The sequence below is a fragment of the Rhinolophus ferrumequinum genome, chromosome 5, assembly GCF_004115265.2.
Source record: "Rhinolophus ferrumequinum isolate MPI-CBG mRhiFer1 chromosome 5, mRhiFer1_v1.p, whole genome shotgun sequence".
In the NCBI taxonomy this organism is placed as follows: Eukaryota; Metazoa; Chordata; class Mammalia; order Chiroptera; family Rhinolophidae; genus Rhinolophus; species Rhinolophus ferrumequinum.
In genome coordinates, this window is record NC_046288.1 from 33,375,224 (window position 1) to 34,456,709 (window position 1,081,486).

The 1,081,486-nt window shown below is 38.1% G+C and overlaps 4 protein-coding genes, 1 long non-coding RNA gene and 3 pseudogenes across 7 annotated transcripts; 5 read left to right on the top strand and 3 right to left on the bottom strand.

Annotated features, from left to right (window-relative positions):
- Positions 1-89,629: 89,629 nt before the first annotated feature.
- Positions 89,630-94,503, top strand: LOC117022301 (uncharacterized). Its single transcript, XR_004423020.1, has 3 exons — positions 89,630-89,756; positions 91,404-91,538; positions 94,426-94,503. It is a non-coding gene; the product is annotated as an uncharacterized LOC117022301 (long non-coding RNA).
- Positions 94,504-119,297: 24,794 nt separating this feature from the next.
- On the top strand, positions 119,298-119,622 carry LOC117022300 (40S ribosomal protein S26-like; annotated as a pseudogene).
- Positions 119,623-187,869: 68,247 nt separating this feature from the next.
- CNOT6L (CCR4-NOT transcription complex subunit 6 like) lies at positions 187,870-285,214 on the bottom strand. Of its 2 annotated transcripts, none has more exons than XM_033105956.1 (12): positions 284,818-285,214; positions 255,139-255,260; positions 252,554-252,740; positions 251,157-251,242; positions 235,929-236,018; positions 222,457-222,525; positions 219,620-219,777; positions 217,737-217,891; positions 205,421-205,572; positions 199,424-199,651; positions 197,073-197,275; positions 187,870-192,906 (listed from the first exon to the last, which is right to left on the bottom strand). In XM_033105956.1, the coding sequence occupies exons 2-12, from the start codon at positions 255,248-255,250 to the stop codon at positions 192,694-192,696; spliced, it is 1,653 nt and encodes a 550-aa protein (XP_032961847.1). In that variant the 5' UTR covers positions 255,251-255,260; positions 284,818-285,214; the 3' UTR covers positions 187,870-192,693. The 2 variants fall into 2 exon arrangements, with proteins under 2 accessions (XP_032961847.1, XP_032961846.1); XM_033105955.1 differs by lacking the exon at positions 284,818-285,214 and adding an exon at positions 284,562-284,648.
- Positions 285,215-328,865: 43,651 nt separating this feature from the next.
- On the top strand, positions 328,866-380,949 carry MRPL1 (mitochondrial ribosomal protein L1). 2 transcript variants are annotated; one of them, XM_033106325.1, is made up of 9 exons: positions 328,866-329,549; positions 330,683-330,794; positions 341,082-341,340; positions 343,798-343,881; positions 345,911-345,982; positions 347,490-347,601; positions 361,558-361,664; positions 377,135-377,216; positions 380,650-380,949. In XM_033106325.1, exons 1-9 carry the CDS (start codon positions 329,432-329,434, stop codon positions 380,766-380,768), a joined length of 1,065 nt encoding a protein of 354 aa, XP_032962216.1. In that variant the 5' UTR covers positions 328,866-329,431; the 3' UTR covers positions 380,769-380,949. The 2 variants fall into 2 exon arrangements, with proteins under 2 accessions (XP_032962216.1, XP_032962217.1); XM_033106326.1 differs by having other exon boundaries at positions 328,986-329,471.
- On the bottom strand, positions 378,034-380,129 carry LOC117022331 (succinate--CoA ligase [ADP-forming] subunit beta, mitochondrial-like; annotated as a pseudogene).
- Positions 380,950-464,730: 83,781 nt separating the features above from the next.
- Positions 464,731-886,470, top strand: FRAS1 (Fraser extracellular matrix complex subunit 1). The gene is made up of 74 exons (XM_033106538.1): positions 464,731-465,248; positions 473,727-473,758; positions 625,315-625,422; positions 633,581-633,673; positions 642,235-642,394; positions 644,075-644,208; positions 650,708-650,791; positions 652,443-652,544; positions 652,845-653,036; positions 657,439-657,528; positions 659,725-659,760; positions 661,308-661,455; positions 662,913-663,056; positions 664,405-664,539; positions 678,517-678,660; positions 686,052-686,192; positions 687,848-687,988; positions 689,286-689,462; positions 701,979-702,119; positions 704,417-704,560; positions 727,019-727,171; positions 727,426-727,572; positions 732,947-733,093; positions 735,613-735,753; positions 737,307-737,447; positions 738,987-739,127; positions 741,846-742,116; positions 745,653-745,737; positions 748,259-748,585; positions 757,152-757,305; positions 766,691-766,869; positions 771,219-771,335; positions 779,220-779,334; positions 780,903-781,040; positions 783,150-783,182; positions 789,086-789,217; positions 790,459-790,584; positions 792,566-792,813; positions 798,853-799,001; positions 799,207-799,369; positions 801,001-801,136; positions 804,781-804,971; positions 805,995-806,148; positions 807,358-807,621; positions 815,866-816,054; positions 817,470-817,589; positions 817,854-818,033; positions 826,332-826,456; positions 826,734-826,874; positions 828,472-828,699; positions 832,438-832,551; positions 834,400-834,550; positions 835,641-835,800; positions 837,950-838,118; positions 840,404-840,650; positions 841,899-842,243; positions 843,756-843,916; positions 844,507-844,654; positions 848,248-848,453; positions 851,508-851,664; positions 853,782-853,982; positions 855,573-855,760; positions 856,868-857,143; positions 859,449-859,681; positions 861,858-862,018; positions 864,435-864,649; positions 867,609-867,759; positions 869,384-869,491; positions 870,519-870,678; positions 874,360-874,476; positions 877,374-877,540; positions 880,458-880,663; positions 881,898-882,044; positions 883,331-886,470. Exons 1-74 carry the CDS (start codon positions 465,176-465,178, stop codon positions 883,922-883,924), a joined length of 12,036 nt encoding a protein of 4,011 aa, XP_032962429.1. The 5' UTR covers positions 464,731-465,175; the 3' UTR covers positions 883,925-886,470.
- Positions 886,471-898,774: 12,304 nt separating this feature from the next.
- On the top strand, positions 898,775-956,715 carry ANXA3 (annexin A3). The gene is made up of 13 exons (XM_033105305.1): positions 898,775-898,929; positions 901,708-901,760; positions 918,969-919,056; positions 925,896-925,990; positions 928,176-928,289; positions 931,343-931,433; positions 937,092-937,171; positions 940,108-940,164; positions 940,518-940,611; positions 942,018-942,113; positions 945,934-945,992; positions 949,070-949,192; positions 956,329-956,715. Exons 2-13 carry the CDS (start codon positions 901,746-901,748, stop codon positions 956,386-956,388), a joined length of 972 nt encoding a protein of 323 aa, XP_032961196.1. The 5' UTR covers positions 898,775-898,929; positions 901,708-901,745; the 3' UTR covers positions 956,389-956,715.
- On the bottom strand, positions 909,278-910,009 carry LOC117021914 (RNA transcription, translation and transport factor protein-like; annotated as a pseudogene).
- Positions 956,716-1,081,486: the final 124,771 nt, after the last annotated feature.

The following is a 1,081,486-nucleotide window of genomic DNA, read 5'->3' on the forward strand; positions in this document are numbered from 1 at the left end:
CAAAAAAGCAACAAATTTTATAAATGTAGAGGCTTTTAATAAAAAGTCATTAATCAAATTATATAGACATGGGACATCTTTGGGAGGATATCCTCTGGTGGTGGCGGTGGGGTCATGGCAGTCAAGACCATGAAGATGGATACTGTTCACTCTTGCATTAGAATTGTTCACTCTGTCAATGTACTAATTTAAAAATTATGATAAAAGTCAAAGCTCTAAGTCATAGTTGGTACAATCATCACTTTAAAATCACATACTGTTTTGATAGTATAATGTACTTAGTGTAGGAAGTATTAACTCAGATTTACATATGAACATATTTACATACTACACGTTCTGTTTTGTTAAAATCTTGACATCCCTAGGATAACAGCTTGACCATAGCCAATGTGGCATGACCCAGGTTTCAGGAAATATGCCAATGCACCACTAACACCACAAGACCACACCATAGTAATCCTATACAACCACACCACAAGTCCTGGGGCTAGGCGAAAGACACTTCCATATTCACTCTGGTGTAAGAAATGAGATGTGTTGTTGGACTTGGGAGAGCGAGGAGCCTTGGAGTAGTTTTGCTGTTGGGGGTGAGCTCTACGTGGAGACAGACAGGACTGAGAGGGAACACTCAATCTCCTCTTGGTGGCCACAGTGGCATGGTAGAATCACCCTTTCCTGAGCAGCTAGGATCCAGCTAGGATGGGTCTCCGAACTCAAGGGGGCGAGTTGAATTCTGGCCCTGCTACTGAGGGGCAAGACTGACATTTTGGGCATGGAGTTATCTGTCTTGCCTTCCTGAATCTGAGAGGGGGACATCAATGAGGGTCACCACTAAAGAGAGAGCTCTGTTCATCAGAGTGACAAGGGATGAGCCCATCAGGATCAGTAACAGAAGGGAGCAGCCTGCAATAGCCAGGTGAGGAGGTTGGAGTAGAAAATTCTGAGATAGTCATTCCAGGGTACATGTCAGATGGTACCTTTGCAAATAGCTAGAAGTCAGTGTTCCCTCCCTACCCTATTTGGCAAAATGTGCCTGTGGCGACTAGGCCCATAACTTGGCCTTTAAAGGAAGTATAACAATAGCTACAAGCTAGCGACCTCAATGGATTATACTACATCAGCCCCAAGTTCAGTAATTTCACAGGGCTCAGGGAAATCTTCATTAAAAAAAAAAAAAAAATCTTCGTTGGCCACTTAGTTCAGAAGCCCCTGGTCTGAGATCTCATTCTGGGCAGCCCAGAGCAGGATGTTTTAGCCTTCTGTGCCCGGGGACTCCTCCCCCATCTAGGAAACTACTCCATCAGTGCTAGAGGAGCCATGCCTTCCCATTGGAGCCTGACTCTCCGACCTTTAAATAAGGCTCTAAGTTTCTGATACCGATAGGCAAAGTACCAGAAGAGACAGTTACTGTACTCTTATCAACTGAGGAAACATTACTCCTGTTACTCCAGGGATCCACAGCATTTCCTAGCTGGCAACTTTGTCAGAAAATTTTCATGAGGGGCTTTCTAGAGCAATAGCTAAGGGATGTAGCGGGCAATATCTTCCATGTTCCTGGAACAAAGACAATTATGGATCTCATTAGCCAGTGTTTTTTTCTAGCATCTCTTGATGTAAGTGGAAGGGTGGAAGGCATAGTACCAAAACGTAACACAACAAACGTGATTCTGTGTGCGGCCAAGAAACTATTGTCCCAGTACATGAGGGTCCTGTTCAACTTGAGGACGGAATGTGGAATAACAAGAATTAGATGTGCTACATGACCTCCAATCAATTCTTCATAAACATCACTTCTTTCAATTAGTGTTTTGGAAAGAGGCAGCAAATACTTTGAAATTAACCTTGGGTAAGGGTTTAGAGAAGAATCGTTTGCTTGTTCAAAGGCTGTCCAATACTTAAAATAATCAAATGAATATGGGGCAAAGTTTATGTTTAATACTATGATAATTAAGCAGATTAACCAAGGCCTCTGATCCAGATGAATCTCTAGCCTTGAGGTCCACTGGGCAAAAGGTTTTAATGTCCCAAGTGTACTGAATACTCAATTATAGGCTGGCACAGTTCCTATATATTTAGACTTTTAGGATATAGTCTCTTTTTATCCACTTCTAGAATCGTACTTCTGGCAGTTTCTTTAAATTCCTGAAGGCATCCCTGGTTTCAGGAACTAGACTTGCCCTCTGGTACCCAGATACGTCTGGCCAGAGGAGCAGAGCTCTTCCCCTCCTGTGATCCTGAGGGAATTCCGAAAGCTGAGATGGTGGTTCCATAAATCCTGGTAAGTGTTGCAGGCAAGAGACAGCTCCACCCAGGAGGGTCCTGTGAGCCACTAGGGTCTGGGAATGACGAATGAGAGAGGATAATACCTACAGGGTCAACTGGCTTAGAACTTAGACTAGAATGAATAGTTAGCACGTTTGCTCTCAGCTCCTTAGCTTTGATTCAAATGTTGAATATGTCATTTGGCCAGTTTCTCTCCAGGGAAAGTAGCGTCTTTAGGCCTGCTGGAGTTCATCTACCAAAAAGATTAGCAACGTAACAAGAGATTGTTTTATATTTATGTTGAATCATCCTTCAGAAATCTAACTCCAAAATCTACTGTGTAGAAACCCAACCTAACCTTGGTTACCACGGGAGACTGCTTAGAAGTCCATGTGAAGACAAGCATTGTTTTGTTCACCTGAAACTAATAAAAAAAAAAATCAAGACAGTACTTTTTAAGATCCCGTTCAGATGACTCATTTGACCAGCTAAGGTTGAAGACAAAATAATGAGGTCCAGGATGCAGAGTTGAATTGATATCCCTCTACGGAGATGTATTTGGACTCTTAGGGAGGTGTGGACTTTAGATGGGTCCACAGGGAAGCACTAGCAGTTAATGCTCTAAGTTCTAAGCCTTATAAGATGGGAGAAGGGTGTCAGGAGCATCTCTCTAATCCCGGCTGGTGGTGTAGATGGGGAGTGCACGCAGTTGTGCCCAAGGTGAACGGCAAGGGCAGCTGAGCTGTGATGAAATTCAGCGCTCTGACCAGGAGAGGGCAGTGTCTCATTACACAGCAGATCTCACTGAGGCCTGAGGCACCTTGGCGGGAAGCAACCACCACTGAGGAGCTGCTGAGAGGGCTTTCTGGGAAGAAATGACCAGAAGAGACTGTCACAAGCAGTCTTAGAAGGACGTCTGAGTTCTGCAACTGTGGGTAAAAGTAGTTCTTGGGAGGAGAATGGCCAGGTTGAGCTAAGTGACCCCATCACAGGCTGGTTAACAGGACCCCAAGAAAAGGAGGAGGTTCTGAAAGGCTAATAAAGCAGAGCAAAGAGAAACCAGAGAAGAAGCAAGAGTTGGACTGACAGGTATAGGTTTCAGAAGAGAACCAATCCCAGAGCGGCCAGAGGAAAGACTGGTTATGTTAGTGGGGAAATTGTGGGGATTGCATTTCAAAACACTAGTGCTTATGGCTTTGTTGACCTCGCCTCCCTCACTAAACAAATAGATTATGCTCCGAACATATACTGAGCTAGCATAGCTGGCACCAGTTGAGCAAGACATAGATGGCCCCTACTGTCTTGGATCTCTGTTTTCTGGTTAAGGCACTTGGTCTCTTTTAGTTGCCTTGGGAGGGATATTCTTGACAGTGGTTCAGCAACCCCAACTGTGCGGGTCCTTGCTCTTTGGAGGCTGCTATCTTGCCCAAAGCATGATGGTCCCTGGCTTATAGGTGCTGCTTTGGGTTCTATTACAATGGAAATGGAGGAGGGTTATGAAATGAGAGATACAATGTACCACAGAAAGAAAATAACCGAAGGCAGTATTATCATAGCAACTTTGGTTCTAAGATATAAACCCAGTGACCTTTGATAATTTTCTGGCAGCTAAAATATCTAAGGAACTAACTTACTAGAATAGTGGTTTATACTTATAAAACAGTGGTTTTAAATGCTTATTAAATATACTTTTCCTTATTAAAAACACTAATACTTTATGGCCTTAGCTTCCAATTATTTTGTCTCATGGTCATCTAATACTATAAAACTAGTACTTATTAAAATAGTGGTTTATACTTATCTGTTTTTATATAATTCTATTTGGTAACCAGTGGCTTACTGGAGCACATTATTTCACTGGCAGCCTCATCTGGAACATATGAGTAAATTACTTGCCCAACGTTCCTCATCTCTGAGAGTTGGACCAGCTCTGGATCCCAGGACTCCTGATTTAGTCCAGTGAACTTTGTTCATACGCCATCACACAAAATAGTTTATGTTAGCAGAAACAGTATCTACCTACTCTTTCAGGTCCCATGGGTCTACACATTAAATTGTAGGAGTTTTGAACATTAGTAAATCCTCTGGAGCACTCCTTTGTAAGAAGCTACCTGATGGTGATCGGGGAGCCAAGGTCAATAGACCCACTCTGTTGTATATGTACAGAACCTTGCTCAGGGGAACGGGGCTGAAGAAATTGGTGCGCTATCTCCTCCTACGAGCCTGGTGATTCTCCCTCCAGACACCCAACTGTAGAACACGAATCATTCTTGAAGTCTATCCAAAATACTGCAATGCCCATTGTGGGCTCTGTTTTCTCCTAGTTTCATGGTGCAAGACCAAAGTTGGCCTCCTTAGGCATTTGTGTTTGAGAGCCAGATGGAAGACAGACAAACAGAAAAATCCCTGGGGAAGGAGCCATCATAGGGAGCCAGACCAAGGGACAAAATAATTGGCCCCCAAGGCCATAAAGAACTTTTCAGTAGCCATGGAATTAGTGATTAGAGGAGTCTTTAGGGCAGGGGTGTCCAAACTGCGGCCCGCAGGCCAACTGCGGCTCGCAATCCATTGTGAATTGGCCTGCAGCAAATTCCAAAAATATATTTAGTTTACTTAAATAAACCAGGTGAGGCAATACATACTTCACCTCGAGTGAGTGGCCCGGCTGTGTGTGTATTTTACCGCATATGGCCCTTGGTGAAAACCGTTGAAAAAAGTTTGGACACTCCTGCTTTAGGGGTATGCTGGTAGAAACCTTGGAAAGCCCTATGGTAGGACGAGATCTGTGTAAAACATGTCGTCCAGGGTCTCTAATTTAGAGTTTTACCTTCATAAAACTCTGTTCTCAGGTATTCCCTAACTTGCCAACTTGTTGAACTCCCTCTAATTCCTTAAGTCACTGGAGCAGCTCACATCCAGATCAATATTGTATCTCTTATGTGCACCATGATTTATTTAAAGAGAATGACTTTAATCCAAATGAATGACTTAGTTTGAATACTTAGTGTTTGGGTCATAGCCGTGTTCAGATGCTCATGGTACATCCCCTCAGGTACCTACGGCTTCATTTACACCTGTAGAGGGTTTTTAGGTCTCATTCATGCTGGCAGCGTGCTCCCCAGACGCACACTGGGCCTCTGCTGGTGGGCTTGGCTTTTGCCAATCCAGGCCCTTTTCTCTGCGCAGCCTGGAAGAGTTGCTCCTGAAGGCAAGTGTGGGAAGCATACAGATCCTCTACAAAGGTGAGCTGCTGGAGTGTGGACTTCAGCACTGCACTCACAGGGGCTTTTCCTCATTCTCTGTTTCATGCTTCCCCCTTTTTCTTGGCGAAGAGAGTTTATTTAGGAGGTAATCTCAAATCCTTGTCTCTGGCTCTGCTTTTAGGGAAAGCCAAACTAAGACACGGACCCTACAGTTAGCAGATTTGGGTCACTTAGGAAAAAAACCCTATAATTCAAAAAGTGAGTGAGGGAAATGTACAATATAAATTATGAAACCACAGTAAGGCACCATTCAGTATTGAAAGAAGAGACCAGATGTGAACATAATTCTTGACCTCAGGAAACTTCCATTCACTGTTTTAAGTTTCCTCCATTAGTGAAGAAATAGGAAAATTGGCTTCAAATGTGCTTTGTACACTTCTTGTTGTTTGAGCCTTTTCATGATTTTTCATCTGGTGGTTTTTTTTTCTAATTCTTTGTTTTCAGTCTTGTAGGGGTCAATGAATCCTGGTGCTTGTCCTGTCTTTGCTACCCTCTACAACTGCTCTTTTCTCATTATTTAAAATAATGGTGGCTTTTGCCTCAGTTGTAAGGGAGAACTAAGCTTATTTGTTGATTCTGATTGAGAGGCTGAGGGAGACTGCCTTAAGAAACTGGCACCCTGTGCAGAGGGTTCCAATCCAAGATGGCAACATACGAGGCTCCTGAATTCATGTGAATTCAGACACACTGACACACTGAATCTACAGTTACACATGGAGCAGTTCCCTCGGAAACAAATCCAGGAACAAGCTGAGTGACTCTTACACATCGAGTGAATGAGAAAAATCCCACATCAAAATGGATAGGATAGGCTGCAATACACTTTTGCCCTAAAACCCACCCCTGGCACAGTGCCATACAATTGAAAGGGAACTCCCAACTTCCAGCTCTTCCCTGAGGAGTGAAGGGCTTGGACCCAAAGTCTAGCACCCCAACTTTTAAAACTTCCACCTGAGGGATGGGCTTCCAAAACACCCAACTCTAACCACCAATTGGGACCTACCAGACTATAGCAAACAAAGAATCAGTTCTCAACAGGCTCCTGACAACTCCCCATGACTATCCCCCAGGGCTCTGCACCAGGGAGGAGTCAGAAATGCCCATCTCAAGTCTTTCACTGAAAGTGGCCTGTTTACATCTCTTAAAAGCGGAAGCCTAAGGGTCAGGCTTCTAATTTAGCACAAATCTAGGGGCAACTGCTATCCTCCACATATCCAGGGAGGCAATTGGGAGCCATCTTTGCACTCTCCCTCTGTCCTGTTACAGGTCACTGGTATCTCCCTGAAAGGAGCCTGTGCACACATCTGGAGCCCCAGGTGCTGGTCAGGAGATGCACCCCTTGATCACTTGGCTCTAGAGGTCAAGTGAGGTTTGTGTTCTCAATTCCCACAGGACTGTAGCTAATAAAAAAATCAGGCGTTATCCTGCTATCCCCTACACTCAGGGATCAGTGCAGAGGGAGCAGACTGAAACACCCAGTTCCCAGTCTTTCTCTGAAAGAGATCTACTTGCATACTTTAAGAGCTGCTGCCTGAGGGTCTGGCAAGTAGATCTGACTGAGATCCTCCCCTTTAGGACATTGATAGGTCTTGGAACATCCTCAACTAGTGGGAGCCAATAAGACAAAAAAGGCAGCTTGAACAATCACAAAGGTTTGAGAGACGACTAAGATCTAGGGCTAATCAATTCATCTCCAAATGAGGCCACTTTTTCAAGACTGGGAGAAGTTGCTGTTTTATCTAATGTGCATAAGCAAACACAGATACTTAAAGAAAATTAAGAAACAAAGAAATATGTTTCAAACAAAAGAACAAGATAAAATTCCAGAAACAGACCTTACTGAAACAAAAATAAATTATTTACCTGATAAAGAATTCAAAATAATGGCCATAAAGATGTTTAGCAAGGTCAGGAAAATGATATGGGAACAAAGAAAATATTAAAAAGGACCAAACAGAAATAACAGCTCTAAAGACTACAATAACTGAACCGAGAAATCCAACAGAGGGGTTTAAGAGCAGACTAAACGAAGCAGAAGAAAGGATCAGCAACCTCAAGGGCAGGACAGAGAAATTTGTTTAATCAGAGCCACAGAAAGAAAAAAGAATGAAAGAGTGAAGACAGGGAATTATGAGACAACATCCAGCAGACCAACATTCACATTATAGGGGGGGTCCCACAAGGAGAAGAGAGAAAGGGGCAGAAAGCTTATTTGAAGAAATAATGGCTGTAAAATTCTATAATATGGGGAAGGAAACAAACATCCAAATCCAGGAATCCCAGAGAGTTCCAAATAAAATAAACTTTAAAAGAACCACACCAAGAAACATTATAATTAAAATGACACAGTTAAGACAAGAAGAGAATCTGAAAATCAGCAAGAGAAAAACCACTTGTTACATACAAGGGAACTTCCTGCTCCCCTGTAAGACCATCAGCCGATTTTTCAGTAGAAACTTTGCAGGTTGGAAGGGAGTGGCATGATATATTCAAAGTACTGAAAGAAAAAAATTGCCAACCAACCAACCAACCAACCAAACAAACAAAAAACCAAAACAAGCCAAAAAAAACTTTCTAGACAAGCAAAAACTGAAAGAATTCATCACCACTAAACCAGCCTTACAAGATATATTAAAGGGACTTATTTGAGCTAAACTGAAAGGGCATTAATTAGTAACAGGAAAACATATGAAAGTATAAACCTCACTGGTAAGGGTAAGTATATAGTTAAATTAAAAATACTGTAATGTTGTAATAGGCATAAATTACTTATAAATCAGTATAAAGGTTAGAAAACAAACTTAGTAAAAATAACTGTAACTACAATAATTTTTAATGGATATACAAAGAAAAAAGATGTAAACTGTGTCATGAAAAACCTAAAACGTGGAAGGGAGAGGAGAGTAAAAATACAGAGATTTAGTATGCACTTAAAATTAAATGTATCAGGTTAAAATAGCTTGTTATAAATGTAAGATGTTTTATATAAACCTAATGGTAACCACAAGTAAAAATGTATAGTAGATACACAAAGAAAAAGAAAAAGGAATCTAAGCATACCACTACAGAAAGTCATTAAATTACAAAAGAAGAGACAAAGAGAATAAGAAAGGAACAAAGGCCTTACAAGGAGCCAGAAAACACCAAAATGGCAATAGTAAGTCCATACCTATCAATAATTGCTTTAAATGTAAATGGAGTAAATTCTCCAATCAAAAGACGCAAAGAGGCTGAATGGATTAAAAACAAGACCCAACTACAATGCCTACAAGAGACTCACTTCAGATGTAAGGGTACACACAGACTAAAAGTGAAGGGATGAAAAACGATATTCCATGTGAATGGAAATCAAAAATAAGTAATCAGGTGTAGCTATTCTTATATTAAACGAAATAGACTTCATGACAAGACTGTAATAAAAATTATTTTAATTAAAGGCCTAAATTCCTCACTTTCTGAGGACCTCTAGAGACATCTTGATCAGGTCTTGAAAAAGGTAATTACCATGTTGAGCCATTTTTATAGGTCTAGTTAACTGGGACTTTCTTTTCCTTAAGATTCTGCGCCATATAGAAGCCCTACAGCTTCTTTTCTACAGAAGCTCTTTTATCTATTTTTAACTGGAGTAGTACTAACTGCTCATTGAAAAAAAAAGGCTTTTTTGAAAGCAGTGCCAAACTTTCAGCATACTATTCTTGGTTCAAGTTGTCCACACTTCCATTAGAAGGGAAGGAGGACATTGTGTGATTGAAACTACAAGGAACCTCCAGGAAAAAAGGGGGACTTAAACTCTAGTTGTCTCATCTACAACTAGGTGATGATGAGGAGACCACTGTTCAGAGGCTTAATTTCTTCATCTGGAAAAGGAAAAGATCTCCCAGGGCTTTTTGTGAAAATTGAAAAGAATGTGAACATACTGTACGAACTGCAGAACGTACAATAATGATTAGCAGGACAGCTCTGGTCTACAGATTGCTGGGTTTGTGTCACACTAGACTTTTTTAATCGAAATGTTTTACAGAATATCTGGCTTTTTGCCTTCTTTTGAAAAATCCCACATGGCAGCATTCCAATGGCAGGGATAACAGCTGCCTCCTTATACAAGGTATGTTTTCTTCTGTCCCCCAAACCAGACAAGGGCACTACCAAAAAGGAAAAATTACAGGGCAATATCCCTGATGAATATAGATGCAAATATTTTTAAGAAATGTTAGCAAACCAAATTCAATAGCACATTAAAAAGATCATACACCATGATCCAAGAGGATGCAAGGATGGCTCGAAATCTGCATATTAATCAATGTGATGCACCCTATTAACAAAATGAAAAAATGATAAAAATCATATAATCATCTAAGTAGATGCAGAAAAACCATTTTCCAAAATTCAACATTCATTCATAAAAAAGCTCTCAACAAACTGGGTGTAGAGGAAACATATTTCAACATAATAAAGTTTATATATGACAATTCCACAGTTAATATCATACTAAATGTGCAACAATTAAATGGAAAAGTCCTGCAGTTAAGACGGGTGCTTAGATACTGGTATCTCTTTATAAATGGGCCACCCCAAACATGATTGTAATACAGAGGAGTAGGCACCACCCCGACGATCCTCCATGTCTCTGCTTTGGGCAGTTACTGCCTGTGTCAGTTCGGGTCCTCCAAGAGTCAGAACCAGGATGGGTTAGACATGCAGGATATGGGGAGATGCCTATAAAGCATAAAGGAGGAAGGAGTGGGAGTGGGCAGGGAGAGACTTCAGACCATCATGCAGGCCTGACACCTGTGAAAGGAGAGAGGGAAGGAAGGGTAGGTTGGGAAGAACCTCAACCTGCAGTGCAGTTCTGAGAAAGCTGTGACCAGGCTGATGGGAGTCCTGAAGCCAAAATTGCCTGTGGAATGAAACCTGGCTGGCTTAGAACTCCTGATGTGCTCAGTCGTTGGCTGGGAGAGCCCCAGTCCCATTGGCCTCTGAGTGAACGTCACAGTGGATCCAAAGGGCAATAGCTGAGGTTGACAGTCAACTGATAGAAAACCTGAGTGGGGTACCTCCGCAGCCACTGCACTCGCCTTGCCTGGATACAACCCAGATGACTTATGACAGAGCCAGTGTTTGCTCTCTAGGTGAGTCAAGGGGTTTGGTAGAACCTAACATAGTATCATTTTCTTTCCTGCCTGAATTATTAAACAGTATCGACAAAGGACAAAAGTCTGCAGATGGTAGCCTTTCCCTACTGGTAAACCAGATACTGAAGAATGTGGCTTACATCTGCAGGCCAGTGAGCGTCTCAAAACTAAGCCCAGAATTACATACTTGGAAAGCCAGTCCAACAACACTGACCACTACAGAACTCTAAGTCACGAGCTGTCTGTGGAAAACTGAGAGCAGGCATGAATTGAGGAGAACACATATTTCCTGTGAGCCGCCTCACTCCCCACCAAAAGAGGAACAGGCTGGGTTACACATGTTCAGTTTGTCCTTTCAGGGAGGAGGGAAGGAGTGGTGAGAGAAAAGCCAAGAGTGAGTTAGCAACTGAACTACCTCTACATGGAAGGAAAAATTAGGAACGAGGAAGGACCATTCTCTTTCCTTCTGGTTCTAATTTGAGTGCCCTCCAAACATTCAAAGGTTTGAGTGCGAGAGGTTTATTTGTGATCCCAGGAGCTGAAGTGGAGTTGGGAGAGAGATGGGAAAGAAGGTGTGATAGATTATTTTTCTAGATGCAGGTTCTAGAAAACCTGCATCTAAAGCCTTATGGGTTGAGGGATACCCATAGGGTCATTCAATCCCTGTCACTTCAAGGCAAATGCCTTTAGAACCAGAGGAAACCTTAGGAAGAAAAGCTCAGACAGACGCTTGAGGTGGGAGGCTGTCCATTGCAGCTGCAGACCAGCTTGAAAATGACCAGGGGGCACACAGAACGGGATCAACAGCATCTGCCATGCTCCTGAATATGCCTAGAAATATCATCTATTCTAAGGTAAAGTTAAGTAGCAATTCTGAGTTTCTGCTACATTTTTGGGTTGTCACCAATGGCTGTATCAGTCTGTGATTGGTCCAGTTCTAGCAAATGTGAACTCCAATGTTTATTCTAGTAGCAGAGAAAAAAATAAAGTGTGAATGATGACTAATAGGACTGTGAGCGATGTGAGACTTTAATCCCATTGGGGGCAGGAGTCTGTGAGATTCAGGGTACATTTAGAACAATCTTTGACTTTCAATAGGGATATAGAGTGTATCTCTGTAAGAACAAACATTTGGCTTTGGGAAGTGTTTGAGCCTCTTCCTACTCATCCAGTAGTTCAATCTCAACCATCCTGCACCATATACAGTGGAGAAATCTATTAAGGGACTGGACTTGAAGTGCTCTAGCTCACTGGGGGTTTTCCTGCTGGAGCCCACCCCATCCCCCAAAGTCCCCATGTCTAGTGTGACCTGCAAAAATGGAAGTTAGACATGTGAATGCCTAATTATAGATTTCTAGAAACTGAGCTTCTGGTATGGCCCACCACTCCTAAGTGCAAGCCTCTAGAATTTCTACCCTCCTGGACTATGTCTTTAGTGATCCCTGGCCTACAGCTGATCAGAGGTCTGTTGTTTTCCCTGGTGTTTAAACAGGAACTATTCCTCTCTTGATGAAATCAGGATTGGTCCGGTGGAAAGGGAGTCTTAAAGAGCTGACTGGGGGAGGCAGACGGCTTGAAGTACTTCTGCGTTTTGTTTAGAAAGCCATAGCTTCTGGATCATTCTCCAATGCTCCTTTGCTCTACGGCATTAATAACACACAAGCCATCTGTTCTCTCCCTCAGATAGTCATTGCTGTCTAGGAAGCTGACTGTTCTTCCTGCATGAAGAGAACAGGGAATTACTTTCCCCTTTTTAAAATATGTACTTCCAGCAGTCTGTGTGGTGTAACTTGGCAAAGAGTCAAGATATTAACAATTTGAAACGGACTATTTTTGTCCTTAAGCAACTGTATTTATATGATAAAATGAACCTGTGGAAGGCAACAGTGTCTTATCATTATATCTAGAGAACGAGTGTGACAGAAACAAAAGTATTAATACATGTATCCCCCACTTATTTACCTTCCCTGCTTGTGAAGGGAATTCTGTCAGTGTCCCCTGACCACCCACACCCCCCCACCTCAACCTGTCCAGAAGTCCCTCGATTCTGGACCTCACTGGGCAGAAAGGTTCAAGAATAAAGGAGAAGGAATATTCAATCTGAAGTTTGAAGCATGCCCCATTCCATCCTCTCCATTTCAGTAAATGGCACCGTCCTCTTCCTGTGCTCCTCATAATCAATCCATAAGCAAGTGCTATAGAGCTTAGCTCTAAAAGATCTGGAACCAACCCATTCCTCCCTCGCCACGGCCACTTTTCTCACCTAAGCACCCTCATCGCTCCATAACTGGCCTGCCTGCACCCATTATTGTTCCTTTCAGATAATTTTCTTCAACGCAGCCAGCATTATTTTTTTGTAGAGACTTAAATTTATTATGCTACTATTTATGCTATCCCTCTATTTAAAACATGTTTTGGCTTCCTATTGCCCTTAGAATTAAATCTAAGCTTTTTAGGTACTACAAACCCACAACATGATCCAGCTCCTACCTGCTTCTCCTCTTTCCCTCATTCCATTTCTCTTCCCTCATTAAATTCCAGACAAGTGAACTTTAGCTTAGATTGGGGTCTCCTGAAAGCGGACCCTGAAATTAGGATTTATGTGCTCTAGTTCATTTTGAAGGAGATCCCAGGAAGCAAAACAAAGAAAGGGAAGATGATACAGGGAAGGGAGTAAAACAAAACAAAACAAAAAATGTGCTTTAACAAGTGGGTTATTACTGTGGGCAACTGGAGATCATTACATTGTAGACCCCCAAAGAACTGTGTGGAGTACACTTTGCATTGTCAGTCAGGGGGCGAGGAAACTGGACTACTTATCCATCTACTCCCATTCCTCACTACTACCCTGTTTCCCCGAAAATAAGACCTAGCCAGACGATCAGCTCTAATGCATGTTTTGGAGCAAAAATTAATATAAGACCCGGTCTTTTTTTACTATAAGACCTGGTCTTATATAATGTAATATAATGTAATGTAATGTAATATAATATAATATAATATAGTATAATATAATATAATATAAAGTCTTATATTAATTTTTGTTCCCAAAGATGCATTAGAGCTGATTGTCTGGCTAGGTCTTATTTTCGGGGAAACACGGTAGGAAAGTTGACTCCCTGGTACTTTTAGCCTTCTCCATATTACAACTAACCTTGCTCCCATGGCCATAGAATGGAGGGCCATAGCCTAAATTTGCTGCAGAGCATTCTCTTACACTGTTGCCTTTTATGGAACATAGCTTTCATTCACCTAACAAATGGGTCAGAGTAGTATTCCCAAGTGTGCCTTCTTGGAAATCCAAAGAGGTCTATCAAGTGCTAAGTATATTTTGTGGTGGTAGGAGGAGATGTCTCAGTATGCTTCAGGCCCCTGGACCCCTAAAAACTTCACCAATGTGGTAGGCACCTGATCCCCTGTAGAGTTTCGCTTTCACCACCCAGTGTGTTTGTGTGTCAGGCTATCCTGAATACTCCCCAGTTCCTGCTCTTCAAGTCTAATTAACATGATGTCATCAGTTTAGTGGGTCAGCATGACGTTCTATGGAATGACCAGACAATCATGTTCCTTCAAACTGTATTGTGACAGGGATCGTGGGGCAAGACCATGAATGCATAATTCTGTCCTTTCCAAGTGAATTCAAACTGCTCTGGTCTTTTTTTCATGCTAGGAATGAAAAAGCATGCAACATGAAGCTGAACAATAATGAATGCCAACTATAATATTATATATATATATGTATATATAGGTATGTATACATTTACAAGAGGCAGAGTACAGCATTGGGAGTGGAGATAGTGGAAATGGGATGGCTCGGTGTGATGTCAGAGGGATAGTGGATGGGGGGGCGGGGGGTCCACAGTGTGAGGGATATAAATGATAAACGTCTAAGAAAAAAACAACTCATAGATACAGAAAATAGTTTAGTGGTTACCAGAGGGTAAGGGGGGTAGGGGGTGGGAGATGAGGGTAAGGGGGATCAAACGTATGGTGATGGAAGGAGAACTGACTCTGGGTGGTGAACACACAATGGGATTTATAGATGATGTGATACAGAATTGTACACCTGAAATCTATGTAATTTTACTAACAATTGTCATCCCAATAAATTAAAAAAATAAATTAAAAAAAGCATGCAACAGCCCACGACCAATAGCCACATGCCAAGTGCCACACAGCAACTAGAATAGATGACCTATTCTCGCAAAGATACCACATCTGGCACAATAGCTTGGTTAGGTTCACATTAGTCCACCATCGTTCCTTATAATAAGTCCGTACTCGCATGTCTATCTCTCTAAGACTTTTGGCCCCTCATCAATACTCTGCCAAGGTAGTCTGGCATTCCCACCTCTATTTGGCCATCACTATTTTCAAGCTTTCACAAACCATCCAAGCAGTGAGTCAGAATTTAAGGTTCAGGCCAGGATTTGTGGAACTGGTCCTGAGTCACTGGAGAGTGTCCTCCACATTTTCCCATCAACAAACTTTCCCTTATCCAGTATTATATTTCATTCCTTTTCCCCCTTCCCTGGAGGGCCCCATTCCAGCAACCTTCAGATTCGTTTCCAGGCATTTTCTCTCCATTCCTGCCAGTACATATTAACCAGGTTGTGAAACTGTTTTGGTGAATCCCTTTTTTTCTTCTTAAAGCATGGATGGTACTTCCTTAAGTGGGCCATGCTGGCTCTTGATCCTCATTATTGGTCTAGAAAACACAAGGCGGGATGGGGTGAAAAATTTAGAAGGCCAAACATCATCTTGCATGGCATTTGCCTCAAGTGATATCTTTCGTATTTTCAGGTAGTGGGAGGTTGTTACACTCTAGCATTTCTGCCATCCCCAGGGTGTACAGGGGAATGTCGGCAGTTAAAATTCCTAAGTGCATCCCTCTAGATGTTTCTAGAGGTCATTATTCACTTCTTTCTTATAGGACCAGACTTTAGCACAGGAGAGTTGCTGGGACTGAGTTCAGTTTTATTTTTAATGCTGCTATTGTATAATCCGGTATCGGGCCTGATTTTCAACACAGTCTGCCCTCAAGCTGCAGCAAGCTATCTCTTTAAATACTGCTGGGGACACCCTCTACCTTTCATATTGTGACTGAGTTGGTAGTTAGCTGACTTGAACCTGTCATTTTCTTCCCTGAGGGCATCATTGGCACTTAACCAACCAGCGTCATTGTCCCTAAACTTATCATTGTCCTGATGTCTCTATACATGGCACAAGGCAATACGAGTACATCCTCTTCTACCTGTATCTCGGCCCAACTTGCCACAGATGAGAATCTTAGTAATTGTGACGCTACAGCACATCTAACCCTCTTACCACGAGCAATGAGGTTAGAAACCACAGGCAAAGCTATCTGAATCTGTTATACTTGCTGTTTAATTTCACAGATTTAGAAACTGAGGCACAAAGTAGCGAAAGTGGTCCTCCAGCTAGTTAATGGCAGAGCTTAATCTAAAATAAGTCCCCTGACTCACCAGCTAGTGTTGCTTCTGTTAGTCTAGGTGTAATAGAAAACTTCTATTTTGGCCAATAGACCATTTCTTTAAGGTGTATAGTATTCTTGATGCTCTTGATGCTCTACTCAGATGCCCTTTACCAGGTGGTGCAACCATCCCCCAGATGCTCTGAGTGTTGGCCAGTAAGAGCTCACACCTGCTCCTTTTCCAGAGAAAAGGCTCTGGGCAAACAGAAACCTGTGGGAGGCTGCACTACACCCCCTCCCTCCACCCACATCTTCAGCTGGGCCAGACTTTGGCCAGTGACTAGCTCAGGGTCTAAGAGGCTAGCCCCCGTGCCCTGAAATGCAGCTAATTTTATGGTGCAATTTATGCTTCAGAATTCCAGTGGGATCAGACTAAATTGAGACTCCACTAAGATCACATTCTTGCTTAGCTTTCTCATCTGTTCTATCTTGCTTTCCTTGTCTTTTTTCTAAGAACACTCACCCAATTAATCACTGAAGAATCTCCATATTAGATCTGCTTCTAGGGAACCCGGATTAAGAGAGTTGGTAGAGGAAGCAGACTCGAAGGATGGGATTCTAAAGTTGTATCACTCACTCTCTGTGTGACAATGAGAATGTGAAATCCTGGGAACTCCGTGATTGCTAAAACTAACAGAAATGAGGTACAGGTAGAGGAGAAAACTCTAGCTGGTGCAGTGCCTTGGACATTTGAAAAGTATGGTGGGGAGAGCAACCAACATCCCTTACACAATCCTTATAGTTTCTAAGTGCCATTGACTTATTAAAGACAGAAAGTGACACACTCAGATATATTAATCAATGATTTAAAGCAAGGTTCAAGCGTCAGATGGCCTCCTTGGCATTTTAAAAGACTCATATCTTCTGTAGCTCAAGGGCAGACACAGATGAACAGGGTCAGGACTAGGGTAAATGAGGTGTCTAGGGCTCAAAATTTTAGAAGGTACTTACGCTCAAGGTTGTACTAGTGCAAGGTCAGCACTTGCGTGACCTTGAGGATGACTGCCTTCTTAAGTGTTGTATCTTAGGTGCTTCACTTGCCTCACCCTATACTCAAATCTACAGCTGAAGAGCAGGCACAGAAACTAAATTTAACAGAGCGGAAGCCTGGGTTCTCAGCCCGGTAAAGAATCCCACACCAAAGTTCTGGCTCCAAAAAGGAAGGAATAAGATCTTGACATTTGGAATGGGGTTATCTGGGGAGATGGACTTGAGAAACCTGAATCTCCTGAACCCTCTGAGCCTGCGGAAGTAGTCCGTACCTTTTGTTAGAAGGCAGACCTCACTCCTTTCCTAGAAGAGTATGCAGAAGCCTCACATGAGACACATGCCTGATAAAACCCCGGCTTTCCTCAGCATCTACCCCCGACCTCATCTCCTGTCCACAAGATCCATAATAAGGGTCAAAACTCAGCAGAACCTTCTTGGGGAAGTGCTGGGCCTATTCAGGTAGGTGAGATGTCAAAGGAACTGCAGGACCTGGCTAACGTGCAGGCAGAAACCCGGAGACCATACATGGGAAAGGATCCTAGGGATGTTGCGTCTACCAGAGGAGGAACGTAAATCTGGATAAGGGGGATGTGTCAAAACGAGGCATTCCCCCTTGACACAGGACTTCTGCCGTGGAAAGAACCCTGAGTGACAGTGCTTGGATGGCTTTTGGAATCTTAGATAAAGTGATGGCCCACATTGAATGAAATAGAGATGCCAGCACTGCCTAGGTAGACCATTGAGGAAGGGATCATGCTAAAATATATACTGCATAAGACTTGACCATGATCTACTCTATAAGAGCAAATAGTGTTCCTCAGCAGGGTCTATAGGATACTGTGTTTAATGAGATGATAATGAATTCACTGGTAAGAGGACACCAGGTTTGATCAAAAGCAATCCTCTATGAGCTGAAACTGAGAGTAAGAGATGCTGTTATGGAACTGGGTTCTCCGGAAGCCAGTTGATAGGATCCCAGGAGATGGAGATGATAGGATCCCAGAAGAGCAGAGACTAAGTGGCCACACTTAATCCTCTGCACAAGGTGAGCAGAACGATCATAATGGACAAAAGTGTTGGATGACGACCAAGGAGGCCTGACCCACAGTCATCTATGGAGATGGCTCATACAAAATGGCATTCTTAGAACAGCCCATAGGAATACGCCTTAATGTACACAAGAAAAAGCAATCAAGAATACACGAGCAAGTTTGATGTCAGTTGCCCCAGGGGGAAATCATAATCTCTTGCTACCCTTTTCATAATTTAATATCCTGGCGTCTTTTATACTCTGCTTAACTTAGAAGTTGGTTTGTTACCTCAACTGATACTATTTTTTTTTCTTCCAGGGAGAATGCTGGTTCTTGCTCTTATATCAGAGATACACATTTGCTGCCAGATGAGGTTCTTCATGCTTGGAGGGGCTCACATGTCTATCACAATGTTTATTTGGGTTCACTGAGGTCCTTTCCAGGTTGCCTTGGTGCTACCAAGGAATTTCTCTTCACAGATTTTCCTACTTTGTGAAATGGATTCTAATTTCTCAGCAGACTGGAAGCATATTTGCTACTTCGCTGTTCTACATACATCTTTGGGCATATAGACAATATCCAGGGTGATGACACAGGGTAAGAACTAAGGTTAAGTTTACGTTAACGTACTTTTGAATGTTTAGATAGTGATTCAAGCAAAGTTTTTTTAAAGAAACATTTGATCTGACTCTTTGCATCTCCTTTGTGGTATTCAACACTCAAAAAAAAAAAAAAAAAAAGGATGTATACCCTTGATTGGGAAAGAGGTGGCAATGATTGAGGCAGAAGTTCAACTGTACAACTAGCAATTGGCAGATCATCCTCTGAGCATGCTTGTACAATCAAAAATTTAGGGTCATTCCTTATATTTTTCTTACCAGAAAATGAATTAGGCTTCCTGATAATGGGTGCCTCCAAGAGTCCCATTCCTGCTGGCAGACAGAAGACATCCAGGGCCTGACGCAGCACATTTGTAGTCAGGATGTTGAACAAAATTAAGAGCCTCCTTTGGAAATGGGAGCCAGAGGGGACTTCCAAATGCCGTGAGGTTGTTCAGTGTCCTCAGCTAATTATACCATCCTCCCAAATATGTAAAAGAGGAACTAGGTTTATGCAAAAAGAGTGGGATTCCCCTTTTGGCTCATGGTGGATTTTTAAGACTTCATTCTAAACATAATGTTCTTTCTTCCCCAGTTCTCCTCCTGCTTTAATCCTTCCTGCCTCTTTCTTCTTTTAAAATAAACAAGGCAAAATTACACTTACGGGCCCATCGCTGTCCTGTGATTAGATCATCCACCAACCATCTTGGTGTGTACAATATGTACCACTCAGGTTCCCACTGTTTGGGTGTTAGAAGGGTGCTAAGACGAGGGGCAAGGGGGAAGAGCATCCTGAAGAGTCTTTCTAGAAAAGCTCCATGGCCCCATAGTACTTGCTTGACATAAGTACTCTCAAAGAGGACCATATTTCTGGCAAGTAGACTAGCTCAGAGAATCACAGAATGCTCTCTTGTACAGGACAGTTCAAGGTCTATCTGCTCCAACTTTTAAGTGAGGATACTGAGATTCTTGACCATAAATATAAAATGAAAACTTAAGAAATGCGGGTGGCTTGATCCTGAGAGGGCTCAAGAGGCTTGCCTGAAGAAACCCAATGAGCTCCTCGCAGATCTGAAGCTAGAAAGCAGATTTCCTTACTCAGGGTTCTTTCTTGCAGACTGCAACTCTGTTAGTGTTTGGATGTTACGGTTGTGGCCCTGCTGACCTCTAGATCAAACAGATGTGTGCCCAAACAAAAAAATCCCCAAGCACTTATTTCTAGGACATCTCCCCCACTCACAGGCTTCCCAGCACAATGGGTCCAGGGACACTGAGTAAGGACTTTTGTACCCCTCCTCTCCAGTCTCTCCAACCCCACAAGTCCAGTCTTTGGGACAGAATTCTCTATACCAAACCAGCAGGCTGTTCTGTGAGGTCCTCAGGCTTTTCACCAAGTGAGTCCCATCTATACCATTCAAGTTTGAAAGTTGTTTTTTTTTACCTGGTTTTGTGTCTTCAAAAATACTCCACAGAGGCCTGCTCGATGATAAAGGAATATATTTCTTATAAAGGAAAGTTTTAGAGCTGATACTTGCCCTGAATAAGACTGGCTCTGCACTTTCAGTACTCACCATTCATTCCCCCAGCCCTCAGGGTATTCAGTTGCTATAGGAGTGACTATTAACTAAAGTGACAGTCTTCCCCTTTCATCATTATATGGGTCTCCTCCAATTTATTGGAGCCATTACTAACATTTGCATTGAGTTCAGCTATTTTCCACCTGCTATTAAGCCAATTCAATTGATCCTCACAACCATGGGAAGTCTTAAGTCATAAAGATCTTAATCTCTCTGTCATTATCTTCCTTATTTACCAAAAAAGGAATAAATGCTTACTCAAGGTAACTCAAGGTATGCAGATAGAATTCCAAGTCTGGCTTATTCATATTAAATCCAGGGTTCTTTCCACTGTTTCATGCTATCTTACCAGTTCTAGATGACGTCTTCCAACTTATCTAATTATTTTTAAATTTAAAGTTAAAAGATGTTTTCTCCTATGGTATTTACTGAAAGATACCTTCAAAATTACGGAATCAGCTCTCAGCTACTTCCAAAACACCATTTTCTGTCTTTAGCATATTTTGTGACCCTTAAGGTAAGATCCTCACATTCTTTTTCTGCAGTAGCAGTACTGCCCAGTTAGAGCTCCTTGTGGATGAAGGAATCAGTATCACCAGTGCCTCTGCTCTTGATGTCTGTATGGTTCTTCCTTCTTTTTCAACCTTTCCCCTATCTCCCTTATCCAAACACTTATACATAACAGAGATGATAAACACTTGGGTGTTGGACTTACCTTTCCATGTACTACTTCTCCTTACAGGTCACTCTCTAGTAAAACTGAACAAAATGTGAAATCCAATGTGAAGATTGGATAGTTTCAAATCCCACTGCTGACCTCTGTGATCCCCAGAGACTCTTGGAGACCAGAGCTGTATGTACCAAGTCATACCACGCCAAGCATCTCTGGTTTCAGTGCTATAGTGGATACCTGGGATAGCTACACAGCACAGAATAATCCCTTCTTCTTCTTCCAAATTAAGGGGTAAGTTCCTGGAAGCCATAGTTATATTACATAATTTTGTCTCTCCGACATTAGTTGAGGCTGGGTAGATCCTGTCTGACCCAAAGAGGATCAATGAGATCCTCTCCAAGGACGTGGAATTAAGTCAACATGTTAATGGGTGGCTAGAAATATAAGATGTAAATTTAAGAAGTGTGGGGTGGCTATATTCCATCAATAGCTTAGGAGAGCAGAGAAGAATTATCTGAATATATAGAAACAGAGATGGGAAAGTTCTGGAGGTTTACCAGGCTTAAATTCTTGTCACTTTCAGAGGCCCAGCTGACTTCTTAAGCTTAGAATCAATTCAACAACCCCTTCTTAAAAGAAATTAGTTAAAGTTGGTTTACTTGACACTAGAAAGTCATAACTTATAGAGCTGCTTAAATTTAACCATAAGCTTCCCCTTTATCTTGATTTCTTATTCTCTTGAATTCCTGCCAGGACCTGGAGTAAAAACCTTGCAAAAAATTGATTTTTGCTCATGTGCTTATCCTAGTTTCCTTCCTGCCTGCTTCTCTCCCCACTGTCTAAGCCACATCTTCTTTTGATATTGCTCTTCCACTGCCAACTGTAACTTCTGCTGCCAACTGTAACTTCCATTTTCCTATACACTTCACAGCAAATAGACTACCTTTATACTTTCTTCCTCTAACTGAGACCCTGACATGCCAATTTCTTAGACTCACTTGGGAAGAATCTGCTCATTCTCCCACAAGAACTTAAAATTTGCATGGAATCCTGTCCACAGACAGGTCATGGGTCTTCAGCCATTCTGATAACCTTCCTCAAGAACTTGTAATACCGGTCATTATTGCTATCATCTTATGAAACCTCCCCCAATTTCCCAAGTGCACACAGATTTATTGAGGATTTGGAAACCTGGAAATGGTCACACTCTCTGACTCGACTCCTATCATCCTCAGCATATTCATTATCTGTGTCACTGTCCCATCCTCTATTCTAGTCTCTTTTTCGACCATCTATTCTCATGGCCTTCACTTAACAAATATGAATACACTTTCATGGCAAATACTCTTGGTCGCCTGCCTACTATGCACTCCCCTCCTCTATTGTTACTTTTCTCAATTGAAGCTGAATATATCAGGTACTCAGTTACTTAGCCGCCCCGGCCACTAGATACATTGGTGGCTAAGTGACCCAGTTATGACCAAGGAAACAGGAAATTTTTGGAAAATGTTTCCTTAACTGATAAAAGGAGAGAAGCCAGTGAAGAGACCCTGAATTTCCCTTTCTGCTTGTGGACTTTGTCATGTGAAGATATGATGTTTGGAGCTACTGCAGTCATCTTGTAGCTTTAATCGCTGAGGATGGTAGAAAAGATAGATAGAAAACACTACATTTCTCATGACATTATTGAGCTTCCAAACAAACCAGCTACTTCTGGATTTCTTGTTACTTGAGAAAAGTATAGTCCAAATGTTCGCCACTTTTAGATCAGTACCTCTGATACCTGTAGTTGAAAGCAACTTGAAATACACACACACACACACACACACACACACACACACACACACACACACTATTAGCACACCAAGAAACTTATTGGGAAATAAAGGAAAAGTATGAGTGCTAGATTATATTTGTTAGACTAGTGGTAAACTAGACTATTAAGTGCTGACATTACAGGGTTGGTGTCTGTTTGTTGTATACCTAAAGCTTACTTTGACACCAAGAATATAATACATGCTCAATAACACTGAAGAAAGAATGGCAGGAAATGAAAACTCAACTCCTATGTGCCTGCGTGTGTGTGTGTGTGTGTGGGTGAGCATGCAACAACTTTAGAAGGATATTGACTTTATGACTTACTTTGGGTGCGGGGAGTGGTATGATTGTGTTGAAGTAGGAGGAATCAGTATTCTACCCTGTTTCCCCGAAAATAAGACCTAACCAGACAATCAGCTCTAATTCATCTTTTGGAGCAAAAATTGATATAAGACCTGGTATCATATCATATATATCATATCATATCATATCATATCATATCATATCATATCATATCATATCATATCATATCATATCATATAAGACCCGGTCTTATATTATAGTAAAATAAGACTGGGTCTTATATTAATTTTTGCTCCAAAAGACGCATTAGGGCTGATTGTCTGGTTAGATCTTATTTTCAGGGAAACACGGTATATCAGACCTTTGGTGTTTTGGTTTCTTTAAGGAAGGCATGTGGATGGGTGGGAGAGAGGAAGAGGGGAGAGAGGGAGGGAGAGAGAGATTGAGCATGAGAAAGAGACACCAGTGATCAATTTCCATTGAATTGAACTCTGGTTTTCTAGATGTCATGCAGTTTTCCCAAGTGATAATCAGGCAACGTCATAAACTAACCTTACAAGCTTATGTATTTCAAACATTAGTGTTACTAGCATAAGGCTTTGAATTAAATGAGAGTATCACATCTTAGTGAAATTTTTAAAAAACATCAAACTAAATCAAATTCATACTGTGTTTCTTGGAGTCCCACATCTTAGCCAGATTTATATGCCAATAATTTCAGCATTTGGTATACTTTCTGTTGTATACCTTTAGTCTATTCAACTTCACTTATACATAATAATGTGTTAGATAAAACTTTTAAAAAAACAGAAAGTAAGAATTAGATATTATTCATATCAAACATTGAAGTACCATTCTTTTTACCTAATCTTAGGAAGAAAAAATTTTTTATGGGGAAGATCTCTAAGTCTAAAAATTATATCATATTCATAAATGAAACTAGTCTCAAATTCTACTCTGAGTAACAGTTTTCTTCATTGCTCCCTGAACACCAAATTTTTCACTATAGATATAAGACATATGCTCTTTCAGCTCACTGTGCTATGGAGCTCAAGTGTGACACATTTATGTTGGCAGCCCTTTAGGGAGAACAAAATAGCATCAAGAACACTGAAGTCCTACAGTGGAGGAGGTTAGAAATACAAATGTTGAAGCACTAAGCTCTCGAAATAATAATTTTCCTAATCTTATTAGCAAGGAAATATATGGGCATAGCAATGTATACTAACTCAGCGTGTCTACCTCTTTACTATTTAAATATTGCAAAGCACTGTAATACAGTGTTAACTTGAGTAGACTAAGGGACTATCAAATGGGCACGAGAAGTCTCTGCTACACCACTTTTCTTTGCTCCAGATACTATTCTAGGCCTTAGAGATATCTACTTACTTGTTGGTCTCAGGATTCCTTTACAATTTTAAAATTTATCGAGGACTCCAGAGAACTCTTTTTTTCATGTATGTTGTTTCTATTGATATTTCCTATATTGAAATTGAAACTGTACCTCTTGATAAAGCACATACATTTAAGGAAAAAGGACAGACAAGGTTATATAAGGTCTGATAATTAAGTTCATGAAATTATTGCAACGGTGTTGCCAAGCTTTTTTGGTATCAGATGGATTATTCATTATGAATTTGTCCAACTGGACAACCAGTTAACAAGTTTACTGTTTGGAAGTGCTGAAAATACTGTGTGGAAAAGTTAGATGACTTGAACTTTTCACCAACAATTCATGGCTCTTGCATCACGACAATGTACCAGCTCACACAGCACTGTCTGTGAGGAAGTTTTGAGCCAGTAAACAAATAACTGTATTGGAACACCCTCCCTACTCATATGATCTGGCCCCCAGTGACTTCTTTCTTTACCCGAAGATAAAGGAAATATTGAAAGGAAGACATTTTGATGACATTCAGGACATCAAGGGTAATACGGCAGCTCTGATGGCCATTTCAGAAAAAGAGTTCCAAAATTGCTTTGAAGTGTGGATTAGGCACTGGTGTCAGGGCATAGCTTCCCAAAAGGAGTACTTCAAAGGTGACCATAGTGATATTCAACAATGAGGTAGAGCACTTTTTCTAGGATTAGTTTGCGAACTCAATTGTCAGATCTCGTACTTTCTTCCATCCAAACTCATCAGTTTCTTATAGGGCATCCTTAATTGGGGGCTTCTGCTCTTGGGATGTAGAAGTAGAAAACCAATACTGACTGATTCTCAAAGGGAAGAGCCCTATTGCATGCTGGAAGGGAATACCAAGCTTGTTTTCTCTCACACTACCACATCAGTTTCAGGATTTGAAAATCAGTGCCTTTGGTGGTGCAATAGCTTTAACAAAGTTCTAAATACCCAATGGAATTAATTATCCCTTCCCTAATACTATGGACTAGGTGCCCTCTTGATTCCCATTTTAAAGAAATCCAGTGATAAAAAGTTGATAACCAACATAAATACATGAATAAATTGCATTTAGTTCAAACTTAAGGTGAACACAGAAATATAAATATCTTTGCCCTAGAAAACAGTTTGAGGCAAAGTTTACATGCAAACATGTTATTAGAAGTTGCACTCTCAGGGCAGCAAGAGTGACAGAAAGGGAAGTGAAGCAGGGAAATTGGGAAAGAAATACAAGGTGCTGCATTACTAAGGAAGCTATAACTTCATAAAGACACATAGCTGGTTGCTTGGACACAGGACACATCTCTGAAAAGGCCATGTGAAAGGTGCCACCGAATCTTAGAAACCTCTGGTGAGAGATCAAGAGGAAGGATACAAAATTTGTTAGCTCCCTTCTGTCTCTCATTGGTCAAAATTTTCTTATGGAACAATAACTCACCCACACTTCTGGTTTACATTACGTGGCCACTTCAGATACCTGCTGGGTAAGCAAGAGCCTCCATGGGTCTAGTTAAGTCAAACCTTGGCAGTGGAGCTGCTATAGGCATTGCTATGACAACACCATGGAATCTATGCCCAGGGAAAGGATGAGACAACTGGTGGTATTTGAAATTAAAGCTATAGCAGTAGTGGCCATTGAATAAGGTTGGAAGTGCAGCTGAGAAAATCTGGGAAGATACATAAACTGAGTCTGGTATAAATGTTACTTGACTAAAAAGAGATTTCATACATACATCTGGAATTTGAAGAATGCAGTTACCACAATTTGTACAACATTTTATATCTAGGCATTTTCTAATTATTAGAAATACACAGGGACAAGAAGCCTAGGATGAACCAGTAGCCTAACAAATATAGTCATCTTTGCTTCCCCCTTTAAAAGCTACCCTGCTTTCTTAATGGATTAAAAAACAACTTTGGTTTTACACTGTTTGAAGCTTACTTGATGCCAAACAAGAGAAAAACTAGTTCTCATTTTCCTTTAGTTTCTTTTCTTATTTTTGAGTTCTATGATAACTAGTACTATTTGGAACATTGTTGGGTTGAAAAATGTTTAAAAATGAAACAAATACTAGCAACCACAATTAATGGTCAAGAGACAGTTCACTGCTTAGTTGGTGGTCCCTTGGGCATCTTTACTTTGATGGATGGTTCTTAATAGTATTATATTGAGTAACTTAGAAACAGAGTTCAAAAATCCCCAAATGTCATAATACATCAGATGTTCAAGGCTTTTCCATCTAGAGTCCAGAATATGACACCTACATAAAGCAGTGAGCTTTTTATTGATCTGGGATTCCAAGTAGCTATGTGCTGTCCTCACCTTAAACAGATAAAACTTAAAAAAAAAAAAAATGTTGATTTTTTTAAAATACAGTGACATGAAAAGTTAGATCTCCTTCCAGAATGCAAATCACCCACCATTCCATTTTGCTTTAGTGCATACCATCTCTGAAGATCTGGATTCTAAATATAGTTTAGCCCTACCATCTGCTACCCCACATTCTTGAACAGCAAAGAAGAGAAGTAGATAGTCGCATGCCCATTCCCACGAGGATATTTTTATCAGAGCTTTTAGTGTGTGTCATTTATCTCATTCTATACAGACACTGCCTCCACATTTCCTGTCCACCCACTGCTTGATCCAGTCCTGGCTCCTTCTCGATGCTTCAGGAGGACACTTTATCTGATTGATTATTTACCATGCGTAAAAGCACATCATCTGGCACGTGTGAATGCCTAAATAGCACTTCAGTACTTCACTGGCTCAAAGCCTACTACTCATGCACAGAGGATAGCCAGCAGGCGCAGAAGCTACAGAAAGAAGAGGAACTGTCTGAGTACATGAACACGCAACAATTCCAAGGCTGGAGGCTCATGCTAGTGACGATTACTCTGGTTATTTGTGAGGACCCAAGGAAAGAGCAACCCTCTCCCCGCCCAAGGTACATCAACCCCACGCTTACAACATAATATTCCCTGACTAGGCAGCCTTGGTGACTGATATCCTAACATCAGAGATGCTCTCTTTGAGTTACCACATAGTTGATGCACAGTAGATCTTTTTCAAAGTGGAGGTCTTCTGCGGGGCAGAGGCTACTACTATTACACACTGGATTTATTGGGATAGAAATTTTTCATTCTCTTGTCAAAGTGCAAGTAGTGGAAAAACCTAAGTGTTCCTGGGTGAGACAGGGAAGGAGAAAATTGAGAGCAGGGAAAGTCCATCATGGTGGGCTGGGAAGCAAGGTGAGAGTTATGAGAGTCACCCCTGTTTGGTGTTGGGAGGAGACCATGACCAGTTTTACCTTTACCACCTTGCTCAGGACCATCCTGGGAAACACAATTTATAAGACTGAGGATGGTGGGTAATACAGAACTACCAAATCTTACCACTTCATTTCCCCATGAAATCCCTTTAATGCCTTTCCGCTGACAGCAGCAGTATCTTGTCAAACATACACTCATAACCTATGTTATGAGCAATGTAGTAATAAATAATTTATTAGGAAGATAAGTAATTAAAATCTTCAGCCATTTACTCTTTCTTGGTTAATGACTTTAACAAAAACTCTGAAAGGGATCATGCCCTCCTGTTTCAGACACATTCTTGGATAGAAGAGAGATGATGAAAAATAGCGAGCCTGCCTTGAGATGCACAGAAACCACAGCCTATCTCACCCACGTCTACAGGATCATGCCCAAACTCTATAGCATCCCTACAAGGCCTTTTGGGGTCGGAGCTCAGGCATCTCTTCAGTAGCACTTCTTGTTATACTTCTTTTATACTATTTGCCCCTACCATACCAAAGGGTTTACTTTCTTCCCAAATATGCATTTCCTCTGCCTCACACTACCTCCTTTCCAGTTCCTTAATTTTGGAATATTTTACTTAATTATACTGTTATAATTTTTTAGAGTGTAAGACTTCCCTGACAAGCTCTTTTTTATAATGCCACCCTTACCTGTAGAGAGGCCTCTTCTTCTGGGTTCTGCTTACCTGTTTACCTCCATTATTAGTTCCTCGATGTCAGAAACTGTCTTATTTTCTCTGTATCCCCAGTGGCTACAACACATTAAATGTTCTTATTTGCTGGTTAAGGAGATATAAACAACTTATACTGAATAAATATTTGTTTCTATAAGTTGTTCAGCTTGTTTGGATGTCCATGTTGCTTCAAATTAGAGATTCCATTTTGCTTTCTCTGTACTCTGTAATTTAACACCAATCTCATTGCTAACAAGCAATGGACTGAGAGTTGATATGATTACAGAGAGCTATGTGTACTTTGTGTGTATATGCAAGACTGCTCAACTTGCTTGGACTCTCTCTATTGTATGTCTAACAAGTTTTACAGTATTTTCCCTTAGTGCCGAGTGAAGAATTATTTCTGTATGAATGGAAAGGGAAAATACTTTAGTAAAAATAACTTTACCCAGGAGAAAGGGTCTAGGAAAATGGCAGAATACGAATCACCAGGAATCTGTCTCTCTACATAGATGACAATTCCTCTGGCAGAATCTGTGTGATGTAATTCCTTTGGAACTCTGAAGTTTGTTGAAGGCTTACAACTTCTCGGAGAAGACTTGGAAGGTAAACTGTGATTAGTTTTGGTCAATGTCAGCTCTTAGGACAATAGCAGATGCTCATCCCCAACCCCCAGCCACATAGCAGGCAACTGTGCATGTGTTTCTGGAGCAGCTTGCATACCCTTGCAGGAGTCCAGGTGAGCAAAAAGAACCTTGCCCTCTAAATATTGGGGATCTGTGCTCTGATTGATGATTGCTGCTTCTGATCACAAAGGTACAATGTCCTTCCTTACAAGTAATTAAAATTAAATATATTTAACACTCCAATCAAAAGACAGAGATTGGCAGAATGGATAAAAGCATGACTCAACTATATGCCGTCTACAGGAGACTCAACTGTGATCCAAAGACACAAACAGGATAAAAGTGAAAGGATGGAAAAAGATATTCCATACAATTAATAACCAAAAGAGAGCAAGAATGGCTATACTAATATCTGACAAAATAGATTTTTAAATTGAAAAGTTTACAAGAGACAAAGAAGGACATTATGTGTTAATAAAAATTTCAATACAGCAAGAAGTACAATAATTATAAACATTTACACACTTAATGACAGACCATCGAAATAAATTAAGCAAAAACTGGCAAAATTGAAGGGAGAAATAGAGATCTACGATAATAGTTGTAGACTTCAATACCCCTCTCACAATAAGGGTAGAGTAACCAGACGGACTGTAAGTATGAAAATAGAAGACTAAACACAATAAAGCAACTATATCTAACAGACATATATAGAATACTCCACCAAACAACAACAGTACACTCATTCTTCTTAAGTACACATGGAAAAATTTCCAGGATAGACCATATTTTAGGCCACAAATTAGTTTCAATAGATTTAAAAAGATAGATATACAAAATATCTTTTCTGACCACCATGGGATGAAGTTAGATATCAATAACATAAATAAAACTAAAAACTTCACAAAATTGTGCAAATTAAGTAACACTTTTAAACAACCAATGAATCAAAGAAGAAATTATAAGATAAACTGGAAAATACTGAGAGACAAATCAAAAAGGATAATACAACGTAATAAAAGTTACGGGACACAGCAAAAGCAGTGCTAAGGGGGACGTTTATAGCTTTAAATGCCTACGTTGAAAAATAAGAATAGTTTCAAATCAACAACCTAATTTTACAATTTAAAGAACTAGAAAAAGAAGAACAAACTAAACCCAAAGCTAGTGGAAGGAAGCAAATAAAAATATTCGAGTTGAACAAAATAGAGAATAGAAAAGCAATAGAGGCAATCAATGAAACTAAAAGTTTGTTCTTTGGAAATATCAACAAAATTTACAAATCTTTAGTTACATGAACTAAGAAAAAAAGAGAGAGGACTCAAATACTAAAATCAGAAATGAAAGTGAGAACATTACTACCAATTCTAGAGAAATAAAAATAATTTTAATAGCACTATGAACAATTGTATGTCAAAATATTGGATAACCTAGATGAAATGGACAAATTCCTAGAAACACAAAACATACCAACAGTAGAAAATATAAGTAGACCTACAACTAGTAAGACTATTGAATCAGTAATCAAAAATCTCCTGACAAAGAAAATCCCTGGCCCTGATGGCTTCACTGGTACATTTTGCCAAACATTTAAAGAATGAATACTAATCATTTTCAAACTTTTCCAAAAAATTGAAAAGGAAGGAGCATATGCTAAATCATTCTATGAAGACAGCATAAACCTGATACTAAGCCAGATAAAGACACTGTAGGAAAAGAAAATTACAGATCAATATCTCTTATGAACATTGATGCAAAAATACTCAACAGAAAACTAGCAAAAGTAATTCAGCAGTATATTAAAAGGATCATACATTACGACCAAGTGGGATTTATTCCTGAAATGCAAGGATGCTTCAACATGTGAAAATTGCTCAGCATAATATGCCACATCAACAAAATGAAGGGGGAAAACCACCTGATCATCTCAATTGATGTGGAAAAGCACTCGACAAAATTCAACACTCATGATAAATATACTCAACAAAATAGGAATAGAAGGAAACTACTTCAACGTAATAAAAGTCACATGTAAAAGACCCACAGCAAACATAATACTCAATGGGGAAAGGTTGAAAGCTTTTCCTTGTTTCTGAAAGATCAGAAACAAGGCAAGAAAGCCCACTTTCACCACCTCTATTCGACACAGTACTGCAAGTTCTAGCGAGAGAAATTAGGCAAGAAAAAGAAATAAAAGACATCCAAATTGGAAAGGAAGAAGTAAAAGTATCTCTGTTTGTAGATGATATAATTTTATATGTAAAAATCCTAAAGTCTCTACAAAATGTTCTTACATCTAATAAATGAATTCAGCAGAGTAGCAGGATACAAAATCAACACAAAAATCTACTGCATTTCTATACATGAACAATGAACAACACGAAAAGGAAATTACAAAACAATTCCATTTATAATAGCATCAAAAATAATAAAATAGTTAGGAATTAATTCAATGAAGGTGGTGAAAGATTTGTACAATGAAAACTATAAAACATTGCTAAAAGAAATTAAACACATAAATAAATGTAAACACATCCTATGATCATGGATTAGAAGTCTTAATATTGTAAAAATTTCAATGTTACCCAAAGCAATCTATAGATTCAATCAAAAGCCCAATGACATTTTTTTTTTGCTGAAATAGAATACCTGTTCCTAAAATTCATATGAAATATCAAGGGACCCTGGATAGCCTAAATAATCTTGAAAAAGAAGAACGAAACTGGAAAACTCATACTTCCTGATTTCACAGTTTATCACAAAACTATAGTAATCAAAAGTGGTACTGGCATAAGATAGACATATAGACCAATGGGACAGAATAGAGAACATGGAAATAATTATCACATATATGGCCAAATGATTTTTGACAAGAGTGCCAAGCCCTTTCAATGGGGAAAGGACAGTATCTTCAAAAACAGTGTGCTGGGAACACTGGATATCTACTTGCAAAAGAATGAAGTCGAACCTTTACCTAACAACATATAGAAAAATTAACTCAAAATGGATCAAAAACCTCAAACTATAAAACTTGTAGAAGAAAACATAGGACATCGGATTTGGTAATAATTTCTAGGATATGATATCAAAGGCACAGGTAACAAAAGAAAAAATAGACAAATTAGACTTCATCAAAATGAAAAACTTTTGTGTAGTGGAGGACACTATCAACAGAATAAAAAGGCAATACACAAAATGGAAGAAAATATTTGCAAATCATATATGTGATAAGTGATTCATATCCAGAATACATAGAGAATCTTAAAACTCATGAACCAAAAATCTCCAAACAACCCAATCTCAAAGGACTCGAATAGACATTTCTCCAAAGGAGATATACAAATGGCCAATAAACTCATGAGATGTTGAACATCATTAATAACTATGGAAATGCAAATCAAAACTACTGTGAGAGACCACTTTTTAAAATAAAACATTACAAGTTTAATTTCTTTATGACAATCGATTTTTGAGAAACAAAAACAACTATTTTCATGCTACAAATATTTCTTCATTGATGCACTAGATTACTTTGACAACTCTATGACAAAACTGATCTCAGGAATTTTAATTGCGTTGTTTTTATAATTACATTTTTCTAATCTACTCATATACTTTTTAAATGTGGTACTAAGTTTTTATTGTCTTTTTGTTCTGTATGTTTTCTTTAAACAAATCCCTACATTTGAGAATTATATTTATCCATTAGGATGAGTACTATAAAAAAAAAGAAAATAATGTTGGTGAAGATATGGAGAAATTGGAACTCTTGTGCATTTTTGGTAGGAGTGTAAAATGGTATTGCCACTATGGGAAATAATGTGGCAGTTCCTCAAAAAATTAAAAATAGGATTATCATATGATTTAGCAATTCCACTTTTGGGCATATACCTAAAAGATTGATAGCAGTGTCTCAAGAGATATTTGTATACCCATGTTCATAGCAGTATTATTCACTATAGCTAAAATGTAGAAACAACCCAAGTGTCCATTGATGGATGAATAGATAAGCAGGATGTGATACATACATTCAATGGAATATTTTTCAGCTTTAAAAAGGAAGAAAACAACAACATGCTACAACATGGATGAAACTTGAGTACGTTAATATGCTAAATGAAATAAGCTAGTCACAAAAAGACAAATACTATGTATTTCCACTTATATGAGGTACTTAGAGTAGTCAAAATCATAAAGACAGAAAGTATGATGGTGGTTGCCAGGTGCTAGGGGCCTGAGTGGAGAATGGGGAGTTAATGTTTAGTAGATACAGTTTAAGTTTTACAAGCTCAAAAGAGTTATGAGATGGATGGTGCTGATGGCTGCCCAACAATGTGAATGTATTTAATACTACTAAACCATATATTTAAAAATTAAGATGGTAAATTTTATGTTATAGTAGTCCCCCTTATCTGTGGGGTATATGTTTCAAGACCCCTAGTGGATACCTGAAACCGCAGATAGTACCAAATCCTATATATATATATAATGTTTTGTTTTACACCTACATACCTTTTCACTAAAGATGCACTTTTCTTCCTTTACAGTTATGGGACAGGAAGTGATTATAATGTATTATCTATATAGGTAGAATGAGCAGTAGGGTGACATTTGTTTAAAAGCTTTTACATCCTAGGACTCAAATCATAGGTTTGAAAAAGAAAGACTATGGTCAAAAACAAACAACAAAGATACATCCACCTAATGAAAGTTGTAGATTCATCCTTACAGGTGCATGTGTGGTTTTGAGTTGCATTGACAGTATATCAATGCAATAGGAAATTACTTGGACATCTATCATCTTAAGATTGAAAAGAAAAATGGGGCAAACGTGTTCCCTTTGCACACTGTTTCCATGACTGATAACATAAAACACCTTTAAGTTTAAGCTTTCATTTCCCAAAAACCCATTGGTAGGAATATGTTAATAAAGTGTTCCTCTCACAGTTATAAAAACGTTTCATTAATTGGTAGCCTGTTAAGGTTGAATCTAAGGTACCATCAATGAAGTGTTTGCTTTGAGCATCTGGGTTTGCTAGTTTACATGAAAGTGCATCATTTTTAGTTTTAATTCTGTGATAGATATCATTTACCTATTTACTAGTAAACGAGTATTGTTTCCTTGAGTTTCTCAGATCTGGCTCTTGTAGACAGCCAGGAAGATACACTGACTAAAGGAGAGCCTTCTTGTGCTGAGGTATGAGGGGGTGGAGGCCAGAAGGGGAAGGGGGTCAAGCGCTGTTCTGCATTCCCACCTCCATCACTGAAGCTGTTACCTCACCATTTCAACCAATCAAATGGTTCCTTTAGTTGTTTCGTGTTCTTTTGTCAACCTGTATACCTGGTTACTATTATAACCTCAGCAGAAATAGTGTATACTTAAATTTGGTGAGGAACACCACTAGTTACTGAAATAGCAATCCTGTGGTATGTGGCAATTTTTAACTAGAAAGTGTTGTCTTCTCTTGACATTGAGACAAGCTGTTTCTTCTACATTTTGGCATAGCATAATTGTTTCCAGTATATTTGCAATTTGTTAGGCTGCCTGGTATTAGAGTCATATTCTAAGCCCAGAAGAGAACAGGAAGTATACTGTAGAGAAGAATTTATGGCAAAAGGTATGTGCAGAGTAACTTGATAGAGTGCCAGGCTTTGGTTCTGTGTTGTCTCCTTGGTTCAGTGAATCCCTTCTAAAATGATCTGAGTTCATGTGACCACCATTCTTTGGTAGATAGGAGAGAAGACAGTATGGTCATTCCTTGGTTCTAAGCAAGTCTTGTTGGTACGATCATCCAAACATAGCAATTACCTTTAACACCTGGTGCTTTTAACACCTGTCCAGTTTTGGCAGTACTGGATGGACTCCATCATGGGGTTACTGGAATCATAGGGAATTGGAAAAGGTGTTGTTATGGACACACATCTGTTCAGTGAATGATTTGTTGCCTCTGCTGCTAATGTGCTGTTGGCAGATAGTAGCGTGACCAACCATTCTTACTTACTGGTATTTTTCAGTGCTAAAATCAGGACAGTCCTGGGATGACTGGTCACCCTACAAGATAGTCTTTAGACATCAGGATCTTCAGTGATTGTCTCAGCTACAAAGAGCTATCTAGTATAAGGTAAGATCTGTTCTCAGCCTGGTTTACATTCAATGACTGATCTGTGAAAGAGTACAACAGGCCCGGCTACCTGTGCCCATCTAGATCCAGAGCTTCCTTGTGGGGCCAGCTGAGACTGTCACTCACCCTTTATCACAGCTAGACCCCCCACTCTCTTTCATACTTTTGGATCTCAAGGGTGCTTCTTAATCAACATTCTGGATGCTGAACTAAATCTCAGCGTCTGCTTCCTGGGGAACCTAAAAAAGCACAGTGGCCCATGATATAGGCTTCTAACAGAAGAGTATGTGAGTTTTATATGAGTTTATCAGCATTTGTACTTTTCAATAAGTAACCTCAAATGCTCTTACTTTGCTTTGGTCTGGAATTATGGTAATGCTTTGGTGACAGTGAATCTCTTGAGTTGACCAGAAGCCACGATTAGTGATTGTGTATTTTCTCATTAATTTTCTATTTACATGTTTAAAGGTGGTTTTATACACATATTTAAAAATCTATACTCTAGGGGTAGGATGAATATATAAGATAAAGAGTCCTTGAATTATGGGGCACTTTTGGCTGGCAGCTGTTCAGACAAGGTGATGGAATGTGATTGACTTAAGCTAATTTCACTTTGTGATTTTTGTAGGGAATTGGAGGGGTTGAGTAGTTTTCCAAATCCACCTGCAAAAGCCTTTTGCTTTTAATAAAGGTGTTTTGCTTTGACTCTCTGACTGCTATAATTATCTCACGTGATAGATTTGTAATAATGGTAACAGTAAACCCCACCGTACAGTCTTTCAGCTGCTGCCACCTCTATTTATCCCCTTCTCTTGGTAGTAATTCCTAGTTCAAATTCCTGAGAGAGAACTTGACCTATAACATAGCCTGGCCTAAAAAGATGAACTGTATCAATATCCAGGCCTTGGATTGGTGGCCCTTTCATTGTCTAGTCAGCTGGTCATATGATGCCAAGCACGACCACTGAGAGCTGCCCACTGTGGGCCATAAGTGGAGCCGGTACTGACTGACATGGCCAGTAGCAGTGGGTGAACCTGGCACATGATCGGAATTTTTACTCTAATCTTAATTAAGTTCCAACTTGGAATATGGCCTAGATTTTAAAAACATATTCCATTTGGCTATACCATGGCCAAATTGAAGATTTGGAAGATATCTTCAAATGAGAAGTGTAGCATGTGTTGAAATACACCTAGCATGATTCCAATGAAAGCTCATACTGGTACCATGACACCACTTCCCAGGGTACTGCCAAAATAACTTAGAAAAGGGAAGGGAAGGAGACAAGAACTTTAGTGTTTGGATTCACAGAAAATTAGAAAATTTTATGATACCCACAATGCAAAGGGAAGTAGGCAAACAGGCTTTTGCTTCCTCAATCACAAAATAACCAACACTGCATTAATGAAGGAAGCCAGAATATTTTCTAATGCCCTATGAACAGAGCCAAAAGTGATGATGAAACGTAAGCAAAAATTCACATATCAGCTCCTGAATTCTATTTTTCAAAATCATGATATTTCTGGCAGAAAGAAGTAAGAAAGAGCAGAAAATATCCTAAAGCAACTGGTTGGAAATAATTATGCAAATGTGTAACAATACAAGGTTCTTTTACCTTGAGGTAATAATGTCAGTTCCTAGGCGGAGAAGAAGAGAAAAGAAGACATAAAATTTCTGTCTTGAATTCTTTCCAATTCTGCATACATATTAGGTGTCTTTAGGAATACTTTATGAGAGGTCTCTGTAGCATCGGGCCTCTGCAACATTAAATCATTAATGCTGTCTAGCAAAAAATATTTCTCATTACACTTTGTAGTCTCTCCAATTTTAGATATTTCTTACTTCACATAAAAATGTAGCCTAGCAAAGCTGACTGTATAAAAAATTCTACTTTCTTTGCTATAACAAATGATCCTGTGATGGGCTACCTTCTTTTCATGAGGGAGGAAAAAAACCTCCAAAATTTGAGCAAAACTTTTTGACGATGAATTAAAAGAGAGGTTAGATACTTATACATGGCATAAGGCATATTATGGTCCTAATATGGTATTGCATTTCTTCTTGCACTTTCCCTACAATCGGGATCTTCCTTTAGCTACCTCCTCTGTTTTTCTCTCCAGAGGCAATTTTTTTTTTTCTATGTATGTGGATTCATTGGTCCACAAGTGCAGTTCTGGTAACATTGTGGGTATGTTCCAACAATAGGACCTTGATTTTCTTCTTCTCTGGTCTCACTATTTACTGTCTTTTAGTTGAAACTCTCATTTCTCACCTTGGATACTACAAAGCCTCTTGATGAGTCTTACTGCTGCAGTCAGAATTATCTAGCATGGGAGAAAGGTGTAGATACCCTACACACTTCACAATTCTCACCTCTCACCCCTCACACTTGCCCCAGCTGCGTTAAATGTCTTTTGGTTCAAATGTGTCATTCGGGTTCCCTAGAGACTGTGGCATAGCCTGGTATCCCTCAGTGTTGTCTATACACCGCTGTATATCAGCCAAGGTCCCAGAAAACATATGGGAATTTGAGGAAAATTGAATAAAAGCATGATTTATTAGGGTGCGGGCAGGTACAGAGAAGCCACATGGATAAAGTCATATTCTGGTGGGGCATTGGTCCTGGCCTAGGACGGAAGGGGTGAGGGGAGGGAACCATTATGAGAACCTAGAGACAGAAAGAGCTATAAAGAGAGCCAGCTGAATGGCTGTGACGCTGAGGACAGAAGTGCAACTCCAGGACAGTAATTCCGCAGGGAGAGTTGGGAACCACGTCTCCTCTCCTGGGTCTCCTCCCTTCAATCCCCACTTCTTTTCCATCTCTGTGACTACTTGCCTTTGGCTGAACCCCACTGGAAGCCACAGAGCTAGGCAGCTTGTGGTCCATGGTGGTCAGCCCCTTGGAGCACAGTGTGGGGAAGGGTGGAGTGTGGCTTGGGAGAGTAAATAAAGATACCACCTGTGCCCTGTATCAGAGCCATCTGCAGGACTTGTTGAAGAAGCAGATTGTGGAGGCCCACGCTGCCTGCTACGTAAATAAGAGTCCCTGTTGGAGCCCAGGAATCTGCATGCAACAGGGACAATGAGCCAGCCACTGAAGAGCTTAGGACCCCTTTCATAGTACAGAGTCTGGAAGTGGCTGGGTATTTGGGGAATACTTTGTATCTAGATGAAGCCGTAGGACAAGTTTTATTAATGGAATGTCAGTGGCAGTGAGTGTGTGAGTTTTAATATTCTCTTTCCCCTGGCTATCTGAACACAGAGAACTCAGAGGCCCTACAGCCTCAGAGGCCCTACAGCCACAGGATGAAAGGAGTGGGGATATCTGGAGCATGATGAGGCGGAAAGCATCCCACCAACTAGGGGACCACAAGAAATGAACTTCGGAAAAAACATTATTATAAAACATTTCAAAATTAACAAAATTAGAGAGAATAATGAATCATAGTTACCCATCACCCAGATTCAACAATTATCAAGATTTTCCATATTAGCTTAACCATCTCTCTCATCTTTTTTTTGGTAAAATATTTCAAAGTAAATATCAGACATTGTGTCATCACCCTTGCATACTTCACTATGCAGTTCTTAAAAAGAAAGAATGTGCTCTTACTCAACCGCAATGCCAGACTATACCTAGTAAAGCGAACAAGCTTTGTCATCACCTACAAAGTCTACAGATCACACTTGATTTTAGTGTCTCTTGCATGTAGAATTGTCCTCTTTCCCGACTTTTCCCTCTGTTATTGCCTTGTTGTAGAAAGTGAGTCAGTTCCACAGAACGTTCCCCTTCTGGATTCATCAGTTTGCTTCCTTGTGTTGGTGTCACTTAACTTGTTCCTCTGTCCCTGTCCTTCCTGTAAATAAAAGCACTAGAGATTCTAGATTCAGGTTCACCTTTTTCTGGCAAGAATACTTTACAGTATGAAACGTTGGTGTTTTGTTTGGTAAAAATGCAGAGTGTTAGAGTAATACTAGCTATTGTAGCAAACAGCCCAAAAGATACAAATGGACCTGCAGATGAAATCAAACTAACCTCTTTCCTCTTTGCTGGAGTCTTATCTCTTGGAACTCAGCTCAGGAAAGCTCCTGAACTTGATGAGAAGCTTACTAACACCTCCCTTCCTTAGTATGGACTAGTCTTATTTGTTGCAAAAGCTTTTGTATGTCTCTATCCTAGTATTAACTTATCACATTAATGATATCTGTGCTAGTATTACAAGTTGTGATTCTGTCTTGGTTTTTGCTGAGCGCCAAAAAGCAACCAATCCTGCAATTCAAAGAAAGATGCTGTATACCAGTGCAGAACTTGAAAGGAGTTGGTTAGAAACCCACTATTGTCAATTAATCTATGACAAGGAGGCAAGAATATACAATGGGATAAAAACAGTCTCTTCAATAAATGGTGCTGGGAAAACTGGACAGCTACATGCAAAAACTGGACCACTTTCTTACACCAAATACAAGAATAAATGGATTAAAGACTGAAATGTAAGACCCGAAACCATGAAACTCCTACCGTATTTCTCCAAAAATAAGACCTAGCCGGACCATCAGCTGTAATGCATCTTTTGGAGCAAAAATTAATATAAGACCCGGTATTAAATTATATTATATTGTATTGTATCGTATCGTATCGTATCGTATCATATCATATCATATCATATCATATCATATCATATCATATCATATCATATTATATGAGACCTGGTCTTGTTTTATATTAAAATAAGACTGGGTCTTATATTAATTTTTGCTCCAAAAGATGCATTACAGCTGATGGTCTGGCTAGGTCTTATTTTTGGGGAAACATGGTAGAAGAAAACATAAGCAGTAAACTCTTTGACATCACTCTTAGTAATATTTTTTGGGAGGTATGTCCCCTAAGGCAATGGAAACAAAAGAAAAATACAAAGAAATGGAACTGCATCAAACTAAAGAGTTTTTGCACAGTGAAGGAAACCATCAACAAACGAAAAGACAACATACTGAATGGAAAAAGATATTCACCAATGATACATCGATAAGGGGTTAACATCTAAAATATATAAGAAACTCATATAAAGTAACACCAGAAAACAAATCTGATTAAAAAATGGGCAGAGAATCTGACTAGACATTTCTCCAAAGAGGACATACAGATGGCCAATAAACATTTGAAAAGATGCTCACCATCACTAATCATCAGAAAGATGCAAATCAAAACCACAATGAGATACCACCTCACCCCAGTCAAAATGGCTATCATCAATAAATCAACAAACAACAAGTGTTGGCGAGGATGTGTAGAAAAGGGAACCCTTGTGCACTGTTGGTGGGATTGCAGATTGGTGCAGCCCCTATGGAAAACAGTATGGAGGTTCCTCAAAAAATTAAAAATAGAACTACCACATGACCCAATAATCCCACTTCTGGGTATTTATCCAAAGAAATCCAAAGCACGAAGTTGAAAAAAATTTGTGTACCCCTATGTTCATTGCAGCACTATTTACAACAGCCAAAATAAGGAAGCAACTTAAGTGTTCATCGATAGACAAATGGATAAAGCAGTTGTACATGCACACAATGGAATTTTAGTCCGCCAGAAAAAGAATGAAATCTTGCCATGTGTACAACCTAGATGGACCTAGAGGGTATTAGCTAAGTGAAATAAGTCAGAAAGAAAAAGACAAATACCATAGGATTTCACTTAGACATAGAATCGAAAGAACAAAATAAATGAACAAACAAAACAGAAACAAACTCATAGATACAGAGAACATATTGATGATTGCCAGACAGGAGAGGAGGTTGGGCGTATAGGCGAAAAAGGTGAAGGGATTAAGAAGCACAAATTGCCAGTTATAAAAGTCAAAGGGATGTAAAGTACAGCATAGGGAATATAGTCAATAATATCCTAATAACCATGCATGGTGTCAGATGGGGACTAGACTTATTGGGGTGATCACTTTGTAAGTTATAGAAATGTCTAATCATTATGTCGTACACCTGAAATGAATATAATATCGTATATCAACTGTAACTAAAAAATTAAAAAATTAAAAAGAAACAAGTTTTATCCCCCAGCCATTATCCAGGCCATACAAGTAGAGTTAAGAATTCAGTCAAAGAATCGGAACTTAGGAACAAGGGATTTCTTTAGAGAGGGTTGTTAGTGTGCTGTAGGTCTTCTCTACATCATGGAAGAGGAGGAGAGGGTTCTTCCCCTTTCCTCAAGGTTAGTGATCAGGGCTTCCATGAACTAGGAGAATTTGATCTATGATCCCTATAGTTTGGGGGACACTCCTGAAGGATCTAAAGGCAAGAAGCTGTGGTAATTAGCCAGATGCAGCAGAACAAAGAGAGCTTGACCAGGCTGCATTGGGAGCCAGCTGACTTTCCCTTCACAGCTCAGCATTCCTTCTGAGTCCATGAAGGAGAAAGCCAGCTTAGAGCTATTTTAAATTCTGCCCCCAAAGGACTCCCCTCAGTGTATGTGTGTTACTCCAACTGAGAGATGGACGATTCAGTTGCCAGGGGTTGAGGGATGAGATATAAGCACCCCGAAGAAGATGCATCACCCATGTCAGAGGAGGTTCCTTTTCAGTTCCCAGTGGAGGCCTTCAAACGACCCCCAGGAGGCACTGTCACCAGACATGTGCCCTGGCCTGAGGAAACAATGTAAGATTCCCTGAGTGCCAGTCAAGCCCATTCTTGCCTCTGAGAACAGCCCAGGTCTCCACATTCACCTCAGGCTCCAGCCTTACAGGAGCCAGAGGCAGCCTGGTGAGTGAGAAAGGAGGGACAAGACCACCAAGAGGGAGATGGAGAAGCTCTTTAGGCCTCTGGAGCAGGCTCATGCTGGAGAAAGGAGAATCTTTAAGTTTAAACAAAATTTGGAGTTTTGACAGGGTATAAACTGCTGAAATGAGTAGTTTCTTTTTTTTTTCTTCTAGAATTGACCATAGGACTTTATAATTTGGGATGTACCAGAAAAGTCATGAGACCTCTCCTAGATTTTTTCCAAGGGGCAAGGGAGAACTTGTTCTACAGAGCGAGTCAGAACAGCTGGCTGGGGAGAGCAGAATTACATTTTCTGATCACAGCCCTGCGACTCCTTGTTCAGCTCAATGTCTCATGTGTCTGATTCTTCTACCAGACCGAACTCTCCTTAAGGGCGAGGACTGACCTATCCAGTTTTATTTCTTAAAAAGTTCTTAGTGCATAGGCATTTGATTAAAGTATGAGAGAGTATATGCGGTAGAAATATATTATAATGTAGTTTTTTAATTTAATCCTTTAGGTCTGATCTCAAATGAATCAGTCTCCTGTTTTATCAATTCTAAAGTGCTGAAAACAAGTACCTGTATCTGTGCATCCTGAAGAGAGGAAATAATTTATTAAGAGAGTAATTATTGAACAATATTCACGGGTGACACAGAGTTCCTTTTTATGTATGGTACAGTTTTCTCCAACTGTTAATCAATCTCTTTATATTTTCCAGATGTAGTACTGATAGGATTTTAACTTCTAGCCCAACTTTGTAAGATATGCAATTAATTTTGGAACATCCCTTAAATGCATTTCCCTCTGAGATATTAGACAAGGCCTATCAAGGGAATCCAAAGTGCTGTTCATAGCATGAGAAATTTTCGGCTTGGTACATCTCTGAGGATTCTTTATCTCTAACTTCAGTTGGAGGTGAACTGCTATAAATATTCTACATGTACATTTGTGCATACACACTCCTCTGAGCATTTTGGGGTCCTAGCTGTCTCCCTTGTGAAATGAGGATTGGAGCAGTTGATGAAAGTCCATAGGCTCAACAGATTTTATCTAATCATCTCTTGGCCTGTTACATTTATTCCAAGGAGTGAAGGAAGAAGACGTATGAATACACTGACCCTGTTGATGAGGTGAGAGGTTGAATGTGTCAGCCCCACAAACTCTACTGCCTGGTTAGCTTCCAGAGCCAGCGTCCCTCATTCCTCTTGGCATAGGGCAGCCCTGCTCTGGAATTTGTTTCCAAGTAACTGCTTAGGAATGTATGTGGCTCATTTGTTCTGTGAGTCTCAAATCAAGGGTTTGGAGGCCCCATGCATAGTCCCTGGAGCATGATGCCACAGAGCTTTTGAAGACGTATTTCCACGTAAGAGATACAGGCTATTTTGTCTGTGATCACAGTCTTTTCAGAGGAACAACTGTTCAGCATACTTTCCCGTGACCAAGACTTTCAAAAACTCAATCAGCTTCAACTATGAATTTGATTTTTATTTTCAGATTCTTCAATGGCAAGAAGGGGATGAATTAGCCACCTTGTTCCTTCTTCATTTATTATTTTCTCATTAGTTTCACCTCAGTCCAGCTCCATTTATCAACTCAGGTCTGGGTAGCATTAAAAAAATTTTAGTGACAAAATGTATAATTTTATAAAAGTTAGAAAATGCAGAGAATCAAGCAGTTAATTTCCACAATTTTAACATCACATATGGCTGCTGTTACTGCTTGTATCACTTTGCTAGAGCTGCCATAACAAAGTGCCACAAGCTGGGTGGCTTAAACAACAGAAATTTATTTTCTCGTAGTCCTGGAGGCTAGAAGTGCCTGAACAAGGTGTTGTCAGGGTTGCTTTCTTCTGAGGCCTCTCTCCTTAGTTTGTAAATGGTCATATCCTTGAATCTTCACATGGGCTTTCTACTGTGTGTATCGTATCCAAATTGTCTCTTCCTATAAAAACACTAGTCATATTGGATTAAGGCCCACCCTAATCACCTCATTTAGCTTTAAATACATTTTAAAGACCCTCTCTCCAAGTAAAGTCACATTTTGAGGTACTGGCAGGTTAGGACTTCAACATATACATTTTGAGGGTACACAATTCAGCCCATAACACTATTTTGGTGTATATTCCTATATATCTCAACCATAATAAACATTTTTACTTTATGAAATTGGGTTGTGCATCAGATAACATAAATACACACAGAACATTTTTTTCTATGTTAAATATTCGTCTAATATGCTTAGTGGCTGAATGCCAACTCCATCTAAAATAAACCTTCATACTATTGAGTGCTTCACATGGTAAAATATGATGTATATCTTAGCTTAACCCTAAGGACGGTGAGGATGATATTAGATAAATAAAAAAGGAAAATGGTAGAAAAAATATTCAAAGGGGGAAAGTCTGGTAATTTGAAACCTGGATAAAGTGACACTGAAATGTACCCATTCACTCACCAAATCTGAGGTTTATTACATGCTTGGAAGTTAGCGCAGGTGCTAGGGCTTAAAGTGAGAAAAGACGCAGGTCCCTGGCCTAATGGAGTTCACACAACATGATGTCAGTGAAGAGGATGACAAGAAAACAGGTAAATGAAATTGCAGGGTAAACTTAAGAGGAGGGAAATCAGGGCTACAAGAGAGGCCAACAAAGAGCACTGATTTGAGGAAGTTGGGGAGGGGAGAGGTTTCTGAAGAGGTGGCTGTTAATTTGAGACTCAAAGTTGAGAAGGGCCAGCCACATGGAGAACCAAGCAGATTGGTCAAGAGCCATTGTGTTTGCTGGTCAAACAAGAAGAGTTTGACATGTTCAAGACGATGACAGAAGACCAGTGGAGCTGGAGCATGGTGGGGAAGTTAGTTTTCTTTTGTGAACATTAGGGACTAGAACTTTGGCAAACAAGACCCCTCAAGCTGTGAGGGAGAATAGGTAGATATTGTTCATATTAAATGCTTAAAAATACACCTGTGACACATTTTACCAAAGAAGATATACAGATAGCAAATAAGCATAGGAAAGGATGGCCAATGTCACTAGTCATTAGGGAAATGTAAATTAAAACCACAAAGAGATAGCACTACACCCCTATTAGAGCCGCTAAAATAAAAAGTAATGATAACATCAAATGCCAGTGGGGATATGGAGATACTGGACGACTCATACATTGCTGGTGGGAATGTGAAATGATGCAGCACTCTGGAAAACAGTTTGGCAGTTTTTTTTTTAAAAAAAAAAACACGAAATATGCAACTACTATATGACCCAGCAATTGAATTCATGGGCATTTATCCCAGACAAATGGAGACTGTGTTTACACACGAAAAAAACCTGAATATGCTTATAACAGTTTTATTTGTAATAGCACAGAACTAGAAACAACCCAGATGTTTTTCAACAGGTGAATGGTAAAACACTGATACATCCATACCATGGAATACTACCCAGCAATAAAAAGAATAAACTATTGACGCACTAAACAACCTGGGTGAATCTCCAGAGAATTATGCTGAGTGAAAAAAGCCAGTCCTAAAAGCTTACATACTGTATGATTCCACTTATGTAACATTCTTGAAATGACAAAATTATAGAAAAGGAAAACAAATTAGTGTTTACCAGGGGTTAAGGACAGGGTGGGCAGTAGGAAGTATGTGTAGCTATAAAAGAGCAACTGTAAAGGATTTTTGTGGTGATACAATGTTCTGTATCTTGAATATATCAATGTCACTGTCCTGGGTATGATATTGCACCATTTTGCAAGATGTTACACTGGGGGAACTGGAAAACATGAGATCTCGCTCTATTATTCTTACAGTTTCCTGTGAATCTACTATTATCGCAAAATAAGAATTTAATTTAAAATGTACACCTCTGGGAACTGTGGGGGCTTTAAATTGGGACCTATTTCAAATTTGTTATAAATGGTAGAAATCTAAGTAGAATAAGCCTTAGGTGTGCCACTTAATTTCTTGTCTAGTTTCCATTCCTGCAAAATAATGGGTTTGGGCCCATTATTATAAACAGGTTCTAAGATCTCTTTTTGCTTCAATTCCATGATTAGAGTGAGCTATACATATTTGTGAAACCTTGTTTTCAGCCTTATCATATTTATCAAAGACCCTCTGAAAATCTTTATGGAAACAGTACTAACTGCCCTTCTAGCATTACTCCAGAAGAAAGACCTGGACTTCCTTCCCTCCTGAAAACTGCTTTGCATAATACAGCAAGATTACTGGAGTTATAAAAGGGGAAATGCTAAGCACTTTCTTTCCTGGTTAAAAAAATCTCCCTACCCATATTGTCTTCATGATGTTGTTTTCCAGAGAGAGAGCAGAACAGGGATGAAAGAAGTTCTTTCAGAGGACACACACTGTGTGGTCAAGAATATACATTTTCACAGGAAATACCGGGCTACCGCTTTGTTATGCATCTAATTATTTATTTTTTTAAATCTCTGTGGGTACCCTGAATAACAGTTGTATAACATACTCCTTTTTTGACATTTTCATATTGTCTGCAATATATTTCTTTCCTCCTCAGCATGCCTTTTCTCTTGAGTCATACTCATGTATACAAACTTAGTCCTCCAACCTCCATCTTGTGACCCACTCTATTTTTCCAAAGATGACCACAAAAAATCTCTTCCATTCCACATGCTCTTCTTACAATGTGACCTTGACATTTTTCCCATCAAGTGTTGGGGTCTGTGTTTCCTCCCCTAGAATCTATGCTGAGCCTTGTGATTGTCTTGACCAATAGAGTACGATGGAACTGGCACTATGCAGCTCCCAAGGCTAGACTATGAAAATGCCATGCACTTCCACCTGCTTTCTTGGGGACACCCACTATTGGAATCCAGCTGCCATACTGAGTCGAAACCCAAGCTCACCCAGGTTAAGAGAACAATGGAGAGGCTGCATGTAGATATTTTGGCCAATCATTTAGCTGAGGTCCCAGCTAATAACTAATATCAGCTGCTAGACATGAGTGAACATTTCTTTAGATTAATTCCAGCTCCCAGCTGTGAATCCACCTTTAGCCTTTGAGTCCCAGTAAGACCCTAAACACAGTGGGGTAGAGATGAGCCATCCCTACTATGCCTTGTCTGAATTCCAGACCCATAAAATTTGAGAGCCTAATAAAATGGTTATTTTATACCACTAAATTGAGGTCATTTGAGCAGCAGTAAATAACAATACAGCTTTTTAGGATAAATACCCTAGCTTTACTCTCCTCTCTCACTCTTCTGCTAGTGTGCCCCATTGGCCAAGCCCAACTGGAATCCAAAGAACAAGGGAGCCCAATGATGCAACCCATAAAAGTCAGCTTCCTGGGGCAAGGGTGGAGTGGGGATGTGGAGAGACTTAAAGATATTCAGTACAGTTTGGAGTTCATTTATACTCAGTCTTATTTCTTTTATTCTTTTCTTTTTTTAATTAAAGTTTATTGGGGTGACAATTGTTAGTAAAGTTACATAGAGTTCAGGCGTACAGTTCTATAATACATCATCTATTTATCATGTTCTGTGGTCACCACCCAGAGTCAGTTCTCTTTCCATCACCATACATTTGATCCCCTTTAATAATATAAAAAGTAGATCGGATGAACGTTGGAATGCCTAAATTTGGTCCAGGATAGGATAAATAGTAAACAGCAATCATTTAACTATCCTTTGGTTGAATATGTAAAATGAGAGGTTTGAAGTAGTTAGTTTCTAGATTCCCTTTCAGCTCTGGCATTTATCACAAAGAAATAATAGAGCACAATCATTAAGAGCATCGACTCCGGTTCCATACTACCCAGAGCCATCAACAGATTCAGTGCGATCCCTATCAAAATACCAATAGCCTTTTCACAGAAACAGGAAAAGTAATCCTAAAATGCATGTGGAACCACAAAAGATCCCAAATAGTCAAAGCAATCCTGAGAAAGAAATAAAAGCTGGAGGCATCAAATTTCCTGATTTCAAACTGTACTACAAAGTTATAGTAATCAAAACACAATGGTACTGGCATAAAAATAAACACACAGACCAATGGAACAGAATTGAGAAACCAGAAATAAACCTTCACATATATGATCAACTAATATTTGACAAGAATGCCAAGAATATTTAATGAGGAAAAAATAGTCTCCTCAATAAATGGTGTTGGGAAAACTGGATAACCAATATAGAAAATGAAATTGGACTCCTATCTTACACCACTCACAAAAATGAATTTGAAATGGATTAAGGACTTGAATGTAAGACCTGAAACCATAAAACTTCTAGAAGACAACATAGGGAAAAAGCTTCTCGACATTGGTCTTGGCAGCAATTTATTTTTTTTAATATGACACGAAATGCACAAGCAACACAAGCAAAAGTTAATAAATAAGCGGAGTACATCAAACTGAAAAGCTTCTGCACAGCAAAAGAAACAATCAACAAATTGAAAAGGTAACCTATGGAATGGGAGAATAATATTGGCAAATCATATCTGATATGGGGCTAATACCCAAAATACATAAAGAACTTATGCAGTTCAATGGCAAAAAAAACAAATGATTAAGAAATGGGCAAAGGACCTGAATCTCCCCTCAACTGTACACGATGAGTCCCCTTTCTCCACATCCTCATCAGTATTTGTTATCTCATGACTTTTTAATGGCAGATGCTGTAACAGGTGTGATATATCATTGTGGTTTTAATTTGCATTTGCCTACCTGACGATTAGTGATGCTGAGTACCTTTTCATGTATCTGTTAGCCAATTGCATGTCTTCTTTGGGAAAATGTTATGTCAACTGGTGCAGCCACTATGGCAAACAATATGAAGTTTTCTCAAAAAAAAAAAAGTAGAACTATTACATGATGCAAAATCCCACTTCTGGGCATATATCCAAGGAAATTGAAAACACTGTATCGAAGACATATCTGCACTCCCACGTTCCTTGCAGCATTATCCACAATAGGCAAGATATGGAAACAACCCAAGTGTCCATCAACAGATGAACAGATGAATGGATAAAGAAAATGTGATATATGTGTACACACACACACACACACACACACAAATATTATTCAGCCATAAGAAAGAAGGAAGAGTTATCATTTGCAACAACTTGGATAAAACTTGAGGGCATTATGCTAATTGAAATAAGTCAGAGAAAGATGAATACTGTATGTTATCACTTACATGTGGATCTAGAAAAGCCAAACTCATAGAAATAGAGTAGAGTGGTGGTTGCCAGGGCTGGGGGTGGGAGAAATGGGGAGATGGTTAAAAGGGTACAAAATTCCAGTTATAAGGTGAAGAGTTCTGGGGACCTAATGCACAGCATGGTGGTAATAGTTAGCAATACTGTATTTTATACATTTGAAATTTGCCAAAAGAGTAAATCTTCAATATTCTCACCACAAAAACGAAATGGTAATTATGTGAGATGATGGAGGTGTTAGCTATCACTATGGTGGTAGTCATTATGCAACATATAAATAAATCATCACATTGTACACCTTAAATTTACCCAGTGTCATATGCCAATTATTTCTCAACAAAGCTGGGGATGGAGAAAGGAGCATAGACTCAGGAGCCACTCTGCCTGGGTTCAAATCCTGGCTCTGCTGTTAACTAGCTGTGCAAATTTGTGTTACTTTCTTAGCCTCTCTGTGCTTCAGTTTCTTCATCTGTAAGTGGGAATAAAAATATTGCCTACTTTATACGTTTGTTGTAAAGATTAAATGAGCTAATCAATGTGAAGTACTTAGTATGGTTCTGGGTGAGAGTAAACACTCTATAAGTGTTAGCCATAACAGGAAGAAAAGGTTATAGGGTGCAAGCTACGAGGAGAAAATAGGAGATGGAAAAGCAGCAACATTTCTTTCCTTTTCTCTTCATTTTCTTCTGTGAAACGGTGATAGTTGCTGCCATTGTCTTTGATCCTTAGGTTTCTTTATAAAGATGATTTTATCAGAATAAAAAGGTTAAAGAGAGCCTAGAGTGGGTAAAAAGGAATAAAAACAACTCCATATCATTTTTTTTATGAGCTAGAGGTGTGGTCTGTTGAGTTCTCAATTTTAGGGTACACTAGCATTGAGGTAGGTCTGTGGCATTGGTAACCTTTTACTAGCTTCCATTCCAAAAAATAAAATAAAATCTGAAGCAATAGTTCTACAAATAAGTAATCCCTATATAAATACCACTAGCATCAATCAGACTTCAGCAAGAAATAAATAGCATACTCAAATTGCATTATGAAAAGGTTTATTAAAGGGAATATTTATAAAGACAAAGGCAAAGCCCAAGGAAAGAAATGACAAGGCATGAGAACTTTCCTGGGAATAGCAGCCATATGGGTACCCCTAGACCTGAGGGTACAAGAGTAGAAAGTTCACAGCTGTACCTGGAGAAAAAGCTGTATGGAGAGAACTACAGAGAGGAGCTGTGTGGCTTTTCATCAAGGGATATAGCTGATCCACAAAACTCTGCACCAGAAAGCCAGAGGGAATAAATCCCCAACCTTGCTATCCTTTAAGCCCCCAATCTATTAACAGTACTGCCTGTTGGTTGAACCCAAACAGAAGCCAGACGGAAAGAGAGTTGTAATCCACAGAAGTCAGCCTCCCAGGACAGAGAGCAAAGTTGGAGAATGGAACTGGAGGGGCAAAAGAAGTAATAGTGAAGAGCATGCTTTGGGTAGTGTGTTAAATAATAGTTGTTCATCCCCTTGTGCCAGCACACATTGCCTGTATTTCGCTAAACTCTAAAACATTTCCTATTAACTAGTGTGTAATGGCTAGCTGTCTGGTTGTTTTTGTTTTTCTTATGTCCCATGTCCCAATGTCCATTCTAGAAATTTTTTTTTGTTGTAGCCCCCCAATTTTCTTTGGATAATTGCACTTCTTTCATTCTTCATCCAGGTAGTTCATCTGAGCCTGACGCCATTTCATGGCTTCAGGGTGAAGATGTGATTCAACCAGAGCATTTTCTCCCCTGTGTGTAGGGGAGAAACCAGTCAATGAACTTCAGTCCTGAAGTTTTTGCAGTAACTATTAGGAAAGGGACTTTACCTTTCTGTTGAGGTTGCTAAGCTCATGAAATAGATGCTCAAAGCTTAGGTGATTAGGCCACACAGCACGGAACTGAGAATAAAGACAACAGGGAAGAAAGCAGAGAGTAGTTATGGAAAAATTGAGTCACAATAAAACTGACTGAACCCCTAGAGCCCATGGTGAATAAAGCCAGGATACCTCTGAATATCTTAATTACATGAGTTGATCCATTCCATTTTATTTCTAGCTCACCAATCACAAGTCTTTTAGTTTCAATAAGGTAGGAGGAAGGAAGCTATCCACGGTAATAAGGGTCAGAGGTTAAAAGAAGTCCTAGAATGGCATCTAGCTATACTGACTACCTGGAATGTTAGGAAAAACTAGCCCTCTAACTAGAGGCAAAAAAGGTCTTAATCTATAATTTAATATTTTATTTCCTCATTTTGCATTAGATAACACAGTCCTCGCTATGCAAAGTATTTCTTCACTTCCAGGAAGTGGTTTTTTAGTATCATTCAAAGTGTTTGTTTAAAGAGAATGATGGGCCATCTGTATGTCTTTTTGGGAAAAATGTCTATTCAGGTCTTTGGCCATTTTTTAATTGGACTGTTTGTTTATTTGTTGTTGAGTTGTGTAGTTCTTTATATATTTTGGATATTAGACCTTATCAAAGGTATCATTTGCAAATATCTTTTCCCATTCAGTTGGTTGCATTTTTCCTTTGTTGATGGTTTCCTTTGCTATGCAAAAGCTTTTTAGTTTGATGTAGTACTATTCATTTATTTTTTTTTTTTTGCTTTTACTTCCATTGTCTTTGGGGTCAAATTCACAAAAACCCCTCTGAGATCAAGGTCCATAAGTTTAGTAACTATGTTTTCATGTATTTTATTGTTTCAGGTCTTATATTTAAGTTTTTAATTCATTTTGTGTTAATTTTTGTCTATGGTGTCAGATAGCCAAAAGATATATTAAAAGATGCTCAACCTCACTAGCTGTTAGGGAAATGCAAATCAAAACCACAATGCGATACCATCTGACACCTGTTAGAATGGCTATTATCAATAAGACAAAAACATAACAAGTGTTGGAGAGGATGTGGAGAAAAGAGAACTCTCACATACTGCTGGTGGGACTATAAATTGGTACAGCCATTATGGAAAACAGTACGCAGTTTCCTCAAAAAATTTACAATAGAGCTACCATATGATCCAGCAATCCCTCTTTTGGGTAGTTACTAAAAAATTTTGAGAAGACTTTTCAAAAAGATATATGTACCCCTATATTCATTGCAGCATTATTCACAAGAACCAAGACATGGAAATGACCTCAGTGTCCTTTGATGGATGAATAGATAAAGAAAATGTGGTGCATAGATACAATGGAATACTACTCATCCATTAAAAAAAAAAAGAAGAACTATTGCAGTTTGGAACAACATGGATGGATCTTAAGAGTATTGTGTTAAATGAAGACATAGCGTTACTGAATAGGTAAGAAAACAAGGCCCATGCATATGCTGTCTATAAGAGACACACCTCAGATCGAAAGACACACACAGACTGAAAATAAAGGGACAGAAAAAGATATTTCATGCAAAATGGAAATGAGAAACAATCTGGGCTAGCAATACTTATATTGGGCAAAATAGACCTTAAAATGAAGACTATAAGAGACAAAGAAGAACGTTACATAATGATAAAGGGATCAATCTAAGAACAGGCCACAACCCTAGTAAACATATATGCACCCAACATAGGAGCACCTAAATACATAAAACAAATATTGACTGACATAAAGTCAGAGATCAACAGTAACACAATCATAGTAGGGGACTTTAACACCCCACTGACACTAATGGACAGATCTTCCAGACAGAAAATCAAGAAAGAAACAGAGGCCTTTAATAACACACTAGATCAGATGGATGTAATTGATATTTTTAGAGTATTTCATCCCAAAGCAGCAGAATACACATTCTTTTCAAGTTTACATGGAACATTTTCCAAGATAGACCACATGGTAGGCCACAAAACAAGTCTTCATAAATTTAAGAAGATTGACATCATATCAAGTGTCTTTTCTGACCACAATGGTATGAAGCTAGAAATCAAATACAAGAAAAAAAAACTGAAAAGCACATAGAAGCTAAATAACATGCTACTACATAATGAATGGGTCAACAATGAGTTCAAGGTAAAAATCAAAAGATACCTTGAGATGAACAAAAATAAAAACACAACAACCCAAAATTTATGGGACACAGTGAAAGCACTGTCCTAAGAGGGAGATTCATAGCAACAAAGGCCTACTTCAAGAAACAAAAACAATCTCTAAATTTACACCTAAAGGAACTGGAGAAAAAAACAGCAAACAAAGCCCAAAGTCAGTACAAGACAGGAAATAATAAAGATCAGAGTAAAAATAAATGAAATAGAGTCTAAAAAAAAAAAAATCAAACAAAAGATCAATGAAACGAAGAGCTGGTTTTCTGAAAAGATAAACAAAATTGAGAAACCTTTAACCAGACTCATCAACAAAAAAGAGAGCAGACCCAAATAAATAAAATTAGAAGTCAAAGAGGATAAGTGACAACGAACACTACAGAATTACAAAAAAAATTTAAGAAAATATTACAAGCAACTACATGCCAACAAATTGGACAATCTGGAAGAAATGAATAAATTCCTAGAAGCATATAATCTTCCAAGGCTGAACCAAGAAGAAATAGAAAATCTGAACCAATTACGACTAATGAAATCGAATCAGTAACCAACAAGCTCCCAATAAACAAAAGTCGTGGATCAGATGGCATCACAGGTAAATTTTACCAAACATTAAAAAACAAATTAACACCTATTTTTCTCAAACTTTTCCAAAAATTCACAAGTAAGGAAGGCTCCCAAGCTCATTTTATGAGGCCACCATTACCCTGATTCCAAAACCAGACAAAGACATTGCAAAAAAGGAAAACTATAGGCCGATATTTCTAATGAACATAGATGCAAAAATCCTCAAGAAAATATTAGCAAACTGAATTCAGCAATACATTAAAAAGATCATACACCACAATCAAGTGGGATTCTTTCATGGTATGCAAGGTTGGTTCAATATCTGTAAATCAATTAACATGATGCACCACATAAACAAAATGAGAAATAAAAATCATATGGTAATATTAATAGATGCAGAAAAAGCATTTGACAAAATTTGGCATCCATGTATGATAAAAATTCTCAGCAAAGTGGGAATAGAGGGAACATATATGAACATAATAGAGGTAATACATGACAAACCACAGCCAACATCATACTCAAGCTATGTGCTTCCAGGTATCTGGAGCTCCAGTCTTTGTGACCCCTCCACCTCCTAAAACTTCCTGGTCATAAGCACTGGTGTTGCCACAGTGAAGTTTCGTTCTTTTCTTTTCTTTCAGTTTTGCTGGCCTTTCTCTTTTCTATTTAATACTTATTATTTATCAAACACTTATATGAATGAGGCCCTGTGCTAAAGAATATGCATGAATAGGCCGTCATGAATTATCTCATTTAATCATCACTTCAATCTTATTTAGAAAGCATGAAATCATCATTTTATGGATAAGGAAATGGAGATTCAGAGTAAATACTGTTTCCAAGTCATGCAGCTAGTTCTTGTTGCAATTTGTTTGTGAACCCAGATCTGACTCTACATTCCATATTCTTTTTTTTTTTAAACAGAAATTTTTAAAAATTAGATTTGTTTTAAAACTTTTAATTTATTTAAGTGTGTTTTTCCAAGACCCATCAGCTCCAAGTCAAGTAGTCGTTTCAATCTAGTTGTGGAGGGCACAGCTCACAGTGGCCCATGTGGGGATCCAACCAGCAACCCTGTTGTTAAGAGCATGCTCTAACCAACTGAGCTAACCAGCGGCCCCCATATTCCATATTCTAAGCAATGACACTCCTGTTGGTCACCTGCCTCTTGACCTCCACCTCCATCAGCCAAGGTGCATTGTGGGCCACTGTTCATAACCAAACCCTGTTACTGACAACATATACTTCAAAACAAGATGTGCCCTTTTTGAGGCATATCTCATAGAATACTTTTATTAAAGTTATGACCATTTCCTGATACATTCCTACTGTTATATTTAAACCCAAGACTCACCTCTCCTCTGAAGACTCAGCTGAAATCCCCCTTCTAATTTCCTAGGTATTCCAGACCAAAATAACTGGTGCCTAACAAAGCTCTCCCACTAAGGAAAACTACTTATTCACATTTTTACTGTTTAGTGTCTTCATGTATGTGTCTGCTCCCTTCAACAGACTGTAAACATCACATATGTTCTTTTATATCACTACCCTACATAATGAATTGCACATAGGAGACATCTCAGAGTACATTACATTAATTTTGTATTAGTGTCATGAATTGTTTAGAAATATGCCTTTGGGTTCTCTTCTTTTTCCTCATACTTTAATAATGATGCAAATTTTATCTTTTCTTAGGTTTCCCATGATGCTGAAATCCTTATCTATCCTATATATTTTTTATTCAGCATGTGCTCCCTTGTGCAACTCTGCTCTGGGCATCCCAGCTTATTAGTGGTGATTAACTCAAATGATTTTTATATCCCATATAACAGCTCTTACAAATATGATCAAACTTTTTTTGCTACGATTAAATTCAACAGACCCTTATTTTATGATTTATGGCATGTAGTGGTTAGTGAGAAATTTAAAAATGGTTTAAATCTCACTGCATAAAATATGGCCATGAACCAACAGCATCACCTGGGAGCTTGTTAGAAATGAAGAACCCCGTAGAATCCCGTGCCCACCCCCCCCCCAGGATGTTGAATCAGAATCTGCATCCTAACAAGATCTTTAAGTGATTGCTATGAATATATAGGTTTGAAAAATACTGGTTTATAAAATAATTTAACGGCAGCTCTATATTCAAACAGCTATGTTCAATGTTTCATCCTGACAATCCTGAAGGTAGGTAAGTGGTGGTATTTCTATTTTATATGTGAGAAACTGAGGTGCTGATGTCACTTACCCCAAATCATTCTGCTTCAAATCAGTAGCACTGATCTTGGAATCTAGAGTTTTCTGTTTTGAAGACCCTCTTTCTGATTTTCTACTGCAGATGTAGCAGATGCTGTGGGCATCTGCCTTCCCAGAGATCTCCCAGAGTGCACTGGAGTTAGCCCTGCCCACCTCAGCAGTTCTCAATCATTGACTGATGGAATTGGTATCTAAATACCCTAGACCTCTAAGCCCTCAGGTGAGATAATTCTGTGGTGTGTGTTTTACACCCCATCTCCAGGTTTCTCTGCAGGATTAATTTCCAATCAATGTGGTAGCTGGCTTAATAATTTATCTTTTTGTTTGTTTGTTTGTTTTTTGGCTGTCTTCCCTTCCCCACTTTCTTGCATCTCCCCATAAACTATTGGTAATTAAATCCTTATCTCTGGCTCTGCTTCTGGGGGAATCAGCATTAAAACAGCAGAAAAGTAAGCTCGGTTCCTATGAGAGATTCCTCACACTACAGCAAAAGAAGTATTGAGAAGTAAACAGTTATCTTCCCTTGTAAATAGTGAGTGTGACATCTTGAAGAGTAGAGATCTTTTTTTGAGGCTGGTGACAACAGTCACCAAGAGGTAAGATTCTGGGATGTTTATTAAAATGAAGTGTCATAGGAGAATTTAATAAAAAATGAGTTAACTCCTTACCTAGCAGAGAGAGAGAAGGTGTGATGTTCTTACTTCTACAGGAATCTATCATATGGGTCTTTAGACAGAATCTCTTGTGTTTCGTTTACAACTATTTTCTGTGGGGGGAATATACAAGTGTCTTTGGGGCATAGATACTTTCTGTCCTTCAAACCTTCATGCATAAAAGTAAGGGAAATCTCATTGTGTAAATTGAACATCCCATCCAAACTACGGCAGAAATCAACAAAGTAAAGGCTTTATAGAGGCTGATGTTTGTTCTCAGGGCCAGCTTTAGGAACATGTGACAGAAGGGACTCGCACTGGGTTTAACGCTCTGTTGTCACTGCCTTGAAATTTTAATAATTATGAACAAGGCATCCCATGCTTTCATTTTGCACTGTGTCCTAAAGATTATGTAGCCAGTCCTATCTGTACTAATTAAAATTGTTTGAAATATAGATTTTCATAATACAACAAAAAGAAGAAGTAAAGCTAAAAGGACTATAAGGGTCAAAAAACAAAGTTTTTTTTTTGGAAAATTGGAACTAATAAACAGTAGAATTTCTAGAAGCTTCTGGGAATTGTCATTAAAGGTTTGCTGCATAAAGAGCAGGAGGAAATCCATGCACCTGGATGTACTTCTTAAACTTATATATGCATAGGAACATGCATAGGATATACATGAGATTGCATGTTTGACTTGGAGCCAGCAAGGAAAGTTCAGGTGACCCAGAAAATTGGAGCAAAAGAAGTGAGCCACTTGAGCTTGTTGTTCTGCATCAGGCAGGCAAGCAGACTGTGTTCCTAATGAAATCTAGTATTTACCAAATATTTACTCTGTGCCTGGCACTATGTTAAGGGACTCATAGTCATTATCTTAGTTAATCCTTACAACGCTATGAGACAGGTGCTATTACTGTCCCTATACCACCAGTGAAGAAATCTGGGACAAAATGACGGCAAGTGATCACCAAAGCTCCTGTGCCCGGCAAATTCTGACACCTGGATTTGAACCATGGCAGTCAGATTCTAGAGCCCAAATTCTTAATTACAACATATAGCTCCCCTCCCCAGTGAAATAGCTTTGTACTCCAAGAAGTGTGATGAAGCAAATTCTGTACTGAAAGGATCCCAGTAGAGAAGTGAAAAAGGAAAGGCTGTGTCCCCAATGGTGCAATCCTTAGTGCAGTAAAGTTCCCCATTCCCCGAGAGGTCGGGGAAGGGTGGGGGCAGCAGAAAATAAACAGTCACAGACCTTGGGGAGCCTGTGAGGGGTTTTCCTGGGCCCATTTTGCTTCACAAGCACATTTTCCATGGATTTTCTTTCATCAGCCTGCATCAGGTTGTCAGTAGTCTTCAACTATTCCACTAAGTTTGTGGTTTGGCTGACATAATTGAAATGTCTTCTGGGGAGAGAAGGGACTTTAGCTCCTGCTGCTTCCACCTGAGCTGCTGCACTTTTACCTGTTTTAATCTAAATATAGGAACTTGGAGTAAGAATTTATTTGCAAAAAGAAGACAAGTTTCTGTAGGTAAAAATAAATGTTTAAAATCCATTGTTCTGGCTATCACTTCAAAACAACTGGGAGAAAATGAATTAGCTGTACGTGGACCCATGTCCGTCTCTCCACTGCCCCAAACACAACTTATATTTGACTTGAGTCAAATGAGAAAAAATGGTATTGTTATCTGGCACTTGTGAAACCTTGGGCAGAAATTAATTGCTCCTTCCTCTGCTATCCGACAGCATCCAACAATTATTAGGTTATCTACTAAGTGTAAAATACTATAGACAGTCAAGATGGTGGAGTAGGTAAACATTGTGTTTCCTCCTCTCACAACGACATCAAAATTATAACTCAACTACAGAACAACTTTCATTGAGAATCACCTAAAATCTAGCTGAACAGAAGTCCTATAATGAAGGACGTACAGAAGATGGCAAGTTGAGACTGGTAGAAGGGACAGAGACATGGAACTGGCAGTCCCACGTGTGGTGGTTAAAAATCAGGAGCGAGATCTTGGAGCTGAGGTCCCCTCTAAGGAATGAGGGGTCCCAGCCCCACACCAGGCTCCCCAGCCCAGGGTTCCAGTGCCAAGAAGAAGAGTCCCCACAACTTCTTGCTGTGAAAACTAGTAGAGATTGTGGCTAAGTGAGACAGGGGGCTGCTGGAATCCCAGGTGTTCCTCTTAAAGGGCCTGTGCAGGGACTTACTGACATATTGCCCTGAGCTCCAACACTAGGGCAGCAGTTTGAAAGGTGCCAGGAACATATGAAGAGAAACTGAATTGTCTGGGTTCAGGTAGAGGGCAGGAAGTGCAGTTGTCTCCTAGACAAAAGTGTTGGCAGAAGCCATAGTTTCTTTGTTGAGCCATTCCCTGACCCAGCATGCAGACTTATGCAGTCACCATATCTGAGTTTCCATCAGCCTAGCTAACACCATTTGCCCTGTCCTGGTCATTACCTGAGACCCTGCCCCACCAAACTTGTGGGCCCACCTAAACCACTTCCAGTAGCTTTTCCATATAAATGGCCCATCTTGGCTCAGACTTTCCTACAAACCTCTCAAAGGTGCACAAACCCCAAACAAGCAGCATCTGGCTGCAGCATGCCCTGTAACTCTTGCTAAGCAGCCCCAAGCCATGCTCTAGTGGCAGCCAGACTTGGTTCACAGCTTAGCCTCTCCAAGGCATCTCCAAGCCCAGCACAAGTGGCAACTATCTGCAGATCACTTTGGAGTTCATACCAAGTGGCCCCAGGCAGAGCAGAGGCAGCAGCTGACCTTGGCTTGCAACAGAGCCCCTCCTAAGAGGCCCCAGAATCAACACATCAGGTGACCAGCTTCAGACCACACTAGAGCATCACACAACCAACTCCATAAACCACACACCCAAAGGGCAGACTGGGCAGGCACTAGAGCCCTGCTAAAGCAAACCCTGCTCTGTAGGATCAGTCTGTGAACAATAATTCACTGTAGTCACTGCCAGCCTACACAAACAATCAGCTTGAAGGTCAGTCCATCCCACTGATGTGCAAATTGCACCAAGTTTCAACTATAACAGGAAGGCCCACACAACCCACACAAGAGACACTCCTGGAGCACTGGGCTTAGGTGACCAGGGAGACTAAACCACGGGGCCACAGGACAAATATTTCATAAGGCCACTCTACTAAGACCTGAAGACATAACAGCTGTACCTAATACATAGAAACAAACATAGGGAGCCAGCAAAAATGAGAAGAGAAAGAAACATGTCCCAAATGAAAGAACAGAACAAAGCTCCAGAAAAAGAACTAAACAAAATGAAGATAAGCAATCCACCAAATACAGAATTCAAAACACTGGTTATAGGGATGCTTAATGATCTTAGTGAGAACTTCAACAAAGAGACAGGAAACATAAATATGGAGATAGAAAGCATAAAGAAGAACCAGTCAGAAATGAAGAATACAATAACTGAAATGAAGAATACATTCCAGGGAATCAGCAGTAGATTAAATGAAGCAGAGGATCGAAGCAGCAATTTAGAAGACAGGCAGCAGAAAATGCCCAATCAGAACAGCAAAAAGAAAAAAGAATCAAAAAAAGAAAAATGAGGATAGTTTAAGGGGCATCTGGGACAACATCAAACGTACCAACATTCTCATCATAGGCGTATCAGAAGGAGGAGAGAGAAAACAAGGAAGTGAAAATCTATTTAAAGAAATAATGATGGAAAACTTCTCTAACATGGGTAAAGGAAATAGATATACAAGCCCAGGAAGCACAGAGAGTCCCCAAAAAGATGAACCTAAAGAGGCCCACACCAAGACACAAAACAATTAAAATGCCAATGTTTAAATACAAAGAATCCTAAAATCAGCAAAAGAAAAGTAGTTAGTTAGCTACAAGGGACCTCCCATAAGACGGTCAGCTGATTTCTCAACAAAAACTTTGCAGGCCAGGAGGGATTGTCAGGAAATATTCAAAGTGATGAAAAGCAAGGACCTACAACCAAGATTTCTCTACCCAGAAAAACTATCATTTATAATTGAAGGACAGATATGGAGCTTTCCAGACAAGAAAAAGCTAAAGAAGTTCATCACCACCAAACCAGTGTTACAAGAAATGTTAAAGGGACTTCTTTAAGAAGGAGAAGGAGAAGGAGAAGGAGGAGGAGTACAAAGAGGAGAAAGAGGAGGAGGAGAAGGAGGAAGAGGAGGAGGAGGAGGAGGAGGAAGAGGAGGAGAAGAAGAAGAAGAAGGAGAAGAGGAAGAGGAAGAAGAAGAAATAAAAAATATGAATAATAAAATAGTAATAACTACATATCTATCAACAATTACTTTAAATGTAAATGGATTAAATATTCCAATAAAAAAATAGGTTGGCTGAATGGATAAGAAAACAAGACTCTTACAAATGCTGCCTACAAGAGACTCACTTCAGATCAAAGGACACACACAGACTGAAAATAAAGGGAAGGAAAAGGATATTTCATGAAAATGGAAACAAACAGACAAACAAAAATCTGGGGTAACAATACTTATACCAGACAAAATAGACTTTAAAACAAAGGGAACAAAAGATAAAGAAAAACCCAGTAATCCCACTTCTGGGTACTTACCTGAAGAACCCCAAAACACTACTTTAAAGGGTCATGTGCATGCATATGTTTATTGCAACATTATTTACAATAGCCAAGATATGGAGGCAACTTCGGTATCTATCAATAGATAAATGGATAAAGAAGAGGTAGAATATTATGCAGCCATAAAAAAGAATGAAATCTTGCCATCTGCAACATTGATGGACCTAGAGGGTACTGTGCTGAGTGGAGTTAGACAGAGAAAGAAAAATGTCATATGATTTCACTTATATGTGGAATCTAGAGAATAAGATAAATGAACAAATTCATAGATACAGAGAATATTTTGATGATTGCTGCAGTCAGGGTGGGGTTGAAGGGATAGGTGAAAAGTGGAGGGAATTAACAGGTACAAAATGGTAGTTACAAAATAGTCGTAATCATGGGGATGTAGGGTATAGAATAAGGAATATAGTCAGTAGTATTGTGATAACTACGTATAGTGTCAGATGGGTACTGGATATCAGGATGATCCCTTCATAAGTTATATAAATGTCTAATCACTGTGTTGTACACCTGAAACTAATATAATATTGTATGTCAAGTGTAATTTAAAAATACTTTTAAAAAGCTAAAGCTCCCCACCCCCCACCCCAAATACAATAGACCCTTCCTTGAAAGGACTCAATCTAATATGTAAGAAGACCTAAGTAATTATCTGTATCTGTCATGGCAATTATCACTTTCTACCTCGTGCCTCATGCAGCGGCAGGAGAGAATGCAGATGGCCATAAGAGAATGTGGGAAAACTGATGAAAAGATGACAGCCAGATTTGTACTTAAAGAAATTTCAGTCCACTAAGTGGATATGTAATCAGTTTTTCAAGAGCAGATGAAATAACTGCTACATAGAGGTTCAAGTAACATGAACAAACCCCACAAACCTCGAAAAGCCTTCTTTGAGGGAACTTGGCTTTTCAATATTTTCCTGGAGGACCCTCTTTTCCTATATACTCTTCAACATCTGGTCCTACATGTCAAAATTTGCAGACCATTGTTTATGGTTCAGATGGGCTTCTGTATAGCTTAGCTCAAGTTGGACGATGAAACACACCTTCCTCATTAACATGATTCTATTAAAAATATGTGTCAGCAAGCCGCACTTGTGCAGAATCAAATGTCTGTGGTCATCTTGCATAATCTGATCATTTACTAGAAAAGGTATATTTACATTTTTCTAAAACATCCAGGGTTAGAAATATGTGTCCCTACCTCTTGTTTATCAGTTCATTTAGGGGTTTACAAAAGGACACCTGTTACAAAAGCAAACCATTGCCCCGAACTTTGACTCATTAACTGGCAAGCCTCCTTCAGATAATACGGATTAGAGAAGAGACCAAGAATAATTTAAGACATGTCAGCTCTAAAACGATTGCTATATTTTTGCTTCCCAAACCATAGCTTTCCCGCGTCTTTTAAAATAATTATTGTGGTAAAATATAAATAACATTTACTAAAATTTACCTTGTATTAAATTATCAAAATAAGTACATGGGATGTGAAATGTGAAAATCAAGACCTTTGAAAATTATGTTTCAATTTGTAACTTTTGTTTTTCCCACTAGCAAATAAAATGCCAAAGTACTTCAGAGCCTCCTGTCCCTCCATCTCCCGGTTTTGGAATATTTATCATTTTTTATCCTAAATTAGCCACTTGGCTAGAAATGGGTAAAATTTAACAACCACAAGAATAGTTTTAGATATTCAACTAGCTGTACCTCTTACATAAGTTTACAAATTGCGCTATTAAAGGAAATTTGGGGATTCCAAGATGTGTGCTGTTGAACAATAAAAATTTGAGGCTGTAAAACAAATCAAAAGTTTATTTGGGGTCTTAAAGAATTCAAATCCAGGAGACACAGATTTAGGTAGCAACCCAAACTGAGCTCTGGAAAGAACAAAGAAAGTCAGGGTTTATAAGGGCAAAACCCACAGTTTGTAACAAAAGAGCCTTCCTATTTGCTGTCTAACATGGTGTGATGACTAGTTCAAAAAGAGTTGGTCAGGAAAAGGGGGTGAGACTCTGAGGTAAGCAAGTTCCAGGGTGTGCTTCTATGGTCGGCATGAAAGTCCAAGAGTTCAAACTTCCTTTAGGTCTTCTATGCAAATGATGGATACACTGGTGAACTGGATTGGCTTCTTTCAAGATGAAGAATACAGATGGTCTGGTTGCCACAGTGAGTAGTAAGTAAAGTTCAGGGTGTGGTCTAACAGCTGGTTCAAAAGTTTATAGGTGCGACAACCTGTCTGTGACCCCCCAGATCCATTTTATTTCCCTTAACATACACGTAAGTGACTCTATCATGGCAATTTCCACCACAGTTTCAAATCTTGACATTAAGAATAGGAACCACGCTCCCCACAAATACTTCTTGGAATATTTTATGATTCATTTGGAGTCTTCTCACAAAGTAGAAGGAAGCTATTTTCTCCTATGTATTAGGACATATGTAACAATTAACACAGTATAAACTTAGAGTGGGTTGTCTCAAAGGCACGCCCCCATCACAAAAGAGATTCAAGCAGAGGCAAGATAACCTGCTGGTATGTTATCCAGACGCAGTAGAGTGTCAGGATTTATAGACTTTGGGGACTTAACTCAGATGACTAGAACTGGCAAGGGACATAAGAGTAATAAACAGGAATTTCTTTCTTTTCGTTTTTGTCTCCTGGCCCGCTAGAGGGTGAGCAACCTCTTAAGTGCTCAGACTCCTCCTCTGTAGGAGCTGGGTATCCATGAAGCCAGAAAAGATGCTGATTAGGAATCAACCCTGGGTTCTAGTTACTGGTGGGCCCCACGACCTATGAAAAGTCACTTAGCCTTCTTGGGCCTTGCTATTCTCTGATCCAAACCCAGGACACAAGGCTCCTGCTCCTTTATGTCTGTTGTGTGATCATTCCTTGCCTTCTTCTCCTTCTCCCTGGGCAACAAAACTTGTTTAATACTCTGTTTCTTCAAGTTCCTGGTCACTGATAAATGCAAATAATATGAAAATAAAGGCAAATAATTCAGTACACCTTCTTTACATTTTTAATCTGGATGTGGAGGGGCAACCAGCAGTCTGTGCCGCAGTAACTGAGAATCAGCACTCCCATTCTCTAGTTTTCCCAGGATAACCACATTCCCAAGTTTTACCCAGTATATAATCATACAGAATAAAGGTGCAGATCCTAACCTCTCTTGCATCTGCTGGCCAGATAACTATGCCTGATCGATAAAATACATGCAGAAGTGTTAGATGGCAATCTCTGGATTTTCCTTATGAGACAGTGGGAAGGTGCTTTTTGAACTTCCTTCATCATCTTTTCTTCCATCTGCTGCCTGAAACGAGAATTTGAGGCTGAAATTCCAGCCACTGCAAGGACCCACTCTGGGGACAGCGGAGCAGTGAGGTGAAAGGGCATGGGCCGCCCCGACTGTGAGGAAGAGCCACCACACAGCCATGACTACCTTCCTTCAAACTGACACCTAGCAGGAAAATGCATTTCTGCCTCATTGAAAGCACTCTTATTTTGGCTCTCAGATACTCATCTCATTCTAAATGATAGAGTTATACCTAAACAAAATACTTTTTCTTTTCCAGAAGGCTCCTAAGGAGTCACTCTCCAGGTGAAATTTTGGAAAGCTAAAGCGGGGACCACTTTTTTGAGGAAGTGCGTCTTCCTGTTGTCGTTTACCCCATCAAGTATGAGTAGGCTTTCCGAATTCTTCATATTTCTACTTCTTCAATTAAATAATAGTGTGAAAAACAAGTCAAGGACGCAACCTCTGCCTCTCAAAGGTTGCCCTTTGGTTCAATTGCAGCCACAACCCTGTGGTGAAGTGACCGTCACTCAGACCGAATGATACTCTAACTATACAATAGTTGTTTTGTCATCAGTCTAGCAATCCTCATTAGCTATGTCTCCAACTCATACCCCATATTTTATCTTATTATTTTCCACAACAAATGAGGTTTGTTTTATTATTTATTTATTTATTTTAAAATAATTGCTTATATTTCAATTACAGTTGACATACAATATTACATAAGTTTCAGGTGTACAATATTATGATTGGACATTTATATAATTTATGAAGTGATCACCCCAATAAATCTAGTACCCATCTGACACCATATAGTTATTACAATATTAACTATATTCTATATTAACTATATTATGTTATACTTTATATCCCCGTGACTATTTTGGGACTACAAATTTGTGCTTCTTAATCCCTTTCTCTTTTCACCCATCTGCAACCCCCCTCCCATCTGGCAACCCTCAAAATGTTTTCTGTATCTATGAGTTTGTTTCTGTTTTGTTTCTTTATTTATTTTGTTCTTTAGATTCCACGTGTAAGCGAAATTACATTGCATCTGTCTTTCTCTGGCTGACATACTCCACTTAGCACAGTACCTTCCAGATCCATCCATGCCACCGCAGATGGCAAGAACTCATTCCCTTCCATGGCTGAGCCATATTCCATTGTATATATGGACCACCTTTTATTTATCCATTCATCCATTGATGGACATCCAGGCTACCTCCACATTTTGGCCATTGTAAACAAGCTACAATGAATGTATGGATGCATACATTCCCTCAAAGTGGCATTTTGGGTTTCTTCAAATAAATACCAAGAAGTGGGATTGCAGGGTCTTTCTTTGTCTCTAGTTACAGCCTTCGTTTTAAAGTCTATTTTGTCTGATATAAGTGTTGTTTCCCCAGCTTTTTTTTTTTCATTTCAATTTTCATGAAATATTTTTTTCCCATTCCTTTCTTTCAGTTTGTGTGTGTCTTTCATTGTGAAGTTAGTCTCTTATAGGCAGCATATATAAAGGTCATGCTTTCCTATCCATTCAGCCACCCCATGTCTCTCATACGCTGTATTTTAAAAAAGCTCCTTTGCTCTCGTGGTTTTACTGAAAATTCCAGAGTTGTGTCCTCTGGTATGTTGTTATGGAAGACTTTTTTGTTTCTTCTTTAAATTCTGATGAGCATCAAGCCCTTGAAATTAGACCTCCATCCCCTTGAGGAATGATGTGCTCAGTTGCCTGAAAACGCTCTGCTTCTTTGCAGAGGATATTTTTGGATGATTGTCTTTAGGCAAATACACCTGAATGTGTTGGGGTTAGGCACCCCGGATCCTTAGATTATTCTCCTTTTTTGCCTGTCCTGAGCAAAGCTGGTAACTAGAATCAAGGACTTACTTAAGGATAATATCCTGAAAAGTGGTTATGTCACCCCAGGATAATATTTATAATTTTCAGCAATAGACAGGACACAGGTAAAAATAATCACACGAGACCTTGGCTGTGTAAACTGTCGATACAGCCTTGTACACACCAGTGCTGATGAAGAATGATGATCAAAATGGAAGTTTCCACACAGATCGATTCTTGAGGTGTCCAATACATGGTTGCACAACAGGACTTATTTCTATCTTTGCCTTTCTCAGTTTTGAAGGATCGTTTTCAAATCTTGACATACTCTTCTCTACCCTACTCATCTTGGTGTTGAGACAACATGGCTTTTCCTTTGACTGAGATTAAAAGCCTTCCGAATTCTTCATATTTCTACTTCTTCACTGAAAAAATACCATCCTTTAAGTGAAAGAAGCCAGTCACAAAAGACCACAAAATACATGATTCCACTTAAATGAAATGTCCAGAATATGCAAATCTATAGAGACAGAAAATAGATTAGTAGATGCTAGAGTTGAAAAGTAGGTGAGGGGAGGAAGATAGAAAAGTGACAGCTAAAGGATGCAGGCGCGTTTTTGAGGTGAGGAAAATGTTTTACAATTGTCTGTAGTGATTGTTGCATATATTTGTAAATTTACTATGAAACAATTGAATTGAATTAAAATCAATTGAAATGGGTGAATTGTATCTTAATAAAACTATTAAATACCATACCATCAACTCTAATCTGGAGAAAAATGTGCTAAAATACAAGTTCCCAAGTATTTGCCAATTGACTGAATATTAGCTATTTTTCTTTAACTTTGGTTTAAATCAGTTGTCAAATTTTAAAATTAAAGGAATCTCACCTAAAAATCCAATTTCTTGACATCAGAATCTCCAGTGTCAATGGCTCCATTTCCTAGCATGAGGGCAAATGCCTGGCTCATAATTGCTTAGGACCCCTTGAGATGAGATCTCCCTGGCACCTCTTCATGCCGACTTGACTTGTTTTTTACATTATTATTTATTGAGTACATGTTAGGTTCCATGTACCTTCTCTCTCTCCTCTCTTAGGACAAAATCCCCATAAACCTCTATAATTTCTTCTTCTTCGGCTTATAGACTTTCTCTGGTCTCTATTATAAAACATTTCACACAACTAAAGAGTCTTCTGTTGATTCTTCTACTTTCTCAAGTCAGGTGTTATATCTTTCCTCTTCATTTTCACCTACAAACTTGTCACGAATAATCCATATTCACTGTCATTTCTTTACCGCCTACTCCTTTACCTGCTCACAGCTTTGACTTTTATTATACTCTACTAAAAGTCTCCCATTAAAGGTCACTAGAAAGCAGTAGTACACCATCAGACCTAATGCCCTTTTCTCAATTCTCATTTTCCCTAAGTCTTTGTCACATTTGTGCCTGGAAAATACAGAAAAATTAAAAAGGGGAAAAAATTGTCTACTCCCCTAACATGACAATTTTAAAACTCCATGGAAAATGAATTTTCTTTTGTTTGCCCCAGAAAGAACACTTCTGACATTTCATAGATCTCCCTCAAGGACTACTCTCCTCCCTATATATATTGGGGCTGAGCGACTCATTCAACAAATAATTAACCAAGCTAGGCCCTATGGACAAACATGGCCCTTCCTCGTGGAGTTTATAGTCTGGTGGAGTATTGTATAAATGCATAATTTCTAACTGGGCAGAACTCCAAAAGAAAAAGCATGGTTCCTAGACACTACACCATGACAAAGGAAAGTGACCTAGATGAGATGGATGATGGGATCAAGGAAGACATTCTTGGGGAAGTTATGTTTGCCTAGTTAATTTCTACTCATCCTTTGCCTCTCCTCTAATAGGAAGTGAGGGCATGAGAAGGAGAGAGAGAGAAAGAGAGAGAAAGAGAGAGAGAGAGAGAGAGAGAGAGAGAGAGAGAGAGAGAGAGAGCAGGCATTCTAGATAGAAAGAAAGAAAAAAGCATGTTGGATGGACTAAGAGAATACAAGATGAGGCTAGATAGATTAAACAGGGTCTTCTAGGTCATGGTAAGAATTTTGTTATTTATCCTAAAAGCATAGTAAGGCATTGAAAGTTATAAGCAAAAGAGATGACATCATCAGACCAACGCATTATTCAAAAAATGTTTTTGTTGCATTTTGTGGGAAATTGGCAAAGAGGTTCCAGTTAGTAGGCTATTAATATAGGGTACATGAGAGATAAATGTTGCCAGATTCCACAGAAGTTTAGACAGTAAAATCAAAAGTAGGCATGTGGATATTTGGGAAACCATCTAAACATTGGAAAACCTCAAGGTTTTCTCCCCATTCCCTCCAAACTCAAGAAGGAAATTTTCACATCTCGGTCATGGCTGAGGATACTGTTAGTTATCGTGTTGTCACGGTGGAGGCTTTTGATGTAAAGAACAAAGACTTAAAACACTTCTTTCCAGATAAACTTAGTAATCGGACTGGGACAGGTTCCCTCCTCACCTCTCCCTCAGGTCAGAAGACCAAGGAAGAACCAGAGTTAGACCGAGGAAGCCATTTGAAGAGCTTATTGCTTAGGCCTTGAGCTAGAAGAACAAAAGTTCCTCTTGTGGTTTACCTTGGCTCCATGTAGACCACCTGGCTGGGTTTAGGCCCAAACTTCAGCCCTTTGGGGACTGAACATGGACTGATGAAGCTTGGTAGGGATATAAAATCCCTCAGAGATACCATTTCATCCTTTATCTGCCAACATACTTTTCTCCTTGCTCCCTTGTTCCTGCTACCCTCATGGTTTGACAAGTCTTATTTAAGCATGACCACTGTCCAAGCCATTGCCTCAGATAGTGAGGAAAAGATAGGAGAGTAAGGGATGGAGAAATAATTTTTCTGGATGGACCCTTCAGCCTTATCTGAATGAACTACTCTTTCCTGTTTACTTCCTTTTGCACTTCAGTTAGGGCCCGTTTGTACAGCACTTCCTCTGCACCTGGCAGTACTGAGTTGTCCTTTCCCTGGATCCCAGATGTAGCTGCAATAAGGATACCAAAGGTACAGGGCTTTGTTGTTACTTCACCAGATTAAACAGCCTAGAAATATGATGTAGTAACAACTGGGCTTTCCAGCTGACAGAGAAAATGCTAGGTGGTCATCCCTGTGAAGGCCTGTTTTAGGCCATTACGGGAAAGCACCTGATAGAAGTAATGAAGGCGCTGAGGATAATCGCCTATCTGAAATGGTCTCTTCAAAGGCTAGGCAGGTTTATTTGGTGTTTGTTGTTATTGTTTATTTGCTTTGTCTTGTTTATTAGTTTTGTTGTTGTTGCTGCTATTGTTTTGGATTTCAATGAGCCCACCAAAGGAACTATAGGACACACCCTCTCCCTCGAATTCCCACGTTCTCCCTTTCAGATTCAGTAAGTGGCAGTCGAGGTTGGACCCAGGAGAAATAGGCCAAAGCTGCCTCTGAGAGGGTCCTAATTTAGGTCCTAAAATGGAGGGGCAAAGGGAGACTTCATGGCGGAGGTCCATCCCATGTCACTGAATTAGGACATTACATTTAAGTTTAGGGACAACACACAGACCAACAGCATTGTTCCATGTCTAGAGTAACCTTTAAATATTAGTCCTCAAAAACTGTGGCGTGGTCACCCTGGATGGCTATTCAGGATTTTTATGACAACCACCGATTAACACTTTCCCAACTCTTCTCACCTCACAATTCTGTTCATATCACCTCGGTCTATTTGCCATTTCACCAACGTGCTCTATCTAAACCTACTAACATGCCCTGTCTTCATTAGACGTTGCTAAAACTGATGTGGGTTCAGAACAGGGAAGAGACCATTGCAGGCTTTCTATCATTTTATGCTGATATTGCTCCAATAAGCAGAGTATAGGGAAATACTCTTTCCTTAGTTGCTACCTGAAACCAAAATCATATCAGAATTTGACGGAAAAAATAGTTATTCCAGATGGTTCCAAAGACTTCTAAAAATCTGAATTTTATTTAGAAGATACATTTTTAACAGTATGGAGAAATTTACTGAACAAAAGCAATGGCTGGATTTGTCTTCCTGAGACACTGGAATGCCAACAAATCCACCGAGAGAAAAAGGAGCATTATTATTGGCCTCGAATATCCAGTGCACTGACTGGGAAAGTCGTGGGCAAGAAGGAATTACCTGAAAGGAGATGGAAAATCTCGTCAAGGACTTCTACTCCTTAGGCAAGTGGTAGGAAACAACAAGGATACTGTGATTTACTTCCACTCCTCTAGGTTTTGCTTAATGGCAAAAATAAGGAGATACACCAGGCATCGTAATCCAAGCATTTCAAATTCAATTACCCTCAATCCTATAGCTGCTGCAATGACAGCTGGAACTTACACCTGTCCAGATCTCTTATATGCACTAAAGATTCTTCCTTCTTCAGAGACTTCAACGTGAAAACACATGCAGCTGGATGAACACACTGTTGGAAGAAGCCCATGACTTGTTGAAAGCTTTTCTGAAGGAGTGCCCTGAATTACATGTATTGGGCCACCATCCTACAGCATCACTGTGCGCCAGATTCCCCTTTGGGGCCACTGAAAGTTGAGGTTTTACCAAAGCTGCTGGCTTCTTTATTTGATAAAAGTCTTGATATTAGTATCTGGTTATTTAAAATCTCTCTCCAAGTGTGGATGCTCAGGAGAAAGAGGACTCAGTTGATGTGGGTCAGGAATGTTTAATTTAAGGAGAAACTGTTTCAACAAATGTTTACTTAAATCACGACAGATCTCCAGGTCTGTAGAGCAGCTGGGTGCTGGTGTCACTGGATGCCACGTCCCATCCAGGAAGCTGCAGTACTGACTCCTAAACTTCCTCAGCACTCAATATGAGCTTTTCCCATAATACACACAAAAATGATAACCAGGCAGTCTAGTTAGCACCGCCTTTGACGCTCTATCTCTTTTCCATTCAAATGCACAGGGTCAGGGGAAGAGAAGCTGCACCTCCAGTGAACACCAAATCTGTGGCATTTTAAACCTAACCCATGACTAATGATCACTAATTATTAGGCAACCATACTCACTTGAAGAATATTTTCTTAGAACTGGAAGTTCATGGTAAAATAACTGGCCATGTATACTTTGGAAGCTTCAAAACATTTGAGAAGTCACCCCAATAAACTTTAATTTAAAAACAAAAAAAGAGAGAGAAGTTCTAGTAAGTCCCCAAAAAGTTCACTGATGACCTTTCCACCTGTACAGGACATGCAGCAAGCATTGTCCTGAGTGACAAAATCTACACATGGTGATTCTCCTGAGGGTGATTCTCACCCGGCACTTCCCAGACTTTGGGCCTCAGTATTTTTACGGAGGAACTGTCAAAAGAAGGTTACAAAAATAGAGTGCATTTTAAGGGTTTACATTTAATAAACTAACACTGTAAAACACATAAACTTAATACTATATAATCGTGCCCAAAGTAAGTTATAACAATTAATTCCGGCTGTGTAGTATTATAATGAGACAATTGTATAGATGCACGAAAAAATTGTCTTCTTTCACTCCCATTCTGGATCTCTGTGACAATATGTATAACTTCATTTACATTTAAGACAAAAGTCTAAACTTGACGCATTTTGTGACATGAGGCCTAGGCCAACACCAACGGACTCCTGAATGAGTCATCCGGGGCTAGATAGACTTTGCTCTTTCTGCTCTCAAACAAATACAATGGAATCGTATTTTTAATTTTTTTAAAGAAACAAGGTGATTAAATTTGATGACAGAGGCCCACATGTTGGCAGGATTCTTTTTTTTTTCATCTTTGCTAAGGTTGCAATATCTCTGGTCATGCAATATCTTGTCATGTCATGATATTCAGGACTGGCTCTCTGACAGTGGGGAAAGAATAGCTTTTGCACAGGAGGCTTAGCAGCCATATTTCCCTGGCTTCAGGGGAATAACTCATTTTTTAATCTGCAAATAGAGGACTGAGATGAGACATCAACTTCATGCAAACTTGCTGTACGTCAGGGTCACTTTGGGGATCATTTTGTAGCTTAAGGGAAATTTTACAGCAGAGGTGAAAGTCCAGGGAAGAAAGGGATCTAGATAGCAATTGAAAATTGGGTGACGATGAAGGCTAGTTTGACACCACAGCTCCCGTATGCAAACTACAGACCCAGCTGCAGTAGGTGGTGCTGAAATGTGAGAGGTGGAGGACTCCATCCTCTTCAGCAGGTGACAGATAACGTGAAACCACACTGTGTCTTGGCAGTGTGGGGCTTCTTCGTCTTACTCACTCCTGAAGCAGCAGCCTAGTATCGAAAGTTGGAGGAGGCTTCCCTGCCTGGTTCTTTAAAAGTAAAGACAGCCTAGACTTCCTTTGTTCACCAGTTAGTCAACAGCACTCAGAATAAAATCCAGTAAGTCTGGTGTCTTGCTAAACTAGTCAAAACAAGAAAAGGATGCTATGTTGGAACATTCTCCTCAATTAATAAAGAGCTGAAGTTTCATTTCTCCTCAGCACCATCCCCCTGTCATTCATTCACACATGCACTCAATCAGCAGAGGAACCACAGGGATCTGACACGCTTTCATTGAAAATGTACTCGTTATAGTGCTCGTTACAGTGTGAGGAATACAAAACCATCAGGTTTGACTTTTTCCTGCAGAAACTCACAGTCTAACTAAAAATAATGTATAAGAATAAGTAGTTGTGTTCCTTAGGGTTGGATGCAATCATGGAGGTGGGTACTTGATAGAACATGGGCTCAAAAGAGGGAGACAAGGAATCTGGTTAACTGCAATCTTCACAATGGCTGATCTCTGTGTGCCGGGCACTGTGTTAAATACTTCTCCTCCTTTAGCTTATTTAATTCAATGACTATCACTTGAAAGATTAGAAAACCAAAGCTCCAAAAAAGCAAGTAACACAACCAAGGCCATGAAACTAAGAAGAGGCAGAACCAAGATGCCAGTCTAGATGGGTCTATTTCAGTTCTCTGATTCTCCTCATCAAGTGACTGATTGCGAGGGCAAGCATGTCACTGCCCAGTACATTTGGCCTGGGGGTAGGGTCACATAAAGGGATTAGCAGTGTGTGGAAAGGCTTGAGCCAAGCACAACTCCCGCTCCTGGTTGCAGAGGGAACTGGATGGAGGAGGCAGCCTTTCCTTAGGACTGGCATGAACTCTGACTAGCATCCTTCACCTCTTTTGCTACTTTCAAGGGGTCCAGGTGTCCTCATCCCCAGCCTCATCTCCACCCTGGAAAGGCCTTTGGAACACTATGGGGCACCAGTGTTGGTGGCCAAGGGGATTTTTGTCTTTCTTCCTTTACATGATATCTATTTCCTCTTTTTACCCTTGGCAGATTCAGTAGAGAGAAAAATGTCTCTTCAATTAAGTGTTGTGACTCCTACTTAATTTTCCAAGAGCCCCCTACTTCCATCATTGTAGTCTTCATAGAAAAAGGTCTAGCGAACAATCAAATATCACTGTGAATTTGGGTACATACTTTATTCTACTGTCTCTTCCCACTACTCCACCCTTGAGATATAAGACAAACTACAATTTGAAAGAGTAGGTCACTACAAGTGGGTGGGTGGGGAAGTAGATTGCTCCTGACCCTCAGGGATTCTACTGCCACACCTGCTGTCCACCTTTGGGAATCACTCTTCTGGTAGGAAAGTATCATTAGCACCTTCATATTCCAGTCAGCTAAGTTTAGCCTTACAGATGTCCTGCCTTCTATATTATTGACAATGCCGGTGCCAGCTGAGATAGCATAGCAGAAGACTTATTTTAAAACCTGTAATCTTTTCTTATTTGTCTTTGGCATGTGTGTCATCAGTGGAGTTTCTCCTCAGAACTACCTACCTGGCTGTTAAGCTCCTGTCCTTTAAGCTCCGAGTTCTCTCTATCCCGGATTTGAATCTGGCTCCGTGTTCATACTTTTAATCTGTTCTCATGTATATCCTCTTTCTGCACTTCTTTCCTGAGTTAACCTAACGTGCTCTGCTCACTCCTCCCCCAACCCTCCCATCTCAAACATACATAAATAATGACAACACTGAGCACTTCCACAGCAATCACTGCTCGCCACCCTTAAAACCACTAAATGAAGTCATGCAGGTAAATTGAACCAAAGGAGACGAGATTAGACAGTTCCCTTTTACAACTACCAGAAATGAAAATTACCCCTCATGGTTGAAGCAACATCCGCCGAGCCTCTTCTATTTTCAGTCTGTCTAAGTTTCTATTTCAGGATCATGTGTCTGGGGTGGCTAAAGATTATTATGGACCATATACATTTGGTAATTTACAGAAGTTCTTGCAAAGATCTTGCTTTGATTGTACGCAGGGTGGAGGAAATTGTCGAGAGTTATATCCAAGTTCTGCTTCCTGATTCCAGGGCCCAGCACCGAGTACTTTTCATGTAGATGGTATTTCGCAAATGTTTGAGAGGGATTGTTTGCTTTTCTAGAGTCACAGAGAGACTTTGAAAGATATTTATGTTTTCAACTGGCTCAAGCTGTCTAACTAATGTTCCTTTTTCACCAGTTAGACATAGGAAGTTAGGAAGAGGTTCATTCAGTTCAGTAGACAGCACGTAGACACACCGCCTGAGCCTCCATCAGAAGAGTAACGCAGCTCGTCTCCACTTTGCCATTGCCCTAAACACCTACACCTATATTCCCCACACTCACATCTTCCATATACCAAAAGTTCATGACCCATGTAAATGCTCTATGAAATTTGTTGATGATGGAAGTACACAGAGGACAGTTTTTACTAAAGGGTAATCACAGCTCCTCAGGGTTTGCAGGGAAGTTCCAAGTCAGAGACCTTCGCATTGAGTGGCTCCAGGAGACGGTAAAATATATATTTAATTCAGAAGCGAATAACCTCCCAAATTTATATATAAATTGCTAACCACTTACCACAAATCAGAAATGTCCTTTTAGAGAATGTCTCTTTTTTATCTTTAGAAACCAGTTTCCACAGGAGGAAGAAACAGTCAAAGGTAAAGCAGAGTCTTTCTCTTTCAGCAGAACAATGTGTGGGCCAAGGTCAAAAGTGCTTATTCAAGTTACCATCCCACTTCAAAGAAGCTGATGGTTGTGGGGGATTCACAGAGGCAATTTACGGGAAGTTTGAACTCTTCACTAATTGCAGCCAATACAAGTTTTATGCATTTTTTTTAAAAAAAATAAATTATTTTAAATAGAATTGCACATGGCATAATGATTTAATAAAGCAAAACACAGTATCTAAAGGTTGATCATAAACTTACCTCTAAAAGGCCTAAAGAATGCATTCTCTATGAACACAAGACACATTGTAATTCCTTCTTTTTCTGCTCCTGGTTTTAAAACCAAACAGCCGAGATAAGTTCTGTTGGCATGACAGTAGCCCATGAATTATCCCCTCTCCCACAGAGATGCTACACACTAATTCTATGAGGTAGGATTCATATAATAGCATAAATTCAGGGGGCTTAGCACGTGTGCAGTTCTATTCTCCAAGCCCCAGTGTAGGGCCAATATTTTTGTTTTGTGACTAGAAAGGGCATGTTAAAAGCTTTTTATGCCATATAAAGTTTGTCCATAACAAATGCTACCTGTCTCATATTCTGTGCTATATATATATATATATATATATATATATATATATATATATATATATATATATATATGGTATGATCAACAAATACCATAAATGTTTAAATAAAAAGATTATTACAATAAAAGACATATGGCCATTAATCCTCCTCAAAACACTCCCCCTTGCTTCAAACACACTTATCCCATCATTCTTGCACTTTCTGAAGCAGTGCTGGAAGTCCTCTTTCGTGAGAGTCTTAAGTTGCGCTGTCGTGGCTGCCTTGATGTACTGAATCAATTCAAAACGTTTACCTTTCATGGTCATTTTGACTTTGAGGAAAAGCCAGAAGTTGCACGGTGCCAGATCCGGTGAATAAGGTGGAAGAGGACACCCTGTAATGTTTTTATTCGACAGAAATTGCCATACCAGAAGCGATGTGTGACACAGAGCCTTTCCATTGTGATCACAAAATACGGTGACTGCTGCTGCCGAGTGCCATCCAACGGAAAGTCAGGGATCTTCAATATGGGAAGTGGCGAGTTGACCCTTAGTAACAGTGTGTGATAAATTTCAACTTTTTTGGTTCAGTCAGGCAGGTGTCAGCTGTGGTTGAGAGAAGGTATGTTTTAAAGTGTGCCGTAAATCATCCTCCATCTTGACAATGCTCCATGTCACACATCACTTCTGGTATATGGCAATTTCTGTCAAATAAAAATATTACAGTGTGTCCTCATTCACCTTATTCACCAGATCTAGCTCCGTACAACTTCTGGCTCTTCCCCAAAGTCAAAATGATTCAGGACATCGAGGCAGCCATGACAGCACAACTAAAGACACTTATGAAAGAAGACTTCCAGAACTGCTTCAGAAAGTGGCAAGAACGATGGGATAAGTGTGTTCAAAGTGAGGGGGAGTATTTTGAGGGGGATTAATGGCCATGTATCATTTACTGTAATAATTTTTTTTTTTTACTTAAACATTCACCATACTGTTTGATCACATCTCATATACTTATATTATCTGTGGCTGGTGTCACCATATTAGGAATGGTTCTCGAACTTGAGAAAGAATCAGTATCACTTGGGAAGTTTTTAAAAATTGAGCCATAATTGACATACAACAATGTAAAAATTTAAAGTGTACAATGTGTTGATTAGATACACTTATATATTGCCAAATGTTTTGCCAAACTGAAGCATTAGCTATCATTTCCATCACATCACACAATTATCGTTTCTTTTTGTGGTGAGAACATTGAAGATCTAGTCTCTTAGCAACTTTCTTTACTGTTAAGTATAACTGCTATGCTATGCAGTAGATCTCCCCCACCTGGGGAGGTTAACCAGGCAGCTTCTCTAGTCTGAGCCCCAGAAATTCAGATGCAGGAAGTTGGACTCTGGAATCCACATGTGTATAAGTGCCCCAAATGGTCCTGACATATACAGGACCCAGGCCACAGTTTGCAGAGCCCTGCACTGGCTTCCCACCCATGTCATTCACCATAGTGTCTCTCAATGCACGTAAGTGCGTGGTGCATAGTCAGTATGCAACAAATATCTGCTGAATGATGGACTTTAGGATTAGGGTACTTAGTTGAGAGTTTGTTCATCTCTAACTGATCACTTAACCTCTGAGCTCCATATTTTCTTATCCCCGTGTATCTGTCTCCACCGGGTTCTGGGTTGTCAGTGACAAACAAGCAACAGCAATAAAAACAATTCTGGCTACCTGAAAAAATCATTGTGAGGACATTGGATAGACCATGGAACCCAAAGGAAGGCTGCAGAATCAGGGGGCAGTCCAGTAGAATACAAACTTTGAATCATTCAAGATGTAAAGTTTTGGTGACAACACTGAGGTTGCCATCCGGTCTTGTGCCCTGACTGCCAGAAGCCTTTTCTGATTGAATAGTGAAAATGAGACTTTACTGCCCTGCAAGACTCACACAATAGGAGATCTCTCCAAAACAAGAACTTTTGAATGCTGTGCAGATAAACGCACATTACAGTATGATTAGCTCCACTTTAAAGACGGAGGTTAATAACTGACAAACAAGTGGGTAAAATTGTGATTTTTAACTCAAATCTTTCTTTCCTCTTTCTAGACCACTCTTTTTTAGGCTCTGTCCTTTCATCATTGCCTTCGACTTTGGTAGTCTCAGGCAATTCTTTTCCTGCATCCATTCTTCCTAACCAACAAGATAAGAAATTCCTGGCCAGAGGAGATTACTAGGAATTGAAAGTTTGCCTTATTTCTTTGATTGTGTGCTGTTATGAATCACTTGCTGATAAAACAAAGCTGTTTCTAAGTGAAAATTAAACATTTTAAGAGCCAACTAGGCTTGAAAGAGTAAAGAGAATTACCTCCAATTTACAGTAAAAAGGAGCAATAACCATTGCCTCATCACCTCGTATGTGTCCTCTGTTGGGAGTCATACCAAAGTCAGAGATTTGTCACTGAGTCTGTCACAATAAATGAATGGACATTCCCTTGAGACCTAGCCATTAAAAATAAAGCTAAAAAATTCATGTGGCATTGAGGAAGTTGACCTCAGGAATTACGTTAATGGGAGTGCATAAATGGAGCAATGAAGAGATAGTAAAATACCTTAAGTCTCAAAATTATTTTATAGTTTATGAAGCACTTTCACATACATTAATGTCTTACGTCATCCCTATGTAGACGGGTTTTATTTCCCTTTTCAAAGGAAGCAAATTTGGAGCTCAGAGTTTAAGGAGCCAATTTAAGAGCAGTGAGCTTTCAAATCTACATCTCCTGATTTCAGTGAAAACCTTGGAAGGTTTGAAGCAAAGGGTATCTTATACAAAGGAATGCGTGCCCCAGAGGTATTACCAGCTGGGCAAAAAATCTCTCTTCAACCAGTAGAGAGGAGGGGAGGACCAGTGCTACCCCAGACGTGGGAACAGACAGAGAGCTGCTTGGAAGTGAGAGGACAGGGGTCTCTCTAACAGTTATCAGGGACTGAACCCAGAGACTGGGCTGGGTGAGAGGACAAAGAAGGGCAGTGCTATTCTCTGAGCAGCAGCAAAAGGTCTGCATTGCTTTTACATGACGTGAAATTCATACTGAAAGCCATGTCAAAAGGCAAGGCTTAGAGCTTCCAGAACTATGTTGAATAAAAGTGGTGAAAATGGGCAGCCTTGGCTTGTCCCTGATCTTAAGAGGAATGGTTTTAGCTTTTCCCCATTGAGTTGATGTAAGCTGTGGGTTTATCATATATCCCTTTATTATGTTGAGATGTGATCCCTCTATTCCCACTTTGCTAAGAGTTTTCATCATCAATGGCTGTTGGATTTTGTCAAATGCTTTTTCTGCATCTATTGATACGACCATATGATTTTTATTTTTCATGTTGTTAATGTGGTGTATCACGTTAATTGATTTGCAGCCACAAGATTGCCACGGGGATATGAAAGACAGTTTGGGAATATAATCAATAATGTTGTAAAGATTTTGTAGGGTGTCAGATGGACACTTGTTTTATTAGGGAGACCACTCCATGGGCAGTGTAGATGCCTGATCACTGTGCTGTACACCTGAAGCTGAATAATATTGAATGTCACCTATGATTTTATATATATATACACACATATTACATATATATGTATATATAAATGTATATATACATATATATCCTGTGACTACATATATGTATATAAATACATATATATATACATATATAGTCACGGGATGTGGAGTACAGCTTAGGGAATAGAGTCAATGGAATTGTAACAGCTATATACGATGTCAGAGGGGTAGTACATTGGGGGAGAGGGGTTATCACTTTGTGAGGGGTGTAAATGTCTAACTATTACATTGCTTTGAACACCTGAAACTACAAAAAAAAAAAAAAGCAAGGCTGCTTTTCCTTAAGAAGTGACAAGTGACATCTGCCTCTTGGTAATACTTCCTGCAATGCAGGTGCTTGGGAGCTCAGCTTAATGGTAAGAACTCTGGGTTTTAAGTTGGAAGAGCTAGATATGAGTGTCTCGAGAGCCTATCAGAGTGAGTTATAAAGAGGAGGACAGGGGTGAGCTTTTAGACAACTAGATTCAGGTCCATAGAGACCCAGCTTCCCCCTCAGCCCTGGAAACCTGGGTCTGCAGACCCCCTCACGGGCCTCGAGCCCAAGGCAAAGGCTCTCATAGCATCCCTTCTCTGGAGAACAAGGTCACTGGAGCCAATGTGTCTCTTCTTCCCCAAACAGGGACAATAATAGAATTGTTGAGACAGTGGGCTGCTCAGGGATCCCACTGGTACTTTAATCAAAAATCATCCATTTTGTTAGCTTTGTTATTAGAGCTATGGGCAGCAACATAGCTCAGAACCTTCCCTCGGGCCATCCTCTTGGAGAAAGCAGCACTGTCCGCCCAGGCCTCTGCTAAGATGAATGACAGGGCACAGAATCAACCCTTCCTGTGAAAGAGGACTATTAGCAATTTTTGCTCTGGCCTCCTTTTCAAGATGCATCACTGCTCTTCTGCAATGGCCTTCGTTGAGGAGGCTGCGCTGTCATCCTGAGCCTTCACAGTCTTGGAGTTTTACTATTATCTGCAGAACAGTTCAAGGAAACGGCCTTCTTCCCAGTTCTCTGTCCCACTTCCTAAGACAATGTCCCTTGGGCTCCAAAAAAGCCTGCTTCTGTCCAGAGAGGTTATCGCATGGAGCCTCCTCGACTTGGCATCCAACGCGCTCTTAATGGCCCTAAATGGTCTTTCAGCTTGAATCGGGATGGAGAATTGACCACCCCCGTGCTACTCCTCTACTGACCTAGTCGTACTCAAAATATTGTGGCCTACATTTTGCGAACAAAGCAAAATTCCTTTGCATATCCCCGAGGCAGACAGAGAGCAGTGTAACAGGAAATATAGTGGTATTTTTCCTGGTATGTGTTAAGAGCCAAAGCTGACAAGCAAACGGACTAAGAATGTGTGTCCATTACGAAACTGACAGTTGATAGCAAGCATGGTTAGGTATTAGATCATAGAGCCTACAGACACAGGCATAGGCTTCAACTAAATGTTTCAAATGCTTTGGTTGTCATGTAGCTTATAGTCAAAGACTAAGAAAGATGTCAGAGGGGTAGTAGCTTTGAGGACATGGAGTGAGGCAAGAGATAAAATTGGAGAGGAGGCCAGGGTCCACATAAGGACTTATCCCCATAAGAGTAATGAGAAGCTTCTGAAGCACAGCAATGACATGATCCGCTTTGTGTTTTGACAAGATGACTGGCTGTAGTGTGGAAAACGGATCGGAGGAAGGCGGGGAAGAGAGCAGTTAGTGCACTATTGCAGTAGTTCCTACAAAAGACAACGGTGGAAGGCTCGGGTCCAAGACGGTGACACAGGAGGCCCCTGAACTCACCTTCTCCCACAGACACAACAAGTCTACAGCTGTATATGGCACAATTCCCTCTGAAAAGTAGATAAACTGCTCTCCACAACAAAGGATAAAAGGACCACATCAAGATAAGTAGGAGACACAGTCTCACAAAAAACAACAACAACAAAAAAAAAACAAAATAAAAAAAACCCACCCCTGGTGGGACAATACACAATAAGGAGGGATCTCACCAGACACACTTCTTCCAGAAAAATGAGGGGTTGGTGCCCCACATCAGGCAGTCCGTCCCCTCGGATCTGCACTAGACAGATGACTCCCAAAGTGTCTGGCTTAGAAAACCAATGGGGCTGCCATCCAAGGGTGCCAAAGTACTATAGGAAAATAAGATTCCACTCTTAAGAGCTCATGTTTGGTCTAATTCATCCCAAGACCCAGTGAAAACACAGCAGTTTGAAAAGTGCCTGGACTATATGTGAAAGAGATTCATTTGCAAATCTAAAAGCGTCAGATTATCAGATGCTCCTGGAGGGGCAGGGGATAGTTGAAATGCTCCCCAGAGACAGAGACACTGGTGGACACCATTATTGCACTCTCCACCTAACCTGCTAGCACAGGCAGGTGAACTCTGATGTGGCACCCTCCCACTTATTTGTTAGGACAGGCAGGGGTGAGCAGTTGTGACACTATCCCACTGCCTTGCTGAAGCTAGAGAGTGAGGGCAGTTGCAGCACTTCCCTGGTCCTTGGCTGGGGCATGCAAGCCCAAGGATTGTGGCATTCTCCTGCTCCCTGGCTAAAATCTGCAAGTGTGGCTTGCCTGCCCTCTGGCTTGGCTTGGCGAGTGTGATAGGCCACAGCGTTCTCCCACTCCCAATCTAAAGCTATATGCACACACGGACAACGCACCCTCCTGCTGTATGGCTGAAGCCTGCAGTCAGGGCATTTCCCATTGCCTTTCTGAAGCAGGAGAGACTGCCCTACCCACTACACTCTCCAGCTGCCTTGCTAATGCCAGTGGGTAGGCACGATCCACACATGGGATACCCCTTGATCACCTGGCCCTGGTGGCCAAGGGGGCTGGTGCTCCTGGGGCAATCACAATAAAAAAGACAGTTCTTGGAAGGCCATCATGCTGAGGTCACTGCAGAGACAGCAGACTAAAATACAACCCCAGTCTTCTTGTGAAAAGGCCTGCTTACTTAGACTGGAGCTTCAGCCTGAGGGGCAAGCTTCAATTTTCCCACGTATCTACAGGCTAAGGAGGCACACCCAGGGAACGTAAGCAGGGAGACCTTGCATACCTCCTTGGCTTCACTATAGCTCAAAGAGACTTCCCGGAAAGGAGCTTATACATTCATCTGGAGCCCCAATTTTTGCAAATGTCACCCAGGGGACACCTCTAGATCTCCTGATCTGGCGGCCAGTACGTATTACAATAAAAGCCTTATAGGACTGTATATATTTGCATACTCTGAAAGCTGCTGCCTGAGGTTCTGGCTTCCAATCTGCTTAAAACTAAGTGTTAAGTGAGATTCTTCCCCTTGGAACCCTGACAGGTCTTGGCACATCCTCAACAATGAGGGCATATCAAGAATAAACTAGGCTACTTAGACAATCACACAGGTTCAAGAAACAACCAAGAGCTATGACAGGTTGAACGAGAAGGATCATTACCTACACAAGGCAATTTTACCATTTACTAAGACTTAGTCTTCAAGACTAAGAGAGGTGATCGTTTCTTACAAAAAAAAAAGAAAAGAAAAGAAAAGAAAAGAAACAAACAAATACAGAGTTCAGCAAAATGAGGAAATAGAGAAACATATTCCAAACAAAAGAACAAGACAAAACCCAGATAAAAACCATAATGATACAGAGATAAGTAATCTACTTGATAAAGAATTCAAAGTAACAGTCATAAGGACGCTCAGAGATAAATGATCTACTTCTAGTTATAAAATAAATAAGTCATGGGGATGTAATGCACCGCCTGGGAAATATACTCAATAGCGTTGTATGAACTTTATAAGGTGACAGATGGTAACTAGACTTATCGTGGTAATCATTTCATAATGAATAGAAATGTCAAATCTCTACGTTGTACACCTGAAACTATTATAATATTATATGTCCATTATACCTCAAAAAAAAAAAGACATTGGTGGCTTGGAATAAGAGGTGGCAATGAAAGTGGAGAAAAGTAGACAAAACTAAGACACTTTAACAGATACAAATAGCAGTTCTTGGAGACTCAATAAATATGGGGACTAAGAGAGATGAAGGAATTAAAGATGATTTACTGGTTTCCAAGCAACTTGGTGAATGATGATACCATTTACTAAGACTGGGAATACTTGAAAAAAGAGCAGATTTTGGAGAAACTAAATTCAGTTTTAAACATGATTGGTTGGAGGGACCTGAGCACCCTCTATGAAGACATGACCATATCTTCATAGAGGTCATATCCATATTCCAGAAAAATATCCAGCAGGCTATTGGATAAATGTGCGTCTAAATGGACTTACATCTAACTCTGAAGCAGGAAAGAAACATGCTTGCCTAGGGAGAGAATGCATAATGAGAAGAGGAGCTAGATGTCTGGTTAGACGAAGAGGAGGCACTGGCAAAGGGATGTGAGACCAAGAGGATTACTCGGAGGGCCCCTGAAGTCTAAGGATCAGCAGATATTAAAAGAACAGAGTGATAGGCCCAAAACTTTCAAAATGAAACAGGACTCCTCTTGCTGGAAAATGAAACCACTGACTTTTATTATAAAATCCAGGATTCCATGCATGGTTACAACATAAAGATATGCTAAATGAAAAAAGCAGATGATGAAATAATCTGTACGTGATGGAGTCCGAGCAGGAGCTGAAACAGGGTGACTACTTTGTTCATTCTCACTGTCTTGTTTTAAAAGGCTGGAAAACTTGACCGTCACTTTGACATTGGTATGTGGTAGCCTTATTGTTCTCAGAAACCTTTCTAATCACAGAAGGTTCACACCCAGCTGCTGCTGAGGCCTAACATGCTTGCATGCCAGAGAACTGATACACAATCTGATTTTGCAACCTCCGAGCCAAGAAGTTGGATTTGGACCAGAATTTATTGGATTACTTCAGATTTTTAGGGGTTTTTCCTCCCCTCCTTGGTTAACATTTGAATCTAATAATAAAAAAAAAATCTCAAACTCCCCAATATAAAAAAAAAAAAGCAATAAACCAAATCAAATAAGTGAGTTGAATGTTGAAATAAAGTTCAACTCAGCTCTCTTGTCAGCAAAGCAGGATCATTACCTGAGGATAGGCCTTTCCCTTTCTGCAAGCCGTTTTTGTAAGTAATACTGCCACCTAGCAGTCTTTTGGCAAATCACCCTCCTAATATATAGAAAAGGAGTCCTAGAGAGCCACATTTTAGGTTTGTCTGGGATTGACTGTATTTGAGTTGAACTTGAATAAAACTTGAAATACGAATTTAACTACCTTTGAGAAATACCTTTTCCACAGGTATAGGTCTGGCAAACATCAGGCTGTTACAAGCAATTCAGCCGAGATGAAAATAATGTTAAAAGGTAAAACATCTGCTTTATAAAACTTCAGTACATTTGTAACAGATACAAACCCTGGCGGGTATCTTCTCAAGGAAAGATCAACATTTTTGTTGCAGGTGGGTAAAAATAGAGTGTGGGTGATCACTTTCAAAGTGGGACAGTTTTTTGACCAGAGGACATTTAAACTTAAGGAATCATACACGTCCAGTGGAAACCTAAGTGACATTTTCATTCATGTCAGGAGCTTCAATTACAAATCAAGCCAAAGTAGCTTCTGAAGAAAGATGAAATCCTGCATGATAAATATTTAAGGGGGTAGACCTCATGTTAAGTGTTCTTACTACAATAAAATAAATGAAATAAGAAAACAACAAAATTACACATTTTGTGTTTTCACAATAAAATATATCTAACATTTATTGAGTACTTTCTGTTTGCCCGAAGTACACTGTTATGTTCCCTACACAACCCTCTAAGAAGCTATTACTGTTGCCAGTAACTGCTATTGACACAGAAGGAACTGAGCCTTGGGGACGTAACAAGGCATGTAAGTGTTGGAGCTGGGAATAAAAACCCAAATAGTCTGATTTCAGAACCTGAGCTCTTACCTGCCAGGTTAGAATACTTCTCTATTGTGCTGAAAGGTATGTGGAAGCAAGTATATGTCAGATTTTCAGCAGGTTGGAAGATTTGTTAACAGAATAGAGTAAGTTTCTGTTTTCTAGTTGAGTTGTTTTGTAAATGACATGAAAAAAATGTTCTCAACTTGGTCATAGTGGCATTTGTCTTGCCTCTTGTTTTATTACAAACTACTTAAAATTACAAGAATTTTATTCCTTGAATCATTTTAAACTTTACCATGGGCCCTCTGTTCAATGTCAATTGGTTAGCTAGATTGGTAGATACCTTGACCAGGTATGCCACTTCTCAGTGACATTTCACTTTTTGATATCTTGAGAGAGCATTTCCGTGTTGTTGTTACTGCTCTGCGTTTAGCGGTCCTGTCTGCTTTCAGTAAGGAATATGCACATCATACTCTGAGGAGATGACCTATGTAAACATTTCTCTGAAGATAACTTGAATACACGAGTACACATGGCTCATGCTATAGGAGACCAGTACTTCTCAAACTTTAAGGTGCATTCAGATCACCTAGGAATTGTGTTAAAATGCAGGACCTGAGATTCTGCATGTTTAATAAGCTCTCACGTAAAGCTGAAGGTGCTAGTCCATGGCCCACAATTGAAGTGCCAAAGGTACTCAAAACTACCCAGTTTTTCTTGGGTCTAGAAAGAAAATCTGGTTTGATTCCAAAGTCAGGGAAAAAATTCTTCCCCCAAATTTTCTCATTTTCACTGTTTTTATATATCTGATCATAAAAGTCAGGTTTGCCATAAATCAATTTATATGTTTTTATGTTTGCAAATAAAGGTACTATAAAAACTAACAAATAAAATGTTTCCATGTAGGACTTACATCTATTTGTTCAAAATATTTTTCTTCTTGACTTCCAAGTTTTTGAAATTCATATCCCTCCTATAAATGAAATCATGGGAGTCGTACTTGAAACTTCTAGAATCATCTGGCTATCAGAGATCTGTGCAATCTCTAATCCCATCTTGGGGCATGCAGGTGTAAATTTCTTTGGTCGGATTAAACTAAATCCAGAACTCTGGGCATTAAAAGGAGCAAAATCAAATTTTAGAATGGCTTTGGAATTAGTTCCTTGACCTGGAAGTCCTATTTTAATAAGAGCCAATTGTGGAATTTCCTAGATTTATTGAGGTCCTATTTCAGGTGACTTTGCCCCTCCACTCTTTCTGTTATTGTCAGCATTTCTCATTTTTGTTCCAACAGGGAGATGCATAGTACACATAATAGAGGCAAATCACAGCTGGGTGCCAAGATCAAATTGTAAAAGAGTGAAATGAAAGTGACATAGTCTGCTATTGACCATTTTCAAAAAAAAAAAAAGAAATTTTGTTGCCTGTCAATTCAATACAAGTGACCAGAATGCTGTTATGCAGTCTGGGTATGAATTAATGGAACAATAGTGCCTAGGACAAAAAAAGTAATGGCTTCCTCTACTTTATGTTGGCAAAGCCATACTTGGGATAGTATGGTATTTGGATGTATGTGCATGCCAATGTGTGTGTGTGTGTGTGTGTGTGTGTGTGTGTCTGAGAGAAGTTATGGGAAAGCAGAAGAAAGGCCAGTCATGATTTAGGACAATGAAAAAGATCAACAGGTTTCAAAAAGGTAAACCAAATGGTGGTTTATATTTTTGAAAATAAGTTATGAAAAAAGACAGTGAGAGAACTTCAAATTGTATTATAAGTTAAAAAAGTATAGGATATTTAACTCTGAAGTGCGTTAGTAATACCTATGAAAGCTGAAAAATAATTAATGTGAACTATAATTTAATGTAGATATAGGTACAGGGAGAGTATAGATCAGGAATAGAGTCAGTGGAATTGTAACAGCTATATACGATGTCAGGGGGTAGTAGATTGGGGGCAAGGGGTTATCACTTTGTGAGGGGTATAAATGTCTAACTATTAAATTGTTTTGTACACCTGAAACTAATAATAATTATAGAAAAGCCCTATTGAGAATGGATGGATGGATGGATGGACGGATGGATAGGCTATCTATTGAATTCATTCTATGTGCTATGCACTCTGCTGAGAACTCTACATATACTAGATGATTTTATTCTCCAAACAATCCTTTAAAATTATCATCCTCATGTGAAAAACCGGTACATATGAGGCATAGATAAGTTAAGTGATCTGTCCAAAGTCATTGGCTAGGTGACGCCATAGTTTGTGCTCATAACCTCTAGTTATAACCCTGTGTGACAGACAGTCAGAGAGGTTCACTGCTCAGATGTCCCTTAAAGAAATAACTTGCTGGCCAGCTGTGAGAAGTGTGGTTAGCCGACAGACAGCCTACGGATGTTAACAAACCTCAGGACCTGTCTCTGATTCTACCAGAGACCATGATATTTCTGAGAGGCACCGGTAGCAGGGCCTGGACACCTCTGCCCATTGTGGGGCTCCTTTAATAGTCTTTTTTTCAGGAGTTTCCCACTGAGTTGTCAGCATTGCAATCCAAGGCGCTCCCTGCCCACTCCTGCCTCCTCCCCCCTTTTATCTATCACAGGAGTTATTCTGAAAAACAACACAAAAACACAAAAACTTCTTTTACTCCATCATCCATCTCAGCCTCCGCTTCCTGAGGGATCCAACTGTCTTCAAACATTTGGAGTGCTACCATATGAAAGAGCACTTAAAATTGTTTTCACATGATAATCAGGGGTTGATTAGGATAAAGTGACTGAACTATTAGGAAGGTAGCTTTCACATATACATAAGGAAGAATTTTGTTAATGACTAGAATTGCCCAAACAATAGAACAGGCTGCCTAAAGACTGATGAGTTCTATGTCCCTGCAGTCATTCAGGCCAACCAGAGAACTGATTGTTGTAAGAAGGTTGTGTGACATTAACGCATCCCCATGGCCATTCACACTGGAACACCTAAGATGCTAAGCATCCCCAATACTAATTGAGTAGCACAAATCAAATTGTTGAGAAAGTCACACCAAGAAGGCCAAACCTCTGATTTTTCAGTGATTTAATGCGTCTGGTTTCATACATGCACACTTGTATACTCCCAGGACAGCCCAGTAGTATGTTAAGCCAGACCAGCCATTGTCCACATAGCTTTTTTTAAATCAAAGAGCTCCTAACAAGTGAGTTGAGCCTGTGCTTGGTTGTCCCCATGAGTCATTGGCTGGATCCAAACCAAACTGCACATATGCTTTGTTAAACAAACTGTAATATGGGTACAGCATCTGATGATATTCTAAGGACATATCTTACAGACACCCGGATCTCAAGCTCAATCACTTGCATGCCAGAGCCAGCAAGATTCCCTTCCTCAAAGCCATTGCCTTCCTCTTTCCCCTTCCAAGACACAATGAAGGGGACACATATTTGCCCCTTCCAGGATTTCCATGATGATCAGACTACACAAGGAGTCATATATTTCAGATAGTAAATAAGAGATGGGACAGTCTGGTAGAAAAACAACAAGCTAGGCAGCATAGGGATCTGTATATAAAGAGACATGTATTAGATATGCAAATATTTACTGAGCACCTACCAAAGGCAGTTCCCTGACAGACTCCCTAATTTCACTGAGTGTATATTCAGCTGCCATTGAGAAAGCCTGCTGGCCCCTCACCGAGAGAAGCAATCAAAGTCACAATCACTGGTTAGTGATCCCAGAGAGAGTGCCGTGGAGCCTCCAAATGGATGTCTTTTCCCTTTCTCCATCCCCAAATTCCTGCAGCATCCCTGCCACTTATAGTCTACATTTTCAAGAAACATTTTATTACACTAATAGTGCTCTAAAGCAAATTCATAAAATTTGCAAGAGGACTTAAAAAAAAAAAAGAGCAAGCTCAGCAATATTTGGGGTTTTTTTTAACGGATGATGCAGCTGACCTACTGAAGACAAAGCAGGGGGAGGGCCCTTACTGGGTAATAAATAGGAGTCTGTGCTGAGAAGCCACAGTTTAGACTCAGAGCTGAAGTCTGAACTCCACCTTCAGGCAGAATGAGGTTCATCCTGGCATCTCTGCTTCTCATACTGCTGGTTAGCAGCCTCTGTCCGGTCCATGGTGAGAACTTTCCCTGCATGTCGTCATTGTCCTTTGAACAGAAATGGTCTTCAGACATTTCCATTTTCTTTTTCAATTAGAAGATGGAATGAAATATGACTTAAGGAGAAAAAGTGCTCTCTGTTCCTAGATTTCTAAAAGTAAGGTGCTTAAGGATTTAACTCTTGCAACTGGAAGCATTTATTAGGTTGGTGCAAAAGTCATTGCAGTTTAAAAGGTTGAAAATAATTGCAAAAACCGCAATAACTTTTGCACCAACCTAATATATTGTTAGGATTGTTAGCCATAGAAGAAGAGATACTGGAAGTTCAGCGTCCACGTGACTTATGCTTGGTGTGTCTATTCCTGGCCCTTTCCAGATTCAGCTCTGCTATAATGAATTCTTTCCACGTATCTCTTCTTTGTTCTGCCGGCCTGTGCTACCCTGTCTGACCAAATCCTGCACAGGGTGTCAAGATTACTAACCTCAATGGCGGGTCTCCTGCAGGGAACATCTGGTACAATTCTGTATGCTTAGCTCTGGCATGAGCCTTTGTAAGTACAACAGGGTACTTAAGTACACGCTTTCTGCAAAGAAGCAGACTTACAAGTCTAAATGGGAAAACTATCTTTGTGGAAATAGATAAATATCTGGTTGACGTGGTAAGTTATTATATAGCTACAGGAATCAGATGCATGTGCAGAATGATACACTCGGCTCAGGTTTAGAGGTTTAGAGGACAAATTTTTGTTCTTAAAATGCAGGGCATAGTTTTTTCAATTGTTATTTTGCTTCACATGTCATCTTCATCCTTCAGCGCTCTCATTTCTGTCCTCCTTCATGAAGCTCTTCCATTGCTCCTGGCAAAACCTTTTGCCCCATCATGCAATTTGGACCTTGGGTAAACTACAACATTCTGTGGTATTTCAGTTTTTGCTCATTTGTTTCCTCCACTTAAACTGTAAACCCCTTGAGAACTGAGTCCCGTATAACTGGAAGGCCTGAGGTTAAAGAGGGTAGAATTCATTGAAATGCATGAGATGGGTTACTTATGGGACTTGGTTAGTACAATAACTTTGGTTGTTGGATAAAAATTGTCTTGGATTTTTATTATTGGCCTTTGTTTGGTAATGATTTTCACCTAAGTGAAAGATTAATGTATTAAACAAGAACAAAAAATATTTCCATGGTATTTCTTCTCACAGAGATTGATGGTGTGGGGGGAGGGGAGTGTGATAAGAGAGAGAATTGTTACAGCTTGTTATTCCTCCAGGGACTCTGCGGTGAGTCTTGTCCTCGGCTTTTATGTGTTGGGAGTGAAGATCAGTTGATTTTATATTGCATTAACTGTAACCGAGTTGTAAGTCCCCATAGTGGTGGTTCTCAGATTTTATTATATGGACAATTAATTCTGCGTGCCAATATATTCTATCACAAATTTCAGTAGGAGTTGTGTTTTAAAAAGTTAATTTTATTGTTAAGGTTTTGGTAGAAATATTTGAGAATAAGCCAAGACAAGCAGAAATGCACATACTGAAGGCATATGGGTGGAAAAACAACTTGAAAATTTTAAATTTTCAAATGCACTGTATGAAAAATTAGCAGTTAAATTCTACTTATGAATTATATGCCAAAGGGATTTAAAATAACCGATTCTGTGTTTACAGGTATTCTAGAGATCAATAACCACAAACTTAAAGTGCCAATGCAAGCAAACGAGTTCATCCTACATCAGACCCCGCTTGATTTCAACGATTCATATCAGACCCCGAGGGAATGGTTGTCCTAAACAAAGAAATCATGTAAGTTACAAGAAAAAAATATATGTGATTCCTTCTCCCAGTGAAAATCAGCTCCTATGTTGCCACATAGTATCTTACTCAAACATCTCAAAGTGATTTATTTTGAGCATTGCTAACAATTTTCAAACTAATAATGAGAATCAGCAATGTTTGTTAAGTGATTATTATGCAGTGTCCTTGAGCTAAGTGTTTTATATGCATTCACTCATTTTATGTCTTCCACAGCCCTGTTAAGGTATGTCTATTGTTATGATTCCTTTACAGATGCTGAAATTGAGGCTTGGGGAGGTTAACTAACTGTCCTAGGTGTACCACTTCAAAGGGACAGAGCCAGGACTGCACCCACGTTTCCCCCATTCTCAGGCCCGTTCCCGTAGCCACCAAATTCCAATTGCCAACAGAAGCAGACACTTTGTTTCCCACAAAATTAAAGAGCAAGAAAATAAGTATCTACAACAGTCCTTTGTTTGAAGGTCTATTTTATGGAAATGTCCTTTAGGTTTAGGGTCTGTCAACTTTGATTCCCATAACTCTGCATAAAGAGTTAAGCTAAAGGGTCAGTAGTAGCTGCAATAATTTTTTTTTAATTTTTAAAAAATTTATTCATTCAACGTTTAAGAGAACCAAAATGTACTAACATTCAAAAACAGAAGATTTAGCAATTTAGTACTAACGTGTAATGATATATTTCAGCACTTATACCCTCTATTAAAATTAATAGATAGTTTCTTTTATTGAAATGATATGACCCTTTGCTTCTGTACTTCCTTTTCTGTACTCCCAGAGAAATCTGTGGATATTTCTACCACAGCATTTTCCATGGCACATCAAATGAGACTTTACACACGCATGTGAAGCCTCTGCTACAGTGCCTGGCACAATAGTAAATGTTAGCTACAATTATTATAGCACCATAGTGTGGAAACAATCAGGTGTTTTATTTTTTTTTCCCTCCTCTTTCACTCCTGCCAGAAATAAGCTCTTTATAGACATGGATCAAATATTATTTATTCCTCTTTTTGCAATGCTTTATCCCTTACCTGGTATATAGTAGAGGCTCAATAAATATTGGATCATTGCATGAATATTTTAAATAGAGCCTATAGATCTTTTGCATATAACTACTTAGAACTTTGATTTCTCCTTCTTGGATGTATCTTTAATGAACCAAGCACCCACAACACCTTGAAGTATACCGCATAGCAACTTCCTAGGGCTTTGCTGACTTTGCTTTCATTTGACTTGTGAAATGTTTGTAAACAGCTCACTTTTTGTTAGTCCCATTTTGATGTCAATGCTTTGGGCCTCAGTCTAATTGTATTCCACTTGTAAGAAAGAAATGTGTGATATAAAAACGTGTATGGAATTTTTCATTAAAAAGGCATTATACTTTAACTAATGTCTTTGCCAATGAAAGTTCTAACTAAACCACAATAATTGTCCTTAACTCAGAGGTGTGAGGTCTACCCATGACCTATTTGGGAGAAGTTACTCCGACTGTGCAGAAAACTGAGACTCCTTTCTTTTCATTACATTTCCTCTGTCATGAGTCAAGGCTCTCACCTTTCAACCAGGGAAAGTAATGCACCTTAATTTTCTCTGCTTTAACTTCAATCATTTTGAAGTGACAAAAATTTAATTTCGTATCTGCTCACCAAATTCTGCATTACTGAATTACCAGATACAGAAACGAAAGATGCAGATGATTATGAGAAAGTCATACCACTCAGGGGTCAAAGCATTATGAGTCCAGATGATCAGAACGGTCCAGATGATCTGTTTTCATCATGAATACAGAACCCAAATTGGAAGTCTCTGCCCAGGAACTCAAATGTTCTATGACCTCTGACCTCTTAAGAGTCACGCAACAAGCGTGGAGTTTCAAGCTAGCTAGATGGATCCTTGCTATTTGTCATTTTATAGCTAAGACAAATGACACATTTAGAAATTGTGCTTTGTTTGAGGTCATGCCAATAAAGAGCAGAGTCTCCCAGTTTGCTATCACCTGGGAGACCTCACTTCTTCCACTGCAGGTAAAACTTTGACTATCATGTCTGGCAGTTGATAAGCATTCAGATCATGCCCATAGAAAACTGTGGCTAAAAGTGTGTAGGTTTTGGAGTCAGATAACTTTCATTTGAATCCTGCTCTATCATGCATTTATTGTGCAATCTTAGAAAAGTTATTTAAACTCACTAAGTCTCAAGACTTCAGGTGAGGAAATAATAGTTTCTGTAGCACAAGATTTTTGTGAGATTAATGGAGATATTTCACGCTACATGCTGAGTACAATGCCTGGCACATTGTAAGTGCTTGATCAACATCAGCTATTAATTATTGTTGCTGCTTTTTTTATTGCTTAATTCTTAGCACAGTGAAAGCGTCACTAACTGGTGGTTCAACCAAATGCAGATGTCATTCAGATCAATCAGCTCTGGAACTCTCTCCCACATTAAATTCATTGAATTTTTTTCAAATAAAAGGTCCCCAAGAGAGTATGTTTTATAGTCTATTTTGTTCTCCCAAGCTCAATGGTCAAACACTTTTAAAAGATATTGTGACATAGCTTTAGAAGTGAGCCAACCTTGGAGTCAGTTATTTGGTCTGTCTCCAACTCATATAAAAGTTGTCAACAAAACAATTACCTGACTTGTGAGATTCTGTCAGCTTTGTATTCAGCTCTCCCAGTTCACCCATGTGAGTCTGCAAATGATGTTTTTCTTATTCCTCAGACCTCATGCTACAAATCACCTACTCCAGATCTAAAACTGCTTACCTCCAATTTTGCTTGATCTGGGAATAATTATTTTTATACTCAATTATTTCCTTAAGTGCAAGATTGACTAAAATTTAACAGCGCTTTATTTTTACTTGTGTTTTGCTCCAGACTCACATTGAAGAACAAATCAACTATATGCGTGGATCCTTCATCTGATTGGGCAAAACGAGTTATAAAATTAGGGAGGTAAGTCAGGCATACAAAGGGTTTTCAGATTCTAATTTGTACTGAAGGGGTTCCCTTTCCTGGGCAATCAAATGGGGGCCATTTTTTAATTTATGAGATATTCCTAAGACAAATGCCAATTCTTCACTATTATTACCTATCATACAGAGATGAGGTGACTCAGTCTAACAGCTCAGTTAACTAAACTGGAAGCCAGTATTCTCAATATTCCTTGCTTGATATGTCCAGGAGAAAGCCACAGTTTATGGTCTTCTTTAAACATGACTCTTGTTTTTGCTTTTGTTTCAGAAAAGAAAATCGAGTTTTTGATTTCACCAGCTGCAGCTAAGGGCACAGAAGGCCTGATGCCAACATACCTGCTAGTGACACCTGCATTGCCCCTTGTTCCTGCTATGCATTTAGTTTTGTGTTCTGTTGATCTTTCCAAGAAAAAGAGCTTCCTCATACATGCAAGCATGAGAATACATGGAAAAATCACCCTGTGGAGACTGATAGGGCAAATTTGAACTTTTTTCGAATACAGTACCCTACATACTTGGAATTTGCATTTTATTCATCAGGGAGGAAAATTTCTTTGAGTATAATTACTTAGTTATTCATCATATAAGGTATTTTGATAATATGCCTATTGTTTAATGCTAACTTCTCCTAAAAAAATAAGGAAAGGAGAATTTAAATCTCAAATCTGAACATCTGGCTTGAATTAAGAAAGAAATGATGGAATGTATTTTAATCATTTTACACCCTGAGAAAAGCAGGCTTCCACAAGAGATTCAAAAGCTGCCTGGGAAACCCATGGAACTTCATCAGCCTGTCAAGAGATAGAAAGGTCCACATAATAGACATCCTCCTTTTGAAAGCTCATTATTGAGAGGAATGGGGGTCCTTTTTCTACTCTTAAGGAGTTTCTTTGTAAGACGTATTGTCACAGATAAAAACTAATAACATTTAAAGATCCCCAGACTTAAATTCATAGAATATTCAGGAAAAGACTTTAAAGGGTGATATTCAGCTATGTTCTTTTATAAGTTTGCTCTGACAAACTTTTTTACTCACATCTTTTGCATAGATTTTGTTGTTGTTGTTGGTCTCTGGTATCCAATCTGTAATGCTTCTTATTAATCTCACGCTATTCAATAAACATGAGCAATATTTGGCTTAATTATGAGCAATTCATTCTTAATGGATCATTTTCCAAATTTAGGACATGACAATCTCTACTTTTCATCATAATGAAACGTAGGATTTCATCATGTTATTTTTTTTTGCATGCCTCTTACCTTTTAGAGATGATCAAGATTATATGGCAAAGGGTGAGTGACGTTATTCCTGATATTAACACAGTGGGAAAACACTCTTGACTACGAGAGGCTCTTTCTATTGATACAGTCATTGTGGTTTCCTCCAGAAATTTCTAATCTCTTACTAAAACCCATTTCACTGTCTCGTTAGATTGATTCTTAAAGTCTCCAATGTTTTATTTGACAAAGTTATGCATTAGGTTTGAAACACGGAAGTTGTAGATAATTAAACTCCCATCCCCTTCCTTCCATGGTTCTAGCCCAGCTCTCCCACCACTGCTCTGAACTTCACTGGGATTGCACCCCATACATTACTCTCCCCACTGCTTTAGGGAGGCTCTGCTTCCAGCATTCCCAGGTTGCAAATTATATCTAGCTCCCCTCATCCATTTTTCTCTTTTTATTTAAATAGATTTCCTGGGAGGGAGTAAAAAGCTCCTTTAAATACTACATTTTTTGTTGTCTACAATTCAATGTTTCTTTATTAGAAAACACATACACACACATAAAAGGGATTATAACATGTCATCAAAATCCTGCATTCCAGCATTTTTTCAATTTCAATATTTAGAGGTCAGGAATCATTTCATGCTTTAGATTGATTTTGGTATTCTTTGAGAAATGTAGCCAGACAAATATTCAGCAGCCTCAAATAAGAAATGTCACATTTCATGTGAGGTACTATTATCATCCTGGTTTTACAGACGTAGAAGCTGAGACACAGCGGGGTTAAGTAACTTGCTCAAAGTCTTACATCTACACAATAGCAAGCCAAGGTGTGAACCCAGGCAGTCGGGCACCAGAATCCACGTTTACAACCAATACACTATGCTGATCTTATATGGGGTAGATATCATCAGCTCCACTTTACAGAAGCAGAAGTGGAGGCAAATAGACACTTACTTGCCCCAAACCACATAACTAGTAAGAGACAAAACAATAACTCAAACCCAGGACCTTTTGACTCCTCAGCAAATGAATGCTGTAATCATAATACTATGCTGCCCACAGTTTTTTTTATCCCTAAATGTATTTCTTACCTCAGTCCCCTGACCCACCCTCCTTTTCAGGGTCAATCAAAGCCAACGGGAGGGTAGGAGTTCCAGAACATTCAGGTGCCCCCTAGGTTGGGACGCCCATTGAGTGTAGTCCAATCCCCAGGAGACTGGACAAGTGAAAGGGCAGCATGAAGGTAGGGGGCAAATGTGGAATGAGAACCAAACAACAGGGCAGTGAGGGCTTCTGAATTTGCTTTTCTTACCACACAAGCACCCCTTCCTCAAACAGTCATAGTAGATTTACGGGCTTTCAGCTTGATTTGGAACAGGGATCTCAACCCATGGTTAAAATTGAGCCAGTTTATGGAAGCCTGAGGAAAAGTGATTTTAGGTGGTCTGAGTGGGTTGGGAATGGTGAAACAACAAGTTAGATTTCAGGAAATTTATGGCTACATACACAGATACATACACAAGTTAATTAAAATCCAAACTAAAATAGAATTGAAGGGAAAACACAAGGTAATGCTGACTAAACAGGACGTTTTACTCCAGGAAACAGAATAAAAGAGCTACAAGGCCAAGTTACGCAGGGATCTCCTAGGAGCAGATCGCAGGGAATCTCTAACAAAGTGTGTTCAGCCTCAGTTGCTTTGTTTACACCCAGCTGACCAGCAGCGGCCCAAGGAGAAAATGATTCTGTTTTCCAAGGAAAACATAACTCTCCCTTTCACCCACGGTAGGGGTTCAGCCCCACCTCACCAGGATATAACGTGCCCAACTGTCCTAGTGCTTTCCATTTTCTATCTCTTTCCTTTCTACAATTCTTACCTTTTATTGAGATGCACCATTTTACTGCTCTAAACCTTGTGTAAGGATTGCTACATATCCCCAGGGCTTTTTTTTTTTTTTGCTGTGAAGTAAAGTTTGCTAGTACTTTTGAACAGAATGAAAGTGCCGGTCTCCAGAAAACTTTGTGTAATTGAGAAAGAGAGTAAGTCCATGAATCAGAAGGGTAATATTTGAAAGAGAAATTATACTGTTTTGTGACCCTCAAGGACAGTAGAATGTTCTCTATGTGTGGGCTTTCTGAAGTACGCCATCAGCAGCATCTGGAAACTTGTCACTATATACATATACTCAAACTCCTCCCCAGACTTACTGAATCAGAAACTCAAGGGTTGGGCCCAGGGATCTATGCTTAACAAGGTGTGGTATAATAAAAAGATATATTTGGTCTTTGTCCTGGTCCTTGGCACAGAGCCCTGAAAACTCTTGGAATTTCCTAATAGGAGTGCTTTTCATTATTCACAATGAGTCCCTTTCAACCATACTTGAGTTTATGCTAGTGAGGTGACTATTACCGTACCCCTAGACAGCTGCAGGGTGGGGGCTGGTTACCAGAGGAACAACCATGTGATTAGAGGGTTGGCACTTTAGGCTCATCCCTGGATCTCCACAGAGGGGAGAGGGGCTGGAGGTTGAATTCCATCACCAATGCCCAATGATTTAATCAATCATGCCTACATAACGGAACCTCCGTAAAAACCCTGACACAACATGATTTGGAGAGCTTCTGGGCTGGTGAACATATTGAGGTGCTGGGAGAGTAGTGTACCTGGAGAAGGAATGGAAGCAATGTGTTCCCCTCCCCCATACCCTGTCCTATGCATCTCTTGCATTTGGCTATTCCTGAGTTGTATCCTTTATAGTAAACCAATAATAAAGAACGTTCCTGAGCTCTATGAGTTGTTCTAGAGAATTATCAATCCTGGAGGGTGGTGGTCAGGACTGAGCCGCGGGTTCTGCACTAACTATAGATAGTTCGTGTCAGAATTGAATTAAATTCCTAGACACCCAGTTGGCATCAGAGAATTAATGAATTGGTTGGTGTTAGTAAACACTTGCGAAAAAAACTTTCACAAAGCCTCCAGGATGCTGCTAACGTTTGATAACCATTGTTCTATGATAAGCACTCTAACCCTCACAGTACATTAGAGTCATCTAGGAAACTTTCTTTTATAAATATCAGGTTAATCAAGTTATAATTTACATACAATAAAACTCACCCTCCTGAAGGGTTCAGTGCAATGAGTTAGTTGGCACAGCCCTTCTCAGTCAGTTTGGGCTGCTATATCAAAGTACCACAGCCCAGGGGACTTATGAACAACAGAAATTTATTTCTTACACTCTGGAGGCTAGAAGTCCAAGATCAGGATGTCAGCATGATTGGGTTCTGTTGAGAGTCCTTTTCCAGGTTGCAGACTGCTAACTTCTCACTGTGTGCTCACATGGAGGAGAGCAGAAAGAGGAAGTAAGCTCTCTGGTCACTCTTATAAATGTACTAATCCTATTCATGAGGGATCCACTTTTATAACCTCATCTAATGCTAATTACTTCCCAAAAGTCCCACTCCCTAGTACCATCACATTGGAGGGTAGAGTTTTAACATATGAATTTGGGGAAGTGGAGATAAATATTCAGTCCATTACCGCCCTAGCCTCTGTTTTGTTCTTATAATTTTGCCTTTTCCAGAATGTCATATAAATGGAAGTATGCAATGTGCAGCCTTTTGTCTGACTAGCTTGCATAATGTTTTTGAAATTCATCATGTTGTTGAATGTATCAGTGATTTATTCTTTGTTGTTGTTGACTACAATTCCATTTTATGGACATGCCATAATTTATTTATTCATTCACCAGTTGATGGACATTTGAGTTTTTCCAGTTTTTGGCTACTATGAATCAAACTGCTGTCAATATTTACATGCAAGTCCTTGGGGGAAACATATGATTTTGTTTCTCTCAAGTAAATAGCTAGACTTGAGACTGCTGGGTCATATTTAACTTCCTAAGTTTTCCAAAGTAGCTATAGTAGTTCGCATTCCACCAGCAATATGTGAGAATTCCAGTTGCTTCGTGTTTTCACCAGCACTTGGTATTGTCAATCTTTTAAACTTTAGATATTTCAGTAGATGGTTAATCTTTTAATTTATATTAACTATGGCTAATGATGTTGAGCAGTTTTTAATGTGCTTATTTGAGATCCATACCCCTACATTAGAAATCTGCCTTACATGAAAGCCTTTCTCCATTGAGTTATGTTGGCAAACTCATCAAAAAGAAATTAACCATATATGGCTGTACTTCTGTACTCCCGTTTCATTCATCTATACTTCTATCCTCATGTCAATACCACATGGCCTCGATTAGTGTAGCTTAATAGTAAGTTGTACGTTTAGGAGCCAGAGTCTTCTAACTTTGTTATTTTCAAAATTATTTTGGAACTAACTTCTTTGCTTTTCCATTTGAATTTTTGAATTACCCTTGTCAATTTCTTACTGCCAATTTCTTACACCCCCAATAATTTTGATTGGGATTATGTTGAATCTGTAGATCAATTTGGGGAAAATTGGCATCTAAATAATATTGAGCCTTCTAGTCATGAACACAATATATCTTTCCATTTATATATGACTTCTCTAATTTCTCTCAGCAATATTTTGTAATTGCACACATTCAGATCTTGCAGTACCCCAAATCAAAACCATGAGCTGTAGCCTTTGAACAACCTTCATCTATAGGAACAAGACAAGCATATGTGTTCTTTATTTATCATACATGTCATTTGAGAAATGGTCAGATGTGGCTTCTGGCCTAACTTTAATTGGATACTATTGCTTCCTCCTTCATAGAAAAGTAGTTAGTCACTTAAAGCAATTATATAGGACACTCTCAAATTTTCCTCACCCGATCTGCAAGTCTACCTAAATCTCCTTCCATCCTTATCAATTCCCTTTTGCTACATTAACTTGGTACCCCTTCTCCTCATTCCTCCAAGGCCAATCCCTCTACCTGTGTTTAAATCTCATCTCTTCTTCCTATCTCAGGAGACTCACAGTATCAGCTCTCCTTTTGTTCTTTTCTATAATCAATCACTTCCTCCCAATTAGTTCCACCTCCCTACCATTTAAATATAGTTTAGTCTCTCCAATCTCAAAAACAAAACAAACAAAAAAGCCTCTTCCTGGTCCCCTTCTGGCTATTGTATCCCTTTTCTTCTCCTCCAATATAGCCAAACCTCTTGAGTTGTCTGTACTTCATGTCATTTCTCCAAGGTTCTCTCTGCAGCACCTTCCAGATAAAACTTCCATCCATCTGTACCCTCAAACAACTGTCAATCATGTCACCAATGACCACTATAGCAGTATCAGTCAGCCAGTTCCACAACAGTGCTATGTAGCTCAGTGGTTTACAACAAAACTGTTTATTTCTTGTCCAAGTATCTTCAGTTCAGCTGAGGTTCAGACAAGGGTGAGTTTGGGGTTAATTCAGGCCATTTGTTTGGTTCAGATCTCTTCCATGTGTCTGTCATTTGGGGGGGATCAGATGGTATTGCAGGGCATATTCTTCCCATGGTGATAGTAGGTCCGGAGGACGGGGGCGCAGAAACATGCTACTCCTGCTCTGGTCTAGGCTTGGAATTATCAACCCATTGCATCCATTCATATTTTATTGGCCAAAGAAAGTCATATGGACATGCCCAATATCAGTGGGGCAGGAATTTATTTTACCTCTAGTAGAACTACAAACCTACATGGCGAAGGGCATGGGTACAGAGAGGAGTAAAGAAATGGGAACAATACTAAACCTGTCACAGTTGTCAAGTCAAGTACAATGATAAGTATTTCATGCTCATCCTATGGAACTCAATAGCATTTTACAGGAAGGGAGGAGTAGTGCACAGTTATAGTGTCTTCCCTTGGCACTCAGAATGGCTCACTTCCCCTAGATTTCCTTCTACCTTTCTGGCCACTCCTTCTCAGTCTTTACTTTCAGGCTCATCTTCTCTCTGGCAAAGAGAGAGAAGATGACTTGGCTTTTTTTTTTATCATTATATGCTTTCTTCCCAAAAAATATCATCTAAGGCCACAGCTTTCATTATTATGTAAACACTGATGATTCCAAACTTTTCATCCCTAGTTCTCTGAACTCTATTCCATTCCACCCAAATGACTCTGCTATATTTCCACTTTTGATTTTGCAAAGGTACCTCAAACTCAATGTCAAGGACCAAAATTCATGATCCAATTCCAATCTGGTCCAATTTCAGTATTACCTATCTCAGTGAAAGCTCCACAACTTGGCTAATTGTACAAGATAGAAAACTAGGACTCATTGCAATTTTTTTTCTATCACTGCCAGCTCTGTATCCAATTCATAGCAAAACTTCCCTAAATATCCCCCTATCTGTCCACACTCTCCATCTTTACTGCCACCACTTTTGCCAAAATGCCATCGATTCTTACCTGGCTTAATTAAATAGCTTCAAGCTGTCTATCTCCCTCATCTTCTCTGATATCCTTCCATAATGCAGATAATTAAGATGATCCTTACAAAATGTAAATTAGATGACGTCACTCTTGCTTCATTTCCAAGCAAGGTCACTTTCTCAGGAAAGCCTTCCATGTCCATCCAACCTAAGTCAGATCTTTTTGTGATGCGCTCTTATGTAACTGTTTCTTTTCCTTGAGAATACTTACCTTAGTCACTAGTAATACACTTATTAGTGTGACCACGGTACAAATATCTATCTCCCCATTAGGCTTTAAATTCCATGAGATCAATAACTATGGTTTTACCCATCAACAAAATGAAAAGACAATCTAGTGAATGAGAGAACATATTCACCAATGAAACATACAATAAGGGGTTAATATCCAAATTATATAAAGAACTCAGACAACTTAACACCAAAAACCCCCCAAACAATCCAATTGAAAAATGGGCAGAAGACCTGAATAGACATTTCTCCAAAGAGGACATACAGAGGGCCAACAGACATATGAAAAGATACTTAATGTCACTAATCATCAGAGAAATGCCAGTAAAAACCACAAAGAGATATCACCTCACACCTGTCAGAATGGCCATTATCTATAAATCAACAAACAACAGGTGTTGGCGAGGATGTGGAAACAAGAGAACCCTTGTGCACTCTTGGTGAAAACAGGATGGAGATGCCTCAAAAAAATTAAAGATAGAACTACCTTATGTCCAAGCAATTGCACTCCTGGGTATTTATCTGAAGAAATCCAAAACACTAATTCAAAAAGGTATATGCACCCCTATGTTCACTGCAGCACTATTTACAATAGCCACGATATGGAAGCAACCCAAGTGCCCATCAATAGATGACTGGAGAAGAAGAGGTGATACATATATACAATGGAGTATTACTCAGCCATAAAAAAGAATGAAATCTTACAATTTGCAACGACATGGATGGACCTAGAGGGTATTATGCTAAGTGAAATAAATCAGACAGAGAAAGACAAATACCATATTATTTTATTTATATGTGGAATCTAAAACACAAAATAAATAAATAAATAAACAAAACAGAAACAGACTCATAGATACAGAGAACAAACTGATAGTTGCCAGATGGCAAGGGTTTGGGGGGCTGAGTGAAAAAGGTGAAGAGATTAAGAAGTACAAAGTGGCAGTTACAAAATAGTCATGAGGGTGTAAAGTGCAGCATTTAGCCAATAATATGTTATAACTATGTTTGGTGCCAGGTGGGATACTAGACTTATCAGGGGGATTACTTCTTAAGTTATATTAATGTCTAACCACTATGCTGTTCGCCTGAAACTGATGTAATATTGAATGTCAACTGTAATTGAAAAAAAAATTTAAATTTAAATTAAAAAGAAAAAGAACTATGGTTTTGTTCATCCTTGTGTCCCTAGCATCAATTATGGCCGGGCACATAGGAGGAATTCAATAAATATTTGTTGAATTAATATGTGAATGAATGAATGCATGAATGAAGGACTTGTGAGTGTCTCATATATTATCATTTAAGATAATACAACAAAGAACTTTTCACATGTCTGTCTTAGTTCTCTAACTGGATTGCAAAAATCTTCAACACAGTGTCAGACTTTCATTTCTTTGTCTCCCCACATGGTATCCTAGATATGCAGTAAGCAACTCTTGTGCAAAATGAAGAATACCTTGCACAGTGTATAATTTGTTTGAATATTTAGGAAAAACTTTTTTGTTTTAACCACATTACCTAGAAAACATGACCAGGAGAAAGTAGGACCTAACCACATGTTTGTAACTACCATTGTGTACCTGAATATGCTGGTAGATTTGAATCAATTGATAATTGTCATTGAAATTTAATGTAATTGTGTAATATTAAGATCTTCAAGTTAAATTCCACTAAAATTATGTCATTATATTAAGGTACTAGTATATATTACTGGAAAAAGCAAAATCAATAGTGAATCCATTGTCACCATAAATTTAAGATGACAAATATTTATTAAATTCTTATATGCTGTATAGAGTCCCATTAAAAAACCAGCACGCTTAGCTGGAATTTTGAAAAGAATGCAGTGAAGGAACTACTTCAGAGATGTGGACGGGTTAAGGGAACCAACAAGAAAGGCTGAGGCACCCAAGGACTGGTGGCCACTCCTATGTCTGAAGGAGAAAGGAGGAGGGAAATGGTGTTATAGAAGGTTGTTTGGAGAGCTGCAGCTTGGAAACCAGAGAGCCTGACAGAAATCATAGTCACTGAGGGATCAGCCACAACTAGGACTGAATGTGAACAAGGAGTGGAGTAAATAAATTCTTCTACCTCCATTTCTTTTCACCCTCTAATCTCCTAGCCATACTCCACTCCCTTATTGATTGAACTCATCCAGAAAGGGTCAGATGAGAAAACAGAGAGGTTAAGGAGTTAGCCCAGAGTCACAGAGCTAATGAATGTCAGTTCTGGTTTTGCATCCCAGGAGGCAGACCTCAAATAACCATAATCTTATTCATTATTGTACACATCCAATAGAGGACTGCCCCAATTACAACTCATTATAATAAAAGCTAACGAAGCCTACATATGTGTATTGTCATATGTTCCACTATTGGAAACACTTGCTTTCTCTTGTGGTAGACAATAAATTTGATCAATTCTGAAGCATTATTTTCATCCGGATGACAGCCTCTCCATTTGAAATCTGAAGAGCAAATAAGTAAATATTATATTCCTAAATTTAGTGGGGCTTGAAGCCCCAGGCAAATTCCCCGATATAGTAGACCATGGGACTAACATCCTTCTCCCTCAAAGATGGGCAATGAAGAGGCCCAGCTCTCCACCAATGCCTTCTTGGTCTGATTCTTTCTGCTGATTTCTGGGTTGGGTTCCCAGCAGAGGCTCCAGCTCTATCTCTGACATCCTCCAGTCTGGAGGCCCTTATGGTTTCTCATCCACTGGTGAACAACTGCCCTCCCCACCAATCCAAAGGGCAACCTAGGACCCTCTGGGAGCACTCTCATAACCTCACAGGGCTCTGCCTCTTTTCAAGAGGTTCTTTAACACCTGCTGATGGCTGGCCCCAAAAACCCCATGCTTAAGTTAAAGAGTGGGGCAGTGCTTCTTTCTCCATTCAGAATGAGACCCCTAAGGGACTCCTAGGGACTGCGGACAGGTAGATCCTATGACTCCCTTCTGTCAATGCTCAAACTCAGGACCCCAGGACTTGCCTCTCAAAGTATGTTCCTTCAACCAGCAACGTCAGTGTCATTTGAGAGCATGTTAGAAATGCAGAATCTGAATCCGAACCTGCATTTTGATAAGAGTTCCAGATGATTTATATGCAACTAACACTGAAAAGCTCTTTGTTTTACATTTCTCCCTGCCTTCCCACTGAAAAAAAAGACAATGGGCATGAAATCCGAGGGGTGCACCATAATTCTCCCAAGCTGGGTCTGCACAAGGCTAAGAAGAATAAAAAGATGTAGAAGTCAGAAGACCTTGAATCAAAATCTGGTCCTACCTATATGATTAACTAACATTTAATTAAGTTCTCTGAGTCTCATTATTCTAAATTTTTAGATGAAAGTGATATCTACCCCTTAGGGAACTAAGAATAAAAACATTTTCAGATCAGCTCCATGAAACTTGGGGGCCTTCCTGGGATTTATAAATTCCAGGAAGTTGGGATTATATTCCCATTTCTAATATTTCATTGGCCTAGAAACGGTCACAGTCAACCCTGTGAGTTTAAGCCACAGTCCTCTACTGGCATCCAGTGGTGAATGGTATAATGTGACAACAATGAACTCACCAAACATAATAATTCAGTAAACCCTAGAACTGACCCAGGAAGATGAAGCAGAAAACTAGCATGTAACTCATTGTTTGGACTCCAAAAGAGAGACCAAAGAGAGAAATGGAAGAAACATGGCTAGCTACAAGCCCAGTGTCAGCTTAGACCTGACACAGATTCAAACATTGTTCTGAGCAAGAAAATACATACCAGTCCATTTTTAGCTGCCAGGTGCCTAACTAAAGAGATGTGTGCTCAATTTTCCTTCATGCATCAGCTCAAACTAGATGTGAAATAATTGTGTAGAGTTCAATCAAGCTGAGACCCATTATTCAGTAACAAAATTAACATTTCTAAAGTACTTTATCACAAACGACAGGTTGGTCACTCAGCTTCCTTGCCTGAATCATTAGCCCCAGATTTGTGTCTTTCTATTTGCCTTATTTGCATGTTCTTCCCTTTCTGGTTCCCACTCCTGAAAGTAAAAATGAGGACAGGCAAAGAAAGTCACACTGATTCTCGCTTTCAATAAAGGAGATACTCCATTTACTAAGTATCTAATATGTATGGGGGGAATTCCATACATATTCTACTTCTGTCATAGTTGATGTTCCCAACAGACAATCATGGTGTCCACAGAGTACAGTTTTTAATTTTGCCTGACATATAGTTTTGGAAATTTTAGTGTGTTTTATCATTAATTGCAACTTGTAGACTCTCTGCCTAGGAGCAATTTCAAAGAATTCCATTTTGGAAATATCCAACAGATCATTTTTTTTAACTTAAAGTACCTTCCCATATTCTCCCACCTAAGATAAAACATCATATGCAGATACAGTTTTCACCAAAGTCAATGAAAATCTGAAAATTTCAATTGTAATAAGGGCAGAAACTGGGATTAACAGGATTCACCGTGCCACCATTTTCCTAACCTGGATTCGAGTCTTTGGAGTTTTTTCTTTTCTTATTTGTTAAAGTAAAATTTAAAAAAAAAAAAAAACTTTTTTATTAAACTCATGTCCCCTTTCTATTATCCAACTACCCTTATAGGATTAATGAAAAGAGAGATTCTTTTTCTAAGTACTTAGAGAGACTCTTGAATGTGTGACCTCTTGATTCCTTCAAGGAGCACACCTGGTGGCGTGGTGAGGCAAGGAGTCGTGTTCAGTGTGGTGTTGCCATGTGACAGGCCAGCAGAGTGGTTCTACTTCTATGAATGCCTGTGATTCCTGGACCCTCTGGTAAGTTCTAAATTCTACTGACTAGAAGAGACTTAGAAGTTCCCTTTACATTTCTTTTGTCACAATAAGAACTAGGGTTTGTTTGGTTTTTTTTGTGCTTTTTTTTTTTTCCTAGCAAAAGCTAAAATTCCAAAGATTAAAAATGAGAAGTCTCCTAACTTTTTTTTGGCCCCCTCCATTTTCCATGTCCTCCAGCTTTGCACTCTTGTTCCCCAGAATAGACCTGGAACCCTGGTGTTGGCTATGACTAATAAGACCATCTAGCCAATTTAAAGTGAAAAGTTTGTGTAACTTTGGGAAAACCTTGGCCAAAATCTGAGGTTGGCTTTTGCCAATGTTCACGTCAACATATATTAGCAATAAAAATGCTGCTTTGTGTCCTGCGAGCTTGGGACAAGCCATAATATTTTGACACCTAGCATTCATCCTCATAACCAACCAGTGAAATTGGTGGTGGCGTGTGGCATCTTACCAAAGACAAAGTAACAACTTGGCTGTTGTGCACGCTCTGTATCTGCTTGACTTATAAATATAGTTTTGTCTTTTTTAAAGCCCTTATCTTTTTCATCTCAGGTGTACGTGGAATTTTGGAAGCAGTTTTTCTACTATTGCTTTGTCTGTATTCCAGTACTGACAAGACAAGAATGATTTCTAGCAGGGTCCCACTTCATCTTGTCCATTTGTGAGACAGGAATACTAAAAAGGAAGTGAATCTAGGAGAAATGTGTGTTTCACTCTCTAGCTATGTACATTGAAAAGAGTGGTTTTTGGTTTGTTTGTTTTTTAAAAGGTTTCTTACTGAAAAAGAAATCACTTGATTTCTAAGTCTCAGCTTCCTTACCTGTAAATAAGAAGAATGATCTAGACAAATGCTAAGGCATCTTCTAGCCCTACAGTGTATACCTCTATCCTTCCCACATACTTGCCTCCTCTGATACTTCGATCCAGTACATTCTGGCATTATTACCCATTAAAATTAAACTAGAGTGCCATCTCTGACCCTCTGTGTCCCTAACTTTCCTCTTAAAATCATTTACCAAGAGTGATTGTCCTCACCTCCTTGACATATCTAGAATACATCCACTTTATTTCCACCACTGTGTCTGGCCATGTGAATGAGCTCTCTTATTTGGGGAACGAACTTTACAACCCAGGAGAGTTTAGAATTACATTTAGCAATGATGGAATAAATCAAACTCATGGATTTCTTAAGTAAAAAAGAATCTGGCCTCTCAGGGAAACGTGACTTCAATTTGAATTGTATAACTAATTCAAATCTGTGATTCTAAGCTGAAAAGTTTATTTAATATCAATTTTAAGCAAATTAGAGTATTTAAGAAAACTTGATATGCAAAAATTCATAATTTCATATAACTTAAGATTTTCTTAAGTAGCCAGGAAGATGTGTTAAGGTTGTGATTTTTGTCTTGCTAAGCATTTGAAATACCTAGAAAACTCTGGAATATATTACATTAAGGTATTTATTGTAAAATAAAAAAATATATTTTAAAATGCATTCTTTTGGAAAATACAAATTTTTAAAATTATAATTGACATTCAATCTTATTTTATATTAGTTTCAGGTGTACAGCATAATGGTTAGACAGTTATATAATTTATGAAGTGATCTCCCCAATAATTCTAGTACCCATATGGCACTACACATAGTTATTAGAGTATTATTGACTATTATTCCCTATACTGTACTTTACATCCCTGTGACTATTTTGTAACTACCAATTTATTCAACTAAATTGAATAAATGAGCCTAATTGTTTAAGGTGAGTTTTGGTTGTTGGACTGGAGTTAAACATTACCTAAGCATCAAATAAAAGTGGTTATTAATATTTTTATAAATATTAAAATAAAATTTATAGGCTAAACTTGATAAAAATGTGTGTTTGAAAACTTACTTTAACAATTAACATTAATTTTAAACCCAAGCAACTATTAATAGTCCTTTCTGTACTCAAAATTCTCCTCCAGACATCAACTTTACTGACAATAGTAAAAAGAGTTCCCTTTTATCATGAAACTCTGAATGCTTTAAAATTTAGACTGAAACATCTTAATATATGTCTCTTGTCCTTAAATACTACATGAGTACAAGGAAAGAAAATCTTTATAACTAGGTGAAGTGTTGGATGATGGAATGAATGGATGGATGTTAAGTGATGGATGTTCAGTAAACTTGTGGTAATCATTCCACAATGTATAAATATATCAAATCACTATGTTGTACATCTTAAATTGATACAATGCTAAATACCTATTATGCCTCAATAAAATTAGGGGGGAGTGAAGGAAAAAAAATACTACACAAGTGCAAAGTCAAACCAAGTTCTCGTGCATACACCAATTTAAATACTTTGATTCCTCTATAACTTTTGTGATTAATGAAAAGCCACTTGGTATCTCTTAGAGTCGTACTGAAATGCTGCATTCCAAATTTACTTGAAAATAGAGAAAATGGGGCGGCAGTGGCAGGGAAATCCCAGCCTGCAGCGGGGTCTTGGCCGGTGGCAGCGGCGGCGGCGGAGAAACCGCGGTGGCACCCGCAGTTTCGGGCACGCACGGGATCCCAGGGCAGAACGGAGAGCACAGAGACCAGGAGGGCCCAACTTAAGAGGCACAAGATTCAACATATCCAGAGGCCAACTCCAGACCAAACCAGAGTACTACTGGGTTTGACCTACAAGTCACACACCCAGAGGGAATTCTCTGCAGGCACTCGAGCCCAAGAGACAAAACCACATTTAAGTGGTCAACCCTCACGCAGCAGAACGCCCTGCGGTGGGCAGAGCCAAGTCTCACAACGAGTCAGCTAGGAGTTAAGCCCACCTACTACAAGTGAAAAGCAATTAAAGATCTTCTTGAAAAGGACAATATACACAACACAAGAGTCACCTTTGGAGCACACGCAGAGGAGAAGAACGAAGTAGTGCAAGTCAATATAAAGGACACATACTACATAAGATAACCTAGCAAGAACTAAGAACTCTAGGGATCTACCTAATACATCAAAGCAAACACAGAGAGTCAGCCAGAATGGGGAAACAAAGATACACATCCCAAATAAAAGAACAGAAGAAAACCTCCACAACTGGAACCAATGAAGCAGAGGTAACCAACCTTTCAGAGACAGAGTTCAGAACACTGGTGATAAGAATGTTTAAGGAGCTTAGAGAAGACATAAAGAAGGATGTAGAAATCATAACGAACAACCAGTTAGAACTAAAGAACACAATTACCGAAATTAAGAACTCACTTGAAGGAATTACCAGCAGGTTAGATGAAGCAGAGGATCGAATCAGCGACTTAGAAGACAAGGTAGCAGAGATCACCCAAACGGAACAACAGAAAGAAAAAGAATAAAAAACAATGAGGATGGCTTAAGAGACCTCTGGGATAACATCAAGCGCAACAACATGTGCATCATAGGAATACCAGAAGGTGAAGAGAGGAAGCAAGGGATTGAGAACATATTTGAAGTAATAATGTCCGAAAACTTCCCCAACCTGATGAAGGAAACCAACATACAAGCCCAGGAAGTGCATAGAGTTCCAACCAGGATAAACCCAAACAGGTCCACACCAAGACACATTATAGTTAAAATGGCAAAGCTTAAAGACAAAGAGAGAATCCTAAAAGCAGCAAGGAGAAAGACAGAGGGTTACATACAAGGGAACTCCCATAATACTATCACATGACTTTTCTACAGAAATATTGAAGGCCAGGAGGGAGTGGCAGGAGATACTCAAAGTGATGGAAAACAAGGCCTACACCTAGATTGCTTTATCCAGCAAGGCTATCATTTAAGTTGATGGAGAGATAAAGAGCTTTCCAGAAAAAAAATAAGCTAAAGGAATTTATTACCACCAAGCCTGCATTGCAAGAAATACTAAAAGGACTTCTGTAAATAGAAGAAAGATCAAAACAACCTAACTACAAATTTAAAAATGGCAATAACTATGTACCTATCAATAATCACTTAAATGTAAATGGATTAAATGCTCCAATCAAGAGACATAGGGTGGCCTGATTGGATAAGAAAGCAAGACCCTTGTATATGCTGTATACAAGAGACTCACCTCAGAACAAAGACACACACAGGCTGAAAGTGAAGGGTTGGAGGTAAGATATTTCATGCAAATAGAATGAGAAAAAAGCTGGAGTTGCAATCCTTATATCTGACAAAATAGACTTTAAAATGAAGAACATACTAAAAGATAAAGATGGGCACTATATAATAATAAGGATCGATCCGACAAGAGGACATAACCCTAGTAAACATCTATGCACCCAACATAGGAGCACCTAAATATATAAAACAGGTACTGACTGACATAAAGACAGAGATCAACAGTAACACTATCATAGTAGGGGACTTCAACAACACCTCTGACAACAAAGGACAGTCTTCCAGACAGAAATCAATATGGAAACAACAGCCTTAAATGATACATTGGACCACTTGGATTTAATCGATATTTTCAGAACATTTCACATCCCAATGCTGCAAAATACATGTTTTTCTCAAGCGCACATGGAAACATTTTCCAAGATAGACCATATGTTAGGCCACAAAACAAGTCTTGATAAATTTAAGAAAATTGAAATCATACCAATTGTCTTCTCTGATCACAATGCTATGAAATTAGAAATGAACTACAGAAAAAAACTGGAAGACACACAAATTCATGGAGGCTGAATAACTTATTACTAAATAATGAATGGGTCAAGCGGAGATCAAGGAAGAAATCAAAAGATATCTCGAGAACAAACGAAAATGAAAACACGACGACCCAAAATCTATGGGATGCCGCGAAAGCAGTCCTAAGAGGGAAATTCATAGCTTTGCAGGCCTACCTAAAGAAACAAGAAACATCACTAATCAACAGTTTATCTTCACACTTAAGGGATCTGGAAAAAGAACAGCAAAATAAGCCCAAAGGGAGCACAAGGAAGGAGATAATAAAGATCAGAGAAGAAATAAATGAAATAGAAACCAGAAAAACAATACAAAAGATCAATGAATCCAAGAGTTGGTTCTTAGAGAAGATAAACAAAATTGACAAACCTTTAGCCAGACTCATTAAAAACAAGAGAGAGAGGACCCAAATTAATAAATCAGAATGAAAGAGGAGAAGTGACAATGGACACCACAGAAATACAAAAAGTTTTAAGAAATTACTATGAGCAACTATATGCCAACAAATTTGACAATCTGGAAGAAATGGACAATTTTCTAGAGGCGTACAACCTTCCAAGGCTAACTCAAGAAGAAACAGAAAACCTGAATAGTCTGATTACCACCAGGGAAATTGAATCAGTAATCAACAATCTCCCAACAAACAAAAGCCCTGGACCAGATGGCTTTACATGTGAATTTTACAAAACGTTCAAAAAAGAATTATCACCTATTCTCCTCAAGCTCTTCCAAAAAATCCAGAAGGAGGGAAGGCTCCCAAACACTTTTTATGAGGCCACTATCACCCTGATCCAAAATCAGACAAAGACACCACAAAAAAGAAACTACAGCCGATATCGGCTAATGAAAATAGATGCAAAAATCCTCAACAAAATATTAGTGAACAGAATTCAGCAATACATTAAAAAGATCATATACCATGATCAAGTGGGATTCATCCCTGGTATGCAAGGGTGGTTCACATCCGCAAATCAATTAATGTGATACACCACATTAACAAAATGAAAATAAAAATCACACGATCATATCAATAGATGCAGAAAAGCATTTGATAAAATCCAACAGCCATTTATGATAAAAACCCTTAAGAAAGTGGGAATAGAGGGATCATATCTCACATAATAAAGGCCATATATGACAAACCCACAGCTAACATCATACTCAACGGGGAAAAAGCTAAAACCATTCCCCTAAGATCAGGAACAAGGCAAGTTTGCCCACTATCTCCGCTTCTATTCAACATAGTGCTGGAAGTTCTAGCCACAGCAATCAGACAAGAAAAAGAATAAAAGGCATCCAAATTGGTAAGGAGGAAGTAAAATTATCATTAAAGGCAGATGATATGATACTATATATAGAGAACCCTAATGACTCCACCAAGAAGCTATTAGAGCTGATAGATGAATTTAGTAAAGTAGCAGGATACAAAATTAATATTCAGAAATCAGTTGCATTTGTAATATACCAATAATAAAACATCAGAAGGAGAAATTAAAAAAACAATCCCATTTACAATTGCTCCAAGACTATAAAATACCTGGGAATAAATTTAACCAAAGAAGTAAAAGATCTGTACTCAGAAAATTATAAGACACTGAAGAAAGGAATGAAAGAAGATATAAATAGATGGAAACACATATCATGTTCATGGATAGGAAGAATTAATATAGTTAAAATGTCCATACTGCCTAAGGGAATATACATATTCAACGCAATTTCTATCAAACTACCAATGACGTTTTTCACAGAAATAGAACATATAATCCTAAAATTTATATGGGACCATAAAAGACCCCGTATAGCCTCAGCAATCTTGAGAAATAAGAACAAAGTGGGAGGTATAACACTACCTGACTTCAAATTATACTACAAGGCTACAGTAATCAAAACAGCATGGTACTGGTATAAAAACAGACACATAGATCAATGGAACAAATAGAGAGTCCAGAAATAAATCCATGCCTATATGGCCATTTAATCTACGACAATGGAAGCAAGAATGTACGATGGGGTAAAGACAGTCTATTCAATAAATGGTGCTGGGAGACCTGGACAGACACATGCAAAAAAATGAAGCTGGACACCACCTCCTTACACCATATACAAAAATAAATTCAAAATGGCTTAAAGACTTAAATGTAAGATCTGAAACCATAAAATACCTAGAAGAAAATATAGGAAAAAACTTCACAGACATTACCCGGAGTAAGATTTTTACTGATATATCCCCTCGCGCGAGGGAAGTAAGAGAAAAAATAAACATGTGGGATTATCAAACTAAAAAGCTTTTTCACAGCAAAGGAAACCATCAATAAAACAAAAGGGATCCTACTGAATGGGAAAAGATATTTGCCAATGATATATCTGATAAGGGATTAATATCACAAATCTATAAAAAACTCACTCAACTCAACTCCAAAAAATAAACAACCCAATTAAAAAATGAGCAGAGGACTTGAAGAGACATTTTTCTAAAAAGGACATACAGATGGCAAAGAGACATATGAAGAAATGCTCAACCTCACTAACCATCAGAGAAATGCAAATAAAAACCACAAAGAGATACCACCTCACCCCAGTCAAATGGCTATCATCAATAAATCAACAAACAAGTGCTGGCGGATGTGGAGAAAAGGGAACGCTTGTGCACTGTTGGTGGGATTGCAGATTGGTGCAGCCACTATGGAAAACAGTATGGAGGTCTCTCAAAAATCTGAAAATGGAACTACCCTATGATCCAGTAATTCCACTCCTAGGTATCTATCCGGAGAAATCCAAAACTCCAATTCAAAAATCTTTATGCACTCTTATGTTTATTGCAGCACTATACACAATAGCTAAGACATGGAAACAACCGAAATGCCCATCGGTAGATGACTGGATTAAGAAACTGTGGTACATTTATACAATGGAGTATTATGCAGCCATAAAGAAGAAAGAAATCTTACCATTTGCAACAACATGGATGGACCTAGAGAACATTATGTTAAGTGAAATAAGTCAGACAGAGAAAGATAAGTACCATATGATCTCACTTATATGCGGAATCTAAAGAAAAGAAAAAGGGAATGAACTAATCAGAAACGGTTTTGGAGACAAAGAGGAAAAACTGAGGGTTGCTAGATGGGCGGGGGGGGGGGGGTAAGAGGGAAGGTGAGGGGATTAGAAACCAATCAGTAACCACAAGATGGCCACGGGGTTTTGAAAATTAATCTGGGGAACGTAATTTAGTGGTTACCAGAGGGTAAGCGGGGTGGGGGGGGTGGGAGATGAGGGTAAGGGGGATCAAATATATGGTGATGGAAGGAGAACTGACTCTGGGTGGTGAACAGACAATGTAATTTATGATGATGTGATACAGAATTGTACACCTGAAATCTATGTAATTTTACTAACAATTGTCACCCCAATAAATTAAAAAAAAAATAGAGAAAATGTCTTAGCAACTTGATTTTCTCCAAACTACGATCCAGGCTTTACTAAAAATTTGTTACTTGATCTACATAACTGGAGCAGCATCTCAGCCCCTTCTTTTATCTGGCCGGGATTTTTTTTATTAGTCAGGTGATATTCCCTAAAACATAGCTGTTAGAGATTGATAACATCTGTAAATATAAACTATAAGAAGCATGTTTGCCACGTCTCTGGGCAACATAAAGAAGCTCCTCTCTATTCCCTTTGCTGACATCTCCCCCATTGTATCAATATTTACTATCCTACCCAATTAATGTGCTTTTTAAACTCAAAATGAGTAAGAAGTGAGAACTGAATGAAAGGCTTCCACTTTACAGATGATCTCTTCCTTTGCCTTAAGAAATTTTAGAAGAAATACAGCTAGCTACACTCTGACTCATAGCTGTGCACCACCTTATGGAGTGGGGAAAGTTTGTAAGGAGAATTCCAGAGCCACATCCTCAGCGTCCTCTGTGTGCTGAACTGAATGTGAACAAACCAAGCGTGAGTCTATGTATACAGAAATCCCTAATGTGGACCATCTCCAGTTCCTTCCCCTCCTCATACAACCTCCCTTAATAGCTTGTTTCATGTACCTACGCTGCTTTTCCTTTACAGGAGGTAGAAAGTGAAAAGACTCAAGGATTATCCCCTTGTGGTTTCTCAATGAGAGCTCTGTTGGCATTTTTATTCCTGGGGGTGCACCTCCTGCAAACTGGGAGATGTTTCTCATCTCTAGCCACTAGCCAGTAAATACTGTTAGTCATTGGAAATTTGTGGGAGCGTTTTTGCTTGTCACCAACATAAGGGCAATTCTCCCCTCTCCCCAAGAACCCCTAGACCTCAGTGGAAGAGTAGACTTTCCACCACTGGTTTTAACCCCTTGAACTCTGTGTAGGGGCCCAGCTCTTTGCCATATCTCTGCTTTAACAGAACAAGTGGCCTTGTAAACAAATGTAGCAGCAAAGCTAATCTGTACAGACATTCCCTCCTTCATTTTTCTTTGGCCGTGAGGCACAGCACCCTGGGAGCAATGAAAGGCAGGAGTTTATGTTGTGACAGAAGCTTGAGCAGAAAAGGAGATGCTAGAACATTAAAGTTAGAAGGTATCTTAGCAGTCGTCTTGTCAAACACCTCATTTTAGAGATAAAGAAAATGAGATTTTGAATCGTTACCCGTAAAATATACTCCCAATGTTAGTTATTGCTGTGATAATTAGTAATTATTATAATTACTACTATATTATTATTTTTATAATTATTTATTATATATTATTTTTATTATTATTGTATTTACTACATCTGTCTTAAAATTGCTTAACCTCATGGGAGGGTGTTTAGTTCAGGAGTTCGCCAGAAGCCAAGCCTGATACATGGACTTGGATGAAAGTGCTTTATTCTAGAGGTGATCCAGGAAGCACAGTGAGAATTGGGAAAGTGATGCAGTGTAGAGGCCATGCTGGGTGATCAGATCCACCTTCAAGACTGAAGCATTTATTCCCCCAGCTGCTGGGTGCGCTGCTGGCAGCAGCTGCCAGTCTCTGGGAATTGCTTTCACCCAATGTCATGCTCCCTTCCCAGGAGCAGCCTGTATCTAAGGACTGGTTGACACAAGGGTATGTATGTCCAACCCTCACCTCCCTAACTCTCAGCAAATCTGAATGGTCATCCCAGTTTCAGAGCTTCCTGTGGGGTCACTGACACCTTTATTGAGACTGTCTCATCTTCAGCTTCTCCCTCTGCCTAATCCTGCTTGCTTTTCTTCCCCTGCAGGTGTTAACCCTTAAAAGACTCCCAAACAAACGTTCTGCTTGCTAATCTCCTTCTGTACGCTTACCAAGGAGCCTAATCTGCAAAGGTGGGCAGGAGGAGTTGTTCAAGAAAGCAGAGGCTGAAAAAGGGATTTTGGAGATGCATCCCATGCCAGCCAGCTGGCTATGAGGACTGCATTTCTGGTTGTAGAGGGAGCCGGGACCAGCCTGCACAAGATAGCAGGGCAATTGTGAAAACTTCTGCCTGTTGTGAACTGAAAGATGGCAAACTGGTAAAAGGAAATGCACGACGAAGTGTAATGTATTGGGTATTTGAGAAATATGGGGAAATTAGTAATTCTGAGAAAAATGGATTGGATGGCTATTGCTGGAGGCTTTAGATGATTTGGAAAAACATAATAGAAGGCACAAAATGATTAATCAGAAATTAAAGGTGAGATATGAAAGACAGACGGCATCTTTGGAACACATGAAGAGATTCTCCTCTCCTGTTGACAAAGAGCAGAGAAATCTGAGGACCCATCCAGGACGTAATCATAACACTACCAGAGCTCCCGAGAAGGCTGAACTCTCAACCTAGCCAGGTCTGCACTAGATCTGCCATAAGATCTGCTGGATCATATGGGCATGAAGCATAGCCACTTGCATCTTAGCCTGTTGTTGAGCATATTCACGCTCAGCTGACATCCATTCATTCACCCAATATGTTGGTTGGAATAGTATTCCCAGATATGGAATATTGTTCCTCCAGAAACCTTAAAAGCATTGTGTTTCCTTTTCATGGTAGAAGGTGCATGATGCAATAATTTATCCTTTACTTCGGAGGAAAGTCCGAACATGCTCCAGACCACAGGATCCCTATACATTTTATTGATAGGGAACACTTCTGAATCTTCATAGGTTTTGTTTTACCGTCTCTGGAGCACATGCGTCTTACTCAGGACTTTAACGTATTTGCCACTTGTTGCTCATCTAGTCTGATTAGCATGATATTATCAATATTGTGGGCCAGGGTGAAATTCTAGGGAAATGTCAGATTATATTAGGACAGAGGACAAGAATGCAAACCTATTTGTTTGTCTTGTTCCTGTGTTGTTTTCAGTTTTATATCCCACATAATATTACTAACCACTGTCACCCCAATAAAATTTAATTAAAAAAAAGAATGCAAACCTAGTCCTGGGGCAAGCCTATAAATATAGTATTTAGAGTCTATTATAGTCTGTTCCAAGTGAATGCAACTGTTTCTGGTCTTCCTTTCTGATGGGAATGGAAAGGAAAATATTTAGCAGCTTAATGACTGTCGAGCACTTGGCTGAGGGTCTGTTAATCTGCTCTATCGGAGACACCACACCTGGCCTGATGTACAATGAGTGTAAATATTTGGTTAAGTTTGTAGTAGGCTATTTTCAGGATCCAGCTGACTTTTATGTAGGCCAGACTGGTGAACTAAATGGCAATATGATGGGGCAGCACTCCATCATCCTTCAGGTCTTTAAGAGTGGCACTGACATTTGCCATTTTTCCCATGATCAATACACTTTTTGATTTGCTATATTGCCTGACTATCAGCGGAGGGATTGGGGCGGGTTCCACTTGATCTTCATGCTATAATCGCTTTTATTTCACAAGCCAAGAAACCTATGTGGGGATTTTGCCAGCTTCCAAGTATGTTCATTTCAATTATGCATTTGTGATTGGGAAAACTACTACTTGGTCCAGGATCGAGACCATGCCATCTGCAGTGGAAAATGATGTCGTGTTTGAAAAAAACAGTTTCTAGGTGGCTACTGGGCACTGTAAGCAATGGGGCAACACGTTATCATGTGGCCAGGACTGCCATCGTTAGCTAGGTTCCGTCAGACCCATAATTGTAAGGTCAAGCAGGCCCAGAGCAATCCATCCCCCTCAGGCATGAGCAGAGTTGAGGGGGATAAGAAAGCAGCACAATCAGGTGTCCCAGGCCCTCTGGTCATCCACTGCTACTGAACTGTCCCTCAGCTCACACCTGTGGCCACATTTAGGGGTTGGGGGAGAAGGGTGATCCTTCATAAATAGGTATGGAGAAGAATAAAAGCTGAAGTTGCTTCATACATGTGTCAACTCAATATGCCAAAATTGACAGCTGCTGCACTGAAGCTCCATTCATGGGTGACCTTTAAAGACAGGGTAGCTCTCTTGGGTCCTCGCTCTCAAGATGACCAAGAAAAGAAGGAACAGCGGTTGTGCCAAAAAGGGCCAGGGCCATTTGCAGCCTATTCACCGCACCAGCTGTGCCCGATTGAGAAGTTCGTCATTCAAAACATAGTAGAGGCCACAGCTGTTAGGGACATTTCTGAAGCGAGTGTCTTTGCTGCCTATGTAGTTCCAAGCTGTATGTGAAACTACATTACTCTGTGAGTTGTGCCATTCACAGCAAGGTAGTCAGGAATCGTTCCCATGAAGCCTGGAAGGACGGAACACCCTCACCCCAATTTAGACCTGTGGGTACTGTCCCATGACCTCCACCAAAGCCCATGTAAGGAGCTAAGTCCTTAACAACCGACCCAAGAAATATTCTCGGGGTGGGGGGGGGGGGAAATAAATGGAAATTATACTTAAAAAAAAAAAAAGAAAAGAAAAGAAGACAGGGATAAGGGGAAATCCTTTCATTGTCCCAGTGAACAGAGCTTTGAATGGTGTACTTGATCATTTACTTTGTGAGGAAAGAAAAGTGGCTCAAAGTTAAAATATATGTGGACTGAAGTGTCCCCCCAAAATTATGTCAAAGCCCTAATCCCCAATGTGATGGTATAATTGACCCTTGAACTACACAGAATTTAGGGGCATCAAGCACTTGGTAGTGGAAAATCTATATAACTAGAGTCAGCCATAGCTGGTTCCCAAACTCTATCGAATTGAAAATACAATTGACCCTTGAAAAATGTGGGTTTGAGCTGCGCAGATATTTATTTATACACATATATAAATCTTTTAAATTTAAATCTAAATTTTAAATTTAAATCCGTGTGTAAGTGGATCTATGCAGTTCAAACCTGCATTGTTCGAGTCAACTGTATGTGGGAGATGGGCCTTTGGGAGATAGTCAGAACTAGATTTGGCCATTATAATGGAAGCCTTGACAGTTGTATCTTTTTGTTTTTTGTAATGTAAAGTGCCTGACTTAAGCTTTGATTGCTGAGGCATCTACTTCAAGGATGACTGTCTGGAATAACACTTGTAAGCCAAGACCAGGTACACATGCACACACACTCCTCCCCCCACCCCTGCCCCCTTACTGAGGCTCCTTTGTTATAGAGATCCTTGGTTGACCATTTGAGCAGTTGGGTTCTTTTCTCTTCCCTGAGCTTTAAATTCACAATAAACTGTGAGACCCCAAAACCTAGGCCCTATCCTTGACTCCAATAATAGTAAAACACTAGGATTATTTCCTCTCTCTCCCTCTCTCTTTCTCTCTCTCCTGTGACCTTACTGTGTAGCCCCAGGTGTGCTGTGTAATTTCTAGGTCCTGTACGTAATACACCTTTGTTTTTTTCAGTTTCCTGATGATTATTGCTGAATGTCATCTTGTAATCATAATAAGAACCACAAGTGTCAGTGCAACCACAACACTGGTTATCAACAGGCTGAGACCTGTACACACAGCCATGAAGGCAGGGCCCTCTTGATGGATTATGACCTTACAAAAAGAGGAGAGTTATGAGATCGATCTCTACCCTTCCACTCCCTCCCATGCACCTGTCAAGAAAGGCTATGTAAAGAGGAGACAGATATCTGCAAACCAGGCAGAGGGCCTTCACCGGACATGGAATTTGTTAGCACATTGATTGATCTTGGACTTTCAAGCCTCCAGAACTGTGAGAAATAAATGTTTTTTTGGTTAGGCTACCCAATCTATGGTATTTTATTATAGCAGGCCCTAACTAAGACATAGACTCATGGTAACTGGCTTCACTGGTTGGTCAGAGGCTTAGAAGGAGAAAAAGTAGAAGAGAGGAAACATATAGGTTTAGGTTAGAAGCACGCGGATCTATAGGAATGTACATAGAGGTGAAGAGCTCTATACCACATGTCAACACCCATCAAAGAATATCTACTACAGAAGAGGCATTAAACAACAAAGTAAACAGAGTGATTTAGTCAGATGACATCATCCAGTCATTGACAATCTGAGTGCTGGCACAATGAGTATATGAATGAACTGGCCATGGTAATAGGGATGGAGATTATTCATGGGACCAACAGCCTTCCATTCACAATGCTGATCTAGATATTGCTGATGCCAAATCAGCGTCCTGACAGCAACAGAAACCAATGCTAAACTCCTAATTCAGCACCATCCCTTGAGAAGCCACATGATGCCAAAATAACTACAGAGGGTGCCAAAATACATATACACGTTTTAAGAAAGGAAAACAGTATTGAATTGTAATAACATATACCGATAACAAAAGATGAATACAAGTCATGTTTGACTTCTGCAATTATAAGAGGTGCTCAAAGTGGTTACCATCAGCGTCCAGACACTTCTGATTATGGCGAACTACTGCTTGAGCAACGTTGACCACAGTGTCCACTTGTATACATTTTTTTGGCACTCCTGGTACATTTGACCCCTTTCATCCTAGGAGAAGCAGAAATTCATTCTGACTAGAATCAACACATTTCTAATGAGGAGTCTCATTTCCTGCCCATAGGATCTGGTGAAGACTAACTGGAACTTGAAGCAAACATAGTCAGTCAGAACGGCACATGGGAGGAGCTAGGGCTTATGGAAGTTCTCATACTCTACATAATTACAAGAACCCTGAAGGAATAACTGTTTATAATAGAGCCCTGTGATTCTAACTTCCCCTTCCCTTAACTTCCTTCTTCCTTCTATAAATAACCCTCCATCTTGGCGCAGGGGCCAGAGTGTGCACGTGGCTTGCCATGTCTGCATGCACTGGGTTGCAACCCTTTCTTTTTCCCAAATAAATCCTTTTTGGTGACGAAACACCCAGTCGATATTATTTTTCAGTTGATAGACCTTAGCCAGCATCACTAACAAGAGCTTACAAAATATTGGATCCACACAACATCACATCAGAACAAGGGCCCCCCTTTACAAAAAAGGAGGTGTGGCACTGAACACATAACCTCTGGATCTACTGGTACTGTCCTGTAGCATGCCGTCCAGATGCTGTTAGTCTAATACAGTGATGGAAGTCCTTTTGAAGGCACCACTAAGGTGCCAGCTCAGAAACAACAGACTGTGAGAATGAGGCACACTCAAGGATTCAGTACATCCTCTAAATCAGTGGTCACCACACCGTGCTGTGTAGGATATGTGATTCCGGAAACCAAGGACTTAGTATGCTATGTATCATGTCCAGTGACCCTCTTTGGATTTTTTGCTCCCCATCCTTGCATCTTTAGTCTCTGTGTGTTTCGATGTGCTAGTTCCCCCAAAGAAAAATACTTCTACTTGGGGATAAAGCAGGAATCCCATTAAGCTTTAAGCTATGGCAACCTCTGGGCATTTTGGACTACTTATTCCAAAGGACAAGAAATCAAGAAGTCACATCTTGGCAGATCATCAGGGGAAGTCAGGCTTCCTTTACACATGCAAAGAGGCATATAGGAATATGTTTGGCACCCAAGCAATTCACTTAGGCATCTCTTGATAACACCCGGCCCCATTTTTCCTGTAAATGAACAAGTGTAGAAGCCACAACTTGAGAAGGGAACAGGGACCAGGCTAAGAGTCCTCAAAAATGAGATAAGCTACCAAGAGCAGCAGAGATACTAGCTGAGGGTGAGGGATAGTAGAGGAGGGAGATAATGCATATCAGTCATGGCCTTGATATTATCACTAGCTATAGGAGCTGTTGTTCATACCTCTAACTTTCCTCTTATAAGTTTAGGAAAACTAGGAAAAGAGGCCTAGCAGAATCCTAGCATTGCTGCTCCAGAACTTAGATGAAGTGAAACTGAGTGGAGTAAGTGGTGGACTGCCGCGGAGGCTGTGATACATTGCCCAGATACTCTCCCCACTCCTCCAGGCTTTATTCCCCAAACTGCTAGAACTGCTGCTGGATAAACCCCCTCACCCTCCACACACACACTCTTAACTGTCAATCCTCCCCCAATATTGCCTTCATCTGAAGAGACCTACCTCACTAAGTTACTCCCCTTTCCTGGAGACAGACTGAATTTGATAATAACTTGTCAATGCAGGAGTATTGTACGGATGCTGGCCTCTTTGTTCCAACTCAGACAACTTTGAAGAACCATCCAAGCTTCAGATCTCCCTATGGCATCAGTTGATACATTTTTAATAATTTTTAATAACATTACTGTTCGACTTCTCCCTCAGCCCAACTTTCCCTCCTTCCTTCCTTTCCCTTTACACAGATTAATCCTGAAAGCACTTTCCAGTAAATTTCCTGAACATCAATTTCCTTCTTAGAGTCAGCTTCCTGTGGAATCCCAATCTGCAACAAACAGGGAAGGAACTTACATTGGCAAGCCTGTTATAAGTGTGGACAATTAGGGCTCAGTCTCCCTAGGGTCCATCTCAGAAACTATGTTGAACATGTCTCAGAATTTTGTCATCGAGAAATGAGGGTGTCAGAGTATTTATATACCAATTCCTACCCATCATGGGCTCAGCAGTCACTCTGGAGTTTTTCACATACTGGGACTTTCTTCCTGCTCTGTGAACTGAGGAGGTTCCTGCAGCTAGAGGACACCATCAGGTAGAACATCTCAGGAATCCATTACCATATAATGTGGACCGTCCCCAGGGCAGGTGTAGGAGTTACAAGAGGAACATTGACATCTTCTTCAACAGAGGTCATGTGGAACCATGTGATGTATTTCCACTGAGGGGCATAAAAGCTAAATTATCTTTGTGAATGATAATAGAAATGAATCCAAGATGATTGTTCGAATAAAGCAGCATAGATTGAGGCCAGGAGGAGAGAAAGCAACTAGTGATTCTTTGTTATAATACATTTTCAGTGTGGAGTGCATGAGACAGCACTGGGTAGGGGTGTGGGTGATAGGGTGGCTGTGGAGGAAAGGCACATCATGACCATATTTTTCATTAAATTTATTGGGGTGACATTGATTAATAAAATTATACAGGTTTCAAGTGTACAATTCTATAATATATCATCTATATATTGCATTGTGTGTTCACAACCCAGAGTTAGTTCTCCTTCCTTCACCATATATTTGACCCCCTTTACCCTCTTCTATCTCCTCTTCTCCCCCTTTACCCCCTAGTAAACACTAAACGCCTGGCTGTGTTTGAGTTTTTGCTTGTTTCTTTGTCTTTTCCGTTTGTTGCTTTCAGTTTTATATTCCACATATGAGAGAAATCACATGGCTCTCGACTTTTTCTGTCTGACTTATTTCACTTAGCATGATAATCTCAAGATCCATCCATGCTGTCACAAATGGCAGTATTTCATCTTTTCTCATGGCTGAGTAATATTCCATTGTATATAAGTAACACATCTTCTTTATCCAATCATCTATCGAATGACACTTTGGTTGTTTCCATGTCTTAGCCACCATAAATAATGCTGCAATGAATATAGGGGTACATATACCTTTACAGATAAATGTATTCAGGTTTTTTGGATAGATACGCAGAAGAGGGGTTGCTGGGTCACATAGCAATCCTATTCTTAATTTTGTGAGGAACCTCCATACTGTTTTCCATTAGCAGCTGTACCAATTTACATTCCCACCAGCAGTGTATGAGGGTTTCTTTTTCCCCACAACCTCTTTTACACTTGTTAATACATGTCTTATTGATAATAGCCAATCTAATAGGTGTGAAGTGATATCTTATTGTTGTTTTGATTTGCATTTGCCTAATAGCTAGTGAAGTTGAACACTTTTTCATACATCTGTTGGCCATTTGTATATCTTCTTGGAAGAAGTGTTTGTTCAGGTCCTCTGCCCATTTCTGATCTGGATAGTTTGTTGTTTTGTTGTTGAGTTGTAGGAATTTTTAATGTATTTTGGATATTAACCCTTTATCAGAGGTGTTGTTTGCAAATATCTTCTCCCATTCAGTTAGTTGCCTGTTTGTTTTTTTGATGGTTTCTTTTGCTGTGCAGAAGCTTTTAAATTTGATATAGTCCCATTCATGTATTTTGCTTTTACCTCCCTTGACTTTGAGGTCAAATTCATAAATCATCTTTAAACCCACGTTCTATACATTTAGTACCTATACTTTCTTCTATGAAACATTGTTTCAGGTCTTATGTTTAGGTCTTTGATCCATTTTGAGTTAATTTTGGTATATGGTGACAGATTCTAGTTTCATTCTTTTCCAATTTTCATGCTTTCCAATTTTCCCAGCACCATTTATTAAAGAGGCTTTCTTTTCTCCATTGTATGTTTCTGGCTCCTTTGTCAAAAATTATTTGCCCAGATATATGGGTGGGTTTATTTCTGGGTTCTCAATTCTGTTCCATTGTTCTGTGTGTCTGTTTTTCTGCCAATAACATGCTGTTTTGATTATTGTCACTGTGTCGTATAATTCAGGGAGTGTAATACCTTCAGCCTTGTTCTTTTTTCTTAGGATTGCTTTGGCTATTCAGAATATTTTGAGATTCCATACAAATCTGATGACTTTTTGTTCTATTTCTTTAAAAAATGCCATTGGGATTTTGATGGAGTTTGCACTAAATCTGTATATTGCTTTGGGTAATATGTCCATTTTAACTATGTTCATTCTTCCATTCCATGAACACAGAATATTTTTCATTTTTTCTGGTGTCTTCTTTAATTTATGTTAATAACTTCTTGTAGTTTTCAGTGTATAGGTCCTTCACATCCTGTATTAAGTTTACTTGTAGGTATTTTATTTTTTTGTTGTTGCAATTGCAAAAGGAATTGTTTTTTATTTCTTTTTTTGAAATTTTATTATAATATATATGAATGCAATGAATTTTTGTACATTGACTTTGTATCCTGCAACTTTACTGTATTTGTTCATTGTTTCTAATAGTTTTTTGGTGGAATCTTTAGGGTTTTCTATATAAAGAATCATATCGTCTGCAAAGAGTGACAATTTGACTTCTTCATTCCCAATTTGGATGCCTTTTATTTCTTTCTCTTGTCTGATTGCTCTGGGTAGGACTTCCAATGCTGTGTTGAATAACAGTGGCAAGAGAGGGCATCCTTGTGTTGTTCCCGATCTTGGAAGAAAAGCTTTCAGTTTTTCACCATTAAGTATTATATTACCTGAGGTTTTGTCATATATGGCCTTTATTATGTTGAAGTACTCTCCTTCTATACCCATTTTATTAATGATAAATGGGTGTTGTATCTTTTTAAAGGTTTTTTCTACATCTATTAATATGATCATATGATTTTTACCCTTTATTTTGTTTATGTGGTGTATAACATTGCTCAATTTGTACATGTTGAAATATCATCCTTGTATCCCGAAATGAACCCCACTTACTCGTGATGTATTAATCTTTTTAATATATTGTTGTATTTGATTTGCTAGTCTTTTGTTTAGGATTTTTGCATCTGAATTAATCAGAGATATCGGTCTGAAGTTTTTCTTTCTTTCTTTCTTCCTTCCCTTCCTTCCCTTCCTTCCCTTCCTTCCCTTCCTTCCCTTCCCTCTTTCTTTCTTTCCTTCTTTCTTTCTTTCTTTCTTTCTTTCTTTCTTTCTTTCTTTCTTTCTTTCTTCTTTCTTTCTTTCTTTCTCTCTTTCTCTCTTTCTCTCTTTCTCTCTCTCTCTCTCTCTCTCTCTCTCTCTCTCTTTCTTTCGTGTGTTATCCTTACCAAGTTTTGGTATCATGGTAATGTTGGCCTCATAAAATGAGTTAGGAAGTATTGCGTCTTCAATTTTTGGAAGAGTTTGAGAAGAACAAGTATTAAATCATCTTTGAATGTTCAGTAGAATTTACTAGTAAAGCCATCTGGTCCTGGACTTTTGCTTTTTGAGAGGTTTTTTGATGATTATTTCAATTTCCTTGCTGCTAAGCAGTCTATTTAGATTTTACAGTTCTTCATGACTGAGTTTAAGAAGGTTATATATTTCTATGAACTGGTCTATTTCTTCTAGTTTGTTTAATTGGTGGCATATAATCTTTCATGGTATTTTTGTATGATCCTTTGTATTTCTGTGGTATCTGTCCTGACTTCTCTTCCATTTCTGATTTTGTTTATTTATGTCTTTTCTCTTTTTTCCTGAGTGAGCATAGCCAGGGGTTTGTCAATTTTATTAATCTTTTCAAAGAACCAGCTTTTTGTTGCATTAATTTTTTTCTATCGTCTTTTTGTTTTCTATTTGGTTTAATTCTGCTTTAATTTTTATTATTTCCTTTCTTTTGCTGATTTTAGTCTTCATTTGTCCTTCTTTTCTAGTTCTTGAAGATATAATGTTAGGTTGTTTAGTTGGGATTTTTCTTGTTTCTTGAGACAGGTCTATAATAGCACAAATTTCCCTCTTATTACCGCTTTTGCAGCATCCCAAAAGTTTTGATGTTGTATTTTCATTCTCATTTGTTTCTATGTATCTTTTAATCTCTCCTTTTATTTCTTCTTTGATCTAGTCATTCTTTAGTAGCATGTTGTTAGCAGCCAAATTAGTTTTACGAATTCTGACTTCAGTGAAATAGTCAGAGAAGACTTCTAAAAGTCTCCAATATGGACAGCATTTCAATTTAGTTTTAAACTACATATTTGTGGTTTTTCCTGATTTCTTTTTTTGCAGTTGATCTCCAACTTCGAAGCATTGTGGTTGGAGAATGCTTGATATGATTTCAATTTTCTTAGATTTGTTGAGGCTAGTTTGTGTCCCAATATATGGTCTATCCTTGAGAATGTTCCATGTGCACTAGAGAAGAATGTATAATCTGGTGTTCTGGGATGAAAAGTTCTGTAAATGTTGATTATGTTCATTTAGTCTAATGTGTCTTTTAAGGCCAATATTTCCTTATTGATTTTCTGTTTGGATCATCTATACATAGCTGTCAATGTGGTAGTTGGGTCCCCTAATATAACTGTGTATTTGTCAGTTTTTGCTTTAGTTCTGTTAGTAGTTGCTTTACATATTTTGGTGCTTCCTGATTGGGAGCATATATAGTGTTATGTCTTCCTGTTGTATTGTACCCGTTATCATTATGAAATGTCCATCTCTGTTATCTTTTTTATCTTGAAGCCTATTTTTTCAGATATAAGTATGAATATATCTTGCTTTTCTCTGAATGTCATTTGCTTGGAGTGTCATTTTCCACCCTTTCACTTTGAGTCTGTATTTATCCTAGCAGCTGAGATGTGTCTCTTGGAGGCAGCATCTGATTGGGTTTTGTTTTTTTGATCCAATCTGCTATTCTGTGCCTTTTTATTGGTGAGTTCAGACTATTTGCACTTAGGGTGATTATTGATATATGAGGATTTCCTATAGCCATTTTATCTTTTGCTTTCTGGTAGCTCAGTGTCTCCATTTTTTCTTTGCCTTGGTGTTCTGTCTGCTATTTTAGTTTGGTGTTTTCTATGATTTTTTTCCTCTCTGTTTCCTTTTTCTTTTCCATGTTATGCGTCTCAGTTGTGGATTTTGTGTGTGTGTGTGGTTATCATTTAGTTTATGTAAAAGCAAGTTTCATATATACAGTAGTCCATTTTCTTTTGAATGCATCTTATCTCCATTCCCCTTTGCAAATTCAGACCTCCAATTTTATATTTTTTGTTGTCACAAATTATCCCTATTTATGTTGTGAGTTCACTTCTGAGTTACAGTAGCTAGTCTTTTTTTATTCTTTTTATGTTTTTATCTCCTTTTACTTTTATGTTATATTTGAGTATATAGTTAGTCATCTTACTCATAGTTTTGCATCCTTTTGCCTTTTTGTTTCAGGTAGAATAAACTCCTTCAGTATTTCCTGTAATGCAGGCCTTGTGGTGGAAAATTCCCTCAGCTTCTGCAGGTCTGGAAAGGTTTTTATTACTCCTTCACATTTAAAGAATAGGTTTGCTGGGCATATTATTCTTGGCTGGCAATTTCTCTCTTTCAATAGCGTGAATATTTGATTCCACTCCCTCCTAGCTTGTAGAGTTTCTGCTGAAAAATCTTATGATACTCTAAAATGCTTTCCCTTATAGGTTATTGTTTATAGGTTATTGTCTTCTTTTCCCTGGCTGCCTTGAGAATTCTTTTTCTTGTCATTTAATTTTGACAGCTTTAATATAATGTGCCATGGAGAAAGTCTTTCTGGATTGAGAAAGTTGGGAGTTCTGTCTGTTTCTAGGCTTCAAGAATCCAGTTCTTTCCATAGGTTTGGGAAGTTCTTGTCAGCTTTTGTTAGATAGGCTCTCTGTTCCCTTCTTCCTCTCTTCTTCTGGTATACCCATTATTCTTATATTGCCTCTTTCTGGTAAAGTCAGATAGTCATTTTAGAGTTCTTTCATTTCTTTCTACTCTCAAGTTTCTCTCTTCTTCCACCTGTGTCATTTCCAGATTTCTATCTTTGATGTCACTAATTCTTTCCTTCATCTGGTCAGCTCTATTTCCTAAGCTCACTATTTCATGCTTCATATCTTTTATTGAGTTCTTCAGCTCCAGAATTTCAATTTGGTTCCTTTTTTTTCAAGTTTCAGTTTCTTTGGTAAAGTATTCCTTTTTTTCGTTGATTTTATTTCTGAGTTCATTAAACTGCCTATGTGAGTTTTCTTGCATCTTGTTGCATTTTTTCAGAACTGCAATCATGAGTTCTCTGTTATTTAAGTCACATATTTCCATGTCTTTAAGTTTATTTTCTGGAGATTTTTCATTTCTTTCTGAGCTGCCTTGTTACCTTGGTTGTTCATGGTATTTGATGGATTATTTTTCTCTGCCTAGGCATTTATGGAAGTGAATTCTGCAGAAGCTTGATAAGAATCTCTTTTGTTTGCCAGTAGGTGGCACTGGAGCATTTTATATTTTCTTGTAGTGCTCTTGCTTCTTGGATCTCTGTTGGGTAGTAAAAAATGCCTTGTATTGCCTGGGGAGGTGGGCCTCTCCTCTGTGACCAGGTCACCTCAGTCTCAGAGCACCACCCCTGTGGGAGAATGTCATGGGTGATGGAGTTCTGAGCCCCTGAAATCACAGACACAGTGCTGTACTGCCTGATGTGTCTCAGGGACACCTGCAGAGATAAGTTGCAAAGGGTGGAGGTGGGGTGGGCTATGAGAGGCTGTTTGTGTGTTTGTGGCTTTGTTGTCTTCCTAGTAATGGCAACTGCCAGACCTGAGCTGCCTCACCTCTGTATCTCTACCCTTGTCACTGGGATTAGCCACAGTATATGTCTGCTGCTCAGGAACTGTCTCTCTAGTTCTCAGAGCTGTAGATACTCTACTTTGTAAACCAGCACTCACTGCTGCAGTTTTTTTTCTGGGGCTTATTGCTAGCTCTGGGAGGAAGTGGGGGGAGGCAAGCTCTGGGAGGGTGAGGGGAGGTGGTCAGGCTCCATGGCTCCGCTTTCTGCCTGGTACTGGCAGCTGCTAGAACACAGCTGTTGCACTTCTGTATTCAGTCTCTGTCCCTAGGTCTCTGCCCTGATTGTTGGGTTCAGCCATATTACATGCTGATCACTCAGGCAGGAATGCTCAGGGCTACAGAGAATACATTTGTAGCCTAAATCCTCCCCTCTTTTGGAACAAGCAGTGAGCTCCAGTCTCCATCTGCGACACCTGTCCCTGCTCTTCTCCCTTCCTTTCTCCCCTGTTTGCCCAATTCTCCCATCTTCAGATGTTTTAACGCATGGATCTCTCAGATGTGTTTATATGTTGTGCAGGGAATCCTTTGTTGAATTATAGCTGTTCAACTTGCTGTAACTTAAAGGGGAAAAATGAAAGGGACCCTCATGCTGCCACGCTTCTGTCATCTACCACATCACGTCCATATTTTACACACTTATAAGCATTTCACTGGCTCCTGTTTTAAAAGGAAGATGAAGCTCTTGAGACAAGGAACGGTCTTGCTCATTTTTGATGTGATGGAATGTCGTAGGTTTGTGGGCCACTCTACCTTCCCATGCCAGGCACCATGATTGATGTGACAGAGAGAAAAACTGGGCCTCTGATATCTGCTCTGCCACTCCACAGCTCCATGATCTTAGCTATGTTCCTGAAACTCTCTAAATTGCCATTCTGTCACTTATAAAATGGAGATAATAATACCTATTTCATGGGGTTGTTAAGAGGATTCAAGAAATGCAAAACACCTGACAAAACTCTTGGCAGATAGGGATGCTCAATAAATGTTCATTACCGTTTCCTCAAAAAATATTTTTAGGTTGAATGAATGAATGGATCTAAATTTACTTGGAAAAAAAATCAGTAACATCACATAAATCCAAAAGTTGTCATGAAGGAGTTAATAAAGGATTATATTGTCATGAAGTATTGTTATTGTCCTGAAGGATATGACAACCCTTCAGTTTTCATGAAGGATCATATTGTTAGGAGCCAAATTAGTTTTATGAGTTGTGACTTCAGTGAAATAGTCAGAGAAGGCTTCTAAAAGACTCCAATATGGACAGCATTTTAATTTAGTTTCAAACTACAGTATATGTAAAGGGAAACAAAGTGTCAGCCACAGTGGTGATTGATTAGGTCTCTTGGAATCTGTTTATTATTATAGTCTTTAAAATGCCTTTTTGATCCAAGGCCACTCTACTTGATCTTTTTATGACAGTTTGAGATTTAAGAGCATGTTCCATTTCTCCAAAGCTGTTATTTAACTTTTAAAAAATTTATTATATCCTGAGTGGGAGAATAAAATCACTTATTACTTAATCCCACTAATTTCTCCTCTGTTGAGTACAATCCATCTTCCCATTCATTCTCCATTCATTTTACCCACTCACTGAATTGTAGTGTTGCAAAGATAGAATAACTTACTCAAGGCTACTGGGTCTAAGAAAGTTTCAGGAACAGTTTTCAAGATTTTCATTCATCTCCCTGAAACTTCAAATTCTCACCGTTGTGGGCCATGCCTCAAATCCCCGAATTTGTCATATATATATATATATATATATATATATATATATATATATATATATATATATATATAAAATTTTTTTTCTTTTTTTAAGAGAAATTGCAGAATGTCTTTATGCTTCAAGGATAGAAAGAAATAGTCTCAACTGAGGGGAGTCTTGAGAAATTCACATACACACCAAAAGAAAGAGTCAATCTATGGAAGGCTGCCAAGGAAGCAGAGGAAGGCAAGGCAAGTAAAGTTTATTTGTGGTGAGAAATATAGTGAGTGGGATTTTGGTTTTGTAATCTGCTAATTGCTATTTGAAATTAATTCTAGTCAGAAGTGGCCCAAAGCCATCTCAATTTATTTCCAATTGGCAAGGAATAACAATGATAAAAACAATAATAATACCTAATATTTCCTGACAATACTCAGTAAGATATTTTGTATTAATACTTTGTAATATTAATACATTTGTATTAGTACTCAGTATGTACTTTGTAGTAAGTGTATACTTATTGAGTATTAAAAACATTGTTAAATGCCCACTGTGTGTGTATTAAGTACTTTACAAGCATTATCTAAATTGATCCTCATTCTTGCCCAATGAAGTAGATTTTTTTTATTATATCCATAGTGCAACAAATGAGGAAAATGAGGCTGACAGATATCATATCAATCAGGGTTCTGGCAGGAAAAAAAATGACCTTAAAGGGTTTAAATAAAGTGTTAATGAAAAATCCCTTTAGCCTCTATATAATTGTGGGCAGAGCTGAAAGGAACCAACAAGGAAACCAGCAAAAGCTGGAGCCATAGAAAAGCGTCCACTGCTAAAATCATGGCCCTGCAGTGAAGTACTGGGCACCAACTCTCCATCCTCACATCTCCTGCCAGTTCCTCCCATTCGCTACACCATCCAGATACCGGAAGGACAGGTAGCCCAGTCATTGCATTTGGTGGAGGTAAGCCTCCCAGGGCACAGAGCAGGGTGGAGAAAGATGGAGATTGGATCTGGAAAGGCAAATGGGAAATAATCTCTGTTGCATGACTACATGGCTTGCTCATGGTCACTCAGTAATAATGACTTGCAAACTCATGCTATGTGGCATATCACAGGTCTAAGGGAACTGTGTCATTACTGTTCCCAAAAGAGGCTCTGGAAATGAAATAGAATATCTTATCCACCCATAGGCTACCCAGACAAGTTCTACCTTCATCCTACTGAGTCTGAAGAGAAAATCGTGGATACCAGAGCTTTCTTAGTGTTAATGAGTAGGGCTGGCCTTCTTTGTAAGTTATTGTCTTAGGGGCTGAAGAAACTTTCTACACAAAACAAAAGTAATTACATACGTACTTTAGTTCAAGGCAGTGATACTGCAATTTCAATATATAAGACAAAGTCACCATATTAGTTTTACCACCATCCTGGTTTAAATTTTAATCCCTCCTTGCAACCTCAACAGAGATATATAAGGTAAGGGGGAAATGTGATTGAGAAAGGCGTAAATATACTTGAAAAGTGTATTTTGATGATATAAATAATTACATTACATTCAACTAAGCAAAGACTCATGTAGCCATGTTAGCTTGTTAATTTATATTTAAATGCATCAACTCAAGGAACTTTTAAAGCCAACTTGTGAAGTGGGCAAGGCAGATATTGTGAGCCCCATTTATAGGCATCTCCTAAATGGCAGAAATGGGATGAGGCCTATAAAATCTCTTCTGAAATAAATCTCTCTCTGTATATATAACCTCTTTATATATATATATATATATATATTCACAAAAGATGAATACAAGTCATGTGTATACATTTTTTGGCACCCCCAATATATATATACACACACACATACGTACATACATATACATACAGATATATATATGTATTCATCTTTTGTTATCAGTATATATTATTACAACTTTAAAAGTTTAGTATAGTTTTTACCTTTCTTAAAATGTGTATACATTTTTTGGCTCTCTCTCTCTCTCTCTCTCTCTCTCTCTCTCTCTCTCTCTCTGTGTGTGTGTGTGTGTATAATCTTCAGGGACTCATAAATATGCGCATGTATATATACAGTGCTACCCTAGTCGGGTGAGACTATTTGTGCGCCAACACTGGTGCAGGCAGAGAAAGCATTGTGAATAAAGGACAAGTTTTAGAAGAGAAAAACTGCAAAAACCACCCATACCACCTTCCTCACTACAGATTTTCCAGTTTACCGACCGGCCTGAGCTAGGGAGAAACTTTATTTTGGATCAAAAATAAAAAATTCCAGACTTATCTAATACAACATTTTAATCTCTTAAAATTTAAATTCATTAATCCTGATAACAACCAGAAAAACCATGGTATCTACCCAAGATTTTTGCCTAAGTCCTGAGAAGCACAAATGATAACAAAGAAGAAAGTTGCTTTCTGCACACCCCTAAAAAGTTCTGTTCATTCCATAAACACTGGGGTCAATGGTGACATGGTGTGTGTGTGTGTGTGTGTGTGTGTGTGTGTGTGTGTGTGTGGTGGGGGTCGTTCGGTGTCAGGGCCAGATGAACTGGGTGGAGGAATGAGAGGGATTGAGGAAATGGAGATGGTGAGAGTAGAGATTTAACTTAAAAAAAAAAAAAAGAAATTTTCTCTTGAGAAGTTGTTTGTAAAAGTAAGAGAAGAGATGGAGGTCAGCTGGAGATGGATGTGAGATCAATGGAGATGTTTCTTTTTTAAAGAGAGAATAATTGAAACATGTTTATGTACTCTGGGGATGATCCAATGGAGAGGCAATGTTGAAATCAGAGAAGATAAAGAAGACAAGATGTGGCACACAGTTCTAAAAAGGAGGGAGGAGGGGAGACGCTAGGCATAAGGGAAGAGTTTTGGACTTGGATGAGGAAGGATGGCCACCATTCAACAGAGAGGAAGAGGAAAAGTATGGGTAAAAATCGGAGGGATTGTGTGAATTTGGAAATGCGATATTTTTCTAGAATAGTTGCAATTTTCCTTATGAAATTAGAAATACAATAGCAGAAAATAAAAAAAAAAATTGACCCATCTTCTTTTTTTTGATCCATATTCTCATTGATCCTGTTTTGCATAATAGTTGCCCCATATATTTGAGAATCCAATAAATAAACACTTTTTTTGGTTTTTATAATGGTTGATAATGTTTTTTAGTAACATTGTTGAAAAGAGGTTTTAAAAATTCCAATGATCACTTCAGCTAGCTTTTTGTACCACCTATAAATAAATCATTTCACAGCTGGTAAAGTGGAATTGGAAGTCCCCTATTCAAGTGTAAACAGGACACTCTCTACTATTCACTATTTTCCATTTTTTTGAAACCTCTGATGGCAGGGCCCAAAAACTTCCTTCACTTTGAGTATGAAATTAGAGGGAAGCAATGGCTGTGGAGAGTCCCTGTGGATGGATGCTAGTTTCCTTTTATATCCTCTGATTGTATTGAACATATAACATGGCCCACAATCTTTGCTTTTTGAGGCAAACATGTTGACACAAAAGGTACAGAGATTAAATAATAAATTCCCACGTACCTACCACCAGAATGAACAAATCCGAACATTTAGTCATATTTATTTAAATCTTATTTTTCCCTTTTACTAAAAGGCATAAACATAACTGATAAAGTTGAAGATTCCTTAAGTGTGAAAAAGCCAATAGAGAGACAGATAGAAGATACAGCAGAGCAAAAGGATAATCATTTGACCCAAGTTTCTAGAACGAGATTGGTGGTTTATGGCAGTTTTTGAGGAGAAATGATAACATAGCACAGGTAAGATATTAGCCTAGACAGTAGGGGGGACTCCTCCTGGCTTTAGCAGGAGGGAAGGACAAAGGATGACTCTCAATTTAGAATTGGTGTCAGGAAACTGAGTGAGTATTTGTCTCATGGCTTCTAATTTTTCCTATGAGCTAGCAGCCCACTTATTTGTTGAGCGTGAAGGGAAGTTCATGTGCTCAGGAGCTTGGGAAAATGGAGATCTGAAATAACCCTTGGTGCAAAATGGGACTTGATATAGTTCTAGCTCAACAAATTGCTTTCTCTGGGACTTAAGTCAAATCTCCTGAACTGCTGTGAAATGATAGAAAAATAAATGGTTTCTAAGGTCTTTTCAGGTTGTGAATCATAAGGCCTACCCTCAAGTTTCACCCAAACCATTGGAAATGCTTCCAAAGACTTCTAGAATTCTTAGATTAGAAGTGCTCCATGGCTGAGTCAGCCTTTATGATGTGATTCTATTTTATGGGCTGGTAGGCTTGGCTTGTTGGAAAATTTCAGTGTGTTATCTCCTCCTATTGAGGATAACAACTCTGAAAAATGTCACTTTGCCAGCATTAACTTCATTGTTATGGAAACATTTTTTTTTTTTTTTTTGATTAGGAAGTGGTGACAATTTATCAGTCCAAAGCTTTGAGTATTTTATGCCATCTCAAGCTACAAAATTATCAAATATCACCACTGAAATGGATTTTTCAATCATTTCATTCAAAGATTTACCCAGATTAGGGGGTCATATAGAAACACTGCATGAATTGCATTGGCTGATTTTTTTATCCTTTGTGATTTTTGTGCACAGTATTATTTTCTTGATCGATGCCAAACTAGACTTTACTAAGAAAAGTATAACTACCAGGAATATTGTGGCAGCATGGACACTCTCACTGTTTTTGTCAGTGTGACAGCAGTCCTTCTTATTTAAATGTTTAAATGCATCTCAGAATAGTACAAACGTCCTTACAACTTCATTCAGCAGTAGAAACAGTAAAACAAAAACATGTTTTGCCAGTCTTTTTTCTAGCTACCCTTTGATTGGCTGAAACTTCCCGTCCAGTAGAATTCTTAAGAAAGGCCCTGGGGACATTAATTCATGAGTCCTTACATGTCCAAACTTTGCCTTTATCTTGCATGGCAGTTTGGCTGGCATTATCCCCACCACAAAGGACCGCAGGAAAGGGAGTTTCCTATCCCTTCCTCATTGCATCCTTTCTCACTTTGAAGAAAGGTGGCATAACAAATTTTCCCTGAGTGTGGTTTACATTATTATTTGAAGGGCTAAGAGATTTTTAAAATTAACATTCAGTGCAACTATACAGGCCTTGGTGTTTATACCTTTGTGGAAAAGTGGAAGAGTCCTTAAGAACCAGTTATTAAAAACAAGAACAAAATAGTCTTGGATGAGAGTTGGCTGGAAAATATATTTCTAATCTGTTTATGTTTGAGAACACAAAATAAGCTACTCTGTGAATCTTACCATTTGACCACCACACATTGCTCAATGTTCAGTAGTATTATTAACATTCCACTCCTGTTGCCGGTGAGGATTGATTCTAATGTCCCTAGGAGAACAAATAAATCCCAGAAAGTCTCTCTTTCCATGAAGGAATTTTCATGACAATACAGTATTGTTCTGTGTAATTGAGACAATGGTAAAATAGCTCTCTAATTGGGACTTTTTCCTTTAAGTTTTAACCATGAACTAAATAAGCAGGTAGCATTGTTTTTTTCAAGATAAGGATCTTTTCACTAGAACCTTTGTAGAGGGGAGAAAATGAAAGTCAACATATGGCAGTGTGTTCAAGGATGTGTGACTTCATACAAGGTAGTGTTTCTAGTCTTGGGCTCATCCTATCCTAAGAAATATTTCCTTCCTGTTATTAAGCTTTCTCATTGTAAATTGAAACATATCTAATTTTAAGTGGGTTGAAGGAAAACATGATCAATCGCAGACTCTCAGAGTCAGAGCAGACAGCAGAATTCATTTAACTAAAATTATCTCACTTTCAGAGGAGAAAAGAGTAAATCCAACATGATTAATAGCCTTACCAAGGTCATATAACTAGTAAATGTAAGAGTAAATCAAAGGCCAAAAATGGCTAATGCTGTCTCATATAATGTTCTTTCTGTCACATGATCCTAATGAAAAAAAGAAAACAAAGCAGAAGACACACAACTCTATTATTTATTTAATTAATTATTTTAGTTAGTCCAGTTTGTTTGAGAATCTAGTCTTGAAGTGTCATCATCATTCTTTTGCCCACTGGTTGCCTACTAGCTACACAACAGTCAGCAAGAGAGAGGTTCTAAGAAATCTTAATTCAAAAACCGATATTGGGGAGGGAGTTCAAGATGGCAGCATAGATCATGGTCTCACCTCCTCCCACAGACAGAGCAATCTACAACTACATATGTAATAATTCCCTCTGAAGGGGATCTGGAAACTGAATGAACAAAGCACTCGCAACAAGGGACAGCACCATGCAGAGAGGAAAGACGAGATATAGACCTGTTATGGAAAAAAAAACAAAAAAAACAAACAAGCAAAAAGTGATAGTGTTGTCACAGTTCATATAATGAACACAGTGAGAACTCTAAAGAGATAGAAAATATAAGAAAGTACTTATCAGAGCTGAATAATACAGTAACTGAAATTAAAAAATACACCAGAAGGAATCAACAGTAGAATAGATAATACAGAAGAATAGATCTGCAGTCTGGGAGACAGATTAGTGGAAATCATCCAAGCTGAATGGCAAAAAAGAAAACAAGTTTTAAAAGTGAAAGAGATTAAAAGACTTTTGAACAATATCAGGCATAATAACATTCATATTATAGGATCCCAAAAGGAGATCCTCATAAATTTAAGAAGATTGAATGTAGTGCTTAGTATTAAGCAACTATCCAATTGAAATAGACTCCTATATACATAGGTCGTGATATCTGAACCTCATGTTAACCAAAACCCAAAAATTGTTTCATATACACACACAAAAGAGAAAGAATTCAAACATAACACTAATAACACTTTAAATGTAAATGGACTAAATTCTCCAATCAAAAAACATATGGGCTGAAAGGACAAAAAAACAAGGCACATATGTATGCTGCCTACAAGAGACTCATTTCAGATGTAAAGATACACAAAGACTGAAATTACGGATGGAAAAAGATATTTCATACAAATGGAAATGAAAGAAAACTGAGGTAGAAAAATTTATATCAGAGAAAATGTAATTTAAAATAAAGACTGTAACCAGAGATGAGGAATAATGATAAAGGGATCAATCTAACAAGAGGATATAACACTTGTAAATATCTATACACCCAACACAGGAGCACATAAATACATAAAACAAATATTAATAGACAAAAATTGATAGTATACAATAATAGTACAGGACTTTATCACCCCACTTATATCAATGGATAGATCATCTAGACCAGGGGTGTCCAAACTTTTTTCAATGTTTTTTACCAAGGGCCATATGCGGTAAAATACAAAAACAGCTGGGCCACTCACTCGAGGTGAAGTATGCATTGCCTCACCTGGTTTATTAGGGTAAACTAAATATATTTTTGGAATTTGCTGCGGGCCAATTAAAAATGGATTGTGGGCCACAGTTGGTCTGCGGGCCGCAGTTTGGACACCCCTGATCTAGACAGAAACACAATAAACATTGGCCTTAAATGACACAATAGGCCACATTGACTTAATAGATATATACAGAACATTTCTTCTAAAAACAGTAGAATACACATTCTTTTCAAGTGCACGTGAAACATTCTTCAGGATAGATCACATATTAGGCCACAAAACAAGCCTCAATACATTTAAAAAGATTGAAATCATAACAAGCATCATTTCTGACCACAATGGCATGAAACTAGAAATCAATTGCAAGAAGAAAACTGGAAAAAACACTAATACATGGAAGTTAAATGACACGCTATTAAACAACCAAATGGTCAATGGAAAAACAAAGAGGATATAAAAAAATACCTCAAGATAAATAAAAATGGAAACATAACATAACAAAATCTATGGGACACAGGAAAAGCAATTCTAAGAGGAAAGTTTATAGCAATACTGGCCTACCTCAAGAAACATCTCAAACAACATAAACTTACACTTAAAGGAAGGACAAACAAAGCCCAAAGTTAGCAGAAGGAAGGAAATAGTAAAAATCAGAATGGAAATAAATGAAATAGAGTCTTAGAAAGTAACAGAAAAGTTTGATGAAACTAAGAGCTGATTCTCTGAAAGGATAAACGATATTGATAAACTGTTAGTCAGACTCAGAGTCCAAATAAATAAACTAGAAATGAAAGAAGTTATAACTGATATTACAGAAATACAAAGGATCATAAGAGATTACTACAGTTATAAATCAACAAATTGAACAACATAAAAAAAAAATGGATAAAGTCACAATCTTCCAAGACTGAATCAGGAAGAAATAGAAAATCTGAACAGATAAATTACTAGCAATGAAATTGAATCAGTAAAAATAATTATTAAAAAACCAAAACCTCCCAATAAACAACATCCCTGGGCCAAATGGCTTCACAGGTGAATTCTACCAATATTTTAAAAAGAGTTAATACTTATCCTTATCACTTTTCCAAAAAAATATTGAAAAATAATGAATGCTTCCAAACTCATTACAGGGCTAGCATTACCTTGATACTCAAACAAGACAAAGACATACACACATACACACGAAAGGAAGAAAGGAAAGAAAGAACGAAGGAAGGAAAGAAGGAAGGAAAGAAAGAAGAAGGAGAAGGGAAGGGAAGGGGACGGAAGGGAAGGGAAGGAAGAAAGAAAGACTGTTATCCCTGATGAATGTAGGTGTAAAATCCTCAACAAAATACTGGCAAACCAAATTCAACAATATGTCAAAAGATAATAAACTATGATCACGTGGGATTAATTCCAAGGATCCAAGAATGGTTCAATATCCACAAATCAATCAATGTGATACACTACACGTTAACAAAACATAGGATAATAATTATATAATTTCAATTGATGCAGAAAAATCATGACAAAGTTCAAATCCATCTATGAAAAAAACTCAATAAAGTGGGTATAGAAGGAATGTACCACAACATAATAAAAGACATACATGACAAATGCATAACTAAAATCTTACTCAATGGTGAACATCTGAATGCTTTTATTCTAAGATCAGGAAGCAGAGAAAGCTGTCCACTCTCACCACTTTTGTTCAACATTGTACTGGACATCCTAGCCACAGTACTCAGACAAAAAAACCAAAAAAGAAGAAGAAAAGAAAAGAATAGGCATCCACTTTGGAAAGACAGAAGTAAAACTATCACAATTTGCAGATGACATGATACTATATATCTATCTATATCTATATCTATATCTGCATCATCTATACTATATCATCCATATTTATATCTATATCATATCTATATCTATATATCACCCTAAAGACTTCACAAAAAAACTGTTAGAAGTGATAAATGAATTCAGTAAACTTGCAAAATACAAAATTAATACACATTTCTACATATTAAGAACAAACTAGCAGAAAGAGAAATGAAGAAAACAATCCCATTTACAACTGCATCAAAAATAATAAAATACTTAGAATTAAATTAAACCAAGGAGGTGAAAGAACTGTACCCTGAAAACTATAAGACATTGATGATAAAAATTGAAGATGATATAAATAAATGAAAAGATATGCCATACTCATGAATTGGAAAAATTAATATTGTTAAAATGTCCATACTATCCAAAGCAATTTACAGATTCAATGCATTTGAATGAAAATGGCATTTTTCATAGAACTAGAAAAAAAATCATCCTAAAATTTGTATGAAACCACAGTAGATCACAAATAGCAAAAGCAATCTTGAGAAAGAATTAAAAAGGTGAAGGGATCATGCTTCCTGATTTCAAACTATACTGCAAAGCCATAATAATCAAAAATGTTTGGCACTGGCACAGAAGCAGGCATTTTGATGAATGGAACAGTACAGAGAACCCAGAAATAAACCCATGCTTACATGGTTAATTAGTCTATGAAAAGGGAGGCAGGAGTATACAATAGGGAAAAAACCAGTCTCTTCAATAAACAGTGTTGCAAAAACTGGACAGCTACATGCAAAAGAATAAAACTGGATCCCTTTCTTACACCATATACAAAAATAAACTCAAAATGGATTAAAGACTTAAATGCAACAGCTGAAACCGTAAAACGCCTAGAAGACAACTTAGGCTGTAAACTCTTTTACATTGGTCTTGGCAATATATTTTTGGATCTGTCTCCTCAGACAGGGGTAACAAAATCTAAAATAAACAAACAAGACTACATTAAATGAACATACTTGTGCACAGTAAACAAAAAGGCAAGTAAACAAAAAGGCAATATACTGAATGGCATAAGGTATTTCCAAATCATACATCCGATTAGGGGTCAACACCCAAAATATATTTTAAAAAACTATACATCTCAATAGCAAAAGAAGGAACTAACAGTCCATTTTTAAAATTAGCAGAGAACCTGAATAGACATTTTTCCAAAGAAGATATACAGATGGCCAACAGGTATATGAAAAAATGCTCAACATCACTAATTAAGGGAAATGCAAATCACAACCATAATGAGATATCACCTCACACCTGTCAGAAGGGCTATTATCAACAAGACAACTAACAAATGTTGGCGAGGATGTGGAGAAAAGAGAGCATTCATGCACTATTGGTGGGAATGTAAACTGGTGCAGCCACTATGGCAAACAGTATGTAGGTCTCTCAAAAAAATAAAAAATAGAATTACCATATAATCCAGCAATTCTACTTAGGGGTATTTATCTAAAGAAAAAAACTCACTAATTCAAAAAGATATATGCAACCCTATATTCATTATAGCATTATTTACAATAAATAACATATGAAAATAACCTGTGTCCACTGATAGATGAATTAATAAAGAAGATGCAATATGTGTTGCATGTACAAACACACACACACACACCACACACACACACACACACACTGAAATATTACTCAGCCATTAAAAAAATAAAATGAAATCTTGCCATTTGCAACAACATGGATTGACCTAGAGGGTTTTATGCTAAATGAAATAAATTGAACAGAGAAGGAAAAATAACATGATTTCACTTACATATCGAATCTAAAAACAAAACAAAACAGAAACAGACTCATAGATACAGAGAACATATTGATGATTGTGAGAGAGGTGGGGCATGGAGAGATGGGAAAATTGAAGAAGGGAATTAAGAGGTACAAACTTCCAGTTATAAATAAATAAGTCACAGAGATATAATGTATGGCATAGGGAATATAGTCAATAATACTGTAATAACTTTGTATGGTGAGAAATGGTTACTAGATTTATCATGGTGATCATTTAATAAGATACATAAATGTCGAATCACTATGTTGTACACCTGAAATTAAAATAATATTGTATGTCAACTATGCTTCAATAATTTAAAAAATTGGAGACAATAATGAATTACGTATTTCAGGTATCACAGTGAATGAACCCATAACTACAAGGCCAAGAAATCATAAAATTTTGTCTGCAAACCATTTCACAGATTAGAACTAAACCTAAAAAAGCCAAGCTGCACAGAATATACTTGGCACAGCCAAATGGAAGAACCCAGCTCTCTGACTGCTTACCAGCTATACCATCTTAGGCAAGTCCCTTAACTTCTCTATACCTCACTTTCCTAATCTATATAATGGGTATAATAATAGCATTATGCTCATAAGTTTGTTATGAGGACCAAAAGCATGGAGATATATATAATATATATATATATATATAATATATAGATATATACACATATATATATATATATACACATATATATATATAATTATTATATATAATATGCTATGTTACATATATTCACAGTGTGTGGCACACAGTGAAACTATATAGGTGTTTGCTATTTTACTGTATCTGGAAGGGTCTTATTCAATGTAACTCACTTGGGGAATGAAAGCATGAAAGGAAAGTCTGTATTAGTACTTAGATGGAATCAGGAAAAATTTCCCCTATGGTACAGAATTGCACAATTGAGTAAGTCTGAGAGTAGAAGGAGATTAAGGGGGAAAGACTTGAATGTGGTGACAGAGAGGCTTGAGGGCTCAAACTTTGTCTCCTAAGGTTAATCATCTAAGGCACTAATGTTTCCAAATGACACCACCACTCTTTGCCACAATGCTGGCCAAACTTTAACTGAAACTCTTGGGGTCCCAGCTTCCTAAGGGTAAGCAAGCATAGTGAACAAAACTCAGTCTGAGGTCTCTTTCTGGTCTGAACTCTGTGACTTTAAGGAAATTACCTGAGGTTGCATAGCTAATTAGTGGCAGAACAAGGGCTGAAACTCACATTTCCTGACTCTCACTTCATTCTCACTTCTTCATTCTTGCTCCTGTTACACAATTATTTGTTTCTACTGAGTCACTCCTTGCTCTTTCTAAATTTGAATTTTATGAAATAGGATAATTGCTTTATCATAATAAAAAACCCCATACATTCAATTTCAGTCATTTATCTCATCAATATTTGAAACACAACAGACTATAAGAGAATAATAATCAGCTGAGACAGATCTAGTTCAAATTCCAGCTCTGTTTCTTAAGAGCCATGTGAACTTGGCCCAAACTTCTTACCTTTGCAGCTTTTAGTTTCTTCATCTAGAAAACGGAGGGAATAAAATCCACTTCTCGGATTTGAGTGATGATTAAGATAACATGTGTTAGCCAGTACTCACAATTATAAGCGATAAAACCCTTTAGCTTAGTTGTGAAAGGGAATTTTATTTGTGCCACGTAACTCAAGAGTGGAAGGCAAGAAAGAGGTGAAGGGTGGCAGCCGGAAGCGAGGCACTGTCAGAGTGGTCCCATGTGAAGCCGTCGGAGCCCGCGCAGAACCGCAACGAGAGACAGCTGAGAGCAAGAGGATCTAAAGTGGTGATTAAAAGAGAGAAAGATGCTGTGCAAACAGCACGTGTCTGCTATTCCTCCACTGTAGACGGGCCTAGTGAGCACTGAGATCTATTTGCATCACAGGCAGCTTGTTCTTAATGCCTGTCTTAGGCCCGATGTGCACTATCCAAATCAATGCCAGCTCACTAAATATACATTTCCAATATTCTGCCACACCACATCGTTGTTATTATCCTAGACTTTGACTCGACTAGTCTTAGGCTGTTCACTCTTTGTCTCCAACTATTTTCCCTTTTTCAACATTTCCTGTGTGTGTTCATTGATATGGAGTTCCATTTTGGTGATACATCTATTTGATCTTGCCTCCAAAACTTCAGGGGCCTAGAAAAACATAGTTTCTCAGAGTTTTCATGCATGGTTCAGCTATATTCACATGTAAATCTTTGAGTAAGTAGATAAATGCTCAAAACCCATCCATCATTTGATTATAGCACATGAAAATAGTTATAAAAATTGAATTGTTTCTGATCATTTATTTACTTAAAGTTCAGAGCAGGGAACACATGTTCAATTTGCCTGTGCCAAAACTCTAAGTGTAAATTTCTAAAGATTCAATAAACAATTCGACCTGCACAGAAGCCAAACTTCAAGCAATATGTGTGAGCCTAGCTCCATCTCTGACTCACCTTACTCGTCCCTTTAAATCTTAGCACAATTAGAAAAAATTCTCCTCTTGTCCTGTACTGGGAAGCTGTCTATGCTTGAGCCTTCTTTAAATCTTTGTTTAAAGAAATGTCTTCTGAACCAAATAAAGTGCTCTTGGTGAAAATCCCATGTAATTTGTTCCACCTCATTTCAAAGCACGTTCAAATTAACAGCAATATCAAGTGTAAGGCTTTATCTCCCAGATATTGAATATTATAATCAATATTTTTATTATCATCAGATAAAAATCTAAAATTTTACGCATTGATCATAGATGTAGACAGAACCACCTCAGGGAAGATGTGGATGCCTGATCACTGCACTGTACACCTGAAGCTGAAGCTGAACAATAATGACAGGAGATGCTACCTGTGTGATCTTCAAACATTCATCTTCCAAACTACAGCTAACGATGCCAGTAAGGTTGGCCTGGATCTCTGAGCAGAAGTTACTTAAAACAACAACAACAACAACAACAAAAACATAAACCCATTTCAGGTGAGAACACCAGAACCTTTCTGCCAAAGGGAGAATATAAACTTCCCACAGGAGAAAAACTCAGTTTCAGTGTAGGTGCTTTTCATAGCACTAGCTCACCCAGCCAACCTCTGAAAAACCACCTTCTGAGGACACAGTTATCACCATCCTAAGGAAGCACCTCTCTCAAGCCCTGTACATCGTCTATCAAGAGCAAGGGGGCAATAGAGTCATTTTTCTTTCATTGACTCTTGATGACTAATCTTTCTAAAATAACCCTGTCCAGGTCACTCCCACATTTAAAATCTTTTGGCAGCTCCTTCATATTTTTCAAGATAAAGTCTAAAGTTCTGAGCTCAGCAGATGGCCCTAAGTGGGACTCCTGATTTTGTCATCTCTTCTGTTTGTCATCTAACCTCCACTACAGGCATAATACAGTTCCTTGGAGGAGTTAGAATATTTTATGCAGGCCTGTTCCTTCTGATTGGGATTACCTTGCTTTTATTTTCAAAATTTAAAATGTACATAGTTTAGAAAAGTGAAATAGTTCTTATAAGACTTATAATAAGTTTCCAGCTTCATCCTTCTTGCCCTTATATTCCACTCCCCAGAAACAACAAAAATTTACTATTTTTATCATGTCTTCTCTTATTTGGCTCCACATTTCTAAATAACATGCTTATATCGTTAGTTCTTGATTTTTAAAATTTTGATTATTGCTTATTATTTATTGATTTCTAACTACATATGATAAAGATTTAGCTTTCTTACACACGTATGTTCATATACACACAAACACACACACACATTTCCTGTGTCCTGACCTCCTAATTAGTTATAAATATGTTTAGCTCAATATTTAATGGTTATATTATGCTGACTTTAAATTTTAGTCACAGAAGGTCCATGTAGGATACTTTGATTACAATATCTATCCTGTTTTGTTTTCCCAGAGTTAATAATTATCTTTTTAAAATTCATTTTCTTGGTTTTCTATGTACCTATCACTTATTAATCCCCAAATTTTCTAAAAAATGTTGTTCTCCATTCAATAATTTCAAACACATCTGATAATAAATTTCACCTTTTTCTTCAATACATCTCTCCTGAGCCCTCCATCAGCCTGTTCCAATCTACTAGACTGGTTGCTGCACACTTTTCATTCTAGGATCTTTTTTCACCTTTTCCCATGCTGGATCCACTGATTACACCCCCTTTTGTTGGGGTACATGTTCCAGTAGCTTTCTAAGAAGGAAGGAAAATTTTTTGAGACTGAGAACTGAAAATGGCTTAATTATAGCTTTTTGTTTGATTGATTATATGAGTATCAAATTATAGGTAGGAATTATATTCCTCATAAGTTTAATTCATTGCTCTCTTTTCTTCCAGCCCTGGGTGGGTATGAAAAAATTTGATATGATTCTAATTACTGATCATTTGCACGTAACCATTTTTTTTTCTCTCTCTGAGAGGTTTAAAGATCTTCTATGTGACTCAGGGTTCAGATGATGATATGCCTCGATGTGTGTCTTTTTTGCACATTTATTGTGTGGGGTTTTATGCAATGAATTATCCCTCTTCAAGATTTCCTTCATTTTCAAACAAGATTCCACTTTCTCGGGTCTACTAAGTCAGTTACCACTTGGCCATTTGTTATATACCTTTCTTTTCTTCTCAATATCTTTGTTCTTGGGTTTATGCCTTTTACATAATTTCTTTAATGTCATTTTAGTGGAATTTGAAGATTTCTAATCTCTCCTGGATGGGTCCCATCACTACTGCAGGAGGGGCAGTGTTTGTCACCTGGAGCCCAGAACAGGCCTGGGTAGCTCCTCTCCCTTCCCTGAGCCAGGATCTATTGCTCTGTGACTTCCAGTGTGGCCTGAGGCCAGCGTCATGCAGAATCAGTACTTTTTATTTCCAGGCTGGGAGACAGCCAACGATGCTTGAGCCAAATCAAATGTTGACAGTTCTTCAGGCATTTCTACCACAACCCTGGAATTGAACACATTGGCTAAATAAAGTTGAAATTACAAAAAAAAAGGGAGACGGGAGGTGAGGAAAAGAGGGACCTCTTCACCCTTGAAATCTATGAGCTCAGTCCCCAAGGAACTGGGAAGCCCGCCTCCCCAGAGGAGCAAGGCAGCTACAGATTTTTCTCTCCTTGTCAGTGGTTCCAAACTTTTATATTATCTAGGCCCCCTTTTGTTTTATAGATATAGATATAGATGATATAGATATGTAGCTATAGATATGTAGACATAGATATACAGATATAGATAGATATAGATACATGATAGATAGATAAATACATAGATAATAGATATAGATGATAGAGAGATGTATAGATATAGGTATATACCGTGTTTCCCTGAAAATAAAATTGGGTCTTATATTAATTTTTGCTCCAAAAGACACATTAGGACGTATTTTCAGGGGATGTCTTATTTTTTCATGTACAACAATCTACATTTATTCAAATACAGTCATGTCATCTTTTTCTGGAACACCGTCATAATGTACTAAATGCATCTGTCTGGCTGATGATCTTAGTTGGAGCTTATTTTTGGTGTAGGTCTTCTTTTTGGGGAAACACGGTGTCCTCTTGCTTCCTGCATTTTTTGCTCACCTTTTTTTAAATGAAACCATCCATTTTCTTTTATTGTTTAACTACTCCCAAGCAAAAACCAAAACAAACAACAACAAAAACAAAAACCCAGTGTGCTCATTACATTTTTCTTAAGTCAAACCAAGCTGTTAACTCACCAAGGGTAAAGAGTCAATATACAAAATATTTAATGAAAATTAATTACACAAAGCAACTCCAAAAATATCATTAGTCCAAATCCATGTGTGATTCGTGTTCTTGAGCACTGGTGAAACTCAGTGATCGTCACTTTACCTACGTTCAGCTTCCCTGGAGCCATACTACGGATGGAATTATCAGGAGCTGGCTAATGATCATGGCACATGATTACATGGTGGAATTTTTGGAATGGCATATTCATCAGCTTCCCCAGCATGGAAGCTTTTCTTTGGAACTCTTCTCCCTCCCAAGACAAATGTGCCTCCTGTGTATAGAAAGTACCCAGCTGTCTCCCGTCAACATCAAAATAACAATAAAGATGGACAAAAAGCGAGTCACCCTGACTCATGCCCACATAGGGCTCTCGGCCATTTCACCCAACGGCTTCTCCAAAATCTGGGGAGGAAATGTCTTGAGCCACCAAGCCAGTGACATCAAAAGCAGGAATGACTAACTTGTCCTAGAAGAAAAAGTCCTATTGTTGATAAACTTATTTGTGCTCAATTTATCATGTTAAACTGAAGTCCTCTGTTTAGAATACTTCCCACCTACCTTTCAGGTTGGACCATGTTAAATTACCAATGATCATTTCCAAACTACAAGAATGGTAACGTCGTACAGTTCAACCCAGATAACTTCTACTTGTCCTTCAGGACTTGGCTCAGTTATACCCTCATCAGGACTCCTTCTCTGGCTTCCTTGATTTAGATGCTATAATTTTGCTCCCCTTGCATTATGGGTATATTACTATGTAGTACATATTCCCCATGGTGGTATCTTGGGTTTACCTCTCTTGTCTTTCCCACCAGACTTGAGGTAAGGAACCCTGCTTTATTTAACTTTGAATATCCTGCATGTAACTCAGTGACTGGTAAACAGTAGGCACTCAATAAATGCTCAAATGAGACTATATGAGTAAAAGAGAAAGGCTAGATGGTAGTGAGTATGGGTGTAAAAATCTATAATCTTCTCATCTAAATAAGGCCCAGGTATGAATGCGGCTCCTTCCGTATATCTCCTTAAATACAGCTCCTTTTAGCACAGTTCCTCTCATTCTGTAAATCAGTGAAACAAAGAGATAGTTATCTGCTTCACAGACACTCAAAATACAATGGTCCTGCAAGTGCATAGGGAAATTGCTATAGTTACTTCTGCTCAAAAAAAGGGGAAAATGGGATACACAAAGGAGTCATTGCTCATAGTAATTTTGAAATTCAACAGCGGGAGCTTGGAATTTCCTCCATTAGTTTTCAAAGCCCGGGATTAATTCTCCATGGCTCTCAGCTCCACTCTCTGGGCTATTATTTCACCCTCTGAGTTATTCTTCCTTTTTCATGAAAGGTTGCACTTGTTTTTGGCTGAATAATTTTCTCAGCCTGCTTCTTGCCGGTAGAATTTTGGAGGTCCAACTCCTCCTTTTATTTTGTCCTGTCTCTGTCCTTTTCAGTACAAGCCAGCAGTATTTCTGTTGGTGTAGTTTTCTCAAAACCTTTGTGGGGCTTCTGTGAACCTCACTGGTGTTCACACCATTAGACAAATGCTGTACCCATAAATCTCTTCTAAATCAGCTCTTCACACTGGGCTCCTGCTGAGAAGGCTGAGAGACAATATTCTAAGCTTCCCACAGACCCTATTGTTTGAGACGATCTGTCAGATTTGTTCTTAATCTTTTTAAAGGGCGCTTTGTAGACTGAATGATAATCTGGTCCTTTGGTCTTTCTGAGGTCTGAACAAAATGTTATACAGTAACTTTTTGGGCTTTATCTTAATTTTAGATTTTTTTTTGGTTTGTAGAAAGGAGAATCGTCAAAACCCTCAAGTTCTGGCTCCTTTCTGTTTAATAGATCTTTCCCCAAGTTCTCACTTTCCTCCTTGCCTTTTATTATAAGCAGCAAGAAAATACTCGGCAGTACCTTCAACACTGCTTGGAAATCTCCTTAGCTAGATCATCAAGTTCTTTTGGCACTTTGTTTTCCATATAAGCACAGATGACAGTATTGCTAAAATTTTTGCCAATACAGAACAAGGATTCCCCTTCCTCCAGTTTCCAGTAAAAATGTTTCTCACTTCCTTTTAAGCCCTCACAGGCAGCATCCTCAAGGTCCAGATTTCTACTCCCAGTTTGTTCAAGGCAACTCAGGCTTCCTGTATCATGCTCCTCAATCTCTTTCCAGCCTCCTCCCACTGCCTGGTCCCAAAGCAGCTCAAAATTTTTAAGTATTTGTGATGAAGGCACCACAATTCTACCACCAAATATGTGTTAGCTATTTAGTACTGCATGACAAATTATCCCAAACTTTGTGGATTAACATAGCAAACACCGTGTCACAGTTTCTGTGGGTCCGGAATCCAAGGCAGCTTCGTGGGTCCCCTGGCTCAGTGTCTCTCACCTGGTTCCAGTTAAGGTGTCAGAGGGGCTGCAATTGCCTCAAGACTTGAATAAGAAAGAGCTCTCTTCCCAGCTTGCTTACATGGTTGTTGGCAGGATTCAGTTCCTGGCGGCTGTTGGACTGAGGGCTTCAGTTCCTCACTGGCTGATGGACAGAGGACACCCAGTTTCTCGCCATGTGGGCCTCTCCTTAGGGTAGCTCATAGTATGACAATTTGATTTAATGAGAATAACCAAGTGAAAAGAGAGACAGACAGAGACAGAGAAAAGTCACCTACTCTTAGAAGTGACATCACATCACTTTCTTCATATTATATTAATTATAAGCAAGCCTCTAGGTCCAGCCCACACTAAAGGGAATGGGTTATATGTGCACTTACACGGTGGAAAGTTCGTGAACTTAATTGTCCAAACTTCATACATGAGCATGAATAAAAAGAGGCAGGGACTGGGACTCATTTTAGAAGCTGATGAACTAGAACTTCATAAAGATGCATGATTGAACAATTATTATTTTAAAAGTTAAAATTTAATCAAAGCTTATGATGTATCACTTACTATTCAAAGTGTTTGCATACACTTACTTGATTCTCTTAACGACCCTATGAGGAAAGTTTTAGCACCACTATTTTACATATGAGTAATCTCAGAATTTAAGCTTAAGTAATTTAAATTTCAGAGCTTAAATAATTTGCCAATGATTTCCAGCAAGGAAACAGTTAAGCCAGGATTTAAACCCAGGCAGTATGGCTTTAGAGCCTCTTCATCACCACAATCTGCACCTTCTTATAAAAACAGTTAGGACACTAAGGAGGAATAAATAGATTTGTAGTTAGATTCCGACACTGTAGAGTGCTCATTAAGTAGGAAAAAAAAATGAGAGCAATTTTCTTTCTTCTGAACTTTTCATGGTGGTGTTGTAAGAGACAGTATGATAAATAGCTCTATATTAACTTTATATGTTCATAAACATTCTTTTCATGGGAAAAATTATGATTGGAGAGATTTGAGTGACTTGCTCTAAGACACCAGATTGTATGCTACTCTTTTTGTATTAGATAATACATGTTTTCCCATTATCACAAATCTAGTATGGTACTTTAAAAACTATGTTTTCTTTTTTTGAGATCAGAAGACCACAGAGCCATTCTGAGAGTGCTTGAAACGTCTACATTAAATCCTTGAAAATTACAGTGTGTTATGTGCAATTAGAAATCAATTAATCTTTCCTACCATGTAATACCAGTTATAACAAAAGGTCATTTCCCTTACTTTGGCATCACTTCTATCCTTCCTTGTCCTATTAGAAGAAGCCTGACAGAGTGTGAGAACTAAACACCACTATGTGGAGAGAGGCTATTTACTTAATACACACAGGAAATGACCCCAGTAAAAACTGAATATAAGGAAATAAGGCATCTGAGATCATTCCTAACCTCAATTTTTCCTAAAATCGGTTTTATAAAACATCACAGGGATCATTACCCTAGAGTTAAGTACTCTATAGAACTTTATTACACATATGCATATATACTCCTTATTCCACTTTGCTTTTTTTGTTGGCTTCTTTTCTCCTTGTACCATAAATAACTATTTGAGAATCTCAACTGATGCTTAAAATTGTTGTCAAAAGTGGTCATATACATCAAAAGCACACACAACGAAAGCAAAATATAAACAAGTGGAACTACCTCAAACTAAACAATCTTCTGAACAACAAAAGAAACAATCAACAAAAAGAAACAACCATCAAAATGAAAAGGCAACTTACAGAATGGGAGAAAATATTTTCAAATCATGTATCTGATAAGATGTCAGTATCCAAAAATATTTAAAGAACTCATACAATAGCAAAAAATAATTCGATTATAAAATGGGTAAAGGAATTGAATTAGACATTTTTTCCAAAGAAGATATACGAATGGCCAACAGGTATATGAAAAGGTGTTCAACATCATTAATCATCAGGGAAACGCAAATCAAAACCACATTGAGATATCACCCTACACTTGTTAAAATGGCTATCATCAAAAAGACAAGAGATAACGAGTATCAGTGAGGGTATGAAGAAAAGGGAATCCTTGTGCTCTATTGGTGGGAATGTAAATTGGTACTGCCACTATGGAGAACAGTATGGAGGTTTCTCAAAAATTTAAAAATAGAACTCCCATATTATCCAGGAATCCCACTTCTGAGTATATAGCTGAAGGAAATGAAAACAGAATCTTGAAGTTATCTGTCTCCTCCTGTTTACTGCAGCATTATTCACAATTGCCAAGATATGGAAACTACCCAAGTGTCAATCAACAGATGATGGGTTAAAGAAGATGTTTTATATGGATATAATATAATTGAATGTTATTTGGCTGTGAAAAAGAAGAAAGAAGGAAATCCTGTCATTTGTGACAATATGAATGAAAATTGAAAGTATTATGCTAAGTGAAATAAATCAAACAAAGATAAATAAACTTATACAATGCTATATGTGCATTATACCTCAATAAAGTTGGAAAAATAAATGCAAATATGAAAGTCTAAAAAAATGGGGGTTTTATAAAAAACCCATGGCAAAGACGGTAATGCTTACCAAACAGTTCATTAGCACCCTCCCTGCTCAGCCCCCTGGTCTGTTGGCTCCCTATGTGCTCAGTCCACTTGGAGTCAGAGAGGGCCAAGTGACTAATTCTGACCAGTGGGCTGTGAAGGAAGTGAAAGTGTGTTACTTCTAGATCACGGCAGTGAAAGTCCATGTGGACCCTCCACCCTCTTCCCTGACCTCTGTGATTGCAGAGGAAACTTCTTATTCAGAGAGGAAAAACACAGGATCAAAGCAGCTTAGATATCTGAGCCATTGCATGGAGGGCAGGTGCCCTGAAGAGCCATCTAGAGCCACAGATGACTTTGCATTAGCAAGAAATAAACCTTTGTCTTTCAAACCACTTATATTTTGCAGGTGTTTGTTGTAATAGCATAACCTAGTTTATCCTGAGTAACATACAACAAACAGAGGAAAACAAAGGGCCAATAATAGGGGAATGATAGGTTGGTATGCTACAATTATTTGATGATATAACAATTATATAACAACTGAAAAGAATTGTTGTAAAGAATTGTTATAAAAACTATATAACAACATAAGAATTATAATATTCATGGATAACAGCAGAAAACAAAAATATGATTGGAAGGTAGATGGGAATAAAACGCAGGGCTTTCCCAGTAAAATGGACACATTGGATAAAACTGTGATTCAGAAGTGTCCTTAAAATGTTTTCCAGAAAACTATCAACATATCAGAATTTGTGTATGTGTTGGGTGGGATAGAGATGGAGAATCAGATGACAGCAGCTGAGCCTACACCTGTATTCAGGCTTATTCAGATACATGTTGACTATCTGCTAAAGAAGGCGCTTCTAGGAAAGAACCCATTTTAAGGAAAAAGACAATAAAGACCTAAATTTGTTCAATAACAATATATCAGTCTTTGGCATGAAGGGGAATGTGTATCTGAGCACTGAATTTGTTCTCTGACCCAGACCCCTTGGACTCACGTCAACACTTGAGAGCTGATTGGCACAAAAGTCTCTACAATTTTAGAAGCATAAGGCCATGCCGCTTTGGGAAAAAGATAGGAGTGTAACACAGACACAGGGGTCAGAGATTGGCCTGGATTCAGCGAAGGGCAGCACCAGTTCAGTACAACTTAGAGCAGGGCAGCACCAAAAGATGGCCACTGTCAAAGGCACAGCAACGACACCAGTAAGTCCACTTTCAGGGGGTGGGGGGCACGCAGCAGGGCTCTGCATGATCCTAACTGAGGCTTAGAGGTGCCGGCAAATTCAGTAGCAGTGGGAGGCCGCTTTGGGGCAAGGGGCAGCATTCTTACTGTAGACATTCTGAACCTACAAAGTTAAGGTTCATGACTCCCAAGTAGTTGCCCTGTGAGAGATCTGATCACATCTGCTGAGTAAATTGCTACTATCGTTGGAACACTCTGCGATTGCAACAAAAATTGTAAAAAAAAAAATAGACAAAATAGTCAAACTATCACTTCACCTAGTTATAAAATTTGTATAATAAAAAATTAAATCAATACATATATGTATACACATATATGAGAATAAAGGAAAATGAGGAAAAGGATGTGTTTGGATATTCTCTGTTCCTCCAGATTTCACGTTCAGTCTTCCCCACCCTGACGAATGCCCATGGTGGATGATGTCCACTGACTACGTCAACTCAATTTGTTGTCTATAAACTTGGTCTGTGGTGTCCTTCACAGAAGAGTTAATATGGTTAGTTCCACCAACATTTTACCCTACAGCTTGTGCCTTTAGGCCCTTGTTTTAAAAGATCTTTTTCATCTCCCAACTTACAAAAAAGTTATCCTATGCTTTCAACTATTAGCTCTATGGTTTTATTTCATAGTTATGACTTCAATCCATCTGGAGTTCATCTTTATATGGTGTAAAACCAGTATCCAGCTTTTTCTCTGTATAGCGAGCTACTATCCCCAAATTTATTTGGAAACATTCCGTAATTTCCCCACTGATTGTGAAGTTAACTTTTGTCACATAACAAATATTCATATGCAGTATTTGTGGACTTTATTATTTCTATTATAGTCTTTTCCCTATATTTTTTTGCATCGGATCTTTTCTTTCATCATCATTTTTCATCATTTTTCATTTCATCCTTTCACCGTTTTCATGAATATCGCTTTTAGGTATTCCTATTATCTGTCATATTTTCCAAAGTTGATTTAGCAACTTTTATAGATCTTTATTTTCCCAAATTTTAGGATAACTTTATTAAGTTTCTCAAATAAACTTGCTAGAACTGCACTGGATTTATCGATTACCTTAAGATAATTCAAATCTTTATAATAATACCTTCTCCTATCCAGGAATATGGAACACCTCTCCGTATATGTCAGTATTCTCATGTGTCATTTAACATGATTTTAAATTGTTCTCTTAAAAGGTCTTATATATTTTTTTCAGACTAATTCCTTGATACTTCATGTTTTAAGAGCTGGCGTGAAGAAGGAAGCAGATAAGGTTAAGCAGAAAGATGGTGGAAGAAACATGTATGTGACTAGAGCAGGACTGATATTTCAATGGCTGGATGAATGTAGACATTTAGAGAATGAAAAGAATATATAGAGAAAACCATTGGGAAGACTTCTATGTGGTATACTGTTTAAGACTTCCACAGTAAAAATATGTGTTATTCCTGACGGCACCTGGATTCTTATTTTATTTCCTATGACTCTGTGCTGCATCTCGGCCACTGTGGCCTTCGCTTTTATTCAGAATGTTGGTAAATAAACCCTTCGTTCAGGTGGAAATTAATTTCACGTTGTTTGCTTTTCCAGTTTATCAAATCCTGCGTATCTCATGTCTATCCTTTAACATGGCATTTACCAAAGTGGGTTCAGTGATTATAAGTTCCATAATAAAATAAGTTTGGGATTTGTAGGATTATACAGTTTTAACATGAGTTCTTTGCTGCAGGATGTCTCAGAGCCTTTAATATACAAGTGTGACTATAATTCCCAAAGAAGGAGACATAGTCTGTCACATTTCTCAAATGTGACCACAAAATTCTTTTTCTCAAGGCATCTCAGGACGCTACTCTTCCAGGGAGCAAACTCGGAACTATTCTGATGGAGTGCCTGCTTTTGAGAGAGAATGTGGACTTAGCAGACATGGTCAGGGGCAAACTTGTGGCAGTTGTTACAAAACAGCATCTCACAAGACGCATTCTTCATCATATTATAATCTAACAATTGCTTTAACCATGACAATGTTATCTGTCATTTCTGTCAATATGCATGTCATATTCAATTGGGTAATTTATTTCAAAGCCTCTTGCATTGTTCTCTCTTTGTGGCACCTTATGTGTTTAGTCTCATTTTCCTAAGGGTGTAAACTCCATAAAAGTAAGACTCATGCTTATACCTTCACTGAATCATGGGTAGCGCTTGGTGCAGTATGAGACAAAAGATCAACATTCAATAAGCACGCCTTGACTGGAAAAGAATAAAACTTAAAAATGCAGCAGAAGCAAACTTGTATAAACTTCCTATGTACTTCATAACATGTCATCTGAGTATTTTTGTGCTTTAATTATCAGTCCCCACTGCCTTTTTCCCTGTGTACCTTTTCAGCACTAAATTCAACCTGGAAGGAAAATGAGGGAAATAAATATAAAAAAGCAGCCCTGAAAAGTTTGGGTTTTTTTTTTCCTATTTGTTCCAATATTAAGGATAAATCTTGGACTAACAACTTAAAACTATTTCAACTAGTCTTTTCCTTGATTCCCACTCAGTTTATTCATTAATTGGCCAACTTGTTTGCTCCTACTTTTTCATGGCTGTTTTTTTCTTAAGTATAAAATACTGTCTTTTTCAGAACATTTTCTTTGCTTTACAAGTAAGGAAAAATTTCCCTACCACTTCATTCTGAAAGTACTTGGCAGGTAAACCTCTGTTATCATATCCTTGTGTATGAAGTTCCTTAGCTTAGTCTAATGGTGTTTTGCCAAGTAAACAATTTACAGTCTATTATTTCCACTGGAAAGTCCCTTGTTTCAAATTGAAGAATTTCACAATAAAAAAAAGGCACTGGTCAGAGAAACCCCAAGTTCTTGTTAGCATTGGTATTTGGGGTTTGCAACTTGATGGGGTCATAATTCATATGACCAGGTTGGTGACACCAATGCGTCAAATTTAAAATGGAAAATTTAGGAGAAGATAGTTCTGTGAACAGCTCCATTGTTTCCCACCTCCCTTGTCTGCTTGGTCCCTTCTCCACCTCCTTCATCCGTAAAATCACTGGCCCCTCTGCAGGGACCTCTTCAGACCCTGCCCTTTCTGTCCCCTTAGCCTTATCTCTGCCCCTGAACTTGTCCCGTATCCTTGCTTCTTCCCATTAATGACACTTGCTGGCTTCTTTCATCATTTCTTTCCAAACTCCAATAACTGTCCATATACTTCCTCTTTCTTCTCAAATCTCTCTATTAGTGGCCTTCCTTTCTCCCACCCCAAACCAAAATGAAGCCAAGAGATGTGCTTGGCATACTCCTCACTGAAGCTTCTAGACGATAGCTCCAAAACATTGAATCAATAACCCCACTGACTCTGTTTACACAGGGGTCACCCCCCATCCCAGTGGTCTTCATCTGTAAGCTTCCAGGGACATCCGTCAGCTTCCTTGATGTCACGCTCACAGTTTTCATTCCTACCACATTCCCTCCCATCCTGTAGAGGCAGTACAGTATCAAAGTTGACCGTCCAGCCAACATTGTAGCTTCCCAGCTTCTCAGACTCTTCCTCTTCTCTGACTGTCTAAACCATCCTGCCTGGGTACCTCCCTGCCACACACATGCAGTCATGCCTTTAGATTGGGTGCTAATCTTATAAATGGCCTATCAAACAAGCTGGACTCAGTAATGTCAGCTGGGTGACATTATAAAAGAGCTTAATATTTGTTTCCCCACAACTGCCTTTGACTCCAGTGAGTTCAATCAGTCTTTCCCATCTCTGAATGAAATTTTAGGCACATCCCATTATTTTTTTGGTTATTCTCAGATGTTAATAAACAGGTTCACTTTGATTTAATAAAAATGTTCAATTAAATCTAAATAAAAACTTCTCTCTTTCAGTCCATTAAGCATTTCCCCTCCCCTACACCTTGAGCTACTTGCCTCTGTCTCCTCCCTCTGTAATTGGTTAATTAGCCACTCATTCTGGCACCTAGGGAAGGTGAGGGGGTTGGAAGGCAATGTTCAGGGAAAAAAAGAAATCTCCTGACATTGACACCACTGAAATATCTGGGTTGTAAGCCTAAATTCTGTCTTTCGTTCTCTTTAATGCTTTCATTCGTTTTTAGGAGACCCACCAACAACCCTTTACCAAAGGTGATGTCTCCTGACAAGCGCACACAATGAGTTCTGAGTCCCTGAATTTTGGTGCTCTCTGGTGGTTTGACCTCACTCCTCCCAGAAGGCCTGTATGATTAAGGCCCTTCAGGTCTTAACAATAAAAGACAAATGATTCAATTTGAACATATGGACAAAAGGATCTGAATACATTTCTTCAAAGAAAATATATAAATGACCAATAAACACATGAAAAGATGCTCAACATCAATATCATTAGTGAAATGAAAATCAAAACCACAATCATATATCACTTTATACCCACTAGGATGGCTATAATAGAAATGATGGACAATAACACGTGATGGATACCACGTGGAGAGTGTGCAACTCTCATTCACTGCACTCCCCTTGTTGGTCGGAGTGGACAACGCTGTAGCAGCTTCGGAAAGTCTGGCAGTCACTCAAAAGGATGAACATAGAGTTACGTAAGACTCAGCAATTCTACTCCCAGGTATATACCCAAGAGAATTGAAAACAGAAATTCAAACACACATTTTTAACACATTATTTATAATATCAAAAAAGAAGAAACAACGCAAATGTCTCTCAAATGATGACTGAATAAACAAAATAGAGTATACCCATACAATGAAATATCATTTAGCCGTAAAAAGTACTGAAGCACAGATTCATGCTATCACATGGATGAAACTTGAAAACATTATGCTAAGTGAATGAAGCCAGACCAAAAAAAAAAAAAAAAAGCAATGTATCATGTAATTCCAGTGATATCAAATGCCCCTAATAGGCAAATCTATACAGACAGAAAGTAGATTAGTGGTTGACCGGGGCTGGGGGTGGTAGGAATGAGGAGTGACTACTAATGGGTACAGGGTCTCTTTTAGGGGAGATGAAAATATTCCACAGTTAGATAACGGAGATGATTTCACCACTCTATGAATATAGTAAAATCCACAGAGTTATATACTTTCAAAGAGTGAATTTTATGGTAAAATAAAGTTGTGAAGAAGGATGAGGAAGAAGAAGGGGAGGAGAAGGGAGTAGGTCAGTTACTATATCAGGTCCTTTTTATCACCACTGTGGTCATTTCTCCTTACTTAAACCATTCGCCCTCTGACAAGTCTTTCTCTTTTAGACATTTTTGTTTTCAGGAACGACTCAGCCATCAGTCTCTGTGTCATCCAAATTTCAGGAAGCATATGTTAATCTCTCAAAGTGATTCTTTTGAAGTCTCCCGCTCTTGGCTTCAGTTTGGGAGTGGGCATGGGGAGAGCATCTCCTTTCTTCCCATCACGGAGATGTAGCACACTAATTTTCCAAAGAAATGTGTGCAGTGTCTGAGAATTCATGAGTTCTTAGCCTCCTCTTAAAAAGCTGGTAATGGGCTAATGGTGTAAGAATCAAATGGGAACCACCCTCTTTGCAAGTCCTTCATTGACAGTGTAGTGTGTGGTAAGTCAGGGGTCCACAAATTTTTTGTGTAAGAGGCAGGCAGTGAAGAGTTTAGGCTTTGCAGTCTTTATAATCTCTGTTGTAACTCTTCAAACTCTGCCACTGTGGTGTGAAGGCAGTCATAGATAAAACATAAATGAATGAGCACATCTGCGTTCCAATAAAACTTTAATTACAAAAACAAATGGTGGCCAGATTTGGTCCATGGGCCTTAGTTTCTGATCCTTGTTCTAGAGTCACTTGGAGGACTTTAGATAGTGAAGGAGGGTACATGGCCCACTTTGTTTCAACTGGAAGAGCCCATTTGAACAGTCTTGTTGTAATAACAGACGATGAAAATCCTCTCTCCACGGCTGCTCTCCTGTCCAATCCTCTCAATGTTCTGCCAACACTAAACTAGCACTTTACCCTCATGACCCCACCTGTCCCTTCACACCTCCCTGTTTACCTGGTTGGTGACTGCCTCCTTTCAATCACGTCCTCATATCTTGGTCCAGGATCTCATGTACTTTGCTATGCCTTCATCCTAGACTCACTTACCCCCTTGACTTTCTATCAAACCTTCCTTAAGAACTCCCAAGTCTCAGTTGGGAGGTTTTCTCCTGCTCCAGGACTGCCTAGAGGTGTAAGGGCAATCTAACAGCCCAGTGGTAAAGCCACAGTGGTAAGTAGCTCCACCACACAGCCTTCTCGCTGCATCAGGGCCCTGCCCCGCGCCAGCAGGCTTCTCTCTAACTCAGCCAGGACTCTTGACCTCTGTCTTGCAGATGATAATTCTCCAACCTAAAGGTGCTCTGTGTCTTAATCTATACCTGCGTTGTCCAATATGGTGGCCACTAGCTACACGCGGCTATTGAGTACTTGAAAAAAATATCTAGAGTAACTGGGGAACGAAACTTCTAAGTTTTATTTAATTTTAACTCAATTACATGTAAAACTGAAGCAGTGTAAAATATTTCCTGTTCAACACACGTTTTTGTTTTTGTTGGACTCTTTCACTTTAAGCATTAAAAAATTTAGCATCTGAAGTAGGATGTGCCCTAAGTATAAAATACACACTGAATTTCAAAGATTTAGTAAGACAAAAGAGTGTAAAAAATTTCATTGATAGTTTTATATTGATTACCTGTTAAAACGATAATATTTTGGATGTTATTACTATTAGACAGTGCTATGCTATACTTTTGTCAGTTCTTCCTGTATCAGAAGAATAAGAGACCTTATTTTATTTTATTTTACTTTACTTTGGGGCCATCTCCTACAAAATTTATGAATCCTGAATCCATTTGTCCCACAGAATGCTACACAGCATTTCTTTTTTCAATTATCATCAACCATTCCCTTTCTACTAGTTCATTTTATCAATAGAACATCAAGAAAGAAGGGGGATGTTTAATGCCACATTCTACAGAGACTACCAGGAGCCATAAAGAAAATGACTTGGAGTCAGCTCAGATATCCAAAGCTGAGGGTCGAAAGTCCAAAGGGAATTTCTCTTCTTACTCATGTGATTAGAGACCAAGAAGAGAAGATTCCATTTCAAAGGAAAAAAATGAAGAGACCCCCCCCCAGTAGATTTGCATTAGTACTGCTGCTAGTTATGTCTTGCTAAGTAATAAGGAACTTGATCCAGAATTTAATGCAGACTGGGCTCCTAAAAGCAACTGAGACAGTCTGCTAATTGAAATTTTGGAAATGGGGCTATGAAAGGACATACTGACCTCCATTTCAGTGATGACCAACAACTATTAGTGTTTTGGGGAGATTTTTTGTTGTTGTTGCTATTTCTAGTTTTAATACTATTTTTTGATTCTGCATAATTGCTAACAGTAAAAGGAAAGAAGATATGATGAATGTGTGTCCTCCTTTGAGGAGGTAGGTTAAGAGGAAATTATGTTTCTCTCTCATGAAACTCATTAAGAGCTGAACCCAACATCCAAAGGGAAACAAAGGCCCGCAGGTGAAATGCCTAGTGTTCCCAGAAAAAAACAGCTGCTAAGCATTGCCAAGGCCCAACCTGGGCTCTTGAAGTTCCCTTATTCCTTAACAAAGAAGAGTGTTGCATCCATTTTTACTATCATTTTATCCCCAGTCTATCAAAACAAGGGCTAAAAGCTTGTTTCATCTCTGAGTTTCATCTTTCAATGTACCTGAATCCCACCCCCCCAAAATCCCTTTAAATCTGTGGTTTCAATATATAGTCCCTGATAAGTTTTTGCTATGGAGAGATCTTGTCATTGGTAGCCTGGGTTTTGAATTTGAGACCTCTCTCTATAGGCCTTTTCAGATCTCTTTGTGTAGAGATGAGTGAGAGAAAAAAAGGGAGGTTGTGTGTGAACAATTCTGATGCATGCTTACCTATGTATGATGTGCAGAAAGTAATACCAGAATAAAATTAAAATAAAACTGGAATTTCAGAGAAATTTGAGCTGCTCTCAAAAGTGGTTGAATCTAACTTCCTTTTAAAGAATATAGTATGGAAATGGGGAGAAAGAGCAACTTTATAGTAAAGAAATCTGATGAAACTAACATCAAGCATGTGGTCCAATCAACATCAATAGTGTAAGTCATGTTGATCATATGTACCCTTGATATGATGTGATCAGAATGGCCCTTGATCTCTGGGGCCTTTCTCCTCAAGACACCTACCTCCAGTTTAGTCATGATAAAAAAATTTAAAAAAATCCGAAAAACCCCAAATTCTACAAAATACCTGATGAATAGTCCTCAAAATTGTGAAGGTCATCAAAAACAAGGAAAGTTTGAGAAATTTTCACAGCCAAGAAGAGCTTAAGCTGATGTGACAACTAAATATAATGTGGTATCCTGAATGGGATCCTGGAACAGAAAAAGAACATTAGGTTCAAATCTAAGGAAATTTGAATAAATTACAGATTCAAGCTAATAAGAATGCATCAATATTGGTTCATTAATTATAGCAAATGTAACATACTAATTAATAAAGATGTTAATAAATAGGAAAATGGGATGTGGGGTATATGGAATATCTCTGTACTCATATTATTCTAAAGCAAAAAGATTATTAAAAATAAAAAAGAGAAATGTTGTTTTTTCTAGTATAGGCCCCTAACAGGTTATTAAAGAAAATGAATATAAATGGCTTCTTAAAAACTTTGCTATGACAACATCCTTGAGTCCATGCTACAGAATTACTTTACAAATAAGATCATTATAAGATAAGCTTGTGTTAGTGCCTCAGTAATTAAATGTCCAAAATCATATCCCTCCCCCACTGCCCAAATGGGTGGTTCCCTGGCTCACATTGAACTTGAACAGATAATAACTTCATCATGGCCCATTGTATTGCCCATTCTGGTGCTGGCTGAAATCCACTGTTATTTATGCTATTAATTATTGGATTTTCTTGGAAAAAATTTTCTCAATGTAATAAAAATACCATGAAGTTCAAACTCTAAATAGCAATAGGCAACTCTTAATAATCCAGTATGTACCCCATTGCAAAGTGAACCAATTTGAAAAGAAGCTTGTACACATAAAATGAAGTATTTGTTTAATTTGCTAACCACATTTTTCTGCTTATTTTTTTCTCAATTTAGGTAATAAGTTAAAGTTATAGAGTGACTAATACTAGTTTCCAATTAAAAGGTAGAATCCCTGTGACTTTAATTATTTCTTTGATACTGGAATGTACAATTAGATTTTTCAAAAGATGCTGCAACTTGAATACAGTATTATACATTCACAGATTATTGCTTTCAGAGAGAATTTAATTATCATTAGGAATGTGTGCAACTTCCTAGTTAGAAAACAGAAACGTGGTAATGAGAAAAACAGATCATTCGTGCTACCCATTCAGCCAATACTGAACCAGCATCTGATATGTGCCAGGCCCTATACTGAGCATAGAAATATAGCGGGGACCAAAACAGATGCCAGCCCTTTCCTCCTGGTGCAGAATGACATTAGCCAAGCAATTTATGTAAGATTATGTAACAAATTTGACTGAGCAGTCTCAACAACTTGGGTAGAAACATAAAATTAGTTTACTTTCCAGTAAGTGTTTTCAATTCTGCTCTGTTAATCCTCCTTTTACTGGGTAGTAACACCATCAATATCCTCTCAGTCCAGTTCCAAAATTTTCTGTCTCTTTCAGTTATTAAAACAGAATGTTTTTGTTTAAAACTCAGTTCTGTTTATTTTTTTATTATGGTATAATCGACATAACATTATATTAGCTTCAGATACAAATATTAATGATTTGATATTTGTATATACTGCGATTTAATCACCACAAGAAATCTAATTACATCCACCACCAATACAAGTTACAAAATTTTTTCTTGTGATGAAAACTTTTAAGATTTACTCTCTTAGCAACTTTCAAATATACAACACAATATTACTGACTATAGTCACCATGCTGTACATTACTTGTCAATGACTTATTTCTTTTATAACTGGAAGTTTGTATCTCTTGACCCTCTTCACCCATTTTGCTCACCCCCCAACCCCACCACTCTGGAAACCACTAATCTATTCTTTGTATCAATGAGTTGTGTTTTGTTTTATTTTGTTGTTCATTTGTATTGTTTTTGTAGACTCCACATATACATGAAATCATATAGTATTTGTTTTTCTCTGTCTGATTTATTTCACTTAGTATAATGCCCTCCATCCAGGTCAATCCATGTTCTCACCTACTTTTTTTATGACTGAATAGCATTTCATTTTATATATACATACTTATATATACCATATCGTTATCCATTCATCCATCGTTGGATACTTAGGTTGTTTTCATATCTTGGCTATTGCAAATAATGCTACTATAAATATAGGGGTGCACATATCTTTTTGAATTAGTGTTTTTGTTTGCTTTGAATAAATCCCCAGAACTGGAATTGCTGGATCATATGATATTTCTATTTTTAATTTTTTGAGGAACCTCCATACTGGCTTCCATAATGGTTGCAGCACTTTACATTCCCACCAAAAGTACATGAGGGTTCTCTTTCCCCACATCCTCTCCAACACTTGTTATCTCCTTCTTTTCGATGCTAGCCATTCTAACAGGTGTGGGATGTTATCTCGTAGTGGTTTTGATTGGCAGTTCTCTGACGATGAATTATAATGAGCATCTTTTCGTGTGCCTTCTTTGGAAACTGTCTGTTCAGATGCTCTGCCCATTTTTTAATCAATTTTTAAAATTTCCATGTACATTTTATTTTTAATTTTCATTAAATTTATTGGGGTGACATTAGTTAGTAAAATTATAGGTTTCAAGTGTACATTTCTATAATACATCATCTATATATTTCATTGTGTGTTCGCCATCCAGAGCCAGTTATCTTTCCATCACCATATATTTGACCCCCTTTATCCTCTTCTACCATCCCCGTTCCCTTACCCTCTGGTAACCGTTAAATGTTTGTTTGTTTTTGTTTTTGTTTTGTTTTGCTTTTTGGGGGTGCTATTGAGTTGTCTAAGTTTGTTTGTTTTTGTTTTTGTTTGCTTTGTTTTTGGGGGGTGCTATTGAGTTGTCTAAGTTTGTTTTTTTTTGTTTTTGTTTGCTTTGTTTTTGGGGGTGCTATTTAGTTGTCTAAGTTGTTTGTATATTTTGGATATGAACCCCTTATCAGATATGTGATTTTCAAATATCTTTTCCCATTAAGGAGATTGCCTTTAATGTTGTTGATGGTAACCTTTGCTATGCAGAAGTTTTTATTTTGATGAAGTCACAGTTGTTTATCTTTGCTTTTGTTGCCCTCATTTTTGATGTCAGATTAAAAAAAAAAACAAATCATCGCCAAGACCGATGTTAAGGAGCTTACCCCTATGTTTTCTTCTGGGAGTTTTGTGGTTTCAGGACTTGTATCAAGTCTTTAATCAATTTTGAATTAATTTTTGTGTTAGGTGTAAGACAGTGGTCTAGTTTCATTTTTTTTGCATGTGGCTGTACAGTTTTCCTAAACCATTTATTTAAGAGTCTGTCTTTTCCCATTGTATTTTTGGCTCCTCTGTTGTAAATAATTTGATAATATATGTGAGAGTTTATTTCTGGGCTCTCTATGCTGTTCCATTGATCTACGTATCTGTTTTTATGTAATTACCATACAATTTTGATTATTATAGCTTTGTAATGTAATGTGTAATCAGGGAGCATTATACCTCCAGTTTTGTTCTTCTTCTCAAGATTATTTTGGCTGTTCTTGGTCTTTTGTGAGTCCATACAAATTTTGGGATTGTTTGTTCTATTGCTGTAAAAATACCAAAATTCCAAAATTGGAATTTTGATAGGGATTGCATTGAATTTGTAGATTGCTTTGGGTAGTATGGACATTTTTTATGGACATTTTAACAATATTAATTTTTCCAATCCATGAGCACAGAATATCTTTCCATTTATTTGTGTCTTCCTCAATTTCTTTCATCAATGTTTTATGGTTTTAAGTGCACAGCTCTTTCACCTCCTTGTTAAATCTATTCCTAGGGATTTTATTCTTTGATGTAGTTGTAAATAAAATTATCTTCTTAATTGTTTCTGATAGTTTTTTGTTAGTGTAGAAATACAACCAATTTTTGCATATTGAGTTTATATCTTGCAACTTTATTAAGCTCATTTATTAGTTCTGACAGTTTTTTTTTTTTTTGGTGGCGTCTTTAGTGTGTTCTGTATATAAAACTATGTCATCTGCAAATAGTGACAGTTTTACTTATTCCTTTACAATTTGGATGCCTTTTATTTCTTTTTACTGCCTAATTGCTCTAGTTAACACTTCCAATACTATGTTGAATGAAAGTAGTAAGAGTAGGTGTCCTTGTCATATTCCTGAAAAGTTTTTAGCTTTTTATCATTGAGTATGATGTTAGCTGTGGGTTTGTCAAATATTGCCTTTATTGTGTTAAAATACGTACCCTCTATACCCACTTTGCTGAGAGTTGTTTTTTTTAAATCACAAATGGTGTTGAATTTTGTCAAATGCCTTTTGTACATCTATTGAGATGATATGATTTTTATCGTTCATAATGTTAATGTAGTCTATCAAATTGATTGACTTGTGGATGTTGAACCATCCTTGCATCCCAAGGATAAATCCCAATCGATTATGGTGTATGATCCTGTTAGTGTATTTGGTTTGCTAATATTTTGTTGAAGATTTTTGCATCTCTGTTCAACAGGGATATTGGCTTGTAGTTTTCTTTTCTTGTGGTGTCCTTATCTGATTTTGGTATCAGGTAATGCTGTCCTTGTAAAATCAGTTTGGAAGCATTCCCTCCTCTTCAATTTTTGTGAAGACTTTGAGAAGAATACTTTGAACATTTAGTAAAATTCACCTTAGAAGCCATCTGATCCTGGACTTTTGTTTGTTGGGAGGTTTTTGATTATTGATTCAATTTCCTTACGAGGAATTGATCTGATCAGATTTTTTTATTTCTTCCTGATTCAGTCTTGGAAGACTTTATGTTTCTAGGAATTTATCCATTTATTTTAGTTTGTCCAATTTATTGGTGTATAAGTGTTCATAATAGTCTCTTATGATCCGTTGTATCTCTGTGGTATCAGTTGTAACTTCTCCTCTTTCATTTCTCATTTTACTTATTTGAGCCCTTCTCTGTTTTTCAGTTTCTATTAAAGCTGAAAATGTACCTACCCTATGATATAAGAATTATATTTCTAGGTATATACTTTAAAAAATGGGCATACACATACCCCAAAAGACACAATAGCTTTATAATAGCATTTTCATAATAGCCCAAAACTGAAAAGAAATAGTAGAAATTTAGTAGAATGAGTAAATGCATATAAATTGTGGCATTCACAAAAAGGAATATTTTGCAAATAAAATAAAACAGACAAACTCCTGCTATATGCAACATGAATGAATTTCACAAACGTCATATTTAGGGAAAGGAGCCCCAAACAAAAAAAACACATAATGTATAATGTCCTTTACATGAATTTCAAATGTAGGGAACACTAAATGGTGCTAGGTATCAGGATAACGATAACTCTCGGAGAGGAAGAGTGTTTAATGGTGGGAAAATGGAGTACTGCTAATGTTCTATTTCTTGATCCAAATTCACTGAGGTCTACACTTATTATCTATGCAGTTTTCTGTGAAATACATGCACTACATTTCAACATTATAATTATCTTTTTAAAAAGACAGTGTAATTTCATCTAAAAAAAAGTTAGTAGTTGTCATATAAAAACTGTGTCCAAAGAAGCTGATTTAACACATGAGCCTCAGAAGATAGATGATATCCCCATGGAAAGCATGACTTTTCATTTGGAGCAAAGTTGTAAATTATTTTGCTCAATTTCAATTTTAAGTGTTTTTTGCATTTACAAAAGTGAAGTGAGAACTGTCAATGTGTTGACTCCAATAGCAGAGGAAAAACTTCTCAAAGTGTTAAATTAGTCAATTTAATATTAAACTTCAGATGCTTCAGAAAGAGTGTCAGTTAGATCAAGTTCAACAATAGCTCATTATTTTCTTCCATTGCAGGAAATCAAGGTTAGAAGTTCTTTATGATAAAAGGGAAATAGCTATTGTCATTGTGAATGCTATTGTAAATTCAGCTTAAAATTTCAACATTGATTTTCAGTTGGTGGGAATGCAGATTGGTGCAGCTGCTATGGAAGGCAGGGTGGAAGTTCCTCAAAAAATTAAGACTAGAATTACCATATGATCCAGCAATTCCTCTCCTGAGTATATAGCCAAAAAAATCTGAAAACATTTATCCATAAAGGTATACGTGCTCCGATGTTCATTGCAGCATTATTTACGGTGGCCAAGACATGGAAACAACCAATGTGTCCTTTAATAGATGAATGGATAAAGAAGATGTGGTATATATACACAATGGAATACTATTCTGCCATAAGAAAAGAAGAAATAATGCCATTTGTGACAACATGGATGGATCTTGAGATTATTATGCTAAGCGAAATAAGTCAGACAGAAAATGTCAGTAACCATATGATTTGACTGATACGTGGGATATAAAACTGAAAAAAACAAAAGAACAAGACAAACAAATGAAGAAACAAAAAGTCATAGACACAGACAATAGTTAGTGGTTACCAGAGGGTAAGGGGATAGAGGAGTGGTAGGTGAGGGTAAAAGGGATCAAATATATGGTGATGGAAGGAGAACTGACTCTGGGTGGTGAACATACAATGTGATATATAGATGATATATTACAGAGTCATACACCTGAAACCTATGTAACTTTACTAACAATAGTCACTCCAATAAACTTTAATTAAAAAAATTTCTATAATTCGGTAACAACAAAAAATCTGATTTGAAAATGTGCGAATAACTTGAATAAACATTTCTCCAAAGAAGATATACAGATAGCCAACAACCATATGAAAAGATGCTCGAAACCAATAATCATCAGAAAAATGCAAATCAAGGCCACAATGAGCTATCACCTCATCCCATTAGAACGACCAGTATCAAAACCAGAAAATAACATGTTGGTAAGGATGTGGAGAAATTGGAACCATTGTGGACTGTTGGTGGGAATATAAATTGGTACTACCACTACTAGAAACAGTGTGAAGGCTCCTCAAAAAGTCAAAATAGAATTGCCTTATGATCCAACAATCCCACTTCTGAGTATATACCTAAAAGAACTGAAAACAGAATTTCAAAGAGATATTTGCATACACACGGTCATTGAAGCATGATTCAAAACATCAAGAGGTGGAAGTAACTTAAATGCCCATTAAAGTATGAGTAATTAAAGAAAGTATGGCATATACATACAATAGATATTATTCAGCCTTAAAAAAGAAGAAAATCCTGCTATTGGCAACAACATGGATGACCCTTGAGAACATTATGATAAGTAAAATAAACCAGTCACCAAAAGACAAATGTTACATCGTAAATCCCTATGAGGTATCTAAAGCAGTCAAACATCTAGAAATAAAAAATAGAATGGTGGTTTCCAGGGGCTAACAGGAGAGAAAAAGGGGGTTTCTGTTCAATGGGTATAGACTTTCAGTTTTGCAAGATGAAAAGTTCTAGATCTGTTGCAGAACAATGTGAAGAGTTAACACTGTTGTACTGTACACTTAAAAACAGTTGAGGGCAAATTTTGTTTTCTTTTTTTTGTTTTGTTTTTTTTTTTACCAAAAGTGTCCCAGTGAATTCATGCTATACATAGGTTAAGTTACATTATGTGTCTGTACCTGTGACCCTACCTGTGACCTGTAGCTGAATCATTCAACTAAGCCTTCCTTTCTGAAGCAAGTCATCTCCAACCCTCCTCAATCTACTCCAGACAGTGAATCATTCCAAGCTGTGTGTTATGATAAATCAGCCTGAGGTGAGGGTGCTGGAAAAAACATTCGAACTTCCATAGCTTTGATTATGCTCTTCCCTAGTTTGAAAAGTACCTGATTTACTCGGGGAACTCATCCATCTGGTGTGGCAGCAGAAGTAGGAGTGAAGGGGTAGGAAAGAGGTGACGTCAGGAAGGTCCAATGTTACTCAAAGCCATTCAAAATCTGATCCCTTCCAAAAAGTTGGAAGTTTATCTTCTAGTCCATGGAAAATCTCTAAAAAGTTTCCACAGAAGTGAGTGACATGATCCCATTTGCGTTTTTAGAAAAATAATTCTGAAAACTGCAACGAATGGATTGGCGAGAGCAAAGCCTAAAAGTAAGGAGAACGGTTGTGTAGCTCACTGGTGTCAGCTGTACTTTTGTAAAAACTTCTTAAAGAAATTGTAGAAGGAATGGATTTAAGAGTTGTTTCTGAGGTAACGTTAAGAGGATTTGGTGACTGACAGGGATTAAATATACTTCACCTAGCAAAGCACATAGTATCCATCAAATAATATTCATTTCCCCACCTCTTAAATGGGTGTGTTTTACAACTAGCATGATTTTTCTGTTACTTGGTCCCTGAAATAATTATGATTTTAAAATATAAATAATATATTTTCATCTGGGAAAAGTTTTATATTCAATGGAAAGTGAAATACCACTTTGGAAAACTTTTGGTAAAATTTTGCCAAATTTGGCAATATAGAGTAAAGTTGAAGATACTCATACCCTAAGATACTGAAAGCCCACTTTTGGCTATAACCCCTAGAGAAACTCCCACACATATGAAAACTGGAACCAACCAAAATGTCTACTGTGAGAAAAATGGAGAAATGAGTTGTGGAATATTCCTATAATGGCATGCTATATAGTATTTATTAGCATGGATAAATTTCAAAAACATAGTAAGCAAAACAAAACAAAATAGTTGCTGAGGGATATGCATGACACCATTTAAATACAGGTTTAAAGCCTGTTACATAACATTATATAACAAGGAAAAAGGTTTGTATAAAGAAGGGGTACACACGAGGTCTTAATTTATGATATTTAATTTCTTTGAAAAAAGAACTTGAGCAAGTATAGCATAATGTAAGGATTTGATAGAGGTCCCGACACTGGTATTCATTATCAGACTCTTATTCATATGTTTAAAATACTTTGCAATAAAATGTAAAAAAAAATGCAGTATTGTAGTCAAATGTCTATTGTCCTCTAAGTGCCAGAATAATGTTGTGTCCAGTATTTGCAAAAGGCTTCAGGACAGAAACGGGTTCACATCTTTACCTTGAATGATCTCCATGGAAACAACAACCACCTCAGTGCACCAGACAGAGAGTTCTGAGAAATCGGTGCTTGTTTTGGCTCTGCCATATCGGGCAACTCAGTAACTGTCCATGACCTTGAGCAGTTCGTTTTACTTTGGCTCCTCAATTTCTTTACTTTTTCAACCAATTCAGCTAAGGGGACAGCCTGAATCTTATAGTCAATCTTAAAAATAATAACAGGGATGGCTATGTGGCTGAGATTCTGGTAATCGCTTTAACTAGGAGGATTAACAGGTACATTCATGATTCATGTCCTATTATTATCTCTAATCTACCTATACATCAGGAAAATGAGATTTAGAAAGGTTAAATAACTTGTCAATGACACACAGATAAAGCAGGGATTTCAACCCAGATATGTCTGTCAGTCTGACTCCAAAGCCCATGCGTGGTCTTAACCAGACCCGAGGACTCTTGGTAGGTCAGATCCACTCTATTAGTGAGTGTCCCTCTTAATATTCTGAACATGACGGACATGTAACTTATCCTCCAAACTGGGACACTCTGAGAGTAAAGGGGGCACTATTAATAATTATGCCAGGTGTAAACCAGGACTGTCCCAGGCAAACTGGAACACATGGTCACTGTAGTTCTGATTCTCTAGCAAACAAATTCCAGCAGCCTTTTCAGAGATATCATATAAGCACAGTGGTTTTCTAGTAGTAATCAAGCAGATCATTCAGATGCCCAGTCTAAGGTTTTGTTGCTATATTAGTACCAGAAGTCCTCCCAACTCAACTGGCAGAAACAGATGACTGGAATGGTGCCTTCCGAGGTGCCTTCATACACAGCTGTCGCCTACAGAAGGACACAGCAGCTGTTCCGAAGTCCTTCCACGGTATTATCTTATTGCCCTACTCATGTTCTGGAGCACCGAGTTTCTGCTTCCTTCCTTGCTGAGGTTTATAGGAAAATCCTGTCTGCAAAGAAGGTTCTCCTGCAATCCTTTGATAGAAGAATGGGATGATGTCGCCCTCTGGTGTTACCAAGGAGGCAGCAAGTGGCTATATAAGACGGTCAGGACAAGGGTACTTGAAGAAGTGAAGGCAAGGAAAGCAGAGCGCTAACCCTTACCGAGCAAGTGTATGAACACACTTCTCCTGTTTAATTCTTACAACAACTTTGTGAAGTCCATTCTTATAGTCTCCATTTTTATAGATAAGAATAGTCCTCAGAGAGACTAATTTATTCAAAGTCACACAGCGAATTTGAACCCAAGTCTGTCTAGCGTTAAAGCCCATGGTTTTTCCTTTTGTCATTCTGTAGGCCATATAAAAAGTGGATTCTCAAATACTCAAAATATATTTATTGAACTCTATTTTATGCCAGAAATTGAAGTTGAGAATAGGATGACTTATTGCACTTGCAATGCACTCCTACATCTTTGTTAATATTTTCCCACATCCTTCAGAAAAATTCACTGTCTTCCTCACTGATCTTGGTCTCTCTCTTACTTATGAACCTCTTACCATTTTCTCTGTAACCAGTTTTCTCAGTCACTTTACAGTTACTGGTGCATCTAATTTCTCCATCCACTATCCTTGTGTTACATAATAAACTGTCTGAGAGCTTAGACTATCTTTTTTATTTTTTTCATTTCAAAGCCCTATAGCATTTTCCACAGTGCTCCACAAAAAAATAAATCCTAAAGGAATTTGTAGAATTTGGACTGCAATAGATGTCAGCCATTGTCCTTGATGGGATTTTAATTCCAAGACACTCATATCTTCTTCCAACTTAATAACATCCCACTGTATCCTCTTACAGAGTAAATTAGCCACGTTAAATGTCTCATAGTCTGGAAAGACTGAAGCTTCCCTAACTCACATCCACATACCGGTGAGAGCACAGGCCAATGAAGCTTAGAGTTGGGAAAGGGCTGGAGGCATGCGCTCTAGCGACATTTCCACAGTGGAGGCTGTGGGGGCAGCGTTCTGCCATTCTTGTCTCCATCTTTCTTCATTTCCCCATCCCCCTCCTGCATACGTGGGAGTGAGTCTGTGTTACCCTAGTACCCTCTACCCTCTCATTCAATTGCTCCCTTAAATAGAAGCTTTCTTCTTTTTTCCTTTCCCTAAATGGCTTTCACTGATCCTAACTCTGGCGTGTCTTCTGTTTTCAGGGAAATGTGGCTAACCTTCTGACCTCTATTTTTGCTACAGACCAGCTGTCTTCCCAAGAGCCGTCTATTAACCCTGTTTAAGCAAGTCTTTCAATTCCTGGGATGCTCAGTCAGCAGTGCCATCTGCTAGGAGTTTAACCCCTGGCTCCCTGGGTTTTAACAGTGGAGGTGGATCAGAAACCCAAGCTCCCACCTGTGGTCAGGTCTGAGCCACATAATATTGTACCACTCCTCTGCAACTCCACTCATTCTAAGCATCAGCAAAGTAAGTTTTGATATTGAAAAGGAAAAATTTTAGCACATTTATGGTAGTTTCAGTGGTATATAATAGCAAAATATTAGAAGCATTTTATATTAGGTTGGTGCAAAAGTAATTGCGGTTTTTGCAATGATTTTTAACCTTTTAAACCGCAATTACTTTTGCACCAACCTAATATATTCATTAAATATAAACTTCAGCCTTATGATAGCAAAACTAAAACATTTTGAATAGTTTTATAATGATCTGTGGTTCTGAGTATATTTATTAACCTGGGGAAATGCTGAAGTTATACTGTTAAGTGATACAAAAATGAATTAAAACGTAGTCATGATTTTGATATATTTTCACCCAATCATTTTGTCCTGCACATATATTCTTAAAAACATAAAAAGAGAACTTCTATTAGTTTAAAAAAACACTTTTACATATTCACAGTAATAACAAATAATGCAAATGCAATAGCTGGGCTGTAGGTACACTGTGTTAACCAGCATAAACCCACAGACGACAGCTGTAATAAACCATCCTTATTGCTTCCACCAGTTCCTGGAACTCTTTCTTCTACTACCAATTATTTAATACCACCACCATAAAAAAAAAATCTACCCTTTCATTTCTTTCCTTTCCTCTTCCTCTTTCGTCCCAAAGTTATCCCAGGCCTTATTCTTGGCACCTCTGAGTCACAGACAAGGGGAGCAGAAAAGCAGAACAAACATTTCTCCCATTTCATCTTTTCACCACGACCCTCCTCCTTGCATCTGTGAAAAGACACAGGGCACTGTCACTAGAGAAAAACTGGGTGCCATGAGTACACAATTCCATTAGAAGATGAGTCCCACCGCTACATTTTCAGACAGACAAGAGCAGAATTTTGTACAGTAATTGCCTAATTCTGGCAAATGGGCAAATACATATTAACTTGCTTTGAAAAACTGTAACCTAAGGCACTCTCAGGCCTTTGGCACATATCCTGAAAGGATTTCCTATTTCTCTTTCTGGTGTTTGTTTTCAGGATAGGACAAGAGACACTGGGAGCCCACATGACATAACACTTGTCCCTCCAGACAGCTGAGTATTTCCACAGACAGAAAATGGCATCTACTTGGAGGAGCTACTTTAATAGGTATTTAGACAGCAGGTGGTTAAAACACAGTTCAGCCCTGACAAGGAGCCATTTCCAGTCATTCCATTTATATTCAGAATGTAATCAGGTCAGAGGAATACCCCTATATATCATTAGAGAAAAAGAGAGGTTCAGTGAGAGCCAGTAACAAGGCCCACGCATTGTGGACTGGAATTTGAAGAGGAAGGATACAGAGGAGAGGTACAAGGTTCAATTAATTCCTTGATAAGTTTTCTACTGTTAGTGTGAATTCTCATACTTGATTAATTTATTCTTCTGTGTGCCCTCAAGGGAAGGAAAGCTAAGAACAAAGGGCAGCTGTTAAATAAAGAGAGGCTCAATAATTAATTGCCCTCTCCCATGTAACATTTTTTAAATATTTGAAGGGCTGTCATATTTTTAAGTCTTCTTTAATGAATTTGTTTAATAAACACTTATTGAGGGCACTCTGCCAAGATGAAAAAAAAAAAAATGCTCCACCACCCAAAAATGGAAAGCTGCAAAAAGAATCAACTTTTTGGTATCCTCTCGCCTCCCTAACGTATGCTATGCATTTCCTAATGACTCTATTTTTCTTTTCTCAAAAGAATGTCTACAAGCTGGCCTGCATCAGGATAGAAGAAATATTCACATTTTGCCTTTTTCACATTGAATCTAACATTCAATGTCACATGGTTTGTAAGTGGTGAGTTTGTAAAGTCAGATATTTATGGTGACTACCAAAGATATCCCCTTAGTTCTAATGAAAGGCATTACCATGTACAAAGAAGAACCTGGTCATGTGGATAACATCCAAGACACTTCAGAAACAACTGCTCAGGCCAGTTGTGTTGAGGAGAAACCCAATCTGGAGGGTTAAAAGAAGTACTAGCACATTCTCATGCTCTCAGCCTCTCTAGCAAATCTTTCCCCCTTCTACTGAGGAAAAAAAAAAAAGGAAGATGTCATAAGGTAGTTCCATTTCTAGTTTTTTGCGATAACCTCCATACTGAATTCCATAGTGGCTGCACTAATCTGCAATCCCACCAAAAGTGCACATGGGTTCTCTTTTCTCCACATCCTCACCAGCACTTGTTTGTTGATTTACTGATGGCTATTCTGATGGGAGTGAGGTGGTATCTCATTGTGGTTTTTATTTGCATTTTTGCAAATAAATTAGTGAAGTTCAGCATTTTTTCATATGTCTGTGGGCCATCTGTACGTCCTCTTTAGAGAAATGTCTCTTCATGTCCTCTGCCCATTTTTTAATTGGGTTGTTTGTTTTTTTGGTGTTGAGTTGAATGAGATTTTTATAAATTTTGGATATTAACCCCTTATTAAATGAATCATTGACAAATATCTTCTCCCATTCAGTAAGACGCCTTTTTGTTTTATTGATGGTTTCCTTTGTTGTGGAAAAAACTTTTTAGTTTGATGTAATCCCATATGTTTATTTTTTCTCTTACATCCTTTGCCCAAGAAGATATATCAGTAAAAATATTACTAAGGGTAATGTCTGCAAATTTACTTCCTATATTTTCTTCTAGGAGTTTTATGGTTTCAGATCTTACATTTAAGTCTTTAATCTATTTTGAATTTATTCTTGTACATGGCATAAAGAGGTGGTCCAGCTTCATTTTTCTTGCATGTGTCTGTCCAGATTTCCCAGCACCATTTATTGAATAGACTGTGTTTACCCCAATGTAATTTCTTGCTTCCATTGTCATAGATTAAATGACCATGTGAGTATGGATTTATTTCTGGGCTCTCTATTCTGTTCCATTGATCTGTGTCTGTTTTTATGTGGTATCTCAAAAAACTGGAAATGTAACTACTTTATGACCTAGCAATTCCACTTTAGGTATGTATCCAGAGAAATCCAAGATGCTAATTCGAAAAAATATATGCACTCCTATGTCTATTGCAGCACTATTCACAATAGCCAAGACATGGAAACAACCGAAATGCCCATCGGTAGACGACTGGATTAAGAAACTGTGGTACATTTATACAATGGAGTATTACTCGGCCATAAAGTAGAATGAAATCTTTCCTTTGCAATGGTATGGATGGACCTAGAGAACATTATGCTAAGTGAAATAGACGGAGAAAGACAAATACCATATGATCTCATTTATATGTGGAATCTAAAAAACAGAATAAATGAGCAAACTAATCAGAAACAGTCTCAGAGACATAAAGGAAAAGCTGAGTGTTGCTAGATGGGAGGGGGGTGGGGACGGGGGACTAGTTGAGGGGATTTGAAAGCACAAATTGGTAACCATGGGGATACAAAAGACAGTTTGGGGAATATAATCAATCATGTTGTAAAGATTTGGTAGGATATCCAACGGACACTTGTCTTACTAGGGAGACCATTTCATGGACAGTGTAGATGCCTAACCACTGCAGTGTATACCTGAAACTGAAGCTGAATAATAATGAATGATAAATGAACTATAATTTATCTATCTGTCTATCATCTATCTATCTATAGTCACAGGATGTGGAGTACAGCTAGAGAATAGAGTCAGTGGAATTGTAACAGCTACATATGATGTCAGAGGGGCAGTAGATTGGGGGAAGGGGCTTATCACTTTGTGAGGGGTGTAAAAAATGTCTAACTAATATATTGTTTTGTACACCTGAAACTAATATTAAAAAAAAGGAATCCAATTCCATGGATTATTGGATCAATGCCTGAAACTAATTTCCTGATCACAAGGTAGGGAAAATTCACGTATCTGAAACAAAGTCCTTTCTTTTTACTTTTTTCTAAAGCATGGTATAGAATGCCAACTTTCCAAATTTATCTAATTTTTGGTAGGTACAGTTCACAAACTATATAAGGGCATAAGCAAAAAGTTGGGCAAGGATATTTGAGGCTTAGAATAAGACTCAAACAAAAAAAGAGTGTTCCCTTTTTTCCCTCAGAATATTTTAATGATGTGGAAATACTAAAAATAAAGATTAAAGTTTCCATGGAAATAAATCTCTCAAAGCAGGATTCTCCATACTATTTCCTCTCCATATGTTTAGTACTTCATTTTCACACATCATTTGTGGTCTACTTAATTTAGACAAATCATCTTGGCTATGTAGCTGCAAATCACTAAAGAAAGCCAAGCTTATAGGAGGGAAGGTGTAGTTCTTCAGGTTTTCTCATTTTCTCAATTAATAGCTAAATTTTGCATAAAGTCACCAAAATAGGGAAAGTACTTAGGTAGAATCTTATTTAAAAGCTTGCTACTTTAAGTAATTTGATACCTCTCATAAGATGATCTGTGATGATTTCTTCTTTATATAAAAATTATGTAGGTAGCCCTACCAGGTAATAATGCGAGGATACCAGATGATTCATCTGACATTCAAGTTGTTACTACTAACGACATATAAATATAGTCATATATTTGCAAGCTCTTCTGAAGCAAGTTCTGTACTGTATCATCTCTATGAATCCACCCACAGCACAAAGTGTGCACATAATTACAAGAAATGGATATAACTTCTTGTGCTGTTCATTTCCCTGCCTGCTCTCAGGTTCATTGCCATCCTTCCCTAGTTCTGCCTGTATCTCAGGGTCTACATTTCCCAGTTCCCTTGATAAGTGGCTTCTGAGTACTTTTTGGCAAATGGGAAGCATCGCTGGATTACTTGGGAGTGGGAGAAGAGAAGCAGCCAGGGTATTCACCCCGCCTTTCCCTGCTTTGGTGGCATCTCTGGTAGTGGATGTTTCTTCCATAACACAAGTTCCGAGGAGATAATCATTCCTGTGTATTTCAGATCTCACAAGATAGCCACTGAAATATTCCAGCTCTACTAGATGACTCAGCTTCTGAGTGCTAGTAACCCACTGTCCGCGCTACATTCCAGCCACCCAAATGGTGGTAGCGGTTTCCTGCTTTTCCTAATTTCAGGGTTGCCTCAGTATCTTACTTGGCTTCCCAGTTCTTCATTACCTGTGTAACCAATCCCCTGCACTAAATTATCTTGTGATACCCAGAGTGATTTCTATTTTCCTAAATGGCTCCGTATTGACACAGCTCTTGCACCAGGAATGGTCACAACAAACTGATACTCAACATGAGACTCTGGGATTGGGTTGCTACCTATCGAACCATGAATGCAGTGAAGACCTCCTTCTAAGCAAGAAATGAATACTAGTAAGTTGAGTCATGCAGTGGCATCATAATTACTTGAACTGTAAGAAGTAGTTTCTTGAGACACAGTATAGGGTGAAGACAAGGCTTTGGTCAAGTAACTGATACACTTGACCGTTATGATAATAATTATGATTAACAAGAATTATTACATGATATATGGGTGCTAACTGCCCTGAAGAGTGTACACAAAGAAAAAGATAACCCTAAGTCCTGAACTTATAACACAAAACCTTAAGCTATACAGTAGTCACATCCCATAGCCCTGTAGCCATAGTGCAGGCATGGCTGAGAATCAGGCCCAAAGCTTAACAACATAGCCTGACAAGTTGCAACATGAGTTAAATGTATAGTCCTGTCAGGTATTTTATGCTAATATAAGAACCCTGGAGGGAAAGGAGCATTTCACTGAGGCTTTGGATGGTGACATTTGGGCAAAGATGAAGTTGTGAATTCTGAACTTGCCAACTCCCCCCACCTTCCTGGCTAGCAGAAGCAGTTCTCCTCTTGTCCATTTGTCACTTTAACACCTGAGCTGAGGCAAACAACTTTTCCTTGACTTTTACATGACTTCACTGGTGACAGTTGCTGTAGAAGAGGATGATTATTCCCTACAAAATACATTCCAACCACCCGTCATTGTCTCTAATCTCATAACAGGAATTCTATCCCAACATAGCGCAGATGGAAGAATGCAGGACAAGCTTCAACAAGAGACAGCAAATCAAAAACACTAAAGGAGTTGCAGAACTCTGCCCAATGTATTTTTCAAATTTATTTTTAAAAATTTTGTTTCTTTTCATTTGTTTCATTGTGTCCAATATACATATTTAAAAACTATCATTTCAAGTGCTCAGTGAGGCTAGTAGTGAACATACGGGGTAGCACAATATAAGCAAAGAAATCTGGAGAATCCTAGAGATGGGAATTTGGAGTGGATTCATAATGTGCAAACTGCTTAGCCAGTCCTAACCATATCTTCGCCTTGAAGCGCTCAGAAGACACTCCATTCACCACGGTATTAAGGAATGCATTGGTGAAAGAAGCATATTCGTATAAAGGAGAGTTTCATCCTGTTACGTAGCAGCATTAGGTTGTGGTTGTACTGAAGTTTAAAATGGATACCAGTAGAGGAGGATTCTGGAAAGATGGCCGAGTAGAAAGCACCAGGAATGTCTCCCCACCTAGACAACAGTTGTACTGGCAGAATCAGTGTGATATAACTATTTTAGAACTCTAGATTCTACTAAAGAATTGTAACTTCCAGGGGATGGGTTGGAAGGTAAACTGTGATTCATTTTGGTCAATCTTAAGCTTTTAGCATAGTAGCAGCTACCCCACCCCCAGCCACATGGCAGGCAGCTGCGCACCTGTTGCTGGAGCAGCCTGCACACAGCCAGGGTGAGCAAAAATGATCCAGTCCTCCAACTAATCGGGGATCATTGCTCTGATTTCTGGCTGCTTCTGATCACAAAGATGTGGACAAAGATACAGGCAGCCAATGCTGCTGCACATCACCTCACTGTTTCAAGCTCCTCTTCCTCTGCTGAAGTGACTTTCAGGGAATTTAAAGGGCCAGTGCCCTTCCCCCACCCCCTTCATTTTTCTCTTTCCCCTTCTGGGAGCCAGACATTAAACACTAGAACATTTCAAAGCAACCACATTTACAGGTAAAATTAGAACATGACCATGCATGCCCAAGGAAAGGTACAGGCTCAGAAAAGACCTAAGAAGACCTTAAGTTTACACTTCAGGCTGATCCTTGGCAGACTGACAACCTAAAACATTCAAAAAACAAAACAAAAATACAGCAAACACTGTGGAAGGGGGAGAGTCTGATTACCAAAGTTACCACATATTACATTTAAATAGCTCCCTTAAACAAAAAATTCACAAGTCATACAAAGAAACAGGAGAGAATGGCCCATTCAAAGGAAAAAAAAAAATTAGCAGAAAAAGACTTGACGGCAGATCTACTGTATTTCCCCGAAAATAAGACCTAGCTGGACCATCAGCTCTAATGTGTCCTTTGGAGCAAATATTAATACAAGACCCGGTATTATATTATATTACATTACATATTTTAATTCTATAGACCGGGTCTTATATTAATTTTTGCTCCAAAAGATGCATTAGAAATGATGATCCGGCTAGGTCTTATTTTCGGGGAAACACGGTAGACAAGGACTTTAAAACAACCGTCATCAATATGCTTAAAGAACTAAAGGAAGATATGGAAAAAGTAAAAACAAAAAAAGGAAAAGACACGATCAAAACGGAAATTTCAGTAAATAGAAAACAAAACAAAAAAATTTTTGCAACTGAAAAGAGCAATAACTGAAATGAAAAATTAACTAGATGGATTCAAAGACAGATTGAGCAGGCAGAAGAAAGAATCAGTAAACTTGAAAAGGGCATTTGGTAGGATAAAGTGTCAGGTGCCCACCACAGTCGCCCACGGAGCTCAGGAACTCACCACTGAATTGGCCTGCCCCCCTCTTTCCCCGTTTGACTCTCCCCAGTCCCCACCCTTGTTTCTTGAGATCACAACCCCCTATCAACTACCTGCAAGGAAGATCTCTCAGGCTCCGCTCTTTGGCGAAATGTAGGCTAAGACAGTCATTACCAGAAGCAGCCCAAGACAGCGAATGTTCGAGATTCTGGACCTGAGTCACTCTCTAGTCATTCTACTGCTGGCTGATGACTCCAGGATGCTTTCACTGGAGATGGATTTGAAGTGTAGCTGGAAGGGGCAGTCAGCTTATGTGGGAAGCAGTGTGGCGCAATGGTAACATTAGAAGTATGGGGTTGCCTCATATTCAAAACTGACTTTGGACCCCTTGGGAAAAAATGACAGCCTCAGATTAGCCAACTACAATTCAAAACATGAAGAGAAGCATTTAATGACTATTGCAAAAGCCATGGAGCAAACAGTGCTAAAGATCAGGCCCAGGACTTGCGTAATAGTAGCAGAGCCACAACGAGTATGGGCCTAGTTTTCAAGGTTGTTCATTCAAAGTGAGACTAAAATCTGGGAGGAGGACATGTGGTAAAAAAGCCAGAGAGGCTTGAATCTGTAGATATCCTTCACCCTTCAGAGCCCTCTCCCTTGCTAAAGGAAAGAAACCTCCCATTACCTGGATAACTTGCAAAGTTTGCACGTGTAGTAGGTGCCTCAAAAGATGACACTTGTCCTCATTAAGATCCAGCCATAGCCCCCATCTTTGAATTCAAGATCAGTAACTATAGTGACATCACAGCACAGCCTGAGCAAAGGAATAGAGCACCTACACCAAGAGAAAAGAGCTTTCACATCCAAAGAATCCTAAGACCTGGGCTAATATTATAACCAAGAACTGAAGAAACTTGTGGAAGTGGATCTTAAAAGTATTGGACCAGAGAGACCCAAATAAGACTGCATAAAGAAAAATTTATTGACATGGTAGCATCTGTCTAATGATTCAAGATTTAAAGTCTTAGCAAGGAGTCCTGGAGGCAGTCCTGATATCCTGCTGTCATGACACCTTGAAACTTGAGGCAAGTTGCGTTCCTTGGGACGTATATTCTGAGATGGAAATTAGTATGCAGGAAAGGTGTTAGTGATTGCTCTCAGAATCAAACCCTGTGAAAGGAATGAGAACTGACCAAGGTAGTAGATGGGTTACGATGCAGGCTCAATAAAGGCACCCTGGGGACTCTGACGATGGGATGGCCCTTCAGGGGTGTTGAGGTGAATTAAGAACAAGGCTTTATACGCACACACCTCACAGGCACTGGATGTAGGCTGCCCCCTAGAAGGGGTCACCTGGGGCTCACAGTGCTGGTGTACAAGCAAAGGGTCAGCACATCGATGAGAAGGTGGGCTGGCAGCTACACAATGGGGGGCAGGCAGGAAGAAGCATGTCTGGAACCCAAGGGACTCACTGGGCAGCTATTTGTTCTTTCATGCCCAGATGAGTGGGCAAATTCAGCACCACAGTTCCAAAATTGTTGGGGTGAAGGTCCGGTTTGCCTATCCTTAAGAAAGCAACCTAGACCCCAGGATGTGTTGGTGCAAAACTGAGTAAAACCTGGCATGCATAACGGGAGAGGGAAAATGACAAACATGAATCATAGCCTCAGAACCAGCTGTAACAGTGGACTGTACTTGTGCCACCAGGTGCAATCTCATTGATTGAGATTCCAGCCTGTGATGACCCAGAAGGCTGTGATGAAGTGGGTGTAACTGAGGTCCAAAGAGATCTCAGTGGTACCAGGGGTACGCTGTGTCAGACCCCTCTGTGCTCTGCCTCGCATTCGCTCAGCTCACTTCCTCTCACCACTGCAACCAATTTGCACGCAAGGGTAACGTAAGAGCACCGCCTCAGCCACACCAAATGTTTTGTTTTCTGCACCCACAACCCTCTCTTACTCACGGGATACCTGCAGGAACCCGCTTAGTGAATATAATAGATGAACAAACATGGAAAGGAAAAGGAATTAATACCCATGAAGTATTAATACCCATGGAGTAACCCTCGCCTCACGGGAGATGGGGGCCTGTAAATAAATTCCCTCCTCTCCCATCTCTCATGAAAACATTCTATTCTGCTCCTCAGACGGTCTGGTCGGCTGCAGCTTCTGCCCCCGCTGCCCACAGAAGTAATGACAGGCTCAGTAATGCATCCCTGACTTGGCTTTCTCTCCTTCCTGAGTTCATTCTTCCTTGTTCTCTACTCGGCTTTCGTGGGGTCACTTCTCCCACTTGCGTGCAAGCCTTTGTCTTGGTGTCTGTTTCTTGACACAACCACTTCATGAGATTTAGTTTCTTATGCCCACTTTACCAATGAGGATGCGTTTTATCCAAGGTCACGTGGGGAAATGCAGGCCACTCAGTGAATGTCGTAATCACCCTATCTTCTATCTGAAAATCATTTTCAACCGAAATACCCCTAAACATAATGTTCAGAATTCCTAATTATTTAATTGTGCCCTTTCCTTCCCCCACTCCAAGATTCTAAGATTTAAGATACCCTTCCTCTGAAGAAAACACTTCAGTATTTTCTCATAGGTCATAAATAGAAGAGAGTTTGGAATGTTGACTGCAGTCTTTACAATCCCCCAAAGCACCTTGTTCATAGATATTTGCTGAAGGAACTTAGTCTCTGGGTCTTGGTGAATCCACCTGTTGATTTTAGTCAACTCTGGCACCTCCGCAGATGTGTCTGCTGGTGTCTAGCACTCAGATGGGCTAGACCGTGCCATCATAATAACAACCCTTTATTGTATTAAGACACTGAGGTTTACCAGTTGTTTCTCTCACATCATGTCCTATGTAGGTCAGTAGGGGAGCTCTGTTCATCAAAGTCACTCAAGGGTCTAGGATAAGAGGTTTGATCTCAACATACGCTTCTATGATCATCAAGGTAAGGAGAAGGAACATGGCACATTGCGCAGTGGCTTTTAAAAGTCCCACTCAGACGTGACACATGTCCATCTACTCAGATTTCTTCAGCCAGAGCAAGTCTCATAACTATGACTAACTTCTGAATCTATTCTAAACAAAGTATAGTTTAATGAGTAATGTAGTTTTCACCAGAAAAAAAAAAGTAGCATGAATCTGCAATTTTTTGCCTGAATGAATCACCTTGGCTCTGCCTACTTTACTTCGTTAAGACATGTACTGACCTAAAAGCAGACACTATACTGCACACGTAAAGAGCAAAAAACCAAGACAAAGGTATGCAGTTGCAAAATGGCCATTTATTGCCTACAGGGGAAGGAAAGGGAGGGAGAGAAGGGGAAGTACACAGGTGCAAGGAAACAAGCATATATTTAGCCCTATACATCATATGTGAGCAGTACCCAATCTCCAAAATGGAAAAAGTATTTTGTCATCTGACAGTAGTTAAGGTTCTTAAGCACCTCCCTTCTGAGCTGCCACAGGATTTAAAAGGCAGGACTGCTTTGTTTAGTCAGTGTTCACATTAATGAAAAAATACTACCACCCAACTGTGTCCTTTTGCACAAATATTTTGTACAGTGTCTATTGTGAAAAACATCTCAGCTGAGCAGTTTGGTCAAGATTCAGACCTCATCAACTGTTTAACTGTAATAAATAGAAAAATAAAGCAGCTGGTGATTTTGTCAGAGAGAATGTGTTCAGTAAGAGTAGAACCACTTTCTCCAGGGATGACAGAGTGTTAAATGATTAGAACACCACAGAACCACTGTATTAAACATTAAACACTAGTAAGCTACAATTACATGGCACTTCATTAAATCTTCTAATAAAAAAAAGAAAGAAAATCTTAGATTTTAAACTGATTATTAGAACACAATAACAAACTGATTTAGTGCTAGACTTTTTCTTAGAACAAAAGCAAAGTAAATATACAACCTAAAACAGAATTTGCTTTAGAATAATATCAAGAGAAACTACCAAGTATTCAGGGAAAAAATTATCAAAACATCTTGCTCAGTTTTAAACTCATGTGCTTTGCTTTCCAACCATTAGTTACAGAAACACTTTATAGGCCACAGAATGACTTGAATGTATGCAAAACAATGAATTTAATGCCAAGTACTGAAAATAAATGAACGCTTCCCTATTCCAATGGCAAATTGAGTGGAAGAGTAGATCATCTCATGGACAATGAGTTGGCACTTGTTTTATAGTTGAAAGAAATCACAACAGAAGATACAAATTAATCCATGCCGCCTTTGACCAACACCCTGGCCCTTTCAGTGAGAAAAGGGACATACACACTCTTTCTCTTAAGACAAAACTCTGTCCACACACCCCCACTCCAGAGACAACAAAAACCAAAACTGAAATGTTCATCTTCCTAAAAATATCCCAAGTATTCCAATGACCTCTATTCCTCAGCTTCTACCAGGTGAAAGAACTGCTTGCATTTGGACAACTGTACGAATGCCCATAGTGCACTGCTCAGTGCTGCTGGTGTTTAAGAAATCGGCCACTCGCAACACTGAACCATTCCAGATCCAGTGTGCAGTAACACAGCTATCCAAACCCCACCCCACAGAAAAGCTGGCAGAGCACCGCTCAGGAATTTCACAGGTAAGGAAATATATTTTTAGCAAGTTAAGCACAGAGAAAGGACAGTCCAGTTTCTGAATAAATACACACCCAGAGTACTATACCACTTACTGCATCAAGATGGAAACAAGCAGCAGGAAACTAAACCTGTTGAGTAAAAAGCAAAGCCATTGTTTTAACACATCAATGCTGAGCCAATTGTGTGTGTTAAGATAACTAATTAAACAAATGTGGTACATATAACCATTGATAGCTGGAAAGAAAATAGTCATGTATCAGTAATTAGAAATTAACACAAAACTGCAATGAGCAAGAAAGGACCACTTCTGAGAGGGCTACCAATGATTTTTATGCTTCAGTTAAAAGTGACAGACACACAAACGGGGAAATTATCTAAATTAGGGGTGATTGTTAGAATAACAATAACTAATAGGTGCCAAACTATGCTTTCTGAAAGTTTCTGAAAGCTGAATGTACCATGCCAAGAGAATCATATCACTTAGCATTTGCAAAGCCTTTTCATCACGTGATTTATTTCTGATAACGCAATTTCTAATTTCAGTAGAATGCTGAGTTTATACTATGTGCCATAAAACAATTAACATTTAATAGGCAGAAATGTCCTTATTTCATATGCTTTAAAAGTAAAAACTACTTTACTTAAAAACTTCCTTCAGTGAGATAACGTTTACTGATTAAAACCTCAGCATGCTTGTTTTCCTTTGGTTCCAAGAATAACCCAAGTCTAACCAAACAAACTTATGCCAAAAGAAATTACTGAACAGGTTGATAAAGCTTGCTTTTCCTGGTGTCTCCCTATTTTTTGCTTGGGACTTGTGATTTAATAGAGAAACTTACATAAAGAAGGTATTTGGTTAAAACAAGAAGCATGCATGCTCTCCCTTACCACCTCCTGAAAAGAAATGTTTGGGGTTTTTTTCCCTTTTTCTTTCTTGTGGATCTTGTTCAGAATACCCTACAGTATAGGTATAAAGGTTTTCTTTTTTTCTTTTGACCCTTGAATTTTAAAGGTGACATTTATACAATAAAGATTTGCACATCATTCTGTAAAATTAAAGATGCTCTTGGCATCCTGTTCTTAAACATATTACAATTTTGATAAATAGGCCAGGTTAAAGATGTGTTAATTTACTTATGTTTGAATTCAATCTGGTGATCATGATACTGTTATAAATTTAAAGCACCCAAAGCAACCCTAAGTATAAAAATTCTCATCTGTGTACAATTTCAAAACTTTAGTTGAAGTTTCTGGCTTAGAAAAATTTTCTAATTTCCCTACTTAATTTGTCTACCTATAATGCAGAGTTCTACAAACATGATACAATTCAGAAGGAAAAGGTTAAACAAATCTTCCACACATTCAGAAAGGTGATTTTTTTTAAAAAAAAAAAGGGGGGGGGGAGGCAGGTGAGAGAGAAAGAGACTACATTACCAGTGTGAGAATTCACATTTCTGTCAAAATATAAATATAGATAGATGAGTGCTATTTTGAAAATGTGCCATAAAGTCTTTGCTTGCTAAAAACCATTATTGTTACGGCCTGCCAAAGGTATCAGAAAGACATGATGTTTTCTGTGACTGAAGCTACTGGTCAGTACGTTTTACAAAGTTATTAAAATCCCTCAGAAACTGAGAATATGAGAACTTAGAAACAAATAAATATTAGGACACAATTCTTATTGCTAGAAAATCTAGCCTTGGATTAGGAATGATGAACCATATGCCTCTGATTCCATCAAAGAACACATTTAACCTACTTTTTCTTGTGCTTTCTCTACTCCTTGCTATTTGATTTGAAATTATAGATGGTATTAGTGATTTTAATGACTCTTGGAAATGCAAATACTAACTTGACTTTGTCACCTATTTAACAGTATATACTTAGGAGATGCAATTTTAAAATGGAACACCATGCTTGCCCATGTTCCAGTTTTAATGTGCCACATCCTCAATTCTAATATAACCTACCATAGAATCAAGTGATATGAGCCTTAGATATCTTTCAACTTTCTCCCTTGCTTTTCTGTGATTTAATATATAACTAAGACACCAAAGAATTGGGACAAATTAGAAATGAAGCTTTATATTTCTGCAAACTACAACACTAAAACACAGTGGCTTCTTTAATACATTCACACAGGATGCTTATTAGTAAAATTAAATATTTGCCTATTAATATCAGAAAAGTAATTTGAAAACAAAGAGCTTGGAACAAGGCAAATGGGAGGGGGAAAGCTGGTCTCAGAACCCATTGTGCCATACCTGACTGTAACGTGATATTCAAACAAACGTTCACACGCCTTACATCAAAGAAATGAAACAAAAATATTCAGCTACATTGTACAAAATTTTTTTTACATAAAACATCATAAATCTTGAACAGATTTACTATATCTGAATTCTAAAAAGTTGCGTCTAGAATGGTGCTGGGATTCTGTTCTCTGCTTGCTTTTAGGCAGTGCTGTTGCTTAAAAGTTGACACCAGGCACAATATTTTAAAACAAAGTCAACAAGCAAGGAGCAGTAAGTGGATGTGAGCCTTTCCCAGATGTCAGTCCTGAGGATGCTGCGATTCCCCATCAGATGTAAAGCTATGAGGCAGGTTCTGATGCCTGAGAGAGCGGGTGACTTGACTGACACGCATTCGCATGACTGTTGGAATGGCAAACAGTGCGGTTTTCCCTTCCTCAAACAACACTGTTTTAATAAATTGAAAGAACACTCCAGTTCTTCGATAAATATCAGAAATCATATTTAACAGTAAAAAAAAAAAGCACATTATCACAATCTGAAAATGCCCACATTTTCTTTTATCTTCAGATAAAATATGCAGCAGCCCTATGGCATAAAGCTTATTAACTTATTCCAAGAACTAGAAAGTATATGAGCATAAATATTTTACTTTCATTGAGCATAAACCATATGTCATTCACCTCTTCCTTTTGGCTTCTCACTGCCAAAGTTCCGAATGGCATGTGTTTTAACAAGACAATACTGAGGAGAGCAGCATTTCTGATCATCTGAATTGGCAGCTCAAAACAGATACCACTCCTTTTACAAAGGGAACAAAGGGTAAAGGGTGTCTGAAATTCGGGCAGTGGGCTAAAGGGAAACCGTGCACATGAAATTTGGGTTACCATGCCCCAAGTGTGTGTGCCACCCAAAACATAACACAATTACCCACTTCAACAGAGCTACCACCAACATTTACTAAAACCACATTAAAAATACACAGGATTATGAATGGTTTGAAAGAGTGCATTTGGAAGCAGAGAGAACCCAATTACACACCTTCCTGCAACAGAGTGCCTAGCTCATACACAAAATAAACTTAAGCTGTTTACAATGTTTCCCAATTGTTTTTATTTTTCCCTCTACATTAAACCATTAAAAAAGTTTTTTTATTAATAAATGGGCTCCTCTGTGGTTCATATACAATCATAAGTGAAACTTTAAATTCCATTTTATACAAACATCTCAAAAAATACTGGGAGTGAAGTATGGTAGGAAATATTGCTCACATTGCTAATCAACATGCGTATATGAAAGGAGGAAAATGTTTTGTTAGTGCATATACCTCCAGAGCAGAAAACCCACCCAAAATAAAAGACTTAAAATAAAATATACAGTAGCTGATTACAAAAAAAGGTAATGTCCACAAAATTAAGTTTTTCATGCTATTCTACTTTCCAGTACTATGCTTCAGGTAATCAATTTGCATGGCTAGATGTTGAATGCTTGAGGTATATAAGAAGGGATACCTGCACATTGAGGAAAATCTGTCATCTTAAGGGTTGTTTCTTTGTATGTTTGTTTATTCTGGTACTTTAACATTTTTAAAAGAATACTTTATTTACATCAAACTTCACTCAACTACAATGACATTCCAATTATAATAGATGACAAACAATGCCTCATCACTAGGCACTTTTAAAAGGGAGTTTAGGCTTTACAGAAACCTTCTGATGCAATCCCATACGATTTAACATCATCCCACCACACTCATCCCACTAAAATTACCCTTCAGGGGAAATATTACATTATATAGCCTGATTAATTTATTATGGAAGAAATCAGTATAAAATGACCAAAGGAAAAGCATCATTTAAGACTAATAGAACAGCCTAAAATGTCAGGTTTGAAAGAAATTGTATATATTTAAAACTAATTAAATAATTTAAATTTGACCTGTACTTTATATATTAGTGAGACACAAATATAGGCTATTTTCTTTTAAAATTTCATTCACATAATGGAAAATTTCTTGTTTATTAAAAATATCACATTTTGAGACTAGAAACAGTAAAGTGCATGAAAAGTTTAAAATATAAATTTCAGAAAACTCTTATAGCAGCAAAAAAGCAGAATAAAGAAAAACTTAAAAACACAGACACAACCTTTTCCTGTTACTGTGCCATAATTAACATCAAGTAGCTAACCAATTTTTTCCCCCAGAAAACGGTATTACCTTCATTGCCTCGAGTCACAGATTTTCAACTGGACCCTCCTGGGCAAAAAAAGGATTCCAACATATCTAAAGAGCATCAACAGTTGGGAATAAACCAGTAGCTTCTTAATTCAACCCTGACAGACAACGGAAACAAAGATTAAAAGCATATAATGGCCATTTGGCAACTAGAGTCAGGAAAAATGATCCAAGGTTTTCAATGACTCCCTGTTTCCTCTCTCCCCCAAATTCTTTCCACTGTCACCTCAAAAAGCCAAAACCAACAGCCACCTGACCTACTTTGGGAAACCCATGAAATATCTGTATATAGCTTTCCCCTTCTAAAACTTTGATGAGGGCCTTTTCATTCCATAGTTATTTTTTTAACATTTGACTATAAAAGCAAAAATGACATAGATCATATGTATCTGTTTTTCCAGCACAACCAAACAGAAAAACGGGAATAATGAAAAATACTGGACACTATTTTTGAGGGCATCCTAAAGACACCAAATTGTATTTTCAAGATGTGTGGCAATAGAAATTATCTGCTGTTTCCCTATAAATAAACTGTAGAGAGAGACTTAGAATACTTCCAATAAGGCTATAATAGAGGAACAAAATACAGAGTGATTCCTCAAAAAAACAAAACAGAACAAAAAACCAACCAGCGTTAGCCTAACAAACTGTCATGTGCTGTTAAATGCTTGATTTTGAAAGCATATTGTGCAACCATCTTTAATTCCTCAATTTTTCCTATTATGGCTAGAAGCTATATCATTGCTTAAGTACAGATCTAGCAAATTTAAGTGCTTTGTAAATGTGCAAATGACTCAGGGAGCCAAAAATCAGTTTGTTATAATTCAAAAAAGTTTTCCCTAAAAGGCATGCTCCAGTTTAAAATCTTACAGTTTTTTAAAAGGACTTTTACAAAAATGGTTGGCTTATTTGAAACCATTTAAAGGACAGTATTTGTTTTGAAAAAAACAAATACATTGTTGTTGGGCCTCGAATTGGTGATTTATCAATTATGAATACTGACTGCTAATATAATATAAAGAAGGTCCAACTTAAAAACATGTTAAATTAAAATTTTGGAAAGAGAGTAATACTTTGGTTCCAGCCCTAGTGCCAAATGATACCAATATGCACAAAAATGTACAAAATCTTATAGCAAACACATAAAGGAACCCGAAGAAGCAGCTTAAGGATGGCCATACTTCACTCCTACATACTTTGATTTACAACTGTACAGGTCCATAGCAACAGATCCCCGTCTTTGCGGGGCAGGACTCCACTACCTCCGATTAGGCAAGTGAACACCATTGACAAGAGGCAGGAGTGGAGGGTGGAGTTCAAGTTGTGTTAACAGTGAGAAGTGGTCTGAAGGGATGTGAGGGTGTGGACACCCAGTGATGTTGTTCTCAACCAGCCATTGAGGATCTAAAGGCCCCAGGACACCAAGCACGTTCATATGAGTCTTGGAATAGAAAATGTAGTCAATCACGCCCTGGAAAGAGATTGGGGGTTGAGGAAAAAAAAGAGAACATATGCTTAGAAATAAGAAAAACTCAAGATATCTTAAGAACAATCCATAATATGTAAAAGCCAAATACCTGAGTAACCTGTACTCTGGTTATCTTGACCAAGTGTCAAATAAGGCTAAAGCCTTCAATGGGTATTACGTGTAATAAGGGTGGCTCCATAGGGAAACACAGTGCCCTCCGGGAATCACAAAGTCTTATACTTGTGTGTAAGTAGTGGAAGCAAATTGAGAAGCTAATCACACCACGTTAGAATTGGCTTGCTTGGGTTAATGAAATCTAATGTATCAGTATAAACATTATGGAAGGAAGCTGCATTAACTCTAACAGTTACAATAAGCAGAAAGCAAGAATACTTATATAAATATATATGTGGTTAATGAAAAGGTATGACTCAAATTGATTCCTTTAATGATAATTCACATTGTTTTCAATTATTTGCACATCAAGGTATGTAAACAGATCTTAACAAAGCCATGGTAAAGCATGTTTTCAAACTTGTAATCCTAGTTTCAGCTTTCCCACGTTTGTTACATGCATATCAGATACTACATATAGTTAATTGTTCTAATCTGTTCTTTAGTTTACAATACTTTTTTTACAAATCCTGGCATACTCTAAAGTCTGGATTCCTTGCTGCATAACGATACCTTAGCAAAAAAATATTCAGCAGGGACTCATAGTATATGTTATCAATTGTGTCTCTCAGAGTTTTGTTATCAGTAAGTTTTAAAACTACTGTGCTTTTACTGCCCCAGTGTGAGTATGTAAGAGAGAAAGTCAAATTTTCTTCCTACCTATATCAAGAGAGCCTGAGCAAAACTATGGAAAAATAGGTTCACATCTGGAAGTACCTATTTACATAATGAGTTGCAGCTAATATTTTATATGGTATCACAATGAAATGGGATACTAAAAACAAACAAAAAAAACAACTTTTAATGAAAAAAAATTATATTAATAGCATGAAATTTTTAAAACAATTACTTTAGTTTGCTGTTTTTGAGGTGATAAAGACCAAGATAACAAAACAGTTCATCTTTTGATGGAGAGGGCCTTATTCAACATTAGATACCCTAAACTTACTTTACCACAAATTAAGGAACCCACTTGAGTACAAGGGAGGACTTTCTGCCATTAATACTCCAAGTCCAAATAGAAATGATATTAGTACACGGTATCAGATCTTCAGTTTGTTTAATGCCTACTTCTGCAGTGATATTTTAGGAAGAGGGTTAATAAGGCTCAGGGTGGTTTTACTTTCATTTATGAGACTACCCTTTGCTTCAAGCATTAAAATAAAATACAAACAAAATATTCTTAATTACTTATGTTGAATAAAACCTTCTATATCCTATCACTTTATGAGGGTGTCATTATGTACATTAGCTGGTAGAGTTAGAATCCTTTGCAAACATAGGCCCCAAGAAAGATGTTAAACACTCCAGAAAGTAAGTTGAATTTAATTGGAAGCATCACATGTAACTATTTCTTGGTTTGAAACATCAGAGTAAAAGCTCTTATCAAAACACTTAGCAAGGTCATGTCTGTGAACCCACCCAAATATTTAGACATACGCATGTATACATTATATCACATTCACAAAGGTTATAGACTAATGATTCTTAACCTTTTTTGATTCAAATTGTTTCTTTTTTAAAGATTATAATGAAGGAAAACAGTCTATATGAGTAAAGACTATATTAAGTCTACAGAACTGTATTTTAGAAAAATGTAAAAATAATGAAAATAGTTTGAGCTAGCATTATGCTAAGCTTTGTTTTATAAAAAAATTGAAAATTTTTACTATAAGGAAATTTTTACTATAAGAAAATTATATACTATAAATTTCATAATGTAACAGAAAGATTTACTAACAAGGTCTAGATTAAATAAATCTGAGTTCTAAATGCCATTTTTCTACATTTCTAAGTTATTCAAGGATCAAGAAAGTAAACAAAAGTTAAGCCAAGAAGGCAAAACGTAACACTCCATTGATGCAATAGCAAGATACTGCATTTGGATCTGTATTTAATGCTCATCACATGCCATTTTTATATTTAATGTTACCTATCCTTTTTTACTGATTTTTTTTAATACTCATACAGCACTAATTACTTAAAATGCTTTGTATAAAATTGAAAGGTTCATTGTCTATTACGTGGACTAAAAGCATAATTCTGTCTAGTCAGGTATACCTTTAGTTTGTTCTCTAGTCATCGTTCCTTCTCGTCCTATTGCACCTTCCCATCCCATCCATCTATCCAGACAGCCAGCATATTTACCTCATTCCTATGCATGCCTCATTCCCGCAGATTTATACAAATCTGTCCTTCTTTCCCATCCTACCTTACATATCCAAACATCAAACACTCTGAGCCATGCACTTTTTGTTCTTTACCTGTACTTCTTGGAACAATGTAAATGGTTCGATAAGATTTTTGCTTCAGTTATTCACACGTGTAAGATCTTCTCAAGAAACATTAACAAACAATTTTAAAACAATTTAGACGATTGAGGAAGATGGCTTAGAGTAATATCCCAAATTTTGTTTCTCTAATTTTTACTTTATGGATAAGGAAAAAGTAATCTTTATAAAAGCCTAGATGAGGTAGAAATGATTTGGTCTTTTTACCTACACACATACCAAAACAATACAAGTTGTAGAATTACTGAACACTTATTTTGGGGAACTTTTATTAGTTTTCTGGCATTATGCTGTTAGAGATGTATCAACTCTGCATGTGTATGTGTGTAGTATAGATCACTATAGTCATAAGGATAGGAATTGACGTATAATAAACTATATATCATTAAATTTAGAGGTTTTCCTTTAAGCTTACACAAGAGCAATGGTGTGCTAGGGTCAGCTAGTACCTGCTCTCTTAGCACTTGATCCTAGCTCGTGTTCAATGGTATTATGTTGGGAGCTTGAAATCTACTACAGTGCGAGTGCTTACACCACAGAAATCAGCGAACACTACAAATTGGGGCTTCTTTTTCCAGAAAGACGGCTATTAAGTATTTACCAGCACATCACTGTATATGAGTGATTTGAACAAAGTCAACTATTGCTGGATAGTATTATCTACTCTAATAGCAAAAATACTAAAATTAGAATCAACTTCTAAGCGATTTTTTTCCCCACTTCATAATTACAAAAGCTGACTAATAACACCAGCAAATGAATTTCCTTTCTTCTTCCTACCGTTTCTTGGAAAGAGGCTAATAAGCGCTAAAAATGGAAAAAGGTTTTTGGAGATGTGTAAGAGCCTGTTTCATTAATTTCCTTTGGTATTTTATTAAATTCCTTCTAGAATTCTTATACCAAATCCATTTCTAACATCTGTGTTTTCTCAGCACAGTGTAATATTTTAGTAGTGATGCCTGAAAAGCCAGAAAATCAAACAGAGGTACAACAGAAGAGCTACAGGCAGACAGAGTGATCAGAAAATTAGCAAAAGGGGTTAATGACAGAAAACCACTACAATCAATTTTTCTAAAGAACAACTGGTCTTGTACAATGGGTAATCTAAGTTTTTTTCTTACTTTGCAAAAATATTTCTTTTCCTTTTATTAAGCTGGAGTGTTCCACCACCTGGGGATATTTTATATGACTATATGGATAAAACAGATCCTAAGTACAACTCTCTCTAACCCCATTTCCCAAAGAAAACTGGCAAACTTAAATAAGGTATCAATGGAAAGAACTAAGAAAATTTTGAGAGAATACTATATAAATTTAGTGAGTTTAGCTCTATCAGGTTGCTTATTATTTGGATCCTTCTTGAAAGTTAAGGATAGTATGGACAGGTGAAGATGAACTATATTAGTAAATATAAAATGTTCTGAATAGTGCCTAGCACATAGTAAGCATTGTGGACATTTTTGCTATTATCAGTATTATTTGAAATTTGAACAAATAAAGGTTCAAAAAGAATTCTTAAGTCAACAACAACAATCAGAAAAACTAACAGACCTCCTTACATTTAGGAGCATACTTAGCCAAGGCATTCTGAGAATCTAAAAATTCCTGAAGATTATGCAATTAAACATAAATAATGTATGTATCTTTCTTGTCACATGTTTATATTTGAAATAATTTCTACAGCAGCACAGAGCTATTACTCACTTTGAAATCAAAGGTGTAATTGGTGTAAGGCATCAAGTTATTTTCATAGGCGCTCTTTAGTTGGAAGCCATGTGTGATTCTCCCTTCTGAGCTTCCATTCTTTCCATTGCAGCTGAAGTTCATAAGACACTCATTGTACCTTAGCTCCTTGAAGTCTTTATGGTTGTCAGCTACTCCTCCATTGCTTAAATATTCCACAACACCTAGCAAAATAAAGAAGGAAGAAACACTACCATTTAGACCTTACACATGACTTCTTGGTCAAAAACCCGTTGCCAGCTGAATTAATCAGGTTCAAAGTGTGTTTAGTAGGTTAAGTCATATGAAACTGCCTTTTTGTTGTTAAAAAACAAACAAACCAGGATCAGCAATTTCATACGGCTCAATCAAACTAAGGGGTATTTGCCTATTTCAGAGCAAAGTATTAGGATGACCCAGATATATCCTCATTTTCTAAATGGTTCTTCAAGCTAAAGATGACTTCCAGGGCCGAGGGTGGCATTCACCAGGAAGGTCTTGACCCTAAATGTTTTTAGAATATTATTCCAACCACTATCTCTTTAGCATTTCATCCTCCTATGCAGTCAATCAACAACTTTGGGAATATGTAAAATATAGCATACGTAATAAAAAATAATTTATAACAAAAATAGATTTTACGTTTGCAATATTTCAACATCTAGTTTGAGCTATGCAATATCATTATTTTGAGCTACAGAGAGTTTTTTCAGTCTGACAGTATAAAAGACAGTGTACGCTAGAGGTATATCACTTTCAAAAATTTTAGATGTATCTAAAAGCTGAAGAGAGTAGAAGCATTCAAAAAAGGACATTGCTTTCACTGAATAAGTAAACATGAAAAAAAATCACAATCCTTCTAATGATGATGATTAATGAACAGTTAATCATCTCTATTTGTGATCAGAAATGACAGCAATATATATAATGAGTAAGTGATGAACACATTATCTAAATTGTGAACAGCTGAAAAGGAGCTATTATTTACCTAATATTTACTGTATGCAAGGCACTGTTCTAAGTGCTCTACACACTTAAACATCACAAACAACTCTCTGAGGTGGATAAAATGATCATCCACTTAGTTTACAATGAGAAACTTAGTTGTAGATTACATAGCTCATGAATGGTAGAACCAGGACCCAATCCTGACAGTCTAGCTCCAGAATCAGCTCACCAAGCCATGCTGCCCAATGACAGTTCACTGGCTTAAGCAAATCAAATGAGACAGGGGAAACTTGTACTTGAGAGCAATTCAGCCCAAAAGAAGGATAAGGAAAGAAGAAGGTATTAAGGTGGCAATGGGGCTAAAACCAAACATTTGTGGAAGGATGATTTCAGCATTTATCTCCTAAGTAGAAAAAGTAAAGATGTTTTCTAGATTTGTGACTTTTATAAATAGTCCAATTGGGGGCATGTGGGACTATTTATATTCATTGTTGAGTTATTATTTTAAATAATTTAGAATAGCTTACTGAAAATAGACAAAATTTAGAATATGTTTTGGTAACAGCAAAACAGTAATACTTTAATGTTTTCCGTCTGAAATTCAGTATCTAAACTGCAGAACTGATTTTTTTACAGAGATCTATAAGTTAGGACATGAAGTAGTTTAGTAAAGCTCAAGAAGTAATATGAAATCCTAGAAGAATTTTGATCATGTTTCTGCACCTAGTATCAGTATTCAAATATCATTCAATGAATTCATTTAAAAGTTGCCAATGTTATTAAACTAGATAGAGCTACCTGTGCTGAATATTTTCTGGTTGCTTCTTCAGATCACCTGTCTCCACTGCACTCTGTGGCACAGGAGGCTGCCCTGTACTTGCACCAACTGCAAAGGCCTCCATTCCCCTCACCCCCACAGCTTTTAGTCAGATTTGGTCAATGAGCAGCACTAGCAGGAGAGCAGAAGACAGCAGCAGAGTGAGGCAAGGACATGTATTTCCCTGGCCCCCGCTGGTGGTTTGCCAGGAAATGACCACACCACTTAATTCAAAGCCATCTCTCTGATTACGCTGGCCTCTCCTTATAACTACTTTTTCCAGGTTCTGGTTACAGCTCCCCACCACTTTCTTCTCAGGTGCAGTGGTGGTAAAGGGTCCCTACCTCCACTAGTGGCAGAATACTGCATCATTCACTGTTTTGTGTCCCTTATACCTGCACACACCTCTGGAAATAGCTTCAATTACCCTACGTCCCATCCCTGGGATTCTTACTGATACACTTAGTAGTTTAGAAGAGAAATTCTACTCAAAATTTAGGAGCTAGCTGGCTTTTCAACTAGAACTAGAAGCACACCTGAAAGCAATGAGAATGATGTTATAAAATACCTGAATCTGGCAATGAGTTAAGATCTGCACATAGCACCAGCGGGATGGAATTAGGATCTGCGGTTGGGCTGCCAGGCCTACTAGAGGCTTTCTCCAGAATGTTTTTAACCTCTGAGACAAACATCATGGTCTGGATGAGTTTCACATCAGAATACTCCGGGTCCCAATGCATGTGAGCATTTGCCACTATAAGCAGCTGTTTGTCTGCAGCATGAATAGGCTTCATACCTAAATTTAAACATTAGAAACAGGAGGATAAGGTTATGCTTTATGTTTCAAAAAAGCAGTATCTTAAGATTTTCTCCCAAAACCCATAGCCACTTCTTTTACTCTTTTCCATTAACTTACATCTTCCTCTTTATCTCATAAAGTGGTTCTGAGAAGCCTAAGTGCTGATTCTGGTAATCCCAACAGAGGAACTACTCCTTTAGAGGGTCGCCACACTGCAGCCCATGGGCTAAATCTGGCCCACCACCTGTTTTTGTAGAGCCTGCATGAGCTAAGGCTGGTTTTACATTTAAAGGGTTCTACAAAATATTTTTTAGACTGCAACAGAGACCACATGTAGCTCATGGGGCCAAAAATACTACCTGGCCCTCTACAGGAAGTTTGTTGACTCCTGCTCTATCTGCTGAAGTTAGAAATTATACCATGATATAATCAATATTTGATTGTAATACCTTGATTGCTGGGTTCTTAGTGTAAACAAGCACTTTAAATATCTCTGTCATTTAAACTTTAAATTCTTCCTACTGCCCAATACTCATTCACCTTGCACTTCCTGAGCACATCAGTGACAGGTCAGTAGTAAAAGGCAGTAACATTATATTAACCTATACAAAATAAAACGAGGAAATGAATTTCCTACCAAAACAAATTCATACCATACACCCAAATAAGGTAATTTAAGAAATGAGAATTAGGCAGAAATCGGTTGCATTTTTATACACCAATCACAAATGATCAGAAAGAGAAATTAAGAAAACAATCCTATTTATAACTATATCTATATCTATATATCTATATCTATATTAGGTGGGTACAAATGTAATTGCAGTTTTTGCAATTATTTTTAACCTTTTAAACCGCAATTACTTTTGCACCAACCTAATACTTAGGAATGAATTTAACCAAGGAAGTAAAAGACCTGTACTCACAAAATCATAAGACATTAAACAGAGAAACTAAAGAAGATACAAATAAATGGAAACATACACCATGTTCATGGATAGGAAGAATTAATGGAGTTAAAATGTCCATACTACCCAAAGCAATATATAGATTCAATACAATCCCTCTCAAAATACCAATGACATTTTTCACAGAACTAGAACAAATAATACTAAAATTTATATGGAATCCCAAACAGCCACGGCAATTCTGAGAACGTAGAACAAAGCTGAAGATATCACGCTGTTATCAAATTACACTACAAGGCCATAGTAATCAAACAGCATGGTATTGGCATAAAAACAGACACAGAGATCAATGGAACAGAATAAAGAGCCCAGAAATAAACCCTTGCCTATATGGTCATTTAATCTATGACAAAGGAAGCAAGAATTTACACTGGGGCAAAGACACTCTATTCAATAAATGGTGCTGGGAAAACTGGACAGATACATGCAAAAAATGAAAACTGGACCCCCTCCTTATGCTATATACAAGAATAAACTCAAAATGGATTAAAGACTTAAATGTAAGACCTGAAATCATAAAACTCCTAGAAGAAAATATAGAAAGTAAACTCTCAAACATTACCCTTAGTAATATTTTTACTGACATATCTCCTCGGAAAAGGAAAACAAAAGAAAAAATGAACAAATGGGACTACATCAAGCTAAAAAGTTTTTGCACAGCAAAGGAAACCATCAACAAAACAAAAAAACCTACTGAATGGGAGAAGATATTTGCCAATGATACATCTGATAAGTAGTTAATATCCAACATTTATTAAAAATTCATAAACACCATAAAAACAAACAATCCAATTAAAAAATGGTGAGAGGACCTAAACAGACATTTCTCCAAAGAGGACATATAGATGGCCAATAAACATATGAAAAGGTGTTCAATGTCACTAATGATTAGAGAAATGAAAATAAAAACCACAATGAGGTACCACCTCACACCTGTCAGAATGGCTATCATCAATAAATCAACAAACAACAAGTGTTGGTGAGGATGTGGAGAAAAGGGAATCCTCACTGTTGGTGGGACCGCAAATTGGTGCAGCCACTATGGAAAACAGTATGGAGATTCCTCAAAAAATTAAAAATAGAGCTACTTTATGACCCAGCAATTCCACTCCTGGGTGTTTATTTATCCAAAGAAATCCAAAACACTAATTCAAAAAAAATATATGCACGCCTGTGTTTACTGCAGCACTATCCACAACAGTCAACATATGGAAACCCATCAATACACGATTGAATAAAGAAAATGTGGTACATTTATATAATGGAGTATTACTCTGCCACAAAAAAAGAATGAATTGTTACTGTTTGCAATGACATGGATGGACCTAGAGGATATAATGCTAAGTGAAGTAAGTCAGACTGAGAAAGACAAATACCATATGATCTCACTTATATGTGGAATCTAAAGAACAGAATAAATGAACAAACAAAACAGAAATAGACTCATAGATACAGAAAATAATCTGATGGTTGCTAGATGGGAGGGGGGTTGAGGTGATGGGTAAGAAAGGTAACGGGATTAGGAAGTACAAATTGGCAGTCACAAAATAGTCACAGGGATGTGACATACAGTATGGGGAATATAACCAATAATGTAAAAACTATATATGGTGTCAGATGGGTACTAGACTTATTGGAGGGATCATTTCATAAATTATATAAATGCCTAACCACTGCGCTGTACACCTGAAACTAATATAAGATAATACTGAATGTCAACTCTAGTTAAAAAATATATATGAATATATGTATTGTCACAAAATGTAAAGTACAGTATAGGGGAATATAGTCAATGGTACTGTAATAGCTATGTATGGTACTCGACTTGTTGGGATTATCACTTTGTGAGGTTTGTAAATGTCTAATCATTATGTTGTGTTGTACACCTGAAATTTAAAAAAAAAAAAGCAACACACATATGCACAAGGAGGTAAGTACAAGAAAGTTCAGTAGGCATGGTTTCTAATAATGACAAATTATTGAAAAATGAAAAATGACAACAAGTATCCATAGGGGGCTGGCTATGTAATCTGTAGTGTGTACTAAAATATAACGCCGCCCTTAAAGAGAACAGCAGAGACAGATCTCTAAGACACACTGTTGGGTGAAAAAAGCAAGTTACACAGAAAGATATCCATAGAGTATGACAGATCATTTACCAAGAAAACTAACACTTATAAAAGTATACTACATATATGTATTTTATGGGGACGTATGCATGGATGTAAATGCACTGAAAAGGCTCAAAGCAATAATAGTTGTTTGCCTCTCAGGAAGTGAAATGGGGACCAGTATTAAAGTCCCCATTAGTTAAAGTTAAAAGCATTAACTTTTAGTGATGTTTATATTTTCTTACAAGGAGAAGACATTTATTACTTCTGTAGTTTAAAATTAGTTTTTAAAAACTCCTTCAAGAGAAAAATGGTATAACTTTACAGTGGAGAAACCTGGTAACCACGTGATCAAGATTAACATCCTCAGTGCTAAGTCCCGTTGATAGCATCTACCCGATATGACGTGGCAAGAAGGGCACTTCCCCTCTGAGGTGCTCTTCCCCCAAACATCTAACTCCAGTACAATCATGAGAAAAACATCAGACAAATTCGAATTAGGGAATGTTCTACAGGATGCCCAGCCAGTACTCCCAAAGACTGTGAGGTCATGATAAACACCGAAAGACTGAGAAAACGGCTCAGACCTAAGGAAACTGGGGAGACATGATGATTAAATGCAATGTGGTACCGTGGATAGGACCCTGGAGTACAAAGAGGACATTCATGGAAAAACCAGTGAATTCTAAATAAAGTCCAGTTTAGTTAACAGTAATGTACCAACATTGGTATTTTAGGTGTGACAAATGTACATTTTAATATGTTAATAACAGGAGAAACTGGGTAAAAGGATACCTGGGAACTCTTTGTACTATCTCTTCAACTGTTCTGTAAATCTAAAAATACTCTAAAAGAAAAGATTTCTTTAAAAAAAGAAAGAAACGAGAATTAGGGAATAGTGTGCTCTCAAAGTCTGGACACTTGGGTTTTATACTTGGCTTTATTACTAATTATTCTATGTGATCTTGAGCCAGTTACTTTTTCGTGCTCAGGTTCATCTAGACAATGAAGATATTCAACTAGAAAATCTCTAAGGTTCTTTTTTTCCCTAAAATTCTGTTTTTTGATTTTTTTTTCAAAATAAATATTAACATAGTACTTTCAAAATGGTAGACAGGACAATACATTTAAAATTGTGAAAATTGAACTTATTTAACATGTAAGGCATAAAGTTTAATATGCATGGTATGATGCCATTTAAATAAAACTATATATACATATTCTATGATAGTAATGTATAAAGAAATAAACAAGACATACTCCTACAGAGTATGAGTAAGAGGCCCTCTCACCTTTAATTTATATACTTTAGTACTGATGGAATATTAGTGAACATACAAAATTAATTTTTCTATTGAAATTTCTATAGAAATGTCTCTTAAATTTTTATATTAAAAAAAATAAACTCTGCAGAAAAAGACCTAATTTTCTATGTCTACTATTTGGTAAAATTTCCATCCATCTTACTAAGCTATTTTTTTTTTTTAAATATGTTAACTAAACAAGTAACTGAAGTATCTTTTATATGTGACAGAAATAGTCATTTTTAAAGTAATTTGATCATAAGATTAAAAACCCTCAGCCAAAATTCTCTAAGGTCTCTTCTTTTCCTAGCAGTTTTATTGTTACTTTTGGCTACAGATTAAATAAATGTTCACTGTATTAAATATTAAAAACTTGCCCCTTCAAAGGGGCCATAAGCATCTTCTATAATATTAAATTCTTCTAAGAGTACAAGAGAGACATAGTTCAAAATGTGAAAGTGTCTACTGTATAATTTATAATTACTCTTCTGAAAAATTAAAAGGAGTAAAACTCCAAAAGAAATTCAATTTTCACGTTACCAGAAAAAAGGTACCAAACTTTTGGGACTGGAAAGGACATAAAAGAGGGTAGAAATGGAGAGACAAAAAAAAAAAGAAAATTTAAAATCTTCCTATCAAAGATTGGTTGTGTTTGATGATGGATAAATGGTGAAAAAAGGTTTGCAAAATATGCATGGTCTGAATAATTCATATAAATGCTCATGGCAAAAATCTTTTCTTCTACAGCTAGTAAGTACGGGAGAAAAAAATAAAAATAAAAGTCCTGCTATGGCCTTACACCTTCTTCTTGCTCTTGTCTAAAATATAGTTAACAATGAAATGCTCAAAGGCAGCCTGTAAAAAGAGGGGCAAAAAGGTCTAGATATGCAAAGTATATACATTTCTGACTAAAGGAAGCTATAAAAAAAATCTAAAATGCAAAAGAGAAGTAGCAGGTAGAGAAAAGATCTGCTCCTACCCTGACAATGACTGAGATATAACAAAGAAATTAGGGAAAATGTGTCAAGTACTTAACTTTAAAGACAAAAACTTTCACTCTCTACAAGTTAAAAATATGGCTAAGAGAACCAACTCATAATTTCCAACTTCAGTCTAAAACATTTCCTGTTTCAAATAATCTTTTGGAATTAATGGCATATTAAAGACTTTCCTTTTTACAGATTACCTGGTAAGTAATATCCAAAGAAATATATGATACTTTACACAATTAGTGCTATTTTCCTGCCCATCTCCTTTAACTTTCCACAAAAGACAAGAAAATAACTGTGCAAAAGTAACAGCAAGATTCTCTGCACTTATTTGAGATGGGAAAACTTGGGATGGTGTTCATTTTCAGTTAAGAACATTTTAAACTGCACTCACCTGCTCCAAATAGTTCTTTGTGGACCTCTAATACCACAGCAACACCAATATTATCCTTCGTCATCACTCTGTTCAGCATAGCTTCGGATCCATCTGAATTAGCCATTGCCACTTGGTTAAATTCCACTGTATGCTTCTGCACCAAGGTAAATCTAAAAGGTATAATGCATTATTATTGTATTAGGTACTTGTATATCATGCTAAAAGACATTAAATGAAGGGGGCACAAGATACAGACACTACTCAGTCTCTCCAGTCATTTTCTAGCTGCAAGGGGCCACGTGATACAGTTGAAACGTAAGAAGTCTGATTACCGTAAAAACTTTCTTGGAAGCACCACCTAGTAAAAATGGCATATATGTCCCTTTGCCCTTTTACAACTTTGTCCTTGTAGTGAGAAGCAGGAAGGTAAAAGCCAACCCATTATGGATGCGGAAGCTGCTGAACCAGTTCTGGACCACTATTTCTGGACTTCTTGCGTGAGAAAATTACCCTTCTCTCATTTCTACTGTTGGGATTTTCTGGTATTTAAAAGTGAAACACAACCTTAATTGAATCTGCAAGTTAATGAGAAAAACAAAATAAAATCTACCCTGTTTGCAATTTTATTCTTACCACATCAAGAGATTTGTCAAGAAAATGCAGGGACACGCCCTTATTACCTCAGCTAAGGAGAAGCCAATTTTTCCAACTGGCATTTACTAGAAAGCTGGAATTGGATGTATGCACGTGTTCAGAGAAACGGATTCTGTAAGATGAAGAATGGCTCTTTCTGTGATTCTAGCTCCTGAACTAATAGTTTTTCTTTCCTTAGCGCCAAACTAAGTATTGTAGAGTTGCAGAATTTAATAGAATTCAGTCTACCACTAACATTTAATATAATAGCAGTCTGACTTTGGTTAAGCCATTTAATCTCCTTCAGCCTACTTTTATTAAGTTTGTGAAATATTTATAAATGACCTAAACCTACTAAATACAGAGGGTACCAAAAAATGTATACACATTTTAAGAAAGGAAAAAAGTGTATTAAAATTGTAATGCTCAATATATACCGATAACAAACGATGAATATAAGTCATGTGCATACATTTTTTTGGCACTCCTGGTATACTATCTACTTTCACTAGGTGTTAAGTGAAGACATCTTTTCTTATAACAGTCGCACTCCTCACCCCAACCATCCTCCTAGCTTTGAAACAGAAGCATGCATACATCCCTGGAAAAATATTGACTAAAATCTTACAGGGCACTGTGGTAGGTGAGACAATATATTCTCCCTGCTCCAATTCTGAATGTCTCAGATGCATGTTGAGAAAAATAAAAGTTGGCTCAAGTGACTATTTCTAACCCAGAGTAATTAAAGGGAGTATCATTTCCACCTTCTACTCTAAAGACATGACTTTTAAACCGAAACAGGAAGGATGAGGAGTTACCAGGGTGAAGAATGGGATTAAGAACATTCCAGACAGAGGAAGAAGTGAAAGGCCCTGAGGCACCAAACAGATTTGTATGTTTACAGGTCAGAAAAAAATGAAAGGGCATGAGATGATGTTGGAGATGAGAGGAAGAGGAATGACAAGGTTCTAAGCAAAAACATACTATTTGATTTATATATTTTAAGATCACTCCAGCTGCTTTGTGGAGAATGGATTATAGGAGCTAGAGTGGTAATTGTGAGACCAATTAGAAAGTTTTTGAGGTTGTTTGGATGACAGTTGATGGTGGCTTAGACTAAGGCAAGAGAAGAGAAGTAAGCAGATTCAAAATATGTTCTATTGGTAGAACTGACAAACCTCCATGTCAGACTTATTCAAATATCTTTAAGTAGAATACCTTTTTCAAATAATTTCTGGTAAGATTACCATATATAAAACAGATCAAAGCAGCATTATGCTTGAATAAATCAATCACTAAAAACAATGGATCTGTTTTGATGAATATAAAAATTTGAAATCAGAAGGTAGAGATGATAATTATAGTCTTATATCAGTTTCAGTATCCAATTTTTTTACGTATTTTGTTTTGGTTATATGGCATTAATAAAAATCCTGATTCACACAGACACACAGATACAAGTGATAATTAACTAGTCTTGTACTCAGAAAAAGCAAGCAAGCAGGCAAAAACTTGATTTAGAGTTCTGCATTAAAACAAGTCTACTAAGCAATGCATGGGGGAAATGTTACTGATTTCCAAAATGTTAAAATTTGGTATTTGAAATATTTGAGTGAACACGTTATTTTTAAGTTACAGTTCAACTATTTGCATTTAATTTTTGAAATACTTTATAATTACAGAACTCGGGGCAGCGGGATGGCACAGTTGATTAGAGTGCAAGCTCTGAACAACAGGGTTACCGGTTCGATTCCCACATGGGCCAGTGAGCTGCGCCCTCCACAACTAGAATGAAGACCCTCCACAACTAGAATGAAGACAACGAGCTGCTACTGAGCCCCCTGGAGGGGTGGCCAGATGGCTCAGTTGGTTAGAATTCGAGCTCTCAACAACAAAGTTGCGGGTTTAATTCCCGCATGCGATGGTGGGCTGCACCCCCTGCAACTAAAGATTGACAATGGTGACTGGACTTGGAGCTGAGCTGCACCCTGCACAACTAAACTGAAGGACAACGACTTGGAGTTGATGGGCCCTGGAGAAACAAACACACTGTTCCCCAATATTCCCCAATTAAAAAAAAAAAAGTTCTAAAAATAAATTAAAATAAATTAAAAAAAGAAAAATACAGAACCCTTAGGCTTATTTACAGGAATCCAGGGTTCTGTAGGAAAGTCTGAAAATCCTGCTTAATATTATAGCAATGTTTTTAGTATTGGAATCTTCTACTTCTACCAAAGTCAGGCCATTATTTGGGGTGAGGGGTGGGTATCTAATTATTAGAAACAATCTTCCTTAAATAAAATTTGTTTTCCTGTGTCTTTCTTCCATTAAACTTAGATCTACATCTTTTCTTTAAAGGAATATAGAATAAATCTAATTTCTCTTCCACTTGACACTACAGTTGACCCCTGAACAACATGGAGGTTAGGGGCACTGATCCCCAGCAGTTAAAAATCCATAACTTTTCACTTCCACAAAATTTCAGCCATCTCTCAGTATCCACAGAAATTGGTTCCAGGACCCACATGGTTACCAACATCCATGGATGCTCAAGTTCCTTACAGTAGGCCTTCTGCATACACAGATTCCCCCAACCACAGATCAAAAATACTATTTGAATAGTGTTGAAAATACTGGTTGAACCCATGGATGCGAAACCCAGGGATACGAAGGACATACTGTACATTTATTGAAAAAACATCCATGTATAAGTGGACCCATACAGTTCAAACTCCTGTGTCCGGGGGTCAACTGTACTTTAAATATACCTCCCAAGTCTTATCTAGGAAAACAAAAAAAAAAGATCAGTTCCTTATATGATATAATATGGTGTAAGACAGTTCTTCATTTGAACATCTCAAGTTTTCCCAAAGGTGCAGTACCTAGAACTGGGCATAAATGAACTACTTCCTTCTTCATTTTGGACTGTATTTTTGTTAATAAAGACTGAAACTGCACTTTGGGGACAGTCATATTAATAATAAACCAAGTAAGAATTAACATATATCTAAAACTTTTTGGCTTTTTTCGCTCTTAAACTAGGTCTCTTCAGTCCTGCATTTGCAGATGCTTAAAATCAAACAAGTGGGAAAAATGATTTTATTAAGCTATATATGTTTATTATAGATAGTTGGAATAAGGAAAAATATAAAGAAAACTTAAAGTCACTGGCAACCCAACATTCTCAGTAACAAGTCAATAATTTTATTCCACTGAACTTTTCTCCATGCATACGCACACAAAAATTTTTTATACAATTAGGATAATACTCTATAAATTTATATTTTGGCTTATTAATAAACATTTTATCAGGGACCTTTCCATATAAAATTAAATATTCTTCAAAATCAATTTTTATAATTGTGTTATAGTTCACTATACAGATTTACCATAGTTTATTTAACTAGTCTGTGTTGGGCATTTAAGTTACTTCTGATTTGAGCTATTATAATTAATGCCATTATGAACATTTTTGCATATAAATATTTTTCTCTACTCTCAAATGATTTTGTCCCTCCCTCTTCCTTTTCTTTTAATAATCTAAGAGCAGCAGACTTTATTTCTGTTGAGTATCATTTCATAAGCTTCTCATTAGTTCATCCATTCAGATATTAAGAGCACTGTGAAACTTCATTCTATTTTTCCAAAAGATTAAATATCCCTGCCAGCTTTTGGGTTTTTATAAATCTTATGTGTATAATCTGTCTTCTCTGAAATAATAAAAATTCTCAATAGGACAGAACAAATTTTAAAAATAATAAAAGCTGCCCATTACTGAGAATTGACTTTATATCAAGACCTGTGATAGGTACTTCAAACATACTAGTCCTAAAATTTGCAAAAGCTTTTGCAAAACATGGACATGGAGAGATGTTGCTCAGATTCCTCATCAATCCTTAAGGAATTGCTCCAGTTGAAAAGTGCTGCCTCATCCAAGTTCAAGTACTTCTGGGAGTGGCCCACATCCAATTACAGATCAAAAGCAAAAGAAAAAGGTCTGGGGATTTTGGTCCCCCTAGGTTGACTCTCACAGGCCATTTCAGTTCCAAAGCTATACAGGTGGGGTCAGCTGAGGCTTTCAGGCCTGTAACACAACTCTCCTCTCTATGCCCAATTCTGCTTCTTTCCTGTTCTTTCCATAGATGTTGATCCCTACTAAACTCCTGAACACTAAACGAACTCAGTCTTCTTTCTAGAGAACCCAAATTGTAAGAGGCAGTCTTACTATTCCCATTACAAATGTGAGGAAAACTGAGTCTTGGAAATTCTTTCTGAAAAGTGAGATGGTTCATTCATCTCCAATATTCTAGAACTTCTCCTATACCGCAGTATTCATAATACATTAACCATGCCGATTCTTTAACCATACTTTTTCAAGATCTTTTAGTACAATGGGATATACTTATCTTGATCTGGAAACCTAACTAGTTAAGACGGTTTAGTGACTCTTTGTTTACCAATTTCATCTTCTTGGTTTGCCAATCTTCTCTTCATCTGGTCTTACTTAGCTGTTCCACTTTGAAGATAATTCTCCTCAACAGAGATCATAAATGCAAAACAGAAGTTGTACGGCTTTTTTCTCAATCGTCAATTAGTGATTCCACAATCCATAATGTGACTATCATTTCTTTTTTATAGTGCATAGTTATTTAAAATATCCTCCTTGCTATCTTATACTTTCACCAAATCTTTGCTTTTTAAAAATTTTCTTGGCAAAAGTCACAGGTACATAAATTGTTCTTAAAAATACATGTGTGGTTATTCATTTTGCTTCATCAAAAAAAAAAATACATTCTTTTAAAATGAATCCTGAACAATTACCTGATTTATTAGATGCTGCCAACTACTCCTCCAAGTTTCTTCCTCACTGGTATAATTTGTTATTGTATTCCCCTAACTTTAGACTTTTGAAACTTTCCAATTTTCTTGAAGTATCCGTTTGTTAATGTCTTTGGTTTCAAAAAGTTCAGAAAAATAAAACCAGTTTTCCTAAACAGAGTGCATATGTTATTATAACTAACACTTCTTTCCGTGGAGCTTAGAAATACTAAAAAGGACAGAGTCAAACTCTCGAGTTTTATCATTTCAGCTTCACCAATAAAGTCATGCAGCACTTACCGACAGGAATACATTCTGAAAAATGCTTAGTCAGGCAATTTTGTCATTGCACGAACATCATAGAATGTACTTACACAAACCAAGATGGTACAGCCTATTGCTCCTAGGCTACAAGTCTGTATAGCATGTTACTGTATAAAATGACACAAGATTACATCAAGAACTTGACAAAATGGTGCAATCAAGAAACATGGTAAACACCAGATGTATGAAGCTGCTGCATAGTTTTACAGAAAACTTTTTTAAAAAAAGTACACAGAGCACACTCTCAGATATTGATAAAAAGTACAGTATAGGAAATACATAAAGCAGTACAGCATTTATTATCATTATCAGGTATTATGTACTGTATGTAATTGAATGGCTGCACTTTTATACGACTGGCAGCTCAGTGGGTTTATTTACACCAGCATCACCACAAACACATGAGCAATGCATCGCACTACCTTATGATAGCTACGATGTCACTAAGTGATAGGAATTGTTCAGCTCCATTGCAGTCCTACAGGACCACTGTCGTATAGGTCCACCATTGCCTGGAATGTTATTATGCAGCACGTGATTAGTTGAAGAACCAAAGAGATAGCTGAGATCTATGGAACCAAAGAAGTTCCTTCTTTCCAGTGAGGATTAAATAGAAGACAGATATATTTCTTGAATCTTAAGAAGTTTTAAGGTACTCTGCTTTTAGAAAATGAGATTTCCAGCACTAGTGCAGGTAGCTGTAATCTCCTACAACTTTTCTTGTTTTTATGTTTATTTTATACTATTAATATATTTATAATACATTTATAACATAGTAAGAAATAATTTTCTATATTCTATGTATATCACCTTAACAATACTACTTTTTACTTTCCCCTTTCACACACAACCAAATGTAGTCCACTCTGCTTCTATTTTCTGTCTTAGAGATTTCCATACAGGTGATATTTTGACATATAGAATTCTTCTTCCATTCCTTCTATTAGATGTTTCTTTTGAATAAGACATACTAGTTTAGTTACTTTCCACTCATCAATCCAAGCCATCAAGACTTGGTAATACACAAAACCTCACACTTGCCTCTTTATTTCAATTCATTTTTATTATTCCTATTCTGTAGCTAGTATACAATGCTACAAGCATTATTCCTGATGTTATTTTATTTTAGTCTAAGAATTCTTTTGTATATTCACCTTTTTAAAAATCTTATTTCACAGAAGGTCAAATGGGTATAAGATTACATATAGTGAAGATTTATATGACCAAAAAACAAAAAAAGACTCCACCTTTTTTATATGATTTGAGAAAGATTATTAGGTTGTATGCTTCAAATGCAGGAAGAACACGGCCGAAAGAGCCCTTCAAACAGAACAGAGAAGTAACTCAATTTCTTACTAACTTGTGATCTAGAAATAATTTTATGCGCTGTGATGTGATTAAATTAATGCTAGAGAGAGGACAGTGAATACCAACTATGAGCAAACAAAACAATACTGTATAATTTCCCTTATATGTGGAATCTAAAAACAGAACAAACAAACAAAACAGAAACTAACAGATACAGAGAACAGACTGATGGCTGCCAGGAGAGTAGGATGGGGGGATGGACAGAACGGGCTTAAGAAATACAAACTTCCAGTTATAAAATAAGTCACAGGTATGTAATGTACAGCATAGGGAATATAATATAGTCAATAATACTGTAATAACGACGGACTGTGACAGATGGTTACTAGACTTATTGTGGTGATCACCTCGTAAGCTATATAAATGTTGAATCACTAGGTTGTACACCTGAAACTATAATATAATATTGTATGTTTTAAAAGGACAAGTAATATTTCCTCCCCCAATTCATTTATGAGCCAAAAGGAACATTGCAGTACATAGTCCAGAAGAGAGCATAACCACACAAAAGTTAACTATGACCTTTTCTGGATCACATCATGGCACTCTTAAACCTAAAGCAAAGAGAAGTTTTAATTGTACATTCAGTACCATAAGATGCTATAAAATATGTTCTTGGGTCCCTTTAAGTAATCATGGGAGAGCCAGAAAATAATTTACTAGAAAAGATAAGCTTAGAGAGTGGATAAAAAGGGAAGAAAAGTGGCTCTACACCATCCTACTTATATTTGTACAACTCTTTTAACCACTGAAAGCACTTTCCCTTTCTTGATCATTTTCGTCCCATAAGAAACCTCTGAAGTTAGGTGGAGCAATTATTATTAACCATACTGGAGAGATAACGATACTGTGGCACAAAGCAATTATTTTATGTTCTAGATTAAATTAATGGTAAACATTAGAAACCAGAAATCGTAATGTGTTTTTTAAAACACAAGTAGACAAATGTAGACACATGTAGACAAATTCTAAATGCAACCACTACGTATGACAAAAGAAATAACTGAGAAACCAGTGAGACAGGATTTTTCACAATAGGTCATTTTGGGATGATACTAATACTTCTGAATGCCTTCTTCTCAAGCACAAAACTACCTGAAATAACATAGGAAGGAAAAGCAAGGACTTGGCCTGACTTGGTACCTCTGAGACTGAAAGCAGTAAGAAAGCAGAGGCAATACAGCAAGGAGTAAACACCAGGACAACCTCGTTCCAATCTTACTGGAAGAGACTGCCTGTTCACAGTCCTGAAACTGCTCTTCTCATCTTTCCCTCTCTCAGTGATTTGAAACAAAGCAGGATCAGATCAGAACAGCTAACCTCAGGAAGAGCAAGTAAGTCTAGTGTCTAGGCCTGGTTTCATCTCCATTTTTCTCCATTTTGGATTTCTTCAAATTGTGTATCTGAATCCAAGACCCCATTTCTACTGACTTTTAAGTCTACGTGGTAAAAAGAAATATCAATTTGTGAGTCTAAAAAAACTTATCTATAATAACAGTCTCTCCACACATACATACACACACACACACACACACACACACACACACACACACGATTATGTATGTATGTACTTTATAAAATACTTTGGACTGAAGATAGTACTTACTGAGATAAACGAGAAAACAAAAGCTGATTTCTGACATTTTATCAATTGAAACTTGCATTTTCAGTCATCGTATGCATCTACCCAAAAAATTATGTTCCTGGACTGGCCCGGTGGCTCAGGCGATTAGAGCTCCGTGCTCCTAACTCGGAAGGCTGCCGGTTCGATTCCCACATGGGCCAGTGGGCTCTCAACCACAAGGTTGCCAGTTCAATTCCTCGAGTCCCGCAAAGGATGGTGAGCTCCGCCCCCTGCAACTAATATTGAACACGGCACCTTGAGCTGAGCTGCCTCCCGGATGGCTCAGTTGGTTGGAGCGCGGGCTCTCAACCACAAGGTCGCCGGTTCCACTCCCATAAGGGATGGTGGACTGTGCCCCTGCAACTAGCAACGGCAACTGGACCTGGAGCTGAGCTGCGCCCTCCACAACTAAGACTGAAAGGACAACAACTTGACTTGGAAAAAAGTCCTGGAAGTACACACTGTTCCCCAATAAAGTCCTGTTCCCCTTCCCAAAAAAAAACAAAAAAAAATCAATTATGTTCATAATAATGACCAAAAGGTGCTGCCAAATCTTGAAGTGCCTTCTGAATCCCCAAAGACTAAATTAAACTCGTGAGTAGGATGCAAGGGGTATTTTATTTTATTCTAATACTCTAAATATTGTAATCTGTGTCCTCACCTTTACTAGGCAATATCCTTTTCTTTCATCACAATGTATTAGAGATTTTTATTACAGCATTTTGCTAAAATAGTAATTATCAGTGATCAGTTTCCATTTACTGTTACCTACCCTGCACCATTGTTTTCAATGAAGAAAAAACACTGTCATCAGTGAAGATTAGGAATTATCTGGTACTCTGATTTTAGGACAATGAGTACAGAGAATTGAAAGTCCCTTCTACAGCTATCTTTAGACTTTGTTATTTTGTTAACTATAAAAAGTAATTACCTTACAAGGTAATATACCAATATACACAAATGAGGAAATAAACCCCAAAAGGGGATCTTTCAAGATTATACAACTACGTAAGAGAACAACACAGCTTCAAAACTGTCTCTTATTTGCACAGTATTATCTCTCTAATCTGAAGAAAGAATAAAGGTAGGGTAGTATACTATTGGGAATGTTTAATTCCAAATAGTATGGCATTGATAATTTTAGCCAACATAACATCCACAACTATTTGGTACTGTTCAAAAGAGGCAGAATGTAATAATGTATCACAAAGTCTGGATCCATGTTACTGCTGTCGGATCTATGTTACTATTTAGGCAAAAAGAGTTGAGAAAGGGAAGAAACCCAAATGATGCATCTAAGTATTTCCTATGTATTCATCTCTTAACTAATTCAGTGTTTTTAACAATTCAAGCACCAATTTTCAAATACTCAGTTGTTTCAAGTTTCATTAGATAATAGTTATAATTGTTATCAAAATCTTAACTACCTCTAGGGAATTTTCAAGGCATTTTCTCTCAAAACCATGAAGGGAATGAAGAAAAACTTCTGTATTACCTTCCTTCATGAACAATGGCAAATGGAAAAAGAGCTTGATGTTAGATGTCTCAATGTTATCAGTACTTTTTAAAAATATTATGGTGTTTCAAGGAAATTTGTGTATGAATATAGGTAACAAGATTCAAATTCAGGTCAATTTTGCAAATGAGGTAACCTTATAAGAGGTACAAGTAATAGTGGAAGCTCAAATAAAAAGCCTAAAGACTCAGTTTAGTACAGTGGCTAAAAGAACTAACTATGAAGCCAGACTACTCTCAGTGCCTTGTTTTCCTCATCTATAAAAATGAGGAAATAGCTCCATTCCTACCTCTGAGGGTTATTTTAAAAATTAAATAAGATAACCCATATAAATAAAGGGCCTGACATGTAAACACTATGAAAGTAATAACTATTGTTATTCTAAAATTCGTTAAAAAAAATCACCAACGCATGAGAACAATTTAGTATATACTGACCACAAATATTGCAGAGCTGTGTACTAATTATTAACCAAAACTAGAATATCTCTATTAAAAATTCACAGAAAAGTAGGTACAAATAAAGGAAAAGAAGTGGACCAAATATCTTTCAAACTCAATTCATTTACTTAAAATAACATGCCATGTTGGTAATATGCCCGAATCAATAAAAACATTTAACTGGCTTTGTTATAATAGGTATTAAACAGGAAAATAGTCATAAGCATGTATATGCTTATCCTATAAGTAGATGATTTCCTATCTAATGTATCAAACCCAAATTATCATTCATGACATTCAACCTCTATCACACTTCCACCTATTTCTTCTATTGGAAACTCCTGAATTTCCCCCTAAAGTGGAAGCCTTTAGGGGGCAAAAGTATTCTTCCCTCTTTTCCTCAGATTCCTCAAAAGATCTGCCTCTAACACCATCACTACAGTCACTCAGCCAGTGCTCAAGAGAGAGCCTTCTGAGCACGTTACAGCTCTGTACCCTCAAGTAAGAAATGTGGTTCTAAATCCATTGCACACAACATAATAAACCCAGTAAGAAAAATACTAAAATTGCAAAGGACTACAGAAAAATATGATGATAATAAAAATATTTCCAGGTCACTTCATGGTTTATAAAGTACCTACCCATTCATTACATCATTTAATTCTTTTAACTACCTCTGAAGTAAGTAGACTGAATAGATACTGTTTTCCATTTTCAACTAAAGAATATTAAAGCACAGCGCCTCTATAAGATCATTTATATATTTTAATAAGCACATTAATAATATTCTCATTTTGATTGTGTTATAATCAACTACATTAACAGCCCTGAAAAAAACACAGGTCATGTTTTCTGTATGTCTGATAATGACTGCTTTCCATTGTCCTTTCTCAACCAATCATTTGACTCCCCACTTCCATAAGCTCTGTGCTTCTCTTCTGTCCACCCTTATCTATCTTAGTGCACAGCTCTATCTTACATATACCATATTATATTGTGATTTTCTTATATGCATACTTTTTTCTACTAGACTAGAGCTCTCAGAGGATTAGGAAGTATGTCTTATCTATCTTTGTATCTACTGTGACTAGCACAACACTTGTCACGAAGCAAATATTCAGTAAACATTTAGTGAATAAATGATTAAATAAATATATCAAATGTTAACTGAGAAGGAAAAGGTTGATGAAAAGTTTTGAAAAGGCCAACTATCAAAAAAAATCAACTCTGGGTGGTGAACACACAATGGGATTTATAGATGATGTAATACAGAATTGTACACCTCAAATCTATGTAATTTCATTAACAATTGTCGCCCCAATAAATTAAAAAACAAAAAAAAAATCAGAGAAAAAAACTCAAAATTTCTTTCTAATCTTAAAAGGTACTACTTTTTTTTACACCAAAACTAGTATTTGACTTCATGAAAATGTATTTGGAAATATGATTACAACAGCATACCCAAGTATATGAATTTACTAAAATTTAATTTTTATATCACTCGCTTTCTAGCTTTTTGTGTATTTTATAGGGTTAAACCAAAGACAATTTCAAATGGGTGGTAATTAAAGAAATAAGTTTACACTATTATGGTTTGTTTCCTTAACTCACTTTTCTGTTTTGAAGAATATTGCACAACCGTCCACATGCTTTCTCTCCTGCTCAGACATGATTTTGGCACGTGACTTTGGAGAAAAAAATCCATCATATCCACGCTCCTTCAATGCTGGCAGAAAGAGAGTGAAGTATTGCTCTGTTTCCACTTCCTGAGATGAAAGAAAAGTTATCATTGACATGACAGAGGGAAACTCTGATTAAGATACAAAAATGTTCAGCATTATGAGTGAGATGTGACTAAGTTAAAATTCACATAATAAATATTACCCAACTATCTTACCTTACCGCTAACAGCAGCCATTTGACAATGGCAGCTTTTTAAACCTGAAAGAACCAGATGTTACATGACTTTCTCATGCTCACACAAAGCTAGTCGGTTCCAAGTCTTTTCATTCCCAATTTAGAGGTCACTTCACTATACACTATATTTCACTTCCTCACAATGGTAATTAAACACAGAAAGTTGGTCATATTATAGATTAAGTGGTAGGGAATACTAAATTTTATATATAAAAAGGTAATTAAATTTTTTTTTAACCTTTGTCAACTGTGGTGGAAAAGACTGACACCCAAGATGAGAAACTTAAGCTCTATCAACAAAAAATTCTACTGTAAGTAATATGCAGGTACCTGAATCCAGTGGCCTCTGTTAATAGTATAGAAAGTACATTAAGTGCAACGAATAAGAAACAAACATGTCAACAGTGTGATCTCAACTTTATTTTGAAAATATATCTGCAAATAAGTGAATAAAAAAGTGTGTACAAAAAATACTTCAGATGCTTTTAACACAGCAACTATCTTTGGGACATGAGATTAGGTGTTTTCCTTCCATCTCTGTATTTTTTCAAAATTTTCAACTTCTCTAGAATGAACATTTTATAAGATAGTATTACTTTTATAATAAGAAATATTTTTATTATGATGTTTTTATCCTTCAAACTATACTTAGAAGAGTGTGAGGTGTTATTACTACAAATATTAAATCCAACACCACAAATACTAAAGACAAAATCAAAATGGGGACAATTAACTATAACAGCCTAATTTTGTTTGCCGCCTCCTTCCCCCATTTTGTGTCAGTTTACAGTGCTGAGAAGAAAATTTAACTTTTGAAGATTTTCAGTTATTATTTCCCAGGAAGTCATATAAACTATGGACAACATAAAAAAAGAATTATCAAACTGTATTACAAAAAAAAAAAAAATTAATAACTTTCTCTATGCTGAGAAGGTGTGAAATTATAACACTTAAAATTTTAAAACACCTTTATAAGCATTTAATATGCTTTGAAAGTTAAGAAAAAAAATACTAAAAACTACCTATTAACCTTCTTGACTATTCATTAGCTGAGTGTTAAAAAGAAGCGATATTTCAACAGAAAGGTGTTTCGTCAGTTAAATTTATTGTAATAAAGTGTTATAAAACAGAAGAATCTAAATTTCAGAGGTGGTTTTTAAAATAAGGTAAAATGCATGATTTATAGTACATTATTTTTAAGTGTTTAAAATGTTTATCCTTAAGAAGCAGTGGGCAAGCAATTTATTTTTACAGATTCCATTATATTATAAGTTAAATTTATATTCCTACAAGACAATTTTCCGCAGTTTTCTCTCAGTAATACCAATAATTTGTTCACGAAATGAACTGTTAACATAATACATGAGATAATTTTCACATAAGAACATACTAAATGTGTGTAAGTAGATGGCTGTACTTAATAAAATAGTTTCACTGTGGAACTGTTATGTGCTTATTGAAACTTTCTTTTTTTGAATTTTGCTTTAAACCTCTTTGGGTATCTCTCAGAAATAAGACCTTCTTTTACTTTTAAGTTCACCTTTAAGTTAAAGACAATTCAATTTCTATAGTGTTACCTGAAGACTAATGATATCTGCATCACAGTTAACAATTTCTTCCATAATTCCCTTTTTCCTGTATTCCCAGTTTAATGCCCAGGAAGGGCAATAGCCATATAGCTGCCGGGTGGCGTATTTATCACATAACACATTGTAACACATAACCGTGAATGATGCTAAGAAGTAGGAGAAAAAAAAAAAAACAGACAAAAAGGAGAAAATTAGGCAACTTTTTCTAAAGCAATATCACGTGCATAACTAACTGCACACGCACACACGGCACACAAACATACTCAAAATATCATCATTGTGAAATGCGTCAGGCAAGATTCTATTAAATGGTAGCCACTGAAGCTTCTTCACTGGAGTCTATCACACCAAAGCATTTTACTAGAATTAGACTAACAGTTCATATTTGAGAATTTTAGGAAATTTATTTTAATAAATAAAAATTCAAATTTTAAATCAGAATGTTAACCTATTGCACATAATTATGTTGAGCAAAGCTTCTCTGTATAAATGAAATGAAAATAACTTTTCGTTTCATTGTCATTAAAAGGCTCTAAGTTCAATTTTTATTAACAGAATATCCATACTTAGTACGTTTTTGGATCTCTTACTGCTCTCACTGCTCTGACAGAATATGGGCTAACAAAGTTTAATTATCAGAAAATCCTTTTTGCCAAGTCAAATGTTCACTTCTGAAATTAAATTCTCATTTAAAAATGCCCTTGAACTTTAAAGGACTGTGAGCAAACTAATAATAGTCAGAAAGACACGGTTTGTATTTGTGCTACTGAAAAGTGTGCTCTAAGGACGAGCAGCATCAGTTATCACCTAGGAACTCAGAAATGCAGAATCTTTGATCCCACAAAAATCTATGAATCAGAACCTGCAATTTAACAACATCCTCAAGTGATTCATATGCACATGCACACTAGTTTGAAAAGCCCTGATTTTTATCAGTAATTCTCTATCCTGGCTGCCCATTAGAATCATTTTATAGAGCTTTAAAAAAAAGTTATACCCAGGACCCTACTTGCGTCTAACTGAGTCAGTATATTAGGGTCTGGGTATTTATATTTCTAAAAAGCATCCCAGGTGATTCTAATGGGCAGACACGGTTGAGAATCACAAGGTAAGAATCCAAGTAATAAACTAACACTTGATTCAAGTTGGTTCAGATTCAGATGATGTTAAAAGTATTAAGAAAAATAGTTCAATGGTTCCACTAGGGATCTGACTGGTGGCCTTTTTGTACACTGGTACCTTTTTCATTATCTGGTACTTATTCTTATATAGTTTAATTTTTATAGTTTTGTGGCTATAAATCACCCTTAACCATCACTAGTTATTATACACATCTCCCTATGCACCACAAGTAAAAGGCATTTTTAATAGTATCTTTTTTTTCAGCACTTATATTCTACTCAGGGAAGTATCACACATTCCAAGAAAAATCCATACTCATTTTTCAATAAGGAAAATCCAAGAATACTTTGAGAATTCAACTACTAATGAAAACTTGTTTCTGTTGTTCCCTTTCTTAATGGAAATGTAGGCATGCAATATTAGGAAACTTTTCTTCAAGATTATGTTCATTTGTACTCAAAGAGGGATAACTTTGAACAACTAGAAAGTGGCGTTTTTAGCATTGTAAAGGAACAAATTAATTGCACATTAGGGAAGGCTAAACATAAAATAAATCTGCCTAACTTAAGGCCTTCTAGAAAACCTCAGGTATTCTTTTTTCCAGACCACCAATGTGTCATGATAATAGAAGTGTTATTCATGAGAACACTGACAAGTGCCTCTTAGAACAGGCTGACATAGTGGTTCTAGAGTATGGTGGTTTTAAAATTATTAACTCTCAAAGACATAGAAATGTACTGTATACGATAATATTTCTCAGTGTTATTAAAATGCAAATAGAACCATGAAGATGTTATACTTCCTTCATTTCCCAATATCCAAGCAAATGATTTTTTCTGTATCCTCTGACTTCATAAAAAAACAAAACAGAACAACAAAAAAACCCCTCACAAACAGAAGGACTTAAAAAGTACACAATAAACTGTGATTTACCTGTTGAAAATTATTAAAGTATCAGTATTCAGTGACTGGTTTAGCCCTCATATTAGAACAGTAAAATTTTTATTTGTTAATTTAAAAATGAAATTAGGTATCATGAAAACTATTACTCTGTGACTCAAAAGAATTACTTGGAGAAATACCAATTCATAACAGCTTATTTTAGGTAGAATTCCCAACCATAAAACGTCTAATAAGCAGTAAGAAGCCCTATAAATGAGGTCTAATCATTATTGGTTTCCACAAAGAGATAAAGGTTTATATTTTCTACATTACTGCAGTTCTAGAAGTGCTAAGCCATATCCTTAAATTGCTCAAATGCTCACCCTGTACCATTTCTATACCACTAGCTGGTATCTTATTTTGTTTCTAGTATAGCAAATATAGACTCAGTCTAAATTATTCTTTCACAAGTGTTATCAGTCTACCCCCTCAAGAAAGATTAAGTACCTAAGTAGGTTAAAATTTTTCAGAAGAAAATTCATTCTTACTAATTTTTCTTAAATCACCCAACACCCTTCGTGAAGATGCCATTTGGACAGCTGTATTACAAGGAGTCATTTTAAAACCAAGAGTAGTATCATTGTGAAAGACAGGAGATTCTTATACATAAGCCTCAGTGTGGATTTGTTTTAAGTCTACTCATCAGTATTTTTACATTCATCTACCCAGGGGAGATAAAATGAAGGCCTGTTAATTATATCACAAAGTCCAATGGCATTTCAAGTATTTCTGAAAAAAAGTCAAGGAAGAAAAAAAACTACCTGATGGCAGAATTTGGTCTCGTTCTTTTAATGTAATCCATGGCCTCGGAGGAAGCTGCTCTGGATGAACTGAAAAAGTGTTTTTCAAACATAAGTTAATTTCATGTGTTCCTAAAATCAGTGTTCTTTACTTTATAATGTCAAACCAACATCTGTTTTCTCTTCAGCTGTAATGACCCACAATGGTAAATGTCTAATACCCATGACTTAGGAATGTAATGAAATACAATGAAAATTTAGAAGCTGAAGGAAGGTTAAGAAGAGCTATATAGAAAACACATAGCTAATATACAAAAAAGACATTAAGAGACTCATTAATGGCACTTCCACTGACATAGTATTTATGAAAAGTACCTATTTAAAAATTTACGTAGGGTCTTATGTCTTAATTACACATGCTATGTGAAGTTCCAACATACTGATGAACTTAAATACTCAAATGTTTTTAAAATAGAAAAAAAACATATGAATTGTATAAAAATTAATGAATTTTCTACTGGGGCTTTCATGTTCTAAGTTTAATCTTTCGTTCATAATGTCCATGCAAAGCAAGAGATTAGAAGTGCATTGTACAGAAAAAAAGAAAGGCATTGGTTAAATATTAATTGCTCAGATATGGTTATCAATACCATGGAACTAAATACTACCCAACTATCAGATGAAAGAAAATTCACTAAGTTAAGTTTTAACTACCCCTTTTCTTCTTCCTTTTAAAAACATTTGCAATTACAGGACAATTTGATTCAAGTTTGCAGACTTGCCCAGGGTATTGGTGGCTGAGAAATGTATTCCTTTAAAATAAAAACATGCCATCTTCATCTAGCCACAGAAATTTTAAGTATCAAAGATCTTAAAAAGTGTCATTTTAGTAAACACTCTGGTATTCTGAATATCTACCTAAAGGATGCCTGTTTTAACATCTATACTTTTCAAAAAATCTAATGGACATTGTTTTGCATATTCGATATCTTGCCAGGAAAGAAATGAAGGTTATCATAAGATGACAAACAAACCATTCAGCTGGTTCAACATGTTGAATTCTGAAAAATAATCATGCCTGCTAGGAGTGTCGTGTTAAACTCATGGCAACAATCTCAAAAACGGAAAGCCCAATATATAAATAGACTAAAGGTAAACAAGGAACTTTCTAGCTATTGGGATACTTATTAGCAAATGGTTAAAAATTCATAAATCAAGAAAATTCTCAATAAAACAAGTGAAGTGACATCAACATTTTGGTGCTTCCCATATGTAACATATTTTAACATCCATAACAACACATCAGTATAAGTAAAATGTATAGTATCCACCAACAATATCTGAAGAGCCAAAAACAAAGGAAAAGACACTATATCTCTCTAATAACCAGAAAGAATAAAGAAACGAGATGGCATGTTTTTCTTCAGATTAACAAAAAGTTTTAACTTTAATACTATCCAGGGTTGGTGATAGTAACAAGAAACACATACTTGCATGTACAGCTGGTAGGAATATAAACTGGTACTACTATCTGTGACGACAAATTGAATCATCTTTTAAAATGTTAAAACATCCATGTCCTTGTGACCCTGCAATTCTATTTCCTGGGATCAGCCCTATCTGCTTAAAGCAGCATTCACATAGATATTCATTACACCATACACCATGTTTATATAGTAAAAACAATGGTAAATGGCTAATACCCATTTTATGAAAGTCTGTGCTACAGTTTAAAAGAAAAAGAATAAATACATGTATGCAAAAGTACAAAGATAATATAAAAAATACTGTTGAGTAAAAATAAAGTAGAAAATATATAATGAATTTAAAATGTGATTTATTAGAAAAAGGTTTTAAAACACACTTAAAGAGTAATATATAAAATTTCTACTGGTATAATTTTTGGATGTAAATGTCTATAGAAATGTCTACAAGAATATATACCCAACCTACAAGTGTGTCTATTTACATGCAAAAAAATTGGAATTAAAGACAGAGGTCAAAGAAAATTCTAGTCTTAACTGGAATTTTAACATTTTTTACAATGAGAATAATATATTCAAGTGTGACATAAAATTAACTTGTTTTGTTTTAGGAAGGCTTTGGTCTTGTCTGCATATTACACTTTTTATTATGAAATATTTCTAATATACAAAGGTGTGGAGAGCATCGTGTACTGAATCTCTAATATCCATTACCCAGCTTCAAAAATGATAAACCTTTGGACAATCTTGATTCATCTATACCTCCACCTACTCCACACTCCTGATCCCCTATACCTGGATTATTTTGAAGGTGATCCCAGACATACTATGTCTTCCATAAATATTTCAGTAGATATCTCTAAAAATTATTGATAACATTATCAAATCTAAAAAAAAAATTTAACAATAATTTCTAAATATCATCAAATCTCTAGAAAGTATTTAAACTTTCTCTACTACCTCAAAATTTTTTAATCACTAAAATACTGCGTTTGTTCCTAAATCAAAAAACTGAGTTCCACAGTATGTTTTCTTTCCAATTCTCATCTTGCTGCCCATAAAATTTTCCTTTATATGTCTTACTGCTGTTCAATTATAAATATATTCCCACTGCTATTAGAATTTGCTTTTTTAATTGACTATTTGATCTATTCCCTGTTCGGTTTCTTCACATTGTCGTTGCTCAGGAATACACTGCATTTTTTTTTCTTTTTATGTTCCAATCCCCTTCACACATTTCTCCCACTCCATCCCCATCTCTGGCAACCATCAATCTGTTCTCTGCGTCTCTCAGTTTGTTTTTTTCTTTTTAGATTTCACATATAAGAGAGATAATATGGTATTTATCATCGTCTGACTTATTTCATCAAATAGAACGTCCATCCATGTTGTCGCAAATGGCAAGATGCCATATTCTTTGACAGACTAAATAATATTCCATTGTGTGTACACAGACACACACAATTTCTTTATCCATTCATCTATCAATAGACACTTAGATATCTTGGCTGTTGTAAAAGCTGCTGCAATGAACATAAAAGTGCAGATATCTTTCTGAGTTAGTGTTTCCATTTTCTTACTATAAATACGCAGAAGTGGAATCGCTGGAACATATGGTAGTTCTAGCATTATTTTTTTTTTTTTGGAACCTCCACACTGTTTTCCACATGGATCACAAAAATATATTCCCACGACAGTACACAAGGGTTCCCTTTGCTCCACACACTCTCTAACACTCGTTATTTCTTGTATTCTAACAGGTATGAGGTGGTATCTCATTATGGCATTGATTTGCATTTTCAAGATGATTAATGATGTTGAGCATCTTGTCATGTGCCTGTTAGCCACCTGTATGTCTTCTTTGGATAAATGTCTATTCAGGGCCGGCCCGATGGCTCAGGCGGTTGGAGCTCCATGCTCCTAACTCCGAAGGATGCCGCTTCAATTCCCACATGGGCCAGTGGGCTCTCAACCACAAGGTTGCGGGTTCAACTCCTCGAGTCCCGCAAGGGATGATGGGCTCCTCCCCCCTGCAACTAAGATTGAACACGGCACCTTGAGCTGAGCTGCCACTGAGCTCCCAGATGGCTCAGTTGGTCAGAGCGTGTCCTCTCAACCATAAGGTTGCCGGTTCCACTCCCATAAGGGATGGTGGACTGCGCCCCCAGCAACTAGCAATGGCAACTGGACCTGGAGCTGAGCTGCGCCCTCCACAACTAAGATTGAAAGGACAACTTCACTTGGAAAAAAAGTCCTGGAAGTACACACTATTCCCCAATAAAGTCCTGTTCCTCTTTCCCCAGTAAAATCTTTAAAAAAAAAATGTCTGTTCAGATTTTCTGCCCAATTGTTAATCAAATAGTTTATGTGTTTTTGCTATAATGGTATATGAGGTTTTTATATATTTTTTGGATATTAGTCCCTTATCAGATATATGATTTGCAAATATACTCTCATTCAGGAGATTACCTTTACATTTTCTTGATGGTTTCCTTTGCTGTGCAGAAACTTTTGGTATTTATTTCTGCTTTTGGTGTCAGATTCAAAAATCTATCAGCAATACCTATGTCAAGGAGCTTATGCCTATGTTTCCTTCTAGGAGTTTTATGGTTTCAGGTCTTATGTTTCAATCTTTGATTCATTCAGAATTTGCGTGTATGGTGGAAGCTAGTTTCATCCTTCTGCATGTGGCTGTCAGTTTTTCCAACACCATTTACTGAAGAGACTATCTTTTTCCATGGTATATTCTTGGATCCTTTGTTATAAATTAATTGACCACATATGCGTGGATTGATTTCTGGGCTTACTATTCTGTTCCATTGAACTATGTGTCAGTTTTTTATGCCAGTACCACACTATTTTAATTGCTATAGCTTTGTAACTTAGTTTAAAATCAGGAAGTGTGATACCTCCAGCTTTGTTCTTCCTCTTCAAGACTGCTTTGGCTATTTGGGTTTTTTTGTGGTTCCATACAAATTTTATGATTATTTGGTCTAGTTCTTTGAAAAATGCCATTGGAATTTCGATATGGTTTGCAATGAATGTGTAGATCTCCTTGGATAGTATGCACATTTTAACAATACTGATTCTTCCAATCCATGAGCAGGAAACTTCTTTCCATTTATTTGTGTCATCTTCAATTTCTTTCATTAATGTCTTGTAGTTTTCTATACACGAGGTGTGATCAAAAGGTGAATGTTTTTAAAAAAAAATTACAGTAAAAGACACAATGTCATTAACCCCACTCAAAGTACTCCCCCTTGCTTCAAACACACTTATCCCACCTTTCTTGCCACTTTCTAAAACAGTTCTGCAAGTCCTCTTTTGTGAGTGTCTTTACTTCATCCTCCATCATGACAACGCTCCATGTCACACATCACTTCTCACATATGGCAATTTCTGTCAAATAAAAACATTACGGTGTGTCCTCATTCACTTTATTCACCGGATCTGGCACTGTGCGACTTCTGGCTCTTCCCCAAAGTTGAAATGACCATGAAAGGAAAATGTTTTGAATCGATTCAGGACATCGAGGCAACCATGATAGTACAACTCAAGACACTCATGAAAAAGGACGTCCAGAACTGCTTCAGAAAGTGGCAAGAAGGATGGGATAGATGTGTTTGAAGGGGGCGGGGGGATTAATGGCAAAGTGTCTTTTACTGTAATAAATTTTTCTTTATTAAAACATTCACCGTATTTTATTATCACACCTCCTTGGTTAAATTTATTCTTACGTATTTTATTCTTTTTGATGCAACTGTAAATGGGACTGTTTTCTTTATATCTTTTTCTAATACTTTGTTATTTGTGTGTAGAAACGTAACAGATTTCTGTGTACTGACTTTGTAATCTGCAACTTTATTGAATTCATTTATTAGTTCTAACAGTTTTTTGACCAAGTTTTTAGGGTTTTCTAGATATATTTATGTCATCTGCAAATACTGACATTTTGTTTTTTCTTTTCCAATTTGGATGCCTTTTTCTTTTGCTTGCCTAATTGCTCTGGCCAGAATTTCTAATACTGTGTTGCACAGAAGTGGTGAGAGTGGGCATACTTGTCTTGATGATCTTAAAGGAAATGCTTTCAGACGTTCACTGTAGAGCATGAGTACATTAGCTGTGGGATTATTATTTATGGCCTTTATTATGTTGAGATACGTTCCCTCTATACCCACTTTGTTGAAATTTTTTTAATGATATATGGATGTTGAATTTCATCAAATGCTATTTCTGCATCTACTGAGATGATCATTTGATTTTTATTCTTCATTTTGTTAATGTAGTATATCTTCACACTAACTGACTTGCAGATGGTGAACCATCCCTGTATCCCTGGGGTAAATGACACTTGATTATGATGTATGATCCTTTGAATGTATTGTTGTATTCAGTTTGCTAATGTTTTGTTGAAGATTTTTGCATCTCTGTTCAAGGATACTGGCATGTAATTTTCTTCTTGGTCTCTTTGTATCTTTGTCTGGTTTTGGTATTAGGATAATGCTGACCTCATAAAACAAGTTTGGAAGAGTTCTCTCCCTTTCTATTTTTTTGGAAGAGTTTGAGAAGGATGGGTATTAAAAATCTTCTTTGAATGTTTGACAGCATTCCACAGTGAAGTCATCTTATCTGGGACTTTTGTTTGTCAGGAGGTTTCTGATTACTGATTTAATATTTTTACTAGTAATCAGTCTGTTCAGATTTTCTATTTCATATAATTCAGTATTGATAGGTTGTATGTTTTGGAGAATTTATTTCTTCTAGGTTGTCCAATATTTTGGCACAGAATTGTTCATAGTAGTCTCTTATGATCCTTTAAATGTAATTATTAATAGGTATCTATGTATTGCCGTTTTGTTGTTTACTGGCTGTTTTTGTAGTTACTCTCTGTTCCTTTCTTCTTTTGCTCTCTTCCTTTGTAGTTTAATGATTTTCTTTAATATTACCCTTATTTTACTTTCTTTTTATCTTTTGTGTTTACTACAGGTTTATGCTTTGTGGTTACCATGAGGCTTACATATAACATCTTATATCTATAAAAGTCTATTTTAAGTTGATAACAACTTAAATTTAATCCCATTCTAAAAAAAAATATTTTTTGTCAAGATGAAACTGCAATGTCAATGATATGACAAAGGACAGGAATAGAGTTATATGGACTACCATGAAATAAAATAAATACTGTTTAATTGATAAATACATATGGTCCTATAAACAGTACTACCCCGTTTCCCCGAAAATAAGACCTAGCTGTACAATCAGCTCTAATGTGTCTTTTGGAGCAAAATTTAATATAAGACCCGGTCTTATATAATATTATAGTAAAATAAGACCGGGTCTTACATTAATTTTTGCTCCAAACAACACATTACAGCTGATTGTCCGGCGAGGTCTTATTTTCGGGGAAACACGGTAGAATTTGGATAAAAATTGAAGATAAGTCTGTTCTTATTCTGAATAGGAAAGAAGAGACAGCAATTAACATCTTAATACATCTCTCAGTATCATACTTGAAATTTGATATAGTTCTCCCATTTTTATCTCCCATATATGCCACACGAGGTGCTTGGTATATACTAGGTGCTAACCAACCCTGCAACCACTTCTGGAGCAACCAGGAATAGATAGGGGGAATAAATTAAAAAGGAACTAAGAAAAGTCTCACTTCTGTGGCCAATGGAGCAGAAATGGAGAATCCCAATAGGGACTAGGTGGGGCATCCACACTCAGTGGCAGAGGTGATCCAGTGTTGATGATGGCAACCTCTTTGGCGGCGCCCAAGAGAGCCAGCCCATCCCACACCTCACAGTGGTCAGCAGCACTGGGCCTGGTTTGCCCACAGCAGGTGTGTCACCTGAGCCTGGAAGGGCTGACAGAAACCATATGCTAAACCTAGACGGGGCAACTGCCTGCTAAAACTGACATTTAAAAAGGATCAAGACTCATCTAATATTCAAAATATCCAGGGTATAACTGAAAATCATTGGTCATACTAAAGACCAGGAAAATCAAAACTTACATGAGAAAAGACTATCAACAGACACTAACACAGCGATAATTCAGATATCGAAATTATCTGACAGAGATTTTAGAGCAGCCATCGTAAAGCTGCTTCAAGAAGCAAATTCTCTTAAAACAAATGAAAAAAAACAGAAAACTCCAGCAAAGAAGACTAAGGTATATATTTTTTTTAAAAGACCAAACAGAAAATATTGAACTGAAAAGCACAATAACCAAAATAACAAAACTCACTGGAAGGGCACAATAATAAAGGTAACAAAAGATAAAATGATTGAATTTCAGAACCAATAGAATTTATTAATTATGGAAAATAAAAAGAAAATAAACCCCCCAAAAAATGTGAACAGAGCTTGAGGAAATTGTGGGACTGTAACAAAAGCTCTAAGATCAATATCATCAGAGTCCAGAAGGAGAGGAGAAAGGACATGGACTTAAAAAGCATTCTTAAGAGTTAATGACTAAAAATACCCAAATTTAGTAAAAGACATACCTACACATTCAAGAAGGTGAGGAAACTGCAAGTAGAATAAACTCAAATAAATCCACACCAAGACATGTTATAATTAAACTGCAGAAAACTAAAGACGAATCTCAAAAATATCAGATAGAAATGACACATTACTTATAAGGGAACGATGGTTTTTTTTTCTCCCTAAAACCATGGCGGCCAGAGGAATTGACACATTTTTCAAGTGCTGAAAGAAAAGAAGTATCAACAACAAATTCTGTATCCAACAAACCATTCTTCAGAAATTAAGGAGAAATAAAGAAGTCATCAAAGGAAAACTAAGAGATTTTGTTGCTAGCAGACCTGTCTTAAAGACTGGCTAAAGGAAGCTCTCTAAACAGAAACAAAATAATAACAGAAGAACTGGAACATCAAAAGGAAAAAACAAGGAATGAGAAAAATTAGGGGTAAATATAATAGATTATCCTTCTCCACATGAGCTTAAATCATATCTGATGGTTGAAGCAAAAATTGTAACAAACGTCTGGGCGGTACTCAGTGTAGGTAGAGGAAACACTAGAGACTACCAATTATATTTAAAAGTGGGGAAGGTAAAGCAACATAAATGGAAGTAAGGCATCAATAATTCACTTAAAGTGGTAAAATACCATTATCAGTTGACTGTGCTAAGTATGTCTACTGTAATATGTAGAGCAATCATTAAGAAAACTATAAAACACATTATACTCAAAAACAGCATTAAAAAAATAAAAGATGAAGATGGAATCGTAAAATATGTTTAAGTAACCCACAGGCAACCAAGAAAACATAAACAAAGGAAGGAGAAACAGAGGAAATAAACAGAAAACAAGTAATAAAATAGTAGACTTAAGTACTACATATTTATAACTACTTTAAATGATTTAAATACACAAATTTTAAGAGTGAAATCTTGGTGGAGTAGATAAAGAAACATGACACATGACTCAATTTTATTCTGTCTATAAGAAATTCAGTTCAAATTCAACAACATAGTAAAGCTGAAAGTAAGAGGATGGAAAAAGATATACCATGCTAACATTAAACAAAAAATTGAAAGCGGTTATAATAATATCAATAAAGTATACTTAAAAGCAAAGAAAATAGTAGGAACAAAGTTCACTGCATGACAGAAAAATCAATCCACCAAAAAGATGTAGCAATCCTAAACACAGCTTCAAAATACAAACCTCAGCAAATGTAAAAGAACTGAAATAACATTGAACATGTTTTCCAACTGGTCCCAAATTAGAATCAAACTAGCATAAAAGAGAGACAATGGGAAATTAAACACATTTCTAATTAAGCCATGAGTCAAAGAGGAAGTTTCTAAGAAAATTTTAAAATATACATTAAAACAAAATAAAAATGAAAATACAATATATCAAAATTTATGGAATGCAACTAAAAGAGATCTGCGAGGGAAATTTATAATGCTTCATGCTTACATTAAACAGATCTCAAATCAACAATTTGTTTTTACTTTAAACAAGAAAAAGAACAAAATAAATCCAAAGCAAGCAGACAGGAAAAAATACAAAAAAAACAGGGAAACAGAAAGGTTAAGCATAAAAGAACAGAAAAAATATATACTAGTGCAGATTCTAACCAAGAGAACTTGTGTAGCTATATTTTTTCATGTAGCTATATTAATATCAGAGTAATAAGAACAACAGCATGATAAAAGTTTCAAATATCCAGAAAGATGAAACATAAAAATATACCCTCAATATATGTAATTAAAAGGTTGTAAGAGATACAAGAGGAAATAAACAAATCCACAATCAAAGTGGGAGATTTTACCACAACTCTATCAGTAATGAATTAAAAACAAAGTAATCATTAAGTATACATACCCAATTCAAACAATTAACAAACTTAAAGCTAATACATAAAGAATGAAGTACCAAACAACTATAAAATGTACATTCTTTTTAAATGCATACTTAACATTTAAAAATTAAACATGTGCTGGGTAATAAACAACACATTTTAAAATTTTAAATCAAAACCAATCATAGTATGTTCTCTGACCATAACAGAATTAAGCTAGGTATCAATGACAGAAAATTAGCATTCCCCTGGAAATGGAGAAAGAAACTTCAAAGAAGAAATGATGAGATCTATTAGAAAACATGCTAAACTGAATAATAATGAAAATAATACAAATTAAATCTTGTGGGATACAGCTAAAAGTCATGTTTAGAGGGAGATTTCCAAATAAATACTCTGGAGGGGAAAAAAAGTCCAAAATAAAGTTAATGATTTTGGTATTAAGAAGTTAGAAAAGGAGCAGCAAATGAAACCCATAGAACACAAAAGGAAGAAATAAAGAAATTACTGATACTGAAAAGAAAATGTAACAGGACCAACAAAGCTAAAAACTGGTTCTTTTTTTTCAAATAAAGTATTGAAAAATCACTGGGCAAGGCTATGCATGGAATAAATGGAGGCAACACAAATAACTAATATCTGGAATGCAAAAGAAATATTACAAAACTCAACTGTATTCCATAAATCAGCAATAACAAGATGAGATTTATTTTCAAAAACACTATAAAAGTATCAAAAAAGTCAATATGGAGAATAAATGTCAAAAAATTTGCACAAAATTTTAAAAACAAGAAACCCGAAACTCAATATTTTGAGAAACTACAGAAGACACAATAAATAAAAGAATCTTATGCATTATTAGAAGATCGAGTGTGGTAAACATGCCAATTCTTTCCAAACCAATCTACACATTCAATATAGTCCTAATCAAAATCCCTACATTGGGAGAGAAGAGACATTTGAAAAGCTAATTCTAAAAATTTTAATGAAAATACAAGGTAAAACAAGCATGAGCCAAAACTAGCCATGACTACAATTAAATCAAGGGGGAAGACTTAATTACTCTACTGGATTTTAAGACTGAATGTATATAAATACACGAGGTATGATCAAAAAATACAGTGAATTTTTAAACTTTAAAAAATTTATTACAGTAAAAGACACATTGCCATCAATCCCCCTGAAAATACTCCCCCTCGCTTCAAACACACTTATCCAATCGTTCTTGCCACTTTCTGAAGCAGTTCTGGGAGTCCTTTTTCGTGAGTGTCTTTAGTTGTACTGTTGTGGCTGCCTCGATGTCCTGAACTGATTCAAAACATTTTCCTTCCATGGTCATTTTGACTTTGGAGAAGAGCCAGAAGTCAGATTCACTGGTGCCAGATCCGGTGAATAAGGTGGATGAGGACACACCACAATGTTTTCATTTGACAGAAATTGCCTTACCAGAAGCAATGTGTGACACGGAGCCTTTCTGTTGTGATCAACAAATATGGTGACTGCTGCTGCTGAGTGTCATCCAATGGAAAGGCAGGATTTTCAATATGGAAAGTTGCACGTTGAACCTTAGTAACAGTGTGTGACAAGTTTCAACTTGTTTGGTTGTAGACGGGTGTGAGCTACGGTTGAGAGAAGGTGTGTTTTAAAGTGAGCCATAAATTATCCTCTATCATGACAACGCTCCCTGTCACACATCGCTTCTGGCATATGGCAATTTCTGTCAAATAAAAACATTACGGTGTGTCCTCATCCACCTTATTCACCAGATCTGGCACCATGTGACTTCTGGCTCTTCCTCAAAGTCAAAATGACCATGAAAGGTAAACGTAAACGTTTTGAATCGATTCAGGACATCGAGGCAGCACGACAGCGCAACTAAAGACACTCACAAAAGAGGACTTCCAGAACTGCTTCAGAAAGGAGCAAGAACGATGGGATAAGTGTGTTTGAAGCGAGGGGGGGGGACATTTTCAGAGGGATTAATGGCAATGTATCTTTTACTGTAGTATTTTTGTTGTTATTAAACATTCACCATATTTTTTGATCACACCTTGCATACACAGACACTTTTTATATAGCTATTATATTCAAGTTTTATATACCACCATACTAAAGACACTGTTATACTGTCACAAAGACTAGTGGAAGAGAATACAGAATTCAGAAATAGACCCATATATATTATACATTGATGATAAATGACAAAGATGGCACTAAAAACCAATAATGAGAGAACTGTCTTTTCAATAAATTGCTCAGGTTCAATTTAATACAAATACAGAAAAGTTATGAGATTTACTCTTGTATTACACAAACTTCAATGCCAACAAGTTTATAGCTTTAAATGTTACAAAAAAAGGAATTGTTAGATAATACAGAACAATACATTCATGAGCTCGAGGTAGGGAAAAACTGTTAGAAGACACAAAAGCAGTACCATAACAGAAAAGATCAACAAATTCAAGCATGTTTCATTTTTTTTGTTCATCAAAAGACAAATTAAGAGAGTGAAAAAGCAGAGAACTTCATGAGAGAAGGTATTTGCAACAAATATGCCAACAAATGGCTTTTATCTAAAACACATTAAAAACTCCTTTAAAATTACACACAGATACATCACACACATGCCATATAGCTGGGCAACTGGCTACTTTTATACAGATGAGAGATATTTAATTTTAAAGCATAAAGAAAACAGCATACACATATTATGTATACAGTTTATTTAAACTGCTACGTAGTCTTAATTTCTTACAAAAAGGACCTCTAATAAATTTATCTCTCTCTCATAAATCAACTTTTAGTCTTTTTACCCAAAAATTGTTTAGATAATATTAATTTGGTTTTACCTTATTGTAAATCTTACTATTTCTTAAAATTTAGTATGTAGGTGTCTTCTATCATGGAGAGAAGTTTTAAAAGAATAGCCAAAATATCTACAGGCCATCATGATGGCTTCTATGTTGGAATCTAGATCTCTCAGGCTCTATTTCAGGATTCTGTATTTTTAGAAAGATGGTATTAAAAAAAATGAATTTAGTAGCATTTCTACACTTTTATCCCTTTATTGAGTGCGTAAACAAAAAAATGTTAAGTCAAATACTAAATAGCCTTCTTATATTAAAAAAAGTCTAATTGCAATACAACTATTTTAGTCAGATAAATCTGTTCTTAATTAAAATCCTGCTTACAAAATTTCCACAAATATGTAGTGAATCAAACTAGTCATTCATGAAAAATGTGTGCAATATGTAGGTTCTACATAATCAAATCCAAACAACTGATAACTATGTATCTTTGTGATTAAGAGCAAGACAATCTTGGGTTCTCAGCTCCGGTACTAATCAGCTGTGTAACTTGGGTAAATTGCTTTATTGTCTGAATCTCAGAATTTGTCCGTACAATACCAGTAAAAATTCCTACCTCCTAGGTTCTTAGAAAGATTAAATGAGATAATGTAACTAAAGCTTCTTACATATTGCTTAGCAAATAGAAAGCTCTCAGTATATGAAAAGAAAAGGTCCCACTACCATGGAATACACTAATTAATGCAAGGAACTCCAAGCCTACAAGCAGTTTTAAAAAATGATCAGATGCTCTTGAGCAACATGTGACATATTAGCTAACAGTAATATTTGTAAGTTTACTGCTTTGGCATTAATAGTTACCTGCAAGATTGTCAAGCATGAAGTTCAGTAGCTTTCGGGTTCCATCTGGGTTCTGGTATAAATTGAGAATATCCTGTGATAAAGGATTGCCTAAAGCAGAAGACAAAAATAAAATCTGTAAGGCTTACAATAGCAAGACCAGACAAATGTACACAACAAAAAATAATTTTCTATAGTGAATATTACTGTATTTAATCTGAACATAAATTTAAAGAAATTGTATGAATTTAAAGAAATACTCTTTAAGATATTCACAAATAAAAACTTCAAAAGGTATTTCTTTCCTGATTTCAGTGTTTTACTGTAAACCTATAATTTGTTTCTCAAAATCACATGTATACATACATACCTAAACACACACACACACACACACACACACACACACACACACATCAATATATATATGTATATCACTGTCTATATATTGATGTTGGTCAATTCTGAAGTGATATCACAACTTGGCATTTGAAGTAATCCTTACAGGTTCTACATTAATCTCCAAAGACAATATTCGTACTGAAAGACAAACAGCCCTGTATTATAAAGAATGCAAGATATAAAAAAGAGGGTCATTTTAGTTAGAATATTTATATTACATATGAGAAAAGGAAGATATTTCATGTGAAAAAGAAAACTTGTTACCAAGTTAATGAAACGTGAAAGGAAAGTAAGAATTTTTTAATGATAGTGATGAGGAATGTTTGAGTACTAAGAGTATAGATTTATCAAATATCAAAAAAAACAAGCTATTGTTAACAGTCTATATATTCCCTTAAGAAATAAAGGAGGTATTTGTTAAGACAAGCACACAACAGTCTGGTAAACAGATTTGAGGAAACAAAAACTGTGGGACTTCCAGAAATGAAAATTCTAGCTATTAAAACAAACAGAATCCTCAATGCAACAGCCACCCACCAGAAGGGCTAAAATTAAAACATTATTAAACAACAAAGTGTTAGAAAGAATATGGAGTACTTGGAACTCTCATAAATTGCTGATAGAAGTATAAAATAGTACAACTATGGTGTAAATCTGGTTGGCAGTTCCAACTGAGTTGAAAGTAAAAACATGAAATGTTCTGGGGTGACAGAAATACTCTATATTTTGAGTTAGGCAGTGGTCACACATGTGGATACTTTTGTCAAAATTACTCAAGCTGCATACTTAAGTATTTGGGTATTTTACTATATGTAATTATAAATAAAGTACTAAGAAAAAGCCATGATGAATGTTTTAGGCAGTAGATTAGACACAGCTAAAAATAAAATTAGTGAACAGAAAGATATCAAAGAAATTACCCAAAAGATATTACTGAGAGTCAAAAGATGTAAAACATGAAATAGTAAAAGATACAAGAGTTAGAATAAGAAATCTTGATATACATTAACTGGAGCTCTAGAAATAAAGAACAGGACATCAGTTTCTAGTTCAACATCTAAAGAGCTTGGAAGTTGTCGCTCCCATCCTAAAGATTGAGGTCACAGGGCAAACTGCTATCCTGAACACAAACAGGCAGACTGAGATCACAGCCTATGGGAGCAGAAGTCCAAGTGCTGAAGCGCAGAGCAGAACAGGAATTAGTATTAGTTTGAACATTTTAAATAGTCATTGACAAATAGCTGGAGACTCAGAGAAGATAAGCTTGAGAGTTAAAAACTCCAGGAGACTTAGTCTTAGGGGATCCCACACTTTCCTGAGTCTTACCTCCTGGAGCCCCACCAGGTTCTCACTATAAACATTGGAGAAAAGTTGCCCTGAGCTTCTGGCAGGGGGTAGAGGGAATGTAATGTCCCCCTTAACAAGTCCTACCCACATGGGAATATAACCAATTGGGGTTTTACCAAAGCCTAACCAACCAGGGGTAAGAGAAATACTCCACATTCCAGCCCCCTCTAGCTGATGTGGGTGGGGGCAGGGGGTGAAACCAACTCAGGCTCATTAAAAGGCTGAGACCTAATCACAGGACTACAGGACTCTTCTCCTTCCATACTTTTCCACCACATCAATAGGGCTCCTGTGTAATAATACAGGATTACAGCTAAAAGAATTGCAAGCCTCTATTTAAACAGCCGCTGGGAAAACCCAAAGACAACAGAGGAGCTAAAAACAAGCACACTAGAGGAAATTTTGAATTCCAACATACAGCTACAGTAAATAGTAAACACAACCTAACTCCTAGGCAGAAAGAGCTGTTAGAGAGAGGAGAGTGAGAAGAGGCAAAAACTTTCAAAAGCTAATTAAAAAAATGAATAAACTGATACAAGGAAGCACAATGTGCACAAAGAAATTTATGAAAGGATTTCATTTTTCATTGTACTGCAAACTAGAGAATGCCAATAGCAAGTAAAAGACTTTGAAACCAAATAAGGACCAATTACTTAAAAACGAACCAAGAGAATGGCAGTACAATTTATTAGCAACACAGAAGCTAGAATATAGTGAATATCTCCAAAGATTGCAAGGCGATATTTGAGACTTTAACACTCCTCTACCAGTTATCAACAGGAAAATTAAACAGAAAATCAGTGAAGATAGAGAAGACCAGAACAACACTGTCAATAAACTTGACCTGATATTTACATAATACTTTACTCAAAAACAGAAAAATATACGTTCAAGTCCACGTGAACATTTACCAAGAGAGAACATATTCTGGGCCAGAAAGCAAACTGTAACATATTTAAAAGAAATGAAATAATACAAAGCATACTATCTGACCATAACAAAATAAAACTAGAAATCAACAGACAGATAATTTGGAAAATCCCTAAGTAATTTGAAATTAAACGTCACACTTCTAAATAATCCATGGGTCAAAGAAGAAGTCACAAGGGAATTTAAAATTTTTTTAATTGAATTAAAATAAAAACATTATCAAAATTTGTAGCATGTGGCTAAATCGGTGTCTTAAGGGAAATTTGTAGCATTAAATGTTTATATGAGGAAATATCTAAAATTGATGTAAATTCCATATTAAGAATCTAAAAAAACAAGAGCAAATAAACCCCAAAGAAACCAAAAGACACTAATAAAGAGCATAAATCAACAAAATTTAAAACAGAAAAACAAGAGATTACTACTGACCTCAAAACATGGTTCTCTGAAAAAGAGGCAATATAATTGACAAACCTACCTTTGACCAGGACAAAAAGAAACAACTTATAAATATGAAAGAAGGAACAGCCCCTGAGACATTAAAAGGATAGGGAGTATTACTAAGAAAATTTTATGTCCATAAATTCAGCAATTTAGGAGAAATGAACAAATTCCTTGACAGAAACTACAACAACCCGCTCAAGAAGAAACAGAAAGAAAACAGTAAAAATGGCAGAATAAGAACCTCCAAAAATTTGTCCCTCCATAAGAGCAATAACAAAACACTAGTAAAAATTGTCAGGATCAACTATTTCAGAACTCTGGAAATTAACCAAACAACTGCAGCAACCCAGGGAGTACTTTTTCCAGAAAAAAAGGCACAATAAGGGTAAGAACAACGACTTAAGGAGTTTTAACTTCTGGTCCTCTCATTGCCAGAGCAGCTTGGCAACAATCGGAGCCACCAAAACTAAGCTGGTGCTCTTTCAAAGACTCATTCCCAAAGACTGGCCATTATCTGACCTGGGTAGTGGTTCCTTGACTCTTGCCTAGCGCTAAAAGACACCCACCTGGAGGGGAGGGAAGGAGTTTGGAAGCATGTTTGAGAAAATCATCACAGGAACATGTTCTAACCTTGTGGCTGCCTGAGGTCACGGAAACAATTGAAGCAACAATAGACTAACCAAAAAACTTAAGGAAAAGCTTGGGAATAAGAATGTTAATACGGGCTTTGAAAAGCTCTGACATATTCTGAGGAACCTAGAAAGCCATACATATATGGAGGACTATGCACATGCTTAGGAAAAAATCTAAAAAGTCTAAGCTCTCACCTCTGCCTGACCTTGAGGCCATGCACACGTATAAAATAAAGGCTAAGGCAGAGTTATAAACTTCCTGGCTGAGTACTGAAGGTGTGCTCCAAAGTACACACAGAGCCACTTGGCTAAGAGTGGGAGATTTACTGGTTCCAGGCATTTAAGGGAGCATCTATCCAAGTATTAGCTGACCAACTGAATAAAGGCTTCACAGCCAAACATGATAAAGAATACAAACTTCACAGAATTAGTTATAAGGTCACTAAAGCAACAAATAACAAAGTAGCAATAATAAACAACCCTGGGAAAGGGAGAGATTCTGATTTCAGAGTTGCCACATTATTTAAAATGTCCCGTTCTTAACAAAGACATTAAGAAGCATGCAAAGAAACAGGAGAGTATGTCCCCATACATAGGGTTCGGTAAAAGCAATCAATAAAAATGTCCCCAAGGACAATAAAAACTCTACCTGAGGACTTACTAGAAAAGGCTTTAAAACTCCACTATTTTAATATGTTCAAAGAGCTAGAGAAAATCATGTCTAAAGAATTAAAGGAAAGTATAAAAATGTCTCACTAAATAGGGAATATCAAAAAATAAATAGAAAATTATAAAAAAGGAACCAAATAGAAATTATGAAGTTGAAAAGTACAGTAAAAAAAAGTCACTTAGAAGGGCTCAAGAGCAATATCAGACAGGTAGAATTATCTGTGAACTTCAAGATGGGTTGACTGAGGTTATACAGTCTGAGGCACAGAAAGAAAAAAAGAATGAAAAAAATGAGTCGAGCTCAGAGATCTGTCAGACAACATCAAATGTACCAACATACACATAATGGGAGTACCAGAAGACAGAAAAGAACAGAAAAAAAATTTTTTTGAAGAAATAGTGGCCAAAAGTATCCCAAATTTGATGAAAACAATATACATATCCAAGAAGCTGAACAAACTCCAAGTAGGATAAAATGAAAGAGATCCACACCTAGACAAATTGTAATAAAACTGTGGAAAGGTAAAGACATAATGAGAATCTTAAAAGCAATGGGAAAGTAGTGACTCATCACGTACAGATACTCAATAAAATTAACAGCTGATTTCTCATCAGAAACCCTGGAGGCCAAAAGGCAGCAGAATGACATATTCAAGGTGCTATATCGAGCAAAAATGTCCTTCAAAAAAATAAAGGAGAAATTAAGACATTTCCTGATAAAAACAAATTGAATTTGTCACTAGTGGACCAGCCCTATAACAAATTCTAAAGGGATTCCCTCCAGGATGAAATAACAGGACACTGGACAGTAACTTGAATCCGTATGAAAATGAGTACCAGAAAAGATAACTACACAGATACATATAAAAGACAATATAAATGTAATTATTGTTTTTAACTACTTTCTTCTTTTTTTTCTCTAAGAGACAAATGAATAGAGCAATAATTATAAATCTATGTTGATGAGCACACAATGTGTAAATGATATTTGTGACAATAACAGCATAAATGAGAAGTGAATGGAGCTACAATTACAAAGTGGTTTTTTTTTTTTGGATTATTGACGTTAAATTCGTATTAGTCCAAATTAGATTGCTATAAACTAAGATGCTAATTGTAATCCCCGGGGTGACCACTAAGAAAGTAACTCAAAATAATATAGCAAAAAGATTAAGGGAATGAAATTGGTACATTGGAAAATATCCATTTAACAAAAAAGGCATTAATTGAGGAACAAAGGAATAAAAAGGACGTAAGACATATAGAAAGCAAATAGCAAAATGGCAGACATAAATCCTACCTTATCAGCAAATAAATTAAAGTGGATTAAACTCTAATTAAAAAAGCAGAATTAGCAGAATGAACAATAAAACATGATTCATTATATGTTGTCCACAAGAGACACACTGTAGATTCAAAGACACAAATAGGTTAAAAGTAAAAGTATAGAAAAGGGTATGCCATGCAAACAGTAACCAAAAGCAAGCTGGAGCGGCTGTACTAAGAAGAAAGGGATAACCTCAAAGTCCTGTATCAATAGTGCCTCTATATCTAATCACCCATAAGTGGAAACAACCCAAATGTCCTTCAACGTGTGAATATCCACACAATGGAACACTACTCAGCAATAGAAATGAATTACCGATATATGCGACAACATGGATGAACCTCAAACGCATTATACTAAATGAAAGAATCCAGAATCAAAAGACTACATACTATATATTTCCATATATGACATTCTGGAAAAGTGGTTGTCACGGGCTAAGAGTAGGGGAAAGACATGACTTCAACGGACACAAATTAATTTTAAGGGTTGATAGAACAATTGTGGTGGAGATTATGCAACTGCTATGCATAGTCTGTCAACATTCACGGCAGAGGTGGATTTCACCACTCTATATAAATTATAGCTCAATAAAACGGTTGCTAAAATTTTACTGTTTTCAAAAATGTATTCAAGGTACAATTTCAAGAGTCATTACTTAGAGTTTAGAAATACAATGTTCAAATACCAAAATCAATAGAAAGGTATGTAGATTGAGAAACAAATAAAAGGGGGGGGGAACTATTTTTAGAAAAGCAAAAAAGGAGAGAAAAATCACACAGTGCAATCAAAAGGTAGGATAGCAATAACACAAAAATATCAATAATTACAATATAGATAAGGCAACTGGTTTAAATCGACACACTAAAACCAAAATAAAGTCAGACTGGACTAACAACAAAGTCCAGCTATGTTCTATTTGTAAGGGATACACCTAAGCATGAGTACACAGAAAGGATGAAAGTAAATGGATGAGAAAAGATGTATTAGACAAACATTAACCAAAAGCAAACTTCCACAGCTATAATATTAAACTATACAGACTATAAGACAACAACCCTAACAAGGGAAAATGAGGCTCACTACCTAATACAACCAGAAGGTATAGCAATATACAGGTACAGGTATAGCTGTATATAGGTATACAGGTATACAGATATAGCAACTATACCTATATATTGCTGTATGACATACAACAATATATAGGTATAGTTGGTATACCTAATAAAATACCAAAGGATATAAAGCAAAAACTGAATGTATTACATGGGAAAATGAACAAATCCACCATTTTAATGGAAATTTTAGCATAAATATCTTAATTATTATAAAGAGAAACAGTCAAAAATTTCTAAAGATAGAGAAAATTTGAGCAATATAAACAACAGAGTTGATCTACTGGACAAATATATATAGACCTGTATCCGACAATGAGAGAAACAATATTTTTTTCAGATTCAGTAAAACATTTATAAAAATTGATCATACACTAGGCCATAAAGCAACAATCAACAGTGTCAAAGAACTGATTCATACAGGCTACCTTAACTGCTTGTGATGCAATTAAGTTTAAAGCTAACAATAAAAAAGCTAAATTTAAAACCACACATGCAATGGAATTTTTAAATAACTGATGGGTCAAAGCAGATATGATAACCTATATTAAAAATACTTAGGCAAAACAGTAAATACTTCATATCAAAACTGTGGGATGCAACAAGAAAGCAAAATAGGCAAATGTATAAACTTAAATGCTTATATTTGAAAACAAGGAAATCTAAATATGAAAATATAGATAACTTTAAAAGAAAGAAAACGAAAAATTATAATAAATCTAGATAATAAAAAATAAAGAAAAAACAGAAACCAGTTTTAAAAAATAAAAGTCAACATTGATTTATTGAAAAGAATGTAACTGACAAATCCCTGGGGAGACTACATCAGACCCCAAAAAAGTAGAAGGCACAAATAAATCTTAATAAAACAGGGAGTGATATAGCTACAAATAGAAGAGTCTAAAACTTTATCAAGAGAAAATTATGAACATTTTTATGCAAATGAATTTGACAAATTCTAACAGCAGAGATATGGGCCACCAAAACTGACTCATTAACAATTAGAAAGTCTCAACAGTTATCATAACTACAAATATATTGAGGTGATAATTAATTATCTTCCACAAAGAAAACACTAGGCAATGACAGTTTTATAGAATTATCCTACCAAAATTTCAAGAAACAGATTAGTTCAATCTTACACAAACTCTTTGAGAGAACTTTGTAAGAATAATAAAAACACAGGACTATCTTATTCTTGAACACATGTGAAAAATTCCTTTAAAAAAGTTCTGTTTGGAAGCTGTCCACCAGGAACCCTACGCTTACCTCCTTATACTTTGTGACTGACAGATTCACACGGTTATCTGTCTCCTGACACTAAACAGTACCTGTAGCTAGTTATATAGGCAACCAAATAGGTCAAGGCAACCATACAAATACTTCCATGTAACTCTGTCCCCCTGGGGAAGCAAGACTTTTGCTGCTTGCTAGAATATTTGCTGGTTGCTTAAAAAGTGCCGGACCCTTGGACCTGGATTACTCAGTTACAGTGCAAACATACTGTGTACAAAGCATGTGTCTGGGACTATGCTTGAGTGACAATGTTTTTTGTCTCTGACCCAGGAGTCTCATGTCTTCTGCCGCTATCCATGAAACAATAACTGGCTTAACTTATTAGCCTGTAAGTAGGATAAAATCTCAGAGCCTTCACAGTTCTTGATAAATATTATCAAAATAAATCCAGCAATGTACAAAAGCACCAAATTGGGTTTACCTCAGGAAGGCAAATGCACTTTAAATTGGAAAAAATGTATACGTATAATTTACTACCTCAGCCTGTGAAATGAGAATAATATAATCATTTCAATAGACGAAGAAAAACATCAATAAACTCAGTACTTGGATAAGGATTACCAAAACAGGAACAGAAGGAAACTTCTAGAAACTAAAAAAAAAATTTTACCAAAAAGGTATAGCAAATATCATTGTTAATGGAAAAATATTAGAAGCACTTCCTTTAAAATTGGGAAGAGAAGCATTCTTAAAATAAGAAATTAAATATAAAAGAATTAGAAAGGAAAACACAAAACTGTCACTATTAGCAAATGAAATTATAACCTGCATATAAAACCCAAAAGAATTTACAAATTTTTAGAAAGAATGAGAATTTAGCCAAAGCTTATAAGATCAATTTTTTAAATTGCATTTCTATATACCCCAACAACAAATAAGCAGAAAAGGCAACTTTTAAAATAAAAAAAGTCATGGTTTATAACAGGAACAAGAAAATTTATAAGCTACCTAGAAACAAATCCAACAAAAGATGTGCCTCACCAGTGTGTAGATAGTTAAAAATTTTATGCAAAGACATTAAATATGATCTAAATAAATGGAGAGAGTGCTCAAATTCATGGACAGAAAGACTCAATATAGTTAAGATGTCAATTTTTCCTAACTTGATCCAGACATTCAATGCAATTCCAAAGTACCAACAGCTTTTGTGAAATATAGCAAGCTGTTTCTTTTGTATAAGAAGATCCAAGACACCCAAACTGCCAAGACACTACAAAAGAAAAATGTTAGGATAATTTCTAAACCAGACATCCAGTCTTAATGTAAGGCCGTAATAATAATCACGATAATGCAGTAATTCATGCAAGGTTAGACAAATTGACTACCAGATATACAGAATGGAGATCCTAGAAACATACCTAGACACAGCTGCCAAATGAGAGAAATGACTTTGCTGATTAGTGGAAAAAGGGAAAATTCTTCACTAAATGGTATTGAGACAACTGGTTATTCATAGGAAAAAAACAAGATTAGATTGCTCTAAAAATTAGACCCCTCATAGTATATTAAAAAATCAATTCCAAATGAATGAAAAAATTAACTATGAAGAGAAAAACTGTTAGAAGGTAATATAGGAAAATGTATTTCTGACCTGGGATAGGCAAGGTTTTTTTTTTTAATTTATTGGGGTGACAATGGTTAGTAAAATTACATAGGTTTCAAGCGTACAATTCTGTAATACATTATCTATGTATCACACGGTTTGCTCACCACCCAGAGTCAGTTCTCCTTCCATCACCATATATTTGACCCCTTTTACCCTCTTCTACCATCCCCCTCCCCCTTACCCTCTGGTAATCACTGAACTGTTATCTGTGTCTGAGTTTTTGTTTCTTTGTCTTGTTCCTTTTTCAGTTTTATATCCCACATACGAGTGAAGTCATCTGGTTCTCAACTTTTTCTGACTTATTTCACTTAGCATAATCTAAAGATCCAACCATGTTGTCACAAATGGACTATGTAATATTTTCTTATGGCAGAATAGTATTCCATTGTGTATATATACCACATCTTCTTCATCCAATCATCTATCGAAGGACACTTCGGTTGTTTCCATGTCTTGGCCACCATAAAACTGCAATGAATATTGGAGTACATACAGTTTTACAGATAAATGTATTCAGATTTTCTGGGTAGATACCCAGGAAAGAGATTGCTGGGTCATACGGTAATTCTATTCTTAATTTTTTGAGGAACCTCCATATTGCCTTCCATAGCAGCTGCACCAGTCTGCATTCCTACCAACAGTTTATGAGGGTTCCTTTTTTCTCCACAGCCTCTCCAACACTTGTTACTGTTTGTCTTGTTGATGATAGCCATTGTAACTGGGGTGAGTTGATATCTCATTGTGGTTTTGATTTAAAATGTTTTTATGTTATCCTCTTTACCCTTTATGTTATGTTTAAGTGTATAGTGCCATATTTTGTGTAGCAGTTGTGTAGGATTTCTTTAAAAAGACATAATATGCAGTTAATCATGAAAGATTTTTAAATTGAACTACAATAAAAATATCAAATCTATTCATTAAAAGATACCAATAAAGAATAGACACAAAATGGGAGGAGACATTTACAATACAAAATAGACACAGCTTAAGAAATCCTATAAATCAATAAGAAACAAATATTCCAAGTAAAATTAGCAAAAGACATCAATAGCAATTTCATAAAATAAACATGGCCAAATAAATATATAAAAGATGTCCAATCTTATTAGCAATTAGGAAAATGCAAATTAAGGGTACCACAGAAACTATTTCATACTCAATAATGGGCAAAATTTTATAAACTTGACAACATTAAGTGTTGGGAAGAAGACAGAAAAATGGAAACTATATCACTTTTGGGAATATAGTTTACTACAACTATTTTGTAGAACACTATGGTATTCTAATAAAGCTAAGAATATATAGGCCTCTACAGCCAATAGTTACACTCTTTAAGAACTCTATTGGAAACATGTACAGGAATGTTAATGGTTGCATTGCTTATAGTAGCCAAAAAAAGGGGTGGGACTAAGCAGCTACAAAAAAAGGCGTGGGACTAAGTATTACAGTAGAATGAATAAATTACAGCACATCTGTATATGAGAATGCAACACAGCAATGAAAAAAAACTACAATTACCTGCATTTATGAACATGGCTGAATCATTAAAAAAAAGTTGAAAAAAATGCATGTCACAGAAAATTACATTCGGTAGCATTTCATTTACTTAAAGGTTAAAACACCCATAATAGAAATATACATAACCTCAGTATCTGGCACACGTAGGTACTCATCAATATCTGTCGAATGACCTTAAGTAAAGAAATAGCTAATATGAAACCCTGGACAGTAATAACTTCTGGGAGAAGGGATGAAAATGTAATCATGAAATGGCACACAGGAAAGTTTAAATATACAGAAGATCTACACCAATAAGATATGACTGTGCCTATTTCCCAATAATCTTACCGACAGTTATTTGATAAAATTTTGGGAATTCTCCCAATCTGATATGGTAAAATTGAGTATAATTTCAATTTGCATTATTATTATGCAAAAGGTCATCAACGTTCTATGTTTTAGCTATTTGTATACCCTCTTATATCAATAATCCTGTTCCCTTACTTATTGATTCCCAGCAGCTCATATAACACAGAAATAAGTACTCTGCCTCCTATATGAATGACAGATTTCTCAAAGTGCATTAAAGGTGCTGAGAATGTTGGGTGCAGTTATTCATTTTATTATTGTCTTTAAAAATATATGTTGTTATTCTTTTATATTTCACAAATAAAAAATTTTACAAGTTAAAGAATCTTCTACTGCCATAGCCCATTGTATTTTAAGGGAGATAAGTAATTATTGGAATAAAGCTAGGAATTTTCACAATTATTGAAGTTCTAAATTTTTTATGACTTGGGACATCAATGTTTAATGCCTGAGGACAACTCTTTGGCCCATATGTCAGAGAAAGTATTGCCTTATTCCTTAGGACATGAATTCTAAATTATTTAAAAGAACTGTGAAAATTGCTCTTACTTACACCATTTCTTCTATAAAATACACTTTGGATTTTTTTTTTAAGTGGCTTAAGAGAACATTTCCAACTTACTGGACCAGTCATGCCTGTAGTTTTTAAATTGGCCTATCCTAATTCCTCAAATATCTTATCCTTCATACACTCCTCAAATCTCAAAATAAAATTTCTAAAAATTAGCTTGTTGGGACAGAAGAATCAAAATCATCATCAAAATGTCAACATCACTGTTTCAGAGGAAGACAAGGAACTAGAAGAAAGGTACTCCTTTGTTCAGTTTCAAGACAAAATGGAACCTCAGAGGCAGTTCCTTGGCAGTTGCTTTTACATATATCACAGTGTTCCCTTGCGTTCCTGCCCCTTTTTGGATACAAAATACCACTAGGCAGCTATTAAAACTGATTAAGAAATTATTTCAAGTTTTACCTTCTTAAGAATATAAATTTACCATTCATTAGGGACATTTTATTCCTTCAATTGCTTCATAAAACCAATCCTGTTTTTAACATCTTTAACTTTTGCAAGAAGGCCCAAAGGGTTCTGGTTTTCTTTCATTTCTGAAACGTCCTTGTTCTTCTCTATTGGATCACCTGAATAGAAAGTAGCACTCCAGGAATACAAACTCTTATAGAAAAGGGTTTTTACCATATAGGTATCTACCATAGAACAAACTGAAGTCTTATGAAAAGGAATTTATTCACTGGTATCAACAAAGCTGAGTTACAATTCACAAGGGAGAGCTGGTGCCTGATTTAAAAGACTAGTGGTCTAAGAAGAGATTTTAACAAATGCGAATCAGTAGATAAAAGAACACTAGGAACAAAGACAAGACAAAGACCGTACAGTAGTCCCTCCCTTATCCATGGTTTCACTTTCCACAGTCTTAGTGACATGGTCAATGGTGGTCCAAAAAAATTAAATGGAAAATTCTAGAAATAAATGATTCATAAGTTTTAAATCGTGTGCTGTCCTGAGTAGCGTAATGAAATCTCGCACCATCCCGCCCGGATCATGAACCACTGCTTTAGTGTATCTTTGGTGCCTACTCTACCTGCCTGTTAATAGCCATCTCAGTCATCAGATCAACTGTCAAGGTAACACAGTGCTTGTGTTCAGGGAACCCTTATTTTACTTAACAATGGCACATGAGCAGTGATGCTGGCAATTTGGACATGCTAAAGAGAAGCCGTGAAGTCCTTCCTTTAAGTGAAAAGGTGAGTACAGTATAGTAAGATATTTTGAGAGAGAGAAAGAGACTACATTCACATAACTTCTATTACAGTATTTTTATAGTTGTTCTATTTTATTATTAGTTGTTAATCTCTCACTATGCTTAATTTATAAATTAAATTTTATCATAGGTATGTATGTATAGGAAAACACACACACACACACACACACACACACACGGTTCAGTACTATCCAACATTTCAGGCATCCAGTGGGGATCCTGGAATGTATCCCCCCCCCAAATAAGGGCTACTGCACTTTAGAAGACTGACATTATAATCCGTAAAATAGAATGAAAAACTAAGAAGATAACAGATATTCAGACTGATTTAATCAGTTGATACTTAGTATAAATATTCTGGGAATGTGTCTGAATGAAACAGAATTATGAAACAATAAAATATATGTGTGTTTTCAGGAATGTTATGGCGGTACAAAAGGTAAATCCATTGGGTTCAATAAGAAATTATTCATTTATCATTGATGTGTTCTCCACCAATATTAAAAGGAGGAAAACAACTATTTGGATTGATATTAAAAGTAAAAAACAATGGCTATTCTTAGAGATAAAAAATAATTTATTATAATAAAAAAGTGTGACTTTCATAATTCATGAATGTCAAATTATTAAAAAATGACAATCACTGTACAATTTTTTAATAAAGGAACAGACCTGCCCCACTCCAACTCTAGTTAGATGGCTGTTTTAACTATATTTATAACAATAAGACATATAGCATGCACAAAATAAGGTGAACTATCCCAACAGTTAAATTTCAAATGCCTTGGGCTAATCATCAAGAAAATATTTTATATATAAGTATCCCCTGTCCTCTTCATACACGATTTAAAAATCAAAGAAATCCTACAGAGAAACTAAAAACACAAGACTTTTGCCAATTATATAATTACCCAATTTACCAAGGGTTAACTGTATAAGGAAGCATAATACCATTTCTTTCATTTCAACCAATAATGTCATCAGTCTTTACACTCTTATTCAAGCTTCATTCTTAATGCCCCATTGCATGACATAAGCAAATACTAACAGAACACATTCACAGAGACTCAAATAATCTTTGAAGAAAAACAAAATACATGAAAGTATGCATTTTATAAGGCTTTAATGTTCATTCCTCACAAGCATAGAATAAAATCTTTAACCAGTACAGTACATCTGTTTTTAGTCCTCTGAATTCAAAATAAACCCCTCTTCCTAGGCTATGCCAGAAGAGAAAATTATAAAAATTTCAGTTATTTATATAAATTGAGTATGACATTCATCCCAAACTGACTGAGATGAGATTGTCAAAGAAACATACTTTTTGGATTAATACATTGTACTTAGAATAATTATACTTATTAAGTATAGTTCATTTTTACTATTATAATGTTTTCCCTCTTACAATCATATAATATGTCAATGCTATTTTATCTATTCTATCAAAACCTGATATGGGACATTCCAGCTAAGGTTAAAGTTTACTCTATTAAGTCATTCTTTAAAAAAAAGGGGCGGGGGAAGAAAATGGGAAAAACTACAGTGTTAATGTTGAAATGCGTCCTCTAAGAAATTTCAGAGTTTCATATAAAATTAAAGACAAAACACAAAAACAAATGATTTTCTCCACTAAAGTTTGTTAAAATGATGGTAGCAAGCTGAAATCCTGAAGCTCAATTCAATCCCGAAGAACCACTTTTCTTTCAAGAGAAAGTATAGTCACCCTCTCAAAATTATACTAAAACCTGACTTATACAGTAACCAAAATGGTCTTTAAAAGGCCCAGAACATGTCAATACTGAGTGTTAATGCTACATGTTTTAAAGAAATCACTCACCTTTCAAACCTAGAGTTTGTAGCTGGAAGAGCCGACCAAGTTCATAAGGCAAAACCCGTAACATATTGTCATTTAAAAGCAATTCCCTGTTTAAAAAAAGAATTGTTTTAGTTGAATTTATCAAGCCTTATTAATATCTACAATCATTTTCTTAACCTTCTCTCTAACATACCATGATTAATGTTTACATTCAAGGCGCATTTCCATATGCTTATCTAAAACTATTGTATAATATTAAAGTACTATACAATGTGTGACTGCCACAACTGTTGACAGTCTTTCTATAACGACCTCATCCTCTAGCACAGAGGATTAGAGGTGAAGGAACTGCGTATCATTCCTCGGCTAAACCCACCCTTTATTTATCCCTCATCTAAATGTCTACCGGGTGCAGATCAGGATGACAGATATTCTTAGTATCCAAAGATAACATATCTGTGAACCTAGTCTAATTCATAAAAAGTAAGTTTTGTATAAACGTCAGGATTTAACTATAATAATAGACGATCACCTGCATCAAGTTTTGTAACTGTCTACAACTATAATCACATCAAGATATTATGATGAACAATCACTGACATAGGACATAAACATGAAAAATAAAGCATAGGATAATATAAATAATAGGGAAGCAGAGATAACGTCTGAGTTTCTCACTGAAATTTTGGGTAGACTATAGAAAAAATAAACAGCCCTCTTATTAGATGACTAAAAAGTATTAAAAAAAACCCCAGAAAACTATCAAAAAACATACAGTAAGGGGATGGTGAAGAACAAGATTCTAAAATAATATAAATGTTTAATTTTAAACATATGATAGCAATTTTTAAAATTACTACTCAGCAGGAAAACAATATAGAAAAGCAATCCTTGTTTGTCCTGGGAATATTTATACAAGGTCTTAAGACTCCTACAAAATTTTCTCCCATGAAGAAATTTTTGAGAAACCCTGCAGGACTAGAACTAAATCCATTTATTATCAGGTCTTAAGAGTTCCTTAGGGAGTTGTAATATGTAAGTATACCTTGCCTTATAAAACAGAGGTATGTTCCTATAAGTTTTACTTACAAGCAAATCATATTTTCCCAATTATTTCTAATTAGTCTTACTATGCTACACTTGAGCCTAAAGTCAAACTTAGTATTTTAGTTCCACTCACCTCAACTTTGTCAAAGGAACTTGGTAACACAAGCACACTTTTAGTGAAAACCCTCCAAAAGGAAGTAAAAGAAATGTTCAAGGGAGGCCAACTCAAGCATTGTGCTTAGACAATTGATATGATTTGATCTTCAAACACATATGGAAATCCTACTGTAAGATGAGTAACATCCCATAATTTTCTTATTTGGTAAATTGAGAATTTTATATAGTGAGTCACATCTATAACATTTCCTCACCTGAGAGACACCATGTTTCCTAGTTCTGCTGGTAAACTTCTGAGTTTATTGGATGACAGATCCAAGTAAACCAGATTATGAAGCTTGGCAATATCAGGTGGAATGCGACTAAGGTAATTGTCATTTAGGTGCAGCGCTGTCAAGTGTGTCAATGACCAAAGTGATGTACTTAAGCTCCGCACTCTACCTAAAAGGAAAAATATTGAAGCATTAAACGTTAGGCCCAAGACAAACAAACACTGAACTACAAGAACTAAAAAGCAGTGGAAGAGTCTGCAAGTATATATAGATACAGTATCTTTGACATTTTAATTTTGTGTTTAATGTCATTTGACAGCTTCCAAACACACTTGGCCCTTCTTTAATTTCAGGCCACTTTTGCCTGAAATTACAAACCTTCCGTGTATTAAGTAAGATATGGTGTAATAAGGAGAACTTTGGAATAAGGGTGACCATATGGTCTCAAGGAGAAAACATGGTGCTGAATTGAGCTTTTATGGCAGAACAGTCTTGAATTTTTTTTTTTTTTAAGTCACAGTCCTAACAAAATTTCTCATATACTCCATGAAAATACAATAGTGCAAGGTGTATCCAAATCTAGGGCCTGGATTAGTCTACAAACTTTAAATAGATAAGAGTAATTACTATGACATAAAACTAACTGTAGATTAGCTACCAGGAAAACCATTTAACCACAAAGAAGACATCTCCCCTGCTTTCTGATGTTAAAATTATAGGTTAACCCTGGTTCAATATTTTCCATTAACTGCAACATACTCAAGGAAATAGTCATACATTAAGTTTTATCAATCAGTCAGCATCTGATAGCTTAGTGGAGTATGTACTAGAAAAAGTCAGAAGACCTGGTTCAGAGTCCTGATTTTTACCATTTGTTAGCTATATAAGCCTGTACAAATCACCTCGCTTCAGCTATTATAAAATGTAATATTATCTTAATAATTTATATGAAGATTATTTTATAAACTTTACACAAGTAAAATGGTATTTTAATTATATGTCACTTTCCAAACAATTGATTTTGATTTAAAAAGTAGTAGAAGGTAGAGACAGCAGAAAATCTCAAAAGGGAAATGTTACTTTTCATGTCGCTATGGAGCAGTAAACTCAAACTTAGATCTTCCGTCCAGGGTTCTTAAACACTACAGGTTCCTCCGTGCTGTCTATAACTAGGCTTAAAATGCTGACTAGGATTTTGCATTTTAATAAGAAACAAAGTTTTCAAGATAAAACTTATTTCAGTTTTATCCAGGGTTTAACCAAGTGGTTCTCAATCCGGGCAATTTTGCTCCCCCAGGGACTTCTGCAATCTGGAGATATTTTTGGTTGTCAAAACTAGAGGAGTGTTCCTGGCTCTCACGGGTAGGCGCCAGGAATGCTGCTAAACATTCTACAGTGCACACAACAGCCCCCACCACAGAGAATCATCTGGTCCTAAGTGTCAGCAGTGCCACCTTGAAAAACCCTAAGTTAACCTAATAGGATTTGCTCATATTCATTCTTTTGATTACCTATCACCTATCTACCCAGTTACCTTTTTAGTTAAATGTACAGGTAAATTCTTGCTACTGACACTATAATATGGATTTAACTCTTCCAAATGAAAGCATACTGGGGGGGGGGGGGGAGTGGGAACTATATTCTACATATGTAATCTGTATTGTATCAATTCATAAAAGAAAAATAGTGCTCATTTTATTTTTAATAAGTTTTTAACTTTGTGATAATTTTAGATTTACAGAAAAGTTACCAAGATAATATACACAGTTCCTGTATACCCCCCTTTTCCAGTTTCCCCTGGTATTAGCATCTTATATTACCATGGTACGTTTGTCAAAAATAGAAACATCGGTACATTACTATTAACTCATTTACAGACTTTACTTTTGGATTTCACCCATTTTTACACCTTTTTGTTCCAAGATTCAATTCAAGATACCATTTTGCATTTAGTCATCCTGTCTCCTGAGTCTCCTCTGGTCTGTGACAGTTTCTCAATCTTGTTTCTCTGACCTTGACAATTTCAAGGACTGATAGTTAGGTATTTTGTATAACGTCTTTCAGTTGAGTCTGATGTTTTTCTGACTATTAGGCTGGGATTTTGAGTTTTTAGAAATCATATTCTATTTTACCAAATCCTAAATCTGTGAGATCATGTAACACAGTTATCACTTATTTGTTAGAATAAACAGAAGCTTCTAAGTTTCCTATTCTGCCAACACTGGGATGATAGGAGGACGGCAAAGATTTCAATTTGCAAAAATAATTACTCTGCAATAGCCAAAACAAAAATCTATTATATCAAAGAAACTGGCTTTAGTTAGAAAGTAAATGTCTTCAATTCCAGATGCCAACTCTGGCTCAAGGTATCAGTTCCAAAAGAAAGATGGGAACAAAGATATTTAGTCACAGATAAAACAGATAAACACTAGTACCTCAGTGTTTTATATTTTCTTGATTTGTTCATCTAATTAAAAATGTACAACAAAGAAATACAGATAACAATACTCAACTCTTGTTCATCATTGCTATTATATCCCGAATTAAATGTTGCAGAATCCACTCACCCGAGATTTCTAATTCTGCCCAGTGAGATTTTTTCCCATTGGCTACCTCCTCTGCTGACATGATGGTGTAAATTCTGCGAGGATCTGGAGGGTCATATTTTTCCTTTGGCATCCCTATTAGTCTGTAAAAAAAATAAAAGGAAAAATGGTGTGTAAGTTTTATTTTTGTCTCCCCTTGCCAGGCTACTCATTTTATACCATGAATTCTTACTGGAAGGAAAAACCTATCTGCAGCATGCTAGGCACTCACAGGAACTCAGGAACACACGCGTGAGAGAAAACTCAAGACATGCACTGACACTGGACTTTACAGTAGACATGGGGGCTGCTTCCCAAACCACCAGCCCACCCATTCCCCTCCATTCGCTGCCTTGCTTTCCAAGACAAATGACCTACACCCGTTTTATGCATGGATTCTGACTAATCTAAGAAAATCAGGTTAATCCCAGTAGCCTCCTGGTCTCAGTGATATTCAGATACCTCAAGTCTAAAACAATCAGCACGTGACATTTCCCCAGTCACACAGATTAGTTCAGAGTTATCTAACAATCACAAGGCTTACGACTCTTCTATGCTTATGGGAGAAGTTTCTCTCCTGCTGGTCATAAATGAAGGAGAATACAGCGCAGATTGTTGTTGGCAATCATCCAACTATGAGGGAACCCAGTCATAGAAGTCAGTCTAGAAAATAGAGAAAGCAAGCCAGACTCCTCACCAATCCACACCAGTAGCACTCCCAAACACTGGGCTTTTCGGATACACAAGCCAATATATTTCGCTTGTTGTTTATATTAGTTTGAGTGGTGTTTTCTGTTATTTGCAATCAAAAGCATACTGATTAGGCTGATCATATATCTTGTGTTTGTATAGGCCAGTCTTGGTATATATCTGTTGTTAGGTAATTCTTAGTATCAGTCCTTTTCACTCTCAAAAGTGTCGGATTTGGATGACGAGTTACATGGCTACCCTAGTTAAAACTAGTATTATACAGCCTTCTTCACATAACTGCCAAAATAACCACTGAACAATCATCAATGATGGCCAACTAGACATAAAACTCAAGTGGGCAGGTAGGAAGCAGATGACAAATGATGCTAAAAGTAACCATTCAAGGGGTCCAATACAAGAATTACTGCTTGGTAGTTGACAGAAAATAAAATCCAGTTCAGATCTAATAAGAATAGCAAATAAAGTCCCAAACCCAACTAAACTCCTGCATCAGTAAATTGCCTCGTAGTATTCAGTTGATTCTTTGCTCAGAATTTTAACATACACACCCCCACCCCCAAAACGAAGTATCTAAATTTGGGAGTGTTGCTAAATAGTTTAGAATCTGTATCTCAGTAAAAGAGTTACCTTCAGGTGGTCTAAAATTTGTTACATACAGAGAATAAAGAAAACTGACACGTATTGTATCATGTATCAAGAAATCAAAGCTAAGTTTTATAAGAGTACAATCAAAGCTTCCCAGGATTTTGCTCTCTTATTTCTAAAGGTAAAATAGTCATCCTTCCCACTACCTAAAAGGGGCAGAAAATGTTTTCCAGATTTGATCATCCGTTAACAGTAATTAGCTTCCAAGTTTCCAGGTTAAACCCTCTGCTTTAATATTATCATACAACTTGGGTGATACTAAACCGTATTTTATTTCCCATAAATGTCCCAGATCTTCAAACAGCACAAAGAATAAGATCATTTTCCACACGAGAAAAACCTGATTTCTACCACAGTCAGTTTATGCAAAATACTTCTGAAAATAAAATTTTTAGATAACAAGGTTTTCAGAATTTCTACTGTGCACCATAAAGCAGGAGTTTTTCTGTGGTACTTCTGCATACTAACATAAGATTCTACAAAGCCAAATCAAACAGATCCAGATCCAAAGACAAGCTACAAATCGATGACCTACAATGAGGATGGGTAAGACACACTAGAAAATCTGCAAAAACACATTTCATTAATTTTAGATCCTTTTTATAAAGCATAAAGCACAGGATTAGAGGTCAACTTAATTTGGCTGTTTTAGTCATGGTTCCCACTAGGTGATATGTTCCTTAAGGGGAGTATGAGTTATTTTTGAATGGAGGCGTATCCTTTTTATAGCTCTATGCAGTTCCTACCACATAGTAGGCATTTAATATGTATTTATACAATGGTAATATGCTTTATAATCCTAAAATCTATCACCTCCTTCCAGCTTACCCATCTCACAACCAATTAACAGTCAATACTTTTCTAAAAATTAATCTCAAAAAAACAGTAATAAACCCACATGTTCAATTTCCCTAAATATTTTTAAAATCTAGGTAGATTATTAATTGCCATCACTTCTCGCCCTCTAATTCTAATCTTGAAACAGCTAAATAAAACTATGTATTTTTTAAATTTTCGTAAGTTTCCATCTTTGTAAGTCCACTAAAATTTAAAAAATTTGTTCCAGCAAAACGGATCCATAAAATGTTTACCAATGTCTATAATACGTAAAAACCAATGTAATATTAATACTGTTATACCAAAGGTCAAAATCTCTTTTGGATTTGATTAGGAAGCCAGTAAAAATACAAGTCATTTAATGAATCTAGATTTTGATAATCTGATTGAAGCTACAACATTTGTCATTTGGGCTAACTAAGTAATTTAGTAGAGTCTATCGCTCTGGCAATCACTCCTGTCCCAAACATGAGGTTTTCAAATGCGCTTCTAAAAACTTAGAAAACTCAAGTTCAGATAACCGGTGTTAATGAATCTTCAGCCTTATTTTCCCTCTCAGTTCCTCAGCATCAACTTTCTGCCTTGAAGAAATACCACAAAAACCTATTTCAAAATAACTTAAACTATAATAATTCAAATGTAACTTAAATCTCTAAAAGTGACACTGATAATGTGGTTTCTCATATATAGGTCATTCCAAGGTTGAAATACTGGGTGACAGACACTTTTTACCTAAGAAAAAGGGATGTTTTATTTTGGAAAGTCTAACAGGTAATTCTTTTCCCTATATTCTTTTTTAAATTGATGAAAGAGACGGTTTCTTGAATGAGTTTTTCCAAGAGTTTCTAATTTCTACAATGTCTTCCAACAGTTCCCAAAAGATCCTCCTGTTACATCCAACCTAGTTTATCCTGCAGATCTTAACCATGTCACAAAGTAAACCACAGGCCCCTTCACGACACAACCTGTTAAATTTCCCAGTCTTTGACCCAATTTCAACACTATGAAAACTACTCCACCTCGCTCCCCAAACACTAACCACACGGACGTCTTTGAACCCGCCATCTACTCTCCCTCACTCCTTGGACCTCAGTCTGTCACCCACGCAGCCCTCCTGGATTCTAGCGCCACATTTCTGAGAGTAACCTACAGTCCTGGACAAAGAACCTGATTATCTCCTACTTCTTAGTTCCAACACAAACTATCCTGAAAGTAAACAAGTTTTAATCTCCGCCACTAAAAGCTGATTAATCACTACCACATAGTGAAGTTTATTCCTCAGTCTTCTGCTTCACCAAGCAAAAACTTCCAGTAAACTTATAAAATACTGACCTCACGGAAAATGTATTCCAATGTTTTTTATTTGGAATTACAAGCAATAAATTATTTAATAATTTATTACAAGCAATATTATGTATTTTGCTTGTATTGAAAAAATAAATTAGAATTTAAAAAATTACAATAATTTCATGTAATACTAGGGCTACTTTGCCTAGAAAAATTTAGCTGGAAGTTTTCAAAACTGAAATAAAATACAAGATAACTAAATAACACGCTGTTTCAATAACAGCATATTACAAAATATATATATGAAATACACCCAAATATACAACTGCTAAGGAATCCCAAATCTCAGGTTTTATACCTGCGGCTAGAAAAATAATGCAGAATAACTGACCCCCCCGCCCCCGCCAAAAAAAAAACAAACAACTGAGCCAAATCAGAGCAGACTGTAAAAGGCTAGAACTAAACTTCTTTTAATATTGGTCATCTGAAGCAGCTCACTGAAAGAACAGGAGGCTTTATAGTGCATAAAGATACAAGCCCTTATGGTGTGAAACCACAGTTTCCCTCTGAGCACCCTATTTTTAAGGTCATTTAATCTCAGTCTATAGTTCAGCACAATTAATATTATTTCATTTAGAATTCAGACTAAGAAAAAGAAAATGTTACAACCAAAGAGTGCTTCATAATGAAGCAGAGATTTCTAACTCAATGAATCCAAACTCAAAATACAAATCATTAGACATATACTTATTTCCATAGAAATAGTAAGTGATCACCTCAACATTAGTTTGCAAAGCAATCTTAGGCAGAGATGCAGATGCTACCAGAGTTCCTAAAATTGGAAAAAGACAAAATTAAGCCTACATTAGATTATTTCTGTTTACATTTTAGAGCAAGAGGTCAATGACTTATTATATTTTACATTCTCATATAAATCTGTTTTATTTTGACATTTATTCATTTCCAAAGATTATGGAACCCATTATTTGTTATTTCTTTTATACCCTCCTTGAGTAACATCCATCCTTCCCATCTGGTCTTAACCACTAAGGTCATTTTCCTTTCTGAGAAATATATCTAAGTTTACCTTCTTTAATAAAGCAAAATAACCCTTGCACTGTACTGTTTCTGTAGTTTCTATTTCCTCATCAATATCTATTTTTAACTATACACAACTATTAATCATTACAAATGTCATAAAAATTATACCTTCCCTGAAAGGGCTCACCAGCTGATAGCTAAAAAACAGCACATAGCAAATCACACTGCATTGAGTATGATCATATGGACAAAAATAAGGACTGATGGCAATCACAAAAGCTTAGAAGACACATTGAGACATATAATGACTTCATTAGCATTCCCACTCCACTTCTATACCAAGGGCCTCTGGAAGCATTTGTCTTCAAAGACATATTCAACTCAAGTCCATAAATGAAAATAATGTAAACATTCAAAAAGAACCCCAAAGTTTTCATGATATCTCCTGCCCTGTCACCACTCTAAAAACAAAACAAAACAAAGCAAAACACCATGTTTTATGATGGTAAAGTCACATTAATTAACAAATAACATTCAGACTTTTTGGAATTTCATGTTTCTGTTTAACATTTATTCAATAAATGTTTTTTGCAGACCTACTACTGCCATGTACCATGTTTCCCCAAAAATAAGACCTACCGGGAAAATAAGCCGCTGTTGTGAGCCAGACGGACACATTTAATACGTTATGACCATGTTCCAGAAGAAAAGATGACATGACTGTATTTGAATAAATGCAGATTGTTGTACATGAAAAAAATAAGACATCCCCTGAAAATACACCCTCATGCGTCTTTTGAAGCAAAAAATAATATAAGACCTGGTCTTATTTTCAGGGAAATACAGTATAAGACCCGGTCTTGTTTTCGGGGAAACACAGTATTATACCAAGCACCAGGACTTCAACAACGAACAAAATGAACAACATCTTTGCCCTCGTGTAGCTCATACCCACTGATCGTACAATACACAGGACTGACGAGGACGCGCAGATACCTCCCCAACATCCTGTATGTTACACACCCACACACACCCTCATATTTTGCTGGTGGTAAAGCAAAATGTTACCACCACTTTGGAAAACAATGTGGTATTTTCTCATGATGTTAAACAAACACTTATACAAGCTAGCAATCCCATTCCTAGATATTTACCCACAGCAAAACAATAACTTACGTTCACACAGGAACCTGCACATAAACGTCTGCAGCAACTTTATTCCCAATCACCCCAAACTGGAAGCAATCCAAATGTCCTTCGACTGATGACTAGATAAACGATGGTACAGCCATAAAATAAAATGCTACTCAGCAATGAAAAGGACTGACCACACGGACGAATGTCAAATGCATTAAGCGAAATTAAAGGACACCCTGGTTGCTTCCAAGTTTTGGCAATTATGAACAAGGCTGCTATAAAATCCTCCATGTGCAAGGTTTTGTGTGGATGTTAAGTTTTCAATTCATTTGAGTGAATCCCAAGGAGCATGACTGCTGGATGGATCACATGGTAAGAGTATGTTTAGTTTTATAAGAAACTGCCAAAGAGTCTTCCAAAGTGACTGTACCCCTGGGCATCCCACGGGCAAAGCAGAGTTCCTGCTGCTCCACACGCTCGCCAGCATTTGGTATTGTTGATGTTTTGGATTTTTGGTCATTCTAATAGATGTGCAGTATTTTGTTGTTATTTTACAAAGGGCTTTTTACATTAAAAATCTTAAAGGTATTTGACATATATTTGAAGATACATGTAAAACTTTTATATTTTAAGAAATAATCCTTGTCATAATTCTGACAACCAAGCATGCTATCAATACTGAGAAAGCTATGTTTTACCTACAGACATCTGCAAAATATCAAGGTAAATAATATTGTACTATAAAAAATAAAGATGAATAAAAAACAAGAAATAAAATTCTGCCAAAAAGAAAGGTAATTTAAAAATACTTAGATTCACAAAAATTAGTAAGTTATATAAAGAGATCACTGTCCTTTCAAATGCCCATATTTTCTTTGATCAAAGGCTGTATTTAAGCATTTTTGTGAAATGTTTAGTTATTATAAGCCTAAAGCCATAAAAGTATATTATGGCATTAAATTTATCTGAAGTTTATTCACCTGTTGCACCATAATTTTTTTCTGAAGTTTTTCCATATTCTGATTGAGGAAACTAACCTGACTTTGCTTGGGTATTAGTTTAAGCTATGACAGGGTATTTTCTTCTATAAATCACTCCTAAACACATAAATCAGTATTTTAAAAAACATTTAATATTATGAAAAATATTCTAATAAGGCAAACCATGTAAAGGAAACACTGGATGTTTTTAATTTATGGATTCAAAACATTTTCCTCCCAAAAAATATACATATACACATATATATCTGAAGCATAAAGTTTATCTTTAAAAGCATGCTTTAAGAACGGACTACCAGAAATACTTTACACTGTATTTATTCTTTAGTTGTTCAATAACTTTAATTCAAATAAAATACCCTGGGTTACTATTTCTTTTTTTCGAAGAGCCTACAGGTCACCCATGACTGCCTAAGAACAACCCCTACACCTCCAAGCAGTCATTTCCTTTCCTGGAGTAGGAAATATTTGTTTTCCCAACTACCTCAGAGAATAACATAGTAAGTAAAATCATCAGTAAGATATGTGATTTCCTGTCTCTTCTTTTTGAAACCAAAGTGCAATCACACATACAAAAAGTTTAGGCCTGGGTGTTATCCACTGGAAAACTTCCCTAAATGCCTAAATCCAAGGCATCTATATGGGCAAGAAAGGATTTTTTTTTTAAGCCATTAGTTTGAACTGTCACCAATAAAAGACGCTTTATTGACCAATCCCAGTAGCAGTAACTAAATCAAGTAGCTATACTAAAGTGAAAATATGAGAAACATCTATTGAACAAATCTAATGGCAGTCTAAAATATAAATACTAATAAAACTGCCATGGCTCTCTCCAAGAAATATTAAAGTAACAAATCACAATCTCATCACAGCACACACTGAAGTCCTCTCTAAAAAACTGGTCCTCAACCAGGTGTGATTTTTGTGCCTCAGGGAACACTTGGCACTATCTAGAGACATTTTTGGTTGTCACAACTTGAGAGAATGGTGCTAACTACATCTGATAAGTAAGGAGAGGTCATGGATGCTGCTAAATATCCTACAATGCACCTGTTAGGCCTTCACAACAAGAAATATCTTGCTCAGAACGTCCATAGTACCAAGGTTGAGAATCCTTGCAAAAAAATGACCTAAACATGAGTCCAGAATATAGTGTATGCTAAACAAGTGTTTAGAAAAGCAAGTACTACTGGGGGGAAAAAAATCGTATGATAGAGAGAAAGGGGAAAGTCAAAGGCATGAGGGTCCATATATCCATAAGTTCTTGACCAAAGATATCCTGGCCAATTAAAATTGTCTCTAAGTGCTCAGAGAAGCTGATAGGTATTCCATCAAAGGGTGAGCATCTCAGCAATTTCCAAGTGGAGACAAATAACAGGTTGTAACTACCATTCCAGGAGCACCAGTCAGGTGAAAACATTATCCATAGTGTTTTACATGTATCAATTCACTTGGTAATCACAGCTACTCTAAGTTGTAGTTATCTCTATTTTAGAGAGGTCCAGGGAACTTGTCCCTGGTTCCATGGCTAGTGGGTGGCAAAGCTGGAATTTAACCCAGGCAGTCTGGTTTTCCAGCCCTAGTCTTATTCAATACACGACACCGCCTCATATGCTGGACCTGGGAAAGTCTGAGGACAGCAAGAGAACAGAGAGAAATTTCACAGAAACTCAGTGTTTTCCTGAGTACGAAGCAGCAGCCGTCTTTAGCGGCTGGGTGTTGAGCAAAGGAGCTAAGACCCAGCACATAGAACTAACTAGAGAACTGCTCAGTATCACAAGACAGATAAGCTCTCGGGTGGGGAAGTGTGTGTGGGGATGTGTGCATGAATTTGTTATGAATTTCACTAAAATAAAGTGTGTATACCACAAAATTGACAAATAATAATAAAATATACTTTACCTATTATTATAAATTCCATACAGCCAGTTGACTCTCACAGAATATTTTAGTTGATTTGTTGCTGTACTTTTGTCTCTGTAGCCAACTTACAGTTGCAACTTACAAATGAGTACATCAAATGAGTACATGAATGATGGTTAATAATTTGTTTCATTTACATTAAAAAGATAAAAGTGAAAACAGCAAAGACTTATGTCAGAATTTCACTTGTTTGTCTAATGACATGAGCAATTTCTTTGCTGATAATTGATAATGGTTGTCTAATACTGGAAGAATATCTCAATTTTTTTGTAATATCACAACAGACTTAGAACATTAATTGAAGTTTAATCTGGATTATTAATATTTCCTCCATCACTTTCTTAAGACTAGACAGTAAACAAATTAAGCTCTATTTGTAGCATTTGCCTGTTCCTGTGGTCGAATACGCCCCCCTGCATTTGTGGTACAAAATCTTCCACATGAATGGCAGGTTTCAAGCTGTCAACAGGATGCCCAGTAACATAGCATCATATTGAATTTGCGATGTAAAAAACCTCAAGCACAGATAATAGTAAAATATAGTAAAATAATTAGCAAGTGATGAGTTTTGAGTATTTATCTTTGTTTCTAATATGACTTAATTTTATGTTATACAATTTAATCTTTAATAGGTTGTACTGAATAGCTTTCAAAATTCTTGACAAACTAACAACTGGCTCAAATCAGCACAAGCCAACTCTAGCATACCACTGTAAGTATATGAAATCTTGCTTTCCCCTCTGCTATAGATTCTCGGTTCCTTGGAGTCAATTCTGCTTCACTGAAAAATTCAAATCAAAGATCAACTTGCTCTGTGCTGTACCTAGCAAAACTTATTTACTTTTCCCACACCACCTTCGTTCATTCATTAAGTAGCAAGACTAATGAGTTGTTCTTCATTTATAAGAACGTACACCTCCTATTATATGAGAACAGAATTAAAATTTTAGAAACAGAAGGAAACAAAGATCATACAAAGTCCAGTAGTTCTCAATCTTAGTTAGCCTTTAAGGGAGAAACAATACAAATTCTACACAAACTCTTCTATAAGATTGACGTGAACTTTATCCTAACACCAAAACCAAAGACAGCACATGCAATGTTTTTTTTTAAATTTTAGCAAATCGAAATCTAGTAACATGTAAAAAGGATGCTATATCAAATCAAGTGATAATTATTCCAGGAATGTAAAGTTGTTTAAAATTTTTTAAAAATTGATATAATCCACCTATATCCAAACTAAAATTATATGCATGATCATTTCAATAGGTGCATAAAAAGCATCTGAAAAAATCCAACCGCCATTCCTATTTAAAAAGAAAACACTCTCATTTAAAAAATAAAAGGGAATGTACTCAGTCTGACAAATGGTATCTCTGAAAAACCTATAGCTAACATAATGATACTTAACAATGAAATTATGAATGCTTTCCTGTTAAGATCAGGAACAAGGCAAAGATGTCTGCTCTCACTTTTATTCAACTTTGTACTGAAGTTTCTAGTCCATGCAATCTGACAAGAAAAAGATATAAAAAGCATTAAGTTTGGAAGGAGGAATTAAACCCATCCTTATTCTTAGACAAGATTGTGTATATGTGGAAAATCCTACAGGATCTACAAAAAAGCTACCAGAACTAATGAGTAAATTTAGCAAGATTGCAGGATACAAGATAAATATATCCCCCAAATCTACTGTATTTCTATATACAAGTAACAAGCAATCAGAAACTGAAATTTTAAAAATATCATTTATAATAGCATCAAAAATTATAATACGTAGGGATAAATATGAAAAAGGATGTGCAAGACTTGTATACTGAAAACTACTATACATTGCTGATAAAAAAGAGCTAAATAAATGGAGACATACATCGTATTCATATAGAAGACTCAACATTGTTAAGATGTTAATTTTCCCCAAATTGACTTATAGATTCAACGCAATCCCAATCAAATCGCAGCAGGTAGTTTCTATAGAAATTGACAAGCTTATTCTAAAATGTACGTGGACATACCAAGGACTTAGAACAACTTTGAAAACAAAAAATAAAATTAGACAAGTATGTACACTGCCTGATTTCAAGAGTTACTATTAAGCTACAGTAATCATGGCAATGAGATATCAGCATAAAGATAAATAGCTCAAGAGAACAGAACAGAGAGTCTGGAAGAAAATTCACATGTGTATATTTTCAACAGAGGTGCCAAGGCAATTCAGTAGGGAAAGGAAAATCTTTAACAAGTAGTGCTGGAACAATTAGATGGCCATATTCAAACAAATGAACTTCAACGTTTATCTCACACCATATAAAAAATTAACTGAAAATCAGCAACATGCATTGACATGTACTATTAATTCACTTAGTAATCACAACTACTCTAAGTTGTAGGTGTTTTCATTATCTCTATTTTAGAAAGGCACAGGTAACTGCAAATGTAAAAGGTAAAATTATAAACCATCTAGAAGAAAACATGGTAGAAAATCTTAGTGATCATGAGTTTGGCAAAGATCGAAAATAACAGAACAAAAGCATGATCCATAAAACAAAACTTGATAGGATGAACTTCATCAAAATCAAGAACTTTTGTTCTTTGAAATACATTAAGAAAATGAAAAAAACAATCCACAGACTGGAAAAAAACTTTTGCAAATGACATGTGTGATACAGAATGTATATCCAGCATAAACAACGAGCTCTCAAAACTCAGTAAGAAAACATTTTAATGGACATTTTTATACTTCACCAAAAATGATAAATGCAAATAAGCACATAAGATGTTCAAAGTCATGAGGGAAATGAAAATTAAACCACAATGAGATACCACTACACATTTATGAGAATGACTACAATTAAAAAAGATTGACCAGGCAATAACGCGGAACTGGAACGCTCATATACTGCAGATAAGAATGAAAAACAGCAAGCTTTGAAAAACAGTTTCACAGTCTCTTAAAAAGTTAAATATATACCTATCATATGACCCTGATATTCTACTCCTAGACATTTACCCAAGAAAAATGAAACCATATGTCCACTCAAAAGACTCAATTGACCCCAAATGTTCTTAGTTTTATGTGTAATAGCCAAAAAATGGAAAAACCCAAATGTCTATCAACAGGCTAAAAGATAAATAAAATGTGGTAAATACAAACAATGAAATATTACTCAGCAACAAAAAGGAATGACCTATTGATACGCATGACATGTATAAACGTCAAAATAAATTTGCTGAGTGAAAGAAAACAATTTTGATAATTTCAGCAAACTGTTTCATATGCTAATTGATTTTTTTAAAAAATTGACCTAGAAGCAAGGTATTTGTGGAGAAGGTCCACACAGGTCTTGATTTTAAAACAGCCCATATATTATATAGCATAATCCTATATATTAATAAGTTGGTAATACGTTCTCACTTATCTTCGTATGTGTAGCCCCCTCAGAAATCCCAAGATGACAAGTATAACTCTAGCAGGATGTATTCACATGGATAGATGATAGTTTGGCTACAGACCCAGGAACACCCAAACTCTCATACTGTATCATCCCCCTAAACCCTGAATCTAAGTAACCTGATTGGAGTACATAGTCATTCAGAAACAGTTCATGTTTCTGACACAGGAACAACAAATGTAACCCCCGTTACAATGCAGCTTACTATTCAACAAACTTAGAGATAACACGAGGGAAACTGTTCCCATTTCGCTAATGAATTCTCACACTAGCAGTTCCTCTCTTTCCTTTCCTACTTCAGCCACTAACACAGACACTAACAAAATAAACAAGAACAATGGTTTGGGATGTTTTTATTTGTATTCTTGTCCTCCAAATTCTGTCAGCCTAACTCCAATAGCATTCACATCCCTCTGAGCGATAAGATACCCAGGTAAGCAAGAATAAAGCCACAGAAGAACAAAGTTTCCACCTTCTTAGGCACTCAGGATGCTCTTATGTAGTTAAGAAGGATCTATCCAATACATCTGGCATGTGTTCATGGATAAATGTGCAGTCATCTGTCTACTGTCTGCATTCCCCTTCACATACTGATCATCAAAGGTCACTCGCTGTATTGGAACACTTCAAATTCTCCTTTGAATTCGCCTCCTTTCCACTATAGTTAACATACTAAAGTTAAGTGGGAGGGGAAAAGACAAAACCAGGAGTATTATATTCACAAAGATGTCTACAACTTAAGACCAGAAAGTTCACCGCCAAGTATGCTCCTAAAATTGGAAATCAATAACAAGTATTGCCTTTGGGCAATTTCTTTGGAAAAGCATTCTCCTAACCCAATTGTCTGTGCAATGTGAAAGATGAGTACACAAGAATACACAGCACAGTCTGTTTCTTCAGAATCACCAGAAACGAAAACATCTCTGCTGCTATAAATTCAAGCGTAAATATGTTCAAGACCCAAAATGAGACAAGTTGCAAGAGTCACAGATTATCTAGATATACCACATTGTTAAAAAAAAATAGGCCTATCAAGAGTATGAGCGTTCCATATCACTCAAAGTAACAAATCCACTAGAAAAACTGGATTCAGTCCAACTATTTAAATGTGAAAAAAGAAAACTGAAGTTATATTCTAATACTTCATACAAAACAGAAGTATCTGTTTCTTTCTTCCACCTTTCAATTTCAGGCCCTGCCGCTCTAGTGATTTATAAAATCAAAGAAGTAATATTTCACAAATATAATGTGTTAAGTTAGTTGATGTAAGCAAAATATTGTCTGTGTATTAACTAAAAATGCTGTAGTGTGTCAAGAAAATATAAACATTAATTCAAGAAGTTGTTCTGTTTCTATTACTAGGAAAGTGAATTGGGTAAATATTTAAAAACTAAGGATTTAACTAATAAATCATTTGAATAATGAATAGCTTTTCTAATTATTTTAGCTTTTCTATTTCTTTGGAGAATAATTTAATTATATCTTAAATCCAAAGTTGACTGATAATGAAAGTCTAAGACTAACCATAACAGCTGTCCCATACTTTTGACTTGAACCAAATAATACAACGCTTCAGAGTTAGATGCACACAGAAATATATACACAAAAAGGTGTTAAAACTAGTTTTATTTTATCTGAGAACTAGGGTTTAGAATTTGGAAAAACCGTATCTAAATCTACAAGACTCCATGAAAAACAGTGGCGTAAAACAGAAAAACCTTAGTAACAAAACTCTGTCTGGGATAAAACTTGATAAGGCACAGAGAAAAGCTCCATCCAGGAAAGGGTTCTAAGGTGCCAGCAACTTAATTATGAAAGAATTTAAAAGGCAGGGTCAATTCTGACTCACATTGATCTGAAACAGATAGCATTAAACAATAGAGCTAATCCTTAACTTTCTGGCCTGACTAAATGCCTAAGGAGAGTACCCACTCTCCTCGCACGGATGCCTGCCAAGAAGGTGGTGCTTTGTACTGAGCGGAAAAGATTTGAAGGGAAGGGGTGTCAGCTTTAAAATAGTTCCTAAAATAGTTGCTTACAAGGATAAAGAGAACTTACAAAGGCTTTGAATCTAGCTTGGTTCCAGGAAAAGGATACTTTGGCCCTATGTGAAAGAAAAAACCAGCCATTGTAAAATACAGATACCCAGATTTTGTCAGCAGAAGGAAGAGGATTGTTCATTTCCCACAAAGGTAGCAGAGCCTTTAACTTGGATTCCTCGTTTTTCCTGGCAGGTAGACACACTGCAAAAGCAACAAAGCAAACTAAATATAAAACTCTTCTGAATTTCAATCCTGTGGTCAAAATGCCAACTTCACAAACTCATCAAAGGTCACAGAGGAACAAATTTCCTGTTTTGTTACTTAAACTTATTACCTTCCTCCTTAGCTAACCAATACAGAACTTCCTTCTTCTTGTTTTGAGGCTGACAAAATGAGGACAGTATACTTACAACATACTAGGAACAATAGGCAGTTAGTTACCCATTCAAGGAACAGAATTTGATATGATTTTCTAAAACCCAGTTGCGAATAATCCATGTCTATTATTTCTCCATTTGAGTAAGAACTAAATAAATATTTTCATTAACAATTTTTTAAAACTTTATTTTGAGGTTTTACAAAAAGAGATAAAGAAAATGTAATGCTTTACAATCATTTATCAAAAATCTATTATTTTTAATTAGAACTGTGAAACCTGCACTAGAAACTTTATAGTCTATGAAAGATGAGAAAAATGTAAACAGTGACTGTTATATTATAAATATTTATTTCCCATCTCTTTCTAAAACGTATTTAAAGTTGCTTTCCACAAAGGACATATAACTGCTTACAAACAATTGTAATTTAATCAAGAAATGTGTATCAATTCCATAGAAAAGCTACTAAGAAGAATAAAACGCAACTGGAGCGGTTCTTGACCAGGTTGACGATTACCTGTGAAACGTGCTGCAGGTGCTGTAATTAGTAACTAATAATAGGAACAATGAGCTAAATTTGTATACAAGTTATATACACGATACAAACGCACTATGCATGTTACTATTGCTATCCCTATCCTGTGACTAGCATTCTAACAATGAGAAAAAGGAAGAGTTACAATTATCTCAAAGATACTCTAAATAATGATGGCTACATGTTGCCTATGCACGTACCACCCTTCGTGTATGTTATATGGCTTTATGAGTCCTCATCCTATTGAAATCTGGCTGTCTCTCTTATCACTCCAATGAAAACTGTTCTCATTAAACATAAATAACTTTGAATTACTAGCAATTTTTCAACCCCCTTTTCAGTCAGCACTCATCCTGTATGGCGTGTCTGGTATTGAAAACTGAGGACCACCCTCTATTTCCTGAAACTTTCCCGCCCTCGTCTTTTGAATCAGGTTTTTAAGTTGGCTGACAGAAGACAGAGTATATGAGTGGGACAGAGACAAAACCATGCGCTATATGCGTAGTCTGTGTCCAGATATTGTGCTAGGCGATTTGCATGCATTATCACATTTAATTTCACTAAAATTATGAACTATATATTATTAATTGCCATTTTACTGATGAAGACGTTGAAATGCAGAGAAGTTGTGAAACATCCAACACTTATCGTAGCTAATAAGTGACTGGAATGGAATTTGAACATGGGTCAGTCCAACAACAAAACCGAAGCTTCTTCTAATTAACTATGAAAAGTTTAATTTTAGACATTTTTAGAAGAAAATGCAGAATAATCATCTCATAATGGAGTACAGAAAATTTTTCTAAGCAAGGTAAAGACCTAAAGAAAAAGAATGACGAATTAAACAATATAAAAAATTTTTAAGTCCATAAGAAAAGAGTGAAGTCATAAAACCAAAAGATAAAGAGAAAATTGGAGCAAAAAGTCTCTGTAGTATTTATAATAGATAATAAGGTAATGTGTCTAAAATATAAACATCTTTTACAAATCAATAAAAAAAAAAAAAAACGTAAACACCCCAGTAGAAAAATTGGGGGTAAAGGTCATGATGAGGCAAACGACAAAAAAATAAAAACAGTGGTCAAAAAAAAAAAAAAAAAAGAAAAGAAAAAATATACCTCCTCTATTAATAAAATAAATGCAAATTAAAAAAAATAAATGATATGCTATATATATTCTTTATTATGTCTCAGAATGGCAAAGATTAATCATGTAAATAAGAATTTGGGGAAATAGGCATTCATTACACAACTGGTGGTTCTAATATAATTTTACACAACATTTCTAAAGGGCAATCTGACAAACCAACATTTTAAATGTGCAATCATTTTAATCCGGCAAGTCTACTTCTAGAAACTTATTCTTTAAAAAAATGTGCAAGGGTGTATATACAAGACTTTTCTCTGCATTAGTGTTGATAATCACCAAAACTAAGGAAACCAATTGCCAATAAAAAGGGGACTGAATTACGGCACATCAATAAAATGGATTACAATTCAGTTATTAAAAAGCATATGGTGTGGAAATCTAAAATGATGCAACTGTGGAAAAGTCTGTCAATTTCTCAAAAAGTTAAACACAGAATTACCATATAAACCAGTAATTCTACTCCTAGTTATATACCCGAGAAGTAAAAATATATGTCCACACAAAAAAATGTACATGAATGTTCACAGCAGATTTATAATAGCCAAAAAGTGAAAACAACCCAAATGTCCATCAGCTGATGAACAGATGAACAAAATGTGGTCTATCCACGCAATGGCGTATTATTCTGCCACAACAAGGAATGAAATAGTATTACATGTTACAACATGGAATAATCTTGAAAACATTACGTAAGGTGAAAGAAGCCATACACAGAAGGTCACATATTGTATAATTCTGTTCATATGAAATGCCTAGAATAGGCAAATCCACAGAGACAGTAGACTGGTGGTTGCCAGCGGAATAGGCAAATTGGAACTGCTAATAGCTAAGAGCTTTCTTTTAAGGTGATGGAAATATTCTGGAATTAGATAGTAGTGGTATTCACAACAGTGAAATTACTTCAAAATGGTGAATTTTGTGTTATGTGATATACATCTCAATTTTTCAATGCTATAAATTTTTCAAAGCATGAGGCGTATCTGCTGATGGGGAAAAATGGCCATAATATGATGTTAAGTGAAAAAGTAAGTTTAAAAAAACAGTGTAACAATATGATTCTACTTATGTATGTTTATATAGTTATGTAAGTATATATTGCCCAGAAACAGAAAATGGTACCATATATATTATACTAACAGTCTTGATCACCATGACATAGGATAACCAGAAAATTATGCTCAATATCATTTTATTTTTCTTACAAAGAACACATATTATTTCCAAAAGCAGATACGAAAAAAATTACCATCTGCAATAAAAGTACAGTACTATAACAAAAATACACAGAATAGATTTAAGCCAGGAGACAATACAAGCAAAGATTATTAAGCTGGGGTCCATAAACATCAGAAAATCTATGAATTTGTATAGGAAAAAAAATTACAACAGTATTTTCACTTATCTCTAATTAAAATGTAGTACTGCTTTCAATTAGACCTACTTACCATAATATTAGACAACCTACCATAATATTTACAGTAACTGATTTGTCACTAACACAAATTATATTTTATATCAAATATAAATATATTTTTATATTATAATTGTTACATATATCTCAAAATAGCTTTTATATATATCACTACTTCAAATATATATGTCACTGGATATATATCATCTATATACAGAGGGTGCCAAAAGAATGTTTACACATTTTTAAGAAAGGAAAAAACAGTATTAAAATTGTAATACTCAATATATACCAATAACAAAAGATGCATGCAAGTCACGTATATCCATTTTTTTGGCACCCCCGGTATCTCACCACTTCAAAATTATGGTAGTTATTAGACTCACTGCTAGACCTTGTTATTTGAATGCATTGATAAAGGGGCACATGTAGTAGTATATCAAAAATTTGTTTTTATATATTCTCGTTTTCAATACATCTTATTTTCTTTCATGGACTAAAATCATTATTCTAAAAAGGCTCTACAGCCTTCTCCAGACTGCCCAAAGGTCCACAGCACCATCGTCCAGCCACAACCAAACAAAGCACCCAGGCATTAGAGTCAGGAAAGGAAACCAATCATGAGGATAGTATTCTCATCATTCAGACATAAAGTAATTAGGCCCTGAATTCAGGCAAAAATGGAAATTATTCCAATTTTAATCAATTTGTCTAATACAAAATTCGTAATTTTCTTCCCTAAATTGTTTCCTGATTTCTCAGTCATCTCTGACTTCTTCATACTCAATCACCAATGTCACTTTAAAGCTTTCTTTTCTATCCGTTGACACAAATCTATTTCTTGACTTATACTTTCAGATTTTAACTCTAAGAGCCTCCCTCCTCTCATTCTGATCTCAAGAGATTCTGCATACTTCAACCAGACTAATCTTCTTAAACAATTGTTTTCAAACTGCTACCAACCTGCTCAAAACCACTCGATGTTTCCGATGTCTTTAAAAATAGTATTGATAATTATAAGATTCTAGAGATACATTTGCAGTAACTATTAATCAAAACTATTATATAGGTATGCCCTACAAAATGTCATCTAAAACGTTACAACATAAAACTCAGGTAATTAGTAATAAGAAAAACTCAATTTATGGAGGTGAAAAAAAAAACAACACTTGCTGCTCTAGAATTGAACCCAGGATAAAATTTAATTCCTTACCCAGGCATCTGAACCCCTCCATAATCATCATGCTCCAATTTACCTTGTCAGCCTTGTTCCCACGGAAACTCTGGAAGTTAACCAGAAATTAAATCAATTTCCCTCTCACGCTTGAATCTAGACTCATGTCTTTCTTCTAGTACATACCTGTTTATGTAATTTCTACCACTTGTCATGCCATTTGATTATTCATTCATTCAATAAACAGTTACTAAGGCTGTAATATATACCAAACACTTAGTACATAGTAGGGGTTTAACTATGTAGGTTAAACCCCTACTATGTAGCAAACACTAGGTCTTTAAAGGTGAGGTATCTCTGCCTTTAAAAACTCAGTCTAACGGAAAAGCAGAGACATAAATAAATTAGGTAAACACAAGACAATGTGGTAAATGTTATGAAAGGGGAATGCACAGGATGCTAAAAGAGCACAAAGAGCATCAAGCAAAGACTGGAAGTGTCAGGAAAGGTTTCCCAGAGTAGGGAGCCCCTGAGGTGAATGAATTACGAGTGTTAAAGTCAGTGCGGTCCTAAAAGATAAGGTATTGTAGGCACATATAAAGCACAAACCAGGCTATAACTCACTCAGTACAGCCAGGCTAGGGAATATGTTCAAGAGAAAGAAGTAGTAATAAATGATAAAACCGGAGAGGTACGCAAGGACAAGATCAGGAGGCCTTACATACAATGCTATGAAATCTCCACTTTATTCTAAAAGCAGTAAGCGGCAGTGGGATATCCTGCAAAGTACACAGGTTCAGGGATTCTAATGACCTAAATCTGAATTCCGAGCTCTGACATTTACTTTTTACATGACTTGATCAAATTTGCCTCTCTTAGCTTCAGTTTCCTCAACTATAAAATAGGGAATAATATCAATTTTGCCAGAATTCTAACAGGAGGTTAATTCGTGTAAATCTCCTAGCACAGGGCTCAGCAAACTATAGCTTGGTTGGCCAGTGATGAATGGTTTTACATCTTTATAGGATTGTTAAAAGAAAAAAAAAAAGAAAAACTACAACAAAAACATAAAGAATATAGGACAGAGATCTTATGTGACCCAAAAAGCCAAAATACTACATATGGTCCTTCACATTAAAACTTGCCAATTCTGGCCTTACACATAATAAGGCAACCAAAAAAATAGTAACTAATACATTGAAGGATTTTATGTAGGGAATTTAAGCAATGTCCAACGAATTTTACAAGGATTTCTCTGGTGACAAGGCATACAAAGGAAAAGAAGTTAAAGGCGCAGTAAAGGATGTTGGGAGATAAGCTAGCAGGATGTTGCAATAATCCACTAACCCTTTCCTTCCTTCTTCTACCCATAAAGGTGAGATCCACTTCTACACCTTCTTTCTTTATCCCTGCAGGTTACAAACCCATATTTTCTGTACTTCTTAGCTATTTGTCTGGGGTTAAATCCCCTATAAGTAAGTAGTATAACAAGTAAGTATTTTGGAGTCAAACATCCTGTTTTAAATATTGGTAAAACCAGCACTGGCTTTTCCTATATTTAAGACATTATTTAACTTGTATGTCTCCTAATAATAAGGAACAGTAATAGACAACACATATGGAATTTCTTAGTTCAGTTTTGTTTTTTACCATGGATGTGCCACGTACTATTCTAAGCACTTTATAGGTATTGTTTCATTTAATCCTCTCAATAACCTTGTAGGGACTATTATCTTCCTATTACAGATGGGGAAACTGAAGCATGAAGAAGTTAAATGAGTTTCCCAAGAGCTGAAAAGTGAAGGATCCAAAGTTCACATTCTCAACTAGATATAGAATGAGAGTCATGCTGTCTAAATCAACGGATTTTTGAGAAGACTAATTTAGATTACATATTTAAAGGGTAGAGGACGGTTTTTCACATTCCTTAGTACGCAGTAGTCCAATAAATATTAGTTCCATTTCCTGGTAGAAAAGACTATATATTCTAAAATTTTTTTTAGTCCCCAGAACCCTGAAATAGCAGCTTATAGCTATTAGATGCTTAATACTAATGTGATAGATATACTTTTGGTAATTAAAATTATTGTACTATATCAAGGCTATCATTGTGTGTAATTCAGAATATATTATTTCATAAATTTATATGTAGATGCTGCAGAAGACTGCACTAAATATGAACCTATAGCAGAACGTACCCTGTCAGATTTTTGGTTTTGTTTTGTTTAAATATAAACATTAAGATCAGACAGTAATGAACAAAAATGTAAAGGCCCCAACAGTCTTTGTGCAGAGACATTAAGGTTGGCATATACTAAATTTAGGTCTATTCTCTTGGTAGTATTTGTAAGTGGTATTATGTACTCTGATCTATGTTACTCATTTAAGGAAGCTAAGTAATTTGGGAAGAGAAAAATAAGATTCTAAACTGTAAGATTACAGAGAGGTTCTCTGTGCAAAAGACAAATGTAAGGAAGATAAAGTGTTATAACTTCTATTTTGTGTCACCAATTTCTGTTTTTAATAAATGAAAACAATATGAAAGCCCCAAATTACTCGGTGTCTATTCAGTATGAATGACGAGTCTCTCGCGTAACAAACTGCACTACTTGTTCCTTCGAAAAAAAAATCACAAATAAATTTTTATCTGTAATGAGATTTTAAAGTAGACTGATAAAAATTAATGAAAACTAACAGTCCTTCCACAAAAGAGAATAGAAAACAAAAACTCTATTACCACTTTCCAATTCTGCCTTAAGAGGAAGATTCTTAGCTAAACTCAAAGTTATTTAACTTCTGAGACTTACAACATGAAGGACAGAAATAAAATAAAAATAAAAATACTTGTCTGATCAGAATGTGGCTGCATGAAAACACAATTAATGTTTCAAAAATTAAACAAAGGGTAACCACCACATCAAGTGGTGAAACATAACCTTACTTTGTAAAGCAAAATTCCCTAAGAAAGCTATCAAATTCTTAAAAAGCTTTAAAAAGCCAAAACCTATGATGTTGAATTACTTCCAGGAAAAAAAGTAAGGTGACAGCCAGGTTCAAAGTAAATATGGAATTCTTCATTAATCATATCCTCAATGTCACAAAGATTTGCTCCCTTCTTTTTATTTCTATGATTAGCACTTCTTTATGATTTCATATTCTCTCTGCTTCCTGTGTATCCCCCTCCAACCTAATTACCAAACTGATCAAAAAATTCTCCACGGTTTTTAAAATGTTTTTCAAAAGAAACAGTATTTTCCATTCCTCAAGAAATCTGAATTATTCAAAAAATATTCAGTAAAGGATTAAGTGCTTGCCATATGTGTATATGGATTAAAGAGAACATTAAAGGAGTAGGGATGGAAGAGAGAAAAGGAGGGGGGGAAAGCTAGCCCCTCTTTTCCAAACAAGTTAAACATTATTATTGCCACTCACTACTGCACACAGCGTCTTCACTTTTCTAATCCATATTTCATACTTCCATAAAAACTCATCCTTAAAACCCCTTCATGATAAGACTCAAACTAGGAATAGAAGGGAACTTCCTCAACATGATAAAGGGCTTCTGTGAAAACCCCACCACTAGCATTATACTTAACAGTGAAAGACTAAAGGCTTTCCCAAGATCAGGAACAAGACAAGGATACTGCTCTAGACACTTCTTTTATTTATTTATTTATTTATTTATTTATTTATTTATTTATTTATCTAGACACTTCTTTTCAACAATGTGCTAGAGGTTTTAACGGGCAATTAGGCAAAAAAATGAAATAAAATGTATCCAGATTAGAAAACTAAAACTACATTATTTACAGGTAACATGATTCTTGTTATACAGAAAATCCTACAGAATCCACTAAAAATCCATTAGCACTAATAAAAAAGTTCCTCAAGGCTACACAAAATATAAAATCAATACACAAAAATAAATTGTTTTTATACACTTGCAATGAACACCCCAAAAATGAAACTAAGGAAATAACCATTTATAATAGCATCAAAGGACACCATCAGCAAAGTGAAAAGACAGCTCACTAAATGGGGGAAAATATTTGCAAGAATAAAAGACTAAGATATTTTGGAATAAATGCAACAAAAGAATTGTAAAGCTTATACTCTGAAAACTACAAAACATTGTTGAAATAAATCAAAGAAGATCTAAATAAATGGAAAGATCCCATGTTCGTGAATAGGAAGACTTAATGTTGTTAAGATGGCAACGCTCCCCAAATTGGTCTACAGATTTAACACAATTCCTATCAAAACCCCAGCTGGCTTCTTTGCAAAAATTGACAAGCTAATCCTAAAATTCATATGGAAATACAAGAGACCCCAAATAAAAGAATCTTCAAAAAGAAGAACAAAGTTGGAGGACTTACATGTCTCAATTAGAAAGCTACAATAGTCAAGACAATACTGGCATAGGGAAAATCATATAGATAAAGGGAATAAAATTGAAAGTCCAGAAATAAACCCTCACACTTAAGGTTAATTGATTTTCGACAAGAGTGACAAGACGATGCTATAGGGAAAGAATAGTCTTTTCAACAAATGGTACAGGGACAACTGGGTATCCACATGCAAAGGAATAATGTTACTACTCCCCACATCAGGCCATAACAGAAATTAACTCAAAATAGATCAAAGATCTAAATGTAAGAGCTAAAACTATAAAAACTTAGGACAAAACAGAAGGGTAAATCTTTATGACCTTAGATTAGTAAATGGTTTCTTAGATATGACACCAAAAGCACAAGCAACAGAAGAAAAAATAAATTAGACTTCATCAAAATTAAAAACTTTCATTCTTCAAAGGACACCATTAGCCAAGTGAAAAGACAGCTAACTGAATGGGGGAAAATATGCGCAAATCATGTATGTGATAAGGCACTTGATCTATAATATACAAAGGACTCTTCCAACTCAGTAATAAAAAGATACACAGCAATTTACAAATGGGCAAAAAATATGAATACATATCTCAAAAAAAGGAATACAAACGGTCAATAAGAAAATGAAAAGACACTCGCATCATTAGGGAAATGCAAATCAAAATCACAATGAGATAAGATACTACTTAACATCCACTAGGAGAACTATGATCAGAAAGGCAGATAACAAATGTTGGCAAGGATGTAGAGAAACTGGAGCCCTCACACGCACTGTTGGTGGAGATGTGAAATGGTGAGGCGGCTTTGAAAAACAGTCTGGAAGCTTGTCAAGAGTTTAAACATAGAAACACCATATGATCCAGCAATTATACTCCAGTGCATATACCCAAGAGAAATAAAAACTATACATTCAAAAACTACACAATTGTTCATAGCAGAATTATTTACAATAGCCAAAAAGTAGAAACAACCCAAATGTCCATCAGCTGACAGATAAACAAAATGTGGTATATCCATACAATCGCATATTATGCAGCCGTAAGAATGAAGCACATAACACGGATGAACCTGGAAAACAGGGTAAGTGAAAGAAGCCCGTGATAAAAGATCACATATCATATTAAGATTCCATTTGTATGAAATATCCAGAAGAGGCAAAAATATAGTCAGAAAGCAGATCAGTGATTGCCTAGAACTAAGGGGATGGGAGAATGACGGGTAACAAAGAATACAGGATTTATATTTCAGGTGATTAAAATGTTCTAAAATTGTAGCGATGGTGGCACAAATGTGAATAAACACTACTGAGTTATGTGTTTTAAATGGACTAGTTCTATGGTAAGTGAATTATATCTCAAAAAAAGCTGTTACCGAAAAAGAAACCTCTAAACTGTAAGTAATCCCTGATCTATCACCATTCCATTTTGTTACTCCCTCTCAGGATGTCTGAAACACTGTATAGTGACCTGCACTTGTTTGTTCACTGATTTGAAATAACTAAATTATGTTTTATCTCCCTTACTCATAAGCTATAAGTTTCACAAGAGTTTCTTCTACTTCTTTCATAATTCTCTTTAGAACTGAGTATATAATAATGGGTACAGAATGGGCCCTTGAATAACGTATTTAATTTTTAAATGTAAAATATTAAAAATATTTGCCATGGAGAAGTTAACTAGACTACTAAAAAATCTTCTTCTCGGGGAATACAGGTATATATATAAAACTTCCGAGATCCCTAACCAAACTCTTCAGAATAAAAATAAGCATAGGTGGACCAGAGAGCTGAGGTTTCACATTACAAGAATACTAGGCAATGAAAGATAAGGTGTGATTCAATTAAAATTAAAGTTGTCCAGAGATAAAATGCATTTAATTATTAGAGGTTTAGTGTTAGTGCAGTTAGTCAAAGAAAGTTGTAGTAGTTTCATCATGAAACATGAGCTCAAGTTAATAATTAAGCCTTTACTTGATGTTTACTTGATAATTTTATTGTTCTTTCTGGGTTAAGGCTCACATATATTAATTACAATGACTTCAGAATTATAAAAAACGGCAACAGCAAACAATAAAACACTGTAAGGTTCATGTAAATGATATTTCTTTAGTGTATAAGGTAATAATAATAATAATGCTTATCTCAACAGCAAAAGAAAATTCAAAAAATGTGTTTCCCATGGAACTATACCCCAGAAACTGAAATTCAAACTTAACTGATGTATTATAGAATTGTACACTTGAAACCTACGTAACTTTACTAATCATTGTTACCCCAATGATAAAAAAACAAAAGTCGACTGATTTCAAAGTATAAAAAGAAACAACTCAAACAGCAAGAATCCAGTAGGCCACAATGACAATCAATAACCGGATAGTAAAGGAGAGATCCACTAATGGTTATAAAGTACATTTGTAATGTTCTCTGTAAAATTTGTATCTTTAAATAGCTGAAGTTCAGGTGTTATTCAAATCCATCATAGAAGAAACCTCCTTCTTCTCTCCTCCTCCTCCTGAGGTTCCTCCTCTTTCCTTTCTCTTTCCTTTTCCCCTCGCCCCAATTTTATTCTTTGAAAATGGAAAGCAATTTTTAAGTATTATAATTCATTTTTAGACATAATTTCATAAATATATGCTATCATCTAAAATAACATCATGAAATGCCCCAAGCTGTCCACTCTCCAAGACTACATTCCCATCCCCCTTGCGTTAAAATAGAACTGTGACAAATTCTCACCAATGAAATGTGGGCAAATGTTTGTCATTTTAAGGCTGTAGGTTCTTAAGAAATGTGAGAAGCAGGCAGGGCTCCGAGGCCTTATGTGGAGCTATAAGATATAAGGAGTCTGGGCCCCTCAATTACCACATGGAGGAAAGTCACAAGCCTCCTAACCAGGAGCACCTGCACTGCACTGTTATGTGAGCAAAATATAAACTTGCATGTGTTAAACCACTGAAATTTTGGAGTGTATTACCCTATTGGTATTACCCAAAGTAATACATGCACAAAGTCTTAAGTGTTTCAATTCCTCCTAATTAAAGACATTAACGGGGATATTTTGGAAAGATTGTTTAAAAGCCCATTTAAGTAACATTACCTTTTAAAATCTAAACAATTGCCACCTTGATTTTGTTGTAATGTAACTCCTTTAATTTACACAATGATAGCATAAGCAGTTCCACTGTTAACAATAAATTTCACTGTCTACATATCTTAATATATTATTAGTTCAGTATCATCTATTTTCATATTACAGAAATGTTTTCCTCAATTCTCCCAAATTAAAAAACAAATGGTATGAAGTGTTTTAAATACTATAATTCATAATGTCTAGTGAAAATTGCCGAATACCTAGTTAAGGGCAAAATTCTATTCAATTGTTTCTAAAGAATCAAAAATTATCATTTATAATTTTTAAGGTAATAATTCTTCCTTTAAATATAACTATATGACAGATAATTCTGTTTGTTGTAAATGATGCATTACCTATAACACACTTTAACAAAACCGTGATATTTTGCATTCTAATAAAGTTGTCCCTACTATCCTTCACAAAAATTCTTCACAAATTTGTTGAAATTTTATTGCTTTACTACTAGGCTTTATTTAGTTATTTAGTTATTTATTTAAAGCTTAACACTGCTGATAAAAATAATGATATTAAGATCTAACTGGGAAACTTGGCATTAGTAAACAAACTGTCATACAAACTTAAGCCAATGAAACTTCTCCTATCTTCTCTTCACTCTGCCTTCACCAATAAAAATAAAAAAATTTTAGAGAGAGAGAGAGAGAAAGTAAAAGAAGAAATCATTTAACTTCTGTTGCCTTTGCCTTAAACTCCACACCATTATTTTTTCCATCACAGTTAAAATTAAATGAACAGAACATTTACTACTCCACGCAGAATAAAAAAAAAATGGAAAATTATTGAAAGTCGATAGACAATTTTTGCTTCCATTCAGGAAAATATTCCAACAGATTTTGTTTACCAGAATCAATCAACATAAGCTAAAAGAATTACATACCAATTTTTGTATCACTTATACTTTGTGGACCTATATAAAGTAAACTCTAGTCTTTTGAACCTTTTTAATGCTTGATTGTATTGGAACATGTATATGCTACACATAGCTTAATAATTTTTTTCCAGAGCTACACAGCAAGAACTCATAAAAAGTGTAATGAAACTGAGATATGGTCCACTGAAAAATACGAAAAAATATTAAGCATGGCTGTGTAGTCTCTACCTATAAACTACACTAAGTATTTCAATGAGTCTCATTTCTAGAAAAAAAATTCTAAAATACAACATTGAAAGTTGTTTATATATACCTTATATATATCAAAGGACTCTCAAATGTTCTGTTGTCTTGATTTTTAACTTAGTTACATAATATTGCTCAGTAATTAAATGATTATTTGTACTTATAAACGTTTTCAATGTCCAGGAATGCAGGAGGAGGAACTACTTAACTAAGCATCTACTATGTGCCAAACATATGTTTTCTCATTCTATCCTCAGACAATCATACTATAAATGCATTATCTCCTTGTTGCAGATGAGAAAACAGAGATATAGATATTAGGTGCCTTGCCTAAGGTCAAACAGCTAATAAAAATGGCACAGCCTGAGTTCTGAGGTCTGTAAAACAAGTCCTTGTTCCACTGAACTATGTGTTGTTTTTCCAGTAGTGGTCACACAAAACAGCTCTCCACCTCTCCTGTTCTTACCCCCACTTCTCAGTGAACAGCATGGAACATTTCTTTGTGAGACCAGGTTCAGAAAAGGACCAATCTCTGGCCATTATACAGAGCATGGCCTTTAAGGAAGGAATCTATATGACTTTACCCGTAGGGTTTTAGCTGCATGAGCTAACTAGATGCAAATGGAAAGAGGGTGGAGTAGATAAAGTTAATTAACAAATAATTATCCAAATGACATTTATACTTAATGCTGAAATGCACTGTACACCTATTGGCAAATTTCTCTTTATGGTTGCCTTTTACTTAGACTACTCTCAAAATAGCTTTCCAGGAGCACACGCTGAGTAGACAATAGATGTTGCTTGATCTAAGTTTTGGAGACTGTAAGAAAAAACGTGTTTGTGCACAACTATTTTGAGCGACGACTAAGATAACTGGACGCAATAAGGTAGTATTTCCTAAAATGTAGTACTGTGCTTCCAATGTGTGAAAAGCTCAGCTAAACTGCCAGAACACAAATCCATCTAAACAGCCTAAACACTCGGCAGAGTTAAGGAGGATGACAGCTCCAGTAACTTCCTCTTCCTCACTGACCTCCTCAGCTCCGCGAGTACACGCCTTTCCCCCTAGGAGGCAGGATAAAACAATTTCAAATGCACAAAATCGATCCAATCCCACCAACACCACAAGACAGAGAAGCCAGCTTCCATTTCCTCCTCTGCTCCTCAAAGAAAATTTTTACCTTAAAAAAAAAAAGCATACATCTTACCACCCATAAAGTATTTGCAATGAAAATATTTAGTCCTTCCCAGAGCCTTAAGAAACATATAAAAAGAAGGGATCTCGACAACGCGTATTCCCCAGATTCACTGCTTTGATTCACTTTCCCTTGGGTCCCACAGCCTGCCAGGGGGAGGGCTTGCAGTTACAACGCCAAAATATGCCTTCGCCTCTCAGGAGACGCGGGGGCGGCTGCAATTGGCACGTCCCGCCTCCGACCCTCACCTGCCTAGGCCCAAGACAAGCACCCAGGGCCCGCGAGTCTCAAGCGGCGTCCCGGGAGGCCGGTGGGAGGCAGGCGGACGGGCTGGCGCGGAGGCGGTTAGGCCTCGCCGCAGGCCGGCGCGCTTCCTGCCGCGGCCCGGAGAACGGCGGCGCACCCGGCCCCGCAGCTCTCCGGGCCCGGCTGCTGTACGTGTACCGCGCACACACTCACCTTCCCCGCCCGACCCCCGCGGAGTAGCTCTCACCTGCGAGGCTTCGGAGCCTCAACCACAAAGGGGGAGGAACACGCCACTTGGGGGTCCCGGACACACGGATCCCGCCCCCAAAGTCCCGGGCCCTGGGCGCAGACCCCCCCGCCCGCGCACACACACACACTCCCGGAACCTTCGGCACCTCTGACAGACACGGGTCAGTCCCTCACCCGACACACACCCACTCGCTGTGGGTCCTCAGGGCCGCCTCCCCGCCCGCCAAACTCCCAACTCGCAACCCACACGCACATTCGTCTTTTTCCAATCTCATTTCCCCGGGGACGCGCTCCTTTCCCCCACACTCTTGATCCTACTCAGAGGCACAAAAACACTCTACCTCATTCTCTTCCTCTAGCTCAGGAGGAGCAACAGCAGCCATTTCCCCGCGGCAGGGGAAACACACAAACACGCGCGCCCGCGCGCACCAGGCCCCCACAGATGCTTCCCCTCCGGAGCCGCGGCCGCAGACACAAACACAAACACCCACGGGCTGGCCTCGCTCCCGCCCGCCCCGAAAGGAAGCCGACTCGCGGGCGGCGCGCGCGCCGGGCACCAGGGCCTGGGGTCCCGAAGGGCCTGCGCCCCCTCCTCACCTGCATTCAGCGCGCCGGGGTCCGGGCGGCGACGGCGGCGGCGGCGGCGGGGCGGCTGGTGCTGGAGCTGCGGCGGCGGGGGAGGCGGTGGCGGCGGTGGCGGCGGGGCTGAGGGCAGCAAAGACATGCAGGCAGCCCGCCGGGGGGAGAGGCACCGGCCGGAGGGGACGCGGGGCGGGCGGGCCGGGCCGGGCCGCCTGAGGAACCGCAGAGGCGGCGGTGAGGAGGGCGGCTGAAGGGAGATAGGAGACGGACCGGGGGCAGGGAGGGGGACGAGGGCCGCGCTGCCGGGCTTCGGGGACGGTGACCCTGGGAGCGCAGGAGAGGCCCCGCGGCCGCAGTCGCCGACGCGAAGGCCCCCGCCGGAGGAAGCTGCGCCCCCGCAGCCGCCGAAGCTGCGGCTACCTTTCCGAGAGCCGCGCAGAGCCTGGCCTTGGCCTTGGCCTCCTGGCGCTGGAGCTGCCGCCGCTGCGGGGGTTGCTGCTGCGCCTGCTGCTGCTGGGGCCGAGACTGGTACACAGAAACGCCAGCTTTCGGTGCCTTCGCTCTGGCTCACACACGTTCACACCCCCGAAGGCCGGGGGAGAGGCCTCCGGGCGATATCGGTATAGAGATTAATAACAAGGTGCCGAGAGTGCGAGAAGAAGGGTGATTGACGTTGAGGGGCTGGCGGGAGTCAGTCACTCCCCAGCGCCGAGGGGTGGGGTGAGGGGAAGAAGGCGGAGCTTCAGCGCCGCGCCTTGACCCCGCCCCCTGGGCGCCGTGTTTGGTAGTGCTGCGCGTGCGCGCGCGGCGGCCAGTGGTCTTTCCTATTTTCTCCTACTGTTGCTGTCCTCCTACTCTCTTTTCATGGCTTGAATGTGGAGCAGCGCTGGGAAAACTAGTGGAGTATTAAAAAACCACATCCACAAATCCATGGCGGGAAAGAGATTGGCGAACCCACCTCATCCCGTGTTTGTGCGTGGACTCGGCGCTGTTTACCCCACCTTTGCCAGAGGCGGCCTGACAGCGAAGCCGAGCACTGGTCTGGGTGGCTAATGAGACGCCAGGTGAGGTTAAGTGACCGAAGGAATGTTTTCTGACATGTTCAGTGGGTTGTGTGTTTTTTTTTTAATAACATGTAACATCTATAGGTTGTATCGCGAAAGGTAAATAAAAGAAACTGTGACGCTCTGCGATTATCCCGTCTTATTTATTTTCTAATTCTCCCTTCTCGCGATAGCATTACGTTTGGCTACAGAAAGAAAACATCAAAATGTAAACTAGAAGTATTAATGTTTACTGGGTGAACATTTGACATTTTAAGTTTCTGGGGTTTAATTTTGTTTTTGTGGGTCAGCTTTAGCTTTTACCACCAGCAGTCCAGAAACAAATTATACCAGCTCTGGAGACAGAATACTGCTGTTGCAGTTTTGCACAATCCCTTAATGCATGCTCCGAGCTTGTGTACTTAATATTGTTGTTCATGAGTATATTAACAGTGTTCAGTATTTCCTCCCCCCACCCCCCACAGAGGTGTTGTTTAGCACACTAAGCACGTTGTGTTGATTGCAATTAATCTTAGGCCCTATTATTGAATGCAAAATACCTTCCTCTCCTAGGGGAAAAGATAGCGATAAAAATGCAAATCATTTATGCAGAATCGTTCAACTATTAGAGGAGCCTACCTACCACTGCAGAAGAACAATTGCACCACTTTCATCTTTGTTACCTGGAAGAGTGAGTGAGTGAGTGAGTGAGTGAGTGAGTGAGTGAGGCCCCTGAGGAGTTAGAAGACTTCAGGCTACCTTCTTTTCTACCTGTGTTGTTTCCATTTCTCTCCCTAGCAACACGACCCCCATACCAGCTTCTGTAATGGGAGTCAAAATGGCCTTAATCATGGAAGAAGTCCCACTCATTCCCAACTATCTTGAGTTTAAGCTGACATATAATGAATAATTATCTTTGGCTTTGTAAGCAACAAAGGCGAACAAGTCACTTCAGGAGCCCAGAATAGTAAACCTGCCTCAATGGCATCTTGCCACAGCATTTCTCCTTGGTACACAAACAGTCTTCCCCAAGGAGATATACTAGCAAATGTTAAAGAGGGACATAAACACCTAAATATATAAATCAGACGATGGGATATTCTCACAGATTTAAGCTTCTTCAAATACCTATAGCTATATAGAGTCCTAGCTATTCATTCATATATAACAAACAAACATCTGTGGAGGGTGAATTATGTTCCAGACATGGTATTTAGCATCAGAGACAAAGATAAGAATATGTAGTATTCTTAAGTAGCTCACAGTCATTGTAGGGGAAGCAGACACATAAACAGGAAATTCTCACAGGGCAAACCAGAAATGAAAGTATAAAAGGTGACACAAAATTAATAGTCACAACAATGCCGAGGAGGATAAGGCTGATGACACTGGCATTTTCACTTGAGCCATGTGATCCCTGCCACTTTCACAGGCTGACTAGCAGTAGAGAGTGAGGTGTGGAAAGAAGGAGAGCCTTTGTGGATGTTAAAGAAGCACTAATAAATAGTGGGGTTTGCTGGTCCTGAAGCTCAGGTTTATATCCGGGATGTTCACTGTTGGCCTTTAAATTTTAAATAATAAATGCGTCACAATCCATTGAATAATTATAATTGTGACATTCAGAGTTAAGAATACTGGATTTTATTATAAAATGGTCAGTCGAATGCGGGTTAAATTTAAATAATCTCTCCTCTCTGGGTTGCTTTCTATGCCATATATAGCAAATGGATTGACTCACTAAAAGCAAAATGAAAGCAATACTTTTACGTATTATATCATCCAAAAATAGATTGTTGTTTTTCTCATTTGCAATGAGATTGAGATTAAAGAAATAATACTTTTCAAGTAGTTGGCACTGTACAAATGCTGAGAAATTAAATCTTCACTGATATAAAAACAAAACCTTTCTCCAAAGACCCCAACTGAAAAGACATTCCAACAAAAAAGAGTAGCACTTAAGCAATTTTTAAAAGCAGTATTATAGTAGATCAATGTTTGCAATGGAAGAATAACCTGCTTTTCATATTTCATAGGAATTTTTCATGTTTGTTAGAAATTACAATTTTGAATTAAGATAAAATCTAAGAACACCTAAATGTTATTATGTTGCTTTGTATACCTGAAACTAATGGGGGAAAAAAAAGAACTTAATAAAATATTAGGTTGGTGCAAAAGTAATTGCGGTTTAAAAGGTTAAAAATCATTGCAAAGACCGCAATTACTTTTGCACCAACCTAATATTTCTTTAAAGAAGTGATTTATCCAACACTTCTTGCTTAAGTAAGGCTTTTTTGACTAAATTGGTTTAATAGCAGCACTGTGAAGGTACAATTTGTTCTGAAACACTTGTTTATTTGTATTATTATAGAAGAGGTTCGTTCCTTCTCAATAAAAAAAAAGTGCTTAATGTTTTAGAGATCACCTGTGTCTTTTCCAAATTAGAAATTAATATTTGATCTGAGTAAATCTGATCTCTATGTTTTTTTCTGTTGGTAGTACCAGTACCTGGATCTGTAAGATCCCTTATAACTATGTTCCTTTGTTTTCTGAAATTCTGTTGGGCAACTTGCTCAAAAAGCAAAGATTTAAAACTTTTTATTTAAGAATATTACTATTTGATAAAGAATCAATTAAATTCGATTTCGCTGATTTCACTACCCTCTTTTATATATTAGTAGCTACATAACTTTTCAAGAAAAGTGTCACATTTTAATTATTTAGTGAGGTATAATTAGTAAAATAATTAAATGTAATTCACCTGATATTCATTAGTACAACTTTTAAACAAGTAATAATCAAAATGATCTTTAATTTTTACATCCCAGACTTCCTAACAGGGATTCCAGACTGTATTCCAGGGTATATTCTACCTTTTACTGAACTACACTCCTCTCCATCTTCTCATCTTTTACTCATACGTCTTCCTCTCTCTCCCTATATCCCCATCACTTGATTTCTAATATTTTTTGAGACACCGTCTACCACAAGGATATTTGTCCAAGAAAGGTGGCTTCACTCATTGCCTCTGTCCCTCTCCAGGTCCCTGATCTCAACTATCTTCTCATCAACCTCTCCTTTGTTCCTTTCTCTAGAATGACTGTGTATGACACCAAGGGCGCCATACCACTGTCTTAGCCAAAGATGAACATTTCCACCACTATAAATAGTGTGCCATATGATAGATAGTTAGTCCTAGATTAAATGGCTCAGTAGGCAAAGTTCATCTAGGTGCCCTCCTGCTGCTCTTTCTAGGCTCTGTGTCTCAAGCTCCTTGATCCCTGAATATTCAGAATCTCCACCCCAACCCCATCAACATCAGCATCACTCTTTCGACTACTTCCTTGTATTCCAGAAATTTTCTGCTAGGTAAGCACCGTCACCAACAATAAACATCTAGTGCTTCAATTTGTCAGGGACTTGCAGGCACCTGGCATGCTACCCAATCAATAAAATTAATTATTTTAATGCGATACTCCAAGGATCCTCATGGAGCCTTCATATGTATCCTTCAGAAGTCACCTGGGGTACACAGCAGGGTCCAGATAGATGGGATCTCAACTGGAAAGCCTCTGTTTTATCTGTTTTACATATTGACCATCTATTTGTCTGCCTCTTTTAGGGGGTGGGGCGGGGGGAAACAAGTGTGAATAATACTCCTTTTCTTTGAGGGAACGATTCCTGCCTGTACTATAAACAGGTGATTCTAGTGTAAGCTGCAGCTCAAGAGAATCCCCCGACTTCTTGGCTGCAGGGTGGGCAATATGATTCAAGCCAAAGCCAGCAGAATCCTTCCGCAGATTGTTTCCAGGGAATAAAGGAAGAAGAGGTATCCCACCATAGTGGCAGCCTGACACAAGAAGGAAGGAAGAAGGCAGTCTTGAGAGTGACCAGTGGCCACATACTGCTGTGCAGAATGAAGCCATCACACAGAGGGGAATACAGAGAACAAGTCCTCCTGGCGGTGCACCAGTCTCAGGTGTCAGTCGTCCATAGGATCCAGCTGCACCTTTTCACACAGTGTAATTAACTAGCAAATTCTCTTCTACATCTAAGTAGAGTTAGACCTCTACAACCAAAACATCCTAATACATTGTGTCGCTGCATGAAAGTTCTTTCCATGAAGGCTAACTGCTGCTAAATAGGTTTGAAAATCACTGAACTAAACTACAGTAAGACATTACTATTGGTTGAGTCACAGTCTACCAGACGTTGACGGTCACCTGGTCCTACTTTCTTATTTTCCACATGAGGAACATAAGGCAAAGTGACTTGCTGAATATAACCCAGGCAGTAAATGGCAAAGTCCGTGTTTGAAACGGGTCTCTGGATACCTAGCTCAGTTGTTGTCTTCATTAAACTGCCCTGTCGTCTGTTTAATTTCTCCCAACGGTATTTCTACGAGGCCATTACTTCAAGATACAACCTTAACCTAAAGGAATAAATCACAACAGTGGCAATTTCAGACTCTGACTGCTCAGTGGGAAGATATTTGGGGGCATGGAGGCCTTAACAGACTTCTTTTTGAGCCTCTCACATGTTTTTCATACTGGTCCCAAACACACTCTTTAGTCTTAGATGGTCAGATGTACAAGTTCTAACCACTGGCATACCTCAGCTAAGGGTGCCCTGCTTCATTGTGCTTCACAGATGTTGTGTTTTTACCACTTGAAGGAAAGAGCCTCCACCAGCAAAAAGATTACAACTCACTTTATTGCAATACCCACTTTATTACAGTGGTGTGGAACTGAACCCTCAAAATACCCGAAGTAGGCTTGTACCATCTTTATATTTATAACTCCCAAATCTACACCTCTAGTTCAGTTGCCACACATTCAGATCTATATTGTCAATTTTCTCTTATGTATCTCCATGTGGACAGTCTGCACATATTTCAACATCAGTATATCTAAAACTGAGTTGATTGTCCTTTCTCCAAAATCTATTCCTGACCTTGTATCACCTCTGTCATTAAAAATGGTACCACCATGCAATCATATGAATGGTCACCCAATATAGAATCCTAGGAAACATCCTTAACTTTTCTCTCCCATCTTCACCGCGATCTACCAATTTGATTTACTAAATATTTTCATTAACGGTTTCCCTCCATCCCAATGTACTGCTGTCTTAAGTCAGCCTGTCACCTCTTGCCCAAGCTTTTTTGAATTTTGCCTATTAATGTATCCCAGCTAGGTACAATCCCAACATCCACCTAAAACACATTCTGTTCATATTACTCTGCTCTTTAAAATCTTTCAATGACTACCCAAAATTTATCAACTAAAACTTAATTTCATAAGTATATATGTCCCTTAATCTGCCTCTCTCACCACCGCCACCTGCAGCCACTTAACCATCAGTTTCTCTCTCTCACCTCTGCCTTCAATGAACTTCTCATTTCTGAAAAAGGACATGTTCTCTTAGATATCTTTGCACATGCTTTTTCCTCAACATGGTATGCTCTTTCTCTTTTTGTCCCCCTCTTGAAATCCTTTTGAGATTTAGCTCAAGCATCACTTCCTCTGTGAAGCCTTTTTTAAAGGCCCTATTGTGTATTTCCTTAGCAAACTGAGCCCACCTCTATTACAATAAGTGTAAATAAATTAACTAGTAAATTCTCTTCTACTTCTAAACAAATTTGAGTTAGACCACTACAACCAAAACATCTGGACAAATACATTGTATTTCTGCATGGAAGTTCTTTCAAACAAGGCTAATTGCTGCTAAAATAAATTTGGAAATTACTGAACTAAACAACAGTAAGGCGTTACTATTGGTTGAATCGTAGTCTTTAAATGGAACATCCTATTTATAGAGATAAACTAGAAAAGTTTCCCTCTCTGGGTGAATGTGGTCTTGAAAATACGTCTATTCAGCTCTCGGTCACATGTCTTTGTGCAATATGCAAAATGAACAACCAAATCACAGTATACCATAATTATCTATGTACGTACACATCTGTCTTTCACATCCTAGATTGTAAACTCTGTCTTTCTCCCTAGCATATCACAGAGAATCTGCTACATAATGCTCAAGGAACATTTGTTTAATTATTTAGTAGTGACACTTCTCAAAACATTCCATGTTGTCTTAATTTATTAGCAATTAGCTGTTAGTAGAAGAAATCAGAAATAACAGCAACACACAAAATAAAAATTTTTTTTCTCTCACACAAAAGAAGTCTAGAAGTAGACTTCCTGCCTTCATTCAGGGCTGATATGGCACATCTATGGTCAGCAGAGACCCATCTCCTTCTCTCTTTGGCTATGCTATCTTTAGAGCATGGCTTCCTTTCCTGCCTCATAGTCCAATGGGGCTGTCAGGGCCACCTCATTCAGTTGTGTAGTTTGTTTACTGCAAAGGCACCAGATCATGAGGTGAGTGGGGTCTGTAGACTGTGATGTATTGCATCTACCCAGAAGAGGACCTTTTTCTAATTCATCTGCAAAGATGAGTGCTCTTTCTATTCTGTTCAAAGGCACAAAAAAGGTTCACAGAGATATTATGGCCATTGGGATTCCAGCTATCCCATCCATTTTCCTGGCAGGACAAAAATTACTCTACCACTAAGCACTTTCCTGGAAGGCCTAAACAAAAAATATTTGCTTAGATTTTGTTGGCCAAAACTTAATGACAGGACACAACTAAGTGAAAGGGAAGCTAGGAAACAGTGATTCAGTTAAACACACTTGCCACCATAAATAAACTACTGGGCAGCCTCAGTATAGGTGCAGCATAGATACAATCCAGTACTTCAACACTGGGTGGCTGATGAGTCCAAAGGAATAGTTAAGCCATTGTGTTGAGTTTCATAACTAAAAGTTTTACCTAAACAAGCAAACTTACAATTATGTTTATCTAAATTAAAGAAAGACACTTTCAACAAAACTTTCCTGGTCTGTTTTTAGAAACCAATAATCTCTATCTCTCTCTCTCAATGAAAGGTCGTAGAGTTTGTTTTTGGCATCTCAAACACCATCTACATTTAAATTCTGAGTTGTCAAGTAGAAAAATTCCCTTACTCTTTATAAGTTGAAGGTGAAAAAAAAGAAAGAAAAACTTCTCTTGAATCATTCTCCTAACCCAGATACCACTGAAATTTTAGTACTGTGTGTGTTACAGTCACACTTATATTTCTAGGCCAATGTTAGTTAGTAAAGGCTCCCACTGCCTTTTGTTCAAGGATCTTTATAACCTCAAACACCTTTCTAAACTTAGCACATTTCTTTTTCACTCACCTTACATTCCAACTCTACATAAACCTCTTTTCCTCTCTGTACCTTTGTTCACGTTGTACTTGGTTTCCAATTCTTAATCTTCCATTTCCACATGATCAAAACAAGCATATTTTCAAGCACTAGCTCCAATGTTTCTTCTTTCATAAAGCCTTGCTCAACACACCCTCTCCCCCTCCCATCTGATATATCTTCTTCCTCATCTGAGCACCCACAGCACTTTGAGAGAAGAGACTCTGACACGTAAACTTGGTGTAGTAGAAATCCTATGGCTTTTGGAGTAAGACAGATCTGGATACAAATTCTGGCTCTGCCACTTACTACGTGACTCCAGGCAAATTGCCTAACTTCATCTGAAACATAAGTATAATGTGTACCTGCAGGGTTGACATGAAAACAAATGAAATACTAAATGTTAAGCCTAACAATAGTAGACACTCAATGTTTCTTGACTATATTAATAAATATAGTATACAGGTTTATACTGATTTATATTAATACTGTGATTTTTTTAAAGCTACCTTCAAGGAGCAGCTACTGTGCTTTTTTCTGTAAGATTTTATTAGAAGTAAAAAAATCATAAAAACAAACACATTGACGAAATAAAAAGACATAACCACAAGTAGAAAATTCTTAAAGCATGTGTTTAATTCAAGAAATCTCTTTACAAATAATCTCTAGGTAGCTGTAGCCTGAAACATTGTGGAAATAAACAGATCTGTTTGCACTGAATTGGGAGGCAGAAACGATATGTTCCACTTCCAATTCTGTTATTAAATAATTTTGCTACCTCTGACAATTTGCCAGAATCTTCATTTCTCAGATTCCTGATCTATCAAAAACAAGGCAATAAAAACAGGATATTATATACCCTAAACAACTTGAAGATGAAGATAATCAAGTGAAAATATTATGGGAAATAATAAATAGCAAAAAAATGCTATATATTACTATAGACTTTGTAATTATGTTATTACAATAAGACAAATGGTCAAAAGAATTATAGCTCTTTTGGCTCTAATTTCTCTAATGAAGGAATTTGCAATGAATTTCTTCATTATCAGCTTCCATGACTTATTTTTTGATAGCACAACCTAATCAGTTCCCCAGAAACAATTTATCCACCTACCTTACTTTTTTTCTTCCTTCCTCTATAGTACAGTATTTATAATTATCTGATCAAATAAAGTAATATTTTTACCTGACCCACCCTTTGGGTAGATAGAAGAAGATTATATGCTAATGCACAGACTGACCCACATACTACTTTACCCAAAATACCAAATGTTACCATGGTCTCATGCTAAAAGCATTGAGGAAAGATATGCTTTTCTGTTTTTCTTGTTCTTGTTTTTCAGGGCAGCCTGCAATTCTGTGTGGCAAGGATGAGCTAGAGATGGAAATAATGGAAAGATTATATGACATTGACCCAGGCCTCACACTGAATATGTGAATCTGTTAATAAAGTTATAGTTAGTTTCCATAGGGATGATTTTTCAGATGGGTAACTTCCATGAAATTCCAAATTTGCAAACAAATATAGATGTTCAACCTTTGGATTTATTTTTGCTTTTATTTGTATTATTTGCTCTTTAATTAAAATAACACATTCAAGAGAGAAATAGGAAGACTACCTAAAGAAACAAAGAGGTGGACAGATATTGTACATTTGATCAAGGTTTCACTACCTGGTATATTATCCTAAAAGCATGCATAGTACCATAATGTTCTTAAGGTATTATGAGGAATTGGTATTTCATGTCCTCTAAATTTTCTATTTGAGTCATTTTTATATTTCTTTCAGAAACCAAGTACATCTTTCTGGGATTTTTCGCTGCCAACAAAGGACATTTAGTATACAGCCTCTAAACATATGCCCCACAGCTGAAGAGACTGTTGAAGTAGCTACTAGTGGGCTGAGGCTGAAGTGAGGGATTCTTTCCCACAGAAATGAAGATGGCTGGTTGGCTGGTTTGCCCCAGTGCATGTGAAGAGCTGAAACAGCAAGAGAGAGAATGTTGGACAGGCAGCTACATGTAGAACAGAGAGAAGATGGCAGGCCATGTCCTCATGGTGGGAGGTGCTTAGGAGGCTCTACCCAGGTGTTCAGCTAAAATATTGGAACTAGAAACAGTCTATTCCGTCTGATGTGAAAAACAGAAAGTGCAGAGTTACACTTTAGACCCAGCAACTCTACCCATGAGAAAACTATGCTTTAGTAAATGTCAAGCTCTAGCCCATCTGGTTGGCCATTCTTCCTTCCTTGGGTGCTAGTGAGTAAGGGGCCCAACAGAGAAAGAGTTCCATCCAACGTTTCTTAGTATGGAGAGGAGCTGAAGTCTTTTTCGTTTTGTGTCTTTGGGAGACAAGGAGAAGAGTTTACTCTTTACTTGTAAAAGACTCCCAAAAATATGTGACTGATGGAGGAATAGGGACATAGGAGTGGGGTGGGGTAGGGTCGAAGCATTTTGCAGGAGACTGGAGGTTCAGCACTCACTGGTAGAGTCAAGACCCAACAAAACTTGGTTTTTGTCATACACCCTGCCTAATATACAGCCTGGTGAGTCACAGGGAACCTGTCATTTCCTTGAAGGCCATATATTTTGTTGTTGTTCTTAATATTCTTTTACTAATGAATTTGCATTGTAGAAAAATACAGGCAAGCAAAATTAAAAACACTATGTATCCACTATATTTAACACCTAGTGGTGTAATCTTTCCGGTTCTCTCTCTGTATTTTTAAAACTAAATGAACTCATACCATATATGCTGTTTTGTAACCTGCTTTTATCAGCTGCTGATGTCCACTTACCTATTTTAGTAAATGTTTGTTTTATCTAACACAGAGAATATAATTTTAAAAATTCCATAGTGGCACAAAAATGTCCTTTAAAGCTGGTTTGTCCAAGCCAGTCTCCAATCAGGACCACACATTGAATCCAGTTATTATGGCTAAGTCTCTCTTCATCTAGCATTTTTATGACCCTGACTTGTTGAAGAAACCAGGACAATGGTTCTGGAAAATGTCACATTTTCTGATTTGTCCTAATTACTTCCTTTTGTTATCATTTGATTTGTTCCACTATCCCCTGTGTTTTTCTGTAAACTGGATGTTATATCGAAAGGTTTAATGGATTCAAATTAAACACTTTTGGCTGGAATACATCACAGGTACATTCTGTATGTCATGTTGCTTCCCATCCGAAGACATATAATATCTGGTTGATTCACAATAAGTGCTACTGAATTTGAACCCTGGATTAGCATGATAACAGTTTTCGCTCCCAGAAACCTAGCTCAGATTATGCATGTAGAAACTTAATAACTGTTTGGTATAATATAGACTTCAGTATTGTTTTTGCCTTTAAAGACTTTATATGTTAATTAAGTCTTTATTTGGTTTTAGAATCCATTATCTGACCGTTTAGTTTTGTTTTTGTTTTGGGAGTAGGCTTGCTTTCATGGTTAAGTTTTACTTGGTATGTTATTAAAATTAGTTTTCATAAACCATCTTGTTCAGGAAACTGTGGTACAGAAGCACGCTCTATGGCAGGGCAAATAAACTAGACATTCCACTCATTAGATAATTTACATTTTGAAATGTGAGATTTTTATAATCTAAAATAACTCTTTAAATGTCAACCATTCGGGGTTTTTTTTTAATGAATACCAACTGCTGATACACCTACACAAAACAAATTTAGTGAACTTATACCAGCTGACCTTTAAAATAATCATTATTAAAAATATTATACTTTTTTCTGCAACAGGAATGATGTTGTTATTTGTGTTCTTTCTAGAATTATACTCCAATTTTTATTTAGCTCATCTATATTGGTGGCCTCATCCCCCAAAATAATCAAGAAAACACAATATTTCTAATATTTTTAATCATCTAATTTCTTCCTATTTTCCATATATAATATTACACTCCGTCTGTGTATATACTGTTTTCTATAAACACCTTTCAGGTTTAACTATTTTAACTGAATAGACCAACAAAACCTGATTTTTTTCGGCGGAATTTTCGAAATAGAGCAATCTTTTCATGTGAAGAGAGACTCTACTTCACTCTTTAGTTCTAAAATGACTCATGCTTATTACACATTTTAATTTGTGTTCTTTTGCTAACCTTTTCAGTTCCTTCTTTCTGTCAACCTGAACTTTCAAGTTAGGATTCCAATATACGGTGTGATTTAAGAGAATCGCTACATAGAACTATTTTCCACATTATTGTTGTAATGCCTGAAAATTAACCATGGGTATTCAGTCCTTTGAAAATAAAAGCTTTTCTAAAATACCATATTAAAATGTACATTATCTCAAATTAGTGTGTTTCAACATTATGTAGAATGCTACTTACATGAGATTCAGGATACAGGGAGAGGGGAGATTCAACGGTCAAATATATACAAGAAATGCTATACACTGTACTTCTCTTGAAAACTTACAATACTCTTAAGCTTAACAAGAAAATTGAAAAGTTTTACCTAAAGAAACATGCTTAACTTCGTTTAACCCAGTGTTTTCTCAGATATACTGACCACTATTTATTTACTTAAGACCCATAAATGTCCTATTGTGTCAGTACTCTATACTTGGAGAAGCAGTACCTAAACCTATCATCAACAAAAGTCTTGCTTTAGAATCATAGAATCAGAAAGCTGAAAATCTTGTGTGACTGATAATGTATTTTAAGCTTCAGGTTTTTCAGATGAAGAAATAAACCTATATAAGTAAAATGACTTGGCTTAAATAATAAAACCAAGATTAAAATCCATATTTGATTTCCCATCTGATTCCTGGAAACTCAAACAATACGCTTCTATGACTCTCCAACTGAAATAAAACACACAAATTATTTGATCAAAAGGCTATAGAACTATAAAGCACATAAGAAGAGGCCTCTTTAGATAGGTTATTGCAATCTCATAAGATAGCATTATGCGGGCAGAAGTGTTAGTTCTTCAGATTTTTGATTGTTTATAAAAATAAGATTAATCCATAGGTAATGTTTTGAAATTTACTTTTTCCCACTTGACCTTGTATTATTAATATATTTTCATGACATTAAATATAATTCTAGAGCATGGTTCTAAATCCATCAGACCAACACTCTCCTTTATGGAAAATATTGTGTAATGCCTTCTTTTTTATCCTGAAATGAAATACATGGATAATATATTGTATAAAAAGCAACATAATGCCTTAGCCACAATATATAGGATAATGATAAGCGAAACAATTTGTAATGAAATAATATATGAAATGCTCATGCATGGGTTTATTAGAAAGCAGAGTGAAGAAGTTAGATGCTTGTATCTATGTGTAGCTTTAATGTCCATACCCTTACAAAAGCAGACTGATACACAGATGTGTTGATGTGTCATAGCAGTGACATTGTCATGAATCACATTTTACCAAAATGGCGAACTACTCTTGGTAAAATTCCAAGCAAACCAAAGTAACTTCTTTTCTCTATTTCCATAATAGCTGCATTCCTAGAAAATTCATATTAAAACCATGAAAAAAATATGTTTTAAGTAAAATGGAGCTGAGGTCTAGGTTCAGATCATTTTACACAAGTTTTTCACCTATGTGAATGTCCACAGGGACATTTGAAAATCAAATAGGAAGTATGGGCATGCATTCTTTTAGATGTAGGCCTTTCCTGAAAATTCTAGAACATCTCGCGTCTCCAGCCCCTGATCCCTAATCCTAAGTATCACTTCCCACTCCTGCTTCCTGACTGTGATGGTCAAAAACATTCCCTACAAACTTTCAAAATGGCCCACCCATGCATGAGCGGGGGCATACTAGTTAAGAACCACTGTTGTAGAATATATTTTAAAGATTGCTTAACATTCCATTGAATTAATATGGCACTAGTGGACTACGAACTGTTCACTAAATTCAAGGACAGGCTCCTTAAATCACTGACTAATCATAAGGAACCACTTACTGAGAGCTCACAATGTCCCAGGCATTTTATTTGTATTTGCTTATTGAACCTTTACGATGACCATATAAAGGTAAGTATTATTATTTTCCCCCATTTTACAGATGAGAAACGGGAGCCTCAAAGATGTCAAATAACTTCCTTCAAGGGAATCAGGATCCAAATTCAAGTCTTTTTGATGTTTTAAGTCCATGTGCTTAGTCACAACAATACATTGACAGGAAGTTTTTATTACTTCTTAGAGCAGCTATGCTCTTTCTATTGGAATTCTTTTCTTATCTTCTGGGGCAGTTTCCCTTCATAAGTTGCCTTTCCTTTTTGATCTTTCTGGAACAATTCTTTTCGGGAAACTGGAGGCTATTCCCCACTCCCTCCTCCCCAGCCTTTTAAAATGGAAATCTGTGTTAGATTTGGATCTGCTATGATTGGTTCTAATTAATGTCCCTGCCCTCAGGCTGCCTCTGAATGAATGACTTGATGTAGCTGAGCAAATTCAATTTTTAAAGAAGCTTAAGAAGTTTTAACCTGAACCAACATGTTCAGGGAGTATACTATTACAGGTTCATTACCTCTTTCGTCACCATACATTCTCTTTTTAAACCACTGGGTAGTTGCCTTCACCCCTACTATTGTCATTTGAAAGTGTTAGTTCAGTGATTATGAATGACCTCCTCATTAGTGGAGTGTTTTTTTCCCTTCCATTACTAGAGTGGAAGTAATTTGTTTCCTCTATGATATATCATGATGCTTGTACATAGTAACTTCACAGTAAATATCTATTGAGTGACTACATTAAGCTGAGTTCAACCTAATTTAGAACAATAATTATAAGCTAAACATGAACAGACTTCCTCACTTAGATCCTTTGTGTTTTGTTTCCACATCTATAAAATGAGCTGAATTCATAGGGTTGTTGTGAAGACACAATGAGATATTTGTGAATGTTGCTAGAACTATTCTAGCACATAGGAGACATTTGAGAAGAGGAGCTTGTCTTCCTCTTCTATCTTTTCCTCACAACACCCTTCCCTTCAGAGTGCTCTGAGCCAAAGTGTTAAGGATTCAAATTTTGAACTTGTGTATATACAGGGTTTTGTTTTGTTTTTACCTCTGTGGCATGGAATTTGGTGGGATATCTGAACACAATCAACAAGCTTTAAGCTTTATGTTATTTTACTATTTTAATAGCTACAGAGCCCATTCCCTAATTAGGAATGACAGTGGAAACTAGAGAGTATAGTACCCTCATGACCTAGAGTCTAGGCCCTAGACTAACTTTCTCACCTATCAGAGTAACATACTGTTACTCTATGTGTGTATCTCTTGAGAGAAAGTTCGGCTTATTGCATTGTGATACAGTCTGAAAGACTAGGTCTTTCTCGTTGATAATTGCCAAGAAAAGAAGCTAGTGCTCAGACAGAAAAGTTTTACTGAGTGGATGGGCCCAAAATGTATATAAAATGAGATTTGATCTCCAAAGGTCAAGTCAGAATGTCTGGAAATGTACTCTTGAATAATGACTATTAAAGATGACCCCCATGACCCACCATATGGTAGCAAATGGAGAGCCAAGAAAGAAGGACATAGTTAAGATCTCTTTTGTTTTTAGTTCTTTTATTTTCCCCTCCAGGGTATCACATGAGCTTTGGAGACAACGTAAAATTTCAAGCCAAATTATCCAAATGCATGCTATTATTTAGGTTTATTTACCTTTTGTTATCCCCCAATCTTTAATGAATTATTTTGGCTGTATTACAAGAAGCAAGGACATTCATCCCTGCTTGGGCTAGAATGCCAGAAGGAGGATCTGTACCTCCCCAGACACCCCATCCCCCACCCTCGCCCCTGATCCAGTGTGGTTGTCTCAGTGCCAATCAGTTTCAATTGAAGGACCCCAATGGCTAGGGAAAGCCAGGGGGAACGGGCAGCGCCATGAGGTCCAACTATCTCCTGATCATCTGGAAATTCTTCCAATGCGGAACTTGGAATATTTGAGTTACATTTTTGTAAAGAAAAACAGAATCCTAACCCATATGATTCATTGCTCTCTCCTCAGAAACTTCCAGCACATAGTGCTCACTAAGAATTTGTGGAATGGATAAATGAGCCAGTATATGTTTATCGAGCTTTGTTCCTATCACTGTGTTTCATAGCCTGCTGGTATAGTACAGGTAACTTTTATTCAGGTTCAATGCAGTGCCCATTGAGCACCTTCTGTGAACAAGGAACTGAGCTAGTTGCTCTGGGAGACACAGGTATGAGGAAGACCTGGCAATCTGCTTTAAGGAGCTACACATCTAGTGGCAGAGATAGTCACGGACATACTTAAATCTTTCTTTAATGTATAACTTCAGGGATGTCTGAAGTTCCCTAACTTCAGACCTTTCTCTCTTTTGTAAGTAGTTTTCAATTTCTCGCTCCCTGAAGAACACTTGTGCTTTATCTTCCTTGCTCCATTTACTTTGTTGACCCGATTCTTATATTCTTTCATTTCAACAATTCTTATTGTTCTAATAGCTCTTTCCTCTCTCTTTTAAGCAAGCTTTGAATACATCCTTCTTGACTGGAAAAAAAATTTCCTGGAGGCTTTTCTTTGATTATCTTTCAAGTTTGGTTTCTTTTCAGTTTTTTGAAAAGCTGTTCTGTACTTCAAGTGGGCCATCCTAACTTTTGGTAAAATAACCTTCTCTATATTTTCCCCAGAAGACATTTATTTAGTAAATGTCTTATTAGTAAAGTGAAAAATCCATACCTAGTGTTTTTTTTTTCCTTTAACACGCAATATATTACAGAAGCTGGTTAAAATTGTTAATGGGGTAGACCAGGGGTGTCCAAACTGCTGCCCGCGGGCCAACTGCGGCCCACGATCCATGTTTTTTTGGCCCGCAGCAAATTCCAAAAATATATTTAGTTTAGTTAAACCAGGTGAGGCAATATGTACTTCACCTCGAGTGAGTGGCCCAGCTGTTTGTGTATTTTACTGCATATGGCCCTTGGTGAAAAACGTTGAAAAAAGTTTGGACACCCCTGGGGTAGACATAGGCACACTGTTACAAACCATATTGTCTTATTAAAATCAGATGAGACAATAAGTATACTTATCGGAACTCTGAGTTTTGTAGCAAAGGTCCAATAAAATTAATTAAGGCAAAAAATATATAATGCCATTCTAAACCTCTCCAGTTTTCTCCAGTTTGTGTGAACAAAAGGAATTGAAATATTGCTTTGCAAATATTTTATTACTGTATTTCTGATTTTGAATAGCACTTTACAATTTACAAAACTTTGTGATGTACAATCAGCTCATTTGATCTTTACAACAACATCATTTTGAAGAAATCAGAGCTATATCATAACTATCATTTTTAGCAGATGAGAAAACTCAAGAGATGCCAAATGACATCTCCACATTCACGAGATCTGCTTGTGTGTGGCAGATCTAGGTCTCAAATTCAGGCATTCTTACCTTTAGGACATGATCCTTCTGCCTCTTCATGCTTTACATTATTTCATCAGGTTATTTATATTTACATTTAAATGTGGTTTTAATTATTTTGAAATTCCTGAACTGCAGCCTTTATTACAGAAATATTGTTCACTAAACATTGTGCAGAAAATTGCTGTAGAGTATTTATGTGTTCATGTAGTAGGACTAAACTTTTCACCATATAAAATTCAGGACAATGAATGCAAGTGGTGCTGCTCGAAGGAACTGGAAAAATCCAGGAGATGAACCGTATAGATCTAAATACTTTCAGTGAATCAAAAGAGAAATCTCTAATGAGTTCTATTTCAAAGACTGTAATAGAGTGAGAACACTTGCCCAATTGTCTATGTCAATGAATTCATACCAATTATCAAAATATTGGGGAATTAAGGGGTTATTGTATTATTAAATGAATATAATAATGATCTCTTTATTCAAATGAAACTTTGTCATATTTATCTCTGTGAAACAACATGGAGCAACTATAATTTCTTGAAGTGAAGGTAAACAAATAGAAATCATCAGAGTTTTTTATTAAGATATAATTGATATTATTTTTAAGTGTACAAAATAGTGATTTAATATATGTATACATTGTGAGATCATCACAATAATTTAACATCCATTCTCACGCATAGTTACATATTTTTCTTTTTCTTTTAAAGTCACTGAGAACTTTTAAAGTCAACTCTCTTAGTAATTTTCAAATATGTGATACAGTGTTATTAAGTATAATCACCATGCTGTACATTACAGCCCCAGGACTTACTTATTATATAACTGGAAGTGTGTACATTTTGATCACCTTCAACCCGTTTACTTTCCCCAACCCTCTGCCTCTGGCAACCACCAATCTATTCTCTGTATCTATGAGCTTGTGTTTTTTTTTGTTGTTTTCTTTTGTTTTTTTCTTCTTAGTTTCCACACATAACTGAGATCATACTGTATTTGTCCTTTTCTGTCTGATTTATTGCTCTTAGTATAATGCCTTGAAGGTCCACCCATGTTGTCACAAATGGCAGGATTTCCCTCTTTTTTCTGCTGAATAATACCTCATTATATATATAGAGGGTGCCAAAAAAATGTATACACATTTTAAGAAAGGAAAAATACTGTATTAAAATTACGCTGATGGTAACCGCTTTGAACAACTCATAATTGCAGAAGTCAAACGTGACTTGTATTCATCTTTTGTTATCGGTATATATTGAGTACAATTTTAATACAATTTTTTCCTTTCTTAAACTGTGTATACTTTTTTTGGCACCCTTGGTATACTCGTATACATATGTATGTATGTATATCACAACTTTATCCATTCATCCATTGAGGGACATGTAGGTTATCTCCATATCTTAGCTATTATAAATAATGCTGCAACAACATGGGGGTTGAGCTATCTTTTTGAATTAGTGTTTTCTGTATCATGTGGTAGTTCTATTTTTAATTTTGTGCGAAACTTCCATACTGATGTCCATAGGGGCTGCACCAATTTGCGATCCCACCAGCCGTGCACAAGGGTTCCCCTTTCTCCACACCCTTGCCAACACGTGTTTCTTGTCTTTGATAATAGCCATTCTAACAGGTGTGGAGTGATAGCTCATTGTATATTTGGTTTGCGTGTCCCTGATGATTAGTGATGTTGAGCCCCTTTTTAATGTACCTGTTGGCCATCTATTATATCTTCTTTGGGGAAAAAATGTCTATTCAGATCCTCTGCCCATTTTTAAATCAAATTGTTTGTTTTTCTTCTTTTGAGTTGTGTGAGTTCTTTATATATTTTGGATATTAACCCCTTATCAGAGTTTTCTAATAGAAGGATTAGATGGAAATGACAAATTAAAAATGAAGTAAAAATGAAAGACTTTATAATGTATTTCCTCCAAAATTCTTCACTAGTCTCACATATGTCTAAGTCACATAAGACTAAGTCTCATAAATCTCAGAAGTGCGTAAGTCTCATAAGCCTGCCATATGGAAAGGCAAACTGAAACCCAGCAAAATTTTAAAAACTCTTTCCTATGCATTTCCCAGAAGACCAGACCCCAACTGACAACAAAAAAAATCTTTCCAAAAGTTTATTTTTAAAACAGTTGTCTAACAGCCTATTTTTATATCCTGGGTATTTGTGAATTGGATGTTTGTCGCTCAGGAAGTATAACAATGTCAAAATCAGGTAAGAAAATTCAGTAAGGTCGTTTAAAATGTGGGTTAAAATCTCTATCAGCTCTTATTCTATCATATTTTTATTCCTAAAATTATACTTTTGCAGAATAAGATGTGACATAAAGAGAGCATTAGAATGGAAATATGTCAGCATCAATTTAATCCTTCATGTAATTGAGATGAAAGCCTGGTCCCAAATACTTAATAACTGCAGCAGGCCCATCACGTACTCCGAGAAGTTTGCACTGGGTTTTGTTCTGGCCATAGGAAAGTCTTTTGATCTAAAACTCGTTTAGAGCAGTTTACATGGAACATATAGAATGTTTTACTCTGAAAGGAGACTAGTTAATCTTGCCTTTGATGTTTCTTATATATTGCTCTATTTTTTGGCTTTCAGTAGTAATTTCTTGCAAGTCATAAAGGATTGATAAGTACCTAATCATGCTATATTTTGTATATTTATCTTAAAATGTTGTCTTTTTTTTTTTCCCCAAATAATGTTCTATTTTCTTGAGGAGCTTACATCTAGTAGAAGCTTTTTCTCTGCTGTAGTTCCCTAAGCTGGATACAGACCCACGCAGGTCCTGTGTTGACTGCTTAACAAGCCAGCTGTGTAATTTTGGAAAAAATCTCTTCATCTCTTGGACCCCAATTTTATTATGTATAAAATGAGAATTTTGGCCTTGATTTCTTCTCAGGGTATTCCTTCTTAAGTGTTCATTGACATAAAGCAGGCATTCAAAAATATTAATTCAAGGAATAAGTGTTAGCCAGTTTTTCACATGCCTGTTTGGCCAGAATTATGAGGATCTCTCAGACATCAATAAAATGAGAGTTCTAGCTGGGAAAGGGGGCATGTTTAAGTCCTCCCTGCTGGAAATATCCAATGTGTGGTGTCATGAAGTTCACGTCTAGGAATCATTAACAGGACAAGCAAAAGCCCTGTGAAGAGTGATGACCAAATTTTGATACTGTGGTTGGTTTGAAATTTTCAACTCTTATGGACATCAACAGGTCTAGGAAGGGGTGGAACAGATTTGTTCTCTGTACCCTCCTACTCATATGCTACTGTAGCAAGGAAGCACAACAGACAACTGATCAACTGGGAGAGGCATACAATGTTGGCTGTAAACTGTTGGCAATCTTTGGGTAACTTAAGATTTCTCTTGGGCTCTCATCAATTATAGAAGGGGTTTGACTGTCAAATTTCCCAGTGCTTTGGAAATTTCTATTTTCTTGAGTTGCCTGTTAAAATGTAGTGGATAGGGGAAAAAATCTAGATGAGTAACATGTTAACAGTGGTTACTACTGGAGAATGAGATTACTAGAGAGAGAATTTCATTTTTACTTTATACTCTTTGAAATTATTTACATTGCTTTTATTATTAAAAACTTTAATGTGTTTTATTAACAATCCAAAAGTGAAAATAGGGTGGTCATCCAGCCATTTTATGCAATAGGTATGATTCTCAGGCTAAAAAAAAATTATTCTCTACTTTTTAAAGTAGATTTTACCAATATGGCTTAATTGGTAAAATGGTTCTTACTGAAGAAATATTGGTATTTATAGACATACTTTAAAAAAATAAAGGGGAAGTGAAGTTTTTGGCAGTAAACCAAAAACTTTTTAAATCTGTTTTCTTTTCCTTGTCTAATTACATTTTTGAGTAATAAAATGTTTATGGGCATTTGGAAGAGAATTGTCTTCATTCACTTCTGTCCATTCACCAGCATTTCATTATTTTACTGTATCCAGAGACTTATGCATGTCTAATTTTTCAAGGGATAGACTATATTCGTGACACATAGTAGGTGATTAGTAAATGTTTGCTGAATGCATACATTAAATAAACCTTAATCTTATCCTATTTTGAAATCACAGTAACTTTCAAAATGGGATACCAGTTTGGTCTCTGCAACAGTTGTTTTTCCTCAAGTAACCTAAAAGATTTTACAATATCTCTAAAAGTTATCTTTAAAAATCCCCTACTTAATTTCAGGCAATAGTTTATACAATCAAAAATCTGATTTAACAGTAAGTTGTATATATTTCAATGTCTAAAGGAATTATTAAATGAAGCATTTCATGTTGGTAAAACTCTTTTATATTATTTAGTTAGCTTTTCCTTACAACTGTCAGTTGTATTCCCTTTGAGATCAAAGAGAGTGACTGAATGAATGGATGGATAAATAAATAGTTTGCTTAATAGCCCAAAGGCAAAAACAGGTTAGTGTTCATTGACTCTGTCTCCCTACATTATTGTTTGGCCCCCTGAATCCTGTTGTTTCCTCAGAACAAAGAAGTTCTTCCATGCTTTTTCTCCATGGCAGTAAATAAGTGGGTCATCTTGTAGTAAATGTTGGACAAGAAAAGATGCAAGACTAAGATAAGAAATGTCTGTATATAAAATATATACTGGGGGTGTCAAAAAATGTGTACACATGATTCATATTCATCTTTTGTTATTGGTATATATTGAGAATTTTAATACAATTTTTCCTTTCTTAAAATGTGTATACATTTTTTTGGCACCCTCAGCATATATATATATATATATAGTCATGGGAAGTAAAGTACAGCATAGGGAATATAGTCAATGGTATTGTAACAACTATGTACAATGTCAGAGGCATAGTATACTTGGGGGAGGGTTATCACTTTGTGAGGGGTGTAAATGTCTAATCATTATGTTGTTTTATACACTTGAACCTAAGATAATAAAAGAAAAAAAAAGATTTCTTGGATATAAAATAAAAATGGAAGAAAAATGTCTGCTTACTACAGGTATCGTTAAGTATCTTGGTATATAACCGAACTATAGTAACTGTCGTGATCACCATTAGCAAAACTTTGCAGTCTTTATTTTTTTAAACATTTTTTAAAAGTTTGAAAAATTTTTTCAATTACAGTTGACATTCAATATCATTTTATATTAATTTCAGGTGGTTAGACATTTATATAATTTATGAAGTGATTCCCCCAATTAATCTACTACCCTCCTGACACCACACATATTTATTACAATATTATTGCCTATATTCCCTATGCTTTACTTTACAGCCCATGACTATTTGTAACAACCTATTTGTACTTCTTAATCCCTTCACCTTTTCTCCCAGCCCCCCACCTTCCTGTCATCTGGCAAGCATCAGTTAGTTCTCTGTATCTCTGAGTCTGTTTCTGTTTTGTTTGTTCATTTATTTTGTTCTTTAAATTCCATGTATAAGTGAGATCATATGGTATTAAGAAGTTGTAGTCTTTAAATGTGAAAACTCACATTTCTTCTCCAGTGCCAAAAGATAATTTCCCTCTGTTATATCACTGGGAAGAGAGAGAGAGAGAGAGAGAATGAACAAAGTTTAAATGGTTCTGAAATACTGAGATTTCTTTGCTATATATATTTTATGGAGTTTCACATTTTAAAATTGGTAAAATGGTTCTTACTGAAGAAATATTGGTATTTATAGACATACTTTAAAAAAAGAAAGGGGAAATGAAGTTTTTGGCAGTAAACCAAAAACTTTTTAAATCTGTTTTCTTTTCCTTGTCTTATTACATTTTTGAGTCTTTTCCCATGGTTTTTGGAATAAAGCTAGTTGCTGGTAGAGCGAAACTTGTTTGTACGTAGGAATGAGTCCCCCCTCCCACTTTGTTTGATGTTTATGTGAATTTTTATTAATATTTTGGCTTTGGATATTTACCATTTTTCATCTTTTGTGTTCTGAACAGCATTTTCCCTTCCACCTATTGTTAATGTGAATTAGGCATCCACGGTTACATTCACAAACTGCTGTGAAGATTAAGTTTTCCTTTGCCATTCAATTCTTAGAACACACTCCACCCTTGGTGGGTGGGTGCCAGTTACGCCTGGAACATTTTCCAATCTAAGCACCAGTTCAGGTGGTTGGCTGACGACAATTCTGAACTGCAGTTTTTGACTATTAGGCACAAAATCTCTCTTGTTTCATACTTCTATTTAGAACATGAATGTTATTTAAATTTCTGTTTTTTTCTCTATTCCAAACTTGTTCTTGGCTTTATCTGCCTCTTTGAAATATTCGCCTGCCTTATGTCTCAGTATAATCACTGATAAATGTACATTATTATTGTGCTGGCTTTAATTCCCTACTAAATTTAATATATATTTGAGGTGTTATTAATATCCATTTACAATGCTCTTTTGATTCTTAATATGGAACAAATCTTGCTGGATAACATTACACTAAAAAGCAAAGTAAACCTAAGTAATGAAAATTTCTACCCCTTGGACTTATGCAGTATTTTAAATGTCAAAATCTACCAAGAAATATCAATGATATGCGTATTTACCTGCTAGGTAGTTACAACCAGAAATTAAGAAGAAATTAAAATGCTTTTATTTAAATATTGTTACAGTATTAGATAAATTTGTCTTGAGTTTCTAGTATAAAATGTCTAATAATAGAAGTCCCTCTGTACAGAATATGCAGCCCACTTTCAGCCTTTTATTTGGGAAAAGATCATGTAGAAATAATTGTTTTTAGTACTGTTGCATTATTAAGTTCTATTTTTCTATTTTTTAAAGCATACAGCAGGTATTACTAACTTTTAGGGGTGTCAAAGGAGCTTTGTGATGAAATTATTACTATTGCTCCCTTGTCTTTAGGAAAATTCTTCACTCCCCAAGGACTACAGTGATAAGTCAAGCTCCTTAGCCCAGCAGGCCAGGTCTGCTTTTCCTGTTGGATCCCCTGCAAGTCTTCCCTACTTCCCAAACATCCTAAACCACTTGCTTTCCCAGAACCCTCTCCGACAGTCCTTGCTTTTGGAAATGCCAAACCCTGCCTAGAGTCCCCTTCCCCTTGGCTTTCCATCGCAAAATGCTTCCATTACAAACTCAGCTGTGGAGGCCTCCTGAATGCCAACGTCCTTCCTGATTAGTTTGTGATGCCTCTAGGGCAGTGGCATCAGCATCACCTCATGACTTGGGAACTTGTTAGAAATAAAAATTCTCTAGTCAGACCCTACACCTAGTGAATTAGAAAGTCTAGCAGTGAGGCCTATTGTGTGTTCTAACAAGCCATCTGGTGACTGACCCACAGCCCTAGGAGAGAGATCAACCTATATCCATCTCAATATCCTCAACTCACACTTGTTTTCATAGTACGTGCTCAATAGGCTTTCATATAAAACCAAACGAATAAATTTAAAAAACCAAACCTAAACAAATAAATTTAAAAAACCCAAAAAACCAAACCTAAATGAATAAATAAACAAATAAATAGTCACCTAAAGTTGGTTAACTGAAATAAATTAGCCTGGAGCCAATTTTTCCAAAGCTTATTTACTTAATAATCAAGGCTATTAATGACTAATTTACCTAAAATTTAACCGCCTTTGAGTGTTTTTATATCCTGATCGATTTTCACACCAACAAGTTCTTTAAGCCACTTACTTTCATTTGAAACCTGAGATTTTCCCCACCTGGGCTAAGTCGTTCTCTTATTTGTTCCCAAAGTGAGTCACCTGCATGTTTCTCCCATAACATTGCATTTCTTGTGAGCAAAACTCTTGTATTTTTCTTGTTATGTCTTACACAATGCCTTGTGTGTAATAGACATTCAGAAATGCTTGCTGATTTCAATGACAGTATAGTATAATATTTGAAAGTATAGACTGGAGCCAAACCTTGTGTTCAAATGGCACCTCTTTATTTGCTAGCTGTGTGACTTTGGGCACGTGTTTTTAAACTACTCTATCTATAAAATGGGCATAATATATAATAGTACTCACCTCATAAGGTTGTCACAGAATGAGATTATATATGTGAAGTGCCTAGAACAGGGACAGGCATGTAGTAAGCATTATAGAAGTATTAATTATTATTTCTTTTTTCCAAATCCTATTTCTGCTTTTATTCAAGTATCTGTTTATGTATCTTCATTTCTTTTTCAACTTTCCTTGTTCTTTATTCCCTCTGCTTCATTTGGATTTACTAGAATAACTTTATCACAAAAAATAAAATATTAACACTTTTAAAAGTTAAGATGCATGCTATATATGTAGTTCATATTTTCTGGCCTAGTAATTGTCCTTCTAGAACTCTAATTTTTTTAATGGTCAAAAACTTAGCAAAAATTTAAGGAGAAAAATATTCACTTTAGCATTATTAACAATAGTTGAGTTCATATTTTGGATATGTCTTATCGGATATGTGGATTGCAAATATTTTCTCCCAGTCCGTAGCTTGTCTCCTCATTCTAGGAATGTCTTTCCCAGAATAAAATATTTTAATTTTAATAACGTCCGATTTATCAATTTTTTCCCCCAGGGATTGTGCCTTTGGTGTTATATCTAACATCTTATAGCCAAACCCAAGGCCACCTAGATTTTCTCCTAGAAGTTTCTTCTAGTTTTGTGTTTTATGGTTAGGTTTATGATCCATTTTTAGTTAATTTGTGTAAAGTGTAAGTTATGTGTCAGGGTTCATTTTTTCCCCCATGTAGATGTTCAATTGTCCAGTACCATTTGTTGAAAAGACTATTCTGTTGTTTTTAACGTCAAATTTGTTTCTTTCTCTTATGAGAAAATACTCTCTTTTTATAGTGATTCAATGCTTTACTTCTTTTGATAGAAAAAGCTTCTTTTCTAACTTAATTGGAATCCATGAGATTGGTTAGTTAATCATATAAAATGATATTTACATACCTTACCCATGTTTTTCATTTAAAAAGTATAAAATTTATTGATTTGCTAAACTCTTCTTTGAATATGGATCTGATGATTGTTGTTTTGAATTGTCTTTTCTTTTTTCGTAAAACATACATAATGCATTGCTTATGATATCCAGTGTTATCAGCTAGAACTCAGACTTCTTAGGTTTAAAACTCGGCTTCACCATGTAATTATTTAGAGCATCTTAAACTCTCAGAACTTTAATTTCCTCACCTGTGAAATGAGAGTGATATTAGTATCCGCCTCATAAAAGAATAAAATGAGTTAATATATGTTGATATTAGGACATTTGTCTGGCACATATTAAGTATGATATAGGTATTTGCATTAAAGTGGAACAAGAACTTGTGGAGCAAGCTGAAGAAAGAATCCCTCTAGATTTTTATTATTTTTTTTCCATATTTTCACAGTTGCTTTTTTACCCCAAATTTGGCAGCAAATTTTAGCAGTTTGTCTTCATCAAACCTTTCCAAAACACTCAGATTAATTCTCATATTAAGAAAAACTTTTTTCTGTTTTGTACATATACGTAGTTTATCAAGAAGCATAAACAGATTCTGGAAAACAGTAAACTCTTGAGTATAAAACTCTATAAGTGGGAGAATTGGTGGGCATACTACAGAATAGATTGCTACTGTGTTTCCCCGAAAATAAGAGGTAGGCGGACAATCAGTTCTAATGCATCTTTTGAAGCAAAAATTAATATAAGACCTGGTCTGATTTTAACATAAGACCGGGTCTAATATAATATAATATAATATAATATAATATAATATAATATAATATAATATAATATAATACAATACAATACAATATAATATAAAATAATATAATACCAGGTATAATACTGGGTATAATATAATATAATACCGGGTCTTACATTAATTTTTGCTCCAAAAGACACATTAGAGCTGATGGTCCGGCTAGGTCTTATTTTCAGGGAAACATGGTGGTCCTTGCCCAGTGCTAATGGACATCACCAACTGTCTTGTTGGAGTCTCTTATTCTTGACTACACAGCTTCAGATATTGGATAAGTATGGTGTTGGGAGGGTTGTAAATCATAGCATAAGGCCCTCCGTTGTATGCACAGAAAGGGTATCAGTAAAGACTGAATGTGTAACATTGCACATTGGAAGTACAATAAAGGTGGTGGTGTTCTTACCGGAAGACACAGACCTCAGGACAGGGTTAAGAACTAAAGCCAACCACAAGAGGAGCTGCTGTGAATGGCTTGACTTCTTTCCTGCATTTCCTCTGATTTATGGAGATTGTCGTTATTAGCATAATGTTACATTTTTGGGGGGCCAACATATATAATTCTCTTTGTTTATCTCACCCTTTCAATTAAAATCTGACCAAGAAATATATTGACTAGGTGTCTGTGTTAGTAAGGGGACCGGCAGGAAACAGATGGCAAAATCCAAGTTTAACTGAAGAGAGTTTAGAAAAGGGACTATTTACAGAGGTGTAGGCAGGGTTTATCACACCAAAAAGGGAGGTTGATATAAACACAAACCCGCAAGGATGGGTGCTACGACCGCACCTAGGCCTGAGGGAACGAGGGAAGATGCGGTCTTATTAGAGAGCCAGAGTTATGGAAGAGGGGCTTCCTGGAAGAAGCGGTGGCCATGGAGGAATGCAGTCACCTCCAGGATCACAGCCAGACAGAAGGAAGCAGGGCAATAGGCCCTGGCCTCTCTTTCTTCCTGCACTCTATCTCTTTGGGAGCTTTCTACCACCAAGCCCAATCAGAAGACAGAGGGCAAGAGAGCCTGGGTGGTACAGTTTAAAAGGATCAGTCTCCAAGGGTACACAAACAAGGATGGACCAGGGTGAAGAATGGATGTGGTTGGTGGCAAATGGAGTATAACCAATACAAGTATTCTTTTAAAATAAGGAATTACCAGTAATTTACCAGATTGTAGCAAGAAGAAAAAGAAAATCTGTTAGGGAAAAAAATGAGTAAAGATAACGCAGCATTGTTGTACCAGGTGAATTTATGGTAATACAAAAAGGACAGAAGAGTTTTGTAAAAATAGTCACCTTCCATACTACTAAATTATTTCATGTTAACTCAATTAACAGTAAGTTAAGATATAAGGTACAGTGTACCATATTTTAATTCATAACCTGGAATCAGCATTTTATAAAAAGTTATAAGGAAAAAATCTTGGCCAAAGAAAATTTAGGAAAATTAAACATTAAATAAGAGCTAACAAACTTTATAATGAGGCAACATTATTGTTAAAAAAAAAAAATCATATTTGCTTGTCTCAGATGGCTCTCTGCGTACACCTAGTGTTTTCCAGGCCAAAGGTGAACTAGAGTGTCATGCAGGAGACCCTGCTTGCTACACCATGTGTCATGCAGGGTGGCATGCGGGGTCTCAGCTCCCGCTCCCCGCATAAGAACTCAAGACATGGTGAGGCCAAAAAGGAACACCCACGGAGTCATAGATACGGGAGTCATACCACTATACTCTTGCTGGCGGCTGGGTTGGAGATACAGGAAGCAGGAGCCACATGATCCACAACCTGCTGTCCACTTCTCTCTGCCAACCAACCTCACTTGCTAGCTGCAATCCGCCTCTCTGCAATCCGCAATCCATACTCCGCCGCTTGCTAGCTCAACCACCATCTTCTTGCTAGCCCCCATTTTTTTGCTGGCGTAGCCACAGCAGTCATATTAGTGGCCAATGGCTCACTGGTTACAGCTGACAGCCAACTAGCCACAGCTGATGGCCATCCAATCACAGTTGATGGCCATTTACTACCTGAGCAAGCACCTTTCCATGTGAGGCCGAGAGCCTGGAAACTGCACTCCTGGCTCTGTCCCCACATAGAGTCTCAGTATTTCTCTGCCTTTAGGAACCCCCCAATAATTACAGGCTCTACACTTTACCCTAAAGTGGTCCTCATCTCTGGATGGATGTACCTGTTGTACCAAGTGTTTCATTGCTTCCAAACACATTTACTGCTGCATAGCCTCAGCCCTTTTTTTCCTCTCCTGCTGCTTTTGGTTACTTTTTGTCTGTAAGAAAGATGCTAAAGCCATTGAAGCTACCTCTGTCCCAACTGTGTCACACGTTGCGGCATGTTGTGTTCGAGAATTTCTCTCACGTCCTCTTTGTTCCCTGATTCCCATTAACAAGAAGTCCAGTGCTCACAGATCCCTCAGAGGTTTCAGTGAATGTCTCTTTTACATATTTTTCTTTGGCTTCCCTGCCCAGGTGCTAACACTCATCCTTGGAAGGCACTAGGTGGGAGCTGGGCCCTGAGGAACATACTCCTTTTTACATGAGTCCCATGTCCTTCAAACTGCTCCTTAGGGCTATGCAAAGACATCCTGCAGGTCCTCTGTGTCCAACACGTATCTGAATCTTAGGGTGCACACAGGATGGGTTAAATGGAGTCCTCCTATTACACAGCCACTACTTCCTGAATTTAGTCTGTGGGCTGCATAAATGCTGAGTTGTGGTAACACTGCAAAAATCCCCACCCTCCGTCAAGCACTGAAGGCGGCGGGCCTCTTTCTAGAGCAAAGCTTTGAGAACCAGGGCATCTTACTCTCCTGAACCTTCTGTAGCCCTCCACCTAGAAAGGGTTCAGAAGAGCAATGCATTTTTGTGTTTTCTTACAGAATTACATGTTTTATACTTTTGATACAAATTTCTAGATCCAAAATGGAGCTGCTCTTGCCTGGGCTGCCACATCACAAATCGAAACTTAGATAACTTTCCTGTCCCAGTAAATGCTTGGCGTCACCAGCAATGCAGCACATATACCAGTCAGCCAATCCCCAAATGCCAAGTCAACTCTGCGCCTTCTCCTTCCAAACAAGTTGACTATGTCACCCCAGCCAATCAGATATTTTCTATTTTTTTCTTCCTTGTTCTTTATTCTTTATCCTATAAAAACCTCCGAAGGAGACTGTCTGCTTCATGAGTGTTAAAAGTTTTTGTTTGTATCACCTAAATTGCCTTTTTAAATCATTTTTTAACAATACCATTTATGATGCTACAAACTAAGGGAAGACAAATTTTAGTAACTCTTCTATCTTTATTTCTATGTCCAACCATTATTATTTTCCTTTGACCTTTGGAAAAATCTATTATTTTTTCTAAATACAATCTATTTTTCCTGATGGATCCCTTTGAGCACCTATGTATACCTTTGACATTTTCTTGTTTATTTGTTTGTTTGATTTTGGCTTAGGTTGAAGTTCTCTCATCTCTCCCAGAGGCACCAAAAAAAGCATCTTTTATTTATCTACTAAAAATTAATCCTTAACAATTATCCATAGTTATTAGTATTCATTAATAAGATGTCACTGAAACTGAGGAACTGCAGTGGGGAATCATGTCACAAAAATGTTGTCATTCCTATTTTCAAGTGGAAAAACTGAGGCACTGAGTGGGGACATAACTTGGTCATGCCCAGAAAGCCTGACTGGAACCTCCGTGTGGGGACAGAGCCAGGAGTGCAGTTTCTAGGCTCTCGGCCTCACATGGAAAGGTGCTGGCTCAGGTAGTAAATGGCCATCACCTGTGATTGGATGGCCATCAGCTGTGGCTAGTTGGCCGTCAGCTGTAACCAGTGAGCCATTGGTCACTAATATAACTGCTGTGGCTACGCTAGCAGCAAATGGGGGCTAGCAAGAAGATGGTGGCTGAGCTAGCAAGAGCGGATTGCAGTTAGGACGGCGGGTTGCAGACAGTGTAGCTCCTACTTCCTGTGTCTCCAACCCAGCCGCCTGCGAGAATATAGTGGTATGACTCCCCTACCTATAGCTCTGTGGGTGTTCCTTTTTGGCCTCACCATATTCTGCGTTCTTATGTGGGGAGCGGGACCAGAGACCCCACAGGCCGCCCTGCATGACACATGGTGCAGCAAGCAGGGTCTCCCGCATGACACATGGTGCAGCCAGCAGGGTCTCCCGCATGACTCCCCACATGACACTCGGCTTCTTGGTTATTAAAGCACCTCCACTCTGAATCTCTTTTCTCCCCATCTCTCCCTCTATTCCCTTCAATGACACTACTATTCTACCTTTACTATCTGGTAACTACAGGAAGAAGAAACATGCTCACCCAGTAGCAACAATAGGAAAATTGTTAAATACATGTCGTGCGGGGCGGTCTGTGGGGTCTCTGCTCCTGCTCCCCACATTAGAACGCAGGACATGGCTAGGCCAAAAAGGAACACCCACAGAGCCATAGGTAGGGAAGTCATACCACTATGGTCTCACTGGAGGCTGGGTTTACACGATGTGTGACCTGCTGTCCGCTTTGCTGCCAAGTGACCAACTCTCCTCCGTAGCCGCGGCAGTTATATCAGGGGCCAGTGGCTCAACGGCCACAGCTAACGGCCATCTACTACCCGAGCCAGCACCCCTCCACATGAGGCCGAGAGCCTGGAAACTGCTCTCTGGGGCTCTGTCCCCCCACTCCACCCCTACAGGTTCTCGCCTCACAATCTATGTGACAAGCATCTTCCGCGAGGGTCCCTGTACCATATTAGCCTATTGACACCTACGGACGAAAAGAAACGGTAGTCTTAGGAACCAACAATGGCAAATCCCTTCCATCTGGGAGGATACACGTTAGCTTTTTGTCCTGGGAAAGGAGGGTCGCTGCCACTGGCACCTTTCCTGGTTTGTGGTACCAGACCTTTATGGCAGTGCTTGAGGTCCCTTGCATAGTTTCAACATGTAACAGAACAGGGGACCCCATAATAGGCCATAGTGAGAGCACATAGGTTCCCCGCAAAATCATCCTGGTATCGGGACCTCTGTATACTACAGTCACTTGAGGTGGCCACTCAGCCACCACCCCTGGAGTCACTTGCAAATCATGAGTCAAACCAGCCCCACAGGGGGCTATCAGGCCCAACCATCAACAGTGGGGGCTTTTGACCTGCCAGGGCCAAGTCCATTGCTGTCGTTCCTCTGCTTTCAAGCATGTGGGTGCTGGCAGCAAAATGTTTCCATTTCTGCCTTAGCCTGGCTTTAACAGAGTCTCACTGCTGGTAATTTGTAATTGAATGGGAGAGGCCGTTCAATGTAGCAGAGCTTCTACCGGTGCGGGCCCTCCCTTCCGTGGTCTCTCATTCAGGACTCTCAGGACATCCCATAAACGCGAGGCCCAGTCACGCATCGTGGGAGGGTGTTTTGACACCTGGAGACCTTGCTTCAAAAGGCCATTATGGCGTTCAATCATGCCAGCTGCTTGTGGGTTATACAGAGCATGAAACAACCATTGCACATCCATCCTGGCAGCCCAGCGCTGCACTTCTTGCCCCATAAAATGGGTACCCCTGTCACTTTCAATGACTTGGGGGTGACCATAGAGGGCACACAGCCGTGTAAGAGCGACCACTCTATGCTGCTGATCCACAGCCAGACACGGCCAAGCAAACATCAACCCCGTAGCAGTGTCCACTGCTGTAAACGCGTATATCACATTGCAGGCCTTAGGCAGGAGTCCAATGTAATCCACTTGCCAGCAAGTGAGGGGCACCCTCCCTTGTGTAATCTGCTGTATCTCCCAGGGAGCCTCCGCCTTTGGGGGCTGTCCTGGGCACAGACGGCACAGTCATACCAGGCATCTGCTATCTCCTGCCATTTCAAAGGCAGACCCCAGCATCTGCTCACCTGCCACATGGTTCGGCTTCCAGCGTGCTGCAATTTCCTATGCAGCCAATGGGCCACATCAGTGGCAGGAGCCCCGTTCTAACCAGTGGACCTGTACTAGGGCATCTGCTTCATCATTACCTGGGGACACTAAGGGGGAGTGACCTGTGACATGCATTAGGGTCACCTCCTTTCTCTGCCCTAGGTCCCAGAGGTCCTGCCACATGGCTTGACCCCACAGTGGACAGTGTCCTACCAACCAGTTTTGGTGTTTCCATGTAGGGAGCCACAACGTTAGGCCCCGGAACACCGCCCAGCTGTCAGTACAAATAACTAAGGGCCCGGGCTCGTGGCTGATTACCATCCACACAGCCCGTAATTCAGCCCACTGGCTACTCTGGCCCATCCCAGTATCAAACCAAATGGTGTCTGTTTTGGGCTGCACACCAATAGCCGTCCAAACAGCTGCAGCCCCTCGGCTAGAACCATTGGTAAAACCAGGCATCCTCAGGTACTGGGGACTGTCTTTCTTTGTAGGGCGAGGGCTCCAAGTCCTCCCCTCTAGGTAGAGTGCTTGGCTCAGCCTGGGCTACAAGCTCCACAGGCCCCAGGACCTGTTGTAGCTCTGTGCTCAAAGGGCTTGAACAAAGGGTGCTACGTTGTTCCAAGTAGGCACCCCACTTGGCGAGGGTGGTGGTCTGTGCCATCCCTGTTTTGGATCCCTGGGTCCACGTACAGACCCACCCCTGGACGGGATAGGTTGTTCGAACTAACACCCGTGCCGTTCCTGTGATGGCTTCTGTGGCCACTAGTGCTGCATACACAGCAGCCAGCTGTCTCTCTATTAGAGAGTAGCGGACCTCTGCTCCTTTTCATAATTGGGACCAAAATCCCACTGGCAACCGGAGACGCTCCTGCCGTTGCCAGAGGCCCCATCCGTACCCCTCTTGGGTTATGTGAACATCAAGTTCAAATGGGCGGCCGGGATCCACTGCTTGCAAAGCCTGTGCCTGCTGCACTGCCCGTTTTGTGGCAATGAAGCCTTGATCTATAGCCTCTGTCCAATCCCATGAGGCCCCCGTTTTTATCATATTCTACAAGGGCCTTGCCCTTTGTGCTAAATGGGGTACAAACACCTGCCAATATCCTAGCAGACCCAAATACGTCTGCAATTGGGAGACCTTGGTCAGCCGGGGAAAGGCTTGTATCTTGTCAATGATTGCCTCAGGTATGACCTTTGTCTTACCCAACCACACAACACCCAAAAAACTTGATGGATAAGCCAGGGCCATGGACCTTTTCCTCATTCACCACCCAGCCGCGTGACTTCAGGTGGCGGAGAAGAGAGGGAGCTGCTCGCTCTAAATCAGAAAGAGAATCTGATGTTAATAAAATATCATCAACATAATGAAACAGGACCACAGAGGATGGGCGATCCCACTGTGCCAAATCCTGGGCCACGAGCCTGTGGCAGATAGTGGGGCTGTGCAAGTATCCTTGCGGAAGGACTTGAAAAGTCCACTGCTGCGCATCCCAAGTAAAAGCAAACTGCTCTTGATACTCAGGTGCAATGTCAATGGAGAAAAAAGCATTGGCCAAGTCCACTACGTAGTGATATGTCCCCAGGCGGACAGTCAGACGATCCATTAAATCATGTATTGAAGGCACTGCAGCGTGCAAGGGTGGTGTCACCTTATTTAACTCCCTATAGTCCACAGTCATTCGCCAGGTCCCATCTGGCTTCTTGACAGGCCAGACTGGGGAGTTAAAGGGACTGTGCATCGGCCTCACAATATGTGCCTTCTCCAATTCCAATATTATACGACCAATCTCCTTCTGCGCTCCTGGCAGGCGGTACTGTCGCACTGTAACCACGCGCCGGGGCTGTGGCAACACTTGAGGAGGGTGGTGAGCATGCCCACGTGTCACCGCTTTCACTACCCGGATCTGGAGATGGAACTCTCCTACCGACGTCTGTAAGCTGAGGCCATGTAGCACGTCCACCCCTAGAATATACTCCGGAACGGGGGAGATATAAACCTTGTAGGTACGAGGGGGAAGCCTTCCTATACCCAGTGGTAAGGAAACAGCTTTTACAGCCACAGTCTTTCCTCCATAGCCATCAATGCAGATTGCTGGTCTGGGGAACAGTTCTGGGTTCCCATAAACAAGACTGCAGTCTGTGCCAGTGTCAACTAGGGCCAAAACCCTCTGCACATTAGAAGGGGACCAATGTATGGACAGTTCCACATGGGGCCTCTGGTCCCTGCTCGTCCCCTCTGACTGGGTACCTTGGCCCCACCCCTAATCAAGCTGAAAGGAGTCCACCTCAAGAGGCTGCATGAAGTCCTGGAGGGACACTGGTCGCACTTTCCCAGACTTCTCCTTTATGCTTCTCCAGAATTGTTGTTCCGGACTGTTTCCAAAGTTCCAGCAGGAGTGCATTGGGTTTTCAGTCTATTTTCTCCCGATCGACCGCTGCTGCCACGAGATCACGCCACATCTGTGCGCGTGTTACTCTCTGAGGCCCGCGACCTCGCCCCTTTACCTTTGGTTTGGGCTTCCAGGTCTCAACTGTGCGGACCTCCTGTCTTAACTTCCTTCACCTCTGGCTTTCAACATCCCCTAGGATGGCCATGGCAGTTGTAACTTCATGGATCCGTTGCCCTACATAAAGTGTAAGAATAGCAACCAAGGATCCAAAAGCACTCGCAGGTGCAGTATCCAAAACCAGATCTCTCATGCTGGCTGTAAAAAGCTCATCATCTGGCCCCTGCATGTTAAGGTTAAAAATAGCATGTCTCATACCCATTTCACGGATGATTTGCGTAAGTTCCGTATATGACTGCCATTGACTCACAGTGTCTGGCAGCTCGCCAGCCTGTCCCCATACTGTGCGTACCACAGCAGTGAGCCACTCCATTAGAGAATGGTTGCCCTGGTCGTGGGCCAACCTATGGCAGTTCTGTAACCTTTGTCGCAGGGATGGATGCACTGTCACAACGGCTAGCTTTTCCCTCTCGCCTGGGGAGCAGAGAATGTTGTCTGCTCTTTCATCCCATAAACGTAATAGCCAAGTCGAGACTGGCTCTCCAGGGCTCTGTCTGTACCGCCTCCCCAGCTCCTGCAACTCAGTGGGAGTGTAAGGGGTGTAGGTTGTGAACTCAGTCATAGCTGGGTTGCCAGCAGCAACGCCCCCGGGGCCCAAAGGTTGCTCACGTTTTACCCTGTGCTTCAAGATTGGTCGGGCTTGGGGGTTGGGAGCTACATTGTCTCCACTCACTTCCTCTGCCTCTGCCTCAGAGTCTCCACTGTGGGGCCCCACTTTCTACAGGCGGACCCGAGCTTCCAGCGCCTCCAACCAGGACACCTGGTCCGGCACCTGGGCCATTTCATTAAGCGCATTTTCCGTGTTGATACTCAAGGCCGTGAGGAACATCCAGCCCAAACGGCCGACTGTAGCCTTCTCCTCCCCCGGCAACCGCTCAGCCAGAGCCTTCAGGGCGCTCTCCACGCTGGCTGGAGAGCCATCCATGTCCTCCCACCTCTCCTTGGGGGTCCAACTCCTGAGAACAGTGGCCACCGGACACCACACGTTGTGTGGGGGCCACCTGTCCTCCTGCCCAGAGTCAGACTCCATTCCTACCTGGTCGGAATCTTGCTCACCGTGCCAGGTGTCTGAGTGGGTGGAGGCCTCCGTGTAAGATGTCCACAACCCTCGGAGCCGAAGGCCGCAGCAGATCACCAAAATGAAGGCAACGCCGTCCATGGCCAAGAGGGTGGTGTGCCAGCTGGAGGCTTGAGTCTCCCAGGCAGACCGCGCCTCCTGTTCCCAGTGTCACTCCTCATGGGCCTCCCGAAGCTGGGCTCTCACACGCACAAACCGCTCCACCATGCTTCAGTAGGTTTTGGCCAGCACCATACCCTGCTTACGAAACTGAGCTTTTATACGTGTAAACTGCTCCAGTATATTCTGGAGAATTTCGTCTGACACCATACCCTGCTCGCTGTGCCATTTGTCGTGTGGGGCTGCCTGCGGGGTGTCTGTTCCCGCTCCCCACATAAGAACGCAGGATATGGCTAGGCCAGAAAGGAACACCCACGGAGCCATAGGTAGGGGAGTCATACCACTATGGTCTCACTGGAGGCTGGGTTCACACGACATGCGACCTACTATCCGCTTTGCTGCCAACCGACCGACTCTCCTCGACTCTCTTTCACTCTCCTTGACTTCCCTCCATAGCTGCGGCAGTTATATTGGTGGCCAATGGCTCAATGGTTACAGCTGACGGCCAACCAGCCACAGCTGACGGCTATCTACTACCCAAGCCAGCACCTTTCCACATGAGGCCGAGAGCCTGGAAACTGCTCTCTGGGGCTCTGTCCCCACAATGCAGTAAGATAATTTAGACAAAGATGAGATGCTACTCTACACTGGTGAGTATTGGAGTATTTTGACTCAATGTTTTTCAGATAAAAATGACTAAGATACTCTGGGTGGTGAACACACAATGTAATTTATAGATGATGTGATACAGAATTGCACACCTGAAATCTATGTAATTTTACTAACAATTGTCACCCCAATAAATTTAAAAAATAATAAAAATAAAAAAAACAAAAAAAACAAAAAAAAAAAACAAATGCTATTAGCAAATAAACACCATTGCCCCAGCTTGAAAAAAGAAAAAAGCTTTATTGCGATATAATACAAATACCATACAATTCACCCATTAAAAGTGTGCCATTTGAATACTATTTGGCGGTAAGAAAAGATGAAATAGGACCATTTGTGACAACATGGATGGATCTTGAGATTATAATGCTAAGTGAAATAAGTCAGACTGAAAAAGCAGAGAGCCGTATGATTTCACTGATATGTGGTATATAAACCCAAAACAACAAAAGAACAAGACAAACAAATGAGAAATAAACTCATAGACACAGACAATACTTTAGTGGTTATTAAAAGGTAAAGGGGTAGGGGGGTGGTAGACGAGGGTAAAGGAGATCAAATATATGGTGATGGAAGGAGAACTGACTCTGGGTGGTGAACACGCAATGTGATTTATAGATGATGTAAAAGAAAATTGTATACCTAAAATCTATGTAACTTTACTAACAATTGTCACCCCAATAAACTTTAATTTAAAAAAAAAAAATGACTAAGATAGGGGCTGGCCTGGTGGCTAAGCCGGTTGGAGCTCCGTGCTCCTAACCCCGAAGGCTGCCGGTTCGATTCCCACATGGGCCAGTGGGCTCTCAACCACAAGGTTGCTGGTTCAACTCCTCGAGTCCTACAAGGGATGGTGGGCAGTGCCCCCTGCAACTAAGATTGAACATGGCACCTTGAGCTGAGCTGCCTCCCGGGTTGCTCAGTTGGTTGGAGTGCATCCTCTCAACCAGAAGGTTGCCGGTTCGACTCCTGCAAGGGATGGTGGGCTGCGCCCCCTGCAACTAGCAACAGCAACTGGACCTGGAGCTGAGCTGCGCCCTCCACAACTAAGATTGAAAGGACAACAACTTGATTTGGAAAAAAGTCCTGGAAGTACACACTGTTCCCCAATAAAGTCCTGTTCCACTCTCTAATAAAATCTTTAAAAAAAAAAAAATGACTAAGACACAGGTTCTGAGATTTCCTAAAAACCTTAGGTTCATTTCCTGAAGTAGTGAAAAGGAGATATTTAGAGACAAAGAGTTTATTAACTCATAAGGCTGGAGCTTGGCGTGGAGCTCAGCATCATTTTGAGAGCTAGACTAAAAGAGAGACAGAACCTGAAAGGAGTAGAAGAACAAAATGTCAAGTTCATTTCTAAGGCTACAACACAAAAAGCCACACTGTACAAAAGGGAGGAAGAGAGTCACATCCTTTCAGTCACTTGCAGCCTCCTCTTGTGAGTTATGCACACTCTTCTATAAAAATAAGACGTCTTCCTTAACATTGCTTTGTTAGTGTTATTACTTTTCTCAGGTCCATAAAATTTTTTAAAAATGCATTTTCATATTTAAGTAAATATTTCAAACAAGTTTTACCTCTGCATGCATGAGAGATAAAAATATTAACTCTAATTAGTGTTTGGTTTGTGCTGGTGATTTACACGCTTGGCTTTGAAGATCAAAAAATAATGTACATGTGCTTACATGTTATTTACCTTCTCCCACACACTGTGATATTATCTGGCCATTTTCTAATTTAAAACATTAGCATCAAAAAATAGAGTCATGGGTGTATGTTTGTATAAACACCAGAGTATCAGGGTGGCAGTCAAGCAGGAGCAGGGTGCAGTGGTGAAACGCACTGGCTCTGATGTCAGGCTCTGACATTAGTCACGTGGCCTTGGGCAAGGCTCTAACTTTTTGGATCCTTAGTTTCTTTATCTATAATATAGGAATTAAGCAAGATCTTATATGTACAGTGTTTAGCACAGTATTAAGCAAGACATGTGTGTGATACATGTATAACAGTGGTTAGGAACATAGTCTCTGTAGCCAGGCATCCCTGGTTCAAATCCCAACTCAACTACTTATTAATTGGTCAAGTTATTTAACTTCTCACGCCTCTGTTCCTCCTTCTGTAAAATGAGAATAATTAGTGTTTATCTCAGAGGGTTATTGTGAATATTTAAATAGTTAAAATATGTAAACCCCTTAGAAAAGTGCCTGGAACATTGTATGTGTTCAATAAGCATTAGCTATTATTATTATTATTCTAAAATCATGCTTTCCAATATGGTAGCCAAATGTGGTTTTTGAGCATTCTAAATGTAGTTAGTCCTAATTGTGACATGCTCTCAGTGTAAAATGCATATCAAGTTTCAAAGATTTAGTTTAAAAAGAATGTAGAATATCTCAATAATTTTTATATTACATGTTGAACTGATACTATTATGTATATATTATGTTAAATAATTAAAATTAATTTTACTGTTTCTTTTTGCTGTTTTAATGTAGCTACTAGAAAACTTAAAAGTACATATATGACTTGCATTATATTTGTATTAGACAGAGCTATTCTAGAATATAGAAATCTTAAAGCAAGAAATTCATCAAAAAGAACCCTACTTTTTAGTTTACTTCAAAGTCTGGAATTTTCTTGGCATGCTTTTCATAATAAATGAAGAAGTATTGAGAAAAAGTAAATGAATCACAAAATACTAAGTGAAGACATTAGAATTGCCAAAGAAGTTACTGTAACTTTAGTTTGCATTTATTTTCCCAGGAAAAGGTAATTATTCCTTTCTCCTCTGGAGTGTTTTTTGTTTGTTTGTTTTTAATTTGGGGATTAAATTTTAAGAGAGACATAGGCAATCTAAAGTATATCCTTGTGAAGGTTCCTAGGAAGATGCGAAGTTCTCATCACGATGTCACGAAAGGGAGCAACTATAGGTGTGTGAGGATGTGGACATACTCAGCCAAGAGGCATGATAGCTGTTGTCAATACTAGGAAGTTTGCCCTGTGGAAATGGAACTGACGCGAAGCATTCAATTAATCCAAGTTACAGGGAAGATGATTCCGGCTTTAATACTATGTGGAACTACTTTAACAATTAGAGTTATCCAAAAATGGATTGAACTATCTTACACAATATTCAAGAGTTTGTCACCAACAATTTAAGCAGGGAATTATAGAGAGGGTTTATATAGCAGGTAGATAGAAAACCTCCAAAAGTTTTTCAGACTCTGAGGGCCCATAATTAAGACTATTTACTACAAGTTCTAGCAGAGAGATGCCAATTCATGCATTGTGACCAGAATACCTAGAGTTCTATTATTTTCATTGGTTTTTGTTTGTTTGGAAGATACAGAAATTAACTGGTGCTAGCTTAAGAACACAGGGGTTATTATAGGGATATAAATGGAAGACAGGGAGCTCACAAAAACACAGGGAGAGGGACAGTGATACAGCAGACTCGATGGAAACTGTAACAGGAACTGAGGCAGCACTTGTTATCTTTCAGAGGCTGGTTGATCTCTTTCTTCTTCATGATATCTCTGCTTTTCTCGGCATCCTTGCTCCATTCTATTCTTGAAACTGACTGGCTTTGTGTAACTCTACTCATACATAATTTCTGCTCACTAATAATTTCAACTTGCCTTTCAAGGCTTCTCTATCTAGCCTTGAATCTACTCCATGACCTTACAGCTTGAGACCTCCCACAACACAGAAAATGTTGACTTTCATTTTCTTTTTCCAGTCTTTCATTTTTCCCCATTACAGTTTTGTGAGAAGAACGATTGGCCCAGCTTTCCTTTTCAAGCCCAGATCACTGGTTACAGAATGGATGGACTTTCCTTGGGTCAGATGGCTTCCACCAATCCAAATAGGTGGGGTTGGGGAATTTTGTTTATGTGGGAGAAGGAAGTTTCTATCAGAAGCAGATGTTTGTGGAGTAGGAAATCATTGATGTTTCTAGTATCTCCACTGAAAATTGGAGGTCATGGAGGTTATACCCAGAAATTTGGGGATCCACAAAGTTTATTCTCTGTATTAGAAAGAGAGAGAGACTATTCAAAAGGATCTGTTGAGACTAATGATTAAAAAATATGAAGTTTGCTCTTGAATATGTTCTAGGATTCTGCTACTCAAAATGTGGCCCATGGACCAGCAGCACTACTTAGGAGCCTCTTAGAAATCAAAGTCTCAGGCTCCCCACCCCTCAGACCTACTAAATTAGAATGTACAGTTTAATAAGATCCCCAGGTGATTTGTATTTACAGTAAAGTTTGAGAAGTGTGGCTCTAGGATGAATAGAGTTAGGTTTAGGCCTTCTAAAAGTTACCAAAGGCTTTTACCAGGCAACTTCCAGTGGTGTGCTGTAATCATATGAGAACCAAATGCTAAGTTGTCAGAAATTTTGTGTTAGTTGATTTCATATTTGGTAGCTTGAAATCAGCTATTGTGTAAATATTTACACCAGGGAGTTAGATAAATGCTGCAAATTCATTTCTGTTGTAGTAGGAACCAGTTATTAAACATTTCCCAGCAATTCCACTGGAAAGTCCTAAATCTCCTAATTGAACCTGGGATTAAAATAGTCTGCTAGGGGTTTTTCGATGGAGAAACGCTCATATGGGGGAGGCGAGGAAGACAAAATGAGTTCCAATTACTCACCAAAATTTCAACCTTAAGACTAAGAAATCATTATTCTAGTCATTTCTTTATGAAAAAGAATCTGAGTCTGAAGTAAGCACAAGAAGGAAAAGGAATCTAGGAATTGGTAATACTTAAAACCCAGATAGGCAGGCAGGCAGAAACTGGCAATTCACCCAGCTGACAGCTGGACAGTTTTGTAGCTAAAATCCAGGTGTGGAATAGCAGTTACTGTATAGAGGAAGAGAACATAAGAGTGGGTAGATGTTGGTTCTAGAGACATACCATGTGAGGAAATTCGTGTTTTTGTTGTCTATATTTTACGGAGCATTAAATTGTTAAACAAAACAACTCCTCCCCAAGCTAATGGTAGGTATGAATGCAAATGTTTATAGTATTACATAGGGAGTGGTTTTTAAAGTGTGGTCTCTGGACCAGTATATCAGCATCAACTGAGAACCTATTATAAATGCAAATTCATGGGCCTGTTCTAGGCCTACTGGATCAGAAATTCTGTGTGGGTGGAGGCCAGCAATGAAAGTTTTAACAAGCCCTCCGGGTGATTTTAGTACACACTACTGAAGTAGGAAATGTCATGGAGTTCCTTATTTTTGTCCAATAAGAGAACCATTTTCAACTTGAACCCCAAATGGGAAGTGACTCTTCTTGCAATGAAGTTTCTAGCTCAACTAGAATATGGTTGAGGAAAGCAAAAAACAGATCAAGAGAACTATAGGGTTAGACAAATATTTAGAAGCTTTTCTTAGCCAAGCAGGCAGGCATCTGGCATGTTGCCACTACTCCTGGAGAGTGTAAGCCTTCCTAGAAATCAACTGGGAAAAGTGTTTAAAGTGAACTTTGAGGAAGTGCATAATCACAGTCTAAAGATTTTCTGCAAATACTAATAAAAGTCCTAGTATAAATAAAGTGACATCCTAACACATGTAGGGACATGCATACATTCATTTATTCAGCAAACATTTAGAAGGCCTCCTATGTGCCAGGTACAACAGTATGTGCTGAGGTTACAAAAATGAGTAAGACATGGTTTCTGCTCCAAATAAGCTCAGACTAGTGGGTAAACAGATATATTGCGGTGATGGTTGCACAATTCTGTGAATATACTAAAAACCACTGAATTGTACAATTTAAATTGGTGAACTGTATGGTATGTCAGTTATATCTTAATAAAACTATTTAAAAACAAAAATAGATATAAGCCTAGAGTAGTGTACAAAATCACAAAGAGATGGCCGTAACTCAGTCTGGGAAGGAAGGTGGGAGAGGCTTCATAAGTGAGTCAAGTCTGAGGTGAAATCTTAAAAAAGTCACCTAGGTCATGTGCTACAAGATATTCCAAACAGAAGGGACAGAATGACCAGTATCTCCGGGATGAGAAACCTTGTATGTGTGTTGGGGTGGGGGTGGGTGAGAGGCTGACAGAGGGCTTGAGGCTGGGGAGGCAGGCAGAGGCCAGAAGCAGCTTCCCAGGTAGTCACTGGAGGGTTTCATTTAAACTGGGAACGTGTATAATCTGTAACCAGATTTGTGCATAAACCACACCCACAGCTGTGATGTAATGGAAAGGATACTGCTTCTTTTTTCTCATTTATTTCTCTCAGTCAGGATAAACTGTGCGTAGGTTTCAGCCTGCCATTTAAAAACTAGAAGTATTACATAAATTTGTCAAGTATAATTATTCAATTGATTCTAATGGCAATTTGCCAGCAGGGGCAAAATGTAAACCTCATTAAGATTAAGATTAATTTAGAGCTCCGCTGCTTGCACTGAGTTAAAAGAAAGTTTGTTAGTGATTGGGACACCCAAGTTGGGTGGTAGTGGAAAGCCTGGCGAATTTTTAAGTCTTTCCAAGGCTACAAATGTGGCGGTGGAAGCTGGTGAGATTCTTCAGATTTTCTGTTCTTCTTGTGTACTCTCACTGTCTATTAAGATGATTGTTTTGAGTACACTTGCAGAATTAAAAAAAAAAAGAAATAAAGTGGGGCATCGCCAACAAGACCATATTTTCCAGGAAGAGCAGATTTCCCTGAAGATGTTCAAGCTGTCGTACCGGAACCACGAAACACACGGTCCTGGGCAGCACGGAGGACTGACCGTAACACCGCCACGAGGCACAGGCGTCCTGCTCCCTCCCCGGTCGGCAAGAAAGCCTATTTTGCTTCCCGCCCCTTTCCTCTTGCTGCTTCTAATCCTTTTCCCCTCTGCCAGTTCCGGAAGGGAACCCTTTCAAAATCTCTTTCAAATTGAAGCGTGGGAGCAATTTCGTCGACACCATCCGGAATGGTCAACATGGCGGCGGCCGTGAGATGCCTCGGTAGAGGTAAAGCAATGAATTGTCGGGGCTTGCGGGGAAAAGATGTCTGGCGCAGAGTCTCTTGCTGCCGCCGGAATCTCCTAGGCACGGGTCTGCACTGGGGACCTCCGGCTCTTTCTGGGCTCTAGGTTCTCCCGAGGGTCTTACTATTGCAAAGCGACCTTATCAACAGTTTCATTCCTTTCTGGAGCCGTCCACCCTACGAGTGAGCGGCGGGGAGGGGGGAGGGAATGTACCTTGACACGTCTCCAGCCACCGGTAGGGACAGAAGCAAGGATAGGGTTCCGATACTGGGGATATGGGCTCCGGGGAATGTAGGGAAGTTTGACACGTGAAGTGGGTTCTGATAAGAAAAAAGTGGTATGTTTGTGTGGCAGACAGCTGTAAATTTGAACGTTTACATAATGCTTGTTGGTGCCTTTGGAGTACAACACAGCTGCAGACGATTCCAATTCTTAGATTTCCAAAGAGATTGTCTAATTTGGATCAACATTTGTCATTTGGCGGCTAATTTCTGTCGTACTTCTTGGTAGCAACTCTTCGGCATTTAATAAGGTCCAGTGAAGGGCTAGGATGACAGCCCTTTTTTGGTACAACGTTTCTTTTAATTTTTGTTTTGTTTTGTGTTTTTGAAGCATAGTGATATGTATTGTTATTTAATTAAGGTAGATCTTTACATGGAGGCAGCATGCAGCATCACCTCCATTTTACATATTTTATATATCCATATGTGTACGAATCTGTTATTGGGCTGTTAATTGTTTTATTATTCTATCTTTCTATACTTGTGCCAATACCAAATTGTCTTAATTACCATAGCTTTGTAAGTCTTGATCTCTGGTAAGGCAATTCCCTCCACTTGGTTTTTATGCTTCAGAAGTACCTTGGGCAACTCTGAATGTATTATCTATTTAAAAAAATGAATACAATTTAAATTACTTAAAAAAATTCAGGATATATATACATATTCGTAATAATAGAGTTAACATATTCTGAGCCTGAACTAGATTAATTTAAAAATAAGACAAAATGGTTCAATTAGATGTGTTTACCCAAATATAGTTTCAAGAAGTGGTGTTTCCAGTATTACACATTTTAAAGAATGATTATGAATCACAAAGTATTGAATGTTTTTGTTTTGGAAAACACGGTTAAGAATGTAAAAATTATGAATGTAATGATTATTTAAAATTAATATTTTACATGTTTCTTTCAAGTTGTGATACAGCATCAAAGACATAGTCTTTCCAAGATGACTAATCAGACACCTCGCTATCCTTGCTCTGTATGTGTTCAGGTGCCCAACAGATATTTTGCTGCTGCTACGAAGTAAGTTGTTATTTTTTTTTTTAGTTATTTCATTTGCTGTCACTTAAAATTTTGATTAAAAAAACATTATGCTTGGTTCCATAAAGAGGTACAGGGACATACATTTGTACAAGTTCATCTCTGCTTCTTTGACCTTACAGTCCTGAACAAAGATATGACTTATTATAATAATACTTAACATTTATTGAACACGAACATTCAATAGTGAATTTAATCCCTACGGCCTTATGTGGAAGCAATTGTTACTATGCTTTTTTTTTAGAGACAAAAAGCAAGGTAGATTATGTAACTTGCCCAAGGTCACAGAGCTAGTAATTGTTGGAGCTAGGATTTTGTGACAATGAGAAATGTTTATATTGGTTTCTGTCCAGTTCCCGACGCAGTTCCTAAAAGCCTTGTAAATCTCCTGAGTGACTGGGATGCTAGGAGCATCTTTTGTTCTAATATTTGGTCTTTGATCCAGTTCCTGATATAGAGGTCCTGAAACTGTTGTAATTTCATGGGTGATAGGAGCAGCTTCTTACTAATGAATCAACTTTTGAACATAGGTATAATATTTCATTGTGTGAATTTACCATAATTTAACTATTCTGTTGATACACATTTATCTTTTCAGTCTTTTGCTATTACAAATGATCCCGCAGTGAATAATCATGTGCATAGATCTTGTCAAATATTATGAATATATTTGTAGTATAACTTCTGAGAAATAGAATTGAGTCAAGAGATGTGTGCATTTATAATTTTGATAGGTAATACCAATTTGCCTTCATAGGGATCTTGCCAATTTGTGTCCTTACCAGCAAGTATTATTAGAATACCTATTTTCACTATGTTTACGAGCCATTTATATTTTCTTTAATGTGAATTTTCTGCTCATGTCTTATTACCATTTTTTTCATCTGTTGCTTAGTAGGAGCTCTTTATATATTATGAATTAGCAAATTTCTGTGCTGTAACTTTAATATGTCTTAGCAGTATAGTAGAGGAATGGACCAAGTGCTATGGAATCACAGATGAAAGGTCAATTAATTCTACCTGGATGAGCGTAGGGCAAGAAATATTTGAGCTGGGTCTTGAAAGATAGAATTTTGCAGGGGAATTGGGAGAAAGATGTTCAGTGTTGTGGAGGCATGAAAGTAAATATTGATGTAATACAGTCTGATATGACTTGAATGTAAGATAAAGAGGCATGTGGTAGAAATGTAACTAGAAAGGAGGCTTCCGTTGATTGTGAATAGTACCTGGATTTTTTTTGCTGTCCAGAAGTTGGAGGAATATTGGTTGTAACAATTTACATGCCCACTCAATGGCAAGAGTGCCCATTTTAACACAGTCCTACTAACCGGGATGTCATCAATCTTTGTTTCTTCAGTGTATTTCTAATTTATATCTTTTGCCCATTTTTCTATTGGATTGTTTGGTTTTGTTTCTTTCTGCTTTGTTAAAGTATTTGTTTATTAACGAATTAATTATTTTGAAAATATTTTTATCTTTAAATGTTTTCTTTTATCCTATAGAAATTTTTGAATTTTATATCTTCTTCATATTCTATTTTAGTACTTTTAAAACAATTTCATTCGCCTAAAAAGTGTAGCATAATATGCATACTTAAAAATATGAAAAATTATTAGCAATTTTTTTATGTCTGACAATGGAATTATTCAGTAGCTTGACAAGAATCATAGTATTCATAATTCCAGTTGTGGTTTTAATTTTTTAATCCTAACTGACTTTATAATACACTAAAGATAGCTTTTTCATTGCTATTTTTTTTTTTTAATCAGGATTTGAGACAGGTTAGAGGGGCTTGCTTTTCTCTCTTCTCTCGTCATTCTGAATCTCCCCACTCCTCCATATATTTGTACGTATGTACCTGTGGTTTGCCAGTGACAGATCCTGATTAAAAAAAAAGGCTACTGTGTTATCTCTAACTCTGGTTCTGTTTCTCTCTTGACAGTAGGTTCTTTTCTTCTTCAACTATCTCAGTTTGTTGTTGTTGTTGACTGCCAGACATTTTATGTAGAACTTTGGAAACTGAACTAGTTTTTATGCCTGAAAATGCACATGTCTCATGCCTGTCTGTTACACTTTGGGTCGATCTAGTCTGTTGGATTAGGTTTTGGTTTTGTTGTTTCTGTGGTTACCATCAGCTTCAAATTTCTGTACTGTCACCTAGTGCTTAGGGTTGGGGCTGGGCTGCTGGAATGTTTTTCTCAGTGTTCCTGGTCCATGATCAGCTTTCTGCCTGGCCTGTGCACTGTACCTCAGAGTTGGGGGGGGGGGCGTCTCTCCGTACTTTTGCCCCTCCCCTAGTAGTAGAATGTTGTTCATTATTACTCAGTGACTGATGATACTAGGTGCTAGAGGGATTCTCTATTTTCCAAATCCGGCCTGCGTCTTAAGTAGGCCCGGTGTGGCTGGACCTTGGGGTGGGATTTTCTCAATATTTCTGCCCCTTTTCCCTGTGGTATGTATCTATTGCAGGTCTTGTTTGAGAATGTCTAGGCCCTTCCCCAACTTTATTGGTGGAAGATACTGCACGCCGGACCGTTTCCTGCCCTACCCCCAATGGTAGAAGTTTTAGTTTTTTTTTTTCTTCCTCTTTCCCTTGTGTACAATGGGTGTGTTTACCTGTGCCCTAGAGGGTTTCAGGGTTACGTGCCTTTCTGGCAGCAGTGGCTTATCTCCTCGCCTGTACCCTCGAGGGAGGCTTTCTAGTCTCTTGGCCTGCTCCAGTCTTTCCCAGGAGTATCTGGTGGAGGTCTGTGGAAAGGGCCTAGGAATTGAGTGTGAACTCCTCTAGTGTCTGCATCTCCCAGGAGGTTTATACTGTCACACTAGCCCTAAAATTTTAGCTGATATTTTCTTTCTTTTTCTCACCTGCTTGCCCTCCTCTCATGCTCCACTACAGGTGAGACCATCCTGGTGGTATGCACTTGGGGTGGAGGTGTGGGCTGACTCCCTGGCCTGACTCTTCTTGGATTTCTCATTACTTGGTTGCCCTGCTATCTCAACTCTGTGATGGCTTCAAGGAAAGTTGTGATTTTTGTCTGACCCTTTCTCTTTATTGAAGCTCTTTCCAGCTTTTGTTTTCTCATTTTCACTTATTTGTATTGTTACTGACTGGGTTTTATTCTGTCAGCTTTTATATTGTAAGGGAAGCAGAACTTCTGCATTTAGTTTAATGAATAAACCAACATCAGAAATGTTAGTGGATTTATTTATGTGATTTACATTGAGAAATAAGAATTCCAGACATTTGCATTCCATTAATAGTTACATGCCCTAGGCTTTTTAGTTCTGTTTAATTCAGTTTAGTTTGACAGAGGTTGTATGCCTCCCCCACCTATAATTCTTCAATGTAGAAGATTCTTCAGCCTTCAAAGGACTTGAGTCTCTGGGATCACAGATCTTCAAAGGGTCTTGAAGTGAGCTTTATTAAAGAACTGATTTTTTTTCTTCTGTTTTATTTGAGAATGGGCGTGGAATTACTTTTCTTTTTCTGCTTTTGGAGTTAGGGGACAGATGAGGCAGGCAGAAAGTTATTACCTGAGTACAGTCTCTTATTACTCATTTAATCTATGTGGTTTAGTTACCCAACTAACTGCAGCTAAATTCTGTCTTTTGATTCAGACTGCCAGGGATTTCTCCGTCACGTTCCCAAAAACCTTTCTATAATGATTTATTTTAAGCTCTGAGAATCATAGTATTTAAGTTCTCCTGATAGGGCCTTACATAATTGCATGAATAGCAAAGGTCTTCTGGACGTGATTCTTATGAATAAAGATAGACATTTTTTTGTAGGGTTATGGAAAAGAGGCAGTGGGGTCTATGAAGTTAATTATTGACTGATTTTGTTCAATAGCAGTTTCTTTTTATTTTTTTTTTGAAGAAAGTGTTTTCCTTAGAGTCCTATTTGATCTGTTATTAGGTTGGTGCAAAAGTAATTGAAGTTTTTGCATTTTTAACCTTTTAAACTGCAATTACTTTTACACCAACCTAATATAATGATGTTATACTTTTTTTTTTTTACTAAAACAGTGTTCCATTTGTAACTTAAAAAATGTTTTCACTGAATCACCTCAAATATTTTGTGAAACAAGGTCCAAAGTATAATAAATAAATTATTGCATACCCAACTCAGTCTCTTTATGTATTAGATTTTTATTGGGTTTTGTGAATATTTATTAATTCAAAGTCATATTTCAGCCCCTGGGAATTTCATATTAATTGCAAATTAAATGGACAGGTTCAGCCATGATTAAAAATTAATGGTGAAGTCAGCATTTATGTAAAGGAAATCTGTAGGTTACAGCTACGGTACATTTATTTTGCTTATTTTAGTTAGAGAGTTTATTAGTAAAACAGGCTCTCCATCTTCTATTGGCCTCACTGCTCTTTTACTAAATATAAAGTAAATGTGATTTTTCTAGTTTGGAAGATTTCAGGATTTTGTGAAGTAAACTTCCCAGGTAGCTATTGAGTCCTGTTGCATCCATCAAGTTGGGCACCTGCTTAGATTTGTTGTCATCAGTCTAAAAGGACACCTGTGTACCATTAAAAATGAACATTGGGACTTAAATGTTAAGACCCGAAGCCATAAAACTCCTAGAAGAAAATACAGTAAGGAAACTTGCAGACATTACCCTTAATAATGTTTTTACTGATATATCTCCTTGGGCAAGGAAAACAAAAGAAAACATAAACAAATGGGACTACCTCAAACTAAAAAGCTATTTCACAGCAAAGGAAACCATCAACAAAACGAAAAGACATCCTGCTGAATGGGAGAAGATATTTGCCAGTGATACATCTAATAAGGGGTTAATATCCAAAATTTATAAAGAAGTTATACAACTCAACACCAACAAAACAGACAATTCATTTAACAAATGGGCAGAGGACCTGAATAGACATTTCTCCAAAGAGGACATACAGATGGTCAATAGACATAAAAAAAATTGCTCAACGTCACTAATCATCAGAGAAATGCAAATAAAAACAATAATGAGATACCACCTCACTCTGTCAGAATGGCCATCATCAATAAATGAAACAACAAGGCTGGCGAGGATGTGGAGAAAAGAGAACCCTCGTGCAATGTTGGTGGGATTGCAAGTTGGTTCAGCTACTATGGAAAACAGTATGGAGGTTCCTCAAAAAATTAAAAATAGAACTACCTTATGACCCAGCAATTCCACTCCTGGGTATTTATCTGAATAAACCCAAGACACTAATTTGAAAAAATATATGGATGGACCTGTGTGTTTACTGTAGCACTATTCGCAATAGCCAAGATGTGGAAATAACTGAAATGCCCATCAATAGACGATTGGATAAAGAAATTGTACATTTATACGATGGAGTATTACTCTGCCATAAAAAAAGAATGAAAACTTACCATTTGCAACAACATGGATGGACCTAGGGGATGTTAGGCTAAGTGAAATAAGTCAGACTGCGAAAGACAAATACCATATGATCTTATATGTGGAATTTAAAGAACAGAATAAATGAGTAAACAAAACAGAAATAGACTCATAGAGAGAACAATCTGATGGTTGCTAGATGGGAGGGGGATTGGGGGTGAAAAAGGTGAAGGGATTAGGAAGTACAAATTTGTAGCCACAGAATAGTCACGAGGATGTGAAATACAGTATGGGGAATATAATTAATAATGTTGTGAAGATATGTAGGGTGTCATATTGGTACTGGACTTATTGGGGGGATCACTTCATAGATTATATAAATGCCTAACCACTGCACTGTACACATGAAACTAAAATAAAATTGAATGTCAACTGTAATTTACATATATATGTACACACACACACACACACACACACACTCAAGGATGTAAAGTACAGCATAGGGAATATAGTCAATGGTGTTGTAATAGCTGAGTATGATGTCAGAGGGGTAGTAGACTTGGCGGGGAGGTTATCACTGTGTGGGGTTTAAATGTCTAATCATGTTTTCTACACCTGAAACTAATATATGTGTGTGTATATATATATATATATATACACACACATATATATGTATATGTGTGTATATACATATATATATGTATATACACACACACACATATACATATGTATATGTGTGTGTGTGTATATATATCTCATGTTTCCCTGAAAATAAGACCTAGCCGGAAAATCAGCTCTAATGCGTCTTTTGGAGCAAAAATTAATATAAGACCTGGTATTATATTATGTTATACCCAGTCTTATATTATATAAGACCCGGTCTTATATTATAGGGAAATAAGACCGGGTCTTATATTAATTTTTGCTCCAAAAGACGCATTAGAGCTGATGGTCTGGCTAGGTCTTGTTTTCGGGTAAACACGGTATATATATACATATATATATACACACATATATGTATATATATGTATGTGTGTATGTATGTATGTGTATATATATATGTGTGTGTGTGTGTGTATATATCTATATCTATATATATATATATATATATATATATAGAGAGAGAGAGAGAGAGAGAAAGAAAATACACATTTTAAGAAAGGAAAATGTATTAAAATTACGCTGATAGCCACTTTGTAATTGCAGAAGTCAAAAATGTGACTGTATTCATCTTTTGTTATTGGTACATATTACAATTTTAACAGCTTTTTCCTTTCTTAAAATGTGTATACATTTTTTTGGCACCTTCTGTATATAAATAAGCGAGCATTGGCATTATCAGCTATTCTGTTGAATTGCTCACTAGCTGGGAGGATACTATTATGAGTTGTGGTAATGAGGATTCATTGAGTGCTAAAAATGAGATTGGAATTATACTTTGGATTGGTTTTGATGTCCTTTTTTTAAAAAAATTATTTTATTGTCATCTATTTCTTTCACATAAATTTTATAGGACCCCATATTTTCTATTGTGCCATAAAAAATTACCACAGACTTCGTGGTTTAAAAAAACACAAATTTATTATCTTGCAGTTTTGTGGGTTAGAAGTCTGACACGGGTTTCACTGGGTGAAATTGAGGTGTCAGCAGGGCTTCGTTTTATTCTAGAGGCTCTAGGGGAGACTCTGTTGTTTCCTTCTGTGCCAGCTTCCAGAGGCCACCTACATTTCTTGGCTCCTCGTCCGCTCTGCCCCATCTTCAAAACCAGGAACAGCAAGTTGAGTTCCTTTCATGACTGGATTTCTTTTGCCTCTTCCATCTCTGTCAGATGTAGGCGGGGAAAGGGAGAGTTTCTTTGCTTTCAAGGACTGGTGTGAATTGGCCCACCTGGACAATTCAGGATAATCTCCCCATTTTAAGGTCTTTAATCTGCAAAGTCTTTTGCCATGTACAGTAGGACATCTTTGGGAAGCCATTATTCTGACTACCACAGAACCCAAGCATCTTTATAAAATATTATTTCACTAATTTGAAAGTTTTATTGTTAAAAGATTATAGGTGTGATTTGAATTAATGCTGAGAAAATATATCACTTCTTTTTTTTTTGGCTTCAAACTCTTAACTACAATTAGCTGTTGAACATCTTTTCTTAGATATTTTGTAAACACCTTGTTAGCTTTTGCTATATAACAAACCACCCTACAATTATTTATCATTGCCCACACGTCTGTGGGTCAGGTGATCCAAGAAGGTTTGGATGGATGTTTCTGATGACTTCAGCTGGGCTTGCTGTGCATCTGTGAGTAGGCAGGTCAGGTGAGAATTGTCTAATCTAGCCTGGGGCTCTGTGGGGGTAGCTCTGTTTCATGTTTCTCATTCTCCCACTTTTGGGCTAGCCCAGGCATGTTCTTATGAAAATGGCATAAATACAAACATACAAGTGGAAACACTTGAAGCCTCTTATGGCCTAAGCTTAGAGCAGAGAAACAGTCACTTTCGCTTTATTCTTTTAGCCAAACTAGTCACAAAATCAAGGTGCTGGGAAGCACAGTTCACTTCTTTAAATGGGAGGAAGTGCAGTCACTTAGCAAAAGGACATGAATGGAGGGGGGTGGTGTAAGAAATAATGTAAATGGAGCTACTTTACAATGGAGTTGAGGTGTCATCCCAGAGGAACTGCCTAGTAGGTTTTACTCCTCAAACCTTTGGAATGTTAAAACTTGGCAAAATTACCTTTGGACTGGGCCTAAAGCAACCTTGTATCCCAAACAACTGTTTGCAAAGTTAACAAGAACACGGATATGACTGTGACGGAAAATTAAAAACATTCTTTAGAATCAGCATCACTATATTAGCTTACTTGCACCTATAGAAATGCCTTTCTTCTATTGATGTATTTGATGATGCAATTGATGTGATAGTTCCCCTTCCCTTTCTCATAAATACCCCTTGCCTTCACCCCCGAATCGCACACTATTTGGTTTTCTTCATGGGTCATTGTTTCCAGAATAGCTATTTGTTCAGATCTCAGATAAGTGCTTGTTGCCTCTTGTGGCCTTTTATTTGTAGGTTAACGGGAATAAAGACTTGTGGCCAATGATGCAACTAACCCCACACTCATACTCTGTATTGCTCTAAACTGAACTCACCTCTGACTACATCCCTGTTTTGTTTATTTATTTCTGGTCTTAGTTAATCATAGCAGTCTATGCCTAATCACCCAAGCCGGAAACCTATTCTAGAAGTATTCTGGAGTCTTCTCTTTCCTTTTCCCTACATTCAGTATTTACCTTGTAAATATCATTGTGATCTCTTGTCTTCTCAGCGTATTACTGTCACTGTTCTGGTTCAGGCTTTCCTATCTCCTTGAGAAGAAAGGGAAGGAATAGTCTCTTAATTGTCTCCAATCGAGCTTCCTTCAAGTCCATCCCTTATATTGCAGCTAGAATACTTTATTTGAAATACACATGTCCCTCCTGTTATTGGCTTCTTATTGCCTCTAGAGGTTAACCGCCCTTTGTGATCTAGATTCACCAGCTGCATCTTCTGCTGTTTCCTGCCTTCTGCTTTACTCTTTAGTTCAAGAGTCAGCAAAATATGGCCAGTGGGCTGAAAAATCTGGTCTACAGTCTATTTTTGTGTGGTTCATGAGCTAAGATTGGTTCTTACATTTTTAAATGATTGGAAAAAAATAAAAAAGAACAGTGTTTTGTGACACATGAAAATTATGAAATTTAGACCGGTGTTCATAAATAAAGTTTTATTGGAACATAACTACACTCATTCATTTTTGTATTGTCTATGGCTGCTTTCACATTACAGTGGCAGAGTTGAGTCACTGAGACAAGAGACCATAAAATATTTGCTAAATGTTCCTTTACAGAAAAAGTTTACCAACCCCTACTCTAGCCAGTTAGAACTTAAAGTAGCTGCCTTTGTGTACCATTCTGTTTCATGTCTCAGTACTTTTATTATGTTGTTTCTTCGCCTGGCTATTTTTTCGTATAATAGCTTTATTTGAGATATAATTTACATATCATACAATTCACCCATTTGAAGTATATTGTTCAGTAGTTTTTAGTATATTCACAGAGTTGTGCAACTGTCACCACAGTCAGTTTTAGAACAGTTCTGTTATCTTCCCGAAAAACCCCTTTCCCATTAGCAGTCACTCCTCTTTTCCCTAATCCCCTCTCCCCAGCCCTAGCCAACCACTAAGTCTACTTTCATCTCTATAGATTTGCCCGTTCTGGACATTTCATATAAATGGAATTATACCATATGTGGTGTTTTGTGACTGGCTTCTTTCACTTAGCATGCTTTTAAGGTTTATACATATTGTAGCAGTTATCAGTACTTCATTCCTTTTCATCGCTGATTAATATTCCATAATATGGATAAACCACATTTTATGTATCCATTCTTCAGTTGATCAACATCTGGGTTGTGTTTACTTTTTGACTATAATGAGTAATGCTGTTATGAATATTTGTGTACAAGTTTTGTGTAGTCATGTGTTTTCATTTCTCTTGGGTATATACCAGGGCTAATTCTTCTTCTTTAAGAATTGACTTTGAGATCATCTCTTCCAGAACCCTTAGTCTCCTATGCTGGGTTAAATGTTCATTCTCTACACGTCTGAAAGCATTCTAATGGTACTTGATGCATTATATTGAAATCATCTGTTTGCGTGTCTGTTCCTGTATTCCTTATTTGATTTGGCATCAACTACAAATAGTACAAAAGTTCACTTAATATTTGTTGAACTAGAAAAACTGTAAAGCAGTCTATGCTTTAGAATTAAGGTAAACTTTATTTTTTCTTATTTTTTCTGTCTTATGTACATCGGTTTTTTTTTAAACGTCCCTTGGAATATGTATTGAGATAACTGATCTCAAATTTATCTTTTCTCAAGGCCTGCAAAGAAAACAAAAAAAGATGCCAAAGAAAAAGTATCAGATGAAAAAAAAGATGAGATAGAAAAAATAAAGTCATATCCCTTTATGGAAGGTGAACCTGAGGATGACGTCTACTTAAAACGCTTATATCCGAGGCAGATATATGAGGTGGAGAAAGCTGTTCACTTACTTAAGAAATTTCAAATTCTGGACTTTACAAATCCAAAGCAAGGTGTTTATCTTGATTTGACACTGGATATGGCACTGGGGAAGAAGGTATGTAGACTCAATTAAAATAAATTTATTTGTGAACAGTGGCTGTATGAATTGTCATTTCTTATTTTTATAAAATTCTTGCCTCCTATAGTAATTTTTAGAAAATCTTATGCTTTTTCTGTAGTTTAACGTGAAAAATATGTGTTTTTTTTTTTAATTTTCCAAATATAAAATCCAATGGCATGCATACTCTGTATAGTTCATGCACGTATATCTCCTATTCACCAGAAAATCACTGGTATAAATTTCAACAAAAGTAGTGTTAAAAGTGAGGCATTATTGTAACTTTGAAAATTTCTTAAGCTGCCTGGCTGTTATGTTCCTTCTCTGTAAATGAGGGCTTTCAATTAGCTTAGCGGCCTTCAGATGTTTCCTGAGAGTCCTGGGTGGAGACCAAGTTAGCATGGTGCGGATGCCAAACCCCTTGTTTGCTTCAACCAGAACCTCTGCTTTATCTGTTTATATATTGCAGTTCCATGGAAGACTTTTTTTATAAAGCTCTAGGGGTGGGAAAAACACTAGATTATGATTGAGGTCTAAATTTTGTAAGCTTCTCACTTAAGAAATCTAATTTTCCTGGAAAGATTTTAATTTTTATTCTGAGGATGTCTTTTTTGGTCAAACTAGAAGGTATAAGTTTTTTAATACAATTGAACAGCCTCAGCAATAACAGTGATAATTGAGCTTGTAGGAGGAGGCGGTACAGTAGTGCTTCAGGGCGTGGTGTGTAGAGTCAAATTACAGTACAGGCCGAACACCTGGTGTCACCTCTTATTTGCTGTTTGACCTCAGGCTTCTGTTTAACCTCTTCAAATCTCACTTTTTTCATATCTTTATAAAGGGAGAGAAAATATTTAGTTTATAGGGTTATAGCAAAGATTAAATGAGATAATGCATGTAGTGGACTTGGTAGGTGTTTAATAACATCAGTGAACATTTACTGGAAATTTTTTATGTACCAGCCACAATGCTAAATGCTTTGCATGCATTTTCTTATTTATCCCTATAATAGTATCAGAAGAAGAAGCTGAGACACAAAAAGTGAAGTAACTTACTCAAGGTCAGAGTAGGTAGTAGAGTTAGAATTTGAATCAAGGTCTATCTCATTTGTTAGTTTTTATTTATTAGAAACAGTTTGTACTAGCCATGTTGTAATTTTATTTTATATCAGTGTTACTATTAGTTTATTTTTAAAATGTTGTGGTGTCTAAGATGATCACTTTCTCAGTCAACCATTAATGTAGTTCATAAAGAAGTCTTGTGGGACCACAGACTTTATTTCATAAATGGAAGCCACTTGTAAACTAATAACATTGAAAGGCTACTGCTGTCTTCCTTAGTCATTTTGTGTATCTTGATAGACTGCTCGTACAACAAGGCAGTATTCCCCCAGGGGATGCTATTATTATGATTGCCTGCCATTGAAAAATTTACTGAAACCAGTTGCAACATGTTAATGGCAAAGGAATGCCAGTACATGAAACTGAGTTCCATGTCTGATTTAAAGTGTACTTAAGAGTTTGTGTCCTCTTGTCTGAAAAGAAATCCTCAGGGGGTTTATCTCTACTCAAAATACAGTTTTTCTAAAAATAAAATCTTTCAGTCAGTTTTAGTTAGGGAACAACCCCTTTTCTCTTTGTTCCAGACCTTAAGACTACACCAAAACTATGGACCTAGAACTTGTTTCCATGTGAAATCACATTAAGAGATCTGAGCTGCTGGCCTAGACAGGTCCTTGACCAAATGACTGAGCAAATTAGCTCTGATGCCCTGTAGAATCTCCTTCTGGATTAGGGTGCCTCAAATGCATGCCCGGCTACTCTTTATTTTGGATTTTCCAATTGACTTCCCAAATATATCTGAACGTGATTTAGGTTGTTTCAAAACAGACCCACTCAGAAGAGCCTTTCAGGTTTGGCATTCTGTCTTAGAATTAGGGTTAGTCACCTGATTATTTAGAGGCAAGGATGGAGATTAGGGGTGACCTGCTGAGCAGATTAGCTGGATATTGTCTACTGTTCGGTATGCACAGTTGCATTCATGTCTTTCTTGATGATGTCAAAAAATCACATGTTCTTTTGAATTTAATTCAAAGTAGCAAACATTTATTGTCATCCATCGTGTGGAAAACATTGTACTAGGTGCTGGGGAAGATACGGATATGCAAGCACATCTCTTAATATATGAGGACTGATGAAAGATGTAGAGAAGAAGCCAAGTGCTGTGGGAGTATGAAGCTGGGAAGAAAGATTTAGATTTTCATTATGGTTTCTTACAAAAGAAATATAATCTCTTATGCCTTAAATTGTAATCAGTGAATAATTCTGGATTAATGAGAGGACATGTGGTAGAATTAAAACATTGAAGAAAAGCATGTCAGTTCTGGTTTTTATAGATGTGAGTGATACAGAAAAGAAGAATGAACGTTTCATCATTTTTCTATTGTTATGTATTTAGAAAAAAGTGGAGCCATTTTCCAGTGTCCTTAGTTTTCCATACCCATTTGCTTCAGAAATGAATAAAGTTGCTGTATTTACAGGGGTGAGTAATCTTTACCAACTTTTTACGTTGTTTAATTTTTTTTACATATCATATTAATCACTGATTAGAGTAACTGAAGGAGTAAATTCTAGCATTCACCTAGTTTTATTTATCCCCATTTGTAGCTCATAGTAAGATGACTCTTGTGAGAAAGAGCTAAACTAGAACATTAACTTCATCATTATCAATCTACCATATTACATTTCTCACAAGAAACTGAAAAGAATAGAATATATCCTATTAGCTTCTGCTTCCTACTCAAGCTCAAACAACAATAATAAAATTATTTTAAAGCAATGTGCCCACTTAGTACTGTGAAGATACAGAAACCACACTTTTAAAAATATTTAGTCTGGAAAGTCAAGGCTATAACAAATATAGTAATAATAGCATTTGTTTATAATGTGTTTATGAATTTGTTTTGGAAGGTGTTTTGATTCTTTTCTATCTGCCTCACTTTCAAGGAAAAAATTCTTTACTTTTTTTCCAGAAAGTCAAGAACATAGCTGTTGGAATACCACAAAACTTGAGTAACTAAGAGACTGATACATTTTCACAGTAAAACCAAATGGTACGAATGGAACATAGAGAGAGAAAATAACTACCATATTTTGCTGTGTATAATGTGTACTTTTTTGCTCAAATTTGTGAGGGAAAAAAAGATGATGTGTATTATACATGGATAGTACTAATTCCATATGTATATAAATGTTTTTAATTCTTTTATTTATGCTTATGAGTTAAAAGTGTAACTCTAGAAATCAATAATGATATCTGTATGCAAAATAATATCCTGGAATACGATAATTGGTTTTATTGAATTTAGGATGAACTTGCAGCGATAAAGAGTTCTTAGCTTTCTATGATGCATAAATATTGTAAATTTGTTACCGGTACATAAAATTTCTCATACCTTGTATCTGTTCTTGTGTTTTGTAATTATTTGTTACATAAAATTTCTTGTTAATATGTTAAAAAGTAAATGCTAAAATTCCTTTATAATACAAAAAATGAGCACCTAAATGTAAGCATAAAAATTTGAATTAAAAAATTAAAATGAGGGGCCGGCCCAGTGGCTCAGGTGGTTGGAGCTCCATGCTCCTAACTCCGAAGGCTGCAGGTTCGATTCCCACATGGGCCAGTGGGCTCTCAACCACAAGGTTGCCGGTTCAACTCCTCGAGTTCCGCAAGGGATGGTGGGCTCTGCCCCTTGCAACTAAGATTGAACACGGGCACCTTGAGCTGAGCTGCTTCCCGGATGGCTCAGTTGGTTGGAGCGTGTCCTCTCAACCACAAGGTTGCCGGTTCGACTTCCGCAAGGGATGGTGGGCTGCACCCCCTGCAACTAGCAACAGCAACTGGACCTGGAGTTGCGCTGTGACCTCCACAACTAGGACTGAAAGGACAACAGCTTGACTTGGAAAAAAGTCCTGGAAGTACACACTGTTCCCCAATAAAAGCCCTGTTCCCCTGCCCCAATAAAAAAAAAAAAATAAATTGATTTTTTTTCCTTCAAAGTTTGGGCCAAAAACTTGGGTATACATTATACACGGGAGCACATTCATTATACACGGCAAAATACGGTAATACTGAATAGTTTTCTTTTGAATTTTCAGACAACAGGCTACATTTTGCTTCTATTGTTTCTTAAATTAAAAAATTTTTCCTTTTTTATATTGGTATGATAAAGTGTCTCCATTTAAGTTAGCAAAACTAAATGTATCTTAAGCTTTTACTTTTGGAAGATAATGTATTAATGGCTTTGGAGACTTAGGTTGAACCACTTGGTAAGTCCCTAATGCCATTTTGATGTATTTCCTTATGTTACAAGAAACACTTCAATCACCTACAAACTAAACTTATTCTGGAGGTAATATTTCTGATGCATCTAATTGAAAATTGATGCGTTTTTAATTAAAAGTAAAAAGCACGACTTTTGTTTTGAACTGTAATATTATTTCTGACAAAATACTTGAAAACAGACTGAATTTGTTTAAAGATTGATATTTAAACTATTGTATTTTGGTAGAATGCATCAGAAATTAAAATAGCAGAAGAAAATGGAGCTGCGTTTGCAGGAGGAACTAACCTGATTCAGAAGGTACAATGTTATCATGTTCATTAGTTATAAAAAATTGTTCTGTTATCTGCCATCCATTGATTTGTTACATATGGAATATAACCACTATGCCCATATCTTTTGATAAATGGTTTTTAATCTCTAAAACATGATTTTCTTCTATATAGTCTTGTATTATTACTCCACGATGTGATCTTAAGGTTAACTACAACATAACTTTCAAGCATAATTTTTAATTTAATTCAAAGGAACATGTTTTAGGGTTAGTATTTGAAGGTTTTGGAGTAGAAATTTCACATACAGTTCTTTGACCTTTCAAAATTGCCTCTACTTTCTTATTTCTAGCAATGAGAGCCCTAATTCTGAAACCACACTGTCTGTTTTTAAATTCTGGGTCTGCCCTTTATATGTACACAAACTGGCTCCTCCCCCATAAGTTCTCAATTTCCTTATCTGGAATTTGTGGTCAGTATTAGTACTTGCCTCATAAGGTTATTGTAAAGACTGGATGAACCTAAACCCTGTAAAATATTTAGCCATATTCTTGGCATACGATAAGTGCTCATTTAATGCAAATTATTATTGTTAAGGGAAACACTTTGTTATTTAGGGAGTAAAGAATTTGTAAGAAGAAAGAATAGTTAACAGGAAGGTAAAATTCCAGAATCACAGCCTAATTTTGCCAGAATTCAAGTTTTCAGGTTCACTGTAACCCCAAATCAAGGCTTCGAATGACATAAGATTTCAAGCAAAAATAATTATTGGTAAAATATTTGTTGCCTGGGAAGTATTGTTTTAAAAAGTTGCTTCATTTTCTAATCAACTAAATTTTTAAATGGAGTATATTATAGTAGTATAAATATTTTTGGGTGCTAGCTGGAATTCGTTTAAAATGTCTTTAAAAATAGATATTATTCTCTTTGCTCTTAGACTGGAATTAGAATGTGTAAAATAAACTGTAAATGAACTTGTCTTTGGCAGTCCCATTCCTCTTTTATTTTTAGTTATTGGAGGCAAAGAGAGTTTTAGTTTTAGTTCTTTGTGAAAATAATTAGAGTCAGTTCTCTTGATGTTCTAAATTTGGAAAGACATTGTCGTTGCTAGTGATTTGGCAGCTAGTGGTTATTAATTTTACATGTAATCTATTGCAAAAATTTCAGTATGTTTCTTCAATTTTAATGGACATATAAATTCAGTTTTGTGGGATTTTCTGAGCCACATACACATCAGTGCTATTTTCTAGCTTGTAATACTTTTTCCTAACATAACCCCATGGAAGAATTAAACCCATTAAGTATATTTTTTTAAATGGATATGGCTGTCTTTAAAAGAAAAGATCAGAAAATGTTTTGCTTCTAATGGTTTTCATAATTGGTAAATGTGTTCATATGATCCTTGTGTTTGAAGAAAAAAAATGTGATTAATGTCTGTTTTCTAAATTATAAGGGAAATTATTACGTTATACTTTATTTTCAGAAGGATAAAGTTTTTTGTATCATCTAAAGTTATCTTTTTTCCTGATTTCCAGATTTTGGATGATGAAATTCAGCCAGACTTTTATGTAGCTGTTCCAGAAATAATGCCCGAGCTTAATCCATTAAAGAAGAAACTGAAAAAAAGATTTCCAAAGCTTAGTCGAAGTAAGGGAGAATTCTTTCTTTTTTTTTAATTTTTTAGATTTTTATATTATAGTTGACATTCAATATTATATTAGTTTCAGGTGTACAGCAATGGGTAGACATTTATATAACTTAAGAAGTGATCCCTCTGACTAGTCTAGTATACACCTGGCACCGTACACAGTTATTAACATATTATTGACTATATTCCCTGTGCTGCACTTTACATACCTGTGACTATTTTGTAATTGCCAATTTGTACTTCTTAAAGGGGAAAGTTCATTATTTCAATATGCTGTCAAAGCTATCTAATATATATGTTTAGTTAGAAAACAAAATTGCTAATATACATATGTAGAATAAATAATTATGTCCTGGTATTTGAATTTTGTGTTATATAAGACTATGTAGATTTGACTTTTTTCCTTTGAAATTGATATTGATAATCTAATATAATTTAAAAACCTAGTTACTATATAGTACTTTAAATTTAGGCTATATTCTAGCTTGAAATTAATGGGATGTATTACTATGTATGTTATCATACTATTTTATACCTCTTTTTCAATATCATATTTATGCTCATTAATGTCAGCCTTCAACCTATATATGAAATGCTTACTCTATGAATGGCTCTGCAGATGTTTCCCTTAAGGAACTTTCCCTTTACGGATATTTCTCCTTTACAAAATCTAGTAAGAGAGGTAAGGTTGGTACATAAATAGCCATGTTATAAAAAGTATGAAGTATTACGTGATAAATTTGCAAAGTGCTAGAGGTAGGTGTTCAGTAGAGGAGAAATTGACACATAGGTGGGGAAATCAGAGGAGGCATCCTTAAGGGGGTGACATTTAAAATGACCTTGAATAATTGGATAAGTAGAAAGGTGAGTATTATTTTAGGTAGAAAGAACCTATTAATCATAGACACTGAAGTAAGTCGGAAATTATAGGCTATGTACAGGAAATATCAAGTAGTTCTTTATGGCTGTATTGAATGGAACCCCTTACATCGATATGAAAAAGAATAATGGGAAATTATGTTGGAAAGGTAGGTTGATGTCATATTGAGAAGGATCTGAAATAAGGTCTTAGTTAGCGTGGACTTCTTTTTCTGTATTTAGCAGGAGTCTCCTAGAACTTTCTAAGATGAGTTTTAATTCTTTAGAGTTCTTTAGAGTTTTAATCTAGCAAGAGTTTGCAAGATGTATTGGCATAAATCAAAACTAGAGGCAGGGAGACCAGTTCAGGTGCAATTGCCAGAGAATAATAAAGGTACTGTTTAAGATAACATCTTCAGAATGAGACAGGAATGAAGAGGACAGATGTCAAAGATATTAGGACATTGCACTAAGTAGCTAGGAATGGACAGGTTGAGAGAAAGAGGAGTCAAATGACGCTGAGATTTTTCAAGCCTAGGGATTTCTCCTAATAGCTGATATCATTAATGGAAACGGAGTAGATTTGGGGTGAAAAATAAGTTTGTTTGCAGACATAGTTTCTTTTAGGTGGTGCTGGATATCTGCTGTACATAGGTGTTATTTCAAATAAAATTTTATGGTGTAAACAGAACAAATATTGTTAAATTGTTTTAATAGAGATTGGGCTTCACATTTCAACTCTAGTTGAGCTGAAAAATCCTGCTAAAATTCTTCATGCGTGGTAGCCTCTAACAGTGATGTGAATTACAGATCACGTTCTATACTTTAAGCAATTTCATGTGTACTCTACAATTCTTTCGTTCTAGTAGTTTTATTTGTTTATTTTTGATAGCCTGCATTGAATAACACACCCTTATTAGATATTGGACTGAGATTTGGCACTTTTTTTAGGGATTTCCATTACAGTAGTGTTTGTTGTCATGGAATCAGACTTAATATTCAAGTAAAACCTCAAACTGAACATTATTTTAAAAATTAAACGTGTGTCAGGCGCATACCAGATGGGAAACTGCCCTTTGATGTTTGCTGAATTCATTAAGTGAAAAGCAAATTGTTTTACTTCTGCAGAAACTATTTATTGTTCAGAAATAGCTTTTATTGAGTACCGTGTTTTCCCGAAAATAAGATCCAGCCGGACCATCAGCTCTAATGCGTCTTTTGGAGTAAAAATTAATATAAGACCCGGTATAATATAATATAATATAATACCGGGACTTACATAATATAATACTCGGCAAAATGTAATATATAATACCTGGTCTTATATTAATTTTTGCTCCAAAAGATGCATTAGAGCTGATTGCCCGGCTAGGTCTTATTTTTGGGAAAACAGGTTCGTTGTGGTTTCCTGTGCCTCTGTTTATTTTGTTATTTGAATGCCAGGCTCTCTGTCCCTTTTGTTCCTAAGCACAGGGAAAACCAAAGACACTCCCTCTTTGAGGTCCAAGTGAGAATTCGCACACTTCCAAATTTGTGAGTTCCAGGAAGTGTACCAGCATCTTGTTTGGTTCCCCAGCAGTTGGAAGTTTTCTTTACTACTACTAGTATTACAGAAGCAGCATTCTAATGCTGACTTACTATCACAGAGGAAAGGTTCGTTTACTAAGTAATTGCTGGTTAATGAGTGTCTTGTTAAATAATTGGGTCTGTTACAAAGAAGGAAAGTTGTATTTCTTATGTTTTAAGTTGTCAAGCAAATGTGAGTAATTTCCTTAAAGAAAAAAAGAAAGGCTTACTCAGATTTGTGTGCTATTCATAATTTTAGGATCCTGAGCTGTTTGGAACACTAGCTTGAGTGTATTTTTCTACCATGGTCTTCTCTTCTGCCATTTTCTTCTTAAAACAAAGAAACAAGCAATATTGTATTACATGGTAAAGTTTTCTTGGTTTTATATATCAAAGAATAAAGACTTTTTCTTTGCTTTTAAAAGAAACACAAATTACAGTTCAATATGATGAAAATATTTCTCATAATTTCTTTTCTAATTAAATTTGAGTTCAACAAAACCAGACAATACTAAATATAATCAATTAAAATTGAAACTGAGTACTGAATATATCTGTATTTAGCTAGCTCCTTGCTTTGCATCCTGAACTGGTTTTTCACAGAAGTTAATTTTGTTATCTTTGCTACTTTATCTGTTCTCTGAATAACCCTTTGGCCTCTAAATTTTCTTAGCCTTAAGGTTTTTATTTTTATTACCATTTCACCACAAAATTTAGCACTGTTGTGTTTAGTCTGAAACGTTTTTAAATAACTTCTTTATTTCAACTAAGAAACGTTTCCCTTTAAAATGTTTATTTTTATTAATAGGCTTTACGTTATTTCTACTTTCTTAATGAATCATAGCTTCCTGTACACCGGGCTCAAGTTACCTAGGTATGTTCCTCCCCATTTACTTAAAGCATTTTGAAAAAACAGACAGACCTTTTTCCTTCTCTAACTTTTTCTTTTCACCTCCACACGATCTGTTTACCAGCACTGGCAAAACATTTGTGTTCTTTACACATGAAGACAAATGATTAACCTGTCAAAAATGTTAAAACAGAATACATCAGATGTGCATTAAATCAAATGAAGCTCGTGTTATGCATTTTCAGGGCTTATTCATTCAGGTTCTTGTTTAGGAACATTTGATTACCCTTATATCCAACAAAAGACTTTAGGGTAAAATAGAAATTACATTTTGAGCAAATGGATGAAATTAAAAAACAAACAAGCAAGCCCCTGCAGGTGAGCTCATTAGATTCCCATTTTGTCTTAACATTTTGTTTTACTAATGGGAGTGGGTGTAACGGTCTTGGCTGGAGTGAGTGTTCACATTTTGCAGCATGTTTAATGCTGCAGCTTTATTTATTTTATATTTATTTTAATTGCTCATGTAACTGTAGGCAAGTTCTCTTTTTCAAATGCACATTTGGCTTGTTTTCTTAGTATTTCTTTTTTTATTTCAGAAAAAAGACATTTAAAACTTGTTTTTAAAATTCTTAGAAAAAATTGGGCTTCATTTTGCTTATAAACTAGCTTCCCCCCCCCCCACAATACAAATGTCCTCTGAAATTCTTTCATCTCTAACATAGATATGTTTTGTTGATATTTTTATTCCTTATGTATTATTTGGCATTTACTTAAACAAAAATTAGTATGAAAAATATCTTGACTTAATGGAATTAGTTGTCTATTATGCATATTAAGCCATGGTAGGTACTATACTATATATGGATATGATTGAATTCTTTTAAACCATAGTAAGTTATTGGCAGATAGGTGGGAAAGGGACATGATTAGAAAATTGGACACACTAATATGTATTTCTCTTAATATGCATCTCTTAGAATTGAATGTCAGTGCTCTAGTTAGAGTCTTGTGAAAAGGATATTCCGACAGACTGTCCGGAGAGCATTGGTTGACATCTGCTGAGCATGCACAGCTGCCTTTTGTAAGGAAGTTGTTGTGGTATTATATTTGAGAGTAATGGATATAAAATTATTGAAATCTAATGTGAAATATTTTAAACTCATGGACTGACGTGCTATATGTACTTCAGGATATTATTTGCATTATCGAAACAGTTAGAACTCTGGTTATATAAAGAAAAATGCTGAAACGGAATTTTTGCAGGGTAATCAATTTGAAATTTTTAAAAATTTTCTTCCCTTGCGTATTAGTTTAAAAACTATTTATGTTTGAAAGATTCCAATGATGATTAGGTATGGTTATAATAAAGGTGAATTACTGATATCATGCATCTGGTTCCTTTATTTCCTTTACTCTAGCCGTAGTGGCCTCCTTGCCCTTCCTCATACACACTTAGCTGTTCCCTTCTCAGGTCTTTGGACTTACTGTCCATCTGTGTGTAGTGCTCTTTGTTGATCTTCCTGACTCACTTTCTCATGCAAATATCACCTAAACAGAAAGGACTTCCATAACCATCCTATATAAAGCATTACCCACCACTTCCCATCATCACTCGATTTCTCATTAAGTGTGTTTTTATATTCTTTTTTACGACTTACCATTTTTGGCATGTTAAATTTTTTAGTTGTGGGTGTGTGTTTGATTTTTTTCCATTAAGAATAGGGGCATTTTTTGGTTTTGTTCACCACTCTGTTCTCATGGGCCTAGACTAGTACCCCAGATGTAGGTACTCAACAAATATTTGTATGTGTACAGTAAATGCACATTTAGTGTGGCGTTCATTTGGTAGAAGATATAGGTTGAATACTGCAACTAAATGTTAGATTATAATTTATAGATTTTTTTGGTATTAAAATAATTGTTTTTTAGTTATTGAGTATCTACTGTGTGCTCTGTGTGATGGCCATGAAAAGACAAGCAAGGTCCTTGCTGTCTTGGAACTGACAGTTTCATTTTCTGCAGTAGATACACTGGTTTAACTGAGCATTTAATGATGCTTAGATTTCTCTACTTAAATAAACTGCAAATAAAACGCATAGTCTCAAACTTTCATTTGATTCAGCCATCCTTCCTAGCTATAATACATAATTAGTCCTTTCTGTTGTTTCATACCAAGTTTTTCAAACAAGTAGTGTTTAGTGGTTGGCTGTCTCCGTTTCCTTACCAAGTGTTATTGTTCTTCCTTACATCCTTCTTTCCCATATTCAGTTAAAATGTTGCTCTCACTAATCATCACTGTATTTTTTTTCCACATTTAAAGATCTGTTCTTAGTTTTCTCTGTTTCTTGAAACTTTTTTATGCTGTATAATCTTAACTTACCTCTTTTCTCATTAACTATTCCTTCTTTTTCTTCCCTGGCTTCTGTTATTCTACTTGCTTCTTCCCTGTAATATTCCCTGGTAAAAGAAAAAAAGACAAAGTACATCAGGGTGAAATACCTGACAGCATAGCTTAGTATAGGTTACGTTCATTATGGAAATTGAAAAGGGAATTAGAGGAAGAGAAAGAGAAGGAAGTAAGAAAAAAGAGAAAAGAGGAGAGCAATTGCACAGCAACAAGGGGGAGCAAAGCCCTAGAAAGAGCAGTGAAGCTTAACATTGGGTTATACTGAAAAGCAGAATAGTATAGTGGTTAACATAGACCTCTCTCAGTCTTGGTTTTGTCACTTACTGTGACCTTGAACAAATAATTGAACATTTTTGTGCCTCTGTTTATTCATCTACAAAATGGGTTTCATGCTCTGGTAATGTTTTTCTAATGTATGCAAGAGCTTAGTATAGGCTGGGTACATAACAAGTTTATAATGTATTATTATAATCTATTATTATTGACACCCTATAATTCTTAAAGTAGCTATTCATGTTCCGTAGTTATTTTGGAGAACTCAGTTCTTTTTCATATCTTCATATTATCCTTTTTACCTTCATAACTCATTTATTGAATAAGCAGATAATTATTGAGTGCCTGTTGTGTGCCAGGCAGTACATTGAGTACTGAGGATTGAAAGATGAAAAGAGAGTTCTCATCTTTAAAGAGATAAAAATTGAGAAGTGAGAGAAATGAGAACAAACTGTTGTACTAAAATGCAGAGAGTGTACCAGTAGAAAAGGTACAAAGTGCTTAGAGGAATGAGGGACTACTTTGTAGAATCAGATTATAGAAAGAAGGTAGCAGTTAAGTTGAGCACTTAAGCATGAATAGACATTTTCTATCCTGACTGCATGGGGAGAACATTCCAGGTAGAGGAAATGGCCTGCATTAATGCACAAAAGTATGAGAGAGCCAGTTATGTTCAGGAAGTTATAAGTAGCTTTCTATCGTTGGGTACATAAAGTGTTATCAGATAGTGGTAGGCAGTGGGGTTAGACAGTGATAGGCAGTGCGCCAGATCACAGAAGGCTTTGTGCCGTGCCATGGAGATTAGATTTTATCCTCTATGCAGATGGAAGCCATTGAAAATTGTTGCTCAGAAGATTGGTAGAAGATTTGCTTATTAGAATGACTATATGAGTGAGCTGTGAAAGTGATAGAATGGTGATTTGAGGATGATGAAATGTTCAGAACAGAGACCAGTGAGAAGACTAATGCAGTTGGCCAGGTAAAAGGTGTATAAGGACAGAATCTGAGCAGTGGCAGTGATGACAGAGAAGAGGAAGGCTGTTGTGGGATATGCAGGACGTAGAATTAACAGAGTTAATGATTAGATATTGGGGTTAGGGAAAGAGTGGAATCTAGAATGATTCCCTAATTTCTGTCTCACGTAGCCCAGTGAATACTATTTTATACATAGATTTACAGGAAATAAGGTAGGTTTGGGCATGATAATAATTTCACAAGGTAAGGTAGGGGAGATGGATATAGGTTGGCACAAACTTATTTTCTTAGAAATAAGTCAATATTATGATGAAGTAGGCTGTGATAAATAAATAAATAAATGTGCTCATTGTAATCTCTAGGGCAAGTAAAACACCATACACAAACTAAACAGAGGAGTAAAAATGATATACTAAAGCTTTTTGTTTAAGACAAAAGAAGGCAGTAAAGGAAGAACAGAAACACATGAAATAAGACAAATAGAAAACACATACTAAAGACCTAAATCCAGCTGTATCCATAGTTAGGTTAATTGGAAATGGAATAAATACTTCAACCAAAAGGCAGAGGTTATAAGATGATGAAAAAGCAATCCAATTATATGCTGTCTACAGGAGACACACTTTATATTCAACCACAAATAGGCTGAAAGTAAAATGGAGAGTAAAGATACACCATGAAAACAGTAAGCATTAGAGAGTTGGGTTGGCTATCTTAATACCAGACAAGATAGACTTTTAAGACAAATAATTTACTAAGAAAAAAGATGGTTATCCTATAATAGTAAAAGGACATGCTTGTTTAAAAACAGAGCCACAAAACACATGAAGCAAAACTGGCAGAACTGAAAAGAGAAATAGACTAATCATCAAGTACAGTTAGAAATTTTAATATTCTTCTCTCAGTAACTGATAGAACTTATAAATAGAAAATCAGTAAAGATATAAAAGACTCGGACAATATTATTAACCAACTCGGCTTAATTGACATCTATACAACACTTCATCGAACAATAAGAAGTGTTGTTTGATATACGCTTTTCAAGTTGTACATGGAACATTCACCAGGTTAGATCATTTGCTTGGTTATAAGGCAAGTCTTAATAAATTTAAAAGGATTGAAATCATATAGAGCATGTTTTCTAATCACAGCAGTTAAATCAGAAATCAGTAACTGCAAGAAATACGAGTAATCTCCAAATACATTAAAATTAAAGAACCCATTTTTAGATAACTGATAAATCAAAGAAGAAATCACCAGAGAAATTAGAAAATGTCTTGGACTGAATGACAGTGAAAACACAACATGTCAAAACTTGTACGATAAAGCTGAAGCAATAATGTGCACATTATCTGCAGAAGGAATTTTTAGTTTTAAAGGCTAAATTACGAAAGAAAGGTTTATAATCATTGTTCTAGGCTTTTACCTTAAGCACCTAGGGGAAAAAAGGAAGCAAATCGAACCCAAAGTAAGTAAAAGGAAGACAATAATAAAGATCAGAGCAGAAATCAATGAAATAGAAAAAGAACAAACAACAGAGAAAAGCAATCAAAGGAAAACTTATTCACTGAAAAGGTCAATAAAATTGATAAAACTTCAGCTGGACTGATTTAAAAAAGAGATCAAGTTTATCAAGATCACAGATGAAATATCTATATCCCATAGATATGAAAAGATAAAAACGGTGATATTATGAACAACTTTATGCCAACAAATGTTGACAACTTACATGAAATGGGTAAATTCCTTGAAAGACATAAATTACCAAAAGTGTCCAGAAGAAATAGAAAATCTAAGTAGATCTGTATCAAGTAAAGAAATTGAATTAGTAATTTACAGCTTCCCACAATGAAAAGTTCAGGCCCACATGACAGGTGAATTCTATCCAACATTTAAGACAGAAATAATACCAATTCTTCACAACTTCTTTTAGCAAATAGTGGGGGAAGGAACACTTAACCAGCTCATTTTTGAGCTCAGCATTACCCTGATAACAAAGCTAGACAAGGACATCACAAGCAAAGAAATCTACAGATCAATATCCCTCATGAGCATAGAAGCAAAAATCCTTAACAAAGTGTAGCAAATTGAACTCAGCAGTGTGTATGTATGTGTATAAAGATTAAAAAACCTTAACCAAGGAGATTTATTCCCGAAACACAAAGTTGATTCAACATCTGAACATCAATATAATATACCATGTTAGCAGAATAAAGGACAAAGAACTTAAGATCATCTCAGTAGATATAGAGAAAGCGTTTGACAAAATCTAATGCCCATTCACAATAAGAACTCTCAGAATACTAGGAATAAAATGAACTTTCTCAAGTTGACAAAGCTCATCTATGAAAAATCAGCAAATACTATTGATGATGATGAGACCATTAAGACTGAATGCTTTCTACCTAATATCAGGAACAAGGCAAAGACCTCTGCTCTCACCACTTACGTTCAACATTGTACCAAGTAGGACAATTAAAGGGCATACACGTGGGAAAGGTAGAAATAAAAATAGTCATTATTTCTAGGGAATGTGATTCTAATATATTCTAGTAAGTGAATTCTAATAAGTGAATTTAGTGGGGTTGCAGGATACAAAATCAACAACACAAAATCAACTGAATTTCTATGTACTAGCAATAGACAATCAAAATGAAATTTGTGAACCAGCTCTATTCACAAGAGCATCAAAAAACAAATAACATACTTATGAATAAATTTAACAAAAGAAGTACCTAAATAAATAAAGTTATATACCATTGCTATGGATTTGAAGTAAAATGTTAAGATGGAATTACTCCTACTTTTTTCTATAGATTTAATGTAATCCTAATCAAACTCCCAAAAGGCTTAAAAAATGATTTAAGAAATTAACAAGCTCATTCTATTATCTAAATGGAAAGACAAAGGACCAGGGATCGAAAAATGATTTTTGAAAAGAAGAGCAAAGTTCTTCAAAAAAAAAACTTACATTATGTGACTTATGACTTTACTATAGAGCTACAGTAATCAAGACATAAGGATAAATGTGTTTAGATCAAACATTGAGAGTTCAGAAATGGACCCAATCCTAAGGGTCAACTGGTTTTTGACAAAGGTACCAAGGTTATACAGAAAAAAATAGTTGTTTTCCATGAATGGTGCTGCAATAACTGGGTATCCCTTTCCTCACATCAGACACAAAATTAATTCAAAATGGGTCATTGACCTAATTGTAAGGGCTAAAGCCATGAAATTTTAGAAGAAAAATTTCTAGAAGAAAATCTCTATGGCCTTGGGTTAGGTAAAGATTTCTTCAGACACAAAAAACATGAACCATTGGAGAAAAAGTTGCTAAATTGGACTTGGTCAAAATTAAAAACTTTGCTCATGGGAAGGCACCATTCAGAAAATGGAAAGACAAGCCACACATGGGAGGAAAATACTTAGCACAGATGTATCTAACAAAGGATTGTATCCAGAGTATATAAAGACTTATTATAACTCAATAAGAAGACTATCAAACCTAATATTTTTTAAAGACAAAAGAATTAAATGAGCACTTTATACAGAAGAAGATATGCAGTTGGCTAGTAAAGCACATGAAATGATGTTCGACATCTTGGCCATTAGGGAAATACAAAATCACATCAACATGCTTTGGTTAGGGGAGAGATAGAGGGAGTGAAATAGGGAGGGAGAGAGAGAAAGGGAGGGAGGGAGAGAGAAATATATGAGGTCTAAGGAAGGTTGTTTTATTTGTGTTTTAGGATGGAACTGGCTTAACTCAAATCTACATCATTATCCCCAATCTATCACTTTTTTCCAGTTCTTATTGCTAACTGTATACAGTATTTCATTAACACCTCCTTCACTTCAGGATGTTTTAGTGCAGAGTTATTTCTCTTTCCTTCTTAAGCCTTATTCTTTCCCACTTCATTATCATTACAACATTACTAAGATATCAGACTCAACATAATGAAGTCATTTATTCATTCTTTCAGCAAACATCTGTCATACTGTACTTCTTACTAATTACCTACCTGTATCTAGGTGGAGATCATAGAGTAGGTGGTTGGAGCTCATGAGAGAGTTTGTGGCTAGAGATATAAATTTGGCAGTTATCAGTGGATAAATGGTGTATAAAGTCATGTATTTGGATGAGATCACCTGGGGAGGTGTGTATGGATAGAAAGAGGTCAAATGACTCAACCCTGAGGCAGTTCAGCCTTTGGAAGTCAGCTAAATGAGGGTAACTCAGCCCACAAGAACAGAGTGGAACAACCAGTGAGAGTAATGTTTCACAGGACAAGTCAAGATATTGTAGAAAGAGGAGAGATAGACTCAGAACTACTGTTGCTAAAGCAAGTCAGAGGAACCCAGTGAAGGTCACTGAGGACTTGAAAAGATTATTTTCCGGGGAGCATTGGGGATGATAACCTGATTAAAGTTGGCCTAAGAGAAAATGGATGGAGAGGAAGCAGAGACAGAAAGATAGCGTTTTTTGAGAAATGATGCTCTTAAGAGGAGTATTGCATGGTCACAGAAGGCAATATGAAGTCGTAGACTTATTTTATTTTAAGATGGCAGGTTTTATAGCCAGTTTGTAAGCTGATTACAATGATCTAGAAAAGCAGGAAAAATTGACAATGTAGAGAAGAGAAGGGAGGTGTGGTGTGGAAGAGTGGGATCCAGTACACAAATGAAGAGGGATGGCCTTTGGCTAGAGCATGGACAGTTCGTCCATAGTGACAGGTGGAAGGCAGTGTTATAGTTACAGACTCAGGTCTGCCAGGAGGTAATTCTGGAGCTCTCACTATATATTAGGTGCTATTCTTAAGAAAACATTATATATATATATATATATATATATATACACACACACACACACACACACACACACGTGTATATATACACACGTATATATATACGTATATATATATATATATATATGTTAAAGAAGTTTAAATAGAGATATACATGGTTTAACTGGTTCCTGTTCTTTGTACATCACTGCAATAGTCGCCCCTTATCCTCGGGGAATACGTTCCAAGACCTCCAGTGGATGCCTGAAACTACGGATGGTACTGAACCCTATATATACTTTGTTTTTTCTATACATACATACATACCCATAATAAAGTTTAATTTATAATTTTGGCACAGTAAGAGATGAACAACAATGATAACAAAATAGAAGTTATAACAATATACATAATAAAAGTTATGTGGATGTGGTCTCTCTCTGATAACAGATATGGCTACTAGGTGACTGACAGGTGGGGACAGGTGGGGTATGTAGTGTGGACACGCTGCACAAAGGGGTGATTCACGTTCCTGGTGGGACATAGTGGATGGCTCGCAACAGCCTGCAATAGCATGCAATTTAAAACTTATTAATTGTTTATTTCTGGAATTTTCCATGTAATATTTTCGGACCATGGATAACTGTAACCATGGAAAGCTAAATGGTGGATAAGCGGGGACTACTGTATTAGCATCTTACCATTTATTGTTACACTCTCTGTCATACTGTTTAGTACTCAATTACATCAAAATGTTATACTAAAAAAACTAAAATTTTTCAGTAGTTGTGGCCTCTGTATGTCCCTTTTCTCCCAATTAGATTGCAAGCTTCTTGTGGATAATTTCCATTTATAGGTGTGAAGTGCTCTAAGCGATACTGAACAACTCAGATAACCCTTAGAAGTAATGCATGCTGAGGGTATACTGTGCTTCCTATATAATGAGATTTTCACACTGACTTATAGGGAGAATTTCTGGAGATAACAGTGGGAGTGGTATGTCTTTAATGGCACATTCCTTATTGTATTTCTTACCCTTCTCATAATTCACATTTTCTATGTACAAAGTCAAAAAATTTTCAAGTTAAAATATAGTATTGTGGAATATTAAAACTGTGTTTTTATGATTAAATTTGAGTTAAAATGTTAATGACTCAAGATTAGGAAGGTGTAGTTTATGTTCGGAGTCTTCTACATGATCTTTGAAAATTCTTAGTTTTTTTAAAAAAATAAAGAAAATTCTTAGTTTTTACCTTGATACCGTTTTTTTCCTTTTTATAGTCAGTTGCATCCTTTTTTCCCCCACCGGATGGAGAACAAACTGACATTAGAATCCAATAAGTTAAGTTTTAATTTTTAACTCTTTTTCTGTAACCATTTGTGCAGTAATGAGCTGCGTCATTCACTGTGACATTATTTCCACTGTTAAATCTTGCTACTTTTCTTGTTACTTCCCTTCTTTATGGTAAGGCAGGTCAGGTGAATTTCACACAAAGGTAGGTAAAATGTTCTTAAAAGATTTGAAGACTCCACTGTTAGCCTCTATTATAGATTATTTTATACATTTTATTTTAATTTGTCACCAATATTTCTAAAGTATGATAAGCAGTATCGTTGCTTATACTTAGTTATCTATTATTGTGCAACAATATTACCACAAATTTAGTAGCTTAAAACAACACACATTTACTGTCTCAGCTTCTGTGTGTCAGGGATGTGTATATAGCTAAGCTGGGTTCTCTGCTTCAGGGGTCTGTAAAGCTCCAGTCAAAGTGTTGGCTCAGGTTGTGGTCTCATCTGAGACTTAACTGGGGAAGGATTTGCTTCCAGATTCATGTGCCTTTTTGGCAGTATTCAGTTTGTTGCAGGCTGTGGCACTGAGGGCCTCAGTTTCTTACCTCGTGGCCCTCTTTATATACACCTCATAACATAATAGCTTGCTGCTTCAAAGCCATTAGGAAGAGAGTCTCCTTCGAGATAGGCATTGCTGTTCTATGTAATGTAATCATGTACACATAATCATCCCGTTTCTTGGTTAGAGCGAGTTGCAGGTCCCGTCCACACACAGAGAGGGAGTCAATCAAGAGCACGAATACCAGGAAATGGGGCCATTCTAAAGTCTCTCTGCCACAGCTTATTTTCTGTATCTTAACAGGAGATGAATGCTTTTCTTATTCAGTAATTTTTGCTACTTGTTTAGATGGAGTGATAACTTTGGATTTTTTATTTTCCTAACCAGATTCCATTGGCCGTGACATCCCCAAAATGCTTGAATTATTTAAAACTGGACATGAAATTAAGGTAGATGAAGAAAGGGAGAATTTTCTCAAGACAAAAATAGCAACAGTAAGTTACTGTGGAAATTATGCAATAACTCTGTTTCGTTTTTGCTGAAGTGATTCATCAATAATTTATAATATAATATACCAGTTCTTTGAACTTGTTCTTATCACTAGCATTACGGGCACTAAAGATACACATAGATAGTTCTTTATTGATTGAATTCATAAATTTTAATGGTACTGTAGAATTCCTTCTGAGTTATGTGCCACCCACTGACATTTATTTGTACTTTGCCTTATTTGATTATCTATTCTGTTATGTCTGTTATTCTCTAATATTTTAAGCTTATTGAAAGTAGGGTCTAGAGCTATAGAACTTTGCATAATGCTGAGCCCATAATAGATCATTAATCTTACTTTAATGGAATTGAGTAATTTATTTTAATGAATTGTTTCTGAATATCTCTGCATGGGTTTTAAAAACTGTTTGCCCACTTAAAGAAGATGCTGGAAATCAATTTCCAAATTATTTTTAGGACTCTAATACACATATGTCAGATTTTTATAGGACTGGGTTTTAAATATATAGCTATTTGCTAATATCTTCTTTATACTAGAGAATCTCTAAAATACTTATTTAATGTGTGTAATTTTTTCCCTGTGCAATAACTATAGGAATATTAGTAATATTAATAGCAAAATTTAAACTGCCTACCAAGTGCCAAGCATCATTGTAAACACTTTTCATATATTCTTTTAATTCTCAACCCTATGAAGAATAAATTAGCGTCCTCATTTTATAGATGAAGGCATGCAAGCCCAGAGAGGTTAAATACTTTCTCCAAGGTGCCACAGCTAGTATGAGGCAGATTAGGCATTTGAATCTTGGCAGGCTCCTCAAGAGTCCAAGCTCTTTAGCTCTATATCGTCCAGCCTTGTGGCTGGAGTGATTTGAATAGCTGTTATTCCTCCTTCCCATACCCCTCTTAAGAGGAATTCTGCATTATAACCAACATAGTAGTCCAAGCTAATTGAGCTATCAAAAATATGGAAAAGCTGCTCAGAAAGATGGAAAAGGTGCTCAGCTGGTTCTATGGAAGAAAAACTTGCTATGGAAAGGGGCAAAGCAGGTTTAATCCAGTCAGGGACAGGGAAACCCTTCCTTGCCCTCATTACCATCAGGGCTCAGCCCCAGTTCATTTGGCATTGAACTCTGCTAGAATCTGAAGTTGGAACTTGCTTGTTTACAAAAGGCCCTGGGCAGTGCTTCTTGTTTCTTAGGGATAACAACATTGTAATGTAAAAAACAAACAAAAAAAACAAACACAAATTTTAAGAGAATATTTTGGAGCTATAAAGACATGGGTTTGAATACCAGTTCTGCTACTTACAGGATGGCAGACTTTAAACAAATTTCTTAATGTTGTTGTGTCTCAAATTTCCTCGTCTATAAAATGTATGTGGTAATATCTATTTCACAGTGTGGTTTTAGAGATTAAAAAAAAATTTAAATGGTAGCAGTTGTCGTTACTGTTTTGGTAGGACTTTGGGGGACTGTAGAATATCTTTATAAGACTCTTTCTAGCTAGATCTTAAGTAATGTTTTCAGTACATTCAGTTGGTAGTTTATATAGATCCTGACTTAGATCTTAGGGAAGATGACAAAACCGTGTCATCTTATTCAAACCATGTCATCTTATTCATTCTTTTCAACAAATACCTTAGTGATTAAAACATGGGCTCCAGATCAGACTACCTGGATCTTTTTAGAGATATAATGCTTTTCCTTAATGAGAAAGGAACTGATCTGTGTATTGAAAGAGAATCTTTTGGAATACTACTTAAATATTATAGTATAATAATGGGTTTTAGATTCATACTGTCTGGCTCAAATTCTAGTTCTAGATTAGAATTGTGCCACCTTGCTCTCTGAGCCTCAGTTTTTCCCCCATGGCCTCTATATGTAAAATGAGATGAATAAGCATACATACTCTATAGGCTAGGAAGGAGTAGATAAGAAGATGACATATGACATCTCGTATCTAGTACAGGAGCTACATATGGAAATGAATAATCGAGATTATGATAAGTGTAATAGTAGAAATATATATAAGATATAAAGAAGTTGCAGAAAAGAAGCAATGATTGATGTTATGGTGTAGAGTCATGGATGGCTTCTAGGTGGAGTTTGAAAATATACACAAGGTGAATTAAGGGTCATTATTCTGTTTTATAATATGTTAGATGAGGAATAGACTACTATACATCTATGTTGTTTCGGGTGTTTTAAGGGACCAAATGACAATGACTTAATCATGAAAGATAGTTATTTTTCTCCGAAGTTTGAGCTGCTGGGCAGCTCAGGGCTATTCTGCTCCAAAGGGTTAACCAGGGATCAAAGTTCCATTCTTTCCCCCCTACCCCCCTTTTCCCATCTTCTAGAGTCTTTAATTCTTTGTGGTTGAATCTTGCTGATACCATGTCTGACCTGTAGCCAGTGTAAAGGAGGCAAGAGGAGGTGGTGAACAAGCAGCTTTCTTTCAAGCATGTGAACCATTGCCCTCATCATTCTGCCCCCACCCCATGGATCAGGGTTAGTCATATGGCCTAGTTTCGTGGCCTTGTGCCCAGCTAAAACTTAAATTAATTAAAAGAAGAGAGGATGGATTTGGGAGACAATTAAGGTTTTGCCACTGCTGAGGAGGAGCTAAGATACCCAAAAGAATAAGAAAATAGAAGGAATTTTTGTTCATTTGTTTATTGTTGTATCCTTAGTTCCTAGAATAGTACGTGGCAGGTACTAGGTGTTCACTAAATACTTATTGAATGAATGAATTTACAAATGGGTGAATAAGCAGAAGCTATTACTAAGTGAAGATCAGCTAAAAGTTATTAAAAGGCATTATAATATTTAGTGAATCAATGTTTTTATTTAATAAAAATTTGATTTACACTAAACTTTTTAAACAGTCCTTATGGAGTAATATTGAAAGTGAAACTTTTACTTCCTGGAATTTAGAGTCAGAATTATCCTGTCCTCTATTCATTATAGGAATGCTCAGCCACATGTGTATTTTGACATTACACGAGAATATTAAACAGTGTCCAGATATTACAGCATAAACCTGCCAGAATAAAGACTTTGAAGTAATTTTCAAAGGGTGCCTATTATTATTTTTTAATGTACCACAAATCCAATTTATGTTAACTATGAGGCTCTCAGAACCTGCTGTGTTTTTTCTCTCTGATAAATTCCTTGTATGATTTAAGATACCATATTTCCCTGAAAATAAGACCGGATCTAATATTAATTTTTACTCCAAAAGACACATTAGGGCTTATTTTCAGGGATGTCTTAGTTTTTCATGTATAACAATCTACATTTTTTCATGTACAACAATCTACATTTATTCATTTATTCATGTACCAAAATCTACATTTATTAAAATATAGTCATGCCATCTTCTTCTGGAACATCATCATAACTTTCCAAACCCCAAATTCCAGCTTGAATTTCTTGCGACTCTATCTCCTGTAGAATCATTGACCCCAATCTCTCATGTCCAGAAATAGCACTCTCCTTAAATGAGCACTTGTCCACGTAGCCTGCTCGTAGTGTTTTGGCAACACAGCTGTCAGTGGTTTTATCCCATGAATTCTTCACCCAAGTCACGACCTCTTGCAGGCTAGGCTTCACAAAGTTTCCACGCTGATTTCTCTCCACTCTATTTTCAATGTAGTCATTGATTTCTACAATGTGTGCAGATGGTCCTTGAATGGCTTGTTTATTGCAATATCAAGAGTCTGGAGATAGGCAGTCATTCCTGCGGGAATCATTATTTGATCTATTCTTCTCTCTGCAAGGAAGTTCTTGGTGTCTTTAGCACAGTGAGTGCTGGCTGAATCCCAGACTAGCAGCCCTCTTTGGCCACCTCACAAAACAAGTGGCAGCATTAAATTGACCCACCTCCTTATAAGGGCTTGTGTGCACCAGGCTTTTTGGGTTTCAAGAACATTTCAAGAAATGCCTGAAACACGTTCAGCCTTATCTTTCTTGCCCTTAGTGATAATTAGAGGAGGGGCTTTCTTTCCCTCCAGACGAATTGCCAGAAATACAGGTAACACGTGCACTTTCGTAACCACTGGAGGGAATGTAGATTGATGAGGCACCCCTCTGATCAATTGTCGTTTGAGATCTTTGGCCCATAAACACTACATTTTCATCCATAGCAATCATGTTGGAGAGTTGGTATTTAGAAAAGCCGATGCCATCAACAAAGGATTTGAATGCAAGTGCATGTTTAATAACTTCAGTAGCTTCCAGCTTGAACCGTGTTGTCGATCTTAGAGACAGTTCATATCGCTGAAGGAAGCCATCCAGCCAGTGTTGTGATGCTTTGAATTCTTCTGGGGATATTTCTAACTGTGGTGCCATTGCAAGGGCAAATGCTTGAATATCAGCCCTGCGCACAACCAAAGCCTTTGCTCTCCTGTCAGGAGTCCATTCACAGATGATATCTTCCAGCTCAGGAAATAATGGTTGCCGACCTGATCCACACTTAGACTTCTTAGCATTTCCCTCCTCCACCTGTTGACTGAGGTTATCATACTCTGCTCGCCATTTTCAGACCATTCGGAGATCCAACTTCTCTTTGCAGAAAGCCGTAAGATTCTTGCCCCGGGAGTCTTCCACGATTCCTTTCTTGTACTCGATGGAATAGTTCTTTCTGTTTGCACTCATCTTGTCTGGGGGTCAAAATGTTATTCCCTTTAAATCTACCATTAAATCAAGTGTTAATTGAAGACTTACGAGACAGGAGTGCAACAAAAATGATGACAGTTAAGAATGATGGTCCACACAAAAAAAAGCGACGAAAAATTGCAGGCACCAAAATTCAGAAAATGTTTCATTTCACATGAGTGCATTAAGTATATTCGTTACAACACGCGACGTATTGAATTATGAAGATTCATAGTAGACACAACCACATCTGTTCGTTATCAAGTGCACACGTTATTCATGCGTTGTATCTGTACTCCAATTGGTCATTCAGCAATAAGTCTCGAGTTCATCTGTTTACATAGGCGTTTACCTCTTGTCCAAAGGTGCCCACTTGGGTATTACAAGTACTTAATTATAATTTATATTATAATTTAAGTATTAATGTCAATAATATAATTTATTTATATTTACTTATATATTAATGTAATTATTTTATAATTCAATATGTCCGTCGTGTGTTGCAATGGACGTATTAAATGCGTCCATCTGGCTGACTATCTTAACTGGGGCTTATTTTGGGGGTAAGGGCATCCTGAAAAATCATGCTAGGGCTTATTTTCCGGTTAGGTTTTATTTTCAGGGAAATACGATATTTGACCTCCAGCCTACTTTTTTAGAACACTTGTAAGTGTAATTTTAAGCCAGTTGCATTGTTGATTAGTTTTCTTAACTTGTCCTTTATTATAAGGTAAAAGTTCCTTCTAATTTTCTATTGATATTGACTTACCATTTTACGGAGGCACACATAATAGTTTTATATTTGTCAAAAACTAAAATGTTCTCTCTCTTTGTTCTTTCACTTTTATTAATGTTAACTGCCCCACATATTTCAAAAACAAACAGGTGTGATAGTCTTGCAGTTAGGTTTCATTTGCTGAGAGTGGTGGAGATCAAGGAATAAAACTTTTCACTAGGAAAAAAATTACTACAGCTGTAAAATATGGCACATTGAGATGTGTAATAGGAAGCATTTATCAAGAGGAGAGGATATAAAGTGTAGTTTAAAGGAAAAATTGGAATGTGCTTATTTGGTATATTTAACCTACCATAGTATTTAATACCAGAATAAATTATATGACTCTCATGGCCTATTATATATACTGCTAACAGAGCCTATAAAATCAGACTGATGTTTTTGTGTGTATGTTTTCAAGAGCAACTAGCTAACTTTTATTTGTGAATCTAGTTCAGTAGAATCTCACATATGTAGAAATACTTAATAGTTTTCATGGGAAATGACTGATTTTCAAATGAATTCTAACTGAAAAATCTTTTGGGATTAATAAAGTTAGATGAAGTTTGAGGATAAAACCATAGATTTGTGTTTTAATGCACAGTGAACCTTTTAAAGGGGGCAATGTACTGTGAAATCTTCTTAGTTTCAGATCATTTGTTGTAGTTTTGGCTGCTGTATAAGTGTTTTTCTGTCAGCGCAGCAACTTGGTAGAATTTTCTACACTTTATAGCAAGTGTTTTGCCTTCGAAAGAATGTTTAGTGAGGACCCGCTATATTCCAATCAACTTTTTCTGTTTTAATTTTTCACTTCTTTCAAGTACACATATACATGGAAGTACGGCTTTTTAAAAAGACTTTTCAGTATAAACCTTCTGAAAAACCATAAAAATCATAAATCTTGATGTTTTATCTTCATTTTTACTTTAGAACATTGGGACTTACTGGGTTCATAGCACTTTCAAAAAAAATCAAAAGAGAAATTAAACCATATTCATGACATTTCATATAAGAAAGTAATGAAGTATCACACATTTTTCTGAAACGTATTGCTTCATAACGCCTTACCTCTAGTTAAGCTGTTATTTGTAACTATGTCGTCATATCTTTTTCCTCAGTTTTTTATTTTGAAAAATTTTAAATGAATGGAAAAGTTGAAAGCATAGTACAATCTATGTACTATTAGAATATCTATGTACTCATCGCCTAGATTCACCAATTTGGTCACACTGCTTAGAAAAACTAGTAGAAGTAGTTTGCTCAGAGAAAATAGTAGATACTCTTTATTTTCTGAACCACTTAAAGTTCAGTTGCAGACATCATAACACTTCAACCCTCAATATTTTCATATGCATAACCTAAGAATAGGTCATTCTCCTTTAATGCTTTTTAAAGTACTTTCATTTTTTTAGTATAGCTTTTAGAATTTACTTATTGTTACTTTTTTCTTTTTGTAGTTTATTGACTATGGCTTTTTCTTTATCCTTATTACCTTGAGATTTTTTTGGTTATTGGTTTTCTAGTTTTCTAAGATTTGTGAGTTTTCAGTATTTTTCTTTTTTCAGTAATGAGTTTAAATCTGTGAGTCTGTCTCTAGTTACGGGTTTTGATGTTTAGTTTTCTTGTCATTGTTTTCTAAATAGTATGTCATGGTACTTTTTTATTATTTGGAAGTGTATTTTAAATTTTGGAACTTTTTTGGCTTCTTTAAATTTTTGTTATGTTCTAGTTTGACTGCCTTATGGTTGTAGTTTCTACTTTTTAAAAATTTCTTGAGACTTTCATTGTAGCCTATAGTGCAAGATTAATATTCTGTTTCCAAGTATTCCATGGACACTTGAAAATAACATGTATTCTGAGGCTTCTAGGTAAAGATAGTAGATTGAACACCATATGGTAACTGCTTAAAAAATGCCAAATCCTAAATTAGCAATGGAGAAAGCCAAAAAAAACTTAATAGAATCTAAATTTCAGGGCCTTTAAAAAGGCTCAGGATCTGGCTCTAGATATCTTTGGACTGTTAGTGTTATGTGTGGAGATGCGTCAAGAGCCCTCTGAAATAGGGAGGATTCGCTGAAAACTTGAAGATTCTTGCATACTTCATGGCACTGGGTAACTGCCCTTCCCATGCCAGCAGTAGGCTGCAAAGATTGAAACAGAGGGTCTCTAAACTGGTGGAGATCAGGAGTTGAGAAAATTCAAAACAGGAAGATTAAGTGAATAATGTGTAGTGAATGCTGAGAAACCCTTTCTTCCCCCACCCTCACCTTCACCCGCCTCCCACTCTTTCCCCCTGACTTGGCTCTCAGAATTCTGGCCGCCAGGCCTCATCCTCTAGTCAGGAGATTAGATGAGGCTTAGTTCAAGAATAATGATAATAATAAATAATAATAATAATAATAATAATAATAATAATAATAATAATAATAATATAATGATGCTTTTAAGCAACTTAACAGTATTTTCCTTCCCATTTGAATATTCAAAATGGTTTTACTCTCTCTTTCAATCTCTGGGTGAAGAGATAGTTGTTCCTTTCCGGTACTTTGATGAGAATTATTTGACATGATTTAAAAATGTTATAATTTGTAGTTAGTTTTTGACATTTGTCTTCAGGTTCCCTTTTTCCTTCCTTTCTCCCTCCCTTTTTCCTTTTTTCCTTTTAATAGTTCTTTGAAGTTTTTCATTTCTATTTTCTTTTTTCCATCTCTCTCCCTTTTCTTTTAAACCTCTCTTCTCTTCCCTCCCTTCTTGTACATCCACCTATATTTTGGAAAGACCTGAAAAATATAATTAAATTTATGGGAAAATGAGTATGAATTAGTGGGAAGTAAATACCACAGAATAGTTTTTCAATGACATGCAACTTAATTTTGATTACATAGACTATCTAATAAGTTTTGCTTGGTAGATGCTGCCTGAGTTAATGACACATCAGTTGTTTATACTAAAAAAAAAAAAACGTTTTTACCATAAAAGTTTGTTCCCCAAAGATATTTAAATGTTTTCCTATAATTTTATTCATATTCATTTATTATATCATAAAACTTTTCAAATATTTTTGACAGTCTCTGAATTATTGCTAATTCCAAGTTAGTGGCACCAATAAGTTTATTATGAAACATTGATTTCTCCTTTGAGTGAATGGAGTCCTGCTTTTTATTTTCTTATATCACAGGACAGGTTCCCACTATCATACTATAAAGTCAGGTAAAGTAAATAAAAGAGAGTAAAGTGTTCTAAAGAAACTATGTACTTTTAAAATATGTGTGCCACTTGTTTTGTTTTAGTTTAGAAACTATTGCTATTTCTATAGTTTTATTAATGGGTAATTAGAACATAAAATCTTGAATAATTTGGAATGAGGAAGACTTCTAAAAACTTCATTAAATATGATTGCAATTTTGAAGACCATCTTTTAAAAATACATTATGTAATAGCCTAGCTTTGACATAAACAGTTAGCAGAGCATTACAGGAAAAACAGCGGTAGCCCTTTTAAAATCATGTAAATATCCAGATTTTGAGGAGTTATGAATAATAATGGTATTGGCAAATCAAGCCTAAGCTAATTTTTCTAAAAAGAAAAAGTCAGAGGGTAGCACAGCTCAGATTTATGTTTATACTAGATTATGCCAAGACCTGATTTAACTAGTGTTTCTTGTCTGGGTTTCAAATATACTTGGATCTTTGACATACTTAATATAAAGGCAGTGTCTTTGATGTTTTTTTTTTCTTTTTAAAGTTGTAGACGAGATCCATTCATAGGCATGTTTCACTGTGCTTTGCTTGTGTAATAGTGAATTGTTTTGTGGCAAGAATACTGTTGACCTGGCAGCTGATAAAAGATGAAGTATACTTGTAACAAAAATAAGTAAGTTCAGGGCAAGGGAATAAACATAATAAAATCTTGTGTTGAAATCAGAGCCTTTAGTTTTAGTGAACATGCTAGAACAGGAAAAGTGAATGTGTTGGAGTTCAGTTAAACAACAGATTTGAATAGTATAGTACATGGAAATTGAAGGCTTGTTTTGAAGCAACTAGGTCCGTAAGTTGCAAAAATGGCAAGCAAGGCATTAAATCAATTAGATCCAAACAATAGTTAGATAGAAGGCAGCAGCCCTTTGGCTCATGGTTCACTGCCACTTCCCCCCTCCTTTTTCTCCATTCCTCCTGGTTGATTAACTTTTCTTTTGTTGCATTATTTTTGTTATACTACAGTGTGCTGTGTCATAGATAAGGGGATTATAAAGAAAGGAAAGTGTAGAATGTAAAAGGCAAATTCTGTATTTGTTAGTTCTCATTAAAATTAAAGGAAGCGTACTGGCAGTAGATCTTAGATCGCCAATAATACGGGGCTAAGAAATAAGAAAGAGAAGTTAATATTTATCCATTCAATATGTGCCAGAATTGTACTTGATGCTTTATTGTGAAAGATGTGTATTTAATTGGGATGAGTAATTCTTGTAGTATTTTAGGTTATGTCCTTTCAATTAATTTTTTCCAGTGTTCTTATTAGTAGGAATATTATAATCAAAAATAGTTTATTATCATTTCCAGTTTTCTTAGCTATACTGTCATGAAATCAGATAATTTCCCAGAACTTTTGGGCATTGAAAGTGTGACTCTCCCCTTCTATTAGATATTAATAATAGTATTAGAAAAACCTTATCATTTGAAAGAGCTAACTGATTTAAACCACTGCATTAACTCAACAATGTAGTGATGGTTGATCAGTAGAGTAACACAGATGAGAAATATAAATGTGGCATAATGTGTAAAAGGAAAGTAAACTGATGTGCTTTCCTTAAAATCTATTTTTAATAAGTAGCTGTCAGTATACTGCATGCACAGCTTTCTTTTATTGGTTTTATTTAAAAAACCAGTGAGAAATACAGCTTTTATGGAATTCTGTCTTTATCCACATGCTGAGAGAAGAAAATGGATCTGAAAGATAATTCTTTGTGACTTTCATTAGTGTTACTTCTAAACAAACAGTAATAACATACACTAATATAGTAGTTACAGTAAACAATAGGACATCTATTAGACCCTATTATGAATTATTAAATATATTAAATATAAACAGAAGTGTTTTTCCAAGCAGCTTTATCATAAGCAGTGATGAAAGCTGCTTGTGCCCAAGAGCGCCCTTTTTTCCCCATTTAGATTTTGGTAGCTATTGATTTGTTAAAGTGACATAAAGCATAACTTATACCACAACTTGTCTTTGTGTGCATTTTCTTATATTTAGAGACAAATAATGTATTCTAATACAGGAGTTGGCAAACTGGCTCTGTGGTCTGTTTTGTACCTGTGAACTTAGAATGAATGGTCTTTTAAAGGGTTGTATTAAAAAAAGAAAAAAAAAAGAATATGCAGCAGAAATCGTATGTGGCCTTCAAAGCCTAAAATATTTACTATCTGGTCCTTTACAGTAAAAGCTTACCAACCCTAAAATATAAATATGTAACATATAAGCCTAAGAAGGTCCAGTTTCAGATGAGATGGTGAAACCCCGTGTCTCCCACGTGAAACCCCGTGTCTCCCACGAATGCAGCTATTAACAAAACCTGGACAGAATGAATGGAGCATCTATTTGAAGCTTCTGAAAAGTAAACAGTGCAGTCAAATTAGGAAAGCCCAGAATTTGAAGCACCACCAAACTGGTGGTTAGTTTGCCTTTTTTTTTCCCCTTTGTGTTGTCATATGGCCTGGTTTCAACATAGCCTGAACCAGGAAGTAGACATCAGTGAAGTCAGAATCCCTCCCTCCGTCTACTGCAGGAGAATCCCTCTACTTCAGGCCTGAGAGGTAGATAGAGGTCATGGCTCCTAGCAGAAGAGGGCACAGGTATCTAAAACAGTGAGGAAGGGGAACCTCCCTTTCTGATGAGGGGATCTTGGTCACAGGAGGGTGGGTGGAACTGCCTTGGCTGTTTTTCCTCTGTTCTTTGCCGATTGGCCCCCACTGCAGGAACAGTTGCAGAAAGTGGCAAAACGGTGTAAATAAAGCTCCAGCTTTCTGGGCAAAGTGCCAAAAGGGAGAGCCCTAGGGAACCAGAAAGTACTGGGGAAATCAAGGAGGGGGGAACTTGGGAAAGCCACCTCATAAAATTATGTATGCTTTGGGAGACGTGAATGATAATATCTCTGTAATGTTTAGGATGGAGTTGACTAAGAGAAGACCCAATAAACACTTGCTCCATCAGTCAATTATCATTTTCCATAAAGTTGTATAGGAGACATACAGATTACCTTCCTTTTTTTGATTTGAACTGTTAGGAGTCATGGGGATTAAGAGTATTGGCCCATTTGCAGAAACCATATGCCAGGCCACTCTTTACATAATCTTAGAACATTGCATGTGAAAGGGATTTTGGAGGTCAGATGTTCAGCATTTGGATAAATGCTTATCCAAAGTAGCAGTCCCCTCTGCAGTTTCCATTTCAAGATGATCAGTCATCTAGGGGCTGTCAGTACATTACAGTGACAGGAGCTGGCCACTTTACGAAGGTTAGATGTTTAGCAATCATGTGTATATACTTCGCTTTTTTTTTTTTTTTTTAAGGTCTACCCTCTAAAATGTAAGAAAATTAAGTTGAATCATTTTTCCACACTGTAGGCCATAGTCATCCAAAATATTTGAACAGACTTCTGTACTGGCTTCTCAAAGTGTGCCCCAGGGATCTCTCTTAACTGACATACTTTCCATGAGAGCCTTTCTTCTACCCTTTCTTTTAATCAGGGAATCAATGATGATGTAAGCTGTTTTCTGTGTGCCTGTGTGCGTTTTTCTGGAGCAAGGTTTGATAACCTGAAAAACATTTAAGAATCACTGCCTGAGACACGCTCGTGACTACATTTCACCCTGCATACATCTGCTTCTCAAAGAGACAAAAAATGGATAAGAATCACTGTGTTTTATAGAACGTAATTGAAGACAAAGGTTGGGAATTGCCTGGGAAGAGGAGAATCTGAGAGTTAAAGTAGAGACATAGACAGAGTAGAGTTCACCTGCATGCACGGAGCCACACTTTGCCATCTGGGTAAGTCTTCCATCTAGTCTGCTTAGGGAATTATTTCTGACATAATAGGGCATGCTAAGCAGAAGGTAGGATTCAGTAAAGCAGCCTTTTGAAAACATCTGTGCTACAGAATGAAGAATAACTGTTTTGTGCAGTGGATAGTCACTTTAGCTAAACATAGCTAGTATTGTGACTGTTATACAGAAGGTGCCAAAAAAAATGTATACACATTTTAAGAAAGGAAAAAACTGTATTAAAATTGTAATACTCAATATATACCGAAAACAAAAGGTGAATACTAGTCACGTGTATACATTTTTTAGGCACCTTTTTTGGCACCTCCGGTATTTTCAAATATATACCTTATATACACACACAAATATGGTGCTTAGCATAGTTCAATATCCTCTTCAAGGTCACCCCATTTTTTTGTTGTTGTTTTTTTCACTGTTACACTAAGTCTTATGCTTGGCTCTTGACAATCTAACAGATAATATTGTCTCCTCAAAATGATCATCCTTGACTTCACTTCATAAGACCACAAAATGTTCTTGCATGGGAAAGCCCTGTTAGAAGTGCAGAGTCACTGAGATGCAGGTAGGGAAACTTGCAAGTGTTGCTTTCAGGAGTTGTCTCTAGATTGTCATACCTCCAAGTTTCTCATGCGTGTATACATTTTGTTTTTGTGCATAACTATCTTGACATCAATAACCAATTAAAAAAATCACAGTTATGCCTATAAAATATGTAACTTTTTCATAATTTTGCATAATAGCCAAATTAAAAAGTAAAATGAAGTATCGTGGCTATAAATATATTTTAAAATTTAGTACTCAAAGTAAAGATTAGCAGTGATAAAATTTGGATAAAAGTGTAAACTATGTCTTAAAACATATAAAAATGTTTTAAAACTTAGGTGAAATCATTGAAATTATCCTAATAATGAAAGTTGGAGGGGAAGTAATTGTTTTCCATTTCTAAAGCTATGTTATTTCAGCTTAATGTAGGAATGGCAACGTAAGTGCACAAAGTATACAGTAGTTATAACAATCTGGTAAGTTTAGTGTATATGGTATAACAATGTAGATGAAACTATTTTAAAATGTATGTTGGACATCTTTTTCTTTTATCTCTTACTATCCCAAATTTAAGGTAGGTATACATCTTTAACAAATGGTAAAGGAACTTATTAGATCTGTAGTGATTACTGTCGTTGATAGAAAGGACAATTTGAGATAAAGTGGAGAATTAAGAAGGAAATGAAAGGAGACAGGAACACATGTTGTTATCCTTGCCTTTTTGTTTTGTTTTGTTTTAACATAGCAAATGTAAGGTGCCTTGCCTGCCAGTGTACTACTTACTGCAATGCAAATGAAAGTCCTTAAGATCTGAGGACACAGTAAGTGAACTCAGCATTGCTTGATTTTCTTTACCCCCAGAACTCTCACTTATGGATTGGCATGAAGTGAAAATTCCTTCAATAATATCCAAACCTTCTTAGTTAGGGTTTAATTCTGCATTATGCCCAAGAGTATGTCAAGTAAATGTTGTCAGATGAGGATGAGAATAATTTTTTTCAGGAGGTATTCTCTTTATTCTTACGTGGCACATTTCTCACAGTGGTCTCATAGTCATTGGAAAATAGCACTCTTGTTTAAACTTGAACTCTTACTGTGTGATTTCTGCTAGTTATGCTACGAGTTTTATATGAATTATAATAAATTGATTCATTTTGCAAAATTCTCTAAACACTGGAATGTGATATCTGGTTTTAACTGAAGAATTTAATTTAAGAATAACATGCATTGAATTTGAATCATAGGCACAAGGACTTTTCAAAGGTGTGAGCTGGGGTTACAGGTTTTATGAATAGGTCTCATTCACTATATTTACTTACTGTAGCTTTTGCTAAATAAAAGAATAATTGTTATTGCATAGAGTGTTAGTGTAGCATCCTGAAAATGTCTCTGTGTTAGATATGTGTTGTGTGAATGTGTGTAGACAAGTAGTTTTATTTTGGACTTGTGAAAGCATTAATTTCTAAACGTTTTCTTAGTTTCCTTTAAAAGTAAATCAACAGATAACTTAAAGAGGAAATATCACAACTTCCTTGGGGGTCGGGATGAGGAGGGTGGTGTATTCTGCCCTGGGTTATGCTTTGGGGAAATTACTTGGAAATCAAGGAATCTCAGGTGGAACAACTCCAAAACACTTTGCTGTAAGGTAATTAAGTTTTGACATGTAAAGACATGTAAATGTAGCTTTCTAAAAGAAGAGTTTTAGAATGTTTTTTCTTTTTTTCACAGTAGCATCTGTCTCTTTTTTTTTTTTTTTTATTTAATGTTATTCAGCTTCAGCTTCATGTTTACAGCACAGTATTCAGGCGTCTACACAGTCCATGAAGTCGTCTCTGTAATAAGACAAGTGCCCATCTGACACCATCTTTACAACATTATTGATTATATTCCACAGACTGTCTTTCATATTCCCGTGGCAACTAATTTGTGACTAGTAATTTGTACTTTCTAATCCCTTTACCTTCTCCCCCATCCCCACCCCCCCCACCTAGCAACCGTAAGTTTTTTTATTTTTTCTTATATCTCTGAGTCTATTTCCGTTTTGTTTGTTCACTTATTCTGTTCTTTGGATTCCACATGTAAACCCTCGTGCACCGTTGGTGGGATAGCAGATTGTTGCAGCCACTATGGTAAACAGTATGGAGGTACCTCAAAAAATTGAAAATGGAACTACCTTATGATCCAGCAGTTCCACTCTTGGGTATCTATCCAGAGAAATCCAAAACACTAATTTGAAAAAAATATATGCACCCCTGTTTACTGAAGCTCTATTCACAGTAGCATCTCTTAATAGATAATTTGCATTCGTTGAATACTTTAAAAACACTGTCTAGACTAAATACTGATATAGTTACCAACATTTTTATTACCTTCTCACTTTTATGTCATTAATGTTATATATCCTTTTGTTTCAGCTGGATATGTCAGGTGACCAGATAGCTGCCAATCTGCAAGCGGTTATCAATGAAGTTTGTAAGCACAGACCACTGAATTTGGGTAAGTGGTTTGCTGGGATAGACTTCCCGATAGCCCTGTGGTACTTTAAAAATGTAAAATATTAAGAAAACAATCAAGTTAATATGCAGCTACAATAGCAACAGTATTTCCAGGGATTAAATAAATAAAATTTAATTCTCTAAAGGATTTCTAATTACCTTATTAACAAGTGTAGTTGTTTAGAGAGGAGACCTCATTAATGTTAATAAGAGAATACTTTACATCTTGAAACCTTTGTAAATTCCCACATTTATCTCTCATTAAATATAATAAAGTTTGAAAGAAAACTGTAATGCCTTAAACTTACAATGGTGTTAAATAGAAACTGAAGTCATTTATGAAATGATATTGTGAAACCAGACCATTCACTTTGTCACTGGTACTGGCTTTCTTAATCTTTTTTCTTTATCACGTTGGGAGATTTTTATTTAGTTGACATTGTCAATTTTCTCTGCCAAGTCCTTCGTAAATATACCTTTATTTGATACAAACCTACAGGTTCTTCTCAATACCACAGGATCATGAAGACTTGCAGTGTTTTGTAATGATTAAAATAATGTTCAAATAATTAACAAGTTATTTCACTGAAATACTGAAAAGAATATTCTGGGGAGTGTTTGAAAGCTCTGTTTACAAATAGTAATTGATATATTTAGTTAGGTATTTGGTGGTGTAGATAAAAACTTGTTACATAAAACGTTCTAATACACTGCTCTACTAATGAGGCTGGTTATTAGATATATTAATATTTCAAACACTACAGAATAAATCTTTAGCTTCATATTTATTTTTTTCATAGGACTCACATCAATGAAGAATGTTGTACCCCAAAATAATAAACTGGCATATTGCAAGTGAAAAAGAAGGCTGCAGCGAAAAAAGCTAGATAACTGCATTACACACATGTTCTTTATACAAATAGCCCATTCTCAGCAGTCAAATTAAACGCAGATGAAGTGCTTTTTAAAATTTTTGTGCCTTGATGGTAATTACAATCTTCATACACTAAAGAGAAAAGGAATAATAATAATACAGAACACAGTATTTTTAACATGTATAGCACATTTAATACCTTCAGCCATCCACTGGGTACTCAGATCAGATTGGCTACTGAAGTTTCACACCCACCTAAGCTTGCCTGGCTAAGGTCACCATTTCAGAGAGCTTTACAACCATTTTAGCAGCTTCATCTAAGTCATCACAAGCAAGACTTTTAAGTCCAGTGTTCATTATCAGTGCCATAGCATCATCAACTGGTATACCTTGTAACCGTAGCACAATAGGTCTTTTAATTTCCAAATTCTTTGCTGCCATGACTACACCCTGTGCAATAGCATCACACCCACGATTCCTCCAAAAATGTTGACCAGAATAGCCAGTGCCTTTTTATCTGAAGTGATCAGCTTAAATGCTTCTGTTGCTTGATGGACTGTGTGGCACCACCACCATCAAGAACATTGGCTGGAGTCCCTCCATGAACTTTTAGTATATCCACTTTGGCCATAAACAGACCACTCTTTATGGGCAGCCTGTTCTCTCATCTAGGCCAGTGTGGTTGAGATCCGCCTCAGTTTCCTGGGTCCAGCGCAATAGGTCAAAGATTTTCTTCTGGGAATTATTAGAATAATTCATACACAGCACAGCTCCATCTGAATCCTCTACCATTGGGTTTATTTCCACCATGCTTGCATTGTATTTCAGAAAAAGGTTGTAAAGCTTTGACCATGGTTTCTGCCATAGAATCCACAACATTAGGTGGAAACCCCGTCTTCTGTGCTCGTTCCTTTCTGACGCCTTCTTCAATATCACTAGGTTCTTTAACTATCGCCTCAGTGGTCTCTGCAGCAACATCGTCAATGTTGGCACCACCTTGAGACCTTCCTGTGAATACAGGACCTTGCAATGACCTTTCCATTGTTGCTGCAGAGTAATTGTTTCTCCTGCGATATTTTCACTCACAAACCAATACTTGATTGCAAGTTCTGCCCTTTACTCCGGTTTGCTTAGGTAAACAACCTTTTCCCAGTCATTTGTGAGGAAACAGCTTTTGCTTTTTCTGGAGAGAAAACTATCTTCACTTTGACTGTGAGGCCACTTTCAAATGTTCCTTCTCCTCTACTACTAGCTAAAACCTGTGCCTTTATCACAACATGTTTTGAACTTAATTTTTTGGCAATTGCATAAGCTTCATTTGGTGACTTAGCCACATGTCCTTTGGGAATGGAGACTCCCAGCTTCTTAGAACAATTCCATACTCAAGTATTCATGTAGTGAGAGATTCCTTTGTTGTTGCTGCTGTACTTGGAGTCCATGGTGGTTAAACAATCCAGAAGTTCCCAGAACCGGGGCAGCAGCCACACACTGTCCGTGAGGGTGGCTCAAAAGGGTGGTGGCAACTAACAGCTGACTGTAGAATATGGAGGCCACCATTTCTGAGTCCAACCCCGACCCCCTTAATCTTATTTTAGAAAAGAAACAAGGTTTTAATCATGTCTTGAGAGTCACTTCTTATAAATGGGGTGATTCATGGAGAACAGTGATACTTGACAAAGATGTGGAAGCTGTGTAGTGACTAGGAATACTTCCAGTGCCCTATCATTACATTATGTGCCATTCATGTTCCTTCCCAAGACAAATTTCACTCATGACTGGTTGAAATCAAGTGAGTGCCCATTAACTCAGTTGACTATTCACTTGCGGTTTTACCAGTATAGGAATCGCTCAGGTTTAGTTTTATAACCAAATGTATAATTAAAACACGATCTTTTGCTATTTTTCATTTCTTTGGGAGTGAAACACACTGGTAATAAACACCTCATTTGTTAATTCTGTTGTCCTAGATATGGCCATCGTACTTTGTAATTGTATGTATGTGGATACTTATAGTCCACAGAGAACATTGATTTTAGTGTAGGATCCTCTGAGTTATAGCTGGAGTAGAATGATGGACAGTAAATCTTTAAAAGCAATGTTGTTATCTGGTTTTTGCCATTTTAAACAAAGTCCTTAACATTCATATAAAAACCTTTCTAAGTTTTAGGAAATTTTACTAAATGTTTGGTAACACAGAGGTAGTATCTGTGCTGTTTTAAATAAGTGTTTAGAATATTTCCATCATATTTTAATATTACCACCTGTTCCCTTCACTGTTGACTTTGCAATAAAATAAATTCTAGGCGATTATATTCTGAAGGAGAAATGAATTATTAGGGAATGTGTAGTTTCAAGGATAAATCTATAATATTCTAGATATAGCATGTTTGTCTTCTACTTTAGAAATGAAACCATCTTCCCTTCTAATTCAAAATATTCAGTAATATCAATAATTCTCAAGTGACCATCTAACATGAGTTCTATAGGTTTCTTGTATGTTTTTATTTACTCATTAGGTATATATGGAATAAAGTGAAATTTGATTCTTGTCTGTTTTCAGGACCCTTTGTGGTACGAGCTTTTCTTCGTAGTTCGACAAGTGAAGGTTTGTTACTAAAGATCGAGCCATTGTTGCCTAAAGAAGTAGAAACCAAAGAAAGTAACAAAGAAGCTGCCTAAAAGTGTTGTGTTGTGAAATTATTTTTAGTGGACTAAGAATTCACAGAAAATTATAAAACTCTATAATTTCTATGTTTGGTGTTTTGTTATTTCTTGATCATCATACTTGAAAGTAGATTTTAGCACTGGAAAATCTTAACACTTTCAAAAGTAAGAAAATAAAATTTTCTCTGTGTCTGAACTTACCTTTTAGATCCTATTAAATCTTCTTCCTTAGAATTCAGATTCTACATGCTGATAATTAATTATAGCAGCAATTTCTAGCTTAATAACTTTCCCTTGAAAGCTGTACCATTTGAGAAAAAAGTAACATCCTCAGTTCCCCTAAGACAGAATAGCAGAGTTGTGAACTACATCACAAATATGATTTATTTTCTAAAGAAAAATATGGAAAATGCTGGAAAACATTCATTCCAAAAAATTCTGAATGTCATTTATGACATAGATATAGAAAATGACTAAGCCATTAAAATGTTCTCTTAGGGAATCAATTTATCATATTTATATTTTTATAATAATAATAATAGTGTATATTTTCACTGTGCTTTGTAATATACAAGGAACTGTGTATAGTGTTTTCATATACTTAACCCCATTTAATCTTGAATTCCTGTGCTTAATAGCAAGTAACAGGTTTGGTTGGTGTTGAATGAATATCTGTGTGGTGGATAGAACCACTTCATTTATGGATGAAAAGTCACACTAAGAAATTAAGTGTCTTTTATCAAGTACCAGCTTGCAAACTGGTATTGATCCTTAAGTGTTTAATGGTATGTGACCAAACAAACAAACAAAAGGATAATTTCGGCATGTAATTGCCAACTGTCCTTTCTTGAGAATGATTCCCTTACTCAGAGGCTATCTCCCAATTTTGGGGGGAATGTTCAAATGCCTTTTCTGTTATGAAATAATAGTGCTGATAAATTTTTTGGTGGGTTTTAATAACACCCACATTGTAAACAATATTTTGACACTTCAATGTAGGTCTTCCAAGTTGGATTTTCAATTTTAGTGGTCTCAGAAGTCCAAATGGCTGAACAACTCCTGTACCCCACTAAGCTTTTATCCCCACAGGAAAATTAAAATTTAAATGCTGTTTCCCCAAAACAACTGTAATTAACTACAAAAGAGTAACAGCAGTTACCTTCTATTGAGGGCCCGCTACTGTCTGGCGCTTAACGTGCATCCTCTCTTTTCGTCCTCTCAGCAGTTCAGTGAGAAGGGTGTGGCTCCTATTTTACAGATAAGGAAATTGAAACTTGTATGAGGTCCCATAAGTGGTCAGCTGAGATTCAAAGCTAGAGCTGATTTTGAAGCCTGTTCTCTTAACCATTATGCTATTTTACCTCCTTTTTATACTGGGGGTGCCAAAAAAAAATCTATACACATGACTTGTATTCATCTTTCGTTATCGGTATATATTGAGTATTACAATTTTAATACAATTCTTTTCCTTTCATAAAATGTGTATACAATTTTTTTGTCACCTTGTGTATATTCTAAGGTAAATTAAACTTTTTAACTGAAAAGTTTAAAATTTTTAAAATACTGAATAATTACACTTCAGTTTCTTAGTAGCTCTAATGATGGTGTTCTGGCATCGCTGATTTGAGGAAAGTGGAAATAAAGTTGGAAGGAGTGGGATGAGAAAAGAATAGTGCAGGATGGAGAGAAAAAATTATCTACTTGTTTCCCACAATTACCATCGGTTTAAAGCTTACTGATTCGTCATTATTTGAAGGTCCTAATTCAGAGTGTAGAAGTTCTATTGTCCTTGTAGATTTTCTTCTGATTCATAAAGTAAGTATACTCTTACTGACAATTTTAGAAACACTAATATTTTAAAAATCATTCATAATCCAACTACTTATAGATAACCAGCATTAATATTTTGATGCTTTCCAATGACCTTTTTAATTGACAGAAGAGAGTAAACATGCACACATAATGTTACAAAGTAAGTGTTTCCCCATATTAATTAAAATTTCATGTGAGAAGCATTGTTTTAATGGTTAAGCAATAGTCCATCCTGTTGTTTTTCAAATTATGGAATCATTTCTCAATATGGGGGCATGTAACTTGCTTAGGTCCCCTTGTGCCTCTATTATTTACACTGCTTTAGAGAAAATCTTTGGGCATCGTTTATTTTCCTCTCTATTTCTAGAAGTGACATTCTTAGGGTTAAAAGGTATGATATGGCTAAAATTTTAACTATGTCTTACGAAGATGCCTTTTTAAAAGATTTTTATTAAAATATAGCTAACATACAGCACTATATTAGTTTCAGGTGTACAACATAGTTAACAGTTATATACCTAAAGAACTGATCACCATGATTAAGTGCAGGAACCAACCATCTGACACCATACTATGCTATCACAATATTATTGACTATATTCCACATGCTGTACATTACATCCCCATGACTTAAATTTGTTTTATACCTTAAGATTTTTACCCTCTTAATTCCCCTTCACCTTTCCCCCCCTTTTTAAATTTTTCAATTGCAGTTGGCATTCAATATTATTTTATATTAATTTCAGGTGTACAGCATAGTGGTGAGACATTTATATAATTTAAGAAATGATCCCCCTGACTAGTACTCACCTGGCACTATGCAGTTATTACCATATTATTAACTGTATTCCCTAGCTTTACTCCCTTCACCTTGTATCCCCCAATCCCCTTCCATGTATCACCCCAACAAATCTAGTACCCATCTGACACCATACATAATTATTGCAATATTATTGACTATATTCCTTGTGCTTTACTTTACATCCCCATGACTTTTGTAACTACCAATTTGTACTTCTTAATCCCTTCCCCTTTTTCACTCGTCTCCGAACCCCTGCCATCTGGCAACCATCAAAACGTTCTCTGAATTTATAGATGATGTGATACAGAATTGCACACCTGAAATCTATGTAATTTTACTAACAATTGTCACCCCAATAAATTAAATAAAAAAAAAGCGTTCTCTGTACCTATGAGTTTGTTTCTCTTTTGTTTATTTTGTTCTTTAGATTCCACATATAAGCAAAACCACATTGCATCTGTCTTTCACTGTCTGACATACTCCACTCAGCACAATACCTTCTAGGTTCATACATGCTGCCGCAGATGGCAAGAACCCATTCCATTCCCTTCCCTGGCTGAACAATATTCCATTGTATACATGTACCACCTCTTTATCCATTCTTTCATCGACAGACACCCAGGCTGCCTCCACATCTTGGCGATTGTAAACAATGCTGCAATGAACATATGGATGCACATGTCCCCTCAAAGTAGCGTTTTGGGTTTCTTCAGATAAATACCCTGAAGTGGGCTTATTGGGTCCTTCTTTGTCTCTTACTATAGCCTTTGTTTTAAGGTCTATTTTGTCTGGTATAAGTATTACTACTCCAGTTTTTTGTTATTTTTCATTTCCATTTTCATGAAATACCTTTTTCCATCCCTTTACCATCTATGTGTGTCTTTCAATCTGAAGTGAATCTCTTGGCAGCTCTCATAGGCAGCTCTCCTATGCCTTTTGATTGGAGCATTTAATCCATTTACATTGAAAGATAGATTGTTGATAGATACATTGTTATTGCCAGTTTATTATTCATAATTTGATTTTTCCCCCATCTTAAGTCCCTCTAATATTCCTTATAATACTGGTTTGTGATGATGGACTTCTTTAGCCTTTTCTTGTCTGGAAAGCTCTTTATCTGTCCTTTGATTCTAAATGATAGCTTTGCTGGGTAGCTTCGTTGTAGGTCCTTGCTTTCCATCATATTGAATATTTTGTGCCAATCCTTTCTGGCCTGTAAAGTTTCTGTTGAGAAATCAGCTGAAAATGTTATTGGACCTCCCTTATAAGTTACTAGTTCCGTTTCTCTTGCTGTTTGTGGATTCTCTCTTTGTCTTTAAGCTTTGCTATTCTAATTATAATGTGTCTTGGTTCATCTTGTTTGGGACTCTGTGCTTCCTGGGCTTGTGTCTATTTCCTTTAGCAGGTTAGGAAAGTGTGTTCGTTTTTTTGTTGGGTTTTTTTTTTTTGAAGGTGGCTCACATTATTTTATTTACATTGGACACAAAATAGATTTTCACTGGATTGAGGTGATTCCTAGTTGAGTGACCTTCTTCCCCTTAGAAATTCTGCTCATAGCTTCTCTGGGTTGTTGCTCTTAGATTTAATGCTTGTCTTACCATCTTGGGCCCTCTAACCCTACCTGTGACATATTGGTCACGTTCCCTCCTGTCACAGTGTCTTTGCACGTGCTAATTTCTCTCTGTGGAATGCTCATCCTTTCTCTACTTCCACTTTTTTTCCAATGTCAGTTTAAGGATCACTTCTCTATGGAAAGTTTTCAGTCATTATTTCTTTAAATAGTTTCTCAATCCCTTGCATTCTCTCTTCTCTTTTCTGGTACCCCTATAATGTGAATGTTGTTACATTTGATGTTATCCCAGAGGTCTCTTAAACTATTCTCATTTTTTAAATTTTATTCTTTTTTCTTTTTGCTGCTTGGATGTTTTCTTCTACCTTGTCTTCCAAATTGCTGACTGGATCCTCTGCTTCACGTAGTCTGTTAGTGATACCTTCTAGTGCATTCTTCATTTCAATTATTGTATTTTTTACTTCTGACTGGTTCTTTCTTATAAGGTTTCTATGTCCTTTTTTATGCTTGCTGTCTTCTTGTTGAAGTTCTCACTATGTTCCTTGAGCATTTTTATACCCATTGTTTTGAACTCTCTGTCTCTGGTAGGTTGCTTGCCTCCATGTCGTTTAGTTCTTTTTCTGGAGTTTTCTTCTTTTATTTGTGATGTATCATTTTGGCTGCCGCTGTGTTTGTTTCTATGTCTTAGATAAACCTGCTATGTCCCCCAGTCTTCACCAGGGGGCCTTATGTAGTAGGTGCCCTGTAGGGCCCAGTGGCACAGTCTTCCTGGTCACCTGCATCAGGTGCTCCAGGAGTGTCCTCTGTATGGGTTGTGTGTGCCCTCATGTTATAGTTGAGTCTTGGTTTCTACTGGCATGTCAGTGGATGGGATTGACCCTCAGGCTGATTGGTTGAGGGGTTTGGCCATGTCCACAGCTTACAGGCTGCTATGTGGGGGGCTTACCTCACTGAGTGGCATTTACCTCAGTGGGCTCCAGTGCCTGTTGAGACCACCCTTTGTCTGTGCTACTTGTGGGACTAATTGGGCAATGCTCTACTGTGATCTGAAGCCAACCTTCAGGTATGTTGGTTCTGGGGCATTGTGAGGGGCTTTGGTACAGGCCCAGGTCACCCACTGCCTGTGACCAGCCGGGGAATACCTGGTAAGAGCTACAAAGCGATCTGCTGTTGTTTGCCGCCTGTGCTAATGCTGGGGGCATGGGAGAGGCCACACTGCAAACCTAGGACAGCTGCCACCGTATGGGGCCTGGGGTAGCTCCGCAAAAATGCTGGCTCCCTTAAGGTTTAGCCACTGATAAAGCCTTGTGTGGTATATATGTTGGGAGACAGGGTCTCAGGGAGTCACTAGAGTGGGAATAGTTGTGGTTACCAGGTTAATGTAAATTCTGGTTTGGTGCCAGTGCTGAGCCTGGAGCTACTCAGTCTCAGAGCACACTGAGGCCAGTTGCTGCCCACATCTGGGGGTCTGTTGGACTCTGATAGTTTTCCAAGAAGGGATTGCTGCTCTTGGAGAAAGTGCCTCCAGCATTGGGTGAGTTGGGTGGGGTGGGGTTTCAAGTGAGTCAGCAGGAGGGAGCTGCAGAGCTCACCAGACCAATCAGATTCAGATTTAGCTGTAAATGTAGGGGGAGGGCTCAACACAACAAAGTTGGTGCCAGCCTGCCAGCTCCACGGGAGGAAGACTTCTCACACGGAAAATACTAACTGTCCTCCAGCCCTTGTCCTGAAGCCACAGAACTCAGTCTGCTCCCTGTATGTCTCTAACACCCCCAAGTTACTGTCCCTCCGCTGGAGCCCAAGGTGAGTGCCTGGGAGTGAGAGTCTGTGCGTGCTCTTTTAGAGCACACCTTGATTTCCTGCCACCTTTCGTCCCACCTAGATGGTTGGATTCCCCACTTTTTCTCAGCCAGATGTTGTAGGGGCTCCTCTTTCTGGCACCAGTATTTTGGGCTGGGGACGCCAGTTTGGGGGCGGGGTCCCTTGTTTCTCTGGGGGGAACCTCTGCAGCCAAGATATCCCTCCTGGTCCTCTACCGCCACATGGAGGTTTGGGGTTAGCCAGTTCTGTGTATCTCTGCGCCTCCTACCCATCTTGATGTGGCTTCTCCTTTATATCCTTAGTTATAAAACCTCTTCAGCCAGACTTCAGACGGCTCTCCAGGTTGATTGTTCTATAGTTTAGTTGTAATTTTAATTTGTTCATGGAAGGAAGGTGGCACAGTGCTTATCTACTCCGTTGTCTTGGATCTCCTAGAAAGGTGCCTTTTTTGATTAAAAGAAACCAGAACAAGGAAATAGCGTTGGAAAACTTGCTCTGGGCAAGAACAGTCCAGGGTCTTATTAACTGGCCTATGAATAAATTATTCTCTATCCTTCCATTAGAGCATTTTTCCTGTTGACTGACTAGAACTAATGTTGAGTGTTTATAATGATGTGCTTCTAGAAAAATAGGATTGTACTAGATTATTTTTACTGTGAATCTGTTTCACTTTTATTTTATTACTATTATATTTTTTTCTTCTTAAACAGCAGTAAATTAAATCTGATACTTAAAAAGAGAGTTAAACACTTTCAAATTTTACAGTAAATACTAGTGATATTTAGACTTTAGCCTGCATCCAAATCACCTGGAGGGCTTACAAGCACTAATTGCTGGGTTCCACTCAGCAGTCTGAGGTGGACCTTGAAAATTTACATTTCTAACAAGTTCTCAGGTGGTGATGATGCTGGTTCAGGGACCAGCCACACTGAGAATCACTGATATGTGTTAATGGCTCTTTTAACCATGGCTGGTTAAAAACATTGTCATGCGGGGTGACAGGCGGGGTCTCTGGTCCCCGCTCCCCACATAGGAATGCAGGACATGGTGAGGCCAAAAAGGAATACCCACGGAGCCATAGATGAGGGAGTCATACCACTATAGTCTTGCTGACATCTGGGTTGGAGACACAGGAAGCAGGAGCCATATTATCAGCAACCTGCCATCCACAGCTCTGTCTACGAACCAACCTCACTTGCTAGCTGCAATCCGCCATGCCAACTGTAATCCGCTCTTGCTAACTCAGCCACCATCTTCTTGCCACCCCCCTTTTCTGCTGGTGTAGCCACAGGAGTTATATTAGTGGCCAATGGCTCGTTGATTCAGCTGACGGCCAACTAGCCACAGCTGATGGCCATCCAATCACAGTTGATGGCCATTTACTACCCGAGTGAGCACCTTTCCATGTGAGGCTGAGAGCCTGGAAACTGCGCTCCTGGCTCTGTCCCCACAAACATCTCTGCCTTTGTTACCAGCATCAGTTTATTTAAAAATTCCGCAGGTAATTCTCATGCACCAGGGTTGAGAATTATTGGTGTATTCAATTAGACAACTTATAAAAGATGTAAAATTTGCGATAAAAGTCAAGATTATAAACGACTGAGTTGAAAAAAAGATAATACACTATGTTTAAGAGCGAGGACTAGTTTCTAGCTTCCTGGTTTATCCTTATATGTAAATAACTTAAATTCTGTGTTCTAACACTATAGAAAAATAATTCGAAATATGGTATCTTCTGAAAAACTAGGGCTTAAGATGATCACCAGTATGGTTTCTAACAAAAATTTTACGAAACGCCATTTGCAGATGGCATTTCATGTTCTTAGAAGTGGTGTAATATAACTTTATTAACATTACTAATATAGACATGCACACATAAAGAAATTTAATGGTGTTAGCATTATCTTATTTAATAAAGACCAAATGCGTGGAGTAAAATGGGGGAACCTGTTAAATAGTGTTTTTTTCTTTTTTTGCCCTTTCTTTCTTATTTTTTTTAGGAGGGCGCAGCTCACAGTGGCCAACATGGGCATCGAGCTGGTAACCTTGGTGTTATTAACACCACTCTCTAACCAACTGAGTTTATCGGCAACCCCTCCCAATAGTGTTTTTTTCTATAGCAAGTAGTTAATCACAGTGTCCAGTAGGTGGCGATAAGAACCTTCTATACAACTTTTAAATAGTCAACTTACTGATAAATAATTGTTTTTTCACTTGACTATGCAAATAAAGTAGCAAAAATACTTTATAGACCACCTGGAACTTTGTTTTAAATGGATATTTTTTCTTGTTTATTTTGTTCTATTTTTGGCGTGTTACAGAGGTTGGTTTAGGTGATACTAATAATTCATATTGAGAATTTTTTTGTCTTTATTTTATTATAGAATTTTTCAAATATACAGAAAAATTAAAAAAAATAATATAATTAACACCTATTAACTCAACACCCAGTTCCAGCAATTATCAACATAATGCTATTGTTGTAGTTATTTCTATCCCTTCCATTTACCCACCAGCCCTAGCTTGTCTTCATTCCTGCTAGAGTAATTAAAATCAAATTCCATGTATCAAATCACTTGACCTAGAGAGTTTTAAGAAAAACCAAGCTATAATTACAAAAAGATTGTAGGTCCATTTTCCAGAACCCATTGTTTTTGTGTTCTACTCTGGCCTTTGAGGACATTTAGTTTTTTTGGATTATATTTTTCATAAAATAATGGACAAAACAAAATATTTCCAGTGCTTTGAGAACTTAAGAGAACATAGGAACATAATTAGCCACAAAAGGTTGTATAAAGTGTCAGTACTTTCATTTATTTATTTATTCTTTCTTCTTCAGTGTTAGATTTGTCTACACTCTCACTTCAGGTCAAGTACTTTTAAAAATAAGAAGGAAATTGGTATTTTTCACTTACATTTTTATTTTTAAATAAATAAAATTAGAAATTTAACTATTATAACAGATTGAAATAATATTCAATTTTCATCTGTATTTTATTTTGAAAAATAGAAATACATTAAATAAATTTGGCAAGTAGAGAAAGTAAGAACACAATAAGAATTTAAAGAAAACAATGACCCATAATTCCTTAACAACCAATTGCTATTTTTTTAGACTTCCTTTTTTTCTTCTCCCTCTGTGGAGGTCTCTTTTTCCTCAAAATAGCATGGTTATGATCATGTTGGGTATAGAGTAGGAAGGAAGACATCTCGTTTCTGAGGTTTCCCATATCTCCAGCTATTTAGTCACTTTCAATTGGAAAAAGCCACCAAAATTAATTTTCAAGTATTTGCTAAAATAAAAGGTCTAATACTTTCTGTATCTCATTATGTGCTACGTAAAACGTAGTATTATTGTTTTCTAAGTTGGTAATTGCTTTAATGAAAATTTATACAAGTTTTTAAGTTAAATAGAATAACCTAGTGTTTCCCAAAGAGCAATACATATACCGTTAGTGGCAGAAGAAATGAATTTTGATAGTAAGTGAGACACATTTTAAATAAATAGTTAAGTATATCTTTAGTATGTTATTGGAAAACATAACTAGCACATAGAGACCATGATTTCATGGGTATTATTGCCTTGGATGATATTACAGTAGGTGATTCTTTGTAAAGTCCATTTAAAAGTATGAAGTAATTTATATAAATATATAAATTATATGAACTGCTTTCTAAAGTGGCTATATCATTTTACATTCCCTCTCGCAATATATAAGGGTTGTAGTTTCTCCATATACTTGTCAACACTTGGAATTGTCTGTCCTTTTTATTATAGCCGTTCTAGTGAGTGTGTAGTAGTCATACATGTTTTAAGTGAAAAATGAATTACTTTGCTGAGAAAGTGTTTGGGGATAAATGATAGTAGTTTTTAAATATATGTCATTTGGAAGATGGAGTGTATTTATACTATGAAGCTCCAGAAGTCGAGGTAGGACTAATGTAGACTTTATAAAGAAGCAAATTCTGGTGCAAAGTTAAGCAAAACTTAAATGCTGTGGACTCTCTTGCAAAGTAGTAGTGGCCTTTTTATTGTATGTATTTATATGCAGGTGCATCAGTTAGTGTTCTTCCATCACAGGCAACAGAAATTGACTGACCCACTTAACCAGGGAAGGGATGTATTGTAAGGATATGGGGTGATTCACAGAATCAAAGGAAAAGCCAAATAACTGGGAATTGGAAAAGATAGGAAGCAGGAATCCAAGTATCAGGAACCAACGTACAGTATCCCCAGAGAGCTGTTGTCAAGGTGAATCAGTTCTGTTTTCTGACCTGGTGTCACTCAATATTTTAAGGGGAGAGAGTCTATTTTTTCTAAATTGTCAAATTTATTGTTGTTTTCTAAGTTGTCAAATTTATAAATATGTTTAAAGTATTCCTTTCTATCCTTTTATATTCTATAGTATCTATAGTGATGCCCCTCTTTCATTTCTCCATTGGTAATTTGTATCTTCTCTTTTTTATCTTGAGTCTTCTGGGTTAGAAGTTTATTATTTTATTGATCTTTTTTAAAAAGCAACTTTGCATTCATTGATTTTTCTCTGTGCATTTTATTTTTAATTGAAAATTTTATAGCAGCTTTAGTAATATATAATTCACATGGCATACAATTCAATTATTTAAAGTGTACACTAATTTTTTTCACCATATTTAAAGTTGTGCAACCATCACCATAATAAATTTGAGAACATTTTTATACCCCCCCCCCCCAAAAAAACCTGTCCAGTCACTCTTCATTTTCTCAGCGTACCCTCCCCCCAGCCCTAGGCAACCACTGAACTACTTGCTATCTGTATAAATTGGTCTATGCTGTATATTTTATATAAATGGAATCATATACATGTGGTCTTTTGTGGCTGGACTTTTTCACTTAGCATGATGGGTTTTTTTTGTTGTTGTTGTTTGTGTTGTTTTTTTTTACTTTTTGGATTTATTTTGTTCCTCTTTTTCCAGTTTCTTAAGGTAAAGGTTTAGATTATTGTTATTCTTTTTTTTTTTTTTTTTTTTTTTTTTTTTTTATTGGGGAATATTGGGAAACAGTGTGTTTCTTCAGGGCCGATCAGCTCCAAGTCATTGTCCTTCAGTCTAGTTGTGGAGGGTGCAACTTAGCTCCAAGACCAGTCGCTATTTTCAATCTTTAGTTGCAGGAGGCGCGCAGCCCACGATCCCATGTGGGAATTGAACCTGTGACCTTGTTGAGAGCTCACGCTCTAAATAACTGAGCCATCTGGCTTCCCCTACCGAAGCTCAGTGGCAGATCATTGTCTTAAATCTAGTTGTGGAGGGTGCAGCTCACTGGCCCATGTAGGAATCGAACCAGCAACCCTGTTGTTCAAAGCTCAGGCTCTAACTAACTGAGCCACCTGGCTGCCGCAGCATGATGTTTTTAAGGTTCATCCATGCAGTAGCATGTACCAGTACTTCATTTATTTTAATTGTTGAATAATATCCCATTGTATCACATTTTGTATATCCATTCATCAATTGATGACCATTTGGATTGTTTCCATTGTTTGGTTATTATGAACAATGGTGCTATGAACATTTATGTACAAGTTTTGGGTGGATATATGTTTTCATTTCTCCTGGGTATAGACCTGGCAGTGGAATCGCTGGACCAAGTATTAACCCTATGTTTAATCTTTGAAGGATAGACTGGGCTGTTTTCCAAAATGGCTGCCATCATATTCTATTCCCACCAGCAGTGTGTCAGGGTTCCAATTTTGCCACATGCTTGCTAACACTTGTTATTGTTGTTTTTTTGATGATAGCCATTCTAGTAGCTGTGAATTGGTATCTCATTGTGGCTTTGATTTGCATTTCCCCGATGGCTAAAGATATGCTGATTGGACATTTGTATTTCTTCTTTGGAGATGTATATTCAAATTCTTTGATCATTTTTTAAATTGGGTTATTTGTCTTTTTATTGACTTGTAAGAGTTTTTTTCAATATAGGTAAGAGTTCTTTTTCAAGATGTGATTTGCAAAATTTTCCCATTCTGTGGGTTGACTTTTCACTTTCTTGATGTACAAGAAAACTTTGAAGCACAAAAGTTTTTACATTTGATGATGTCTGACTTATCTATTTTTTTCTCTTGTTGTTTTTGTGTTTTTGGTATCTTATCTAAAAACACGTCTTTATTCCCAGATCATGAAAATTAATGCGTATGTTTCCTTCTAAGATCATTAATTGTTGTAGCTCTTACATTTAGATCTTTGATCTATTTTTAGTTTAATATTTATATGGTGTGAGATAGGGGACCAACTTCGTTCCTTTGTATATGGATATTTGGTTGGTTCAGCATCATTCGTTCAACAGACTATTCTTCCCCCCTTTGAATTGTCTTGGCACCCTTGCTTAAAATCAAGTGCCTATAAGTGTGAACATTTATTTCTGGGCTTAATTCTATTCCACTGATTTGTGTATATCCTTTTTCCAGTACCACTCTGTCCTGATTACTGTAGCTTTGTAGTAAGTTTTGAAATCAGGAACTGTGAATCCTACAACTTTGTTCTTCTTTCTGAAGATTGTTTTGGATATTTGTGGTTCTTTAAATTTTTGATACAAATAGTAGGATCAGCTTGTCAATTTCTACAAAGAGCCCACTAGAGTTTTTGTTTTTGTTTTATGGGGCTTTTAAAAAATGAGATATAATTGACATGTAACATATTAGTTTTAGGTGTACAATATAGTGATTTAATATATGTATATATTGTGAAATGATTACCACAATAAGTTTAGTTAACATCCATCACCACACAATTACAATTTTTTTCTTATAATGGTAACTTTTAAGATCTGTTCTCTTAGCAACTTTCAAATATACAATACATTATTGTTAACTATAGTCACCATGCTGTACATTACATCCCCAGGACTTATTCATCTTATAACTGGAAGTTTGTACCTTTTGACCACCATCACTCATTTTACCCACTGCCCCCCCTCCCCCTGCCCATGGCAACCACTAATCTGTTCTTATTATTTTTTTCTGTATGGTCAGTAGTAATGGCTCCTCTTTCCTTCCTGATTTTAGTAATTTGAATCTTTTCTTTGCTTGGATAGCTTAGTTTAAAGTTTTTTAACTTTATTGATCTTTTCAAAGAACTATGTTTTTGTTTTATTAGTAGTGTCTATTGTTTTTCTATTCTCTATTTGATTTATTACCACCCTAATCTATTATATTCTTCTGCTTGCTTTAGATTTAATTTACTTCTCTTTTTCTAGTGCCTTAAGGTGGAAATTTAGGTTATTGATTTGATATCTTTTTTCTTTTTTAATGTGGACATTTAAAACTATAAATCTTTCTTTAAGTACTGCTTTAGTTGCATCCCTTAAATTTTGGTATGTTGTAGGGGCCGGCCCGGTGGCACAGGCGGTTAGAGCTCCGTGCTCCTAACTCCGAAGGCTGCCGGTTCGATTCCCACATGGGCCAGTGGGCTCTCAACCACAAGGTTGCCAGTTCAACTCCTCGAGTCCCACAAGGGATGGTGGGCTGTGCCCCCTGCCACTAAGATTGAACACGGCACTTTGAGCTGAGCTGCCGCTGAGCTCCTGGATGGCTCAGTTGGATGGAGTGCATCCTCTCAACCACAAGGTTGCCGGTTCGACTCCCGCAAGGGATGGTGGGTTGTGCCCCCTGCAACTAGAAATGGCAACTGGACCTGGAGCTGAGCTGCGCCCTCCACAACTAAGATTGAAAGGACAACAACTTGACTTGGAAAAAAAAAAAAAAAAGGCCTGGAAGTACACACTGTTCCCCAATAAAGTCCTGTTCAAAAAAAAAAAAAAAAATTTTGGTATGTTGTATTTTCATTTTCATTCCTCTCAAAGTATTTTCCAGTTTCCCTTGTGATTTCCTCTTTGACCCATTGGTTATTTAGTAGTGTGTTATTTAGTTTCTACATCTTTGTTACTTTCCCAAATTTAATTTTTATTAATTGGTAGTTCCACTCAATTGTGGTAGTTGGAAAACATGCTTTGTATGATTTCAATCCTTTTGCATTTATTGAAGTTTGTTTTATGGCCTGGCATATGGTCTATTGTAGAGAATATTCTATGTGCAGTTGAGAAGAATGTATATTCACTATTACTGGGTAGAATATTTTGTAAATATCCATTAGTTCTAGTCGGTTAAAGTTGTTCAAGTGTGCTACATTTTATTAGTTAATATCTCTGTGTGTGTGTGTGTGTGTGTGTGTGTGTGTGTGTGTATGAATGACATAGTCTTTGACTGTTTTTCCCTTAGGCCCTTTGTCTTTTTATTGTGGAAATTTGTATAGCGCTATGATTTTTAGGAATACTTATGCTGAGTTTTAGAAGAAATGACCATATACTTAAAATGGGTGCGTTTTATTTTATATAAATTATACTTCAATAAAATTGATTTTAAAATAAATTAATTCTGCGGAAAAGTTAAGACTGTAAATTATAGTTTCTTAAAGGAATAAATTCTTGTTTTGAACAGAAAGTTTCTGAAAACTTACCCCTTAAAAGATATTTTAAAAAATCTATCATACCTTTTCAAATGGGTATTTGTAGTTTTCTACTTCCATTAGTCTTGTCATATAAATCCAATATTTTTCCACAAGGGTTTGATTATTTTTTTCCTCTTAAATTGTTTAGTTAAGTGCTCCTGCCCTTTTAAAGTTTAAAAAATTCACTGATAACTGGCAATATCTGACCTTAAAATTCTAGCTGTCAACCATGTCAGGCTAAGAGAGCATATTTCTCAACAGTTGCTCTTTAATCCAAAATACAATGTTCCCTTTCTTTATGTTCATTTAAAAAGAAAGGGTTGATTTCAACTCTTGCTCTTCTCCCAGTATTGCCTGCAAGTTAGAAAGCAATTTTGCATAGATGAAAAGCCTAAATTAACCATTAAAAACAGGTGGACTTGTCAAGTCATCTCAATGGCTTCATTGAGAATTCAAAGGAATAATAAATGAGAGCCTTCATTACGTGTCTTTAGTTTGGAAAAAAATCTTTTTTCAATGAGAAAGCTAATCATTTAGCAAATATGTGTCCCCATGGGAAAATAATGATCATGTATATAATGATAACTCTCAACATTCTGAAAGAATAAAGTTCAACATAACAAAACCCTTTGAATGCCTATTAAAAGTAAGTCCTGGTGTAAGTTTGGTTTAATGATAGTATATAACTTTGAAAGCATGTTTCGAGACTTATGGCCAAGTTTGAATATCAAGGTCCATAAACATTGAACTTCTAGTTGTGAGGATTAAAATGCAAGGGTGAGTGAATAATGCTGTCATTGTTTTTCTACATTTTTATTTTAAGATCTGTCTTTTTTTATTTATAGATCTGTCTTGGTGGTTAGTTCTAGATGACATTGATTAGTTTCTCCTGATTTGACGAGAGCTATAAATAGTGATATGTATAAAAACGAATGGACATTATCTAAAAATACATGTCTTGTCAAAAGAGTAAACTGTTTTTGTTGATAAATTTTAGTTAAACATTTAGCCTAGTTGTAAATTAGGGAAACTTCACTTCTTTTTGTCCTCTCCTCATATGCTTTTCAGCCTTTCTAGCACATATCAAGATTTATGTTTTTAACATACAACTATGTCCTATGTCCCATGTATATATTTATATATATATTTACCACTATATATCCAGTACCTAGCACCATGCTTGGCATGTAGTGTGTACTCTAAAAAACAAACAAACATTGAATGACCAAAAATAAAATGTCTAGACCTCAAAATCCAGTCTTAACTCCATGCTAACTTAAGAAATAACTTAAGCATGCCACTTACCCTTTTCCTGTCTTTTTTACCTTCCATAGTTTAGTGAATGATAATGATACATTACATGTAATACATTGCATCTATATAATATTCAAAACATTTTCATAGCATTCATTGAGTGATTACTATGTGGCAGATACATTTCTAGGTAGTAAGCCAAAAAGTGAGGCAAAAAGACAAAAATTTGTGGCTTCACAGAGCTTACATTCTCGTGAAATCTAGATGTTGTTTTGTTTTGGTCCTTACAATAAACCTGTGAGGTGGATAGGACTAATATTATTAATAATTTACTAATATGAAAGTAGAGACTTGGTGAAGTTAAGTATTTACTCAAGATCAATCAGCTAGTGAGTCCAAAATCCAGATATTTTATATTCATTGCTTTTCTTTCTTCCTCTAAGTCCTCATGTATTGTGTAGGAATTTCTTGAGGAAAAGCAAGATCCAATTTACTCAACAACTTCGGTAAAATATGCTACATACATACAAAGTTATGGCATGATTCAGGGTTTTTTTAATTGAGGTATAATTGACATACAGCATTATATTAGTTTCAGATGTATACAACAATGATTTTTGTATATATTTGTATATATTGTGAAATGATCACAGTAATTCTAATTCACATCTGATCATAATTCAGGTTTTCAAGTGGTTTTAAAAACTGTGGCATTTCAAGATACCTTAAATACGAAGAAAATATAAAATTTTTAAGTCTGAACCCTTTTGTTTAGATATGACCTGCTATTATTTATGTAACACCTGACTGTTAAACCTACACCCTTGGCTACAGGACTTGGGGCTTCCTATCATTAAATGTTGTAATACTGTACATTAGTACGAAAATCTAGACAGTGCTTATAGTGGATAACATATTAGTTGCTAAGCAAAGGAAATTATTGATTATTATTTGCTGCCTCTTATAAGGTGTGTTTTACCCAACTCATGTTCTGAATCAACACAATGAAAACACCATAAGTAATGTACATTATAGTTGCTTGCACATTTTTCAATTAAATAAGCTGTTAAGAAAAAAAAAACTTTGTGCCTATTCTCAATTTTAATGGATGCCTTGAAAAATTGTTTTTGTCCTCCAAACTTCGTTTTCATGAGATAATCTTTTATTAGACAATCAGAGATCCCATTCAAGCTTAAACAAGAATTTTTCTTTGTTTTGAACTTAGAACAGTTCTTTAGCATTGAGAGTAAGCTGCTCATGAAAAATCTGGTATTTTAATTTGAGCACTTCAAATTCTAAAAGCATTAAAATGCCCCCAAATATGCTTAGGCTCGCATAAAGGAACTCTAAACATGGAAAATATATCTATTTGACAGAAATAACAAAGTAATTTCTTTATAAATCTACCCTAAAGGCCATGCATTTGATAAAATTCTACTTGACTTTTATCCTATTGAAGGATTGGGTTATCATAATTCTCATAGTGTGTTCCTTGAGTGTGTTTCTTGAGATATGAACAAGTATTATTGGGGGAAAAGGAAGATTTCTGTAATCAAGTATGATGAAAATACTAAAGAGGTTTCTTTACTTTCAGACATCTCAGAGCCTTTAATATGTTAATATGTTAGTGTGTATTATAATCTCTAGTGGGCAGTATTTTTCCCTACATTTTGCCAAATGTTTTCCTTAGTCCCTTTTTGTGGTATTAAGCTTCTGCAAAACACAATTTTGGAAACACTACCTATACGAGATCTGACAATTAGGTTCGCAAACTTGTTGCAACAATGTTGATAACCTCTTTTTGATATCAGAGGGATTATTCATTATGAATTTGTACCAATTGGACGAACAGTTAACCAAGTTTACTATTTGAAAAGGCTGTGTGAAAAAGTTAGACGACCTGAACATTTTGCCAATAATTCATGACTCTTGCATCACAGCAATGCACCAGCTCACATGGCACTGTCTGTGAGGGAGTTTTTAGCCGGTAAACAAATAACTGTATTGGAACACCCTCCCCACCTGATCTGGCCCTCAGTGAATTCTTTCTGTACCTGAAGACAAAGGAAATATTGAAAGGAAGACATTTTAATGACATTCAGGACCTCAAGGGTAGTATGACGACAGCTCTGATGGCCATTCCAGAAAAAGAGTTCCACAATTGCTTTGAAGGGTGGACTAGACGATGGCATTGATGCATAACTTCCCAAGGGGAGTACTTCAAAGGTGACCATAGTGATATTCAGCATTGAGGAATGTAGCACTTGTTCTAGGATGAGTTCGTGAATTGTCTGACCTTATATGTTAGTATTTGCATAACAGCCTATGAAGTCTCTTTTGCTACAGGTTATCCTCAGTCCTCTTCTCTCTCTGGGCACTCTCAATATGTCCTAAGGCTTTAAATGCCCCTCATAGTCTAATGATGCTCAAATATGTAAATCCCCCAGCTCTGTCTCCCGAGCTCCATATCCATCTATACATCTGCCTACATAACGTTTCCAACGTCACTGAGGCCCTCAAATTCAGTTATCCAAAACTGAACTCAGTATTTTTCTCCTAAATCTGCTTCTCCTATTCCTTTCCTATCTTATCACTAGTATCCACTCTGAGCTCTCACTGCACCATCTACTTACCTAATAATAGTATTTATTGCACTATATTTTATCATGCTGTAATAACTTACCTCTAAGAGCTAGACAGTGAGCTCCATGAAGGTAGGGATTATATCTGTTCTTCATTCCATGATTTAAGTAATTAAACTGGAAACTCCTTGAAGAACAAGCACACGGTACAAGCTCACTAAATACTTTCTAAGTGAAAGAATGGGAGAAATAGAGTAATGCGACAGTGAGACGACCTCTGCCCCACGCCCTGTGATGACATTATCAGTCCCTAATTACCCACTCGTGGAAATATATTCATTCAGCAAATATTCTTTCATCTGCAGTATGTTAGGCATTGGGCTAGGTATTTCCTGGCATTGTGGGAAATAGCCTGCCTTATTGATCAATAATAATACATATGTTTTATGTTACCTTATAGTATGGCAGCCCTAAATTAGCATGCATCAAAGAAGTACCATAAGTTAAGATTCTGTGGTTACAAGAAATAGACCCATTTCTGACTAACCTAACAACTAAGGGAGATTTACTGGGAGGATACTGTAGGTAGGTCATAGAATAGAAGGAAGAACTGAATAACCAAGCTTTATGAAGCTTTGGGAAAGATAAGAACCAAGACAGTTCCAGATTTCTCAGCCGTAGGAGCTCACAGATATGGTTATCAAGTGTGTTTCCATCAGCTTACTCAAGTAGATCCTACTTGTGTGTGCTCAAGAGTCAAATAGTTGGGAGAATAAAACTGGTCCACAAGAGAAAAAAAGAAGGAAGGAAAGAAGGAAGGAAGGAAGGAAGGAAGGAAGGAAGGAAGGAAGGAAGGAAAGAAGGGAAAAAAAAAAAAAAAACTGGCCCAGGATCGCATATCTGCCTCTCTAGTCACGATCAGGGAATAATCCTGGAAGAAGGTGGGATAGTAGAAAAGTACTCCAGGAAGACAAAAACAATGTTTGCTATAGTTAAAAAATATATAACTTTAAGGGACTAAGGCTTATAGAGAAGGCATCTGAAGGGCTTAGTCAACTTCTTAATGATTATTATTTTACTTAGCTATCATGTGGAAGATCCAATAATCCAAGTAAGATTTCAATCTTTATATCTGATTCATTAATTTATGATTTGTATTCATTCATTTATTCAAAAATACAGGACCTATCATGCCAGGTAATGCTAAGCAACAGGGTTATAAAGATGAATTAAACAAGACCTTGCCTTCAAAGAACTTGGAGAATTTGGTCTTGGATGGATAATATCGAGAAATTGGTATAAGCTTTATAGAAGAGATTGGGAGAAGACGAACATTAATTTTAACCATTGGACATGAAGTAAGAAAGAATTCCAACATAGGGAATGGAAGATGAGTAGTTACCAGAAGAGAGATAAGTATGCTTAAGAACTACATGTAATTAAAAATTTCAAGAATGTGATGGATGCTTATATATGTTTGTTGGGAGAAGTGGGGCAGAGAGAATGGTTAGTGATGAGACTGGCTAGAAAAGCACCTGCCAGATTGTGAAGGGCTATGCATACCAGGATCAAAGATTTAAATTTCCTCTTGTATACAGTGGGAATTCATGAAGAGTCCTGGGCAAGAGACTGCAATGATCAGATTTCCAGATTAAAGTGAGCATCTGATGGCTGTGCAATCAAGAGATTGAGTGGAAGAAAAATTAAAGTCAAAGAAAGTTGCTAAGTACTGTGTCGTAAAATTAAGGAGAAAAATGATAAGGCTGGAAGATAGGCAATAACAACGGGGAGAAGGGGGAGGAGGCAGATAAAGAACATATTTAGGAGATACTAGGCAAGATACGGAGTTTTTCTTTTCATTTTTTGTGTGTGTGTGTGTGTGTTCAATAACAGAAAACTCAATTCAAATAAAGGAGTTCATTGGGTTACATACTTGGAAAATTTAGAGGAAGGCAGGTGTTAGGCCTGACAGTGTCATTTAAAAAATTTGTTTTCATCTTGCAATTTCACCTTCCATAGTGTCAGATTATTTCAAGCCTGCTTTCTTTCCTGGTGACAAAATGACTGCTGCATTTTCAAGCCTCACCTCAAAATAACACAAGATACGGAAAGAGAGAAAGTGTGTTGGAGGCCTTTTGGAGGCTTTCTTAGAAGAGAAAGAACCAAAGATAACCAAAGAACCAAGATAACCAAAAGTTATCTCGACCCATTCCTGACCTAATCCCTATGGCTAGAATTTTCATTTGCTTCACTGAACTGGCTTATCTGAGCCAATCACGTTAGCAAGGAGGATGAGAACACGTCCAGGAATAGGGTCAACCTCCCACAAGCATAAGACGCCCAGGAATGTGATGGATTCCAAACTGAAAGCTTAGGAGAAGATGAATGCTGGGTAAGCCTACTCCAGGAGAATGTTTACTATAGGGTACGTACTCTCCCTAGGATATTAATGGTGAGAGGAAAAAGAATATATAAAGCGATGCACTGTGAAGAGAAAGAAAAATTTTTAATTGTTTTCCTCCCTCCCTCTCTTTCTTCCTTCCTTCCTTTTTTTCATAGACAATTAGTAAATGCATATTTATAGACATACATTTTTTTTAGATCTCATTGGCCAACAGTGTGTAAGATGACCACATCCAGCTTCAAGAGTGTCTGAAAAAAGTAAAGACTGGTTATGTGGTAGATGTCAGCAAGGGAGAAAGGACGTGGGCACAGCTTGAGACACAGTAACTCAATGTAAGAGCTAAATGTAAAAGTTTGCTGTAAGTACTTCTTTTGAAGTTACCTTCTCGCCAGCCCCCAAGATTTTGGGAGTGTTTTTCTTCATCTGTGTGCTTGAGATATTGGAATTATATGACAATGTTGTAGGTTTATTCTGAAGTCAGAGTTCAACCATGTATGGGAAAGGAAATGCATTCACATACTTTTTACTAAGGTTGCAAAGTGGATGAAGTGGAAACGGGAAGCACACACACCGGATTTTACTTTACACGATAATGCTGAGGCAGTCATTTAGTTTTCTTGGACGGATCTCCAACTAGCATGAAGTGAATGGCTCCATGGGATAGAGATGAACACTTGAGTCATAGAGCATTTAGTCCCAGCAATCAATGCTTGAGTCACAGTAACTCACTCTTTGATCCAGCACAATAAGAACCATTCCCTTGAGGAAGTAAAGTGTCAGCTCATAGTATATGAAACTCTCATACCAGTATTGTGACAGCTGATTCAGATGGCTCTGTGATCCCAAATTGCTGAGCCTTGTTTCTTCAACCAGAGACAGCATCAGAAATGAAGATGAATAAAAATTGATCTATAATGTAAAATAGATGATCCAGTCAGAGCAGACTGCCTTCTCACTGGCGGGAGTCCCGCTCTGGCTGTGGTTCTGCTTTATAAAACAGCTTTCTTGACAGCAGCCATCAAGTAAGAGTCTGATGCAAAAGCATTGACGGATCCCACCAGCATCTATTGACCTAACATGATTCATTCTTCATTACTCACTTCCTGATAAATAGAAACAAAGTCAGAATGACTGAATGCCTTGAGAGGGTCAGTGTTTCTAGCTCTGGCAATACACACTGCTTTCCCGCCCCATTTATTTCTCATCGGTGGATTTGCTTCAGCAGTTATCCAGCAGCAGGGATACCATTATTGCATGAAAATGTTCTGTGACAGTGACATTCATGCAATTTCCTGAAGTTAAGCATGGACTCCGGATCTCTCTAAAAATACAAGACAAGCAGCTTACATTTGAATAGCTATTAAAATTGGGAAAACTCAAATGTAGTGACAGCAGTTGCTAATTTTCCATTCTTCAGATTTAAAGGCCTGTCTTTGAAGACAATTAAAATTCCCTGAAAATTTCCAAACATTATGTATATACTATTATATATACTTCAGTATTATCTTCTATCAAATCCTTTCATTAGAACTGCTGTGGTGTTGCAATACTGATGTTTGACCTCGCCTTTCTGACTCTCTACAGGCCTAGATGAAAGAAGTAAGTAGCAAATGGGGACGTGCCCAAGCAGCATGAGGAAGAGAAAAGGCAGGAGGAAAAGAAAAGTTTCTAGATAACCCACAATCTCTGTAGTCTATCACTGTATTACCTAGCACTGACTATTTCCCTAAGGCATCTGTAATTTTAAACCGATCTGCCCACTTCAATCTGTCCTTCTTGGACCACCGTCTTGTATGATGTGGTATCCTATTACGTGAACAAAGGCACTGCTTTTAATTACATGGAAATTGATGTTTACTTTTATGAAGAGAAATTATTGCATTGGAAAAGGATCCAAAGAGTAGTTATTCATCTTTACAGTCTTTAATTTGGCTGTAAATGTGTCTGATCTCTAGGGTTCAATAGTGAGAATGAATTTGTACATTACATCCATATTTATATATCATTTTTTCCAGTTATCAGATTCCTGGTACATTTGTAGTTTTTACCTATTCATAAATGTTGAATTCAGGCTCTGTTTTATTTTTCCGGAATGTAAAGTTTTTTTTTAATTAATGTATAGTTGATACATAATATATTTGTTTTAGGTGTATGACATAGTGATTTGTATACCTTATGACATGATCACCACAAGAAGTCTAGTAACCATCTGTCATTGTACCAAGTTATTGTGATATTACTGACTGAGTTCCCTATGTTGTACATTACATTCCCATGACTTTACTTATGTTCTAAGCTTGTACCTCTTAATCCCTTTTATCCTTTTGCCCATCCCCGCCACCACCCAACCCTCTGGTAACTATCAGTTTGCTCTCTGTATCTATGAGTCTCTTTCTGTTTGGTTTGTTCATTAGTTTTTAGGTTCCACATATAAGTCAAATGATATAATATTTGTCTTTCTCTGACTTATTTCACTTAGCACAATACCCTCTAGGTCCATCCACATTGTCGCAAATGGCAAGATTTCATTTTTTCTTGTGGCTGAGTAATATTCAGATATATATATATCACATCTTTTTTATCCAGTCATCTATTGATGGACACGTAGGTTGCTTCCATATCATGGCTATTGTAAATGAGGCTTCAATGAACATAGGGGTGCATATATCCTTTCAAATTAACATTTTGTTTTCTTAGGATAAATGCTCAGAACTGGAATTGCTGAATCGTATGATAGTTCTATTTTTTAAATTTTTTTGAGAAACCTCCACACTTTTTCCATAGTGGCTGCACCGATTTACAATCCCACCAACAGTGCATGAGGTTTCCCTTTTCTCCACATCTTCATCAACACTTGTTGTTTCTTGTCTTTTTTGATGATAGCCATTCTGACAGTTGTGAGGTGATATCTCACTGTGATTTTTACTTGCATTTTCCTGATGATTAGTGATGTTGAGCATCTTTCCATGTGTCTGTTCGCCACCTGCATGTCTTCTTTGGAGAAATGTCTATTCAGGTCTTCTGCCCATTTTTAAATCGGATTATTTGGGGGTTTTTTGACGTTGAGTTGTATAAATTCTTTACATATTTTGGATATAAATCCCTTATCAGATATATCATTTGCAAATATCTTCTCCCATTCAGTAGGTTGCCTTTTGTTTTGTTGATCGTTTCTTTCACTGTGCAAAAGCTTTTTGGTCTAATATAGTCCAATTTGTTTATTTTATTTTGTTACCCTTGCCCGAGGAGACACATCCAAAATTATATTTCTAAGACTGATGTCAAAGAGTTTACTGTTTATGTTTTCTTCTAGTTTTATGGTTTCAGGTCTTACATTTAAATCTTTAATCCATTTGAGTTTATTTTTTGTATATGGCACAAAAAAGTTGTCCAGTTTTATTTTTTTGCATGTAGCTTTCCAGTGTTTCCAATACCACTTATTGAAGACTTTTCCCCATTGTATATTCTTCACTCCTTTGTTGTAAATTTAGTTGATTATATAAACATGGGTTTAGTTCTGGGCTCTCTATTCTGTTCCATTGATCTATATGTATTTTTGTGCCAATACCATGCTGTTTTGATTACTTTGTGGTATAGCTTTGTGGATTAGCTTTGTGGTATAGTTTGAAAGCAGGGAGAGTAAAGTCTCCAACTTCAATTTCATTTACATCTACTCTGGTCTTTATTATTTTCTTTCTTCTACTAACTTTGGCTTTGTTTTATCTTCTTTTTCTAGTTCCTTTATGTGTAAGGTTAAATTGTATGTGAGTTTCCCGGCCTGTATTGGTATAAATTTCCCCTTTAGAACGGCTTTAGCTGTGTCCCATAGATGTTTTTATAACATTGTTTCCATTTTCATTTGTCTCAAGATATTTTTTGATTTCCTCTTTGATATCTTCACTGACCCACTGGTTGTTTAGTAGCATACTATTCAGCCTCCACGTGTGTTTTTTCCAGTTTTCCTCTTATAATGGATTTCTAGTTTTATACTATTCTAGTCAGAAAAGATGTGTGATATGATTTCAGTCTTCTTAAATTTATTGAGACTTGTTTTGTGACCTAAAATGTGATACATACTGAAGAATGTTCATGTACACTTGAAAAGAATGTGTATTCTATTGTTTTGGGGTGGAGTGTTCTATACATAATTGTTAAGTTCATCTAGTACAATATGTCCTTATTGATTTTGTCTGGATGATCTTTCCATTGATGTAAGTAGGGTATTTAAGTCCCCTGCTATTATTGTTTTACTGTAACTCATCTCCCTGTATGTCTTTTAATATTTTCTGTATGTATATAGGTGCTTTTATGTTGGGTGTATACATGTTTACAAGTGTTATATCCACTTGTTGGATTGATCCCTTTATCATTATGTCATACCCTTGTCTCTTGTTACAGTCTTTGTTTTAAAGTCTATTTCACCTAAGTATGCCTCCCCAGCTTTCTTTTCATTTCCATTTGCACATAATGTAGTATTCTATCCCTTCATTTTTAGTCTGTGTGTCTTTAGATCTGAAATGAGCCTCTTGTAGGGTCTTGGTTTTTGTTGTTGTTGTTTTTTAATCCATTCAGTTAAAGCTTTGTATAGTTTATTTCCTTCTCAATATATTTCTGCTTTTATAGCTCCCTAAGTATGCTTGGACACATCAGAATTTTTGCTTCTTTAACTAAGATTTGCCTTCCTCAAGGTCAGAGATCTTAATCAGCTTTGTAAATTTCCCAACAAAGCACAATGCCTAGCTCACCTACCAAGATGCCTAGGAGGCATTGGAATAAAAGTTGAAGGAAATAAATCTAGCCCAAATAGATGATTTGGGAAAAATGAAGTAATCTGTCTGCGTTGCTTTATCTGAAAAAGAGGCAAATAGTTTGATTTACATCATAGGTGTATGTATTTTGAAGATCAATATATAGTGGCAGGAGAATAATTGCTCAGAAGATGACTGTTGTACAAAATTCAAGGAAAAAAACTCCCCCTCTGGTTCTCTGCTGTGATATGTGTACATAAAATCCTACTCTCCTTGTTTTGATGATGTTGCAAGTATCTGAGCAATTCCCTGCTCCCACCCATTTCTGGATATATATACACTTAATGCTTTACAGGTTTCTCATTTCAGTTGAATAGCTGCTCTTCCGATTTTGTGTAATCTCAGAATTGAATTGGGAATCAGAGCAAAGGTCAATTGGTGCCTCACTGGGTGGGCTAAGAGTGGGGGTGGTAGAGATGGTTACATTTTTGCCTGGTGTCTATTGCTCATTTTAAAGCGAACTTGAAGCTAGCAATGGTGTGAGGCCAGGTGTGTTACCCATCTGCTGTCCCTGATAGCTGCAGCTACTTCATCAACACTGATTAATATGCTCTGGCAGGTGCAGGTCTTTGGAAATCAGTTTAAATGATTAAACACTTCACTTGTCAGTGGCTTCCTAGAATGCACCTTCCAACTTCACTTTCTGCCCATGGTCAGAGGATCCTGAGAAGACTACACAATCCTCTGTGACTCTTTTCACTCCCATTGGCATTTGGAGTTTTCATTTAAAGAGTCTCAGCCTGCCTTAAATATACTTTTACACTTTGACCCAGTAATTCCCCTTCTGGGACTTTAATAGAATGAAATTGTTAGAGATCCATTTAGATATTCACGTATAGAGCATTTTTTAAAACATGTTTATAATATCAAAAGCCTGGGAACCATCTAAATTTTTAAGTAAGAGATTGATTAAATAATGATACAATTACACAGTAGAATTCTATGTAGCCACCAATAATTATTTATTTAACAAGATGGGAAAATGCTCATCATATAATATGAAGTAAAACAGCAGAATGCAAATATATTGTTAGTCATAATTTTGTAAAACAAACTGTATATGTATATAATTTTAGAAAATATATTTATATTTGGTTAGTGGGATTATAGATATTTACAAATATTTTCCCCCTTTAACCTATCTGTATTTCCCAGGCTTTCTATAATTTTGTCAGAGTTGATTTTTCAATAATAAATTAGTTCAGCTACTTTTTTCCTAAGTGAGAACCAAAAGGTGGCGATTCACATACAGAAAGTGCGGGAACCTTTTATGAAGCAGAGGCAGTAGAGGTGAGAGGCCTGGCTGAGAAGCGCAGCAGGGGCAGGGACCAGTAGGGGGCAGGGACCACTCAGATGTGCATTGCTGTGGCCTGAGCAAAAGTGAAAATTCCCTGGGACAAGGTGAGAAAATATGAAAACTCCATGCCAAGTCAGATGCATACGGAGCTCAATACTTCTTTCTGATGATAAACTCTTACCACGTTGTTGATGGTCACGAGGAGACAGCCAGGTCTGTCTCTGTTGGCTGCAGCAGAGGGTGCAAGAAGGAGCTTGGGTCAGCAGGTAGAGGAGCCCACTGGCTAAGGAAGGGTCTGGAAGCAGAGATGGAGGGACAGAGCTTGTTGCAAGTGGTGAGGGAGAGGAAGTGAGCCCAGCAGGCAGAGCAAAAATGAGGTTTCGGGCCAGACTGGCAGAATACAGCAGTAGGATATACAGGACGGAGTAAGATTTGGAGATCCAAATGCAGCAGAGGGAGTTTTGAAAAGTTCAGTCTTTTTGGTTACTCCTGCTTAAAACCCTCCAGTGGCAACTCAATTCACTCAGAGTAAAAGCCATAGTCATAAAATCTAAATTTTAAAAGTATGTCCTTGGAAATCATCTTGAGGTATCACTCTGCCCACTTCCCTGTGGTTCATGGACTACATGAGGATGGCAGACTCCCAAACCCTCACAGAGCTACAACTACTAAATCCGGAAGCACAGGCCTGAAGCTGACCTAATCCAGGAGAGGACCCAGAAGGGCAAACCTTGACAAATGGATGAAAGTTGCAATCTAGGTCAGGGGACTATGAGGACTGCAGTGAATTGAAGATTTGGATCTGGAGCAGAAAGTGTCACCCTCGGGGGAATTGCTTCTGTGCAGAGGTGGAATCCTCTGGTTCAAAGAATGTCACCAATGTGCTCATCTGCTTCAAGCAGTTTCAAGTCATGAGATTTGTATTTGAGACTTAGCTGCCTGCATTTCATTAACTTGTACCCCCAAGATCTGAAATGATACCACAGTCATTCTTGCTATTACTGGTTGGCCAAGTGGATATGTGAGCCACCATTGTGGAAAAGTGGCGGGGGGTGGGGGGAGGAGTAGAGAAAGGGATACAGAGGAGAAGAAAACAGGGAAAGGTGAATCTCGTGGGTAGTCAGGTCAGAAAGTGGTCCCTGGAAAGCACAGGGAACTGGTCAAAATGGTATGTGGCTATACGCTGACCTGTTTCATCAGAGCAGAGTCAAAAATGCTGCTTTTAGAGTTTTGAATGAACATTCTGGCTGCGCACCCAGGAGCCCTTGGTTTAAGTCTACTCCAACTTTTCTGAGGTCCAAGACTGAGTCAGGAAGAAAGCTAAGACTACAACCCCCGAGCACCTGATGCCTGCCTGTGACCTATCTGTTAAACCACATAAAGCAAAGTGTGTGTACACAATGCGTATTTTATTATTAGTTCTGGGAAATTGGGCTTGCCAAGTTTAGAAACTTCTTTAAAACCAGAGGTTCAGTCTTTACCACCTGAACACTGACACCTACACAAAACATATATTCCTTTTTCTTCTTCGGATAAAGGACTTTTTAAAATAATAAATCAAAGGATTTGGAGATGTTTTCCTAGATATGAATGGTTGTTTTAAAACAGCACTTAAAAAAATTAAATGTAAACAAAAAGGCTAGATTTAAACTGACACATGCATTTCTAAATCACATCCTTACTGCCTAAGCCAACTCAGAGAAAATCAGCAATGAAAGTTTTGCTCAAAGTTTATCATAAGTCAGTTTAGAAAGCTTGTCACATCAAGTTGACCACACGAGGTTCTTGGTTCCACCTGTTGGTTTCGGCTAGGTCTTGACTTTGAGTCTAATAAAAGAAAAGCCTTGCAGAGCGCCTGTCGGAGGGCTGACCCAAGCCATGTGGATTTCCCAGGTAGGCTAATAATTTTGTGGATCTATCAACTGCTACACAATAAATACTTCTTCAGCTGAGGGTAGCAAGAAGAAAGAGGACTTATGCGGCGGTTCCTAACATTTTCTATCCACTGCTGTCCAATGTGATAGCTATTAGACATATGCGGCTATTTAAATTTAAATTCAAATGAATTAAAATTGAATTAATATTTTAGCTATTTAGTCACACTAGCCAATTGCAAGTGCTCAGTAGCCGTAAGTACATAGTGGTATTGTATTGGGCAGCCCTGATGCAGAATCTTTCCATCACTGAAGAAAGTGCTTCTGTTAGGTCCAGAGAATGTAGGTTCCAAACATGTGTGCCCGTCACAGCGTAGCAAAAGCCCTGCAGTTTGTCTACTGACAAGGAAGTCTAATGGCAATCTATTATACTATTATACTCTATTATACTCTATAATCTATTATACTCTATAATCTATTATACTCTATAATCTATTATACTCTATAATCTATTATACTATTATAATCTATTATACTCTATAATCTATTATACTCTATAATCTATCATACTCTATAATCTATCATACTCTATAATCTATTATACTCTATAATCTATTATACTCTATAATCTATTATACTATTATAATCTATTATACTCTATAATCTATTATACTCTATAATCTATTATACTATTATAATCTATTATACTCTATAATCTATTATACTCTATAATCTATTATACTCTATAATCTATTATACTATTATAATCTATTATACTCTATAATCTATTATACTCTATAATCTATTATACTCTATAATCTATTATACTATTATAATCTATTATACTCTATAATCTATTATACTCTATAATCTATTATACTATTTAATCTATTATACTCTATAATCTATTATACTCTATAATCTATTATACTCTATATCTATATACTATTATATCTATTATACTCTATAATCTATTATACTCTATAATCTATTATACTCTATAATCTATTATACTATTATAATCTATTATACTCTATAATCTATTATACTCTATAATCTATTATACTATTATAATATATTATACTCTATAATCTATTATACTCTATAATCTATTATACTATTATAATCTATTATACTCTATAATCTATTATACTCTATAATCTATTATACTCTATAATCTATTATACTATTATAATCTATTATACTCTATAATCTATTATACTCTATAATCTATTATACTCTATAATCTATTATACTATTATACTCTATTATACTCTATAATCTATTATACTCTATAATCTATTATACTATTATAATCTATTATACTCTATAATCTATTATACTCTATAATCTATTATACTATTATAATCTATATACTCTATTATACTCTATAATCTATTAGACTCTTAATCTATTATACTCTATAATCTATTATACTATTATAATCTATTATACTCTATAATCTTTATACTCTATAATCTATTATACTCTATAATCTATTATACTGTTATAATCTATTATACTCTATAATCTATTATACTCTATAATCTATTATACTTCTATAATCTATTATACTCTTATAATCTATTATACTCTATAATCTATTATACTCTATAATCTATTATACTCTATATCTATTATACTCTTATAATCTATTACCTATATCTATATACTCTATAAATCTATTATACTCTATAATCTATTATACTCTATAATCTATTATACTCTATAATCTATTATACTCTATAATCTATTATACTCTATAATCTATTATACTCTATAATCTATTATACTCTATAATCTATTATACTCTATAATCTATTATACTCTATAATCTATTATACTCTATAATCTATTATACTCTATAATCTATTATACTCTATATCTATTATACTCTATATCTATTATACTATTAATCTATTATACTCTATAATCTATTATACTCTATAATCTATTATACTCTATAATCTATTATACTCTATAATCTATTATACTCTATAATCTATTATACTCTAATAATCTATTATACTCTATAATCTATTATACTCTATAATCTATTATACTCTATAATCTATTATACTCTATAATCTATTATACTATTAATCTATTATACTCTATAATCTATTATACTCTATAATCTATTAATACTCTATAATCTATTATACTCTATAGCTATTATAATCTATTACTCTATAATCTATTATACTCTATAATCTATTATACTCTATAATCTATTATACTCTATAATCTATTATACTCTATAATCTATTATACTATTATAATCTATTATACTCATATAATCTATTATACTCTATAATCTATTATACTCTATAATGCTATTATAACTATTATAAATCTATTATACTCTATAATCTATTATACTCTAATCTATTATAACTCTAATAATCCTATTATACTCTATAATCTATTATACTAGTATATCTATTATACTCTATAATCTATTTACTTGTATAATCTATTATACTCTATAATCTATTATACTATTATAATCTATTATACTCTATAATCTATATCTATTATACTCTATAATCTATTATACTCTATAATCTATTATACTCTATAATCTATTATACTCTATAATCTATTATACTCTATAATCTATTATACTCTATAATCTATTATACTCTATAATCTATTATACTATTATAATCTATTATACTCTATAATCTATTATACTCTATAATCTATTATACTCTATAATCTATTATACTCTATAATCTATTATACTATTATAATCTATTATACTATCTATAATCTATTATACTCTATAATCTATTATACTATACTATTATACTCTATATATTATACTCTATAATCTATTATACTATTATAATCTATTATACTCTATAATCTATTATACTCTATAATCTATTATACTATTATAATCTATTATACTCTATAATCTATTATACTCTATAATCTATTATACTCTATAATCTATTATACTATTATAATCTATTATACTCTATAATCTATTATACTCTATAATCTATTATACTATTATATCTATTATATTTTATAATCTATTATACTCTATAATCTATTATACTCTATATCTATTATACTCTATAATCTATTATACTCTATAATCTATTATACTCTATAATCTATTATACTCTATAATCTATTATACTATTATAATCTATTATACTCTATAATCTATTATACTCTATAATCTATTATACTCTATAATCTATTATACTATTATACTCTATTATACTATTATACTCTATTATACTCTATAATCTATTATACTCTATAATCTATTATACTATTATAATCTATTATACTCTATAATCTATTATACTCTATAATCTATTATACTATTATAATCTATTATACTCTATAATCTATTATACTCTATAATCTATTATACTCTATAATCTATTATACTATTATAATCTATTATACTCTATAATCTATTATACTCTATAATCTATTATACTCTATAATCTATTATACTGTTATAATCTATTATACTCTATAATCTATTATACTCTATAATCTATTATATTCTATAATCTATTATACTCTATAATCTATTATACTCTATAATCTATTATACTCTATAATCTATTATACTATTAATAATCTATTATACTATTATAATCTATTATACTCTATAATCTATTATACTCTATAATCTATTATACTCTATAATCTATTATACTCTATAATCTATTATACTCTATAATCTATTATATTCTATAATCTATTATACTCTATAATCTATTATACTCTATAATCTATTATACTCTATAATCTATTATACTATTATAATCTATTATACTATTATAATCTATTATACTCTATAATCTATTATACTCTATAATCTATTATACTCTATAATCTATTATACTCTATAATCTATTATACTCTATAATCTATTATATTCTATAATCTATTATACTCTATAATCTATTATACTCTATAATCTATTATACTATTATAATCTATTATACTCTATAATCTATTATACTCTATAATCTATTATACTCTATAATCTATTATACTATTATAATCTATTATACTCTATAATCTATTATACTCTATAATCTATTATACTCTATAATCTATTATACTCTATAATCTATTATACTATTAATTATACTATACTCTATAATCTATTATACTCTATAATCTATTATACTCTATAAGCTATTATACTCTATAATCTATTATACTATTATAATCTATTATCTATTATATCTATTACTCTATAATCTATTATACTCTATAATCTATATACTCTATAATCTATTATACTCTATAATCTATTATACTATTATAATCTATTATACTCTATAATCTATTATACTCTATAATCTATTATACTCTATAATCTATTATACTCTATAATCTATTATACTATTATAATCTATTATACTCTATAATCTATTATACTCTATAATCTATTATACTATTATAATCTATTATACTCTATAATCTATTATACTCTATAATCTATTATACTATTATAATCTATTATACTCTATAATCTATTATACTCTATAATCTATTATACTATTATAATCTATTATACTCTATAATCTATTATACTCTATAATCTATTAATCTCTATAAATCTATTATACTATTATAATCTATTATACTCTATAATCTATTATACTCTAATCTATTCTACTATATATCTATTATACTCTATAATCTATTATATCTCTATAATCTATTATACTCTATAATCTATTATACCTATATCAATCTATTATACCTCTATAATCTATTATACTCTATAATCTATTATACTCTATAATCTAGTATACTCTATAATCTATTATACTATTATAATCTATTATACTCTATAATCTATTATACTCTATAATCTTTATACTATATAATCTATATACTCTATAATCTATTATACTCTATAATCTATTATACTATTATAATCTATTATACTCTATAATCTATTATACTATTATAATCTATTATACTCTATAATCTATTATACTCTATATCTATTATACTATTATAATCATTATACTCTATAATCTATTATACTCTATAATCTTTTATACTCTATAATCTATTATACTATTATAATCTATTATACTCTATAATCTATTATACTCTATATCTATTATACTACTATAATCTATTATACTATTATAATCTATTATACTCTATAATCTATTATACTCTATAATCTATTATACTCTATAATCTATTATACTCTATAATCTATTATACTATTATAATCTATTATACTCTATAATCTATTATACTCTATAATCTATTATACTATTATAATCTATTATACTCTATAATCTATTATACTCTATAATCTATTATACTATTATAATCTATTATACTCTATAATCTATTATACTCTATAATCTATTATACTATTATAATCTATTATACTCTATAATCTATTATACTCTATAATCTATTATACTCTATAATCTATTATACTCTATAATCTATTATACTCTATAATCTATTATACTCTATAATCTATTATACTCTATAATCTATTATACTCTATAATCTATTATACTCTATAATCTATTATACTATTATAATCTATTATACTCTATAATCTATTATACTCTATAATCTATTATACTCTATAATCTATTATACTCTATAATCTATTATACTATTATAATCTATTTTACTCTATAATCTATTATACTCTATAATCTATTATACTCTATAATCTATTATACTCTATAATCTATTATACTATTATAATCTATTATACTCTATAATCTATTATACTCTATAATCTATTATACTCTATAATCTATTATACTCTATAATCTATTATACTCTATAATCTATTATACTATTATAATCTATTATACTCTATAATCTATTATACTCTATAATCTATTATACTATTATAATCTATTATACTCTATAATCTATTATACTCTATAATCTATTATACTCTATAATCTATTATACTCTATAATCTATTATACTATTATAATCTATTATACTCTATAATCTATTATACTCTATAATCTATTATACTATTATAATCTATTATACTCTATAATCTATTATACTCTATAATCTATTATACTCTATAATCTATTATACTATTATAATCTATTATACTCTATAATCTATTATACTATTATAATCTATTATACTATTATAATCTATTATACTCTATAATCTATTATACTATTATAATCTATTATACTCTATAATCTATTATACTCTATAATCTATTATACTCTATAATCTATTATACTCTATAATCTATTATACTCTATAATCTATTATACTATAATAATCTATTATACTCTATAATCTATTATACTCTATAATCTATTATACTATTATAATCTATTATACTCTATAATCTATTATACTCTATAATCTATTATACTATTATAATCTATTATACTCTATAATCTATTATACTATTATAATCTATTATACTCTATAATCTATTATACTCTATAATCTATTATACTCTATAATCTATTATACTCTATAATCTATTATACTCTATAATCTATTATACTATTATAATCTATTATACTCTATAATCTATTATATTCTATAATCTATTATACTCTATAATCTATTATACTCTATAATCTATTATACTATTATAATCTATTATACTCTATAATCTATTATACTCTATAATCTATTATACTCTATAATCTATTATACTCTATAATCTATTATACTCTATAATCTATTATACTATTATAATCTATTATACTCTATAATCTATTATACTCTATAATCTATTATACTCTATAATCTATTATACTCTATAATCTATTATACTATTATAATCTATTATACTCTATAATCTATTATACTCTATAATCTATTATACTCTATAATCTATTATACTCTATAATCTATTATACTCTATAATCTATTATACTATTATAATCTATTATACTCTATAATCTATTATACTCTATAATCTATTATACTCTATAATCTATTATACTCTATAATCTATTATACTCTATAATCTATTATACTCTATAATCTTATACTATTATAATCTATTATACTCTATAATCTATTAATAACTATTATACTATAATCTATTATACTCTATAATCTATTATACTCTATAATCTATTATACTCTATAATCTATTATACTCTATAATCTATTATACTCTATAATCTATTATACTCTATAATCTATTATACTATTATAATCTATTATACTCTATAATCTATTATACTCTATAATCTATTATACTCTATAATCTATTATACTCTATAATCTATTATACTCTATAATCTATTATACTCTATAATCTATTATACTCTATAATCTATTATACTATTATAATCTATTATACTCTATAATCTATTATACTCTATAATCTATTATACTCTATAATCTATTATACTCTATAATCTATTATACTCTATAATCTATTATACTCTATAATCTATTATACTATTATAATCTATTATACTCTATAATCTATATACTCTATAATCTATTATACTCTATAATCTATTATACTCTATAATCTATTACTATTATAATCTATTATCTCTATAATCTATTATACTCTATATCTATAATTATACTACTCTATAATCTATTATACTGCTATAAATCTATTATACTCTATAATCTATTATACTATTATAATCTATTATACTCTATAATCATTATACTCTATAATCTATTATACTCTATAATCTATTATACTCTATAATCTATTATACTCTATAATCTATTATACTATTATAATCTATTATACTCTATAATCTATTATACTCTATAATCTATTATACTCTATAATCTATTATACTCTATAATCTATTATACTCTATAATCTATTATACTCTATAATCTATTATACTCTAACATTCACTCATTCGACAATTGGTATTTATTCAGCACCTATTACATTTCCTGGCTTTGCTTGCTTATTGGCCAAGTAGGTACCTTGTGGTTTCAGATTTCAAAGAAGACCCTGGAATAGAAAATAGAAAGACTGGTGGTGGTGTTTGAGGTGAGACTATCAGTTGTCACTGCAGCACAGAAGTGGGCTTAGAGGATGTGACCCAGGACACCAAAAGTGTCTGCTATAAATACTATGTAATTTTGAGTAACTATTTTGCCTTTATTTTAACATTCACAGTTCTTATGATTTGAGATGTTTTTAGTATCCAACAGTAATGCCCTCTAAGCTTTCATCTGAATGTGGTCCAAATGATATGGCTGAAAAATTGGGCCTGAAAATCAATACCTTTGAAATGGAAGTTAGATGTGCTAAAATCAGATTAAATACTCTAACACACCAGGCTATTACTTTTGGAGAAAGCATGTTATATATTAGAGTAATCTTGAGAAAACCTCAAGTAAAAATAGGCAACAGTGGTGATAGATACCTGTGCTGTGCGAATTCATCTCTTCCTGATTTCCATCTTTCTGTGTGGGAAAATTAGTCTGCAGTTATGCAAGGCTTAAGGAACATGATCACCATCACGTGGGATGGCTCTGAACAGCTTTCTCCATCTAGGTACGTTTCCAGGAGGCCTACAGATAGGCACGCAAGTCAACTGCTCAGCTAGCCCACCCTGTTGGTCCGCTTCAATTTGGTAGTAAAATGTGGTGGTAAAAAATGTCATGGTTGCCTCCATAGTATCCATTTCATCCTCTTGCCTTGGGTAGAAACCATGAGTCTCAGTGGGATTAACTTCTTCCCTCACTGCAGAGGGGACTCTCATTAGTCTTGCTCTGGCTATGTTACTGGTTCAGCATGGGCCCATTTCCCAGGTCTGAAATTACTGTGGTATGTGACTTCCCGGCCACAGTGATTTTTTTCAAGGGTGGGAAAGTCCAGGAAGTGTGAAGCCTAAGTATTTGGTTTTATGATTGGAAGGGATGCCCTTCCTGTCCCCAATGTAAATGAGAAAGCATTTAGTCCCGGGAGCTGCTGGCAACCACCTTGCTACTATAAGGAAAGCCAGCCTAACTAAAAAGCCAATAAAGCAGGAGGAGAGCCAGTCAAGGGAACTACAAAAAATGGGAAGTACTGTTCCTCATGATATTACGAACCTTTGGCTCAAACTGACCCTAAAGTTTGCTCTCTAGTCTCTCTGGTTATGTGAGTCAATAGATTCCCTTATTCTCTAAGTCAGTTTAAATTACATTTGTGCAACAGAAAGCTTCCTAACTGCTAACAGACACTTAGAAATAAGTGTTCGTTTCCTTTCCCTTTCATCAGTGGTGACTTCAGAGCAATTAGGACTTAAAAACAGACAGTTATATGTGAAGTCCATAGAAGACTATGCTTTTCTTCATGACCCAAATCAAATGTTCTGGTCTTTTTCTACTCAAACTCTTTTTTTTTTGAATAAACTTATTATTTTATTATTCGTCCCTAATCACTGGCAATGTACTTCTAAATTGATTTGTATCGCTTATAAAGTGAAACATCATCTACTTCTCGGTTTAATTACTGAATGCTGATTGCTTACATAACTAAACAACACTTTGCATGTGACAGTCTGGGCCTTGCTGACCTCAGATTGGTTGAATTCACTTGTGGTTCCGTGGTGATGGATGATGTGCACATGTAGGAATTCTGATTGTAATAATGCTTTGGTACAGCAAAGTATTGTTGCATAGTTTCACATTTTACAAAGTACATAATTGCTTCCATTTGTCCCAGTTATGTATCTAAAGATGTCTAGTTCAACAGATTTTGCAAAGTATCTCCTAATAGAAATGGCTGAATATATAAATGAATTTTTGTTTTATAATTTACACAAAGACATTTGTATAAATGAACTGTATATCGGTTTGTATTCTTTCTGTTGCCAGTGACGGAGGATACAACTTAAATTTGTTTAATAGCAAAGGGAATTTATGGGTAAATGAATAATCCAGAGCCTTTAGGTAGGGACGGATTTCTAGTTGAAATGATGCTGTCAGTACTCAGCTTCTCTCTGTCTCCATCTCTGTCTCAGCTCTACTCTCATCGCGTTGGCTCCATCCCCAGGCTCCACACTGTGTCCTCCTGGCAGCTCCAGTTTCCCTCACATCTCTTAGTTCAACAGAAAGGATATATTCCCCACTCTCCCACAAAACTCAGAGAGGTCCCAGAATTTAAGGTTGTTGGTATTGCTTATCCTGAACCAATTATAATGACCAAGAGATAGAACACACAGAGTGGCTTAGAATAGTTCGTATTTTCAACATCTCCATTCAATGGAAGAGGTAGTTCATTGGAATCATATCTACACCTTCTGAAAGTAAGGAGAATCCTAAATATGTATATATTGTATATTCTTATCTCAAAAGGGGATGGAAAGTGAAATGACAATGAACCATCAGAAAGTAAGGCCTTATCCAAGTCTTGTCTTTGGACCCCAGGGAGCTTACGGTGGTCTAGCTGAGGCCTTGACAACTTACTACGCCTTTTCACATTCAGGTTTGTAGGAAGTAACCATGTTGCCTTTCGGTGGGACTTCTTTGCCTTTCCTTCTGGCCTAATTTGGGTCTCTTCTGATCACTGATTTCTGGGTAAACTCAGTTCTTATCAAAGTTCATGGTCATAAAGGAACTGTTAAATCCGTTGGTTGTTTGCTTTTTTCTTTAAAGCCATTTTCATTAGCCTCACAGTATGATTTAGGAATACCAACGATGGCTAGGTAGAGAAGGAATATTCTGCTTGACAGGTTCTGAGGAAGCTGGCTAATTTTAATAAATAGAAAATAACTAACCTAAGAGAGTAGGGAGAGTGCATTGGAGCCATCCACTATGCACAGGCTCCCCGCCTCACCCCACCAATGTATGGTTCCAATAGATTTAGAGGTCTGACGCTGCTTCTGCATGGTCTGTCTTGGGACCCGTGTCCTGAGGAGGTTGGTTTCATTTTTAAAGAGGGTAGTGGAAATGTAAGGGTATTTCCAAATCTGGAAAGTTAAAATTGCTCACTGAGAAATTTGCTGAGCTTCTAATTTGGCTGGTAAACAATCTAAAAAAAAAGACTGCTTTAAAGAAAAGACCAAAATAAATCACTCAAGAGAAAGTCCCTTATTTGTTCCTTTCCAGCAGTCCAATTACACCATTTAATCACTTATTTATTCTCCATTAAAGCTAATGTGGTTGCATTTGTTCTTTTCACATAACTATATGGACCCCCTTTTTAAAGTTACATGAAGAAATATATAGATCCTTCTTTTTGCCTGTTAAGAGAGCATATTTTGTTAAAATTTTCTGCCAAGGGAGATATTACTTAGAATAAATTCAAGGAGTCCCAAAGAAGAAGGTGAAATGTGAGGCAATCGGGAGGTTTTGAGAAAAGGTAATGGACTTAGAGTAGAAAACTGGAGTTTAAATTTTGTCCAGCCATTACTGTGTTACCTTGATCAATTTACCTAACCTCTCTGAGCTTCAGTTTCTGAAGAAAACAGAGAACAAGTGAAAGAGGATCCAAAACAAGATAGTAATTTGACCTTCCTTAGAGCTCGAAGGAATCTCAGGTGGGCTTTACATCTATTCTCCAAATACTTAAACCATTGGGGGTTGATGGATATTTACTCTGAAATGACAATAATACCTTTGATTTATGGAAACTTGTCCCTCAAAAAAGTTTTCTAAAAAAGGAATAATTTATTCTAAAATCTTTAATATGAAGGAATAAATGATACTTCTTTATATCTGCCAGTGTTTTGTTATCATAACGTTATAATGATAAGCATTAAGTCCTGAGAGCTGGATATAAGCCAACTACCACTAGGATCATAGGTTCTTTGGATCATATCCAGGAGTTGATGGACCTTCCACCCAGCCTTAACATGAAGATAGAGAGAAAAGAATGTGACGGACTTGGGAGGAGAAAGCATCCAAATGCCAAGTTGAGATGTTTTGCATTCCAGGTCCCAAACTCAGCATTTTAAAAATTAGCTTCTTTATTTTAAAGAAAGGCAGGCTTTTTTCTGGCGCCACTCTATTGTTCTTGCCCCATCTATTTCTTGACATTTTACATATTATGCACAGATACTCATATGAGAGAAGGTAATATTTGATAAACATTAATTTTCCCAAAGATAATTTTTTTATATAGTCAAATTTAAACTAAGCCAATCTAAACTTCAAACCCACGTCAAACAAAAGGAAAGAAACAAAACCTGAAAAAAATTTTCCTTTAAGCTAGGTTTCCTTTCATTCAATAAGTAAGTTCTGATTTTTTCTGGAAACTTTTCCATCCCACTGTTTTGGATATTATCCATCTATTCCTCATGATCAGATTAGAATAATAGTTTTTAAGCCTTTTAGAATGACTACATCCAATTATGGTTAATTTTGCAACTCTTCCTTCCTCATTTCCTTCCTTATTCTATACTTCAAAAAAAAAATCACATATATATTATATAACTTATTTTATTTTTAAAGTTAATGGGATTTATAATAGCTTTATTGATGTACAATTCACATATAATTCACCCTTCTCAAATACAAAATTCAGAGTTTTTTAATACATTCAGAGTTGTGCAATCGACACCATTATCTAATTCCAGAATATTTTATCACACTTTATCATGCTTGATTTATCAATTTTAGATATTATCTAAATGTTTTGCCTCTATAATAAATGAACAATGAGATTGCTATTCAGTGAAACTACCCGCCACTCCCCTAGTAACACTAAAGGATATTACCACACCTTCATTTTATATTTAGGCATTGCCGATGGCTGTTGATGGCTCGTCTTGTCAGAGGAGGACACTAGTGCCACTACCCATCCGCTTAGTTCTTCTCCATCTCCCTCCTCACTTCTAATAGCTACACCTTTTCATTTGCAGTGTCCAAGCTGGTAACATTTATGGTCTGTTCCATAACCTAAATTTAGTCACATGTAGCCTATAGGTTGAGTCTAAAAGTTGGAAAGTAATAAAATGTTATCATTATTTTGACTTTATAAAAATTATGAATTGCTACATTATACTATGATTACTATATTTTTCTTGTATAGATCTTTTCCCTATGATGTTTCTAAAAGTCCCCTTTTTTTTTGTACTTTTCCTGTATAACAGTCTTTATTATTTCCACACTCTATATAACACAAATGCTAATGAAAGCATCCTTTCCCTGGAGCCTCCTGCTCTCTCACCACCCCCCAACTAAGACTTTCCATCCATAGCATCCAATGTGAACTGCTTTTAAGTCATCCTGGGACTTCCTTTCACTTTCTTGATTTATTCTCATGTTTTACTGGGACACATCCTCAAAAAAATTTCTAAGGAATGGTGTGCAGGAGGTAAATTTTCTATGTTCTTGCATGTCAGAAAATGGGGTTAGTCTACATCACATTTGATTGATAGTTTGAGTGGATATAGAATTCCACGTTCGATGTTCTTTTCCATTAGAATTATAAAAATATCATTCCACTGTTTTAATGCAACCCATATTACCATTGAGAAGCTGAATGCTATTCTGAGAAACATTGCTTTGTAGATAAGTAGTTTTGTTTTTAGGGAAATTTTTAGGATCTTCTCTTTGTTCTTCTAATTGTGTTCACAATTATCTATAAGGATATAGGTCTCATTTTCTATTTATTGTGCTGTGCAGTTGGGGGAATTCTTTAATTTGGAGACTTATATCCTTCATCTCTGGAAAATTTTCTTATTTATTTAAAAATATTCTTATTTCTGTTTTTTTTTTCTGTTCTTCCTTCCTGGAATTCCTATTAATTGATGTTTGATCATTTGTGTTGATCTTATTCAATTTCTTTAGAATAGAACCCTCTATATTTTCTTTAAGATAGACCCTACAAGTTCTTCGAGAGCTAGAGAAGTGAACTTTTCTCAAAACACACTTTAATTAATCCCTGTGTTTTCAGCCCTATAGCTCAGTGACACTATTTGTTGTTCCTGATATATCTGTGTTCCATGCCTCTCTTGCATTCTTCAGATCATTTTTCTCCTTATTTGTATTCCCTGCCCCATCCCCAATAATTTCATATTGAGTGAACACACACTCTCCTCTCGCTCTCTCTCTTTATACTGAGGCTTCTTCTTTCTTGCTTTCTCAGCAAAACTTCGCTATCAACTCTTAGCCTTCCAAAAATTGGTCTAATCTATCGTTCATCAATGGACACCTTCCTCTTTGTTTTGGGGGGTATTAAATTTTTTTATAGTCTGGTTCTGCCATTTTAATAACATCTCAAGAGGAAGTGGAGATCAATTGTCTGTGACCTTTAACAAATCAAGCTCTTCCAGAAGCTGCATGCATTTGCTCTACCCAGATCCTGGTCATTCCTTATCATGACCTTAGCTTCTTTCAGATCACCTGATTTTGCTTCAGTTGCTTTGACTCAGTTGCTTACGTTTGCCATTATTCTTCTTGATAGAGAGAAATTCCTTGATATATTATAAAACAGGTCTGAGAATGACTGTCTAGTGTTTAGGACTAGTGATTTTCATACCATGAATTACAACCCAAGGGGTTAAGATTATTATTTCCCTTATTTCCTCTCAGAGAAGTGAAAGTAGTGGAGTAAATATCTGTATGTTGGGGTGGGGTCCAGAGGAGTGAGAAAGGAAGAAACTGAGTCATAATTTTTTTGAACCCCATTATCTACAACATCACTATAGAGGGTGATAAACTGTTCTCCATCCTCAGTAAAGATATCAAGAAGAAATAGGCTTAAGGTACAACATGAGAGGTTTTTATAAAAACTAGAAAACATTTCTGATTGAGAAGGATTTCCTGTAGGAGATCTTGTACTTTTCTTTTCTTAAGTACCCTTGAGAATAGGAGAGGGACTCATTTGGTTTTCTGTAAGTATTTAAATGTGATCCAAATTAGAAGCAGAAGGATATACTAGAAAACGTATCTAGCTCTTTCTTTTGCTGGGATCATGATGCAATATAACAACAATAATGATAATAGCTATCAGTCATTGAGTGCTTCAATGTGCTAGCTTCTGGGCTAACTACATGCCCACCTCATTTAATTTCTACAGCAAGCCTGTGAGGTAAGAAATATTAATATTTCCACTTCATAGATGAAGAAACCCATTGTCCCAGGTCCCAAAAGTAACACAGATTCCAATTTAGGTCTGTTTGACCACAGATCCACATTTTGAATTGCCACACTAATGTGCCTCTTCTAGGATGCCATGATTTGCATTTCCAAAAACAATGCCTTTACCTAGGACCACTATGCTGTCACAGTTCTAAGTAATATTTGTAACTGCAGTTGCTTTTTAGGTGATTTGTTCTTTGTTCTGCATTTTATTATCCAGAGTGAGGTGATATCTCTTTATTTCTGGGACTTGAATTAGTTTTCCAGTGTGATAAAAATGTGCCACCTCCAAGCTGTCTTCAAAGTCAGATTACTTTTCACTGTCTACACAGAAGACCCATAAAACTCCTTATCCATTGTGGAGCTTAGCTACTGCCCTGAGTGGATGGGTTTAGGAAATGGCTTCCTCGCCCAACCTCACAGCAGCCTGCCAACTCTCAACAGTCTTGTGGGGTGCTGGCAGATTTCCAACCAGAGAAGGGGAGCTCTTCTTCTTCATAAGGATAGTCTTCACATTCATATTTAAAAAAAAAAAAATGTGGCTGCTTCATGTAGGGTAAATAATTAACTAGTTAGAGAAAAAATCCCCATCCCACAGAATCTTCAGATGGATCCTATTTTACTTTACAAGCCTCAGTTGCATGTTTATTCTTGCTCTTGTTAGCTTTATTGTTCATTAAGGAGTTGTTTCTATTTATACATCTGAATAAATTGAAAGGTTCATACTTATTTTGAACCCACTTAAAAGGCACAAGAGTAATAGGGGGTGAGAGAGAGAGAGAGAGAGAGAGAGAGAGAGAGAGAGAGAGAGAGGAAGGAAGAAAGGAAGAAAGGAAGGAAGGAAGGAAGGAAGGAAGGAAGGAAGGAAGGAAGGAAGGAAGGAGAAAGGTCTTTTCTCTCTTGCCATGGAACTAAAGAGAAATCTGGTTGCAGCAGATCCCGATTATAACACACAGACATAATTATACCTTAAGTGAAATCATGACAACTAAAACATTCACACAGTTGTAGTTAGCCTACAGGTGATTGTTGTTACAAAGGAATTCTGCAGTATTTTAAAATTCTTATACCTCTTCTCCCTGCTCCCCCCTCCTCCGGCCCACCTGCTCTTAGTTATCCTCAGGGTGAGCAAGTAGGTAGGAGTTCTCTAGCTGCTGGTGGCTGACATGCCACTGCCCACTGCTCCCCTGTCATTTCTTCTCCTTCCATCCTTCTCAATTCAGATGGACAGGACTGGTGAAAAGATGGTGGTAGAGGTAACAGAAGTGACAGCACAGGTCTTGTCTATGACCCTTTCTATTTGCTCTTCTTTTTTTAAAAGATTTTATTGTGGAAGGGGAAGAGGACTATTGGGGAACAGTGTGTATTTCTGGGACTTTTCCAAGTCAAGTTGTTGTCCTTTCAATCTTATTTGTGGAGGACACAGCTCAGCTCCAGGTCCAGTTGCCGTTGTTAGTTGCACAGCCCTGCATCCCTTGCGGGGGTCGAGGAGTCGAACCAGCAACCTTGTGGTTGAAAGCCCATGCTCCAACCAACTGAGCTATCTGGCACTGGCCCGTGTGGGAATCGAACTGGCAGCCTTCGGCGTTAGGAGCACGGAACTCCAACTGCCTGAGCCACCAGGCAGGCCCTCTATTTGCTCTTCTGTCCACAGTTACTGATCACATCCTTCATCCAAGAATAGGTGATGCTGCTGGTTACACAGCAGCTGGGTAAACACATTTCTCTTAAGTTTGCTTCATATTATTATAAAGAACACACAACTGATAGGTACTGTGCCATCATTGTTATACTTTAGACTTTAGCTTCTTAGGTTGGTCTGCACTAGAAAATAGGGTGAAGCTGACAGGCTCATACACAAGCTAAAGAGGGCATTCTCATCCAATTTGCATCATGTTTGAACAGCTCTGCTTCACAAATTTGTTTTTCCTCCTTTATGCAGAGGCTTTATGAGAATTCTCTATATGATTACCATCATTTCCACTAGCCTCAGCAATAACAAATTTTTCAATGTTGGCCAGTAGGAGAAAGAGAAAGTAACCCTGTCTAGACACAAACTTATGTGCCATAACTGAACTTTGGAAAAAGTACAGAAGCCTAGGAAGTTTATTGATTTAGATTCAACATAGCAGATATCAAAGTACTGTAAAATGACAGTAATTTAGCAAGTATAGTATATAGAAAAAAAGACAAATAAATTTATGTAGTAGGAAATGAACCAGCATGCATAAAATTTTAATAATTGATATTGGAAGGCATGACAAATCAACGAGAAATGGTAAGATAGTCTGGGGAGACATGGTTTGATAGAAAAAAGTCAATTTAGATTTTCACTTCACACCATAAGTGAAAATTTATTCCAGATGGACTAAATATAAACTATTAGTAAATAGGGAGAAACTGTTAGTGATTGGAAGGGGATATATTCCCTTGTCATTAGAGCAAAGATAAAAATTATAAAGTAATGTATCATCATTTGACTAGATAACAATGTAGAACTTCTGTACAACAAAAACCAATTATGACACAAAGGGCTGATATCTTCTATACATAAAGAACTTATACAAACAGACAAGAAAAACACTAAAGCCCCAAGAGGAAAATGGGCAAAGAACATGAATAGTCAGTTCACAAAAGAGGAAATTTCAGAGACTAATGAAAATAAATATTCAATCGAATCTGTAATAAAAAAATGCAACTGAAATAATGAAATGACTTTTTTCCCCTCCTATCAGATTAGCAAACTTTCTGTATTGTTAGGTACTGTGGGAGGCAAAGGCAGAGGTAGAGTTAGGAATATAAAGGTTTTTTTTGGAAGTAAGTCCTCTGAAGGATAAAAGAAAGAGGAAGCAGGGTCTGACATTCATGGAGTACCACTGTTCTATCATACTACGTGATAATCTGTCAAGAAAACTAGAGAGGTAATTAGTGCTAATAACACTCAAATACATACTCATTTAACCCTCACAAAAATTATAAGGCAGGCACTTTTTTTGATTCTTATATTAGAGATGAAGAAACAAACGCCAAGGAGGGTAAGAAAAACACCCAAGGCAGAGTTGGAACTTGAACCCAGGTACTCTGGCTTCAGAGTCTTTGGTCTTTAGTCTTTTATTACAATGCCTCTTAAGTATAGTGTGCAGTATTAAACAGTTTTAAAATGATGTTAAGAAAGAACTTTAATCTTATGGGAAAATGCTTATGATATAACATTAATTGGAAAGAGTGGAATTCAAAGTTATCTATATAATGTAATCTCAGTTAACTATAATATGCATAAGTAAAGGGTGAAAACTGAGTAAATTATTATTAATAGGAACTACTGAATGAGAAGTGAGGTATGGGGTAACTAACTCACCCTAGCTTGCCCTGGACTTTCCAGGTTTGTCCCATGTTCTGGGAATTTTCTCAATTCTTGGACAAGCTGGAATGCTTGGTCATTTTAATGATTTTTATTATCTTTTTATGTGGCTTAGGTATCCGCCCCACAAATTTTCTAAAGTGAGCATCTATTAACTGGCTTATCAGGGAAAAAAAATAAAACAATAAATTCTTGCGAGAAGAAGAGGAAGCATGTTGGCTATGTTTTTGGTTGAGAAGAGATCGGGAATAGAGGAGAAGCATCCAATGTAATAACCCAGTAGCAAGAAATTTTAGTTCATTTTTCATTCATTCAACCCAATGCTAAGCCCTGAAGATACAGAAATGAAGATGGTGACAAGTCACTTGCTCTCAGGAGTTTATATACTAATAGGCTAAAGTATTCAATAGACAATGGCAATCCTTACACGTTGTGGTGAATGCTATGCAGGAAAGAACTAGGGCGATGTAGCAGAGAGTGACGGGAAGGGGATACACTAGTGAGGAGGGTTAGGGAAGGCCTCTGTGGATTGGTGACATTTGATTTGGGACTGAATGAGAAGTGACATTCTAAACATTATGAATGTCAGTGTAAAAGTGAACCATAGGGAAAGAAAACATTTCTAGCAGCTCCTTTCTTCCCAAACCTCCGAGTAAGACACTCATCTCTGGAGATAGAATTCCTTGGCACCAAGCTTCCAACTCACATGAATGATAACTTAGAGTAGGTTCACATTTTCAGAGTCTGTGAAAAACTGAATAAGTTTGCAAAAATGGAGGTTTTTAAAGGAAAAATGCATGAAATATCAGTTTTCAGAGGCTTTTTCCTAAATATATTCTAAAGCAGTAATAAAACACCTTGAATCTATAATTATTCACCAAAATAAGAGTTTTGAAAGACAAGAGTTTTGCCTGTGTTTGAATGATCTCATTTTAGCATGATGCTACTTAGAAACAATACAAGTCTTGAAGCGCTAAAGAATAGCATGAAGGAAACTGCAGTCTCCTTTTCTTCATTTAGCAAATGTACAACCCCTTAAAATGAAGACTGAGCATGCGTTTAACAGGGGAGAAAAACAAAACACCTCAGTCTTGCCAAAGTCAAAGAACCTTTTTTAGAGTCGTTTGAAGTAAAGTCGTCCGTCACCAAAACTCTTCTTAAATATTGAGAGCCTGTTTTGTAAAGAGTGGCAGTGGGTCCACAGGACCTCTTTGCCTTCTCATCAAGGTAGATGACAATTAGCAGAAGAAATTATTCAAAAAAAACCAAGAAGGGTCAGGAAGGAGCTGGGAAGGAGATGCTAGGAACAAGAGGGTTTTGTTTTGTTTTGTTTTTAGCTTAGAAGAAGTTGATATATTCCTAAAGTCAAACCTGGTAGTAAATTGAGACCAGTGTCAATAGTAAATTTTAGATTGCAGAGCTTATAATAGAACTAGTCCTAAAAAGACTGTCCTATTTGTTCTTCCACATTCCTCCCTCGTTTCTACCCCCTCCTTTCTGAAAATACTCTTTAGGAAAAAAAAAATTGTTAAAATGCTTAAACAATTTTTATGCCTTAAGCTGATTATGAGTTTGGACTTTAAGAAAGGAAGCAAGCAGCATAGAGTTTTTAAATCCTCAGAAAAATTTCTATGGAAAAGATGTTTTTGGGGGGTAGCAGTTCAGGTCGGATATCAGTGTCTGTTGGTAGGCTTATCGTAACTGAGAACACTGAGCTTTTCTTAAAAAAAAAATTCCTCACCTGGAATGAATAATTGAAAATGCTGAGCCATTAGAACTTCAAAGATTAATTTCTCCATTAATGGCACAAGGCGATAGAGAGAAACAATTAGGCTAAAGAAGAATAATCAGGCTAACCCAACTGGGGCATTTCATCTGATATTCAAAATTGCTGGGCCAAAACTTTGATCTCCTTCAGTTTTGTTTGAGGGAGTTTTAGGTCATTTAAAACTGCAGAAACCCTCTGTGTTTGTAACTCAGAACTGTGTTCTGATATATGGTTTTCTTTTAATTCTTTCAGGTAACAGGATACAAAGTGCTATTTCTGGGCACTGTGAACTGCAGGACGGTTATTTAATGACCAGCGCCACATATTCCCCAAAGACCTTAGCTATATTTTTAATGTGCTTACTTGATAGCCACAAGTCCATTCAGTTATATTAAACTTGGAGGCAGACCATCCTGCTTTGCTAAAGAAAGAACAATGATGCAACAGGAAATCAGATGCAAAGATAAGACACCTGGGTTCTAAGATAAACCAAATAAGGCAGAACCACTATAACCTGGGTTTGAATAACAGTTGGGTATGGAGTGGATTTAACTAAGAATTGCAATTCTCTCAGTGACAGATATATTCTTCAGGTTTATAGCTATGGATATAGAGGTTAGCTTATTATAATACCAGGTAGATTATATTTCCTTTGTCAGTGAAAATTTCATACTGTGTAAGTCTAACTTATAAAATGTCTTCATGAATGCTTGTCAGGATTATTCCATGGTTGTGGAAACTTTCTGTTTCAGTGATTGTAAATCAAATCATTATAACTATTCTTGTCATTAATATTATTGGCAAAATCAGTATCACAATAATAAGAATTGTACTTTAACCAGAGTTTCTATTTATATTTAGTTACTCTTATGCCTGAGGTACTGTTTTTGGCCTATTTAAAATATCATCTCTATTTCTTATAGAAACCCTGCAAAGTAAATAAGTATTTTTAGTCTCATTGAATACTTGAGGAAACAAAGTTTAAGTAACTTGCCCAAGGGTTACAATTGATTAAGTGGCAGATTCAAAATTCCAGTAGGAGCTTCTTTGACTCCAAAAACCAAATTCTATCACAATCACCATTTCTCCAAATTTTATACTACTTTTTCCTCAGAATTAATGGATAGAGCAGTTTTCTTTGACAATGTCACTTACTCAGAAGCAAACGTCCTCCTTTCTTTGCAGCAGATTGAATCTACTGAATATTCACAAGTTCTTTAGTGTCATGGTGGTAGTAAACAAAGAGACAAATCATGGTGGAGACCTCCAGAGTATCTTCACTATCACAGAAAACAAATCAAGCACATACGAAGGTCTGCCAATTAACTTTGAGAACTCATCCTAGAAAAAGTGCTACCTCATTGCTGAGTATCACTATGGTCACCTTTGAAGTACTCCCCTTGGGAAGCTATGCACCGATGCCAGTGCCTAGTCCACCCTTCAAAGCAATTGTGGAACTCTCTGGAATGGCCATCAGAGCTGTCGTATTACCTTTAATATCCTGCATGTCATCAAAATGTCTTCCTTTCAATCTTTTACCTTCAGGTAAAGAAAGAAGTCATTGGGGGCCAGATCAGGTGAGTAGGGAGGGTGTTCCAATACAGTTATTTGTTTATTCACTGAAAACTCCCTCCCAGACAGTGCCGTGTGAGCTGGTGCATTGTTGTGATGCAAGAGCCATGAATAGTTAGAGAAAAGTTCAGGTTGTCTAAGCTTTTCATGCAGTCTTTTCAGCACTTCCAAATAGTAAACTTGGTTAACTGTTTGTCCAATTGGTACAAATTCATAATGAATAATCCCTCTGATATCAAAAAAAGGTTAGCAACATCGCTGCAACAAGTCGTGAACTTAATTGTCAGACCTCGTGTCGTAGTTTTAACCCTGGTACTTGGAACTCTAGTGGGATTAGTTACATGCACAAGTGCCATTTGAGTTCTTTACATCGTGGACTGCAGAAGAACTGTTAACATGGACTGATGATCTGGGTAATTTACAATAGACGACTCTGACTGAATCCATTCCATGTCAGAGGCACTTCGCATAGGTTATCTTATCAGTCAACACATCAACTCTATGAATTCAGTATTATTGTTACTGTCATCCTCTTATTTCAAAGAAGGTGCAGTAAATATGTTTATTAGTAGAACAGGATTAGAACCTGTGACTCTTGACATGGAGTGATTGTTTATATGACATTTAATAATTCTTTAGAACAGTGTTCTCTAGTATCTTGACACTGATGTATTGTAATTCTCCAACATCCTAAGTAATTTGTAATTGAGATGGATAAAATGTTGAAATTTGCAAGTGGTTTACTTTTTTTTGTAAACTAGCAAACATTCAAAAATTTCTCCTAAATACCAACATCCTCTGCTGTTTGCATTCAAATATCTTTTCTCTGTATGAGAGAAATGTGTGTAATAGCAGCCAATAGTCAGGAAACTGAACACAACCTTGTCTGTTATCCATTGCGCTGCTTTATCTACTTCCTATCTTTGTTCTTTGAAAGCTGTCTAGAGCCTTTCTGCCACCTAAAGGGCCTGACACAGTCTGTCATTACGCGTAGCAAGTGCAGTAAGTGCTTGCTAAAAGCATGGGATTAAGGAACAGTGTGGTTAAAAGCACAGATTGCAGGGCTGACGCCAGCCTTCCAGCACTTACCAGTTCTGTAATACCAGGTGGTGGTTATTTACGCCCCCCAAGCCTCAGTTTCCTCATGAAAGAAATGGGAGTAATAGTAATACCTAACTTATAGGGTTGTTGTGAGGATTAAATAAGACAATGTAAGTAGAAGTGTGTAGCATAGTGTCTGGCTTACAGTAAGTGCTCAGTAATGTTCGCTGATATTATCTGCTGTTCTAAAAGGGGTCTTTTTCCCCCTCTGACCCAGTAAAGCCTAGTTAGATTGTAATAACACAAAATAAAGGGCTAGATCTTTGCTTTTGGGGTGGGCTAAGGAAGTCTGGGACACAGTACTCTAAATGGATATATAATATTTGATTTATTTATTAGCAATACCATGTATTATGAAGGGAAAAGATAGTCAATAAGTAACTCTGGGAACCTTAATAAAATACTTACTTTTTGCCATCTAACCTTGTAAAGCAGTAAACATATTTTTAATTCTTGTTAATAGCAGCATTGTACCCAACATGATGAAGAACTTGTATGTGAGAGGCCTTTCATCATTTCTGGCTAGTTATTGATTTAAAAAAAAAAGTGTCATTAACATAATGGAAATTAGTGTGTTTTGAATTCTAATGGAGTTTATTTGTTTATCCTTTTAAAAGACTTGAAAATAGCTTACACTGTCTACACAGAAAATTAAGAAAAACATCCGCATAGATGCAGACTGATTTGGTGTTCACAGCCAGTAGAAGGAATTGAGCTGGCTGTGGGCCGCACAGGAGGAAGCAGCAGGCCGAGTGGGGCACGGCCCTAACTCAGGGGCCTTCCACAAATGTCCTGTCAGACATCACCCGCTGTAACATGGCAGTCAGCACTATTGCCCTCATTGCCTTGACAGGTTGTTCTGCAGGATGATAAAACATTGGTCGCATATCTATTAGGGTGGTGCAAAAGTAATTGCGGTTTTTGCAAATTTTTTTTTTAATTTTCTGGTTGGTCTTCGATTGTTCTTTTTTATAATTTTTGTTAGTTTCAGGTGCACAAGACAAAGTAATACTTAGACGTTTATCTTTTATATCCCTCACATTGTGTGAACTCCCTTCCCCCATCCACTAACCCTCTGACATCGCACAGAGCCATTACATTTCCACTGTCTCTATTCCTAATGCTGTACTCCACTTCTTGTAAGTACATACATATACACATATATACATATACACACACACATATATATATATATACACATACATACATATACATACAAACTTGTAGTTGACATTCATTATTGTTCAGCTTCAGCTTCAGGTGTACAGTGCAGTGATCAGGCATCTACATCATCCCTGAGGTGGTCTCCCTAATGAGACAAGTGTCCATCGGATACTCTACAAAATCTTTACAACATTATTGATTACATTCCCCAAATTAATTTTCAAAACCCCGTGGCCATCTTGTAGTTACCAACTGTTTTCTAATCCCCTCACCTTCCCCCTTATCCCCACCCCCCTCCCATCTAGCAACCCTCAGTTTTTCCTCTATATCTCCAAAACAGTTTCTGATTAGTTCATTCACTTCTTCTTTTCTTTAGATTCCACATATAAGTGAGATCATATGGTATTTGTCTTTCTCTGTCTGACTTATTTCACTTAGCATAATGTTCTCTAGGTCCATCCATGTTGTTGCAAATGGTAAGATTTCTTACTTCTTTATGGCTGAGTGTACCACATTTTCTTAATCCAGTCATCTACGGATGGGCATTTCGTTTGTTTCCATGTCTTGGCTATTGCATATAGTGCTACAATAAACACAGGAGTGCATAAAGTTTTTTGAATTAGAGTTTTGGATTTCTCTGGATAGATACCTAGGAGTGGAATTGCTGGGTCAGAAGGTAGTTCCATTTTCAGATTTTTGAGATACCTCCACACTGTTTTCCATAGTGGCTGCACCAATCTGCAATCCCACCAACAGTGCACAAGGGTTCCCTTTTCTCCACATCCGCGCCAGCACTTGCTGTTTGTTGATTTATTGATGATAGCCATTTTGACCGGGGTGAGGTGGTATCTCATTGTGGTTTTTATTTGCATTTCTCTAATGATTTGTGAGTTTGAGCATTTTTTCATGTCTGTTTGCCATCTGTATGTCCTTTTTAGAAAAATGTCTCTTTATGTCCTCTGCCCATTTTTTAATTAGGTTGTTTGTTTTTTGGGAGTTGAGTTGAGTGAGTTTTTTATAAATTTGTGATATTAATCCCTTATCAGATATATCATTGGCAAATATCTTTTCCCATTCAGTAGGATCCCTTTTTGTTTTATTGATTGTTTCCTTTGCTGTGAAAAAACTTTTTTGTTTCATGTAATCCCACATGTTTATTTTTTTTCTTACTTCCCTTGCGCAAGGAGATATATCAGTAAAAATCTTACTGCAGGTAATGTCTGTGAAATTTCTTCCTATATTTTCTTCTAGGAATTTTATGGTTTCAGATCTTACATTTAAGTCTTTAAGTCATTTTGAATTTATTTTTGTATATGGTGTAAGGAGGTGGTCCAACTTCATTTTTTTGCATGTGTCTGTCCAGGTCTCCCAGCACCATTTATTGAATAGACTGTCTTTACCCCACCGTACATTCTTGCTTCCATTAAATGGCCATATAGGTATGGACTCTTATTTCTGGACTCTATTCTGTTCCATTGATCTATGTGTCTGTTTTTATGCCAGTACCATACTGTTTGGATTACTGTAGCCTTGTAGTATAATTTGATGTCAAGTATCGTTATACCTCCAACTTTGTTCTTATTTCTCAAGATTGGTGAGGCTATCTGGGGTCTTTTATGGTCCCATATAAATTTTAGGATTATATGTTCTATTTCTGTGAAAAACATCGTTGGTAGTTTGATAGGAATTGCATTGAATATGTATATTGCCTTAGGCAGTATGGACATTTTAACTATATTAATTCTTCCTATCCATGAACATGGTATGTGTTTCCATCTATTTGTATCTTTTTTCATTTCTTTCTTCAGTGTCTTATAATTTTCTGAGTACAGATCTTTTACTTCTTTGGTTAAATTTATTCCCAGGTATTTTATAGTCTTTGAAGCAATTGTAAATGGGATTGTTTTTAATTTCTCCTTCTGATGTTTTATTACTGGTATATACAAATGCAACTGATTTCTGAATATTAATTTTGTATCCTGCTACTTTACTAAATTCATCTATCAGCTCTAATAGTTTCTTGGTGGAGTCTTTAGGGTTCTCTATATATAGTATCATGTCATCTGCATATAATGACAATTTCACTTCCTCCTTACCGATTTGGATGCCTTTTATTTCTTTTTCTTGTCTGATTGCTGTGGCAAGAACTTCCAGCACTATGTCGAATAGAAGTGGAGAAAGTGGGCAGCCTTGCCTTGTTCCTGATCTTAGGGGGAATGGTTTTAGCTTTTCCCCACTGAGTATAATGTTAGCTGTGGGTTTATCATATATGGCCTTTATTATGTTGAGATATGATCCCTCTATTCCCACTTTCTTAAGGGTTTTTATCATAAATGGCTGCTGGATTTTATCAAATGCTTTTTCTGCATCTATCGATATGATCATGTGATTTTTATTTTTCATTTTGTTAATGTGGTGTATCACATTAATTGACTTGCGGATGTTGAACCACCCTTGCATACCAGGGATGAATCCCACTTGATCATGGTGTATGATCTTTTTAATGTATTGCTGAATTCTGTTCGCTAATATTTTGTTGAGGATTTTTGCATCTATGTTCATTAGAGATATCGGCCTATAGTTTTCTTTTTTTGTGGTGTGTTTGTCTGATTTTGGGATCAGGGTGATAGTGGCTTCGTAAAAAGTGTTTGGGAGTCTTCCCTCCTTCTGGATTTTTTGGAAGAGCTTGAGGAGAATAGGTGAGAATTCTTTTTTGAACGTTTTGTAAAATTCACCTGTAAAGCCATCTGGTCCAGGGCTTTTGTTTGTTGGGAGATTGTTGATGACTGATTCAATTTCCCTGGTGGTAATCAGTCTATTCAGGTTTTCTGTTTCTTCTTGAGTTGGCCTTGGAAGGTTGTACGCCTCTAGAAAATTGTCCATTTCTTCCAGATTGTCAAATTTGTTGGCATATAGTTGCTCATAGTAGTTTCTTAAATTTTTTTGTATTTCTGTGGTGTCTGTTGTCACTTCTTTTTCATTTCTGATTTTATTAATTTGGGTCCTCTCTCTCTCTTTTTTAATGAGTCTGGCTAAAGTGTTGTCGATTTAGTTTATCTTCTCTAAGAACCAACTCTTGGATTCATTGATCTTTTGTATTGTTTTTCTGGTTTCTATTTCATTTATTTCTGCTCTGATCTTTATTATCTCCTTCCTTGTACTCCCTTTGGGCTTATTTTACTGTTCTTTTGCCAAACCCTTTAGTGTGAAGATAAACTATTGATTAGTGATTTTTCTCGTTTCTTTAGGTAGGCCTGTAATGCTATGAATTTCCCTCTTAGGACTGCTTTTGCGGCATCCCATAGATTTTGGGTCATCGTGTTTTCATTTTCGTTTGTCTCGAGATATCTTTTGATTTCTTCCTTGATCTTCTGGTTGACCCATTCATTATTTAGTAACATGTTATTCAGCCCCCATGAATTGGTGTGTCTTCCAGTTTTTTTCCTGTAGTTCATTTCTAATTTCATAGCACTGTGGTCAGAGAAGACAATTGGTATGATTTCAATTTTCTTAAATTTATCAAGACTTGTTTTGTGGCCTAACATATGGTCTATCTTGGAAAATGTTTTATGTGCGCTTGAGAAGAACGTGTATTCTGTTGCATTGGGGTGAAATGCTCTGAAAATATCAATTAAATCCAAGTGGTCCAATGTGTCATTTAAGGCCGTTGTTTCCATATTGATTTTCTGTCTGGAAGACCTGTCCCTTGTCAGAGGTGTGTTGAAGTCCCCTACTATGATAGTGTTACTGTTGATATCTGTCATTGTGTCAGTCAATAGCTATTTTATATATTTAGGTGCTCCTATGTTGGGTGCATAGATGTTTACTAGGGTTATGTCCTCTTGTAGGATCGATCCCTTTATTATTGTATAGTGCCCATCTTTGTCTTTTAATATGTTCTTCATTTTAAAGTCTATTTTGCCAGATATAAGTATTGCAACTCCAGATTTTTCTCATTTCCATTTGCATGAAATATCTTACTCCAACCCTTCACTTTCAGCCTGTGTGTGTCTTTTGATCTGAGGTGAGTCTCTTGTATACAGCATATACCAGGATCCTGCTTTCTTATCCACTCAGCCACCCTATATCTCTTGATTGGAGCATTTAATCTGTTATTTAAAGTGATTATTGATAGGTACATAGTTATTGCCATGTTTAAATTTGTAGTTAGATTGTTTTCATCTTTCTTCAATTTACAGAAGTCCTTTTAGTATTTCTTGCAATGCTGCCTTGGTGGTAGTAAATTCCTTTAGCTTATTCTTTTCTGGGAAGCTCTTTATCTCTCCATCAACTTTTTTGGGAAGCTCTTTATCTCTCCATCAACTTTAAATGATAGACTTGCTGGATAAAGCAATCTAGGTGGTAGGCCTTTGTTTTCCATCACTTTGAGTACCTCCTGCCACTCCCTCCTGGCCTTCAATGATTCTGTAGAAAAGTCATTTGATAGTCTTATGGGAGTTCCCTGTATGTAACCCTCTGTCTTTCTCTTGCTACTTTTAGGATTCTCTCTTTGTCTTTAAGCTTTGCCATTTTAACTATAATGTGTCTTGGTGTGGACCTGTTTGGGTTTATCCTGATTGGAACTCTCTGCACTTCCTGGGCTTGTATGTTGGTTTCCTTCATCAGGTTGGGGAAGTTTTTGGACATTATTACTTCAAATATCTTCTCAATCCCTTGCTTACTCTCTTCACCTTCTGGTATTCCTATGATGCGCATGTTGTTGCGCTTGATGTTATCCCAGAGGTCTCTTAAACCATCTTCATTGTTTTTTATTCTTTTTTCTTTCTGTTGTTCTGTTTGGGTGATCTCCGCTGCCTTGTCTTCTAAGTCGCTGATTCGATCCTCTGCTTCATCTAACCTGCTGTTAATTTCTTCAAGTGAGTTCTTTATTTCAATAATTGTATTCTTTATTTCTAACTGGTTGTTCATTATGATTTCTCTAGCCTTCTTTATGTGATCTCTAAGCTCCTTAAACATTCTTATCATCAGTATTCTGAACTCTGTCTCTGATAGGCTTGTTACCTCTGTTTCATTTGGTTCCATTTCTGGAGGTTACTTCTGTTCTTTTATTTGGGACATGTTTCTTTGTTTCCCCATTCTGGCTGACTCTCAGTGTTTGCTTCGATGTATTAGGTAGATCCCCTAGAGTTCTTAGTCCTTGCTGGGTTATCTTATGTAGTATGTGTCCTTTATATTTGACTTGCACTACTTCGTTCCTCTCCTCTGCGTATGCTCCAAAGGTGACTCTTGTGTTGTGTATATTGTCCTGTTAAAGAAGACCTTTAATTGCTTTTCACTTGTGAGTAGGTGGGGTTAACTCCTAGGCTGACTAGTTGTGAGACTTGGCTCTGCCCACCGCAGGATGTTCTGTTGTGTGAGGGTTGACCACTTAAATGTGGTTTGGTCTCTATGGGCTCTTGTGCCTGTAGAGAATTCCCTCTGGGTGTGTCACTTGTAGGTCAAACCCGGTAGTACTCTGGTTTGGTCTGGAGTTGTCCTTTGGGTATGTTGAATCTTGTGCCTCTTAAGCTGGGCCCTGGGGTAAGGCAATTTCAGAACAAAGCAAATCACCAAGCACAACAACAACAACAACAAAGAAAAAATCAAATACATTCACATGTAAAAACAACTGACAACCCACACTCAAGACAGGCAAACATATCAAAGATATAAAGACAAAGCAAAAAACAAAAGAAAAAAAAAAAAAAAAAGCAGTGCCAGTCTTGGCTTAAGCCCACCAAGTAATCTCCAGGTTGTCCTCTGCTGTACCAAAGAGTCCTTTGTGTATTGTGCAGGCAGAGCCGGTCACTTGGGACTACAGATTTAGATGCGTGGGGCTGAGGAGTCTGGGTGATAGTTTCTACAAAGTCAGTGCAGTTTCTGCCCTTGCCTGCACCTATGCACACTGAGAGTAGCACCACCAGCCCTGTGTCCAGTTCTCCTGAGTCTTAGGGCACTTCTTCCGTGTGTGGCGGGCGGGAGATTTCTGAGCTGCTGAAAGCCCAGAGCTGCGTCTGCCACCTGCTGCTGATCCCTGGGGGTGCCTCCACAGTTGTAATTGCCCAGAAAGGATGGGGCCTGGGGATGAAGGGGTCTTCTCTGTCCCAGCCCAGCCGTGTCACACTCCTCCCGCAGGCCAGAAAAGGTGGTGGCTGGGGGTGGAGAAGTCTCTTCTCTCCTAGCCCAGCAAAAATCACAGTCTTCCCAGCCTCTTTCCTGGGTCAGAGCTGCATGCCCGGTCTTCCCAGAGCCTGAGCAGTAAGGCTCCTCTGTAATCTGACACTTCTCCTTAGTTCAGGTGCCAGATTAAATCTCTGGAAGGGCGGGGGTAGGATTGGAAGAGTGGGGGAGGGACCCAGGTATGGAGTTTGTGTCCTTTGTCTGACCTAGGGCCCAACTGGCTGCCCCGTTGTCGGGACAGAACAGCTGTGGGACGCAGGGAAAGAGCCCACCTCCTGGCTTTTGTGTTCTCGGTTCCATCCTGGGATCCCCTGCATCTCTGAAGCTGTGGATGCCAGCAGCGTTTCCACCGCCACAGATGTAGGCCGCATCTCCACTCCGCTCCTTTCCCTCTTCCCCTGCTCGCCCAATTTGCCCACCTTCAAATAATCCTTGCACGAGTCTCTTAGCTGTTCTGCGTGATGAGCAGAGAGTCCTTTAATGGGTTATAGATGTCCCGTTTGTGATAAGATCCGGAGGAAAACTCAAAAAGTGTGCCCCGCTGCTGCCATTCCTATGACGTCACTTGCAATTTTTTTTTTTTAACCTTTTAAATCACAATTACTTTTGCACCAACCTAATCGAGAAGCTCTGTCTTCAACAAGTGTCACACAGGTTTCTCATCTTCAATAACATTCTACTAGTATTTTTGTACTCAGGGCTACATACCCTATACATGCAGAAAAGATTCCTGGTTTCCGAGATGAAGGGTAATGTGTCTGTCTGCAGTCTTATCTTTCCAATCTCTTTTGTCCTGACCTCTGCCTTCTGAGCATCTAGCACAACCTTCCTTGTCTGGTGTGTGGACGGAAGGAAAGCCTTCATATGTACGGCCTGTAGTTAGTCAGTCTTTCCAGCAGGAGGAGGTGATGATTAAGCTGGCATCAGGCTTGCTTTTTGACTTATTCAACACTAAAAGGACTTGACCAGCAACAAAAAGATGTCAGAAGTTGTAAGTGATGAGAAAAATTGAGAAAGCAATTTTGCTTCTATTGATATTAGTCTTATTAAGAAAATGAATTGAATGGAAAAGCCTATTACACAAATTTCAGTGTGTTGAAGTAAAACACACACCAACACAAAACAAAAACTGAATTTAGATAGGGAAATATGAGTTCTGGTCCTACTCTTGCCAACCACAAGCTAGAAGTTTTGGGTTATTGAACTTTCCTAGAACACAGTTTCCTTATGAGTAAAATTAGAGTATTGGGACAGATGTTCTGAAAGACCTCTTGTGACTCTATAATTGGTGTGTAAGATAAACAAAAGCCACCATCCCTGGGGGACAGTGTTCCAAGAGATGATCATGAACCTCTCACTGTAAATCAATGTTATCGTTTTTTTTGTTTTGTTTGTTTGTTTGTTTAAAAATGGTCTAATTCTACCTAGAGGATTTTAAGATGAATAGAAGTGAAATATGCAGAGGCTTTTCACACCAGAGGAAGGCAACAGTGGATTCTAAGTGATTATAAAAATCTAGATAACTAAACAAAGAAACTTAGCAAAAAAAAAAGCAAGCAAAAAAATGAAAATTCAAATCTCAAAGAATTATTAACAAAACTTGGAAGTCTTCCAGGAAATTATTACTTTTTTAACACTGGACATTTTTCTTTATAATAGATAATATAGACTTCCATTTCTGGACTTGGTGGAGTAATTAGTACCAGAGTTTTCTTCCTACTGTAAATAGCTGAAAATCTCAGCAACATACATGAAACACTGCTGGAAGACATGGGCTAATAGGCCCTGCACGAGTGTGATCCATGAGAGAAGGGAAACAGACAAGCTGAGCCCAACATCATCCTGACTTTCACTTGGAAGCAATTTTTGGACCATGATGTAGAACGCAAGCGGAGCATGCAGGGTGCTTCCACTGAATTGAAGGTGTAGGGTTTGGAGTTTTGAGGAAGCTGAAGTGGCTGGAATTTGTGGAGCAGAATAGTAGAGAAAAGAGAGTATTGAATAAAACCTCCATCAAATATAAATAGGATCTCCTTGAATTAGTTGCTGAATACTAAACTATGCATTTGTGAAACCCTAATGAATCCAAATAAAGAACAAGAAGGGTACTGTAGATGAAAAAAAATTGCCAGAGTTAACACTAGGCAGAGACATTTGAGTTCTCGTCAGCCAGAATGGAGAGACTTTGTTGAATTCCTGGACATTCATAGGGAATTCAGATGATCAGGCATTAGTATTATGGCTAAGCTAGCCCTAGAATAAATGTTACTCTAGACCTTTCCTAACAAAGTTTAAAGAAAAACCTCAAAATTATCTAACTGATCTTCACACGTGACGTAATTTGGAGTAACTTAATGAAATAACACAACAAATTTTAAACGAGACAAAAAATCTAGATAATTAACAATGTCATATCCAGTATCCAAAATCCAGTCAAAGTAATTATACATACAAAGAAGCAGTGAAGTGTAACCCATAAATAGAATAAAAACCATCAATAGTAACAGGACAAGAAATGATAGAAGTAATAGGATTCATAGACAAGAGCTTTAACATAGGCATTATCAACACACTCAAGAATTTAAAGAAATTTAAAGGAAAACATTAACACAATGAAGAAGAAAGTTATATATACATATATATATATATGTATACATATATAAAGATTGAATGCAAATCTGGAGCTGAAAAATGTAATATCTAAAATGAAAAAATTCACTGGATGGGATTAACAGTAGATGAGAAATAGGAAAAAGATCAGGAGAAAGGAAGTCTTAGCGGTGGAAACTACTCCAAATACAGCATATAGAATAAAAAGATACAAAAAATTAACAGTGCCTCATTAAAGAAGGCTAAAACAAAAAACAAATGAAATAACAAATATCTAATTTGAGCCCCAGAGGTAACAGGGGAAGGAAAAATTATTTCAAAAAATAATGTCCAAAGATTTCCCACATTTGAAGTAAATGAAATACACATATCCAATAAACACAAGTTCTCCAAAAGATTAAAAATTAGACAACACTAAGGAATATTACAATCAAATTGCTGGATAATCAATGATAAGATACAATCTTCAAAGCAGCCAGAGCAAAAAAAGACACATTACATACGAGGGAAAAATAAGATAGCCATATAAAGGTCTCATGAAAGACAATGCAAGCCAAGGATTTTCAAAAATTGCTAAATGCATCAACTCACAGATTCAAGAAGCTCAGTGAAACTCAAATGGGAGAAATACACATAAAAAGAAAAGACCCATCATAGTCAAACTGCTAGAAACCAATGATGAAGAGAAAACAGGTGGTAAACAGTCTGTGAGAAGGGACAGTGACGTGAGAGAGGTTTAGATTCCAAGTCCATTAACATGATGAAAAATTGTCGAGGCCTTGGTTAAGGTAACCTTGATCAGACTGTCACCAAAAAACATTTAGGCATAATTCAATTCACCATCATTTGGTCTGAGAATTCCCAGTACTCGTGATGTTAATACTATTAGGTCGGTGCAAAAGTAATTGCGGTTTTTGCAATTCTTAACCTTTTGAACCACAATTACTTTTGCGCCAATCTAATACTTGAGCTACAAATTGTATTTTATGCTCTGTTCTGCTAATGTGTTTCATGGTTTTAAAATAGCTTCTAGTTATTTCACTCTAAAAGGATTCTATATCATCATTGTGACCTATGTCTTAAGTCCTATGAAAGGTATCATTTCTATTATACCTGACGCATATAAATGTATAAACTCTTCTCCACAACACGTATATATGGCACTCCAGTGCTGTGTATAAACCACATGATCTTGTGAATCCAGCAGAACAATGTGAACGCTGGTGATATTGATACTCTCCACAGTGACAGCACGACCGCTTATATGACCAGAAAGTCTTTCTCTGCATTATTTGTATATCCATTATTTGTAAATCCTTTAGTCCTAGAAAATCAGTCTCGGCTCATATTTCATTATTTAAAATGTTATTTTTACTCAGAGATTCAAAATTCAAGAACATATTTTAAAAGATATGTTTTTAGTCTATACATACTTATAAAAGTTTTATATTGTTTTGTAGATTCATAAATTCTAAGATTGTCTTAGATGGAGTAGATGTATAAGGATAAACCAATTATCTGAGGATTGATTGTCAAATCTCTATCCATCTATCTACCTACCTATCTACCTATCTACCTATCATCTGTCTGACCATCTATCCCTATGCATAACTATATAAATACTTGTTATAGCATTAGCTTAAATCAGTATCAAACAAGATAAAAGAAGAAGAATTAAAAGCTCGTTGATTCCTTTTCTATTTATACTTCTGTTTTAAGGATAATTATACATGTATATAACTCAAAACTAGTTTCTTAGTTAAAGCCCTTATGTTTTTAATTGCATGAGTTTTTATTTTTTTATTTTTTGAATTTCACATCAAAGGTTCTGAAATAGAACACATTTTAAGGCCCATGTCTTCATTAATTAATATATTCCATATTTTTTTCTCTACTCGTTCTAGTCGTGTCTAAGAGAGGTATGTTGAAATCACCCATTATGATGTGTTTTGTGTCAATTACTTTTTATTACTCATAATTTCTGCTTTATACATTTTGATGTTATGTTGTTTGATCCACAAAGCTGGATGGATATAATATCTTCTTGGTAGTTTGTAACTTTTTATCAACATAAAATATTCTTTTTATTTAGTTAACACTATTGGTTTGAATCCTCTGTTGTATTTGTTACCTCTTAACATTTTTTTTCTTTTGAGAATTTTCCTGATATATCTATTTCTTTATATTCAAACTTTTGATGTTGTTTTGTACTAGATATGTTTCTTATAAATAGCATATAGATGAGTTCCATTCCTTAAAAGGAGTCCTTATTCATTCATATCTGTTGTGATTACTAGTGTTTTAATGTTATTCTTACCATCATCTTTTATGCTTTTGATTTTTCATGCTCATTGGCTTCTTTTTGACACATTTCCTAGTATTTGCTAATTGGACTTTTTTGTGCGTCTTTCTTGACTTTGCCTTTAGTGACTTAGAAAGTGTCATTTGTTGTGATCTGGGGTACTTAGAAAGTTTGTCTTTCTAGTTCCCCTTCTTTAAAAAACTTCTTCCCTCACTCCATGTGAGGCTCTCATTCACTATGTCCACAGCTCCACCATCACAGAAACGAGCAGGGGACTACTTGGCTAGTCAGGGCAACTCACTTGTCTAGCCATAAGCATTGAATCAGGAATGAGCCCAGCCCTGATCAAATTTACCCGGGAATCAAGATGACTATACCCTTCACAATAAGACACAACCTCTGGTATGTTTCTATTCCCTTCTCCTTTCACTAAAGCCACCTATTTTGTTGAAATCATTCTGAATTTTATTTTTGAGGATTTTATATTATAGTTATTTCATTATATTTCGACAATTCTTTATCAAGCTTTATGTCCATATTAACATTTCTTTATACTTATGTATAAGTTTCTTTGCTCAATACTATTTCTTGAATCTCATGTCTTCCTAGTTTTTAAAATAATTTATTTGTAGAAATATGTCTTGGAGTTTTTCAGAAAGATGGAGCAGGAAAGTTTCTGAATACTTAGTTGAATAAAAATTTTTCATTTGTTCACATTTCAATAATGATTTATTTGCATTTGTATGAAATTTCATATAAATTTTTAGGTTCAAAGTCCCTTTCCTTTAGAACTCTACAGAAATTATTCCATTATCTTTTTTCATTCCAAGAAGATGAAAAGTATAAACCATTCAAAGTCTTGATTATTTAGGACTTTTTTTTAAAAAAAAAAATAAATGTATTCCTGGAGCTGAGAAAACTTATCTGAATGCTCTTAAGTATTTCCTTTTTCATTATTCCTGCTTGGGACCAAATCTAAAGATTCTGTTGTTCCATGGCTCAAGCAAATTTCCTTTGCTGTTATTTTTTTCTTTTATTATGTTAGGAACTGTTTTAAAATTATTTTTAAATAATTCAAGTTACATATGAATACACACTTAGTGTGTTTAATTACAGTAGTAAGTACATAGAGTAAAAGCTTGGAGTCCCTTCATTGTTCCTTTAATTTCCCTATGGTCTGTGGAGATGTGCCTCCCATATCCCACTTCAAAGAAGATCTTGTTGCCCAAGTAGTCCACAAGCAGCCTCTAGCTTCTAGGTTTGGCTCAGTGGCAGAGAGCAACCTCACTCAAAGTCATGACTTCCTAAGATGACTTCCAATTAATGACTTGTTGAATTGGGGATACAAGTGCCCAGCCATGTCTGCCAGTGTGATTTGTAATCTCTGAAGACCAATATGCTGCAGAAGTTCCCATGGCATTGTCCAAGGCTTTGTTCGGACCTCATCACAGTGTAATTTCTCCCTCTGCCCACTCCTGTTTCCTCTCCCTGAGATAATTCCTAAAATATACGCTGCCTATCAAACTCTGGCTTAGCATCTGCTTGAAGAGAACTCAACTTAGAAGAGTTGGTGGCAGAAGATGTGTATGAGAAAGCTGGTGATACACTGGGGTTTTAGAGATAGATAATTTGCTGCCACCTTGCACTGAAGACCCCATCGCTGGTTGTAGGAGGAGCACAGATAGCCCCTGGCACAAGGTGCAATTGTTAAAACTCTCAGGGATGGTGAACTGGAATGGTGTATTGTGGAAGGGCATATAGGGTGATTTATCAGGCACTTGAGTAATATAAGAGAAATAGTAATTCTAAAAAAATGGGATTGGATGGCTAGTGCTGAAAGCCCCTAGATTAATGCTTCTCAAAGCACAGTGTCTACTGGGAACTTGTGAAAAATACAAATTCTGGGGCCCCACCAGAGACCCACAGAATCAGAAACTCTGGCGATTGGGTCCAGCAATCTGACTTTTAACAAGCCCACCATGTTATTCTGATGCTAAAATTTTATAACCACTCTCATAAAAAAAGATAAGGAAAAGCTACAGATACTAACAGGCAATTGGAAGTCAAGTGTGAAAGCCAGAGGGTCTCTCTCTAAGTTTACAAAAAGGCTCCTATCTCTGGAGAGAAGGGAGTGGACCAGACCCAGGAAGAGATAAGTGGCTGAGCTCCAGAGAATGTTTAACTCCCAACAAAGGCAGGTCTCTTATGCCACGGTCAATGCCTTGGGGTAGGGACATCTGAACAGATTTTGAGCCCCTAGAATTCTCTGGTTTTGCAGCAGTAGCTTACCCCATCATATTAAAATTAGTATTTCTCTCTTGCCTTAGGAAAATTCAGAGGCCTCTCCCAGGCAAGACAACATGTAGTTCCCTCACGATCTACTTCCACATCCTTTCCTGGTCACTAGGTCTGTATCTTGAGTTCTATCATCCACAGCCAGGAATATGCTGGGCCTGATAAGAGAGGAAAAGGAATATACCCTCGGAGGATCTGTAAATCTAGCCAGGAGCTGCTGCTCTGAGGCTGGGTCTGAGAGTGCTTGATCAGGGGGCAGGGACATAAGACTGAATAATGGAGTTTATTGATTTGAGAGCATACACCTGCGATACAGGATTTAATGCCCTGGCAAAGTCTCCTAGAGATGGTATGGACTTGCTACTAGGATGGCTTCTAGAGGCATAGAAAAGTGATGGCTCATATATATATATGAACTTTAAATGCCAGAATTCCTGTGGGAAATAGTGGAGGAAGGAATTGAAAGGCCCAGGGAAGTGGGCACACTGAAGTGGCTGTAGTATGTGAGGCCAGAAGGCATACTGGATCATCATGTTTCACAGGTGCACCCAGAGGACATACCGCTCACCAAGACCACAGAGAACATGCTAGTGACAGGGTACCAGCACCGCTAAAATTGTTCAGTGGAGTCTCTCCTCTATAAACTGGGACTGATGGGAGGAGACACTACTGTAGAACTAGGGTGATAGGAACCCAAAACAATAAAGGCCGTGTGGCAGCACTTAATGGCTAAAAGCCAGGTGGATGTAATTATTGTAATGAGCCGAAGGATTGGAATTATAGCCAAGAGGATCTGACCTGAAGAGGGTTGTGTAGATAGTTAATGGAACAAGTGACCGTAGGGGCAAAATAAATGAAGTCTACATAGGTACTGTTCAATGTGTACCATCAAACAAATTGAGGATAAATGACCAGAAGGCTGAGAGCAATTGCTGTGATGAAAAGCTGTGATGCTTTGCCGGAATCCAGATCTGAGACAGTTTTTAAACTTGGAGCAGGCACACTAACTGAAGAGGAGATTGGAGCCATAGGAAGAAGGCTCCTGCTACAGCTGTGACAGTTATCACAGTAATAATTCCCCCAGTCCTTATTCAAAGGCTATTTTCTCAAGTAAGTGCACTCTTGAGAAAGAGGAGTTGTTGTGGGCATAATAGTAGTCTTTCCAAAGAGGTCCAGGTCCTAATCCCTGGAACCTGTGACGCTTATGTAACATGTCAGGGAGATTTAAGGTTGCAGATGGAATTAAGGTTTCTAATCAGTTCATTTCAAATGTGGAAGAGTGAGAAGAGACAGGGTGTCAGAGTGACGCAATGTGAGGAAGACTTGACCAGCTATTGCTGGCTTTGAAGATGGAGGGGGGACCATGAGATGGGGGATGGGCAGTCAGTACAAGCTGGGAAAGGTAAGGAAATGGATTTCAGAAGGAATGTGAACCTTGATTTTAGTCCAGTGAGACTCATTTTAGGCTTCAATTGCCAGAACTGTAAGATAGTACATTTTTGTTGTTTAAGCCATCAAGTTTGTACTAATTTGTTACAGACTCAATAGGAAACGTACAAGAGATAGAATACATATACTAATACTCATCCATTTAATATCCAAGTCTGGCCACTAAAGGAGCCAGATGGATCCTAGAGGATCCCAGCAGACTACGGCAAACTCAACCAAGTAGTAGCCCCATTTGCTGCTGCTGTGTCAAATGTAAATCTGCTAGCGTCTACATATGGTCTTGGTAGGTGGAATGTGACCCTTGAGTTGGCAAATGCATTCTTTCTGTTTCAATCAGAAAAAAAAAAAAAACCTTCACACGAAATGCGCACAATATATATTTGCAGTTTTTTCCAGGACTATGTTAAATCTATGACCTTTTATCACAACATAGTCTATCATAATATAGTCTGAAGAGATCTGGACCATGTGAGTATCCCTCAGAATAACACACTGATCCACTACATCCAAGATACTTCTCATAGGGTCAGAGGAGCAAAAAGTGGTTAGCACACGGAGGCTTTGGAAAGACACCTATGTGCCTGATGGAGGAAGATAAACCCTACAAAGATTCAAGAATCTATCACCTTGAAAAAAAAATTCCAGAAGTTCAGTAGTCATGGGAGTGCCAGGAATCCCTTCAAAATGAAAGACAAATTATTGCATCTTGCAACTTCGTGAAGACGGAAATACAATGCCTGGTAGGCCTCTTTGGGTTTTGGAAGCAACATATTCTGCATCTGAAAATACTTCTCCAATCGATATACTGGGCAAAACAGAAGACTACCATAATAGAGTGGGGTACAGAGCAAGAAAGAGTTCTGTAGCAGGTCTCTGACGCAATGTAAGCAGACCTGCTGCTTGGCCCAAATGACCCAGCAGACTATTATATTAGAGGCATAAGTGGTGGGAAATGATGCTGTGTAGTGTTTATGACAAATGACCAAAATGAAACCAAAATGCAGGCCCTCAGGACTGTGTAGCCAGATTATGCCCCCATTGGCAGATAATTATATGTTTTTGAAAAACAACTCCTGCTGTGCTACCAGGCTGTGGTAGAGAAATTAAATGGGCCACACTATCTACATTCCCTTGCTCACTCCCAAGGCCCCTCCACATTAGCTGTTTATCTTATTAACAGTAGGGAGAGAGTGGGATATGTGCTCAGGCTTCCATCTTCCCAACATGAGTGACTATTGTTTCTTTCACTACCACTTTCCTTGTCTTTTCTCTATTTCCTCTATTGAGAACTCTTATTAGACAGATATTGTGTCTCCTGAAGCTATATTATAATTTATTGCTTTAGGGTTGGAAAATATCCTCAGATTTAATCCTCCAGGCTACTGATTAAAGTTTTCAGCTATGTATGTTTTATTATTTGGAACTTCTATTAAGTTGTTCATGTTTTAGAAATTATAGCTTTATTTTCCAAAAACTCTTTTATATTCTCTTTAAAAAGATTTTTATTGAATTATAGCTAATAAACAATATTATATTAGTTTCAGGTGTACACCATATTCAACATTTATATCTCTAAAGAAGTGATCATGTAAGTTGATTAACCACCTGACATCATACCATGCTATCACAATATTATTGATTATATTCCCGTGACTGTACATTACATCCCCTTGATTTATTTGTTTTATATTTAGAAATTTGTACCTCTTATTCCATTCACCTTTTCCCCCTTTTAAATTTTTCAGTTACAGCTGACATTCAATACTATTTTATATTAATTTCAGGTGTACAGCATAGTGGTTAGACATTTATATAATTTAAGAAGTGATCCCCTTGAGTATCTAGTACCCACTTGGCACTATACATAGTTATTATCATATTATTTTTTGACTATATTTATTCCCTATGCTTTACTTTAAATCCTCATGACTATTTTGTAACTACCAATTTGTGTTTCTTAATCCCTTCATCTTTTTCACCCTGCCCCCCAACCACCTCCCATCTATCACCTCGACAAATCTAGTACCCATGTGACACCATACATAGTTATTACCATATTATTGACTATATGTCTTATGTTTTCTTTACTTCCCCATGACTATTTTGTAACTACCAATTTGTACTTCTTAATCCCTAACTCTTTTTCACCCATCCCAATACCCTTCCCATCTGGCAAACATAAAAATATTCTTTGTATCTATGAGTTTATTTGTGTTGTTCTTTAGATTCCACATATAAGCAAAATCACATTGCATCTGTCTTTCTCTGTCTGACATACTACACTCAGCACATTGCCCTCCAGGTCCATCCACGTCACCACAGATGGCAAGATGGCACCCATTCCCTTCCCTGGCTGAGCAATATCCCATCGTCTATATGTATTACCTCCTCTTTATCCATTCACCCACTGACGGACACCAGGCTGCCTCCACATCTTGGCCATTGGAAACATGCTGTGATGATCATATGGATGCACACATCCCTTTGGAGTGGCATTTTGGGTTTCTTCAGATAAATACCCAGAAGTGGAATTACTGGGTCCTTCTTCGTCTCTTGTTACAGCCTTTGTTTTAAGGTCCAGTTTATCTCGTATAAATACTGCTACCCAAGCCTTTTTTGTTTGTTTATTTCCATTTTCATGAAATATCTTTTTCCATCCCTTTATTTTTCAGTCTATGTGTGTCCTTCAATTTGAAATCAGTCTTCTGTAGGCAGCATATGTATGGGTCTTGTTTTCTTATCCATTCAGCCACCCGATCTTTTGATTGGAGAATTTAATTCATTTACATTAAAGTGTTTGTTGATAGATATGTAGTATTGCCTTTTATTTTTCATATTTTGGTCTTTTCTCCTCCTCCTCCTCCTCCTCTTCCTCCACCACTTCCTCCTCCTTTTTTTTCTCCAAGAAATCCCTTTAACATTTCTTGTAATACTGGTTTGGTGGTGATGAACTCCTTTAGCTTTCTCTTGTCTGGCAAACTCTTTACCTGTCTTTCAATTCTAAATGAGAACTTTGCTGGGTAGAACAATCTTGGTTGTAGGTCCTTAATTTTCATCACTTTGAATATTTCCTGCCAAGCCCTCCTGGCCTGAAGTTACTGTTGAGAAATCAGCTGACAGTCTTATGGAAGCACCCTTGTAGGTAACTAAATGCTTTTCTCTTGCTGCTTTTTAGATTCTTTTTTTTGTCTTTAACTTTGACATTTTAATTATGATGTGTCTTGGTGTGGGCCTCTTTGGGTTCATCTTGTTTGGGACTCTCTGCACTTTTTGGGCTTATATGTCTATTTTCTTTGCAGGTTAGGGAAGTTGTCCATCATTATTTCTTTAAGTAGGTTTTCAATTCCTTGTTCTCTCTCTCTCCTCCTTCTTGTACCCCTATGATGTGAATGTTGGTATGCTTGATGTTGTCATAGAGGCCCCTTAAACTATCCGTATTTTTTTTTAGATTCTTTTTTTTGCTGTTCTGCTACCTTATGTTCTAAATAGCTGATTCAGTCCTCTGCTTCATCTAATCTACTACTGATTACCTCTAACTTATTTCATTTCCTTTATTGTATTCTTTATTTCTGACTGTTTCTCTTTTAACTTTTCTATCTCTATTTTTATGTTTCCTATTTATTTTTTGAAGTTCTTCCTGAGACCATTGAGCATCCTTGTAACCAGTGTTTGGAACTCTGCATCTGGTAGATTGCTTTTCTCCATTTTGTTTAGTTCTTTTTCTGGAACTTTGTTCATTCTTTTGTTTGCAACATGTTTCTTTGTCTCCCCATTTTGGCTGCATCCCTGTGTTTATTTCTATGTATTAGGTAGAGCTGCTGTGTCTCCTGGTCTTAGTAGAGTGCCTTATGTAGTAGGTGTCATGTGGTACCCAGTGGTACAGTCTCCTGGATCACCAGAGCTGAGTGTTCCAGGTGTGTCTTTTATGTGTGTTGTATATGCCCTCCTATTGTATTTGAGCTTTGATTACTGTTTGCATGTCAATAGGAGGGTTGACTCTTGGGCTCATTGGTTGTGAGGACTGGCCATGACTACAGTAGAACAGCTATTGTGCAGGGGCTGACCCTACAGAGAAGGATTTGCTTTAGCAGGGCTTTGGTGCCTGCCCAGTCTACCCTTTGGCTATGTCATTCTTGGAGACAGCTGGGTGGTGCTCTGGCTCTGTCCAAAGCTAGCCACCAGGTGTGCCAGCCCCAGGACCTGCTGAGAGGGGACCTGCCACAGGCCAAGTTCATCCGCAGACTGTGCTCTGCTCAGGGCCACCTGGCATGAGCCACAAATCAATCTGCAGTTGGCCACCACCTGTGCTGGGATTAGAGGTGTCTTGAGAGGCCAAACAGTGAACTGAGGCTGGATGTTGCTAGTGCTGAGCTTAGGGCTTCTCAGCTAGAGGTACATAGGACATGCCAAAGCCAGATGCTGCTTGTTTGGGTTTTGTGATCCTTTGAGAATTTTCAGGAAAGTCCACAGCTTAAGCCAAGACAGGGTGTTTGTATGTAAAAGCCACTGGAAGCAGCTTGGGTGGGCTGGTTTTAGGTAATCACTGGGATGGTACTAATGAACTGTGTTAGCCAGGTTGATGGAAACTCAGATATGGTGGCTGCCTGCATCTGCATACTGGGAAGGGGGAGAACTCAACGAAGAAACAATGATGTCTGCCAGCTCCTTTGTCCGGGAGAAAGCTGCCCCTCCAGCCCTCGTCCTGAAGCCAGACAATTCAGTTACTCCCAGTATGTCCCAGGCACCTTTTGAGCTGCTGCCCCAGCTCTGGAGCTCAGAGCAAGTGGGTTCATCAGTGAGGAAGTCCATGTGTGGGCCCTTTAAGAGGATTGCCTGGTACTGCAACCACTCCAGTCTTTGCTGGTTTTCAAGCCATCTCCATGACACTAGAATCCTGTGCTGAGGATCCTGTTGTGGGGCTGGGATTCCTTGCTCCTTCTGTGAGGACCTCTGCAGACGAGATATCTGGCCCAATTTTTAATGGTCACATGCAGGTGTGGGATTTGTCTGTTCCATGTCTCCACCCCTCCTCCCAGTCTCAAGGTGCTTCTGTATATCCTTAAGTTGTAGGGCTTTGGTTTTGCTAGACTTTAGACAATTCTCAATGATAGTTGTTCTGTAGTTTAGTTATAATTTTGATGTGGTTTTGAGAGGAGGTAAGCGCAGCATTTACCTACTCTGCCACTTCGACTGGAAATATTTTTATATTATTAACTGCTCTTTTTGTTCACAACAGCCAGTGCTTGTTTTTCAGAAATACTGTCCTTTGAAATAACTCTGTGGATATGAATTTAATCTTTTTGAAAGTTTTCTTGTGTTTCTTGCATAACGTCTTTGTATTCTGGGATCAGTAATTTTGTTTGTTCACATGTATAGTTCTAAAGAAGCTGTGGTTCTTTTCTCAAATGTGTTTTGATTTTGGTTGTTCATTCCTGTTTATGGCAGGATTAAGTTGACTAGTACAAGTAACCAATATGTATCTCTTCAGCAACAGTCAACTCTAGTTTCTTCTTTCCTGAATGGGTATATATGTTTCAGGATGCCAGAAGGTGGGTTAACTAAGGAGCTCTGTGATAAATGCCCATGCATAGAATTCCTTCCATTCACCTGGATACTGGGAAGGCAGACTCACTGGGGACTGCTTCAGTTAGAAAAGTATTTCTTTGCGTGGAATGCTTTATGCCATAAATAATACTAATTAGTGTGTTTATTCAACAGAGTATTATTTTATCTTTAACTGAAGTAAGTAGCCACTTCTGGAATCCCAACATTTATACTGAAAATTATAACAATAAGGTTATTTTTGGTGGTACATGTAAAGTAGCATCATATGAACAACATTCCAGTTCAATGGAAAGCTTATTTTAAGTCTTTCAATATATTCAGACTAAAAGAATAGTTATAAGTACAGCTGTGGATGAAAACAATTGCCCTCATTTTGAAATAAATTTTAGAAAATCAGAGTAGAAAACTTTTATTTGTACTTTTTTTTCTATGAAGGGGAGAGCACAAAAAAATCATGATGTTCAAGCCATGCTAAATCACACATGCGTGCATGCATGCACACACACATACAATTTGTGCTGTTCTTGGATATCTATGAAATTAATTGAATTTAATTAAAATTAAAGTTTATTGGGATGACATGTGTTAGTAAAGTTACATAGGTTTCAGGTGTAGAATTCTGTAATACGTCATCTATATATCATATTGTATTTTCACCACCCAGAGTCAGTTCTCCTTCCCTCACACTATATTTGATCCTTTTTACCCTCATCTACCATCCCTCTCCCGCCCACCCACTGGTAACCACTAAACTACTGTCTGTGTCTATAAGTTTTTGTTTAGTCATGTGTTTGTCTTGTTCCTTTGTTGTTCTCAGTTTTATGTACCACATACCAGTGAAATCATATGGTTCTCGATTTTTTCTGTCTGACTTATTTCGCTTAGCATTATAATCTCAAGATGAAACAGTGCCATTTGCTACAACATGGATGGATCTTGAGATTATAATTGAATTTTTATAATAGTTCTTGTCCTTTACTTGTTCTAGTGGGCTCTCTTCTTTGTAGCATCATACATTAATTAAGACAGTACATACCTTTACATTTTATAAAAAGCTTTGGCCTTACTTCACTGCAAGTTAAATTTTCTGTACCAATACCACATTTAATACATCATTGATTCAGATTCATGCTGATATGATTTGGTGAGAAGAAGCATAATGGTGAATTCTGAAGGAGGATGCTGAAGTTAACCAGGGGCCAACTCAAGGAGATGTGAACATTTCTCCCATCTCTTGGGCACTTTCAAATTCTACATACTTTTTTGTTCTAAACAAGATATGAAGGGACACAGGGTCATGACTCTTCATTGTCTGCTTTCCCACCTTCTTTTTGTCCTGTACCCACAGGGGAAATATTTCTCAACTCTATAGCATCCTAAAAATGACAGCAGGCTCAGGTCTGCCTGTCTGCCAGGGGACTCCCATGAGAACCCACAGCCAGTTTTTCTTTGTCTTTTCAAAGTCCACAATCATTTTAAGATTGAATCACTCCAGAGGCACCAAAGCCAGACATATTGCATGCAGCTCAGCTGTTCCTAGATGCTTATAGGATAAGAGAGAAAAACAGCAAAATTAAATGCTAATGGATTAGTATGAGCAAACATACCAGACTCCTATTGCTAGTAAAAGTTGCAGCACCAATTATATCATCACTGAAAATCTTTAAAAAATAAAAATGCTGAAAGGTACTTAGTCTTCTTCCATGGATCAAGGTATGAGGTCATTATCTTTGCTTCCTGCTTCTCGTTCAAGATTAGAGAAATAGCATCACATCATCATCAACATCATCATCATCATCAGTTTTGATTTATCTGAATAGCCTGCTGAAATAGACCTCTGGGAGCATTTACATATCCAATTACTACAGAATGATTATTCATAGCCTTAAAGCTGCCTTGCACATAAAAATGCCTGACCTAGCTGAAAGTTCTCAATAATAACACTTTACACTTGCATAGTGCTCTTAACATTTCAAAAGGTTTTCATATCCGTTTTCTTAATTTGAGCCTCAAAACAACCCAGTTTGATAAGTGGGTCACAAGTATTATTATCTCCCTTTTACAGATGAGGACTTAGAAGATCTATTAATGACTTATCTGAAGCCAGCCAATCAGTCAGTCTTAGAACTTAGATTGCATCGTAGGTGTTACTTCCTGGGTGCAGTGAAATAACACAGTCTCCCTTTCCTTGATTTGCGGAGGCCAATATCTTTGGAGAGCAGTGAAAATAATCTCAAAGTCATGATTTTACTTCTGAGAAGGTGTTGTGGTTTGCCATTTCTGTTCTGAGGTCTTTACAAAGCCTTGATGGGGGGTGGGGAGATGGAGATTTGAGGGCACATCAGGAGGCTTGAACTCACTAAGGTTGATTCTGGTTGTGTTTCCTTTCAAAGACTATCTTGAAAACAGACTAGTTTCAGGGGCGAAGTTCACACTTTGCCGAGATTTCCCTCATAAAGAGTATATGGTAATTAGTACCTCAGGGACTCTGTGTTCTTTGTAGGTGCTATAGACTGAATTCATATGTTGAAACCTAATCCCTGATGTGGTGGGTATTTGCATAGGGTCTTTGAGAGGTGATTAGGTCTTGATAGTGGAGCCCTTGTGAATAGGATTAGTGCCCTGACAAAAGAGGCCTCAGAGAGCTTGCCCCTTCTGTCATGTGAGGTCACAGCAAAAAGGCACCTTCTACGAGCCAGGAAACGGGCTCTCACAAGACACCAAATCTGCCTGTGTCTTCACCTTGGACTTCTCAGCCTCCAGAACTGTGAACAATAAATTTCTGTTCTTTATAAGCCACCCAATCTATGGTATTTCATGATAGCAGCTAGAATGGATGGAGACAGGTAGGTACGTATGTGGTTAAAAATATTTTTTAGAATGGTCATTGTAGTTATCTCCCCAGTATCCATTCTGCTTTCTCTTACTATCAACTTTTCCTTCAGGCATCCACATCTTCCCCAGGAAGCCATGTACTCTAGGAGCCCTGGTTTGTGTCTGTTATACTGGCATAATTATTAATATATTCTCTATCACTCTCTAAAGTATCTTGGTTTGGACAACAAAATCAGTCACCCTAATTTTGGAGGACATAAACTCTACTCCTGCTTTAGGGATGGGGCATGTTTTATGACTAAGGTCTTAGCTGGTTCATGAAATTTCGTACTTTGTCAACCATTTTGATTCAGGGATGAGCATGGGAGAGAATGTGGACAAGGAAATGTATACTGGGGGTTCACAAGAAAGTAGATTGCTTGCTATTTTTAGGTAGCCTGCATTAACCCTCTGTAGATTGGGGGGATAGCGGGAAAGGCATGTATCTCTGAGAACTGCTGGCAAGTGTTATGTACCTAAAAGTGGGATACAAATGGAAAGTGAAGCTGAGAAAGTAGAAGGCAGCATTCATCAGGATAGGCTGGATTATGCTGAAGTGACAAACAACCCCCAAATCTTTATTGCTTAACAAAATAAAGTTTATTTCTCACTATCCCTGTCCAGTGAGTGTTGTCAGGGGGCTTTGTTCCAAATAGTCATTCAGAGACTTGGGCTTTTTCAGGTTCCACCATCTTTTGATGCTGCAGTCGTAAGTTTTAGACTTCACTGAGGCAGGGGAAGGAAGCATTTCTATAGTTATTTTGGCCCCGAAATATCATAGTCCATTGTCTTAAACAGTGCTGTCTAACAGAAATATAATGTGACCCACATGTGTAATTATTTTGACTAACTTTATTGTTGTTGTTGTTGTTATGCCAAATTTGGAGGTAATACTTGTTTGCTAAGATTTGTTTTCCGTGCTTTAAATTAGGGTATACTTTACATACAGTAAAATTTACCCTTTCTAATGTACAGTTCTGTGAGTAGACAAACTTTGTAATTGCCATTTCAAACAAGTTTTACAATTCCATGTCTCCCCAAACTTACTCTGTGCCCTTTGTATTCAACACCCCGACCCCCCTGCCCCCCACCTCCTGCCCTCTGCGTCTGGCAACCACTGATCTGTTTTCTGACCCTGTGGTTGTGCCTTTCAAGGATGTCATGCGAGTGGACTCAGAATAGGTCATTTTTTGAGTCTAGCTTCTTTCACTCAGCATAATGTATTTGAGATTCACCCATGCTGTGGTGTGTATCAGTAGTTTCTTCCTTTTTGTTGCTGAGTATAGATGTACTACAGTTTGTTTATTCACTGCCCAGATCAGGGACATTTGGGTTGTTCCCAGTTTTTGGTGACTAACAAAGCCAATGTAAACATTCATGTACAGGTTTTTGTGTGAACATAGCTTTTCATTTCCCTTGGGTAAATATTTAGGAGTGTGGTGGCTCCATCATATGGTAACTTCATGTTTAACTTTTAAGAAATTGCCAAGCTGTTTTCCAAAGTGTCTGCACCAATTTACATTAACACCAGCAATATATGTGAGAGTTCCAGCTGCTGCACATCCTTTCCATTGCTTGATATTGCCAGTTTTTTTTTTTTTTAAAACCATTCTCGTTCATGTGTAGTGGACATATGTAAACCTAATTTTTCAGTAGCCACATTTTAAAAATGAATGATGATAAAGTTTGTTGTACTAATATTTTATGTTCAAACACTATGTTCAAAATACTATCATTTTAACAGGTAATATAAAAAATTAATGAGCTATTTTGCATTCTCTTGTGTGTACTAAGTCTTTGAAATATGATGTATATTTTATACTTGTAATACATCTCCATTTGGACTAATCACCTTTCAAGAGCTCAGTAGCCACATGTGGACAGTGGCTACTGTAGTGGACAGTGCAGGTCATTATCTGGTTACATGGTCCCATCTGTCAGAGGGCTGAGAAAATATGACATCCCATGCATTCAGGAAATGCTGGTGAGCACTGGCAATGTCTGTCACAAGGAAGAGTAGAGAGAAAGAAAGAATTTGGCTTCTTTCTGACATCATTAAAGTACTAAATTGAATCCAATTAGAAGGTTTTCTAAGGTTAGTCTTAGATTCTAGTCATGATGGACAGTAAATGCCATGTATAGTTTAAGCCAATTTGATATAGCTGATTCTGTTATTTTAAAATTTCTCCAATATGATTTTGCATTGTGCTATTAAATATGTATTATATGTAGAAGAATGAGAAAATATAGATAAGCTAAAAAGAGAAATTAAAATCACTTGGACTCTCAGAGATAATGTTTTGGTGTATGTCCTTTGAGATATGTGTTTATGGATATGTGTGTAAATGTATGAAGGTACATGTGTGTAAGCAAAATCATGGGAACATTGTATTATTATCTTATAACCTATGTTTTTCACCCAACAATATTTTAAAAATATCTTTCCATATAAATAAATATATGTTTAAGATATTTTTAATCTCTGTATAATATTCCTTTCTATGGAGGAATCACAATTTATTCAACATATTCTGTATTATATGTTGTTCAGAATATTTCTTTGTTTAAATTGAAGTGGGGCAAACGTGGTGTCTATTTTAGAATACCTTCTTAAGCAAAAACAAAGAGTATTTGGAAATTCTGTTGCCTTTCTCTCTTACCTCTTCTTTTTATACCGGGTCTCCTCTCAGTTCTTTCAGTAGAAATAAATGCAAATGGTAATATACAGCTCAGAATGGTAACTGAGTGATGAGTAAAATAAAAACATGTTAATAGTTTCCTATAAAGTGTTCAGTAATTCTTTTCCTATTGCCATGACCGTGTTGTACTTATTACCAGTAACGATTAACTAGGTAGGCTATTCAAGGTGTTCTAGGTGTAACTAGAAGATAATTGGTGATACAGAGAACACAAATGAAGTTTTTTTAAAAAATCAAGAAGTTAGTGTGTAATGGTAAAGTGCAGGATGAATCAGGTCCAGTTCTATAGGACTTTTATTTCTAAAACAAAAAACAATATAATATGTGCAGGAAAGAAGTTGATTAAATGTGCTGAGATGATCTAGTTCCTTTCCTGGATTAGTTGCTGTGACTGGTAATGCATTTTCAGGGACCTCTGATGCTTGGCTTCCTGCTGTGTTGTTATGGTAAGCACAGGGTGATAGTAAAAATATTAGTAACTGACCAATGAGAAAAGGGGCACCGACCAATGAGAAAAGACTCCAGCCTGCCACCTGCCACGACTGCTATGACAAAACCTGTGTGAGGATTGGGTAGCTGTCCCAAGTGGGAAAGATAAAACAGGAAACAAAGAAAAAACTTGGGGTTTTTGTTTATTTTATCCCGGAAAAAGAGTTCTAGATCTAAACCCTTTTTTCTTGGTTTCATTCTTGCATGTCCTCCCAGTGACACTGCTGGGGAAACTATCATTTCCCACAAAAGCAAATGGTAAATAGCCACTCCCTTTCTGGAAAGCAATATCCAAACTCAAAGAAAAGGATTAATATCCTGAATATATGAAAAACCCGTGCAATTCTACATAGAGTGAAACAACCCACTGACAGAGAAATAGAAAGAGGCCATTCAGGCACATGCACAAAGAAGTACAATAAATGTAAGAAAAAGTATTTTACATTACTAATAAGCAAAGAGATGCTGATTTTAAAAATACCTGTATTTCGCTTGTCTACCATCTGTGAAATGGCTAACTTGTGTCGGATATGGTGCTGAGCACTTTACCTTATTTAATGCAAATAAAGTCCTGTACAGTAGGCAATAATATAATGTCTATTTCATAGACAGGGAATCTGAGGTTCAGGGAGGTTAATATGCCTGGGGTGACACAGTTAATGAGTGTTAAGCAAAATGTTATTTTACCTTTTGAGATTTGCAAAGATTAAATGATAGTATCACAATGAAAAATATGCATGCCTTTGACCCAGGAATTTCACCTACAAAAGTTTATCCCAGGGAAATAATTAGGTAAGTGCACAAGGAACTTTTATAAAAACATTTTAGTGCTGTATTATTTATAACAGCAAAAAATTGGAAACAACATAAATGTTTTCCAAACAAGTGTTGACTAAATATGTAAAATCATATCCAGGCAGGGTGAACCCAAGCAGCACTTTAAAAGAATCAGGTGGATCAATACGACTTGACTTAGAAACTTGTGGCCTAGCTATATTGTTCAGCGGGAGAAAAAGGCAGGTTACAAAATAGCATGTAAACTCTGACTCTTATTTTTATAAAAAAGAATTATATTTAGTTAAGCAGAGAAAAATGTTGGAATGTGTTTGCTGTGGATATTCATGGTGAGGGGTTAGGTTATAGCAGAGTCCCTTCAGTTTGTACTTCTGTATTATTTGAATATTCTTTTGGATATAACTATTTGAAGCAGAAAAAAAAGCGACAAATATTGTCACATGCTGAAAGTGACAAACCAGAACAAATGCACTCACACTGTAGGAACATTCCCAGAGCAGAGATGGCACATATAGGAGAAAGATGTGATAGACGGCCCAAAGCATAGAGTGGGATTGTACAGAAAGAAGACAGTGAGAAGTATAGGAAAGGGGGAGGGGAGGGAGAAAGGGAAAGGAAAGCAAAGTAGAAGAGCGGGGAAGTGGAGTAAAGACAAGTTGGAGAAGCAGAGCAGTTGCAACAAACGTCAGCAAAGCCTGAGTGTTAGGGACAGTTCAACCTGAGTCCTTGCTGAGAGGCAAGAGAGTGTAGCTAAGGATAGTTGAGAGAGTCAAGAGCCCAGGCTCTGGAGTGAAGCAGTACAGTTAGTGCTCAGTAGCCGTGTGACACATTCTTGCCACTAGACTCTGAGAAGAAGGGCTAAGGCCCTTAGGGATTGCCATGCCTTCTGTATCGTTCTATTGCCCTGATGCAGACGCAGTGCATGCCATATGTTCCATGATGGCCAAGCAACAAGAAGTCATTAGTACCCAGGAGCCAACGTGCAGGTGACCCCAGTGGCCAGGGGCCAGGATGTGACTGAGAAATAAACTTTTGTTTTAGGACACTGCAATTTGGGGGTTTACCTGTTGTTATAGCTAGAGTTGCTTGCTCTAATATGCTTTGTCATTTCTTAGCTGTCTGATTTTGGACTGATTACCTAACTCTCTGAACATCAATTATCTCTCCTGTAAATGGAAATAATAATAGCGTCTATCTCACAAGGTTATTGGAGGATGGAATGGGAAACTGTGCAGTGTTAGGCACAAAGTATTCAATATGTGTTAGCTGTTATTGTTGTTGTTATTACTATCATTTACAGCAGTAATTGATAAATCAATTTCCCAAAACAGGCAGCAACAAGGCCAGGGAAACGTCAATAGTGGACAGCAGGGCCAAGCCAAGGAGATACTGTGGGACATGTTAACAGAAGTTGTGGAATCCAGGCATGTGAATGAAAAACACTGAAGATATAGACCAACATATCTGTGGCTAGTGAACTGCCAACTTCCTGTCAGTGGAAGCATTGGTTTTTGAAGCATTCATAAGTAACAGCTTATTAGAGATAAGCTAGTTATGAGTAGTTGCATATCTATAAAAATGCTCACAAAAACTTCCGTCATAATGAAACAGGTTATGCTAATATAATTCTTTTCCCAACAATTTAAATGATCATAGAAGGGTGCTAGAAATGCCTAACATTACCGATTTATTGGTTGACCCTTTCAACCATCTTGGGACAGGGACTGTGGGGCTACCAGCTCTCTCTCTAGTTGGGATAGAGGGAGTGTGCCCTGCGCTGGCTGGTGGTGGAGGGGGAAATGTTAGGTATAAATATAGCATATAAGGCATTCAGGGCAACTTGGTGGTGCTGTTCTCCCTCCCTCCCCTCCTTCTTTCATTTCCTTTCCTTTTTAAAAAGCAGCACATTTGCATTTAGCACAAGAATAACAGATGTCTTATTGAGACTAATTTGAGTGCCATGATTGTATGATTTTTTAAATAAAATAAAATTGATTCTTGAAAGAACAAATTGTCTAAGTTACTCCCAGTCAGTGGTGGCTACAAAATTTCTATAAAAAGGGGTTTGGGTTGGTAACATGGTTGACGGAGTGTGTTCCAAGCTGAGTTTTTACAGCACTTTACATGGGATTGAGAAAACATCAACTTTCTAGATAAAAGAGGGGAGGGGATTCTTTGTTGAGTGGAGTGTTTAAGACATCCAACCCCACTTGACAGGACCACTGCTCTCAGGGACTTACTATTTTGCTCCACTCATTCTTTCAACAAATGTTTAATAAGCACCTACTATGTGCTTCAGATACAAAGGTGATAAACAGTCTCTGCCCCTGAGACAGCCACAGCCCAGGAGAGACTGAGGTTGAGTTACAGAACCCCAGTGACTTCTCAGTACTCAAAAATCAGTGCTAGGTTGCCAGAGATTCCCTCTTTGCTCTGGCTAAATAGTAATAATCATAGGGATCTTTCAGTTACAACTTAATGCATTTTTCTGAACAGCGAATTGGTCCAAGTAGCACCAGTGCGAATTAGAACCTCCCGCCTCTTTATGGTCGTTGTGAAGACTGGAAACATGTGGGACCCCCACTGTTTCACTTCTTGGCGTTCAATGATTGGACAAACTCTACTCCCTGGACAAACGCCCCTCCAACAGGTTGGTCCATCACAAGTCAACTGAAGGATCATGGATATCTCTTCTCTGGGCTGGTAGAACCCAGCCAGCATCTCTCAGATGCCACCATTCTCATCTTATAAAATACTTAACTTTAGATCAGCTATTTTTATTTGGTCTTATAAAAATAGCTTCCATCACTTAGTCGTGACCGAGAATCAAGGCCTCTGCTCTTCAAGTATGCGCCGGGAGTCTGCCTTGCCCTGACATTTACTTTCTAGTCATTGGCATTTGGGGCGCGGCTGGAGTCACCGCGCCAAGACCGCGTAGAGGAGAGGTAAAGGTGCATTCGCGGTGGGAGGCCCCACTAGGACCTACATGCCAAGATACTCCCAGGCTGCTGGTTAAACCCAGGATGCGACGACTGAGGGTGCCAGAGTGAGGAAGATCGATCAGGTCCGCCTCACGCACTTAGTCTAGCAGGAGTGGTGCGGGTAGAGGGGTGGGGGTAGCGCCAGGTCCCTTGAATGTGGGCATACCCACTCCAGAATGGGTCCCTCTTCAAGTGACGGTGTGGACCAGGTTCGCAGGCCCTCGCTGTGCCAGAGCAAAGACCACGCCATCTTCTCCCCACCCCACCCCTCCCTGGTGTGACCACTTTTGATCCCGCCCCAGACAAAGGCAATCTGAACTCTAGCAGAATGAATAAGGGGATCAGGTTGCTCTCGGCTTCCCCTCACCCCCTCCTCGCCTCTCCCCTTCCCCACGTGACTCTCTGGAATCTTTGCCAAAGCTCGGAGTCCCTGGGTCCATTTTCAAGCAGAGCAAATGAGGGAGGAAGGAGGGGAGGAAGGCGGAGCCCGTGTGTCTTTTAAACGCGGAGATACGGAGGGGCCCTGATTTTGTGCGTTTCCGGGCTCTCTCGTACCAGTGGCTTTGAGTTCGGGCGTTCTTTCCAGCCTCTGTAGCTCTTTCCTCCGTGCATTTAAAATTATGGCTCCGCCTCCACGCCCGTAATCACACCTCGACCCCGCAGACCAGCTCCTCGGTGCTCGGTGCAGAGGCGGCTGTTAGCTTGGAGCAAGCCGCGCCCCCGCAGCCCTCCTTACCCAGGCGAGGGGCGGGCGCGAGAAAGTAGCAGCAGCGCCCCCCGCGCCGCCCGCCGGGGTCTTTCGTCGGAAGCTTTCCAACAGTCTGCTGCAGGGAGCGCAGCCCCAGGCGGCGCCGTGCGGCTGCAGCGCGGGCAAGTCCCGGGAGCTGCCCGCAGCGCGGCACAAAGTTTCCTGCGAGCGGCCCCCGGCGGCCAACATCCGCGGAGCTGGGTAGCCGGGCGACGAAGGAGGGGTGGGCGGGTCTTTCCCAGCTCCTGGCGACCCCCGCTGCTGACGCGGCGCGGAGGGAGAGTGTCAAGCGAACTTTCAAAAGCTGCTACATTCGAACCAGCGCCAGGATCTCCACGGTGGGGGACCCTGGAGCGGACGGGTCAGGCCTAAGGGACATGCTGGGAGATCCGACCAGCGGGTGATCCGCAACTTTCCGGCGAGACTGCTGCGGAGAACTGCGCTCTGCCTCTTCTTTTATTCTCCCAAGCTCTGCCCACGCTGGCGTCCTGCTTCGCTGGACAGCTGGGCAGTGAGTGAATTGAATTCCCCGTCCGCCCCGGCGCCTCCGGGCAGATGTGAGTGTCGCTCTCGGTCCGTGCACCGTCTCATTTCCCAGGAGGTAATCGTCGGCGGTCCCCCCGCCCTCCGTGCGCTCTGGTTCGGGGCGCTGAAGCCAGCGTTTTGGCGGTGAGCCGGTTCTTGGATGCTGAAGGCTGGGCTCCTGCAGCGTGGGTGCTGAAGCAGCAATGGGTGTCTTGAAAGTGTGGCTCGGGGTGGCCCTAGCATTGGCGGAATTTGCAGTATTGCCTCATTCTGAAGGTGAGAGAACGGTGCCTTTTGTGTGTGTGTGTGTGTGTGTGTGTGTGTGTGTGTGTGTGATCATGCTGTTTGAAAAGCCCAGCAGGTTTACGGTATTGTGGCTCGGGTGGAAGTTTTCTGGGATGGGTGGGTGGGAGTGGAACTGGCGTGGAATTTTTCTGGTATTTCTACTCCCGATTGTTTTACATTCGGATTACAAGCACGCCTACAGCCTCCCTTTCTGCCCTAAGTGTATTTGTGTGGGTAGGTGCCCGATTGAGGTGGCATCCTGAAATCGGATTCTCTTTTTTCCTCCCCACTTCCCCGCTGCTCCCAATGGAAAACAACTGCGTGGTGAGGAGCGAGCAATTGCTCTTACCTGTGTAAAAATACGTCTGCTTCTATGGGACATACAATCCAGTACGTTACGCCCTCTCCCCCCTCCGCCCCACGACTCCTGGTCCCGATAAGTCTCCCATAAAGTCCAGTAAAGATTTTATAACTAGTTGGTTAGAGCGTGTTTTGGACGAAGGCAAATCAGTTGCACTAAAAGAAACCTCCCCAGTACAGAGAGGCACGAGCTTGCCTGCCGTGGAAAACAAGTGGTTAATAAGTTTTGCTTCATTCTCTTACTTTGTCCTCGGTCTCCAGATTTTCCTCCGGGGCTCCCACCTACTGGAAAACCCCTGAGCCGGGAGAGAGAAGGAAGACTGTGGGAATTGTCGCCATGATAGCAAAAACAAGCTGGACTCTGGGAATTAAATGAATCAATAAGTAAATCAAGAGTTTGAGGGTCCTGGGATGGCGGGTCCTGGGACGCCAGGCCCGTGAGCTCCCACCTGCTCCGAGGAGCTGGGAAAGTCACCTAGCTAGTGCTTGGGGAGGGGGAAGGGCGCCAGCGGGCTGAGACCAAGACGGCTTAACCCACAGCACCCGGCACTCGAGAGGTTTCCACTCGCAGCCCCATTCATTATTCATAGAGCTGCGGGAAGAAGAGTTCACCTGCCCCACCGCAAATCTGAGCCGCAGCCTCGGAGGCGGCAGGCATGGGGCGGGGCGCCTTCTCTGCCCTGGTGCCAGGTGAGGGGGGCTCGCGGGAGCCCCGGCGCCGGAGTCCGGACGGCGGGAGGCACCGGGGAGGACAAAGCCCTGCCTTGGATAGACCTCCAGCCACCAGGGCATCTGCCTTTTCCTTGCTAGTTTTCCGGGAGAAAGTGGCGTTGCCTTGGAAGTCCATGCAAAGCAATGGGGACTTTCTGGTGGCTAAAGGTACCACCTGCCTGCACCCTCCCGGGAAGTATGTCAAGTGTGTACTAACCCCAGGAAAAGCACGCCTGGGGCCTATGCAGCCTTCCTTCAAACAAGGCATAACCTGTAGAAACATGTCTTTATTGTGTATGTGCGCGTGTGTGCACACTTAAAAAAAACACACAAAACTTATATGGCTTAATTATGATAATAAGCCAGATGGCTAGAGTCAACCCAGGCCACCCAAATCTGAACTTGAGACCTAAAAAATTTACGTTTTCACGTGGTGGTGGCAGTTTCTTATTTAGAATCATATCCCAGTAACGCGGAAAACGTGCTCTCTCTCCCTGATAGCTCACCAGGGGGCAGTTGGAACGAGGCAGTTTTTCAGAACCAAATCTCTTGAATTACAAAAGCCATTATTATTAAGAGACTGCAGGGTTCACTCTTTAGAAGACTGGTTAATATATTGGGCAAAGTTTAAGAAACTCCAAAGCCTTTTGATGGGGGAGAAGGAGATCAGGGCGCGAGGGGCGCTATTCCTCCAAAGATTTCTTGGAAACTTTGCTGCTTATTGTTTCATCCCACCTTCAAACCATTCTAGAATCATTTCACAAATTGGATTGATAGATGTCTGAGAGTTTCATCTAAGTCATAATGATGCTTATCTAATATTGAATGAATGAATGATGAATATAGGCATTTATTGAGTGCGTTATTTGCCTGGCACTATGCTAAGCACTGAACATACTTTATCTCATTTAATTAATTTAAGTGATATCAATTCTACAGCCCCCAAATCAGCTGTCATCAGATGAGACCTTTGATTTGGGTCTGTCAGACTTTTCTTTATCTCTTAAAAATAAGAGCATTGGGATCAAGGATGGAAAGCTTTTAAGTATAATATCACAGAGATTTCTGCAAGTTTTTCTTATTACCCTTGGCAATGATTTTTAAAAATGGAAAAGAAGTATTCACATGTGTGCTTCTCTTGGTGTGACCTACCCTGTGACACTTTGCTGATCAGGCTATGACATAATTATTGTTTCTTCTCGGTGCTCAGAGAGCATGTCATACATGCTCCTAGGACACCAGTTAATAGTTCTACAATTATTGTTGATAAAGGTGTGGTTTCCTTCTTCCTTAGCTGTGTGCTCACTGAGGGGCTAGGATGTGCCCTAGTTATTTTTATGTCTCCAACTCAGCTCCTGGTGTACAGTAGGTGCTAAAAAATATTGGTCAGATGAATGACTATTGCCAAATCACATTCTTTTGAATTAAGATTAGACTGGCCTCCATGATAAACTGCTGTATGACCTTGAATGAACCACCTAACTTTTTTGGGCTGTGGTTCTGTCATTTACCAAATGCAGAAGTCGGCTAGGTGACAGCTCTAAAATACTTTGTTAATCACCCAGCATAGGAAAAGAAAGATCAACATTTGCTGTCTTATTTGTGGCCAGTTGCATCTTTCTCATTCTGAATTTTAATTATTAAAAGAAAAATGAATTTTTACAAGCAAATTATTGGCAGTGATAATTTATATTGTCTTACATTGCCACGCTGATGAACTACTATGACTTGAGAACTTTATAAAATCAAGATGTTACAGAGGAACTTCTAGCAAACATAGCTGCTTTCTGCATTAGACTAGCTCTGCCATGACATTTTCCGGAGAAGCACATCTTGAGTTATGTTCATCTGTGGAAATCCAGTGAACTTACACTGGATAGAACATGTTGACTTGGGTATAGGGAAAGATAACTGGATTGGAGGTTAAGAGAACTGCGTTCTAGCCTGTGTCCCATCACTCACCATGCGACTTTAGCCAATCCCACAATCTTCCAGACTTTTTCTATAAATGCCATTAACAGAATACTGGAAAGGATCATTTGATAGATAGTGTATTTTATTAACGGGTGTATCAGCATATTTGGTTCCATTCTTGGCTGGAGAGTTTCTTCTGTGTAAGACTTAATGCTTAAAACTCAATATTAAGGAAGAGAAGACATTGGCTGGGAAAAACAGTCTGTCTCTTCATCCTTTCATTCTACAAATTGTTACTGAGAGCTTATATATCAGGTTATGTCTGGTAGGGTGATACAGACATAAAAATATCATAATGCCTGCCCTCAGGAGTTTAAATACCCAGAAATTGTTAATACAAGTAAACTAGCTAGCAGTTAGGGATATTGGAACATTGGTCCTTGGTAGATTTCCCAATATTGAGTAAAGCAACTTGGCATCTTTTGGCTTTGGCAACTACCTGCTGGTGGAAATGAAAAGCTGTTGCATTGTCGTAGGCTCTTATTTCAATCATAGTACATTTCTTCTCTGGGGATTGGAGTCTGGGTGTTACCCACCACATATACATTTTTTAAATGAGGGCACAGACAACAGTATTCACTGCTATAGACTTGAGTGGCAATATCACTCAATTTTGCTCAGGCACAAGTAGTCATAAAATACGCCACCACATGACTCAGGAGAGGGGACTTCAACATGGCAAAGTTGGAGTCATGTGCCAAATCTTACGATAGTTCAAAAACAGTTGGCCCATTTTCATTTTAACTCCTTTATTAATTGATCTGAATCCTGGTTGATAATCAGGATGTGAGCTGTCCTGTCACTCCAGAAAACAGTTCTATTTTAAGTATTCCACAGTGCACAAGCCATACGCTGAATTACAACACAACATAAAGCTCGAACACTTAAATGCCAGCTTGTGGCTGCTTGTTCCTAATGAATCGTATTTTTGTGATACCATAGTTTCCAAATCTCTTCATATCTTATGGTCATATCTGCCAAGATTTCTTTCAACTAATGGGCCTGACATTTTGTGGCCCTTGGATTTAACTTCTCTAATTTACCCAATTTACCAGTTACAGTTTCTACAGTGAACAGTTGTAGAATGTGAGTACTGGTGCAAATTATATCTCAAATTTCCTCTGAAAACTTTAGGTTTTACATAGGCACCTCATGAAAGAGTACACTATAATGTGCAAAAGGGCTTAAAAAATACATTTACTTATTTATATGAATATGAAGTAACGTTTTACCTATGTGACCTGCAAGAAAGGAGCCAAACACATGGGAGGAAGATCTCAGGATCTCAGCTTCCTTCTTTGCACTGTATATGATCACGTCACACTGCAAAACTTCATGCACTTTCTCATAGGGTTTTAGAACTTAAATTACCGAGCATCTCAGATGTATTTGGTGTCCCGAAACTGGCAAAGTTCTTGGTCAGAGAACTCTAGCTCCTGTTGTCTCATGTTTCCTGTTTTCCCTTGAAGAGGGCCTGTTTGTCCTTCTAGATGCGTACCATCTGTCAAGATTCACCTTGAGAAGTTTACTTGAAGTTCAAACAAAGTCATAAATTGAAACCTCAGGTAGAGCTGCAGTCATTTCAGTATTCCTTAAGAAAATAAGTGACGAGTGGAGTGAATGACTTTGGTGTCCATATTATGAGTTGATAGATTAATGAGAAGGCTTCTGTTCTGGTGCAGAACCCTAAGCTGTCCCCGGTACCTGATGCCGGCAAACCTCCTGACTTTATCTAACGGCGGGTGTGGAGCATGGGCCAGTGTGGGGGGAAATACGCTTGCTTGGAGGACTGCATCTAGCCAGGGGTGGTGATAAATGTTTGATAGGACTGAGCATCAGTGGAATGCTTTCTTTTCTCTAGAGAGTAGAAATGAGGTTTTGGAAGCTGTGTTAATGGAGCCTCATTTGTGCAGCTGCCTTCCGGGTAGAGCTGTTTTGTTTTAGGAAAGCCCTCCGAAGGCAAAGCTTATTTCTTTTGGAATTGTCCATCATCAAGTGACCCAAATTGAGTCATGTCCTTTTCCTAATGATGGAATTTACTAATAGTTACACATCATTTTGACTTGTTTCTCTAGCAGATATTTGGCTTAACCAAGGATGGTGCCACACTGACTGCTGCTTTGTACATATATTTTTTATGTTGCAGTGAGTTTGTAATATCCATCTAAAACTTCCAGAAATGGGTTTTGATGTGGGTACTTGGCTACTTCTTAAGATACTACTTCTTAAGATTTCTTGTGGAGATTTGAAAAGATACTGGCTCGTAGAAGGTAATTGTATAGAGGAGGGCCATCCTAAAATTATTTGAGGATGATCTTATTCAAATGGTTAAATTTTGTTTGTTTATTCTAAAGGTTAAATTGCACCTAAGTCATCTTTATGTTTATTTTTAAACATCAGAAGTAATTAAATATGTCCATTTAATTTAGAAATGAATTGTGTTTATATATATTTATTTGAGCTATAGATGATTATTTATATATACATATGCATATATATCATATATGATTGTATATAATTTTATATATGTATATAGGAGATATATATATATATATATATATATATATATATCCTACATATATAAGGACATACCATACCATACCATATATAAGGACATATGACATACCATAGACTGAAATACTAAATCTTGGAAAAAGAATTTCTTAAAGAAAAATAAGACCGTTAGGAAGAATTTCTTCCCAAGGTTTTTATCTGAAGTCATTCTTATTTGAATGTCAAGGGCACAAAAGTCATTTCAATAAATTTGCCCACAGAGATCTTTGATTCAAGCCCCAAGTATAAATAGCGATCTCATTTTCTCTGAAGATTGTACTTAATTCCATTATTGGTGGATAAGATAGGCCAGTACTTTCTTGAGAAGTTGATATTTTTGACATGTCATGAATGATCTATTAGAGGCCACTCACTGTAGTAAAATGTGTCCTTCCCTCTTTGGACACCAAGGATGGCACATTGTCAAGATGGGCTTCTGCTAGTCCAATCTGTTTTGCAATCTCAATTTCTGAGAGTAGCTGTTAGCACACTACCCATGTGTTTCTAGGTTAAATCATCACCTATTGTGCTGTTCAAAAATTGGTTGAGAACATGTGTGTTCTTTTTAAATTAGCATGGTAATTTTGTATTGTTTTCAAATATAAAACTTGGAAAAGATTTATTTTATGATACACTAGTTATTCAGAATATATAGGCTATCCCATTCAAATTCTTCCTTCTTTTCCATAAAGAAGCAAATTATCTGTTGCTTTCTATTTGGTGCTTAAAGAGTAGAAAATATAAAGAAGTGTCCGTTTACAGCCCATTAGTAAAATAAACTGAATGCAAAGAGGGTGAATCTTGGAGATCAGGAGCTGAATAGAAGGGTTTTTTTCCCCCCAACCAACTACAGTCTACACCACTCTCCTGTAAAATGTTTTTTATTTTTTTGTTTTTTTTTAATTAAAGTTTATTGGGGTGACAATTGTTAGTAAAGTTACATAGATTTCAGGTGTACAATTCTGTATCACATCATCTATAAATCCCGTTGTGTGTTCACCACCCAGAGTCAGTTCTCCTTCCATCACCATCATTTGATCCCCTTTACCCTCATCTACCACCCCCCTCTCCCCTATTACCCTCTGGTAACCACTAAACTATTGTCTGTGTCTATGAGTTTTTGTTTCTCATTTGTTTGTCTTGTTTTTGGTTGTTTTTGGTTTATATACCACATATCAGTGAAATCATATGGTTCTCTGCTTTTTTGGTTTTACTTATTTTGCTTAGCATTATAATCTCAAGATCCATCCATGCTGTCACAAATGGTCCTATTTCATCTTTTCTTACCGCCAAATAGTATTCCATTGTGTATATATACCACAACTTCTTTATCCATTCATCTATCGAAGGACATTTTGGTTGTTTCCATGTCTTGGCCACCGGAAATAAAGCTGCAATGAGCATTGGAGCACACATGTCTTTATGTATAAATGTTTTCAGATTTTTTTGGTAGATACCCAGTAGAGAAATTGCTGGGTCATATGGTAATTCTATTTGTAATTTTCGGAGGCACTTCCACATTGCCTTTCATAACGGCTGCACCAGTCTGCATTCCCACCAACAGTGTATGAGGGTTCCTTTTTCTCCACAGCCTCTCAAACACTTGTTACTATTTGTCTTATTGATGATAGCCATTCTAACTGGGGTGAGGTGATATCTCATTGTGGTTTTTATTTGCATTTCTCTGATGATTAGTGATGTTGAGCATTTTTTCATATGTCTATTGGCCATTTGTATGTCCTCTGGAGAAATGTCTCTTCAGGTCTTCTGCCCATTTTTCAATTGGGTTGTTTGTTTTTTTGTTGTTGAGTTTCATGAGTTCCTTGTATATTTTGGATATTAGCCCCTTATCGGAGGCACTGTTTGCAAAAATCTTCTCCCATTCAGTTGGTTGCCTCTTTATTTTGTCGATGGTTTCTTTTGCTGTGCAGAAGCTTTTAGTTTGATATAGTCCCATTCATTTATTTCAGTTTTTACTTCCCTTGCCTTTGGTGTCAAATTCATAAAATGCTCTTTGAACCCAAGGTCCATAAGTTTAGTACCTATGTTTTCTTCTATGTAGTTTATTGTTTCAGGTGTAAAATGTTTTAATATCCCTAAAGAGGAACATATTGTGTTAAAGGCATGTAATAGATGATCAACCAGATACCTGAGTGGATGCCTACTATGTGAAGAGTTAGGGAAACAGTAGTAGCAGTCCCTGTCCTAAGAATACAAACACAGGTAGTGGGGTAGATGCGATCGTTCCACATCCTTAGCAAGGCTGCCACAAGGAAGCACACAAGAAGGAATTCACACACGGATGCTGTAGCACAAAGAGCTCAAAGGACACTGAGCATAATTCTGTGGGCTGGAAAGCTTCATGAAGGAGACGAGATCATGTTCCATGAACTTGAATAAACCAAATGCATCTCTGCAGGAAAGGAAAATGAGCAAAAGTAATGAGATTATCAAAGGATTATCACAGGATCCTAAATTGGCCTCATGAGTTGGATTGGAGAATCTGTGTAAGCAAAGAGTGGCAGAGAAGCCTGGATAAGTAAAATGGTACTGGATTATGGAGGCTTTGCTGATTTATCATAAATGAAAATAGACAGTATATTTATAGCATGCTTTATAAATACATTTTTTTTAAAACTCAAATAGTAAGTTTTAATGATGTTTTGCCTCATGTGTGTCCAAGAACTGTTATTTTGGTGTGTGGGGTTATTTCCACAGGGGCAGAATGCCCCAACCTTTAATATTTTGGAAAAAGGCTCAGTTTCCAGATTACGATGCATTTAGAGGCAGTTTTTGCCTAATTCTGACTGGACAGTGCCTGTTGGTTTATTATGCATCTCTTGTAATTCTTGTTTTTTTTTCCCCCCACAGGTGCTTGTGTCTATCAGGGTTCCTTGTTGGCGGTAGGTCATTTTTAATACTTTTGGTTTATTTCTTTTGAATGTAAAATGCCTGATTGAGGTTACTGAGTGAGTGAGGTGACCCTAACATTGTAAAATAATGTTTATTTTCCTTCACAGTTTGAGGATTATCCCTCATCCTGGAACAATCATACTCAATTACTTAATACTTTTTCCAGAGTGAATTAGTTCCATTTGTATACTCAGATATTGGAAGAAAAATTTAACCCCCCAATGCACAATTTACATTCCATAGCTGTCCTTTGTGTGCTTTCTATCAGAGAGAAAATTAGATCCCATGCTCTTGTCAGATATGAACTAGGACACAGATTGTTTATCTTCCTGTTGCATTTGCCTTCTTCCTTTGAACTGCCTCCAAAAAAGTATGATTATTAAATTGAGTACTATATGGAGGATTCCTGACTATTGCTTGGAATTAATGGATTTAAGATTTGGTAAACAACAAACAAATTAACATTTCTATCTCTGAAGCTTTGCCATAGAGAGTAGAATTGGTTTTGAATTTAAAGTCGGGATGACTTGGGGGAAAAGCGGAGGCAAGTCTCATGCTTTTTTTTTTCATTAATAATGTACTATGGTGCATAACAGTGTGTTAAAGCCTTATTGAAAAAACTGTCTATGCTCCATCAACTCTAATAAATGGTGTGACAAGTCATTCTTCACCACTTTTTTATTCTGGTTTAATAAATGCTATAATAAAAACAGAACTGAGATGGTTGGAAAGGGTTTGCTCATTTACATTACAACTTGTAATGTAAATTCGGCTATTGACATGTGTGATATTAATGTCATCTTGGATTACCTTTGTGGTGTTGAAATGGATGAGAAATATCTGAAATATCCAAGAGTCTAGATAATCGTGGATATTCACAGTAATATTCTTGAATCTGAACTTTATGTAATATTGTTACTGCACTGGAGATTTGTGGTTTTTTTCTTCCTTATGTTTTTCTATTAAAGAATCAGGAGAATACCACTTCCTCTCTCTTTCTTATTCCATGCCTTTAAAAGCCTACTTTTCCTTCCGTGTATTCTTTAACACATTTTAGGATTCATTTTAAAACCAATGTGCTATAAAGTAAATCATCAGTTTTGGGGAACTCTGGTAGCTATTATTGACAAGTCAGTTATCCATGTTAATACAAAGAGGATTGCTTATTGTACAGACTGCTTCAAAATTTTTCAACATATTTTCATAGGTATCGATTTATCTACATAGACCACTGAATAGACCACTGAATACAATAGACCACTGAAACAGGCAGGTCACATATTATTTTATACCCTTCCCCTTTTTAATAAAGAACTAAGGATGAGAGAGTGGTTAAGAGATTTGCTCAAGGTCATTGACCATCAAGGGGTGGACCAGAACAAAACAATCTGTCTTCTTTCTGTTATTCTGCCTGAAGAAAAGTGGCTGGACTATCTTCTATATTTGATACTGTTGTGTGTCATTGTACGTTTGAATAGGAAAGTATCAAGTACTTGGAGAGGTACTTGACCAAGTTAAAAGAGAAGCTGTGTAGTCCATTTGCATTTGACAGGTGGTCTTGCTCCCCGCCATTCCATGCCCCAGCTGATGTCCCGGCTTGTGGCTGCCTAGGGACAGTAGGCCATGCTCTCTGGCACCCGCACACTCCTGACCCTTCCAGTTGGCTTCTTTGTTTACCAAGACTCTGCTACTTTTGTTCCTAAATCTCCTCAAGTGTTATGTAATTATTGTTATAGGTATGCCATTCAGTCAGAAAGGCAATACACGTATCACAATAATAAAGATTGTTATTAAACAAACATTTTATTGAGTGACAACTGTGCACCTGCTCTTCTAGGCAGTAGGAATGTGTCAATGAGCAAACAGACAAAATCCTTGCCCTCAAGAAGCTCAAAAAAAATTCTAGTGTGTAAAATTTATAGTATGTCAGATAAGTGTTGTGGAGAAAAACAATATGGGGGTGGAGAGGCAGTAAAGGCTGGCTGGAGCAAAGAGGGCTCCTTGAAATAGGATGAGAGGGAAGCCCGCACTGTGAAGGTGATCTCTGAACAAAGACCTGATTATAAGAGCTGGCTCCCCAGATACCCAGGGGAAGAGAATTTCAAAGAAGGAGTACCGTAGGTGTGAAGTCTGAAGCGGATGTTTGCTTGGCTTTTTGAAAAAGTGCATGGCGGTCAAAGTGGCTGGGGTATGTGATCCAAGGTAGGGTGACAGGAGATAAGGTCAGAGAGGTGGGCAGGGGACAGAGAATGTGGGATCTTGCATGGACTTTAATTTGTCCTTTCAGTAAGGTGGGTGAGCCATTGGAGGAGCTAGAGAAGAATGACAAAATCTGACTTATAGTTTAACTAAACTGATGAAATGTAAATGTGAAAAGAAATATCATTCTTGTTTCTAGGGAAACAATGTTGAATACTTTAAAAAGACTCTATAGAGGTGAGTCACTAAAAATTTGCTGTCAAATTAAGTGTGAGGAAAAACAACTATAGAAGATTGGGGAAAACACAAAAATCGAGAGAAATCCTGCATTTGGATTTATTTGCAATCACTAAGTTTTCTTTCCATTTTAAGGAACTTCACAATGGAAATGGAGATGATACACTGTGGAGCTAGTTAATTGCATAACTCATTGCTGCTCTCTCTCTGCATGACCCGGTCTTACGAAAAGACATTGCACCTCCATCAATGAAAATGAGTAAATGCACATTTACGTATTTTGATTTAAAATAAGGAGTTTAAGAACATTTCTATACTATGCTAGCATTAAATAACTCTCTGGGTGACAGAATATTTACTATAAGAGGTTTCCCAGTTGGGAGCTGGCTCTGAGGACGGTGGTGTGGTGTCCCTGTCCCAAACCCTGTAAATTCCACCCACACGCATTTTAGAAGTAGGAGTGACTTCAGAGATCATGTAGTCCAAACTCTCCATTTTATAGGTGAGGAAACTGGGGCACGGATGTGGTGTTTTTGAGCTTCTTTCATTTCTCAGGTGAGTAACCAGAAGTGGAGAGTGTATCTGGTTGAAAATGGCATCAGCCTTACCCAGGAGAATTCCATAAAACATATCAAGTAAATGAGAACACGGATGGATGTAGGCACTGGCTGCTAGCTGCTAACTCTTGACCTGTCTTGTGAGGATTCTTCCCACTGATACCTTGTCAATCTCATCACTTGTTGCCTAGGCAGCTGCCAGATACAGTGGAACATTCATGGCCCTTGTAGTTCGATAGACCTTGTTTCGATTCTTCCTCATCTGCTGCAAACCAGCTCTGTGACCTAGAGCAAGTTAAATAACCTTCCCGAATCTCTATCACCTCCTGTGTGAAATGGGATAAATAAAGCCTCTCCTGGAGGGTTTTTGTCGAGTAAGAAGATAATGAGGGGAAGACATTCAGATGCAGTGCCTGGCATGTGCTTTTCCACCCTGACAAATCCTCTTTACCAACCAAGAGGAAGAAAGACAGGTATTAAACACTTACTACGTATTTTATACTCTCAACAGTCAGGAAATAGCTTTTGTCTTTACAGATAGGGAAACCGAGGCTCAAAAAGTCTAGGTCACTTGTCCACAATTACACAGCTAGTCAGCGCTAGAGGAGGAGAGGGTTCAAACTCAGTTCCAACTCTGAAGCCATTTCTCCGAGCATGGTGTTTCTCACGGCCAAGCCAGCCTGCTTGTTATCTCCAAACACACTAGCTTATTTCACCTTCAATCCTGTGTGCCCAACCCCTCCCTGCAGCGCCTGCCACGCAGTTGTCTCTGCCAGTCTCTCTCCTGATCTGCAAAAGCCAACTGTCCCTGGCTAACCCCTTCCCATTTAACTGAGGCTCTTTTGTGCTAGTGAGCACGAAATTCACCACACCATGCAAGAAACATGTAGGGGGTCCTTCCATCTTAAAAATAACACACACACACACACACACACACACACACACACACACACACCCAACAGTGGGCTGTGTTTCCTAACTTTTGATAACTCTATGGGCATGTGGTGACATTCTGGGGTGATTTGGTTCTAAGCCATATGTAGCTATCTCTCACTTATGTACTGACTTCAGGGGCCTCCCTTTTTGTTTCTTTAACATTCTCTATCTTTCATTTCTTCCCATTCCTCAGGTCAGAAATTACCAGAAGGGACTCAAAATACCGAGCAAGTTTCTATACTTTGAGAAACACTGACTAATGTATTTTGGGGTGTGCTTCTTACCCCATAATACCTCTGCACTCCTGGGCTCTCAGGACTTTCTCTAAAGGCAGCCCTTGTGGAAGAGAGTGTGACTGTTAAGTTAGAAATACATCGGAAAGAAACTACCTAGTTAATATGTTTAGCTGTGATGGGCATTGAGTGAGAGGAGGAAATTAAATTTTGTATTTCAAAATTTCCACATATTTTCTGTTCTTTTTCAACTCTGAGTTAAAAGAATTTAACTTTCTTTTGGTATCACCACAAGCAAACAATTCTCCTTTATTAGGGTCTTCCTGGAGATGGATGGACTCCTAACCTCAGTTTTTACATCTGTAGAATGGAGATGAACTACTTACTTCACAGGATTGTTGTGAAGGTTAAAAGAGATCAATATGAAGCACATAGCCCAGAGCTAAGTGACCTACAATGCTCAAGAAAGGTTAACTGTTGTTATTGTTGCTATAAAATAGTTATGATTGGAAATTTTGTACAAAACTACTCTTTTCCCTTAGATCAAAAGTGTTAAGTGTTGGTATTTTCCTTGTTGGAATACTTTTGCTCAGAAATGCTGACAAACTGAATCATGAGGCACTCACTTTTAGCACACTTGAAAGAAATTTCCAACGATAATTAAAAATGTGGAGTGTTTACTATAGCTGGTATAACACAGTGGAAGATCCAGGTTTTGGAGTTTGAATCTCAGTTATGCTACGGACTTGCTCTGTGGCCTCAGGTAGGATATTTTATGCAGCTGAGTCTCAATTTCATCTTCTCTATAATGGGGATTATATTCCTCATCTAGTTGATGCGAGGATTGACTGAGAGCAAGCTTGTGAAAGAATGCAGAACTGTGCTCGTATCATAGGTGGCAACACGATGTCATGTGGAAACGATGGCGTGACAAAGGCCAAGGTGTCTTGGTTTGGGTCCTGGCTCCGTGGTGATGAGCTGTGTAGCACTGAGTTAGTCACTTGAATGAAATGAGGTCTCCGTTTCTAAATTTGTAAAATGAGAGAGTTAGATTAGATCCTCTCCAAGATTCCTTAGCGCAGTGCTATCCGATAGAACTTTCTTGGCTGATGGAAATGTTCCATAGCTGCTGTCCAGTATGATAGCCACGGCCCACATGTGGTTATTGAGTACTTGACACAGAGGAACTGAATTTTAATTTTGTTCATTAAAAAATTTTGCTCACTTATTAATTAAAATTAAAATTTAAATAATCATATGTGGCTCATGGCTACTATACTGGACCATGAAGCTTTATAGCTTTAAAATTGTTAACATACTTGTGTACTTAAACTTGAATTGTAGTCTCATGGATGGTTCTTACCCCAGGTGAAGGCTCACTGTAGGTTGTTGGCAGTTGTGAGAAATGTCACAAATAATTTGTTAGAGTACCTGAGTTTGCTATTTGCTTGTTAGTTTAAATAATGTGAACAATCATCTTTGTTACAACCGAGCAAATCCTACTCTCCCAATATTGCTCAATGTGTTTCCTTGAATAAAAGGAAATGGGATGGAGTTATACTGGAGCATTCACCAGCAATCAATCTTACATATTCCATTAAAAGTTTTTTCCAGCTTTTTTTGAGGTGAAGCTTGACAAATAAAATTGACAAATAAAAATTGTATATATTTAAGATGTACAACTTGATGATTTGATATACATGTACATTTTGAAATAATCACCACAATCAAGCTAATAAATATACCCATCACCTGACTTAGTTACCATTTCCTTCCTTCTTTCCTTTTTTTCTTCCTTCCTTCCTTCCTTCCTTTTTCTGTTTTGGGTGGTGAGAACACTTAAGATCTGCTCTTTGCAAATTTCAAGTATATAATACAGTATATTAACCATAGTTACAATGCTTTATATTAGATGTCCAGAACTTGTTCATCTTGCATAAGTGAAACTTCGTATTTCTTAACTATAAAACATCTCCCTCTTTTATCCTCACCCCAGCCCCTGGAAACCACCATTCTACTCTCTGCTCTGTGAGTACCGTGTAACTATTTTAGATTCCACATATAAGTGAGATCATGCAGTATTTGTCTTTCTGCATCTGGCTTATTTCACTGATCATAATGTCCTCCAATTCCATGCATGTTGTTGCAAATGGCAGGGTTTCCTTCTGTTTTAAGGCTGAATAATATTCCCTTGTAAGTATATGTGTACCACATTTTCATTTATCCATTCATCAGTTGATGGATATTTAAGTTGTTTCCATATCTTGGCTATTGTGAATGATGCCGCAATGAACATGGGAGTGCAGATATCTTTTCAAAATCTTGATTTCATTTCTTTTGGATAAATATCCAGAAGTTGGATCGCTAGATCATAAGGTAGTTCTCTTTTTAATTTTTTGGAGGAACTTCCATACTGTTTTCCATAATGGCTGTACCAATTTCCATTCTTACTAACAGTGTACAAGGATTCACTTTTCTCCACATCCTTGCCAACACATGTTATCTCTTGTCTTTTTGGTAATAGCCATCTTAACAAGTATGAGGTGATATCTCATTGTGGTTTCGATTTGTATCCATTACAATTTTTACGAAATATTTTTGGTCTCTTGTCAAAATCTGATATATCTGTGGGAGTGTTATCCATTATAGCTTATGTTGTGGCAGAAAAACATTGAGAACCTGTGGTCTAATCTGTAGGCCTTGTTTATTGGGTTTAAGGAGGATTAAGGAAGACAATTAGAGCTCTTCAGTGCTAGTGTTGAAAAAATTGGTGTGCTATATATAGCATTACTTTCTTGTTTGACACAAAAGAGCTAGAAGAGCAAATGTCTCAGACTTGCATTTGTGCTGGTACTCACCAACATGCTGTACAGATTTTATGGAGAAGTGAAATGAAGAAAATTTGGAAGCTTTCTCTATTATGTGGTCCAAGTCCCCCTAAACATTTAGTGAATCTCGGTCAGCGGCTACTATTAAACACCTTACTTCTCAGCAGTGGTGGACTACTTGGCATGCTGTGGGTATACTCAGAAGGGAAGCAATAAAATCAGCTATTCCTTAATTTCCCTTAAGAGTACTACTGGGTATTGTAGGATATTGCTGTTTTTCGTTATAGCTTAACAAGAATTCATCATTTTTTAATGCCTCAGGTCCCTCTTCATTTATTTTTAAATACTGAGTAATATGCTTTTAAGTGGGAGGCTACTCTTTATGAAAATGTACTTATTCTGGGGTAAAAGCTATGTTTTTTGCAGAAAACCAGTAGCGTATCATCAGTGTGCAAGGTACTGGAATAAATTTTGGGAAGTAATAAGCTTCCTTTAACTAGAGGTGGTCAAGTGGAGACTGGACAATCAGTCTTAGAAATGAGATAGTGGTAGCTTAGTCTGGATGACTTCTAAGGGGCCTTCTAATTTGGGTTCTTGCATGGATTGAAGGTTAGAGCTGTGTATTTCTGCCTAAGGAAGCCTTTAGAGACGACGAGGAAGTCTTCTGACTCCAGAGTACAGTGAAGGGTTTCTCTTCTACGTTTCTTCAAAGGCAGTAACTTTGTACTCTTGGGTGTCGGGTGCTGAGAATTGGGTTCTAGGTGGCTCAGATGAACCTTTGTTCCTTGTAGGGTTTTTGCAAAGTGTGCATCATAATCAGATGTGCTAGCTTCCTTTTTTTGGAATTCATATCTTCTTAGAACATTTGTGTGAGAGCAATAATGTAAGAGATTTTGTGCTTTTATTGATGAATAATCCATAGGCACTTTCATTCTTATTCATATTCTTGTGGTAGGAACAGATGTTTAAGTTAAGAAACACATATCTTACACTTTGTTTTGAATTTAGAAGATGCAACTGAGCTTGGCAGCCATATGAATTTGTTCAAACTATGTTATGCGTGATCATGTATCTCAAATCTTTTGGTCAGAGCATACATTCCCCACACCTTTTTATTTATTTATTTATTTTTTAAGTTTGTGAGTTTGTGTCATTTTCGCTCCAAATTGCCTTACAACCTGGTACCTCATTTTGTTTTTCTTGTCTGTTTGTCTGTTTCTAACTGCAAAATATATACATATACATGTTTATTTTATTCATAGCGCATTTATTATGCATATGTATATATCCCCTAGAAAAGAACTGTCACTCATTTATGGCAACTTATGGTATAATCTTGTCATAGTTTACTTACTTTTTAAAGCCCCCTGCTTACTAAGGGAAAAGATAATATGTAAATATCAAATGACAATTATGAGTTAAACTAATGTTTTCTTGGAATTTGAATGAGAAATGTCTAAAGAAAAGTTGGCTTTGAAAATTTCATATGGATGGCAGGCATTTTTTTTCTGTGACTGGAAGGGACATTTAAACATAAAATTGGCACAAAATAATTAAACAAATAATCTGAGCAGTTTTATGTAAAATAAGTGCATAGCCTCTGGTATCCCAGCTAAGTTCTTCTTAGCAATGATTTCTTAGGCTGCCACAGTTTATAAGGTAAATGAAAGGAAGGAGGAAAGGGCAAAGCTGTCATAGTAAGAAAAAGTTTTTTTGTTAGTACCCAGGAGGCACTTGGGTTTGTTCCTGACAGCTCCCAAGATTGGTTATTTATTAAATTTATGTCATCCCTTTCCTCCAAAGGAAAACTGAGTGGGTGGGGAAGGGACTGGGAAGAAGAGGGTTTCTACACTGGAGAGCAGGTTTCATAGTTCCTTGTACCTTACATTCTTGAAATGTTTTTGTAATAGTGAGCAGGAGAGAATTATTAACAGAAATGGATACTTAGTATTTGGTGTTCTTACTGTACTGAGTTTTCCTGTAACCCAGAAGGAACTTGGTCTAAGAGATGAGAGAAGAGGAACAGAAGGAACACTAACCTGAAATTAGTGGCTAACAAGAATCTCTCTCTCTCTCTCTCTCTCTCTCTCTCTCTCTCTCTCTCTCTCTCTCTCTCTATCGCTTGCTCTCATATTTGCCGTAAGTATGTGATATTAGAAGAGATGCAACCGAATTCAACTTCCATGTGCTAGAAGACATGAGTTATATCCCCAGGTCACATAGTAGCAGATCTGAGGTTACCTTACAGCCGCCTTTTCTTCTTTTCTCTACTGACAAAGTCCTAATATTTTTCTAGTCCCTATCCCTTTCCCACATGACTTGTGTATATCCTAATTGTAATCTAATTAGGACGTTTTCATTCCTTTGCCAGGATTGGCTTAGGAGTGAGATTGTAAGACCTAGTTGTGGCCAATGAGAGAGGCATGGATATCTGCTAAGTTTTGGGGTGCTTAAAAGGACCCCTATAAATAGCACCTCTCTCCTCCCAGTTCTGAACAAGTTGAGAAGTAAAATAGAGAATAAATGTGGAAGTAAATATAGCACTTTTTATTTTTTAATCAGTGAAACTAAGATGGAGGCTATAGCTTTAATTTTCTTAGCAAAATGGGTGTACTGATTTTGAACCCCCAGACTCAGGCAGACTTAGGTAGTCACTGATAGAGCTTCACTGAAGCAGCTTTCCCGTTTAGAAGGGCTGCTCAGGGAAGAATTACTGTTTGGAGAAGCAGAGGAAAACTTATGCTCTTGGTTGATAGGTTTGCTCCCTAAAAAACGAGGAAGATCGAACTGAGTTAAGCATTCCCAGTTACTCTTTTAAATTTACCAGTTAGATAAATCATGCCACCTTCCCAGGGATAAGAAAGGCCTGGTTGAGACGCTGATATCCCTTTACAAGGAGGAAACCTCAGGAGAAAGAAAAATTCTCCATTAATGAGAAATTTAAAAACTTGTTCTTTGAACATTGGCCCATGAAGATGTGATCCCTGGAGCTGTTGCAGCCGTTTTGTAGCCATTAGAATACCTAGCCAGCACTCAGAGGTGGATGGAGGAGAAAGATGGAAAGAGTGTGATTCCTTGAGGAATTTGGTTGTTGATCTGATGACTTAAGTGTAACCAGCAAAGGAACTGACCTTTCTGGGGAACTGATATATGAGCTAAGAAATTCCCTCATTGTTTATACCAGTATAAGCAGAATTTTGTGTTATTGTAGTCACAGCATTCTAACCAATACCCTGCAATCAGATAATAAACTCAGTTCAAAGCACTTTAGGATATCAGTATAGGAGTATAGCAGTAAGGGCGCAAGCTCTAGATTCAGACTTCCTGCGTTTGAGTCTGACCTCTTCACTATTGTTTGACCTTGGCGAGTTACCTACCTCATCTTTAAAATAGAGGTAACAGTTGTGTCTATATTACAGCACTGTTGCAAAGACAAATGAGATAATGCATGAAAGTACCTGGGATATAGTAGGTACTAGTTATTGAGAATACTGTCATTCATAGAGGAAACCATTTTTGATCTTGGCCTTGAGATATAGGTCAATTTAGAGTTGGAAGAAATGAAGGAAAGACTCTTTAGAGGATCAATGTGAGTAGAAGCATAAACGGCAAAAGTAGCCCACTTTGAAGTGTGAGAAGTGATGAGATAAAGCACTGAGAAGGGATTTTAAAATTGCAGATCACATAGGGCCTGCAAATAGGCATTTGAATGACATTCTGTAGGCAGTGGGGACCCTTTGAAATAATTTGCTCTTGAATTCTAACTCTGTCCCTATAAACTGGTTAGTATATTATTGGAAATGAGATGTCATGGCACCCTCCTCGGCCATGTTCCTCCCTCTTCTCATTTTCACCAGGGTCCCGATGTAGTTGCTCTGTTAAGCTTTGGAGAGGATGTGGGTGGGTGTAACGAATCCTCACTGTTGAAAAAAAAGATCCGTTGGTAGATATATTCCTACAGTGAGTCAGTGCTGTTATGTTCAGTATTAGTTCATCAAAGAGGGGTTCATCTGGCATTATATCAATTGAAACTCCCTATTGGTAGGCGTTCATCCCCTCTTAATACTGATGTTCAATAACGATGCTCCTTGAGGTGGTGATACAATTTTTTCCCTTCCTCTTTAATGTAGTTCGCATTTCTCGTTTCTCCTTCACATTTTGCAATGATTAAATTATCTTCTGGACAGTATTAGGATAAAGTACATTTCATTGTGTTAAAATATTTTTTTTCATGTAAACCTGATTATGTTATATATACTACCCCTGATTTTGACGAGTATAGTTTTTCTTTCATGCTGGACAAACTTACTATCTTTATGTTTGCTTCTTAGAATTTTATGAGAATTATAAATTTCTATACTTAACATATTTTTTTAACTTTTAAAAATTATTTTTTAAAATTTAGTTTTCAATTACAGTTGACATACAATATTGTGTTAGTTTCAGGTGTACAACATAGTGATTAGACATTTATGTAACTTATGAAGTGATTACCCAATAAATCTAGGATCCGTCTGACACCATACATAGTTATTACAATATTATTGACTATATTCCCTATGCTGTACTTTACATTCCATGACTATTAAAAATACATATATAGTAGATTGATTTTTCTTTACTTTCATAAAATCATTTAATATTATTATAAATTGATAACAAATTAAAAACTGAACAATTTTAAATGTAATTTCCTATTAAATTTATGATTTTATGTTTTGTATGCATGGGAGATTAGAAACAAAAAGATACTTTAGGATATAATAAATTTTGTCAGAAATTTTTAAAAAATATGTTTTTTAAAAGAAAGATCAAATGTGGTATGATATTTAAGGAATAGTAGGACCTCCTGAAAAACACGAACTGCCAGAAAAGATTCTTGATAGCTTAAGGTTTAGGAGAAGAAAGGAAGGTTTTATGGGAATAAGATCACTCAAGTGCATATAGAAAGGAGAGAATCAAATGTTAAATGGATACTTTGGTCACCACTTTAGTAGAATGAATTAAGCTGTTGAAGAAAAAAGTCTTTCTATATTTGTTACTGTTTCACTGATGACTTGTAGGAAAAGCCTCAATAATAACAGTCAGAAGATAAATGTAAAGCTTTAATAAATGAAATACTATGAGCATCAAGGCATGTGTGTTGTTTTTATGCAAATTTCCTAAGGTCAATGATACTACAAAGTAAGTGAGATTGTATCTTTAAAATTAAGAATTCAATCTTTTTCATATACTAAAAATAGATTATTAAGAAGAAAAATTTAAAAAGGGTAAGCAATAGCATTTTTTAAAAACCAAACAACAAAACCCAGAATATCATTACAGCTTTTGAGAATGATAGCTTTCCTTTTTGGTTTTTCTAAATGAAAATGGTCATATTGTTTCATTTATTCTTTAAAATTAATACAAATCTGTTCTAAAGGAAAAGAAACCCAACAAATATAAAATATAAAAAGAAGGGGGAAATCTCCATTAATTCCACAGCAAAAATAGTTTCTACTGAATATTAGATGAATTTATTGCAAATAAATATGTGTGTGTATTATGTCTGTGTGTAGCAAAAATAGGCATCACAATATGCAGATTATTTGGTCGCTTGTTTTTTTATTTAATACTGCATAATGAATGTCTTTCTATGTCAAGTACATAGCAATCTACATCATAAATCGATCACGTATAAACTGTAAGTTACTTTAGCTATCCTATTTATTGGTATTTGTATTCCAATATTTTGGTATTGTAAACAACACTCTGATGGACATTTTTTCACACTTTTCAATTATTTCCTGGGGGTAAATTTCAGTTATTACCTTACGGTAAATTCCTTAGAAATACAATTTTTTAATCATATTATATATAATTTTTAAAGGCATATTTGTAAATATTTATCTTTCATGGAAGTCATTCCAATTCCCTCCATTTAGCTGGTGTTAGTAGTGAATTCTGATGCAAGGATAAAACCAACACTTGATTTTTGAATTTTGATTGCTTTTTAAAGGTTGATGCAATAGATGACAGTATTGACGAATTTGATAAAATTTTAAAAATATATAATAATGTAAAACTAAAAAGACCCTAACTGTACAATTTCAAAGAATTAGTGTTATAAAAGTTACTTAATACTTATAAGGAATTCATCCAAATATGTAAGAATACCACCAAACTTTTGGAATTAAACTGGCTAAGAATAGGAATAGAGAGTTCACTTAAGAGAAAATACAAGGAACAAAATACATTAAGAAGAACCATTGTTATATTGTTAATACCCAGGTAACAACTAAACCAATAACGATATATCACTTGATACCTATTAGAAACATAAATTTAAATGATCAAGTTTAGTTTTGATGAAACTTCTGGAAATTTGCCCTACACAATTAATTTAGAAGAAAGAAAAATTATACATTAAAGAAGTGTTCTTTCCAGCATTATTTACATTATAAATTAAGAAGTTATCGTATATACTAGAGGAGTGGTTAAATAAATCATCATAGATTATGTTGACAGGTATATTCTATAGCCATTAGAATAATAGATGTGAAGAACATCTAGTTGTATAGACACAATTTGAGGTAATGTTAAATGAAAGGCAGAGTCCTGCATTCAAACCTGGTGATTACAACTATTTTTTAAAATGTGCCTTTCTGCGATTGGAGTCTGATAAGAGGGGAAATCCCCATTTTATATCAAAAAGAGGAAGAAAGCTTGTAAGTAGAGGGTATGGAACCAGAGGATAGAAGTTATGAGAATGAAAAGGCAATGGATGGAGAAAATTAAAAAGGAACAAGATAGAGTGGGATCAAACCATAAATGGCAGGGATAAGACAACGTAGACAAGGTTCTTTTTCAAAGATAGACGCAAAGCAGCAGGTTTATCAAAACTACATCATTTAGAACTCACTGTGAGTGATGGAAGCTCAACTCAAACTAGCATAAGCAAAGCCTGTAATTTATTGCTCCCTTAACCCGGAAGTCCAAGGGTTTAGCTTCAGATGTTGCAGCATCCATGTGTTCACATGATATCCCTCTTGCCTATGCTTTCCTCTGGGTTGACATCTTTGTGGTGGCAATGTTGGTTTACATTTACAGAGTTCAAATAGCTCATATTCACAGAGAGCTGCTTATGGGGTGATATCTCCAGTCCAAGTCCTAGGAAAAATTATGATTTGTCTGACTTGAGTCAAGCATCACACCTCCAGGTATAATCATAACCTCACCCGGGAAGGAGAAACTGGATGAATTACCACACTACCACATACAGGAGGTCATTTCTGATAATGAAAGCATGCTGGCCAAAGAGACAGGGGCAGATGCTCTCTACCAGGATAAATACACATTTGGAGGCAGCATGACTCATTTAATAAGTCTTAAGTGAGAGGAACCATCTGCTTGAATTGGCCTAATCAACAAGGCTGGAGAAAGCATCCCTGGAACCAGATCTCCTGTCTTGCTTACCTTCACTGTGGTCAGCCCTAGACTAACAGCCATGTTTACTTGCTTTTATCTGAAGTTGAGAAAGAAAGTTAGTTGGTCCCATTTCACTCTATCATAAATCTTTACTTGTTTGAAAATAGTACTCAGCAAAAACATGGACATATTTGATGAATTAGAGCCATGTTGATGTCCTTTTTGGTAATTTAGAGGAGGGTGGTGGTGAAGTAAATGGGTGGTAAGTTAGATATTAGTGCATTTTGAAATGGAATGTTTTATTGTTTTCTTGAAATGCTTGCTTGGAACATTTCTTGGGTACTTAGTTTTTTGTTTCATTTATTTTCCTTTGATAAATGACTGGTAGAAAGAGAAAACAGTCTGAAACGGAGACTGAAAATTTACTGACTAGAAAAATGAAGCTCAAAGTATAGGGGGGCCAAACATTTTTCCAGCCCTCTGAAATGAGTCAATGATTTGATGTACAGTTTCCATGGCAAAATCATTATCCTACCATGAGGAATGAGAGCAGGGTCAGTTAAACCATAGCACTTCAGGTGTTTGAAAACTTTATTATCTGAAAGAGTTATCATTTCTAGTCTTTTTGGAGTTACAATGTCCTTTTTTCCTCCCTTTGACTCCTAAAAGTGTGGAAGAAAGATAGGAGTCTTGGGATATTGGAAGTAAGTGAAGAAGTTTGATCACTTCCCTGTCCTTAACTTTGATGCCCTGTAGTGGATATAAATTAAGCTTTCCTTTCCTAGTGTAAGGAAGTTTTCTTTGGGATATTTAACTCGCTGAGACCCTCAAAGCCTGCTTTTAGGGAAAGGAAATCAAGACTCAGCCCGTTTATCTTTACCAAAGATAGAAGGTTAGTGACTCAGTGTCTAGATGTGAGGTAACTTGCATTGCATGCTGGTGCTGACATTTCTCAACATGGGTGTTTTATAGTTGAGGAGAGACCTTATGGCTCAAGAATTATAGATGCCACCCATTCAAAGCAAAGAGCAACTGGATGAGTTTGGGAAGTGTGGCAAAGAGCATAGGTAGGGATTGGGCTGGAAAGAATAGGATCTTGATGGTGTCCTCCTTGGTGGGAGACCTCATGTAATTTTCTGTTGGTGTAAGTCCAAAATATTTATGAATATTTGTGTAAGAGAATTGTATAAAAACTTTGAGGATATGCTGCAGAGAAAGAACAATGAAGCAGAAATGTGAGTTAAAAGGGTGTTTTTGAAAAGAACTCTGTGAGGCCACTACTGTGGCATGGCTTTTAATAGCTAGAACTATTCTTAGAAAACATGGTTGAATGCCTTGTTTCGTTTCCTATTGTTGTTTTATCTCATTGTGAGGACTTTGTGTATGGATGTCAGAAACACCTCGAAAGTTAATGTACAGATTGTTCTACGTCTCTGTTTTTCGGTATGTTCCCTAAATTCTGTATTAGTTCTCCTCCTTCGCCTACTACTCTGCACCCTCCTCCCCTTCCCTTTCTCTTCTTTCTTCTTGTATATGCCGCAGCCAGCTTTTTTCCTCTGCATCCCTCTGTATTAACATCTCATTTTTTACCCCACACCAATGATATAATAAAACATGGAAACAAATTAGGACCCAGAACTAAAAGCTTTTATTTTCAATACTTGCAGTCATCACCTTATGGTATTTGAGGATGATGATGATGATGATGATGATGATGATGATGTGTGTGTGTGTGTGTCTGTGTGTGTAGCCACGAAAACTATTCTGCCATTAGTTCTGTCTTGAAAACTGCTATCTTCTGGATCCCTGGGCGCAAGCACTAATAGGTGTGTATTATGTACAACTTATACCACACAAATGGTATGACATCTCTCCTTTGGTAACTCAGTTCTTTGGCAAACTCGCCTATTTGGAACGCAGCTAAGAAACAGGAACTAACAACAAAGGTCTGTGAAGAGCCAGGATAGATATCACTGTGTGCCCAGGAGGGCTGATTGATTTATTCCCCTGGGGCTGCAGAGAGCGGTCCTGTCCTTACGACTTAGAGCAGGAGGCGTAACTGCAGTGTTCAGCAGTGTTGCTTAGGGAAGAGGCTGGTATGCCCAGGCGTTTAGGAGAAAGAGTAGCATGCATACGTAAGCTCGTAAGCTTGTTGGGCAAAGAGTTTGAGTCTAGTTTCCTTGTCATTATATACTTTACTTAAAATCGTTTTTCCCTATTATTTTCAGGATGTCAACAAAAAAATCTTTTCACAGTGGAATAGGTTTTATCTTAATAAGATATATTTGATTGTCCAGAGTTTGTACCTGTGAACAGCGGCTAATGTATGTGCTTTGGGAAATGCTGTGGGAAGTATTTTCTGTACACACTTCTGCTCTTGCCGAGAATACATAGTTTAAACTCTACAAATTCATTGTACAAGCACATACGTGTAAGCATTCCATGAGATGCATGTTGGGATGCATTCGTTTTGGGCGCACACACACTTTACCGCCAGAAATTCTTTTGAGGTTATAGAATATTTGTTTTCAGTTCACTTCTAATCTTCCATTTGTGTGGCAAAGCTATGCTTTTTTTTCCTTTCAAATTCTTCATAGTTACATTACGTTTTAAATCTGCCCTAGGATGCCCTGGGTCAGATCTGAAACTGGGAAATGCAGGCGGGTGGAGTTGGGATTTTCCTCCCTGAAATCTGTCGTTCCCTGTGCCGGAGAAACAAAACCTCCCCAAGTGACATGGAAAGCGTAGGATATTAAACAGATGTTTAGCTACAGTCCCTGATTGGTGTGGGACCTGAGGTCCCCGTGGGAAAGAGCTTCAACGCTGAAAATACTTGGAATTCAGACATCTGATGTCATGTCTAAAAGACTCTGAGCGTGAGATGGTGTGGGGCCAAACATAAGAAAGCTGGGCCATAAAGACGGACAGCAGGTGTCCTGAGAGGGGAGTCTCCACCATGAGCATGGTGTTTGGCATGGTGGAAACTTCCAATAGAACTTCCTGCAACAGTGAAAATGTTCAATAGCAGTGCTGATAGCCACCCACCACAGTGGCTATTGTGAAAGAGGAGGAAGTGGATTATAAATCTTATTTATTTTGAATTAAATTTAAGTAACCACATGCGGCTAGTGGTTCCCATATTGGGCGGCACTGGTGTAGACTTTGTGCTATAGTCTGTGTTATAGCAAAACTGATCACCAAAGAAAGCAATGATTCTAGGTACAGTTTAGGGCAACACGTAAACTCACCCCACTCAGCCTCTCAGAGCAGTTGTGCACCCGGAAAGGAGATGGCTGGGAGGGAAAAATGAAAGAATCCTATTACGCGGGATTCAGACCTTCTTACACACCTGGGAGACAAATTGGCGAGAACCTGATCACTAGCTTTCCCAGCCCCACTGTAGGTGCGATGCCCACCCACCTGCTCATGTCAGCTGGAGAGAGATGGATGCCCAGAGTAGGAGGTAGGTGGCAAGGAACTCCAGGACTTGGCAGTTGCCTCAGGGTATTGTGGGTCAAGGATAGGTGGACAGAAACTCTAGTTATCTAAGAGCCTTCATTCCTCTTTCCTCTTCCCTTCCTTCCTTCCTCAAAGAACTCTGATTATTTTCAGGCATTTTCCTCTCTCATAGCCACATCCTTCGGAAGAGGCAAGCCCCCTTTCCTCAGGCTTGGTGATGAATTTTCTTTGGCTTAAGTCAATGCTCTTCTGTTTTTTTCTTCATTTTTATTCATAGCCCCTCAAAATAGTTTTAAAAACCATGTACCTCCTTACACATAATGATTATATATCTAAAATTTTTATCATAGGATGCATGAGTGGCAATGTATGTAATTTTTTGCATATGGAAAACATTGACATTTTAGAACTATTACAGCTCTATTCTAAAATGTCAACGTATCCAACAGAATCTGAATAATGTAGCAATTTGATTCCCGCCGTCATCCATAAAAAATACCCAAACTCATCTTTATAGGAAATGTACATTGTATTTTTCTCCTTAAACTTTCATTTCTGATCCAATTTTCCCACAGAATTTATCCTCATGTAATTTATGTTTATATTTGAAAGTCTTTTATTGATCACCCTATTATATTTCTCTGCAACAAAATATGTATATAAATTTAAATTTAAGACATTCGTAATGTTTTTGTGAACATAAGGCTCTTAAGTATGAGTAATTTCTTTCAGATTAAGTTATCACAATTGAGCAAAACAACCTAAATGCATTACAAATTTTGATAAATACTTGTTAAACATTAGAAAGTACAGTTTCATTGGAAATGCATCTCTTAATGAGATGGATGTGGCTTCTACCCCTTCAGTTAGTTTATGCAGGATGCATATTATTTATTGCTAGATATGGGTTCAGCATCAATTCTATTCCTATTTTTCTCTTGTTTGGATGTAAACTCTGTGAAATCTTGTTCACATAAAAAGTAGACAGAAAAGGAAGGAATTTGTTATAGACTTTGAACTTTTTCTAAGTTACAGGCCAGAAAACAACTGTGATCTATTATTAAAAATTATTTATTTTTAATGATCAGTTGACAACTTGATTAGGTCCCTTTCAATTTTGTTAAAAGCAAAGGATTGGTAATTGACTGATTTGCAGAAGAATTAGTTGCAAATTATTAAAGTAGTTTACTTTCTTAACATCCACATTGATATTTCAAAATGTCGCTGTGTTTGGTGACCCTGAGGTTTTTAACATACCAGTGCATTACAGTGTAGAAAAATGTAGGATTTGTGAGAGGTATGCCTTCCTTCTATAGTGTGAAAAGGAAGATTGTGAAAGGATTAGCCTATTCTTAACAAAGAAAACATGTGGATATGGGGATCTGGGAATTACTTTAAGTGGCCTATTCTCACTGTACCCTTGAGGAGAGTTCATGAAGCCCCAAGGGGTACAGAACTCTCATACCCTCAATTTGAACACCGATGATTTAGACGTTTCCATAGTTCCCTCTCCCTGGCTTGTGATTGGACAAGGCATGGCGTAGGATGCAATTCTGGTCACTGAGAAGTGAGGGGAAGTGTGCTGCAAGGTTCTGGGAAATGTTTCCTTGTTCTCAGAAAGAGATCTCGTAAAGAATCACTCTGTTCTTCCTCTGGATATGGTTGTGTCTGGTGGTATAGAACAGTTGCAAAAATACTTTGTTTACCAGGGGACCTAGCTTAAGGACAGAGTACTACCTTAATATGTCAGACCAAAAGAAAGAGCAGAACTAGGGTCCTTAATATTACTTTTGACCCATTGAATTAACCAAGCCTAGAAACATACATGTACGCTGCCTTTGAATTTCTTAGTTAAGAAAAATATTTTTCCTTAATGTTTAAGTGACTTATTTTTGCCCACCACTGTATTATTATTAACTATTATTATTATTATTAACACCTTTATTATGATAGAATTCATATACCGTACAATTAACTCATTTAAAGTACATAATTCAATGGTTTTTAGTATAGCTACAGAGTTGTTCAGCCATCACCACAATCAACTTTAGAACATTTTCATCACTCCAAAAAAGAAATCCCATGCCCTTTAGTTGTCACCCTCTCCTCCCTGTGCTTTTCTTCACTCCTCACCCCACCCCAGCCCCAGCCAACCACTGCCCTGTTTTCTGCCAGTATAGATTTGCCTATTATGGGCATTTTATACAAATGAAATAATTCACTCTGTGGTTTGTTATGACTAACTTCTTTTACTTAGCATTATCTTTTCAAAGTTCACTCATGTTGTAGCATGTAACAGTACTTCATTCCTTTTTGTTGTTGAATAATATTCCATTGTATGTATATACCACATTTTATTTATCTGTTCATCAGTTGATGCAATTAGGGGTGATTCCGCCTTTTGGGGGCTATTTTGAATAATCCTGCTATAAACATCTGTGTACAAGTTTGTATGTGAACATATGTTTTCAGTTCTCTTGGGAGTGGAATTTCTGGTCATATGATGACTCTGTTTAATCATTTGAGGGACTGCCAGACTGCTTCCCAAAGTGGATACACCATTTATAGTCCTACCTGTAATGTATGAGGGTACCGATTTCTCCACATCCTTCACAACGCTTGTTCTTTTATAAGTTTTTGTATCCATCCTAATGGGCATAAATTGGATTCTCACTGTGGTTTTGATTTGCATTTCCCTGATAGCTAATGATAATTGTTTTATATATTCAACAGGCCATTTGTATATCTTCTCTGGATATTGCATTATTTAAAAAACATTTTTAACTTTAGAAAATTTCAAACACACACAAAAGAAGAAAGACTAATATAATAAAACCCATGTACCTATCACCCATCATTAATAATTAGCAATTCATGACCAAAGTTGTCTTATTTACTTTTCCATTCTGTTCACTCACCCTGGATCATTTCATTTACAAATATGTTAGTATATATCACTAACGATACACACACACACACACACACACACACACATACATTTAAAGTATATATGACATGGCTTAAACATAACCACAATACTATTATTATGGTTTAAAATTTGACTATATTTCTTAATGCCATCAAATTTTCCTGATTTTTCTCATGGATTATTTTTACATTTGGATTGTTTAAATCATGATATAAATCTAGTCTGCACATCTCTTTTAGTCTCTAAGTTTTTTCATTTTTTTCTTTGCAATTTATTTGTTGAAGAACACTTGTTCTTTTTCTGTAGGGATTCTAATATTATAGATTTTTGTCTGAATGCTTTCCTGTGGTGTCAAATTTAACATGTTTTTCTGTCCTCAGTATTTTCTGTAAATTGGTAGTTAGACCATTGACTCATTCAGGTTCTTTTTTTTTTGGCAAGAATTCAACATAGACTGCAAAACTACTTCAGTCGAGAGGTACATGGTTATCTCTTTTTTTGTGATGTTAAGAGTGAGAAATAGATTCAAGTGTTATCAGTCTGACCATAAATTATAAAGTTACCCATCAGCTTTTCACCTAATAGTGTTAGCAGCCATCAGTTATCAGAACTGGGATCCCTCATTTCATTAGATTTTCGCAAAATGCTGATATTCTGCTTCCATCATTCCTCTGCCTTTTTGAGCTCTACTCCATCTAAAAGATAACACTTTCCCATGTTATCTGGTTAGCCTAAGGCAGTCCCAGAGGGTAAATTCTTGCGTTGTTTTTTTCTCCTTTTATTTACCAGTGTTCAGAATGATGATTTGGTTCTCTGGCATTTACCAAAAGGGTTCAATGCAGTTTTCTTTCTTTTTCTTTTTTTTTTTTAAATTTTTTAAAACTATACTAGTTTCAGGTAAGGAATGGTGTCTCGGCATAGTTTTAACTACATTTCTGTGTTTATGTCTTTAAAGGCCATTACATTTATTTTATGCACTGTCTGTTCACACCTTCTGCCCATCACTGCTGGTCTTTTAATTCTATTTTTAGAAAAGTTTCAACCACTTTTACTCAGTCTTGTTGTGACTCACACCTGAAGACATTCTGACAAATAAGTCAAAACCACCAAATTGCAGGCCTAAGGAATCGACAGTAGCATGAAAAGTCAGATAGTAGCAACCAGATAGCGATAACAGAGGCAGAGCTGTAGGCAGAAGTTTTTAATACTTGGAAGCTCCTTCCCCCTGTATCCCCCACCCCATCTGCCTTCTGGGGACTCAGGCAGGAGAAGGGGGAAGGAGACTCACCTGGAATGAGTCAGGTTAGAATTGCTGGTCCAGTAACATTAGCAAAACTCCCAAATTGGTGGAGCCCAAGGGGCCTTGCGTTTGTGTTTCTCTTGGATTACATGCCAATCCTTTATTTTGACTTTTAATTGCTTTCCTTTTGTGAATTTCAAGTTTTTAATTTTTCTTTGACTCTGAGATACAGACTTCAGTTCATTTGCTGTCTCATTTTGTCTGCTTTGAGAACACATAATATGAAATTAGCCAGTTGTCTGGGTCCTTGTAAAGGAATAGAAATACATTGGAAGAAATACAAATTGGATCTAGCTCTTCAAATTTCACTTTTTAAAAATTGATTTGAAATCAGCCGTATTGACAGTTTGTAACAAATGTCAGTGTAAACATGACGTGGCCAACCTGTGACTCAGAACCAACTGACCCTACAGTTGTCCTTCCACTGTTTGAGTAAATGTAAGTGACACAGACTGGACAGAGTTTATGTTGTAAACATAACATAATTCTCTAGCAAAACATAGTGCATTTATGACCATGCAAAAGGCATAAGCCTTAGGTTCCAAATGGGAGAAAGTCAATTCACTGTTGCAGAGACAATTTTAAATGTAATGAACAGTTTCTAATACTGGAGCATATGGTAATGCAGAAAGTTTTGAACACCTGTCGAATTTGAGAGCCAATCGATTGTTCAAGACTACAAGGAAGGTGAAAAGCATGGTCTCAAAATTATACCAAGTTTGAAGTTATTTTTTCCTATTGAAAAACATTTTCCATTATTTTCAGAATTTGACTTACAAACTACCCTGGGAGATCGTGCAAAATTGGGCTCCGCAGGCCAAAAGGCCTTTCTAAATTGTGCCACTTTCTTACTTCGTCTTTGAGTTTGGCTAACGCTGTTCCCGTGGCCCTCAAACCATTAACTCATCTATGCTCAGGATCATTGAAGCTATAAATCCATGTTCTTTTAAAATGTAGCTGTGTGCTGCGAAAAATGATTTTCCTGTTGTCATTAAGAGAACAAATGCCAGGGGACATTTTTTTCTAGACGTCGACAACTGAAGAAAGGCATTTTTCCTCTAGTTGATATAAAGGCTGTCATTGCATAGAATGGCCTGTCTTATTCTTTTGTGCATTAACTGAGCATAATTTTCAAATATAAAACTTCGAAGAGGAGCATAATTTTGCAAATGGCAAGATTATAATTATGTGCAGCAGAAAGGATAAATTTGTAGTTTATAAATCATGGATATTAATATTCAGCAGAAGCCTACTTCACAGTAAAACTTGAAATAACTACATTGTTAAAAATAATTGAATTTCAGTTTTAGAGGACATTTTAGCAGTTAAAGATTATTTTTGTGGGGAGGGCTTTTGGCTATCAGGGGTTCAAATGTGCAGTTAGGTGGGGTTATTTTCATTGTTCTTCAAAACAGTGGCATACATATAAATTGGCTTAGAATATGTTTCTCGTTTCTCATACCTGCCCCTTTTCCCACTAATCTGTCACAAATGCTTTGGTTACTTAACTTTTCATGTTTCTCAATCTCCCTTTCCTGCTGTTTCTACTGCCACGATCTTGGTGCCTGCCACCATGAACTTTCAGCTTGATTTCTACACTGACGTCCAACATGTTCCTCACCCTCCAGTCGTGTGCCCCTCAAATCCATATAATGGAGCATCAATAGAAACCTAGTTAATCGGTGAATTCCACGATACCCCTTTCTTAAAACTTCTCGGTGCCACCTCAGTATTGACAGAGATGAAATTTACTGTGCTCTGAAGGGCCCTAGTTGCTCCGGGTGGATTGCGTGGGCCAAAAAATATATATTCCTCTTGAGTAACACTGAACTTTTTCAGTGGGCCTTGACTGTTGCTGATTTTCGAAAGGGGATTGCTATTTTCAAACCAATATGTTTTTTATAATCATACGTGCTTCAATTTGGGGATCCAGAAGCTTGGCTAGCTTCAAGGTAAGAACTTCCTTGGCTGGTACTTTTGGAGCTTTAGATTCTTCTCATTCCTTCGGTGTTTTGGTGGTGAGAAGAAGCATAGAGCGGTGGGAGAGAAAGGACTTTGGGATAGATCTGAGTTCATTTTCTGCTCGACTGCTTTCTTATGGAGTGATTATACATGTGTTATGTAGCCTGGACAAACCTCAGGACTCTGTTCTATAGGATGGATTATTGTGAGGACTGGTATGTGGTCGGCCCTTCATCAATGGCAGTGGTGCTGTTCTTTGAGGTTTACAGTGGACCTGGGGGAGGTGGGTTCCAAGGACCTCACGGTAGAGATGCTCCATAAGAAATGTGTTATTCCTTGAAGTAGAGCTTGGCACTTTTGTCATCCTTAATGCATTCATAGATCATGGGTTACGAGGTATCAGAAGACTTCAGAGTAACTTGTGCAGGTAACAAAGACTAACAAAGCTAGCAAAGGCTCTTTCTTTGATATACAACCCAGTGGTCTGCGTGCACAGAGTAGAACCTCCAAATCACAGAGGGAACTTTACTATGAGTGATGGCTTGAGAAAAACTCACTCGGCTCTCACCTTTGCTTTTTGTGTAGATAGGTGTCCACAAAAGCTCACAATAAGGTGCGTGTAATTTTCATTCAAAGTCAGCTTTTGTTTGACAGTACTAGTTCATCCATAAAAATTTGGAACCCAAGCCTGTATTCACATTCCCGTCTTAAGTTAGGAGCCACCAAAAGGAGGGAGCCACTCTCAAACAAGAATAATTAGATATGCATTGAGAAGCATTCAGGATATGACAAAATTATTCCAAAATGGAAAAATACCACAAGTACCAGCCTTAAACTCAAATGCCTGTGCAGGAGCCATGAAAAAATAAACATTGCAGTACCAGAAGGGAGTTAACCAGGGTTTCTAGAAGCTAAGATAGAAAGTACTAAGTATAAATCGAAGTGAATCTCTATTTTTGCAGCTGTTATGACTAAGGCATGTTGCTTATATTGAAAAAGAAAAAACAGTATTCATACTACTATGACAACTGATTATACTTAATAGCTACTCCCATGAAAACCTTTTTAAGATTTCAGAAGAGCAGAAGATTAAGTTACTAGGATTAAAATTATTTTTATCTGAACAAGAATAACAGGTTAGTTAGAATGTGAACAACCAGATCTGATATATCTGGCCAGATGCTCTCCAAGTTTTTATTTTTATTTTTTTATAAGGAACCATCTGCTGTAAATTGAGGTGCCTATTAACTTTTTTGGTAGAAAAAGAAATTAGCTTCTGAAGACACAAAGCCAATGAATTGTGAAAGAACACAGTTATGAAGACAAAATTTAAAAATCCCCTGACATCCCAAGGACCGATTTAAAAGTGTTCTAGTTAGAGAAATTCTGTTTGCAAAGCATATATTGTTCAGTTATTTCTGTTAAGTTTACTACTTGCAGCAATTTCAGAAGTGTGTTTTAATTGATACTGTATTATGTTGCATTTAATGAGAATGAACTCAGGATCACAACTCATCTGTTTATGGAGCTCACTTCCCTGTCCTTACCCCCCACCCCAAGTCTTGATGACCAGTCTGGAATATCACAACAGGCTACCTGGAAATCACTGTGCAATTAGAGACATAACAGTGTGAAAGGAATAGGTAAAATTATTTATGGATAACCAAGTAGATTATTCAACTATAAAAGTGAAATTAGGAAAGCATGTAGTGCTCCATTTTTATATTATCTATATATTTCCAAAGAACTTTGGGTCACACAACATCTCTCATATTAGGGAAAAAAATGGAAAGTGAGATCAGTGGATTTTGGATAATTTTCTAAAAATGAAAATGATGGCAAATGCTCTTATTTCAGTTGAGGTAGGATAGCTTTTTCCTGGGGCAAACTGAGTTAAAACCACGTGCAACATTCTTTTCTCCCCCTAGATTGTATTAAATGTATTTTTGAATCTTTACTTTAAAAGTTCTAAAGTTGGATTTTTTTATGACTTTTCTATAATAAAATCTTAACTTGAGGACAGTGCTTGCTGTCCCATTGATGCCGTTGTCCATCTGTGGTGACTTACCAGAATTTTCCCATTGTCATAGGAAACCATTTTGGTCTAGATTGAGGAATTTTGCTTGGTTTTGTTTTCAGTTAATCATGTGCCAGCCAGCTTCCCCTGTGAAGCCGGAAGAACTGAAGTTAACACACAGCTGTGTTCAGTAGGAGCGCAATGCTCTTCATGTGACTGACCCTTCCACAAGCAAACATTTTTAAAAACCACAACCATAAAAGCAATGTAATATGTGTAAATAAAGACATGCTTAAAACCTGTCTAATTGACCAGAAAGATCTTTATTTGGAATGTGAAAATGTCAAAACTTTTCCAAGAGAAGAAATTCTATCCTCAAGGAGTTAGATCCTGCTCGGATAGGTTTCATTCAAATAGTGAAAGCTTCATTGTAGGGGGGAAAAAGGCTATTTCCAGATGGTCTATTAAAATGATAGCTCTAAAAGTTTATTTTTAATTTGTTTATTTGGAAGTTGGAACATGTATTCCCCACAAAACAGTTCATAAAAGCTGGTTGGATCTATTTAATGCTTGGTGACGGTTCACTGTTGTCTTATCATGGTTTTGATCTTGAGACTAGAGGACTATTACGGGCTGAACTGTATCCTCCCTAAATTTGTATTTTGAAGTTTTAACTCCCAGAACCTCAGGCTGTGAATGTATTTGGAGTTAGGGCCTTTAAAGAAATAATTAAGGTAAAATGAGGTCATGAGGGTGGGCCCTAATTCAAAATGGTGTCCTTAGAAGAAGAGGAAAACAGACACACACAGTGGGAAGACCCTGGGAAAACACTGGAATAAGACAGCTACCTGCAAACCAAGGAGAGAGGCCTCAGAAGAAACCAGCTCTGCCAACACCTTGATCTCTGACTTCTAACCTCCAGAATTGTGAGACGATAAATGTCTGTTGTTTAAGCCATGCAGTCTATGGTAGTCTGTGATGGCAACCCTAGCAAACTAATAAATACAAGGACCATGTGATGTGGGAAGATCAGACCTGGCTGTAGGTTAAAAATGCAAAAATAGAAAAAGTCTGTCTTTAGTCCTCTTTTACTCTTTGTTTTCTCTCCCCCCTTTTCCCATTGTCTTTTGGGCACTCTGAATCCCACTGTAACCCACTTCGTTAATGTATTGGGTTAGGATGGATCTGGATTCTCTCCCAAGTGCTCCCTGCTCCTGCTCCAGATAAAGTTAGGAAATATGTAATGTGTGTGCCTTTGACCACACATACTAAAATATGAGTGCCCGATGGCTCCTTAATTCTCTAAATATGAGTTCTTGGGGCATGGATTTCATTTGTTGGCCAGCATGTTTCCAGAGCCAAGAATAGAGTCTGATATATAGTAATTGCTTCAATTAACTTCACTGAGTGAATGCCCTATTTTTAAAAATTGACCTCAAATGAATCTCTCACTGTAGGAATTGTAGGCAGTATAAGCAAGTAGAGTAAAACATTTCCAGCACTTGGGAACGTGTTCCATTTTTGTGGTGGTGGTTGTTTGGGGGCAGTAACAGTCGAGCCCTAATTGAGAGTCTAATTCATTCTCCTTTTTGTAATTTCCATTCTCTTTCCAATTCTGCCTCCATAGATTTAAAAAAAAAAAAAATCTCCTCATTGCTTTAGTTCATAAGGGCTCCCCTGGCCTTGCAAACCAGGTCTCAGCTTTTGGGAATAGGGAGAGGTGTGGGCGATGGGTGAGGAGATGTATCAGAGTCATTTGTAAGTTGAGGGTGGCCTCAGTAGCTTATTTTTATCTTATCACATGTGTATGCAGTACTTGAAGGGGATGGTGTGGAATGTGGGAATAGAAACAAATAAATTTGGAATGATTCTATAACTGGCCCTTCTAGACAGAAATAATGGCTGTGTGTTATTAGAGAATGACAACAGGCTCTGAGAACTACGCTTGTCCTTGTCCCCTATTTCAGACCTCCCCTCCACTTGTGGAATCCTTTTGGCCAATCTTTTAGAAAATGGAGGTGAAGGGGCACATGAAGTAGGAGGTCAATAAAAACTTATTCATTGTGTTTCTTTATTCAGTAAACACGTATATAACACTTACTATGTTCTGGGCACTGTTCCAAAATGTTTTATCCATATTCATTCATGTAATTTTTGTAATAATCGTATGAGAAAACTCTGGCTGGAGAGGTCCTTGCTCTCAGTGATACAGAGAGCAGGTGATAGGGTGGGGATGCAGGCCCAGGGATTGTTATTCTAGAATGTGAGCCTTCACATGAAAGTAGTGATAACAGTCACATACTTTGTGGAGCAGGGTTGGAGAAAGGGAATACCAGGTTTGGGAGACAGATGTTGGATATAAATGAGGCACGATTTTGGTAGAAATGAGGGCAATAGCTTATTATCCCAGTCAATTGACCTCTGATGTATCCTGTTTTATAGCACTCTGTGCCACTTCTATTGTGGTCACATTAACATGTATTCATTCACCTGAGAGGAACTATCCTTAGAAGGAAATATTTTCTGGAGGCTGGAGAAGCTCAGGAAAGAAACTGGTGTTGGGATGGGGAGGGCAAGGTTTGGTTTGTGACATACCCCTTGATAAGATGTTGACCTTCTCTGTATGTTCTTTAACAAGAGGTAGTACCTATCCTTGTACGGTAATGTGCCGCACGACGACATCTTGGTCGACAGAGAACCACATGTACAACGGTGGTCCCATAATACTATCATGGACCTGAAAATTTTCTATTGCCTAATGACCTTGAGGCTGTTGTGATGTCATAGCACGAGATATTACGGTTGCCTACGGTATTCAGTACAGTAACATGCTGTACAGGCTTATAGCCTAGGAGCAATCATAGGCTGTACCAAAAAGCCTAGGTGTTTAGTAGGCTAGCCATTTGATTAGTGGACGCGTAAGTGCACTCTATGACGTTGGCACGATGACGAAATCACCCAACACATTTCTCAGAACATTTCCCAGTTTTTAGGCAATGTACTTTATGACTATACTTATAAGGTTGATATGATGATGTAATAAGAAATAGATCATAGAACTTAAAATTAGAAAGACTTCAAGCTCAACAAATCCTGTAGTTTTCACCTATTTTTATGTAACTTATTTTTTTAAATGAAGGGAAGAAAGTCAAACAGAGTAACTCCTTTTCAATTAAGAGTGACCTACTTGGCTTGCCCATTCTTTGCTTGTCCTTTCTGTACTGGAGGGCACTCCAAGGATTCTTCAGGGCATAGTTTCAAAACATAGTTTGAAAACAATTTCTCTGAGTCAACTTCTGTTCTGAATATGTGGGAATTTAGGCCAAGAGACATCCTGTGGCTTTCCTGCAGTTGTTCAATGATATTTCTACTTTCTGAGGGTTTTGTCCCTACTGGGAAAACCATCTCTCTATGAAAAGACTCTGAAAAGTTAAAAGTTCAGTTTAAAGTAGGCAACTTTAGTAATACTTAGCATTTATTGAATACTTTCAAGCTCTTGGGCAGAGACAGCTTCACAAGTGTGTGACCTGTGCTGTCACACAGGTCCCACTCTCAAACGGGCCCTGCTCTTGGTTTCATGGTATGGTGCTGCTATCTTGAAATTCTTAGAAGTTTTTGAACAAGGTTCTGTGTTTTCATTTTGCATTGGATCACCACAAATTATGTAGCTGATCTTGGCTCCTGGTGTTTATGTATCTTGTCCTATTTAAAATGCAAAACTATACAAAGTGTGGATATTATTATTCTTATTGCACAATCTAGGACATTGAGGCTAAGACAATTTCCTGAAGATCACATGTGTTATAAAGGGAAATGTAGTCAAGAAATGTTGGCCTAAAAGTCCACTGACTTTCCACTTTAGACAAATGTGAGTCCAAATTAAGACTGTACTGGAGGAGGGAAAAAAAGCTAATGGTAAATCTTTGTTTTGGTGGGAATGGGGGTGTCTAGGCAATGTAAGAATGCTTAACCTGGCTGCCGGGGGCTATTTAATATATGTAAACATCCTTTAAGTTTTTAAAGCTGATTAACTTAATCTTTTAAAAGAGGTAGTTTGTTAAGACTGATTACCCCACAAATCTGGTGGCTCATCCAACAAGCATGTTTTTTTTTTTTTTTTTCCATATACAAAGGATAAGCTGAGAAATATGTAAAGGAATATGTTTTAGTTCAGGTAGTGACTGGTGGCAAGTTGAGAATTAGAAGTCCTTTGTGCTTGCTTTTAACATTCAGTTCATGTTTTTATTTTTGCATATATAGGCATAAGACCACATCGTGCGTTTGGAATTGTTTTGATGATGAAAGTTGTAGGAGTACAAAATACAATTACTTGGTATTCCTGTATTCATGTCTATAAGAACCTACAAGTTTATCTTGAGTCCCCCACAATTTCAAAGAGAGAGTAAAATTTTTAACAGTTTTTTCATCCAATGTGTTAGTGATTTTTTTTTTTTTTTATAGCTGCCTAGGTAGAAAATAGGAATTTTCTATCTAGAGAAATATTTTAAAGAACTGAGAATTTCTGGTCCTAATATTCTTGGACAACATTATGGCTCAAGTTATAATAATATTTTGCATTTGTGTAGAGCTTTTAGTCTCAAATGTGTTCTCATATTTGTTATAGGAAGAGGGATAAGACAGCAGAATGGAAGAAAGAAAGAATGTTGATTTGATATTCTGAAAAACCTCATGAGGATTTCATAACAAGATCAAAGCAAGTTTACGCAGAGGCAGGGCTCCGCACAAAATTCAAGAGGGCAGTTTTTCATTCTGCTAGTGTCCACTGGTCTGTTTTAGTCATTCAGCAAATACTCATTGAATCTCTCAACATACCAAACCTTTAATATCCTTTAATATATCAAAGTAGGCTGCAGTGGCCCATCAAGACCTAAAATTGCAGATTATGTCAATACCATTTTTTAAATTTGAATGGCACACTTCCGAAATGTTCTAACCAATTGAATTTCTTTGATCAAGATCAAATATGGTGATTTTTCAAAAGGAAAAATAAGAACAGAAAATTGAAACAATTTTCTTCTTATATGAACTGTTGAACATACTTTCTTAGAGACTTCTTGGAAAAGAAACCATTTCCAAAGGACCACGAGAAGCACTTCCACAGAAGAAACAGCACACAGAACATATCCCCATTACTAATCTTCACCTAAGTCCTTGAAAACTCAATTAGTGAAGTTCATGCCCAGAATCTGTCAGACAGGTTGTAACCAGAGAGCGCTAATGGCTCAATTCTTTAGTTATCAAAATGTCACTTCATATTAAATGAATGAACTCTAAGTACCCATATGCTAATTGGATTTACTCCATACATGTTGACTGAGGATGAACTTGACTGAATGACGTTACAAATTCCCCTTAACTCTCCAAGTTAGGATGGCATTGGGTACCGCCTTCACAAAGATATTTTTAACTTCTTGCTAAACAGTATAGTTAAAGTAAAAGCTATAAGTTGGAGAAAAGGCTGAAAGAATGGGAAAAACTAAAAAAAAAAAAACAAAAAACTAATAGAAATGAGCTGTATAAATCTAATATATAAATCCATAAGACTACTATAAAGATTTTATTACCTTAAGATTGAAGTTGTTACCACATTACAATAGATTTCTCTCAGTCAGCGATATCTAAATTTATTGCCATATAATGAGTGCAGTCACTCCATTTTAAAGTCTCGGGGAAGGGGACAAAAGAGTAAAAATAGCTTCACCTAGAGTAGAAATGAGTGCAGAAGTTGAACATTGAGTAACTCTCCTATTCTTTAAACCAAGTGAAAACATATCTAGATTTGCATCCCATTTGTAGAATAACAGAGCGCTTTTGGAAATGGTGTAGCGTGTGTATGGCTTGAGCTTCTACAGCTGATACCCCACTACCTACCTCTGCTCATTCTGGAGCACAAAGAGAGGCAGAAGCAATAACCTGCATCTGAGCTGCTTTCTCTGCCTCTCCCATTAAGACACAGAAAGGCAAACATAGTATCTTGGGTTCAGGGCCTATGGAAGTACGTGGTTTTAGGGGAGCTTGGAGGAAAGCCACTGATGCCAGCCTAGAAACCATGGAGTGACCAGTAGTTAGACATTTTATGTTATCTCTAGTAGCCGCTAAGTATATTGGATACAGGGATGGTATTAGAAGAAGACATTTGTCAAATAACTTTAATTGTTAAATAAAACATTTGACTTTTAGAAAATATACTTTTTTGAGAACTGGAGTCTCAAAAACTGCAAGTTTTTCACTTTTCTCTTGCCTTTTGAGAGGCCATGTTTGGCAGGTGACTTTCTAGGTCTTTGCAGAATACAGCTGTTTCTCATAGCCCCCCACCCCCGCCCAAGCACCCCAGGATAAGGGGATGTAGTGGAGGTGAGGATTTGGGGATGAAATAGAGACGGGCCTAGTGAGGGACATACATTTATGAAGAGCAGTGTGTGATAACGCTTCACCTTAGCTTTGAAGATCAGTAAATCTGCTGGGAGAAGCTAAGCTTGTGCCCACCTGGCGAGAGAGCAGCACCTTCCTGTACCTAGCATGTAATGGGGTCAGCTAGAAGGGAACACCCACTTGCTAAAGTAGCCTCCTCCATGCTTAAAGCTCATTTAGCTCAGTGCACTCAGCTAGAACCCCCTGTATTGCTATGGAACCATGACAGTGTTTTTATTCAATTATCTTACTCCTGTTTGTTCCAGAAGTGGTTGCGGCAACTTTGACATTAAACTCAAGGTGAAAAATAAGATGTTTAGAAATAAATCTGAACAGAAGTCCCTTGAGAAGCTGCTGCATTGCATCAGACTCACCACAGCTTTCTTGGTCGCTATAAGTTTCATATGTTTGCCCCATAATGTGCAAAATAATTTTAAGAATATTTAGCATGCACCTGTCAAGGACCAGAGATAGTGAGAAGTCTGGAAACACAATCTTGGCACACTTGTAGGGAAGAGGGAGATCTGGTGCCATCCACCAGGTTTTTCTTCCTTTGAACTTGTAGGGTATGTACACAATCAATTTTATCTGTATACGATGCAGACCAGTGTCCTTATTTAAACAAATAGGCCTGATCTTTCTAGTAAGATTAAGTGATTTACCATTTTTTTGTTCACTTTGTTCACTTCTTGTTCGTTTGTCAATTTATCCTACTGTATGTCCTTTCAGAAAAAGAGAAGATGAGAGAAATTTATTCATCCATTTAGCAGAAATTCATTGCATAGCTGGTACGTCTGCTATGCCAGGTGCTGGTGATAGAGAGGTGAAAGTCAAATGTTGGTCTTCCAGTCCTATTAGAGGACGTTTTAACTAAAAGAGGAGAAACACATACTTAATACATATTTAATAATATGTTAAAGAAAATAAGCTTTGTTTTGAAATTATACCTTTGTCATGTATTTAATATCCTACAACATTTTTATACTAATATTATAGGATGTTTTATATTGTCGTATTTTATAATACAATTGAACTAATCCGGACTGTCAGACAAGGTGTTCAGCGTAACCGTGCTGCATCTTGTCTGCTTTCACTGATTGTTCTCATTTAGATTGATCAGATTTATTTGTTTTCTCAGCAGTGGGTTGGTTTCCTTTCCAGTTTTTCTTTAGATCCAGATTCTTTAGAAAACCTGCTGTTGTCCAGTTTTTCTTCCTGGCGTCAGGTGGTTCTGTGTGAACAGCTCCCACCAGTCTGAAAGAGTGTTTATCTTGTTCTGAAGCCAGAATTCAGACTTGGCTTGGTTTGGCATAATCTTTGGAAGAGTAAATGTTTAACGGGAATAGCTGCCTTCCACATCTGCTCTGGACTGTTGGTTTTACTTGACTGGTATGTTTTTATATGATCATGTAACATTCACTCATAATTCTCATTTTGGAAGAGGGGAGAAGGATGGATGGTTGACAGGCATCATGAAGTTATAGAAATTTGGTTATTCAAAGCACAAAGATGTGCTTTTCTGTTTCCTCTGTCAATATAACAGAAGGCTCAGTGATGAGAGAGATACTGGTGTCCTAAACCAGGAGCTCTTTAATTGCTCTTCTCCGGGTCGGGGGAGGAAATGAGGAAAGGTAATGGAGAGGGAGACCACTTGGTCTTATAAAGACCCATATGCATTCACTTTTTCTTTCATTTGACTAGAGATGATGCAGGAGAGGGTAGGGTGTATGCTCCTCACCACCATTTTTGAACCTATTGGTCTTAACATCACTGAGGGAAAAATGTAACTGTTAGAAATAAGATAAAATATGAAACATGATAATAGATGAAATCAGTATATAAATTGTGAAATGTAAGATGAGGTTCTGTTTTTGCAACAATGTAAAAGTCATGAATCATTAGTTAAGATAGAAACTAGACACACTAAAAACCTGAGAGAGTAATACGGAAGTGGGGAGACCTGCTTGCTGCTGCCCCATTTACATCAGTAGATGGAGTTGTTCTTGAGGGATAGGAAATGACTAATCAGAAAAATTTTTTTTTTAAGAATGTATGTTTTAAAAAACACAATATAAAGCAATTTGGGGGAATGTTTGACATCCAGATTTTGCACTATATGGAGAATTTCTTTGATAATCTCCTTCACTTTACTGAGTATGTGCCCTGCTTTCATTGTGTTTTTCACATAATGAAACTAAATGTTAGTTGAATTAAACATTCTTTAAAGTAGGAAGTGAAAATACCTAATTGCATGTGATCAACATATTTTTGATGCTTGATTAAAAACTTTAATAATATAATCTTATAATAATATGTAGAAAAACCATATAGAAAACTAACTAAATGAAACTAATGAATAATCAACCAACAAAACCAAAATAAGAATCTGGTTTTTACTATTGCTTTTGAGGGAATCACACAGTCACTTCATGTACATATTTACAAATTTAACATATCCTCTGGGACCCATAGATCTGTAATCATGGATCTACAATTGATTTTATTGTATTTTATACCTTAGCAGTGTGTGAGCTTTTCCATTAGTTGACTCTCTTCCCTGATAGTTACTTCTTGAGGCCTCTGGCTTGTGAATGGGCTTTGAAAACATTAACGTGCTATACAGATAATTAAGATTCAAATCATTAATATTTTGTCCTCCAGAAATGGCTTGTGAAAGTACTACAGGAGTAGTAATATATAATATCCTAACCAAATAGAGTTTGTACGTGGCTACTTATTTCTCAGTGAATCCAATTATGAAATGGTCAAACCAAATGATCAAATGGCTATACTCAATTGATCTTTTTTCCTTTTAATACTTATATTGTATTTCTAATAGTTCCCCCAAAGCTATGTCAGCACGTTCAGGTCAGACTTTTTAGAACAGTAGTTCCAAAACCTGAGTTTGTAGTAGAGTCAGTTAGGGTATTTATTAAAAACTCAGGCACATAACCCAGTTCTGAGGATGCTAATTCAGTGGGACAAGAGTGGGGTCCTGAATCTTTACTTTAACAAGTTTCCCCGGTGATTTGATGATTGGTCCATGGTCCAATGCAGGCGAAACTCTGATTTTGAGAACTTTGCAAGCAGGTAACGGAAACAAGTGAAACCTCTTTCCTAACAGCTGGCGTTGTAATTGGATGGTTCATATTATGCTCTCCAGGAGCAGCTGATCTCATTACATGGCGGACAGAGGAAGAGCTACTCTCTTCTCTTTTCCCTGTTTGTCTCCTGAAGTGAAACACAGTTGTAAAATATGTCTTTTTTCTGTTTGTTCCTTGTCCTTTGTCTTAATCAGATCAATGGAGAGAATTTTTTAAAATTACAAATGGATGTATCTCAGACTTTAAACTATTTACTACCCAGCACATATTTGAACAAAGTGTAAGTATGTTGATGAATTTCTTATATCCTGCTCATTTTGGAGTTGACAGTAAGTTTGTTTTTTAAAAAATGTATACCAGTTTCTCATGACCAGTATTTATGCCAAATATGTTAAATCTGAACAATAGTTTTCTTATAAATAACAATAACCACAACAACAAACTTTGTTTATATGGTTTCGAAGAAAATAACTGCCCTCTGGAATGGGGGCAGCTGAGCACTGTTCTATATATGGGTTTATCTCTAAAGTTTAATTTAGAGTTGTCGGGAAGTACTGTGTGTTTTCAGTAACTCTTATTTCTGAGATTATCAAAATACCTTTCACGTTTTTCTCGTTTCCATCAGTTCTCTGGGCAGGCATGATGGTTCCATGGGGAGATGGTGTAAGAGGGAGAAACCCGTGTTAGCTCTGACTGCTGTCCATTGGGATCCAGGCCAGCCAGCTTCTAGTGGAAAGGGGGCATGTGTGTGCAGTTGCAGCCTGGGTTGGTCTTGTTCAGAGGAGGCCATTCGTTACATGTTTGACTTTCAAGTTAGAGTCAGGATTATTTTGGCGCAGGGCTGCTGGATTTAGGGATCTATTTCAAAATGATTCATGGCCTCTAAGTCTTTGAATTTTAGAATGCTTAGGCTTCATTCCTAGGCATTCTCTGATGTAGTCTCAGATGAATTAAAATCTTGCTAAAAGTGGGGTCAGAACCTAGGTTTGGAGCAAATCTAGAGCTATGATACAGATGAGGTGGATGGAGAGATGGTGGTTCTGGTGTTGGCTTGATGACCTTTGCTACTTTGTGGGAAATTGCAATGTGGTTTCTTAATCCCAGCACAAATCAAAGAAGACATCCTGGAGGACAGCAGGGATCGTTAGCACAGACCTGGGGTGTTCTGGTGCTTCACTTTTCTGCACCACAAGGTTTTTTTGGGGAATGCAATGAAAGTTCTAAAATCTCAGCCAGTCTTGCCACCAAATTTGCTTTCTCTGGAACTAAGTGACTATCAGTGGTGCAGCCTGGTATGACCCTTCTCTTCAGAGCAGTAGCCAAATATACACATTTTCATATAATTTCAAGTGTAGAAAGAGGTGTGGTTAGGATTCCTGCTCAATAGGGTAGGCCACGTCAAACAAGTTCCTTTGAACTCTTTGGTCCACCGCCTCACTGAGTGCGTGTGGCTGCTTCATCCACACTGAGGTTTCAGTTTCTTAAAACAGGCATGCCACATTTTGGGGGCACTCTGGGGGCCTTTGTCACAGAGTGGGGACCTCGTTAGGGCGAGGGGCTTTGACACAGTGCTGGTTGGCATTTCTTCGTCTGATGAGTCCACAAGGCCATAGTCATCACTCACGTAATTGAGCATACTCTGCCGTATGTGCCTCTTGGCACACTGTGTGCTAACGTCGTGCAGGAATTCGCCAGCCCAGCTTGGGGATTTATCCTCTTGCTGCGTAGTCGGCAACGGGTGTTTTATCAAACTCTTCACCACTCTTCAGATTTATTATATGAACAAAGACTTCTTTGCTTATGCCTGAGCTCTGTTTCACATTGGACTATATATGTTTTGCAGTGAAACAGCTGTGTTGTGCCTATTGAAAGCAGCACAGTTGACTTGGCTGTTCCTTTCGGTATCATAGCACATGCAGTGGATTTCATTCAGAATAACCACCAACGGCAGGAGGAATGTGAATAGCTCTTGGATGATGGGCCTTGGGATGCCGAAGTTAAAGATGTAGATGTGGCCTGAACATGTGTCGTATGTCTTAGACTCTGGGATCTAGAATCTAGATCCCTAAAGGACAAGAACTGTGTCTATTTATAGCACCTGCCTCAGCAGCACAACAGGTGTAGGATGCAGAAAATCCTCAGTACTCTTTGTATTGAAAATTCTTGGTGTTATTTATCTGCACGGTGCTAGTGCAGCCCATCTTCCCTTCCTCAAATTTCATTTTATCCTTTGCTTTATTTTTGAATCCAGCACATTGTACAATTTCAATATTATTTCATATTTTTAATCATATCATATGTCTAGTCATAGATCATGGAATGATGAATAAGTAAAAGGGTCAAGGAGGAGAGTGTACCGACGTAGTGTACCATTCAGCAACTTCCTGTGCATGTGTGGAGACCTCTAGAATATATTTATTTATCTTACTCTAAGCTTCTGTTCCAACTACAGGCATTTTAATGGAACTTTGAAATTATAGTCTGAGAATAATTAAACACTAATATTTATTCACTCATTAATTCAGAAAATATTTATTAAGCTTCCAGTATGTGTACTAGGCACTAGGATACAATAATCAGACAGATGTGATCCTGTATTAATGGAACCAAGAGTCTTGATGGAAAAGAATATACTCAAAGGTGGAGGCAGGGACGGGGGGAGGGAGGGAGGGGAGAGACGGGGGGGGGGGGGGGGAGAGAGAGAGAGAGAGAGAGAGAGGGGGAGAGAGAGAGAGAGAGAGAGATTAGAAGAACTAAAAGGATTTGGAATAGCCTGAATGTAGTGGGAGGCGAGTGGTGAGCAATGAGGTTAAAGAGATAATCCTGGGCTAGATAATGAAGGGTTGGAAACCCTTTTAAGGGGTTTGGATCAGATTTGCAGTGTCATAAAGATATCAGTGTCCTGACTATGGCCTGGAGAACAGATTGGATGGGGTAAGAGTGAATGATGGTGGCGTTGACCAAGGTGGGAACCCTGGGTTGGAGAGGAGTAGGGATTGCAGAGATACTTAGGAAGTAAGAAGTAAGGTTAGTAAGACTTGTGATTGAAGAGCATCCAGGATGACTTCCAGGTTTCTGGGCTCAGGCCACCTGGGTCAATAGTGATACCATTCACTGAAAGAGGGAATAGAGGAGGAGTAGTTCATTTAAAAGGAGGACGATGAAGTAAGGTTTGGACAAACTCACTATCTGTGAAAAAGCCAAGGGAAGATGTCAATTAGGCAATTGAATTTCAGGTTCCGGAGTTGAGGAGAGAGGTCTTGGTGTAGATACTAAATTGAGAATGTTGTAGTAATCCATGGGAAATAAAGAAACAATCTGATTAATGGCCCATGGCCTCCTGGTATGTGAAATTAAATTAAGGAATTAAGACTTGCGGACACAAAATAAGAGTAACTTGTACAAGATGGCTCAGTGGCAACTTGAGTGATGCAGTAAATACTCTCAGAGTCTGAGGAAGGCAAGTTCAGTAGTCTGGGGTAATCAAGGATGCTTTCAAGTCAGTGTAATCTTTCTGAATTTTACCCCCTCACCTCCCCCTGCCCCAAACCATCAGTGGTCCCTCACTGATCTTAGGACAAGGTCCAAATTCCTTAGCTTGATTGCAAAGTCCTATCCCCATCTAGTTTCTCCCCAACTCTTAACTCTTCACTTTCCGCTCTTTTTTTCTCTCATTTTCCACCTTGGTACCTACTTATTGGTTTTCCCTAACATGAAGCTGCTTCTCACTTCTGTGTCTCTGCCCATGCTGCCTCCTTACTGGATTCCTGGCCTGCTCTTCCATGCCTTGTCTGACTGGCAACTCCAACTGGTCTTTCAGGGCTCTGCCCATGTTGTTCTTCTGATGATGCTTTCCCTCCTTGCTGTATTTCTCTCCCTTGTACATACTTCTTTTACTGCATATAGTGCTCTTTTTTTTTGCTTGTTTTTCAAAATTTTGTGTATATTTCTATCACCCATTGCAGATTTTTAAACTCTTATTGACAGTGACCAATTTTTTTTCATTATGTACCCAATCTATCTAGCATAGTGTTTGGCACATACCAGATGCTCAATAAATTCTGAACTGGAATGATCACATTAATCTTCAGGTATAAAAGTACAGGGAAGATTACAGTAATAGAGGAACTATATATAGGAATATGTTGATTAGATTTGTGAGTGTTTAATAACTTCAACAGCTTTTATTACAAACTCAGTGCTGAGTACTTATTCTTGGCAATAATGGACTTAATCAAGTCTAGCCAAATCAGTACTTAGGTACTTTTTTGGGCTCTATTGTCTCTAGAATCATTTTGGTTCAAACTTTAGCTTTGTTCCCATTCTTCTGTCTAAAAAAGTTGAAATTGTGAAAGTTGTAAGCAACTCCCAAAGCTTACCCAACTTAATATTCAGTTATTCACGAACCCCATCCATTCTAGATGATTACCGAGTGTCTCCCTGGGTCCAGGCACTGAGGATACACATGGGACAGACATGGCCCTACGGGCAGGCAGCTTATCATTTTAGGGGAGAGTTTGCTGGAAGTTTAGGGTTCATAGCCATTATTTGTGCTAGCCATTAAGCTATAGTACCAAATAAACAGAGTCTTTGGTTCTGATAGTTTCTTACTTCTTTCAGATATTATTAACACATGAACTAAAATTATATTTTTTTCTTATGACATACAAATGCTGAAGATTTGCTGCATTCTCATGTTCTTTCATTGTGCTTTGGGTGAAAACATTTTTTTCCCCCAGAGGAATAGTACTTTCCAGAATTAAAATCCTGATATTGATACGTAATCCCATAGGATTTGATATAGAGGTTTAAATTTATAGAAAATTTCTTCTCAGCTGCATCTATTTGATCAAGCCAGGCACAGCTGTATTAGACTTTTCCTCTTAGCTCAGCTTTCCTTGATGCTCCTCCTCCCCAGCCAGACTATTTTTCTTTACTCATCCTCCCCCCACCATACCTATAGAGTTATGATATTATTTCTTTTGATATAAAGTGAGGAATGTGTTTGTGTCTATATGATTATAGAGGAATTATGTAGTCTGGTGAGAGGAATGACTATTGTGTTAAAAATGTCTGTGCTAAGTCCTCATAATAAAAGCAGCGTAGGCAGAAGCCCAAACTGCTGAACATGCCTGAAACCTCAATTTGTGCCACTTGGAGAAGATGATATGTTAGTGTTAAGAAGGCATGTTTACCTTTGAGTTGCTTTACAGAGCTGAAATCTACTGCAGTGCAACCGACACTGGAGCATTTGCGCATCGTGCCAGGTAGCCCAGTGGCGTTAAGTGACTAGCAGCATAGATTCAAGTGGGAAGAAAAAAGTTAGCTATTAATGACTTATTCAGACATGTATCCTATAAGAGTGGGAAAATCTGAAATTATTTTGCCACCATTAACTGGAGTTTTAAATCAAAGTCTGCAATAAATTCAGCATGGATTTAAGTAGTTGCTGATAAATAGGTGTCTGGGACCATTTCCATGGGGATAGCTTGTTTTATTAAATGAACTCACTAAACAGGCTTTTGAAGCTCTGTATTGTTTCAGTGTGGTCCCAACTTAGCCTGGAAAATCCCTTTGCTTTCTCTTGCTGTGTATGGTTTAGGTCTGTAAGGCTGGTGCCCTGTCAATGCTGGCTTATGTTTCTTGCTGGTTTTTCTGAGGTCTTCTACCATTTGGTGTCCTTGTGCAGACCAGAGCCCCCCCTAAAGGGGATGTAGGGAGCTAAAAGGGGCAGCCAATAGCTATTGACTTTGACTTCAGGTTTCGCTGGGAAAACAACCCCCTTCCTATTTCATTGGAGAATCAGTTTAGTGTTTATATAAAAAACCAGGTCTTGCTTTGGTGGTCCATAATATGCCCCAAACAAAACAAAAGCAAAAGTAAGTATCTCTGGCAGGATAAGCAATAACGCCAGCCAGTGTTCTGAAATGGGGTCCTCAGAGCTTTCAGGTGAGCAGTGCATAACTCTTACTAGTCCCAAAGCTAATGTTTGTGGAATTAGTGACGATCTCAATTGAAATATTGCAAAATCGTAAGCACCTTTTTGGGCTAAGATAAGGAGACATCTAGAGGAATAGGAGTGTCTATTCCTAGTCCTAGGAGTGTCTAATAGGAGAGGCAGAAGAGAGGAGCATTTATATATTCACTTAGGTATTTCAGGAGACAGAAGGGTATAGGTAGAGAGTCGACAAAGAGAGATTTGCCTGGGACAGAAGGGGGAATATCTCTTCCACTGAGAAGCTATATAAAAAAAGAAGGGATAACAGCTTTAGAAGAAGGTTCAGAAGAGTTTGTGGCAGGTGGATGGGAGAGGAGAGCGGTTTGATGTAATTGGGGTGATTTGCAGGTGACGATGAAGGGTTTGTAAAGAGTGGTGTACAAACCACAAAGTGGTTGACGTTGGGCAGAGCTACTGAGTGGGGTGGGAGGGATCCTAGCTTAGTTGGGCTCGCGCAATGCACTCAGGACAGATGCTGGGGCCTGCACAGAAGCAATGGTCCTGCCAGATGGTCACACATTTACAAGTTTAGATTTGGAGCTATCCATTGGCCTTACACCTCATTTTGTTCTCTCTAGCTCCATGATTTCTGACTTCTCAGCCCTTGCTCCATTTATAAGTCAACCTAAACCCCTCCAGTTAGGCATCTAATCAGCTTCTCTGCCTCTTTAATTTCAGTTCTACTTCCTAACTATAGCTCTTGTCTCTCCATAGCTCAGCAGTTTTGCAAATGGATTTCTGGATAAGAAATCCATGACAAGACCCAGCCCTCAAAACCTCTTCTTTCCCAGCTTTGAACAGGAAGCCCTCGTTGTGCTAGCTTGTGGGTTGGAGTCAGACAGAGGGAACAGACCAAGGACAAGTGAAAGTATTAGCAATTTGGTCAAGGGTCCAGCTATGGAGTGAAATCACCAATCTGAAGTGGAGTTCACTGTAGGGGTTTTTGAGGTTTGCCTAATTGTGTGCAGCAGCCGTGAAGAGATCAGATGTCAGATTTTGGGTTTGTTCCAGAGTTAGTGGCTTGTGGGGAGCTATGGGACAAGATGCATGGATGAGGAAGATAAGGGTGTTGGCAGGAATATCACAGAAGTAACATTCCATGGGATCCATAGTGGCATCAAAGAGATGCCAGCAAGAGTTAGGCTGATACACTGAGAGCAGAGGAGGTGGCATATGACCAGTCCTGGTAAGGCCCAAGATAGTGGGAGGAGTGGAACTGGGATTCTCACACACATTTTATGTTTTTATAGATTGCTCATATATCCCATTTCAACTCTCTCACCTTTCTTAAAACCATTGGTGCATATTGAGGATTCAGTCATGGTGTATTAGAGGGACCATAAGATCTTTTAAAGCCCATGATTCCATTATGTTCTACATGGAGAAAGAAAGAGCACAATTAAAAAACTCATTTGATCAATAATCAACGATGACAACAGAAACATAATTGTGTCTTTAGCCTTTTAGCCTTGTGTTGGTCTTTTCTTTTCTTGTCTTTTCCTTTCCTCTACTTTCTTTTCTTTTCCTTTTCTTTCTTTTCTTTTCTTTTCTTTTCGCCTTGTTCATCTTGCACATGCATTTTTAATTGACCTGGAGGATTCCGGAACTGTGCCTCTGGCAGGACGTGGTGTTCTGTGATACGCTGACGCCAGTATGTAGGTTTCTTTGTTTCTTTTTTAATGATGTATTTTATGCTTCCTTTCTTCAGAAGTAGTTATTTTAAAGTTAAGATTCCATTATAGGTATTCATGCAGTGGGGGTTATTGGATAGATTCCTGTAGGATATAGCCAACAAGTCTGTTTTATTATTATGGTAGGTGTGTGCCGTGATACATAGTCTGAGTTCTTAAGAGCTGCTGGATGCATTCGGAGTAGCATCCCTTTCTCTGAGCCTCGGAATTCTTTATTTTTCCTCCTCTTAGCTGTGTATGAGGGAGATTTTGGCCTTAGAGGTGTTGCCTTTGTCTGCTACCCATTTTCTCAAGTTTATTTTCATGTCACTTGTCCCTCCTTCTCACATCAGTAGGCTATCACTGTGGTTTCCAAGTGCTGGGCTTGTAATCACATCATTTTTACCTTTAGGATTACTTTTGGTCTCTGGGAAGTCATTGATTCATTACTTAGCAATGAGAGAAGAAAAGTGGGAAGCCTGAGAAACTCACAAGAAAATTGCTGTCTCTCTTCTTTCTCCTGCCTGAATGACTCCTTTCGTGACAGGTAACTGCAGAGGTGTTTCTGTGAGGTGTGTTCCATGCTGTGGTTTTACCTACGGATTTAAAGGCCTCATGTGACCTAGATCTGTATGCGATTTACCAATTATAATACCATATTGATAAATGACATTTTTCATATTCTAGATATGGTATTAGGTGCTTTGTATGCAATATTTCATTTAATTTTCAAAACAGCCATGTGCAGTAGGTGCTGTTATTATCCCCACTTTACAAAGGAAGAATCTGAAGTTTAAAAGATAAGCCACTTACCGACAGCCCAATAGCTAAGTGGTATGAGTGGGATTTGAGCCCTCACATCTAAGTTCAGAGTCTAAGGAGACTGCTCTTTTATTTTATTATCCTAATTTTGACAGCCGCAAAGGACAATTGCATGCTGACAGGGTTTAATTGTATGAAATGGTTATGTCATGAGTGATGTGATTGGTCTGACTATATATTTGAGACATACAGTTACAAACCATATTATAAAAGAAAAAAAAATACCCCACTTGCAAATGGGAAAAAAATTTTATCTACCTTGCTGGTGCTGTTCTCAAGTAGCATTTATTTCAAAAACTTTCCTTTTCTTCTTGTTTTTTTTCTTTTTCTTTTTATTTTGCGTTTTTCCTGCTCTTGTGTTCTTTCTCCTTTCAAAAAAAAAATCTTCCAGTTTATCTTCCTCTTAGGAGTTTCAGGTGCATGCATGAATTATTTATTGTCACTGTCCTGTGTTTCTGCAGTGGATTTGTGAAAACTTTCTCATGGGGCACTGTCTACAATTATTAATGACAGTTACAAACTGTTTTGAGGAAGAAGCTTAGAAATACTTGGGCTGTTTCTTGCAATATTTAGAATACCTATGTTAGCATAAGAGGGATAGAGGAAAGGCATTCCAGGAGACAACCACGTTCCCAGATAGGTCCACCCACGTCAGGAGCCCAGGTCATGTGTAATGATTTCATCATGAGCACAGACTAAAGGTTCTAGGAGAGTGTTTTATTTGGGGTATGTTAAGGATAGAAGTTTCCATCTTTGTTTGCTCAGTGGTGTCTATTCTAACTAGGTTGTATCTCAAGAGCAGTGCTGCTACATATGGTTGGGCAGATTGTGTGCTGTGCAACTCTAGGGGATGACATTTATATTTCTACACAGCTGTAGATGAAGTCTGGACTGAGGATGTACAGTCAATTCTCATTATTCACAATAATTATATTCTATAAAGTCTCCACAAACACTGACTGAATGAATACTGAACCATTGCTCCTAGAGAAAATACAGGATAGGGCTCCTGTGAACCTCTTATCACAACATTTTCGACAACTGATCAATACATAAATTTGTTTTATGTGTGTTTCTGATTAAAGACACCTTATTTAATATATATTGTTGACTCATGAACACTGAACTAACAGCCAACAGCACTATAACTCATGTCTTAACGAAGCTTATCTAACACACATATTTTCTCTGTAAGGAGCATCACAACCTTCTTGAGCTTAGGAACACCAGACAGCACTTTAGCACTATGCTTGGGGACAATTTTAAACAGCAAAATCACCAATAAAGAAGTGCAAAAATGTGAAAAATATGGCACTAAGTTGACTGCAAAAAAGGACACTCATTTATAGTATGGGAGCTGAAACAAGAAGGCAGAGGGTGACCTTATTTGACTTCAGCTAGGAATATGCACGTCAGGTTACTCAAATGTTTTGTCTCACTCTGCATGTTCTCAAATGACCATGAAAGTACTGAAAGTATTGATTTGGGGATTACAAATAAATTTTAGCCAGTAAGTGAATTCACAAACATGGAATCCTCGAGTAAGGAGAATCAACTATATCTTCTTTTTTTAAACTAAGACTGCGGGAACCCAAGGTCAATGTTAGTCTGAGAGTGATTTTAAGAGAAGTCAGATTATAGCACTTAAGAGTTAGAAGCAATTTTAGACAGTACCTTGCCTAATCTCTTCAGTTCTTGGATGAGGAAGAGACTCAAAACATTATGTGATTTGTTGAAGGCCATGCAGCTAATGAATTGTGGAGCCAACATCTGAACGGGAGAAGTCGTTCAGGGGAACTCAAGTGTTGATGGACCCCAGTGATGTTCTGCCCCTCCCTGTGTGCCAGGGTAAGAGTCCCCACAGGATTTCTCAGAGTTCTTATGCTGAAAGGGAAAGGCAAAAGGGATGACATCACTAAATAGCTCTTGCAAGTGTGGGCTTCTGTCTCAGTCCATTCAGTCTTCTGTAACAGAATGCCACAGACTGGGCAGTTTATGAACAACAGAACTTTATTTCTCACAGTTCTGGATGCTGGACGTCCAAGATCTCAAGGCACCAGCAAACTCAATGTCTACTGAGAGTCCACTTCCTGGTTCCCAGATGGCCATCTTCTTGCTGTGACTTACGGCAGAAAGGACCAGGGATCTCTCTGGGATCTCATTTATAAGCACTAATCCTACCCATTAGGGCTCCACCCTCATAATCTAATCACCCCCGAAAACCCCCACCTCCAAATACCATCACATTGGGGCTTAGGTTTCAACATATGAATTTTGGGAAGGACACAGACATTCAGTCTGTAGTAACTTCCCACCCTGTCTGTTTAATTCTTGATTCAAGAACTGGTTTTTGTTTACTTATGTGTGCCTGCACAATGCTGGGTACTGGGGTACTGGGGGTGAACGGGACCTCATGAGAAGCTAAAAGTCCAGTGGAAAGCCTTCACAGGAGGAGTGGGCACCTGCATACATGAGGCTTGAGGCCTTTGACACTGGGACATCTGGAAGAAAAATTCCTTTCCCAGCAAGTAAAGTAAATCCTGACCTAAGAAGCCTCTCATACCACCCACCTAGCTATGGTTTTTCTGAACCTAGTGAGGGCCAGACTACAGTTGACTCTTGAGCAACATGGGTTTGAACTTTAAGGGTCCACTTATACACAGTTTTTTACAATAAATACTGTAAATGTATTTTCTCTTCATTATGATTTTCTTAATAACATTTTCTTTCCATAGCTTACTTTATTGTGAGCATATGGTATACAGTACATATAGCATACAGAATAAGTGTTAATCGACTATTTATGGTATCCATAAGGTTTCTGGTCAACAGTACATTATTAGCAATTAAGTTTTTGGGGAGTCAAAAGTTACAAGTGGATTTTTGACTGCACCAGGGAGTAAGTGCCCCTAACTGCTGCATTGTTCACGGTTCAGCTGTATACTTAAGTGGCTTTTATAGTCTTTCAGTTCATTATTTTTCTTCAATTTAAGAAAAGATATGGAGCCTATGACAGAATCTGATACACCACCTTACGTGGCCACAGTAGGATATTCAATGGCCCTTTATAGGCCTTGTTGGTTTTAGGGAATTATTTGAATCAATAATTTGTACTTACTAAATGTTAAATAAAATAACTTCTTTAACTATATGTGTGTATCTGTGTGTATATATGTATGTACATGAAAACAAAGATGCACATATGTAATTAAAGAAGTTATTCCACTTAACATTTAATAAATGGAAAGAACCAAAACGTCCTTCGACAGATGAATGGATAAAGAAGTTGTGGTATATATACACAATGGAATACTATTCGGCAGTAAGAAAAGATGAAATAGGACCATTTGTGAGAACATGGATGGATCTTGAGATTATAATGCTAAGTGAAATAAGTCAGACAGAAAAAGTAGAGAACCATATGATTTCACTGGTATGTGGTATATAAACCAAAAACAACAAAAGAATGATACAAACAACTGAAAGAACAAAAATTCGTAGACACAGACAATAGTTTAGGAGTTACCAGAGGGTAAAGGGAGGGGGGAGCGGGGCTCTAGAATAGGGTAAACGGGGTCTAATATAAGGTGATGGAAAGAGAACTGACTCTGGGTGGTGAACACACAATGTGAGATATACATAATGTATTACAGAATTGTACACCTGAAATTGATGTAATTTACTAACAATTATCACCCCAATAAACTTTAATTTAAAAAAAAAAGAAAAGAAAAAAGAAAAGCAGTTCCTCAATTCATGTGGAATTACAAGGGGCCCCGAGTAGCCAAAATAATCTTGAGAAAGAAAAGCAAAGTTAAAGGAATCACACTTCCTGATTTCAAAACTTACTGCATAGCTACAATAATCAAAACAGTATGGAACTGGCATTAGAATAGACACATAGAGCAATGAAATAAAATTGAGAGTCCAGTCTATATTCAGTTGATTTTTGTCAGGGGTGCCATGTCCATTCAATGAGGAAAAAATAGTCTTTTCAACAATGGTGCTGGAACAACTGGATTTCCACATGAATGAAGTTGGACCCTTACCACACACTGTATGCAAAAAACTTAACTTGGAATGAATCAACTACCTAAATATAAGAGCTAAAATCATAAAAGTTTTAGAAGAAAATATAAGAAGTAAATCTTCATGATCTCGGATATGGCAATGGATTCTTAGATATGATATTAAGCAACAACAACTACAAAAACAGATAAATTTGACTTCATCAAATTTAGAACTTTTGAGCATCAAAGGACATCATCAAGGAAGTGAAAATAAAACCTACAGAATTGGAGAAAATATTTGCAAATCCTATGTCTGATAAGAGTTTAATACCCATATTACTTAAGGAACTTCTAAAACTTAACAACAAAAAGACAAAACAACCAAATGTAAAAATGAGCAAAGGACTTGAATAAACATTTGTCTGAAGAAGATAATACAAATTCTAATAAGTACATGAAAAGATGCTCAGCATCAATAATCATTAGGGAGATGCAAATCAAACCTTCAATGAGATGCCACCTCACACCTACTAGGATGGCTATAATTAAAAACAAACAAAGAAAACCAGAAAATAATGACTATTGATGAGGATGTGGAAAAATTGGAACTCTCATACATTGCTGGTGAGAATGAAAAATGGTGCAAGTTCTGTGGAAAGCAATTTGGCCATTTCTCAAAGAGCTAAACATAGAATTACCATATGACCCAGCAATTCCATTCCTAGGTATATGTTCAAAAGAATTAAAAACAAGAACTCAAACAGATACTTGTATGCTAATGTTCATAGCAGCATTATTCACAAGATTCAAAAGGTGAAAACAACCCAAGTGTCCATCAACAGATGAATGGATAAACCAAATATGGTCTATCATGTGACGGAACAGTAGTTAGCCTTCCAAAGGAATGAAGTTCTGACACATACTACAACATAACTGAACCTTGAAACATTATGCTAAGTGAAATAAGCCAGACATAAAAGGGCAAATATGGTATGATTCCATTATATAATATATCTAAAATAGGCACATTTATAGGAACAAAGTAGATCAGAGTTTATCAAAGGTTGGAGGTGGGGAGTTATTGGTTAATGGATATAGAATTTTTGTTTGGGAGAATGAAAAAGTTGTGGAAATAAAAAGTGATAGTTGCACAACATAGTGAGTGTAATTAACGCCATAAAATTGTACACTTAAAAATGGTTAAAAGGGCATTTATTTTATTACAGTTAAAAAAACCCCCATATTTTAAAGGAACAATGGTGGGCAAAGAAGTAGGTAAATCTATGGGTAGATCCAATAAAGCATTGATAGCACAAAGAAAAATAATAAACATTTGTGGCCATACAGACAAAACAAGGCTGATATACTAAAGAGCAAAGTCCAGACACTCCCGAGGAACAGGGCCGAGATGCTGATTATGTCTAGACAAAGAGTATGTGAGTTCTAATATGCAGGTTAAAGCTTTCGGGGCAACTTATTAAAGTAATAGAAACAGAAAAACAAACAAACAAAATTTAATAAGATGATGTTTTCTTTTATTAAGATTATTCAACTATATGTGATAACAGTATCCTCTCTTAGAAATGGAGATGATTAACAAGGGAAATTTCATCTACTGTCTGGGGAGACTGGATTGGGCCCCCAGGGAAAGTGCCCCACATTTGGTGTGTATCATTTTGGCATTGACAGGTGCTCACTCACTCTCTGAAGAAGACATGAACTTCAGATCTGGATTCTGGGGCAGGTGTGGCAGTAGGAATAGTGGTTAATAGCATGTGCTTTGCAGTTAGGTTGAACTGGGTTCTAATCTTTTCTCCATGTTATCTTAGGCATATTATGAAGGCTCCCTTGCTTCCAGGTTCTCATCTGTTGGATGGTGATAATCACATGGACCTCCGTGGGTTGTTTTAAGAATTAATATAGGTAATTGTATAAAATGCTTAGCACCAGGCACTTGTCTTCCTTCTGCACTTGGTCTCTGTCTCCTGTCTCTTGCCTGTGGAAAGTCTCACTTTCAGTTTCCTTGGAGGGGCTGGTGTGGAACTGCCCTTCTCTTAAGCCCTGCAACTGTTCTTAATGTAAGTAGGACAGTGATCATTACATCAAATGAATACCACTCTAGTCTATATTTTCATTTTATCCAAATGTAGAGCTTAGCTAAGAAAAGTAAGGATGGCCATAGAGAGCAATTTGACTCCAGGGCCTAGAACTGAGTTATTTTGTTTCTGGAGGGCCCCAAGCAAATATCTGGAGAGGATGTGGTCGGAAGTTCAGGGAAAATTAAGCCAGGGATCAGCAGTATTACAGATAAGCCCAGATGGTCATCCAGGATGTGTGTAGAGGAATATATCCGAAGGGTTATGCAATTTCTCTTAACTGTATGCTCGTGCTGCCTGTTTTCATAATCAGATTGGTTTTTCAGCCTTGATAAAAAGGTCACAACTGTTGTATAACAATTCCCTGTCACTTAGCACTGTATGTCCTTGGACAAGTGACTTAATCTCTCTGAGCCTCAGTTTCTCTTGTTATCACATGGGGGGATGTTTTCAGTACCTATCTCCTAGGGTTGTTCTGAGAATTAAATGAGAGAAGTACGTGTAGGTGCATGAGCGTGTAAGTGTGCATGAGATAGTGTGGGATCATGAACTTAGCACAGTGGCTGCCTTGTGTCAGAGGAAGCATTTGATAAATGTTAGCTGGTGTTGCTTAAATTGCTGTTGAACTGTGGTTAATAACTGGAAAAAAATAAATTTGATCTTCCTTAGTCTTAAATAAGTAAATGCTGACTGAAGACTGAGGGTTTTTCTGGTTTCTGGTACCCTGGAGTTATAAGCAACTACTACTCCCTAGTGTGTGTGTGTGTGTGTGTGTGTGTGTGTGTACGTGTGTACGTATATATGTAGGTCTGTATATTTGGGTATTTAAATTAGAGCTCACTGAGTGTTCACATCTTGGGGCTCATGGACTTGCCTAGTTTGGGAAATTACCATAGTGATTTTGGAATTAAAATTAGACACCCTCCCCCTCGCCAAAATAATATGCTGCCTTCTGCATGCAGCCACTGGAGGGGGGTAGCCCAGTGCCACTCTCAGACAAGGCAGAGAGGAAGGGCAGGTTTGGCCCCAGGGACTGAAGAACAGGGCCTTGGGATGTGACAGTAAGGGTGTAGAGGAATAAAGAAAGAACTTGGGGCGTAACCAAAGAGAACACGTAGCAGACTGTTGATTGCATGGACAATTTAATGTGGTGTATGATAAAATCATTTTCCAAAGTTTTTTCCCTATTTTATATTTGGGCTACCCCCCATCTCTCGGTTATAACTTTCTAGATATATTTAGGTACAAAAAAGCAATTTGCAGGAGATGTGAGACATGAATTGGTTTTTGTCTTTGGCACTCATTTTTATCTTCCAACTCCTATCAGTTTATCCTATTCTCTCTAATAAGTCTTACTTGGATTTTGCAATACCTTAAACACAGCTAACATTCCACAGTGGGATGCTTTGTTAGTGGGAAAGAATCTGGGTTATAGAATATTAAGAATTTGCTAAGTACTGAATCCTGCATTAGCATAAATTAATTTCTTTCAGATTTTAGGAAAGATTAACACTGTATTGTATAATTGAAATTTACTCAGAGAGTAGAATTTAAATGGTGTCACCAAAAAAATAAAAAGATAAATATGTGAGGTGATGGATGTGTTAATTAACTAGATGGGAGGAATCATTTATATAAATCACCACGTATATATAAATCACCATGATGTACACTTTAAATATTTTACTTTTTAATTTGTCAATTGTACTTCATTGAAGCTAAAATTAATAAAACGATTCTAATAATAATATTAGTAGTATTTGTGTGGTGAAATATAAAAAAAGGTGGTTGAATTATACTAAATGATGCATTTTCTTGTCTCTTGTTTAGTTTACCTAGTTTATAAAAGTTATTACTTAAAGCATTTGTGCATTGGCTGAGGTTTCATATCTAGAGAGATTTGTTGAACTGTATTGTTATGATTGGATTTGGCTTTCAGTCCCCTTTAATTCTTTCATTTACCACCAATTTTTTGTTTTTGATTAGAAAAAAATAACAGATGGACTTTTTACTTCCTTTTTATTTTATTTTTATTATGGAAAATTTCACATAAATACAAAAGAATAGTTTAATGAACACCTATGTATTATCACCTATCAATTCCTGGCCAATTTGTTTGACCAGAAATTTTCCTACTTCTTCCAATTTTGTGTTATTTTCAAGCAAATGCTAATTATGTTTCATCAACAAATATTTAATGATAGTGACTCTTTAAAATATAACCAAAATAACATTATCACTCCTAACAAAGTAGTTATTCATTAATAGTTGTTCAGATATTCGGTCATGTTCAAATTTCTAATTATCTGTTTATTTCCTTATAAGGATCCATATTAGTTTCAGACATTATGATTAGTTATGTTCCATTCTATCTATTTCTTTAATAAACTCTTATTTTATTTAAAAGTCGTGCTTTATTTATATATTAATATTTTTATTAGTTTCAGGTGTACAAAACAACATAATGATTAGACGTTTACACCCCTCACAAAGTGATAATCCCCCCCCAAGTTAACATAAATTGGTTTTTGTCTTTGGCACTCATTTTTATCTTCCAACTCCTACTTCTATCAGTTTATCCTATTCTCTCTAATAAGTCTTACTTGGATTTTGCAATACTTTAAACACAGCTAACATTCCACAGTGGGATGCTTTGTTAGTGGGAAAGAATCTGGGTTATAGAATATTAAGAATTTGTTAAATACTGAATCCTGTACTGAATCCTGTACTACCTATCTGACATCGTATATAGCTATTGCAGTACCATTGACTATATTCCCTGTGCTGTACTTTATATCCTGGGACTATATCTATTAATCTCTCTCTCTCTCTCTCTCTCTCTCTGTATATATATATATATATATATATATATATATATATATATATATACACACACACACATATATATATAAAATATGCATGATATGTATTATATATAATTATAATTGACATTCAATGTTATTTTCTATGAGTTTCAGGTGCCAGTGGTTAGGCATTTATATAATCTATGAAGCGATCCCCTGATAGGTCTAGTACCCGTCTGACACCCTGCTTAGTCTGTACAACGGTATTAATTATATTCCCCATACTGTATTTCACATCCCTGTGACTATTTTGTGACTACCAATTTTCACTTTCTAATCCCTTCACCTTTTCCCCCATCCCCTAACCCCTCTCCCATCCAGCATCCATTAGTTTGTTCTCTGTATCTATGCGTGTATTTCTGTTTTGTTTGCTCATTTATTCTGTTCTTTAGATTCCACATATAAGTGAGATCATATGGTATTTGTCTTTCTCAGTCTGACTTATTTTACTTAGGATAATATCCTCTAGGTCCATCCATGTTGTTGCAAATAGTAAGATTTCATTCTTTTTTATGGCAGAGTAATACTCCATTGTATAAATGTACCATAATGTCTTTATCCAATCGTCGATTGATGGGCATTTCAGTTGTTTCTGTATCTTGGCTATTGGGAATAGCAGTGCAATAAACATATGGATGCATGTATTTTTTTCAGATTAGTGTTTGGATTTCTTTATAAATAATAAATACCCAGGAGTGGAATTGCTGGGACATAAAGTAGTTCTACTTTTAATTTTTTGAGGAACCTCCATACTGTTTTCCATAGTGGCTGCACCAATTTGTAATCCCACCAACAGTGTACAAGTGTTCCCTTTTTGCTACATCCTTGCCAGTACTTCTTATTTGTTGATTTATTGATGATAGCCATTCTGACAGGAGTGAGGTGGTATCTCATTGTGGTTTTTATTTGCATTTCTCTGATGAATATTGACGCTCAGCATCTTTTCATATGTCTGCTGGTTATCTGTATGTCCTCTTTGGAGGAATGTCTCTTCATGTCCTCTACCAATTTTTTAATTGGATTGTTTGGTTTTTTTGGTGCTGAATTGTATGAGTTTTCTTTTTTAAAATAAATTTTGGATATTAACCCCTTTATCAGATGTATCACTGGCAAATATCTTCTCTCCTTCAGTAGGATGTCTTTTTGTTTTGTTGATGGTTTCCTTTACTGTTGAAAAAACTTTTTAGTTTGATGTATTCTCATTTATTTTTTTTGTTGTTTCCTTTGCTTGAGGGGATATATCAGTGAACATATTACTAAGGGTAATGTCTGCGAGTTTACTTCCTACATTTTCTTCTAGAAGTTTATGGTTTCGGGTCTTATATTGAAATCTTTAATCCATGTTGAGTTTATTCTTGTATGTGGCATACGAAGGTGGTCCAGTTTCATTTTTTGCATGTATATGTCCAATTTTCCTAGCACAATTTATTAAATATACTGTCTTTACCCCAATGTAAATTTTTGCTTCCTTTGTCATAGATTAAATGACCACATAGGCATGGATTTATTTCTGGGCTCTCTTTTCTGTTCCATTGATCTATGTGTCTGTTAAAGTTGTGCTTTCTTTTTTTATTTTGAATATCTAGTGAAGATTCCCTCACTGTGAACTGGATTAGTTTCCTAGCTCTTTTAGGAACTTGTTGCATGACCATGAGCAATTACTTCACCTCTCAGAGTCTCAGTTTCCTCATTTTTGAAATGATAGTTTTGAGTTAGAAGACCTTAAAAGTCATCTACAGTTCTCATATTTTGTAATGACATGAGCTAATAGCAAGTAAAAAAAGGGTGGGGGAAGAGATATTTGGAATTTCTTTTTTCTTTTGTGAGAAGAAATGGCTTTTAGAAAGGTCTAAGGCAGAGCCACAGATAAAACATTAGGTGATGGGTTGGGAGATTCTTTTTTTAGTTTTTTTGGAAGAAATTATACTCTCATAGAAGTTGTTGTTTGGATTATTACCTCTAGAGTATACAAACTATCCCTCTCACTCTTATTTAATTGAGCATGATCCAGGGCTGAATTGAAGTGGGTTATGAAAACAAAATTTCTTTGGGATTTAATTTTAAAAACTTTTCAGGTGGGGGAATATTCTTTCAGCAGTGGTGGACTATGTTATTCTAAACTAACTCTGCTCCTTAAAAAATGAAAAAATATGTACAAAATATGAAAAACCTCTGCTTAAAGGCATAAGACAGCTATTAAGATAGTAAGAAATTATAGGACTAAAATGCAGGAGGAGAAGTGTCAGAAAGCAGTGGTTGAGAGACTAAGAAACTGAGCTTTTAATATAATTATGGGGCTGATGGGGGCTCAAAATGGGACTAAGACTTACCTAGGAGCAGGGCTGGTAAATGCCCCCGACTTTCATCTGAGAACTTGAAGGGCTGCATCCTAGAAGTAAAAGTGAGCAGAAAATAGGCTAGTCCCACAGGAACTGAAGATGAGCTGTGAATCAGGTCAATCCCTGGTTGGACTAAGATAGTTTTAGAACTACTGGTGCCCTTAGACTAACTGCTTGCCAATAGTAAAATTATTCCTGGAGGAAGATAGCATCACCCAGATCCTGTGAAGAACTCTACCGCTTTTTAATATAAAATGTTCTGCACCCAAGCAAAAATATTCAGGCATATGAGAAACTAAGATGTAACTGAAAACTAAAAGAACAAAACAAAACTTTAAAAAGACAGAAAAAGACCCAACAGGATCTCTCAGATAATGGAATTATCAGGGTGTTTAAAACTATGATTAATATATTATAGGAAAAGACTGAGAATTCAGTAGATAACTGGAAATTAAGGAAAAGATCCAAATAAAATTGTATAATTAACAGAATACAACAACTGAAATTAAGAACTCAGGAACGGCTTTTATAGTACATTTGATATAGTTTAAGAGTGAAGTAGGGAACTGAAAGATAGAACAGAAGAAAATATTTAGTCTGAAGCACAGAGAGCAAAAGGAAATGAAAAAACAGAAAACAGTGTAAGAGACAAATGAGATCTGGTGGAAGGTGCAGCATTTTGTAATTGGTATCCCATAAAAAGGAGAGATGGAATGGAAAAGCAACATTTGAAAAGTAACTGAGATACATCAAACAAGCATTTTGAACCCTACACAGGATAAAGGACAAAAAGAAACCTTAGTATAAATACTGAGAACCAAGACAACAGAAAATAAAATCAGCCAGAGAATAGACACATAACCTTGAAAGGACAAACAAGATACTAAGATGATTTCCAATGGAAACAAAGCCAAAAAACAGTGGAATGTACTTTCAAAGTGATGAAGGTAAACAACTGCCAATGTAGAATTCTATATCTAGCAGAAATGTCCTTCAAACATAAAGGTGAAAAAAGACATTTTCAGACATACGAAAACTGAGAGAATTTATTGTTAGCAGATTTACACCGAACGAAATACTAACAGATGCTCTTCAGGCAGTAGAGAAATTATCCCAGAAGGAAGCCAAATGAAGGAAGGAATGAAGAACAACAAAAACGATAAATACGTTGGTAAACCTGAATGATTATTGACTATTCAAAAAATAATTTTAAATATATATAAAATTAAAATATACAACTGTAACAACACATAGTTTGGGAGCAGATTAAATGTAGAAAAACTGTTCTAAGGTCTTTGCTCAATCTAGGAAGTAGTAAAAATACTAATTTAGAATTAGACTTTAATAAGTCAAGAGTGCATAGTGTAATCTCTGGAGTATCAATTAAAAATATAGGTAAGGAATACATAACTAAGAAGCAAATATAGGGGGGAAATAGAATAATAAAAATTTTTGATACATACAAAATAAGGCAAGAAGAGGAAAGGGAATAAATATAAAGCAAGTAAGATAAAAGATTTACAAATAAATATATATTTAATTCCACTAAATATAAAGTATTAGTCTCCCATCAAAGGATAAAGATTAACAGACTAGAAAAACAAACAAAACCTAACTATATGATGCTTACAAAAAACAAATCTTAAATATAAGGATTTAGAAACGTTAAATGGAAAAGTTTGGAGCGTTAAATACCATGCAAATACTGAAACAAAAGAAAGCTAGTATAGCTACGGTATTTTAAGGTAAGAAGAATTCCTAAGTGCAGCATTTAAGCAGGTCAATCCACCAGGATATGTACTACTTTTTAATGTGTATATACCTAATAACAAGGCTTCAAAATATATAAAGCAAAAATTGCCAGAACGACAAGGAGAAACAGGCAAACCCATAAGCACAATGGAAGATTTTATCATACTTTTCCCAATAATTGATAGATAAGTAGACAAAAAATAAGAATATATAGAATGTTTGAACAAATTAATCAACCTGACCTGACTGATACGTAGTTAATAGAATAGTGCTCACAACAACTGCAAAATACACATTTTAAGTGCACATTGTACATTTCCCAAAATGAGCATATGCTAAGCATAAAGCAAATCTTAATTTCCAACAAGCTAAAATCTAAAGAGTATACTTCTGAACACTGAGAAATTAAGCCAGAAAGTCCTAACAAAACTACTTAGACAATACCCAAATATTTTGGTTAAAGTCAATATTTTTCTAAATAATAAGTCAAGAAAGAAATCACAAGAGAAATTAGAAAACATTTTGAGCAGAATGATAAAAATACTATAAATTACACCTAAGCCATTAGAGAAATTTATAACCTTAAAAATATACATATAAGTAGAATTTTAAAAAGAAAGCCTGAAAAATTGAAAGAAGTTTGAGAAAAGAATAATAAATGAAACGTAAAGAAAATAGTGGAAGGAAGAAAATAATGAATATAGGAGCAGATGTTATTGAAATAGATACAGACATATGATAAAGAAAATGAACAATCTCTAAATTGGTATTTTGAGAAAGAGTAGAAAAATTGATAAACCGATGAGACTGTATTCCCAGACTGGAGAATTATTGTTTGGGCCAACAAATATATTCGAAAGTCAACATTGCTCCTTGACCATCATCTTTTCTTTTTCTTCTCTTCCTTCTTATTTTTAAAAAATTAACATATATATAACGTTCAAAAATACTGTTACATTTGTAGCCAACTGAATGTCTTTGCTTAATCAGCTTTAGAAAGAAAAAACTTTTTACTTTTTTATTATGAAGTGGTATATGTTCATTGACCAAAATGTAAATATGCAAAAAGGAGATTTACTGGGAAATTTTAAATCTCAGACAATTGATTTTGTTGTATATTCTTTGAAGCTTATTCCTTTGCTTATAGACTCACATTATAGTTACAGAAATCTGATCAGTATGTATTCTGTTCAGTAATCATTTTTTTCCACTTAATGCTGTATGGTGACCATTAAATATTTTTCTATTGAATTATTTTAATGACCACATGACCTAATAATAATAAGCTTCATTTATTCAAATGTACCAATTGCCTGGGTTTAGACCGTCAGGTTGTTTGCAATATCTTTGCTATTATAATAGAGCGCTATGATAAACATTCTTGTAACTAAATTTTTGTGAAAATCACTGATCATTTTCACCTGAAAGTGAAAGCACACGGTATATGCTTTCACTGTGGGATCTCATACCTTTCAGATCTGGAAAAATATTCTTAAATTATTGCATTGGTGACTTCCTTCTGCCCTCCATTTTCTATTGTGCCTCCTTCAGAACACACCCACCTCCCCTCTCTTCACCTCCTTTCCCCTCCCCTCCCCTCCCTTTTCCCTTCCTTTCCTTTCCCTTTTTTCTCCCCTCCCCTCTCTTATTTGATTTTGGATCTTTCTGCAAAGGGAGCCTGGAAGTCAGCATTTCTGGGAGACAAGTGGGGCTGGGGGTTGGTGGCCTCCCCAGTATACAGATTTCTCCCTATCTCTCCCCTTTCAGTAAGATGCTTCACTCAGCTCTTCTTGGGAGTCCCTGATTGAGGTATTTCTGGTGCAGCCTCTTCAGTCTTCCACCAGGGTGGTGAGGGAGGGTCAGAGGTATCTTGGTAGCTCTCATTTTCAGCCTTTCCTGCTTAAAGGCACTTAAAACTGAGAAACCTGAAATGTCAGTCACCGTTTGTCTCTCTGCTTTCTATCTCTAAAAAATGTTATCTCTATAATTCACTGTCGTTGCCTCCTCTTCTCTTTGATGTTGTACATTTGTATACTTTTGTCCCTTTTCTTTCATTTTAGTGGGGCTTTGGGAAAAAGTGGAGATGAACACTGTTTTATCCACTGTGTTTCAATGGAAGTGTTATTGGCACAATGATTTTTATTTCTGCAGGTCCCTTTTCTAAAATACTTGATACATGGGAGGCAAAATAAGAAAGGAGTAGAAAGGAAGAAAAGGAAGGAAGTGGAGGGAGAAAAGAGAGGATGTGGTTATGTGGAGGGAGTGCTGCTCATCCTTTTTCCATAACGCCCCGTAGGGAATAAAACCAGGTCTGAGTCAGGGATTGAGTTTGATTCCTAGGCCCCTGGTGATGTGTGGTCATAGGTGGGTCTTCATCTGGAGAATAAGAACATTGATATTTGCCAAGAAGTCCTTGGTGATCTTTGGCTCAGTTGAGCAGATATTTATTATAAAATGAATTCCCAGAGTCCGTTTTCACCTTTTAGCCAGAATTAGTTCTGTCATCTGGTTCTGCTTTATCAAAGAGGGGATTAGATTTCTTTTGAATTCAATGGAGAGGAGAATGAAAGTATTTCCATTTCCGTTATGGTTGATTCTGTCCTTCATGTAAGTTTCTGTTGAATCACTAGCTAAAATTTGGGTCCCACAAAATATTTCAGTCATTTATTCACTCACCCCTTATTTCCTTCTTTTAATTCCCAGAGCAGGGTAACTTTTTGGTAGATAATTGTGACTAAGGGCTTAAGGTGGCAGTTCTATATTCTTTGCTAAATATCTCAGCATAGATTAATTGACCACTAGTATGTGGTATTGTTTTGGGTCCTTTGGACCAGAAGGTGACTAAGGTATGATTTTTGTCAGCTTGAAGAGTTTACTGCCTTGTACAAATCTGACCCCCTATTCTAAAGAAAGTAATGTATTGTGAGTTGACAAAGTAATTTTACACTTACGGTGATTGAACAGTTTTGGAGCTGAGTTCCTGGCAGATAGACCGTATTCCATCGTAGACCGTATTCCAAATCACATAGACTTGGAATCAGTTGGACTCAGCTTTCATTCCAGCTTTGTCATAATTTCTAGAGGGAAGTCATGTATCCTCTACGATTCTCAGTTTCCTCATCTATAAAATGGAGAGACTAATACCACTTATCACATGTTGGTTTGGGGTAACACATGTAAATGGTCTTAGACATGGCTCTGAGAATGGAGTCAGTTAATGGCAAGTAGAAGCTTTGGAAGGAGAGTGGAAAATGCCAGATAAGGATCTGGAGCTCACTTTCCAGTTTTGAACATTTCTAGCTACATGGTGTAAGGTAAAATATTGTCTCTTGGCTTCAGGTTCCTTATGTTTAAAATTGGGGTATGATGTCTATCTTACAGAGTTGCTATGAGGATAATGTTAAATGAGGTAATGTGAGCCACTCTTGGCCCTATGTAAGTGTTTAGTGCAAGTTTTATTATTAAGAAGTTAGGGACCCTGGGGTAGTAGATTGCATGGTGAGACTGTGTCTGAGGAAGGCTAAGCATTTGCTAGTTCACCTGCTGCACTGTTTGGTAATCTGATATATGTGGTACTTTCCTGAAAACTGAACTTAAATCTGTTCATCGTGAGAATTTTCCTGATATGTTCTGTGGAGATATTCCAATCTGGAGGTGACCTTGGAAAGAATAAAAAATTAAAAGCAGCTATCTTGTGTGGCATAATATGTGATGAAAATGTCATTGCTTCACTCTAAATCCCAAGACTTTCTGTAAAACATCTTCTAGAAATTAAATTATTTGGTTTATTTCTTTAAAAGAATAGAGAAATGACATTTTTCAATGATGAGTAATATGGTAATGGAGACTCATAGCCTTGTAAAAAAGACTTATAGACTTTTAAAGCTGAAAAGTAGCTTAGTGACCACCTGATTAAAATTTTTAATTTTATTGATGAAGAAATTAAGTTTAAGAAATGCTGTTACTTCTCCAAGACCACAAAGCTATTAACTAGTGAAGCTCAAGAAAATAGATCTCTGCTTAAATTTCAGCTGAAACAACATTGAGCAATAAAATAATTCAATATAATATAATTGAATGCTTTAATGCTTTCTCGTTAGCCTCAGCCTAGAATAAAAAACATGGAATCCCAAAGTGTTTTTTAAACAAGTTTGTTGAATTTAAAAAAAAAAAAAATCATAAGTAAGTTGAGATTTAGTAAGCGTTGAGTTTCTAAATTAGCACTCCAATTTTCATGTGCTCCATAACTATTAATTATGTATCTGTGTTCTTAATTATTTATCTCAATGTATCTAAAGCATCAAGTTCTCCTCTGTTAAGAATTCCTCACTGCTTATTTGTGGATTACAGTCACTGATACTTAGTAATTTGACCAGATACTCAACAACCTCTTTTGATTTCATCTTTAACAGGATCCATCCTTTTCTTCTTGGTATCTATTGTTGCAAGTTATAGTGACCATGAATACACAATGTTTCTGGAAGTACCTGGAAATTGTAGGAAGACTTGTGGCAGCAAAATCCATGTGATTTGTGTTTCAGCGTGTGAAAACGAGGCTTTTTCATGATTGGCAGCAGAAGACGCCCAACTCCGCTGTGAATAATACCTTCTTAGTTTGAAATATGGGCTGCAGAAATAGCCTTCTTTTAAAATTCCCAGACAAATAATGTAATTCATACTCCTTCTTTGGGGAGAGTCATTTTGATTTTGCTGTTTCTTTACGTGCTGAATAAAGGTCCAGATTTGTAATTCTATTGCCTTTTTGTATTTTGGCTTCCCCTGAAATCTTTTAAGGAGGAAATGACTGGGGACAGCGTAATCCTGGAAATGGTGCAGCTGGAGCAGAGCTGGCAGAGTGAATGCTCCTCAGTGAGGGCCATGTTTTGGTTAATTGACCCAAGGGCCTAAGCCTCCTCGGCAGCAAATGTGCAGATGGCTTTTAAATATCTGGCTTTGGATTTGTGTTACTGTTTCCTTTTCCTTCTTAGATTATGTTTCTGAGGAGTTAGCTTTTCTCAATCTACTATATCCTCTGGGTATATTCAAAAATTATTAGGAAGCCAATACATATTAGTAGAAAAAAAATCAAACAGAACCAAAAGTTATACAATGCACCATCAACCACCTCCAGTCTCACTCTTTAGAGGCAACACTATCTATTGATTCTTGGGTCTCTTTCTAGATGTTTTCCATGTGAAAACACCTGTACATGTGTACCTAGGTGTTTTTCTTGAATGGAAGCATATTACACATATAGTTCTCTACTTTTCTTTTTCACTTAATAATATGTTTTGGGGATCTTTTTGCATCACCACAAAGGGTGAACTCATTCTTTTAAATGGCTAGGTAGTTCTTCATGTTAGAGATGGTACATTATTTATTAGACTTTTCTCAGATCCTTTCCTCATTTTCTCAGACAACATACCTCAAGACAGGCATTTAGTCAGTCTCGCACTTCAGGTATGTGTCACTTGGAGGAGGCTCAATTTTCCAACCTCTAGAAAGCAAGCTGGTGGCAGCCCGAGAATGCCGCTAGCTGTCACCATCTGCACCTCCCTTTCATCTCTTGGTGTATGAGGAGTGGTATGCATTTTTGTCAGAGCTGCCGTGGTGCCGCCCAGGGGCAGTGGAGTGTGGAAAAGTGAGTGGGAAGTTGGGTACATCAGCGGCAAATCCTTAGATTGAACATAATGAAGCAGAAAATCAAGGTACTGTGCTGTCAGAATTTTCAAGGTCAACAATGCTGTTCACTCTCTTTTCAACTCAAGTGAGCATGGGGGCCGATATCAGCAGCTTCGTGTGTTTTCCCAGACTGGAAGAGAGTCTCAGCACTTGTAAAGCCCATCTTGGGAAGACTCTGCAGTCTCCCAAAGGAAATTGAAATGTCAGTTTTAGCCTGCCTTCAAGCACGAGTGCTAAATTTTGGACAAGATAAGTAGTTTTCAAACTTCTTTTGGAAGAGGAACCTATTTGTCAAATGAAATATCTTTTACAATTCCCAGTATATAAAAGAGATAAGAGTGGAGCTGCAGGGTTTGGGGTTGGGTTGGCATCTGGTTGGACTTACAATTTCCATAGCCTAGTAATTTTGCAGAACACAGACTGAAAAACAATGAATTGGATAGCATTTCATTTCAACCAAGATGTTATGCTTTTATCTTTCTTTGTCTTTAAATAGTATTTAGACAGGGTTTCTAACAGTATTTGGAGGGTTTGCGCCTTGGGTATAATTTAGAAAAGGAAACGTCTTCTCTTTGTCCTTTTTAAAATGGCCTGCTTTTATTTTGCTGGATCGAAGGGCAACCTGCTTGTTGAAGATAGGCTATATCAGTTCAGTTAACTTTTACCTGCTGAAGGAAAAGTTAAAAGAATCCAGACCGGAGAAACTAGGTTGTAAGGGCAGTAAGTCTTTATACAAATTCTAAAGCCTGTGAGATTGATTGCTTTCAGTGTTTACTGCAGCCAAATGATTAACTAGAACCCTGAAACCGAGCCCTCCTGAGAAGTGATTTATGCTGTGAATGCAGAAAGGATGTTTGCATATGACCATCGGATTTCTTGTTGAAGCCTTTTAAACATTGTTTATCTTGGGGACACTAACTGCTTAGAGCATTTTTATTTCCTTCTGTATTTTATTGTCTTATGCCAAAGGCCAAGGCCAGCCTTGTAGTATTTACTGAATTTGGTTGTTCATGGCTCTTTAGGGAATGCCATTGAGTCTGTGGGAGAAAAGTATGCTTCAAACCATCTGAAGTGTGTAGCACTCTGATATTTTTTACCATTGCGAACAAGGTAGTTGGTTTTATGATTAATCAGTTTTTGTAATGAAAAAAACCCCACAATTCTCACAAACATTGAATCATACTATAATTGCTGAGATTTCAAAGATGAAATGTGTATTGATCAAAACCACAGCCAAGCTTTATGGAACCTTCTTTTTTTATATATATTTTTTTTTATTGGGGAAGGGGAATAGTGTGTATTTCCAGGACTTTATTGGGGAACAGTGTGTTTTTCCCAGGACCCATCAGCTCCAAGTCAAGCTGTTGTCCTTCAATCTTAGTTGTGGAGGGTGCAGCTCAGCTCCAAGTCCAGTCACTGTTTTCAATCTAGTTGCGGGGGGCGCAGCCCCTCATCTCATGCGGGAGTCGAACTGGCAACCTTGTTGTTAAGAGCACGCGCTCCAACTAACTGAGCCATCTGGCCGTCCCTCCACAGCTCAGTGGTAGCTCAGCAGCCGCTCAGCTCAAGGTGCCGTGTTCAATCTTAGTTGCAGGGGGTGCAGCTCACTGACCCATGTGGGAATCAAACCAGCAACCCTGTTGCTCAGAGCTCATGCTCTAACCAACTGAGCCATCCGGCCGCCCTGGAACCTTCTTTTTAACACCTCTCTCACACCTGAAAGTTTTATTATGGATAAAAGGCTCCCATTTCCACATATTGAAATAGCACACTTCATTCAGAAAATATTTATTGAACACGTACTATGTGCCAGTCAGGATTCTAGGACATTGGGATGCAACACAAAATTCCAGCACTCAGAGGACTCTCACTTTTGTTCTCCTACCTGGTCGTTAAAAAAATCTGAACCATCATCTGCCTCACCTTCTGCAAAAGACGTTATTTGAAGAAGACAATGTGCTTCAGGGTAATGAAATCTGTTATTTTGGCAGGGAACTTCGTGTTCTGTGCACTCAAGTTGGGACTAATGGAAGATGAAGATGATGGGCTTGTCCTGATTACAAAAGATAACACATTTCTCAAAATGTGCTATCACCTACCTGCCTGTGGAAGAGTAAGACATTTTCTTAAAAATACATGTTCCTGTAGGTATAATGCAGACTTAAAAGAAAAAGCATTCAGTTGCAATTCTCTTCTAGTAGGGAGCATCAAGAGAGCTGAAGAATAGCTGAAGAGAGATGCTTTTCTTTGCACGCTAGAGCTAGGGATTTCTAAAGCCTTCACGTTTCTCATCTTTCTTTTATAGCCAGCAGAGTACTAAAAGCCTAACAGTGGACCAGAGCTTTCCAGAATTCTTACTCTTTGTTGAGAAGATATATTGATTTTTAAGGTCATGCCTTTGCTATCTTTTACAATAACATCTGAGTCTGGAAATGGAAGAAATCATACTTGGTGAACTGCTGTTTTGAGAAGGACTGCGTCTAAGTGACAGCCAGGGCTAAATTAATATTTGCATTATTCTATCTATTGTGTTACATGACTTTATAATTTATTGTATTATTATGCTATATTTTAGAGAAATGAATGTCAGTGTTTGCATTAAGAAAGGTTGAAATCTGTTTATACATTTGAATTGGTACCTTTCCTTGTAAATTTGTGTGTCTTTTGCATGCTGTCCTTTGCGTGGCTTCTGGAGAGGCAGAGTACCACTCAAGGTACATTTCCCACCCCCTTCACAGGAAATATTCAAGTGCAGGAAGGAGACTGAATGGCTTAAGGTAACTAAACACATGGGAGTCATGTTGAGTTTCTTACCTCCATGCCTTTGTTCAGGTTCTGGGTCCCAGGGAGAGTAAAGGACTTGCTGATTTTCAATTGAGTACATGCTTTATGTCAGGCCTAATTGTTTTATAAAGTTGTGTACGTGTATTTTTTCCCCGATTGGAGGCAAGCATTTTGAATTCAAGACACTTCCCTTGCACTTTTTTTTGTGTGCCCTCATGTTGTGCAGACTAGTTCTTTGCATATAAACCATTTATGTAATAAATATCTGTTGATCGGTGGAGCGTGGCCCAGAGCCAATATCTCACAGATAATGACTGATTCAGTTTTGAAGAATTCATTGATTAATTCAGCAGATATTTGTCGAGGCCTTACTATATGCTAAAGAACTCATGAGATCAATAAATTGCTTCTTTGGTTGGATCTCAATCCGGTTCTCAGTGTTAATGCATTGCATTCGACACGACTTTAAACAGATGAGACATTTCCCAGGGAAATTGGTCTCGTTATTTGTAGTCATGTTCCATCAAGCCTTGCAGTCCTACTTACTCTACTGCCTAAATAGAGCACAGAGCACTCTTTTCTTTCTATCCTCAGTGACCTGGCATAAGCTTGAACCTTCATTATTGTTCGCATGGATTGTTTCTGTAGCTTAACAGCTCTCCCTATTTCACTGATGTTTTTGCCTCAGTCATACCCATCTTCTAGGTTCTTCCACACTGATGCTACCGACAGTGAACTTTCTAACCTGAAGACTGGTCGGATCCTTAGAGGGTTTTGTCAGTGGCATACAAGACCTTCTTTTAGCCTCCCAGCTTTAATTCCAATTATGCCTCCCCCTCCACACTTTGTGTTCTGGGAATGTCCAGTGTCAATATCTCCTAGATTGAGAGGTCTGTGAGGATAGGATCCATGTCTCCATGTACCTCTTTGAATCTCTAGGGTCCAGAATGGAGCTCACCATAGAGCCGGGTTTCATAAATTTTCGTGGAGTTGAATTGAATTACGTACACTCTCTGAAACTAACAAGACTTCAGCTTGTTAGTAAACCAAATTACATTGCCTTTGAAACCAAGGGTTCTTATGACTTTGATTAAATTTAGCTTTAAATCCTAGCTCTAGAAATCATATCTCTCTATATGTATTCCTCAGAGACATGGTCTTTCCCCCAGGTAATCAGCAACCCTCAAGGCAGCAGAAGACAGTAGCCCAGACCTGACTAATGGTCATGTGATCAGGACCTCTGGTGGGCTAAAGATAACATCTTGACCTAAATTATATTTCAGTTCCAGAGGCCAAAGGTGGAATGACCCCCTGGCTACTTTCCCATGAAACCAGACAGAGGGTCTCCGGAACAGACCTCGGAGCTGTCCTCAAGTCCTGAAGAAATGATTCATTACCCTTACTCACCTTCAACCAGTCAGCTACCAGCACGACCCCAAGCCCCTAACCCATGGTGTCTTGTAATTTTGCCCTATGTAATCTGTAACCTACACGCCAAAGGGGAATTGGGTCTTAGCATTAGCTCCCCAACTCTGGATTGGCAAATTCAATACTAATTTTTTGTTTATTTTTTCCTATGCTGCAAACTCCTGCTCATGCATTTCTTTGGGCCAAGTGCCCACTGGAGGGCGGACTCCAGGAAAATCATTGGGGTCTGGTAACACCTTCTGTCTAATCCCTTAAATTTTTATTTGATCAATTCAGCATTGTTTGTCAAAGCACTTTGTGAAATGGAAAATAGATACCTCTTTCCTCTCACTGCTCAGCAAAACTTAGAAATAGATTGAGAACATTTAGCACTTGATGAATGGTAAAGACTATGTATATTTCATCAGGTGGTCTTCTTCCTCATCTGGTATGAGGAGGTGGTATTCATTTCTAAAATAATAGAAAAGGAGGAGTAAAGCAATTCAAGAGACTCACACTGTGCTCTTTAAAGCATGTTTTGCACTTTGGTTATTTTGAGAACAGAACATGAAATAATTTAACAGATTTCTCAATATTTCTTGAGTCTGTTTTACATTTCATAATTCTTCCCTTTTCGTATTCTGTAAACCAATTTTCTTCATAACATTGAGTCTAGTATTTATCCAATGATATTCAACCAAGGTTTATGGATCCAGTGTTATTTCAAGATCGCTCTTGCCCAACTAGATCAAATTATTTACTTAAGAAATCTTTGTAAATTCTTCAGTGTTTTGTTGTTGTTGTTGTTGTTGTTGTTCAGTAGAAATTTATCTATTTTTATAAATTTGGATTGCAGATTATTCACTATGGTTTGCCTTCTTCACAGCGACTTTTAATTTATGGGATTTTTTTCTTATACCTATTTTATGAGGCTAAGAGACTGCATACATATATGTGTGTGCAACTAAAATATGGTACGCCCTTTATATTCAGAGATGAAGCCACTCACCATCGGGGTTTGTATCTTGAGTTGTGCTTCATGGAAACACATGGACAATAATTTTACCCACAATTTCTCTTGATCTCCTCATCCTCTTGGAAGTAATGGTGTACACTTTAGAGGGAATTGTATTATCTCTGTGTAAAGACGAGGAAATTCAGGTATAGTGGAGTTAATTAAGTAACTTGCTGGAATTAACCCTGGTCTGTTTGCCTAAAACCCACTTAAAATATTTTTTATTATGGGACTTTATAAAAATTCTTAAAAGGGAAAAGGTCATTATAAGGACCTCTCATGTACCCTCACTCAGCTATAAAAGCTGGCAACATTTGCCCATTTTAGGGTCCAATCTTTATTATCACTGCACCTGCTCTATACCTAGTTTAGGTTCTAAAGAAATTCAGTTGACATTGGGAATATCAGAAAGTATTAAATTTCTTTTTAGGCCTATTTTAGTAGCATTGATGTAATTATTCTCATCAGCATTTTAAATCATTCTTATTGTTAATATTTAAAGAACACAAAACTGAGAAAATCCATTTTAATCCCTGGAGGAAAAAAAAATAAAAAGTAAGCAGAGTAGAAATCCTAGCAGATGGGTAATTAAAAGCAAACAAAGCAGAATTATCCTGAGAGGTTTATCACAGTTCCATATACTAAGAATGTGGGCTTTACCTGGGAGATTAAGTATACACAGTCCTTGGATATCTAACTGCAGATAATGGACTTTGTCTTTGGGTCTTCTCAACTCTGTGGTCTGATATGCTTCCATCTACCATCTTCCTGGCCCAGTGAAGCACAGAGATAGTGGAGTAGCAAAGGTGATCCTGTGTGATGGAGTCCTTTAATGATTTCCATTATTTTTGGATGAGGTATTGGATTCTTTTGATTGTTCATAGTACTTCTCTGTTATCTTAACATAGTTAATGAAACATTGATTCAAGTAGCTGCTTAAACTATAAATTCTTTGGCCATGGCCTGTTCACCTTGCAGCCCTATCCCCAAGAACAGGGTCTAACTCCCGGTAGGTTCTTGGTGCACGTTCACAGGCTGGGGCGGAACCACCCTAAGATGATATGCTATTGGTTAAAAACCTACATATGAATTCTTTATTGTTAAACTGGATCGATAGACTGTGAACAAAAACTTTTTGGCATATGTTTGCTATAAGAAAATAATGTTATTGCTATTGAAAACAAACTGAAAAATGAGAAAATTAAACCGATCTTATTTTACCCTGAGCACGTTACCAAGAGCAAGTAGTGTAAATTGTGCTGAAATAGAAAGGAAACAAAATCTGAGAGAGAGATTATAGTTAGAAAGCAAAGTTATTTTTCAAAACTATTATTTGTATTGTGACCTTTTCTTCAAGTTAACTGATGATACAGTCACTTGCTTCTTCTAATATAGAAACACATGGCATTCTAGGAGCTTATTTATAACCCACTGTGAAGAACAAGCAGTAAAGAAGAAAGCTCAATTATGCATTTTAAACACCACGCTTCGTGTGGTCAGGATGAAATGTCATTCTGCTTGTACTATGCAATCTTTTATATCTGAGCAAACATACCTGGCTTACTTTCCCAACTTCCTCCTCTCTTTTTTCTCTTCAGGAAATCAATTTCGTTGAGTTTCTTGTGTAGGGAGAAACCCACGGACTGATACAGAGCTGGTGAGTGTCCCATCAATGGGATCTCTGTTAGCTCATTTTTCATCAGAGAGATACATTTCTTTCCCAAAGCTGTGATCTAGGAGAGTTGCCAAGCAGCTAGAGTTTAAAAAAAAAATACACAAAAAAACAGCAAACAACGTAATTCTTTCATGTGGTGATCTCTCCCTTTGTGCTCCTTATGCCATTGCTGGGTGACCAGTTCTAAAATAGAGTTCACGGTTCCTTCGCCTTCGGCTGTTCCTGGGTTCTTGGAATCTTAGTTAAAGCTTGATTCCGAGTGATTGTCTACTGACAGCATTCAAAAGGTGGAAGTGGAAGACTCTTTGTGGGTTAGGATTTAATTGAAAATGATAGACGTTCATAACAATTTCTCCAGGTTCACTGTTGTGAGCTTAGCAGGTGTAAAAGATTTACAAAGCTTTTATGTCCATATCTGAACTTGTGTTCTTTGAACCCAAAATCCTCATCTTTTTTTATATCACTGTGTACTTCACTGACAAAATCTATAGTGGTGCCTTAAAACTCAAATGTATTTTCTTTTCTTTCTGGATCTTCAGCAGGGCTAATAATGGAAAAAGCCACTTGACACAATTTGCTTTCATCTGCTTCATTTTGTGAATGCCTCTTGTGGCCAGAGTCAAGCTCTCCTGACCAGAGAAAACAATGATGCCCATCCAGTCAGTGGGGGTGATTTTGTTTTTTTTATTGTGAGTACTTCCATTTGGCGTGTGTTTAAAATTCTCTAAAGAAGCAGTTGTTTTTTCCACTGCCTAAACAAGACACTGTCCCCAGGTAGCTTCGTCAGTCTGAAAATGACCTCTGTTTCAAGGGTGCCTCTCAGGCAATTGAATTGAATCCACTGATTCTAAATGTTACTCTATTAGTGAAAAATGTCTTAACAATCACTTTTGGGGCCTGGGACAAATGTGGTTTTAGTTCCACTGTTTCCCCAGTAGGGTACCACTGGGGCAACTCTCTCCCATTGCTTCAGTTCTGAAGGATGGTGTGGAAGACCACTTCCAGTTCTCAGCAGTGCAGTGTTCGTCACCTAGTGCCTTTACTTCCCTGCTGCTGCCACAAGTTCAAGATACCCATACTCTTGCTTTTCTAACCTCTGAGTTCCAGCAGCTCCTTCTAGACTGGCCTTTCCAGTGGCTCTCTGCTTTGATTGCTCTGTGGAAGTATCTGCTTTAAGCTCTGCTGAGTGAAAAGAGTAATCACCAGCATGGTGCTCAGTGTGATGCATTAAATCCCCATGTGTACATTGTAGTCAATAAGCAAACTATTTCTATTTCACCTTGAAAATATATCGCGTGTTGTGTTTTTAGGCTTGCTGCAATAAATAATGTGCTCAAGGTAAATGGCAGTTGGGTTCTTTTGATCACAGTTCTTTGTAGCAAAACTAAGTTTTTTTTATTTTATCTCACCATGACTTTATTTCCCAAATTAGGCTGGTTGTTGGATTCTCTTGTCCATTTAGCTGTGCTGTTACTGTTTCATTTTAAAAATCTCTTAGTGAAGAATGGCTGTTTTATTGATAGGCTGCTAAAGTTGTGATCACTGTGTTTTGGCCTTGGGCATCCAGTAGGGATGGAGAGTAGGCACAAACAGTGACTGGAATCAGTAGACATTGTCTGGGATAGTTTTGACTGTAGCCCTGAACCAGACAGTAGCAGGAGCCCTTTCCCGTCTAGGAAGCACTTCTCAATCATGCAGATCGCATTCGGTCAGCAGTGCAGTGTGGCACATATATGCGATGCTAGTGTGATGGGGCAAAACTTACCAGTATGTGGGTGGTCACACTCTTCCAGTCCCCACTTTCTGAGAAAGAAAGCATAAAACTCAATGGATGAATTTTTGAGAGAGAAACAAGTAAGTTGGAATATAAACTAACTCCTTTCTGGTTCCTTTCTGGAGGGGAACTTGATGTAACGAGAGTATGCAGGCTGGGCCTGAAAACTTCAGAAAGAAGTGACCTAGAAAAGCAGCTAGAAAAGGTGTGATGGTGTGGATAAGCAAGAGAGTTCTTCTGGAAAGAGACAGTGAGTGATTCCTGTGAGTTGTGCATTGTTTAAGAATAACTTAAGACATGGCTTTCATGTTGCTATGGACTCTATTCTGCAGGTCCTTTAAATGATTGTGACAGATGCGAGAGAAAAGGGAATTCTTTTTTGGCTATGAGTTTTAATTGTGCCATTGTTCTGGACCTGGTTGATCATGGCTTTGTAAGTTTGGCGGTAATGACTAATATTCCAAATGTTTTGGTACGATTTACCTTTAAAAATAATTTAGAGCTAATTCATGATGATTCCTGCATTATTACTCTCATTGATAATCATTTAAAGTGTCCCCCCCACCCCCCCCATGGGAGAGAAAGGATGCTCTAGGGAGTGAGTGCACATAATCTGCAACCCATTTTATCTACTCTACAACTCAGGGCTGGCATCTGTTACTATGAATCAGTGTGGCCATTACCATTTATATTTTTATAGTGCTTTGATTTGTGATAGTTTTTAAGTTAGTCCATGGGTAAATTTTAATGAGGAGGAAGGCAAGGATAGATGAAGAAAGCCTGAGTAATGTGTCTGTATCTCCTCTGCACATGAAAAAGAAATATGTTTTACATGTTTCCTTTAGTAAGAATACCACAGCTCCATGGGTCATACGCTAAAGAACTGGAGGTCAAGTATATCAAAGATAGCCTCCAGTCATGTTTCGTTTGTCTCTATGGTGTTTAAAAACAATTGGGTCTATTGCTAAGATATCAAATATGGAGATTTCATAGGAAAATCTGACTTTCTAACCTCTCTTGAACACGGGGCCCCTAGTCCCACTGCAGTAATCCTCTGGAAGGGTTTGGAAGTCTTACTCATGGATGTGCACTTCAGTTAGCTATTGTCCCCACAATGCTGTTTCCTGGCTTATGTAGGCATTGGAGTATGCTATTCCTAACTAATCACTAAATCAAAGGTAGACAAAATGATGAAAGTTTAGAAGTTTTTAGTAATCCTGGTAATATTAATAATGTTAAACACCTGTGTATTGTAATATAATACAGTACAGTAGGGTTTATTTCTTTCAATTACAATATTTTGCTTTTTATACAGCACCATTTCTATGTCTTTCTGTGGCTTATTTTGTTACCCAGATGCAAGCATAAGCCATTTAGAGATCTAAAAAAAGAGATGCATAAACAAAGAAATAGGATTATTCTAATTAAAAGAAATAATTGTATTTTTTTCTTTTTGATGAGAATTTATCTTTTCTAGGTCTCTAATCCATAGGTTATATTAGTAAGTGAGCCAGTATACATAAACAAACTCTATTATTTTACATTACTATACAGAGTGTGGGCTCTAGATTAAGATGGTCTGGGTTTGAATTCTGACTCTGTCACATATAAGCTGTGTGACCTGGATGAACCAGAGCTTCTCTACGGTATGCCTTGATCTTCTCACCCATGATATGGGAATCATTATGGCACCTACCTCAGGTGATTGTTTTAATAATTAAATTAATCTAGACAGGGCAGTTGGCTGAGAATAAGAACTCAATAAATTTTACCTAGTATTATTACTCCTTGACAAAGAGTCTTCAGTGTTCTCTTATTTACTTTATTACAATTTATTTCTTATCTAAAAAAGGAAAATCTTGGTATGTTACTGGGAGTATATTGGGCATGTCTATATCACCTGTCAGGAGTCAGGTTGCAAACCTGCCCTAGAAAATGCTCTTGTACTACCTCTCAACTTTTAAAATTTCATCTGGAACCATAGATCTTGATCTGTAAAATGGGGAGATTTCTCTTTGCCACCTACATCGTAGGGTAAATCAGGGTAGAAATTTTGTAGTGATAATTGAGGCTATTGGTAGAAAGATGCTGAAAAGACTTTGTCTTCCATAAATAAATTTGATGAAGATTAATTTAGTCATATCCATTTTCCAATTCCTTGAATTTTCCAAGCCTTGGCAATCGAATATAGAAAAGTATAAGTATCAAGTTTTGGCCAAAACATATGCAAAACTACTATTTATTGACATGAAAATATACTTTGTCCTTAATATGTCTCTGGTCTTATAATTTTAACATTATTTTTCTTGATGTTGACTTTGACTTTTTGCTAGGAGGAGGAAAAGCAGGTTTTATTTTTGTGTATGCCTAAAAGGAATCTACAAGAAAAATGGTTTTTAAATCAGCATACGTGTGATATAGCACTAACTTGGGCCGATGATGTACAACAATAGAAATTTATGATTACATCCTTCCATCTTATTGTTCGTTCTCCCAGAAAAATTTGGTTTTAAGTGGGAAGAGATAGACGTGGTACCACAAAAATTATTTCTTGGATTCAAACTTGCTGTTTTCTGGAATCACAGGAAGCCTACAGTACCAAGGACCCACTGCCCTTTCTTAGGAAATAGAAAACAATATTTCACAGTTGTACGTGAAGACAGTGTGATGGGTTACTTTTGAGGAAAGTGTCCTCTTAAATGATTGCAAAAATACAAATCTAAGATGTAGGATTTTCAGTGTAGAGGATCTTGTAAATTTTTTCTGCCATTGTCATTATTGTTACATTTATTCCATTTCTGTCACTGCCTGTTAGGTGAATGTTTTGCTTTTATCGGACAACTTGGAAAACCCAAGTTATTTCTCCAGAGGCTATCAGGCAGAAAAGTCTTTCAGGAGCTGGTTGACTCTGAAGTACGAAGCTGCTTTTCCTGAAGGGAAGGTGTATTGTTAGATATGGTTTTAGTTCCTTGCTGTGTCAATGTAAACCATCCTCTATTGGGGGAAACAAGAAAATGCAATTACCTAAGAAAGGAAAGTTCAAGTAGTCCAGTTGTTTTTATAGCTAACTGATAGAAAAACTGTTGGTGGGATGAGCTCTTCTCCTCCTGTCTAACTTTTCTAGGACGGAGCATGTGAGCTAAGAGGCCCTGGTACTTGAAGTGGTATTTCACAAGAAGCAACAGGCAGAGGACGAACAACTGTCACCATTCCATTTACTGCTTGTCTCTATGAAAACACACACAAAGCTGATATAAAAGATAGTAGGACCCCACACTTCTAATAGAGACTCTTGCAACATTGCTCAACTATTATAAAAAGCATTTTATTAAAAATTTTCCCATTCTGGTTTTAGTCAGCTTTTTATGAGTAAATTATGTGCATAGACTCTTATTTATACAGATGTATACCTTCACATACCGTGTTTCCCCGAAAATAAGACCTAGCCAGACAATCAGATCTAATGCGTCTTTTAGAGTAAAAATTAATAGAAGACCCGGTATTATATTATATTATATTATATTATATTATATTATATTATATTATATTATACCCAGTCTTATAGTGAAATAAGACTGGGTCTTATATTAATTTTTGCTCCAAAAGACGCCTTAGAGCTGATTGTCCAGCTAGGTCTTATTTTCGGGGAAACACGGTACATGTTATTGTACACAATTTACAGGTTATTGTACACACAATTTATTTCTCATTCTTTGAAACTTTTGTCTTTTTCTCCCTGTTATTATAAAAATCTACATATTTCTCATTATTTAAAAAAACCTCTTTTAATTAATTTTATGGTCAAAGATTTCACACATTCCCAGGACCAGTTAATTGAATTACCTAATTATTCTAAAAGTGAGTAATATTTATAATGGTTTTATTAGCAGAGATCATGATTTAGACCTGGTTGCTAAGTTGTGGGTACTTTCTAAAAGTTGTTTGGTACTCAGAATGCAAACTGTCCTCCTCTGCCTTCCGCCCTTGCCAAGAGAACAATATTTTAAATTATGATAAATGAAGGTTAAGTTTCCATTCTAACTCACAAATCTTTGTAACCCATACTGGGACTTAGTGCTGCAGTTTCTTATTGCTTCTTTGGAAAAATTACTCCCAAGTCACAATGTGACATATGACTTCCATAGCTCTTATATTGAAATATATGTGTGTGTGTGTGTGTGTGTGTGTGTGTGTGTGTGTGTATATACATTTGCTTTTCCTTTTGCACCTGAAACATTAAAGGAGTTGTTTTTGTTTGTTTGTTTGTTTGTTTGTTTTTCCTCTCTCTTTCTGCTCCAACCTGGGCAGTATGAAGTATTCTAATTCATTTTCCAACTTTCGGTGCGGAGACATGAAAGGAGTTGTGCATGGTCACATCTGACAAAGATGGCAGCAGGAAGAGGTTTTTGCTCTGCTTGTACAGCCTTCCCATCTGGATGGTGGGAATTGCATTGACCACCTGGCTGGAACAAGGGTTAGGTTCTAAGAGATTAGAGACAGGTGTAGATTACTGTACTGGGCACAGAAAGCAAGAAGGGCTAGGGGGACAATTCAAGTCAGAGTCTCTGACAGATGTTAAGTCAGTGGTCTGCGCTACAATGTTGTAGAACAAATAGCTTGGTTTTAGGCAGAAATGGGGTCCAAGGGTGGACAGGCAGAAACAGCTTTGTATGGCATGCTCAACATTTTCCATTGGAGAGAGTTGGGTAGTGTGTGATGCTTGAAACACTATAAAAGGGATATTTTTAAAGTGGTATGTTTATAACTCCATAGTGACTCATAATGCTTTAGAGCAGGGGTGTCCAAACTTTCTTCAGCGTTTTTCACCAAGGGCCATAGTCGGTAAAATACACAAACAGCTGGGTCACTCACTCGAGGTGAAGTATGTATTTCCTCACCTGGTTTATTTAAGTAAACTAAATATATTTTTGGAATTTGCTGCGGGCCAATAAAACATGGATTGCGGGCCGCAGTTGGCCCACGGGCTGCAGTTTGGACATCCCTGCTTTAGAGTAATCAAAAGTTTGAATCAGTAGAATATAACAAGGAATGGAAACCACATATACGACCAATTAATAAAATTAATCCTTTTAAAATTTCATGAAATGCTAAGAAAGATGTAATAAGAGCTTTAGAAAGGTTTTGATTTTATCAAGATGCTAATATAAATTTAGTACTTATGTAAAGCACTAAAATTGTTCTAAAGGGAAAAAAAATAAAAACTTACCTAAGACACTTCCTTACATAAATGTAAATTATTGCTATATAACAACTTCTCTGTAGAAGGAATCTAAACGCTATTTAAAAATCTCAATTTTTATTATGAGAAAGTTGAGTACTTTATGAAGTTGTACTTAAACATGAGCACAACACAGTTAATATCTTTTTGCTTTTAAGAAGCTTTCTCATATTTTCCTTATTCTTTTTGTCCTCTTTTTCATGTAGGTCTTTTAAAAGATAACATCTTACTTTCCTGTTTCATCAGCCTAAGCCAGTCTAAAGTTCTTTCTTAAACACCTATATTCATGTATCTAATTTTAAAGTTTTCCTGAAGATCAGACTCTCTTTGGAATCCATTCAGTTATTCATTCATTCAGGTCCAATGCTAAGCCATGGGAATATACTAATCTGAAAAAAATCAAGGTTTCTGCCTTTCTAGCCATTAGTCCTTTAAGTCAGAATACAAATTAAAGAGGCAAATTCTAGAGTAATTCTCTTGATGTTTTAAAAATCAATAAGCAATTATTATGAATTCCCCCCACCTTTTTTTTTTCTTTAAGAATGGGTAATGTCCAGGTAAAAATCAGAAATTTTTGAACTAAAGGTATGATAAAGCAGACCCAGGGATCTTTCTATTGACAAACTATAAGTTTATACAATACTTTCATCAATGTCTCTGACACATAGTACAGTATTTTGCTTTTTTATGGTATTTTACAGTTTATTGTATGTTTCACAGGATTTCCTCTTATGAAAAGGTCCAACATTCGTACATGTGGTGTTCTTTTATTGGACCCTAATGTTTATGTTGACTTGAGAAACTCCAAAGATCTCAGACTGTATACAAGATGATTTCATGGAAAGCACATCAAACGGCTAAATTAGAAGACTTGAGTTCTAGGTTTACTAGTGTCTGGCTTCATCACTTGCCTTCTGAAGTCTTCTGTTTACTCATCAGTCAAATGAAGGGCTGTCGTAGGCAAAATTTAAAGGTCTTTATTAGGTAGTTGTTGTCGTGTAACAGACCACCCCCCACATCAGTGTCTTTTTTTTTAATTAAAGTTTATTAAGGTGACAATGGTTAGTAAAGTTACATAGATTTTAGGTGTACAATTCTGTATTACATCATCTATATATCACATTGTGGGTTCACCACCCAGCGTCAGTTCTCTTTCCATCACCATATGCTGGATCACTCTTACCCTCATCTTCCACTCGCATCCTGTCTTACCCTCTAGTAATCATTAAACTATTGTCTGTGTCTATGAGTTTTTGTTTCTTCATTTGTTTGTCTTGCTCATTTGTTGTTTTCAGTTTTATATACCACATATCAGTGAAATCATATGGTTATCTACTTTTTCTGACTTATTTTGCTTAGCATTATAATCTCAAGATCCATCCAAATGGTATTATTTCATCTTTTCTTATGGCAGAATAGTATTCCATTCTGTATATATACCACAACTTCTTTATCCATTCATCTATTGAAGGACACTTTGGTTGTTTCCATGTCTTGGCCACCGTAAATAAAGCTGCAATGAACGTTGGAGCACACATGTCTTTATGGATAAATGTTTTCAGATTTTTTGGGTAGATACCCAGGAGAGGGATTGCTGAGTCATATGGTAATTCTATTCTTAATTTTTTGAGGAACCTCCACACTGCCTTCCATAGTGGCTGCACCAATCTGCATTCCTACCAACACTGTATGAGGGTTCCTTTTTCTCCACTGCCTCTCCAACACTTGTTACTGTTTTGTCTTCTTGATGATAGCCATTGTAACCGGGGTGAGGTGATAGCTCATTGTGGTTTTTATTTGGATTTCTCTGATGATTAGTGACGTTGAGCATTTTTTTTGGTCTATTTGCCATTCTCTTTGGAGAAATGTCTCTTCAGGTCCTCTGCCCATTTTTCAATTGGATTGTTTGTTTTTTGTTGTTGTTGAGTTGTATGAGTTCCTTGTATATTTTGGATCTTAGCCCCTTATCGGAGGTGTTGTTAGCAAAAATTTTCTCCCATTCAGTTGGTCTTTATTTTATCGATGGTTTCTTTTGCTGTGCAGAAGCTTTTTCGTTTGATATAGTCCCATTCATTTATTTCAGCTTTTGCTTTCCTTGCCTTTGGAGTCAAATTCATAAAATGCTCTTTGAACCCAAGGTCCATAAGTTTAGTACCTATGTTTTCTTCTATGCAGTTTATTGTTTCAGATCTTCTGTTTAGGTCTTTGATCCATTTTGAGTTAATTTTGGTATATGGTCACAGATAACAGTCTAGTTTCATTCTTTTCCACATGGCTTTCCAATTCTCCCAGCACCATTTATGGAAGAGGCTGTCTTTTCTCCATTGTATGTTTTTTGCTTCTTTGTCAAAAATTATCTGTCCATATTTATGTGGTTTTACTTCTGGGTTCTCGATTCTATTCCTTTGGCCTGTTTCTGTTTTTCTGCCAATGCTATACTGTTTTGATTATTGTTGCACTGTAATACAAGCTGAAGTCAGGGAATGATACCTCTGGCATTGTTTTTGTTTCATAGGATTGCTTTGGCTATTTGGGGTCTTTTGTGGTTCCATACAAATCTGATGATTTTTTGTTCTATTTCTTTTAAAAAATGCCATTGGGATTTTGATGGGGATTGCATTAAATCTGTATATTGTTTTGGGTAATACGGCCATTTTAACTATGTTGACTCTTCCATCCATAAACATGGAAGGTCTTTCCATTTCTTTGTATTTTCTTCAATTTATTTTAAAAATGTTTTATAGTTTTCAGCATATAGGTCTTTCACATCCTTGGTTAAATTTATTCCTAGATATTTTACTCTTTTTGTTGCACTTACAAAGGTGTGCTTTTTTAAAAAATTTTTTCCCCTGAAATTTCATTGTTAGTATATAGGAACACAATGGACATTGTATTTGTAGCCGGCAACTTACTCTATTTGTTTCTTGTTTCTAATAGGTTTTTGGTTGAGTCTTTAGGGTTTTCTACATATAGCATCATGTCATCTGCAAAGACTGACAATTTAACTTCTTCATTCCCAATTTGGATGCCTTTTATTTCTTTCTTTTGCCTGATTGCTCTGGCGAGGACTTCCAACACTATGTTGAAAAGCAGAGGTGATAGGAGACAGCCCTGTCATGTTCCTGAATGTAGAACAAGTGACTTCAGTTTTTCACCATTAATTATGATATTAGCTGAAGATTTATCATATATGGCCTTTATTAAGTTAAGGTATTTTCCTATTTTATTAAGTATTTTAATCAAATGGATGTTGTATCTTGTCAAACGCTTTTTCTGCATCTATTGATATAATCATATGATTTTTGTCCTTTATTTTGTTTATATGCTGTATCACATTGATCATTTGGTGTATGTTGAACCATCCTTGTACCCATGGGATGAGCGCCACTTGCTTGTGATGTATAATCTTTTTAATGCATTGTTACATTCGATTTGCTAGAATTTTGTTTAGGATTTTTCCATCCGTATTCATCAGAGATATTGGTCTGTAATTTTCTTTTTTTGTGTTATTCTTACCAGGTTTTGGTATCAGGGTAATGTTGGCCACATAAAATGAGTTAGGGAATATTGTCTCTTCTTCAATTTTTTGGAAAAGTTTGAGTAAGACAGGTATTAGATCCTCTTTGAATGTTTAGTAGAATTCACTGGTGAAGCCATCTGGTCCCATACTTTTGCTTTTGGGAAGGTTTCAGATGACTGATTCAATTTCCTTACTGGTGATCAGTCTATTTAGATTTTCCAGTTCTTCGTGATTCTACCTAGGAAGGCTATATATATGTTTCTAAGAACATGTCCATTTCTTCTAGGTTATTGAATTTTGTGGCATATAGTCCTTCATAGTATTCTTGGATGATCCTTTGTATTTCTGTGTCATCGGTGATAACTTCCCCTCTTTCATTTCTGATTTTGTTTGTTTCTTTTCTCTTTTTATGTTAATGAATCTAGCCAAGGGTTTGTCAATTTTATTAATCTTTTCAAAGAACCAGCTCTTTGTCACATTAATTTTTTTCTATTGTCTTTTTGTTCTCTATTTCATTTAGTTTTGCTCTGATTTTTATTATTTCCTTCCTTCTGCTGACTTTGGGTTTCATTTATCCTTCTTTTTCTAGTTCTTTAAGGTATAACGTGGGGTTATTTATATGGGATTTTTCTTCTTTCTTGAGATAAGCCTGTAATGATATAAATTTCCCTCTTAAAACTGCTTATGCTGCATCCCCAAAATTTTGGTAGGATGTATTTTCATTCTCATTTGTTGCCATGCATCTTTTGATCTCTCCTCTGATTTCTTCTTTGACCCGGTCGTTCTTTAAAAGTATGTTGTTTAATCTCTACATATTTGTGAGTTTTCCTGTTTTCTTTTTGCAGTTGATATCCAATTTCAAAGCCTTGTGATCAGAGAATATGCTTGGTATGATTTAAGTCTTCTTAAATTTGCTGAGGCTAGTTTTATGTCCCAATATATGGTCTATCCTTGAGAATGTTCCATGTACACTAGAAAAGAATATATAGTCTGATGTTGTACGATGAAGTGCTCGATAAATGTTAATTATATCCATTTCATCTAATATGTCATTAAGGGCTGATATTTCTTTATTTATTTTCTATTTGAATGATCTATCCATAGCTGTCAACGATGTATTTAGGTCTCCTACCATAATTGTGTTTTGGTCAATTTCTCCTTTTAGTTCTGTTAGTTGTTGCTTGGTATATTTCGGTGCTCCCTGATTAGGGGCATAAATATTGATGACTGTTATGTCTTCTTGTTGTATATTCCCCTTTATCATTATTAAATGTCTATCTTTGTCTCTTGTTTCCTTTTTTGTCCTGATATCTGATATCATCAGTATGGATACACCTGATTTTCTCTGGATACCATTTGCTTGGAGTGTCAATTTCTACCCTTTCAATTTGAGTCTATGCTTGTCCTTGTAGCTGAGATGTGTCTCTTGGAGGCAGCATATGATTGGGTTTAGTTTTTTTATCCAATCTGCTACTCTGTTTCTTTTTATTGGTGAGTTCAGTCTATTTACATTTAGGGTCATTATTGATATATAAGGATTTCCTATCATTCTATCTTTAATTTTCTGGTAGTACTGTGTCTCCATTGTTTCTTTGCCTTTTTGCTGTTGTCTATTATTTCAGCATGGTAGTATTCCATGATTTTTCCCTCTGTTTCTTCTTTTATTATGTTGTATATTTCAGTTCTGGATTTTTTTTTTGAGTGGTTACCATGACATTAGCATCTTAAAATAATACATATACATTATTACTCTGGAGGCATCTATGGGTCATCTGGGCAGTCCTACTAACATGGGCCAGCCTTGCTTGTTTTTGATTGGACTGGCTCATGTTTCTGCAATTCTCTAGTGTGTTGGCTAAAGTCTGGGTCCTCTGGGATGGCCTCTTGCCCATGGCTGACTGTTGACTGGGCAACCTGTGTTTTTATCATCCGGCATGCTTGCCTGGGCTTGTTCTCTCAGCCAAAGCTTTATCCTAAGAGTTTGAGCAGACACACATAAGATCTCATGAAGACTGTTAATTCCACTACATTCTGTTGGCTGAAGCAAATGTCAAGACCCTCCCCCCACATTCAAGAGATAAGGAAATAGACTCAAAGTCTCATTGAAAGGGCGTGGAAAGAGGGAGCCTCAAAGAACCATAGAACTCATTTTGCAATTAACTAACTATAGGCCCCTTTGAGCCTTAACTTTTTGTTAAACCTGTAAGTGATCTAATTGCTTATTTAAATACCTACCACTGTGCTTAGGCACTGAAAGAAATACAAAAGAAGAAAATAACACTTGCCTATATTTTAGGCATTTTATAAAACCACTTTCACTTTCCCGAGAAACATAAAGTAAAAGATACCCTTGAGGAACTGGCAATGTAGTTAAGCAAATGAGGCTCATATATTAAAACAGAAAACATATCAAGACCATCTTTTTTTTCTTTCTTTTTCTTTTGGATAGAGACTAGTAAGAGCTACAGGGCACAGAAAAGCAGGAAGAAATTTGGGCTGGGGTTGTCTACTAACTCTTGAAAGATGAAATGTCATTGGTTAGATCCAGACTAATCAGATTATTTTCCCTTTTGATCATCCCTCATATTTAGGCACACAAAGAGAGCAAAAGTATTTTAATTAAGCAAGGGAAACAAACAATTTGTAAGTGAATAATTAATCTCAAAACCTATTTCTTGCTAGTTTAAGGAAGAAATTATATTTTCACTATAGATTTTTAGTAAATAAAAATTATTTTTACAAGAATGTTTAATTTTCTGAATATTTACTCAATAGTTTTAGGGTGGTAGTGTTTTTGAATAAAGCAAAGGGGACTAATTTCAATCACTGGCAGAAGTTGCTAGCTGTTCATTAAAACCCATTTCCCTTTCCTGCATCTCCCAACGTCTCTTATAGTTGGGTGTATCATTTGACTCATTCTAGCTGATAGTATGTGAGTGGAAAAATATATGCCGCTTCCCAGCTTGTTCCATAAAACCTCCAACAGGTGCGTCTCCATATGGCTTCCCTTTTCTGGCTGGCTGAGTGGCCACACCCAGAGCCCTTCATTGAAACAGAAATATCTTGCCCTGGATTATTAACTGAAAGACATGAAATTCTATTGTGTTTAACACAATACATAGTGTATCTGTTTGTTTTATCAGTATGGTCTACTCTACCGAATACAGCAAATAGTATCTTTCCTTGTAAAATCAAGGTAGCTAAAGCATAATTAAAGAGCTTTCTAGATTATCTTCTTTGTCCACAGACATTAATCTTGATACAAAGTTGAGTTCAGCAAACACTTATTGACTCTCTTCTGTATGTGGTTCGCTGAGCTCATTGCTAACCTCAGAGCTGAATAAGACTTCCTGTTTCAGGGAGCACACAGTCTCATAGAATAGAATGATTATTATACATATGTAGTAAACCTATTTTATGGTGTGGGCTAAATTAATGTATCATGGAGAACCCACTATTTAGTGACTGAAACAAGATAGACAAATTCTCTTTTTCTCCTATAATTCAGAGCAAGGTGGGCAATCCAGGGTAAGCGGGCAGCTCTGCTCTGGAGAGTTATAATAACAATACTGATTAGAATGATTGCTATTGATAATAATAATAATAATAATTATTATTATTATTATAGGTAGCATTAACTGACACTATACGTTAAGCTCTTTTCCAAGTCCTTAGGTGTAATATCCCCTTTAATTGTTACAAAACCCACATACATTAGGTACTGTTTATTTCCCCATTTTACAGATAAGGAAACCAAGGCACCTTTTGCATAAATTATTTACCCAAGGTCATGTAGCTAGGAAGTGACTTAGCAGGGCTTTGAACAGGCAATCTGAGCCTGTGCTGTTAACCACCATGTTATATACGCAGATAAGCAAGTTGATGCAATAGGTCATCACTGAAGTATGGGAACATCCACTGATCTTGGTGAACATTTGACTGGTACCTTTAAACTGTGTTCTTTTAGCACTCATGAACTCAGGTTGTGATGTACTTGATGCTCGTCATTATGCTGCATGACATGTTTCTTATATATTTTATGTTCTAGACATACCATGGTTCTTTGGGCAATTCTCCCAATTTTTGGTGGATTTCTGTTTTCTTATGTAGTCAATTAAGATTGTACCCGTTCAAAGAAGTTAGTGATGATTATTTGCGTAATGTTATATTCCCAACTTTTTATGGATCTCCAACTTATTTAGAATGTATAATACTTACCTTTGCCCACACTCAGTGCCTGATAAGTGGCTTCTTGCTGAGCAAACACAGACTGGAATGCTGTGTAGAGTTTGTGTCCTGAACTCCCATCAGAAGCTTACCATACAGGTCTTCCTGTTTGCTTTTGTCCTGTAGTGCTCACTCAGACGACAGTGTCTGAATGTTCCTTTCCCTCAGCCTTTCATGAAGATTGGGTTTACCAGAGAGGGTGAAATGGTTTTTACATAGCACTGTGTTTTCCCCCAAAATAAGATCTAGCTGGACAATCAGCTCTAATGCGTCTTTTGGAGCAAAAATTAATCTAGTGGGGATAATTTTATTTTATTATAAGACCCAGTCTTATTATGTTAAGTTAGTTGGGGTCTTCATAATATAATATAACATAATATAATATAATACCCAGTTTTATATTAATTTTTGCTCCAAAAGACGCAAGATTGTTGGCTAGGACTTATTTTCGGGGAGTTTTGCTTTCCCCCCTGTCATATGCACACAAGATGATATGGCAAATATAAACCTAACCTGAAACCTACATTCTTTTTTCCTTGAGTAGGCACAGTCAAAATGTATAAAGTACCATTTTTATTATTGTCCAGTACATTTATTTTCATTTTATGAGTATGTTGGATTTTTGTCTGAATCTTGTACTTTATCAGCTCTCTAGTGGGGATAATTTTAGTTTTCCTGAAATTATTGTGATTTCTGTCCTACTTTATTTATTTATTTATTTATTTATTTTTAATTGGGGAATATCGGGGAACAGTGTGTTTCTCCAGGGCCCATCAGCTCCAAGTCATTGTCCTTCAATCTAGTTGTGGAGGGCGTGACACAGCTCAGCTCCAAGTCCAGTCTCCGTTTTCAATCTTAGTTGCAGGGGTCACAGCCCAACATCCCATGTGGGAATTGAACCGGAAACCTTGTTGCTGAGAGCTCATGCTTTAACCAACTGAACCGTCCAGCTGCCCCTCCAGAAATTCAGCAGCAGTTCATTGTGTTCAATCTAGTTGTGGAGGGCGCAGCTCACTGGCCCATGTGGGAATCGAACCGGCTCTAACCAACTGCGCTATCTGGCTGCCCCCGTCCTACTTTTTTAGTTCACCTGTGATCACATTCTCTTGTAGGGGCTGGTGGACCAGAGTATTTCTGCATATCCCATATGTTACTGCTGATGTCCTTTGGTGATCGAGCCAGCTCTTGATAAAGAGGCTGGACAGGTGTTAAAAGATTCTTGGAGATGCTTTTCTCGGGGCCATTGCATCTGGCTAATTCTGAACCTGTTGGGTTTTGTGAGGGTGCTTTGTGAATAAAAGAAGAAACAGGCAGTGTCAATTTACTAAAGTTGGCAGCTCTTCACTGTAAATTATGATCCAGGTTGGGACTGCTGCATGTACTACAAGAAGGGTTTTGAAAGTCCAATGAGTCTCACAAGGGAATTGTAAACTGCAGGCTGCCCTTTTATTCCCTGAGTACAATTGACTTGAGTCATTCAGGAATGAATTAAGTAATTTTTTTCAATTATCATGCATTCATCATTTTGCCAGGCAATGTTACTGAGGTCAGGAAGTGAACGGAGAGCCAGGAATTCCAATTTCCTTGACTGGGTCTACTTTTCACTAGCCACGTTACCTTTGCCTAATTATTTTACTTCTGTCCCTTCTCCCTACAGCAAAGCTAATTGTGGTTCATGGAATTCTTGGGCTGGTGCAGGGGATGACATTGTTAGTACATTCTATTGGACTTTGACTCTCTCCTCTGCCACTTACCCAGTGTAACCTTGGTCCAGTTGCTTAAGCTCTCAACTTTAGATGTCAGTTCTCAAAAGGGGAGAGTAATGTACACTCCACAGGATTCTTAAAGGATGAAATAAGGATTTTCCTGACATCACCAATCACAATATCTAGCATGTAGTAGATGCTCATTAAATTCTAGTTATTGTATTTCATTATTATTATTAGCTATTGTCAAGTTCTCAGATTGGATGAGATGCTGGCAAACTATCATCAGAGCTACAAGGAATGTTCTTTTATAAAGAGATCATGCCTATTGTTACATAAAGGCACTATTTTTCAATGCAGTAGTGATTATTATATTAATATTAAAAAAGTTTTTCTTCAGAGACTTATTTTCACAAATAAAAGAGAGTAACTTCAGATCCTGAGTTGAGAGTCAGTCTGGCATGATGGAAAGAGCATGAGAGTCAGGTGTGGCGCAGATCTCACCTTGAACTCTGTCCCTATGATTTAATACTTGTGACCTTGTAAGAGTTCATTAACTTCTCTAAGCCTCGGTTTGTTTAGTTGTTCATAAAACGGAAACGAGATGGTAATGTCGATTTAAAGAAGACTCATTTTGAAGATGAGAGCTAATTAATATAGTTAGTAAAGTCTTGCACATACTGTGTGATTAGTTAGTAGCACCCAACGAAATGTTGCCATGTGATTTTGTAAGGTGTTGTTGCCAAGATTCCCCAATTGTATTGTCTGTTTTTCTGTTTTAAAGCATCCTATTCTTTTCCATCATAGCACTTAATCACAACGTGTGTTTCTCCATTATTTGTATGTTTGTTTACCGTCTATCTCTTTCCTCTAGGCAGAGGGCAGATTCTATGTCTGTTTCTTGACCATCATGTGGCTAGCACAGTACCTGGCAGGTAGTTAGTGCCAATACATCTTCGTTAAACAACTGGATGAAAGGATAGCCAACAATCAACAGTGTATTTCTCCTTTGTAAGCACATATCATTTATTTGTCACTTCAGTTCATATTGCCTTGTGACATCACCTGTTGTCTTGTTAATTAGCTCTTGTAAAATTGCTAATTATTGTCTTATACTCTCTGATAGGTTGTAAACCCCGTAAGGGCTGGAGCCATAGATTAGATCTGCATCCACACAGGTAGTACAGTTCTTTGTACGGTAATTACTTGTTGAATAAATGCACAAGAGAAGGAAAGACAAAAATTCATTGTGCGGATTTTACCAAAGATAAACTTCCGGGGAATGTCACGAGGTCAGTTCGCATTCAGGCCCCTCTCTTTATTGTTCCTATCTATTTTTTTCTAATAGTGATAGTTGATGTTTAGGGAGATGAGAAGAAGAGCCATATGATCAACTCTGCGATGCTGTCCTAACATTCTCTATGTGCTCATCTCATTTCACTGTCGGTCCTACTTCGTGATCACACTGTGTCATCAGCTGAAGTTGCTCTGCTTTTGAATTCCTGTCTCAGGTCACCTCCTTCCCTCTCCCTGTTGAACTGCTCTTTGTCTTCCTTTTGGTTTCCAGTACCCCCGTCCACTGTCTTTCTCTCAGTTCTCTTTCATTTTTAACATCTGTCTCTACTTTCCTGTCTACCAGCCTTAGTCACATTCAAGTTCAGAGTGAACCAGCTACCACTTTAGGGATCAAGAATCTTCTTTTGGGCTTTTTGCTTGTCTACCATCAGCTTAAACCTACTTGGCTTTCTTTTTGCTCTGATTTTGATACCTTGAAAATCATGACATTAACTTCAGCTGGACCCTCACTATTGGCAAACAATATTTTATTAGTGGAAAAAAAAAGAAATCCCAACAGAACTGCAACTCCACATCTCTGCTTTCCATAAGCTTTCTTGCCTCACCCCTCCGAGGGATGTTAAATGGTTAGCTCAGGGCCACAGAGCTGGTAACGCCAGAACTGGGATTTGAACCCAGGTGCTCTGTCCAGACTCACTTAATGACTCTTCTCTACAGCCTGTTTATGTGCTCTGTGTGTGCCTGTACAACCCATGCAATACGAGTACATACCGGCAGTGCCAAGAAAAGGTATACAAGTGGACACTTTGGTCAACGTTGCTCAAGCAGTAGTTCGCCGTCTGGACGCTGATAGGAACCACTTTGAGCACCTCTTGTAATTGCAGAAGTCAAACATGACTTAATTCATCTTTTCTTACCGGTATATATTGAGTATTACAATTTTAATATAGTTTTTTTCTTTCTCAAAATGTGTATACATTTTTTTGGCACTGTGTGTGTGTATGTGTATGATTTTCTTTTACATAGATATAATATATTATGCTTAGAATTGGGCTACTTGCTCTTTTTCACTGGACAAAATATTTTGGACTTGAAGTTATTCTTAAGTCCCACACCTTTTTGCCACGTTCAATCCACAGAGGACTCGCTGTAGTTCCTCTTAGTGCCCTAACCATGGCCAGGATCACCACTGTGCTCCAGCCATGTAGCCTAGCATATCCATGTCACCTTCTGGCTAGAAAAAATAATAAGCATACAGCTATGAAACTACCACCTCCTGCCTGTTACTGGTGGTTCTCTCCACGTATCATGATAGTCATTTAAGTTGTCCCAAGGTCTAACTTCGATCTTGCTTCTTCCCTTCTCACATAGTTCTATGGCTGTTTCCTACCAAATTAAATACTGGCTCCTGGAACTGGCCCTTAAGAACCTCTGTAATGCAGCCCCACCTCATCTTTATATCTATACTCTCCCTATACCTTTCCATGGCCATTCCTTTTTCAGGTCATTTCCTGAGTCAAGAGTATCTCCTTCCATCTTTACCTGTCAAAACCTTACTCACCCTTGCTGCTCCTCCAGTCTTTAAGATGGGCCTTGATTTATGGACTCCTCATTGGGGTGCTCTCGTGTGCCCTTCCTCCTTCTCCCGTTCCCCTCTAGCTCATCTTCCCACTGTATTTCATACCTGACTGTTTCCCTCTGTAGTATCTTCATTTGCTTGCTTGCATTAGGCCCAGGCAGTCTGCACATTCCTTGCCCTTCTGTTTACAGTTGTCATTTTCTGGCTCAGTGCATTGATAGTAAGAGCCCTACATATAGTTATTTGTTTTAGTTGAATAGAATCATTGAAACAAAGTGAATTATATTTAACACCACCATTTAAAAATCCTCCTGTTTTCGTTAATTTTATTAGTCTGAAGAACATTAATTTATTGAGATCGTTTTGTGATGTTCTTGATGGAAAAACTCTTTGGGGCCCCTTTATATTTTAAAACTGCCCTTCAAAATGAATCAGTTTTTATTGAATTTAGAGGTGACCATATGATCAAAATATTGCCTTTGTAGTCTTTGTGTTGGCAGCAATATTTTGTCTATGGCACCCCACAAGAGAAGTGTGTTGTGAAAGGTTAATTTGGAAGATGGGTGCAAATCTTGGTCTACAACTCAGGAGTGCTAGAAACACTGACTTTATGTTTTATAACTCGAATTAATTTCTGATGTTGAGTCTCTGTGCTGTCCTGAGGGCAGAAAAATACCCTAAGTCCTCCTGATATGTCCCTTTGTTTTCCTGGGGTTTTATCACGGGTTTTGTCTGAGGTCTGACACTGCCAGGTCTTCCCAGGTTTTCAACGAGGTGGTTCATCTCTGTCTTACATCCAAACTAGTTGCCAAGAGATATCTCCAATCCCTTCTCTCTGCTCCCCAAGCTCCTTTAGTTTAGGAACCCTCTGCTGCTTCTGCTCTACCCTTGAAGCATGGGCATCTATCTTGGGATGGTCCATGGTCCCCTCTGCCTAGGGTGCCATGCACATGAAGCCATTCCTCTCTAGATAGGATGTCTTGTCACCTCACAGAGGTGCTCTTATTCCTAGGGCTTTTCCCTGTCTTTCTGTCTCCTCACCCTTAATATCTCCCATCCTGTATAATTACTGGGAAGCTCCCACACTCCCATCCCCAAGAGCTATCAATGTCTTTTGAACACAGGACGCATCTTAGAATGGAAACTGAAATGTAATACAGCTCTTGCAATTACACCTTTAATAGGGATATTTTGACTCTAGTTGCATACTTCATTACTACTTATTCTTACTCAACCCATGTCTTTATGTAAAGTGCAGAAAGTTGGAACTATGCTTACTGATTAGTGATCAGAACCAACAAATCCTAAAGAGGAAAATTATTAGATTTTTCAAGACCATGTTCATTTCTTATTGGGAAGCTATGGAAAAAGTGTTTCTCATTTAAAACATTGCTTTGGGGAACCATCATGGATAAAAATGACAGGCCGGTTGAAGTAATAAAAACCATTTCTATTTGCATTAGACAGTTATCGTCAATGTGCTTAATAATTTTTTGCTAGGGCTTATCACCAGTTACTGTGTACACTCAGCTTCATTGTACAGATGATATAACTGGGTACTACGTGACCAACTCTTGATTACTATGTCCCTCGGTGGCTACCGTACCTCCTGTGTTTCAGCTGAACACACAGCTGCATCTGTGAGATCAGAATAGCAGCCTCCTTTATTTTTAGAACGAACCTCTGATGCTTAGCCTCTCTGAATGAGCCTCCTGTGTCCCAGGAGCTATCTGTAAATTGAATTTTGCTGCATTCACTGCTTCCACTTGGAAATGCTCTCAACTACAAGAAATCATGATCCACTTAGGTCATATAAAATACCTTATTGTTAATTTAGAGCCTGGAAAACATACCTATGCCAATTCATCTCTTCCATATTTGGTACGATTATGGGACCTGCTTAATAAAGACTTGAATATCATTTGACTATACAAGAGGATTATTGTCCGAAAAGAAGATAATGGGGAGATAGCTTGATGGGTAGTAACGTTTTCCCCCAATGATAGCCGCCTAAGCACAGGCCCCATGCCCACCTATCCCACCCCACGAGACGCTTTGTTTTTCTGTAACCAGGAGTGTTTATCTATGGTGGATATAATCAGTACAGAAGAAAAGGAAAAGATAGAGCAGGTGTGTTCACTCAGCTGTCTCAAAGATGCTGAGCATACAAGTTGTCTAACAATTAAGATAAGCCAAGTATTTGGCTGGCTAGCACTGGTCGTCTTCAGGCATCAAAATAGCTTGGAATATAATTTGTCTTGGGGGTGAAATGACAGGATTATAAATCTTTAACCAGACTCTTAAATCCGGTAAAATGGAAAGCTGAATTAGGTCAGAAGTCTCAGGCAAGAGAACACAGTCTAACTCAGAGCCATTTGCTTAAAGTGGGAGTGAATACCTGTGTAAGAATTGTTGTCAGGATGGATGTTTTCATTTGGAAACAAAACATAAACCCTAAATGTAAATCACTGAATGTTCTAGCCGCATACGAATAATGATTTACACTCAGGCACAGGCTGCCGTATTATTGAGGCAGAAAGACGTCACTGTATTCAGTAATGTGCTGTGAAGATTTTCATTATTGGGTCTCAGCAGGCTTGGTTCTAGGCAGAAAGATGAAGTAGGTGAAATCTGCCTTTTTTTAACTTCCTGCAAATGCAGGCCGGCTCCTCTCCATTGGCCCTAATCTGACACTGCCCAGCAAGCTCCTGGCTCCTTATCCCATTGCCAGGGCCTATTTTTTTTTTTTTTTTTTTTTTTTTGAGGGGGCAAGGGCAGGATCTCCCTTTGGGATCTTTTAGCACTGATATTCCTGGCTCCCATTAATTAAGCTCCTACTGTGTGCCTGCTACTGGGTGAGGTGCTCTGCGTACATTCTGTCTCTCATGTTTGCACCCTTGATGGTAATGACTTCCTTCTACCTTGTTCTGCCTTGGACTCTGCTTTCCCATGTTCTGGCCTCCTTGATATCACACCATTTTCTCCTCTCTCTTCTGACATCCCTCACATGGACGAATTTACTACTCAGGTATCATATTTCCACAAATTAAAACTCTTAGAACCTTCAAGCCAATACATTTGTCTATAATAATACTTAACATTCATTAAACACTAATTGTGTACCAGACCCTCTGCTAAACATTCTATCTCTAATCTTTATAACAACTTTTCAAGGTAGAATAATTATCTCTGTTTTATAAATGAAGAGACTGAAACTGGAGAGGCTATGTAATATCTCCTAGGTCATTGGCTGGTAAGTACCAGAACTAAGATTTGAGCTTGGAGCTGGCTGCCTGCTGTTCTCACACAGAGCTAATGAGAAAGAGGACAGGGAGAGCAGAGCAAGAGAAAGTGTGAGAAAGAGATTTGCTTTCCTCTTGTCTTCTTTGGTACCTTTTCCTTCTTTGCTCCCTTTCAATATTCCTGTGATATTGCAATATTGACTTTCTAGAGGCCACACCAGTCTTAGATGCTCATCACAAAAGAATTTTAGGCCAAGTAGGGACCGAGAAGAAATGGCAGATTGGATTTTGGACATATCAAACTAGGAAGGCAGGTATCTGTAGCTTAAAGCTTAAATGGTCAATTCTGAAGCTTGAAAAGATTGAGGTATTTCTGATGTCAAATAGAAAATAATTACATCCTTCTTTTCAGGCCACATGGATTCTTGTTCAAATCTCATCAGAGGGAATGAAGATTATTTTCTTCTGAATTGGGAAATAAAGACTAACTTTTGTCTCTCAGTTCATTTTTTTAAAAAAACTCCGATTTTCTAATGAATTGACTATAATCTCCGGTGTAACTGGTTGCTGCTGCTGTTCCTTCCAGGGTTAGGCTAGCACTACTGGAGAGGCTGGAGGAGGCTGCCATGTGGTGTGAGGGTGGCAGCACGCCTGCCTGCATTCCTGGTGAGGAGGGACACACTTTCTCTGTCATAGGACCCACCCTTCAGTGTGTTGATCTTGACTGGTGTCTGGCTGTGTCAATCAGGACTCCAGCAGGAAACAGACAACACATTAAATTAGGTAATTTGAGGAGAGACTAGGGGACTCTTTCAAAGTTCAGAGCAGAGTATTGTATAAGGAAACCACAGGATGGTACAGTGTCCCAGGGCTAGTTACAGCAGAGTCAGCATTAGTCCTATATCTGAGGGGCCAGGGGCAGGAGCAGTTAATGAGGACGTGAGGCAGAGCCAGGCTGGGGAGAGGGTCACATTACTGGAGCTGTGACCTTCAGATAGGAGATGTGGACAGACCTTCGGTACTCAGCAGGGACGGAGGCAGGGGAATAAATAAACTCACTCTTCACCCTTCCTCTAATCTTTTGCCAGGCCTCACTTTAGCCAAATCCTACTGGAAGCCAGGGGACGCAGGAGTTTGCTGATGTGGTGCATACCAAAGCTGTCTGCCTTGGCCAAGGGCAGGGCTAAATGGAAGACGTCTGGTTCATGGGCTCTCGAGCATGTGCCATAATTACACCCCTGAGAGATGCTAGGTTACTGGCTCTTGGTGGGTGTCATTTTGCAAATCAATAGGATTAAGATCTCAGCCACTCAGATGTTACAGAATTGAATGTCAAATGCTGCATTGGCCATCAGGGAAATTTTTATGTTGACTCTAACCAATTTAAGAGTAACGACTGTAATTTAGTTGTGCCTCAGTTCAGAAATGAAGTAATTTTTCTTGTGTAGGTATTATATATGACATGTCATTACTTCATGTGTGAACATCTATGAAAATTGGTAATTTAAGAAAATGGACTGAAAACTAGGAAGCCTAGAATGTCAAAGAACCTTGGACTTGGAAGAGAGTATCCAATTTATTCTTTTACTTAGATCAGGAATCCTTCCGAAAATGCCCTCAGTAACCATCAATGGGAGGGCTTGAAACTCATCCCATTCCCTTTGCTATCAGATGTAATCGTTAGAAGGAGCTTCCTTACACTGGACAGAAATGAATTCGCTATTCCTTTCACCAGTTGTTTCAATTTTTCCCTCCAGAGCTACATAGCTTAAATCTCATCATCTTTCAAATATGTGAAGACAGCCGTCATTTCTCCCTGACACCCTCTCATTTCCAGGCTGTACATTTCCAGTTTCTGCAACCTGTCATCATACGGTACAGTTCAATGCAACAGACGTGATTAAACCACCATATGTAAAATACTTGGTCCAGGTTCCGGGAGGGTATACCTACGAAGCTTACAATGTAGTGAGGAAGAAGAATGTAAACATCACAGTGTAAGACAATGAAATTTCAGGGTTGAGTAGAAGTTTAACTCCCATACTTCTAAGTCTTCATCCAACGTGTGGGTAAAAATGTTAAACAGGACAGGAACAAAGGAAGAGCCCTTCAGCATGTTCATAAAGAGTAGTTTCCAGACTGAGACCAATCAGGTAACTCATGTCAATGGGTGCTGTCATTCAACCTGCTTTTAGCTCTGGTCATCTTATCTATCCCATAAAGACATCATGGGGGACCTATGTCATGCTTTGCTAAACCCAAGATTCATTATGCCTGCTCCAACATTTGTCACTCAGAGGGCTACACACCTCCATGGAGGAGATAGGTTAGAATCTTAAAGGACTGGGGTAGACAAAGGGTGAAATTTTTTATATTAATGAGAGGAGGAAACATGGTTTAAAATAAAAATTGAGAAACAGAAATGAGTGTGCCAGATGTTAAAAATCGTTGAAGCTAAGTAGTGGTACATATTTATATTATTCTACATACTTTCCAGTGTGTTTGAAATACTTCAAAAGTTTATAAAAGGAAGAAATAAACATTGCCAATGAGCCCTAGTGAAACCTTAAAAGTTGAGTATAGCCATCGCAGATTATGAGCCACTAGAGACAAGTGGTTGGGGACACTGGTCTATTTATGCTCAACATTCTCTTGCTGTACCTGTTTAGTTTCATTGATGAAACTATTCTTTGATTTAAAGCAAAAAGAAACAACCCACTCTAGGTGAGGTCCGTTGAGAGCTTCTGGGTCCTGAATCACCAACTGTCAGCTGTGTGCCTCAGGAGTGGTTCTTAGGGAACAAAGATCAGCCCACCATACCTGAGATCATGCTTCAAGCACCTCTGACTCCTGGTCCATTATCACTAAGGTGGAGGAATTCAGCCTTCTCTCCATCCCTGATACTTCCTTCCCTTGGGGTGCCTCTCCTACCTTTTAACTTTTACCCCCACATAGATAGGTATTGGATTGAGCATGGCTTATTACTTCCTGTGGGAAAGTTACCCAATGTCCTTGATCTTCAATTTCTGCTTCAGTAAAATAACAATAAAGTTACCTACTGTTTAGGATTTGTGTTAATTTTCTAGAGCTGCCATAATAAATTTCCACAAACTGGTGGCTTAAAACAATAGAAATTTACAGCGTCACAGTTCTGGAGGCAGGAAGTATGAAATCAAGGTATTGTCAGGGCCGTGTTCCCTCTGAAGGTGCTAAGAGAAACTCCCTTGCCTCTTCCACCTTGTGATGGCTCCAGATGTTCCTTGACTTGCGCAGCATAACTTTAATCTCTGTTTCTGTCTTCACATGGCTGTCTTCTTGTAAGGACACCAGTCATTGGATTTAGGAACCACCCTAATCCAGTATGACCTCATCTTAATGTAACCAAGTTCATCTGCAAAGACTATTTCCAAATGACGTCACATTCTGAGGTTCCAGGTCCACATAAATTTTGGGGAGACGCTACTGGGAATGGCCCAGGGCGCGATCTTTAAGATACTTTCCAGTACCTCACTTTTCCCATCTACCAAATGGGGCCAATCATTTCACTATAAAGCTTATAGAAATATGGTGAAGTGTTCTTTTTTTATTCTTGTTCTGATTTTTAAGTTATGAATATAGTAAAGGAAAGCTTGAGAATGTAACTTGGAATCAGGACTTAGATTGGAATTGGGAAAATACAGTTGTTCTCACTGTCTGAAAGTGTATCAGCAGTTCAGGCCCCCTTTGGGTCATTTGCATTCTTCTCATTCTTTCATCCGTGGGCCTTCTCTTGACAGCTGGCTCTTCACAGAAAAAGCACCTATAGCAGCCTCTCCTTTTCAATATCAAGTGCCAGCAGGTAGTGAGGTACGCTGACACATTGCTCACAGTCTCCTCAGGCTTTGGATGAAAGAAAGTGGAATTCCCCTGAATGAGCGGGAAGTGTTTCATTAAAAAAAATTCTTTGTTGAATAAAACTGTAAGGTGGAGCTTTGAAAATCCATTCTTTCCCTGTACCAGAAAATATATTTAAAATGACATCTCTGTTGACTTTGAACCTGTGGTTGTAGAGAATTCGAGAGCAGTTATATGAATGAGGGATTCTACATATTCATTTAGCCCAAGTAACTTATCTCAGGGAGTTTACTTTTATCTGAAGGTGAATGCTGTTAAGAGACACCTCTTGTGTGTCTCTAGGCATTTAAGATGGCTAACGGGCAGTCACTTGTGAGACAAAGGGATACAACTGTCATCGCTGACGGCCCTGTAAATAGCCACCCTAGGGAGCCTCAGGGAGTTCGGTGGCTGGTGTGAGGCCGCTGGGGCATTCATTTGGTGACATCCATGAATAGATGTGGCTGAAAAGATTTGATGAACAAATACTCTTGAATATATGAAGCTTGCTCTTTGACGACTGGTGATACCACTATACTTTTACTGACTTAGTCAACCAGCCAACATTTGTCAAGCGCTTACTGTACACTAGGCACAGGGGTAGGGAAATAACAGTCGGTCTCTATGCCTAAGGCACCCCCAGTCTAGTGGAGGAGATACACAGGGAAACGTTTGTTCATTTAATAACGAAGGGAGCATCCGCAGTATCGGAGGCAATGGGTGGGCTGAAGGGTGTACTGAACAAAATAGATGGTCCCTAATGTTATGAAATCTTCATCTAGACAGGGCGAGGGTCATTTAATAATTATACAAATACTCATAGAATTATATTAATAAGAAATGCTATAAATCAAAAGTTCAGGGTGCTATAAGAATATATAACAGGGCAACCAAGTTGTTAATCTTTTTTCAATTATAAAACTACGCAGTACGTGCCGAATGGATATGTCTATGGGGAGCACATAGGGGCGGAACTGTACCCACTGAGACAAGTTAAGGAAGGGTTTCTAGGAGAGGCCGCGTCTGGATCTTGAGTAAGTGCTGAAGGATGGGTAAGACGTGATCAGGCATGGAAGCAGGGTGGACTCCGTCCCAGGCTTCTAGCTACTTTTTCCTGGGTGGATGATGCTATTTCAGTAAAACAGAATGAAGGAGGGAAGTAGGTTTAGAGAGAGTGACGGTCAGTTTTGTTTGGGTCATTTTCAGTCTGAGAGACTTGCAGACATCTAAATTAAGATGCCCAGAAGGCAGTGAGCTATATGGGTCTGGAGCTCAGTGTGGGGGTGACCTGGGAATCACCAGCAGTGATTAAAAACTTGGGAATGGATGATAGAGGGAGGAAAACAAGAACTCAGACTGAAGATGTGCATGGAAGAAGAGGAGCTGGAGCAGGAGACAGAAAGAGCAGCTGACGACATAGGAGGGAAAGCAGGGGAGAATAATGGCACAGAAGTCAGGGAAGTCGAGGCAGGGGCCAATAGTGTCCATAGTTGTAGAGGGGTCAAGCCAGCTAAGGATTTACTTGGTCACTGGGTTTGGCATAGGAAGCCACTGACCTCTTCACTAAGTGTAGTTTCATGGGCTGATGAGAGCAGATTGAATTACGGGTAGGGATGTGGACACGGGCATCACAGACTCTGAAGGTCACGTTTCTGTATTTTCCCCCATGGGTATTTCTATTTCCAAGGGAGCAAAGCCTTAAGCTAGAAGAACAAAGCTTTTTTTCCCATAGAATATTAATAGTTACCAGGGGAGAGAGAGAGTGGGAAGTGTTAGTGTCTGCACAGGAGTTGTTTTGGCCTTTCCTGAAATCACACCACATTCAGATGGATAGTGCATCGTCCAGCAAGACTGTTTGGGAATGCGCTTACTGTGCCTGGTGAACATATTACATTGTTCCCTCCATTGATATTTGACTGTGTTCTGCTTTGTATCCTAGGAATAGTGACCTTGCCTTCCTCTACTATCAAATGATCTCTTTGACATTGGTGTTAAAGTGAGTCTTCTACCAATTGGGTTGTAACAGTGCAGACTTGTATGAGGTAGTCTTTAGTTCTAGGCATAGGGTATGGGAAGACATTGTTTGTATTTCTCATCTTTTTTTTTCTGTTTTCACTCTCTCTGTGGCTTTGTCTATTATAGCTATCCAACGCTCTAGAAAGTCGTCCGTGCACTATATATTTCAAATGCATTAATTAATTAAAAAATAAGAACCAACAGAAACCTGAAAACTCGAGAGCAAAGAGGTGGTGTGGGGAAAGCAAACTAGTGCGCATTGAGTACATATTGTCTTCTAGGATGGCTCTTGCTAGGCCAGCTGTGTGCACTGACTGGCAATGTTAGCCTCAGCTGGGAGCTTATTAGAAATGCAGGCTCCTGGGCTCTATCCTAGACCTGCTGACTCCGAATCTGCATCCCAGTTGATTTGTGCTCACAGAAGAGTTTGAGAAGCACTGCTCTAGGAACTGTATAAACTCTTGCATTTAATCTCCTGTATCCGTCCGGGTTGAATGGAGAAACAGAACCAGTAGGATATAATATTAAAGATTGATTACAATGAATTGGCTTACATGATTTTGGGGCTGGCTAAGTCTGTCTGTCCCTATAAGACAGGAAGTCAGGAAGGAAAGAATGCCGGCGGTCTGGAACCCCTGGGTATAGGCTGAGGCTGTTGCCCACTGGCAGCCAAGAAGGGAAATCCAGAGAAGGGAGAGCAGTCGGAGATCTGGCTGCTGTTTGGAATCTCACTGGCCAGGAAGAGTCCAGTCCCTTGTAAGGGCCCACCTGATTAGGGCCCTAACTTGAAGTCAACTGATTAGAGACTTTAATTACATCTGCAAAATCCCTCTACAGCAGCATGTCAATTAGCGTTTGATTAAATAACTGGGGGAAAAAATCTGTGTGTGCTGCAAATGGCTTTGCCACCCCATCCTTGTAGTTTAACCTAGCCAAATTGACACAAAAGCAATTCCATGTTCATGTTTCAACAAACAGAGGTCAAGTAATTTATCTTGGATCTGGTAAATGGTACCCTGGTATTCACTCCCAGGTCTGTCTACCATGTTGCCTCTAGAACGATTATTAGGTTTCAGAATGTGTTGACTGGACCCGTACTTGTAGAGTTAACCCTGCATGTCAGTTGATTGACAATAATTTGCAAAGCTCCTGGTGCATCTTGTGTGGGCCTGTGGTGGGTGCTGTGTCAGTGAGTGTCACTTAGCAGAGTGCAAGTAAGGTGAAGCAGTCACTGATTGAAGTGGTTTATAGCAGGTACAGTAGCTGTTTTATTGGCTTGGGTTTCATTAAAATAAACTTGATTTATCAAGATTATTGCCTTGCAGAATTCAGATGGAATGTATTTGTGCCAGAGTTTATAGATTTCAAGTTTGTTACTAGCCTTTTTTAATAAACTTGCTGTTGATGCTTGGGTTCCTATGTTCCTGGTTTTTTTTCACTTCAAAGTTCTTTGTGTTTTAACCTTATGGTATCAGTTTTAGAGGAGACTTATATGTAAGTGTGTGTGTGTGTGTGTGTGTGTGTGTGTGTTAGTCCAATAAAGTTATTTGCTTTCTTTGATTGTTAGAAAATGTGCACCAACAAGTTGTGACCAGGTGTCTTGAATTGCTGATAAACTGATCATAATACAGTTCTAATGGTAGAACATGCATCCTTTTGGTTAGTATTTAAAAATATCCACACTGGAAACAGATAAGGACAAGCCAAATCTTTGAACCACAGGCTGCTAAATAAGTATAATTTGCCCACTTCTGGAAAATCATGAAACCTTGATTTGGATTCTTATCCGTTGTATGATTTCCATGTCCTCGTTCTTGGATTCCCTTGTTCTACCCTGATGACCCACATTTCAAGTCAAGGCTCAATTGAACATTTTCTATTCAAAATGTTTTTGGGGTTCCCTTTGAGGCTGCCTGTCCTCTTTGCTGACCCCGTCCTATAAACCTGCTGCTCCCAGTTGCTTTCTTGGGCCTCATGGCTCTATAAGGGTCTTAACCCCAAAGTTGAACATTCTATAGCTTCCCATGGGAAGTGGTGATATGTGTAAGGTATATCGCTCTTCAGGAGTATTGGAAACTCGTGTGTGTGTGGGGCGGTTCCAAATAAATAAGTCAGGAAATTAGTAACCTATGGTTCAACTTGCAGAAGATTCAAATACAGTTGACCCTTGAACAGCGTGGGGGTTAGGAGCACCGGCTGCCAGCACAGTTGAAAATCCCCATGTAACTTACATCGGCCCTCTGCATACGCGGATTCCCAACCATGGAGTTGACATTTGAACAACCTGGGTTTGAACTGCACAGGTCAGTCAAACTGAGTGGATCAACTGAATAAAAGCCACATAGAAGTGGATCTGCACAGTTTAAACCTGTGTTGTTCCAGGGTCAACTGTATATATTTAATTTTACCTTTAAAAAAACTAGCTTTGATGAATGGTTAATTTTATAGAGTGGTGAGAAACAGCTGTTTGACAGACTGCTTGGGAAATTAAGATCTTGCTCACACTGTTTTCCCCCCTTCTAGAATCTTGAAACCTTTATATGAGCCTGGGCCAGAGAATACTAAGTGGTGATCAGTTATCAGGGATATCTATTATAAATGCCATCTGTTCCAGGCCTCACATATATTTAATAGCATTTTTACTGAAGTACTCTATTTATCATAAAACCTGTCACTTGTGAACTCCGTGGAAGTCTACATTAATTTGGAGGCAGCATACTAAGTTTGAACCATATGAGTCTTATTAGCATTTGCCAGGTCAGGACCTACTTGGGCTCTTGCCCTGTCTCTTTATATAAATGTAATGTTTAAAGACAAACTTACTATTTTTTGCACCCCAAGTTTGTCAGGCAGAGCAGCAATATGTAAATGATACAAATTACCATGCAAAGTGTGTAGCAGTCCTATTCTTTGGTGATTTCCCTATGGACCATATCAAAGTTGTGTCCTGATTAACTACTTTTCTTGTAGCAACTAAATATATAAATAACAAGAAGATCTTAGTTTGGTGGTAGTCTCTCAGGGGTAAAATCTCTCAGTATATCATGGCATTACTTTTCTGTTTTCCCCTTCTTTTCATCCTGTCACCCCACTATGTATCTAACTATGTCTAAACTTGTGTAGAGTTGTTATCTGTATGTTTTATGCCAACATGTGTTACAGTAATATATGTATGTAGATTCTCTCCAAATTCTGAAGCCTAAAATCTGCTCTGATTTATTTTAGTGGCTTCCAAAGCACTCAATAAAGGTTTTTGAGTGAATGAATGCACAAATAAAAATGTTGGTGTTTTTTTTTTTAAAAAAAACTGTGGTCAACTCTATAAAAAAGGTGGGAGGAGAATTAGAAGGGACATATTCTTGAGTCCAGCTGCCTCTCATCGTGCTGGAGGTCCAAGCAGAGCTGCCAAACTACTTGTATGTTCTTCTCTCTGTTTCTCTACTAAGCAAAATGAATCCTTTAACCGAGTGTGATGTTTTAGAATAGACATACGTGGAGCAGTGAGAGGGGAGGGAACGCCTACTGTTGGTAGCCTGATCATGTGGGCAGCCAGAGATGACCTCATCCTACCCCTGCTCTTCCTACTGGGAAGGAAGATGATTCATAGACTTCATTTCCAAAGGTGAGGAGGGGTGATATGCGGAAAATTTAGCTGGCTGACATTTTCTCTCTGGAGAAGAAATTCATCAAACTTTGTCCCCATAGTTTGCAGCCCCATATGTTCCACCTTCTGCCCAGGCATTTCTGGGGAGAGCTCAAGGGACTAAACTCAAAGAACTCAGACTAAGGTTTAAAGGCAACATCAGCATTGGATTTTACAGCTTTGCTTCTGCACGTTGGATTTAACAAGGAAGTGTTACTGGCTGTAAAAGACCTTAAGAACCTGGTATTAAATTTTAGATTTTCCAAGTGCATGCAGCATATGATTAATGAGAAGTAGACGTTTTCTGATTGGGGTCTTCATTACCTGTCAACAGCTATGCTGTCCTTTGCCTGCCAGGTGAGAGGGGAGTAACTTTTTCCACTTTCCTTCTATGGAAACAAATACTTTTTAGCTGTAGTAGTGTGCATTTACATAGCTTGATATCTTTATCTATGGAGAAAAGGAAGGTGCATAAGTCTGAGTTCCACCGGAGAATCAGAACAAGTAATACATACACACACACACACACACACACACACACGTACGTGTACAAGTAGTCTCCTTTTATCCATGGGAGATACCATGTTTCCCTGAAAATAAGACTGGGTCTTATGTTAATTTTTGCTCCAAAAGATACATTAGGGCTTATGTTCAGGGGATGTCATCCTGAAAAATCATGCTAGGGCTTATTTTACAGTGAGGTCTTATTTTGGGGGAAACACGTTATGTTCCAAGACCCCCAGCGGTTGGGGGTTGCCTGAAACCGTGGATAGTACTGAACCTATGTATACTATGCTTTTCCCTATACATACATACATATTTATGATAAATTTTAATTTATAAATTAGGCACAGTAACAGATTAACAACAATAACTAATAATAAAATAGAACAATTATAATAATATGCTCCAATAAAAGTTATGCGAATGTGGTATCTCTTTCTCAGCAAATTAGCATGAATTTCTTTTTCCTTTTTCACAATTTCACGGGTAGAAGATTCATTCTTACCATAGATCTTAGCAACCTCAGCATGCAATTTCTTTTCTTATTAACTTGAGAACTTTTATCTTTTCACTTAAAGGAAGCACTTGATGGCTTCTCTTTGGCATATCTGAATTGCCAGCATTATTACTCTTGCACTTTGGGGCTATTATTAAGTAAAATAAGGGTGACTTCAACACAAGCACTGAGATACTGCAACAGTCCATCTGAATTGAGATGGCTACTAAGTGACTACTGGGAAGGTATATACCATGGATATGCTGGACAAAAGAATGATTCACGTTCCAGGTGGGACGGAGATGGATGGCACAAGATTTCATCACACTACTCAGAATGGTGTGCAATTTAAAACTTATGAGTTGTTCATTTCTGGAATTTTCAATTGATTTTTGGATCATGGTTGACCATGGGTAACTGAAACCATGGAAAGCAAAACTGTGGATAAGGGGGACTACTGGTGTGTATATATATATTCACAAATACACACATGTATATTTACACACACACACACACACACACACACATTTATTTATTTATTTGTTATTTATTTTGGCAAGGAATTGGCCTGTACAATTGTGGGATCTGGCGAGGCCACTGGACTCTGCAGCCCACCATGGAATGTCTTCTGGGAATCCTCAGCTCTACTTTCAAGGATTTTCAACTATTGGATCAGGTCCATCCAGATTGTTGAGCATAATCTCCTTTACTTAAAGTCAACTAATTGTGGATATTAATAAACTCTACAAAATATCTTCACAGTGACACCTAGACTAGTGTTTGAATGAATAACTGGGAACTATAGCCTAGCCAAGTTGACACATAACACTGACCATCACAGAAGGGTTTTTACATGTTGGACTTTCAGACTCCATGTCGATTCTGTAATGTGGAATTTTCAGCGTCGCTCCAACGAAGGGTCACTGATACCATAGTCATGAATTCAGTCCCTGCATGGCCAGTTCCATTACACTGCCTCCTGCCCTCATGCTCTAAGTGGCCCTCAGCAGTGGGAATGGACAGTTGTAAAAGCACTATCACGGGTGGAAAACAGCTCAAAGTGCGTGTCCTACAGATGTGGTTTTATTTCCAGTTGTTAACTATTAGTCTGTTCAGTTGAAGAGACACTGTGGCCCTGGGCAGGTAAGGCATCCAGAGGGATCCATGGCTCGCCCACTCTGAGGGGCACAGCAAGTCACTGGGGACTCGCCTACGGACATTCACCATCTGCTCTCAGTTCTGGTGTATTTACCTGTAAGCTATCTCCCCTTGATTTATCTGACGACGTGCATGATTATATCATGTCTCATTAAAATGCACAATCTTGGACATTTTCATTTTCATTGAACTTAGATTTGACCTTTTAATACTCAAGGATAAAAGGCACACTCCTCACTTGTGTTGGGAACTAGTGGATAAGACTAGTGGACAAAAACCCCTCTTGCGTTCCTTCAGTCCAGATTAGACAGACTTAATCATTTCCTTTAAGATTCCTACAACAGGCTTTCACTCTCTTGATCACTTTTTGTGCACTTCTCTGAATCTTCTCAAATTGTTCTTGGAGTACAGAGGTTGGAAATATGCTGTCAGTTTCCTGGATCAGAACATGGTGTGAGAAGAGGTGAGGATGTGGTTTTTATCATCCTGAGGGTGTTTATGCTGGCTCCTTCTCCTCTAAAATTTGGTATGGTTTGGATGCTGTCGCAGACCTGCCTCTCTAGCTATTGGCTCTTCCTTGGTTTTCATCCAGCTCTATGGTTCAGATATGTCATCTCTGTCGTACTAACAAATGGATTTGCCCTGTTCTCTCTGTGGCAGACACAGGTGGCAAATCTCTATTGTACTTCTCCATTTGCATGTCTAGTGGATTCTCAGATTTCACAAGTTCAAAAGAGAAGCCTTCATTCCACGTACCCTTCCGGACTTATTTTTTTCCAATTTCCCTCCATCTCATATAATTTTTGATTTATACCAAATAGTTATTTATAATTCTACCCTCCACATCCAATCCATGACATGTCCTACGATTCTACTTTCTAAAACAGACGCTAAGTTCTTGTAATTTACCTCAACTATTCTAAAAATCCATCATCTTTTTGCTAAACTGATGCATTAGCCTTCTAACCTGGTTTTGCTGTTTCTACGGTTGCCCAGCTTCATCCTTCCTGGGCTACAGAAAACTCCAACTGACTGCAGTGTAGTTAGATCAGACCCCTTCCTTGTTTAATGCCCTCAGATGTCTTTCTATCGCAGTTAGTCTAAGTGAAAACTCTTTACCGTGGTCTGCATCTTCCTGTCTCCTTCTCCGACCTCATCTTACACTGTTCACCCATGATTTATTGCAGTCCGGCCACTGTAACCTCTTTTCCTCACATGTGCCAAGCTTGTTACTCGCCCAGGCTTTTGTGTTATCTGTCCTTTCTCCTTGGAACACTTTCCCCAGAAGTCTCATTTGACTGGCTCCTTCTCCTTTAGATCTCCATGCGAAATCACTTCCTCAGAGAGGCCTTCCCTGTCCATGCTCTTTGTCCGTCAGCTCTGCCAAGTCTTTTCCCCACCCCCACCCCTGCTGGTTATTCTTCAATTAGTAGTTTGGTTATTTCTTGTTTATTGTCATCTGCTAGAATTTACTGTTGTAAAGGCAGAGTCTTTAACCCCTTCCTGCCTACCACCCTCTCTACTCCCCCTTTCTTTCTCCCTCCCTCCCTCCTTTCCTTCCTTCCTTCCACACAAGATAGTACCTGGCACAGTGTATTACTTAATAAATATTATTTAAATGTTTGATTAAACACTTATTATTTCTGTGTGCTTTTGGTCTATAGCAATGCAGTAGGTTGACTTCAAGTGGTGCTATGAACTGACTTATATCCCTCCAGATTCATATGTTGAAATCCTAACCCCCAATGTGATTGTATTTGGAGATAGGCCTTTATGGCAGCAGTTAAGGTTAAACAAGCTCATAAGAATAGCCCTGATCCAGTTAGATTAGAGCCCTATAAGATCGTGGCCTTCTCAGGCTCTAGAACTACCGTGTTTCCCCCAAAATAGATCTAGCCAGACAATCAGTTCTAATGCGCCTTTTGGAGCAAAAATTAATATAAGACCCGGTCTTATTTTTGGGGAAACATGGCATGAGAAATAAATGTTTGTGATTTAAGCCACCCAGTCTGTGATGTTTTGTTATGGCAGCCTGAGCAAATTAACACAAGGAGCGATCCCCAGTGACTGTCCGGTTACTTTCATAGGTCTTAAGACGTATCATCTTTCACATATAATTTAGGTTGAATTTCCTAATTGTACTAAATTACAGTCCCCTTTATTATCTACCAATTGTCTGCCTTATTACCCAGCTTCTGAGATCTTTTGTTAGGCTGGCATTTTATTACACAGGGAAGTTAGTGTTATCTGATGAATTAGAAAATTCACAAAAGTGTTAAAATATTTTAAAGTAATACTTATTTCCACTTCTGGGTATTTATCCAAAGAAATCCAAAACACTCATTTGAAAAGATATATGCATCCCTATGTTTACTGCAATGTTATTCACAATGGCCAAGATACGGGAACAACCAAAATGCTCATCAATAGACAATCGGATAAAGAAATTTACACACACACACACACACACACACACACACAATGGAGTATTACTCTGCCATGAAAAAAAGAATGAAATCTTACCATTTGCAACAACATGAAAGGACATAAGGGGTATTGTGCTAAGTGAAATAAGTCAGACTGAGAAAGACAAATACCACATGATCTGACTTATATGTGGAATCTGAAGAACAGAATAAATGAACAAACAAAACAGAAATAGACTCATAGATCAGAGAACAAAATTGCTAGATGGGAGGGTGGTTGGGGAAATGGGTGAGAAAGGTGAAGGGATTAGGAAGCACAAATTGGTATTTAGAAAATAGTCACAGAGATGTGAAATTCAGTATGGGGAATATTGTCAATAATATTGTAAAAACTATGTGTGGTGTCAGATGGGTACTAGACTTATCAGGGGGTTCAGTTCATATATTGTAATAATACCTAACCACTACACTGTACACCTTAAACTAATATAAAATAATGTTGAATATCAACTATAATAAAAAAATATATAGTCATGGGATGTAAAGTACAGCATATGGAATATAGTAATGTATGGTGTCACATGGGTAGTAGACTTGTTGGGGTTATTACTTTGTGAGGTGTGTAAATGTCTAATCACTATATTGTTTTTCACACCTGAAACTAATAATGAAATTTTTAAAAAATGAAGAAAAAATGTTAAAAAAAAACTGTTCCCATTACCAGGTCTTGGGGAATCTGTGCATTATTTTCACCTAGAGAAAGAATAATTTATTCTTAAATTTAAAAAAAAATCTCAATTCCAGTTCTTTATTTATAACAAGATCATGTCTTATTGATCATAGTATCTCTAATATCTAGGGCAGTAAAGTGTCTATTCTATATCAACTCAAAAAGTTTATTGAAGGAATAATGAAAGTTTTCTGGTCCCATGCTAAGTTGTTCTTCGTCTTTGGCATAGAAATTTGTTAGTAGTTTTTAGAAAGATTAAATAACTATATACTTTAGAATAATCTATATGTACTCATTTTATGCCTGGTATTTTCATTTTGGTGTTCAAAGTTAAAGCGCTGAGCTAAATTTGGAAGATTTCCTTTGCTTCTAGAATTGGTTTCTCTGTTTTACTGGTCTTTTTGGGCATATATTCTGATGTATTGCTGGGGGTGACTGCATATTGCTTTCACTCCAAGGTTTCATATATTCCCTGTTTCCCAGAAGTGGTGGAGGAGAAGATAAAGCTATATGAAGAATTTGGAATAATTATCTCTATCGTGTAAGAGACTTGGGAAACTTCAACATTAATTCTTAGGGCTTGAAGAAGAATTTTTTCCCTGTGGAGTTTAATCGAAAATCATGGAATTCCTTACTTGTTATTGATTGTAGATTGGACTCTTTGAAACTGAAGTTAAGAATGAGCACAAATTTGTTGCAATGAAGGGGGATATGAAAAACAAAGAGTCGGGTGGGAGACGATTGGGATAAAATAGAGCAGAAATGTGGGTCAGATTCCAGGCATAGTATGTGCTGGATACTTTAGATGAAGTTTTGCAAAAGTTACCCGCATCCTTTTGTTTCTACAGGCAACTGATTGTTTTTATCTCAACAACCATGTTTATTACTTACTATTATTATTTTGTCTCTCTTCCTATCTCCTCTTTCCTGCAAAGTTAGTCTTGGCTCTGAAGTCAGACTGTCTCGGTTCCAATCCTGGCTCTGCCACTTAATATTTGTGTGATACTGGGCAAGTTACTGAATTTCTCTATGCCTCAACGAAGTGAAGAAACATCTATAAAATGGAGCAAATAGTTCAAATAATTGCCATGGGGCTGAAATGTGTTCATTTATGTAAAGAACTGGCATATAAGACCTCAGTAATTAGTAGTTGTTATTTTCATCATCATCATCTTCATCGCCATCTTTATTTTTCCCAGGAAGCCTAGCACATCAATATTTTATTAACTGAAAAACATTTTTTAATAGTACATGGCATCGTGAAAGAATTTGAAAATGTCAAAGCTCAGAAGTTGGGCAATTTGTTGGATAGAAAATGTAACTTGTTTCAGATGCATGAGAAGATTAGACAAAGAAGAAGGACTGAGACAAGGGAAAAAGGTGTGAGTAAAGAGTGGACTGAATATTATATTCACAGATAAGCAGAGAATTCACACAACACTTTTAAAGCACGACTATGTAGCAGGTGCTCTTGATGCTTCGCATCACACTTCCTCTGCCCACCTCTGATTTCAGCTACTTCCATGGGGGGTTGGATGAGGAATATTTCCATGGGAGCTCAAACTCCTACTAACAATGCCCCACCATAACCACCAGGTAGTCTCTTTTCACTTTCCATCTCGGGTCACATTTTCAGATCACTGGAATCATCTTGGCCAGCAGGCCAGTGCAGCCCACAAGGATGGGAGAGTTAATACCCCCTGACAAACCTCAACCAATAACTCCAGCCTCCAGGCCTGCAGAGGAACATTCTGGGAGGCACTCTCTTTGCCTCTTGGAGGTCCCTTCTGTATATGGCCCCAATTGACTATGATCTTTATAACACACACTCAGGTTGGCTTTTCCTCTGTCTTTATCTCACTCTATCTCACTCATGCTTTCTGGGACATCTTCCAAATGAATTATCTTTCCCTGAGTCCTTGACCTTGTTTCAGGCCCTGTTTCAGAAAGAACCCAAACAAAGAAGAAAATGAAAGAGTGTAGGAAATTGATAGAGCAGCATTCATTTGGGATGTTTGTTGCCATTCTCTCTGGTACACAGCTTGCTGCTAAAATACCTTAGAAACATTGCAGTATTTTAACTTCAACTATATTAAAACTTTTTTGAGGACAAGGGTAATTTTTTAAATGTAGTTAATGGACCCCATCTCTGTCACTCAGTGGTGGGCATATTTGTTGATTAATTGGTTTTCTAGTCGAATCTCACAATTCCTTTTGGGACTGTCATTCAGAATAATCTAGTTTTCCCAGTGGGGAATCAGTGGCAAATGAAAAATGAATTCTATTAGTTTGAGGATTTTAGTTGTTCAGAGCAGTGGCTCATGTGACCTTCCTAGCTGAAGAACAACTGTGGCTTCTGTGAGTAATTATCTCTTCAGGGATGATCACCTCTGTAGGCTGCCTCTTAGCTTTAAATGGTGAAGTTTGTTGGCTCTATTGTTGATCTGTTTCTATGAGAAAGAAATGAATTATTTGGGGAGGACACTAGTGTAGGGCATTTGTCTACAGAGTATGAAATCAATTTTTCCAAATTAATGGCTGAACAAATCAGTAAAGTGGTCAAAATAAAGTAAATCTAACCAGTATTTTGAAATATTTAAGACTTGTAAAATGCCAATTTAACTACTTGGGTTTTAACTCATATTTCCTTATAAAGAGATAGAGATCCATGAGAAGACTTTTGCACTGGCATGATATCCAGACTTCCAGCTTCTAGAGAATTATGATAACACTGATTTGGTTAAGGAAAGAAAAAATCCATTGGGATCAATGGTAGTGCCATGTGAAGTTGGAAAGATAGAAACTATTTCAATAATTTGTAAAATGCTTAAAATTATGCCTGGCACATGGCAAGTACTCAGATCACATCAGAATGTTCTCTCTGATGATGATGTGTGAATAACAACCACAAATACAATAAGGGAAGAGCTCTATGCCTTCAACTTGTACTTTCCCATGTGATTTGGGATTATAGGGTAGAAGATGCCTAAAGGATAGGCAAAGAGAACTCTATATCTTAGTCTCTTTGGGCTGCTATAATCATACCATAGACTGGGTGTCTAGAAAGAGACTGGGAATTCCAAGATGAAGGTGCCAACAGATGCAGTGTCTGGTGAGGGTTCTCTTCTGGTTCATTGAAAGCCATCTTCTCGCTGTGTCCTCACGTGGCAGAAGGAGTGAGGAACCTCTCTGGGGTCTTTTATAAGGGCACTAATTTCATTCATGAGGGCTTCAACCTCATGACCTAATCACTCCCAGAGGTGCGCCCCCCTACATTGGGGGTTAGATTTCAACTTAGGAATTTTGGGGAGATACAAACATTCAGTCTATGGCACTGCATTTGTTAAATGTAACTCCTTTGTAGAAATGTAGGTAGTAAGAACCGCTACCTTCCTATTTGTTTGCCCATTCAATGTGAAGAAATTGAAAACTGGTCTCATGTTATTGCTGATGTAATGTGAACTTGACTTGGGATGATGAGGCAGTACTTTTGACAGTAGGTTTCTAGCCCTGTCAGAACCTTATTTTTGCTGCTGTTGTTACTCCTTTAAATAGATGTCAAGTTAACCAAAAATGCACAGAACTCTTCTCTTGGACACAGCATGTGTTCAAACAGACATAATTCACTGTGTGCTTCTGGGAGACATGAGTTGGTGCCTCATATTTTAACACACAAGATATGGAGCTACTGACAGATGAGGCCACACCCCTGTCATACATTATTGCTGACATATTTCTCCCAAAGCAGCGCTGCTGATTATTATGAAAGCAAGGCAGGTCTGAGTAGAGAAAGAATACGCTGCAGTAGAAAGAAAACAGAGAAACTTTTAATACAAACTTGAGGGTATCTTTCAACTTTTTCTGTGTTTTTGAAGCAAATAAAGGGATTGCTGCAATACCGATGTGATTAAGCTATTCAAGAAAGTAACATATCCAAGTTATGGCTCTGGAGTTACAGTTTTTTCCTGACAAGTAGCTGCCAAAGAAGTTGGTGAGGCATCAGTTTGATGAAACTTCTAGCAAATTGCCATTCTAATTATTCAGTGTATTTGCCTCGTTAGTCATAGCTTTCATCACTCCAAGTGGTTGTACCTCAAGGGGACATGTCTCTTCTTATGGAGAAAGTGTTGGGAATGTTGTAACTTGAAGTGTCTGGCATGTCTTGAATTTATCTTGGTCTTGTTTGGAAGGCCAAATGAAAATCTTTTTCTTTCTTTTCCAACTGTTTTGTTTTCAACCATTCTTTTCTCTCAAATAATGAGTTCTCAGTAACTGTTTGAAATTTTTTTTGTCTTTTTCTGATCTCAGATTTCTTATTATTCTTATTGCATTTGTACAGAGCACATACTTTATTTTGTTTTTTATTTGGTTTTTGGTCTATGTGTCTGCCTCTCCTCCTTGGGGCCAGAGATCACGTCTTACTTTTATTTATTTTTGGTGTTGGTAGGAAGACTGGAGCTTTTTACAAAGAAGACACTCAAAAACTATTAATTTGATGAAATGTTTATTGAGTAAGTGTTAAAATATTATAGTTATCTTATTAAGTTTTGACACTTAAAGGATGAAATTATTGACGAGTTAGAAGCTAGGTAAAGAAACAACGTACTAGAAGTTAATTGGAATCATAGAATTTTTAAAAGTATATGGAATTTTAGAGGAACGTGAGACTTTAGTCCAACATCTTTGTTTCACAGATGGAGAATCTTTGACTTGCTTGGGTGACAAATTTATGGTCCATGTATTCCAATCTTTTAGTGCTTTGGCTAGAGAGCTGGGGTATTGGCCTATGAAAGGCCTGTTGTCAAATTAATTCTAAGAGTGTTCTAAGGGCTCTGAGCTTTCACCCCACATCCACCTCATATGATGTGCATGAATTCTAAAGTTAAGACTCAACCAATTGTTTCTGAAAGTTTGTAATGTGAAGAACAAAATAAAGTTAACTTTGAAGCCTAATTCTAGCTCATTTTAGCTGACTTCAGAGCCAGGATTTAAGGCATCAATGATGAGAAACAAAGGAGGCGTCAAAAACACAAAAGGCATTGAGGACATTCATGAAAACTGAAAACTGTTGGAGCCTCTCTTTGAGGATTCATTGTCAGTTGAGGACAAAGAAAACAAAAGTTTATCAATAGCCTACCACATGTCAGACTCTGTCACATTTATTAGGTTCAACAATCCTTTAAGCCAGTGGATCTCAACCAGCAGTGACTGTCTGCTCTACCCTCACCACCAGGGGACATTTGGCAATGTCTGGAAATAATTCTGATTATCACTACTACGGTGCAGCTCTTGGAATCTTGTGAGTAGAGGCCAGGGATGCAGCCAAACATCCTACCATGCACAGGAGAGCCGTCACTAAAAACAGTTATCCATTTAAAATGTCAGCAGTGTTATGGTAGAGCAACCTAGTAAACTGTTATATTGTCCTCATATTTACAGATGAGAAAATGGAGGCTTCGTGTTACCTGGCTAGTGAGTTGGATTGGGCCTTTGAACCCAGATTTCTCAGCAACCAAACTTGTGCCTCCTCACTACTCCTGCTCCCTACATGGAACAGTGATACAAACATAGGTTTGTATTGGCATTCACTGGGGCTTGTTAAGAATTCAGCATTCTGGATCTACCCTTAGAGATTCTGTTGTATTTGGTCTGGCGTAGAACACGGAATCTGCATATTTTAATAAGCACTCAGCCTCCCCAGATATACACTTTGAGAAATACGCTACTTTGAGAAACATCACATTTTGAGAAATACTGCCCTAGGCAAGGGTATCACTGCTTGGGCAATGCTGCTTTTGTATGTGGCTGGGAACTAAGCGATTTTAGCTCCTTTTGCTTTGTTCTGGTTTCTCATCTCTTTAACATCACACCTCCCCCTCCTTTGACTGTGCCTTAGGTAATGATGGGGACTTTCCTGGTGGTCGTGTATGAATGTTCCAGAAGATACGGGGTGAACTGCGGAGTTGGAGGCAGATGCCATTTTATGTCTTCTGGTATATACGTTAACTCTTCATTCCAGGCTACCATTATTTTATTTTATTTTATTTTATTTTATTTTATTTTATTTTATTTATTTATTTTTTTCAGGCTACCATTATTTCAGATTAATGATGTTTGGTAGTTTGGGTATTGGAAATAGAACTGTTTTATAACACTGATTTCAGGGAGGAATGACTAAAGAAAGCTTCCTTTAGGGTCAGCAGACTGGTTTGATTAATTTAATATGTATTAATCGAGTGCTTCCTCTGTGGCAGCTAGGACTTTGACTGCATGACTGCTAGGCAGTAACATGTGGTAAGACGGGCTGCGTTGCTGGACCTTCGGAACTGGGAGAGCTCACAGTGGACCCGGGAGTGACTTAGAGGTGACGAGGGGCCAAGGAAGTTGGAAGTGTTTCTTACAAGATATAGTATAGTCAATCCTCATTATTTGTCGAGTCCGTATTTGCAAATTCACCTACTCACTCAAATTTATGTGTAGCCCCCAAATCACTACTCACAGCACTTCTGTGGTTATACAGCAGTGGCAAAAAATTCGAGTGACTTGCCGTGCCTGTTCCTAGCTAAAGTCAAACACGATAATGATCTGCCTTCTTGTTTCACTTCTCACACTGCAAACAAGTGTCCTTTTCTCAGTCTGTTTAGCACCAGGTTTTGCACATTTTTGTGCTTTTTGGTAGTGATTTCACTGCTTAAAATAGCCTCCAAGCATAGTGCTGAAGTGCTGTCTTGTGTTTCAAAGCAAGAAGGCTGTGATGTGCCTTACGGAGAAAATATGTGTGTTAGAGAAGTTTTGTTCAGGCCTGGATTAGAGTACCGTATTGTTGGCTATGAGTTCAATGTTAATGAATCAACAATATATATTAAATACGGTGTCTTTAAGCAGAAACACAAAATAAACTTATGTAATGATTGGTTGATGAAAACGCGCCTAGACGCTTGCAGGAACCCTACCCTGGATTCCCCCAAGAGCAGTGTTTCAGTATTTATGATTCAGTGTCTGTGGTGACTTTACGGGACATTCCTGTCATGAATAATGAGAGTCTGTACTACCTGGATTACCTTACCTTCTGTACAGTGGAGTACTATGCAGCCAGGTTGTAGAACTGTCAGGGAAAGGCTTTCATTCTGCTGGAGACAAAATGAGTGATGTTTTTCTGAATTAAATATGCCTAATCTTCATTCATACAGAAATTACAATTGTAGATTAAGATAATTGCTCACTTAAAGGAATAAAATAAAATTATTTTATTAAATTATTTTAATAAATTAGAATAAAGCTGTCCTCTGAAGACTTAATATCAAAAACATTTAAAGACCATTTGGTTCATTTTCAAGAATCAATGTGAGTGTCTGCACTGATTTCTGGGATCACTATCATGGAGTTTTATTAATCTTCTTCTGGCTTTTATACTGGTTTTAAAAAGTTGTGTGTGTTTTTTTTTTTCCACTCACAGTTCACAAAGTGCTCCTTATGAAGAAGGAGAAAGTCCTTTAACTTGACTACCCTTCATCTATTTGGGTTGTATATTCTCTAAAATTCAGAAAAGAAGAATTCTATCTGAACTGGAGTTTCTAAGTGAAAAGAATAAAAATCACCTGTACAATGAAAGCAAGTTATGGGAAGCCTCTAAGCATTGATTGATATGTTTGAAGCTATATCCTCTTTATTAAAATGTTTGTGTTTTCTGTATGTGAGGACCAGTGATACATACCAGTTTTGGCAGAGCATGCATGGTTAGGAGACCCGGCTTAGGAGACCCTCCAGATGCACAGTTTGCACTTTGTTTTGTACCCAAACTCCAGAGTACTTTTTGGGTGCTGGAGCCCAAGGTGGGGCACAGGAGTCCCTGATGCCAACCAGATGCTACTGTTGACTCCATGAATAGAAAGGAGTTGGGGTGCCTCTGAAATACAAAGAGCTTTGAAAAGGATGGTCTTTAAAGTTTCCAGCCAATTGGATGCTTTTGGGAGGATAAAACATCTCTAGGAAAATGAGAAGCTCTTTCAAATCTGTTTGTGAATTACCTGAATCAGCAACTCTAACCGACGTGTCACCCGGTTGCTCCTGAACTGTCAGATTGGGAGTAGAAAAGAGAAATTTTAAAATAGTGCAGAGAGCTGGCGCAGGTGGCATGGAGACCTTCTGACCGTTATAACGTAAACGTCCTCTCCAAGGGAATGCTCTGGAGAGAAGTAGCAGGAAGAGGGTGGCAGGTCAAAGAGGGGAGGCTGAGGGTAACAAGAGCAACATTTGGAGACTTTGCAATGGCAGGTCCAAACCAGGCTACCAAGACTAAAGTACTACAGTCCAACCTCTTCAGTTGAACTTGATGGCTCCTGCTTCCCCTAGTTTATTTCCTGCCCCTCCTCTGCTTGAGAGGCAGCCCAGGGAAGGAAAAGAAAAAGGGCAGGTTAGGCCCTTGGGCCTTCAGTCCACTGTATACAAAATTCCAACTTAATGTTTTAAAAATGATAATCACAAATGTGTGGTAGGCTGAGTAACAGCCCCCCGCTTCCCCCATAGTAGTCGTTCACATTCTAATCCTGTGTGGGGACAGAGTCCCAGAGAGCAGTTTCCAGGCTCTCGGCATCATGTGGAAAGGTGCTGGCTCGGTTATTAGGTGGCCATCAGCTGTAATCAGGTGGCCATCCGCTGTGGCTGGGTGGCCATCAGCTGTTACCAGTTAGCCATTAGCCACTATTATAACTGCCGTGGCTACGCTAGGGGGTTGTTGGTTGGTTGGCAGAGAAGTGGATTGCGGGTAGCAAGTGGGGTTAGCAAACTCAGATGGCGGATTGCGGACTGTGTGGATCCTACTTCCTGTGCCTCGCCTGGCTGCCAGCGAGACTGGGGTGCAGGAAGACCCCTCATTGGGGTACTGGCGGATGTTTGCTTTTGTGTCTGGACCAGTTGCCATCGAGAATATAGTGGTATGAACCCCCTATCCATGGCTCCGTTGTTATTCCTTTTTGGCCTCACCATGTCCTGAGTTCTTGTGTGGGGAAGCTGAGTCCCTGCATTTCACATGGTGCAGAGAGCAGGGTATGGTGGTTGCTCCTTTTCAGCCTCCACATCTCCCGCGTTCACCTACCAGGAACGGGAGCGGAGTCCCTGCATTACTTCCCCCTACTATGTCATATAATCCTTAGATAGCAAAAGGTCCTTCACAGGTATGATTAAATTAAGGATATTGAGATGGGAGATAGTGTCTTGGATTATCCAGGTGGACCTAATCACAAGCGTCCTTGCAGGTGGGAAGCGGGGGAGTTACTACCACAGAAGAGGAGCTGTGATGATAGAAGCAGGATTGATGTGCTTTTGAAGGTGGAGAAAGGGTCTCTAAGCCAAGGTACACAGGTGGCTGAAAAAAGCAGGGAACTCTACGAGATTGATAGATTCTCCCCTCAGAGACGTAAGAAAGAACCAGATCTGCTGACACCTTGACTTGAGCCCAGAGAAACCAATTTCAGACTTCTGACCTCCAGAATGGTAAAAGAATAAATTTGTGGTTTTGTAAACCACTGAATTTGTGGTAGTTACCGCAGCCATGGGAACTAATATGCTACCCAAAGGGTGTTTTTATGACACTGTTATTATATTATTTCCTTTTAGAAAAATAAGTTCATATAATATTTGTGGGAATATGTCTTTTTTGCAAATGTTCCCTCACATTTCATCTTTTCTTTATTAGGGAAACTAAACAAATTTATTTATGCATTTTAAGAGGAATGGCTGGAAAGAATCATATAATTATGACATTCAGAAGCAACTGGGGAAAAGTTAGTCTATTTTCCAGATGAGTTAGCCGAGACTAAAGTCTAGGTCTTCTGACTTCCAGTCTAATGGAGATAGCATGTTTCCCCGAAAATAAGACCTGGTCTTATATTAATTTTTGCTCCAAAAGACACATTAGAGCTGATCATCGGCTAGATCTTATTTTTTGGGGGAACACAGTAGTTATCACTAAAGAATTGCAGTGTGTGATTTGATGTTTTAAGCCTTCATTAAGAAATAAAAGGAGTTTTCTCCAAATCCCACGCCTTAAACCTTGAAATCCAATCCTTGCTCATCAAATGCAAAGTCTGTAAAGGAAATGGAATGCCGTCAGTTACCTCGATTAAAACTTTGTCTTTTGTTGTGTTCTCTTGGAGACTAGTCCAGGGAAAAGAATGCTGCAGAAATCAAACTTGCCAAAATGGTTATAATCCTCCCATATTTGAACCTAATTATCATCATTGTTTACCTTTAGACTGCTGTCTTGATAAAAGTTCCAGAAGAATATCTACGGCTAAAGATATAGGGAAGTTTTAAAGTATGTTTTTTGCCCACTTATCGTTACATGGGATAAGGTGCAATCCTAATACATCTACATATTTCAAAAATAATGTGGAAATACTAACCTAAAGTTTCCTACATTTAAATGGGAGGAGGGAGATGTAGAAACGTTACACATTTGCTTCTGGTAGTTTCTGTAATCCTGGCAACAGTCTATGAGGCAAATATTGTTATTTCATTTTGCTTGTCAAAAAAATTGTAGTTCAGTGAGCTAAAGCAATTAGAAGTTTACGGTGAGCAATTTGAAGAGAATTCAGTTCTCACGGCCCCAGATTGAGAGACGAGGCTGTTATAATTTCTTGTAAACTGGGGGCTCTTTCCTGCACATTCAAGAGCCTGTATGTGAGTGGGGGTGCCAAATGCAATGTCAGACCTCCCCAATTCAGGTTTTTAGGATTTCATTGATAAAAATTTTTATTTGTATAACTGTCCTTGTTTTTAAATGATTGTTTGTTTTAAACTTTTCTACATTTATAATTTGTTATAAAAGTAATAACATACTCGTTATAACAAATCTTCAAGGTAAACAAGGCTAAAAGTGTGTATATTATTCAATAACTTTTCCCAGGTTCATACAATGTAGAACTGTCATTTGAAGAAAAAGCATTGCCTACTTTCGGTCCTATTGAACAGAGAAAAATTCATTGCAATTTGAATAACTATTTTTCACACATAAATCACTGCCCCTAAAACACTGCATAGGCTATTTTCTCTTCAGTAGTGAAAACATTTCCCTGCATTTTTGTTTCTCCTCAACCTCGTCTGGGATACTTCCAATTCAAATGCAGTCACTCATGGATGAATGAGATTTTGATGTGTTACCAGTTTTCCCCACTGCACATTGGGCATGTGTAATTCCACCTCTTTGAACGTTTACCCCCTCAGAAAGGTGAAGTGTTTGATTAGAGCCCCTGAGGAAGCAGCTCCTTGGGCTCTTGGGAAGACCCTCTCGTGGTGACATTAGGACTCCTTCACGTACAATGGGAGCTGCTGCACGTGGGGCCTGCAGGCCTGCAATGCCTGCTGAAACAAGCAGTAGCCCCGTTAATTGGAATTGACTGTGTGCAGCATTTGACTTCCCTGGTGGTTCACGGCAGTCCAGAGACACTTGAAAACAAGGGGTTGTTTTCAGGCAACCCCTTGGAATTGCCCTCAGCCTCCTGTGAGTTTCCAGTTATTACCTCCTCTGCCTATTGACTCTCTTTCTCGAACTATAAGAACAAGTCCACTCTTGCTCCCACATTCCTACTGCTGACCCAGCTTGTTCCTCATCTTATCACAGCATTGCTCGCCTCCGCAGAAGGCTGGCAGTGGTCTACTGATGATCATAATACACCACCTCTGCCTCCTTTCAAGAATACAGCCACAGAGATCAACTGTGTGGTGGACAAAGTGTTTTGGTTGGATATTTTCTGTTTACCCATCCAAACCTACTGCTCCCTCGGCTCTGCAGCCCTGGAGGCTTCATGCATTGATGGGCCCTTTCCCTCTGGCTTCCAGTTTGTTGTAACCAACGGGAGACACTGGCAGGAGGAGGGAGGGCTGCAGGGGAGTGAAATACAGGTGCTTATTCCCCAGCTCCTACTCCCTGAGTGGCTTGTGGTTGGTGGGGTTCAGCTGCCTCCAAAGGCCACAGCTCTTCTGCATCCTGGGAACGCTCTCCCCTGCGTCCCTCACAGCAGTGTCTCCCTGCCGTTGCCTGGCCTTCCCTATACCCTTCGTATACATTTGTCAGCAGACTCTGTCTTAGCCTTTCCTCGGTGCCTCTGTGGGAGTGAGCCATCTGTTTCTGCCAGGACCACAGCTTCTGGCCTCCTTTTCCTAAGTCCCCCCTTCTCCCACCTGCCCATAAGTGGCTCCCCTTTCCTCTTTATGTGTCACTTCTCTTATCACATGCCTTTTTCCCCAGTCCGTGGTTTAGACAATTGTCTATCATCAGTAATTTCTATCTTAGTAGGAAATTATCTCAGAAAGCGTGTCAGAACAAGAGGGCATTTAAGAAATCATGTTGTCTAATGGGTTTTTATTCAAAGATGAAGAAAATAGGGCCAGAGAAGATAAATGTATTGCCTGAGGTCCACGGGATACTACCTAGAGGCTCCTCCACTGTTCTTCCCTTTGCACGTTATATAGACTGAGGATAAATGTCCCAAATAGGACATGCCTTCAAAAATGAAGGTCAGTACGTGCCACCTTCTGAAATTGAAACCATTAAGATCCAACATCAAATAGATGGAATCATTCCCTCTGCAGAAATAAATTGCATTTTAAGAGGAGATGCTGGTTTTGAAAATGTATTGCTGACAAGTTGAGTATGTTTCACCAATCTTCAGCTGGGAGACTTAGGGAGATTTCCAAAAAATTAAGATATGCTTTATTCCACTGGATTTTATATGCATAAAGGAATGCATCATCAGAAAAAGGAGGGTTATTTGTCTGGGGAAGAGAGAAATGTGTAAGACTTTATTTGTCTGTCTCTAGTACTTATTAGTTACCTCAACTGGCATCCCAATTGACGGACCCAAATGTTCTGATTCAATTCCCAGACATATCACTTTACTACTAGAGTCTGTTAAATTCAACAAACACTGACCATCTACCATGAGCTGCTCCCTGTACCAGGAACTGGACACGTAAAGGTGATCTAAATGTAGATCCCGCCTTCAAGTACAATACGTGGGAGAGAGACACAAAAACAGATAATATTCACGGAGGCGATGTCAGCTGTCCCTGTCGTGTTCTCTCATAGGCTGATCTTTTTCTTTCTTCAAACAGCTAAGTCACCTCTTGTTGTTTTTGTTTTCACTCTTTTTTAATGGTACCTGCTGCTCTGTGACAAGCCAGACTGAGGTGGGTTTGGAAGCGTCTGACCTCTTGACTGATTCAAGAGAAAGTGTCCAGGGCCAAGTGTGAGATTTAGTTTCTGGGTGAGACTGAGCGTAAGGGAGTCACCACCCATGGCTGGCACATAGTATTTGCTCAGCAAAGTAATTTCATTCAACAGTTATTTAATGAATGTCTTCTAAGTGCCAGGGATAGGCACTCAACTCAGGAGTCAGAGACAGACTCCTTACCTTCTTGGAGCCTATATCCTAGGAAATGTCTTGAAAGAGTGATTCCTGGGGGAATGGTGGGTCTGAGAGGAGAGAGAAGCAGGTAAAGTAAGAGCTCAAACCTGGAGCAGAAGTGGGCATTCAGGATATTTAATGTGGCCTAAGGGTGGAGGTGGAGTTGAGGGATGAGGGCGTTGAACAAGACTTGATAATAACCCAGCCTCTGGGTTATTTTTTCCCTGAGGTTTGCACATTTCTGTGCATGTGAGGACAGAACCTTAAACTATCGGGATCCCCCTGGATACTTCTTTGTTACTACCAGAGTCGTAGCAGCTAGATTCATTGAAAATGACCTTTGAAAATAACTGCTCTTAATTAAGAGGAATATTTGATTCTGACTAAGTTGTCAAGGAGGCTAATTTCATTTACATTCTTTACTGCTGTGCTGCCCCCCCAACCAAGCTGACCAAAGGCCTGCATGTTCCAGAACAACTCATTGACTCTGTACCCTTTAGCTCACTGTGCCATAGTGCCCAGTGGTCTCTGACCGGGTCTTGTTTGGGGTTCACATAGCAGAATTGCCTACACTCTTTACCATCCTTGACCTGGATTCTGCCACGCTCACCCACTTCATCTCTTGCTAGTCCTGGCCTTGCCCTGTAGGCAATGGTAGTGCACACCATGTCCATGCCACTTCACATGACTCTCCCTGTGTTCCCACACGTCCCCTTCCTGGAACTGCCTGGTTTGCCTCTTTCTGTCCTCCCCAACCCCACATCTAACTGCTTCCAGATTCAGTCCTGGCATCACCACCTCTCAGAAACCTTCTCTGCTCCCCCAACTGGGTTGAGGGCCCCAGTCTCTGGTTCCCATTCTAAGCAAGTCATCGTACCTCTGTCAGAGCATTCATCACCTTGTATGTAAATTACCCACTGTGATAACTTTTGTGTTTAAATTTACTGTTTATTCTCCCTCTAGGCTCCTTCAAGCTTGGATCTATGTCACTTTGGAGCCTCAGCCACAAATACAGTAATGCTAAGTAGACACTCATTTTGGAAGAAGTTAGTCTGATTTGTAAAATATGAGATATATTTTTGGGCTTTCCTGACATCCATAGAGTCTGCTAGCTTTTCACTTTGCTTTTCTCTGCCCCAAGCTCTTCCTATCTCAGGGACACTTGGGTGCCCTGAGAAATTAAAGCCATAGAGATGGTTCATGTGCCATTGTCTTGTCCTTGCCTATTAGAAGAATGATGCAATTATGGGAAATAGGTTTGCCTGGTGTGGCAGCATTGGAAAAAGAGAGAAGGGAAGTGAATCACCTATGTCCACACAATCATTGCAGAGCAAGGGGATTGTAGGTTGGAGCTCTTAGCAGAAACCAGGGTTGTTTGTTAGGTTATAAAATCATAGGATCTGTTAGGTGGCAGTGCCTCAGGAAAAGCAATAAGCTGCTTTCTTATACAGTGTGGAGAATCTACGAGCATCCCATGTCTATGTGAGGACTATGGCTTTGGATGCGTATAGCATTCTGAGGACACAGCAGTTTCCTTTCACTGAGATGGAAACATACGTCTTTCAATGTGCGTTTGGTGGTGTGCATTATGACCTCTCTGTAGGGTAAGATGGGACTTGTTGGCAAAGAAAGGCAGCTGTGGACATTTAGGTGCTTACATTATAGTGAGAAGTTTCATCTTAAAAGTTATTGCCTGATACAACGAACTGGTATTTATAGAAGTAGGAATAGAAGTTATTTCAGGAGGGGGTGGGTTATAGACTGGGAAGGGCCATAAAGGAAACTTCTGAGGTGCTGGCAAGGTTCTCTGTCTAGACCTGCATGGTGGTTACATGGCTGTCTATTGATGTAAAAGTACCACTGAGCCACACACTGAAGGTTAGTGCACTGCATGCCCCTTACTCTATGAATGCCATCCTTCAAGACATTTTCAAGAAGATAATAAGTCATTTGCAAATGTTTACATACTATCATTGAGAAAAAAACCAACAACAGGGAGACAGGAGGCTGATTCTGACACTTTAAAAAAAGTGGCCTCTGACAAAAACACTGCCTTCAAACTTATACAATCATTCGACTCACATAAGACCAGGAATGTGGGCAAGAGACGGGGTAGCTTAAGTCACAGGAGACTGAGAAAGAGCCAGGCTGCTAAATCAAGGACGGATATCTGAACAGATCATCTGAAGAAAGGAATCACAGGTCTGTCCTAAAGAAAGCAGGGAATGAGAGTGCAAGGATATTGAGATTTGGGAGCAGACCAACTTTTTCTTCCTGGAAAGTAGTGTGGTTAAGCCTAGCGGTATTGACAAGACCAGGGATAGAAGTCTCTGTAACCAAACTTATTTATTCCTTATTTGAATGCCTTTCACTGCGCCACATTTTCATGCTCATGAAGTCAAAGATTTGATGTCTTAGAATTTCCAATACTGAGCTCACACATAGTAGATACTTGAATTAGTAGAGATATAGATAGTAACAGCAGCTCATTGGCTAAGGTTGGTTTCCCTGAGAAATAGATGGAAACTGGTGTGAAGGTGTTTTATTGGAGAAAACGTGTGAGTGTGAGGGAAGCAAAATTGAGCAGGGGGAGAAGTTGGCACTGTCTAACAGATACCAACAGAGGCCTCAACTGATTTCATGGGAAGTTTTGGAGTTGGGATGGCTCTTTAGAGTTGGCCATGCATTTAGGCTAGGAGGCTCAGGCTTTGCATCTCCTTACACCCCCTTGGACCAATTACTGGGTGCAGGCTACCCTTAGGGGGGAAATAATATAGTGGAAGGCAGCTCCCTTCAGCGAAGGGCAATTTCCAGCCAACACTCCTGACAGCTGAGGGAATGAGAGCTTCCATCCTGAGGGGTGAGATCTGAATGGCCTACCATGACTAGAGTCGCTAGTATGGTTCCCCAGTTTTGGGGAGACCTAGGCTCTTTCTATCTTGTTGATCTGTTGTCCCTCAAGTGTTGGATGGCCATGAAGGCTTACCCTCACATCTGCGTTCCAAGCGAAAGGTCACGTTTCTTGTTTCTGCTGTGTTCACTTGAAGTGCTTTCCACTTGGACATGACTCCTAAATTACATATTATTCCATTGACTTGCCACTGGCTAAAGCATCGTCAGATTAACACACCTAGCTACAAAAGACGCTGGGGCATGATATATATTTAAAGTGTATAACATGATGATTTGATATACATAGAAATTGTGAAGTGATTACCACAATCAAGTTAGTTAACAAATCTATCACTTCTCATAGTTACCTGTGTGTGTGTGTGTGTATGAGCATGTATGCACGTGTGTGGTAGAAATACTTAAATTTTACTTTCTTAGCAAATTTCAAATACACAATACAGTATTATTTACTATAATCACTATGTTGTACATTAGATTCTATGTTGTACACCAGAACTTCCTCATCTTATAATTGAAAGTTTGTACTGTTGACCGATATCTCCCCTTGGAGCATTATTTGTTTTGTCGGTCTCTGTAAGGCACCAGTGAAGGAAGTCCAAGTGATGAAATCGTTCTTTTTTTCCTTTCCATGTCTTATTTCCTATGTCCTTATTTCATGCCTTATTTTTCTGGAGTGAGGATATAGAGCTTTTATGATGAGGATAAATATTATTAAAGTGTTGGAACAAAATGAACTATGAAGGGTGATGTTTTAACTGGTTTTTGTATCAAATATGGAAACCACAGAGAGGAAGAAGTTGGTAGACATTTTCCCCAAATGGCTTTAAATAATTATTTCCTCCAGTCACTAACTCAAAAAACACTGAGCATTCTTCTGGGCCAGGGGAAAATTTTCTCCGACTACTTTTGGTAAATGTTCATTGGCATCACCTCTGTGATCTCCCAAGGTCTAAAGTTAATCAACCACAAAATGGGGTGCTTTTTCAAATTAGAAACACGCATGTGTATAATTCTTGAGAATCAAATGTGCACAAACAACTTAAATAGGTTTTGGGTTCATTATTTATGGTTGCCACTGGTTGTAGCATGGAGCTGCCACACTGGCCAATGAAGTCTCTGAATCTTCGGGAAAGTAGTTGGCTATGGGGAGTTTGGTGGGGAGAGCTGACTTCGCTGCCTTGGCTCCTTTAGTGGACTGGGTTGATGTAGCTGAAAAAGTCTCCTTTCTTATTTTGTGCTTCCTTTCCCAGCCTACATACACACTTGTGTTCTCTGACTCATTTGGGCAAAGGCACCATAACATTCTATCAGTAATAAATTTTCCTGCTTAACTTTATAGTATCTTGATGAGTTAGGAGTAATCTGAATTCTATGTTTGTCTCGGAGTCACCCACAAGCCCGTCATAAATTCTTCCACCACATGCACATTTGAAAAATAAACTTTTATTACAGACATTTCCAAGTAAACACAAAACAGAGAGAATAACATAACAAATGCCGTGTGACCTTCACCTAGCTTCAATAATTATGAACATTTTGCCAATCTTGTTTCATCTACCTTCCCTATTTTTTATTTTTTGATGGAGAATGTGAAAGTGACTCTTTTATTGTGTCTGAACATCCCACACTCATCTTGATAAAAGCAGCACACCCTTCATGGATACCTCTCAGACTTCCTTGAGGGCTGCCTGTGAAAAGTGTTTTTGATTTTACAGCAGAAAATTTCCTCGAGCCAATAAGTTGCTGTGCCAAGCCCAATTAATTTACTCATTCATAACTGAGAGAAACAGTATGTGCTGTGTGCAAGTGAGCTCTGGAGCCCTTACCGGGCCTTTGCTTGCAGTTTATTTTAATTTGTTTGGCCTCACACAACATTACTAGCTAGTCACATCTTGACAGCCTTAAATGAACTGAGGGGCCCTTATCACAGAATTAGGGGATCAAGAGACAGCCTTTTTGCACCAAGGCTGTACTTGCAGCCATTATGATCTAAGTACAAAGTCTGTGTTCCCTGAGATTAATGACCATGCTAGAGGTGCCTTTTTTATTATTATTTTTGCCCTTTTTCTAAGGCAGTCAATTGCTAGCCAATTTGTAAACCTGCCTTTCTGAATGTTGGGCGTCAAGGTAGGTGCAGAAAGAACTAAGGTTTGAAGCACACCTGATGGCTACTTCAGTCATGTTGTTTATCTTTATCCTGGTCTCTAAAATGTTTTGTTTTGTTTCTATTATTATAAAATAGACATAACGTAAAATTTACCATCTTAACCATTTTTAAGTGTCCAGTTTAGTAGTGTTAAGCATATTCATGTAGTTGTGCAACTAATGCACAAAACTCTTCATCTTGCAAAACTGAAACTCTGTTCTCATTAAACTATAACTCCCCAGTCTCCCCCTCCCTCAGCCCCGGTCACCTCTGTTCTACTTCCTGTCTCTATGACCTTGACTACTCTAGGTATCTCATATAAGGGGAATCATAGAGTATTTGTCTTTTGTGACTGGCTTATTTCACTTAGCGTAGTGTCTACAAGGTTCATCCATGCAGTAGTGTGTGTCAGAACTGCCTTCCTTTTTAAGGCTAAATAATGTTTCACTGTCTGTATAGACCACATTTTGTTTATCCATTCATCTGTTGATGGACACTTGGGTTGCTTTTACCTTTTTGGCTCTGGTGAATAATGCTGCTGTGAACATGGGTGTGTATAAAATGCTCTTTTAGGTGAAAAATTATTTTTCTGTTCTGGAATTTGTTGCTTACTTGTACTTTTGGTGTCCACGATTGGTTGAGTACTCGCCTTCCCTGAGGTTATTACAGGACCTATAACACCACATCATCGTTTCTTTCAAATCCTTGGCAGTTTCTCTTCCCTGACATGCTGTATGGCTTGCCATTGATAGGCTCACACTTGGCATGGTGCTTGGGATATAGTGTAGATATTTGTTAAACAAGTGAATGAATGAATGAATGAATGAATGCAGCAACATGAAATTGAAGAGAAACAAAAAGTTATTTGTTATTTTTTCCCGTAAAATGGTTAGGACCACTGGCCTATCTAGGTATGTCCTAGAAAGCTTCTCTTTCAAACATCTGGCCCATGTTCCTATTTAAATAAACTCAATAGAGCTATTCTTACCTGTTGAGTCAAAACACACACGCACAACCCATACCTCTTTTCCTGCCTTTCTTCCCGTGGTTTGAACATAGTAGGGGCTCAATGTGTATTCACTCTATGTGAGTAAATCTGTAAATGAATACATGTGTGTGGAAATGATTTCATGAATGAGCCAACAAAAGAATATATTCTTTGATGGATGGTATATTTCTTGGAAAGCTTTATGGTGATAGGAGAAAAAAAGGGAAGAAAGGAGGAATGGGCCATTGTTTATTCTCTTATTCCACAAATATCCACAATTCTGGGCTCTCGTGTCCAGTAGTAAACTAAACAGACACGGGTCTTGCTCTCAGAGACTCACCTTATGGGGAGTGAAACAGACATAAACAGATGATTTCCAGACATAAACAGATGATTTCCAGATGTTTTTTTTATGCCAAGAAGGGAAAGAGGAAGCTGTGGTAGAGAATAATAGGAGCCAACGTTAGAGCAGGCCGTCAGGGAGGTGAGACCTTCAGATTGAGAATGAGCCCCGTTAAGAGACGGGGGAATCTGTGCCAGGGAAAGGAAACACCTGGGCAGAGGAGAGCATTTTCAAGGAGCTGATGGAAGGGCAATAGGCCTAGGAGTCAAGAGGAGAATGTAGAGGGGTGAGGTCAGAGAAGTCATCAGGTAGGCCATGGTGAAGAATTTGTATTTTGTTAAGAGTGGTGAGAATCCAGTGACATAATTTTTTTTTAAATTGAGGTAACATTGATTAATAACATAAATTTCAGGTATACAACATTATAATTTGATAACTGTATTCTGTATTGTATGCTCACCACCAAAAGTCTAGTTTCCATCCATTATCATATATTTGACCTCCTTTACCCATTTTATCTCCACCCCCACCCCCCCTTCCCCTCTGGTAACCACCATCCTTTTGTCTGTATCTATGTTTGTTGCATTTTTGTTTTATATTCCACATATGCATGAAATCATATGGTTTTTGTCCTTTTTTTGTCTGACTTATTTCACTTAGTGTAATACCCTCCAGATCTATCCATGTTGTCATAAATGGAAATACTTCATCTTTTTTATAGCTGAGTAGTAATTCCATTGTATACATGTACCACATTTTCTTTATCCATTCATCCATTAATGGACACTTAAGTTGTTTCTATATCGTGGCTGTTATAAATAATGCTGCAATGACTGAAGAATGGTATGATCTAATTTGCATTTTTAAATCACTCTGGTTACTGTGAAGAGAATTATTGAGGGATGTGTCTGGAAGAGGAACGTGCCATCAGGGGCTGCTAGAGCCACAGCCCAGGTAAGAGATGATGGTGGCCTGGACCAGAAGTGGCAGTGAATCCCGGGAGATATGGACAGTTTGAAGATTTGGTTTGGAGTTAAGCAATTGCCTTCCTCATCTCCTGTGTTTACTCTGCCTGTCCCTGTGTTTATTTCATTACCTCTAAAGCTAATTCCTCAAGATCGGCGGAATCTCTTGCTACTGTTGTCATTGCCATTTTATGAGTAATTTTACCTGGTACTGTGTCAGAGTCTCAGCATTAGTTCCTTGGACAAGAGCTATTGCAAGTTCCTATCCTCTCGTACTCATGGATCTAAAAGATCTCTCTTTCTTTCTCTTACATACACACATCAAAACAAACAAAAAAATAGTTGAAAATATTTAAGTTAATATTTCACTGAATGAATATAATTCTGTCTATCTTGGTCACTTCCTTTGACTCCTAAGAAACATTATTTTGGAGAATACACACAGGGAGAAGGGAACAGTCTTAGAAGCGTCTATAATTAAAATATAGCACACTTTGCTGCCCTAAAAGTCACTTTTTGTTCGTAGAAGGTGGTGAGTTTTGAGTATATCTGGAAAAAAAACTCACATATGCTATGATTTGTTTAACTTGGTCTGAAATGGAGAAGAATAGACTGTAATTTTTTAGTGTAGCAATGTTCATTATCTGAATATTGTAGCACTAAGCTCGGGATGACAGTTGTAGGAGTGACATCAAGGAGATTATGTGGGAACTGAGAGCCAAGTGCCTGTTGTTTGCCTTATGATACCTGGTTGAAACCTGCTTTCTGCCTATTGTTTGCCATATGATACCTGGTTGAAACCTGCTTTCTGCCTATTGTTTGCCTTATGATACCTGGTTGAAACCTGCTTTCTGACGTAAGTCTTGGATCTTCTCTAAGGGCAGATGTAATAGAATTACTCTGTAGAAAACTTGGACTCACCATTATTTTGACCTTGCTTTTAAAATTATACAGGGTTAGCCCTAGAGTCAATCAAACCAGTCTTCCCAGAGATCTTGAAACAATTGATGGTCCTGTACCCCTCCAAACCAGAGCAACCCACTTGCCAGCCTTTCCTGTGGGAATCAATGGAGACCAGTTGGTTGCTGGGATTGAAGAGAAGGTGACACATATACATTGCTTCCCTCAAAATATTCTGAACTCTGCCTTCTCTGTGTGATTTTCCAAATACAAAATGTGACATTTCTTAGGAAATGATCATTAAAATGAATTTTTTATCTTTTCAATTTGCAAAATAGAACTTGTAAATTAAAAAAGACACATTTCTTTCTATTTTACAGAGGGAACCCTGTGTATTTCAGGATTCATTTTCCATAATATGGGAATTTCAGCTCAAGATATAACTCAGGAGGTGCTTATAATTGCATTCTTTTGATGATTTTTCTTTATTATCTTGAAGATGATTTTATTCTTATGCTGTAAACTAAATGCTATTTACTGTTCTTATTAGGGAAGAACAATTAACCTATTGGTGAATTGTGGTCCTATTTATATATCTATTATCAGAGAGAATTACTTGTTTGCTTAAGAATGAAGTTCTACCTCATTTAAGACCATTTTTGTCTGTTAGCAATTGAATTCTATTTGAATTTTTGTAAGTATGTTTCACTTCACACCAAAGAACCATTATTTTAGAAAATCAGGACATTAAAACTTTTTGAACAAATAAAAAACCATATCTGCTTATAATGTATTTCATAATTGCTTTTTCCTTTAGATGTAGCAACAATTGATCATGAGTAATGCTGATATTAGCCAATTTCTAGGACAAATAATGTATGCTACTAAACAAAAACATATTTTAAAAAAGCTTTCAGAAGAGCCACCTGCCAGGTCAAATTGATTAAGCATGTAAATAATATGTTGGATTTAAAATATGTTTGTATGAGATATCACTTCCATCCTTGAGGAATAATAGCAAACTTTGTTGAGAAGGCTGAGCTTTCTCCAGAGTTTATTTGAGATGTCAAGATAAGTAATTGCCTTGCTGTTACAAATTTGGAACTTAACATTTTGTTGGGCCTATTTTTGCTGCCACTCCATAGATAATAAATTTTATGAAGGGATCATTCCATTGGCAGGCGTTAGTTCCTTTTGTTTTCTCTGCAGAAAATGAGTTGCTTTGCTTTGTGATAGGCAGGTATCCAAGTACTAATACTTTTCTTTTCAGTCTGGAATCGGGTAATGACAGCCCATCATTCTCGCTGACAGCGGGGATGACAATCTAGCCCATCTCATATCTTCCAGTACAGCTCAAGGACAGAAACGGTGGCCAGAATTTTATCAGCAGACTCAAGAGTCAAGGGACAGGAGTGATGTGGCCTGGAGCAGATGATTAACTCTTTGCAGATTCCTCTCATGTTGTCACCTCCAAATTGACCAGAAGGTGCTATTTTCTCTAGAACCCTCACTGCCTTCTCCATGTATCCCTCTGTCATAATACAAACACAATCTATTGTGTTGATTCATCCTTCTTTCTCTTTTTATTTTGATGCAGTAGATCAGGTGTTGGCCAATGATAAATCCAGTCTAGGCTGGTGAGCTAAGAATGAGTTTTACATTTTTAAATGGTTGAAAAAATGAGAAGAATATTTTGTGACATTCAAAAATGTCATTGGCCATGAGTGAAGTTTGATTGGAACACAGCCTGCTGATTCTTGTACATAGTCTATGGTAGTTTGTCTGCTACATTGACAAAGTTGAATGGAGTAGTTAGGACAGATACTGAATGGCCCAAAGTCTCTGCTGAGACAGGTCTAGGCAGTTGTTTCAGTTATCTACTATGTATATAGCTACAATCCTAATCTTTACTGTAGTGTTGATTTTTCTGTATTGTGGAAATGTATTTTTTCAGGATCCAAGTGAGGAAAATTTTTAGCACATTTCTTATGTTTGGTATCATCTCATTGTATTGAGGGAAGAGTCAAAGCAATAACATATCAGAGCCAGTTCAGACCGTAAATCATCTAATTTGAAGGTAGGAGATTAGTGCATCCATTGATTTTTATCTAGTCTCTCTTTTTCCAGCCATTTTATTTAGGAGCTCATCTTAACTTGTTAAGTATACAAACTATTCAGAAATTTCAGGAATGCTAGTAGCATTTTTTCCTTCCTTTCTTTTTTTAAATAACATGTTTACTATAAAAAATAATATGTGACCAGCTATCATTTTTTTTTAACTACAAAAGTGGGAATATAGAATTTATTATAAAGATTCAAAATACCAAATTTCTTTAGTAGTCTTCATTAGTGTTTTAACATTCCCCCCGCCCCTGTAACAAATACTTGTATATACAGAAAGTTAATGTGATGGCAAACAACCTCTGGAGCTGACTAATTGACAGTTGAAAAAAAATTAGACTGAGGGTTTTTTGCATATGTTTTAGAAACCTTAAAAATTTGCATATGTTCTGTCTTCACTTATACAGATCAGCTAAATAGACTGCTATTTACTGCATTTGTAAGCGTTGTCTGTCAGATCTAAGGACACATTTTGGTGTGCCTTGGAATGGACCCTCATGCCCAAAATACTGTTGTCCTTTCCTACACTTAGACATTTGTCCTTACCAAACCTCATTTCATTCTTTGCATTGCATTGCTTACCATCCACCCACCTTCAGAACGAGGTCCAGGCTGAACCACCCAGTGTGCACTGAATGATGTAGTTTATGGACATGTGGTTCTGCAGAGGGTTGTGAGAATTGAGCCACCAAGAAGAGGTTGGCAACTCCTTATTTGCAAAGGAACGCTTCTTGTTTTCCTACGCTTGACATTCAGCTTTAGGATAAGATCACAGAACCCCTTCAGACTATGTTAAATGACAATCACAGGGCCAAAAATGTATAGAGGCTGAAATAGCATATTTTGGATGAAGCCAAGAAAACAAACTATAATGTATGCTCTGTCTTTAATGGAATCATTCCCTCAAAGGTGCTTGGAAATCTCAGGCTCATCCACAGTGGGGCCAGACAGAACCCTCCCAGGCTGTTTAGAAGGGCTGTAATTAGCCTCCTGTGAGCTCTGGAAGAATGTGGGAGAGCAGGGCCGTACTGTGGAGCTTTGCCCGGGTTCAGTCTGGACTATCACTGATTGATTCTGCTCCGCTCTGAAAGAGTTATTGGAGTTATCCAGCCAGAACTTGTAAGGACTCTATTGGAATCTATCAGAACCCCTCTGTGGGATTCACCTAGGATCCTGGCACTGGTCAACAGATTCGAATCTGTTCAGGTTCAGGTTCAGTTATTCAAAATTACTGTCCCCTTGTCCCCCTCCACTCTCCCACTGTCCATTGCATGGTCTACCTGTTTCCTGTGTGCATTTTGTCTCACTGACAAGACTGTGAGCTCCCTGGGAAACTCATTGGCTCCTGTTTCTTTAACAGCCCCAAAGCACTAGTGGGACTTTGTATTCAGTTCAGTAACTTCTCTGTAAATGTTGAGTGTGCAGCAGGATGGAAGAGGTTAGACATTCTTAGGAGAATGTGTGCTTTTGCATGTCTATACTGTGTGATGTTAATAAGTCCTAGCCAGGCCTTGCCGGGGCAGCAATTTAATTCTCTTGCCATTAGTCAAACAAATAGTAGGCGGGATGGGTGTTAAGCTTAAATATCTCCAGTGCACCATTTAAACCATACATTCCACCTGTGGGTTTTCTGCAGACTGCCCTTTTGTTGCTGTGGGTCCCTTAATTTTCTTTTCAGTCCCTTTCATCTCCTCATTGTTCTCAAAGGCACAGCTCTGGAAACCACATAGAGGCCTTTCAACTTCTCTTGCATTTTGTTTGATTCAGCCAATTGACTAGTACTGTCAGCTAATTGGAGTGGAAATGTAAAATGAAAGCTGTATTATTCAGCTGCCAAGACTCCTCACTTGGCAGGGAGTGGGGGATGCTGGTAATTGTACCAGAAGTGTAATTGCTCTGGGTTCTGCCTCTGGATTTAACCGTGAATCCTGGGAGGGTCTTCCTGCGAGACATCTGATACCTGCTTCTCTTCGGTGGCTTCATGGCAAACAGTGAGGCTTGAAGCAAATCTAATCAAGCATTCTTGTGTTGTTAGGGAATGCAACCACTGTGGATTTTGCTGACTGCAGGAGTGGATTGCTTGGTCTAAGTACTTAGTCAATATGTCATTGCCTTCAGAACTGGCAGCCAATTTCCCCTCAGTTTGAAATGGGGGTGGGATCTGTGTTCCCAGAGAAGAAGATGCTAACCTTATATGTGAGCTGTGGCCTATACCAGTGCGTTCTTGGGAACAGTCGCTGATGCAGAACAGAAGCCCATTTCGTAAACCTGTTATAAATGAGGAAAGGTTTACATGTCTGGAAAGAGTTGAATAGCTTAATGGAAAATAAGGAAAGTTTTAGTTGATTAGTTTATCGTTAAAGTTGATCATCTCAGTGGTTTTGGCCCAGCCAGCTTTCTTTCTTCTCTCTCTCTCTCTCTCTCTCTCTCTCTGTCTCTCTCTCTTTTTCCTCTTTAATTTATGAATCAAGTGACAGTGGTAAACAATATTTTAGGGTAGATTATGTTGGCTCTAACATGTGGAAACATATGGCCCAGGTAACTTCCACTCCTCCCCACAACTTAACCCTGAGCCCAAGGCAGACAATAGTAATCCTTCTCACTTAACCTACTTGGACAGAGCTTCAGAATCCTTCTCAGCACAGCATTTCAAATAGCTGTTTCCTGAATTGGCATCTATGATAAAGCCTGTTTACCGTCTGTGACTTAGAAATTTAAAAGAATATTTCCACGATGAACCCAGAAAATGTAAATAGCAGCAGCTAAGCAATTATTAAACCTTTCTGATTAGCTAAAATTAAGAAAATTGTTTTGAGCAGTGTTGTCTAGTACAATTTTGTTACTATGTCATTGTTATTTGATTGCATCATATGGCTTTATAGAAAGCTTCCACAAACCCCTCTAGAGGAGAAACTGTTTTTGTTTCCGTAGAAACTTGAGATCTTGAGTAAGATATTAAGAGTGAGATTGTCCAGGCAGGGCTAGCTACCCTTGTTGTCCCCGATTCCCTTCCTTCCGGAAATGCTTGCCAGCTGCAAGGAGGCGGTGTGTAGGTGGCAGCAGCAGCCAAAGTCAATTAGGGCTATTGATCAGTTATGTTCAATCCAGTTGAGATCTTTTCAGAACTATCGTGTTTCAGTTGAAAGAGCAGGATCTTGAAACTTGACAGTCCTGACTTCAAATTCTGGCTTAACCAGTTATATATCATAACTGACTAAATAATTTATTTAAGCTTAGTTTTTTCTGTAACACAGAAGTAATAATAATTCATAGGATTTTAATGAATATTAAAACGTCATTAACATTTAATGAGTATTAAATCAAATATACACACATATATGTGATACAGATATGTATAATATGTATAATGTAGGTATACATATACACATACAAGTACATGTGCCTATAATGTACATATGCAGAGGGTGCCAAAAAAATGTTTACACATTTTAAGAAAGGAAAAAAACGATTAAAATTGTAATACTCAGTATATACCAATAACAAAAGATGCATACAAGTCATGTTTGACTTCTGCAATTACAAGAGATGCTCAAAGTGGTTACCATCAGGGTCCAGACACTTCTGATTATGGCGAATGACTGCTTGAGCAACGTTGACCAAAGTGTCCATTTGTATACATTTTTTGGTACCCCTGGTGTGTGTGTGTGTGTGTGTATATATATATATATATATATATGTATATATATATATATATGCGTATATGTAATATATGTATGTAATAGTTACTCAGAAAATAGTAGTTATGAGTATTGTATGGACATATAACTAGTGTAATGGACATTTTAAAATGGGATTTGAGAAGTTGTGTGTTTGATTTTTTTTAAAAGGCAATCTCTCTATAGTATTGTATTTTGAAAACTAAGCTTTCTGATTTGCACGTTAGGACTGGTTGTATATTGATGGATGTGGTCATGAAATGCACACATGAGAAGAAATCCAGCAGATGATGAAGTGCTTTATAAATTCTGTGCAGGGGTGTGTAGTGATGATCCCTCTGAGAGACGGACAGAGGTAGGTCGTTTAAAGGTTTGTCGGGAGTATAGGAAAGGACTGAGACCGGGAACTGAGAACCTCTGTGCTCTACCCTGTAAGTGCTGAGCACTGTGCTAGGGAATTGCACATGTGTTATCTAACTTACCCTCTGATATTCCTTCAGGGTAGGTTTTATTATCTTTATTCTTTGTACATAAAAGGAAACTGAGGCTGAGTCAGGATAATTTTCTTGCTTAAGGTTCTATAACTATTAGGGCAGGGAGCTAGATTCCAACCCAGATTTGTTTGTCTCCAAAATCTATCTCTACATTACAGGCGATGTGGTCTAATTTCTGTATTTTACGGAGTTGGAATCTGAAGCCCAGCAAATGAGTTGTCTAGTGTACCCAGCTTGGTAAAATCAGGTTCTGACGCAATCCAATGCTCTTTTGCATATTATGTTTTTCCTACAATTCTTTTCTTTTTTTTGTCCCCTAATTGTTTCTGAAGTCTTGCTTCTTCAACTATATTTCAAGTTCAAGGGCAAACCTAAGGGGTTGGGTTGTATTCTTCTGTATTTGGTTTGGGTTGTATTTTTCTGTATCTCCTCTCCCACTTTGCTTAGCACAATGATAAATCCTCAATAAATTTTTGATGAATTGGATTCTCAAAAGAGTTCATCTCTGAAGTCCTATTTTGAATGAGGCACAGATACAAATACATACAAATATACATACGGAGGTTTTTATCTTGGAGAAAGTCCATTGATATTTTATAATAATGGCTCTCGATGTTATGGGGTCCATTCCCCTATTTTTATCCAGTCTGACAGTCTTCATCTTTTAACATTTTCCTTCAGTACAGTTACTGATATTTTAGAGTTTATACCTACTGTCTTACTATTTGTTCTCTATTTATCACTCCTGCTCTGTTTCTTTTTTTCTCTCTTCTTTTAGATCAATCCAATATCTTTTATATTTTATTTCCCCATCTATTAGCTTGCTAGTTATATATGCTTTTGATTTTGTTGTTTCCTTAGTGGTTATCCTAAAGATTACAACAAGTATTAATCATTTTTATTTACCTCTTCCCAATTAGTGTTAGGACCTTGCAACACTTTAACTTTATTTAGTCCTCTACTGTCTTATGTATTTTTGTTGTTATGCATTTTATATTTACATATATTTTAAATCCCACAAGATGTTATTTTTATTTTTTTAAATTATTTAGGTTTATCCACAGCATTGTCTGTTCCATTACTCTAAATTTTTCCTACATTACTATGTTTCCATATAGAATCATTTTCTTTTTTTGTGAAGAAATTCCTTTAGCATTTTAAAAAATATTTTTATTTTTCAATCACTGTTGGCGTGCAATATTATATTAGTTTCGGCTGTACAACATAGTGATTAGACATTTACATAACTTACAAAGTGATCACCCTGATAAATCTTGTACCCATCTGACACCATACATATTATTGCAATATTATTAACTATATTCCTTATGCTATACTTTATATCCCCATGACTATTTTGTAACTACAATATTTGCTTCTTAACCCCTTCTCCTTTTTCACTCATCCCCCTAGCCTACCTCCCATCTGGCAGCCATGAAAATGTTTTCTCTATCTATGAGTTTGTTTCTGTTTTGTTTGTTCATTTCTTTTGTGCTTTAGATTCCACATCTAAGTGAAATCATATGACATTTGTTTTTCTGCTACTTACTCCACTCAGTATAATATACTCTTGATCCATTTATGTTGTTGCAGATGGCAAGATTTTATTCTTTTCTATGGTTGAGTAATACTCCATTGTATATATGTACCACTTCCTCTATATTCATTCATCTACTGATGGACACTTAGGTTGCTTCCATATTTTGGCTATTGTAAAAAATGCTGCAATGAACATATGGATGCACATGTCCCTTCGAAGTAGTGTTTTGGATTTCTTCAGATAAATACCCAGAAGTAGGATTACTGGGTCCTTCTTTGTTTCTTGTTATAGCCTTTGTTTTAAAGTCTACTTGGTCTAGAATAAGTATTACTACCCCAGTTTTTTTTCTTTGTTTGTTTCCATTTTCATGAAATAAATATTTTCATCGCTTTACTTTCAGTCTGTGTGTATCTTTCAAACTGAAGTGAGCTTCTTGTAGGCAGCATATGTAAGGGTCTTGTTTTCTTATCCATTTAGCCACCCTATCTTTTGATTAGAGCATTTAATCTATTTACATTGAAAGCAATTATTGATTCATATGTAGTTATTGTCATTTTATTATTTTTGATCTTTTTTTTCTTCTTGTTAAAGAAGTCCCTTTAATATTTCTTGTAATATTGATTTGGTAGTGATGGACTTCTTTACCATTTTCTTGTCTGGGAAGCTCTCTATCTGTTCTTCAATTCTAACTGATCGCCTTGCTGGGTAGGCCCTTGCTTTTTATCACACTGAATATTTTGTGCCAATCCCTCCCTTACGGCCTGAAAAGTTTCTGTTGAAAAATTAGCTGACAGTCTTATGGGAGCTCCCTTATAGGTAACTCACTGCTTTTGTCTTGCTTCTTTTAAGATTCTCTCTGTCTTTAACCTTTGGCATTTTAATTATTTTGTATCTTTGTGTGGGCCTTTTTGGGTTCATCTTGTTTGGGACTAGCTTCCTGGGCTTCTCTATTTATTTCTTTTTCCATGGTAGGGAAGTTTTCAGTCATTATTTCTTCAAATAGGTTTTCAATTCTTTGCTCTCTCTCTTCTCCTGCTGGTACATTATGATGCAAATGTTGTTATGCTTGATGTTGTCCCATAGGTCTCTTAAACTATCTTCAGGTTTTTAGATTCTTTTTTCTTTTTGCTGTTCTGATTGGGTGTTTTCTGCTACCTTATCTTCCAAATCACTGATTTGATCCTCTGCTTCATCTGATCTACAGTTGACTCCCTCTAATATATTATTCATTTCAGTATTGTATTCTTCATTTCTGACTCGTTCTTTTTTATGTTTTCTGTCTACATTTTTACATTTCCTATGTTTTTATTGAAATTTTCACTGAGATCATTGAACATCCTTATAATCAGTGTTTGGAATTCTGCATCTGGTAGATTACTCATCTCCATTTTGTTTCATTCTTTTTCTGGAGCTTTGTTCTGTTCTTTCATTTGGGTCATGTTTCTTTGTCTCCTCATTTTGGCTGCTGCCCTGTGTTTTATTTCTATGTATTAGGTAGAGCTGTTATGTCTCCCAGTCTTGGTAGAGTGGCCTATATAGTAGGTGGGGCCCAGTGGCACAGTCTCCCTGGTCATTTGAGCTAGATGCTTGAGGTGTACTTCTTGCATGGGTTGTGTGTGCCTTCCTATTGTAGTTGAGCCCTGATTACTGTTGGCATGTCAGTAGAAGGGATTGAGGACTGGTCATGACTACAGTTGAGGAGCTGTTGTTCAGGAGCTGACCCTCCTGAGCAGGATTTGCTTTAGTGAGGCTCTGGTGACTTCCCAGTCTGCCCTTTGGGGGTGTCATTTATGGAGATGATTGGGTGGTACTCTGGTGTGGTTTGAAGCTGGCCACTGGGTGTGTTATTTCTAGGACCTCTTGGGAGGGGCTCTGGTGAAGAAGTGCAACTGCTGCCTGCCCAGGGCCACTTGGTATAAGCTAAAAACTGATCTGCAGATGGTTACCATTTTTGCTGGGCTTGGTGGTCTGGGAGAGGCTAAGCTGTGAAATGAGGCCAGCTGCCACTAATGCTGAGCCTGGGGCTGCTTAGCAAGAGGCACAGGGCATGCTGAAGCCAGATGTTGCTTATTTGGGGTTTTTGAAACTCTGAGAGGTTTTAGGAAAGTCCACAACATGAGACAAGACAGGCTATGCATATGGAAAAGCCTCTGGAAGCAAGTTGGGTGGGTCCACAAGTTGGGTGGGCTGGGTCTTAGGGTATCACCATGGAGGGGTGAACAGTGTTAGTTAGGTTGATGGAGACTTAGATGTTATGTCCACCTATGAATGCAGACTTTCAGGCAGTGGGGGTTGGGGGGGGTTGGACGGACCGGGGTGAAGGAGGGCTCAACAAAGGAACAGTGATTTCTGCCATCTTTTCTGTCTGGGAGAAAGCTGCCCCTCCAGTCCTCGCTCCGAAGCCAGACAATGCAATTTTTTTTTTTTCCCCCTGTATGTCCCTGGTGCCTTTCCAGGGTGCTTTCCTCTGGTGCTGGAGCTCAGAGAAAGTGAGTCCATCAGCAAATAAGTCTGTGCATGGGCCCTTGAAGAGGAATGCCTGGGACTCCAGCCACCCTCCATCTCCCTCAGCCACAATCTCTGCTGATTTTCATAGCCAGAAATTATGTGGACTTCTCTTTCTGGTATTGGAACCCCAGCTGAGGAGCCTGGTATCAGGCTGGGACCCCTTGCTCATTTGTTATGACATGGATGACCCTGAAGGGCATTATGCAAAGTGAAATAAGACAGATGGAGAAAGACAGATACTGCATGGTATCACTTATATGTGGAATCAAAAAGAGAGAGAGAGAGAGAGAGAGAGAGAGAGAGAGAGAGAGAGAGAGAGAGAGAAATCAAACTCATACAAACAGTAGAAAAGTGGTTGCCAGGGGCTGGTAGGTGGGGAGAATAGGAAGATGTTAGGGAAAAAAAGATATTTTTCTTTGCTGTTGGTTTTTAATAGTCTTACTCCAATGTGCTTAGGTGTTTATATTTATTCTGCTTGATATTCGTAGCACTTATTAAATCTATGGCTTGATGTTTTTTGTTCATCTGGAAAATTTTTAACTATGATTTCTTCAAATATTTGTTTTTGCCCATTTTCTGTCATCTTTTCCTCAGAACTCAGTTTCCTATATGCTAAATCTTGCAACATGTTCCATGTGTCTCCCATGCTCTTTTCTATGTTTTCTATACATTTTGTTCTTTGTCCTTCAGTTTGGATATTTTCTATTGACCTTTCTTCCTATTTACTAATATTCTTTTGAGCTATATTCAGTATGCACTTCAAGAAAATTAATCTGTTTGTATTAATTTGTTTGTATTTGTGTGTTCTAGAATTTCAAATTAATTATGGTTATAGACACTTCTTAGCTGATGAAATATTCATAGTTATTTTTTTTAATCTCCCATATGTGTTTCTATTGTCTTCTGTATCATGAAGTTCCAAACAAAATAAAGTATACAATGTTTCTTTGAATTACAAGGTAGTTAAGTTTCTGGATAATTTAGTGCATATTATTACTACTGAACAAATTCTTTGTGTTTATATATAAAACAGGATATATAATCAGCAATTATAAACAAATATTTCACTGACATGATTATTTGGTGGGACATTTGAAAGTCATGCATAAGTGGGACAGTTTTTCTTTGTGCAGGAATATCTTGCCTATTACATGATGTCTAGAATGTATGATCTCTGTTATTAATGTCAGTGGACAAATCCCAATATTCAGTCTTCAAAACAATTTTTCAAATGCCTCTTGGGGTGGCATAGCCTCTGTGTAGGAGCCTGCTTTACATTAAATGGTGAAGCAGGGTCACCAGTAGTGAAGTCTTTGACTTAGGGCCTTAATTAGGCCTGAAAACAGGCATAGTAGGATGTGACTTTACCTGGTTGAATGTGAGTGTCAGTACAACTCCCAACTACTTACCAGATGGTCACTTTAACCAGGCCAACTGCCAAGATGTTGGCTAGAGGAAAAAGTTCGGGCCTGAGAACGTGAAACAGAGCTTCAGATGGTATAACATGGCTTGAGTTTGCTGGAACACAATAGCACCAGGCAGATGAGCCTAGCATTCATTCAGAAAGGGAGGGGCCCTTTTAGAGCAAAAGTCTTGACTGAGACATAAGTCTAGAAGGCAGGATCTCAAACAGTGTATACTGAAAATGGATACTGCGGCTGCAAGGCAAATTTTATAGGGCAGCATAGAGAGTGAAGTGCTGTTGTCTGTTTGTTTGACTTTTAGCAATCGCATCACAAAATAGCTAGCAATTATTTAAATTGGGAATATCCAGCCAACCATTTATCCATTCATCCATCCCTCCATCCATTAACTCAGTTCTTGTTATATTTCAGTCACTATGAGAATACAAAGCCACCTATATATAAATAAATTATTTTCTCCTTGGAAGGGAGAGGGAGACAAGTAAACAACTAATTATAAAATGAATGATAATGATCTAATAGGGGAGGAAGACAAGAAAATAAATAATTTTAATATAAGAGATAATGGTATAGCTATAATTTAATTTTGTCTGCAAACATTTTGGGTGTTTAATTTTTTTTCTTCATTTGCCTTAGGAATATGCAATGAGAGCTGAATTGTTAGAAGGAAAAGAGTTAATTACTAGCTTAAGTTCCATTAGAGTCTTCCCAATATCTGGATTGCTTAAAATAGAAATATGAGGCAGACTTTTTAATCATTATAAAACTTTTTCTGTGGTTAACATCTCTGGGAATTTATGAGCATTATTTTGTCATTGGGGTATTGTTTGCTGGGCTTTCATTATGACAGGATTGTGTTCGAACAAATGGAAATTTGGGTGTAAAAAATAGATGTGTTACAGAGCTAAGCCTGCATTTCTATTGTTTCAGAGTTTGGGATGTAAAGCACATTCACTAGGCATTTAATTTTATTCTATATTTTGAAGAGTTCCCCCCTTCCCCATGTACTACTCTAGGAATATAGCTTCCACAGCCCTCTATGGTGGAACATTTTGTAAATATTTAAGCTGTGGGGAAGTTAACTTCTCCTTATCTCAGAAGCTGGAGGGATTTTCTAAAGCTCTAAACGCTACAACTACTCTTCGATAACAGAAAATACCTTGATCAACAGGTTAAGATTGTGGCAAGTGATCAGACTCATAGCTAACAGTTACTGTTTCCTATGGGCCACCACTGTGCTAAGTAATTAGTTCATTTCATCTTTACTGTGATTCTGTTGGGTCCTATTGTATCCTTAGTTTATATACAGGAAATTGAGACTAAGAAAAGCTAAGGGATTTGTCCAAAGTCCCAAAATTAGGAAGTAATGAAATTAATATTTGAACCCAAGTTTACCCACTCTGCCATACTGGCATTACTATTTGAGTTAGTGTGATATATAACCTGTATTCATAGACTGAGGCTGTGGGTACAGACGTGGGTATGGTGGGAAAAACATAAGCTTCAGAATCAAATAGACACTGGTTCAAATATAGGTACCATGACTTAAAAGCTTGGGGAACATTACCTGACCTCTCTGAACCTGGTTTTCCTCATCTGTAAAATGGGGATGATGATCATATCTATCTTAACATATTTTAAGAAGAAATATAAAGGATGTGAATATGCCATAGAATCTGGAACACTGAAGGTGCCCTCTTTCTCCTTTTTCTTTTCTGTGCAAAACAGAACTTGGAGGAATAAGTCTGGCTTTATGGAAGCAGGGCAGCTTTGGTAACCTGAGGAAGGGAAATACTAACTTAGTCAAGGAGGCAGAGAAGACTTCAATGAGGAGAGATATTCCAACTGAGACTAGGACGTGTATGGAAGTTAGGTTAAGAGGGTTGGGAGTGTGCTGTTGCCGGTACAGGTAACATGTTAGGCAGGTAAGTCACTTCACTTCACAGTCCCTTCCTCTGTAAATTTGGCAGCACTGCCCCTGTGTGTGCTTCACCTTGTTGGACTGTTAAGGTGAGAAAGTGGAAGTAAGAATGATTTGCAATGGTAAGACTGCTACGTAAGGCATTCATTGTTGTTGATATTCTATGATAGCCACATAGCATAGAAGAAAAAGGATGGGTTTGAGTCTCCCATATACCCATGACTAAATAGGCTCTGAACAATTCACTCAGCCTTTTCAACACTCTTCCCTCATTTATAAAATAAGGGTAGTGATGTTTTGTGCATAGGATGCTGGGCGGAGCAGTGAGATGAGTATGTGGAGAACCTGGAGAAGTACTGGCACTGGGCTGTAGTTTGTTCCTTTCGTTTTCGTGCATCTGCCTGTGGTACTGCACGGTGTAAGAAGACGTATGTACAAGAACATGATGTTCACTTGCCATGCTGTTCAGAGTCTATTGTCAGCTAACTGAACAAAGACGTTTTCAGTTATATATAGCAGCTCTCTTTTCATCTGTGACTCATGCTGTTGTTTCTGTATCCAAATGAAACTCTTATAGCTGATGCCTTCAGTTTATCACTTTATGATAGCGGGAGGAGGAGGTCAGGTACACGCTCATCACTCTAGGATGCTGAAATGAGAAATGACTTAGGTCCTTAGAGGAAAACAAGAAACTCCATAAGGGATAGTATATGGAGCACTCCTTTGAAATAGCTTTCAAACAGGAAGTAGTTTGCCATTGTTGTTTTTATTTGCCAATAATTTGTGTTTAGTCATCCTGGAAGGAGATAATTTAATGTAAACACAAAGACTCCTCTCTCTTCTTAACAGTAAATGTCCTCTGCTCCTTTTTATTTGGGGCTGGATGAGGAGCTTTACATGAACTTTGAAATGAGACCAAATGCAAAAGGTATTGTTTATCTAAGCTGTCTGAGGAACGACACTTGGGGAAAGAATTGAACTCTAAAATAACCTTATGAAAGTTATTGATTCATTTCCTGATGGTTCCTTGCCAAACAAGAACCATTATTTCCATGCCCAAACTGGAGCGGGCTCAAAGAACCCTTTTTTATGGATTATCTTTTCCTGAAAACCGGACTTGTCAAGAAAACGAACCTCCAGAAATGAAGACATGAGGCCCCGTTGAATATTGTGGCCCTTTCATTGCTTTGAAGGACACAGTTAATTTTTTAAAAGTTTTACTGAGGGCAAGAAGGTTTGGGGATACATGGCTCACTGTTATGTATTTAGTAGGTAGTTTTCATTAGCTGCCCTTCCTTCATGTTAGTTCAATGCCAAAGCTCAGATTCTACCTATGGTGGTCACAAAAAAGGGCACATCATTTTTCATTCTTCTACCTTATATGTTAAAAGTAACTTTAAAAGATAACATAAATTTCATCTACTATATGTGAGAACTGTTCTAGGCATTAGAGACACCACAGTGAACACAGAACAAACAAAATTCCTGTTCTCCTAGGGCTTCTGTTCTACTGGGGAAGAGAGACACCATAAATAAGCCACTGTATAATATGTCAGGTAGTGAGTGCTAGGAAGAAAACAGTGAAGGAATAGATTGACAGCAAAATAATGTCTGGGGCGGTGGTGTTCAAACACCCACTTGCACGAAATGAAAGAATAAGCCATGTTGATATTTGGGGGAAGAGCACTGCAAGCAGAGGGAATGGTGCGTTCTAAGGCCTGGAGCTGGGACCACACTTGGGAGTTCCAGGAACAGCAAGAAAACCAGTGTAGCTAGAGCAGGGTGAAAAAGTTTTGGGAGACAGCGTAGGAAAAGAGGTCAGAGAGAGAGAGAAATAAGTAGCCACTGGAACTTTTTAAGCAGAAGAGAATCTTGACCAGGGGCCATTGAGCTGTGACAATCCTGTCCTGAAGCCATCGCTGCATTCTAACTCCTACCTTGGAGCCTGGCTTACTCTAAGTACCAAGCTATGCTCCCCAGAAAGTGCTTGGGGAGACTCTTAGCACCCACCTCCTCCCAGGTGGTTCTAACAGCTCTCATTCATCAGCCCCAAACTTGTAGTCTTCAGCAGGGACCTCCGATTTGACTCAAGGAAGCTTTAGTCTCCTACGGGCCCAATACAAGAACAGAAGATTCAGTAATTCCTGATGCCAGAAGATGCCAGTAGGGAAAGAAACTCAAAGAAGGTAGAGGGTTGTGCTGTTTCTCAGGATACCAGGAATCTGAGGCCCAAAGCTGCCTTCAACCAAACCCCCAGGGAAGCCAGTGGTCCTGGTCTACCTCCTCCTACCTGGGAGGTTCTTATCAGCTCTGTATCCCAGCACTGAGTTACCTAGAGGTGACTGAGAATCTGAGATTTTTGTGAAAATGCTTCATTTAAAGGAATATGTTTTATTGAATAAGTGGGAAATACATATACCCATTATTACTGGTCAAGCTTTTCTAGGAAATTTTAATATGCAAAATAATCACATAAGTTACGTATTTCTGTTACTGAAAAAATAGAAAATATGGATAAGGAAAAAAACAAAAAAAATCACCTGGAATCCACACTCAGGAATTACTACCCTTCAGTTTATGTAATTGCATATTTTGTTTCCATGCACATGTACCGGGGGTGCCAAAAAAATGTAGACACATGACTTGTATTCATCTTTTGTTATCGGTATATATATTGACTATTATAATTTTAATGCAGTTTTTTCCTTTCTTAAAATGTGTATAAATTTTTTTGGCACCCTCTGTATATTTTTATTACAGAAAGTCACCTTCTACGTACATGCTATTTTGTAACCTGAAAGCACTGCTTTGGGGGTACTTTATTCCTTCTTTCTCATTTTTGGTCAAAGAACTAAAGGGAATTTAAAATGAAATGAATTATTCAATTATTAAAGTAGGGTTATGCCATTCAGATGAAAGAAAATTTATGTTGTCAGTTGATATACTTCTCTGATAGAATACTATAAATAATTTTCCCCAGAAATTTGAGTATTGATGAGGGATATATTCGTTGTTTATTTTTAGCACTAATCAAATGTTCAATAAATACTTAACACAGTGAAGTAAGTTTTGTTTTTGTTTTCTTGAAGCATCTTGCTATTACTTTAAAATATTTGGGGATGGAGGCGCTATATTGTTTGCAGGAATGTTTTATTCACATATTATTAAAAATATAAATAGCTGTTTAAACAGATCATATTTTGATTGCTTTTTAGGTTTTTCAAAATCTAATCTTTTAACTCTATATTCTAGAGAAAAATGATTTTAAGGCTATATCTTTTTCACAGTGTGTAAGATTGGAAGAGAGGATTATAAAGTGACAGAATTGCGATAGTAACATGGAAAATCTGTAAAACTTTACAATGTTATTTCTTTGGATTTCATGGCTTTATCCAAAGTTTTAGCTATTGAGGAACTCTAGTATTCCTACCTTCATAAAGCAATTTTATGAGACCATAGAAATTGATTCGTAAAGTTTTAGACCTGAAAAATATATGGCCATCTATCTAGGCCTTGGTAAAGGGCTCACTTTATTGAAAATTGACCATAAATTATTTACTCTATGAGGACATTATTATAAGAACCTTTTTTTTTTTTTTGACAAGTCTAATGCCTAGATGAAGAACATTTTTTTCCAGATATAGTTTTATTCCAGTAAAGTAATAACCTCCAACATTATGGGGATTTGGTAGCAACATCACTTAAACATTGTTTTTTCAAGATCCTTCATCTTAATTGGGGTTTCTCAGTTCACATGGGTAGATATTTTCTTGAGGGTAAGCAAGTCCTCAGGATTGTTCATTAATGATTTCAGGCAATACTCAGGAACTGTGCTAAGGGATGGTGATATAGAAAGAGGAATAAAATGAGATCTCTTTCCTTGAAGAGTCGGTCTGGTGGGAAGACAGATATGCAAACAAATTCAGGAAGGCTTCCTGGGCCCAGATAAATTTAACTTTGAATTAACATAGAGAAAATAATGGTTCCATGAATGAAAGTGAAAAGTTATTCCGCCTCTAGAAGATCATGCTTCGAGTTCAGTAAGCCAAGTCCAGTGACTGAGAGCTGCTAAAAAGTATAATGGACTGTTTTTCAGTCTGGGGTCACTGAGGAAATAATTGAGGTGTAGAGGAGAACTTAGTAACGGTATGAGAATGTTGCATCTGGGGAGAGGAAAGATGATAGGCACCTCAGAGCTGGTGTGACCCTCTAATGTCTGAGTAAAAGGAAGCTATGGGTTCATGGTTACGTCAGCTCAGTAAGACAAAGGCTTTCCAATTACCTAAGTCATTCTGAAAATGTAATCTGTGGATTCATTCCTCCTTTCTACTGCAAAATCCTGGATCTTTCCAGGGTTGCGGTCCTAATTCAATAATAATTTCACTCTCTTTTACCTGTGTAGGCTGGAATAGGACGATGGGAAAGTCAGGTATTTATGGGACTGTTTTCACTTTGAGAAAAGGAAATGTTTAGAAGATATTTGTTAAATGCCGGTAACATCATAGAAAGCATTTGAATTAAAAATAAATTCTATCGGTAGATGACTGGATTAAGAAACTGTGGTACATTTATACAATGGAGTATTACGCAGCCATAAAGAAGAAAGAAATCTTACCATTTGCAACAACATGGATGGACCTAGAGAACATTATGTTGAGTGAAATAAGTCAGACAGAGAAAGATAAGTACCATATGATCTCACTTATATGCGGAATCTAAAGAAAAGAATAAGTGAATGAACTAATCAGAAACAGTTTTGGAGACAAAGAGGAAAAACTGAGGGTTGCTAGATGGGCTGGGGGGTGGAGGTAAGGGGGAAGGTGAGGGGATTAGAAAACAATCAGTAACCACAAGATGGCCACGGGGTATGAAAATTAATCTGGGGAACATAATTTAGTGGTTACCAGAGGGTAAGGGGGGTGAGGGGTGGGAGATGAGGGTAAGGGGGATCAAATATGTGGTGATGGAAGGAGAACTGACTCTGGATGGTGAACACATAATGTAATTTATAGATGATGTGATACAGAATTGCACATCTGAAATCTATGTAATTTTACTAACAATTGTCACCCCAATAAATTTTAAAAAAAGATAGTAATTAAAAAATAAATAAATAAAATAAATAAATTCTATTTAATGGACCCTTAGTAAATTCTAGGTACTGTTCAAATCTCTTTAAATACATCATCTCATTTCATCTTTTCAATGAGCTGATGAGTTAAGTCCTTTATCATTCCTACTTTAAAGGAGGAACCTGGGACACAGACACTTTAACTTGATAAGGAACTCACCATTAATAAATGGTGACACCAGGATTCAAGCCCAGGCTTCCTGGCTCCGGAGTCTGAGTTCTTAGACTCATAGAGCCTTGCGAACTTAGGCAAATTGCTCAATTTTTTGAATCCTGTTTCCTCATCTGTGGAATGGGAAAAGTCATAATAAGGACAGTGCTAGCTCCACGGTTGTCATGCATATACGTGCTTTGTATAGCATTGATGTGCACTTTCGTCCCTCTCTGCTAGGCTGGCCCTCTAGGATGATGGCAGAGGTTGGGGAAGCAAAGCCGGCTGCTCTCCTCCAGCACCACAAATGCCTCCTTCTGTCAGTGCTTCCTGCTCCAAGCGCCAGGCACAAGTTAGCATAAGATAATGATCAATAATGGTAGCTGTTGGCTTTGCGAAGTTGTCTTTTTTATTTAATCTGTATCATGAAACTGATACTGTTTTTATGAAATCAGCAGGGAACCCGTATTACATTGTGCTTGGGAGTGAAATTTGTTTTTCCTCACCTACTTGTCGTTGCTCTTTGGGTTCAGAGTAGACTGTAGTTGGCACTCTAGTGCCAATTTCAGAGGAATTCACTGTAACAATAGAGAGAAAGAAATTCGGAGGTATTCCAAGTCAGGTTCTAGTACTCATTTGTTTTGACTCAGATGTTTTTGAATTGGCTACTGGGAATGTAATCTCACCTCAGGTTTATTGTTTTATTTTTTAAATGACTTTGGGTTTGAAGCACATTCCCTAAGAGGTTACGCATTTAACATTTCTCAACCAGAAAGGATGACTTCATTTTCCCTTGGGAATGTTGGGTCCATCCTTGTAAATCTGTACCAGTGCTGGTATTGATGTAGGCAGTTACTGAGTGTGGGCCGGGATCGTGTCTCGTGAGACTGAAGAATGGAAACACGTATCAGGGAGAGGCAAAAAGTTTTAAAAAGAGGATAGTTTATTAGAGGCAGGAGAAGAGGTTGCAGCTCCCTAGCGGGAGGGGGTCCCGAATGGGGGATGCCCCGTGACTGAGGCGAAAGCTGTTTTATACCTTCCCTTGCCTGCTTGGAGAAGGGGAGCTGTTTGAAGAAGGGAACTTGTTTGAAGAAGGGAACTGGTGCCTTCTAATGAAATTCGTCTACCAGGTTTGTTCTGCTTGCCCATCCTAAAGGAATTAGCAAACTAACCGACTCTTATCTATCAGATCTGCTCCGTTTATCAGGCCAAAATGAATTTTATGATTAACCTCAAGGCCTTGTTACATTATGTCCTGGAGCGAAGGAATGATTTCAAAACCTAAAATTTTAGGATATGACTGTCTTTGTTTATTCCACCAGGGACCTCCCTGTCTACCTAGGGACATCCTAGCTAACCTATATCAGTATGTGCTCCAGAAAAACAGAAGCAATAGGAGACATATGTGTATCTTTTTATATATATAAAGAGAGATTTATTTTGAGGAATAATAAATTGCTTGTGTAGTTATGGGGACTAGCAAATGCCAAATCTGTAGGGCAGGCTGGCAAGCTGGAAATTCAGGAAATGAGTCTGAAATTTTGAAATTTGTAGGGCAGGCTAATAGCCTGGAAGCCCAGGCAGTGTTTCTATGTTACAGGCTATTTTTTATTAGATTTATTAGGGTGACGTTGGTTAATAAAATTATATAGGTTTCAAGTATACAATTCTATAACACATCATCTATATATTGCATTGTGTGTTCACCGCTGAAAGTAAAATCTTCCGTCACCATATATTTGACCTTCTTTACACTCTTCTACCTACTCTCACCCCCTTACCCGCTCATTCTATGTTACAGTTTTGAGGCTGAATTCTTTCCTCTCCAGGAAACCTCACTCTTTGCTCTAAACTCATTGCTTGTGTCTCATCCATGTTATGGAGTGTAATCTCCTTTATTTAATCAACTCATTGTAAGTGTTAATTACATCTACAAAATATCTTCACAGCAACATCTAGGCTGGTGTTTGGCCAAGCAGATGGGCACCGTAATCGATCCAAGTTGGCGCACAATATTGACCATCACGTTCAGTTTCAGCCTTTTGGTGCAAAACTGTCTGTGGCTAGCAGCCACCAGTTTCCCCGATCATCCAGCTCAAGTTGAATGATAATGTTCTGATGCCTCTATCAGGAGCTTACACACTTCTCTTACTCCACCGCAAAATATTTTAGTGGAACTTCAAGTAGGTGACTGAAGGAAAAAAGGAGGAGAACATTTAGGAAGAAGGAAAACGTCCTCACTAAGCAACTTGTGAGCTGTGAACACTTGATATATGAAGGACCTAAGGTGTGCCAGCCAAGGACAATACCTGCTCTGAGAGGCTTTCAGGCTGGTCCAGCAAGCTAACAGGAATGTAAATGAGCTCAGGAAACTGTGGGGTTACAGAGAATCGTAAGGAGCCACACCCAAGTAGGGGTGTGAGGTGTGCAGTGTTAAGGGTTAGGAAATGATTCATCCTTGAGGTTGAGGCTTGAAAGAGGTGTGTGGGCATGCAAACTGTCCCCGAGGGAGTGGGGGTGGAGTGGACCTATCCAGAGAAGGGAATGTTTTGAGACCAGGCAAGGGAGTCTGGGGCTGTCCAATGGCTTGACCAACTTACGTGGAGGGATGAAAGTCTCGGGACTGTGAGATTTGCCAAGGCCAGGGTTAGAGGCAAGGGCCAGATTATGGCCTTTGCATTTTATCCCATCAGAGGTAAAAATGAGCCATGCCACAGTTTTACACTGGAGATTAACCTGGGCAACACTCTTACAAGAGGTTTAGTGTTTAAAACTCAGCCAACAGTATGGCGGTTTTCAACCCATATAAAGTGGGAATTTCAGCTAGCAAATCTCTGGGAAAATGTATTTTGGTACAGTCTGTGGTATCTTTAATGCTTCAATTTGAAGTTATGAGAGCAGCCTTTCAAAAAACAGAAACTGGTCTCTATGGGATCTGTGTGATAGTTGGTCTCAAAGGTGCTTTAAAATGGGCACAACTGAAATAGAGATTCAGCATGATGGAAGGTAGAAAATAGGAAGGACATTTCTAAGACTTTTGTACTAAGTACAATTTCACTTTTCTGTTTATGACCATTACTTTTCCTTTCCAATTTGTTGAACTGACATAGTGTCATCAATTTATGTTTATTTAATACCCTCATGTTCATAATCCAAAATAATTTGTGAGGTCCTCATGGATGGTGCCCATATTTATACTTTATTTGTACCCCCAATATGCCTAGCATACAGTGGATGTACTCGTAATAGCCACTCAATATGTTGGTTAATCTGCCTTAAAAATATTGAACTATTTACTCAAGTCCTTCTTGTTTCTGATGGACATGAGAGTATGTAGTAGCAAAGAGCTGGAAAGTGCTGATAGTTATCTAGTGGGAAATTCTGCTTTTTGGATGCTGGTTAGTGCTAGTCCAAGTGTCATTTTTCCTTTAAACAGGCTTTGATGATTTCTTCTGGTTAACAGCAAAGCGAAAGTTCAAGTCAGGGAGCAGCTTGTCCTCCTGATGTTTCAGGTCAATCGATGGCTTTTACTCTGGACATCGACAGCTCTCTGCTGTGTGCCCTTGTCTTTGGCTATATGGGTTGACTGTGGTGAAATGGATTATATTGCTTTTATTGCCTCTCGAGGTTTACTCAGTGCCCAGCAAGCACTGTGTGTGCCTGTGACTTTCTTTTCTTTTTAATTGTTCAGACTGTGGGGCTCTTGATGGTGATGCTTTTGTGTGCTCATACTTTGACCGCCTAATTTTTAACTCAGAGCTTATGCTTCTTGCAGGACACCACAATTTGGGAGCCTGACTCATGCCAGAGTTGCCGTTGCCATGGTGATATTGTTATTTGCAAACCTGCTGTTTGCAGAAATCCTCAGTGTGCTTTTGAGAAGGTACAGTATCCTAACTGTATCCTAAATGTATTGGTAGAGTCAGTGAATTGTAGGGTTTTTGCATTTTTTCAGCCATCTGGTTTTGACATTTATCCAAAATTAATTGGAAGCTTTATGAAACACAGGAGAGAATGTTTACATATCATATCTAAGAATACTTTAATTTCTGTTTATTGAGCATCTAGTACTCTGGTATTCAGTTAAAGGTTTTACAAATGTTATCCCATTTAATATTATGTGGTGTATATATCTTCACCCCCACTTTACAGATGAGGAAAGTGAAGCCTGGAGATTTTAAGTCACTTAACCATGACTATGCAGTTAATAAAGAAACTGCTGCCCAGAGATTTTTCCTGAGTCCAACAGTTTCCAAAGCTGCTGATACTAACCGCACCATTTACAAGCAATTGAATAGATTGAAAGTCAGGATCGATTACTTAAAGATGATTTTCTAAAAATATTATTTGTTCTTATTGTATTATTGTGCTGTCTTTGGCTCCCTAGGCATATAAGAAAGGCTGTGATTCCAGAAATCTCTTAGTATTGACCAAGTGTATGAGGAATATTTTATACTGTCCCTTTTGTTAAAATTTTTCAGTGTTTTCTAACTGCACATCTATTCTGTTAGATTTTTTTTTCCCCAGATGCCGACTCTTTTCTTTCTAAAGTGAGTCTATTAAAATGAAAAAAAAACAGAAGCTTCAAATTTGAACATTTGAAACTCCCTGGAAAAGACCAATTATTTTTTCTAAAATAACATTCTGTCAATTTCACAAGCATAGTTTATTTTTCTAGTTTGCTTCCTCCTACCACAATAATTAATCTTGAGCTTTTATACCATATAGTGCTAATAAATTTCTGTTTGTTTCTAACATTGGAGTGAAGGTTTTGTACACCTTTAAGATATTACTCAATTTCTGCATCGGTATATTTCTGAGAAGCTGGTTGTACATCAAATGTTGGTAAATTTGATAATATTTTGTTGTAGATTATTGGGCTTTCTATTTTATGGAATAAACACTCCTAAACGATACTATTTAGCTTGCTGAGTAATTCATGTCAGATTCTGAACTGGTCATGTGATGGCCATGAAAACATGCCTTCCTCCATGTCACATAAATAATTGTGTATCACAGAAGAAGCCCTGAACTAAATGTTATAAGACATAGACTGTCATGCTGAAAACTAAATGTGTTCTATATCAGGGGTCAGCTGACAGAATCTAGCCTGCTGCTTGTTTTTGTATGACCTGTGAACAAGGTATAGTTTTTACATTTTGAAATGGTTGGAAAAAATCAAGAGAACAATATTTCATGGTGTGAAAATTACAGGAAACGAAGTTTCAGGCTCCATAAATAAAGTTTTATTAAAACACGGGCAGACTCATTTGTTTATGTATTGCCTGTGGCTGTTTTATAGTGACAAAAATTGTATAGTTGTGACGTAGACCACATGTGGCCCCCAAAGGCTAAAATATTTACTATCTGGCCCTTTATAGAAAAAGGTTGACTCTTGTTGTATACCAAATGTGATTTTGTCCCTTTCTCATTTGTTCCTTTCCTAATTTTTCTCATCTCAGTAAATGGTAACTCCCGTCTCTCAGTTCCTCAGGCCAGAACACTTAGCATCATCCTTAACTCCCCACTTTCTCCCACATCCCACATCCAGTGCATTAGCAAATACCCTGGCTTTTCATAGAACAGTGCATTCCATGTGCCGCTTCTCTGCTCTTGCTCTGGTTCCACCTGTTACCATCTTTGGCTTCATTTTCACAGTAATGTCTTAACTTGTTTCACTGTTTCTTCTGTACTTGCCTTTTTTCACTGCAATCTTGAGATAGCTGCCGGGGTGATCCTATTAAAATTGAAGACAGATCATGTTACTTCTCTCCTTAAACCCTTCCTATGGCTTGTCTTTTCACTTAGAGTAATTCTTCACGAGGTCCTTTAAGTTGTTACTGTGCTCTTCTGATTAACCAACTGTTCTCTGTCAGTCTGCTTCAGACACCACTCCTGCTTTCAATTCACCAGATATGCCAGGCGCCCTTCTGCCATAGGGCCTTTGCATTCTGCTGTTCCCACAGAGATTGCTCTCCCCCTCTCTCTCTCATGCATACATGTATGCATGTATGTATGTATGTATGTATGTATGTATGTATAAAAAAGATATATGGCTTGATCTTTTACTTCAAATTTTGTCCAAATTTCTTTCTATTTAAAATCGCAAATCTGCACCCCTACTACACATTTCCTATTCCTCTTCCATGCTTTATTTTTCTTCTTGGCACTAAGTACTACTTAACATACTGTATATTTACTGATACTTCTTGTTTCCCGTCTCTTTTGTTCACTGTATATCCTCAGCACCTACAGTAGCATCTGGCATGTGCGTGGTACTCACTAAATATTTTCTGACTGACTGAATGAATGAGAGATGAAGCTAGAAAGTTGCTAAGTTCAAGGTTATGGAGGGCCTTCTATGCTGTACTATGAAGCTTGGCATTTCGTTTTTAAGATGATAGAATACTAATGAAGGTTTCAGACACATGAGTAGAATGGCCAGCTTTTCTTTTGGAAAGATCTCTCTGTTTTTTAAAGATAATACATGATATTAAAAATGAGGAGACTAGTTCAGAGGCTGTGAAACTAATCCAGATGAGGGATGAATATGTGAATTGGAGCCCTGGTTGTGTAGGGATAAAGAGGAAAGAGCAAGCTCAAGAAATATTTAGGGGATAAATCAGCAGGACTCGATGAAGTTAGGAGGGCAAGGAAAAAGGAAAGATGCCTCCCATATTTATGGCTTGATGACTAATCGGTGAGTTGAGCCATGAACTGATATTGGGAACATAGGAGAGTAAGGAAAAGCATCCTATCTGGGAGGGCAATGATGATTTCAGTTTGGTGCATGTTCAGTTTAAAGTGTCCATGGAAAAGCCAGATAGATACTTCAAAAGGGCAGCTGGATATATGAGTCTAAAACTCAGAGGAGAAGACAAGGTTGGAGATGTAATGCAGGTATCATTAGCATATAGATAGTAGTGCAAACCTTTAGAATTAATGAGCTCATCCAAAGAGACTGTGTGAAAAAATGAGTACAAGACCAAGGATGGAATTTGGGGAACTCAGTCATTTAAGGGAAGGTGAACATAAGAGAGAAAGCCTAGGCAGATTAAGAAGACATGGTCAAGAGGTAAGAAGTAAGAAATGGTCAGGCAAAAGAGCAGTGTTTTGGTGTCCAGAAGAGTAGAGAGCTTCCAGGAGGATTTTGTAGCAATAGTGCTGACTGCAGGTGAGGGAGTAATTGGGAGGAGAATTTAATATGGTCCAGTGTATTTGGTAACATGTAGGCCACAGGGGACCACACTGAAGTTGGGGTCAGTAGAGTGGCAGGAATGGAAGCTGTACTGAAGAGGATTGAGCAGTGGAGGAAGAGTGGGGAAAGGAAGGCCAAGTAAAGGTTACTCTTTCAGGGAGCTCCACAGAATGGAAGGGAAGAAATGGGACATTAGGCAAACACCAGTACATCTGTGAAGTTTCTTTGACTCTCTCATCCCCTCCCATCGAGCCTCCTGTGTATGCCGTGGCACTTTGCGCTTACTACAGCCTTTGACCAGACTGCAAATGCCTGTTTATTTGTCTGCTGCTTCCTCCAGACTCTTAGCAACTTGAGAGCAGGAACCTTGTCTTCTTCACTATTACAGCCCACCAGAGAGCACTGTGTAGTACACAGAGGATGCTCAGTCAATGCTTGTAGAATGACCAAACAAGGGAAAGGAGAGGGTTTTGTGCTTTTTCTTTTCTTTTCCTTTTCTTTTCCTTTCTTTTCTTTTCTTTTCTTTTCTTTTCTTTTCTTTTCTTTTCTTTTCTTTTCTTTTTTCTTTTCTTTTCTTTTCTTTCTTTTCTCTCCTTTCCTCTCCTTCCTTCCTTCCTTCCTTCCTTCCTTCCTTCCTTCCTTCCTTCCTTCCTTTCTTTCTTTCTTTCTTTCTTTCTTTCTTTCTTTCTTTTTTGATATTAGCATGACAGAGATATGATCACCTTAGGAAAGAAAGGGGAAGGACTTAGAAGAGAGAGACATTGAAGGTAGGGCCGGTAGGGTAGGGAGGAGAGACAAAGGGACAGATAAATGAAGGAGAAGGAGTGGTTTAGGAAAAGAACATTCTCTGAAAGTGGAAAGAAAGAGCCATGGATGGGTACAGATATAGTTAAATTTGTGGGTAAAAAGATGGCCGGGATACTGGAGTAGTTCATACTTAATGAGCTTACTTTATGAAGACTTTGAGGTTCGGTTAGGAGTTGGAAGAGAGTAGTGAATGTTAGGAGCTGCCACTGAGAGGAGAAAGTACTGAGCAAGGTTAAGGTAAAGCATTTGTGGGTGGTGTTAAGGGCCCATGGGAGCAGGAGACCATCTACCTTTGGGGGTACCAAGCTGCATAGTGCAAAGATTTTCTCAGCAATGCTTACCCGCCAGGTATAAGAACAAGGCAAATTGTGGAATAGATCCAGGATTGGAATTCTGCCATATTAATGGAGAAAAATAATAGAGATGCAAGAAGTGTGAGGCATTGAGACTAACATGAATAGGAAAATGAAGCCAGCTGCCTTGAGTGACGACAAGGAAAAGAAGTGCTCAAGGATCTCTCTGAAGGATGTGAGATGAGTGGGAGTGAAGGTAAGAGGGAGCTAAGGGCTAGGAGGCTCAGACTCAGAGTTGAAAGTTCCTGGTAAAGAATAATTCGGAGTGTGGACAGGTCTCAAGGTTGACTATGACTGTGTGGCACTCAAGTGAAGTAGAGGTGAAGACTGTTTGAATTGAGGTGGTCAAGAATGGACAAGGATAGAATGTTAGGCTGCTCACTCCCATGGACATTGAACTTGTCAAGAATCATGTCTAGACAGAGGGTTGAAAAGAAACTGAGACCCAGGTGTCAAGTCTTTAGTAAGTGAGTATGAATGAGTGATCAGCAAATTGGTGAATGATGGTAATAAGGAAGAAGGACATAATTGGAGAGATGAACTCCAAGGAGGTAATGAGAGGGTGGGACCACATGACCCAACCATGAGAAACTTTCAGCTCCACGATCGTATGAGTATGTCACAAAGCATTTGGGTTCTTTATTTTAAGTAATGAAATAGATCATAGAATGATAGAACTGCAAGAGGCCTTTAGAATCCATTTAGTCAGACTTCCTTATTTTATAGACACAGAAACAGACTGTTAGTGGCTTAGTCACGTGCTCAAAGGCACAGCTAGTAAGTGGCACAGCCACGGCAGCAACCTGAGTACCTGGCCCTTGACCCAATGTAATTTCTACTCTACCATGTCGCTTTTAAGTTTTCCTTTGTGTTTCTCAGCAACATGTGTTGTTATTCAAATCTGCCGATGTATACTTATGTTAGTTCATGGCCCAAGTTAATGAATCACCATTGCACCCTAAACTAAATTATTATTATTATCATTAATAATATCTTGAGTTCCTATCATGTTTTTAAAATGTTTTAAAAGCCCTTTTACAATTTATGTTTTGCTCATGGATTGACTGGTAATAACCTAGTGTCAATGGCAATTCTAATAGATATTTGTATCTATCTATCTATCCATCTATCATTTATAACAATATATAGTAGATTCTATATTCATATCCTATATCCATATAGAATAGCTAGCTGGATGGCTAGCTAAACAGGGACAAAGAAAAGAGACAGAGACAGAGAAAGACTGAGAAAAAAGAACAGAAGGATTTCGAACCTTGACTATTTAACCCAGTCCTATGAGAATCAATCCAGTCTTATGGATGTCTAGAGAATATATATATAGAGAGGATAATACCATGCAAGGAACACTATATTATTACATGGGTGGGATTCCGGCTGTCAACCGTAATGCAGATAATAATGGTATTTATCTAATCAAGTTGTTGTGAGAATTTAATTATATATATAGATGTGTATATATATATGTGTGTATATATATACACACACATGTAGCTATTATAACTACTCAATAAGTGTTAGCTATAATTATCAAATGATCATAATGATTGTCAGTTTGTTCTTCTAGATCCCAGGCAAGTAGTCTTGCCCAGCTCCCTCATGACCTTCATTGACGTCTCTTACGTATGCTGCCACTTCCTAGGGCAAAGTCTGGAGGGGCAGTAGGCTTATGTGTTTGTGCGGCCCACATCTCACAAAGCTATGCAAGGTTACGTGGTTCCGTAGCAAGAACTCCTTGTCTCTCCTTCTCTAAGCACCCACATGCATTTTTTTCTCTCTTCCTTTAGCCCCAATAAACCTCTTACATGTTCAACCAGAAGTTCAATAGATAGATTCAAGATGGGGACCCCTTCACTGCCGCTGATTAATGAAGAATATTATATTTATGAATTGAGTTTTCAGGGCCAAATTTGAAAATCAGTTTTTATGCAAAACAAAGAAAACTAACTTGGGGACATAAAAAATCCCTTCAAATCTTCCATTCCACCTGCCTTTCTCCATTGCTCTCTGTTTCCATGTTAGAATGTAAACAATACTTAGATTATCTCATTTTCTATCTGTATTAATTTTTTAGTGCAAATTAGCCTAGTGTAGTTTCTATATTGCACTGTCTTAGTGGAAATTAGACAAATGTGGTTTTCTCTTGGGGTTCGGAGGGCACTTCTCTGAAAAGTCATTAACATTGCATGGTATGGTATGTACAACTTTATAAGATCTCATATGTTTATCTTATCAAGCAAATATGAAGAAATTAGTGATTACTGTTACTGGTGCATTTATCTGTTTAATGGATTAACAGTTCTAAAATCGTAGTCCCATTTCTCTCCCACTCTTGTGGATGTGGTTATATAAAATTATAATTCTTTTGTAGGTGCATTTTTAAAAAAAGAAGCAGCCCCAAATAACAAGGAAGAATTAATGCACACATACACACATACCCAAACACACACTTTTTTTCATTTTACTGGCTGAATTCTTTTTAGGCTCTTCCTCTGGGAACAAGTTATGATTTCCTGGCTAATGCAGGATCTCCTACCATTTTTGATCAAAATCACCGATTGCCTGTTCTGTTACAATCTAGGCTTGATGAAATGCTAAGATATATCCAAAAAAAAAAATGTATACAAGTGGACACCTTGGTCAACATTGCTCAAGCAGTAGTTTGCCATAATCAGAAGTGTCTGGACGCTGATGGTAATCACTTTGTGCACCTCTTTTAATTGCAGAAGTCAAATGTGACTTGTAGTCATCTTTTGTTATCGGTATATATTGAGTATTACAATTTTAATAGTTTTTTCCTTTCTTAAAATGTGTATACATTTTTTTTTGAAACCCTTTGTATATAGTAGAGGAGCAAGATGAGTCAGAGGATCTAATAAAAAAATCACTAGCCCCAAAGATAAATGTAAGCTCTTTGCTCCATCCTTTTAATAACTCTTAGATAAATGGATTCTTCATAATGGCAAATGAATGGTTAGTTAACACCTTGCCAATAAATCCTGGGGTAGCCCATTTCCTTGATAGTATCCCATCTTGATAGGAAACACAATGACAGTTATAGAAGCCTTGAAAAACAATGTAGATCTTTACTGGAGTCCATGAATTCTACCCAGCTCTCCACAGTACACATGATGCCTCAACAATGCTGTTTCCTCTCCCAGCTTTGTCATTCAGTCTCTGGCCCTGTGTGCCTTGTCACTCTGTGTCCCAGGCAACAGTGAACATCAAAACTTCAGCTCCTCCCTGCTGGCTGCATTGGGCCTCTGTTGGAAAACTGGAAGACCTGCCTGCTCTGTGGCCACCTCCCACCTTCATCCAAGTCTTCTCTTTTAGGGAGATATAGTTGTTCTCTCAACCTGACTGCTTTTCTTATGTGACACTCAGGTGAAACATTTCTAGTTAATAAAATTCTTCACTTCATTACACGTGAAAAGATATAGACAATTTTCAAGGAAATTACTTTCACAAGGGGATTCATTTTATCTTGGAGAGAAGCTCATCTTGACAGAGAATCCTTTTTGTTAGTTCATTTGGTTTATCCTGTCTGTTGTTGTCACCTGTGGAAACTCATGAGATTTAGTGAATCAGATGGCTCGGGGTGTGATGAACCATTGTGACTATATTTGCTGCTGCTGTTTTACACTGAGCCATTTTTGAATGCTCAGGGAGAAGTACTTCAGATAGCTGCCAACCAGTGCTGCCCTGGGTGTGTGTCAACGACTCCTGGATCTTGCCATCATGAAAAGAAAATCTATGCGGTAAGTGTTTTCTGACCCATAGTTGATTCTGTGTCTGTACATCACTGACAAGGGAAGGGAAAGCTGAATGCTAACCTTGTGTTGACAAGAGAGTTTTTTTTTTTTTTTTCCTTTGTCTGGCTGTGGAGGACAGGAAGCTCATTTGACTTTCCATGGGCATTTGTGTTTCCTGAATAAGACGAAAACTATCCTATTTATTCCAGAGGCCCTATGTAAATATATGTAGATTGAATTTGTGTGTGTATAAAAGATAGTCTGAGAATGTTGATGTTGAACAAGTTGTGATGTTAAATAATAAAAGTGCCACCTGGTCTTTGTATCCCATATACATTTTTTTCAGTTGATAGTTACAAACAGCCCTGAGTGGGTGAGTAGAACAGATATTATTAGTCCCGTGTTAAAAATGAAAAAGGTGAATTGCAAAGAGCTTAAGGTACTTGCCCAATATACCAATAAGTGGTATAACTTGGCCTAGAATTCTGGTCTTCTTACTTCTAACTCAGGCCTCTATCCATTAGGGTAGAGTTTCTAAACTTCAGCGCTCTTGACATTTTAGGCTTTTTGGATTGCCCTATGCATTGTAAGAAATTTAGCAGCGTCCCTCTACTTATTAGATGCTAGTGTTGTTCCTCCCCTCCCGCCGCCACCAGTCCTGACAACTAGAAACGCTGCAGGCATGGCCAAATTTCCCCTAAGGGGCAAAATTCTCACCTATCCCCCGTTTAAAACCACAGTACTGGAAATCGATCCTAAAGTTCCTTTATTATATTTTCTCATTCCAGATCCTTTAGGATTAATTTAGAGACATTAAATACTGATTAAAAAGTACCATTAAAATAGAAATTATGAAAATGGAATGGATACTGTTCATCTTCACTCGTACCTAAATGTTACCAGGAGGCAGCGGGTGAGGTTGAATGTGATGGAAAGAGCTTCTTTGCTTTCATCCTCATCTTCCACCTGATATAAAACTTTCCCCAAGTTAGTGCCTCTACCCATTCAGGACAGAGCATAGGTTAGCAGGATTTGATATATCCACTCTCGGCTGCTATTCAGTGTGCGCACCTAAAACTCAGTGAGTACAGTACACTTTCCTGTGGGACAGGATCATCTCACTTGAGCCACTGTCTCCTCATTACCTGAGAAGGCCCTCTTTCACTTCTGCACCGTGTGTTGCTGAAACACATCCAAGCCTGTTCTGTGTTGGGAATGTCTTCATACTACGTATCACCTGTGCTGCTCAATTCAGTCTGTTATGGAGGGTGATGTACGGTTTACGTTCCACAGAAAAGGATCCCTGTGAAACAGAAAAGTGCTGCAGGGCAGATTGGTAATGGGAATAATGCCAGCTCATAATAATTGGAATAGGTGTGCGGTTGAAGGTCAAAAACATCAAACCTAAATCATTCAAATAAAAGAGTACATAGGATCAAAATAAGATCAGGATCTGGGCAAAATCAGAAATATCAAAGAAGAGGTGGTACCAGGGACATGGCGAATCACAGTTCAATAAATCTTTGCATGGACCACTCTTAATGACACTTATCATTTATCCTCTCATGTTACATTTGTACACAGGTGCAATCTTTTTATCTTGATTTAAGAGGCCTGAGAACCTTGACAATAGTTTCTATATCTTTAGAGTGATCTTCCTTGCCTCTCACCTAACCTGGCACTGAGCACTGAACTTTTACTGGAGTAGGTGTTCAATAAATATTGAAGACTAGAGAACTCAAATAATGAGTAAATCCCTTCTCCAGTTTATCCATGTCCTTGTCCCACGGGCATGTTTGTCATTGACCAAGTGCCTGTGTGGCTGGGCAGTTCTAGGACCACAGATCTGTTGATAGGTTAGTTAGAAATCTGCTTGCCGTACTTTTTCTGGGAGAGTTCAAAAAGTCTTCCTTCTGCCTGCCTCCCTTGCAGGTCACCCCTTTTGCTGTAATATATCATGTGGAAAGCTCTAAACTGAGTAAGAACCTATGAGGTCTGACAATTAAGTTCATGAATTAATCCTAGAAAAAGTGCTACATACCTCACTGCTGAATATCACTACAGTCATACTCCCCTTGGGAAGTACTCCTCTTGGGAAGCTACGCACTGACGCACTGACGCCAGCGCCTAGTCCACACTTCAAAGCAATTTTGGAACACTTTTCCTGGAATGGCCATCAGAGCTGTTGTCATATTACACTTGATGTCCTGAATGTCATCAAAATGTCTTCTTTTCAATATTTCCTTTATCTTCGGGTAAAGAAAGAAGTCACTGAGGGCCAGATCAGGTGAGTAGGGAGGGTGTTCCGATACAGTTATTTGTTTACTGGCTAAAAACTCCCTCACAGACAAATCTCCCTGTGAGCTGGTGCATTGTCGTGATGCAAGAGCCATGAATTGTTGGTGAAAAGTTCAGGTCGTCCAACTTTTTCATGCAGCCTTTTCAATACTTCCAAATAGTAAACTTGGTTAACTGTTTTGTCTAGTTGGTACAAATTCATAATGAATAATCCCTCTGATATCAAAAAAGGTTAGCAACATCGTTGCAACTGCAACAAGTTCATGAACTTAATTGTCTGACATCGTATCCATGTGTTATTTTCCCATAATGTGACTTTCAAAATGTACTCCCTCAGAAAATGTTAAAATTATATTTCTGGTACTTTATATAACTGAGGAAAAGGCTGAATTTAAGGAACTGTAGTTTGAAGGAAAAAATTTCTGGTGGTCTATTTCTTCACATAGAGATAGAAAAATGAATTTAAGTCAAGAGAAAAATCTTCCAATTTTAGTCTTAGTAAGGTTAAAATGATCACGTTTCATGTATTCCTGTCTTTCTTTCCTCTCTTCCTTTCTTCACTTCCCCTAGATTCTTGCTAAATCCTTCTTAATATTATTCATTTTCTTGAGTAGGTTAAATGCTGATCTGGGTTTGCTCTGAGTCTCACTTTGTCACTTGCATCACACATTTTTTTCCCTCCTGAATTTTTGAGCCTTCTTGGGGGAGGCGTGGGGGTAGCCTTCAGCTTGCTTGGGAAACAGTTTCCAGAGCACTTTCCCCTCTTGCTGAACAGCAGTAATCCTGTCTGTAGCCTCTGGCTTGCATCCCATAGGGCAGGTTATGGAGACTTTTTTCCAGTACCTATAAAATAGCCTGGTGTTTTAAGAACTCTGGAATGGTGATCTGAAGTGAAAGCTTTCCCCTAAGGGAGAGATTTGGAAGAGGCTCTAGGATAGAGTGAGTGGGGCAGGAAGGGCATTATTGGAAATGTCCCCAGAGAATAGGGTTGAAACAAAGGAAAGTGAAGGCTGGGTGGAGCTCAGGGCAGCATGAGGAAGCCTAGCTTTCAGGAAACAGCCTTGCCTGGCTGGAGGACCTCCTTTGCCTGCAGAGGAGGCAGCATCTTATACAATGAGCGTTCCAGCAAGTCAAGGCAAGTCCCAAGATCTTCCCTGGAGTGAGGAAAACACTTGAGCCTTTTGGCTGACGCCAGGTTGTTTGACAGTTTTATGTAGGCTTATTACAGCCAGCATTTGGGGGACCGTTTCATCCATGACCTCCCAAAAGCTATCCCTTCAAATTAGCATTTGGATCTCTGCCCAGCCTTGCCAACCAGTCAGGGAGGCAAGCCTGAAATATATTTTCCTAAAGAGCTTTTCCCCTGTTCTTTTCCCCACAAATTAGCTTGTGAAAGGGAGGGGAAAGGACCATTAATTCCGTTCTTTTCCTCTGCACTAATTTAATCCTAGTACCAGATAATGTCATGTCTGAAAAGATAATGCTTGAAGATTAACTAAAAAAGGAAGTGGCAGGTGGTAACGCCCTCGTGCCTGCATGGAATTGAGGCTAAAAGAAGAACTAATTTTTGTGTGTGAAGGAAGAAATGAATATTGAATTCTGCAGCCTTTTTCTTCTCAACAGAGAGGATGTAATTATAATATGCCCTGAACATTCCCCGATATTTAGTATTCTATAACTTCATACCGGAACAAATTACATGAAGAAAAATTATTTTGTTGTTCTGTCAGTAAAGCCAGGCAAATACTTTATGACCTTATCTTTCCTTTGGACTTATGTCAACAGCCAAGCTGTCTTGTTAGTTGGTTATACAGAAGAATATATTTGAGATATCTGCAGAATGCGCTTTTTGCCCAGTGTCAAAAGCTCATGTTTTCAAAAACTATTAATGAGGTTAAAATGACACAGCTAAAACCAGCACGTGTGGGAGCATTTTATTTTATAGCTATTATTCCTTGATTTTACAAAGCTTTTTGCTGCTACAGTGTTTATAAAAAATAAGGCTTTTGTAAATGGGTATATAGAACACTGAAGTTATATACAGAGGGTGCCAATAATGTATACACATTTTAAGAAAGGGAAAACTGTATTAAAATTGTAATACTCAATATATACCAATAACAAAAGATGCATACAAGTCACGTTTGACATCTGCAGTTACAAGAGGTGCTCAAAGAAGTTACCATCAGTGTCCAGATACTTCTGATTATGGCGAACACTGTTTGGTAGACTTCCGTGGCGAGCGTGTAAACTGTTCCAACACCACAGCAGAAGCAGCAGGACGTGTTGCTGTGCGAGGCCTCCCGGATCTTCCCTTGTGCACCTCACACACAGCACCGTGTGTCTCAGACTTACCACGAATGCGTGCAATTGTTAGGTGTGTTGGAGGTTCTGTTGCATATTCATGTCTCCATTGTCATTGTACTTCACAATGTTTTCGAATTTCAAATATGACTTCAAAATGGTCTTGTGCTCATTGAACAACAACCATGCTTCTGCCATTTTCTTTGACTGTCCTACCTGGTATATGGTGACGCTAGCATTCATTTGATTAATGACATCTTTTGAGCGAACGTCATACTACACATTGCTACCATAATTCAGTTCAACTTCGAAAAGTAATTCATAGATAACGTCTCTTAAAATGTGTATACATTTTTTGGCACTCCGGGTGTATATCAGTATGTGCTAACCCCCTTGGTCTCTAGTCTCCCTTTGGTGAGAGAGTTGTCATGTTTTAGGGATTGGAGTAGGAGGTGAAAATGGAAGGGTTTTATGTGACTTTTCCCTAGTGAAAGGTGGGAGTAATTCCTTCCCTCTGTGCATTTTGGGTTACCATCTGATGCTTCTTCTGCAGCTTTGACATCAAGCTATGCAGTCTTCCTGCGGAATGTTCTTTGTTATTCCCATAATTCTTCAGTTTATTTTGAAGAGGGAATCCCCTGCTTAATTTTATTTCTCTTGAGTTAAATAATAGATTCACATCATCACAGAGTTTGAAGGTACTGAAGAGATTAACTAATACAACCCTCTCATTTTACAGATGAAAAAATTTTGATGATTGACAGATTACTATAATTGATTTTTGTGGCCTCTCTCTCTGAAAGGTGGTGTGTTTGCAAATGTTTAAGAAATGACAGTGTTTTATTAATAGTAAAAAACCCAATCTCTTGTTTTAATGTAATGAAATGCCTAGAAACAATCTTAGAAACAATCTCCTAATTTTTAATAGAATAAAGAAGTTCACGTCAAGTTGTTTTATATGTAGTCTTCAAATTTTACTTTACTTAATGTAGTATATAAATGATTCATTAGATATTTTAAACAGTAATTTGCTCTCTGATGACAAAAATAAAAATATGTTTATTGGTGAAATTTTTGAAAATAGAAAAGTATACAAAAGCAGAGAAAAAAATCCACTAGTCATTCCAAAAATCTAAAAACCGCTATTATTGTTCTTTCAGTTTTCTGGGGTGGGTGTGGCAGTGGACATGGAGAGATAGATAGATAGAGGTATATGTTTTTACATAATTGTAATTATACCATGTGTACAATTTATATCTTGCCTTTTTTATATAGCATTATGGTGTAAATAGTTCCCTAGCAGCACACTTTTGGAGAGAGAACATGATTTCCTATTATTAGGCATTTAGGTAGCTTCCAGTTTTCACTAAAATATTTCCAATTTTGCCATAAAGAACAATGAGATGGAAATCCTGGTATTTAAACTGTTTTGTGTATAATTGATTATTTTCTTCAGATAACTTCTTAAAAGAGAAATTAGTAGATCAAAGCATCTAAAGATTTTGAGCATTGAAGATGTGATATCTGTGGTCATTAGTAAATCAATTTTAAATTGTCTGTGTCTGATGATAAACCCAGTGGAAATATCATGAATAGTACAGTCCCTGCCTTGCTGAGTTATTCCAGGTGCCTTAGTGAGGAAGACTCTGTGTAGGAGAATCTCACTGCGCGCTGAAGCTTCACTAACACTTAGCTACTATGAATTTTAAACTCTTCCCGTACCTTTCATTAAATATTACCCAATTTTTATTTTAATTAATATTTCTTTGCAATTAAGGAAATTGAATATTCTATAAGCTTATTGCCATTTTTTCCATTGAGACTTTTTTTCTTATTGCTTGTGGGTGCTTTTATATACTATAGGTTAGTTCTAATTAATATAATTTGCAATTTTTCAATCAATTTGTCATTTGCCTTTTTATTTTGTTTGTGATGTATTTTTGACAGACTTAAAATTTTAAACTCATCAGAGTCTATTGATTTTCCTCTTATAATTTCTTCCTTTGCTTTTATGCTTAGGCTTTTTCAAAGCAGAAAGGTCAATTGCCCCTATCTTTTATTAGCCAGTAGTTTATTAGCAAGTTATGGTCTTGCCCACTTACATGCTGTACTAAATTTGAAATTTTGTATTTAGTTATGGCAGAAGTAAAAATTGATGGGAGAGGACTTGGCCTTGGTATGCTGTCCATTCCTACAATCACAGTTGGCACATAGGTGTGAAAAGAGGGAGGAAGGCCATGGACTTCAGGCAGTGGAAACTGATTAGAGAGTCTAGCACTTTCTACTTGCCAGCTCCACCCCCCTCCACCCCCCCCCCCCCCCGCCATTTTACCCCTTAACAAGCTGGCTCTTTAACAAGCTACCTCATTTAATCCTTATAATAACCCAGTGAAGGGGACGTTTGTGATACCATTTCAGTTTTTTTAGGAAGCTGGATTTAGAAAGATTAAGTCACTCACCCATTGTTCCCAAAGCAGGGAGGGCTGGGCTGGGATTCTGGGATTTGAGAACATGCAAACATCCCAGGAAATCTTCTGTTTTTTCGACTCGGTGGGTACTTGCTTGTGCTCCCAGTAAGTCAACCTAGAGGAAAGGAATCTTCATGAGAGTAAGGTGAGGACTTGGTTTCCAAATAATTAAATGACTGTGACTACCTATTATTATCATTGTTACAATAATAGTCCGCATCGTTATTAATTCCAAAATGTCAGACTTGACATACTTGCAACCTGGCAGCAATTTGTAGACTAAAGGGATACTGACTTGTTTAGGAAAGACAGAGTTCTTTTGTGTTTGAGAGAGATGAATGATTAGTCTGGATGCTGTTTTGTGGAGAAGCAAGAGGACTTTATGTTCTATTCTTCTCAGTGACACAATTATAATCCCTAGACTATATTAGGTGATTGTTTACCTGGTATGTCTGACGTTTTTAATAGAAGTCTATAATGATTTGTGCTGAATCAGATATTATCATATACTCTACTTAATAGAGGCAAAGGAAAGCAGGTTCCAATATTTAAGAAAATGTGATAGGAGGAAACCTTATTCATTAAGCTAATTTTTCCCCTACATTTTGTAACAGGCCACCGTTATTCCATTCTGTCATTGAGAATGTAACATATTTTGACAGCGACTTCCCTAAGCAATCAACATATTGTAGCTTTTTTCATTCAGGATTAACCCTCGCTTAACTCTACATCACATCTGAGAGTGGCTCATTTAGAGAGTTTTGGTACTCAGTAAATCATCGGCTAACTCCAAACGTGGGTCTGTTGGATCACTGATGCACTACTGACTTTGGGAAAGTTGTACCCCAGCCTAAAGTGGACTAGGAATATTCTCTGTGCTTAGATGGGCATTCTCACTGGGAATGAGCTGACTGCTGTTTGTGGGAGGACTGGGTGGAGCAGATGCCTCCTGCTGGTTAGGACCCCGACCCGACATCATTGGAAAGGGGGTGTGTGGAGGGAGGGAGGGATAGAGGGAGAAAGAATATGGATGAACATAGGAACTAAACAGAGTAGAAAGTACAGGCAAAAAAAAAAAAAAAAGAAGAAGAAAGAAGAAGAAAAGAAAGAAACAGAATCAGAGTGAGAGCTATTGAAAACAATATCACCATTATAGAGAATGCAGTACATGTATGTGTATGTGTTTTACTTTGAGCTTTATAGAATTTTTTAAATGATGAGACGGGGATAATTTTTATTTTCTTTTTGTACTTTTCTGAAATTTTCAAATATAAATCTTAGGGATAATGAAAAGAAAATAAAAGCCAGTTTTTAAATTGGTTTAAGACTTGGAACATTGCAAACCTTGGTCTCAATGTTGCAAACCTACAGACTTCTTCCACTTTTCCTGAGCTCCATCCTTCGTTTAAGAGGTGGGTTTCTTGTTGGCCAAGTGAAAGCCTGTATTCTAGCTATAACCTTCTTTTTCTTTTTTTTTTTTTTTCTCCTAACACCCAGCACGGGACAGAGTGGTCCTCCTCCCCATGTAGTGTGTGCTCCTGCACTCATGGTGAAGTCCGATGCACCCCCAAACCATGCCCACCGCTGTTGTGTGAACACCAGGAGCTGGAATTCATCCCTGAAGGAAGCTGCTGCCCCATCTGTGTGGGCCCTGGAAGTGAGTATGAGATTGTATGTTTGCGTTTGAGATTCACCTGGTGACATCCCAACTCTTCTATTTCCTGTTCTGTGTGGTTCAAAGATCCCTAACCCAATTCCTTATTGGAATAAGATTTAGCCTTGCACTTGGCAGAAAGCGATGCTGCAGACAGTGAGGTTGGAACAAATCTTTAAGCTCCATTCCAAACTTGGGATTCTGTGAGTCTCTGATTGATCTATTTTGCCTTGGCCAGATGCATCCCCCTGCATTCATAGCTTCTGAGAAGGAAAGGGAGGAGGGACAAGATCCTTTGATATGATTCCATAAGGCCGAAGCAGTTTCTCCTGCCTCTTGGCGGAGAGAAAAACGAACAAATCACTTCTCCATGTAGAATTGCTGGCACTAATTCTGCTGGCTGGTGTTTGGGATGACATAGCATCTTTCTCCAGGACACACAGAGCAGGAAGCAGGTATTTCATCTGTCTTTATTGCATCTTCGAGGTGGAGATTATGCCTGCCTGCAAACCCAGGTATGGTTCAGCAAGCCAGAGGCACACCTCCAGGCCCTTTCCTTGGAGTTCACATCTGGTCCAAGTACCCCTTTTATTACATTTTACAGATCTATGTCCCCTTCCATTTTTATAACTAAGTATAAAATACTTCACAATGCATTATGTTCTCTCCTGGCATATAATAGCTAAAATTATTCTTCTATTTAATGGCACCTAAAAGCTACAGTCTATTCTTGCCTTTTCCCTTTAAAAAGAGACCCCTGGTTTCTTTGAGATCCCCAGTTATTCCATTTCTGTCAATCCTTTATCCTGGATACCATTCCAGAGATTTAAATTGCTGAGGACATGATGAAAGTAGAATGCTTGCCTCATGCATTTCAGATGTCACCTACCAGAAAAAGACTGGCAGCTGCTTTGGGCCTAATAACCCTGCAAGTGAAAATAGTTGAACAACAGAGTTTAGAGGTTGGATGGGGAGTGAGCTGTCTGAGTTGGTGGGATCCTTTCTTACTTGTTAGGAGGCTCTCTTGCTGGCCCTCACTGAGAAAAACACATTGGAAGCATTTTTCCTGGACAGACTGGAGAGTCAGCCAGGACCAACTCCATAACTCAGTGGGTGCAAACTGAAAGTGCAGGGCCCCTTGTACAAAAAACAGGGTTGAGGGGGAATGTATTTTCTTTTCTTCTGGGGTCCTTCTCAGCCTGTGATGTTTTTAATTTGCTATTTAAGGTCACACTCCCTCAGGTATGGGGATACTTGCTGGGTGGGTGGAGAGCCCCATAGGCTCCCCAGGCCCCACCCTGCTACTTTGTACTCAGGGCACATGCACTCTGCTGGCACAGCACCCAGGTCCTCACCATGGATGGAGGGTGTGGGTTTGGGAGCCGGAGGCTGAAAACCCATCCCAGGAAAACAAGGAGGCAGCAGGAGGTGGCCCTAAACCCCCAATACATGCTTCATTGTCTCACTGGACTTCCTTTACAAAACTCAGAGCGTTATTAAGAACTCCATCCAGTAACTGCAAAGCTTTAACCCCCAAGTATGGGGCCCCCTACTTTTCACTTGACCCTTGACTATGGGGCCCTGTGTGACTGCACTGGCCCATCCATGCAGACAGCCCTGAGATCAGCAAGTACAACACCCCCCAACCGCCCCCCAGTAATCCTTATTTCTCTGACCTTCCAGAACCATGTTCCTACGGAGGCCGTGTGTTTCAGGATGGGGACGACTGGCCATTGAGTCGATGTGCCAAATGCGTGTGTAGAAATGGGGCCACCCAGTGCTTTGCAGCTCAGTGTCAGCCTCTGTTTTGTAACCAGGTAAGGAAGACAGCCTCAGAATGGATCCTTCACAGATCCTTCACTTCACTGTATAGGACTTGGAGTCCCTTGTGAGATAATATCAAGCAGGCCTGGAAGTCTAGGAACAGGAAGCAAAGGCTGTTTTTTCTTACACTTTTGGAGACCACCGCTGACACATTTCTTTTACCCTGAGAAGCCATAGACAGGTCTAATTACCAGCCATTTAGGCTAATCGTTGCATTATGAGACTGAGTCTTGAGGGTACACACAAAGAAGCCACCCTCTCCAGATGCAGATGTCCCCAAAATGTCAAACTCAACATCTGGAAACATCAGTAATATTGATCAGGTTTGTTACTGTTTGTCAATACAGAAATATATGCTGCTTTTTGAAGATTATTCAGACACAGTATTTAATTTTTATAAGATAATGATTCAATTTTCAAAGGTTTTTCTCTGGGTCGGTTTAAAATAATGGGATCTTGTTCATTTAAAGCTGATCTGATTTTCAAAACAGTCGGCTCCACACAAATTTAGAGAAGAAAATCAATTGCAAATAAATGTGGTATAGATGATGGTTTATAGTTTTTTACTCTTCCAGAGGTTCCTATGGAGGTTTCTTGACAGATAACCATGAAAGGATTTTGCCTCCAGTTGAAAAATAGCTCATTTTTGATCTAAGGAAAAGCTGGAAGTCAACATTCAGTTGATACTGAGCAGTATTTTGTGTCAAATAAAACAAAATCAATAACATGGCATATTGAGACAATTGGGCAATATTTTTATAGGCAGACAAAAGGCAATTAGACAAGAAATGCTAAATGCCAAATAAAGGGAAAATGTATCGAGTTGAAAGGCTAGATTGTATTGGATTCTAACCTACCCGCAGTACACCAACTACCGCACTCATGTCGCATCTCCCAATTCATCACAAAGTCTTGTCCTAGAGTTAAGGTTACAAATGAGCTTCTTGGTGGAATTGCACGATATCTGACATTTGGAGGACACTGTAGTGTTGGGGTATTTTCACTTAGGCATTCCAGGCTTCAGTCCCCTCATATATGAATGGGAATGAAGCAGTTTATCACTATTACAATAAAGGAGGTGGGAGGAGGGATTGAGGGAACACCCCATTGTGACCCTTCTGCTTTAAATCTTTGAATACTTAATCATGGACTGTATGTTAGGGGGTTAGATATTGGAATAATTGAAAGTTCTAATTCCAGTTTTTAAAAACATTAAATATAAATTCTGGCTTCAAACACTTATAGTCTGCATTGTTTAATTTGAAAAGATATAATTTGGTACCGTACTTTAGAGCTTAAATGATATGGAAGCATTCTGAAGTCTTGGGTATAGATTGATTTTAACCACTCTTGCATCAGTAAGTCTATATTTTTGCCACAACATATTTTTTCTAAAAACCAACTATCAGATTATTTAGAACCATTTTTTAGATTCAATATCAGTATTAAGTATTGCATGTTCTGAAGATGTACAGAGATGCATCATCAGATGCATCATCAAGAGTAGAATTGGTGCTTTTGATGGAAACATTATCACCACCAACAACTACTATCACCACATTTTGGGTATTTATTATGCACCAATCATTAACTTTAAGAGCTTTCTACTTCTCATAACCATAACAGCCCTATGAGGTAAGACTTACTATCATGCTATTTTATAGTAAATAAAACTGAGGTATAGAGGGGTTAAGTAACTTGCTCAAGGTACTACCGTTAAGAAGTGTCAGTGATTCTAACCTAGGCAGTTCTATATCACAACATCAACTGACCACACCTGACTCATGTTTTTAACCATTATGGTATATTCCCTCCCAAAATGATGAGTTTCATAGCATTTATGTATAATAATAATCACAATAACAATAGTTGCTAACATCATTGAGAACTATTGTATGTTATATGTACTAACTCATTAAATACTAAAAAAAACACAAGTTCATCAGAAGAAATATATTTCTAGATCTTGAGCTCTAGAAAAATTTGATTTGCAATATGCGTATTTTTATTATGAAAGGAATCTATACCCATTAAGGAAAGTTTAGAAAAGCAGAAAAGAAAATGATCATCCTTATTTCCATCACTCGAAAAGATCACATAGAATTTTTTTTGTAATTTGTTTCAATTTTTTTGTAGGCACATGTGGATATATTTGTTTGCATAGTTATCACATTTTAGGAACTGATGATAATCCCTGATGAAAGGAGAAACCCCTTATGTCCAAATAAGTTGTTCGCTTAATGAAGGATGTAAATATTGAAATTCCTTGCTCTCAACGTTTGCCCAGATGCCTTGTGAAAAGATCTCTCACCCATCCACTTTTTTGTAGGCTTGTTAATTGCCCTGTTCAATCTGATGAGAGTTGTTCTGATGGTATTACCACCACTTTTTTTTTTATTAGTTTCATGTGTACAAAACACTGTAATAGTTAGACATTTATCATTTATACCCCTCACAAAGTGATGACCCCCATTCCCCAATCTACTACCCCTCTGACATCGCATATAGCTGTTACATACCACCACTTTTTTTTTAGTACTGTAATTGTCCGATTACCAATATTGATTAATCTGAGGTTGTTGAACTTGACCTTCAGGTATATTTTTTTAAAAAGATAGATTCATATGCCTTGTGAGCCACTAAGTGTTTGATAATTATTTTCTTGTTGCCCATATTCATGAAAGATAATTTTGAGGGGTCTAAAATTGGGGGCAATTATAATCTCTTTCCATGTTAATCCTATAGTCTCCTTTCCATTGCATTCTGGAACTTAGTGCCATGGAGAACTCTGAGGTCTGTCTACTTTCTATTCCATTATATTCAGCTACTTTTACTCTGTTGGATTCTTGCAGGATGTTTCTTTATCTTTATAATTTGAACATTTTTCTGGCTATTGCTAGGTGAGGTGTCTTTTCACATATTTTTCCTAGAATATTGTGAAGCCCTTTGAATCTGTATTCCAGTTTTTGAAGTGTTTTCTTTGGTTGTGGCTTTGAGTAATCATATCCGTTCCAATTATTCTCATTTCTCCAGAAACAGCTATGATTCTTAGATGGCTCCCTCCATTCTCCCTCATTATCAATCATGTTCTCTCTCATCATTTTTCACTTTTTGTCTTTCCTCTTCATTTTGGAGAGATCCTCTTGAGTTTGTATTTACTGCCTGCAATATTGATTTTAATTTGAAAATTTCACATGAATTTTCTTTTAATTCTTCCTTATTTCTCCTATCATTAGCTCATCTATTTTTTTCTCCCAATGCTTATTCTTTCTTTACTGCTTCCTGCTTCTATTTAATAAAGACTGCATTTTCTTATATCTTCCTGAAGTAGTAAAATGGCTTTTAAATCTTTTCTTTTAGATCTTGTAGTATGTTGTATTCAGAAATCTGCTGTTTCTCTGAATTTTCAGAATGCTATTCCTTTCACTTGTTCTTTAGGGTTTTCCCCCAAGTTCCTTTCTTTCTCTTTGCTTATCCTTGATCAAAAGAAATCTATTCATAGCCACTGCTTGAAAGCTGCAAGGATAAGAGGCCTGCCCTTGGCTAATTCCCCTTGTTGGATCCTTAGCCAGATGCTAAGAAATGTGCATGTCCTCCTAGTCCCAGGGTCTGGAAGGTTTTCATGTAGTGTAGCGCTGTTTTGCTGAGATCAGATATTTTCCTATCCCCACTGCCCAACTTGCTTACTTTCCGAATACATGAAACAAAAATTATAATCCCAGGTTTACAGCACTACAAAGCACTCTTTCTATCTCTCTCAGTAACTGTGCTAAAAATTTACATTTAATATGTCTTCCTCACCTCACTCCTACTTTTTATCATTCCCTCTACCTCCCCCAACACACGTATTTCCCACTTGTTTTTCTTTTCTTTTTTTTTTCCATTTTAACATTATGAGCTCTGATTTGATTTAGAAAGAAAGATATTGAGGAAGGTGAAAAGTGAGGGCTAGCCCTCTGACTGCCTCAAACAACAGTGTCCACACACTAGAGGGATAAAAGACCATGTTGTGTTCAATATAGGAAGGCAGAAAGTTGGGAAGAAATGGTGGTTCTGATTTCTATTTAGGTTTACAAAGCAAAGGAAGGCCACAGAATGTCTTATTGTTGGTGGGATTTCCTCTTGGCAATGGCAGGAAGTTGGCTGTTATACTTTTTGGAGGTGAAAGTTTCATCTTTTTCTACATCTTCAGAGGTAACATTGTGGGAAGATATTTTGTCAAGAGCTGTTAGCCATACTACACTATAAACTTGATTAAGTATTTTTTTTTAAGGAATATGGAAAACCATAACTAAATATATCCTAAATAGTAGTTTGACCCAAAATTATAAGACATTAATCATATACATATATAGTATATTTTGTATTGGACTCCTGTGATTACTGAAGGTTGGCACACTTTTTCCAGATAGTGAATATTTTTAGCTTTGTGTGCCATACTGAACTCTGCCATTGAAGCACAAAACCAACCCTAGATAATACGTAAATGAATGGATATGGCTGTGTTCCAATAAAGCTTAACTTACAAAAACAGGTGGTGGGCCTGATTTGGCTCACTGTCCATAGTTTCCTGGCCCGTGTATTAGACAGTAAGTTTGAAAGAGCAAATCTATGTAGACCAGAATGATAGGATTCAGGTGTATGATAGCAAAAAAAGTGAGCGTTAAAAAAGTCATTCTCATTTCTCTGACCCACCTTACTACTCACCTTCTTATTTGTATCTCTAATCCTGTTTATAAAGCACCAGCTGAGATGGAATCTCCATTCTGAATCATGTAGTTCTGTCATATCCTGGGATATTTTCTCTCCAAATGCTTTTCCTTTCTGCCCTTGTTGGTCTATACTTGTGGAGAAAGCTTCTGTTTCTGTCAACAAATTATATAATTAGGTATTGCCAATAAGAATTTGAAAGCTTGTAGTTTCCTTGTACCGATTTCTATATCAGTAATTCCTCTCTCCCCGACACTCTCTAGTTGACTCTGCTACTATACTAGGGTTTAATCCAGGTTAGTTAAGATAGATTGATATTAACTATTTCTGTTCAAGATTTATGAGCATGACATTTGTTTCCTGTTTACTTAACATTGTATAAGTTCATTTGTTTAGTTTAATAAAGTTACAAAAGTGTGACACCAGATATACTTTTATGTAACTTCCTCGCTGAAATTTCATTAAAGAGTTCTGGGGTCAGTAAATACTCAATGATTTCAATACATGTCCAATTTTCACATACTCTATTAAACATCTGTGGTCATAATATTTTGCATATAGAATCATAATGCATTAAAATAACCTAAAACTGAGAAAAGAGTTGTCAATTGAATTACAGCGTTTCAGGTGTTTGAAATAAATCCCTACTAGATAGTAATACATTAATCTAACTGATTATATAATATAACTGGGTTAAAAAACTACTAAAGTATGACTGGAACTTTCCATGAAAAATTAAGGTTATTTGACCCTCCTCCTCCCCTAGTATGTTGGCCTTTTTTCCTGCAGAATGAATACCAAAGCAACCATGATAATAAAACCTCATTTTGTACTTCTCGTAAGAGAAGGAAGAGACCTGTTACAGAGGTATTCTCTATATAAGCTCTGTGACTTCTTAGTCATTGAGACTTGGTTTATTCTAACCCTCCATTCCCTGCCTTTAATATGTCTACCTTCTCGCCCTTCAAGAGGGTTATAGTGATAAGTCAAAGTGAGAAGCTGACTCTTTGGCATTAATGTGGAGACTTTGCCGTGAAAATGCTTCTTAGGGCAGCAGAGACGAATGGTTCAATATTCTGGGGTGGGGTAAGGGTTTTAGAGGTGAATAAGCACTGGCTTATTCCCAGATATCTAGAGGTATTGTTTTTTTCATGTTAAGAACCTCCCTAACGCGTATATATATATATATATATATATACACACACACACACACACACACACACATATATAAATAAATGTATGGATTCATATAAAGATGCAAAAGAATAGTGAAGTTACTTATTAAGGGTGGGATATCTTCACTTTGAATTTAGAGCTAAGTTGGCAGGAGTATAAATAAATGTTCTTAGGTGTTGGTAAGGTTGGTGCTCTGAGTTCCTGCTGCCAACCATTTACCGTTACCAAGTGTGTGGCCTTGGGCAAGTCATACTCCCTCTAGTCTTTACTTTGCTTGTTTGTAAAGCAGTGATGAGAGCATCTACTGCAGAGGAGCGTAGAAAGCACTTACAACAGTGCCTGGCAAACACTGAGTACTATTACTATTGTTATTGTTATTTGTGCGTTTGTTCTTAGAAGAGGATGGGACTTGATGAATGTGCAGGTTTCTTAATGGTGACACTGATCTTGGAAGTCCTAATTCTTATCAAAGCACCAGGTGACTAATAGATACTGTTTACGGATGCTTTAGGCACATGATTGAGTTGGCTATAAATGAAATTTTCCTACTTTTGTGAATTTTATTGCTATCTTCTTTTAATGGATTGTTCCTTTTTGGGTGTTCAGGATGAAACTTTAGTCCGAGTCCCTGGAAAGTGTTGCCCACAGTGCTCTTCCCGATTGTGCTCCGCAGCCAGCCACGTGTATGAGGTAACCTTCGATGTACTCCATGTTAGACATACATTCTCGCACATCTGCTCTCCACTCTTCGACTACTGTACCTCCTGCCCTCATGTCTGACTCTTTGCAAGGATTAGTAACTCAGTGCATAAACAGCTTTTCTTTCATTCTCTAAAATGAAATCCTTTATGAAAAAATTAAACCATAGGGGATTAGAAATATAAAGGAATGTGCTGGCCAGCAGCACCTGGCTGTCGAACCTTGGTGAATTGACTGTGCATACATCTTGAAAGGGAAAAAAAGACAATCATTGGCTACACTTAGATTGGAGGCTCTGGGGATGTCTATCTGTTTTGGTTGGATTTTATGCACTGATATCCAGAGACAACGTCCCGTTGTCTTACACTCGGGGAGGCAAGGGGGTGGTAGGCGAGAAAGGGAAGGGAGGCGAGAGGCTGGTGGTGGTAGATTCCATAAACTCCAAAGTACGAGTGGGGCAGTCCAGATAACTGCCTAATAGATAGTAGGGACCAAATAGAAACCAGTTCAACAAAGAGAATGAATCAGTGAATATTCTGTCTCAGGAGTGTACAGCTGAGCCAAGAGAAGGTCACGTTATCCAAAAGCAAAGGACATATTAAAAATAAACGCAACTATTTCTCGTTTGCCAGCCACTCTAAAAAAGACGAAATAGAAATTGGGATTATGATTCTCAGTAGAGAATCTGGAACCGAGTATTAGGGGATGAGTGTCACAAATTCTAAATGGATACATGAAATCTGAATAAAAATAACTAATTGGAAAAGTATTTTTCCATATACTAGATCGGTGCTGTCTGATACAATCGCTACATATGTACTAGATTAATTTCTCATGAATGAGATAGCCTGTGTCTGTTATGATGTTTTTGGCTGCAAATAACAGAAATACATAGCTAAAACGACAACATTTATTATCTCATCTAACAGGAAGTCCAAAGATAGGGCAGTTGCAGGGTTGATCAATTCAGTTCTAAGTGATGTTATCAAAGATCTAAGCTCTTTTGATCTTTGCACCCTGCCATCCTCAACATGTGGCACTTACGTCTGCCCTATCTCCTCCTGTCCCCAAGATGGCTTTCTCAGCTCCACGCAGCTCATCCTCACACAATGCTTACTACAGGTTGGTGGAAGAAATGGGTAGGCTTTTCTTTTATGGAGAGAAGAGTCTTTTTCTCGACCTCCACTGCTCTAGCAAACTTCCCTGAGGTCCCCTCGGTTAGAATTGGGACAATATTGTGCCCTAGCTACAAGGGAAGCTGGGAAAATGAGTATGAGGCAGGAGAGCTGGGTCTCCTGACAAGGAAGAAAAGCTGAAGAATGACCATTGATTATCCAACAAACAGTAACTTCCTTTTCATCTCCATGTTTCAGGGCTTCTAAATGCCTAGCATAGGGCAGGCCCTCGACACATCTGTGGGATGAATAGAATTGAGTGAAAATTAATCCAAAGTCTCCTTTAGACATTTATTTACTTTGTTCTTAGAGGCTGTTGCTACCTAAATGATATCATTTCTCAGGAGTACATTCAATGTGGCTCAATTAAAAATTGTAATAAAAATTCATGTGTCTTATGTACCTGTGTTTTTATTTGATATATGTGATATTTGATTTTCCACTTTTGTTTCCCCTTCTTTACTCAGCATGGTGAACAGTGGAATGAAAATGCCTGTACCACATGTATGTGTGACCGGGGTGAGGTCCGGTGCCACACACAGGCCTGCCCTCCATTAAGATGTGAAAAGGTATTAGGGAGTATTTTAAAGTTTTATTCTGTGTCATTTAAGAAATATATTTCTTAGTCCAGTGTGTTCTTCGAGGGAATCAAAGTTTTACAATGTCTAGAATATTCGATAAAGATGTGAGAGATCTGCTTTCCAGGAAAGAGGGCTGAGGTTGAGGGGAACTTGCCTCAGCTGGGTTAGGTCGGGGAAAGAAGACGCGTTCTTGTGTTGTTGTTTGGTGTCCTCCTGCAGCACTGGTTCGAACGTTTTCACGCTCTCCTGAGCACTACCCTCCACCCACTATTCTCTCTGTTTCCTCAGGGTCAGAGAAGGGCTCGGCGTCATGACAAATGCTGTGAGGAATGTGTGTCTCTTGCCGGAAGCTGCTCATCCAATGGGATTGTACGGTACCAGGATGAAATGTGGAAAGGTTTGGCCTGTGAGTTCTGCATGTGTGACCATGGCCAAGTGACCTGCCAGACTGCAGAGTGTGCCAAAGTGGAGTGTGCCCAGGTAAGAAGCCAAGGCATTTCCACTTGCACTGGAATAGCTCTCTCCAAAGGGATAGGTGGTCCCTCACCTGTTCCTTCTTGGCAGCAAAGAGGACCACCAGGTTGACTGCTCACTTTTCAAGGAACCTCCTAGCACAGAGATTCTGTGGTGTAAAGTAGATATCACTATTTGTTCAGACTGGCTTGGAACAGCCACCGGGAGCTTTTAGCTCTCAGTGCATCTGGTCAGATTGAAAGCCCTGAGCCAGAGACGTGGAAGGGAAGGACATGATATGGGACATTAGTCTATCAGTCGGCGCAGCTGGACCTCGTGGCTGGTGGCCTGCCCAGCTGGCTACAGTTGTGAATCAGAGGTCTGCAGGTGCTTCAGTGGCCCAGCTTCTGTTGCAGACCCCACTGACAGCATTTAAGCAGAAAAGAGAGCCAGCACCTAGGGGCTGCTCCTGTGGATCAAGAAAGACAATAAAATGTTTTTGTTTTTATTTTGTTTTTTGTTTTGAAGAGAGAGAGCGGGGGGACCTCACAAATAATTAACTCTGTTGGCCCCTGTTTACTTCTGCTGCCTGCAGAATTTCTAGAAGCGGCTAACAAAGTAGCCTCTGTTTGGACTATAGTATTTTGTAGGGAAATTGCTTACTTTTTTTTTCCTTTTTGAACTCAGTTTTGACCCACTGCTAAACAAATTGCTTTTAAAGTTGTCTCCTTCTCTCCTGCTGCACCCATCCGCCCCACCAATTTCCCTCAGGGTTGTGAACTTGAGTAGACGAGGGAAATTTGGAAGATCTGAGGTTCTGGATGTCTGTGAAGGCATTTTTCTTTTTAGTTCTTCTCCCCCACATCTCAACTCCTCTTAACACTGAGCCTAAGGAGGAACAACCTTTCAAACAAGGCTGTCAATGACAGCCTATTTTTCATTTTGCCTCCTACATCTAAGTCCTGGCAGAGCTGAGACATATTTAAGTATAAAGGGTCTTGCTTCTTGCAGATTTATTTCCCCCCACACGCCTTTTCATTTTTTTCTTTCTTTATGTCAGGGGAGTGAGAATGGTTGGATGAAGATGAGAAAAACCCTAATCAGGGCCCTTTTCTTTCTCCTTCTCTCTTCGGCTGAGGCTGGGCTTCCTGGCCTCGGCAGTCTGCCCAGAGGATGCTGGGTTATTTTCCAAGGTTTTAAATTCTCTAAGATCCTTGGGTTTTGTGGAAAATGCGGGAAGAGATGATCCTAGTAGCATGGGTACTTTAGCCCCCTATTTTGTCAGGTTCGATCCAAGAGTCTCACAGAAAATAATTTGACCCGCGATCCTCAATGTCAGTGTCTTTCCTAGTTCCTGCCTTGTCCTCCAGGACCTCTACCGGTGGCAGCATGAGCCAGGTCTTCTTCTCTGTTCTTAGGGGAAATAGGGAGCAACTACTGAAGTAAGTGGACAGGGCCTCTGTACTCCTCAAGTCACCCCATAGCTCTCCCATCTCATCCCTTTCGAGTTCTGTCTGCCACCCCCACCCCATCTTCTCCTTTATGAATTGAGGAGTCCTAATGCCGTTAGCCTGTTTCTTCAGATCTTAAATCAACTAAATTGCTTTATTGCAGATGATCTCCATGTTCACAAATTTTGTTTAAGGCACTGGCTTCTAAACGAGAAGTGAAATTTTAACCAAAATTGAATCTGACAAAAATATCCCTTAACCTTCTTTCTATGCCATACTTCTGTAAATAATGACCTTGGAAAAGCATGGTGTACTTCCTAACTTCCTAACTTCTGCTTAGCTTGGAGATTCAAGAAGAATAAGATCCGCATTCTGATCTCAAGAGTTCCCAAGCTTGGGGGGAAGTCAGATACATAAACAGAAATTATAATATGTGGTGGCACCAACAATGACAGGAGTATGAATTAAATGCATTAGAAACACCTGGAGAAAATGACTCCATCTGCCAAGGGGAGCGCTGAAAATATGCTACTTAGTATTTCCTTCAATTCTACCCCACTTTTTGCCTTTTCTAAAATTAGATTTCTAACCTTGGATACCAAGGGTGGATTAGGTCTAAATGTGTGCATATCCACAAAGATGCAAAAAAGTAACCTAGAAGAAGAGGCAAAATAGTGTGGTTTCACCATTGTAATAATTATTACGCTGGTTATCAACAACAATATTCTGAATAGCATTGAAGTCAGCACACAATTTTTCTTTAAAAAGGAGAAAATGGTAGGACTCTTGTCTTTGATATATCAAAACAAACCAGGCATTGAAACATAAAGAAATCAACAGTAGAGGAGCACAATATGATGATTTTCATTTTTCTATAGTTTCAGTTATCTTTGAAGATGAATTCCGATGAAGAAGTCAAATTACCTATTTTAAAAAGGACCTAACAATCATATAGAGGCATAAAATGGTGGGGGAATTGAAACTGGTAGCGAAATGCATGGACACTGGTGGGCATGTCATAAATGTGGGTGCCTTTGACTCCTCCAGTGGAGGAAAATCCCCTCAGAAGAGTGTTCCTTTGCCGGTGGGCAAGTGTGTGCATCATAGAGTCTTTCGTCTGCTGGGTGGATGTAGCTGTGATTCAGTGGGGAGGGGTTAGCAGATTCCATCTGGCCTATGCTGCAGAATCCCCTTAAACAGAAAAGAATTAGGTTTGTTTCACAAAGCAATTTTTCTCAAAGCAAAAATCAAACGCTAATTGGAGCAAGCTCCACCCCGCAACGAACTCATGCAGTTTGGGGCACCCAACCTTCTTCTATAAACAGCAAATCTATTTAGAACTTCCTACCTCACTAAAACTGAACTCTTGCTTCCCGGGAGCAGAGCTGGCTGTGATTTACAGTAGCGTTTGAAGACTCAGAACAGCCACCTTCTTAGCTTTATTGGGGTGATGCAGGCTCCATTTCCATTTTTGTCTGTATGTGTTGTAGCAGGCACTCAAGAATCTCTCATGCGTTTTGTCTTTAATAGAAGTACACATATGGTACTCTGTCTCATTTCAAAACATTGTTTTAAGCGACCTAGATTACATGCCTATAAATGCTTTTATATGCTTTGAAAGCGAATTTCACTCTTTCTGGGTTATCCCTTCACTACCAGCTGATTTGTCACGTTTCTGCAAAACAATTTATATGTAAATATGTCTGCTCTCTATAGCACCCAGCGCTCTCGGTTGGCCTCTGATTGGCATTAGATTTTGATGGACAGCAATTTATATAACTCTCATCTTTTTGAAATAACTTTATAGACACTATAAAAAGTTACATAAAAAGTTATTCGTGTATTTTCGTGTTTCTTTTAAAAGTTTATATTTTCTTTCACTATAATAATACATTTTCATTTTGAAAAATTGAAGACTGAAGAAAAGAGACTTTAAAATCCATTCAAAATGCTACAATTCAAAGGCAACCAGTGCTTTTAATTTATATATATTTCTTTAGTACACAGTGTGTTTATACATAAAATATCATTGTGATTATTCTGTTTATGCAATTTTACATTACTCAATTTTTATCTAACATGCTTTCTGCACTTTAAATGTAATATAGATCCCAAATTAGTGTCTTCACATTTAAAGAAATAATCATCATTCTTTAGAAAGTAGATGTATCTTTAGAAAGTGGAAAGTGCTTTAAAGAATACTCTTTAGATGGTATTTTTAACACAGATTCCCTAGGAAATAGGACAGCTGTGGAATTATACTTTTAAAGTTACAGAATTTAGAATTATTTCATTTTTTCTAGTAAGCATTTATTATTTTGTAATAAAAATAAAAATTTTGAAATTATTGTTATTGGGGAGTTAAAATGCGAAGACTTTGGAAGTTAAACATCTACCTTCCTAGTGTGGCATTTGTTTCCTATCTCTTAAAATTTTAAGAATAGTGATCATGTAAGTTAGATAATAGCTTCAGAATACTGAATAGAAATTAGTTTTCTACTCTTTAACTTACACCTGACACTACATCAGTGCATAAAAGGATGTGTCTGATTTTGTAGTCAAGGACAAATGTTGGTTTGATTTGAGTGCTGTAAGCGAAACCAGACCACAAGTTCAAACCTTGTATATTGAAGAAAGCCTCATCCTTTTCTGAAACTAATAACTTTCCAGGACTGTGAAATTGATCTTGGCCATCCTTCTTATTCATGTGAGCTCCTGGTGGTAGATAGGAAATTATGGGGGGATCTGTGCCCAAGTAACACCAGAATTAGAAAGGAAAAGCACTTCGAGGGTGAATTGAATCAACTAGACTTTTCATAGGAAGACAGTGCAGAGGGAGATGAAATAAATCATGGGAAAGCAAAGGGGTGTGCTCAGGTTTTTTTATCCCAGTCAGGGAATCCAGCTGCTTCGAAATTTTGCACTGCTACCTGTATACGTTAATTTGATATGTGTCTCTGCAACCCTTACTTACACAGGGTGAACAATTAATTCACTTAGATGGAAAATGTTGTCCCGAATGCATTTCAAGGAATGGCTATTGTGTTTATGAAGAAAGTACAGAATTTGTGAGTATTGGCCTAATAACTAGAGACTGTTAAAATTAATAATTCAAAATTAATTTAATGAGAAGGTATTACATTCTCATTTCTTTCACCTATTCATTGTTCAACAAATGTGATTTTGGACCTACTGTGTGCCAGGCACTGGGGATACAGAAGCGGACACAAAAGGCGGAGTCCGTATTCTTATGGAGCTTACATTCTAGTGTGGGGACACAGAGGACAGAGTACTGCTTAGAGGATAAAGCTGCTCAAGGGGGCTAGAGAGTAACTGGGAGGAGGGAGGTGCTCTTTTACATAAGATGATCAGGGAAGTCCTCTCATGCAGAGAAGTTTGAGCAAAACCAGAAGGAAGTGAGGGAGCAAGCCACGTGTATACCTGGGGCAGAGGGACATACCGTGAAGAGGGATCAGCAAATGAAAAAAGCCTGAAGCAGAAATGTGTTTGGCGTGTTCAAGAAACAGCAAAAAGTGAATATGGCTGGAACCGAGTGACTGAGAGGGAAAGGAGTTGGAGATGAGGTCCCGTAGGTAGCCTGGATGTCATGGTAAGGATGTTGTGTTTTACTCTGACGCAGATGGGAGCTGCTGGGGAGTTCTGAGCAGACCAGTGCTGTGATTGGCTTACTTGTGAAAGGATCATTTTGGCTGTTACATGGGCAAGTGACAGAAGGGGTCGAGACTGGAAATAGGTGGTCCAGTTAGAAGGTTTTTACACTATTGTGTTTCCCCAAAAAGAAGACCTAGCTGGACCATCAACTCTAATGTGTCTTTTGGAGCAAAAATTAATATAAGACTCAGTATTATGATATGATATGATATATGATATGATATGATATGACATGATATGATACCCGGTCTTATGTTACAGTAAAGTAAGAGTGGGTCTTATATTAATTTTTGCTCCAAAAGACGCATTAGAGCTGATGGTGCAGCTAGGTCTTCTTTTCGGGGAAACATGGTAGTCCAGAGAAAAGGGTGATGGTGGCTTGGACTAGGGAGGGAGTGGTGAAAAGTGATCAGGCTTTAGATTTATTCTGCAAAGAGAATTGAAAGGATTTTGATGGATTGGATGTGTTGTGAAAATCTATTTTCCAAGGTTTCATTTCTCCCTATGTCTACTTTTTTATTATCTATTCAAAGGGAAAAAAATTATCTTCATCTCTTTAAATTTTCTCTGTTTATTTGCCCATATTTTCCACATGGAGTTTTGGAATGTTGATAAATTAATTCACTGTGTTGTTAAAAATATTCCAGTTGATCATAGATACAGCTGTTTCATTAACCAATCAGAATAGGATTATAAAAATTAGGATTAGGTACTTTGATTTGTGAACTGATTTGTGTAGTCCCTTTTCTTCGTGATTTGGGTAGATTGCATCTGTCAATCTGCCAGTGTTCTGTATGTGCAGGGGAGGCAGTGTTGTGTAGGGTAAATGTGCAGACTCTAGGTTGAAATCCCTACTTTGCCACATACTGTGACCTTGGGCAAGTTACTTAATCCTCAACTGCAAAGTAAGGATAAAAATGGTACTTACCTCCTGGGTTTATTGATGATATGTATAAAGTATTTAGAACAGTGCCTGGCCCACAAACAAAAAACTTTAAAATGACATTATTATTGTTGTTATGCTGTTGGCATTGTTTGCTTCATAGTGATATTTCATAGTTTAGTCATCCTTATTTTCTTAAGAATTTAAGAGATTAAAGTTTCCCTGTAAATGTTGACTTTATATTTTCTCAATCATAGTATTAATTTCCCTGCTTATTTTTGGAGGTAAATTGAGCCCTGGAATTAAAAAAAAGCAAGTTGTTTTAAATTTGCACAAATCCCCATAATGCTTTTTAGTACCACACAAATTTCAAGAATTTGCCCTTACAAGCTTAGATCTCTTAACTATGAAGTCCTTCACATTCAGGGGAATTGAAGCCCACTGTTCAAGCACAGAGTGAGAATAAGAATTCAATAATATTTCCTATGTTGTCTTCACTTTAAATTGGTATGCTTTTTTTGTTTTTCGCATAGATAGATTTTATTTCTATTCATAACTAATAAATGAAGGTGTATGTTATTTTTGGAGGTATGTTATTTTTGGAGGTATGTTATTTGGGGTAAAATGGATAGTTCCTAATGAGAACATAAATAGATCAGCTTAAAGGTGTTTTTAGTGGTATGATAAACACATTTCTCTTTGTTCCTAGATATCCTCAAATGTGAGTGAAGTTAAACGTGTTCCAGTAAGTATAGATTTTTAACTTGTACATAGGTATTTATAAAATTGTTTTTAAGCAATGGTCTGCATTAACTATCCTGGGGAAATGTGATGCCTGAGTGTTTGTAATAGTCATGTTTGATGGTCATGGTCTGGGATTAATCTTAATGATACATAAGACTTTAATTCATTGAACATTTTCTCTTTTCTTTAGCTTATTTCCCTCCCATAATTGATAGTTAATACTTATACTGCTACAAGCCCCTACATAGATTCTTTCACTTTCTTGTGATAATTTTCTCCTCCTGATTTTTTCTGGCCTAGAAAACTCAGTTTAGTCGTTAGGGCAATTTCATGTACTGCAAAGCATTGAAGACAGAGCTTTTTGGGTTTGAGGAGTGTTCACTCCTCAAGCAATATGGAGTGGTTCATTCTCTCTAGGTCGTGTGCAGGACAATGTATAGTTTCCTTTCAAGGGAAAATACAAGCATGTTTTTTCAACCAAGCAAGCTTATATTAGTTAGGTTGGTGCAAAAGTAATTGCGGTTTCTGCAATTATTTTTAACCTTTTATACTGCAATTACTTTTGCACCAACCTAGTAGTTTTGGAGGTTATAGATTAAGGGGGGCCAAGAATCCAATCTGCCTTGAAATGGAAGAAAAAAAAAATCTGCTTTCTCAAGATAATATTCTTTAATAATACTAGCATTGTTGCTAAGTATTATCACATTAATTGTTTGGAATGTTTAACATCCGTTGGCTGAATAAGCCTTTTATCAAATCTTTATTTTAAAATATTCTCTTTTATTCTCTTCTGTTTTACTTCTTCATCACCCCAAAACATTCTGGTAGGAGCCTTTGTCTCTTTCCCACACTCAGGGCCACTGGGATAGTGAGCAAAAACAAAAGAAGAAAAACTGCTCTTTATAATTCACTTTGGATCCCCTGTCAAAGTACTAATGTTTATTACCATACTTTGCTTGGTGAAAAGAATATTTTAGTGTGAGACGGCCCAGTAGCTCATCTACAGCGCACTAAAAATGCACCTGCAAAACTTTCATTTTAAGAATACAATGACTCTACTGTTACTCTTATTGTAGTAACCATAAGGAAATTCAGGGCTTTAACCAGCTTTCCACTGTTATTATAAAGATTGTATTTAATGTACCTGCCAATCACTGGGTACGTAGTAATCCCCTCTGGTTTTATTCGGTGTTGTTTTTTTTGGTTTTTTTTTTTGGTTTTTTTGTTTTTGGTAAGATAGGTTGAGAAACAAGTGTTCTGTTCTTCTTGCTCTTCTTGAGTATTCTGGTAGCCCCAGGAGGCTTTCACAATTTATCTCTCTACCGGGGTTCTAAACTAAAAATAAACCAATTAAAAATAAAGAAGAAATACTATCCTTTGAAATTTAGAGCTCTTCTACTACTGTGTTACTTCAGAGTTAGGTTTGACATGGTAGTGAGCAGGAGCCTTTACCTTGTCCTGTACGGAAATTATAAATTCTCCATCAGCAAGTTGTCTTCTGAATCTCTGCACTCTGATAACAGTGTCATTCTTTACTGTGTCTTGTAGGAGGGGGAGAAGTGGGAGGATGGCCCTTGCAAGTTGTGTGAGTGCCGGGGGGCTCAGGTAACTTGCTATGAGCCCTCTTGTCCACCGTGTCCAGTGGCCACACTAGCCCAGGTGGTGAAGGGACAGTGCTGCCTAGAATGCACGTCAGGTGGGTCCATGTCAGATTTATTTCTACTGAGATATTTCACTGCCAAAAAATTCAGAGAGATCCTCTTTTTCCCTGCCTTGCTGTTTTTTTGTTTTTTTAGTTCACTGGGTTTGTGGTTTATTTGTTTCTCCTTCCTAATTTTTCTAACAAATGATGATAATTCATCTTTGTCCATGTATTTGCCAAACTCAACTGATTATGAGTATGTGACCTTGGGCAAGTCATTGACTCTCTCTAAAGCTGAATTTTCTTGATGATAAAATGTGCCTTATCTACCTTACAAAATTGTTGTGAAAATCAAATAACATAATGTATTTGAAAATTTGTAAAAGCAAATATATGTGTTAGTTCTGTTTCATTTTTGAAGATACAAGAACAATTTCTGAAACTTTGGTATGGGTGTCCTTTTTTCTTAAGGTGAGCTATTAAACAGATGGTTCCTTTTGGAGTTCTCAGATGGGCTTTTGAAGTTTAAAGACTCATTAATTTCTTCCAAAAGAAAATTTTATCTACTTGTTCTGCAACCCTACTTTCAAATCACCTGGGGTTGAATTAGTTCCAGTTAATAATTGTTGGCAAGCACTTGAGTTACTCTGTCTGAGCAGTAATTTGCCTATAAGCTTAGTCTCTCAGAGAAGTGGCATTTTCTTCCATTCATATTTCATAATTAATTGTTTTCATCCGTGGGTTGTAATTTTTCATATTGGCAGTTGCTGTTGTTGCACTCAACTTATTTTGGCTAATCACAGTGTTTCTGTGAAGAGTTTATCACGGGAAAAGCAAAGCAACATTATGGTTTAATTATGTTACCTTCTCCAAAGTGGCTCTCTGGGCTTTCCAACACAAATATTTAGCACATTATAATGTACCATACCTTGAAAATCAGGTTCTTGACAGCCTCAAAATCTGAAAGAAGTTCTTTGCTGACAATTACCTCTAAATTCAGTGATAATTCCAATTTCTGAAAATGAGATTTGAAATCTTAGAGGAAAAGAAGAAAACTAGCTGTATTTTTTTTTAAAGAAAATAACGGTTTTTAAAACTTGTAGGTTTTATGTCTTATTTTGCGTGTACATCGAAGCCTTAAGAAGGGCCTCTGAAAAATCATAAATTATTGAATCTGTTTAAATTGTATATTGTGGAGCTAGTCATTCCTGTTTCGAGAGGCATTCTAGCAGATGGGAGCATTAATAGGCCTCGTTCAGTAATGTTTTTAGCATCTTCAATTTTGGGCTACGGGGGACTGATAGTATTTCAGATAAGGAGAGATTCTTGGCACTCTTGCATTGAAATCATTTTTTTCTGTTTGGGGGCCCTTTTTCATACCTAAGTTTCAGCATTTTCTATTCTTCGTATTCGGCATAGATCCATATACCATGTAAATTCTTTTTTCGAAGGATGTAAGAGAAGTCATATGATCTTTGCTGAGTTTTCCTCTTCTTTGTCTCTGACTGTAGTTCATTGCCACCCAGACTGCTTGACCTGCTCTCAGTCTCCTGACCACTGTGATCTCTGCCAGGACCCCACCAAGTTGCTGCGGAATGGACAGTGTGTGCACAGCTGTGGTCCGGGATTTTACCAAGCTGGTACTCTCTGTTTAGGTATGGCTCCAGACAGAACGCCCAGAGGTGGACTGAGGCTGACTATTGTCAAGGATGGGTCATGAATGCAGGAAATGCCCAACTTCCAAAAACCATTAGAAGATAGGAACGTCACCCATAGGTGACTTAACTTCTTTACCTGCAGGTCTCTTGCTTCTAACATTTTACAGGTGTTTTGATGCTTACTGAGAGACAGATGATGAGGAGGGCAGATGCTTGCTTGCTAGGTAGTCATAGCTGGATTATTTTTTATTTTTGAAGACTTTCAAGGATAGCGATATCATCAGGATGCTTGGTGTCATTTATTAAAACACTCAGTTAATCCAAGGTAGAACTTTAGAATTGACGTGGACCTTCGAAATCACTTACTGGAGTTTTCTCATTTTGCAAATGGGGAACCTGTGGGACAGAGAATTAACTGGCTTGCTCAGCATCATACAGATAATTGGTGATGGAGATTGTCTCTTGTGGGTTACCAAAGAATCCAGGATGGATTTATGTGCCTTTTAGAATTGATTTAGAATACATCTGAGAAGGAGGACTTACCTGAGAAAATTTGGCTTGGGTGAGGCTGAATCGTAGTTACTTTTCTCCCTAGCTCTGACACATGGGGTTAATTATCCATTTAAAATGTGAAGTTTCATATCCTGGCAGTAAGCATTTAACCTCTCTGTGTCTCAGTATTCCTGTCTGTAAAGTGGGGTAATACTGGTCCTTTCTTCAAAAAGATCTTGTAAGGATTCAGGTCTGTCAATACATGTACAGTGCTTAGAATAGTGTGTACGATATAGTCAGGGTTCAGTAAAGGTTACTGCTTTTATTACTTTTGTAATTATTCACTTCTTCCTTTTTTCTGTCCTGATTCACAATCTTCAGCCTTTTTGAAGGATATTTCTATCTCTGCCATAGGTTGTGGAGGAAAAGAGGCAAGGAATGCTTTTGTAAAATGGTTGAGTGAGAAAGATATTAGGGGCTACTGGATAAGAAGACAAGAACGCAGCCCCCTGAGCTAAACTCCCTGGCTTCAAATGCCAGCTTCATGTGACCTTGGGCAAGTTACTTAACCTCTGTGAGCTTGTTCCTCATCTGTCAGATTGGGGTTAACAATGCCTACCCCATAGGGTTGTTGTGAAGATTAAATGCATTCATATGGGTAAAGCACTTTGTACAGTGCCTGGTATGAAATAGTGTGCTATGTAAATGAAGGCTGAGTTATTTTCCTGCCTTTCTTGTTCTCTGTGATCCCAGAGCCTCTGGTTGGGCTATGGAGCAATCGGCACTGGGGTCATGTCTTTGAGCTAATCAGAGCTTCCCTTTCTCTCTCTCTCCCAACCTTGTCTGGAGCCAGCCTGCCAGCCTCAGTGCTCCACGTGTACCAGTGGGCTGGAGTGCTCCTCCTGCCAGCCTCCCCTGTTGGTGCAGCACGGACAGTGTGTGTCCACCTGTAGGGACGGCTTCTATGAAGATCGCCACTCCTGTGCAGGTAATCACTGGCCAGGCCAACAGCTGGGTGGGCCACTCCCTACCCTCAAGCTAGGAGTTATAAACAGCTTTTCAAGTAAGAGAAGAAATTCTGAATGAGCCTCCTGATGGGATGAGAACAGTGGATGACAGAAATGGCACATGCTGTTTTTATAATCTTACTAGTGCTTTAGTGTTGTGCATGTGAGATATTTCTGTAAGTCCTGTGAACATCCGGGGACACTGAGATAGTATTTAATTAACCCCATACTTTTGGTTCAGGATTGTCATTATGTTATAGGTTAGATTCCTTAATAGTATAAATATACAGGGCATGAATGAACATGAAAGGGAAAATACATCTATATATTTTTTAAACTTTATTTCCACATAAAGAGAGGGAGAAACAGAAACAAGAAAGTGACATCATAGTAATGAACTTGGACCAAAAAAAAAAAAAAAAAAAAAGGGTAGGCATTTAAATTTACTATATTATCTATATATTTTAGTAGTTTTATATGCCTACATTTATTTTTAATTAAGATCTAGTGGAAATTCTTAATATTGTAACAGTGTCTGGAGGTGGCAGTGTTCTTAATATAATTTAGTTATTTATATTTGACCATTTTTTCAGTAGTGATTATAATCAGGGGTGTATGTAAAAAGGTAAATGTATAAAGCATTTTTTCAATGCAGAAATGGGTGAAGGGGATAATGGTGACAGAAAAGACGAGGGGCAGGGTCCTAAGTTTGTCTTCCCGAAGAGCTAGGGAATTAGATGTGCCCAGAAGCTGAGGCAATGCAAAGGTCCTATGTGGAGGAACCTGTTGGCCCTCTTATTCCAGGTCATGGTCAGAAGCAGAGTCCACGGGATTATAGAAACCATCTCACAAAAACACACTGGCATGTACTGTGTACACCGTGCAGATATGAGGGTAACGGAGCCTGCCCTGTGGCTGGTCTCACTATAGAATATGGAAGGCACGCTAGCTTCGGAGCTTGGATTGAGGGCTCTGTGAGGACTACAGGGATATCTGCTGCATCTCTGTATCCCCAACATCAAGGGCTGCACAAGGGCTCGGCATTTGTTGAACAAGTGTTTGATGAATGAAGCAATGTACTACGCCTTTGTGATCCTTGAAAGACCAGTGTTTCAATAGAAGTTTCAGCTATAAAAGAGAAGAGCATCCTTAATGTTTATTACTTATTATGTTCTATTTGGATGGTTGTTTTAGAACAGACTCAAAGTGGCCACATACAAATGGCTTCGGACAATTTCGGTAAACTGCCGAAATTTCAATTTGATGAAATTGTTGAATGCATTCTTTACACCTGTCTTCTGTCCCACCAAAGAGCCCTCCTGCTAGCACTCCTGTGACAGATTTGCCTTTAAAAGGGAATTCATTTCCCTTAGGTTTTATTCCTCCCTCTATACACCCCTATCCCCTGCCACACATCGCATGTACATATTTACTCTTTTCTTGCTTTTCTGTTTCTTTTGTGGCGGGGGCATTTCCCTGTCCCCCATGCCCAGTGTTTTAATTGGTGGTGTCAAGGCCGTTTTTAGGGCCCTTCGGAATGGGTGATGTTTCATTTGATTACTGGTTTATGTAGCCGACTGCTTCCGCATTCCATCCACATTCCCACACCCAAAGGCCTCTTGGAGAGAGTTGCTGGGAAAATTTGTTCCTGCTCCCTCCAGGGAATTAAACCAATTTGCTTTAGTTCAGCCTGGTTGCATTTTTATGCATAAAATGGTAAGAAAGAAGAGAACAAGAGGAGACAGAGAAAAGGAGAGCGTGGTCTTAAAAATTAAAGCTAAACTTGTGATCGATTTCCGTATACTGTCTCCACGCTGAGACTACCCAAATAATTTTTCCAAATAAGATCTCTGATTATTGGAATTTTTTGCTATATTCCTGATTGCACCATTTTTGATGACTTTTCCCCATGGACCTTGGAAGGTGGTCAGTGCTCTTACAATATGTGCTAAACTTCTCCAAAAGAAGCCTGCTACTCTGCAGTAACAACAGGTTTTTTTCTGGATTGACTCCTCTTGGCAGAATCATTTATGTTATGACTAGCACAGTTCACCACTTTATTGACCCATCAAAACCAAGAGAAAATGACCACTGTTGAGGAAACCTATTACCAGAAATTACCTGATTAATATTCATGCTCACTATGTTGGACCTAGACAGAGTGAAAAATGTGGGGCAGGGCCAAGTGGCACATCAACACGGCTCTTCAACAAGAGTTTGAGCCGGTAATCCAGAGAGGAGTGAAAGAAGACACAGTTCTGCCAGAGAATCGTATCCTTAGGGGCCTTTATCATTTTCCCTCTCTCTTGGGTTTGTGGCATACACACATATACATACATACATCTGCACACAGACATGCATGTATGTGTGCGTAATTAATATTATTGTTCTTGTGCTTGGCTAAACTGAATAATGTTGTACATATAGACCACATCATGCACACCCCACCAGTCCCTGCTTTGCTTCCCCTGCCTTCCCCAACCTTGGAGTTTGATCACTTTACCTTAAGGCTCAGCACCACCCAATTTTTATACGAATCTCAATTGGAGACAGGCAGTATGTAAGTTGCCTCTCACCCACAGCAGGTAGGGCCAAGTTGTAATTACCCTTTTACTGCTCCCAACTCACCTTTTAGGCTTGGCATCCAGGCTTCTGCCTTAACCCTTAGGCTTCTTTTGCTGCCAGCGGGGATCTGGTCCAACATCTCTGTTGTCTATCCTGTCCCACTCTTCTTGACCCCATGGACATCAGGTCCCAGGACTGGGATTCTACCTTGGCTCCTGCCATCTTGTCCTATTGTGACCCATTTCCAGAAATTAATAGCCCAACTCTTAATCACCACCACCCCCCCCCAGCCCTATGGCCAGGCTTCACCATTGTATTGATGCTCCTTGCCCCACCCCCCATGACACCACATAACTTTGTATCCTTCCTGCATGGCTCTTGGGTCCTGGCTGTATTATATTCTATCAAAGTGGTGGTTCCATTGCCTCTTCTTAGAAAACCTGGTGTTACATGTAAATCTGGATCCAGACTGAGCTTGCCATGTCCTGAGGATATTCTTTCTTTCTTGTCTTGCTCCTCTTTTCAATCATCCTCTGTTTTACTCTAGTGGGACCATTGAACTGTGCACACAATTCTTAGATATAAGTGCCCATACGAAGAAAAGTGAAAATAACCAAACTAACACATATCATACAAGATTAGTTTAAAATAAATAACTCAAAAACTGTAGACTTTGAGTAGAGAAAGAGTAGAATTTAGTCCATTTTCATGTGTGTATCAATGTGTGTTTTGTCTCCTTAAAATGTCCATTGTTCACAAAGACCTAAGGATGGGGCTGTGTGTACCCCATGGCAAGCGCCGCCTTCATTCTGCAGACCCAGAGATGGGGGTGGGGTGGGGTGGGGAGTGTGCTTACGAGCATAGGCTTGGGGGCCAGACCTCCTGGATTTCAGTCTTGGCTCTGTCACTTCAAACAGCATATTCTTTAACTCGTGCTTCAGTTGCCTCCCGGGTAAAGCAGAGACAATAACACCTGCCACAGAGCATTGTTGTGAGGATTAGATGAGTAAATTCACCCAAGTCCTTTAGGATGGTGCCTGGTACCTAGTAAGCCCTGCATATAGGTTAGGAGACTTGGATTTCTGCTTTCCACTGTCCTTCCCTCTTTCCTTTCTTTCACTGCTCCATTCATTCTCTTTTGACCACTGCTGCAGGTCCTGAGGATATGACGATAAATAAGATTCTGTCTTTACCTATAGTGAGCTTGCAATCAAGGCAGGGTTAGCTGCTGCTTTCAGGGACACACGAAAAAATAAAAACCCAAAGACCTGTGCAAGTGATTTTATATCTGATTGCTGTGTGGTTATAGATTTTGAAACTTAAAGAATAAAACAATTGAACTCTACCACTTAATTGCTATAGGTCTTTGAGCAAGTCATTTAATCTCTTTGAGACTCCATTTTCTCAACCATAAAATGGGGATGATATTATCTACTTCAAATCATCATTATGAAAAGATGTTTGAAAATGTAAATATGTTCTGCCTGGTACACAGTGTATGTTGGACAACAAAAGGAGTTATTGCCATGATCAGATTCATTCCTTTATTCTCCAATTTATCGGAATGAAAACCAAATAGCTTGCATTAAGGAACAAAGAGTCATGCCATTGCTCTCTGCTTTAAAATAAAATCTATGGTTATATGTTATAGAGAAGTAAATATAATATAGAGAACAGTTCACTGTATTCATCACGTTAAAATCCTTTTAGTTTCTTTAAATCCTCAGATTAAATTATGAGAATCTTTAAATTTGTTTCTTAGCCATTGTTATGGTATTTAGAGGGGAAACATTAAGAAAACCTGTAAAAGTTACATATAGGATGCTGACCTACTGTGGTTTGAACAGAGGACATTCTAAAGTTAATTATTTGTTGGAACTATGTTTGACTAGAGTAGCCCAATCATTTGTGGAAATGAAGCACTAACCAGCTGGAGCTGCCAGGTCCAAAGCAGTAAAGACCTAATGGTCCTTGGCATTATGTCCCAGCATGTGGGTTCCTCCAGCCTCGCTGTGTCCAGGGTGGACCTTCTGGGAAATACATTTATGAAACTGTTTTTCTGAAATCTTCAAGAAGACTGGAGCCCTCCTTGTTCTGTTGGGATAGTCATTGTCAAGCTGGTATTGTCCAGGGTGCACCCCCCCAACCCCACAGAATTAAGGGACTAGTCCCAATGTCATTGTCAGATCACATATTCTTTTTGGAGGCCCAACACATCCTACTGCTTGGCCTTCATTCATTTTGTTCCGCTCTTCAAATCCCATGCCTTGTCAAACCTTCTCTGGCATTCTAGAGCAATTATGGTCTCTCTCTTAATTGCTAAATATCTTGTAAAGGGGACTTATTGCGTCACGTGATATTCCTATCTCCTCCATTCTGTTCATGCAATGAATATTTGTTGAACCTTTTCTATGTACCGGGCACCGGGAATATAGAAATGAGCCAACAGAGAGCTGTGGTTAAGGAACTTACTTTCTCAATGGAAGGAGAGTGTCAGTAAACAAACAAATAAGATAATTTTAGATAGTTACCGCTCTATGAATTCACTACGATCAGTGCTATAAAGACGATTTTGAAAGCTTTGTTATAGGAAGTAACTGATTATTGAGGCGGGGACAGGTCTTGTATTTCTGAATTCCCCACGTTGCTAAGCACATATAAGACGCTCTGGAATAATTTTTGATTGAAAAACAGTGTGATAAACCATTGCACGAAGGAAAAAGGACAGGAATGTACAGACATGCCTAGACTCTGGCGTACAGGTAACTTGTCTTCCATTTAGCTTCTATTATTTACTCCCTGTCAGCAATTTCCAGCTAGGTGTGACCTCAGGAAAATTATAGAGTCTCTATTTTTCCCATTCCCCCTTTTCTTCCCTTCTTTTCCCTCTTTAGAGTGCCTTACCAGTGCTGGAAGGGTGACTATTTAAAACAAACAAACAAACAAACAAACTGTCATTGGAACTTGGGGAGTGTCTGTGGACTGTTTTAAGCAATTCAGAAGGGAGCACAAGAGGATTGCCCTCCTAAAATGTACACTTCTTAAGTAAACTGGACCCTGGGAACCAGCTGACAGTGGCTTTCCAAATCCCCTCTTTTTTTTGGACATTCAGTAAAGGATACATGGAGAGAAGAAGGAGAAAGCAGCTGGTGGTGTTTTGCCTGGGACCTTTCCTGTAGCAGGAACTGGCAATGTTTGGCATTTGTCTGTACTGCTTATAGACCCTGGCTGTGTATGCCAAAAGACAAATGGCAGAACAAAAGGATTGCATACCAGGAGAGAAAGCCTGCCACAAATGCAAGGGAGTTTATCTTCTAGACAGGTCCCATTCTTCCTGACAAATCTGAACCCCCAAATATTTCAGTCATGGATTACAAACTAGTGACAAGTCTCCTGGCTTTCTGCCCAGTTCCTAAGGTTCTCAGGTATTTTAGCTAGACTATATGGCGTGCATTCTTTTTCTCTCTTCTCCATTTCCCTACTGCAACACTCTCGCTATTCCACCCTCCCCTTCCTTTTTGTGCTGCTCACAGAACACACAGCACCTCCAAGTTATCGCTGCCCAGATCTGAGCAGGATATGCTAGAGAAGCCAGGAAGTCTGAGAACTCAGCCCATCAAAAGCTTGGTTTTGGTTGGTGGTCCCTACTTGGCTCTTCAATTTCTATAGACAAATAGATTCAAGGTATTACTGGAGAAATCAATAGCCATTTAATTAACAGGGGCTAGGGAAAAACCCAGGGAGTCCCTAGCAGCTGTGGATTGCCAGTGGTCACAGTAGACAAATGGAATCTGAGGATTCCATTTGGCTCATCAAGCTAAGCCTAGGAGGTCACTGTATTGGAAGTTTTGGGGGTGTACTTGTGTTATAGATTTAGGAGTATAGGTAGAGGGGTAGGACATAGAAAGAATAAGAATATTCCTGGTGAGCTGGCGTACCTGCCTTTATCATCTGACTTGCATACCAATGAAAAGTTAGTGTGTTGTAAATCTCTGTCCATGTGGAACTGCCAAAAACCTCCATAAGCTGGGAAGTCTTGCCTTCCGTTCAATCTCTGTGTTTACAGAAGACCCTACTAAAAATTCAAATATGTTACCCAAGACGCATAAATCATTCAACTGTGTTACAGATGTGGTTAATAGATTAAGTAGCTATTTATCCAGCATGTGCCTTAGGGAAAAGGACTACAGGCTTTTTTTTCCCCTCTTTAGTAATTTTTTTTCCCATAAGTACCAAATGAATTCATGTTTATTCCAAAAATTAATTTGATGAAGTTAGTGAAATTCAAGGCACAATAAAAAAATCAATGGAAATCTCTAACTCGAGCGCTCCTAAATCACTACTGTTAGTGTTCTGGTGACAGTCTTCCTAATTTCTGAATCGGTGTGTGTGTGTGTGTGTGTGTGTGTGTGTGTGTGTGTGTGTGTGTGTGTTGTGTACACAGCCATACATACACACATTTATTTTTTCAAAAATCAAATCACACTCTGTATATAGTTTTATTGCCTACTTTCCCCCTTGTTATTTATTGTTCTTCTACAACATCTTTTTTGTTGTATAACTTCCCATCAGTGGCTATGCAAGACTTTATTCAGCACATCTTCTATTGCTTGATGTTTCTTCCTAATTTTCCATTATCATAAATAACCATGATGTCAAAAACATTTTTAAGAGAAATTGTGGTAAATATATTTGATTAGGGTAAATTCTTAGACATGTGATTTATGGGTCCAAGAGTGTATATGTACATTTTGAAGTATTGACACATATTAATATATTATTCTGTTTTCAAAAAGTTGTAATTTGCACTCCTACTAGAAACGTATGAGAGTGTCTACTTCCTACCACCTTGGTCAACGCTAGGTATGATTCTTCTTAAGTTTGTCGATTTGCTTGATGTAAAATGGAATCTTGTTTAATTTCTTTCTTTTATTATTTTTTGGGATTTATGTGAAGATAGTTGAGTTAATCATACTTATCAGTTCATGGCCCATTTTTCATCATTTGCCTGGGCCAGGCTGTTCTCTTGATTATCTGTCTGTGCCTCTACCTATCTATCTATTCCTTTTGTTCCCCTTAACCTATGCCCATTTCCTTTCTCCTCAGGTCCCCACTTAAGTAACTATTCTGATGCAATTTAATGTGTAAATTTAATGTGTATTTTTGTATGTATGTGCTCTTATTGCTTTGTATGCATTTTAAATATTCATAAGTATTACTGGGTGGATATTTCATTCTTTTTCTGTTTTTATTCTCAAGACTATTTTTTAAGCAGTTTTAGGTTCATAGTAAAATCTAAAGGAAAGTATAGAGATTTCGCATAATGCCCCTGTCCTCGACACATGCATAGCCTCCCCCATTATCAACACCCCTCACCAAAGTGTTACCTTTGTTACAATCAATGAACCATTCTTTTGGTTTTTTCCCTCTCTACGCACTATTTCTAAGATACATGCTTATTGCTATGTGTATGTCTAATCCAGGGCATCTAGTTGCTGCTCTCCTGCTTAATTTGCTTTTCTCTGGCTGTTCATGAAGCTGAAGATTTTTTCCATGTGTTTGTATTTTTTCTACTATGAATTCCCTTAAGTCCACGTGGTTTTTCAGAATGTATGGAGACCAGGCATCTCTATCTCAAGGTGCCAAGGCATCAGTTAACACAGGGAGGCAGGTGGAGGGCAGAGACCCAGCCTGGTAGGGAACAGAAGATTGGAGTGAAAGGATCAAAAATGATGCTTACTCAGGTGAGCGTCTCCTTTTAAACGTGTCTGGCATTTGCACTTAGAAAGGAGCCTGGATTTCTTGTGGGGCTGTGATGGGGGCCGGGGAGAGCAGTCTCCCCAGCACCCAGGCTCTCACCGCGCTGTTTTCAGTTACTTTCCAAAGCGCTTTTGTCGATATTTTGTAAAGATTGCAAAGAAAGAGCTTTAGAGTGTGAGGCTTCTGGAAAAGATGGAGCCCCTTTTTGTAACTGCTGGAACAATCTGTGAGGACTCTGTTACTTCCTTTCACTCCCTTTCTATATCAACTTACGTGTACATTTCCCATAGTCTTTTCTATCCTTTCCTCCTCGGTCTATGTTGCACTCTGATTTGCCCCCTTTTTAATTACTTTGCTTACCATGCCAGTTGAAACAAGATTTACTGGATTTCCCAGGGTACACCACTCACATGACCACTACAACACTCTCTGCTTTCTCCAATATGCCATCTCACCATATCCCCATGAATGAGGTACAACATATACAGTTAACCCTTGGACAACACAGTTTTGAAATGTGGATTGTTTTTAAATAAATAGTCGGTCCATGGTATCCCCAAATTTTGCATCTGCAGATTCAACTAACCACCAATCAAAAACAGTATTTTTCATCTAAGGTTAAGAGTCTGAGGATGCTGAGGGCTGACTATATGCATTGTTCCACGCCATTTTATGTAGGGGACTTGAGCATCCTCCGATTTTGGTATCTGTATGGGTCCTGGAACCAATCCCCCATGGATACTGAGGGATGAATTAAGTTTTGGGCGAGTTGAAAGTTATACCTGGATTGTTCACACGTCAGCTGTATTACTATTCCCACTTTACAGATTAGGAAAGCAAAGGAGAGTGAAGTTGAGTTTAAGGTAGAAAAAATTTCCATCCAATGAGAGCTTCTTATGGGAAATTGACCCACTCTCCCCTGATAATACTTTAAAACTTTGCAAGTACTTCTTGGTCATTTGTGAGATGAGAACGAAAGCTAGCAATTGCCACAAAATGGATAAGGAACAGGAGGAAGGAATTTGACTTGTGTATGGGTGCCTGCTGGTCCCTGGAATTTGGGCTGTTTCTGTGTAGTTACAAGTGAAAAACTTCCTGGCGGTTTGGAAACCTGAACTGCCTTCTCACTGATGACTTTAAAAGGGTCTGATGATCGAGAGTGCTGATTCTCTGGTAATGGCAGAGAAACGTATTCTGAGAGATCATGGAAGAGATGAGAAACCTAGACCCCTTCTCAGGAGGGGCAGCCTGAACTGCAGACTGAGCCCATGGGGATCTGTATCCATTGCCTGGGTCTGGGAAGGCGTCCTGGAAAATAGAAGTGGCCCATAGAAGAAGCTTATTTTAACATTTCCCTGAAAGGCCACATTTTATTCTTAGAGGAGCACAGGTTCAAAAAATTTTAAGGCAATCTTTGATTTCAAAATTATCAAGTACGAAAAGAGTTTCTTATTTTTAGAGTAAGGTTTCAATATACAGTCGCCTAAAGAAAAGTAATTTGTTCCTTTTCAGTTTGAAATGAATTACTCAGCAAGCCAACACATGTCTTGCTATGCTCCAGAAAAGTCAGGAGTTTTCCCAAATAAATTATCAACTGTAAGATAAATTATGTGAGATAAGAAGATGCCTTTCCTTTATTTGCCCTCTTTTGAAATTTGTTGCCACAAGTTTCACAATGTACAATTCAAACCCTGGGTGATCTGAAGTTTATCCCTAAGAGAAATCATGGTGAAAAGTCAGAGAGTAACCTTTTATTTTTTGTAATAACCCAAATGTAATAAAAGCCACATGTAAAATAAGAAGAGATTATCTGCAGTAGCATATGTTCAGTATTAGAATTTAGAAATCAGTTGCAAGACTCAGTGGGAGTATGTCATTATGAGAAATGACAGCTCAGAAAAAAAGAAAAGAAACGAAAGAAATGACAGCTCAGCATAGTGCTGTGTTGAAATAGAAATCCCTTCTACTGTCCTACTTGGCCGTGGAACATGGCTTTTGTCTGATATGGAAAAAACGAGAAGGCCCAGCATCACATTTGGTTACTCTGAATGGATGTAGCATAAGTGTTTATCATCATAAGCAGATCTGGATGCCAGCATTTATTAGGTAGATTTTATAGCCCCAAGTTTATCTATAGTTATATCTTCAGACTATGACCTTATGGTTAGTTGTTTCCAAGTAGAAGGTAACTGATAGGATGGATTCCCTATAGCCAATAAAAAAATTCTGTACATTCATTGAATATACATTTAATGAGGACTGACTGTGCACTGGGCCTCAGTCTGGACACTGGGGGTTTAAGATAACTAACACATGGCCCCTATTTTGGAGGTTATTGCATTCCATTGAAGGGGATCCATTTGTAGCTAAGTAATTAGTACATAGGTTATATAGCATAAGAGAGGCTTGTCCAAAGAAAGTGCTGCAGGAACCTAGAGGAAGGAAGGACCAACTTTGTTTTTCACAAGTTCAGCAAAGCTTTGCAGAAGTAGTGACAACTTAGGAAGCTTCTGCAGTGTAAACAAGATTCCAGGGGCCGGGGAAGGAGCCAGAGGCATTGCTGGCTGGGTGAATCCTGTGTGGGGCGTCCAGAACCCACAAATAGGCACCTAACACGCTTAGGGCACCCAGCTTCTTAATATTGGGGAGCATGAGATAGGCAGCCGAAGGAAGGCCTGAAGCTGTAAGTGGGGCTCAGTTTGTGATGAGCCTGTCTGCCACCCCTAAGTCTGGAGCCTCTAACCTGCTCATCCTTTGGCCCCTGTTCTAATTGGCAATGCCAGGGGTAAGATTAAAAATATTTAGCAAGCACTGTGGCACAGATAATATAGGATAGAAGGAGGGGAGACCCAAGACCCTCTCCTGTGCTAGACCTTTCATTTGTTGGAGCATGATGTCCACCATGTTCCCAGGGAGGAAGCCAGAGTGTCATGGAGGGGGCAGGACAACAGCCATTTACCAACCAGTTTGGAAGTATCTGTACTGTTTGAACAGAACCAGTGCAGTTGAGTGTCTGCACTGCCATCAGCCAGTCCCCAAAGAGGGCTAAGGAGTTGTGCTTTAATTTCTCGTCTCTGCTGCATCCCTTGGAAAAAGATGCTTTCATCCCTTAAAGATGTCTTGAGTTAATTCCTCTCTCCTGTCCCCACTACAGAGTAAACTCTCTAAAAAACAAAACTGATCAGTTTCACTGCCCTGATTCAGACTCTTACAGGATGAAATAAGTCCAAGGTCCTAGCCCAGGCTTGCCAGACACTTGTGATCTGTCCCCTGTTGTCCCCCGACCTTCCACCCCCAGCACATACTCCTCAGTGCAGTTTGCCCAATGCCACCAGTGCAGTGTGCTCAAGTGATGGGGTGGATGAAATATTTTTTCCAGCAAACTTCAGGTAACACGGCTTACCTGTGGCGAGCTGGGAAGACCCCACAGGCTAGCACAGCACCTTGCTTCTGCACATTGACAGACAGGTCAGCCTGGTGGACCTTCTTAGACATGAGATTGGGTTTTTTGTTTGGTTATTTGTTTCGGTAACAACTTTGTATCAACTCCCGAGTCAATGAGGCTGAGGCATGAGCAGCATTAGATACTTCAGATGATGACGGTCGTCAGTACTTGGAGGGTAGTTGAATAAATAAATGACAGACAGATTTCGTGTTCGGTCGTCAGTACTTGGAGGGTAGTTGAATAAATAAATGACAGACAGATTTCGTGTTCGTTCAAGGTAGGATTTGTTACTGGGCACTTTGCGTCCACATCTTTGCTTATAACGTGGTGTTAGTAAATTATCCTGATAGGGCAGTATTCTTATGTACCACTTATAAATATACATGAGGTGTTAAATATGAATGAAGTCACTCATGAGACATTAGTAGAGCACCAAGCACAGTTAACTGTACTCAGCACAGTTAACAAAATAGAAATGGCCTCACCCTCATGAAGCCTATGGCCTCATGAGGGAACCAGATAATAAATAACTAAACGTTCTACCGTCTCTGCTTTCCACCTACCATCGTCCTCTCTTACCTGGACCCCAGCACAGACTACACATGTTCTCTCTGCCTGTGTGCAAGTTCTTAAACCCTCTCTACATGGCAGCCAGAGAGAGCTTTTAAAAATCTAAATCAGGGCTCAAGGCAATCCTGCTTAAATCTGATCATGACTTCATATTGCAATTAGGATAAAATCCTAATTTCTTCCCATGGTCTCCCAGGTCAAGTTTGATTGGACCCCTGCTTCCCCTGCAGTCATGAGTCAGGCCACTCTGCCCCACTCTGCCCCTGCCCACACCCTTACCCCCCACCAAGCTGTAGCCCCGAGGGCAGCCTTTGGTTCCTTGAACATAAGCTCCTTCTCTTTTCAAGACCTTTGTCTATTCTTTGCTCTCCCCATGGCTGACTACTTCTTGTCCTTTGGAGCTACCTGAAATTGGTCCCTTCCACCCCCACCACTGTTTTTCTTTATCAAAGAGCCCTTCCTAGCACTTAACACAATTTGTAATTTTCTCTAAATTTGTTGGAGAGAGAAGTTGTCTGAAACTAAGGCTTTCCTGCGCAGTTTAGAACAGACAGAAGAGGAATGGATCTTGAGATTTACAATGCAGGCATCCTTTCTTCTGATTCCAAAGGGATGCCTCATTAAATTAAATAAAATTCCCAAGTCACTTGCAATCAACAAAGGCATTCTTCCTACCAATTTTGATGAGACTGAATATGTCTGCAAAATAGGTTGCTTTTTATTGTGAAGCAAACGTTTTGAAAATTAGGATGCATTAACAAATGCGTAGGTGTGGTTACCCATAGAGAGTTAAGTCTGAATATACGTATTCAGAATAGGCGTCTCTTTACAGATGGGCTAATGTGAAAAGCAAGCAAAAATAGTAATAAAAAATGAAATGCTGGAAAAGGTGGAAATTTTGGAGTCTTAGGTGAACAACTCTGGTCTAAGAACAAGTTATAGTTAGAAACCTAAAGTGTAAAGAGAAGGCAGGCTCTGTGAGTCCTCAAGATACATGTTTAGAGCAGATGCTACTGGGGTAACCAGAGCAGATGCTTTCTGGGGTAACCAGAAAGAGTTGTGAGCAAGGACAGAAGGAGAGTTTGGTGGGGGAGAGGGAGCGAGAGAGAGGCGAGAGAGGGAAAGAAGGAAAACAGCAATAGAATCAAGCAGGACCAGGTCCTTCAAGGTCTAATGAAGGACTAGAGGACATAGCATCCTTCCTTAGCTGATCCTTAGCTGATCCTTGATGATGCTGGAGAAAGGAGTGGTTAACCTGTGGACACTTCATTGTGTGGTTTTAAGGGCAAGGCGATGGAGCACCATCTGATCTCATTAGATAGACTATCTTCATCTAGAACAGTTATGATTTCCTTCCCTATGGTTCCCGTTATTCAAAAGCCTCTGATTTCCTGTTCCAATTTTTCTAGCAATAATTTACTGCAGTTGTTTTTCTGGCCAACAGACATAGTTTTATTTGGGGGGGAGGGGTGTTTCTCCTGAAGCGTAAGTATGCACGTAGCGGTTTAGGAATGAAGGAGTCAACATCCTCCTTATAAATTCTGAAACCTTTCCAGGGAAAACTGTAACCAGTCCTATGTATTATAGATTGTTCACTGATTTTGCTGTTTGCTTGCAGCCTGTCACGAGTCCTGTGCGGCCTGCTGGGGTCCCATGGAGAAGCACTGCCTGACCTGCAGAGACCCCCTCCAAGTGCTGAGAGAGGGCGGCTGTGAGAGCAGCTGTGGCAACGGGTTTTACAACAAGCAGGGGACCTGCAGTGGTAGGTGCCAGACCTTGCATGCCAAAGCATCTTTTTCTCTTCCAGCATCCCTTGTTTAATTCAAATCATAGCACCAACAACCAATGTTTTTTTTACTCAACAAATGGGGATGGCTGCTAACATTGCTGGTGTTTTAGTAGTTTACAGAACAGCTTTTGTTTCCCTGAGGAGATCCCCTTTAGTACGCTGCCCCTTCCTTCACCCCCCGCCCCCAGCTTGTTAGATCAGGGTGGGTGCTCATTCTAGCCTCGTTTTACAGATGAAGACAGTGAGGCCTGGGGTGCTTGCTCCAGACCCACAGCTGTGGGGACAGCAGCAGGGCTTCCTTTCTCCAAATCCCAAACTCTCTATTGACTGCAGACTGCCTTCCAAATCTGCATGGAGACAGAGACACTTTTAGGCCAGCCAGGAGCAGCCTTTGGTGTTGGTGCCACCGACTTAAAGCTGAAGCTGTTCTTGTCTGTTCTACTTTTAACAATCACTGCATAACAATAAGAGTTAACCTAGTTTCGTGCTTCCTTGTGGCAAACAGTATTCCAAGTACTTTATAAACATTAACCCGTTTAGAGGCAGAAAAGTATGCTGGGGAAAGCATGGCCTTGGGCAAGTTACTTTATCTAAAGGTCAGATTCCCATTTGTAAGATGGGGGTAACAGTAATACCTGTAGGAGACAGAATAATGGCCCCTCAAAGATGTCTGTGTTCTAATTGCCAGAACCTGTGAATATGCTGCCTTAGCTGGCAGAAGGGGTTTTGGAGATATGATTAAATTAAGGGTCTTGAGATGGGGGATTATCCTGGATTATACAGGTGGGCCTTGTTGTCACAAGGGTCCTTATATGAGGAAGGCATGAGGATGGGAGTCAGTAAAGATTTGAGAGGGAATCAGAGGTCAGAGTAATGGTCAGAGGGATGCGAGAAAGGGTCCAGGAGCTTGCAGGCAGTCTCTAGAACCTGAAAAAAGACAAGGAAATCAATCTCCCTTAGAGCTTCCAGAGGGAATACAGCTCTGCTGACACGTTGATGTTAGGACTTCTGATATCCAAAGCTGTAAGATAATAAATTTGTGGTGTTCTAAACCACTGAGTTTGTGGTAATTTATTACAACAGCAATGGGAGACGAGTACACACCCAACTCAGAAGGCTGTTGAGAGGATTGAGTTATTGAATATAGACCAGGCATTTGGCACAGTGCCGGGCACAGAGTAAGTGCCATGTCAATTTTTGGTGTTTAATCCTCACTACAATTTTATGGGATACTTATTCTCATCATCCTTATTTTCCTGATGAAACACAGAGGTTAAAACTTGCCTAAGGTCCCTTAGTTAATAAGAGGCAGAGTTGGGCAGAAGCCTGGGTCTTTGGCTGTAGATCTTAATGTGTCTACAGCTCACGGTAATGTGATAGCCCCTTATGCACACATCTGCCTGTTTTCCCCTCTCTCCTTTCTCTAGTTTCCTCTCCCCTCTTCCTGTTTTCCTCCTTCCCCCTGTCCTCCTGTCAGCCTGTTAGATCATTCAGCTGCCCCTGTGGACGTTGCAAAGTTGATGGGCAGCCACCTGACGGTGAATGATTGAGTTTGCTGTGATGGTCAGACCCCTAGAAAGACCAGGATGACTTTTTAAAAAATATCCAAGTCCACTAAATTAATGTGCAGTCCGTAAAACTTTTTTGAGTGATGTCCTCATTTTATTCACTGAACAGAGCAATAGCAGAAATTGTCTTTGGGAGTCGAGAATGCACTTGCCTTAGGGAAGACAGAGAGCGCTTGGCAGCTGCTTGCTTACAGCTGTGCAGAAATCCATCAGCATTGCTCCTGTGGACAATCTCCCTGGATATGGACGAGCCACAGGTGGCTATTGTGTGGGTTCAGGAAAGAACAAGGAAGGAAAGACCAGGCTGCCATTAGCCTCAGCATTTTCATCTTTTTCTGCCAGCATCACTTTCCTGCTCAGTTAAGCCAGATATATTCTGTAAAGGTCAGCAGATGTCAAATTTGCATGAATCCAAAGGTCTAAAGATGTTTACCTGTTAAGTCCCCAAGGAGGCTGTCTACTGTCACTCACAAGGAGTGGTGACACTGACCTGCTCCTGAGAAGGTATTGTCTGGATTGGGAAAGCAATTTTTGCTGGGGAAGCAAGTATTTAAAAGGAGGGATGGTTAGTGTGAGCCTGGAGGCATTGAGGGGTAGGAATGTACTTGGGCCCAGAGAATGAGTGAAGAAAGCCAGAGCTCCTTGAGGACTGGAAGAATTAAAAACAGAAGACTGCTTAACAGGTGGCTTAGGGAGAGAGTATATGTCTGAAATACTGTCTGTATACATTTTGAAACAAAGCATCAGAAAGGAAACTTCCAAACGGGAGGATGAACCACTGTGGACAGTCAGCCAACCAATGAATTCATCAACAAATAATTACTGAATGCCTGCCTTCTGCTTAGCTCAGTGAGAGACTTTGTGATGCCACTGGCATTGACCAGTAGGCCTTCTGATAGACAAGACTGGCGTTTGCATTTCCCATAAAATTGTTTGCGTCCTCTAAGTTTGTTTCAGATGCCTTCAGACATGTTCATGTAATATTTTCTAAAAGGACGGTGAACCAAGTCACTGATTGGTATCAGTGTTAATTAAGACGTCTGGTGCTGATAATGCTGACTCATTTCCAATTCAGATTAGTGCCATTCAAGATAAAGACCAGCTGGTGTTGGTTTAATAATTTATAACCAAGCAGTCCATATCTGTAGAAATCTCAAAGTCAAGTGCTGAGAAAAATCCAGCATAACCTGTTATAAATGGTGGTATGCCCTGGTTGAAAGAATTTATAGTAACCAAGTTTGTCTGTGGTACATGCTTTGAGTCTTACAAATAGTAGATATAAAGGGTGGGGAAACTCAAAGGACAAAACCTCCTCATTCTTCAGTCATTTAAGTACTTGTGCTATTAAGAAGGTTTTGTCTGACTCTAGCTAACATAAATCAAAGCAAGTTCAGAGGTTTCTGTTAGCCATTCTCTCTCTCTTCCTTCCTCTTCTCCTCTCTCCTTTTTTCTCTCTTTGCTTCTTTTTACCCTCATTTCCCTCCCTTGCCTAGGTAACCATTTTTTATCTTTTTTGTTTTTATAAGCTCATGTAAACTGGGTATTGTTATTTTGAGTACAGTTGACCCTTGAACAGCACAGGTTTGAACTGTGCAGGTCCACTTATACCTGGATATTTTTTCAATAAATACCTGTACTGTTTTCGTCCAGCGGTTGGGAGTCTGCAGATGTATTGATCTATGCCAGTGTGTACAGGGACCCTGAGTATCCTCAGATTTTGGTATCTGCGGGACTAATCGCCCATGGATACTGAGTTAAGTTCGGGGGGAGTTGGAAGTTATATGCAGACGTTTGACTGCACAGGAGGTTGACACCCCAACAAGGGTCAACTGTGAGTGTGTGTGTATAATTTCATTAAATAATACTGTGTTACACAGGTCATATTGTTCTCTTCTTTTTTCTCTCAGCATTGTGTTTTTAAAATTCACCATGTTGCTATGTCAGTTAGCCTTTTGCTTCTCACTGCTGCATCGTCCCCCCTGGTCTCCATTCACCATAGCTCATACGTCCACACCCCAGTGACGGTGGGATGCCCTGGTTATAATTTAATCTGAGTTCCTTCCATCTATAGACCATCATTAGAGAGTATAATGAACAGCCTCAAACATATCCCTTTATGAACCGTGTGGGTGGTTACCTGGGATGGATACCCTAGCAGCACGATTGTTGGTATCCTGAGTCTGAATATTCTCTATTTGACTAAGGAGTGCCAGGTAGCTCACGAAAAATCTATACTCCAAAACATGAGGGCTCTCTCATTTCCACATCCTTGCCACCATTTGGCATCATCAAGCTTTCGGACATCCCAGTTTAATTTGCATTCCTCTGATTATTAATGAGTTTGACAATATTTTCAACTTCTGTTGGACACTTGTGTTTCCTGTTCCATACATTGCTTTTTAATCTGTTTTTCCCATTGTTTTATTGGCCTTGCTGCCTTTTGATTGTTGATTTTTTTGGAGTTCCTTGTATGTTATAGATTTTAACTCTTTTCAGTCCTACGTATGCAAATATTACCCTATTTCCTTACCTTTTAACTTCTATTATGGTGCTCTTTGTTGAACAGAAATCTTTAGTTTATCATGTTTTATTCTAACATTTTGCTTTTGGATTTTTAAATATTCTACTCTTTTTGAATTTGACTTACTTGTTTGTTCTGCTCAAGTTCACAAAGAAATTACCTTACATTTTCTTATATTAACCTGACAGTTTTATCTTAATTTAGGTTGTTAATCCATCTAGAGTCTATGGGTTTAAGTAGGGATCCAATTTGATATTTTTCCATTTCATGATCCAGTTTTCCCAACATCATTTAGTAATTCAATGTAATCTTCTCTGTTGATCTTTATTGTATATTAAGTTTTCATATGCACATACGTCTGTCTCCAAAATATTCCAGTAGTCTATATTTCTGTTCTTATACACCAGCACATTATTTTGTTTTGTGTTTCCATTAATTTCTTTTGCTTTGCAGTATGTCTCAATGTTTGATTGGGCAAATTCTCCCTTTAATCTTCATTTTGAAAATTGACTTAGCTATTCATGGACTTTAGAATGTTTATTGAATTCCTAATAAAATTCAACTGAAATTTGTATTAATACTTTATTGAAGTTATAGGTTGGTTTTGGGAGAAATGACATCTTCCTAATAATTTTGTTTAAATTTACAAATTATATTCTTAAGGATTACTTTAGGTGGGTCTTAAAATGTTTGATTTACAATATTTTTATTGTTAACCAAATTTTAAAAAATTTCAGCTCTTCTTTATTTCTGGGAAAATCCACTTACCTTGCAGATTATTTAGTTCTCCTGAGAGGCTGTTTTAGAATTAGAAACTTTAGAAGTTTTTATGGAGGGTCGGAAGAAAGACCCCTTTTAGATTTATTTTTGCTTCTTTGTTCTAGTTATGAATTGAGGGGGTCATTTTTCTTTTTCTCTGATATACAGGCAATTGCCGTTGCCCATATACTGAAGATTATCTTGCCTTACATGTTTTCTTCTAGAGAGATGCTGAATCCTCCGGTATTCAGGACGGAACATTTGACCCCATCCCTTGTATCTTTTTTCTTAAATACTTTAAATATTTTTCAGGAGGTTAGCATGGTATAGGTGGATTAAGAGAACAGGCAGAATAAATCTGAGCCCTGATACTCTGGTAGTGAGAAGGTTTGTTTTGCTTATTTTTAAAGAATTTAGCCAGTGAGTATAAAGTAAACGGAGTCATAGACTTACCTGCAGCTGCTTACCCTCACCTCCCCTCCTCCACGCTCAGGAAAGGAGGCCATTCTCTGATGTGTTCAAGGCTAATCTCTCCTGTACTTTTGAATGTACATCCCCCGTTTATGCTAGGTATTCTTTCAATAATTATTCGAACTCTCCTCTTTTCAAAAACCTTTCCCAGGGTCTATACTTGCCTTGAGCTTTTACAATATTGGAGGGACAAAACATCCCTTTCCCCTTTTAATTATTTTCTTCTCTCTCCCTTCCTGTTCACAGCCAGGAGCCTTTAAAGGAACAGTTAATAATCATGGCCTTCACTTTCATTCTGTCCAATGACTCCACTGAAACGATTGTGGTACTGTTTACCCATATCTCAATTTCTAAGTGTAGCGATCCATTCAGACTTTATTTGTCCTTGCGCTGTTAATAACTTCCTTCTTGAAACTTTTTCTTATGTTAGCTTCTCAGCCATCACACTCCTGTTTTCTGTCTTTCTTTTATATCATTTCTTCTTGGTCACCTTTGCTAGTTTCTTTGTTTTTGTTTTTGGTTTTTTTCTATTAAATGTTGGGGCTGTCCAGATGCTTGACTACTTCTGTCTTGTCTTTCATGCTTTTCTGAATAAACCAACTAATTTCTGATTTCAACAACCACCTATATATGTGGTGACCTGCACGCCCCTTCCCTGAGCTCCAGAACTATAAATCAGGCTATTTACTGGACTGCATCCATCCAAAATGGTTCATCATAACCCCCCACACCTACTCTCTCCTTCGTGCATTCTGTGAGTGGCATCACTCATCCCCTAAGCCAGACCCCTAGCCATCTGAGACACTTTCTCCAACATAACTCTCAAATCTGTCATCTCTTCCACAGTCTTGATTCAACCCCTGGTCATATTGTTCTGTGAGCGTTACCATGGTCCTCCACCTAGGCCCTGAACTCTCCTTCCTCACCCCTCCAAACTACCCCCCAAACTGAAGCCAAAGTGATCTTTCTTATACCCAAACATGGCCATTTCTACTGTGATTAAAACTTGGCGGGGGCTCCCAGTGCTGTCTTTTCACAGGATGAGAATCTAGACTATAGAGTCTGGCATGCAGGTTTATATAATCTGGCCCTGTCCACTTTTCCAGCTCAACAGAGTTGCTCTTTCCCGGCAGCCCAGGCTTTTGCCAGGCTCTGGGCCTTTCCTTGCCTCACTGCTTCGGCCAGGGGTATATTCCCATCAGCCAGGCACGCTCTGACTCATTTCCCAAGACAATGCTCAAGGGTCACTTTTTATATGCATCCTTTCTTGACCTTTTCTACCTCCTACACTATGCACATGTTTTTTTGTTTGTTTGTTTTGTGGGTTTTTGTTTTAATTTCATTGTACCTGTACAAACTAACCTGGGTGGTAGCTGTAATATTTCTAATTTTGCATTATCTCCCTCTATTAGAGTCATAAGTCCCTTAAAGCAAAGATCAAGTTGATTTGATTTTTGTATCTGACCACCTGACACAGTACCTGGCACAAGCTTAAGAAGTATTTGGGGGCTAAATGAGTGAATAAGTGATGAGTAGATCTTGAAAGATTGTGTGAAGTCCAACAATTTCAACATAATTTTTGTAGCGTGACCTTGCTTAGTAGACCTCTGAGTTTCTGAATTCTCTCTCCAACTAGGATTGCCAAATAAAGGATGAAATATTTCAGACAAACTTAAAGTAAATAATTACTCATTATTTATCTGAAATTCAATTTAACTGGGCATGTGGTATTTTTATTTGCTAAATCTGGCAACTCTACCTCTAAGGCCATTTTAACTTTAAATCTCATATTAAATTGGATATACTGGGTTGGGGGGTGTATCTCGTATTTGTTATGCTTAATGCAATGGATAATTCTTTGGTTCTTCAAATGTGAAAACAGAAAGTGCAGAGTCCTTTGAAATGTTGGACTCAAGGGCACAGAACTCAGCTGAGCAGCCAGCGAATGAGATGACTATATCAATACCCACTGTGGATGTTGTAACGAATAGACTTCTCTGCTCCCTTGGCTCACTATTGACTTTCTCTGATGGGTTTTCCTCTAGCTTGTGACCAATCCTGTAAGAGTTGTGGCCCCAATAGTCCCAAATGTCTTACGTGTACTGAGAAGACAGTATTGCACGATGGCAGGTGCATTTCCGAATGCCCTGGTGGGTACTACGCTGACGCCAGCGGCAGATGCAAAGGTAAGACATGGGTCATCTTCATCCTCCTCCTCCTCCTCCTCCTCCTCCTCCTCCTCCTCCTCCTCCTCCTCCTCGACTATACTTGGGGCTATATGCTGCTCAATTGGGGATTTGTGTGTATGATGGGAAAATAGCAAATTAAAAGGAATAGGTATTTCATTATAGAACCTACATGTATTTGGGACGTGACTCGGATTATATGAGTGGATGCTGGGGGACTAGAGTAATTAAATAAAGGACCGATGCGTACCAAGCATCATTAGAGACCATTTTGTCCTTTGGAAATACCAGGAACAGCTTTAAGATGTTCATACAGTCCTTGTGTGCTTGTAAACCATCACCACCTTAGGCTGTAGCGATGACACAGTCGTTCTTTAGATGGCATTTGTATGCATATATATTGGCAACTACAACACACCACAAAAATAAAAAAGTAAACCAAGTTTGATAGCATGTAAAACTGAAATCTGTATCTATTGAAAATTTGACTTTATGTGCTATTTACAAATTGTTTCTTTCACTTACACCACCTAAACTGTAAGATATTCCCATTTGAAACTATAAATTTCAATTTGTATCTGCTTGACGTGTATCTTTCCTTATGGGAACTTACTGCTGCCTAGGACACCTTGCTTACCTGTCCTCACATTCTCTCACTCTCATTTCTACCTCGTGTGTCTGTTAGGGGCAGGATATTTAGACCCGTTCCTCAGTCTCTTCCTATCAACTTCCACTTTGTCTGCCAGTCGCTTTCCTCACCCAGTGTTCATAGCATTCTGCCCCCAAGGGTCTCATCTATTTCTCACTCCCCTCTCCCAGCTCCTAATTGTTGTCCTCTACAACCTTCTGCCAGTATCTCACTCCTGTCCTTTAGGATAGGCCATGGTACCATCCATCTCTTAAACTTAGAGATGACCCACTGTTTGGGTCCTGTTTGACCCAGGACCAAAGCAGGCGATATGTGTGTCTGACATTGTCATATGCAGTGGTCAGATTCTTAAATGTAATTCTTACTTAGAATCCCAGAATGTCCAAGCTGGAAGCACCTTAAATGATGATTTAGTCCAACCTCTTACTGTGCATATGCCAAGGACACTAGGCCTGGAGAGACTCAGACTTGGTGAAGGGCACAGATAAATTAGTGGATACACTGGTCAAAATTCCAGTGCTTGCAACAGACAGACCTATGAACTTTCCACTCGTCTTTATCCGGGTAGGGAGTTTTAGGTTCAGACAGACTTAGGGCTACATCCCAGCCCTGCTACTAATTACTCTCTCTAGTCTTGGGTACATTTTTTTTTATTTCCCAAGACTTCAGCTTCTTCCTCTGTAAAATGAGGTTAATAATTCCTATCTCATAATGTTGCTATGAAGATTAAAAGTGGAAATGCGTATAAAATATTTAACACAAACACTAAATAAAGTGTAGCCAATAAATAAGAGAACATGGATAAAAGATGGGTAAAAGGGCAATGTGGGCAGTTCTGGTGACTTAACCACCGCCTGACACATCTTTTCCCTTGATTTGGTGTGAGAGCTGAAGGGAGATTGAGTGTGACGGGGGGAGGGCTTCCTAGCACCTACGGAGCCCAGCCAAGAACTGGGCTCTTCACTCACCTCGGTCCTTTATGTTCCCCTGTCTCTCTCTTCCTCAGTTTGTCATAACTCGTGTGCAAGCTGCTCCGGACCCAGGGCCTCTCACTGTACAGCCTGCATCCACCCTCAGGTTCTGCAACAAGGCCACTGTCTGCCCAGCTGTGGAGAGGGCTTCTACCCTGACCATGGGGTCTGCAAAGGTATTGTTGGTGTCATCGTTATTCTTAAGACACTTTCCCATCACCAGCATGTAGATTTAAGTGACCTCTCAGTGTAGCTTTTCCTCTAGTATATCTTATATGGCGATGCATGCATTATATGCTTTTTTTCCCTTACCAGGCGCTAATCTGAAAAATCACGTTTGCAATTTGTAAAGACATCCAAAAGTTTTATCATTTTTCTGACCATCCTTAAGAGGAATGTCATTTCCTTTACCATACGTTAAAGCAAAACCACTCTCACCTCCTCCTTTTTCTATTCTCTTAGCATTGCTAATGTTCTTCTTAGTCTTCATTTTGTTTTTCCCTAAAGAACCTCTTTTTGTTAATGACACTGCTGAGCAAACTGAGAGTCAGTAGCGATGCCTCTGGGCTGAATAAAATGGAAAAACTTACATAGCTGTTTGCCAAAAAGGCTTTGGGCTCATCGGGAGGGCAGTATCTTTTGAGCCTTATGAAACTAGAACATTGGGAGCAAACACTTTAATTAAGTGAAATTAGCTTACATTTATTTATACATAGGGCACCTTAGAAAAGAGCTTGCGAATGGTTAGAAGAAAGGCGTGTTTAAAACAGGCAGCTGCAATAAATATTCTGAAAAGGAAAATACAATGCGTCTTTTTTAAAGAACAGGAAAGTTAACTACCAAAATGTGGGCATGAGATAATTCTAGTACTCTCTTTGGCTCTGATTTTCACCAGTAGCCAGGGGAAACAAACTGATGGATTGTGAAATTCTTATTGCCACTCAAAAAAGGCTTCTTCCTTGATTAGAAAAGCAGCCTTTCCTCACGTAATTCTAAGAGGAATTTGTTACCTGGACCCTTTATAGTGGGCAATGGATGACAAAATGGACAATAACGCAATGACCATTTTTGCAAAAAATGCCGTGATGGCTTTTATACGAATGCTTCTTTAAAATCTTCAGTAAAAACTGAGGATGTAATGTTAAATTATCATGCAGTGAATGTGTTTCTGGTGAACCGAGTCAAGATTGCTCAGTTTACGGGTGGTTTTTTTTTGTGTTTTTTTTTCATGTTCTAGCCAGGCAGCCCTTAGAGGGCCTGAGAAATGTGACTGGTTAGCATCACCTTGATTTTGCTCCTCATCAATATTATTCTTACCACCCATGCTTTGTGTAGAACACTAGGAAAACAACATTCGGAAAGAATGTATTTGGTGAACTTTTCTAAGTGGTTTTGATTTAATGAGGGGCTCCCCTTGGTTGCGACATGTATATGATCCTTGTATTGTTCTCTGTATTTTATTCCTCTCGGTAGCCTGTCATTCCTCTTGTCTGACGTGTGTGGGACCAGGGCGCTCTCACTGTACCCAGTGTAAGAAGCCAGAGGAAGGACTGCAAGTCGAGCAGCTGTCTGGGGCAGCCCTCACTGCTGGCGAGTGTCTGCCCCAGTGCAGGGCCCAATTTTACTTGGAGAACACTGGGCTGTGTGAAGGTAAGCATGCTTTGAGAAATGTTAGGTAGCTTCGAGACTTACCTCTTGAGAGATCCTGTAAGGTGGGACCACAGCCAGGAAGACCTTTCTTTTCACATGACAGTGGTTCTAGGATGCTTGTGGATGGGACAGAAGACCTACATGCAAAGGAGTGGCCCCCACTGATGTCCTCCTTCCCTTTATGAATAATAGATGATCTGAAAGAGCTGTCCCCAAAGTCATGCTTTGAGGAGTTCCAAACAGGAATTCTTTCAGAGACCGGTATGAGTAGCTAAGCAAGACCCAGTGCTCATTGGAGACTTCCATTTATTATTTTTCCTCATTTGCAACTCTGAATATGAGTTGGTCCCTTCAGGGCAAAATCTGGACTTCTGTCAAAATTTAGCAGTGATTCCTGCCATTGCCTTGGCATATCATCTATAGAAAATTGATGTCATCCTGGGTAATTTGACTTAATAGCAAGGTCATCAGTGAGTGGTTGAGGGGGGAAGATATATATATATATATATATATATGTATATATGTATATATGTATATATGTATATATGTATATATATATATATATATATATATAATTTCTTGGGAGGTAAGGGGAGCAGGCCTCTCTCTACTCTTAAAAGAAGCTGCCTTGCTGTTGGGTGAATTATTTTACTCTCAATCTACCTGAAAAAAAAAATTTCATTACTGATATTTATCATTGTATATATAACATATGTTCATTAAAGGAAATTTTGAATGCAGAAAAAATAATCTACCCACCACCTACCACCTAAAGCCAATTAATTGCCTTTAGCATTTTGCTATAATATATCTGAGGTTTTTTCTCTATGCATAGCCTTGAGTTTTTATTTTTACAACATAACTGTAAGCGTGCTGTGGATTCAGTTTTGTATCCTTCAGGTCCACTTATTAAAGTGGCTTCCCTTTTACATTGAGATACGACCTCACATGGAAATGCTGGATTTGAAGTTTAGGTTAAAAGATTTTAACTACAGTGATTCATATGGCATAGTAGGAAGTATGCAGAATTGGAATACAGAGACCCCAGACCAGACACTTAAGTTTTCTGATTCTTTGCATTCACTGCATTAGAATAGGGGTGATTCTCTTTCACACAGGCTTTTTTCCAGGAACAAAGGAGGTTAGGATTGTGAAAGTGCCTGGTAAATTATAAGGCCCCCAGGCTCAATTGGTATAAATCTTATTCCATATACTCAGGTGTTTAGGAATATTTTGGGGGTAACTTCCCACTCCCTGGGCAGCACCAGGCCCCAGGGAGTTTACATGATTCCCAACAATTGGGGAAGAATCACTACTCTCTAGACATCTTGGTTTCTGCCTATGTGTACGTTGCCCAAACTCTCTGTGGTCCCTGTAACATCCCTGGCTCCGTTTCCATAATCACTTGTGACATATGGAATCTTGTTGCTGCTGAGAGTCCCAGTGTCTTCCAGAGGCGTGTGTCACATAGCCTACCCCTCTGATCCCAGGAGAAAGCAGGAAGAAATCTTCCCAGGCTACTCAGCATAGGTAGCTTCTTTCTACAATTTTGAGCACTATATTAAAAAAGAAATGATTACCGTTTTTAAAGTTACGTTGTAAATAAAAATTAGAGTCACCAGGGTTATTCAGCCAGAAAACCATGCTACTGTTGATTTGATACACACCATGAGCCAGGCACTGTGAAAAGTGCCTGCCTTGCTTTTTCAGTTAGTCCTGAGGCTGACCTTGTGGGATCAGTGTGGCAACTAGAGCAGAGGACGCTGAATCTTGAGGAAGTTAAGGCTGTAACTTGCTCATAGTCATGTAACCAGCACAGAGTGGAGTCCAGTACCCACATTCCAAACAAGGGTGCTACTGTATTATGGTTGCGGAAGGGGCAGAAGCACAGCATACGAAGGCTGCAGGGCTAGGACAGTTTAAACTTAAGAAACCATCCTTGAAAAGGGGGTGTTTTCTGGGGATCCCTTTAACTTTTTTGAAAAGGATTAGTATTTAATCCCTCTGGAATGGTTTAATTGTGGTCCCCTGTGAAAGGACTGGGTTGACCTCTTGAGTTCTTATAGCCGCGTGATTTCATGCTCGTCAACATAATATTATTATTCGGTATCACATATATAGCTGTCTACTCACATTTATTACCAAATCCCTGTGCAATCTGTGCTAGATAGATTGTTGTACTCAATTTATAAGTGATGAGAATATGGCAGAAAGAGGTTAATTGAGTTGCCCAAGATTCCACTGGGAAACTGAGAGCAGCCACCGATTGTTTCGAACCCTACCTGAGTATTAAGTGTGTTGATTGATGTATTTCCTGTCACTCATTCTGTGTCTCTGGAAACCTTTCTGCCTTCCCACAATCTGTTCCATTTTCGATTCTGCCCAAGGGTTGTCTATGAAATTAGGCCTGGGAATGCTGGGAGATTGCACTGGGCTCTCCTCACACATTCCCAGAAATACCATTGCCTCTTTGCAGAACATTTAAAAAGGTTGGAGTCTGTGTGTGTGGGCGCCATTGAGAATTTATTTTATAGAACCTTTGCACTCAAGTGCTTTACTAGAAAGAAGAGAAAACTGTTTTCTGGAACTCTCCTCTCTTTTTTTCTCTGAGACTGCAGCACAGAGTGATTAGAATATTATTGCAGCTAACACAAGTCAGAAGCAGTTACCTTATTAAGAAGAAGCAGTTTACTTAGAGTCTGAAATGGTGTCAGAGTTATTATAAAAGTTTTTATTCTGAGCTACAAGACAAACCCAGGAATTATCTAGTGGACAATGAAGCAAAAATATATTCAAGATATTTGGCTAAAATCCAAGTCTGTGATTGAAGAATGAGAAAGTATCAAGTTAACAAATAGTGACCAAAGAGAACACTGTTTATTAGTAGCTGAAGGGCAGTCTATCTTTATTCATCTCTTCTGCAAATGTTTATGGGGTGTCTCTTGGGTATCAGGCATTGTTTATGCCCTGGGAATATACTCAGGAATGTCAGATGAAATTCCTGCTCTCATGGAATTTATATTCTAGTAACAGAAACAGATGATAAAGAAATAAATGAATAACCACAACAGCAACAAAAGCCATGGCACACTCGAGGCTAGTGACCGGTGCTGTGACACCCACATAGGGTAACTGGGGAAATGGAGGGGTGGGCTGAGGTGTGCTCCAAAGCAGACGTGCTCTGGTGAGATGCGGACGGTCGCCTGCATGTGTGGTCCTGTGTTTTTGGCCCATTCTCAGAAATGAATTTGGATACTTCAGAAGATGGAGCTTTGACATTATCCTTCTTCTTCATATGGATTCTATGTTTCCAAAGTTTGGCTAGAATGGCTGGTACAAACAAGGGTCTGTTTCTAATTATAAGACAATTTGGAGGTATTTGGTAGTTGACCAAAATTATGCATGTCTATTAAATATTAACATTTAAGAGTCATTAAAAGAAGGATTTTAATAATTTGATCTAGAGTTGATCTCACCTGTTTAACTGATTGTTTACTAGCATTGACATATTCAAGTTAAAAAAAAGGCAAAAAGTCCAAGAAATACCCATCAGCCCCCTTGCCCAAATAAAACAAAACAAATTACAAATTTTTGTTACTTATAAAAAACCAAGCCCTCCAAAACAACATGTCTTTCATTCATCCTCCCCCACTAGTTTTCCATCCTTTCTGAGTTCATGTGGGTCTAGATGAGGTCTCCAGGGTAGAGCTGGGTGGGGGCTGTGCTGCTGTACAACTCCAGGGGCACCACGCTCACGATCATTAGACTAACTGGTGCCGCCCAGGAGTCATTTAGTGACTGTGCAGCCCTACGCACATGGCAGCCCAAAGTGGATGGACAAGACGTTGGACCTGGAGCTCCCATCACTGGGAGGCCTCTCTTCTCTTCTACTGATGTTCCCACCATCAGGGTAGGTTGCTCAACTGTGTCTCAGATTCTCCTTCCACTTCTGTTGAGAATTTTTTTCTCTTTTAAAGGAAATTTGTTTTGAGGGCTAAGCTTTCAGTTGAGGTCTCTAGAGCAGAGTTTCTCATAGGACTCTTCTGGGAATCTTGTTAAGATGGGGATTGAGATTCAATAGGTCTGGGGTGGGGTCTGAGTTTCTACGTCTCTGACATGCTCCCAGGTGAGGGAGCTGCTCCTGGTCCATGGACCACAGTTTGAGTAAGGAAAGCCTCTGATGAAAGAAGGATAAGCACACCACTTTATCAGTGGTATACTTCTTTCTAACTAATGCAGTTTAGGAAAAAAAATTCCAATTTTTATTGCTTCTCACTGCATGCACTATACATATTATAGAAAGTTTAAAAAATACAGATAAGAAAAAAAGTCTATGTTATCCAGACTAGATTATCCAGATTTGGCAAAAAGACTAGGTTATCCAGATTTAGCAAATAAAAACACAGAATTAGGAAATAAAAACTTTGCAAATAACAAAACGATGTTTTTAGTATAAGTATGTCCCAAATATTGCCTGAGATATTCTAAAATATTATTCATTGTTTACCTGAAATTCAAATTTAATTTGATATTCTTTATTTTACCTGTAAATCCCACTTATGAGCCTTCTATCTTGAGATAATCTCTTTTAATCTCTTGGCATAGATTCTTATAGCTATTTATACACACCACACAAACACTATATATATATATATATGTAAACTATAAAGTGATATATATATATGTATATATATATCACTTTGTAGTTTACAAATTATTTACAACCAAGAATTTTATTGGAGATCCTGTGAGTTTAAATTGACTCCCATTTTATAGATGAAGAAAGTGAGGCTTAGAAGGAATTAACTAAAGAATAATTTAGCGATGGTGGGGTGGAGGCCCTAGAATCTAACATAGGACATAATTGCTTAGGAAATAGTTTCTTCTTTCCAAGCCCAGATGCCTTGTTCTTCATTTCACACTAGAGCTTCACAATTAAATTTCAGGCCCAGCCATCTCAATTAATGATGCAGCTCAATCACCATGCCAACCATTTGGCAGTGGTGATCAGGAAGGGATATGAACATGGTCAGGATGATTAATTTTGCCCCATAATTGCCCCGATTCCATGGCAAATTAATGATGGATGCTTTCAATTCTCGTGCAGTTCAGCAAGAGGTTCGAAATGATACAATTTTGAAGAAAGCACAAGTTTTATTTTGAAAATGAACTTTGTACCACAATAATGAATTTTACTTACAATTTTCCAATGTATTATGTCAGTAAAAACACTGCTTTAAAAAAGAATGCAGAGGTGATAAACATCACAGTGGTCTCCCGTCCTACATCACTAGCCTTTTCATGACACTTGGAATAATCCTGGGGCTTTGGTTAGGTCAACATCAGGGACATTTTAGCAACTCAATTTTTCTAAGCCTTCTTTTTCAGTCTTGAAGATAAGTGTTGCCTCCTTAGACTACATCTTACTGCATGGAGTAAAATGAGACAAAATTAATACAAATTTGATATCAATTTTTAAATGTGTTTCCAGTTTCATGGAAATATAATTGACATAACACTGTCTTAGTTTAAGGAGTACAGCATAATGATTTGATATATGTTGGGAAATGATCACCACAATAAGTTTAGTTAACATTTATTACCATACATAGCTACAATTTTTCTGATGTGTGTGTTGAGAACTTTCAAGATTTACTTACTTAGCAACTTTCAAATATACAATACAGTATTGTTATCTGTACTCACCATGCCATATGTTACATCCCAGGACTTATTTATTTGATAACTGGAGGCTTATACCTTCGGATCACCTTCACCCAGTTTCCTCACACCCTGCCCAGCCCCCAATCACTAGTCTGTTCTCTGAACATTATCATAGAGCCTCCTTAGCTTTTGGTTGTGTCTCAAACCTTTGTGATTGTCCAAGCAGCTTGCTTTGTTCTTAGTGGCTCCCGGTAGTTGATGATGTGCTGAGACCTGTCGGTGTCAGTGTCCCAAAGGGGAGGAGGAACTCAGGCAGCACCTAGGTGAAGGCTGGTTGGAAGCCTGATTTTCAGACAGCAGCTTTTAAAGTTTGTAAAAATACCTCTTTGGGGGGTGGAACATTGAGAGATGGGTGTTCCTGTCCGTCCTCTCTGCACTGAGCTCTGGCAGAATAACCGATTAAGAATTGTTTCTCTGTTTGCTAGCCCTGTTGGACCCACGAACTCAAGCCCCACTGGCCACCAGAGCCAGGCTGTCAAGGGTGTGTCCCTTGGGTGGCAGCTGCAAAGACCAGGCATCAGACATGTGCACAAGCTCTTTCCAGGGAGACACCAGTGAGCTGGAGCATAAGAGAGACTGTGTGAATGTAGTATCCTTGAGTCTCTTGGGTCTCAGAAGAGGATCACACACATTCTGGTTAAATTAGAAACCTGACCTTCAGGCTGCAGCTTTTAAGATATGCAAATGTCTCTTTTAAGGAAAAACTGGGGGATGGGCCTGTCTGACTGCTGCCTCTGCTCAGAGCCTTGGAGGAATAACCACCACAAGTTTTTGCTGCCATTCAGAACTGTTTCTTTGTTTACTATAGTCTTATGGATCTTTCAGAGTTAGAGTTTTGGGGTCCCATCCCTCAGGTCAAAGTCTTAAATGTTGGGACAGTAGATATGGGTTCAAACCCTTTACTCCTCAGGGAAGAGCTGGGACTTGTGAGTTCCCTCCTGATTGTATGTTGCTCTTCTGGGGTGGGGTGGTGCAGTTTATGGTAAGACTGCCTCAGCCTTTCCTATGTGTTCTGATACCGTTTTTTCCTCCTTTGCCTGTTATGTAGGAGTTGCTCAGCTAGTTTCTGTATTTCTTTCGGAGGAAATTGTCTATGTGTAGCTGTAGATTGGTGTGTTCCATGAGAGGAAGTGAGTTCGGGAGCCTGCTATGTCACCCGCCATTCTTGGATGGAAATACTGATTTTGTTTTTTTTAATAAGAAATTCACATATTATTTTGGTCAATGAATTAACTTGTTTTAGATGAATGGGAAGAAATAAAGTATATTGTGAGTATTTTGTTCTATTTAGTTGTAGCTAAGATTCACCAAATGTCTTAAGACAAAGAGTTTTAATTAAAGAAATGAATGGGCAGGAGTCTGCCTTCTCAGCTTAAAAGTATTTACTATTTATGAGGTTGGGATTCCCTTGTATTCATTGAGTAAAAGACATGACTTCTGTATTAAGCAATACTCTTTAATGTAGTCCTTAGAGTACTGACATGAGCTATACAAATGCATGCCTTTTGGTAATGTTCAATTTTCTTCACTTTCTCCTCCTCGCTTTTTATAGTATGGGTGTGCTAGGCTTTGGGGATAGAAAGATGAAAAAGATATGCCTTAAGGAAAGTGTGCTCAAGTCGGGCCGACTGACATCTGAACAAGTAATTAAAAGAACATGATACATGGTGGAATGGTAATAGGCACGAGGTGCAGAAGGAATCCAAACAAAGGAGACCGACTCTATCTGGGGGAGAGTGTGTGAGGAAAGTTGTGCAGAGGGAAAACTTTACATCATCAGGCTGTTGAAGGATTAATGGGAGTTCACCAGGGAAGAAGGTGGGAAAGGGCATTCTAGGCCTAGAAACAGCAAATACAAAGGCATGGTTATTTGGAGACGTACAGTGTATTTGGTATTCCAGCAATGTAAATTCCAAAATGGTGAATTATACCAGAGACATACCACGTTTCCTCGAAAATAAAACCTAGCCGGACAATCAGCTCTAATGCGTCTTTTGGAGCAAAAATTAATATAAAACCCGGTCTTGTATAATATAATTAATATAATATAATATAATATAATACCAGGTCTTATGTTAATTTTGGCTCCAAAAGGCTCATTAAAGCTGACGGTTTGGCTAGGTCTTATTTTCAGGGAAACATGGTAGGTGAGTAATGTCATGAAGTGCTTTATGTACTGTGCTAAGGAGTTCAGAGTTGACACTATTAGTATTGGAGACCCATTAAAAGATCTTAATTGATGATTTGGTTAATTAGCATTTTATAAAGATCTATCTGGTGGTGATATGGCAGGTAAATGGAGAGAAACTGAGTGGGGCTGGTTAGGGAGCTGCCGCACTCATCCACATCATGAGTAAGGTTGAAGGTCTACACTAAAGAGCCTGGAGGGGAGGGTTAAAGTGAGATGGATGTAACAGAGGTTTAAGAAGCAAAAATCAGTATATCTTGGACGTGTTGTGTTGAAGGAAAAGAAGAAGTCTAGGGTTTTCAGCATGAGTGACTTGGTGAATGGCAGGGCTACGAAGCGAGACAGTAAAAAAAAAAAAGAAGGAATGTGATGTCATAATTTACACTAAGGAGCTATGGACTGAGCTTGGAAGAGCTAATGAGTAGTATTTTAGAAATAAGAAGTATGAGATACCGATGGAACACTATGTAGAGATATCCCCCAAGGAGTTAGATTTATGTGATTGGAGTTCAGGGTAAAAGTCAGAGATGTATACATAAATCTGGGACTCACCATTAAAGCTATGGATAAGTTTGCCCAAGAGTGAGAAGAAAAAGGGCAGAGGTTGCAATTTTGGGAAGCTCCAATATTCATGATGTAAACAGAGAAAGGCTAACAAGGAATGATCAGAGAGAGGAGAATTAGAAGAGTGTGCTGCCAGTGTTTCCATCTACCTGTCCACCCGCCACGTCACCTACCTACCCACCCATCCAGTCAGCAGAAATTCATTTATTGAGAACTTGGGACGTAATGGGGACAGGGACAATGATACGTACCGAGGAATCACAGAGACGGAAAAGATGTGATTTTCACTCTTAAAGTGTTCCCAATCTAGTATGTTTTAGGGAGGGAATAGGTTAAATCATGTTCATAAAAAAAAAAAAAAAAAAAAGGAAAAAGAAAGAGAAGAAGGAAGAGGAGCAGTACAGAAAGGGAGAGATCAATTTTATTTGATTTCACTCATTTCAATTTTCATCCATTTTGACTGTACTTCAACTATATGTCCTAGAGGATTTTGATATTTACATCAGAATTTGAAAGAAACCTACCTCAAAAATTGTTTTTGACATGAAAAGTCAGGATATTTTATATGATATGAGAGTAGAGATGCCAGACCATTCTTTGTATCATTAAAAAGAAAAATGAAGTAGTAGTATTCATTGTCTGAAATTTAAATGGAAAATAGAATGAGCAAATATGTTTTAATGTAAATTTTTTACCGGAGTCAGGCCAACTGGACTTTACCACCATCAAAGGACACTTTTACTGTTGACACTTTTAGTGCTTAAACAGCTCAGTTATGCTTCTTCAGAAATATACGCACATAGCCATCAACTGGAAAGCCGCTTTCTGGAAATGTAGTACTATGTGGAGAAATTATTCATAGAACTTTTTTTCAAATCTCTTCCATAGATGCCCTGTAATGGAGTCAGTCTTCCTTGAAAGATCTTAGGCTTCAAACCAGAACAGAGCTCCTGCTATGAAATCAGCTTCCATGGAATGATCAAGCCTCATAAAAGTCACTGAGACTGGGTAGACGTTTCCAAAACCAGCGCAGAATTGAAGTTTCATAAGATTGTTTTAAAGACACAGGTGCAAATGCCTGTGCTTGCAGAAATAGAGCATTATAGAGAAAAACACTTTGAAAGAATGGTCACCCAACATCTCCTTTTCTCTCTTTACCTCATGAGCAACGAACTAGCTCATTGTCTACTTGGTTCTTAAACATTTCCACTGACGGCAATTCTGAAGTCTGCCAAGTGAGGTTCATTGAGGAGTATTTCTGAAATCTGGTGGGTGACTTTGTCCTGGAATTCTTGGCCCATCAGCCTTTCAACTTATTTGTTCTCTTTCTTTGTTTATATAATTCAATAATATCTTTATTCACATTGAGTCAGGTTATTACATTGACTTTGTGACCAAATCGAATGAAATAAAATACACTATGTGCTCATAATGCATTAATTTAGCTTTCCCTAGTTTTCAATTCCACAAAGATATGCTTTGATTTCCTATTTATTAGGGAGATATAATAGGAAGAGCTAGTGATTTTAGCCATCTTGCGAAGTCTAATATAAACATATTGGTATCATCATAGATATATTTAAGTAGAAAATATTGTATTGCTTCTAGTTGCTTCCCCAGATCATCCTGGAAAGCTTTGTGTTGACAATATAATTTAGCTGGTTTTTGAAATATTGCCACCTGGCTTTCCACTCCATGCTGTTTCATTTTGTGTTAAACGTGTCTTCAATAATGAGCTAATGTGTACCCTTCTTTGATAATATTTGCTTAAACACTTTTACCTGTTCATTTGTTTTTTTAAGAGGAAATATTTTCACAGTGATTCTGAAAATACTTGGGAAAAATTCTTAACTGTGACTCGTGCTGATAGAGCCAACTAGAAAAAAAAGAACTTATTTTAAAAATTGGGGCTCTAGCTCTGTTTTTCATATAGTAATAAATATTGCTGAATAGGTATAAAGCTCTACAGTGTATTCAGGGATGATAATTAAACTGTTTATCAAACAGAAAGGCAAGAGTATTGCCCAGCAGGAGTGGGCAGTGGCCTTAGGTGAGGGGCCGGGTCCTGAGGCCTCCTGGTACAGGTGGTAAACCTTTCGATGCTGGGTTATGGATTAGGCAGGGGGCTAGTATGGGGCCACGGCTGCAGGGGGCACTAGAAGACTTAGGACAGCTGGCATATACCAGCCACATATCAGTAGTTTAATATTGTAATAGCCAGTACTGCTGGATCAAGTCATCCTGGCTTGGCTCAGCCGCAGGTGTATCAAAGATAGTATGTTACATTTTTATTGGACAGTTGGTGGAAATGGAGGCCTCAGTGGTGTAATATCACATCCGGTTCTTCCAAGCTGCTGGTCTGTCAGTCTGGGTTTTCATGAGGTTGTGGGTGAGGCCACGAGGAGACTCAGAGTGGTGTCCCTACAGTTCTTGGGTCTTGTCCCCTAGACAGAAGGTGGCCTGAAATGCATGGGGTCATCCACCTGGGTAAGAACCAGGTGTTTGTCTTACCCACTGTTGTATCCCAAGCACTTAGACTTCCTTGATGCTTGACAACAAATGAATGAATGATTAGAAGTGAATTCAGGTTTCAAGATGTAGGTTTTACTTTCATTCAGGTATGGTGAGACCAACAAATTAGGAGATGATTGCTATTGAAAAGATTGAAAAGATAGTTTATTAGTCACAGTTCTGAAGAGAAGGGGGCATGTCACTCCATAGAGGGGCCACATAGGGTCAGTCAGGAGGGAGTGAGGGGAAAACGTGGGCAAGAGCCTTTATTTTGGTTTCTGTGGCAAAGAACAAGCAAGGCAGGGAAACAGCCTTAGGATTGGCTAGTTTGAATAACTTCAGTGGGCTCTGGGGTGTAGTGTCTGGTACCTGGCACTGGAGTGATTAGAGCAGGTGGAGAGTATACCTGAGTGTAAGCTGCAATAGAGCAGGTGATGGGTGTATGAATTTTGGGCAGCTTAGTTAGCATATGACAGGCGCACTCACAGCCTAGTCATTTACTGTCTCTAGAAATTGGCTAGCCCTGGGAGGGGCCGTCTCTCGAAGATCACCAGGGTCTCTGCTGTCAAACTATCAGAAATACTGAATATAAAAAAGCATGATTAATACACTGACCACCCTTGGGGAATGGTACAAATATCCCCTTTATTCTTAAAAGTCTGATGTAGGCAAACAGAGATATTTTCTTTCTCTTTGCTTCCACATTTCTTTTTTACACCTGTGGGTACTTGTAACATCGCATTTAATGGTAATGATTATAGCTAAGATTCATTAAACCCTTCCTATGTGTTTAGCACTATCCTAAGAACTTTACATGCGTCAACCCAATGAGTGTCCACAATCTCACATGCAGTATGTGTAGTTTTTATTCTCATACATGAGGAAGTAGGAGTCTTGAGAAATTACATAACTTAATCAAGGTCACACAGGGTTAGAATGCGATGCTCTTATTTATTCTCTGTGCTATACTCCGTCTCCCAGTCATTGTATCCCAGTTACTTGCTTCTGAGTCTGTTGATGCAGCTGGTTTCAGCAGCTCAAAGTGTTGGACAATTCTTCTCACCTGTGTATATCCAGTCTGCCTCAGAAAGCAGGCACCATATAAACCTTTACGGAATCAATACGTAAAGCTTCCATAACCCTTTCTCTTTAATCTGAGCAGGCTGATGAGCAGCCCACTGTCTAGCGATGGTAGAGGAGCTGTCCTAGGGGAAGAAGATCTGTTTTATGGCTTCCTGTTCTTTATTTGACATTCGCTGAGAATGAGAACTTGGACAGAAAGAAATGTATGACTCTGCAAATGGTTATTTCTGTTTTGTGGCATTTATGCCTTACTTAATCTGGGTTCCACAGATGCTTGCTTTGTAGGACATGGCCTTTAGAAAGAAGCATGTGATGTGTCCTTGGGAAAATCAAGTGAATGTGCAGAATGCGTTCTAACCTAGGACTCTTAACGGGAGGGACAGAGCTATTGCACTTGTCATATGGTGGCTTTCCTGATTGTCTCCTCTGCTTTCTCGTTCTCCCAGCTTGCCACCAATCCTGTTTCGGGTGTGCAGGGAAGAGCCCTCATAATTGCACAGCCTGCCGGCTTTCCCATGTGCTGTTGGATGGGCAATGCCTCTTCCAGTGCCCAGATGGACACTTTAACCAGGAAGGCAGTTGTACAGGTGAGTCTGTAACATGCTGGAACATATTCCCTATGCCCATATTTTGTCTTCATAATGCAGCCAGACACTGTAATTAGAAATCTTGTCATACCAGGGGACTAAGGTTGGGCTGTAAATCCTTGTTTTGAACTTGTAGGAGTAAGAACAAGAGAAATTCTCTTCTTCTAATAAGGAAGCATGAAAGAAGTGAAAAATGAGAAGCAGCTTTACCCTATGCTTACAACGAGGGATGGATTTGATGGTAGTCATCAAGGAGACAAAGTACATAGGTTCCGATGCATTTGTGTAGGATCAGTCAGTGTTTCGCGTGACTTCTGCAGTTCTCTGCCCCACTTTCCCTGGCTACAGCCTAATAAAGGAAAGGAGAGAGAGGTATTTTTTTTTTTGACAGGTCAGTCCAATATGTTTTTAAGAGCAGTTTTATATCTTCCAGTGACTGGGGTCCTAGAAATTACTAGTTGAGATTAGTGCAGGGTTTTATTGGAATTGACAAAATACTGAAATCTAAGCATCTTATTGTAGCACTGTTTTCTTGTATCTACAGGAAAAAAAAAGACAAAACACATTTTATCATGATTACTATTTTATTTTTCAAAATAGACTCTTGAGGCCATCTTATAGGAAAAAGCCCAATCTTATAAAATTGTATGACCTGTATTTCTAGAGTCAGAAAATGTGTAGTAAATTTATAAAATATTTTTAAAATAAATTTATGTAATACTTGTTAGATTCATCTAGCCTCAAACTCCAAAAAGGAAATTTAATGTGAACACAGATTTAGACAATTGAAGATCAATATAATATTTCTTCTGGAATTTTCTTTTTCCAAATACCTTTTTAATCTCTCTAGGCCCCTGCGGGGTTGCTTTCCTTTACACATTCTGTTTAGCTCAGGGAGGTTTTCCTGGTTTCTTTGTCATTGGAGTTAAAACTGTTGTCTGTCCGTATGAGCTTTCAACCTAGCCCAGTTGGTTTACGTGTGTGTGTGTAAAATTGTTTGAGGGAGAAAAGTCTGAGTAGCACCAACTCTCCTCTGTCTATGCCTTTGCCTGCTCGAAGCCAGAAAACGGATGGTACCACAAATGGCAGGGCAACCAGGTCACTGGAAATATTCTGGCAGGGAGGAGAAAAAGAGGTGAGAGTCATCCTGAGAATGCGAGTATCTTTTGGATGGGTGTTTTCAAAGTTAAGGGCCTCAGGAATGTAGAAAAGGTGATAGTAAATGCTCGCCTCCTAATCAGTAGTTCATTTTCTTGCTTGCTTGCTATTTTTATATATATATATATATATATATATAACTCCTTATCTTCTCTTGGCCTCTTGCCAGAAGTAGTGAGACGCAGTTGACTTTACTCGAAATCTGTGTCTTTGCTTTCCTCCAGCTCTGTGCCAGAAGGGAATTCTTTGTCATCAGTTCCAGCAAGTTCTACCCAGCTCCTGCCCTTCACCTCCCCTCCTCTTGGAATCAGACATGCTTAGGCTGCCTCGTCCTTGGCAGTGACATCCTTGCATCTCCTCCTTCCATCCACTTGCTCCCGCTGCCTGCCCTGGCAGTACAAATGCAGCCGCAGCTGCAACCCGCTTTCAGTCTTTGCCATCCTTATCTTTATTGCCCTCACCTACTGTGAGTCACTTGTTATTTTTCCAATGGAGTGCCTCTTGTAAATTTGGTGGTTTTTCTGGCCAAAACATAGTTTTATCATAATTTTGTCTGAGGAATTGAACTTCAAATACAGCTCATGATAACCTCCAGAAAGAAGACATTTTCTGTTCTTTGCATGTTAATTAAGTATTGCTACTAAAACAGGCATCGCATTGCGGCATCAGACTCTAGTTTAATGGCCCTTGCTGTGTAAGGTTCCCCCCTTTGCCTGCCAGGAATTTCTGAGGAGCGAAATGTCTCCCTCTTCTCTCTGCCTTGCTTGCTCTCTTTAAATCGTGGTATTTTAGGGAGGGGAAGTCTTACCACTCACTTTTCTGTTTTTGTCCCTTTGATCTGACTTCGGGTTTACATGGATGGGGATGGTGATGCTGGACCTTCTGGAATATGCAGTCAATCACTCTGATTTTTATGGTTCTAGATTCCATGTTCTGTTCACAGATGGCATTTTCATTGACACCCAAAAATGCATTCTCTTGGTCAGGCCTAAGCATGTGCCAAGCTTGCTTGGGAATCTTCAAAAGATGAGTAGTGTTTGAATTCTACTCTTAATGCAATCTGTGGAGTGCACTAAATACTTGATGTATTTACATGCTGAATTGCTAATTCCAATCCTGGTTCTTGTTTTACCCCCTAGAATGCCACCCCACCTGTAGGCAGTGCCATGGCCCATCGGAATATGATTGCATCTCCTGTCACCCTCATGTCACTCTTACTGGTGGGAAGTGCAGAACCAGCTGTAAAGAAGAGCAGTTCCTCAACCTTGTGGGGTACTGTACTGGTGAGTGAAACTTCCTTCAGAGTCACAGAACCACTGGCCAAAACCAGGGGTTCTTCATACCAGGCTTAAGAAGGCTCTTGTACTTGTCCTTTGACAGCAAATTAAGAGCTCTTTTGGGGAGACATTTGTTTGTTGTCTGGGAACTCACTCCACTGCCTCCTATGAAACATGTTGTAAATGTTTGTGTATTTAAATGGAATTTTCCAATAACACTTTTTCAATTTCTGAACAAACTTAGAACTTCCTGTTAATGAAGATCGGAGTCATGGTAATAGAACCTCATATGCACGTGACACTCTTCAGCTTAAGATAGCGAAATGTATTTCCCAATCTCTCCAAAGACTGTCTCCCTGTTGTCTCATCATTCCATGCCCTTTGCTGTAGAGACCCTTGGCCATCAGCTCCAGCCACAAACATTGAGGGAGATTAACCCCAAAGTAAATCAGTTGCCCCAGGAGTTGGAATTTTTCCTCCTCATTTTAGAACTCAAATCTCAAAAAGAAATAAATTAGGAAAGCAGCATGGCATTTGGATAATGATGAAGGAGCCATACTGCATTTGGGGTCATCCAACCATTCATCCAGCAGATATCTTAGGGTGTCTACTAATGGTCGGGTGTTCGGAACACACACACACATACACACAACTGAATAAGACAAACACTGTCCTCAAAGAGCTTATTATCTGGAGAGAGGATTTTACAGGCTAGTGGGTTATTATACATTTCTTGATCTACTTTTCCCAATTTAGAAGAACCATGAAGGGATTTGCTTGTAGCAGCCATCCGTCACAGCTCTGAAGGGCTTGCCTGGAAGGCATTCTGGGTTGTCACTGGGCAAGTGGGAAGGTGAGAAAGCTAGGATCTGGTTGGATGCATGCTGGAGGGGTTGGCCTGTCTGTATGGCTTGTCCCTGCACAGGGAGGAGGTGTGGCCAACTGTTTAGATCATAGTATGAATAGGCACATTCAGTCTGGAACAGCATTGATGTTTCAGTTATCAAGTTTGGTGTTTGTGTGTGGTCGGGGGGCGGGAAGGAAGGTCAGCAAATCAATGGCAGTGCTCAAGTACAGCTGGTGATCCCTTCTGTTTTGCACATGACCTTAGCTAAAGACTAGACACTGAGTTCCAAGGTCTGTACCCTAGGAAGACTAAACTGTCAAGAGCAGGGCAAAAGCCAAAACAATGCTGGAATTCAGGGCAAAAACCAGTTGTAGAGACTGCATACATTTTAGGGGCAATTAAAAGTGGAAGCCCAGACAGCCTAGGCTTGACACTGATGAGATACCCCACCAACTCTAGGGTATGAGCCTATTGCCAGTACTGCTAGTTGTAGTCATGACTGACTTGGGAAGAAGGCAAATGGGAGGCATTAGTGCCCACCCTTGGAGAGGATTCTGGGGATGGCAGAGGCTGACTGTTCCAGTCATTTGTAAACTTGAGTTCAGGTACTGATTCTTACTTTAGGATATGGAGGAACAGCTCCCGTGAGAACTAAGAGGCCCCTGACATGGTTACACACATTAGTGGCTATTTACTCTACTGAGCACAAGGCACTGAGTTGCTGTTTGAGAGGACCCAGGGACGAGCGAAGGAGATGAACCAGACACAGTGCAATTAACAAAGAGTACAAAGCAACTTATAGATGGTAACACCAAATGGCAGTAAGTGTGGTAAGAGTTCAGAGGAGGGCTAAGTAAAAGAAATGGAAGGCGTTGTGGAGCAGGTAGAACATAAAGTTCTTCCTGAAGAATACACAGATAGAGGTAGGTCAGACGGGCTTTCTGGGTGTGGTTCTCCCAGGAAACAGACCCAGAGGATGGAGCATGTGGGCTGGGCCATTCACAGCCAGTGAGGGGTCCAATCTGGCTGAAGAACGTGGCTTATATTGAGACACAGTAAACAAAGCAGTTGGAAAATTGAAATTGCAACCAGGGTATAGAAAACTCAAAGTCTCAGGCCAAAACGTTTGGATGGAGTTTTGTGGGCAATATAGTATAGCAATGAGAGTTTTGGAGACGACTGTGATGTGACTGAGGATGTAGTATGGGCAGGAAATGTGCAAACTGTGTGGGAGATGGACGGGAGCAAGGAGAGATAAGAGAGAGCAGTGAGAAGGCTGGACCTTCTGATGGCTTTTCTATTGCCAAGTTGTTCTGCATTAAAAATTTTATGCTGGGGGAAATTTGTTTAAATAAATGTTTATATAAGGAGATGGAAAATTGTAATTTTAATGTGCTCTGTTCTCTCCAATGTCCAGAGTCCTCTTTGAAAGTAAATTAGGTGATTAGGAGTGTATTAATTTTTTAAGGCTGATAGGGAACCATTAGAATAAAGAATCATGGGACTACACTAAATGACTTTGGAAGTCCCTAGTCCTAGAAGAGCAGGTCCCACTAAAATGAACTGCAAGGGACAAACCCTAGCTGTCCTGGTAATTAGGTATAATACATAAAAGTTTTAAATAAGGTAACCATTGTCTGGTGTTTGGAAATCCTTTGTTGACTAGAGACTGGTGTATGAGTATTTGGTATAGAAAAAATTGACCAGTAATTTCCATTGTTGATCTTTCAGAGAACTGTATTGATCCTGACGTGACTTTTTCAATAAATATATGCCCTTCTGAACACCCCCCTTTTCTCTCTGCAGCATTGTAAAGCATTCATTCATGTATTGCTTCATCAAACATTTATTAAGCACATGCTCTGTGCTAGGCCTGTGCTGGGCTCTGGGGATGCAAAGATGAATAAGATGCGGTGCTTGCATTCAGAAAACATACAGTGTAGGAAGGAAGAGGATATGTGTTGAAAATGATATTGCTGTGGATATGAGATGAGCCTGTAGGACAAGACCCTACCCTAGACCAGAGGGTGTGTATGTGTGTTGTATGGGTGTGTGGACTGGGGAGTGAAGGATTTCTGGAGCGTTTCATAACTGAGATGATTTTGAAAGATATGTAAGACTTTAGAGGGCTTTAGAGACTTGGAGGGGAGAACATTCCAGAAAGTGGGCCAAAGAATGTTATCTATTAAGGCACCAACAAAGACTTAAGGAGAATGCCAATCCTTAATATGGGAGTGGGGTGGGACCTGAAACAGAAGGAAGCAGGGCCAAGTCATTAAGGCTTTTGTATGTTCTGTTTAAGGAGAACACGCTTTGTTATCAAGGCTGTGGGGATTACTTGAAGGTTTTTAAGGAGGGGGGTGTTGTGGTCATTTCTCTGTCAAGAGAAAGATCTGTGGAAGATTGTTTTCCAGAAAACAAACCTAGGGGCAGGAAGGCCTTTGGGAGGTAGTTATAGGAATCCTGATGGGAGATGAAGGCCTCTAATGAGAAAATTGCTGAGGGAATGAAGAGAAGCAGGCATAGATGCACTAAGTATTATTAAATATTACGTTAGCCCATGTGAGATTGCTATTTTATGGGCACAAATGGTCACGTAGTGGAAATTTCATATGATTCAATCTAACAGCAGTCCCCTCTTATCTGTGGGAGATACATTCCAAGACCCCCAGTGGATGTCTGAGGTGGTCTTGGAATGTATAGTCCTGAACCCTTTGTATGCCATGTGTTTTCCTATACATACATACCTTTTTACTTAAAGGAAACATTTTATGGCTTCTGTTTGGCATATCTGAATTGCCAGCATAACTATTCTTGTGCTTTGGGGGCCATTATTAAGTAAAATAGGGTGACTTGAACACAAGCACTGTGATACTATGACAGTCAGTCTGATAACCAAGACAGCCACTAAGTAACTAATGGCCAGGTGGCCAGGTAGTGTATATAGTGTGGCTACAGTGGACAACGGGATGATTCACATTCCCGGCAGGACGATACAGAATGGCAGGAGATTCACCATACTACTCAGAACGGCGCGCAATTTAAAACTTATAAATTATTTCTGGAATTTTCCATTTAATATGTTTGGACAGTGGTTGACCGGGGTAACTAAAACCACGAAAAACAAAATCACAGATAAAGGGGAACTACTGTAGAGGCAACAGAAGTTGGCTGTCTCCTAGCCCTGGGGGCTGAGGGAGAGGGAGTTTGGGGCATGATTTCCAGATTTCTGGTCAAATAAATTGGAGGACTTAAGGGCCAGAATAGGGAGATGATATGTTTGGAATTTGGACAAGTTCGATATCGGGTGACCATTGGACATCCAGGGGTAGCTGTCCAGAGGAGGCTGGAGTTCTACGTGAATACAGGTTTCTGACTGTAGTTCATCTGCTGTCTTTATTTTACCCTGAACTTAAAGTCCTGGAATGTTGTTTTTAGCTGAAGTGTTGCTTTAGTCAGGTCATAGTTAACCTCATGGAACATTTCAATGACTTTTATCTAAACTCAGGAAGGTGTTAGGAAGAGTCCTGTGATGATAGACAAACCACAAGATAATCCACTCCAGGCAGTGCCATCAGTGGAATGTATTTTCATCATTCTTGGGAAGTTTTGGCACAGTGGAAGCTCTGGGGAAGGACCCTCTCTGCTTTCTCTATCACCTGTGAGCTTTGCAGGGTGGTTGGATTTACTCACGGGATTTATTCTCTGTCTGGGCTGTACCTAAGATCATCATCCGAGACCTTTTAATTGCTCTTGGCTGTTTAAGAAAGAAAATTACATCTAATCTATCACACAGGCAAGAATAAACACATCCTGGGAACAGGTCCAATAACCTCAATGTGTTATCACATATGGAGATGTCATATGTGTGGGTTTTTTCCCTTTAAGTCTATCAAAGCAAATATACAGTTTGTGAGATTTAGGCCAGGGCTGAAAGTTTTCAACAGAGATAAATGAACTGGGGTTAAAGGCAGGAGTGGATAAGATTGCAGCAGACCTGGTTAAGTGTTATGGAAAGCCAGGTTTTTTTCTTCATAGATTTTTTTTCTTAATATATGCCCACATCTTAAGATTATCCAAAAATGTCAAAGCCTGAAGTGCTTTCTCCATTTGTTTTTCTCAGCTAAAACCTTTCTCCTGTTTATAAAAGTTGGTGAGAATTAAAAAGAAGTGAGAAATATCCAAGAGCAGATGCATAAAAAATGTGCCTTGGGCTTTGTGGAATGGCCTACTGGAATGACTATACTTTTGAGTTCTTATGTAGAAAAGGGCATAATACTGCGAGTAACATTGTAGAGTGGCATACTGGAAAATTTTAAACAGTTGATTTGTTAGGGTGGCATAATTCTGGGGTATTAAAAAATATGTTTGCTTAAGCAGTAGTTTTTTTAAATGCTGGTCCATTTTTTTTTTCCATACATCTGTGCCAGAATGTAAGCAAGAGAAGACAAATGTCAGTAAAGAAATATTACTCTGAGTATTTTCATGTTGTAATCCATGGTGGTACTTAGGTTCTAAGCAATGGTAATATGTGTTACATGCAAAAAAATAGACTCCTGGCTAAGTAAATTGGGGACCCTCTCTGTTCCATAACGTTAAGCAACTTTCTTTAAAGCAGGATTTCTCAGAACTTAAGTAAACAGGTGTGCATTGTGCATCTCTAAGATGAAGGAAGCTGGACATGATTTCCCAAACAATTAATTGCAGACCCCTCCCCTTCATTGATTACAGCTTCTCCCAAAGCTAACCAGTGGTTTGCAGAACAATCTTTGGGAAGCGCTGCACTAACTGATGTTAATGTGTTGAATAACTTGTTGGCACTCTTGAAAGGTAAAATGAAATAATGAACCTGTCCTCAGATCATAGACTCCCTCCCTCCCTCCTTCCTTCCTTCCCTCCCATCCTTCCTGCTTCTCTCTCTGGGCAAGCAGAGGGTTCACTGAGGAGGCTTAGGTTTGCCACTCTCTTGCCTGCTAAAGAGCACCAAGGAGCAACCAGCAATTATCCTCCAGCGTTGGGTCTGAAAAGTGTTTACTCGCTGAACCTGTGTGAAGCCATGTGTTGGTTAGAAAACCTTTTAACATTTTTCTTCCAAATAATTTAAAAAAAAATTTTTTGACCCCTTCCATGATATTCCCCATTTATTACCATCATTTCTAAAGGAAGTCCCTAGAAAAAGTAGTGAAAAAGTTAAAATGAACAGTTTAAAAGAGCAACAAATCCTTATTTTGGAATAAGCTGAAACAACTACAACACTGAGTAATGAGAAAAAACCAGTTCCAGTTAAACATAATTGAGGACGTGGGATGGAGCCCTGTCTGAGCCAGTGTACCAGCTCTCTGCTTCCAGACACAGTCACTTGAAGCCAGAGAGGTGAGAGCCAATTCTGTGTTACAGCAGCTTCTGTTTGTGGGGGAGGACGTTTGGCACTGCCCTACATCTTGCTGTAGCTGCTCCTGCAGCTGTAAGCTGAAAGGAAGGAAAGAGACACACACTATAAACGTGGAGCAGCTATTACCTTATTTTGATCATCAAAATCCTACCCAACCATCCCTCACGGCCTGGCTCAGATGCCTTCCCTTCTAAGACCAGCGTCCTCTTGGCTTCTCTCACATAGTAATTCCTGGTATGCTGATTGTTTCTGCCACTTAGCTAGTACTTGGCATTGACAAGTTCATGTTCTCTCTGAGTGATCTTTTCCTGATGTCTAATAATAGGTGACTGTTCTGACGGCTCATTATGTAATAAGCACTGTGCTAATTGCTTTGAATGCATTTTGACATTTAATACTAATAATGATCCTGCAAGATAGGTACTAATTTGATCTCCATTATGTATGAAGAAACTAAAACACAGAAAGGTTAAGTAACTTGTTCAAAATGACAAAAATTGGAAGATAGGGCCAAGATTTGAACCTAGAGAGTGTGATTCCAGAATCCAAATACTTAACCATTTTGTTGTACTCTGTGATGCCAAATACAGTTGATTATGTACAACAGAGACTAAGAATGATTTTTTTTAAAGATTTTTATTAAAAACATAGCTAACATACGAACAAGACAAAGAAAGAAACAAAAACTCATAGACACAGATAACAATTTAGTGGTTACCAGAAGGTAAGGGGGCAGGGGGGATGGTAGAAGAGGGAAAAGGGGATCAAATATATGGTGAAGGAAGGAGAACTGACTCTGGGTGGTGACCACACAATGCAATAGATAGATGATGTATTACAGAATTGTACACTTGAAACCTATGTAATTTTACTAACCAATGTCACCCCAATAAATTTAATTTTTAGAAAAATAAAGTGAATAAAGGGAAGATGTTATTGGCAGCTTTTAACAGGTTTCTCAGTTCTGCTTTTCAGAGTATTTTAACCACATGTCCGTACCAGCTATGTTTACCTCTGTGATTAGATTGCATAATAAATTCTATATATATATAACAATATTACCTCAGTTTCAGAAATATACCATAGTTCTCCAACATTTCTATACCTAAAGAGATGATCGCCATGATAAGTCCAGAACCATCTGACACCACACCTCCCTATCGCAGTACGATTGACCGTATCCCCTAGGCTGTGCATCCCGTCCCCATGACTTACGTGTTTTATACCTGGGAATTTGTTTTATACCTGGAAGTACGCTTCACCTTCCCCCCGCCTTTTTTAAATTTTTCAATTACAGTTGACATTCAGTATTATTTTATATTAATTTCAGGTGTACAGCATACAGGTTAGACGTTTATATAATTTAAGAAGTGATCCCCCTGACTCGTCTAGTACCCACCTGGCAATATACCATGTTTCCCCAAAAATAAGACTGGGTCTTATATTAGTTTTTGCTTCAAAAGACACATTAGGGCTTATGTTCAGGGGATGTCATCCTGAAAAATCATGCGAGGGCTTATTTTCTGGTTAGGTCTTATTTTCGGGGCAACACGGTACATAGTTATTACCATATTATTAACTATATTCCCTACGTTTTACTCTATATCTCTGTCACTACTTTATAATCACCAATGTTTAGTCCTTAATCCCTTCACCTTTCTCACCCTGCCCCCCAACCCCCTCCCATCTTTCACCCGTCTGACACCGTACGTAATTATTATAATATTAATGACTATATTCCTTATGCTATGCCCTGCATCCCCAAAACTGCTTTGTAACAGCCAACTTGTACTTCTTAATCCCTTTCCCTTATTTTTCACCCACACACCCAAACCCCCTCTCATCTGGCAACCATCAAAATGTTTTCTGTATCTATGAGTTTATTTTTCTTTTGTTTGTTTATTTTGTTCTTTAGAGTTCACATATAAGCAAAATGACATCACATCTTTCTTTCTCTGTCTGACACTCCACTCAGGTCCACCCATGCCACTGCACATGGCAAGAACCCATTCGCTCCCATGGCCAAGCAATATTCCATTGTGTATATGTACCACCTCCTCTTTATCCATTCTTCCATCAGCAGACACCCAGGCTTCCTCCACATCTTGGTCATTGTAAACAACGCTGCAATGAACATAAGGATGTACACATCCCCTTGATGTAGTGTTTTGGGTTTCTCCAGATAAATACCCAGAAGTGCAATTACTGGATCCTTCTCTGTATCTTATTATGGGCTTTGTTTTAAAGTCTGTTATTTCTGGTATAAGTATTGCTCCCCCAGCTTTTTTTGTTTTTATTTTTTGTTTCCATTTTTATGAACTATCTTTTCCTATTCCTTTACTTTCTGTCCATGTCTGTCTTTCAATCTGCAGTGAGTCTATTGTAGGCAGCATATGTAAAGGTTTTGTTTTCTTATCTCTTCAGCCTTCCTATGTCTTTTTTTTTTTTTTAAGATTTTATTGGGGAAGGGGAACAGGACTTTATTGGGGAACAGTGTGTACTTCCAGGACTTTTTCCAAGTCAAGTTGTTGTCCTTTCAATCTTAGTTGTGAAGGGCACAGCTCAGCTCCAGGGCCAGTTGCCGTTATTAGTTGCAGGGGGCACAGCCCACCTTCCCTTGCGGGAGTCGAACCAGCAACCTTGTGGTTGAGAGGACACACTCCAACCAACTGAGCCAACCGGGAGCTCAGTGGCAGCTCTGCTCAAGGTGCCATGTTCAGTCTTAGTTGCAGGGGGCGCTGCCCACCATCCCTTGCGAGAGTCGAGGAATCAAACCGGCAGCCTTGTGGTTGAGAGCCCACTGGCCCATGTGGGAATCGAACCAGCAGCCTTTGGCGTTAGGAGCATGGAGATCCAACCGCCTGAACCACTGGGCTGGCCCCCTTCCTATGTCTTTTGATTGGAGCATTTAATCCATTTGCATTGAAAGTAATTTTTGATAGGTATGTAGCTATTGCCATTTTATTTTTCATAATTTTGATCTTTTCTTTTCTGTCTTAAAGAAGTCCCTCTAACATTCCTTGTAATGCTGGTTTGTTTGTGATGAATTCCCTTAGCTTTTTCATGTTTGGGAAGCTCTTTATCTGTTCTTTGATTTTAAATGATAGCCTTGCTGGGTAGAGTAGTCTTGGATGTAGGTCCTTGCTTTTCATCACATTGAATATTTCATGCCAATTCCTTCCGACCTGCAAAATTTCTGTTGAGAAATCAGCTGACAGTCATAGGAACTCCCTGATAAGTTGCTAGTTACCTTTCTCTTGCTGCTTTGGGGATTATTTCTTTGTCTTTAATCTTTGCCATTTTAATTATAATGTGTCTTGGTGTGGGCTTGTTTGGGTTTATCTTGTTCTGGACTCTCTGTGCTTCCTGGACTTGTGTGTGTATTTTCTTCTCCAGATTAGGAAAGTTTTCAGTCTTTTTTCTTCAAATGCGTTCTCAATCCCTTGCTTTCTCTCTTCTCCTTTTGGTACTCCTATGATGTGAATGTTGTTACACTTGATGTTGTTCCAAAGGTTTCTTAAACTATCTTCTTTTTTTTTTTTTGGATTCTTTTTTCTTTTTGTTCTTCCGATTGGGTGTTTTCTGCTACCTTTTTTTTCCAAATCACTGATTCAGTCCTCTGCGTCATCTAGTCTGCTGGTGATTCTTTCTAGTGCGTTTTTTCATTTCAGTTACTGTATTCACTTCCAACTGGTTCTTTTTTCATGGTTTTTCTATCCTTTTTTATGCTTGTTATCTCTTTGTTGAAGTAATTACTGAGTTCCTTGAGTATCCTTATAACCATTGTTTTGAACTCTGCATCTAATAGGTTGCTTGCCTCCATTTTGTTTAGTTTTTTGGGGGGGAGTTTTCTCCTGTTCTTTCATTTGGGAAGCATTTTTTTGTTTCCTCATTTTGGCTGCCTCTCTGCATTTGTTTCTATGTATTAGGTAGATCTGCTATGTCCCCCAATCTTGGTTGGGTGGCCTGTGGAGCCCTGGCACAGTCTCCCAGGTCACCTGCTCTGCGTGCTCTAGGAGTGTCCCTTGTATGGATTGTACACATACAATACATAATCCATACAAGGGACACTCCTAGAGCACCTAGAGCAGGTGACCTGGGAGACTATAGTTGAGATTTGATTGCTATTGGCATGCCATTGGGTAGGATTGACCCTCTCGCTGATTAGCTGTGGGGTTTGGCCCCATCCACAGCTTACGGGATGCTGTGAGTAGGGCTTACCCTACTGAGTGGCATTTGCCCCAGCAGGCTCTGGTGTGGTAAAAGTTACTAGTCTGTTTTAAATGCTAAGGAAGCTGATTTAGACTGCCATATGTACATGTGGTCCTACTGTGTTTCCCCGAAAATAAGAACTAGCTGGATAATCAGCTCTAATGTGTCTTTTGGACCAAAAATTAATATATGACCTGATATTATATTAGATTATATTATATTAAAGACCCAGTCTTATATTATAGTAAAATAAGACTGTGTCTTATATTAATTTTTGCTCCAAAAGACGCATGAGAGCTGATTGTCCAGCTAGGTCTTATTTTTGGGGAAACACGATATTGTATATTATTATTATTAAACAATAAACTCTAAATAAACATTAATGCATACTATATTTGAATAATTTATATCACTACATTTAATCTCTTTCAACATATACATTTATGTATTTTACTTAGTTATCAATGGCTACCTCATTCTTTGTTTCTCTTAACTATCACTTTAGTTTATATATTGCCATATATTGGCAAATATTCAAATAATCCACAGAATTTTCATTTTTAATGGCTAATTAGCATTTCATTGTGTTTGTGTTACTTACTTTGATTGGCCATTTCCTGTTGTGGACTTGGGTGGTAATTAGCAGCAGATAGATTTCCTTCTTGGTCCATGGTATGTTAATTATGATCTTCAAGGCTTTAGCTGGACTAGGTCTGTTTTTCATATTATTTATTGTTAAAAGAAATAATGGTGTGTTTGTGGAATTTTATAATTTTCAATTTGATCATTCCAAGAAACCTCCTGGCAGAACTGGGAAGAACTCAGTGTAGTGCCCCTCTAACAAATAGATGCTGATCAAGAAATGTTGAGTGAATGAATGACTCAATCTGGGATTCTAATGTCTTCTATAATTGCCTTGTAATGCATCGTGTGGTAATTATATCAAGGCTCTTTCTTAGTGTGAACCATTTTTTGGGGGGGGGGTTCTTTTTTTTCTACTTTTTCACCTCCAACTTCATTCCATCTGGCCCTACTCTTCTATATCTATATGTTTTCAATTTTCTGATGTCTTCTCTTTTTTTTAACACTTGCTTATTTATTTTCCTTATCTTCTTCTTTTGCAATGCATTTTCTTATTTTTCATCTTGTCACCCTATCTCCTATTGCTTGAACTATGAATTGTATATATCCAGTCTCTCTTTGGAACTTTCAATGATTGTATCTTTCTTGTTCTCCCAATTTGTGTTTTATTTAACTGGCCACACTGTCCGCTGAAGGGTGATTGAATATTTCAAAGCATTTCTTTGAACTTTTTCTTTCAGACAAAAGAACATGACCTATGTTTAAATTGGGCCTTCCTAAATTAAAAAGAACTTATATTTTCGTCTTCATGTAACTTTTACTAAACACTATCTTACCTAGCTTTGGTAATGACAGAAAGATCTTACAAGCTTTCAAGCTGGCAGGGCTCCCAATGAAGTCAGGATTGCTATTCTCTTCATAAGAACTACAAGCCAGGGCTTGAATTGCCGAGAAGGACTTTGAGGGTGTATGCTTAAAGAATACAGCTGAATTTAGACTCGTAGATTTCATTTTCAGTACTAGAGAGATAAAAATTGCTAAGGCTGCACTTACCTACTTTTCTTACACACATGTCAGTCTCTGTGGTTTACATGTAACAGGCAAAATAGTGACTTAAATGCAAGCATGATCATCAATATCAACTTCAGTTCTGATTGGATCTACTGCAGATAAAGAATAATCGCTAATGTTTATTGAGCACTTACTATATGCCAGCCCTTCACATACATTATCTAGTTTAATCCTGACTACAACACCAGGAGGTTGGTCCTGTGATTAGTAACATCTCCATTTTATAGCCCAAGAAACCGAGATTGGAGGCATTAAACTAATTTACCCAATGTTTTGTAGCAAGTAAGGAGAACTAGGCTTTGAAACAGTGCCACTTCAGAGGACACGCATGTGACCACTGTATTGTCAGCCTTCATCACCTAATCAAGTTGCAAGAAGACCTTCTCTGCTTTTTGGCAATCATATTATTGAGAACTCTTTGTGATGCTTTGTCATGTTGCCCACCATAGCTTTTCCGTGTGCACTCTCCGCACTTTTCTTCAACTGAAATCTTACTCAGATTAGTTTACATCTTTGCTTTTTGTTGTTGTTGTTGTTTAGCAGATAAACATAATCTGATTAAAATAAGAACAACAAGCTCAAATGTTCTGTATCTTCTACATGGCTCCTTTTCTCTCATTCCTCCCTTTGAAAAAGGAGTTCCTTCTCCCTGGCCCAGGGATTCCCCCTATCTGTGACCCAGAGCCCGTGTGCCCCATTACTTTCATGAGCTGGTCTTTCCAGTTTGTTATTTCTTCTTCTGGTTACTCATTTCACCTCCCTCCTTTCCTCTTTCTCTTTCCCCTCTCCTTCCTCCCCCAGCCCCTTTCCTTTAGGACCTCAGAGTCTTTCACAGCCTGAATGCAGCCCTAATTTCTGTTTTCTCCTTAGATTCCATCTCAGTGCACACATGCTGATTATCTCCAGGCCCTCATCGTCATCTACCTGCTGGACAAATGACCCACAGGAATACCATACTCAAAAAACTCCAGAGAAAACCCCATCTTCCTCCCCCCCACCCACCAGATTCTTTTCCTCCTTCTCTTGTCTTTCTTGTCCACCCACTACTGATTTTTCAATCAGTGCAATTCAAAACAGTTGAGTTACTCCTAATTCCTCCCTATGCCGCGTTCTAATCACCGCACATCTTATAAACTCTACCTTTGCAATGACTTAATTATATTCCTTTTTTCTCTGCTAATATAGAGAAATCTAAGCTCATCTTCTCAGATAGCCTCAATTTTTTCCCAAAGGCTCTGCCTCACAGAAGCTCTCCCGACTCCTTCCTGGGAGTGGGTAACTCTTCTGGAAGATAAGTTTTGGCTTCCAAAACACTCTTTGATGGTTTCCCATTGCCTACCACATGAAGTGTAAATTCCTGCCCTTGATTTTCACCCTGGCTTCCCTTGGTTCCTGAGGGACTGTCTGAAGCTCTGGCTGGGTTGGATGCTCTCATCCATTGCACACTGCCCCGCTCCCGTGTGTCTGTGCCTGTTCTTGTCTCCTAACTAGGATGTCCTCAGCCAGCACCATTTGCAAACACCAAATAAGCATGCAAGTTTAAGCTCCTCTTACTCCTCTTGGATAGGTACTCTCTGGTCTTCCTTTATACCTATTGCATTTTAGATGTGGCTTTCTTCCGACACTAGACCTTGTCATGAGCATCTCAAAGGAATAGTCTCAGCTTTACTTAATGCTCTGCCTCCCACTGTAACTTCCATCGTTCCTCACACCCACCTGATGTTCCATAAATGTTAATTGAAGTGGACATTTTTTCCATTTTGGAGGTAAACCCAGAGTAAAACATAAACTGATAAGAGGCTGGTTACAAAGCATCAAGATACATGGGCAAGATTGGTGCTCATGTCTCCTTGTTGGCAGCAAGAGCTGCCAACCAAGGGAACCAAAAACTGAGGAGAGAGCTTTTCTCTTACATGTGACACTTCCCCTCGCCTCTTCCTTCCTCACACTGTCTGACTCCTTGTGTACTTCTGCAGCTTTCTTTCTTAATACGTAAGTGAGTTTGTCGGCCCTGGGTAGAAATCACTGTCCTATAACCTAAAGGTCAGTCTATTGTAGTGGGATTTTTTTTGCGGGGGGGTGTTGCGGAATTTTTTTCAGGGTAGGACAATAGCTACAGACACTGAAAAAAGGAGAAGTTTTGTTTGCTTTATGATTTTTGTACTAATGAAGAGCCTCTAACAAAAAGAACACATGATTTATAAGATATCATGGATGGGCTAGGACCAAAGTCATGATCAAAAGGGGAAGAGAGGATGCTTCTTTCTCTTCTGCCATCCGTGTGTTATTCTTCTGGTTCCTTCCATATTTATCTCACAAATAGAATGCCACCAATTTTAAAAGTGGTATCAGAATTCAAATTCTATCCACATGTTAAGGGCCCTGCGTTTTGGCATGAAATCATTTCTTTTTCTCCTGGTGAGGAACAGCTATAAGTGCTGATTATTTTAACCTCTTCCAAACATATTTAATGTGGTTGCATTAAGAACCTAATCGACTGACAGGACATTATTAAAAATCTCACTGTGTGTCTAAATTTGTCTTTATAGGTCATTATTTATCAGCTAAAGAGTCACTGCCCCATAAAACCAACATCCAAAGCCATTGCTTTGACAGTACACATTTACTTTAATATCTTCAAGCTTTTTTGACTCTGCTCCAAAGATGGGAAATAAGTCATTTCACTGCCGTGTGCTTCCATCCATCATGATTGTGGGTAATCCTCACTGATCCTCCAAGCAGAGCCTTTGTGATTTGAAGAAAGAATCAAACAGTGATGACCACATGTGATTTCCTAACAGCTGCAGGGTGGCATATTAGAGGATATTGCAGCTGCTGTGTCAAAACATTAATTTTTTATCTATTTAAATTTTTAGCATATCTGTATGCTGTGCATATTTGGAAAACAAATGGAATCCTCTGCTTGCTTAAAAACAAGAAATGTATTTATTTCAGCTTGAGCTAATACTCCGTTTCCAGGCTCCCTTGTAATGTGTGCATTAATTTGTTTGTTTAAAGTGCTAATTCCCTGGGTTTGTTAGCAAGCAGGCACGTAGACAAACAACTGGAATTCCATCTGCCCTCCCACCTCCACCCCCCCCCACCACCACATGCTTATATTATACCAGCAATCTGAAACAGGCTAACATAAATGTATCCTGGGTCTCTAGTCTTTCCTTGTCAACCTTAATGAGCCTTATATTTAAAGACTCTTCACTGTAATTGAAATAGTGACAAATAAGGATTTACTTACTGAGTAGCAATGGGAGAGATGGCCTCCAGAATGGCACTGTTTGTAAGTGTTTAATGGATGCACACTCACCATTTAGACATACTTGAGGTTAACCTCCTTTTTTTGATTATAGGCAGGAACGTCAGAGGCAAATGCCTTACTGCACAGATGGGGCTTTTAGGAAGGGAAATTAATCCTTGCAGCGGCTGCTAGATTGGTGGGTTGGAAACTCAGTTCCCCTATTTTAGTAACTGCTGTCCTGGTCCAAATTAAGCTGCGAGAGTATAAACTTCCTCTTGTGGATCCTGTGAAATTGTTCCAAATATCACCTGTGGGGATGAATGGAGGAGGATATGGGAGAATTCACTCTCTGGTTTGTTTGTTGGCTCTCTGAGGATACTGCCATTTTCAGGATGTGTTTTCTGACAGCTGTGCGCCTACAGTGTGGATCCAGCAAGGATCTGAATTAGAATTTGTCAGATGGTCACTGCCTACCAAGAATTCAAGAATTATCTCCAAATCAGCTTAGTTCTTAGAAAACATACCCACAGGTTTTACTGTGCAGGAAGTGACTGGTGTCATAGCAGTTCCCCAGGGCACCTGGGGATGGCTCCTACCACCTCTTCATTATGTTTAGATTGCATAATTAATACATTTGGCTGACCCTGGGGATAGTTCTCTCTCCATTATCTCAAATTGTACTGACAAGACAGTTGTAAATTGTCACACCCCTAGCCAAGTAGTGCCCTTTTCCTCTTGGCCTGAAGTGGATTTTGAAAACATGGTCGTGACCCCCACAGAGACCTTTCCATGGGCCTCTGAATTCTCAATTTCCTAATATTATTACTCCAACAATTGTTTTCTTTCATTCAACAAATGGGCAGAGGCTATCTGCTAGGTACTACTGATTTGGCCAAATTCAACTTTGTTTTCATTTTTGAAGGCATTTTAGAAGCTGAAAATTTATGGAAAGGTTATCCTTGGTCATTGCCTAGAAGACAAACCACTGGTATATTTATATTGTTCTTTCTTCTTAACAGACACCAAGATCTCTATTCCTGGTCATGATAACTTTCATGTACCTACGTTATAGTATGCTTCCTATTCTTAATATGCCTTGTCTAGTATTAGCCCCTTGAGAACAATTTAGCCATGGGATGTTATTAACAGAAAAGGGTCTTCTATACACGTAATGGAGGGGAGAAAGGGAGAGAACAGTAGGGACCCCCAGTCCTCTTCCGATCAAAGGTTTCATATTGAAAGCTGCTGTATGTTTTCTTGGATTGTTGGTTCTCTGCTGTGGTTCTAATGTCTTTTCCCATCACTAGTTACCTTTTACACAAAGATTTCTCATTTACATCTGTAGTAAAAACAAATACCTCAGTAGACAGAATGGTTACAGACTCATAAACACACATAAACTGTTTCCCAATTGCCTTTGGCATAAAAATCCATACTCCTTTTCATGACTTACAGGGTATTACAAAACTGGCCCAACCAGGTCCTACGTGGCTCTTGCAGCTGACTCCCACTCAGTGTTCTCCTCAGGCAACCTCCTCTAGGAAGCTTTCCCTGCCTCCTGGGCTGAGTGGATACTCCTGTTATAGACTTCCATGGCCCTTGTACTTATCCTGTAGCATTTTATGGGATGTTTGTAACCGTCTCCTGGCAGTCCCGTGTCTCAATGTCTGCCACATACTCTCTTGTTGCTCATCCTGCTGTGCCACCATCTCTTTTGCCCTGTGACACAGGACTCAATTTGAAGACAATTCTTTTTAAGGCAAGAAGCACAGCCCAAGTCCATTCTACTTGGATTTTTAAATATTTCACTGGACTGCCTCCAACCTGTTCTGTGGAAGGGGAGGCCAGGGGCAAGCAAATGGTCTCTCTGCTCCTTCTTCCGCTCCAGCTTGAAGGGTTTTTCTAGGCTGGGGTATGAAGATGGAGAGTGTAGGGGTTGTATTGATGGGGGAGAGCCTGGGTCTTAGCTCCAAAGCACATTCAAATTTGTTTGTTTGTTTTTTCTGTCTTTCACCTGGGCTCTGTGAATTTTGTAGGTCTGATTCTGATAACTTTCTCTGGGACCATATGATGGCCCATATTTTCTGGTCCAATGTGAGATGGTTACAGTGGATGAGAAAGAACTTTCTAGCTGATATCTCACATTATTGTTTGGTTAAACATATTTGTTTCATACTCAATTGTAATTATACATCCATGGTCATCTTTCCCCACCATACTGGAAGCTCTATGAATACAGTAGATTTTGAACATTTTTGTTTGAAAGAAAATATTTTTTAAATGTTCAGCCTCACAATATAATACCAGTTTTCCTCAGCCAAATTAACCAAGACTGTTTTACTATTTGTAAAATCTTAGTGCAGGCAAAGTTGTAATAAAATAGTTTCGTGAATGGCTTTGGAGATGTAAATTGATACAAGCTTTTTGCAAAGAAAATTGTAATACCTATAAAGAATTTTACATTTTTTTCATGTCTGTAATGGTTAAAAATATATGCTCTAGAGTTCAATAAATGTAAGGTAAAATAATAATATAATAATAATAATAATAATAATAATAATAATAATAATAATAGTAATATGAATTGTACTTTTTTGATAGTGTCTTTTAGGAAATACAACATGGTTGTATTTGAACTGCATGGGTTCCACTTATATGTAGATTTTTTTTCAATAACTATATAATCGGCCCTCCGTGTCCCTGGGTTTTGTATACATGGCTGGGAATTTGAGGGCTGACTGTATGCATTATTCTGTGCCACTTGTTAATATATAAGGGACTTGAGCATCCTCAGACTTTGGTGTCCATATGGGGTCCTGGAACCAATCCCTACAGACACTGAGGAATGACTGTAGTTAAGTCAAAAGTTATACACAGATCTTCAATTTCAGAGGGGGTGGTACCCCTAACCCCCCTGCATTGTTCAAGGGTCAACTGTAATCTAAAATGCACAAAGGGTTTATCATGGCTTTAATGATAGAAGTGGGCAAATTGCAAGTAAATGTCCAAGCTAGAAGAAAAATGGCAGTTTTTTAAATCAATGCTAAAATACTATGCCGCCCCTCAAAATGATGTTTACAAAGGGTCCCTAATGACTGTGGAAATGCTGATGGTATTGAATTTAAAAAACAAAAAACAAACAAAAAAAGCAGTAATGGTATCGATTTAAAAAAGAGACATTACATGACAACATTTACTATTATCTCATTTACGTAAAATCTATATATATGTAAAATCTATATATATGTAAAATCTCTATATATGTAAAATTATATAGAAAAAGAAGTAAGAAAAATGTCAATGTTAGTATTTCATCAGAAAAGCCTACTTAGGGTGATTTTTATGCTTATTTATGCTTTGTAAAAAACGTTCTTCATATTTTCTTCTGTTGTTCACTATGTAGTCAGAAAAACAAAACTTCAGGACCCCGTTTGATCCCCACTCAGCCCCTCTCCTGTGTGGAAGACCGCAGTGGAGCCCGGGGCTTGAGCCTGAAGCTTGCTTGCAGCTGGTGCCCGGTGGGGCTGGCCACTTGTGGCTGTCATGACTGAGTTCTGTAGTATTGCCCTCGGGAGCTATTCTTTTCTGACTGTAAGTCAGAACACTGCTATTAATCCTCAAGGCCTTGTTGCTCTCATTTTTGGCTCCTTTCTGTGTGCGTCATTACTCATTTTGAGCGCTCCGAAGGAATTCTCTCCTACAAAGAGATTTTAAGTCAAACTTCTCAAGACAAAAGTGTTTCTTCAGTTTTAGGAATTTATTTTTCTTTCCTGGTTGGTTTAATAAAAGTCAGTCAACCTTCAGATTGACTTCAGAGTATATTGACTTAAGTGATCTTTTGTGGGGGGCTTGTTTATGATAAAGTTGGGACAGGAGATTTGTATGAATGTATTAACAGGGGACCCACTCAGATTGTTATTTTGGAGTGGATTTATTCAAAGGATTGGGTGTTCAGTATGACTTTTTAAACCATGGATGAATGAATAAGGAATGAATATAGGTAATGAACAAAAAGAGTCAGAGTCCAACTTTCCAAACTCTGGTAGTTAAAATCTTGTGCATACAGTAAAACTATAAACTAACTTGGATTAATGTGATGCTTTGAGCAACCTGCAGTTGATTGTTTTATATTTTCAGGTATTATCTGTGGATTTCTCCTTGCCTCTGGGTACTCACTCCATCATGCAATGTGATATGCCTGGTGATTGCTCCAATACCTTCTTAAGACTTAACATGGAACCATGGAAAGAAGCAGAGGCCTTGAGATTTAGAGTCTTTGCAACTCTTGAGCCTTTTCCACGGGCTTCTGGTAGCTGTATACCAAAATATGATGTAAACAGCCATGTCCGGGTTAAGACTGCCAGAGAATGAAACTCATTTATGAGGATAGAAGAAGTTGAGGGTTATGAGGAATTTCGACATTTGTCAGGCAGTCAGAGGCAGAGACCAAGGATCCAGCTAAGAGGAAGCCCGGGACAAAGCATGCTAATGGGTGACAGGGGGTCCAGGAGGAGGGTAGCCCAAAGTGTCCTATGTTGCAGAGATTTCAGATAGGTTAGGAATTAGAGGAGGCCATTAGATTTGGTAATTAAGAAGCAGTAAGAGACATTTTCAAGGGCAATACCACAGTAAACTTGTGGAGGGCGAAGGCAGATTACAGTGAGGTATGGAGTTACGGAGACAAGGACGTTGGGTAGTGAAGGGATGGCAAGACATAGAGTGGTTGTAGAGAAAACCTGTTTAGGGGGTAGGTGATATAGAACAGCTTGGAGGCTGAAGTCAAGACAGTAAAGAGATTGGGCCGGGGGAAGATGTAATATATAAATAATGTTAAAATTAGTTCAAGAATGTAGATGAAGGAATTACCCATTTCGTCCTGTGAGAGGAAAAATGAAATTAAATGGCTAAAGATAGATTTTTTTGAGGTTGACAATAAGGAATTGAAGGCGCTCATGTTTGATAAGCTGAATGAAGTAGAAGAAGAAATAACCTGGGAGGAGGTGGAAGGGTGGGAATTGTGGGGGTGGTGACTAGAGAAGAGTACTGAGGGTTTGAAAGCAGCTGCCATGAGAGTGGGAAGGAGCATCCATTACCTAGCTCTAGCTTCCTTTAGAAGTAATTGCTGTACATTACACTCCTTATTTTAACAGCTTCTAGAGATCCTTAAGACAAATCCATAAATATTTATTTATTGTACCCACAAAATACTCCAGAGATCTGCTTACTTTCTCTTCAAAGCATCCCCTTGGTGATTACTCTTTTTCATTTCTCTAATTGCACACTAGAGAAAGCTTCAGTTAGATGCAACTGGTTTTTAGACCACTGAACAGCTGCAGATCTTGTTGATGCATGCCGGAGCCCAGAACTCCCAGTAAGCACTGGCTTTAAAGAGTAAGAGGCCATGACTTTTCAAATAATGGCGCCTTAAATCAGTAATGTTTCCTAGGTGTCCAATCCTGACATGTACCCACTCATTAAGGTAATCACAAAACAGTATCCTCCATTTGCTCCAGCAACTTTCAAAGCTTTTCAAATCTCCCTTTTGCATACGTAGGACTATGTTCCTGGCACTGTGAGAAGGGTAGAGTAAAAGAGAACAAAAAGGTTGGTATTGTGTGAGAACCACGCACTAAATCAGGAGAAATAGCCTCCTTATCATATTTCTCTCAATACAATCATCATTCCCTTTATAATTCACTGAAGAAAGGCTATCATGAGGATTAATTTGGCTCTTAGGATATCCAGAATTATTCCGAATACTGGCAAAAGGCTGCCCGCAATTTGAAACTCCCAAAGTTCAGAAAAAGGTCAGAAGCTGTTAGTTTGTGTGCTGCTGGAAGAATTAGCCTTTTTGAGGACACTTTTGGTTCAACGGTTGGAGTGGCTATAACGTCCTAGAGAGGCTTCTCATGTGGATGAGTGGGTGGTAGGTGTGGGAGTGAGTTCTGCGTCGTGTGCAGGGAATACATCTGGATGATCAGCAGTTTAAAAAGTGTATCACTGTTAAAGCTATGGAGAGAAAGAACTGTTTTAACAGATTTCACGGGGCAGGAATTCTGTTCAATGACAGGATTTTTTCAGTCTAAACATCATTAGAAATCACAATCTCTAGCTAAAAGACTTTGAGATAAAACAAGATACATCTGGTCCCTGGCTGGGGCATTAGCACGTGCAAACAGTGCTTTGACTCCTACAGTGGAAGACGGAAAGGTCCTGTAACCAGAACCCTTCTTTTCCTAGGTCTTTACTCCTTTTTCATTTTGGTGGGTAATTCAGGATTTGTGGATTTTCTTTCACCTTTGGGATGGAGGATGGTAAATGGGACTTAAAGGGTAATTACCACTTAAAGTAAGACAGAGGACGTTTACACCTAAATGGGAGCTAAACACAATCAAGTTCTTTAATTAAAGGATGACTAGTATATAGACGAGAACAAGAGACAGTGCTGGCCACACTAGGTAATTTGTCTTATAGCTTCAATCATAACTGGTATAACAGAGCTTCCGTGAGCTATGTATCGGGTCATGAAAATGAATTTTCAACTCATAAGTCTTCCTCATAAGTTTTCCTCTAGTTAAAAATAAGTTTTCTACCGACTCAATCCAATTATTTACTAACCTCAATCCCTCCATACCAACTCCTGAGACTTGTTTACTGAACCTAGAAAGACAAATTTGTGAGAAGGAGCCATGTGGGGCACTGAGCAGAGCTCAGGAGCGCTGGGTGGGAACAGGGCATGCTGGACTCAGTTCTCCGAGCTCCTAGAAATGGTGATAGTATTGATGGTACTGCTTCTGTGAGTCTGACAGTTCTCTCTATACCCCTAGCAAGTATCCATCTCATGCCGCCCTAGTACTGGAAGGTCGTTCAATTGGAAAAGGATGAAACCTCAATTGCTATCCTGGGCCTGGCCATTTGCTAAAAACCTCAAACACACAATTTGTACAGGTCCCAAGCTCCTGCTTTACTGCCATGTATTGCCTGTGGGGTACTCTGGCTGTCTGTTCAGCGATAGTGGTAACTGCAATTCCATTCACCCTTTGGTGGAGTGATGAGACTTGGTCTCATATCATCTGTGCCTTCTTTGTGCCCCCCTTCCCTCTCCAGACTGCCATCCTCTGTGCCAGCACTGTGCAGCTGATCTCCACAACACTGGGAGTATCTGCCTGAGGTGCCAGAATGCCCGCTACCTGCTCCTGGGGGACCACTGTGTTCCCCGTTGCCCTTCTGGATACTACGCAGAGAACGGAGCTTGTAAAAGTGAGTAAGTGCTGGACACAGGAGCTGGTGGTGCCTAATGAGCTTCTCTTTGGAGAGAGAGAGAGAGAGAGAGAGAGAGAGAGAGAGAGAGAGAGAGAGAGAGAGAGAGAGAGAGAGAGGGAGACATGCTATGGGATAATAAAGCAGACCGGCTAATGCTCATTGTTGGGGCTTTTGTAAACCGTTCTTGGGATGCTGCTTTGGAAGGGAGTTCAGTGTCATGGGGTCTCTCTGTGTCTCCTTTTCCTCTGCAGAATGTCATTCCTCCTGCAGAACCTGCCAGGGCAGAGGACCCTTTTCCTGTTCCTCATGTGACACCGACCTCGTTCTGTCCCACCTTGGCACCTGCAGCACCACCTGCTTCCCAGGGCACCATCTCGATGATAACCACGCTTGTCAACGTAGGTTTTTAAAAATGAACTTTCTTTCTTTTCCTGTTCTTCTGGGGTCGTGAAAAGAAATAAGAAGTTCTTGCTTCCATATTCTCATGTAGTAGCCTTCATTTTTATAAAAGGAAGAAAATCTACAAAGGCGTATGGATGCCATTAGCGGATTATAACTCAGATGTCAGCTTAAATGAAAGTACTGGGTTGGGGAATCTCTGTAAGTACCAGCTGTGTGATCTTGGGCTGTTTACTTAACCTCTGCATTCTCTAGTTATCTCACTTTAACAATAAAACTATTAGTCTGTCATCTTATGGTTTCTCTCAGCAATTCAATTCCAAGATCCTGAACAGTGAGTAGATCTCATTGTAGCACACAATCAGTGACCTAAGTACTTCTCTGGATTCGATTTGTTTTCCACATGTAATTGTTAAATATTGACAATGTGTAAGACTTGACATGCTACAAAGCATTTTGTTTCTGCCCAAATAGTAGTTATTTTGTCTTGCATGAGGGTGACTTGTATAGATGTCTTATTTTTCAAATAAGTCAAAATATGATTAATTACCTGAGTCAGGCAAAACAAAGAATTAGAATAAATTAGGGAAAGGGCAAATCTGAGTGGGAAAAAAAAAATTTAAGAAATCCTTCACGGATGAAGGAATACTGCTGAGATAGTCTAAACTGGCTTGCTTTGTTTCAATCACTAAAGTATCATTTGCTGAAATATTTTTATTCTACTTTCTCATTTTGAAAATGACAGTTAACAAATACAGTGCTGATATTTCAATTTTATATCCTAGGAAGTACCATGTTGAAGGAATTATAGAGTAGTGGTTGGGAGAATGGGCTCTAGAGTCAGGAGACTGAAGTTCAAATCTTACCTGCCACTTACTAGCTTTGTGACCATGAGCAAATGAATTAACCGCTAGACATCAGTTTCTTTTTCTATCAAAGGGGGATTATAATGTTACCTACATCTGATGTCATTGTACTTCACGCAGACCCCAGCAGAGAATAAGCTTTCAGTATAGCCAATGTTGATATTATCTTTATCATCAGCATCACTTGGAATGAGATGCAAATCAAGCAGTAAAAGATATTTATATTGTATAGATTGAAAGATATTGCTGTTAGTTTATTGAGATGTTTGCAAGGATTTGCATTTGAAGTGAATTTATATGGAACTCACAATTTTGCCTCATTCGTTGAGATACCAGACATAAAAAACCCTTTTTGGACCCATAAAAAGATTTCTTTACTTTTATAATAAAAACTTTGCTTGGTATAAATCAACTGTCAGAATCTGTAGATTCTGTAACACAAGAGACATGAATGAAATACTTGCATGTTCTTTTCAAGACCAAGAGACTATTGGTGGACAAATAGTGACTTAGATTTATCAGGCTCTTCACAGCAGTGGAATCACAGAAATAGAAGTTCATAAGAAAAATAGAATACTTTCTATAGGGTATAGATGACAAGAATATGTTGCACTGAAATATTTTTCTTTTGGGAAGTTTTTGCCTTGGTGCAGAGTGATCTTAGCACAAATGCATTTGCCATCATACCATGTAAATAGGATTTTATAGACTTTCTGTTCAATTAAGAATCTCCTAACTTCAGTCCTTTGCTAAGGCTTAAATTCCATTCTTTCTAAGATTGAATAAAGCATGCCCCTACGTTGGGATAGTTCAGTTTTTAGTATGTAAAAACAATCAACAATGTCCCTTTCTAATGCTCATCAGTATAGACAATTGTAGGCCTGACAGTTTTAGAAATTGTGCAGTAAAGGGCTTTTAAGGAAATATAATCAGTATTACGGAGAGGCATTAATAAACCATATTATAGCAGAAAGTAAGAGCTGGAGAGCTATCTAGATTTGGGTATGGAACTTTAAAACTTAAGAATGACCAGCTGAGGCAGGAACTTTTAAAAAAAGATGATAAATGAGGTTCTTAGTACTTGAAACTCTAGTGCATCAGAATAGTAAGAGAGTGTCAGGGCTGCTCAAACCAACCTTGCACCCAATGCAAAGAGTCTTTCTCAGTCCCCCTCACTGACTTCTACAAATGAGGAAGGAAGCCTGGTCCATTGTTGAGGGGAGAGAGGGTGGTAGCTGGTTAGTTGTTCAGTAGTTCTTTCTTATCAGCCCTAGAACTCCATATATTCCTTTAGCAGTATAGAATAAGTCTCCTCCCTCTTTCACATGATTACCTTCAAAAGTTTGAAATTAATTGTCACCTCCCACTTGGACTTTTCTGCTCCAGGCAGAACTGGAGCCAATGGAGTATTTAAGCAGAAATGGATGACTATCTTTCAGAGCTGCAGTAGAACAAGTCTATTTAAGAGGGAGAATGGACTTCATAAGCTGTGTGGTCCCTTCCTACTCAAGGAACCATATTATAGCACAAAGTAAGAGCTGTTCCTACTCAAGGAATAATGGTTAAAGTATGGACCTGATTCCCTCACTGGTTTCTGGTCCACTCATCTCCTTCACTGTCCTCTTGGCACTTTGCATAGGGTCAGTGACCTGATAACTGCACCTGCTACTCCAGATGTGATCGCACCAACATGATTGTAATAGGACCAATATAGTGTGGATGTCATAGGATGGAGAAAATGGTCCTTACCCCATTCCTCTGAGGATGGAGCTGAGAATCTAAGGGGCTTTGGCATATGCAGAACTGCTCTGAGTGAGACAAGGTCATTTGCCGATTGCCTTGTAGAGGGGTGAGGGGTTAGATGAGAGAGGAAGAAGGTTTCAGATAGAAATGGTGAAAGCCCTGTGCTCCTCAGGATGATGCTCTTCCATCCCTCCAAATCCTCTTTTAATGTTTCAAAATCTCAAGATAAATCCATTCCTTTGGAAGTCAGTGAAGGGGCTGAGTACACACTGAGGTGTCACAGGGAAATGAAAAATTGTATAGAAGGATGCAAGACAGAGACAGACAGAAGCTTGAGGAAGTAAACTAAGGGAACTCTCAGCTGGCAGGACAGGGCATTGACTGGCTGAGGAACTAGGATTTGGGCCTCCGTGTCGAGCAGGGGGGATCCAGTTGACATTTAGGTTATATGAAGGCTCTTTAGCTTAAGACTGTGTTAGTTTCTTTAGTAACCATATCACACTTTTAGTAAGCTTTTAATCAACTCAAATTCTTAGATCATTTTTTTATAGGAATTGCTGTCTAAGGTTTTCCACATCCTCTATTTATGTAATTGGTTATAGAATATAAATGCAGAACTTATAGATTTGCTATTTCATCTGATTAATTTTAGGTTATTGCTTCAATTGACTTAAATAAGTTTGAGTGGTTATTCTTTCAGCTGGTGAAACTTAACTATGTCTGTTTCCTATGTAGGTATATATGACATATTTAACTATCATTAGCATGATATCTTTGTTTTCATTAAAGTCATTAATAAAAATATTGATCAAGTAAAAAATTAAGGCTTTATCATAATATTCTACTAGACATTTCTTTTACCAATTACAAAGATTTACTGATCACTTTTTGAGTATGCATTTCAACCATCTTCAAAACCGCCTACAACTACTAGACTCCACTTTATTTTTGTATTCACAAATTTATCTTTGGAATCTTTTCCAGAATTAAGATATACCACATGTAGAAATCTTACTCAAAAAAATAAAAATTAAAAAAAAAATTTATTCTCATGAAAGTTTCTAATGGTTAAAATATTCTTTTCTAATTATTCCCAAACTATCTGAAAACCCAGTCTAGAATTTTCTAGAACCTTTAATTACAAATCTGTATACTCTAATGAATATTTTCCACCAATGGCTTTTCTTATAGGTGAAACAAGAGGATTTTTTAATATTATTATTTTGCAGGGGAGTAATTTTCATGCACTGTGCCTCATGCTGTGATATCCCACAGATCTAAAACTCACACGATCGCTATATAGACCTTTCTTCTGACCCATACTTTGAGAAGATTTCAGAATATGGCAGAGATGCTAGTGTTTGAATATATATCATTACAATATCTGGCTTCTTTCATTTATGTAGTAAATGTTTATTGAACACCTACAAAAGGATAGATAACCAGCTAGATGCTAGGAATATCTCAAGGAACAAAATCAACCTGATCTTTGCTTACACAAAGCTTACAGCTTAAAGGATACAGATGTTAGATAATCACTTAAATGAAAATTGTTACATATGGCATGAAAGAAATGTGCAGGGTGTTATAAGAGCAGTAACTGGGAGACCTGTTCTCAACTGGAGAGTCAAAAAAGGCATTCTTGAAGAAGAGACTGATAAATGAGTAAGAGTTAAACACAAGAGAGTTGGAGTTTATATTGAGAAAATTCAAATATGTGTATTAAGATTTCTAGGTGGAAAGAATAAAGAGAATGATGGAGGAGCAATATTTGCAGAAATGAAGGCTGGAAATGTTCCAGGGTTGAAGAAAAATATGAGTTCATAGATGAAATTGACCTCTGAAGCCTGAGCAGTATGAATGAAAAATTATTCTGGTGGATACATGGAAAATAAATTGCAAGGGGATCGAACTGTATGTGGGAAAACCAATTAGGAAGCTATAGTAGTCCAGCAAGAGATGATGATGGCTTGGATGTATTGATGGCATTTGTGGATATGGAAAAAAGTAAAACGTTCTGAGAATTATGTGGAAGAGTTTGAGTAAATAGGATCCATTGAGTGATTGGATTAGAAGCGAGAAATAGAATCCAGTGAGTGATTGGATTAGGAGTAAGGGAAAAAAGGGTGTCAAAATAGACTCCCAGGTTTCTAGCATGAATAGATGAGTAGATGGAGAAATGCCCGTTGCTAAATTAGGGAGGATGGAAGTATGTTCAGATTTGGGGGTCATCCCTGACTACTTGAATTAAGTGGCTGCTAAGAATCACAACTAGGAAAATGAATAAACCAGGTCACCTGTAAGTCCTTTGTATCTTATAGTATGGAATTTCCTGAGCTTCACAATAAAAGTGATGCCTAATTTTAATCCTGACATTACATAAAAATCTGATTCTACATCATAAGCTATAGGGAACTTGATTCCTTAAGACATGAAGTTCAAATAAAACTCTAGACTGTCATTCCAGAGATCGTGGCGTACGTATAAATTCTGTTGCTGAATCTTAAGGCAGTTTGGATATGGGATTTCCATTCTTGCATTTATAATTATCTTTTTTGGAAAGTAAGATCGCCCCTTTTTATTTTGGAAAATAAGATTAATATTTTCTGTTTCTGTTGATCGTGGAGGAGGGTTATGAGCCATAGTAAAGATCCAGGAGGTTGGAGCAGAGCTTTGTTCTTTTACAACATCTGTCTAGATTTGATCAGTGCTTCAATATTTGTGACTGTAATCACCTGGTCATTTTCTTTTTCTATCTGTTCAGCATGCAACACACATTGTGGAAGTTGCGATTCACAGGCCAGCTGTACCTCTTGCCGAGATCCAAGCAAGGTCCTGCTCTTTGGGGAATGTCAGTATGAGAGTTGTGCCCCACAGTACTATCTTGATGTCTCCACAAAGACATGCAAAGGTAAGGCTCTTCCTGAATTGTACAGCAGTTCTTTTACTCAGTGGTGCCCCTTTGCTATAGATGTCCAATCTATAGATGTTCCCACATTGGGAATATACTGTCATCATACATTTATACTTTCTCTGATGATAGCAAGAAGTCATTATGCATGTATGTATTCATGTATTCATTCGTTCATTTATTTGTAAAGCAAATATTTTTGAGTACCTATTATGTGCCAGACATTGTGCAAGAAGGTATTGGTAACTAGACTAGGGAGGCAAACTGGAAAACCTCAGGTTGTGTTTGGCTCACCTAATATTCCAATGTTTTAAACCTTTGAATATTTGTCTTTTAAAAATCAGAAAATTTCACATACAAAAATGGAGATTTTCAATTTCTTTTGAAGAAGTCAGAAGATCTGGTGATACTGGGTTTTCATTCCCACAATGCAACAGTAGGTAGAAGATGAGTAGCTGCTGTTTTCATTGGATAAAAAGCATGATCTCTTCAGGTCCCCACTGTCCCCACCATTCCCTATTCTAACACACCAGGCCTATTTCAAAGATTTACATTACCTTCCTGGGCCCTGTAGGCGCTTGCATTTAGAACTCTAGATTACTAGGCTATGCTTGATGAGGCTAGGAGTTGTGTCTGATTGGGTCATCTATGCTTGACATACTTAAATGAACGAAGACATAGTCCCTGTCCTAGAGGAGTTTATAAGGAGGTAATATCAAAACCTAAGTGCCTTTTTGTTTTTCTCCAGTGGTAGCAATTCTTGGGGTTTTGTTCTTTGAATGGCAGTGCTTAGCCAGATGAAAAGCAGAGTGACAGGATAGATTTTTCTTGCTCCTGCTCCATTTCCCTTCTCCATTCCTCCATTCCACTTTCCCTCCATCTCTCCAGTTTTGCCAGAGAAGCTAGGGCTCAGATATGGAGGTCAAACGTCTGTCAAAGTAAACTTGGTATACTTTAAGTCTTTGCAAAACTGCATACTTTCCATTTCAAGAAATGCTACTTGGTTGTCAGCTTAGGTGGTCTGCTGTGCTCAAGACCACAGAAGCTTTCCTGTTTTTTTTCCCTTCTAGCCAGTGGTTGTCAGCTTGTGGTGAAAACGAGATTCCCACAAATCCTCCCTGTTGAAATGATTTCATAACCATGCTGGCAGTTTTCAAGGCTCTGTTTTAGTCATGTTCCCTCAAGACTGTTTTAGCCAAATAAATAAGTGAGATTAACTTTATAAATCTTCTTGGAAGCACGTGTAGTGTCTCACATATTTAGCTGCTTCCTTGGGACTTAGAAATATTACATCAAGGAAGAGAGAAAAGTGACTAAGGAGAGCTTTCCCCAGCTTCCTAGCAGGAGAGGAAGGTGGGGGCATGGTAGCACCGAGTGGAGCTATTTCTCCAGGATAAACAGTTCAGCAGCAAATATTATGAAACTGTTACTATGTGCCAGGCACTGTGCTAAGTTCTTTACAGTCATCATTTCATTTAATCTTCACCATAGCCTTATGCCATAGGTACTATTCTTATCTCTGTTTTACAGTTAAGGAAACCCAGGCTTAAAAAGTTTAAGGAAGGTGTGTAAGATATGCAGATAGAAAGTGGCAAAGCCATGACTTGCATTCAGACTTACCTGACTTCAAAACCCAAGTACTTAACCATGCCATCATGCCCCATTTTCCACGCATGAAGGATTTGCCTCACCAACTAGAACTTTGGTTTCAAACATGAGTTTTCTGACTGCATCTGAACTGCCTGCACCATTAAAAACAAGAATCGACACATTTTCCTGTGCGCCAGTCCCTGAGCATGACTCGGTAGTTCTGATGTTAGCCTGATCAGCTGAATTTCTAACAATACCCCTGGATTATTTGCACATCTAAGGCTGGGACCCACTAGAACATAAGCTCTTTGAGGGCAGGGTCTACACCTACCACTTTATCCCCGCATTCAGTACTGTGCATCCTGTAGGTGCTTATTGAATGAACATGGAAACCAGCCAGGTCTTCTGTTCTACAGGAGAGCTTGTTTTTCAGTAAGCCCTTTCTTTTTGGGCGGTTCCTTTATGCCCTGTTTAATTCTACCATTGTCGGTTCTTTCTGTTGTGTTGGTCAGCATCTGATTTTTGAGACGTAGAGAGTCACACAGCTGGTGACAGTGGAGGCAACAGATGCATTCTTAGTTGACTCTCTGACATCCTTTACCTCTTGAGTGTTCGGAGGAAGTCCAATTATGTTTGTGGAGCAAATTGGCCACTCTCGAGAACAGGCTTTGCAAGAAGACTCCGTGGCTCAGGGATAAAGAACTCTGGGGCCCGTGGAATAAGATCAAGTTAGTGTGGCTCTTGGAGGAGCCGCTGACCAACAGGCTCTGTAGGAGCACAGAGCGATCCTCGTACATGCTCACGTCTGACATAATTAGGAAACACCAAGCCTCAGATTGGCGTTTGGGCTGCTACGAGCAGAGCCCCCTTAGAGCTCACTTATCTGGTATCTCTTACGTTGTCCTCACTTATGTGGCTTTTCTTTCTAGAGTGTGATTGGAGTTGCAATGCATGCAGCGGGCCGCTGGGGACCGACTGCCTGCAGTGCATGGATGGCTACGTTCTCCAGGACGGGGCCTGCGTGGAGCAGTGCACGCCATCATTTTATCCGGACGCGGGCCTCTGCAGGAGTAAGTGTCCCAACTCGCAGATCTGGGCTCATCCAAGCGTCAGCCTCCTCTGACTTTACTGTTCTGAGAAGGAACCTGTGGCAAGTTTCAGTTCTGGCTTCTTATCTAATTTCTGGTTTCTTTCCTAAGAACTTTCCTTTGGTATAATCATAATGTCTCTCTTTTCTTCTCCCATGCCCAAAAACAACATTTGCTGAAATTTAAGTTCACTATGGGAATTTGGGGGGTATATGGCCACACAAACAGGTATGTTTTGACCATTACTTTTAGATTTCCTTAAAAATTGAACAGTTACGAGCTCCAGATAGAGAGGTCTGTGTATTCTGGTCTTCTGAGTACATGGAAAGACCACATGATTCCACCATCTGCCTCCCAACCCTGTATAGGAGGTGAGACAATTAAGTTCGCAAACTCATCCTAGAAAAAGTGCTGCATGCCTCATTGCTGAATATCACTACAGTCACCTTTGAAGTACTCCCCTTGGTGAGCTATGCACCGATGCCAGTGCCTAGTCCACCATTCAAAGCAATTTTGGCACTCATTTTCTGGAATGACCATCAGAACTGTTGTCGAGTTACCCTTGATGTCCTGAATGTCATCAAAATGTCTTCCTTTCAATATTTCCTTTGTCTTTGGGTAAAGAAAGAAGTCATTGGGGGACAGATCAAGTGAGTAGGGAAGGTGTTCTATTTTATAAACATTTTTTATAAAATAAAAAAAAACATTTATTTGTTTACTGGCTAAAAACTCCATCCCAGACAGTGCCGTGTGAGTTGGTGCATTGTCGTGATGAAAGAGTCATGAATTGTTGAGAAAAAGTTCAGGTTGTCTAACTTTTTTACGCAGCCTTTTCAGCACTTCCAAATACTAGTATACTTGGTTAACTGTTACTGTTAGTCCTGTTTGTACACATTCATAATGAATAATCAATTCCTCTGATATCAGAAAATGTTAGCAACATCATTGCAGCAAGTTCACAAACTTAAGTGTCAGACCTCGTATACCTTATATTTTACGATCGCCTTTCTCTGGCCCAGTACCCTCTTCACTCTCAATATAGCATCACAAAATCCGTAGACCCTGAAACGCCCACACACAGAGCACAGGCAGCATTCCTGGGACCATTCTTGGGAGACCCTGTTAACTGAATGGGTAAGTCAGGAAAAATTGACACTTCAGCGAAAGCACTAGAGAGAGCCAAAAATTAGTTAATAATAGTGATAATGTATGATATCTGTCAATTTCGAGTTTACCTAGTATTTTCCATTATTTAATTTGATCTTTCCTCAGGTTGCTGGGTAGGACAGTATGTCTGCTCCCCTTTTATAGGCAAGAACGCTGAGGCCCACAGAAGCGGAGTGACTAGTTTTGTCACCCAGTTGTAAATAGAGTAGTCACACCCAGGAGCCCAGTCCTGACTCTTAGTCTGCTTCCTTGCCCAGCACACCAGCTTGTATTGCTCCTCGTTTCTAACACCGCCTGCCTCTCCATGAGGGCCAGGAGCCCCCTGCAAAGCCATACACGTTCTTGTTGACTTGACTTCTGTCTTTCAGGCTGTGACGGCCACTGTCTGCAGTGCCAAGGGCCCCAGGAGTGCACCCGCTGTGAAGAGCCATTTCTCCTCCTGGAAGCCCAGTGTGTCCAGGAATGTGGGAAGGGATACTTTGCAGATTATGCCAATCGCAAATGCACAGGTAACTTGGTAACTGTGCTGAATTCTCTGGTAGAAGTGAGGGCAGCAAGCAAGTCAGGTGTGCTGATCCTCAGGTAACCAAACAGAATCGGAATAAGAAACAGAATGAACACCCAGGGACGTTGACCCAAGTAATTGATGGGTTCCTATGCACATCTGCCAATTGCTGGTTAAATAGAATATAGACCTGCGGGCCAGTAATTCTCTTGCACAAATTGATATTGTCCCTAAAGGTCTTTACGGAAATGAAGCCACTATTTTATAGAATGTAAGCTTATGTTAAACTAAGGTACAGTACTCATTAAAAGTGGATCAGCCCTGCTGCTATGGGCACAGAATTTTCAGTGTGTAGACTAAATTTCCGGTGACCCTGATATTGCTGTAATATCCTTAAAGAGTAGGCTTTCGGGGGCCAATTGAGTGCGACACATTGACCTTTTATTATGAAACTAAAGTTAAACCCAAAGTCTTAATCTTCTTGCCCATTGAGTTATTCATGAGAATTTCTTCAGTGCTTTCTCATCATTTCTGTCAAAGCTTGGTTCTGTGTGCCCCACTTTAAAGAATACTTGACATTTAATAAACATGCCATTACCCTAGCGTGGCATTTTACATTTCGCCAAATTTCCTTCATCTGCATTATCTCATTTAATGTTCACAAAGAACTGGTAGAATATGGCGGACACTGTGACTCCTGTTTTGCAAGTTAAAAAAAGAAGAGAAAAAGAGGCTTAAAAGTATTAACCAGGGCAACATAAAATCAGATATTCGACCTCAATTTTTTTTATTCTAATCCCGGGCTTTTAAAGTATACTGTGCTGCGTCTCACAAAATCTCAACTATGGAAGCAGAAAAATTAGGCACTGAACACTCAGTTTGTAGACAATGATTAACTTGACCCAAAGAAATAATCTATGGTCCTTTAAATAGCTTGCTCTCCTCATGCACTTCAAATAATAATAATAATAATAATAATAATAATAATAATAATAATAATAATAATACAAGAGTAGTAGTGATGGTAGTAGTATGATTTAGACCTTTGGTGTGCCAGGCACTGTTCTAGTCACAACATATTACAACACAGGTGATCTTCTCAACAATCATTTGCAGTAGGTGCTACTAATTTCCCCGCTATTAAAACAAGAGAATTGCCCCACAGATTGTTAAAGGAGCTTGCCCACGTTTGGCAGCTGGTAGGTGGTAGAAGAGGAACAGTACCCAGAAAGGGCCTATGCCCTTAATCACTATAAACTGCCTCTCTAACAAGTCAATATGGTTAACTTTGTAAACAATCCATTACTGTGAAACCTTTTCAGAGCAGTGTGTAAAGCCAGTGTGCTCCTCCCTGTTTTCTTTTCCTTCCGAGGGGGAACAGATCTCTATGCAATTCTTTTAGAAACTGTTGAAATTCTCTTTTACTGCTGTTGGGGGTCACGTGTCAGTTGTGCGCGCACTCTCCGTTTCTTTATCCCTGGTGGCCCTCGCTGGATGCTTACGCCTTCGTTGTGCCTCATTTAGTGTGTCCTCTCTTCGATAGCCTGCCCTCGGGGGTGTTTGCAGTGCAGCCGCAGAGACAGGTGTCACCTCTGTGACCATGGGTTCTTTCTGAAGAGTGGCCTTTGTGTTGCCAACTGCATTCCTGGCTTCTCTGCCCACTCCTCTAACGATACATGTGCTGGTAAGTGCTTCTTCTCTGGTGGGCTGATGAATTCACCTGTAATTTCTCCATGCAGAGGCTGAGTTTGCACATACAATTGGCTCACATGTTATAAAATGTAGGATTCCCATTCTGAGAAAAACCCTGGTGCTGTTAGGAATTAGGGACTCTTTATAAAACATAGAAGATTGGGAACTCTCTGCTTCTAAGATTTTTGGAGAGGAAAAAGAAGCAATTTGTGCTTTAAGGTCACAACTATCAGATCAGAAATTTGGCATAAAACTAAATTATGTTCCTGAACTACAACCATGTTTTAGAAAATTACGTATATACTTATAGATGTAATTTATTTATATTTATATAAACTTGTAGAGCTAATTATGCTAGGGTGCAATGGTGCATCCTTTGTGCACAAGCTGGAGATAAATTATAAATAAATAATGAATAGTGTAAGGAGCCTGACCTACTAGGATCACAATCCATTTATTTAAAACAAGTGGATTTCAAGCCACACTGCCATTAAGAATAAGGTAACAAGTTAAAGGAATGGAGTTAGTCTTGTCCAGCAGATCAATGGATACTTCATCTTAAACAACAAAGAGAAGCAAATTTAACTTTAGTATCAATTTTGAATCCCACAACTTTTATAGGGAATGAAGCTATTATAGCTGAGCATTCCTTGGCTTTTGAGTGTCCTTCATCAATAATGTGAGACATATTTTAACCCCTGTAGTCAATCATATTTTTCATCTCTGTATTCTGATCTCTAAAGATACTAAGACTTCATATGGGGGGAAATATCTTTGGCTTATCTTATTGGGATCCTTCTAAAAATCCCAAGTTTATGACAGTCAGCTTATTCCTCTTGAAACATAATGGAAGGCAACGTGCAAAAATGAATTCCACTTTGATTAGAGGAATCTTACAGTAGAAGTCGTCCCCTTGAAACTTAACATTCCCAAAAGGTCCTGACTGGCCTACACGGAGAAGGAAACACTACCCATTCAACTCCAGGCAAAACAACTTGTGGGAGACAGAATGAATCCCACAGGATGGTCGGAAATGAAATCTTAATTCATCCATTAGATGTTTTCTATGGACAAAGATTGTAAAATTTTAAAACAAAGTATATATATTGCATATGAATTCTGAATATGAGCCATTGATAATCCTACTACATTGTAGGTTAACTGGTGCTGTTCTAGAATTGGTATCACATACTTGCCTCTTTTCTTGCCCTTGGTGGGTCTGATGATCAGCTGTGATAGATGTAGTAGGATAGGTCTGTGGTTCTTAAACCTGGAGCCCATTAGGATTACCCAGGAGCTTGTAAAATCACCAAGGTCCCACCCAGAACACATAAGTCAGAATCTCTGGTGGTGGAGCCCACGTATCCGTGTAGTTTTAGAAGATCCCTACATGATGATGACGGTGATGGTGATGAGCTATAATTCCCGTACCATAAAATTCATCCTTTACAAAATGCAGTTCAGTAGTGTTTAGTATATTCACAAAGTTATGCTGCCATCACCGCTATCCAATTTTAGGACATTTTACTCACCCTAAAAGAAAATCCAATAACCATTAGTAGTCTGTCCCCGTTGTCCCCTCGCACCAGCCCCTGGCAACCATGGACTGCTTTGTCTCTATGGATTTGCCTATGCTAGACACTTCACATAAATGGAGTCATACAATGTGTAGCCTTTTATGTCTGGCTTCTTTCACGTGACATATGTTTCCAAGGTTCCTCTCTATTGCAGTGTGTATCAGTATGTCATTTCTTTTTATGCTCGAATAGTATTCCATTGTGTGGATAGACCACATTTTGTTTATCTGTTCATCGGTGGATGGACATTTGGGTTGTTTCCACTTTTTGACTATTATGAATAATATTATTATGAACATTCATGTATAAGTTTTTGTGTGGATATATGTTTTTAGTTCTTTTGGTTTATAGGTAGGAGTGGAATTGCCGGGTCGTATGGTAGCTGTGTGTTTATTTGTCCAGGGAACTGCCAGACTGTTTTCCCAAGTGCTGCACCATTGTACATTCCTTCCAGCAATGTATGAGTGTTCCAATTTCTGCACATCCTCAGGAACAGGTTTTATTGTCCTTCCTAGTGGGTGTGAGGTGGTATCACATTGTGGTTTTAATTTGCCTTTCCCTGATTGCTAATGATGTTGAGTACCTTTTTGTGTGCTTACTGGCCTTTTTGTATCTTTGGAGAAATGTGTCTTCAAATTCTTTGCCTATTTTAAAATTGGGTTATTTGTCTTTTACTGTGTTGTAAGAGTTTTTATGTGTTCTGGATTCAAGTCCCTTTTCAGATATATGATGGGCAAATATTTTCTCCCATTCTGCGGGTCGTCTTTTCACTTTCTTGCCAGTGTCCTCTGAAGCACAAATTTTTCATTTTAATGATGTCTAATTTATCTATTTTTCTTTCGTCACTTGTGCTTTTTGTGTTATATCTAAGAAAGCATTGCCTAATTCACGATCGCAAAGAATTTACTCCCTGTTTTCTTCTAGGAGTTTTATAGTTTGACATTGAGATCCTATGTTATTCTCATGTGCAACCAGAGTGAGAACCACTGGATTAAAAGGAAGCTGGTCATGTATAGTAACCTAGTGTCTCATCTTTGTAGCTCTAGATGAACACTACAAGCCTATTTCTTAAACCAACAACAAAAACTAATTACTTAATTACCAAGCCTGACCTTTCGACTCGTGTTTTCCAGGCAAAATACACACTCCTGGTCTTCATGTGAACGGCTCCCTCATCCTTGCAATTGGTTCAATGAAGCCCCTGGATTTTTCGCTCCTGAATGTCCAGGACCAAGATGGCAGGGTCGAAGATCTTCTGTTCCATGTTGTGAGCACCCCCACCAATGGTCACCTAGTGCTCTCAAGGAATGGAAAAGAAGTTCAGCTCGACAAGGCTGGCCATTTTAGCTGGAAAGATGTGAATGAGAAAAAAGTGCGTTTTGTGCACAGCAAAGAAAAACCCAGGTGACTCAGTGTTCTGTTGTTTTCCTCCTGCCTCCTTTGTACCAGCGCTTTGCACCTACCCCCACCACCGCCACCCCCTTTTTCTCCCTTCTCTTCTGGGGAAGATCGATACTCCACAAATGCCAAATGCTTTCAGCTGCCTGTCATCATTTCGCTGTAATTGCTCAGAGAGTGTGCTTCTGTTAGAGGCATTTTCATTTTATCACATAATTATGGGTAATTCTCTGATGTGACGGGAAAGTTTCTGGAACAGTTACCCAGTTTTTTGGCCTAGCAGAAACAAAACCGGTTATACACCCAGATGGTATGGTGGCTTCTTCAATATTAGGGTAATACTGGAAGGAAGGAGTGTCTAGAGGAAGGAGTACACACTTTTCTAGGTGTTGTATGGTTCCTAGGATTTCAGAGTTGGAAGGACACTAAGAGTCACAGTTAACTTTTCATTATCCACTTCATGGGATTAATTGTGGTTCATTTTTAATCCTGATCCAGTCTTCCTCTGATACCTAGCACACTTCTAGCTGTCTTCCCCACCACAGCTGACATATGCTTCAGGAATACAATTGAATGTTAACACTAAGCCAAGCAGTACAGTCATGTAATTAGCAGAGTAGGTCTGCTAAATAGAAATCAGAGAACACGCCCCAAAGATTATCCTCTTGGGTTATCCTTTACCCTGCTCTGCTTCATTATTGCAGATAATGCAGAGCAGACTATATGTGTAAAAAAAGAGTTGATACCCATGAAACTGTGACAAGGACACAATGAATATTTTGTACTGTCACCACTAAACTTGAGATTTTGTTTTTTAAGGGTTGGGCTAGGAGATAGGTGGGTAGAAAGGTAAATGGCACTTTCTCTATTTGCAGTTCAGAGCTGGTGAGCGAGTAACCTCAAAAGACCATCTTATAGGAATAAAAACAACTAACATTATCTGAGTGTCTACGTTCCCAATCTCCAGATAGAGAAACTGAGCTTTGAGAGCATAAGTAATCTTGCCCAAGGCCTTGTAGCCTCTGAGCACAGAGCTGAAACTCTAACCCAAGGCTCTATGGTTCCATAGCCCATGCCTTTAGCCACTGTGCCATTTAGCCACTGTGATTTCTGCCTTCTTAATAATAGTGAGAATAAGAGGCATGCTTCCATCCTCAAGGGACATACAGAAGTATGCTACAGATGAGCTTAAAACTCTGGTGTTTGATGACATAGAATCGTTCTTCAAACTCATGCTCCATCTCCTGCGTTCATTTTGCTGCAAGTATAGTTCTTAAGTGTTTGCATCTCTCTCTCTCTCTCTCTCTCTCTCTGTCTCTCTCTCTCTCTCTCTCTCTCTCTCTCTCTCTCTCACACACACACACACACACACACACACACACACAGATCTATACCTGTAGTTATTTGTCTTGGAATCACTTGTGAAAGCGTATAAAGTAAGTAAAGCTTAAAAGACAACCAAAGTGAAGCCTCTTGTCCTTCTAACCTCTTTAATCTCTCATTACCTATTTTCTTGCAGAGTCAGCCTTGCACCCCTAAATGGAACAAAGAATGAAAACTACTTTTTAGGGAACTTTTTGGTACTTTTTTGGGGAACCCATTTAACATTGGATTTTCTTTATCTAAAACTTTTAATGAAAGTTTTAATGAGAATAAGAAGAATAGCAAAGCAAACAAAGTGGTAGAAACTCATGAAAAAAAAATTACATGTCTCTGAACGATACGAAAACAAAAGGGACAGCCTGCCACGTAGGTCCCATGGTTTTGTTTTTCTCCCATGAGAACAATGACCGTGATTCTTTAGGACTGGAATTCTTTAGGATCGAATTCCTCTGGGATTGGAATGCTCCTGTGGAGTATAAGACAAATCATAAATGTAGTCGTAGTAGCTGTGATAAGCTGGCATTGCTGAGATGCCGAACACAATTATTGGAAGTTCAGTGCCACCAAATATCATTTTTTTCCCCAGCAGGTTGGTAGTAACCACCCCTTCATTATTCTTTTGATTGCTCCTATCAAGTGTATGCTTTTAAAGTTTGGAGGTGGGAATGGAGCGGGGCAGGAGTTAAATGGGCAGAAAATGAAGGGGAAGATAAAATTGGAGGGAAGACAGCAAAGCCTTTTTTTTTAAAAAAAAAATAACAGGTTTATTGAGATATAGTTTGCATTCAATAAAATTCCATTTTGAAGTGTAGTGTTCTGTGAGTGTTAACAAATGTATACAGTCTTGCAGTCTTGCAATCTTGAGATTACAACCACATTCAATATATAAAAGTTTCATTACCCCCCAAAATCTCTATTCACAGTCACTCTCTTCTCCAGTCCCTGGCAACTACTGGTCTGTTTTTCACCCGTATAGTTTTGCACTTTCTGAAATGTCATGTGAATGGACTCATATAGTATGTGATTTTTGTTTCTCACTTTTGCCATAATGCTTTTGAGATCCATCTATGTTCTTTCATGTATCAGTAATTAGTTCCAAGAATATGTTATAAAGAACTTTTAAAATAGTGGTCCCTATCGTAAACCCAAATTCAAAACCTCTCATAATGCATTAATCACATATCTTACCAGCCCACAGTGAGGTTTGGCTTTGAAGGGGGCAACTCCTACCTTCCCCTCCAATAACCTCTAAAGCTGCTAGTAAAACCCACAGCAAAGAGTGAATCTTGTTTTGTTTTCTTAATTAGGATTCTTTGGTTGTAAGGAGCAGAAGTTCACTCAAACTAGATTAAGAAAAATAGTAAGGTTTGCAATAACATTGCAGTTACAGCTCAGATCTCGAAGATGTCAAGGGAAACTGGGCTCCAGGGCAAGCCTGGAAGCTTGAATCAGGAATGGGAAGGAAGCGGACTCAATTCTTATCTCTGTGTCTCAGCTCAAAAGTTTCATTGATCTCTCTCCTACAGACCCACTTGATCTATATTCTCATCAACACGATGGTTTCTCCTTATTCAAGTGGGGACTCTCAGGGCAGTTCCAAATTTCCAGGGAATAATCAGCCTTCCCTAGTCCAGTCTACATCAAATGTTGTATGTGGGTGGCTGGAAGGGGATGGATAAATAGTCACGTAATAAAAACATTGTAAACATTGTTATTGGGGACCTGTTCCTGTGAATTGGCCTGGTTTGGGGAGAGAGTTTGCAGGGAAGAGAGACTCACTGAGAACTAGTCAGAGACAGTGAGAGATTCCTTTTTATTCTTCAATTTTGCCATTAGTATTGGTAAAATATATTACTAACTTGTCTTGGCCTGACAACTGATTTTCCACCTTTTATATATTCAACTTAGAAAACGGGAAAAAAGTTTACGTAGTTGTTGTGTTTTAACGAAATCTAATAGTACACAGTAGTTTTACCTACATCTCACTATGTTTATCTTTATCTCGTCATTTTTATTTATGGTATGAATGTTATATTGCTGTGGTGGTTTGACCCAAATTCCTGCATGCATAACCTTAAAATATTTTTAATCCTTGTCTTTCTAAAGACTAATTTAATGATTATATTTTTCTCATTCCTCACTTGGGGGATCCTTTTTAGGAAAGGTTACTTTTCCCTGAAAATTAGTGACCAGCAGTTCTTTTCTGAGCCACAGCTGATCAACATACAAGCATTTTCAACACAGGTAATAAAAATGTTATGCAAGTAATAATTTTACATGCCTACCAATTCTCAAGCATAAATCAAGTTTACTTGCAGTTGTTGCAAAATGATTGAGCTAAATTAATCTTGTCTCAGTTTCCCCATGGAATAGTCTTTAGGACCTGAGGGCAATAACAACAGCAACAACAATTGCTAATATATCTATAGTCCTCTTTGTCGTGTTTCTCATTTAATCCTCATGTCATCCCTATGAGGTATTATTAACCCCAATTTACAATGAGGACTCTAAGTCAGGTGTTCTTGTTGTTAAGACTTTCCTTATTCTTAGATAAATGAGTTTGTTTTGTCTAAATGTTTCTCTCTCACGGATATGGAATTATGTTGGCTCCTTTTAATTATCTTTTATGTAGCTGGACTGCATTTTTTCATTTTGCAGTAATGAGTGGATATGATTAAGGATCTGTTTAAATGATGTGCCAGTGTGGTCACCAGCCAAGCACTGGTCTGAGGAAATCATGATAGATTCTGTAAAACTCAATGTGATGACTCTTCTGTTCTCATCAGTCATCTCTGTCAAGTGGTACTTATGTATCCAGAATTCATATAGTGGTAGAAGCTCTTAGTAATTGGACTCGGGGGACTGAAAAACTGAAATGTGCAAAGAGAGTAAGAAGATATATATTCTTAAGCTATGAACATCAAGAGAGTGGGATATCATCATGGGGAACCAAAGCTACCAAAATTTCCAGAACTCAGTAGTGTGTTAGTCATGATTCAAGGAAGGACATGAAATCATTGTTTTTAAACTGATATTTTTATATCTTTGGTCCAAAAATAAAAAGACCGTGGACCGTGGCTAATATGGACTTGAACTAGAAGTGGCTGCCAAACGGTATTAACAGCCCAGCTCAACTCTTCCTGATAGCATTCTCACTTTAGGGTTGACTGAAGTTGAGAAATGATTAGAAATTGATCCTAAGTTAATTTGATCTCAGGGTATGAATTTTGTTTTAATTAAACCTAAAATATGTGACCTCTGTAAATATGGGCCAGAGAGCCACATCAAGTCTCAGGACTGACTGGCTTAGAAGTTTTTCAGTACTTAAAGTCAGGAGTTCTGTTTTGTTCTTTTTGTTTGTGAAATTACAGTTAATCTAAACAGGTGAATAAAAGGCCTCGTATAGGTATTAGCAAGCAGCTTTCTCACTGAGATGGTGACTTCCCATGATTCCCTGATTTTTGTTTGTTTGTTTTTCCAGAATCAAGTGAGATAGCAAGGGCACATTTTTATTTTATTTATTATATGAGAAGCTTTTATCATTTTAACTTTTCAAAAATGGAATTTTAGGAATGAATTTTAATTTATTTTTGTTCATTTACATTTCCATGATATTTCAACATGGTCTTGAGCCTCCCTGAGATTTTCTCATGAAAGTTAATTTGATCTTTTCCATTTATAGATTTTGACATCACCTTTGACCTCTCCTCTTTAGAATCCGAGAGGCCATTCATTCCCATGTATAAAACCACAGCTTTTGAATTTTCACTCAGTAATTCTGAGTAGCTATCATCCAGTTTCCTATTATATGATTATTATAATGATGCATTAATTAGACATTACTTTAATAGATATTGAAATCTCCAGGAGACCATGAGGGGTGGTTTTAAACAACAACAACAACAAAAACCATTTGGATTAAAGAAGGCTATATGCTGAGAAAAATCCTAGATGGTTCGACTTCAAAAGAAATGAAAAACTAAGATAATGTTTTTTTTTGGCTTCTGGCCTTGGTGTTTTTTTTGGGGGGAAAGAGTGAGTTTTTTTCTATTTGGTTCATTAACTTTTATTTTTATGAGAGAACATTTTATCTGCTTATTCAAGTTGGTGAGAGGAAACCTGCTAATCCTAGGGAAAGCATATTAAATTTGCTATATTAGCAGTGCCACATGAATTGACCAGGTGGTTGTCTTACTGAGACCATGATCTTGTCTAGCTTTATAACCTGAGTTGGAATGGGCCCCTTCAAAATATGGATGAGACAGCTTGAAGAAAATTACTAAGAGGGACCAGAAATAGCATGAATTCAGAATAGCCTAGAGTGAAATGCTCAACTCCCAACACAAGTACCAAAATTCCATACCTCTTAGTCTCTCTTGGATGCACACAACTGTTCTGGTTGCCTGACACTGAGCTGATCTCAGTTACAATGCAGAGGATGTATAAATCAAGATAGCAGAGACTACAAAGATTTTGAAGCAAGTAGCTCTTTTCAATTGCCTCTGATGAATACTGTGGTCTCGAAGTGACTTGAGAAACCTCTAGAACCAGAAGTGTGAAGTACTCTCATTTGCTGTGATTACTATGACTGACCATACCTTTGACAAATACTTTGAATATGCAACAGTTTGGCACTTTCCTAGAACATCTAGAATTCTGTAAAAAGCGTCAAAATGTCAATCAGTTGTACACCATTGGTATCTAGCCCACTGGACTGCCCTCTCTTTTCCTGCTAAATGGCTTCTCCTTCCCTTTTTTCCCACAGGCCCCCTATGTGCTGAGAAATGAGGCCCTCCATATTAGCAGAGGAAAGAGGGGAACCATCACCACCCAGCTGCTTGACATCCGAGATGATGACAACCCACAGGATGTGGTAGTCGAAGTGCTTGATCCTCCACTTCATGGCCAATTGCTCCAAACGCTTCAGTCCCCTGCGACGCCTGTCTATCAATTCCGGCTAGATGAACTCTCCAGGGGCCTTCTCCTCTATGCTCATGATGGCTCGGACAGCGTTTCCGATGTTGCAGTCTTGCAGGCCAATGATGGACACTACTTCCAAAATATACTGTTCCACGTGAAGACCGTGCCCAAGGTACATGTCATTCCCAGAGCTACCGTTTCCTTGTCCTGGAAGTGAAGTTTTGTTGATGTTGTTATTTTGCAATATTCATAAAGTTAAGATATGGGTAGTGATTTATTTATTCAAACACTTATTAAGGACCTATTATGGCGATACTTAAGACTTTCAAAGATTAAGAGAGCACAGTATCTAATCTCAGGGGGCAGTATATATTTTGTTAGGAGCACCCTTGACCTGAAAGACTGAGCCCCATATTCTCTACAAAAGGGAAGCTTTTGTATTTTCATGTTGACTTGCTGCTATAAAAATGCCTCATTGTCCACTGAGCCTTTTGTCTCCTGCCTGAGTATGATCGTAAAAATCAAGTGCAATGGGGTGGCTGGTTAGCTTAGTTGGTTAGAGTGTGGTGCCTGTAGCACCAAGGCTGCCGGTTTGATCCCCACATGGGCCACTGTGAGCTGCGCCCTGCTTAAAACACAAAAAACAAACAAACAAACAAAAACAACTTAGGAGTTCGGGGAATATTTTCTCAATCCATTGAGATTTTGCTTGCTGGCAATTGTCAGTTGGGCTCAAATAAATTATTGCATGTTTTCTCTTAAAAAGCAAAAAAAGAATCAAGTGCACCCCTGTTCTTGTCTGCTCTTCTAAAACAGCTCAGGCAAGGTATGAAATGCATGGTCCAGTTATTATAATGAATCGAAAAGAATGAGTTCAGACATTCTATTGTTCAGACATTCAAAGTAGGATGAGTGAACTCTTTCTGTTAGTATTCACAGGAATCCTTGATCTAGGGTGTAGAAGTTCAGTAAGACTGGGTGTCTCAGCCTGAGTCATTCCCATGACACCTCCATATGTGTTTGCCATCTCTACAAGCACCTGTCCTATTATTTACTTAATATCTTTCTTTGAATCAACTTACTACTTTGTTGTGGCCTCATCCTAATAAATAATGCTTGTGACATCATGGACTTAATGTAGAATTATATTTTTTTCTAAAATACTAAAATTAATGCATAACCATTTTATAGAATTTCATCCATGTGCTACATAAAATATTCTTGGATACTATTAATGGGATGGCTATCACATTTTGGCATACACTGGGCTAACCCAGACTAGCACAAAGAGACCAATTGAAAGATATTTTCAGAACCATTAATTACTTGATGATATTTCACTACAAGTTCTTCTCTTATAGCAAAAATGGCTCTTTCCCATAGTGGTAGACTGGGAGACTTATAATTTTGGGGAAATTTTCATTCTAAATATCAGTACCTAATGAGGTATCATTAATAATTAGCTAGAGAAATCGGTTTGCTGAGGACAGGTGAGAAATCATTTGTCACTTTCTCACCAATGATCACTCAAAATTTGTGATCGATCCTCGTGAAGGTGAGCAGCTGAATCTAAGATGGTCTGTAGCTAGTTTCTCAGGCTCTCATCTCATTATTTTCAGCTGCTGAAAACAGTGATGGTGAGATAGATGGGAGCACTAAGTGAAGGCTGATTATGAGACAGAGTTGGCAGATAGCCACCTTGTAGCTAATCCTAATTATCACCCTCTTGCAATCGCCCTGGGAAATGAAGTTTAATTCTGAAAAGATGAAGTCTAGACAGACACAGAAAGTTTTCTTTTCTTCCTTCTTGGTTTCTTTCCAAAGATTGTTACAGGACTTCAGTGCAACCCTAGCAGCCACCTTTCCTATCATGGTTTCAATCTGCATGTTTGGAGCACAACTCAGTGTATTGTGTGGTATGACCCAAGGTTGAAAGGTATTTCTAGGATTTTAGCTGCTTTCACTACCGAAACAAAACAAAGAAAAATAGAATTTTGATTTATAAAGCATAAGCACAAAACTTGAAAATCCTTGTGGTACTCATAACTTGGCAGTCATGTTGCTATTTACAGTGTCTGTCCCTCTTTTCCTTTGCCATCCCTCCATGCCCTGTGCTGTGCTTACCTGTCCATCAGGTAACTAATGGCTTCTAAGCCAATGAATTGGGATAATGAAACCAGGGACTAGAGCCCTGACATCCATCAAAATGTACTACTAATAAATTTGACATTGTAATACTGATACTATTTTATAAATATATACTACACTTTTTAAGAAATTCAAAGTACTTTTCCTCATACCTGTTCTACTGATCTTTACACTATCTTAGCAAAGAAGCTTAGAATCAAGGCTATATGACCTCATTTCTTCTAAAGGAAATTCTACTATGGATAGAAGGTGCTTTTGTTTGTTTTGTTTTTAACCTTTATTGAGCACTAATGCTTGATGTAAATTCCATTTTATCTTCATAATCATTCTAGAATGTTTGTACAGTTATCATCTCTAATTTTCCAAAAGAGGAAACTAAAAAAAAAAAAAAAGAGGATTAAAAACATTTAAAGAGGTTTAAAAATATTTATTTTTCATAAAGGTATTTTGTGCTAGAGCTGTGATTTCAACTCAAGTGTGTGCATTCTGGTTCCTCACACTTAACCACATGGCTCTTTTCATTCTAGCCCATATTTTTCAATGTTTTTTATATATATTCTTACCTCCTTCATGGACAGAATAGACACAGTAATTTAGTCATTTTCTCAATGTCTTGTCTAAGCAGTGTGGGCCCGAAACCTCCTGGAATCTTCCTTCTGGACCCATCTTGTTACAAGTGGACCTATTTATAATCATTAAGCCTCCTGGAACCTAAGAAGAAAAAATTGCCTCAACTGTTAATGGCTTCCTGTAGACGTATAGTCAGACATGATTGATTTTGCTTTGACAGCTATTTCTGAACATGGGCATCCGAGACCTTATCCTGAGGCTCCCTGTGTGCTAAATTTTGAATGAGACCAATTACTGGCTGATGTCTAGCTGGTGGCTTAAATGGAATGGCCAAATGGGTTAGGTCTAATTCCTAGTGAATGGATGTACAAATTAATCTCAATGTTGTTCAACAGAAAATTTAACCTGGTAAGATAGATGGACAGGAGGGAGGAATAAGAACGGAAGCTTTTTGAGAGCAGGAACTGTTTCAGTCTTACTCTGTTGAGCCAGGCACCTCAGAGTACCTCTACTGATGTTGGCCTGGCCCATCTGGGACTGAGGATAGGTGCTGTTAATTCCACTCTTGTTTTTCAAGTTCCATATCACTTCCCCCAAACTTATGTTTTTATCCTTGGCCTGGCAGGGCGTAAACTTGACTGCTACCCCCCAGGCTTATACTGAGTCACCAAAGAGAAAATAGACCCAGGATTGATGTTGAAACATATTCTGTTAGGAGGAGGAGGCAAAAGAAATAAAAAAGATTAAAAGGTAATAAAAGAATGCTCTGCTGAACAGGCTTTCATTAATTGGGTGGATTACCAAACCGAAGCCTCCTAGAGATATGATTCTAATGCAGTTCGGCGTTTAATAAGGGCCAAGCTTTTTTGGTGGATTTCTCTCCACTGCTGAGCTTTCAAGGAATCACCCTCTTTTTCAATAATTAAGGCGTCTCTGGAAATCATGCCTCTTTTTCCACTTTGACAACAAATCTGATGATCTTTCTGACCTCATTTGTTGTTGTTTGAGCAGTTTTCTGCAACTGGGTAATGCTTTGATGTTAAAAGCCCCCAAGTGTCATGCTGTGAACTGAATGGAAAATTCTATTGCTGAGAATCCTCTCTGGCTGTTTGACCTTGTAAGGCCTGTGGGCAGCTAAAAGCCCTATTATGCCCTCAATTTTTTTTAAAAGCTATTCTCCCATTGGTTATCTTGCAGAGACACAGTTTGATAATAAGAATGTTTGTGAGAATTATAAATATCAATGGCAAAAAAAATGTTTCTTTTTCTGAATAAGAGTCTATCTCATAAATAAATAAACCTTCACTACGTGTTGGGGTTTCACATTTTTGGACTTGCTTAAGTTGTTCAATTTAGTGTCTTGTAAGATGCATCGCTCAGCATATACACTCAAAAAATCTTTATTGATTATAAAAAAGTATTTGTTTGTTTGTTTATTTATTTATTTATTTATTTATAAAGCAGTTGAACTCTACATGGAGAGAAGTTTCTATATTCTTGACCTGAAGGAACAAGGATTCTTTTTAGACACATTGAGAAACACAAAAACAGTCCAGTTGTCTTTCTATCATTCTTCATCCTGGTAAATAGCATTAAAGTTTCACCTTACATGTGTTGCCCCATGTGATCCCTCCCTAAAATCTGCAATGTTCTACAAGATTACAATTTAAAAGCTATGGTATAAATGAACCTTTGCAAAATAAGGTGTATTTACAGAATAAATAAAATGTTAGGGTTGACATTGACATAGACTATATCAAATTATAATCATTTTCTATTTAATTAAGTTTTACACTTTTTTATCTTGAATACTTTAGCCTGGGGTTGGGGTATACTATCATTTGAGCTCATCATTTGTGTGCCAAACTTTAATTTGGAGGTGGGGAAGTTTTCGTTTTGTTTGTGGATTTTTTACTCCAAATTATAGAGACATGGACTCTTACTTCTGGTTTACAACATTAACATTTTTATTTGTAATACACTATACAATGGGTAAAGTTTTTTTACAAATATTTCTGTATGTCTATTATTCTATGAAATGAATTAGAAGAGCTATTTAATTTAAAGCACTGTTTTAATTATGCCCCCATAATCCTTTATTGGGATTTCATTGCCTTGTAATGTAGTACCCTGAAGGAAATATAAAACATCACTCTTCAGAAGATTAGTTAACTGATATTATGGCTAATTTCTTGAGTTTACAGGGATATATGCACCATTGTGCAGAAGAAAAAGAAAAAAAAAACTACAAGGAGATAAAGACATTGCAAAATGGGGAAATTAGGCTAAAATTTTTGGCTTTTTGGACACCTCAGCTGTAGAAAAGATGGTTTATAGCTTTCTATCCATCTCTACTTAAATCTTCCCTGGACCATCTCCTAAAGGAAAGCAACCAGTAAAAAAAAAATCCTCATCATAATGAGTAGGAAGAATTATACTTCTTTTCCTTAGACAGTTGTATGTTTCTTCTTAAGTATTGTAAACAATAATTAAGAAACAGAGACAAATGTATTATCCTATAATAAACATAAATATTATAAAATGTCTGTCTGTAGCGTTTTTGGGAGAAGCATTCTAGACCCATCACGATCTCTACCCTGGGTCCTGCTTCTTACTCTTTAGCATGACTCCACATCTCATGAGGATCTTGTTATAATAAAATGCAAGTGGCAATGCATCAAATTAAAAAGCTGCACAGTAAAGGAAATAATCTAAAAAATGAAAAAGCATCCTATAGAATGGGAGAAAAACATTTGAAACCGTACATTGAAACCATATATCTGATAAGGGATTCATATGTAAAATATATAAGAAATTCAAACTACTCAATAGCAAAAACACAAATTGGTTAAAAATGGGCTAGGGACTTGCATAGATATTTCTCAAAGGAAGACATACAAATGGCCAACAGGGACATAAAAAGGTGCTCAATATCACTAATCATCAGGGAAATATAAATTAAAACCACAATGAGATATCACCTCACACCTGTTAGAATGGCTATAATCAAAACGACAAAAGGTAACAAGTGTTGATAAGGGTGTGGAGAAAAGGGAACCTTTATACACTGTTGGTGAGAATATAAATTGGTACAGCCATTATGGAAAACGGTATGGAGGTTTCTCAAAAAATGAAAAATAGAACTACCGCATAATCCAGCAATCCTACTTCTGGGTGTATAGCCAATTGAAATGAAATCAGTGTCTTGAAGAGATATATGCACTCACAGGTTTACTGCAGCATTATTCACAATAGACAAGATGTGGACACAACCTCAGTGTCCTGCAATGGATAAATGAATAAAGAAAATGTGGTTTTACATATACAATGGAATATTCTTCAGCCTTAAAAAAAAAAAGGAAATCCTGCCATTTACGACAGTACGGATGAGCCTGGAGGAAATTTTGCTAAATAAAATAAACCAGACACAGAAGGACAAATACTGTATGATGTCCTTAAATTTGGATTCTAAAAAAAGTTGAACTCATAAAAGCAGAGTAAAATGGTGGCTGCCAGGGCTGAGGGTGGGGGAGATGTTGGTCAAATGGTGCAAAGGCTCAATTATAAGAGATGAGTAAGGTCTGGAGAGCTAACATACAGCATGGTGACCATATTTAATAATATTGTACACTTGAAATTTGCTGAGAGAGTTGATGGTAGTGTTTTCACCACACACACACACACACACACACACACACACACAAACACACACACGCACACACACAACCATAGCTATGTGAGGTGATGGATATTTTTATTAACTTAATTGTGGTAATTATTTCACAATGTAAATGTATCAAAACATCATGTGGTGCACCTTAAATATATACAATTTTTATTGGTCAAGTATACTTCAATAAAGCTGGTGAGAAAAATAAAATGTAGATTCTAATTCAGAAGGTCTGAGTCTGAAGGTCCGGGGTGTGGGTCTGAGATTCTGAACTTTTAATAAGCTTCCAGGTGTTGCTGATCTCTGAATACTGACTTGGAAGTACTGTCTCCTAAAAATGTACACTTACACAGGAATTACAGGGAATTGTGTTGTTCGAGGGTAGTCAAGACAGAAATGTAGTGCGAGAGACTTTCGGGGATGTGTGTTGGGGTCACAGTGCTTACTTACTTGGAATATGAAAACCACGTTGCCTCATCAGTCCAAGATTGTGGTTGTTGGTGTATGACTGATCTCTGTAGCCATAATCAGAGTTGACAAGGCTGCTGCTGTTAGAAAGATTTCTAGCAATTAAGACACCTGGGTCCAAGTGTATTATGTTGTGTAAAACTCTGCTGGAGTTAATAGGACCTTTTCCTCCCAAGAATTCTGGTAGATGACATGCCAAGCTCTTGGCATGCTTTGATATTTTGGTAAATAATATACTACATCAGTTGTGAAAGGAGAAAACTCTGTGGGATTTTGCTGTTGAGCATTAATCACAATAGAAGGTGCCTTTGCTGCTGTTCTCCCGGGAGCTGTTTGACTCAGTTTCCTAGCGATTGTGGTAAAAATAGCTTTGACTGCCTCCTGAGAGGGGCAAATGCTATCGTGTCAAGTGACTGAAAGGAATATTTGTTGTCTTCTGTTCTGAATATTCCCTTCACAGGAGTGTTTTTTGCTCTTTTTTCTTTATTAGCATATTTGAAAGTAATAATAATTTAGAAAAATATCCCTTCTGAAATGCCCTATTTTAAAGTATCAGATTTACTGGTTTTTGAAGTATGAAAACAAACTGAAAACGGAACACAGGCAGCTTCACTAACCTCATACTGTGGCAAATATTAATTACGAGGCTTTGGAAGAGGTGTGCACCTCACAAATCAGGAATGGCAGCGGTTTTCAATGACATTAGCTTTAGCAATTAAAACAGTTGCCTTCTCAGGAGTGCTAAATAGGTGATTTCTTCCAGCCCGCTATTCCCAACTGTTGTTTCTAAGCCTTCACTTTCAATCAATCATCCAGGCCTGTCAGTTCAGCCTCTGTGGTGTTTCTGGAATGTGTTTCTAACTATTCATTCCCCCTGCAATTACTTCTCATCTTCTCTCACCTGAGCCATTACAAGCACTTGTTAAATGGTTTCTATAACTCCGGATTCATCCCAGCTCTAGTCCCTACCATCCCTTATTGCTGGACACTTTCTAAAACCCAGATCTGATCATCCCATTTCCTTTCTGAACACTCATGTTGACCTTACAGTGCTTAGAAGATAAATTGAGGTTTTTAGCATAGTTTCTGCCTTCTACTAGCCAACCTTAAGAAAGTGTCACTCTTTATTCACCCAACCCCTGGCTCCCTCATCTTCACTTGTGCAGACACTTGGATAGTTTCTGAAGCACACAGTGCATTGTCTCTTTTCTTTGCTTAGGCTGGGCTCTCTGCCTGAAATCGGTTTCACCACTTCTCCACTTAGCCCATATTTTTTTTTTTGTCATTAAAGAATTAAACGATATTACCATAGGAAAGCCTTCCTGAGCAATCTTTCTCCAAAAAGGAAGTCTCCTTTTCCTTCATCCCCCCACAGAATCCTGCTCAAGCTTCTCATAGAGCATCACTTGTGATGCATCCTAAGTATTCATGTGTCTATCTCCCCCACCAGATTGTAAGTTCTGAAACTGAGGTCTTCTTTCAGCCATCCTTATATATCTCAGGCCTCTAGCAGAAGAGCTGGCATGTAATAGGTGCTTAATGATTAGTTCTGGAATGTGGGTGAACGGGGAGGATGGAAGGACAGGTAGATGGACAAATGAAAGAAAGAAATGTAGAGAAGAGTCTTGCTGAATGAAATAAGTTACCTACTCATGATAATTTAAAAGAAACAGGAGGAGATATACATATGTACATATATATTTACACACACAGGTATATATCTACACTTAGTATACATACATATAGTTCATAATGTGACTCTAAAACAAAGAATCTCGCATAGACGATCATTAGCAGCAGTAGAACCTGATAACTTATGTTTTTAAGCACTAGTATTTTCTTATGTTGCTTGGACCTAATTTGTACTCTTTCCTTATTCTAGAACGATGGAGGTCTTCAGCTGGTGGCTAATTCAATGGTGTGGGTTCCGGAAGGGGGAATGCTGCAGATTACCAACAGAATTTTACAGGCCGAAGCTCCAGGGGCCAGGGCCTCAGAAATCACCTACAAAATTACACAAGACCACCCCCAATTTGGTAACTCCTTTTTCCTCTGTCATGATGACATCATTTTTTTCAGCAGTCTTAGACATGCTTTTTTACGATGCCGTACAAGGTTGTGATGACAATGAACTTCACTTTCCAGTATGTCGTATATCTCCCTTAAAAACACAATAATTAAAAGAGCTATCACACTGCACACATGTTATATACTAGGTCGTATACCAAGCAATGTAAATATATTATATAAAAACCTAAAATTTAAGGGGTTTTTAAATGGTTTTTTATTAAAATATAACTAACATATAATGTTATACTCGTTTCAGGGTATACCATAGTTATTCAACATTTATATATTTAAAGACGTGATCACCATGATAAGTCCAGTAACCATCTGACACAGTACCGTGCTATCACAATATTAATGACTGTGTTCCCTCTGCTGTACGTTACATCCCCAAGACTTATTTGTTTTGTACCTGGAAATTTGAACCTCTTATTCCCTTCAACTTTCCCCCCCTTTATAATTTTTCAATTACAATTGACGTTCACTATTATTTTATATTAATTTCAGGTATATAGCATAGTGGTTAGACATTTATATAATTTAAGAAGTGATCCCCCTGACCAGTCTAGTACCCACCTGGAACTACACATAGTTATTGCTGTATTATTGACCATATTCTCTATGCTTTAGTTTACATTTCCATGATTATTTTGTAGCTACCAATTTGTACTTCCTAATCCCTTTCCTTTTTTCACCCTGACCCCAAGTTCCCACCCATCTACACCCCAAAAAATATAGTACCCATCTGACACCATAGTTATTATATTATTGACTGTATTCCTTATGCTATACCCTACATCCCATGTCTACTGTGTAACAACCAATTTGTACTTAATCCTTTCCCTCTTTTCACTCACCCCATCAACCCCCCTCCCATCTGGCAACCATCAAAATGTTCTCTGTATCTATGAGTTTGTTTCTGTTTAGTTTGTTTATTTTATTCTTTAGATTCACATATAAGCAAACTCACATTGCACCTGTCTTTCTCTGTCTGACATATTCTACTCAGCACATACTTTCCAGATCCCATCCATGCTTCCTCAGATGGCAAAAACCCATTCCCTTCCACGGTCAAGCAATATTCCATAGTATATGTACCACCTCTTTATCCATTCATCTATCAACAGACACCCAGGCTGCCTCCACATCTTGGCCATTGTAAACAATGCTGCAATGAACATATGGATGCACACATCCCCTCGAAGTAGCATTTTGGGTTTCTTTGGATAAATACCCAGTAGTGGGATAGTGGGTCTTTCTTTATCTTTTATTATAGCGTTTGTTTTAAAGTCTATTTTGTCTGGTATAGTATTGCTACTCCAGATTTTTGGTTTGTTTGCATTTTTATGAAATAATCCTTTTTCATCTCTTTCAGTCTATGTGTATCTTTTGATCTGAAGTGAGTCTCTTGTAGGCAGCATATGTAAGGGTCTTTTTTCTTACCCCTTCAGACTTCCTATGTCTTTTGATTGGCGCATAATCCATTTACATTTAAAGTAATTGCTAATAGATAAGCATTTATTGCAATTTTATTATTCATATATTTTATCTTTTTATTCTTCTTCTTAAATAAGTCACCTTAATATTTCTTGTAATGCTGGTTTGGTGGTAATGAACTCCTTTAGCTTTTTCTTGTTTGGGAAGATCTTTATCTGTCCTTCAATTTAAATGATAGTTTTGCTAGTAGAGTAATCTTGGTTATAGATCCCTGCTTTTTATTACTTTGAGTATTTCATACCAGTACCTTCTGGCCTACAAAATTTCTGTTGATAAATCAACTGACAATCTTGTGGGAGCTCCCTTGTGGGTAACTAACTGCTTTTCACTTGCTGCTTTTAAGATTCTTTATTTGTCTTTAACCTTTGGCATTTTAATTATGATGTGTCTTGGTGTGGGCCTGTTTGGGGTCATTTTGTTTGGGACACTAAACTTTCTGGACTTGTATGTATGTCTATTTCCTCCTCAGGTTAGGGAAGTTTTCTGTCATTATTTATTCAAATAGATTTTCAATTCCTTGCTCTTTCTTTTCTCCCTCCGGTACCCCTATGATGTCAATGTTAGTGTACTTATTATTGTCCCAGGGGCCCTGTAAACAATCCTCACTTTGGAGCAGCTGGGTGGCTCAGTTGGTTAGAGCACAAGCTCTTAAAAACAAGGTTGCTGGATCAATTCCTGCATGAGATGGTGTGCCCCGTGCAACTATAGAATGAAAATGGTGACTGGACTTGGAGCTGAGCTGCACCCTCCACAAATAGATTAAAGGACAATAACTTGGAGCTGATGGGCCCTGGAGAAACACACTGTTGCCCAATATTCCCCAATAAAAATGAAAAACACAAACAACAACAAAATTATCCTCATTTTTAAAAATTTTTTGCTGTTCTGATTGGGTATTTTCTGCTACCTTATCTTTTAAGTCACTGATTCAATCCTCTGTTTCACCTAATCTACTGTTATTTCCCTCTAGTGTATTATTCATTTAAGCTATTATATTATTATTTTCTGACTGTTTTCTTTTTTATGTTTTCTATCTCCATTTTTATGTTTCCTGTCTCTTTGTTGAAGTTCTCCCTGAGATCACTGAGCATCCTTATAGCTAGTGTTTGGAACTCTGCATCTGGTAGATTGCTTGTCTCCATTTTGTTTAATTCTTTTCTGGAGCTTTGTTTTGTTCTTTTTTTTGAGACATGTTTCTTTGTCCCCCCATTTTGGCTGCCTCCCTGTGTTTGTTTCTTTGTATTTGGTAGGACTGCTATGCCTCCCAGTCTTTGTAGAATGGCCTTATGTAGTGATGTCCTATGGAGCCCAGTGCCAACAGTCTCCCTGGTCACCTGAGCTGGGTGTTCCAGGTGTGTCCCTTGTGTGGGTTGTGTGTATCCTCCTGTTGTAGTTGAGCCTTGGTTGCTGTTTTCATATCAAGGGGAGGGATTGACACTTGGTCGGATCGGTTGTGAGGACTGGTCGTGACTACAGTGGAGGAGCTGTTGTGCAGGGACTGACACTACAAAGCAGGATTTGCTTTAGAGGTCTCTGGTGCCTGCCCACTCAGCCCTTTGGGTGTGTCATCTTTGGAGGCTTATTGGTGATGCTCCTGATCTGTTCAGTGCTGGCCATGGGGCATCTCATCCCTGGGCCCTCCTGGGATGGGCTTTGCTGCAGGCCAAGTTCAGCCGCAGCATGTGCCCTACCTGGGGCCACCTGGAATGAGCCACAAAGCAATCCACAAATGGCTGCCACCTATGCTGGCCTTGGAGGTGCCTGGGAGAGACCAAGCCTGGAACTGAGGCCAGCTGCCACTAGTGACAGGCTTGGAGTTGCTCAGTAAGAGGTAGGAGACATGTTGCCGAGACCAGATGCTGCTTGTTTGGGTTTTGTGAACCTTTGAGAGGTTTAAGTAAAGTCTGCAGAATGAACATAGACTAGCCTTTTATATGGCAAATCCACTGGAAGCAACTTGGGTGTGTCTGAAAGCTGGGTGGGGCTGGGCCACCAGGGCAGGGTGACTGGTGTTAGCCAGGTTGATGGAGACTCAGATATGGTAGCAACCTACGTGTCTGTATACAGGCAGGAGAGAGGGCTCAACGAAGAAACAATGGCTTCTGCCAGTACTTCTGTCTGGGAGAAAGCTCCCCCTCCAGCCCTCACCCTAAGCCAGAAAATTCAGTTTCTCCCCATATGTCCCTGATGCCTTCTGAGCTGTTACCTCAGGACTGAAGCTTAAAGCAAGTGAGTCTGTCAGTGAGTAAGTCTGTGCACAGGCCCTTTAAGGGGACTCCTGGGACCCCAGCCACCCTCCATCTCACTCAGCCACAATCTCTGCTGGTTTTCACAGCCACAAGTTGTAGGGACTTCTCTCCGTGGCACTGGAGGCCTGGGTTGTTGAGTCTAGTAGGGGACTGGGACTCCCTAGTTGGGGGGAGGCATGGGGGACTTCCGCAGCCAAGATATCCTTCCCTATTTTTAACAGTCGTATGTGGATGTGGGTGTTCCACATCTCTGCCTCTCCTACCAGTCTCGAGGTGGCTCCTTCTGTATGACCTCAGTTGTAGGACTTTGGATTAGCTAGAGTTCAGACCATTCTCAATGAGAGGTGTTCTGTAGTTTAGTAATAATTTTGATGTGGTCATGAGAAGACGGAAGCACCTACTCTGCCATCTTGACTGGAAATCTTAGTTTTAAAACAACTTTATTTTACAGAGAATGTAACTTGCTAATAGTTAACCTACCTAATATATGTCAGTTTAATTTCAAAGGCCAGGCTCTCAAACTCCATGTTGTGTCTCTCTTAGAACATCACCACACTTCTTGGTGAGACTCTTTTTTTAAAGAAAAACTTCACATAAAAACATTTTCAAAATCTCCATTGTTACTTCTACTTCCAGAAAGATAGTGGACTATAATAACCTGAAAACTTCCCCATCATTAACACCTAGAAATGCTGGATAAAACATATTACAATTATATGGCATTCATAGTTGATCTCACAAGAATGGAAAGAAATCTTGAGGTGCCAGAAACAAAGAAGGAATTGAAAGCCAGTCTGGGCATGAGTTGATGGCATAGCTTCCCTGAGAGGGGCTGTGTGTGTCTCAGTAACCCAGGGGCTTGAGATTTAATGCCCATGCAGAGACAGAAAGTTGTCATTAAGATCCTGTGTAAAACCGGGACTCTGGAATGACTTACCTTCAATTACAGGGACAGAATAGAAACAAGAAGCTCACCAACACAGAGAGATCACAGAGAAACCTACCTATGCTTGCCAGGGCTCAAAGTAAAACAAAAAAGTCTGCTGAGAATTCAGAACTTCAAGCTTATTTCTCCTGCAGATGCAGAGTTAAGTTACACCGTGTACATTGTCTGAGAAACCCAGGGCTGAGACATTAATATTAAAAATTAATCTCAGGCTGTGACACTTGTTGGGTTTCTTGCAGAAATAATAGAAATTGCTGTACAATGTCCACCCTCAACTCCAGAGTGCCCAGGATTCTCACTGGTAAAATCCATGAAAATTAGCTCAGAATTCAAAATTATAGAATATATGAGGAATCAATCTCTAGTACAATAACTAAAACAAACAATAAGATTAAAATCCCAAGGATATGAAATAAAGGAACAATCTTATTAAAAAAACTGTGAAATAAGTATGTTTAAAATGATTTAAAGACACAAACAAGGAATTGAAACTGTAAATAAATTTTAAAATGCTGTAAAATTTTTTTTAAAAAATTGGCAGGTTGATATTTACAAAGAAATAAATGGATCACCTGAAAATGAAAATTAAACCATTCAAAGTAAAATATTGCTTGACATGTTATATAGTAGAGGAATAATAATCTGTTTTTCCTCTGGGTTATCAGATTTTTTTAATTATGTATTTTCTGTAGTGAGGAAAAAAATAACTTTTGTACAATTTAAAAATAATTCCAATGACTACAAAGACATTGAGAAGCATAATCTAATCAAAAATAATGTAATTATAGAGCTTTCTAGCTGGAGTGTCATTTATTATAATTGTGTAACCTTGTGGAAGGCAATTGAACACCACTGAGCCATAAGTTTCTTTGAAAGATTAGGCAAGATAATTTTTTTAACTTTTTATTTTAAAATAATTTTAGACTTACTGAAAATTCAGTTGCAAAAACAGTATAGCACTCCCGAATACCCTTTAGCTAGTTTCCCTTAATGTTAATATCTTACATTACCATAGAATAATTATCAAAACTAGGAAATTAATATTGATACAATTAATTAGTCTGCAGACCTATATTCAACTTTGCCATTCTTTCACCCACTGATTTTAAGCTAGATAATGTTTAAGGGTTTTTTAGCTCTAAAAATCTTTTATTTGTTTGATGTATCAAATTTATCTCTACCTTTATCTTATTAAAAGCCAAAAAGTGACATTTCCTAGAGACAGCTAGTATTCCAATATTCTGTTTGTGTTAAACAGAAAATGCTGAATTAAATTATTTTTAAGCCATTTCCGCTTGATAAATGCCATGTAGGCTTCACTGTGACCCTTTCCTACTGTAACTCTCTTAATTAACTTCTTGCCGTGAATATAATCTTCTTTCTGTGTGTCCAGAGCTCTGTTTTAGCAATAAGCAAATCACGTTACGTTTTAGAGCCACTCAAGAGTAAAAACAGTGATGGGAACTAGAAGCCCACTTAACACATATCTACTTCAACCCCTCTATCCCCATGATGTGAATTGTGGCGCCCTTACCTCATTGCCACCCCAGCTACTGTATACTCCCTCATCACTTTAGAGGGTCCCAGTTGGGCTTTAGGCTTTTTGTGAAAACCTGACCATAGAACTGAACCAAGTATAAATTGCTTGTATCGTATGTGCATAAAGGACCTAAGTTCAACCACTTGCAGCCTCATCACTGTTTTCAAATGTAAGTTTAGACAAGTAGATTAATACTTATACTTTTAGCTACTTGAAAGTGAAGGAGCTAAAGTTTGAAAGTAAATTTAATGAGATGGCTTTAATGAAATAACTTGAGTATCATTTGAAGGAGAATCTGACTTAATCCAACACAGTGCCAGTTCCAGATTATTTAGCATAGTGTAAGAAAGCATTAATACAAATCATCTTGACCCTAAATGAATTCATAGACATTCCAATGAGATCCCAACTCTTAATACCTGTTAAATTTTCCCTTCAGAGTTCTTGGTTAAAATATAGACTGCAGTATAAAGGAAATCCTAAATTGGGATTATTTTCTGGTTTTTAAACCTGATATTCATATTTTTAAAGGGTCATCTTCTGGTACTTGTCATAATATAGTAAACACAGAGGTGAGGTACTACACAAAAGCTCTCACCTCGCTCGGTGAATCCCACAAAACACTGGTGTTTCTCCTTGTCTACTCATGGGCTTGTCACAAAAGCACATTATATGCAAAACACCCAGCGCTGAACTCTTTATCTTCCCTCTCACTTGCTTATCCCATCAGTGGCATCACTTGCCTACCCACCACCCAAGCTGGTAGGCCATTCTCCAATTCCTCCCTCCTTCATCCTTCACAGCCACACTTGTCAGGTCTGTTGCTTCCACTCCCTCGGGGCCTCTTCTATCTGTTTATTTCTTTCCAATCTTACCTCTGTTACCTTAGTTCACGTCCCCATCTCTCATCTGGATTTTGCAGTAGCGTCATAATTGGTCACACTGTCCACATAAATGTTAGGTACTATTGTTATCCTTCTTATAGAATAAAGTCCAGTCTTTTTAACAGGACTTTCAAACCTCAGAGGCTCTCTGTATTCCAATCATGTGTATTCTGTGTCCTAAATCAGTTCATGCCATTCACCTAATGAAAACCTCACAGTGGCTCCCAGTTGCTTATGGAGGGGACGTGATCTTCAGGGAAAGGAAGTACATTTTGCTTGTCTTTGAATCCTCCCACCCTGAAGGGCCTACCACAGTAACTAGCATCTAACAAGTACCCATTGATATTTTCTGGGTTGAAATTAATGGAACTAGCCAATATCCTATGATTCCAGTTAATTTTCATAGTGTGACAATGATGTTTTTTAAAATCTTAAAAATAAGTTTATTTCATTAGGCCATATTAGGAAAATATGCTTAACTTTCATATTATAAAATAGAATAGCTAGGAAGTTGGCATTTGAATATTTTCTATCCTTACTGTCCATATTTGCATTGTGGAAATCTTTCAGAATATTTTACAACTGTATTTATATTCATAAACCGTCTATATCCTGGAAAAGCATGTTTATTAGTAGCATCTTACGAACAGAAGTTGAACCAGGGAGTGACATATAATAGAATTTGTGACTTAGGTACAAATGAGAAATAATACAAGACAGAAACTAGAGTGAGTTGATCCTGCACAAGATTATGTAAAGAAGAGTATTGATGTTTTTCTCTTCACTATTTCATCACCATCCAGGATATTATGCTTGTTTTTAACTTGAATTTAGTGCATATAAATATTAGAATTAGTATTTCCTTTGAGTAAGAAAACAAATTTCTCTAGTGTAATCAAAGTATGCTATCAATTGCCCAGTATGTTTAGTGTACTAAGATCTGGGTATCCTCCTGCAGAACATTTAAAAAATATACGCAGTCTCTCTCTCTCTCTCTCTCTCTCTCTCTCTCTCTCTCTCTCTCTCTCTCTCTCTCTCTCTCTCACACACACACACATACACACACATACACACAAGGGTAGAGAAGCTTTTTTTTCAGATTTATTGTTAGATACATTTTCATGAGAACACAGTTTCTGTTTTCAGCAGTTTATCCATTCTCTGTTTGGTCTTCACTTGAAGGCATATGCGTATTCTCCTTGTGAAATTTTAATTGTTTCTATAACACCTCTGTATTTGCAATCTCACTTTAAGAAGATAGTAGCTTCAGGTGAAGAATAAGCAATAGAAACAGATTGGTGTGTGTGGCGGTGTTTAGATTTAGATTTCTTTGCTTCAATTCTAATAAAGCTTAGAGAATGAAGGGCTAGAAAACGTGATCAGTTATTTACCAGGGTAAATATTGGCCTGTGAACACAAAACAGTCATGATTGCTAACAGAGTTTTATGACCAAGAATATGAGCTTCAGATTCAAATCCCAGCTCCTCCACTTATCATTTGTGTAACCTTCAACAAGTTATTGAACTGCTCTGAGCCTAAAGAACTTTGTCTTTAAAATGGAGATGATAATAGCATCTTCAGAGGATTAAATAACATAACGATAAGGATGGCCAACATTCTTTTTGAGTACCCGTGAAGTGTGGACTATGACTCTCATTTTACCAGTGAGACTTACGGAGTATAAATGAGGTCACACAACTGGATGAGGTGAAGCTGGGTTTGAACCACACATAAAGTGCTTCATGCAGTGCCTTCCATAAGCTTTCCAGTGTTAGCTATTAGTATTTTTGTTGTACAGAATTCTCCCAAAGATTCTCTGAATTTTTTCTAATTTTTCATTGTGTTTACACCAATACTTTCTGATTAGAAAGCATTTTCTGTTCATAGAAAGCTGTGGGTAGAAATGAATTCATTCAATGCCTGGTATTTGAGGATTTGTTTGCAGTATTCACGACTTATGTAATTTTAATAGATACAAGTCAATAACTTTATACATGAATTGTCTTTGAATGACTTTTAGTTCTTTTAGCTGAAAGACTGGGACTTTTATATCTAGAGGTGGATTCGATGACATTTATTGAATTCTGTGTTAATGTCCTTTTCTTCACCTTAGATAAGAATAAAGAAGTACATCATTTCTTTTCTGTTTTTGAAAACAAAAGTGGTAGAAAAGGAGATGAGAGCTGACTTAATTTTACTTTTCCAAGGGATCCTCACTAACCATGTGGCTTTCGTAGGGGAGGTGGTCCTTCTGGTTAATATGCCCGCAGACAGCCCTGCAGATGAAGGACAGCACCTGCCTGATGGGAGGACAGCAACCCCCACCAGCACCTTCACGCAGCAAGACATCAATGAAGGCATCGTGTGGTACAGGCACTCAGGAGTCCCGGCCCAGAGTGATTCCTTCCGCTTTCAGGTACTCTGCTTCCTGACTTTTCTGATGCTTGGATGGTCTGATGCAAACCATCACCCTTATTTATAAACAACTCAGGTCGCTTTCTGTGATTGCCTAGAAATCACATTTGGGGGAAGAGAAAAATGTAATTAATAGCATTCAGAGATTTTTTTTTCCATCTGTTAATTCAATCATATAGATATCTCCACAAGCAGAGTCATTCCACTGCAAAGAGGTTTATAATAGATAATGGCTAAAGTGTTTAGAAAAAAAATGCTTCCAAAATATTAAAATGCCATATGGAGGGAAAAATCTTATTTTTTTTCCCAAATGTTTTTGGAACATTTGTCATCTTATGATAAGATCATGGACTTGGCAGCCAATCCCAAGGTTTAGATATCAGTCCTGCAATGTATTAGCTATACAACTTTGGGAAAATTACTTGGGCAAAATCCTTGTACTTCAGTTTCCTCATCTATAAAGTATCATTGTTGTAAGGATTTAATGAGTTAATACACGTAAAGCATTTAGAATACTGCCTATCACTATGTAAGGGTCTGTTATTACCGTTTGTAAAAATTGGTCAAATGCCAGTGCTATTGACTGAATGTTTGTGCTCCCCCAAAATTCGTATGTTGAAATCCTACCCTCTCCTACGTGATGGCACGTGGAAGTGAGGTGTTTGGTAGGTGATTAGAATTAGATGAAGTCATGAGGGTTGTGCCCTCATGAATGGGATTATTACACTTACAAGAGTCACAGGAGAACTCGCTCCCCTTCTCTGCTCCCTGCCTTGGGGATACAATGAGCAGATGGCGGTTGCCAACCCGGAAGAAAGTCCTCACCAGAACCTGACCACGCTGGCACCCTGACCTCAGACTCCAGCCTCCAGAGCTATGAGAAATAAAGTTCTGTTGTTTATAAGCTACCCAGTCTATGGTATTTTTGTTACAGTAGCCCAAGCCAACTAAAACAACCAGACCATAAGGAGGCTGTCAATAAATTAAAGACCAAGAAATTATACTGGGTTATTATGAAATATAATTAGAAATTAATAATGAAAGGGTAAACAGAAAATTCACACCATTTGTAATTTTTTAAAATAAGTCTCCCAGAAATTACTAGTTCTAAAAGGAAATCAAAATGGCAAACTGTTAAGAGATATTGATGAGAAGAAAATAAATCATCATAATTTAAATGACGTAGACAAAAATAATACCGAGAAGAAAACTGATGACCTCAGCTCTTATTATTGAGCAGAAAAGCATGAAAATAAAAGAACTAAATATTTAACTCAAGAAGCTATAAAACTACAAGGGAAACCTAAGGAAAGCAAAAGGAAGAAATTAATACAGAGAGGCAGAGAATTGATTAATTATAAACTTCTAGAATTGATAAATGAGTACAAAATCTCATTCTTTGGAAAAACAAATAAAATTAGACAAACCTCTGTGAAGGACAATTTGGAAATAAAGAATTGAACAGAAATACAAGGAATGAGGAAGTATGAATGAGAAAGTGTGTTTAAGCATGGAAAGAATCTGGGAAAATGTAGACAAAATATACAGAAGCGCTCATACCGGCAGTGATCAGCCAGAGCGTGTCCAAGTCCTTCTAAGTCTGAGACTTCCTTTGTGGGAATCCAGCTGGGGATAAACTACCTTGTTAAAATGATCATCCATGTGGCCTCTGATGTCTTGTGTACACATCTTCATTGCCTGACTAAATTATATTGTATAAAAGATATGCCTTTCCAGAGAGCATGTTGAAATAAACTTAGAAACCATTAAAATGAGATTGTACTGAGCACACTAAATGTCCAATGAGTGAGGAAACGTGTGCCCTTTGCCCAAGTTAACTTTTCATTTTTAGCACCTGGGGACTCAGCAGCCTTCAAAAAATGAGTCAGGATGGAGGCGAAGACCTCAATAAAAAGAAACCTCAGCAAAGTAGAATCCTCAGATCTGCCTTTGCCCCATAAGTGTCAGGAAGAAGAGCATTATCAAAACAGAGCATTTCCCTGGATAGGGATTCTCAGCACCTGCCCAGAATGATATTGGATTGCTTTTGCAAGCGGGTTACTGAGTAGGTAATTATAAAATAGCAAAAGTTACTGATTTATTTTTAAACAAACTTGCTTGAGTTTAAGACATCCAGTTGAACATCATTACTTAGAATAAGTGGTTCCCTTTGAAGAGTCTTCAGACATTTTGCTCAAAGTGTGTTTAGAATTTCTACTTGAAATCTCCTTCAAAATCTATGGGGTATTCTTCAGAATATCCTCAATAGTGACAGTATAACATGCTTTGGAAATAGATTTTAAAATATAACCAAATATACCCAAAGTCATTCAGACTCATGTCCGGTATGAAGAAGAGTGGTAATTATTTTTGCTTAATACAGGGACTAATTATGAAGTAGCAAGTTCAGTTTTCTTACATGATTTCTGAACTCCCTCTGAAAGCATTCCAAAAAGTGCGTTTTAAACACTGACAGCATCTTTATTGCAAGTTATGAAACAACTCTGAGATAATTTTCTCCTAGATATGAAAGGTTTGGTGTGTTTGTTTTTAAAGTCTCATTGTTTTATAGGCTTACCTCATATTTTGATTTGAAATGATGCAGACACGATAAGTATGTGCTAAAATAAACAGCAAATTTTCCCATTCATTTTAGTGTCCCTAAAGGATTTAAACCAAAAAAAGTTGTTTTAAAAATGCTGTTCTCACGATTCTTCGCTTCCCCACCTCCCCTTTTTTCAGTTTCAAGCAGAAATTGCAGTACAATGAGTTGCATGGATTTAATTTCGTTTTAATGTTCACATGCTGTTATGAGCCAGCAGTGCATCCCACGTGTTACATTGAGTGTAAAACTTGGCATTCATGTAATAAACATGGCATTTAAAAATAGAGTATGGCCTAGTGAGAAGAAAGCATACACACTCATGTCACTTTGGCAGGGGAAGAAGCCTTGGTTTGGGTATATTCAGATCATACTGGCACAGCCTCAGGGAATGTGGTTTGAAAAAGACCAACATGTTTCACACCAGCATCTTTACTAAGGAAGCTCCAACTGCTTGATAATATGCCCGCATTTCACTACCTGCACAGTGTTCCATTTCTCTCATTCAAGAGATAGGAGGACATATTTTTCCCTTTTCTAATTTCGTAAATTGTCCCAATTGAGTCAAATCGGTCAGTAGGAACATCACCACCCATCGACCTGGTTACTGAGCCTTATTGACTTTGTAACTTCGACACCTTGCTCGACTTTTCTGACCTTCGGTTTCCTCATCTGTAAGAAAGGAGATAATAATATCTGCTTTGTGAGTATTATGTAAGTTGACTTCTGAGAAGTAGCTAGTACAGTGCTGAGCCCATGATAGATGTTCAGTGAACTATAGCCATTATTCTTGATATTATTTATAGTGACACTATACGATGATGCTTCCTTGAAAACATGTAGATATTCTGAAACTGGAGCTCCAAGCATCTGACATGATAAGAGAAGATACAGAGAAGACAGTTTTTTGTTGTTGTTGGCAGAACTGTAGCAGACATAGAGAAAGGGCTGCTGTTCCTGCCTTTTCTCAGAATTTACAGAACCCTGCTCCCTCTCATATGGAATTAATGCAACTACACATGGTCACACAGAATTATTGTAACAAGCCTAAGGTGGAACAGACAATGGAAAGAACAGTGCAAGGGAGCAGCTCAGAAGCTCTGGGGAGGGGAGAAGCTGCATAGGACAAGCATCCTTTTTCAGTATTTTTGAAACAGGAAAAAGTTGATTTTATGACCATACCTCAGCTGTAAATGTTATAAATCTTGCCTTACAATGATGAGGTTGAGATTTGTCTCTATAATCTAGATGTAGATGTCTGTGCTGGGTAAAGTTTAAAGAAATGGAATGAAAGTCACATATATAACATGTGTTATATATTCTCATAATGCAACATTATGTAGCTATCAAAAATTAGTGTTTTCAAGAATGTTTAGCAAAATACCATAGTATTATGTTCAGTAAAAATTTAGAGTATACTATTGTATATAAAGTTTGACATATATGCATAGGAAAAGGATTTAACTAAAATACATCAATATGTTAACAACTGCTAATTTCCAGGTAATGAAATTCTAGATGATCTTTTATTTCTTATTTATGCTTTCCAGCATTTTCAGAATTGCCTAAAATGATTATGTATACTTTTTATAACCAGTAAAAAATTAATATTAAAACACGAGGAGCAGAATGAAAATTGTAATTCAGGAACAGATAGAATTCAAAGACAGATGGCTTAAAGGGGGAAACAAACACGTGCAGACGTGCTCTGCCCAACAGAGGCTCACCGGTATGACATTTCTTTCCAGGTATCTAGTGCCACAGATGCCCACACCCACCTGGACAGCCGACTGTTCAACATCGCGATCTTACCACAAACGCCTGAAGCGCCTCAGCTCTCTCCGGGAGCATCTCTCCATATGACTGTGAGTTGGGTGGGAGGGCTCATGGTTTCCGCCTGGGGGAGGCATGCTGACGGAATTTGATGGAGTGTCCTGTTTTCGTATCTGGTGAATGCCTGACCCAGAATGCAGACAATACCAGCCCTGTAAATACATTTCTCATTGACTTGTAAAAGAAGCTTAAAATTCCCAGAGTGAAAGGAAAGTTAATGGAATCCACTTCGACCTCACACCCATTGCTGCTGTCCTTTATGCAGCATCCCAGACAATTATAGGGCTTCTCCTTGAGTGGTTGGAAGAAATTTCAGGCTTATGTCTATTTAATCAGTACCATCTGGGCATGATTATTTAGCCAGTGATAGCGCCACCTAGCTAGAGAAACTGTTATTCCATTTTTTAGAAGCCCTATTAGAAGTTTCCTTTCTATTATAAAAGTTTCCTGAAGAAGGTGATGTTTATGCTGAATCCAGAGAGGTAAGTAGCAATTTCCCAGTGAAAGTTTTGAGGGCAGGTTAGAAGGCATGGAGAGGTGACAGCAAAGGGCACTAACAGACATGAAAACAGCACATGCAGATACCCAGAGGTGAGGGAGAATATGAATATTGAGAAAATTGCAAATAGTTCAATAAGACTGGAAAAATTAGGAAGGCAGAGGAGGAGTGGTGAGGATGTAGACGTCCATGAGCTTGGTCACAGAAGGTCTTGCATGCTGTGTGGCAAGTATAGGCATACGGAAAGGTTTGAAGCGAGGCAACAGCTGAATGAGTTCAGACAATTAGCAACTCCACTGTAACCTGATATCTAGTGGGTAGGGGATGCCAGAACCCCTCTTCTAGACAGAGTCACAAGCATAGAAGACCTTGTAAATAAATCATAATGGATCCACATTTTTAGTTAGTGCCCACATAATTACATTCTGAAGTGTATATCAGCCTTGAGTGACAACAAAGAAAGCATCTATAGTTTTAGAAATTATGGGTCTGGGGCATGACAGAGACATAAAGGGGGAAATAGAAAGTTTTTAATGAATAGCTGGTATCAGCATTTCCATTGTAAACCATAATTTAAAGAAATCATAATTCAGCAACGCTGTAAAGTCTATAATTTATCATTCTGACTGGAGGAACTTGGATCAGAATTTTCTCTAAACTATAAAGAAAAATGTAAGTGTACATTTCTTGCCAAATGCTAATGCAGTGTTATTTTGAGTTTAGAGGGAAAGAAATGGGCCAGGAGCCATGAAGATGGTGCTATTCCCACTTGGTTGCTGTGAGCCACTAGAGACTTTTGAAGTTACTTAACTTTTAGGGTCTCAGGTTGCATGCTTTCAAATTAGGTCTGTCCTGTGTAATTTAGGATATCACAAAGGTTCGTTTACCATAAAATGCGATTAGCCTACTCTTTCATTCCTTAAAATATACATAGTTTATATTTCTTTTGATGTTAATTAGGGCCATTACTGTAGGACATACTTGTAATCTGTGACAAAAACACATTCTCGATCCAGGGATGTAAACTCATTTAAGTACAAAAGTTTTGCACATATTTGGTAAATACATTATGAATATATATGCTAAATACCTATTTATATATGTATTTATATATTGCCATGTTTATATATGGTAAAGGTAGGCATCTACTTCTCCTACCCTTAAACATTCAGTCATTCAATCATACACTTTTGAGCCCCGAATTTATGACAAATGCTATGGAAGACATTGGAGATTCAATGACCATAAAGTACAGTCTCTATTCTTAAGGAACTTAGAGTGTAAAAGGTGAGACAAGCGAATCAATAAGCACTGAAATATAATGATAAATGCCATGACAGACCATGATATGCAAGCAGATGGGAGGCCCCCTGGCCCGGTGGGGTGTTATGGGCAAGGTTATGGAAAGCTTCCTCAAGAAGGTGAATTGAGCAGGTTGAAGTGAAAATTATCTCTAAAGCAGGTTTCAAACTTTATCGTACGTTAGGATCACCTGTAGTGTTTGTTAAATCACAGATTGCTCAGGCCCACCCCAGAGTTTTCTAATTCAGTCGGCCTGGTATAGAGCTGAGAATCTGAATTTCTAACAAGTTCCCAGGTAATATAATACTATTGCTGCTGCTCTTCTCACCACACTTGATGAACCACTTATCTAGACTAGAAATTGGGGGAAATTCATTCCAGGGGGGGAGCTGTCAGTGAAAAAACGATGGAGACGCAGGAGAACATAACATGTTTGAGGAGTAAGAGGGAGTTCAGTTGGCTGGAGCATAAATCCCTATGTGAAGAAGAAACAAGATATAAGAGTCAGATCATGAAGAACCTTAAAGATAAGATGAAGGAGTTTCCATTTTGTCCTGAAAGGTTGTTGGGGCAAATAAGATGTAGAAGACAGGCTGCCTGAAAAGATTTTCAATTTATAAAGGTCATTCTGGCTGCAGGGTAGAGAACACACCCTGGATGGGGACCAGACAGGGGGCCAGGAGTCCAAGAAATAGGCTATTGCAGTCTTCCAGAACAATAAAGGTCAGTGGCATGAAAGCTGTGCAGTGGCCATCAGGGTTAAGACTTAGTGGCCATCAGGGTTAAGACTTAGTGAGACCTTGGAGAGATACTTGCACACCCATGTCCACTGCAGCATTATTCACAGTAGCAAAGAGGTGGAAACATCTATCTTTGGCAGATAGATGGATAGAGAAAATGTGGTATATACAACAATGGAATATTATTCAACCTTAAAAAAGGAAATCCTGTCACGTGCTGCAATATGGATGAACCTTAAGGACATTGTCCTAAGTGAAATAAAACAGTTACAAAGACAGATACTGATGGCTCCATTTACATGTACTATCTTAAGTAATCAAACTCTTAGAAAGTAGAATGGTGGATGCTCCTGCGGGGGCAGGGGTGGAGGTGGGGAGAGATAAAGAGGAGTTGTTGTTGTTCTATAGATACAGAATTTCAGTTTTCCAAGAGGAAAAAATTCTAGAACTGTTGCACAACAATGTGTATATAGTTAACAGTATTGTACTGTACAGTTAAAAGTGGTTAAGTTGGGTGAGAAATTTAGAGAAACATTAAGAGATGTTTAGAAATACCATGGTTAATTAGAGGTGAGAGGAGGGTGAAACACCCCAGTTTCTGAGTATATAGAGATGCTATTCATTGAGATCAGGAACGTGTGAGGACTTTAGCGGCAGGTGGGGTGGGAGGCACGATGAGTTCAGTTTGGGATGTGCTCATAAAGGGTGTGCCTATTAAGGGTGTGTAGAAGATCAGTAGATATTCTGGGTGGAAGATAAACCTTTGAGAATCATTAATGTCACGTAGTGGTTAAGTCCTCGCATAACTGAAATTCCCCGGGAAGACTGAATAGAGTGCAAAGCCACGTAATCAGATACCTGCCTAAATGGAAATTGGTTCGGTGGCCTTTCTGTAATTCTGTTATTCATCAAATCTAAGATCTTTTAAATGCGATCTTATAGTTTGGTTTGCAGTGTTCATCAGAATTGTATGCATACATACATATATAAGATATTATAGATATGTGTATAATATTATAAGATATAGATATAGATATAGACATAAACATACATGAGATAAATACCTTTAGGATGTATATCAAGTTTGGGCAAGGAAATCTGAAAACATGCATATTTACCAATAAATATCATAGCATAGATAATGTAAGATTCTGCAAATAGGTTAGTAGATTCACATCAACTCATAGTTTTCCATGTAATCATCACTATTTGACTTAGAAAATCCTTAAGGGCAAAATCTTTGATTAATTAATCTCGGTAACTTCCTCAGCATCTAGTACAATGCCTTCTATAAAGTACTTGTTTAGTAAATATTTGTTGACTAAATGAATATTTTCAGACCTTCTTTCAAATAGTTAATAACTCCCTAAACTGTATCCCTTTCAAATTCAAATAACAAATTAATCATATGCGTATACACACACATACACTTGAAATATCATATTTCCAATTTCTCTCTGAAAGGGGAAATTCTATTATCTCGTCATGGGAAAGACAGAATATTATTTCCTTTTTCAAATGGTTGCGGTACTCAAGATTGAGTTGCTCAAGGTCACCACTTGAGGAAAAGGCCTTGGAGAAGCCTTTCTTGCCTGGTTTCATTTGTTTCCAGAGTAATTGCTATTTCAAGTATTCTTTTTTTTTTTTTTTTTTTTCACTTTGGAAAGAGGTTTGCCTTTATTTTTATTTATTTATTTATTTATTTATTTATTTATTTTTATTTATTTATTTTTAATTTATTGGGGTGAAAATTGTTAGTAAAATTACATAGATTTCAGGTGTGCAGTTCTGTATCACATCATCTATAAATTACATTATGTGTTCACCATCCAGAGTCTTTTAAAACCACTCTGATGGTGCTAGTAGGGATCCAGTTAGTACAGCTTATCTCTTGTGATACAGACTCAAGTCTGGGCACGCTGTATTTGTTTTACGGCTGCAGTCTTCTGTTCATGTTTTTTCTTAAGACCTTTCAGAAACTAATAGAATTATCATCTGCAATCTCTGGAAATGTTTCTTTATTCTTGGAATTCCTGATGTGCTTTACTTGAGCCTTCCACACTTAGAATTCTCTACATTAGAGCTATTTATGATTTTCCCCTACAAATAAAACTTGAAAAGAGGGTCTATGTCTGATTTATCTTATATCTCCCACAGCTCTTTGCTTGGTACCTTGCACATAGTAGGTTCTTACTAAATATTTGCTATATGAATATAGGAATGAATTAATTTTGTCGTCCTAACTGAACTATGTGAGAGGATGATTTCTTGTAGGACCTCCACTTTCCTTATCTCATTACTCAAGAGTGTCTGATTTCTCAGACCTACCATGGGCTTTACTGCTTTAGTAGAATGACAGGCAAGATATGAAATTCATCTTTTCTTTTAATAGAGTGAAATTAAAATGTTGTTTATAAATCCGGACCTGGAAGTTTAAGTTATTCACACTTTGCTAAGGCTTAAGTGTTAACAATGTTTGCTCCCCTGGGTCCTCACCAATTCTTTAGATGACATTGAAATACAATGGAAAATATTCTAAAAAAATTATTGATGAAATTGTTTATGAAAAGTATTTTTATTATTTTATATCTTGGCTTAATCTTTTTATGATGATATGTTTCATTCACTCAACACATTTTTATTGAGACGTTCCATGTGCCATGTGCTTGGGATCCATGCATGAACAAACAAAAATCCATGTTCTCATGGAGTTTACATTACCTTGGGGGAAAATAGACAATAAGTAATAAACAAATAAGTAACTTACATATATCATGTTAGTGAGAAGTATTGTGGTGAAATAAAAAGTAGATTAGGGCCAGAGGGATCTGAAATGTAGTGGTGGGGCCAGGGAGACCTAGCTTTCAATTTCAAATAAGGTGGTTGGTGTGGGCTTTATTAGGACAATGACATTTAAAGAAAGAGTTCCAGGAGGTGAGAGAGGTTGCCATGCAGATAGCTGAGGACAGAGCAGTCCAGGCCCAGGGAACCATGCATTCGGAGGTCATTCTGTTGGGAGCGTGCTTAGTTCAAGGAACAGCAAGAAAGTCCACATGGCTGGAGCAGAGTGAGTTAATGCAAGAATAATCTACATTAATTGACAGATGTGCTGTGTGTGTGTGTGTGTGTGTGTGCGCGCGCGTGTGTGTGTGCGTGTGCACACGCGGGCACATGAGCATGTGAGCAGATCAATTGGTCTTCACAATCTGGTATTGTGCGGGACTTAAGTTTTATTCTTCGTAAAATGGAGAGTCATTGCAGGGTTGAGCAGAGGCATAATGTCCTTTATAAAGGGGCTGTTGTGCTGACATAGACTGTGGGTGTGCGGGCAGGTGGGCAAGAGAGCTGTTGGGAGGCCATCCTGGTAACCCAGGTGAGAGACTATAGCTGCCAGCATGGTGGTGGCAATGCCGTGGGGGGATATGGTTGGATTCTGGATATATTCAGAGGTAATATGGGTATTATGAAAATCATTATACTGTAGTCTTCTTTTGGTAATGGATGTTTTAATAAAAAAGTGTCTTCTGTAACGATTTCTATGAAATTTAATCTCTCATTTCTTACTATGTTTAATTGATAAATATTGAACATTGTAAATAGGCAATATTAAAATTACTTGGTTACAGCTCAACCTCAATATTGCTTTCCTCAGAGAATCAAGTCTTTTTCTACGCAGTGTCTATTTCTATGAGTGGAGAAATAGTAACCATAAATTCCATAATAAAATATCTGTTATTTTGCCTGGAACATATTTTCCTTTCCCGTATCCTATGTCCATGCTAATTCTCTCTTCTTATCATTTTATTGTTTTAGGAACATCTAGATTTTCAAAAATATCCCATAATACTGAGAATTTGCAGTTATTGTGATGGTTTTGAGATTACCAAAGTGGTAAAACAGTACCAAACAATGTACAGAGCTTGCACTTTTTTATCTGTGTATCTGTGCCCACACGTGTACACATTTATAGGTGTGTGCACACATGCATTGGACTGTAAATAGGCGTATATTTTTAATCGTTATCCTTACTTGTTTTATTTTAGGGTGAGAGACCAGGTGCTGTTTTGCAATTCTGATTTTCCTTGCTCATTACATTCCAGACCTGAGGAATGGCCTGAAATATGACTCTTTACTATAGGGAGATTGTCCTAACCTGCTAATGCTGCCTCTCCCCAGGACAAGTATGCCTTGGGGACAATTACAAGAGCTACTGTAACCTTCAATCTTTTCATGGTTTAAGGGAAGAACACCACGCCCTCCTCCATGAGAATTACTGAGCCTACTTAATCCTTTCCTAAACAGGGGAATTCCTTCTGAAAGAAGCAGAGCTTCAAAGAGCAGGAGAGGGTGTCAAATTCTATAACCCTTCAGTGGTCAGTTAGGAAGAGCCTACAAAGATCTGGATATTTTTGTTCTGTTTTATTGACAGCATGTATGACCCAGGCAAGGGGCCCATGCTCACACTACTTCCCCCTTTCTCTTCTCCACTATGTTTTTGCTGCTATCCCCAACTCACTGTTAGGCCTGGTCATGAGATTCCAAATCTCTCCATTTTTTTTTTTTTTCAGTGTTGTCACTGTTAGTGGGCAATATGTACACAGGTGAACGGATAGTAAAAGCTACAGACACTTTGGCCTTTTGATCTATTCCGCTAGACTCTGCATGTGTTCTGAAAGCTAGACGAGAAAAGCAGTATCTTGTTATTTTAAATAGTAGCATGGAGACAAAGAGAAATGTTGACTGTTGTATTATTTACTTTAATAAACAAATAATTCCTAAATCTCTGAATTCCAATGATGAGCCTCTGCTGGTGTTTGAGGTGAGTTCATCTTTAGTCCTTTGAAACCATCACAGTTTCAAAAAATAAATAAATAAGAAAGCATCACAGTTCCCATTAAAAAAGCTGGGGCATCAGGGGGAACTTCTTACCAGATGCAACCTTAACTCATTAAGTTAGAAGAGCAGAGATGTGGCGATCCAGCTGTGAATGGTAGAATAGTAGAATAGCCAGCTGTGATGGCTCATTTTCAAATACATATCACTGTGAGATCCATCCAGGGAAAAATGATCATATTGAGATTCCCAGAGCATGCAGCAGCATAAACCTGGGGCAGAGGACAGAGGAGAGAAGAGTTAGGGTGCAAGAAAACCTGAAGAGGACTCTATAACCCTGTGAGGTGCCTAAGGCTCGGACAAATCTACAATGCAAGACACAGATTCCTTGTTGTCAAATCACAGAGAAAGTTTTGTTAAGTGTGACTAATTTAAAAGCCCCAACTGAGTTTGGTTTAGTTTTTTTTTTCAGTAGGGTTTGCTTTTGCCTCTGGCTTTTGTTTTCATCACACCATTTTTCCTTCTTCTTAAACTTTGTTTAGGCACGTGAAGATGGCCTGACTGCGATTCAGCCTCATTCCCTCTCCTTTGTAAACTCCGAGAGGCCAAGTAGAAAGATTATATACAATATCACTCGACCTCTGCATCCAAATCAAGGTAAGGTGTGCAGTAAATGAGCTCTTACGTAGTATCTTCTAGTTGTTGACCAGTCTTAACAGCTCTGGAGTTTTGTCTGCTTATACTTGTTGATATTTTAAGAAGTAACAATTATTCATATCACTTGGTCCTGTCCTCTGAGTTTAGAACCAATTCAGAGGGGCGGAGGGAAAGAAGGAGGGAGGGAAGGAAGGAAGGAGAGAGAGAGACACTATGGTCAAACATGTGGAGATGAACGTGTCAGCTTTGGGACTGACAGATGTGCACTGGAGAACATAGCAGGCATAGAACTTTGGTCACTAGACTGAGCTCCCCCTCCCAGGCACAGGCAGAACTGGACAGACACGGGCACTGTCTGTAGAGGTGAGCCTGCCCTGGTGCACCTATGATAGGTGAGCAGACCAGAATGAGCGTGTGCTGAGGATGAGGAGCTCTGCCAGAGAGCTCAGAGGGGGCTGAACCATATATGCTCAGTTCCCTTCCCAATTGGATAAGTCACTCCTCCTCCCATAGGGGAACATACCGTAGAATGTGGAAGCACAGTCAGAGGAGAGATGGACCCCCACCATCAGTCCCCAGCCTTTAGATCTCTTAATGTTGGCCTTCTCTATTAAGCCTGTGCCCAAAAGAGATGTGACTGTCCCTCACAGAAAGGAGACCAGCTTCTCCTAAGACAAGTCTGCTCTCACCTCTGAGGTGGGTCTCCCAAGACCAATCACTGCACTACATGTGAGCCTTTCATATTAAATTCCCAAGGAGAAATAAAAGTCTAAAACAACAAATTCCATTACTCTTTTGAAAAAGTCCAAAATAACTAAAATTCTAAAAATTATCCTTCTTTTTATTTAACTTGGCAAGTCATAGCTATCGTCCTTCTCCCTGTGTTGCCAGGGGAGAGATGAAGTTCTTTTAGACCAGCTGCCTGAATAGATCTCTCAGCCCCTCAGAAGTTGAATTCGTCCAATACCAAGCCTCACATGTGTCCTCCTTTGAAAGAGTTATTCGGGCATGAAAGATGGTCATAGCATCAGTTCTGTTCCTGTAAAATTTAGAAACGGTAGGCAAATCTGCAGCTCCTACAGCTTTTTCACAAGCAGAGTGATAATTGCAAATCCAGTTCTGAGAACAATCAAGATCCATGTTACTATTGCCAGAGGTCATCGTAGAGACTAAGGAGTTTCTGAAGGAAAGAGGGCAGATTGAGAAAAATCTCTCGATAGTCTCACCAGAAGACCAGTCTGTGCCATTTTCTCAATGACCTTGACCTTGGAACTTAAACTCAATTGAGAAATTACCTGAGTATTCTGGAGAATTACTAGGCTACATTAGGGGCAGTGGTTTGAATCTTACTATTGTTTATAGTCAATGAATATATCAAGTCAAGAGTCTATTTGGGTTTCAGATTTGCCTTTTCTGGAATAACTCAAGAATAGTATACCAAGAACAACCTGAGAGCAGTTGTTTCTGAAGGACAAAAGACCAGTGGGAAAGGCAGCTTTATGGCTCTGGTCATTTAGTTAGCCCTCAGAGCTACTGCTAATGCTCATGGCAAGTCTCCTTGTCCTCAGGTATCATCGAACACGTGGACCAGCCTCATACTCCCGTCCAGTATTTCACACAGGAAGACATTAACCAGGGCAAAATCAGGTACCGTCCTCCCACTGCAGCCGCCCACCTCCAGGAGCTCATGGCCTTTTCCTTTGCAGGTAATGCTTCCTTCTCTGTTTTGAGACACCCAAACTGCTCTCTGGGGATCTCCATAGCAGGCTCACTCTCTCTCTTCCTGTCCTCCTCCTGGACAGTTTGGTGACACTGCTTTATAGCGGTACAAAATAGCTTGAGACTTGTGGCTTGGGCTCAGTTCATTACTTTTGTCATTTATTCATACATGCAGGAATGCTTTCAATAAATCTTTATTTTTTGCCTACTCTGTGGCAATTACTGAATGAGGTCTTGGAAACCTCGTGGTGAGCAAAACGAGGTATAAATCCTGCCCTTGGTGAGTTTTACAATCTAAATATAGAGAGAATTTGATAAATTATCTCAGTAATGAATTTTAAATGCAGACTGAGATAAGAACTCTGAAAAGAAAGAATGTTCAGTGATGAAATTAGATGTAACAAGACTTACCTAGACTAAGGGTTCAGTGGACACTGCCCCAGGGTGGTATTGACCATGAAGGGAGGGGGAAGAGCTCACTAGGCTAAGTGTGCATGTTGGGATAGTTGGAGAACGTTCCTGAAGGAAGGGCACATGCCCTGAGTGCAAAGCCCCTGGGGAGGGAGAGAATGTGGCATTCTAAGGATTATAATAAAAGTCCAATGTGTCTGGAATGTGGAGGGTTGAACAGAGCAGGGATGGGCCTGGAGGGAGAGATAGAGTTCAGACCTTAGAGACCCTGTGAGCCTATAGGGATTTGGGTCTTTATCCCAAGAATAATAAGAGCTCAGGGGAGGTTTTAAGATCTAGGGAGATGACTTTTCGTAAGGAACTCTTAACTGAAATGATGTGAAAGGATTTGAGGAGGAGGCCATGGTACTTGGGCACGTAGGTGAAGGGAATGCAGTGAGAAAGATCCTGCAGTACCTCAGGGAAGATCCTTTGCTGGAATGGAGAATGCAGGTGACCTTTTGGGATTAAAACATGGATTTGTCAGAAGGCACCTTTTTAAATGAAGAGAAGACTGAGTGAAAGAATAACTAAATTTCTAAATCAAGCCAGTGTGTGCTTACCCACTAAGTCAAGATAGCCTTAATCTGTGCCACTCCTTATCTCTCCCCTTTATCCAGTAACCAAAAATGCTGACTGAAAAGCAAGAGTTTTGAGTATCCACCTTAAATATTTTTGTGCCTTGGAATGATTGTAAAAACCCTGAAGCCTGTTTCTTTATGATCTTTAAGACATATGTACCACATAACACAAGTAATCTAGAGTATTATTTTTATACAGTAGCTTTATTGATACAGAATAGCTAGTAATTTCTTGTGGTGAGTTGAACATGGATAAAATAATTTTAGAGTGATGTTTTAAATTGTGGCAAACATTTAAAGTAAAGTTTGTCATTAGTTATATAAATGCGATTGTCTAGAAAATGATTAACTACTCAATTAGATTGAAAATCTCTATGGGTGGGGGTAGGCCTCGTCTCTAAGGAGTAACCCCAGTGTGTAGTAACTGAGTAACTAATAGCCCGTGAAAATGTTCATGATCCGCTAACCTCTGCTTTATAAGACTTACTTTACAAGAATCTCAGGATATCCTGGGACTAGAGGGAGAAAAAACTTGTCAGCCATCGTTGAAGTTATTTCCGTATCCATTATACTCATCTGAGTTCCTAAGCCTTTTTAGAGAGAGCAGAGTCCTGTCCTGTATAATCTATGGGATAAATGCCATAAGATAAATCTCTCACACTGTTACAGTGTGTAAATCAATGTCCCAAGCATCACTCAATTCTACAATGGTGTTGACCCACAGAGAGCCTGTCAGTGATATATGACATCACCCACATTCACCGATACGTAAGATTTTATGTACTGATAAAATAGAATCTGAATGAATGTATTATAAATCACTCTAACTGCTGTGATATAAAATTATTCCACTATGTGGTTCTTTTTGTTATTTAAAAATCAGTGCTGACATCATTAAATTCATCATAACATTATCAAATGACCTGGTAGTCTTCCTTTAAACCGTAATAATTTAGATGAAAACATCCTTTACTTTTCTAACCTATGCCCCATATTTTGTACCTTTCCCATTCTATTTCTGACCCCAAAATGTTCAGTACACTGATTTTCTCTCTGTTCTTTCAGGTCTCCCAGAATCGGTGAAATTCCACTTCCTAGGTAAAGATTTTTATTAGAAAATGGAATTTTTCTTTCCTCATTAGTCCTTTCTTTTTGGTCTCTTCATCATTGCTTTTAACTGTTTTCTAAGAACTGCTTAAAAGTTATGCAAGTTTCTTTTAAAATAATCACATGTCCAGTAAAATGGTAATAGCTTAACTTTGTATTCATAGAAAAAATAATCCACCAAGGATATTGAAGATTAGTGCTGTTTAAGCCCCATTTCAACTTGTCTTAATATCTATTAAAAAGAGGTAATAGTGGTTAAGATTATAGATTCTGGGTATAGACTGCCTGGGGTTCAGCCTGCTCTGGGAAAGTTTATTAACGTCTTTGTGTCTGAATGCCTCACTACCAGTGGAGATAATAAATACTAATTATATATATGTAAAACTCCCAGAACAATGATCGGTACATAAACAGTCCTGCATGATGGTCATCTAATGAAAATGGTTGTATGTAGTCTTTAATAGAGCCTTTCACTGAATGCCTTGTTACTGGGGGGAAAGGTGTTATGCCCCAGAGAGTGAGTTGTGAAAACTGTGTGTAGAAGACCTCAGCGTCCTGGTTTTAACTCACAGTGTAGTAGAAGCTGAGTGCCAATAAGCAAAAACAGGGTCAGATCTAGCAGGTATGCTGGGGCAAAAAAGGGACAAGCTTTCTTGTTTAGGTCTACAGTGAGGATGGTTCACCATAAATGGCATCCTTATATAGCTGTTCAGTTAGGATTCACTATTCCCCTAGAATCAATCATCTGTATGTCCTATTATATTTCATGTAGGGATAAATCTTGGTGGAAGAGAAAGTCACCTCCCTCAAATTCCCAGGCCTTCCTTTCTTCTTTGAGGGTTAAAAATCGTACTTGAACCAACAGTAAATTTTAGTGTTGTATCATGTTTTGTTTCAATTTTTTTATTGAGATATAGTTGACATATAACACTGTATTAGTTCCAGGAGTATAACATAATGAGTCGGTATTTGTATATATTGAGAAAGGATTACCACAATAAGTTTAGTTAACTCTGTCACCATATATAGTTATAAGTTTTTTCTTGTGATGAGAACTTTTAAGATCTACTCTCTCAGCAACTTTCAAATATGCAATACAATATTATAATATAGTCACCATGCTGTACATTACATCCCCAGGACTTCTTTATCTTCTAACTGGAGGTTTGTACCTTTTGACCATCTTCTTTCACTTCACCCACCTCCCACAACTTACCTTTAGCAACCACCAATCTGTTTCTGTTCTCTTATCTATGAGCTTGGGCTTTTGTTTTTCTTTCTTTATTTTCTTTAGATTCTATATATAAGTGAGATCATATGGTTTGTCTTCAAGGTCCATCCATATTATCACAAATGGCAAGATTTTATTCTTTTTCATGGCTGAATAATATTCTGATATATATATATATATATATATACATATATATATATATATGTAGTGCCAAAAAAATGTGTACACATTTTAAGAGATGTCATCCACGTTCAGGCAGTAATTTGCCATAATCAGAAGTGTCTGGACGCTGATGGTAACCACTTTGAGCACCTCTTATAATTGCAGAAGTCAAACGTGACTTCTTGTAGTCATCTTTTGTTATTGGTATATATTGAGTATTACAATTAATACAATTTTTTCCTTTCTTAAAATGTGTATACATTTTTTTGGCACCCTCTGTATATGATATATATATATATATATATATATATATATATATATATATACACACACACATACACATACACACACGCGCGTGTACAGGTCTTTCACCTCCTTGGTTAAATTTATTCCTAGGTATTAATATTCTTCCTGATGCAATTGTAGATGGTATTATTTTCTTAATTTGTCTTCCTGATATTTTGTTACTAGTGTATAGAAACACAACAGATTTATATATTGATTTTGTATCCTGCAACTTTACTGAATTCATTTATTAGTTCTAAGATTTTGGTGGCATCTTTAGGGTTTTCTCTATATAATAACATGTCATCTGCAAATAGTGACAGTTTTACTTCTGCCTTTACAATTTGAATGCCTTTTATTTCTTTTTCTAATGTGTGTCATTATTGATGTGAACCCAGTATCAGCTCATTTCTAGTGTCAGACTTCTAAATAATTCATGCAATCAGTAATAATATACACTAGATTATATCATTTATACTTTACAAATCAACTTACAATATGTTGTCTTATTTAATCCTTGTAACAATATTATAAAGACAGATATTATTTTTAGCATCTTAAAGCTGAGGAAACTAAGGGTCATTAGAGTAAGTAATCTGCCCAGGTTTCCAAACCTGGTAAACAGTAGTACCAGGATTTTAATACAAGTTTCTGACTCTGAGTGTGGAATATTTAATTTAGTGTGTATGTGTGCTGATCATGAACAACAAGAATCATGATAGTCTGCCAGTTTGGTTTCCAAGTCTCAACTTTTACCTAAAAGGTTGAATAAGTGAAGGCGTTAACTATTAACTTCTTTGGGACTTGAAGTTAAGTGATCCTTGAACCTATTCTTCAGAGTAAAGGAAATGAATCTCTGGCTGACCTTAAATTAATTTATCTTGTTTCTGTCTTAGGTTTCTTTCTTTTTTTTTTTTTTTATGTTGAGTGATTTTTTTAAAAAAAATTTCTTTTAAAAGCAAATTGTTTTAGAGCAGTTTTAGGTTCACAACTAAATTAAGAAGAAAGTACAAAGATTTTCCCTGTACGCCCTAATCCTACACATGCATAGTATAGCCTCTCCCATTATCAATAGCACTCACTGGAATAGCACATTTTTTACCAATGATGAACCTACATGGACATATCGTAGTTTATGTAGTTTATTTTAGCATTCAGTCTTAGTGTTGTACATTCTATGGGTTTGAATAAATATGTAATGACATGTATCCATCATTATGGTATCATACAGAGTATTTTCATTGCCCTAGAAGTCCTCTCTGCTCTGCCTATGCATTTTCTCCACCCCACCTCCCACCTTTGGCAACCACTATTTTTTTATTGTCTTGCATAATTTTGCTTTTTTCAGCATGTCACGTAGGTGGAATCATATAGTATGTAGCCTTTTCAGATGGGCTTCTCTCACTTAGTAATATGCATTTAAGGTTCCTCCATGTCTTTTCATAGCTTGATAGCTTATTTCTCTTTAATGCTGAATAATATTCCATTGTATGGATGTACCACAGTTTATCCATTCACCCACTAAAGGATATATTGGTTGCTTCCAAGTTTTAGCAATTATGAATAAAACTGCTGTAAACATCTGTGTGCAGGTTTTTGTGTGGACCTAAGTTTTCAGCTTCTTTGGGTAAATACCAAAGAGTGCAATTGTTGCATCATACGGTAAGAGTATATTTAGTTTTACAAGAAACTGCCAAACTGTCTTCCAAAATGGTTGTACCACTTTGCATTCCCACCAGCAATGTATGAGAGTTTCTTTTGCTTCACATCCTCATGAGCATTTTGTGTTGTCAGTATTCCAGATTTTGGCCATTCTAATTGATATGTAGGGTATCTTCTTGTTGTTTTAATTTGCATTTCCCTGTGGGAGAATCTTTTCATATGCTTATTTGCCATCTGTAAATCTTCTTTGGTGAGGTATCTGTTGAAGTCTTTGACCCATTTTTAAATAAGGTTGTTTGTTTTCTTATTATTGAGTTTTTAGAGTTCTTTGTACATTTTTGGATAACAATCGTTTATCAGATGTCTTTTTCAAATATTTTCTCCCAGTCTGTGGCTTCTCCTCTCATTCTTTTGACATTGTCTGTCACAGAGCAGAAGTTTTGAATTTTAATGAAGTCCAGCTTATCAATTATTTCTTTCATGAAGAAATTGGTCTTTGGTCTTGTATCTAAAAAGCCATCACCATACCCAAGGTCATCTGGGTTTCCATCTATATTATCTTCTAGGAATTCTGTATTATATAGTTTGATGTTTAGGTTTGTGAGCCAGTGAGTTAATTGTTGGGAAGGGTGAAAGAGGTTCCTTTTTTTTAAAGGAGAAAATCTTTTGGAATCCGCTAGGAGTCTCCTTTAGGAGAGTTTTGTGAGAAAGAACTTTAAATTGGGCACAGAATGAACTAAGGCAGCAACAGTGCAAGCCCTGGTGTTAACCCACAGAACAAAGGACAATAGTTCATTTGGTTCATCAGCTGAGACAGAAAGCTGATATTCTTGACCTGGCTGCTTCAAGACAAGCCCAGATGTTCTGAAGAACTGTCTTGAGCAAGGAAAACACACAAGGTGAATGGAGCCCACAGGCGGCGTCTGACCCAAAGAAGCAGTTTGTTTCTCAGAGAAATCAGAAATGTTGCTTCAAGTGAGGGCTAGACTTGTAATTGCTCACATTTTGACTGTAAGCTGTCGTGTTTGCTTGTAAAACCCTACACCCGCATGATATGTTTTCTTATTATGTTGTATGTACCAGAAAATAGCTTTCTTCCATTTACTTGCAGAGGCAAAGACATACCTTCGTTGTACTGTCAGCTGTGTGATATGACCAAGTTTCAGGGTCTTTCCTTTCCTCTTCTGTAAAGTAAGGATGTTGCAGAGCCTCTTAAGTATCCCCCACTTAAAACTAAAATCAATGGGTAAAACATTAAAAAAGTGAAATTATGTTTTATAATTATTTATTTTTATTTAACATAGGGGTTCTTAATTTAGGTTCCAGGGAATTTAGAGAATCCTAAATACACTGAAATTTATGAAAAATTTGTATATTTGTCTCCAAACTCCCATAAGTTAACAATCATCTGTCCTTATCTTTAATGATCCACAGAGAAGACTGAGCATAAACAAAGAGTCGGAGGCCATCATTTTGAAATTTGACTGAATGAACAGAGCCATAAAAGCCTTCATTCTTATAGGGATAATGTCTTCTCTCCTTCAACAGGGCTGTTTGTAGATTTCTTTTGGACATGGAGTATACCTTGTAAAGTCCAGCCATATCTTTTAGACCTGTTCCCAAGGAAAAGACAAACCTAAAATCTAAATGGAATCATTATTAGGAGTCACTGAGCAATACTTTACTTTGCTAAAGTAGAGGTCAGATTCCTACTCACTTGTTACTGAGTCCAGAAGAAAGTAAAGAAGGAAAACAGTGTCTTATAACCAACCCACATGCAAACATACCACATATTTAAAATAATCAACAGGATGGTTTTCTCAGTTGCCACTACAGATAAATACATTGATGAGTTCACAGTGTAGGTATTCCTTAAAACCTGACTTTTAGAGATGAGAGGGTATGTTAAGTTATGAGAAAGTGGAAATAAGGGCCAAAGATCAGGCAATTCTGCTTTCATTTCCCTCAGGTGATCAGTGTTTACTTGGATGTTAGATAACCCAGAAAAATAAAATCTTAAAATCACTGTTTTGTTCACAAAGATGTCTTCCATTAATTGCATTGTGCATAACGACCAGTTAAAAATGAGTCTGGTTATCTGTATGGACATTTTCTGTGCTGTTTAAGTTATTTTCTAATGAGACAATCTAAAAGATTTCTTGAAAAAAAAAATTCTCTGGAACATTGGAAGAAAGAATTCAATCGAAAAATAATTACAGAAATGAAAGCCTTTCCCAGCATCGTCTAACGATGCACATTTTGTATTCCTTTCCTTTCTACTGACATTTATCAATATCAGTTTGTTGTGAAACTTGCTTCTTAGAATGACCTTGTTGTTACTGTCCTTTAGCGTTTTTGTTATCCGTAGAAAAAGCTTGGTGAGAATAGCTCACAGTATGTTACTGTCTTGCTAATTTTTTCCATTTGTAAGCACCTCTTCAAAGTATTAAGATAATCTGAAAAAAGCTTCTGGCTACATATTTATGGAAATAGCCTGAAGGTGATCAGACTACAAGTTGATTTGTGTGTGTGTGTGTGTGTACACCCCTTCTAGTTTCTGATGGAGAACACACAAGTCCGGAGATGGACCTCACCATTCACTTACTTCCCACTAATGGGCGTCCACCAGTGTTCCAGGTCACAGCTCCACTGCTTGAGGTCAGCCCAGGAGGCCGCACTTCTATAGGTAAGAACTAGGAGCCTGAAAGAAACATGGTTTTGAAAATGGAACCATATTTCAGCAACAGTCCCTGTTCAAACCTCTTTTTTTTAAATAAATAAATAAATTTCTATAAATTTCAAGTGTACAGTTCTATAATACATCATCTGTATAACGCATTGTGTGCTCACCATCCAAAGTTTAGTGTCTTTCTGTCACCATGTATTTGATCCCCTTTACCTTCTTCATCCTTAAACCTCTTGATGTTACCAAAAAGTAGTGACCTGCTCTTCCAGAACTTGCATGCATTCTCATCTATATCCTCCCCTCTGCCCATTTCCATGAAAATAGGAGCAGCACAGACAGAATGAAATAAACCCTGTAGAGGCCAATGCTCAGTGATGGAATATAATGCAGAATTTATTCTCCAGCCTCCAGGAGATTGATTTGCTGCCATCACTAAAATATAAAGTAACAGAGAGCAGAGAGAATGGAGGGGAGCAGTTTCAATGACTGCTCTTGTCTTCTATTTAGAAAGTAAAGAATAAAGGAGAAACAACAGATCACAATAACCTTTGGAAGTTGTGGAATCAGTTGGCTCAGTTATTTTGTATGTGATTTTAGTTGCTATTAGTATACTTACTCTTTAGAAGCTTATTTTTTTTAACCAAGAACATCTTAAGAGCAAACAGTGGATATCATGATTTTTGTTAAATGTGCTCTACAGTTCCTTATCCAATTTCTACATGTGGGTATTGGCCTAAAATTAATTATAATCCAACTTATAAACAAGCCATACATGTATACAAAGACAACTGTCAATTTTACCCTGCTTCTTTTCACTCCAGTGATGGCCAGAGCAGCCATTGTTAACATAATTTGACTCTTCTGTTGATTCAAAGAAAAGCGAAGGGAAGGAACAACAAAAACAAAAACAATTTCTGGGAGTATTTTCTGGAAGAAAACTTACCCCAGTCATTCATGACTGACCCTTTTCTTGCCTTCCATACCCTTATTTGTATGCAAGAAAAATGGTGTTTTGAATTCAGAGCTACCTACTTATAAGTTAAGTTTTGGAAGAACCTACTTGTATTTTGGAATTGACTGTCAGCACTTTTCCCTGTTTTGTGGCTGATTGCAATTAAACAGTGCTTTCTTATACTCAGCAGACTACCCACAACATGGCTTCCAGCCTGGTTTGTGGTTGTGACATGTAGACTACATAGTTTTTAATATCTTCTCACCATGCTTTATTCTCCTGACTGTAGGACTGCAGTTGGTAGTAAGAGATACCGAGACAGCACCCAAAGAACTCTCCTTTGAGCTTCGGAAACCTCCAGAGCATGGCATGATCCTTAAGCACACAGCTGAGTTCCAAGGGCCCATGGCCACAGGTAGCTGCCCAATCTATCACTGACCTGTTTGGAGGATATCTTGTTCTACAGTCAGTTTTATATCTCAGACAAGAAGTAAAGCAACTTTGTGGGATAAACTATGAGGAGATACTTAGAAAGGAAAAACCTTTAGTGTTTAATCCACTGGCTGAAATATTTGGGACTTCTTTCTCTGTGCCACCACCCACGCCCAAAACTATGAAACTATTGCCTCAAGTTGTAGGTGAAACTGGTGGATTTCGGAAACCTGAAGTAAACGCATTTTGAACAACCTCATATGAGTTGTCAGCTGCACTTTCCTATGGGTTGTTCATGGACATTTGTTTTCCTTAATTTTGTATGTTAATCTTCACAATATTTATAGCACTGTGACTCTGATAGTGTACACGACATGTATCTTCATCCATAAGAAAAGGGAACACATTTTTAAAGTATTATCTAAGCGATGTAACAGTTACACAAATAATTTGTAACACAAGTAATTTTTGTGTTTTCTCCAATTACAAAAAAGTAATACATATTGACTGGAACACAACTAAATCTAATTTTTAATAGTCAGCCCTTATATATCCAAGTGGATATTATCCTTTTCAAAGTAGTCACCTTGGGAATCCTGTATGCTTATTCAAACAATCTGTACTTTCTCAAAACCTTTATATAATTCTTAATAGCATGTAATAATGCATTCTTGTGAATATCCCTACAGAGAGAGAGAGGTCAAGTCTTTGACCTTGAAAGTAGATCAAATTTGTAAGAACAACCGGTCATCATTTGGGAGTCACAAAAGCAGATTTTTAAAATTTTATTGAGCAAAAGAAGTATCATTAGAATAGATTTCTAGTATCCTAAGGGAACTACTTTAGGAGCATAACAGTCATAGCTCAGTTTCTTTAACTCTCTATTTAACCTATATTTGTGTAATTAATATATGAGATCTAAAGATGTTTTTAAAATATTCTTTTTAATATATTACAATAAATTTATAAATTTTATTACTTTTTTAGGCATAATACCACTAGCACAAGTATATCACAATAACACTATGTTGGAAGAGAAGGCTTAGAAAATAAATCGAGAGAATGAATAAATTCCTTACTTTAGTGACATAACACCAGTTATGAGAATCAATAATCTATCAGGAAGTAGAGTTGAATATAATATCCAAAAAGAATAGTACCTCAACTGTGCTCTGTGGAATTTTGGGGGGACTATAGCACTAAGTGGCATTTTTTCATAAAAAGGGCTCCATGACCAATTTTGAAAGCTTTAATGTTGTATATTAAAGATTCTAAAAATTAAGAAATTCTGCAGTATAAATATTTTAATTTTAAATTTTGTTTAAACCTATTTTTCCCAAACTTATATGACCTTGAAACTTTTTTTTCACACAACACCTATCAAATCCATCATGAATTAGTACTCTAGAGTTAAGACAGTTTGGGTTTCTAACTTCAAGTACATTTTTCAACTTTTAGATATTTTTTAACTTAAAAAAGCTTTATACTCCCAATTAAAAGAAAGACCTCTGACAGGTTCATGAAGCATAATTTATTTTCTTAACTTTTTCAAAAAATGTTCAGTATCAAAATTAGATTCTAGGACTATCATAAAGTATAGAGGCTTGTCCTTCATTTTCTAGAACTAAGAATGATGACAAGATCTTATAGAAGCATGTTTTGGCTCAATATGATTAAGAAGTTAAGAAAAAAAATTAGAGCCATCTCCAGTGGAATGAACGACCTTGTAAAAACATTGAGCCTCCCCCTTTGAGAAGTGTTGGAGGACAGGCTAAATAACCCTTTTTCAAGAGTAGTGTAAAGGGAATCCTATATTGGGTGGGTGATTGGACTAATTAGCTTATATCTCCAAGGGTTTATGATCCTATATGTACTTTGAAATCCTGACATCAAAGGTGTTCTATAAATTAAAAGCGTCATTCCCAGAAGTAATTGGGTTTGTAATTTGTTTTATTCTTTCACAGGTGACACTTTCACATATGAGGATATTGAGAAAAATGTTCTGCAGTATCTACATGATGGCTCCTCTGCCCGGGAAGACAGCATGGAGATTTCAGTCACAGATGGCGTTTCAGTGACAACAGTGGAAGTGAGAGTGCAGGTGTCACTGTCAGAGGACCAAGGGCCTCGGCTGGCTGCTGGTGCCTCTCTGAGCATTACCGTTGCTAGTAAAAGCACAGCTGTCATCACGAGGTCACACCTTGCTTATGTTGTAAGTGCTTACACTTGTGTGCTTGTTCGCCACTGCATCCGCTGACTGGGCTATCTAGAAAGCAATGTCATAGCCGAGTATTTGGGGCATCAGATATATAGCCACATAAAGAACTGTTTTCTCAATTTCCCTATAGTTCTATTCTTAAGAAAAGTTACACTCTTTATTCCAACTGCTCTCAGTGTCTCATAAACAGACAGTGAATGAGTAAACCTTGACAAAAACACAGTGGGTACGTGTAGGGATGGGTGATTGTCAACAGAAAGAGTGCGGATGTCAGAAAAGCCACACCGCCATATTTTAAGTTCCATCCATAATATTTCAAATGAGATTTTTGGGGAAAGGACATTTTAGAAGAAATTAGCTGGTCAGTGATGAATAGATATTGGTATTTCATGGCCCACTTTTCTGAGAGAAAGCTCACTTTTCACCAGCTTTTGTCTCAGGCCCAGCTCTAGACAGAATACTGGCCTGCTCCTGTGCCTCTGCCAGATTTCCTAGGTGAGATTTCCGACTCACCTCCATTCCATGCTGCGGGAGAAGGAGGGGGGTTAGGGGACCAAGGGTAAATTCAGGAACTCTTGGTCTGTTTGTTTTTCTCTTCTGGCCTTAATTTGGTAAGCGGTCCTGGTTAATTAGACTCATCTTCTTTCTTTGATTTTTACCTCAGGAGCTAAGGATAATGAGGCTAATTAATTTTATTTTTCAATTACCGTGTTTCCCTGAAAATAAGACCTCGCTGGACAATCAGCTTTTTTGGAGCTTATCAGTCTTTTGGAGCAAAAATTAATACAAGACCCGGTATTATATTATATTATATTATATTATATTATATTATATTGTATTGTATTGTATTGTATTGTATTGTATTATACTATACTATACTATACTATACTATACTATACTATACTATATTATATTATATTATATTATATTATATTATATTAAAGACCCAGTCTTATATTTTAGTAAAATAAGACTGGGTCTTACATTAATTTTTGCTCCAAAAGACTCATTAGAACTGATTGTCTGTCTAGGTCTTATTTTTGTGGAAACACTATGTACTCTCTATGAACTCTCTATGTAAACATAATAATGAGTAGTTTTGACAAATGCCTTGAAAATATGAATGATTATCTGAATAGTAATCATTCTTCGTATTGAATTTTTCCTTTACTAATTTAAAAAATTCCAACCAATGAACCTGGCCTTTAAAAAAAAAAAATTCCCAAAATACTATATATTTTTAAGTAACCTTTCTCTGGGCTGAAGAATCTGGCTATAAAATCTAGTCCTGAATAGTAGCATGAAAGATAAAGCATTGGCCTGGGAACAATTGCTTCAATTGCTTTTGCACAAATTTTCCCCTCAAATTGTCTTTTCTTAAATTATGGGAAACTGCATTGCACCCCGATTCTTCTCATGGGTCTAGTATAGTTTCAGAATAGCTTTGATTTTGTTTTTTCTTTTGTTTTTTAATTGACAGGTGATTTTTACCATAGGTTATGGTCTTTTGAATCTTATGAAACTCATGAATTCATAAGAATGTATGAATGCAGATTTAATCAATAGATCACCAAGGCTTGAAAAATGTTTGACAGACCAAAATTGCACTCCAGGAGCAGCTCCTGCCCATTAACTGCATATTATAAGCTGCATATCAGAATGCAAGCCCATTGGCAACTGAACATGTATTTTCAGAAATTGATTGAATGTGAATTAACCCACTAGAGCAGAAAGACTCCAAAAGAACTATTCTAGCCTGCTGAAAGCATAGCCTATTTTAAAGACTTCGCTAAGTTATGTACTAACGTTCTCTGAGGGCTGTAGAAGAATTTTATACTTAGTGGAATGGGGAAAATTTTTTCCAGATATACATAATTAGTGAGTTTGTAGTGAATATCCAGAAAAGTTGGAAAATCCATCTGAAATCCTGGTCATAAATGAAGCAGAATGTAAAGGTGTAGGAGCAGGTGAGCCTGTTTTTAATTAGAGTATCATTAACTGCAAGAGGGTGACATGATGTCGGGAAAGACAAAAAGCAGAAATGGGATTCTGAATGACTTGCTTCTTAATGGTGGTTTCCAATACACAATTTGCTCTGCACTGCAAGTAAACAAGTAGGGGAGGGATGGTATGGGTTTTGTAGTTAGAACAAATGGGTTTTAATCCAGGCTCACCACTTACTAATGTAGTAACCCTTGGCAAGTTACTTAACTCTCTGGAGCTCAGTTTTGTCATCTACAATATGGAGAAGATGATATAAAACTGTTAAAAACTAATAGCACTGATATGCACCAGTCAAAAACAGACTAATTCAAAAGATGATACCCTCTATAATAACATTACATGACACATCTAGGAATAAATGTAACAAACGATGTATGAATTCTAGGGGCAATTGATGTGATGAAGGACTATAAAGAAAATCCAAAAGAATTCTCTTGAAAAAGTATTAGAAATTAAAGGAGAATTTACCAAGAGGCCAGATAGATCAAAAAAGCAATACATTACTATACATAAGCAAAAAATAGCCAGTGAATGTAACCAAAAAGATGATACCACTTATAATAGCATTACAAAAGTTATGTTCATTGAACTAAATCTAACAAAAAAGCCAGGTAGTCTTCCTGCAGGGAAAATGATAACACTTAAGTGACAGACATTTTTAGAAGCACTAAATAAATGACATGTTTGCCAAAGTCACAAATAAGAAGATTTAGTATCAAAAGATATCAGTTCTCCCATAAGCTGATCTTTCCATTTCACTGAGATCTGATCAAAAGCCCAATGGCCTTTTTATAGCTCTTGATAAGTTGATTCTACAATATATAAGGAAAAATAGAGGGCCAAAATTCTAAAAAAGAATGATGGCAGGACAGGGTCTTGCCCTATCAGATATCAAGTTTCAGTATTTAAAGCAGTGTGGCACAGGAATATACTAAAGTCTAGAAACAGATTCACACATGGGACTGGAATATAAAACGGACATAGCAAGCCAGAGTCATGGACACAGGAGGAACTATTTAAAACATGGATCTGAACAAAATGAGTATTCATATGGAAAAACAAAGAACTTGTGTTACTACCTTATACCCTACACAGGTACGAACTGTATGCAAATCAAGTACTTAAATGTCATAAGCAAAGTTTTACAATTCTTTATAGGATATAAGTGAATATATTTATGATATTGAGAAAGGGAACAATTGCTTAAACTAGAAACAAAATATTACTATAAAGAAAAGATTGATAAATTTGACTATATTAGAATTAAATTTATGTTTCCCCAAAACACAACATAAATACAGAAAATAGACAAGTTAAAAATTGGGGGGGGGGTGAATATATATATATATATATATATATATACACATATATATGTTTGCAACACATATAACTAAAGACAATGAAGAAAATATAAAGAACATCTACAGATCAAAAAGTAAAAAGATAAGATGAGGGTAAGGGGGACCAAATATATGGTGATGGAAGGAGAACTGACTCTGGGTGGTGAACACACACACAATGTAATTTATAAATGATGTGATACAGAATTGTACACCTGAAATGTATGTAATTTTACTAACAATTGTCACCCCAATAAATTTTAAAAAAATAAAAAGAAAGAAAGAAAAAAAAAAAAAGTAAAAAGATAATCCAATAAAAAAATGAACAAGAGACATTGGCAGGAGTTTCAGAAGAGGAACTCGTAGGGCTAATAAATATACAAAGAGATATTCACCCTTTTGTCATTAGGGAAAGCAAATTAAGAATATATACCATTATATACCAATTCAATTGGCAGAAATTTAAAAATCTGAAAACTCCAAATGTTGGAGAGGAAGTAGACCTATACATTGCTGGAAGTGGACCTTCACATTGCTGGTAGAAGTGTAACTTGGAACAACAACTTTAGGAAAGAATTTGGCATTGTGCTGTGAGGATGAGTAATCATATACCCTAACCGTTCCATTCCTAGATTCCTATCCAAGAGAAACTTTCCCATGTACACCAAAGGATATGCACAAGAATGTTCATAGCAATATTATTTACAATAGCAAAAATATTGCAACAAGCCAAATGCCCATCCACAGGATAACACATGACTTGTGGCCTACTTACTCTGGAATATTAAAGAGCACTCAAAACAGATTAACTATACTTACACAAAACAATACTGATGGATCCTAGCAGTCTACTACTAAGTAAACAGAAAAGTAAATCCCATAAGAGGAGAGTCTAACTCCCTTTCACAAGTAGAAAAAAACAAAAAAACTAAAAATACTTTGTAGTAATGTATCAAGCTATATCACGAAATTCAAAGAAATGAGAAACAAGATCCAGGGTGATGGTAGGCCCATGGACTGGATAAAGGAGAAACACATAGTTAAATATTAATAATCAAAGTTCTGGTCCTCGTGTTGAATGGTGTATCAATAGAGGTATAAATAATAAAAAGAAAATGATTTAATATGAGAGGGATAAGAAGGTCTTTGAGTAGGAAAGTTACATAAGAACAAGTTCTATATTCTTATGATTTTTTTGTACCCACAGTGTCTTCGATATCCCAAAATAGTAATTTCTTTAAATTATGACACGATTTTCAGAAAAAAGAGAAAATCTAGCTGATCTCACACTTTTTTCAAACCGAGCCGTCATTTGAGATGTGAAACATTATAATAACATGCCTGACATGAAATAAGCATTTCTTTGCCAAATTTGCCCATGAGGAATTTAGAAGAGATTCCTTCTAATCAAGAGTCAGGAGCTCTGTCCTTTTAGTGTAGCGCCTTCAGGAAATACCTTAGAACTCTTAACTGTCTTTTTAAAATTCTCTCTCAGGCAGTACTCACAATAATAGTAGGAAGTAGTCTTTTGGAAGCCTGTATATTGTATTTGACAACCCATGTGGAAAAATAGAGAAACTTTTAAAGTATAAGTTTAGGGGAAATTTTCTGAAGTTTTTGCAGCTTCAGTGAATTTGAGTTTCCTTCCTTGTTAGTGTCAAGTGATGTGAGGAAATATGGAAAACTCTGTGATCTTGCCTTGAGGCTCTAAACTGCCAACTTCAAAAGGCCCCTGGGGCTAGAAATGAAAACTGACTAAAACCTGCTGCCCCCAGACTGCCCCATATCAATGTGCACATTCCTGATTCAGTACCTCAACGAACTGTACAACATAGCTGTGACAATTTGCACACTGAGCTGTGCAATATTTGTCTTCATTGTTGCCGTGGTAAAGTGTAAAGCTCCCCAACGTTCATAGCACCTGCTCTAAAGGATGAATGACAAAGGGAAACTTTCCAGAAAGATGTTGCCTGCCTCCGAGGTATTTCCAAAAATATTCTTGAAGGAGTACGAAATTGTTCATTAAGACATTCCGTTTTTGTCCATGTAGAAACACAGAAAGCCAATTTTACTTCTCAATAAACAATGCAGAAAGGGAAATGCTCTTTGTAAGAGGTTCATTCCTGATAAAAATGAAATCTGTAAGATTCCCTAAATTCTGTAAAACTTAAAAATTTTATTGTGTAATGTTAAAGTGTGTCATTGCCTGAGCTAAATAATTTCCATTCTTTCTGCATCACAAAATTTTCTTTATCATTGTATTATATGTTATAAGGGAATTTTACCTGTTTCTAAAAAGCAAACCATCCTTAGAAACTCTACAACTATTTTTAAAGATGACATGTTTCTGACAATGTTTTGTTCTTCACTTGGTGCTTATAATAAAAACAAAACCCCGTGTGGCTCTTACAGTGTCAGTAGGGCATCTCTTTGTTTTATGTCCCATGCCTAACATGCATTTCACCACTATTATCTTGAGCTACTCCTGAAAGAAGACATTATCAAAGAGACATTCTAGGAGGAATAAATACTGGGATTTTCATGCAGGTTGAAATGGTATTGCTTTGTCACAAAGGGAAAGAGACTTTATCGATTAGCAGAGAAGGAAGCACCCATGATCTTTAATTACTGGAAGTATTTATTTACTGCAAATGTGCATTTATGTCTTGCCTCATATTTGCCTGATTAGGATGATTCTTCCCCCGACTCAGAAATCTGGATTCGGTTAAGTTCTCTGCCCATGTATGGTTCTCTCTTAAGAACCTCAGGGCCTCATGTGGAGGAAATAGCGGAGGTTTCCAATTTCACGATGGAAGACATCAACAACAGGAAAATTAGGTAAGTAGCCACTTTGTATTACTTGACAGAATTTTTTTTCTTTGACAGAACTTTTTAAATTGTATTAAAATAGTTAAGCAACTAACCAGCAGTTCCTTTGAAAGATTGTATTGTGTCTGGCCTCATTTTTAAACAAAGATGCAGTCATCTTACCCAGCGTGATAGTGTAGGTCATTCATTTGCTTCGTCTCTTTGGCTTCTGTAGGTACTCAGCTGTGTTTGAGACTGACAATCATCTGGTTACTGATAGCTTCCATTTCTCTGTGTCTGATACGGATCACAACCGTCTGGACAATCAGATGTTTACCATCATGATCACCCCTGTCAGGAATCCACCGCCAGTCATTGCTTTTGCTGACCTTATCACGGTAAACAATTCTCAGATCAATAAGCAGTGAATGCTACAGAGAGCTGGAATCTGTAGCGATGTACATAAAGGATCTCTACCTAAATTAGCTGCCAAGTTCTTCCCCCAAACTAACAAGGCAATAGTATCAAGATATGCATGGTTTTCAATCATGAGTTTTTCAAAAAGTAAGGAAATAATTATATGCAGAAAATCAAATCATTATATCCACATTATTTAGTCAACAGATATTTAGGTGCCAGACATAAATGCTAGATGTATATAGTATTTTGTGTATGATGCTAGATATGTATAGTAGTGGAAGTAAAATTAGAAATGGAATCTAATGTTTGTAGCAACTATTAGGTTGGTGCAAAAGTAATTGCAGTTTGAAAGGTAAAAAATAATTGCAAAAACCGCAATTACTTTTGGACCAACCTAATAAAACATGGGGATTTGGACAACATCCCCAAGTCACTCCTTAAATCAAGTTGATACTTATCACTGTAAACAATGTTGACAATTCCTTAGGGTAGGGAGGGTGGGGGGCTAGATAATGTATCCTAATCATGAAATTACCCAGACCTGAGTTCAAGGGCCAGTTCTGTTACTCAGTAGCTGAGTGACCTTGGACCAATCATGTAGTCTTTCTTAGCCTCCATTTCTTCACATTTAAAATATCTTCCTATTACATAGAGGATTGCTCTGATGATTAATAAAATAGCATTTAAAAAAAAAAACACAAACAAACAAACCAGTGCTGTACTAGCACATGGTAGGGATTCTGTGAAAGTTAATTCACTTTCTTTGTTCTGCTCTCCACACATACCAAATGCCAGAAACTCAGGAGATTTTCTAGTGTTGTCGAGCAACTGAAAATTGACAAAACTGAGTTATTTCTAAATGGTTCTTATAATCCACCCATTTTCCCATTGCTACAACTTGGGGCAATCATTTGGACCTTCTCCATTCCCAGAGTCAGGGTGATCTTCCACTTTGTAACTTGTCAATCTTCCTACATTTCCCCAAGAGTTGTTTAGAGTAAAGGAACTTGGTCATATCCCACAGGCTAAAAAAATAACACCAGGCTCAGGTTGCAGAGTCAGCATACCAAACAGGGCCCTCGAGGAGAGAGAGCAAGCAACTGCTTTTACTTACACTGATTTATTGTCCTCATTGACATTAAGATAAGCACTAGCTTTCAGGGATGGTGAGCACTTTTCTTTCTGCACACCTATAAATACATACTGGACAGGAATAAATGGGACTTTTATTCGGGGTGGGAACACCTATAGGACAGTCACCCTCATGGTATCCGAGGGCAGACTGGACGATCGTTCTCTAACTGCGGGCTTTTGAGTGTTAATGTGGAGGGAAGGCAGCCATCCTTTGGTGCAGCCATGCCAAGGCTGGTGATTAGAATGGGCCAGAGCTGGTTTATAACCAGGTCCATCATTGAAGGAAGCATGACTTTGAAGGGAGACACAGGTGTCATCATGCCTGAGTATCGCTTTGAAAGGAGCTGAAAGATTGCCTGGCTTCAGCCTCCTCAAAGGAGTGAAATTGGTGCTAGAAGGTCATTTTGCAATTCAGTTCTTTTTAAGGTATTATGTGCAACGGCCCAAGGACTCTCTGCAATCTTTTCCTTCTTAGGTTGAAGAGGGAGGGAGAGCCCCACTCTCATTTCACCATTTCTTTGCTGCTGCTGATCATGACAACCTCCAGGGAGATGCTGTCATCAGACTAAGTGCTCTGCCCACCTACGGCTGCATCGAGAACACAGGAACAGGTACCAGCAGGAGCTCTGCAGTAGAATTGTTCCAGACCTGCAAAGAAGGGAGGGTGCAGGAGGGGTAACTGCCTCTGATTAAACCTGGGCATGGAGAACTAAGAAGGAATGGAACCATATCAAAGAAATGGAAGGAAGGAAGTTTTCATCTACTCAACAGAAATTTGCTGAGCATTTTCTGTGTGCCGGGCACTTTTTAAAGCATGAGGAAAATATCAGTAAACAAAACAGACAGAAATCCCTACCTGGGTGGTTCCTTAGATCCTGGTGGGGGGGAGACAGAGAAGAGACCTAACAAATGAGAAACTTGTGTGCGATGTTAGGAGGTAAATCAAAAGAAAAAATGGAGCAGCGTAAGGGCTTTTGGAGTGCCAGCAATAGGGATGCAGGGCCTTGTGGATTATACTCGGAATTGAGTGCCAAGGAAATAAAAATTTCTGTCCTTTTATTGTGAGGCAGCTGCAGTTCAGCTGAACCACAGCTTGTGTCTGGGCTCCCTCTAAGTATATGACATGAATTGAAATGTGTACTTGTCTGTCTGTGACCCTCTCCTCCACATCCCTCCCCTTCCACCATCTGCCCTGGACCCCCTGCCCTTGCTGGTTATCACAGAGAAGGAGAAGATGCATGATGTCCACAGGGCCCCTGAGACAGAAGTGACTGGCAGTTGAGACAGCTCCTGGCAGGTTACTTTGCTGCTGTCTCTGCAGTGAGATTCCTGAATGCCTTGCTTGCCTCTAATTGGTGTCCAGCTAGCAGCTCCCACAGAGAGACCATTCATTGACCGAAGGTGTCTTTGGCCAGCAGGGTGCCTGGTTTGAGCCTGGTACAGAAACTCATTTACCCTGTTTCCCCAAAAATAAGACCTAGCCGGGCAATCAGCTCTAATGAGTCTTTTGGAGCAAAAATTAATATAAGACCCAGTCTTATAGTAAAATAACACCGGGTCTTATATTAATTTTTGCTCCAAAAGATGCATTAGAGCTGATTGTCCGGCTAGGTCTTATTTTGGGGGAAATACGGTAGCAGTGGTCATGCTTTCCTATAGAAAATCTTCGGTCTTTTCCCCATCTTGCCTCTCAGTGTGTACGCTTAGATTTGTTTATGGCTGAATTAGATTTACCTCAACAAAGGTTTATGCTATATACAATGGGTGTAAAGCTGAATGAGACACAGCCCTGGCCTTGAGTGGGAGACACATATGAAGACTGATAAGTTATGATAAATAAAATGCCAGGACAGGGAAAGGAACAAAGCACTGAGAAAGTACACAGGACAAAACGATTCCTTTTGCCTGGGAAGGCAGGAAAAAAAATCTAAGGAAGTGACTTTTGAGTTGGAACTTGAAGGGTTAGTGGGAATGAGTTGCCGTGGGCAGAGAGAAAAATGGCATTTCTCGCAGAGGGAAGAGCATGGGCAAAGGTAGGAAAGCAGACCTTTTCTTTTCTCCAGATGGTTTTTCATTAAGCCTTCCTGACGTGGTTTTACGTTCAGCTGGAATGCATTCAGAGGTGTTTTCCACTAGTCCAAAAGTCAAATTTCTGGCAAGCCTCAGCCCCCCTAAAAATGGTTCTTAAACTTTAATGTGCCTAGACTCACAGGGAGGGCTTGTGAAAACACAGTTTCCTGGGCAGCAACCCCAGAGTTCCTGTGGGAGGAGGTTGGTGAGGCCCGTATATTTGCATTTCTCACCAGCTCACAGGTGATGCCATTGATGCCGGTCCAAGGGCCACACTTGGAGAACCACTGCTCTCCGTTAGTATAAACCTGGCGTAAGGAAAAGATGTTCAGGGGGGCAAATAATGGTCCCAAGGCACGTCACTTAAGGATCCCACCCTTTGCTCCGTGGGTGGTAAGAACCGAGTCTGTTTTATATACATGAAGCTGGCTAGCTACCTAGATTCAGAATCCAGCCGATCAGAAGTACATCGTTTTAACAACATAAGAAGAAGCAGCTTAAACTTCTTACCAGCAAGATGAGAAGAAACAGAATAATTATGTTAAGTATAAAATCTAACAACATGGCATCTGTATTCATTTCGTACCAGCACAAACAGGACAGGGCCCCCTTGATCACTGCATTGCAGGGCGATGCAGTGGTAGCTGTTCAAAATGACCGCCTGCATGCATCGGACCTATTTAATTTGCACATAGTATATTCTGTTTAAGAAGGCAAGGAAACACATTAGTAAGAATGATTTACCTCAAAAAAATAGAAAGTGCAGTTTTAAAAATTGGAAGGGTTGATGCTGAAAGCTTCAGTAACAGATTCACTTGTTGAATAGCTTGTTTTCCAATGACAGAAAACAAGTCATTATTCTATGTGAATATATATTTAGGCATCCTTTATTTTGCTTAGGCTATTTTTGACCCAAATAAAGAAGCCACATTTCTAATATTTATAGTGATCAATGGAAAGAAAGAATAAAAATTTGAAGAAATCATAGCAGTTTCTTCTGGAAAACCTGAACTGAATGTCCTAGGATTAGACCCCTCTATGCTTTTGGTGTCAAGAAATATCAAATCTAAAGCTTAAAATTTAAGGAAATTCATGTCATTGAAGAAGAAAAAAAATATTTGCTTTGAGTTCTCATTTCAAACATATGATAAATAAAACATTTTCATTTCTAGTCTTTCTGTTGAGAGGTCAAAAAAAAAAAAATTGTAGACACTGTCTACAAATCAGGAAATCAACTGATCTTATTTATGGCCTGATCTTTGCAAAGGATCGTGGAAGAGAGAAAGAGAAAGCCTTGTTGCTTTCCTATCTTCTATCTTTACTTTTCTTTGTTGACATATCCAGGGAATGTTCGAAGACACAGGGGTTTCTTTTTTCTCCTCTCTTTAAGAGAAAATGTGGTAACAATTTAAAATCAATCAATTAGAGAGACTTGGTCCATGCAAGAGGCAAGTCATACATCACATAGAGGGTGCCTCCCATTGGTCGTTTACAGTGTTTGGGGTTGGCATGAAAGGAATCGTTAACCAGAGCCAGCACTTCCTATGGAGCTCTGAGTGACACTTGAGCATCTCAGTACCTGAATAGCACCTGAGCTCTAGATGGTTCCTGAGCATCACAATAGCCCTGGTGGATCATCCCAGGGGCTGAGCGCTGACCCATGCAGAGGTTTCCTTAAGGAACTTAGAGGTCAAATGAAGAATGCTTAAGGAGATACTTCTGAGATTAAAAAAAAAGTTAGCCTTTCCTCATATAGAGATAGAGGGTTCGTCTTGCAGAATACACCAGGTAGAATGGTCTTGAAACTGACCGAAGCTTAAGGTAGAACCTTTGCTATTATGTCATCACGTGCCCCGGCACTTACTTTATCAAAGATTGCTAACAAAACTACCAGTGCTTCTATGCTATATAAAGTAACATGCTGAGTTCTTTCATGCATATTATCTCATTGGTTTTTCTCGAAATAACAGGGCAGGTATATCCATTTATAGATGAGCAATAATAGGGAAACTGGGATTCGACCCCAAGTCTTCCAATTCCTGGTCTTGTTCTCTTTCCACACTACGGTCTTAATCCTCAAACACATTTTCATCTTTTGTTGATAATGCTGTCATGTTTTCTAGCGTAGCCTAGTAAGCAGGAATTGATGGATCAAGGTAAAAGTTCTCTCTCAATGTTGACGCAGGTGATCGTTTTGGCCCTGGAACTGCCAGTGACCTAGAAGCATCGTTCCCTATTCAAGATGTCCTGGAAAACTATATTTACTACTTTCAGAGTGTTCATGAAAGCATTGAGCCAACCCATGACATTTTTAGTTTTTATGTAAGTGATGGAAACAGTCGTTCAGAAATCCACAGCATCAATATCACCATCGAGGTAAAGACTTTGGAAGTTGGAAAAGTTGGGCCTTTGACCATAATGTCCACCATTAGATAGCTTTATGTAAACTCTAAAGCAAAGAAGATTGGATTTGACTTTCAATTTTAGAGGTCAATGTAAAAATATAACCCTGATCTATAGGAAACTTATAGAATGAAGGCTGGCATTTGGGGATTGTCTGACTTGGAAATTTGAATATCCATTTCAGGGTAAAATCTATTCTTTCTGTGTGAAAACAGTTTGTGAGAATCAGACAGAGAAACCTTGCCAGTCTCATATTTAAATGAAAACTAACATATGACTATTTTCCCCTGAAATTATTGTATGTGGTTCTATGTGCATACTTGCCTTTTCTTAAGTTTTTAATGCATTTATTCATTAAATTGTAACATCAAAGAAATGTGTTCCTTGATGCTGTATTTATTTTCATTGGAACAACTATATAGGCTTGCTCTACCACCCCAGGGAGAGAGAAAGATAAAAGATAAAACTCGGAACGGAATACCCTCTGCCATGGAAAAAATAAAACACGTGGTACCCTTGGCACTCTTCAGGGACAGTGATGAAGAGGGGCTGGTCTGGGGGCAGGGAGACAGCTTTAAAAACCCACACTTTCAAATATGGTGTCCTCCCACAGATACTGTGATAGGCTTCGGATTTTCTAAGACAGTTCGGATTTCAAACAATGTGCCCTTTTATCCCCCAAAATCTACTCATACTTGTCTAACTACTTGTCCATATTTTTCGTCCTGAAAATATGATCGTTGTACCTATGGAAAAGATCTGAGAAGATGCATAGACTGTCCACTCATTTATTTCCAAGGGGACATTTTGTTTGTGTGACTTGCTCTCCTTGCAAACTAATTATTTTGATTGGGAATTAAAAATAGTGACCCATAAATGTTATTTCGATAGTGAAAGTTGACGCTATCTATATGATATTACTTTCTCTGAATAATGTGCATGTTTCTTTCTTAAACCAATATCTGTGTGAGACCTAATATTTTATGCTTTAATCAGAGGAAGAATGATGAGCCTCCCAGGATGACTTTGCAGCCCCTGCATGTGCAGCTGCACTCAGGAGTGGTGATAAGCAATTCTTCCTTGAGCCTGCAAGACCTGGACACTCCAGATAATGAGCTGATTTTTGTATTGACAAAAGAGCCCGACCACGGTAGGACACAACTGCTATATAAAGCTTCTTAATTGAAATGCCCCATGGGTTATTAGAGGAAACACAGATTTCAGCTGATTATTCCTCTGCCTTCCCTGTATATCATCTATTCTTTGCATCAAAGTATAATCAAATTCACAGCTAGATAATATTCTTTGGGGTCACAGTCAACACCGGTTGCTCTAAAAGCCTGAATCCTAGCAATTGGAGTTTCTGAAATTCAATTCAGCTGTTTTCTTGCTTTCCTATGTAACCCCAGGCAAAACACTTTTCAGGGTCTTCATGTCTTCTTCTCAGGGTAGGCATTATTGCTTGGTAATCCTAGTCCGTCTCATACAAGGAACAGTGTGGCTGTCTTGTTATTAATTGCCAAAGGTGTTCACTTAAGGTTAGAGGTGTGTTAGATGTCTTTATGAGTTTGTCCCTTTTGCCAAAAAAAGCACTTTTTCCTGATTAAACCAGAGGAAAAAGCCACCGTGGGAATCTTCTACCTGCTTTTCTAAGTGCCATCCCTCTGGTGTTAGCTAAAGCTCTGGAACTTTCATCTCCCAAGGGGTGTCTTCGTCCATCCCAAGGACCATTGATCTTTTAAAGATGAAAGTGTTGCTCTTGATGGAGAGTTAATAGAAGAGGCTGTTAGTGTTGCATTTTAGCTCACCTTCGTTCATTTTCACTTTCTTTAATGAAGCACTTTAACTGTCCAATTATAGTACACATGGCCCTTGAAAACAGAAAACTATGTCTCAACCCAAAGATGCTTAGTATCTTTCTGAATTCAAAAGGAATTCAAAACATATTCTTATCTCCCATCCCAGATGCCTGAGGAGGAAGGCAGCAGGTAAACAGTTCTATTTTCACTTTGAGGAAGGGAAAAATAAGGTTTAGATAATGAAATGAGTTTGAATTCATGGAGGGAGATTTGGTTTCTAAGCCATTATATTACCACATCCATCTGGGTCTCCTTAAGAGATTCTTAACCAGGAAAGTGGAACTTTATCTTCTTTATTTGTAGATAAGGCCACAGGGAATCACCCTGTGCTTATATATAAAATGCTAAGCTGTTGGTTATTTATGTGTATGTGTCACCAAGAGCCTCTGAGGCAATTGACATTCTAACTAGCCTCAGAATAATTGATAAAATCAGTCAGTGTTTTTGTGCCCTATATATTCTACCATTATTTCTTTGTTTTTCTTTACTTCCTTCCTCAGGTCATCTACTCCAGAGGAAAAGTGCTTCTGAGCCTCTGGAGAATGGGAGGATTTTAGACCAGGGCTCATCTTTCACCTACCAGGACGTCCTGGGTGGCCTGGTTGGGTACATGCCTGGTGGTCCTCATGTGGCAGTGGATGAGTTCCGGTTCTCTCTCACTGATGGCCTCCATATGGACACAGGGAGGATGGAGATATACATAGATCTGCCTACGGGTGATACCCCCTACTTGGCTATTAACCGAGGCCTACAACTTTCAGCAGGTACCAAAGGCATGGAAGAGAATGGCTGTGGTTCTTTGTCAATGTGTATTACTTCCTTCCATGTAAGTGCTGTGGGAGGGTACTGAACTAAGTGTTCAGAGCTTAGGGAGACTGGAGTTGGGGAGAACTGTTATTTTATGAGTCACAAATATGAATCTCTGAAATTCTTTGGACAAGATGCCTATGTCTGTGAATTTGTGAAAAGACTCAGAAGAGTTTATACTATTTCCAGGGTCCTAAAAAGTCTTAATTTACCTAAACACTCATGGTCCCCAGTTTCTTAGAACATCACCACTGCCCAACAAACCCCACAGAAAGAAACAACAAAAGAAATCTATCAGGATTTTCAACATGCTTATTAAAAAAAAAAAAAAAAACAAAAAAAAAAACACATGGAAGGACAATTGGGACGCCATTATGCACTAAAAGAGATTATGCAAATAATTGGGAATCATTAGAAATGGTGTCTGAGGGTCTAACATTCACACTTTTGCCTATGTATAAGCAACAGTGAGAGATCTGTTACAAATGTCAATCTTTTTTTTTTTTAATTAAAGTTTATTAGGGTGACAATTCTTAGTAAAGTTACATAGATTTCAGGTGTATAATTCTGTAATACATTATCTATAAATCACATTGTGTGTTCACCACCCAGAGTCAGTTCTCCTTCCATCACCATATATTTGTTCCCCTTTACCCTCATCTACTACCTCCCACCCCCCTTACCCTCTGGTAACCACTAAACTATTGTCTGTGTCTATGAGTTTTCTCATTTGTTTGTCTTGTTCTTTTGTTGTTTTTGGTTCATATACCACATATCAGTGAAATCATATGGTTCTCTACTTTTTCTGTCTGACTTAGTTCACTTAGCATTATAATCTCAAGATCCATCCATGTTGTCACAAATGGTCCTATTTCATCTTACCGCCAAATAGTATTCTATTGTGTATATATACCACAACTTCTTTATCCATTCATCTATCGAAAGACATTTTGGTTGTTTCCATGTCTTGGCCACGGTAAATAAAGCTGCAATGAACATTGGAGCCCACGTGTCATTATGTATAAATGTTTTCAGATTTTTTGGGTAGATACCCAGATGAGGGATTGCTAGCTCATACAGTAATTCTATTCGTAATTTTTTGAGGAACCTCCACACTGCCTTCCATAGCAGCTGCACCAATCTGCATTCCCACCAACAGTGTTATGAGGGTTCCTTTTTCTCCACAGCCTCTCCAACACTTGTTATTATTTGTCTTGTTGATGATAGCCATTCTAACTGGGGTGAGGTGATAGCTCATTGTGGTTTTTATTTGCATTTCTCTGATGATTAGTGATGTTGAACATTTTTTCATATGTCTATTTGCCATTTGTATGTCCTCTTTGGAGAAATGTCTCTTCAGGTCCTCTGCCCATTTTTCAATTGGGTTGTTTGTTTTTTTGTTGTTGAGTTGCATGAGTTTCTTGTATATTTTGGATATTAGCCCCTTATCAGAGGCACTGTTTGCAAAAATCTCCCATTCAGTTGGTTGCCTCTTCATTTTGTCAATGGTTTCTTTTGCTGTGCTGAAGCTTTTAAGTTTGATATAGTCCCATTTGTTTATTTTAGCTTTTACTTTCCTTGCCTTTGGAGTCAAATTCACAAAATGCTCTTTGAACCCAAGGTCCATAAATTTAGTACCTATGTTTTCTTTTATGCAGTTTATTGTTTCAGGCCTTATGCTTAAGTCTTTGATCCATTTTGAATTAATTTTGATACATGGTGACAGATAGCAGTCCGGTTTCATTCTTTTGCACGTGGCTTTCCAATTCTGCCAGCACCATTTATTGAAGAGGCTGTCTTTTCTCCATTGTATATTTTTTGCTTCTTTGTCAAAAATTATCTGTTCATATTTATGTGGTTTTATTTCTGAGTTCTCAATTCTATTCCATTGGTCTACATGTCTGTTTTTCTGCCAATATCATGCTGTTTTGATTATTGTAGCCTTGTAGTACAAGCTAAAGTCAGGGAGTGTGATACCTCCAGCATTGTTCTTTTTTCTTAAGATTGCTTTGGCTATTCGGGGTCTTTTGTGGTTCCAAACGAATCTGATGATTTTTTTTCTATTTCTTTTAAAAATGCCATTGGGATTTTGATGGGGATTGCATTAAATCTGTATATTGCTTTGGGTAATATGGCCATTTTAACTATGTTGATTCTTCCAATCCATGAGCACGGAATGTCTTTCCATTTCTTTGTGTCTTCTTCAATTTCTTTTAAAAATGTCTTGTAGTTTTCATCATATAGGTCTTTCACATCCTTGGTTAAGTTTATTCCTAGGTATTTTATTCTTTTTGCTGCAATTGCAAAAGGAATTGTTTTTTGTATTTCTTTTTCTGAGATTTCATTGTTAGTATATAGGAATGCAGTGGACTTTTGTATGTTGATTTTGTAGCCAGCCACATTACTGTAGTCATTGATTGTTTCTAATAGCTTTTTGGTGGAGTCTTTAGGGTTTTCTATATATAGCATCATGTCATCTGCAAAGAGTGGCAGTTTAACTTCTTCATTCCCAATTTGGATGCCTTTTATTTCTTTCTTTTGCCTGATTGCTCTGGCAAAGACTTCCAACACTATGTTGAAAAGCAGAGGTGATAGGGGACAGCCCTGTCGTTTTCCTGAACATAGAGCAAAGGGCTTCAGTTTTTCACCATTAATTACGAGATTAACTCAGGGTTTGTCATATATGGCCTTTATTATGTAAAGGTATTTTCCTTCTATACCTATTTTATTAACTGTTTTAATCATAAATGGATGCTGTATCTTGTCAAATGCTTTTTCTGCATCAATTGGTGTATGATTTTTTGTCCTTTATTTTGTTTATGTGATTTATCACATTGATGGATTTGCATATGTTGAACCATCCTTGTGCCCCTGGGATCAACCCACTTGGTCATGATGAATAATCTTTTTAATGCATTGTTGCATTCTATTTGCTAGAATTTTGTTTAGGATTTTTGCATCTGTATTCATCAGAGATATTGGTCGGTAGTTTTCTTTTTTTGTGTTGTTCTTACCAGGGTTTGGTACCAGGATAATGTTGACCTCATAAAATGAGTTAGGGAGTACTGTCTCTTGTTCAGTTTTTGGAAGAGTTTGAGCAGGATTAGTATTAGATCTTCTTTGAAGGTTTGGTAGAATTCACTAGTGAAGCCATCTGGTCCCAGACTTTTGCTTTTGGGAAGGTTTTGGATGACTGACTCAATTTCATTGCTGGTGATTGGTCTATTTAGATTTTCCAGATCTTCATGGTTCAGCCTAGGAAGGCTATATGTTTCTAAGAACTTGTCAAATTCTTCTAGGTTACTGAATTTGGTGGCATATAGTCCTTCATAGTATTCTTGGATGATCCTTTGTATTTCTGTGGCATCCGTGATAACTTCCCCTTTTTCATTTCTGATTTTGTTTATTAGTGTCTTCTCTCTTTTTATCTTAGTGAGCCTAGCCAGGGTTTGTCAATTTTGTTAATCTTTTCAAAGAACCCGTTCTTTGTCACATTAATGTTTTCTATTGTCTTTTTGTTCTCTATTTCATTTAGTTCTGCTCTGATTTTTATTATTTCCTTTCTTCTGCAGACCTTAGGTTTCATTTTTTTCTTCTTCTTCTAGTTCTTTAAGTTGTAATGGGAGGTGATTTATTTGGGATTTTTCTTGTTTCTTGAGATAGGCCTTTAATGATATAAATTTCCCTCTTAAAACTGCTTTTGCTGCATCCCAAAAATTTTGGTAGGATGTGTTTTCATTGTCATTTGTTTCTATGTATCTTTTGATCTCTCCTCTAATTTCTTCTTTGACCCAGTCGTTCTTTAAAAATATGTTGTTTAATCTCCATGTATTTGTGTTTTTTCCTGCTTTCTTTTTGCAGTTGATATACAAATTTCAAAGCCTTGTGATCAGAGAATATGCTTGGTATGATTTCAATCTTCTTAAATTTGCTGAGGTTAGTTGTATGTCCCAATATATGGTCTATCCTTGAGAATGTTCCATGTACACTAGAAAAAAATGTATAGTCTGTTTTAAGATGAAGTACTCTATAAATGTCAATTATGTCCATTTCATCTAACGTGTCATTTAGGGCTGCTGTTTCATTATTTATTTTCTGTTTGAGTGATCTATCCATAGCTGTCAATGATGTATTAGGTCCCCTGGTATAATTGTGTTTTGGTCCATTTCTCCCTTTAGTTCTGTTAGTAGTTGCTTGGTATATTTCAGTGCTCCCTGATTGGGGTCATAAATGTTGATGACTGTTATGTCTTCTTGTTGTATAGTCCCCTTTACCATTATGAAATGTCCACCTTTGTCTCTTGTTATCTTTTTCACCCTGAAGTCTGTTTCATCTGATATCAGTATGGCTACACCTGATTTTCTCTGGATACCATTTGCTTGGAGTGTCAATTTTCACCCTTTCACTTTGAGTCTATGCTTTTCCTTGTAGCTGAGATGTGTCTCTTGGAAACAGCATATGGTTGGGTTTAGTTTTTTGATCCAACCTGCTACTCTGTGCCTTTTTATTGGTGAGTTCAGTCTATTTACATTTAGAGTGATTATTGATATGTGAGGATTTCCTATCATTTTATCTTTAATTTTCTGGTAAGATTTTTGTCTCCATTGTTTCTTTGCCTTTTGTTGTTGTCTATTATTTCTGTGTGGTGGTATTCTATGATGTTTCCCTCTGTGTCATCTTTTATTACAGTATATATTTCAGTTCTGGATTTGTTTTTGAATGGTTACCCTTAAGTTTATGTAAAAGAAAGTTTGATATTTAGAGTACTCCATTTTCTTCAGCATGCCTACTTTCTCCATTCCCATATTCCGGTTCAGGCCTTTACTCTCCCCTTTTTTATGTTTTGGTTGCCACAAATTGTCCCTGTTGATGGTGGTCAAATGGCCTCCTTTAGTATTTCTTGTAGTATAAGTCGTGTATTAGAAAATTCCCTCAGCTTCTGTATGTCTGGAAAGGTCTTTATTCCTCCTTCATATCTAAAGGACATCTTTGCTGGGTGTATTACTCTTGGCTCATAATTTCTCTCTTTCAATAGTTTGAATATTTGGTCCCACTCCCTCCTGCCTTGTAGAGTTTCTGCTGAGAAATCTGATGATAATCTAATGGGCTTTCCTTTGTAGGTTACCGTCTTCTTTCCCCTGACTGCCTTGAGGATTCTTTCTTTGTTATTGATTTTTGACAGCTTCAATACAATGTGCCTTGGAGAAGGCCTGTTGATGTTGAGGTAATTAGGTGTTCTGTTTGCTTCTTGGATTCAAGGATCCAATTCTTTCCACAAGTTTGGAAAGTTCTCGTCGACTATTTGTTTGAATATACTCTCTGTTCCCTTCTCTCTTTCTTCTCCTTCTGGTATGTCCATTATTCCTATATTGCTCTGTCTGATGGAGTCAAAAAGTTCTTGTAGAGTTTTTTCATTTCTTTTAAGTCTCAAGTCTCTTTCTTCTTTCATCCGTGTCATTTCCAGTTTCCTATCTTCAATGTCATTGATTCTTTCCTCCATCTGGTCAACTCTACTTCCTAAGCTGGCTATTTCATTCTTAATTTCTTCTATTGAATTCTTAATGTCCAGAAATTCTATTTGGTTCTTTTTTAAAATTTCAATCTCTTTGGTAAAATGCTCATGTTGTTCTTTGATTGTGTTTTTGAGCTCATTAAACTGCCTTTCTGTGTTTTCTAGCATCTCGTTGAGTTTTTTCAGAACTGCAATCTTGAATTCTCTGTCATTTAAGTCACATATTTCCATATTTTAAGTTCCTTTTCTGGAGACTTTTCACTTTCTTTCTGAGCTGTCTTGTTGCCTTGGTTATTCATGGAAATTACTGATATATCATTTCTCATTCTAGACATCTACAGGAGTGGGTTCTGCAACAGGTTGATAGGAAGAGGTCTTTCTTTTGTTTTCCAGTACGTGCTGTAGAATGTTTTATTTTCTCTCCGACTGCAGCCCTTGTTTTTTCTCTCACACTGTAGTGTTATGTTTTCTCTGCACTATTCCAGCTTCTCACACAATTGGGGGATTCCCTGGAAGGCAGGCTTCTCCTCTTTTAACAGTTTGCCTGGGTCATAGGGTGCCGCATCCCTTTTGGGATGCGGAGAGCTTTTGAAGTTCCAAAGCTGTTCCTGCACCAGATTCAGAGCCCGTGTGTTTCAGCAATTCTGTTTACTTCTGCAGTGATCCACCCAGATAGGTGGGGACAGGGGCAGGGTGACTTGTGAGAGGTGGCTCAGAGCAATGGCGTCGACCACCTCCACAGGCAGTCCTGCCTTCACAGCTCCCTCCCCTTTGCTGGAACTAGTTGGGCTTTGAATCTGTTTCTGCGGTCCACAGTTCTCAGAACAGCAAATATTTTGTTCTTTTGATCTGACACCACTACTGTTCTGCTTGTAGCACTGGGCAGATGGGGCGAGGCAAGCTCTGGGAGGGTAGAGAGGGGTCGGCTAGTCTCAGTGCCTATGGCTTCCATTCTTTGCTCAGCAGTGAGGGCTTAAACCACCGTTTTCAGCCTTCTTCCCTCAGTCTTTGCTCCGAGGTCTCTGCCGTGAGTGTTGGGTTCAGCCATGTTATATGCTGTCCCCTCAGTCCTGTGGGCCATAAACGGAGCCCTAGCAGTCCAAGTTCTTCCCTCTCCCGCAGCAGCAGTAGTTCCAGGATGCAGCGAGCTTGGAGCACTGAGCCAGGTCTGCGACGGCGCCCGCGTGGCTCCGTCTCCACACTTCTCCCTTCCCTCCTCTCTGCTCACGTGATTCGCCCACCTTCAGTTGAATTTAGTAGTGGGTCTGTTTGTCTTGCCTGTCTGCTTTGCAGGGAGTCCTTTGTGGAGTTATAGCTGTTTAACTTGTTCTAAATTCCAGGGGAGATTTCCAGAAGCTCGCCTCATGCCGCCATTTTGATGACATCTCGACAAATGTCAATCTTGCAGTAAGGGTGCAGTAAGGAGTTAATTACGAGTGGGCTTTTTCCCACAGAACATCTACATGCTACTGGAGTTCTGTTTGTTTGTCTATTCCTTGTATCGCATGTATTTTGTAGTAAAAAATATATGGTATAATGGTATTTGAAAATTTGGAGGTTCCCAAAGGTCCCAAGTATTAGGTCTTGGATTTAACTTTACCCTATTTACCAGCTAAGTTAGCCTATTACTGTTTCATGGTGCAAGATACGAGATTCCTCAGTCAGAGACAAGGTACTTTGTTACTTATAGCACAGCAGGCAGCATCACAATCAACAAGTTTGAGTCAATTTCCTCTGCTCTCCAAGCCTCATGTGGTTGGTGCAGAGGGCCCAGGTATATGCCTTCGTGTGCAGTGGGATGCATTACAGGAGAGAAGCACTGAGCTGGGGAAATGCCCCCTGTTATAGAAAGCTATACGCAAGTGTGATCTGTGTCCCAAAGGAAGATGTCACCTCATCCCTCAGGGCTGCTCGCTAAGAATTACCCAGATAATGAGTGGTCATTCCTTGCATTCTTGGCATTACCTGGCGAGAACATGCAGGTATACTCGTGATCCATGGTAGACTGCCACTCCAAACACCAGGATGTATTACACATGAATCACTAGGATGTACTTTACCAGAATTTACTAATTTTAATATGAGAAAATGTCTAGACACAGAAAAGCAAGGGGCAAGGCCCTGAGAAGAGATGTTTGCCAGTAACTAGTACCTGGCCTGCATTCCCAATACCTGTGCAGCTTCAGAGTGTCCAGTGTTTGGGTCTCCTTGCTTCGTAACCTTCTCTTTATGTTCTTTCTTCAGGAACAATAATTTTGATATTTCTGTCTGAAATGGCAACCAGATGTTTTTTATGATATGGTGTTTCTCAAGAAAGTAAATAAATTAGATCCAAGAGGTTTCATCATAGTTCTAGAAGTGATTTACATCACAGAATCAGGAATTAATACGGAGATCTAGGTACTGACTGATAGATTGCAGGAGTAGAGTGAACATAGGAAAAAGAGTAAAAATGAATCAGAAGAGAAAAGGTGCTCAGATCTAAAGTTAAGGGTTGATTAGCAAATTGAAAAGTGAGGACTATTTCATTTGGGGAAATTAACATTTATTCAGCTGAAAACAGAAGGGCAAGCACTTACTTAGACCCAGAGAATACATGATAATTTACTATCCAGTCTCCTAAAATCATTTGACATCCTTTTCAAAGGCAGTGATGGGGAATCACCTACTCTCTCCCATTCTCTTCTAGGGTCTGTAGCACGCATCACAGAACAGTACCTGAAAGTGGCAGGTACTGACTCAGATGACCGTCAGGTGATGTTCATCATGAAGGAAGATCCTGGTGCAGGGCGCCTGCAGATGGTAAAGCATGGCGACCTGGAGCAAATCTCCGTTAAAGGCCCCATTCGAAGTTTCACCCAGGCTGACATTCGCCAAGGTCAGCCAGTTCTCTTCTGCCTCCCCAGACTTCCATGGACTCCACCCACAGTGGTACAATGGGAGTTAAATGCCTGGTAGCCTATGGCAGTAAACTGTGCACACTTTGTTTTGAGTAAGAGCTGAATTGTGGCTTCGTTTATTCCTTCTTGTCTCCTCAGTTATTTTTGTTTTGTTTTTTCACTATTCTTCTCAGCTAAAATGTGTTCATCCTTTGACGTAGCATTGATGACATTTGGGGCTACTATGGAGGGGGGAAAATCATTGACTTGCTGTGATACTAAAAAGTGTATGTGAGAAAGGAAAAAGAAGTGAATTGGATGGATTAAGGTGAAAATTATGCCTGCCTGAGGTGAACAATTTATATCTCTTTCAGCTCCCCCAAGAGCACAAGTTAATGAACTAAGCAAAATGGAAGGGCATAAATCGGAGCTGCCTAGGGGAGATTGCATAGCTCATCCCTCCTCCAGGAAATGCTGATGGAATGTAAAAGCATAAATGTTAAATGCTACATAGTTACTGTACAGTGCTTTCAGGGGTGAAAAAGAGGGGAAAAAGTTACATGTTGGGGGAAAAAGTAATCCCACACCATGTGATGATGTGCAATTCCATTCAGAGGTGGGAGTATGCCTCCAAGGGGCAGAAATAAGTTAGTCCATGCACTAACACTTAAAATGGGTAGCAGCCAAATTCTCACTGGACCTGTCTGTACTGTTATGAAGGAGGTGGAATAGGCAAAGGGAGTGTAATTCATTAACGATTCCTTGTCTCAGTGTGTCTTTGAAAAACATGAGAGCAGGCACCTCTTCCCAGATCTCTGGTTCCATTTACGTTGCGAGGGTACTTAGAAGTGCTGTGGATTCACAAAAATGTAACACATTGCGCTTCCCCCTTTGGGTGCTTTTGACTTCTATGTAGAGTTTATTTATTTTGTTTGTTCGTTGGTTTGTTATATCTCATGCTGTTCCAAAAATGATTTAAGGCTGGAATGGAAGTTGGGAGTGACACATTCTGGGAGAGTGTGGGCTGCGTTTTCTTGTCCTGTGACATGGATATATACCAGGGTCACACCAACACTGTGGCCGCGGTCAGCACACATTTTCCATGTGGGCAATTTTGCTAATCTAGTTATTCATGAGACTTCCTCAGAGTCTTTCACAAAAGCTGAGCCTCAACCATAAGCGATGGGACTTGGGCTGATTTTATTATAAGGGGTCTTTGTGAGGAAGCCCATAGTGAGACAGGGAAGAAGGCAATGAAAACTTTAGATTAAAATTTCAAAAGCATTGTCAAAGAGAGGAAGGTGTTAATTGACTCACTGGTGTGAATACCAGATCGAATTCCCACCTCACACTTCAGAAATAAGGGCAGAAAGCATTAATAGCAAATCTCGACCTATTTTTGTTCTTTTCACAGGCCAAGTAGAATACAGCCACAGAAAAGGAGAATCTGGCGGGAGCTTTGCTTTTAGATTTGATGTGGTTGATGGAGAAGGCAACAAATTGGTTGGCCAGTCATTTTCCATCAGTGTTTCGGGTAAGGTGGCATCGAGTTTCTAAAAACACGTCAGCAGTTCTGCGGTTATATAGTCTACACTGTGATCACTGTGAGGCTGAGCCTTCCCATTACCCAGCTGGTATGGAAATCGGGGATCACATGCCCTCCGCTATGTGAAGCTCCGGCTCTTTGAGGCACTCTCTGAGGTTCAGGCCTAAGGACTACTCTAAGCTTATCCCTGGGGACAGGCCCAAGGAGGACGAAATGGTCCCATTTCAAATCACTATTTCTGATATTTTTCAGAAGACAAATCTCCACCAGTCATCACCACCAATAAAGGGCTGGTCTTGGATGAAAACTCTATGAAGAAAATCACTACTCTGCAGCTCTCTGCCACTGCCCACGAGAGTGAACCTGCAGAATTGACCTACAGAATCACCAGACAGCCCCAGCTGGGCCACCTGGAGCATGCAGCATCACCGGGTAAGCCTAGTGCTGCTTCATCAAACCAAAAGTAAGCATTCGGGGCAGCCACAGCATGTGGACACATACGCCGGGAATCTGCCTTTATTAGTACTTGTTTTCTGCATCACTAATTTTGACCATTCCGTATGGCCGTGCATTACACGTGGCACACGTACATGCTCAGTAATTACCTGCTGAAAGCGGATTTGAAAAATTGCAATTTTATATAAGCAATTTTGTCTCCATAACTAGATTGTCAATTCCTTTAGGGCGAACAATGCACCCTGTTCTTCTTTTAGATTCTTTGAGCACCTGGCATGGTATGATGCACTGTGCTTAAAAATCTAATTCAGCAAAGAGCAAGGGAACATATTTATTGAGCAACGTTCTAGTTGCTGCTGCTGGGGAAAGAAAAAAAGAGAAAAATAAAATGCAACTCTTGGGGCGGCCAGTTAGCTCAGTTGGTTAGAGCGGAGTTCTCTTAACAACAAGGTTGTCAGTTCGATCCCCACATGGGCCGCTGTGAGATGCACCCTCCACAACTAGATTGAAACAACTACTTGACTTGGAGCTGATGGGTCCTGGAAAAACACATTTATAATCAATAAAAGTTAAAAAAGAAAAAAAAGAAATGCAACTCTTACCTTCCACAGTTTTCTCCTGGGTGAGATAAGGAACCTCTGCAGATAACCATAACTAAGGGAAGAATATGGCAGGTGTTTTTTAATTAAATTTATGGGGGTGACATTAGTTAACAGCATTACATATTTCAAGTGTCCAATTCTATAATGCATCATCTGTATACTGCATTGTGTGCTCATGACCCCAAGTCTAGTCCCCCTCCGTCACCATATATCTGACCCCCTTTATGCAGGTGTTTTAAGAACTATATAAACCCAGCGTCATAGGAGTTCAAAAGTACATCGGGTGAAAAGCTCATAACAGTGGCATTTAAGAGTACCCTTCAAAGGTAGACTTTGGGCAGACAGAAATTGTATTATTTCCAGAGATGGGAACAGTGTGTGGGCACATTCAAAAAACCATGAGTGAGCCAGTTTAGCTACAGCATATACTCTGAAAATAATAGTAGATAGGGCTCCTGGATAGATTGAGACTTTATGGAAGGTCTTCAATGCTGGGATAAGTAATCCCTATGTATTTTAATAGGTAATAAGGAGTCACTTGCAGAATTTTGAGCAGGGAAAGGAAGTGTAATTTATCTAATGTCCAACAAGATGAACCGGAAGAAAGAAAAAGGAGGCAGGGACAGTGGTTAGGAAGTTTCACATTTGGCCAGGTAGGAGCTAGTGAGGCTTCACCAGGGAGAGCAGGGGCAGCAGTGGGAATAGTAAGATGAGAATAACATGAGAAACAATACTTGGCACCTGGTAAGTAGTCAATGAACAATAATTGGTTGAAGAAAGGAAGGGAGGAAGGAAGGAAGGAAGGAAGGAAGGAAGGAAGGAAGGAAGGAAGGAAGGAAGGAAGGAAGGAAAGAAGGAATTAAGGAATTTCAGGGTGAGAACATATAGAACATGGCAGCGGGATGGATGTGAGGAACAAGAGACACTTGCTGAATAAATAATCTAAAGGGAGAATTGTATTTATTTCGTACATCATAGAGGCGGTGACAGCTTGCAGGCGATTTAGATCTTCATTGCTTTTCCTTGGACTTTAGGTAACAGGTTCTTCATTCAACCAGGGAAATAGCAAAATGAGAGAATTACTCGCCCTGATGGTACTCACCATCTAATGCAGGGAGTCAGACAGTGAACAAGCAACACATCATATGGTGATAAGTGTTAGGAGAAGAAATAAGTGCATCACCAGGGTGCACAGGGAGCAAGGGGCTGAGGGAAGGCCTCCCTAATAATAAGAGGACATGTGAGCAGAGATATGAAGAAGTGCGGGAGCCAGCCAAACTGATGGATGAGGAAAGAGCATTCCAGACAGAGGGATCGGCGTGTGTGAACAGCTGCGGAGGGATCAGGCAGGCAGATCACGTTCCAGACGCAGGAGTACCAGTGTGCCTGCGGCAGAGTGCATGAGGGAGAGAGTGGTGGGAGATGAGCTTCCAGAGGTGGAGAGTGATAGGGAGGAGGAGGTGAGGTAGCCAGACCATGTCGGGGTCCACGGTAATGCTGGGGGAGGGAGTGTTGAGTGCATATGGTGGGAGGGCATGGAGAAGGATGGACAGATTGGCCAAAATCCCTAATGCAGATTAAAGCAGGTGGCCTGCCCTTTTGTCCCCAAATTCCTGGGGGAAGTATGCAGATCAGCACTGCTAAGACCTTGACTGCATGAGATATTTGATAACTAATTCATGACCTAATTGCTTCTGCCAGAATTCTGTCAGGGTGCTGATTGTATCTCTCCAAAGATGATTGTGTCGGGCAGCTGCATGCACACTGTGCAGGGCTTTAAAAGGCTCTGAGTTTCATGCAAGGCACTGCCAGTGCCTACCTGCTGGTAAGTCTCAGCCCTCACTCTTTCCTGACCCCAGGCTGTGTTGCATCCTGTGTGAGGCTGCTCCAAATTTGCCTTTTCTGTGTTTCCAGTCTCAGCCTTCACTGGGCTTAAATTCTGTCCACCAGGAACAAGCCAGCGCTCCTTAGGGAGCAACCCACAGGTGGTCACACTTCTCCCTTCCCTTGGGAAAGTGCCCTTCCCAAATAGGGAGCTGGCTTTCTCTACCTGGGAGGCTTCCTTCACCTGCCTTTTCCCACCAGGCTTGACTTCCTAATCTACACTGTCTCCCGCTCCCACCAGTGTTAATCAATCTGCTATTTCTTGTAACTCTAGGTAGACCAGATGCAAGGACCCAGTCCCCACCCTATTGTTCTCAGGGGCTCTTCCCCCTTGCTAATAGGGCAGAGCCCCTCCCTCACCACCAAGCCTACACTGCGTCCTTTCTGTAGCATTTCGTCAGCATTCTCTCCTTCCCTGCCTCCCCTAAGTGAGAGTATTCTCCTGCATTTGATTCTTTTTAAATGTCAAAGGTCTCCCTGTAGAGGAAGTCCTTGCTGATGACCTGTCATCCTCTCAAGGCAGCTGGCTACAGCTTAGCCAAGAGCAGCGGCATCTCATCCCGTTTGTCTCAATGGGCGAGGGTGTCTCTGCCAGGAGCTGGGGTGGGGCTGGGGCCTGGTCTTTCTAAGAAGAGGAAAGCAACTTCTGTAGTGCAGGCATTGAGCTATTTCAGGACCAGATGCCTGTTGGAATGATCACTTGCCACCAGTGCTTACAGACGTCCTCTTGATGGTTCAGTATGACGTGGAATTATTCTCACGCTGTCTTTCTTGGTCAGCCGATTATAGATTGTTCTCTTCAGATAGACAGGAAAATTGTGAAGGTCTTTTTTTCTTTCCCTGAGGAGATGTAGGGAGCCCTGTGCCTGTGCAAACTGTGCAGAGGACAGACAGACACGAACGAGCCTCCTCCCACCAAGGAGAGTAACAGGAGCGTCTAGTCCCGTCTAGTCTCCTCATTTCAAGGCTGAGGGGCCACACCCTCACATCAGAGATCTGAAAGACTTGGGAAATCAGAGTAAGGAATTAAATTATTAGGACAGAAGCTAAGCTGCTAGAATAAAGAGACTCCAAAATACAGTGCCTGAAACAAGACTTTTATTTTTGCTCACAGAAAAATCCAGAGGCTAGTGGCCCAGATGGCTGAGGTTGCTCCATCCTCCTCATCATGAGGCTCCCCTTTCTGGCCCAACAACTACTGTAATTATTGTCAGCCCCCAGCTAGCAGTAAGGGAGACAGTCCAGGGGAGCCCACATCCAGTTCTCTTTTTAGGGCTATTACTGGGAGAGCACACATCACTTTGGATCACATCCTAGTGGGAAGAACATAGTCACACAGAGCTGTGAGGCAGTTCGGAAATGTAGGCCCTAACTGGGGATCCAGTTGCTTAGCTAATAGTCGGGGATTATATTTTTAAAGTAGGGGAGGAGTAATGTTGGAATATAGCAATCTCCAGCACAGCACTGGTTCTCCCCTCCATCAGAGTTTTATTGAGTCACTGCTGCAGGAGAAAAGTTATATTTTAGAAGGGGTACCGTGTTTCCCCGAAAATAAGACCGGGTCTTATATTAAGTTTTGCTCCAAAAGACGCATTAGGGCTTATGTTCAGGGGATGTCATCCTGAAAAATCATGCTAGGGCTTATTTTCTGGTTAGGTCTTATTTTTGGAGAAACATGATAGACATGTAAACAAATGTGTGCAAATGTGTTTCAGTAGCTATGACAGCAACATGACAGAGGACAGTGGGAGCCAAAGGGCACTGAGTTCCACCAAAGAGAGGGGTGGGGTGAGTCAGGAAAGACTTCTCGGAGGTGATGCTTGAGCAAAGGTATTCTTTGGTTTTCTCTGTATCTCAGTATTGTGACACCAGCAAAGATAGAATGCACCTGAGCCTTAGTTTAGTTCTCCCTGAGAGCAGACATGCGTGAGCCTGTTAGGGCTGCTATAACAAGGTACCACGGACTGCGCAGCTTAAACAACAGAAATGTATTGTCTCACAGGTCTGGGGGCTGGAAGTCTGAGATCAGGGTGTCGGCAGGGTTGGTGCCTTCTGAGGGAAGGATCTCTTTCCGTGGCTTGTAGATGGCCGTCTTCCTGTTCACGTGGCGTTCTCCCCGTATGTATATAGCTATGTTGAAATTTCCCCTTTTATAAGGACAATAGTCATATTGGATTAGGGCTTACCCTAAAGACCTCATCTTAACTAACTACCTCTGCAATGGTCCTGTTTCCAAATAATGTCACATTGTGAGATACTGAGGGTTAAGACTCCAACATGTGAATTTGGAGGTGGGGGGCAGGAGATACAATTTGGCCCATAACAGGAGAATTTGAAGAAAATCTGAAGCAGAAAAGCTGAGCGCCTCCCAGCAGAGCTGGAGGGGGACACAGAGTCATCCATAGCCATGCTGGAAGGAGGAGGGCCAAGGCAATCTCCTCTCTTCCTCTTAGGAAGGCAGTTTCTTCAAAGATGCTTTATTCCCACACCATTTCCCTGACCTGGACTGAACTTTCTCTAATGTGTTGGCCTTCCAGGGGAATTGGAAAACCTGACAGGGTTAATGTGGGTCTCTAGAACACTACCAGATACACAGTTTAGTCAGCAGGTTGCTGACTGCAAACACCTTGGATGGGATTAAAAGCCTTAAAGATATTTCAAACTATAACTACCTGGTGGATCAGCTATAGGGGCAATATGTTAAGAAACACCATCTTGCTGGCAAGTGAGTAGCAGAAGTCTTCCAATGCCCAAATTCCAATGCCCAAAGGCTAAAACTTAAGGGACAAAAGTGTATAGAGATTGAAAATCTATCCTCAGTAGGGCTTCTTAGGTATCGATTATAGTGAATGAAGTAAATTCATTCACCAAATAGGTTTTGAGTACTTCCTGTGTGCCAGGCACTATTCTAGGTGCACGTTAGTGAAGAAACCACAAAAATACTTGTCCTCTTGGAGCTTACATTCTAGATACAGCTGGTTACCTTCTGGCACTTAATTATGGTTATCACATAAATGATAAATACTTCATCAAGATCAGTATTTCACAGAAGAAAGAGGTTATAACCCATAAAGTATTGTATAAGAAACAATTCAATTCACATATATTACAATGTGATATTTCAGTGGTAGATCTATGAGTGGTTTTTGTGATTCTTTACTACTTTGCTGTACACTTCACATTTTCTCAATAGGCATGTATTGCTCTTATGTTGGAAAAAAATAAAGATAAGGGTGATATCCAAGAGGCTTCTCATCTAGACTAAAAGGGCTAGATGAGTTTTACAAAAGGTGCTCCTAGCAGGCCTTAACTTCAGAGTTCCAGTCCCAGCTCGTTCCTTGTATTAGCTGCATGACCTTGGACAGATCACATTGCGTTTCTAATTGTATTACAGCATCATAATCTATAAAAAAGGGAAGTAATATGCCAACCTTGACTTCCCAGAGTTGTTAAAAGGTAAAATCTAATATATATAAAAGCAAGCCTGAAACAGTATTCTGCACGTGGTAGGTGTTCAGTGTTTTCTAGAATTAATTGGGAAAGGCCCACTAAGACGAGAGCTGTCATGCACTGATGGCGGAAACACAAAGTGGTGCTACCACTTTGGAAAATAGTTTGTCACTTTTTTAAAAAGTTAAGCATACACCTAACATATATTCCAGCCATTCCACTCTTAGAGATTTATCCAAGAAGAATGAAAACTTAAGTTCATACAAAGACTTGTGCACATAGCAGCTTTATTTGTAATAGCCTCCAACTACAAAAACCTGAATGTCTATCAACAATTGAATTGATAAACAAACTATGATTTATACACACAAAAGAATGCTACACAGCAATAAAAAGAAATGAAATATTAATGCATGCTTCAATATGGATGAATTGTAAAATAATTGTGTGAAGTGAAAGAAATCAAGTATAAAATAATACATACTGTATGATTCTATTTATTAAAAAATTAGAGAAAATGCCAACTAATCTATAATGACAGAAACAATTCATTTATTGTTTTGGGATAGGGTAGGATAGAAGGATTACAAAGTGTCAGCTGGAAAATTTTGGAGTGATAAATATTTTGGTTGAGGTGATGGTTTCATGGATGTGCCAAAGTTTATGAAATTGTACACTTTAAATATGTGCAATTTATTATATGTCAATTTCTTCTCAATAAAAATGTTTTTAAAAAATCAATCCCAGCGCTTCCTTCCCAAGAGGAAGGAAAAAAATCTATCCCCTTTCTCAGTCAGTCTTAGACTCTCATAAAGAGAACAGAGAATTAGGTAATCAGTGGATTGTGAGAATTCAGACAAGTATTGCCCCATGTGCTCTGAGGATGAATTCACAGCAGGGAGAGATTTAAAATTCTCACTGCAGCCAGTCTGAAGTTATTAAGTTTTTAAAGAATGGTATGGATTTCCATCCAGAGCCAAAGAAAAAAGCTATAAGATGGGGGCTACATTTTTGCCTGTCAAGAGCTGATGTAGCAAGCACAGAAATATAAAATGTCTCATCAAAAAATTAATGCCCCAATATCAGTAAGCTATTGTATTTGGGTGACAAATTTTAGATGATAAAGAGAGATATAAATGTAAACCATGTGGGTCAATTTTTTTTTTTTTTTTTAGATAAAGCAGTGATACTGGTATCACAGTCAAAGTAAAATCTGTTTGGGTTTTTTTGTTTGTTTTTTTACAGAGAAGCTGAATTTGTTTTGCCAAGATTAACAATGACAAATGATAAATCCCAGGCAGCAGCAAATGAATTTCAGGACTAAACTAAGGGATTAGATTAAATGGATTAATATCCCAAAACCCATATCAGAAAGAGGAAATTGGTGCTGAGGGACTAAAAGATATGATTCTATTTCAGTCTTGGCTGGTACCAGAGAATAATCCCAGAGTCCTAAAATGGAGGCAAGAATTCTGTGCTAAATGTTGTTGGACATCTGAAAACATGATGTTATGCACTTGTCGGATGCTTTCACGTTATTCAAAATCACTTTTTTTTTCTTTTTTTACTTTTAAAACAACTGGGAAAAAAATGTAACATGTTTTCTATCATGTTGTTAAAAAATACGGGATTCTAGGTCATTTTAGAGTTGATATAAAATGAGTGCCCAAAGCCCAAAGTCATGCAGTAAGGTTTGTTACTGCCAACCAGGCTAACGTAGTATATGAGAAGCTAGAATCATAGCTTTTGAAAGGGATCTTTTAAGAGAGAGAGTTGAAAGAGACCTTGAAGAATATCCAGTGCAATTATGAAGGCTGGGGATGGCTCACCAATCACAGAAACAAGGCTATGTTTAGCCAAGCCCTATGAGTCCAGTGTTCAAAAGCTATATCATATTAAAAATTATACAGTATTAAAAATTATACAATATTAACAATTGGGGCAGGTTTTCAGAAAGGACTATGAGGCTATGGGGGAATATAAAACTTGAGAGAGAGGAGTTTAGAGAATAAATCAATGGTTCTACCTTTTACAGATTTGACCTGCGTACATAAACCCCAGTAGAAAAGACAGTAACATTTATTGATCACCTGCTGTTGGCTTCGCACATAGTGGAAGCCTAGATAATTAAGTTAACATGGGCTCCCACGGAACATATGCCATTATAGAAAAAAAAAATACACAAACAACTCTAACACAAAGTCTTAGGGAGAAGCACATAAATGCTAGAAGAAAAATACAAAGGACTCTCTCTGGTGAGAGTATGACATTTCCCTAGCCTTAGAAGTACGGCTAGCATTTTGACATCCTGTCTGTTTCTTTCCTTCCCCTCTGCTAGGTATCCAGATTACTTCCTTTACTCAAGCTGACCTGACTTCACGGAACATTCAGTATATCCACTCCAGTGAGTCCGAGGAACATTCAGATGCCTTCATTTTTACGCTGTCGGATGGAGTCAATGAGGTAGGTGAGAAACTTGATTCCCTCCTTGGATGGGTGTTGATTCAGAGCAGTCTTCTTTGAAATGGACAGAGTTACTGGACCTATGAGGGCTTCCTGTTCCTCTGCTCTCAGCCAAGGATAGAGGCAACTTCTGACAGCCCCTCAGGCTCTTGCCCAAGAGAACTCACTTTTGGGTCCCTGCCAGGAATGGTGTGACTGGGAAAGTAGAGGGCGCCCACCTTCTACTCCGGTGGGTGCTGGGGACAGGTGTCCCACCTGCACTTTTCTGTCATTGTAGGTGACTCAGACTTTCCATATCACTCTTCGCCCTGTGGATGATTCGCTGCCCATGGTACAGAGCTTGGGGATGCGGGTACAGGAGGGCGTGAGGAAGACCATCACAGAGTTTGAGCTCAAGGCGGTGGATGAGGACACAGAGGTAAGAGTGGCTTTTCTGGCTGAATGAGAGGCTGATCAGTCTGCTGGCAGAAGTTGCTTTGTGACTGTGTATCCCAAAGAGAGGGCAGAGTGGTGGGGGTAGTACAAATATCCTTGAAGGATTAAAAACCCGAAGAGACCACAGCCTTCTGGAAAAGAGAAGCAAATACATTTGTGATCAAACTGTTTTTTAAACCCTTCCTGAAACCCTAAATACATTCACCTTTTCCCCAATTACATGTAACATTCCTTTTAACATGCTGAATTTTTCCACAATTTGTAGAAAATGAGGTGGATGACATTTTACCCAATGTTTTTATAATTCCTTATTAGAGTGAACAAGGATTTTCAGCACCTATACATGTTTCCCTTCTTTTTACCTCCTTCATTCAGACTTCTCTGGATGACAACGAATTATTACGATTGAGCATCCCCGAAGAACTAGGCGTTATAAAGCAAAACAGGGCATGGACACACAGAACTCATTCTCGTGATGCTTTCAGGCATAATTTAGCTCCCATGAAAAAGTACCGCAGCATTTATTAATTAGTTCTATGTACACATGACTCTGTGCAGCAACATTCATTCATTCATTGATTCATTCCTTCAGCAAATATTGATGACCTACTAGTGCCAGCCTGTGCTCTAGATGCTAAAAACAGAGCTGTGAACAAAATGCATAATGTTCCGGCCTTAGGGAGATTTCAACCTCTGCTTAGGGGAGCAGACAATAAAGAAAGAAAGAACATATAATATCCTGTCAGATATGGTAAGTGCTATGCATAAAAGTAAAGCCAGATAAAGGAGATAGAGATTTATAGGTGTGCTGTTTGAGATGGCGTTCAGGGAAGGCTTCTCAGAGGAGCAGAGATACCGTGAAGTAGGAGAGTAAGCTACACAGCCGTCTGGGAGCATCGCTGTCCGGGCAGAAGTGCCAGAAGTGCCACGGCCCTGTGCTCACGTGTGTTTGGGACCTTTGAGTTATAAGAGGCCCAGAGTCTGGAACGCAGTGAGCAAGCAGGAGAGGAAGAGTGGGCCCCACAAGGAGTCCTGGGACCACGTCACAGAGGCCACTTAGGCCCAGGTCAGGCCTTTGCGTTGTATTCTAAGTTGCTGGGAAATCATTGGAAAGTCTTGAGCAGGGTTTTCTACCTCTTTATTTTTCCTTCTGTGTGTTACCCTAGAAGCAGCAATTAGAAATGGGAAATTAACTTCCATTCTGATGCATATGGGATTCTGGATATGAGTTTTGGGAAAGTGGTAGGAGATGATTGAAAGGAAATAATAGTTTTAAAAGGTCTAGTTCCTATCATCCTGGTAGAAGTTAAAGATTCAGGTTTTCCCGTGACCCTCAAAAGACAAATTTAAATGTCTTAGTCTTACAACTAAAGGCACTAGAATATAAGTTCAATGGTAGTAACCAATATAATTTCTCTCTCTCCTTAGCTTTATTTTTGGTATTTATAAAGAAAATGCAATCCTTATGCTATAAGGGTTGGCTACCTTTGACCACCTGTTGGCCATCACTCCCTTATCTGGTTTCTCTTACAAACTTCCCTTCTCCTCTTGCTTTTTTTCTTTTTTAACCTGCTTGACAGGCTGAGTCTGTCACGTTCACCATCGTGCAGCCCCCACGCCATGGCACCATTGAGCGAACCACCAACGGCCAGCATTTCCAGCACACCTCCACCTTCACCATGGAAGACGTCTACCAGAACCGGGTCAGCTATAGCCATGATGGCAGCAACTCCCTCAAAGACTGGTTCACCTTCACTGTTGATGATGGAACAAATCCTTTCTTTATTATTGAGGAAGGAGGGAAAGAGGTAAGGGTGAAACAATGGAGAGGGAGGCACAGCAAAGCATTCCAGAGGTTGTGCAGAGATACAACAGGTCATTTTTAGGCCAAGGATAGCCTTGTTTGAGTTCTTATTCTGTCACTAAGGAATGGGCCTTAGGCAAATTACTTAACTTCTCCAAGCCTTAATTTTTCATCTGTAAAATGGGTACAATAATAATCACCAGCTTTGATTAGTCTAAGGATCAATGGAGGTAATCCACATAAAGTACTTAACACTATTGGCAAATTGTGAGAACTTTCAATAGAAGGTGATAGTTATTGTTATTATTACTATTATTCCTCCTTCCCTTTTTGCTCACCCTTTACTCTTTTCATTTTTCTTTCATCTTTTTTTTTCAGTGATATTATATGATTCTAGATAGTTTTTCTCTCTTATATGTCCCCTTAGCCAGCCAGAGTTTCTCAGTCTCATGAAGAATAACAATGGTTAAAATGACATTTGCATCCTAAAGACGCTGATTTAAATTCTAACTCTGTCACTTACTGGCTGCGTGTCTTTATAAGTCATTTAACCTTTCTAAGCCTCAGCTTCCCTATATGTAAAATGGGGATGATATCTACCCTTGTGATGTACATAAAGCTCTTAGCCCAGTGCCTTCTACAGGAAACACAAGAAACATCCAATAAACTGTGGCTGTAATCACCATCTCTTTCATCATTTTAGGACCAGCATGTGAAACAGGTAAAGATGCTTTTCTCTTGAGGTCATGCAGCCATCAAGCTTTACATCCCTCAGAGAATTGCTCCCTTCTGATATCAACGTGTCTAGAAGAAACATTAAGACAGCCCCTCTACACCCTCCCTTGCCATCTTTACTCATTTCCTCATTCCTTAGCCAGATCTCCTGCAGTCCCATAACATTCCCCTGGGAATAAGTGCAACCCTGCTAAAAGGTAGGCCTGTGGATACACCTACATCTCACACATCAGTGTCTGAGTTGGCAGAAGCAATTTTAGTGAACTACATAATCACACCCTACCGTACTTCCAGGATAACCAAAGGGTCAGCTCCTCGGTCCTGCAGAGTTCCTTCCCGACTTTGATGATGAATGGAAATGATTCCTTTCTGGAAGAAATATCCTCCTGCTTCCTTTAGAGACAGCCAGCCTGTGAGAAGGTCATTCTCAGTTGGCTGAGGTGTCAGTGGAATGGCTCTTGGGATTTCCCTGCAATTTCCGTGTCTGTACGGCATCACCACCTGGCAGCTCATCGCTTTTATTTTTTCTCTCCCTGATTGTAGCTGCTCCCCAGTTAGTTTGACTTTCAGAAGATAAAAAAGATTTCAGGATAAATCAGTAAGAGGGCTACCTCTCTGATAAATGTAAAAGGTCACAGTGGGTCTCTGGGGGACCATGTTATTTTAAAAATGAAAATAATTTAGAAGGCGGGTTGTAGAAATTGAAACACCAGCATCTGCTGCCCTGTGTGCCGGCTTGCCTTATCGTCTCAGAAACAGTGAGGTGCTGAGTCACACTCAACATGTATGTGTTGTGTGTATGTGTATCTGTGTAAAAATGAAATTATAAACCAAAATTTATTTTTACTATTCACCTTCATGCTTTTATTCTTGATTTCTTTTACCTCTTTTCCCCATATGGACTGTTCTTATTAAAAAGAAGGGAAGGACCTGGACAGACACATGCAAAAAAATGAAGCTGGACCACCTCCTTACACCATATACAAAAATAAATTAAAAATGGCTTAAAGACTTAAATGTAAGATCTGAAACCATAAAATTCCTAGAAGAAAATATAGGAAGAAACTTCACAGACATTACCTGCAGTAAGATTTTTACTGATATATCTCCTAGCGCAAGGGAAGTAAGAAAAAAAATAAACATGTGGGATTACATCAAACTAAAAAGTTTTTCACAGCAAAGAAAACCATCAATAAAACAAAAAGGGATCCTACTGAATGGGAAAAGATATTTGCCAATGATATATCTGATAAGGGATTAATATCACAAATTTATAAAAAACTCACTCAACTCAACTCCAAGAAAACAAACAACCCAATTAAAAAATGGGCAGAGGACATGAAGAGACATTTTTCTAAAAAGGACGTACAGATGGCAAACAGACATATGAAAAAATGCTCAAACTCACTAATAATTAGAGAAATGCAAATAAAAACCACAATGAGATACCACCTCACCCCGGTCAAAATGGCTATCATCAACAAATCAACAAACAACAAGTGCTGGCGCGGATGTGGAGAAAAGGGAACCCTTGTGCACTGTTGGTGGGATTGCAGACTGGTGCAGCCACTATGGAAAACAGTGTGGAGGTATCTCAAAAATCTGAAAATGGAACTACCCTATGATCCAGTAATTCCACTCCTAGGTATATATCCGGAGAAATCCAAAACTCTAATTCAAAACACTTTATGCTCTCCTATGTCTATTGCAGCACTATACACAATAGCCAAGACATGGAAACAACCGAAATGCCCATCGGTAGATGACTGGATTAAGAAACTGTGGTACATTTATACAATGGAGTATTATGCAGCCATAAATAAGAAAGAAATCTTACCATTTGCAACAACATGGATGGACCTAGAGAACATTATGTTAAGTGAAATAAGTCAGACAGAGAAAGACAAATACCATATGATCTCACTTATATGTGGAATCTAAAGAAAAGAATAAGTGAATGAACTAATCAGAAACAGTTTTGGAGACATAGAGGAAAAACTGAGGGTTGCTAGATGGGCTGGGGGGGTGGGGATAAGGGGGAAGGTGAGGGGATTAAAAAGCACAATCGGTAACCACAAGATGGCCACAGGGATACCAAAGTCAATTTGGGGAATGTAATCAATAATGTTGTAAAGACTTTGTAGGGTCTCTGATGGACACTTGTCTCATTAGGGAGATCACCTCAGGGATGATGTAGATGCCTGATCACTGCATTGTACACCTGAAGCTGAAGCTGAACAATAATGAATGTCAACTACAAGTTTATATGTGTGTGTGTGTGTGTGTGTGTGTGTGTGTGTGTACTTACAAGAGGCGGAGTACAGCATTGGGAGTGGAGATAGTGGAAATGGGATGGCTCTGTGCGATGTCAGAGGGACAGTGGATGTGGGAAGGGGTGTCCACAGTGTGAGGGGTATAAATGATAAACGTCTAAGTACTACTTTATCTTGTGCACCTGAAACCAATAAAAAAAATGTTAAAAAAAATAAATAAAAGAAGGGAAGGGAAGGGAAGAGAAAGGAAAGGAAAAGAAGGGAAAGGAAGAAAAGAGAAATCAAGTCTCTTTCCATGAAACCTCTTTTCACATCTGGCAGAATTCCAACTGCTGACTTTGACATTAACATTTTCCTGATGATTTTTGTCTACCTTTCAGGAAAATTTTAACAAGACTTATTGAAAGAAAAATATTTTGTGTATTGTTTCACCTCAGGGAATTATTGAACTCTACTAAAAAATGTGTAGATGTGTGAAAGTCAAATTCCACAGCAGGTGAAATTCCAGCAAGAGTGCTACTTGTTTCTTGCTTTTCTTCTCATATTGTTCCCATTTTATCAATCAGCATTCTCCTGTAAGCCTCATGCCAAGTGGTGATAAGTGATGGAAACTGGCTCAGTTGCCCATTCTGAAGTGTCAGCTGATTTCAGGGATTCTAGCTTTGTAGGTCCTGGACCTGACATGTTTCAGATGTCTGTGAAAGATTCATTGTCCTTTTTGGCTTCCCCCACAGATTATGACAGCAGCACCTCAGCAGTTCCAAGTAGATATTCTCCCAGTAGATGATGGCACCCCGAGAATTGTTACCAACCTAGGACTCCAATGGCTGGAGTATATGGATGGCAAGGTAAGCCCTTTCCATCTGCCACATTCACATTGACGAACTTGGGCAATAGCCTAATGCATGACAATAACTTATGAATAGAATTTGAGCTCAGCTCATGTTTATTCTTCCCTAAGTGAGCCGAGTTTGATTAGGATTGTATATAGTTTAAGATGTTCTTATAAAATGGCTCCCAAAATATAGTAGTGTAAAGAAAATAGCAGTTTATTTTTTCTCACATAAAGGATGGAAGTAAGTAGGCCGACTAGCACTCCACATGACCCTACAGAGATGGCAGACTCCTCCTATCTTATTGTTCTGCCATCCCTGGGTTGTTGCTGGTGACTGGAGCCAAGGGAAGAGGACAACAGAGAAGTAGAGGGCAAGGAACTTCATTTGAAGCAAGTGATACAGAAATTAAACACATCATTTGCACTCATATTATTCTGGTAAAAATTGGCCACATGGCCCCATCTGCTGCATGGGAGACTAGAAAATAGAGCCTATAGCTGGGCAGCGAGGTGCTCAGCTGAAACTTTGTTAACTAGAAGGGGAGGATGGATTTGGAGAAACATATGGAATACACCATAAATGGGAAGGAAGTATTTTTGAAAAGGAGTGTCCTCAAAGGAATTCTACTTTAGAAATTTCTTTTTCCTTCTCCTAAATCTCAATTTGGTCGTTTTAAGATATGCCATAATTCTCACCTGGTAACAACATGTCAAGCATTAAATCTCCATCCCCACCCAAACTCACACAGTTCTTCATTTCAGTTTGAGAAATAATTTCTTAATTTTGTGTGTGGTATTGCCTCTAAGATGTGGATTTTCTCATTTCCATGGAGCTGATTAGTTGGTTATGTAGCCATACCTTGGAGATATCGTGGGTTCAATTCTAGACTACTCACTCAAGTGAGTACTGCAATAAAGAGAATCATAATCTTTTTGCTCGTGGAAGGTTGTGTCTTCAATTTGTAAAAAACACAGTATTTGTGAAATGCAATAGCATAAAGCACAATAAAATGAGATCTGCCTATAAATGCAGCTGTGGTACTGTAGCTTTCCACTGAACAAATTGGGATTTTTAAAAACATACGAAACAAAATCAGTGAAAATTCCTTTTGTGCCCTATTTAATTTTTTTTCCTTATTCAGAACCATCCCATTCTCTTTTTGACACTCTCCAGTGGGTTTCCTACTTCCAACTCCTTCCCTACTGCAGTGATTCTTACGAAAGTCACCAATGATCTCTATTTTGCCAAATCCAAAGGTCACTTACATGTCCTTATTTTAGCATTTAAAATGTTGACCAGGCCTTTTGTTTTCTCTCATACCTTTGCTTTCACTAAATCTTTGTTGAATGAGTGAATGAGTGAATTAAAATTTAGCCCAAATATTTTAGCAATATTAGGGTACCATAAATTTATCTTACTCAATTGCAAGCACTGCAGTTGACTCCTGTAAGGTATAAAATGGCCATCTTCCCTGTTCTGTATCATTCATTCAAAGTTCTAACCTTCTGTAAAGCCCAAATTCAAATTCCACCACCTCAAATCCCTTTCTCCCCAAATCAGATGGAATTTAATCTCTCCCGCTCCTGATTAGTGTGTAGCACTCGTTATACACTCCCGTTAAAGCTCTTGCCACAACTACCTTGCTCATGAGCCTTTCATTCCCAGTGAAGTATGAGCACATCAAGAGCATAGACTGGCATGTTTTCTATCCTCATATCCTCTTCAATAATGACAGAGTTTTCTATGCAGTAAATATGCACTCCGTAAATTATTGTTCAACTGAATTAAATCTGAGTCACGGGGTCTTGTTCTTGCTTTATTCCCACCTCAGGAATTAAATTTAATGGGTTTCTATTCCAGGCTACCAACTTGATCACCAAGAAGGAACTGCTGACCATGGACCCGGACACGGAGGACCTGCAGCTTGTCTATGAGATTACAAGGGGCCCCAAGCATGGCTCCGTGGAGAACAAGCTGCAGCCTGGAAGGGCTGCTGTGACTTTCACGCAGGGTGGGCATTTGGAGAACCAAGAAATGGGAGGAATCTATTCTAACACCACTCTCCCTACCTCTCTCACAAGCACTTCCAGCTTCTCACCCCTAAGTAGCCTATTTGCAAACAAATAGGTCTTGTAGTGTCTAACCATTCGACCTGGTAATTTTCCTTCTCCTGATTTGTTTTCCTGTTACACTGAATTTTGGCAATACAAAAAAAGAAACATGTTTACCATGCTTCCTCGGCTCCCAAATTGCTTTTGGCTTTGGCCAAGTTTTCTGGAAGAAAATCACATGATACTGCTTGGTTTTCTATTAAAAAAAAAAAAAATCAAAAACAGCCACCCGACTTTATGAAAGATCTGTGAACCTGTGTGGTTTACTTTTTGTTCTCTAGAGTTATGGATTTTTTTTTTTTAGTCTTCAGCAAAGAAATTAAAATCAACATGGGTAAATTGCTCAACAGAAATATTTTCCTGTTTTGAATCATATCAAGCAGAGTACTTTGTACTTTAGTTCCTTATAAGCTTTTTACAGTCTTCTAGACTTCCTTTGAGAATAGACCTGATGGGGAGGAGTCACTGCAAAACTGCATCTTATAAGTTATATGCCATATTTGCTTTTACTCCTTGACCTCCATCTTATGTGCTCTTCTGCTGCATTTTTTCTGTGCCTTGTATATGGGCTGTTTAATCCAACCCCCAGCTTTTCTTAGTAACATATACCTTCCAAAGAACCTTATTTAGAAGGTAGTGTGGGCCTGAGCATATATACACAGAGGATGAGTTTGGAGACTTGTCTCTGTCATTTCTCAGATTTGTCTCTAACATTCCATAGACATTTATTAAAGTGCTTTTATGCCAAGACCCTGGAATTCTCATTTTACAACAGCATAAGGACAGACCTTTTGTCACACATAGCAATAGGATCTTATTCTTAAATCTGGCAGGAACATTTAGTTTTAAGACTACTATCCCTTTTTGTTCTTGGGAAAACGAGTTCTGTCTGTGACCCATTAGAAGAATAAACTGGGTATGTTGGTGTGAGAATCGCTGAGACTGTTTTTACAGCCATGGGCTAATTCACGGTATATTTTTTTCTCACAGAGGATGTGAACTTAGGGTTGATTCGTTATGTGTTGCATGAGAAGAAGATCCATGAGATGATGGATAGTTTTCAGTTTCTGGTGAAAGACAGTAAACCCAATGTGGTCCGTGACAATATCTTCCATATCCAGTGGTCCCTCATCAGCTTTAAATACACCAGGTACAAGTGTTAGTGTGTGTTCTTTCTTGAGAAATGAATTGGGCAAGCAGAGGAAATCGGGAGGAAGCACCCTGTGGCTCAGCTCTAGTCGTCTATGACACTGGTGTTGATAACAACAATAAAAAAATAATAATCACACCAAATATTTTTGAATACTATATGGACCAAGCACTGTACTGTGTACTTGACCTACTCACCTTGTTTAATAATTGGAATTATGAGATAAATATTATGATTGCCCCTGCAACAACAAAGCAATAGAGACAGAAAGAAGTTAAGTACCTTGCCCAAAGTTGTATAGCTAATCACTAGTAAAACCAGGATTTAAGCCCAGTGATTTTAACTATTGTGATTTACTGCCTCTCCTGCAAGTGTTTTTTGCATCTGTCTTCCAGTTTCAGAAGATAAGCCAGTAGAACTGATAGGGAAATAATGTACATTCGTGTTTTGCCAATAATCCCTGGCCCACTATAACACCATCTTTGCCTTCCTGCTACATTCTCTCTGTCCTCAAGTTCGTCGTCTCCTCCTAGCTCCTTTGGTGTTCATAGGATTGTATACCTTTAAGGGCAAATACATGCAGCTTTGCAGCTTAATGCAGACAGCTTTTTAAGATGTTTTCGTGGTCTGTTGGGGAGTTGAAGAGGCAAACAGAGAGGCACCAACTAGTAAAGCTGGGCAAGCACAGTGCTGATTTTATAGGTTAAATTATAACTAAGATTATAATTTTTGTGGGGGGGGAAAATTCTTTAAATCTACATTTCAGAGACTCAGTATTCTAAGAAATCAACTTCATGATAAGTCAGATGAAAATTAGAACTTGGGAGAAAAAAGGGAAAACATAAAAATTTGATTTCGTATGCCCCATACTCACTCATACTTAGAAAATTATTGGCAAATCAGAATCCACTTTTATAAGTGTAATGTTTTACTGTTACTTTACCACTTTGTGTATCTCCGCCAAAATTAAATTAATTGAATCAAATCTATCATGTTTTCTCTAATGTTTAATGGACTAAATAGTACAGAGGCCCCAAAGGTGGCCGTGAGGACTAACCTCTCAGAAGCACTGCCCTGGTCCACACTGGACAGCCCTGGTCCAGTGGCCGTCCTCAGCGATGAAAACCAAAGCCCAGCTCAGGCCCCACTCACTTGGGGCTTTTCTAAACCGAGACACTTATTATGAATTAACCGCACATGGATAGCTTCCCTCCTACTTTGCAAAAGCAATACAATTTCCTAGCAGCAAGCTAAGTTCTTAGTCCATTCTGGCTGCTATAACGAAATACATAGACTGGGTGGCTGATAGGCAACAGGCATTTATTTCTCACCGTTCTGGAGGCTGAGAACCCCAAGATCAGGGTGCTGGCAGATTTAATGTCTGGTGAGAGCCTGCTTCCTGGGTCATAAGACAGTTGTCTTCTCATTGTAACCTCACACGGAGGAAGGATGGGAGACTAAGCTAAGGGCATGAATCCAATTTATGAGAATTTCACTCTTGTGATCTCATTACCTCTCAAAGGCTGAACCTCTAATATCGTTACTTTGGGGGTTAGGATTTCAATATATGAATTTTGGAGGAGGAGGAGACACAGTCAGTCTATAGCACCCTGTCATTCCCCTGTTGTCTATATACCTTTGTTACCTAGGTCCAATTCTCATTTTCTTACCTCTGGCACTGCCCTGACTCCTCTACACACTTTACATACTTCCTATAGATCCAGTCCAGTCAGTTCCCACCAGAGCTAACTCATTAATTGCTTTCCAAGCAACTTTATTCCCTAAGAACACACTGACCTATTCTGATTACTCTCCTACACTAGGGAGAGATTGTTTATCATTTCTCCATGTTCCAAAATACAAAGTTCATAGTGCCTTTGTGCTTCCAACCTTCTGAATGACTTCCCACTCTCTCTGAAAATGAGGCAGATACCACTCTGCATCCATGACTTCCTTAGTCACTTGGTCCTGTGACTGTCCCAGGTGAACACGTTCTGTCAATTTACAACCTGGCTTCTAAAAGGAACCAAGCTTCCTGTTCTCTGAAATGCCTGATACCACTAGCCAACCAGAAGAGATTGGTATTAAACAAATGAATTCTTCACAGCCCAGGGGCAGCATTTCACACTCCCTTTTTGTGTGCTTCTAGCTACAATGTCAGTGAGAAGGCAGGCTCTGTGAGCGTCACAGTGCAGAGGACTGGAAACCTGAACCAGTATGCCATCGTCCTGTGTCGCACTGAACAAGGCACCGCCAGCTCCAGCTCCAGGGTCAGCTCCCAACCTGGGCAGCAGGACTACGTGGAGTATGCTGGCCAGGTAGGTGGGAGGCGGGCCTCTAATTCCTGAACTGCCTGCACGGGCTGTGATGTGCTATAGGCTACTGTGGCACCTTCCTACTTCTTTTTGTCCCACCTCCCTTTCCATGGGCATCCTTCCTCAAGTGATTTTCCTATGAGCCATCCCCATAGTACTTTGTTCTTCACAGTCTATGTAATCTCCCTTGTTTTTAGCTGCCAAAGCTTAACTTTTCTAGCTTCTCAGTCTTTCCACTGTGCTTCATGACCAAAAAAAATGTCTCTAAGGCATCATATCCTACACACAGCCTTGGGAATCCAAACCCTCTCTCCCCTTTATCTGGGGTGACCAATTGGGAAATTCCTGGATCGGCTGGGTGAGAGATGATGGAAGCGTAAGCTTTAATTATAAATTGAAGGTGGAGAGAAGTGGATGGATTCAACAGATGAGTAAGCCATCAACTGATGGGATTTAGCAGTGGTTTAGTTAGTGGGGCGGAAGGGAAAATGGATGGGCATGCCCCTTGCTAGGAGAGAGCAGGTTGGGTGGGTGATCTTGACTTTGCATCGCATATGTTGAGTGTGAGTTGCCTTAGAGACAATAAATTGATGGCTATATAGGTTGGTAGGGAGTCCAGAGAGGACTTCTGGGGTAGAGACAAATTTGTAAGTTTCTACGTAACAGTGGTGGTAATTAGTATCAGGGTATGCATGAGAGAGAGAGAGAGAGAAAAGGAGAGAATGGAAGCAAAAGAGAAAGGAGGACTTAAAGAGTAAATTCCTTGGCTTTGCTTCCATGTCTTCTCTATAAAAGTCTTATCCCCAGCTCCTGTCGGTGGAGTGCACCTAACCACTTCTGGTTTGGCACTGCCTGATTGGAAACAAATTTTGTTCAAATAAACTCCTAAAATTTTTTAAACAAAAAAATAGAAGAAAGAAACCCCTTTATGGCATATATTTGCCCTATATTTGTCATCTTTTATTATGGTACAATGCCTGGCACTTGGTAAGTATTTATTCAATGTTTTCTCATAGTAATTTCATTATTCTTATGGCAACATAAATCATAAAAAGAAGACCCTCTCTCTGAGACATTTCAGCTGGACTAAGTGAAGGCCTTATATGTGAAATTTTAATGAGAAATTAGAAAAGAACAGATAAGCTAAGGAGTCTTTTAACATGATAAGAAAAGGCATGTACTTGTGTTTTTCAAGGAGAGATAAGAGGCAGTGTGTTCTAGATCCCAAGTAGAGATCTGTCAAGAGTTTCACTTAGTTGGGAGTGTTTGGAAATGTGGAGCTTAGTAAAACTTAATTTGGTTAGATGATTAGATATGTAATAGTAATTTTCCGTTGATGAAAATTATGTGGGTTTTTTTTTTTTAGAGGTTTATGACTATTTTTACATATGTTTCAATTCTCTCAGTTTTCAAAAAGTACAATCCAGGCCCATTTCCTGCCATTTCAATTTTGAACAAATTTATAGCCCTGGTTCCATTTGAAGATTGTATCTTTTATTTTCACACAAAGTAAAACCAGAATAAATCCCTGAAAGTTTACAATTATGCATGTAAAATAATTTCACTGTTTTGTACCAGGCTAAGTTCACTCACATTATAGCTTAGTTCAGCCTAGCTTGTTTGCACTGTAACTTTTTCTGAATTCAAACACCATCATTCAGTACACTGAGATTCTATGTCAGTTTTGATTGTGCGAGTAATATGATGGTGATAAGGATAATATCGTGCATTTGTTCAGTACTTTAAAATAAACTTAGTGCTTTCATTAACATTGTCTCCATTAGTCCTCCCAGTAAGCATTGTGAAATAGGAACATTATTATTATTTAGCTGATGAGGAAAATAATGTTTGTAAAGTTTCAAAGCCTAACCCAGCTGGGAGGTAACAAAACCAGGACTGAGAACTCCACACTCCAAGTTCAAAGATCTTTCCAGTTAAACTTGCCACAGATAGAAAGGGAACTAAGTAACCAAATGACTCTTGATATCCCAAGTGAGTTAATAAAACAGGAAATGAATAGTTACCTACATGTTTTTCTACAGTCACCAAATGACAGGGGATGTCTTTGCCCTCCACGAGCCTGTGCCGTAAATCAGTCCCAATGTGCAGATGTAGAATGGGAAGAGATACCAAGTGTTCCAGGTCATGCAGGGGGCTAAAGGAACCAGCTATTTCATTCAGTGCTCTGTCCACTAGACTTGGGCCCTCTTTTCCCATGATGCTCTGGGGGAACAGAGCAGGGGAAGCGGAGGCACAACTTAACTCCTGGTTGTTTTCTTTGTTAACAGGTGCAGTTTGATGAGCGAGAGGACACCAAATCCTGCACTATTGTCATCAACGATGATGATGTGTTTGAGAATATCGAGAGTTTCACCGTGGAGCTCAGCATGCCAGCATATGCCCTGCTAGGGGAGTTCACCCAGGCGAAGGTCATTATCAACGACACTGAGGATGAACCCACATTAGAGTTTGATAAGAAGACCTACCGAGTCAACGAGAGTGCTGGTTTTCTGTTTGCACCTATTGAAAGAAAAGGTCTGTTGGTGCCAAAGGTGACAAGGAGCTATACTGATAGCTAACATTTATTGAATCCCTTTTATGTGCCAAGTGATGATGTGCCATATTAACTCATGTGTGTAAGTACTGTACATGTATTAACTCATTTAAATCCCTAACATGTCTCTACAATGATCCCACCTATAGTGAGTGCTCTCAGAAGGCTTCTCTTCTTAGTTCAAGTTATTAGCACTGCCATTTATTCTTTAATGGGACTGAAAGACTGGTTACGTTTGGCCTTGCAAATTATTCATGTACTCAGTATTCTTAATCAATCACCCAATCCATAAAATATTTATTAGCCTTGGTCAAGGAGGGAAGTTATAGTTTATAAGAACTGGTTTCTCATCTTAGTTCTTGAAACAAAAATGTGTTTAAAGATTTCCCTATGTGAGTGTCAACTGTAGAGCTCAGATGAGCAATAAACTGCGAGAAATAAAGCAATTCTTGAGGGGCTGAAAATGAAAGCAAAGACTATATGGATTTATGATTGTTCAATATTGAGACTGTAAAACATATGGAAATTAAATCTTCATTCAAAGCCACACAATGACTAAAAGTGATGATGTCAGGTTTTTATTGAATCTGATGACTGGGCATTAGTGTAACAAACACTGTAGATAATGCAAACCCTTGGTGACACCACTTGGAAAACAAGCAAGTCCCATTGATTGTTCGGGGCCAGCAAACTGGGCCTAGAACAGGCTGTCACCCAGGGCAGTGGCAGCACTAATAAGTAAAGTCATTTGTACAGAAAAGAGGGTTTTATTTTGTCTTATCTTTCGTTTTTTTAAACGAGCTTGTTTTTCCCTTGGAATTAAAATGCAGAAGTTTATTCAGAAAGGCAGTGAACTGTGCTCATAGCACTACCTTCAAGATACAATTACTTTGCCACTTAAAGTACCAAATATGTCTCTTATCTTTCCACCCGCTGTGGTCTTAGATGGTGGGCAATGAGTCTTGTGAATTAACAGAGCACAAAATTCACAGAATAAGAAATCCATTTTAAGTTGTTTGGTGAAATATCTGGGGTATGTTAAATCCTCAAGGGGTTTATCCCATCAGCTCAAAAGAGACTGCAGTGCAGAAAGGTTTCATGTCAGATTGTGAACAGAAATAGTGATGGAGTGTGTCGGAAGAAACCAAGCTCACCAATTCATCAGAGATTTTAAAATTTGAGAAGCACTCTTTCAAATGCTTTGGTTTTCTTGCCATTTTGCATTTCAGGGGATTCAAGCAGCATTGTATCTGCGATTTGCTACACAATCCCTAAGTCAGCTATGGGAAGTAGCCTTTATGCTCTGGAATCGGGCTCTGATTTTAAATCTAGAGGAATGTCTGCTGAGAGTCGCGTGATCTTCGGGCCTGGCATCACCATGTCCACCTGTGACGTCATGCTCATTGATGACAGCGAGTATGAAGAGGAGGAAGAGTTTGAGATTGCCCTGGCAGATGCTTCTGCCAATGCCCGCATCGGAGCGGTGTCATTGGCCAAGGTGCTTATTAGTGGTCCCAATGATGCCTCCACTGTGTCCCTGGGCAACACGGCTTTCACGGTCAGCGAGGATGCAGGTAAGGGAGAGCATGTCCGGGGTTCCCTCGCCCATTTCCTAATCCCTTTCTCGAATGATTTTCTCTCAAGTTTGACAATGTCCTTAAAACGCTGAGAATGCCATTGTTGTTCTGAGGCATTATATACGTCATGCTAGGCATTCCAACCAAGAATGGAAGGTAGTGAAGAATAGGGAGTTCCATCAACTTTTCTTGCTCTGGTTACTGATGGCCAGAAGGGATCTGGCCGACAGCTTCATTGGCTGATGTCTGTGGTCCAGAGGGAGGGCATGGTGCTAAGCATTTTGGCTTGCAAAGGAGGGGAGTGTGATCTGTTGAGAATGGACATAAGTTACTTAGTATCCTTCTAGCTGGTAAAACAAATAAATTCTAAAATTTCAGTGTTTTCACAATTGGAACTTTCTCATTCATATAACAGCCCAAAGCAGCCAGTGGGCACATTTTTTTTCCACCCAGACTCCTTCTCTCTTCTGGTTGGTTCCATAAGGATCTTAACGTCTGCTGCATGGTGCTGGCAGACATACTGTCAGAAGGAGCACAGCTATGATGAGTATCCACTGATTCGAGCCACTTGATCAAGGCCTTTCACCTCCTCGAAGATGATATTTTGACAGATAGTGGGAGCTGATATTTTTGAGCTCTTACTGCATACCAAGTACCATGTGATGGACATTCCATGCATTCTCGCTTCATCTTCTGTGGAAAAGCTACCATTATATGGGAAAGCATTTGGAGGCCCAGAGAGGTTAAATAAGTCACCAAAGATCAAGCAGAGCTGGGATTAGAACTCAGAGCTTTTCGTCTACGTCATGTTTCCTTTCCCATATACCAAATACCAAGCCATCACTACATGTCACCCCACAACATAGCTAGAAAAATGTGATTGTGAAATCAGCTAAAACTGCTCATGTATGTCATGAGGACCCTATGAAGTATGATGTCACCGTAGACCAGACGGTGAGTTTCATTCCTAAGATAAGCAATAAGCACAAGTGGTTTAAGTAATGATGTGTGCACCACTCGGATAAAATAGGAAAATCAAACCAGTTAGGAACATTTAATTAGAAACATTCAGCTTCAGGCCCCATCGAGTCCCCTCGCTGGTTCTTCCTTAATTGACTGTTCTCTGACTCATCCCTGAGGTGCTAGTCTCTGAGTTTCTTCTCCCGAAATAGATTTGAAGTGTTTTTCAATGGATCCTCTCCCCTTAAAGTCATTGTTCTTCTTCCGTGAACAGTCTCTTTTGTGAAACCACAAAACCACTTTCCCCTAGGGTCTATCTCTCCAGCACTGCCTCCTTGAGACCCTCCTCCAAATCTGTTCTTCATCTTAATGTCAAGTATAAGAAGGGTGGTGACACCTCTCAGGCTTCCTCAGAGGGAGCACAGGGGTGTCACTGAAGTTGGAATAGACAAGCCAGCAGGATAACACAGCTGCTGCTGTGAAGGAGAGCATTGTTGAGAAAGGCCCACTGAATCTCTCGTTCAGTGAAATCTGTGAATCTCACTTCAGGCACAGTGAAGATTCCAGTAACCCGCCATGGGACTGACCTTTCTACCTTGACGTCTGTCTGGTGTGCAACGCGACCCTCGGACCCAGCTTCTGCCACTCCAGGAGTTGACTACGTTCCCAGCTCCAGGAAGGTGGAGTTTGGGCCAGGTATCACTGAGCAGGTGAGCATAGAGCAGTGAAAGTCTGGATGGGTCTGTTAATGTGGTCTCTCTCTAGTCTGTTCTCCAAACTCTCTGGAGGACTCTTAAATTCCCCTTGTGATATTACTGTCGTCCCTTTCTTCAAAAATACAAACATACAAAGAAGAAAACAAACTTAGAGGGATCTTCTACAAAGTCTCCAAGTGACATTTTCAGCATCTGATATCCAGCACCACATATTTAGGATAGAAACCACACTAGTTTGATGTAAATATCTAGAAACAAACCACCTAAGGGTGTATAATAAAAAGAGTACAGTTTTATGGATGAACCAAAAAAAAAAAAAAAAAAGACTTAAGACAACCAAAGAAAGGCAAGTTGTCACCTCTGTCCTAATCTCCCAAAAGCAAATGAGTGTTATATATTGGGCATTCTACAAGGTTTGATTTGATTTTTCTTCTTTTAAAATAAAAAAAAAAGTTTAAATTGAGATACAACTGACATATAAGTTTATATTAGTTTCAGGTGTACCACATAATAATTCAATATTTGTATATATTGCAAAATGCTCACCCCAAAGAGTCTAGTTAACATTCTGATTTTTCTTCTAGTATTGCACCTTGACTATCTTGGATGACACTCAGTATCCAGTAATTGAAGGACTGGAGACCTTTGTGGTTTTTCTCAGCTCAGCACAAGGGGCCGAACTGACCAAACCCTTCCAAGCTGTCATTGCAATTAATGACACATTCCAGGATGGTAAGAGATTGGGGACGCCTCTTTGTGGCGTAGACTATTAGTTCTATTTTTTCCCCTTAATTTCTATGTGTATGCATTGGAACTCATTCACATTTTCATTCAAGAAATGTGTGTGTGTGTGTGTGTGTGTGTGTGCGTGCACACGTATATGTGTATGAGCACATGCATGCATATACTTTTACATAGAAATATGGGAAATAAATAATTTTTCATGTTTGTGGCACTCTGCTAGACACACAAAAAAATGTCTAAGCCTTGGCCGGCTGTGTCCTCAAGAAGATCAACATCTCATTGGGGAATAAGACCTTTAAACAGAAAAAATAGAATTTATTATGATAAATAACCTTTTGGTGCTAACAATCCAGTACTGTGGGAGCAGAGGGGACTGAACAGTAACTACGTGTGGAAGAATTGTAGCAGATTTAACAAAGGAGGTGATGATTAAGCTGTGTCTTCAAGTGTGATAGGAGTTGACCTAATGGAGAACAAAATAAACCTTCTCAAGTGGAGATAGTCTATATGAGGTATAAAATTTTGAGAGATGCATATTTGGAATACAGTGAGATGCTGTCTTTTGCTTTGAGCCTGGCAGGAGGTGAATAGAAGGAAATGAAATGTAAAGATGGGTTTGAGTCAAGTTCTAAGACTTAACTTCTAGCCTAAGGAATTTATAAGCAGAGGGGAGCAACAGATGCTGACAAGCCGAGGAGTGGTGTGTGATTTTTGTTTTAGGAAACCACTACTGGCGGTTCTGTGGATGACATGCAGGAATGAATAGAAACAGGTATATGAACAAAATGTCAGTCTCCGCTGAAGATCTAATCTAAGTAACATGAAGATGAACAGGAAAGGATAGTTGTTTCTAGGGGAAAATTGATGAAATTTAGAATTGTCAGATTCTAGAGTTTGGTAGAGAAGATCGAGTCAAACCTTCCACGTCACGCAGGAGGACTCCAGTCAGCATCCCCAGTGGTTGACAATAGCGTCCTTAGTCTCCCACTGGACTGGGGGCTCTGTAAAGCAGGGACTGCCCAGCAGACAATCACGAGAAGCTTTCACCCACTTCCTTTTTCTTTCGACTAGGAGTGAGGGTTCATATCTTGTTAAAGAGAAAAAACAAAAGGAGTGTTTTACAGCTCAAGAGAAAGTTGGGTTGGTTAATGCATTATAAAACCCAAACATTGCCACTCTAGCATTTAACTGTCATCTGACTTGGTGCCAGTCAGGCCAGCGAGAAAAATCAATCCGAACCCTTGGATAATCTGCCATGAGCAGAAAAGCTTCCTAGCTTGTCTTGCTTTCTACCTGGCAACGAGCTTCCTTCTTTTCCTCGCCACCCTTTTAACAGCACAGACCATTTTACTGGATGATAGAGCCCTAAATGGTTAATGTTGGAGGCCTAATGCCAAAGCTGTTGATTTTCCTTTAGATGTAATGTTCTTTTAAGAAATATTTTCTGGGCTTTTCTTTAGCACTAAATGATAACTGTTTGGCTTAACTCAGATAATGGGTTTGTTTCATTTTGCTAATGCCAATAGTTCTGAGCAGTGGGCAGACTGGAGGCCAACACAGCTTTCTGTATACTGAGTGGAGAATGCTTGGGTGCTTCCCTTTCTGTTCTTTCCTTTTGGGTTTGATAAGGCATATATAACATATCCAGGATGCAGACAGGAAGTAGAACACCACAGCTGTAACGTCAGCTTCCTGCAGCCCCAAAGACTGACATATAACTGGAGGGACTACCTCTTTGTAATGTTTATTAAGAAATTAAGAATGTAGATTGGTGTAGCCACTATGGAAGGTAGTGTGGAAGTTCCTCAAAAGATTAAGAATAGAATTACCATATGACCCATAATCCCTCTCCTAGGTGTCTACCCAAAAAACCTGAAAACATTTATCCATAAAGACATATGTGCTCCAATATTCATTGCAGCCTTATTTATGGTGGCCAAGACATGGAAACAACCAATGTGTCCTTTGGTAGATGAATGGATAAAGAAGATGTGGTACATATATACAATGGAGTACTATTCTGCCATAAGAAAACATAAAATAATGCCATTTGTGACAACATGGATGGATGTTGAGGTTATTATGCTGAATGAAATAAGTCAGACAGAAAAAGTCGAGAAACATATGATTTCACTGATACATGGTATATAAAACTGAAAGTAACAAAGGAACAAGACAAGCAAATAGAGAAACCAAAACTCATAGACTCAAACAATAGTTTAGCGGTTACCAGAGGGCAAAGGGGTAGTGGGGTGGTAGAAGAGGGTAAATGGGGTCAAATATATGGTGATGGAAGGAGAACTGACTCTGGGTGGTGAACACACACGTGATATATAGATGATGTATTACAGAATTGTACACTTGAAATCTATGTGATTTTACTAACCATTGTCACCCCAATAAATTTTAATTAAAAAAAAAGAAAGAAATTAATAAGTAACAGTCAACAAAATGTTGGTCTTGGATGGGGACACGCCTTAATGCACAGCTAATTACCACAGGCTTTGTAGGAAGGAAGCAGAAAAAAATTACCCTTCATATTGAGAAGGCTGGAAATAGGAGGTGATAATAACCATGTGATAATAATTCCTATCAAGATTTGAGTGCCTGCTGTGTGCCAGATATTGTATTGAGAACCACACATACATAACCTCGTTAAATTCAATCCTCTCAATAATTCTCTGAGTTAGATATTATTTCCAATTTACATTAAAAAAAAAAAAACAAGCCTCAGAAAAATCTAAGTTGATTGCCCTATATCACAGCAGGGCTGGGATAGACTTTCAAGCTTATATACTCCGAAGTCCTTGTTTTTAACTGCAATTTGGCAACAGTTCCTCCCTAAAGTCAAATGAAGCCGTGTGAATTATAAGAGAAGTGGCAGCTCTGCAGCAGTAGTCACAGGCCGGGGAACCACTGGACCTCCCAGCATGTGGATGTGTTTTGTTTGGCCCAAATAGTTTTGACCTATCTGGAATTTCTTTTTACTATTTTAATTGGTTACTATTTTTATATTTAGGAGATAGCACATAAAACTCCAGATCTCTGGCTTTGTTTAAAAATAGGAAGATCTGCCAACAGAAGACTAGACCCCCTTTAAACAGGGCCTCTTCTTTCGTTTTCACCAGTTCTTCCTGTTCTCTCCCTGGCCTCAGGACCAATGTGAATGGCCATTTATCAGCAGGCTTGCACCGCTGTGTTCCTTATTGTAGCCTTAGAAGAAAGTGAACTTTTTTGAGTATGCATGACTCTATCACCACTTTCCTTATACCTGGCCCATTTCTTTACTTGCATTACCTGCTTGCATTTGAGATGGCACCTGTACCCTGAAGCTGAGCAGAAACAGATGCAGAATTGATTTATTCTCTTTTATTGGAACCGCACTCACAGTGGAAGCAGTTCCTTTGTCCCGAGAGCAGCAACCATGTCTTGAAATCTGCTTACCACCTGTGATTTGCCAGCCTAAGGAAGCCCTTAGCGGAGCTCTCCTGCCATGTGCGTGCTGAGGGCTGACAGGAGCTGAGGCCACCGCCCTCTGTCTCCCTCTAACAATGCCTCCATCTTTCCTTCTCCTCCTCCAGTGCCCAGCATGCAGTTTGCCAAGGATTTGCTCCTAGTGAAGGAGAAGGACGGTGTCCTGCATGTGCCTATCGTTCGGAGTGGAGACCTGAGCTATGAGTCGTCAGTGAGGTGCTATACTCAGGGCCATTCAGCTCGGGTCATGGAGGACTTCGAGGAAAGGAGAAATACAGACTCTTCACGGATTACGTTTCTGAAAGGAGAAAAAGTAAGTGGATGTATGATTGCTAAAGATGGAATTCTCTTCTTCCTTAATGCCTTTTATTTGTCCGTACTAAAGTAATTTAGACAAGTTCTGAACATCCTAGGAAGTTTCTTATTAATTGATAATATTTTTAGTAATATCATCTACTTGTATGTATCTATCTTCTTGGTCTCCCACTTATAACCAAATACATATGTTATTGGTTGAGTTGGGAAATTTAGATGATGCGTAATATTTTTGGAATTTAGCAGAATCAAATAAATGAGTCTTCTCTTATTATGAAACTATGTAAGAAATGAACACACTCCACAATGTTACCTAGAGGACGAAGAGATAATTCTCTAGTACCTGCACCCCTCTCCCAGGGCAATATACATCCTAGTATAGGATCAATAGTCTGGGATCAGATAGGCAGACGTTGGTTGAATAGATTCAAGTCAGTATTCTCTTGACCATGTACACGAAAAGGGATGCATACACATATGTGCACAGGAACCCCTAAAAATCCCCAATCATTAAGTATGACTGCATCAGACTCAAAGCCTGCATCTCAGTGTATGTCAAACGTGAATATTGAATGAGAATCACATTTTTCCATTTTTGGATCTCAGTTACAGATGACTGAGTCAATTGTACCCCGTGGTTCAAGGAACACAGCCCTCATTGACCTGTTCAAGGCCCTTTTATTTTGGTTATTTATTCATTTTATTTTACATCAATTCTCCAGTCACATTCCCTTCCCCACTTCAGAGCTCATCAATCTATTGTGGTTAATGAGTATCTTTCAATTTGTATTTGTTCTTTAAAAATGCTGGTTATTTTATGTGCATAGTTTTTAATTTATACAATTGCTAGTGTGTTACATGTTTTTCAAACTTTTACTGCATTTACTCAGCAATATGTTTTGTTCATCCATGTCATTTATGTGTTCATCTAATCTGTTGCTTCCAACTGTTGCATAGTATTTCCTGATGTGTATCTACTACATTTTATCCATCCACTCTCAGCAATAGACAGTGAGGAACCACGATAGCGCCCAGTCAGTCACCTCATAACCCTCTGCCACCACTAATAATGCTGCAGTGTATCCTTATACGTGTTAAGTGTGGATTTCTTTGGTAATATACTCAGCAGCAAAACTGCTGGACCATAGGACATGCATGTACTTAATTTGAAAAAATAGTGTCACAATACTTTCTAGAATGTCACTAGCAGCACATGAGGGCTGCTATAAGCCCACATCCTCTTTAGCACTTAGCATAGTTATCTTTTCAATTTTTGTTAGTCTAATATGTATAAAGTTATATGTCATTTTAATTTGTATTTCTCTGATTAATACTGTTCTATATGCTTGTTAGCTTATTGAGTTTCCTCCTATGGCAATTTATTCTTTTTATCCTGTATTCCTTATTTTCTTGTATTGCTGTCTTTTTCTTACTGATTTGCAATATACACTTTCTTGTATATTCTAAATATTAATTCCTTGCCAATTTTAGATATTATAAATATATTCTCCCTGTCTATCACTTATCTATTACCTTTGACCATGGTATTCTTAGTTGAATAGAAGTCTTCAATTTTGATATAAGCCAGTGTATCAAATTTTTGCCTTGTGGTTAGTCCTTTTGAAATTTAGCATAAGAAGACCTTATACATCCCAGTTTACCCAAGATTCTTCCTCTGTTCATCTTTACTGACCAAAAAAAAAAAAACGATAGCTTCCTTCTTTGGGACTTTCAGCCTCTTAAACATTTGTGACTCATAAAAGCCCTGTCTTCATTATGTGTTTTATGGGAATTTTGCGGTGGCAGGTTGAAACACGTGTTTAAAAATACACACAAATACTACAGATGTAATCTTTAGCTTTGAGTCTACATGTCTGTATTTGTTTTGAGTTCAAAAGAGGATTATCTGCCTATCCAAGAGGCAGTTTGTTATTTCATGAAATTATAAAGAAATACAGTCTAATAGTCTGTGTTACCTACATGACAATCTATCTTTCATTATTCATAAGCACATTTTGGAATCTTCATTTTCTTGGCTTGCTAAGCAATATGTCTTTGAAACTTGTCATTCACTAGAATGTCTTCTTTTAAAGACATCCCGAAGAGTCATTACTAAATTCATACTTTCTATAAAGAAATTCTGATTGTGAGAAAGATGTGGTAGAAAAAAGGAACATTCTTCAGGAATTTAAATTCAGGTTAGCAAGCCACATATAAAAATGCTCACAGGGATGTTCTCCTACCATTGAGTATAATTAGGAAAATGAGAGTGAAACTTCTCTAGACCCACATATCCTGTGCAATACAGTAGTATAATGGACTTGAAATGGTTCAACTGAAAACAATCCCACTTCTCACATGACTCTACTATCGAGGCTGCTCCATTATCTAAAATGCTGTGACCGTATTCTACATTTTCTCAAGAATACAATCCTCAGTAGAGAATATTCAGTTTGAGAAACACTTGACTTCTTGTCATCAAACAGGGATTTAAATTGTGTTCTGAGACTTTCCGTACTCAGCAATTTTCAGATGAGACACCATTTGGCAGCATATTTGAGAGTTCTGGAGCATTTAAAGGTGTCTTTAGCCTAACAGTAGGCCTTTCTAAGTTCTTTATAAGAGTTTTCAATTTTTTACAATGGAAAAGAAACCTTATTCAGCTCTCCAGGAAGTCTAATCCTATGTTAAACCCCCACATCAGAAATCTCCCTATTATAACATGCGCCAATGTACTGGTCAGCCCAGGCAAAACATGGGAAAGCACCCAAATGTACTACAGATGCTTTTTAGTGGGTTCTTTCATTGGTCTTCATAACTCATGACCAATAATTCAAAACGGTTTGGAATGTTCTTATTACAAGGCTCCACATATAGATAGGTCCCACTCAGGCATGAACTGTTCGATATAAACATTGTACTTTATACATTAAACAGTTTGGGATCCTTTGAATTTGTGTTGATTCTGATGCTGCAATGAAGAAAAATAAAACTGAGTAAGGTATTGATGTCTTGCTGCAAATTTTAATCTATCCTGTGCCATTGGCTCTAGATGAAGAACTGTACTGTCTCTATCCATGATGACTCCATGTTTGAGCCTGAGGAACAATTCAGGGTCTACCTCGGCCATCCTCTTGGAAACCACTGGAGTGGAGCCAGAGTTGGAAAGAATAACATGGCCACCATCACCATATCCAACGATGAAGATGGTAACAGTTACTCTAATGTACATTTAATGCACATTACATTTACTAATAATGTAATTATATGTGTTTTGCAAAATGAAAGTGCTACAAAAGTACCTACTGATAACAATCTTGGAGTATTTATATAAAATGTTGGCAGCAAATGATCACCCTCATATAGAGCTCCAATAAGTTTATAGGTTTTTTAACTTCATTACTCCCTACCATACTGCCAAGAGATAAAGAATGAGTATGGTTAAAAGCTGGGACAGAGATGCGAAGATAGAGAATAGAAACTATTTAAGTCACTGTAGTTCAGGAGCAGAATTGGAAATACGATCAGAATCAATTGAATCCAATGAACTGATTTAAACACTGCCACCTTCCAGGGAAAGTCTAATTCCTGTTTTCTTTCATTGACTTGGCCTACTAGCCTATGGGAAAAAAAAAAAAAAAAACTTAAATTCTTTAGTCAGGTGTTAGTAAAGAGAGGCCCAGGTGGCTGGGGAAACAAAATCTGTTCCAAATTGGGACGTAATTGTTTCATTAAAATAGGTATTTTAATAAGTGAATGAATAATAATATTACAAATAATAATAACTATTTTTACTGAATATTTATTGTATGCCAAGAATCATGTTAAGCATATTATCATATTCATTTAATCCTAGCAGTAATCCCTTGAGGTAGTTGTTATTACCCCTATATTATAGGTGAAGAAATCAGCAGAGTTATATAATATATGCTCTTAGTTACAGAGAGGTAAGCAGTGAAATTGGATGTGAACTTTATTTTGTCAGATTCTAGAGTCCACTTGACAGTCAATAAGACTCTTAGGGTTTCCAGTGTAAAATCATGGATGAATTTGAACATTGATAACAAAAGCCAGCCTTAAAATTAAATTACTCCTTTTCCCAAGGAAACTCAGGTTCAAGTCCTGTAGTGAACCTCTGCCAGTCACACAGAAAACCCAATGGTTGAAGCTCAGAGTGGTAACAAATTCACACTGTTAACAGTGACACTCCTAAGTTTCAAAGAACATTCTTTTTAAAAAGTATGAAGTTGCAAATGAGGCTTATCTTCTATAATTAGAAAGAATTGCTTTCTGAGAAGGAAAGAGGGGAATGAACATAGAGACTCTAGAAAATTCTGAAAAATTCTATAATATATTAAAAATGGCATAATCAAATATATGGTGATGGAAAGAGAACTGACTCTAAGTGGTGAACACACAATGTGATGTATAGATGATGTATCATAGAACTGTACACCTGAAACCTATGTAACTTTGCTAATAATTGTCACCCCAATAAACTTTAATTTAAAAAATGGTATAAAATTTATAATTGCTCACATTGTTTTTTTTATCTTATTCTCTCGACCACTACCACCTTGCCCTTCCTCATGGGAATATAATAGAAAAGAAGGCATGATTTGAATTTCTTAATAAGAATCATCGTCATGTTATTAATCATACCCTACCAATGACAATAGTACCTTAAACCAGATTGTGTTAGGAAGTCTTGTGTTCCTGAATTATCGCTGTAGGTAGTCACTAAAACTACCCATTCTTCACTAAATAACCTGAAAGAAGTTAGGGAAAGCCAGCAGTGGGGAGGTGAGAGCACTGAGAGGGAGGATCCAAAGGACCAGAAATGAAAGATGGATTTGGTAAATTTAAGTCATATATAAATGCAATTGATTATAAACCTTAGAAATTCACACATGATAAATGAAAAGAAGTTGATTCATGAAATCAGTTGATAGATACTTATCAGTTGCCTACTATGTCTCAGTCCCATGATTAACTGTGCAAATTTTAAAACATTCTGTGAGTTGTAATGCCTAGATGGAAACTTGGACATTATGAGTTCCAAAGTCCTTAAAAATGTTTTCCCACTATATTGTTTTGAATAAGAAACATGTGAGAAAAAAAACTTCTACAAAATCACAAATAAAATTCCTTTTTCCCAAGCATTGCTCAGGGGTAAATACTGATTGATTTTTATGACTGCAAGCCATTTTGCCTGTACTGTTAACCGAGAACAACTCCTTGTTGTCATTAGAAGGTATTTTCCTGGGAGTCGCCATCCTTCCTGCTTTTCTAACTTGTTCTTGTTTCCCTAACCGTGTTTCCTCAGCCCCCACCATTGAGTTTGAAGAAGCAGCATACCAAGTCCGAGAACCCTCGGGGCCAGATGCTACGGCCATTCTGAGCATCAAGGTGATCCGCAGAGGGGATCAGAACAGGACGTCGAAGATCCGCTGTAGCACACGGGACGGGTCTGCCCAGTCTGGTGTGGATTATTACCCAAAGAGCCGAGTCTTAAAGTTCAATCCCGGTAATTGAATGCTAATCCCACCTGCAGATTTTACTTACTAGCGAGCCAAATATCTTATATTTGAATAAAGGAACGAGCAGAAAAAAAATGAAAGAGAACAGTAGTTCCAATAGCATGAAGTATTTATTAAGCACCCATTTGAGATCACAGGAATCTTTAAAATCTTTAATTAATAAAAATGCAATGGCAAAAGAAAAAAAAATAGGTCCCTTACTTCAGAACACCCTTGGTTTATTTAAAAAGATGTGGGGGTGGGGGTGGGGGTGGTCGGGGTGGTGGGGGTGGTAGTGTTAAGCCTATGTTTTGGTTGAGTGATTGGAGCACTTGATTTTAAAAAAATATACGTGATGGCCATTATTCAAGAAACATTGTACAAACTACTGTGCTGGGCCCTTTAGGCTGGAATTACTAAAATCCAGAAGGCACAATGGCTGTGCTCAAGTGGTTTAACATCTACTAGAAAATGCGATACCCTATTATGGCATTTCCAGAAAAGGATTATCCTAGAAAGAGCAATGGAGACAAGTCAGGAGAGAGCGAAAGATGGGACTGAGGTCACAACTAGCTGCTTAACTACGTGATGTATTAATTTGATCGGAGGATTGAGACAGGGAAGGGGTTGAATTGTATGCTAGGTTTTTTCACAGAACCTTCTGGAAAAGTGAAAGATGTAACGGTTAATGTAGATGATGGCATCATTTATGATGCAGCCAAAAGTGGACAACAGTGTTAGAAAGCCTATTCAGAGATGTCTTGGCAGGTGGAGGGAGAAAAGGACTCCCTCAGAAGTGACTTTGGGGAATTTTGTATGTCTCTCTCACCCGCCTTGAGCTTTAAAGGGCTTTCAGCTCCAGCCTATGTGTGTCTGCTCACTGTTTGGCCTTCCTCCACATCTGCACAAGGACCTCTCTTCTGAGTGTCTTTACTTTCTCCTTTCCTGCATAAGGGTCTGGAGGAAAGAGAGGTCTTAGAAGTAAGCCAGCCCAGATGTCTGTAGGAGAGGAGGGAGAGGACCAGGGATGTTTGCACCTGCAGGGAATCATCTCACAGAAAAGGAAGGTTTTTTTTTTTTTAAAGTTCTAGCCCTCCCTCTTTAAGACTGCCAAACTTTCACAGTATTGTCTTTGTGAGATTGGCCTGGTAGGTAGCCTTTGAGCTATTTCTTCTCAGGAGACAGCTTTGAAAGACGTCTGTGTGTGCAGTCGCTCACAGCCACATAGGAGCTCATGCGTAAGTGTAAAGGGGAAAGAAAAATTAACCAAAACAAAAACTCATAACCAGGATGGAGTGTATTTTGGATCATAGATTTTTACTACTGCCAGCTAGTGTCAGGCAGGGACCATTAATCCTCATATGGTGTTGAATAGTAAATCTACAATACTGAGCTTCTGCCACAGGTGGAATTCGGTCTATAAGACAGATTCCGCACTTGAGATGGGGCTAAAGTGATCGGCAGCCCCTGCATTTATAGAAAACCTCTAAAGGAGAGGACATATTTAACACGAAGTCTAGGGAGTGCCAACCTGTACTGTCTTGGGGAGGTCACCTAACAAGAACCTTTGTTTTCTTTTTGTTCTGTCTTTGGCAAAGGTGTGGATCATATCTTTTTTAAAGTCGAAATCCTGTCCAATGAAGATCGGGAATGGCATGAATCTTTCTCCCTGGTCCTTGGCCCAGATGACCCAGTGGAAGCAGTTCTTGGTGATGTGACCACTGCCACGGTGACGATTCTAGACCAGGAGGCAGCAGGGAGTCTCATATTGCCAGCACCACCCATCGTGAGTTGCTTGACCCGAAGGATTGCTGATTTTATGTCTTAGTGACTATTAGATGAGAATTTGAGAGAAGTAGGACTTCTGGTGCTATACTTCTTCATTCTTCTACCACAGTGGCTCTCAGCTGGGACCAATCTTGTCCCCTCCCCCTAGACCCCTGAGCTTCAGCCACCACCGCCATGGGACATTTGGCAATCTCTGTTGACATTTTTGGTTGTTACAACTGTAACACTACATACTATTAGCATCTGGTGGGTAGAAGCCAGGGATGTTGCTAAACATCCTACAATGCACAGGACAGCCCCAATGACAAAGAATTATTTGGCACAAATGTCAAGAGTGCCAAGGATGAGAAACCCTGTTCTGACATAAGAGTAGGATCAAACCATGTTGATACCTTCGTCTGATACAGACAGGAAGTACAATACAATTGATCTTCTCATTGCTTTGGTGGGACCTGGAAGAGTAAAAAAAGTACTACTACCCCATATACGTTATCCTACATACAGGCCACACACATAGAATTAAGTGTGTGTAGAAACATAGTATCGTGATTACCGATTTGGGGATGGATAGAATGAACACACTGACTTTACAGTTAGGAGGAAAATGCCTGGAGATTGCCAAGGGGATTTTAACCCATAACAATGAAGCGGTCAGAATAAGTCTTCTAACCTCCCCTGACTAGTCTTATATAGGAGAAGGATCATTTCAAAATGTGGCTCTTACTTGACCATGAAAGAAGTACACTATCTTTATTTACTTTTATTTTGCCAAATTGTGTACTGTTAACAATTTAAACTAGTAACCATCATTCATGATAGAGCTTTGATTAGAGTGTGCAGGAAAATGAAAGCTTTTTTTTTCACATGAGTGATAGAGCTCTGATTTAGGAATAAGATTAATACGACAATAAGACTTGTAGTTCAGGCAGTAGAAGGATCTTCTCTACTGCTAAAGGTCTGCAGTACCTTTTAGGGATGCCCAGCAAAGTCTTATAAACTTCTGTTGCATTTCCAAGAATCCCTGGAAGTTAAGTGATCTTGTGGAGCGTTAGTTCTGACCTTTCCCAGACGCAACCCGGGCTGAAGCTTTGTCGCTCCTTTGCAGGTTGTCACACTGGCCGACTATGACCATGTAGAAGAGGTTAACAAGGACGGTGTCAAGAAGTCCCCCTCCCCAGGCTACCCGCTGGTCTGTGTCACTCCCTGTAACCCTCATTTCCCCAAGTATGCCGTCATGAAGGAGCGCTGCAGTGAGGCTGGCATCAACCAGACATCTGTGCAGTTCAGCTGGGAAGTGGCTGCCCCCACTGATGGCAACGGGGCCCGGTCTCCCTTTGAGACTGTCACCGACAATACACCTTTCACCAGTGTCAACCACATGGTAGGTCTAGGGGTCTGGGACTGGCTACATGGGGAGAAAACTGGTATTTCTCTTTATTTCTCTGACTCTTATCAATTTCCTTAAGTTCCATACATGGCATTTGGAATAAAATAAACAAATGAACAGGTACACACAGTCTTTTTGTCCTTATATATAAGGAAGGTAATAAGGTGTAGTAGAAAGAGAACTTAGACAACCTGTTTACAAATATGGATTCTGCCTGTTTTTACCTATGTGATGTTAAGAAGTTACTTAACCTCTCTGAGTCTCAGTTTCCTGATCTGCAAAATCATACCTCTTCTACTTAGCCACCTAACAAGGTCACGGACAAATCAGATATAAAAGTGACCTATAAATGGTAGAGTAAGTCAAAGATTCCAGGTAGGTACAACTAATGATCACTGTTTTTTTTTCACATCTCTTCAATCATTCAATAAGTAGTAGGATATAAACTTCTTAAGGACATGGAGCAGGGGTTCTGCCACATTTGTATATCCCAAAGCGGCTAGCACATTGATGGCACATAGTAGGGCTAGTGATTAAATGAAAGGACAAAATTCTTATTGAGCAATCAGCATTTTAGAAAGCCCTGTGGGAGCACATGAAAGGAAGTTCACAGTACAGTTGTCATCAGAGAGTTAGAGAACAGACCCACACCTCTGCCACCAGCAGAGAGCAGGGGACAGGGGTGGCTTTCCCAGCCTCTGGAAACCATGCACTACAGAGACCACTCATGACACCAGTGCAGTTCATTCTCTTCAGAAAGAGCTGAAAGCAGTGGAGATTCAGGCTCAGCCCAGTATCTTGCCCAGAGTAACACTCGATGAGTTTTGACTGAAATTAGTGCACTTAATAATTTTGGAAATTAGAGATTTCTTTCGGACTGAAATTTCTCTTGATTTTTCCTGTTCATCCTACAGTTTGCTCTCAGTTTAATAAGTACATCATTTGAATGGGCTAATGGTGGATGAAAGTTATTAGACATAGATGGGAGGCTTCGGATCAAGTGGGGTTGTTCATGCCCATTGTCTTTGGCACAACTTATTCAGAAAGGCCGGAAAATCCATTCTTTTGCCACATAACCTACCTCATTTAAATTATCTTCTATATTATTAAAACAACGTAAATGCCAAGACTTAACAGCTTATTATTTCACAAGTATCTAATTTTCTATTCAACAAAATCATGAAGGAACTTTGGTCTGATTTGAGCCAAGTAGACATTTTTAACAGGTACCAAGTTTATGAGGTTACATTATATTTCAGTTTTCCTTCTTGCAATGAATTGGCGACTGATACTTTTACCCCAGTTTCCTGTGCTCTATCTTTGTTTCTTCAATTATTTACTTAACATCATTGCATTTTATGCATTTTGGGAGGATGCCTCACGTTCCTTTTGAACTAATTCCATGTGCAAATAAATAAATAAAGCGTTGGCAGCTAATGAAAGAATTTTAATGGAAAAATCTTCTTTAATCTTTAATGGACTTCAGTGAAAATTGTTTTCATGGGTAGAATATATAAGTTTGTATGTTTGCTTTGTGGGAGGTCTATGACACACAGAAGTACGACTTAATTACTCCTGTTATGTGCTTCCCTGTATGTATGCACACATAACCTAAAGGGTTCTGGTGAGCGACGTTGCCTCTGCATAGACTGAGTTAAGCGCTCTATGGTTTCTGTATATCTGGGAGTGTAAAAGCGTCTGTAGAAAGGTCTTCAAAGGCCAGTAAGTATCAGAAGCTAAGTTCTCAACTTCAAGCCTGCATGTTATTGTAACCCTGGCGAGGTGTGTAGTCAGGGCTCGAGGAGGGAAAGCACTAGGCAGGAAAGAAAAACGAGGATGCTTCCCGGGAAGGAAGCACTTCTCCTCTGTATCCTGACACGATGCCCTCAACAAAAATGACTTGGAGACCAGTGACTCTTGCTGGAAGGGCTGAAAACCAGTTGAGTGGTCCTTATGCTGAACCTAATATATAAGGAGAATAGCATTGTCCCTGGTACTCAGTCATCTCTGGGCTCTTGCTCCACATCTGTCTACTTACTCATTGTCTGACTTACTGACTTAGACTAGAAGTGCTCACGGCTCTGTCCGTAGTGCCTGGTTTCTGGTAGAAAGTCAGTATTTATGTGGCACATGAGTGAATAGATGGATGGATGGATGGATGGATGGATGGATGGATGGATGATGGGTGGTCTTCAGAATTACCTTGTATTGGGAACTGATTATATCACCCAGAAAATACAATATAAGGAGCTGTTTAACTAGTATACACGTGTCTGAGGTGCTTTATTCTTCCCTGTAGGTCCTGGATAGCATTTACTTCAGCCGGAGGTTCCATGTACGTTGTGTGGCAAAGGCTGTGGACAAGGTGGGCCACGTCGGGACCCCTTTAAGAAGCAACATTGTTACCATTGGAACAGACAGTGCTATCTGTCACACCCCAGTGGTGGCTGGGACAGCAAGAGGCTTCCAGGCTCAGTCCTTCATTGCTACCTTGAAATACCTGGACGTCAAACACAAGGAGCATCCAAACAGGTCAGACAGGTGGTACATTCCACAATGAGAGGGAGGAGTGAATCTCATGCTATTCTTTGTGCATTTTCTAAGTGGGACAGATCGATGAGTGATACTTTGGCAAAATAACAATAGTGGTAATGAATGTTTCAGAAAAAGTGTAACTTCTTTAAAGGCACCCTAAGATCTGGCCCCTTGCCTATACTAGCTCATTTCCCTCACCTTGTCATTTTCACCTGCCAGTCCTCCCAGAGATCCACATGTAACTTCCCCAGGGCTTCAAACTCTTATAGGTGGCAGGCCTCTGCCATGCTGCTACTTCTGACTCCAATTCTCCCCCATCCTCTTCCACTCAGTGTAGTTAAATCTGACTCTCCTACTACACCTAGCTCCTGGCATCTCTTCCAGGAACTTTTCCATCATTTCCTCCAATGTAATTTGGAAGCTCCTCCTTCCAGTTCTGTGACACCCAGGTGCCCCTTTCAGAGCATCTACATCATTCATTCTCTCTGTCTCCATAGTAGATGGTGAGGGCAGGGACCATGATTATGTATTTTGCATCCATCCCCTCTGCCTAGGACAGTGCTTCTTGGCCCTTAAAAGTAACTCACTGATTATCTAGTGAACAAATGAGGAAACTAAGACACTGGGCAGATGTGCTTTAATTTTTTTCCTGTGCCACCATGATGGTGGAAGGTGGGTACTTTCATTTTTACATAGCATTAAAAGAACTCACATGTGTCATATATATTCACTAAACCTCACAGTATTTATATGTTTGCCTTTTTGAGCAACTGAGTTCAGAGAAAGCAGTTTGTTTGCACGGAAAAAAAAACAAATTTGTATGTGGAGCCAAGAATATGCAAATCCTTTCTTTGTTCTAACAAAATAAAATTTATCTTTGTTCAAAAGCAGTAACAGAAGTGCCCAGGGTGCTACTGACCCCTTCCTTGCATGGCTCTATGAACAAGAGCCATCTTGTTCATATTCCCAAATTCTAATTCCTCTTATAAACATGGTCTTTGTTCGGACAGAGAAGCTGTAAAAACTCAAAATGCACCTCAATAAACATTCTGAAATTTTAAACTTGTGCAATGAAAAAACATGCAGCCTGTAAGTACAGTTCTGTTGTGGTGCAGTCTTAACGAATATTTATTAAGTTTATATTTTATTTAGAATTGTATACTACACACTCTGGAGAAACATAAGACGCGAGGGAAATGGTCCTTGTCCTTGGATTGGGAGGCAAGATACACATAGTCTGAAAACATACAAGAAGTAGTAGCAATGTAAATAAGTTACAGATTTCCTGGTGCAAAGGCAGCTAAGTGGTGAGGAATGCACATCAGGGGAGAGCATATTGCAGACCGAGGCCAGTGAGCGCCAATATGTAGTGTTTCAGGAGCTTGAAGGGAGAGCAGAGAGAAGAAGGGTCTTTCCATTGGCGAGAGACAGTATGAGTAGTGGGATATTACTATTTCTAAGATATTGGTCTGGGTAGGGATATTGGCCTTAGACTTTAAAAGCTCAGTGATGTCTTTTTGGCACAAATACTTAAAAAAAAAAAAGTGTCAACCCTACCCAACCCCCACAGACATCACTGTGACAGCAAAGGAGAGCAGCACCTCACCTGTCACTCAGCTTGAGCTCACAAGGAACAGAAGCTTCCATTTAAAGCAGGGGTGTCCAAACTGCGGCCCGCGGGCCAACTGTGGCCCACAATCCATTGTTTATTGGCCCGCAGCAAATTCCAAAAATATATTTAGTTTACTTAAATAAACCAGGTGAGGCAATACGTACTTTACCTCGAGTGAGTGGCCCGGCTGTTCGTGTATTTTACCGCATATGGCCCTTGGTAAAAAATGTTGGAAAAAGTTTGGACACCCCTGATTTAAAGCAAAAGAGAGCTTTAAAGTAACGTGTGGTTGTGATGTTATTTTTTTCTGTGTAGAAAAATAAATCTATGACTCATGATTGCTATCAGTCCTGAGTCTGGAGGCCCTCTTGGGAGGAAAACCAACCCTGCTTGTTTGTCAAACCCTCATGTTCAGAGAGAAATCTTACATGGAAATCTTTAGGGGAGAAAAAAAGGGTAAATTTATTGGTGAAGACAAATTGGGTTTTGAGAAAGAAATATACCATATGAACTGTTTACAGCATGCACGTAAACCCTTATTTCTGCCCTTTTCTCCCTTAGAATTCACATTTCAGTGCAGATCCCACACCAGGATGGAATGCTGCCCCTTATCTCCACCATGCCTTTGCACAACTTGCATTTTCTATTATCTGAGTCCATCTACAGACACCAGCACGTCTGCTCCAATCTTGTCACCACCCGCGATCTGAGAGGCACCTCAGGTGAGTGATGAGTTCCACACTGGCTTTCCCGTTCCAGCCCAGCACAGGGGCCCTTAGGGATACGACTGAGTGAACTCTGCTTTTCATGTTTTCCAGTGCGCAAGATCTGCGTGATTAGTGGGCTTCCTTCTTAGCAAGCAACCAGACTTAGGCAGCTCAGACCGTGACATGAATAAGACAAAAACAGCAACTTTGGAATCAAACTGACTTAGGTGCAGACCCTTAGTGCACTAGCTATATGATTGAACAAAAATAGCTGGGCCTCTCTCAGCCACTCTTTCCTTATCGATAACCTGAGGAAACAACTGATACCAATGAAGATGAGGATTAAGCTCGTTGACATTTTTAAAGCGCCAGCCATGGTACATTTTAGTTCTTTTCCTCCCCTCTGGTGAGCAGGTTTGGATCTGTGCCTTAAAACCCCATTGTTGCAGCATCTTTAGAAGGCTAAAGTGCAGCTGTTATGTTATAGGACTGGTTCTCCAGGAGCGGGAGCAGAGATGGAGTTGGGGGCACAAGATGATTATTAGGGATCAACATCTGTGCAAGGGCAGGAGAGCAAGCAAGGATTGGGCAGAGGGAGGAGTCAAACTGCAACACAGCCTGACAGAGCTGCCACCAAGTTTTCAGCGAGCTTTGGAGAGAGCCCATCAGTCAGACTCCGTCCTACTTCTGGTCCCAAGTGACAGACCTTTCTACCCCACCTGGCTCAGTCACTGATGCCAGCTGCTGGGCTAAGGCTGTGACCTCAGGCCGAGCAGCTCTGCAGCTGATGCCGACCTGAAGGAGCTATCACCTGAGGCGGCACCTCCCTGTGTTCACCACAGCAGACGTTTTACTTTACAAAGAATCCCGTCCGTTTCCATTTGCCTTAGCAAGTGCGCAGTAAAGACGGGCTTCCTCCCTTCACAACTCATGAGTCCTTTAACAGTGTTTTTGAAGATAGAACAGTATTCACGTGCTCTTTCATATTTATTAAGCATTACTTTAGGTATAGTAGAAATTAGTGGAGTGTAAACTATTCATAAATCACCGAGCTACACATGAAAGTTTAATCGGTCCACAGATACAGCTAATGAAAGAAACATAGTACTATGTGTCATGCAGGGAGTCACGTGGGGTCTCTGGTCCCACTCCCCACATAAGAACGCAGGACACGATGAGGCCAAAAAGGAACACCCATGGATCCATAGGTAGGGGAGTCATAACACTAGTGTCTCTCGCTGGCGGCTGGGTTGGAGACACAGGAAATAACAGCCACACTATCTGCAACCTGCCGTCCACCTCTCTCTACCAACCAACCTCACTTGCTAGCTGCAATCCGCTCTTGCGAGCTGAACCCCCATCTTCTTGCTAGCCCCCATTTTTTGCTAGCGTAGCCACAGCAGTTATATTAGTGGCCAATGGCTCACTGATTACAGCTGACGGCCAACTAGCCACAGCTGATGGCCATTTACCAGCTGAGCCAGCACCTTTCCACGTGAGGCCGAGAGCCTGGAAACTGCACTCCTGGCTCTGTCCCCACACGATGTGTATAGGCTGAAAGTTTGTACCTCTTCCTACTGAAACACAGATTCAACACATGTTAATTGAGATCCTAGCTCTTGTGGCGCAGAGGGTTGGGGGCTGCTGTCAAACAGTCTAAGAAATGCATCAGCTCTTTCAGAATTCTAGAGTTGCTTATAATACTATAAAAGTCTTAACCCTTATATTCTAAAGTTGTGTCTGTATTTAGCTCTCTGCTGCATAAAGGTCTTCCTTAATTTAAAACAGTTCAGTTGCTTGGCAGCAGTTGCTCCAATAATTTTTTCCTGTAGCAGGGAAGGTTTCGTCAAGTATCATTAGTGAGCTATTTACTCATTAACACCAAATTAAGATTTTTTTTTCCCCCAAGTGTTCAGAAACGTGGGGGGGGGGTGCATAAACTGAGGTTTATTTGTTGGCTTTTTATAATACCTATTTAAAAAAAAAAATAGATCTTAAAAAAATAAGAACTCATCAACAAATGATTCACATAGTAAATCCATTTCTTCAAGGACTGATTGTGAAACATAGAACCAGACTTGCCAGGTGCGACAGTGCATTTTCTGAGGTATACAGGGCCACCAAGCTCTGCCATCTTCATTTATGGTATCATTTGTTCACCTTTTCCTCCCAGATTCCTGCATCCTTTAGAGGAATCTGTGAGCCCAGCCATTAAGAACCCAGGGCAGTGGGCAGTTAGCAAGGTCCTTTCTCCCAGTGTTGCCTGCAAGTGTTAGGAGCCCTGGCTTGTTCTATTAATAGTCTCAGATGGAGAGAGAGCTCTCTCCATATCAAAAGCACATGTCTCTTCTCCCTACGCAGCTTCTGGGCAGCCAGCAAGCGGCACGTCTGCAGACTGAGTTACTGTTCCTTGTCCCTCCCTCCCCCTCAGAGGCAGGGTTCCTGGATGACTCAGTCTACCACAGCACAGCCCTGGGGCCTGGCTATGACCGCCCCTTCCAGTTTGACCCCAGCGTGCGGGAGCCCAAGACCATCCAGCTCTACAAACACTTGAACCTGAAGAGCTGTGTCTGGACCTTCGATGCCTATTACGACATGACAGAGTTAATTGACGTCTGTGGGGGGTCAGTTACTGCCGACTTCCAGGTGGGTTTCCAGGGGCTTATGGGAAGGGTGCGCGTACCTGGGTGCCATGTAAAACCCATTTATTCCGGAAACACTTCAGTTAGCATTTTGCATCCAGTGGCCTCCAGAACTGGGCCAACCAACTAAGGGAGTTTTCTTTACAAGTCCCTCAGGTGAAATCTTTGCCGCATCGTGGCTAGAGAGAGCCTCTCAAAGTCCTCTAAATGAATTATTTGGAAAATTAATGTAGAAAATGTTCAAATTAATATGGAAAAAATTACTGTTTGGCATTTATATAAAAATCTAGTAGTTACCTCTCTGGGTATATATGTTCTTTCCTCTGGGTACATTTTGAAAAGCCAAAGCAATTTACACTTGATGTTAGATTTATTACTAAGTAGATATGTTCTTTCCCCCACCTGGAGAAATGAATCAAAATGACAGGTGGTGCACCCTGGCTTTCAGAAGACAAGAAGGGCACTGTTGTCCTAAGCATTGTGGAGAAATAATTGTTTAAAACACATTCATTTCATATTTATTCCAAGCCGATAGTACTTGTAAAAATAGACACTTTTTAAATAGCCATTAAACATAATGACAAAAGAAAGTGTTATAGCAAGAACCCATTTTCATAGGAGAAGGGCAGTTATATCAAAGGGACCAGACTAATGCTCCCTCATGGGAAAATAATTTTAAAGCAGTTTCTACCCAATTATGAGCAGTTATCAAGGAAAAAATTAGATATTTGGTCTTCATTTCAAATTAGGTTCAACCACACTGAAAGAGGGAACTTGTAGAGGGACTTAGATTAATCATTTAGGGAAAGTGTCTCCAATTAAAATTTGTTTTGGTTCTTTGTGAGAACTCTCCTTTTGGTTAACTCTCATTCTGTATACACTACTGCCCTCTACTGAGTAGAATTTTAAGGCGCTCTTACGTTTTCTTTCCATCTCTGCAGTTGTGTACTTTTGAAAATGCAAAACTAACTCATTGGTTCTTCCTCTGACTCCTCAAAAGTTAGTATTCTCTGTTCTCCAGGATTTTACTTCAATTACATTGTTGGATATTTTTATTTGGAATATGCTTAAAAATCTCAAAGACAATGGTCTTATTATACAGAGGGTGCCAAAAAAGAACGGAAAAATTGTATTAAAATTGTAATACTCAATATATACCGATAACAAAAGATGAATATAAGTCATGTGTATATATATTTCTGGCAGCCCCAGTATATGTCCCACTTTTAAACCAACACAAAAGAATATATATACAGAAATACTTCATCGTTTTCTGTTTCTTTAAAAATAGTTGAAATAGCTGATACATGGTAGAAAAAACCCAGAACTTAGAACCAAGGTCTAGTATATATTTTTCTCTGTCGAATGTCAGCAGACTTAGATGAGATTGTAACCTCTCTGAACCTCATCTGAAATTGTCACTAATAATCTCAATGTAGGAAGGCATCTAACACATTGTCTGGCACAAAATAGGGATGCAGCAAATATTTGTCAGGGTTGGTTTCCTTTTTTAAGGATTAGTAAGTAACGAAGGTTAAAGGAGAATAAACAGAAATAGAGGAGGGAAAATTAATTTTGCCAGTCAATTAAAGAAGTCATAGAGGTTCTAATATCAATAATTGTGAGATTAGGACAAGTGCATTTAGAAAAGCCTATATAGTAAGGCAACTGAACATGGCATGAGACCCAGATAAAATCTGAAAAATTTTCTAAAGAAAACAGAAGAAGGCATTACCAAAAAATTTTTTTAATGAATATGGAATTAGTCTTTTGAAAAAGTGGGAATCAAATTTTAAATCCCTGACAATATTGAATATGAAAAAATCCTTTAGAAAAATAAAATTTTGATGTACTAAATATTGATAAAGCATTTGGCTCTTTCCTTCAGTTCCCCATGGAAACACTTTACATTGTATTTTCAAACAAAAGAAAAATATAAGTTCCATAGAGTATTGTGGTATTTGGCCAATGAAAAAATAAAATCATTTTAAACTAAGCTTTTTGTTATAAGGAATATATATTTATGAAGGAAAATATAAAACACATTTAAAAATGAATAAACCAACTCATCCACCCATGCACATGTACAGTTAGCTTCCCTATGAAAGCTTCTGCTCATATTTTATCTTTCCATCCAGTTTTTGTTCATTGCATAGTAAAATAAAAACTATTGAGCCAAATTAATAGCACTAACAGAAACCTCCTTAGAAGTGTTCTTTAGGAAGTATGATGTTCTGCCTTTTCAAAATTATTTCAACACAGCATTGTATTAGGTGGGAAGTTATCCAAGCATATGCAGCTCGGGGCTGTCTGTTGGTAAGTTCCCTAAAAATGATACCCAAACCCCAGGACCTGTTCCTGGAGCAAGAGTTGTGAGTACTCACCGAAAGGTCCAAGTCAGCCATGCACTCATGCCAAGGATCCAGATTTGCGCATCTTCCCAACGAGGGTTAACTTAAACTTTCCTACAGGTCACTGGAAAGTACAGTCAGTACGGAATGTACCAACGGCAGATCGATCCCAGGTCTGTCAGGTCAATCCTTTAGGAATCACTGAAATCTCAGCCAAGACTTCCAGCAATTGATCAGTGGAGACGAAGTTCCTTCTCACTCTTCAAAGAGTTTTTATTCAAGTGTCACCTCTTCAGAAAAGTCTTCCCAGATCACCCGACCTAAGAAGCATCCTGGCCACTTCCCATCCGTTTATTGACTTTATTTTTTAAATGTATGTGTCTTCCTTACTAAACTATAGGTTCCATAAGGGCAGTGATTTTGGCTTTTTCCACTGCTGAGGACCCCACTCCTAGCCTGGTACCTGGCATCATCGTGGGCATTTGATTAATCATTATGAATGAGTGAGTGACTAGATGAGTGAGTGGAGATTGAACCAAAATGTAATGATCATATGCCTTTTCATCCCAGGGAAGAAATAACCTCCCGATGTGTACTCCATTTGCTTGGCAGGTGAGAGACTCTGCTCAGTCATTCCTGACAGTGCACGTGCCTCTCTATGTATCCTACATCTATGTGACAGCTCCCAGGGGCTGGGCCTCCTTGGAACACCACACCGAGATGGAGTTTTCCTTCTTCTACGACACTGTTCTCTGGAGAACAGGTATACCCATCCACATCTTACCTAGTCCTCCTACCTTATGCTCCAGCAAGAGTAAAAGAAAAAAATAAGTGGTGATTTTTAACAGTAGCTGCATTCCTCATCCTGTTGACCTATATACAGTCCAAGGACAGTTGCCTGAAGTTTGGAAAGTGTATAGATCTGTGGTTCCTGCATAAGAACGATGTCCCTCTATGTGGATGCTGGAGGACCTGTAAGGATGAGGAATTCAGCCCAGATAGCTAGGAGCCCAGAGTAGAGGAAGGCAAGTGACGATGAGTCCTATATTGCTCATTAGGAGTTCAGAAGAGTGTGGGTTCTTTTGGAGGGCAATTATGTTCCTTGTCTCTTAGCTAAAAATGCTGTGATTTGTGTTGTCTAAGGAGCAAGAAAGGGTCTTCAAATCAGATGCATGGAAATGGGAAACTATATCAAGAGCCACTTTGCTCTCTTTATTCATTTGGCCTAGAGTTTGCTCTTTTATTGCATTCTTAAAAGTAGGGACTTCAATCCTACTATTACTTCATGGATTTCAACGCTGAACTTTTTAAATGACCTTCATCTCAGGCTCGTCTCTGGATTGGTGACAGCCCCTCAGCTGGCTCACACCTCTCATGACTCCCTCTACCGTCTTCTCTCACGACTCACATGAATGCACCTTAAATCTCCATGATTCTCCCCTCCATTCACTCCAATGAATCTGAGTTGTTGTTGTTTTGCTTTTTTCCCCATTTTCAGTGTTCTATACTTCAAAAATTACCCCAAACTCATTTCCCTACTTCTATTGCTCTCATTCTCCCTCCCGAGAGGGGATTTACTGGATCTGAGGCAGAGACTAAAACGCTGCAGGAATTTTCTTTAAACAGGGCCTCATCTCTAGTCATGGAAGGTACAATCCTTTCTTCTATTAAATAATTTAAGCTCAAATCATTTATTTGCTTTACATCTCTCATAGGAAAATATATAACTTCAGAAAGTTTTCATACTTTAGGTCAGATAATTCCCTGAGCTTTGGTTTTTATTTATTTATTTTTTTAACTTTTCCCCTCTTTTGGTTATCCTTTAATTTTTGGTAATACTGAACTCACTGGGTATCATGATTGTAACTGACCTACTAAAGCTACAGTTTACTCATGTCATGCCGTTATAGCTGGCCCTCTAAACTAATCTTTAATTCTTGTTTGGTTTGAATACTAAATGCAGTCACCAGGACTTTGTTTAGGGTTCCACTAAGTCCTGACATGTGTCTTGGTGAAGAACAGAAAATGCACTATGAAGCAGATGTGCTAAAGCCACATCCTGGTGTAAGGTCGATAGTAAGAAGTTTTAAGAACCATTTTTCCCCCCAGTCAACGGGCTGTGACCCTGCAGCTGTGCAACAGGCACTTATAAAGAGACTGTGTCAAGGAGAATGGAACTGTAAAAAAGAATGAAGTAGAACCAGCTGTCCCACCGTTTTAATTGGCAAATGTTCATGTGAAGATGTAAATTTTTTCTTAAGTTACATTCAAATAAATGTGTTTTTCTCCCTAGAGGTGTGACTGGGATAGCTTACTTGTAGCTTATGTCTGGGAGGTCTTCTCCAGGCCCTAACTTGGATGTTTTGTGTGTGTGGTTGCCTGCCCAGGAATCCAGACAGACAGTGTGCTCTCAGCAAGGCTTCAGATATTAAGAATCTATATTCGAGAGGATGGCCGTCTTGTCATTGAATTCAAGACCCATGCCAAATTCAGAGGTAATGTCATTAGGTTTTTTCCTCAATTGTTTTATTAAGAAATATTTCGAACACAGAGACAAGTCGAAAGATAGAACAATTAGAAACAAAGTCAACAATTGTTAACATTTTGCTATGTGTGTGTATAAATATACACACATGCATACCCATTTTTCTGTCACACCTTTTGGAAACACGTTGCAGGCTTCATGTCAAGTTACCCTAAGCGCTTCCGTAGCCATCACCTGAGAACAAGGGCGTTCCCTTCCCATCACAATAGCATCTCCACATCCAAGATATTTGAGTTGATCCAATAATATCAAGTCCTTATTCCTATGTCCTCCATTGTCCCCCAAATGGCTTTGCTACTTGTCTTATACTAGTTTATATTTACTTAATATCTGTTTATATAAAAGGAAGAATCCAATCAAGGTTCCTATGTTACATTTTGGCTGTTCTATTTATCTCTTGAGTCTCTTAATCTAGAATAATCTTCCTATATGACACGATATGACTGCAGTCTTAAAGAATAGATGTGTCTTGCTGAGTAACCATTAGTTTTTTAATCATGTTTATAATCGTCTCCCTCCACCGAAGACTTGAGTGGTCCTAAATGAGATTTTTTTAAATCCAAAATTGGTATTTCTATTTATAAACTACTGAGATCTTTTTACATCTAGAAACATGTTGGTTGGAATTCAAAACTGAGTTTATTCAGTGTTGATTGTCACACGGAAGGCCCCCTATTGTTATGAATACATTCATTAGCACCATTTCCACAAGGCACATTCATATTGCTTATAAATCTCTACGATCGTAATGACCATCCTGAGTAAGATGATCGTAATGACCATCCTGAGTAAGATGACGGGCTGAGGTGAGAGGCTGTGCTATCCCAACCAGTGTGGAATGTATTCTAAGGACGGGAGGGTAGGTATAACTTTCGTTGCTTGATTAAAGAATATTAATTCAGTTCTAAGGCTTGTAGAGCATCACCACAAGTACAATCAGACTCACAAATAAGTCTGTATGCTTCCCTTTGAAATAGGACAGTTCGTGATGGAGCACCACACCCTCCCTGATGTGAAGTCTTTCATATTGACTCCTGACCACCTAGGAGGAATTGAATTTGGCCTGCAGCTACTGTGGAGTGCTCAGACCTTCGATTCTCCATATCAACTCTGGAGAGCCACAAGCTCTTACAACAGGTGAATACAGGGTGGCGGCATGCAGTGGTAGGTCTGGAATGTTTGAAATTTCTTTCAGGAGTTTGGGAAATAGGGCTTTTAGTCAAAAGCTGGATTTCTATTTTAAAAGAAGGAGATACAGAAACAACACTCTGGCAGATAGGTAAAGAAACAAATGTAGCTCAGATCAGCTTCGGATGGATAAACCCCAAACCTAATTCCCAGGATGAGACCAAGCAGAGTGCACATCAGTCTACTTACATCCCATTGGCTAAAACTTAATTATGTGCCTCCTCTACCTGCAAGGGAAGCTGGGAAAGTTGAGTATAATAAAGAAATTGCATTCTAATTACCACAACCATGGAAAAATACAGGATCTAGATGTCTATTTGGTCTAGATGTCACTCCTTATGGCCCAATGTCCTATAAAATAAATAACCCTCAATATAGAGATAAAAGAGAAACTGGATAAATAGAGTAAAATATCCCATTGTAAGATGGAAGGCTAGGTAAAACCAAATTAAAACTATTACTATACAAAGAATAATGGGGAACCAGGAGTCTGTCATAAATATTATCATCCCCGTATTATAGATCATGAAATTAAGATCTATGTTTAGGATGAAAATCTTACTCTAGCTTTATAGTGAAGAAGTGGCAGGTTGTCTTAAGAATCATTTCAAAAAGATTTCTTTAATTATACATTTTTGGTCTTATATCAGATACTTCTTTATATAGTGACTCCTTTGAAATTGATACGTAATAATCTTTAAGGTTGTGCCTCCCAGAAGATCATGAGATTATGCATGTACTTTGTCCCAATTTATTGGCAGAGAAACTGTCCTCTTCAATCCTCTATTGACTCCCTACACCCTACAGGATGAAATTCAGCTCTTTATACAAGGCTCATCCACTCCCCTCTAGCCTCATTTTAAACCAAATTTCTAGCCACATTAGATATCTCCCCAAGCCCTGAACCCCAGGCCGTGATAGCTCCGTACTTTTGCAACTCCCTCTGCCCTTCCCACTTCTTTCCTCTTGCAGAACTCAAACTCCTCTGGGCTGCAGATCAAATGCTGACCTTCTATGACACCTGTCTTGACTCCTAGAAGCTCCTCAGTATTAGAAGCTCCTCCTCCCTGCTCCCACGTTGTCCCAGCTTCCAGCTTCTACAATAACACAGCTTATTATGTTATCATGCTCGAAAGAAAGTCCCATTTTCCACTAGATAGTGAGCCTCCACAGGGTAAAAGGCATGCCAGATTTCTTTTGAATCCCCAGAGGACTGCAGGTTTTACCATCCTGAGTACACATCCTTTAGGAGCTTACTTTTGAGATACGGAGGTAAAATACAGAGATAAATGGCAAGTGAAGAACAATACAAGTTCCGTGCTCTGTGCTTTGTGCCCTGTGAGAGGTACCGAAGGAACCCCAAGACCATAGCAGTCCAGGGAGGAGAGAGACTGCCATAGCCTGGGGAGTTGTGCAAGGTTTCCTGCTGGGTCGGGGGGTCAACATATGGGAAATGTCTAGTTTTTAGAAAGAAGGGGAGAACTACAGGATTAAAGACCTGTATCTAGGACTATGTTTGGCATATTTGGAAGGGTAGTGAGGAAATCAACCTAAATTATATTCAGGAATAAGGAAAAATAGGACTGTAAGCCTGGGAGACCATGCAATTTGTCCTATATTCATTTGTTCAATAACTATTCACTGAATATTTACTGTGTGTCAGGGAAGGTTCTGAACACACAGAACACGTCAGTGAACAAATAAGATCCCTGCACACAGCGCTTAGAGAAAGGAGACCCAAGAGTAGGTATAATCAATAAGAATAGTATAACATGTTGAAAAGTGATGAGTGCTGTGGAAAAAGAAACCATATAGAGCAAGGTAAGGAGAATTGGGGGGCGGGGGTGGGCATTGTCATTTTAATTAGGATATTCAGACTAGGCCTTATCAAGAATGGAATTGTAATAGATATATACTGTGTCAGAGGGGCAGTAGATTGGGGGAGGGAGGTTATCATTTTGTGAAGGGTATAAATATCTAACTATTACATTGTTTTGTACACCTGAAACTAATTTTAAAAAATGTACCTTTGAGCAAAGGCCAGAAGGAGGTAAGGGAATTTGTTATGCAGATTATCTGGGGAAGAGGTTCCTGGCTGAGTTCCTGAGGTGGCAGCATTTCTGGGTGATGGAGGCGGGAGGTGGGAAGCAAGAAGGCCAGGGTAGTTGGAGTGGAGGGAGCAAGGAGAAGGATCATATGCAAGGTCAAAGAAGTAAGGAGATGGGGTCGGGCCACCCCGCAGGCCAGTGTGTGGACTTTGGCTCTTACCTAGTGCAGTGGGAGCCATCTCAGGGTTTGAGCAAAGGAATGACATGATCTGGCCTGACTTTTGGAAAGCAAAGGTCAGGCATGGACAGTTCTGCCTAATTAAGGATTTCTATTAATTAAGGGTTACTGTTCACATTATACATGTCAGTTTTCAGGTAATTCAAATATAATGTACCAAGCCTCATTTTCTGCTGACCCGAACTTTGCAGGAAAACTGCAGACATACAGAGATTCAGGGCCCAGCGGGGTTCAGAAACTAAGCCCGGAAAATTTGCATGGTTTGTCTAAAATCATACAACCATGAAAGAGGCAAAACCAAGCCAGGGTTAGACTCTCTCCCAGTTTGCATCCTGTGCTATTCCACTAAACTGACGCCAGGATGTGCCATGGAAGTTTTATTTAATTATATTTTTACCAAATTTTTACTATCACGTTAGTAATAAATAGCTGTAAATAATACAAAAGAAGTGGTCAGAGAATGAACACAGTGGGTGTGAGAACTGTTCACAGATCTCTCACAACAGTTATAATTAAGATTCAAAGCCCTGTGCTCTTTATTCAATGGATGGCAGCCTCCCAAAGCCCTTGAAGAATCTTCCTGAAGTTTCTGGATGTCTGGCTGCCTTCCAGGCAACCTGCCAGGGCTGGGCTGCTCCTCGATGACAAGTGTGGGAAATGAAGTAGGTGAGGGTTACAAGGACCCCCGTGTCATGACCAACAGTCTTGCGCCCCACCATAAACAGGGACGTTCCCAGCGAGTAGCCTCCTTTGAGAAGTGATATTGTTCTTCAACTTCATAAAGGGATGAGGCTGTGGAGTTTGGCAGAGGAGCCCCAAAACTGAATGCTAATGAAATGGGGGTCTGGGATTTCTCTGAAGGGGTGTTGTTTGACCCTGCCGCATTTGTTACCTCTCCTGCGAGACCAGCCGCTGACATGGTCACATGCTAATAAATGAAAGCTTTTGCAATTGAGAATGCATTAAACAGGGTGTCAGTCAACAAGAAACAGTAAACAGAAACTGTCAAACAAGTTTCACGGAAATCTGCAGGAAGTGGCTGGTTCTGGTTTGCCCTCGCCTGAGCCTTTTAGGTTTTTATAAACAGTGTCCCTTTCTCAACTTTCCTCATGAAAAGAACTTGAAGAGGTGAAAATAGCTCTACTTAACAGGTCTGGATAATACTCTGACAGTTAGAAAATCAGGGATGAAATTCCTAAAAATTATGTTTGCAGACTCATAAAGTTCTTAGATGCGGGGCACAAGTACCTCTGAAAACTGTTTACCGAAATCAATGTGTTTCCGGGTAAGTGAATAATCTATAAATCATTCCTTCTAACCACAGTCCACTCTGCATGTTTCCAGGAAAGACTACTCTGGGGAGTACACCATCTACCTGATTCCTTGCACAGTGCAGCCCACACAGCCATGGGTTGACCCAGGAGAAAAGCCTTTGGCCTGCACTGCGCATGCCCCAGAGAGGTAAGGAAACAGTCGATCCTCACTACTTATGAATTTGTCTACTTGGTAGCATGTATTTGTAACCCCCAATCTAATTTTTGTGGTGCTTTCATGGTCATGTCCAGACACGAAGAGTGGCAAAATATTGAGTCACCTGACACACACATTCCCTGCTCAGGTTGAGCAAGACAGTGTTCTGCCATCTTGTTTCAGCTCTCATACTGTAAACAAGTGTCCTTTTTTTTTTTCTGATTATGGTTTTTTATTCTTGTTGTTAGTAGTAGTAGTAGTAGTAGTAGTAGTAGTAGTTTCAGGTGTAGAAAGGAATGTAATAGTTAGACATTTAAACCCCTCATAAAGTGATAACTCACCCCCCAAGCTACTACCCCTCTGACATCTTATATAGCTGTTACAAGTGTCCTTTTATGGTCTGTTTAAATTTTTTTGCTTTCGTTGGTGATTTCCCTGTTTAAAATGGCTCCCAAGCATATTGCTGAATTGCTGTCTAGTTCCTAAGTACAGGAAGGCTGTGATGTGCTTTATGGAGTGTTAGATAAAGTTCATTCAGGCATGAGTTTTAGTGCTGTTATCATAAGTTCTATGTTAATGAATCAACAACATACATTAAATAAGGTGTCTTTAAGCAGAAACATGCATAAAACAAGGTTATATATTGATCAGTTGATGAAAACGTGGGGACCAGAGGCTGTAGGAACTCTACCCTGTATTTCCCCTAAGAGCAATGGTTCAGTCTTCATTTATTCAGTGCTTGCTGCAGCTTTATAGAACATAACTACCATGAATAATGAGAATCGGTTGTACATCAGCCCATATCCGCCTCAGAGCTGAGACTGTCTGCATTGTGCCAGCGTTTATTCATTCAGCCAGTATTCAGTCAGCTCTTACTATGTGCTTTGCTCTGACCTAGGCATGGAGATTGTAACAGAGGATTAAAGTAACCTCTGATCTCAGACAATTTATAGTCTAACACTACCTTTCTCGGATCTGAGCAAAGTGAATAGAGAACAATTCTGAGAGAAGATGCTGAGAACAGAATTGACGTTACTATTAAGAGAAGACAATTTGGAAAATGACTTTCAAATTAAGAGCCTGAATTGGCCATCAGATTTGGTGATACGGAAGTCATTGATGATCTTGACCAAGGGCAGGTTCAGTGGATTCAGGGGAGAAAGCCTGATTGGAGTGGGTTCAAGAGAGGTAAGAAAGTGAAGATAACAAGGAAAAACAGTGCTTAAGGAGTTTTGTTATAAAGGACATCAGAGGAGAGGGGCATTAGCTGGAAAGAGATGAGGGGTCAAAGGAGATTTGTTTGTGTTTTAGGGTAAAAAATATTTCCAGATGTTTGTATGCTGGTGGGAATAACCCTTTAATTAAAAGTAAGGAATGGTCAAATGGACTCTATTGGAAGAGGAAAACATTGAAATTATCACTCATCATTATTCTTTAACCAATATATGTGTCTGGAGCTTGGCTAGACTTGAGGATACAATGATGAGCAAATAGATATGGGGCCATATGATCACAAAGTCTGAAATATTTACTATTTGGCCATTTACAGGAGAACTTTGCCGACCCCTGTTCTAGGTGCTTATATCCAAATTCTTAAAAATATTCTTGACTCCTCTCTTACTCTGGGTCTCTTATGCCATACATCTAATTTGTCAACCAAGCTTATGGGCATCCCCTGTAAAATATATTAATCCCGTCATTCGCACAGCCATTTGGCCACTATCCTGGTCAGAACCACTGTTATCACTTACCTGGAGTACCACAGCACCTCCTAACATGTCACTCTGCTTCCACTCTCCAGCCCATTCTAAACACAATAGACCCCACTTGCTTTCTCAAAACCTCCCAACAGTTTCAGTAAAACCCAAAGTTCTTACCATTTGAGGTAAGTCTAATGTGGCCTCCAGTTACCTCTCTGGTCTCATCCTCCTCACTCACTTTGTTTCAGCCATTCTAGCTGATTGACTGTTCCTCTAACATATTGGGCACACTTGCTACCCCAAACCTTTGCTCTTGCTGTTTCCTCTGCCTGGAAAGCTTTTTCCCCAGGTAGCCATAGGACTTACTCTGAGGCCTTCCATGACCATATTTAAAATTTCCAATTGAACCTCTTCCTAGCCTTCCCTTTCACTGCCTAATTTTTCTTCTAAGTACCTCTTCTTACCTTCCAATGTACTACATTATTTTTGAACTTATTTTATTTATTAACTGTCTCCTGGTTAGAATACAACCTTCCTGGGGGCTTTGTTCACAAATGAATTCCTGTTATAAAAACAATGTCTATCACATAACAAATTTCAGTGAATAGTTGTTGAATAAGGGAGTCCCAAAGCCACAGAAAGTATGGAGTAGAGAACAGATCAGGAGACCTAAAGAAGATTAGTTAGTCTGAGAAGACCAGAGGTAGAGAGAAAAGAAGCAGATTCAAAAGACCGGGAAAGAAGGCCAGGGAGGCAAGGGAGAGGCAAGAGAGTATTGTCTAGCAATGTCTTGAAAAGTGGGACATAGGATAAAGAGTTTTCAGCAGGTTGAAAGAGTCAAAATCTCAGCACATGTGGATCTGGGAAGGAAAGGTCAAGGCAAGGCACTATGGCAACGAGTCCTTTAGCAATCAAAGAGCAACTTTGGGGGCCTTCAGAATGAAAGGGCCAGGAAAAGCCAAGAGTACTGAAGAGGTCTAAAGAGGAATTAGATTATTTTTGTTCAAAAAAGCAGATTAACCTCATAATGACCCACACTAATAAAGTTCCTCTCCTACACATAGCTCTTTATTCGGTAAATATTAGCACTGTTTACAATCCTGAGAAGTGTGGGAAGGAGGGGGCAGCTCAAATGACGCATGCAAAGTTGACCTGCTCTCAAGGAGCTCTTGTTTCTCCCACATTTAGATTCCTGATACCCATTGCATTCCAGCAGACCAACCGCCCCGTACCAGTTGTGTATTCGCTCAATACTGAATTTCAGCTGTGCAATAATGAGAAGGTGTTTCTAATGGATCCCAACACATCTGATATGTCACTGGCAGAAATGGATTACAAAGGAGCCTTCTCAAAAGGTGAGTTGTTTCCTTTGGCTGCAGAATGAGACGCTGGCTGGATTTGAGAAGTTTACGGATAAATCCCTGGACTAATATCTCTGCTCATCAGCTTTCCGTCAACTCTCCAGCGAAGAGTCCCTTGAGGTTGGTTCCAGGGCAGCCAATATTTAGGCAAGGAACAGACTCATATTTTTCCTTCATATTGTTTCACAATTAAGATCCCCTACTTGACACTATGTTGATTGGCAGTGTGACACTGTAGAAAAGCACTGGTCTGCGTAGTAAGACTCAGTAGTAAGAAGTAGAGCTTCCAACCAGATTCTAATGCACTGATTTTGGGTAAGTTACTTTATCTCTGAATTCTTCAGAGATTGCAATAGGACCCCCATTGCCTGCCAACCTCCAAGGTATGTCAAACATGTGTGTATATACATTCTCCATCATGCTTTTTTCTACTTGAAATGATTCCTCGGCCTGCTCCCCGCCCCAAACATGATTCCCGTTTCAAAAGACTAGTTCTTTCTTCTCCTTCATATTAACCTCCTCAAAAAGGCTTTCCCTGACCACCCCAGACAATCTAACATAGGCCTTCAGATTTTTCACTTTCACAGAACACTGTTCATTTTTTATAGTACTTATCACATTTTTGAACATTATATAAGGTATATTATATATTCCTTTACTTATTTATTGCCTAACTCTACCATTAGACTATAAGAGTAGAGACTGTGATCAAATATCAGATTTGTACACCATACCACCAGTGTCTAGGTGCTTAATAAATATTTGTTGAATGAATAGGTTAATCACTATCCTGCCTTTCTTCTCATGATTACCCCTTCTGCCTTTTTCTTGCCTTTAATCTTCTCCTCATATCTGAGGTTTTTTCTCTCATCCTAAAAAATTCATTCAAGTCCTGCCATAACAGAAAAACAATCCCTCAACCCCTCCTCCCCTTCAAACTTCAGCCCATTTTCTCCTTTTCTTTTGAGAAACTTCCCAAAGGAGTGGTGAACACACAGTGTCTCTATGGCCTTTCTTCACAATCAGTCCTTCATCCATCTGTTGCAGGCTGAGTTGGTCCCACTAGGATTCAGAACTCTCTCTTGTCAATGACACCAAGTCCATGAATTTTGACAGTTTTTCCTATTTGCTTTACTTTTCACAAGCCTCCCCCAACATGCTGCCTCTCTGAAAACTTCTCACACTTCTGCCCTGGATCTCCATCCTCTGCCCTATCTGTGTTGTTGTCCCCATGTTCTAAGCTTAGCTCCTTCTGTTCTCATTTCAGTGCTATCTCTGGCCATCCCCAGCGCTTGGCCCACCCTTAAATCTGAATCTCCTATACTCTTGCTATTCTGCAGCCATTCTATAAAAGTTGACCTGATCCCTGATCTTACCTGACCTTCCTTTCCTTATTTCCACATGCAATCTGGAACTACCAAGCCTCTCCAAGTGGATGTCTTTTAGACAGCTAGAGATGTCAAGAACTGGACTTATCTCCCTCCAAACATGCTTCTCCCACATCCGCTGCCCCATTGACTGTGTCACTATATTCCAGGTGCCCCAGGCAAACACCTCAGGGTTATTCCCTACTTCTCCTTCACCTCCCACATCCCATCTGTCATTAAAATGAATGGAATCCGACTCCTACTTATTTCTTGAATCCATGCCTTTGCCTCACAGCTATATTTTAGACACCTATCTCTCCCTAGAGCGTTAAAATAGCCTGTACTTGACCTCTGTGACACTAGTCTCTTTGTCTTTCCTCCATTGTCTGTTTTCTGCAATCCCGGTGGATTAATATTATGCCCCTGCTTAAAACCCTCCAGTATTCCCTATTTCTTATATACTTAAGTCCAGAATCTTCACCACCATTAGTCTATCTTCCCAAGAGTCTCCCCCACTGGAGCTTCTGTGCATCCTCCAGTCCAGTCACCCTGATCTACCAACATAGTAAATGCTCTGTCTGAACCAGCATTTGGAGCCAGACGGATTTGTGCTCAACTCCTGTCCCTCATGTGACAGATGGGACAATTTGGACAAGTTATTTTAAACGGGGATAGTCATTGAACCTATCTCTTGGGCTCCTGGGAGGATTAAATAAGGTAATGTAGGTGAAGAACTTGTTACCATAGCAGGCACTAAGGAAACAATAGCTAAAGCAGGACTCATACCCTCTGGCATTCGGTATTTTGTTTGTTTATGGACTCTCTTTTACCTAGAGTGCTTTCTCAGCCCCTTCCTCCCACCTTAGATGCTGTATCTGACAAATGCCTACTCGTGTTTCAGGAGACTGCTCAAGTGTCATCTCCTCATTAAATCCTTCCGTACCTCTCTCAGGCAGATTTCTGCACTCAGCTATGTGCTCATTTAACATCATGTACCTTCCTCTGTTGTGGATCATAATGGTCTGGTGCTGTGGTGGTTAGTACTGTGGGCTTTAGAGCCAAAGCACCTAGACTTTGAGTCCTATACTCACCACTTACCAGTTTTGTGATCATCAGCACATCACTTAACCACTCAAGCACCCTGATTTCCTCACCTGTAAAGTTGTCAGCACTACAGGAGTTTTTACATGGGAAAGACTTAGTACAGTACCCAGCATACAGTATGAGTTTGATAAATGTTAACTATTTTTAGCAGTTGCTTAGCTTTAGTTCTGTCTCTTCAACTACATCTCATTCACCTTTGTGTCCCTTGCACATAACAGAGTGCTCGACACAGCTTAAATGCTTAATTAATACTTATCGGATAAAAGAAGCAATAGATGAATGAATGAGTATTTTAGGGGCACATGGATTCATAGAGCTCTTCATAGAGAGGTACGCGTACTTTTGACTCTAAGGGAGTGTGTTAAATCCCTTCTACCGTTGACATTTCTTTCTCTTTAATCTTACAGTTGGACCTAATTAATGCCTCTCAATCTTTCCAGGTCAAATCCTTTATGGCCGAGTACTTTGGAATCCAGAACAAAACCTCAATTCTGCTTACAAACTTCAGCTGGAGAAAGTCTATCTTTGTACTGGCAAGGATGGCTATGTGCCTTTCTTTGATCCCACGGGGACAATCTACAATGAAGGGCCACAGTACGGATGCATTCAGCCCAACAAACACCTAAAACACAGATTCCTATTGCTGGTACGCTAATGTTAGTGTTCAAGAGCGGACACTCAAGTAGATTTTTCTCTGCTACGAATTCTGCCTAAAGCAGATAGAACCCCTCTCCTGATGGTTTTCTCTCTCTCTCTCTCTCTCTCTCTCTCTCTCTCTCTCTCTCTCTCTCTCTCTCTATATATATATATATATATATATATATATATATATATATATATATATATATATATATATTGTTGTTGTTGTTTCTTTCTGATCAGCTAAATTATAGTACATATTACCAAATGTGATGGTTCTGGTGGGTAACAAGTATAAGCTATTATTAATGTCCGAGGAAAAGGAAAGTCTAGGCCAGTGTTTCTCAAAGTATGGTCCAGAGACCCCTGGATATCCCCTATACGCTTTCAGGGAGTCCACAAGGTCAAAACTACTTTCATAACAAAGTAATGATACTTGCCTTTTTCACACTCATCCCCTCATGAGTGTAAAGTGTATGAAAGGTTTATAGATATGGTTTCAGAATCTATATTGTAACTAATCTTTTTAAAAGTTCAACTTACCAAGTTTTGATTTAGTATCAAAAAAGAATATCCACAATTATCTGAAAAACCTATTAAAACATTCCTTCCTTTTCCAACTACATAGCTGTGTGAGGTCAGATTTTCCTCATCCAAAACAACATATCACAACTCATTGAATACAGAAGAAGCTATGAGAATCTAGTTCTTTTCCAGAGCTTTACAAAAATGTAAAACAATGCCAGCTCTCTTTGGGGGAGGTGGGAGTGAATATAGGTATTTTCTCTAAAAAAGTATGTTACTTATGTTAATATGTAATGGGTTTTTCATGGCCATTTTAAAATGAATTCATTAATAAGTATGTTTTTTTTTTATTTTTCAGTGTTGATTTTAATATAGTAAATATTGATAGATAAAAAACCACATAAACAAAAGACTTTTGGTGTCCTTAATTTTTAAACATGGAAAGGATCCTGAGACCAAATAGCTTGAGAATTATTTGTCTAGGCTATCCCACTCTTTGTGGTTTGAGACACAGAGGCCACAAAATGTCCCTTCTTGAAGAGAGGGCAGTGGTGCCCAGAGGCAGCGGTTGCCCTAAGAAGCAGACTTCTGCCCCACATGCTCTCCTGACCCAACCTGGCAGGACGGAGAGCACCTTTTCCTCCCAGTGACCACCGTCTACTAGTTCAGTGGTTCCAGCTTTCTAAATCTTGCATTTCTTTTTTCTGAAATTCTAGGACCGTAGTCAACCAGAGGTAACTGATAAGTACTTCCATGACGTCCCCTTTGAGGCCCACTTTGCATCTGAGCTGCCTGATTTCCATATGGTCAGTAGCATGCCAGGTGTGGATGGATTCACTCTGAAAGTGGATGCACTCTATAAGGTGAGTGTGGTGAGAAGAAGAGAAGCATAGGACCAAGGGCACTTTAAAGGTTGCAAAAAAGAAGACGACATCACCTCTGGACTGTCATTTTCTTTTTATAGCATTCTTGGTGGCAGGTCTTTTTTATTGTTATTAAGCTTATCATTCAACCAAAATTTTCACCACCTATTCCCAATACAGCAAATAATAATACAATTCTTTAATTTACATATAGTCACTTGTCATTTTGTGCAGCGGGGTACATATGATACTCTAACTTTTCCTAAATTTTTTTTATATTGCTTCCTTTTTCACAGGCATGTGGAAAACATTTAATAAATCCATAAATACAATAAAGCAATTTAGAATGGCAAGCATTGGGGGAGGGGAGTGGTAGATGAGGGTAAAAGGGATCAAATATATGGTGATGGAAGGAGAACTGACTCTGGGTGGTGAACACTCAATGTGATATTTAGATGATGTAATACAGAATTGTACACCTGAAACCTATGTAACTTTACTAACACTTGTCACCCCAATAAACTTTGATAAAAAGAATGACAAAAATTACTAGTGTTTGATAAGCAGAAATACTCTAAGTCTCAGTGATAAATAAGAACTTCCAAGATCAAATTCCACTTTTTTCTGTCTCCAAATAGTAACCAATGACCTTATATTTCAGAACTATTATTACTCTTCGGAAGTCACTTCAAAACCATTGAGTGTTTTAATGGAGGCAGATGACACAGAAATAAAATACTTGTTGTTATAACCACTCAGGGGATGATCCAGAAAGTATTCAGATTTAGAAAATTTTTGATAAGTGTCTGCTTATTATCCACAAAGTAGGTGGTTAGTGAATATTTGTTGAATGACTCTATTTTAACTAAAGTTCATTAAAAAATAGTAAATCAGCATAGTATACAATTAAAAGTCACTGAGAATAAATGTGGTTCTTAATATTAGTGTATCATTGTTGTCAATGAAGACCAACAAATCATAAACATTTACTTAGCTAAAGAGACCATGAAAGATAAATTATTAGGACTACATTATAAACAGATAAGGAAAAAGAAAAGAATGTGTATAGCTGGACCAAAATCACCCTAATTTGGAAATAAAGTGGAATCCATAATATTTGGTTCAATTCTCTAATAGTGGACACCAACCATTGCTAACGCTTTTCTTGAAACCATTTATCTATGAAGGTTTGTGGTGGCAACTGTCTTTCCACTTCCTTTCTTCCCAGGTGGTCTGTGGGCAACAATGACATGTTCAGTTTGTCTCCTGTTTTCCTCCTCCTGCAGGTAGAAGCAGGACACCAGTGGTATCTCCAGGTGATCTACATCATTGGCCCCGATACCGTCTCAGGGCCCCGGGTCCAGCGCTCGCTCCCGGCCCCTCTGAGGCGCAACCGAAGGGACCTGGTGGACCCTAGTGGTCGACTGACCCTGGATGATTCCCTCATCTATGACAACGAAGGGGACCAAGTCAAGAATGGCACCAATATGAAGTCCCTGAATCTGGAGATTCAAGAGCCAGTTGTAGCGGCTTCTCTATCCCAAACCGGGGCATCGATTGGCAGTGCGCTGGCTGCTATCATGCTTCTCCTTCTGGTGTTTTTGGTGGCTTGTTTCATCACCAGGAAGTGCCAGAAACATAGGAAGAAACTGCCCATAGAGGACATTTTGGAGGAATACCCTCTGAATACCAAGGTGGATGTGTCCAAGAGGAGCTCGGACAGGGTGGAGAAGAACGTGAACAGACAGTACTGCACCGTGCGGAATGTCAACATACTGACTGACGCTGAGGGGGCTTACGCGTTCAAAGGTGCTAAAGTGAAAAAATTGAATCTGGAAGTCAGAGTACACAACAATTTACAAGACGGAACGGAAGTTTAATGGAGGACACCCATGTGTATTTTTTTTCTAAAACCGTTTTTATAAAACAGGGGAAAATACTGGTATTTTTATAATCTTGCAAATTAAAAAGGGAAAACTGTAGCTTTAAGCGGTGGAAGGCACACATCACATGCATCAACTCACAACTGAGCTACCTCATTAAACAAAGAACCACTGAGACCCCCAGGTTATTGGAATAGTTCTTTCTGTGGATCCCTTTAATAGTCTCAGCAGCTACGATTGCTCCTTTTGTAAGGCCGATCTTTTACTATTAGCACAGAAGTGTGACGATTAGGTTAGCCGAGGGAGTTCAGAGGACAGGAATGTACCGTGGCAGATCTCAGGGTGGGTTGTAGTTCAGGGCCTTTGGTTTCCTCCCCCACCTCCTGCTTTCTTCTACTTGGACTTTTTCCTGGGCCTCTGGACAGCAGAGTTCGAATTGCTGACACCAGATTCCATTCAAAATTCTGCTTATCAGCACAGCAGATGTGTTTGCTCATTGTGTCCACTTGACAGCCTGTACTCCATGACCTCTAATTGTACTTTACTTTTCCAGAATCCTTTTTACCTGGGGGTTCCAAGTGCTCTAGAACAGAGAACTTCTTCATAACTCATGGGAGAAACCTCGGGCTTCTCCTGTCAGACATCAGATATCAGACACCAGGCATAGCAGAACACCCCTTACAGAGGGAGAGACTGAAACCTGGGGAGAGGAGGGGTCTGGCAAGCACCTCAGAGCACGTTAGTGATGCACTGCACCCCAGGCCCCGGGAGAGGTCCTTCTGCCTGACTGGTTTATACTGTACCAAGGATGTTGAAGACATCCTCCCTGTCGAAGGATGCTACAAAACAAGATCAATGCACTGTGGCCTTCTTATTCTACATTGCCATGGATGCTTCAAACACCTACCACACTTCCTGCTACCCCAGGCTTTGCCCAGTCCAATAATAGACAAGCCTGTGTACTTTGCTAGCTGTGGGGCTTTTATTTTGTTAGGCCTTCAGGAAAGTAAATGATTCATTTGCTTTTGTCTCCAAATCAAATTCGGAGAAAGCCCAGTCCAGAGTGAAATCAGTTAATAGGTGCCTACTAGTACTCACAGCAGATAAAGTACTGGTACTCACAGCAGATAAAGTTCTGGTACTCACAGCAGATAAAGTACTGGTAGTCACAGCAGATAAAGTACTAGTGCTCACAGCAGAGAAAGGCAGCATTCCTGGTACCGTATTTCAGGGATTTCTCTTTTGAGGGGGGTTCTTTTCTGGTAGCTCAGGCACTTATTTTACCATATTAGCACATGACAAAAGCCATAAACACATGGCTTTAAAATGATTTAGTGTTCAAATAGCAGCTTAATGATTTTGCACGTAGTGTGCACACAGCTTGCTTTTGTGTTTCTTTTTGGTCCCTGCCTTACCGGCAAAAACATAAGCATGCATGTCTGTTGTTTTAAATTGGAAGCACAATTCCATTGTTCAGGAGTAAAAGACACATTCTCTTCTCGAGGCATGGCACACCATAGTCACTGAGCAAATAACAGAGCATTCACGTTGTGTAATATTTGTATTAGAATGACCCAAACTCTTTGAGAACATTCCAAACTGGAAACACTTTGGTACTAAAAGCCACACAGAATGAACTGTGAAAGGTTTCAGGCATCTCTCCCAGATTCCAAACTCCTTGAGAGTAGGACCTATGTGAGCCATGCCTTTGCTTATTCAACAGTGCCTTGCACATAATAAACACTCAAGAAATATTTGTTGAGTGAACAAATGACTGGTGTCATGGGTGAGTGATAGCGGAATAAATTTAGGAAGGGGAGTTGAGCCCATATGGTGGTGATATCACACGGGCAAGTAAAAGAAAACAATAAAAACTGTCTCTTCTACTGGGTTATAAAATACTCTTCTCATTGGAAAACAGGCATGACTCTGGTAGTCGTCCTGAGGAGGACTGAACAGAAAAATCAGAATGTATTAGCAGGAGGGGAAACTGTAACTCGGTCGATTGAGCAGGACATTGAGAGGAACATCTGACTTAGCATTCTGAGACGAGTGTCAAGTTTTCAGGAGAGGATGAATTGGGGGGAGCCCAGAACCGGAAACCTGGCTGGTCAGGGGGTACTTGAGACCAGCTGGGCAATTCGGGGCAGAACTGTATCAGCCTCATAAATGTCTCGTGGCTGGAGAGCTCACCAGCCAGGCATAGAATCTTCTCCAGAACAACCTAGAAGGTTAATGCTAATTCTACAAGGACAGGAAGCCAGTCATTTGTGGAGCAACTTTTGATTTGGCCCGTTATTTGTAACTGCGTCCAGTGCTACGTAGAATGCCTATACATTAAAGCAGCAGCTTTCCATTTGCTCAAATATTCTTCTTGCACATCCGTTCCATTATTACAGCATTGGACACAGGCACAGAAGAGCACAGACGGGGGGCAGAATGAAGCTAGCGTGGTAAGGAATAGAGACAGATCTCCAAGTGCTCCTAGCAGCCTCCGTGTAGGTCTGGCATGACAGGGCAGCTTCCTGTGAGGACCTTGAAACAGGAAAGGGAAGCCCTTGGAATATTCCTGCCTCCCTTCCTCTCTGCCGTCCCGTCCGCCCCCAGGACGGGGGACCACGCCATTGAATGTGGTATTTCTCTAGTGGATGCACACTTATTACATAGAAAGTGTTATGAGATGCGAAGTTGAGATTGACTCCTTTGATACAGAATTTTTCATTTTGTTTATGTTTTATACTTCATGTTAGGGATCAGATCATTTGGTGACTGATGTGGGATTATATTTCAGTCAAAACTGCTTTCAGTTTCTCTGACTTGCTCACTAATGCCTTGTGTGTGTCTTACTAACCTTTTATACCATGCTTTTAGGTAAGAAGGAACAAAACCCCTCGGGTTGCTATTTGTTATCACTCGCTGTGAATGTTAAAAGAAAGAAGAGTCTACACCTTTTTGTCTGCCTTGCTGCCCTTTTATTGTCCCCCAGGCCTCCTGGAGGACTCCTGCAGATTCTAATTGGTGGATGGGAAATAAAATTGGCATGTGTTTGCACAGTCTTATGACGTTCAGCCTCAGTGTCCTATAGGAATTTTTGTTCTTCTCAGATACTACACACCTGTTCAGACTGAATAAAACATTTGTGGTGCTGTCAACCTGATTCCTTGACTCTCAAGTGATTTTTGTATTTCCAGTACCGATTTGTGTGTTACGAATTTCTGATTTCTCCAATAGCATATGTCACTGTATAAATTTGTATTAATAAATGACAGTGTGGTTGCGTTTTTTCACTATGTTCTTTTTGGATTATTCATCTTGTTAACAGAAGACAATGTCATTGAGATGGCAAAATCATTCCGAAATCTGAGGCAAAGTTTTTTTGGAGAAAACCCCACTGACGAGATTGAATCTCAGAAACATATGCTAAGAGCAAGATGAAGAATAAATTACATGTCCCGATATCATCATAGCTCTTTTTTTGTAATCCGTTGAAACCCCAGGACAAAAAGGAATAATTAAAAATCTCCATGAACAATACTGTAAGATGAGTATTCACACTTTATTTATTATCGTCAAACTTTCTCAGGATACTTGTGAAAATGGCTATGTCCTTTTATGTACCCACAAAGATTTGTTAAGTGTCCATAACAGCCTGGAGATGACCAAAACACCAAATAAGAGTTTGTAAGGGAAAAATGGCAGAGTCAGAATGGGACTGAGCCCAGGCAGTGTCGGCATTCTGCAAGCCTGCACATTTGTGTACCTTTCCCCTCTGTGGTATTGGTGTGTGTGTGTGTGTATCTCAAGGACGGTGACCAACAAGGCTCTGTTGATACCTTTTCATGGTAAATTTGCCACTTCAACAAGACTTGAGAAAGCATGTTTTCATAAAAGCTGGGAAAAGACACCACAACCAAGCCTGGGATTTCCTTAGATACTGCCAGGGACTTAAGGGAAGCTTCATTCACTTCCTCACAATCTTCTATGATTGTCCTTTGCCTCACAGCAGGCTCTAAGCCCTAGAGTGCATTTCTCGTAGGCTTATAGAGAAGCTGGATCAGATAGCAATCTATGAATTGTTAGGAGTGGCTATGAAAATGCTTCCTCAGACCTGAAATTTCATAGCCATAGCATTTAGGAAACTTGGGACTAAGTGGTAGAAAATGAGTTCTCATTTAGATTTTGCAATATCTCACAAACTAGGGTTTTGAAGCAATACTGAGAGAAGGAGAGGGAGACTACATTGATAATATCTCAGTAAGTTCAACCCCATATAGGTGTTGAGTTCATAGGTTAAAAATAGTCCAATATCAGTAGTGTTACATGTATTAACCTAATATTAAGATGCCAGTAAATGTCAATGAAAGAAGCATCCAAACCTGTGGAAAGCCCTAGTAAGAATTTATTTAAGCCAAAATTTTGAGGACGTGCCCAAAAGCAATATCTCAATGGATTGAGAAAATGCTCCAGAGAAAGGCAGTTTTATAGTTTTTTAAATACATTTAGAATCAAAGGAGCAAAAGTGTAAGGAAGGTTACATGAAATCTGTTGGTGGTAGATTAGGGAGGTGGGAGAAAAAGTGGGGAAAACTCTAGGATTGGATAAGAAGGAAAATGAAGAGATATATACCTTTTTTATACTGGTGGGCACAGAACAGCTAACATTTAACAATTATAGCACGTAGAGATGGTATGTGGGCAAGACTAAAACAACGAGGAGTTTGGACATCTTCATGCTCTGTTGCCTGTTTTTGAAGAGTATAGAAGAGGAAAAAACTCTGCTCTTTCAAAGGTATATTATCCTAGATGCACAAGAATAGACAGGGCTCCCTTAAGGTAAAGATTAACCTTTTACTAAGGAAACCACAGGCCTGGGATGTGACAACCCACTATGACCTTCCCGGTCAGGAGTTAACGTTCAGATCATCCCGTGTAGTTATTTTCGGTCACTGGGCTTGTCAGGTCTGCGTAGTCCTTTTTTTGTTTATATCCTAATGTGTGATAGAGATTCTGTCCCCCAAGTGAGCCCGAGAGGACTCTAACGAGGAGCCCTTTAGATTGGCATACTGAGAGGCTGATAAAATTGTAGGGACAACATCAAGTAATATAGTGGTCACGTCTGGCAATCAAGAGCAATGATTCCTTTCCATTCACTACTTCATTCACTCCTCACATCCAGCCTAGGAGAGAGTTCTAGGCGATTGTCCTGAATAATTTTCTTGGAAAGTTCCTTATGAATCTCAGGATTTCAGATCCCTACCAGAAGACCTTCACAAGTACAAATGGGTATTGCTTAAAAATAGTCCGAAGCCCCTATAACTTGGATTTAATGCTTGTCATGAAAAATTCAGTCACTTGACTAACATAACAAAATAGACCCATGCTGCAACTCTCTCTAAAACAACTAGCTGAGTGTTATCCCTGAGTTGATTTGGGTTTAAGGCCGCTTAAGTTCCAAGACCAGTAAGTTATAAAAGTTTACTAGAATCCCAGTCTCTGGGAGAATTTCCACAAATTGTTAAAAAACAATTTCAAGATGTCTCCCCTAAGCATCCCACTAAGGAATGTGTCCAAAACAAGCCAACGCTCTATAACGGTGACTCACAAAAGTCCCGGTGCTGCTTCCTCCGTCTCCACACAGATTCTCTGCCCTGTTTATGCTCCAGGAAACTGATTTTCCCAACTGCTTCTCCAAAGCGTCCTTGCCCCTTGGCTTCTGCTTGGGAGAGAAGTTGGAATGTGTCTATTGCACTACGCTGTCCTCCCCGTGCTTTGCTGTGGTTCTGGTGGTCCCTGCATCCCTCCTGGGCCACAGGTACTGTTAAATGGCCCCGCTTCCACAGTCCAGTTCTCGAAGGCTCTGATAACACCATCCCTCTCTTGTCCATGCAGGCCTAAAGATCATAATGATTTCATCCTGTTCCTAGTCCTTGGGGCTTCATCGCCCCTGTGGATTCCTTTAATTTAATTAATCCTGCCCACCGTCTGTGACAACGAGGTCTGACAATTATGTTCGCGAACTCATCTTAGAAAAAGTGCTACATACCTCATTGCTGAATATCATTATGGTCACCTTCGAAGTACTCCCCTTGGGAAGCTATGCACTGATGCCAGCACCTAGTCCACCCTTCAAAGCAATTTTGAAACTCTTTTTCTGGAATGGCCATCAGAACTGTCGTCGTATTACCCTTGATGTCTTGAATGTCATCAAAATGTCTTCCTTTCTATATTTCCTTTATCTTCAGGTAAAGAAAGAAGTCACTGGGGGCCAGCTCAGGTGAGTAGGGAGGGTGTTCCAACACAGTTATTTGTTTGCTGGCTAAAAACTCCTGCACAGACAGTGTCCTGTGAGCTGGTGCATTGTGATGAATGGATTGTTGGCAAAAAGTTCAGGCCGTCTAAGTTTTTCACGCAGCCTTTTCAGCACTTCCAAATAGTAAACTTCATTAACTGTTTGTCCAGTGGGTACAAATTCATAATGAATAATCCTTCTGATTTCAAAAAAGGTTAGCAACATCATTGTAACAAGTTCGCAAACTTAATTGTCACTCCTTGTAGTCCCTTTTTAAAACTCATTTTTTAAACCTTTGTGTATGCCGTTTCTCTTCTGCCAGAACTTTTACACAGTCCTTAAATTCCATGCCTTTTGGTTATAGTTTTCTAATATAAATCAGAAACAAACACTCGAACTCAAACCATGCATTCATTTTAAAGTTGCACAGGATTATAATTAGCGGTGTGGTGATAAATGTTTCACAACCGGCTTTCGGAGTCAAGAGAGGCCTGATTTTGTCACATTTGCTAGTTTTCTAGCTTTATATGCCCTGCCATGCCAAATTAACCTACCTGCATAACATTAACGTCACTGAACATGGAGCTGGGAAGAGATGCACAGGAACACAACCTTGTACAGTATTTCTACCACACAGACATAATAGATGTGCAAGACTGCAAGAGCATCAACAATAGTAAGATACAGTAAAATAATTAGGGAGTGATTAATTTTTAGGACTTTTATTTTCAACATATTTATTCAACTGTGTTTATTTAATAATATAACTTTAATAATGGCTGTGTTTAATAACTGGTTTACAAAATTCCTGAAAACTTAGCAATCAGCTCTCGTATGCCAAGCCAGTTCAGCACACCACTGTAAGAGCAAGCATATCTAGTAACCACTACCACTTGGTCAATTAAACCTACTTTTGTTAGTTTTTGCCTCACATTTTACCATATATTTTAAATATACCTCAATAATTTTGCTCTAAAATCTTATATTTGACTCAAATTATTCTATTTAGCAGAAAGAAAAGATGATATAAGAAAATTAGCTTCTTATAAAACCAAAAAGTAGTTCTATATTCAGACGGGTGAAAATTTTATCAAATAATTTCTGAATTTTTTTTTTCTCTGGATGACTATAAACCTGGTTTCTGGGATCTTAACATTTATCACTGTTACCATTATTATCATCTAACATTTCCTCCTGAGAAAATGTATCCTTAGAGGGAAAAATAATAGTTTTAAAATCATGCATGATTCTAGTCTATATGGTGGTAACTGGGCAGTTGTTACAACTAGAAAAAATTCACAAAATAGTTAGAGTACGTTTTATTTTAATGGTGCCATCCTGACACCAAAGATCGTAAACTCTGAATCTAGAATAATTAAAATAAATCCTATGTAAACACCACCTGCTACTCATTTCCTTCTGGATATAAATCCAGGTCTATTATTTCTTGGTTGTGTGGAACACAACCTGTGGAAATTACCAAATTGCTCTGAGCCTGTTTCTGTATTTGGAAAATAGAGGTAACCACACCTCATTTACGCTGGTTAGTATGCATTACATGAGACCATGATCACAAAGTGCATTCTTCAACGTCGGGCATAAATAACAGGTTCTCAATAAATATCCCCTCCTTCCCATGTGCTAATCCCAGAATTTTCCAGGATGAGGTGGGACTTAGTCTATTGTGGTGATCTCTGAACGAGTGTCAGGAATTATAAGGCAGAACAGAAGGCGGAAGACCGTCTTATCTCTCCCTTGGCAGAAAGCTCATCACTTTAGATTTGTAAGTCCAGTGCAAAGCTGGTAGGCTCTGGCTTTTAAGCAAGACTGTCTCTCTGCTTTCTCCATGGAAGCAACGCTTCCATTTAAGGAAGGATGTTTTCTTAAACCAGTGGTTCTTAAGCTCTAGGGTCCATCAGAATTACCTGAAGGGCTTCTTACGACAGTAGTATGTCTGGGGTAGGATCCAAGAGAATTTTCTCTTCTAACAGGTTCCCAGCTTGGAGAACCACTGTTCTAGTCTCTTCAGCTCATGCGCTGCAGTCTAAGCCAGTGATTTTCCTCTAAGTCCCAATACCTCCTGTATTGGTTAAAGGGGCATCATGTATTATCTTGCTGTAAGACAAGAAAAAAATGCATTCTGATAGTTTAAGTAACTGTAGATAAACCAAATCAGAAGTTTATAAACATCTAAATCACAATTCATTAGTCCTAATCCTTTTCTTCAAGTTAGTATTTTCACTAAAACTTTTCTTAGGATAAGTGCAATGGCAGAAGGCTACTTGACGCCATGACTGAGAAATATAGGGCACACTAATTTAACATTAAAAAGAAACTAAGAATTATTTCAAATGATAATGTTCAAATTTTTCAAATTGCATTGTCTTCTTCTCTGATTGTCCCAATCTTCCCGGTGTCCCTTTTATCCTAAAGCTGCAATGTTTCAAGTCATTTCTCCAGAATTTAGTAGTGTATATAAAACTTATAAATCATGAGTTACTGACTTTCATTTCACTTGAGTTTTTGTTGACCTCAGTTAGATTGTAGACACTGATATCCAAACCACATTTCTTTTTTTCCTTTTTGTCTTCCATAGCACTTAGCGCAATGCTTTACAGGTAGTGTGCAGTCAATACATATTTACCAATGAATTTTGATTAAAATAAATCCACACCGCTGTTTTGATCAAAAAGCAATAAAATGATTGAGAAAAACAAGGCACAGAACTGCAAATAATGTGCTGTCTTTTGTGTGCTAAAGGGAAGAAATAAGATTGTGTAATAAACTGTTTTGCTTGGTTTACAAACAGTAGAAGGACATATGTAAGAAACTAAAGAAAGAAAGTGTTTATCTGAAGGGAGCAGCAGAGTGGGACAGGGTGGGTGGTAAGAGATACGAGCAGGACTTTTGATGTACATCTTTTTAGAGTTTAAAAAAAAATTTTTTTTTACCATGTGAAAGGTTTATCAACTGAAGAAGTTGAATTACCTCCTTTTCTCTTTTAAATTTTTCTTGGTATTGACCATGATATTTATTCAATTAATGTTTGGCTCTACAGGATGAGTGAACTGCATTGCTTGGAGGGCAGCAACAGACAACACAGTGTGGCTCATGCCCAGAGAAGTGTTGTGTTTGTTTCCAATTGCTGCTCTAACAGATTACCACAAACTTAGTGGTTTAAAATGATACAAATTTATTATCTTACAGCTCTGGAGGTCAGAAGTCTAAAATGGGCCCACCAGGCCGAAATCAAGGTGCTGGCTGCATTCCATCTAGAGGCTCCAGGGGAGCATCCATTTCCTTGCCTCTTCCGGTTTCTAGAGGCTGCCTGCCTTCCTTGGATCACCCTCTCCTGGCCCTCTGTCTTCAAAGCCAGCAATGACCAGTTGAGCCTTTCTCACTGTGCCATCTCTGCTCAGACTCTCTGCTTCCCTCTTCCCCAATTAAGGACTCCTGTGATTACATCTGGCCCACTCAGATAATCCAGGATAATCTCTTTATATTAAGGTCAGCTGATTAACAACCTTAATTCCATCTGCAACCATAATTCCTCCTTGCCCCGTAACATAACATAGTCACAGTTTCCAGGGATGATGTTAGATATCTTTGGGGGCCATTGCTATCCGTACTACATATGCCTCTCATCATCTGGTATAGAGTTTTGAATCACACAAACCAGAATACCCAAACCACCTGCTCCCTCTCCTGCTGCTACATATAAACCAGCAAATGAGTCTCCTTTGTTGAATAATTTACTTTCCGAAATGAAAAGGACCCACTCAAGGAATGCAGCCATTTAGTTTATATTTCTTCCCTGTCTACTGAGCTAACAGGGGTCATGAATAATGCCAGTTTTTGTGGTTAAAAAATATGACTACAACTATAGAGCTTTTGAATTTAAAAGAAAAATGTTTTCACCTAGATCACTGGCTAGTCCTTTCTCCTCTCCCTTATTCCTGAGGCAGACCCTTGGGTCAACCTCTTGGCATTATGTATAGATTTATAGGCAGTATATTGTAGTGATTAAGATAAGCTTTGGAGCCAGGTTGCCTGGGTTTGAGTCTCAACTACATAATTTATTGGTCAAGTGACCTTGGGCCAGAGTCTTATTCTGCACAGTTTATGTAACTCCTAAAAATAATATATATTAGGACCTACCTACTGGTTGGGGTAAGAAATAAGATGATGGTGCAAAGCATTCATAACAGTGCTTGGCACGTAGTGGGTACTTAAAAAACGTTAGCTAGTATTGTTGATTATTTTCTAGTTCCAAACACCAAAATAATATGTGATGGTTTATTGAATTCTCTTTCCTAGGAAATTCTTATTTCCATGCCTAATATTCTCCTGGCATCTTGAGGCCTTCAATATTTCAGGGACCTGTCCCCCAGTCCTGAATATTGGATGTAGGGGTTTCTCTAGTTGTCCTTGTTTCATTTGACAAAGCTTGGCCATGTTGCTGGCTCCCAAGTCCCCACAAAACCTCTCTGCATACTGCTGAGATGGATTAGGTGATTGTTCAGAACTATCCCCTCCTGCCCTATCCCCATGGGCAGTATCCTCCTTCCTCCTTTGTCTTTCAGCTCAGTCATGTTACTTGCTTTGGCCAATAGGCTGTTAGCAGCCATAATGCAAGCAAGCGCTTGAGAGGTACTTGGCAGTTGAATGTGCCCTCTTGTACTCTAACAGTGCCAGGAGAAGAGCTTCCTCCAGGTAGCTCAGGCCCCAGGCAGAGCCATCTTAGCCATCCTACACATCTGAGAGAATAAATGACTTTTTTAAGCCCCTGGGTTCTGGGGTGGTTTGTTACATAGCATTATGGCAGCAGTGACTAACTGATACATTTGTCCATCCTCTTAAAATTTTTCACACTACTGACCCATTTAACAACTAATCTTTGAAACAACCTAATCGGCAAGCCTATTCATCACTTCTCCTAGCAACCAATCACTCCCTATGCCAAACATTCAAGTGTTTTCTCCCTTGTCTTTCCTTATTTTATTTTCAAAGGGTAATGCCATCAACTCACACACCTGTCATCAAAAAGCTATGTGCAATAATGTTCATTGCAACATTATTCATAGTAGCGAAATATTGAAACAAGGTAATAACCATCATCAGGAAAACGATGAGTAAACCATGATACAGCCACACAATAGAATATTACACAGCAGTTAGAATGAATGAACCAGAGTAGCTACTAGAGTAGCAAGAGTTGAACAGAAAGAGCCAGTGGCAGAATATACATACATCATACTACCATTTACTTAAAGTTTAAGAACCTGCAGAATAGTATTATGCAATATTTATGGCTCTGTCAATATTTTGAAATGAGTATAACAACATGCACGAGAATAACACTCAGTTTATTAAAGCATTATGTTGAAGATTTGATAAAACTGGGTTGTGATATGTAATATTACTATATCATTTATTCTTGTGGGTATCTTTAAAATATTTTACAATTAAACATTTTTTTAATAGCAATATTTTTCAAGAAAGACTGTGAGCGTTATTGTAAGCTGCTTGCTATGGTCTGAATGCTTGTGTCCCCCCGACCCCCCAAAATTAATATGTGGAAATCCTAATTCGCAAAGCGATGGTATTGGAAGTGGGCATCTTTGGAAGGTGATTCAGTCATGTGTGTGGAACCCTCCGGAGTGGGATTAGTGCCCTAATAAAAGAGACCCCAGAGAGCTCCCTTGTCCCTTCCACCTCTGGAGGACACAGCGAGAAGACAACTGTCTATGAACCAGGAATTGGGCTCTGACCACACATGGAATCTGCGGTGCTTCGACCTTAGACTTCCAGCCTCCAGAACTGGGAGAAACAATGTCCGCTGTTTATAAGCCACCCAGTCTATGGTATTCTGGGATAGCAGCCAGAAGGGACTGGGGTACTGCTCTTCTCCGTTTCTATGTCAGGCTGTTCCCAACCCTCCTGGCTGTTCTCTAATTTGGCTTCTGAACAAATCCGAGAATTTGCTCCACCCGAGAGCATCACCTGCTTCTCTTTTGCTCTCAGATCTTCATTATGGACTTCTGCACTTTCTGCTACATACGGAGAACCCACTAATGAGAAAGGCAAGACACAGAACTGTGAAATCTGACCTGGAATAACCGATAGCCACCACAATCGCCCCAATCCCACTTCGCATTAGCTCTCACTTTTGAATTCCAAATGGGACTCTACAGTGTCTCCCACTAGGACTTTAATTTTCTCTACTCTGACTTATTTTTTTTTTAAATGGAACATGCAGAACTATCTTTTTAGAAGATGGATCAGATCACCATGACAGCCTCCCTCTTAAACTTTCAATAATTCCCAATTACTGCTAAATGTTATGCCCGATACCTGAAGCATGTTATACAAAACTCAGCCCTGCCCAGAGGTGAGGTAACATAAGGGCTGAGGCCAATGTTGACTGAGTCCCAGTTACAACACTTTTTACTTATGTGACCTCGGGTAAATCACTTAACCTTTCTAATCCTTAATTTCCTCTGCTACAAATTCTGATAAAAATAGCACTTCCCAGAGTTTCCTTGAAGATAAAAGAGCTGATGGTGTGACCAGGAATGATGACGTACTTCGGCTTCAGCTTTTGCCTTCTTGAAGGAAAGAATTCAGTCAAGAGACAGGGTTTGTACAAGACAAACCCTGTCAGCAAGAAGGTTATTAGTCAAAGCAAGTATGAGGTATAATCAAAACATACGGTGAATGTTTATATTTTAAAGAATTTATTACAGTAAAAGACACATTGCCATTAATTCCCCTCAAAATAGTCCCCCTGACTTCAAAGACACTTATCCCATGGTTCTTGCCACTTTCTGAGGCAGTTCTAGAAGTCTTTAGTTGCGCTGTTCTGGCTGCCTCGATGTCATGAATTGATTCAAAACGTTTACTTTCAGGGTCGTTTTGATTTTGGGAAAGAGCCAGAAGCCGCACGGTGCCAGATCCAGTGAGTAAGGTGAATGAGGACACACCATGTTTTTATTTGACAGAAATTGCTTTACCAGAAGCCATGTGTGACATGCAGCATTGTCATGATGGAGGATGAAGTAAAGACACTCACAAAAGAGGACCTCCAGAACTGCTTCAGAAAGTGGCAAGAACGATGGGATAAGTGTGTTCGAAGTGAGAGGTTATATTTAATGGGAATTAATGGCAATGTGTCTTTTACTATCATTTTTTTTTAATTTAAACATTCACTGTATCTTTTGATCATACCTCGTACCCTATGAGATATGGGGCCCGCCGACCCAAAAGAGGGAAGCAGCCTCCCATTACACTGTGTGAGGGTTTTTGTCTCTATGGGTAGAATTGTCTCCCCCTCTCCCTCTCTGTTATCTTTCTCTTTCTCTGCTGAGGTGCCCTGTTCTCCCCTCTGGTTCTTACGGCATGCACATGAAGGTTGTTTCTTAGGGCATGCGCATGAACCTATCACTATCCCATGATTTATTTGAGAATGGTCCTGAGAAGCAGGATGTATATTCATTAAAAAATGGTCCTGAGAAGCAGGATGTATATTCATTAAAAAATGGTCCTGAGAAGCAGGATGTATATTCATTAAAAAATGGTCCTGAGAAGCAGGATGTATATTCATTAAAAAATGGTCCTGAGAAGCAGGATGTATATTCTGATAAGCGGCGTGGTTTCTCTCTCTCCAGCATTTTTCTTTCTAACAACATATCTTGTTGAGCAAACAAGGTGTTTGTGCCCCAAGTGAGAGCAGCTGCAAGGGGCCTTGACCCAAGTAGGAGCAGCTAGCTGCAACGGGGCCTCCTAACCCGGGCTAGTTCCCTCCTTTTCCTGCTCATTTCCCCATTTCTCCCTACCCTACCAATGGCATCAAGCATTACTTCAAAGCTTGATACCCAATAAATGCCAGCTTTTCTTATCTTCTACTCCATCCTTCAATACACAGCTGCTCATAATTCCCTCAATACATGTATGGCTTTAATTTTTGTTCCCTTTGGTTGTTCCAAATGCCTAGAATGCCCCTCCACCTTGTTATCTCCTGGAGTCTTTGGTTCCAAACATCACACTAGAAAGCAAATAAGTTTAGCAGAGGGATTACAAACTACCTGGGTTCAAAAATCTAGCTCTGCCATTTACTCCCTGTAGGACTGCTTAAATTACCTAATCTCTGTCTGTTTCCTTATTTACAAAATAGGGGTAATATTAGCCTCTACCTAATAGGGTTTTTGCAAGATTTAAATTAGTGCACATCTGTAAAGAATTTAGAACAGTGCCTGGCACAAAGTAAATGCTAGACAAACTTCACGGGCTGTTACTGGAGTGAGTGAGGACTGTCTAATCTGAATCCACTGGGCCTAGAACAAAATAAGCGTTGCAATAAATCCGAAGAATTTAGTGTAATTGAAGAAGTGAAAACTGAGGAAATGGGTTTCAATATGAGGATGGTGGGAAAGGGCGCAGGAAAGTTTAGAGAATTCGAGGGGACGCAGTGTTAGGGGCAAATCTGCAAAGAACTCGAGATTCAGCAGCCGATGGGCGTGGCCTCGGGTGGCTTTCAGGTGGAGTCGGAGGCTGGAGAAGGGGCGGGAGGAAGGGGCCGGAGGAAGGGGTGCGGTCGCAGTCGCGGACCGGGAACCAGCTCCAAGCACCAGCCTGCGGGGCGCACATCTGGCTCGCAGGGCGCAAAGCTGGCTCGAGATTCTGTGGCACACGGGTCCCAGCGGCCGAGCTTCAGGGTAAGTCCGCCTCTCCGCGCGCAGCCGCGAGCCTCTCCCGCCGCCCGGCTGCCCCGCGGCTAGGAGCGGTCTGCGCGCCTCGCCCGGTTCCCTCGCGAGCGCGACGCGGTCCCCGGCAGGGCTCACCTGGCGCCTATGCTGCAAACCAACCGTGCCGCGCAGGTTCAGGGCCCGAGGGGCCTCCGCGGGCACAGAGTCCACGTTCCCCATTTCAGATTAGAGGACAATGAGGTCCTGGGAGCAAAACTGCCGCGCCCTGGGAGGGCTACCCAGCTATGGTCACCTCGGGGCACAAGCTGACACCCCACTGTCTGGGCGCCCTAGACCCTTCCCTTTTCATCACAGCTAGCGGAGTAGGGATCCACTTGGCCATTACTCTTTCCCACTCTCCAATCGTAAAGGTCTTGGGGACAGAGAAAGAGTAGGGCATCGGAAGGGTCCTATGAATTCTCCCAGTCCAGGGCGTCTCGCAAGGGGCGGGGCTGCCTCCAAACTCCGTCCTGAAGACTCGGAACCCCACTCATACTTGTGAGCACGTTGTCTTCTTCACCTAGGCAGTTTATTTTGTTTTTCTTAATATTTTTAGGAAGTAGAAAAAAAGTGTGTTTAAATATTGGGCATTGGGAGTCCAGAAGTTTGCTTTCTCTTGAAAAGGCTCACCCATTCACTAGACATGAATCATTCCTCTGGCATTTGGCATTTGAGTCAGCAGGTGGGGCATCTTGAGTACTTGATTGCAAATGACCTTATATAGGAAATTGTGGCCTAAGAAGTTCTGGGTTCCTGGGGGCCCCTCTGGCTGCAGATAAGAAGTTGCACCTCAGAGCTAAATTCTTTCCAAGGATTTGTGATCTACACAGACCACAAGACTATCCTCAGGGAGTGCGCATTCACAACTTTTTTTTTTTAATAATCAACATCATAAAAAATGTAACTTACTAAAAACGTTATTCTGCAAAGATGTCCCCATTGGCTTTCATGAAGGCAGAAAACTTCAAACTGACAGAAAAGGGAATTTAAAGATGTAACCAGAACCTTGTTCCCAGAACCCTCTGGTTGTGTAATCTGTTTAGAAATAGGCGTGTAAGAGGAAGTACAAGGAAATGATGTAGCCCCTCTAATCCCTTTCAGGAAAGGATGTTTAAAGTTCTATTGTTAGGTCATTTGGCCTGCACTGTGAAGTAGTTCTTTACTTCTTAAAACTTAAATCAGTAATAATTGTTAATAATTTACAAATTATACTGGATCAACACATATTGAGTATCAGCTTTGACCATGTCTGGACCAGGCACTTGGGTGAGGCAGAAGCCTGGGGTTAATTAAGTTCATCCCTTTGGAGAGGGGCTGCCTCGACCCTTTGGAGAGTGGCCCTACTCTCTAGCTGTGTGACTGGACCGTTATTGGACCTCTCTGTGCCCTGGCTTCTCCATATGCAAAGTGGAGATGTTATAAATGATATTTAGCTCCCTAGATTTATGTGAAATCATTCATTCATTCAATGAGTATTTTTCATTTTTTTAGTACCTTGAATGCCCCAGTGAAGAAACAAGACAAAACTGTCTAGCCTTGTGAAATTGACCTTTGAATGCTTTTCACAGTACCTGGCACACAGTAAGAACTCAAAACTCTAGCTGATGTGATAATACATATTATGTATTTTATTCAATGCCAGCAACAACAGCCCTCCTGTCCCCTTTTTACAAATGAGGAAACTGGACTCAAAAGAAAATGTATCTAGCTTAAACAGGCAAAACCTGAATTATCGATACCTTGCAGTCACTGTAGAGAGAGAAGAAAGTAGTGTTAGACCAGGGGTGTCAAAACTTTTTTCAACGTTTTTTACCAAGGGCCATATGCTAAACTAAATATATTTTTGGAATTTGCCGCGGGCCAATTAACAATGGATTGCGGGCCAACTGGGCTGCAGTTGGCCCACTGGCCGCAGTTTTGACACCCCTGTGTTAGACCCTGTAAGTAGAGGGCCAACCGCACCAGGCTACAGAGAGCCTGAGAACATTGGGACTAAATATTTCCAGGGACTAATGGTATCATTTCCTGTTGAACTTTGTTCTGGGCTGTCATTGAATTTTTAGAATATTTTGTTTCCAGGATGGGTGGGAGTAACTTGGATTTCTGAATCAACCCGGGAGATCTGCCAGCATGTTTGAATAATGTCTACTTATGGAAAGTGTGCCTGGGATCCACCAAAGAACTGTCCTTTTCACCTCTGCACCCTACCAAGGACCGCCTCCTCAAAGAGCAGGCGTGTCTGTTTTTAACGGGCTGTAGGCTCAGAGCCTTGTAAAATGTAAATGAAGATTTCACAGTCAAACCCAAGGAATCAAATTGAAGCCAGCTAAAACTTGTGTTGGGGTGAGGAGGGCTGGCAATTTTCTGTGTTTTTGTTGTTGTTCCCTATGATGATAGTCTGTCCTGGTTAAAAGAAGTCAGCCATCAACATAGTTCTACTAGATTTTAAATGAGTCAAAAACTGGCTTTCCAGGAAACATATTTGTAAACTTTTAAGTTAGAGGGGGTTTTCTTCCTGTCTTGTTTGAGCCCTTTACAGGTCTAGCACCACCCTTTGTACACAGCACGTGCTCAGTAAATGTTTGCTTAGCAAGTGGGCTACTTGATGTTAAAAAACAGCCTCTTCTTGAGGTGGTTCCTGTTTGAACGTTGGGTTCTGTTTTCTGGATTAAAGATTAAGGGTTGGTGAGATTATTGTGTTTGGAATCCTAGCTTTATACTGTTCAATACTTTTTTTTCTTTTAATAGGTTAGAGTGATCTGAACTTAAGGCAAAGGTGGGATATCATGGCATCTCTCTGGGTAAGTAAAAATGAAGCGTTCCTAACACGGTAACTTAACTGAGTCCAATCAAAACACAAAAAGTACTTTTTTTGAAAGTTGATAAAAAGTTCATCTGAAAAAGTTAACATGCCAAAAAAGCTAGACAATGTCTAAAAATAATAAAATATAAAATGTGTTGTAAAAGTACAGGGTTAAAATAATTTATGATTACACCAAATCAGAGACGTCAATAACAGAGAATAAATTTAGTGTTTAATTTGGGGATTTATTATATGATAAAGATGACATTTCATAACAGAGAGGAAAAGATGGCTTGTTCAATAAATGATGTTAGGTAAACTTCTAGCCATTTGGGAAAAAGTAAATCTATATTCCTTCTCCCTTTTTGCATTAAAATAAATTTGAGATGGATAAAATACTGAAATGAAAGAGATGAAATATGGGTGAATTTTAAAAATAATCTTGGTGTTGGGGAAGGCACTTACCACCAAGACACAAACCAAAAGCTTAAAAGAAAAATATTGAACTACTTAACTACATAGTATAAAATTATAATTTATGGTAGCAAACAATACTATTAGTAGAGTCATAAGACAACCCACAGGGGAAAACTATTTATAGTGTACCAGACAAAAGACTTATTTCCCTAACACACAAATAACTTGAAAAATCAATAAGAAAAATGAACTCAATGGAAAAATTTGTGAGGGACATGAAAAGAATTATAAATGTTCAATAAACAAGATGACACATCTCACTGAAAATTAAAGAAATAGAAATAATACAACAAGGAACCATTTTCTACCTAAGAAGCTGGTAAAGGTGAAAAATATGTAGTAAGACCAATGTTTCAGAGGATGTGGGCAAGCAAAGTCTCTCATACTTTGCTCATGGGAGAATAAACTTGGCATGCTTTTGGATTGTATTTTGGCAATAGCTATTAATGTTTAAATGTACATACCCTTTGACCCAATAATTCCACTTCTGGATATTTATTATTTAGGTATATTGGTATAAGGTTGAAAAAATAGGGGCCTAAGGACTTTCATTTGTATGAATGAAAATATGCAGACAGCATAAATGGCCATCCATGAGGTTTGAAATTAGTAAATTACTCATTTGTAACTTATAGCCATTTTTATGTAATCATTAAAAAGAAGGGGAGGGAAAAGTGGTCAGCTCTGTATATGCTGACAAGAAAATGTCCAAAGCTATATTAATCACTGAAAATAATCAAGTTACTAAATAGTACATACAGAGTGATGCTGTTTAACAGAATATATACTGTAACACATGAAAACTTGCTGAAAAGGTGGAACTGTGAACAAGGGTACTCTATTATTTTTTAATGCATCACCTGTGCTTCAATTTTTTTTTTTTTTAAAAACAATGAACATAGATTCTATTTTTATAAGTAAGGGGCAGAGGAGGCTTAAAGAATAGCTTGTATGGAGATGTGACCAGTTCTTGATATGAGAAGTGCCAGAGGAAAGTGTGCTGTTGCAAGGCTTTGCTTGGTCCCAAATTATTCCCTTATCACTGGCCAGGACGCTGATCTCCCCTCTTTCCAGGTCTGAAATTCCTGCTGCTCTTATGGATATCTAGTAGAGTCAGATGAATAACTCCATCTCTCCAAAATGCTGGTACTAAAAAAAAAAATCTCCCTCTAGCTTTTGTCTATAAATAGATGTGGAATTAGTTGGTCAGGCTCTCCAGCTGACACCTTCAAAGTTGTGGCACGTTTCTGAAGGGCTGGGAGAGACAGAGGGTGTATTAGTTTTCTATTGCCGCCATAACCAATTATCACAGATTTAGCAGTTTAAACAGCACTCATTTATTACCTCCCAGTTCTGTATGTTAGAAGCCCCAAATGGGTCTCATGGCACTAAAATGAAGCAGTTGGCAAGGCTGTATTCTGTGCTGGAGATTTAAGGAAGAATCCACTTCTGAGCTCGTTTAGGTGTTTTGGCAGATTTAGTTCCTTACAGTTGAAAGGCTGAGGTCCCCGTTTCCTTGCTGGCATCAGGGGCTGTCCCATCCCCTAGAGGCTTCCGCCAGTCTTTGTACGTGACCCCCTACATCTCCGAACAGTAAGGGTGCATCGAATCCTTATGTTTGCAGTCTCTCTGGCTTTCCCTTTGGACCATCTGTCTTCTGCCTTCCTCTTCTTCCAGCTGGAGGATGCTCACGTGATGAGATTGGGCCCACTCAGATAATCCAGGATAATTTCCCGATTTTAAGGTCTGGAACCTTAATTATATCTGCAAAGTCCCTTTTGTTATATAACGTAATATGCACAGGGTCCAAGGATGATGGTGTGGAGATTTTAAAAGAGAGCTATTGTTCTGCCTACCATAAGGGGCTAGGAGTATGGAGACATCAGGTGGTGGTAGCATTTGTCATTACGCAGCAGGAAGGAAAAAGGGGAGCAGATTAGAAAGGAGAAGCTGTGCTTGAGAGGAAAGGGGGCCCTTGAGTGAACAAGGAGCCTCTAGCTCCTGCAGCCTTTTCTTTCCTATTTTCCTCTTCTTCTCAAATTAAAGAACTAACATTTATGAGTGAGATCTCTGAGAATAAATAATAAATACAACTCAGAACTACTGTGGAAAACAGAATGGCAGTTCCTCAAAAAAATTAAAAATAGAACTACCATATGATCCAGCAATCCCACTTTTGGATAAATGTCCAAAAGAATTGAAAGAGGGTCTCAAAGAGATATCCGCATTCTCATGTTCATAGCAGCATTATTCACGATAGGCAAGAAGTGGAAACAACCCAAATGTCCATCAACAGATGAATGGATAATCAAAATGTGGTCTACATATACAATGAAATATTATTCATCTTTAAAAAGGAAGGAAATTTGGGGTATATGCTATAACATAGATGAACCTTGCGAACATAATACTAAGTGAAATAAGCCAGTAATAAAAAGATGAAATACTATATGATTCCATTTATATGAGGTATCTAAAATAGTCAAATTCATAGAGACAAAATAGAATTGTGGTTGCCAGGGTCTGGGGGAGGCAGAGAGGGAGAGTTGTTGCTTTGGGTACAGAGTTTCTGTTCTGCACCATGAAAAAGTTCTGGAGAGCTGGTTCACACACTGTGAACAGTTTTACAACTACCGACCTGTACACTTAAAAAGGGTTAATGTGGTAAACGTTATGATACGCTTTTTTACCACAATAAAAACAACACCCAGGTTTGTATAAATATTTATATCACTATGTTTTATCTATTCTCTTTTTCACTCTACATATAAAAGTGCACGTGCGCGCCCTCGCGCACACACATGAGCAATCAAGTCCATGCTTTTCTACAAACTGTAGATGGGTCTGTGGGTCAGTGTACGGTGAGTTGACTGGAGAGATCTGATCAAGAGTAAGGACTTCAATTTCAGTGGTTACCGTTAAAGATGAAAGAATGGCTGGTGTGCTAGGTCTGTATAGTCAAGGAATGTTGCAACCCTCCCATTGTTTCGTAAACAATATGTTGCATTACTGCTTCCTTTGTTTGGAAATGTTGAATATCTCTGTTCATACATGTGTTCTACTACTTAACCCTTGATGAAAGGGCCTGATGTCATAAGAGTTTATACTCTTTGATTCAGGGTCCTTTGTCATATGTTGTCTTTAGGTCAGAGCAAGCACTCAGGCAACCTGCAAATTAGAATGTCTTAGAACATGACTTTTTATTAAGATACTATAGTAGTATTTTTTTCCATATTTGCCTTCTATGCCGGCTTTCTCATGCAAATATTCTGAGCTGTTTCCTTCTTGGCTAATTCCTAACTTACTTTTACAGAATAATAATGAATGCAAATTACTATTATTTGTACTCTCACATTAGTATTTTTATTATGCTACTGAAATTTTTCAAAATTAACTTATAATCACTGTAATCCCCATGAACTACTGTAACATCCTCACTTGCTATACCTTCTCCTTTCCCCACTCTACACTCTAATTTGCAAAATGAGGAAGGGAAATATAGGGACTGTGGACCCAAGGGATAAAAGTTTTACAAAAATATAACATCTCATAAATATGATGCCTACTAACTTGGTCTTGTAGGAGTTCATCCAAAGGGTAATTAAACAATTAAAGCAGCAAGTACCTAGTGCAATAGGCTCTACCGGGAACAAAATAAAGACAATCCCGCCACAATCCCAGCTCTCCTTTTCATAAATCTCTAATGATTAAAAGATAGACTCTTGAATATGACCTTGAGCAAATTACTTAGCCTCTCACTATCTCAGTTTCCTCATCTGTAAAATGGGTATAATATTAGTACCTACATCACCTAGTGTTTGTAAGCATTAAATCAGTTCATGGAAAATGCATTAACAGTGCCTGGCATGTAGTAAGTATTCAGTAAGTGTTATAATCATTATCATTTCAATATATTGTTTTTTTCCTAAAAATATATTCCTTGCTCATTAATATTCCTGCCACTGTTTTAGTAAAAGAGCTTCTGCCTGTTTCCTGGGCCTCAGTTTATTACATATCTGCAGCTTCCTCCCCATTGGAATGATTCTGTCTGAGCTACCTGAAACAGATGGAGTCTCCCCAAATAGTCTTTTTGACCGGTCCTATTTTCAATATTTTCTAGTGTTTTAAATATATATAAATATATATTTAAGACCTTGTTTTTTTAGAGCAGTTTAAGTTCACAGCAAAATTGAGAGGAAGGAAGGTACAGAGATGTCCCTCAAATCTCTGAGATGCCCGCACACATGCACAGCCTTCTCCAGTGTCAGCATCCCCCACCGAGGGCTACATTTGTTACAGTTGATGAACCTGCATTGACATATCATTATCATCCAGAGTCGATAGTTTTAATTCAGTTCACTCTATGGGTTTGGACATTTACATATTTTTAAAGTCATATAATGCTCCATTCTCACTCTAAGTGGGTATACTGCAATGCAGTTCTGACACTAACTACCAGGTTTAAGGGCTCAGCCCTCACTTCAGGTGCCAGCTGCAAGTCTTAGAGCCACCTGCATTTCTGACCAATTAGCTATAAATCTGGACTTTCCATGACCCTCTGAGGTTCCATAATTCTCTTCCACAACTTACAGAACTCACTGAAAGTGCTATGCTTACAATTACAGTTTTATTATAAGGACTACACATGGGTGAGTTCTGGAAAGGCTCAGGAGGCAGAGCTTCTGTGCCCTCTTCCCATGGAGTCAGGCTTTGTCACCCTCCCTGCACATCGCCAGCTAGGAAGCTCCTCCAACCCTCAGTGTCCAGAGTTTGTATGGGGGTTTCACTACATTGGTGTGATTGATTACATCACTGGCCAGGCCTTTGAACTCAATCTCCAGTCCACTTCCCTTCTCAAAGTGCCAACCCTTTACTAAAGTCATGGCTCGTCTTCTTAGTGGTCAGTCCTGATCCTAAAGCTGTCTAGGGGCCCACCATGAGTTACCTCATTAACATAACAAAGACACTTCTATCAGGAATTCCCAACGATTTTTGAGCTTCTGTGCCTGGAACCCAAGACAAAGACCAGATGTAGTCTTTATTATACCACACATATGTAACTCATATCAAGGTCTACAGAGTTTCCAAAACATCATATTCCTTTACCAAAATTATATTACCGCTGGCACTGGTTATCTTATGCTAATCAGGAGCCCTGATTGGAAGTTATATCTTTAATAATAAGTAACGGGGAAATGAATTAATGTTCAGTAATAAATACAGATTAGCAGGCAGAATCACTCAAAACATGGGGTCCATGGAGAAGACATAATAAGAGGGATTCGTCATGGTGGAAAGGTTGAGAAAGGCTTATCTAAAGCAGAAAGTTGCTAATAGGAAAAGCTAATCCATGGTAATGTGTTCATGGTGAGAAATTAGCAGAGCTTCCCTTCCCCACCTGACCCTTCTTTCCTGTCTTTCCTGGGAACAAGATTGGTGCAGTTTGACCCCTGAGGACACAAAGTTCCCATTTCTGCTGTGTAATCCAAAGGAATGACACCAGTGGTAGGGCTCCCAGGACAGGAGCAATGTGCTAACATGAGAGAGAATTTGGGGAGGGTAATGCCTTTCAAATTCTGTCCCGTGGATGACGCCAGCCCTGGGCATTTATTTTGATGCTGTTGGTCATGGATGTAAGGAGTCTCTGAGAGCCCTGTCCAGTTTCATATGTGTTGCTCTGGTGGAGACATCCCATCAGACCTTTATTTCCCGGTGTGTTTGCTCTTCCTGGCCATGCAAATTTAATATGTATGTGGGGAGAACACCTGTGTTACATGCATGTGGAAGTGCTGAATTTCTCCTCTGGTCTTCTGTCTACCCCATCTCAGGGCTGGAAGATCTAGCTTTCTGACTATTTTAATTGAAATGGACTTTTAACACCCCAAGCAGAACAGGCAGCATACCTGATTAGGTATTCTTCAATATGATTGCAACTTCCTGTCTGATGTGTGCTTTAAACCATATTCCCTGAAGCTTATTTAAATAAATACTGGCACTAAGACAGTTACATAAATGGGCCTCTGCAGGAAATTAATGAAGAACAGGTTACACCTGGATTTCAAATCAAAACATGAGAGCTTTGTTTCAGGACAAAGCCTGGAAAGAAATCCTGTATAACCTGAGTGAGAACAAGCGAGGCTTCCTGGGAATGAATGGAATGGAGTTTAAAGAGCTGTCCCTTGCCACTCCCTGACCCACGCTCAACTACCAAGGAGGGAAGGTTTCTCTTTCATATCTAATCATAATAAAAAGTTTAATTTGCCCATCTAATGAGTGGCCTTTGAAGAAGTCTAGTAAATCAGAGGCAAAGAGGAAAAGTTTTAGATTGAGAGCAAGGAATGTGAAGGGGAAAAGGTATGATTTGATTCTCTTGAAAGTATTTTTTGAAGGATGCAAAGCAGTTAGAAAAATATTTTAGAGTACTGAACAAGAAGAGTACTACAGAAGTCTCACATGAATTAAAAGAGAATAAGTCAAAAGAGCAAAAAAATCTTAAAGTCCCATTATCAGATCTTTGCTCCTTTTATTTTCAACTGTTTGCATTTGATTAAATACCTCCCCTAGGTTCTGGACGCATGTTTACATAGGAGTAGTGATAACCCCATATGCACAGGATTGAGAAAAGGTGGAGACTGCATTTGTCAGATTTTTGACACACACCGTGGAGCTTTGAAAAGTCTGATAGTGGCATTTGAGAATTATCAAAGAAAGCAAGACCCAGAACAAGAAAGCATTTTTATTCATTTATTCATTTAACAAATATTTGTTAAATGTCTACTATGTGCCAGACACTGTTTTAGTTTCTGGGGATACAGCAGAGAAAGAGAAATTAAAAACATGGAGCTTACATGCGTCTGATTTTTATTTCTTTTCACTTTCCTAAACTTTATTACAGAAAAAGCAATGATGATAAATTTCTAGAATATAGTCAGTTTTCTGGGATTCTTCCTCGAAAATGTGACATTTGATTTCCAAATGCCAGAGCGGACATGGTTCCCAATTATACTAAGTGGGTGACAGGCTGAAATCCTAAAATGCTTATCTTCCAGCTTTCCCCAGTCTGTGGTCTGTCTTTAGACCTGCAGTAATTGCCTGAACAGCTGCTCTGGCTTCATTAATTTTTGTCTGTAGCTCTCTGAGCACTTCTACGAGCAGCAATTGCAGAATTTGAGCAGCTTCATTAAGAACTGTATCTCCTGTGTCAATACCAAGAATATGCTTTCTAAAGCAACATGCAAGCCTTTTTTGTTTGATTTACTTTAACAACTGCATCCGGTGTCAGATGCTCCAGAACCGAAGTATGAATTACCTTAAGCATTACCAGCTAATCATTATGAATCTGAATCTGAAGAAGGTTAGCCAAAGCCATTACACCAGCCTTAAAGTCAGGATTATTTACATCCAAATTGGTCTATGGCTCTGTATTTTTAGCTACATTATCAGCATTTTTTTGTATTGTCAGGTACCAAGTCCTTGTATTTTTCAACATTACCTCCATATTCAAGTCTAACAGCTAAACCAAGAAGCCAGTCAATTGCTTCTTGTCTATCTTGAATCTTAAAAGGACCATTAACATCTCTGAGATACTTTTTAAAGAACTTGGGCCAGTCACTGCTGTAGACGTTTCTTAAATTACCCATCTTCAATCCCGTAATGTCTGATTTTCTGGTCTTCAAGCTAAACAATACAGTTTCTAAATTTTGTTTCCTCTTTGTCATTGAAGCCAGCAGGGTTTTGGTAGTTGAGTGCTGTCAGCTTGCATCGGAACATAGTCCCCGCTTCTCGCTCTGGTCCCCTGGGCTTTGGCCTGGAGAAGAGAGGTGAACAGGTGCCGGCCGCTCAAGCGCTGGCAACACCGCCCCTGATTTTTATTAGGGAAGACAGATAATAAACAAAGAGATACATGTATAATATGTAAAGTCAGCTGTATGCACTCTGGAGAAAAGCAGAGGTGGATAATGAGAGTGATGGAGCATGTTCTTTTCTGCTCACATATGTGAACAGAAGTCAACAATGGAGTGAGGGAATGGGCGAGGAGAGTATCAAGGGCAAGAGCATCCAGGCAGAGGGATCAGCAGGTGGAAAGCTTGGAGGCAGATGGGGTAGGTGTATTTGAAGAGCAACAAGAAAACTCCCATGAAGTAATAGGAAGGGACAAGGAGATTTGGTGAGGCATTACAATTCTCTTTTGTTCCTTCAAGATCTTCCAAGGGCCACAAAGAATCCCAGTAATCCCAGTAAGCCTTCACATGAACTGTTCAAGGAGTTTCCATTACCTTGATTTACTTTAAATGATGAAGCATTCTTAACTGTGTAGCAACTTTTTGTTAGGTTTGGCACTTCCCAAATACACCTCAGGAATGGTGTCTCCTCTCAGAAGATAAGTTAGACATGCACAGAGCTGAGGATGTGGGCAGAATAGCCACATTAGTCTTCAACTTTTTGTGGCTGTTGGCCATTAGGAGACTTTAATCCAGAACTCTTAACTAAATTAATCACCTGACTTTGATGGTGGTACAAAATATAATCTTCAGGAAGTTGTGCTAGATGACTCAAAAGAGGAGGAATATAAATTATTTCTAATCTGCTTTAAGCAAATAATGAAAATTATTGTGAGAAACAAGGTTTGTGTTGATAAAGGCTTTTTGGGCCCTATGTTTCTTGCTCAACCCAGATACTTGGGTTTGCTGCCTTTAAAAGAGAAACCCTGAGTTCTTGGAGAGACAGCAAGGAAAATACAACAGAATCACTGGAAACATCCCCAGTGCACCAAGCATTCATCCTGGCTTCTAGAACCATCTTTGAAAGACCTGGAATAGCCTGTGGTGCTGAGAGTGGCCATTAAAATATTCCTGATATCTCCCAAATCTCCCAGGATACAATGATCACTTTGATTTCTGGGCGATCGATATTTGGAGGAAGCAATTGCATCAGGCAGCCAATTGTCTAGGGTAAATTCCACACCTTGGGGTGTCATTGTCTTGCTTCCATCTATGTCCAGCAAACTCATTCAGGGTTATTTATTAAACTCCTATCTGGAGGATAAGCACTGGGCTGAGAGCTGTATGTATTGTAATGAGTCAAACGAAAGGCCTCTGCCCTCTGAAACTTTATTTTAGAGGAAGTGGATACCCAGGTATAAATAGTGAGAGAGATTACCGAATGCTGAATACCCTGAGCGGGGAAGGTTGCCGAGATGGAGAATAACAGGAGAGGACCCACTCAGGTCAAGTGGCCAGGGCAGGCCTATCAGAGAAGATGGTCTTTAGGCAGAGAACTAAAGGTAGAAAAACATTCCAGGCGAAGGAAACAGCACGAACAAAGGCATTAAGGTGAGAAAGAGTTCAACATTTATCAGCTGGACTCTCAGAGAACTGAAGTGAGATGGGAAAAGGGGAGAGTGGCTGCAAAGTGGGGGTGATAAGGTGACAGAGTCCCAGAGAGCAGTTTCCCGGCTCTCGACCTCACGTGGAAAGGTGCTGGCTTGGTTATTAGATGGCCATCAGCTGTAATCAGATGGTTATCCACTGTAGCTGGGTGGTCATCAGCTATAACCAGTCAGCCATTAGCCACTAATATAACTGCCGTGGCTACGCTAGGGGATTGCTTGGTTGGTTGGTTGGTTGTTGGTTGACAGAGAAGCAGATGGCGGATTGTGGCTAGTAAGTGTGGTTAGCAAGCGGGTTGTGGATTGCGGATCATGTTGATTCTACTTCCTGTGTCTCGCCTGGCTGCCAGCGAGACAGGTGCAGGAAGACCCCCTCATTGGGTACTGGTGGATGTTTGCTTTTGTGTCTTGACCAACCGCTAGCAAGAATATAGTGGTATGAACCACCTTTCCATGGCTCCGTTGGTGTTCCTTTTTGGCCTCACCATATCCTGCATTCTTATGCAGGGAGCGGGAGCTGAGTCCCTGCATTACATAAGGGAGGTGGGTCAAACCCTGCCAGGCCATGTGGACGGTGCAAGGAGTTTGGACTTTATTCAGTATCCCAAGGGAGATCAGAGAAGGGTGTTCAATAGGGGAATGCCATGATCTCATTTACAGATCTCACAGATCCCTTGGCTGCTACGTCAGAAATGGCAGGAGGTGGGCAACTGAAGGAGGTGGAGAGGAAGACTAGTGCAGATGTCCACCTCCAGGAGAGCAATTGGGACTTGGATGACAGCAGCCACAAGGAAGATGGGGGGAAGTGCACGTGAGATTATCTTTCTGAGATAGTTTCAACAGGACTTGCTGATGATTGGATTTGGAGGGAAAGAGCAATGAAGGAATGAAAGGAGACTCCCAGGTTTCTAGTGGGTGGTGGTGACATTTAAAGGGATGGAGCGGATTGAAAAAGAGCAAATTGGGGATGAGCTCAGGGACTGGAGTTGAATTGCCTGGGTTTCAATCCTGGCTGTTCCGCAGACAAGATATGTGACCTTGGGCAAGTCTCTTGCCTCTCTGTGCCTCAGTCTTCTCCCTTGTAAAATGGAATCATAAGGGGGTGATTCTAAGGCGAAAGGGTGCATGTATACACATGCCTATCAAGCTCAAGTAAGTACCATGTAAGTGTTACATGGGGGAAAAATCAGCTTGAGGGGAAATAATAAGTTGATATGTGAGATATAAAAACAGATACATCAAGTAGACATTGCATATGCAAGACCAGTGGTGCTCAAAATATTATAAGTCTGGGCTGGAGATACAAATGTGGGAGTTGTCTAAGAAAGAAAAACAACACAAAAGAATGAAACAAGAAAAAATGAAAAAAAAAGAATGTGGGAGTTGTCTGCGTACAGAAGGGGGAGTGGCGGATTAGAGGGAAAGAAAAGAGAAAGAGACTTCCTGCTTTAGAAGTACCTATTTTGTGGAGGTCAGGCAAAGGGGAGAATAAATGCAAGCTGGGGAGGCAGAAAACCCCCTGGGATGAGGCCCCGGGGCCAAAAGAAGTATGTGTCCAGCTGGCTTAACCATGATGACACATGCTCCTGAGGGTCAGGTTTCTCCTTATTGTAATCGGGGTTTCATAGAAAACACACCACAAATTGTTTGTCTCTATCTTCTGAATTTCTGAATCTCATTCATCTTTCCACTCCAGCCCAACTCTCTTCTCTATTATCACTTTCCAGTGCTCTTGCTCTGAGACTCCCCTGATGAAATCAGGAAAAGAAAAGCTAGTGAGTAGATGTTTTCTCATTTGAGTTGAGTACAAGATGAAATGCAAACATCTCCTTTGGACCTCTTGGACACATTGCTAACTTAATGAAGCCAGGACGTCATCTTCGCTTCTATCAGGCCTCTCCGAGGCTGCCAATCTCTGCTTCCCACCCCTGGCTTCTCTTGGCTGCCTTAGTGGAGAGTGTGCCTGCCGTGATTAGTGATGGTTAGTGATGGTTAGTGATGGTTAGCAGTGATCACTGCCAGCCTGTGGGAGAAGATAAGTCCCCTCGTATTTGCCCTGCAGGACCCAAGTGGTTACCAATCCTTTCCTCTGGCATAATACCTGCTTTATTAATTTCCTAGGGTCTGTCATTACAAAGTGCCACAAACTGGGTGGTTTAAAACAATAGACATTTATTGGCTCACACCTCTGGAGGCTAGAGGTCCGAGATCATGGAGTTGGCAGGGCCGTTCTACCTCTGAAACCAATGGGGGGGTCCTTCCTCACCTCCTCCTGGCTCCTGGGGGTTTAGTGGCAGTCATTGGTGTTCCTTGGTACAACTCTAATCTTTGCCTTCATCCCTTTATCATCACATCACATTCTCCCTGTATGTCTCTGTCTTCGCATGACTGTCTTCTAAGGACGCTGGTTATGTTATATTAGGGTCCCACCCTACTCCAGTGTAACCTCATCTTTACTGATTACATCTGCAGGAACCTTACATCCAGATAGGCCCCATTCTAAAGTACTGTGAATTAGGACTTCAGTATATCTTTTTGGGGGGATACAATTTAACCCAGAACACTTGCCTCATTTGACCGTATTTCATTTTAGGAACTTTTTACGGTAAACTTTGGTTTTGAAAAAACACTTTTTACTTCAAAAATTGAAAGAGAAGTCTTATATTTTCCAAGTTTTGATTGCTTTTTTTTTTTAAGTTTAGTCCATTTTTGCTTTTATCATAAACCTTCATGACCCAGATTGTTTTAGGCAGAGAGTGATCATTTCTCCCTGGCTCTTCAAGAGTTTCTGAGTCCTGGAGGTTTATATGAGGCTTTGATTTGAAATCTTACCTTGAGGATATGGCCTTTACAGGGCTTTATAAAGTGAGGAGTGATTTGGCTTTCCCTCACCTTCAAAACATACCTGCAGCAGCTGCTCTTCTTACTCTGACGCATTTGGCTTTAAATACCTGGGTGGGGCGGGGGTGCCAAAAAATGTATACACATTTTAAGAGATGTTAACACTTTGGTCAACGTTGCTCAAGCAGTAGTTCGCCATTATCAGAAGTGTCTGGACGCTGATAGTAACCACTCTGAGCACCTCTTGTAATTGCAGAAGTCAAACGTGATCTTGTATTTATCTTTTGTTATTGGTATATATTAATACAGTTTTTTCTTTCTTAAAATGCATATACATTTTTTTTGGCACCCTCTATATGTTTCTGTCAACAGGGTGGGCACCTTGTGTTTTTCTGTTTCATTCATTCTTCTGAATATTAATGTTTAACTTCTTGCAAACCCACTACACTTTGCCTGAAGAGATAGATATGGCTGGCTTTTAGGAGTCAAGAACAGACTGGAGTCTCTCAGGGGTAGTAGCAGACAGATCCCCAGGCCCAGCTTGGCCACACCAGTGGTGCCAAGGCCTCGTGTGCTATGACTGACTTCCAAAGGATAGTTTTAGAAGATCAGGGGAAATTATATTGCCATGAAGAAGATGGTTGAAATGAGATGCAGCCTCTAGACTAGTAATTAGGAGCAGAAACGGATGAGATGCCACTTGCTGGCTGTGTGAACTTAGGCAAGTTGCTTAAGCATCAGTGTCATCAGCTGTGAGTGGGGATTTATTATATCTGCCTTAATAAGTTTATTGTGAGGATTGAATGAGCTAATGCAGGAAACATATTTAGCATAGTACTTGGCCCATAGTGAGTAGCAGCAAATGTTATTAATGTAAAGAGCTGCTGTTATTTCCCCTTTATTTAGACATTCCTTGCTTTAATTTGTTTTCCAGCTGGTTTCAGGATCATTTTTCCTTTTGGATATCTGAAGGTCAAGTTTGAGAAAAGGAAAGCTATTCAATGTGATTGAGAGGTGTGGGTGGAAATCTGAGTAAACATGATTTTTTTTTTCTTTAAAGAAAAACTTTGCCAAATATTTGTGCAATGTCCTACACTAGCACTGACACTATTACAGCAGTAGGGTTAGCAGAAATAAATTAAGTCAAGTATTGATTAGTAATTTAAATGTCAAGGAATTAATCCTGCAGTGAAGCAGGCGATGAACATAGTTTTGTTTGGCTGCAAAAACGCCAGCATTCCTGAAACAATGAGCTCATCATGAAATTCTTCTTCCCCACCCCCCCACACCCCCCCTCCCGCCAAAGGAATCTAGGATTTGTTTGCTCATTTTTGCTTTGGTTTCCTGGGCAGCTGAGAATAAATAGAGCCATGGTTTTCAAACTTTAGCATGCATAAGAATCATCTGAAGAGCTTGTTAAAAACAAATCCCGAGTCTTAGCTCCAGAGATATTGATTCAGTAAGACAGGTGGGGCCTGAAAATGTGCATTTCTAATAAGTGCCCATGATACTGCTGACCCAGGAACCACACTTTGAGAACCATTCTGTGGAATCCTGTCAGGCATTGTGCTGTGGTGTAGCGCACAGGGCATTTTAGACACAAGTGGGTGGGTTCAAATTCTGGGGCTGTCCTTAGTAGCAGAGTTATGTTAAACAAATAATTTTTCCAAGGTCAAATTTCTTCCATTTTTAAATGGAAATAATAAAATCCACCTGTTAAAGGCCATTATAAGAGTTAAATAAGCTATCTGTAAAGCACTTTGTTCACTCCCTGGCATATATTAGTTTAAAAGATTCTATTAATTTCTTCTATAAGATTTCTTTTTCATAAGTCATGTAAATATTTCTGAATGTTCTAAGCAACCAAGTCTGTCAAATAAATAATATTACTCATTTAAATAACTGAAGCAGTTTGAAATCACTAAGAATCTACTTCAGAATTCCTGTGCCATTTTTCAAGCTGGGGTGTGTGTGTGTGTGTGTTTCGTATATATTTTTTCTTTTAATTACATGAGTAGTTTCTTCCCATAGGTAGCAAGTTGCATGATGGATTGGGAATTTCATTCTTCTCTAATTTTGCCTATTGGAATTTCAGCGTGTTTTGTTGTACAGGGCAATGAAAAGGTCATGGCTAGAGTGGAAACCCTAGAGTGGAATTTCATAATTTACAAACAATTAGCTGACTACAATTTTGTCTTTTTTTTTTTTTTCATTGGGGTACAGTGTGTTTTTCCAGGGCCAATCAGCTCCAAGTCGTTGTCCTTCAGTCTAGTTGTGGAGGGTACAGCTTAGCTCCAAGTCCAGTTGCCGTTTTCAATCTTAGTTGCAGGGGGTGCAGCCCACCATCCCATGTGGGAATTGAACAGGCAACCTTGTTATTGAGAGCTGGTGCTCTAACCAACTGAGCCATCCGGCCACCTCTCTGGAAGCTCAGCGGCAGCTCCTTGTCTTCAATCTAGTTGTGGAGGGTGCAGCTCACTGGCCCATGTGGGAATCTAACCCAACTCACGCTCTAACCAACTGAGCCATCCGGCCACCCCCAATTTTATCTTTTTGTATTCAGAAGCAACCATATGTATTTATCTGCATGGCACAGAATCACCTGGGGAGCTTCTTAAATGTGTAATGTCTACCTGAACACCTCATTTCTAAGGAATATAATTCAATATGCCTATGGCAGGGCCTGGTCATATGCATTTTTTAAAGAATCAACCCAGGTGATTCAGTGGCCACATTTCAAGAACGACTCGGAATGGGCTGTAATGGTCATGACTATGTTCAAATTCAGAATCTGCTGCTTCACTAGCTTTGTTGGCTTGAGCAAATCATCCAATCTTCTTGAATCATGGTGTCTTGTATGTGAAATAGGTCACTCTTACTCATTCATCAGGACTGTTATTCAGGTTATAGCTAATATATATACAGTGCCTAGCACAGTACTGGGCATGAAGCACTCAAACGCTGTAATATTGTGGGGATTCCTCTACAACGCCACACGTTGAAGATGGATACGTAAGACTGACACAAAAGTTCATCATAGATGGATAGAACTGAAATGAAACCAGTTGGCTCTGTGGGTCCGTAACACACCAGGGGTGCCAAAAAAATGTGTACATTTTAAGAAAGGAAAAAACTGTATTAAAATTGTAATAATATATACCGATAACAAAAGATGAACAAGTCACATTTCGCTTCTGCAATTGAAAGAGGTGCTCAAAGTGGTTACCACCAGCGTCCAGACACTTTTGATTACGGCGAACTACTGCTACTTAGATAACATCTCCGTGTGTGTACATTTTTTTGGCATCCCCTGTATTTATTAAGCCTTGGAGAAAGAGAATTCTCCAAAGATTATATTCAAGTGACTGACATCTTACAAGTGCCTTTAGATCAAGCACATCTATACTCATTATAATTACTTTTTTAGAATCAAAACCCTTTATTTTGGACTCTGTAAGATTAAATGATGTTTGATTGTATTGAAACAAAGTGTTCAATCTAATCTATTAAATCAACAGACTATCATTTTTTACTGTGTCAGAACATTAATTTTCCATTCACTTTAATACGACAATATAATATCTTTTCATGAAAATATTCAGCACTTCAGGAGGGCCTAAATGAAGCCATAGTAACACAAGATAACAGAGCCAATATTACTCAGGGATAGGATAGGGTAATCAGTTTAGGAAGAAAACGTTATTACTGTAAAGATAGATTTTTATTCAAAGACTTACAAAATATCATGTAAGTACATGTTTACTTGGATTTTTCTCAACGTCTTTGTGGCTGTCCTATAGTCTCTTACGCAGTTTTAAGATATTTTATTCTTTCTGCAGGATGGTCTTTCCCAGCTTACTGATATGTTTCTAATTTATGTGTTTAAAATTAGTACTGTGGCATTTTTCATTTCCACGCTATTCCTGAAGATCTATGTCAGTGGAGCTTTCAGAAGAGAATTTATCAGCCATAATTGCACATCCATTAAACAAAGCTTAACAGGCAGTCCTCATGGGGTTTTCATTTATGGATCCTGTAGTGTATGGTTCCCCAAAGACAATGGTCAACATTAATTAAAACATCTTGAAGTCTGTAAGCCACAATTACTTCTGTGTGAGATGCAGTGAAGAGCTTTGAATTACACTTGAAAACAGAGGATGTAGGAAATTCACACTTTGTCCTTCCTTTGATGCAGATGCCACTTTAAAGCAAGTATTCTTCAGAGTCACCAGGATTCACATCATTCATTGTTCTAGTAAATGCATGTTTTATATCGCTAATTTGTTACACAGCAGAAGAAAAGAGAGGCCTCATTATATATGCAGTAGATGTCATATTGCCCATGTCTGCACACAGGAGACTCTACTGAACCACTCTTGAAGGAACAGGAAGGTGGACAAATTATGGGTTTGTTATATGTTTCCAATATGCATATGGGAATATGCATATAGACAAAGATGTCATTTTGAACTAGCAGGACTTTCAAATATTTCCTTCTAGGTGGGACACCGAGGGACAGTGCGAGATTATCCAGGCTTTAGCCCATCAGTGGATGCCGAAGTGATTCGTAAGGCAATCAGAGGAATCGGTGAGTAATGCTTTACAATTTCTTTCTTTTTATTTTAAGATTTTTATTTAAAAAATATAGCTAGCATACAACATTATATCAATTTCAAGGGCACACCATAGTTGTTCAATATTTATATACCTAAGGAAGGGATCACCATGATAAGTCCAGCAACCATCTGACACCGTACTGTGCTATCACAGTATTATTGCCTGTATTCCCCATGCTGTACATTACATCCCCAATGACTTATTTATTTTTTACCTGTAGATTTCAACTTCTCATTCCCCTTCACCTTTTCCCTTCTTTGTTAAATGTTCAGTTAGAGTTGACAATCATTATTATTTTGTATTAATTTCAGGTGTACAGCATAGTGGTTAGATATTTGTATAACTTAAGAAGTGATCCCGTTGACCAGTCTAGTACCCAGCTGGCACTATACTTAGCTGTTACCATATTATTGACTATATTTCCTGTGCTTTACTTTACATCCCCATGACTACTTTGTAACAACCTATTTGTACTTCTTAATCCCTCCTCATTTTTCTCCTACCCCTTACCTCCCCTCCCATCTGACAACCATCAAAATGTTCTTTGTATCTATGAGTGTATTTCTGTTTTGCTTGTTTGTTTATTTTGTTCTTTAGATTCCAAATATAAGTGAAATCACATTGTATCTGTCTTTCTCTGTCTGACATGTTCCACTCAGCACAACACCCTCATGCCACCGTACCATTCATGCCACCACACATGGTAAAAACCCATTCCCTTCCAAGGCTGAGCAATATTCCATTGTATATACTGGGGGGTGCCAAAAAAATGTATACACGTGCCTTGTATTAATCTTTTGTTATCGGTATATATTGAGTGTTACAACTTTAATATAGTTTTCTTCCTTTCTTAAAATGTGTATACAGTTTTTTTGGCACCCTCTGTGTGTACCACCTACTCTTTATCCATTCATCCATCAGCGGACACCCAGGCTACCCCTACATCTTGGCCATAGTAAACAATGCTGCAATGAACATGTGGATGCACATGGCCCCTCAAAGAAGTGTTTTGTGTTTCTTTGGTTAAATACTCGGAAGTGGGATTACTGGGTCCTTTTTTGTCTCTTGTTATGGACTTTGTTTTAAAGTCTGTTTTGTCTGGTTTAAGTATTGCCACCACAGCTTTTTTTTTTTCCATCTCCTTTTTCCATTTTCATGCTATAATCTTTTTCTTCCCTTTACTTTCAGTCTGTGTGTCTTTCAATCTGAAGTGAGTCTCTTACAGGCAGCACGTGTAAGGTTTTTGTTTTCTTATCCATTCAGCCACCCTATTTTTTTTTTAACTTTTATTTATTTTAAGTGTGTTTTTCCAGGAACCATCAGCTCCAAGTCAAGTTGTTGTTTTAACCTAGTTGTGGAGGGCGCAGCTCACAGTGGCCCACGCAGGGATCGAACAGGCAACCCTGGTGTTATGAGCATCGTGCTCTAACCAACTGAGCTAACCGGCCGCCCCAGCCACCCTATGTTTTTGATTGGAGCATTTGATCCATTTACTTTGAAAGTAATTGTTGATAGATATGTAGTTATTGCCATTTTATTCAATTTTTAATTTTTTTTCCCCATCTTAAAGAAGTCCCTTTAACATTCTTTGTAATACTGGTTCAGTGTTGATGAACTCCTTTAGCTTTTTCTTGTTTGGGAAGCTCTTTATCTGTCTTTTGATTTTAAATGACAGCTTTGCTGGGTAGAATATTCTTAGTTGTAGTTCCTTGGTTTTCATTATTTTGAATACTTTGTGCCAATCCCTTCTGGCCTACAAAGTTTCTGTTGAGAAATCACCTCCCTTATAAGTTACTAGTCTCCTTTGCTCTTGCTGCTTTCAGGATTCTCTCTTTATCTTTACCTTTGCCATTATAATTATAATGTGTCTTGGTGTGGGCCTCTTTTAGTACATCTTGTTTTGGACTCTGCGCTCTCTGGGCTTATATGTCTATTTCCTTCATCAGGTTAGGGAAGTTTCCAGTCATTATTTCTTTAAATAGGTTCTCAATCCCTTGCTTTCTCTCTTCTCCTCCTGGTACCCCTATGATGTGAGTGTTGTTATGCTTGATGTTGTCCCAGAAGTCTCTTAAACTATCCTCATTTTTCTTGGATTCTTTTTTTTGTTTGTTTTTTGGCTGTACCAATTCGGTGTTTTCTACTACCTTGTCTTCCAAATCACTGATTTGATCCTCTGCTTCATTTAGTCTGCTGGTGATTCCTTCTACTGCATTCTTATTTCAGTTATTGCATTCTTTGTTTCTGAATGGTTCTTTTTTTTTTTTTTTTTTTTTACCATTTCTGTGTCCTTTTTTGTGCTTACCATCTCTTTATTGAAGCTCTCACTAAGTTCCTTGAGCAGCCTAATAACCATTGTTTTGAACTCTGTCTCTGGTAGGTTGCTTGCCTCCACTTTGTTTAGTTCTTTTTCTGGAGTTCCTGCTCTTTCATTTGATGTATTTCGGTGTTCCCTCATTTTGGCTGCCTCTCTGTGTTTGTTTCTGTGTATTAGGTAGATCTGTTTCCCAGTCTTGGCAGTGTGTCCTTATGTAGTAGGTGCCCTGTGGGGCCCAATGACACAGTCTCCCTGGTCACTTGTTCCGGTTGCTGCAGGAGTGTCCCTTATAGTTGAGCCTTTCTTGCTGTTGGCACATCAATGGGTGGGATTGACCCTCAGGCTGACTGGCTATAGGGTTTGGCCAAATCCACAGCTTATGGGCTGCTGTGCTGGAGGTTTACCCCATGGAGCGGGAGTCACCCCAGTGGGCTCTTGTGCCTGTTGAGACCACCCTTTGTATGTGCCACTTGTGGGGCTAATTGGGTGGTGCTCTGCTGTAGTCTGAAGCCAACCTCCAAGTATGTTGGTTGGGGCCTCTTGGGAAGGGCTTCGGTTCTGGCCCAGGTAAGCCACTGCCTGTGACTGGTCAGGGACTACTGGTAGGAGCTATAAAGCAATCCACAACCAGTTGCTGCCTGTGCTGGACCTGGGGGTGCATGGGAGAGGCCACACTCTCAACCAAGGATGGCTCCCACTAGTACTGGGACTGGGGTAACTTTGCAAAAAGCCGGGATCCCCAAGGCCTGCTGCCACCTGGCAGCTCCCTTAGGGTTTGGCTACTGATAAAGCCTCATGTGGTGTGGAAGTTCAGTGAGGCAGGGTCTTAGAAAGTCACCAGGGTGGAGCAAGCGGAGTTCACCAGACCAAGTCAGAGTCAGATTTGGCCATGGGTGTGGGGGAGGATTCAACACAGGAAAGATAGAGCCTGCCTACCAGCTGCATGGGAGAAGGACCCCACACAGGGAAAATGGCCGTCTCCCTCCAATACTCACCTCGAAGCCACACCACTCAGTCTTTCTCGTATGTCTCCGAGGCTCCCCCCCCACCCCCAGTCATTGTCTCTCTGCTGGTGTCAATGGTGAGAGCCTCTAAGCAAATGATTCTGTGGGCCATTTAAGAAGATGTCTGTTTCCCATAGCTTTCCATCCCACCTGGATGGTCGGAATCCTCAATGTTTTTCACAGACAGACATTGTGGGGGCTCCTCTTTCTGGCACCAGTACTCTGATCTGGGGAGCCTGGTGTGGGGCTGGGGTGCCTTGCTCCTCTGTGGGGACCTTCTGTGGCTGAGATATCTTTCCTGATTTTCATTCGCCACATGGAAGCTTGGCACCAGCCTGTTTCGCATCCCTGCCCCTCCTACCAGTCTCAACGTGGCTTGTTGTTTATCTCCTTAGTTATACAACTTCTGTTCAGCTAGACTTCAGATGGTTCTCCAGGTTGATTGTTCTATAATTTAGTTGTAATTTTGATGTGTTCATGGGATGTGGTAAGCACGGCATTTGTCTACTCCACCATCTTGGATCTCTCTTACAATTCCTTTCTTACTGTTAAAGCAAATCAAGAAAGTTACAGTCTAAAAGTTCAGTGGTTCAGTTTGCCCAAGTTGGCTTACTCAATTAAAGGAATTGTAAGGGGCTTTTAAATTATGAAATAATGAGGAGAAGTATAGGGAACCCAGTTTTATTAAATCTTAAAACTTGCCATTTCTACTTAATATTAAACACCACCATCACCATCACTGCTACCAACAACAGTAATTATCATCATCATCATCAATTATTACAGATACAATCCCTGCCATTTTTTCCTGCGTCTCATTCGCTAGAGACAAACACTATCCAAAATTAGAGTTTATGCCCACGAGACTTGTAATTCCATAACTACATACGTATGTACATATTGTTTTGCATGGTCTCAAACAGCATAAATTGAAATCATGCTTTATGCTGTATACATTCTTCTGCAACTTGTTTTTATCCCTTAACATTATGTTTTTTTTGAGATTTATCCCTGTTGATATGATTAGCTCTAGTTCGTTAATTTTAACTGCCTAGTAGTCTATTGAATTACTATATTGTAAGATGAGACTATTGATGGAATGTTTAAATTGCCTACAATTCTTTTCTATTACGATATAAAATAATGCATTGAGTATTCCTGCTTATGTCGCATGTGCGCATTTACTAACATTTCTCTACAATGTAACAATTAGAATTTCTAGGTTGAAGAAGATGTTCATCTTCAAATGAGAAATTTTGCCAAACTTCTCTCTGAGATGTATATACAAAGTAACATTCCTAGAAGTAATACTTGCTCCATATTCTCACCAGTACTTGCTAAGGCCTTAATGATGTGGTTTTTCTAATTGATTGGAACTAAAATTGCATCTCATTCTGCCTGTGTGTTTGTTTCCTCTGCCCTCCACACCCCCATGAATGATTTGGTTAAGCATCGTTTCTTGTTTGTTTGCCTCGTCTTCCATGAATGACTTCTTCATATCTTTTATGCATTTTTCAATTGGATTGTCTTCATGGTTGACAAGATTTTTATTTATAAATTCTGGATATCAAACTTTTTTTTCTTAATTACAGGCCATGAAAATATCTTCTTCTCTTTTAACTTGGCTTATAATAAATTTTATTGCAAGTATATGGGTCTAGAATGTTTGAGAGAGGTACGAGAGGTATGGAGAGAGATATACATGTTTTAGAATCAGAGGTTTGGGGTCAGATTCCTCCTGCACCCCATGAGCAAGACTGTTGCTCCATGGAGAAATCAGAATTTTCTCACAGGAAACAGATTCATGACACATTTCAGCCTCTCGTGACATTAAATCATTACTCACTGGCAATAGCCATGATCTTCCTGTATAGTCACATGCTAAAGCAGGCTCCCTACAGCATCTGAGCTAGTAGATCCTAATGACCTGGTATGTGAACAAAGGGGTATCAACTTCATCCTGAAGGTTACAGAGAGCCATTATGATTTCAACCAACAGATCGCTATAATCAGGTACATTTAAAAAAAATTTACTTAGGCAGTAATATACGGTATAAATCATAAGGGGGTCCTGTTAGGATGCTATTGAAGTTTCCAATAAAATGTAATGAATGCACAGTGGCAGAGGAGAAGACAAATTCAAGAGATGCAAATGATTGATGATTGCTACCATGTAGGGAGAAAGAAGAAGAAAAGAGTACAGGATGACTCCCAGGATGTTTGGTTGGATGACTGCATCCATAATGTGTCATTGATGAAAGAACAGAATGAAAGACAAGTTGACAAGTTAGAGAGGAAGTAGCATGAACTCAACCTGGAGCAAGCTGAGTTTGAGATACTTGTGCAGTGAAGGTATCTAATCATGCACCAACACATATGCCATGACAGGTCCAAATTAGTAATCAGACTCACAGGATACAACTAGGCTTTCATCTAATTCTACGTTTTCTTAACTGTACAGAAGAATACAAGCCCTGAAATACAGTGGGGTGGCATCCTTTATTGGGAGGCTCAGTAGCTAACCAAATACATTTTTTTTTTTTGCCCCATCAACAATGTAGAGTGTGCACCGTTGATTGCCAAGGTTATGTGTAGTCAAAAGGTATGTGGGTCACCTCGACACAGAAAAGTTGAGCCTAGCATTCCACTTGATCTTTTATACCATTCTAGTCATGCATGTCCAAGGCATGCAAGCCAACTCACAGCTCCCCAACCCAGGGGTAGTCCTCTACTGCTGAGGAGGCTGACACAACTCCAACATTATCTTAATACTATAATTACCAAGAAACTAAAGATGTTGAGGTCGTTCTCAGGCAGACCAGCATTAGTCCTGGCCTGCTGTCATTCTTTACTCAGGTGTTAAGTATATGGCTCTGGAATGCCTGAGAGAGGTATGGGCCAGAGAGAGATGTTTTAGAGTCAGAGATTTGGGTTCAAATTCCTGCTGCACCACTTAAAAGCTGCATGACTTTGGCAAGTGAGGTAAGTTTTCTAAGTGTTAGTGTCTTCATCTTTAGGACAGCTTAATTGCCTACTATCTAGGGCCCCTGTGAATATTAAATATGACAATGAATAAAAGGTGCCTAGTATTTGGTAGGTTGTTAGTAAATGTCAGTTCCTTTTTTCTAGAGGAAAGATTTTGATACCAAGTCTAGAGATAAGGAAGAGCAAACAAAGGTGATAAGACAGTAATTGAACCTCATACAAGTGAAAAATCCTAGTGCAAAAGCCATACATTCCTGTGTTCCTACCTCTGTCATGAGAATATTTGGGTAAGGATTGTTTCCTTCCCCCAAAACTATCCAAGTAAAGTTACTTTTCTTTTCCAAAAGCTAAGCAAACAACGAAATAGAGGTTTCAACCTGCTAAAAACCTGGAATTAAAATGCCTCCCTGTCTGCATTTGTTTCAGAACATTAGTCATTTTTCTTTTGTTCATGACAAATGTTAAGCATTTTGGGGTTGATAATAAAATTATTTTCATTTCATTTAGGAACTGACGAGAAAACGCTCATCAGCATTCTGACGGAGAGGTCGAATGCACAGCGGCAGCTGATTGTTAAGGAATATCAAGCAGCATATGGAAAGGTGCATTTTGATGAACTTAACAGGCAGTAGAGAACTAATCACTGATGGACCAGGGATGGTCCCACCAGATTATGCACACAGATCTTTTGTTTGAAGCCGAGTGTAACAGAAAGTATCCTGTGTATTCAGTCAAGAGCATGGATTATGAGTTCTGATTTTGCACTTAACCGGCTGAATGGCCTTGGGCATGTTATTTGATCTTTTTGGGCCTCAATTTCTTCACCTATTAAATAAGGAAGGGTATGTTAGATTGGTGGCTCTAAACCAGGAATGATTTTGCTCTCCAGGGAATATTTGGCAATGTCTCCAGACATTTTAATTAAGACAACGGGTGGGAGAGAAGGGGATGTTTCTGGCATGTGAGTGGGTAGAGGTCAGGCAGGGGTGATGTTAAACATCCCACAATGCATAAGAAAGCCCCCACAAAGAATCATCTGACCAATTATCTCATAAATCCCGTCTTAGATGATCTTCAATTTCTCTTCCAACTTTAACATGTTTATGTAATTATAGATTTAATTCATTTGGCAAATGAAGATTTACTAAGTACCAGAAACTATACAAGAACTATACAAGAACATTTTGTGTGTGTATGTTCCAGTTTATTTGTTCAATAATGAACTACTCTGTGTCAGGAGTTGGGCGCGACTCTGTGTCAGAAGATATCCTAGACATTGGCAATTCACTCATATAAAAAGCTTGATCTAGAAGGAAGAGCATTTCAGACAGAAAGTATAGGAAATGCAAAAGCCCTGAGGCAAAAACAAGCTAGGAATATTTAAGAAACAAAAAGAGTTCCAATATGGCAGAAGTGTAGAAAGCAAAGGGGAGGAAAGGGATGAGATGAAGTTGGAGAGATTTAGAACATGCTGGTCCTTGGGGTCTTGGTACACAGTTTAGAGTTGATTCTAACAATAGAGAACCACTGGAGGTTTCTAAGCAAGGGAATAATATGATCTAGGTTATATTTTTAGAAGATTATTTTAGGTGTTGTGGCTAATGAACTGTGGAGGAGAAAAAGTGGTAAGAGAGATCAGTCAGGCTGTTGGGTCCAGGTGAGAATTGAGAATGTCTAGTGAACATCCAGAGGCAGCTCAGGCGTCTCCTGCTGAAGGTGTTTTCCAAGCCTCAGACTCCACTGAGACACCCCGTCTCAGATACTTAACCTTCACGCTTTACCAGATACTTAACATATTATACTGAAATTTTATCTGTGAATATCTGTATTTTTTCCATTAGAGCATAATGTCCTAGGGGCAAGGATTATGTCTAACTCACCTATAAATATCTAGCACACAGCGGGAGCCCAGCAAACATTTGTCCAATTAAATGAATTGCCAAGTTTCTAGGCAAGGCAACACACTCACGTATAGGGAACATGAATGATCCATTGGCCTTTCAGGATTTACAGAATATGGAGGAAGGATGGAGGTGAAGGGTAACAACCATTTCTCACAATGGAACAGAAGGAGAGCATGTGAAATAAGATTCAGTTAGAAAGTCCTGGGCTTAGGACAGATGGTAGTGGAATTTAATTTAGCATTTAGAGAGGAAACACCCTGTGGCAGTTAAAGCAGAGCTAGCGACACTTGACTCCACTATTTGCATTCAATTTTCATGAAGGAGCGTGCCGCGCCCCCCACTAGGACCTTCAGTCGCATGGTAAACATTGGTCTGTATCCACATTGTCATAGAAGCCAGCCTCTTTCAGAGCTGAAAATTATCACGAGCAGGAAAATAATTATTCAATAACACTTTTTGAATATTGGAAATAGAAACCATGTTACTTGCCTTCAAGCAGGGAGATAGACTGTACTTACATAATGCTGGGTGTGAATTATAGGGTTCCTCCTCCTCCTCTTCCTCACCCCACCCCAAGCATTGAGAGTATCGGGGCCTAGGAAATGCATTTGAACATACAGTTACTGTCGGTGGCACACATGGAACCCCTTCCATTGGCTTTCCTTCAGAAAACCTTCTATAAAACAGAACATTTTGGAAGTTATAGAATACAGATTAATAGCCATAGAAATATTTTCACTATTTCTGTTTATTCCCTGTGGATGGACATATTTTCATCTGAATTGTTACATATGTTTGGCTTTCACTAGATGACTTTGAAGAAAGAAAGGAAGAGTATGTCTCGTTTACCTTTTTACTTTTTTTTTCATTGTTTTTATTTTAGGAACTGAAAGATGATTTGAAAGGAGATCTCTCTGGCCATTTTGAGCACCTCATGGTGGCCCTCGTGACTCCGCCAGCAGTGTTTGATGCGAAGCAGCTGAAGAAATCCATGAAGGTATGAGCCCTACACAAGCTATTTCTGCCCAGGATTTGACTATGTCTTCAAAAGTAGTGACTTTCTTCCAGCGCATTTTTGAGATACGGGTGTCAATGTGATAGATTTGAATGTCATTTTGATTCTGTGTGCTCCATTTGGTGGAACAATCCTGAAATGGGGAGCAGTTGTGGAACCTTGAGCCCACATGTTCCTGGGGCTAAAAGGATATTGTCATACCGTAATTTTGTTTGTTTTTGAACTGAGGAGTCAAATTCTTTATTTTGTTGTCACTGAGAATGAATGCCACCATCATCAACACCACTGCTTAGGCCAAAAACCTAGTATTATCTTTGACCCTATGCTTTCCCTCATTCTTCAGAGCTCTCAAATCTATCTGCAGATCCATTCGCTTTACTCCAAAATGTATCACAAATATGTGTACATCTCTCAAAATCCATTACTAACATTCTATCATCTCTTGACTAGATGTTGTCAGTAGCATCCTAACTGGTCTTTTTGCCTCCATTTTTGCCCACCTCAGATTCATTCACACAGAATAGCCAGAATTATTTTTATAAAGTTATTTTTAGAATCAGATTGTACTATTCACCTGTATAAATTGCCAGTGGCTTTGAATACTGAAAATCAAAACTCCTTACCATGACCTTTACCACCTAACACAGTTTGGCTCATGTCTATCTCTTTGACTTTTAAAAATTCTATCTGTATCAGTCAGGGTTCTCCAGAGAGGCAGAATCAGTAGACAGGAGGTATGTGTTTATCGCAAGGAGTTGATTACATGATTATGAAAGCTGGCTATGCAAATCCAAAATCTGAAGGGCAGGCTGGCACTCTTGGCATGAGCTGAAGGTGCTGCCCACAGGTGGAATTTCTTCTTGAGAGAAGCCTCAGCTCTTCTTTTAAGGCCTTTCAACTGACTGAATTAAGCCCACCCAGAATATCTAAGATGATCTCCTTTACTTAAAGTCCAATTGATAATGGACTTTAGTTACATCTACAAAACACCTTCACAGCAACACATAAATTAGTGTTTGAATAACTGAAGACTGTGGCCGGGCCAAGTTGACACATAAAACTGACCATCACACCATCTCTTCCCTCTACCCCCTGACCACACCAATTCAACAATGATCCAGCTTAAGATCCAGCAATTATATCTTCATCCCAGTCAGCTGAAAAGAGTCAAGGAAAAGGAAGGGTTCATCCCTGATCTTTAAGGACTCTCAGAAATTGCACGTGATACTCACCTATCTTACATCAATCAAAATTTAGTTATATGGATAAACCTAGCTCTAAGGGGAGCTGAGAAATATAGTATTTATTTGGGTAGTTATGTGCAAAGTTAAAATTTAGGGGTTTCTATTATGAAGCAAGGAAGACAAAAGATATATTGGGTCCACTCAATTATGCTGTGAACCTAAAACTGCTCTAAAAAATAGTGTATTTAAAAATGAATAAATTGGGAGGGGAGTTAGCATGGGTAAAAGGGGAAGGGATTAGGAAGTACAAATTGGTTGTTACACAGTAGTCATGGGGATGTAGGGTATAACATAAGGGATATAGTCAGTAATATTGTAATAACGAAGTATGGTGCCAGATAGGTACTAAATCTATCAGGGTGATAGATGGGAATGGGGTCAGGGGCAGAGTGAAAAAGGTGAAGGCAGTAAGAAATACAAATTGGTAGTTAATACAGTATGGGGAATATAATCAACAATGTTGTAAAGATCATGTAAGGTGCCAGATGGGCACTGGACTTATCAGGGGAATCACTTCATAGACTGTGTAGATGCCTGACCAATGCACTATTGAATGTCAACTATAACTAAATATATAGGTATATATAGTCACGGGATGTGTACTACAACATAGGGAAGATAGTCGATGGTAGTATAACAGCTACATAAGATATCAGAGGGGTAGTAGCTTGGGGGGTGGGTTATTACTTTATGAAGGGTTTAAATGTCTAACTATTACATTGCTTTGTACACCTGAAACTAATAAAAAATAAATTTTAAAAAAGCAAATAAATTAATTAATAATTTTTAAAGAAGAGATACTGGGGGCAGCTAGGAGTCTGTTACAGAGGGACAGAATTCAGCCTCTCTTCATAAGCTGCATTTGCCTCATTTAACCAGGTCTCACAGTAAATGGCTTGTCTTGGTGTCAGTGTGATTCAGTGACCTCAGTGTAGACTGAGGCTCAGGGGTAACTAAGCCCCAGACCAAGTGGACCCATGACGTACGTTACTGAAGCTTTAAAAACCTCCGTGTATGAGGAGGGTAATACATGCTGACCAACCTTGTGCATTGGTATAGGGATAAATTCATTCAAAAGAATTGCAGAGACCTTTCTACGTATAAGGCTGTGTTTGAATGCTCCCTTCTGATCTTGAATGACATAGGCTTTTCCCTTTATATTCCTAGAATTATTCACTTGATTTTTACACTAGAATATGAAATTTTTTTTGAAAGTTTTGACGTCCGTTAACTCCACCTGATTCATGTTATTTTAATACTGAAATATGGACAATTAGAAAACTGCTTTAGAGCAGTATAGGACTGTGGGGAGTGAGCTGCGAGCTGACAAGGACCTTGCAGCCTGCAAGGTCATTCCCATGGGAAGCCTCGCCTCAGCAATCCTCCCAGAAAGTACAAGATAACACTAATGCAGCCACAGACATACAAACTGGCCAATACACAAAACAAAGTGTTCTAATAATACCTGCTTGTTCTGCTAATACTTATTTGTGCAGATAACTATTCTAAGACTGTATAAAAACTGTGTGAGATAAAGACTACGCCACTGCTCTGCCATCTGGACGGTGGACCTCCTGATCCCAGCTTTCCTGTCTCCGCGCCTTTTCTTAATCTCCTCACCCTTCCCGCCTCAGGCTGAGCCGTCCTGGCCATGCGGACCTCTGCAAAGGACCTTATGTTGATTTACTCAAAACTGTTCTTTTCATCTGTATAAAACAAGCTATTAAGAGTGAAATGCATGAAATTCAGCTTTTCAAATCTTCTAAAAATAGATTTCCTTTTCCTTTTTAGGGCACTGGAACAAATGAAGATGCATTGATTGAAATCTTAACCACCAGAACAAGCAGACAGATGAAGGCCATCTCCCAGGCCTACTACACAGGTAGTCTCATTTTCTGCTTGCTTTTACCACTGTCCACGCGTGTACGAGCCAATGTTGCTTTTCCAAGCAAGGCATTTTGAGAAGGCAAGGACATGAAGAGGAGGACACATTCTAAAATGGGCTAAAGTCTGTGGATTTTCGTAGAAAATTTGAGTATGCTCGAGCTAGAAACTGCTCCATAACAATGGCATTCACACCTTGCTCTTGGCAATCATTGCTTAATTGAGTCAACTATTTTCACCAATGTAAGACTCAAATCATTGTATATTAATATTACATGTTAAAAACCACTTAGATCAGCATCATGATTTTGGGTGTTAGATGAAGCGTGTAAAGAATATGGTGAGTATGCGGATTCAGTATAATTAGCTGAAGTCCTCACAGTCTGTCAGAAGTGTAAAAATTAGAAGTGTAAAAATGCATTTCTGACACTAACTATCCAGGGTTCACATGACTTCACAAGTTGGAGCACAGGCCCCGCAAGGATACCCTCGCTTTAGACACCAGCCACAAGCTTAAGTGTTCCCAGGCCACATGTACTTCTGACCAAATGGCTACAAATTCAGGATTCTCACTACTCCCTCAGGCTCAGTATCTCATTAGAATGACTCAGAGAACTCAAGAAAGTGCTATACTCACAGTTCTGGTTTTACTATAAAGAATATAAATCAGGGCCAGTCAAATGAAGAGATGCATAGGGAGAGGTCTGGAAGGGTCCCACATGCAGAGCTTCCACGTCCTCAGGATACATGACCCTCCCAGCACATTGATGTGTAATTACCAACCAGGGAAGCTCTCTTGATCTTTGGTATCTTGAGCTTTTATTGGGGTTTCATTACATACACATGATTGATTGAGTCACTGGCCACATGACGGAACTCATCTTCAGTCTTCCTCCAACCCCTGGCAGTCAGGCTGATATCATGTGGTTCAAAGCCTGACCTCTCTAATCACGTGGTTGGTCTTTCTGGTATGACTAGCCCCTGATCACTCAGATCCTGAGTCATCTTGTCAGCAAAAACTCAGGTACGGTTCGTGGGACCTGCCACAGATAACAAAGACATTCTTGTTATTTTGAAATTCCAAGGATTTAGGGGTGACCTCCAAAGAATCAGGGACAAATGGCAGCCCAATTCTGTGTTATACAGCAGCACCTATAGCCCTCTCCAAGTACCTCAAGACAGCCATGGTTTCTGTGTATCAGGGAACTTCTACAGTGGGAGAGGTCCAAAGAAGGGACATACTGGCCCCCAGATGGGTGTTAGCGAAGTTACTTTGAGAAATACTCTTTAGACAGTGAATACCTTCTGTTTCGTTGTTAATGTGCTAATCATTGTCTAGTCAGAAAAACAGAAAGAGCACTAGTATTTTAAAAAATAGAATTTAATGTAGTGAATTACTTAAACATCTTTTGGAGGACTGAAAAAGCAATAAGGAAACAGAGGTATAGCACAGAGCTATAAGCCCTAGGGCTGGGACAACAAAGGAAAGAGGCTGTGGTTTTCAGGAACTGGAAACTCATAGGGAGGCACCATCTTGCAGGTGTTAGTGTCTCAGGCACTCAGAGGAGAAGCCTAAGGAACTAGAGTTCAGATCTCTGCAAGAGGGTTCCATCTGGCTGGAGCTGGTACCCCCATGCGAGTGCAAAGTGGCTTGTTCTAGGTGCCTAGAGACAGCTGCTGCTGTCACAGGGAAAGCCCTTCACTGGGTTGACATTGACCGGAATAGCAAGCAAACAGCCTGTTCTTCTTTCCCCCTCCTGCCTTGTAGTCTCTCTCTATCCCCACCTATTGGTGGAACCTAATAGGGAGATGGGGGTGGGCGTGGTGGGGTATATAAGAGAAATGTAATTTGCAGAGTTCCAATCCCAGCTGCACAAAGCAGGGTATAGAAGGGTGAATTTGGAGTAGATGAGATAATTGCTTAAATATCAGGCAAATGGGTACATTGTAGGTGTTTAAAATATTTGGTTCCCTCAATTCAACAAGATTTACATATAAAAATTCATCAGAGCTTGGGGCTCTGCACCAAGGTTCCTTGTTACTTCCTGGTGTTGCTTAGAAAAGTTGCGGCTCCATGACCTACCCCAGGATGGCTCCCTGGAGTCCAGCACTTACGTACAAACAACACTAGGACGTAAGTGCTTATGAAGGCGGGATTTTTGTCCATTTTGTTTACTGCTGTAGCTCCAGTGCCCAGAACAATGGAGGCAAATTCAAATATTTATTGAATGAATATCCTCAGGATCGAGATTGGGGTCTTAAAAGCCAACTGAAATTTCTAGCATTTAGGATTATTGTTTTGTAAATATGACAAGTGACAGTAGTTCAGGTACCAGATGCCCTGATAGCTATATGAGTTAAGCTCTCTAAGGCTATCAGGAATGGAATTGCATCTAGGGTACCTTGGTTAGTAGGGATTAATGATACAGAAGAAGTAAAGAAAGGAAATGGTCGCAATCAGGTACAGCCAGGCGATACAGAGATTCACGACACAACACTGGCCTAGTGACTCAGCTATCTTGTCGCTCCCTCAGCATCAGACCTCCAGTGCTTTCTGTGCTGATGTTTTCATCACAGTGACTCACACTCCTCCCTCTGCTTCTGCTGTTTTTGACTCTGCCAAGTAACTTCTCTTCCCTGACCACATGGTGTCTGTGTACTCCAGGCTTATATTTTCCCATGGTTTCTGCTTATTGTTGGCTACTGTTTTGTGCCTTCTTTCTTGGGGTCTTTTCACTTCTCTGTTATTCCTTTTCTGTATAGCTCATTCCCTAAGGAGAAGATTAAATGGGCTCAGGAAAGCACTCTCTAGTAGAGAGTATTATTTTGGCCAGTGTTCTCTCACCGGGTCAGATGCCATCCCTGTTGCATCATCTGTAGCAAGAGGATGGTATCATATAATGTGAAACGGTGACCCATGCATAAGAAATCCATCAAAGCAGACTGTCAACTTGGCCCTCATAAAGGGACCAGGCATTTTACATGGCTCATGCAGTACAATGCCACAGTAGAGTCTAAATAAATAGAGAGCTAAATTCAGATCTCTTTCCAGTATTCTAAAGTTAGTGGTGTATGAGAGAGCACTGAATCAGGGATTAAGAACTCTAGGTTCTGCTTCAAGCTCCTGTACTATTAAAACATTTTTTTGGTTTTCTATACCGTATTGTGCATCAAAATGCATAAAGTAGTTGTCAAGTTGCATTGAAGTAATTTTCATAATTTTATTCTATTTCATATTTTATTTCCTGCAAAATATTTGGGTAAAGGGAAGCATGGAGAGGCTGTATGAGATCACTATAAAGTCTCATCTAGAAGATTCTAAAATTATAAAATACTCCCTCAAATTCTAACAAATGAGAGCTTTATTCTTCAGCTTGGTATTTTTAAATTAATTTTTTTTCCTAATTAGAGTGAAGGATAGACGTAACAATATCATGACTGTTAGGTCAAATGATGCCTACCTTGTGATATCATTACTTAAATAATTTATATTTATAGTAGGTTGTGCTTATTTGAATTGCTCTGGAAAGTTATAGATTTCATAAAGAGACTTAGTAAAATCATGCTGGAAAAGTTTCCATCTCAACACAGTTTTTGCTATTAGATAATCTCATTTCACTTTCTATAATTGTCTTTTATTGACTTTAAAGGACAAGCATTCATATGACTAATTTATAGAGCTCTTCCAAATGATGCAGGCAGAATTCAAGGAGCAACCTATCAGCTACATCCCAGTGCATAATGTCCCAAAGGGCATCACTGTGAGGCATGGGGGGAGCAGAACAGAGATTTAAAATCAGTGGACATTGTACATAACAAACTATGCAAAACAGGCTACAACTAGTCAGTAGTAAAATATGTGAGCACATAATTGTTATTTGTTATGGAAAAATAGTATGTTTTAGGGTAACTTTCTTATTTTTGAGAGCTATCGAATAATACAATCTAGATGTGTACGTTAAGATTGGAGTTAGGTTCAGTAAAACAGCAAAATAACAGTGGCTCAGATAAGATATAAATGTATTTCTCTCATATGTAGAAGAAATCCAGTGATAGACAATTCTAGGACCGGTAGGATAGCACCTCAAAACTTTCAGGAATCCAGGAGCCTTCCTGCTTACTTTTATACCATCACTAACATGTGGTCCTGGTCTTCATACTCCAAGATGGCTGCCTGGGCTCCAGTTATCAGTCAATATACCAGGCAGTAGGATGGTGGAAGGGGCTAAGATGAGTATGAACCATCCCTTAAGGAGATTCCTCTGCAGTGTCACATTTGTCTGCCTACACTTCATTGCCAGGAACTTAGTCATGGAGCTGTACCTAGCTCAGAGGAAAGCTGAGAATGTAGTCTTCACACTGTGCATGTCTTGATCAATATCAGGATTCTAGCACTATGAAAGAGGGAGATAATAGAAATTGGAAGCCATACTAGCAGCTTGCCCACTCTAGCTTTCCCACTATACATACGAGGTTTGATCAAACAATACAGTGCATGTTTAATTTTAAAATTTTTATTACAGTAAAAGACACATTGCCATTAATCCCTCTCAAAATACTCCCCCTCACTTCGAATTCATCCCATTGTTCTTGCCACTTTCTGAAGCATTTCTGGAAGTTCTCTTTCATGAGTGTCTTTAGTTGCTCTGTCATGGCTGCCTTGACGTCCTGAATCGTTTTGACTTTGAATCATTTTTAAGAGTTTGAAATCACATGGTGCCAGATCCAGTGAAATACGGTGGATGAAGACGCACGGTAATGGTTTTATTTGATAGAAACTGCCATATACCAGAAGCGATGTGTGACACGGAGCGTTGTCATGATGGAGGATGATTTATGGCTCACTTTAAAACACACCTTCTCTCAACTATAGCTCACACCCGATTGACTGCATGGAACAAGTTGAAACTTATCACACACTGTTACTAAGGTTTGATGCACCTTAGTATTAAAGATCCCTGCCTTTCTGTTGGATGGCACTCAGCAGCAGCATTCACTGTATTTTTCAATCACGAAAGGAAGGCTGTTGTCACACATAACTTCTGGTAGAACAATTTCTGTCAAATGAAAACATTATGGTGTGTCCTCATCCATCTTATTCACTGGATCAGGCACCATGTGACTTCTGGCTCTTCCGCAAAGTCAAAATGACCATGAAAGGTAAATGTTTTGAATAGATTCAGGACATTGAGGCAGCCACCACAGCACGACTAAAGACTTGGAACTCCTCATGAAAGAGGACTTCCAGAACTGCTTCAGAAAGTGGCAACAACGATGGGATAAGTGTGTTTGAAGCAAGGGGGAGTATTTTGAGGGGGATAAATGGCAATGTGTCTTTTACTGTAATTTTTTTTTTTTTAACATCCACTGTATTTTGTGATCACACCTCATACGTTCCTTAGTGCCATTATCAGATGAAATGGACTGTGATTTGGTCCAGAACGGCAATTCTTTCTGGAATTTGTGCATCTACCATAGCACACACTACAGTAATAGTTACAAGAAGAATGTATCCATCTCAGAAGAGCACCATGAAGTGCAAGATTTTTTTTTTTATCAGTTACTCATTCCTTGCCAATGTTGACTTTAAGATTTTCTCTGTTTTATAATAATTTTCAGTTTGTCAAGGCTTAATTTCATTCTTATTTGATTTCAGTATATAAGAAGAGTCTTGGAGATGACATTAGTTCTGAAACATCTGGTGACTTCCGGAAAGCTCTGTTGACTTTGGCAGATGTAAGGTTTTATTTTTTTATTTTTTAATTTCTCAAGAAGCTGCCTGCTCAACAGTAATTATTAGGGAGTTTAAAAATAACCAAACTGAGTCAATGAGTTTGCAATTTTCTTTATGAAATGATTTACTCATTTTACATTTATATTGCCACCAAGCAGTATAATATTTAGCCACCATCATAAAACTAGAACATAATGATGTAACTGAAAAACCTTTTTTTGGTTAGTATATGGATTAAAAGTGTTTTGATCATGTTTCACAATATATTAGGAATGTCTGGTATATCATCTGACATAAAGTGATGGTTTATTTCCATTATAAGTGTCTCCACTTGTAAGAAAATGTTTTTTTCTTCTAGAATCCAAAGAATATGTATTTCTTTTGTTAGCATTTTAATTAAGTAGGAAGCAAGCTACGGAAAAATTATCTTCAGAGATGGGTATATCAGTCCCAGGATTTTTTAAAAAAATTGACTTGCTGCAACTTCATCCTCGCACCTTTGGAACAGTTGCTAAACCATTTATCACCATGTGACCAAATGCGGCCACACCTTGCTGTCATTTTTTAGGAAGCTCATGACTATAATAAAGGTGGCAAGGTCAAGGATCGATATAATCACAGGTGTGTGTAAAGGAGAAAGTATTTTCAGTCCCATTTCACCAACCTCTTTCAGCTGCTTCTTTCAGCTGATTTACAGCCCTTAATGTGTGAGAAAAAAATCTCAACAATGGTCTCAACCTGAGGGCTGAAACAGCGCTTGTCAAAGTGGAAACACTATGCCACTAGAAAACAATTTATCCCAATTGTGGTTCAGTTGTTTTAAATGTTTGAAGGTTGAACCTACAAACCCAATTTATGAGGCATTGGTGCAAACGTACACTTCCAGAGGTTTGTATTCAAAACTGCACACATCCATTTGTGTGTGCTCATGCTTGTAAGTATGTGCCCACAGGAGACAGTGGAGAGTGCGGCTTCAGGGCAGGCTTCTAGAATCAAACATACCTGGAATCTTCTGGTCCCGTGTTGCCTACTAGCTTTAAGTGCCTGGACAAGTAACTTTAAGCCTTAAGACCTTTGTTTTCAAATCTGTAAAATTAAAAGAATGGTAGTACTAACCTCTTAGGGTCCTGTAAAGATAGATGATAGATAGCTAGATTAGATACATACATACATACATATATACATACATACATACATAGATAATACGAAGTACACATAGAAAGTGATCGGTACATGGTGGTGGCAGCTTACTATTATTGATAATCAGCATTTATATTATTGGAAAGAATGTGTGGTGAGAGAACAAGATGGCAAACTAACAGTAGAGTATCAGCAGCACTGAAAAGAAACAAATGAAATCATGCAAAAATCAGACAGGCATACAAGGATCTAATATTTGAAAGTAAAAACAAATGTGTTTTTTAAATATTACAGCCAAATGTTTTTTTCACCTATAATTTTCAAAACCATTCAGGCCATCTTCTTTTCTCTGTCCATCTCCCAGCTGCTATAATGGACTGAAGTGTTCGCACACGAGCCCACACTCAGACTTAGCGACAGAGCCTTCAATAGCGGAGTTGGTGGGAAACTTCGAGGTTGTTTTTTTTTCCCCCTCTAGATTTTATTTTTTAGAGCAGTTTTAGATTTTCAGAAAAATTGAGTAGAAAGTACAGAGAGCTTCCATATATGCCCCTCGTCCCACCCCTCATGGTTTCCCTTATTACTGACATCTTACATTAGAGTGGTATGTTTGTTACAGTTGATGAATGAATACTGATACATTATCATTAACTGAAATCCATAATGTCCATCAGGACATTTCTATGTGTTTTGACAAATGTGTAATGTCATGTGTCCACCATTACAGTATCACACAGAGTAGTTTTACTGCCCTACAAATCCTTTGTGCTCTAATTATGCATCCCTTCCTTCTTCCGAACCCCTGGCAACCACTGATCTCTTTATTCTCTCTGTAATTGCCTTTTCTAGACTGTCAGATGGTTGGAATTATACAGTATGCAGCCTTTTTAAACTGGCTTCTTTGCTCAGCAATATGCTAAGTGTCTTTTCCTGGCTTGACAACTCATTTCCTTTTCATCGCTGAATACTATTCCATCACAGAGGCATACTCCTGTATGTTTCGCCTGTTGAAGGGCCTCTTAGTTGCTTCCAAGTTTTGGCAATTAGGAACAAAAACTCCTGTAAATATTCATGTGCAAGTTTTTGTGTCAACCTAAGTTTTCAACTCTTTTGGGTAAATACCAAGAAGCTCAATTGTATGGTAAGGTATAGTTTTATTAAGAAACTACCAAACTGTCTTCCAGAGTAACTGTACCATTTTGATTTCCCACCAGCAAAGAGTGAGAGTTTCTCTTGTTCCAAATTCATGCCAGCAATAGGATGTTGAAGGTGTTTTGGATCTTAGCCATTCTAATTAGTGTGTAGTGCTTGCTATTTTATTGTTTTAATTTTTAATTTCCTGATGACGTGATAATGAACATCTTTTCATGTACTCTCTTGCCATCTGTATATCTGATGTCTATTCAGATCTTTTGCCCTTTTTTCAACTGGGTTGTTTGCTGTCTTATTGGTGAATGTTAAAGAGTTCTTTATATATGTTGGGTACAAGTCCTGTGTCAGATTTGTGTTCGTCAATATTTTCTCCCAGTCTGTGCCTTGTGTTTTCATTCCCATAAGATCTTTGAGTTTTCAGAAGAGGGAAACTGAGACTTAGAAAATTATACGATTTGCTACAAATTTCCTGGCTAGGCAGTGGCAGAGTCAGAATGAGAACCCTGGTGCCTGATTCCTCTATGCTACATGACCTCCACGGGAGAAGAACTTCTAAGATTGGGGTTGGAATACCAAGTGTTAGACTATTCTGTCTTCCTGTTGTTGTCTTCATCTTCCTGAAGATGTTTTCATCTTCCCTATTTAGGGCAGAAGAGACGAAAGCCTGAAAGTGGATGAGCATCTAGCCAAAAAGGATGCCCAGGTCAGTAACAGAGCAAAGAAAGCATCTCATTTAACTATTCCACCACTGCCTGCCTTCTCGTTTCTGTGGCACCAGCTGGAACTGTTGTCTCCCGTCCTGTGTGAAGGAGAAGCCTGACGGCTGCGATCACCCAACCCCAGCTCTCTGCCTTCCCCAGTGGTGGCTATTATTCCCCTAGCTCCTGCCACCCCGACTCAGATTTCCAGTCTGCGAGAAGTGAGAGAGACTTGAATACTTACCTCATTGACCTCTAAAATAAAGTCAACCTCCCACTCTTCTCATTCCATCTCCTTAACAAGAGAAAAAGAATTGTGCTCATAATAACATTTAAATCTTCCTCCTTTGTCCCATAGATTCTCTATAATGCCGGTGAGAACAGATGGGGCACAGATGAAGATAAATTCACGGAGATCCTGTGTTTAAGGAGCTTTCCTCAGCTAAAACTAAGTAAGGACTCTCATTACAATCTTTTTGGGTTTGTGTTGTTTTGCAAGTGTTTTTGAGGTTAACATACAAAGTTCTGGAAAATGAAGTTAAAAATTACAAGGGTTGCTCCATTTTTATGTATTGACAATTCAGGAAACAACATGGGGAAACTGTGTTCTAAGTCAAGGCAGAACGGACACTACTGTTGTTTTCCCTGGAGGCTGAGGTGATTACCTAGTGAGTGACAGGGAATACATGGAGGTCGGATGGCAGGAAGAAGAAAAGGAGCAGCCCTCTAGGGTGGGAGCAGACAGGCGTGTTCCTATGGGATAGAGGAGCCTAACTGTGTTACTTCCACCCCAACTCTTCCCTAGTTAGCCACTTTCCAGAAAAACCAGGCATTGTGATACCTCTGTTAATGAATTAACATGGATGAGCATTCAGCTCTTTCTGATGTGCATAGGGGAGGGTAAACAGCTCTCTTTATCAAAGCAACTACTACGTGGAACCGCTAAGCACCCACCCCTTCAGTCATGCATCTTCCTAAGCATTCTGGAAGCCACAGCACCCAGAAGCCCACAACTCCATTTACTCTGAACATGAGACTGTGGCTTTCCAGGTGCAAGTCTGGAGAACAACCACAGTGCATGACTAAGTTTATGCCGAATTCATGGAAAAATGAGAAAACATCAGGATATTTCCATGCCTTTTTTAATTCTGAGTTTCCCCTTCTTTAATTTTGGCATTAAGATGTCATTTATAAAATACTGGTAATCGTTTATTGTAGTTGCTTTATTAATGTCTTTACTTGAAACACTCCTAGATCTCTCTCCCAAATTTCATTTTTCAAAATTTACTTGGAAAAACTTTACTTGGCTTACAAAGTACACCTACATGGTTGGTGATGTATGTACAGGTTTTGCTTTGGGGCAAAAACTGGTCAAGAAATTCAAATGCCTTTGGGTAAGTGTGAAATAGGTCATGCTCCCTTAGGGAATGATTTACTCAGCACAAAGAAACCTTCATAGTTAAGATTTCTTTAGCAGATAAAACATATTTGATTAACAACCACACTGTTGCTTGCTAGGTGCTGCTATAATTTAAAATTAGCCCACCTTACTAGATAAATTATTGATTATTTAACTTTTCAGCCTGTTTTAAGTGCTAACAGCCTGGGAAGAGGGAGGAAAGAGAGAGAGGAAAATCGTTGAAGAAAATGGCTTATGAAGTTGAAGTTGTATTACTGATGATTTTTTAAAAAAGAAATGAAGAAACAAAAAATCTTCTGTGTTCAAATTTTGATGATGTAAAGTTTTTGAGCTTGCCACCTACCACCTTGATTTGCTGTATGTCAAACCCAAAACTGGAATATATTCGTGTGTGGTCAACAGGGATGCTTTAAATGTTTTTGTGGTACTGCTTTTTAGCATTTGATGAATACAGAAATATTAGCCAGAAGGACATTGAGGACAGCATCAAAGGAGAATTATCTGGGCATTTTGAAGACTTACTGCTGGCCATAGGTAAGCCCTTGAGTGCTTATAAACTGAGTTACTTTGCTCTTGTCTGAAATCAGTGGCAAGGTTGGCTCCCTTCATGTAAGAATCCTGGCTGATCCATCCCCACAGCCCCCAGTGCAATCCACCGTCCACACCATATGCTCAACCAATGTTTTTAAATGGATGCATGAAAAAGTTCTCTTGTCTTACTTTGCTCTTAACTTTGTATTTGACTTGTCACCACGTTTGGATTGTAAACTACTTGAGAGATGAGAATATTACATTTGTACTGGCGTTTTTGTTGAGCCTTGTTGAAAGCTGAGACCTCAGCCAATTTGGTAATTCACCATTTTGGGTTATTTTGGAAGATGTCAGTGGCCTCCAAAAGTTGAGCTCAGGTCGGAACTATAGGTCTCCTCCCCTTTGGCTGTGCTAGCGGGGAGTGTGTCAAAAAGAAAGGAAGTCACTGACTGAATCCTTTCCTAGAGAGACACGTGGATTAACAAGCAGACAAAAACACCGTTAGTTATATAAGCTGATCTGTCTTTTCAGTGAGATTCTCAGCAGTCTGTGCTTTTAGGCACCCGAAGAACACTTTGCAAGAAAGGTACTTTCAGAGCAATGAGACACTAATCAAGGATCAGTGACCTTTGTAGTCAGAGTTGAGCAACAAAATCTGCAAAGTGCTCATCCACACACAGGATTGTTAGGAATCTTAAACCACCCTAATTTAGGGTGGCTGCTGGGCTCCCTACAGGCGTCCGCCTCATTAATTCCAAGGTCGGAAGGAGTACCTGTACTTCACACATCGTGGAACTTCATCAATGAAAAATCATTTCTAACATCCATCATGGTAATTAATAGCTCCTATGGTGAGATAAAGATAGCTGATGTCTAAGGGTAACCGCCTCTGGAGTGAGCCTCTGACTCATCTACAAATGTTAATTACCACCTCTGGAGGTAAACTCCGAATTAGGGTACTTCATACTGTATTTTTAAATAAACGCTCATCTGGCACTTACCACGTGCTCAGCACTGGGCTAGATTCTTTACAAATATCAACACATTGAAGCCTCACAACAACTCCATGGATTAGGGACTATTATTGTCTCCTTGGTAGAGATGGTAATCTTGAGGTGCAGAGAGGTTCCCCAGGGAATATGTGGCAGAGTTGAGACTCTAACCCAGGCAGTCAGGCTCCACGATCTGTGATGTTAACCAACCACTTGATGTGCTGCAGTGTAGACATGGACTGATACACACATATATCACACAGTCCGTGCTGACATGTTTTAAAGTAAATTACAGAAAACATAACAGGGAGCAAGCACTGACTAAGTTCCAGTCCCTAGTCTCAGGGCTTCCTTCACATGTGTTATTTCATTTAACTTCTGATTCTCTCGTCCATGCCAAGAATAGGGCTCTTTATCCAAGAGCTGCTCAAAAAAAAAAAAAAAAAAACACTGTTGACTCTGTTTAAATTACTAAAAGACTGGCCAATAAAGAAGGAAAAAAGATTCTTTTTCAATTTAAAAAAATGAAATAGAGGTCAGTCTCCATAAGTAGTTCTGAGAATATTCCAGTAGCAATGATATAGCCAGATATTTTTTTCATTTTATGTTCATCTTTACATCAATTTTACTGCTTTTTATTTTGCCTGCTGAAATATTTGAAAAAGTTTATTGAGATGTACAAACTATCACTCACTGAGCCAAGAAGTATTCTTGGAAATATATATTGAATGATACACTAAATTTGGGCTACCATGTATATTATTATATCAAGTAAAAGAAAGACCTTATAATTCAACGCATTTAAAGTTCAAGATATGTCATACTTTCATTTTCTATTTCAGTTTACCACTGGAATACATCACAGTATTTTTTAGTCTTTACTGAGATATAACTCACATACCATAAAATTCATCCGTTCAAAGTATACAATTCAGTACTTTTTAGTATATTTACAGAGTTGTGCGACCATCACCACAATCTAAATTTAGGATAATTTCATCAGCCCCAGAAGAAACGCTGTACCCACTGGTGGTTTCCCCCAGCCCCTGGTAACCACCAATCTACTTTCTGTGTTAATAAGATCCACCTATTCTAAATGTTTCATATACAAGGCGTCTAATACAGTATGTCAACACATAGTTTTTGATGTGAAAACCCACCTGAGCTGTGTCACCTTAGAAATGCATAAGAGGAGCATTTCTAGTTGTCAAATCTAGACTTAGACAGGGAGAGGCTGTATTCAAAAAGACTTACAAATAGGCAGGACGCTTTCATCTCAGAAATGTGTGAGAATCTCAAGCAGAAAAGGCTTTTCTTTTAAGGGGAAGTTGGATAAGCAAGGGGACACAATTGTTGGGGTTTGACAGGAAATGTGTCTAGTTCTGTCAGCTGATTCTCTTGTGTTTTAGTGCTAACTCAGGCTGGAGGGGCGGGGCAGGAAACCAGAGTTCAGGGACCTGGGGGGAAGAGACAGGACTGACTAAAGTTTGGTCAAGACAACACAGGGTGTAAGAAATAGGCATCTGTGAACACTTGGTCATCATAATTAATTTCAGTGGACTCCCTGAGTGTCAGAGATTTCCCTGAGTTTCCCTATTTATGATGCTGGGTGCTAAAGCAAGCTTCCAATCACTACATATTCTACCACCTCCCAAAACTTTATGACATAAAGAACAAACCTGGTGGTTAAGAACATAAAGCAGAGGACTAGCTACACAGCTACAAAAAGAAAGGCTTCTATGAAGATTTAGTTTAGGGGGAGGGAGATGACTGAAAAGCTTAATAAAAGTAGGCAATACTTTTGATCAAAGTATTAAGGCTTGCTTAATATGAGAAAAAATAGGTAACAGCAATTCAACTGGTTGGTTTCTTCTCAGACATCCGGCACTATTTTTATATTTGACCCAGATTCCAGGTTTGAGTTGCTAATACATTTCCCCTCTGTTTCCCTTAAGTCAGTTACTCAAACTAAAGGCCTTTTTCACTTTTCTTAAGAGAGTCTATAAGGCACTGTGAGAAAGCTACTCATTCTTGTTCTGATCTCCAAAATTTATTATGAAATTTATTCACTTTTGGTCAGATTCCTACCTGTAGCTCACATTTCAGATGATAAAAGTAAATGTGTTGCAATAAATAGGTTTAGTCTCTACAGACTTTTCTATTTCTGACAATTTGCAGTTTATTTAAAGGATAATTAATTTGCTTATGTTTTGGCCAATTTCCTTTTTCTTGTTTCACTTTTCTGTTTTACTTGTCATTTCAAAAGTAAAGAATTGAAAGAATGCAGGATTTTTTTCTGGTGACTGAATTTAGATTACAGGCGCTGGTTCTAATATAATTACTCTAACCAGCCTATACATTCTAAATCTAGCCAATCTTTCCGTTTGAAAAACTGGTTTTAAGTTGCACACCAGTGCTCCTTCTTACCAAATGAGTTCTTTAGAACATCTCTATAGTCTTTAGACCCAAGTTATTCATCAATGGTCCAAGTTGTTAGAAATGGAGCAAGGGTATACCCTATGGAGTTATCAGTGTAAGCGTAGGTGTTGGTGTTTCTGAGATGAGTCAGCTGAGGTGGGAGTTTCTTTGGCAGGTAATTTTATTTTTCCAAGGCTAAAGATAATTACTGTGCTAAAGTTCCGTGCAAACATAACGTTATAAGGCTTTGAAATTCAGGTTAAGCATTCATTCTTTGATTCTAAACAAAAGCCAGTAATGGGGACGGTGTAGAATGGTATGGTTACCCAAAGAATCCTTTTTAAAGACGTATTGCTGTATATTAACTCAAATACTATTAAATGAAACTGAACATTGCTTTACTTTTCATACAGTTCATTGTTCAAGGAACTTGCCTGCCTTTTTAGCTGAAAGACTGCATCGAGCTTTGAAGGTTGGTCTGGAAATTTCACACACATTCTTAGCTTCTCTCAAGGATAATGTAAAAATAGTACTTAATATTGATGGAATTTCACACTTCTCTTCCATTTTGATGAGTTTTCTTTTGCAGCTAATTTGTCTGCTAATTTGTCTTATGGGTTGATAATGAGTTTCTTAATCATTATAGAGATAGGTACAGTGAACTGTTGACTAAATTATTTCCCAGAGTTCACAGTAAGTGTAGGCAGTAAAACTTGTTTTAGAATGTCAAATCTCAAACTTGGCCGATCCCAGTGGCCTCTCAAGCTGCCTTGCTTAAAATAAACCAAGCCTGGACTCATCAGCCTTTCATGCTATGGAAACAACCATGTTTTCTTGTCTGTTGTCGCTGCTAGATGGTGAGCTCCATGAGTACAGGACTATTTCTTTCTCTTTTATATCTTCAGACCCTGTCATTGGGCCTGGCACATAAAAGATGCTTACTTCAGTTTCTTTACTGGCCATTTCCTGTGCAAGTCCACATGCACCATCCAAGCTGTATCCAATGTGAACACATTATTTCCCTTACCACACCTCCCACCCTGTTCTGTGTTCAGTCATCTCAGCAGATAGCCTGAAGGGGACCAAAAGTTTTACCTTTGGGGATATTGATTTCAAGCTGGTTATTAAGAAACAAAAGACTCAGAAAGAAACTTGGACCCTCCCTTTCCTGCCCAAGAGATTCAGACAGAAAAACCAGCTTCAGGAAGGAGATCTTTGGATGTTGCCTTAACTTAATTTGAATGAAGTGTGGTAAATAGGGAGCTTCAGGCAGGGCCCTACTAACTGGATACCACCCTGTGTCCCATTGTTTCTGAGTTGCCTAGCAAGAATTTTCCTGCCAGGTGTGTTCTGTTCTTCCTCAGCTACCTGTAAATCGCCTGTTCTCACTTCTGAACTCTAATACCCTGTCCCTCCCACCCCCTTCTCCTTTGTCCAAAATGTCATATATAACCAATGTTACCTCACTGTCTTTGGAATTATCAGGCTTATGTGAATTCCCCGTGCACATGTATTGAAAATTGGATTTTCTCCTATTGATCTGTCTCTCTTAATTTGATTATTAGCCCAGCTAGAAGAACTTAGAAAGTGGGAGGAAAAGTATTCATTTTCTTTTTTAGCCCCAACAGGAACTGGACTTGCCCAGCTGTCTGAAGTTGTGTCATTCCTCCTCATCCTTGTTCTCTGTGCCTCAGCCGCCTCACTCAGCCTTTCTGTTCCTAGGCTATGCCAAGTCTCTTCCCACCGCAAAGTCTTTGCATCTGTTGTCCTTCTGCCTGAAATGTACCTTCTCCAGATCACCCATGGCTGGCTCCTTCTTATCTATCAGGTCTCTGCTCAAATGTCACCTCTTGAGGGAGGTCTTCCCTGACTACACAGGTCAGTTGACTCCCTTTCAGTTATACTCCATGTCGTAGTTCTTCTTACTGCTTACTTAAACAATTTATTTATTTTCTTTACTGACCATCTCCATCCGCTGGAATGTAAACTCCGTGAGGAGATAATGGAAGTATTATCAGTGTTGTTCCCTATCATATGCACAGTACATGGAACAATGTCTGGCATATAGTAGATGCTCAATAAGCATTTGTTGAAGGAATGAAGAGTGTCAATATCCACCCAACTGCTCAGAAATTTTACATTTCTCCCTCTCCTTCATTCTCCTTAGATAATATACATCAAGTTTTTTCATTTACCTTTATAAGCTTTTCTTAAACCTACACATGTTCTCCATCCGTACTGCCATTTTTCTACTTCAGACCATCATCATTCTCTTCTTTTTCTTTTTTTTTAAAGATTTTATTGGGGAAGGGGAACAGAACTTTATAGTGTGTACTTCCAGGACTTTTTTCCAAGTCAAGTTGTTGTCCTTTCAATCTTAGTTGTGGAGGGTGCTGTTCAGCTTCAAGTTGTCCTTTCAGTCTTAGTTGTGGAGGGCGCAGCTCAGCTCCAGGTCCACTTGTCGTTGCTAGTTGCAGGGGTCACAACCCACCATTCCTTGCGGGAGTTGAACCGGCAACCTTGTGGTTGAGAGGACGCGCTCCAACCAACTGAACCATCCAGGAGCTCAGCGGCAGCTCAGCTCAAGGTGCCGTGTTCAACCTTAGTTGCAGGGGGTGCTGCCCACCATCCCTTGCGGGACTTGAGGAATTGAACTGGCAACCTTGTGGTTGAGAGCCCACTGGCCCATGTGGGAATCGAACCGGCAGCCTTCGGAGTTAGGAGCATGGAGCTCTAACCGCCTGAGCCACCGGGCCGGCCCCATCTTTTTGTTGTTGTTACTGCAGTCACCAGGGGATGAGTCCCAAACCTTCTAGTCTTATTCTATTATCTTATTCTATTATCTTCATTCCACTCCTGCCCTGCAATCCATTCCTTGTACTGCTGTCAAACGGATCTTCTGAAACTACAAATCTGATCTGACCTCAATATTCTCATGTTTACAGATGGCGATAGTTCTTCACTCTTGGGATAATGTCGGAATTTAATTTCATGATTTACAAGGTCTGGCCTTTCCAGTCACAGCTCTTGCTATTCTTCCTCATTACTTGTGTCTCCATGAATGAGGCGTTCTTTCTTGTCCTAAACCTTCATATATGCTGTTTTCTCTACTGGAACATTTTTTCCCTCTCTCTATGAATCCCACCCCTTCTTCTCCTGGCTGACAACTTAGGCATTAGCTTAAATACCACTTTCTGAGACAGACCTTTCCTAATCCTTAATCTATTTTAGGCACGCCTAATATATGCTCCCATAGTACCCAATATTTTCTATCTGTCAGATTATATTGCAATCACCTGTTTTCTTGCCTATATCTTTTACAAAATTGGAAACTTAACGGGTATCTCCGTTTTCATGGTATAGGCAGAGTTAGTGCTCAATAAATATGTCTTGGATAAATGAATGATGAAGTTTGATGGTAAATGAATGAAGAAGAGTCACTGTGGTTGATTATTTTATGCATCATTGTCTATTTCTTTTAAATATAGATCTATATGTTGTTTAGTGACTGATGACATTTGTACTGTGGACACCTACATTTCTTAACAGGGTGCTGGAACTGATGAGTTTACTCTGAACCGAATAATGGTTTCCAGATCAGAAATTGACCTTCTGGACATTCGAGCAGAGTTTAAGAAGCGGTGTGGCTATTCCCTACATTCAGCAATTAAAGTAAGTCTCCTCTTAAAAACAGCAAAACATATTTTGCCTTTCTCTACCCATCCTCTTTCCCTTATAATCCTTAGAAATGGAGATGTGTGTCTTAGATTTCTCTCTCCTTGTCAATGTGTAAATGTCTTTTCTGAGTTTAAAATAGTAATAGTAAAATGTCCCTTAAGAGTAAGAGACTATTTTTCGGCTCTAGACTCTCAGACACGTAATAGATACTCAACGTTGGGTTTTTTTTTTTAAGGTTTAGTGGCCACTAATATTTTTTCTCTTGTGAATGGCATATGCAAGTTGTTTACCTGTTTTCTATATTGCAGCGTTTTTATCTATTTCAATGTTTCTTTATGACAACAGAAGAAAAGAAAAATACATATTTTAAATTTCCTCTTTATTTTACACAAATGATAGCATGGTTCTGAAACAGAGTTTTTTGCATTTCAGTATACTAGAAGCTCTCTTATTCTTTTTAATAGCTACATATCGTTTTGTTATTTGTGTATTTGTACCCACCACATCAACAGATGTTTCTAGTTTCTTGCTATTACAAACAATGTGGCAATTCGTGTACCCAATTTTGTAAGGTACAAGTGTACCTGTAGGATAAATTTTCAGAAGTAGATAGGATTGTTGAGATAGATGTAAATACATTTGTAATTTGGTAAATACTACCAACTGACCTCTATTTGCATGAAGAATGTACAAATTCTTGTTTGTCCATAATTTTGGCAAAGAGGGTGTTTTCAAGCTTATGAGTTTTTACAATATGATAGGTGAGAAATTGTATTTCAGTGTAGTTTTAATATGCATTTTTCTTAATGTGTGTGAGGCTGGAACATATTTTCATGTTTTAAATGCCATTTGCATTTCTTTTTATGTGATTTTTTTTTAATGTTCTTTGCCTATTATTCTGTTGAGGATTGGGGTTTTAATTTTTTTGGGGGAGGGGTCAATTTTTAACACCTCTTTTCACGTAAGTTAGATTTACCATTTGTCTGTGAATTGTAAATATTTTTCCCAGATTGTTATTTTTCTTTTGACATGCCTGAGGTGTTTTTCCATGCAATTTTGCATCAAATTGAATTTATCAATATTTAATAGTTTCTTGAGTTAAATAAAAAAATTGATCTCTTACAGTCTGTCATTCTGGATGAGAATCTTCCTAAAAACGTGTTACACGACTTCCTTTCTGCTTTAAAGAATGAAACCAATTTTCATTATTCTCAGGTCTCAGTTGATATTATATACATAGAAACCCCAAATAAATTACTAATTATTACAATTAACAAGGAAGTAAGACCTGCAAAAATTGTGTAATAGGCTTCCATATAAGTTCAAAAGGCATAGTCCCAATAAGAACATAGCAACTAGGAAATAATGAAGTAAGGGGCTAGCCCCTAGACCTGCCTGACAGTCTTCCATTGAAGACTGTTTTCTACCTTAGCCTCCCAAATGGCATACAGGTCTCCAGTAAATGAGTGATAGAGGAAGTCCACTGGGCTTCCACTTGGACCCCTGAAACAAAGTGGAAGCCCAGGTTGTTGAGCGAGCCATCAAACGGTTCCAGCCTACAGAGCCGATGGCTAGTTGAAAAAAGATGCAGTCCAGGGCTGGCTTCACAAATGTCTGGCAAGTCTTTCTATGCCTCAGCCCCATCCACACTACAGATGTCTGGAGAAAAATCATCTTTGGAAAGCATTAGGTCCAGAGGTAGAGACAAGTGGATCTAAATTAATATAGAGTCACCAAGGCCCGAGCTCAGAAGGACCAACCTAGCCTGCACGAAAGACACGTTTGCTCTGAGTGCTGATGGTCCAAAATTGGGTGTGGAGTCCAAGCTGTCTAGAAATCTAGGCCCCAGCTTGGGGATGATTCGTGCACTCATGCATCCTGCTCCTGAGCATCGACCTCTCTCAAGCCCCTACGATGCTGGAGTCCCATGCTATGTGGGAGGTGACATCCAGCCATGGCCACCGGGGATGCCTCGGTTTAGTCTGCATTCCTGTGTCACTGTAAACAGCTGGAATCCTTGGTCTAATTGTTGAGCTGGCCCTACCCAGATAACCACCTTTAACTAGGTACACGTGTTGACCTGGGCCTTTTCGCAGCCATCTCAAGAATGTTCCTGCCACAGGCCTCACCAATGGTCTTTGAATGAATGAATGCGTTTCAATCAGTTAACTAGATTCATTTACCAAAATCCTTTTTTTTTTTCAATCCGTGCTTTTGTTTTTATACTAAACGTTCGCAGAAAGACATGCATGCCTAAGTTGAAATCAGGAACTTACTCAAAAAGGCAACTCTCAGACTCTGCCTGGGACGTAGCACAGATTTCATCAACTGCTTACACTCAATGCAATTTGAATCGATCCTGACACATTACAATAGTTTCAATCAACAGAGGAAGATTCAATAACGTTAGCCATATTTTCTTACCAAGGCAGAAAAGTAGACTCATACATTTTATAAAGATTGTCAGTAACAAGATTGAACATAAAGAGGGCTTTCAGTTCACCCTTAGCAAACCAGGAAATTAAGTTAACCAGTAGCTCTCCCTTCCCCAATGGTCTGAGTAATGGAGGCTTATTGTATTAGGAAACATTTAACTCTGGGTATCTTGATAGAAAAGAAAAATCCATTGCTGAAGAGTTCATTTTGTAATGTAAAATTATATAAGCTTTCTTCATTTCTACCACCTAACGTACATTATTAAGTAATGTCATTACATTTTCACTATTGATGAATAGGATCCTTTAAGATGGTTCCATTTCTCTAATTCAGAAGCTAGAGTTCCATTGTGTGTATTGTGGGGAAGGAAGAATCCTTCCTCCCCCCTTCAAGTTTCTTTTAGTCGGTCTAATAATTAAATCTACATGAGGCAGATTAACAAAAGAAAATAACCAAATTTAATTACATATGTACACCTAGAAACCCCACATACATGAGCAGTTCAAGGACAGAAAGTTAAAATGAGGTATAAGGGACATTCTGAGGTAAGATGCCTTCAGAGGGTCACTGCAGGATTATAAGAAGAGCAGAAGTTCAGTAATTTGTAGTTAGCCCTGCCCTACAGATGGATCAAAAAAGGTTATTTCTGATAATTTTTTACTATGGGCAAGGCTCCTAATTCAAATTCTTCTAGGTAGTTAAGGGGGGAGCAGCAGAAGTTTCTCTTGATTCTGTAGGGTCTCAGTTACCTTCAGCTTAAAACAATCCACGTACCACAGAGGCACATGTTGGAGTGACTGGTTCTGAACCCCTGCAATATCATCTGGGCCCTTGGTTCTCTCTTCCTCTTCCTTCTGTTTTCTTTTAAACATTTCTCTGTTCACTAACACCTGTCTCAGGTGATGACTGGTGGGGAAGAGAAGGAAAGAAGGTAAATGAAAAATAAATGTGTATCTCTTCTTAATAAGATATTAATAGAAATTTTGTATGCATTACTTTTTTTGGTAGATTTCCTTGATCAACAAATTAAGTACCTATTTAACAAATAGCACAATTTCAATCTCTTTAAGGGAAAAAGTAGTAGCTACCCTAAATTAACTCATAATCTATGGGGAGACTTGAGGTGGGCAGAAATGAAATAATTATAAGGTAATAATATGAAACAGCATACAATTAAATACTAGGTTGTAGGGTACACAGGATAGAAATATAGAAATTGAGAGTAAAAGAAGTTTGGGATTAGACAGGGAATGTTTCTTAGGGAAACGGATTTGAGCCTGCCTTTCAGGTTAATAAGCACGTGTTGAGTGCCTCCAATGGACCAGGTGCCATGATGCTCAACGGGCTCTCACAGGTGAATGCTCTAGAAGTACACGTATGGTGAGAAGTAGGAGGGGAAAGAGTAATTAGGCACTTGGTTGATTAGAAGGTTTGCCTTGGGGAATATTGAAAAATAAAATCCAGATGGTAAGATGAATTCAGTTGAAAGAGCTCAGAGATCATGGAATTTGTATTTCATTCATTCAATTAAAAATATTGATTAAATGAGGGGCCGGCCCGGTGGCTCAGGCGATTGGAGCTCCGTGCTCCTAACTCCGAAGGCTGCTGGTTCAATTCCCACATGGGCCAGAAGGCTCTCAACCACAAGGTTGCCGGTTCGACTCCTGGGCTGCGCCCCCTGCAACTAGCAATGGCAACTGGACCTTTTGTGGAGAGCTGCGCCCTCCACAACTAAGATTGAAAGGACAACAACTTGACTTGGAAAAAAGTCCTGGAAGTACACACTATTCCTCAATAAAGTCCTGTTCCCCTTCCCCAATAAAAAAAAATCTAAAACTATATAGATAGATAGATAGATAGATAGATAGATAGATAGATAGATAGATAGATTAAATATTATGTGTTAAGTTCAGGGTTACAATTATAAGCAAAGAAAAAAAGCTTCCTATCCTTTCAGAATGACAAATAAATGTAAAATTACAACTATGTTAAATTTAAAGGAACTAGATATTGTGCTATAAGACCATGTGATAGGTGGATTTGACCTATAGGAAAGGCTTCTATGAGGAAGTTATGATTCAGATTAAAAATGAGTAGACAACATCAAAGCAAAGGTTGTGGGGATCGGGAGTCAGGAGAGCATTCTAACAAAAGGAGTTGCAAGTGTAAAGCCCTCTGGTGGAGGAAAATAATGAAAAATGTGGTTGAAGGGACCAGATCCCACAAGACCTTTTGACAATTTAAGGATTTTTCTATAGCTTAAGAGCAGTGGGAAGCCACTGAAGAATTTTAGTTGTAACCACTTAGTGTCATGATTAGAAGTCCATTGTGAAAAGATCCCTGTGGCTATGGAGAATGAATTAGACATAAGATAGATGTGGGGTGATGAGTTATACTAGTCATATTAGAGTAGCTATGAGTGGGTAGTACAAAGTAGTAATACAGATGGAGAAGGAGCAAAGACTCAAAAGATACTTAGGAGTTATAATTAAGACACTTTGTGTGAGGAGCAAGAAAGAGAGGTGCCAAGTACGACTCCCAGGTTTAACATGGGAAACAGATAGTCACGCCATTCTCTGCAAGAGCGTCAGGTTTTAGGGGGTTTTGTTTTCTCTCTTTTCTTTTTGGGGAATGGAAAGTTCATGAGTTAGGTTTTGCATGTGTTAAGTTCACAATATCTTTGAAGCACATAAGTGGAAATGTCAAATTAGTAGCTAGTGGTGAGATATATTTTCAGAGTCAACTATGTTATTGAATCCTTGGACATGGATACACATTCTCTATGGAGAAAGTATAGATTGAGAAGGGAAGAGAACTGAGATTTAAGCTTACTAACAATTAATGGGCTGGATAGCAGAGGATAAATAAGCCTGCAAAGAAGACAAAAATGGAGATAGCAAAGAGGAAGGAGAAAAGCCAGGACTACTTACAGGGAAAGTAAGGGCTCTGTGGTTGATGGTTATGGCGGTCATTGGACGAGATTTACAAAACAATAAGAACTAATACCTTGGAGAATACAAATTGGTGAATCTAGAGTCAAGGAAACTAGTGACAAGGGATGAGAACCTAGAGTAGGTTTGTTGTGGTCAGAATGGAAAAAAAGAATAATTTAAAAACCACCACAAAGAAATAATTGGCAGGGCGGATTAAATGCAAAGGATAGAAGATGGGATCACAGTTGAGAGATGAGAGAACCACTGGTACCACTGTTAAAAACAGGCCGTCAGAAACATTTAGTTAATTTCTTAAGAACAATTAATGTGGCCTAATTAGAAAGCCATAAATTATGTTCAAAGGTTTTGAAAATACATGAACTTTTTTGTGATAAAATTTCTAAAATGCCATGTAAAAACAGTATCTATTTTACCAGAAGGCATAAGGGCCTAGATGTAGGAGAAAAGGATGAATGTTTGTTTAATGCCTACAGTGGATCAGAATTTTAAATATAGCTCTGCAGTAAGCTACTTATATGTATTTTCTCAACTAAGTGATAGAACCCCTAATAATTTTTACAATTTTGATCAGAGATGGGTAGAGGGAGCTGTTTTAATACAAAGCAAGAGCAGTTGACTTGTCAGCCGTTCAAGAAATTATTACGTATGGTAGGGCAACACTTAAGAAAGCCAGCAGGGGAAGAGCTAAAAATCTATATAAAACCGAAGAGTATATGTTAATGCCTTTTGTGTCTTATTATGAAAGTAATGCTTAACCTGTTTTCTACATGACCCTTCTTCATTGCTTCCTTTACATTACTGCTTACTTAATATTTACCCCAATGTGAAACTTAAGTGATAAAAAGTGTTCAGTGTTCGAGTTGCCTTGAATAGAATAATAATGTGAAGTTTTTTAGGCAATCTTGGTTAAAAGCCACGTTTTATCTCCAATGCTATGCAAAGGTTTTACCTTTTTTGCTTAGCAAACATGGCTTTTTTGTACTTTAAGCCTCAGTTTCACATGGTATCTTTTCTGAATCTACGTCTTTTTTGGCTAGCCTACGGGAAAGGAACTAAGAAACATACTCTTTGGGGATGTGGTTCATTTTACTTTCTTAAGTCAGGCAATATAGATGGTGTTAAGGGGCGAGGCTATCTGGGTTAGAATCCTGCCTCTTATGCTTATTTTCTATATGATTTGGAGCAAGTTTCCTAACCTGTTTTCTCATTTTACTTATCTATTAAATGGAAATATTTATGGCACCTACTGCTTAGAGTTCTTCTAAGGGTTAAAGTCGTTAATCTTTGAAGAGCAAGTATTTGGTAAATGTTTTACATCTATATATATATATATATATATAATTTCTTATAATTTTGTATATATATAATATATATATAATTTTTTAACTATTTTTTATAATTTTGTTAGAAAATTAATATTATGTAATTATGTTAGAATTTTGTGAGAAAATTAATATTATGTAATATTATGTAATTGATGCAATCTTATTTTATTAAACCCAAATTTAAATTTAACTGCGATAAATCTGGAGGAATTTAAATATTATATACTGTAAAGAAGATGCTAGGCTGGAAAATAATTACACCCAGGTATGAATGAATGATGGAACTACAGGTGCATTTTACTAAATGGTACACACCCCAGTGAATCCCCTAGTGCTGTGGGGTTTGATTCATTTATGGTACCCTCATTATTTATGCTGTACCTGTCCTTCTCTCCATCGGTCCTGTTCTTTGCAGTCGGACACTTCTGGAGACTATGAAGTCACACTCTTAAAGATCTGTGGAGGAGATGACTGAGTCAAGAACTTCATCTCCAAAGGTTGCCTGCTCCCATGATGGACTTTTCTAACAGCGCTGTTTACTTCTTTCTCACCAGATTTAAAAGTACAAGCAAGTATAAGCAGCAGCCTGTTTTCCTAACTGAAATTTTCATTGTTCCATAACAACAGCAACAAAGTGATTGTTTTAGAGCATCTCATCATAATGTAGTAGTTTATTTAAAATGGTATGAAGAATCTGCTAGTACTATCCAAATGATATTTCTGCTTGGAAGTCAGAATCTTTGTACAGTTCTAAAACATTAAATGCAAAAGCCGAGTAATAAAAGTTGTTGCCTTTCTTAAATTGTCTGTTTTTAGCATCTACCAACATTTTTTGGTACCTAGTGCCAACAACTAATGATATTTTACAACACACTTTTGTTACAAAAGCTGTTCCTGCTTCAGTTTATCTATTTCCTTATTAATCGCACTCATCTTTAAGAAAGGAATAAAAAATGAAGATGTATGTAACCCTGCCTATCCTTTCTAGATATGATCAAGCTATCAGAGTGGCAATGCGTGATATGCTATTTTAGCCCTCAGAAAATGTCTGCTGTGCTGTTAATCTAACCACTTCCTGTTTGCATGGCAAGCATTAATTGTGGTTATTCCATGCTAAATACTACTTTCCTACAAATGGGTATTTAGAATCAAGCCTCTAAGGTTTCCTTTTCCTCTAAAATAAGTTTGCAGAACTAGGCATTTCAAAAAGTCCCTCGTGTTATATTTGAAAGGTACCTAACATGAAATATCTTGAGTAATATGAAATATATGAGGTAAAAAAAAAAAAATCCAGAGCTTTTAATCAATGCATTTTACTGGGAAACACTCCTGAGACCTTTTAGAAAGACAGAGAAGTTATTCCTTGTTCTGGGATTTCCAAAATGCATATTGGGATAAAGCACAGGAACTTAGTTAGAGTCCTTAAACTCCTGGTTTTGACTTCCTGCCCTACCACTTACTAGCTCTGGGACCCTGGCAACTACTAAGCCCTGCTAAACCAAAGTTTTCTCATCTGTAAAACGGTGGTAATTACAGCACCTGTCTTTCTCATAGAGTTTCTTAAAGATTAAGATAAATGCCTGTGAACACTTAGCCCTGTGCCTAGACAAGGTGAATGTTCAGTTACAGGGTTGTCATTATTATTACCAAGAAACATCAATATGATGACGACAGCATTGCAGCCATTCTCCAAAGACTGCAGGTCACCTGCCATGTACCAAGCCCTGTGCTAAGTAAGTATTGGATACACCAAGGGGACTGAGACTCATTTCCTTTTGCCAAAGCTTAAAATCTGAGGGAAAGACATATAAGCAGATAAACACAGCACAGTATTACCATATGCATTCAGGGAAATAGCACTGTGTAAAAGAGAAGCAGTGTGCAGATGGGATCGAGAATTTAGCCTACTGAAGGTTACAAACTCCACCAATTAAAAAGAAAAGAGGCTCTCCAGACAGGAGAGAACTTGCAGTGTCAGTTATAAATGAGCAGGATGTGTGCATAGCTCTACCCAAAGGTTACGGTGGCAGAAGCTTAGAGTACAAGGGGAAGTAACCGTGGTAGGCAGGGCCCAGCTAATGCAGGCTCATAGACCATGCTGAAGAGTTTACAAGCAAGAGAGTGTCATGCAAGGAGAATTCCAAGAGGATTTCAATCAGGGAAATGATGTGGTCAAATTTTTGATCAAGGGAGAGGAATGTATGGGAGAGGAAAGCTAGAGGCAGGGAGTGTACTTGGCAAGTTAGTTCTATAATCAATACTAGAAGTATCAGCCTGAACTAAGATAATGGCAAGGGAAACCAACGGAAAAAAAAAAATATATATATATATATACATATATATATATATATATATATATATATATATATATATATACACACACATACACACACACACACACATAATCTTAAGAAATATTTTGGAGATAAAATTGATAGAACAAGGTAATCAAGGTAGTCAGGTGTCAAGTTTGCCCTATGATTTTGGCTTAAGCAATTTGGTGAATGAATGTCTCACCAAGCAATAAGTATTGCTAATACTCGAGTGCGTACTATGTATCAGGCACTATGTTAAGTAGTGTAGTATATGTTAACTTGTTAATCCTCAAGGTACTTTACAGTGTAGGCACTAACTCACAGAGGAATTAGAGAATATAAGTATTAGTTTGGTGCAAAAGTAATTGCGGTTTAAAAGGTTAAAAACAATTACAAAAACTGCAATTACTTTTGCACCAACCTAATAACTCGACCATTGGAAAAGCCAGTATTTAAACCCAAGCAGCCTAACTCCAGTGTCCAGGCTCTTAGCCACTATTTTGCCTTAGAATTTATCCCACCCCAGGGCCACTCTTCTTTTGAAGCCTAGAACATAAGCTATTTGAATGCAGGGAATTTTGTCTCTTGTGTTCACTGCTGTATCCTTAGTGCTTAGAACACGCTTGGCACATAAAAAGCACTTAAGAAGTCTTTTTTGAATGAAGTTCATTTCCTACATGCATTTGAGCTATGTAAGTGAATTTGGGATGGCTATTTAAACATTTGTAAGTGTACCTGAGTCTCCGCTTCCCGTCTTGGGAAAAGAAAGTAATATTGCACTATGGGCTGCCTCAGAGAAAAGCTCAGAAATTTTACCCAAAGTGTTTTTTCCAAGCTACCCATCACCATGGAGAGAAATATTTTGTAAAGCTGGCCAGGACATTGAGATTTCTGGAGAAGCAACAAGTTCAAATGCATATATATTCTTTACTTAAGCTAAATTCCTGAAATGACATTACAAGATTTTAATCTTGGCCACATTCTTCAAAGTCATGGAGAAGAAATTTCTACCCCATTTGGATTTTGATATTAACTGTTCCTTTCCTTTCCTTTTCTCTCTTCCTTTCCCCTCTCCTTCCCTCCCCTCCCCTCCTTCCCTTTCCTTCTCTCCTTCCTTCCTTCCCATTCATTGTTATCTCTATTTCTATAAGGTAATGAGCACTGTTGAAACCACCCTCCAACCTGAACACTAAGACTTTGACAATAAACTATTACCAACCTTGTGGCCTTCCCTTCCCACCTCCCCAGCGAATACAAGGACCATCCCAAATTTTGTGTTCATTGTCCCCTTGCTTTCTTTTTCTATAGTTTTTCATTTAATTTTTTTCCTTTATAAAGTGAGCCTTGTACTGCATGTAATTTCTGGGACTTCTTTTTGCACATAATATTATTTTGCTAAGTGATATCCCTATCATTGCATGTCATGTATTTAATTTGACTGCTATATATCATTCTATTGTGTAAGTCACAAATATAATTTCCAGGAGGCCGCAGAATTTCTCTGAAGGAAGTAGGGAAAGTATTTTTATCCGGCTCCCCACTCTTTGTGCTTCTTTGAAGTAATGATGCCCCACTAGGGCCACAGAAGTAGCCTTCAGCTCCATTCAGTTAGGGGCAGAGTATAACAAGAAAAAACACAAAGCTAGAATGAACCTAGGTTTTGCTCTTCAATGGGTTCTGATCACCAATGTGAGGAGTGAAGAGGGTGGAGTTCCTCACACCAACAAGCAATGTTCTGCCACAAGTTGAATGTCCTACAGTTCAGCTCTAAATCTGACACTGTCTACCTGGAAATAGCATGAGATCCCACAGGTTAAGAGTTCAGTCCTACAAGACTGTCCCCCACCAACTTCAGACGCCGAGCACAAGTCCAGGTTGTCATCTGGGTTCTGACCAACTGGCTATAGATCAGAGGTTCCAGTGACCTCCTCCTTGGGTTCAACTAATTTGCTCCCAGAACTCTGGAAAACATTTCCCAGTTTATTATAAATGGATATAATAAAGCATACAGATGAACATGCAGATAGAAGAGATGTATAGGACAAGGTTTGTGGGAAAGGACATGAGTGTCCATGCCCTGTCTGGCAGACCATTTTTCCAGCACCTCCATGTGTTGTTCGCCAACCCAGAAGCTCTCCGCACCCCATACTATTGGAGGTTTCATCATGTTCGCGTGATTGATCATTAACTCCATTTTCAGCCCTTTACCCTTCTCAAGAGAATGGGGGGCGGGGCTGAAAATTCCAAGTTTCCAATGATGGCTTGTTCTTTCCAGTGATTGGCCCGGCCCTCTAGTAGCCATCCAGGAGCCCACCCCAGTCGACTCATTAGCAAAGATGAAATATTAGAACAAAAGATGATCCTAGTTCTCCTACCACTTAGGAAATTACAAGGGTTTTAGAAGCTCTGTGCCAGAAACCAATGTCTACATTTTTTTCTATTATCTCACACTCTTGTTTTCCCAGGGACTCACTGTGTAATCTTTTCATACAAAGGGACAGCCACTAACCCATTGTGAATGTCAATGTATATGTTACATGCCTCCAAATTCCTAGCCCAGTATCCTATTCATAGGAGGCACACAATAAATCTTAGTAACAATAACCTGTAAAATGGGGTAGTAGACTTTTCCTGCCAGTTATACCAGGTTGTCGTAAGGAACACAGGAGGTAACAATTAGAGCTACTTTGAAAAGTATTGAATAACATTCAAATGTGATGTAGAATTGTAGAATTGATATTAGAATAATCAATATTGTTGTATGTATGAATTGAGGACTTACCAAATATTGTACTAGATATTTTAGATCTCATTTATTCTCAAAGTTGTTATACCATTTATCTGTCTTAAGTACTTTGTGGAACAAAGTATGGTCATATGTGTCAATATTATCCCCATTTTACAGTTGAGGAAAATGAGGCTCAGAAAGGTTAGGTTACTAGCCCAAGGTTACACAGCAGGAAAACCAAGGTTTAGAATCCAGGTCAGTTTATATCTGTGCATGAGGAGTGGGAGAATGAAGGAAGTGATCATCACTTGAGAGGACCTCCAAAGAAAAAGGAACATTAAAATAATAAAAAAGACTCCAAGGAAATCGCTCCTTTAAACTTTTTACCCACATTCTTCTTGCATTGCCTGTATTGGATCAGCTAGTAGCTACTAAAAGTATATTTCTGATGATTCTGATGGAACAAAGCTGGCTCAAATGAAGCGTTGTTAGTGATCCTTCCAAAGAATTACAATATTTATTTAACTATTTAAGTACCATACTAGAATGAGAGGGGCAATATATGGCACAGGGCAGTGCCATGGTAAGTCCATGAGTCTTGGGGTTCATGCTGCCCAGATCTATGGCTTTAGGCAAGTTATTTCACTTTGCTAAATCACATGTTCCTCACCTTTAAAATGGAAACAGTAATAGTTTCTACATCATAAAGTTATTTTGATAGTTAAATTAGAAAACAATTTAAAAGGTGTTCAGCATAGTGCATAGCATATGGTAAGCCCTTAATAAATGTTAGCCTAAATCATATTAGTATTGCAGTGTATTATTTGAGGGGCATGTTTTTCATTGCCTCCAATTTCCACAAGGTGGCAGGTCAAGTTCAAAGTGGACCCCAGGACTCTGTCCCAAAGGCAGAAACCTACTTTACTTGCTTCAGAATAACAGGGCCAAATATGAACTCAGAAAAATCTTCATTGTATTGTCTATAGAATGTTGTTATGGTCCAGTCATCTTGTTGCTTAAAACCCATCCTAATGGGACTGATGGATCCTTTCATTTAATCCTCTTGTTTCTCATGATTCCCAAGACCATCTGCATTTACATGGCATGTATATTAACTCTTCCAGGAATCTCCTGCCTGAGTGAGAACATTTAAGCCATCTCATTATGCACTAAATTTAGTCCCTGAAGACTGTAAAGGAGGAGAAAATTAGCAAGCTGTAAAGAGTCCTGAACTCTGTGATTAGTGAGTTGCAGAAAGCAGATTTGTTCACCTCATTCTAGAGTGATGGGATGTTTGCTCTACTCATCAGGAGGTGCAAACCTGACAAACGAAGGTGTTGAATAGGGGATTCTCTGGCCTATTTGTAAGGGCATATTGAAGGAAATTTTTAAATAGTATAATTTGGACTTTTCTGTGTAGCCTCTCCTTTTTCCATTTCCCTAATTTAATGTTATATTGATAACCTCTAATTTCTACAATTTTACTTTGTCTTTATAGCATTGTTTTTGGGGTCAGATCAAACTGGGTTCAAAGCCTGGCTCCACTACCTACTATAGCAGTGTCTATAGCAGTAAGTATTTGACGAACTACTTAACTTCTTTACCTGATAATAGCAGTGCCTACCTTGAAGAGTTGTTGTGAGGATTAAATGAAATAAATCATATGAAGAATGTAACTCAATCAGAAGTTGTGATTGGTCATTGCATCGGCATAGCCTTGCCTAGCAAATGGCAGAGAGTAGGTTTCAATAAGCACTTGCAGAATAAATAAATGACACTTATTTTAGTACTGCACAGTGATAGTAACTCTAATACTGGCCTTGGAAGTCTTCACGGAAAACTCCCACTGAAATCAGTGTTATCTTGTCAAAAAATATGTCCTCTGACCATGGGAGTCAAATGTGTGCACTGTAGTGGTTAGGTATGTAGGATCTGAAGACAGGTTCCCTAGGCTTATTTCTTGCCCACCAGTTGATATTTGTGTGACGTGAGTGAGCAACCTACTTAATCTTTCTGTGCCTTAGTTTTCTTATCTGTAAAGCCAGGATGGCAATAGCATTGATTGCTCAGATTCTAATAGGTGTGAATTTTCAATAAGTCAATTTAGGTAAAGCACTTAGCACAGGGCCTACCATCTTTCAAGTGCTCAACTAAATGTTAGCTGTTATTCTCTGGCTGGGTTTGGAAGACTTAACAATTGCTTATACTCAATTGACTTGGGGTTTTTTTGGATGTTGTAAAGCGAACTCTTCTAGTTTGTAATTAGGGAAGAAGATAAAGCAGACCTCTTAGCAGTGTCCTGCCTAAGAAACCTTGTATTTTATGAACCACGGAAAGTACCCCAGATTTCTCTTCAACCCCTCCCCAGGAAGCTGACAAACTCTTAACTTTCCCACCCACTCTCTGTGTCTCCAGTGGGACTCTGAAAGTGAAGCAAGTATGAATTGCTTGGTGCTCAAGCCATTTTACTAGTGCTACATTTCTTCTAGTTTCCACAAACTCAGCTTTATGCTAGTTTTAGCTACCAGAGGGTCAGCCATGTTCTGAGACCAGAGTTGGCCTGTTTCTGTGGATTTTACAAAGTCAGAAGTGAGAGAGGAGAATTTCAAGTGAGGAGGAGAGTTACAGACTAGGAGTAGCACTGAATGGTGGCTGTAGCGAACTTTGAAAAGAAATCCCAAACCTCCAAACTCAAGCCACCCAACCAGCCCATTCAGCTATCTGTGTTTTATTTATTTTTTTTAAAGATTTTTATTAAAAATATGGCTCACATACAATATTATATTAGTTTCATTCAGGGGTACACCATAGTTATTCAAACTTTATATACCTAAACAAGTGATCACCATGATAAGTCCAGCAACCATCTGACACCATTCTGACACCATATGCTATCACAATATTATTGACATCCCCATGCTTTACATTATATACCCATGACTTATTTGTTTTATACCTGGAAATTTGGACCTCTTATTCCCCTTTTCCTTTTTCCCCTTTTTAAATTTATCAATTACGGTTGACATTCAATATTATTTTATATTAGTTTCAGGTGTACAGCATAGTGGTTAGACATTTATATAATTTAAGAAGTGATCCTTCTGACTAGTGCCCACCTGGCACTGTACATAGTTATTACCATATCATTGACTATATTCCCTATGCTTTACTTTACATCCCCATGACTATTTTGTAACTACCAATTTGTACTTTTTAATCCCTTCACTTTTTTCACCCAGCCCCCCAAGCCCCTCCATCTATCACCCCGACAAATCTAGTCCCCATCTGACACCATACATAGTTATTACAATATTATTGACTATGTCCCTTATGCTATATCCTACATCCCCACAACTACTTTGTAACAACCAATTTGTACTTCTTAGTCCCTTCCCCTTCTTTCACCCACACCCCCAACCTCCCTCCTATCTGGACACCATCAAAATATTTACTTACTATGAGTTTGTTTTTGTTTTGTTTGTTAATTTTGTTCTTAGATTCCACATATAAGCAAAAATCACATCACATCTGTCTTTCTCTGTCTGACACCCCACTCAGCATAATTCCCTCCAGGTCCATCCATGCCACTGTGGATGGCAAGAACCCATTCCCTTCCTGGCTGAGCAGTATTCCATTGTATATATGTACCACTTACTCTTTATCCATTCATCCATCGACAGACACTCAGGCTGCCTCCACATTGTAAAGAATGCCGCAATGAACACATGAATGCATGCATCCCCTCGAAGTAGCGTTTTGGGTTTCTTTGAATAAATACCCTGAAGTGAGATTACTGGGTCCTTCATTGTCTCTTCTTATAGCCTTTGTTTTAAAAACTCTGTTTCATCTGGTATAAATATTGCTACCCCAGTTTCAAAAGCTACAAGATTCTATCAAAATGCAAAGAAAGAAAATTCCCTTTCGTCATCTTGAAGGAAGGTGGCATTTAAGCCACCTTCCAAGTATGTTGGTTCTGAGGCCTCCAGTACAGGCCCACATCACCCACTGCCTGTGACTGGCTGAGGGCTACCTGGTAGGAGCTACAAAGCAATCCACAGTTGTTCACTGCCTGTACTAAACCTGGAAGTGCATGGGAGAGGCCACACTGCAAACTGAGGACGGCTGCCACAAGTACCAGGCTTGGGGTAACTCCACAAAAAGCCAGGACACCTGGAGGCCTGCTGCTACCTGCCAGCTCCCTTCAGGTTTAGCCACTGATAAAACCTCATTCAGTATTCCAGTTGGGTAAAGCAGGATCTCAGAGAGTCACTAGACTGGGAAGAGTTGTGGCCACAAAGTAACGTGGACTCTGGTTTGGTGCCAGTGCTGAGCCTGGGGCAACTCAGCAAAAGTCTCAGACACATGGAGGCCAGTCACTGCCTGCCTGGGGCCCGTGGACTCTGATAGTTTTCCAAGAAAGAGTGCAATGCGGGAGAAGCTGGCTGCTTGCACAAAAAGTGCCTCTGGCAGTATGCGAGTTGGGTGCTACAGGGTCCCAGCTGAGTCAGCAGGGCTAAGCAGCAGAGCTCACCTGGCCAATAAGATTCAGATTTGGCCTGTGGGGGCGGGCCCGATATAGGAAAGATGGTGCCCACCTGCTGGCTGCATGGGAGGAGAATCTCTCACCAGGAAAATGCCGACTGTCCTCCAGTCCTCCCCCTAAAGCCACATACCTCAGTCTACCCCCCATATGTCTCTGAGGCCTTCTGAGTTGACCACCCCTCCGCTGGAGCCCAAGGTGAGTGACTGAGATCGAGTGAATCTGTTCACAGGTCATTTAAGAGGACATTTGGTTTTCCCGCAGCCTTCCATCCCTCCAAAACAATCAGAATCCCCACTGTTTTTCACAGCCAGATGTTGTGGGGGCTCCTCTTTCCGGCATCAGTACTCTGGGCTGGGGAGCCTGGTGTGGGGGTGTGGGATCCCTTGATCCTCCAGGGGGAACCTCCATAGCTGAGATATCCCTCTTGATTCTCAACCACCACAGGGAGGTTTAGGGCCTGTTCCGCATCCCCACTCCTCCTACCAGTCTCGTTGTGGCTTCTTTATATTTTCAGTTATAGGACTTCTGTTTGGCTAGACTTCAGATGGTTCTCCAGGTTGATTGTTCTATAATTTAGTTGTAATTTTAATGTGTTCACGGAAGGACACAAACACAGTGTTTATCTACTCCACCATCTTGGATCTCCAGCTGTCTGTGTTCTAAAACGAAACCATGCATTAGAGAAATGGGCCTTCAAAACTTAAATGAGTTCCATTTTGGCACAAGCTCTGTGGAACTGGATGTGGCAGTAAATAATAGCTCAGGGTAAGTTGCAGAGTTCTGAGTTTGCTCTGACGTAACGAGTGATACAGTATCAACCATTAGGCAAAAGAAATTTGAAAAAAGACATTGAAATCAAGTCAGCTCCTACACAAAGGAGTATGCCAAAGTGGGGTAGAAGGCAGGAGAGAATAAAGTCCTGGGTGGGAAGTGGGTGAGAATAAGCTACATTCATACCTGCCTTTTGAAAACTAAAAGGGAGCCAGAGCATAACGGCCTCTGTTGGTGCTGCTGGCCACCTTCCTCACCTGGAGTTTAGAGATCTCTAATGTGGAAAACTTAACCTTTTTGTTTTGTGTTGTGTTGAAGAGCTAAGTCTACAAAGAGAAGCTCTGATCATGCACTGCAAATTCTATTTAAACACGTGTTAACTGATCTCTTTATGCCAAATATCTTCCTTTGTTGCTACTGGTCAAACCATCGTCTTCAGTCCTTTATTTCTTCAAACAGTTATAGCATGATAACCGTCATCCAGGAACTGTGCTAGGTGCTAGAGTCATAAAGATGAATAAAGCTACGTATTTCCTAATTTCAAGGAGTTGCTATTCTAGGGAATGAGGAAGGGAAAATAAAGGCAGATACTTGGCTAATTAGCAAAGGTACCAAGGTGGTGATAATAGTTACAGTGGTCCTGGTGAGAGAAGTGGTGATGATGATGGTGGTGGTGGACCTCAGACAAAGTTCTCACACTGTTATTCCTGACTTCCAGAGTTAACGAATAAGATATTTGAAGAAACTGTTGAATATTAGGTATTCAATTAAAGGCTGTTAAAGTCATACAGGACAGTGGTTAAAAGTCTGAAGCCAGTCTAGCTCAGGTTCAAATTCCAGCTATAAATGTCCTACGTGGCTGTGTGATCATGGAAAATTATTTTAAGTCTTTATGCCTCAGTTTTCTTATCTGTGAAATTTGAATGATAGTAATAATTAAACCAACCACCTAGGATTACACAGATCAAATGGACCAATGCGTATAAGTATTTAGAGTGGCCCAGCATAGAGTAAGCCCTGTGTAAGTCCTAACTTTTTATCATTAACTGGAATAAAATGTGATATGCTCTATAACAATGCTACGTAAATGCTGTGGACTACTATGCACCATTAAAATTTATGGATATAGATAGGTAGACTGACACACATATAAAAGATACTCATGATATGATGCTAAATAGAAAAAAAACAAAGAAAGCATGTTGACAAAACAGTGGGAAAAAGAAAACCAAAAAGACTGGAAGAATATACATGACAATGGGACTGTTTCTCTCTGCGTGGTAGGATTACAGGTAACTAATTCATTTTCCTCTTTTTTCTAAGTTGTGCTTTATAAACTTTTAACAATTATTAGTTTCCTAATTTTAAAACATTTTTATATGAAGTATAAGAAAGTTTGGTTATTTAAAGGTGCCTAGAGCTCAAATAAAGGTGGTGGTGAGGATAGTGACGGTGGTGGTGGTGGTGGTGGTGGGTGGGTTTGGGAGTCAGGCAGACCTGGTTGCCCGCCTTCACAGCTGTTTGACTTCAGACAAGAGTCTCCCACTGTTGTTCCTGCCTTCCGGAGTTAACCGAATAAGATATTTGAAGAAACTGCTGATTAGCTGTCAGGGTAGGATTCACTGGGAATGGAAACTATGAGTGAGGTATTAAAGGAATTAATTGGGAAGGGCTTTGAAGATATGAAGACTGGCACAGAGATGAGAATAAGCTCCCAAGAACTGCCTCAATTATGTGTTATTTGATTACATTGGAAAATCATGCAGCAATTAGTGCGTGGGATAAGTGTGCTGTTAATCCTCAGTGAAGACATTCTCTGGGCACTGAATATCAGAGAGTCCACCCTTAATGGTCACTTGTTTTCCTATTTCTGAGGTATCTGGTGGAAGTTTGGCTCCTCTCCCTCGCTCTCCTTCTTTCTCTCCTCTCACTCTTTTTCTCTCTGATTTCAGAAATCTTATTGTAGGATCCTGTCTGTTGAAGGTAGCTAGAGATCAGTTTAAGACTTCCTTGTGATAGAATCCGCAGAATAGATGCTAATTATATTGCCTACTTTCTAGATGCTGACAGGTAATGTGAGAGACATGTACACTTCCCTCACACGGTTTAGAGCCAGTGTAAGATCCATCTTGTGTATATTCGAAGCTGAGCCTTTCCAAGGAATTGGGTGATAACAGAATGACATTCAGCTGGGAATAGTCCTACTTTTCCGCTCTTCCTGTGCCTCACCTTAGACCGCATGACTCTGAGGTACTAGAATATGCTGCAGACAGGACCAGCCAGCCCAGGGCCCCTAACAGTCATTTCAGATCTTCTGAGTACCCATCCACACCATAGCCATCCATCATTGGAAGGCTAAATTCAACAGCAATGACTGGAGAATGTCTCCAATTGATCCAGACATGTTTCTGGAGAGAAGACTTGGTGAAATGAAGAGAAGTATCTTGCTTCCTCTCTCTGCCGACTGTCTCTCCTAAGCCCTCTGCTTTAATGTCTGGCTAACTTTAGCAATGTTAACAAGACAAAGAGAAGTCTTCGCATTGTTTAGTCTAGTTTTAATTATTTCAATATGGAGAACTTCTCTGGCCACCAGGCAACAAACTATCCGTTCTTAGATTCCTCACACTTTTTTGGGGAAAAGTTTGGCTGGGCCAGGTGCAGCCAGAAACTTTTTAAGCGGCCCAAGGTTTCCCAGAATTTATAATCCACCCAGAGAAAGCCCCTGTGGGGAAATTCCACAGATCTATCTCTGGTTATTCCTCTGAAGACACAGCAGTTCTCCTGCTTCTCCTGGGTGCTCTGGGCTTCCAAAGTACGATGGTCTTATCTTCTCCTTAACCTCCCCCTCCCGAGGTCTAAAAGAATGACTCTGGGCTCTGGAACCACACTCTGAATTTAAATACCACCTTCTTACTGTGTAACTTTGGGCAAATTACTTAGTGATGCTGATCCACCATTTCCTTTGTTTATAAGATGAGGGTAGTAAAATAAATCAGAGAGAGAAAACGACTATATGATCTCACTATGTAGAGAATCAAAAAAAAAAAGAAGAAAACTAAACTTTATATGTAGAATCAAAAAAAAAAAAAAAGAAGAAGAAAACTAAACTCATAGAGAACAAATTAGTGGTTGCCAGAGGTGGGGTCTGGGGGGGTGGTAAAATGGGTGAAGGTGATCAAAAGATACAGACTTCCAGTTATAAAATAAATAAGTCCTGGGGATAAATAATGTACAACATGATGACTATAGTTAATAATATTGTACTGTATATTTGAAAGTTGCTAAGAAAGTGAATCTTAAAAGTCCTCAGCACAAGAAAAAAATTTGCAACTATGTGTGATGATGGATGTTAACTAAACTTACTGTGTTAGTCAATTTGTAATATATACATATATCAAATCATTATGTTGTACACCTAAAATTACTACAGTATTAATGTCAATTATATCTCAATTTAAAAAAAAAGATTAGAGTGATAATTTATTTAACTCAGTGCCAGGAAGGTCCCAAGGAGGGAATGATTAGATTTGTTATGGAAGATATATGCAGAATTAAATGAGGTAACAAATGTTACCTAACAAAAAGCACCTAACACAACATCTGAACTATAGTAATAATTGTATATTCTTTATACCTTTCTCCAATTTCCCATTCTCTTTTGCTATACCAAGTATATACATAATATCCTTTTTGTTTCAAAAGTTTTACTATTCATAATTCTAGAGAAACTGACAAAAGGCTGCATATTCTGTATTATAACCATGGGGAACTTTTGCAGCTTTAAAAAAAAAAATGATATCACATTCTTGACTCTCTTGCAGAGGGGAATTTAGCTTCTCTTGGACCTTGGCTGTAAGACCTCACATTCTCTTCTCAGAAAACACATCTGAAGGCCCAGTAGGCATTGACTTGCTTTATCTTTTCAAAAGTCCTTGTTTCAATTATAATAGGTACTGTCTTCTTAACACTAGTATAAGCAATTATAGATGTTATCTTAACCTTACAACCACTCTACAAGACAGGTAACATTATCTCCATTTACTAGCGAGGAAACTGAGGCTCACAAATATTAAGTGGCACCATAGATCACACAATACAAACCGAGATATCTATAGCTCAAAAATCCATGTGCTTGACTCTCTCACTTTGGGTCTTGATGCAACAGTTGCAAAGCTTTTCACTTTACAGGCCTGTTTTGCAAGGGCAGAAGGGTCTGGAAACTGGATGTTTCAGGAACCATCTGGCTTCACGCTGGAAGCAACTTCATGATACATCACTGGTATCTAACAATCATAAATACTGAAGTCAAAATTAGTCCCTTGGAAGTTTACAGATTTATAATATAGTCATCTAGTACAGGACAAAAGCCACTTTGATTAAGAAACTAGTGACAGTCCCTTTAAATCTGACAAGTTTGGTCAGGACACTCTCAGACCAGAAGTTAGCGGTGACTGCATGTCTTCCATGCATGTCTTCCACTTGCTGAGCACTGTGCCATCAAATGTCCAGAATTCTAGAATGTACTAAGGTGGGGCACAGGGGAAAGGGCAGAGCTGAAACACTGAATAAACTTTTCACTGTTATAATTTCCTTGGTTTTATGTTTCCCATAATTTTCGAGGGGGAAGCATGCTACTCTTTAGGCTTCCTTTCCCCATGGTGCACAGAGTGGCAGTACTGAAACCATTGGGCAGTGAGGATTTGGCAGCTTCTAAATGTCATGTCACTGGCGGGTACAGTTTGAGTTGAAGTAATTGCAGACATGCAGGCAAATGTCCAGAGGGTCAACAGGGCCGGCCTGAGCAGCAGGGGAATCCACACTTTCTGGAGTGGGAGGGGAATAGGAGTCTAGACAGGAAACTGAATGGAGACCAGGAGGATCATGCAAAGCTCTGGAGAAGCAGCGGAGTTGTCCTTTGTACCTGAGACATCTTGAATTAGATTTGTGGTGAAAGAGTAACACATATTGACAGCTTGCTGTGCACTCAGCACTATGCTCCTTGCTTTCTTTCTAGAGGCCCTTGGGTACAGTGGAGTTAGAAAGACCTCCTTTATCCTAACTCTCATACCAACTAGTTTTAAGAAGTTACGAAGATCATTCAATCTCTCTGAGTGTTTATTTCCGCTATAAAAATTGGAGTAATAATATCTATATTATTCATTAAGTCCACCAATATTAATTGAAGACCTATTATATGCTAAGTATTATAAAAGCTGGGTATACATAGGTAAATTAAAACAAATCAGTGTCTTATAAGATAAATAAGTTCTGGGGTTATAAGGTACAGCATGGTGATTATAGTTAACAGTACTGCATTCTATATTTGAAAGTTGCTAAGGCATAAATCTTAAAAGTTCTCATCACAAGAAAAAAGTTGTAACCATGTGTGGGGATAGATGTTAACTAGACATATTGTGGTGATCATTTCACAATAAATACATATATAAAATCATTATGTTGTACACCTTAAAGTTATAAAATATTATACCTCAATTATCTCAGTATCTCAATTTATTTCAATAAAGTTTAAAATTTGTAAAACAAAATAAAATAGAGTAAACCAGTGTCTATTTTTGCAGGACTTACAGTATATGGATACAAGCATATGATAAATTACATAAAATACTTGGGATTTGGCAGATATTGTTTCATTTAAACCTCACAGCAATCTTATAAAGACTATGCTCTTTTCACATCAACATTATCTACTATTGTTAATGTTGAAAATAAATCAAGGCAGATCTAGACTAAGAAAAAAAAATACTGAGTACTCGATTCATCTTAATTGCAAAGGTTAAATAGCCATAATTAGCTCATGGCTCCATATAATTAAAGTCAGTTTGAGAATGTGGTATACAGGCACACCTCAGAGATATTGTGAGTTGTGTTCCAGATCACCACAATATGAATATTGCAATAAAGCGAGTAACACAAATTTTTTGGTTTCCTGATACATATAAAAGTTATGTTTACATTATGCTGTAGTCTATTAAGCATGAAATAACGTTATGTCTAAGAAATCAATGTTCATACCTAAATTAAAAAATACTTTACTGCTTAAAAATGCTAACCATCATCTGAGCCTTCTGCAAGTTGTAATCTGTTTTGCTGGTGGAGGGTCTTACCTTCAATTTGTAAAATATGCAGCATCTGCAAAGCGTAATAAAAGGAAGTGCAATAAAAAGAGGTACACCTGTATTTCATATTTTAAAATAGACCATGTCTTTCATTGACTCATGCCTTGTATCGATGAACATTGGTGGTCCGCCAATGTATTCTTAGCATCTAGCCCAGTGCCTGGCACATATTAGGTGATTGGTACATAATTGTTGAATAAAATTGAGTACTTATTACATTACATTATTACCAGGCATTACTTATTCTGATAATTCATTGTGTTTGATCTTTGTTCTTAGAACTTGTATTAGGGCCTGGATGAACATAGTAACATACTGGCCTACTAAACTTAAGAAAGCTGTGTCAATAGAAATGGAGGTAGGGAAAAGTGGTAGAATCCAGTCTTAGATGAAAAGTGTCCCCCACGACTTCAACATAACCCCTCTACCTCTACTCTGAACCCATCTCTTCTTACTCGAAGATATTGCTCATATGACGGGTGTTCCCTAAGATTCTGCCCCTGCATTTCTGCTGCATTAGAAAATGCATGGAATTTAGAGTCTTTAAATAAAAGTCCCAGAACTTACTAGCTGGATAATTTTTGTGAAGTTACTTAATCCTAACCTCTTAATTTCTTCTTATGTAAAACTGAGACAATGTCAACTTCCCTGGTCAAGAGGATTAAATAAAATAATGTATCTTAGAGTACCTAGCATGCTGAAAGGATGGGAAAGTAGAAACGGGCATAGGTACATGTTACAGTAAAGCTAAAAGGATAGGAAGGGTGGAATGTTATTGGTGGCCCACCTATGCCCCTCGACACTCAGCGTTCCACACATGCTGACTGCTCTCACTGCGGGTGCCTATGGCTCTCTGCCTTTTAGCCTTTTTCTAGCAGTAGGAGCTGGCCTTGGCCCACATCTAGGGCAGATGAAAGCACCAGGGGGTTAATACTCTCGGGACAGCCCTCAAGTAAGGAGAGATAGGGGGCAGTGAATAAATAACTGAGTGCTCTCCCCTCTCATATGGACAGCTCTGAGGTATGATCTACACTGCTTCCGAGAGACCCCCGGAGAGACTCAGCCCCAACTCCCCTCAGTAATAGCCTACTCAAAACACACCTATATTGGCTTATTGGCTTCTTTCCCTTTTCTGTGTCACGTCTACATGAATGTTCCAGTGCCTCCTGTGATCCCGACATCTTTGTCTCGGGGTCTGTTTCTAAGAGAACCTGTCCTAAAATAGTCAGATTATTTTAAGTAGAAAGTATAACTGTGTGTGTAACTTTGTGAGGTGAGTGGGTGGAGGAGTCCAGGGAAGAAAATGGAGACCAAGAGGGTAGAAATAATCTAGAATGGAAAATTCTCTGTGTTGGTGTGCTAGGGAGTTACAAAACGACTTAAGGGAAATCGAGAGGTAAGAATCATGAGGAATCTAAAGTTAGAAAACACTGGATAGGAAATGAACCAAGTCTCAGAGATCTTTCTGCAATTTCCTCTAAAAACACAGAGTAACTTGGAAACACAAGAAAGAAAATGAATGAGAAAAAGATGAGGAATAGGAACAATAAAAGATGAGGAAAAACTCCCATCTAATTATTATCCACCAAGTTACTATTACTACCTACTACTACTTCTCATTTGTTTCCATTGGTTCTTTGAAAATCAAGTCCAGGATGGGGGCACATAAGGAGTCTACGATTCTAGCAAGCAAGACAGGAAGCAGTGAAGGCAAATGGAATTGGTGAATGAAGTAAGATAGAGTGTGTGAAGCAGGATAGATGGGAAGCTGGAGATGGACTTACTGGATGGGAGGGAGGAGAAGACAGGCTGAGGCTGCAAATAGGATAATAAATCTCAGAAACAGACCCATGCAAGCTCAGAATGTGACTCTGCTGACCAAGGTGGGCCAGAGATGGAGGGCTTTAGCTCAGGAATATTGTATGAAGTCAAGGAATCTGAATAGTTAACATGGGTTTTGAAGCCAGTAAGATGACGGCAAGGGACAGGGCAAAGGTGAAGGGACATGAGTTATTTGAAAGAGTCTCAGAAAGTGAGACCAGATCCTGCGAGTCACGGTGCTGAGAATAGCACAGGCTTCACCTGAGCAGTAGAAGAGAGTGGGTGAGGGTGAGAGAGTGCCCTGGAGAGAGGAAAGAAAGCTGGCGCTCCACCTCACTCTCTGATTTGAGGGAGAGACAGAAGATAAAGCCTTCAAGCTAAGAAGTATTGGGAGAGCAGTGATTTCATAAGAGAGCATGTTTCAAGCAAGGATAAGGAAGAAAGAGGTAGAAAAAATAGATTTATGTTAATGGAAACTGTAATGGTTAATTTTTTGTGTCAGCTAGGTCACAAAACTCAGATATTTGGTCAAACATCTAATAGCTATTAGAATACTACATGTTTTTGTGAAAATATCTTTTAGATGAGATTATCGTTTAAATCAGCAGACTTTGACTAAAGCAGATCACCATCCATCCATAATGATGGCCCTCATTAGCTGCACGGCTTTAATGCCTTCAACTTTTCACCCTGTCCCCCAAACCCCCTCCCATCTATCCCCCAATAAATCTAGTACCCATCTCACACCATACATGGTTGTTACAATATTATTGACTATATCCCTTGTACCCTAAATCCCCATAACTATTTTGTAAAAACAAATGTGTACTTCATAATCCCTTCCCCTCTTTTACCCATTCTCAATCCCCTCCATCTGGCAAACATCAAAATGTTCTCTATATCTATGAGTTTATTTCTGTCTTGTTTGTTTGTTTGTTTTGTTCTTTAGATTCCACGTAGAAGTGAGATCACATTGCATCTGTCTTTCACTGTCTGACATAATTCACTCAGCACAGTACCCTTCAGGTCCATCCATACTGCAGTAAATGGCAAGAACCCATTCCCTTCCATGTCTGAGTGATATTACAGTGATATATACATATATATCACCTCCTCTTTATCCATTCTCCCATCGACAGGCACCCAATCTGCCTCCACATCTTGGCCATTGTAAACGGTGCTGTAATGAATATATGGAGGCATACATCCCTTTGAAGTAGGGTTTTGGGTTTCTTTGGATAATTATCCAGAAGTGGGATTACTCAGTCTTTCTTTGTCACTTGTTATAGCCTTTCTTTTAAAGTCTATTTTGTACAGTATAAACATTGCTACCACAGCTTTTTTTGTTTGTTTCCATTTTCATGAAATACCTTTTCCCCATCCCTTTACTTTCAGTCTCTGTGTGTGTTTTTTATCTAAAGTGAGTCTCTTGTAGGCAGCATATATAAGGCTCTTGTTTTCTTATCCCTTCAGCTACCCTATGTTTTTGATTGGAGCATTTAATCCATTTACATTGAAAATAATTGTTGATAAGTATGTTGTTCTTGCCATTTTATTATTCATATTTATTTATTTATTTATTTATTTGTCTTAAAGATGTCCCTCTAATATTCTTTGTAATGCTGGTTTGGTGGTGAGGAAGTCCTTTAGCTTTTCCTTGTCTGAGAAGCTCTTTATCTGTCCTTTGATTCTAAATGATAGCTTTGCTGAGTAGAATAATCTTAGTTATAGGTCCTTGCTATTCATCACTTTGAATATTTCCTGCCAATCCCTTCTGGCCTACAAAGTTTCTGTTGAGAAATCAGCTGACAGTCTTATGGGAGCTCCCTTATAAGTTACTAGTTGGGCTTCTCTTGCTGCTTGTAAGATTCTCTCTTGGTCTTTAACATTTGGCATTTTAATTATGATATGTCTTTGTGTGGGCCTCTTTAAGTTAATCTTGTTTGGGAGACTCTGCTGTTCCTGAGCTTTTATATCTATTTCCATCACCAGGTTAAGGAAGTTTTCAGTCATATTTCTTCAAATAGGTTTTCAATTCCTTGCTCTCTCTCTTCTCCTTCTGGTATCCCTATGATGCGAATGTTGGTCTGCTTGGTGTCCCAGAGGCCCCTTAAACTTTCCTCATTTTTTTTTTGATTCTTTTTTCTTTTTGCTCTTCTGATTGGGTGTTTTCTGCTACATTATTTTCTAAATGGCTGATTCGATCTTCTGCTTCATCTAATCTACTGTTGATTCCCTCTAATGTATTCTTCATTTCAGGTATTGTACTCTTTATTTCTGACTGGTTTCTTTTTATGTTTTCTATCTCCATTTTATGTTTCCTATCTCATTGTTGAAGTTCTCCCTGAGATTACTGAGCATCCTTACAACCAGTGTGTGGAACTCTGCATCTGGTAGATTGCTTGTCTTCATTTTGTTTAGTTCTTTATCTGGAGCTTTGTTCTGTTTTTTTATTTGGGACATGTTTCTTTGTCTCCCCATTTTGGCTGCCTCAAATGTTTGTTTCTACACATTAGGTAGGGTTGCTATGCCTCCCAGTCTTAGTAGAGTGGCCTTATGTAGTATGTGTCCTGTGGGGTACAGTAGCAGAGTCTCCCTAGTCGCCAGAATCAGGTACTGCAGGTATTTCCCTTGTGTGGGTTGTGTGTGCCCTCCTGTTGTTTTTGAGACTTGATTGCTATTGTAATATTAATGGGAGAGATTGACCCTCAGGCTGATTAGTTGTGAGAACTTGGCTGTGACTACAGTGGAGGAGCTGTTGTGTAGAGGCTGACCCTACAGAGCAGCGTTTGCTCTAATGGGGCTCTGGTGCCTGCCCAATGTGCCCTTTGGGTGTGTCATTTCTGGAGGTGGCCAAGTGATTCTCCAGCCCAGTCTGAAGCTGGCCACCTAGTGTGCCAGCCCCAGGGGCTCCTGTGAGGAGACCCCCGCTGCAGGCCAAGTTCAGCTAGACTTCAGGAGATTCTCAGTAATGTTTGTTCTGTGGTTTAGTTGTAATTGATGTAGTCCTAATTGATGTGATCCTACTCTGCGATCTTGACCAGAAATCCAGAGCAGTTCTTTGGCATTTTTCCTTCCCTCTAATCTCATCTCCTACCATTCTTCCCTTTGCACACTGTGTTCCAGCAATGCAAGATTCCTGCTGCTCGTAAAACATGTCAAATATACTCCCACCACAGGGCTTTGTACTTCCTGAGCAGGAAATAATTTGACTTACTCTCTTGCCTTCTTTAGGTATCTCTACAAATGCCTCTCATCCATGGATACCTTATAAAAGGACAACCTCAAACATTCCCTGTCCCTCACCCTGCTCTACCTTCCTACATCACACTTATTACCTTTTTACACACTCTATTTTACCTATCATTTGAATATAATGTATTTTCCCCTCTATAAACTAAGCTCAATGAAGACAGGGACTTTGATTATTCACGGCTGTATCCTCAGCACCTATAGTAGTACTGTGTTTCCCTGAAAATAAGACCAGGTCTTATATTAATTTTTGCTCCAAAAGACACATTAGGGCTTATGTTCAGGGGATGTTATCCTGGAAAATCATGCTAGGGCTTATTTTCTGGTTAGGTCTTATTTTTGGGGAAACATGGTATCTGATGCTTGTTAGTGCTCAAAAGTATTTGTGAGGGAAAGGAAGGAAGGAAGGAAGGAAGGAAGGAAGGAAGGAAGGAAGGAAGGAAGGAAGGAAGGAAGGAAGGAAGGAATATTTACACTAAGGCTCTTCTGTCTTCCCAGATCAATTTATTTTAGCTACTATGATCATCTTCAAAGTTCTTTGAAATAAAAATTTTGTGTTTAGACCATGTACAGAATTGAAACTGAGAAGTATTACATCATCAAGTGCTCTGTTTTAGTGATCCAAATTTATAGCTAGATGTTTTCTTAGCTGTTACTCAATACCACATTTTATATATGAGGAGAGAGGCAAAGAGACATGAATTGCTGAAGGCAGCAAATGGCCAAAGATTAGGTCCCTATCTCTGAACCTAGAGTATTTTCTGGTATATACCATAGCAACTTCTATTCTTATAGTATTCTTATTTCCATGTATATTCTAGAAATATTTAAGGAAAAAATGACAATGTGGGCAATACTCCCTTTTATTTTTGTTGAGCTTAGAAAATAACACAGTTCTGTATCTTTGGTAATAAATGGTTTAAGTATTAGTATCATGAGTTATGCAACTTCACATATGAAAGGGATTAGTTTACATCTGTTCTTTTCCCCCTTTTAAAAGATATGATCTGTTGAGAAAAAACAGCACAACTTCACAACTTGTTATTTAAATTCTTGTAAATACTGGTTACAAAAAAGTTTTACCAAATTATTACCTTTTACTATGTTTCTATTATCTATTGGAGGTATGGCATCAATTAGGCAATGTTAGCTTCCTGGAAGGCTGAAACAAAATTCATCATTTTGGCAAATGAAAAGTAATTGCTGGATTCACTAATCAGGACACAGACTAAATTTAACTTGTCCTGGGAGATATCAAATACTCATTTTCTTTTTTAACTACTCTAGAAACATCTTGTGCTGAACCCATTATTGCCAACTAACTGGTTCTACAAACTAGATTCTTCTGACCTTAAAAGAGTGCCTATACATAGCATTTACCCCTGTTCTTGTGTCTCTGAGTCTGGCAATCAGAAAGTGAGTCATTAGTTAGGCTTAACTTTTGGACTGGTATATTATTTGCAAATAGATGGTATCTGGAAATTCTATTCTAATATTGGAAGGACTTGTAGCAAGTTTTCCCTGGGACAGATTTGCAATGACATTTGACAGAAAGGAGGAGGATGTGGACCTAAATAGCTAGAGGGAGTTTCAGCTGTGTGAAGGCCATCTAGCGCATCAAACTTCTTTGGGGGCAATTCTGGAAAGCCTGCCAGCTGGCAAGGTAAGACACCGGCAATAGGGATTAAGTCTCTCCTAGGGCTGAGAGCAGGTGTTCTCTCATCACTAACCTGAAGGAGAATGGCACCAAATAAAGCATTTCAGATAAGGAGTTTGCAACTAAATCCTAGTAAAGTGATGTGGGGACAGAGTCCCAGAGAGCAGTTTCCAGGCTCTCCGGCTCATGTGGAAAGCTGCTGGCTCAGTTATTAGACAGCCATCAGCTGTAATCAGATGGCCACCCGTTGTGGCTGGGAGGCCATCAGCTGTTACCAGTTAGCCATTAGCCACTAATATAACTGCCTTGGCTATGCTAGGGGGTTTGGTTGGTTGTCAGAGAAGCGGACGGCGGATTGTGGATCGTGTTGATCCTACTTCCTGTGTCTCTCCCAGCTGCCAGTGAGACTGGGGTGCAGGAAGACTCTTGTTGGGGTACCGGCGGATGTTTTCTTTGTGTCTCGACCAGCCACCATCGAGAATATAGTGGTATGAACTCCCTATCCATGGCTCCGTTGTTGTTCCTTTCTGGCCCCACCATATTCTGTGTCCACCCGCCGGGAACAAGATCAGAGACCCTGCATTACAAGTGACTTCTCAGTTTCGTTTTGTAGCCAGGTCCATTGTCATGTGCAATGCAATTTTGCAGGAAATAAATATAACTCCACTCCTTTCTATCCCTCTCAAGAAAGAGTATAGGGATGCAATTGAATGAGAGTATATTATTATAGTACATTTTCATTAAGATCTTTCTGGATAATAAAGACAAAAAATCCTACTCAAACTGGCTTACTCAAGAAAAGGGAGTTATTGGATTGTGAAGCTAAAACTCTAGGGAGACTGTGGGCTGTAGGCACAGCTGGATTCAGGATTCAACATGTATCATTAGGATATGGTTTTTCTTCATCTCTCAGCTCTGCCTTCCACTAATTGGTTTCAGCCTCAGGTTCCATATGGCAGCAAATGACTGCAGAAGTTCCAGCTTCATATTGTCTCAGGATCAAGCCTGAGAAAGAGTGTCTGCCCCTGTCACAAAGATTTAGCAAAGATTTTATTGAATCTTAAAGGCTGTTATGGGCAATTTGTCATTCCTTAACTAAATCTACAGATTAGAGAATGCTAGGCTCTTACTGGCCAGAGTACCTCTGGGTTGGAGATGGAAAAAAATCACCAGAACTGTGGGGATTGAGAATGGGGATGAAGTAAGTCCCAAACTAAAAATCATGGAATTTTATAAAAAATGCTGAAAACCCAAATAATCAGAAATATCCACAAAATCTACAGGGAATATCTACAGTTTATTTGTGAGATAATAGAAACTATGAATATTATTCTGTCTCTGGTTCCTGGCACAGAGCTCCAAAACCCTTATAATTTCCTAAGTGATAAGAGTATTAGGAGCATCTTCTGTTCTAATATTTGGTCTTTGACCTCGGTTCCTGAAACTGAGTTCCGAAATCCCTTTGAATTTCCTAGGTGATAGGAAATTCAAAAAAGACCTAGGTGATAGGTCTTTTGTTCTAATGAGGTGACTCTGGGTGGCTCTTAGATGGGGACCAATCACCAGAAAGACCAAGCCATGATTAGAAACTTGGAACTTTCAGCCCTACCCGCCAAACTCCAGAGAAGGGAGAGGGGCTGGAAACAGAGTTAGTGATTAATCATGCCTACCTGATGAAGCCTCCATAAAATCCCAATAGTATGGGGTTCAGGGAACTTCCACATTGGCGAACACATCCACAGCAGGAGGGTGGTGCATCCCAACTCCACAGGGACAGAAGCTCCTGCACTCAGGACCCTCCCAGACCTCTCCCCAAGTATCTCTTCATCTGACTGTTCATCTGTATCCTTTATCATATCCTTTAATAAACTAGTAAACATAAGTCTGTGAGTCACTCTAGCAAATTAATCAAACCCCAGGAGGTAGTTGTGGGAACCTCTGAATCGTAGCCAAATCGCACTGCAGCTGTGGGTGACCTGGGAACCTACTTACTACTTGCAGTCGGCATCTGAAATGGGGTGGAAGCAGTCTTGTGAGACTGAGTCCTTAACCTGTGAGATCTGATAGTGTCAGAATTGAGTTAAATTGTAGGACACCCAGCTTGTGTTGTGGAGAACTTCTTGGTGTGGGGGAAACACCAAACGTATTTGGTGACCTGAGTGTCAAAAGTGAAATCTTCTGTACGAGTAGTCAAGGAGGCACACAGGAGAAGAGAGAACTGTAGATTTTTCCCAATACATTATTCATATTCAGATTTACTACACTGAATATTGTGTGACTCTTGACACATCCCTCAACTAAAGGAGACAGCAGTGTGTGTTGACGTAAGATTGAGAGAATGGAAATATTGGGTTGGTAGAAGGAGTACAGAACTAGGGTTCAGGATTGCTGAGTAATAACATTGTAACCACCACGTTTTCCATGTGATCGTGAGTAATTCACCTTATCTTTCTGGTTCTCAGGCTTTTTTTTTTTTTAATCTGTTAAATGATGTAAAAAACATCTGCCTCTATAATTTATCTCACTGGGTTACTGTGTGGCTGAAATCAAATAAAAGCCCTATGCAAGGTGAGGCACATAGTTTTATTAGTTTATCATAAGAGATATTTCCATACAGATATTACATATTTTGTTTCATTAAAGGAGGATGAGGTTAATCTATCCAATGATTTTTACTTCTCCGGGATATGCAGTTCTTGAATTCCTGACTACAAAATTGAGACAGCTTCTTTTATCGGTTCCAACAACTGAATCCAAAGTTTAACCTGCTCTTCATTTACTGACTTTTTACTAAAAAAGAACATTTGAAGAGATAGCATAAGATCTAAGGTGAAGGCAATCCATTGACAAGTTTTCTTTCACTGTTATTCTTTCCTTCTGCTGACATTTTTGAGTAGCTATTATGTGATAAATTGTGCAGACATGGTCCTGAATTCACAGAGCTCACAGTCAAGGTGACATGAAGATATTAAACTAACAATCCCACTAGTGACATGAAGATATTAAACTAACAATCCCACTAATGAATATATAATGACCAAAGGGCAAGCGCTATAAGATGCTCTACTGAGGACTTGTATTTTGATTGAAGGAAGCCTCTGGTGAAATTACATTTAATCTGAAACTCAAATGGTGAGTAAAACTAGTCTTTAAAAACTAATGGTGATGGTGGGGGTGACGGTGGGTATTCCAGACAAAGGAAAATGCTGGTGCAAATGTCCTATATTAAATGTCTGTTGTTTTTGTCCACCTAGCATCTCTATTGCCGTTCTTTCAGTAATCTAAAACTTCTCTCCTGAGAGGAGCTCATTTTCTATAGTTTTGGCAGATATCTGACTGAGACTGACCACAACACTCTTTCCCCCAGGCTATGGTTCAGGGACAGGCACTTATTTCAAGCTAGCCAGCCAAGGTGTTCCCTAGAACATTTCTTTTAGAATATCAGCAAAAATAGAGTCACTCAGTGGTAATTAAGCTAAGAATGTATAATAGTATGAGAGTTAAATAACTGTATCGTTAGAGGGAGCACAATCCACATAAGACCACCCTCATGTCTGACACCACCTGCAAGTCTGGTAGTTATCCAAACTAGCCTCAGTTTTGATAATTCACTAGAAAAACTCACAGAGCTCTCTTGAAGCTGCCATACTTATGGATACAGTTTATTTCAGGGAAGGAATATAGATTAAAATTAACCAAAGGAAAAGACATATTGGCCAGGGCGGTACCAAACTGGAGCTTCCAGTTGTCTCCCTGTGGAGTCAGGATAGCATTCCTCTCTTGGCATCTATGTGTGACAATGCACACAAAGTATTGCCAACCAGGAAACTCATTTAACCCTCAGTGTACAGAGTTCTTATTGGGGCTCAATCCCTTAAACAATCCATTGCTCACATGGCTGATCTCAGTCTCCAGCCCCTCCAGAGTCAACTGATAGTGCATGACCCAAAGTCCCTACCCTAACTCACATTGTGAATATCTGGCTGGCCCATGGCCCTGATGCAAACAAAGACATGTTTATAAAGCATAATATTTCAAGGGCCTAGAGATTACCTCTCAGAAGCCTAAGGCAAGACCAGCTCTTTGCTACACAATTAGATATCTCTTACAGTGGATATCTTGCCTCTAGGATGACAATTCACGTTAAGAATAATCAAATCAAAGATAAGTAGCACTAAAAGATGAAAGAACAGAGTACTAAGATCGTAATTTGAATTCTTGGAATCAGCCAAGCCTGAGGGGGGTGACTGGATAATATTCCCTGAAGTTTCGTTTGGTACTTAGGAACTCACCTAATAATTATTAAATTAAGCTCCTGAGCTACTATATTCCTTTTTTTGCTTATGTTTGAGTTGGGTTTTGCCCTTTCAATTCTAGAGGTTCTGAGGTAGGAAAGAAATTGTTGAGTTTGTATGCTGTGTTAAGGATTAGGGAATTTATCCTAAGTACAATGTGAATCTTCCGGAAAATTTTAAGAGGGAAGTAACATCATTTAATTTCTATTGTTAATCATGTATGTGGAGAATGGAAGGGGTTGTGGGGGAGAGTGGAGATGAAGAGTATCTAGAATGGAGAAAAGTTAGAAAGTGAAATTGGCAGGATGTGATGACTGATTGTCTATGTTTGATGAGAAAGAAGGATGTGTCAAAAACTACTCTCAGATTTTTGATATGAGCCACTGGGTAGAAGGAAGTACCATTTATTGAGATGGAAAAATGGAGGGGTAGAAGTTGGAGATCAGTTTTGGATATGATAAATTTTAAATATCCATGAGTTATTCACATAAGAGATTGGTTTCAAGGAACCAAGATAAGAAAATATGTCCTGAAAGAGAGAGCGATCAACTCTGTTAAATCTTGAGAATTATAGTGAGGACCCAAAAGTGTCTGCCATGGCCATTATTGGGGGCTCCAGCAAGAGCAGTTTTAATGGCATGGTGGTTAAAAAAAAAAAAAAGTCATATGGATTGGGGTTAAGAGTGAATCGGAAGCAAACAATTAAAACTGGGTATATACAACTTTTCTAATTAGATTGTCTCTGAAAGGAAGTAATGAGAAAAGTGGGAGGCATGTGGAGTCAGAAGGAAGTTTTACTTGTTTTTAAGATGGAAGATGCTTGGTCATGTCTGAATGCAGATAAATATGTTCCAATAGAAAGAAACGTGGGAAATGTAGAGGGGAAAACAATAATGTGCTAGTTAGGGTAATGATAAGGGCTATAACAAGTTGACTCAGCAATACATAACAGACTAAACACAAAAGAAATCTATTTCTCATTTATTTATATGAGCACTCACATGAGGTGCTCAAAACAGAAGTTCTTAATGGCAGTTGGGTCTCTCCAACAGAGGATTTAGAGACCCAGGCTCCATCCATCTTGTGGATCCCTCATTTTAATATATGGGTTCCAACTTTGCTGTGCCCCTTGTAGCAAATGCGCAGAAGGGAAAAGAAGCACTCCTGCTTTTTAAGCTACTTGGTCAAGAGGTGAGCCATGTCACTTTTAATCGCTTTATACTGACAAGAACTAGTCACATGGCCTCATATAAAGGCAAAGGAGGTTGGGGAACATACTCACTGGCTGAACAGCCACTTTCTAGCAAGAGCTATATACTAAGGAAGATAGAGAAGCCTGAATGTAGGAGGACAATCATTTCTGCTGCAGATAATAACCAATTGAACAGAACACATTTTCTGAGAAGGCAGGATGAAATGGGATCCAGAATATACGTGGAAGAATTTGCCTTTGGTAGGAGAAGGACAAATCGTCCATTGCAAGGGAAGAAAGAAGAAAAAAATGAGGGCTTGTATTTTTATCACCAGGCGCGTACAGTGAGTGCCAATTAGAGGAACAGAGTAAGGGTAATGGGAATTGAAACCTGGCTGTGCCCAAATTGGGAGACCAAGCCTATCATCCAGAATTTGGCTAAGGAATACGGACTGCTGGTCACCTGCTTTAAAAACAATTTTTATTAATTGTATATTAATAGAATCAATAGGAAGATACAGCCAGAATCAGCCATACCTAAAGAAAATTAATTCCTTTGGGAGCTACTCCACATGATTTCTGGCCCCGGCCACGATAACCTAAAAGAAAAAAAACTCAGAGAGAATGAGGTTTTGTCTCAAATGAAATCATCTTAAAGCAGAGCCAAAGGCTTTGCCCTCCCTTGAATATAATAGCATAAAAAAAAACAAACTGAAACCTTGCTAAAAGTAACCTGGGGAGAGGAGGCCAAAAGATGAACAATAACTTGCTCTTACCCTTGCTGAAGCCAAGGGAAAGCTGATCAGGAGCTGGGGCAGGTTAGCCAGATTTTGATACCACCACTGGAGGTGAAATCAGCAGCACAAATTCAAAAAGCCTTGCTGTACTAAGCTTCCCGATCTTGGCTGTCAGACAAGAAAGAGAACTTGTGACCGAAAGGGACACTCCAAAAAGAATTTCAATGAAGCACAACTTGAGCAAAAACAATAAGTTGCCCAGATTGCTTGGATCATGGACAGAGGGCCTGGCATGAGGAATGAATGTCATCAGCTGAGAACACAGCCTTGATTGGTAGCTATGGAACCCACTGCCCACGCGGTCCCCTCAGGCTGGCTTCCTGATGAATACTAGTTGGCAAGTGCCAATCCACTTCCCTCTGTTTGCTGTTTTGTCCTCCCTCCAAACGATTCCCATAGCAATCTTTCCCACCCTAGGCACTGTGATAAAATATTCTTCACTAAGATGCCATCATACTTTGGTTTTGTACCAAATTTTCCTTTGGGATGCAGAGAGAGAAATATTGATGGTATGAATGTCAAATGGTTCAACCCTTTGGAGAGCTGTTTGGCAGTTTCTTACAATGGTAAACATACATTTTAGCCTATGACTCAACAGTTTTATTCCTACGTATTTACCCAAGAACAATGAAAACATATTCATACAAAGACTTTCACAAGAATGTTCATAACAGCCTTATTCATAATAGCCCAAAGCTGGAACGATATAAATATCTACCAACAGGAGAATGGATTAAAAAAACTGTGGTATATCCATACAATGGATTACTAGTTGGCAATAAAAAGACACAGACTACTTATAAATGCAATGACAGAATCTCAGAAATATTATGTTAAGTGAAAAAAAGCCAGACACACACAAACAATCATAAACAGTATGATTCTAGGGTGATAAAAATGATCGATATCTTGTTTTGGGTAGTGGTTGCATGGATGTATAAAGTCCTCAAAACCCCTCTAATTGTACATCTAAGATCAATACTAAACATCTAAGATAAATTTATTGAATATTAATTATACCTCAATAAAAAGAAATAATCTTCCTTTATGGAATGCTGTTAACATGCCCTTTGCATAATTTTCAGATTTCAATCACTTGAAAACAGGCTTTCTGTCTCATCCCATACCTTAGCATGACTTATGAGGTAAATCCCAGAAGAAGTCAAAAGCAAATACCAACAGAGGTAAATAACAAGCTGTAGCTAAACCAAGGGAGAAACTGGGCAAGTACTGGGGCCCAGCCAAGTAGCACTGGGGTCAAATTCTGCTAGCTGTATTTGCCAACAACAGACACCTCTTCTAGTGTGGCCTTGAAATAGATTAGTGCTAATTTCAGCCATACCGACTCCTGGGGTTTATATTAGGTTGGTGCAAAAGTAATTGCATGTAAAAGGTTAAAAATAATTGCAAAAACTGCAATTACTTTTGCACCAACCTAATACAACATTTAACAGAAGTTGAGCCCTGTAGTCTTTTCTATAGTCATCCTTAATTCAGTCCTGTATGGATCTCTCCCTTCCTGAATTCTTATTATATACTTAGCTGTATCATAAAACTCAGCTCTTTAATATATTATTTAATAGGCAGGCAATATAATGGAATGATTAAAAGCATAGTCTTTGTAATCAGAGAGATGTGAGTTCCAAATTCTGTCTCTGTAACTTACCTGTCTAAATTTGGAGAATGCACTCAGCCTCTCTAAGGTTCAATAACATTTTTGTGCTAGATGAAGATATTTTTAACTTACCTGTCTAAATTTGGAGAATGCACTCAGCCTCTCTAAGGTTCAATAACATTTTTGTGCTAGATGAAGATATTTTCAAGAGGGAAAGATTGAAGAGGGCTGTGCTATACTTATCAAATTCACCAGTCAGTCTGACCCTACTGCGAAGCCGGTACGATTATCCACACCTTATCAATATGGAACATGAGGTTAAGAATTATGGTCTGTACAAACCTAATGCTGACAATAAGCAGTTATAGCTTCTGTAAGTAAAGGGATTTAAAATACATTTTATTAATTTCTATTGTGGCCAAATATTTTTAATTTAAGAATTAAATACTTATGGAAAAACACACAAGCAAAAAGTATGCATTTTAATAAATGTTTACAAATTGCACACGTGCATGTTGTCATCATCCAGATTAAGAAACTGAGCACTCCCAGCACCTCCAAAGACCACTCTCCCTCAGAGTCTGTGCCCCCTTGGGTCAATAACCCACCCCTCAAGAGTAACCACATCTTGACTTTTGCTATAGAGTGAATGTTTGTGTGCCCTCCAACATCCATATGTTGAAACCTAATCCCCAATGTGACAGTATTTGCAAGTGGGGCTTTTGGGGTGATTGGGATTATCACCCTTATAGAAGAGACCCCAGAGAGCTCCCTCACCCCTTCCACCATGTGAGGACACAGCTTTTTACTAGGAATATGAACCAGGAATCAGGCTCTCACCAGACACTGAATCTGCCGGATCCTTAATCTTGGACATTCTAGCCTCCAGAACTGTGTGGGAAATAAATTTCTGTTGTGTATAAGCCATCCCGTCTATGGTATTCTGTTACAGCAGCCGGAGCAAACTCAGACAACTTCTAACACCAAAATCAGTTGTGCCTGTTTTTGAACTACGTATAAATGGAATCATATGAAGTCACACTAGGAATTCTTGTGTCCACTGCTTTTGCTCAGTTTTGTGAGTTTCATCCATGTGGTTGTGGTGCCTTCATTCTCGATTGCTGTACAGGCCTCCACTGGCAGGGCCTAGCACATGTCCTTCCATCTTCAGAGGATGGGCTTTTGGATAGCTTCTGGTCGGGAGCTCTTATGATTAGTTCTGCTATTAGCATGAATGTCTTTTCATGACCAATTATGTGCATATCTGTTCAGTAAACACCTAGGGGGAAAGTTGCTGAGTCCTAGACTGTGTCTATGTTCAGCTTGAATAGATATCATCCAACAGTGTTCCAAAGGGTTTGTACCGATCTCCACTCCTGCCAGCAGCAGTGCCTTTTGTTCCCATCTTGTTACTACCCAGTCTGGTTCATTTCAGCCATTCTGGTAGGGCTGGGGCGCACTTTATCTTCCTTTTGATTTTTGTACCAATTGTTGGCAGTGTTATTTTTTATGTTTTTGACTGAGGCTTGAATTTCATTTCCTTCTACACAGTAGCTGAGATACTTTTGTTCCAGCTTCTTCTTAAAATTGTCCATCCTACAGTAAATTCTGGTGAGTTCTTTCTTGTTTTTTTCTAGCTCGTCTTTTTTCTTTTTCTTTTTTTCTTCTTTCCCTGATGGTTGCTTTGAGTCACTCTTACACATACTTCACAGCCACCTCTCAGAGCAGCTCCTACAGGTTGACTCCTGCAACATTCATCAGAGCTCTGTGTGGCTCACGTGGATCACAACCTTGTGTGGATTCTCAGGGTCTCTGGGTTCAAATTTTCTTCCCTCTATCCTCATTCATACCCATCCTGGGACTAGTTCTAGTCTCATCTCTTCAGCAGGCCAGGCCCTAAAAACTCTCAGACATTAAGAATAGTTAACATTAGGCCGGCCCAGTGGCTCAGGCGGTTGGAGCTCCATGCTACTAACTCTGAAGGTTGCCGGTTCGATTCCCACGTGGGCCAGTGGGCTCTCAACCACAAGGTTGCCGGTTCAACTCCTTGACTCCCGCAAGGGATGGTGGGCAGCGCCCCCGCAACTAAGATTGAACATTGCACCTTGAGCTGAGCTGCCTCCCGGATGGCTCAGTTGGTTGGAGCGCGTCCTCTCAACCACAAGGTTGCCAGTTTGACTCCCACAAGGGATGGTGGGCTGTGCCCTCCACAACTAAGATTGAAGGGACAACAACTTGACTTGGAAAAAAAGTCCTGGAAGTACACACTGTTCCCCAATAAAGTCCTGTTTCCCTTCCCCAATAAAAAAAATCTTAAAAAAAAAAAAAAAGAATAGTTAACATTGATTGAGAGTTTACAGCATACTAGACATATCACAATCCTTCCTATGTCCTACACAAAAATCCTACATTTTGCAAGGTAGGAAACTGAGGTCCAGAAAGCTTAAGCAGATTTTCCCAGTTCCAGCTGTTAGTAACTGACAGAGCCAGGATTCAAACTCAGCGTGTCTCATCTCAGAACACATAGTCTGAGGACTTTGGTGAATTTGGTGAAGTTACAACATCCTGTATCACCTCCTGTCTGTTCCACTCATCTGGCAATTGTATTTAGACCCATGTATTGTCACTCATCCTTTTATTTCCATCACCAGGATTTTGAATCTCTGGGATCTCCTGTCTGATTTTGTACAGTATTTAAAGAGTGGAAATACTGACTGAAAAAGAAAAAAAGAATAAAAACTTAAAAATTCTTTGTGAGAAAGAACATCACAAAGTGAAAACACAGAGGACAAACCAGAAGAGTGAAGTATATGACAAACATTAAATATCCTTACTACAAAAAAACCTCTTTTACAAACCCATAAGGAAGCAGGCAAGCAACCTTTGTTAAATTAAAAAAAAAAAATTAAAGGATAACATAAGAATAAAGTAAGCAATTCACACTAATACAAATGACTAATTCACTAAATGTTTTACTTCACTGCTAACCTAATTGATGAAAATCAAAATGACTTACTTACTTTATACTTTCTTGTATTTATGTATTTATTTTACAAGAAGTATGTGTTAGTTTTATCCTTTTTTTAAAGGAAGTGATTTCTATACGTATATAGAATGTATATATGTATGTGTATATACATTCTGTGTGTATATAGAATGTAAAAGTATGTGTATCTTATCATTTGTGAAGTAATATCAGAGCCTGAAACTCGCTGGTGTCTAATGGTAGGGCTTAATATCATTCACTCAATTTTTTCTTACATATACTCAATTTTCTGACACAGTGCTTCTGGAACAAATTAGTTATGTCTGGACTCTCATGATGACCTGGCAAAACTTGCTTCCCTTCCTCTCCTTTTTGTCCTGAGGCTGCAGTAGGGCCCTACACATCATTCTTCTAGACTCACCTGCAGATCCCAGCCAGACTGGGCTCATTTTTGACCAGTCAGATGCCTCAGGCCCTAAATTACCTATTAAAAATCTGTTACGTGTTGATACAACACATCTTCCTGGCAGAAATCTCATCTGTTACCTTAGACCCCAGCCCAACACCTCTTTGACTCCTCTCTCAGCTTCTCCATCTTCAGCCATAAATGTACTATCCTTCACATGGGAGTCTTAATAAATAATACTGTCAACAATTTATTGAGCATTTACTTCATGCCAGAAATTGACCTTTATGCTCTATTTTAATCCTTTCAATAACAGTTTTAGTTATGCATAAGCACTGTTTTACAGATGAAAAACCAAGGATCACCAAGCTCACAGCCAGGATTCCAAGGCATGTCTGACTTTCTTCAGACCTGGAGCCTCCCCTTAGCTTTTCTTTGGCTGAGAGATACTCCTGACTGTTTTCTGCGAAGGGCTGGCAGGCTACCACCACCAGGTGATCTGCTCTGTCTTCTGCAGAGAAATCTGCTTTCTTTCTACACAGACACTTGTATGATCAGACCTGCCCAACCATCCGTCTCTTCTGGGATCTTTACTCTAAAACCTGTCAATCCAGTGCAGCCCAGTTAAGAGACCCTTTACCTGTATCCAGTGACCTGCAACATCAGATCTGTTTCAAGTTTGAGTGGGAAGATACTTTGTGTTTCTCGTGATTGAAAAACTTGGCCCTACCAGAGTGTACATTTTTCTGTTTTAAAAGAACAAGGTATTTATCCAAGTAAATCTCTAACCCAAGCAAATTCTCTGACAGGAAGAAGTTGAGAACAGGGAGTAAAAGGTGGAAGCAGTAATGCTGTTTTTTTTAAAAAAAGAAAGTTGAGTCTCAGAAAATCTTTGGTTTGGCCAAAAGTAAACAGCCAAGTGTGAAAAGAAGCTCTACGTTCTAATCATGAACTCCAAACTTCACCTTCTTTCTGCCCCCAGCTCGTGCCTACCTTCCTCAGGGACTGAGCTGTTACTAAAGCGCTCGGTCCCCAGGTCCTCATGCTTGTGGAAGTCACTTCCTCAGTGTCCTGGAGAGGCAGCTGGGACAGGGTTCCCTTCCTGCCTTCCTCCCCTCCAACACTTGACTTCATCCAGCCTCACAGTGAGCCCTCTTGATGAGTAAAAGTGTCGATAAAACCACTCATTCCATTGCAACGTTTTACGAGTCATTAATATTTTATGAGATAAAATGCTCAGTTCTTGATTACCAGGCTCTCCTCTGTTGTCACGGTGCCCACATTTCGTATGCTGTCTAGTGTGGGGATTACCACAGACTTGTGCCCACTCACTGCTTCCACTGCTTTCGGAGACCTGGCTTCCTTAGGGACAGTAGAAGAGCCAGGTGCAGACCCAAAGGGCAGACGCCATGTCTTAGTCCTCTTTGCATCCTAGCTCCTAGAACAGTCTTCAGTACATGGTAGGCACTCAGCAAATATTGGTTGAATTAAGATAAGAAATGAAGAATACTGATGTGACTCACCTAAGAGATATAGTTTAGTAGAGAACTAGACAAGAATCCTGAGTCCCATATCAGTGCTCATTTAGCTCTACCACCCTAGTAAGTTTGCATGAGCCTTCTGCCAGAAAGAAAAATAAAATGAATAAGAGGAAGGGAAGGAGGAGATAGAAGAGAAAGCACCATAAAGCAAAATTGGGGGTTGAATTTATAGGTGGCGTAACAGCAAGACCAGGGCTGATATTTCCTAGGTCTGAGGTGGTCAGCTCCAACACACATACACTATATTTATGGATAAATGGTACTGTTTGCCCAAATTCTCATACCTGGAGCAGGCCTGGCAAACCAATTGACTCCAGGCGTCGTAAGAGTGTCACCAGAGGCTCACGGGGACGTCCAAGCCAGGACCCTACCCGGAGCAGCTGTGACCAGGTTCTTGTCTTTCTCTAGCGACAGGTGCCGGATAGAGTTTCTTATAAAACTGAAACTCATGTTGTATCTGGAGAGGGTTGGTTCCCTAAGCTAGCTGTCCTACCTCAAAAGTAGCTCAGAATAGGGGCAGCCAGTTAGCTCAATTGGTTAGAGCACGATGTTCATAACACCAAGGTTGCTGGTTCAATTCCTGGATGGGCCACTGTGAGCTGCACCCTCCACAACTAGATTGAAACAACTACTTGACTTGGAGCTGATGGGTCCTGGAAAAACACACTTAAATAAAAGTTAAAAAAAAAAATAGCTCAGAAATGCATATTAATAAAATTGAAATATGGCCATTTACCAGTTATCCACTTCCAATTGCCAAGTATTTTTTATATTTTGTTTTAAAAATAAACAAATTTTTTTTGTTTATTTTTTGTTTATTTTTTATTTTATTTTTGTTTTGTTTATTTTTTCCTACCTATCCCAGCAAGGTGAACGTCTCCTAAGACTTTATTATTGTTTTTGTTGCTGTTACTTTAAAGGTTGTAAGTGAATCAAGCATACTGGATATTAATTAGTTATTTTGATTTAATTAGTATAGATCAAATAATACTCAAAATCCCCAGTGGAAATTCCAATAAGAAAATTCTTTTCAGAATCTGACTTAGTTGTGTGGTTTTTTGTTTTGTTTTGTTTTGTTTTGGTTTGGTTTGGTTTGGTTTTGGTTTTGGTTTTGGTTTTGGTTTTTTTTTAACAAAGCATGAATTGAGGAAGAGTAGGGGGTAAAAAGTATCTTAAGAGGAAATTTCTTTGCATTAGCTGTACTGTTAACTACGATAAAGGCCTGAAGCAGAGAAATAGAGTAATTAAACAGTGATGATAATGCAAGGTTTAGGTGTGCTGTCACAGAGTTCAACACAATGGTTTTAGAAATTATCTTTAATTCTTTTACTTAATGGGAGAAATTTTATATAGAAAGCTATAAAAAGATAAATATTTCCTGTAATCTTATCATTTGAAAATAACTACAGTTAACATATTAGTAAAGTATAGTCTATTTTACTTTAGCAAAATACTTGCAATCCTAAGAAATCTCAAATCATCAAAATATATAAAGAAACAAGTAACACTGTAGCTGAGGACGGGGTGGCTGGGAAGTAGGAGTGGGAGAGACATTTTTTCATTGTATAAATACTATTATGTATTTCTAAAATTCTGTCCTTTATGAATGTATGCCCTATCAAAAATAAATCAAATTTAAATTTAAAACCAAGATTAAAGCAAATATTTGAATAAGGACAGAGTTTTTAGACTCACAATAGAACAGGGGTTTCCCAATGGTAATTTCAACAATCAAATGTGTTTTCATAATCATAAGTGTATTTGGTTAATTCCAGCTCTTAAAAACAAGCGAGTCAAAATGACCAAAAGAAACACAGGCTCTTCCTTCCTTGCGCTTTACTTCACGTACTCAGTGCCCTCTGATTCCCTGCCACTTTGGCTGTGCGATTCTGCGTGCAGAACAATCCATAACAGCCAGGAGAAACAGCAGCTTTGTTTCTATTCTGATGATGGTAATTCCTGATCGGTTCTAGTTATTACTAAGAGTAGTTCATTTCAATTAGATTTCACAATTGCTCATTGTGCTATAGCCAACACTTTAATTATGGGAGAAATAAATGCCTGTATAATTTTCCAAATGTTTTTTCCAGGAATGTATGCACATATTTTATGTAGAAGTTATGTTTTATTTTGACCAAAAAAAGAGGGGGATCATAATAAGCATACTACTTTAGCCCCCCGTTTTTTTTTTACCCTACAATGCATTCCAAGAATCTCTTCCATGATAATAAACATAGATCTATATTATCATTTTGATTCATCATATTCCACCTGCTCAATCTATAATAAAAATGCAATCCCTTATACATGGGTATTTATTTTCTTTAAAAAAACTAACATTTCAAGAATTTGCCTTTCTTCATTAAATGGGCCCATGCTAGTCTTTTCAGTATTTTTACCATGTTAGTATATGAACTATTAAAATGAATGTGATTCCACTATCATTTAAAGACAGACACTAAAGCCAGTAAAGGCTGAGATTCCTGTAGGACATAGCAACCTGGGAGATATTGCCTTTGCTGGCTACAACAAAGCCAGGAGTACCTCAGGTCCACCTAAGTTTTCAGGTCCACCCAGGGAAGGCAGGAGTTGTGCATGACTCAACATTCTCAGATCTACTAGAAATCAAATCGTTTCCCTAGATTGAGATTCAATTCAATTGAATTCCAGCATTTTCTAATTAATGGTAAAGTGCAAGGCATTGTGCTAAGGGAGAAAGATGAACACTAAACTAGGTCACTTTAATTGTCCAGGACATGGACAATGTAGTAGGGAAATATACATATATAAGACATAATGAAACAAGCATGATACAAGGAAGACTTGTAAATAAGGCAAAGAAAACAAGAGTGTTATCAGAAACACAGAGGAGGACCAGATTAAATTAGGCTGGGGAATGTAGCATTAGAGTTTTTCCTAAAAGAGTAGGTGGGATTGCAACCAAGAGAAGGGAGGAAAGGCTCTAGGGAGTAACAAGACTCTAGGCTGTTGACATAGGCTTGATTCAAGCTGCTCAGAGCTGTAAAGCCTTTCTTCTGTTCTCACTCTGTTCTTTTTAGTTCTCTCTTCCTGAGGCTGCTGTGTTTCTGGGCACGCCCAGAGGATCTCCAGACTTTACAAACCGGTTGTGCAGAGATAGACATTTCAATAAGAAACAAAATGCTGAGTAGCAACATGAAGTCAATCTGTTGCTTGCCAAGAGGTGGGAGGCCTGGGTGATTTCCCAATCTTAAAGAGGCAGAAGGATGTTAAAACCACCCTCCCAAGGAAAAACCTGAATGGATTTACCGAAAATGCTATGTACTAATCCAATGTGTAGGTGTGCCACCTGCAATTATTATCGGTCACTCCAAAATCAGAGGACTAACTGTAGCTCTGAATTATTTTGCCTTTTTTCCATGACCGGCTAATATATCATTAATGGCTTACTTTTGTGAGGAATCTTTATGTACTATAGGACAGAGATAATTTTTAGTCAATCTTGGGTCAAAAAGGAAAAGTTGAAGAGGTTTAAACAGGAAATGATTCTACTACAAAGAATTCAGAACTATAAGTGAATAAACAATCCAGGCACAAATGATGAGTTCTAGGTGTCCTGGAAACAATAGGGTCCATTGCCACCTCAAATGGGTCAATTCTCTGTCCGATATAAGACTCCAGCCCCCTGATCACTGGTCAATCCATCACCCCGGTGTCACAGGGTTTCCATCAGCTCAGCTCTTATTCAAGGCCTCATCCCAAGGCCTTTTGCCCAATCACTCATATTTCACTTGTTTTAGGAACAAGGTACTGAATATTTGGGAGGCCTCAAATAGCCTATAAGTGAGATGAACAGAGAAACCAACAGCCAGACAGACCCACCCAGGGAGTACTGGGGCAAATCAGGAATTTCTTATTTTAATTTTTACTTAAAATTCTCCGGCCGGCCCGGTGGCTCAGGCAGTTAGAGCTCCATGCTCCTAACTCTGAAGGCTGCAGGTTCAATTCCCACATGGGCCAGTGGGCTCTCAACCACAAGGTTGCCAGTTCAATTCCTTGAGTCCCGCAAGGGATGGTGGGCAGCGCCCCCTGCAACTAAGATTGAACACGGCACCTTGAGCTGAGCTGCCGCTGAGCTCCCGGATGGCTCAGTTGGTTGGAGAGCATCCTGTCAACCACAAGGTTGCCAGTTTGACTCCCAAAAGGGATGGTGGGCTGCACCCCCTGCAACTAGCAACAGCAACTGGACCTGGAGCTGAGCTGCGCCTTCCACAACTAAGACTGAAAGGACAACAACTTGAAGCTGAATGGCACCCTCCAAAACTAAGATTGAAAGGACAACTTGACTTGGAAAAAAAAAAAGTCCTAGAAGTACACACTGTTCCCCAATAAAAGTCCTGTTCCCCTTCCCCAACAAAAATCTTTAAAAAAATAAAATAAAATTCTCAAAATTTTGAAATATACTTATAACAATAATATCTGGTCCTAATGGAAAACTTGGAAAAACAAATATATAACATAGAAAACACTCAAGTCCAGCACTAACAAATACTAGGTATATTTATTTTCATTCTGTGTTCTCTGTACCCATGAATGTATAAAATTGGGATCATATTATATATACGAGGTTTTGTGTTCAATTTTATCTAACATTATACCATAGTCATTCCCCATATTATTAAACATTGTTGTACACATTCCTTTTAATGGATGTATGTTTCATTCTATAGATATATGACAGTTTATTTCAATATTACCCTTCTTGGGGCACTTAGTTTGTTTCCATGGTTTTAAAATTATTATTATAAATACCACTGTGATGAATGTGTGTACATATAAATATTTTACTACAGTTAAATTTATTTCCTTAGGATTTTTGTCAAGAATTAGCATTATTGAGTCAAAGAGTACTCTCTAAATTTTTTTTGTTTCATTTTTTGTTTATTTGTTTTTGTTTTCTTTTGTTTTGAGAATTGAGACAACACAACATGGATCAATACTCTGAAGTAGATTCGGGGAAAATATTAAGAATTAAAATAAACTTTTAGAAGGCAAGCTTATAACATGACAATGCATAGCATTTTCATATAGTTCTTTGCAATGCAAGCCAGTTATATAAAATAGTATAAAGTTCCAAAAATAATCATGAAAAATGTCATTACCAAATAATATTTCTCTAATTTTTTTTAAAGTTATGAACAAATAAGCCATGCTGTGTGAGCAATATGTTATGACATCTGCACATCTAGCGTCTCTTTGATTCATTGTGGGTGAGTCAGAGTGTCCAGGCCCTTACTTAGTAGACTTCTTTTGTATATTTCCCCTGTAGTCCCTGAGCTTCCTTATGCCCCACCCAGACTCCGGTCCAGCCAGTGTTCTCCAAAAACTGATCATCTTTTGAAGGATTTTGAAACTGTTGAACTCAATGGTTCCATCTTTTTCTTGCCAGGTACCTTATAGCGAAATGATTTCAAGAAGCAGTTCTTCTGAGTCATGCGACTAAGTTCTCTATTTACCCATCTTATCCACCTGCCTGTCTCTACACACATATCTATCTTTTCTTTAAATATCAGGTATAGACTGACGACACCCAAATTTATACCTCTACCCCAGACTTTTCCCCTCTACTCTGACTTGGTATCCAACTGCCTACATGACATCTCTATTTGGATGTCTAATAATCATCTCAAACTTAATATATCTAATACCAAACTGCCAATCTTTCCCAAATCTGTTGTTCCTACAATCTTTTGCACATAAGTTAATGGCAAAACCATTTTTCACTTTCTCATGCCAAAAAACTTAGAGTCATGTTTGACTCCTCTCTGTCACAACCCACACAGCAAATATTTGCATCATTTCTCACTGAATGATTGCAATAATCTCCTTACTGGTCTCACTGCTTTTCAGCCTATTTCTTAGTACAATAGTCAGAATGGTCCTGTTAAAACATAAGTCAGATCATGTGACCTCTCTGCTCAAACCCACCAAAGGTTTCCAATTCACTTATCATAAAAGACAAAGTCGTGGGGGGCAGCTGGTTAGCTCAGCTGGTTAGAGCGGAGTGTTCTTACCAACAAGGTTGCCAGTTCGATCCCTACATGGGCCACTGTGAGCTGCACCCTCCAGAACTACTTGACTTGGAACTGATGGGTCCTGGAAAAATACACTTAAATAAATAAAAGTTAAAATATATATATGTATTTTTTAAAAAAATACATACTTAAAAAAAAGAAAGACAAAGTGCTTATAATGGCCCTACACAGTCTGCCCTCTCCCACCCTCCTTACTCATCTCACTTCATGTCTTGCTATTTTCTTCTTCTTTGTCTCTGTTGTAACCACATTGTCCTTTTTGCTCTCCTAGGAACATACCACGAGTTTCCTGCCTCACGGTCTATGTACATCTCATACTTTCTACAATCCTTCCATGGCTCACTCCCTACCTCCTTCAGGTCTTTACTGGTTCATCTTCTTATGTGATATTTCCTGACCATTTTATTTTAATTGCAAGCTCTTGCCTCAACATGCCATATCTCCCTTTCTACCTTATTTTCCTCCATCACGCTTATGATTCACCAGTCGACCGTATTTATTTGGTTTGTCTGTCTGTCTCTCCCAACTCACAGAACTTTTGTCTGTTTTGTTCATTACTATATACTCAGCACCTACATAGTTGGTGCTTCAAAAATACTCGTTGAATAAAAGCAAAGGCAAGCAATAAAAAAGTGTGGATAATGACTTCTGAGTCAGGATCATGAGAAAGTGCTAGGCACCCAATGTCTCCCCTCAATATTCTGATTCCTGTTACAGAATCTGGGCCCAGAGGATACAAAGGAACCAGAATTATTGCAAGTCAAGTAAACCAGGCCAACAGATATTCTGAGGCATTTTTGTAAATTTTACATATTACAGGAATTCTTAAACTTTCATACACTAAAGCAAATTGAAGGTTTTGATAAAAAATTACATTGGATTTCTCAGTGTTTCTACTTGGTCTCAGAATTAGGCAAGGGTTTCTGAAAATGGAGCCAATATCAAAGGGGCGCGGGGAGAGAAATGAAACTAACATGGAATTGAGTGGCTCCTAAAATGTTTCTAAGGTATTTTACAATATCTCATTTAAACTTTTAACAACTCTAAGAATCAAAGAGTATTATTCCAATCATAAATATATTAAAATTGAGGTGCAGAGAGACTAATTTCTCCCGTCACACAGATAGTATGTGGCGGGCTTAGAATTGCTTCTCACTAGCTCCCTAACCAATATGAGGCTTGTAATCTAATACTAATATCTTGACAAATTAGGTGACATGGGAGAAATCATTTAATATTTCTGTCTCAGTTATCTGCAAAACAATCTACATTCACTTTGGACACATAGCTTAAAGCAAATGGGGGTGATGATTTCAGGTTTTGCTGGCTTTGTTCATTTCTCAGCTCTTTCACAAGAAAGAAATGTTCTAAATATTAGGTTTCACTGCAGCTCTTGTGTTTCCTACTTCGAATCTTAAAACCCTCACGTTAAACCACAACAACTACTACAACACAAAGCCTCCTGGAACTTTTTCCCAAGTGAAACAAAAACTCTAGTTGTGAGAGGGTGTCAGGCAAAGCTAGAAATGGAACTCCTTACTGACTGTCCACGTGAAGGACTTTGTTTAAGGCAATCCTATGTTGCCAGCACAGTCACTTGTCAAGGACAATAGCTGTTGGCTCAGCATTAATATGTGAAGAATGGGAGAGCTGCCAGTAAAAGCAAACTCTTTTGTGGTGTGTGCAATGTTGTGCTGGGCCATCAGCTAAAGTTCACCATTGATGACCATCTGAATACTGCCTTTCACTGACAGTACACCCAAATGGACAACTCAGCAAACTGGAGAATGAATTTCTAGGGAGAGGCAACACAGTGCAATGGGAAAAAAATTAGCATGAGGTGAGGAAACCCTAATTTTAATTCCAGTGTTGTGACGCGGAGACATCCTTTAACTTCTCTGAGCCTCATTTTCCTTATTCACTCACCCCGTCACCCATCCAGGCGTCCAACAAGTATTTATTAAATGCCAACTTGTTTTCAAAGCATTGGGCCAGATGATGTCAGCATTTCATGATTCTACTGTGTGTGTATTAGGAATAATAATAGTCTCATCTACCTCAAAATGATGTAAAGAGGAAAATCCAATTATTACATTGGTAAAAATGGGAATACTTATGTTTGTCTTACTTCATGGATCTATTAGAAGAATCATCTGAGATAATTATGTGGTATACTTTATAAACTTAAAGTATTCTATAAATATGTAAGAAAATAGATACTTTGACGGTATGAAACTTACACCATTGCTGGATGTTAGTGACACTGAGAGACAGAGGTGGGGAAACTAATGAGATATAGTACCATTTTTCTTTTCTTATTATTATTATTTTTTTTTTGTAAAACCTAGCCTTCCAAAACTAAAAAGAGGAATTAGTTTAAATAATTACCTTTATGATTTTTCAAATGAAACACAGATAATAACCAAACCTGTGGTTCAAACTCTATTCTTGTGTTATACTACTTACTAGTACTTTTAGATGTTCAAGCTCTAAAATTCAATATTAGGACTGGAGGTAAGAATTTTTTATTGCTAATATATCAATTAAGGTTAGGTTTTTCTGCACACAAAAGAAAAATGTACACTAACAGTATCTAAAGCAAGCTAAAATTGGGGGGGATTTTTTTCTCAGATAAAATAAGTCTGGAGGGAGATAATCTAGCGATGGCCATTGCAGGACAGCATACCCTATCATGTGATTTTTATTATTAAGGCCATCTCAGGGCTGTTAAACCTCCAGCCATCACATGTGCATTACAGACCCAAAGAAGGAAAAACAGAAAGGTACCCTCCCAGATGAGTTGAATCCCTTTAAGCAGCCTTTCTGGAGTTTTCAGCTAGGAGTTATACTTTCATATCTTTGACAGAAAATAGTCATGTGGTCACACTTAGCCACAAAGGAGGCTGGGAAATGTAGTTTTTGTCTCGAGAGACTCTGCCCAGCTAAAAATCAGGGTTCTGTTAAAGAGGAAGGGGAGAATGAATGTGAGGGTAGAGGGAAGAGCATACTTTTCCATGAAAAATATCAAGAAAAAAATAAGTAAATGGATAAAATTTGCTCAATTTTAAGTTTTCCTCCATGAATGTTTCATATTTTTTTGTTTTAATATTACCATTCTCTAATGATAGTACATAATAGTATTTGATTCGATGTAAAGTTATGTGCTTATGGTATTTTTAATAATTTAAGTATTTGCATTTTGTTTTATTCTGCAAAAAGCAACATGTTTTTCAGGTGTTTCTTCACAAAAATATATTTCAGCCCCATTAACCCAAATCAAAGAAAATATTAGAAGTCTAGTCTAGGAACACAGCCTATATGAACTAAGCTGCCAGCTTCTCATTCCCCCAACAGCCTAAGCCCAGAAGTATTTATTTAAAAGCATATTGACTTGAACATCAACATACGACAAGGCATCACTGAATTGTTTTCTACACAGGAGAATGTCCTCACACTGTGGCCACAGCATCTTTCTACATGTGTCCTCAAATTCCCAGCCACACAATTACGCTCTGAGTGAAATCCACTGGGTGTTTGGTGTTGACCTTATCCGTGTGAATATTTGTGGATCTTTCTGTTCATTTAGAATTTGCCTTCTTAAGACCTTAAATAACACTGAGCAACAGTACCTGGAAGGCTTACTTCTTAACTCTAGGAACGTGGCAAACCAGCTGGGTTATGAAAGAACAGTGGAGCATCCAAAACTGTCCTGATTGTTCACGGAATTGTCCTCTATATGCCACAATATGGGGATGGCAGCCAAATTAGAAATATAAGCTCTCGATTCCAAAGCAAATTTTTAATTTCTTTAAAAACAGCTGTCACTATGTGACATAAGATTAAATTCAATCTAATTTGGGCCTTGCTAGAAATAGTATAATTCCTGGATGAGATAAGGTTCAGAAAAATTTGAAAAATCTAATATGTAACTTTGGACAAATCACTTACTTACACCAAATTGTTGTTATTTTACAAATAACAATAATGGTTACATTCGTTTATTAATACAATAATTCCCCCCCCCAAATATTGCAATACTATTAAATATAGGAAACATACTACTGGTCATCCCCCATTTGGTCAAAGGATTTTGTCACTGGTAAGATACTTTTAGTAAGACTCTTATTTGGGGGGAGTCAGTAGATAACGCACCCTCATGAGAGAATTGTACTCTATTAATCTATAATAGCCTAGCAGGCTTCAGTGTTCTACCATTTTAGACCTTATTATTTCTAGACACCATTGTTCTTCCTTGGGTTGCTCCTTAACTCTGGGCATTTTACTGCCCATTGTCTCTTCCTTTAAAGGTTAACAAAAGAAAAATAACAGCAATTCTGATAAGTAGAGCAAATATAAATGGCAATGAGCCAGAGGTAGCTCGTTTTGTTCAGTAGATATATACAGAAGGTGCCAAAAAAAAAATGTATACACATTTTAAGGAAGGAAAACTGCATTAAAATTGTAATACTCAATATACACCAATAACAAAAGATGAATACAAGTCATGTTTGACTTCTGCAATTACAAGAGATGCTCAAAGTGGTTACCATCAGTGTCCAGACACTTCTGATTACGGTGAACTACTTCTCGAGCAACGTTGATCAAAGTGTCCACTTGGATACATTTTTTTGGCACCCCTGGTATATTCAGTAGAATGCCATATATTAATCATATGACACTCTAACTTGGAAGGCAAGATGTAATGGTAGCTAAAATGTAGACTCCGGAGTCAAAAATAGGAAATTCATGTCTTGAGACTATTCTGTACTGGCCACTTGAAACTTAACTAATCATACAACCTCAGAGACTTCATCTAGCAACTGAGGGTGGTAATACTATATACTTTCTAAGATTTGTGAGAATTAAGTGATATTACCTGTATTGTGGGCAATGTACTAAATATTACTTATTGCTATTAACTGACACCATTACAAGATATCTCTATATGCCAACAACAACAGAATTCCCTAAATTTGAAAGTCCATTTATTTCAAGCAATATTTGATCTGATGCAAATCTAATACAATAGAACATCCCTGGAATGACTATAATAGGGTCTAAGCCTTTCACTGCAATAGGAAAATCGAGACTTCATTATCTATTTGTAAATGCATTATTTAATCCGTAGTTCACTCGGAGTCCCTCACTGCTTTTATTTTGTCCTCTTTTGGTCTTTTACAGCTCTGTGGTTTTGAGGTTTTGCTCTCTTCCCAATTTGCGTTTCAGTTTCATCAGCACTCCTGTTTCCTGTTTTGTCCCTGTCTAGGCTGCTTGTTTTGCACCTCTAACTCCTTCCCCTTCCTCTTCAGAGGGTATCATCAACATTTCCAGTAGGGATGAGCAATGCCACCAGCTTCTTTGGCTGTAGCTTTTCCTCTTCTTTCTTTTTCTTTTTTTAACCTCCTTTGAACCTTCCTAAGTTTCCTGTAATGACTATGTCTCTGTTTCAGCTATTTCAGTATTTTTGTGGCTTTTGATTTTGATCTGGATTCATGTCTTCTACCCGAAATCATCTCAAACAAGTAGTTTGAGGTTTTTGCTGGAAGGTAATTTAAATTTGTTTACATGGCCACCAACTCCCAATTTAGATGCCATGAGATTTCTGGAGTGAAGGAGTGACCTTCCCAGATTACCTTTCTCTTATTATCACTGAGCTGCGTTATTAGTGGGGATGGGCTATTTTGTTTATGAGTCAACCTGGCCTTTTATAATTCTAAATAATTACTGTTAAATCAGGAGAATTAGGAAAGTCTTTTATTCCAGGAGGTAGATGGAGAGTTGACTAGTTAACTATAGACATGGCTATAGCTATATGATTTGACAGGTCTAACTCAGTAAAAACATTCACACACACATACACACACATGCACACACGCACACACACGTATATTCCATTGGCATCTTTTCTGCAAGGAATCCACAAACTGAATATGAACAAAAAAAGTCAGTTGCCATGGCAGATGACAGATGACCTCTTGTACTTCTTTTTATTTTCTTTTTTGGTCACCATTGTTTAGGTGAAGAGCGAAAAAGCCCCAAATATTCTCAGGCTCCTCTCAAATTCTTGGGCTCTGAGGTGTGCATTTATTCATTTAACAAATATTCACTGGGCACCTACTATGCTCCAGATGCTCATAATACATCTGTGTACAAAATAGGTCAGACCTCTGCCATCCAGAATCTTCTTTTCAGGTGGGTGATCGTGTCAGGATCCTGCTCATTTGACAAAAACTTAATGTGGTTCATGATTTCAAGAGAAGAATGTTGAGGCAAGAGCCGGAACAGAGATTCTAATGTGCTACCACGTGATTTTCTAACAAGCCAAATGCAACACAGACCAGGGTATTGCTCACCCTTCCTTCCTGTTTCAGTCAGAACTCAGTGATATTTTAGGAGCTAGATATTTCATTTTCTACCAAGCTACGACTTTTGCTGTGTTTCCTATTATTCTCATCAAGTGAGAGGGCCATTCCCTTACATAGCAATATTTCTGCCCTGCACCCTGACAACCCCAAGTAGAACTCATCTTGCCTTGATTTTCTCCAGGAGGCAAGATAGTTCCTCAAAGGAATCTTCATTTGCTTTGTAATATCACTGTTTAGACTGACTGAGACATTTACTGAAAAATGCCACTCATTAAAGCCTCTAAATTCTCAATCGAATCCCCATTATAGTCTTTTTTATCCCTTTTATTTATATGGTAAAAATAAAAGAAAGCCAGGTATTTGCTATTCTTGTCTTTATTTGTGTGTGATTAGGTTTTTGTAGTGTACCTACAAATACAAGCACTTTCCAAGTCTTTTAAGTATTCTCTAGTTTGTATGAAGTAAGAATGTAGGAGTGTGTTTGACTTTTGTTTATAGGTAGTGGTGAGTATTTCTAAAGATCCACTATTTTCTAAGATTTCTTACTGTTCTTGTTTTCAACTAACAGAAATTGGAAAATTAAGATTGTGGGAGTATAAAATGAATGCTTGCAATGTTTGTCATTTTTTCAACTCTATTTCTGTGACTCTTGAATGTTTTCGAAGATGACTTCATCTAAAAGCTAAGGCCAGGCCAAAGCCCTTGTTGTAAACAAGTGACAAGGGACACGATAGCTCATAATGAATACGATCTGGTCTATCAGTGGCATATTGTGTGGATAAAAAGTAAAAAGCTAATTTTGAATACAAAGAAAATGAATAAAGCCTCTTGCCACTGAAAGAATTGAAAGAAGACTGTTGGAAGGCAGAATCATTCTATGCAGCTGGACCTACCATGTTTCCTCGAAAATAAGACTGGGTCTTTATTAAGTTTTGCTCCAAAAGACGCGTTCGGGCTTATGTTCAGGGGGTATCCTGCTGAAAAATCATGCTAGGGCTTATTTTCTGGTTAGGTCTTATTTTTGAAGAAACTCGGTATACCCTCCCCCAGGTTGGTAACAATTCCATAGGGTTAGTAAGCCTGGTTCTTGCCCAGGTGGCTCATATTCAATTCTCCTTTGGGGCAAGAGTTGGGAGAAGGTGGAGAATAACAGTTAAGAAACTTTGGTTTCAAGTCCTGACTTCACCTCTTATTTGCTATGTGTGTTCTTAATAACCTGAGCACTGAATAACCTGAGCACAGTACAGGTAACCCCTGTATCACACAGTTGTTAGTTTCCTAAAAAATGCTGTGTTGTGAAATCTGTGTTATACGAAACAAAGAACTAGTACAAGAAAAGGGGGTTAGGTGCCAAAAATTTAAAACAACATACTATTTTTTATTTTTTAATTATTTTTTTAATTATATTTTTAATTATATTTTAATATATATTTTAATATATTTTAATTATATTTTTAATTATTTTTAATTATATTTTTATAATTAAGAGAAATATATTTATTAAAGCAATTTTCATCAAAAGTATAACATACTAATATGTATTAAATAATGTTTTCTTCGTCATCACTACTAAGCACCATTAACCGAGGGTGTTTTCTTTTTGACAAGACATCTTCATCCTCTGAACTTAACATTCCACGAACAAAATAGATTTAAAATTCTAATAAATTTTAAAATTCCGCAGTCAAATCTGATACGACATCCACGCTTGAATGAAAAATTTCAAATGACATCTTTTGCTCTTAAAACCTCTTATTACGCTCCGTGTTGTTTGGGGATTTCTCTAATTCTCAAACCATGTTAGAGTGAAACCGTGTTATAGAAGTGCAGGGGTCACCTGTGCTTGCCTAAAGTTTAAATGAAGTAATCCATGCAAAGTGTTTATCTGGCACTTAATAATAAAAGTGAGATGATGGTGATGATGATGATGAGTATCCAGGGAGATACTAGGCTGAGTGCATCTGGAATGACTCCATAGGTTACTGGAAGTCAGGAATCAGAAATGTGAACCAGACAAGCTTCACAAGGTGGTTAGAGAATTGACCGGTAGTAAATTGGCGTCTTGTCCTTACTAAGAAGGATATAGGGCAATGCCTGTAAAACCAACAGGAATAAGGGTGCCCTTTTGTCTCCTGTGGATTCAACTACACAAGAGCCTAGACCTCAGCAGAAAAAACATTGAACCCAACAAGCATGGTTAAGGTCAAACGGGGCAAATTTTTTTTGGTTTTCTGTTTGTTTGTCTGGTTTGGAATATTCCTGAGGAGGAATTTTATGGTTTTGCTCTTCTAATATCTACTTCTTATAATGAAAGGAAAAATAGAACTCTAGTAATCCTCTGTAAAACCATACACATACATAATTAAACAAGGAGACCCTGTGTAGGATATTAGGAATGACAGATCTCAGTCTACTGAAACACGAAGGTAGTACATTCCTTTCTAAACACATTACAGCTAAATAAGCTATAAAACGTATTGCTATAAAATGAGCCATCTATTTGAAAATCCCACTGCATATAGTTTGTATAATTATCAAACTGGTAATTGAAAAACGTAAAGTTGCCAAGAATCAATAAATAGTTGTGAGTACTTACTGTATGCAAGGTATGATGACAGAATCATGCAATTCTGTTACATTGTGCATAGACTTGCATTGCCGAGTCAATGTCTAACTAATTTCTTCAACATTTATGAAAAATAATAATCCAGGATCTCTTACTAGGAATATGAGCATATATTCATAAATTCATAACAGTTTAAAGCTGAAGGACTCTTACAAGTGAATGAAAATTGGTGCCTTAGGCTTTCTTCAAAATGCTAGTTAATATCCTAAGGGGCTTTGGAAATTTTTAAATATTATTTTTAAAACATCTTATAAAATAAATTATTTCATCAAATATATCAACTGGCGTGTTGAATCCCCACCTATTATAAGAATTTATTCATCCTAGCAATGTCAATTTTAGGAAGCACAGAATAGAAATTCAGATACCATAAGTGACTGATTCAAGGTGAATGGTATGAATCATTCATTAGAGTGAGTTGACAATCAGTAGGGCATCTAAAGAAATAAGGGCTAGAATTGACCTGCTTGATTATTTCTGTTCCCAGCTGCAAAATATTTTCTGAATTCTGCCCAGCTTGTCTTGAGGTAGACAAATGTTAAAACAGAAAGAAATGGTGATGTGCTTTTGTTCAGTATGGGCTCAAGGGGAAAGTCCTTATAATATTTTCAGCTGGTTGCTATGGAGGCAGCCAGCAGCAAGCTCAGCTAATAAATTTGGGCTGACATCGTTGTGGGATGGTACTACAGCAGCAATTAATAGACCACTGAGCGTTGGAATTGTACAGCAGAGGAGAAGTAAGGCAGGAGGACAACAGCAAAGGTTGCTATATAGAAAATCACAAAGTGCACACAAGAAAGGTATGGTTTTCAAACTTCAGAGCGTATTTACAAATACCAGGGAACAAGATATGCACATTTCTTTCCCATATGCCCTACCACAAGCAGATGTCCCAGGGAGAGTAATTTACCTGCACATTGAAATCAGGGCACAACAGGAAGCTGGATAAACTATTTGGGGATTTAGCTGAGCTTTGCAAAACTGTGTTCTAGACTCATTAGATTTCCAGAGTTGTCAGGTCCCCACTGTAGCACTTATGAAAATAATCAGAAGTGCAATTGGAAAGAGTTAAAGAACAAGCTGCTTTCATTTGTTTAAATGGGCAATGAAGTAATAATAACAGTCATCATTAGCTATTCTCTTCTATGGCTCTGGACAGAACTTTTTTTTCCTGTTCAGAGCTTCCTGCTTGCTGTTTGTCTAAGCAGGGAGGAAAGCAATCCTTCAAACTCTACGACAACAGATTGCAAGCTAAGGCTTTTCTACACTTTGTTTAATTTTCCTGAAATGTCCTTTTTCCAGAAATGATTTATTGGTGACCTAGCATGCTTTTCTTCTTACTCAACACTCCCCTGGGGATGTAGTTAAAACACCACTTAGCTGTAATTCTCCTGGGTGGGGAAGTGGCGGGTGGTGGCAATGAAACCAAAGCCCAGATCTGAGCAACTGTGGGCTGTTGACTTTATGCTAGTCTTTCATAAAGGGAACCCTCAAAACACCGTGGCCATTCAGCAGTGTGCATTTCATCTAAGCTTGGCTGGCTTTGTGCTTGCCTTTCCAGGCTAGAATGATCCTAACCAGCAATGTCTTTGTGTCATGATGCAGAAAGTTGGCAAGTACACATGAGGATAATGCTGAAGTATAAATACTGAGTTGGGGAGGGGATCAGAGCGAGAAGTAAAGCTCTGTACAATGGCTACTGGTCCTCTCATGATGCTGGTTCCAACAGAGGTCAATCATTGTGTATTGTCTCTGCGGGAGTGAATAAAGCGTATTATTTTTGAGTGAAAATTCACGTTTCTTTTGGTGGCAAAGTATAATAGAAATTCTCTATACTTGATTTCTCTGTTTTTATTTAAATGCATCCAGAGGTATTCTTCTATGAGAAATAAAATGACATAATAGGTCTCTAAAGATGAAACTGTTTTAATGATAGAAATAATCAATGTCAAATCCACTAGAACAACTAGGATATGTTAACAAAGTTTTAAAATATTCTTGTATGTAGTGAACTGTTGATTGTTTATTCAGCAAAATATCCTTCTCCTCTTCCAAAAAGAATCTCAATTTTATTTTCCTATGATTTAGCCAAGTGCCCACAGGAGTTTGAGCTCAGGTTTGGAGAGAAGTCCAATTGGTCTGGGTAATGTCATGTCTCTATCAGTGAACCATTCAGGAGCAGGTATGTCGTTCAGTTCTGGCCAATAAGATGTAAGTAGAAGTTTGCTGGAGGATTCTGGGAAGTTTACCCATTGCTATTTAGAGAACCACAGGAACCCAGCTTTTTTCCAACCATAAGAATTCTTGATTGGGAAGAAGGAAGCACACACCGTGTTTCCCCGAAAATAAGACCTAGCCAGACAATCAGCTCTAATGCATCTTTTGGAGCAAAAATTAATATAAGACCTGGTCTTAATTTACTATTATATACTGGGTCTTATATAATATAATATAGTTAATATAATATAAGATAAGATAAGATAAGATAATACCGGGTCTTATATTCATTTTTGGTCCAAAAGATGTATTAAAGCTGATTGTCCAGCTCAGTCTTATTTTCAGGGAAACAGAATAGTCCCAGTTACTCTTGCAATCATCCTATATGCATGAGAGGAACAAACTTGAGGCCAAAGCTATCGTATCATTGAGCTTGTGGCATCACTGAGCCAGTGGATCAATCCATAAATGTCTTTGTTGTTTAAACCATGCAAGTCAATTTCACGTGACTGGCGGCCAAAGGCATCCTTTTAACAAAGAGCAATTCTATCTTCCAAGCCTTATGCTATATGCCTCTTCGTTTATGCTCTCTCCTCTTCTTCCTTCTCTCTCTTTCACATATGAACCCCAATTTTTGCTTGGACTCACATTATCTCACTCTGATACTATTCCTCTTGTTCTTCTGGCCTCTTCTCCTGTTCCTGTCCCTTTTGCCATTTGTCTCACCAGTGGTGCCCATAGGTATATCTTTGTCACAGCCAGGATTAAAGAGGAGGACCACAAATAGGTGTAACTCTGGATTGCCGGAGGTAGAGTTTGGCTCCTATGTCCTCCTTCAACTTTGGCTGTGAATACCCCTTGCCTCCCAGCAATTCCGTCCACTGTTCACTGCATATAACGAAAAGTCTGTGTGCTCTGAAACATCCACCCCAAAACTATGTTTTCATTGAAATGCCTTTTGGAGATAGTGCCTTATCCCAGTGGCTTTCAAATATTTTTTTGACTACAACCCACATTAATTATCCATATTTAATGTCCACATAACACACAGTTAAAACACTGATACAAAAGCTTCATGAAACATACTTACCTTTACAACCTGTAGTGCATTCTGACATTTTCTATTCTGTTCTATTTCATTTTTAAAAAATTGTTTGTCTCTATTCACTAAATTGATTTCATGGGTAGGTTGTTACAGCCAAAAACACTGCCTTAATCCACAGCAGAAACTCTGATGGACTTAAGGAAATCTTTGAGGGTAATTATGGTCTTCCTTAGACTTTAGTAAAATGCCAGCCAATACAAACTAGAAAGGATTCTGTCTGTGTGATATATGTACTATCTTTTTTTTCTAAAAAAAAAACAGTAGTGAAACTTCATGTGTGAATGCTGACAACTAATGTGATCTTAGTAATTTTGGAAGATCTTTTTGAAATGATACATGTATTTGACAAACACCATTGTAGTTATTTCTGAAAGACAGAAATATTTTCTTTAAAAGCTGTTGGTGTTCCAGAGTCAATTAATTGATTGCATTTTTATGTTTAACTTTTTAGGGCTTATTAATACATCTGCTTGATCATTCATTTGGCAGCTTTGCTACTTTTTTAAGAGCTGGGAATTTCATAATGGCAGATTATCTGTAAGAACCATTTTCATACTATTGAAACATGGCCAAAATGTGTTGGCCTTCCTACTGATAACTAGTCATTATCAGCTGTAACCACCCTTACAGCCTTACCATACAAAGGCACACAGATAGAGTCCCTAGAATGCTTGAAGAGCACATGATATCTAGGAAAGCCCTGTATACACTGTAAAGTAGTATGTAAATATAGCACATGATTATTATGAATTTTTAGAAATAAGAAAATCCCTTTCCCTAAGAACTCATTAATGAATTTTCATATTTCTATTAATGGTACTGAGTCCTGTGAATTTTTTGCTCGACTCTAATTGGCAGGCATGCTCACACACTTAATTTTTTAGCCTATGTTCAATACAATGCAGGCTGGTTGATTATGCACAAGCCTTAAACTCTCCCTTATAGGATATGTTAGGAAATAATTTTTCATCTACATATAGTTATGTTTATAATGTGATATATCCAGAATTGTTAAATGATGCAATGGCCTTAGTAGTTAAGACAAGGTTTTGGAGATAGAAATACTCCAAATGTTGCAGTTTTACCTCTTAGTAACTCTGTGAAACTTGGATGAGTTACTTAACCTTCTAAGATCTGACCTTTCGTATCTACAAAATGAGGATAATATAATTCACTTCTCAAAGTTGTTATAGGATTGAGTTTATTTCTACTCATTAAATTAAGTTCATGATTCACTAATGAATCATGATCATCAAAACCAAAGACATAATGCACAGCACAAATTCTGATATTTAGAGTCATGGGCACATGACAAATTTGCAATATGTGGGACGTGTCTCTCTGTGTGTGTGTGTGTGTGTGTGTGTGTGTGTGTGTGTACAGACAGAGTATTGGCTTCTCTCTTTTTGCTAAAGGAACTTCCTTAAAAATAAATTTACTGAAAAGTAATGACAGGAAACTTCACAAAATCAAAAGAGGATGTTAGGAAGTACAGGATATGAGGTTGTTTTCATTTCCTTCAGGGTTTTTCTTTTTAATCATATATATTTATAAGTTTAAAAAGCAGAAAATTTCACTATTCTTTCTCCTTAAGACCCAGTTTATAAAACAAAAAACTGTGACAAAAAAGAACCAGTTTAATACTTTCTGTGTTATAAACAGCATTTGTCTCTGATCCTGCATTATTGGACATCTGAATAGGACTTGTCACACTTATTCTCATTCATTTATAAAACTGTTACATTCTCGGGTACTTCATGCCAATATGAAAAGGGTATAAAAGCAGAATACCGTAAAGTAGAAAATGATAAGGAAAGTTGTGGGGGTTTTTTGTTGTTGTTGTTGTTGTTTTAATTCTGGTCATCACTTTTTCCCAGAAGATAGCTTTCAAACACAAGAACCTGGGCTAATTAACAAATGCTCAAAACTGAAAACCCACTTATCCTTTAAAAATCAAGACTACAGGGACATCAGTACTTTGAATTGTGTACTTGGCAGTCATGGGAAAAATGAGCATTCTGTGTTTTTTCCGTATGCATAGGACAATGAGCATATTGACTGCAGATTTTTCTCCATGAAATGGGGATCTGCATCCTTTGGTAGTTACCAAGCAGCACATTTTCTCTTGGATGTTGAAACACAACTTATCTACAAACAAATTTCTAGAGTTCCTATGTGGTCTGAAGCCAAAACAAACAAACAGAAATGTTTTACAGTCTTCTGCTTTGCTGAACAGATAGATATGAAGGGTGTAGGTGGGCTTGTCTTTATTAGTGTACTTGACTTATTAACACCCTGGAGTCCTAAAGAATGAAGTGCAGTCCATCTTTTAAAAATTAATGATCTAAGTCAAACAGTTCAAAAGGTCATAATTTAGCTCCATCCAGACAGTTTAGGTTTGAGAGGCAGGAAGTTGCTTGATATTAAAAGCAGCCTCTTCTGTACGTCTTAATAAAATTCCCCATGAAAGTATATGGAGGACATACTGTTTTCATCTGCCCAGCATCTCTTTCTTTGGGAAAACACCACTTCCCAATTTCACTTGGTTTGAGAGGGGCTGCCGATCACTGTATGCCAACCCCACATAGGGCACATGTCTAACCAATCTTAAAATTCTCTTTTCCCGAAACTAAAATCCTGATGTTGCAGTAGATATGCTTTCTTTTGCTTGGAATGCTAAACGAGGGCAGGGATCCCAGAGCTCCCATCTTCACCACACACGGAGGAGGTGGAGGAGGCTCAACTGCCAAAGAGAGAGTATGAAGGAGACAGAGCTGCAAGAAGTGGAGAGCAGGAGGAGGACGGGGTGGGGTGGGGAGGGGGGTAAGATGCGGGTAGGGGAAGAGGAGGAAGAAAATGGGGAGAAAGAAGAGAAAAAATTTAGTCTGACCTCAGTGGATTTGTGATCGAAGCCAGCTGCTTCCTCAACTTCCTAGACATTCGAGTCAACAATTTTCCTCCTCTGTTCCTCCTCAGTTTAAATGAAGGGTCTGCAACTGACAGAGTCCTACAGAATACAGTCGCTAGCTGATATTTAGTCATTTAAATAAATGAAATAAATATTCAACAAGTGTTTACTGTGTGCCTGCTATACGCCAGGCACTACATGGGTACAGAGTTGGGATCAGGGGGTGCACATGGTCCTTGCCCTCATAGAGCTTATACCCTGGTTGGGAAAATGAACATTACACACACACACACACACACACACACACACACACACACACACACACATTCCATTTGAATACATATTTTAATTTTTCATCTTATAGAGGAAAATAATAGGGTACTGAGAAATAGCATTAGAGGAGAATGAGGTAGAGGTCTACAGTGTCCTTAGAGTAATACTTATAGAAAATGGATTGTGATTTGAAAGTGTAGGTGATGAGGCCTGGTGAAAATAGAGGAGATATCACTCATAGTCAGGAGACCAGGAGCCTCATCCTAGCTCCATCAAAAACTGTGAGAGCTTTCCTCATCAGTAAGGAGGTAATAACGATTTTTATTCTTCAAGAGTTATAATAAAAATCAAATGAGAAAATATGGGTGATGCACATTGGAAAAGAAGAATGTAGTATAAATTCCTGTGTGCGTATGATGGGAACAAGAACAAGACAACTTGGTGCTTCTGTTAGGAAGCCTGAGTGTGTTCTCATTGTCAGGGAGGCATTGAAGAGGCCAAACCAAGAAAAACAATGTGAAGGTCATTGGTCCACAATAGTCACTAAGAGGGCTGTTTGCATATACAAAGGACACACAACACAATCCTTTTTTTTATTTACTCTATCTTTCGATGTGTTGATGAGTACATTTCAGTTAATGTCCAACATTCATTTTTCATCAATATTCTGAGGAAACAACTCTCAATAGTGTTTAACATAATAATACTTTCATAAAACCACTTAAGGTGTTTTTACTTTTTACTTCCCACCTGGCTTTTGTGTAAGACACTTTCTCCCACCTCTTTACAAGACACTTTTAGGTCATTTTTAAAAGAAATACAAAAAAACAAAAAAGCAAAGGAGGCACCACTATTTCTCTAACTCTTGAGTTAACTTATAAAAATCCAATTATAACAATAATGTGCTAGTATTGTGAAAATTTCAAGTAGTACAGAAGGGCATAAAGTGAAAAGTTCCTTTCCCACTCACCCCTCCCTACTCTCCTTGCTCAGAGGTAACTAATCTTAACAGTTTACTCTGAATCCTTCCGCAACTTTCTTGATCTGCATGGTCTGGAAAGCTGAGCAGCCATCTCTTGGTGATCAACAGTAGGAAGGTCATTTGTATAAGTGGAGGAGCAACATGAGTCGTTGGTATGATTGATTTCCAGCTTACATGTATACAATGCTCTACTAATTTAAGTATAATTTGGCCTGTGATTACAATGGTAGTCAGGGAAAATATTCCATTATATTCACTTGAGTGACTTTCTGAACTCTCCCTCCACGGGTCACAATGAGCTATCCAGGATTACTTCAGGGCAGAAAAATGGGGTGGAGGTGTGAATTTGCTTCTTTGGCTACTAACTACTCTTTGGGAAGGCTCCGTGGTCCCCTCCACTGACTACATGCTGGCCACACCTCCATCCACAACAGGGGTTCTCCTTCAGTCTCTCAGCCTCAGCCTGAACCTAGGCAGGGCCCTGCCTGCCTGAAAGATTCCATAACACTGATCTTTTTGGAAGAATGATGTCAGTATGTTAATCTTTTGTTTTTTAAATTTCTTCATAGTTCCTCTTTTTACAAAAGGGAAGGCAAAGAGGCATTTAACAGCATGACTCACTGGGAAAGCTAGTATTTCAGCCTCGCAGAAGGGTTCCTTGGAAGATGGGAAGCAGAGAAGGCTAGGGGGACAGGTGAGGACCTGATTAGTAGTGTTTGTATGGTATTCTAATGTGTTTTCACATCAGGGGAGAGGATTATTGAAGGCTTTAAACAGAAAAGGGGCAGAAATCAGATTTTCCTTTGAAAAAGAAAGTCTGGTGCTAGCAAGGATGTGGATTGGAAGGGAACAAGACTGGAGGCAGTGATCCAGTTAGGAAATGAGGGCTATAGTTGAAGAAAGAGATGTGTAGACCGAGCACCTTAATCCCCTCTTGTATCTGAGGGAATTTCTATTCTATAGGCTTATGATTTGGATCATAGGCCAGTCTCCTACCACAAAGGACAAAAACAAAGAAAAGAACAAGCAAAAACTGATAATTTCTCTAGCCTTCCTTGCAGCTAGTTAGGACTTAGTGAGACCATAGTCCATTCTGTCAGTATTGGCAGAAGCAGTGACGACAGTGATCCACTGCCTGCCTGATTCCTGGTTAGCAGTCATGGTGGCATCCAGAGGCGGCCAGTGGCAGCAGTAGTTTCTTCGGGGTTCAACAGGGGTTCAGCATGTTATGCTGAAATGACTGTTTGTCATCTGGAGATAATTATGTGCAATGATTTCATAGTGAGGAAACAAACTCATGTTTCAATGAAAGGGTAAGGTAGATATGAATCATAATCATTCTAAATTATAGTTATTAAAATTTTATAAATTCAAAACATTTCAATTCTATATCTTAGGCAATTAGTACAGTCCGAGCAGCACTGACCAAATACAATTATTTTCAGATGTTCTAAGTATACCAGTTTACATCTAACCACAAAGTGTTTCTCTAGATTATTATTACACATGTCCATTTATTCTTCCTACTATTCATTCAGGCACTGCTAGGTCTTAAGGCAAAGATAAATACCACAGTGACATGTAAATAATTATAGTATGACGTGATATATAATAGAAGAACATACAAGGCACAGTATAACCATTGAAAAGTTAAGTCTGCCTATAGGCTTTACTGATTCTTACACTCAGGTTTGGATCTTAAATGAAGAATATGAGAACATGTGGACAGCATGCTCAGAAGTGGGAAAGGTGATCAGAAGATAGTATTTTAGACAGAGGGAGCACACGTGCAAAGACATGGAGGCATGAAATAGTTTAATGAGTTCAAAAAACTCCAAGAATGTTTGTCTTTATGGAACCTAACATTGAAAAGCTACGGTAGAATAGAAGTTAGGCAAAGAAGGGACAGATTATATGAAGAATCATAAATAATCATTCTATACGGGCTTTATTTAATAGATATGAGGAAGACAGTAAGAGTTTCAGTCAAGAACACAGAGAATATTTACGCTTTGGAAAAATTATTACAAAAGTACTGTGGAGAATAGCTTGAAGAGGAAAGAGACAAAGGCAGAGTCCAGGTGAAAATTACGGAGACATGTAGAGAAAATTACGAAGCAAATAGGGATAAAGAGATGGGAAATATGTAAAAATATCTAGGTATCAGAACCACAGAAATTGATAATAAATTGGATGTGAAGGGTGAAAAATGGTGAGGCCTTAGACAGCTGGGTGATTATCCAGCCAAAAAACAAAGTAGGAAATATAGAAGTAACAGATTTGGCGAAAATAAAAAATAAGCTCAGTTTTGGAAAGAATTGTGTTGTCTGTGAATTATGCACGTAGACCAAACGTACAGGCAATGGTATACATGGAAGAGGTCAGGGCTGGCTGTACTATTTAAGTCATCGATTATACAGGTCGTAATGACAACTATGGGAGTGAATGAGATTGCCCAATAGGAAAAAAATACTCCAAAGAAATATCGTGTATATGTCTGAAGTGTCGTCAGTAGTCATCTTATCTGTGTCAGTAATTATTCGTCTCATGTGCATCATGACGTGTGGTAGAAGGAATGCTGGGTTTGGGAGCAGGAGACTTGACTCCCAGTTCGGGCGCTCTCAGGAAGTTACCACGCGGCGTTGAACAAGTCATTTAACCATTCCCTTCCTCAGTTTCTGTATCTGTGAAATAAGGATGCTGGGTTAGATGTGCTCTAACATGCTGCAATTTTTTAACCAGTTCTCCAAATCTCATGATTTCCCATGATGGGCTCTGGTGAACTTGCCAATGAAACCTGAAACAACTGAAAAATAGACATCGAGAGAGAAATTTGGCCTACTCAGATCCACAAACTATATAATTTTCTCCTGAATAAGGGAAAGCTGATTTTGAAATATATTTGTGCTATAATTGGGGAGCAGTTTTGGTAGACTATTTTGAAAATGTAGGGCTTTTTATTGAAAGGGAATGATACTTGGTCATAAATATATGGGTATTGACTGAATGACCTCTTGGGTTCAAGTTTTTCGGAGAATAACTATGTAAGTTTGTCCCATTTAAATGCCGCCTACACACAGCTTCATTGCATTAGGAATTAGGTAATAGGACTGACAGTATTTGTCCCTTCTGGCCAATTGTGACTGCCTACAAGCAATACAGGAATAGAAAACATTTATTGTAATTACGCTGCATCAAAATTGTATGCCCTTATGATGGCAGGCAGTTCAGATGATTGCACAAGACCTTACTGACTGCTGGGCTCATAGGTGCTGAGCTGGCACCCAAGCTAAATAGATAAAAAAGCTTTCCTTTTGTGAGCTACAATGGAACGTAAGCACCAAGGAAACATAGACTGTAGCTCAACTAACAAACCGAATATGTGTGAAGATATTCACTAGCTGTCTTGTGCTTTGTGGGTGAAACAGTTTTTATGAAGTTATTTTGTAGTTTTAATTGAGTCAGTCTGGCAATAGCCTTATATTAAGACTCTGGGTTATAATTACTCTATGAACGTCAGAGGATTATCTTATTGTGAGGAGCCCTGAGCACTCTGTCACTTACTGCAATCGCGGCACCAAAAGCCTCAGAACATAGAACTTTGCATTGTGAAGAGATAGCTCTGCCAGAAGAGTAGAATTTGTTTAATCTCATCGAAGTTCGTGAAAATGTTTACAAATCAAAAGCAAAGTAGAAAAGAGTTAATAAACAAATATTAATATATGTATAAATAAGAACCAATTAAAAGAATAGAAAAGAATACAAAAGTAACTCGCAAAACACATAATACCTAAGAATAAACATAACAAGAAATGCGCAAGACCTATGTGAAGAAAACTTGAAAATACTATTGTATGATATGAAAGAAGGCAACTGAAAGACTTCCATCTTAAAAAGAGATCCAAGACACATTCCTAAGTGAAATAAACAAGGAGCAGAACAGTATTAAAGTATCTTTCTTTTCATATAAAAAGAAAAAATAAGCTACATTTTTTTTTTTGCTTTTATATAGAGAAACTCTGAAAAGAACCATAAGAAATAACCTGTGGAGGGTATGGAAAATGAGCAGATAAGACACAAGAATGGGAGAGAGGATTTTTCATACGCATTATAGAGCACTTCCTCATTCAGTTTTATAGCTTTATAGCATTTCATTCTATGGCTGTAAAATAATCAGACTTCTGTTGATGATGTTTACGCCATTTCCAGTCATTTGCTATTACAATCAAGTCTGCAATTATCATTTAAATGATTATCTTTTCCAAAAACCAAGTTTTAAACCATAAATAAAACTTTTCAAAACCAAAAAAATCCATAAATAAAAAGCAAATACTTTCCAGGGAAAGCTCTGACTTCTTAAATATAAACAGTGAAGGTCAAAATGGCAAGTCTTAGGAGTAACCAAGACCAGGATGAATAGTCACTCTCCCTTCTTTCTCCCTCTGCTATCCACATACCACCAACCAAACTACACCAATTCTCTTGCTTATGAACGAAGAAGCATCCTTATGTCACATGTGCATAGAAAAACCTGCTGTGCAGATGAGAAACAAGTTAAGTGACTTCTTCATGCAAGTCCACGCAAGGCTCAAAAGTCGTCATAGTTAATCAGCCATGATTCTCACAGTGTCTCTTGTCATGGCGGCTACTTTGCCAGACTGGTAGGTGTGGTGAGGTCATTTATTACAATATTAACTTGTGTTGGTTCTCTTTAGTTTTTCCTCCTACATTTGAAGCAGATAGCTCAGTTTTTGCTCCCTTGTCTCAGAAGTGGTTTGCAGCTGAACAGAAACAAGAGCTTCCTGAAGAAAGGCACTCTATCTATTTGTAAAAACCTTAACTCATAGAGGAGATTGTAATAGGTGTCCTGAATGGAGGGAAGAGAAAGGGAAATGCCTTTGAAAGCAGTAAGAGAAGAAAAAGGTTAACTTCTCCAGGGACTTACTCCTAGCTCCCAGGCTGGGCCTCAGAGGGGATGGCTGCATGGCCTTTGAAACAGTGTCCTAGGCACCAGTGTCCCCACCCTAATCATTTACTTTGTCCAGTGAAAGGTCCAGGAACAGTTTGTCACTGGATTTCAAGGAATCATTGGACAATAAGTACAGAGGAGCAAGCAACCATGTTCTCCTCCAGATGTGAGCAGATCTGCCACAATGCCAAGATCTGCTTGCTCTTCAGAGCCCCTCTTTTTCATGAGCCCCTTCCAAGGCTCTGTACTGCCAATTTTGTGTTTTATAATTCCATTTTATTTTTCTTAAAGAAGACCCTCTAAATTGCATCAGCTTCAAGCATCACAAAATCTAGATCTGTACCTTATCCAATATATGATACAATTTTCCATTTACAATTTTTAATTGTAGGCAGCATTTTATTGGAAATGAGCAAGTACATTAGTGGCATCACTTAAATAATAATTCTTTTTATTTGCTTCTCTGGCTTTCTGGTTAGTGTTGTAGTTAAACGTACCCTTTTGGAGGCATTTTCATATAATCCCCATTGAGGGCAATTCTGCAATAGCTTTAAAAATTACAAATATACTTGCACAGTTACAAGTAGCCATATCTACAAAACTATTTAACAGCCAAAGATTGGAAATGCCCCAAAAGTCATCAATAAAAGACTAGTTAAATAAATTATAAAACAATAAATTATAGTATATCCTTGTGAACACTGCGCAGCTGTAAAAAAATGAGGAAGTTCTCTCTGTGCTGCTATGGAAAGATTTCCAATATGTGTTGCTAAATAAAGTATAGAATGATGCGTATAGTATGCTGTATAGTGCAGGGAAAAGGTGGGGAGATAAAAATTTACGTTTACAATTCCTTGTGTTTGGTAAAGTAATTTTAGAAAGACAAAAAAACTAAGAAAAGAAATTACTTATGGTGGTGTAAGATTTGGGAATTGGATGGGTGAGAAATAGGAAGGGAAGTAAAATACTTTACAGTTTTTTGTATCCTATATATATAAACCCATCTGAATGTATTGCTCTCATGTATAAGTGTCATTATGGCTTCATGAAGCGGTCTGTATCAGGGAAATCTTACCATTCTCTTAACTCCCATAGCAATAGCATTGTAAGCAACTTCTGTTAGGACAAATCACTCTCCATCATGTGTGATCATTATTTATAGATGTCATTTTCAAGGCCGTTCCCTATTTACCTCCTGCCATTCTTGCCCTCACCTCTACATGACCTTCTTGTTGTACTTCTCTTTGTTTCTTGAATACACTGCATTCCCCACCACAGAGAAGGCGTCCCTTGATCTCCTTGACTTGGTAGAGTTACCTTGCTCTTCTTTTCTATCCCTGTCATTCCTTTTCAAAATATGAATCTCACTTGTTATTATTTGGAATATCAATCTTCCTTACTCAACAGTCTAGACCAAAACTCCATGCTGGTCTGAGCTGTCTGTATTGTTTGCTTGTGCATTCCTAGTGCTCAATACAGCTCCTAACAAGGTTAGTAAATACATGTTGACTGGAAGTGAGTGTTTTCCCTCCCTTACCAGAGAGTCATTTCCTTATAGGCAATATATGCCATCCTTCTATAGGCCATATAATATAAAGGACAAGAAAGAGGCAGGGGTTCAAATATGGCCTCTGCCACTTACCACTCCTGGGATCTTAACTTTTTGGCCTCTCTGGGCTTCAGAGTTCTCATCTACATTAAGGTTTTCATTCATTCTATCATTCAATAAATATTTCCTCCTAAGTGTCAGCCATGTGCCAGATACTGCTCCGGTAACTGTGGATACGGTGGTATGCGAGAGAGAAAAGTTCTAACTGAGGTAGGGAAGGAGTTGGGTGGAGGTGGGCACAATAAACACATAAGCCAAAGAAATAAAAATTTCAAGGTGCGATAAAGGCTACAACAGAGCAACTGAGGGCGGCTAATTCCGAGCAGCTAGGAAAGACCTCTCTGAGGAGACAACCCTGGCGCTGAGTTTTTGAGTAGATTGAATGAGGTAGTGTCACTACTTTAAAATAATGTCTGGCATATATAGTAATATAAGGATAAATGATAATTATTAGTATTAATCAAAACTTTTCAAAAGGATAAACTAGAAGTATATGAAAATATAAACAGATTGTTTTTAATATATAAAATGCTATAATCACAACATTTATATGTGGACTTATATGTATTAACTGGGTGTGTGGGGGGGTGTTGAGTCAGCAATATTTTTTTGTACAGAAAAAAATCTTTTTTGATTCTGAAATAGTAAATGCGCCTGCAAAGCAGTACAGTTTATACAGTTTATACCCTGGGAGTGATTTAATTCCTCACAGCATCTGTCTAACATAATCAGAGAGAAATCACAGGAACATGTGTAATGTTGTTCATAGGTGAATTCAGTGTTCTCTAAGGTCCCATGAACCTATGAATTTTTACATGTTTGTTACATCTGAGCTGATGAAATGATTAGAAGTGAAGATCTGAGATACAGAGAAAGAGAGAGAGACTGTGGATGTGACAACACAAACCCACTCCAAAACCAAAAAAAATCTCTGACAGTTCACATCTCCCTGATAATAGTAAAATCAATGGAGTGTATTGGCTGGTATACATCGTGGGATAGGGGTTAAGAACCTCCTCTGTGCCAGACACTTATCATGTAAGCCCCCCAAATCATATGAAGTAGGTAGCCATCTTAGCTTGGGTTCCCAGAGCTGACCCTTAGATGAGGGAAGAGAAAGAAGGGGAGGAAGGGTGTGATTTCCAGGTGAAGTCTCTACCTGGGCTGGAGGCCCCAGGGGAATTTGGGGGTATAAAATTTGCCCCCTTTTGAGGTAGGAGGTGGTCAGTGTATGCATAGAAATAATAAATGGGATTCAGGAAATCCAGGCAGAGCACTGACAGTGTCCTCTACAGTATTCATCCCTAATTATTAAGAGGAAATCTGGATGTTTATGCTCTCAGAAAGGTTAAATACTTTTCTGAAAGTTGCTTACCTATTAAGTGGCAGAGTTTGGATAGAGACCCAGACAAGTTTGACACCACGGTTCATGCTCATTTCTTCTCTACCAAATGCATCTTCCTTTCCTGACCATCAGCCATATATGCAGAAACATATCCTGTATTTGTAGAAACAGACGTTCCTACCTAGCTTCTTGAGGCAGAAGACTATTAGGATTTTCAATAAAACATTATATTTGGGAAGCTCTAGAGAGCACTGTCCAACAGAAATGTAACGTGAGCCACATATGTAATTTAAAATTTGCTAGTGACCACAATAAAAAAGGAAAATAAACAAGCAAAATTAAATTTAATAATATACCTTATTTAGCCCAACATATTCAAAATACTATTCCACATGTAATCAGCATTAAAAAATTAAATGAGATATTTCACATTCTTTTCTCATACAGTTTCTTTTGTATATTTTATACTACAACATTTCTCAATTTAGTTGCAAAATTTTAATCAGAAATACTTCATGTGAATTTAGTTTTCATGAAATTTACAGCTGGAAAAAGTAGATTCATAGAGCTAAGTTGATCCAAACATACTTGAAAGTTTTCCTTAACAGACTCAACAGTCATTGTTTATTAAAATTAAATATTAAAACCATTCAGTACCTCAGTCATACTAGCCACGTTTCAAATGCTCAGTCGTTCCCCTTTCTGCACAGTCTTGCCAGCACTTGTTGTTTGTTGACTTTTCATAATAGCCATTCTGACAGGTGTGAGGACATACCTCATTGTGGTGTTGATTTGTATTGCCCTAATGATTAGTGATGTTGAGCATCTTTTCATGTGTCTGTTGACCTTCTGTATGTTTTCTTTGAAGAAATGTGTATTCAGGTCCTCTGCCTATTTTCAATTGGATTGTTTGTATTTTGATGTTGAGTTGTATGAGGTCATTACATATTTTGGATATTAACCCCTTATCAGAATATAGTTTGCAAATATCTTCTCCCATTCAGTAGGTTGCCTTTTCATCCTGTTGATGGGTTCTTTCACTGACCCAGCAATTCCACTTATGGGTATTTATCCAAAGAAAACAAAAACAATAATTAAAAAAAAAATGCACCCCTATGTTCATTGCAGCATCATTTACAAAAGCCAAGATATGGAAGCAACCTAGGTTCCATCAATAGATGACTGGATATTAAATTTAATAATATACCTTATTTAGCCCAACATATTCAAAATACTATTCCACATGTAATCAGCATTAAAAAATTAAATGAGATATTTCACATTCTTTTCTCATACAGTTTCTTTTGTATATTTTATACTACAACATTTCTCAATTTAGTTGCAAAATTTTAATCAGAAATACTTTATGTGAATTTAGGTTTCATAAAATTTACAGTTGGAAAAAGTAGATTCACATAGCCAAGTTGATCCAAACACACTTAAATGTGGTATATGTATACAGTGGAATATTACATAGGAATAAGAAAGGATAAAATCTTGCCATTTGCAACATGAATGGACCTAGAGAGTATTATGTCAAGTAAAATAAGTTAAACTGAGAAAGATAAAGACCATATGATTTCACTTATATGTAGAGTCTAAAACAAAATAAATAAATAAACAAAATAAAACAAAAACAAACTCATTGATACGGAGAATAAACAGATGGTTGCCAGAGGGGTAGGTGATAGGGGATGGGTAGAGAAGGGAAGAATATTAAAAAGTACAAAGTTCTGGTTACAAAATAAGTCATGGGGATGTAATGTACAGAATAGGGAATATAAGCATTCATATCACAATAATTATGTACAGTGGCAGATGGTTACTAGACTTATTGTGGTACTTTGTAAGCTATACAAATGTTGAATCACTATACTGTATACCTGGAACTAACATAATATTGTATGTCAACTCTAATTAAAAATAAATTTTTAAAAATGCTCAATAGTTTCATGTGGCTAGTGCTTACCATATTGAATAGTACAGAAAATTTGTTCTATAAGAAGGCACAAGGATGTGACACTATTTACCATCAGGAACCAAACCAGTCAATCCATCAAGAAATAAATATTGAGTATGTTATCATGTGCTGCACATAGTAAATAGGTGGTGAACAAAATAGCCTTGGCTGGGAACATTTAATTACAAGGACTTTGCAATTAGAGTTGCTCAGAAGAAATGAGAATTAGCTGTTAATAGTTTGGGATAAGAGCCACTCAGGAATAAGGTAAAGCTGGTTTTACATTGATCTTTGCTAAACTGTTTATGTACAATACTCAATTTTTATCTCTGGAGACCTGGTTACCATTTGGTAATGCATTTGGTAATCTGGTGAGAAACTTAGCAACAAACCCCAGAGCCATGGTAAGGGGCCATTCTGACCCTATAATCTCTCCTGTACATGCTGGGTGGTGCTGGAAGTACAGCCAGGTGCTAACCATGAAAGCACTAGAAAGAATCTGGCATACCTTTAAATATATGTGCAGGTTTATGCTCAACGGAAATGAGCCCATTTCCAAAAGTCATGTACAAGTATATTCATGATAGTACTATTTCTAATTGCCCAAAAGAGGTATTATTCAAACGCACTTTAACTGTAGATGATTTAAGAGTCTGGTCATGTGCTACAACATGAGCACTAGAGATAGCTCAATTCTGGAATTTTCTGGAATATTCATTTAGTGAAATACCACACAGCAATGAGGATAAAAAAGCCTATAGCTATAGCTATATCCCACAATATGGATGAATCTTACAAACATACTGAGTAAAAGAAGCCAGATCCCAAAAAATGAACAAAATGTAGGATTTATATCAAATTCAGAAATAGGCAAAACTAATCTATGGTTTTAGAAGCCAGGATAATTGTTAACTTGGGTTGGGAGGGGGTATGATTAAAAAGGAACATGAAAGGAGGCTACTAAGATGCTGGCAATGTTTTTTCTTAATTGTAATTGTAAGCTGGTTATACCGGTATGTTTATTTAATGAAAATATTTATAATTTGTAGACTTTTTTCTATATATGTTATAATTTAAATATATATTTAATTAATAAATTTATTTTATTTATTTTTTCTCTGAAGACCCAAAGAGTTCTATTATCCATTCTGGAACTCTAAAGACAAGCTGCATGTGTGTAAGAAAGTAAAAGTCATCATTCCATTCTGTGGTTCTACCGTCTTAAAATTCCCAACATCTTTTTTGGAGGTAGAGGAAGGAAAAAACAAACTAATCATGGAGCTTGGGAGTCCATGAGGGTAGTAGATAACAAAAAAGAGAACTTAGTCCTCGTTGAGGTTCATCCACCTGGCATGTCCTTCCCTCACCTCTGCCTACTGAAATTCCTTCAAGTTCCATTTAATGATACTTCCACCAGGAAGTCTTCCTGGATTGCCCTAGGCAAAAATTGTTTCTCCTTCTTCTAAATTTGTAAGACACTGTTGGACTATTGACCATAATCATATTTTACCATACATTGTAGCAATGTCTAGAAGACAGTGCAGTACAGTGTTTAAAAGCTTGGGTGGGGAGTCAAAACCTGCCTGTGTGACCTGGAGCAAATCGCTTAATCATTATGCACTTGTTTCCTCAGTTGTAAAACGGAAATGATAATGATAGGACCTCTCCAATAAGTTGTTGTAAAGATGAAATGAGATAATGGACATACAGCTGCTGGAAATCAGTAAGATCTCAGGAAATGTTAACTGAGTTAAATGAGTATTATCTATTCTAGCAGATAATAGGTTTTTAAAGAATATGGAACATGGCTTAGATGCCTTACAATGAATAAACACATTACACACATCCCATGATGGCTTGCCTTATACATAGTCATGTTCTTTTCTATTTGTTCCACTAGTCTAAGTTCCTCAAGAACTAGGACAATAACCATTCACTGTAATATCCTTCACATTGCATAACACTGGGATTTAGGTTACGTACGAGTAGATGCTTAGTAATGGGTTGAATCAACTGAGGAAGGCTTGACGTTCTCATTTGGCAGTACTCAAAGCAATCAAAAGAGAACTTCCATAAATTCACACCATATGTTTTCCTATCTCTAGGGGTGCCCAATCATTCCTTGCCTTTACCAATTTAGACACTGAAAGTCTTATGATCCAGGAAACCCCTCAGTTCCAGACATACCAGGATGGTTGATCCCCTGCCTGTATCTGTGTCATAAACCTGGACTAGCCTGCTGTTTTCCTGAATGAGCAATGGTCCATGCTCTTGTCTAGAGCCAAGCCCTCATTCTGACTGGCATTTCCTCTGCCTACTCAAGGACTGGGCTCTTGAAATTCTCTTCTCTCCTTCCTGCCCCCTCAGTCTTTTCCTGTCTGCTGAGCCATTCCAATCAGCATACAAACATGGCATAACTTTTCCTATTTTTTAAAAAAGCTTTAAAATTTAAACAACAACAACAACAAAACAGAAAGCCTTGAACCTATATCTCCCTCAAGCTACCACCATTTCTTGACTCCTCTTTGCAACAAAACTCCTTGAATGATTATCTATGCACAGTCTCCAGTGCCAACCCCCCCTTATGCAATTCTTTGTTGCACAACTTCAATCCGGTTTTTGTCCCCAAACCTCCATAGAAATAGGTCTTGTCACAGTTTGCCAATTATCTGAAATTTTGAATTATGAGAAATAAACTTCTAGTATTTAGCCATTGTATTTTGTCATTTTTTTTAATCACAGAAGTTTATCCTAGCTTAATAGAGCTAAGAACTTCTACATTTATAACTTCAATTTATAGATCTCCTTTGCACTTCACACTTATATATCAAGCTGTCTACTCTGCAAGGAAATGAGTGTATAGTAAACATCTCATACTTTATATGTCAAAACTAGACTTTTAATTTCCATCCTGAAGCAGTGTCCCCCTCTCAGAAAATAGCCTCCATGCTTCTTTCTCAGGCCCAAACCATGAAGTCATCCCTGATACCTCTCCTTCTCTTGTATCCCACATCCAGTCCTCCAGGAAAGGCTATCATCATGTCTTGCCAAATTAGTGCAATAATTTCCTACCTGCCCTTGCTGCTTTCTGCCTGGCCCTGACCCCTCTCAACACAGAAACCAGAATAATCCTCTGAAAATATAGGTCAGTATAAGTCACTTTTCTGCTCAAAACTTTTTCCAGAGGCTTCTTATCTCATTCAGAGTAAAATCCAGAGTCCTTATCTTGATCTACAAAGCCAATGATCTGTTCTATTACCTGTCTGACTGAAACTCCTACCACTCTCCTCTTCTCTTATTCTGTTCCAGGCTGCTTCACTCCGCTCTTCTCTTCCTCAAACACCTCACAGCCACGTCAGCCTCCCAAACATGAACGTGCTGCTTCTTCTGCCCAGAAGGCTATTCCCTCAAATAATGACATGATTTACTCTCACATTTTCTCCGTCTCTTGTCAAATTTTAAACTTTTTCTCTTGGCTCTTAAACCATTCATTTATTGACATAAGAAATATTTTCCATAGAATAGATAACGTGTTGAGAACATGAAAATGAATATGACGTGGCCTCTGCCCTCAAGAAACTGTTAAATCAGACTAGAGACTGGGTTTTCCAGGAAGATTTCCTAGGGTAAGTGTTCCCTAAGATAAATCTTGAAGAAAAAATAGGAGTTAGTCAGTGGAGGAAGGGGTGATGAGGCAAGTGTCTTTCAGGGAGAGCGTTGCAATTGCTAGTACGTGTGGGTTTGAAAGCATATGCCATATGCAGAGGCTGCAAGACGAGTCTGACCAGTCCCAGAGCCTGGTCATGTGCTATAACATGAGCCCTAGCGATAGCTCAGTTAACCACAGAGGATGGGAAAGAGAGAAGAGAAGCAGCATGACTGGACACCAGGGGGACGCAGGAGAGAAAGCCAAAGCCAAGAGAATTAACCAAACGTAGACACTGCAGAGCACTGCCAATGAGGAGAGGAAACCTTCAGACAACAGTTAGAATGAGCAGCCCTTTAGAAGGAGAAAGAGATGGCCTGACATGTGGGCAGAATTCAGGAACAGGGGTTCCTACACAAAGCAGTATTTAGAGATAATAATAGCTGCGGGAGTCTGTTACGCTGATGGCCCTCAATGAACCAGGTATACTGGTATGCATGCCTTCTTCAGCCTCTCCTCTTTAATCTGGGCTGGACCTATGACTTGCTTTAACCAAGCAGTTCTCAACCAAGGGAGATTTTGCCTTCCAGAGGACATTTGACAGTGTTTGGAGACTAGTTTGTTTGTTACAAGTTAGTGGAAGGGGTGGTGCTACTGGCTTCTAGTGGGTAGAGGCTACGGAGGTGATAAAGACCCAACAATGTACAGTACAAAGAATTACTGAGCCCCAAATGTCAATAATGCTGAGGATGAAAAATTTAAGCCTTAAGACCTTATGCCTTAAGGACCTAGAAGCTTTCACTTTTGTAGTCTCGAAAGCAGGATAGCCAGACTTCTTATATGGACAGCTCAGAGACTCCACGGACAGACTCCATGAGAGGCCACATGGAAAAGGAATAGTCCCAAGAGTACATGGAGGAGAACAGAGAACCTAGCTGATAGCAAGAACCAGCGTCCCAGATAAATGATCCCACACAAGCCTTGCAACCAGCCCCCAGCCATTTGAGCCATCTTTACTGAAATGCCAGCCATGTGAGCCAAGACGATTTCATGGATGTTCCAGCACCAACAGACATCACAGGCAGCAGTAATGAGCTGCCCCCTCTGAGCCCTACCCAAATTACAGAATCATGAGCAAATAAATAAAATGTTGATTTAAGTCACTAAATTTTGGAATAGTTGGTTACACAGCAATAGAGAGGTGAAACAGTAGCTAACATAATAGGCACTGTTCTAAGTACATTCTAACTACAACCCAATGAAATGGGACTTCTTATTATCAATGCCCCTTGAGCTATGAGGAAACCTAAGCACATAGGCACAAAAAATGTAGGTACATACCCAAGATTAAAACAACTAGGGAGTCAGAGAGTTGGGTTTTGAACCCAGGCAGCCTGACTCTAGAAACTATCCACAGCGTGCCTAGTCATTCACTCATTCATTCAACAAATATTTATGGAGAACCTACCATGTGCCAGGCACTGTTCTATGAATATGGGATACAACAGAGACCAAAACAGACAAAAACTCTGATCTAGTGAAGTCTGAGAAGCCACAGAAGAAGTGTGCTATCAGGTAGCAAGACATTGATTGCTTTTTTGGCTGCCAGGCATCTATTCTAGCACCCCCATTTCCACTGAGGAATTATCCTTCCTCATCCTTCCTTTTGGTCACAGTCTGTTAAGACTGTTGTTCAAGGTAGGCAGCCCTCCTCTCTCCGAGCCAGGGCGTATGCTCATGTCCTGGGATTTGAATCTTTAGAAAAATAGCAAAAAAAAAAAAAAAAAAAAAAAAGTTGGACATCATTCATTCCAGGGGTGGCTCCCAGATGAAACTTTTGAGAAATTTTACCCAGACACGAAAATCTACCCATTTACAAGTCTTGTTCTATAAACTTATTGTTTTTTGAGCCATCTAACATCTCCTAATAAATTCCCATGCTGAGTTAGGTGGAGGCTGGTTCCGATGCTTGTGATTGAGTAAAGAACTTGAACTATAAGCCTGGAGTTCAGAAGAAGATCTCTGGGCCCAGCAGGAGACACTGGCAGGAATAAATAGTAATGGTGTCCCCAATAACCTCCATTAACTTCATTTCTGGTTTCTTATTTGGGCAACTGGTGTTTCCTCAATCCTATGTCACGTCTTAAGCCAAAACAGTTTCAAGCCTCCTCCTTCAAACCAGATTGCTGTACTAATACCTTTCCGTATAGAAATTTTGAAGCCACCATTCAAAATAGTGTTTAAAGCAGAAACTGAGGCACAGGACACTGGTTAATAGAACTGTGGTGAAGATACAGCACTACGTAGAAGCCCAATTATCAGAACTGAGCCTGAGCTGAGAAGCAGCATGTGCCCAAGAAAAAGGAGATTCCTATGCCAGATTCCCTGGATCAAATCCCTGGGAGGGGGACCAAGGATTTTCATTTCTGTATAAAAGTTTGGTCACCATGCTGTTCTGTGCAGGACTAGAGCCCCTTGCAATAGTTCTCGTCAAACTTTAGCATGTAGACATGTGATCTTGTTAAAATGCAGATTCTGACTCAGCCAGTTGGGAGGGGAGGCTGAGATTCTGCATTTCTATCAAGTGAGCAGATGATGCCCTTGCTGCTCAGACCACATGTCGAGTAGCAAAGCTCTAGAACACTCTGGCCTCCATGCTGGATGGGCCATATAGTCTGGCTGGGACTAAGCCTAAAGCTGGGAGGCAGCAGACCAGACACAGGAGAGAAGCTGAGCAGGAGACAGAGTCTGACAGCTCATTCCTTAGTGAACTGACGGAATGAAATCAGAGCCTGCAAAACGGACTAGATTCTTAATCACCACGATGCTACCATCCTTCTGGCTTAACCTGTGCAGCCCCTAAAGCAGCTATGAGACTCAATCCATTAATTAAATCCTCAAATAGCTACTTTGCCTGACCCTTTCCCACTGATTTTTTGTTCAGTGTTCCAAGATGAAACAAAAACAAAGATGTGATGGCAAAGTTCAGTCTGGTATAATTAGGTGCTTTGTTCTTAATTAGAGTGCAAAGCACTCTTTTCATAGGCTATTGAGTCTTTGTAGATAATAGTTTTGTGTTTACTGTTCTAATAAAAACTACTTCTCATTATGAGAGTAAAGGTGTCTAAAAAGCTGACTTAGATGGTTTCCAAATGATGGATGAGACAGAATCAAATTTTTCTGAAGAGCTTGAGAATATTTAATTACTAGACCCTTTCTATTCATGGGTACTTTCAATAGTAAACAGGGTCCAGGTATTATGCTAAGTACTGGCATTAGTTATAAAGGTTATATGGTCTCAGGGGTCTGGCCAAGAAACTCAGAAACTCGGCCTCTGTTTATTGTTTGATACAACTCATAGGATCCACTCTATTGTTGGATTTATTTATTACATGGAAGACTATGTGCAAATCCCTGTTCCATGTCCTTTGGAGGAAACCCTAGAAATGAAGGTAGAGTTCCAAATGTTAGGGAATAAACAACAGGTGGTCTGGGCTTCATTCAAAATGTGAGTCACACTAAAAATGAGTGTGGGTTTTTTTTTAAGTCATTTCCACTCCAGATTTCAATGTATGCTACTCAGCATAAAGTGGGGATTTGATAAACCAATGACAATGGCTGTGTATTAAAGCAAAGCCTTAGCAAAGTGATACTTTTATAAATGTAGGCAGTATTTGCAGGACTAAGCAGAAGGAACTGAGAAAGATATCTCCCTCAAAGCCTTTTGTCCCCTCTATGCAGCAGTTATCAAACCAAAAGTCTGGAAACCTCTGGTTTATATCAGACTTATTTCTCAAAAAGCAATTTCCAAAGCATATGAATGATATCAAAATCACTTAAAAGTATGTGTTAAGCTCCCACATGCAAATTCTTTGTGACAAGGCTATGCTGTTTATGGAAAATCCCAGGAAATGATTACAGATAAAATATGAGACCATCAGGAAGGAGAAGTCCAGAGTGAGGGCAAGCAGAGGCAAGCGGGACAGTAATGGAAAGGGCCGAAGCGAAGGGTCTGGTCTGGTAAAAAGGGTGATGTGGAACGACAGCTACAGAAACAGATCACCAACACCTTGAAAGACTTGAGAAGAAAGTAAAGGCATCAAAAGGCATGTGCCCTCCTTGGAGAGGCTTCACCAGACCAATGTAACTAAAATAAATACCCTGATCCCAACACAGTATTCTCCATCCATTTACACTGCCGTATGTTTCCTCATGATGCTGATTACTACACGACATTACTTTATGTATTATGAATATATATTTGTTTATTTTCAGTTTTCAATTAGAACGTATGAATCCTGCTGCCAGGAATCTGGTCTTGTTGACTGCTATATCCCCAAATGTAGAGCAGTGCCTGGCAAGAGCAAGTGTTCAACAAAATATGGGTTGAATGAATTAATGAATGAAACCAGTAAAGAAATTTGAGGAAGGGAAAAAGCAGAATGCTGATACAAGTGTTTAGAATACAGGTGCAACAAATAAATGGACAAATGAGAGCAAATAAGAGCCTTGTATCTATCACCTCTCTTAAAATTTAAGATTAAAAGGTATGTGAGTCCTAAACCCACCCCAAATCCAATCTAAACAGCTTAGAAACATGGTAAAATATTTGTGAGCTTTAGAAGAGAAGCATCAAATAATTTCAAAGAGAAAAACTGGGCCCTTGATTCTGAGTAAAAGGCCCCACAGACTCCAGAAACCCTCCAAGTCCTCCCACCTCCAGTGGCTAAAAAGGCTTTGGGTGAGTTGCATTGCCCTAAAGGGCTCACTGGACTCTCTATGGAAAGTCACGCTAGAGGGAGCATCAAATAGTAACTAGTAAGAAAAGAGAATTTGACTAACGAGCACTCCTACCACCCCCCTGGTCCCCATAGACACTGTCTCATTGTTGAAATTGTGTTTATTTGAGAAAAGACAAAGCCTCAGCTGTGAGTCTGTGGTTGTGCATGCCCAGTACTGATTTTGCCAAAGGTCGTGGTGCTGGCAGAAGTGATGCTGAAGGGGCTGGTTTAGGCAAAGGACAAAGGAGCAACTTGTGACTCCACCAAGAAGAGACTACGTTCCAAGGCACCTTCTCCACCAGAGACCTGCATTAATTAGGTCTTGCCTTTTGTGTACTGATTGCCTCCTATCAATCATCCTCAGACCAACAGTATATAAACAGAGCAGAATGCTTCCTTCCTGAAAAGGAAATTCAAACACAGTTGATCTGATAATGGTGGTTACCTCTGATGAGTGAAGAGGAAAAGTAAGGGCACTTACCTATTATTTTATCAAGTCTAAAAAAGGTGGTGACATTTTTTTGTTTTGCTTGTTTGCTTGCTTTTTTATTCCATTTGATATTTCTGAAACTGTAATTTTATTAAATAAAAAAGTGATGGATTGTGGCTATTTTTTGGCTATCTTTTTATTCCCATTGGACATTTATTTTATATATACATATATATATATATACATATACATATATGTGTGTGTGTGTGTGTGTGTGTGTGTGTGTGTATCTCAGGTGCCAAAAAAATGTATACAAGTGGACACTTTGCTCAACGTTGCTCAAGCAGTCATTCGCCATAATCAGAAGTGTCTGGATGCTGATGGTAACCACTTTGAGCACCTCTTGTAATTGCAGAAGTCAAACATGACTTGCATTCATCTTTTGTTATCGATATATATTGAGTATTACAATTTTAATACAGTTTTCCTTTCTTCAAATGTGTATACTTTTTTGTCACCATAAAAAAGTGTGTGTGTGTGTGGGGGTGTGTGTGCGTATACACATATATATATAATATATATACATATACATGTATGTTTTAAAAATCTGTTTGTAGAAGTAAATCATGTTTTTAAAAGTCGGTGGCCATTAGATTAAAGATGGCTTGACAATATAACTACTAGCCAGGTATATTTTACAGTACTGTGTAAATTTTAGCACAGATGTGGCATAATAGTAACTAATTCTTTCTTACCACTCACTATGTCCCATGAACTGTTCTGAGTTCTTGTTCTATGTTTGTTTATTTAATCCTAACAACAACTGGATGAGGAAAGTACTACTTAATCCCTATTTACAGATGAGGAACTGGCTCTGGTTGTGGGGGGGGTGAGGCGGGGGGAGGGAGTGGGAGATATAAGTAATTAAAGTCCTGTGGTTGTGTCATTCATAGCTCTGCAGTTGGTAATGCAGAGATGTGATGTAAGCTGTCCTGGATTCATTTTCTTCATTTTTTAATTGAAATTTAACATGTGTAACAAAGTACATGAGGTGCACCAATCTTAAGTGTATAGCTTGATAAATTTTTACATATACCACCAGAAAAGAAATCATCACCAGATCAAAATATAAAATATTTCCAGCAACCCAAATAATGGGTTCCTTTGAGCCCCTTCCTAGTCTGTGTATCCTCAGAAGGTAACCATTATTCTGACTTTTATCATCATAGATTAGTTTTACCTGTTGGTAGTTCTTTCTACTTCCCAACCTGTTGTCACGCAGCAGCCTACCTGTCTGTCCCCTCGTATCTGCCCCTAAAGAAAGGAGAGTCTGTGAGATGGATCCTTTCAGGGACTTTGCTTCACCTTTGGGCTTGCACCTTATATCTCCCTGTTTGGCCCCAAAAAGATGGCTGGTCAGCCAATGACGAGTAAGATTCCCCACGGCGGGGACAACTCAAGCCAGGCGCAGTTGAGTGGGGACCAACAGGAGAACACACAGGGTTCATAGAGGTGGGCACAGCGCCCCAACTTCCCCCGACTAAGGAGAGCCTCAGCCTCTGTGGCTGCATTCCTTCCCACAACCTGCAGGGGAAGAGATTCAATGGTGTGCTCTCTATCTATTCATATGCATGAAGGTTTTGTCCCTTGGGGAAGTACATACATCCTGAGACTTAAGGTGCAGCTGTCTGCAGGCAAAGGTGATTGGCTTGAATCAGTTTCCTATCATAGTGTATGGAATTCACAGATCTTGAGATTGACAAGCTTTATCTCCTTTACTTCCTCACCTAACTAATAAAAGCTAACGTATAGGCCTGATTAGGCATCCAGCCCAGTCCTTGAGGCTGCAGGTCCTTTGGCCCCGCTTAAACTCTATTCATGGCTACTGTCTTTTCGTAACCCTGCGCCGCCCTCCTCGCTCCCTACAACCCTTGTTGCGGGGGACGTGACACCAACCATTTGTGAACTTCATGGAATGATGCAGTATGTACTCATTTCTTACTTCTTTCAACATTATGTCTGTGAAAGTCATCCATGTTGTTGTGTGTATTAGTAACTCATTTTTTAACTGCTATATAGTATTCCATTGTACGAATATTCCACAATTATTTATCCATTCTCCTGTTGATGGAATTTTGGGTTGTTTCCAGTTTGGGGTTATTCTGAATAAAGCTGCTATGAATATTCTTTTTTGTGTTTTCTAAAGAACACATGCCCTTATTTCTCTTGCATGTATACTTAGGAGTGGAATTGCTGGGTTATAGAGTAGATGTGTCCTTAGAGTTCCTAGATATCGTCAGTTTACTAAAATGGTTAAACCAATTTATACTCCCACTAGCAATGCATGAGAGTTCCAGTTGCTTCACATCCTTGCCAACTCTTTGTCATTCTAGTTAAGTGTGTAGTGGAATCTCGTTGTGGTTTTAATTTGCTGATATTAACTGGTAACTAAGAAAGGTCAAGTGCCTTTTAATATCTTTGTTACCCATTTGTATATCCTCTTTTGTAAAGTACCTATTTAAAACTTTTGGCTATGTTTCTTTTTTAATTAGATGGTTTGTTTTTTCCTTATTGGATTATAGGAGCCCTTAATACATTCTCGTTAGGACTCCTTTGTCAAATACATGTAATTAGGAATAAATTCTCAGTCTGGCTTCTCTTTGCACTCTCCTACTGGTATCTTTTGACACCAAATCCTTTTCAGGAACTAGGTAATAAATATATTTTATATAACACATATAAAAGAGAGAGCTTATCTAAGTAAGTTACCAACATGTACAATGTAATAAAATTTATGTCAATAGCTTCAAATAAAATCTATTTCAAATAACCATTTTATTCATTCAAGCATATATTTCAATATTCAACCCAAGTTAATTATGTGCAAGAAGACACGTTCTTGGCTGCAAACATGGCTGAGACTGTTCCTGCCCTCAAGAAACTCCATGAGATTGGCAGGTGTAAAATGTAATAATAATGTAATAATGTAATGAGAGAAATGATAATAGATATGTATATGTTTTCGTGAGATCACGCTAAAGTGAATGTACTATGAGGGAGCTCCTTAGGAAGTTCATTAAGGGAGTTTTGCCAACAGACATGTGCCCAGATCCTTGAATGAAGAAGAAGGAGGAGTTCACCAAGCAAAGTTGTTAGAAGGGGAATGGAAGGCATGGAGGGCTCAAATGCAAATACTTTGCTGTCAGAGCAGTGATTTCCAATGTGTGATTTTCAGACCACCTGCACCAGGTTGACCTGGAGTGCTTGTGAAAACTGCAGATTACCGCCAGAACTTCTTAGTTCAAATCTTTGGTGGTAGGATTTGATCATCTGCATTTTAAACATGTCCTTTGAGTGACACTGTGTGTGTGCTACATCATTACATTTGAGAACCACTGACTAGAATGTAAGGGAACAAATATGACAGAGGAAATGGTGCGTAGAGTCAGTTGTGAAGAGCCTCTCCTTGAACTTCGGGTGGAAGAGTTTAGATTAAATCCAAGTGGGCAATGTAGGGCCATTAAAGGAGTTTTCGAAGGGAAGAAATTTTAAAAATCAATATTAATGATCTTGATAAATGTAGTTCTTTCTACTTCCCAACCACTAAAATCATCAAGAATTCTATCTGACCTATTTGATAGTATTTGAACCATGCATGTCTTGACTAAAAGTCAAAGGAGAAAGCAACATTTGTATCTCTTGTTTTAGATCAGGGATCAGCAAATTTATTCTGTAAAGGACCAGAAAAACATTTTAGGCTTTGCAGGCCACTCAGTCTCTGTTACACCTACTAATCTCTGCCTTCTTAGCAGGAAAGTAGTCAAGCAGTCATAGAAAATATATAAATACACGGACATGGCTGACTTCCAACAAAACATTGTTTGGAAAATCAGGCAGGCCAGACTTTCCCATGAGAAGTACTAGTAGTTTGCTCTCCTTGGTTCTAGATAATTTCACTTAGTCTAGTTAAAGGCTTATAATTCACGCTTTAACTTTGAGAAGTTTGGCTCATGGTATCTATCTTCTCCACCCAAATCATATTTAATGACTGCAGTTTTAAATAAATATAAATCTAAAACAAATTATAAAGAAGATTAGTGAATCTAGATTGTGATATATTCTACAAGAAAATGCCCTAGATGCTGTAAATGTGATGAAAAATGAGGGGGGAAAACAGAGAGACTATTTTAGTCTAGATTTAAAGGAATTTAAAGATTTTACAACCAAATATAATGGATGAAGCTCGATTGGATTCTAGATAAAAACAAACAAACAAAAAAACAGCTCTAAAGAATAAATATATATATATATATACACACACACACACACACATATATGTATATATGTATGTATACATATATATGGGACAATTGGGAAAATTTGAATATGATCTATACATTAGATGATATTAAATAAATGTTACATTTCTTAGCTGTGATAATGATATTGCAGATATACAGAGAATGTCTTTGTTTTTAGAGATACATGCTTATATTTAGGGATTAGAGTATTATGAAAATGGTTGAACAAAAACAGAGAGAATATGACAAAAATCTTAAGAATTGTTAAATCTAGGTAAAGTCTACACAAGTTTCATCATGCTGTTATTTCAACTTTTCTGTGGTTTTGAATTTAAAAAAATAGAATTAAGGGAAACCAATATTTTAGAGCTCAACCTAGAGTATACTGTTTTATTCCTTTTGAAATGCAGTAGAGGACTGAGCTACTTCAATAAAGTTAATTGAGTATTAGAATTCTATCACAAAGTAACAGAAAGCAACATAGAAATCTTCATTTTAAGCCTGGAGTTGCCATTTATAACCTTTGGCTCCAGTTTGCCACATTCTCACCTCAACACCATACACCTTTCTCTCTCTCTCTCTCTCTCTCTCTCTCCTCTCCTCCTCCACCCGCCCCCCCCCCCCCGCCCGCCCGCCCTTGCCCCCAAGGCGTGGAAAAATTCACATTCTACAAAGATATATGTTATGTCCTAAAATGTGCGTTGTAGCCTTGTTCAGGTTGCCCCACATCCTTTCTGGTGAGGGTGCCCGGGATTGGGGCCCTGACTGTCGCTGTGGAGTTTTTGAGTCCCTTCTGTATGGAGTGTGGGAAGGTGATCAGAATGAGGTGACAAACGCAGAACTGCCACAGGGCACAGAGTCATCTGTTTAAGCAGCTCTTCTCTGTTTCCGGTTTTGAGTCCTCCACTCTTTTATCTGCCTCTTTCTATCACAGCCCAGGCTCCTCTGGGGGTGATTTCCGGAGTGGAACCCTTACTCTGTCACTGCCTTTCTGTTTCCTTCCCCTTCCCCTTGGCAGCTACAGAAGCTTATGCTGAAAATCGCTCAAAGGGGGATGAGGTAGTTGGCAGTTGCAAATAACCAAGTTTTAACCTTATGAAAAACATAGCACTAATTTATGCTATTGTATGAATTTATCCATGTATATATCTACAAAACATAAAGGGAAAGACAAGTAGAGTGCTCTTTAAAAAGAGTATAGCTAATAATAACAACCACAAAATCATCATGCATATGAAAAAGCATGAGCTTTGGCATTAGGTAGACCTGGGCTTGAATTTCTGCTATGCCACTTCACTGACACGATGACCTTTGACAAAGTATCTAACATCTCTGAACCCCAGTTTCCTTATCTCTAAAATGAAACGAAGAATATCTACTTTACTGTTAAGATGAAATGTCACAATATCATCCATCTCTCCTTCTTGGTTGAGATGCTTCTAGACATCTGCCGGTTCATCCGCAAGAATGATTGAGCACAGGGCCAAAAGTAATGGGGGCAGTTGAATCAGTTCCCCTGGGGCTAAATGGAAAACCCTTCCTTGAAGTCTTTAGCCAGTCAAACACAGGAGACATTATCAGTTCTTCTCAAACTTTAATATGAAGTCATCACCTGGGGCTCTTGTTAAGACACAGATTTTTATTCCTTAAGTCTAGAGTGAGGCAGAGTTCTTTTATCAAGGTTTCAGGTGACACTGATGCTACTCTTACACCAACTACACTTTCATTAGGAGGCCCCAGGATATACAGAGGGTGCCAAAAAAATGTATATACATTTTAAGGAAAGAAAACTGTGTTAAAATTGTAATACTCGTTATGTACTGATAACAAAAGATAAATACAAGTCACGTTTGACTTCTGCAATTACAAGAGGTGCTCAAAGTGGTTACCATCAGCATCCACACACTTCTGATTATGGCGAACTACTGCTTGAGCAACGTTGACCAAAGTGTCCACTTGTATACATTTTTTTTGGCATATGTACTAAGGAACCAGAGCTTTCCCAGATTGGGAACACAAAGGAGTTTCAGGCTCTTTCTAATCCATCTTCACCTGTGGGGTCGGAAAAAATAATTTTCTTCCCAACTTTCTAATTCTTCTGGCTGGACTAATAATCAAGTTAACACGAGGCAGATTAACAGGAGGAAATGACCAAATTTATTATAGATATACACACGAGAGTTCCGTAAGAATATGGGGCCCTAGCATGGGGCTGTTGAGGTTTAGGTGCCATTCTGGATCAAAGAGAGGGAGGCAGAGGTGTAGGATTTCAAAAGGAAAGTAGGCGGTTCACAGGTAGATGAGAAAGAGTATACATGTGGCAAACAAATTCTTACTTGGTAATCCAGAAACCGATGGGGGAGCCCAACAAACCAGCTTGGATCCTCCTTGATGGCTACACTGAGTTGATACATTCTAAGTTGAATACGCTCAAGTTCCCTTCCTGAAACAGGTTTTTCTATCTGAATTTCTTTAGGCAGGTAAAGGGGGGAGGGGGGAATTAAAGGTTCTTTTGAGTCTTTCATTTCTTAAAAATGACCAGCTTAAAATAATCAATAATCAATATCCCAAAAGGCGTATTTTGGGGAGGCAACCTCTGGTCCTCCCCAAATCTCATTCTTATTCTGAGGCAGCAACTTCCTTAACACGCCCATTTTTAGTTTTCTTTCTATTAAATGTGATGTTCCACCATGTTTTAATGAAGTAAAACTCTTTTTCAAAATGAACTAACAATGTTGTTAGCTGCCAGCTGAAACCTCGCTAAAGAATTAATGAAACCGTTCGCTTTTCCACAAACATGAAGGAATGAGTTTTGCTGTGGAAAATTGGGAATGAGAGAGGAAGCCTGGCAAACAAGTGCCTGTGTGTGCAACATTTACCCCCAGCTCCCAAGTGTGAGTAGGAGACTTATAATCTCGCATAATTATGAAAGTGAAAAAGGGGAAAGCAAAGATTTAGAGAGGTGAACGCTGGACAGGGGATTTAGGCTTTGAACCTCGGCTTTTTTCTTTACTTCCCTCTCCAGCCTACAAGTTAGTACTCACTCACTCAGCCCTCCCTCCAGAGTGCATGCACGGCTCCTCCGGGAGTGGGGGCCCGGAGGCTCAGAACTTGCCCAGCAGGTTTTGGCCCATTCAAGCCCTCCCTTTGTCAGTCCTGGGAGCTAGCAGTGCCCAGAGATTTTTTTCTTTCTATCTTTTTTTTTTTTTTTTTTAGGGTCTAGAGATTTTGAACAGCTTGATATAGCACATGTTTAATGTCAGTGAGGTGTTAACATGAAGGGTTGGCTAAATTTCTCATCTACTAATCGCCAAAATAATTTTGAGGTTAAAACAAACAAAACAAATCAACCAAAGCAACAAACACTTATTGAGAGGCTATTAAAAGCCAAGAATTAGGTTAAGAACTGTGGAAAATTAAGTTTAATGAGACATTCCAGTGCCTTGAAGGAGTTTTAATATCATTAAAGGAGACAAACACATTTGAAAAGCCAAAAGACACAAATAAATGCTGTAATAGTGAAACCAGTAAGAAGGTACAACTAATCAGAGATTGGAATGATGGAGATTATTATAGTCTGTATACGCCCAGTGAGTGCCACAGGGACTGTTATATAGATGCACAAATCTGCTGAATAAATGAACTCAAGAGTGTGAATGATTGAGTAAATGAACGCAGAACAAGACATTAATTTCTTAAAAATCTAAATGCATTTTTTTTTCTTTTTCTGGACAGATAGATTGTCATCTGCTAGCCTCACGTCCCACATAACCAGCACACTGCTTTCCACCCTCTTGACTGATAGCAATTAGGCCTTTACAGCGCAAATCTCTCCTCACTCTGCCTTTAATGGGCTTTGGGGGACTTGGGGAGCTGCTACATTGGTAGGTATATCTGCCGGGTATTTCCCTCAATTATTAGCGGATATCCTAAGAGGAGTCCTGTAACCTTAGAAACAACTGTGGCCAATTTTCTTATTTAAGAAAGCAAGATGGGGAGGAGGAAGAGAGTTACAAAGGAGAGGGCATGGAGAAAGTACAATGAGAGTGAAGGACTGAACAGCAGGGTTACCTAGCAGCCTGGGGTTGGCCGTTCCTGCCCCACTGCAGTGTGAGCCTGAAGGAGGACAGGGGCCAGGCCCTGCTCAAATGGAAGGGTGATTGACTGCAGAGCATATTCTTTTGTGTCTCATTTTAATAACATAGTCAACTGAACAGAGTAATATTCTGGGTACTAAAACCTGGTAAATAAAAATGGTTAGAGTCTACGGAACCTTACTCCAGAGCTTAAACACTGCTCTATTCAATTAACACTTACAGAGTGCCTATTAAGTGCCCTCTCGTAAAACCCGTTGTTTGTCTTTGATGGTGGCTGTGTGTGTGTGTGTGTGTGTGTGTGTGTGTATGTGTGATCAATAACAGTTTTTGAGAAAAATTTGTGAAATACTGTGAAATGAGCAAATTTTTAAAAAATGACTTAGATTTCCACATGTCCCCTTAATGGAATATTAGTGTTGTCTAGCTCAGCTTTTACAGTTTATTTTATTCTGTAAGGTCTGTGCCTTACATTGTCTTTGAGCTATTTTACAACTCTAAATTGTAGAGAATTGATGTTGATACCAACAATTCCTGTTCAAATACATGCAAATGAACTTTGTCAAGGTGAATGAGCAACTGGTCTAGCAGATGGAAAAGGCGAGTTTTGTCTCTATTAACAAATTGGTTTTAGTGTTCTTGAATGCTTGTATAGGTATCAGTTCTTTGATGTCTCCTTGAACTGGTTTTTACATCTTACTGGTTCCCTCATTAATTAATGAATTAAGTCAAATATTTGACACATATCCATTTTGTATTTGTATGAAAGTTATATTTTATTTCATTTAAAAAATTATCATTTACCATAGGAAAAACAAGCTAAACGAGGTATCCAATATTCATAACTTACTGGCAATGAAGAAAAAAGTTCAAATACAAGTCTGTAATTTCAAAAGAGGATGCTTTGTGTACAATATGAATATTAAAACTATACTGGAGCTGATAACTTTATTTTTCTAATTTTTCATATTTTTCCATTACAGTTGACATACAATATTATATTAGTTTCAGGTGTACAACACACTGATTAGACATTTATATAACTTATGAGGTAATGCTCCCCGAAACATCTAGTACCCATCTAACACCATACATAGTTATTACAATATTATTGACTATATTCCTTATACTATACCCTATATCCCTATGACTATATTGTAACTGCCAATTTGTACTTCTTAATCCCATTCCCTTTTTCACCTATTCCTTCAACCCTTCTCCCATCTGGCAACCATCATAATGTTCTCTGAATATATGAGTTTGTTTCTATTTTGTTTGTTTGTTTGTTTGTGTTGTTCTTTAGATTCCACATACAAGTGAAATCACATGGCATTTGTTTCTCTCTGTCTGACTTATTCCATTCAGCACAATACCCTCTAAATCCATTCATGTTATTGCAGATAACAAGATTTCATTCTTTTTTATGGCTGAGTAATATTCCATTGTATATGTGTACCACCTCTTCTTTATCCATTCATCCATTGATGAACACCCAGGTTATCTCCATATTTTAGCTATTGTAAGTAATGCTGCAATGAATATATAGATGTGCATGTCCATTCAAATTGTGTTTTGGGTTTCTTTGTATAAATACCCAGAAGTGGGATTACTAGGTCCTTCTTTGTCTCTTGTTATAGCCTTTGTCTAAAAATCTATTGTGTTTGGTGTAAGTATTGCTATTGCTAGCCCAGGTTTTGTTTTTGTTTTTTACTTTTACTTTCATGAAATATTTTTTCCTATTCCTTTACTCTCAGTCTGTGTGTGTCTTTCAATCTGAAGTGAGTCTCTTGTAGGCAGCATATATAAGGGTCTTGTTTTCTTATCCATTCAGCCACCCTATCTTTTTTAATAGGAACATTTAATCCATTTACATTGAAACTCATTGTTGATAGATATGTAATTATTGCCATTTAGTTATTCATATTTGGGATCTTTTTTTCCTTCTTCTTAAAGAAGTCCCTTTAACATTTCTTGTAATACTAGTTTGGTGGTGATGAACTCCTTTAGCTTTTTCTTCTCTGGAAAGGTCTTCATCTGTCCTTCAATTCTAAATGATAGCTTTGCTGGGTAGAGTAATCCTGGTTGTTGGTCTTTACTTTTCATCACTTAGAATATTTCCTGCCAATCCCTTCTGTCCTTTCGTCACTTAGAATATTTCCTGCCAATCCCTTCTGTCCTGCAAAGTTTTTCTTGAAAAATCAGCTGACAGTTTTATGGGAGCTCCCTTGAAGGTAACCAGCTGCTTTTCTCTTGCTGCTTTTAAGATTCTCTCTTTGTCTTTAAACTTTGCCATTTTAATTATAATGTGTCTTGGTATGGATTTCTTTGGGTTCATCTTGTTTGAGTCTCTCTGTGCTTTCTGGACTTGTATGTCTATTGCCTTTACCAGGTTGGGAAGTTTTCTGTTATTTATCCAAATAGGTTTTCAATTTCTTGCTCTCTCTCTCTCTTCTCCTTCTGGTTCACTATGATGCAAATGTTGGTACACTTGATGTTGTCTCAGAAGATCCTTAAACTCTCCTCATTTTTTTGGATTCTTTTTTTTTTTTTTTTTTTTGCTGTTCTGGTTGGGTATTTTCTGCTACCTTATCTTCTAAATCACTGATTTGATCCTCTGTTTCATTTAATCTACTGCTGATTTCCTCTAATATATTCTTTATTTCAGTTATTGTATTATTTATTTTTGATTGGTTCTTTTTTATGTTTTCTATCTCCATTTTTATGTTTCCTTTTTGTTGAAGTCCTCCATGAGATCATTGAGCATTCTTATTACCAGTGTTTTGAACTCTGCATCTGGTAGATTGCTTATTTCTATTTTGTTTAATTCTTTTTCTAGAGCTGTGTTCTGTCTTTCATTTGGGACATTTTTCTTTGTCTCCTCATTTAGGTAGCCTTCCTGTGTTTGTTTCTACCGTGTTTCACCAAAAATAAGACCAGGTCTTATATTAATTTTTGCTCCAAAAGACACATTAGGGTATTTTTTTAAGGAATGTCTTATTTTTTCATGTACAACAATTTACATTTATTCAAATAGTCATGTCATCTTCTTTTGGAACATCATCATAACGTACTAAATGCGTCCGTCTGACGATCTTAACTGGGGCTTATTTTGGGGGTAGGTCTTATTTTCGGGGAAACACGGTATGTATGAGGTAGAGCTGGTCTTAGTGGATTTGCCTTATGTAGTAAGTATTCTGTGGGGCCCAGTGGTGCTGTCTCCCTGGTCACTTGAGCCAAGTGCTCTAGTTGGGTCCCTGGTGTGCGCTATGTGTGCCCTCCTATTGCAGTTGATCTTTAGCTGCTGTTTGCACATCAGTGGAAGGTATTGACCCCAGGCTGATGGGTTGTAAGGACTGGCCATAAACACAGTGGAGGATCTGTTGTGTAGGCATTTATCCTACAGAACAGGATTCACTTTGGCAGGGCTCTCGTGCCAGCCCAGTCTGCTCTTTGGGTATGTTGTCTATGGAGGTAGCTGGGTGGTGCTCTGGCTGGTCCAAAGCCAGCCACTAAATGTGCCAAACCTGGGGCCTCCTTGGAGGGTCCCCACCACAGGCCAAGTTCAACTGCAGCCTGTGCCCTGGCCAGGACCACCAGGAATGAGCCACAAAGTCATCCACAGATAGCCACTACCCACACTGGGCTTGGAGGTACCTGAGAGAGGCCAAGACTGGAACTGAGGACAGCTGCCCCAATGCCAGGCTTAGAGCTACTGAGCAAGAGGTATTGGGCATGCCAAGGCCAGATGCTGCTTATATGTTGTTTGTGAACCTTTGAGAGATTTTAGAAAAGTCTGGAGCATTAGCCAAGACTGGCCATTTATATGGAAAAGCTACTAGAAGTGGCTCAGGTGGGCCTGCAAGTTGGGTGGGATGGGGTCTCAGGGAATTACCAGAGCAGGACAAAAAGTGTTAGCCAAGTTGATGGAGACTCAGATATAGCAGCTACCTACATCTGCACTCCTGGAGGAGAGAGGGCTCAACAAAGAAACAATTAATTCTGCTAGCACTTCTGTCTGGGAGAAAGCTGCCCTTCCAGTCCTCACCCTGAACCAGACAATTCAGTTCCTTCTTGTAAGTTCCTAGAGCCTTTCAAGCTGCTGCTCCAGCTCAGGAGCTCAGAGAAAGTGAATCCATCAGCAAGTAAGTCCATGCGTGGACTCTTTGAGAGGAATGCCTGGGGCTTCAGTTTCCTGTCTGACTCAGCCACAATCTCTGCTGATTTTCACAGCCAGAAGTTGTGGGCATCTCTTCCTGGCAATGAAATCCTGGACTGAGGAACATGTTGTGGGGCTGGGACCCCTCAATCCTCAGTGTGGACCTCTGCAAATGAGATATCCCTCCTGATTTTTAATGACTACATGCAGGTGTGGGACCAGCCAATTCTGCATCTCTGCCCCTTCTACCAGTCTCGATGTGGCTTCTTCTGTATATCATTAGTTGTAGGACTGCTGTTCAACTGGACTTCAGGCTATTCTCAATGATGGTTGTTCTGCAGTTTAGTTGTAATTTTGATATGGTTGTTAGAGGATTCAAGCACAGCACGTGCCTACTCCCTCATCTTGACTGGAATTTTTGGAGCTGATAATTTTAAACATAGCATGTTACTATCAGTTTTCATTCAAGTCCAGTAGTTCTAAGTCAGAAAACAATTTGGCTTCTTCATATCTTTATTTTTTTCCTTGGTGTTTGTCAGTGGGAACTCTTTGCAATATCAATGGTGTACACGAGGAAAACTTTTCTGCCACCCTCTTAATGTTAGTGACTGAGGTCTGCAAATTAAACTGACAAAAGATAGAGTAACAGGAGAAAAGGTTTATTTTTTATGCACATAGCAGCTTTACATTAAAGAAGTAAAACCCTAAAGAAGTGGTTAGGCCTGGAAGCTTATATATCGTTTTAACAAAGAGTGATAAATTGTGGAGAAATGTCTCAACAAAGAAAAAGGGTTTGTGGGGAGTAAAATATGGGAAGGTTAATACATAGCAGAAACTAATAGAAGATAGGAGTTATTTCGGTAAGGTTTGTTTATGCAGATTCATCTTAGTGCTAACTTTTTGTCTCCTGTGATAAGGGTTGTTCTTGTGCCAGGAGGTGAGGTGCCAAATCTTCACAAAAGGAAATATATGTTACCTTTACAAAGGAAAATTTATGCCCTGTTTTTAATTGAAAGTAGAGGTTGGGGAGGGGGGCAGAGAGTTCCTCCTGTGTCTGTTGTTTCTTATTTGCCTTCAGCTTAAAATAATCCTTATGCCAAGGATGCATATTTTGGTGTGGCATATTGCGATCCCCTTCACAGGCATCACTTAGATTGCTTTGTTTGTGTTTGCTCCCTAATATCAGTAGACTACTTAAATTAGTTCTCCTACTCTAATCCCAGAAGTTCTCCTTTAAAGCTTTCAGAACCGGCTCTAGATTTCTGCAGGGATGAGGCTGCCTCCATCTATTTTCTCATCCCATCTAGTTTCCAAGGTTTCTTGTCATTAGGGATCCACAAAAGAGAACCTAGATTAGACCAGAACTGTTTGTTGCTTTAGCCAAAATAATCAAAGTTATAACTGGTTCATTCTCCAGAGGACTTGGAGAATAACATAAGAACCAACTCTTTCAGTTTTTACATATTTATGTAGTGGTCCTAACCAGTATGTGCTTAACCACTCCTCTATACAGCTTCTCCATGTGCTAACATGGAGTGAGCTCTGATATGTTAATGGAAAAACAGCAAATGCAAAGCAGGGTCTACAATATGCTACCTTAAATGTAAAAAAGGGAGAGAGATAAGAATCTATATTAGAATTTGCTTGTGTATCATCAAAAAGGATTTGAAACGATATATTTTAAAACTAAAAAATGATGGGAACACAACTGGCCATTTGAGAAACAAGGATAGAAGGGAAATTTTTTTAGACTATATACCGTGTCAAGCTTTCTGCTTTTGAAAACCTTGTGCTGTATTACTTTTTCTTTTAATTAAACATTTTTCAAAAACCTAAAAATATTTTTTAAAGGGCAATGTAGCCCATTAGGCTTTTCTTAAGTCCTAATTTCAACAACGTGCTACAAAAATAAAATAAACATTGAAATCAAGTGTGAACTGTAAAATTATTTGAGTGTATCTACATTTTGCCTGTGTTGTGTGTGTGACAGGATGCATCAGAACAAAAACTTGAGAAGGCTGTATGCTACAGATGAGTCCTCACATAAGACACAGTTACTATTAAACAACAATATTATGTACAGCCTTTAATTTGAGATCAAAACAGGTTTAAAGAATTAGAGAATTTGTGTTTGAAAAAAATGAAGAGAAAAATTGCAAATATCATACTAGCATCTGATATTCTTCCTCCCCACTCCCCTATCCTAAAACTCCAAAAGAAAAAGACCTCAGTTTCCAGTGGACCTATGATAATATAGATGTATAGATGTTTAAGAGTCCTGAAGCACTTTAGTTACAATTGGAGCTACAGTTAACTCTATTTTAAGGTGTTTTGCAGATTATCAAGTCTTTGGTCTGATGGTGCATGGGTCAAATCATTTGTTATATGGGGTAATATAAAAAGTCTTGCAAAAAAAAAGATACCTACCACTTTGTAATATTACTGAAATGTGTGACTTACATGTCGCTGAGTTAACACTTTAACGTGCTAAGCATGGAGTTTCTAATAATTCTAGGAGCCCATCTCCTCCCCCAGTTTAATCCAAATAAAAGTACACTGAAACGGAAAATAACTATCAAAAAGCCTAGCAATTTTTTTTCTCTAAGATGATCACTCTAAGGCCACATTAAAAAATATAAAATGACTCAAAACTTTTTTTTCTATTTTTTGGAGGGAGGAATGCCCTGTTTTGTGGATGCCTTAAGCGTGTATTTAATTTGTGTATCCAACAATAGATTTGCTCTACATTGTTATAGTCAAAGCTGCATTTTATAGAAGGTAAAAGTATAGACTTAGGTGTATGATGAGTTTAAATCCTAGTTCCATTGTTTTATTAATTACGTAACCTTAGGCAAGTTAGCTTTTTCTAACTCTCAAGTTTCTCATCTATAAAATGCTCAAAATAATACCCACCTCTTAGGTATCCCTGAGGAGTAAGAATAGTTAATACTTATGTTTACTGTACACCAAGTCCTGCCCTGAGCACTTTATGTATAATAGGTTGTTTCATCATCAAAATGACTTTGAGTTAGGAGCTCATTTCAAAGTTGAGAGGGCGGAGGGACATTGAATAACTTCCCCAAAGTCACACAGCTGGTAAGTGGCTGAGCCAGGATTTATACCTAGGCAGTCTAGAGCCAGAATTCGCCTTCTTAATCTCCACAGAATACTGATAATGCTTATGATGTTAAAACACCACTTATCATTGAGCTTTGATGTTCTGATAGAGGCTAAAATAATAGTGGATTACATAAGGTAGAATGTGTTCTCTGTCTCAGTCAACAGTCTGTGTATCAGCGCTCAAGTCCGGGACCCAGGCTCTTTCTATATTCTTGTTCTTCTATCCAGATGGAATTGCTTTCACCCACCTGGTCCAGGATGGCTTTATATATACATTCTAGCCTATAAGTAGGGTGAAGCCTGATTTTGGGGGAGCAAATCCTGCCACCTGTTTTTTAAAATAAAGTTTATTGGAGCACAGCCATTTATTTATTTACTTTACTTGTTTAATGGCTGTTTTGGAGTTATGATAGTTAACTATTTACCACCAAAACCATCTGATCTACAAAGCAGAAAATATTTACTATTGGACGCTTTTTAGCTGACTCCTGCTCTAAACCAGTAGGTCTCAAACTTTAATGAGCATCAGAAAACCACACACACGCGTTATCTTTTCTGAACCATTTATATCATACCCCATTACCCCTTAATACTTAAGTGTATATTTACTAAGAACAAGGGTATTTCTTGCATAACCACAGTACAGTAATCAAATTCAGGAAATTTAAAATAAACACCACTTTCATCCAACGTACAAGTCCATATTCTGATTTTCTCAATTATCCCGATAATGTCCCTTATGGCATTTTTCCCACCTCCAATATAGCATCTGTTCCAGGCTTAAATATTACACTTTCATATCTTTTTTGTGGCTTGTTTTTCATATCTTTTCCCATTTTTTAGGATTTTTAATATCTTCAATTTTTAAAAATTCTTTCTATATTATAGGTATTAGCCCTTCATCTCTGATATATAGTGCAAAATATTTCTTATAATTTGTCACTTGACTTTTGACTTTGCTTATATTTCTGCCCATGCAAAAGTTTTTTTTTTTAACGTAGTGAAACTTATCAGTATTTTTGCATCTGAATTTTGAGCCGTAGAAACTTTTTCTTACACTGGAATTAACATGTAGTTCACCTTTGTTTTCTTTCAGTGCTGGTATAGTTTCACTTTTTACATTTGGTCTCTGATTCACCTGGAGTTTACTTTTATTTGAGGTGTGAGGAATGAATCTAATTTCTTCTTTTTCTAAATGGCTACTCAGTTGTCTCAACAGCATTTATTAAAAAGTCCATTTTGGGGGGCAACCAGGTGCCTCAGTTGGTTAGAGCACGAGCTCTTAGCAACGGGGTTGCCAGTTCAATTCCCACATGGGCCAGTGAACTGTGCCCTCCACAACTAGATTGAAAGACATCGACTTGGAGCTAATGGGCCATTGAGAAACACACTGTTCTACAATGTTCCCCAATAATAATAAAAAAAAAAATTCAATTTTTGCCCCAGGTATTTGTGATCTCATCGTTATCATATATGACATTTCCATATGCAGTTGGGGCTATTTCTAGACTTTTAATTCCATTTCATTGGTCTGTCTGGTTATGCGTGTTCCTGTATCAATGGTTTTAATTATAAAGGCCTTGTGGTATATTTTAATAGCTGGCATGGCTAGTCCTTGCTTGTAACTCTAACTTTGCCATGTTTTCCTAGGTATTCCAGGATGCTTATTTTTCCATGTGAACTTTATTTCATTTCAACTTGTCTAGCTCCAGAAGAAAGTGTCGGTGTTTTTATTGGGATCACATTAAAATTGTGAATTAGGGACAGAACTGATATCTTGATGATTCTGAGACAAAAATAAGGGACAAAGTCTTCCCCCAGTGGAAAAAAAAGAAGTGGGAATAAGTTGTTCCTACCATCCTCCCCACAGGAACTTACTGTTAACCGTTTGGAATTTATCCTTCTAAACATTTTTTGCAGATGGATATAAACTTTACATAATTTTATACAAAAATCAGAATGATATTATATAAACTATTTTACAACCTTCTTTTTTGGCTTAAAATACATTGCAGACTTTTTCTTTTAAATAGGTAAATGCAGATCCAACTTACTCTTTTTAAATGATACTTAGAATTTCAATGAATTTGCTTTTCCTACTGATTGACATCTAAGTTCTTCCTAATTTTTTATTATTATTCAGAATAATAATGCAATGAACATTACCGTTTATACAAGGAGACAGACTTTAATAGTGCTGTTTTGGCATAATGAGCTGCTCCTTGGGAGCATATTTAAGCATGGACCCGATGATAACTTGGCAGATATTATTAGAGATAATGGAAGCTGCTGAAAAGTAGTTAGACAAATTACAGTTGTGGGCTGTACCAATAGTAGAACTCCGGAAAGTGAACGAATTGTATACTATCAGTTGTAAAAGTTCTTCCAGCCTTAACAAGGAAGAGCTGCCTCGCATGCATTTATTTGTTCTAGCAAGAGACCTTTGGTTCACTAACAGACCTTCTCCCTATCCTCTCAGTATTGTCTTTACTCACTAACTCAGCAAGAGATTTCCGGACCAAAGTTTCCAAGAAAACCAGGGAAGAAATTACATCAGTGTGTGACCTTTGAACCCAACATCTCAGCTGTTTTACCATTTTCTAATACATTGTCACAGGTCCTCTGCACACCAGGCCATCAAGATAAGGGAAGGGCCAGCCAAGTTTTAAAGGCAATAGCCAACATTACCTTTTGTTTTCAAGTGGGGGAAAGTGAGACTGTTTATAATCACTTCCAAGTGAATGTTTCCTCTTTTTCTTAGTGAGTTCAAAAGCAGAGGTTTTGAGAACATCAACTTGTCAGCATTTCAGGAAAATTTTTGAAGTTGTTGTACAGAATTCCCAGTGACTGGGGCAGATAAAGACTATATCCTGGGGTGTGGTATTCGCTAAGCCCACTGCTGCCTTCCACCTCGGCCACATTCTACAGTAGTTCTACCAGTAACAAAGCTGACATTTTGATGTCTACCTGCCTGACTCTTTATCTCTCATTGTGTCTGAATTTGGGTGAGTAACCAGTATCAGTTTTTGGAAGCCCTCAAATGTGAAAACAATATCCCCTTTTTATTTTTTATTCTTGTATGTTGTTTGGATTTTTTTATACTCATGAGCATGTATTACATAGAGAGATATAGATAGATAGCTTTTTCAAGTATATGTCACATAACATGGTTTTTTACTCCCTTTGCTTTTTTGGCCACTCTCCTCTGAATGGGCCCCAGTTTGTTGATAGACCTCCTAAAAGATGTTGAAGAATGACATCCAAAGTGGAATACAGGTCTCTGGGTGTGATCTAATCAGTGCTGAATACAAAACGGTCACGACCATCCTACTTGATACAAGGATAGCAGACTCCTACCACAGAGGTAAGCGTGGTGATGTACTCTCACCATATACAAGGATGCTATATTGGTGATCATGTCACAGGGACATGATCTTGAGATTACAGTGATAGGAAAAACATAAATCACTTTCCACTATGCTATTGGTAAAACAGATTAATTCCTCTCAACATGTAAACATCTTAGTCACTTCCATGCTAAATTATAAACACCGTTATGTTTCCTACAGTGATCACCCCTTCACAACCAAACATCTCCCTTCTTTACCATCTAGTTACCCCTCAACCCAGGTGACTCTCAATCCTTTTGATCAGAGTAATTTGAAGTTACTCTTGCAAATAATGCTAATAAGAAAAATCCAACAATCTCTTTTCAGGCCCAATCTTGACTTCTAGAATAGATTTGACATTGATGGCCATTCCTTCTTTCTTCAGTTGAAGGCACTCTTGCTTTCCAACTCTCATACCACTTTTCCAAATTCCCCTCCCATTCCAAACAGTTTCTCTTTAGGCTATCCCACCCAAATCTGACTCATTCATTATCTGGCTTTAAATAGTTCAATGGCTCTTTAGAGCAGTGTTTGTTTGTGTTTTTTGTTTTGTTTTGTTTTTAAAGAGGACGCAGCTCAAAGTGGCCCATGCGGGGATTGAACCAACAACCTGGGTGTCAGTAACACCATGCTCTAACCAATTGAGCTAACCGGTCACCCAGAGCAGTGGCTCTTAATCCATTTGTATACTGGAATCATTTGGGGAGCTTTTAAAAAATATCTAATCCCAGGCCCCATCCTAGACAAATTGAATCAGAATTACTAGCGATAGACCTGGATTTAAATACCAACAGAGATGGCCCCCACTTTTTTTGTCCAGCTTCATCTTTAATCCCTCAACTACTGATCCAACCAAATTAAATGGAGTTCTTCAAAACCTGCTGTTCTCCCTGTCTAGATTATACCTTGTCAATTTAAGTGTCACCTCCTCTGTGAAGCCTTCCCTAGGTACACATCTCCAGCCTCACCCTATTTCTTCCTTTCTATATATTAATCATTTCTTCTACTTCGTAAGGAGACAGAGTATAGGTTGCCTCAAGCTGATAAAGCTACAGGTATGCCCAAATCAAGGTACCAAGCAGAGTAGGGTGGGGTGAGATTAGGGTGTGCAGAGGGACTCATATTCATATCCCTTTCAAAACCTTCAACTTTATGTATACACACACAGACACAAACACACACACATACATACACACACCCTGTGAACAAAAACTGGCTCTTCTTCAAATACCTCAGGTTCGAAATAAGGGACAAGAAAGCTTTTCGGGAAGCGATAAAGCATGTAGGAGGATTACTTTTTAATTGAAGAATCAAGAGAAAGAACAATGGAGTAGATTGAGGATAATAGTAAGAAAGAAGGGCCTGCTTTTTGGCAAGTGGTCTAGGATGAGTAGAATTAGAAATTTGGGGCAGACATGGGGAGAGTTCATGAGATTTACACTGCTGTTGAGGTGAGAGGTGTATGATCTGATCAGCTATCTGCTGTTTCTCATAACTGCTTCTTGATTCTGAACTGGGATTGATGTCAAGGTCATTGGTCTGTTGTTTGTGGTCAGCTTCTTTCCAGCTTTGAATAGTTCTTTCTCTTCTAATTGTCTCAAAGTTTGCTGCCTTATAATCTCATTTACAAATTGTCTCAGTGTCTTGAAATAGAAAATAATGTTGGTTGCCTATCCAACACTCACTTCCCATTTACTCCTTAAATAACTTCTCCCACACAGCTATGTGCTTTAAGGACACCTGATTCTACCACTACCTCTTAATCATGATTAGTCTAAAATGTAGAGCAATCTGTGCATGGTATTCCCCAGGCAACTGTTATTGGTTTGGAGCATGTACCTAACTCAAAATAAGATTGTTTGGGGGATAGGTTTCTCTTCTTCTGAACATATAGAAGAACATTTGTAGCCCAGTGATCACTGGCATCCATCTTCCAGCAAAGAGAAAAAACAAAGGGCTAAAACCACTTCTGAGGTCAGCAAAGCAGAGGGATGCAAAGAATCTAAATTTTATATGACATCATTGAGACATTAAATTGCCAACATGGAAAACTGCTCTATCGCTGGGCTCTTCGTTATATGAGAAAATCAATGTTGTTATTATTTAAGACATTTCAAATGAGGAGTTCTGTTTTTGGAACCCAAAGCATCTTAACATTCATCTGGATGTAACTTGAAATGATTAAGTGCCTTAAACTCACTTAAATTAGGTGATTATCTCCTCATAACTTCTTTAACCTTCTTAAATTTTGGCCTCAGTTACCTCTTTCCAATATTTGTTTTAGAACTCTACATTCAAATATCACTGAGGTATACAAATTGGTGCTACCATTCAGCTCATAGACCTTACCGAAGAGTGAGGAAAACTAATATTTAAGAACTTATTCCTATTCCCAAGGCTTGGAAGGCAGTCAATATTGACTTTCCTTTATTCAGTAGAGCAAGCAAGTTGTTAGGTTTTTTGTTTGTTTGTTTGTTTGTTTTTGTTTTTAAATAACATACACATCGGAGATACCTCTAGAATGGAATACACAAATGGTAAGACAGTACAATTTGGGGAGTTAAATTTGTCGTCTAGAATGTGAATATTTTACTATCATTGGCAAACAGGGCGGAGGGCATGCTTCCATTCACCACTCTTTGCTATTCTAGATTCTTTTCTTGTTTAGAAGAAAACAGAGAATAGTTTTTGTAGCTACAGCAGTGGTACATCTGTTACTGTGTTTCCCCCAAAATAAGACCAGGTCTTATATAAATTTTTGCTCCAAAAGATGCACTAGGGCTTATGTTCAGGGGATGTCATCCTGAAAAATCATGCTAGGGCTTATTTTCCAGTTAGGTCTTATTTAGGGGGAAACACGGTAGTTCCTGAAAGTTGTACAGAGCAGCAGTAGGAAAGAATCATTTCCAAATGACCTCACAATTGAAAGAAAATTATAACTTTATCTCTCTTCAAGAAGGTGATTTTTCAGATATTGAAATTAGAAGGCATTTGACAAATGCATAAAAGTGACTGCAAAACTGTCATTCTCTGAAGCATTTGAATCTGGCATGGTAGAGTATCTCTGAAGCATTTGAGATCTTTTTTTATGTTTTTTTTTGTTCTTCTCTCTGCTTTTTTTTTTTTTTTTTGTCGTTTATCTTTTTTTTTAAGAGTTTATTTGAGCTAAACTGATGACATATGCCAGGGAGCAAGACATCAAATGCTTCAGGGCAATTGTCGTCAGCTTGGCTTAGATAAATTCTTATTAAAATTCACTACAGATTTGGACATTTCTTACGTTGACAGAAGTCCAAGATCAAGGCACTGCCAGAATCAGTGTCTAGTGAGAGCCTGATTTCTTAGATGGCTGTCTTTTTGCTGTAAACTCACACAGTAGAAGGGAGGACTACATTCTGCGGCCTCTGGATGACATGTTAGGTGTTATACTGGTACTATTCCCATTCATGAGGGGTTAGATCCCATCTCCTCATTAGTCACCACTTTGGGGACTACCGTGTTTCCCCAAAAATAAGACCTAGCCAGACAATCAGCTGTATTGTGTCTTTTGGAGGAAAATTTAATATGAGACCCAATCTCATTTTACTATAATATAAGAGCAGGTATAATATAATATAATATAATATAATATAATATAATACCAGATCTTATACATGTTTCCCCGAAAATAAGACGTAGCTGGACCATCGGCTCTAATGTGTCTTTTGGAGCAAAAATTAATATAAGACCCGGTCTGATATTATATTATATAAGACCCTGTCTTATTTTAATATAAGAAGGTCTTATATTAAAATAATAAGGTCTTATATTAAAATAAGACCGGGTCTTATATTAATTTTTGCTCCAAAAGTGTCATTAGAGCTGATTGTCTGGCGAGGTCTTATTTTTGGGGACACAGGGCTAGAATTTCAACATATGCATTTGGGGAGGGGAAGATGGGACACAAATTCAGACAATAGTAGAGACAAAAATAATGTGACAGAACCAAGAATTGAAACTTCAGGTATCTAACTTCAAAGCCTGTTTGTTTTTTTCAATGTAAGATGTTTTCTAGTAGATCAGAGTCTGATGAAATATCAGACATGAAAAGTGAGATAGAGAGAAGGAAAAGTTTAGAATCTTCTGGGGGAAAAAATACCTGGCATTTACAAAATCACCTGCTTTTCATGGGCACGTAAAATGTCTGTGGTTGATGAAGAAATGAAGGTCACAGTCATAAGAGGCCAGATGCTGACAGACAAGTCAGTATCAGATACCTACAAACAGCAGACATGACATCCCGTAGAGGGGCGCACCGTCTCCGTCATCATCACCATCACACAATTCTTATTGAAGAACCCACTGGGTGACATATTATGTCTTAGACTGAGTTTTTAACTCAAGGATTTGAAGTAATAAATTTGATGCTCAAAAGATTTCGTTCCTTGGGTTAACCGCAATTAACTGGAAAGTTCAAATGTGTTGATAGTACAAAGGTCTGACAATTAAGTTCATGAACTCATCCTAGAAAAAGTGCTACATACCTCATTGCTGAATATCACTATGGTCACGTTCGAAGTACTCCCCTTGGGAAGCTATGCGCCCATGCCAATGCTTAGTCCACCCTTCAAAGCAATTTTGGAAATCTTTTTCTGGAATGGCCATCAGAGCTGTCGTCATATTACCCTTGATGTCCTGAATGTCATCAAAATGTCTTCCTTTCAATATTTTCTTTATCTTTGGGTAAAGAAAGAAGTCATTGGGGGCCAGATCAGGTGAGTGGGGAATAGCTGTTCTAATACAGTTATTTGTTTACTGGCTAAAAACTCCCTCACAGACAGTGCTGTGTGAGCTGGTACATTGTCATGATGCAACCTCCAGGAATCGTTGGTGAAAAGGTCAGGTCGTCTTTTTCACGCAGCCTTTTCAGCACTTCCAATTAGTAAACTTGGTTAACTGTTTGTCCAGTTGGTACAAATTCATAACGAATAATCCCTCTGATATCAGTAAAGGCTAGCAATATTGTTGCAACAGGTTCGCAAAATTAACTGTCAGACCTCGTATGTTAGCATAACACAATTAAAATATGGAGCTTTATCTAGGATTTCTTTCTCCCCATTTCCATGCATTGAAAACCAAATGCATGATTAGTAAAGATTTGTTCAAGATGTAAAAAGTGGTTAAAATGCTGTGTATTTTGAAATTAAATGAAAATTACTGGCTCTCTCACCTTGACCATTTACATTACTATTTTTTTCTCTGTGAGATCTGGCTGCAAGTAATATAAATGAAAATTAAAATATGAAATTCAAGAGAATCTGCCAACATCAATTAACATTTGTTAAAAGTTTTGAAATATGGTATTAAAAACATGCAAATTTTTAAAAACTTAACTCTAGTAACATTAATTTCAAACTTTTTCCAGCACAGAGCAACTCCTGATATAGTTATTGCTTATTTTTCTCAGTGTAAATGAGGAAAAGGGCTTCAGTTAAAATAAGCCACATAGCCCACATTTTGAGATTCTCATAATTTTTGGCAAATTCTTCTATAAAATCTAAAAGTTTTGTTTGGACTTCTAGCAGGATTGGGAGTATAGATAACTTTGTATTTATGCACAATTTCCTGGTTACCTTTTTGGCCAAAGCTAAGATTATCCCTTTCCTAGTAAATATTAACATTTCCTGTAATACAATCTGCTTTACCACCTGTTGTTGAAAATACTGTTGTCTTTGTTGCCAGCAGATTACTTGCTTACATTTCAATTTCACACAGCTTCTGTGAGACTTTCATTAGAAGAAAATCAATTCTGTAGCTGGATTAATAAAAAAATTTGTCTAAATTTTAAACAATTTGATCAATAGTGGTTAAAGGAGAGCAAGTGACCCCAAAGAGGGAAATAGAATATGAAGTTTCTGGCATGTCACTGGCCAAAAGCCATGTATATCCCAGTGCTGCTCAGTGGCCTTCAAGGCGTAAATTCAACTTGGTTATAATCATAGAGAACAGGCAGGTGTTTTTGGCCCCAAATAGTTGTATTTCTCGACCAGTTCTAAAACATCAGCCTAAAGCATCAGCCTAAAGCCAGGCAGCAAAGGAGCCTATAGGATAAACTCTTTACTTAAATTGACTTTATTCATCCAGTGAAGGAAGATGGTCCTGTCTTGGACTTAAGCAAACAATCAACTTTTATAACACTCAAGAGAAATACATATTAAACTTTGAAAGACTGTCCTTATGTCTTTAACCTTCATACTTTTCTTTGAGTATCATCCCTTCCATACCTATAATTGAGTACCCTAAGAAGCTAAACAAATAATTATAAATTCTTATTAGATAATGAAATGATGTGACTAATGTTTTGGAAAAATACTTTCTATTTTAGCTTTAAAAATGTGTACATTTACGAACAAGATACAAACTAGACACCATCTCAAAATCTGTACTAATTCCCAGGAGACACAAAGAAACCAAAACCAATGGCTAGGCCTACAAATACCCATTTGATTACATGCATTCACCCAACAAAGTAAATTCTATGAAAATCAACAGAAGCCTGTTTATTTTTCTTTTCAACTACACAGGTGAGATAAATAGTTGATTAGTTGAGGATATTTAAAAATTCGTAACATGACTTTTTAAATAAATAATATTTGTTGTTATTTTACTCTAATCATAAAAGTAATGCATGCTCATTATGGAAAATTTGGAAAATATGAAGAAAATCCAAAGAACAAAATAGAGTTATCCATAAATCCATCTTTCAAGTGTAATCACCGATACTTTTTTCTTGGGTGTCTTTTGAGCTTTTCTATGCATAAATTATGCATATATTTAAACAAAATTGAGCTAAAATTGTATGTGTTGTTTTGTCATTTGTTTTTTCCCCTCAATATTATGCACAACTAGTTTTCCTTTATATTCTGACATATTGATTCTCTTATGATTGAAATATAAATTGTCGCCTGCCAGTGTTTTGTTATTATGAATACAGCTGCAATTAAAGCCTTTGTAAATAAATTTGTATATCTACTTTTGATTATGTCATGAAAGAAATATTAGCAGTGGAATTCAAAGATAATTATTAAGGCTTTTGAAACATTTAGCCTTTTAGAAACATAGGAATAAGTTACACTCCTACAAATACAGAGGTTGCCAAAAAAGTATACATATTTTAAGAAAGAAAAACTGTATTAAAATGGTAATACTCAATATATACCAATAACAAAAGATGAATACAAGTCATGTTTGACTTCTGCAATTACAAGAGGTGTTCAAAATGGTACCATCAGCGTCCAGACACTTCTGATTATGGCGAACTACTGCTTGAGCAACGTTGACCAAAGTGTCCACTTGTATACATTTTTATGGCACCTCCAGTAGTGATAGTGTGGCCCGTGCCCTAGCTGACACTGGAAATGATCAACATCCTGTTTTCACATGCAGACAGAACATAATCTAACAAATGCAGGAGGCGGACAAGTATATATTTCCTTCCAAATTGTCCAGAGATTTCCCTGTAATTTCCTTTATGCAGGCATATGATGTGAGTCAAAACCATGTCTTCAAAGCAGGGACAGAGGGACTAAACTGACATCATAATTTCAGTCATCATGCCCATAACTTCCCTTGTCTGATTCATTTGGTCTTTGTATACTCATGTGTCTTAGCTCTGAGGCTGCCCTTGTTTCAAGTTAATTCAGTAAATTATAGAAGTCAGATCAGCAGCAAAAGAAGTGAGTTGGAACACAGTACAGGGGAGGACCCTTTTATGCCTACAAATTCAATATTTTATTAAAGTATCTTAGTCTATTTGTCCATGAGACTAAAAAGCGGTGATTTGCTCAATCTTTTATTACACACAACAAAATAAGTGTATTTAAAACAAACAAACCCAAATTAGTTTCCTAAGACAATTCCAAAGTGATTACACTATCACAGGCACCAACAAATGCTTTCTGTAAAAGACTAGATAGTAAATATTTTAGTGCTTTCAGGCCACATGGCCTCTGACACAATTACTCAACTCTGCCCTTGTAGCATGAAAAAAGTAATAGGCAATATGTAAGCCAATGAATAGGGCTGTGTTCCAATAAAACTTTATTTACAAAAATAAGCAGCTGGCTGGATTTGACTCTTGGGCTATAGTTTACCAACCACTGCTCTATCTTACTGTTTGATTGTGCAGAAAAAAAAATAATGGCTCTGAGGAATGCTTGTATAATTACTTCCCTGAAATGAAATCATTTTCATGAATTGAAATCATTCTTTACATTAAAATATAATTTTTATTAAATATATGTTAAGTGATATGGGTCACATGAAGCCATTGACATTCTAAGAAAGGATCATTACTTTTGCAGAAGGGGCATAGAAGGGAAGAGTCAAAGAAAAAGGTTAAGTTGAAAGGGTCTCCAAAGGCTCCCTTTGCCTCACCTAAGTAAAACTTAGTGCTGAAACTCCTTTAAAGTAATACTTTAGAGATTATAAGTCCTCATTGATAAGAACAAAAATAAGTCCCAAAGCAAAAACAAAGCTCTGCTCAATGCCAAGACTCAACCTTACCATTACCAGACAAAGAAGAACAGCCATTGTCATCTTCATCACATGTGTTACGAGTATTGACGGGCAGGTTTATTTTACCTTATTGCTTATTATGGGACTTATTTTGGAGTTTTTTTCAAATATTAGCTATTATGGCCAGTAGGTATAAAACAGCAAAGGAGTAATGAAACTGCTTGAAAGTGCTTGCAAGAGGCAAGAGATTACAAACATTCAAATTGAAAGCCAATAAAATACACATCCCAGCTTTTGCCATTCTGTGGGTGTACTCATTTGAAAGTCATAATATTTCACTTCCTAAACAACAAATTTCACCAAGAAAATTTTGAGATTCTTGTTGACTCATGATTACCAATTAAAACATTAAACATTTTTTGAAGGAAGCCACAGAACCAATGTGAATTAACAGACTGATCTTAAAAATAAGCAATGGACCAAACAGCTGAATTTAGTAATTAAATTTATAGCCAAATCCAACTTCATTACCTTGTTCAAAGATTTTGAATCTTAGTTTTAAAACATGCCATGCATCATTAATGAAGTCAAGCAACCACAGTATTCTCCATAATATCTCAAAAAAATCTTTCTTTCATTCACATTAGAATAAAAATGTGCAGCATTTCAAATAGCAAAAATTTGAGGACTGTTAAATGGTACCCTTCATGCACAAACAAACTTCTTCAGAATGTAGAGTAAGTACCATAATATAATAGGTAATACTTGCTTATATGCTTTCTTGGTATTCTCATCTGGTATTCTCATGTATGTAATTCCACAGCAACATTCTATTTTCTCATGTACAAGGCAGGAAGTTTGTTGAGTCATTATAATGACCTGGCTTATGATCTCATGAAATCTACTAGTTAACTCATGGGAAAATATATATATTTTTAACGTGAAGGGAAAGGATAGTTTATAATGACAATCTTTTTCTCTAGAAATGACTTTTATCATAGCCTGGCAATTTACAGTTTGTCTCAAAAAGAGTTACGCGGGATTCTATTCCTTAGGATACTAACACGTGTTCATTGGATTAAAAAGTACCTTTGCAAATAAGTTTAGAAAAATTTAGGAAGGAAATTGTTAAACACGTTTCCTTACCAGAATTTTCTGGAACCTTGAAGTGCTAAGCTCTATGAACCTCTAAGGGATCCCACGGTGTGCTGAATGAAATACTTGACTGCAGTATCTTTTTTGGGGAAAATGTTCTGGAGATGATTGTGGATTGAAACACACTTTGGGAAATACTGGCAGAGTAGAAAGAGTCTGGACCTTCAAGCCCAGAGGTCTCGGTTAAAATCCTGATCTTCAAATTACTGGTTGAGCAAGTCATTTATCTACTACTAATGTCAATCTCATCTTATGTAAAACTGAGGATAATTATGCATGCACTAACTGGTACTCCAGAGTTCTTATGAGAAATAAGTGAGACATTTTAAGTAAGAGTGACTAATTCAGTGCCTGGCATACAGTAGGCCCTGGTGACCAAATGCCGGAGGAATAATCGTCTTCATATAACAATGTCTTTAATTTTTTAAAATCCTGGTGAGAGGCTCACATGCTCATGAATTCTGTTGTTGATTTCTCATCAACTGCCAAACCTTTACCCTGCTTAGATGAGCCTAGGTCCAGTTTTCCCAAATGAATTCCTGCAGCCTCACCACACCTTGTGACAATGCCCACAGAACGTGCTGTACTATCTGCTGAATTAGAGGTCAACTTGGTTTTGTTGTGAAACACATTTTACAGTTGGACAACTAAACCCATAGATTTTAAAATAAATTTTTCAGGGAAATATAAGATGGAGATGAAACCTTAGAGCAGAGGACTATACCAGAAACTCAGGACATGATTTACTTAATCTCTTTGACCCTGTGTTTCTTCACTTACAAATAAAAATAATAATTACCCTCTAGTAATATTATGAGGATTAAATTTGATATTGTGTGTAGTAAGCACATTGTACAATACAGTATGTAGTTAGTTAACCATTCTATACTAGCATCAAAAGAGATTTTTCATAAAATTATATATAGTTAACCCTTAATGCAGGGGCTAGGGGCATAGATCAATGCACAGAGTTGGCCCCCATATCCAGAGGCTCCCAACCACAGATCAAAACACTATAGGTATTACTGAAAAATATCCACATATAAATGGACCCAAGCAGTTCAAACCCATGTTGTTCAAGGGTCAATTATAACATTAAAATTAAAGGATCAGTTATAGATCACGTACACCAATTCCCTCCTTTCTAAAATGAAATAAAAAACAAAAACCCTCAGAGGTATGAAGCAACTTAGCCAAGTTCATACAGTTTTTAATGGCCAGACAGGATATAATAGGTTTCTCCAAATATCCAAAGAGAGAAAATAGATTTGTTCTATATGATTCCAAGGCATAAAATCAGTGGTGAAAGCTAGAGGAGACAATGAAGAAGATATGTCTAACAATCTCGGTGTTCCACTGTTGAAATAGGCTGTCTCAGGCTGCCACTTTTTCCCCTATTTGTGTATTGAAGCTCGTTTTAGGAAGATGAAGCAGGCTAGAAGTATAGTTCTCAGTCTCTGGGTTGTGTGTATTGGAGATGAATTGTATGCATTATGGCTTGGCCACATGTTTGACAAATTGTCTGAGATAGGCCCAGATCTAAGACAGAGCCAGCTCTGGAATTTGTACTTTACAGGAATATAGGAGCCACAATTTCACTGGAAGAAAGGACTCAAAGCTGTAATTTCTTAGCACTTTACATGAGATTGAGAAAATGTCAAATCCATGTCAAAGAATAGGGTTTCAAGGAGATTATAGAGAGACCAAATTCCTTTAATCCAGTTGGCATTGCCACTGAGTATATATAGAAGCTTGACTCAACTCTGCTGAATGGTTAACCACAATTGTAGAATCTGTAATTTTCTGTTAACTGTACCAACAGCCTTTTTTATTTATGTGGATAGTTGAGAATTGACTGCAATTATGAAATCTGACAACCTCAAGACAAACTCGTTGAGCATTACTCTTTAGAGACAATGTGAATTGAGATGTTCCACCCATAGACAACGCAAGTAATATTTGCTCACAATTGAAGAACGTGCTGTCAATCACCATATCCCAACCAAAAAAAAAAAAAAAAATACCCCCCTCCAAAAAAAAACAACACAAAAATAAAAAAAAAAAGAAATTTCTCTCTGAGAAACAATCTGAGTGAGACAAGACTGACATTAGCTACAAAAGAGAAGTGAGAGGTGATTTGAGGAAGTAAAATACAGTTCAGTAAAGGCTGGGATATTTCTGTGGAACCTATTAAAAGGGGAACTCCAAGATATGCCTTGCATTTGCTTAGATCTGGACCTGAGTTTGCATAGTTTTTTGTTTCAGACCATGTTCTGACTAAAACAGCAAATCTACTGAGTATAAGTGGTTAACGAAGCTGACAGGAAAGTAGGCACATCCTGTTACATTGCACATAATAATAACAAAGCTAATATTAACTAAGTGCTTATCACATACAGGTACTGGGCTAAAACATCTCATACGAGTTAACTTGTTTAATCCTCATCACAAGCCTGTGATGTGGGTACTATTCTTAACCCCATTTCAAGAAACTGAAATTTGGAGAGATTAACTGCTTTCCACAACTGACAAGTGTTTAACCTCAGATTTGAATCGAGGTCGTTTGACCCTGAACCCACACTCTTCACTGTAGCACTATAGTGCACTGTGTGCTATTCTGTACATTTACCATTATGATATCTCACATGCAATTGTGTTTTGTTGTGTTATCACTCCTGCCATTATCCCTGGAGAAACCCATTATTTTTACTACTTTGAGTGGCCTGCTCTATTCAGTCCAGGCTTTGGGGCATCGTGTGCCTCTTTCATATTAATTCTTGGAAGAAACCTATTCAAAAATAACGTTTTTGAGTAAGTTTCTTTTTCCATCAGTGTCATCACAAGTCAAACATCTACGAAGGATGATAGGCTTTAGTCAGGTGAAGTGTCGTAAATTGACCAGGAAAACTTTCTCACCATTATTTCATTTGCAATGATATTTAAAGTTAAGTGTGGTTTTCAGGGCTGATGAGGAAACTATTCAAAGGCCCAGTGTTATTTGTGATAGGTCTAACTTTCCTAAAATTAAGGAAGTTTCGGTATAAGGCCAGCCATAGACATACTTGTATGTAGAACAGGCCGATGTTCAGAATGATCAAAAGGGCACCTGCTCCCAAGTTGTTTTCCTCCAGAATTGCCAACTGGTCTGAAATTCTCACCGTTACTATCACTTATTTGGATAAAGCCCCTCTAGTAGAATATAAATACATTATCAAAAAAATGAATACATTTATTTACTAGCATTCACTATAGACCAGTGAGCTGTAAAGATAGAAGGGAGAACTGGGCTTCAAGGGCTTCCAAGGAGTGAGATGACAGTAGGTAAATTTTGACGGAAAAAGACAATTGGAAAGGGCACTGCGGTGGTTTCCAAACATAGGTCTGCAGATTAAAGCGCCTCCAAGATGAAGTTTTTATTAATTTATGGTGAAACATGAGCAACAGGAACAATGTAGTAAAATTTTAAATTAAAATCACAAGTTCTGAGATCACGTCCTCCTTTTTGGATGGTATCCTGTCACTTTTATGAAACGATTGTGAGAGTACACGGAGGTTAAGTTTTTTCTTTAATATCTTTACTTAGCAAAATAAAAAGGTAGCAACTTTTGGTTGATCTTTAACATGTATATGAGCTCATGATAAATGCTTCACCTTCAATATGTTATTTAAACTTCACAATGACTATATGGAGAATGTAATGTGATCATTCTTATTTTATAGATGAGGAGATTCGAGCTTAGAGGATAAACAACTTACCCAGGGCTATATAGATCCTGAGTGGCAGAAATGTGATTTGCCCTCCTTACTTCTCCCATTTTGGGCAGGGGTACTGGGGCCTTTGTACGGGAGACAGATGCTAAAAACAGAAAGAGAAATGTTAGAGGAACTGAGTACAGGAGATAAATGTCATCTACTTAATTTTACCAAAGGCTCCCTAAAACTTTGCTTGCAAAATTATTTCCCTCTATAGCCAACTAACATCATAGCCAAACTAACATCATAAAATGCTAAAAGGCCAAGGGCAAAAAGAGTCTTAAAGTTCATCTTCTTCTTTTCAATAAAAGAGGAAATTTAGAGGTAGTTTCAGTCTTAAAATTCTAAATGCTTGCATATCACTAGCACTCAAAAATATTCACTTAAAGCAAAAGACATAACATAGCCATTATTGCTAGTGTAGAAAAAAAAATAGAGAAAAATGCAGCCTGATCAAACCAACAAAGTATCTGCATGGGATAAACTCTGGTTCAGCCAACTCCGTCATCCATGAAAATAAAAAACAGTAAATAAAAAAAAGACTCCAAAATACAGGTAATTTCAATTCAGTGTTTTCTACATGGTAAGCACTCAGCAAATAGTCAATTACTAAGAAAATCCCTAATTTTATGTTGCTCATAATAACATGGGCAACGTACATTTTTCTTGTTCTAGAAATAAACATCGAAGACCTGTGACAATGCTTAACCATGAAATAACTCTTACAAGGCTACACTTTGATTGATTAAGTATGCTTGCCATTACATATAGATGTGAAATGAAAAAACCGCAAAAATCACGTGTAGTGATTAAGGCTTAAGAATTAGTATCATTCATTTATTTTCCCAAACTCACAACATTTGAGAACATTTTACATTATTGAATCTCTTTGCCACCAGTGAGCCCAGCTAAGTCCAGAATTATGCTTTCTTCAGGGAGGGAGGGAGAATTCTCATCCTCCACAACAAACCTTGGCAGATAGTTCTTTTGTACTTGTTCTAGAACACATATTTAAGAATCAGAATAAAGACTAAGAAAATATGCTCATATTTCCAAGTCCATATGTACCTCTAATTGGCGTCTCCTGCTGACTAGAAGGACACAGGGTGAACAGTAGATTAAATTATTTTGGGGGGTGGTTGTGGGGGAAAGAAACAGAACGGTGTTCCTAAGCTTCAGGAAATCACACTATAACTCTTATATGTCTAAGCCAGAGATCTAAGAAAGTTCACTTAATGTTTTTAAATTGCAGGCATTGAGGCAGCAATGGGGACCTCAGAAAATCCCTCATCTACCCTGTAGACCAAAATACAACCTATCATAGTGGGAGCTCACGTACCACATTGAAGAGTTTCCCATCATGGCTTGGGTATACATGAGAAACATGATCAAACTGAAGTTGATTCTGGAAAGTGGATGGAGGGATAGGTAATTTTCACGATGCCTCTTCATTAATTTCATTAATTATGTGTTTTCCCGAAAATAAAACCTACCCGGACGATCAACTTTAATGCATCTTTTGGAGCAAAAATTAATATCAGACCCGGTATTATATTATATTATATTATATTATATTATATTATATTATATTATATTATATTATATTATATTATATTATATTATATTATTATTAAAGACCCAGTCTTATATTATAGTAAAATAAGACCGGGCCTTATATTAATTTTTGCTCCAAAAGACGCATGAGAGCTGATGGTCCGGCTAGATCTTATTTTCAGGGAAACAGGGTATGGATCCAAGATCATGCATGACTTTCTTCACTCATGAAAGAAAGTTCAAAGTCCTGACAATAATGCCTCAGACTATTGCTGACTTTTGGAACTGCTTTTACTCACAAAGTTGAGTCCCGAAGGCCTAAAAGATATGGAAGAAGTGGGGGTTCAAGCTTTTTCTTTATTTTCATTCTATACAAACCTGCCTATTTAAAAGTGGCTCAATCTCTGCCAAGCAGCTAAAATTTCAGCAGAAGTTCTAGCAGTTATCATGCTCTAATTCCTACTTCAGGCCTCATGTTCTGAAATGGGGGTTTCCTGGAACTCTGTGAAGAAGCAGTATACCATGAGAGGCCACAAGCCTGAACATATCACTCCCCTTGACTTCTGTGCAGGAGAAGGAGCCAGTTCAGACCTTGGAAGTAAAAGCACCAGGCAGACTTTAAACTTGAGTTACAGGATCTTGGAAAATTACCTTCCAGCTGGGATACTGGACTCACTCCTTCATTTGTTCAGCAAAAAATGTATTTTGTGATACTAGCAAGGTTGGGATTGCTGACACTTTGAGGATCATTTCAGAGAAGCAGCGAAGTGAAACTAGGACATGGGATTGCTAGTGACACGCAGCCCTGTTTCACAGGCCCCACTGCCTATGGGGCCAAAGGATTTCTCCCTCAAACCTCACCCATCCCCTCAAATGGGAATGACCTATTTGGTATCATCATTCATTTCATAAATTTTGTTTCCTCCTGAAAATTTCTAAGCCAAGATCTAATTGCATAGTCTCATGATAGATCTAACACACAGGAAATACCTGACATCGTGGACTGTGCATGAACCAATAAAACCTAAATCTATTTTAAATCAATAAAAAACAAAGACCTTGCCTTACCTTTCTCTTTGGCCTCCAGTACATGGCACAGTGCTTGTCCCATAGTGGACATTTCATAAACGTTTATGGCCTGGAAACGAATTTCTATGGTGAGGAATTTTTACCTTGGGCTTTGGATGGATGCAATTATTTGCTTGACATTTTTCATTTGAAATATTTTGAACCAGTGAATAGTAATACTGAGTAGCAATAGAATAACAATTGATTTGTTTAACTTTAAGCCAACAAAATTTGCCCACTCAGGGAACAAAATCCAGTCATTGAGTCTACTGAGTATTCGCTGACGTTAATGACAAAATTTCAACTTCTGTTGAAGTATTCATCAAGAGTGTTCTCCTGAAACTATTTTAAAACAATTGACTCTATAAGTTTTGCCCTTTGTCTCAGCTTTCCTATTTGTAAACTCTTTGTTATAGTTGCCTAATCCCTAGGAATAGGTAGAAGGTATGTGACCTACCAATTAGATGTTAATATACACATGCAATTAGTATTACTCTCAATGCCAATGATTCAATATTCAGATGTGTTGAAATCAACTGTATATTGCAAGCAATAAACTACTGAATTTTAAAAAATGATATATTTTGAACCAATATTTGGACTTAGGACTATCACAATAACATACACTCTCACTCATTCTCATTGACATTTGAGTTGCTTTTCCTGAGAGAAAACTAGATGGAATTATAGCCAGGTGCCAGAAATGACACATAGCACACCAGGAGTCTCACCAGTCACAGGTCCACTTATGGGAGTGTTTGACACATGAATGTCATTAGTCACGTGCTTCACAGCTGAGAAAAAGGTGGCAAATTCCTGTTCTACAGTCATAGTCTTTACTGGGAAATATAATCACCTTCGGAAAATGTACATGTTATAGTGTTGCTCACCATTAGAGATAAGATAAGAGTTTCCCTCATGACTCTTGAATATTGCACCTAATCACCTGTATCCCCTAGTCCCTTTTTCTGCCTTTATTTTTCCTCCATAGCACTCATCTCCATCTGACATACTATATATTCTAATTATCTCTTTATATCTTCCTTCTAGAATATAAACATGCCATGAGGACAGGGAAGTCTTGAACATACCACGAGGTTTTGTTTTTATTGTTTTTCCAACCTCCAGAACAGTGCCAAAAGTGAAGACAGAATAGTGATGGAAGAGAAACCATCTAATATAGTGGTTTTCTCTCCTGCCTGACAAATTAGAGATGCTTACAACATTTTTCAAAGACGAGTAATACATAAATTCTAAGAGCTTCTGAAGAAAGCACTTTTCAAATCAACATCTTCTAAAGGAAAACGGTACATCAATTGTCAGATTAGACTGTACTATTACTAAACAATAGGTTAGTAATTCTACTAAATAAAACACTCCTCTGAACTATAGTATTAAGAAGGATGAAACTAAGAAAAATCCATTTTTAATTGGCAGCTAGAAGGGAAAATAATTATAAGGCCTCAATTTATTTCACACACACACAAAAAAAATCCTAAAGTTGGATAATGCTAATGCTGACCATGAACTGGTTCATGTAATATATTTATATATTTATTTTTAATTAAACATATTTTGAGATAATTGCCGATTCACGTGCAGTTATAAGAAATAATACAGAAAGATCCTGTGCATCCTTTACCCAGTTTTTCCCAAGTGGCAGCCAGGATATTGACATTGGTATATTCATTATATACAACAGTTCCGTCACCACTAGGAGCCCTCATGTTGCCCTTTAATAGCCACACTGACTTCCCTCCTGTTCTAACTCCCTAACTTCTGGGAACCATTAATACTTTCTATATTTCTATAGTTTTGTCATTTCGAGAATGTTATATAAATGGTTTAATTTGTTCTAAGGTTACAGTGTGTAGTCCTTTGAAATTGGCCTTTTTTCACTCAGTATAATTCCTTGGAGATTCGTATAAGTTGTTGAGTGTATCAATAGTACCCTCCTTTCTATTAAATAGTATTCCATGGTATGGAGGTAACACAATTTGTTTAACCATTTATCTGTTAAAGGACACCTGCTTGTTTCCAGTTTGGGGCTATTGTAAATAAAGCAGCTACAAATACTCGTGTACAGGTTTTCATATGAACCTAAGTCTTCTCTGGGATAAATCCTCAGGAGTGCAATTGCTGAGTTGTATAGCAGTTGCATGTATAGTTTTTAAAGAAATTGCCAAACTGTTTTCCAGGGTGGCTACACCATTTGACATTCCCACCAGCACTGTGTGAGTGATCCACTTTCTCTGCATTCTTGCCTGTGTTTGATGTTGTCCCTTTTTTTTTTTAATTTTAGCCACTTTTGATATGTATGTATTGATATCTCAGTGTGATTTAAATGGTGACTGATGATATTGTACATCTTTTCATATGCATTTTTATATTCTTTCAGTGAAATGTCTGTTCATATCTTTTGCCAGTTTTCCAATTGGACTGCTTGTTTTTTCACTATTGAATTGGGAAAGTTCTTTATATGTTCCAGGTACTAGTTCTTTGTCACATACACGGTTTACAAATATTTTCTTCCAGTCTGGAGCTTGTTTTTTCATGTTCTTAATAGGGTTTTTGACAAACAAAAGTTTTTTCTTTCTTTCTTTATTTTTTAAACTTTTATTTAAGTGTGTTTTTCCAGGACCCATCAGCTCCAAGTCAAGTAGTTGTTTCAGTCTAGTTGTGGAGGGTGCAGCTCACAGTGGCCCATGTGGGGATCAAACTGGCAACCATGTTGTTAAGAGGACTGCACACTAACCAGCTGAGTTAACCAGCCACGCCAAAAGTTTTCCATTTTGATTAAATCCAACTCATCAAATTTTTTTTTTTTTGATCAATCATGCTTTTGGTGTCAAATCTAAGAACACTTTGCCTAGGTCTACATTCCAAATATTTTTCTCTCCCTCTTTGTTTTCCCCTAAAAGTTTTATAGTTTTAAGTTTAACATTTGAATCCAACATCCATTTTCAGTTAATTTTTGTGTATGGTGTGAGACTCACCTTTCTGTATGTCCATCTTCTCTTACTTATAAGTATCTTAAATATTTACTATGTAGAACCACATCTGACAGTATTATAATTTTTTGCTTCAATCATCAATATTAATTTAGTAAACTCAGGAAGACGAGGAAAACCTATTTAATTTACCTATATTTTTGTTTACTGTGTTCTTCTGATGTTCTAAGTTTCCTTCTTTTATCATTTTCTTTTTGTTTAGAAAACTTCCTTTAGCCAGTCTATTAGAGTAGATCTGTTGGTGACAAATTCTCTTAGTTTTCCTTCATCTGAGAATTTCTTGATTTCTTAATTCCTGAATGATATTTTTGCTCAGTTTAGGATTCTGGATTGACAGTTCTTTTCATTCAACACTTGAAAGATCTTGTGCCACTTCCTACGGGGCTCTATGGTTTCTGATGAGAAATTTCTGTCATTTGAATTATTTTTCCTTTATAAAGTGTCATTTTTCTCTGGCTGACTTAAAAATATTTTTAGTTTTAGTTTTTAAAAGGTTAATTTTAATGTATTGTGGTGTGGATTTCTTTGGGCTTATTCTATATGGGGTTTGCTCAGCTTCTTAAATCTGTAGGTTGTTTGTCTCTTCCAAATTTGGAAAGTTTACAGTAATTATTTCTTCAGGTCCTTTTCAGTCCCACTCTTTTTCTCTTCTCCTTCTTGGACTCTGATGACACAAAAATGAACTTTTCTTTTGGTCTCACTGGTCCCTGAGACTCTGTTTTTTGTTTTGTTTTAGTTTATTTTTTTCTATGTTGTTCAGAACGAGTAATTTCTATTTTTCTACTTTCCAGTTCATTGATTTTTTTTCCTTTGTCCCCTAGATTTTGCTATTAAGCCCTTCTGAGGTTTTTATTTTGGTTATTGTATTTTCCCACAATTTTCTAAAGTTACCAATTGGATCTTTTTATGTCTTCTATTAAATTTCTGAGGCTTTCTTTGTTTTTTCAGTTGTTTCGAGTATATTTATAATTGCTCACTGAAGCTTTTATCATGGCTGCTTTAAAATCTCTGTTAGATCATTCTAACATCTCTATCATCTCAGTGTTGCCATTTATCTGTTTTTTTGAGTTTGAGATTCGCTTATTCAGTTGAGGTTCATTTATTATTGAACCTTTGAAACAACAAGATCAGTTTGAGTTCTTCCTGCTTCTTGGTATGAGGAGTGATTTTTTAAAATGGAACCTGAATATTTTGTAATATAAGATACTGAATTTTATTTAAAACTTCTGTTTTAACTGGTTTCCTCTGAAATCACTTTGGCAGGAGAAAGGGGTGTACTACCTCTTTACAACCAGGTGGAGACAGAAGTCAATATTCCCATTTTAGCTACGTTGTCATCTGATAGAGGTAGGCTCCTCATTACTGCTGGCAGGAGTGGGAGTTTATCTCCCCATGCGATCTCCACTGGCACCCCAGATGGTAAGCTCATTACTGCTGAGTGCTCATAAAAGTCCTGACTCTCCAGGAAACGCCCTCTGACACAGCTCTAGTGGGGAGAGGAAGGGGTGACTTGGTAGTGCCGGGTAAGGATGGAAGGCCAGGATCCTCATATCATCTTTACTGACACTCCAGAGGACTCGTTACAGGCTAGTGGGGTGAGAGTCCTGACTTCTAATTGGCCGGACACCACCTTGGGGAGTTGGAGGACCTCCTTATAGTCTTAGTCTCCATTCAGCCTTAGCTAGTCTGAGTGGGTGAGGTACTACAATTTTTTTTTTTCCTGTGATGTTTGCCGCCACAGAAAAGTAGAGAATTTCGGGAGTAGAGAGACTAATGTCTAAAATTGTTTTGGCTTTTTTGGTCTTTTAGTTTGAAAAAGCAGGTTTTTGCTGGGGCTTTTTTCTCTGTACCTACCCATTGGCATCCTGGGTTGCTTGCTTCTTCAGCTCCAACTCTAGCATATACGAAGCAAAAAGAAAGTCCAGGGAACTCACCACGGTATTGTTCCTCCTATCCCCACGTCCCTAGCTCATCTGCCTTCTCTCCACCTTTCAGAGTCTGCTTCAGTTTGTTTTATATGTAAAGTCCAGGGAGAAATAGGGAAATATTAAGAGAGAACATATCTCTATTTTATCTTCCTGTATGTGGAAGCCCATGCAATATATTTTATTCCAAAAAAATTGTCAGATTAATGTGTAGGTAGTCATTATTGAACCATCTGAAAAAACATCTATATCTATGGTGGCCACTAGCCATAGGGGAGTATTTAAATTTAAATTAATTAAACAAAATAAAAATCCAGTTTCTCAGTTGCACTAACATTTTGAGTACTCAGTAATAGACACATGTCCTTAGTGGTTACCATACTGGATTGTGCAGATACAAAACATTCTGAACATCCCAGAAAATATATTGGACAGGGGTGAACTAGAAACTGAACATAATGGTTCATGGTACTACTAAATGTTGATTTAAGAAACAAAGAAGGAAAGAAAACTCTGAGACAGATGGATGAATAAATGACCTTGTGAATTATAAGGCTAGAAAGGATATGGATTTATTCACAAGGAAAATTTGCAAAATGGACACCATACCATGCCATCGACTGAATTTTTAGTGATTCTAAGCTACATGGGCCCATCCCTAAGGCAATCCCTTTTTCTATGAGTTGATGCAGTTTGGAACAGTAAAAGCTAATTGATGTGACAGCTGAGATTAGTGTGTTTTTACCCTGACATTGCATGTTATGTTACATTCAGATATCATCTAACAAATATTGGACATATTCATTCAACATCATTTTATTTGATAGAGGGGATACATCTACTTTATAGAATTCAGTTTTGTAAAGCAATAAACTGAAATCAAATAGAGACAACTTTAGCAAGAGAGTTACAATTTCAGGGCAGCAAAGCCCAAGTAAAGATAAAATATACACAAATAAAATGTAAATGACTAAAAATCATAAAGATTTCAAAACTAGGGCTTCTTGTTATTTAATTTATTCAACAACTATTTATAAAATGCATGTTATTTCAGTTCAGCCATCAATTTCTCATATAGGAAATTGGCTGCATAGAAATTGGCTTTATTACTTAATGGAAAAGTAAGGAAAAAAACTTGCCCCATTGCATTCTACATCTAGTTTCCTTCCTATTTATATTGTATGACCATAAAATATCTTTCATAGTCATACCAACCACATTGGACCCCTTATTATTTGGAAAAAACACCTTGCACTTTCTACTTCCATGGTTAACTTACATTTTTTCCTTATTAGTTCATTCTACATATATTTATCAAGTGCCTACAATATGCCAGGCAATTCTAGGCACCAAAGTACATGTCCATCAGGCAACAAAACAAATTGTGTGAACACTTACCTTCCAGTGGGGGTAAATAAACAACAAGTATAATAAATAAATTAGACGATGAGTACTATGGAAAAAAGAAAGAGTAGAACAGTTTAAAGGGGATGAGATGGGAGGTTTGAGTAAGACTAAGTCACTCTTACAGGATCCATCATTACCATTTGTTGAAATCTCAGCTCTTCAATATCCATCTCAAATGTCATCTCTTCTATGAAGCCCTCCTTAACACCTTAGTTAAAATTTCTCTCTCCCACTCTGCTCCTTTAGCACTTCCTATCTGTTACAGTACTTAACATTTTGCCTTGTGTTAGATATGAAAGCATCTGTCTTTTCATTAGACTGTAATTCCTTAATAAAGAAAATGTGCCTTACTCATCATTTTATCCCTTGCAGAGTCGCACATAGTGGTTGGCTTAATAAGTGTTTGTTCGATAATGAACCCTAAATTGAACATGAATTGAAAAAGACGCAGATTATTTATAAAAGGTAATCCTGATATTAGGATTCAAATATATAAATTGAGCATGTAGATATTGGGTACCAATTCTCTGTTCACACTTACTTTGTTCCCCTCTGCTAACGACTATAGGTCTAGAGAGACAGTAAATGTTTTGTTGGAGGAAGTCTTTATTTTCTGTTCATGCTGGAATTCTCGTAAAAAATACCACATATTAACAAGCTCAACAAATCAAGCGAAATAGTAGCATCATCAAGAACTGAAATTTGTCTTTAGATCTGTCATGCATTATCTGTACATCCTACTAAATTATTGTTATACATTAGAATTTTGGCAACTTAACAAACACTATTGTCTTTATATAATATTACACTTTTATCTGAGAAATATGGTTTATGTGAAATTGTCCATCTTTATTTTTCTTTTTTTCAATGAATAAAAAAGCTATATTCTTCTCTATTTTTGCCACAAAATATTCTTTACATGCTCAACAACCACTACACTTTTTGGTTAAGAAATTACAACATAATAACATACTATCTTGAAAGTGCTGTTATAAACAATATTTACTACATTCATGAATTCTAAATAAAGCATAGCTATGAATTGATTTGATTACACATTTTGTAGGTATCCTAATCAGTAGGTATGGATAAAAGACTTCCCCTAAATGATCACATAACTAAAAGTACACATAGTTTTTACACTTCTTTTTAAAAATGTTTTAGAATGTAAAATTTTAGTACATAATTAGTAAGCATTTATAAATTCTTAGTAATTTAGATAGATTGAATTGGTTGAATTAGTGATTAGTGTTGCCTTTTTGACTAGGGATATGACAACATGTAATATTAATGCATGTTCTACTAGAATTGCTTCTGATGAATTCTTGTGAAGATGAAGAATTTAAAATAAAACTTTTAAATAAAGGAATGTGTTTATATTCTTAGTATTTTTAATGAACTGAAACACTGATGTTTCTCTTAAATGAACTTATTTTTTATCCAAAATGCACATAATAGTATACATTTCTATTAAGTTTTATTCTTTATGTGCAGAAAATTACTAAAGAGGATAATCATTAGAGTTTTCATTATTAGAGAAAGAGGGATTATTCATTATGATTGTTATAGGAAAGTTGATGTGTCATAAGTGAGGTAGGCAACACTTGTGAGTTGAAGAGAAAATGTGCTGGTCAAAATCAGAACAAATGTAAAGAATGTACAGGATAATCACTAACACGAGAAACCATGCCTACGCCATCTAGATTCAATGTTTGTTTGTCTTAGAGTTTGGATGTTATGTTGTATTTCTATTTTCCCTTGTAACTAGTACAACACTGCGTGAATGTGTATGTATATACATGCCTGCAATAAGTGTCTATTTAATGAATTTAATTACTTACACTGGCCCAGACAATTGGTAAAGTTACTCTTTGTCTTCAAGGTTATGTAAATGCTATCAAAACAAGTGATAGTCAACAAAAATAAAAATTGTTATGTGAAATTATTTGAGACAATTTTAGTTGTTTGACTTAATTTTTCAGGTTTTGACCATTTATTTGTTGTCATATTATTACAAGAGAGTCTAAAGTTTAAGTGGGCCAAGTCTATAGCTGGGTAATCCTCTTTGGTATAAAATATCAGCATTAGTATTTCTCATAATAATTATTTTTATTAAAATATATTGTTAGACATATTTTCAAAGACCAAATGTGTTTATCTTGTGTGCAAATTTTGAATTTGGTGTCTGTCAGCACAGAATGAGCATTTTAGTGCATAACTGCCTAAATGCACGTGCGCGTGCGTGCGCGCGCGCGCGCGCGCGCGCACACACACACACACACACTAAATGTATAAGTTTAGAGCTTATAATAAATGAGTTTGTCTATAGAAAGGATACAACATGGTGACCTAACAGAGGATATTTTATTTACATAAAAATGACAAGAATTTTAATAAATTGTTAACAATACAGAATTTTCCTTTTTTTTTTTTTTTTTTTTTTTTTTTAACTATACAATTTCTTTTACTCCTGAATTAAAGTTCTTATTCAGGAATGAGAATTCTTCTTGCATCTTGTAGATGTTCTGACTTGCTACTAGTTTATCAGTAAACATTAGCCGGGTGTTACCATAGTAAGTGAAAAAAATGTTTTTAATCTGTCCATGTAAGTAGGCCCACTGCCGTCAGCAGATAAAAGAGAGAACAGAAACAAGATATAGTGCTGAAATATGAAAACTATAAAGTTAAAAAAAAATACTTACCCTTTGAGAATGATTTCCTTGAATATTATTTTTAGAGCAACATGGAAATAATATAATTGAAGGTTAACAAAAAACAATTTGCAAATATAAATGAAGAAGTGGATACATAGATATAATTTTCATTTTAGCTTGAAATAGGCTCTAAGGTTGTGGTTGATCTTCACCAACCTCAAGACAGATGATAAAAATCACTTTTCTATAATATCTGCTCACACTTGATAAAGATTTTTCCAAGGAAAGACCCATAATAGGAACTTCTCTTTTCCATTTAAAGAACAGTACAGTCAAATTTATCTTTGCTTATCTAGATTCTAGATCAATTATAAGTCTTCCTTCAAAGCATCTGTATTTTTAATTCCTTTCTGTGAATCCAGAATGCAATAAAAAAAACATATTTCAAAATAACAATTCTGAGTGGCATTTATTATCCAGGCACTTAATTCAATAAATATTCAGCACCTATAACATGCCTAAAGTTGGGCTATGGTATGAAATGGAATTACTTAAAATGAAAACCGTACACTGTTTATTTTGTTTGACACTTAAGACTTATACACACTGACCAATTAAAGAACACAGTATGCTGGGCTTTGTATGCAGACAAAAGTGTTATGGTGGTTCAGAGAAATGATGGATTATTATGAAGTGGGGAAGTTGGGAAAAAGACTTCCTGGAGGAGGAAGTTAAGTTGGGAAAGCTGTGTTTGTCTGAAGTGGATGAGAAGGAGGGAAAACCAGTGTTCCAGTTCAGAGAAACAGCAAGAACAAGAGGAAAAGGGTGAAATAATTTATTTAGTGGAAAATAAATCAGGCTCTAAGAGCAGATTTGTTTTGAGTGGTGGGGACCAGGCCTTCATTGTAGCCTCAGGCTGTGCTTCCAGATTTACTTCAAGTTTCAGCTATCTTTTGTCTTATCGATGATATTACCTATGGCATCCTCTTGCTTAGACTAATTTTCCCCTTTAAGCTTTCCATTGCAGAATCAGACTATCTTTTCGTATAGTCCCATACACTGAGCAGTTTCCCATTTCCTGTTTTTCTCAGCTACCTGCATGTCTTTCCTTAAGACTGTCCTCAGAGCCAGGAAACCATCCTGGTTTACGTTGGCGGACACACTTGAGTTCCACAAATATTTAGTAGGCATTAACAAGGGGAACAGCATATACAGAGATAAAGAAGCAATGATTCCTACACTCCTGAAGCTTTCAGCCAGGTAAAGGCTTTTTCCTGCCCCAAGTCTGCCTATATGGTTCTCTACTACAATTGCAGTTTAAAGTTTTCTATTAGGTTGGTGCAAAAGTAATTGCGATTTTTGCATATTTTTTTAACCTTTTAAATGCAATTACTTTTGCACCTACCTAATAAAATAGAAAAAAAAAAAAAGAAATGATAAATGTAAAGAAGCCTAAAACTCTTCCAAAATTAGAATCGATAGATGATATCTGTGAAGTATCAGTGATGGAAGGGTGGCATTGAGACAGGAAGCCAACCCAGTCCGGGGCTTGTGCTGCCTGCGCCGCTCAGCCAAGAGACCCACAAAGAAGTTGCGCCATAGAATAAGCGTTTATTATCTGAGAACTGGTGGTCTGAGAAGGCAGCAGGTTAAGACCTCCAAAAACTGCCTTAAAGTTCTCAGACTGGCTTGGAGTATTTAAGTGAAAATCTGAGCCATTCCTTTAAAGGTTACTGAGGGTTTTGGGACCTGTATGGGGCCTTCCCTCTGGCCACCTGATCCTCCTGTGGCCTCAGCAACCCAGGAACAATGATAGGATTAGCCTGGTGGACCACTGAGATCGTTCAATAAACCTTAGGGTATTAATTGTAAGTTTCTGGGTAATTTTCTAAAACAGGGAACTGAGTGGGACAGGGGACATTCCCAGCTCACACTGCACGGAGATGATCTATTGTTAAGCTATAGGTAGGTCAAGGAAAGGTGAGGCGAGGGACACTGGTGAGGCCTTTACTGTGGGGTCCCAACCGGGTCCTGCTTCAGCGTGATGGAATAATTTGGGTCCCCACTCTGTCATTTCAAGTATAATTTTGAGCAAGATAATACAGAGAAAGGGAAGGGCAGCTGGCATTTCTTGATTACTTACTATGTGTCTAGCACTGTGATTGGTATCTACTATGTATTATTCAATACTCATAGATCACATCACCGCCCACTTCGAACATCAAAAACAAAAATAAAACCAGCACCACTGCCCAAAACAAAATAATAAAACAATCCTTCCTATTTTAAAGATGACCAAACCTCAGGTGTAGATAGGCTAAGAAGCTTGAGGTTTCACACACATCTGAGATTTGAGCCTGGTCTCAATGCCCCAACTTGACCACTTACTAGATTTTTGACTGTGTTATTCAATCATTTATTCAATACTCAGTATATATCAAGCATGATGCTTGGCACTGGGTTTTAAGAAAATAATGTGATATGGTCCCTTTCCTTAAAAGCTCTTACAGTGCAGTAGAGGGGGCAGGCATGTAAGGAAGCCTTAGTAACTAAGTGATTAGTGTAGTCCTGGAAATCTGTAAAGAGTAGTGTGGGGTAAAAAATGAGTCCATTGTATCCAGGACTGTAAGATGGCAGAGGTCAGGAAAGCTTTCACGGGGGAAATGGCCCTGGAGTTCCACGTAATCACCATTGAGTCAGGTGACATTCTACTAACTTGAGCAATAGGGCCTGAAACAGCATGGTAAGAAAGTGGTTCAGGGTGGCTGGAGTGAGATACCTCCAAGTTGTGGGTAATAATATCCACTTCCCCTCTTAGAGGATTACATAGATAGCACATATACTGTGTTAAGCGTAATGTTAGCAAGGTACTCAATAAATGTTTCTTTCTACTGTTCTTTCAGTTGCTCTATTTGATTATATCATCTTCCAGCTCTGAAATTCCCAGATTTTTACCATACTGTATGGGTTCTATTGACTGTCTAACACATTGTACACATTCCATAAATAGTCTCTACCACAGTTGCAATAAGTCTGGGTAAAAAATGATGTGAATTTTGATAAATAATTGAAATGAAAGCTGAATTTAGCTTCAAGCCTTTCTTTTTCTCTGTCCCTCTACAGTAACTTGTGTAGCATTTTGCTGTGTATATATGAACGTTGTGGAAGTGTAGACTCAGCATCAGTTTAGCCCATTGGAACAGAATGAAAGATTTTTCCGTAGGAATTGCTAACTTGTTTCCAAATCCAAAAGAACTGCTTTTCTGTCCCCAGGAGTTTCTAAGATCATTATATCAATAATACTGCCAGGAGATATGAAGGCAACATACCATTATAACATAATCTTAAAGCTCATCATTTCTGTACAGAACTCACGGTCAGCTTCCAGTCTTCCCTCTCTGTTATGTGGTTGTGTACATACTTGTATCTCTTCCTGTTAGGATGAAGTTACAAAATGTAGGAGGAGGAGGAGGGGTCGGAGGAGGTCTGGTGCCTACAAAAAAAGCTCATAAATAGCTTTGATTAACTGCCTCCAGACAGTTAACTGTTTTTACAACAGATGACAAGAGGTGGTTTTACAACAGAGCAAGATAAGGATCTGAGTCAACAGACCTCCACCCATCTTAGGTCACCCTCCCTTGGAAGAGCATGTACCACCTTTTCCCACCAAATCAATATGTAACCCCCAACCCCAACCAGCAAACTATAAGTTCTGGGGAAAAGGGGACTGGGAGCCTATGCCTCTCTCTCTCCCCTCGGCTAGGCCTGCTCTCTTCCCTGAGAACGTATTACTAATAAATGCTGCTTGCACTCTAATCAGCTTGCTGACCTTTGATTCTTCTCTGCGTTGGCAAGAATAACTGAGACTCCGGTAGCACTCCTAAAAGAAAAACTCTTTGAAACCTTCATTCGACTTAGTCAGCTTTGCCTCTCCCAGTTACCATCCCAATCCACAGAATATCTACCCATTGTAAATATTCAGCAAATATTTAAAAATAAATACTTGGTTAACCAGAATTTAAAGGTAATCTCACTTATTATAGTAGGATTCCCTGAGCTCCAGCAGTACATTAGGTGAGTGATGTGATCAAAGGGCACGGGAGGGAACCCTACTACTTCAGATTGTAGCTATCATATAATTAAT

Coding starts and splice junctions, on each gene's coding strand:
- ANXA3 (XM_033105305.1), top strand. Junction 945,993..949,069: donor GACTGCATCGAGCTTTGAAG/GTTGGTCTGGAA, acceptor ATTTCTTAACAG/GGTGCTGGAACTGATGAGTT. Junction 949,193..956,328: donor CCCTACATTCAGCAATTAAA/GTAAGTCTCCTC, acceptor TGTTCTTTGCAG/TCGGACACTTCTGGAGACTA.
- CNOT6L (XM_033105955.1), bottom strand. Junction 252,741..255,138: donor GGCAGAATTAGAAATCTCGG/GTGAGTGGATTC, acceptor TTTTCCTTTTAG/GTAGAGTGCGGAGCTTAAGT. Junction 205,573..217,736: donor ATATTCTTCAAAACAGAAAA/GTGAGTTAAGGA, acceptor TATACCTTTTAG/ATTTACCTTGGTGCAGAAGC.
- MRPL1 (XM_033106325.1), top strand. CDS start 329,432: ATGGTCAACATGGCGGCGGCCGTGAGATGCCTCGGTAGAGGTAAAGCA. Junction 345,983..347,489: donor GAACTAACCTGATTCAGAAG/GTACAATGTTAT, acceptor CCTGATTTCCAG/ATTTTGGATGATGAAATTCA. Junction 377,217..380,649: donor GCACAGACCACTGAATTTGG/GTAAGTGGTTTG, acceptor GTCTGTTTTCAG/GACCCTTTGTGGTACGAGCT.
- FRAS1 (XM_033106538.1), top strand. CDS start 465,176: ATGGGTGTCTTGAAAGTGTGGCTCGGGGTGGCCCTAGCATTGGCGGAA. Junction 642,395..644,074: donor CATCTGTGTGGGCCCTGGAA/GTGAGTATGAGA, acceptor CTGACCTTCCAG/AACCATGTTCCTACGGAGGC. Junction 851,665..853,781: donor CATATCCAACGATGAAGATG/GTAACAGTTACT, acceptor GTGTTTCCTCAG/CCCCCACCATTGAGTTTGAA.